Source organism: Chlamydotis macqueenii, chromosome 2, assembly GCF_036417535.1.
Source record: "Chlamydotis macqueenii isolate bChlMac1 chromosome 2, bChlMac1.mat, whole genome shotgun sequence".
In the NCBI taxonomy this organism is placed as follows: Eukaryota; Metazoa; Chordata; class Aves; order Otidiformes; family Otididae; genus Chlamydotis; species Chlamydotis macqueenii.
Genome location: NC_141557.1, coordinates 42,256,666 through 43,405,556, shown reverse-complemented (window position 1 = coordinate 43,405,556; position 1,148,891 = coordinate 42,256,666). Strand labels below are relative to the sequence as shown.

The 1,148,891-nt window shown below is 39.7% G+C and overlaps 4 protein-coding genes and 1 pseudogene across 8 annotated transcripts; 1 reads left to right on the top strand and 4 right to left on the bottom strand.

Moving 5' to 3' along the window:
* Nucleotides 1-3,915: 3,915 nt before the first annotated feature.
* Nucleotides 3,916-64,566, bottom strand: TGFBR2 (transforming growth factor beta receptor 2). Its single transcript, XM_086742739.1, has 8 exons — nucleotides 64,482-64,566; nucleotides 64,059-64,315; nucleotides 36,320-36,491; nucleotides 34,456-34,646; nucleotides 21,699-22,498; nucleotides 17,863-18,004; nucleotides 9,854-9,981; nucleotides 3,916-6,332 (listed from the first exon to the last, which is right to left on the bottom strand). Exons 2-8 carry the CDS (start codon nucleotides 64,153-64,155, stop codon nucleotides 6,153-6,155), a joined length of 1,710 nt encoding a protein of 569 aa, XP_086598865.1. The 5' UTR covers nucleotides 64,156-64,315; nucleotides 64,482-64,566; the 3' UTR covers nucleotides 3,916-6,152.
* A 210,020-nt stretch (nucleotides 64,567-274,586) lies between these two features.
* RBMS3 (RNA binding motif single stranded interacting protein 3) lies at nucleotides 274,587-998,386 on the bottom strand. Of its 3 annotated transcripts, XM_086742736.1 has the most exons (18): nucleotides 998,277-998,386; nucleotides 997,390-997,580; nucleotides 890,734-890,802; nucleotides 780,691-780,864; nucleotides 634,629-634,798; nucleotides 607,154-607,212; nucleotides 544,453-544,544; nucleotides 433,136-433,293; nucleotides 422,635-422,714; nucleotides 369,934-370,040; nucleotides 358,170-358,216; nucleotides 350,206-350,302; nucleotides 347,591-347,641; nucleotides 313,279-313,389; nucleotides 285,512-285,592; nucleotides 282,836-282,963; nucleotides 280,662-280,725; nucleotides 274,587-278,961 (listed from the first exon to the last, which is right to left on the bottom strand). In XM_086742736.1, exons 2-17 carry the CDS (start codon nucleotides 997,567-997,569, stop codon nucleotides 280,680-280,682), a joined length of 1,650 nt encoding a protein of 549 aa, XP_086598862.1. In that variant the 5' UTR covers nucleotides 997,570-997,580; nucleotides 998,277-998,386; the 3' UTR covers nucleotides 274,587-278,961; nucleotides 280,662-280,679. The 3 variants fall into 3 exon arrangements, with proteins under 3 accessions (XP_086598862.1, XP_086598863.1, XP_086598864.1); XM_086742737.1 differs by lacking the exons at nucleotides 274,587-278,961; nucleotides 280,662-280,725; nucleotides 780,691-780,864; ... (1 more) ...; nucleotides 997,390-997,580; nucleotides 998,277-998,386 and adding an exon at nucleotides 731,650-732,005 and having other exon boundaries at nucleotides 282,832-282,963; XM_086742738.1 differs by lacking the exons at nucleotides 274,587-278,961; nucleotides 280,662-280,725; nucleotides 780,691-780,864; ... (1 more) ...; nucleotides 997,390-997,580; nucleotides 998,277-998,386 and adding an exon at nucleotides 731,650-732,005 and having other exon boundaries at nucleotides 282,832-282,963; nucleotides 634,629-634,795.
* Nucleotides 998,387-1,061,566: 63,180 nt separating this feature from the next.
* Nucleotides 1,061,567-1,061,626, bottom strand: LOC147601635 (U6 spliceosomal RNA; annotated as a pseudogene).
* Nucleotides 1,061,627-1,062,194: 568 nt separating this feature from the next.
* Nucleotides 1,062,195-1,089,775, top strand: AZI2 (5-azacytidine induced 2). The gene is made up of 8 exons (XM_086742735.1): nucleotides 1,062,195-1,062,414; nucleotides 1,072,964-1,073,193; nucleotides 1,075,559-1,075,684; nucleotides 1,075,947-1,076,046; nucleotides 1,077,809-1,077,957; nucleotides 1,081,217-1,081,278; nucleotides 1,084,427-1,084,542; nucleotides 1,087,371-1,089,775. Exons 2-8 carry the CDS (start codon nucleotides 1,072,969-1,072,971, stop codon nucleotides 1,087,757-1,087,759), a joined length of 1,167 nt encoding a protein of 388 aa, XP_086598861.1. The 5' UTR covers nucleotides 1,062,195-1,062,414; nucleotides 1,072,964-1,072,968; the 3' UTR covers nucleotides 1,087,760-1,089,775.
* A 4,811-nt stretch (nucleotides 1,089,776-1,094,586) lies between these two features.
* Nucleotides 1,094,587-1,135,859, bottom strand: CMC1 (C-X9-C motif containing 1). 3 transcript variants are annotated; one of them, XM_086742732.1, is made up of 5 exons: nucleotides 1,135,764-1,135,859; nucleotides 1,125,441-1,125,533; nucleotides 1,101,331-1,101,432; nucleotides 1,096,194-1,096,284; nucleotides 1,094,587-1,094,852 (listed from the first exon to the last, which is right to left on the bottom strand). In XM_086742732.1, the coding sequence occupies exons 1-5, from the start codon at nucleotides 1,135,786-1,135,788 to the stop codon at nucleotides 1,094,747-1,094,749; spliced, it is 417 nt and encodes a 138-aa protein (XP_086598858.1). In that variant the 5' UTR covers nucleotides 1,135,789-1,135,859; the 3' UTR covers nucleotides 1,094,587-1,094,746. The 3 variants fall into 3 exon arrangements, with proteins under 3 accessions (XP_086598858.1, XP_086598859.1, XP_086598860.1); XM_086742733.1 differs by lacking the exon at nucleotides 1,101,331-1,101,432 and having other exon boundaries at nucleotides 1,096,194-1,096,314; XM_086742734.1 differs by lacking the exon at nucleotides 1,101,331-1,101,432.
* Nucleotides 1,135,860-1,148,891: the final 13,032 nt, after the last annotated feature.

Sequence of the window (1,148,891 nt, the reverse complement as noted above, 5' to 3'; positions counted from 1 at the left end):
TTGAGAACTAGAAAGACAGTTTTCACCTTCAAGCGAAAGAAGGAATTAGATGCAATCAATATCTTCTGTAAAACATTTTCTAACCTTAAATGGTCTCCAGCAAGGTTGAAGCATGAAGACCCTGTACATTTCTAACGGAAGTCTATTTCTGGAACTCTTTGCGTGAGACAGAAAGTGCCATGTTTTGGCTTTGTTGAAGGGGGTGGGGTGAGGAGCTCTGCTTCTGTAGCTCACTGTACAGCTCTGATAACACGCCTGTGTCCCGTGTCAGTGTAGCTCGTCCTAAATAAAGCATTCCCGTAAACTCCATGCACAGCCAGCCCACGAAAACCAGGACATTTCAAAGGTCCTTAACGTTACGCTGGCAGGCGACTGAGCTGAACACAACAGAAAACGCTGCTGCAGCAGGGTGTAAATGTTGTAGAGGTATTGTCATTCCTGGCTGGGGGCGGGGTGGGATTCATGGGGAGGGGTGAGAGTGGAGGTGGAGGGCAGGGTAATATGAATCGCTCATGCCGAATCCATGGAAGGTTCATTCCCAGGAGTACCAGGAGGGGAAACTAAGGAGATAGCCCTGCTCCAGGGACTCTCATGCAACTGCTTACGCTAGAGCAGAAAGCTGTGACCTGATTGCCATCTCCGTGCAAGTTGATTAGAAGCATGCATGATGCGTAGTTCTTCTGGGCTTAGCGTCCTCTGCATCGCTTCTGCGCTAAATGGTGTATTAACCAGGTGAAAGCAATGGGTTTACTCAGGCACTGTTTCCAGAGGAGGACAGACCATAGCCGTCAGGACAGTCCCTGCAGGCAGAGGGCCACAGGAGAAAGGGCTCGGCTCCGGCCTGAGCAGACGTGATGACGAGGTGGCCTTCAGGAGGCTGTGCAGGGTTGGGTCTGATGTTTAAACTCCCGTATCTGATGCAGGTCTTGTTCCGAAACACAAATACTGTGAGTATCTTTCATGAGAGAAAGACCAGCACCCCAATCCAAAAACAGAGGCAGGAAGGTGTGCATTGTGCAACACCCACTCTGGCACCTGAAGATGCTTGGGAGGAGGAGAAGAGTAGCAGGGAGGGGAAAGCAGTGGCCCGGGCTTTAAGCCAAGAACAGGTGAAAAAAGAGAGTGGGGCTTTTCCACAGAAAAGCCTTGCTGCAGCAGAGAAAGAAGAGGGGAAGTGTTTTCAGCTGTGAGTGGTCCCTTCTGTGACACATCTGAGATGGCTAACTGGGGAAGAAATGCCAGGGATCTTTGCTCTACCTGCTTTCCCATGGCAGCACATTTGCAAAACAGGCATTTCAGCAGTAAGACTTTAATTAGGCTGGCTTGATCAGGTGGCCATTTTATTTTTTCAAGAATTTAGCTACAAAAATGCAACTGTCAGAAGAGATTGGTTTGTCACCATTGTAACTAAGCAAATCATTCACAGCAGATAATTTATGAGCTTCCTTTTGCCTTTGCCTCTTCGTGAAGTGATTAGATAGTGCTCAAAGCATTAATTAGTCAAGAGTTTGAAATCTATTTCCTGGGCTCAGTCCTTGCAGGAGCATCACAATTTGTCTGTATTTCAAGAAACCACTGCATTTGTCCTCAGCTTTCTGCCCATGAGCAAGGCCTTTCAGCTGCCGGAGGTCAAAAATAGGTGAGAGCTGCCAATAGGTCACGGAAAGTGGGTCTGGACAACCAGGCTGGGACATCATGGGCTCAGGCTTACTGAATCTTGTGGGTCATGCTGGGAAATGTAACCCAGTAGGACACAGGTGCCTCAAAAAAAAAAAAAAAACAACCACAAAACCTCTCCAAAATCTTGCGGTGAGGTGAATCACTTATGCTGATCCAGGATGAGACTGGAATTTTCGGCGCTCCCCTCCCCCTGCAGCAAGAGCCTTCTGAACACGCACATGGTGTGCACCCACTTGCTTGAATGGTTGCCAAGTAATAGGCAGCAAGAACTCAGCCAAACTGCATTCAGGAACAACAAGCAGTCTGGAACAGAATTTGCTCCATCTTCTTTGTGGCTGGAGGGAAAAATTGCCATAGGCAGTGTTTTATTAAAAACATAATGCCAAAAAAAAAAAAAAAAAAAAAAGGCAAGAGAAGAGACAGAGCTAGGGATCAGGAAATAAACTAAACAGTGTTCCTCTGGAAGCAAAGAAAGCCCTTGGGTCCCAGCACAGCTGGCCTGACAAGAGGACAATATTGCAGGTGCTCTACATGTGGCCCAGTTTGTTTCCAGGAGCATTCAGAATAACAATGTCTTAATGTCTGTCTTTTTTTTTTCTTTTTTGCCCCCTCAGGAGATGCATCGTGATTTTTTTTTTCTTCTTTTATTGTGCATGTCTATTCCAATAGCAGTTGGGAACATCCTAGAAGGGGGCAAAATCCTCATTCCACTGGGAATTGTGTGAACGGGTATCACAGAGGCAAGCTGTGCCAGGAGACTTTGCCATCCAGTTTAGACCATTGCATGGTTCAATAGTCAACCCAAGGACTGCCTTGTGCATTGCACAGCTGGAGCCTCCTTGCTGTGTACCCTGGCTGTAAAATACTGATTAACATGCTAATTAAGAGCTACTTGCAGAAGGATGTTGAATAACATATTTAGGATGAGAAAGGTGGACAAAAGTCTTAATTGAAAAAAATACTAAAAGGATATAATGTACTTTATTTCAAGGATATTGTGTCTTTGTTTCAAGACTGAAAGATCTCTGGAGATGCCTGATACATTTCTTAATACACTTTATATTTGGTTTTGCACATTTGTTTGCCTTGTTAGGTCATATTTAATCTGGTAATATCGGGCAGAGAGTAGCTGGCTTGAAGAAAGCCAGCCTGGGGTTGCCTGGGGGTGCACCGAAGCCAGGCCTTCTTCACAAAGCCCCCATTTTGCCAGGTTAGACCAGACGTGTTTTGCACGACACTTGACATTGGCTACATGTGTTGCTCTGTTTGGAGTACCAGGTGCCCAGAGAGGCTGTGAAATCATCAGTGCTGAACATACTCAAAATTCAATGAGCTCTTGAGCAACCTGATCTAAGCTGCTTGTTTTGAACAGGAGCCTGGACCAGATGACCACAGCACCTGGAGTGGAGGTCCCTGCCAGCCCCAGTTATACTCTGATTTGACTCACGAATCAAGACGCCTGGGTACCTCTTTGGGGAATCGCCACTTGAAGGTTCAAAAAGGAGATTTTTCAGTGCAGCCAAGACTGATTCTGGTGGAGGTTTGGGCATATTCCCTGAAAAAAATTTCCTGAAAAAAATGGTGGTACCCGGAGAGTCTCAGATGCCTGAACCAGGCTCTGGTGGATTGCATCCTGTGTAAAGGCTTCAGCTCAACCTAAGTCACACTCAAGGCAATATTTTGGAGGAAAAGGGAAGTAGCTCACTCTTTATGTGGTGCTTGTGTTCTGCATGTCTTCCATGGGAGGGGTTTCAGCTTAAAAAAGTGAAAGCTCTGAGTGGAGAGTAGTCACTGTAAGGCACAAGCACATTAATCATACACTTCTCAGTGACACAGATTTAGTGGGCTGTCTTCTGGCTCACTTTAAAACCAGCATCAAAACAACTGAGGTTTAACTAAGGGCTTATCTGCACTGAGAACTGAGCAACCTAAAAGTAGGAGAGTGTCAGCTGTGGACCCTCTTCTCCCTCCTCTGAGACTAGTGGAGGTTTTACACTGCAGGGGCTAATGGTCCAGCAAGTTTGGGTATCTGCTAGTGGTGTTCTGCTGAAGGGCAGGATGGAGACAGGGGGAAGGAGTCATCAGCAAAGCAGGACACATGTGAATGCACTGGACACGCTGAGCATGACACTTGGGCCTCTGATGGGTTGGAATGGGCCTGAAGCATTTTAGGATAGGGTTCATTTTAGGAAAAGTCCTCTCCCTATTCTGGATGTTCCAAAGATGAAAGACAAATTCGAGTCAGTGTTATTTTATTTGCTCCAATAAACATTTGATTTATACAAAACAAAACAAAATAGATCAACCCCCCTGCCCAAACTGTTTACAAAGCAGTTAAGTGCTTGAAACATTTGATATACAAGAGTATACATTGTTCACATTCCTATTTCATACATGACGTACAGGTGAAATATTCCTTAAAAGAATAAAAATTTTCCTTTACATGTAGTAGTAAAAAAAAAAAAAAAAACCCATAAAAATGTCAGTATTGTCAGGAGCTACTGGATGCCATTCCTTGACCTTCAGCGTGGATGGAGGAAGAGACACAGGCCCCATGCTGTTCTCTCCTCCCCGCCCTGCTCTGGGCAGCCAAAGTATCACTGAAGGAGCATCATGCTCCCGCTCCCTTGGCCGGCTTTCTGATTTTCTTTTTTACAAAAAACATGTCATTCCCCTGCTTTTAAAATTTGACATAGTATCCTCTGAATTCCACTGTAGTTGTTGAGGTTTTGCCCTGCTATGTTTAGATATTTCTGAGTAGTTTGGTTAAAATGAAAAGAAAAAAAAAAAAGCAGATACAAACCCATTCAAATAAAATATTTGTCATCATAAATCTTAACTCCTATTTGAATAAGCATGATTCCTATTGACTTACATGGCAATATCTTCTAGAGAAATATTGATGTTTATCTGTCAGAAGTGTTTAGTAAATTGCACCAGATACATCTGTACAGGACTGGTTTGTGCTGGTTGAATTTCTAATTTCCAAGGCCTGATTACATGCCATGGGGAAGAAAAGAGTGGAAAAATCACTGCAAAACTCCTGAAAACAAAATTGTTAGCACTTATTAAACACACTGCTGTCATTTATATAGGCCCAATGTGATGTCAACTGCCTTAAACATTTTGGAGAACTGAAAGAATGTAAGCAATGTCTGAAGGATCCTTTTGGAATAAATAATCTTTCTCAGCTGTTGGGATTTTTCTGTTAATTGCTGACTTGCTGAGGGCGGCCCTACATGCAAGCAGTGCTGAGGGCAGGCTATGCCATTAACCTAATGCTACAGAGCTTTCCCTCACCTCCAAGGTCCTTCTGCAAAAATAAAGGCACCAGCTGTTGTCTCTTACTTTTCTCTAGAAAGCATGGAACAGTCAGACTGTGGTGTGTCAAGCAATTAGACATGCTGTACAGGGGAAAAAAAAAGTTTGTTCTTACAGCAACACAATGAAAGTAAAAGGAATGAAAAAAAAATAGTACTGCCTGCACTCGGAATGCACAGCAAATATAAAACATCTGCTTGGATTATTGTTGCCCCTGTCTTGTTTTGTATGGTTGCGGGATGGGGATGGGAGGAGGAGAAAACTCATCCTGCTGGTATTTTGCAACCTGCTTGCAAGCAGCATGAATTCAAAGCAATAAACATATAACATTAATGACCTCTGTATTGAAACACACGTGTGGGAGGGACCAAATCTCCTTGCACTCCTTTTCTGGGACACTGTGCGGGCATTGGGGTTAAGGTGAGTGGGCAAAGGCATCCCTGAACCTTCCAACATGTGCTGCAGACAGGGCCGCATAGGTACAACTGCAAAGCCAAATTGGCCTGTCTGCCGTGAGACTGCTCCTGCAACTGTGAACTGCAGGGCTGCAGCCGGCTGGTTACAGCACACGCTTTGAAAGCCATCATCTTATTGCATATTATTCCTATCTTTTTGGCAGAGAGCTTAGTGCACAATTGCTGGTGTCGTGCTATGCCAGTCTCCCCAGGCTCCTTCCTTAAGGGGGAGGGATCTCTAACGCACCGGTAATTTCCTGGAAGCACTTTTTTTTTAAACCCTTTTTTTTCAGAGCATGGCTGTTTATAGATATATAGAGATATATATATACATACACACATTTTTAATATATATGTATATATATATAAAAATAGCAATTTCATAGTTATATACAGGCATTAATAAAGTGCATAATGTTATTGGCTATTTTCAAATCTCATTTCCCGAGGAAGTGCTAATATACATAGCTCCTCCTACGACATGGTGCTGGCAGCCAATGCCAGGGTATGACACCTACTCCCTGGCTTTTAATTCCCACGAATACATCTCCCTGTCTGGAGTCAGAGCCTAAAGGGAGTAGTGACATCCTCAGTCCTCCAGGAAGCAAGTCAAGGCACTGATCGAGACTTCTTCCTTTGCCAAGGTGAACGCATCTAGGAGCGACTTCTCTCCATTTCGGAGCTCTTGGGTGTGCGTTACTTGGCAGTGGTCACGGAGCCGTCTTCAGGGATCTTCTCCTCTGAACAGCTCCTTCCCGAGAGCTTGTCGTGGTGCTTGAGCTCACTGAAGCGCTCCGCGACGCACTGCGCCGTGAGCCGGGCCTCGGGGTCGTGGTCCCAGCACTCAATAAGAGTTTCGCACACCATCTGGATGCCCTGCAGAAAACAGAGAGAGAACAGCCGTGATGGGGCCAGTCACTGCCAAAGCCCGTGTCTGAGAGTTGCTTTAGCGCCCTTTCAGGTTCAGGGGAGTATTCAAGTGTGTCCTGGAGGTGCTTTATGGGATCGATTGCTACTATAATGGGGCATGCTTTTTTTTTTAAAAAAGAAAAGAAGAAATCCTACTACAATATTTTCAGCAACTTAGTACTGTCATCGCTGTGCATATATTCTTGTACTTTCTAACAAGAAAAAGGATGCTTTGGACTAGTGCTATGGAAGCATGTAGAGTTTTTTTTTAATAAATGTGATCAGAATTATCAGATAACGTAACTTTCCGCTCTAGCCAGGCCTTTGCATGCCTGAATTCTGCTTGGGTTTTTCGAACAAAATTCTGATTGCCAGCAGTATCAGGCCCTACATCAGCCCTTTATGAATTCCTTGCAGACTAACTAAATCTACGTGCAAATATGGGCTGCAATCCCACAAACACTTAAACACATGTCACTCACAGATGTAACTATTTAACCTTCATTTCAATGCTGATGCGCATGTTTACAGGAGCAAAAAACAGTTGCATCTCTGTAATGCATTTTATAAACATGAGTTATTTGCCAGGAAATTGTGTGCTTTGCTTTACGACACTAGAAGCCCATTAAGTAGGATTTATCTTAAACTTCTTATTTAAAAAAATAACATTTCACAACACTGCATTAATTGCATAATTTACCTAATTGGTGATGTTGACTGATGTCAATGTTAATAGCAGAATGCTATTGTCTGTATACAAATAACATTAGTTTTCTGCTGGCATTGAAATTACAAGCAGTAAATGAAATTAAATATTAAACATTAACTTGAAATCAATAGTGCAACAAATCTCATTAAGGGGGGGCGAAAATTGTAATATGTAAATCCATTCCAGAATTTTATCATGATGAATAATGAGTTCATTACAAAAACACGACTGCAGAGGAAGGAAATGAATATGGAAGAGCCATTACAGTAAGAGCAACTTCTGTGGAGTTCAAAGCAGATCCTCAGCTGCTGCAAACTGTCACAGCCCCGCGGAAGCCGATGCATCACTGCATTTTACATAACACAATGTGAAACACGGAAGGGATTCAGATGAAGGGAATTAAATCTACCTTCATTACATGTACTCTGAGTATGTTATCAGGCATCCGTTTCCTGCCTTAGACTCTTAGCTGAACCCTGTTGGAGCCAGCTGTGCCTGTCCTGGGGACACGCAAGCACAGACACGTGGTCATCCCAGTCGACGGGGTGCCCTGTACTGGGTGCAGACTGAGGTCTGGGTTTGACACAGGGAGGAAGTTTCTGAAGCCGAGTGCAGGACACCTAGGTCCAAATCTGCAATCATTTTACTTGCTACCAGAGGTAGCACCAGAGGTGACTAAATTCACAGGGTATCTTACAGCTTTACTCCAGTACCTTCAGCTGCAGCCCTCCACACGCTCAGGCTGGCTGCCATGAGACCAGCCACGGGCCCGTCCCATGTCTGAGCACCACGGGGATCCCGAGCACAGTGCTTCCCTGCCCAGGTGCCCTGGGCATGCCAGCATTCTTACGCCTGCAGCTACGACTGGCTGTGCATGAAACAAGCTCCTGGACACTTCTCTCCAAGGCATAACCAGTGGTATTTCCCATTTCTACTGCCACGTAACGCAGTGCCCCAATGCCGTGCCCACAGGAGTTGCCCTGCCCCAAATGCAGACAAGTCCCTGGGCCACCTAACACTGCCCCAGGCCTGCTTTAAGTGCCCATGACTTTTGCTTTTAGGGGTCTTCATCACGTTCTATTATATGTACATCATCTGACTCTTCCCAAAGGCAGAACACTGACCACTTCTGCCTTTGCATTAGCATAAGCAGTATCTTTTGTTCATATCCAGCAACAGATTGGCACTAAGTTAGATTTCCTTTTGCTCTTGAGAAAACTCTGATTATCCTCAAGTTTGCTGACCACAGATCTTCCTGTTGTTCTTCTGTTTCCCTAATCAGTTCTCTACCCTTCTTTACTTTAATTTTTTTCACATATGAGACTGTCTTTTGAGTACCCTGAGAAATATTCTCAGACTGTTCCTAATTTTAAGCATTTTCTACTACTCAATTTTTTTCTCCCAAATGATCTGAATCAGGATTATATTCTGCTTTGTTAATTGGGCTGTTCTGAAAATTTATATTACCAGTTTGGGCTTCATTTTGCCTTCGTGGAAAACAACAACTGCAGTCAACTCATGATCCCTTTTACTAGCTCATCCACAATTTTTATAAAATTTCTGCAACCAGTTCTTTTCTATAAAGATGAGCATTAGTACAATCTCTCCTTCCCAGCTCAACTTGTCATTTAGAAGATGGTTGTATCTATGGCTCCCAAAAATGCCAAGGGCTTTTTAGTACTGGTAATATCAGATATCCAGGCGTCCCTCAAAATACAGCTTTCCTCCCCAGTTAAAGGGCCCTCCTCAATAACTCTACTCGTCACAGATGACTACATAAGAACCAAGTCTCTGTGGTCCAGGAATGGGCTACACTCTGCCATAGCCATCAGATGGGAGATGCATTGTTCTTGGTTGGAAAGATGATTGATTTTGGCCACTCAATTGGCCTTTCTTAAGTAGGTGTTAGACTATGACTTTAACATCTCAACTGGAATGAAAAAGGGAGTGTTACAATGCTTCTGATGGAAATACTAGCTGAATTTGGTTGTCTGGGCTTTTATAAATATTCACAACGCTTTTCTTTTGTCTGTAATGACCACTCAGCATATTTCATTGACAAGTGGAACAACCAAGCCTTACTTCTTCTCTGATATGACTCTCATTTTATCTCTACTGATAAAACTGCTGGAGCAAAGGTGAAGAAATGCATGCCTTTGGCTTGTTTCCATTCAGTTTCATCTACTGAGAAATCTACTGTCACCTAGGAAGTGCAACCATAGTGTCCATGAATGGGAAAAGCTGACAGAGCGCTTCATGACACGCCAGAAAAACGGACTGCTAATGTGCAACCTGAATAAAAACAGACTGCCTTGCTGAAGACTCATTTCCTATTTTCTTAAACCTGTCAACAGCTGGGATACAACTATGACTGCTCTCCATGATAACGTACTGAGATTTATTTTCTCTGCTGAAGGGGCCCATGTGCGAAGTTGTTCTCTTTGACCTTTCAGAGCCTGGACACAGTGTGCTTTAAGGCCTCAATTAGTCTGTGGCTGTCTAGATGATTGTTGGGTCTCATGTTTCCAAACTTTTTGTTTCGATCACTTTTAGATTACACTGGTGGGCAGCAGAAATCCCAGGGCTTTGGGGTAAGCACGGTGCAGATCACGGTGGTGTCTGAACCACCGGCAGCATCTGTGTCACCGTGTGACAGAGCTCTAATCCATGCAAATGAGAGGTCCAGCCTGTTGGGCAGGGCACTGAGCTAAGGCTCAGGCTTCAGGCAGCAGCTAAACGTGCAGCACAGCTCCCAGCTGCTTATATGTGGTGCTCTTACCTGATGGTTAAGCCAGGAGCTGGGGATCTCGGGTCGCCCTCTGTCTCTGAGGACATTGTCCTTCATGCTTTCCACGCAGGGGTGTTCTCGCACTTTAGAGCCGAACGGGGGCTCGTACTCTTTCACTTCTGCCAAGAGAATAAGCAAACACAAGGGTATTCAGCTGTGCTGTGCTGGTGCCAAGTGTGAAGGGAGCTGGCTGTTCTCTAGAGGAGTAGGAGCTACTGATTAGCTGCTCAGTGCCACTGTTCTGCTTGACCAGCTCCAAACAAAGCAAAGCCAGTTGGCATTTTCAAAAATGTTTCAAATGTGTTTCTCCCACACGCTCCCTCCCTCCCTTTTTCCTTTCCTAGCCAACTAAACAATTTTAATTTAAACCCTTTAGTACATAATCATATTAGCAACAGCCAGAGCAGCACACTAACCTATAATGGTTTGTGAGCCTTTCAATCTGTGCTGAAGCAAAACACACAGGAGCTTCAAGGTGAGATTTGCCTGAGCCAGGCGTGCAAGAACTGGTTACTCTGGTCCCCTCCTTAGGTCCAAACACACTTACCAGGTGAAATATAAACTGAAATCTATAGATGTTAATGTGCCAGATTGCTAGGAGGGAACAGTTGCTTGAAAAGGACAAAGATACAGTAAGGAGCAGTGCTGGAAGCTGCTATGCTACCCTTGTTTATTACTGACCCAGGTTCCCTTGTAGAAAGTAGTAGTCTGCTCTTATTTTAGGCCTCTTTCCCAAAATGGGTCTGTTTTGGCCCATGATGCAGGGGGCACAGTTTCCTGAGGGGGTTGCTGCCATTCCAGTTTTTGTTTGCACGTTGCATATTTTCTTTGCTTTTCTTTGGAGAGAGAGAGGAAGAGGAAGACATATGGGACCTTTGGAGAAAACTCAAGAAATCTCTGAGAGCGGAAATATTATAGTAGATGCTGACACAGTGTAGAAAATGCTGTGGTTTCTTTGGGAACAGATGGAGACTTTACTCACAGGCCTAATGACTTGCTAGTATTAGATAAAGATTTATGAAGTTGGCCTGTTCTGCTGCCTCTTTTTTCTTTCTAGGAATTAATTGAGGGCAAGAAAAACTGAAGTGTAATCTACAAGGCAGTCTGAAGAATGCATGTGAGTGCCCAAAAGATGTGTGAAGAGAGATGAATGAGATGGGAGACACAGTGCTGTTGTGTAATGTTACAAGCAAAGTTCAAATGCAGTGTCCAGTGCTGCTCGCTCCTCTCTGGGGGTAAAAAGAAGCTCCGAGAAGGGTGACAACAATGAGTAAAGGCCCACAAAAAATGGGAAGAACCTCTAAAGGTTGGCTTTGTTTCCTTTGGAGAGAAAAGTAAGAGGTCATATGGTAAAATACTGAAAATAACTAATGATCAAGATAACACAGGTCAGATCCTTCTGATTGTCATGTCTCATGATAAAAGCAAGGTAGTATTGAACATAACTAAAAGGTGGACTTTTCTCCAAAACCTTACAGTCAGGCTGTAGGTCTCATTTCTATGTGATGGCCATGAGATGAAAAATATATGCTACAGAAAAAGAAAAGAAATTTCTAATGCTTAAAAAAAATTATCAAGGTACGATAGCAAACATTTTGGAAGGGATATTAAACCTTGTGCTTTGAAGTTCAGCGTTTAGAGATCCAGCTGCACACAACTGTGTGTGCAGTGCAGCAGATCACCTCATAGATGCCTCCTGCAGAGCTCTCTCCTTCTCCTGAACCACCTGGTGCTGGCCACTGTCCACAAAATGCTCTGGAGGGTGGCTATAGTCCCAAAACACAACCCCTATCTTCCCATATGAAAATAACTTTTTTTTAAGACTCAAAGTCCAGAGTCGGCTTTGCTTTCTTTCCTCTACAAGAAGTCAGACCAGTTTCACCCACATTAATCTGAGTTAGAGGTTACTCAGCCAAAGTAAATTTACAAGACTTTAGCTATAGAAGTTAATTGGGAAGTTGCCATCTTGCTGGTCAGACCTGGATTCCTGTGCAGTGGATGCACAATGATTACAAAGCAGATACCTCTACTTTCAAAGCAAACCAAAATATAGAAGTTTGCTGGGAAAATTTAAATAGCATGACCTAGACAGTCATTTCCTACATCATCTCCATCAGTCATGGTTTGATTATGGTAGTGGTCACGGACACCAGCCAAGGCTCTGAGACATTCCTGCAGTATGAGGAGTCAGAGGAGTCTGAATGTCCAATGGAGGGAAGCTGGTGCTGCAGTGCTGACCTGTTCCTCTCACTGAGCTTAATTTGATTGCCATCCAGGTTCATGAGATGTCCAAGTGAGGGAAGGGAAAGCATTCCTGGGGAATTGATAGGTTTGTAATATATTTTCACTGTTTGAGAAGTTCTTTCTATGCTATGAACATTCCTCTTTCAAATACAAAGACTGAATAGGTTTTTCAGATTTGGGTTTTGTGGTTGTTTTTTGTTGTTTTTTTTAAATTTATTTTATTTTTTCCTAATAGTAAAGAAAGAGAAATTGAAGTTACGTGCCAATTTGCTGTAATAACTTTATAGTAAAAAAGTCATGCCTTCCCACAGTTTGAAAAGCGTGCAGCATCTTCTTGCTATTTATTATCTTGCTTCTCTTTCCCTTAGAAAGAAAAGCCTAACAAATCCTCTCGCAGTAAATCATCCCTATGCTGTGGAATCTCAGGTGTCAGGCACATTTTGCAGTACTAGCTGGGGTTATTCATGGATCATGTTGACGTGCTGCAGTAGATGTAACAGATGTCATTTTGAAGTAGGTTAAGATGTTTGTGCCTAGCTGCTTGTGCACGGCTATATACAGATGCTGAACCTATTTTTCATGCCTTATGTGTTTCTTTTGATTGTTTTTTAGACCAGTCAGGCACTAAAAATGACAACTGGCTGAAGTACCATAAATACTTCAGGTACTATGAACTACAGCACCTTTAGCGTTCAGGAATGGCAGGGTTCCTTCAACTTTAACCTCCAGCATTTAATCTTTATGGTTGTGAGCTACCTTGCTGTAATAATCACTGTACTTCTGGTTCCCTTTGACACTGCCCTGGCCATAACTCTCAGAAAGGCTGGGACTGGATTTTTAGCCCCAAACAGAGACATTACTGAAAAACTATGTGTTGTTCCTGATGAATGCTTGGAATATTTGGCCATGGGTTCCTCATGAAAAATATGCCTCGCTCGTGATCTTTTTCTGCTTTAAGCTCTTTGCAGTGAGATTCTCTTCCTTTGGGTCAGAACAGCGTACCTGCAAACCCTGTCAACACTCCCTCATGTGATCTGTCTTGCTGATTTCTGTGGGACAACCTCTCATGCTGGAAGATGAAGGCTCATTTGTAGAATCAAACGAGGAGTAAGGTGAAAGAAGGCCAGCAAAAATCAGCTGTGGAGCACAGTCCACAGCAGTGGGCTTGTGTTCTGAAACTGTCAGGTTCTTTTGAAACACCTCTCCCTTTAGAGTTTACAAGGGGAGAGCCACAGAAGGGATAAATCAATCGATGATAGAGCTTCTGTGGCAGTTCACGCACACATACCCACCCGTGTATGTATGTGGATTGTGTTTTTCTTCATGCTAGAGCAATTTGGGTGGTAGATCTACTTAGCCATTGCACAAAGGGATTATGCAGAAGCTTAAAAATAATTTAATCACCAAGTTTAAGGAGCTGTCTTTAAGGAGCTTACTTTACATTTACCCTAGGTTTCCCCATTCTGCTCCTTCAGAAGAAAGAGGTTAGCTGGGAAGGGTGAGGATGTTTTGGAATGGATGAACTGACTGTGCAGTTTCCCTTGCACAGACATGTTTTAAGTGACTTCACATTTGATGATCAAAGACACAGCCACCCTTCCAAAGGTTTGGGAGTGCATGAGCTCTGCCACCTCTGTATGGTTACAGGCTGCTTAGTCACTGTGGACTGGATCCTGAGGTAGGAAAGTAGAGGAACGCAGAGCACATGAGCACATCAGCACCCAACATGGAGTATAGTGCAGCGATCTTATCTACTGCTACCTGTGCTTGTTGAAGGAAAGTGTTTGCTACCTTACATGTAGGACTGTGGTGACACATAGAGAATTTCTAGGATATGAGTTACTGTCATGGGGTGATGCTGCACGTGTGGATGTACCAGCTCTGGGTTACATGCCACCACAAGCCAGCACAGTGCAGACATGCCCTAACTGGGCTCTGCTCCACGAAGGCCCCAGCTGCAGCCACCTCAGGGCCCAATGCATAGGCACAGCCCCACTGCACAGGCTATCAAAATGCTCCCTGCCTCCAGAAACCGCCACCTCTCCATGACAATATGGTGAAGGCTGAACATTTCATGAGGTACGAGATGCACAAACTGTGGCTCTTTGCTAACTCTTTCCAAGTAAGCGTAAGATTAAATAGTGATTTTATTCACATTAAACACAGCTCTGGTAAAGCAAGGCTGCCATTTCAAACAAAGCTCTGCTGCTATACCGGAGCCAGCCACCACTCCAGGCAGTGCAATACTGCATGAGCAACATCGCCATTTTCTGAGGGGTTTCTCTTCTCCCTCTTCACCAGCCCTGTGCATCCAGAAGTTCCCTTTCCTCTCCTTCCCCCCTGCCACCTCCAACAGTCCCCCAATCGTAGCAGCTCCAATACAAAAAAGATGGTTTTCTTTTCTTTCTAGGAGGCTGTCAGAGAAATTACACTTGGCTCAGTTGCCAAAGCTGCGTCGCTCTGAAAGCAAATGGTTGAGATGGAAATTATATTTCTTGCAACGTGTAGCATCTGGTGCACAGCTGTTGTGCTGAATGAAATACCAAGTTAACAGCAGCGTGGAGCAGTTGAAGTTCTCCCCAAAGTAGTATTGCTGAATTTCTAAATATGCCTCTTAAATTATACTCTGGTGAAAAATCAGTCAAACTCGATCTTTGCCTCTGTCTCCCCTTTCCCTCGTGCCCCATTTCTGCTTCTCCATATTTAGCACAACAAAGTAACAATGAACAGCATGGCCTTTCTCAAAAGCCGATCCCCACCTGCTTATTTACTACGGCAGCTTCACAGTATGGGTTATGCTGCTGGGTATTTTTGTTCAAATGTCTGCTGACTGAAAAGGCCTGGCATAGCGTGGAGACCGTGTTTGACAAAGCTGCTGCAGTGAAAGGACCTGCCTCCATCACCTCCCACGGTCACCGAACACCTGCACGCCGACAAATGAATCCTGAGAGCTCCCTTTGTGAAAGGAATAAGTCACTGGCACCTTTATGTGGCTGAATGGCAATTAGCACCCCCCCATGCTTCCCTCCCTAATGAGAGTTCCCAACACTGTTGCCTCTGCTTAGCCTGCCACCCTTGCCCTCTAAACCGCCACGGGCTTTGCTTTCTCTAGCGACAGGGAGTTGACATCACAGTCAACTCTGCCCTGCAAAGACAGTGCCTGCATTTTTTAGGCTCCTTTGGAAAGGCTGGCTGCAATCAGGTCAGCATACTCCGGCTTATATGTGAGGTCATTTCTCTCAGTGCCTAAGAGTTTAGGAAGAAAAAGAGGGGTTTGCATGAGTGGAGGCAGCTCCTCGGGAAGGCTGTGAGGAGAGGAGGGAGTCTAACGAGTGACAGATGGAGAGAGAAAGCAGAGGGGGAGCTGTAGTCATGAATCACTGTAAGGGTATTTCACCAGCTGGTTGCAAAGATAGCCAGGCTGCACGAAGCAGGCGAAAATCTGAGAAGGAAATGAAAGAAACCGTGCAATGCTGCTGCAGCTCAGTACTAGTGACAAGTTAAGGGAGCTGCATCCTGGCAGTTGTATTCAACTGCTCTGGATGGCGACATGAAGCCTGAGTTCCATCCCCTACAGCTCTGCCCAAGTCATCCTGTGGTTTTGCTGGGGACTTCACCCCTGGAAAGATGACTGAAATAGGGAAATGCAATTCAAGACATACGTTTCTGGAGATGAGGATGACTGAGGGATGAAACGAGCAGGGAAAATCAGGACGCGGGTGGGGGTTAAGTTCCACCGTGAAAGCAAAGGGGGATGCTGGGCCAAACAAATCTTTCCTTTTCCTGAAATGACTTCAGCTCTTCTTCTCAAGGTTATAACGGGTCAGTCTATTCTGGCTAAACACACTGGTGATTTTCCTTCCTTCTGAAACTCCCTTTATATCCTCTTTTAGGCAGTTGCCTTCTGAGAACAACAGCAGTAAGGTTTGCTTTTGCCACAATCTCCATTTTGCCGTACTCAGCAAATACGAACAGGAAAGGACTCAGGCATCAGCAAAGATAAAAGGCTCCACAGTGAACAGCTCATATTTATATTAATAAGGTGAGTTCCTAAATGCAAGAAACAGAGAGAGCTCAAGAGGCAGGGCAAAGATCCTTTTTCTCAGGTTTTAAATCTCCTCAGCCACATTTACAAAGTGCTAATGAAAGGCTGAGGTTGTGCCAACGCACTTAGAAACAGGCATGACCACGACAGTTAAACATGGATAGGTTTGCCTTGGAATATGCCAGACTGAGGTTCAGTTCCTGAAGCACCAAATGTTTTTTCCCTGAAATGTTTGACTAGAAAAGATTTTTTTTTCTTGCTTTTATGCTACCACTAGCTTTCTGCACACATACTCGCTTTGTAGCTTTCCCGGCAGGGTGCAAACAGGGGCAAATCTGTTGCCCACAACCCAGCCCACCCAGCAAGACCAAATGCTGGTCAGACATACCAGGAGACGGAGGTGAAGGCATTTATCCCTCCTGCACACGGACACCGTGATGCAGCCACACAGTCACTGTGCAGAGTGGCTTCAGAGACCTCCATGGACACCCTTGTGGTATCCCATGGATGTCAGTAGAGAAACAAGGAGCAGCTATGCACATCTTCCCATGGGACATTGGTTTTCCTCCTGTACACTATGTTCCTCATACTATAGTGCTCTAGCCTTCAAGACTGTCCTGTCGCTGTGGCAGCCGTTTGAGATGGATTCGTGCCAAGTCCAATGAAAAGGGAACCTCTGTGGTTTTGGAAGAAGGGCAACAAATCAAATAATGGTTGCATATCTACTGTAATATCCACATTAGTGTTACCTTTTACAGCCCCGCTCCTTAGACTGCCTGTGAAAGCCCTGGCCTGCACAGCAGTTTTTGTTAGAATGAATGTTAGACAATTCCAGCAGACTGAAGAATTTTATGTGTAACTTAGTCCCATTTCCGTCCCTGAAGTAAGGTGAAAATCTTCAAACATGGCAATATGTAATACAGATACCTCAACAGCAACTTTTCTGATTTCTAGCACATACCAGTGCTGCACACTGGGAATTCTGGGGCAGCTTTAGGCAAAGCAGAAATGGAGATTTTGTTTCAGTGAACAAACTCTGAATATGAACAAGCGTGGCAGCTCTTCCTGGAGCTGTTCTGATAGTCAGTTTTTCAAACATTTTTATTTTGTTACTGCACTTTATACAACAAACACCCCTTTATTTCTCATATGGATGATCTCTTTCATCATCACAAAATATAATGAGCAGCAGCTAGGGATTTTGGGAAAGTAGGAAGGTTTCTGTATCACTATGATGGCTTTTAATGAAATTATCAATTAGTAAATGTGACACTTAAGTGGCCCTCACTATGTTTCAGAATTGACATTCCATCAAAATAAATCAGAGGCAGTTATCACTTCTTGGTCTTAATGTTTCAAATTGTGTTATGTTTCCAATCATTTTGGGTGAGGTCAACCAGACTGAGTCAATCCATGGCTACTCAAGAAGTTATAGGAAAAAAACAGACACTAATAATCTTCAAAAGTGGTCTACCTAATGGCAGATTTATCCTTACAACAATTGAGGACCAATTTTCTTGTGCACTCAGGTGTTTGCCCTTCAAGACAGCTCATGCACATGTGCACCTCATATTACCGAATGCATTTACAGCATCCACATACACTAGAAGAACTGGTGAGAGTTAAAAAGAATCACTCCATCCTCACAACAACCACAAAAGCATCTCTGTCTAAACATACTTTTAGAGCAAAGAAACGTGACGGCACTTACCTCCAACGCCATTACAGCGAGATGTCATTTCCCAGAGGACCAAAGCCATGGAGTACACATCTGTTTGTTTGAAGGACTCCACATTCTCCAGGTTCATCCTGGACTCCAGAACCTCAGGGGCCATGTACCTTGCTGTGCCAACCTACAGGAGAGGAGATCAGGGAGAGCTCAGGAGCCGAAATTGTAATTTATGTTTTGGATTCTGCTGTGATTTAACTTCAGCTTTCACAGAAACGATGCCATTTGACATGTATCCAAAAATTCAGGCCATACTTGGCACAGGTCATATTTTCTGCTGCCAGGGGAATCTGGCATTGTCCTGACTACCAACTTACTTGCAGCTCCCTTGGTAAAGAAAAAAAAAAAAAGCAGCCCTTTTTAGTTCCTTAAGCAAATAATTTTAACACTGACAAGCTTTCTCACTCTTTGGCTGTTCACAGATAAACTCTGCCCTTTGGGCCTCAAGCAACTGCCACTGACCGAGTGTCTTTCAGATGAGCAAGAAACACACAGTATTCTTTTGTGCTGCAGTGTTAGCTGTTTCTTTTCATGGTAGGCTTAAAAGGAAAGTGGTAAATGCAGACCTGGCAGAAGAAAACAAATACACAAATACTGAATGCAGAAACACACATTTGAATCGAAACCCAAATTGGCCCCTTTGTTTGAAAAGCTGGTCTCATAAACTTTATTCATACTGAGCAATTTTCAGCAATGATTTTAGCAGCTTTGCTGAGATCTAGATTATGGCATTGCATGACAGAAGGCAAAGTTTAAATGTCTGTTTTTATTACAAGAAAGGATTTAAGGAAGAATTTTTGAATCACTCAACAGTTGCCTCTCGAATGACAAACTCTTCACAGGGCAGGTATAAAAATTTATCCCCCTTGAAAACCTGCAAGCATAATAAGTCTTTCATCAGGCAAAGATGGCTTCAAATTGGAAACTGGTTATTGCAGCGATGAACAAGCACAAGTGGGTGATGCAGTAGGACCTGTGATTTAAATGAGCTATTTGCACTACAGCAATCACTCCAGAGCCCACCAAGGGCAAGCAGGGCTGCAAAAGATCACTTCAGTTACTGGGTCTGCAATTGCAGGCAGCCACATAGTAAATGTACAGTCCTGAGAGAGCCCTGTGACATCCATTTTACAAGCTTCTGTAAACATGCCTTATCACCCCAGGCTCAGGGCAAATGGGAAGATGTTCCGCAAAAAGTGCAGTGCACCATAAGAAAACAGCAGGAAAGATCAAGGACGTAGCTTTGTCATAGGACTCTGCAACAGTAGAGAATTTCTGTGTCAAAACCATCAAATAGTTGCAGGATCAAAGCCTTTATAAACAGAGGACAGAAAAAACCCTATGTGATCAGTCTCAAAGTTAAATTCCCTATTTAAGGCCAAGTATGTGAGCAACAGCCATACACTGAACAGGTACTTGGACAATCATGAACAGGTTGCCCAGAGAGATGGCGGATGCCCCATCCCTGGAAACATTCAAGGCCAGGTTGGACGGGGCTCTGAACAACCTGATCTGGTTGGAGATGTCTCTGATCCTTGCAGGGGGGATCGGACTAGATGACCCTTGAGGGTCCCTTCCAACCCTAACCATTCTATGATTCTACGTCTCAGCACCACTGAGGTGAGCAGCATCTCTTTCCCCTGCAGAACATGAACATACAGAAACCCTGCAGCAGAGCCTGTTCCTACCCCCGCTTTGTTCCCCAACACACAACTTCTTCCTGAAGCAGATCCTCATCCAAAGCTCAAGAAAGGTTATCTCTACACTATGGCCCACATTCCCACACTACCAAACTCTGCTGATTTTAACAAGAGTTAATGGTGCCTAAATACAGATTGTCACAAAGTGCTGTTCTGGTTTGACATTTCATACTCTCTTTGCAGTGAAAATGATTCTGCAGCTTTGCTGGACAATGGAGGATGAAGCCCTACAACTAAAAAGTACAGAAGGAAACGTGGAGGAAAATTAAAATGACTTGGAGAATGCTATCAAGCCAATCCCATTTCCATCCTGCTTAGAATTTATCATGTGTTCCACTCCACTTACGTCCTTTTATCTGCATTTAGATTATTAGGTCTTTGGGTCAAAGATATTTTCCCTGTATCTTGCAGAAATGTGACTCCTGACTCTCAAAGGCATTTTAAGTACCTAAACGCCAGCAATTCAGAGTTGGTTGGAGTCTGGATATGCTTTCTCTTTGCAAATACCAGTCTGCTTCAGTTCTTGCTTCTTCAAAACTTCTAGTGACGGACCATCTCTCTTCCTGCAGTACCTTATAATTTTTGTGACTTCTGAATCTTTTTGACTAGAGACCTCATGTTTCTTTCAAGCTGTTGGGGGATGTTTTGTGCCCTGAGTTGCGTCAGTCAGAAGGGCAGTAAATATCACCCTCAAACAGATTCACTGGACACCAATTCCAACACATTAACCTGCTTGGGGCAGCACTGTACTTCGTCATCCATGACAGTGTGGACTGTAGAAGTGGCAGTATCGATGCTATCCTCCTACTTCCGAGTGTCTGTGAGCCATGCCAGAGAAATCAGCTTGAAATAAGGGTTGGCTTTAAGCAATCAAAGTTCCTGCGGGGTTGAGTTTCAGAGCCCCTGCCTTACACTGCCAAATACTCTGTTTTTACTTTATTACAAATGGGACAAGTCTTATGACTGACAAATGGTACGACTTCGCTGAACTCCAAAAATGTGTGGCATGCTGAAGAGAAAGGATACATAACTGTGAGTGGTGTTTGTGTTATTTTAAATACAGCTCCACTGGTTATCTTTCACTCCTGGCTCTGGTTAATAAACTTTCCGAAAATGAGATCAAGACAGTTGCCTCTCACTAAGGAAACCTTCAAAGACAGATTTTCATTAGATAAACAACAGCAAAGCTCCCGTGAACTCAACAGAGCACTACTGACTCAAGAGCTGTCCTGAAAATGCTCTAAACCAAAATATTAGTTTCATGTGAAGTAAAAGTCCATGTAAACAGACAGGCTTTGATGTGACCTATACATAAAAATACAAATGTAAAAATACAAGTATAAATATATGAATAATTAAATAATTATTAATTAATTAACTTAATAAATGGTCTGAATTTATACTACGGCAGTTTTCATTAGAAGAGCCAATATTTAAACATGTACTTGAAAAATTTCATCTTCAAAGCATTCATAAACATCCTCCTGGCATCCCTGTGAAGCAGATGAGTATTATCCATGCTACTTAGCTGAAAAAGCACAATAGGGCAATTATTTTCAGTTGACTTTCTTACATTTGCTTGCATATGGAGAATGTACCATAATCTTAAATAAGTTCATTTTTGGCCTTTTGAAGTGATTATCTATCACTCTAGTTATCTGCTTACACCCCTGGAGGCTAGAAGACTGACTTTACACGTGCTGGGGTACACCAGCCGTGTGTCTACTCACACAAAACTGTAATGCCATCAGGCATTAAAACTGTGGCACAACCTCACAATGTGAAGCACATCCTTATCGTATGTGTGCGTGTGTGTGCGTTGCAGCAGCGCCACAAACAGTTGCTAACAGGTTCATATATGCTTAATATAAGAGTATAGAGAGGATGGTTGCATCGTATACATATGCAGCTCTCCAATAATAGCAAAACCTACATTATGCTTCTGTCACTGTTGCCTTAATGCTAAGTTTAGAGCCTCTTTGTTTATAAACACTTTCACATTAATTTTTAATTATTTTAAGTAAATGTGGCAGCATAAGGGTTTTTTCTTCTTTTCACCCCTGGAACTGATACAGAACTGGTATAACACACATCCCACTCTTCAAACTTTTAACTTACCTGCCCACTGTTAGCCAAGTCATCCACAGACAGAGAAGGGTCCAGCCTCAGGGATAACCCAAAGTCACAGAGACAACAGGTTAAATCATTTTTCACCAGGATGTTGGAACTCTTTAGGTCTCTGTGCACAATAGGTGTTTTGGGGCGACCACAGGGTGTGTGATCACTATGCAGATGGGCAATCCCTCGGGCCAAGGACCCACCCAGTTTCCAGAGGTCCTCCCAGCTGATAATGTGCCGTGTGAGATATTCTTGCAAGTTTCCTCTAGCATGGAAGGCAGTGATCAACCAATACTGTTTACCAAGATCTGTCTTACGCTCCTCTGCTGTCAAGAATTGGAGGATGTTCTCATGCTTGAGGTTTACATCTGAAAAAATGTCTTTCTCAGTTTTCCAGGAGGCATATTCTTCATAGGGGAAAATCTTGACTGCCACAGTTTCATACTGCTCTGACGTGTTTTGCTTCAATTTGGCTTTATACACTTCAGCAAACCTTCCTTTGCCAACAACAACGTCCAACTCAATAGGCAGCAGTTCTGTGTTGTGGTTGATGTTGTTGGCACAGGTAGAGCTGATGTCTGAGCGGTCATCATCTAACATAATGGCACAAACATCACTACAGTCTTTATGTTTCCTGGGCTTAACATTCTTCTCCCATGCCTTGTTGAGCTTCCTCTTCTTATGAGTGCGGTAGGCATAAAAGATAACAATCACAGCAACAGAAATCACCAGTAATGGGACAAGACTTATGATTGTGACTTTAGAAATTTCATCTTTCTCCTCTGGCTTATGAGGGTCATCTGTAAAGAAGAACAGAAGGAAGGCATACATTAAATGATATCATAGCTTTATGTATACAGGTGGCTGTCAGTAATTATAATTTTTATCCAGAGTGCAATACATCATCTCCTCCACTAACAGTAAATAATAAAAATTGTCACTGCTTTCTTACTTCAAAATGTTGTTTTCTATATAGGCCTCCACTTACTAGAACTTCCCTGTCTGCTTATTTTGTAAAAAGTCAGAACTGAATGAGCAAGACCCTAATGTAATTTAATAGTTTTGTTCTCTCAGGCTCTTAATACATGTGGATGAAACCTTCACTGTCCTCAATACAATAGCCAAAGTCTCCTGCACTTACTCTGCCAATGTATTCTAGACAGATCTGTCCCTTTAACCAGTAATTACTAGAACACATTATTTTTTCTAAGAGAAATAAATAGATAATACAGCACGTGAATTCCCACTTGCCCAATTATTACTCCAGATCCAGTATATTTCAGTGGGATCCATGTAAAGACATCTTCAAGAAGCCTGTCCGCACACAACTACTGCATGTCAATATTCAGGCACAATTTCAGATGCATACACATCTGAAAAACAAAACTCATTCTCCTACTTTGATGTATGTGAAAGAGTGTTTCTAGAACAAATTGAAACACCTGCATGCACACAGGTGTTTGAATTCTGCAGGCACAATCAGGCATGTATGACACATCAGAATTGTCACCCCCCACCATGTACTTCTTTGCATGGATTTATTTATTTGAAAACGTCCTCTGTGTGTCACTTGCTGGCTGTTGTCACTGTGTGTCACTGGCTGTCCTGTTGTAAAGCAGTAGATGGTTCACTCCAAACTTTGTAGCTGGTGTAGTCCACACACTAACACGTTCTTCGGTGGAACATATAGGGAATAGAAGAACAACAGGGACATATTCTAGAATAGGGAGATGTTCTGGGAACAGTACAGATCATTATTCTAGAGGCGAGAGCTGCCCTATCACCTCTAGAAGTGACCTTCTAGTTCAGTATTTCTTAGGGAAGAAAAACAGTGTAAAAGGGAACGATTTTAGTCTGAAAATAGATTAAAGAAAGAGAGTTGGAGGTTATCTGAACCTGATTTGATTGGACACATGGAAATACACTCTCCCAGTCTATTTCTTCCTTTGAGTATGAGCAAAATGTACTGCATTATCTTTCCATGAGGGAGTGGACTGATCAGAAGAGGCCCTGGGAGTCTAACCTGAATGGACTAAAACAACTGAAGCTGCTTAACTGAAGAGTTAAGCGAGTGACTTGTGTGAGCAACACGATGCTCCGGTTGATGCTTACAGCAATGTCACTGACTCAGGTTCTGTGTATCGGGCCAAATAAGTCAATATGAAAAGGAAAAGTTTAATGAGCTCTGAAGGGAAGCTGCCGCTAACTTCATCAGCCACAAGCCTCTGTTTCCCCTGCCCTGTGCCTCGCAAAATGAAGATGAGCAATGCTGAAAGGACTGGAGGGGAAAGAGTTTACAATTAGAACAAGCGATACTCTGACCCTTCAATTTTGCTTGTAGTCACTTTTCACTGGAAACGCAGTTAGCTGGCAAGCAGCAGGAGCCAGCAGCTATTCAAAGGCAGGTGACAGGACATCTGAAGAGTATGTTCCTCTTTATTTGGAAGAAGGCCTGAATCCTGAACCAGGATGTGCTTCCTCTGTTTGAAGGGTTCACAACCAGATGTAGAGCAAATAATTCAGTCGTAGCCTCTCTCACAGGATTTCAAGGAAAAGGAAGTGCCTATCTAGCAGTGACATTCCCGGCTAGCACAGGTCAGTGGCATTCACTAGCAGCACCTACAAAGAATGTATTTCCTTCATTTACGCAAAATAACCTTTTAAGGCAGTCCCTTCTTCCACACCTATGCAAACCATAAATCCTTATTCTCAAGTGATTTTCCCTTGTTAGTAAAATGTTAGTAAATTTTAAACTTTTAAAATTTTAAATAAAAATAAAATACCTAAAAGTTCATCACAGGTTACAGGCACTCCTTCTGCTTCTCAACATGTTGAAGAGGGGGAAAAAAAAGCCCATTTTTTTAATGGCACTTACTGGAGGAATATATTTAGAAAGTCCAATGTCACTGTCAGTAAACAGAAGATTTGCATTGCTTATTCCCATGTGCATTCTTCGCTCTCAGAAAATCTGCTTTATAAAGAAATTGGGAAACATCCCAGTGGAGAACTGACTGCATTGCAGGATGGCTGCTTTGGAGTTTTAGCTGCAAGCAGGCCACAGCTACATGAACACAACTGTGATCTGTAACAATCTGATAAAATAATTCTGATGAACATTTGGAATTCTGTCTTGTTTTTTTTTTTTTCTTGACCACAGAAAAGCATGCTTGAAGTTTGGACTCTACTCTTGGAACTGAGTAATATGTCATCTATATCATATGATATACTTTTAAACAAGATAAACATGTCTCTTTAGAGTCCTTTAAGCCCTTTTTCTTTGCCACAAAGCTGCAATATGTAGCTCAGATATTTTAAATATAAATATCTTTCTAAATGAGGAAGAAAAAAACCAAGATGTATTAGTTCTCTTTCAAATGCCTCTCCATGAGTCCAAGCAGTTGAGGTAGCTGGATGCATGTTCAGCTCTAACTGAGAAGAAACTCACCCACAGCCTTCACTCCTTGACTATTCTGGCTACCTGTCTGAGGGTCTCTGATCATTCCCACAAAGCCCTAGAGCAAACTGTATTATTTTGGCCTACAGCTGAGAAGTCTCCAGCAGACTTCATGGCCCCTTTAGTTCTTCCTCATTTAGCACAAGAGAAAGCTCTGCTTGCGGTACAGGGGGATTTCTGGGTGGAAGGGAGAAACTGTTGATGTTGCAAATGTCATTTGAAAAAGAATGAAAAAAAAAAATCAATCAAAGCAGAAGCTGAGTGGCAGTTTGGCCACTTCCCCTGTGCACCCTATCATCCTGCACCCCTGCTGCCAAGTGACACATCTGCTTTGGCCCCGTCCCTTGGAGGAAGTAGGGAGGCAGGGGGTGAAAAGCCTACGGCTGCAGCGGGGACAAAGGGTGTGCTCATTTTCAGTTTTTAAGACACTAGACAAGTCCCACTCAAGGCTTGGGAAGTGCAAGAATGAGCACCCACCAGGGAGAAGCTTAGGAAGAGATGGAGCTGCCTGCCAGCAGAGTTAAAGGGAACAGCAGCAGCAAAGAACTGGTGGCACTGAGGGCTGGTTTGAGCAAGGCACTTCTGGAACTGCCTTTGATTTTGACTGCTGATATGAGCAGAACAAAACCGGCTTTTCCAGCACAAGATAAGGTTGGGGTCTTTCTCAGCTGAAATCCGTGTACAAAGTCAGGGCAGGATCAAAATTCAGAGCATATCTGTATGTTTGCATAGTGGCTAGCCACCATTTTCTGCCTTGACTACAAGAACCTAAGAATAAATATGCTAATTTGCTTATAAATAAATAGCTACAACTCAAACCTCATAACTTCAAAAATGGGAGTGCAGCTTCCTCTTTCTGAGCAGCAGAATGAGCAAAACCAGGCTGCACAGGCAGGCAAGGAAACGGTTAAATGAAACAGCCTTTCAGGTTTTGCAAACATGCTCCTAAATAACTTTCCCCACCCTGAACTATTATTTAGGCGGATCAGTCCCTTCTGAAGCTTCAAAAGAGCCTATTAATATAGCATAACAATAGAGAAGTTGAGCTAAAAGAAAGCTTCCTGTATGCGGTTTAAATGAAGCACAAGCCATCTGCACAACCCTCAATGCTACCCAAGCCTTTAGGGAATAGGGCTCAGGTGCCAAGGAACATGGAAACCCTGTACAGCCCCTGTTCGGCCAGGAAGCTTCAAAGCACAACAGTGCTTTGCCTGCAAATTCTTTAGGTTGGACTGGGTGCCTCTGGTTGAACTTCGGTGTCGCTGAAATTTGGAAAGGAGAAATAAAACAATGGCAATAAAATTAGGACCCGCACTTTGACGTGCAGGGCAGCGGAGATGCACAGCTGGTCCTGACAGAACGACTTCAGTGCTGTTTGCTGCTTGTGCAAGTTCAGTTCCTGCCTATTCAACTGCTAGTCAAAGCCACACAGCAGGGCAGGAACATAGTTGATACTGGCAGAACTCAGGTTAAACATATCGGCATGATGTATCGCAAGCTCGTCTAGTGTCTTAAAAAACCCCAGAAACACACAGGCATGAAATACGGGCCCAGACCCGGCACTGCGATCTAGTTATTTTGCAAGCTCCAGAGACACAAAGCAGCCCTTTGAGCTGACGGGAGGACAACTCCGTTTTGCAGCAATTCTGAGGTTTCCAAGTTTGGTTTCAATTCCACACTGGAATGAAACTAACGCTTTTTGAATGTTTTTGCATAAACAGAATTCTGTTCAAATGTTGCAATTTGGCAAGAGATGTGAGTGCTGAATCCCCACCAGCGAGGGGACTAGTCTGGGGTATGGGAGCTCCAAGTTCAAGCCCTGTTCTGTTTGAGTCAGGGAAGAGCTTTTTATCTCTGATTATTCTGAATAGGGCAAAATGTGAGTTTGAACCTTAGATGTGTATTGATTTCTGGGCAAGATATTTGGCAATAAAAGATGAAAAACTCTGCCCGTCTCCTTCGTGCTACTTTCTGGATGAAAACTAATTCCATAAAATGCTTCATTTTCAGTGAAATGAAGTTTCACAGACTCTGAGGGGCTGTTTGGGGGAACTTAGTTTACCTCTATTAAAGAATCCTCAGGTGACAACAAAATTCTGTAGTTCAGTCTCTCATGTACCTTCCTGATTTTGATCTTTTTAGAATTAAAATGGCTTGGAAATCTTCAGCAAAACATTTTTAGATGGAAAAATGTTGATTCTCAAAACAGAAACTCTGCTTCTGACATTGCTATACTTTTCCCTGAAACCCCTATCTTGAGAACAAAATTGGTCTGAAAGTTGATCCAACTTTTATGTTTAAAAACTACTGCTCATTTTACAGGCATGGCTTTTTTGACTTTGTGCATGGGGGTGGGGGTCTTATTATTGAGAGGGGGCTTTTTCCTTAGAAAATGGTTGATCTTGACACAAAATATTTGGAATAATCAAACTTAAATGCTGCACCTCAAACGAACCTGCATTTTTAAATCTTGACAGTTTCTTGGAAAGACTTTAACTTTCCATCCTTGCTGGAGATGAAGTTTTTTTTTTTTCAACTTAATAGTTTTGTGGGGCAGGAAATCAGTTCCACCCCTCCCTCAGCTCTATGCTGAACCATCTGATGGCAGAAAACAGAGATTGCTAGATTCTAAAACCAGAGTGGACTCTATCTTGCTATCCAGTGGAAAATAAAGTCTGACTTTTCTTGTAGAGTTTCCTGAAAGTTAAATTCCTGCAGCCAGTTCCTGAATTTGACAAGAGTTTTTTTTGGACAAGGTAAACCAAGTCTGTCAAGGCCAGTAATTTGTATTTGAGGTGTATGTCTTCATCTTTTAGGAAGAAGAGGATATTGCCAGGTACCCAAAACATAGTATCTGCTGAAGCAGCCTCTTGGAGAGGCACTAGCTTTGGAAGTTGGCAGGTCTGCCTGGCCTGCTGTAAGGGCTCAAAGATCGTAGAAGTGACAAGGTAAAGCCATATCTAGATGTTCCTAAAGCTGTCTTCCTAAAGTACTGCCATCCCCGTGGCTCAGAATTTGGGCCCTAAGGATGTTTGCTCAAAGGTGTGGGAACTTGACCTTTTGGTTATTTTCTGGCCCAAATGTTGCTCTGCAGTCAACATATGGCTGGTAAACCATACCCAGTTCTCAGAGCACTTAATGCAGGCCATTGCCCAGTGCCACCACTCACCTCTTTTCCTGAGAGGTAGTAAGACAAAGGTATGAGCAGTTTTGGAGATCCGTGGCACACTCACTGCTGCCTTCCCGTGACGGCCAGCAGCTTTGCCCTTGGAACATGACTCCCCAGGATGGGGTGATCAGGACTCAAGACACCTCTGTTATGCCTGGGGAAAATCCCCAGTAACATGACCCAGTTATGTGTGTTACATGTTGGAAGAGTTGTGCATATACATCTGTCACCTGAAGGGAATGGCTGCATCTTAGTCACAGGTACAAGAGGAAAGTAACTTGATTGCCTCTGGGTGGCTTACTTCAGCGAAAAGGCTGGGCAGCAATGACGTAACACATACTTCTTCTGTTGTAAGCAGAATTTCATTTTTCAACTGATTGCCAAGTATGCTATTCAGCACCCAGGAGGTTTAAGAAACTCTTAAGCTCTAAGACAGAACAAATGGTTTGTTGCTGTTTTATTCCCTCACTGCTGGCTAGAAAGCGTAATTCCTTGGTTCGCTGGCACAGCACCCATTTGTTTAAAATCTCCACCCCTGGATGCATTCCCTTCTTATCCCTCCTATTCTAACAGGTCACTTCACTGTATGCACATGCCATCTCTCACACGTTTCGACTTTTGTAGCTGAGCATGAGATTCAGAGATATGAAAGCTGACACGTTCTAACTTTACACGATGTGACTGTGTTTCTGTGGTACACGCCTCAGTTATACAACTCTGTGTCTGCTGCTGTTTGCTGGTGGTTTTCTGGAAAAAATCAATCTCTCCAGTTTCAATATGTTCCAACAGATGCCACACATTAACCACTATTTTTATTCTCAGCCTGAGTTTCACCCCTCCAACCTTTCCCAAAATATTATGTTGCCAGTGTTAGTTACAGTTTGTTTCTGTCTGTAATTATTAAAGTCTCTTCCATGACAACCTGATAAAAGGTTGGACACATTCCCACAGTTATTAAGCTCTCAAGTGATGCAAATTGTAACAAATACGCCAACCAGACTGGAAGAGCTCTGCCTAGTTTGTTTTTACACAAATCTGTAACTGAGCTCTGCATGGTTATTTTCCTAGGAAGCAAACAATATAAATAATATAGAGCAAAACAAAATTTTGGCTCCTTTTGCCTCTTTCCATTCTATTTCCTTTCTAACCCACTAAGTGAATCAGACATTCAGTATTAGACAGCCTCTCCTTTGGTTACATACAGCTGCAGGCATTGGGTGGGACTCTAGCTCCAAATACCTAAGAGGAAACATAGAGAACAATGCCAATAGACAAGCGGTGAGAGGTTCTGTGCAACTTTATGTAATGCTACTGACCTCTTTTATGGGGCAGCTGGAAGACAGTTACCTTCTGAACATGTTAGTTGGATAACAGAAAAACAGATTAATGAAAGCCTTTGTTACAATCCACTTGGAAGCGGTCCAGCTGTAATCATCTCCCTTCTGCTGTTCCTTGAGCACTGGACAGCTCATCACATGAGTATTTATGGCCTGGCGGCTGTTTGTGAACAGGTCTTAAGTCTGCTCTTAAGTCTGAGATCCTCCTATGTAGTCAAGTAAAATCACTAATGCTTTCACTCTAGTAAGGAGAGGAAGAGGAGAGAAAGAAAGGAAAAGACAGGGGCAATACATTAGAGGCAAGCGAGAGATACCAAGTTAAGGAAATTCTAAAACATTATCCATATCTCCTGTGATCTGGGCACAGGACAAGGCATCGTGCAGGCATGCTTGCGGTGGTTCAGGCAGCAGAACAATACTGGGTCTCCCAGGTAACAACTGTACACAGTGAGCAATCACAGCGCTTGACACACTGCAGATCCATGGGCTGTAATTCGTTTGGGCAAATGACTCAGCCACAATTGATTAATCAAACACTTACATCTCTTACACTCTCAATTACCAAACTTAGCAAACCCACGATCAATGTGAAGATTGTTAGCAGCACAACACCCTCCCCGCCTCTGACACGCTTCCCCAATTAGCTTCATTATTCTCATAAACTCTTACTGACAGTCATCTCTCTATCACTGAAGTTTCGATATTTCAAGGCAACTGTTTGGATGATTCAGATAATGATTAAAACTTGTATACATTGTTGCTGCTAAAGGTTTCTCCCATACTATAACTGGGTGCGGTGGGAATGCCCAAAATAATGACCTCATCTTGCAGCACATGAGGAATAGACAGAGAATACCTGAACAACCCCACAGGCACCTCGGCTGCAAACTGGATGGAGATCTGCATAGCACGGCAAGAGGAGAGGATGAAAAACGATCACCATGTAAATTATTAGAATTACTCTAAACCAAATAGAGCTAGGCTTCAGGTCTGCAAATCCTGTTTCCAAATTTTGAGATCTCTGCATTTTTTGCCTGGATTTTAACTCAATGCTCAGGATAACAACTGCACATATAACAACGACAGTACTTAAAAAAAATTTGTTTTCCTGTCTGCAGTCTCCAGCGCTGGGATCACCCTTCTGCATGCTGCTGAATGAATGAGCTGAATGAATGAGCCTGCACAACAGGAAGGAGTTGTGCTGCATAGCAGATAGGTCATGCACTGAGTAACATGCAGGTATCCCATTTCCTTGGCTACAATGAGTGAGTGCATGGTCATCTCTGCCCACAGAGGACAGGTCAAATGTCAGACTGGAAAGTGCACAGTCCTACTTGATCCCTTGGGGTAAACAAGCCTTGACTTCAGCCAAATAGCTTAGTTAATAAAGAACAACTTTGTTAGGCATTTATCATGCTTGCACTGGCTGGTGAATAGAGGCTGGGAGATGGTGTGGCAAAGGGAAGGCTGAGGAACAAAGCTCCCCAAACACCAAGGGAGGCCTGGAACTGTGCCATTAGCTACAGACAGACCTGGTTCTGGCAAAGCAAGATGCAGAAGATCCACCATACACAACAAGACATCAGGGAGGAAAAAACCCTAGTAGTCTAGTCCTGCACTCATCTCTTCCATGACAGCAGGACCGGGCCCCTGTCTGCCACCTAGCCAACTTCTAGCCAGCCAGAGCCTTCTTCCCCCTGATTTTGGCTAATCTTTTCCAGTGGTTTTGCTCTCTGGCTTTGCCTTCTGGTAACGCTGACATTAGACATTTGAATAAATAATAATTAAAACAGACTGGCATTGAGTTTTGCCATGAGAAGCATTTTTCCACCACAAGGATGTAAGCTGCTTGCTAGTCACCCACAATTTTGTTTGGCAAAAAAGAGAGGGATTAGAAAATAAACACAGAGTAGTCAGATCTGCAATGGCTACCTGTCTCCTGTACGTTATTTCTCCAAGAATCACAGAATATTGTTTGGAGTGATTCTGTACCCAGTATTTTCCACCAGCTGCCTGTGGCCTGAAATGCCAGGCACCTGAATCAGGGTCAGAAGCCCCCTGACACAGCAGAACTACAGGCATGTTTAGGCACATGTCTGATTGTGTCTTGCTTCTTTTGCAGATTGTCAGTTTAAACAAAAGTCCATACAAGAAATAGGCATTTGATTTGGACATAACTACTTCAAACATTTCCAAAGCCACACTTGGGTGAGTCACAACACCTCCCACTACCCCAAACCTTTAGATGTTTCTGTCTAAAAATGGAGTCAGGAGGTTTACCCTTCACAGTCAAGACTGATACAAGCCAACAATGCTGTAAACCAATTAATTCTTCTACAAGCAGTAACAGCTCAGCTGTGAATCACTGGAACATAGTGACTAACCTCTGCTGGAAATTAGAACTTGTTGCCTTACCCACAATTTTCTTCCTTACCTCAGAAACACCAGGAACAGACTAAATCTGGTCTGTCTTAAGTGTGCACTCAGGAGGAAGAAGAGCTAGAACACTGATAATTTATAGCAACAGCTTGAAAGGAAAGGCTGTGATTACCAGGTGAAAAATTACTATTTCTTTCATCCTCTCGGTTTCTGATAATAAATTAGTACAACCACTTTTTGATCAGGTTTTTTTTTTTGGGGGCTAGCTTTTGTCCACTATCTAAAACTATAGGATGTGCAAAAACACTGCAAAAGTTCTTGCTCTGCTGTATAAGAAATGTAGAGAGAAAAAAAGGCAAGAACAACGTACAGAATAGATCTGGATGACAGTCATTCCACAGGCAAAATTATTACAGGCTATTATCTAGTTGTCTGGAGGAGCCGTGGACCAGCTGGCTGTGATGTTCTGCTCAAAGTTAAACACAGACAGGAAACCGCATGTCTGATACTGTAAAAATCGTTTGTCTTCCTGCCATGGCTAACCAGGCAAGCAACCCAAAGGGGCTGTTTTCATTTATAAGAAACACTAATCCACACAATAAAAAAGGAATGACAAAGGCTAGATTCTCTCCCCTTCCAACTGGAGTTAATGCTTGTGTTTGTGAATGAACTGGAAATGTTACAAACTGAAGTTTTACATTACTTTAATTTTTATCTGTATTTATATACTACATGTGAATGCAGGGCATGACTCTCATGAGTCACCTAGATTGCTTACAGCACATGACCTAGAAGGAAAAGCTCCACTCTGAAGAGTAAAAAGAATTAGGGTAGAAGACTGGGGTTTAATGTATACTACAGCTCCTTTTAGGCTGCTCTGGAAGTGTGAGGGGGGCTGCAGAGTTGATGGGAATGAAGGCACTTGGTGTTGAATTTATAGTACAGTTTTCATAAATATACACACAGAAGATACACATTTGTCAGAGCAATTGTATTCAGCTGCATAGCTCCAGGAGAAACAGCTATAATGTGACTAATTTATAACAAATTAGACAAAATCCGCAAGGGTGTGGTTCGCTTTGTATAAAAACTGTAGACAGCTGACACACAGCAATATCTTTTCACTGGAAACACATTCTCTTCCATAAAATCAAGGAAATCTGTTAGAATTAGGTCCTGAGTCTATCACCTGTGCTCACATCAATACCAGTATTTACTCCAACTCCTTTACAGGCCACCCAAGTAAGGGCTGGTCATACAACCATGGATCAGCAGTCAGGTTGTGTGGTTTCAAATCAAGCTTAGGGAGGGGGTGAGCAAGAGGGAAGGAGGTGGCACCAGATACGGACAGCCTGGGCCAAGGGACGTAAAGACTTTCTAGCTTGCTCTTGGCTAATCTGGTGTGGTTCTGCAACCTAGTTAGGCTTCTTGGAGGGCTGGGAAGCAAGAGCTAGAAGCCACTCACATAACTGTCTGCCACAGCGCAGGCACGCGCTATGTTTCCCAGGAGTGGAAACTGTGTCCCAGCTTCATTATCTCAGATAACAAGGATTTGATTATACCCTTTTCTGAGGAACTTACAGGTGATAAGGACAAGTGCTGTGTGCCTTACTTAGAGGTGTGCACACGAAGTTCTCCACAGGAGGCCTCACGCTTGCCTGTGAGAGACCTGACTTAGTCTCAGTAAAAGAATCATTGTGGGATCCAGCAGGTACTGTACACACCTGCACTACCTTTACTGTATTTGCAGTGGTCGATATAGACATTCATGAAGCAAAATGGGAACAGGTTACCCACTTGTGATTTGGTCTATACTCTGATTTCACTGGTTTAACTGAACTCACATCACATATACGTCCTTGTGTCATAGTAAGCATGAGTTAGCATATCCATCAGTGAAGAAACCTTCTAGCTGCTTCACGCTACCATAGAACAAGTGCAGATGGTCAGTTACAACAGAGAAGCTGACTTTAAATTCACATCCTATCAAGTTACTCAGGAGTATCTGTACATATAGATGCCACACTATGGCAACACAGCCTTTAGAAGAGGCAAGACCTTAAATATGGCATTTGCCCCTTGTTTATGTTTTATAATGTAATTAGTATATGTCACATTTTGGTGTGTCAACAGAACAACTCTAAACATCTTACTTTCATCTTTCTTTTAAACAGCTTTTAAGTGAAACGAGCAGACTGTCAGACTTACTTCAAAAGGAGGACAGCCTGGCAGGAAGAAATATCCTCTGAATGCAGAAAAGAAAGGTTGAGATTTTGCAAGACTCAGAAGAGACCAAAATATCTTCTGCCTCTAGGAGTTTTCCTCCACAAAATGTGATTCCAAAGCCCATTGGTATGACACAGTTACTATTACTTGCAAGGTATATCCTAGGAATGTAGGGTAAATTATTAAACCTACCTGATGGAAAAATGAGCATATCATTGCATTCTTCACCCGTACAGGAACACAGGAACATCAGTCCCCCGTCTTCCTTCTTTTCCCTCATCAAACACTGCTCCGAGCTGGAGTCATCCAACATGTGACCATAGAGTGTTTCCTGGGGATCATGGCATATTGTTTCTAAGGTCACATTTTCATCATTTTGTCTCCTACAGATGAAAAGAAGAAAATTGAAATCAAAGGAAATATTTTACAAAGGGAGTAGACAGGACTGCGCCTGCCCAAAATTTGCCTCTTTTGAGAACTCAAATGGGATTTGAAGAGTATCATATGTTCTTCTCTAGCTTTCCTGAATGGGGTAAATTTGGCTGTGTCTGGGCTTCTCACACTGAGGCATTTGTATAATGGCACAGCTATTCCTGCATCATATTACCACTAAGCTCCAATGAGCGCCTTTGAAAATTTCACCCAGAATTATCCAGGCTAATGCTCAATGAACCGCTGTGAACTTCAGAACATACTTTTGGTTTTTGTGGTCACTGTGCAGACAGGAAAAATCTGTGGGAAATTATGATAAAAACTGAATTATTTCCTCAAAATCTGAAGAATTTCTAGTGAGTTGGTGTTTTCATTTTGATTTTGAAGCCTACAATCAGCACAATTTCTGCACTGAAGGAGTTATCCTTATAATTAAAAAAAAAAAAAACAAAACAAAACAAGAAGCACAAAACAAACAGTAAAACCAACTATAGAACTGGTGCAAACTAGAGGTGCTTTGCTGTCAGGGAAATGTCTACAGTTGATAATCTGGACCATATTCCTGTATTTTGTCCTGGTCCACAGATTTCATTTCATTGATACAAGACTCAGAGGCAAAGAGTACTTTAAATACAGTTCTCAACTCATTTGCCTTTTGGATAAATTGGCATGAAAAGTCCAGAAGGTATCTTAAATTGCACTATAGCCACTTTATATGGCAGTAATAGACACTGATCACTTACAAAGAAGCACAGGACAAATAAGGAACAGCACACTGGACTGATCCTACTTCCAACTATGCTGAACATCTCTTCAAATCAATGGGCACAATCAATCCCTCAATAAATGAATTAATTGTCTTTCTGTAAGTGATTCAAATTATGTTCCTAAACCAGCAGCAATGTTGCAAAGACTCAGTTCTGTTTCTTTTGTCCACTTATGAACTCATTAAGAGTATTTCTGCTTTTCTTTGGTAGGATTGGCTTACCATTTATGGAAGCACAAAACCACCGTTTTTAGACTGGAATGCAATTTTAGGGTCAATAAATCCTAAAAAAAGTGTTACAATTCATTTTCATGTACTCATTATTTCTTTGAACCCAGACATGCGCTACATAAAAAGCACCATGCTTACATCAGAGTCACTACATACACAGATTATTTTTTTACTATTAAGAGAAAGTATTTTAATGTATACACGACAAATAAGCCTCCTGTGATAGATCTATGTAACCTAGTTTACTTTGAAACCTGAGAGAGAATTGTCTTTCTTTAGCAAATGCCACCACAGTCCTCTCTGAGTCTCAAATCTGTTTCTACTCTGAGTCCTGTGGATGGATGCAGCTTAACGGTTTGAGCAAAAACATGCCTCTTTTCCAACAGCAGCATAAGCTGGAACAGAACTGCTTTAAAAGAAAAAAATCTCCAGAACATTTCATATCAGAATTGTTGTTAACCTCAAGCAACTCTCAGTATGCTAAGCACAGATAGGAGTTGGAAGCGAGAGAGCAAAGCCTGGTGAGGTAGCAGGGACATTCTGAATATCACAGCAATCGAGGAAAGTACTAAGTAATAATGAATGAGGGTGTACTCCCCTCCCCACCTATATGAAGAAATAACTTACCATATAGCAACACAGACTTCATTATGCTTCTCACAGATAGAAGTGATGTTGCAGTTGCTCTTGCACTGATGTTGGTTTAAGCAGGTTGTTACTTTAATGTCACAAAATTTGCATAGGTTTGGCATTTGCAATCCACTTTCCTTATTTCTGTCTACAGGTGACATAATTTCAGCTTAAAGAAAAAAAGAGAAGGAAACTCAGCAATGGTAGATTATGAGATTGTGTTATTGCTCATTATGAAGATAAGGTTTTCATCAGTAGCAAACATTCCCTCCCACCTTAAATTAGAAAATCTTTCATCTTTCATAGCTACCAATTTTCTTTACAACAGGGCAAGTGCCACACTGTCAAGACCAGGTTAATCAAGGTGAATTTGAAAAGTGAAGTCAACTTCTATGGACTTCAGAGGGAGCAAAAGTTGCTTTGTAATTTGCAGACCCAAGCTTATTCTGAGTCCAGTTTGCGCTGAAATACTACTCTGCAGTCACCAGTTTGCAGTATTCACAGTCAGCATATCTGTCCCCCATGTACAATATATTGCATCATGGTCTGTGTCCCAAAGTAGCTGCGGATACCATAGTGGGAATGCACATTAGGTGGGTGACATCATTATGATGAATTTTGTAAGTTTGTCTTTACTAACCTGAGGTATAACCTGGCTGCCATCCCTAATCTGATTACGGTTCACACAGAAAAACAGAGAGCTAGAGCTGACTTTCAGTTGAAGGCAGACGGTCTGCCAGAGGTTGTGGGTGAAACTCAAGCTGGAAATGCAACAGGAGATCTGTGCAGATCGTGTAATCTGCTACTGGAGCCTTCCTGGGCTAATTCAAAGGGACTTGAACTCAAACTAACTTGCAATGACAATCTGTCTTGTAGAAGTCTACTTTGACCGAACTGCTACATTTCTGCACCCAAGCATTAAAGAATTACTTACTTACTGGTTCTAGCACTCACCATCTGCTTCAGTGTGGTAGCAGTAAGGGAAGATATTTTTTTTTTGTCCCAGTGTATGAATTTCAGGAAACCTATTTTTAGTTCAAAAGCTATTTTGAAAACCTAGCATGACTACAAGGAACAGAAAATGCCAACATAAACTTTTTTCTACAGCTAAAATGAATATACAGCTATCTGAAGTGGAGCAGAATATCTACAATAGTTTCAGTCTGACTCACTTTGCAATATATTTGGAAAAGCAGGTTGAACCACTTTAAGGAGATACTGGGCTTCATATAGCACAGCCCTTCTCTTGTAGCCACCTGCGTGTTAAAACTGTGCTCATATTGCTCTCTGTGGCCAAACAGAGTGAACAGAGTGTTGCTAGTGAACTGGTAATAGGCACCCAGGGATTCATAATTTCCCCCTCCTCCATTAGCTGAAAAATAAATTTTTTCCTTCTAGAACTTCACTATTTACTACCATTAAGAATATTTTATTACAGGAATTAAATATACATGCTTCTTCCAGAAGGAAATAAAAAGGCCTCTTGCTAACATTTTCAATGGATTTCTGAGCCATTGTGAGGGACTGAGAGAAAAATCTTCCCTCTTTATCCAAATCACACACCGTTCTCATCATTAGCATGCTTTGCTACTGACCTAAAGTCTGTGATCTTACTGCCGCTGTAATCAGTGTCAAAACTCCCAATGATTTTAATGGTATAGAAGAAGCTCCTACACAGAGGGGAGGATTATGACGACCTCACTGGGAGCACTTACTTGCGTGGAGAATGCTGGCAGTATGTTATGGGCTGGCTGAATTTTAAGCCCCAGGTAAACACTTCTTGTTAATGATTTGTGTTGCAACAGCTCCCAGAAGCCATGCAGAAGAACAAAGCCTCATTGAAGTAAGTATGGTAGGAAATCAAAAGATCTTGAATCTAGTGATCTATAAATATATGTTAATATAATCATCACTATGGCAAACTGCTCCTGTCTTCTGGATGGTACCTCTTACTTACCACACACTGAAGAGAAACTAAGAGCTGTATTGATTTATCTAGGTTCCAGTAATGATCAAAACAACCTGATAATGAGGGACTGTCCCTCTACCCAGTAAGAAACAAGTTATGGTTCTAAAAGCCTGGATGAACACTACAGACAAATATCAGGGGAGAGATGAAATGACTTGCCCAAGTTCACACAGGAAACCTGTGGCAGGGTGCCAAGCAGCTCACAAGCCAGCACAGGGGAAAGACATCTGCTGCTCAAACTGCAAAGACTGTAGCTGCACCTACACTGCTTTCAGCTCCAAGCTCACGTGGCTCCGTGTTCCACTGGGCAGCTGTATCGTGATGGATGCCTCTGCTGCAGACATGACTTGGTCCTCTCTAGTGCCCACAACACTGGAGCTAAAAGCCACGTAAAGGTAGGTCCTTAGGTAAACTGGTTCAAGCACATTATATTTGTTGAAAGGCAGGGCTTGATCCTGTGCCGTCCCCAGCCATGCCAGGTTCTGCCAAGACTCACTCACTGGAACAAACATATGAAAATATGTTTGGACCTCTTCCAAGGAGGGATCTCCAAACCAAGCAACTTGATTAAAAAAAAACCAAACAAAACTCCAAACCAGCTACCTGGAATGCAGCAATGCACTGCAAGGTCACAAACTTTAAGTTGCTAAGTTACAGTGGTAGGCTGTAATTCAATTACTAGCAAAAGGCTGGGTAGTTAGGCCCAGCTAATTTCTAAACAGGTTAAATTAATGGCAAAAGCTAATGCAGTTTTAGGACTTCCAGAACTGACTCCATTTGAATTTTCTTCCAAAAATTCTTGTAATAGAGGTTCATTCCTCTGGCAGTTCAAGGCACTGGATAAACTGCTCAGGTGGACAAACATTCTGCTACACTGCAGCATCAGCTTTAAAGTGAGACTGCAGTTTACTTTCCCTAATACGGTCACATTGCTCTAGCAGGTGTTGTGTGGTTCATTAATAAAGCTTGGCTTTGCCTGCTCTGATAACCCATCTAGTTCCAAACTAAATGGGTCAAAGACAAGTTTGACTTTCCCCTACCAGACTGATGCTTAAATCTACCTCTGCAAAGGGCCTGAGATTAAATCCAGAGTCAGATGTGAACATCACCCTGTGCTGATCACAGCCTGCTATTAGGCTCTGAGGACTTAGAAATCCAGGAAAGGTTGGTCTCCTTCCAAGTCACATGAACTCAGACCTGTCTCTAATCAACAAAATCCTGTATGGAGAATGACATCTTGGTAGGGTTCTTCCCTAGGGAAGTATGTTCACTCATCCCCTGAGGAATCCACAAGCAACGAGTGGTTCACGACCAGCAAGATTGCTCCTCTTCTTATAGTCACCTGAATGCCCATCTCTAAAAATGCTTGACTATCCTGTTGCACACTTCATACCACATGAGGCAACTCCTCAAGGTTTTCTCCTGTTCAGACAACCAAAGTCACTTGAACACTGTGGACAGAAGCAACCTTTCATTTTGCATGGAAAAAAAAGAGAAAGTGGATATAATGGGAAAGTCAACAGAGAAAACACAGATTTGCAAATCTGAGGGAAGCAATCTTAAAATGTGTGCTTGTCTCCTAAAATGTGAGTTTTGCCATCAACTTTCTAATGTTAGTTTTCTTATTTTGACTTCTACAGGAAGCCTAATTCTAGCTTTCCTTGCTTCCTTGTCCATGGAGAGGGCTCCAAATAAAAGACTGTGGTTTCTTGGCTATGAAGTTTCAACCAACCAGTTCAGCATAGATCAGTCATCGTGGTTAAAATGCAGGGAACACACAAGCCAACATATGGGCTGGATATTATGGAAGAGACACCAGAGCAGCCACATAGGAAATATCAACTCTATGGATTCTGGTGGAGCCAGGCTTGCAGGACAAAATTTTTACTCTATGGTTCACACCTTTTTTTTATGATTTTGCAGGTTTAAACAGCACACCTCACCTAAAGTCTATTGACTGTCTTGAAGTTAGAATCATAGAATAGTTAAGGCTGGAAGGGACCTTTTAAAGGTCATCTAGTCCAAACCCCCTGGAAGGAGCAGGGACATCTCCAACGAGATCAGGTTGCTCAGAGCCTCATCCAACCTGGCCTTGAATGTTTCCAGGGATGGGACATCAAACACCTCTCTGGTCAACCTGTTCCAGTGTTTCACCACCCTCACTGTAAAAAAATTTTTCCTAATACCTAATCGGAATCTACCTTCCTCTATTTTAAAACCACTACCCCTCATCCTATCACAACAGGGCCTGCTGAAGAGTTTCTCCCTGTCTTTCCTGTAGGCCCCCTTTAGGTACTGGAAGGCCACTATAAGGTCTTCCTGGAGCCTTCTCTTCTACAGGCTGAACAGCTCCAACTCTCTCAGCCTGTCCTCACAGGAGTGGTGTTCCAGCCCTCTCATCATCTTCGTGGCCCTCCTCTGGACTCTCTCCAATAGGTCCATGTCCTTCTTATGTTGGGAGCTCCAGAACTGGATGCAGTACTCCAGCTGGGGTCTCATGAGAGTGGAACAGAGTGGGAGAATGAACTCCCTTGACCTGCTGGCCATGCTTCTTTTGATCCAGCCTATGATGTGGTTGGCTTTCTCGGCTGTAAGCGCAAATCGTCAGCTCATGTTGAGCTTCTCACCACCAGCACTCCCAAGTCCTTCTCCTCAGGGCTGCTGTCAATCCATTCTCCACCCAGCCTGTTGCTTTCTTTGTGTCTGTTGTTTGTAGATGTGTAACTTTCATTATTGCCTCAGGCTATAGCTTACATTTCTCTTATTTTTTTTATTACAATTACAGAACTCTCAAAAGCCAACAACACTTAAATAAAGCCCAAACCAACATGCTGTCTTTTGGGGAATATCTACACTGGAAAACTTTATTTATGTCTTAGGATGCATTTCAGAAACAGCTGCCAATTTATCTTACTCCTATCCTGTAAAATAGTTACTGCATTTCTCTTCTCTCATCCAGTGCCTCTGGCACATGTATACATATAAAATAGCACTGCTGAGCAGATAGATCCCGTATCTTTTCTTTTTTTTTTTTTTTTAAAAAAAAAAAAAAAAAAAAAGCTGTAGTAGATGTTGGGATGGGAACTTAACTACTCAGCTGCTGTCAAATAATTCCTCCTGACAGGAGAGGCCTGAATTTAAGATCTCACTCCACTACATCATGAAAAACTGCAAGAAGGAGAATGCCTTTATCAGTAAGCCTTGGAAGAGATTGTCCTTGTTCTCCCAAAGAGCACAGCTCCACACCATCGTGTGTCAGAGTTTGGAAAGCACAGTGGCAGCTATGAAGAATGTCTAAGCTGTATTACCTTCTCATCCAACAGAAAGACATCAGATTTTGCAGGAACACTATTAAAGACAGCATTTTTTCTATTTTGCCTACTACCCCCAGTACACAATCTATAACCTCAGCAGAACTTTATAGTGATGGGGACACTGCCAGCATCAGGAAAGTGGAGATGTGATGATGTAAAAGGACATTCTTTGCCTTACAGATATTGATGAATTAACTGCAGGAGGGAAGGAGACAAGGAAAATTTGTGATCCGAGCTTTGCTTTTAAGACCTGGATATATCCTGATGGTTACTCTTAATTATACTGATTATGTTCAGTGCAGTAATAGAAGAAAGAAAATATAGAACCAGAATCAACCCCAAAGATTCAAAAATCTTGAGTTACAAAATCATAAGACTAGCCAGAGACATCACGGAAATAAAGGAAGGAAAAAACCCCACCCAACCGAAAACCAACTGCTGGGTTCTCTTTTATTTGCCATAGCTGCATGGACTCTTAAGAGTGCTTTTGAGTCACGTTTTGAAACTTTGTCTGTAAGTGAGAGGGTTGGAATTACTGTCTAACTTACAAAATGAAAAGATAAAAAGAAAATAAATGACTGGGATCCTGGAGCTTGATTTTCAAGAAAAATGTCAGCTATCATATGATTAATCATAAAAACACAGGAGCTGGCAACACTGCAGATCACCTAGTAGCTCCAAATATGTATTTCCAATTTTTCATTTACTGCTGTCAGTTCTGAGGTTAATGCCATCATGAGTTGAAATGGAGTGTCACTCTGTGACACATACTCCCATACTCGCTATGTGAGTGTGAATTCACACAGTTCATAGTGTCTTGGACCTTGCTTTGGGCTGCAGTCCTTTATCTCAACTATGATTTACCCCAGTAGGATCACCATGGGCACAGGACTTCTGTGACTGTTTCTATTAAGATCAACGAAAATGATTATCAAGACTGCTGAGACAGCCTCTGCAAAGCCAAATATGAACTATATTTTAAGCACAACTAAAATATGTCAGAGGAAAACAGGTTACATAAATGTTTAGCTCACCAGATATTTAACTGTCCCTGTGGCAGGACTCCAGAAAACCACATTCCTATGGATTCTTTTGCAGAATCTCTCTGCCTCGACCTGTATACAGTCCTGTATAGTCACAGATCACTGACGTCACTCTGGCTTGCCCCTAGCAACTTGCTCCCTTTTTTCCTTCAGAAGATGTTTCACCTCTTAGGTTTCCCTTTGATCTTCAGCATTCTGGCCTAGCACAACACCTGCCTTAGTCAGTGCTTAAAGACTTTAAGTGTACCAATTGCACTTCTGTTTGCAAAGTGGTTAGGACCTTTGTGTTGCTTTCCTGCCTGACCAAACCTCACCAGCGCTCTGCAAAGGATAAAAACCAAAAAAACTTCCTTTTTAGGAACACACTTCTTCATGAAGTACTTGGAGGAAATGCATGTCCTGGCTTCTCCCTATCACATTAAGGCTCTTGCCTGTCATATGAAAAAAAATGCAAGTCACACCTGTCAGATGCCAACAATAAAACTGCTGATGCAACGAGACACACATACAGCCCTGCAACTCATCCTGTTACAAAACAGCCATGATGAGATGAGGGGAAAGAACGGTCTAGCAGGGCCCACAGGCCTTTGAATGGTTTGTGTGGGCTGGGATCTGCTCTTCAGCCATGACTGAGAAGTCTGCTAGGAACGAAGAGGGTAGACTAGGTAAGCCATTCTGACAAGCTAGACCTAGCCAGAAGTAGTTTGGCCACCTCCAGCTGAAGGAAGGCCAAAGCAGAAGAACTACTTCACAGTGGGAAGGCCACTGATGAACTGCACTGAAATTTGGGAAACCGCTATTCCCCGCCTAACAGCAGGGAAGGACTTGGGGGCGGCATGTGCAGAGGGAGAGGACAAAAGGAAAAGGAGTAGGAGTTAGAAAACTTTGTTTAACTCATCTCTGCAGTGGAAGGTGCCTGGCTTTTAACCGCAAGTGGAACTGACAAAACTTTGCTTTAGGGATTGCTGCAGGCACTGACATAGAAACAGAATCAAATCTGGCAGGAGCTGGGGGGAGGGACACAGCCAGAGAAAATAAGGGAGGGGACAGCATACTAAGCTGGAAATCTTGAAGATAAAAATCGTTCTTGTATTTAAAGCATTAAAATAATACTATTTTTATCCACTGCTTCCAAAATGAGCTAGCATTGGCAGCTTTAATCATGGGCCGGGCTCATCTCACTGGTCGAGGGCATGGCAGTGAGCTGCCTCAAACATGCCTAAGAGCAGAGCTCGCTGCCGTGACTCGCGACTGACATGAGTGCAGGTGCGAGGAGACTCTGGCTCAGCACTTACAACAGAAGTGTGAACGCTTTCTGAAAACAGGGAATAAAACCAACATTATTGTGATGCTTCACATAATGAGATGGATTTTTACCTGCGGATTTTTAACTTGCTGCTCTCTTCCACATTTTCTGGCCACTGTTTAGCACTCCATGGTAGGCGGAACAAAAGAATATTGTCTCCAGGCAAAAAGGCTGAAAAAAATTCTAAATGACGGCTTCCCATAAGGCACTCAAAGGGACATTTCATCTTCTCTTGACTTTAACCCGCAGCCGCCCTAACAGAGGCGGTAAACAGCACACAGCAGTGGAGAACCGTATGTGACATAACACGAAGATCAATTGATTCAACTATGACTACAGGGTCTAGTTTTTTTTCTGCAGAATGCATTAAGTTTGGAATTTACTGGAAGCTGTCTTTGGTGGTTAACTCCTTCTGTGACTTCAGATAAACAATGAGTACTGAGTACAGCAACGCTCATCTGGTTCATAAGATTAGGAAAAGCAGCTTTCCTGCTTTGTTGGAATAAGCATGATTCACGGTTCAGGACTGACATTTGCATAGCTAATTCTGACCTGTCCGTTAAAAAAGCATATCCTGCAACTTCACCTCCTTTTGTATTCTTGCCTGCCCAGTGAAAGCTGCCATTACTTCACTTGAAACAGAGCTGAACGTGTATAAACACTTCAGCTTTGTACAAATATTATTTTTCCAACTTACATGCTCTGAAAATAGACAGCAGTCATTCAAGCATTACACAGTTATTTCTGTGATATAGAAGGAAGCAAAGATTTTTTTCATGACAGAAGAGTCTCTGTGGTAAAACCCTCAACATCTAAAACACACACAATTAGGAACAATTCTGACTCAGAAAAATACAAATGTGCCTCCACTGTCAGCTACAGAGCTGAGAATAAAACCATGCAATCGGTTTTACTGAATCTTCTAAGTAGGGTGAATGGAGTTTCTGAACCCATCACGTCTCCCTTCAGCTACTTAAGAAAACCTGTTTATAGAAACATGCTTCTCGCCACTTCTGCCCCCTCAACAGTCACACCACCAACCTACTTCAAAATATGATAGGGCTCTTCATTCTTCATAATGGCATTGAAGAGAGTGAATAATTTGTCCTGAAAGAGGCACATATTCCCTCCAAAAAATCTTAGTTTATATTTCTTCCCTTTATCTCTCTTACTACAAGATAAATTAGGAATGTCCACCTTAAAGAGTCATTCAACCCTATTTTCAAGGGTCTATTTATTAAACTCCCAGTTTCCCACAGAAATTAAAGAGTCCACCCAGTACAGGTGGAACAGTACTTTAGGACATTTTCTAGTAACATTATGGCCAAGGTATTTCTATCAGCCACAAAGTATTCCACAGACACAAATCCTGGTTCTTCAGTTTATCTGCAAGGCTACCAAATGCAATCAATGCCACATACAAACTGAAAAATCCATGCGATCATAAAAAGTGAAATCGTATTCTTAAGGTATCAGCACTGCTTACCTAAAGGCACCTCTTTATTACTTACTAGCAGTCCTAAGTGTCTGTGTTCTGATATCTGCTTAACACAAAGACAAATCTTGTTGGCTTTTCAGGAACATCCTCACCGGACAGGCTACAAGTGGGAGGAAGGCAGGGAAGTTTTGAAGTCTATGTCACATGGCAAGTGACTGCATCTTCTGTTCAACTTCTGGGCAGCAGAAGACATTAGGATCTATGGCAGGGGCAAAGAGGCTAACTTCAAAAGTGTTATGAGCTTCCTGCTATACTGTATTGTCAAACCTGCCACACTTCCCATGGGGAGCTGCAATTGCAGTACCTGTGATGGACAGAGTAGGTGGGCACATGGGTACAGTTCCTACTACTCCCTTACACGGACAACTGTCGTGCTGGCTCACCGCTGCAATACCAGAGCGGGCAGCCACATGGCATGCTGCGCAGATGGAGTCCTGCCCTCAACTCCCACAGACCGCTGCACAACCAAAGCCACACAGAAATAAAAAATAGTAACATACTTACTTGGCCAAACACTCGCAGATGACACACCTACAGGGCTCTACTCTTATTTTACATATGGTCTTGTCATGCTTAACTTTATGAAAGGCTTCAAGTAACTAAGTGCTGGCCTGGCATATACACACCACCACATGAGTTTAACTGATTAAATTAAATGGGTGCAAGTTTTACATTTTGGCATGTGGATCTTCAAATCCTTTTATAGTTGATTTACCTCAGCAGAAGTTACATTAGGATTAAGTCTAGCCAGCTTCAGAATTGAGAATTACCGCACACAAAGTTGTTGTGGTTTACTCAATTACTTTGAAATCAACTGTAAGGTCAAGAGGTGTGAATTCTGTATGTGGAAAAAGCTTTCACAATGTTATTTGACTATGTATCTGCAGCATTTTCTACAGGGATAAGGAAGGTTAGATAGATGGCAGAAAAACATCTCTTCCAAATGCAAAATGTTAATGACTTGAAGATTGATCTCTACACTGGCAGCATGCAGCGACTCAGGTGGCAAAACGCCAAATCTTTCTCCTGAAACTACAATTAACTCAAGTTAAACTCTTGCTACAGTTAAACTCTTGCTAAATGTACGTCCACTGGACTCTAGTATATTCAAAAGAGGAGACTAAGATAACTAAAACGTAGAAGAAACCGCGTAAATGGTACCTAAAAGCAGCTGCTGTACCTTATGAAGAGTTAATACAGACAAGCACACGTTCATTCAGGAGACTGGCGGGGACTTGCAAACCCTCTCTGGTCTCTGAGAACCTCCAGAAAAGGTCATGGAATATGTAAGTTTGGGAGGAGATTTTTGTTTGCTTTTTAAAGTAGTGAAAATGAAGCGCAGACATTAAGACTGTGAGAAATCACACAAAACAGGAAATTCAAAGCTGCATCTGACTCTCCCAGGTTCCCTTTGATACAGCTAGGTTGCTTAGTGAACCAGAAAAAGTATCACTCTCGTATTTGCCATTTCACGCTTTTATTTTTCATTTTATTTGCTTTTCATAATATCCCTTTAAAACTAGTGACACACTTTCCAGATAGGTTTTTTCTGGAAGGCATAAGGCCATATCCATCTTCCCTTTCAAAAGGGTCCTGCCACATGCAGCTTTCCAGAGACCTCAGTGGATCACTCCTTTGGAGACGCCACTGCAGAGCCTCCTACACACTCACACACCTTTCCTGACATGTTATTTTTAGTGTAGTTCCTTTTTGGTGCAAGAAAATGCATATTTTGAGAACAACAATTGCCTGTCTCATGAAGAAGTCCTCCGACCATTTTAAGAAAAATGACTAATTTGTTTCTTAAGCATTGCGAACACAAAAGATCTTCACTTTTCCTTTTCTCTCTGGTGAGGCCATACAGAAAATATCTGCACAAAAAGTTTGTTCGCAAAAACCAGCAGCCTTTCTCCCTCGCTCTGCTTATTTGTTCACATCCCTCACTGCACTTTCTCCTCCCTCACAGAGGAATCAGACCGCACCTTACCATACCTCCCTCCCCCTCCGAAAGGCCAGTTTGACCCAGAACAGCTCTCCAGTCTAGACAACTATCTGACTACACAAACACAATTAAGAATGTGGTATGAGGAGCGGGAACCCACAGCTAGGGTAATGCTAAACTGTGTATTTCAATGGCAGCAGCACTGCTGAGGGCAGAGAAAAGTCTCTGTGGATCTATGGATGCAGTTACTTTTGGGCAAAGTTGTGCTGCCCACTGCGCCAGGGACATGGGGGACCTGCTGTCTGCTGCTGTCTTCAATCTGAGCGCAGTCTGCTTTCAAGCGTCACTTTGCCCTTAGACAGGAGATGTCACAGCCCTTCCAGGAGAGGAAACAAGGGCTCTGCAGTTACTCTTTTCTGCCAGGCATGGTCACTGCAAAGGCAGACGGGACTTGCCTAGGACTCACCCGCATGGGTTACAACTCTCTGAGGAGCACTCCAAGGACTGATGTTTCTCCCCAGAAATATTTGCAGAGGCACCTCAGGATGGGCCCCATTGCTATTTAAATCCACTCCGAAAGTAGATGGAAGGTTATTTTGACTTTGAAGTGTAGAAAAAGTACTTTTGGTGTCAAAAGCCAGTTAAAAACATTTATGGGAGACATCCGAGAAGACAGGTATTACTCTCTGTAACTGTTTCCTCAGCAGTACACAGATCTAGCAGATGTCTCCTCTTCACAGGATGCTAAGGGAGTTAAGCAGTCCTGTTTTTAGAATATACTTCTTTTAAGAGAAAGAACTATATAAAAGGAGCAGGTAGTACTGTGATGCACAGATATCCTCTGTCTGAAGAGAAACATCTGATTTTGTTGCAGATTTGTAATGTGAACACGAAAATAAAATTCAGTCAGCCACTCCAATTCTGCTTTGTTTCAGGGAAAAGATGAACATTTACCTGAAACTACCAGTAGTCTGGGAAAATATTCTGTAAACCCAGACACAAGCATTGCCTGAGTTTCACCTTTTGCTCTGAAACTTTTGCTGAACTGTAATTTCCATCTCTGATGTCAAAGTGCCTGATTCTGACTGCACTTCCTTTTCTGTAAACGGGAAGCAAGATCCTGTGGACCAAGGAACAAAACTTTAGTCAAGCCAAGCCAAACCTAAATAATGGATTTGTGATTTTAAAAAAAGCACTCTCAAAATGTAACACAGTAATTGGAATGGGCTGCATCTGTTCAAATATTGGTTTAAGTGTCGCATTCACAAGTAGGAAATACTTCATAATTCTGAAGCACAAGGGGCACAAATAGCATAAGTAAGATATAAAAAGATTTTAGGTACAATGGCATGGATTGGAGTACATAAATTGCAGTCCTGCTGTTCAGTGTTTTATTTTTACCTAGGTGGAGGAATTCAAACTTGGGTTCCTTGATCTTTCTCCATGCACAACTCCGTATTTTGCCTCTGTAACCGGCCCTTCACAAGTGCACCTTTTCTGTCAACTGCTTCAGCACGTTCAAGTCATGAGTTAGGGAGTGCTTTGTGCCTCTGACCAGGACCCACACATTCTTTAAGCATGATCTCAGCAACCTACGCAGCCAGTATTGGAAGAGATCAAGCAAACTGGCTTCAGCCACAGCTCTTAAGTCCACCTTAGGCAAAGATGTGCTCTGCATGGTGAGAGTCTCTGTCTTGAACAACAGAAAACTATATGTGTGTACGCTGGTTGCTACTGAACCAGACCAGAATTTCTGTGGTATTTTATAACACACCAATAAGTATGGGAACAAGCTGTGTGCACACAAAGACTCACAGCTGCCCATTAAAAAAAAAAAGCACTTAAATGGATTAACCAGACAACTGCGCTTTCAAACTGGCAATCATTACACAGTTACATGATTCAGAGGAATTTATAAATATTTGTTTTTCCAGATAAAAGAAGGGTGTTAGTGTTTTGTTTTTTTTTTTTTTAAATGCATTCACTGCCACTATCCCTCCCTCCCAGTCATAAACAAACAAACAAGGAAACAAAACAAAAACAGTGATGTGTTTAGGGTGCAAAATTTGTAGTAACAGTTTAAGACTTGGGGATTTTGGTTTAAAAGTTTAATATAAAAAGACAATTAGCTAATGTAAGAAGTATAAAAGACCTCATTTTGCTTAGCTTTTTGAAGACCTCTGAACATGAAGAATATTTGAGAGATCTGAAATTTAAGTTACGGCACATCCCCTTACCGAAGGATGCTCCTACTATGGTACTAGCTCCTGTTATAATCTACAGATGCTGGTAAAAACAGATTATTTCTCTAGAGCTGAATATAACCCATCCTTCCTAGTCTATTTGAAAAAGTGTTTCCAAATAAGAAGTCTCATTTAACAAGTCCACATCCTTAACACACACAGAGGCTTCTCTGTCAGCCACTGATGGGCAAACATGTTTATGTGGAAGCTCTGCTCAGAGCTCTTTTTTTACTGTAAGGAGCCATTTTCCTCCAGGAGAATAATGTTTATGAACCATTCTGTCCCCACACAGCAAGTTTTGAATGACAGATTCATAAAAACAGTATGAAAAAGAAATTACTCTCTTTCATAATCCATCAGCTCAGCTAAAACAGTAAATCAGAGGCAAGTTAGACTCAAATGTAATCCCCTGGGAGTAGAATAACTTTGAATGGATTTGGGGAACAATACATATCCTTCTCAAATTCAGCAGCTTGGATGGTTATATTTGTCTCTGTCAAGTTACATGCAAAGAAGCAGAATAACAGAATTTAGTACCCTGGGGATATGTTCTCTTGATAGATGCATCTAACTTCCACAACTGTTAATGGGAATTATATACTGAATATTGAGAAGAGGGCATGTGCATAAAAATACACACTTCTAATGGCATTCAACCTTAGGAAAACTTTCTTTTGCTGACTTCTGTAGCAAAAATCCTACTGGTGTGGCATGCTCTTACAGAATTATCACATTTCTTGGCAAAAAAGTCTCCCTACCAACAAAGCAGCATCTCCTTTATCTGTCAAAGGTAAACTTGCTAACATATCCCCCAGGTGTAAGCCGTTCCTTCTAACGCATTTGCGAATTACTCCCTCCAGTTACCTCTGAGACCGTGAATCAGTAGCTGGCAATACCATCCTGCTGAAATAAGGGAAAGAGTAATCAGCTCCTTTATTTCTGTTTGAGGCTGAAATTTTACTGGGCTTAAAGGAAAATAAAAGCCATGGGTGAAACCTGCCCATTCTGAAATAAGTAGGTTTTTGACCCATAAAATCATCCCTTGAAAGGTCACCGAAGGTCCTTATCTTTGCTATTATTTCTAAACCACACGTGTGAAGAATTCATTCACTATACCACAAAATTGAGTATTTTAAGGACAGTCTCTTCCGCGTGCATGCATGGTTTAGCAGGTAAGCCCTCACATTAAAAACATTAGCCCTGGACACTAAAAAATCTGTATATAGGAATATAACAACTCTCACTCCATACAACAATACAACATTACTCTCTGCTTGCAGCAGCCAGCCCCCAGTAGAGCTGGCATTACAAGGTAAGGTGAGGACATTTCTACAGTAGATGCAGCTCAGTGGGAAGGAACTTGCCAGTCTAAAATGTTTAGTCTACCTGCCCGGAGTTGTGTGAGGGACTGCAGACTCTTCCACTTTGTTTATGATGAGGCAGAATAAAATTGTAAATAAACTCAGGATGTGAAAAGTATGCATGGAGTTGGATTTCTAGGGGTTTCCCCTCCTAATTGCTCTTGATATGGTCACTGTTTCTGTAAACCCTCTATTTCAGGCTCTCAAGCTGTATCTTAAGTAATTCTCAAGACCATCATTTTTCAGCAGCACTCCAACACAGCGTATATACTGACCAGCTTGTTTAGAGAAAATATTGCAAAAAAGAAACTAATTTAAGTGTCTACAAAACAACTACATCTGTTGAAGGATTTGTTTCAGGGAGAAAGCTGGGAAAAGATAAGACAGAAACACAAAAACCAAGCATAGCAAGCAGCAGCTCAGAAGCAAACCTTCCATTCCCTCTTAATTTTCATCTGAATACCTCAAATTTCGTCCAATTAATTCAGTATTTTTTTTCTAACAACTGAGAACTACGAAAAGCAAAGAATGATGGCACTTCATAAACTTTTAAATGGTGCTGTTCATTTACAGCAATAGCATAACATTCCTCATCCTGCTACTGCAGGACAGATGATGTTTACTGTCACGTGTATTAGTAAAATTTAATAGGATAAGACCTTCAGCAGATGCTAATCCGTGATTTCTGAGTGCTGCTCTGTCAAATTATGCTAGCTAATGTTTAACAGTTTAGAGTCACTGAATGTTTCTGGATACTGGTAATAGCACATCATCATCGTTCATCTGGAGAGCACTTATTCAACTTAGATATCGATAATAGTCTTCAGGATGTCTAAGGGCTTCTATGAAATGCCTTGATCATTTTAATCAAATGCCAAGTGGATTAATAATTATGTCATGAAAACACTATTTCAAGAACTGTCACTGAGGCTGTCTATAACATGGTCTTAGTAGCTAAACCACACAGCATCCCTTTAAACATCAGGATCCAGTTGCATGTTTTGTTATGGTTTCTGGTGTAACTGCTCTGTGACACAGGCAGCTCATTCTCAAAAGCTGCACTCATGTAGAACACATATGTTTTTAAAAGCGTTCTCACAAAACACAACAACTCCAAGCTTTCCAAACACAGTAACAGCTTAGGTCACACCAGAGGAAAGTGCTCCGTAGGAACAGAAACATTTTTTTTAATTCCTTAGATGCAAAATTTTATAACTCATGCATACTTGAAATATCCTTGCACGGAGTTAGTTAGCAGAATAGCTTAACTGTTTGTTACTTCTGAAGATGCTGGTCCTAATTCTGAGAGGGAGATGAGTGATACCAGCCTGGCGTTAGTAAACTGCTACATCATAGATTAATAGGTTACAGGACCTCTATGTCAGGAAGAGCTGGGTTGATATTCCCAGTCTGGTCTTCTGCAAGTGAAATCATTCCACTCAGCTAGTTTTGCAAAGCCCTAACTTCTCTGAGTATATGTTTAACAAGCAAAACTCCGTCTTGATTTAAAGATTTGCATTGGGAAGTCCATTACATCCCTTGGCAGAGCTCTAATAATTAAATTATCCTGTTTGTTAAAAATGGATAGCTTGTTTCTGGAGTGATTTAGTTCACCTACAGCTTTCATTTGTTGGAATGGATGCTTGTTCCAAACTGCCTGCATATCTGACCAAATCTGTATCCAGCCAGGGAACAGCAGCTGTAGGTACTATTCCTAATTCTTTTGTTCTTCGTATGTTGAAAACCACAACAGTCTCTTATTTTCAAAAGGCAGGCAATCATTAACATTAAACTCTTATGTAAAAAAGGCTAAAAAAGCAGTATGGCTCCCTAAGCAAATAGTACCACCTCCTTCCTAACCCACTGCAGGCCTGAGGACAATTGAGTACAAATTACTGGTCTGGTCAAAACTATTTACACCTCTGTTTCAAAAGCACAAAATGGAAACTTAAAATCCACGTTTTAAGGGAAGAGTGATGACTGTACGGGTAGTCTAACTACTCATGCTAAGCAGCAGCTTGGAAAGGCAGGTGTCAGTGTTTTCTATTTCTAGGTATGTGGTTACGAGAGTGGTAAATGTGCCTTGTCATTAACTTTCAAGGGTAAGATACTTCAAATAATTAGTGGTTTGCCTCTAGCATTTGCTACCCACCTTCACCCGTGAGAAGGCCAATGTTTCTGACTTCAAACCACCAGTAGGTACGTGCCTGACAATCATACTACAAGTCACCAGAACAAAAAAGCCAAATTAGGGGAAGTGCAAGTTGGCTGAACCGTGAATAACACGTACATAGGCAATTGAGGGAAGAGTAAGGCCTTAAATTGTCAAACTGAAGCAAGCTACCAAAGCCTCCTTGTGCCTCACCATTCCCTGGCAGCTCCTAGCACGCAGCCTCTTAACCTGAGAAAAACAGGGAAGAAAAAAGTGCCAATTGTATCTTATTGAACTTGGCAGGGTATTTGAGGCTGATGAGAATTCCTGGATGCTCTGAGGGCTTTAATCCAGAACGTCTGTTGAGAAGTAACAGTCGGTATTAGTCTCTTTGAACCTAAATTCCCCAATCGCAATAGACCAGTGTTGAAACAATCTCTGTTCATTTCTCATAAGTTCTATAATTGTCTATAGAAACTGTAATTAACAAACAATGACACAATTTTTTGACACATGTTAAAGAGAACTAGTTGAAACTGTGGTAATTCTAATACAAATAACTGTACTGAAGTTTAACAATGGCAAGAAAAATACAATGAAATGACGGGAAGCTGGAGATTTGGGTTTAGGTCTCCAGAGACCCAAAAAGACTGAGCTCAGGCTTCTCACTTCCCAGCTCACTGCTTTAACCACGGATCAAGATGCAAAAGTTGTTCTCAGTTATAAGTCTCCAACAAGTCTTGCCTCCTCCTCCCATGTAAAAGAATGAGTCTGTAACTCCTTCCAACACGTACAGAAGGAGTCTTCGTGATTAATACAGATACTTTGAAATCTTCCTTCTAGGGTCAAGCACCTAGTTTTCAGACAACTCAAAATGTACGTGGTATATGCCTGGGTCCTCACTCTGAATACCACATTCCTGGATTTCGGCAATTCAATTTGAATCACATTTTAATCTTCCTTTGTACAGATTAAAGGCAGGGCACATGTACATACGGGAAGCTCTAGGCTGCTTCTTGTTCTGCTAATATTCATGGTGGCCTCAGGGAATAGAGGGAAGACCAAAGCCCCCACTTGGGCAGAAACTTCAAGGCCAAAGTATAAAATATGAGAAGTAAGGAGTGTGTGAGAAAAGAGTTGAAGAAGAAAGAAAAACAATAGCGAAGAAACACTTTTTAGTTGCATTGCCTTTTCCAAAATAGTTCACCAATCTTTTCCTGCTGAACATCTTCCTGTTTCTATTATCCAGAGGCAAAGAGAGAGCAGATATGGCTTTAGTTACAACCGGACAATGTGGTTTTGCTGTTTACACGCAAATTTGGGCTACGCCAGCTTTGCAAGCCTGATGGTCTGGCACTGTACATACCAGATGAGAATACTACAAATGCAATAAAAGGATCAGCTTCCCAGATTTTTGACTTAAGGCACTCCCTTGTGGTAAAGTTGGGTGAGGAAATGGAAGAACAGACTGAAGGGAAGGAGGGAAATTTAATAGCCCAGAAGCACGTATCACTGACCTAGTTGCTTTGTGAAAGCTTCAATAAAGAAGCTTACGAAGTCATGACTATTACATGGTACTCTCTGATCTTTTCAGGAAGATGAGAAATGGTTGTTTTCAGTTTAAAAAAGAAAAAAAATACTCTGTATGTAAAGTCTCTCTTTGTTGTGCTGTGAACTCCCTGGGGAGAATATCAGTCACCCTGCAGGGGCTGGAATAATGAATGCATCCATCAGGGAACAGGCTTTCTTCTCCTTTGACATGCTTTGGGAGACCACCCGCACACATGTCAACCCTTTCTCTGCAGAGTGCTGCCTTTACAGCCCTGCCCAGTTTCAGCAGCAAGGATCCTTCCTCTCAGCCCATCACTGATGGAGTTTAGAAACTCTCAGGCTGAGGAGTGGCATGACCATGGGCCACCCACTTTCTGGGCAAAGGCTCTAACCACTGCAGGAAAAGGAGGCAATGTAACCGTGAAAATCGGTAATGGAAACTGTGGGGAGGTAGAAGGTACACAGCAGGGCAGCTGGCCAGGTGCCACTGCACAGTCACTGCAGAATCATGTATCTCCTTGAATGCGGAAGACAAATGAGAAGGGTAATTGCTGTATGCTTGCAGGCAGAACCAGCCAAAGGAAATAAAGGATCAACTATCAGCTGCATACGACAGCTCTTCTCTTGAAATCTTCATGGGTTCCTCATCACAGATCGATAAATTTGTGCTGTTAAATTCTTCCTATTAGTGAAAAACACAAAGATTTACTTCTTCATTCCTGCACTCTGTCTGTGAGTTTCTCAAGAAGAATGGGAACACCCTGGGGTCACTACCCAATCATCTACAGGAAAGCTTCAGATAGCTGAGAGGGAAAGCATCCCGAGAGCAGGAAGCGACCAGCTATCATGTGAACTTCAGAAGCAACTCAGCGCTGGTTAGGTGCTGAACTCATGCATGTGATTTTATTGACATTTAATCTTATCACTACTGATAACATAATGAAAGAGACACATCCTTAATTAAGTATATTTTTGCAATGCAGCCCATTTTAGGGTAAAAGGTAAAAGAAAAAAAGCAGCCTATGTAATGTCTTGCTCAGCATAACAAAGAAGTTCTACTCTATGTTAATTAGCAGCTTTACAGTGAGTTGAAGTAAAATAAACTAACATGTAGCTACAGTCCTCCCTTTAGCACTGTCCTGAAATTGCATGGTGGATACTGACTATCTAAGGAAGGAAAATTTTAAGAGACTAGATAGTTGGAGAAAAAAAACTGTAGAGGGAAGAAGTCTAGTTGCATCTACTGTATTTCCCTAAGCATGCACTTAAATGGACAGCAGTTATTCACACACACTACTCTCCTGAGGCACTCTAAGTGCACAAGGTACGGTAAGTCCTGAAGTAACTATGATGTCAGATTTGCTCCAGCCACCGAGCTCCCAAACAAAGCATACGGAAGTTAGTCAGGACAGCCAGGCAACACCAAAAACAGGGGAGCAGCCAAAATGGTAAGAAATTTCAGCTCCCTTTGAGCATTAAGACCTTTCTTGAACTCTTGCCTAAGTATTACAGCCCTGTTATCAAAACCACTGCCATTCTACAACTTTATAGAGTGACTTGTCAATAGATTCTGAGCTACTAATTAGACCTCAAGGATCAGACCAGATCAGCATCTCAAGACACAAAAAAATCCTGGACAGCTGCTTCTGCTGCCTTCCCTGAAAATAACCAGAAGTGATAATCCATTAGTAATCATCTGTGGTCTGTTTCAAAGTTCACCCTTTTGTACAGCAACATTAAAAATGTACTTATATTAGTTAGTGAGATGAAATCTACAAAATTACCACGTTATCATCCAAAAGCCCCAGGCACCACCTAAGCATGCCAACAGGTGCCGTACACATGTGATGTGCTTATTCCCATTCTGGGCTGCAGAATCCACAGCAGGATTAATACTGGAGGGAGGTGGCTCACCTGCATCTCACATCTAAAATATCTAGACCCAGAAGAACCACAGATTAATTCTTGGAAAAATCCAGCAGAACCTCCTTCTCTTTCTAAGTCATTAAAATGAGTACCAGGTCACTTATGACCCTTTTAGGTGAAACCTTCAACAAAATTAATACCCACATCCACATTCTGAGGAGGAGTTTGCCCCTTACTCCTCATCTCCCATTCTCCACTTCGCTTCCTTATTAATTACACCAGCACTAGCAGCTTATCAGTGATTTCAGCTTCAGTTTTCCTACAGCTTGAGTAAGAGTGCTTTTGAAGGAAAGGCTCAGTCTCGATGAGAAATCATCCCTCTTACACATTTCTCTTTTTTTGGGGTCTCCCTATCCCCAATCAATTAATCTCCATCCTCCCAAACTCTCCTCCTGTGATCCTTCCTGGGCAAAAATCCTTAATGATACATTACAAGAAGTTTGGAAACATCTTCCTTCCCTTGACTGCCTAAAGTTCTGAGGACTTCAAAATACTGCAGTCAAATTACTCTTTTCCTCCAACAAAGAGAACTGGATCACACGGACTTCTGTTAGACTGATATCACAAAAGCCCCCTCAAGGGAATTACAGCCTCATAACATACAGTTGTCTATTATTTATTCTGTGGCCAGATTCTCAGCTGGTATGAATCAGGGCAGGTTCCTTGCCTTCAACAGAGCAAAGCTGATTTATGCCAGCTGACAGTCTGGCCCTGCATGTGCTCCAGTTGCACAATGCTAGTTTTTTAAAGAGGCCCATTAAAGTGCCCCAGGCACGTAAGAACTACACTTGGGTCTTTACTTGGAAAATGTTGCTCTAAGGAGTAAGACTGTGAAAACTTCCCACTGCCCTCTGAGTATGTACAGGTCAAATTAACTTGCTTTTCTAATAGAAGGAAGTCTCTAAGCCCTGACAGAGCCACCACGACCTTGAGAATGAAGATGGATTTTCTAATGTCTTCTGCACAGATTAGTTTTTAAAAGTTTTTTTTTAACTGAATTTAAATGCTGAATGAAGCCTGCAGGCATACCAATACAATATTTTTGAGGAACTGATCAACTGCACAGAGGGCAGCGGCTATCTTTCAAAAGTTGTGTTTCTGGTGACTATAAACAAGCCAGAAAGAATGCCGTGTCATTCTCAAATCACTGGCTGAGCTTACAGCTTTGCCTGCTTGATATGTCTTTCTTTTTTACCTTAAAACCTCAGACGTCTATTTATGGAGCAGGGCAACAGCTCTTCTGCAAGTGTAGACAAAGTCCTCGACTACAAACAGAAGGTATGTAGGAAACAGAAGACAGCTTTCTAGTACCTCTGGTTCCAGATTAGCGTTTCAAAGGCAAAGGATGTCATTGTAGTGATGTACCTGCTGGGTTGTAAACCGAAGGATGCTCTAAGTGTGAGGAAGCAGACTCCTCTATCTGTTCCTGAAATCTATTAATTTCAGTCGATTTTTTTGCCAAAATACTACTCTGGGTGAGTGGAGAACTGGAGGAGTCCTGGAATCAGGATATCAGGACTGTTAGTAATAAAAACTGTGGTTCCTTTGCCTGACAGAAATTTCTGAACGCAGCTTGTTATTACGATATGAGACAAAGCCTAGAAGACAGCAGGCATTCAGAGCACTGCAATTCCCACCCAACAGGGAGAAAATGAACACATCGCTACAGGTCAGCCTAAAAAACACTGCCAGGAAAATGTTTTTCCTGCCCCACAAAGTGCTGTGACATTTCATACATTTTCGTATTTACAACCGGAGGGAAACCCAAATAATTTGAAGTGGTGGGTGTGGGGGTGTTTGTGCGCGCGTGCACAAGGAGAGAGTGACAGCCCTCCAGTATCCTGGGGAGAGCGGACAGGGGGAGCTCCAGATCCAAATGTGCACTCTATGAGCCAGACCAGGCACTTGATCCTGTCTTTTTTTCATCCTCAACCAGTGGTTTTTCTAACTATTGATTAACAATGATTCCTCTTTCTCCTCTCTCTTTCTATATCAGAAATTCCCTCCTGGACTAGTGCAAGGGAGGTGTGGGGGGATGGGGGGTGGAGGGGGGGAAAAGTTTCCTGATGAAAGTTTAATGGAAACTGGTACATTTCCACAAATTGTTCCAGTTTTGACAAATCGGCATTTTCCCATGAAAAACAGTGTCAAAACCTCTCAACCAGCTCTAATTCTAACCAGATTAACTCAGGGACGAACGCCAGCAGGAAGTTCTTGCTAAATGCCAGTTGTTTGAGCAAAGGAAAAGTATTCCTTCCCCAGATGATCTTCCCAGTGATGAAAAGGCTTTAAAACCCACATGAAAAAAAAAAAAAGGACAGGTAGTTCCAGCTGTAACAACCACAATGGCATTCAGAGCAAGGGAAAGAGCAAGGAAATGGCATATTAAAAAAATATGCACAAACATGGACAAATCGGCGACCAGCATTTCTCCTGCCACCGCTAATGTTACCATTTCTTAAAATCTGAAACAGTTGCTAAACTTCACAGCAATGCAAACAAATGGACATTACTGCCTGACTCAGAAATCCTTACGGATTGCACGGCAAAACCCTTAACACATGCTTCAATTTAAATTCTGCTTAAATCCCTAGGGTTAATGGACACAAATGAACGATGGCATGCTGTCACCAACAGAAATAGAATTAAGCAGCTCCTGGCGAGATCTGTTAGTTCTACCTACTAATTCGGATGAGTTTTTCATCACTGGATGGTGTTTGAAGTGGTTTGCTCTCTCTCTGTGTCTTACCCTAAAGATCTGTATGCTAACTAAATCTGTGTTCTTCCAGGCGGTAGGGTGTAAATGGTTGTACTCCACCAATGACAGTGCTGCTGCTCTGTCTTTATCCCAGAATACAGACATACTGTGGAAAATAGCAGCTGAAGACTTAGCTGGGTCACTGAAAACCCAAACTTGCAAATACTTAGTATCAACACATTGCTTACAGTGGCGTACAGAGCAGCGGCATTTGCGTCAACTACAACACCCTGCCCCAGTGTGCATGCTCCCTCCTTGCTGTAAAAGGGTAGCAAGACATTTCTCCACTGTTTCTTAATACAACTCTTACCACTTCTACCTGCCAGTGAAGTTAAACTTCAAAAGGCCTTCTAACTAGTCTGTCGAAAACAAGGCATATTCTTTCTGATTTATTTTGGTCTATTTTAACCTTCTAGAATTATGGTTCATAAAAAAGGACAAGTATTTTGTTGTGAACGTTTATTTGATTCTTGATCATAAGAGTTTAAAAATCGGTTCTCATTATCCTATAGGGAAAAAAAGAAACCAAATAAGTCAATTTTACTGAGTTTGCAATGCTCTGGCAATACAGATGAGCTGATGCTCCCGGGATGTGCCTACCTGGTAATTTCCCCGGAGTCAAAGGGGATGGCAAAGGAGACACTGCACCACTGGTCTCTCACCCGCCTCAGGACATCCTTTTGTTCCTCTGCTTACCAGGTGCCACAGGGGCTGTGGGGACCATGGACAGACCAGGACTGTAAGGACTCATCTTCCTCCTACCGAGCCCAGGACCGTGGGGCCACAAAGGTGGCTGGAAGCCCTGACCTTCACCTTGCCACCAACACTCAACTGGAGCCATGCCAGCCAGTGTGCAAACTGCACAGATCACTTTCAGATCAAAATCTGACATTGCACTAGTGATAATATTTCATACCTAGCTGATACCAATGCACCTAGTTAAGCAAAATCCAAGAAAGTAACAAGTTGGGCCCAACCGGTTGATTTTGCTCATTCTTGCTACACCTTAAGTGAGGCACAGCTCTTCTGAAGCCAGAGCAGTGACAATGATACAAAGTGAATGCTAGCAAAGTGCATATAGCACAGACATGCATGACTGAGGAAAAAAGTTTCTATGCCACAAATGCAAAAATATAATCTTAAAAATATCCTGCAGAGGAAACATAAGCATGGGAAATTCCAACAACTGGTGCTATGGTGATACCACACTCATTTTTTTCTACCTCCAAAAGAGCATCTCCTTTCTAAAAGTCTAGGAAAACAAACAAAAAACAACCAAAAATGAAACCCATGAAAAAAAACAAAAACCAAACCATGAAGAATTTTCCTTTTGATAAGAGTCTGTCACCATCTTTGCTTCTAAGTTCAGAATTAACCTAGTCACAATGACAACTTTTATCAGCCACCATTATACAAAACTGTAACAACTCATCCCAGAAAGGAGTATTTCATTTTGAAGCCATGCTGTTTGACTAAATGTGGGTCACTTAATGGCAAGTGTTTATAAAATATAAGTGAAAAAATACTATGAATATGAAAAAAATATTATTTATTCCATTGCTCTTTTTTTTTTAATTACTTTTGAAACTGTTTCAGGAAACTTACATGCTATAACTCTCTGTAACTCTACTGATTTTACTGGCACTATATTCATTCAAGATCTGGCTCATCATTTTCCAACAGAAACCATTCCTTTATGGAATTCACCATCTCAATATTATAGAAGTGTGTTAATGCCAAAAGGCTCGAAATATCAACTAAATAAAAATTATTTTCAAAGTCACAGGTATAAAAGTCTTAGAATTCAAGGATATCCCATAAATAGAAGAAAATACAATATCATCTCTGTTCTATTCCTACTTTCTTACTGAAATAACTGGAAATTTGACAGTTTTAATGGGGGGAAGGAATACATCTTAGATTTGATCGTGTTACAAACATGTTCCACCAGGTTACAAAGATGTTTGCTCTCATACTTCCCTCTTGCAAATATCTGAAGCTCTAAACTTGATGTTGTTACTATAAAATTAACAGACTATGATATGGCTTTTAAAAAATAAGGACACAATAATGCAAAAGTAGAGTTTGGCTGAATGGAGAAATTAAGTTCCTGATGTTCAGAAATGAACAATTACTACACAGATTATTACAAAGAACAAATTTCTGGGTTTGATACCTGAAAGATAAATTAGAGATTCATATTCACTTCGACACAGCAGCATCGATTTCTTATGTGGGGAACTGCTGGTTTGTACTGCCATTTCTTGATTAAACACTCAATACAGCATTCATGGTCATCCAAAAAAAAATCACACCTTGTCCCTTTACTCTGTGGAAAAGATTTCAATTACTTGTGTGCAGTACAGGACATTAGGGCATCTTTTTCAAAGTAGATAGTTTCTACTGGACCTGCTCACGAATTTGGGTTTTGTCCAGAATCTTTACGGGAATGTGCCATTCCTGTCTAATATTTTGCTGTGAAGAATGTTAAAATGAAATTTTAGCTGGGGCTTTATTAACCTTTTCACCAACAAGAGGCAGCTGGTTAATAGGCATACCTGGGAAGTGAGCTCTCCTGAGATTGGTATCTCTCCTGCCTCAACCTCACTGAACTGCTGAGCTATTGATTACTATCAAGTAAGGAGCTCTTGTATCTGTTTTGTTTTCCCCCAAATATTTGGCAGCTCTAGTTTTCATTTTGATGCCAAATAACAAACAATATCCAAACCGTACACTTTCTGCCCCCACAACACTGGCCAATCCGTTGTTTTCTGAACAACTCTTCCTGTTATAGACACAATAGAATCCTACAGCGATTATTAAAAGAACTTTTGGAGCTATAGGATAGATAATTTGACAACAGGTCTACTTAGTTTTAGTCACTGTAGGGTGCAGATGAAGATCAATATGAAAAACCCTGAATTGTAACCAATCTCTCTCTATTTTTTTTCTCACTGGACCTATGACAAGAAAGAAGAACAAATTCTTAAGCTATGCCCGTTTTTAAAAATCTACCTGTAGTCTGAGACCATCTACACTGGTTGAGTGAAGAAAGAGCATAATAGTAAATAACATAAGATTAACAAAAGTGGAGCTTTTTCATTTAAAGTTTTTTTTTGTGATGGGAACCTGCAAAAAATTTGGGGCTGGGGTCAAAATAAAAGCCATCACTAATTGAGTATGATTTATCTTAATTAGAAATAATATAAATATATATCAAAACCAACAAAAAGCTGCACACCTCACATTTAAAATAATATCATTTTGAGCCCTGGGACACCACAGCGTCTTCTTCTTAAACTGTTTTCATCTGCCTTAAGCTTTCATGAGTAACTTTGCAGGTAAGTAAAACCTGTTGACTTTGACAGAATTATTAATGAAGCATGAAGTTATTCACTGTACGTAGCTATTGGCAGTAGCTATACAGGAGCAATCTAGTTTATGTTATTGTGTTCTAGCAACAATTTTGAGGTTATTATTGGCCATGAACAGACGACAAGGGAGAATCAGAGCACAGAGCAGAACTTGTAGAAGTTCAGGTGTCTGCACATCTTACCTGAAGACTAAAACTAGACGTGATATCATAGTGCCTCTCAAAAATCTACTTAATACTTCAAAACTGTTTTAGACATAGTTGTGCTGCAATCTGATGTTCTCTTTTTAGGTTCACCAGTTGCACGGCAACATGATTTAGGGCCTAACTTTGCAGTTACAGATGTTAGTTCACTTTACATGGGTCAGTATCGGTGGAACCAAGACTGCAAGCTCGTCAGGGCAGGGACCTTGTTTTTGCAGCAGCACTTTAAGCTCTCGGTACATTCCAAACTATCCTATGAAGAATAACGCAAGCCACAGCCTCATAAAGCTACCTAAGGATGCCTTGGTAGAATAAGGGATGTAAAGCGTCTTTAAAAGTGAATCAACCAACGTGAGCGGTAAGTGCTACAGGAATGACCGCTGCTCCCTGTCCAACCGCTCGCCATCACGGCTTAACTCTGCTGCAAGGCAGAGTAAACCAACTTTTTGGCAAGTAACTGCTGGCGCACACAGCAGCGCGCTCCGCGGCCAGGCTCGGGCCCGCGGCTCCCAGGGCCGGCGCGCCCCGCCACAGGCCCTGCGGCCCCCGGGGCACCTCCTCGCTCGCTCCGCTCCCCGCCCCGGGGCGGGGGGCATCGCCGGGGGATGGATCCTGCACCCGCCAGCAGGCACCGAAGCGGGCGGGGGGGCGCGACCGGCCGGTTCCTCCCGGGCCCGGCGCCCCCTGGGCCCCCGTACCCCTCCCAGCACCAGGTGCGGGAGCCGCCGCAGCTGCAGGGTCGGGCAGCCGCTCCCCCTGGGGACAGCATCCAGCCCCCGAGCTGCCCTCTCCGGGCTCCTCCAGCCGGACCAGACCCTGCTGCATTTCCTGCCAAACCCGCTCTTTTCTCTCCCCTCCTCCTGTTTCCTCCACGGAGGGACCTCAGTTTTCCCCGCGAAACCCCCAGATTACCAGTCCTTTCTTCCCCGCTTACTTTCCAGCAGGGCAATAAACAAACGCGCTCACCCCTCCCGAAATGTTTCCAGCCTCCAAACTTTCTTAGCGACCGCGTGTGTCCCCCCAACCCCCGCCTCTACCTCCTGCCCCCCGGCCCCAGCAACTGTCAAGCGGGAGGGCCGGGCCGGCGCACACTTACCCCGAAGCAGAGCGGGGACCGAGCTGCCCATCAGGACGCAGAGGGAAAGGCGCAGAAGCAGCAGCCGCCGCAGGCTCCTCGGCGGGCGGGGAGTCATCGCGGAGCCGGATCGGCATGGACGGCGGCGGGGCGCGGGCGGGGGGCGGCCGGGCCGCGGGGGAGGCGGCGGCGGCGGCGGCGGGGCTGGCGGGGGGAGCGGGCTGCGCGGCTCCGCTGCTTGGGGCTGCGAGTGACTCACTGAAAACTTCACTTCGGCGCTGCAGGGGAAACAGGAAATCTTAAAACTTCGCAAACAGCTGGGCAGGACTTTCTTACTCTTAGAGTAGTTCCTTCTCCCCCTTCCCACAGTCACCCCCCTCCCCTCCGCTGGCCCTTTTTCTTTCTTTTTTTTTTTTTTTTTTTTTTTTTAACATGAAACCTCACCCAGTTTGGTGTCAATCATCTGCCAGAGGCCAGCCCCTCTCAGGTCTGGCTCTCCCACCACAAGCGCGCCGGGGCCAGCCCCGACGTGCCGTCCGGATCCCTGCGCCGGCCTCCCTCCCGAGGCGGGGACCGGGCACGGCCACCCCTCTCCCTCCATCCCCTCCCCACCCCCGCCTTGCCCCGGAGCGGCGGCGTGGGTTGCGGTGGGGCTCAAGGCCGACGGGAACCTGCCGGCTCGAACGGGCCCTTCTCCGCACGAGTTGACAGTCATTTGAGGCATGAGGGCTTCCCAGAGCTCCTCCTTGCAGCCGTACCCCTGACCCGATCGATGCTGCTGCAGCCTGTTTCCCCCTCTGCCAGGGCTGGTATCTGAAAGACGGATGTAACCCCCAGATGAACTGGAGCAGGGGGCAGGGGAGGTTGAAGGCAGGGTAATAACAGGAAACGTTCACCCTGACTAGCTGGGCACTCAGCTTGCAGATGTTGAAGCCGACTGCGACAACTTGTCACCAGCCTCTTTTTTTTTGCATTTTGCTCACAAATGGGCTGGATGCACCCTACTTGCTCCCAAATGCTGGTATGTGACACAGATGAAGTTCATCTCCATTCCCCTCCAAAGCATTTGTAGCTTTTACTAGAGAGTGAGTTTGCTTTGTCCAGAAGGGACACACTGCGCATAGGATTCAGGGAGTAGGACCACATTGGTGATGCCAGCCCAGACAGAGACTATAAGAGCCGTTAGACTTTCATGCTGAATAAGGCCTGAGCTTTCTGCCCATGTAAATCCAGCCATTGCATAGCCAGCAGTTTTCTTGAGACTGATTTTTAGTTCACAGGTTCTTCCTTCCTCTCTGAGTTAAATGGCTGGGCATTGATTGAAAGGTGAACTGATGCACACGGGGAGAGTTTGAAAGTGTCTGTTCAAATGTTGGTGATTTGCTTTTGTCTTTGTTACAGCACTAGTATAGATCTGGGTATCTCAGAAAAAGGGCTAAGCCCTCGGGGGGAATATATCTGACCATGCTCTGAATGTCCCAGATCAACTCTGTATGAATTTGGAAATGTTTGCATATTGCATTTAATTGGCCTGTAACAGACATAAAAAAGCTCATTGTGATTTTATGTAAATTTAGTTCTAAAAACTCCCTAAATGCATATTTTCACAGTGTGGTCCCGGTTTACGGTGCAAATTCTTATGACCTCTCCAAGAGCATTTTCCTCTCCCCCACCCCTTTTAAATACAGTCAAGATTCACTCAAATGCAGTTGCCACCTTCCAGAGGTAAGAAAAATGTTGGACTCCCCTTTGAGCACAGACTGGAGTGTTCTTATCAGTTCCTGTGCACCAGCTCTGTGCTAGAAGCTGGCTGTGTTTTCAGTAATCCACTTAAACAAAAGCATTTCTCAACCCCCGCCAGTATATACTGTATGCTGTATACACTTCTCTCTCCTTGTAGCTGTCAAGCTGCAGGTGCCAAAGAGTTGCTGTTTGCTTAGAAGGTTGGCTGTGTACACTGAACTCTCCTGTTAGTTTTTAAGTGACTAACTTCCAATACGAAAAGAAGCTTAAAAGCCATTAAAAACAGATTTAATGCTACTATTCAAACCTGTCACAATCCAGGCGTGACTTGGCAAGCCGGCCTCTTCCTCGCTTGCATCTCTCTCTCCCTCGCACGAGTGCCGTGGCTCTTCTCCCACATGGGCACCTTCTGAGCAGCCTCTCTCATCTGGGGTCTGGGAGTACGAACGGGGCTTGCAGGAGACGGAGGCCTTGGGGCGGGTTGTACTCAGGTTTCTGGTAATCTCACGTCCCTGACTGCAGCCTGGCATCACAGGCCACCTCTCTCACATGAGGTGATATGGTCCCTGTAACCCAGCAAGTGAGGAGTCTACCAAAAGCGGACTTCAGAAGTCTGATATTTCCATGTAAGCATTGTTTTTATTTCCACAGACACATCATGCAGTGAGGATTGTGCTACAGCTGCACTTCTTATGTTCAGATAGCCCTTCGGGGTGCTGGGTGCTATTAGAAAGTTTTTGAGTGGAAGGAATATATCTTACCTGGATATCCTGGGTGGAAGAGTAACTTTGTCACCAAAATCTACATGGAAGTTGAAGTAACTCCCAGTTTGGTTCCCAGATTTGTCCCAGACAGGCTTCCTAACAAAAGCTCATGTCCTGCCCTTTTGAGTACTGTAAGCTTCCCTGTTAGGGCCCAAATGCAGCTTAATCCGGATTTCCTGGACAATCAAAATGTATAAAACAAGACTAAGCTGGTCATTTATTTCCATTTCCTTGTTCATAGTTTGCAGTTCCCTATTTGCAGATGGCAGTTTATTACTTACTTCTAGATTGAAACACTGAATATTTAACCTCAGCCTCACTGAGGTAAGAAAGAGGCCGCTTCAAAGAGCCACAGATTAAGGCTGTAAATAATTAACTCCAGCCTGACGGGGTAAGGAAGGGTCAGCTCATTTCAGTTTGCCACTCAGAAAGGCAAAATACTGAAGCACTGAAAATTGTGTGTTTTCTTTCTGAACCTTAAAAAGAGGTATCCAGAACACAAACAAGCTAGTACCTCTTGCATATCAGGGCCTCCCAGTGAAGACAACCCAAGTGCTTCTTGCTGTAGTTTTAGGTACAGCTTTTCAAGAGTCCACAAAAACTACTGAGTACAAATCATGTCTCTTTAGTATTCCAACCATTTCTCAGCTTGCAGTATCATATTTCTGTTAAAGTCCCATATGAACTACAGCATTATTCTCATATGAACACTTTCAAGCTTCCACAAAACTTGCATTGTTACTAAAAACTGTAGTTTCACTGTATGCAGCATACACTTTTAACCCAAAATCATTCTGCCCACAGCCAAGAACTGCTGATGTGCCCATGAAAGCCATTATTTTGATTAGTTTATTAGCTCCAGTGTTGCTTTGTTTAAGAATCCCACAACAAGCTACTTACCAGATCCACTGACTTGGAATTCAGTAAGGCCTATACATCTGCACTAACACAACGCAGTGTTCTTACTTGCATAAAGCTGACATACGTGGCTTAGGGTGAAGACATCTCACCTTGCTTTAGCTGTCTAAAACTTAGCCTCGGAGTCAAGTTCCAGGAGATAGCTAACACAACCTATTATCTTTCCTACCATCTAAAGGAGCAGTCTCATTTGTTTGACTGTAGTCGGTTAGTCCCAGATCAGATTTGAGGACCAAAGAATGGAGAACAAATACTAGATGAGAAAAACTGCCATTAGGGTGGCAGCGAGCCATTAGGTCAACCTAGATTCCCACTGTCATCAAAGGATGGAGAGGAGTCTGTATTTTAAAAACCTCTAGACACATGAGCTGATGTCAAGAGGACATAGTTAGACCAGACATCTACTTTTTGTTTATCTGATGTTAGATGATGTGAAACCTAAAGAAAATGTTCTTTGAATTGTATACGTCATATAATGTAAGCTACAGGATGCTTTACTGACTGGCAAATATTGGAATTACTGCCTGTGATTTTCGTCTGGAATGAAATAAGGCAATCAGGAACACAGTATGCTGATATTGCCTTGACAAAACTGTTAATGCTGTAACTTTGACCAAAATCAAAACATTGATAACTGAATAAGTTTGTCATAACCACTTTCAAGTGAAATATGGGAAATCTGTTTTGAAAAGTTGACATGTCCCATTTTGCCATTTTTGGTATGATACAGATCAGTTTTTATTTTGAAGCAGCCAATTAGTTTTGAATTTTTTTTTGTTCTCTCCATGTTACATATAAAAACAAAACATCGGAGCAACATACAACCCTTTGAGTTCACTGCAGTGAAGGAAGAGGTTTATTTTCAGGGAAATTCTGGCATTTCAGTTCAAATCAAAGTTTAATTTTGTAACCATGTATTGTTTGCAACCCAACTCTTCCATTCTCTGCAGTGCTCTGTTCACAAAGCTGACATTTGCCTGCTAATTTTCAAATTGAGGGTGCATGGCATGGAGTATTGGCCTTTCAGCATTCTCAATAAACGTTCTGCCCATCTTGTGCATCATTTGCTGAAGAAGAACACCTTGTATCACCGCTTGCATAATTTCCCTCTTAATTTTGGTTATCATACAGCACAGAATTACACCTACTGTTAAATGCAGTTTTCTTCTTTCGCATAATCACTGGTTTCAACTCGTTACTAATAATTTGCGCTATTACGAGAACACATGCAGCCTCATGTAAGGACATTTACAAAAGGTTACATTCACTGCAAAATCCTTTGAAAGACTCATAAAAAGTGTTTGGACTTAACACAGCATTATGCTTATCTCACAGATACAATAAGATTAAAACATCTGTTGTGTACAATCATCCGTCAGAAGGAGGCAATCAGCTTGTTATCAACTCCTGCATACATCAGAGGCAACAAGAATAAACTTATCTTCAAGATTTATCTTAGTAATGCTTTCTGTACACATCTCCTAAATGACACTTAGCAAAATAAAGTTTAGAAATATTATTCAAATTAGCACTAGACTCTCAGGGCACTGCTCTTCACATGATCTCTGACTTTCAGCTACAATGCAAATCAACCATTTTTCAGTTTCACGGAATTGACTTGTTCTGTGTTTACTGTGTATATATATAAATACCCCCCAACGGTGAAAGCAGAAGTACCTTAGTGTCAGAAGAGACACTGGCCCTACCAGAAGAGGGAAGCACCATTAATCTCAGCACACGACCTTTTACATGAAGAATTCCATTTTAATTTTACAAAAGCAAAAGATATTTGGAGAATTTCGTACTGTTTTCTTTGGCTTCTTGGACTTCTCACAATGGTATCTGAACTGGGGAAAAACCTTGCACATTCCCATAAGCATATTATATCTTTTGTCTTAACTCTTACATGTACAAAGAACTAGTAAAACTAATTCTAGATGAAGTGGCATTTTTAAAAGACGTGGAACCAAGTTATTACAGATATACTTGGGAGATAATTTAAGTTGCTAAAAAATATGGTTACTTGTGGAACTTGTCTCCATTACCACATAATTAGGAGCATGTATTATCATCAAAGCTTGTTATTTTAGGCTCTTCATTAGAAAGAATTTGAGCATTGGATGCCAAGCCTCAGGAAGTATCTGAAGCTATCAAAGAATCTAAGTAACATAACATAGAGGCCCTTCTGTTTCATTTTTCCCACTAGAACAAAAGGGAGTTGTGAATCTGTGATAGAGTATATCCCTAAATTTAATCTGAAAGAATCCCAATGCTTCAACCGCAAAGCCCCAGAAGCGAGGAGGGCTTCCACCCTACCAAGAAGATCATGTCTGTGTTCTTTGGGAATGCAGTACACTGACGATGTTAAACTGACTCATTTGTCCAGGATCTTTAAACAAATTTATTTGTGATAATACAGCTGTTCCTCTCAGGAAGGAAATGCATGGTTCCATAATTTTTATCTGCAAGGCAACTTTATGATCTGTGGTCACGGGAGGTGGCTACTGTGCTTTAGAGGTCAGAAGCTGTACTGCTGTACAGGAGGATCCAGAATGCCTTGGGAGTTGGATATTGTTCCAACAGAGCTGACCCTGGAACTGTGGCTTGCAAAAAAAAAAAACCCAGCTGAAATAATTCACTTTTGCTATTTGCCTTTTCTCGACTGAGACCATCAACAAACTAGTCTGTGAGCCCCATTCTCAGGCTGTGCCCACACAGTCTCCCACATCTTCCAGCTGACATGACATCTTCCCAGTTGGAAGGTGCTCTCTGGGCAGTTTTACAAGCCCTGAATTTTGGGCAGGCATTTCCCTTCACAACTCAGGCAAGACTAGCTGGGCTGCCATCAATAGGTTCAATTCTTACCTGGAGCTGTCTAACACTGGGCAGTGAAAATTACATAGTGCTCACCTGGGAACTCTCAATAGGTGTGAAGGATACCAGCTCTGTCTGGTAGTTGGGGACAAGCCCTACGGGCATTAAGGACTTCTGCAAGGATCAGGGAGAGGTTGTTAATCCACAGCCTCAGTGATATTCAAGGCTCTCTGCATCACTAGAACAATATAGGGGCTATTAGAGAAAGCTTTCGTGCAATTTACACCCATTTTATTACCCTTTTACAATATTAAAGTGTTACAAATAATCCTTAACGCGAGAATTAGATGCTTTGCAGTTAATAAAAGATGCATGATTGACTCCACTGTCTATGGAGAAATAACGCTGCATTTTCTGTCAATTTGGCATTTCTGGAGTGTCAATTCCCCAAGTTCTATGTCCAGATATTGACTGCAGTGAGGGAACAAATGAGTATTGCAGGTTTAAAGTCAGTCTTCCCTTCTATACCAAGGTGCATAACATTTCTTGCTCATCTTTGCCCTGTCTGTAAGAACATTTTCATGTCTCTGGTGACCTGTGGCTGGAGAAAGTGATCTTGTAATTCTTGTAATTCTCCTACTAGAAATCGACATGCAATTGAGACTGATAAGGACTGAGTATGAATGACTATTCATTGCATCTTCACATGCTTTGAAGTATAGATAAGGACACATCTTGTCCAGTGCTGCCACATTTTGATCTCTGAATCATGCAGCAGTTGGAGCACTCCTGTCCTGAGGGACTGCTGCCCATCTCATACAAAAGCTGCTTAGAAATTGAGGAGTTGGTAGGCTTTGTGGTGAGGCAAACAAAGCAGCCAGGCAGCAGGGTGGGATGGTGTACTGAAAAGTGTAGCGATGCTCATTAGTGAGTGAGGAGATCCTCTTGAAGTCAGACTGAATTTTCTGAAGAACTGTTATACAACTTGCTATTTGATGCATGTGTTTGCTTGCCATAAATAGTAGCCTAGTTTTCATCTCTACCTTTCTTTGATGATTTTTTTACTGTGATTCAAAAATAAGAAAAGATTGAAAAATCAACTTCAGTAATTTCCATCGCAAGTGAAAAATAATTTACAGCTGTCTGCATGATGTTACTGTTGTATTATTTCAATGTTTTTCCTTTAAAGGGCATGCTGTTCTGAATTGGCATGTCTATCTTGTCTTCATTTTGTTGCCTTTTTTTGCCTCCTTTCCTTGGGTTCCTTTCCTGTATTTCTCCTCTTCGCTAATATCTCTTTCCTTCTTTTGTCTCAGCTTATTTGTTCTGTGGGTTTTATTCTATCTTCATTGACTTTTCCTCTGGATGTCAATTACAGACTGCTGTTTTAAAAATGAATCCTTTTTTAAACATCTTTGCAATTACGGCTGTTTCGAACTATGGTACTGTTAAGACTTAACAAGCTGCTTCTTCAAAAGTGTATCTGTTTGTGTGTTTGTATGTGCACATTAGCGTTTAATGCAGAAAAAAAAATCCCTGACCATTAGTTTCACTACTCACACTCACTTAATTTATCAGTGGTAAAACTTCTGGGTCTTATATAGTGTCTTTTAGTCAAAGCCCAGAATAAAGGGCATTGTGAAATGGGAGTGGCATAATATACTTCACAGCTCTTTCATTTGCCCTATAAACCACAATGAAGAGTCCCGGCCCAGGCCGGTCTCCATTCCCTTACAGCCCTCAACAATTTCTTTTCCTTATTCTCAGATATGCTGATAAGCTGATATGTAAAGCTCTGCAAAAAGCCATGGCACTGTTGTCTACTTTTTCTATCAGTGCAACCACATATGTGTGTGTGGTGCTTGCAGGGTGTAGCTGAACCAGGGCTGGCATTGCAGACTGAGCTTGGCCTCCTGCGCAGACCCTGTCTCCACTTGCCTCTGATCTGCTCATAAAGCTTAGTGGCATACTGGGGACTATAGAACCTATTTTCACTGAAAAAAATGTGCTTAATTTGCAGCAAGGACACAAATTGACTCATGAGAGCACTGAATCTGGTGCTGTCCCACCATTTGTCCTGGCTGTGAGCTCTTCCACTCTTCCCAGGGACTGAATCCTTAGCTCAGATGAATGCTGTGCCGAGACGAACTCCCACACTTGCTTGACACACGCTCCTGGGAGACCCAAAGGGGACAAAGATAGATTAGGCTAATTTGCACACTCAGATCCAGGTTACCAGAATGTATGGTGACTGCAGTGAACACACCTATCTTCCATGTAACTAAAGTCCTCTCTCTCAGCCTCCCTGCTGCTATTTCTAGCCCCTCTGAGCTCCTGCTAGCTGTGCCCACTCAGCCCACTGCCCAGCTTGCGGGACAGCAGCCCTGGCTGGCAGAGTTTGATATACTTGCTTGGGATTGCTGTGTCCCTCGAAGGAATGCTGGGGTACGTGTCCCTGCCCATCCTGTATGGGTTACCATCCATGACTCTTGTGGAAGCTTTTTCATGGTATTTCATGTAAAGTTTCTTAACACCAATAAAGATTCAAAAAAAAAAAAAAAAGCAATCTGAAACACCTATTAGGTCATTATTTAATTTTGTTCCTTATTTAGCTGCAGTGGCCAAGAGAATTTAAAAGGTAAACATAATTTTTATCACTGAATTGCCTCTAATACTGCGATTAAAGTTTGCTGGTGCCACAGTCATAAAATCATTGACAAGAGGCTTTTCATCTCTGCCTTTCTACACAGAAAACTGTGGAGTAAGTGCTGTCTTGGACTCTTTAAGAACTTGGATATCTAGCTGCTGCTAGATTAGTTGATTAATTTCAATGTTGTTCATCCTCTTGAGTGTCAGTGAGAACAATAAGAATCTGGCAAAATATGAATTTACACAGACAGCTCAAGTATTGTTCCTTCCCTTCCCCATACCAAGCCAGACATGGCTGTCAGCCCAATCGTTTAGTACACAGGCTCCAAAAGTCTTCAGTCACGCAGAACATCCCCTGAAAGTCACAATTCCTTCCATGTGCCGTGACAAATGGTGCCAGCTGCAGTTGTATTGCACGATACAGCTGGAGCACAGAGTCAAGCTCCATTGCCTTCCTGTTTGATTACTGTCCACCCACCTAAGGGCAAAGGAAGTTCACCCCTTTGAAGGGGCTTCACTGGCAATTATTCACTCATAGAATCATAGAATAGTCAGGATTGGAAGGGACCTTTTAAAGGTCATCTAGTCCACCCCTGCTGCAAGAAGCAGGGACATCTTTAACCAGATCAGGTTGCTCAGAGCCCCGTTCAACCTGGCCTTGAACGTTTCCAGGGATGGGGCTTCCACCACCTCTCTGGGCAAGCTGTGCCAGTGTTACACCACCCTCACTGTAAAAAATTTCTTCCTTATATCAAGTCTAAATCTACATCCTTCTATTTTAAAACCATTATCACAACAGGCCCTGCTAAAAAGTTTATTCTCAGCTTTTTTTTATAAGAATCCTTTAGGTTCAGGAATGCCACTATAAGGTCTCCCCAGAGCCTTGTCTTCTCCAGACTGAACAGCCCCAACTCTGTCACCCTGTCCTCATAGGAGAGATTGCCCTTGATATCCCTGGCCAGATTTAATCCTGACAGGGCGTTAGCCTTCCTTATCTGGTCCCTGGCTGCTCGGACAGTCTCTCTGTATTCCTCCCAGGCTACCTGCCCTTGATTCCACCTCTATAGGCTTCCTTTTTGTTTTTTAGTTTGTCCAGAAGCATCTTGTTCATCCATGCAGGCTGCCTGGCGTTTTTGCCTGACTTCCTCTCTGTTGGGATGCACTGCTCCTGAGGTTGGAGGAGGTGATTCTTGAATATTAACCAGCTTTCTTGGGCAGAACCCCAGAAGGCAGGCGACTCATGGAAGTGATGAAGGGAGCAAGGTACCATTTTGTTGGTTCTACATGGACACATAGACCTTCACCTCACTGAACTGCAGTCAAATAGCCACAAGTGTAACTCATCTTATAATCTTCCACCAGAGACAATGGCTTGAGGTAACCACTAGAGGGATCTGAGTCTTTTTCTCCCCTGCTATTTTTTGAAAAAAAAAAAAAAATTCCTATTATTTTTGCATTGGAATAAACTATTCAAGCTACAAATTATCACAGTTGCACCATGCATGCCAACAGCCTGCACCTCTCTCCAGGGAGCCATAAGAGCTTTCTAAGAACCAGAGGAAACCCAATGATTCTCATAGTCTAAGAGACATGCTTCTCCCTGTGAAGTGCTCAAAGATCTTCAGCTGGAACGCATGGTGGAGAAAGAGACCCCTGGGAAGCACAGGTAAATTTCTTTTCTCATAAGTGATCACTATGACCTAAAAAAAAATAGTCCCTTTGCTTACAGCATGGAGCAGATTTTTAGACAAGGATTTATATCTATTCTTATTTCTGTTGTTGAATTTTGTATGTGGCACATGAAAGCACAAGACGGAAGATAACTCATACCTCTGTGGACATGTTTTCCCATGTGCAACAGGGAAGTAATAATTACTACCCCACAGAGTAGATGAGACTTATCTGTTAGGGTATATAATGCATACATTACTTCCCAGGTGGAAAGCACCGTAAATGACATATCTACTTCATAACTCTAGTATGTTTTCTTCTACATGGCCTTTCAGGTGCAAACATCGTTCTCTTTGCGGTGTTCATGTTGATGACTCTTACAAATGCATCTGCAGTATCAAATGTGATTCATTTGGGGCATGCTGACATCACCACTTACTACTTGTAACTCAGTGCTGATCATAGACCGGCAATGGGAGCTTCCAGGTGTGAAAGAAGTGGTGACAACTGAGAACTAGCAGGTGCTGGTAGAATGTGTAAGCCAATATACAATAAGCAGGAACCAGTGTGAACTTTGGTTTCAAAGCCTAACGCATATTTTGCAAAGGCTGCATTTGCAGCCCTAGACAGGAATTGGTTGTTTTGCAGCAGCCGCAGAACAACCTTCTGCTATTGTGCTACAAAGGATGCACACCACTTTCAGCTTTTGCAAACCAGTTTACCGCAGAGACTTCCTTGTGGGCTTACCCCTGCCGTGTTGGTGTTATCGTACACAGGCAGCCAGGCTGCTCAGAGTACGCAGCTGGTGGGGGGCTTTCTGCCTCCTTTTACAGCAGGCAGCCATTTCTGACCTTCATCAACACCATTTCAGGAGACAGGCCCCAAGTTGTAAAGTTTGAACCTGGATCCAAACACAATTTTTGTCAGCATTCACGGGAGATCTCATCCTAGGTTTGGGCTTGTTCCATTCAAACCAAAACCCAGCTGCAAAGCTTGTCTTCCAACCAAAACTTCCTCAAAGCTTTGGGGTCGGGGGTTGCCGTTCTTGTTTAGCTTAATTTCTAGATATTTTTGAAAACTCTATATGTAGAAAATTTAAGGCCAGATCTTTGTCCTATTGAAGCCAGTAGAGTCTTGCTTTCTTGACACTGATTTTAAAAAGGTATTTAGGTAATATAGGCAAGATCAACAGGAATTTTCAGGAATTTTCCTATGTGCCTAACATTTAGTTGCCAGACAGCTTAGGTCTGTAGAAATCTCCATTTTGTAATCACATTTTATTTCGTTAGAGAATTAACTCAACAAACATGTCCAAAAAAAAGTCCTTGTTTGGTTTGTCCTTGTACATTCTAATAGTTGCTTCTGTGGTGGTGCGTTGTTTCCTCCCAAAGGCTTAGTGCTGAGGTAGGACAACAGATGACCACCAAGCCATTCCAAGCTAACAATTTTTGTGTTTCTGTCATTGTGTAAAATCAAAGTTCCAACTTAAGCAAGTGAGAGGTGATGGTGCACTAAATGGCTCAGAACATCGGTTGTCTGAAAGAGAGGATAGCAATGTATGTAAAGCACAGCACTCCCCAGGCCCTCATAGGAGTTTTAGAACAGTTTTTGGTCTTAGCTTTATGCTGGAAAGCGTTCTGAAAAATGTCTTGCTCTAGCAAAAGTATTTTTAAAGCGCATGTTATTAGTTATCTTTGTAACAAAATTAAAATTGAATGGGTTGTGCTCACTGAGCAGCACAGAAACAGCAGCTGACTTGAAATGAAATAAGCTCAACTTGAACATGCTCAGCTTCAGGTACTTGTTAAGTAATTTCCTGGTAAAAGTGCGATAAAGATTATTTGTATAAACAGTCACCTCCAGCCATGTAGAAAGAAACACTGTCAGTAGCAGGTGGTGGCTGTGGTCACTGTTAAGCAGTCTCAGTGACCTCTTACTGCTACCCTAGCGCTCTTCCACTCCACAGTGCTGTATGGTGCTCCTGGGCTGCTGTCAGCCCCTGCAACACACCAGCAGCTTCTGCTCAGAGTCTGTGTGAAACTTCATTATGTCGGATGAAATAAATCTTCATATATCTGAATTTAATTTCAGAGGCCCGATAATGGCAGCTGGTTTTTGAGTGCTCAGAAAAGCAGCAAGAGCAACAAGACTCTATCAGGCTTTAGAGATCAGAACAGAGCCCTGGGAAAATCTGCAGTTGCAGCAGCACCTGTCACATCAAGCTACTATGTATGTAGTTTAGGTTGTGTAAGGAAAGAAAGAGGAAGAAATTGTTGTGGTTACCTGTGGTCACTTCTCAGCTCTGGTACTGCTCTTACAGTGTAAGTATAGGCAAGAGATTTAAGATTTCAACACACAAAAAAGGGTTCTGCAAGAAACGACCTACTAAGTGTCCAGGTTGCTGAAAAATAAGACATTTGGAATACTTGCACATTTATGAAAGGGGCAGGGGACATTTTTGAAGGGGTCAGCCTCACAATACAGCAGTGCTGCGAGGCTCACACAGCTACGTGAAATGCTTTCCAGCAATTGAGAAGTAGGCAGAGAAGTACCTGGATAACGTGAACTTCTTTGTCACCAAGGTCATGTTTTTCACTCTTTCTATATATCAGCTTTTCTGTAAGCAGAAGTTCCCTAGCACTGTGCCATAGTGAAATGCATCAGGCTCTTATACAGAAAACAGCTTCTTCATTACAGTACATGCACAAATTATGTAAATATTTATCACAGTATATGAGGACTGTCTTTGGCATTCAAGGAACTAGAATCATAGAATTATTTAGGTTGGGAAAGACCTCTAAGACCATTAAGTCCAACCATCAACCTAACACTGCCAAATACCCTGCTAAACTGTGTCCCTAGGCACCACATCTACACATCTTTTAAATACCTCCAGGGATGGTGACTCAACCAGTTCCCTGGGCAGCCTGTTCCAATGCTCAACAACCCTTTCAGTGATGAAATTTGTCCCTAATATCCAATCTAAACCTCCCCTGGTGCAACTTGAGGACATTTCCTCTTGCCCTATTGCTTGTTACTTGGGAGAAGAGACCGATACTCACCTGGCTACAACTTCGTTTCAGGTAGTTGTAGAGAATGGTAAGGTCTCCCCTGAGCCTCCTTTACTGCAGATTAACTCCAGTTTCCTCAGCCACTCCTCATAAGACCTGTGCTCTAGACCCTTCACCAGCTTTGTTGCCCTGCTCTGCACATGCTCCAGCACCTCATCTTTCCTGTAGTGAAGAGCTCAAAGGTGAACACAGTATTTGAGGTGCAGCCTCATCAATGTTGAGTACAGGGGGATGATCACTTCCCTAGTCCTTCTGGCCACTCTATTTCTGATACAAGCCAGGATGCTATTGGCCTTCTTGGCCACTTGGACACACTGTTGGCTCATATCCAGCTGGCTATTGATCAATACTCCTAGGTCCTTTTCTGCCAGGCAGCTTTCCAGCCACTCTTCCCAAAGCCTGTAGCACTGCATGGGCTTGTTGTGACCCAAGTGCAGGACCAAACATTTAGTCTTTTTGAACCTCATACAATTGGCCTTGACAATATCCCTCTGTAGAGCCTTCCTACCCTCAGGCAGATCAACACTCCTGGCCGATTTGGTGTCATCTGCAAACTTACTGAGGGCGCACTCGATCCCCTCATTCAGATCATTGATAAAGATATTAAGCAGAATTGGCCCAAATACTCAGCCCTGGGGAATGCCACTTGTGACTGGCCACCAACTGATTTAACTCCGTTCACCACAACTCTTTGGGCTTGGCTATCCAGACAGTTTTTTATCCAGCGAAGAGTACACCCATCCAAGCCATGAGCAGTGAGTTTCTTCAGGAGAATGCTGTAGGAAACAGTGTCAAAGGCTTTACTAAAGTCCAGGTACACAACATCCACAGCCTTTCCCTCCTCCACTAAGCGGGTCACCTTGTCATAGAAGGAGATCAGGTTAGTCAAGCAGGATTTGCCTGTCATAAATTGATGCTATAGTATACTATATATAAACTAGTATATTTACTGTCTAGATGAAGTAGTCCTTAAATAAGGGAAGAATTAAATTCTGTAAGAAACCATGATGGTGAATTGTTCCCTGAAGAGAAACAGCAGCACACCCCTGTGCACCCCCTTCCAGACGCATCTGAATAGCCCTGTGGGCAACCTCTGCAGAACGACCTCCAGCACCACAGAGCAGAGGGAGAGGTGAGCCCCTTCCAGTCAGTGAATCTTGTCCTTCAGTTGTACATTGCCTTTTCTAGGAGAGTTAGTGTCTCTACCTCTGTCACCACAAAGAGATCATTCAAGCTGATGGCAACACTTCAGTATGGATATGCATATAATTCATAGAAAAATCTTTTCCTATCTTAAAATTGAAAACAAAAAAGAGAGAGATTTTTAAGTTCCAGGAGCTGCTGGATATTTGCAAACAGGCTGATATTTATTTTCTCTTTCACAAACCACACCTTGTCCTGCCTTTTACATAGTATGTCTTTTCTTTTCTGTACAGTACCTTCCAAATGTGCTTTAAAGTTCTTAGTATGTATCATTACTTTCAGTAAAGCAAGTTCAGGGAAAAATAATCTGCAATGGAATTGTTTTAATTAGAGAGAGAGTTGTTGGAGAGACTGCCAAGGAAAATGAGAGAAAGAGTCCCACCCCTTTTTAACTGGTGGAAAGATGTTCTTGGAGAGTTATGTGCTGAGAATTCATTCGTAACATAATGTCTTGGCACTGTACAATATTTTGTTTGATTGCTGTGGCAGCAGACTTACCTACGTCGGCTTCACTGGGAGATTAAAGGCAGGAAAGCAATTTTTACTGGTGAGAACTAGAAGGAATGGCTCACCAGTGACAGTAAGTGCTTCTTCAAGGACTACCAGTTTACACATGCAGATTAGCAAAGTTTTTGCAACAGTGCCATCTGGCCTTCCATTGGAGGAGAGTGCTGTATACCTATGACTTGTTCAGATGGAGCACTGCACAAATGCATTGCTTAACACCAACTGATACTTGTGATGAGGTTAGCATTCAAGTTGAAGCACTTTTGCAACTTGGTTAGCATAGTTAATTCCACAGGTGACGGGGTCTCCCTCTGAGCTGTGGTAAAGCATAAAATATGGGCAGTCAAATTCAAAAGTGTTCAACCTCCTTCCTTGAACAAACTATGCCTTTCTCAGACATTCTTGAATTGCAATCAGAATGAAATTGATTAAATCTGTGTCTTAAGAGGGAGATCTGTGGATTTATTTATTTGTGCTAATGTCAATCTACACTGGACGATCAGGATTCAGTGTGAATCCTTTTGAAAAGGGTGAAGGGATTAGTGCTTCTTTAGCTCAAATAGCAAGGTGCTGCTTTTAACACTAAAGCAAAATACTAAGCCTTTTCCCGGGGACTGTAACTATTTTACTGTTATTTACTCTGGGTGATTTTATAATTCTAATGTCAGTGATCTTAAACTACTGAAGTCTTACTGGGTAGCATGAAGTCTTACTGGGTAGCAAGAACTCTCATGCCGAGAGCATAAGCAATTCACATTGCTTAGCTGATCAGGAATGTTGTTTTCCGTCACTGTGAGCAACAGCCACTGGATCCATGCACCCCTTTGTTGTGACACCCCTGAGAAATGACTCCTCTGTTGCTGTTCCACAAATAAATGAAAAGAGGGAAGCAGCAAATATGGCAGGTTTCCCTGATCTGAGGAAGTTGCAGAAGAAACATTCTTTATGATTCCCCTAAGAGGATCTATTGGATCAACCAGCTTAATCTCATATTCCCCAGGAGTTCCTCTTATCCATGACATTGCAAAGAACTGAGATTTGGCAAAGACTTTTTAGGAACTTTAAAGAAATATAAATTCTGTATGCTGTGAAAGGGAATGGTATTTCAATCCCTACACCTCTTCCATTAAAATATTTTAAAAGTATTTAGAAGTTTCTCAAGTTTTATCTTTCTGTTTTTACTGACACTTCTCTTCCCCCTACACACTCTGTCTTGCCCCTAAAACAATGGAATGGAAGAATAACCAGAAAAACATGAATGTTTATTCTTCAAACTGTCCTGAAGAATCTCTGGATTTGAATAATACTTAAAAAAATTAAAAATATTTCAACTTCTCATTAATGAAAACATGAAGTTTATTTTTTTTCATTAACTTTTGGGGTTTTAGAAGCACTAGCAATAACTATGGTGACTTTTATTACTACTCTGCTATAAAGAACACAGAAGCTTTTATGGCAGGGTTTAAAAGATTAATTAGAACAGCTGGAGATGGGAAGAATGGCATAGGTAACTAAAAAACTTGCTACATCAGCTTGGGTTTTTAAGTTATTTTTTCCTCTTGATGTTTTCCACATCCAATAAAAGTGATCATATGTAAATGAAAAATATGGCCAGTAGTTGGATTTGAAGAGTTTACAAGGTGTTGGAACTTCTGTATATCCCCACCTGCAGAGACTGAAGAACAGTGGCACTTCCATGTTCTCAGCAGAGCTTTCTCATCAATTATTAGTGTTCACCATTACAAAGACATACAAACAAGATCAGGACATTGGTGCTAGCTACCGTACAAAAATAAATGTAAGTACAATGCAAATACAGCTATCATCCCAAAGGGTTATAGTCTTACAAGGCTGGATGAATGGTGAGGGACAGAATGACATGTCCATGGTCATTAGCTGTATTGTAGCAATGTTCAAGGTCTCTACAGAAGGATAGTGCTGGGGGAAAGTCTTCCGTGCTAAGGGAAATACAAAAATAAAACACACTATTTGACTTAAACTAATGCTGTGTCTCCATGGACACTGTTAGATAGTTTTATTCCTGGCTTATGTTGTTATAGATTAATTCAGAGTGGGAAGTCACCTTCACAAGTAGGAGAGGGCCATCTAGAATAAGACTGAGAAGTCTCCCTTAATTATCGTCATCTGGAGAAAATATCAGGGAAAAATTGTGCATAACAAATTATGAGAAACTTGAAGGAGATGCCTTTGAATTTAGATCCTTTCTTTTAAAAATTCTGAGGATGATCGATCATTGGACAAACTGCTGCAGAGAGTGGTGGATTCTGTATTTCTCAGTGTCTTCAGATTAGGAAGATAGAAGTTGCAACTAAGCACAAGTTATTGGAGTAAGTCAGAACAAAAAAAAGGTGGGTCAGACTGAATCAACTAATAGTCCTTTCTGGTCGTAAATTCCAGGAATCTCTGAAAAAGTGTGAAAATAGTAGAAGTGTGGGCAGCAGCTCTATCTGTCTAGCTCTAACTGCTTCTTCTCACTGGCTGTGGGCTCAGGGCAGAGATCTTCTCTAATTCAAGGCTACCAGGAAAGTGAGGTTCTTTAGCTTTCTTGTTTTGGACTAATCTTTTCTCCTCTCTGAGCTTCTCTGCCATTTTTACCAGGCTCTTTTTACTTGTATAAATCTGTATTTCTTGTAGAAATTCCTGCATGTATGGCAGAAAGGAAGAGGCTTCAGCCTTATGGGGTCTGCCTTAACACGACTTCAGTCTGGCAGAGACGTAGAAATTTGTGCTGAAGTAGTTGTGTGAATTTTATTAACTAACTTCACATCAAATGCCTTGTCTAAACTCTCTGGGCTGCCCACGCTCCCCAGCAATAATCCCTATGAATGGGAATATGGCTCTTTCCATGACTGGAAAGTAACACAAGGAATGTTCGTGCTGGATGTGCCTGCCTACCTGCCCAGTTTCTCTACAACAATGGCAGTTTGGAATGATTGTTTATCTTTTTCTTGCAGTTGTGACATACATGAAATAGAACAAGTCATTTATTTAATCATGGAATCACAGAATAGCCCAAGTTGTAAGGGGCCTCTAAAGATCATCTGGTCCAACCTTTGAATTTAAATTGCTATGGTGAGTGTCCACTGTGGTAACATGGAAATGCATTTGGCAATTGTCATCTGATTGTGTAAATCACTGAATGCACAGCATTAAAAACCAGATTCTACTCCCAAAACATTGACAGTCATACATAAAAACATATTTTTTACAAGTCTTTACTTGGTCTACTTTGTGAACTAGTCACATGCATCAGATGTTGAGTTTCAGCTGTGAGGTTGTCCCAAAGCATAGCAAGGCTTTGTTTTGCCAGTGTATGTCCCTTAGTCAGAAATGAACATACACCCAGAATGGAGATGGAAAGTGAAGCTGGGGGAGAGCTTTACAGACACACAACTACCTTCTTGCTAAATAAACAACCAAAGCAACAACCTCTGACTGGGGTGAAGGAGCTTTTAATCCTCCTCTCCATCGAAATCTGTGTTAGCCACAAATTCACAGCTAGCTTTGTGTCATATGAATTCCAGTCAGGTTTATTGCTTGGTTCAATTCAAAGTGTCTCCCTGTTTCCCAGCTGTTGCTTCACAACTTAGGCTCAAGCACATCTCCAAAATCTGATCTGGTCCATACAGCCAGGTAAGACTTTTGGCCACGAGCCTCATATATCTACAAGACATTCTAAAATGAAAAACGATGGAGCCAAACCAGTTTGCCCAGGAATTTTGCATGTGACCGGAGTAATGACTCAAGGGTAATTTATACTTTGAAGACCAAAGGCGTTTTTGTTACACAATTTATATACTCTTGCATGCATTTTGAAGTCTTGGCCTCAGTACAGTAACAGTCTGTGTATCCTCACTTCCATCTAAGACTAATGCGTCAACCCCTACTGTCCTGCTCTTGGAAAGAAAAACATCCATTTTGATGGAGTATTCCTTTCAGTTTAGTTTACTTTTATTCACATTCTTTACTATCATATTAAAACCACCCTCTCTACAGTGGTTTGACCTCTAGTCCCTTGGATTTAGTCACTTGCCAAAATAACCCTAAATATTTCACTCTTTTAGAAGCAAGCTCTAAATACTACCTCATTTCACCCTCCCGTGTTTTCATTCTAAATGAAACAGTTGCCTTTACTTGACTAATTCCAACATTTCTGTTATCACATCAGAAACACAATATCTCAACAACCTCAAATCAAGTTTGAAGCAGCAGAGAACATCTCAGTATTTAAGCATTTTGAAACAAATTGTATTCCACAGATAGCTAAGTGAATAAACCACACAAACTGACTTTTGCCCTCAGGAGATCTCACTCACAGAACTTCAAAATTCAAATTCAAAACTCGGAGTACTTGAAAACCTTTGTGGCCTCCCTTGAAATAAAAGTAACAGAAGCTGGAAAGAGCCTGAAGGTGAAAAAAAAATAAGCTACTAAGTGTTACATTCTAAACAGAACAAAGTACTGAGTACCTTCCACAGGACATCAAAAGTTATAGTGAAGTCCTTGGTTGCCTGGATGGGATTCTTTGCATATGCTCTGTGGGATCAACATTCATTAGTGGTTTTTGGTGGAAGAAAGCTGGGAGAAAGCAGGAAGGGATTATGGAATAAAAACAGCTGTTGTATTGTGTCATACATGGTAATAAGCCCATCCCGCCCAATCACATAGGGAAAACTGTGATTTTTCATGAAGATAATCAGAATCCAGCAGAGTATTCCAGAGCAGGATTACCTTGGCAAGAGATGCAGACACAGCAAAGCAAAACCAGATTCATATTGTGAGTATTTCTCCCACAATTTTTTTTCCCCGAGTCCCCTGATCTAAAGCACATCAGAGGTATGCAGCTGTCCCTGACATTTCTTCAGTTGCTTTGAAAATGATGGCTGAGGCTGTAAACAGGTACCGAAAGAAGGTGGAAGCCTGCTGAGAGACTCGAGTTCAGACATACTGTGCTAAAAGCACCTTACACTATGGAAAAAGTCATCAGTCACCTTCTGGAAGAATTCACAGGTTTCAGATTCCACTCCCATTACAGGAGTTCAGGCTGAAGGTGACAACGGCATGAATCACAGGGGCGAGATGCCCATCTACAAGGAACTCACAGAGTCTCCTAGTGAGCTGAAGGTGAGAGAAAGCATTTCTGGAAATTGCTGCAAATTTGATCATCCAAGTCTAGCGAGGAGTTAGCCATAACTTTGATGAATAAGGGTTGTATATCTTTGAGGAAGGGTGATGACAATGTTTTGGCCAGCTCTTCAAAGTGTTTCCCCTTTCAGCCAGAGACACTTCAATCTTGCCTGGATTCAGCCTGAGCTGACTGTTTTTCATCTAGATAGTTACTAGTAGTAATTTTGACAGGGTAGAAGTGATAGCAGTTGCATTGCTTGACAGTGGGTGTACGGGAAGACAAACAAGACGAGGTAAGCTTGGGTGGACACACTTTGTAGTAACTGTGAGGTAACATATTAAGGCAGAATTCCCTTCTAGGCATTTCACTAACACCCTAACAAAATCTATAGCCATGCCACGTACTCTGAACAATTAGCAAAAGGTGCCAATCCTCGTCTCCTGGTGGGATCTCACCTGCAAGGCTGAACTGAACCAGAAGAGCTGGGCTAAGGGGGATTAATTGGCAGAGCCTCCTAGTGGAGACCTTCTGTATGACTCCTCATGACACAAAATACATCAGAAGACACCTTTTTCTTTGGTGTAGTTATGCTTACCCTGTGTTGTTGGTAGGTTTTTAACAGGCTGTGCTGGCTAACAGACATTTTTTTCCCACACTTCTGTCCTGCATGAATATGCATGTAAAACACTGCAGTACAAGCTTGCCTGTCAGAACAGCTGAACATCTCAAATAAACAACCAGATTTTCAAAAGCACCAGCACCCATGCAGGAATCAAAAAGAAGCTTTCAGAACTGAATAAAAAAAAATCCACTTTGGTGCTCACAGAAGCAGTGGGAACCTTGGACAGCCTGTGACTGAAATGGCCAGAAGGAACTAAGCTCCAAGAATCTGTCCCTGCACAGGGCTGCTAAGTCCTTCTAGAATACATCTTTCCCTGCTGCGGCCCCATGCTTAGGTACAGCAAAATCACCACTAGATGCATTTAGATATTTATATTGTATTGATGAAACCAGTAGATTCTCAGATTTACAATCTGAGATTGCCATCTGCTCTGTGTTCCTGCTTTATGAGTGCTTGCTTGCTGTTCTTTGATTTTGCCTAACACACATTCTTGCTGCCATCGGGGTCAACAGGAGTTTATTGTTACAGGTGGTCACAGAGATTGCACCTACAGAAGATGGTAACTTGAGCACCCCTAGTGCAAAGCTGCTTCATAATGAATCAGACAAGCAAAAGCAAGGTTTAAGAACAACAAAATATATGCTCGTCACTATTTCTCTGCATTATACTACAGCTGTGAGGATGTATGTGAAATATATACAACAGTGTTCAAGAGCACTAAATAAACTCTTCTTTTGCTCTACCTGAAGATTTGCAAACTGAAAATAGTGTGAGGACAAATCCTGTAGATTGAAATGGTTCAGCAAAATCTGCACAAACTCAAACTATTCCCAACGACAGAGACCAAGTCACTGAAAAAATTGCCCCTAAAATCACTATGCTGATTGCACTTGCCTGCTACTTCATTTCCTCTTCCTGCAGTTTACCCATGTTCCTCAAACTTGCAGCCCCAGGATAATCAGTGTTTGCTGCTCAAAACCTGCTCATTCCACAGTGCCCATAAGCAATATTGTCTGTGAGACGTAGGAGTATGCCGAAAAAGGCAAGCTGTATGTTCAGTTCCTTGGTGGGCTGAAAGTTAGTCAATGGCTGCTGTGTGCTTCCAGTCTTGGAGATTTTCTCTCTTTGTTTCACAACACAGCCTGGAATTATTGGATTCAAGTAGATATCCATACTTTACGGGTTCTTAAAGAACAATTTAATACTTGAAACAGACACCGAACCCTAAGACAAAGATCTCTACTTTTATTACGGATAGATTTTTTTGCAAATATCAAATAATATAAATTGGAAACCAGAAATATACCAAACCAGTAATTTCTTTTACCTGATGTTTAAGACATATGTGGGCATGAAAAAGAGAGAGATGGGGGTAGACTGGACAGATGATGGGGACATTAATATGTTTGTTACATTTTCAGAATTCCTTTCCTGGTAAGACTTTGAAATCTCACAGCTGCTGCCCTTTTGCTTGAATGATTATTTCTCCAGCTGTGTGGAAATTCTGCAAAACCATTTTGTGACCTGTCATAGAAAATATTTTGACTCAACGATTAATGACATAGAAGTTCCTGCTGAATGGTATTGCCTAACTCTGGTGTTAGAGCAGATAAAAAAAAATATTGTTGATTCTTAATCCTTGTATTTGGAACTGACGCATTTAGGATGCTTTATCCCAGCAAAGTTGCATTATTTATTCTTTTAAGAATTTTGAACCTGGTTCCTTGTATCTCCTCTATGCTTTAAAGCCCTAGTTAAAGAAAGTATTAAAAGGCAGTTAAGGTGGAGTCTTACTCCTTCCGCAGAGACTGATTTCTGCTATATGCAGGGATAAAAATCCTGCAAATCAGAAAGAATTTTTTTGAACAATAGACTTCAGGATGGCTACCTGAGAAAACGAAGATGAAGGAGAAGGAAAAGTAATCTAAGAGAGATGTGAGGCAGGAAATGTCTGGGAAAGTACTACAGAGAAATTATTCCTGTTGATTTCTAAATGCTTTCACTGATGGTTCTGGGTTCTTTTGCAAAATATCAACCCCCACAAAGAGATGCAGTTCAGCCACTCCTGAGACAGGCTGACTGCTGGCCACCTGACAGAATGGGGAGATGCTCAGTGATGGCGAGTGGCTGCTGAGCTGCCAAGTAAGGCCAGTGGTCTGTGGCATGGTGGGAGACAGAGACAGGCTCACTTCAGCTCCCCATGTTGCTGTGAGAGGACACCAGAAGTCTTGCTAACTCTGTTTTCATTCAAATTTTTCTTTATTTTTTTCTTCCTTTAACACTTCTTGCTTCATAACCACTAGGCTGTTATGTTAAAAAATATTTCTACTTTCTCATACTTGTCCTGTGTTAGCAGAAGTTAAAAGAGCCGAGCTCCTAGATTCTCTAGCACAAATGTGTATCATAGAACTTGACAATACTTGACGAAACAATTATTAATTCTTCACAGTTACATAAGAAAAGGAAAAAAAATATAGAAACCTAGAAGAAAGCTTGAATACTTGTCTCCACAGCCAAGTGTTTGTTTTCTACTGTCTTGTGATACTGCCCCATGAGATCAGGCTATCACCTAAAAATGTTACTTTGGGGGATAAGCTAATGGTTGGAGAGATGAAGAGGGAGTCCTGTTGCACACACAAGTACAAGAACAACACTATATGCCTGTCTAAATGCACAGCAATGCTCATTATCTTAACTTATATCTCAAAATGTTGGCTATGTCTGAATGCCAGAAACTAGCCTAAAATTGATGATTTTTTTTTTGACAGGAAATTAGGCAAAACTACAGCTGGTAACAACTGCCCACAGATTTCCCATCCTGCCTTTACAAAGATATTGAGGAGGAGATACAAAATTTGGCAAAGGAAATTATTTTCAGACAAATGCTTTCCCATCTCACTTAAGACTGCCTTCAAGAAGCGCCATTCAACCCTCTCACAAAAATGGTGCTGCCTGGTTTTGCTTCCCATAAGAAAAAGCTCTCAAAGGTCACTTCCTTTGACTCCTTCCAGTAATACTTGCACAAGGAAGAAAATCCCGGGGTGAGAGTCTAGACTGACAAGGCACATTCTATGGTCATATTGGATTAATTTCTTAGAAAAACATAACATTTTCTGTAATGTGTTTCATAATCTGGCATTTAAGGCCAACTATTTACCCTGAAAAAAAAAAGGAAAAGGGCAGCCAAATTCATGGATGAATTATACTTAAGTCATTGGGGTTTCTCAAGATATTAGTGGGTGCAGAACTAGGCTTTTGCCACTGTTTTCAAAGACCTATTTGTCTGAAGTTGTGCTGTGCTTCACAGTTACTCTAGAGGCTCTATATGGAGGTAGGGTCTAGGACACTATAAAAGGTATCAGAATCTGACCGGAAGTGGTCTTGCTCAGTCTTTCAGACTTGTACCTAAAACTCCTGACTGGGCTGCATTTTCAGTGGAACTCACAGGGGAAAGGTAAACAGAAAGAGAGTTATCAGAGACTAGGAAGTGAAAATCACGAACTGGGAAATGAGGATTTAGTGCTAGAAGTAGAATAGAATTCTGAATGCATTTCCTTCTGTCAAGCCTCATAAGAAAAAGTATGGTGAGGTAAGCCAGGATGGGGATTCAAGTATGGGTGATCATTTGCCTCTTTCTTTTTTCAATATCCCAGTAGTAAATGCAGCTTATCAAGGGATAAACCTTTATGTGGCACAGCAACTTACTCATCTTTCTATAACTCTTAAGCGTCGGGAGTTGATACTGTGCAAAAAAAATTGTAAGGGGAACAATGACTGAAGCTTCCCAGGAAGACTATACGCCGGAGAGGAGCCATTCGACATGCTGGCTTGTGCCTGCAGATTGTGTATTTGTCACTGAGACAATAAGTTGTTTTGCCAGAGAAGAGGAAGAGGGGATAAAAGGAAATAATTCAGTTACCTAAACACGGTCAACAAATTCAGTTAGGCATCCTAGGTTATCTAAGACATCCTCATATGACACAGGACCTACAAGAGATTTCAAGACGGACAACTGAAGGCTGGCTGGAATATCCCAAGGCATTGAAATGTCTCTGAATACCTACGTTCAGGTGAGTGAATCCCACCCTCACAGTCAAATGAAGCAGTGAAAAGGATCTGGTGAGCTGAGAAAGATCTGAAATGGAAGGACAAACCCCACAGAAGACAGCCAGGGTATACGTAAAACAGCTAGAAAACCCACAGGATTAAATAGTTTATTATAGGAAAGGAAAGATAAGACAACAGTGGAGAAGATAGAGAGCAGGAAAAAAAAGAACTTTGTTCAGCATACGAACAATCCAGCAAAGAGCTAAAACAGGCACTAGAAAAACATGTCCTGGAAAGGGGATATGAAGGATGAGGAGCAAAGAGAGTGGGTAAATCTAATTCAGAGAAACAAGTACAATCCACCAAGTTCAAAATAGATAAACTAATGCACCTCACTCCATAAAACTAGTTTCAAATACCTCCCAAACAATTTCCCTTGAAAATGATAAATTACTATTTTCTACAGAGACAGAGAGCATGCTCTCTTAAAGCTTTCCCAGATTTTTCTGTAAGATTTCAGAAACTCAGTTTCTCTTTGTCACTTCCATATCACAGCTAACATGTTCCCAGACAATGAAATTAAAATAACATAAACCTGACAGCCTTTATGAGAAAGGAAGAAACCACACAAGAGGAAATGGACAAAAAATACAGGTTTTTCATTTTTTCCCCAAAACAATCCAGTGGGCAAAATTCTCCCATGAGTTCTTTCTCTGAAAGAAGGACAATTGCACTGCTGTAATTAGGACAAAATAATTATTGGTTGCCTCTAATTACATTTTGATTTTTACTATTTTTCATGGTTCATTTTTCTTTGAAAGCTATTATTCACTGGAATGAGCATGAACAGCTGCAAGCCTTTCTTGGTGATGTGGGTTAGGAAATACTATCATTTGAACTGATTAAGTGTGCACATTCCACTTGTCTTCTCATTAAATTGTAACACATAATACACTGTACACACTGGAAAACACACACATCACACACGTACTTGTAGGGGACTAGCACTTGATAACTAGAGACACCATGCTTGCCTAGCAGTCACCTGGGATTAATTCCCACATTGCACAATACATATCAATTTCATAGACCTCATAAAACTAGGATTAAGATTTCAACCCTATATTAAGGTACATGGCATATTTTCAGCTGTTTTAAAAATGAAAGAGAGAGAGAGAAGAACATTTCCTTAGGAGAAAATGTGGGGCACAATTTACATTACAAAAACATCCTTCTCTAGGCAATATGGTATTTTGTCCAGTGTTCTATGTCAGGAGGCAGCAACCTGTCTGAAAAAGTTGCATCAGGATGTAATTTTCTTCCCGTGAAACAGAGATTAAAACCTGCCTAGCAAAAATACACCAGAATCCAGGATATGTTGCACCTCCAAGAGACAGTTTTACTGATGTCATCTCAATTTTTTTATAAGACTGATTTCCAGCTCAGTTTAGATTTAAACAGAAGCAGGGAGGTGTTGCCTTTTACAGATCTCTCTTTTAAGATGTTGCTCCTAGCTATAGACCCCATAGCATGAAAAAAATGCCTGTGTGCCATCTTTGACTTTCCTGCCTTTCTTGCTGGACTATTGCAGCTCTTAGATCTATTCTTGGTAAATGCCGTGACTCAGAATAACGTTTTATCGTGCAGTGTATGTTTCCTATATGAATAACAAAAAAAGGCAAACTCCTAATACACTCCGTATCCCTTATGCCATTCCTGTGCTTGGTTTGCTGAAGTGATAGGGACTAGTCAAATATCAACAAGCTTTAGAGCCTTTGCAAATGCCAAGGTTGTTTTGCCTCAGGCCAGAAATGATACAAAAACATTTTCTCAATGAAAAAGAATACTTTAAAAGCCTAATTGTGTGTCACATATATGGATGTCAGGTTATTCTCCAGTGAACTGCACTAAAAAGCTCAAAGCCTCATTTAGCAATGTCTAGCCTGCCTCTCTTAGCCTGGGTCAGTTGCCATGGCATCTGCACAGCTCTTTAAAAAGAAGCAAAAGCCAATGTAAGCTACCTCTGAGTCAGCGTAGTGCCTGGCCTAACAAAAATACTGTTGCCTAAAACTGGGTGCTCTTGGTTGCTTTTACATGAAGCATACTAGTTTAAGCCAGATGATACCACTACTGAGGTAGTGGTACTACTGAGGCGAGATGGTACATGTAGGAGTTATGAGCAATAAAACAAATCATTTAGCCATTAGGCTTAGAAGGTGCCTCTGAGCACCAGGTGTCAGAGAAGCTGGCAACTAAAAACAAAATAATAGACCAATGCTCAAACAAGCACCTAGTATCCAGAGTAAAAGGACTCTGCAGCTTTTTTGTATTGGGCAAGGGTTAAAACGTCAGTTTTGTCTTTGCTCTGATGTTTCCAAAAATAGACAGATAGGATGCATAGGTTTGGTAGGAAGGAAGGAGATGACAGAGACTGTGGTAGCACAATTAGTGCTGATGTGGCACATTTAACTCCATTCAAATGATGGAGAGATGTTGGTTCAGGAGAAGACCATGTTCAACTCCAAAGGGATGTCTGAAGTCTCTTTCTATTAGCTATTCATTTCCCAGCATGTGCGGGATCTCATTCAGTGCCCAGGCTTACCATAGATTTTGTGAGGGCAGGAAAAACAGCATGAGAAACAGAGGCCAACGGTTTCGTTTCTCAAGCCTCTGATCAGCCTGTCAAACTCATTTTCCTGCCAATAACAGCAAAAGAGTGTAGTGCTTGAGTGTGTAATAGTGGGAGCCAGAATTCACAACCATGTGTAGAAATTCTACCTAAACTTTTAGGAGCTGCTAAACCACCTTATACTGACAACTTTATACTTCCATGCAAAATACTGGATATCTCTTATTTTAGTGCAACATACTATCTCTTCCTAAAGCAATCACTGTTAAACTGTTAAAAGGGGAGTTTCATCTTGTAAATTGCCTTTGTTTTACAATTGCCCTTTTACAATGGGTGGGCTTGTTTTATTTTTTTTTTAAATCTACCTGAACTGTCTTTCTTCCTACGAAGAAAGGCTGAGAGAGTGGGGTTGTTGAGCCTGGTGAAGAGAAAGGTCTGGGGAGACCTTATAGTGATCTTCCAGTACCTAAAGGGGGCTTATAAAAAAGATGGGGAGAAACTTTTTATCAGAGCCTGTTGCTATAAGACAAGGGGTAATATTTTTAAACTAAAAAAGGGTAGATTTAGACTAGATTTTTTTTTCTATGGGGGTCGTAGAACACTGGCACAGGTTGCCCAGAGAGGTGGTAGATGCCCCATCCCTGGAAACATTCAAGGCCAGGTTGGCTGAGGCTCTGAGCAACCTGATGTAGTTGAAGATGTCTCTCCTCCTTGCAGGGGGGGTGGACTAGATGACATTTAGAGGCCTCTTCCAATCCTGACTATTCTATGATTCTAATGCCTATTTCTTCAGTCATTCTTAACTACTATGAAAATAATAAAAACTGTAAGAGGTTACTAAATGGAAGTGCTAGGGAGTGTCCCTAGGTCATTTGCTTATGCTCCAGACTTCAGTTTTAAAAAACAGAGACTGGCCACACCTGCTGCTAATTCTGCTTCTGTGACCATTTGGGTCTACAGAGCTACAGATGAGTGAACTTTCATTTGCCCCTCAAACCCTCAAAACCACAGAAAATGCTCCCAGCCTTACAGTCAGGGCTCAAGAGTGAAAAAATAACTCAGATGCAATGCAACAGATTTGTAATCTAGGACAAAGACACACTTTATGTGAACCAAACACTGCCCATTTAGCCCTTCAACACTCAAGCTGACTGCACACCTGCTAATGGAAAGAAGACACAGGCGGATGCATGAAGGTTGCTTTGGAACATTTTGCCCACTGGAAGAGAAGAAATCTGCTTTTCACATGAAGTCATTTTGCCAGTGTTTTGAATAGTATTTTCCGCATGTTTTTTCTGTGAGATCAGCAGTCATGCCCTACTGTTCCACATTATCAGCCTTTTTTTTTTCCACCCTGTGTTTTACACTAGCAAATCAGCCAGCTCTGAGATCATATTACGTAAGTTCCTTGTTTTCTTTTTTTCAATTTCTGTGTTTCTCTAATTACTAGGAAGTGGCTCTCCATTATGGCCTAGAGATGATAAATGGCTTCCTTTCGTCATTTGTGCGTGGCTCAGCTACAAGCCCATTGTTCTTGGAGTTGCTCTTTCCCAGTGCTGCCCAGGGCTGTTGTGCTTTGCAGAGCAAGAACCACTCCAGGGACACAGCAACGATGTCACAAATATGTTTGGCTCTTACCAGCCACAGACTCTTGTGACAAAGAACTGTTTGCATAATGTAAACATGTTTACTGCACACAATAAACTGTAATTTTGACTCTGACTGGAAGCTAGACCCTCCTGTAAGCAGAATTCATCTTACCTAACACTAACCTACTGAAAAATAGTTTGTTATCTGAGCTACCGAGCTGGTACTGAGGCTTCCCCTGTAATCAGTGTGGAGGAGTATTCAATCCATCTGAAAAGGGTGACTTTTCTCAGGAGGTGCCTCCTTGCCACTGGCTACAGAGTGAACTGAGGCTGCTACTAAATGAAACATCTACTTTTCAGATGACTGAAGTGATATGATATGAATTCCATCTTACATGGTTTGCTGCACCAGTTGATGCCTGATCTGTGTGCACAAATCTCTTCCTTACACTGTAGCCCAAGACATTCAAAGATACTTCCATTTTCTATTTTTAAGTTGTTGTACAACTTTCCTTTTATTCTCTCTCTCGCTCTCATTAGCAGAACTGGTAAATAATTTGCAACAAATCACATACTTCAATGAAATAAAAATTTTGGAAAAAAATCTGTGAGCACCTTCCAATTCTCCTGCAATGCCTATGCTTTTCAACGTTCAGTGATTGCATCATTTGCAGAAAGTTGAGTAAGGATATTAAATATTTAAAATTAAAAGGCTGTGGATTAGTCTGGTTCGGATACATTGACCACAGAGTATTTTTTTTCCTGTTCTGTGGCAGAATAACAACTAGTGGCTATTTGCAGTAACTTATTTAAATCTGCTCAGCACTGGTTTAAAAGCATGATGGTGGTCTGTTGCATGGCAATAATTTTGAGCTGAGATGGAATTATTTACACTGCTGAAATATGATTATTTGAGATTATCTTGTCTAAAAATTAGGTTTCACTAGTCAAAAACTTATTTTCTGCAGATGAACCTTAATAGGCACCTAAAATTCATAGTTTCTAAGAATGCTATTAGTGAATTTATTTGCTACAATATACCCAAAAAATAAATATGTAAAAGAGAAGAATATATTGGAAATATACACACTACTTTTATTCAGCAAGTTAGAAGCTGAGGATTAACATTGAAATAGTAACAGGTTTTACAAAACAAAAGGACGTGTCTAATCATTATTGCTTTATAATCATTAAATGTCTTCTGAAAGGAAAAACAGATAATCATTTGACTGTGTCTGGTATTTTAGATGTTAGGAGGGAGTGGCCATTTCAAGCCTAGCAATTCTTGCTTGCATATAGAAATTGTTCTGCAGTTATTTTTAAAACAAGGCTGGAATAACTAGAACTAGATGGAGTCACAAAAGAGAACGCAATTGTAATAACTGTTAAAATGAGGTGCCTTATTGACAAAGCTCAGGAGACAACAGCCTGTAAGAAAAGAGTCCACATTACATACATGATCTCTTAGTGTCTTCACTGAGAATCCTTTCCTGAGAGTCCTGACCACAGCACCCTTCCAAAGGATCTGGAATCTCTTTTGCCTTCCTAGCCTTGTCCTCTTGTCTTGCTAGAAAGTGAGTTGCCTTCCAACAGCTAGTTCTTAATGCATTACTTCTTTCTCGTCTCTCCTATGTTTACATTTTGTTGTTCCATATTTCTGTCCTGGATGGGCTGGGATTTCCAAGTCTGTGTTCCTTGCAATGGAACAGAGTACTCAGTCAGTTGTTTTTCTCTATCCCCTGTATTAATTGGTTACAAAATACAAAGGATAGAGCTCTGGATATATTTCAGTTAGTTAGATGAGTAAAGGAAATAGGATGTGTCAGAACTGATACTTGGGTTTCTGGCAGCTGAATGCTACGGCAGCACATGCTGATGAGACAGCGGATCTGTTCCACAGAGGTGTGCTGGTAAGTTGATTTAGAAGCTGTGTCTAGATACAGCTTCAAACAAACAGGGATCTGAAAGCTGCCTCCAACTCTGTAACCTGGTGACCATCCAGCTAGGTTTAGAAAACATTTTGTTCTAAAACTTTTAGTGATTTATATTTTTTTACAGGAAAAAGTCCACTGAACTACCGTTATCCAGCTTGCACTCAACAGAGGAGAAGATACAGTGATTTATTCGCAGTTTGAACAGTCGATTTAATACTGAATCCTTGTTGGTAATTTGGCAGTGCTACTAATAAACTCCCACAAATTTTAGAAGTGACTGTTCAAAGACCATGATAGGCATTAGCATTCTTGGCAAAAAAAAAACAAACCCCACACTGATTGCTCAGCACACTCCTCCCTCTTTTCCTGGTCAGGTTCTGTAGAGGAAGCATGTTGTAACCACACTCACAGAAATTACATTTTGGTTGCAAGATCTTTGCCCACTGTAGAGAAAGCTATGCCAGCATTGGAGTAAAGTTACATCCAGAAATGTAAGGGAAGTAAAATACTCAGGAACATTCCTCTTTCAAAAAATATCTGTAAGAATGGCAGTTATGTCCCCTAAGGTTTGGAAAACCTCTGAAATGCCTTCTTCCAAAATTTCTTTTGCAGTTTCCAAAGCTCCATTTCTAAGTCCCTGTCTGACTGAAGCAAATTGGAGAGATTACATATGTTTAAAGATTTTTGTTAAGAAAAACTACACCAATAATGCACCCTCCCAACAGCAGCACTTACTAGCTAAAAGAAGCTTCTTCAAAAGTAATAGTTTTCAGGAAATCCCAGAAAGGCAAGTTATTTGAAAATATATACCTAGGCCAAATGATTAGCGAATCAAAAATTCCTTATCTCCTTGAACAGGAATCTCCATCAGCCTGACCACTTGTCAGATGCAGCATGTCCACCTTCTCACTGAGGAACAGAGAGATTTATGAAACTAATAAAGTAATTCTGAATTTTTTAGGCCACTAGCCTTTATCTAGCATACTCTGGTAATGACTAGAAATCATCATCATCACTGAAAGTTATTGTGTTCACATTGATGTGCATGGTGGATTTATGCAACTTGAACAGAATAAGGTTTTTTTTTTAATGAAAAATAGTGATGGTCTTACTCCATTACCTGGAGAAGGCAGACAGCTCCAACATAAAGAAATTAAGTCAAATGAGAAATATAATCATAGGGCAGAGTGGAAAAGCCATGCAAGAGTGTGTAAGATCTGTGGCAAGACAAATAAATATTCTTTAGGCTTGTCAGTCTAATATCCTTCATAAGCGTAGAAACAGTCAAAAGAAAAAGGAAAAGGAGACTGGGAACATTTCCATCCTTGCTATTGTAATCCATGCACAACACCTGGAAATACTTAGAATTCCAACAGCGACTCAGAATATAGCTTTTTTTTTTTTTTACGAGAAGTACTGGTATTCTTCACTCTATTGTTAATCTGAGCAACAAAGACTGGCCAATACTACAAACATTTCTGGAGATATTCACTCAAATTTTGCTTCACTCAGACTTAAAGCATTTATATTTACCTTCTCTGGTTACTTTTTTCCCTGGGGACAGAGCCAGCATCAGAGTGAATGTCGCCCTCTGAGAATATTAAATGATTGACAGCTAGGTTATGCCTACAAAGCAAGAGAAATGCTCAACTAATGCAGGTATAATGCCCCAGTAATAGTAAAGTATCTATGTGTACCGCTGTGAAGTGGTTTTGTAAGTCAAACAGCAAAACTAGAACTTTAATATCCGATTCCTCTGGATTCATTGTGCATTTTCTTTGTTTCATGTTTCTTTGTCTCATTCTTTAAAACAGTTATTACACATAGTAATATAGAACAATTTATTAAGGACTTATTAGAAGAAAGCATACTGCAGGCTCTCCCATACTCCCATACAGTAACAGCATTTAAGTCTCTTATCTGGGCTGGGATCCCCTGAAGTGATGACAGTTTTGGACAGTTTTTCTTCTAAAGCCTGCTGAAAACTCGTTTACCTCAATGCTCATAATTGCACAGTGTAATAAGAGCAGAGCTGCTCAGACCTACCATGCCACCCTATAGTGTTTAGTTGTGTCCTTGTGCTCTCCTGCTCCTCCACCCCTTAGACCTGGAGAGGGAGGTGTCTGATGCTGAGCTGCCTGTGTTTCTACTGTGTTTGCACAGTGCCTAGTCCCACAGCATCCCTGTCCATATGCATATGCCTAGGCTGTATTATTTAACAGACAATAATAAAAACAAGCTCCTCCTTCTACTCACACGTAAAAGGCAAAGAAAAGTAATGGAAATAGTCACCTATAAAATATTCACAACAGGAGAGCTTTAAAGTTAGTTTGGAAGGCAGACGGAGTCACAGCTCCCTAGAGAAGCCTAGGCCCTATAGAAAAGCCTGCCTCTGGCTCAGGCCAAGGTGAATTTTGGGTGGGAAACAGGACAGGCTCAGTGAAACAGGAAGGTTGGCAGTTACAAAGGACAAGGGACAGTCCTTGCCAGTACACACATTATGTAGCCAGGCCAGCTGGATTTGATGGCAGTCTGCTCCAGCAACCTGAAAATTCTGTGCCAGACAATTTCAACAGAGAAATAGAGATTTTTACAAAATAGAAGAGAAAAACATTACCACCCACCCTACTTTTCTTCTTGAAGTATTTACCACGTGATATCATCACTTGCAGCTTACAGAATACTACAGGTTTCTGCATCTACGCCAAATTGTAGAAGTCACAAATGAGAGAGGTGAAGGTATCAGTAGCTCACTATACAGCCAGTGGGGCAGGTGAGTAAGGAAGCAGTATGACGTTGTGTCACATGCACAGTAGCAGCTCACATGAAATACCTGTCAGTATGGATACTTATGTAGTCGCTTCAATGGTGGAAGTTTCTGAAGCGATGGGAGTAGGTCACATCTGGAACTTTTCCGTTAGCCAGTCTACACACCCAGGAAAATGCAAGTGCTTTGGTTTGATCCAGGTCTTTTTCTTTATAACCAAGCGCTAGAATCAGATTTGAGATGAAAGTCCTTATTTTGGAAATGAGTTTTGTGCCATAGAGCACTCTCCATAACCTGTGCCAAAGCTGCTTGAGTGCAGGTCACCTGCGGCTGCAGCTCTTGCATTAGACTACTAAGTACCTGTTTACCAAACAAACACGCTGTGACCATGTCTTTGAACACGGCTTATTTCAGCATAGCATTAAAGTTTAAATTTCAAAACAGCATATCCCTTAGTTAATGTTTCCTTTAGCCTTTCATGTCTGTTTACTGTTCCACATACCTGTTACTATTTTAGGTCAGAGAGTGTTTGTATGTATCTAAGAGTATACATATCTAAGAGACTATTTCTGCAAGGATAATACAGAGGGTAATTTTAGGTCTAGAACACATACTGAGAAGTGGACAGGCTGCCAGAAGGATTATAAAACCAGTCGTGTGTTTTTCAAATCTAAAGGACAGGTTTCAATTAAGCAAAGCTAGGTTCAGCTGTAACAGAAATCAGTGCCAGGTAGACAAGGCTTCTCCAGTCCCTCTCCCGCCTCACCCACCCTTCCCATTTTGTTCTTGTGGCCAGCTATGAAATGAACATTTGTTCTGAACTTGAAGAAACCCTTGCAGCATGATGGTCTATAGTAAGGAGTCCTAAGGTAAAGGGTTTCTATATAGCTGAAAGACTAGATCAGCACAAGAGGCGTGTCAGAGGTGGGTCCATTGCCAGGAAGATAACCCACCAGTTGGTATGCTGGAGCTCAGTTGCATTAAACAGGCAGGAAGATGCTGTGTATTTTACTATTGTATAGGCTCTGACCCTCTGCCAAAATAAGCTCCTGAAATGGATGCACAGCGCAGCATCTAAAACACTGCACTGTCCCAACTGTGGTAAAAGGAAAACACTTTTTTTTTCCTGTTGCTATGTACTTTGGCAGATATCCCATCCAAAGAATTGTGCTCAAAGTACTCTGGAAACACCTGCCAGGAGACTACTTCGGAATGTTGTTTAAACAAGGGTACCTGCCAACTTTCCAGCACTATTGACTTTGCAGTACCAAAAATGTGTCCTATTTTAAAACAGACCTGATGGATAACAGGAACTGGGCCTTAAGGACGAAGCACAGAATGTGCTTAAAAATTTGCTTGTAATTTTTGAGGCTGCTCAAAGTAAGTAACTGTCTAATGTACAGACATTTCAATATGTAGCAGTACACGTGGTTGGACTCAAGACAGGAACACGTGTAGTAATGGTATGTGTTGATGTTGTGTGAGGAGAGGAAGGATATGTTTTTCCTACAGTAATTTAGTCTAAAAGGGCTTCCACGTTATTTTATGCTGATAAGACGTCTTTTTAAGTGTGTGTGTACAATATTTTTAGTAAAGCTATAAAAATTTGCAGGGGAAAGCTTTCACATACAGTGTTTGTTCTCAGGAGAGGTCGTGCAAAAGCAGAGGTAAAGGCAGTAATCCCTTGCCAGATTTGTCTACTGAAGGGAAGAAAAGGTGAAGAAAGATAGAGAAAAATTTCCTTTTTACATGCACAGACTCAGCATGCACAAATAAACCAGCAAAGTCAGAGTTACCAGGAAGCAACGAAAATATATTTTTCTTCATTAATATCAGTCAATGCATGACCCATGCCGGGTCTTCTAATAGGGAAACTAGATTTCCTGCCGTCTCCACTGTGCACATACTTCTTCTATATCCCATATAGTGTGTTTATTTCTAGACACAGGTAGCTCAGTGTTCATTTACTTAAAACCCATGTGGTCCCTTTGAGGATTTCAGAGATCTGTTCATGCCTTTGTTCTTGGCCCACTCCTAACATGTCCTTATGCTGGAGAACTTGAAACCCATGGTAATTTTCTGTCTGTGAAGATCTGCAAGGTTCTCCCACCCCCCTCCACTAGTTCTAGTAATAGCCTCACTGCACGTATTTAATCTCTCCAGGAAACTTGAGCAAACACAGAAAATGGGTCTCTAAAGGATCCTCTCAGGCACAGGGAGGAGGCTTAGCCTCTCTGAATCAATCATTCACACTACAAAAGTCCAGTCATGCAATAATTCCAAGGAAGGCTGCATTAGTGTTCTGCTGACCCATGGATGTGCCAAAATGCTCAAATGCATAGTTGCAGTTATCCCCTCAAAACATGCAGCCATTTAGTGAATGTCCATCAACATGGCACATGGCAAGTTCACTCAGACTCTTTAACTTTCCCCCTAAGTATTTCACATTGACCCGCAGTAGTAAGGGAACACATCTGCCGCTTGCAATGCAGTATTTTGTGGATTTAAAAACTCTACTCTAATAATCTAAAATCCAGAAGTTGGCTGAAATGCTCTTTATGTCCAGATAAAAAGAAACTGTCTGCTGTGTCAGCATAAGTATATAACTCCATCTTGAAATATTTACAACGTTTTTGGGCTGCTTTCTCTCCAGCTGCAGCAAAGGAGTTTTGCCTGAAGACTACTGACTTTGTAGGTCCAGCTATATCCAGCTTCTCCCAAACGTTAGTGGAAAGACTCTTGTTAACTTCAGTAGGAACTGGATCAAACCTGAAGTCATAATTCATGAGACAAAAGGCTCACAAGAATTAGCTGCAGCGATTCCTGAGCTAATCAAATATCAACTTGGGTAACATTTATTGCCAATCTTTCCACTGCAAAGGCACCTGTGCCATCAGAACAGAGAGTCTCAGCTGCTATTCAAGGACAATTTAGAAAATGTTCACAGATATTAGACATCTTTTCTCCATGTAAGGTGCTATGGCTCAACCATGCCATCTTCCTTGTTGCATGGGCACAGATATCACTAATGATCAGAGCAAGGTGAATAACATACAACCAGCTCTGGTTGTACAACACTGAAATGCAGAGCTCTATGCTTGGCTTGACGACATTTGGCATTTCTTTTCACAAGCATCCATCTTTCACATACAGCATACTGTCAGGGAGAGAGTTCATATCCCCAGGAAGGCAGCAGACAGAAAATGTAAAAACCTTTTTACAGAAAATGTAAAAACCTCCCAAATCCTTAATCAACCATTGAAATTCATAGAGGTGTGGCAGGGACAAGTAAAGCCAACAGAATGCTTGCATATGTTTAAGTTATCTTTTTTATTTTATGTAGTGATTGACTTAGCTTTAAATCTGTTTTCGCTTTCCTTATGCGGTATATGTGATTCCCTTCACTGCCATTAGAATCTCGCCCAGGACAGCCCAGTACATCTTCCACCATAGTGTTTTTTTTCTGCTGTTTGTTTACTTTTCTACAGGAACACTACAGCATTTGCTCTGTTTTCTGGCTTCTGCTTCATCAGATTTTCTTTTCTTCTTCTGAACAATATAGAAACCAAAAGCACTATTGTGTTTTTTTAAAATATTTTTAGGAGGAACAGTGCTCTAAGTAAGGTATTTATTTTTAAAAGCCTCTGTGGTATTTTAAAATATTTAGTTTAGTGCACAGAAAATATATGCAGTACTTTGATATTTCTGCAAAGTTCAGATCTCTGACTTCATGGGAGGAAATTTTGTTTTAGTTATTATGAGCTCTTTTATCCATTGTCTAATTCTTGTTTCCTGTATTTTTAAGTATAGGAGACTGAAGAATTAAGCTGATTAAAATTGGAAAAATGTTATTTTAAAAAGCTAAACATAATTTCTGAGGTGAACAGTCCTATACCTAACATTCTTAAGCATGAGATTTTTGCAGCACTCTGACACTGAAATGCTTTCTACTATAAAATATTGTGCTTACAAACTCTGAAAGATGCTTGAGATACTTGACTCGGATTTGTCTTCTATATGTAATTAAACCATTTAGGCAAAATGATACCAGATACTAAATTACTTCAGCAAATATGCTTGAGAGGTGGAGGCTGTATTCAGTGCTGTTTGTGATGAAGATCAGAAATTCACAATTCATATTGTACCCATGAAGAACTCAAACAGCTATTATGTTTCTCATATTAAATTTTGCATTTAAAATTGTCTTTTCTATGTCTGAACCTACAGCATACCAGTTGTATGCAAAGCCCTTGCCTTAAAAATGGGGCCATTTTTTTTTTCCTAAGAGGAACAATATTTTGCAACCAGACATTGAAAGCAGTTGTAATCTTTCTTAATAAATTACCTAGGAAAGCGTTTATCCTTCATACAACAGCATACTGAATTTTCTGAGTGGGGTCTTGAAGAAACAGGAGTTTGGGAACTAAAGGTATCTAACCAAAAATTCTCTCTGACCTGACCAGAGGTTTGATGAGACCAGTTTAAGAATTATGAAATGTTCCTCCACTTTATTTATGGGGTGACAGTTTTGCTCCATCATAGATGCTTTTATCTTCCTTCCCTTTTCTTTCTCTCTCTACGTTTAATAGTTAAGGTGGAGCTACTAAAGATCCAGTCACTTTATTCATGCAGCAACTAGACCTCGGTGTTCCTTTCAGAATTGACTGTACTTTACTTTAGCTGTAAAGCCTAAGTCTGAAATGCTGTCTGAGCTTGGCAACTTAAAAACTCTAATAATAGGAAAAACCAGATTGAGCTAGGAATTACAGAGCAAGTTCCTGGAACTTCACCAAAAAATAGTGTCAGACCTGTCTGTGCTGGGCAACTGTCACTGCAAGAGGCTGTAGGGCCCTTTGGGGTAAATGGGTCAGAGCAGCATTGCTGCCAGTCTAGCGAGAACAGATAGCTCTACGACAACTTGCTCAGCATGGCAAGAAGGAAAGAATACAGAGAGTACCGTGAGGGAGTGTGACATATTGCTGATGCACAGGCTTTTCCAATCCTAACCCAAAAACTTGTTGGAATTGCTCCAACGTACAATATTGGTTGGTGTCTAAAGTTCACCCTACATAATTTGAGAAATTTTTGAAGGTCAGGAAAAATCTTCATGGGACTTCATATCTCCATAGCAAAGATTTAAGATGAGTGGATGTAAGAACCAGCTACCTTGGTCTTATGCCATCTGAGGACTTCTGGATATTATACACAATTTTGGCTGGACAGCTTGAGCCAATTCCAGCCACCTCAGTAGTAAAAAAGAAAAAGAGCAGTGGAAAAGAACCTGTTAGTGTTTTTCACTAGAAATAATAATAATGAAAAAATCGTATGTAATATAGCCCATAGAAATACAGTGATAAACAGCAGAGAACTGTATGCACATGGCAAAAGTAACTTTCTCCTACACTATTACTGACATAGTGTTTTTCTACTGAGGCCAAGAAGCAAAGGAGCAAAGCATCAGGCCCAAACTCAAGCAGACATCTAAGGAGCATTCTGGGACTAGAGCAATATCCCCAGCCAGCTAAATCAGGTGAGAAGACCATACATGTGAAGGGACTAGCTCTCACCCTCAACATGTGCTATGCTCCTCCTCATCACCTGCCTCTGCTACTGGTTGTGCTCATGGCAGGAGGGCTGTGACATCTCTAAATGGCAGGAGGAGAGAAGGGAGGAGAGAAAGGGACAAGAGGAGCACACAGCAGTACCAGCAGCAGATGCCCTCTGCATTGAGGACTCCCTGGATGGTGTCGAGACAGGGTACTCCTGTTTCTCCGATTGTGGCGTGTAGCCCAGATGATATCTTGATGACTCTTTACATGCCTGATAATGTTAAAGAGTTTTGCTGAAGTCACAACAGTTTGTTCTTCTATTGAAAAGTGCTAATCAGGTTATTTTCCAGCAACTAGCTCCAACAGCGTCGACAACAACCTTTTCATTTATGGCCACTAACCTGCTTTCTTAAAGCACATTTTATTTAGCAACCTGCTGTTTTGTAATGGCGTCTGTTCCATTCTGGTACAGGTGCAGATGCAAAATTTAACAGTTTTATTTTTTTCACAGGTTTTACATCTTTAGCACTTCCGCTATTTGCCTCACTCTGACAGGCAACATTATCATAGTTTACTGGGCATAAAATACCAGTCTCAAAATAATTCTGCGGGTTTTTTTTAATGAAGATACTAATGAATGTGGAAAACATCTCAAGTTAATTGGTTCTTCTCAGAGGGACTGGAATGGGAAAAGGAAATGACAAGGGAAATAGGTATAAAAATAAACCATTCTTATGCTCTAAATTTCCTGATCTCCTGGAATTTTTCATAAGCTGAAGTAAAGGAAAAACCTCACAGCTAGTGCATTTATGCATTTTAGGTGCATATGAATAGGAATATTTATGCTTTAAAATACCGACATAATTTTCAACTACCATTTTCTAATTGCAGCTGATATATGCTTCGTGTGTTTCTTGGCGGCTTCATTTGGAAAAGACACAGGGACCTCAAAAAGTGTAGGATTTCATTAGAAAAAAAAAAAAAAAGCAGCACAGACTGTTGTATATGTTGAGGAGCTTGCCAAGGCTATGGGAAATCAGGGGAACACATAAGCCAGCCTCCTTCCCCCAAGCTCCACCTCTGTGAACTAAAACCAGGAACATTTGCTGCCTGGGACAGGACTACTTTATTCAACAAAGTCGTATGTGCCTAGGTAAAAAAGAACAGTATGTGCTTAGGCTAAGCCAATCACCCAAACTCATTTTCCATAAACAAGGCTCTGCTACGGAGACATAACTCTGTTTAATCCTGTCTGGATGACTTCATTTGCTAAGCACTCCGGCGCTTGCCATAGACCATGTGATTCACCCAGCTCCATTCACGCTGGAAAGCAGCTCTCCCTTTGACTCTGAAGCAGCAAAAGAGGTCATTTATTAAAGCAGTAGAAGTAGTACATGTCCCACTGGATCATGAATACCCTTAAAAGGTATACCTCTTTTCCAGGAAGACTTCCCAAACCATTGTGTTTCATTGATTTTTATTCTTTTTTTTATTCTCTGTTTTAAAATAACGTCAAAACCACTTCCAACATGGATTCACAGTTATTTAGTGATGCCAGCTACTGGATGCCCTAGTTAAGAGTTTCATTCTGAATATAAAAGAAATCCATGTTTTGATTTGTTATCAATGTTATATTTTAGGTGCATATTACATAACTGCTTCATGCAGCAAATAATTTAATTATTTTTTATGCATTTCTCCCCCCCCCCCCCCCCCTTTCCTACACCACCTTACTCCCAGCATAAATATTTTCTCTTCCTAAAAAAAAATATTTAAACATTTTTGGAGTGAAGGTAAATGCTTGCTGGCTTGGAGCAGAACTACAGACCAAAGGTGTTTTTCTGTGGCAAACGTTTAGTTTTGGGAACAATGTGGCAAGTTTTCCCGATGCTATTTCTCAAGGTCTCTGGGAGCACAGTGGTTTGGGGATGAGGCCAGGAAGCAATGGCTTCCCCATCCGACCTCCCCAGGTGACTGCTCTTAGCTCCTCCGCTATGTGTCCAGTAGCAAAGCAGAGCAAGCTGGATTTTGAGTGACCTTATGTCCTACTTTCTGTGAGCTAGCTCTAGCATGCAGACAGCATCTCAACTGAGAGGTCAGGACTGACTCTAGGACAGTGCAGGTTTTGGCCTTGAAGGTGAGGTTTTCAAAGCTGCCAATGAATGCAAGGTGCCATGTGGGTTTCTCAGGCTGAACTTCTTTTCCATCATGTCCTTGAGCTAGAAAAGCAGGCCAGGGAGTAACAATCCCTTGAGTCTAGTTAAAAGATCCTGCCTTGTAGTGTGGGAAATGCCTCAGTGCTATTCCATCATGAGTAAGAACAATCTGCTCTTAAAATACAAAATGGATGTGCTGAATGTAAATTGTGGATCTGTTTTTATTTTATTTTTACTGAACTAAGGAGTTTGGCTACATGATTATGAATAGGGACTGGGAAGATGACTAGAACTATGTGAGAGTGGGCTCCAGCAGTTATCAGAGGGCAGTGACTATTAATGTGAAAAGAAATCTGATCTGGAACATAATTGATGTGCAACTCAGTCAAATGTTCAAAGTCTGAATTTGTCATATCTTTGCTGTAGAACAGAGTGCAGTGCAAGGGGCCCAGCGCTGGAACAGAGTAAGGTAGCACCATGGTGCTGCACCAGATATTGCTTTGGATGGCTTGGCTGCTGTTTGCTAATATAAATTCATTCATGCTCACAGGTTACACCAGGAGGCCTAGATCAAGTTTTCTCTTAGTCGTAATCCATTGTTGAGTTCTTTAAACAGATCAGGAAACCAAAACAGATACTGTGTCTTAAATCTGAAAAAACCTGTGGTCTCTTCCAAAAAAGAGATATTAAAACCTAGACTGAAACAATTTGTTACCCGCACACCTGGGCCACAAATTCCTGGAACTGCAAAACAGTTTCCAATTAAAATTTTGTCATAAGTGATACATTATCCTTAAAAAATGTAGTTTCTTTATATTTTTGACCAAAAAGAAAAAAAAAAAAAGGGAGGAAAAAACCCCAGTGGAATATTCCAAACCACTTTCCGAGAGGTAACTGGAGTGTATGGATTTGGGGCCCAAGTTTCTCAGGAAGGGATGAGGTTGGAGAGCAAATACAGGCTCTACTGTTCAGCTATTTCTAACTGAAATAGCTGAACACAAACAAGGCCCAGACTATAAGGTGCTCTGCAAAATACCAAGATATGGTCAGCTAGTGCTAAGGAAGTCTTTAACATAATGTATATCCGTGTTAGATACTGGGGAGAGGAGGGGGCAATTTTCTTATGAGGTGCAGTATACTGTGGCTTACTGAAAAATTTTGTTGTTTCTCCTGTTGACTTTGTATTAATATGGCATTCAGAATTGTTTTAAGTTTTTTATGGTCCCAACTATTCTAAGCTTTGTTGCATTTTGTTTGTTTGTTTGTTTATTGCTGCTCAGTTGAGCTGATCCCAAATTCTAGGACAGTGTCTCTTGCAGAGAGATCAGTATCTCATTTCTGCATTGCCTCCTTTTGTAGATTTGGCTTTTATTCCATTTGCTAATCTGACTGAGATTGCCTGTAAATCATTTCCATCAGGGCTGTTTTTCTCATTTTCTTCTTTTGTTTCTAGGGTATTTTGCTGGCTGCCTTCCTCTATGGAACAATTCCTGCTGCCAGGCCAAAGAGCTTTTTCAAAAGGGACTTATTTAAATGCCTCTAAAAATTGAAAGGAAGAAGAAAAATATTCAAACTTAAAACTGTTTTACTCAACATAGAAGTAAGGAAAGGGAATGGGAGGTGGAGATGCCTTGGGAACAAAGCAGGACCACCATAGGATCCTAGTCAGCCTCATGGCACACCATCCCTACTGCCCTTGTGTGGGCTGGCATGCAAGGGAGTTTTTAGTTATTCAGCTGCCAGCTCTTCCTCGGTGTCACAGCAGTTAACTTACTTTCTTTTCAGATTTTACAATGCACACTTCAGTACCTTCAGATAGCATATATAGCCTGCAAAGGACCATGCTCTCTCACACACTAGAATTACAAGCATGTACATATATGTATATATAGGTATACTGCATTTATTTCCTTTGATGACAAATGCTATCATCAAAATTATTAGAAAAGGCTACAGCTTGGAAAGAAAAATGTTACATACTGAAATGTGAATTATGTACTAAATTGATCTCCTGCCACATGAGGATTCGGAAGAGTTCCTCACCCAGAGTGTCACAGGCTGAGTGTATTCAGTGTAAAGATGTTTTTTTAATCAGGTTCTGCAGGTGAAAAAAACCAATAAAATCTGTTTGTCTTTTTCACGCCTCAAAAAATGAAATCTGTTAAAAAAAATTAGTAACAGATGGAAAAATAAAAGACCAGATTTTTGAAGCTAATAAAAAAAGTTACGATTTCCAGTTAACTCTGCATTTCAGTGGCAGGAAGTAACAGACTTGCCTAGGGATTTTGAAACTCCTAACCAAAATTAATATAAACAAAATATGGGCTACAATCAAGCCATCATCACAAAATGGATATTAGGAAGATACGAGAGAGAAATAGGGTTTCTGTTATTCATATGAAGTGTTTAGATATAATGCGCATGCATCAATCCCGGTCTTTGCTGGATACTGAGACAGGGACTCTGTGGCCACAATAAACTGTTCTTCAGAACAACTTCATTAGAGTTAATAGGCTGGACCTTGAAGGGCTGGCAGGAGAAAACTCTAATGCTTTGTCCCCCAATTAACACTCCCAAATATATTGTCCAAAATTCAAAGTTTAGGAACTAGGCCTACTTTATAGATTAGCTCTTTTCTCCCATCCAGCTTGTCTTACTGCTTGAATAAGAAAAAAAAAGCAAAAGTCAATTTTCAGGCTAATGATATGTCTCTAGTACAAAGAGGGAAAGAGAAAGATCTGCATCTTGCTTAAAACTTACTTGTCACTGGGGTTGTCTCTCTGCAACTCTTGTGAGTCTACCACGACTCAGCCCAGTTAAAATATCACACTATACATCTCGCTCCTTGCTGCTGCCATGACATTTTTATTTTAGGAAGAATAATGTCAACCCATGTCAAGTTTGCTTAGTAGTATCTTTTTTCCATTTTGGTCTGTGTGTCTCTTACTTTCTCAGTGTCTTGTTGATAGAAACTCGTATTTTTGCCTTTTCCCCTACTATTTCCTGTAAGTCTTTTTTTTTTTTTTTTATTCTCAGTTGATGTTTCAAAATAAATGAGAAAAGGATATACTGTAAATACCACATTTTGGTTAAAATCATGTGCCTGGAAGAGTTAAGACCATTTCATATGAAAAGTGAAACTGTCCCAGTTCCACAGCTGGATTGAGCATTGATGAGCCACAGAGCTCTTAGCAATTGCTGGGGTAAGATGAGGTGCAGCCCCTAGACATTTTCCTAGATAACTAGAACGGACAGCATTGTAAGTCAGAGACCTCCTTCCATCCTTACTTCTCCAATTTGCTTCCTTCATCTAAAACTAATCATGTCCCACAGCACGGGACTTTTATCAAAAGGATTGAACAGGGACAGGGTGGGTATCCTGTTATGGCAGGGTGTGGTTTTTCTGTGGTTGAAAAGACTCATCCCTCTATTGTATTTACAGGAAAAGAAAATCAATCTTTTGAGCGTGTCCTCATCCTAACCCAGCTGCTGCACATACAGATAAGGACGAAATCCAAACTCCCCACCTCCCCATGGCTTCATCTAATTGTCTGTAAACCTCCAGATCTGCCATGTACTTTGACACTGAGATATTACTCATAGTTTGGTAAGAGAATCCTCAAGCCAGCAAAATCTTTATAAAATAATGGATAAATCTGGATCAAAGTATTATAATAGATTTTAAAGCAGGCATCTGAAGTAGGTAATAGTAGAAATCTATTTAGCTCCTAGGCACTATTGAAGGCCAATAAGTTAAAAAAAAAACAAATCAAAATCCTACAGTATGTTTTATTCTAAATCTAAACAATCCTTATTAGAAGTATGGAAAACCATGTCACCTCCAAAGCTGCTCCTTTCTCTCGCTTTTGACATAAGACTCTTGCCCAGACCTTTCCATTCCTGACTTCTGCTCAGCTTCCTGCTATAGATGTAGAGGAAGAAACTAGGGAGCTGCACCACAGAGGAGAGGGGGTGAGGAAGATGCACTGGGGCTAAGCTGCAATGGAGCATTAAAACTGCAGTCCAGGTTCATCCTCTGGTGAAGGGAGATGCCGAATGAATAAACCGGATGTACAAGAGCTTTGGGGGAGTCAAGCACTCCCCCCAGTTCCAGCCCTCAAGAAAATCTTTCATTTTTTTTTAGTGCTAACCATAATCGACAAACTTATCCCAGTTCATCCATGGATATACCTCTAAAGGTCCTTTCTCCAGCTCCACCAGACTTCCTTCTCCTCATGTGTCACCCCAGATGACCCAAAGGGAGGAATCACATTCTTTGTGCCAGCTGGGGCAATGAGGAGCAGAGGAATCCTCTACAGGTGATAGGGATTTTTGTGCAGGCTCCACTGAAGGGCTGGTGCACACCAAGAGACCCATGTGGCTCAGCAGCCACAGTGCCAGGCTGCCTCCCTGCTCAGATTTGAAAAGGCAGAGGGATTTCTGGACTCCCATGTGACTTCCCCCACAGGAACCCTTTTCTGTCATGGGGGCCCAAATTGCACAGACTTATAAAGAAACAGAAATCAGATAAATATGGAACGAGCAGTATGATTCTTACTCTACAGAAGCTGTCAGAATACAGTTTTCCTGGTCTGACATGCAGTCACCACAGCACAGGGGTTAACAGAGCTTCTTGTTGACACACTTCCCCATCTTTAGGCTTGTTATTTCAGGGTACTAAGAATAGTTTCAATGCTAAAAATACGTTTTAAAGTGTTCTTAATACTTAAAAAGTTATTTGAGTAATTTTTTTTTTAACAAACAAGGAAACCAAAGGGAGTGGTACAGTTCAGGTATTTTTCTCAAAATAGTGGAAGAATTATGGGGAAAGCTCTTATATGAACTATGTAATGGTAGCTGCATCAATACAGCTATGGAATAAAGCAGATAGATATGACCATGTTTGACAGGATATTTTGAAAAAAAAAAGTTTTATCATGATTTTTCTCTGAAGTTTTTTTTTTGTTTGTTTTTAGAAATTAAAATGATGCTTTTTTTTAATATGCTCTCCATCTTTTTCCTTTCCAAAATGAATGATTTTAACCAAAATATGCTTTTTCCCATGAAAAAAAATTCCTTTGGTCAAAAAGACATTTTTGCTTTTGTTGAAAAAATGTTTCACAAACACCTGCAGAATAGCTCCAGTCAAGACTTTGGTTTCACTCTTACAGTTAATGCTACCGCATGATTTCCCCTCACACATAGTGAGTATAACCATTAACAGTGTGGTTGTGGCATATGGAAGATATAGTTTCATACTGTTTCGTATATACTGTTTCATAGAGCAGCACTCTTTACCAGCACCTCGCTACCAGGAATATTAAATATTAAGGCACGATAAGGTAGAAACAGCCAGGTAAATGCTATGGAACCAGAGAACAAAGCTAGGAGGACTTTTTTTTTTTCCTGAGGCAGTGTTCAGATGGAGGACAGGCAGCATGCTTGGCAGAAATGAAGTGGTCGCTTTTTTTTTTAAAGTGTGGGAGGAAGCTTATGTGAAGATACCTGGCCAAAAGGGGGATGAGAAGATGGAGGGAGTTGTCCTGGGGAACAAACACACCTGAAAGCTTTTAGCAGCACCGCCTGACTTGCATACTTGCACTTGCATAGTGCATCTAATAGCACTGGTGTATGCACTAGTGACAGCCACTGGAATACAACACTTTTTCTGCTCCGCTATAATGTTAAGCCACCGGATGGACATGTTTGCATAAAAACATTAAAATATAGCATTGAAAACAAGTAGTATTTACCAGGAACTGTCAGCTCTCTCTTTCCTACAGCCACTTTGCTTCCTCACATATACATATATTTACATCATTTTCAAAATGCATATTATTAAGCCGACTGTTATGGCTCCTCTGGAGTGGTTACCGTCTATTATGTAAACATATCACTGCTACAATTTATAACACTCCTTTTATTTACCCAATAGAATGCGTAACTGTTCCAAGTGAGCCATTACCGTCTGCCACCTAAAGTAAATCCATCTTCAGCTGCTTTTGCAAGCATGAGTTACAGTGACACTTAGCATTTTAATAGTGCTATACACGTTGGAAGATCTCACTGCGCCTTATAAACATTAATGAATGAATTTAAATCTAAAAGCAGTCCCATGTGGGAAGAATTAGGGCTAAGCCAATAATTCACAACCAGGTCCCCATTCAGGAAGGGGCTTAATCGCGGGCATAGACTTCAACGTGGCTGCTTATGTGTCAGAAGCTTCACACGTGCCCAAGTTCCCAGGTGACTACGAACCTGCGGGGTCCACAGCATTCATTTTTCATCTCTTTCTGGTTGCAGAACATGATCAGCTTACAATCTTAACACAGGAGGTCTCTCTGCAAACCAGTCTTAATTCTGCGAGACATTTGGTTTGAATTTCATGCACGCACACGCCCCCCAACCACACAGTGAGTTCATTCTTTTCAGGTTTCTTGTATTTTGTGCTAACTCTTCCCAGAAGAGCGTTTCACCCATTAGTCACCCCACTGCATGGCGTTCTTTGAAGCACTGGGGGGAGGCAGATGGTAAAGTCAAACAGAGCTTTCCCCAAGCTTCAAGGACACAGCTCTGCAACCAGACATTTCTCCTTGCTAAAGGTTTGGAGTCTTGAAAGCTGCTAAGAGAGGGGGGAGCTGCCGGTGTCTAGACCAGAATGTTAAAAACCCACACATATCCACTGCAGGACAGTGACGTGGTAGGGAACAGTAAACAAAAATTACCTGTAGTTACTGTTTTTTAAATTTGAAATTCAAGCTCTTGGATTTCTTAGATATACCACGACCAAATGGTACTGCCCTGAACTGATTTTCTCATGACAGCTCATCTGGGAATAAGGCAAATGAAAATGAAATTTTATATTAACTTCATTATGAACAAAAATACAAAAAGTCAAATTGTCCTCTGAGTTACATTGGCTGATGGAACACTAAAAGCAATGGAATTACAGTAGCACAAATGAGAAGAAAATAATATATTTTAATTTGATTTAACTAAAAAGTCCAAAACCCTCAGTAAAATGTCTTAATAAATACAGTCCCTATAATAAATAGTAATAAATTCATTTAAAAGCACTCATAAGAGACATCAATTTTTAAGGATACTATTGATGCATATCTATGCACGCTCCTGTAACTGTGAGCTGAGGTAGTATGACCTATGCACAATAGCATTTTGTGAAGAGAGAAGGCATAGTGAAGTAAGTCACATTTAATTTAATTAGTGACATAGACAGTGGGATTGAGTGCTTCCTCAGCAAGTTTGCAGATGACTCCAAGCTGCGTGGTGCAGTTAACACGCCTGAATGGTAGGATGCCATATAGAGGGACCTGGATGAGCTCGAGAACTGGGCCCATGTGAACCTCATGGTGTTCAACAAGGCCAAGTGCAAGGTCCTGCACCTGGATATGGGCAATCCCCAGTATCAATACAGAATGGGGGAGGAAGGGATTAAGAACAGTCCTGAGGAGAAGGACTTGGGGGTACTGGTGGATTAAAAGCTGAACCTGAGCCAACAATGTGGGCTTGCAGCCCAGAAAGGCAATCATATCTTGGGCTTCATCAAGACAAGCGTAGCCAGCAGGTTGAGGGAGGTGATTCTCCCCCTCTACTTCACTCTCATGAGACCCCACCTGGACTCCTGTGTCCAGCTCTGGAGCCTCCAACATAAGAAGGATGTAGACCAGTTGGAGAGGGTCCAGAGGAGGGCCAGGAAGATGACAAGAGGACTGGAGCACCACTCCTATGAGGACAGGCTGGGAGAGTTGGGGCTGTTCAGCCTGGAGAAGAGGAGGCTCTGGGGAGACCTTATAGTGGCCTTCTAGTACCTAAAGGGGGCTTGTAAGAAAGAAGGGGAGAAAGGGGTCTGTTGTGATAAGACAAGGGATAATGGTTTAAAACTAAAAGAGGGCTTTAGGCTAGATACAAGGAAGACATTTTTCACAATGAGGGTAGTGAAACACTGGAACAGGTTGCCCAGAGAGGTGGCAGATGCCCCATCACCGGAAACATTCAAGGTCAGGTTGGATGGGGCTCTGAGCAACCTGATCTAGTTGGAGGTGTCCCTGCTCCTTGCAAGGGGGTCAAGACTAGATGACCTTTGAAGGTCCCTTCCAACCCAAACTATTCTATGATTCTAGGATTCCAAGTCTTCGCACTTTAAAAAAGGGAAAAAGTATTTAAGCTCTAAAAATTATCCAGGTTGCTAGTGATGAGTTATATTGGATTGTATTTTGTTCTGTCAATCTGTTTCTAAACTGCATCAAAAGCATGTAAATGTTCTTTAGAGCATATATTCTGTGCGACTACTCCAAGTAGCAGACACTGTACAAGCATACTTCTGATCATGCACAAATACAGAACTGGAACTCCAGTACCAAAAATGTTTCCAGGAGCAAATTCCTACACAATTTACCACATAGATACCAGGTGATTTCCTGTGGTTGTGAAGGTGCCAGACCACTGAAAGTCTCCATCAACATTTCAGGTTCTTGTGTGTGTATATATATATGTTCATATATATTCTTAGATGGTACATGGAAGCCAGTTTGCACATATATGGCACATCAAGTAAACACTGGTTGGAGAATTGACAGACATGCTAGAACAGTGTGTCTTGCAACAGCTTGACATTCTGTGGGCTGGCAAACCAACTGCAGGGAAAAGAAATGCATAGCAGAAAAACAGCTCAGAGGAAGGTTACAGTTAACCTCCCCCTCTACTTCATCATATCCTCTTCTGTTACTTACTGCTGCTTATAGCTTTCCATTCACCCTGCAATGATACAGGAAAATGCAACGTCTGGAGAATTGGTGGAAGTCACTCCCTTAGCACTTAATGAACCTAGTTCTTGTCTGGCAGCTGATCGACCTTGCTGCACCTCCATTTAAATCCACGGAGCTTAGTTTTGATTAACACTTGCATAACTAAGGTGAGCATCATTTCCATAGTCTCTCACATCCGATATTTAATTTTCTGCAGTGACTGAGCAGAGACTTCCATGTAAGTAGCACTCCTTGCGTTAAAAGCTGAATTCTGGGCTCTGTGAAGTTGATGACAAAATGCTCGCTGCTTCTGACTTTTTTTCTGTTTTTTCAAGGATATCTAAGCAGTTGAGAATGGACAAGTGCACAGTCTTACAGTACAGAGAGACATTGACGTGACAGAAGAAGATGAATGATACACTCATAAAAATAGAGAACTTTGAATATCCCTTCCTCTGTAGATTTAAGTCAGATCCTTCAATATGGTATGGATGTGGTTTATATTAAAGAGTTTGAGAACAATGCCTAAGCAGTGAATTGAACACTTTATCATTCAAAAATGTAATACAAAAGTGAGCTAAAAAATACAAGATATGAAAGACTTGGGAAAAAAAATTAATGGTCATGCTCTCATAGCTCCTAATGATAAATGATATCTCACATGTAGATTGAAAATCACTTGCCTTTTGCTTATGATGAGTTTTTCCATTTTAGATTACTGAAATAGAAAAAGGGGACTTGAAATATTTATAATTACAGGGAAACTCTGAACTGAGAATATATCTCATTTTTTTTACATGCCTCTTACTGGTTTTCTGAGAGATACATAAAGTGCGAATTTGAAATCTGGCAGATGTGGATAGATTCCAACTCTTTACGGATAGCAGAGGTTTGTATGCAGCTCGGCCCTGTGTATTAGCAAACATGGTTATTTGAAATGTAAATGTATGAGTCTTTTGTATTATCTCTTTGAGTACAGCAAAAGATGTAAGAAAGGTTTACATTTGGTCTTTCAGCATAAATGGTACTGTGGGACTAGGCGAAGGAGCCTCTGCCATCAGCACAGGTTGTGGGAATGACCCTGTTCCAGCTCTTCTCTCAGCTTCCACTGTAATGGCATCCCCTCCTCTAAAATGGGAACAAAAGACACAGGCAGAGTAGGGAATGCTAAAACTGTATTTTCGTTCTCACGGCTCATTAACAAAACATACTTTAGAGAGGTCTCAATTTACAGTGGGAGCAAGGCAGACCTAGAGCACAAAAATACAGGAAAATCAAAGAGGTGTTTTAAAATCTCTCTCTTTCCCCAGTCTCTACACTAACCACAGTGACTGAAATCAAAGAACACGGTTTATACCACTGCCAGTAAAGACTTTGAAGTTAGAAATTCTGAACTTTCTCACTAGCCTTCTTTGAGCACTTGTTTAATTAGCTAACTTCCAAGGGTCCCTTCCCAACTGATTTTTTTTCTATCTTTCTATGATGATTAGGTAACAATAGATCTATCAGTGAAAAGAATCAAGTTACATCAGCTTTTTGGAGCTTTTAATCCATCTTCTATTTAGGAAACTAACTTCATGCATTTCAGGAGGTAAAGTTCAAATGAGAAGACGCAGATCAGAATAACTTTCAATTGACCACCTTCCAGAAAACTGACCTCCTCTTACGTGTGTTCCATAATAGCAAAGAGATTTACAGAGTCCATTTTCCTTCCTTTTGCAATCGTGAAACTTCAAACTTAATACTAAGGCATCCCTGAGTGGTGCCTACCCATTTCATTCTTTCCCAAATGCCATTTGGGCCGCAAGGCAGTTTAGCTGCTTTTTTTAGTCGTGTAGTTGTGCAGCCTTGATTCCCAGCACTATTCCCCTCTTCAGAAATAGATCGTGTTTCTGGATAAGAAATTTCAAGGGCACGTCACGTACACTGAAGACATCTTATTGTCCTTTCCACACCTATTTTGGACACCGTGAAATTTATCTCTTGTAACTGGCTACGTGTAACTGGCTTTTGATATCCTCCTGAAAAGACAGTGTTTGGCACCATTTCCATCCAAATTCAGGCATTTAAGTGAGGGTCCTGAATTAGGTGCATATTCACCACCTGTATTGAGTGAAGGCTCTTCTGGAAGTCCTTAATCATCTCTGCACACAGAACTGTAGTTAGGTGCAAAGCATCAATCAGTAAATAAGCTGCAAGTTTAGACTTGGTGATCCATTTGAAGAAACTGCAATGGAGTTAATTCCATGTGTCTACTCAGATGCTTGCAACTAGGTTTATTTGCATGTTTAGTGGGATCAGAGTGCTTGAAATTTAACAAGACTACTATTGAGCATCCCAGGGGATGACATTTTTCTTCCACTTCTGAGGCTGCACTGTTAGTGGGTGTAAAGTGTTTATTTACCAGAATTTGGATTTCTTATTCCTGCTAATCACACTTTGCCAGTGTAAGGTGCAATTGTTTGTGCTGAACCATGCACACATTAGCCTACTAGTCTTGCTCATTAAGCCCACTACTGAATTTTACTGCCAAGACGCTGGTTTTACCAGCACACATTAAATCAACGTGCTTTGGATTTGTAGCCTGTAGTCTTGGCTTGAAAGTATAGGTTGAGTTTTTGTCAGCTCCATATCATTTCACTTCAAATCCATTAGAGTGAATAGAGTGGCATGAGGTAATCACTGAAGATGAGATTTGCCCCAAAACTCATAAATGGTCCAATCACTCCATCCAGCTGCATAGGATTTCTGTATGACAGGTTTCTTTTTGTCTGAATGAAGATGACTGTAAGAACTGACTTCCTGGCAAAATCTGAAGCAAAGGCCAAAGTCTAGTAACTTCATATTTGTAGAAGTGACCACAGGTAAATTTATTCTTAAAAGCATCATTAATTATTGCCATTACAGACTAAGGAAAAGAGAAATACAAAGGTAGAGCAGAATAACCAATAAGAAATGGCACCTTTCTTTTGGGGAAAAACATCTGTTTCAAAATACCCAGATGAAGGTTTACCCAGAAATTACTTCTGTGGGTTTTGAGGCTCCTAGAAAGTGGTTAGATGCCTGCAAGATGCAGAGTAGGCTCTGCTTCAGTACTGAAATGAGTCACTTCCCAGTTCTGATAAAGGCTGAAGGAAAGGGTCTTTTGATGGGATGTGCAAGACTGCATTTATCACCAATAAAGGTTGTTACTGTGTATTGACTGGAAACAGTTTTGTGGAGTCCAATGGCTAGGTGGCAATGTGATCTGCATTGGAGAGAGCACTCCATTCAGGCACTCTACATAGGGGGCCTCCCCCGAGTCTGAAGAGCCACTGCTCCCCAGATCACTTCAGGATCAGGGCACGCCATGGTAAATGTTTTTTGGAACTTAAAGATCTCCCTCAAAGTGGACTGTTCTGGTCATATTTCACTGGCCTTAAAAATGGAGTTTATCTCATACAGTTTTCTTTATAAACTAGAACGATAATAAAGGACAGATTCTGCAAAATACAACACTCCCTGTGCCCCACTGGTTCTGTCAGCATGGAGAATGCTCTCCTAAACTTTAAAACAAATAAAAATCTCTCCAGCCATTTTGCCTTTACCACTAGAATTCCCAGGATTAAACTATCCAAACCTTCTTGTGGAACAATGATCCCCACTTTCTCCTCTTTATCAAAGTTACCACAGACACAGGATTATATATTCACTCTGCTTTACAGCCTGGCTCCTAGAATGCTGCTTTGGCTGTATGAAGTGTTGATTACTGCAGCTCTAGGGCCCTTTGCATTATAGGGGTAAATACTTTGCATTTTATTTCTGCCAAATGTACAGAACTCCTTATAGATTGTACAATATCACTGCAGTTTTTTTTTTTTAATATGTATGATAAGAAAAGAGGCATCATCCTACAGGGATCATAGAATCATAGAATGGTTTGGGTTGGAAGGGACCTTCAAAGACCATCAAGTTCCAACCCCCCTGCCCTGGGAACAGACACCTTCCACTAGACCAGGTCGCTCAAAGGCCCATCCAACCTGGCCTTGCACACTTCCAGGCTTGGGGCATCCATGACTGATTGTGAGATCCTGCCAATTGATTCTACAGCCACTTTTTTTTTTCCCTTTAGCACTTCTGAGAAAAGCAGATCAATTAATAAAAAGGGGGAATGGGGAAAAATCTAGGGCTTCACTTTTGGAACTAGGGCTCATCTCACCTAGCTTCATCTATCTTGAAGAAAGGCAGTCACACAGGACTATTCATACTCTCTTAAGAGAGGTGGATTGAATTACTCTCAGGAGCTGCCTGCCTCTGTTCCTCTGTCACCAGACAGAACTAAGATAATTCATGTAGATTAAGGGACAAGCCATAAGATGGCTGAAGTTAAAATGTAATTAATATGACCTGTGTATTGAAGCCCACTTCTTACATGAGAGAAAAAAAAAAAAAAATTCCAGTGAGTAAATGACAGGCTGCTTTTCAAGCAGCTTTTCCTACCCACTGTTTCTAATCTGAGATTTAAATGATGAATTCTTGCTTCCTTGCTTTCCTAATAGATTTTGCTCTTATTTACAAACTGAAAAGTCTCATGCTTGGTCCTAATATTTTGTAAACATAAAGGCATTATTATGGATATGAATAGACACTAGAGAATCAGCCTTCAGGCTGGAAGGAAAATGAAGCTCTGCAAGACTGAGGGAGTATGGCCTGGCAACTGAAACAAGGCGAAACAGAGAAAGGCAATCTTAAAGATGCCTGCTGATAAATACTTTTGTGACCCTGTTAAGCAATCATATTCACTCTAGAGTCAGATTTGTGCACGTATAAATCTAGGAAAAATGCCAAACAAAATTATTTCAGTTTGGGGAACTGCTTCTAATGCAAAATACTAAAAAATGAAAGCATCCTTCCTCAGCTTTCTATTTTCTTTTTTTTTCTGGCATTTTTACAGAAAGAATTAGAATACAACAGTAGCAGCATTTTTGCAGCCATGATGGCTGAGCAGTATTAGTTAGTATGATCCTGCCTGCTGCTTCTCCCTCAGACCAAAAGAAAGGTTTGCATGTGTGAAGACTTGTCTCTGTTCTCCAAGTGTTTCAGCTGGTCTAATGCCAGCTTCAAGGCCAGGTTGGATGGGGCTCTGAGCAACCTGCTCTAGTTGAAGATGTCCCTGCTTCTTGCAGGGGGTTGGACTAGATGACCCTTCTAACCCTAATGATTCTATGATTCTGTGTAAACTATGGCCTCTCCCTTCAAGCTTTTAGTTGCTTCAAAAAGAACATACAGACATCTTTAGTGTCAGGTTACTGAACAAGACCAGGACCAATGCTTCCCTGCATTGGGAACAAAGGCCTAGCAATAATTAAATGAAAGTTTCAATCTGGCAAGCAAAAAGGCAGGAGCAGTGCTGGGGGAACACAACAGCAAGCATGGAATGTGAAGAGGATTTTGGGAATAACACCCGACACCTGCAGCCTCACTAGCAGACAGATATTGAACTTTCTGCAAAAATGACTCATACTAATTTGAAAGTGTAGAGGAAAAGCTTTGGCAGCACAGTGAAAGAGGCAACTCTCCTTCCACAGAACCAAAAGGCTGTTTAGAAAACAGCATATTTGATATCGTTTTAATCTCATCTGGATCATTTCCCAAGATTGAGAAAGGACAGAAACTGTGGGTGATCGGCTAATCAACATCCCCCTGCTAACAAGTGCTATTGAAGAGCTATGGTGTCACTCACTGATAAACAGATAATGTCAGATTTGTTAAAAAGCTCTAATTATTTCAAGTCATTTATGGAAGGAAAAGGTGACAACGGGATGTTGGGGAAAGGGTGGCAGACATGAGATTTCAAAAATGTCTGCTTTTTCCCAAAATTCTTTTCTGTAATTTCTGAGAGTGATGCTATTTCTTAATAGAAGTAACAGCTGAAAAATCCCAATGTGAGAACATCACAACATGTGGGCAAGGTTTGGCAGTACAGATGACTGCATCCAAAACTCACACCTCGTATGATTTGCAGGCAAGTATGCACCCCTACATTCATTACAGCTAGACCTTATTGCGACTTTGGCTGTCCAGGCATTAGCACTCTGCTGTTCCTGGATAAAAATAAAATGGCATCACAGAAAATGGACACTTCAGATTGCCTCCAGCTTCTCTATCCAGCTCCCATTGTTCCTAAGGCTGCAATGCTGTGGCCTCTAGCAAGGATATTCCTGAGAACACCACATTAAAAGTTGACATTTTTTCTCTGTAGGAAATTCTAGACTTTTTTCTTTCTTCTTTGGAATAAGAAAAAAAATAGAAATTTCAAGAGTTTCCCACAAAAGTAAAAAGTTCCCAAATAGCTAAAATGACTGCTTTTTAAAAAATGCTGAAAAAAACTGAAACTAGAGACCATCACAGACTCTTGATTAATGCCCAGCTCCTAGAGTACCAACAGGGAGTCAAAAATGGCAAAGTCCAGAGAGTCTGTGGGTGAGGCAGCAGACTGGGAGTGGCAGAATCACCATTCCAGGTCACTGGCAAAGGTGTCCAGAGTAGGGCTTTTACACAAAAGAGGCTTTTTAGTTCGCTTATTTAAGTCCTGCTTTCCACACGAGTCATCACAAAAAAAAAAAAAAAAGTCAGAAAACAAGCTCTCAACTTTTCTTTCTCCCAAATATGGAAGGAAGATTGTTCTGGGCAGAATGAAATGTTGGAGTTCGAGAATTTGTAATGGGTTTTTTTTGTTTTCATTTTTTTTTAAACTTCAAATTTAGGTCCATTTAAGAAAGAAATGTGTTGACTCTCTTTTTCACTCAAAGTATCTGTAAATTACTCGTATGGATATAAATAGCTATTTTTTTTTAGCAAAGAAAAGCAGTTTATATCTGGAAAATTTCAACAGTGTCTACATGAAAGCCCTGAGAGAGGCCTCCAGCATGAGCTCTCAGCTGCACAACAGTGGGCCAAACTCCAAGTGGACCAGAGGCTCCTTGGGCTTCTGGCCTCCAACTGCCTGTAAGAGTTCCTGGCAGCTATAAAAACCCACAGAAGTCCCATGGTTTTGAAGAAGTGACTGTTGCTGGGGCCTACAACCTCCTGCCAGGCAAACAAGCGTGAAATGATGAAAATCTCCTTACAGTTTGCTGTCAGTTTGCTAAAAGGGACAGACTTCCACAAATCTTTCCAGATGTGATGAGTCACCATTTTCTGACCAAAAAAAAATTGTTTGACTGGAGAACATCCAATCTATTCTACTCTTGGGATGGCTAGAAATTCCATCGTACTAGACTTCCTCTTGTTCTTTGACCTACTACAAAACATGGCCACAGCTAATGGAGGCCAGAGCAGAATGCTTCAGTAGGCCGGGCCTCCAAGCACATTTCCCATGAGTATCTCATTTCAAAGAGTACCACTAGTTTCAAGCTGAAAGCACCTTCAGTATGGCCGCAGAAATGTCCTATACCTTTCACTGTGACTGGTAAAAAACTTTGACCTCAGAAACAGAGTTACAGAGCAGAGATAATAACAGAAAGATCATTTTATATTAAGAGAATTCATCCAAGTGCAGCTTACTTTTCAGAATGATTGATTTTTTTTTTTTTTCCCAAACATCCCTAAATTTGTTCTACAATTGAATTTTGGAAGATGGAGAAGCATGTATCAGAATCTTACAGTAAACTGGAATAATGTTAACGATGCCCTGAAAATTAGCTATGTCCTGAAATTTGAGTTTGACTAGCCTAGCTACAAACAATGCTGTCTTCTACACTTGTAAGGTAACAAGCAAAGAGTCACATGAGGCTAGGTAAGCGCTGTGCTTATCTGTCCATCCGGTTCTCAATAATATGCTCAACCAAGCATAGTAGTCTTGGAAACATTAAGTTCCTAGCAGTTCCACAAAGACTAGGTACAGTCAGGCTACCAGTGCATCCTGTAAGGAAAAAAGGCGCAGTGCTTGTTAAATACCAGAAAATCTGCAATATCAAAAGCTCCTCACTGTTGGTAAGGCTTGAGCAAGACCTTGCATCTTCGCAATCACCAAAGAAATTAATAAGAAAGTAAGTTTCCTTCCCTTTCGTGCTTACAGAAAACGTGGATTTTTCTAATAGAAGAAAGCAAGACAATATTATTAGGAAATTCAATTTTTTTTCCCCCCCATCTTCTAGCAGACCAGTCTTGGTCGTTTGCTGCTTCTTCTTCACTACAAGGATTAACACAATTAGGAGCTTGCCAGTTTCGGATAGTTACAGACTTGGAGTCGGTCTGGCTGTGATAGCCTGTGTGAGACAAGGTGAAAACAGCTTGCACGGGCAAAAACTCGACTATCTTTTAACAACTCTATCAGTCAGTCTAGCAAGATATCTAACACCTCCTTACAGAGAATGCTTCATCAGTCATTACATAGGCACAGCTTGCACTGATTTTGAAGGAAGCTTTGCAAAAACAATAGATGGCAGAATAACTGTAGGATTTTGCGTGAACAGCAATATTGTCACCTGTGCTGACTCTAGTTTTGGTAAAACAAAGAATTACATGAAAAATGAACATTTTGTCATTTTTCAAAAGAGCATTGGCACAAAGTCCCCTCCATATTTTAGATGAAGTGATGGACGTACTCATACATTACACAAGGGAGAACCAGGGAAACCTGGAACCTCATGCAGCAAGCGAGAAGAGGTCCAGAGCGGATATCGAAAAGACCATTATGACTTAAATAATTTTATCTAATTTAGAGAGAAGAACGTTTGAATTGCTAAACGTTAAGAAAGCAAGCAAATCATTCCAAGATCCTTAAGCGAATTATTGACATATAGTGCAAAATCTGCAAGGGCTCAGCAGCAGTGTAAATTTGCATTTCCATAGTCATCCCTGCTGAGATGATCTCAGATGAAACAGTGGGATCCACATATGTAATTTAGTGCAGGAACTATTCAAGCCTGCTCTAGCTAAATGTATAGTATATTCAATTATTTTTATGCATCCTTATTTGCCAAATGCTGATGTTCCTTAGAAAGAATTCTAACCAATTTAGCTTCATTTCTGTCAGGAAATTAGTATGAAATGACAACAAGCTTATTTTAAGAAGTGTTGTCTTGACTGTTCTGATGTGCTTAGCAGGATGATGCAGTGCAGCAGATGTTGTTAGGGCCAAAGCAAAGAGAAAAAAAAGTAACAAAATAGGGACCTTGACCTTATGCTCTTGTTTAAATCCATCCTTGTTTAGCACAACTAAATACCTGCCTTGATGACTGGGAATCCACTGTGTCTCTAGTACTTGCTTACACAACTCTCTTTTATAATGTTCAAGTGCCTCTGAATTAGTAACTTTACAACACACTTGATGGTGAAATATTAATTCTGTCACCGGGGAACCAAAGTATATAAGTTTCCCCTTTTTGTGGTGAATGAGCCTATTGCCTTGGCCAAGGGGTCTAGAGTAGCCATACTATCACACGAGCCTACCCACACTTGGCATGCACCAGTCAATTCCACACTGCACACCACTTAATACAAACCCTGGCACCACAACTGCCCCATACACCTTCATTTTTCCTCTGTCAAAGACATTTCTAGCACATGGCTCATGCTGCACACAATATTTTTCTGCCCTGTGCTCTACGTGGCAGTTTCCCTCCTTGGACCTTAGTACAGACCATGTTTAGTTCCAATGCTGCTTTTAAACTCCCCTAGATAAAGCCACTCCCCATCCCTGTAGGAAACAGGATCCTGAAACATAGCCAGGAGTCAATCACACTAGTAAGCACAGTGGAATAAAAGCGGATCAAGCAGTTGGTACTAAGGATCCTGTGCAAGTCTTTTTTTATGTTTTCCCTCAGACTTCAGTTAGTCTGATTCCTCAGACTGAATGTTATAAAATCATAGAATAATTTAGGTTGGAAGGGACCTTCAAAGGTCATCTAGTTTGACCCCCTTGCAAGGAGTAGGGGAATGTCCAACCAGATCAGGTTCCTCAGAGCCCCGTCCAACCTGGCCTTGAATGTTTCCAGGGATGGGGCATCCACCACCTCTCTGGGCAATTTGTTCCAGTGTTTCACCACCCCCACAGTAAAAAATTTTCCTCCTTATATCTAGATTAAATCTACCTCCTTCTATTTTTAAACCATTACTCCTTGTCCTATCACAACAGGCGCTGCTAAAAAGTTTCTCCCGTCTTTCCTATAGGTACTGGAAGGCTGCTATAACATCTCTCCAGAGCCTTCTCCTGTCCAGGCTGAACAGCCCCAAGTCTCTCAGCCTGTCCTCATAGGAGAGGTGCTCCAGCCCTCTAATCATCTTTGTGACCCTCCTCTGGACCCGCTCCAACAGGTCCACATCCTTCTATGTTGGGGGCTCCAGAGCTGGACGCAGTACTCCTGGTGGGGTCTCATGAGAGCAGAGTAGAAGGGGAGAATCACCTCCCTTGACCTGCTGGCCACACTTCTCTTGATACTTGAAATTTTCCCACATTTCAAGGTGGCTCTCCCTAGGTAAGGTGTCCCACAAGCCCAACTAGGCACAGTAAAGTCTGCACAAGCCAGACAACACCAGAAAAGACCTAAACATTGCAGCATTTACTGCTGTTTGCTTGCATATGGCAATAAGGAATTTGCAGCAGGTCACCAGATATAGGTCTATGGCAAAGCTGCTCATCAAATTAAAATTTCAGTCTAACCACTGGATTGTCCTTTAACCTGGGAGAAGGAGGCTTAAAGATTTATCACTGTGTAGGTGGCAAGTAGAACAAGTGGTTATCTACACATGCAGAGCAAAGGTAGAAAATATGGTTAGCAATGACATTTTAAGCCCTTCTGTGAAATGATCCATTACTAAATATACTTTTTCTTTTACATACCATATCTAAAAGGGGATTAATGATAAAAATGTCATTTTTAATTGTTTTTTTTTCTGTCCTTGACTCTGTAACATTTAGAATAAACTCCAACTCTTTTCCTCTAAAAAAAGAGACTGTACTCTTCCCATCCACATAACATAAAATGAATTATTTACAGCTCCAGGATAGAGATTTCTTTTTCATTAGTGAATCCTTAGTGTCTGTTTTTACAAATGGTTAGTACTTTGCAAATTCTTAGAAAACTGATTTTTACATGATGGTTTGAATGGTAGCCATGTAAACCTGAGCAAAAATGAGCTGTTTTAAAAGACACACAGAAAGGCAGGAGGAAAACGTACACATATTTTGCCATTACTTCATTTAGGAATTGGTACGTGTGGGTCCCACATGGAGTTTAGTACACAATTAAAAAGCTGCTTAAGATACTTCTTTTATCAATGCAGATGTGAACCACAGAGTGCATGAACAGGAAGAGATGTATGTGTTGTGCGGCAGACAGTGTGAACAAGGTAAATTCCAGAAAAAACTTTTAAAGGAAATGTGTCACTTTCCACCCTTCAAGTATGCAAGTGTGTTTATTTTGACTCTAGGAAACTTATAGCTGATGTAATTTTATCAGCTTCTTTTTTTTTTTAGTAACCTGAAAACCAGAATCCCTCATTTCAGCATTGATTTTACTGTAATCGAACAGAATTAGATACAAAGAGCAGAATATTTTTATCTTCTGACATAAGGACAGAAGATGCAGCTGTTTCAAAGGTACAAAAGATTTGCATCTCTAATCAAGGGAAATGGTGTAAGAGATTAAGAATTCAAAAATCAAAGCAATCATCAGCTGCATTTGGACCGCTTATGTGAGAAAGAGATTCTGCTGTGTTCATTTGCATTTTGGACTTCTTGATTAAGAAAATTTTAGGGCAGACTTCTAGCCTCCTTGAAGTGATGGCACAGCTGCCTGTACTCATCTTGTATCAGAACTGCCGGCACAGTACGTTCTGGTAGCATCATCTATTAGGGACTAAAAGCAGGGAAGGGAACTACAGTCATGACCTGTGCTCCTAAATACATCAGAAGTCAGGAATCTTTGCAAATACTCTTAATAATAATTTTCAATGTGCAAAGCAATCAAATAATTTATTTTATCACCAAGTCTGATTTCAGACGAAGTTGGCAATCTTGTAAAGATTTTTATATTGAGACCTATATGATTTTGTTTGGATTTCCTGAAAAAATCTGACTGAAAAAAGCACCAGGGTTACTGATATCATCTTCCCTCCTTTGCCAGTGGCAGGAAGTCTGGGGAAATAAAGCATTTTAAATTTCAAATCTTAACATTTTCATGAACAGGGAATATACCAATACATTAGGGAGAATGCAGCTCGTACAACAGCAAAAGTAGTATTTGAGGCAGAGCAGAGACTGTTATATATCTTAAGTTAACAATTTCAAGACATGGAACTATCTCCTCCAAGCACAGAGTGACTATCTTTGTTTTATGCTGTCCTAAATGTCTAAAGAATAGACACAGCAAAGCAAGCATGGCCTGCAACAAAGAACCAGGAGGAAAAAAATTTGCAGGAAAGACAGGAGGCAGCAAATTGACCAAGATCTGATAGTTTAGACTACTAAGGCTTGAGGATGTGTTGAATTACCTTTTTTTTTTTTTTTTTCTAATTTACCAGATATGGACAGATGTTTGAAGCCACCCTCCAAGTCAGTAGGAGTTTTGCTATTCACTTCCAGAGGATAAGGAACTCAGAATCTCATCACATTAATTCTTCTAGTTCTTTAGATGCAAACTCCTGTTTTGATGTCTTAGTGTTGCATTTTTAGGCAAATGCTATTTCAAGTCCAGACAGTATCGTCAAGATAGTGCAAAAGCAATATTGCTATACTAAGGTTATATACTCTTAAAATTTCCAGATGCAGCTAACAGTCCAATCTAGCAATTCCAAACTTGACACAAAACAAACCGGCTTTTATCTATATCATTATTGTTAATAGTGGCTCAGGAATCTGGAGAGATGGGGATCTATTTATAATTTTATGTGGTGTCAAATATTACTAAGGAAATACTAGTGCTTGCTGCTTTGCACCTGCAAAAGTCTCTATTTTGAAAAAAGACCTTTTTCCTCTGTCCTTTTACCAGCCAAAAATGTTCGTTGGTAAAATTACCATTTATGTGACTATATAATCAGAATCAGGATCCAATTCGTAAATTCCTTTGAGGTAGGTAAATATTTCTTCCATTACACAGAAAAGGTAATGAGTTGTGTAAGCTGAGCGATTTTCCCTTAAAGGCACATCATTAGAGCTGGAGAGTTGTAGCTCATTTTGTTCATTTCTCTGTCATGTTGTATTTCAAACTGGAATTCTTTGAGGATTTACACTAGGTGACATGTGGACAATATTACAATTTGAGGGTGAATTTTTTTTATTTTCTTTCTTGATTTTTTCCTGTGTCAATTCATAAACTAAGTGGCTTTTGTATCTTTTTAATAAGAAAGGCCAAGCAATTTCTTGGTGCTACAGAAAAAAAATAAAATAAAGATTTCAACATCAATTAAAATTTAGTTTTCTCAAGTTTTCTTGTCTTCAGTGTGTTAATTTTCTTTTGAAATATATGTGCAGTTGCCTTGTTCTTTCCCCTCCCCATCTCAGTTTATTCTTGCCCTTTCAGATTTTTTGAATTTATGTGACATGGAGAGAAAAGAACACACAGATGCTTAAGATGGTCTTCATGATTTTGTACTTTGACATCTCCATCTACTTTCTCCTTGTCTTGCCTGCAGAACTGACTGAAAACAACTCACTTCATTATGATCAACATGAACAGAGACATATCATGTTCAAGATCACATCGTCTATGTTGAAATCCAGTTTTCTTCCCTAGCACAACACTGAGTTGACCTTATCTCACTGCAGAGCTGAGGTAACTACAGAGTTCTGGTAAATCAAAGTGAATAATCAGTTCCTTAAAACTAAGTAGGTATTTTCTATTGAAATATAGGCTCTTCCAGCTAACCTTACCTTCACAACCTCATCAGATGAAACTTTCTGAAGCTGGTCTATATTGATTTATTTCCCCTATTTTAGTAATAAGAGCATCTAAAAAGCTTATAAACTAGCCACTAAAGGTAGACTGCTCTTTGCTTTAAGGTGTCTTTGTATTCTCCTCTCTGCTTGGCCACAAGAATGCAGCTTTGGATGCCTGACCATTCACTTCTCTTCCATCTGAAAAAAAAAATCTCTTCCAACATCCATTTTTAAGGTATTTCTGCCCATCTTATTCCAATTGGAAATGGAGGAATGTGGCAAAAAACATTTACATCAGTAAGTTGTGCTTGGGATGCTCCAAAGCTGACTTAGGGTTTTATTTTCTTAATGCTTACAAAGTTTTCTTTCTGGAAGCTAGAGCTATTTGAACATGTTAAGCACTTGGTTACTTCCACTGACAAGATCAATTTGGTACCAAATTAGAAACTGTCTAACCTTTGGCAGTTTGAACAAAATGAGTGTTAAAGAGATAGAGTCTGTATTTGTTCAACTCAAAGTGAAAAAAATTCTAAACCTCTAGTAATATTCTTAAGGTCACTTGTACTCAGATTACCATCAAACTTTATGGGTCAGATTTTGAACTTATTAAAAAAATGTAAGAGAATCTCAATAGCTTCTTAGATAATTTTCCATAACGCAAGATTGATGCTGAATTTGTATGTGAAAACTCAAGCAGCTCCCTTCAAAGAGTAGTACAAGAGTGAGGCCAAAGAAGCTGTTAAACTTCAACTATTCTGGGTCTCAGGGTTGTTTCTAAACACCAAGTGAAAAATAGCAGAAGTTACTGTCCCCAGTGGGCTCCTCCAACTTCCAGTGCTGGTAACATTATCACTAGGCTAGGCAAGGAACTTGGTGTTTTCATAAAAAAGCAAAAGTAAAGACAAAAGGTTAATTTTTAATTAACCAGGAATGTTTGCAAATGAGGAGGGGGAATCTGTTTTTCTTGTGGAGCACAGCTCTTTTTCTTAAAAAATTTTCTTAAAACATTTCTTATTTTAGATAATGAACTCTCTCCTCCTTTCAAGAATATTCTGGACAAGAAACTTCAATATTTTTGTACTTAAGTCAACATTTATAAAAAAGGAATTTTGGTCAGCTGTACATACAAGTATAGCTCTGATCCCAAGAGGTCAAGTGTGATAAGAATCTTACAGTGATTTTTAGCCAGTGCACATCCTGTACCTTTCAGCACAATCAAGCAAGCACAACTCTTTTTTTTTCCTTTTTTTTTTTTATCTGTATTATTTGGCTGAATGTTTCTGGAGCAGTGCTGTAAGAATGTGCCCATGTCCTCAAGAGCCTGGGTTTTAACATAATTTGATTCCTGAGAAGGTATGACTGAGACTGATGTAAACTCCACCATTGTTCTTGCTGAGGGATTTCTGCAAAGTAGCTTTTCTCATGCATTCGCCCTGAATTATTCTTCAGGAAGGGGCCTCATTCACAGGTGCTGAGAATCCTCAGTTCCTCGGAAAGTTAGTGAGCTAGTGAGGCTTTTTTTTGCATGTTTGCATGCAACATTTTGAATGCTGCTTCAAACCACATCTCTCTCAGCTGATTGTGTTTTCTGCTCTAATTTGGGATTTGGACAGAGCACAACATTCACGTCAGTCCTATCTTGACATCAACAGTTACTTATGTTTCTTCATTATTCCACTTTTACCAGCTGGCCTATTATATTATAACATGTCACAAGGGACTGTTACAATTGCATGAGGTTATCCTACATCTGGGAGCATAATGTAAAACTGGAGTTGGGAGAATGAGGTTTTCTCGCAACTGTGGGTAAGCAAAATGGCAGCTTTACAGCAATAGGTGCTAAACAGTAAATTAGAAACATAGAGATCTCCTGATTTATTAATTACTGTTATGTGAATGGGTTATGTTACCACAAACATATACCAAGCAAATATGCAGTTAGACTGCTTGAGCAAGTGAAGGAGTCTGTTTGCTTATCTATCCAGAGGCACTCTGGAAGCTTAGGCTTAATGTTTGAAGTTTAAAAAAAAAAAAAAAAGTCCTTAAAAGCACTTCAAATAATCTATTGTGTAAACTGCAATGAAAAGAAATCTACTTCTAAATGAGAGCTCCCCAATGGAGTGGGGGAAAAGCGCTTAGCTTCTGTATTGACTTCATATCACTGAAGAAGCTGTCAAATTCTCTAGGTAGATGAATCCTGTGCCAGGATAAAATGACTGTGCCAGAATGTTTCCCTTAAACCATATGGTGGCATATGACAGAAGAAAGACTTCAACAAATCTGAGTTAATTGATACCAGCTGGGAGTTTGCTCCTAAAATCACTATTTTCCTTCTATTTTATAAATCATGAAGCTGTATTCACATTTTGTGGATGTATATTTCACGCAGTAGTACTTTAACCCTCGTGGATATTATGAAACAGTATACATTTGGTGATAAAAACAAACACCTGCATCTTTTGTGTCCATGGGTGCAAAAGAAAATGGTACAACACGTAGGACTGTACTGTGACATTTAGTTTGCTACTATTCAACTACTACTGTGAAGAAAGCTTTTGAAAAACTAAAACAATAATGTTATTATTGTCACCAAACAATACTGCTCAAAGAATCAGTGCTATATATAAACTCCTAAGAATGTTTTTATCAGGTTGGGAAGCCAAGTCTTTGTGAGGCTGAAAAGAAGTTTTACTAACTGAACAAGTGTCCATTCTTCACTACATTCCTGAAGGGTTAGAAAAATGGCAGAAGGCTACATAGTTTATGGCATACCAGCATTTTTTTCATATGCAGAACCAGAAAAATGAAAATATATCTTTGTTTTATATGGATTTTCTTTAGGCCTCAGACTACTGAGCTATTCTTCAAATGCCTTTCACTAACAAAGACTTAACATTTACCAGAGGAACGGGCAAATTCCTCAGGCATTAGAAGCATGGTTGATTAAAAAAGCCCGCATTTAGTAATTAAAACAGTGCAACTAATCCACAACTTGAAGTATTTTGGAAGCATATCATAGGGTGATTAACGCAGCTGTCAAGTAAAGAAGAGCTTTTCTCATAAAGGATCACTTCACAACATGAGCATCTCCAGATCCCCTCCAGCTACAGTGCACTTTTGCATAGTTGGAGATTTTTAATATTTCTTAATAGTCAATATAAGTCATAAAATTTCAAAACAGTGCAAGATTTCCTAGAGTTGGTTTAACACTTACAGAAAGCAGCAATTTGCTGTATTATCCAGTTAATGCTTACATACAAGTAGTTTTGATTCAAGCGGTGTAATGAAGATGAGTTTCGTATATTGCTGGTCTTCCTTTTACGGAGCTTTACCATTCCATATACTAAGTGGCTTAAAACTTTAGATTATGCAATTGGTCATGACAGACACATCAGGTGGACTGTGGAATCCTCAAATTTATATGAAACAAGCCTCAAGGAACCAAACACTGTGAACTTAACACTGGGAAGGCCCCCCCTTTCCTTTTCTGTCATCTTACTGATGGACATGGTCTGCTTTCTTTGCAACCGTCATGCTTTACCAGAACATGCAAGTCTCACAGAACACTTGTGGCAGCCTCAGTAAGAGCACCTGCTATTTTTCAAGCCTGAACAAAGTCAGTGTATTTTCTTCTGTAGATTTTCAGTCAAGAAAGTAAAAAAAAGTTCGCAACATTTTTTCCCCAAATTTGTTTTGCTCCAGGCAATAAATATGTTAATCTCTCACAATTATATTAATCTCTATCAATTATGGAGGAAAAAGGTCTTGTTTGCTGTAGAGGAAAATAATGAGAGTACTTATTCTGTGTCAGGCATTTAAAAAACCATGACTAGGGCCACAATCTCCAGAAAAGCCGCTTTATTCGTGGCTACCATCAACCGTAGCTGTCTCTCCTCATACTCATTCACTCACTTTTCACCACAGGAAGCCAGACTTGCCACATTGGAGGTAATGAAACCTGAGAAGCAGCCACTACTCTCAACTATAACAAAAGGGGAATCACAAGTGAAGAGAGTTCCTGGGTGTAACACTGAGACAGAGATTGCACAGCAGCACCCTACAAAGAGACCAGCAGGTACTACTTTGCCAGTTCTTCTCTTCAAGTTGCATCCTCAGCCACAAGAGGAAAAAGACAAGAGGGTCTTAAGACTGACATAGAATTCAGTCCAAGAGATAACACATAACTAGGTAGCTCATCTAGGTCTGGCTGGGAAGAGAACAAATTACTCCGTTGTGAACAGGAAAAAGGTTACAATGCATTTTAGGGGGATTTTATGTTTGATATCTTTAGGCATTAAGACTATAGAAAGAAAAATATGGGAGATTTCATTTGTGTTATCTCTGTGCTATGCGGATTTGTGTAATATACTAAAAATTATAGGTACTATCTGCTAGCTCTTCATACTTAAACTGCTCACACTGAAATGGATCCATGTAAATTACACAGCCTCTTAACAAAGGGCATATTACTGCTTACCTTTACCTCCTAAAAAAAAAAAAAAAATCTCTGCACATACGCTCATATCACACAAGAATACAAATGTACATAATCAAATTGGATCACAGGAAGATGATTATTTCTGTTTTGATTGAAAGACACTACTAAATCCCTCCAACATTCCTAGAATCCTCCAAAAGAGGTGAACACAGTTTCTCTGAGAAATTTTCCCAGCACTCCCAGTTGTCTTCTTCGTACTCAAGATTACAAAAATGGAAGTGGAACATATAGAGCTGATTGGATATGAACTAAAACACAGTGGTTATTTCTAAAGGAATAATAGACATGAATCACCAGACTCTTAATTGCTATTACATTTAACCTGGAGTTTTAAGAATGGAAAAAAAAAAATAACCTTTTCCTCAAGATTACTTTTAGCCAATTCAAAGCCTTATCTCTGTTATAATATCACAAGCGGAACACAAATTGCTTTGCAATATGTCAGTAGAAAAGTAAGCATGAGAGGTCCTAGCTAGAATCAGATCATGAAAAACCTTAATTGCTATTTATAACTACAGTAGAAGATGATTGTCATCTCGGGTATTACAGAATGGATGAATATTACAAAATGAACATTTCCTTCCTCAGCATATAGTAAATTGTGCGTATGCATGTTTCTGCATATATTATGTTGATGACATTAAATAAGAAATCCTTATTTCAGAAAAAAGTATTAATACATAGACACATCTGGGAGACAATCTCAAGAGGCTGGTGGTTGTGGGTCATCTTAGTTTGTGTACGTTCTCTCACAGCCAAACAAACAGCATCGTGATGTGCCTGCTTTCACTTCACTATGGAGTCTACACAACTGAACAATGACCTCCGCATTTCTTTTTCCTCAAAAGGACTGGCATGGGAAAAGGCTCTCTTGGCTTTAACCCAGGTAAGAACTGATTACTTCCAGGCAAACAGTTGGCTGGCTGGCCAGGGTCAGAGGTTGACTCTTTGGTCTTGGTGACTTGATTCAGGACTTGGCTATTACATAACCCTTATATTCTCCCCTGTCTTTTCATGATACTTGTTTCAGAAGTTGGGACTGAATCCTTCATGTATATGAAGTCACAGCAAACTTTGCTTCTGGCAATGGTGGGAGCGGTATCCTGTGCAAGCACACTGTGAGCTCTATCTCCCTTTAACCTACAACATATCAACACATTTTTGCAGCTCTATAGAAAGTACTGCAATCTTACAACAGATGCTTGTTGTAGATAAGCAGGGAATGGCATACTCTGTGCTGATGCTAAATCAAAACATCTGCAAGCTATTAAAAACACCTTGGTCTTCATGAGCCGGTAGCAGTGTAAGGGATACTCTGCTGCTAGCTTGGAAAACTGTCAGCCATTTCTTTCCTAGCACCAGTATTACCTGCAGTTCTTGTATAAGAGTGTTTGCAATACACAAGGAGGAATGGAAAACAGAGACTTCTCCAAACATTTCCTCTTTGCACTCATTTTAATCCCTGGGAACCATCAAAAAAAGACAGGATTTTATTTTTCACTCTGATTCCCAACTTGCTTTGCTTTTAAATAAAAAAAAAGAGGCACTACCTCTTACTGTGTGTTCAAATCTAGTGACAGCTTTCAAGGCATTATTTTAATTAGGCTTCCAAATTTGTTCATAAGCTGTCCAGGTCACAAGGAGAATTAAAAACAAACACTGGTAATGTATTTCTGCATTACTTCTCCAGGCAGCTATATTTGACTTGTATCCAGAAGCAAAGCTAGCAGGATCCACATGACTGGAAAGGGCATCAGTGAAGTTTGACATTGTTTAAGCTCCTGGAAGCTCTGCTCTGAACTCTGCAGTGCCTCTGTTACTTTGGGATTTGTATGAGAGATACAGGCTTAGTAACTCTCAAACAACACACAAGTATTAGAAACGAAAAGCTCTCCCATAAACTGCATAAATTATTTATGCAATGCTAACAGTTGTATTTTCAAGACAAATAATAGATTCCTCATTCATATATACTCCTGGAGACCATACATTAATAATGCTTCATCTAGAATTTTCATTATTATCTGTAATTTTGTTTTCATTCTAAAATTTGTCCCTCTACTCCCCCACATCCCCCAAGTCAAGTTCAAAGCAAGCCCTAAGATATAATTTCCCCTAAACCTGCAGTTATGTAGAAAAGATAATTTTATAATTATGACAATATTTTGCACCTTCCAGGAATTCAAAGACAGGCAGATTTTCAGCATTTATGAAACAAAACAGTAACCCCACAATCCTTCCTCAGTTTTTGCCATCTCACTGCAAAAACATGAAAAAAGAGAGAGATATACATGATGATTCAGTGGGTATATCAGGCAGAGCTAAACGCACAGAACCAGAATTTATTAGTGATTAGCTCCCAGCAACCCACTCTGACATTCTAATTTTAGTTCATCAGCAGCTTAGGGACAGAGAAGAGCCAGCCAGAAATACAAACACAAACCTTGATCCTGTCTGGGATTTTCTATGGAAGTACAAGTGCAATGACTTTTTCAAATTTGCTGACTTCTTAAAGTATTTTAAAAATGGTGATCAAAAAATACCCTTTACTACAACATAGATAAAAAATTTCAGGAGGCCGCTATCATCCATGGCAGCAAGCCAAGTGAGTTTGTGGACCGAATTTCAAAACTTTCAAGTGTTTGATGGCTTGTGAATTTAAACTTAACTCTGAATTCCCTGGGATTTAAAAATCCATGTATAAATACATTTCTACGAACTACAACATTCTTGTAGGAGCCTTGTGCTCTAATTTACTACTGTTCATACTAAAGCCAAACCACTTTCACTTAAAAAGCAGGTTTGTTAAGGCATATGACGTTTCCAGTACCTTTTGCTTTAGTGCTTTGCTCTCCTTTTACGCACACTGAAGATTTTTACACAATGGTGACTATCAGTACCTTTAATCCCAGCGATACTACAGGCGGAGAAATGGGATACTTCCTCCTGCTCCTCCAGGCAGTTCTGCAGGGTGGCAGTTCCAACATGCAGAGACCTCACACCAGCTGCTGGAAATTTTCTGTGGACCAATTAACAGAAGAATTCACTGTACAGAGCTGTCATTGAGATATTTTCTCAAGTGCTACATTAAACTTCTGAAAATGACTATCCAAATCAAGCTATTATATTGCCGAATATTGCATGAAATCTTGTAAATGTTAGTAGAGTGGTTGAGACGCTGGCTAAGGGCTCTGAGGTGAGACTGAAGGGCAATTATTTGCCTTTTTTTTCTCTCTCCATTTCTCAGCTGCTATTGACCTAAATAGAGAAGAAACTAAACACACAGCTATACTCTACTGGAAATGACAACCATGATTTTTTTTTTTTTTTTTTTGGTTTACAATCAGTCTGCATATAATGAATCAGCAAACAAGTTGTACTACATTTGTTAATAATCTTAAAATTAATTTTATTATTCAAGTGGCCATGATAACCCTGTATGTAAACATGGGAAAATCCATTCCTTTAGGAGACACTTGAAAAATATTTTTTTCATGTTTTCAAGCCTGCAAAATAAATGGTGAGTGCTTGCATTTCCAAATTATATACAGATACAGTGTTTTCTGTGGTATTGACTGTGAAACAGTACCCACAGCATTCAATTTAAAAGAAAAAAAAATTTCAAAATTTATTCAGCTTCATCAATCCATTACAGTGAAGCATTCCTGCATTGACTTATTGTTTGACTGCATGATTTCTCATTTCCTACAGTGGTATTTCCTTTCACGATGAAATAATATTGCTATTATTTTCTCACTGTAACCTAGATATCCATTTTACATATAGCCCATTGAAAAAATTCTGGTCTTTATGTTCCCTTTTTAATGAACACTCAGGATCACCAAGTTCACTCAAATAGTTCTCTGCATTTCTGTAATATTATCTACTAAGTAGTCTTTGTAAGAACTTGGAAACTTCTTTTTCATGAATAATTAATTTATCAAAGAAAAATAGTGATGAAGCAACTGAAAGTATTCTACTAGTCAAAAAGTTTGGCAAATACTTTTGATTAAAAACTTGCAGAAGTGTCAGAGATATTTAAAAGTTCCATTTAAAACATTTAGTTAATCAATTAGAGAAAAAAGAAAATTAGAAGGGCTAAAAAGGGATTATGAAACATGAAAAACAATTACAGACTTGAAGATGTACCCTATAAGCATCGGAAATGCTAATATAAGAATGCATCCTGAGGTAGAGTCCATAAAAGGAAGTAGCAGTCAGTGTCACTTAAATGCAATTGTTAAGTATAAAATAAATATCATTGTTAAATATAATAAATTGTTTAAATAAATTGTGATTTGTTTTAAAAGTAAAAATTTTATCTGACAACTCACAGTTGTTAAGAAATACATAGTGCAATTTGGGTGTTTTTTTTTTTTGATTACCAGAGGTATTTAGTTATTCATCTTTTTAAAATGGTTTCTATTTTTTATTATTTTACTTTGAGACAACATAAATGACTAAGCATCACTATAGCTGAAGGAACTATAGGAATTTCATGTTTTATTAAACAAAGACTCATAAGAAATAACACAGTTTTGGAAATTCAGAGAAGGGAGTTAGAAATACAAGGTTAATAATTTTTAACTTTAGTGCTATCAGGAAGAAATAAAAAATTAATTTTCATAAAGCTACATGTTGCCTTTCAATTTTGAGATCTCATTCATTTTTTAATCTTTCCAATCTTAGAAAAAATAGTATAATAGCAGAAATAGAAACAGAACATTTTGGGCAGCAGGGGGTTTGAGAGTCATACTTTTTCCACTATATTCAGTTGCAACCAGAGTATCTTAAATGAAGATTAGCCCTTAGCAGCCAATACACCAGCTGTTGCTGGGATATTCAGAGTCTGACGATCTGATCATGTATTTAGATGTGTACTAACTTACAAGGGCCACTAAGAGTTTCACATCTGCAATAAGAAATGTCTTTTAAAAAAATGACTCTTCTTTCTAAGTTCATGTTAGGTGGTGTAATGATGAAAAGAATGAAATGAAATGAAAAAAGGTATCTTTTAGGGTAGAAATCGATTGGGAGATAGTTGCCTATATTAGATCTCTCAGCAGGCAGCCTAATCATTAAGTCTGCATAGAGCTCTTTGCTGCTGGAAAGAAATGGGTGCAGAGAAATCTATCCTGTTTGCGTTTTGGCTCAATTCTTAGTATAAGTGAAAATAGTCTAAAGGTTTGCCTGCACCCTTGTTTCTCTCCAAGACAGCAAGCCCTCCTGTGATAGCACCTTCTAGGGTGATAGGGTGAAAGTGCTGTGGATTGTTTTGGACAGTGAGCACCCTTCAGTCATAGAATCATAGAATCATAGAATGGTTAGGGTTGGAAGGGACCTTCAAAGGTCATCTAGTCCAACCCCCCTGCAAGGAGCAGGGACATCCCTGACCAGGTCAGGTTGCTCAGAGACTAGGTCAGGTTGCTCAGAGGTTGCTCTGTCAAGGCAGGTCTCAATATTGCCACAGAACAGGCAGCCTAAAGCAGCAGCAAACTGGGCTAAAACTTGCTCCTCTGATGCTGTATGTTGTTAGGCAGACACACTCAACAGAAATGAGGAAACACTAGCTAGAAAAACAGGGAAAACAGCCATATATACAGAATCACCTCTGTAAACAGTCATCAAAGCTACCATTCTGCCAACATCCTAGGGCAGTTAAACATGGAGGCTACAGACATGAAAGGTGCTGAGAAAGGCAAAACAGAGCTTCTCTTTGCAGCAGCTGTACACAGGGTAAGTAAAATTTAATAGCAAAAACTCCCACCAGCTTTCCCATAGTGCCATTGTCTGCAGACTGGTTTGAAGATGCAGCTTGATGGAACAGATGGAGCAAGAACCTTGAACAAGAAGCAAGCTTGGCTGTGGACAAATTGAACTCCAGGCTAGAGGTCTTCTACCCTTTTTCCCAATACTGGCAGAAAATAGCAGCAGGCGTAATTATTGCTAAGGAATCTGAATTATTTTAAGTTCACTAAGTTTCACTTCCTTGGACTCAGTAGGTTGACAAACATCACCACCAATATTTAAAAAGAGATAGCAGATACAGCAAGAGTGTCAGCTTAAATAGCAACAGTTAACATTGAGTTCTAGAACGTCTCCTTCCTCCACATCAAATTAAATCAATGAGATTGAAAATTAATGTCAATTCATTTTTCCTTATTTTAAACAAACAAATAAATCCTCACTGACCTGTGAAATGCAAAGTATAACAGGCACGTTTAAGCACGACTAGGCAATTAAAGATGAATACCTAAGTATCCCATAGATAACCAGAGAAGACCTGCTGTCCCAAGTTTGCAGTATGCCTGGCTATATGAAGAGCAACTTAATTGCAAGCAATCATTTTTACATGCTGCTAATTAGTTTCAATTTATATTAAAAGCCAAGCATGCACTGTTTGAACAGCTGACCTTAGAAGCATTTTTCAGGAGGAAGTACTGGCTATCTGTTTTATCTGAAGTCTGCAGACAGTATGTTTTCTGTAGTTGCTTCATACAAAAATCAACAGTTGAACAGTGAAGATGCTTAGCTAATCCTAAGGCTTGAGCATTTGAGTCAAGAAGCAAGTTCTGTTTTCAAACCCTACTCATAATAGTCTTAAACTGCAACTTACTCATATCCTAGAGCTGTTGGTGACTCAAAAACAGCTTCTTCTGGATGACTGACTCTGTGTAATATCAAAGCAGAGGTTCTAACAGTCTCAGGAATAAATAAACTAGCACTTTCACTTCTGTGAAAGTTTGAGTGCTTTGTGCCTGTTGCTAGAACTTCATGTTGTATAGATACGCTTGGTTGATATGACCCTTCCTGGTTTCTGTCCATGTCACATAGCAGAGTGACAGGAAAAAAAAAAAGGAAAATTGATATTCTCTGAACTGTCCTTTTTACTTTTGATCACTATTATGATGTTTTTCTCTATCAAAACCAGCCGTGAAAGTCCTACTTTGAGAAATCCTGTTTCCTCTAACTTCACTACGCATCCTGCATTGTGACTCAAGGACTCTTTCTGTGTAAATACAGAAATGGTAACTCATGTGAAGATTTTATGCCCTTGTTTCCAGACAAGATTCTAACCCATCCCCCTGCAGCTAAGCAAACCAATCGAGGAAACATGTGGTGCAGACCTATAGGTTCTTCCAAGGTTGTAGAAAACCTCACATGGCTTTTCCAGCTGACTTTGCAGTTGATTTATAGGCTGTCACCAAATCAGCGGTCAGAAGCTGACACAAAATGTCTTCTGCAAGCATTGATTCCTTATTCATTATAATGTCTTCTTCATTTATATTCCATTAAACCAAACAACCCAGGATTTCCTCTCCCTTTGTTGGATAGCTTCCTGTCTCTGCAGCTGCCTTCTGTGATGTCAAAACATGAGAGTTAAGTGTTGCCCGAGGATTATGTTGCTCAAGCCCACCAAAATAGATCAGATCTGAGTGTTTAATTCTTTTAGCATCTCTGAATCTCTGAGTTTAAACAGCAAAACTTCCTATAATGAGGCAACTCCTCCCCTTCCTCAGACAACTTTTTGACAAGTAAAGATTCAGTATGACTTGCCTTGAATCTTACACATCGCAATATACTGAAATTTTCCTGTTATCTTTTCTCCTTTACTGTAGCAGAAAAAGACTTTTACTGCATCAAAGTCTTATATGAGCAGGTTTCACTGTATGTATAATCACATATCATTCTTGCCTTCCCATCTGAGCTAAATCAATTCTTCTGGTGGCAGAGTCTGTACTTTGACTCTGTGTTTGAATAAAGCATCAGTTGTATTGAATGTGCTGGAATTGGCAGATGGTTGGTCAGTCATTCAGTTTGATATTAATTGCTTCTTTGAGATCCCTTCCAGAGAACTGAGAACAAAATGCATAGTGTCTTATTACATTAAGAAAAAAATCACATCTGAAATTCTTTGATGGAAGATTCATCTGCCTGGCAGACAACGCAGTTTCTCCTTGAGACTTAAAAAATTACTAAAAAATTCTGTGATTTAAAGATTACCTCATTTCCTTCCAGAGAGTAAAAAAAAATCAGACATAGTTTTGTTTGGAAGAGAAAATAATTTTTTAAATTACTATTTGAACAATACCTATAACTGATGAGCAGAAGGGGTGTTTTTGCAGGAAGAAGGCAATGTAATTTTTTCAGTATTATTATTTAAATTCCTTACCACTAATTTATTAACATGTTCGGCTGAGTCCATGTGTACCTTGTAATGGCTCATGTTGAAGACTATAGGAGCAAGCAGTGGTAGTATCAGGTAAAATCAAGGTTATTTAACACTAGTTTTTAATGACTGGACATCTAGAAGATGAACGAAACATCTAGGATAAGGGCTATAGTTCTGCTCTTCATGTATTGTGGTGGGTCCACTGCTGGAGACAAATAATTTTATTCAGGTGTAGAATGTACTCCCAGGAACTATCAAATATGCTTGTAATTATATTCATACTTCACATCAAAAGCAATTTTTTCCTCAGTATATTAAACGTGTCTAGCAACTGAAAATCATTACCTATGATTTAATCTCAAATTCATTACTTCACAGATATGTAAAATGTATGTTGCATCATTTATTCATGGCTATTAGAAATATATAAAATAGCTGTAAGCTTTTTGGAAGTGTGGCATCCTTTCTTGTGATAGTTATGTATTGCTATTTCCACCACAGCAATTACAGCAGGTGCCTAATGGCACCTATTTCTTTTTGATAAATGATATCCTGTGCAGTATTTAAGTAAGTAGTGTGTCTGCTCACCCTAAATATTTTTTAAGAAGAGATAATCAGTTAAAACTGGAGGCTGTCTGCTTCTGCCACTGCAACATTGTACTAGATAAGCGAGCTAAATGCCTTGTTTCAAAAATAAGTCTCTCTCACACCAATGGACACAAAATTCCTATGCCACTCCTATATTCTTCCCTCTGCACTTTTCCTTGAGTTCTCTCCACAGGAATATTTTCTCTCTTCATAAGCACAGTAGACACTCCCATTTTCTCCTATTCTACTTTTGAAGACACAATGGATAATATCTAGACCTCACACTCAGACACTGCAAATCACGAATGTTTTAATATCTGCAGCCTATTTACCAACAACTTGGAGGTACAACAGTAACACATCTGATGTTTCTAATTTGAGTAAAATCCTCTGCTGAGTCTCAGGGCTAGATCCTGAGCTAGCAAGAATCACGTTAGTGCCATTAATTTTAAATGGACAATGTAAATTTATACCAGCCAACTCTTTGACTTCAGAAAGACACAAGGCCTCTTGGCACCTCACATTCTTCATCTGGAAAGATGGATAAGCTTGGGACCAAATTTAAAAAAATAAGAGATTTTGCTTCTAAGCTGAGCTTTCTTAGGTAAACAATAAAAATGGCTTGGTCATATATTGCTGCATTTTGCTCTATAACTGCAAAAATATGCATTAACCAGATATTATTGAAATTGGCTAAGGCTCGTATAGTAAAATATTAAGTCCACGTGGAAGAACTACCGGAACAGCACTGACAGCAACTTGGAATCTGTGGGCTCACCATTCATCGTCTCACATGGCTGCAGAGGAGACGGGCCTGTCGGGTTCAGAGCGGGCCTCTTGGACTCCTTCTGAATGTGACCTTGAGCTACCTCTGCCCGGGTGGATAGCACCATCATTGGTCCTCTTTCCTCTTATCTGCTCACCCGCAAATTAATTCTGCCCACAATTTTATCAGAAGAAAGTAGCTGACACAAAAAAAATTCAGTAACAGTCCTCAAAGCACCCAAAAAAGGGCAGAAATACCAGCCATCTTTGCAGCTGGCTTTTAAAAGTTTGCTGAGCTCAGCCATCGTTATTATGCTTGCAGACAGAGCGTACAAGCCGAAAAACTTGTGATGATGATGTCTTCAAATAAGTCCTGTCATTGTCACATGGTATTGCATTAAATCTCTTTGGGAAATGTAGCTTTGCTACTCTGTGTAGTAGCTCTCTCTGTAGAAGGTTCCATACTTTTCCCATTCAGATCTACAGATAAGAGTGCCATTCTTGTTATGCTTTTGACAGTGGTTTCAGTGTGTCTCTCTTCTGCTACCCAAGTTTCTAGACACTGACTCCGATAACAAGCTGAGTGCCAAAAGCAAAGGGGCTTTAAGAATGGAAATCTTTATGATAAAGATCAGGAAGATGTTCCCTAGTTACGATTAATGGGGGCACACAGGAGTGATGCTCAAGAGTTCTGCTCAGATATCAAGCAGCCATACCACACATTTAGAGGAGGGAAAACTAGGTGTGACCTAAGATGCTGAAAAGGTTTAGGTAACACGGTGAGCTTTTCAGGGGGTGCTAATTAGCCTGTGCTTAGTGCTGGACTGATGCAGCTCTGCTGCTTCCATTTCAGAAGCTAGTTTCTGCTCGGAGATGAGTTGTGTTATGCATACAGACCAAGTCATTCAGGGTAGCCAGATATCTCTAACATGGCATTTTATCCCATGGTACACAAACCCAGAAAGTTGCACTGAAACTGACAGACACTCAAGTGGGAACAGAAGGACGCAATCACTAAATTCTGCCTGAAGCTATTAAAAAGGAAAAAAAACCCTATCATATCCACTAACGTGTCAATCATGCAGGTAAGATAACAAGTGCAAAACTACAGAGGAGTTAAAAAGAAGGATTCTTTTCTTTGCCACCTCACGTGTCCCATCCTTTCAGCAAAATCAAGCCAACAAATGACCAAAAACTTATTGTCAGAGAGAAGATCTGCAAGGAATAATATTCCTAAAACAGAAGAAAGTGCGTTTGGACACAGCAGCAAAAGAGGAGGTTGACACACTCAGCAGAATTTCTGAGCTTATGAATAAAGATGACAACTGAGTGAGAACAGAGCCAAAACTCAGAGTAAAAACTACATAGCAATATTCACACCTCTAATGAAGCCAGGGAATTTTTGGCTCTACATCTTTTGTGCTTTAAATATGACATTTTTGGCATTTTGCCTGTTTGTGTGTGTGTGTTTTAGTAGGGAGAAGAAATCCTACCTTTAACAAACAGTTCATTTTGCTTTTTCCAATGAAATACTCTGCTAGCAAACCCTGAGGTCAGGGCCACATGAGCATCAGAGAGTTGGGCTGAAAGATAAGCAAAAATAAAATTAGACCAGAGTGAACTTTAGCTCCCTGAATGATGTCCTGCCATGCAAACAGACTATCCTTTTCATTATATAGGTCTCCAATTCAGTTTTGGGCATGCTGGCACTCGTACACATTTGTTTCTTGAGGTATTTTGGAGCTAAGCCAGAACTGAATTCTAAGTCACTTCTTACCAGCCCTATAAATTTGTTAGATAGGAAAATGCTAAAATAACATGAAAAATCACTCCATCAATTCCTGCTGCCTTACCAAATATCTTGGCAGCCTAATTTTATTTTCTTTAGACCATCTTGCAACAAGTTTGCTGGAAACATCATGTTTGGAAAGATTTACTGTTAAATTTTTTCTAGTACAATACTTGCAACAATTTTTGCCTTTAATAAAGTATCCATGGAGAAAAAATACACTCCAATGTTTGCAAATGGTTACAAGTGGGGTTGCTCAGGGGCTTGTCCTGAGTCTGGAGAAGGAGATAGGTTTACACTCATCAAGTTTGCAATGACCTGAAATGGAGGGGGATGGTGGGGTTTGTGCAGCCGATACACTCAAGGGCAGGGCCACCATTCAGTAGGACCTAGAAGGGAGAAATGAGCTGACAAGAAACTGATGAAGTTCAGCCAGGACAAATGCCCTGCCCTGTGTCTGGGACAGACTAACACCCAACAGGAAACAGACTGGGATTTTGCCTAGCTTGGGAGAAGCTCTGCGGAGAAGGGCCTAGGGTCCTGGGGGACAGCCATCTGAGCCGGAGCCAGCAGGCCCCTGGCAGCAATGGAGGCTAAGAGCACCCTGGGCTGCATCAGCAGGAACACAGCCTGGAGATGGAGGGAAGCAGTTATTCCTCTTTTCTCAGCATTTGCTTGACCATATCTGGGATACTGGGTTCAGTTCTGGGCCCCCTGGTACACATGGGTTGTCAATAAACTGCAGTGAGTTCAGCAGAGAGCTCCTGGGGCAGCCAAGGCTGCACTTGCACTGTGAGGAGAGTCTGAGGGAGAGGGGCTGGCTCAAACCTGGAGAAGGGATGGCTTCAGCGGTCCTGCTTCCACCAGTACCTACAGAGGTTATTGAGAACAGGGAGTCAGGCTCTTTGCTGGGGTGAACAGTGGCAGAATGAGAGACAGTGATCAAAAATTGAAAATAGGTGATTTTTCCTGGATATAATGAAAGTAATTTTACTATGACAATAATGAAGCTGTAGTGCAGGGGCAGACCTTGCAGGACAAAGCCCTGAGCAACTTGGGTCTGCCAATACAGGCCTCTTGTTGGCATTCTCTTCCTCTAGCACTACTGCTTTCCTACTACCTCGGCTGCTCCAGCTACGCATTAATTTCTCTAGAGGGGATGTAGCTGATAAAATATGTTAGTTAAAAACAGAATTTGTAAGTAGCAAGAACAAAAGAAGCAAATTTGGGGAGAAGGCATAAAAACTATGCTACAGTGCTGAGGCAGCAGAAAATAACCGCTGTATGCCAATACAGCTAACAACTGAAATGATTTGTACTCTGTGATTAGATTAATGGACATCAACTTTGATGTATGTTGGGCATTTTGTCTTTTAAAATGAATTTTCATGAGAGAATGTGTTTGCCCACTCTGTATTCAACAGTGCTGCTGATTTTGCTCATTTCCTTCAAAGTGCTTTCTTCTTTACCGACAATCCTCCCATTGACAAGTGAAGAAGAATTTGACCCACATCCTTTAGTTTGGTACTGACATCTAAGCCACTGATATGGAGCAGTTTGCAGTAATTTCTGCTTTAGGAAGAGATAATGAAGTTACAAATATACATACCTCCCCATCAGTGCACATCACTAGAGACAATTATCCAGATACGTTTTGGATTGTCTAATGGGATTAGGTTTGAGTTTCAAAGGAGGAGGGATTGAAAATATTTGGAAACTTGTGAACTTACACAGTGGCCGGAATTGAAAGGAATAGCTCTTGCTGTGGCAGTGAAGCAGCTTTCACATCATCAGTTTAATATTCTATTTATTCTGCAGTCCTTGTCTGGAAAATGCCAGTATATATGCTTGATATTCCAAAAAAATGTTGGTGCACCATACTGCCCCATAACAGTCCATTTCATCCGCTGATTTTACAGATGCTTTCCCTGGCGAACTTTAATCTAAGCTGCTGAATATCCTCTGCCAGTTTGTGAGAACCTTCTCTGCTCAAGCTGAGGACAGCTTCGGGATTTCCCCACCTTGCAGTACAGTGAGTGCAGGCTCCTGGGCTGCAAGTGGGATGCCCACAGTGAACATGCTGGCTGCAGAGCTGTCATTGCAGCACACATTGCTGAAGAGAATTTCCTGTCTGAGTCAGCCAGAACTCTCCCTGGGGCTTTTCCTGTGGTACAGCTCCTCAGCAAGCTCAGACCTCAGAGTCGCAGCCAGGCCCTACCAGATGCTATTCTTATCACTGATGTAGGCTAGGAGATACGGCAGCAATATGCAAATGGAAAATCCTTGTGGTAGCTACCAATACTTTCCAGACTAAAACTTGAACCACTAACATTCAAAACATAAAGGACTGGTTTCAGTCTTTGAGTAGCTCAGTTAACTTCTAGGGAATTATATCGACCTACTCAGAGAGAAATTTTCCCCTAATCCTGCAAGCAGTTAACAGAAACAGCCACACAAAAGCTGTGTAGGTCACTGATTTTTCAGCTTATTTTGCATGTAGACTAACTTCACCCACTGGATTTAATGATTGCTGATTCAATTTTACGTACTGTTGTTCCTTCAGTGGCCCCGCATCACATAAAAATCTCATAAGGAAAGAGTTCTCTGATTCCAGGTGGTAAAAATTAGCTGTATCTTCATTCTCCACCTGCTTTTCTTTTTGTTAGGATCATGTACTTTATTGTGGTTTTGTCAAAAAAGTAAAATACAATTTGATAGTCATGGTTTAAGTAACAAAGAGCTTGTGGGTTTGAATGTAGTAACCAGGACCGTCTGTAAAAGCAGAGGTTTGTGGAAAGTGATTTACTATATTCAGTAAGGCTGAGCATTCTGGTTCACATAGTTATTTAGACTAACTTGGAAAATTCAAGCCTTGTTTTCCTAATTGGACTTTAATTTTTTGGTCTAAAATGTACATAATAAGTGATCTGGGCTGTTAGCAGCTGTTATCTACCAGTCTTTCTACTCTCTGAACTCTCAGATAGCAAAATATTTTTCTCTCAATTGTGTGGAAATTAAACAACATTCTGAAACACTTGCACATTTGCAAGTCTTGATTGTAAGGCAGAGGTAAAGGTAAAGCTAAGAAGAAAGATGAGTATTCTTTCTCAGACAGCTCTGTAATGAAGAACATAAAGTCTCTCTGGTTGCTCTTCCCACTGAAAGAGACCTCTAGTAGATAAGGCACAGATGCTCAGTTGCGAAATTTGGAAAACGGAGTGAGAGGCAGGAATATGGTGTGGAAGGCAGGCACTGAACAGCCTTATGGCACGGTATGCTTCAAGTAAACAAACATTTCTGAAAGCAAGCCAACCACCTTTGTGTGGTATAAAATTCCCTTTATAATGCTGCTAGAACACTTATGCTAAATGTACATTGATGAAAGATGAACTCTAGCACAGAACCACTGAAACGAGTCCTGCCTCTGCTTAGTAAAGCAATGCTGATATTTGAGAAACTGAAAACTCTTTTCTTCTCAGAGAGTTTCCAGTGCTCTACTGTTTGCTGCAAACAAGGTAAAGCAATATAGCTATACGGGATGCTGCTTGCAAATTGAAGAACCCACAAAACCTTTGCTCCTTTTTGTGCCTGAAAGTATTCCCAGAGATAAAACACTCTCATGCTCTACACTTGATCCTGCCTCTGTGCTGTGCTATGATACTGCTCATGACCTACTTTGCGAAAAACTTAACGGAGAAGTTGGGTTTCAATTGTGGCCAAGTAATTAAGAAAAATGTTTTTCTCTTGCACAGAAAAGAAAACAAAATAACAAAGCTGTGCATTCCTGAGGTTATCTTAACATGCATTTGTTTCTGTTTATCTCCGCCTGTGGTAAGGTAACAGAATTTGTCTTTTCACTATCTTGGTGCAACCTCCTGTGTTAGTCACCTTGCTAAATAGTGGAGGTGGACTTTCAGTTGCTGTGGTGATTAGCGTGCCACACAGAACTATCTTGTCCACAGTCACATTCTCCTAACATCTATGACCAAGGACTGGTAGAAGCAACAAAGCATTTTGTATGGGCAACAGCAAGAAAGATCTAGTCTGTAAGTACCATTCAAAGCAAATAATGGTCAGAGGTCTGACACTTCAGAAAAACAAGCTGTTTTAGTAAACTGTTCCTTTTCTCTGGAGTTAGTTTGTACCATTCTTGCCTTTGTTAGAGTCAAAGAAAAAGAAATATACAGTATTTCCTCACTAGTTATGAAGTGTTTGCAATAAATGACAGTTTTGCTGAAGGACAATAAATTAGCAATTTTAAGATTTCTCCAAAAACAAATATTCAAAAAGTTCTGGCCTTTGCTACTTTTCCTGAAGCACTCTGCATTCCACACATTTAACATCTACCTTCCATTTTATTGCTGATGGGAACTACATCTTCCTTTTCTGCGAGCCATCCATCTCCTCTTTCTGTGGGCTGGCATAGGTGGGGCTGACCATATAAATAGACCTGTCTTCAAGTAGGTCCTCAGCTAGAGTAAAAGCAATTTGTGTAGCCTGTTCATTTCCTTCTTAGGCTTTGCTAAAGAACAAGGTAAGTTATAAAAATAACTGGATGAAGTGGGTTTGAGTTTTTCTTTGAATTAAAATTAAAGTTATTATTTGCACAGCATTGGTTCTTAAATTCTGTTAAAAAGCTGAATCATCTGATTGAGGACAAAATTCTGGTGAGGAAGATTAATTGCTTTTCCATGAATCCTCCATACTTATTGTGAGCTGTGTTCATTACAGATGGGGTGCTTGCCTGTACAATCATTACCACTGACATCAGTGAAACTACTTAAAGATTCATGGGCTGAGGACAGACTGAAGAATTGGACTGGCATTTATTCTCATCCTCAGGCAGGGTCTGATTCTGGTTTACAGGAGCAGCATGACTTTTCTGATTGACCTGAGAAGGAGCAGGATGGAGAGCCAAACTGACAGCGTGATTAATATTAATATCACAGTGATGCTCCAGCCTGTTTCATTAAAATAGATCCTGAATTATAGCTATAGAGCTGCTCCTTCTCAGTTCATCTATGCCCCAGTACAGGTCTCCTGAAGATTCAGTAGCTGAAAAAATAAGTAGAAGCTAAAGGCCACGAGGTCTTTTGCTGTCATACACCACTGCAGCTCCACTGAAGGGCAACAGAGTTTCAGCAACTCACACCAGCTGAAGCTCTGCAGATGAAACATTTCTTGCAACCTGGAGGGAAAGGCAGAGCCCATATGCTACAGAGCAGCCTCGGAATCTTTCAGTTACTTTTTCTTTTGTACCCAGGGAATGTGCAGGTACTAAAGGGAAGGCAGGAATGAAGGAAAGAACAGAAACCCAATATTGATGACTGTGCTGAAGGAAGAAAGAGCTGTGAAAAATTGAGTCATAATGAAATAACAAATGGAGCAGCTGAGGAAGGGGAAAGCCCATAGTGTTTGTTGCCCCAGTAAGGTTAATTAATAGGTGAAAAATGTGAAATAGGATGCAAAAAGCAACATGTGGCAAATACCAATGAAGTAACTAAGACCTTTAAGTGAATTTCCTATCAAAGTTCAAACACATGCAAAAATAGAACTGCAACAATCCATTATAGAGCACATAGCTGTTGCTTATAAATTCTGGTTTATGTCTACTGGAAATTACCAAAGCACTTTTTTGCACAAAAGGGACTTGAAAGGTCTGTGACTGTGAATATTTTACTCAGCTTGAAAACACTCCGACACATGTTAGCTGAAGGGGAGGTGCAAGTTTCACATTGCTCCAAACCTCACTCGCTGAGCTGTAGGACTGTAAGCTTTTTTCTCACAGAGGCAAGCATCACTTCTGTGGAGGGACCCAGAGAATTTCATTGCCGTCCACCTTTTTGTTGGATCTCTCTGTTGGGGCTACCCAGGATTATAGTGTGCCCTTCTTCCTTACACATCTTTCATATTTGAAAGAAAATATGCTGCTTGAGAACCCTCCACAACTGTATTTGTGTGAGTGTGTACTTGTGTGTGTTTGTATTTGCCAATTCTGTTGGCACAGACAGAATGCATTTGGCTCAAAGAAACTACAGGATATCTACTCTGATAGCATTCCAGTATTAGTAATGACATTCAACAGGGGCAGACATATCTGTGGAACAATCGTGCACTTGTCTGGTCTTTTGAATCAGAGATGCTAACAAATTGGAAAGGGCAAGGCCTTTTTAGAGCGCTCATGGAGCAGTTTGGAGTAGGAGATGTAGAAGGCAAGGGGTTTTTTCCATCTTGTTCTTTGGAGCCTAAATATTCAAGAACGCAGCATAGCCTGAGGGAGGCTTTGCTCATGCCTAAGCCTCTGACCTCAAAATGGAGAGCCTGGAGTCAGATAAATCTCCCTGACAACAGAGAGGGGGAAAAAATGGAATTGGCACTCAACGTTATTCATTCCTTTGGATTACAATTTCATTCTCAAATGGGGAATAAATTGAATCAACAAACAGTGAAGAAGAAGTGATATCTTGTCCACTGAAAAAAAACCACATCTCCAAAGAACAGAGAGACAAAGTCTGCTTGCCCTTGGGGACATGGCAGGCAGCGTTGGGTGTGCCAGGACAGGAAACAGCACTCATCCTGTGGCATTTTGGGGTCCTCTTTGAGCCAGGAAATGCCATCATGACCTGCAGCAGATAAGATAAAGAGCTCTAAAGAGGGCTGCAGAGTCTTTAGACATCAGTTTTTCAGATAACTGCTTATATTCGGTGTATTTACAGAAGCTAGTACCATTTTCCCTACTCGGTTTTTACATGCTGGTGGCATGTAAAAATGAGGAAATGCTGCTGGCATTTCCTCACAGCTCTCTCAAGCCCCTATACCTACTTCGTGTTGTGGGAAAAAAAAAAACAGAAAAGGAATGCTTACAAACTTGAAGAATCCATGATCAAAACAAGGCCTCTCCACCTTTTCCAATGCAGTTTCACTACCCGTAAAACAAAGAGTTAAACTGAAAGGAAACACAGCATGACATCAGACCTGAGGCCAAGTCCTTAATTTGTTTTTTTTTGCTCAGGCTGAGCTCAAGGAAGTCAACTGGATCCTTGCCTGAGTAAGTACTGAGCAGAAATTAAGGAAGGGCTTGAAGACTGGGTCTTTGATGATTAGGTCAATCCCTTCCGTGTAATCCCAAGTGCTCAAAAGAGCACAGAGGAAAAAAAAAAAACAACCTGTACCCCTTTAGCACTTCCCATTGCCAGCTCAGGCAGGAGGACTTCAGTGCTTCTTGTAGAATCAGGATACTACAACAGAACTGATAAAACTCCACCAAAATGGGAACAAGACTCAGGTGGGGCAGTTGCAGCCAGGTGGCTGAGAAAGTTAAAATAAAACCATTTACAGTTTTGATGGATTCCCCTCTTTTGAAAAAAATCACTGTGAAGCACAAGGCTGCATGCATACAAGTCCTCTACAATGCTGAGCACGCCACAGGGTTCCAAATCAGACTGTAGATATATTCTGCAAAGCAATTGCCCAAGGATGTAATCCAAATGCCTGTATCACCTACTTCAGTGACTTCTTTGCATGATTCAATGAAGTCCAAGACTGGATTTGCAAAGCTTTCATTGAAACTATGGTACATCATGCAAGCTATTACAAATTACTGCTTTTACCTACAAGTATGGAACCTGTCCAAAGCAGACTGGCTCCACTGACACATAATATCAGGGCAAAAGTTCCCCCCAAAGAAGCCCTTGAAAAGAGAAAGATAATGCTCAAAAAAGTAACCAATAAGTGACCCTGCTCAGTTTCCACAGAACTGAGGAGAACGTTTTTCTTGGATCCAAATGTTATAGCCAAATTATGTATTGAGTCATCACCCAGACAGTCTTATTGACTCCGATGGAATTGTACCAATCCCAATCAAGCCTAGTTGTCCAACATGCTTCCCTTGACTCCTAATTCCTTCTGTTCTAGCCCTTTTCTTCCCACCTCATCAAGCATGCCTTGAACTAATTCAATGGCAGGAGTACAAATGCAACACTACTGCAGAACTGACCAGTTTTACATGTTCATAGCCACAGAAGCCAGATAGAGTCAGTAATCCTGGAATCATCTGATTAGACTGCACATAAAGCCAAATTTAATTCCATTGTTTTGCTGCCTGCAGCAGTAGTTGGGAAAGGAAAGCTACTAGTAATCCTCTTCTGTGCTGCTCTCACGGTAAATAAGTGTTTTTAGTGGATTACCCGAGGATGTAGATTTCATATTTTAAAACTTCCATGTTGCTGTATAAACTATAAGTGTAAATTAAGCCGTAAGAGGTAATGGGTATATAACCAAGAGTGCTCAGGGTGTAAGTTCTGCTTCAAAGGGCTTGATTAAAGTCTTAGATTATAGCATCAGAGAGCAGATTAATATTTATACTGTCAGGTTGATCTGAAACAAACAAGATCTTTCTAAACAAGAGAGCAACTTAAGCAGATTAAATCAGCTTTGTACAAACATGCGAACAGTTCTGCCTCACCTCATTTTCTATCATGCACATTACTTGTTAGCCTGATTATTATATTAAATGTAGGCAAAAAAAAAAAATGTTCAGTTGCTTAGGAACTCATAAGGAACAGAAAGTGCTGAGGTAGGTACTGAAGAGTTTGGCTGGCTCCCGTACAAATGAGGCAGCTGGAGCGCAGCCTCATCACAGGCTGTGTCAGGAACCGGTGTGTGACTCCACTTAGTGTGAAGGGGAATCTCACACCCACATCCCCTGGTGCTGAGAGACTTTGCGTGCTGAGTGTGTCTGTCATGGAGCTGTTCTCACCTTGAGGAAGATGGGAGCCAAGTGCTCTGGGATGCCTTTGTGTACCATCGGCTGACACAGGTGAGCAAGTTGTCAGCCAAATGGGTCCAGTCTGGGAACTCTGCCAGCAGAAGGAGGAGGAGGCAGAGAAGAGCCTGTCTCTGATAGCTGTAACTAAAGATGTTGTTCCTACAGGGCTCATAAAGGATGGCTGGCATTTCCACAGGGAGCTTCTAGCAGAAAATGAGACTTTAGCATTATGAGGTTTTTTTTTTCTTTTAAATGCTATTTACTATGCAACTGTTTGCATTTGAATAAAGCAGAGCCCTTTGCAGACACCTCTGCTTTCCCCTGCTCCCCTCATGAGCATTTAACAACGTTATCTTTTTGTTCACATAAAAATTGCCACCACGTCTTTTGTGCCATGCTCTTAGAAGATGGCTTTGTGAACCATTTTCTCAGTCATAGTTTGCTTCTACCACATGTAGCATATACATGTATTTGGAAGAGGACATGCATCTAGAACATATGGCGTCCCTTTTTGGCTGGCTGATCGAACTTGAGGTCTACACTGCGCAAGTAAGACAGACAAAAAGGTTTTGGGGACAGCAAAACTCACAGAGGCAAAAAAAAAAAAAAAAAAAGCCCGTTTAGCTTCTTGCGGTTTGTGGTTTTGCCAGCAATGACGTGCCAGTGTTCATAACATTTATCCTTTATGTACCCAGCCATGTAATGGCTATCTAGCTTTCAAATCTGGGCCATACGGTGACTTCATAGAATCATATGGTTGGATGGGACCTATAAGATCATCTAGTCCAACCATCTTCCCACTACCATTGCTGCCACAGCTACTAAACCATATCTTGTAGCTCCTCATCAAGCCGCCTCTTGAACACTGCCAGGGACGGCGACTCCACTACCTCCCTGGGCAGGCCATTCCAGTGCCTGACCACTCTTTGGGAGAAAAAGTTTTTCCTCACGTCCAATCTAAACCTCCTCAGGTACAACTTGTGACCATTTCCTTGGGTCCTGCTTGTTGCCTGGGAGAAGAGGCCAAACCCCTGCTCATCACAACCTGCCTTCAGGAAGCTATAGAGTGCAATGAGATCTCCCCTGAGCCTCCTCTTCTCCAGACTAAACAATCTCAACTCTCTCAGCCGCTCCTTATAAGACTTGTGCTCCAGACCCTTCACCAGCTTTGTTGCCCTTCTCTGGACACGTTCCAGGGCTTCAATGTCTTTCTTGTAGTGTGGGGCCCAAAACTGAACACAATACTCGAGGTGCGGCCTCACCACCAGCACCAAATACAGGGGGATGATTAACTCCCTGCTCCTGCTGGCCACACTATTTCTAATGCAGGCCAGGATGCCGTTGGCCCTCTTGGCCACCTGAGCACACTGTTGGCTCATGTTCAGCTGAGCATCAACCAACACCCCCAGGTCCCTTTCCTCTTCACAGTCCTCCAGCCACTCAGCTCCGAGCCTATAGCGTTGCATGAGGTTATTGTGGCCAAAGTGCAGGACCTGACACTTGGCCTTGTTGAACCTCATCCCATTCAGCTCAGCCCAGCAATCCAGCCTATCCAGATCCCTCTGAAGGGCCTCCCTACCCTCAGGCAGATCAACACCACCACCCAACTTGGTGTCATCTGCAAACTTACTGAGGGTACACTCAATCCCCTCGTCTAGGTCATCATTAAAGATATTGAGCAAGATGGGCCCAAGTACCGACCCCTGGGGGACACCACTTGTAACAGGCTGCCAGCTGGACTTGACTCCATTAACTACTACCTGCTGGCCACGGCTCCCTAGCCAGTTCTTTATCCAAAGAAGGGTATACCTACCCAGTCCACGGGCAGCCAGTTTCCCTAGGAGAATACTGTGAGAGACCGTGTCAAAGGCTTTGCTGAAGTCCAGGTAGACCACATCAACAACCTTTCCCTCATCCACCAGTCTGGTCACCCAGTCGTAAAAGGAAATGAGGTTGGTCAAGCACGACCTGCCTTTCGTGAACCCGTGCTGGCTGGGCCTGATCCCCTGGATGCCACGTATATGCCGAGTGATCTCACCCAAGATGATTTGCTCCATAACTTTCCCAGGTACTGAGGTCAGGCTGACAGGCCTGTAGTTCCCTGGATCCTCCTTATGGCCCTTCTTGTAGATGGGAGTCACATCGGCAAGCCTCCAATCCTCCGGGACCTCTCCAGATAACCAGGAGCGCTGGTAGATGGCCAAGAGCAGCTTGGCAATCACCCCCACCAACTCCCTTAGCACCCTTGATGCAGAAATTAGTGTCACCCTACAGGAAAGCAACGTGTGTATATGTGTGCATGTACGTGCAGAGCAGGACTCTGCACTGTGCGACATAATGCTCATGATTCACCTGAGAACCATGCAAGCTGTAAGTAGTGCATTTTGCATTAGCACAAGTGCATTCAGCTTAGGGTACATTTCATGCTAGGTTAGAATAAGATAAAGCATCTGGTGCAAACACTTTAGGCTTAAATGGTCAAAAGTCACTTTCTAAGACTACTCTCCCTTGCCTGTATACAATTTGATGGCAGATATACTTGCTGTTTTCACCTACATATTCATTACCAAAGTGAGAAGAGCAGGCTGAAAGGCATAATAATACAGAAAGCAAAAAGGTATTTTTTTACAGGAAAAGTGGTCTTAGGTAAGGAGAAGAGATAGATGTCTCCATGCTCAAACCAGGAACATGGATATAGAGCTAAATGTAACTGCAGATTCTGATACCAGATTCACCACAAGTCAGGCATTTATTGTGTACAAGGGAACATAATTCTGAAAATCTCTCCCAGAGACATCTCTGTAACACCTAAATTTCAAGGGCAAATAAAATGAAAAAAAAAGACTTGAAAAAGGATCTTTCACCTTCTGCCACATATCAAATTAGTTGTAGTTAATCATAGAATTTCAAGTGTTAAAATTACTGCATACTGGGCGGACTCTGACAGCCTCAAGCAAGGAAAGCAAATGGTAGTTAAGATACAATAAAACAGTACATTAAAAACCCTTTAAGGTAGTCTGTTATTACATCTTGCTCTTTTCTGAAGTTGCCAGATGAACCATTGTAGTGGTCTGGAGAGTCTGCCATGATGCTATGGCAGCCCTTTCCAAATGCAGAGCGTATCAACCGCGGCTCAGCAGCTCAGCCAGCTGCAAAGCCCAGGGCAGGCTGGCGTATACCAGGAACAAGGGTCTGGCATAGCCTGTCTGTTCCTACCTGGCACCTCACAGAGAAGCAAGTGACTGTTTGTGGGCCACAGTACCTGAGCTGCCAAATTCCGTAATCCTTGAGTGATACTATGGGCTCTCAGAGAGGCAGGCAGAAGTCAAAAATACATAATAAAAGTGCTGCAGTAAGATCATGAGACTTTAATCAGGAAGCCTGAAACTATAGATTTTACCCCAAAAGCATATGAAAATCTCACCCAGAAGCACAGCACTTAGCAGTCTCAAGTTCCCTTAAAAAACAAACAAACAGACAAAACCAAATTCCAGTTTATGTAGAAAGAAGCAATTTTGTTTTAAAAAGCCTCCCTCAGCTGTTTCACCCTTCCCTTTGGTTTCAACTGTTACTCAAATCTTAAAAGTTCTGCATCAGCCCCTTCATTTTGTGGAACCAAATTTCTGTTCTGCAAATAAAATGGAATGTAGATTCAGTAAAAAAGCAGAAACTCAGCGAAGAGCAAAAAAAGTTTATATATTTCAAAAGGACATGCCCCGTTCAAAAAAAAAAAGGTAATAAATTGGAAGTGTGCAACTGATAAAGAAAACCTATAATACTTTGACTTGGAAGCATTCAAACTGTTGAACAATAAAATAGCAGGGCTGAAGAAGAAATCGAAATCCATTGGCCAAGTTCTCCTCTCAGAAAGGAACAGCTAAGATCAGAATCTCTCCCAATTGCTATCTGTTCTCCTATTTTATAATTAAATCTTGCAATCTTTCCTCAGACAAAATCATCCTCTGGGATTGCTGGCATTTCTGTATGACTTCAAAACTTGGCACTCAGTGTTCTCAGGAGGAAAATCTTTAAGAGTTAAAAGAATACAGATGAATTGCAAAGAAGAACCGGCCAGAAGTGGCACGACCTCATTCCCTAGCAACAGAAATCAATAACAACAAAGATAACATAATTACACCACAGAAAGGATCCTGAGGGCAGATTATGTCAAGTATTATGTTGTTAAGAAAGAATGACATGTGAAAGAGACAGCATGTTTTAAACATGGAAGAAAATACAAAAATGTGGAAGGTAGATAGAAAAAAGTGAAATATGAACACAGAATAAATTGGCCTGCAGGCTTTTAAAAGGGAAAGAAAATTATTCCTGTTCCTGCTTTTACTGCTTTATTTATTCAGTACACAGACTTAGATTCCCAGGGAAGCAGAGGAAGGCATTTTATTTCACAAGAAGCATCATGGCACAGGGAAAATAGATGACCCTATGATGACAGCCTTGTTCTGGAGCTCTGGAGATCCAGCTCATTTCCTGCTTAGGTACGGATGGTCCGTATGACTTAGGCAAATCATGGGCTTCCTGTGCCTCAGTCTCTCATCCGGAAAAGAGTCCAAGAGAAGTATAAGAATTCAGAATTGAGATGGATCAGATACCGCTGTGGTGTGGGAATGACACAGAACTACCTGCAACAGAAAGATTCCTCTGTGCATTGGCAGGGCACATGTTTGCCTCTCTAACAATAGGCTCCTCTTTTCTTGTTCAGGTTTCTCACATGCTTAGAAGAGGCAGGATGTTGTGATGGGGCAGTCCTCCATTTCTCTGCGATATTCAATGTTCCAGCACTACATACCTGCCAGCACAAAAGTTATTTAGGAACATGTTCACTGATATAACTCTCTATAATGCTTTGATATAGCTTTGAAAGAGGGCCTCCTAAGCAGCCTCTGATTATCATCACTGCCCTTTTCAGCCATGTGCTAGATATTTGCTGAAATTAAACTACTTAAACTAAAAGAAAAAACAAACAAATTAACATCAGCAAAAGGAACACTGGAGATTGATGCTGTTGTCTCATCATTATTTCTATGGACTGATACGTGGGCTAAGCTATAGCTCTGTGAATGAACTTGGTTTTCAAGTATTCGGGGAACTCAAAACTGGGATCAGGATGAGATGTTTGTAGTAACAAATTTTTGAGGGTGAAGGTATACACTGACAGTCTGATTTTCACTTATCTTTTTCTAGCATTTGTGAAAGCATCTTCTAAACCACAAATATATGTCTTCAAGAACAGACTTAGCAGTTCAGCCAATGATAATGGAAAACTCCAAATTAGAAAGACACAGAGAGAGAGAGAGAGAGAGAGAGAGAGAGAGAGAGAAAATGTATTAAGAGGTACATGAGGTGTAACTCACACTGTGGGTTTTGCCTCAGTTAAACACTCTTTATTGTACCTTTTTTCAGTATCCGTGTGGCACCCGATGTGGTCAATATTTCTACCTCTATGTCAAATTTTTAATTAGCAGGGTTCAAATGTCACATAGAGGGGACACAAGCAGAAATATACCTGAACACAGAGACTACACCTACAGTGGTAAATGAAGTGGTGCCAGGAACAGTATTGTCTCAGTTGTCAACACTATTCTCAAAGTCTTCCTACTTCTTTTGATTTTGAGCTAATTCTTAGAGAGTATTGCTTCTTGCCTCCAATCTATGCAGACTCCTACCACATTTTTTTGAACCTTTGCAAGTTAGAGCCACCACTGGGCACCCATCCAGGTCTGCTTTCCTGTGGTACCCATCTTCACATCTCTTTTATGAGTAGCAGTAGCTGATAACAGACCAATTATGGTCATTATTCCTGTCATAAGATGTAAAACTCAGCACAGATGGTATCTTATTCAACCTTAACGTGATGCAAACAAAAGAACCATTTTAACATGCTGTAGAAAGTCAAGGGACTTTCCACACTCTTTCCCAGGAGTGCTTGAGTGCTGATGATTTAGCTATCTTGGCACCTATCCTAGACCCACCAGCCAAACTAGACTATTTTTCCGTCAGAACAATACATTTTGCAGATATTACTAAATCCCGGGGTTTTTTTTTCCCCAGCTTCATATGGAACTGTGTTAATCACAGCTCAGTGGATGGGAGAGTCAATGCAGTAGATGCAGTTTCATAAGCCCTTCTCAAAGCCTGCAAAGTCAGTCTCCTCTAATGCTGGCTGTTACAGTTCCCTCATTTGAGCTGCTGTTTAACTCGACTGTTTTCCCTTTGTGTCACTCTGCTCATCTTTTCTAAATCCTAAAAAGGTTTATTGAAGACTAATCAAGTCACTGATGGTGTCTCCATATGATAAAATTGAACCAGACTCTTCAACCAGGGCTCCCGGTTACTTAATTTGAGGCAAGGTCATTACCTGCATTTATAAGCAGTTTTTGAGATGAAAAATGCTTTTGAGAGGTGAGATTAAAAAGAACCTGACTGAGATGAGTTAATACATTTTCTTCTGTCTTGTAATCTTGCAATCTGCAGGGACACTGAGATTACTTGTATTAGTTCAATTTACTGGTGTGTGTTCACATGAAGTAAGAAGATTTTCCACATGAAGTAAGAATACTTTGATGTCTTTGTGGCAAGTACTGTGTTTAAAAAAAAAAAATCAGATGTTACTGCAATTTAAAACAGAATAACACAGAAGTACATGGTAAACAGGTAGAAAATATAGCCAGTTTAAATAATGCACAGATTGTGTTCCAGAAATTAGGAATTTATATAGAGAATTCTTTCAGTGGTAACATTAATGATTTTTTTTCTGTTGTGCAGAATATTGGCATTCCTTAAGGATACTGTAGTTATTTCACAGGTTGTTAAATGGTAGATGGCACCTGCCTGAAGAAAAAATAAATTGTGACTGGCCTAGTTGGAGCTGTAGAGAAGAACAGAAAATCTTGACTATTTCATGATTCAGACTTAGTATGTTTAGCTGATTGTCAGTGACGATGACTCTGAGTCTGTGAATATCAGCTGCTAAAAGTGATTGATCTGATATATTTGTTTAGAACTCAATGTAAACAACAAATTTCACTAAATTTTAGTCAACTTTTTTGGAAGGACTGTCTAATTTAGGTTAGACATATAATTAATTGCCTCTAAAAAAGTGGTTTAACTCAAAACCATTATTCTGCAGTACGGAATATATGTTTATATAAATAAGTATACTATTAGTCTTGATCCAATAAATCACACATTTCAATAACTACAGGAAATGGCATCAGCATTTGATGGATTAAATAAAACACAGATCTCTGCAGCTAAACTGAATGTAAGTTATTGAAAAATTCCTCTCTAATTGGTGGAAACATTTGTCTACTTCCCCACTCCCAGCTTCCTTCACAGCTGGTACATAAGAAAGCATGTTGTTACTATTCTTGCTTCCAAATTCCAGTAACATGTTCAAGATCACATACATTTATACAGAAGTAACTTATGATCTAGTTTGGATATAGACAACAATATTTGTGTGATGATGTGTGGAGTATGATTGAAAGATTGCTAAAAAAATGTTAGCTGATTTGATGTACAGTAAAAAGAGAAAGGGTTTGTATCTTGAGCTGTCTGAAGAAGTGTTTGAGAAGAAGAATGCACTGTTAAAATCAGTGATTATAAGGTTAATAGTCAAGTATTTGCTGGTTTTCCACTTTCTGGAATCTGAAGTCCAATATAATCTCAATTTGCATGGTTTCTCTTTTGTTTTTCTCTCTCTTTTTTTTTTTTTTAATTGTGGAACCGTAAGAACAATGAACGAATAAAAACCTAAAAATAATAAGAATTTATCCAAAAGGTTCCAAGAGTTGAAGGCAACACACTGCTTCTCAAACTTGGTTTAAAAAAAACCCAAAACAACAAACACCCTTGCAACCTTGTAGCAGACCTTATTGTTACAAGTGCTTGAGCAGGTTCTTCTAGAACGTGGATGGACAATATTCCAGGGGGAAGTTACAGGATGCTTGTTTATAGCTAAAAGAAGGAAGAAGCTGTAAGAGAAGAGTCACAGAGAGCTTAAAAGAAAAAGTACCTTTAGCCTCATGTAGAAGATGACAAGCAAAACCTTACTAGGAATCTGAAGTTAACAAGCATGTGATCTTGGAAGAGAAAAAAACACTGTACATTGAGGGATATAGAAATAGCATGATAATACTGGTAATATTATTTCAAATGAGGCCTCGATTTGCTATAATGCTGCAAGTGTTGCCAAGGGGTGATCTGTCTTCCTGAATATGTTTCATAAAGAGCCATTAGAGCATGGACCTATGAAGGAAAACATCCTGCGATGCCATTCACTTCTGCTGGCAGAACAAGACCCTGCAGAAAGCAAGAAGAGTCTTACAAAACTGCAGCTACATTTGCCCTTGGCATCTGTTTCTTAGCAGGTCATTCCTAAGCTCAAGGTAATGCAGGGGAGTAAAGGCATTGGTATTCAAAATGAAGGGCCTTCCTTTGACCCTGCTGACCCACCTGTGCTCCAAGATGGATATTATTTCTTAAATGAAGCAAGAATATGGTTGGAACATATGTAGACTTTGTTACAATTGCTTCTTCTCATGGGGAAGCCAAATAGAAAAGGCTTGCCTGGTTTTTACCCACTGGCAAAATGGGCCTTTTGGAAGAACAGTTCTTCCTTGCCCCTTAAAATACAAAGGATGTGATTCTTCTCTCTGCAAATGAATCGCAGAAACAACTGCTGAAGTTAGTGAAACTCAACAGTAAGGAAAATGAGAACCACATCCTAAATGTCAGTACAGTCCCTCTAGATTTACTGTACTGCTTGGCACTTAGACAATACTTTTTATCTGAGGAACTCAAAAGGCCAGTTCTTAGTTCAATCTTGTAATACCCCTCTGAGGCTGGTAAAATGCCCAGCTAAGGGAACTTGAGTACAGAAAGGTTAAATAATTTACTGGCAGTCACACACAGTCAGTAGCAGAAACTAAAGACCCAAATGCCCAGACCTGTGCTGTAAATGTAACAAGCAATAAGCAAATTCTGGCCATTGTCAGTAGATTTGTGTATCTATTCTTTAATGAAATTCATTGGCTATGCATCCTTTGGGGCTTAAATGCTCAGTAAATAAAACTGAGCTAAGGCTTGTTTTAAATAGATGTAGATTTCTAAAACAAATAACAGCATTCACTCAGAGAAGTGGATCATAACTCATGGATAGGCTGTTGTTTTGGAAATAATAATCAGCAAAATGCAAGAAGAATTTTTACAGTATTGTCTAGTAACAGTTATCGCTCCAGTACCATATTACATTTAATAGTGAAGTCCCTGCTGAAACTGCAATACCACAAATCCTTAAAATGCTTCTTTGGGGTGGATAGGTATCAGAAACTGATTTCCATTTGGAAACTGGAAAAGAATAGGATTCAGTTCAAACCGATTTAAATTCCAAATGCCTCAAGTAATGCTATTAGAAGGAAAACGGAACCAAAATGCTGCCCTATTTGAGATTGGGGTCCTACAGGGCTTTCACAAAAACTTGATGTAAAATCTGGACTTGCAGCAGTTCAGGAATTCTGGAATTCTAGACCAATATGCAACCCACGTTAAGTACTGATTAGTAACGTTTTTATAATTAGTGCACTTCCAGCAATTAAAGAAAAAACAGCAGCATTCATATTAATAGTTAAGTCAGCAATAAATTACAATTACAGAAAATCTTCAGGGTTTTTTTTTTTTTTGTAACCAGTACGTGTTATAGGAATGTGCTTATTAATTTTGCAAGTGGCATGGAGCTAGGAAGAATTGTGAGTACCTTGGAGGAGAGAATTAGAATTCAAAATGCTCCTGCCAAATTGGAGAAATGACCTAAAAAATAGAATGTAACTCTCAGAATAATTGAGGATACACAGTTAGATAAGAATAATTAACTGCATAACTATATGATTTTAACAGGAAGGGCAGCTCATTAGATGGAGATGCTTTAGCAATTATTTGGAGTTTATAGTGACTCCGAAGCCGTATTAACAGTGTCATGCTGTTCGGATGGAAAAGGTAAATATGATACTGGGATACATATATAAACCAATTTTCAAAATATAGGAAGCCATCCTCCAGTTTCCTTCAGCTAATGCTGTATGAGTGCTGAGTGAAGTGGCAGCCCTGTGTCCAAATTTGAACCGAAGAACCACGAACAATGAGAGAGGGGAAAAAGGAACGAACACAGATTTTGGAAACACAACCCTGAAGAAAAGACTGAATGTACTGTGGTGGGGTGGGAGGAGTTGCTAAGTTTTCAAACATACAGAAGGCTACTGCTGCAAAAGGGGAAAATCCGTTCCCTGTGACTAGTACAGCCCAAAGTTCGGTATGAAAGATTCAGGGCGGGCATTGAGAGTAGCTTTCTAACAGCATGAAAGTAAAACACTGCAGTGAGTTGCAGGAAGCTCTACAATCTTCCTGTCAAAGGTGAGACCTGTATCTGTCAGAAATGACACTGCCACAAGAAGATAGCCAGATTATTTCCATAGGACTCTCCAATTATATTCTGCTGAAATAAGTTACATTGCTTTAATACTTCACATAAATATCTGCACAATTAATTTTTTTCCTCATGTAGCATGAAAATTGTACTTGATTGTATTGCTTGATTTAACTCTCCACTCAGGCAAAAGTGGGGAGCATCTAGGTGGGCCAAATGGTTCTATCAGATGCCCAATCCACAAGTCACTTCTCAGCTACCACAGTGCCAACATGCTATGGGGAATCTGAAGCAGACACTACTCTCAGAAGGGCTGTAAGTTTCAGTTGTAGATGTTACAATTAAAACCAGTGAGAATGAGTTTGGACTTGATCAAGATGACACTTTTGCTCAAAGCTAACTAGGGTTGTAAAGAGAAAATTATGATGAGAGTAGCCCTGAGCAGAAGGACTTGAGGTTACTGGTGGATGAGAAGCTCAACATAAGCCATCAATGTGCGCTTGCAGCTCAGAAAGCCAGTTGCGTTTGGGGCTTACATCAAAAGCAGCATGGCCAGCAGATTGAGGGAGGAGATTCTCCCCCTCTACTCTGCTCTCATGACACCCCATCTGGAGTACTATGTCCAGCTCTGGAGCTCCCAACGTAAGAAGGATGTGGATCTGTTGGAATGGGTCCAGAGGAGGGCCACAAAGATGATCAGAGGGCTGAGGCACCTCTCCTATGAGGACAGGCTGAGAGAGTTGGGGCTGTTCAGCCTAGAGAAGAGAAGGCTCCGGAGAGATGTTTATAGTGGTCTTCCAGTACCTAAAGGGGGCTTATAAGAAACATGGGGAGAAACTCTTTAGCAGGGTCTGTTGTGATAGGACTAGGGATATTGGTTTTAAAATAGAGGGAGGTAGATTCAGACTGGACATAAGGAAAAACATTTTTACAATGAGAGTGCTGGAACACTGGCACAGGTTGCCCAGAGAGGTGGTGGATGCCCCATCCCTGGAAACATTCAAGGCCAGGTTGGATGGGGCTCTGAGCAACCTGATCAAGTTGGAGATGTCCCTGCTCCTTGCAGAGGGGTTGGACTAGATGACCTTTAATATTCACTTCCAATCCAAACTATTCTATGATGACCTACAGCCATCTCATGAGCAAGTAGATCAAACATAGTAAGTTGTGTAGACAAAAACACCAAAATGCAGAGTATCAAAGAGTGTTTTAAGAGATAAATCATGCCTGGCTTTGATCATGTGTATGATGCATCAAAATAATTTTGATTGGAAAAAGTTAGGTGGACATACATAATGCACCCAAGCCTATACGCCTTCAAAATTTTACACCATTTGAGTCTTTACACCAAAGGTTTAAATTAAGTTGAGATTTTTAAATCCTCTTCCAGCTATTCTTCTCCTTCTTGATAGCTTAGAAATACCTATACTGGCCCTGAAGAAGCAGGCATGCGTTAGCTGATCCTGACACCAATTATCTAGAATTATAAAAGCCTACTGGAAAGACTTCCTCAACTACAAACACATACCTTTTTAAAGATTCAAATTGTACTTACTACTTCAAAGTGGCTTCTTATCTTTGCATACTTCCACCTGTATGGACCAGAGACAAAGTAACAGTGAGGGGAAAGGAGGAAAAAAAAAAAAAAAAGAAAAAAAAAAAGAAAAAAGGAGAATAGGGGAAAGGAAGAAGAGAGGAGGGAATGTGTGAAGAACACTCTTAACCCCAGTACCTCATCTTTGTTTTCAGGAGATTGCGTTTAGTGCCGCAGACCTAAGAGGCACCATAAGCTCAAATCATATTGGAAAAAATGCTGTTTCATAATTATATTTGCTATAAATTCAGTAAATGTATATCATTGTTAATAATAGAGGAATTTAGCCCCCAAAGTTTTAGATGCTAATTTAAATTTTCTCCCATTAAAGCACTTGAAACAAAAATCTCTTTTTATTAGACTTTGTGGCATTCACCAACTTAAGAAGAGAACACCTCCCCCCTGCATTCTTCACAGAATTCCTGGGTTAATTGCTTGATAAAATTATATTTATTGTAGCTCAAAGGTTTCTAGAGTTAAGCACCTAATAGGTGCTTAATACTAAAAAACATAGAAGCTTTGGTGTCGTATGTATACTGAACAAACCAAAGCCAGAGTGTATATGTCTTCCATTGTGCAAAACTGAATGTGCAGTTAAATTAAGAACAATAGGTATTCATAAATCAGCATGAGTGCCCATGAGAAACAAGTCTTCTAATTAAATAAGAAGAGAATAAGTGTTCCTTGTTCCAGGAATTGTTATTTGGTATTGAGGCAGAGTACATTGATAGTAGAGAGACATTTTCTGTTAGAAGAATTATTTGGTTTATTTATCAAAAGCAATCCTCTTCCTACACATTATTAAAGTTAATTTACAAAATAACTGATTTGAAGGGAAATCACATGTATGCTTTTTAAAAAGAAGCTTTAAAGTGCTCTTATAGAAAAATAGATCTTTGTGATCAAAACAAAACAAAATTAGAAGTAGTATTTGCATGGAAACCACTGTGATATTTCATTCTGTTTTGCTTTTAAGCTAAAAGAAAGAAACCAAGAAAACCCAAACCCAACAAAAAAACCAAGACAGACATTAGTATCCTTCCTAGTAGGGAAAATTCTGCAGTGATTTAAAAAATGAGTTGGATTATTTCTTCTCTTAATAATACTTCAGAATTTTAGGGGAAACTATTCGAGGTATTCACTACTCGGTAAGTAAATGTGGCTTTAGGATGGCTTAATAAGTTTCTGATCCTGATGCTTGATGCCTAAGGCCTCAAAAGTACAATGAGTAAAAAGTACATATTTTCCCATCTTCTCATCAAGAGGAGACAGAAAGCAGCACATTCATGTTTTCTAACTTGGGTTCAGCAAACCTAACTTTTATCCATCCATTATGATGCCTTACAGCTCTTCAAGTACAAAGAACTATCTGAGTAAGTTATGCTTTGTAATAAATGTATATTTCAAATGATGGGGACATTAAACATCACATTTACTTTAAGGTCCTCAAAAATAAACTAGAAAAATTCTAAAGAATCTTTCAGAAATTTGTCTATAAGTCTGCTGTTTAAAAAAGGGTGAGCAGTTATAGAAAAAACTTTTAGTATGCCAGATTGACTAATTCAATCCCATTAATCACAGACTGAAGGAAGTAACTACATGTTTCCTGTACAAAGTTTAAGTAGTTAGATCACTAGTTTAGGAATCAGCTTCTGTTCTCACAGTTAATCTGAATTCCCTTTTAAGGTACATTAATCTCTTGTGTAGATGCACTTCTACAGAGTTGAGTCGGCTTTTACACAAAACGTCTGCAGAAAAGTTAATACATCTAAATTCTAGTTAACTTTCCTTTATGTCCCTTGATGTCTAAGTTCAAAGCATGTAAATCCCACAAAGGCCTCACTTTGGATGAGGCTAAAACTCGATTTTCATATTATCTTCTATAGTATTTCCAAATTAATAAACATTAAGCTGCTAGGGCACCCTACTTGCCTAACCAAGAAAGTACACCACACAAACTGAAATACATAATGTAGCTACATGACACATTTGAAACTTTATCTTCACAAAGGATGATTTGAATGCATTATGTCATGAGTAGTATTTTAGGGTATAAAGGCACCTTTTTGCTATAAATGCTTTTTTAAGTAGACCTAATGGCTTTTGGATTAGTGTTTTTCCACCCAGAATGAGACAGATTTTAGACATACATTTTGGTCCTGTGAATTATAACCCAAAAGATTACATTTGCTTAATATTTCCCTTGCAATTCCACAATGGAAGAAAGAGATAATACTTGAATAGTCTGAGTCCTCAAACAAAGAAAAAAGTTAGGTTTTAAATATTCTGGCTTCTAGCTGTTGTCTTCTACTGAAGATTTATATACCCGACTAGACATGTTGCATCCTTGGGTTTTGTACCTTATTAGCATTCTTGAACTCTAGTGTTAGTAACTTGGAAATGAGGTAACTGGCACCATACCAATTCTGTCATTTAACTCTGGCCAGATGAAAAGTATGATGGGATTTCTAAAGTAGACTATCTCCTAGTGCCACCACAAGTCAATGGGCTAAGACACTTTTGAAAGCCTTGTCCTAGGACTTCAGATCACAAGTCCTGATAGAGTCCAGTCAGTGTAACAGTGGATGGAAAGCTTTTAAAGTAGTCCTCTGCTCCAGTTAGAGCTCTTAGAGATGAAAATTTGTCTCTTATCAGGTTATTTGCATCATTCTGTAGCAGCTTCTAGAAGATTCAGTAATTTTAGTCATTCACCAATGTGCTTTGTGGATTTGTGTCCACGGAACTGTCATTACTGGTATTTTGTATCTTTTAACATGAGGCAGACTTTTCCCACGAGGTTCCTTTTAAGCAACTACTGTAGAAAAACTACTAACTCTCCAAGTGTTTATATAGCTCTACCTTCAAACCTGTTGTGAGTCATTGTTCACTTTATTCCATGTAAAAATAATAAGTAAACAAATGTTCCTGATGCATTTTATTCCTGGTTTTGGATTATTTTGGTGACACATCAAACAGAAGCACAAGGAGACAAAAGTACGGTTTTGTTGGGTCCAGTTCTGTAGGACTGAGAAAATTCTGTGAAGGCTTCTTGTTCAGGGCATTGTATTCCCATGGAGCTTCCAGAAACCCAGAACAGTAATAGACCACACAGCAGTGACCATTAAGGGCATTCTTGCCTTTTAAAATCTTTGATATTCAGCCCTATAAACTACATTATTTTCATGGCCATTTTAAGGCTACGTTTCTTCTCTGCCTGCAGCATTTTCAGTGGAGTAAACTCATAGCCCACGTGTGAGAATGTATGGAACAATTCATATAGAATTTTGCCATCATGTCACAGAGGACACACATTGTCACTGCCATTGTACCCAACTCCAAACACAGGATGCTGGTCCCCTAAGCGTACAGCACCAACTAACAACATTTTACAAGACAGAGGAAAGTAGTCTAAAGAAACTGAATTTAACATGAGGGAAAAAAAAAAAACAACTCCAACAACAAAAACCCAGACAAGAAACCAGAGCTAAACTGAAACCTATTAAAAATAAAATATTAGGATGACATGACTATTTTTTCCCCCAATTGTTAAATATAAACTAAGCTAATGGTCAAAAAGTCCTGGAGCATGAAGGAGGGAAGTTGTGGATGATTGCTGCATTCTTTATTACGTCCCCTCTCCATCCTGGCGAGCTGGAACATCAGTGCAGTTCTCATGCCAGCTTCCAAGTAAACAGCACGCACTTCCTGGCTATCTCTAATCTGGGCAGCAATGTGTGTGAAAGGAGGGTGCCGAGTGATCTGTGGTTCTGACCAGGTATCCTGTTTTGACAAGAGTGTTTGTCCTTTACCCAACATATTACAGGAGTTATTCTTGACATTTCAGTGCTGTGGTTTTTTTTGAGAAAGGCCTAATTAGGTCTTTTGGGAAAGATTTAATTTGGATTACTCAGAAGTTTAGAGGGCCAGAGGTAACAATTAAAAAACAACAAAAGAGAAGCTGCACTGACAAAATGATTTTTGCCTTCAACATTTTAAATTACAGTTAATTAAAAGATACTCTCTTTCCTCTAATGAATATTTACACTATATATTACTTGACAGCTTGTGGTTCAAAAGTAAGTTTTAAATTTGCTTCTAAAGGTTTTTGAGGAGCTAATGGAATTGTTTTAGCAGCTAGCTTACCTTTCCATTCAATAAGTAGAGCCGCTCAGAAATTATTTTCAGCAACAGACTTCTACTTTGGAAAATGCTCATTAAGCAAACCCCATGACCAATGGTAAATAATGCTTCTAGTAAAGCTTTGCTGGCAACAGTGAAATTCTGAAACAAATTAAAAAATTTATAATGTGCAGATTGGTGTAATTAATTATCTGGTATTTGGATGCAATGTAGTTCAAGGTCGATGTTTTAAAGAAGGACCTGCTCTTTCTCAAGTGAGTAGTCTATTCTGTGGGCTAAAGAGAACTCTTTAATATGACCCAGTGAATCTTTAGCTATACTGAGCTGAAGAGTTCCCACAAGGGAGTTTTAAAAGTGGCTGAACACTAGAGATTAGTGCTTAGGTCACCCAGTTGACATGTAAAGGATCTAGGTTGCTATCCCACTTCTGTCTAACGTAGAGCAAAGACTTGAACATGCAGTTGCCATATACCACCAAGTTGCCATAGCCATCTAGATATTGCCTTTTTCCATAACAAAGAAAAAATCCTATGGTCTCTTAGTGAGAAATATTCATAAAATTGCACTTTGGCTCCCAGTCATCTTTAATAAAATGCTTTGTAGTATGGACGAGGAAAAGAAAATAATAAAGTTTACAAAATCTCTATTGTTTAAATGGTTGAGTCCTTTGCACACTGAAGACTTGCTGTATTTTGTATCTTTATAATGGCTTCACACTTTGGACTAATCTAACAGCTGGTTTTGTTGGAAGCAAGTTCACTGAATAAGATGGATATAACCATCCCAGTTGAGGGCCCAGTCCTAAACCAAAGTGTGCTAAGGTAGGCTTCTCACTGACTTCCATAAGAGGGAAACAAAGGCCTGTATTTTCCTCAAAACAAATCACTCGTCATTTATGAACCTAAAGTATCTAACTTAAATCTAACATAACTACAGACTTTACTCATAATAAATAACACTGGCATCATGTCAGAGAAAGAGGAGACCAAAAGAAGACAGGTTACTTGCGTTAGAAACATTTGAAGGATTTAGATAAGCCCTGCCTGAGAGGACATTTATGAAGCTGACAATTCTGTCTACTGTGTCCAATAGTCACAGAATTTAATCTTGCTCCATCTAGCTTTCTCCATTCACTAGATCAGCTGACAAAAAGTATTAATTAAAATTGGCTTTCAGTTAGCTTCAGAACCCGTTTAAAATGTTCAACATTCAGAAAAATGTAGTTCCTTGAAATAAACATGTCAAAACCAGATAAAAATCTCTAAGAATTCCCATGTTATCTTAAAGAAAAATCAACTTGTATTTTCTCTTTTCTTTTGAAGATGACTTTTACCCCTAAAGGAAAACTGGAGCCACACGTTCTCCTTAAATTTCACCTGATTGCACAGGGGTGACTTGAAGACGACTTTGATTATTTTATCATTCTAGAGTTTTGCCAGATACCTCCCTTTGCATTCAAAAACCCACAAATCCAAAGATCTGTGAAAATTATGGAAATGTTAGGAATCTGCTCTTAAATCCAACATTTCTAACTTACGTTTTTAATTTTTTTTTTTGAGAATCATATATCTATGCACATATTTTCTATCAGTTCATTTCCATATTTGAATAAACGCAATCCAGAGGCACAAATTCTCATTACAATAACAAACAGGACATTTTATAGATAAATATGCAGTAAATATAGAGACTGACAATGACCTTACATATTGTTGGAAACTCAGTAAGTCAATGAACTCAGAGCAGACCTCATTAAACAGCACTAATTTGCTTTTTCTTTTTAAGGCAATTCTAGTTCCCTGAGATGTTGTAATGCATAGCGATTCCAGAAGTCCTTCTGAGCACAATGCTCAAATAAAGACCACTGGAGGGAACTAGTTAAAAGGATTTACTTTGAAATTATCTGGTATGAACTGAATATATTAGAAATAATGAATCATTACAAGTTGATGCCTTAGAATGCTAAATCCTCATTTTAGTTAAATATACTGGAGCTGCACAGGAATGGTCTTGGAGGGTAATGAAAAGCAAAATAATGACAGATTACCCAGTTCACTAACTTCACTGATTAAAATCTTTCTCCATAATGAGCAAGCCAAATTAAATGGAGGCGTGAGGTAAAAATATAAAACATACTTTTCTGATGAAGTTTTAAGTACTTCAGTAAATTTTGTGAACAGATTTCAGATTCAAAGACCAGAAATGTAACCTAAGGTCTCCCTATATTTTACTTGGGATATGATGATATTCCAGTAATAAAGGCTAAAGAAGTTCAACAAGTAAGACTCGCAATACTGAGTTCTTCAAACTGTGACTATAAGTCAAGACTTACAGTTAATCCTATGGCTGAAGCAAATCAACAGAGAAAGAGAGGGATTTTAATAAGGTAAAGCTTCCACAAGTTAATTTTGCAGTATTCTGGAAACAGCAACTTGCAAACACAGAAAGCAAAAATTCTAGCCTTGGCGCTGCCCTAAATATGGTGGGGTTTTGTCTGTTTGTTTGTTTTTTAATGCAGCTTGTTTGTTTTAAAATGCAGCTAATTAGCTCATTTGGGAAGCACCATTAACATCCCAGATCCCACTGGAGAAAGATATGTTTTCCAAGAAAATGCGAAGTAATCCAAGAATTGCTTGGAAAACTCTGAGGCCCCAAACTGTCATGCTCTCTTCCGGCTCATACAGTTTGCCTGCCTGCACGATGCACCTGTTAAGATTTGTAAAATTAGTGACCCCAATGCATTCTTTGTTATTCTACAGCCCCAAACCAGCCGTATTTTGATTTCATTTACACTACTGTCAGTCTGAATAAATTCTCTGGGTCTCATCCTGACGTTTCTTAAATCAAGGACAAATTTCCCATTTATTTCATTGAGATGAGAAGTTCTCTCTAAATTCAGTGGAGTTACTCCAACTCATCTCAATGCTTTCAGCTCAGTGTCTAGTCTTTTATATCCTGGGGTTACCGCATAAATAAGACAATGATTAGAGATGCAAAACAAATTTCAGTATCAGTCTTGGAAGTAGAAGATGTCACTCTAGGAAAATAGAAATGTGAATCCCAAATGATTTAATCAGAGCTGCCAAAAGGAATATCTAGCATTTCACTAATGGAAAAAGTGAGTGTTAGATGGTAGGTATAATTGGAAAAGTACAACAACACTTGAAGCCATATGACTGATTTATATACAGCATAACTTCAAATATGTTCAAAACTGTTATTTCCTTTTTGAGGTCATTAGCAGAAAAGCATGGTTCATTTTTTCCAGGGGTCGCAAATAGCAACAGATATGTGGAGACACTTTTCTAGATACTCTGCTTTTGAAAATTGTTTTGCCATCATCTTTTGTTAAACATGAAAGTCTGGAAAAATGACACACATTTTTATTTTCCTTTACGTGTTTTAGTTGTAGTAATTATCTGGGACTATTTTAGGACTCAGAGTCAATAAAGAGCAAATTATTTTGAAAGGGAACTAAAGCAACCCAGTGCCTCTTTGTTAGCAAAATTGAAAAATTTGTCTGTATCAAGTCTAGCCAAAAAGAATATTAGTTCCTATTTGCAAAAGGGTAGGACCTCTAAAATTTTTACTACATAGGAAAATTTATGGTTGGACTAGATGATCTTAAAGGTCCATTCCAACCTAAATGATTCTATGATTCTATAAGATTTTGTTACTTAGACAGATTGCTTTAGGCTATTATCTAAAGGGCCAGTTTCTGATTCTGAGACATTCACAAAGAATTTTTGGATTTTTAGATGATGAGTTGGACTGCTTGCATGCAGGATGGAGTAAGATTTCTTCCAGCCTTCAGCTTTGTATAGATCTACAGGCAGTGTGGTTGTGTTTGCCTCCTATACCACACAGCATACGGACAAAAGAGGCAGGAAACCTCACTAGCTGACTATCATATTTGAGGTGGTCTGGAGTCTTCATTATGGTTAACTGCTGTTACAGACCCACCTGGAAGAAATCTGAATCAAGAAACAGACAGGAGTGAGTATTTCTGAGATATAGTGCAGTTCAGAACCCCTTTTGCTCAGAAATGACCTTAAAGGCTATAATCTGATCCTTTTTTTTTTTTCCAGTTTGTTAAAGAAATCCATAAACTGCAAGGAACACTTTTTTTTTCCTTCATTCTGGCAAAAAAAAAAATTAAAAACTAGCATTCTATTTTTAATAGGGAAATAAATATTAGAGTGAACCAGGATTTTGGCTAGGCCTTTTGGCATAAAGGTATGTGACAGAAATGCACTGTGAAAGGGAGTAGTAATTACTAGGAAAAAGAAGAGGTAAACATGTCTTTTAACTATAAACCAACGTATACATCACCTTCAAGATCTTAATTAAATTTCTCAGCAGGAGAGCTCAAAAAAGAAAGAAACCTCAATCCGCCTAAGAAGACTTCTTCCATAACAGAGAGCCTGGTGATCATAAACTACTAAAGGTAATTCAGAGAGGAAACACATTATGAAATTTACAGATAGACTGGCAAGAGACTAAAAATCCTCAAGCACAGAAAAAAAAAGTCTGTCTCTACTTCCTTCTTTATAGCAACAGATAAATCTGTTTCATGGTTTTAACGAAAAAAAAAATTAAATTTCTCTCCATTTTCAGCTAGGAAATCAGTGCCTTCCTGTTACATTCCTAACGGTTTTGCTTTTTACTCATTTCTCTTATGCACTGAAGTCTTCCTTTTCACCTGTAGAGTCTCCCTTTTTTTTATATAAAGCTTGGTGCATCACAGGTTATATTTATATGCCTAGACTACACTCTCGCAGAGCTTGGTACATATTTTTGTCGTTTACTGGATGGTGTGTGTGAAAACCGTTCAAGTGCCCTCTAGTGACTGGAAGTCACAGTAAATTTACCGCTCACTACAGCAATCACAAGTATTTTATGGAACCAGTAACAGCAATAATGTGGGTGTGGTGTGTAGCGGGCATCAAGTTTTCTCATTTTAACTTTTGATTTCCCTGTTGCTGTGATGAACACTGGAACATCTCACGAGCAACGTACTGCCTGCAAGCTATAGGGTAGAAACCATCAACCTGATACAGAGTAGAAGACAGATGCTAAGATGACGGGAAAGCACCTATGTTTATTGCTTGGTCCATCTTAGAACTAACTAAAAGCTGCAAGAAATAAAAAATAATTATAGTCTATTAACAGTTTATTGCATTCTTCATGAAGTAATTTCTGCTACTTTCATTACTCTATTTAAGAAAATAATGATAGAAAAGTAATGTAGTAGTAATGGTAGGCAAATTTTCCATTTGACTATTCAGTCTAGAAAATTGATTCTACAAATTCTGCTCTTTGAATCGGTTCAGATTTTGAACCCTTGAATGTAACTAAGCCACCGGCTAACAACTCATTCACAGAAATGTACTGTTTATTTATAAATTTATAGATTTATTAATCTAGAAGCTTAGCCATTGGCAATGCAGAATCATATAATGCAATACATGTAAGTATTAAAGCCAACACAGCTTGATAAAATGAATACAAATTTTAAGCAGTAAAGTATGAAGAACAAAAGTATAAGTTTCATTTTAAATTTCAATTATTTAAAAAATAAAAAAATAGCAGCGATACATGGAACACATTTTTCATTTTAGGTCGTAAGTAGCCTTTGTAGTCTAAACCGTCAGTCAAATAGGGGCAACAAGCTACATCACAAGGACTTTTTGGCTCACTAGAAGATACCCTGGTATGTGGCTTGGTACAATAAAAGCAGTCAAATCCAGGAATTAATTATCTACTGAATATACATATCTTAGGGAAATAGCAGAAGATACTCAACCTATCTGTGCCAGCATGGGCAAAACAATTTTTTCTCTCCTACCTAAAGCAGGAGTGTACCACTCCTTTACCTACCGTTGTTCAAAACAAACGGGCATACTGCACTGAATTAGCCAAGAAAACCATACTTATTTATGGCTCTCTGGCAGTTCTTTTGTACCAAGCTGAGTCTGATTATGTTTAGAGATATGTTTATACATTAAAGCCAGCTCAAATTCTGTGAGGCTTAAGAACTGGAGAAAATAACAAAAACTGATCAAAGGACAACTATGGGGTTTTCGTATGGGTAAGCTTTTCCTCTGGAAACCCTTGGAGGCCCCGGTGTTGTCACAAACTGAACACTTCTAAAAGAGGCACAGTGCTTTAGTCACAGTATCCTACTCTGCAAACTCTTGTTGAAGTGGGATACTTGGTTAGCAATTTGTGAGGCAGAATAACTTTTACAAGGTGTTTTGCAAAACATCTGCCAGCTCAACATAGTTCGGTTTTCATGAGTTATAACAATAAATACCCATCGTTGTGTGGATGTCCTTGAAAATTTCTTTAGTGCATGCTTCAGTAAACCCAGAAAGCTCAGAAAAAAAAAAAAATGCAAGCAGCCACAGCTGCATGCTTAAAATTATCATGGACAAAAAGTTTCAATGTGTGTTAAGAGAAAATGATTCTGTTTAAAGCTAATACATGGCATTACAACAGATCCTCTATAGGTATGACTGTTTTCTGGCCTATTGCTAGTGCTCTGAAGTGCTGCTGTTTGCACTCCTTGTATCTCAAAATTTTCAACCTGCAAACTATTCATCATATAACATTTTAATCCATATTGTCCTTTTATGTTCTCTGTCTTATTTCTCCCTTTTCAGTATCCTCCTTAACACATTACCTGCAATGTTATTTTCTTGGTGTTCTCATTTTCCTTTTCTTGTCCTCCCTCTCACAATATGTAAGACAAAATATTATAGTGCAGTCCTCTTACAGAACAAAAATTCCTGAAAATAAATCAAGCTCAAATTTAAGATAGAAGAATAAACCCTGAAAACATACAGAACTTCCACTGGTGTTCAAGGGTCTCTAACTTTCAAAAAAAGCCTGCAAGAGTGGGCTTTAATAGGGATGTTTTATTGTTGCTACAACGGAGCAGGATTTTTTTATTGTGGTTTTACGTTTCAAGTTTGCCTTAGAGAAACTCTCTAAAATGCTTTCCATCCCTCTTGAAGGTCTCAAAAACAATCTTTCAGCACTACCAATTTCCCTTTAGCAGCAGGACAAGTTTGCCTGCCAGCAAGCCAGTTCTTTGTCAGAATGAAGAGCTGCTCATCAGTAAATGCAACATCTTCAACACTGCATTTCAGTCTCTGCAGAAATAACATAGCCCTACCATTGACTTGAAAATAATTAGCCAGTAGTATCATTGGTATTTTCTTCATTGCCAGCACAGCTCTTCAAAGCAGTAATTCATCTCTCTTCAGGACAATCAAGCTCTTCAACTGAATAATGATAGACTTGAGCAAATACCGGTTTCGGAAGCAAGATTCCTACTGTGGAAATGTGTAATTCAGTTTTCTTATGTAGTGATCTAGTGTTTTTAGAACTACAATCAAATCCTCCATAAAAGTGATGTAATTGTGTGCAATTAAAGCAAAGTAGCTGAGAGCTAAGCTTCCAAGGCCAGTGTATTCCTTTCAACACACACTTCAAGACAATCAGCAATTCTCAAGCTTCCCCATGTTACTACTATGTTCACACATCCCAAACAAATTCAGTGACCAGTTTGCTCTTTCAGCATTCAGAGTACAGCAGGCAGAACTGTTCCTTTTGTATGGCAATCCTCTGAGCCTCTCTGATCTAGACTTCAGCCTTCTGAACAACCCATCCAATCCCCTACACACATAGAAGTCCTGAAGCACGTCTTGTGTCCCCAGTCGAGCACGTTAATTTACACTGCTTCAGAAATGCACATACACAAAAAAGATTCCAGGCTTTGGAAACACTTAGCCTTCATTCTCAGCAGTCTTTTTTTTTTCCTCCAGTGCACACACAATTTTTGCACAGAAGCATAGGACTGATACTGTGTATTTGTACTTTAGCAGGACTAAACAAGGTGCTGTCCAGCTTCCTCCAAGCCTTCACCAATACTCCAACAACTTAGGAATTACTGGTAGGAAATAAAACCCATTCAGTAAAGCCAAGCCTGATGTGATAGAAAAAAAAAGACAGTGAAAAGCAATATCTGGAAGGGAATGTTACTGGACTTTAAATGGCCATGGTCAGATTGCTCAGCTGGGTGGTTGTCTTGAGTAGCAGTAAATTCCTGACCTTGTGGAGGAAGCAGGTGAGGGCCATGCGGGCAATGTACAAGCCAAGCCTGAAAAGAGTAACACTTATTCGGTGAAAAGGCAGTTTAGCTGAACATGAAAATTTAAGTTCTTCCCATGTTTGTTTGCACTACAATCTCAAGTAATTTTCTTTAATGAGTTAGTCCAAGTCCACTTTTTGTTTGCAGTTTACTTTTTGTTTGTAATTTTATTTCTGGAGAGTTAATCAAAACTACTAGATGAAGTGGCTTGGTATTTTGCTGACATATTTAAAAAAAAAAAATCAGTCAAGGCTGCATATTTATCTATGCAAATCTATTTGAAATATTAACTGTGTAAATGAACAGTTGATTTCCCAATTAAGCTAACTGGTAACAGCAATTAAGACAGCAATTGGTAGGCTGTAACAATGTAGTCAAGAGGCTATCTTCATTATTAAACTGAATAGAATTGAGTGTGCCTTCTTAGTAAATAGGAAAATTGTGGTTTCTTTTACTACGAAGTCTGTCTTTGTTTTATTTGAAAATAAACCTCTTTTTCCTCTGTGCCAGGAAGAATGTCTTTGGAAGCCAGAAGTCAAAACTCCAGACACAGTCTGCACCCTATCTAATAATCAAAGAGCTCTTAACTGGGCACTGACACACAGTCCTCTAAATGGGGCTCCCTCTCAGATCTGCCTTGCAGTGCAGCCCTCCTGCTTCATTATTTGCATGACGAAAAGCCACTTGTCCTCTCCACTTCCCTGCTGATGAACAAGTTCTACCAATGACTTAAGAGAAGGTTCTTCCCTTTCCTTCCTCTTGAAACTCAGCTCTTTTTTTTTTTTTTCCTGCTCCTCTTCCAGTTCCTCACCATGTTCTTCTCTGGCCACCTGCCAATTAGGCTGAACTAGCTGAAATTTATCCATTTTAAATATCCATGAGAAAAAAAGAAAATCAGAACATTCTATCTACATGTTCACAAGTTATTTTCCTAAATTTCAGAACCCTTCATGTTCTGTCTTTCTGTACATAACATGGAAAAAAACTAGATTAGGATGATATTCATACAGATGCCACCCATTTTGAACACATTTCCTTTTCATCACCTTGCTTCCTGACAACTAGAGCTGGTCAAAAGATTTTCTAAGAAGGCCTAATTACCAACAAGAATGCTGATTGAAAACATCTGTCCCAGTCAAGCAGCTGGCCTCTTGGAGAACAGGGACTAATCCCTTGTTCCTCCAACACACTACCAGAATAATAGTGCTTCTAACAGTAATTGTTCATGACCAGCATTGTTTTAGTCTGAGACAGCTGCTGAGGCTACCGCACTTTCTTCAACTTCTCCTTAAGATGCTACATCAAAGCAGAAACTGTTGTGCACTGATTTACCTTAAGATGCTGTGTGAGGAACTGATGCTGCCTCAGGAATTAATTAACCAGTAGCATTGCCCTCCATTTAGGATTGGCTACTCTGTTAGCTATTCCCAACTATGCCTCATGAAGAATATCTGAGTAAGAAATTAACTGTTGGATGGCATGTGAGTAATTGCTCTTGTATGTTTGCAGTTTACATTGTACACTGGCTCACACTTAACATGAAGGAATGAGGAAAAATCTGTGCACTAAGAAAGGTTAACAAACTGTAGAGCAGTCCTTTCCTCAATCTGTCCTTAATTTCTATCCAAGCATACAAATTCTGAAACAATTAAAACTTTAAAAAACTTCTAAATCATTCTTAAACATACTAAAAATGGAACAACTCTAATTCACAAACAACTCAGTAGTTTAGGACTACGCACACTTGCTGCAAGCAGAATAAAAAATTAAAGAGAGTATCATAATTGGAAAATGTGATGAAAATACCTCCGACTACCACAAGCTAAACATTTTGGTACCAATAATTCCACCCGCAACTCAGGAAAACCAATGTTAAGTAAATACAGAAATGGAAGATTCACTTGGACTGAAGTAATTTCACAATTCTGAAGTGAGTGAAGCAAGTTGTGCAGGAAAGTATGTGGAATTCTAAATTCACAAAATGCAAGTTGCCATTCATTTTCTTGCAGTAGTGACTAATGAGGATGTAAGTGGGGGAGAGTCTGGGAAATGTTAACAGAAATAAAAAGGCATTGCTAAAAATATCACAGGCTCCAATTCCATGTTTATTATTTTGTGTCAAATTACATAACTAACATTATTAAGATTCAGTTTAGGTAAAAAAGGCAGGAAAATGACAAGATAGACCCAGCTGCACAGAACACAACCTATCTTTCTCATTTGCTTAACAACTCAAAGATTACTTTCCGCTTCAGCAAGCTGCTGTGTGTTCCCTTACATGCTCGCCTTCTTCCATTAACATTTTATACTAATTGCTAATACTAATAGAATAAGAAAAACTAAGGAAGGAAACCTGAGGTTTTCCTTTTAAGAAACCAGAACTGGCAACTAAGGTTTCTGAAATAAATTTATGTCAGCTTATCTGCAGAACACTTCATTCTTCAGCAGTAAAACCATAAGCTACCATTTTCGTTGCTTATAGGACTAAAGGAGCGTGGTTTTCCCTATTCTGTTTACCTGAGCCTTCTATTTCTTAGTTATTATAAAAACAATCTTGCTCATAACAAGTTCTTGTAGCTGCTTTATACTGACTTTAAAAAATATACATAGATAATGAGAAATAGTCTACTAACAGCCACTCTTTGATAAGCAAATGTTTATGGTGACTACAGTGTACCATGTCTTTGAGTCTCTGTCCAATTCACATCTCAACAGCCTTATAGTATTTCTTTTGCTACTTTGCACTATTCTGTTTTGCTTTCCTTTGCCACCATTCAGTTTTACACTTAATTGCATTATTTATAAATGTGAGGTAAAACAATCAAGAAACTTTACATGACAGCTAAAGGTCAGTTTATGTGACACTGGTGCAGATTAGGCACAATGCGACATTTTAATCTATTGTTCCTTACCTAAACAAAGTTTGGGTTAAAGGCAGTAGAAGCTTTGCTAGTAAGATTTACACTCTCATTCTGTCTCAACTCTGTGCATTAAATACTACTCAGAGAAAACCACCTTTTCAAAGCATAGACAGTAGAAATTACAGAAGGAATTAAGAGATCAATAGAAAATAGATTAATTAGCCTGAAAAAAATGGGAATACTCTTGATAACATTAGACTACCTGAGAAACATGAAGAATTAATCCCCCAACACACTTTCACAGAGGTATTTGGAAAATAAAGCAAAGATGCAGCAAAATGTTATGTCTAGGAGGCACTGGAGAATAGGAAAAATTAAAAAGTTATCTTCATCTTGAAGACAGCACAGTAGAACATCTAAACTATTCAATTTCAGATAGCTTTTTTTTTTTTTTTTTTTTTTTGGTAAAAAAAGGCAAGTTGACCAGAAAAAAAGCAGTACAATTTCAGTTTAATCACCTCACAAATTCCATAGAATATATACTGCAGGTGTTCATTTTGCATAGACAAATCAAAACTAATCCTTTACTGAAAGAATAGGGTAATCATTTCTCAGATAAGGTGACTAGTTCTCAGTTGTAGGGCGCACTGCACTCATAGTTTCCTGACTCACATTAAGGCGGACCCCGGAAAAGCATATTAAATGGTTGCACTAGTGAATGACTGGCTTATTCATCCCTGTAAACCCTGATACTAATCAGGACAATAAACATGGAAGTTCTGTAAAATGCCCTGAAGTTACAGTTAGTCAGAAGAAGGTGAAAACAAAATCTTGACAGCTTTTCCCTGGAACAGTGCTGAGGTTATCATCGGTGATGCATCATCAGCTCTTTAAAGCTATGACTGCAGAGAAAGTGCAGTAGCCAGACTGACTTGCTGCATAAAATGACAAGAAATCAAGGAGAGGCACTGAAACTGCAGTGTGCTCTGCTGCATTTGCATATACTAACCAGGACAGGGACCAGTGACTTAATGAAACTGTTGGCAACAAGGAATTCAAGATATTTCTCAGCCAAGACATAATTTTTAACACTGATCACTATCCTAGAAAGTGAATTTGCCACTCCAAAGAGCAGAGTGCTTTCAATTCCTATTAAAGAAAATTTTAAAGGCAAATGACCTGAACCTCAGCAGCCTTTGTGGCCTCAGCATCTGCCTGTGGAGAATCAACACTGCTACTAGTGATGATTCAAGAACAGAACTTCACTTTGTATCAAGCATACAACAAACACAGAAAAGATTGTCTTTGTCTAAAACAGCTTGCAATCCAGATTGAAAAATTTGAAATGGGAGCCAGGCATGATAAACAGCGGAGTATCCAAGAAAACAGATGACAGGCTGAGATGCTGGAAGGATTTAAGTCACACATGAAATCATTGGGCGAAAGTCCAGTCTCCCACTTAAGTGCTCTAAATGTATATATAAAGTTATCTTTAAATCAAATAAGGGCCATAGTAGGATGCAAGTAAAAAATCTGCAGCACCTCATGCTTAGATGTCTGCCCCTTCAAAATACATACCAAACTCATGTTTGACTACTGAGACTCTTATAAATGACCGGCAGTCAGAACAATAACCTTGTGGCATAGAGATGCAAGGGGAGCTTTCTAGAGAGAGCCAGTAGAAAACACTAAACCCAGGATCCATCTGAAATCGGCATCTCTTTGGGGCTTAAAGCCTTGAACTAGAGCTTGGGCAGATACTTGAACTCCCTCAGGATTAAATCCTCTCTTGAGTGTAAATGGTTACGAAGGTGGGGTTTTTTTTTCAAGCAGGTAAGCAGCACTCATTTTTGAGGATGCAACTGCTGAAGGAAATAAATAGTATCAGCTCTCCTATTTCAAATAGTAGCCTTATTTAGAAATTATAGCACTCAAAACTTTTTGGCTCCTAAAAAAGCACCTAGCCAGACAAACTGTGTGAGACAGGAAAGCATACTTCGCCCTTTCAGTGGCTACCATGTTATCTGTGCTGAGTTTTATAACAATCCCAGGGCCAGGAGAGAAGCATAGAGGTATAACCGGCTGCTGTCCTCCCTCCCAAGACTGTGTGTATGTTTAAACTGTGGGGAAAAAAAAAAAAAAAAAAAAAAAAGAAGTCCTGAAGGAAGGGTACAGGTCTGCCCACACTCAGATGAATTCCCTAGCCAAGAATGCATAGCTTCACATCTCTCCTTGTGCAGTTCAGTGACTGTTTTGCAGGTGCTCATGTTTCAGGTGAATCTACAAGCGCTATCACCCCTTCCTTTTCCTTTGGGAATAGCTTGTAATTTCCTCTTCTAAAAAAAACTTTTTTTTTTTTTTTAAAAGACGTAAAACCCGAAGATTCTTTAACAGTAAATTAGCATTCTCTGTTGAACTGTTCCTTAGCTGTTTTTTCCCCTAATCCTGATTACTTTTAATGTAACCTTCTGGGAAAGCACAAAGGGGACTCAAGGCCACTACTTTTTGCCTGGAATTCTAGGGTTCCCGCTTCCTGAGATTCTATCCTGCTGCAGGAAACAGCATGGCTGTCTCAGTAGGAAGGTCTGAGTCAGTGTTGAATCACTGCTCACATGATGTGAGGGGGCAGCAGCATACAGGCATGTTTTGTTTTGATTTATCATGATGTCTTTTGAATATAGGCATAAAATTAAGGCCACAACCATTTTAAAAATCAGACACCCCAAGGTGCTTTTCACACAATTACCCATGATGGTTGCATTCCTAAGGCCATTTCAAACACATACAAAACCCTGCCTTCTGATGGTGTTGCCTGAACAGCTAAAAAGCTCTATATCCTACCGGGGAGATAACATTTCAACAGTGGATAGGAACAGCAGGAGAGGAAGGGTGACCTTGTGCTTCAATATTAGTTGGAGACTTGAAAGATCTGTATTTGAGTTCTAAAGTGAGAAGGTCGAACTTCTTTGGTGATGTTGGATCAGTTGCTTAGATACACATTCAAAGGAGGTGTTTCATGCCTAAACATCAGCCACATCAAAACTGTAATCCTTAAAACCACGATTGCCATCAGGCCTGTCTACTGGGCATCCTGGAAAGGCTAATTCTTAGAAGACCCCAAATACGTAATGCATTGCAGAGAACACGGATTTTGATACTGCCTGTGGAGGAAAAGTAGAGAATTTTATTTCTTTAGTTAATGGCTACAATAAAAGAGGGAAGAGGAAGTTCCACATGCCAGGTCTTGCTCCAAAGTCAGCACAGGTACTTCATCTAATAGCTGTTTTATGTAAAACACAAACTATCTCCAAGGCAGTAACTTAAACCCAGTCCTTTCCTTTTCCTTGGTAAGTGTTAAAAAAAAATACACGAAGAATCATGTTCCACTTCACTGGGACAGTGAATCCATGATAAATTCACATTAAGTGGAACAGCATCAACAAAAAGGAGTGGAGTATGGCCGATACACATAGGCAGTGCTTACTTTTGGAAGATGTTGGTATCTTCACCAGTCAGATGAAGACAAGAATCAACCACTATCTTATCTATCTTGGATCAGTGTTCTAGCAAGAGTTTCTTTCCTACACTTGAGTGAAAACAATAATTCACACTCTTTTTTGGCAGATATGTTGCAGGCAAGCTATTTAAAAAAAAAATGAAGTGTTGGGGGCAGCAGTTCCTACAGAGGGAATATTTTTTCTTTGTAGAGTTGTGTGGATGGAGAGGGTGGGATTTAGGATTTAACACAGCAGTGCTTTGCATAGTGCTCTTAAACCAAACATGCAACTTCCCATTGACCACTCTGGTTCCCAAATCTCTCTTGAAGCATTCAGTCTTCCCCAGGCAGTTTACTGGGTGCAGGAAGGAACCTAAGCACCAGTTTGTTACTTTCAGCCTACCTTGTCACGGAAGAAGAAACACAATGGGCTGTGATTTGCCCAAGGCCTGTGGCAAAACCATGACTAAGTTCATAGTTCATTAAATGCTCAAGGACAGTGTGTTACACAAAACACAAGATACTTTTGCACTGATTTCCATACCAGAATATCAATGCCACTGGCAAAATGCCTTTTTTTTTGTCAGTAACAGCAGGAGAAGGTTCTAGATAACTAGAAAGCCAGTATGAGACAAAGTGAGGAATACCACTCTAAGCAGCTTTGCACTGTGATTTGTTACATTATTTATACTTTATTTTAAAGCTCTTTCCTGTTTTGTAGCCTGTGGTCTAGAGAGCTGAGGGTGGGCATTTACTGCCCTGAGCCAGGCATTGTCTCTACTTCTTAGTGATGGTTTTTATTGGGTGCAGCACCCTGCTGAATCCATTGGCACAGGAAGACCAGATGCAAACAATTGAAAAATCTAGAAGTAGTAGGGAGTGAAACAGTAAGCTGTTGCCTCTGTGGTCAGGTGCTAGATCTTTTTAAAAGCGAAGAATATAGCCTATCAGTCTCATCTCTTTCAGACTTGGATGTCACTGCTTTTTTAAAATAGAGTTTCTCCTAGTGCAAATAGACTGACCAAATTATCAGTCATTAGTAAGAGGGCCCTGGACACCACTTTGCATGCCCAGAACATAAATCAATGTATCATTCTACATGAAATGTATCCAAAGCTTTGGATATAAAGAATCGTTAAAGCTGTAATTTCAACAGCCGTCTGTGCATTGAACTAAAAATGGTCTGGACAAGCTGTGCTACTATTAAAAGAGATACTTCCTCTTCCCCTCTAGCAGTAGGACATAATAAATAAAAAGCAATATTGCTAAGGCAGAATTACTATCTGAATCTCCTTAAAAATTAAGAGTTGCTGACAGTAATGCTAGGTGCTATTAAAAAGCTGGAACATACACTGAACTATGAATTGAAAGAATGACAATGATTATTTAAATCTGAGTGTGTGAAATTCCTGAGAGACCTCTAAATGATATCCTCGAATCTTAATGACTTTATGCATTAGCGCAGATAATAAAAGTTACTGTAAATATGCACATGTCTGCAAGAAATTATTCTTGTTCTATTGTACTCTTGTACTATTATACAAAATAACTTTAACTGTTCAGGAAAGCAAAGAGATTTCAACACTTCAGATAAATAAGAAAGTGCTGAATAAAATGATCCTAGAATGAAAATTGATGCAAATTCACTAACTTCAAACATGAATGCATCTACCAAAACACTAAAGATATTTATTTAAAAAAAAAAAAAAATCAATTTTTGACAAAATTCCTTTTTCTACCTAGGTTGAATGTAGTCTCTAACTCCCTGATGCTAACTGAACCTAGGAGGCTCTGTGAGTAAATGACGAGCAGCAGGGCACTACAAAGCCAAAGGCTCAGACCTATGGAGTCAAGTTTTGAACTGATACAAGTTCTCACACAGATGAACTACAAAGCCCTGAAAAATTCTATAAAGTCCACATTGACAGACCCATAACTACCAAGGAGGTGCTACTCTAGAAAAAAAAAAATCCAGAAGAGAACAAAAAGTTGTTTCCCACTCACTCTTGGCTCTACTTGCCTGTTTGTTTAGTTGTTGTAGTTTTCTCTTTTAATAACCTCTGAAGTAATTTGTTGTGAATGCAGTTTTGCCAACAAAATGGGAGTTGTTGGTTTATTCATTCCACCTAATTCACGTAATTTTTTTTTTGCATTAATAAGTGATTACAGCTATAAATCACTATTTCTGTAACAATTGTATGTCAAAGCTCTTACTTTATACCTCATGGGATGGCTAGACAGCAGCATCTACGTTTTGTGCAGTGTCTGTTGCTTTGGAAGACACCAGAGTTGGATGCCATGGCCCAGAACTGAGAGGTGGCTGGCTGGAGAGGCAGCAAGGGAAAAGTACTAATGAATTGTAGCACTTGAATGTATTGTTTCATGATAGAATGGTTAGGGTTGGAAGGGACCTTCAAAGGTCATCTAGTCCAACCCCCCTGCAAGAAGCAGGGACATCTTCAACTAGACTGGGCTGAATGGATCATCACTGTCTACACTATTCAAAGCAGCATGCTGAAGTGTCACTTAACGAGTCCTCCAAAATCCAACCACCCCAAGCCACATCTATTGCGCCATGCAGATAGGCCTGTTTGAGTCCCTAGGTTAAAAATAGCTGTATGCATCTTCAGGAAAAAAATCATCAAGGAAACCTTATTTCCCAGAGGAGAATCTCTGTATCTCCTTTCCCCTTCCACCCTGAAATGAGCTACCATAGTGGACTTGGAGTTGCGTTAGCATGTGGTGTTATCTGAGATTGTTTTCAAGGCTTAATTAGGATGTTTAACAAAAGCCAACAATCACAAGAAGTCTGATGTGGATGTATAGAATACAACATGCATTCTGGCCTTCAAAAAAGGTATAATTTGCTTCTGGAAAGCATTAGTTCCTTTTGAGTTATCAGAAACCTAACATTTATAGAAAGCTGAGAATGTCTTCCCTGAAGTTGGTACTACAGTTCTGATTACCACAGATCACCACACCAGCTGTGAACAATTACCTTTCACTTCCTCTTTAAAATGTAGTCAACATGCTAAGCTAAGTTTGCCCTCAATTATTTCCTAAGGTTTGGATGCATGTACAAAGACATTTACAATGAGATGAAGTTCAGCCCAAGCCTTCTCCTCCAACTTGGCTACATCAAGAGTTGCTGCTTCAAAATTGCCTATTCTGTACTCTAAATTCTCCATGCTTTTCTGTCTCTACTTCAGAAACCCCTTAAATCTCCGTAAAAGCAGTAGCACTCTTTGGATAGTACTTCTCTCTTTTTATGAGCCATATAAAAGGTTGTTCCTCTAGGGGAACAGATGCTGCAAAGTTAGTTATTCCTGCCCTATTATTAGACAGACAATTGACTTACTATTGACTTTTCCGTTCTTGTAAGTTACCAAGTTTGTTCTTACACCATCACATTTGTGAGAACAGTAACCCTGAGGACCTGAGTGTGACTTTGTAGATTTGAGGGGGGGGGAAAATACCAACCAAAAACCCCCAACAGTATTTGACTTTTCTGTAGCAGTTGAGCTACATCTTAGACAAGATTAAAAGTGGCTGTCAGTACATGGTCAGTGCTGCCCAGGCTATATTTTATGTAGTAAAACAAAAAAAAAAAAAACAAAAACAAAAAACAAAACCCCAAAAAAACAACAAAAAAAAAAAAAGCACCACATCATTACATAAGAAAGGTGTTTAAATAAAGTCTTTAACTGTTTCTTCAATGTAGTCAGTCATTTTTTCCATATTTTTAAGTGTTCAGAGGACTGATTATTTATTATAGCAAGGACCAGCAAGAGCTGGAAACAACAATATTTCTACAGCATCTCCTCTAAATGGAGGTCCTCAAAAGATTACCAAATTTATCAGATCTGAATGTTCTGAACAACAAAACAGTAGCGTCTATTTGTGCTTCCTCACATACTCTACCACCCTCAACAACTCATGTAATGATGAAGCAGGAAGGCTGAAATGAAAGGCACCATATATTTCTTGCAAACACTTGCTCTCTTATACACAAATGTACGAACTGCCACTTCAATCCCACATTAATCATTCCAGCATCCTCTGCCCATGTTCCTAAGTCAAGCACTTGCTCTCTCACTTCTCAACTTTTACATAGTACAGATTCAGCTCTGTATGAAAATTATCTTCAGAATTATCTTCTCTCCATACCTTGTCATTTACTATTTCTTCTAGTTGTCTCATGAAAAACAAATCTCATTGAAGATTTGGAAAGTAATGAGGTATAGTTTTGGGAACTATTTAGATAAATATTGAAAAAAATAAAATAAGAAAACAGCCAACACTGATTCATTTGCTCTGTCCATTCCATCAAATGACATAAATTTCACATTGACGGCTGAGTTTCTAAAATGTGTCTTTGATTGCAGAAGCTGAGGTACTTTGTTCTACTTCCTAAAATGCCTTTTTTTTTCCCCTCTCTGATATTTATAATTCCCAGATAGTCTTATAATTCCTGTAACATTAGCCTATTTTTTTTCAAGAGTTTCATATTTAGCCTTAGGCAACAACAAGGCTAGATTCCACAATAATATTGTTAATGGTTTCTTCTTTGTAATTCCCAGCGTGGTTTCACTTCTTGGTATGGGGGGTTGCACAACTCCCTTTTAAGCTCTGCATGACATTTTCCAGTACATCTTTAGTGCTTCCTCAGAACCTTAGATTCTGTATTTTCACTTAAGTTTAAGAATTTAAACAGCTCCTGCCAAGAATGACTTCAGACACCATGATGCCAAAAGACAGTTCTCCCCGTCAGCATCAGTACTAAGTGACCAGAAAGCTACATTCATGGACAAAGGTTTGAAGAACCTTGAGGTGCTCCTTTACAAAAATTGACATGGATATTAAAAAATAACAACATACAAACAAACAAAACCATAGCATGGCTGTGAAATGAGCCTGCTCAGAAGTCAGGAAATGAGAAATCAAGCAGGGCCTATGAGCATTTTCTATGTGCCAAGTGTACAGAACTTGCTCTGGGACAGGTACAGGAGGGCCTGGTTTGCACACTTAAGTGAAATGGTGTTTTGGAAGCTAGGTACAGCTGTAAAAGCACTTTGCTCAGTACCAGTGTTTGTGCTCATCACAGGAACCACTCACCTGTGCTGCCATAACTGAGCAAAGCACTCATGCAAGTGAAGAAAACCCCAGTGTCTCTCCAAGTCCCCTAACAGTCAAGCATTCTTCTTCAGCAACCAATAGCCTAACAAGATTGCAAGAGCTGGGCCAATGTGTAGCCAACCAGTAACATTTAGGTCATTCTGCCACTTGCTCTTGATTACCCTGTGTGCCATGTGCATCCTGCCTGCTTCCCACAGCTCTTTAATCCAGTGTCTTCTGATTTGAAGCCTTATCTTGGTCTGATCCCAGGCTTCTTTGTTCTTAATAAAACCTTCTCTTGACTTCTGAGCTTGTCTAAGCACAAACCTAATCATGGGTGTACACCTCCCAACTCACAGGCCACAATACAGATACTACATCGTACACACATATATGACATAGGTAAAGAACTCCCATATTAACTTCTTCCCAGAAAAGCAGCAATTTCTTATCTCTCAAGACCAGCAATGCATCATACAAAGGAATTACGGTGCGTAGTACCACTATGTATAAGATCCCTGGGAAAATAAGAAGTATTAAAGGGCCTAAATTCCTGGATTCAAGTCAGGATGAGCACTTTCACACATACTCAGGAATTAGGTTCATCATCCATGGTCTGGGTTTGGTGAGGCAAGGCATGCAGTACAGGCTATCCTAGAAGTTCATCAGGTTAGTATGGGGCTCCCACCTGTAGAGAGCAATTCCTATAAGAGAGAGGCTGCTCTCTAGTGTACCTGAGCTGGCTGGGCCATGCAGAGGCTGAAGGCTAGCACAAGCCATGCCTGGGCTTCCTATGCCCATAGCATCTCTTGTTGGCAGTCTGAGCTATGAATGCCCACCCATACATCTCACCAGTCCTTTCAGCAGATGATATCTGGGCTCCTCCAGGAAGGCCTTTGGCCATAATTGCCTGCCTGAAGTTGCTTTTATATTTCCAAGAGGGGAAATTGAGTGCCAGGCCTATCACAGTGCACCCAGCTACATAGTCTACAAGCTCAGGATGAAGATATGGCTGTCATAAGACAAAGTTTTGTCTGGAATTCCCAGATGCTACCTTAGCCATTACCGGAGTGAAAACTTAGTATAGGAAAAGCTATTGCCCTTGCATGAAGCGTCATTTCCCTGTGTCCGTTTGAGAGCTGTGTAGAGCTGATGGCCCCAGAGAAGATTGTGGTGTCAATGTCAAACTGCATATTAAACTTAACCCTACTCAAGAGATCTCAAAACAGCCAAATATTTTGCAGTATCTAGTAGAAAAAACAAAGCCTTATATGAACTAATTTTCCTGATTTGGTTTCTCTCATTCTTTTACACTTTTTATCCTGATAATCACCAATGCTTTTATTAATTTAATCCAGCAATTTAAAATAAATTCCCATATTTGTTTACTCACAACAAATACTTAGACAACTTTTTTGGTGTATAATTCATTTTAAAGATCTTCACAATAAAAATAAAGCTTTCAAATACGCTCACATAGAGTATTACTCTATTGGAAGAATAATGTCACAGAAACAACTTTCAATTTCACTCTCTGTGCTATGCAGCAATTTTCCACATTTAGTATTACCAAGCATGTCTTACTGTATTGCCAACATCTGTAAAAGAATTTCCTTTACCTGACAACCCAAAAAGTAAAACACAGACAGAATATATGTTTATTTGGAGTTCTATTTATTTATTTTAATTTCTCTTTGCCCATTCAACCATTAAATTATAGATATGGGTAAATAACTTTTCAAGCTCAACTTTTGACATGAACCAAGAGATACTCTATATTCACTCTGAAAATAAATTAAGTTTCAAAGTGAATACTAAATACATGAGTATTTTTAAAATCTATCTCAACTTCTGATTGTGTTAGAGAGACACTTGTTGCCTTGCTATTTTATGTTTGAGTTTATAACACTCCTCCTTCAAAAGGGACTAAAATCTTTTTGCTTAGCTCTACATATACTGACTCAGCCATATGTGAAAGGCTCCCCTTGTGTGAGCTGCAGAGGGGGTACAGATTGTCTTGCTTATTGCATTACACATTTACAATCCAAATCCTCTGATCTTCTGATTTTGAGAGATGAAGAGATGCATATAAATCACATCAAACACTGTAGGACTAAATTATAGCTGAAGCTTTTTATCTGTGGTTACATCCCACTCTTCCCACTTAATGCAAAGATACAGTTGTATCCTTCATACTGGTATCTGCTGCGGACTCTGCAGTTTCCATCACAAAGAATATGGGACATAACAGTTCAGTTATTTTCCTGTGTAGTCTGTTCAAATGTACTTTTGCTCCAGTCGTGTACCAGCAATTATTGCTTTGCAAGACAACAGCTTTGAAGAACTTCTGAGAAAAATTAATAACAATTTACTTAAAGCTCTGATGTTTTGTCAGGCTTTTGTAGTAATCAAATTTCTATTTTAATCAAAGAATGATACCAAAAGAATCAAAGAAATCTATTATATGGTGTGTTAAAAGTGGTCATTAAATGCAAGATAATTAGTCTTGTTTTGAAAGGGAGTGGTTGGCTAACAAGCAAAAGCAACAGTTCAAAGAGGGGAGGATCTTCTAAGTAGAGAGAAAACACACCAACTTACACAACAAATAATAAAACAGTTAATTACTATCAGGATTAAAGGAAATCTCTCAGATTTCTAGATTCAAAGTAGTGTGAGAGCAAAGAAGTGAACTTTCACTACAGAAACTGAAAACTTGGAAGGAGTAGCATTGACACACACGCAAGTTAACAAGGGGGACTTGACAGCTGACCCACACAATGTAAAAGAAACTTAGTAAACTTTTATTAAACATTTTTTTAAAAGCCAATAATCAATGCTTTCTTAATAAAAAGTCTATTAAATGACCCCTAAATTATCAAAATTAATTATCACCTGGCAAACATATCTACATGCCTCTTCTGTATATGCACAGGAGCCTATGATTATTTGAACTACACAAAGCAGATTCTCTCTGGTCTAACGTTGTCAAATATTCCTACCCCTTTCACACAGTTTGTTTTTTACCAGCTGTTACTAAAATGGGCAAAGTTTTCTCAAACGGTGCTCACCAGTCTTATTTCTGTAATATCTGTAAAGAAGAAAGATGATGATGACTGTGCACTGCAGCAATGAATTTACCTTCTGAATATAGTATTTGTGGTTTAGGAGCAAGTTATCCCTTCAATAGAGGACCACCAGACCTCCTCTGTTGAAAGAAGACATTTTCACAGGTAAGATGCCATGTACGCTGAGATATGTGACTATGTCTAAAAAAGAAAGTTATGTCCTTTCTCCCTGGGGTGGAGAAAAAAAGAATATCCACATGGAATACCTACCAGCTGGGATAAAACATTAGAGCTAGCATGCAGAGATATGCAATCACACTTTATGCTATCCCTTAAACAATAGTTAGATTAAAACAATAAAATTCAAGCCAAATATTTCTTGGCTGGCTTCCTTCACTCCTTTCTCCTATGCGCTTTTTGAAGCAATGGATTAGAAACAAATCTGACTCACATGAAATTTGAATAGGAGGACTTTAAAATAAAGTGACATTGTGGGAATGGTAATTACTTTGCTAATGGTTAATAATATAATTGTGCCTTTTCCCAAGACAATGAAATAAGAGGATTTGGTGTCCTCTTTGAATCACAGACAAATTTCCAATCCATCCAGTAGGACTAAAAAGCCCAGAATCTCAATTTTATTTTAAAGAGGTCAAAGTTGTCATCATGTATCTTACACTTACTGAAATTGACAACAAAAAAGCTACTGATACGAAGTGAAATGATACAAATGCAGCTGTACTTACGCACCAAAAAAAAAAAAAAAATTATTTTACTTTCCTCCTCATCTTTCCATTTCAGCCCTACTATTTACTGTGATCTAATATGAAAGGACAATTAATGTTCTTGGCAGTAGGAGACACACCTGGAGGGTGGTGGATTCTGAGGGAGGAGTGCTTCCTAAGTCCGTCATCCAATTAGAGAATCTGTGAGGAAGCAGGTGTCCTACAAACTAGGGCAGTGTATTATCTTTCCTTGTGCTAGTTGGCTAAACAGGGAAAAGGAATATTTTTAAGTCAGCCCATAGTGTCCTGAACTAGGAAAACAATACCATAAACTTACTGTCTGGTATAATTCTGTGCAACCTGCTAGAAGGAATGGAGGGAGGAAAAGATATTTGGATTTTGGTGGAGAGATGCCAGAGATAAATTTGGCCAACTACGTTCACAAAAATGTACGAAGAAATTAGTCTCTCCAGCCACCAAAAAACCCAAACCACTAGCAACAGGCCAACTGACATAGCTTTTTAAGTTTCTAAGAAAAACAACAGTATGCCTGAAAGAATAACCCGTAGCCCCTGCTAGATAGTAACAAATAAAGAAATTTCTATTGCTATCAGAGGATGAAAAGTTCTCAGAACAAAGCCATCCTATTTCCAACTTTGCCAAATGCTAGCCTCAGTTTATTTTCCAAGGGAGCACAACCAAGACAAGGCAATTTTCCTAGGAAAAAATATATTCTATTAACTTACATCAAAAATGAAAAATAACAAGAAAGTTCCTGAACCTTGAATACCAGGTCATAAAACTCAAAGGAGGAGAATACTTTCCTGAAAACCAGAAGAAACTCTGGCAGACTTTCTAGACTCTTTCTGCAGTAGGAGCTTATGTGTTCAGGGCATGTTTGTACAATATGGGGAAGAAGCAAGAATAAGTAAAGTTGTGACTCCAGGGAAACCATTGTAGAAAAAGTTTGCTACCTCATTAGTTCAACAAGGGACCCCGTGCTTTAGGAAAGCTGTGACAGGGAGCTGCAGCACTGTATCTTATGAAAGAAACTTTATATACCTGAGAATTCAGAAGTGTACTCTGTGTGCTTTTCTGCATACTAATTCCTTATGGTTTACAGTTCAAGACTGAAGAAACTTCAGTATCTCATCCCAGCACACTTCAGTGCACTGTGTAAACACAAGCGATGTGTTTTAATTGGCAGCCACCAGTGACCTGTGCTGTGACAGTACAGGATGCAGCTGGACGTGCCACGAATACAGAGCAACAAGTTCAACACACATGCCATTGTGGAGAGGCTGCATGCCCAAACATAGAAATTTAAAATAGCCCTTCGATTTTTTTAAACCATGCAGAACAAAATCTGGTGTCCACTCACACGAGTGAACTGAGTTAGTGGATAATGAACAGATTATGCTTTTTCTCCCTACTCCCATCTCAGGGAAACATCAAAAAAGATTCCAGCTTGAGACTTCCTGAGAGTCAGGAAGGGGTTCTGACCTGGAAGTTAGCTTTGGAGGTCTGTCAGGCTCCTAATTCTGTCTCCAGTACCATGAATTAGCATTAGCAAATACATGCTAGCCTACTATTTACTGTGGAAGATGGAGATTATTTTATTTTCCATGCTCCTTTTGCCAAGCCTTCATTGCATCATTCCACCACTCCCACACCTTCATGCAATAAAGAACTGCAAGCTTACGAAAATGCTTCTAAGTGTTTGTCTCCCTTTAACCATATCCACCTCCTGTGATTAATATCAACTCGCCAAGATAGTTTTCCTGCAAGTAGATTATTATTTCAATACTAAAATAAAAATTAACTCAAAGAACAGATTGCTCTATATATGTCTACTGAAAAACAGAATTATGCGTCTGTGTTCAAAAACCATACTCCTGCTCCTGAAAAGTATTTGTGCTTTCATTATACTTAATTTACCATTCTTTAAAAATGAAAGCAAAGAAAGAAAGTGTGTAGTTATTTGCTTACTCTTTATGATATGTAAGTACTGTGTTTACTGTTGTTTCTGAAATAAAAGATTTCTTCCATTTTGGTAGTGGTCTTACTTGGCAATTCTCAAGATGTCAGAAAAACTAACTGTAAAACAAGAAATGTAGTTCTATTTGAATTAAGATGGTAAAATACAAACAAGTTTTTTTTTTGAGTTTTGATGAGGTTTTTGGTTTTAATTTTTTAAATAAAAACATGAAGAAAATAAAGGCAATTATTTTCCTGATGAGCCAACACTTACAAATTTTCTCTTTTGTTATCAAAGAAACCAGACAATTTCAGAAGGAGTTACAAATTTTACTGGATAAGGTTGTTTCCATTAAAATACTTTTTTTTTTCTTTCAGAACTAATTTAATAATTATTTCAAAATTTGACTGAACAAGGTCACGGCCAACCTGAAGTTAGACCTGCTTTGAGTAAGACGGTCTTCAGAGGTCACTTATAAGCCAAATTTTACTATGAATCTAAATAGCACAGCTATTTCTGTTTCATCCTTTATCCAAATCAATTGGTTAAAAATATCCAGTCAGGCCAGGTTCAGAACACGGCTGAAACAGCTACTTACTGCCGATATCAGTATAATTATAATAACCTCCATATGATGCCGTATCTCAAGCTGTGGTCATATCCTTATTTTCTTTCTGGCCTCACCTTTATATTTTAAGTTAACACCTGTTTAATTCAAATTCCTGGCAAGTCCTGGAAGAAAAGCTTTATTTGTGAAATAATCCATAGCTTCTCAACTAAGGACTGAAAAATTATCAGTGTAGGGTTTTTTTTGTTCTTTCAACAAATGATTATGACCAACTATATTAACAACAGCAATAGCTATTATTGATTACATTTATAAGATTAGTATCTCTTTCCACATTCTCTATTGATTTATTGGGCTGAGGCCTCTCTTCTTGATTTTGAAGTATCCAAGCTGTAGGAAACAATAGCATCCTAAAACTAGGAACATAGATACAGCCCAAAGCTAATTAAAGTACTACATTTTGGACTTATAGATTTGGTGACTAGCATGTGCTTATGCTTTTACTGGCATACAATGGATATATGCCAGCTTAGCTTGCCTCTTTTTTTTATGAACACAGCTGTTTGCAATGAATCGGTTCTTAGAATTTCCCAATTGACCCATAATGAAGGAGAACAGTCAGTTTTAAAGCACCAATTGTTAATATCCTTTCTTCGTCCAGGTTTGTGAGGCTACCTTTGCAATAAGTGTATTTTGTGAAGGTGAAACTGGAAATTCATGTGTGCATGCACACATATATATGCATATTCTTTCCATAAAGAAAAATAAATGCAAAATGTCATTGGAAGTGGCTGGCAAATACATGAAAATTACCAGGTGAACCACCTCAAAGAGTGAGGTCCTGCCTTGGTCACACAGCAGTCTAGTCAATGGTATGATGGACAGATCATTATGTTACACTGTCCACACCATAATGTGGATGTAATTCATATCCTAGGGATTTAAAAATTTTTTCAAAGTTACATTCAACAATTACGCTGCTCAAAAAGTTTTCATCTTATTTCCCAGCGAAGATAACCAGGAAACTCATGATGCAAACCAGAATGGATAGCAGTAAGATTATTATGTGGTTTAGAAGAAAAATTGCTTGGATAATTTATAGCCTTTTGACATTACACATGTTTACATCTTCCTGAGACCACAATAACAATTATGGGAACTGAAAATCTGAGTACCAGAAAAGAAGATACGCAAAACTGGCCTCAATTTCACCTTTCTCAGCTGCTTTACTGCAGGCTATCGATACATGGGCAGTAGTGTTCAGCTGCAGATCGCTACTCTGACAGTTTGTTGGTTTTTTTTGGCTTGAGAACTGAGGCTACTTCTGCTGTATTTAATAAAGTGAAAGATTGATACTCCTGAATACATTAAGCAACAGTAAGCATACAACATTTTCTGAAGAATATTCTTATTTTCCCCGGTGATTAAAAAAGCTCTTCTAAGGCCAACTATAGAGAAGTGTTATGTAATATATGCCACACATTATAACATCTTAGACACCTACGTTTACAAAATAGAGACACAAACTACGTTCTTTTGAAGTACTAAAAAAGGTACATCAGTCAAAATACACGTGTATGTGATGTGATCTTCATAGTAAAGCTAGAATGCAAAGTAGTTGTCCAGTCTTTGACTGATTTTTTGCCTGTGGTTTCCTTTTGATGATCAGTGACTGATCATATTTGCTAAAGAACTACATAGCAGCTCATTTAAAGAAACTCCAAGTTTACAACCGTAAGTTGTAAATGTTGCTGCTTTGAAGCAGCCAGAATTCCTCCAAGATTCTCTCTTCTGACAAAGTTTGGATACCTGTCAATCACTTGCCTTGGAGTTTAATGATAGGAAGACCAGACAAGTGAAAAAGATTCTCAGAAAAAAAAAAAAAAGAAAGATACGTGATAAAAAGCTATCAGACTTGATCCAGACTGCATGTCCGGATCACAGCATGTAATGAATCTGTATTACAGACAGTTAATAATGTACTCTGTCCGTTCTGCTCGGGTAACTTTGTAGTGGAAGCCAGGACAACTAGCTTTGAACTGACCATCTGAAGAGGTCTTTTTAAAGCCTAAGTAAGAAAAGTTAATAATACTGAGAGTTAAGTGCAATGCATACTATAAGAAAAGCAATACATTTTTAACTGCTTCAAGAGAAGAAATTAATTGGTAGCAGGAGAGGTCCTACAAACAGGAGTGATACTATGGGGATCTGAATATATCCGGCTAATAAATATTTTTAATACATAACACATAGTGTATTTTTGTTTAGTTCTGTGAGAATCTGGTAATGTGTTTTCCGAGGAAATGCGATATACCTCAAGTGGGAAGCAGTACTCTATAACAAAAATTATTTACTGATAACACCAGCTTTGCTTCGATCTGTATGAATCAGGACACAATACTGAAACACGGCCCTGTAGAGTGGCCCACCATTCAGTCAGGGCCCAGCATTCTAATGACACAAAAAGCCTTGAAGGTGGCAAAAATATTCCAGACACTTTACACACAGAAACTGATCTATGTTGGTTTGTATGAATTCCTCTATGGAAATGATGTTTTGTTCAGGGGCTCTCAAGTAAGTGAAGATGGGGAAGATGCTTTATTTGCTATCACTTTCACAGATGGATTGCAACAGAAAGGAAGATGTAAGAGGCACAAGAAGGCCCCTTTTCTCAAAATCATTTTGACAAAACTCAGTGGTGAAAACTTACTTCATTAACTTCACATATTTTAAGTCAAAGGTAATTTTGGTAACAGCTCATTAACAGGTAACCTGAACTGTAAGTCAGAAAAAAAAAAACCAAAAAAAAAACAAACCAGAAAGAAAAAGACAGTACATTCCAATGTTTCCTTTCTGACAGTATAATCCACACAAGCTATGCAAAATTCCCCTCTACAACCTCAACTATTTTCCAAGGGGCCAAGAAGGTGAAAAGTAGCCTAGAGGTAAAAAGTGATTTTTAACAGGCAATAATATCTCATTATCTCAATTCTACAGTAATGTACACTGTCATGGGAAATAACATATTCCTTCATGTGAAAATGTAACCATACACATTGCAGTCTTCATTCAAGGAGTTCTTTGGGGAGAGGCAGATGGTAGGGGTCGCAGTCATAAAACAGTTATGCAAGAGCATAGATGTCTCCATAGATACTTTTTTGCATTAGATTTGTTTCCTGATATTTTAACATGGACTAACAGAAAGACTAGAGCTGGAGAGGAGAGGAAAAGATAGAAATTATGAGTGGAACTTATCCTTTACCCTGCAGGGGAATCCTGTAAGAAAGGCATATCATATTAAGAAAAGTCATTATTTCCAAATCAAGAGGAATCAATTAGCTGTGGATTATATGGTTGGTTTGGTCATCAGCTGCTGTATCTGCGTTATTATACATGTTTTTTTCACGGCATGGTTTACTTTAGAAAAAAAAAGACACAACAGAAGGCAGTCTGAATTTTATGACCTTGGAAGTACAAGGGTGAGACCTAAATTTCAGAAGGACCACATTTGTATGGGCTTGTGGAAGAACATAAGCTCAGAAGACTGGCATGGCCAGAGAGAACACAAACTACTCATTTCAGTCCTGCAAGACTCCGCTTAGCTCCCCTTTTTGAACAGATAAATAAGTGACTGTATCAATGATAACTTAGTTCAGCTCTTAGCAGTTAGAGTGACAAAAACAGCAGAATTCACGTTTAGTATTATTTTATACAAGCAATATTGTGGGCATTTAAACGGAATGAGTCTTTTTCATGGTGATTTGATCTGCCTGACACACACTGTGCCTTGAGAAACTGCAGGTTTCTTCTGTCAGTAGGTGGGCTTTTAAGCCTTGCTTTCAACAGCATTTCCATAGCTGGCACTTACAATCTTGCTCTAAGGGTTTCTGTAGCTCTAGATGCACTGGTGCAGCTGTGCTCTCAGAGACTACTGCTGCACACATGGCGCTTGCTAAGAGTTTTCCTGCCTGGAAAGCTATACCACCTCCTACGTGGCAAACTAAGCCACTAAAAAAAACCAAACCAAAACCAAACAAACAAAAACAAAAAACAACCAAAAAAAAAACCAAACCCAAGCCATAGGTGCACCTATGACTTTTCACGCTATTGGAGATACATTATTTTTCCCTGGTCCTGGCTAAGGATACAAAGCTAGAATAACTTTAATTCATGGTAGCCTTTCTGAAAACTGTCCCTGTCTACTCCACAATCTAGTGCAATTGTTGGAAGACTAAGAGAGCAAGAATAACGGGCTTCTATCTTGTCTTGACCCTTTTAGAGGACTTTGTCTTGCTGTGAGTATTCAATAGGCTTTTCTGCACTACCAGAGTTAACAAAGTAACTCCCTTACACTTCTACCAGAGATATATGCAAAGAGTAACTTTCAAAAATTAGATGAAACTGATTCAGATTTAAATGTTTAAGACCCAGCTTTACATGCAGCATCCTGAATTTGTGTTCTCAATATCAGTCCAAAGCCTTACTCTTCCCATTTAGTGGTGGATCTTGGTGAGAATTTTTATTGGGCTGGATATTACAGTAATGACATGTTGGACAAGGACAGGGTTATGAAGCATTCTTTTGGGGAGTTTATTAATGATAATGAGTATCAGAATTTCAATAGTGTTGACTTTAATGTACTGTGTTGTGTATCAACAGAAACAAACCCATATATAAAAAGCTTTAGCTCTACCAAACAAGTACTTTTCTAAGTCTAGTAGTAATTCAAACCATATAACCAAATGTTCCCGTCCATGCTGATCCAGTTTTGTCAGACATTCCTAAGCCATACTGTAAAAAAAAAAAAACCTCAAACTCAACAAACACAAAACAAAAACCCCAGAACTCCACCAAGAAACTTGAAGGTAATAACTTTGCAAGCCTTATTTATTTTGTATTAAAGTAAGGCTTTTGGAAAGCTTTCAAGACAATGCTTATTCTTGAATAAATGCCATTACAAACCTCACAAACATGTAGGATAGGCAAACTAATTTCTGAAAAGAGAATGAGCAAGCATCCAGCTGAGCAAACCACAGTGCCCTGCTGTCCCACTCATATCGCTTGCTCCACACAAAAACCAGAAAAATTTCTTCTGGATAAAATGAATGCTGACTGATTGCCTTTTTAAAAAAAAAAAAAAAATTGCCACCTTGACAAAGCCTGACCATTTTCTCTACCCCTACGTGCAACCAAGATTGCTTTTTCTGAAACACTTTCAAGTTCCACTTACTGCCAGGATAAATGAATGTTTTATCTATTAGGCTTGAATCCCCCCGGCCATGACATTATTCAGATACTGCTGATACAATGGTCTCCACATACAGCTGCTTCTGCTAACACATACCAGGAAGAATTTCATTGTGACAGTTTATGAAAAAATCTACATAATCAAAGGAAATTTGGTAACACTTTATTTTAAATGTCCAGTAACCAGTACTTCAACAGAGCACAACACCTACAGGAAGTGCATATGACATCCACATGAGTACTAAATGAATCCATTAGGATTCGTGGTATTAAAATGAATACCAGATGCATTAACAAGGGACCGCGTAAAAAAAAAAGAGCTGCACAAATGTTTGCATCCCAATCCCAGCTTTCAAATAACATCAGCATATTACCCTAAAATCATTACTTTGCTATTCTAGTTCCTTTCCTAGGGAGCTCTAATGATAGTTCTTGCCCTACAGTGAATTCATATTGCATCTGGCACAGGAAATTTGGCATTTCAATTTACATAACTGTTTTCAATTGCACAAATTTGCTGTTCCCTAATTCTCAGCGTACTTTGGACAACAGTTTTCAATGCTTGACTGAGAAAGAGCAAAACTCTGAGCCAAACAACTTTTATTTCCCTCCCTGCTCTTCTGATGGTAGGTTCTCGTGCTTTTTCAAATGGAGATAAAAGAAGGTTAAATGTCAGATTTCAACGAACACAAGTTGCCCATCATTTTGCCTAGTTCAATTTGGATAGCTGGGACTGATTGACAGAGACTAGATTGTGTATTACAAGTGAGAACTGCCGTCTGGATGAAAATCCAGACGCCAGGAAGTATGACATTGCCCAAGAAATAGTGTTCTCCTTTAAGTCAGATCAAAAGAGAAAGATGAATGATAGTATTTCTAAGAGACGAAACAAAATCAGTACAGCTTTATTATTAACTGAGTTTCAGCTGCAGCTATGGTAGGCAGATACAATTCTTAAGAATATGTGCAACTTCAGGCTATACACTGCTGGATGTTGAAGGAACAAACTATGAGTGAACAGTGATGATACACCACACACAACCTGTATGAAATATTAGTGCAGGACTAAGGATGAAGACAACAAGGCACAAGAGGTGCTTGTGGACTGTAGAGGAGGGAATGTGTCACATATAGGAATAAATCAAATCAAGTTCTAAGAAGCTGCAGACCCTCTAGCTTAATCTAGTGAGAAGTCCTCAGAGAGAGTGCTTGTAAATTGAGGGAAATGCCATTACAGTGTGAAGTAGGGTTTCAACTCACACACAAGCTATTTATATTTCTTGAGAGAGAAACAAAAAGCTGATATGAGGAAACTATAGAAAACTACAGCTGTGGAGAAGGAGAGGCAGGCTGAGCCCAGTGAATTTTGTTGCCAATGTCTCTGCCATTAGGAGCAGCAATTATAAAATTATCTCTTTTGCTTGCCATTACTGTCCCCATGGTTTGCATATGTGTTGCTCAATTTTCTGACATTGGCTGCTGTGATATATTCAATGTCTGTCTTATCACAAGCAGGTAATGGCATCTACGGTTTGTAGCAGTGCATTCTCTATGACTAAGTCTGGCATCTGAGATGTGAAAAGAGACAACTTGGCTTCTGAGTAGGGCATGTCCTGCGTAAGGGAAGCCAGCACCATCTTCATCTAGTACAGAGGAATTTACTAATAGGAAAGATAAAGCCACAAAGAATGGCCTCTCCTAGCAGCTCCCAATGAGATATGTGGTTCTCCTTGCTGAGGCAACAACATAGAATTGATTAGTAACAGAGCTTGAGGGAATAAAGTTTGCCAGAACTACACCATCTCTATGTGGAGCCATGTCCAGTGCCTCCTGGCCTTTTTAAAGACCACAATGGCAGCCACAGGGTGGGCTGGGGACACAAGGACAGCAGGAATTTCCAAGTGGAGGAGAGAGGAGGAGCTGAGCTCAGTGAAGCAAAACACAGTGCCAAATTTCTCAAGTACATCTCAGCCAGAGAAAAGACAGGAACCACTGGTCTATGCAAATCCCTTCTGTCATACTGAAACCTTCCTGGCAGCCTGGCCTTTTCTTTTTTTTTCTGCTTCCATTAACTGCTGCCACCATTCCACCCACTACAGCTGTTCAGCCATCTCCTGCTGCCCACTCACTAGTGTGTCCCAGTCCCTTCCTTCTCCTGGCCTTTGTTGCTACTTCCCACTGCCCAGAAACAAAATATGCCAAACTTGGGATCAGCAGGTTTGGGAAGAAATTAAAAGGCCAGATTTGACTTCTCAGCCATACAATCTCTGTGACAGAATTCAATAGAAAGCCACAGAAACACAGGTGTATGTGGCATAATTACAGCTTTCACAGATTTTATTGCTTGATTTTTCCCTGCTTGTTTACAAATTGACTGCACAGAATAAATGGGCAATTCCATCTGGAAGGTCAACCAAACTAAACAGTTTTAAGAGATCTTGAGACAGTAATTGAGAAGAAAAAAAAAATTATTTTATTTAAGCATCCTCCAAAAGGTGGTATAAACACGTATAGGTTTCTCAAGTTCCTAATAACAAAGTAGAGAGTGCACTTTGGAATACACACATAGATACACGTGTGTGCAGTGCTATGAACTTACTGTACTCTTTTGAAGTAAGTACAATTTTCAGTTCACATCAGAGAAGTCTTTCAATTACGAGGAGAGAGCAAAATATTCCACCATTAAAACAAAATACCACAGAGTGTGAAGGAATTGAAGCTGTATTAGTCACTTTATCCCTGTAGTTAAAAAAAAAGAAAAATATATCCAAACCCTAGAGTCTGTGTTGAGTCTACTAATGTCACTGCCAATAAGAGTTAAAATTTCAGTTCCTGTGTTTGTCTTCATTGGATACATTTCAGACTGCTTTTACAATATGTACTCTGACAGGGAGGTCTGAAAGAGACCTGCCAAACTCTTCTTCCCCTATACTCACAAAACTACAAATAATCACCTCTTGCTTAACCCTCCCACTTTTTTGATATTATGGAAGAAAAAATAAATTAACTAGGCTATTTTTTAAAAAGAAAGGAATAGGAGAGAAAAATTGAAGCTGTTTTCAAGTCTTGGCATTTTCAGAACTACTAACAAAAATTAAAACCAGCAAACACTTGAAATGGCTGCAACAGTTTAAGGTGTGGTTCTATAACTGAAATTCAGTTCCAAAGCCCTCTGTGACTCCAATGAAGTCAATATGATTTGGATGAGTTCTATGTACTACATTTATAAAACATATAAACAATCACACTACTGTGTCTACTGTTCAAAAGATTTTTTACAATTTTAGCCTAAAGAAGCTTTGAGCTTGTAAAACCAGAAAAATATGATCTACAATATTTCATTGGTTTATAGATACTTTAGCTTTTTGGGATTATGCATCTCCACGTTACTTCATATTCAGTAAACACAATTCTATACTTGATCAAATCTTATTTCAGATATGGAATAGTGAGAATTCACTTTGAAATACTCAGAATCTCCCTAAAATTACAGTGTCAAAAAGAGAGCTTGATGAAATTACCTATGTTTATACCAATATTTAGGGGCAGAAAGAGATAAGATTAAGCAATTCATAATTTTGTACACTAAAAAGCCTATGTATTTGAACTACTTACATAGTGTGTTCGTAAAAGTTATAGTCTGCCTTTAGACATGAATTTAAACAGTTTTCATCAACGTAAGCTGTGTGTAGGCACTCACAGACAAAACTGCAAGGGGGAATGGTCTGTTTTTCTTTTTATGACTTCTAAAAGTAGGTTCAAATTCCCCCCCAAAAAATCCCATTTGAGTCTTTACATAGGTCTTATTCTCAGATCTAAAAGCTGAATGTCAAGGAGAGTATTTTACAAATCTCTACTGCGTTGCCTGTTGCTTTCTCTGTAGAAAACAGCTGCTAATAGTGAACCTCTTTTGGTGTTATCCTGCTGTCTTTTCTGCAGCTGTCACAAGGGCAGCATTTTCAAGATGTTGATATAAATTGTTGGTTTTAGTAGGAAAAACAGGGTATAGTTTAAAGGGTATTAAACAAGTACCAAGTCAATGAGAGACTATTTTCTAGTTCAGAGCCTAAAACAGACACTATCAAATACACTTGGTTTCTGGTTTTGTAATACTGAATAATTATGGCTTGAATTTTTCCAAATGGAAACAACAGCAAACATTTAATCCTGCCTTTAGAAGGTTTCTATACTGCCTAGCAAAACCATTGCATTGTGTACACCTCTGTGGAGCCTCATAAAAAGAAAATTTAAAGAAACAGAAAGAAATTCCACATTGCTCTCTAAGGTTATCCATTTTGTTCCTCATTTATTGTTCTATCATTCTAGCTATTGTTATTTTTTCACTTATTATGCAAGCATTGCCTTCCCTACTTCCCACGGGTTATTATAATAAAGTCCTGGCAGGCTGTTGGAGATTTTCAAAATTGACCCTAAACAGACATCAGTGCATGACTCTTGAAAAGCTTTTCAGCAGGCATGTTCAAATGATCTTGGTGAAACAAAGGGTAAATTTTGACTAACCTTACCCAGAATTAAGTGCTTTAATGAAAGACAAAAAATAATCTTTTACTAGAGAAGAACGGCACCCCGAAGGTCTGTGCAAGCGAAAGCTCTAGTTGTTACCTATATTCTTTTCAAGTTGAGCATTTCATTAAAGGAATGCTAAAAAAGATGTCATTCTAAACAGGAGCAAAACCACCAGCCAGCTGGGGCACTGCTTGTTCTGGCTACTGTCTGCTATACTAGTGCTGACATTTTAGGATGCCCACTCTAAACTGTATTGAAGACAACCTGAAGTTTGAGAGAGCTCTTCCAAGGAAGACTTAATGTAAGGGAGAATGTCAGTCTTGTTTCCTTAAAAGCTCTGCTCACTTTTTGTACTTGATTGTTCCTCTAGAACTTCTCTTCCCGGTAAAGAAAAATGACAGTCTTCAGGCTGCTTTAATCCGTGGTGGCTGACATTGACCCAGCTAGAGTCTGCTATAGTAGCCAGCTCTCACAGCTATGCCTGACTGGGAGATTCATCCCAGTGAAGCTTTCTCACAACAGCAGTTGCTTCATTGCCCACTTTCTCATCATTCACCATCTATTGATTGCAGTCACTGGACTCCTACATATTTCCATGGACAGGCCACCAAGAACAGAAGACAGATGTAAACATGATCAAGGAAGGATATGATGGTCAACCCCACGTTTTGATCTGGATCCAACTGTATCAGAGACAATTAGTTCAGTGGCAGCTTATGGAATTAAATACATTTAATGTTAGCAAGTTCCATAAGCTTTTTATATTAAGCAGGCTAAATTGCTGCAATAGTTTTTCCTGACATACTGTTAGTGGCTCAAGCACAATGCTAGAACTCAAAGTACTGAAAAGAACAAAATAAAACTCAAGTCCCAGCAACTGTTTTGCAGAAGAACATTTTAACTCCCAGAATCCCTCCAAATCCCAATAGAGATTAAAACTCTTTCCTACACAAGATTATACTTGCACGTCAAAATGATTCAAAACAAAAATCTTGTGTCATCTCTTGCACTATAAAAATTATATCTCTCCCAGTAGATGTAAGAATTAAAGCAAAATGAACAAATCATTAGCAGCAGCAGGACACTCATGTACGAGCAGAGCATACTCTCATGATCAGTAGTACTGAAGTTCTAGTGCTAAAACTGCCAGGACCATAGCAACACATCTATCAGCAGTAAATCATTGTCTAGATAGCCATTTACTCTTAGCATGATGGTCTCTTGCTTTTCCAATATACATCATCTTCAGCTTTCACTTCCCAAGAAATTTCGAGTACATGGAAAAAGGGATGTAACAGCTCATGTTATGGCAACACCAATAGTCATCAGATATTCAACAGATCAAATTAATTTGGTTCATTACCTTAGACTAACTGGACTTGTCAACCTGTGCTGTTTAAAACTGGTTCTAAAGGCTCATACTGGGCAACAAATAACAACAAAATCTGTATATCAGGATTAACCTTGTAATTACTTGCTGGCTGATTTTATCCTGGGCAAGGAGAAGCAATGACCCACTATGGAGAATGCTTTTCAGATTTGCCTGATCAGATTCTTGTTAAGTTCTACACTTTATAGTACTGTCGATGTTTTTTCCAAGAGTAAACTGCAATTGCCTCATCCCTTGCATCTTGATATCTATTTATGTTAATCCTGGAATGCTGCAATTTGCTAGGAATAGATGGGAATTCTTTCAGTCCTTTACATTTTCCAACTCTTTGGTAAGTGTTAAAAAACTTCTCTGCCATTTTCTAATTCTTTTTACCATAAACAGTCATGTTAAAATATTGAATATTATTTTGAAATTTGTCACTTGTGGTGTTTTGTTCCAGCTTTTGAGCAGTTTTGCAGATGGTATTCATTTCAAAGCTTAAGTGAGGTGATCTTTTATATTATTACTGTTCATGCCTGTTCATAACTGGCTCTTTTTCAACGAAATACAGTATTTGTGTGCTCTGTTCCACTAGTACATAATGTGCAAGAATTTTTCTTCATAAGAGTCAGGAATCCCAGCCAACTTCAATCTCTCTATATAAACATTTGTCTGCACTGTTCTGTTGTTTATCCCACTCAAAGAGAGATGAGGTGTAATTGGTGCAGGGCAGGGAAGAAAAAAAAATAGCAGTACAGACTATTGCATATAAGTTAACTAATCAAAATAGACAGGAATGGGTCAGAGAGGATGATGGTCAAGTGAGCACTTCTCATAGACACACTGAAAAACATATCTATTCAAAGTAAATACCTTAGACTAACAAATGACATAGCTGCTCTTGTTTTAAGTAAATCAGCAATTAAAAACTCTGTTAATCTATTAATATACACAAAGCAAGCACTAGAATTCAACTATACCCAAATTCAGAACAAACTCAAAAAAACCCAACACTGACTACAGGTGCAGTCAACCTTAAACCACAGTACTCTACCTTGAATTGCTTAGCCTTGGAGTTTGTCTTTTACCAATATGAAATACATGTGCTAGGGAATACGATGCCCCTAAATTATTTGTCTTCTCTACAGCACACCAACTACTAGACATGAGAAAATTGAGGAAAACGGCTTTGTGTCACTTTCTATAAGTAGTCACACAGATATTTTACCTTTGAAAGTCAGAATTATGTAAGTGTGATAAGTTTGTGTGAAACAGCTTGCAAGTCTAGCAGCTGGAGTGAGAAATACTTGTGTTTTATCTCAACCCAGAGTAAAGCATGGTGGGGAACCAATAGAGAAGAACAGGTGGGGCTCTGAAGATACCTGTCCAGGTCTGTGGTGCAGTGGCTGTTGATTGCTATGGAGATGTGAGTGTCATCTGGGAACTCCTAGGAGTACAGAACCTGCAAGACCTCTTTGTCGCTACAGTGGCCATTCAATGGAGTGTGCTTCTACTTTCCACAAGTCATCCCCATAAACGTAGTGCAAAATGAGCTGAGCACTGAGTGCTTGAGCATTAGCTGGAGAGGCACAATGAATGCACAAAAGATGTGATAAATATTTTGTTTCTACTCCTTCTGGCTCCAACCTCAGAATGTTAGTGAAGTCAAAATACCCAGTGACAGTTAAAGATCATAATTTTTTTTTTTTTTTTTTGGTTCAGGTCTAGGCTTCAATTCCCATGAAACACTGAGCATGTGGAAATACTGTAAAACCTCTCTGTGGATCTGAACACAGAAGTCCAAGCAAATTTTGTCTATAGCCATTCTTCCACTTAATATCTCTTTTTTCTTTCAGTTGGAGGAGATATTTTCTCCGAGCAACTTTCATGTTGTAAACGAATGTTGTGCTCCACTCCATATGCAGAAAGTAATGAAACCGTGCTGGAAATGCCTGAGTGAAAGGTAAGACATTAAATACTTGACCAAGTATTATTACTCAATAGTAACAATCAACATGCCAAGTACAGCATACTAAATTCTCCTATTAATAGAAGCTTCAGAAGCCACTGGAGAAAAAAAAAAGATCTTCCAGTGAAACCATTCCATTAACCTCACATAACATGACAAAAGCTGTCTCAATTTTTAATCTCTAACTCTCAAGAAATGTGGCCACGTGAAAACAGTAAATGATTGTGTCAGAGCTAAAACTAAACAAATCTCAATGGAGTTCAAGATGTTGTGATTTTCACTTCCTAATAGCCTGGCTGGTGAGGAGGATGCCTCTGTCTGCAGTATAGTGATAATCACAAGCATTTTGCTGTGATTTAAATGAAATTTTAGTATTTTTTTCTATATTTGATGGACTAGCAGTATGCCTATGGTCCCATGGTCTATTTGAAATAAAGGAGGGAATTTCCATCCTTTTTGACTTTTTGCATCTCATTCAGAATCTATCACTTTCTTTGAGTCATACTCCTGAACCTCTGCAGGTTTTCTTAGGTAGACTTCCCTACATCACTGCCCTGGCATCAAAACATAATTTACATAGCATCTGCACTCATTCACCTTGTTTTGTCCTGAGACTGCACAGGTATATGACAAGCATATAAATAAAGCTCCAGTTAAACCTCCGGTTACTTGGTTGGTGGGTTACATCAACACACATTCTTTGAGATATCATTGAAATAGGTGCCAAAAGATCCTAGGAAGCATACTGAAGTATAACATTGTGTGCCATTCATGCCAATTCAGTGTTCTTGCAATGATGGCAGAAAGTGTAAGGGCATACTTTGTTCACTGAAAATTTTTCTAGAAGGAGATTTTGTTCTGGACTTTTATATTTCAAAGTCATTTACCGCATGTCTTGTCATGTACTTGATGTCTTGCATTTCATCATCTGCATTATGACTCTCCCATAGCTAGCAGCCCTCTCGTCAGAGCCGTACTGTGAAGGAAACTGTCAAATTTGATTGCACCCAGGAGACAGGATGCAATTCATGATATTATGGAACATCATTGTTGATGTCAACAGAAAGAGTCAGTGCTAAGATAAAGCTGGCAGATGGAAGCCAGACAGATCAGAAATTGGAAAATACTACAGTTGGCTGCCAGTGTGAATTACTTTCAGGTGGCCAGGTTCATCCCTAATTAAGATGGCACCCTCAGCATGCAATCCTAATGAGCCCTCAGCAAAGGCATAATGAGTCTTAATTCTCAGCTTGCATAGTTGCATTTCTCAAAGTGGATTGGTTACTATGCAACAAGTGAGGCATATCAAGTATCTTGCATTTTCTAAGTGAAGTGGGAGTCAGATGAGATTAAAAATTTTATTAGTTCATTTATGTGTGCCTGTTTAAAAAAAAAGTCTAGGAGAAGAAAAAAAAAGAAGGAAAGTTTGCAATTTATCCTATCAGTAAGCTGGGGAAGTTTGGTTGGTTTTGTGGAGAAGTTTATCTTAATATCATTTGAGTAGGCATACAGTATACATGATACACAAAGCTTACTTTAAGTGTTTAGATTATTCAAAAGCAGATCTCAAAGCCCAGAGGAAAAAAAAAAAAAAAAAAAAAGATTTTCAGCATAGTTGCCTTGTAGCTAAGTGAATTTTATAAAAAAACCTTTAATAAGAAAAATTGGTAAGATAGTATAAAAGTTAGTCTTTTGTAGGAATGTACAGCTAAGAGGTTATAGGGCTAGCAGGAAGAAGATCTGGCCATTCCTACTAAACCATATAATAGTTCCATTGACTTTAGAAAAGCTATTTTCTCTACTGCAAAGAGATCCAACTAAGTAAAAATACATATGCAGTCTCAGTTGCTGTTTTCCATCTATAACACCAAAATAGATTCCTTGTCTCATGGGCATTTTGACAGCTGTTGTTTACAACAATCTTGAGCAAACTAGCCTTCATAGGTGTAAATTAACATGATATGGTTAATCACAGACCATTTTAAGACACAAATGTTTATCCAGAACCTATTTGACCTATTACTTTCAAAACAGAGAGCCATTTTGACTTCAAAACCTATTTGAGATCTGTAGATGCTACTGTACATAAATGAAAAAATTAAATCAATATTTTTAAACTCTGTGGGTAAGAACAACAATAGAATGCTTACCTTCCCAGACAGTATCATAGTACATCACATTATGGTAGACGTGCCTAGTTTACCTTATCACGTAATAGAGGTGGCTAACTAGCACCAAGCAATAGATCTTTTAAATGTGGTGTCCTCCAAAACGTTTGTTCATAAGACAATAATGAGTTTTAACAGGTATCTAGATTACAATCTATTCAAATCAACTCATTTGGGAGTATCTGGATTATAGGTATAGTAAAAGAATTGCATGGCCTTCATGCTATATAAAAACTTGCTTACATTGCTTGCTATGGTCAAACTGGCTTACATTGCATTTTGTTAAAAAATTTTGCTTGCTTCTGCCTATGACTCATCAGTATTTCCTAATAGGTATCAATAGTTTGAGCATTTGGGAAAAGACAACTCAGTTTAGTGAAAAACAAAGTGCCAGATATTCAGCTAATCTGAATTAATATTGAAGAAAACTAGTCTGGCAAGGAAAAATTTGTAACTTTGTCCAGACTGGTATGCATAAAGGTGCAGAGCTTAGCATAATAGGGCATCAAATTCCATGGCAACATAGGCTGAAAATAAACTGGTTAATTTAGAATCATAGAACCACAGAGTAGTGTGGATTGGAAAGGACCTTTAAAGGTCTTCTAGTCCAACTCTCCAGCAAGAAGCAGGGACATCTCCAACTAGATCAGGTTGCTCAAAGCCCTGTCCAACCTAGCCTTGAATGTTTCCGGGGATGGGGCATCCACCACCTCTCTGGACAACCTGTGCCAGTGATCCACCACGCTCACTATACATTTTTTTTCCTTGTATCTCGTCTAAATCTACCTCCTATTTAAAAAACATTACTCCTCATCCTATCACAACAGGCCCTGCTAAAAAGTTTCTCCTTGTCTTTCTTATAAGCCTCCTTTAGGTACTGGAAGACTGCTATAAGGTCTCCCCAGAGCCTCCTCTTCCCCAGGCTGAAGAGCCCTAACTCTCTCAGCCTGTCCTCACAGGAGAGGTGCTCCAACCCTCTGATCATCTTCATGGCCCTCCCCTGGACTCACTCCAACAGATCCATGTGTTTCTTATGTTGGAGACTCCAGATCTGGACACAGTACTCCAGGTGGGGTCTCACAAGAGCAGAGTAGAGGGGGGAAAAAAAAATCAGCTCCCTCAACCTGCTGTCCACATTTCATTTGATGCAAGCCCCAAATGCGACTGGCTTTCTGGGCTACAAGCGCACTTTGAGCTTCTCATCCACCAGTACCCCTGGGTCCTTTTCCTCAGGGCTGCTCGCAATCCATTCTCCATCCAGCCTGTATATGTGCTTTTTACAATTCACAATTCAATTAAAATTTACAAGAATAGCTTCTTCTTCCACCCTACACCCCAGTGCCTTAAAGAAGCTGCCAATACAAGATATCAATGCCAGAAAAAGTTCCTGGCATTCACACCATTCTGATCTAACAGATATGGTGAATACTGATTTAAGAAACGCTCGTGTTTTCCTTTGCCATAGACCAATATAACACAACTATTTATTCCTGTCTTCCCCTACACAACTGCGTTTTCATTTTCCTTTACATTCTTTTTCCTTAGTGTTAGGCATTGCCAGATACTAGCACACACTCTTCCAGGAATTTATATCACTGTTAGAGCTGGTTGGGAATTTTCTGTGTATTTTTTTTTCCACTTATTAGGAAATTACAAAAAGTAAACAGGTCATGGGAAAGTCAATTTTGTAATGGAAGATCAAGTCTGATGTGTTACACAGTTGCAAAATTATGATCTTGTTTTGACATATTCAAAAGGAAACAGTTTATTTCCTTCATCAGAATGACTCTTAGTTTTGAAATTAAGTTAATGTATGCCTCAGCTAAAGGTTTAGTACAAACACTGTGGGAGGAGGTTGGCTTGACAGGAGTGGGGGTAAGTGTTGCAGTACAGAAGAAAGCCTTCCTGTGATTAGCAGAAATTATGGCGACAGTGCTATGCAGACATTGTTTATTTTACAATAAAAGCATCAGACAGGAAAAACAATGCAAAATGATTATACAAGTGTTGTATGGACACTGAGCCAAGAACTCAAATTCTTGTGGTACTCTGGCTAGAACTGGAAGGTGTTTTAGAGGCTGGGGGTATCATATCCCAAGGGATCAAGCATGCTTAACTAGGCCTGAGAAGTGTTTCCTACCCTGCTGTCAATGGATGGTCATTCTCCAGGGTCCTTAGTGATTTCCCCTTCCAGTCTTCAAATATCCCCAGCTCTACAGAGATACCTATCAGTAGAATCTTTTAGCTTTACCAGACCTTGACCTTAAAAATTAGCCTCAGAAATGCTGAGAAAGCCTGAGAATTCATGTCAGATGTCTTCTGACTTTATACTCAAACCGTGCACAGTCTAGAAGGTCCTCAAGCCACACAATAGCTGCCAGAACATGTCATGTATTCTTTTAGCACAATTCGTAATATTAACTAGGCCAAATTGATTTTATTTGTCATTGCTAGTAACAGACTTCCTTCTGGTGAATCACACTAATGGAAAATGTCAGTGTCAGGATAAGATGGCACAAGACCATACTTTTCTGTTACAACCGACTTTTGATAGAGGGCTTACTGCCCTAACCAAGTTGTAAAGACTGCATGTTAGGACTATTGTTTCTCCCCTTGATAAAAGCTCTGCTCCTGACAAAGATAGTTCCAGGCACAGACAAAATAAATAGCTATCTAAGCAATAGGCAGGTAGCTGAAAGGATCGCTTGGGTAGAGAAGCAAAGCCATGGAAAAAGCTTTATCCTCTGCACTGCCTAGACAAGATCACAAAAAGCAGAAATAAAGCTGTTGATTTTGCCAAACAGTTTTAGGATAAGTGGAGTAGCAGTTACTGCAGGGAGATGACGTCCCACCTCAACAGCCGCAACTGCCACTTCTGAGTCCTCTTATTCCATTTCCCTAACAACAGCTGGAACTGTTGTTCCTATTTTTTTTCCAATCTGTTTCTCAGGTTCATCTTAACCCCTTTCCCTGGTTATGACTGGAAGGACTTTGCCCTTCATCCTTATGGTGACAAAGTTCAATTTTGCCTGCACTGCTGAAAGGCTCTGAGAAAGATCTGTTTTGGGAGTAAAGGAGAAACAGTGTCAGGGTAAATAACATTAGCCAATCTCATTTTTCTCAGTTTCAAATAAAAACCAAGCTATAACAACAACACTCTTCACACGCAACTAAGTTATGAAACTCATTTAATAACATTAAAATTGTGTAAATAATTAGAAGCATTTATCTAATCAAGCTGTATAGTTCGGAATGTTAGAGGTGTTGATAAACTTTATCATGTAGGTTTCAAAGATTAATATGTTTCTCCATGAACAGGGTTCTAGTCCAAGATAGACCCGAATTTCAGTGAACGGCTGAGGATGATGCAGAAGAACCCCCAGCATTCTTGAAATTGCAAAGCTTACAATAGAAAAATTTTATTAGCTTGCCCCAAATTGCTTTTTCCCAGCTGCACGTTATAAAATCAATTTGTGACTCCCATAATTGTAATCTCAGTTATTCATAACAATTAACTGCTTTGTTAAAAGTCTATTTACTGTTAGAGTGATAGGATTTATTACCAGCTGATAAGATATTTATTTTTAAGTAGAGAGGGCAGAAGCCCTAGGGGATTCCAGTTTTAGACACTATGTGATTATTCTTATCTTGGTTTTGCCATCTCAGATCCTAAGCTATTCAGGAACAGATAGAACTACAAAAAGTTTTACTGGTTCCAGTTTTTGCTTATTGATCTATAAGTATTCTTCCCCATTCAAAAATACTTTTTTCTACCTTTAGAACTACAGTTATGACAAATCTAAAAATTCTAGCTCTTCATCATCACAATGCAAGTTAGAGGATTCAAGGCATCAGTGTTGCAGAAATATATATACAAAAAATTGCATGAGATTTTGTAGCGCATATGGCAAATGCTCTCATCAATATTTCACTAGTTCCAGATTAGGAGAAATTAAGCAAGAGATGGCTCCAATACATGATAGAAAAATTAATTGCACACAGGATCTAGTGTCCCACTACAACTCTTCAGTTAGACTGACTGGACCAACTATTCACCTCGTAAGGTGAGAGAGAGTTAAAGCAGCTGTTAAATGTTAAACTTCCCTATTGAGGATCATAATCATCCTTCTCATACTTCCATGGAAGTGGTTGCCAGAGAGAACAAACACAAGCTCAGATGGCACACAGGCACTACGAGCTATTACCAATCAACATCACTTAAACAGTGCTGAACATAGTTGTAAAGCGGAATCAACAACCCAATCAGTCCTGAACAGCAGAACATGGACAGCAACAACCTTCTGTGCCTCCAAATCTCTGGCCCTATGACAAGCACAGTTTAACTGTTGAGAGGAGCAAAGCAACTATCCAACTGTGTCCTAAAGCACAGTAGAATAGAAGGGTGATATTGGCCAGACTGGAAGAGTGCATAATGCCCAGAATACAACTACATGCTGTTCTGCATTTCACTGTAGGAAAACTTCCACATAACCCTAAACAGTTTAAAACTTAATTTATGTACTGCTATAAAAGAATCACCTGGAAACTGGGCCACCACTCCAATACATCCACCTTGCAGCAGCCCTGATAGCAGTGAAGTTTCAACTATAGCTTCCCCTCCAGATGAGCAAACTTTCGAAGACTCAAAAGTTGTTGTTGTAGTAGGAGAGATCAAAGACCTTGTAGCAGGTGTTTCAGCAGCTGTTCCAGTCCAATTTCTGCCCAAACAATTCACAGCTGGCTATGAAAGGCCCTGCAGAAGTAGCTCTGAGAACTACTTGGAGTTAAGGAAAGTCATAGTTTCTCTGACTCAGGTACTTGGTTTGTTATGGAGGAAGTAGATTATTATTACATGACATTTTCGATGTAATAGAATGAGGAAACTTTTCTGCTCAGCACCTGGTCTAAGGACTTAGAGTGAACAGCTGTGCTGAATCATTCTGAAAGGCATCTGTCTGGCTGGCCAAAATGCAGAGGAACACTTACCTCACAGGGAACCCAGCTAGGTGCAAAAGCAGGGAAGAGAGGGAAAGGGCGAAGTCCTTTACATGGTGCAGGACTTTATAGCTCAGTTGCAACCAAAAGATACACTGACCTCCTGATGTTACTGTAATGGGGTGCTATAGCAATAAGTAAACATACGCTGAGTACCAAATTTTTCCCACTGCTTGCTAGTGTCTCTTAGTAAAAAATTGGAAATTGTCCAGAAAACAGCCACACGGAATGGAAAATAAACCATACAATGAAAGAATGAAACTCAGCTTTTCAGAACAAAGGGATTTATTTGTCTGTGGTTTATACTAGATGGGCAAAAAATTTCTCATGATAAAGATGCACAACATCCAAAGTGTGAAAATTGAAGCCAGACAGTTTGTGTTGGAAATACTGCACACATTTCAGTACTGACAATAAACAATAAGGTGAATTCTCCATTGTCTGACATCTTTAAATAAAGTTGAGAAGTGGCTTAAGTTACATGCTCCAGCTCCACCAGAAGGTTTGGGATGGTGGCAAGCATCGGGGTAAACTGCTTCAGGGCAGGTAAACAGATGCACTGCTCACTTCTGTGTGTACTCTCATAAGTACATCTTGGAAAACTGTGTGTACTCTCATAAGAAAACCACATCATTGGAAAATATGCTCAGGGGACACCTGCTGTAACAACCATCCTTGGGAGACTTAAAGAGTACCCCCTACTCACTGTGGCTGGCATAAGTGTTGTGTTGAGTAACTGAGTATAATCCCCATGAACAAGAGACTCAGAGGTCAGTACCCATCACTGTGATTAACATCCAATTTTGTGCTACAGCTATAAAAAACCCTAGTACTTCTATTATGGAAACAATTTTAGTAGTTAAATATTTGCTTATATTTCCATTTGAAAAAACCCACAAAAACCAGGATTTTTTCCTAACAGGATAGAATTTTCTTGGAAAAATGGGGTGCTGGTCTAATATCGCTTTCCTATTTTAAAAGTTTCATTTTGGCATGAATTTTGAAATATTTATGTTAAAAACTGAAATATTGATTTGAAATGAAATATTAAATTATTTCATTCCTAGCAATGAAATTGAAAGTGCTGAAGCACTGAAAGTGCTAGGTAGAGATTTTCGAAAATGAAGAGTCATTGAAAGCTTTGACAGAAGGTTCTGATTAGACAAAGTTGCTTTTTCCAAACAGGAAACAAAAAAAGTGTTAGAAAAATTATTAACTCTGCCTTGAGACCTCTGGAGTCAAATGGTGGCGCACAGTCTTTGACTGCAACTGAGGAAATTAAATACAGTCTACACTCTTTAAAAGGCAATATTTTTAAAAGTGCACTTTTTCCCTTTAACTTTTATTTAAGCAAATTTAGCACATTCGCAAAGAGTCAAGGGGACTGTCCTAGAAGCTGACCTCCTTTCACTAGAGAACAGTTTGAAAGCAAGGAAAAGCAGAGTTTGCTTTTTTTTTTCCTCCTGATTTTGAGCAAATCAGCCCTCACCTGGGCAGACTATCCACAGTTATGAAAAGTCAGCTCAGTGCCCATCAGCTTTCAACTTCTTTGTCTGCTTCCCGAGACACACAGTCAGTTTTTCATTTCCTTCAAATGCAGAATGTTAAGTGGGTACTAATTCAGGCATTTTAGAGCAAACAAGACAAGTTGGCAAAAAAGTAATGGAACCAACAGCAAAGAGAGGTCTGCTGACCCAAAAAACATCCTAAATTCAGGAAGGACTATAAGGGAGCCACCATAATCCAGCAGATGAATGCTAGGGTCAGGGATATGGATTCTATCCCAAATAGCACAATTTCCTAACCATGCTACCATAGCATTCCACTTAACCTCTGTGACTGAAATAATTTAACTGCTTTTATAATACTGAGACCTACAGATTAAAGTAACTTCTTCACATGTTATGCATTATTAATGTAAAATACCAGATAATGGCCTGAGGTTTGCAGGACTTTATGCAGTAGTCATACTCTTGGAATTGCAAGGCACCTGCACTGCAACCAACCAACCAACCCTCAGCAAACAGTTTTGGTGAATTCACTCTTTGTCAAAGCATTTAAGAATGTTGCGTTCTTAATAGGTTAAAGAAACTGTGACACATGAAGGGATAACTATGATATCTACTTCACACAATGTAGAAAAATTACCTTTGGATTTAAGCCATGTGTGCAAAGAATTTATACAACGGTATGTATAACTATATAAGTTCCTGGCACATTTGTGTATTTGGAAGAGCTCAGAAGGTTCTATAGTTTTATACATATACAGCACAGACTGTTTGAGGGGTTATTTTGTGCTTTGTAAGCAAGATAAATAACCACCCTTGAATTACTTTGTGGACCTTAAACATATAATTCAAATATTTCAAAAGCTAAAATACGCTCCATTAAATAGGGTCTAGAATATGCTCTTTCACAGGCACATGCCAATTATCCAGAGAAATAAAGGGCACTGGTAGCCTCTGCTTCCATTTTCCTAGTTACCATTGCTGGGTGTGCAATGAAGCCCAAGGAAAATGTGTTTAAAAAAAAAAAAAAAAAAGAAAGAAAAACAGCCCATTTCTGCTCTATTTTCTTCTTCCAGCTTCACCATTATAATCAGCCCTTCTCAAAGTAGCACAGACTTCCTTCTTTTTGGATACAGAAATCATGATTGAAATAGGTCCATACTACTAACCATACCCTCACATTGAAGGCAAGACAAGACAGAGGCAATTAGTTGAATGTAAAAGCTGAACTCTCCATCTCCTTCCCCCAGTAACTACTGACTTATTTTATCCTGTTTTGCTCCAGCTGTTTGGCCATCTTATCCCCTACAAATTATTCAATGAATACTTCAAAAGTCTTTTCCCTGCCCCCTCCTGTGCTTTAAATTAATGCTACTGAATTGGCCTCACAGCTGAACAGTAATGTCAAGAGTATAAATGGCTAAGTTATGAGGCTGTTCAATCTGTGGCTCTTCTGATCTTCACCAACAAGTCATTACAGGCTAATACCTTTTCCCAGGTATTCTTTGGGAATACCTGGGAAAAATCTATTCCAAATTCTTCTTTGGAAAGAAGATAAATCCACATAATTTTGCGCCAGGTACATGAGCTCAAGCATCTTCAGCATCCTAGATCTTTAAATGCACGGCTTCACAGGGTCAGGAGAGTCATTATAAATTTATAAAGCCCTCCGACATCTTTAGAAGAGTGATCAATACATTAATAATAATTATGACACTGTCATAGGTATTGCAGTTTGGCAGTGTTATGCCTAGTAGAAGTGAGGGAGAAGAGAGTCATCTCATAGGCAACTATATTATGACCTAAGGCATAGCATAAGTTACCCAACTGTCAAATTTTAAGAAGTGCTGGCTACCTGCATCTCATGCTGAAGTCATCTCTTGGGACTTGGCTCCATTTGTAAGGAGTATGGGACTTGCAGGGTTGAGCAACAAGAACAGGGTCAAACAAGGCTGAAGGAGCAAGACCAGAGCAGTGTGCAGGGAAATGTAGAGCATGGTGGATCTACACAGACAACTGTAACAGCCCTTTTTCTTTTACAAATCCTGCTTAGGGCCTGCTTTGTTACAACCCTCAAGGAGTATGTATCTACACAGCTACTATAGCTGGCACCATATACCACAAAGTGAAAGAGGTTTTTTTTGTAACCAGATGTCCAGTCTCAGTCTATACAAAAGAAACACGATGATGCGTAAAACAGATACTTGACAATAGCTATATCAAATCCAAAGATGAAATACTGCCAGATTTAAACCTCAGCCTTACAACTGGATCTGCCTAGCCAGAAAGGCCTCTTGCAGTATCCAGCTGTAGTGTCAGAGGTTTCCTCTGAAACCAACCCTTCCCCATCCCTCAAGACATCTGCTATCAATACTGGAAAACGTAGCTTCATACCAGTCTGTCTTACTCACATGTGTTTACCTATGTGGACAACTATTTAACTCCTCACAAGCCCAATCCCCCTGGAGTTCTGTCCTGAGGGAATTGTTCAAGACTAATCCAGGCTTGCTTCCACCTCCCTCCCAATAAGCTAGCGGAGTTCTAGCTGACTTCACTACTCAAATAAAAGAGTAGGGGGAGGGATGAAGGCAGGACGGTGGCTTCCAGGACACCACTAGATAAAAGATGTAATGAACTCAGTGGTGGCTTGCCTCTCTTCTGCAGAGATCTTGGTGCAGAAGGCTTCACTGAACTGCTTGCCAGCATCCATGCCAAAAGAAGAGCTTGTGGTGGGTCTTATAGTAAACTCTTAACAGCATTCATGTCTATTCATGCTGTTATACTGAATCTCATCTTCTTGATATCCTAGGATTTTTACATAATACACAGGGCTTTTAAGTTGACTCTTGCTTGTGTGATAAAATCTCAGGTCCAGTTCTGAGTGAGGATCAAGCAGTTTCCCCATGGGGATTATTATACCTGTATAAGCCTAGAAATATTTTTCATTTTTCCTGATCTATCAATACTATTCTTGTCCTAAACTGAGGCATCACACCACTCCCCACAAGAAAATCCTCCCTAGGCATTTATTCTTTACCTCATACTCAACACCTTAAAGTAATCCAAAGTCAGCATCTGCTGCTGCTATAGTAACTGCAGCAGCAAGGATGGGGACACCATTACAAGATTCCACTTTACTGCATCTGGATTTTAAAATACCATGCAGGATTATTAACTGCCTCCCCTGGCCATTTCCTTCATTTATTTTGTTCAGGCAAGCAGGTCTTGCAAACCTGAGGTTGAGTAGCCTCAGCAGCACCAAATGGTCAATGATTTATTAAGTCAAGCTGTAGGTGCAGTAATGCTCACCAGGTGGCTAATAAACAGGCTTTGTGAAATAAAACTGGGAGGTGGGAGGGAAGGGAAAAAAAAAAATCTGTGGTCTTTTGTTGGAATAGTTTCAAAAACTTTAAATATGCACCAGAGCAGGCACACACTTTTTTTTTTTTTTAAACAGTTTGACATGTGCTTTGAATGTTAAACAGACATAAACTTGGTATTCTCTAAGTCAGTATAATTCCACAGTGAAGTAGGGGGAATATATTAATGTAGAAATAGTCTCCCTTCTGTGCGGAATAGTGTTTAAATCTCATAGTGAAATGGTCTTATATAATGAATTGCAAGTATAATCCAAAGGCCAAACAGGGCTTTGATCATGCTTCAATGTGTTTCCCAAGCTTCAGTGACACAAGGTAACTGTGAGGCTGAATAACGCTGCAGCCAACACACAAGAAGTTGAAACAAAGATATACCTTCTTTTTTTTTTTTTTTTTTTTTCTTTGCTAAACACAGTGGAAGCTACCACAAGAACATGTTCCAAAAACTGTAAAACTGTGGAATAGGAGTAAAGATAAGAAAGCGTGCTCTGGAGTGAACAAAATACATATTTTAACAATAAGAAAATGGCTTTTTCAGACGGGTCATCTCTCTTGGGCATATAAAAAGCTTAGACAAAGTAGCCTTAATAGCTTGTTAAGATTACGGTGGATCCTAAGTGTTTGAATTTTGATGCTCAAAAGTTTTTTTTGTATGGACCTTACATTTTTCTGTAACAACAAAATGTAAAATCTTGCATTAACCTTTTGTTCATGTTTCTCAGCAGCTATAAACTTGGGGAGTGGTGGAGAAAATCTTAATTTAAAAGTACATTGATTAAAGGAATGGTAAAATAAATAAAAGGAAAAGATAGTAAAGAAAAGAGAAGAACATACTGACACTAAGATAATAATAGACATTTAAAACTGATACAAATTTTGATTCCAGAAATATCTGATTACATAGTTTCAGTAAAGGAATAAGATATGTTTTTACAAATGTCACTTTTTCCTTTCTTTCCTACTTCTTATTTTAGTAGTACCTTGCATTGTCACTATTGTTAGCTGATAAACAGGTTGGCATGGATCAGCTCTTGATGGGTCATTTGAGAACAGACAGCACCCTCTTTAGATGGCATCTAGTTTTACAGCCTCCTCTATCTACAGCCAGACTGGCATATCGTGAACCTCAAGAGATCAGTTGTATAAATAACAGGAAGAGAGACTGTTTCAGTGTATTCAGCCACAGCATATTCCCATTACCAAGTGTCCACTCATTTTTTTAATGTCGCTTGCTAATCAGCGCTGAGAGAAGACAAAGACTGTCCTGTGATCATCTATGCATTACACATTATATGATCTGCACAAGGCATTTCCCCACAGATTGGGACCCAGCAGTACTACAGCATTTCAAAGTAACATGTGCAGAAAGCAAGTTTGATTACAACCGGATAAAGGTCTCTTACTGAATCTATAAATAAGTCACTGAATTTGCCAATGTATGAAATAGATAAGCTCTGTTTCAGAAAACTTGAGATTCACCATAGTCAATAGATCCCACATACATCATCACACTCCTATATACTTTCATTATATCTTTAGCACAAAAGGTCCTGCTTTACTCCCCCTGCCACCATGACTGCTTCACTGAACCTCCTGAGGTTGTATAGTTACTAAACAGGGAGAAAATCTGAGCTCAAACATAAACAAAATCTTTGGCCTATAGTCTAAGGCTCTAGTCCAGAAACATGTGGTTAGGACTACCGATGTTCAGGAAAATTCAGGAAAATACTTAAGCATGTGCTGAAGCCAGACTGATCTCAGTTAAATACATTTAAAATGCCCTCCTGAATGGAAGCAAGAGGAACTCCAAGTAAGCATATCCCTCAACCTGCTGGGAGATCTACACACTTCAGAGAGGACTCTGATGTGCTTTGATCAACTCACCTGATGATTGTTCTGAGAAAAAAAAAAATCTTAACGTAAGTACTGCTAAACCAGTATCTTGTATTTTGCCATCAGCTTCTCTTCTGTCTTAAGTAATAACATTGATGACATATTAGTCACTGTAAATATATTGCTTGTAAAAAAGGTGACAGATTAACACATTTGTAGCAGGAGCAAGTCTTCAGAAAGGATTTGTGGAGATAGTAGTGAATGTGTGGGTACGCCCAGTGTATAAACTCAATACACAGTACAGTAATGTGAGATATATATAAATAAAATGTGTATATAAACATATGTATATATAAAATGTGTGTGTATATTTAGATAGATAGATAGATAAAAGCACTCCCCATGTCAGAATAACTTTCTTTCCTGGCCTCCACTGTCAGTTGTCAGAAGAATGACATCTATCACCGACATACCAAGCAATGACCCCCTTCCTCCTCCCAATTTCTAGTACGGAATAGTATCAAGTAACTTGTTTACCTTTTCAAATTTATGATGCACAGTGAAACAGTGCTGCCTTCTGCCCCTACTAGTCAAATTTCACAGAAACAGGTTGTCACAGCTGACAAAATTTCTTCTGAGAAATGGCCTCTTTTCTACTGAAATACCCAAATTACCAGTCCCAGCGGAGACCATAGCATCACCCTGGAGATGCAAGACCATCAGGATGAATAACCAGACAGAAGGACACTCATCTTAATTCTCAAGCAGTGCTCTGTCATCTTCTGAAACTTCCTAGTCCTGGGAGATTTAAAGTACTAACTAGATAAACTATAAAAGATGGCAAGGAATGATCTACAGTGACTTGTGCATCTTTCTCTAACCATAAATAACTTTATATTTCGTTTCTGGCAGCATGACAAAGCAAGGAGGTAATGAGCCATCATGGAAAACCCATCTGTTGCTCATAAGGGGAAAGGCTTTGTGCTGGTAGATTTATAGAGGAAAATTTTTAGTGCAATACCCATTATTGTTAATGAGAATTGCACATCTAATTGCCCATGCTGAAAGTGTACCCCATTATGTTCCTTCACTGTCTAGACTGCTATTGTGTGCTTCAGCAACAAGAGAAAAATATTATTAAAGGAAATCCCAGTGTTCAAGTGACAGTGACATTCAGATGATGGAGGAAGGGAACATGAAGCAGAACAGAGAAGGCTGAGAGAAGAGTGTGAATATACTAGTCAAAATTTCTGATAATACAACAAAAACAATAAATATTATTTTTGACATGCAAGTAAAGAAGCTATTTAATACCACAAAACAAATCAGGGAAGCGTAGTGCACTTGATCTACTCCAAAATCTATGTGTTTTTACTCTTCTTGCTAAGTTTTGCATATTAACCCTCAGATTCTCAGTTAGAATGCCAGCCTCATATTGTTTTACTAAATCTCTCTTGACAACTGCTTTAGAGAGGATGCCCCAGGCAAATATATCTTGTCTACACCTACTCAACAGGGTTGTTGCTCATCTCCAGAGCACTGGAGACTATCTTAAGGTCTGGAACACTCTGGCAATGCCTTTAGCTTTCTTTCTGCCTATGATTTATTTAGTTCATGCACATATACTGGACCCCACCTACCAATTCTGTACCAGTTCGCACAGCCCCAACATCCCACAGCAACTGGAATGGGGCAAAAGGCCAGGAGAGAAGGAACCTGAGCCAGTGGTTCCATGTAGATCTTGGACTATAAGCCTTCTCCACTCTTCTTGCATGTCAGTGCTACAGGGCAAAACAGCAAGTGCCCAACTGCAGAGGTTTGGCCCTGCAGGCACCTAAATGAGCAATTCCTCTCTCCAGCTCAAACTCTCAGTCTTGGAGATGCTGACCTACCCTGTGGCTTTCTGCGATCATTTCTCTGGTACATAATCTGAGGCCTGAAGGAATTATTTCTTGAGGCAGCCAAGAAGCCTGATGTGATGCTATAAGAGTTCACCAACACCAAGAAAGAGATGGAAAGAGAAGCATAAGGAAGCAATGATAACAGGTACCATATTGCTTTCATATTTGTAGGAAGGATTGGTAAGCACCATGCCTAGTGGAAATACATGGGAGTTATAGCTCTACCTCAGTGAACTGAAAAAAAAAAACACCAAAACACAAAAAAAACCAACCCCAAATCAGACAATATTAATTTCACTAAGTACCACACACCTACTCCTAGCAATAGTGAAATAATGTTCCCGTTACTCAGAACAAAATAACTTTGCCCTTCTCATTTACAGAAAAGTGTGCAAGGAACAGACCCTGTAGCCAGACTGAAACAGTAACCTGTTACCTTAGTGACATCCAGATATACAGACTTCATTCAAGACAAGGCAGCTTTAAGAGAAGCTTCTCTGGCTACAGTCCCCCAAAGATGCCTCTCTTCCTCCAAATCAAGTCTCTGTGTCAAAAACACTGGGCCTTAAACATCGCTGATCTCCTATTTTATCTTTGGAAAATATAGCTACAAAGGACAATCTACCACTTAAAGAAAAACAGAGCATTGTCAATGTTCCCAAAGTTTTCTTTGTATTTAATACAATAAAGTTGATGCCCCAGGTATGGTATGTTCTGGGTATGCTTCTGATGGCTTGATGACCGTCAAAAAAATTTATACTGCTGGAACTACATGATGTAGATACAATTGAAGTTATCACCGAACTCAGCAAAGCAGATGTCTTAAGTAACAAGAGCAACACGACAAATCATACAATACACGTATTTTGAGGAATTGTTGTTCAGTAACCTTTCCTATTGAGAGGAACTGATACTGTACAAACATGCCTTTGCTTTGCATCAGTTCAGTGAGGTAGAGATAACATTCCATATGCTATCCCTGAAACACAGTTACATCTGGAGTACACAAAATAGTCTGAAGAAATCCAACAGAAGCTGCTGAATCTAACTGACATTGCAGAAGGACTGTAAGTAATCAGAACATGGTCAAAAGTTTGGGGAGATGACTGTGTTTGACATGAGGTACCCTGTGGGTCTTCAGTTGCCATTAGCAGCAATATTATCTTTATTCACTTATTCACCATGAACAGTTTAAGAATTAGTGAGCTCTCTAAAAGAATTACTTATTGACTCAGAGCTAGTTTAGGTGGGTGATTGCAACATTATCTTTGAACATCCTCTGTCCAAGTACTAATTCAGAGCACTGCTTTGGGAGCTGCTGATAATAGGTTAGTGTGGCATGCTACAGCCAGTGATTTTTAGAAGCACTAGTAGCTCTTAAATGCATCAAGAGTTACAGAATCACCAGAAGAGCAGGGCTCGATGTTGTAAGGATTGTTCATTTAAAGGATCATACTCTTTGTTAGCTTGTGAAGAATAACAGGAAGCTTCAGAAGACCACGTGTGAGCTGCAGCTTAGTGAGACAGTGTTGAAAAAAAAATGCATAAAGAATGAAGAGAGTGTTATTTTAGTTTTATGCCTCAACCTGAACATATCTACACATGCAAGCATGAACAAGGCCTGAATTTATATAAGTCGGAGTTTGTCTCAGAGATCTTTCACTGGACTACAGTTTAAAAATGAAAATAAGGGCTCAGGAAAGGTCAGGATAGCATGAATAAAAAAAAAAACACACAGAAAAGTTAGACAATCAAAACCAACACAGTACAACTTAACAGAAATCACTGTATAACACTAAAAGCAGGAAATAATGTGACTTTAAAGAACAAAATTCCTCTGAGAGAAATGGAGAGGAATAAAACAGCCAGGCTGAGCTGTGATGTGGTACATATCCATGTCAGCAGATTTCAAATGGCACCAGGAGATGTGGCACACACTTTATATAGCATCCTGCAGAGCTCCCATGGACAGAGAGGGAGTCCACCTTTTCCTAAAGGCATAAAGCATGCCTTCACTTTGCTGCTGTGCAGAAAAACAGGATAGGTGAAAAAAAACCACGTATGTTTAGGCAACAATCTAGCTGCAGCATAAGACCATGACTGGAAAAGGCAATCCTTACCCTTCAGCTGGCCAGGGTACAAAGCCCTGTGAAATTTCCGTTTCCTTTCCTGAGTCTGTATATGTGTCCAGCATCTCCATGCTGCCTGGGCCTACAAAAGGCAGCAGGAAGCAGCACTCTTCCTGGAAAATTCTGCATTTACAGATAGTACATTCATAGCACATCCATTTCCCTGCTTATTTAGACTTATGCCACATCTAAATGTATGTGCCAGAACACCTACATGGCTCAGCAAATTCTTTTGAAAAGATGCAGTTTTAGGAACACAAAAGAACCGATCACTCCACTTAGAACTGCTTTAAAATTTCTTCTAGTATAAGCTGTAATGCTTGTAGTAGGATTTGCTGTTGTGGTTCTACTAGTGTAACTGTACCAGCAAACCCCTTCAAATTAGGGAAGACCTTATTGCACCAGCAGAAGGCCTAGAATTGTTTTCCTCAGAAGACTTCCTCTTTTCCATTGCACACCTCTCTGACTAGGTTCAATTGCTGTCTCCCTGGGGACCTGCGGTGTGTACAGGTTTTTTTTTGATCTCTACCAGCCTTGAAAGCAGCATGATCAAATGGATGATTGAGGAGACTTGACAGGTACGCAGCTGTGTGCTGCAGCTCCACTGCCCCCTGACTTCCGAGCTCATCTGTCTCTCTTGTCTCACAGCACACAGACAGGAGGGAAACAAGAGATTAAAGCCACATTACATGTTACTGAATTACATAGGAAAGAAAGCAGATATCAGCGGAGGGTAGAGATAATGGTCCCAAGTAATAAAGTAGACAACAAATTCTGTGAGTCCCTTCTCTCTGATTGAAAGGAAGCCACCATTTCATTCTCCTCCAGATCTGACCAGCTATTCCTGTTCAAGTTTTAGCAATTTTAGGTCCTTTAAGGCCAAACAGATTAGTTCTCTATTAAAAACTGTAATAGCTAATAACTCTTCCAGAAATGACACTGTTATCTGTTTACAAATTTCTAAATAACCATCTGAAAAAAATTTTTTTTTTCTTCCTTAAGAGCTACTTAATATAGATCTGTGCTGAAGAACACTAAGCTAAGGAGATTTCTCCTGGATTTAAACTGATTCACTCAATACCAGACACAATTTAACCATAGCAGCATAAAGCTCAGTATACACTGGCTTACCCTATGGTGCAGCATCCATGCAGGCTGTTATAACTGCCAAATGCTCAAAACCCATTCACCTGGAACAATTTTAAGAAGATACTGTAGGTCTTTGGCTGCTTGAGGGAAAAAAAAAAAAGAATTGTACATACCTTCACAGGAAACTTATATGAAGTTAATATTAAGTTTAAAGCCTGTGTCTGCAGCTCCAGAGTGCTTCTGTATGTTGTCTTTTGGCTTCCATTTCTGAAGGCTGTCCCTGCAGGGTTTAACATTGCCTTGGACTTCGGACAACTAGACTGCGTAACTGAATGTACAAAGAAGATGGACAGGAACCTGTACCTTGAGAGTGATTCTAAAAGATATAGAGGAAACAGAGGGATTAAACAAACCTAATTCTTTTATTGATATGGTTGAGTGCAGCATATATGTTCTGGGTTACACAGTATGGCTGTGCCTACACAGGCAGTCGAAGGGCTGTGTGTACAGCATTGGCACATGCACCTCGCCAGCTCTAATGTTCACAGACTCCACAGGCTGGATCAGTGCAAAGAGGTGGGCATTCTTGAGGGAAACTTTAGAATAGGCAGACTGGTGTTCCAAAAGCCTTCTGTATATCTTCTGTCATGTAATCAGAACCAGATTATTAGTTTCTTCCATACCTTTGATACTTAGTGGAAATACACTCACATCTGGTGGGCCACCTCATAAAAATCACACTTCTTACATTTATAGCAACACCTTCATCAGATTGCACTTGTCTCTTTTCAAAAAAAGAAAAGAAAAACCCACAAAGCCTACATGTCTCATTTTGAAAATGCATGGTGAGAAAGCCCTCCATTTTAATTTAATTTTGTAGATAGCATGGCTGTGATCATAAGCTGATAGTCAGACTATTGAATATATAACACACACGGTTGCAAGAACTGTGTGCTCAAGTCAACATTCCTGGCAAAAATTTGGAAAAATAATTGATTTAAGTTTATCTCCCCTTACCCAATGAAAAAGAGGAGAAAAAAAATATTATCTATACATAACCAAATTTGAATTAGTCTTTTTATTTAAAATCTATTGCAAAACATTAGAAAATACCTCATAATGCAGTCAATTATCATTTGATAGCATAAAGCTCAAATTCATCAGACAAGAAACAGACCCATAGATAAAGCACGAAATTGTTTGGACCTGACTTCACAAGTCTGGTTAACGCACTGCACGCTGCAGTAATGGTGGATACATCCGCCAATGTGCACTCCTTTTCTGTTCATTGATTTGACTAAGCATTCTGCAGGCCAGAACCAGCCAGCATACACTGGTTAATATGTCATACACTTGTATTTACCAGCTTGAAAGAAACTTCTTCATTAGACCTTTCTGCTTTTGATATCCTAAGATTTTAATTAAGCAGCGTCACAACAGGGTGTGCTTTAACAGACTATTGGCACATGCCTTTGGAGCATTGTGAAGCACTGGACCAGAGACCAATTACCTTCTACCACCCAAGCAGTACAACAGCAGCCCATTAATGCACACCCTGGTGTGGCCTGTTTCAATTAAAGTATATTTGTAAAACCATGAAAGAACAAGCACTGTTGAACCACTAAGGAAATCAGATGTTTTTAGGCTGAGATCCCACTGATTATTCAAACTTCTACAAAATACGCACTGAAATTCAGGAAACAAATTGCCCAGCTTACTTTCTTACACTGCATACTAAGAAATGGGGCTATTAAGAGTACAGAATGTTATTTCCATCTGAACATAGAGAATGCGAGGAGGAAGCTGTGGTGTCAGCAGTTCTGCTGTCTCCATTCCCCCAAAGGAGGCTCAGTTTCAAAAATCTGGCAGAGACAACATTGAGGAGAAATAGGGTCTACGCATCCCACCACAGGGTTTATTCATGAGAGGACCGGATAGAGTTCATCCAATTACGTAGCACAGTTAAATTCACTAGGAACTTAATACCCTTCATGGGTTGGTGTTTTTTTGTTGGTTTTTTTTTTTTTTTTGCTTTTACTACAAAACGAACTTTCTACTTCCAAAAAAGTTACATGCATGACTTCAGAAAAAGGCATATACACACTTGGCAAGATACATTTTAACTAAATATAACTAGAAATCCCATGCACATCCCATGCACAGGCAAGTCTTGTTTCCTCAATGGCTTTCCTTTCCCTCTTCTCTCCCCACTCCTCTTCCATCTATTCACTTATGTCTGCTTAAGGTAAGCATGATCCCTTTATACAGCCCCAGACAGAATGCCTTCCACTTTTAATGGGGTGCTTTCAGCTACTGTAATGCAAATTGCAGACGGATAAATATAAAGAAAAAACTGTGGCCAACTATCAAAGTATAGTTGCATGTTACAGGAGAAGAGCACAAAGCTGTATTTTTTTTTACCGCTTCCCTCGAATTCAAGTGAGCAACAGCATCAACAAAAGCTATAACCATACGAGTTGCAGAAAGCACAAAATAAGGTGGTAGAAGTTCCTTGGCGCAAGTCTTATGCAATGCCCATAGAAATCAACTTATCCCAACAGGTTAGGATCAAGCACTAACTACAGTGAAACTATTGCCGAAATACAGGGCTGAATGAATCCACCAGGAGCATTACACATGTGCTGAGCCACATCCAATCCTACTACCTACCAGGGTAGGCTGAGAGATGATGAACTGGATGATAGTCTATACATATTTGGCAACTAGAAGCATCAGAAAAAGAACTAGTTAAGTAGCAAAAGGGGGTTATAGGTAGGAAACAACTAGAAATAAAACTAAACAAAGCGATGTTCTGGCTGAGTGCAAGACAACATCTTTAAAGAGAACAACTGTGGATAAGTTCACTGTAGGAAACTGGTCAAAACTCCGAGAAGTAACTGTCTATATGGGGAAGCTGGCATTTATAGGAAGATGAAGTGGATGGCACAGAGATGCTTTTCCTTCTTAATTTTCCTATGTTTCTAAATGACTCATCAGCCCAGACATGTAATGAAGTGAAGTCATATACATCAGCTACCTTCTCCCAAGTCTCAAAGGTATGGCTCAATAAATCTGCAGTACAGCTAGTCAGCTACACAAGCGGCATTATAGCCTCCAGAGATTTTAACTGAATTATTGCATGTAGCAATTGGATTTGCCTCTGTATTCCAGGATCTACCTAAGCCAAATTTGAAATGAAAAATGAGCAATGGGATGAAGACACATGGCAAAATGATGGGATGTTGTCCCTCCTATTTTGTTTTCTTTCCTCAGAGTATGATCTAATAACTCTAAAAGCAGATGTCATCTCATGTCAAATACTCTACTTTCTCTCTTGCTGTAATAATGGATTTTGCCAGTTCTAATTTCAAAGGAACTGTGATGTCTTCTAATGTTAAGTCACTATTTAAGTATAAGAGAACACAAGTTCTTCTGCAGTTAACCACTCAGCTGAATGCTGTGCATATTCTCAATTCTGTATTAATAAAGTCCCAGTGCAGACAATACGCTGCTAGAATGACAAACATGGCTGAAATATTGATAATTAGATACCAACTTCTAATCAAAACTGCAAACATCAAATGAATTTCAAACAAATTTGAGCTGATGGTGCCGTTTCTCCAGCTAACAGTTCTTCTGGCCTCTTATCTATTTTTATGGAAATCTCTTTCTGGGATTGACAAACTCAATCTCCCTCCCATCGTTCCACTTCCCTTCAAAGCAAAGATCAATCTATCAATTCCAATCATAACGTAGTCATAGAAGATTGATTAAAAAAAGCATCTTAAACCTTTTACTAGAAGCAGTAAGACCCGTTTCTTTTATTTTTCCCTCTACCACAGGATGTTTTATAGGACTTTCAGGATCACCTAAGAATCTAGTTTTATTCTTCTCTTATCCAGATGAAGTGATCCTATCATCTGCAATTTCTCTTTACACAAGTATCCTACCAAATTATTAATCAAATAAAGTGTGCATGTCTATAAAAGTATAAAGGCAATACATAAATACACTGAATACACACATGTGTAAGAGAAAGTCTCTATCAACAAAAATAGACACGTATATAAAATATGCATATTATTAAATTTACTTAAAATAAATTTAATTAGGAATCACATTTAAGGAAGAGGCCAAGAACAGCACATTCCAGATATGGCAAGCGTATTTCTAAGGAAACACTATAACCCATTTCATTTCAGCTTTCCTAGAAGCTCTGTCCACTAGTATCTACTGACAAAGTATTAGTGTGAGTTTGACTCAGACCAATACCTAGATAAATCAAGGTGGACAGCATTAGCAACTGAACTCAGAGTAACATATAGTGGAGTTAAATATTATATTGTATATTTTCTATTTTATTTATAATACACTGTTGTTATGGATAAGATAAAACTGTACAATTCTTATTCAAGATCAGTAATATCTTACCCCTTACCTTCAAAGAACATTCCAGTAAATTTTTTGCTCTCATTATAGGTTTCTATTCAGAATGAATCAAGGTATTAACATCTGGCTGGCAGTAAACTTAACTGATTGAGCAGTGCATGCACAACTTTCTATGAAGATTCAGTTGTACGCTTGAGGATAAATATTTCATTCATAATGTTCTTCTGTTTGCTTTCTGCAAAGTTTCATATGATTGAGAATTGCTACCACAGGGAATGCAAGTAAAATATTCCCCAAAAGACAAGTAAGTGTGCTTTCCGTAAGTATCTCCATGCATAACATGACGAAAAGATACTAAAATTTGCATCAAGTCATACAATGTTTAAAATACTACAGTTATTTTAGAGATAAGGAGACTGTTGGAGTAATTCAATTTGTAACATTTCCTAAAACTTCCAAGATTAGTCAAGACAAATAAAGCACAAATGAATCTCCTAAATGGCCTTTTCCAATATGACCTAGGTTAACCCCTTGAATCTCTCCTAACAAATGTCAATTGCCAGCCGAAATGAACAGGTGTTAATAATCGTTGCTAAGAGTCTTTTTTCAAGACAATGCAAGACAAAAGTTGAATTAGTTCTTCATGGTTCAAAGACTACCTGGTAGAGGTTAATAACACATAAAGTGATCTAAAGGGCTTCCTGGAAGAAAGGGGGGCATAAGGACTTTATTGGTATAAAGGTATTACTTTACCAGCCCTGTAGAACAAAAATTTTTCTTCCATTAGGAATGTTTTTCTCAGTTGCTAATAATTGATTTGTTGTTTTAAGTCAGCAGTTTACTGCTGCACTGCAGCCACACAAAGTTGAAGCCATTATGCCAACAAAACAGGGAAGTTTTTTTAAAGTTCAAATATTACCTATTGTTAAAAGTTAATTAAAAGTATAAGAAAAAAAATAAAGAGTTCCTCTATTATTTTCCATGTATTGTGTTGACAGCACTGTTACAGCTCATGAAAGATTTGTAGGTTTCAACTACTACCTCATGATTTTGTCTCAACACTTCACTGGTTTTTTGCACATCCTACTAAAAAGGCAGGGAGCGCTAGATTTCCATGTGTGTTTTTGAACAGCAGCTCATGGGGCAGATCACTAGTTGGATTGATTTATGTTTTAATTTTATGGATGATATCACACAATTATCTCCAGATGGAATAATCGGGATGAAGCATTGCCAAAGAACATTAGACACTAAAGAAGTCAGCCAATGCAATCCATTCAGTACTGTAATTATTTTTGTTTTGGCTTCAGACATTTGTACAGAGGCACAAACTCATTCTAGCAGGGCCTCGTTCAGTATCTATTTAAGTCTTTCCATTGACTTCCACAGATTACAGGGAGCACTGGCTCAATACCCTACAACCCTCCATTCCCTCCACACTTTCACCTGTGGAATATCTCAGAGATTTCATCACTATTTCCTTTCTCTTATTCTCTCTTTCAGCCTCAATCCCTGCTCCCCCCCTCCCTTTTTCTGGTTTGTTGTGTTTTTGTTTGTTTGTTTGTTTTTTGTTTTGTGGTTTTTTTTTTCCCCTTCCCAGTACTTTGCAGCTGCTACTTGGACCCATTGTTTGTGGTTTATTAAACACAGACAAATGAAATCAAAGTTGTTCAGCTTGTCGTTCAGCTTGGGTAAATGAGAAAAAATATTAATTCCTACAACAATCTATATAGTACTGATTTGTATTCATTTATTGGATGAGCAAATGATAACAAGACTGATCACTTCAGGTTTCTCAGAGTTGAACTCAACCAAATATTTCTTCCTAGATTAAATCCAACAAGTCAAAGGGATAGATAAATTTCTCATTTTTAACTGGTAAAACAAACATACACTGTCTTTGTCAACAGACCCTGCTTTACTGAGCATTCAACATTTCAAGGCACACAATTCATTTTCTAGGAAGTGTTTTTTCCAAAAGGACTTGCCTCAGCTAAGAACACAGACTCCATTCCAAACCTTTGAACTACGTTTAGAAACTTTAATAAAATAAAAAACTGCTTTTGAAATGTAAATACAGGCTTCAGGTTGTGACTGTTTTCACTACAGTGCCTACTGCAGAACCCAAACAAGCACCATAGAGGAACACAGCAGATGATCCTCTTAGAACACTTCTACACTGCTAAACACACTTCCATAGAGCTGGTCAATTAGCTCAGGAACTGGAAGCAGTGTCATGACACTAGTGCAGCTTGCTGAAATACAGAGATAATTACTGTGGATTCAGAGCCATGCCAGTGTGTTTACAATGCTTCCAGGACACACGTGTTTCATCATGGGCCTGTAATTCTTCCTATAGACCCACATGGAAGTAAATAAAATATCTTCCACAAATTAATCTGACTTGCCCATAGATCTGACTGAGTTACCTTCTCTTCTTCCTCTGCTCATGCTATGTTAGGTATGTTTGTTTATTATTGTGAATTTATATATGGCTGAATGAGGCATGACAATCTATACAGTGTAATACTGTATAGAGTTCTGCTTGCTTTTGTTCCTGAGTCAATGAATGGAGTTTTCAGGCTTCAAGAGCCTGAGCCAAAATTCCTGTGTTTCACAGCTTTCTACTAGGTTTTGGATTACATGCACAGGTTATAACTGATATTTATTCTTTGTTGAATAGCATGTTCTCTTTCTTCCCACAAATACAAACATACAAGTGTTTGGGAGTAGGGCAGCATGTCTACATATTTCAACTAACTCCTGAAAATGCAAACGGAATACTACTTTGATGGTCTTGTGTTATGTCTGGGAGTGCTTTAATATAATTTCATTAACATCCATTGTAGACTTTTCCCTTAACTTTTTCTGAGAGATTCTTTGCAGAATATCATTGATCTAAACATAATTAGGAAGCATTAGGAAAACAAACAAACATTTGAGACAAGCCACTATGCTCTCTCTCTTCTGAGTACACGTTCCAAAAAAATCAGATAGCTGTAATGATTATCTCCTTACAAAATTCCTAAGGTGTTCTGTCAACAATAATATGAAAGAGTGTCACTTGCTCCTCATTTCATAGGAAATAGGTTTACACTTGGATTTTTAGCCATAAACCTAAGAACTTGGGATAGGAGTTTACAGCTTGTAAGCTACTCCATGATAAGTGCCCCTCTCTGTATGATCTACAGTAAACAGGAGGCAATCTGTGGTGGCTTATTCTTTGACACAACAGCAGTAAGCTTTCTCAGAGGGCAGAAGTATCCTCTAAAGTGGTCGTTGCAGATTAGCTAACACTATGTTAGCTTGGCTTGCACCAAACAAGAGAGTGGTAATGCAGTCTCTTGGTAACTTCTTCTATTTTACCATATTGCTTGGGTGATTTGTCAATCCCTACAAGTAACTTGGCAGGATAAACCCCATTTAGAAGCCCACTGTGTCCCACTGCAGTGCACACACATAACATAAGAAAACAGAAAGCTGAGATCTGAAGCACAGAGACACCATAGGCTAAATTGTGATACCTTTTTCACCAGAGACTTCATGCTGAGTTCAAAAAGCCCTTGCTGAATAAGGTGCTTGCTCTAGCAGCCATACAAGTAGACGTGCTGACAAGATGATGAGTGAATTTATTAGACTGGCATTGAATCTGAGCTAATAAATCTTCTTGGACCCTCCTGCACGGTATAGAGATGTTCATGTGGCACTTAATAAGCCTGGCTGTCTCTGAACTGCCTCTGTACAGTCCCAGTCCTTGTGGGAAACTGGAATGCGGTACTGAAACCTTCCTGATGACTCCATAAAATGAGCCTGGGACTTTAGGGCTATTAGTTTGTGTTCTGCAGACACAATGTGGCTAAACTGCTCCCAGACTCAAGCTGGCTGGGAAGGCAGTACAGCTGTCTCTTTCTGGCATTGGGCCTAAACTAATAAGCCTGGGCAGCCCAGTGCTGGCTTGATAAGGGGAAAGCTCAAGTATCTCTGCTTCCATGGTATGATTAAACCTCAAACTGGTTAAAGCACCCACAGATAAGTGAGTGTTGATTGCACATAAGTTCAGAATCACACAGAAAACATGTGCCAGAGCCAAGCGCTGTATCTACACCTCCTGCATCTCAATCCTGTGTCTACAAGAAAGAGTGTTTATTTATAAATACAAGACTGTTTCCCCTACCAAAAAAAGGGGTATATTTTCAGTAGCATGCCAGTAGGTAAAGCACCCTGGATTTGTTAGCACATGATAAAATCATAATTAACAGAAGACATCTATGACTGTGCCTAGATTGTTAAGTAAAAATGGAAATAAGATAAAAAGAGCCAGGGACCATTCCTTGCACCTGATAACGAGAGCACAGCCACCCTGCTTGTATGTAGTCCCCCTGTGGCAAAGTGCATAGCATTTCTTCCCAAGTCCTCTCTAGTGCCTCCAAGGCCCTAAGACATAATTACCAGTTAATGGTTTTATTTAGGACTCTTCAGACTGACCAATGTGATTACTGACTGTGCTGTAAGCTATCAGAGTTCGTAGCCTGAAGCTGAGGATGTGGGTTGCACAAGCACATTGTGAAGATGCTTGAAGGGGTAAAACCTGCTGGCTTCATTTTGACAGATCTTGTGGGAAAACACAACCAGAACTAAGGCAGCCTTATCCACTGAGCTTTCAGGAGGCAGTCCCTTGAGTGTGTTCTCTCACAGAGTTGTACCCATGCAGTGGCTTAGAGAGCCAAGTTGTGTGGACCAGAACAGAGCTGGAGTGGGGAGCTGTGCAGGGAGGGCACTAATAATGACAATCCAGGATCCAGTGCTTGAGCATCGTCTGGTCCCCTTTTGTTGAACAGTGTAGAAGAACCTTGATGTCCCCAAACTCCACTGGCTAAAAAAAAAAAAAAAAAAAAAAAAAAAAAAAAGATAAGATATTTTTGTATTCTGGGAGTGATGACAGACAGAACTGATGCATATTCTCTACTCAGTACATACTACTTTGACATGTCAATAGAATAGCTTTTCATTGAAAAGCTTAATAAAGTTGATTTCATTTCCCATCCTAGCAGGGTGTTTAGTCCTAAGAGAACTGTGCTAGGAAGAGACTGAATATTTCTTTCTCCCTGCCTCCTCTCCCAATTACTAAAACAAAGCACAGCATTTGATGGCAAGGAAAATAACCCAAGAAAAAAAGACTCATATGAACTTTGTTGGAAAAGGATATATATCCACCATTGTAGTGTGACAACAGATCCCATTGCATTTTTTTTGACACACACAATGAGTTTGTACAATACATGTACTGCAAATGAGAGAAGTCACCTTTACTTCCTTCTAATTATTATCAAAGATTGTGCAATGAGTTTGAAAAATTCCACTACTGGCTTGTGACTTTATAGGTAAAGGAAATGCAAAAGCATTTAGCATGGATGGATAGCAGGGTAGAAACCAAAATGCAGCACCAATTTACAACATTCTGCCTGACCTCTAAGTGAAGGTCAGTGGCATTCTCCTCTTTATTCATGGATCTTCACTTCAGAGGAACACAACTACGGAAGGAATGCACGTGTAACAGAAATAAGACTACAATAAATTCAGCTAGCCCCCTTTGATTCCCAGATGAGGGCAGGACATTCTAAGAAATCTGAGCTCCATCTTGTGCTGCATTTGATGTAGCATATTTGTAAGCACTAATAAAATACTAAAATTAGTGGTAGAAATAGCTGCAGTAAACAGGTGGAGTAGACATGACTAGTAATTGTGGGGGCAGAAGGTACTGGTAATGACTGAAACTGTTTCATCATCAATAGTTTGCTCCATTATGCAAAGCAATGTGTCACTTTTCCTACTCTGTGGAGTCACACTGTAAACAACAGGTTGTGGATTATATTCTTAAATAACCACATGAATCCTTTGTATTTTATCACGTCTTTTGGTGTTATTTTGGGTTTTCAGTACCAGCTGCTTAAGACAACATGACTAAATATAAATTCATTCTGGAAAAGCACTTTGAAGTGTTCCTGGAACTCAAATCTGCAACAGACCCAGTGGTGCAGCCAAGTACCTACCACTAAAGGACTTAGCCTGACACAGCTAGCTTAACTATTGGCAGCCTGCACCTCCAACTTATCACTTTCAAGCCCTTAAAACAACCTTGTAACACTTTGCTAAATCCGGGTCCCCAAAAACAAAATATCATGAACTAGGACAGAAACCTCATGGGTTATCTCAGCCACTGGTTACCAGCTCCAGAAGGTAGAAGTCAATGAAACACGCTTATGAAAGAAGTGCAATTAAAAAACCTCACTGAAGACAATCTTCCAAATCATTACAAGTGATCATGACAAAGAAGAAGTGACTTGTTCCTGAGATTGTAGAATTATCTTTATTATAGAAAAAATATTCTCAAATTATGTATAACTATTTAAAGGACCTAGACGTGTCCAGTTAAAGTATGTCCCATCACCCACTTTTTTTTTCCTATGCTAGAGTAACTGCCTTGGCCCTGCAGAGGTGAGTGTTAAACAGTAGATGCAATATATCTTGATTTTGACATAGCATTTCTGTTGACAATGTATGAAATAAAGCATGAATTAAATTATCATACAGTGGGTGAAAAAGTGATTGCTTTGGCTTCCACATATTCTAGGCCTGATTCCACTCAATGCTTTCTTGATGATCTGGATGAGGTATGAGAGAATATGCCTATATATTCAGGAAGGATGATAACTGGGAGGTCTGCAAGAGTTAGGATTCCATCATAGTGTTGAAAACTGGGTGTGGTTGAAATAACAAGTAAACTTGTGACTTCTCACAAGTAAATAAAAAACAAGTGTAAAGTACTACACACTGGAAGGACAGATGAAGTATAAGGTGTGGCATAAAGTACATAAGCTGTTTTACAGAAAAAGAGAAGCTGGGTAATTATAGTAAGTAATAAATATATTTTGAAGCCACAATACGGCATCACTTTTTCTAGTGCACTGTATATAGTGCTGGTGAAATTTGTCAGGTGCACTCTGTTCAGTTTTGGGCACAACAAATGGGAGGAGGGCAGAAAATATTTAATACCATGAGTGCTACAGAGCTAATCAGTGAAGAAAAGCAGATTGATTTGGTGAAGAAGTCTTCTCTGGAAAGAAGAAAGTAAGAGGATGTGTAGTTGAAAATACACATTGTAACAGTCTTCCAGGATATAAAAGGGAGAAAAATCAAATGCTACTGTGAGTAGCCAAAGAAAAATTCTGACCTTCTGAATGTAATCAAGAATTGTGACGTATTATTTAGGGAAAGAAAACAATTAAGAAATCTCTTCCATTAAAATTCTTTTAGGTAGTTCCAATAAGGGCTGCTAGGCATACTTGTCCCGCATCAGAGCGGAGAAACTTCTCATACACACTCTCTGAAGTGCCTTCTAGCCTCATACTCCTAAACTTACATCATGTACAAGTATTTGTGCATTGACAAAGACGGTTTCAGTATAGGGGTCTTATATAAACAGGCTCAAAGCTCAAGAGCCCTACACTCCCTCTCCCATGCTTTTTAGATGTTTGTGCTAGGACAAGAGTTTAGGCACAAAAATGCGTCTATGCTAAAAATTATGTATTTACCAGAAAGAATGCATCTTGATCTATGATGTTTATAAAAATTATGTTTCTGGTTTCCATTTCTGTTTTGCTTATCTTGGTAACAGCATATAAGGTAGAGCATTAAGCTTCCGGCAGGCGGTAGGAGTTTGGTCCACTAGCAAGTACTTGGATACTCTTGAGCAAACACCAGCAAAGGTCAAAACCTGGTTTAATAAATATACTGGTTAAAGAAGCAATGCCTCATTTTTAAGTGATTTCTACTATTTTTTTTTTTTTTAAAAAAAAAAGCAACCAAAGATCGATTGCTCAATTCCTGCACATTAGAGTTACTCCTAAAACCCCTGCTACTGACACATCCATGTGTCATAAGGCACATACATAAACAGTCTGGACCACTGATGTGTAACTGGTCAAGTTACCACTTGCTTTAATTCTAGGAAATCTCCCATTGAATACAGACATGCAAAGGTAGTCAAAGGGAGAAAGTAAAAATATTTGCCATGTGCCTTCATGTTGTCTTGAACTTCACGAACACAAGTCATTCTGTGGTGTGTAGGTATGAACTGCATACCACAAACATGATATCCAAGAAAATAATCTCCAGTATCTATCTTTTGTAAGTCCCAGTTCTAGATCCCCTTTTCACCTAGGGCTAAACCAAATTTGCATGGTCTGCACTGACTTAATCTCTGTCACTAGTTCAGGAATGGTAGTCTTTTGACTAGTCAATTGAAGGAATGAGAAATATCCTCTTCCCATGGCCCTCTAAGTTCAGCTAATTATGGAAGTGAACAGCAGGATATAAAATCGTCTGGCACTGGGTTTTTAATTAATTTACACCTCCTCCTTAAATTAAACAATTCCATCACTAATGTCAGCTTAGATATTGCAGTAAAATACTTTAATGAGCCCAAAGCAGATAAGTACTTTTAAAAAAAAAAAAAAAGCCCTCAGAATGAAGTGTCTTGTGAGTACAACAGTAAACTACTGTCAACTGCTGCCTGGCAAGCCCTGTGGTATCTGTTTGTTGTGAGGAGTAGATCTTTTATTTAAGAAATTCATCTCTTCTTAAAGGTGAGCCTTACTCCTAGTGAAGATAGAGGCAAAATCTGAAACAAATTCACTACAGCTAGAATTTTACACCCACCTGTCAGGAACATACAATTCGGCCAGCTCTGCACTGGCACTATCCCAGTTATATTAGTAGTACAAAATATGCAGTTCTCTACCCTAATTCACCCTGATGATGCATACAGAATAAATTAAATTATCCTTGCAAGTGTTTCCTATCTGGCCTGTGTAAGACTCTCTTGATGATCTTGGATGCCGCGCCATGTCTCTGAATAAATGAGAGGTATGCCTCTGTTTTTTTAACTGAAACCGATTTTGGTGCACAGACTTCCATTACCAAGCCATTCCCCTGAGATTCTGCTGAATCCAAGTGATGACAGCGTTGTCAGCATTGAAGTTTATTTCTGTGCAATCTTGCATAACATTGCCCTGTTGGGAAAGAGCCCCCAAAAGGGATTGAAAAAGTAACCAGTCTGGATAACGAAAGAAAGCAGGCTTCAAAATCTGAATTCTAACTGCCTACTGCCAGGCAGTCTGAAACACTGCCCAATTGTCCAGGGTAGCCTGCAATTGTGTGAGAATACAGAGCTACACTTGTAATCTAGACAACCGAATTGGCTGCTATTTCCCACACAATGATATGGATTTAGCTAGAATGCTTTCCACTGCAAACACAAGTGAGGTAGAAACCTTTAAAACTATTAGCCAACAGCCTGGATTTTGTTTTTCTTCTCTCCTTTTAAATGGACAAGTACCAAAAGACTGAACTGAAAATGCAGGCATTTAAAATTGGGCACGTGCCTATTAATATTCAAAGTACATCCATTTGAACCTCATTTTGAAGAGGACAAGCAATAATTAGTTTCTCTCTCCAGAACCTAAGATGTGGTAGTCCCTATTCTGATCAACTACTTAAAATGCTAGCGAAGTTTCTCTTATCTCCCACCACACTTTTTGCAACAGGTCTTCCTCCAACCTAGATAAATACAACCTTGCCTTACCCTTATCTATTCAAAGATTATTTTCTTAACTCATCTTTCTCTTCATCTCATGTTCCATATTTCTTTTAATTCCTCCCCTGTTTTTCTCACTCCACTGAATCCAATTGAATATGTTTCTCTCCAGTTTTTTTTTTTTTTTTTACAGGCATCACAGCCTAACTTCAACTTACATGTTACTCACAGTCAAAATGCTGACTTTTACCTCACTGTTCATAGTGTCATCCTTGCCTTTGTTTTCATTTGCTATTGGTTAGTTAAGATGCAACACAAATTGGTGCTGAAACCAGCTTTTAGCATCTGGAAGTATAAAATTTTATTCCATAACAAAAATTCTCAGACACTACAGTGACAAATTATAAGAGATAGCACTAATCTAACACAGTACAAAAATCTCCAACAGTGTTTTACTGGCTGCTGGATTTAATTTGTTAGTTACTAAATAAAATAGGATTGAGCTTACTAAAGTTGATAATGTATTTAATATTTATTATTTCCAACTACAACTTCCCAGCTAACCTCAGTGTTGACATTTATATAGTCATTATCAGTCATTATCAGTGTAGCACAGAAATCTGGCAAAACCATTTTCCTGGAAAAGCTAGTTTGCCATTTTATTATAGGTGTGATCAAGAACACATCTCTGAAGGTGATACTTAAGATTCAACATTAATTTGCAACTTTAAGGACTGCCATCATATTCTCTAATCATTTAGATTTTTGAAGAATGAGATCTTGTAGCTAAGATTCTTATTGTGTCACTGAGAGGTATGGTGGTATAAGAGTGAGGTGCTCAATTGTTCTTTGTCTCTTTTGGAAGGAGTACCCAGAAGATTTCAGCCCTTCAAATATCTCTCTCCCCCCATCCTTCCCTCTGTCCATATGTATAAATATATATATATTTTTATATATATATATATATAACCTATCTGTATCTGGATAGTCTTGAATGGAACATGCTTGAATTGTGGTTTTGCAGAAGTCTTCTGAGAGATACCTCTGACAGAAACCCAAGAAGGTTTAGTGTGTTATTATCAACGGAATTACATTTAATAGATCGAAGTATTCCTCTTTAGATATTTTTTCAAATTTCTAGAGTTGCAGAGACTACAGACCAGTAAATTGACAGAACACCTAATATTTAGTCTAAATCATTCCCACAAAATACTTCTTTGACCTGTACTCAAAAACATATTCCCCCTAACCTGTCCCAGTGCTCACCAACTCTTAAAGTTAGCATTCTCCCCTGTTGTAAAAGAAATCACTCTCACTGAGATATAAACCCACCATTTCTTGTCTCATTTGTCACCAAGAGTGAAAGCAAAGCAGTCTCCTTCCTTCCTTCCTGTCTACAGCATCTTTTTATACATCTGAAGGCTGCTATGTTGTATCCTACCACTCTTCTGAGCAATCAACCTTAATCTTCCCAGATCATTTTTCTGATGTGTCCAATCACTATCTAAAGACTGCTGATTTCTCCACATCCCTTTACAATGTGTGTGTTTGCCTATATAACATAGTAGCTGTTCTGGGAAGCTTAACATTAATCCACATAAATCTGATAGGCATTTAGATCCCCGTTTGTCTTGTTTTAAAGTTTGTAGGACTCTTCAGATTGCCTTCAAAGACAAGGCATATCAGATCCCACTTATGGCAGCAAGTGTGTTCAGCTTGCTTACTACAGGTATTCTGAAAGATAAGGAAAAGTCAAGATTCTTCTTTAAAAAACAATCACGCACATTCTGTAATTCCCTTTAGAGTTGAGATAGCCCATGAGGACAAAGCAGCAACTTTGACTGAGACACACACACCGGCTTGGCTCTTTACGTTATGTTTCAACATTCCTTTTCTTTCTGTGTAGTGTTTCAGAAGTACTGCAGTTCCTCTATCAGTGAGGCTCAGAGCAAGTCACCAACACACAAATCAAACTTCCTTAGGGATCTGGTTAGAAGTTGACCCAGCTGTACATATACAAACTCTTTAGTTGATGGAAAAATTAGTTTACAGAATCCACATATTTTCTGAATCATGGAGTCAATAAAATTACTTACAATTGTAATCTATCAATGAGGCTTAACATCTAGCAATACAGTATTTCCTATGGTTGAAAGTGAAAAATAAATTAAGAAAAAGCTAACTTAATTTGATTTAAAGAGTTTGAACTGCTTGAAATACCAGTGGTTTGCGATTTTTTTTCCCCTGCTTCATAAGAAAATATGTGAAAGCCTGAAAGACCAGAGATCATACATGGGCAGGATATCTAAAAAAAGAGAAGTGGAACTCAACTTTAACCTTGATCATATACATTAAAAAAAAATGAAACTCATCCTTTTAACTGTACAGTGGGAAATAAAAAAAAGGTAACATGAAATTTTAAAATACCAAACTTCATGAGAGAGTCATGTAATAGTGACCATGAGTGAAAACTGAAGCTGAACAGTTTGCAAAAATCATTTGATGAGCTACACAAATGAACATCTTGGAACAAGATCCTTATGATTTAAAACGTTTTTAATCCAACTCTGTAGTGAAGGGATTTAATTGGGATGGAAACCAGCAAAAAAAACCTGCAGTGATCAATGAAGTTGACAGCATCTAAAGAGAATCTTTTAACTTGAAAGTTGTTTATAAACACAGCACTGGTTAATTTATTTTACTTTCTATATATATTTCGTTATCTTCGTGTCATCTTTCACCTGCAGGAATTCATCACACAGTGCATGCTGCTCAATGAGTTACCCAAGCTGCATCTTAGACAGGAAAATCATCTCATTTCAATGGGAGTGCAAGATCAAAACAGATGGAAGACCATAAATGACTTCAAAAAAATATTTCTGACTGCTACTTCACTGGTCAGGATGAAGTCATTCAAGCATTCTCTTTAGGACCAGTTCTATGCAGCATTTTACTACATGGGACAGGGCTACTCACTAGAAACTCTTTCTAGCCAATGTTGAGTCTGGCTCAGAATCAAACAAGTATATTTTCCTGATTCAAGGCACAGTGTGCTGCAGCTATGACTACAGTTTGGGAAGCCAGTTGGCCAGTTTTTACCTGCAGAAGCCAACACAAACCACAATACTAGCTTATTATGACAAAATAAGCATCAAAAGTACGGATTGTAAGCGTTTTAAAACACCTAAAACATGCCTTCCTCTGGAGTAGATGATGTTGTAGGCAGTTAACTCCTTCCCCAAACCGGGCAGCATGACCAGTATGTGATTACAATGGACAGGGAAGGAATTGATTTATCATTTTTGCAGTGGTTTTGATTCGAGAAGAATTCTGTCAGTCTTCAACACTGCTGTCCAGAGGGGGATTTCAGAAAATTGAGTGGTAGAAACAACTGCTTATTGTTTAGTGGGTATTTATGCTGAGTAAAAGGTGTACATGCTGTCCCACAGACACTTGAAATCCTGACATAATTAGACCAAGGGAAGTCTCCATAATAAATACAGATAAAACAGTTTTAGTAGATTGAGGTGGCAGGCTAGGGGAATTATTAGCTTATTTGGATAAAATTCAGCACATACACACATATATGGATATAGAGGAAAGAATGCTGCAGTGATTCCTTTTGATGAATACAAAACTAAACCATTCTGATTTCTCCAGACCTCACTTGCTACATAGGCTACTACATAGGATGTAGTGCCATTATCTCCCTTCTAATGTGTGCATTCATAGTCAAGACACTGAAACACAAGAGAACCAGGATCAACTTCCATGCATGTCAGCTTGGGGAAGGGCCTCACTCAGAGGCATCTGCAGACTGAACTGTGCTAAAATGAATCTCTTCCAAACTTCCCAGCAGAGACTGTTAGACTTCACATACATGCTCTGACGTGTCGAAACAATGACTCCTATCCCACCCTCAAACAGGAGAGTGCTATCACAAGCTATCTGTAGACATCCACTCTTTTTCTTTCTATCCTGATGAAGATGTGATGAGTGATCAGTCTCTAAGAAAAGATGCCCATCCTCTGTGTACAATCTTTTTGCAGTGGCAGCCCAACTCCCTCCTTCTAGTAACACAAGCATTGGAAGCAACGATGATCAGAATTCCAGTTCGGAAGACTACCTGAGGCTGGCTGTGATATGCTTGCTTTTATACTTAAGACTGATCTTCTACCACATTTTCTTAAAGTTATTTCCAGCAAGGTTTCAGCTAGTCACTCTCCACTGTTCATCTCTATTCTGCCTTCTGAAGTACTGCAGGAAAGAAGGGACTTTTCTGCTCCAAAATATCTACAGAATTTAGGTCAGGATGACATTTTACTACAAATGCTATTAAATTACAGAAGGATTGCTTTCTCCACCTAGTGGCTAAAATACAAAGCTAATATTCTGTACTATACAAAAGCCCTAAGGAAAAAAAAAAGCAAAATAAAAAATAAAATAATAATTAAAAAGTTAAAAGATAAGTCCCCTGATTCTCTAATACTTTGGGGGCTTCATTTTATCTGCAAAACTGACAAGGTTTTCCTCTCCCCTGACTCTCAATAAAAGAAATTTTGCCTTTTCAAGCAAATCAAGGGACATGGATTTTGCCCTCAATGAAAGCTGCTAAGCTAAGTTCCCTGACAGTTCAAATAATCTGTTTGTTCATGGAAGAAACACAGTGCAAACAAATCAGCTGGCTATTATAACACTGAGATCTGCCCAGATGGATGCTGAGCAACATGAGAGGAAGAAATGCAAAGGCACTATTTTTCTTACATGTGTGCTTTTAATCTCACTGTAGGTAAGTTTTCCTGACTGCCATAGAGTAGATCAGCCCAAAGTTCACAATCAGGTTAGCAAGAGGTCCCTTGGACCAGAAGAGTAGGGTGGAGTTTGTGAAGTCATAGGAAAGACCCAGCCACATCATTTCTCAGTTACATCCTATAGATTCAGAGCAATAGGAGCAAGCTCTAGAGCTACTCTCAGTGAATACCTGCAACAGGATTGCCCTTCATCTTGGTGACCCTCCTGCTTATATTTGCTTTATAGGAACATTATAGTCTTGATCTGGTCCACAGGATCCAAGTTGCTTGTTTCATGATCGTAGAAATTTACTGTGCACTCAATTTTCCAAGGCCAAATGAAACTGATATAAGGCAATAAGAATGCTGATGGGTCTCTATCTAGAATGTAAAGCAACCAGGAAAACTAACCAAGTTACCACCCTGCAAAGTTGTTCTTACCAACCAGTACTTCCTTCCCCAGCTCCAAGTAACGATGAATACCAGTATAACCTGCTGGGGACAGCTTACAGAAAGCAGACTCTGAGAGTTAAAATACAGATAGAATACAAACACATTTGTAGTTCCACAACCTGTCACTTCCTCCCAGACAAAAAAGGGAAACAGTCCCTCCAATTACTTAAGGTAGGTCTCACCTAAATCTGTGTTCTTCAAGCTAGACTTAAAAATGCAACATAGTCTTCCAAGACTCTCTTTGTAATCAAAGGAGATAACTCACTCTCTGGAGGCACCTGTTTATCTGGCCTTTCTCAGAGCTTGGTCCAGAACAAGCCACACTGCCTTTTGTAAGGTCCATCTCCCTAGAAGAGACCTAGGAAAACTAGCTCAGAATCAAACCATGTCTAATGTAGGGTGCTAAAGTAGAGTAAATGATTTGTACCCTACCATACTGGAATTTTTAAGTGCTACATGTTTTACTTTTTAACCTAAAGAGTCACTAGCCTCTCAGAGTGAGTAAGGCTGAGAGTATTTTATTTTCAAGATAAAAAGCCCAGTCTGCATATTTTTCACTATTTCAGAAAAGGAGGGAGAGTCCAAGGGGGAGAAGAAAATTTTCTGTTCTATTTCCGTCTCCATCAGCTAATCTTCTAATCTAATAGGCTCTAAGTTTCACAAAATTGAGATGGGCAAGAGACTGAGAAAATGCTGAGATAACTTTTTCCACTTTCTAAAGGCCCAGTCCAATGAATTCTAATACATTGTAGAAGTATTCTGGCTCAGCAGCTACACACTACTTATTGACACATACAAATTTAGATGGAAATCACAAACCCCTTGCCCAGTGTGTCGTAAGAAGTATGGCTATGGAATAAGCATCTCTATCATCTCTCTAGCACCAGGAAGTGATAGAAAAAAAAACTTGCTTTGCTCTTAATGCCAAATAAACCCAGTCCCATCGGAAGGCATGTTTGAGCTTATTCTAAAAACCCAGGGAATTCTACATGCTTATGTTTACAAAGACAACCAGAAAGCATCTTGAATTCTCGACAAAGAACAAACGTTGCAAAATAGTTGCAGTTATTAAAAGTACATTTTCAGTTGTGGAGAATGTGTAAGGTCGGTTTGAGTTACATGGAACTTATGTTTGTCCTTAAAATTCAGCATTTAGTTAAGTTCTTTCCTAAACACAGATTGATTTAAAACTGTATTTAAATGTTTTTTCAAGTCTGGATCATCTGTATATCAATTACAGTCATAAACAGAACTAGTTTTATTTCAGAATTTTGAACGTTGTAGAAGAGTTCCAAAAAAAATGTAGAAGACCCCACAGCAAAACACAGGGAGAAAACAGGCTTTTTTTTTTCCTTCAGTTTGTAAAGGTATTGAGGCTGCTGGGAAAAAGGCTTGGTTTTGTAACATTTATACTGAGGACATGAAGTTTATATACCACCATCTTTTATACCACTATCTTCATCAATGGTTCATCTGTATCTTAAAGCATGAAAAGCTGAACTATACTTAGGAAAATATTATAATTTATATTATGCAAGATAAATATGAGATAGATTATTAATTGGCAATATCCTTCCAGAATTACAATACCAAGTCTCTCTGAATGTCAGAGGAAGGTATTTCCTTAACAATATATTGTAAGAAGAAATATTACTGACCTACTTCTGCTCTTCTCTTCAAGCTGTGAAGAGTATTGAACAGATACTTCCACTGTTATGAAACATTACAATAGTTTAATGCAGCTTACGAAGCACCATCACCCAATGGCTTAGCACCTAGCTTAGAAATAACAGGCTTTTCTGTGTTTCTAATTAGTAATGTATATCACTATAGTAGTGTATGATACAGTAGCACGCATTAGTCATATGCCTTCTGCACTCAGAGGCAGTGTGGCTTAGAAAACAAGTAACATACTTCTGATATGTTCAAAAAAGCACAGAACTTCTGCCTATACTTCTTGCACTTTCCACCTGCGGACAAGCTTAATACTTAGAGCTAGCTATTGTGTGACACTTGATTCGCGATTTTTGTGTGTGTTTCGTTATTTGTTTTCATACCAAATTGAAGCAAGGACAACATATCCTGTGTGTTTCCATAAACCAGTACAGGGTCACATCATCTTCTTCAGCTCAAATGGGTTAAGTTCAGGTCTTACCTGAGTCGTACCCACTGGGCAACACAGGACCAAGACACAGATCCCAGAACTAGAACAAGAGACCCAATGACATGGTACAGCACACTTCCATCAGCTTGCTGATGTTTGATGCTGAGATAACAGGAATAATCTGGCTGTATTTGTGCAGTACTATACCCAAGTTAATCTATCTTTCTTTTCACAAAGCTGATAAGCAAGTACTGTTGCAATTTAGTAAAGGAACAGAGTATAGATAAACACCTGCTACACAGAAGTGACTGAACTACATTACCTCAAAATCTTCGCTACAAAAGCAGCCAAAAATCTCTATTGACAGTATGTTTTAAAAGTAACTCAGAAGTTCTCAAGTGCTGCATTACTTACAATACTTTCTTACAGTGCGAGTAAGATTACTGTGACCTGCTAAACATTATAAAACTAGTCACACTGCCATTCTCTCCAAAATCTAGCTTAGCATCTGCCTCTTCAGTGAAGGATAACACCAGCCCAATAATATATAATAGCTGACATTGCTAGGTTAAATCTCCTTTTATACGCTATCAAGACCCATGGTGGAAATCTTGAAGCAGCTCTTCTGTTAAATCCCTTACTAGCAATCTCCAATTTAAGTTCCCTCTATCTGACCAAAGGGCTAGAAGCAGAGATCAATAGTACAGAGAGATAGAGCAGGACAACTCTTTCAAGAAATCCATAGCATCACAGGAAGAATTTGCAATTACATTTCAAGCAGGATCTAGAAATATCTGTGCACCACGTCTGCTTTGTGAATTGTCTTAATGGCATCATCTCAGCACAGAATGGAATCTTTGGCCTGTCACTCAGAATGCTTCTGCTTTGGGCCAAGTCTACTTTGCTAAATCCTGGGCCCCTTCTGCCACCACAAAAAAACCCACCCCAAATATAAGCATGAGCATTCACATTTTCATCTAAGAAATCACCCAAATATCTGGAATCTAATACAGACTGACAGAAGATTCACAGGCAGGCTGCAAGAACTAAGCCACGTGTTTCCCACTCAGACACAGGCTATTTTTAGACGATATTGGCTCACTAGCCAAATAAAATTTACTGCTATCCTAAAGGTGAGATGGAAGGGTGGTACAACTCGTCACTGATCCAGTAAAATCAAACGTTAGTGTTGCAAACTTGAGAGGTTTTTGCCTTTATTTTTTGAAGATGCTAGTAATATTCTCTGAGTTACTTAAAGGAGAAGAGGCATCTATGTGTCATTTTACTTTTTGCAAGGATTGCTTAACATCCTACTTAGATACACAAGTTATATGTCTGTATACACTACAGCCAGCAGTCAAAGGCAATCATGCATTCATATCCCACATTTCCACCAGGAAATACAATATGTTGATGGTAAATGACAGCTATTTGCACTGCTTATTGTTCAGACCTGGCAAAGGTTATTAACAGACACCATGCACCAGAAGACTTTTTTTCCTGTGCTCTTCTGCAGTGCTTAGGGGAGTGAAATAATGAAACTGTTGACAACATCTTTTTAAAAGGTGTTCACAGATAAAAATACAAGCAGAAATGAGAAATAAGAAAAAAGCCATGCCTATAATCAGTGAATGAATTGGGCAGGGGAGAAGGGAAAGGAGAAAAGGCTCTTCACCACAGGCTCTGATCCCTACTGGTTCTGTTCCTTCCCACACTGTCCCAAGCTATTTCATTCTGCTGAAGCAATTTCACATTGAAGTGATTGAGGCTTTCACAGGCTGGTTCTCCATCACAACACACCTTGGATTTCTGCCGCCGTGCAATTTCATTGTACAATGTTTTACTTCAGGTATCTGTTTGAGCAGACAATTAAAACGTATTACCACATTAAACTCGTACTCCACCACCTACTAGAAGGAAATCCAGAAGATAAAAGACCCACTTCAAATCAAAGCTGCTGCAAATAAAGAAGAGTTTGTAAGAACAGGTCCTTGAGACAGAAAAGAATCAGTTTATCCAAACTTGGTTTTATCCAAAAAATATGTATTTAAGCTTTCTGAACCACCAAGAGATTCTCATTTAGACTGGTACTTAAGACTGAAGCCATACTTCAATTTAGATATGATCTTAGAAGTCCATTTCAGATTGGCCTCACTACACATACGACTTAAAATTAGACACATTTTAAGTTCATTGATGCACTGTGTCTTAATGCAGGCCAGACAGATCATCTCCATCACACTATCTTTTTTTTTGTGGCAACTGAGGTAGTTTGAACCAGTAACTTTTTTACCAGTAGAAAATATTTATCCTTCAACTCCTGCCTCGTGTGATGCCAGTTGTAATTTCCAGATAAATCTCAGGAGACAAACTGATAGGTGAGAGAAGCCTGTAGCTACACAGTCTGTGATACATGTCTCACTGTCCTCTACAAACTGCTTCTAAGAGTGGCTTAGAGTCATAGTAGGTACTGATCTGATAGAGGACCTTGTGTTTGTGGGCAGGTTTTTTGGTTGCTTTTTGTTTGGTTGGTTTTAAATCCCATGCCCCACAGAGTCAGGCCAGCTGTAATTGACTAGTGTTATAATCACCACCATCATAGAATCATAGAATGGTTAGGGTTGGAAGGGACCTTCAAAGGTCATCTAGTCCAACCCCCGTGCAAGGAGCAGGGACATCCCTGACTAGGTCAGGTTGCTCAGAGCCTCATCCAGCCTGGCCTTGAACGTTTCCAGAGATGGGGCCTCCACCACCTTTCTTTCTGGGCAACCTGTTCCAGTGTTGTATAACTCGCACACGCTTTTGGGACAAGTGTTCATTCATTCCTCACATTTCAGTCTGACACACTGTTGCTTTTTCAGACTGTTTCAGTGTTCACGTTCTATACTTCAGGTACAGCACTGAAGCATCTCTCAAGATCTGCTTTCACGGTTCCTGACACGCTCCAAGGTTATTCATATTCCATGAATTCCCTCCTCATCCCCTTCCTCCCCCAGAAGATACCCAATACCTAAGGTTCAAGTATGCACAGGTGATGTTTAAGTGGCAGCCAAAGTATATTGTGGATGCTCAGCAGTCCTGCTCACCAGTGAATTGATTGAGGGAGCAGAAGAGCGTCTATTACACCCCTATTCAACCCACGTACGCAGGAATGTCCAGGACACGCTCTTGTGTCTTATGCTTTAGTCTCAGTTACCCAAAATTAAAAAGACGTGCCAGATTCTTGACAGTTATTTCACACTGTTCCCATGGTACTAACTGGGTTTCTGATACAAGGACAGTAGCTTTAAGATAAAATTTCAAAGGTGCAGAGACCTGCCTTCTCCCTCAAGCTGAGAACAGTGCTGCAGCAAGTTCCCTGATGCCTCCATCTTCCTCCCTCCTCCCTCAGTAATGGTACCAGTGACCACAATTTGAGCAGACTTGCCTCAGAGTGATACCTTCTCCCCTCTCCTCTCAGTGGCTTCATTGTACCACCCTTTTGAAAAAATCTCACTTTTCTACTAAAACAAATACATCTAGAAATACACCACACACTTGCAGGAGCTGCTTCCTTACACTCTGGCATAAGCAAACATTGTCAGTTTGTAAAACAAAACACCCCCTCTATCTACCCTCAAACAATTAAAAACCAAAACACAAAAAGCCCTAAAACTCAACCAATCAAAAAACCCCAAAATTCCAATAAAAACAAACACCAAAATCCACACAACTACCAATGCTCCTCCCAAAACCACAAGAAGAATGATTGAAAATAAGTAAACTGGGTGGTGGGGTTTGGGGTTTTTTTATTCTTGTTGTTTTAAGGAGATCTTTGTGTATTTCTGTTGTTTTCTGCCTGGTTTTTTTTTTTTTTTGTTTGGGGTTTTTTTTTAGGGAAATGAGGTATTTCTGTTGTTTAACAGACTATAGCTAATAATTTCCAATCCTGCTGGTTAAGTTTACCAAATTTGAGAGTGAGACAGAGGTCTCAAAATAACAGTATATTCTTAATACATGGTTTTTTCATTAAAGGGGCAGAAGTGAAGTTCAGACAGACAGATACCACCGACGAAGCACTGAAACACTAGCTAGCATAGACAGGCTTGCTATTTGGCAAAGATCTACCAGGCAGCCAGTCAGACCACATGTAGCTCTGACCCAGCCATAGTATGATGGCCTTCCAGACCTGAAAGGGCTTGTGTGGGGTTATTAGAGATGTTTTACAAGGGAATAATAAGAGTGCAACGGGAGAAACAGGAAGACATGCAAGTATGGCAACAGGGAACTGATGGGGAGGTAAGGAATTGAAGAGGATACAAGATCCAAATCTATAGGAACTCAGGCTTCATTAACTCACCCACAACTGACAGTTTTACTGTTCTCGGTATTCCTGCTCAGAATCACAAGAAACAGCTTTGTTTATTCTTCCCAGTTTGCTCATTATTTCTACAGGAAAAACTAAGTATAACACCAATAAATGAAGCTGTTCACAATCACACACACACACAAACCTAACATCCCTCTTCCATGTTCTCCCATACAGCATCCTCAGAAATGCACACTATGGGGAAGGGATGGGCAGAGAGCTAATGCTTATTACTTCACACTGGTCTGTGAAAATGAGATGTCTATATATGCTTTCAAATTCTGATGCAACAGTCTTGTATGGTTGCACCCATAAAAAAAATGGCTGACAATTAATCTTTGTGGGAGATGTGCTAGATATTGGTTAAGAGGATGAATTTGTTAATACATTTCTCTTCCTTAATAGCTCTTGGCTTCTCTGCCTTAAGTAGCCAGGCAATTGTGCACCATTTATTTAGTATAAAAATTGATTTTATATTAAAATGACAGTCCTATAAAAATATTGCAGTCATATATCATAATTTCATCTCAGAACACATACTGACCACATTTTAGCATGTGTTTTATTTCTAGGAAGCATATCCTATTGGATGTGTTGGCATTGCAATGGAATACACGTATATTAAGTAAACATGAGGAATTATTTATCCTCAGACACGGGTGTACAGCTTTCAGTCACTTCAGTGTCTACGGAAAGGCAGTCCTGGACCTTACATTTTTCAGTGTGAGTTCAAATGAAGCATTGAAAGTTTACAAGCAGGAAAGCATATGAGAATAACACTTCTCTGTCTGAAACAGAAAGGAAAGGCTAGGCTATACTTTAACTGCATGTGTTTAGTTGTCAGTTCATTCATTAAGAAATATAAAGTATAGCCATGCAAGTACTAGTGTAGCTAATTATAGGCCAAGAATCATAGAATAGTTTTGGTTGGAAAGGACCTTAAAGATCACCTGAATAGACCAGGTCACTCAAAGCTCCATCCAGTCTGGCCTTGAACACTTCCATGGGTGTGGCATCCACAACTTCTCTGGGCAACCTGTTCTAGTGCCTCATAGTGAAGAATTAATTCATCTAATCTAAATCTCTCCTCTTCCAATTTAAGGCCATTACCCTTTGTCCTATCATTACACGCCCTTGTCAAAAGTCCCTCCCCAGTTTTCTTGTAAGCTCTTTTTAGGTATTGGAAGGCTGCTACAAGGTCTCCCCAGAGCCTTCTCATCTCCAGGCTGGACAACCCCAACTCTCTCAACCTGTCCTCACAGGACAGGTCATCCAGCCCTCTGATCATCTTTGTGGCCCTCCTCTGGACTCACTCCAACAGGTCCATGTTCTTATGTTGGAGGCTCCAGAGCTGGACGCAGTACTCTAGGTCAGGTCTCACCAGAGCAGAGCAGAGGGGAAGAATCCCCTCTCTCAACCTGCTGGCCATGCTTCTTTTGATGCAGCCCAGGACGTGGTTGGCTTTCTGGGCTGCAAGAGCACATTGCTGGCTCATGTTGAGTTTCTTGTCCACTAGTACTCTCAATCCATTCTCTGGCCAGCCTGTATTTGTGCTTGGGATTGCCCTGACCCAGGTGCAGGACCTTGCACTTAGCCTGATTGAAATTCATGAGGTTGGCACAGGCCCACCTCTCCAGTTTGTCAAGGTCCCTCTGGATGTCATCCCTTCCCTCCAGCATGTCAACCACACCACAGAGCTTGGTGTCATTGGCAAACTTGCTGAGGGGGCAATGTATCCTGTTGTCCATGTTGCTGACAAAAACGTTAAACAGTGCCAGTCTCAATACCGACCCCTGAGGAACACCACTCATCAACTGATGATCTGGCATGCTTCTGCTGTTGTTAATGAAATGATGGTAGTTTATACCAGTTGAAGGTATGGTTTCTGTTTTATGGAGCAATTATTTGCCTTGCCCTATACACTTATGGAATAATTCATTATCAGTTATTTCAGAGAAAGTTAGATTCCAGTCCAAGTTAGATTGTGTCTTTCATATCTTAAGAAAAAAAAAAATCTAAAAAATTCAGTTCACAATTTAAAACCTTCCTTCACTTAATTAAGTTTTTAGTGAAAACAGGGTGGACTTTTCTGCCAGGCTTCTTTAATGCATCAGGGAGTCCTACAGTGCTTTAATATGTTTTCATTTCCTGATTAGAGAAAATACCATGAAAAAAAAAAAAAAAGACAAAATGACACCTTTTTTTTAGCCCCAGAAATGGTTCCCTCGGGTGCTGAAAAATATAAATACAAATCCAGTAATACTACATTTCACAGTTAGTTAACTCACTACCTCTACTTTGACTTTACCTGAAACCAAATCATCTGCTGCATACTCATGTTTAAATACCTTCACCTGCCAAAACAAGCTTTCTGGTCATTAAGCCCTCCCCCAGAACTGCAATAAACAAAACAAAACCCAAACCAAACAAAAAAAAAAAAACCCCAAACAAACAAAAGGAAAGAGTAAAATCTTGTTGCATTGCCTGTCAGTGTTGAATTACACATCAAGGAGAAGAGTTTTGTTTCCATAGGTTTGTTTGCTTTGGTAATTGATGTCTCTTCCTCTTGTTCTTTAAAAGCTGACTAACAAAATGACAACTTAAAAGCCCTTCTTATTCACAGCTTGAGGTTGAAATGGAATCAAGCCAGAGCTGGAATGGCTTTCCAAATTAGAAAGGGAACCTACTGTTGAAGTAGACTATTACCCTGCATGTGTTTGTGCATACGGCCTTATTTCCTCATATTCACAACTGCTCTAGCTATCATTTACTCACCTCACAAAGCTGCCTCCTTCCCCCTTCTTCTTATCAAATAATTTAGTTAAAACAAAAGAAAAATGAACATCAAGTCTTTGGTGCTCGAAAGCACTTTGCCACTTCAAATGGCCAAGTAGCACCAGATCATTTAGGATATAACAACCAAAGTCTTGAAGCATTTAAGGAAAACGCAGTGGGCTTCTTTTTCAAAGGGGCTGTGCAGAAGCTCTGAACATCTCATGTCTAGTGAGTGTTTGTACGGTGTGAGTAGTAGCACGCAAATGGCTGCAATCACACCAAGGAAACATACAGTGCAAAATACATACATCACCTGCCTTGCAAGCTCTGCTAAGGAAGCTTTTAATAAATACGCAAAGTTAAAGCTTTTTAATTGAATGCATTCAATACCATACATTTTGGTGAGACCAACAGATGCAACCACTTTAGAAACAGGAAATCTAAATCACTGAAAGGCACAGAAACATAAGAAGTCCTTCAAAAAGCTAATGACAGAGACAGAACATGTCCTTCCTGTTCTAGATTTCCTACCCCTTCACAGAAGAATCTTTAATTTTAATCCAGATTAACAGAAATTACCTAGTTATCAGGCTGACTTGCTTACAAGTATTAGCATTCACAAAGCAGTCTAGCATGTAAAGATGATGGGCAGTGATTTCCCAGATGTTGCTTGATAAGTTTCTCCATTATTTTAGCTTGCACTGAAATCCTCACACAACGTGAGTAAATATGTTGCTTATAGAGACGCTCCAGAGCTCAGTAGCAATGAAGAAAGGCAAGAAGAACAGCAGAGCTACTCTGGAGCTCCTGGGAGACAAAGGGAAAATGTCACACGTGCTATCAGCTGCGTATGTTTATGGGCTGCAGTCATGGTACAACTGCACCTTGCAGCCCAAGTGCTCTGTACTGACCAAAAAAAAAAAAAAAAAAAAAGAGACCTAAAGGTAGGAATTTAATAACAAAGTAAAGGGCACAGACAGAGCCTAAAAAACACCAGTAAAGTTGCAGAAACAGCAAACGCAATACCACTCTGAAGAATACTAACAAAACTGCTGACTACAATAATGAACAGCCTTTGAAGAATTACAACCTCATACCACCTTGCCAAATGAGCTGGATCACACATTATCCCCCAAAACAGCCACTGTTACTTACAGTTTCCTCTCTCAGCCACCTTGCTGCACTCCATGGGTTTGAATGACTGACCCTAGAAATAAAGTACCACACAGCCAGGCTCTCCCAGGACAGCATCCAAAAACAGGTAAAGGCAATCATATATAACCTTGCGTGCCTGGCAGATCTCCTCATCAGCTGCAAGCACTTCTAATTAGCCCTCTGGAAAAGGCAGATGCAGCAAGGACTGACTCAGCTTTTCCTGCCATATGCAGTAATCCCCAAAACCTGTGTGAACTTCACCCCAGGCCTAGTGCTTATCTTTTTCCAGCAAGACAAGAGGCCATCAGAAGCTGCCTTGACAGCAAGAGATGGCCACCCATTTCTGCTCAGCCCTAAAGACTGGAGCTGCATGGCCTTTTCCACCTCCCTGCTGCACAGTGGTGTTCATGCACAGCACAAACTGACTGTGAGAGACACCACGCGGGTGCCACCTGCTTCTCTGCAGCTTACTGTGTACACCAAGCATTTAACCAACAGACAGACATGGAGGCAGCTGCTAGGCTGGGGATTGCCCAGAATGTTCTGGAAGGGGCAAGGTGGCAGAGCCACTGCTCAGCGTGTGCTCATCGCTGTGCCCAGCTGTCACGTTGCTGGAGAAGGTCTCAAGTGCTGGGTGTTATTTTTTTCAAGCTGAGCTTGTGGGGCTGCTCAGGTGAAACTCTCCACCTGGGAAAGGTGGTGATGAGAGTCCATGAACAGCCAGCGAGGCCGGCTGTTACCTACAGCATGACGTAGCTTGCGCGGTATCCAGGCATTAGTTTTGGTAGTAAATCACAAAGTCAGTCAAATGTTATTGTAGTTCTGATACTGCAGTGGCTGGTTTTTTCGTTATAAGTAGCTTTTACAGAGGTTAACCTTGCTTCCTAACAACCCAGCTTTCCTTTCCATAAACTATTACAAATGATACAATTTCAAAAGATGCATAGAGAAGACACAAGCCAAAGGCTTTGGGTTTTTTGTTTTTTTTTTTTTGTTTTTTTGGTTTTTTTTTTTACCCCTACATTACATAAAAAAAAACATCCAAATTGATTCATAAAAATCTCCCTTTTTTTTTTTCTCCCTACTTGAAACTGAGTCTCTCAGCAGAAGATCTGCCTTGGGATCAGAGATCAGTGGGCCAACACAGAGGAGCTGCTGCAGATTAATGGAGAAGCAGCAAGGACCAGAGCTTTGCCTGCCCAAGCAAACTAACCTTGGCAAGGAGAGACGGCAGCGGCATTTATGTTGTGAAAGGCCAAGGCTGCTGAAACTGTGATGGAAGAGACACAGACCACTCTGTCCATCAAGGTTTCAGACGCATGCTCTTCAGTCACTCATATGTGAAAATGATGACTTGTAATAGTAACACCAAACTTTCCCCGTCTCTCTGGATTTTCTGTTCCAACTGCTATGTAGTACACCAGTGGGCTCTCTCTCATATGTGTCCCAGCTGCATGATCGACAGGATCTGACTTGCCAAAATATTTTCCTGATGGGACTGAGTGGACTGAGCAAGATGGGTTGGCAAAGGGATATTAGGTATTAATCATGATGGCCAGGAAAACCTGGAATTTATTTTTTAAAACAGGAATATGACTTAATGCTTTGTAATATTACATCAAATGGAAATGAATCAAAACAATTCTGTAGGGGAAAAGCTTCAGATCTATGACACATTGGGAGGGAGGGAAAGGCTACCTTCCTAGGTTTGTTTTTTTTTTTTTCTTCAGGTATTCTATCATTCAATAGAATCAGTCCTCACTTAAAATAAAAGCTATGCGCCCATGCAATGTAGTACTGCTTTCAAGGGACCCGTTTTCACAGCAGAGTGCTACCTGGCATGAGTGAGCCCGCCTGGTGTGTTTTATCTGTCTGAAAGAACCTGCTGTGTTTCGGGTGCTCCATCACAATACCAACAGTTTTAATATTCATAGCTTACTAGCCTTTGTTCCCTAACCTAAGCCTCTCCCCTATTTCTTCTGTTTATCCCCTCATTCTGTTTTCCAGCCTCTTTTCCTTGCACCTCCCTCCTTTTGTTCTTCATATATCGAAGCCCTTGAATCATACCCCTGTTGCCAGCCAGTTTGTCCTCTGCGGTGCTGAATGGGCACTTCAGAAGGCAGCGTGTCTCCTCTCAGGAAGCGACTGCTTATTTCACAAGCGGAGAGGAGCATCAATTCAGCGCAGCGGGAGAAATTACAGAACACAGCCTGGAGGGGAGGTCGATGAGACAGAACACTGTTCTGGAGCATTCTGGCTTCATTTAACCTCTTAATAAAAGTAGGTTAGAGCACCCTTATATTACGGACCATGCAAAAGAGGAAAAAAAGAGAAAAGCATAGCGAGGTGAAGGAGGAGGAGTAGGGACTCCTCATCTAGGAAACATGTCTTTGCAGATAAGGCAGGTAGAAATCCTTCCTGATGTACAGTGTATAGGATGGTATTATCATGCTCTGCTCTGCAGTTTGCAAGTGCGCATTTCTTTGTCAGAGTGGCAGGTCTAAGCAGCCACACTTGGAGCCAGGCTTCTTCTACATCTAGGAGGAATCTTAGGGGCAGAGGGTAGAAAAAACATTGTCACTTACAAATCATACAGACACATCTAGAAAATAATGTGTGCTACATCCTTAAAAAAAAAATAACTGCCCCTCCCCCCAAAAAAGAAGTGCCTAGAGGTCCAAAATACTTTGCAAACATGATCAGTTATGCATTCAAAAAGGTACTGAGAAAAGACTCTCGTTAATGTTGTTCCACATAGAGAAACTGAGGAACCTTTCCCAAAAGTTAATTTGAGACAGAGGTCTGGACTGGCCAGGCAGGGGAGAAAGGATGGGGACATTGCTGCTAAACTGAACTGCAAAATGGGATGTTAATAGAAAATACCCAGAGAACTATGAGGAAGATACAGCTTTATCACACTTATTAATGTAGACTGATAGTGAAAGGAAAAAATAGACTAGCAAGCCAAGACAGTTTGTAGTAAAGTTACAGAGTTATGATGGATAGCTGTGATCCAATAAAGGCATTTGAGTGAGATTTCATAATGCATTATTTCTGTTTTAATCAGGCACTATAAAGCAGCAACAGGACTTATATACTTCACAGCCACTTTGGATTATTGAACACCCACAGTAGGCTAAAAGAGCACTTACAGCTCATCAAATTAAGAAAAAATGTACAAATTAAGTACCATCAAGCCCGCAAGCCAATGCATTTACAGGGAGTGAAGAAGGGGAAACAGAAGAGAATTCAAGGATGAGGCATTAAAATGTACTTTACAGTATGCTTTTAAGAAATGACATTCGTGACTGAAGAAAACAATTAACAAGCATCTCAGTCCATCCCTCGTACCAAGCTAAGATCTATTTCCACACCTCTTCCTGGCTGTCTGTCCTGGTCATTGATGATTGCAGTATTTCCAAACAGCATCATTTATCGTCCCACACACATGCTGCAGCTCATATAACACGCCTGTCGTATGAGGCAGGCTCGACCTGGAGCTTAACAACTGCAGCGTGGATACCAAGTGCAGGATCTTACACCAAGTGCCCATTCTGCTGGGTACCATGTGTAGCAGAGACATGGTATGTTCTCCACCCAGATCAGGTGAATATTAACTCTATCCTAGCCAGAACCAGGACAATGATCCAAAATTGCAGCAATTTGCATGCAGAGCAGCTTTCCCGTCTCATAAAAGCCTTCTCCAGGGTTAATGATCCCAGGAATTAGGTTTCTTCTCCCTCTCTCTAGGCTGCCATTGAGGGCACACAAATGGAGACTCTTGGCTTGCTTTTTGGCGTGATGTGTTTGCCAGTAACTAAATTGCTATTCCTCTACTCCTTGTTCCTGGACACCCATCATAAATCAGCAACGCAGTTTTTTTTTTCCTGGTGGCTCCCGTGCAAGTTGTCAGTACACTCAGGATTTGTTAGGCTCCCAACTAAGACTGGAGGCTAGGATAGGCTGAAGATATCTTCAGCAGGAACTGGAGGCAGCAAGTGGCTGCCCATTTTGGAAAGAGCTGGAAATTAACGCTTTAAAGGCATAAGGTGAGAAGAGTGCATTTTCACCATTGTGCCACCTAATCAGGAGGGAGTGAAGGAACAGCTGGAAATGGGCAGATGACGAAAAAATACAACAAACACTTTTTTTTTTTCTTACATATACAGTAACTAAGACTGTATCTTTTATGTTGTGCCTCTTACTGTTGTGATAGGTTACAGGAATTGCCACAAAGTAGTGATAATAGCACAAGCTAAGATAGCTTTTTAAGGCATGGAGGGAAAAACATTAGGAACAATGAAAACACCAGAAATTAAAATATCCTAGAAAAGAATCACAGACCAAAAACCACTTTATGGATCTGATAAACTGTTTGCAAAAGATAGTGATGTAACTTTAATCTACATTGCAGCATGAAACAGCACCTTTCCAGCAAGGACTTTACAGTAACAATTAAATATGGTTCTCCTCAAAAGCTTTAATATTATTTCACGTCTGTGAAGGCAAGACCTCAGACATTAAGCAGTCAGCTGACAAATCCCTCTGAAGACTCTTCAGATCAAGGAGAGGTTTTGTTTCTAAGGAAAACTGAAATAATCAAGAATTAATTAAGAAAAAAAATGAGAACACTAAGTAACAATCAAATTTGTCAGGTGTGTTTTAAATATATAACCCACAATATAATGAACATTTTATGAGTATTATTTGCCAATTTATTTTAAAATGATCTCTCTGTGGGCATTATTCATTTCTGCTCATCTTGCAGATCTCTATGGTATTTTCACAGTGAAGGCATTTGATCAAAATATTGAAGAGTCAAATTAAGATAAGGAAGGTAACCAGTTAGGATAGAAATAGCATCCTCTTTCCATTTCCTACTAAAGCACTTGGTAGACAGTCCATATTGCCATGTGGAACAGTTGGATTGAAAATATTTCAAATTTGGATTCCAAGGAATAATCCTTCAATGAATGAACAGAATCTAAGAATGACCACACAGCAGGTATTGCAATTTAGAAGAAAGTAGCTACCATAAATTGTGCTAAAAAGTAAAAGTTCATAAAATGCATTCTCTCTTTAATCATCTTTTTTTTTTTTTTAAACAGGACAGAGTGCTGGTTTGTGTGAACCACACCCTCATTTGGAGTGAATGTGTTGAATATAAAAGCACTATTTCTAGTGTGGTCTCAATGCAAGGTGTCATTTTGTTGGTCTTTCTCCTCCTTCTGTGGTGGGATAAGAAATAAGTAAAATTGGTGAGGTTTGTGGGTGCCTAGCACTCATGTGTTTCCACCAACAAATACATGCCTATGTTCATATGCACATACATTTATACAAATACACACACACACACACACACACACGCACGCACACGTATAGGTAGCGGGTATGGCTTACAGTCTGTGGTGCCATCTGGTGGGAAGAAGTCAGCAGCAACTCTACTAGTCCGTTACAAAATACAAGCGCAGGTATCCTTAAAATAAGGAAGGAATGAACGAAAACCCAAAAGAAGGAAGTTCTGATCCATATGATTTATAGAAGCTACAGTGTTCATAAAATAACCAATCTGTCTCAAAAACTAAAGCTTCTTACCTTGACTGTCCCAGACTGTCACACTCATTGATCAGAAGTCACTGATGAGCTTTTAAAACCAGAAAAGGCTTTAAATGGATTATGGAAAAATGTAAAGACTCCCTGACATTTCTAATCGTCTCAATCCCTGATGTTGTCTGAGTTAGATGGGTTGGACACTTGCAGATTTACTGGAAGAGCATCTTCAATGTCTTCAAGGTCTGCATCTCACAGGGAGCCTTTTTATGCTGAGCGAATATTTACATGAATACAAGCTCAATTATTTTTTTCTGATGCTCCATCAACTTCATCTGCAATAAGCTGTCTCCATTTCTCTCAGCAGATGAAGTTCTTGGGGTAGAAATGGGCTTCTAGACAATAATGAGCAGTCATTTATTTTAAAGATTACTTGGAAGTAATGTTTGCCATATAGGCAGAGGAAGGCGGTCTTCATGTTTTATCTGAAGAATTTGGGATGACTTTCTCAAAATTCCCTTTAGTTTTTGAAGAAAAAAAAAAAAAGTACAAATGGACTAGTTACTTTCCAAGAGAAAGATTTTGTCTTCAAGGACAGCACTCACAACAGAATAGACCAAGGCCTGTGGGAATCTGCCAATAAGAATAAGGTCTAATTCTGCACTGAGTTATGCAAAATTTGCTCATTTGTGAATATTTTTTTTTTATACAGAGTTATTATATACTTGTAACTGTGTATTTACAGTTATACTGAGGACTAAGGATCAAGCATAACATGGTTAAGGCTTCCATAGCAGAAATAAAGGCAGCAAAACCAGAGCGTTGTAGAGAAACAAAAAATAAAGTTGAAGTGTTCATCAGTAAAAGTGGCGACATTATGTCTTGTTCATGTTCTTTTAGAAGTAGCTTGACCTATTTCAGCTTTCTTATTTTCAAATGAAATTCCTGAAATGAGTCAGTTAATTAAATAATGATCGAGGATGTTTCAAAAAAGGCTGGAAAGTTTGTCAAATGTTCTATGTCTCACAAAGAAAATACTCTGGAAAAGAGAGACTGTAAGTACAACAGGTGAACAAGCACAAATACATGTCCATATACCAGGTGGTAAATACCTTCTGCAGCTAAAGTAAACGTGCCACCTACATTTCTTCTTCCTTCCTTTTCCTTCTCTCGGCTGTCTTTACCCTTCCCCGTTCAGGGGTTGTCTTTCACTTCCCCTCTTCCTTTTCAAGCTCTCACAAGGCTCCATCCACCTCCCTGACAGCCATCAAACCCTCTCCATAAAGCAGATGGAAAGGCAGTGGGGAAAGAAGGTGGTAAGACTAAATAATAATCCCATCTCTGCTGATCCTAATCCAATTGGCAGATTTTCTTGATAAAGAGGGAGCAAAATCTTGGATAAGATTTTAGGACTTGAGTTGTGGTTAAACCATTTTTATAGCCAGCAAATTAAATTTATTGCTTGCCCTCCAAAACTCAGCATTGTCAAAATGTGTTCTCAAAGCTCAATTAAAATAAAAAAAAGAAGTAATTAAAATGTATGACTTCTGTTTCTGCCATTGCCTTATTTCTGCAATTCTTGCTTTTTGCTCCTGTGTTCCTTTGTTGCTCGTTGCTTATATTATGATGTCTGAATCACAGGCTTCTTTTTGTATCCAGTGAACTCAGCAGAATAATTCTTATTGACTTTACTGGGTATAGAATTGGATTTACTGTCCATTGCCCTAATCTGTTAGATTACTTTCCTCCTGCTATTTCTTTTATGTAAATAAACTATGAATACAGTGAAGTTGTGCTCATTGGCTAATGTGGTTGTTGGAAGAATGGAAGCTAACCAAAAGCAATGGCTATTTTGAGGAACAATTTTGGTACATTTTTTAACAAATCTTTGTCTATAGTTTTGACTGACTAGGAGTTGTTCAAAAACAAACTTCCATTTACTACAGAAATTAAATCCTTTTCCAATAACTATAGTTCACTCTTTCTGCCTTCCTGTAACTGAGATTCTTCCTCATTCCCATCATTACAATCCATTGGGAAAAAAACTATCTTTTTTTCTCCCAGGTTTTCTAACCAAGCTCCTTACTTTCTGTGTATGCCCAGAAGTAATTACTGAGAGTGGAGAGGGGTTCATTTATAGGACAGTTCAGCGAGTTCAGTGGTGAATGCCTGGAAGATCCTGTGACGTGTATTGTTACTATGATTAATGACTCTTGTTATTGATGCAGAACAATAAATTTATACAAGATCTGTCAAGAATAAATAAGAAAGCAGTATGTTCTGCTACGAAAAGTAACGGCAGGAAAATAGCAAAGATTTATAAAAAACCAAATCCTAACAGATAAACAAACACATGACAAAACTGTGAACTCCTTTGTAGTTCTTGGGAATGTTGTCTTTTCTCTATGATGGGAGGGGGACTGGACTCTTACTGGCTATAAGAAAACCAGAACATAAAATAGAATTGGAAATTAACAAGGTAGCTCATTTATTTCCTCAAAAAACCTTGGAAAAGTAATTGGAAGACAATTTGTTTATGAACACTGACTTGAATTGACATCTGACTGAAGAAGCTGACAGTAAATGGGAAAGTGTCCTAATTTGAGGAAGTGGGGATGGGGGTTGCTTTTTAGGCTCAGCGATCTCTTTGCTGGTTAACAAAGGAGCAATATCACCTGCAGATGTGTTGCAGTGTGCTCTGGGGTGCTGCTGCACATCCTCATTCAACAATAAACTCTGCTCAAAGGTAGTGACACAAACTCAGACTGTGGAAAGCAAGGGCTGGTAGCATCTGTTAATTTGGAAAGTATTTAGGCAATCAACAGCAAAGAATGTATACCTTGGGATATGGTATTATCTGCCTTGCAAGTTTAGATATCCATCACTACCTGGGACTAACAGTGGGAAACCCCTGTAATTTCACCTAGGGCCTCAAGGACAGTCAGGGATATATAGCCTTCAGGAATTTGGGTTTTCCACATTAAAAAATATTATTATCCTGTCGGTCAAGCTGACTCCTCTTTCAGTGATTTTTGTTTGTAAAAATATAGGAATGTCATCTGATTTTGTGCAGAATGGAATCTATCTCCAAAGTGATTATAATGTTGTGAAATACAACATGGAAAAAGCAAGACCAAAACTCTTGAGAAAACCTCTAAACCTTGTAACTGGATGCAGAAGTCAAATCTAATATAATGAGTAGAAAATAAAAAAACCAAAACCCGAACCAAGTCCCATATGGATGCTGTATTAGCCAACAGGGAGGGAAGGAATAGGATCAGAAGTGTTTCAAAGCTAAAGCAAGAGGGGATATATGGTAGCATTTACTCCTCAGTACCTCAAAATCACAAGCACACCACATACTCTCACATGCATCACACTTCACCTTCTGAAATCACCTCTCTTTCCCATGTCCTCACACTGTACTAAAAGGCGTAAACCAGGCTCCTCCACGTGTGATTCTTCTGGGCTGCTCTTTTTCTGCTTTTTCCCTCTGTGATTGAATTCCATAAGATTTCCCATTACGTTTAGCGTTCAGCACAGGGACTCCTTCAGCTGGCACCTCTCACACGTTGCTTCTGGCTTCATTCTTAACACACCTCATAGGTATTTCCATTGCTTTTTCTGAGCCTTGATTACCGAAAATGTGCCTGGGCAGTGTCAACTGACACTAAAATGATTTCCTCTTTAGTGTCAATTAAAAAAATGAGTTCCGTTTCTTGCTCCAAACATCACTTTCATGTCAGTTATTTCATGAGCCCAGGAGACTTTTACTAGAGCAGCCAGCTGCCATGGGTGGAATCATGCCTCGCTGGACTGAGCTCTGCTAGTACACACTCAGCTGTTACTGGTGTTCTGCATTTTGAGTGCTCAATACCTGTAGAAACACCAAGTATTTTGAATACGTCTGCATTTGGTGAGAAGCAGAGAGAGAGCTGCAGGGGCTACTGCACAGACAAAAGGAGCAATGGAGTCTATCAATCACAAGGAAAGGAGGATCGGAGGCTTCTTAAGTAAAGCTATGGAAGAGGATTGAGGAGTTTTTTTGTTGCTCATTATGGTGAAAAGATTCCCCTACTTAGGTCTTTCTCTGGCCTCTACTCTGAGATAATTTTTCCTGTCTAGAGACTTGAATTTGCATACTTTTTGTTCTCCATCAACCCCATCTCTCTGCTGTGTCTGTTGCACCAAAAGGCACTTGCAGCCATTAAAAAAGAAGGCAACAAAATCCCAAGTTCGCATTGGCATGCAGTGAGGCAGGTCAAATGTACAGGCACGTTTTACACATGTGCCTTACCACCAAGCAGCTTTTATTACTGAAAGTGTTGTGGGAAGAGAGAAACAGGTTGTCGGCAGTGCAGTTTGCTTTTTTGTTCAAGCTCTGAGGATGGGTTATACTTTAAAGATTGAAGACAATGCTACATAGAGTCCCTATTGCATAAAATTATCATGGCTCTGTTTATATACATGTATATACACTCATATCCACCGCATAGTATTTTTCTTAAACAGCATTTCCTAAACAGGCAAAAGCAAGTAGAACTTTGCAGAGGACCAAAAGCAGCCATCTTTTTTGCCCTTGGTCAGTATCTTAGCCTGCAAACAAACTTCTCACACAACAGTGAATCTTAAAGAGTGTATGATTCTTTTTTCTTTTTCTTTTTTTTTTGATTTAGGAAGTAACCCATTTCAGGGTGCAGTTCTACCTTACCCTCTACAGTAATTAAATTTACTGTTTTGTTTTGCCTTTTTTTTTAAGTTTTATTATTTTAAACTAAGTTATCTCTATGTCATATTTCTTGGAAAAGAAAATCATTAACTTAAAATATGAATGATACCGGGCAAGTGAAGAGAAACAAGTCTGAAATTCTCAGGGCTACAGCAGTCTCTCTCATTGCATTTCTGCTAATGTCTATAGTCAAGTGTGGCTGTCCTGATAAAAAGTCCGAAATATCTGGCTGAGTGTGCTTGCAGGGGCGAGGACAGGCAACGAGTAGCTGAGGGAGGAAAGGGACTGGGGCTTTATTTTGTAAATAATTTATTTTGGATCATTGTAGATATCACTACTGGGAAAAGTAATCCTGCAATAAATTTTTTCATCCTATGTTTCTAAGCGCTTGTTACTGATAAAATGAATGCTTTTCTGTGCCACATTGAGAAGGAGACAATTTTCTGGGCCAGGTGTTGACATCCTGCCATCTGACATTCAAGTTTCCTTGTTCCCTCACAGGCTGCGTGCACCTCAGCCATTCATCCTGCTTCAGTCCTTTCCCTTTTATCTGTGTGTAGAATTAATCAAAATGATTTACTAACTCGTTCACCAGGGCAGCGCATGCTCGGTCTACCTCAACCTTCCTAGACTGTAGCTGCCTTCAAGGAGACCCAAAATGGTGCAGCGCCTCACTAGCCTGCAAAGTCTCTTCCAAGTTAGGGAAGGCCATTTCCCGCCTCTTTGGGAAGTTTGTCTATTTTCACCCTTTTTTCTCCAATTAGCTACAGTCTTTAATACTCCTACTCAGCAGACGAATGGTTTCTCTCAGGTAAACAGTCTACATTACCACAGTGAGCTTTGATGCTCAAATCCCTATTTTCTTATGAGAATTCTTTCCAAGCCTAATAAAATAATAATATGCTTTGGGAAGAAATAACTAAAGAAGTCTCAGCAGAGAATCCAGCATGGTTGCAGCTTGGCGCTCACACCTTGGGTAACTTTTTGAAGGTTTCTCCTCGGTGCTGTGTAAGCAAGTAATGGAAATAACCTCAGAAAGCTCACGCTCGGAATGCCAGACAGGATGCAACATGTGGATGGGACAGATAAATGAGCTGGAAGTGGTCTGGGAGGAGAAGGAAGTTATAATAAAACAAACTAGAATTTAGCTGAAGAGCAGAGATTTTTGCTTTTGCAATTCCCTGATCCTGGGTCACCACAGCTGGAGGAAGTTTCTGACACCTTTTTTTTTTTGGTGGAGGGGGGACAAGGAGGGCTTGTTCTCTCCTACTTTTGGTCAAGAGGAGCTGGCTACAAGAGCTGAAACATATTACAGTAATAAACATATTTCACACAGCCAGGGCTGGCAAATGGAAGGACGATTGCTGCAGCCCAGGGAAGTCCTTGATGTGGAAGGAAACTTTCTCTGTCCAGGGGCCTCTCGTGCCTCTGTGTGAGGGCAGACGCCTCATTAGGAGCACGGGCAGCGCTGCCAGTGTGCAGTGAGCACCAAAAGGGTCATGTTCAAAGGGAAAGCAAGGAGAAAATGTGATTTGCAGAAAACACGTCCAATGCAACCGCTGCCTCCAATGCAAAAGTAAGACAAGAGAAGGGATGTTTTTATGGCTAGCTCACTGAATGAGTCCTTAAAGAAAAAAAGTTCCCATTGAGGTTATGTTTAGGTGAGGCCCTCTTCTACAAAGATGATTCAGCTGTCTTGTGTAGTAGAAACAACCCTGCCGTGAACAACCTATCTCAGTCATTGCTATAGACAACATTCATCACTAATCAAAGCAAGCTCAAAGCTTTAGCACCACTTAAAGGTCAGTCAGGCCTCCAACATAAATATTTTTTGACTGAAGAAGTACCTCATCCAAGCCATATGGGTCTGCACAGGGGTGAGTCATACACCTCAAGATGATTTTAGTGGTAGCACTTTCACCAACTGGGTAACTACTTTTCTAAACAGCAGTAGATGTTCCTTCTGAGCATGTTTTCTTCAGAAAAAAAAAAAAGAATTGGATATTCTCCAAAATTGTCATCTGCAAACAGCTGTTTACATCCCAAAACCCTCACAGTACAGTCAATATGTGAAAAAGGAAATGGATTTTGGAAAGCAGTCTTCGAACTCCGTGCTATTGCTGTGAAAAGTAACCAGTAATGCTGAAGCCCACTGTACTCAGCTGTTCCTGAGGGTCTAGCAGAAATATGAATTACTTAATGGATTAAGTGCATCATTTTTCATTCACCTCATAAGCCTAGCAGAACATGTCCTTTTCTCCATGTTTCCACAGTACCCAGTAGAGGCTGGGGCCACTGTGTGTTACTCTAACATTTGTTTGCTCACTTGGAAGTGTGCATGGGACATAATACCAAAGAGACACACCTGCAAAACAGGGAAGAGAAACTACAAAAATGAAACAGGTAACTTTTTTTTTTTAAAGTAGTAACTTTTTGGGTCTCTGGAAGACTCACCTCTACAACACGAAAGCCAGACTGTCCAGCTGTGTGTTAAGACAACTGTTCGCTGATGGAAGTTGCAGCACAAATGAAGAAAGGAAGCATTGGGTCAGATCTCCATTTCTCCTGACGGCTTACACAGTTCTGCTCACCGTGGAGTGGACGTTAGGGCTCAGGTGAGCGTTTGAGTGGCTACGAGCAGGAAAACCCGTGTATGTTTAGCTACGCCAATGGTATCAATGGACGAGATCTGTCTACTCCTCTGCTTCTGCCTCCTCCTCTGTACTAAAAAGGGATTCAATGGTGGCCAAGCACCTCCTTCACATGTCACAAGACTAACTAGAAAATAATCACATGATGTGTGGAAAGCTCAGGGGAGCCTGAGTTCCATTGCACAGTATTTTGTATGAGATGGGCACTGCGTAGAAGTTGCTCTACCTGAGGAAGAAAGCATCCTAGTGGGCTGCCATGTGGTGTAGCACAACTGTTAATAAGAAGGAAATTATTTCTGAGTGAAAAATGTGGGATTGGATCCCACAGGAATGATGTTCAAGGAGCTTACACAATTTCCAGTTGGCTGTGTATCAACAGCTGAATTCCACACAAGATAGAGAATATACTGTCTGGTTACAAATGGTGAAATAAGTCAAATAATATGTGTAAATCATGCTTTCTATGTTTTTCTCAGACACTTCTATTTTTCAGCAGTATTTCAATGCAGCAGAGCCTAGGGCCTCAGCTAGCCACACTATAAACCCAAGTTCATTCAACTTAAAAAAAACAGCTACATCATTTTAACTAGATCCACTTTCAATTCCTCCATTTAAAGTGGTATCCATATCCAGTAGATTACTTAGTTATCATTTATGTCCCTCCAAATGTGTTCAGTGATGTACCAGTGCAAAGCAAGCCGATAAAAGCAAGCATGCCTTTGGCAGAGGCTTATATCCCTAAACTTCTAAAGGAAGGAAGTGGTTTGGTCGCAGCATCTTTCCCCTAAAGTGGATTTCTTCAGAAATATTGTAACACTGGTAAACAAACCTTCCTGACCATGTCTGTGTTTCTCTGAAGTGACAGGTTCCAGGAGGGCTTAAGTGGAGAGCTGCATGTCTCCTGCCTGCTTTCCACCAACGTGATGGTCTTGCATGTAGCAGTGGGCTGTCGTGGCCTGCCTGGCTGGATGGGCCGGGCAGCACGCTTCCCGCCCGGCAGGCTTGCCATTCGCCTGGCAAAACCATCATCCCTGTTGAGTAAAGCCTCAGGACCGCTTCTGCCAACCGTTAGTGATCACTGCGGCTTGTGCTCTGCTAAGTCAAATGGAGACTTTTGTATAGGATACAGTCTTCCCCAGAAGACCAGACTGACAAACGTGGGGCAAGGAGCCAAGGCACAGAGAAGGGCTAGAGCAAGTTTACGAACAGGCAGGCAGACACTTAGGTTTGTATCTTGGTTTGTTCGCCACTTTCAGCAACTTTTGCCACAGTCTCATCTGCTCCTGAATGTTTGTGTGTTTGCTGATCATTATTGGCACATTGAGACCTTGCTCTTCATTTGAAATCTCTGGTCACCCAAAATAATACCAATAAAATGCATTTAAACATGGTAAGTGTGGAATTTTCCTCAGTTTATTCTACAACAACTGTTGTTTTGGTTTTTTTCTCCCCCTCTGCCTGAAATCTTGGGGAGTGACAATCAGAGCACATGGCTTTCTCCACATGGAAGTCATGGACTCCCATTCCAGATGGAGACTACTGATAAACACAACCATCTCCTTCTGGAAAAAACATACATTACACACTACAAAGGCCCATTTATCCCTGTTATTTTAATTCTATCGTACAGATAGGCGACCTAGTGTTAAATACAATGACATCATTTACCAATTAACTTTTTTTTTCACACGGATGGTGCGACCAGGAGGATGAGAGTCTCCTCTAAGCCTTCTTACCTGCAGTTCTGTGGAAGATGATGCAAAACCCCCTTAATCTGTTTGAGTATGCACATAGCCAGCCAACTGACAGCCAACAAAACCAAACCCACTGACACCACAGTTGTTAGTGATACCCTCGTTAGTAGAAATCAAAGTGGAATGATCTTGGAAATGGAGCAATCCTGGAAGTGACAAATCTGAATCTGAATGCTAGAGCATCTAGCATGAGCTAGAGCTTGACACGTGTGTTGGTGGGATGAAGTGTCCCACTTTCTGCTGCTCTCCCCAAGCCCCTCAGCTACCACTCAGAGTGCCAGGCAGCCTGTAGCTTCAGCCTCCTGCCTTCCTCCTTCTCTCACCATCATCAAGAGCAGCAGCAATGGGCATTTCAGCATAGATGCAGTTGAAAAAACCCTCTCACCCGCTTCCTCTTCCCATTCCTCCATCTTCTAAAGATTTCTTTGGGCTTTTCTGATTAGGCTTAAGAGAGAGAGAAGCTCACCCATGGGTATTGCATTTGGGTACAAAGAATGAAAAGGAAAGTGTGCAAGCAAACCCACAAAACACGTTTAGTGCTCAAGGAGATAGCCACATTCCTGGTAGGAGGAACTAGTGCAAAGGAGCACTCAGTGATATCCAGCCTCTAAATAAAGCTCCTTGGCTGGGGAGGAGAGTTACTGGACACTTCCAGCCCAGTGGAAGTTTCTTTCATCACAGAAACCGCCCTCGTGGGAAGAAATGCACATGGCCACACAAGAGTCGCTGACTGGAGCAGCCACGGGGAAGTGCACCAAATAGCTTTCTTGTTCCCCATGAGATGTGGCAGAGGAGACAATTTACTTTTCGGTTCCCTTTCAAGATGAAGTATGGCTTGCAGTACCACTGCTTAGGTTGTAGTTATTCTGTAAATAAAGATTTTCTGCCTTCCATATGGCAACTTTTGCCCTGAAGTCACTCTTTAAAATAAGCCTCAGAAACAGAGGCAATGTTCTTCTAGCAAGTAAGCACAGCTGAGAGCGCAGGCAGTGGATACCTATTAGTATTAAACACTCAGTCTTGGTGCGAGAAAAACTTTCTCCTGCATTTCACCTCCTAACACGTGTGGTTGTGCTGCTGACAGGGCACCAGAGCCATCTTGTCTCTCCAATTCTTTCCTTCCATTTGGTGAAGACGCGGAGGAGGCAGATTTTGCTGCAAAGTCTTTCCGCTCCCTCTGTGCTCAGCACAAGAGCCACGGTCTTGGGAAGCCTCTGCAGAAAGGTGCTACAAGAACACAGAGTCACCCAGCTTTTTTCTTTATTTTTTTATTGAAAGCTTCATCAAAGAAAACAGAAGTTTAAACCTAACATCCACTGATCTACAGAAAGCCCCAGGAGTGGGAAAATGGCAGCTATTAGGATTGTGGTACAAATGGAAAACATAAAAAAAAAATCATAGCAGTACAGATCTTTCAAAGACATTCTGAGACATCAGCACATAGATGCCCATATAAATAAGATTCATAATTTAATGTGTCACAGAGGTTCTGTATTCTACATTTTGGCTACAGTGAGGTCTGTAAGGGCTTTAAAGAACCTCTGTCCCATTTGTGTGATGCACGTTTTCTTGATAGGAAATTTGTCTGCTTTCACAGCTGCTTTGATTTTTCTTACAGATAGAATCTGTTCATTCTCCTTTAAAAAGGAAAACAATTAAAAATTCCTATATGAATTCTGTATGCTTCCTGGTTTTACATAAAATTGTTTTGCCTCCAAAAGATAGTAGAATTCTCTTCCACTCTGGAATACAGCATATTTAATAATACTTTAGTTACATAAACATCACTTTCTCTTCTCTAGGCTGTCTTTTTGGGCTTTTAAAAATATAACTGACTGTAAATTTCACCAAATCCATAAAATTATTATCAAAGAGAAAGACACTTAAAGGCAGAAAATTAATGTTGGGCAGTTAGTCTCTTAAGGACAACAGATCCAGATCTTGGAAGGTGCTTACACCTTGCAGACTTTGGCCCTACAAGGAAAAATGGATTTGTGAACCTGTCAAAGGCTGACATTTTTCACTTCATTACACATTTTCATTAAGGTGAAAGAACTCAGCTGTCACCGTTAGGGAATTAACAGCTGAACTGAACAACTGAAATAAACACAAGAATTTTTCGCATCATGGAAAGCTACGCCAACACTGGGATTTTTTTTTTTTCTTTTACAGCTTTTCTCTCATAATTTTCCATTTAATTTTAACAAAGGACATGTAAATCAAGGAGAGAAGAAACGGTCTCTTCTGCCTGCTTTGAGGCACAAAGGTGAGTAAACCTCTGGGGTACATACAGTGCTCTAGCCTATTTGGGTGACAGGAGCAATATAGAAAAAGTCAGTGCTCTTTTTGAGAGGAAAATAACTCTCCTTACACTGCATCTTTGCTGCTTGCCAAGATTCTAGAAATCTGCTCCACTGAGGGAGAGGAGGAGTGTGCTGCTCACTCAGCCCTCCTGCTGAGAAGGTGTGCGTGCATGATTGTGTGTATGCGTATTAGAAATCAAAGGAATCATCATCACTATAATCAATTGTCATTAAACAGAAAGACTAATACACCAAATGTCAGCATTTTTGTTGTTTTCTGTTTTGCATTTCCATCACACCGTGACTGTTTTCTTAGTTCACGTGGGCCACTGAGAAAGACCAGGAAAATCCCTTGCCCTAGGGCACTTATTTTATATCTGGATCAATTTCATGTTAAATAAAGTTTTGAAAGGAAATGTTGACCATGCGTGTATCAAACATTACTATCTTCAACTACCACATTTGGTCTCATCACTGAAAATGGATTGATTCATTACTTTAAGCACATTATCACTCTTTAGCATGACTCTGGCTACAGGTGGAGTTCAGCGAGTCTGCCTAAACCTGTTTTGCTCATGTCAACCTCAGCATTAAAATGAAGTAGCATGAGGAGCATCATCCAGCTTAAAATCATGAAGCATGGCAATTTGTTAAACACTTAGTCTCATCCTTCAGTACCATAAACAACATAATATAGATCCAAATACTATGACATATTAAAAATAAACTTTATTACAATGCAGGCTTCCTCAAATTTGCTGAATTTTGGTACACATACATACATAAATAATACCCTTCATTTGATTTTTACTTGAGTAAAAATCCATTCAAATGCTTCAGCCCATTGCCCGTTGAAAGTTTAAGCCCTCACTTCTCTAATCGCCAGCCTTTATCTTCCACAGTTGGGCATGCATCCATAGCAGAAGATGATACAATGTGATGCAATTGCTTTCAAATACGCCTTGTTCTGCGTGACAGTGGATTTCTTGACCAACACAACCAAGGCAATCTCTTGGTAAACAGAACTATACAAGTAAGCACAAGCTAAGGACATTTCAAGAGTCTGTTTCACTGGAAGGCAATAAGAGGACATTCACAATTTGAGGCCTAACTGTCACAGGTGAAAAGTGCTTACAAAACCAGCAGTAGAGCCAGATAGGAAGAAGAGTCCCTCAGAAATCTCGCTGGGAACAGTGAGACTTTTCAGAGCCCTCATCTACACTCGGGTCAGCACCTGCAAATATAATACTCTCTTCAGTTCCACTGTATCAATTTTTTTTTCTCAATGTTAAGCGATGAGCCCAGGTATTCAGAATTTTCTAGCCATAATTCATATTTTTCTGACACCCCTTCTGTATTTATCTTTCAAGGTAAAAATAAAAATACCAAACCTGAACATCCAGATTTGACTATTTACAAGAATTCAGGTGTGATGGAAAGTACATACGCAGTTCAGCTTATGGATCTGGTGTTACTTCTAGACCTCTGGGCCAGGCACCATTGCCTTAGACTTCTAGAGTTGTTTCTGCAACCTTTCAGGAACCCTCCACATTTTTAAAGCTAAATTTGTTAAGACAGACATAGATATTGACTTTACAAATTCAGGTCTTCAAAAAGGAAAAAAAAAAAGGCAAACAGAAACTCAAACAGACAACAATAATAAACCTTAAAAAAAATCTTATTAACCAGAATATAAAAAAAACTAGTTTGAGATTTCAGAGGCCACCAAGTATTCCTGTCCTATGACAACACCCATGCAGCATGTTGCTCTTCCACTGTTCTCTTTTATCTCATCTTTTACAAATAAGTTATCACTTTCTGAGCATTGTGTATGTTCCAAATAAGCTTTTTTTTTTCATACCTTATGATCTATGACTGTTTATACTCAAGGCCCACATTGTTTATAATTCACAGACTTTCAAGTACCAGTTAATTGTTTTTTTAGGGGACCAGTAAGATGACAAACTGTATTTAGCAGATTCATTTTCTTTCCTCCTCTTCTTCCTCTATTTCTTTGCTTTGTTTCTTTTGATTTAAAATACTACTGAACATTATAGCACAGAAAAAAAAAAAGGGAACAAGTCTAACACAGAATGCACTTGAAACACTTCAGAGTTACAGGCATCGTGATATCATGTTGCCTGTCTGGCTTAATAAAAAACATTGAGATTGTTTAACTTTGCTGAAAAAAATAAGAAAAATGTTTCTGAATGTATAAATAAAGCAGCAGAGTTCTGAATAGAAACAAGAAGGTACCTCAGCATATTCATCAGCCACATGGTAGCTACCTTGTAGCCTCATTGTTGATAGTAAATGAGACTTTTTGTGTGTCACGTTAGAACTAGCACAGAAACAAATGTGTTTATCTCATATTTAACTGACCTGTGCTTGGGGTTATCTCTATTTGTACAAAGAATTCAGAGACAGACAGAAAGAGAGTACATGTAGAAAGGAAGAAAATAAGGCTAGATTGATTTTTTTCCCTCATATGCCCTCCAAAGAAAGAGGGAACCTTTAACCAAGGGCAAAATTCAAGTGCCACTCTCAAAAAGCAACAAGTAATGAGACAGCATGTGAAACATAAAGAGGGGTGGGTTTGTTTGTTTTTTTCCTGAATTGAAAGCATGTTGTAGATGATGGTGTTCATTTACTTTGGCATCATCTGGTTTTCAGAAGTGCAGACTATCAACAACTGCTCTGGAGAAAGCACAAGTTACACCACTTCTGAAAATCAGGCCCTCTTCCTACTGTGAAGAACCACGTGAAATCCCATTTCTCTCTTTTCTATGTTGCGTATCTAGCAGCCATTTACTTGGGAAACCCCCTACTCCCTACACTACGTTAAAAAATATGATATTGTTTTATCACTTTAAAAAAATAATTTGTGTTCTTCTCCCCCTAGAAGTCAGGTTAGGGAAACACAGATCTCTTTTTAGAATTGGGCAGCTGAATCAGATTGATGCAATATATATGTTTTAATTTTATTATTTTTAATGGATACCCTGTCTCTAATGCACCACAATAAATGTGATGAAGCTTCCTCTCTCTTCTGGATGGAGGAAAGTTTAAAAATGTTTGGTTTAATTTTTACATATAGATATATATGTATGTATGTATGTATTTAAACACTGCTTCTCTTCTGCCTCCTTAAGGAAAAAAATCATCTTTTGACTTGCTTCTCACCTTTTTTGTTTGTTTGCTTGGAAAAAAGTAAGGGCCATAATCAAGATTTCTCAATGGAAAATAAGTGTCATTCCTAAAACGGGTTTCAGTGGATTCAATTTAGTGCCTTTTTTTGCCTATTCATACTAATTAGTGATTGTCAGCCAACATATTAAGACAATAGAAATCACAGCAGACAAGAATACTTTTTAACTTCCTGCCTGCATGACAATACTAAGTCATTTTCAACATTTCTGCTTGTATGGGAGAGCTAAAATGAGAACAAAGATCAAATTTGCTTTCTCTTGTATCTATCTGGCAATACAACCGCATCACTGAAAAACGCAGAATCAAGGTGGCTATGCATGCTGGACGATGACAAAGACTGAGGTGAAGAAATGAATCTGTGGTATGTTGGAATTCAGAAGGAAGACTGTTGTTTCAGTAGAAATACCAAAGATCAGGCAATTTAACAGAAAAAGTCATCAAAATTAAAGCCCACCTGGACAGATTAGTTGGTAACCCACTCCCCCTTGCTTTGGGATGTTCTCTAAATCACACCATCAACAAGCTTCTAATACCAACTATTCTGAAATTTCCACTATAAACATATGCAGTATGTAAAACACCAGTGGAAGATAGTTTAAACAAACAAGAAAGTAAGAACTGGTCCGGCCATGTAGGTCAAATAAAGATAAAAAAAGAAAAAAACCTCTATCTTCTGGACTGCGTTAGGGTGTCACTTCATCTTTGGTATAAAATAGGCCATCCATAGGCTGCATTTGTTCACAACTAGGAAAGACTACAGAAATTGTCAACAATTTCTTCTATCTATTGCTTTTTTTGCACTTTTTTTTTGACCATAAGCTCCTATCTACTTAAGTTTTTTTTAATGCTCTTAAGCTAGGTTTTTGCAATGTGACAAGCAAAGCAGACTAAAAACTTCTTAAAGCTCATAAAAAAGACTGCAGATAAAAAGCACTAATGCTTTTGCTAGCGATCACGCTTTGTAAATAAAAAAATCTGCGTTCTGCAAGAAAAAAAACCCTGCATTCTATATAATGCAGTAAGTTTTTTTCTCAATTCAATAACTTTACTGTAAAATGCTTTAGCCTTCTAGAATTTTTTCTGTCAACACTTAAGACAAAGTTCATAAAAGTCCCAGCATTCTTCCAATCCTTTCAGTTGCCACAGTTCCTTTATCATCAACTTTTCTTCAAAAGAAGAAAATCATTTTCTTTTAAACTGTACAGTTTATTTTTTGTTCACCCCAAAAACTCAGTCTATTAAACTTCTGCACCAGCACCGGTGTGAGCAGTTTCAATTCATTCTCGGGTTTTCTAACAAGACGTTGACAGCTTGCCTTGAGAGCCTTTGACGTCCTTAAAATTAAGGCAATTAAGATTCAAGATAAACCTTACCTAAACATTTCTTTTAAAAAAAAACAAAAAAAAAAAAAACCAAAAACCAAAAAACCACTCTAGATTTAAAACAAGAAGAAAAATAAAATGAGAGAAAAAGAGTAGCTTAATTTTTGAGGAAGACAATTGGTTTTCATCTCAACTTGCTCCCTCTTGACATCATCAGTTTTTCTGTTAAAAAAAAAATAATCTAGCTACACCTCCAGGTAAATTCTGAATTCAAATGTTCATCCAGATGAAATGTCAACCCAGCATTTTTCCTCTGGGTTTTTTCTTTAGTTAAAAAAAAAAAAAATCATAGCAAAAATAAAATTGTCAGACTACATGACGGAACCATTTGCACAGCACATAAAAACACTGTTTTGTTTTCGTTGGGAAAGGTAGAAAAAAAAAAGCATTCATTTGACGCCTGTGCAAACTGGAAGCCAACTTCTTGTTCAGTGAAGTTTCTCCATTCAAGGCAAAGATTTCAGACCGACATTCTTCAGTCCTGTTTATTGTCTGTAAAAACAATTGAATTAAAGTGGTCATTAAGTCAAAACAACTTTGAAATAGGCTCCTCTCCTTTTTTTCCACCCAATTCCCTTTAAAAGGTATCCAAGCTAAACTAACTTTGCAGCTGTTTAAATATGATACCACCACTAAGCTGAAAATAGCCAGGCAGAAATGGGGAACTCCTGCTTAACTCCTGATGTTAACGCATCCTCAGCAGATGAATTTACTCTTGCTAATGCTATGCTTAATGGGCAGTCTAACTACACTGAAATGAGATTAATACGTGGCTTAAGACTGTGTAAATATTTCAAGAGTAATACAATAAGCGAATATTTTCATAATAATAAGTGGCACTATTTATTTTGGATACTAATAATAAAATGAAGGATAAAATTACAATAAAAAGATACATCCAATTTGCTAAAAAGAACACATTTTCTGATGGCAAGAACAGTTAGACTATGGAGCACTCCGCTTAATGAGCCGGTTATGGCTAACTTAGGGGAAATAGTCAAGATTAATTAGAAAAATATAATTTTTGATCATATAGTGACAAAACTTTCTAAATTTAGCACAGAGAATAAACTAAGCTATCAACCTTTTTCTTACGGAAGATAATTCTCATTTTGTGGTTCTGAAGTTTTATGTCATTTAAAGATAAGTCACAACAAACTTATCTTAGCAAGACTATGAGATTTTGGGGAAATGTAGAACCTATGTATAAATGCTGTTTCATGTCTAAGGCTATCAGTAAGGGTTAGTTATTACTTTTCCCACAGTTCTCAAAACTTGCATGGAGAAAATTGTTTACCAACCAAAGTTCAACATAAGAAAATCCATCACTTTTGCTTTTGCAAGCATTAATGCTTAGTTTTAAATGAATTTTAGTATTAGGAGTTAAATTGTGAAGAATGTTGATGACATAACATTTGCCACAGAACTATCTCTCTGGGATGGTAAACATAAAACGAACCTAAATTTTAAATAATAATTTAAATATTTATTTTTAAATATGAAATTTACCAAAGGACTTTTTCATTTCGTAAAGCCTGAAAAGTAATATTTTGAATGTAACAACAGATTTATGGGGCAGGCAAAAATTAATTATTTTCCTAAGGTTTTCTATGCATAACTTCCAGTAGGAGTACTGAAGTTGGATGCTCACCTCCTGAGGTTTTACTGCCCCTCTGGGTCAAGTGGCCACCACATGCGCGAAAGACCAATTCCACCAAAGGGTCAGAGCACACACTCTCTAATCCAACCTAGCATCAAGTTTGCTCACAAAAGGCTCCAGAAAAATGTAATTCTTTCCACATTTAAAATCAGAGTACGTTGTCCAGCAGAGTTTTGCTTACAAGTAAGAGAGTACACTTTTCAGGGGGAAGGATCTCCATTTATCTTCACTTCACAGATTTCACACTTTTATGTGCAAAATTAAAGATTTACGAGGGAAAAAAGGGAGTATGAGCCTAAAATAATTAAGATTAGTTCCTCATAAAGTAGAGTCCTCTGCTTAGAAATCAAGGGCTGTTTCTCCTGTATTGCTACACAATAGGTAGCCAGGTTTTTGACATGAAGTTATAATTTCTGAATATCTATGGGTGAGATCCTCAAACACAGCAGCCAGCATATTAAATAAAAGAACGTGTATGCTGATTAAAAAAGTGGAACTTAAATCTTAAGTTTTGTGTTTCATTTTTACTTACAAAGAGAGTACAGAGTCCTTATACCACCCAGTTCACTCTGAGTACATTGCCTCTCCTTCGTTGCCTGCAATTTCATGATTGTTGCAAAGAAAATAAATATAATGAAATACACTGTTATAACTTTTCTCTTGACTGATCAGCTCCTATGAAATAATTTTATAGTATCTGCCTTTTTCTTTGCCTATATCTGACAAAATCAATGTCTGGACATGTTAATTACTTCACCTCATATCGCTTTGAAAACAGTGGTTGTATACTGGGCATGATGCTTGCTTTTAATAAATGTGCTCTTCAAAGAGCAGATTAATAAAATTATATTATAATTACAAAACAACTTTACTTGATTTTATGTGAAAGGTTACTGAAATAATCTGGCAGAAGTTATTTTTTTAAGAGACAGAGATCATGTATATTTTGGTTTGTTTCTACAGCTTCCCACATTTTGCATTTCTGCCCACAACTGGCAGATATAAATAGAGGGCACATTTCAGAAAAAAAATATTTAAATAATAATAATAAAAAAATCTGTGCTGGATCTGCCTGTGTGATTAAAAAAGAAAGAAACTCCTCTCAATATAAATGCCAGTGCCATTAGAAGCGTATCCATCGTTGCAACAAGGCAGTACCTGACAAGGAAAGAAGACAGATCTCATTCTCAGAGAGGGTGGGAATTCACCACATTGGCAAGAAACACAGCACTCATTTCAATAAAGAATTGCAATGTAGTTTCCTCCTGTGTGGGAAAAATGCCAGAACCTGCTGCTCACAGCTACCTTTGAGGGCTTCTGAATCTAAGTCCTTCTGCTCTGAGACTTAAGCAAAAGGGACCTGGAACATGGGAATGACCAGATCCAAACTCCTACAGAACCAAGTCATCAAAACAAGTAAAGAGGATGGTATGGTCACACATAATTCTCTCTTTGCCCATTATATTCTATAAGTATTTTGCCACCGCTTATTTACAGGTACTAGAGAGACTGATGGCTAGCAGATATACACATGCAGAGACTCTGTTTCCAACTGCGTGCGTCAACAAAAAGTTTGTGATCCACTCATTTTGTAATAGTAATATGTCCATATAGACAAATATGGGTGTGATATAAGGAATAGTGAGGTCTTATGTTTTATGGTGGTCAAAAAGGGACATTGTGTGATCTGAAACCATTCGTTACTCATTTGTTAGACAAATAAATGCATCTTCCACTTCTAGATGTCAAAAGTGAAGTACAGCAATTCACAGATTGGTGTAATTCTAATATTTCCTATACCAGCTCCTATCTTATGCCTCTATAAGTACTATGTAATGATGCATTGACTGATATATCAAACATATTTCTTGTCTGACTATTTGTCTGCTTCCTTCCTCAAGACAAAAAACGTGCAATTCTCTTTTCAGAGTGATGCTGGCGTTCAATATACACCTATTAACAAATGACTGGGTCCAGGCTCCTTGTCCAACATCAGTCAGTCCCCGTCACTAAGTAACGTTCTCTTCATGAGGACCAGTTTCACAGTGGCAAAGAGAAGGAGTATTTGAGAATTATTCTGAAGATGGAGGGACTCTTTAGGAGTTCTAGATCCAGATGTCAGTGTATAAATTTTGAATTTTCCAACGTATTCCATGGGAAGCAAACAAAGGGAGCAGAGGACAGGAGAAACACAGAGCAATGCTTCTCCCCATCCCTTTCTTATCTCTTCTTCTTCCATTTCCAGTTCCTGCCCACTCAGTGTCTGCACCAGCTTTACACAATCCAAACACCAAGTTGGGGCAATTTATACTACTTCACTAGCTACGCCTTCAGAAAGAAACTTCTACATGTGTACTGTGCCAATATTTTCACCACTGCAAAATTTAAGCCCTCTTTTTAACCTCTGGCACCAGATGCTGTTTTAGTCCACCGTGATGATTGTTAACACAGTTGTTTTGATCCTTCTGAGCCCAGAAAAGTAGCAGACAGTTAGAGAGCACATCAGTGCAGGCAGGGACTCAAGGACAATTTGCCAAGGTGAGGCCATCAGCCAAAATCTTTTGCTAATTACACTGCTATATATGCAGAATTTATCCGAACGTAGAGAAGCTACTCAGACTTTATATTGCTGAAATGGGGGGTAGAATTTGTCCCACCACAATCAAGAACCAAAACCTTCTGGTTACAAAGTGTATGCCTACTTACTTAGACTGTTGGTAAGAATATGCAGGTGCATGTTCACTGGATGTTTCCACTGTCATCTGTTGCTGTTGACCACTGGCTTCCTGTGATGAAGATGCTACTGTCTGTGGAGAAGCATCAGCAACAACACCCTACGGAATCAAATGAGAATGTGAAAAACTTACTCATTTTACTCACCGCAGTGAATTACATAAAAGAGCTCAGCAGCAGCTCACCATTCCTGTTTCTCTAGAGGTCGAGAGTTTGAGATAGCAGAACCACATGCTAACACAACAAACTCCATCAGTTTTAGAGAGCTCATCCAGCAACAAGAAGCTTCCTTTGTGTACCAGCCCCTGTAGTACTTTGCTCTTACAGGCTGCAGTGGAAAATACCTCCACCTTTGAGGGCATTTCCCTCCCCATTCAAAGCCAGAAGCAAAGCTTTCAACTTCAGTGGAGTCTGGATTTTACCTCTTGTCTTTTTTACAACGTGTATGGCTCCTCTGATTTTTCACTTACCTACCCCAACTTCACAGTGAGTTCACATTTATGTTGTTTGATTTGCAACGCAATAAAGGCAGAATCTAGGTCCACCACTCTCTGCTTTACTACACATCCAACGGAATTTTAGCTGCCTTAGAAAAATACTGCACTCCTCTACACAGTGCTTCCATGCATGTTCCCTTAAAAAATAAATTTACTTCACACTAAAGACTTTCATCTCTTAAGTCAAAGCTCCAATCAAGTTTTGCTTTACTTATACATTTTCAAAAATACAGGTAAGTAGGCACACAAAAGTTGGTATGTATGAATTAAAGATTATGCACTATTTCTTATCCTATTTAGACAGTCTGAATAACACTAGTTTTAAGTATTTTTGTGTGCTTTCAAAGTTATATTTTGTTTTCTTTACTCTCATGTTTTGTATGTTGGCCACTTGAGTAACACTAGCAGGTCCCTTCAGGGAATGTGCTTTTTTACTGTATTGGACACAACAGAGCCAGAAGAGGGAGCACAAAGCACTTGCTTTGTTTTTATTTGAGTCCTGTGTAAACAACAGGTAGTTTATTTTAAATTATCTGTTAAAAATATCAGTTTCGTTTTTCAGAAATTCAGAAATCTATTGCTTAAGAGACTGTAAGTATTATCTTTTTCTGTCTAGTTCCTTGTATTTATCCTTCTCCTTTTGTCCATCTCATCTTGAGATTGTAAGCTCTCTGGGGCAGAGACTGTATTTTTTGGTCTCTGCTTGTGGAGGATCCAGCATAGTAGGGTCCCGGTTCATGATGCTACATGAATACAGATAAACATTAACAATAATCATCATCACTGGATCAGAACAAGACAGGCTATATATTCAAATAATATTTTGTTTATTATAAAAGATAATTATGACATCATGTTACTTTATCAAGCATGAACATACCGGTGGGTGATGGGGAGGAGGGCTCAGGAAGAATTAACTTAATGTCTCATTTGCACTGGCCAGCACCGTATGCAGCCAGTCCTGCTGTATGAGCCACTTCCCATCCCACTATCTCCTTTTAATTTAGATTTGTATCTGCCCAATTTAATACCTAAGAATGGCAACTGAAAAGACGCACTCATAGCCTGTTCGTAAACAAACAGGACTTAGGGCAAAATTATCCTGAGGTAAAAAAGACTAAAACATGACCAGCTCAGTATGGCAGAACAGTGACAGCCTCTCCTGTGGGACCTCATTTGGGAATCTCAGTAATTACAAAGAACCAGGAGAAACCAGAATGAGTCCACTTGAACTGCCTGTGGAGCCACGACAACAGTACCACTAACTCAGCATCCTCAAAGCACAGAGTAGTAACAGCATAAACTCCAAAGTCCGCACAGCTGAAGACAGAAGTACAGAGACCCTGGCACTCCTCACATTATTCCAGAGTAGGAGAGAAGTTACTAATAAAAGAGGGTAGCACCAAAGAGAAGCACACAGGGAAAAGGATGCCAAGGCTCCCTGCTCTCACTGTGCTCAGCGTCCCTTATGAAGCTTCACAGAAGCGAAGGCCAAGCTGATGCTCTCCCGGCAGCTTGTGGTCTACAGGGTTGAATAAATACTTACTCATTAGACTGTCATCAGCATGACTCAGCCCCAAGGAGGGAGGGAATGAATCCTTCCTCAAGGATGAAAAGCACTCAGTCAGTGCAGCATCCTCCATGTCTGTATATACAAGGGGAAGGTTTCCATTGCTCAACCACTTCTTCTGGTGGCTAAATGTTTCAGCAATTACCTATACTTGCTAAGGACCACATCAAACCCTCTTGCAATCTTCTCTTCTTGGAATCTCTTTTGGGTTCGTGGTCTGCCTGCTGCGTTTGTTTTCCTGTCTCTTCCCATTTCCCTCCCAAGTACATGGGGAAAAAATAGTCATAATCACGGATGTTTTATTCCATGTCCTGCTGTACAACAAAACAAATGCAAAACAAGAGCCCTTGCAAACAATTTAAAAAATAAAAGAAGGAGGAGAGAGGAAAAGAAAGAAGAAGGAAAAAGAAAGAAAGAAAAAGAGAAAGAAATGTGCAGTCCTAATTTTAAAAGCTGTAAGCTTCCAGCCACCATTCCATAAAGTAACTTTAGCGCCCTTTCAAACAACAGGTACAAGGAGGCAAAATAGATGAGAGTCCTGCTACCCCTTCACTCTGCTTTCATGGATGGAGATAAACTTACTTCAATAGGGACAGCTGTTGGAGGCACAGGAGTGTACTGGGGAATGTAGGTCCCTTGCATAGGTGCAGCAGCAGTCATGTACTAGAAAAAATCAAAGGCAAATGAACATTAGAAAACCACAATAACAATGCATAAAACTGTATTAAAAGCCCGACACTGCTTCAATTTCCTGTTCAGAGTTCGTTGGTTAGTGTCCGGCCTATTATTTCTTTTAATTCAGAATTTTTTGCAATGGTAGGAATCACCTAGCTATTAAAAATTACAATCTTGAACTCAAAGTCAGGTCATATCTGAATATAGGCAATAGCATACATCTTGCTGATAGATTCAGATTGTTCACATGGCTTCTAAAATCAAGAGACTCTTGGTTGCACTTACAAAAAACCCAGTAGAGACACAATTGCAGCATAGATACAGAGGTTACAGATACAAAATCCCTCTAAACAATCTTTTGAGGTCTTACTGATCTTATCTAATGATATCTACAAAAAAATGAAGCATGAAATTTGACAGGTTTATTCCAGTCTATATTTAACCCTATCAATAAGAGCTGTTGAGTTTATAGGGATACAAAGCTGCAGAGAAGTGAAATCCAAGACAGGAAAAATAAAGGAAGAGGAAGATACATTTGGGAGTTTCTCCTTTTCTACACAGAATCCTTAGCTAAATTCTTATGGCTTATTCTTAATATCCAGGGATCTTCTCTATCCATTTTGAAACTTCTGCAAATTATTATTTTAGCAACACTTTGTATTAGCTTCTCTAAAATACTGTCTCTCCCAAGTACTACAAGACCATCTTTTCTAAAATTCATGACTGTATATGAATTTTGCCATTGGTATGGCACTAATCTCTTTATATGCAGCACTTCTTAAAAAGCTCTTGAACTGAATGCAACAGATATTGTTCAAATCTTCAAATAAAGTATCGATATTAAGTTGTCAGATCTATATGCGCTTTTATTTCTACAATGCAGCTCCTAACTGCATGTCTTCACTGACAAGTATGGCAGAATGTGCCCAATCCCACAACTGACTGTATGACACTTCCACTACATGTTATCTTCAAAGACACACTGAAGATCTGAATCAGCCCAGAACGTATTTGATGAATTTTAAAATGAGTTAAATATAGCTTTGCTTCCTGGCAGAGTTAGGAAGTGCTTGCAAGGTTTTATTCCACTGTTTGTAGTAAAATTTACATTTAAAGCACTCTCTCACCTCAGTTCTAAACTAACTGGATGGTTTGATATGCCTGTCACAAACATGCGTTATGAAATTGCATAGCGGGGTGCAGACTTTGCAGCAATGCTGGAGAAAGGCCTTAGGGAATGAGAACGGCATATTTAAAGAATCCCACAGCTAAATTCTAAAGTCTTCATTCAAGTAGAAAGAAAAAAATTACTTAAATAAAATTGTTTTCTATAGAAAAAAAAACCAGTGAGGAATATAGGTGACACAGAATGTATACTTGCAATATGAGTAGCATATTGGGTTGAAAATCATTACATTATTTTTGCTAAAATTCACAGTGTTTTCCTTAACTTGAGCAAAAGGGCAGGAGTGTCCCCAGCGTCTGTGTGTCGGTATCAGGCCATATTCTTCTACAGCTCCTTTTCCTTGTTTTTCAGAAAGAGAATTGAATTCAATAGGGTTTTTTTTTTTATGAATGCTAACCCACCAAAGACATCAGGCCAACTATCCCTATTGTACCCAGTACAGCCAGGCTATTCTCCTGCCTTACGGATTAGGAGCTAATGAGAACGTTACAGCGGGGTGTTCCAGAGCTGCTTCCGCTTCATTCGTTCTGCTTTGCAATGTTGCCATCACATGTTGGGAGGACATCTGCTGTGAAGTATTGTTCTAAATGTGTCAATATTTAACATCAATCTGAAGCACTCATTCTTACAATTCTACAAAGACCTACAAGGGTTTTAAGTACCTACGCAGGCTAGCTTCATTCAGACAAAAAAAAAAAAAAAAGATTTTAATTAAAATTGTTAATTTAAAGAATAAAGTGGGCTCACTCAACTTGGACTTCCTCAGAGTTCTTTCCTGAGCCCAGTAGAAGATCAGCACTCAAACTCTTCTACGATGCAGTTGTCTGCCACTCACTTACTTTACACACAAACACATATGAGTTTTAATACACAGATACCAAATTATTCAACTGCTTTTTCATTCAGATCACTCCACTTTTTGCAAAATCCTTTGACATTGAGTTCTGTAGCATAATAACTGAAACTGTCCAGGAACTGACTGGTGTGTTTGCTGACTCTTCAAGCACTGCTCTCGGTAACCATACAGGTTCTTACCTCTAATGTAAACATTTTCCTCTTGAGGCAGATCCTGATCTTACTTGCCAGACTACTTCATGTTGCTTCCTTCACTGCTATACAATCTCTAGTGAAAACTGTTCTGTTGACTTGGTCCTGCCCAACCTCTGCCTGCCCTGGACTTTCCAGACACCTCCCCACACTTTCCCAGTTTAATTTTTTTGCATGAATTCTAACTGAATTCAGCCAAACAGCAGGTGATTTATAGTGCTGGAGACAAAAGCTATCTAGTTACTTGCTGGTCTCCCTGAAGAACTGTAGGAATGTGACTTCTCCCTTGTATATGAGATTGTCTGCTTGTCTAAATGTCCACTGTAATGGTGGTTCAACCTTTTGGTTAAATCATTTAGAGCTCTACAATCAAAACAAATGATGTGGGCCAAATTAGTTCCACCAATGGCATAAATGAAGTCACAGTTTTTGTGGCAAAGATCTTGGTCCTAGTTAGAAGTTAGCCAAGGCTCAATCCTACAGAGTGCTGCTGCTTAACAACTGGCCCTTGAGTGACAGACTGGTCTGTATTACAGGTACACCCATTGTGCCCTTCAGTGGAATATCCAAACATATTTAATACATTTCTCTTTATGAATGTAAAGAAACTCTCATCATTTCAGAAAAGAGTAACCAAGTAAACAATTAAACGTGTTATCAGGGCTTGGAACTGATTCTCAGTCTCCAGATTCTCACTTAAGGATCCATTGAAGCTTCCGTAAAAAACATTACAGAACTATAAAGGACAACTCGCTCTTAATTCTCAGAGATACACAATTGGTCTTAAGTCCCCTCACACGCTCAGGGAGTCCCAGCTGAGACCACATGTGTGTCTGCCCTGCTGGATCTGTTTTCACCATGGGAAGCCTAGCACTGAGAAGATGCTTTAGTTTAGTTTGTTTACTAACAGTATAATGAAAAAAGAGGACAGATCAATTTTTGTTATAGTTGACATTAGCTCAATCAAGTTCTCATGTATTTCTTTCCTTTAGGAACTACATAATCCTAATTCTCTGATCTCACAGGATAAATACATTAAAGATTACACAGTGCTAAGGCACAATGTCAGTGTCAATACTCACATCAATGACTCTGGATAATGCAAAAGTTGAATTTCGTGTCATGAATATTCACAGTTGATTGTTAGCAGAAAGCTTCCTGAACACTGCTCTTCAGTAGCTTCCTTACCCAGTACACACTGAACCCACTGGAGTCGGTGTCTCTCACTGGGTTCCCCTGCCACTTTACCCGGGTATTTTGTAAGACAGTGTGCTCTGGATGGGTTGGGGTGAGTGCTGCCCAGGCTGGGAGGTGGAAAAGAGCTTCAGAAAGAATTGCGAGATTCAGAAGAAAAGTTAAACATTTTATACCTACCCTGCTCAGAATGACCCAGGAGGAAGATTATGCTCTAAGGACATCCCTTAGCTGAGGGACTTCGTAGTGCTCCAGTTCCATGGGGACCACAGGTCCTGCAGATGCACATGGCTTCCCATCTACCTTGAGAAACTAAGGTAACTTGGAAGCAGGCAGATGGCAAGCAAAGAAGACATCTATGTCAGAAGATCATAACTGAGTTTTGTCCCTGAACCACACTCACTAAAGTTCTTTATCCACATGTATGTGTGAAAGAGAGACAGCTTGACTCGTGTGCTCAGCTTAGCAGTACCTCGCTAATTCGGCTAAATATTGGTAGCATAAGCACCGAAATGAGAGAAACTGAAGAATCCGAGAAATCCAAATCCATTCTTTCTTTGTCATATGTTTCCATCAGGATTAAAGATTCTTGAGCTGTAATGGGATCGGTCATTAACAAGGTCTGTGCAAGGTAGAAGAAAACACTGTTCATTCCTCCATAACTGTTCAGGCTTTGTGGGTCTAAAAGTAGAAGCTGCTTATTTCTGACAGTAAAATGAATGGTGACTCTACAGGCACAGATGATGGAATGGAGGGTGTAAGGGAGGTTTTTTTTTGTCACTCTTATCCTTTAAAAGCTGAAAATTTCTACCACAGAAAAAAAAAAAAGAGATATTGCTGGTGGGACTGTGCTCTTAATTTGTTTGTAAACTACTATTTTTTTCACACAGTATACAGAATGCATGTTCTCAGCACTGAACATGTGCAGTGCTATAATACAAGGCATGATTTACAATGCCTGAGTGCTTAATTCAGACTGCAGTTATCAGGGCACCTATTTAGCCTATATTCTGCTCACACCTTGTTCAATGGGATTTTTGTTTTTACCTTTTTGAAACTGCTTAAGTATGTGAAAAAATACATAGCTAGAAAAAGAAAAAGTAATAGCATATACTTGCACCTCTGCTCTCCTTTCAGATATTACCCTCTGTCACTACTAAGAGTTACACGAAGGGAGGTAACAAATGAATGAAGAGGTGGGTTGAGGAGACAAAATTAAACTATGAGAAGGATCATGTTTAATTCAGAGAGCAACATCCGTTCTTGCAGATCTGGAAACAGTGAGGTATCCCAGCCTGGCTCCAGCAAGACTCCTGTTACGCGTGCAGCAAACACAAAACCCAGAAAGGTGGCAGGCGTTGGGAAGAAAAAACCAAGAGGAAGGCAGCTGCCTGCACCAGGCAGAGCAAGGGAGCACGTTGCTGTAGGATAACGCGTTTCACCCATCAAAGGTGAGCTGAGCGACCTGCAGGGAATTTGCAGGAGTTTTACATCGAGACTGTGGCACAGGCAACATCCATTTATTCATTTGCCCTGGTAAACCTCTGGTCTGCCTTTCTTGGGCCCAGGATAATGTAGAATTAGGTAAGTGCCTAACAGCTGAGATACATAGCAAATACCTCTAACACAGGCTATTAATTACTGAATTTCAACTGAGACAGTTCCTGAAAGAGTGAGTGCCTCTTTCAAGACCAAACAATTTCATTTACATCTCCAGAAGATTTTGGCCACGCACTTCATTTAAATTCTAAAGGTCGTAATTAACAGAAAGTATAAGAAACCACCCTAAAGTACAGTTCTATTTATAGGCCTGTGAGTAGAAGGTTGGTACTGGATATACGTTAAGTCACTATGAGTATTGTGAGATTTTACAGAGTGACAACAGTTGATAACCTGACTGACACTGAATAATTTTCCTAGTATGAAGAATATTGGAAAGAATTTACAAAATGAGATCTTAACATGTAATTTTGCAATAGATTTGGAAACCTTGGACAACACTTACTCAGAATGAGCAGGCTTACTAAGGACAAAGGACAATGAGCAAGGAATAAATGTTAAAGAAGATTTTTTATAAAATCAATGTGCAAATGCTGCTTTCTGATGTTTCACTTTGTCTTTATATAAACGTGTATCTCTAGCAAGAATCCAAGATCACTTTCCTTATTTTATCAACCTCCACGCTCCTGGGAAGGCACAGGGCATTTTCAGTCAAGGTGAGAGCCAAATTGTAGAATCTTGTACCAGCACATGCTGGTAAGCATTTACACCACAGCAGCCTGCTGAAGGGAGATTAAATGGGATGTCTTATGTGAGTAAATGCTAACCTATGTGCCTTAAATGAGCAAGGATTCCAGAGTCTGGTCTTCAGTGACTGTTTGTGGTTTCATATCACTGCATGAGCTATAGCACAGTGATAATGACTTAGCTTTTTAGGATTCTCAGAATTATTGCCAGGGTTTGTTTTTGGTTTTTTTATAACCATCTGAGAAGTCTAGACACTGCATCACTAACAGAATTATGTGAAAACATTTGCATTGCTGGAAAACTGAAGGAAATGAGACTGTTAGCTGGATTTATTTTTATAATATTTTTTTTCCATAAAGGAAACCTGCCCTCCCACTTTCAAATCTTTTTCCCTGCAAAGAACAAAAAAATGCATCTCTCTTCAACCACTGTGAAGTGGTTATAACGTTAATGAAATATAGAATAAAACTGCTGCTTTTTTGTCCCTGGTTCCACCTTCTCATTTGAAAATACCCTGTTCTCCAACAGAAAAGAACATTGTCTTGCTGTGTCCTCTTATCCCATAGTCTGGCATAGAGATGTAGGAACTCAGGAAGAGAAAAGGACCATCTAGTTCATCAGCACCAGTGGCAGTTCAATGAAATACATTATTCAGCCACCACAGTTTCTACTTTAAACTTCAAATATCTTTTGCTACCCAGAAGCATTCTCATTTTCCAGCTCAATCCTGTAATTATTCAATGGCTGTTATTAATCTTAGTTTTTCCCAATTAAAGAATGTGAGAATAAAAGATACGGAGTTTTTGCATATATTACAATATTTTTGCTAATTATTATCAGCCTGACCTAAAATGTAATAATATAACGATATTTTACCATACAATTACTATAGCCCTATCAAGAATAGCACTGTCATTCAAGAGAATCCCATCACTGGGCTGCTGCACTCATTGTTCAGGCAGAGAATAGAAATCTCTACAAGATTTAACCTTTCTTCCCTGCTGCTCAGTAATACAAACGTATTTAGGAACACTGGCTATCACTTCCCTTTCAACCTTCCTAATGAGATGTTACCTAATTCTCCGAGCAAGTCAAATGAAGGTAGAGAGAATAATAACCTCAAGAACTATATTTACAAACTAATCTCCTTTTCTCTTCAGGAGTTTGAAGCAACCTTCACAAATCCCTACCTTCGGAAATCAGGGTAATACAAAGGTATAGAAGAAACAGTGCAGATGAGCTAAACCCCCCACAGCTAGCAGATATTTTCTTTATTTCAGAAATTCAGGCCTGTTACTAAAGCAGAGCGATGAGGACTAATCAGATAAAGACTATTTAGAGTAAACAAATCTGAGAACAGTCAGATCACCACATACAGCTGTGCACCACGCTCTCACTAGCATACAAAATCCTGTGTTTGTAAAAACTGCAGTAAATGCAAACAACACTCCAGGAATGTCTAAAGAAACAGATAAATAAAAATGGACTCATTCATTTTAACCACTTTTTTTAATCTAAAGGCTGGTGTTACAAAGGTACTCGGTGAAAGTCTCTAATCACTTTCAGATATCTCACCAATGTCTGAAAAGGGCAAAAATGGAGGAAAACCCAGCAGGATGTGAAAATTAAGTTCCCATTCTGATTGTATCTTTCATCAAAGGCAAGTGAACTATTCTTATAGGAATACCTCTTTATAATAAGTGGTTCATATTATGTTTATCAGTTTATACACGGCTGTGGAACTTGACTTCATGGTGCCAACGATCCTTGTAGTCCATTGTCAGTGTACCTAGGCCCATGACATTTTCAATCTTGTCTTCCTTGTAACAAAGCCTCCACTGTAGCAGGGATCCATGGAGGCTGTACAGAAACATAGAATGATTCTCCATGTATGACTACATATATGAATAGCCCAAAATGTGAAAACTGTTTTTTGGTATAATTCTAACAATGCAATGGGTCTGATGGATACATTTGCAAGACAGAAAGGCTACTCCTTTGCTTAAAACAAAGACCAAGACTCTGGTGTTTTGTTGTACTTTCAGTTCTTAATTCTTCAGTTCTTATTCATTTCTCTACAAAAGGGGTACTTTTAATTTTTTTTCTAATACATTCTATGTACCTGTTCCATGCATGTACATAATGTACAGATTTCTGGTGCAAGTTTTTGAGCATGGTTTAGCGCAGGATTTATTGCAGACTGTCCTATCTGCAGTATCCTATATAAAAACAGGGTACAGTGACTATATCATAACAAAAGAGTATACTGCATCAGTCTTGGTCAGCCAGGGTTGGTAATCACTGAGATTCTGTCACATTTATATCCTTCTTTCACATCCTGTATCCTGAAGAAAAAAGGGATGATGCAGCAGAATTATAACTGCTTCTTCTGACATAAAAATTCCCTATGCACACCCCCGGTTGGAAATTCTTAGGAATTTCCATCTGAATACAATTCTTTCAATTAGTCCCTAATGAATGGCTGCTAGTAAAAGGAAGGAAGACAGATCTGTACATTTTAATATTTTCAACATAAGTAAATAAATAAATGTGTCAGTGAAACTCTCAAAACATGAGCACATCAAACTATTATTAGTAACATATTATTCTGTTTTTTGTTTAGTGAGGGGGGTCCTAAGGTAGTAGCTTCTGTAGGAAACTGCTAGAAGTCGCTCCCCTTTGTTCAGTGGACTTGGCCAGGCCTAGGGCGGACCTGCTGCTGGCCAAGGCCAAGCCAATTGGTAGCAGAATGTCCCGTGATAATGCCTCTGCGATAACATATTTAAGAAGGGGAAAACAGGAAAAAAAAAAGGGAGAAGATGTGAAGCAGCTGAGCGGGGGCAGAGAGGGGGAGGCGCGAGCCTTGTGGGCCTTGCAGGCCTCACCCTCTGGCCTCCCGCCGGGCAGCCGACTGGGCCCAACTGGGCCCGGCCTGGCTGCAAGAAGTGGAGAGGAGATGAGAAGTGAATGAGATGTAAAAAGAATCCTGAGAGGCGTCTGCCAGCCTGTTGTGAGGAACGGCTGCAGATGCCAAGATCAGTTCAGAAGGAGGGGAAGGAGTAATGTGGCTCCTGGCCAAGATTCCCCTGCAGCCTGTGGTGACAACCATGGTGGAGCAGGTTGTCCCCCTGCAGCCCATGGAGGTCCACGGAGGGGCAGAGATCCACCTGCAGCTCGTGGAGGACCCCACGCCGGGGCAGGTGGAGGCCTGAAGGAGGCTGTGGCCCGTGGAGGGCCCGCTGGGACAGCTGTTCTGGAGGGACTGCACCCCGTGGAAGAGATGACCCACGCCAGAGCAGTTTCACGAAGGACTGTGGCCTGTGGGAGGGACCCCACAACAGAGCAGGGGAGGAATGTGAGGAGTTCTTCCCCCAGTGATGAAGCAGTGGCATGAAACAACACATGATGAACTGACCGCAACCCCCATTCCCTCTTCCTCCCTGTGCCGCTCGCGGGGGTTGGGGGAAGGTAGTAGAGATAATGTTAAGCCCGGGAAGAGGGAGGGGTGGGGGCAGGTTATCTTGTTCCCTGTCTCATTCTCCTGCTAGTTTTAGAAATAAATGAGTATTTTTCCCCAAGTCGAGTCTGTTTTGCCTGTGATGGTAACTTTAAGGATTTCTCCCCGTCCTTATCTCAAAGCTTGAGCCGTTTTTCTTTATATCATCTCCCCCTATTCTCTCAGAGGGTGAGAGAGAGAGACTGCGTAGTCTGGTCCCGATCAGGGCTGAACTACGACACATATCAATTTATATGAACAAATAATTACTTTCTAAAGGCAAACATGCCTTCTAGAGGCTATTAAATCTCCATGAATTTGAAGAGTCAAAAGAGAAGTAAACTACTGTGTGCACATGTCCATACTATATGGATGAAGTTGTTGCTAAAACAACAGGAGAACCACTTAGACTTGTTAAATAACAGTTGCTCATCAATCACACACACCTTCCATTTGCTCTTTCAGATCACAAGAGTGGACAGTGCACGGGCCAGCTGTCCAAGAATGAAGCAGATGAAAGCAAGGACAATTACAAGTTGAAAAAAAAAAAAAAAAGAGCACAGTAGAAACATACAACAATTAATATGAATATCAGTATTGCAAATTATCCTAGAAACAGGAGGAATTTCATCACCTCCTCCATGAAAATGCAGTCAAGCCTGACAGATGTAAGGTAGTAAGATAATAGCACTACACCACCAAAGTACACCTTGGATGTTCTTAAGAGCAGTTGACGCACAGTATTGCTCAGTCCTCTGTCTCTAAAAGACCCCTAGAATCCAAACCATTTCATAAACTGTACTGAAGGATATCACTGTCTTAAAAAAAAAAAAGAAAAGAAAAGAAAAAAAAACATCTTGGAATTTCATAAAAACCAGCTGTCCAGAAGTACCCTGCATCTAGAGATGGAGGAGAACTTGCCAATTTAGTGAACACAAAATACCTTGCAGAGATCACCTGTAGTTCCTGCTGGGACTTGCACTGGAAGCTAACAGTGGCACTAGGGACGCCTTAAAAGCCGTTGATGGTGAACATGCAAGTCCAGGCTTAGGCAGGGGGAAACACATTCCTTCTGGGAAATGCTGGGGCCTTATGCCTAAGGATGCAAGGAAAATCAGCCTGCTGTCAGGTGTGTGTGGCCAAATGCCCTGCACAACATACACTCAGGGCTTCCAGGCTGCTCAGCACAGAGTTGGAGTGGTTGAGTTGGGAGTTTGCAAGCCCTGAGAGTCCCACTTTCATCTGCGTCTCACGTGAAGCTCTGGGACGTGACTCCCTCTTCCTGCACACCCAGGAACCAGCAGTCCCTGTTCAATCTTTGAGCCAGTGCCCTGCTTTTCTTCAAGGACAGTCCCACCAAGTCGCCTGCCCAACGCAACATTCCTGGGGTTTTCTGACTTGGCTCCCAGGACTGATCTGGTCCTCAGTAAGCAGACCTGTAAGCCGACTCATTAGGAGATCTTGGAAGCCTGCCCAAAGCATTGGACATGGTGGGGCTGCTCTGGAACACAAAATCCTGGGAGCGCTTTGCAGCTGCTGCCTGAAAGCTAACGTGGAGCAGGACAGCAACCAAGAGGGATGTTTAAACCAGTTGGCAGCTGTCAAGATCTTGCAGAGTATATTTTGTATTGGAAACACCATGAGGCATTGTTTCTGAAAATGAATTTTTGTTTGGAATTTCTGGCTCATGGGAGAATCTTTCTGGTTTGTTTTGAGTTTTTAGAAGATGAATCAGAATGAAACCAAGTTTCATAAGATGAATTTGCCACAAACTGGAAATGATGGATGTTGCTCAGACAGCTCTTCTTCTGTCTGTAACTTGGGCAAAAGGATCAGCCATGTTCATATTCAGAAAGGGTGAGGATAATAGAGAATACTAATCTTTAATAGCTAGTGGCAACTTCAATACATTTGAAGTACTGTGTTTCAAAACAATGCAGTACAAAATATTGCTTCTTATTAGCATACAAAGTGATCTGCTAAAATCTTTAAATATGTTTACATGATCATTAGCTTTGCTTACATGGCAGGGCTCTGGAAGGTGGCAATAGTGAGCATTTTTGTGAGGGCTTCTTTTCCCCACTTTCCACAAACTCTGGAAATTCATACGGGAGAAGGGTTCCCTTGAAATTAATGTCAATGTCCTACTCACAGAGTGTGACTGAGTAAGGATGTTACAGAGTCTGCCCATAAGTATGTTAATTATCAGTTGTGGGAGGATCTGTGAGACACATCAGGCTGCATAATCAAAGGAGAAACCTTTCCTTTTAGCAGAGTGCTGGCTAAGTGAACTGAACTGTATCACCATGTCATGAGCTTGTCTACCATGTGAAGAGCTGCTTACAGTGTTGAACTCCTAAACTTACTTTGTGGTAAAAATAACACAGAATCTCTCCCAATTTGTTGTCATTTCATCCAAATGAGAAGCAGAGGAGGGAGGGGAAGAGGCAAGATACCAAAATGTGGGGGGAAAAAAAAATAAACCAGCAAAAGAGCAAAACAGAAGAAAAAAAAAATGCCCAATACTTCAAAAAAGCTGAAGTCATCTCTCCTTGACTTAAGTCTTCCTGTTTTGTCATCTAATCACTAATTCCACCCTTAAACTGTCCTAAAGAGGCCCTTTTATAATGTCTCCCATTTTTTACTGCTGCAGGTCTTTCACACTATTTCATTGTACTATTTTCTTTACCTTTTACTGAGATGCTCTATTTTGTTGGGAAGGTGCGATCAGCACAGCTGACGAACCACAAGTGAAGCAGTCAGGAATGCTAGCTTGATGTTTCAGCTCTCAATCTCACTTTGTACAGGTTAGCAACTTAAGACCTAGGAAACCTGAGGTGTATTTAAAAAAAAAAAAAAAAAGTGAAAGCGCCCACACGCCATAAGACATTACTTAATATAGCTTTATGGGTTAGCTTAGCACTTATTTTCCCAGGAATCACATTAGCAATGCTTGAAGGGGCCAGTTAACCATATGTGTCTTAGTGCTGGCGAAACAGCAGCATTCCAATTCTTTGTATTCCCTTGGTGCCAGCTTTCCAAAGGAGACAGAGTCAGCTCATACACACTCAAATTATATACAACTACCAATCGGTACAGATGTGTGCTTTAACACCCTCTTACAGTTCTGGACAGTATAAGCACAAATAGTGGTGTATGAATTTTAATGTATTTTAGGGCTAATAAAGTCCAGGCCAAGTGAAAAGCAAATCACTTCAGTGGGGAAAACACCCTCTTAATCAGTCTTGTCATCACTCTCAGTGTACTGATTGTAAATAGTTTTAGACAGGGCTAACAAAAACATAGCAGCAGTCTCAGGTAAACTCTTGATAGATGAGTATGCCATAATGGTTGTTCCTGTTACATTTTTTTCAGGTTAGCACATTCTGTGAAAAATTAAAAGCAAAGCAAAATGTGACAAAATCTTCCCAACTTCCTCCCCTCTCTCTAATTCTGATAGGCGATGCAATATGAGGAGGATAATCCATGAAGGGAATCAACATTGGGGAAGACATTAATACATGTACAAACACCCATATTTCCTCCTTATGAATGCCCTTTATATGACAGAGCTGTCCAAACAGCACTTAAGGAGCAACAGCAAAATGCTTGACAGACAGGCGTGATAAGTTATGGCTCAAAACGTTTTCTTGCCAGACAGATAGGGTGACTTTTTTTTTTTTTTCTGAAAATCCTTTAAGGCAAACTCAACTCCATGTCCGCTGGCACGCAGCCATTTTTCTATAAGCTCATATTACAATGCTGTATTTCTAATGGATTGGGTATGGTGCTTTTCCATTTTGCTAATGAGAAAAGCTAAAGGCCATTACTTGTTCTGATTAAGATCCCGAGGGAAGAAATGTGATGTGTATATTACCAGGCCATACGTAAAGGAAGTATGTGGCATTTCTAATCAATCAGATGAAGGGTAGACAGAAAAAGTCTTATCCTGTGACTGCAGAGGAAGAAGATATAGGGGGGAAGAAACCATAGAAAGTGTCTTTAAAAGGTGACTTACGGGAATCAGTTATAATGATATTACTATGATCAATGACTACGGCTACTATCTGGGAAGGATGTAATTACCAAAATGAAAACTTTCAAATGGGAAGCCTGATCAAGGGCAGAGGTACTGTCATATTTCTCAGAGCACTGTCAGCTCTCATCCAGGCGATCACCACCATGTCCCTCACAAGCATTACCATACCATCAGGTTAAGCTGGGCTTTCCTGGGGTGGGAGCAGACCGAGAAAGTGAGGGGTTGTGAAACTTTGACTCTAGATCAAAAATGTGGGTAAGTCTTGGCCAAAAGGCAAATTCAAGATAAGGAAAGGCAAGGCTGGGAAAATGGAAAAGAGAAAAGTCCTAGTCATGACTGGTTTTAAGGAAAGCCTTACAGTGGTGCACATTTAAAAACTGTTTGAACCAAAAGAAAGGAAATTGTGTAGACCAGTGAGTTATTTATTGTAAAGGTGATCAAACAAAAAAAATGTACTGAGATGCACTGCTGAATTTGCAGAAGGATACTTTGGAATATTGACTAAGATGTTTCAATATGCAATTTCTACATGTTTAATCCTGGTTGCATAGTTTTATACCTGGTTGAAATACAATGTTTAGAGACATTTTTTTTCATTCCTTTTTAAATAGCTGCATAGTTATAGCTGGAAAACGCTACAAGATACATACTCCAAATGGCAAACAAAATGAATAGAGCTTGGAGATGGGTGTTCTAAGAGAGGACAAGATCTTCCAAATGTGTCATAACACATAGTCAGAGCTGTAGACATATTTTTAATAATATATTAATTTCACAGAATATTATAAATCACTGCTGAGCATTAAAACTGACAAAAATTCTAACATACTACACTCTCTCAAATGGGATTCCTTGTGACAGATTAATGAAATATTACTATCAAGGACAGCAAAATTATAACAAGTGACAAGGCCAGCAAGAGAGAGAGTCTCGTGCATTCTCCCAGATCTGTATTAGGGCATCTGACTTTCCTCTATGGGATACCATTGCTTCCTTACAGATACTTGGGAATGCTTCAGGTAGATCCACCTGAGAACAGAAGGAAAGGCTGTAACACTTTTCCCCATCTGCTTTAAAAGAGTAGTCACAAGAAACACTGGGACTGTGAATGTGGAAAATACACAGTCCCAGTGTGTATTTTCATCAGAAGGCAATGCTGAGAGAACATATTCTCTTACATGTCACTGGTGACAAGGCATGGATGCCACATACAGTGTTGGAAGAAAAAAAAATTATCACATTATCACAGAAGTGCACCTACAGCTATCAAACTGGAATTCAATCATCTTTAGCTTTCCTTAAAGGCATATATTTTTTAAAAATTCTACACAGGCCCTAACAAGAGTTTGCACTGAACTTTTCTGACCCCTCTGCTCCACTCAAGCAAAAAGGAACAAATGCTGCACAAGTATACCTCAGCCTGTACAGGCAAGTAAGCAGGATGGGGGAAAACAGCCTGGCCTCTTCTAAATGCCACAGCCCAGTCAGAAAATTGTTCTTCTTGAGAGGATCTTGCAGAGTATCTATTTCTAGGCCAGGTTGTCCTTTCTGGTTCTTTGATGCACTTTTGGCTTTGGCACACGGACCGACTGGAAAGCTCAGACTTCTTCATTTTGCATTGGCACTTGTGGATTTGCAAAATGTTCCCTTTCTGCTTTCCTTTTACACTCAAAAAAAAAAAAGAAGATTAAGTGCTGTGCAAATATTTGCAGTGGAGAAAGTCCTAACTGCACGACAGATTTTCTTTTCCAAGAATATGGCAGAGATGACAAAGTGGTCATTTATCCATCAAATAAATTTATATCAACACCTTTAAAATCATGGGACTTTGCATGATTCACCTTACAAAGAAGGATCACTGCTGACATACATGTGTTATACACTGAACTCCCAAGCCTCATCTCTAAAGTACAAATTAATAGAGTTAACATCTAGAAAGTGTAAAACTAGCTATTCCTGAAGCTGAATAAGGGCATTTGCAGATTCCTCTTAGTGGCTAATGTCAGGGATGATGAATTTGATTTTAGGATGAGGGGGTGTGGGGGTTTGTCTGCCAGCCTGTCCAGCTGTAATATCCCCTAATAGCCTTGAAGGAATTGTAATTGTGAACTGAAATATCATCTGCTGAACTGTCATCCTAGCCTCAGGACTGGAACTGTTTACTTGTTGTGAAGCGTCATGAGAAAGAATACAAAGAGCACGACAATGAAAACAGAGTGAGATTAAAACAATTAAATGCAACGACCAAGATGCAGCTGCCCATACTGCTAATAAACTCAAGAAAATATAAAAGCCAAAATGTGTTTGACATTCATAACGTATTTTGGAATGGAAATTTAGAACACTGAGTTGACTGTGAACTTCTAGTTTACACTATTTTTCATTATTACTATAGAGGACAGATTATTACAGATTATTCAGTGAGAAGCCAATATGTTTCAATGCTAGGAACACTCAAGGGGTAAGGAGTAAAGCCAAATCTATCCAGAACTGGTAAAATCTCTTTTCTTACAAGGAAGAAGGGGTCAATCAGTTCAGCTTTCATGACTGGAACAGTTTACAGCAGCACACCACTCCAAGAGTCTGGGCTTTACCTCAAATGTCCTGCTTGCATTAGCGGTACACCTGGGCCATCCCTAGGTTTGGAACAGGAGCTGCTATCCATGCTGTAAGAAAGACTACACTGTATGGAGCCCATTTTCCTCAAAGGAAATCAAAGTTCTTGTATTAATATGCTTAGTTATTTAAGTAGTGCTGTAAGGTTTAATGAATGTTTTAAAAACACTTTGAAAATTTAAGATGCAATATAGCTGCTGCTGATGTTATTTGTCAGTTGTTTTCTACCTCAGGATGTCTCTCAAAAGACTGGAGTTCCTGTTGTGTTTGGGAGAAACAGCAAATGCTAGAGATTCCCTCCTTGTACTTTGGGGAAAAAAACCCAAACAATACACAAATGTTTGGCAGAAATCTGCATGATACGTGCAGGTGGAGTTAAAATTTTCCACAGAAACTCCACAGCTACATAAACTGAACTGCCTACAAGAGAAGTGCTTCAAACTAAGTGCTGCAATTTCTTAGTTTGCAATGTGCCTAACTTTGCCTGCAAAGATCTCTATGGAATAATTATAGGCCAGAGACACTAATCCTTCACACTTCTGTGCCAGACTTGTAATTGCAATCATATATTACCACTCCTTGGAACACATATCCAATAGTGTATGCATTCAAGTAAAAACTCTAATATTAAAAATAAACTCTAGATGATGCCATGACGCTTAAGCAATAAATTTTTCTCTTTTGAAACACAAGAAAATATAATGCTGTTCATGACATTTGTATAAAAACTAATGAAAAGGAAAAGTGGATTTATACGCCCTGAAATGTATCATTCTTTTCTTTGCCTTCTGTTTTATGTTAATTACTCTAATTTTTTCCATCAATCATTTTCTGATTTCCAACTCTGTTATATTCAGTTTTAAACAAAAGATAGAAACTTCAGGAAGGTCAGCGGTCTTCTGCTCTCAATAGTTCAGGCACAAGCTATGCAAAAATCATATCAAAAACCCCTTGTTCAACCAGTGTCTATACACCAAATGGAATTTGTTTTCTACTATTTCCCTATGTTCCATAACACATCAAGGAAATCTGAAGCTCCTGCTACTTTTATTATTTTCCACTTACTAATAAACTTTGTGTAGTATGTTTAATCTTCTAGAAAGAGTGAATGAAAAAAAAACAACAACCAGCTTTTTCTTAGATCAAAGTAGAAAGCCTCAGCTAAAATAAAAAAAAATTAAACAAATCACGGCCACCTTGATGAAGCAGTCATTTATTACCAGAAAACTAAAGTTTCTGAGAAAAGCCTGTTATCTTCACAGAAAATCAGCCCTACTAATGGCTAGTTAGGAGCATCTGCACATTAAAAGAAAGGCAGCAAAACAGTTGTTGCTAGAAAATTACCTTTGGCTAAGTAAAATTTTAAGCACCAATTTGGACTTGGTGAATAGACCATGTAAGATCATCCACAGGAATACCCTCATAGCCAAATACCCGTTTTACCTTGTTACTGTATGTTTGACACTTCGATTAGCACTGTTAAAAATGGTAATTGAAAAAAGAACAAATAGAACCAATTTCTTAGCCCAGTGCAGGTGTTTTAGGTGGGAAGAGCTGACAGCAGAGCAGAATCAGGGTAAACAGTATGGGAGGAAAGAAATACACAGGTGCCTTAGTGGTTGGAAAAAAAAGAGTGAGTTTGGAAGTTATATCATCTCTGGTCTATGCTGCAAACCTTGCATACAACAGTGGTTGGCAGGCCAGAGAATAGATACACTATGAAGCTTTTGCATCGGTGAAATCAGTTTGCGTCATAGAAATATTACACTGATTTGAGGGAAATCCCCGCAAGAGAAACACACTCAGCAGAGGAAAATAGGGAATTGAGGCTGGCGAATGTACAATAATTTGGACATTTAGATACTAAACTCTTAAGAAACTGGCTGTGGCTACATTACAACTGCTAAAATTAAAAAGGCAAAATTAGAAGCATATAAGTGTGCCCATCACATTTGAAAGCCCTAACAAATCCCAAAGGATAGAGCAGTCCTCCATGGGACTGGAAAAGGATGTGCCTCTGAGACACGATTGCTCCCTGGCCCCATCCCAACATGGTGCAGCTCTCATCTGCCACACAGTAGAAATCTGCCATGCTCAACAGTTCATTTACCTTGCTAGAAAAACAACTCAATTCAGCAAACTCCCAAATTCACTCTGTGCAGCTGCTCTCAAACCCCTTGTTACAGTTTAATGAAATGTGCTGACTGAGCTGTTTCATAGTAAATATTAGTTATATTAGAACTCTCCTCCCAAATTGAGTCTTTTAGGAGCAAGAGGATTCTACAGTGCCATAGCGCTGACACAGAATCGCCCATAACTCACAAATAATAAAATACCATCTGAGGGCACAGAGGTTATTGCCATCAGCAGCTCCCTATGGAATTGTAAATCATTTGAACAAAGCTTACCCTTTTTTGAGAACTTCAGGCTGAAATCCCTGTATATAGAGGACACCAGTGTCTTACACGGTGTATGAAGCCTGTACCTTTAGCTCCTTCATTTAACCTTGCTTCAAAAGTGAGTGAACCCTGAATAGGCTGCTCTTTCCGGATGAAAATAAGAAAGATACCACAAAAGCACTGGCAATTTGTCTTAGAGGAAGTTTAAACCTTTGGGCTACCAGCTTGCCAACCATCTGATAAGCCATGTGGATTAACTGTGAAATGCACTGTGCACTGAAGTTCAGGGGGATACACTATGGCAAAAGGCACTGAAATTCAATGGAATATTATTTTTGTGAGCATCTGCGAGTCCAGGCCTTTGCCCAACTCACAAGTTACATTATTTCCATCACTGTGATTAAAACAAGAAAAATACCGAACATCCTTCAAATTAAATTCAGTTTCAATTACATTGTATGTGCGTTCAATAATGTGGCAATGTGTCTCCTTCAGAAACACTGCAGCATCTGTAACCTATGAAGTCCTGGTGCCTCTGGAAGTGAAGTTTTCCCTATGAGAAAACACTGGGAATGCAATTCAAAGGTTGCTGCTCAGAACAGAAACATTTTGCTTAACAAAATGTACCCATCCCATTGTGGAAAAAAAAAAAAAAGGCAAAAGCAAGCAGTATACTTAGTAATTCACACAACACATGTTGAAGTGAGTAAATCTTAACTCTTGGTCCCAAACGTTTTTTTCTAAGTGAATGCTGTCACTTGCATGACATGGTCACTTGCAACATATGTTTACTCTTTGACTGTGTAAACTTCAGACACTGAAAATAATATGTTATTTTGATGTATAGCTCTCCTTTGAGTCTTGGTACATCATGCTCAGTAAACATTTTTAAAATTTTTAATAGTTTCCTCATTTCTAAGTACTTAAATGAATAGAAAATAAAAATTAAACTATTATTACTTCTTTTGAACTGAAATAACAATGTTTCTTTGCAATGAATAACAGAGGTTGGAGATGAAAAAAGGCTGTTAAGAGGACTGCTCTGGTTTTGTGTCAACATCTGAAAGTCCCTCCTGTGGATTTTAAGGTGTTTGGCCCAGTTGAGTTCTAGATCTCCCAAACAATGACCTTTCCCTCATTGATGTCAAACACTAGCATAACTCTTAATATCTTAGCAATTTCTGTAAGATATTCAACTTATGCCTTCCCTATTTTACTTTCAGCTCCTTATTTAGATTGTCCATTAAAACCATCTCCTCCTTTCCATGGATGACCTTCACAAACCTACATTGTGCTATAAGCTACTGTTGTCTATCACCTTCATGCCCTTTTCTTTCAGCTAAAGTTCACGACATCTGGGATTGAAGTTGATACAACTGAAGTACCTCATCTTAGACAGAACTGATATTGTGTGAAGGACTGCAACAGCACTTAGCAGAAACCAGTTACTCTTCCATATAATTTATCACGTTGTTCTTCTCCATTGAGGATATGGCCCCTTCAAGGATTTCAGGACTTCTTGCTGGGCTTACACACACTTGTAGTGTGTGGAGACATGAATACAGGACTGTTTCCCAGCTCTTGACAAAGCTGTGGAAGTACCACTTCTGGGAGACACTTCTTGCTTTTCACTTGATACACTTTGGCAAAACTCCCTCACCTCTCTAAGATCCTCAAACTTGTCTTGGATTACTGAGGCCCTACACAGCTTGTCTGCACCACAGATAATTCGAATTCATTACATCTCTGGAAAGCCATATTCATTTTATCTGTCAGAATCTGTCTGCTTTAAACACAAGACAGGACAGTGAGAACAAGTTTTGTTCTAATAAAGCGAAGAGTTACAATCTTGATTACAAAATCGAAAACATATTTACAAAAGAGAAACACATCAGGAAAACACAGCTGACAGACCTGACATTTTGTTCTCCACCTTTTATTGAGTTTGTCAGTTGTAGGTATGGCAGGATGTTTCAAACCTAGAATTATTTTCAGCTCTTTTTAACCTATTTTTTTTTCCTCTTTTCTACTTTCCTGTCTATGAAATAAAGAGCCTTCTCCACCTAAATCTTGTACAAATCACTAAAGCCAACCAAATAAAACTAAACCAGCCTTCTCTCCCCAAAACATGCCCTGTTATTTGTGGCATCAGCACAACTTCATATGAACACGTGTGAACATATACTTTTTTCCTCTCAACATTCAAAGTTTTTAGAGGAATGATCTGCTAGTAGAGTGAATGAATTCACAATCTTGGTTCATCTCTAGTAGAGATATGAACAAAAATTTCTGGGAGGATGACTAAAGGTGAGCCTTTTGGGGAAGGGTATGCTGCAGACCACTCACTATATGCCAGGTCAGATACTTTAAGTTCTACGGCTTTTGGTTTCTATTCACTACTGCAAAACAAAAAAGTTCATTTTATTTGTGGTGCATGGCTATCACTAAATAACAAACATGCTCTGGAAGAGGTGGCTTTGAACTACAATCCCATTGTCCTTCGAAGTATCACCAGGTAGCAATTCTAGAAATCACAAAATAGAACTGCAGCAGCCATATGTAAGAAAATACTGGAGAAACAAGCCTCTAAATAGTCTAGTTCACAGATATGTGAAGTTAGCTGCAAATTAATTATATGAATGACATTTGTCCAATGCTGAAAATGAAGTTATATTAGTTATGGCTTTTTTGGCTGACACTTTTGCTTTGCAGATCTATCACTGTTGCTTTGTGTTGATTTAAGTTTTTATCGCCACAATCAGGGAATTTGAGCCCCTCTCTGAAAAGGAATCTGGGCTAATATCACTTTGAGTCAGTAGCTGATACCTCAAGGAGAAGCAAGGAGTCCTCAACAAAAGCTCTTGTTCATTTGTGGAAGTGTCATGTGAAGGTAAAATTTAACACAGAATAAAAGCTACTGACATGCTGGGCTCACATGAAGGGCTGCTTGAACCAAAAATGGAATTCCCCCTATCTGTGTTTATTCTGCTTTCACATTCCCCTTCTCTGCCTATAGCATGCAGTAGCTTTGAAGCTAAGCACACTTGTACATAAAGGCAAACAGTAAGCCACTACCAACAAATAGTAGGAAAGTAAAGCTGAGTTCAGAAGAGAAGGGAGAACACTACAGAAATGGGGCTTTATAAACTCTGTTCATTCAAAAATACCATCTAACCACAGCTATGGTCAAATGTAGACTGTGGAACCCATGCTGAGGCAGCTGATTAGAAAGAGCCTCCTCTACACGAGAGCTGATCTGCCTAATTCTCAGAATAGTGAGTGAGACTTGAAGATCATCCAAAAAGGGAAAAGATCACATCTTTCCTTTCCTTGTTCACCCTACCAGGTGTTTGGCCTACATACTGGCAAACTAAGAATTTTTCCATCCTGCTGTTGCACCTGCAAATGTTTCCTTATAGACTTATTGAATTTATTTTTTTTTTTAAGATCGCTAAACTATTTGTCTCAATAATATTTAGTGGCACTGAATTCTGCAAATTGATGAAATGCTTTATCAAAAAGTTATCTGGTCCTTATTGACTGCTTGGAATCTAGTGTTTTCAGTTGCACCGACTGCCCCTTTTTTAATCTCAAATTATGTATCAGGAAAATTGGAGCTGCCTTTCAGAAGGCTCTTTGGGAAGGAAGGTACAGGAGGAGTTATTTATTTTTTTTTATAAATCTCAAGAGAGCTTATGCTGTTCTTCTCCTTTCCAACCAGAATAATTTCTCCTTAAATGGATCTCCTGTCCCAGACAGCTTCATCTTGTTAATCACTGGCATTTGCCCTGGACCTTGGCTGAGTAAATGGATGAGGATGATCTTAGTTTCAGCCTGAAGTAAGCTAATTTCATTCGCAATTGGTTCAGTCGTATATTTTCCACACAAACAGTAACTGAAACACTCAGTCAATAAATAAAATAAAAGAACTTCAAGATTAACACCTGATAATGTGGAAGGCACAAGACTGCAAAGAAACTTTGCTCCTGTAACTCTCCAGGGACCTTGCGACACACAATTGGAATAACAGAGTGCTTTTCATAACAAGGATCTGAACATCAGGGGAATGCGATGATGTTTCAGCTCCATGTAGCTGTAGTATGTGCAAATAGAATTGCAGATTAAACAGGAAAAAAACAACCCTATCTAACAAAGCAGTTATTCTGCTGAGGCCTTTTGGTGACATTTTAAACCACCGGTGACCATGGAGTATCCAAAGGAAATAAAAGATAAAAAACTTATAACAAGCTTGTTGTTCCATTGAAGGGTTCTGGCGATATCATCAAGCTCTGCTGGCAACAAAAAGAATTAACGTGAAAGATAAGACTGATGTACCCACATAACAAGCCTGTTATTCCATTGAGAGATTTCTGGTGATACTATAAACCAGGAAAGATGAGTTAGGGTGGTTTGTAGTTTCAACAGAATCCCACGTAACATCAGTGCAGTTGTTCTTCTTCTACCTGACTGCGTTTTTAACACAGAGGTACCCAGAACAATTAAACAATTTTTTGTTTGTTTAAAAAGTGCACTGGATAACTTATTTTTACGTTGCCTATTATGTTTCTAAATTAGAAACTGAAAGCTGAGTGAACCGTCTGCAAGCGTGAAGAACAATTAAGCAGTAGATTTGAGGTAACAGTTTTAGTAAAAAAACCTGGCTTCTGCTCACTGTCCCATTGGTGTGGGCCTCAAAGGTTTAAGATGAAACAAGCCTATGCTAAGGCAGTTCCAAAAAAGAGAGAAAAAAGCTGGTACTACCCCTCTGCCAATGAGGACTAATAAAGCCTGCCTCAGTCTGTTGGATGAAACCGGAACCAAAGAGGTATTTGAAATGGATGCTAATAGCAGGGAGGGGCATGAAACCCAGACCAAGAAAGTGGAGAACAGAAAACTTCCTTCAGGAATGAGCAGCAGAGGAGAAAGAACAGAGCAAATCTTCTTCCCACTGAAGAGGTGGATTATTGCTGCCAACGGCCAAACGTGGAAGTGCCGCAGTAAAAGGCAATCGAGCAACAGGGACTGAAAGCAGTGATCAGACTGCTCAGTTTTTGTATTTCTAAGGGTTTTTGTATTATATCCACTCAGGCCATCAATCATAACTTTATTAAACCACAAAACAGATGTCAGATCAATGACTGTATCGGAAACATTTTGAATGACAGGATGATGATGGAACAATTCCAGCCTCCATACATTATTAAACACATACTAATACTGCTCTTTCAGTGCTACCCATACAGACTCACTCACTGTTGTCCCTTTACGGTACCTTTTTTAATAGCAGACCTAATTGTAGATTAATATTACATAGGAAAAGCAAGACTTACTGTAATAAATAATAATAAATTAGTAAACAAAAGAAAAATTTCAAGGTTAAAACCAGTTGTCTGTCTTCACATTATGCCTCCCGGCATTAAAATTTCATTTTAATACAATTGTAGGAGCTGAGGCTGGGTTGTCAGCCTTAATCAGAATATTCAGAGTTATTGCCTTTTTGCTGTAATCTCGACATAATTTAAGCTTAGGGTTTTTTTACATATTTGCTGACAGCACCAATGTAAATGCTTTCTGCTCTTTTTAAGTGAAGAGGTATGTAGGAAAAATACATATAAATAAGGTAGAAATAACCCCTCTGGCAAATTCTCTGCTTAACTCCAGATTTCAGGCAGATCTGGGGAGGTGATCAGAGCAGCACACTTGCCTCCCAACTCATCAGTAACATAAACTGTATTTTCACTGGTAGAAATCAAATTGATTTTCACAAAGGCAGAAAGGAATTGTTTTTGGTGGATGAAGCACAAAGCACAGTAACTGGGAGACACAAATGCTGTATGAAATTCTCTCACAGAACATGAACACAGGGTTGAGTTGCCACAAAGTGCACACCATTACCTCCTCTCTTCCCTCAGTGCCCTATTCCAGCTGTGTGTTTTCGTGAGGTGGGCAGTGAGATCAAGGAAAGTTGGATTTGCAGCTTTTCACTTAGCCTGGCATCTTGATACTGCATCCTCCTGATTTGAGGAGTGCTTAGTATAGCAGAGATGTCTGCTCTTACGCAGACACCTCAACAATAGATAAGAAATAAAAATGTTCAAAAAGATACTAAATTAAAATTAAATACACATTCTCTGAGGGTTTTGGAGAGAAAGAAAAGTTGTTTCTATTCACGGCAAATGGTTTCCTAAACAAAATTCTTTGTGCTTTTTGGGGCCAGTACCTGAAGATTTTCCATAGCACAAGGGGAAGGCAGCAGTCTGTGAGCGGAGCTGTAGGAAAACTGCTCTGTTTTGGCTGCTGAATTGGATGTTCCCAGCTGGAAGTGAGCAGCCCTGCCAGCATTTAGCCAGAAATGCCCCTCCTGGCCTGGTGACTCAATAGTCAAGGGCAGGCAGGGATAGAGGCAGCTGCCCCTTGAATTCCCATAGGGTTTTAATGTGTGCATCAGAGCTGAGAGATCAAAGCTCAAATCCAATTTTTGGTGTCGAGGCAGAAATTGGCAGATGCTGCTCTTACTCCGGTCATTTGCCTCACTGAAGGGTTAAAGAGTGCTCTTCTGTGAAGGATCTCCCCTCTAGAATGGTTCCTGCCTGGACAAAGTATTTTAATCTTTTAGAGAGCTTCGAAAGGCAGAATAATTCCTACAAGATAAGAGGCATGCACAGGCCCGTATGCTATTTTCTAGCTTACTCTCTATAGAACAGATTTTCTATGGAAGCAATATTTTAGAAACCCAGCATTCATTCTGAATCAGGTAAGTTTGGAAGGGAGTCTGAAGTCAACTCTCACTTAAGTGACCACAGAGGTCTGTTTGGGCTGAAAAATATGTTATGTTAATTAGCAAAATGGTTTGTCTAAGGAATGCTTTTAATAAAAACTGCTTTGCATACTGCAAGCTTTTAAATTAAATTGGGACAGAGCAATGTGTGTGCTTAGTGCACACACTAAGCAGAATTATTTGTGACTTTTTGGCTTGTTTGCTTAAAAAATCTGGCTGGTTTCTTGAAATATAGCTCATAGGTCTTTATGGCACAGTTTTAAGGATAAAATTAAAAAATATGCTCATAACAGAAATATATCATTTATGTCTTGTATCTCCCAGAAAACTTAGTCCTGCTGAGGTACTCACAGTAGCATGGTTCGGACTTGGCTCAATTCATCATGACTTTATGCTCTCAATGCTCCTCTCTCCGAACTGAAATTCAGACTTCAGAACAAACGAAGTAAAAATATCACTTAAAAAAATCATACTTCTAAATAGGTTGTCCATTTTCCCCACTTTTTTTTTTTTCCCTTTAACAGAACACATTAGGAAGATTCAACTTCAAGTCAGGATGGATACATCCAACAAAATTGCTACTGGCAACCCAAATCCTGAAGTCCTCCCTTTAGTTCCTGACAGGAAAAATTCCCAGTGAGCCTGATGCTTATGCTGCTTGCATGAGGACTTTAACTGAAAATGGTGCTGATGGTGTTTTTACCAAAGAGAAATCCCGTATGCGATAAAATAGTGTGTCATTTGAGATTCATTAAAAGCTTATGGATATTGTAACATCCATCAATCATTTACCCTTCCTTGTTCTTTAAGTTTTCTGTAAATGACTTAGGAGTTTTAAAGATAGCAAACATAAACCTTTACAGTATGCCTCTGAATGTATCTCAAGAAGTTGTCATGGAATGCTGTGACTTGAAAGGCTGTGTAAAGAGCTAGGAAAAGGAAGGAAAGATTTTCTTTACTTTCAGTTGCAGTAAAATAAATTCAGCATCTTATTATCACCCACCAGATCACCCACTGCCTTTCAGACTCCTTCCCCTGCCTCTGCAAATGGATTTGCTACTATAGTAGTGGTCTCAAGTCGGAAGAAAATATTAGCTGGGAATATTCTAGTTTGCATTAAAATTGCGAGAAAATGAGCACAGAAGACAATGTCTGTGAGAGTCATAGAAACTAAAATGAGAGAGAGAAGGAAAAATTCACAGGAGCTGCCCAGCAGCACAGCCAGAACTCATTTTCCATTTCCTTGTCTTAATTTTTAAACACACTTTTGAATCACAGTAATTACACATGCAGAAATTCTCACTAGTCCTAGCATTTCCTTCAATTTCATCTTTTCAGTGGGGAGAAATGTTGATATTAACTTTGAGATGTAATTCCTACTTCTCTTGATTGCTAAATGAAACATTTAAAACAATAGGAATGAACAATGAACCATCACATTCAAGTTTCTTTAGAAACAAATACAGAAGTCTCTGATCTCAACAGAGGTTTTTCTTATATGGGGGGAAAAGACACTAGAGTTAGAACTAAATTCAGCAGGTAAAAAAAAAGGAGAAGAAGAGAAGAGAGGAGGAAGAGGAAAAGAAGATCCAATACAGTGAGTTAAATAACTTTGTAAGGATATAACTTTATTCAGTACCTTATTCAATTTAGAAAAAAAAAAAACAAACCCAAAACCAAAGTTGGAAAATTATTCCCAAAGATTACTATCAAGTAGTACAGTGCTGAAACAAAAAAAAAATTGTAAATGCATAATAGATCTTCCATGTAATTACTATGTAAAGCATGTGTCTGCTAAAGACATGTAAGTGTAATGGTTATGTCTGCATTTTCGTAAAAATATACACGTATATGCAGCGTGCACACATTCACATATCAAACCACCATATATTGTGTGTAGGCTATTGTATTTTAGGAATATTTCAGAGAGTTTTAATATTTTTTTTATTAAGAGTATTTTCTGCCTTTCTCTGACTCTGGGAAAGTTAATTGAGTCTGACTTACACAGCTTAAAGAGAAAGTAATTGTTGAAATATGCAAGTTTAAATACAATATATTGGAAACACAGCTGACCTTGACCCAAAATCACGTTTCTGAGCCTGGAGCAAACTAGGTATGACTGGCTGCTATGGGTTAGAAGTGAGTACTGGATTTTGCCAGGAAGCCAGAACTCCCATTTCCCAGTAGTATAAAACTTCATAAACTGACAAGCAAACAATTTCTAATTCAGTCCAAATTGATAGAGGAGTACTTACATATTTACATGAGAATTAGTACAGATAATTCCTGCTAAGTACAGAGCAGGTTTTGTTGACCTACTGCTTTACTACTCATACTACTTTGTAATTTCTGCTCTATAATACCTCATGCTGACTGTAGGATGGCTTTAGAAACATATCTGTCGATACACGTTTGTGTGATGCAGCTATGGGAGGATATTGTTTGTTCAGTACACCATGTTTGAGTCATGATGAAAGGCGCTTAGATATGTTTGCCCCGACAGGGCCAGACATCTCTGGACATGGAGGAAAAGCAAAGTAAACCACGGCAACATTAAACTGCAAAAAAAGTTGAAGCACCAAAAACTCAAGAGTAATAAATTACCTTGAGAAAGTCAGTAAGAATAAACATTTTGCAATATAGAAAGAAAAGCGTATAACCTATAATCTTACCGTTCCTGTTGTGCCCAGGGAAAGGTGGTTCATCTGTTGGGTCAGAGGGCCCATCATGCTTGCTGGCTGCATTGACATAGTGTGGTCCATTGTTGGTGTTATCACAGCACCCTACAAACACACATCATTTACACTTCAACATTTCACATTTGAAAAAAAGCAGCATTCTCTAAATGAGTGAACCTGGCTGAAAACTTGTCATGAATCTTAAAAGAGACTAATATATCTGTCAGAGGAAATATGTTTTGTTCCTATTGACAACCAAGCTACACACATATATTATTTGTACTACTAATGAGGCCATTTTATGTCAGTTCCAATTAAGTGTCATTTTTTACTTCATTGCTTCTGACAAACAAATGCATATGTTCTTTCTATGATGAATGCTACTGTACATTGCAAAATGCCTATTTCTATTTTTCCATATCCCACATAGAACAATCTTACAGACAGAACACATATGTCCCCAATTTGCTCTGACTTCTAAAACCTTCAGTCTCGAAGATCTTCAACCCGTTATGGTAATTATTTTCCATTTTTCCAGTCTCAATTAAGAACCCTTACTCATGACATTTTATAGCTGATTAAGTAAGACTAGCTATTGACAGTGAGTTTGGTAGTGACACCCATTTAAAACACATACACAGAATTTAAAAGCATTTTTCTTCTCCACATGAGTTTAAGGAGGGGGGGCTCAGCAGAACTACCACCTTGGACTTCTGGAGGGCAGACTCTGGCCTGTTCAGGGCACTGGTTGACAGAGTCACTTGGGAGGCAGTCCTGAAGGGCGAAGGGGTCCAGGAAGGCTGGACATTCTTCAAGAAGGAAATCTTAAAAGGTTCAGGAGCAGCCTGTCCCCATGTGCTGAAAAATGAGCCGGCGGGGAAGAGGACTGACCTGGCTGAACAGAGAGCTTTGGCTGGAACTGAGGAAGAAAAGGAGAGCTCATGACCTTTGGAAGAAGGGGCAGGCCACTCAGGAGGATTACAAGGATGTTGTGAGGTTATGCAGGGAGAAAATTAGAAAGGCCAAAGCCCAATCAGAACTTAATTTGGCTACTGTTGTAAAAGACAATTAAAAATATATCTATAAATACATTAGCAACAAAACAAGGGCTAAGGAGAATCTCCCTCCTTTATCAGATGTGGGACGAAATGCAGTGACAAAGGATGAGGAAAAGGCTGAGATACTTAATGCCTTCTTTGCCTCAGTCTTTAACAGTAAGATTGTTCTCCCAGTACCCAGCCACCTGAGCTGGAAGACAGGGATAAGGAGAAGAACGAAGCCCCCATAATCCAAGGGGAAATGGTTAGCAAACTGCTACACCACTTAGACACTCATAAGTTTATGGGGCTGGATGGGATCCACTCAAGGGTACTGAGGGAGCTGGCAGAAGTACTCACCAAGCCACTTTCAATCATTTATCAGCAGTCCTGGCTAACTGTGGAGGTACCAGTTGACTGGAAGTTAGCAAATGTGACACCCATCTAGAAGAAGGGTCAGAAGGAGGATGTGGGGAACCACAGGCCTGTCAATCTGGCCTCAGTGCCAGGGAAGGTTATGGAGCAGATCATCTTGAACGCCATCACGCGGTACGTACAGGACAACCAGGTGATTAGGCCCAGCTGGCATGGGTTTATGAGAGGCAGGTCCTGCTTGACTAACCTGATCTCCTACGACAAGGTGGCCTACTTAGTGGATGAGGGAAAGGCTGTGGATGTCTACCTAGACTTTAGTAAAGCCTTTTACACTGTTTCCCACAGTATTCTCCTGGACAAATTGGCTGCTCATGGCTTGCCCAGGTGTACTCTTCACTAAGTAAAAAACTGTCTGGATGGCTGGGCCTAAAGAGTTGTGGTGAATGGAGTTAAGTGCAGTTGGTGGCCAGTCACAAGTGATGTTCCCCAGGGCTCAATATTTGTGACAGTTCTGTTTAATATCTTTATTGATGATCTGGATGAGGGGATTGAGAGCACCCTCAGTAAGCTTGCAGACAACTCCAAGTTGGGATGGAGTGTTAATTTCCTTGAGGGCAGGAAGGCTCTACAGAGGGATCTGGACAGTCCGGATTGATGGGCCAAGGCTAATTGTATGAGGTTCAACAAGTCCAAGTGTTGGGTCCTGCACTTGGGTCACAACAACCCCATGCAATGCTACATGGGGTTGGGGAAGAGTGGCTGGAAAGCTGCCTGGCAGAAAAGGATCTCAAGGTATTGGTCAACAGTTGGCTGAATATGAGCCAGCAGTGTGCCTGGGTGGCTTGGCTTGTATCAGAAATAGAGTGGCCAGCAGGAGTAGGGAAGTGATCGTCCCCCTGTACTTGGCACTGCTGAGGCTGCACCTCAGTTCAGTTTGGGCCCCTCACTACAGGAAAGACATTGAGGTGCTGGAGAGCATCCAAAGAAGGGCAAGAAGCTCGTGAAGGGTGTAGAGTACTAATCTTATGAGGAACGGCTGAGGGAACTGGGGTTGTTTAGCTTGGAGAAAGGGAGGCTGAAGGGAGATCTTATTGCTCTCTACAACTACCTGAAAGCCAGGTGGGTGTCAGTCTCTTCTCCCAAGTAACAAGTGGTAGGACAAGAGGAAATGGCCTCAAGTTGCATCAGAGAAGGTTTAGATTGAATATTAGGAAAAAAGTATTCACTGAAAGGGTTGTCAAGCTTTGGAATAGGCTGCCCAGGGACGTGGTTGACTCACCATCCCTGGAGGTATTTAAAAGACCTGTAATTGTGGTGTTTAGGGACGTGGTTCAGTGGTGGACCTGGCAGTGCTAGGTTAATGGTTGGAGGCAATTGTTAAGGTCTTTTCCAACCTAAATGATTCTGTATTTGTATGATTCTATGAAAAATTAAGATATTAATAACAAACAGCAAATGAACTAAAACAGGAAGAAGACTTTGAACAAAAATGAAACAAAAGACATGCCAGAGGAGCTTTGGAAAAAAGCTTCTTTGCCAGTCATATTCCTTGGTGTTTTGCTCTCCCACTCCCCGAGGTCCTGTGTTGGTAACCTCATGCCTTAGTGAAGTGTTGATTCTCTTCAGTTCCATAGTGTAAAATGCTATTTCCTGTGTTAGTTAGAGAAAGTCAGTCGGAAACCGAGTGGTCTGCTCTTTTTTCTTGCAGACAGTGAAATAAGGAGGTATTCCCAGCTATTTCTTTATATGAAATAGCTCTACTTTGCATATGTATGTTTGTGTGCACACATAAACTTGCACAATCAATCACAACATTACATCTGCTGCAAAGTGTGGAAAACGTGGATGAATGTATTTGTTTAAAAAAAAGGAAACTGACATTTTTTCCACTGAGATTACTGACAAAATCAACCTATAAACAGGAATATAAAGTAAACTAGTTCCAAAAACCACAGCACACCTCTTCTTAAGTGTCTGTCTCATATTTACGTAGAGCTATGTGACTGCATTGCCAACTATCTGATTAGCAGCAAAAGATTTCAAATTTTCAGCTGCAAATAAAAGATAAACAAAAATAAAAAATGGTAGGGAAGTACCAATTCAATTTTTTCTCACCTTCCAGCAATATTTTGTCTATGCGTATACTACCTGAGAAGTATAGATTCTGCAGTCTCTGCAAACGCATTACTTGCATGCAATGGCAAAGAGGAGGTAGGCTCAGCTTGGTCAGACGTTTTTGTAATACCCTCAGCATATGAAATACATACACACTTGTTTTATGTCACATAGTGAATTACGTTTCTTGCACTGACAAGAGTCCCTAGGGAAATTTGGCAAATTACAGAAACTAGCCTCTACAGAATATCTGTCATGATTCCAAATAAATGCCTATAAAACAAGCTGATCAGTGCGCAAGTATCAAACCTGCAACACTCACGAACACTTTTACCTCTTGCTTGGCGCTATTAATTTGCATTGGTTTACATAGGCTAACCCGTTGATTAAGTCAATCTAATGAACCACCTTGGTGCTAACCTTCTTCTTTGTTAGCATGGGTCCTTACAAATCACGATAGTCCCAAGCTTTCACCACAAAATTTATTTCAGCATAGTAGGGTTAAGATATTATTCAAAAAGCCCTTCTGTCTTCCTTACATGACATTCTTCTCTTTCACGCTGCTCCTCTCTTTTTTTTTTTTTTGGAAAAAATAATCTACCCTTTTGCTGAAAGAGTCTGAAAGCAAAGCTGTGGGGCATATACTCATTCAGCCGTCCCTGCATAGTAGATTCAATTGAAGAGTCTGAAGTAGCACCATGCCCAAGGAAAATTATGTTCTTGCTGCATTTTCAAAACTACTAGCCTCATATACCAGGGCTGCTCCTCTAGAGTAGCACGCAGTCAGACAAGGTCTTGGGGTTTGGAAATCCACCTGCACTTTTTGGTTACAGTAAGAAATCATAATCTTTATGTTCAGAATGATCCATACCACAAAGCAGCATTTTTACTGTACCAAACTAAATCTGTCAATTAATAAACAGCTCTCTGTTTCCTCTATGAGTAGTTTTCTCCTTTGGATTAGAGATGGACACTTGCCTCAGGGCTTTCCAGGAGAGACAAGGTGAGACTTATGATGTGTAATGGGGAAGCAGAAAGTCACACCTGCATTAAAGCTTCATGCAGCCCCGCACTGCCGGCAGTACTGGCTGCAATTAATTTAGGATGTCCCAGAGCCTTAAAATACCAAGCCCCTCTTTGCAAAGATGTTTATTGCAAAGGTATGGCTGGAGGAACTTGCTACGATTACAGATGTGACAGACTGATAGCTATTCCTGTGTATAAATTCAGGAACCTGGAAATGAAGAAAGGGCAGCAGTGAAGGAAGTCTTATGATTTAATGTAGCAAACAGAAGTGCCAGACGCACAGCGGAAAAATCTGATAGCAAATGTCTTTCAGTAGCAAGACAGTTTTTGCAAATAAACTATTTCAAAAATATGAACTGGAGAGAAAATATATCAAGGACAAAAAAATTACTCACAGACAGTAAACATATTATTTTAAAATAGAAAATACATATATTCTAGTCCCTAAACATATATAGTTTAATACTTTACGGAAAGAAGTTGGGAAAACAAACCAAGGATTTGCAGCTTTCCTAAGACAGCTTAACATCTCGAAAGCTGACAGTTACCTAGAGCAGAGAATTACACGCATTTCCCAGGCCATTAATTCACCAGAGTTTGTAGAATCCTCTTGTGATCATGTAGGGAAAAAATTATACTTAATTAAGGAAATATCGTCTGGTTGTTAGGGCGACACCCAGTCTCCAGACCATAATGTGTTTCATAATACATGCTGTCAAGGCCATTCATATTCAACTTATTTAGCTGCAGAAGACAACAATGTCTTGCATCAGATGTTACCATTGTAAGTAATTTGATTCTTTTCAGTCTATAATAGGTATTTGCTGATAAACATCCACTTGGCAACTGGCAAAGGCTACAGCAAACATCTTTTTCATCTTCATCTGTTTGGACGTCTGATTTTACTGAGCTTGTAAACCGTACAGAGACATCTTAGCATGGCATAATATTACTTAAGTTGAAAAAAAAAATCATATAAAAATTATGATGAGGTTTTTGCCACTATCTTTGCCAAAACAAGTAGTTGGCCTGCCAATTGCTTAGGTCTGCCCTGTTGCCCCAGTACGATTAATTTTGTTATAATTTCTGCAAGAAACTGGTTACTATAATGCCTTTTAAATTTGCCAATATATTCTTGGCCCATGATTTGTCATGCAATTCTGCCGATGCTATAGTGGCTTTAAAAGAAATGAAGATTAACAGGGGAAATGGTAAGGAACCAGTGACACAGAAGAAAATGCACGATTTTTGCAAACTGTGATTTAATTGACATACAGACTTAATTTCCTCTTCATTTTATTTGAAAGACCTTGTTGTTTTAAAATGCTCTAAGCTCTACTGACATACTTTTCATATAAGAATATATTTATTTCAGAATGTTTTCTATCACTTGCAAAGAAAGAAGCCTGACTTTATCAACTACAAGCACTCTACATTCCCTGTATGGCAAAAAAACTGAAATCGCAGAAGAACGCTAAATACAGTCTGCTCATTATACTAAGTAAATTATCTTTAAGTACTTGCCAATACCAAAACGCATCAGCAGAAATAAAGTTTATGTTGGTGTAATGACAGATGCCACCTTATGTGCCTTGAAGGGTGGGAAAGTGACATCAGAAATAAAAAGTGTATTAGGGGGCTTTAGGAACAGAGAGTTCATTAGTTGAGAGATGCACTTGGGGGCCAGTGCAAGGAAGGATTAGTTAGTCCCAGCTTTCTAGAATAATGAACTGTATTAAAGGCTTTTGTTGTATTCCAGTGTTCTAATACTGCTATTTGACTTAAGACACAAATACCAGCTGAATAAATAGTTTTTAAAGCTTACCGTAAGCATCTGCTTATTTTACAGTTTACTTTTTCTTTATGTAGGAAGTTTTAACAAGTTAAGCATACTTAGGAATTCTACTTTGTAAATATAGGCCAATGTAAAGCAAATAAACATTACAGCAGCAAACTTACTTTTCAAATTTGTTTACAGACACATTGTTCACTCATGTAAGCACCAGGTCATTCCATCTGAAAAGTTATTACCATACTACCAAGTGAATGTCTTTATGTTATCGAGAACATGTTGTTTCTTGAGGTTTTATTAAACTGAGTGAAAGGATGACTTTCCTTATACTTATCAGACCAGACATGTCCATCAAGAATTAATATGAAAAAAACCAAACATGCATAATTTTTCCCAGATAAATATACCCTCTCTGCATACTGAATAAATGACAACCATATTTCTACTGGTTTACTGTTCTGTCTAAATTGACTTGTCTCATCTCTTTGGGCTGCCTCTTATAGGCAGTAGAAAAAATGGAATCCCCTTGTCAGAGCAGTGAGCCCGGTGAAGTGCTCTGAACCAGCTATTAAGCAGCCAACTTGTCATGACTCCAGTAGGAAGACTAAAGGTAGCTGGGAAATCCTCTCTGCTCCCTGGCAGCAATTCTGCTGGGGATACTTGTTGATATTCCATAAAAATGGATTATGTTTCAAAATTTAAAAAAACTATTTTTATACTTTTTTCCCTTTCTCAATGAAATGTTGCCAGTTACCTCGGCATTTATTAGCTGATCAGAGATTAAATAATGATTTGAGTATGGTGAGGAAGATCACCAAACATCAGCTAATAATGTATATTTTGCAAATCTTAACATTTGGTTTCATTTTGCTACACTGTTGAATTTAAAAGCTTGCTAAAAACGGCATAAAGTGAGCAGGAAGCCCAAACCCTGCACTGAATTAAAGCAGCTTTAACTTTGGAATGGGCAAACCCCGATACAGATCTTCACCAACTCTGAGTCCTGTTTCTGTGGCAAGTACTAAACCACAACCTCATAATGTAATATTTATAATTTTGGACATATATTCAAATTCTTCTCTGACACTACCTTCATATCTTAGTTGAATCTCCTTGGAGCGATGGACGCATTTGCTTTCCCTTTCATTTTTCTCTGTATGTTTGTGAACTTCCTTCCTCAACTGAAAGTATATGTTCAAGAGAGTTACTACCCAGAAGCAACTGGTCTTAAAGGATTAAGAATCCAAATATAGTGTGGTAAATAAAGAACAAAGGTGACCCTTGTGTATGTGACACCTTTCCTACAACAACAGCCAAGGTCTTTGATGGTTTCTGTCCCATTGTCCTTCTTGCCTTTAACTGTATGTCCTGTTTCCTAGTTTAAAATACAGCTTTTGATAATATACAGATACCAGCCTACACATATAAACACAGATTGAAAGGATACAGAAATGGGAACATCAAGACATAGAGAACATGCAGTTGATGCAAGAGAAAGAGTTTTATAGCTGTAACTGTGTGCACAAATAAAGCAATACCTGCAACTATATTGGTACCGGTTAATAAATGTATTACATCAAGGAGTACCATTGTGATAATATGTCAGTAGTTTATGGCCCTACTAGAGTTGAAAAGACAGTACATTTCAAAGCACACTGTTATGTTTGTTAATCTAAAGAGACTTTAAACAAAGAAAGCAACAGCATTTCTGCTGTAAACAAAAAGTTGCCCTTGTCACTCAGTGCCTAAAGTGAATTTGCATGCAGACTTAAATGTTCAAGAGAAAGGCCACTGAGCAAAAGGACAATATTTATGCAGGGAAATTATACTTGAATTGCTACAGGGACTTTGAAGCAGGGTTTGAGAGCCCCATATTAATCTTTGCCCTCACTGTCTGCACATACAGTCTGGACCACAAGCCCATGTGCTTTCTCTAGACCGTGAGAGAAACAGTAGTTTTCATACCCTTCTCCAACTTGCCCCAGGAATGAAATAAAATTACTGGTACTATGTGTCGGAATACATGGGAGTAGTTTCGCTGAGGCCTGCTAACAGGAAGGAGCCCACAGCAGTCAGGAAATGACTTGCTGTAGTGAGGCATTTTTTCTAGTAAGCGTTGAAGCAGGCAGAGAGGCCACAGACAGATCTTGCTTCCTCTTCTGACATATTCTAGAGAGGGACAAGAAATCACATTTATTTTGTTTTCTCCTCTCCTTACCCTTCAGTTCATAAATGCACTTGGCTGTATGCTGGCTTCATATATTCAATCCACATCATAGTGCTTTTGCTCTGTCAAGAACAACCATTGCTAACAAAAGCTTCCTCACAACATTCACAGAAGGTTTAGCATCCCCAGAAGACAAAGAAGAACCACAGAGATTGCCATTTGTCCGGGACATAACCACTGGAGTAAACAGAACAAATCTTCTCCTGCCCTTCCCACTATAAGATTTCACAAAAAAAAATCCAAAGATCTTTTCATTCCATGTCAAAATAAGCACAGATTTCAATATCTTGACAGTATCAGTGAAAAAAAATCTTTATTCCCTGCACAGAACTCCTGATCCTGATGACACCAAGCTGAGTACTGTGGTTGATACTCTAGAAAGAACCAGAGGGACCTTGACAGGCTAGAGCAGTGGACTCATGAAAATCTCATGAAGTTCAACAAAGCTAAGGGTAAGGTCCTGCACCTGGCTCAGGGCAATCCCAAGCACAAATACAGGTTGGATGATGACTGGATTGAGAGTAGCCCTGAGGAGAAGGACTTGAGGGGGCTGGTGGATGAGAAGCTCAACATGAGCCAGCAATGTGTGCTTGCAGCCCAGAAAGCCAACCATCTGTTGCATCAAAAGAAGGTCGAGGGAGGTGATTCTCCCCCTCTACTCTGTTCTCATGAGACCCCACCTGGAGTACTGTGTTCAGCTATGAGGCCCCCAGCATAAAAAGACACGGACCTGCTTAAGCGGGTACAGACGAGGGTCAGGAAGATGATAAGGGAGCTGGAGCTCCTCTCCTATGAGGACAAGCTGAGAGAGTTAGTAGTGTTCAGTCTAGAGAAGAGAAAGCTCCAAGGAGACCTTATAGTGGCCTTCCAGAACTTCAAAGAGCCTACAGGAAAGATGGGGAGGGACTCTTTATCAGGGAATGTAGTGATAGGATGAGGGATAGCGGTTTTAAACTGAAAGAAGGTTGATTTAGATTAGCTATTAGGAAGAAACTCTTTACTCTGAGGGTGGTGAGGCACTGGAACAGGTTGCCCAGAGAACCTGCGGATCCCCCACCCCTGAAAGTGTTCAAGGCCAGGTTGGATGTGGCTTTGAGCAATCTGATCTAGTGGAAGGTGTCCCTTCCCAGGGCAGGCGGGTTGGAACTAGATGATCTTTAAGGCCCCTTCCAACCTAAAACATCCATGATTCTATGATTCCATGATCTATATCTAATTAGTCTGTGACACATACTAGTGTTGTGCTTGGCAATTCGCTTCTGTTTATGTCTTTATATGAATTTTTCTGATGTGGACTAATTCCTTCATCCGCTGTCTCTTAGTGGCTGGCATGCCATCCTAATAAATGTGAATTACGAGTCTTTTTCCTGTGGACTAGTTTTTCTTAGGATTAAAATGGAGTTTCATCTATTAAAGTGAAATCCAAATAATATTCCGTTTCCAAACAGTTCTGTTGCATTCCTTCCCTTCATGCCTATAACTGTGCGTGAAAATGGACTTAACGGCACATACTAGTTCTAACAAGGTGCAAAATGGAAATTATTAAACAGCACAATTAAAATATGAGTCAGCACCACTGTTTAGCCTAAATTTTTACTTCCCTGCCTTACTGGGTTCAAACAAAAGTTTCAAAAAGGATGCCATATTTGCATCCTCAATATTCTTATCTTTTATATATACACACACACACACGGATATATACACTTATAGTTGCACATGGGAAGACAAATGACATTGCCTTTTCTATTACACCCACTCAGGCCACACAATTTTTACATATGGATAAATTTTTTTGATGTTTGAAACTCTCATCCAGGATTTATTATGACAAAAGTAACTAAACGCAACAGTGACAAGTTTTTAAATTTCTTATTTATGTGCAATATCTACTAAACTTTGAGTAAGAGCTTCTGCTACTGGCTGAGAACACTTGTTTTATTTTACTCAGAGAAATATGCTCAAAATACAAGAAAAATGCCTAACAGAAAGACTTGCTTTCAGAGCTTGTGCTTGGATGAAGAGGAGCAGAGCAGGCTGGTGGTATGACAGCATGTATGGCATGTCTAATATGGTAGAACCTTGGCTCTCCTTGGGTCTCAAGCCTTTGGGGAAAGGTGAGACAGCCTTGTCTGTCTGTGTGTCTCCATGAAGTCATGGCAACAGACATTTGATCAGACCAAATGTCTGAGACACTGTGCTGTTGATCTCTGCTTTGCTGGCGAGATGTAGTGCGTAGGTCATTTACCAGGCACAGAGAGCAGCTAACTGGGTTTGGGGAGGAAATTTCTGTGACATTTCTTCTACGTGCATTCCTAGCTTCAACTTTACAATGGCCAGTGACAGGAGAGCAGCTGTGATCTGTAACAGATGTGTTTTGTTTCATTTCCTGCCCGAAACCAGGAGAGACTCACGCTGCGTGAGCTGCAATCTAGTGGCTGTGCTGGAAGAAAAGACTCACTCATCAGAAGGACAAACACTGACACTGGGAGACATCAGAAACGGTGAGGAACTGGCTACGAACACGAGGAAAAAACAGCGAAAAGCAGGTGGGTAATGTAACCCTATGTATCCACCAGAGACAAGATGGCAAAACGACATCCTACACAACTACATCCAGAGAAAAATGGTATGGCTGTGCATGGTGCTAACTCCACAACACCAGAAGGACATAACCATAACCAGTCTTAGATGGAAATATCTGAAATATCTTCAGCTTTCAGAAAAGTGAGGTCCTATCACTGAATGAAGCACTAAGGAGACACACTGAGGTGCCAAGGTGGCAGATAGTAGAGTGCTCCTCTGTGAGATCCCTAATCCTTGAGAGGACAACAGGAAGAAAGGTCAAGGGATGGGTTGATATTAGAATGTCTCCTTGCAACTCCAAGATAAGATAGACTCTTGCAAGCCAGAATTTACTAGTGATGGTCAGTACAGCTGAGAATGCTTCACACAGTTGCTCACAGACTGCATGGTGGCCCTTGCAATGTCAAGCCAAAGGCAGCTTGAGCAGTTCAGAGCTAACTCCCAGGCCAGGTCCAAATCTAAGATGCACTCTCAGAGCCATGCTCATGCAGGGGTTGCCACGTAACCCAGATATCCAACTGCAATGGGCAGGGAGAGCGTCATCTTGAAATGCAGAGGCTGATATTGCTGCATCGCTCTCAAATTCAGACACAAACCCAATGTCCATCCTCCGTGAGACCACACTGCCTATGTTTAAACTCCCTTTTGTGCAGCTCCTGCTCAAAGGAATATTAAAGGTATGGGGGGTAAGAAAAGTACATCCTTCCCCTCCCCATCTCACTTTCTGAATTTAAGTAATCTTAAGTTCTGGAAGGCTGATGAGGGGTAGTAAGCTTCTCAGGAATCTTTGCTATCCTACCTATTAGGAAAGATGGATAGCAGAAGATGCTGGGAATGAAACCTTGAATGGGTAAGGATGTTTTTCTCAAGATATGCTTCTATTCAATAATAGATTTTAGACTTGAAGTTGATAGACAAGGGAAATTCTGTACTAAGCCATGCTTCATGTTATGTACCAGTTCAGTTCTAGATCCCAGTGGTTCATTCTGATCTTGAAATCTAGAAATGTATCCTTATTAGAGAGGATAAATACAGAAATCTGTCTCTCTGTCATGTTCTGTTAGATTTGAAATCTGTTATGTTAAACAAAGCCCTTTCTCACACAGTAACGGAAAAAAAACTATTCCAGCCCTGCCTTTCCTCTCATTTAAAACTACAAATTTTCAGAGTCAAAATGCCCTGCCCCAGGCATTTCATTTTCTGGACCCTCAACCCCTCAAGGGAAGCTATGGGTGAAATCAACTCTGTTCTGTATCAGCGTTTGTCCTTTGACTGGTTAAAGCTGGCTACCTGGCAGTGCCAGCTTGGTGACAGACCTCAAAATCAAGAGTGAGGCACAAATGCTCAATAGTGCCTTCTTACCTTACCCTCCATCACTAAAAGTAACGTGTGCCTGTGCCTCACTTGTGTCTTTACAAATTTTAACTACGGTTTTTCTGACTCTAACCAGGCCAATTGCTGCTTGAACTTGACCTTGTACAAGCCAACTGCCACCAACATGTGGCTTTTGCTGCACCTGGACAACTCCACCATCCTTGGACGATGCCCTCAGTGACACTCATGCAGTTTTCCATTGTTTTGAACAAGTGATACTATAGGCACCATCTAGAGAAACTGTGGCTGCAAAAATACCCTTACCTAAAAATCCTGTCCCTGATGCACAAGATCAAAAGAAGCCAGTAAAGTTATGGCAGCAAGCACACAGAGCAGGTAATCAAAAGCAAACACACATAGACCAGTGAGGTACAACTGGTGTAAACGAAATCAAACTCAAGCCCTCAATTTTGTGTCAATAGTCAGAATACAGGAGTCTACAGAGGGTGAACACATTTTGTAACTAAGAATGTGATATTTTGAGCTCTCATTTGCTTTAAGGTACTTCTAGAGAAACCATCTTATGTATTACAATAACGCGTGACATTTCTACCACAGACCTCCAAGTGTTTTACAAACTGTTATCAGGGTTCTGGGATGGGTCTGGGATCTACACCTGAACTTTCCCAAATCCGTGAGTGTTCAGATTGGGGTATAGCCTGGGTCATCACCATTGCAGGCCCGAAGAGAACAGGTGGTTTCAATCATACACCCTAGTCCAAACTAACCAAGAAAAGGAAACATCTTACCTCAGGTTTGAAGTAAATATTATAAAATAGCTAGCTTAAGTCTACTTTGCTCCACATTTTATCGTCTTTTAAAAGAAGATGAAAATATTGAGGAGAAGTACCAGAAAACTGACTATTGTGAGTAAAACTTCATTGTGCAGCTAGTCCAGCTAGTCTAAAAAGTAGATGTGAAAAGTTAAAAAAGGTGTAGATTTTGGCTATTATTAAGCTAAAAAGAATAAAAAGTACATAACTGATCCAGCAAGGATTACTTATTTTCTTTTTAATATATCGGTACTGATTAAGAATTACTAAATTGATATATTTTCCCTTTTTTTTTTTGGCCAGATAAAGTCACTCTTGGGCTGAAATCTTCCTTATAAAGTTTCAGCCTGGAGCACATTTTTACAGCTGAGTTATTATCCTTAAAATATGAGTTCATACTGGAAATGCTGGCAGCCCTCTTAACTATTGTATAGCAGTGAGCACAGCTGTAACATGTTAAATATGTTGGGGAGGAACAGAGTGGCTCAGAGGACTGGTAATAGAATAGGGAGTCTCAATGCTGGGTCACTCGGTTCGGTCATTGCTGGGATTGAAAGTCATTATCGAGCTACAGCTGTTCAGTTATGTCCAGGCATCATCAGCTACCCACAGAGAAACTCTCCATCACAAAAATACATCACCACAACTGGTGATGTTCAACAGCCTTCCCAAGGATTGCAAAAGGTGGGGGGATGCATCCCCACAGCTGCATCCCTGGAGGTCAGCACCAAGATGAAGAGCACCGATGGCACAGAGGGGAGAGGCTTGCACAGTCACTGCCCTGCACACTGCTTGGTGTATGGAGGGTGTTCATCATCAGCCTATTGCTACCACGTCTTTGCAAGGCACTCAGTTTTATCAAGAAGTTGTTAATCACTGAAGACTGATCCCAAAAGAGTCCATTTTCCACATTAGTGAATGGACCACATCCATCCCATCACACTATGAGTTTCAGAGTTAATTCTGGTGATACTGGTTAAACGAAGGCAGAAAGCAGATGACAAAGTACTTTTTCAGTTCCCCAGTTACAGTAATGCCTGGAATGACCAAATACTTTATTATTATCTCTCTTTACACTGACAGCTGGTAACCTCTTGCTGTTTGCATCAATTATAATCCATTCCAACCTACTCCAAAACAGCAGTCAATTTTTGCAGAAGTAGATGAATGCAGAGAGTTCTGCATTTCTCAGAATCAGTCTGCCTGCTCGAATGCAGGCATAAACCAAAGTAGCCAAAGCAACGCGGGCAAATGAAGTCCAAGTTTGCTGCTTCAGTTTTATAATATGAAAGGACCTGTTGGAATAAGTGACGTACATCTCTGTAGTTCACATTAATCCATACATGTTGCAGTAATCTCTATAAAAAGTTTTGATCTATTATAGCTTTTTGGTGCACTACCATTTCCTACCAGTCAACTGTGTACAAGCCCACATGAATGCACAGCAGCCAGATCCTGACATATAATGAAGACGTTCTTTACTTTATGGATTTGTGTCCTCCATACACAGTCTGATTTGTAGAATTTTAGGTTGAAGTAAAAAAAAAATGTTTCTCTGGGCTGCCATCTTGAATATCTTTCAGCTATCTGAATATTGTAGAGGTGCTCAGTTTTCTCTGAAAAAAAAAACCCCTTTATATCTGTTTTATTTTCTCTGACATCTACAAATCAAACTACCATTGTGGTTAACAATAATTTCAGATGTCCTAAGGATGAGCCAAGAATTGTCAAGGTCTCTTTCTAAGCCGTACTCTTACACTTATCCATTCTTCAGGCTACAAGACAGCTGACTAGGAACTGCTTACTACCAGATACTGCTATGAAAACTTCTCGGACAATGTTAAGCACCTTGCTCTGCAATCAGAGAAAAATAAGGTGGTGGCCCACTACTCTGGTGAACGTACCAGAGTGAGTCCTTGACCCGAACTGGATGACCAACCTTGTGGGCAGCACAGATTGGGCAGCTGAGTCTGACATGAATTCAAGGAGATGTCTTTTACATGAAGGTAAGAAGGTCTCTGTGCTTTGGAGGAATAAATCATAGTATAAAGTAGAGAAAAAAAAGGCCAGCTGGACGGTATACACATACTGCTGAGATGAACAGTAAATTACTTGGAAAAAACACTTTGAGGGAGAATAACACATCCTGTGAATTCAGGTCACACTTGGCATATAATTGTGACCAAAAGAATGAAAAAAAAAGTGGAGCTGTCAAAATGCAATGTTTCCACCATATTTCAAAATGACATGTCATTTCAGAATTTATCTAAATTTGAAGGGAAAAATGGCTTAAAATTAGTTCAATAACCCAGAAATGAAAACAGAAAGATTACAGATATTTTGTCTTTGTTCTTCTTCTCACCCTTTCCCCACTCCCTAAGTTCTCTCCTGGAGTAGAGTCAAAACAACATTTTCACAACTTTTTCCATGTCACTACCCTCTCCCTCTGCACTTTTTCATTTCAAGACAAGTTTTAGAGCTATTATTTGATTCTGCCCACAAAGCCAAGTTTTATTATTCACATAGTACTGTATATGTAATAGTCTTGTCAGTCCTAGCCAGAGGCAAAGGGTAGCCTCAGAGGAAAAGGAAACAAGAAACATCCAAAGGAAGATAAATAGGAATGAGATGATAGGCAAATGGGTAATAATCACATCTTTTCTTGAAAGCTGTGTAGATAGAAAAAAGAGCACTCTAATTAATTCCAGAGTGATAGGGACTCGAGGGCTGGACTCTGTGCACGGCATTCTTGTGAATCTTCATTCCATGTGAACCCCCTTCCTCCCAAAACCAAACAAACCCTTGTTTTGTCTTTAACATCAAAAGACAGAACATAACTAACAACAGACGTTCTGATAAACTCCAGTAGAGACCAACCTCTTGGCAGCCATATTTCTGTTCTGCAGTGGCTTTTCCAGGCACACAGAAAATCAATTTGTGGACGTAACCATGAAATGGTTTTCTTGTAGTATTTCTTGTGGCATTTTCTGATACTATTTCTACTATCGAGGAATTGCAGTATCATGAAAGACCTTGTTTTGTGGTGTTTCAGCCCTGTGTCACTGCAACTGGTTATACATGCAGAGAAGTAATGCAGGAATGCATAAGCTTGGAGCATAACATCGCAACTAGATGAGGACAAATTTTTAGCAGAAGCCGATTGCAACGTCAATGGTAAAAAACCTCCATAATCCAAAAATCACAGTAACATACACATCTTAGTGAATTTGAAAAATTCAGTCTGAAGTCCTGGCCCCACTGAAATCAATTTGAGTTTTGTCACTGACTTGAATGCTACCAGGATTTCACATTTTTTTAAGCCTCAAAGACAGAAGCCAGTACTATGCACTGTCCATTACTATGCAGGTATCCAATAGATTTTTATAGCACAGACAGACTGTCAATAATTAATATTCCCAAACAGAGATTATTTTGCTCTTGTTTTCAGATTCGGACTGTAATTCAGTGACTTTTTTTTTTTTCAACAACCCAATTTTAAATTTTTTGTTCTTTTTGTTTTCTGCAGTACTTGCCATCCAGGCAGCCTACGGCAGCCTGCAGACTTCTTTAACCAAGAAAGAAAATCTTATTTTATGGCAAGACAGTCATCTTGTCTAGAAGCCGAAGTAATTAATACAGATAAGGACAACCAACCCAGGAACAGGAAGGCGGCAAGTCAAATAACAACTTCCAGTATGAAACCATCTAATAAATACTTGTTATGCGTACTGAGAACAATCCTTAGGCTGAAATGTTGCCATAAATTATTCATATGAAAGTTTTGGACAGTAAACAAATTTATGAAGATAATGATCTCTTTGCAATTCACCAGCAAAAGTGGGGGGAGGGGTCAATCCCCAGAATAAATTGCAATGTATAAATCCACCAGCTGTAGGCATAAATTACTGATGCAGAGATTCGCTGCAGAAATTGTAAAATAATCCCTGTGTGCTTTCTCTTTCCAGAAAGACAGCTTTGAAGAGCAACTGCAGAGCCAAATAATTTAGCATATACTCATTTGCTGTTCTTGACCAGAGCACTAATCACAAGTTAGGAATCAAAGTCTTTGGACTATAATGGGTGAATCAAATCAGAGCTGTGCACAGCCATTAGCCCTGGTCGGCTTAAAACTAACAGCAAGCAAGCATGAAACCTTTGTCAATACAGATCGCAAGGGGTTGCTGCAAGTTTGGGAAACACTGAGGTACATTTTTGTTTCATGTACCAAACTGCCTCTCCTCAACTGAGGATCCATACTGAGTGACTGGTGGTTTAAAAAGCTGAATGAATTTCGCAATGGCAAAGTTTACTTCCAGTACATTTATTTAATGGCTGAGGCAACTAATGAAAGGGAACTAAAAATCTGATGAGGAGAAAAAAAAAATAGACTAGAATCTAGACTCCCCCAGGAAAATTTCTTGTGCTTTGTATCCTCTGTACTGACAGACAACATATTTGCTTTCCAGCTAATTACCAACAAGACTAAAATTTTACATCTTTGATGTGTATGAGATCAAAGAATATTAGGAAATAAAAGTAAGATTAACATAATTGTCTTATACAGCTATAATAAACTATGACTACGTACACAATCAGACACCCCGCTCATCAGGAAAGTATAAACTAGAATAAATTGAACTAAACAAGAATCTTGTTTAACTTTGCTTCCTCAGCAGCTTCTCACCTCTCCTGACACCCAGCACTGGATCACAGATGCAAAGCCAGGAAAGATGCCCTCTCCCGATGGCCCAACTGACACCTTGAGACCTAGGGGAGCTCCTGTTTCATTTGTTGAGTCTTTAAAAAAAATGTAGATGACACAGTGGGCCATCAGCAGGGAAAGAACTAAAGGATCTCTAGGTCCAAAATCACATATCCCTACTACTTACTTGATCTAAAGGATTAACTTCTAATTATTTATTTTACTACTATGGTCTACCTTACGCACACATGCAGACTAGGCACCAGCCATCTTTGGGACCATGCTTTGGTAGTGCAGCCTTTTCCTATTATGCACATAGGACATGGTTCTTATCTATCAAATCTGAGCTAGTTAGTATGCTCACTTTAGGGGGAAGAAAAAAAAAAAAAGAAAGGAGCCAGTGCTTTGGTACATACCTGCACCTAATTCATCCTTAGCATGGTTAAAATACTGTGTTAGGAGTATTGCATTTACTTTAAACTGTCCACAAGAACAATACTGCCCTGTAATAACCAATAAACACCTGGCTTTGATTGATCTGTCTTCAGCCTTTATACACACAGTGTGCTTGTTTACTCCAGAACTATCTAGGATTACTACTTCCTCGTCAGCTCAACTGTGAGAAAAAAAATCAAAGGCAGCCAAAAGTAACTGCCTCGTAAGAGTAAAATGGGGTGGAAACGTTTGGGTCATTTCTGCTCACGAAGGTGACGTGAAAGGTCTGCTTCTGGCTAAGAGCTGTGAGCTACTCCTCAGAGCAAAACCATTTTGAAGGTTTTATTTGTCATCAGGTGGCAGTGACAATGAAAAACATCTATTGCACTTCAAGACAGCTGGTAATAAAGCAGTGCAGGGAACGACTGACAGAATAACAGTTATTGTACCAGTGTAGCTTCTAAGTTTTTACAGCCACTCAGCTGGAATTATACCATTGTATTAAAAGTGGTTTAGGGTATAAAAAACATTTGGTACAGAAGGGCTCTCTTCCTCCCCTTGCTGTATCAGGAATCAGAGTAACAAAATTCAGGAAAAGCAGGTCTTTTGCTTGATTGAATTGAGATCTTTTTACTGTGTTGTTTTGTTTTAGTTCACACAAGGGCAAGCCTGAAAACGTTTCCTTGCTGACAACAGCCTCATTCAGCACCCTTGCAAGCAGCTCCCAACAAATCGCAGTCTTCAAAGGCACATTGTTTTTGTTTGTTCTCATTGTACCAGATGTTTTGTATCATGTACTTCAACGAACTAATTCATCTGCAGAGGACCGCCTACTCTGGCTGGTGTGCATCCAGCTGTGGAAATAGCTCAAGTGTCATCTGTGGCCACTTTCATTCCATTCTTCTGATCTCACAGGATCTCAGTGACCGCATCCAAGCCCATAAAAAATAAACAGACCTGAGAACATCCTTTTAAAAAATTTCCAGCGGAGGAGTAATGCTACTCCAGGCAGGAAGCCTTTCTGGAAAGAATGTAACTGATGCTGAAGGAAGAGTCACTCAGCTCTGGAAGTCTCCTCCAAAACATGCTGCTTTTATCATATGAACTACCCAGTCAATATTAAGAGGCACTGGAGCAATGTCGTGTGTGATTTTGATGGAGCTGAGAGTTTCTGACTAACCCAGTGCCATATTAATTAGCCTGAGCACCAGGCAATCGATCACCACTTCTTCCCTAAATGTACTGAGCTCCCATTAGGAGCTGCATATACCGTGAGGCTAGTTCATCTCAACACACTGAGCGCTTTTATATACTGTGGGTCTACTGTAATATATTTCTGAAGTAGAAACAAAATCAATCTGAATTGCTCTGGAGTGGAAGCGTATCCCATTAATAGCTGTGCACCAAGATTAAAATGTATTAGTGGATAAAATATAGTCTGCGCCTGTAAGAAGTCAATTACTGCTTTCATGAAAGTGACCAAATAAAAAAATCTAATGCTAATAAAGAATAGACTTTCTGAAAATGCCCTTAAAATCAGCTAGGATCACTTCATCACAAGTCAAAACAGGCCTGGGATGGTACAACCATTCCTTGATTAGCTTCCGTAGATGAAGGAGCAACAAGTTGCTTTCTGAATTTGTTGAGAAGTCGACCGCAGTTTCCCACAGGAAATAAGTAGTTCCTGATAAGATGCTGATCATACACTTCAATATCAGATCCACTGGGTTTGCTAATTACTTTCAAACCACTTAGTCAAGTCACCCATTAAGAGGAAATTATTCAATTGCAGATCCACTGAACTGAGAAACTAGGTGACCAAAACTCCTTGTGGAGCTTGAATTATCCACCTGTGTAAGAGGGCTCACAATATGTCAAACCAAGTACTTCATTTTAGTTTTGAGAAGCAACTATGGCTGTATTTAATTAGACAGCTTGGCAGGATTTTTAATATTGTACAACACCAATTATTGGAATATTTCAGAAACATTTCAGAAGCCTTTGAAAACCTTCAGGAAAATTAGAGCCTTGTACCAATCATCAGAACTGATTCATCACTTTTAGGATGCTGTATTCCCAGTCCCTTAACTCTGCAGAGAAAATTTTAAAGCTTACTGGCAACTGTCCTATATCTTAGAGATGACGATTCATCTTTTCACTTCTGATCAGGCCTATGTGCTATATAATCTTGCTATTTGGGTATGTCTACAGGTCAGCTGCTTCACGGTCTAGGCAGATGACTGCAGAAGGCCTGAACAGCTCACTGCAGCTCATGACATTCACTGTAGTTCCTAAGTGGAGGTTGGCAAAATGGACTCATTCACAGCAAAGCTAAACAATTTCACAGTAGTGTGCACTGACGTCACAGCAACTCATTAACTGATGATATTTAGGGTGAAAATGGATGCCTTTTGGGGCAGAAGACTCTTTTGGGACTTTAGTCTGCCATTCACTCTAACCTTCTGATGATTCTGCTGTTGCTTGGCTCGGGCTCCCACTTTGGAGCATGTCATAATGACAGATAGCATTCTTTGAAACAGAGAAAATGATTCTCAGAGGGAAACACCACATTTGAGCAAAATTATTGTCCTTCAGAACATGTAACATATAAAAGCAACGCCTGTGACAGGCCTAGGACTTATACTGGATATTGGGATTATTAACTTCAAAGAGTTCCATCACTTCTACTTATCCACAAGAATTTAACCAGCACAAAAGAGTTAACATAGTCTTTTCTTCTCTGCAAAGAAGAATAAATACAGCATAACACCCAGTTACATATTGTCCCAGCTTGGCCAAGAAGATGAAAGGAAAGAGCAAGGCACAGTCTGATACTTCACTTGACACAATAGCAATCATTGGCATGCTCCTACTTCTTTACTCATCTGTTGAACAAAATTATGAGAAGAGGCTAACAGAGAATTCAGACAGATTGCACATTGGGCAGACAAGCAGGTACGTCACAAACAGATCATGGCTAATTGCCATAGCCCACACTCTTAAAGCCATGAGCTGTACCACTGATTTCTAATTGGAAGACAGATCTGAATGGCATGTAAGCTCCAGGAAGAACGACAAATGAACATCGTTGAACATCTAGTCCGCATGTGAGGAAGTTCTCTTAGATTACGGCACATGAAACTCCTCAGGCTCTATTGCAAAATCTTTGCAATGAACGCATCTGGCTTATAGCGAAAACATCTCCAGTATTTTTTTTTTTTTTTATTGAATGGATAACAGTTACCTACATCAATCTATTGGTATTATCCCTGTGGAAACATCTGTGATTACTATCCACTGAACTACAAAGCCCAGAATCTGAAAGATGTGCACATCACCTACACAGTCCTAGCAAAAGGTTTCTCAGTGTTACAGCCAAAGCTGAACTTTGTCATCCAAGGATAAATGATCTGGCTTTACTACCTTGGAAAGTGGAGGCAAAACAAAGGAAAGCAAAAATAGTATGGAGGATCTGGGAGCTACTCCAGGAAAGTTGCACCTGCCTGTAACATGAACATTGGCCTGGATTGAAGGTAGATTTGTTGTTGTGAGTCTGAATCTGAGCAGAGTCCAAATTCCCTCTTGGCACCAAGACTACCTTTCCAAGACCATTTCCTCCCCATCACCCTATCCTAAGCAAATGCCTAAAATTGGCTGTATATTAACCTCTTGTTAAAATCAACATGCCCAAGGTATTGAACACCTGTGAAGATTTAGGATGAAATGTTGTAAAATCGGATATCAAGTGGAGGCTGAAGACATGAACTAGATCTTTAGAAGACAGGATGAAACTGAGGACATCTGCAGAGGTGTTTCCCTTCAAATTCTTGTTCTTCCTGTGCTGTTCCTGAGCAAAGATGTGGCCTGTTGCAACTTTAGCTGTCACAATGAGTGGCTTTGCTTGCTGAACTTGGAACGGGAGTTAGCAAGGGAGCTTTGCTACTTCCACAGACACGAATCAGGAAGAAACAGTGCTACATCTGTCTATCAGAGACACACAGACTGCTCCAGACAAATGTCCACCCTCTCCTGCCACTGAAGTAAGACCTGTGACAAGCACCAGGAAACATTCATTGCATCACACACTTCATCCCCATTTAAAATAAGTACACCTAGAGCAATCCTCTTCTTCCACAGAAATGACACAGCCTGCCAGCAGAAAGAAATGTCAGTGATGGAGTGCATACAAGCTTTTCCCAAAACACTGCCCGTGCTCCTGGCCCACTGGAACCCAAGGTGAGTGAGGAGCAGTTGCAGCAGTGTGGCTGGACCAGCTTTAAAATGGCAGGTCTCTCCTCAGTGGAAAACAGGCCTCTAGCCTCAACTCTGTCAGATGTGGGACATCTGCAAATGTGACACCCAGCTTCTTGGCTAGAGGCAGGCGATAGACTAGTAATTTCCAAAGCTGCAAGCAGGAGTTTTTTATTGATCGTGCTAAAGAGGAAGGCTATCAAGCTGGGAGCTGACACAGACTCACATCCTGTTGTGGATTGGGCAAAGAGGGGGTGCATAATGATTTACAGATTGCCGTACTGGAAAAGTACAAAGGCTGTTTGAAAGCAGACTGTTTGCTGTGTGAATCATATGCAATGCTCTTGTCCCACCACGGAGATCAGTAGCAGGGTGTCAACCCTGCGACCCTCAGCTTGGAGCTGAAGAAATCATCCAAGTTATCCTGGACCGAGCCTTGGATGAGGACTCTGTACATGTTTTTTCTCTGTGAGTTATACAGCTTTTTAGGAGGCAGAAGCAGACATCTGATAATGAGGAATCTAATTTTCTTCCTGCTTTGGGATGTGTGTGTGGTGTGCGGCATGTAGAGAAAAGGTAACTTCCACGCAATTGCTCGCTCTGAAAAGCACAGTGGTGAAGGGCTACACCTGGGATTTGGGATGGATGTTAGAGACAGGGGCTCTCCTGGGCAACAAGGCCTGCAGCAAAATTACAAAACCTCCCAGGTAACTTATTTAAAAGGCATGGAGTGGGAAGGCTGTTCAGTAGACATCCTTTAACTAGGTACGCTCAAGGATGTAGTCTGTAATAAGGAATAACAAATTGCATTTAAACCACAGTTAGAAGAAGTGACGTTTCAACCCCTAATTTCCACTTTACTTTTAACAATAGGCTATTTGATAAGAAAGCCTACCCTGCTGGAAGTGCATCTCTCTTTGGCAGGCAGTCCAAAACATAACCCTGCAGTGGTTTCACTAAATAACAAATCAGCATTCCTTCAAAATTCTTCAGACTCTGTTGATCTGTCACTGTGTTACACAACTCATTCTTCATCAATCCACTACGAAACAGTCAAAGAACGTTCAGTGTTTATACTATCATATTTCACTATTTGGTTTTGCAATCATGTAAGAAAGAGTTGAAACCACGCTCTCAACACTGTTGCCGATACCACTGATTCATAACAAGAAGATTTTTGGCACACACTGTTGAATGCATGGACTTAGAATGGCCTTATTCCTAATTTGAGAGGAAAACAAGGCCACGAGGTTACAACCTGAAAACTGTAATTAAGCAATCACTCCACTCTACTTCAGGGGGACTGAAATCAATTTAGGGAAGATACACATGATTTAATCTAGGTTTGTCCCTGTACTGCAAAGCTTAGGTCAATATTACATTCTTTATGAAGACATTTGAACTGAAAAGAAAGTGGTTTATCTAATAGAGTAAAAAATGAATGGCAAATACTGTTAGACCGCATTACATTTAATAATAAGCTATTACTTATGATATCTTGGACATTTCTAACTTCCAGGATGTCAAATCACAGTGTGCATTTATACATTGATATAAAAAACTTCTTAGCTCTGTCTCTGCAAAAATAACTTAACAATAATTATGTTATTAAGATGCTTCACCAGTTACAGTCAAGGAGGTGTTAATTAGTCAGACACTTACTCAGAGACCTCAATAAGTAAATCAGGAATGAACAAAGAAGGAGGGGGGAAAAAAAGACAAAGAAAGCTACATCTAGAGGACAGAAGAAAGATTCGCTAAAAATCTGCCTGAGACTTTGCAAATGATATTCAAACACTTAACAAAATGTTTCTCAAATAGATAAATGAAAAACAAGGGCAGAACCCAGAGCTGGGCTCCCCATGCAGTGAGGACGTGGTACACATTAAAGGCACTTCAGAAGTAGCCCCAACAGGACAAGGACACTGCCTCAATTTCCTACATGAGCCATCAGACAGCAGAGGCAGCTTTCTGAGAATAAGAGTTTGGACAGAGGAATGAATACAGTGAAAGGAGATGAAAACCCCAGAGAAGTCACTGAACTCAAGGTGCAGGTGTAAGTGAAATGAGGAACCAAGACTGGATCATCTCTACTGCAGAGCAATGGAAGAGCTGGCACATGTAAGCACAGGTCCAGTGGCCACGACTAAAGAATATTAATGAAAGAAGAACATAGATAAACCAAAGATAGAGCCTGTTAACCACATTTAAAAAAAAAACCAAACGTATTTTCTAGACAAAGGACATGCAGCAGATCTAAGCTCTCTGAAGGTCAATAAAGTATTTCAGGCAGTGCTACACTAGAAATTACTAAACTTTGGGGATGATAAAGAATTAACTAAGGAGGAAATGACAACAGGTTGTGCTAAAAGACAAGCTATACTGCTTCAGTGGGAGGGTCACTAAAATCTCCATAAGGATTGTTCTCATCCAGTATTTTTAATAATGCCCTTGAAAAATAAGATTTGGGGAAATTAAGAAGCTGTGAAGCACTGCCAGTGAAGTGGCAGACTGAACTGCCATACAAGGAAGGACTGGATTAAACAGAGCAAGGTACTAACTCATGAAGACAATTAGGCTACTATGAAGTTTCCTTTCTAAGGCAGAAGCATTTGCCAGAAGCCTGGAAGAAGGAGAAAATCTAGTATATCAGTGAATTACAGGATGACTGCATTACCAAGGTCATGTGCACAAGGAAAAAAAAGATGTTATTTTACAATGCAGCAAAGTACTCTCAGTGAAGAGAAGGAAGTACTAATGCTATTGTACAAAATGCTGGAATACTGTAAGCATCGGCTGTCCCAGAAAAACGAATTCAAAGTGGAACACACCCAAAGAAGGGTCATCGTCGCAGCCAGAGGAACGAAATCCCTAAGTTACTGCAAATGCATAGTGATGCTGACATAGTTAGCCTAGAAAATGAAGAAGATACAGGTAGGATTTTTGTCTGTATATTAATGCGGTGAACATCCAGAAGGGAGACGAGTTACTGAAGGTAGGGGAGAATGTTTGACCAAGAACAGATGGATGTAAAATGAATAGAAGTACCTTGAGGCCGGAAATGAAAAATGCAGTGCTAAGCCTCCGAGCAAAGGTGTTCTGAAACAAGCCTCCCAATAGGATTAGCAAGAGGCAAAAAATCAAACTATTTAATCAGGTTTTGGAAGGGATTATATAGCACAGTTCCTGGATACAGCAGGAACCCCGAGTCTTATAAACTGGTCACTAAGTCCTTAGAGTACATTATTATAATTTTTACACAACTCCTGCACTAGATAAATCATGATGTAATCATAAGTAATATATAGATTAGCTAGTTTCCCCTACTTATGTAAATTGGTCCTTGAATACACTTGCATAACATAATGGTAATTTATGGAAGTGCTTTTGTTCTAAGGATTAGGAAGGTGCCAGAGTCTCCTTCATCAACTTATTGCTGCAGGCGTGATTCTCTTCTCATTCTCACTGTTTCACACCTATGCAATTCAATTTTCTTAAGCAAAGTTAACTCTTGATTTATACTAGTAAAAATCAGATCCAATATTTCCCTTTGTAGCTAGATCAGAGTTATTTTAATATTTAACAGAAAAACACTAAATGTTAATAGTAACATTGTGAGGCTGTATTCAAGATGGGCCCTTGTTCCACCAGACTTTTCACAAACATCTATTAAAAGCTATTTAGTGGTATGACAGTTTTATAATCTAAATAGATGGGACTAAAAAAAAGACAAATGAGAAACTGAGGCTGAGAAGAAAGATGTTTTCTCCAAGGTCACACAACAGATCAGTGGCACAAGAAAAAGTATCTGTCACAAAGTGCTCTAAGCCTATGTACATCCCCTGAGACCAGTGAGGGGAACAGCAAGCTTGGGTCAAAAAAGAGCTCGAGCAATGACGAGTAAAGCTACACATTACATTTATAGCTCAACAAGTATGCACGATTTCCATTTGGAATTTGCCTCCAACAACAGTTGTCCTTTGTGACAAAAATGCACATGACTATCATATTTTAAAATCTAGTAGTAAAATAATTAACTTCGCAGTTTACACCTTGATCCTTACATAACCCCTTCCTCCTCAGTTGTACAAAAAAGAACATTTTGTCCATAGCCTAAAACTTGACTTGATCATTCACTAGCAGGAACTAACTTTAAAACTTTGACAAGTTGTGCCAGTCTTTAGAAATCTTATTTTGAAGTCATCATAGTTACAGTGCTGCCCCAGCGTTACTCTAGTGGTATAAAACAGTTGTTCTTCCAGACTGCTCTTCTGGGTTCACAGGGCTCTTCCCTTCCCAAAGCTGCCCAGTGCCTCATCTGTAATGGCAACGCTGATTTTCTGCAGTGCAGGGGTAGGGTTGGGGAAGTCAAAAGAAGATCCAGGTACCTTTTTGCTGGAGAACTATCCTGCAGCAACATCCTTTATCCTTAACTGCACTACAGAAATGAGAACCACATCTCCATCATGGGAAAGAGACCCACCGCTGCGTGCAGCAGGCACCCACAGCAGATCATTCCCAGCCTTGTCACCAACCAGTGTGAAACCTCAGTGCTCCCACAGCACAGAGCTTATTCAAAGCTTTTTGCTGCCTGTGGCAGATGAAAATTGTTGCCTTTCCTTTCCACCCTCACTGAACTTGCACGGTCGGCAACTGCACTACATGACCACCTGTGCTGCAAGCGGGCTTGTATCCTGCTTACTACATGCGTATCATCTGATTTGCATAAGCCAGCATAGCAGAGGTTGGTTAATATTAGCATCAATCACAAGACAATGGACATTACCAGGTAAAAAATAAGAGATAGTCCACGATGGAGGATAGATTTGAAAGGGCTGTAATACCCATGTATCACATGCCCCTCTAGTTCACAGCACAAATATTTGTAACCATAATGCAGTACACATGGTGAAATATTTGATGGTGAGCTAAACTGAGAAATCATCTGACAAATTTATATCACATGCTTACCTAATACACCACTCTGCTGAGCCCATTACTTTCCGCACACGTACTAATCTAACTCTCGGCTTACAATTAATACCATGTGCTTACGCAGTACATCCCTCTCTCCTGATCCTATCGCGTTATACCTACTTATTAATCTACCACCTGGACAATAACTAACTTGATCAGTGCTCAACAAATGAGGAATTTTAGCTCAAAATGGCAAGCATGATATATGAACCTTACAGTTCACGTTCAGGTTTTTGACTTCGTGTAAATTTAAAACTTCACGTAAATGCAAATCTATATGCTACCAGAGATGTTACATATATTATATGAAATAAATAAAGTATTAGTGATTTCCAGTCTTAGTTGATGTACATTAAGTTGGAAAAGTTAAAATAGACTGCAGGCTTTGTACAAAATTAGAGATTGATTTTTTTAAAAATGCACTACATTCTTCCACAGAAGGTACTCTAATGTCTATTGATTAATAACTATCTTTTTAAAAAATAGCCCCCTTTGATAAAACTTACTGCTTTTAACCAGCTGTTGTGTTAGGATTTTTCTTGACAATGAAGGCTGATGGTTAAGGTTGCATCTTTTCTGTTAAAAAGAAATCAATATTTCATAACCTCAACCAGAATTTCCTGGCTTCAAAATCTCTGAGGTACCTTTCAAATTTAGTGTCAGCCACCTTATTTTCCAAATTTCTTTTCCATTTACACTTATAGATTTGTATGAAGTATATATATGTTTTTTCCATTAATGTAAATGTCTTTAAAATAATCTTAGACTGATAGTTTATCCACTTAGTATTCCCACTATCTGTAGAATATTTGAAAGAAGATAAAATTTTACTAGAACTTATAAGCTTTTTTAGGATAAAACAGCAAAGCACAAGCCCCTCAAATGCATGGGCTTGTCTACTGGAAACACTTGCGGTTCTCCCGCCCATGTTTTATAAGTGAATCCATATGTGGTGTGTCTTGCTGCCATCACAAAAAATGTCCAGCTTCACTAGGGGGCTCTAGTAGAGTGTCAAAAGGGGCTGGAAATACAACCTGGATATATCTTTTTCTGCCATTCACATTAATTTGTATTAACTTCTACAACAGCAGAACACATGACTGCAGCAATACTTTGATACAATTCCAGATGAGCTCTGTAATCAAACGTACAAACCCCTGCACTTGAGTAGAAGATGTAACTTGGGTGAATCACTTACACCTATTTCCTTTGAGAGGTGCGAGTTGGTTGAGCTTGGGCACTGCTTTTCTGACCTGGGTACCCTCCTCAAGACAACAGAACCTGGCACTAAAGAGGGTCAGTAAGCGTGTGCTCAGCTGAGTCTGAAATTACGCATTTAGTAGCACTGAGGCAACATCTATATACAGCCCGTGCTGGGTGAGAGGCAGGCAAGAATGACCTCATGCGAGCCTGCCTGTCCCAAAGGAACATTGCCAATTACCGTCTTGATTATCAGAGTTATAGAATTGGCAGTCCTTGATTTTCTGCCTCGGGAAACACTGGAATTAAAATTGTTCAGCAGACCTTTGGCATTGGTATTTGGTTAGTTATTTCAACCTCTAAACTCTTTAGCCTTAAAAGTTCGAGTAAGTTCACGTTCAAAGGATCTCTTAAAAATACACAGCTAAAAGTTAAAAGACTAGCTGGAGATTCCAATTTCTAAGGATTATTTCCTGTTTATTTTTCATACCAGCTGAACTCTCACATTTCATCTTGGAGGCAAGACTTGATTGTCTGCAGAGGACATACTTTGTTCCCTTACACTCACGCAGGCAAAGGCAAGACAGATTCCCGGCTCTATTTGCTAAAAAGGTAGAGCAACAACCGGGAGGTAGAGAAAGCTGTCTCGGGAGGGGGACACTGAACGCAGCACAAGGACCTTCTTTGTTCAAGAGTGTAGGAATCAAAACATTGAAACTGCTGTGGTATTTTGGGTATTATCCAAAACAACAGAGTCGCTAGTGAGAAAATGAAAACTGATATATTTCAGTTGGACAGTTTGTACTTTTTACGCTACATTCATACACAACAATCAAAAGGCAAGAATCTGGAGTCCTTACTCAGCCTCGCTTCTCACCAAAGTAGGGGTTTTACCCTGCTTATGTAATCAGAAATGTTTTTGTTGTTCCTTTTAAAGACAGACAGATTACATTCAGCCATGGGCCAGAGGAAGGAAGACAGAAAAAAATAATAAGGCTGTTTGTTAAGACGTTGACCTTTCTAAAAGGGCTGTAAGGGCTTGAGAAATGTCCAGAAGAGAAGTTCTCCCAAACGCACTTTATCATTATCAATAGTAGGTTGTTCCATATGCTGCTCTGCTGGCACCCTTCACGCTGCCACCAGCATATTCCTTCTGCAGCTATTATGCAGAAACTATTCTAGACTTACAAGAACGTTTATACGTGCATACACAGTGATTACTTATGGTCACAGAGTTACTTGCAACTAAAAGCGGGTAAGTGTGAAACCAGTCTGCACATACAGTACTAAGGCACAGCATTTCTATTGGTTCACTAAAACAAAAAAACCTTGCCTTTAGAGAGGAAGAGTACATGTATTATTTCTAATAAAGATTGAATCAAAAAAGTTTTACACAGACGTCATCGTTAATAAAAATGAAGATTATCTATATGCGAACCGACTTTAAACATGTTTTTCAAAGTTTTCCCTGAACCGTCAGACAGCCTTCAGGGACCACAGGAAAAACACACTAATATGGCAAACTTTATAAATCCCTAGAATAACTCTTATCCCATTTATGTTTTGATTCTGTCATCTCTATCCATCTACCCTTATCCTGAGGCAGTAATGAAATACAAGACTTGTTTCAAGAAGGATGAGTGAGCACTGTATTTCGAAAACTACAGTTAACTAAACGGAGCCCAGACTGTCATCAGTGCATTAAACGTTATGCCAATACGAGTCCAACTCTGCACTGCCATAACTCTTCTGGAGCTTGTATTCCACTACAAACAAGAGGGATCAGGGTACGTAGCAAAGCAACAAAACTGGCAAATTTGAGGCATTCTTGCTCAAACATAGTGCAGTCAATACGGTCAAGAAGTGGTGAAGGTTCCATTTACAAAGGGTACATTTTCAACTGTCTGAGTCACACATGAGCCTAAAGGTAAATTTTTCATAATGTTCACATGATTCAGGAATCCTGTTTTCCAAAACTCCGAAGGTTGTGCAAGCACAAAGATGTGGGAGGTTTTCACTTGTGACCCTTCTATGCCAGCAGAAGAATATTTGTAATACTATTTATTCTGAAATAGCAATGCTACATCAACCTATTTGATAATAATTTTCCATGGCTCTTAGTATAAAGCTAGGAAAAATCACTGATAACAAAAAATAAAAAACCTTTTAAAGTTGTATTTGCAGTTGGTCATTGGCATCAACCTACAATATCAAGGTCAAAAGTCACAGGGAAAATGAAGAGTAAATTATTATATACCTGCAGAGTCCTTGAGTGCACATCTGATTTTCTCCCATTAGGAAAAAAAGAAATTGTGACTACTTTTTCTCCAAGAATGTAATTTTTCTCTGTTATCTGCTTTTAATCAGATATCACAAAAGGATAAATATCCCAATCAGATATCACAAAAGGACAAAAAGAATATCACAAGAGTAAGAAGACAAACAACACTGGGGAATGGAAAGCAATATATGCAAATGTTTTCCAGTTGCTATATAAGTTATTGTTATCTGTTAGGGTCAGAGGTTTATCTGGTTGCGGTTAAAAAGCTACAGAAGGAATTTGAGATACAACCTTTTACTATAGAGGGGTTCTTTTAATCCACCAAGTAAACAGATAGAGAATGCACACATGCACACATCAGAAAAATGTGGCTGAAATCGATATGTAAAGGGAAATAAGGAGCAATATCTCTGGCAGGGCAACCAGATTTGCAAGGGATATCACTGAAGGAAGAGCATGGTATTCAAATAAGTGGGCAGGCAGCTGGCAAAGGAGATGAGATGGGCAGGCAGGGCAGAGGCAGGCAGACACAGGGTGGTAGCCCCGTGCGGCACAGCCCTTCCCTCCTGTTGGCAAGCTTGCCAGCCTGGGAGAAAATGGTTCTGTCTGTGCGCAGCACGCTGAATGAAAAACCTCCTTTGTCTCCTCTACAGCACAGTCCTGACTGTTTTTCTGTCATGGGGGACACTATGTGATGTTAAATTATACATAAATATTAAGTAGGACTTTCTGTCGGAAATGAAAAGCTAATCAGCCAGTAACATGATTCAGTGGATACTTATAATCAAAACAAAGAATTAACCAGCAGCATTTGAGCAATTCAAACTGTATTTTCCGTAAGAGTTCATCTCTACTCACAAAGAATAATAGAGGCTTAACAAAATATTCTCCTTCCTGGGGCAAGGGGAATGTAATATTTATCTGCACTGGTTTCCAGTGGGAGATCATGGGTCGCAATCAGTCATCTCATAAAATATTACAAAGTAAAGCAGTGGCAATTTAGATAATAACATGGTAAACTACATTATGAGAAGAAACAAAAAGCTAACCAAATTAGAAAATCCCCAGTTTCATCAGCTCACAGGGTTACCAAAATTCAAGTCTTAAATTCTGCCTATTATATTGTAACCTTTTCTTCATTTATTTTTAAGCTATGGAGGCACCTAGAATAGAGTCTATAGTTAGGAATGAAACTACAGCAAACTTACAATGGACACAGATGCTTTATTTTCCTTCAAAACAGGCCATTAATTCTCATGCCTCTTGAGTCCTCTATATAGTAATTCTCTGACAATTTTTCAGACATTTCTAATAAAGAATTCACCTCTGAATGAAACCCAGGGAATGGTAGCTCTGCCTTTTTGCTTTCACACTTCTTCAGTACTAAATGCCTCATGTTCATTTATTTAAGAACATAATCTTGGGAAACACATGGGAAAAATCTTTCAGTGAAGAGATGTCTACAGACAACACACAGAGGTAACCCACAATGGCAATGATACTGGAATGGAAATGTTACACCACTTATCCACTGTCCCTCTGCTTTTCCACCTGCAAGCACACATTCTTTCATTGACACAACTCTGGCTGGCAAAGAACACAAATTTAACTTGGCATATTGAGGGTGCTACTCACTATAAAGGTTATTTTTCTCTTCACAGGCCTCTACCAAGGGGTAAATACAACCAATTACTACATGAGAATACCTCTTCTAGTTCTGCAGAAAAATGCTTTGCTGAACATTATAAAATAAAACTCAAACACACATATAGACAAAAACTGGCATTGGTAAATGCTTAGGTTTTCCTTTTAGAAAGGGAGTCTTTCTGCAAGGATCAGGGATTCTTGGCTTCCACAAGTCTGATAACTCAGCATATACACACATCTAAGATTTCTTGTGGTCTGCAATTAAATCCCAATATTAGAATAAAGGACTGATGTTAACTGTCACTTTGATACAGCTTGTCTCCCTACAAGGAACACAGCAGTAGCTTTACTCCCTCAAGATGGAAACTTCCACCAGGGTCTGGAAAGAGGTACAGCACCACAGCGGTGGGAATGGGGCTTCCAGAAGACAGTCAATCCCACAGTATGGTCATTGCCTGGTGAGAGAAAACTGAAGAACTTGTCTCCAAAGAGTTGAGGGATGTGGAAGAGGGCTTAAAGTTGGGATGACAGTCTTGTGCTACTGAACGGGTATGCAGTGTAATTATATCCACATTGTTGTACAGCTAACTCCCACCAGAGGTGGAGAAGTATTATGAAGTCAAATTATTTGAACACAAATGTGAATAACACACAATCCTAAACTATACACCTTCATTTTAATTTTACTCTCCTCGTATAAATCAATGTATTGATGCTTATGTGGAGTACACATTTGAATTTTGATTAATGACCCCATTAAGTGGGTCCATACCTGAGAAACTGGTTGAAGAGAGGAAACGAAACTAAAGCACTCTGTACATAGTGGGATTCAGTATGTTGTTTCCTTCTGGTATATCGCTAATATTTAGGCAAAGTGCATCAAAACTCTTCTGTGAGGTAAACAAAAAAAATCACCTGCATTGCTTCTAATGAATGTTGGTAGAAGTGTAACGTAGCTTTAAGTAGTAGTTATAAATTGATGAAAGCTGACAATTTATTCAGGCGGAAAAAAAAAAAAAGAGTTGACTGGTCAAATCATAAAGAAGATTCAGATTTGGCAGAGACTCTGTAAGACAGCTGTGCTTTACCCTTTTCCAGTACTTGAAATGCATTACTGATGCACTGAGGATCCTTTAAAGTATATACAACTACAAAGGACTTTTTTGATGGATAAGCATATAAGGGAGGGGTAACATGTGTTGATCCCCGCAATTCAAAGTATGCAGAAATGCAGTTATCTTGCAGTCCCTGAAGCAAAGATACAGAAGCAACACTTTAGAGCTTGTTATTCTCTTATAATCAATGCAATTAGATAACATATCACCCATCCTCCCCCTTTCGCTAAATCCAGTGGTCCTCCCTAAAAGAAGTGGAATCATTACAGCAGAGGGCTGTTGTCAAAGGGAGCAGCTGGCTGCTCTTACAGGACCTAGGACTTTAATGTGGCTGACAAGCAGAGTGAGGTGACAGTGTAAACATTTTTAGCTGGATATAAGCAAGTATCCACTTACTGTTGGTTGCATAACATATGGCGGATGAGGCATCCATGAAGTACTCTGGACCTGCATATCAAATACTTTTAATTAGCACAGAAAATTTTAAAGCAGAACTCAAAGATTTACTTGAAAATATTCTTTCTATTACAGTTACAGAGCTAATTTTGCCAGAAGACTTAAGCCAGGTATCTCAATGTAAAATTCACTTATGCTTCATAAAGTTATTGACAAAGGAAAAAGCTTTCCAATTTCATTTGGTAATGTTTTCTACCAAAGTCAGAAATCCAAGTGATTGCATCACTTCTATGACCCACATCGTTCCATCTCATAAAGCAGTCTTCAATATTCCATGTTATCCTATTTTTTCATTTGCATTGTTTGTTTTTATCCATCAAGATAACCATGAACATGTCATTCAGCTGACAGTGCAGAGACATAAAATGTTCGAAGTTTATTTTCAGAAGTATCTATATGAACTTTCAAAGGTATAACATTTTCAGAGATCCCAGAATGATTCAGTCTGTTTTCAGTAAGAACTGCAGATCTAATTCAGAGTTTTTGAAGCTTATCTAATTGAAAGTTTCCATGGCAAAGCTGGCTTAAGATGTTCCTTTCCCCAGGATCAGCTCTTACCTTGGGCATCGTTGGGTCCATTCCCATCAGAACTCTATATGCCTCGCCAAAGTCTTTCTTTGTTCTTCTGCCTTATGACTGACATGTAACAGATTCCATGGATATACCAATTTTACTAACAATTAAATGCATTACAGATTCCTCTGCATTTGTGGTGGCATCTCTGAGCCGAAACTCCCTCTTGTACTAAGCGTGAATGGCCCACATGCTATTATAACTCAGACTCAACCTCAAGAACTGTGTATCCCAGTTTCTTTTTGCCTCAGTCTGGGCACCACAGCACACAGGAAGTACAAAAAATATCACTGTGCTATAACCATCTGTGGGCACCTCACTAGCTACCCCCAAGCTCACAGAGATGGGCACATGGCATCTCAGATTGAGCATAAGCAGGGATGACTAGGAGAAAGCCACAAGGTCCCAATTCTCCAGATGCCCTGTGATTTTGTTCATGAAGCAAGTGGTGAGAAATAGTTGTATAATTGTGTGCCACTTGCTGAAGTTTATTAAAGTAATTTTTTTTTTTGTAAACCAGCGCACACACATGCAAACACACCTCTACTACAAAATTTTCTGTTGTGAATCCCCACTAGTTAAAATATACTAGTGCTGCCACAGTTTGCTGCTTACTGCTCCCACCCTTGCAGTTCCTCCTCTGTGCCCTGGCAAACATCTTAGGGATTATACTGCAAACTATCTATGAAGATAGGTTAAAAAAAATAAATCAGTGTTTTTGGTGCAAATGCATCAAACTATGCAAAAGCATCAAACCATGAACCGATGCAATGGTTCAAGTAAGAATGGCAGAAGGGAGCAATTGTGAACTGTGGAGCAGTGATGGGAATAAGTGACTGGGCCTAAATTCAGTGGTCTGAATAAGAGGGTGGAGGCATGACTCTCTTAAACCAGCTTTGCTAGTGAGAAAAGTGCTTCTAAGCTACACTTTACGTCTCTGACACTGACATTTCTTTGGTGTTGTCATTTATTGAAATTTACTGAATTTATTTCACCAAAATAACTTTTGCTTGGCAAATGTTACATCAGCATCTAAAATTAAATAATGAAGAAATATTAGAGAAAATGGTATCGAGTTTAAGACAACAGTAAGTGTAAGCACAACCTCCCAAAATGACCTATAAGCAGTAGCATACCATCTCAAAAAACCCAATTTGTCAAAGGAACCCTAACATTAAGAACAACCCACCATGCAGCTTTGCAAGTTTGGGTAGCGTATCTCAGGTAGGACTCAGGACTGGAAGAACACTGGTGCTATAGGACAGAAATAACTGAAATGGGAAAACGTATAGCCAATGACCAGCTTCAGAGTGAATGAATGGCTTCCAGAGAATGGCTAATACTAAAACTATACAACCTGGTTTTGACTTTCATATCGGAAAGCCAGAGCATGGCAATAATTTCCCAGTGGAGATCTGTGAGGGATATGCTGAAAAGAGAAATTCTGAACGACAAAACATATGGGAGACTAAAGAAGGATATGAAGACAGTTATCCTAATCTAACTTGCTTTGTCAGGGATTATTGGATAAAAAGGAATACTTTTAAAGGACATTTTTACTGGAGTAAATATAACTGAGGTCAAAAGGTCAAAATAGGATGCAGTCAACATAAATCATAAAAAAACCTGCATTCAAAGAAACTTTTGGCTAATGAAAGGAGCCAAAACGACAAAACATTTCAATAAGAATGACAAGCTTCTGCTGTTGTCATCAGTAAATGAAGCAAAATGCTGTCTACTAGAGAAGCTGATTGAAATAAGAAAAATTTATGGTGGCTTTCATTGCTAGTGTAAAGAATGCAGGAAACACTTAAAACCCTACACCGAATGATACCTGAATACTACTCGAAAGCCTTTCTATTAAAGTGTGACTCAAGAGCGCAAGCACTCACACAATTTTCTGTGGTGTACGCTCTGCCTTCATCCACATCCAAAACATAATTAACTGGGAAATATAGTAGACAAGCACAAATCTGACGTACCTGATATGTAGAGACAGGGGAAGCAGCAATGAATGGCGTGATTGATGTCTGTGGAATCATGCGGTTTGTTGGAATACTGTACGGTGAGGAATAAAATCTGCAAACAAAGAACAAAAGCGAGATTTTTTGAACTTTTCGACTGCTAGACTGACTGACTAATTCACTGCCTCCCAGGCAAAGACAAAAAGAGTCTACACAGGTAATTACGTCCATCTATTTCCAAAACCACAATAAAGAAGATGTGATGGCTCCACTGAAAAGATCTTGAAAATGGAAAGGAGGAGGAATATTTACACAAAGCATATTTTTTTCACTTCAACTAGCACAAATATAGAACTTCACGATACAAGAAGTAATTATCTGAAATGCAAAGACAGCTGATTTTCCGGAATGCTAGCTAGCGAAAGGAAATTTCTTATGCGATATCGAAGACAATATTACTGATTTCATTTTTACATGCAGTACTGTTTTCGGATCTTAATGCTTCAGTGCTGAGAATAACACATTCCATATACATGCCTGAACTATTTTATTAAGGGATGGCTACAAAAACTCTGGTTGAAATTTTCATATTCCTCTAGGCAGAGAGCAAAAAACCCACCTTCTGGTGAAATGTTTCATGAATTATGAGTCTAAATGCCCCAAACAGCACTGAAAATTTCAGATTTAGTTGTTTATACTTCCACTGTTGCATGATATTAAAAAAAAGGTGCAGAATCTCTTGCTTGATGGTAATAAATGTTATATTTCTTCTCCTTCCCTGTGGGTTAATTATTATTGATAAAATTATAACTTGGAAAATATTGCTACTGGCGGATTGTGTAAGTAATTAATATTTGTGTGCTTGTAAAGCTTTTTGCATTTGCCCTTTTTCCAGTTTGAACTATAAGCCAGAAAAATAAAATTGCTTAAAAAACGAATGTTTGTGGTCTTACAACTGTCAAAATGCTGATATTTTGGACTCTGAGAGAAACGTACTCCTGTGCAGTGTTTGCTGGTCCTATTTAAACCCCACGCAGATCCTTCTCATACAGCGTGCACCAATCTTACAAGTAACAGAAGATTTTGCACATATGTTCTCTCTGTAACAGTGAAGTGGATTACACTCCCTGCCTTTTTATGTTTTTTTTTTCCTCCCCACGCTGAGGCAATCAACAGTAGCTTTCCATGAGAGCCATGCAACAAAAAAAAATCATTACTGGTGTTTAAACAAGTGCTCTATTTCCTGATCGCCCTGGCATCCCGGATTTAGTACTAATCAGTCTAGTTCAGACTGGATGCATTCATTCTGGATGCGGGCTCAAATAGCTACTGACTTCATCCAACCAACAGCCTCGGAAAAACAGGCTGCCGTCTTTGAAGGTTGGGTGGAAATATTCAAAGTTAGGAGGGGAGAGGGAGACAGAGAAGCAATCATTTGTTCTCTCTATTCCAAATAAGATTTTAAAATGCCAAAAGCAGCAGGTGGTGTCTGAGTGATTTTTTTGTTTAATAGAAAAATATTGCTATTTTAGGAACATTTATCTGCCCTTACAATGCTCGCACAGAGACTATTTTAAAACTGTGCCTTTGCCCAATTTCGTATATAACCTATTATGAGAAGCATTTGTATCCCACTGGTTGTATCAAACATTAAGTCCGTACAACACTGGCAGGCAAAGGATTTTTACAGCACTAGCTGGGTTCATCTATGGTATTAGCATGATGCATATGTTATCTAAGTCCTGTTACAAGGGTCTTCTCCCAGAGCAAGGTTAACCAGAAATCCTTGCTAAGTGGATGAACTAAGAAATGCTGCATGTGGCAAATGAAAACAGTCAATGGCAGACTGATAGAATTCACTTTATAGGTAAAATGTAAAACAGAAATACATATAAACCTCTTAAACTGAAGGTCAGTATAAAACCAAAACTCTTTTGAGAAAAGCACATTTTTGTTCATTCTGTTCTCATTCTGTCCATCAGCCTGGCACCGATGCTGTACTCACATCGCGTATGAACTGCTCGGACAAAGACGAGTGCAGAGGACAAACAACTTTCCATTTGGAAGTAATGCTGACACTTTGGAATAAACTCCCCAATAAATCTCAGCAAATGCTACCAAATTTACAGAAAATGTGTGCTAAGCCAAGAGCCTGACAGACAGCAAACCATTTCAGTTTCAGCTTAGAGATGCAGTTATCTGAATAGTACATAAGCTTGTAGAATATACACTCTGGTAATGTGAAAAATACAACCCTTCCAACGCCCCTGCCAATACCATTTATCTGTCGCAGTTTGGAATGCTCTCAAATAAGCATCAAATAAAACATACTATCAGGAGACTCAGCTATATTGTGAAATGCACGCACCAGGGCGTCAAAGAAGAGAAAGGAAGGAAATCTGATGCAGCAAATGACAATGTGAGAAAAAACCCAGTTAATGTATTTCAATTTTAATATTAATAAATCAAGTTTAAGAATCTGAGTCACTGTCGCAGTCCGTAGGTCAAACACTTTGCAATAGGGAATCCCTTACACTCAGAGACAAAGGTTTGTCTTGCTGCCACAGTGTCACTTGTGCCCAAAGGGATCTAAAAAAAAGGATCTGGATATTATCAGAGGAAATTCAACAGAGCAAGAACCAAACAAGTATATTCTGAAGGCCCCTCTGCCACGTGTGAAGTACAGTGGCATGGCGAGGACAGAGGTGTCCCAGATGGGGACAGACGCAAGCAGAGCCTCCCACCAGGCTCAATCTGCCACAGCGCTGGAGCCATGCTCACAAAGAGGGCTCAATATGCTCTCACCCACGGGACACGGAGGCATCGCGCCAAACTCTCTTTACATACAAATAGGCAATGTCCTAATGTGTAATCAGCGTGAAGTGGCATGCTGGGGACCTAATAAGAGACAGAAGGAGCAAAAATGCAAGAGTGGCCTGTTCTGGTGTAAACCCTACAGCTTCCCAACAAGACCTGCAGCTGCTGACCTTGCCATATTTGATCTCCGGTTTTTTTTTTTTTCTTTAGGCTCAGAGAGACATGACATGAGGTGGAACACGCACGTTGTAGCTAAATCCAAGGGAATGCAGGATTCTCAGTCATCAGAATATGTATATTGGAAAGAGGAGTGGAAAGAGGTATGAACTACACTGGCTTTGACTCATTTTAGATATATTGTTCAATTACATCCCACAAGTCTCCTGGCATTAAAATGTACAGTATCTGGTACTGTACTCTGAGAGCTGTCGGCTTTGTGGTAGTTGACCTGTGAGCTCTAAGGAGAGCTCTCCAAAAGGCTCAGCTGCTTTTTCTGCAACTGCAGTTTCCATCCTTATATTGGCCCATGCCCTTTTTCGCAGGCGTGAGCCAGTGTGCCTGCTCCTCAGCTACAGCAGCTTTGCTAGAAGCAACAGCACGGAAAGGCAGGTGGCAGGTATGAGGTAAAATGGGCATTGTCCTTGTATTGAAAATAGGCCATTTCAGCATGCCCCCATTCTATAAGCACAGGGAAAACTCATCACTAGGAGGCAAAAAGATATTCCTGGATGTTCCTGAAGAGGAGTTATAAAGGGCTCAAAAGAAAACATTTTTAAGAGATGTTAAAAAGAACCACATTCCCAATACATCATCAGACACACGCAGGCAACGCTTTAAGAGCAGTTTCTGTTGCTTTACAGACAAAGCTCCTACATCAACCCTCCCTCCACATTTGGGTACTGCATTATCTGTAGCGTCTGGCCGCTATTTCATACTGCCAAAAAAATAGAAAAAAAAATTGCAGTTCATACTGCCAAAAAATAGGGGGGAAAAAAAAATCCATATGGTTCCCATCCTATGGGGGAATGTGCAAGCTTCCACACAGAATCTGCACAAGAGCAAGACCCTATTTGCACTGCAATAAACACCATTTGCTCATGCCTCGTGCCTGCAGGCAGTACTGAAAAAGTCAGATTCATAAATAGTATCCTGGGGCTCACATAATGTAAGAGTATTACCAAGCGTTATCAAGGCAGCAATTTTCTGTTGCAATAAGCCACAGAGTCAGATGTTTGAGATGAAAGAGACCTATCTGAATATTGAGCCCATTGGCCAGCAAATGCGCAGTATAGTCCCCCAGATATCAGATGTTAAACTGATACAGTACATGGCAATCTTAGTCAAATGGCCAGGAGGACTCAAGCCTCAGGAACATTTCAAATGAGCATCCTTACAGTGCAAGTACAAGAGCTCTATTTTGTTCTTTGTATGAGTGCATTAAACCACTGAAAAAATATTAATACCACAAATTGAAAAATCAATAGCAAATTACAACAAGCACACTACTCCTCAAAATAACACCTGAGTACCTTTGTAAATGCAACTCAAAAAAGGCTGATTATAAAACAAAAAAAAAAGCACAGAGAGACTGGCAGGGGAAAAGAGCTTATCTACTGAAGTGCGTTCTTACCACGTCTTCAGTAACTCATACCGCAACGCTATGGTACACCGTGGGCCAGATTCTCCACTCCATTATACCAGTTTTATGCTGATGTAACTCCACTGGATGCTTAAACAGAGTTACATGGGCATAAAAACAATATAATGAAATGGGGAATCAAGCTTTACAACATAATAGACTCAGAAGAAAATTATCTATTCTTTTGTGGGGAAAAAAAATCTTAGCTATTTTTAGTGGAAAGCCTCTTTCTCTCTCTTTTGTTTTATTCCTGCTATAGATTTTCAAGGCAAATATGCAGTTATACAGTAATAAAAGTGATAGTACTACACCATGAGCAATGAGAATCCACCTTTTCATCTGGACAACACGTAAGAATTCAGATTCTTCCCTGAGGTTTGGTTATGCCCCAACACAAATCTTAATATAATCCAAGTTTTCAAGGAGTTAAAAATTTTAAATACCACCCCGTGACACCTGCAGAGACACGTCTCTCTAGCAGGTTTCTATTCTCCATATAATCCTGCATGGACATCGCAACTTGCATCAAAATCCATCTCTATCAACCCTATAAAGGACTCTAATGGACATCAGCACGTGCAGTCAAACTTTCTTTTTAAGTTTTATTGGTAATTCATACTTCACCTGAATCTTCATCTTGGCTTGGGTGTCTTTACATTTCCCATCTCCAGCCTCAGTTCACTACACTCCATGCTGGTGGGCACCCAAAGCACTGAGTGACACATGCTTATCACAGCACATCAACAAGTCCTGAGCTGTGTGCAGGGTCAACATCTGCTTAACCTGACCGCTGCACCGAACAGGCCTGCTACAAGGAAGCTGCCTTTATTTTACAGAACTTTGGGTAACAATGCTCCATGCGAACCTTAACGGGTTGGTCTACCTTACTGCCAAAGTATGACATCGCATTTTACCCACAGGATGGGTATGGGCACACCATCAACATGGGCTGTCAGCAGCAGCTTTGTGCTCCCTTCCAGATTGTCCTCACTGTGAGGAAGACAATGGGTTTGCCTAACACCCCTTCATAGACGATCAAGTTAACCTGTTTTACTTCACAGTGCTTAAGAGCCTTTAACTCTCTCTCACCATGGCCACACACCTGCTATGACACCCATGCGTTGTGTCTGCGAGGTACAAATCACATTTGCATGCTTTACAAGCAAAGCTTTGAGGTGCTCCTGGACTTAGCTAAAATAAAACCCATGAGCTAGATTTTTATTGTACTTGCAAGTAGAGAGGCTTATGATAAATAGTAGAAAATTATAATTACAGGATAGGTAGAGACTATTAAGTGAATGCTTGGGGAGCTAAAAAGAAACTGGGTAACCAAAGTGTCCTGGTGATCCTCAGGTGACAGCACTGTAAAGATGCAACCAAAGGATGCAACAAGAGTTGCGTAACTTTTAGTGGACAAATTGATGTTTCCACATAGTAAGAGGTTCTCCTCATGATTCTGCATGCAATCAAGATCTCACCAGAAGAGCATTTTGAATGAGATGGTTTTGTCCTGATGAAATTGAAAATATTTTGACACTCTAAAAAGATGAGACATGTCAAAGCAGTAATTAATTAATTGAGAGAGTTGGGATTGTTCAGCCTGGAGAAGAGAAGGCTCTGGGGAGACCTTATAGTAGCCTTCCAGTACCTAAAGGGGGCCTATAAGAAAGCCGGAGAGGAACTTTTGACAAGGGCATGTACTGACAGGACAAGGGGTAATGGCCTTAAACTGGAACAGGGTAGATTTGGATTAGATATAAGGAAGAAATTATTTACTGTGTGGGTGGTGAGACACTGGAACAGGTTGCCCAGAGAAGTTGCAGATACCCCATCCCTAGAAATGTCCAAGGCCAGGCTGGATGGCTCTTTGAGTGACCTGATCAAGTGGAAGGTCTCCCTGCCCAGGACAGAGGGGTTGGAACTAGATTATTTTTTAACATCTCTTCCCACTAAAACCATTCTATGATTCTATAATTGTCACTCTTGGAGAGATATGCAGTGCTGTAGTTTCTTTCATGCTTTATAAATAAAAGAACATTTAAAAAACTGCAGAACTGAAGTTCTCCATTGGGTACTATTTCTTTTTCCCAGTGATCACTGACAGCGTGTTCAAACAACTGAATGACAAAACCACCCAAGCAGCCTGAACACCTGAGCAGCATGGGTACTCTGATACAAATAATGTCTGATTCTGACAGAACTTTCATAATTTAAAAAAAAATAATTCATGAAGTAAAATTATATTAATCTCACAGGATCATTCAAATTACAGTTTCCAAAACATTCACACAACTGAAATGCCAGAATTCCTTTGAAATAAAAGCCAGTTGTCCAGATGAAATATTGGTGAATTATGAACTAGTTTTATTTATAGCCTATAATGTGTTACCAACTGAAAAGTATGATGATAGAGGAGAAAGACTCATTGGGGAGGTCACAACAGGGAAACAGAACTAGAGGATTCTGAAATCTGACTACGCAAAACCCCTCTTTTTTCTGACTTGACCTTGTTTGGCTGTTTCCTCCACAAATGTGGGAATATCACCAGTCCTACAAAACTACTGCTTGTAAAGGGCAATTAAGCAGAATATACTATTACAATTGATTTTTTTTTTTTTTTTTTTACTACTGGGAATGTCAGTTTTTTTCCTAAAGGCTTCAACTAGCATTGCCCTAAAAATATTTAACAAATAAATCCATTCTCGCCTATGCCAATACATTCTCCCCTTCAGCTGGAGAATGCAGACGGGAGTAGTATGCACGGAATTTGATAATCATATCAAACATCCCTCTGATCAAAGAGTGACTGTCAAAGAGTTCAGGGCTGAACCTCCTGCTTCTCTTCAAATTGTTGCTAATCTGTCTGAAAGGAAAGGTACATTTCAAGGCTCTGTTTTTCTAGCTTATTAAATAATTGGAAATGTAATCATGCAGGTAAATAATACGATGAAGTAAGTTCTCTGCTAAATTTGAAAAAAAGTTACAATTCTTTATGTCGGTAGACTGTAGTTGAGAAATGAAGAAGAGTGTTACTCAGAATTTTACCCCTAAATCCCATCTGCTTACACACTAATTTAAGGCTTTCTCCCTATTTGGCATTTCTTTTCAGACAATGCTATGGAAGCCAGCCAGACTGTAGAGAGAACCCCACACGAAGTAACAGCTCTATTATCCAAAATATGCTGGAATCTTCAATGATTATTTTAACAAAAGCAAAGTCAGTAAAGGGAAGCTTTACTGGTTTCCATTTTGTGACAGAGATTTAAAAAAATCCACTAGCATTTGCCAAATAGAGATGGAAACTATTAGGAAAAACAACTTCCCATTCAAATGGATAGTACAAACAACAGGGCATAAAAACAAAAGGGAAACTAAAAGAAGAACTTGACAATATAGCATTACATGCTTCAGACAAAATATGACTGAGTGAATTTGCTTCTGAATAAGTCTCACCATAGAAAGAGAAAACTGAAGATGGCATTCAAAATAATTTTTTAAAAGGCATAAGAAAACATGCATTCCTTACCCGTTCTGTATAGCAGCTGTTGGATCATAAGTCAAAGCCATGCCAGCCTGCACATAGTTAGGGAAGAAAAACAGATTTTTACTATTACTGCAGGAAAAAAAAAAAAGAAAAAAAAAACTTTAAACTTATTCTAAGCCAATACTAATAAAAATTGAATGCAACTTTGATGGAAATCTAAATGTTCTAGAGAAGCTCAGATGGTCCAAAGCAGCACGGACAGATTGGCTAGCTCCCCTGCCTGAGAGATCCCTGAGAAACAGATCTGTTCAGTATGTTGGTTGTCATCTCTCCATAACATTTAGGCCAAATGGTGGTTTTGTTGCACCAGTAGCAGCTAACAACTCCACTGAGATCAATGCACTTACACCCAATTGCACACTACAACAAAACAGGGCCAAATCCTGTTGTTGCCTGTGAGACAGGTAGTTGGCAAATATTCCAACGCCAGCTTCACCAGAGCTTCATAGGAAGGAGGCTCATTTTTCCTACAAAGGCCATACCCAGCGTGACCCCAGATGCCTACCATTTGCCTGGACTGTCGCTAGTACGTACAGTTAATTCATGACCATGAGACAAGAAACAAAAAGTGGGCTGTGAAGCAGAAAAGACCAACAACAAGAACAAAAAAATGCTTGAGCTTTTAAACACGACTTTTAAAATACTTTAGAGGTCTGGACAGCAAAAGAATTCGTTAATGGGCTACACAGTGCCTTTCAACTGCCGTACATCACCAAGCAGATGGTGACCTGTGCGAATGGATTTGGCAGTGTCAAAACAGCGTCCACTTAACAACCGTCACCACCGCTGCCATTAGTGAACACATCCACAGGCACTGCAGGAAAGTCAGGGAGAGAGCAGAGCCGGAGATTGAATTTCCTGCTCCACTTTATGCTCCCAGATGGCAGTCGGGGCAGTGCAGGAAGCTTCTTCCCCACCATCCACTTTAAGATGTAGGACTGACAATCTCTCCTCCCAAACACTGCATTTTCTTCAACTCTTTACCTTCCTTATTTGTTTTTAAACCCCTTTGTGAAATACTTTCCAATGTAAGACGCTACCCGGAGATGGAAGGCATCTCCCTTTGCGCACGGCTAGAAGGAGAAAAGAGGACCTCATTACTCTAGGTGCTCCTCTCCCTTTGAGAGCAGCTGAAAAATTGCCACGGCACCACCCCACCCTAAAGCACTGTATTTCTCTCTGCTTGTCATACAGACCATATGCTCGCTGCCCGAGACAGGAGACAGAAGCATTTGCTTCAAGGACAGCTGCTTTACTAACTCTGCAGCAGGGTCTACGCTCCTGGTGGGAGCTGTTAAGGGCCTTGGACCCATCTACCAAGGTACTTTTGAATAATGGCATCTGCCCCCTTCCAGATGGCTGCTCAGACAGGTCAGGAAAGCGTTGGGGCTTGGCCAGCTCCCATGCAGGCAGGTGAGCAGCCAGGGTAAAAGCTCTGGTGACAAGGAGGCTGAGTGCAAGCAGCACTCCTGGAAGAGCCAGGTTAGACCAGCAGCTGCACACTGGTCTAAGAGGAGACGGTCCAAGTGTCCAGAGGCCAAAAATAATTTCTGATCTGAACGGCCAGGCTTCACACTACCTGATGTAGCCAAAAAGAATGTTCATGTCATTATTAAATTTGTATATTTTTCTCATTATTCTTTTAGGCAGACGCTAGGGCAAATGCTTTGCTTACTGAAAACGTCATTGTTATAACAAAACACGTAATATCTCCCAAGCAAAGGATAATTCAAGAGACTAAGGCCAAGAACCCATGCCTATTTTTAAAAAACGCATTCATTGCATAAAAAGAAAAATAAAAATGGTTATTTCTGCAAGTTTAAAATGTCAAAGAATCAAATTTAGGGTGACCCAAACCACAGATAATTTTGATGTAAACAGTAAAATAGCTTAGAAAAACATAAGGGCTGATCTCCTTAACTTGTGTCTTATACATTCTCAGAATATTATATTGTTTGGTAAGATTGCACTAATTACTAATGGAAAGGTATACAGTTCATCCTAAAAGAGAGCCAATAAAACTTTAATGTCATAAACATTTTTGATCTGCAATACATTTTAGAAAAAAAATCCTCTCCTATTTTCTTTTCTCTTTTCAACACTTGTAAAATTTCTTATAGCTGTCTTTTTATATTCCTGTGTTGGTAAAGACAATTTAAATAGTATGTACAAGCCCTAGAGGGACAGAAAAAATAGTTCTAACAATTTTTTAAAATCTTAAAAATAACTTAAGATATTCTCTATCAATCAAGGTGTTGACATTTTAACACCTCACCACAGATCTACTTAAGACTACGAAAAAAACCCCTTATAATCCTTTGGGAAAGGATAGATCCAAGCTTTCTAAATAAAGGAGTTTCAAGATCTAACGGCCCTTAGAGTTGCCTGGATCAGAGCTCACTACATCCCACAGCTCGCATTAGTGTGAGCTGGGGACAAAGTCGCAGCGAGGGAGGGAGCGCTGGGAGGAAAAAGGAACACGAGCAATCTCTTTTATTTAGTTTCTTTGACATAAATTATTATGAAGTTGCAGAAAGAATAAATTGCAGCAGCTCTTTCACTGAAGCCTTAACAACACTCTGCATCCAAGTGAGACCTGCAAACACATGTTTACACCGCTGTCAGTTACTTGTCTCATGGATATGTGAGCATGCGGCTGTACACAGCCCCTCAGCTTGCCCTCCAACCCCATCACGTCCCAAACCTGCAGGTGGGGGCATGCAGACAAACTGCACGTACTCTGTTCTCTAGATACTATAGCATCATGTCTATTATATATTATTGGTACTGGGAATAAAGGACACCATTGTGGGCCTGGTGAGTACAAAATATGAAAGTCTAGACACTCATCTCCTTATCCATGCTCCATATCCATACTGCATGGTAACAGACTACCAGAATCTGTTCAAGTACTTCAGTAGTGACCACTACAAATACCACCATCACATTTGCCAATAAATGGAAGTTTCACATTAGACAAACACGGCACAGCGTGTGGCAATATGTGCACATGGTACACCACCTACAGTTTGCCCAGTAATATTGCTAATATCCCCCATTGCTGAATAGCCTTAAACAGCTGCTCTTTCAAATAGCTGCTAACAGAGGACTATTTACTTCTTTCTCATCAAGTTGTGTAATTCCTCCCTACAAAATTACACTGGCAGGAAGCCCAGGAGAGGCAATAGTTAGCCTGGACTAGTGAAAGATTTATGGTCTGAAGCATCCTCATTCATCAGGAATAAAAACTGATGACCAATAATAACTTACTGGAAAATTGTCTGCACTTTCCTCCATAGCACACAAACAGAAATTCCAAAAATATCAAATACAGAATATTAGGTTTGGCCTCAGCCTTCCATGCGATACAGGTCCAGCTCATTCTGTCAGAAACACAGAACTGAATATAGCTGTCACTGTGCTTAATACAGTATTAACTATACCAAGACACTGGTTGATGCCTCTATAGCTGTCCTCAGTTGTGCTGAAGAATATTTTGTTCCAGGTCTTTTCATCCACCAATTTGCTCATGTTTCAGTGGAAGGACAGGGTCTTATTCCTTCTGATAGTGACACTTCCTGATGAAATGCCACCTGAGAGAGTGGCACTGATGATAGAATGCCGCTTGTCAGATAAATCTTGTATGAAGGAATGACTGAACCATGTAATTTTTACGTTGCCAAGCCAGATCATGGACACATACTCAGCTACTGAATGAAAATTCTGTACCTCAACACTTCCATAGGCAATCCCTTGAAGTAATTAATAAAAAGAGTATCTGCTATCAGTCCCATACATAATAACAAATAAAGACAATTCTCAATGATTACTTAACTAGTATATTCAGAATGCCACAAGTGACACAGAAATAAAACCAGCTTGTTTAAAATATTGATATTTTAAAAAGATTCTTTAAACCATATATGTTTACTTCTTGTTTTTAGCAGTGTCTGAACTTAGGACAAAGGAATGAAGATTTTTGCTATTTTGTTGCTGCAGTTTTCTAATTATTGACATTGGTGAACAAAGACTTTCTGCTAACAAGAGACGCAGTCTGTACATTTGTTTAAATTTAAGCTCTTTCCTTCAATAAAGTGCAGGAAATATCAGAAAGCCTCTGGAAGGCAAGGGTTCCCCCAGGAAGTCTGAAGGCCTTTGTTCAACACTTCACTGTGAAAAATTTTCCATGGACAAAGACAAGGTGTTTCTGTTTTTTCCCCTCTCTTTGTTATGATTTGAACATAAATGAGCACAATTGCCTCACTAAAAAGACTCTTAGACCATCATATTTGCATTGCTTATATAAATTGGATTTGTGAATCTCTCAAATAAATGATTAAGTTATGGAGTGATTCTTAAAAAAAAAAGATCACATCTTCAATACCATATGAAATAAGGTGGGTTTATTATTTCTCTTCCAAATCTCTCTGAAGTCTTAAAAGAACAACCTTTATCAGCCCAGTATCTGTCTTGCAGCAAACAGAAGCCTCTGCAAATGACCAAATTTTAGGTTGCATGATATCTTCGTTACTGCTGGGAAGTAGCTTCCACAAACAGCTTCACCAACATATCGTTATCTACTCTCAGTGTACGCATCTTTCCCCCACTGTGTGCAAAAATTCACCATAATATCGACCTACTACAGAGATGTCCTACGCCTCGTCCTCAGAGCTGAACCTTCCACGTTATCTCCTCGAACATGCTCTGGCCAGCCTCGTGCTGAAGCACCTGTGCACAGCAAGGCTGCTGTCATTGCAGAATTTCTTATTATGCGGGAGGTCACAGTCCCATTGGAAAAAAATTGAAGAGGCCTACAAATTAAAAACGGGTGAAATCCATCGATGTGGTTGGTTTTCCAAGCAGGAGGCTCCCTGGGTTTCTGCTCCTTAAGGTAAGATTTGGAAAAATAAGATTGTACCTTAAGACTTAACGGATTTCTGTGGTGAATTGATGTGGGAATTAGACCAGAAGATAAGTCTCTCTTCCCCATCTCCTCTGACTCATCCCCTCATCATGCTGGAGGACTGCCATCCCAGGGGAATGGGTGTGCTCTTGGCTACTGCAGTGGAATCAATTGAAATTTCAACACTGAAATTCCTGTACTTGTTTTGTTACCATCGCTAATATCTGCCAGACATCACAGCACGAGGGTCTCGTGTGTCCTGACAGCAGATACTCTGACTGAAAAACTTTGAAGAACGAAGAGAGAGGATGGGGAAGGAACCAACAACCCAAATGAGATTCATTTAAAATACTGATTTAATAAAATAAGCTCAGTCAGTAGTAAAGTTAACTTGGCAGAGCTCCTTTGATTGTTTAAACAGCTCCATCAGAAATACGCCACACTATTAGAAAGATTTCTGAATTTAATTCTGAACAAAATTCACCTTTTCTTTTTAGAGAAGAAGAAATCTAAAATATAAATGTGACATTTCTTAAATATATAGATGCATATGAAAGAAATGAAGGATCTCCCAGCGATTTGTGCTCCTTAAACAGCTGCAAGTGCTGAGAAGAAAGTGGTTGTGGAGAGAAAAATACATAATATTGAGGTAAAACTTGGGAAGAGATTCATGAACCTCACAAGGTCAGAGGCTGAGCTGATAAACACAATAACAAGTTCAGATACTCAAATGGATGACAAGGAACCCTTTTTGTCCTACAGAACTGAACTGGAAGTCTGATCTAGACAGCTTCTGTTCTCAGTTTTGAGTCACTTTGTTCCCACTTCAATTTATCCAATGAGTTAAATGGTAAGTGCTGAACTTTGTAAAAGTTAAAAAGAAAAAAAAACCAACCCAATAATATCCTCCTCATAGAGACATATATAATACAATATAATTTGTCTGTTTCCACAGCCAAACCATATGTTTAACCTTGCCATTTTCAGGTCTACAAACCATCTGCTTTTGGGGATCTGGCACACCTGTTTTGCCACCAGTCTGATCCAGTGTTAAATCAGCTGTGGGTTACACAGTCACATCTGCACGCTAGATGTGTGTGTTACAGTGATCTGGGAAGACTTCCAGGGATGGCTTGCAGCACTACTGAAAATGACAGCCCACCAAATATCTGCTGGGGATACAGCAGAGTGCAGGGAAAGAGATGTCCTTTTCCCCTGTCTTCAACATTTTTTTTTATTCTGCATAAGAAAACACTGTCGCAGCAGCAGAATTTGGAGTAAAATCCAACTGCAAGAAAATCTCTGGGGCAAAATGCATGACATTTTTCACCACAAAAGGAAATCTAAAGCCAAAATGAAAACTAAGAAAATGAAGCTCAGAGAGCAGGTACACTCCTGATTCTACTTCAACCAAACCATGGCCCTCATTACAGGTAAAAAAGGCCCCTTTTAAAATCCTGATTTCAGGGACGGTGATTTCATATAGGTCATTATTTTAAAATATTTCTATGTATTTAATAAGCTCAAAACCCAACCATTTAGACTGGTCTTTGGCATTTGTGCCACTCAGGCAGCTTTTCAAAACATTGCCCACAATGACAGTGTCCTATGTCATGAAGATATTTTAACTCATTGCTCTTTATCTTTTCACTTATTTGCCAGTTACCTTTTGCCCTTCTACTTTCTTCCTCTGTGTAGGCTTCTCTTCAGATTCAATTCCTTGCTTTGCAAAACTAAGCTTTTGCTCAAAATAAACACTCTTTGCATGCAAAATACTGACCAATGTCTAACTTACACACACGCTAAATATCTAGTAAACGTCTTTGCACATGGTTTGCATATGAAGGTACTACTGCATATCATAGAATCATAGAATAGTTTGGGTTGGAAGGAACCTTTAAAGGTCATCTAGTCTAACCCCCCTGCAAGGAGCAGGGACATCTCCAACCAGATCAGGTTGCTCAGAGCCTCATCCAGCCTGGCCTTTAATGTTTCCGGGGATGGGGCATCCACCACCTCTCTGGGCAACCTGTTCCAGTGTTCTACCACTCTCAGAGTAAAAAAAAAAAAAATTCTAATACCTAATCTAAATCTATCTCCCTCTATTTCGAAACCATCACCCCTAGTCCTGTCACAACAGGCCCTGCTGAAGAGTTTCTATCTGGATAGGCCTAGAAAATATCTCTCATGAGAAGGAAAAAATTACTTTTATAGGTATAAAATACATCAGCCCTAGACACTGAGGATTATGCAGCACAACTAAGTAGCACCTATCTCCTTGGAAGCATAAAAAGAAATCTATGTCTGATCTGTGCCAGGCCTGGCACAGATCTACTAATCAATTCTAAATGCCTGCTTCTGGTAAAGAAGAGACGACTGGCACCAGGATCAATTGCCTCAGCCCTTCACTGGTACTGACTTCACAAAAAAAATTGGGAAGTCTCTCAAATTACCTATTGTATGTTTTTCTTTCTAAATTACTGTTTGCATTAGACAAAATTGCAATAAGTAGCAGATAAAAAGAGAAACTGTTCACAAAAGTAACATTTCCAAACTACTAGGTAATCTTACTTTTTTAAGAAAGAATCAAAATCATGTTTCATTCTTTAGACACTTCACCAACTGATCTTGAAAGAAAACAAAGGAGAAAATAGGACAGGAGGAAGAGAGGGAAGTGGAGGAAATGGAAGTTAACCTACTGGCTACTGAGAAACAAAAAATTAACACAGATCACAGAAGCAAGAAAGCAATCAGTAGAAGAATTATTGGTGGCAATTATTAAATATTATAAACTTCAGACCAAATTCAATGACAAGGGGGTCGCATTCAGTGGTGCATGTCGCTGTTGTGATATATCCACCAATACTGTAATGGTGATTTTCTCTAGCAAGAAAGACAATGCAAATATTTAAAAGGTCTAAATTGTACAGAAACTTGCAAATGAAGTATCAAAGGTTTCAAAATATTGTGACTGTAAAAAAAACTTAATCACTTTGGGCTGACCAGATATAGAAAGGCTACCATTTCTAGAACTGTTCTTTCTAAAAGAATTTAGACAATAATAAACTTTGGGCTGATGCAAAGCATTTCATTTGTTTTCAGTTTATGTGAGATTTCTCCATTTCTACCAGATAAATTCCAAATAAATCCTCTCTTAAATATATATCAGAAGATTTTATTTCTGAATAATCAAAACAAAGTTTCAGTAAATCTGCAATAAAAGATTATGTCGTAAAATCTAAGTTGCAGTTTTTAAACTAATCTGATCTCAATTTGTAACTACTCTTGATTCCCCAGATGCATTTTCAGATAATGAACTTTTTTTTTCTGAGAAATGCCACCCATCTCCAGACTTGTCAATTGCAATTTAGAGGTAAATTAAATCAAATATTTTACAGACAGATTTTGAATATGATTACCCTCTATCACCATCTCAAGATGATCTTTTCAGGGAAAGCTTCAAAACAGAGTGCTGAATTAAACCCGTGTGATTCAGAAAAAAACTATCCTGAAATAAAAAATATTAAACTAATAAGTCAGTTATTCGTTCAGAATTTCACTGCAAATATTTCCAACATTTGCAGGTTTCACTGTACATTTATTGCATCTGTATGTTAGATGCATAATTTGACAGCCTTTTACAAAGCCATCAATAATCTGAACTCTTGGCTCCTTAGTCCAGAACTGGTCAGCCATCACAAATCCTCAGTCAAATGCCTCAGTAAATCTGCTGAGTATTTCCTGAGGCTTCAAATAAGAGTGGAAGGGTAAGGACCAGAAAGTGTTATTCAAGGTCAGGCATTCTCCCCTGGTTACAACTGGACAAGTAACCAAGTACAAAAAAACCCCAAACACCAAAAAGCCCTAGAGAAATTCAGCGTGTTTCTAAAGACTTGACTTTAAAAGGCAAGCCAATTTAAAAGCCAACTAAAGTATTTCTATATGGTTATAAAGCAATCTATAAAAATGTATTACAGGAATAAGATTTTCTAGTACATTCTGCAGCGTGGCCTGAAAACTTTACCAAAAAAAAAGTAATCCTCTCTCATAAAATTCTGCAGAAGTTCTCCATAAAAGAGAGCAAAACCTCTGAGAACAGTATGGCCAGAGAGGTAAAACCCACTCCTCCCTGCTAAATCTCCTGCCAGTTCCCCACTACAGCAGAGTATTGGGCATGGCTCTGTTTCGCATACTCAAATTTGAGGCCAGCAACAGAACTGTTAGTGCTACTTCTCTGGAGTCTGTCTTTCCGAGCAATAATCCTCACACACACTCAGTGTTAATGCTGGTTAAACCTCAGAAGTTTTAGAAATGCCCTTCACGTAAGCATTCAAGAATGCAAAGGCTTATCTGAACAACAGCCAAACACATCTTGGTCTAGATACCACAGGGTTTGTCCAGGGTGGAAATGCTGAAGGAGTAATCTCTTGGACACTATTTTAATGCTTTTCTTTGGGGAAGAAACCAAGAAAAAGCAGAGGTGCAGGGAATATTTCCAGATCTCATTTGTAATCAGAACGATGGCACTGGTCATATATCAATTATTTCTCACTAGTCACTGCCTGTTCTTTTTAAAAGAAATTAAAGTTGACAGGAGTAATTGTAGGAAGGTTACCCAAGTGCTGCTACACAGAGAACAACTGAATGGTACATCATGCTTAGACTAATATCATTAAAGGACAAAGAGTCAGAAAAACCCTATTCCATACAAAATATAAGAGTAACTACACAGAAGGATTTTACATTGGAAATAAGAAAATTAACAATGGTGGGGAAGAAATCCAATAAATTAGTGACCCTAAAAGAAAATATGGACTCTTGTCTTTGATGTTTTAAATAGTAAATATTGAATGTGCAGGAGGGTATTAACTGGATGTTTGTAAAGAGAGAAAATCTAAGAAAATCTAAGAAAACAGAGCACATTCCTAGCCTGAAATATTTCTGAGTTTATATATTTACAATCTTTCCACATTTGCACATTGTACCATGACAAGAGCTCTGTAGTTGACTGCAAACAACAATAAGGAACAATGTCTCCCAGCAGTGCAAACTAGCTTTTAAATGTTGATACGACAAATCCACCAACCACACCCTGTCTCTAGGTCACAGGGATATCACTGTGATTAATATGAGCCACTCCCCTGGCAGCAAATGAACTACCTGTGATGTAATAAGTTGATGCCCTGAGGACGTAGGCATATTGGTGGCCTGTTGGCTTTCACTTTGTATTCTCTTGTTTATTGATTTGAACTGAAGGAAGTATAGAACAGTGGATGTAATAGCTATGATGGCATTTACTATTTAAACAGGGATTTAGAGCTCTTTAAAATGTGTATTATTGACCTTATTGAGGGTTTATTATTGTCTCCTATATACAGATCTTTGTTTTTCAAGCTCTCTATAGGATGACCTGAGTCTACAGCTTGAAGTACTTCTTAGGCACTTGTTCCTCACAAGATCCTTAACATGACAAACCACAATGCTCCTAAGAAGATGTCTCCATTTTTTGAGACATACAACATAAGAGGCTGCAATGAAGCTTTGGAAACTTCTGCCATCTCTTGTAGCAAATGTGGCTGCCACACTGGCACTTTCAGCCCACAAAGCTAAAACTATTTTGGAGCATTGCTGTTGGAATAGTGTACAATAACCACCTTGCTGGGGGGAGAAATTTCTGTGCTTTCAAGAGGCCTTTCTGTTCATTTTAGGAGCTCACCAATCATGCTGGAGTATATATGTCATAAGCTAATGGTCCGAGAAGTATCAGCTAGCAAAATCAAGTAGTTACAAAAAAAGCAGAAACCCTCTAGATACACATAACTTAGAAATACTAAATAGCTTTCTTGTTTATTTGCTTTGTAAAATGGAAGTAAATATAGTAAAACCCACCAAAAAAAAACACAAAAGAAAAAAACAAAACAACCACAAGTTGTATTACAGCGGGTCACAATTGAGCAACATGCCTTTTTTTTCCCTTGAATTCTAAATCGTAAACACAAAGAACAGGTGCTTAGGATAGAAATACTTGTAAGTCCTTCAGCCTTCATAGCTATAATCAGGCATAAGAAGGTACTATGACCCGATCTACCTCGTTTATTCAAGTGTCTTTATCCTATAATAGCATTCAAGAAGAGTAAACAAGCTCTTGAAGAGTCAAATAAATTCCTCTCTTATTTCACTCACATTTGGAGTCACTTCATGCACAAGTACACAGAAAGGAAACTCCAGTAAAAGACTATTTGCAGCAGAGCAGAAAGCAACTGTTAGAATTTATTTTTTTTAACTTTGTACACTTGATGGACCTGAGGCTACTGTAAACTGTTTTATCTTGGACAGGATGAAAAGTCCAGCTCAGAAAAGCTTTTGGAAAACTCTTACATAGACCATACATTTGGATGTGCAAGTGCATCTTTCCCTTTCCTAACAAACCCGCCAATTCCCTGATATTTTATCACCAGGAACTATATGGAGTAAACAACATTGTTGAGCTGCTCAAGTATAAATGGATTTGGGGTTTATAAAAGGCATGTCATGGGTGCTGATGGCACACCAGTAAGAGAATACCAGGCTCACGTCCAGCTGCAGAGCAAGCACTCTTGGTGGGACAAGGCTCCACACAGCTCTACACCAAGCTCTGAACTTCTCTTTCCCTGTAACTTTACACTTCACACTTCACACATTATTGTAAGCCTCCCTCTCCCCCCTGCTTATATATCTTTTTCTGTGTAAAACTATTCTACTTTCTGTGCAATCTGACTTCTTCACAGCTCTGAGAGGTAGACCTCCAGGTCTGCAGCTGACTTCTGCCAAACCCCAGGAAAATAATTGCCGTGTGGCACTTACCTCTCCTTCTCTGGGCCACGGCCTTCCATTCTGTGTGTATTTGCTTTGATTCTGGCGCTTCTTTTGCCCTCCATCAGCAAATTTGCACAGCAAAGGCTCAGTGGGGGCTGTGAAGACAAGAAATCCAGTCTATATTAGCATCCCCCCCTAAAGAAAGTGATTATACCAGCAACAGTAGTGCTTTGTAATACTGATCTTTTGAAGTAAAATCTTGCCTTCTGCAGATATTTTTTGCCTCTTTTAGCCTTGACTCCACTGGCAGCTGTTCTTACTAACTAAGCTTCAAAAAATATATACTGGCAGCCCTTAAAAGAATTTAGCAAATATTGTTGAAAAAATAATCAGCCTACGCAGAATGTTAAGTTGCTGTAGAGGAATAGCAGAGTCAGGCATTAGTTCCAGCTAAGTTAGACACGTATTCATGACCAGCATTAGTGCAAGGGTAAACACTGTTTTACTAAAGCAGCTTTCTGTTATTATTGTAAAAACTTTGCAAGAATCTGTTTAACGAGTAAGTGTTCTCACTATTTTTGTGTTTCGTGGCACCCAATCCTTTAAAAATCCGAATAAACAGAATAAAATAGAGACTTTTTGCCAAGCACAGTCCAATTAGCTTTCTTTTCCTCTTAACTCCTCTTTTAAGCAAGTTGGCAGCTAAGAAAACCTCTTTCCTCTCCAACTGAGATCTGGTGTGTGTGACTACAATAGTCGGGGGGGGGCAGCGCCCTGGAAAGAAAGGATATTCACAGAGCTGCACCCCCCAAAAGGCACCTCACAATAGGGCCCCCTAGTGAAGAAATTACCACCCATCAAATGGGTACAACAGGAAGAGAACTTTGTGTCTCGGGATCTTTTCTCATCTACCCAGCTTTTAACAGCCTCCCAAAATATTTTACAGCCAAAACTGTAATTAGCTTGCCAGTGTACGCTTGCCTTTGCTGTCTCCTTCTTAAAAGAGGGGTCAAATTCTACCCAATTCATTAGGTGTATCAAGACCTTTATTGCCAGACCAACACCTTTATTGCTAGACACGTATCACCAGATACACAAACCAACATTGGATTGGTTGAAAGAAATCTAAAAATGAGGTGTCCCATCTAAATTCTTTCAGGAATTTTTGGGTTCTCAAGCATGACAAGTAGAGGTTTTAGTTAATTAACCAGAGGTTTTGATGGAAAAAGGCAAGAAACTTGGGGTTTTTTTCCTCCTTGTTTCCTGTTTCTGGGAAGCTAGAAGTATTGAAAGAATAAAAGTGCAGGGACATGAAGGAAATGTTGCAGAAAGGGGGTTAGTCAAGTTGCTGACTTACTTATTTGTAATAAAAATAAAGATTTGGTTAAAGGATGAGATAAGTTCATATAATATTAAAACAAACTCACCTCTCCCAACCTCTTAGCTATAGCAAAATGGATCAGAAAGTGTAGATTAAAACTGTGACCACTTCAAAACTGCAACCAAGGAGCAATGCACATAGAGAATCTCAAATCAAAACTACAATTTCTCATTGGGACAGTGTCGCTTTGGCTACTTCTGAAACTTTAACAGCTTTGTTTTTTCTTTACTATTTTACCAGGCTAGTAATTTCCAAGGTCACTAGAAACTGAACTGCGGGGAACAATCCATTATTGGCAGAAAGCTCAACTGTGTGACCCCAGAGGTCCTCCCCCACCTCTGACTTTGATTATTGTATCAGATTTTGGTAGAAGCAATGCTCAGCCAACCATTTAAAATTTCAAAAGCATCCAGGTGGCTGTGGAGATTCTTTCTGCAGATGAAGAGATTTTACAGGGCTGATCACTGTGCATTTTCACATGTTTTCCTCCACAGCGCAATGCCGCATGATTTCAGAGCGGTTACTTACAATTCACTTTGAAGTGACTGTGAGGGAGGAGCAGGTGGTAAGCCAGTATTAGAGGAAGACCTATTAAACATCACATCTGAAGCTTCAAAAGCTTTTTGTTTTAAGCACTGAACAACTATCAAGCAACGTACAATACCATTAGGAAAAGCATGCAAAACCAATCTGCATGCTGAATATTTACACGTCATGATCATCATCTGCTGATGCACCCATGTGGTATTAGCTGAGATACTATGATGTGGTTAAGCAAATGAGGAAGTCAAATGGTTTACTACATATCCTCTCTGTATATAAGCCAACCACAAATAGGAAGCTGTTGCTTTTCTGGACTTCCCAATATCTAGCAGTACCATCTGACAACCTCTTATTTGTTAACTTGGGGCTTCCTAAAGTTGACTGAGATTGAACAGAATTGCCAGGCAAGTTAACCCCTCCGCTCCCTCCCCAAAAAAAAGTGAGAAACATTGTACACACTTTTCAGGTAGTAGGGAAGAAGGTGGAAAAGGACAATGGTACCATACTCTTCACAGGCAAGTTTCTGCATGGGAGGTTATATTCCTCTACAGTAAACTGAGGGGAATTCTGGGGAAAGAGTCGATCTGTGTCGATCAACATTAATGGAAGTAAAAAGATCAAAAGAAAATGTTCTGACAGGAAGACAGAGTCCAGATAAGATGGTTTCTGGTTGTCTGGGTTTTTTTTTTTAAAAAAAAAAACACAGGGACATAGCACATTATATCCACCAAGACAGATAATTATCTTATTAGCTCTGAAGTGGTGTAGGTCTTAATGGTTTACACCTGGAAACAACTATGGTAACCAACCTCAAAATATAAAGAAATCAAATCAATTATCTTTCTTCTTTCAGGACATAAGATAGAGTGTAACAGTCATAGGTGTTCAAACATATTGCTCTAAGCAAACACAAGAACTCAAATCTCTGGTTTACTTCAGCCTTCTTGAAATCCCTTGTAAGAAAGGCTCTCTAGGTTTTGCAAGATCAGATGCACATGAATATTTGGCATTAGTATCATTCTTACTAATCAAATACACAACAACAGAAGATATTGGAAAGAGCATATCCTATTCCCTTCTATCAGCAAAACTATTTCTAAGTAGAATTCTTTTTCAATGGTTTCACGAAATGTCAGAAGTGCTTTAAAAATAATAAATTTACTTCAGACAAGAAAAAAAAAACACAATTAGGTACTATGGTTATCAATTAAAAAAGAAAATATTTAGGAACTATTCAAACAATATCAGTATTACGTGAACAATACCAAAGGATGGAAGTAGAAGTGGGGAAGTAGAAACAAGGAGAATCTTTTAAACTTTTTCTGCTTTTGCTCTCTTCTATTCCAGGCACTTTAATTTATGGACTGAATTTTTACTTTTCTCCTTTTCCTCTGTATGAATACAAACTGACCGAAAACAAGTGCCTGTGTCCCTGTCTCTTCTCTCACCTTTTGTACTGCTAACTTAATAGAAAATATAATTTGGATATCTGTAGATGTTCATATTTTGAACTGATAAGCACATCTTTTTGTATGGTACTTGACATCCTCAATGTTTTGAGCATGTGTGGTATTTTGAAGCATATCTGGAAAATCTGCTGTTGGTATTTTCCTGTCAGAAAAGTGAGAACTGATTCACTTGAGGCAAATTTCAGGCTATTCCATCCTGATAAACTCTTCAAGATAGAAGGCATTGCTCTTTATTTGACTTCTACCTGACAGTAACAAATAGAAATATCAAGAATAAATAACAGCTTTAACCTGAACAAGGTTCATTAAGCCACTACCCATTTTTCAAGAAGATTTAAATGCTTGCTGTAGTTCCCATCCAAAGCCTGATGTAGTTAATAAGACATAAATAGCCCTGAACTTGGCTTTCAGTCCTGAGAAGGAAGCAGGATCAAATTGATAGTGCTTCTAAACAGCATTTGCCAAGATATTCAGGGCTGCTTTAGGAAAGGGCAGTAGTTGCTAGTGTTCAAATTCTGTTCCCATGGAAGTCAATGGCTAAAGCCCTATCTTTCTTCAATCAGGCCCTGAATTTACTCGAAGAGTTCAGTGGAGGTGAAAGACAGAGACCGGCTTTATGTCAATCAAGCCTGTCGATATTGTTGGAGTTCCCTTAGGAGAGCAGCTTCTCATGCTCCGCTACTTTAGATGGACAGAGCGTGCAGACAGACAGCACCAAACTGCCAAAAGGCTGTTAATATCACCAAAAGCAACACAGCTATTTAAAACAGGACAAAACCTTTAGACGGAAGGAGATGGGGATAACAGTGTCCCCTTCTCGAATATGGCAGCCTCTTAGAAATGTTCCATCTCAGGAAAGCAACTTCAATTAACTTGGATAATTCAAGGAAAAAAGTCAACTTCTAACTAGTTCTGAATACATAATTTCCTTATTCTTTCATTCATCGGAAGGCAGATACACTTGAGCTTCAACATATGCAAAAATGTATATATTCATGAGCATGTGCTTCATAACGGAAGATGAAAGCTGTCATTTGCATTCAGTCAATCTTTTTCATTATTTCAGGTGCTCTCTCAAGAGTTACTGAGAAAAGCTTGTCCTCCACAACTTTCAATTCAGTCATATAGCAGCATCATCTGTCCAGCAGTGGCAAGAATTACATATATATATATATAAAAAACCAAGAACATATTTATGTATCTTAACTGCTTTCACTATGAATATTTTTTGAGGACAGAATATTTTTCAGCATGTCAGGAAGAGTTTAATCTCTTCTCATCTTGTGCAAAAATGAAAGTAACATTTTCAGTAGACAGCCTAGCAACAAGTGCATTGTGAATGTTCCTGTGCGTCTTTAAACACCTTCATTTTGTTAATGTGAAGAAAAACGATGAAAAAGTCACTGGTGTATCAATGAATGGTCAGTGCACAGTAAATGATCTTTTTCAAAGTATGTTTTTATGAGAAAGTTGGATTAATTTATTTTTCAGCCTTGGCAAATCCTCCTCCACAATAAAAAATGGAGCACAGCAATAACCGAGCTCACAATTGCACCAAGCATTCAAACTGATCAAGCTTTGATAACTATTTTTCTTCTTAACTCCCTTCCAAATTTTAAGTATTTTGATAACATTTTCATGTACAAATCACACAGAATATCTGATTGAAACATCCACGCAAGAACCAACCCCTTAGTCTGCCACAGATCAATCATTTTTAGTCTTTAAGAACAACTTCATCCTATGGTAACATCAAAACCACTTTGTAAGCAGACCTGTTTGCTCATATGGTATTTCAGAAGGAGACATGAGAGATACAAAAGCTCTAGAAGTAAGGCAGGAGAGAGCAAGTTAAAGTTCTCATTCTATACCTGGGCTCAGATGGATGTACCTGGCAGGACTACAGTCTTCACAGAACTCGTAGGGTTTATTTACAAAATATATTTTGCTGCTGTAAGCTTTGAAATCATGAAAGTTTCAAGACCTCATCAATAGAGCAACTCTCTGCTCTAGTGAGTCCACTGGCTTCTAGGAAAGTTCTGTCACACAGTATTTATTCATCCCAAAGTCATAAATAAACAAAACTTGAACTTCAAGGAAGATTAGAAAACACAACCATAGCTATTCTGCTCTTGGAAAATGAAGATTAAGACTTACAAAAGATGGTACGTGACACAAAAGGACAAAAGGACATGCAAGGACAAAGCGTTAGCTGAGTAAGGAAATGGTAAGCAGTGAAGCAAATAGAGACATCATCCTATCCCACATGGAGTGCTTGACTTGTTGAAGGACAGAGTAATAGATTTTGTATCAGAAGCCCACGATGCTGGATGGGATATCAGAGGACAGACCTAATATAACACATAGAAGGATAATGAAAGTGCAGTATTACATGTTCAAATATTCCTTGCTGCTCAGTGTTTTTACAAGAGCCAGTGCTTTTACACAGGTCAAGCAATATACAGCATATTTGTGCAGTAGGTCCACAGTTAAATTTAACTACATGATATTCAGTGGACTTGTACAGCTAATTATGAAAGTAAAACAAGAAGTTAGTATTGCATTTTAGTTTCTGCAGCATACCACTTTCACAATATAATTATAAAAATTGGGGAAACAGCTTTACATAACAGAAAAGTACCCCAAAGCAACAATTAAAAAGCAAACATCTGTTTGGCTAGCAAGAAAAGAAAAAGTGATTTACTTTTGATAAACTGTATTATAGCTTATGTAATTATCTCTAGTTCACCTCTTTGTCTTAAGAAATGGGAAGCAATCCTTAAATCTTTTTGTATAATAATTATTTCTAAAGAGCAAGAACATATTAGAAAAGGAAACCAAATCCCAGAAGAGAAATAGTGTGTCAAGTATGAAGTTAGTGTTCCTATTCTGTGAAACAGAAATTACTCGGAGCAGGTAGAACAGCTAACTGTACGCATACATTGGAGAAACAGCATGCCAACTGCGAAGTTTGGTCCAGATCCTGTTGCAATTGATGCAAACACCCCAGCTACTACATAGAAAAGTTATACATAATCAGATTGTTACAGAAGCCCCCATAAAGACTTCTTAGAGTGGAGCAGAAACTACAGTCTCCTTTCTATAAGAAAATGCAACATACATTTTACAGTTTGTTTTTGTTTAAGAAACTATTTTAAATTTTCAACCGAAGAGCAGATAGAGAGTGTCTGATTCAGGCCTATTAAAATGTTCCATTCCAATGTTGCTGATAAGGAGAAATGTTATAACTCGATACATTAGTTTATGGAGATAACATACAGAAACAGATGCTTCAATATGGTATTGAAACTTAAATAAAATCAATCAAAATAGCAAAGTTAAAATACAGTATTAAAACAGTGCTTAAATGCTGTAATACGATGGTATATTTTTATTTTAACAACCTCCTTTTCTCAACCAATTCTAGTGCTGGTCTCCATTGGAGAGCATGAATGGATGAGGAGCAAATCCAGAATAGAACTAAGGAGTTCATTAATTAACTTTATTAACTAATAACTAATTAAATAGTGGACGACACTTTAATGTTGGATTCTGCTTTTATTTTAAACAAAAGGCCTGAATCAGAGTTCACAAAAGTTAGAGGGAGATTCTCAGTGAATTCAAAGCCACTCTACTGAAGTCAAATTTAAATCTGAGGTAACTGCAAGCAAGAACAGAGCCATGCCCATGAGTTTTGCCAGAGAAAGCAGCTTCCTCAAACTCGATGACAGAGCAAAGTTCTGTCCTATTGAAGATCCTCAGTGTAACGCTGAAAAATGTCATACTTTGTGCCCAGTGCTATGACAGCTCTTCACAAACTTTAACAACTGGATGAAAAGGAAGTGGAGTCTTCAAGGAGTGATTTGTTTTGCAGATTTAAAATTTCTCCAAGAGCCTTTACAGCAAAAGAGGAGGTCCTTTCATCGAACAACCGTGCAACCAAACCAAGTATGTGCATCAGTTTGCAGAAACCATTTCACACACCTATGCTTAGATCTGTGTTTTCCACGACTTTTGGACAGGACCCATAACCAACTGAAATTTGTGGCACATTGTTTTCATGTACCAATTCTAATTACAAAACATAGAATTTAGCTGGCTTAATACCTCCTCCAAAAAATACTTCGATAGATTCTTTTGGATTCCTGCCTCACTGAAAGAACGATGTATCAAAAAATAGAGATAGTATCATATTTTGAAGACAAGTATTGGTTACAATTCATCGGAAGCACTTTGCATATTATCTGTGAGACAGATAAAAAATAAATATCGAAATAAGTAAATACTAAGTGTGGGGTTTTTTTTGTTAAATGAGCAAAGCCTCACACTTGCTCAATCCGTACTGTTAAAAAGTGAATGCTTAAGAAATGAACCCACCTTTCCATGTTTGAAGAATTTTTGTGTGCAACTTAAGTGCCACAGCTTCCCTGTATTTCCCTCACGCTAGAGTAACTAAGCAAGATATAGAAGAAAGAAGGGTCTACATAGCTCTTCTGGAAACTATGTAAGTAATTAGTAGAATAAAAATATCATAATACAATGGTCCCCTATCAAGAGTTTCTTCCTGTTGACAACAGCTGACAAGTGTAAACAGTTTTCACAGAACAATTAAAAATTTATTTTTTATGTTTTTGCAAATGCTAATTACTGTCTGGGATTCTGACTATTATGATTAAAAAAAAAAAAAAGAAAAGATTTAAAAGGGAAAAAAAGGAGTTACTTTTACCATTTTTATGCCATTGGCTTACTGCTTCAGAGGCTCAATAAACTACATGTTTGGGCAGGAACTGGTTCCTCCAAGTGAAATGAAAAAAATGCCAAACTTAAAAAAAATATTCCTGAAAGTATTTGAAACCATTTCAGCGTTTTTCATTGTGAATTCCTAGACTACAGCTTGCCACACAAGCACACACTTCTGCCATATGTGACAAGTAACTAGGAAGGATCAGGTGAATAATATCCAACCCAAGATCCAGTGAAGCTGATGAGAACACTTTCAACGCCTTCAATGGGTTGTGGCACAGGCTCCTAGCCTACGACTTGAACTGGAAGTAAATACAACAGCAGTTATGCTGGAGTCTCTCTTACAAACTTTGTTTTCTCTTTGTCTTACTGTGTTGCCCCTCATCCCGGATAAGCACTAAAGCTGAAAGTTCATATGTTGCAGCAGTGAACTAGAGGAGAGGTCTGAGTTGCGTCGTGTTTTTGAACAAGTAGCACCCTGACTTTATCACATTTACTTCATACTGGTGTGCCACCTGAATGCTCCTGTACCAACGTACACCAGATGAGTGTGTGCTCCCAGGATTTCAATCTGGACATAGAAGCTGACTGAAAAAACCTCACTCTCTAAATGTGAAACCAACCCCACTCTTTAAATCCCCCTCTGAGACTCACTTATGAGCTTTTAGGAAGACTGTACTTCATATACCTTTTTGCCCTCTCCCATAATCTCAGAAGTTATTTTGTTTGGATGAAAATGGAGATCTTGTATTTCTTACTGTTCAATTATTAAGGAACAGCAACAGAGTCAGCCTCATCTGAAAGGCTCAGCGATTTTTAAATGATCTCATGTACCGTAATTTATAATGGAAAATCAGGTACAAATAGTGTGAGATGCTTTCTAGTTCCCCTCTAATGGAAATAAAATGAATCCCTGGTAATGGGTGACCCTACTTGATTCTGTGGTCACCCATTTTACTTTTTTGTGTTCTCTTTAGTAGTCTCAGGAGAAAAGTGCAAATGCAAAGCTTTTATCTGAAGCTGCTTCTCAAAACAATAGCTCTTGTGCTTCTGCTATAAAATCTATTTTTACTATTCTCATAAACTAATATTATTGATCACAGAGACTTTGCTATTATCCCACTAAGAAAAACTTACTTGCACTGACAGTCCCTAGACAAAATGATCGGAATTTATGCAGGACAAAGAATTAATTCTGGCTCTGCTAATACAAGGTTATTTCATGTAGCTGTTTAAGTATTTCTTTATTATTTAGTACTGAATTTATTAATCTTAAATTTGATTTCATTAAATTATTTATTACTTTTTATTAAGTATTTATTTAGATAAACCAGAACATTACCATCACATCATTCCTTGTTTGTGTGACACTGCTAGAACTAACACCAGAAAAAAGAAAATTATTTTCAAACATATGTTTTCAATATAAACAAGGAAACCTGGCCAAATGTCTTATGTCAATACAATGATTTCTTTACACCAGCATAATGATAACTGCTGTACACAGACATTTATTTTTGACTAATTAAAGTTGCTCACACTCCAACATATGTATACCGTTAATGTCCAGAAGAGCTTATGGAACCCAGTGTTAAAATGCACAAGGAAAAAAATGCTTCAGTTATGACCATGAGTTTATTTAATTCAGACGTACATGTTTAAATACTACATTTTGTTTACTGATTGTGAGGAAAGACACACCTGTTGTGGCTTTGTAAATAGTCACTGCAATAAAAAAGTGGCCATACATACAGTGCTAACATTATTTGCAGCTCTACTCACAGCCTGTTAGAGTAGCAGTAGAAAATTCTAACAGCAGGAAAAAGAGATTTGATTTGGGTAAAGATGCCCTGTGCATGGTCAAACCAGTAACATACCCTTCTTGGTAACAGAGTTGAAATAGCATATTCATAAAAACACTGATTACTGTGGATGCATGAAATATTCCTGTGCAAATGAAAAAAAAAAAAAAAGAACCCATTTTTTAACCAGCTATCAATCTGTTCAACTGTTTAAAAATATTCAGATCTTTTTTTTTCTCAGACTGCCTAATGAAAATCCTTTTATTTAAATCAGTTCTAATTAACACACATTCCAACAACGACTACTGGGTGCAGCAGCAAAACCTCCAGCCACTTATATTCTAAAACATAGCTGAGAAACATGATTTTGCCACTACTGCGAGAAAGAAGGGAAAGCTGAAGGGAGAAGTCTTTTTATTGTTATTGCCCTTCTTTCATTTTATTCTTCTGCATTCACTGAAAGGCATAATGTGTATGCCCTAAAATGAGCGAGCTTGCTAGAAGCTAACACACAGCATTGCCAACTTCCTCACGTAAATGAAGGAACACCTTTAAAAAGTGGATGTGATCCTGACTTGGTCAGAACTGTGGTTGGGCATAGGTTACACAGCAGAAAGCATTTACAAGATGGTGACTGACTGATTCTTAAAGGCAGGAGCTCATTTCACTGTGGTAGAGAATACCCAAATCACACTAAACACCTCAGACAGGATAATTACTGTGTACCACAAAACCTCACCCCATGCTCTACCATCTTCTCCTGCAAACAGGCCCGAAGGGAGAGAGGGAATACTTCCGAAAAAAGGAAGGATATAAGTAAGGACGCTGATACTGCTTGTCTTTTTCTCCCCAGCAGAAAGGGTGAGCAGCAGCTCAGAAGATGGACTGCTGACTATGCAGCACCCATGGGACACAGCAAAACCCCCTGCAGCTCCAATTTGGTGCATCGACTGCTCCTCACGGCAACTTCAAAGCCCTGAGTCTGCAAGACAGGCTTTGCGTGCTCCCCTCACCGAGTGACTGCAGGTAGGGAGCAAATGTGGCAATGGCATGTATATGCCAGGAAGGGAACAAAAGGCCTTGGAAAAAAAATTTTCTCAGTGGCTTCCATTTCCACGAAGGGCAGGAAGGCAGCAAGCCCCTGAAGCATACCACCACCTCAAACTCCTGCCAGGACGTGGAGGTTTTTCAACAGCTTAAAGTAAGTCTCTGCCTTCAAGGCAAAATTGTAGCTGTGATTTCCATGATAAAAAACTGCACAGTGGTTTCACTGGGAATTTTCCAGTAAGTCATCTATTTATGATGACACTTTATCCAAGGGAAAGACAAAAAAGTGAAATTGTAATCTTTTCCCAAGACAACTGAGGGTCTTACTCATACTTCTCAGCTCTTTTCAAAATGTGCCGATGATACCAACACTAAATCTAATGTGGTATGACATAAGGAAAATTCTAACCCTTGCAGCTTAAAAATCCTTTATTACCATCTGAGACAATATCCTAGAATATTAAGTAGATAACACTAAACCCTTTTGAAATTTTCAATTGCAGAGCTCTCAGCTGAGCGTAGATGAGGAAGCAAACTTACATATTAGAGGCTGAGTGATAGCCTAATCTTCTTCAACTCTGTGCAATATATGTCTCAGAGGTTGTATGAAGGTCATGCTAGATCCTGCTTTGCCATGGGTCCAAAAATTACAAAAGGAATATGATTTCAAAGCTAAGATTGGCAAAGTGAAAATCAGTCCTCTACTCTTTCCGATAAAATACTGGAATAATAAGAGCAGGAGTGAGCCAAGCACAACAAGGAAGAATAGGTGAAAAATAAAAAAAGGTACAGAAACAGGCAAAGAAAAACACCTTAAGAAAATGAAGGGAAAAACAGGAAGAGAAGGGAGAGGAATACTTCTGAATTGTCCTTGAATATGCTCTAACTTCACACAAGAGCAAATGCAACTCATGTCCTTCTCCATTTCTGGATGACAATAGGGGCCTTCATAAACACAAAGACTGCAGCAAGAAAACACTGTAACTGAAAAAGCAAGTGGATGGGCTAAATGTCACTGCCTATAGCAAACAGAATGACAGAGTTTATAAAAATTGTGGTTTTATCTGAAAACAGAGATTGAAGACCTGTCCTGTTGCACTACGAGAAACTCACTAGGACTGTGGATAGTCTCAGAGTAACTGTAGGGCATCAAAATATGAATGGAACTGAGAAGACTTCAGAGTCTCTCCTAAACAAAAATACCAAGGTTCTGTTATCCAAGTTGGTTTAAAAGCTTATCTCAAAATTCTATAGATGATCCAACACTTATGTGCCACGGGAGACAAAATCAGAAATGACTACACGAAAGATGAAAACAGACCTCTCTTCCAGATAAATTACATTATGAGAAACAGGCTCTGACACAAAATCCAACCATTCTTTTAAGGTTTTGCCCCCATTTGGGCAGGATCCTTCTGTGGTTTACAGGCACATGGACGCAGCCATGCTGGCATGATGAGCCTGTGCGCAACTCTATTCAAAGCATGACTACAACCAAACAGCAGTATCAGAGTCTGGCCTGACAAAAGCCATCTGCAGCTGATGTGAAGCAGCAATTTTCTTCACAGTAAATGATTCCATGAATCAGCCAGCAGGGAGTGACAACACTCTGTTGCCAGTGACTAAGTGTATAACCTCTGGGTTGCAATTTCCACCAGCTTAATAAGAGTCCATTGCAAACGTGACCATATTTTTCACTCTGCTGTTAACAGAGATGCTAATCTGGCTCTCAGTTTCCTTTTTTTCTTTTTTTTTTTACCCCCTTTTTGCCAGCTTTATTGCTTACAATGTAGTATTTTCCTGGAGACAAAGAATAAAGTCTACTCCACGTTGCTAATAAAACTTGAAGACAGCACAGCAGAGTAAGAATTAAAGGGCAACAGTTTTTCTACTTTGAGGAATGTGGCAGGTCTGGCAGAGGGCTCATGGCTTTCTCCTGCCACAAGACCAGCTCAGTACTAAACTTCGCAACCTGGTGACAGTCAAACAGACTGAAGTGAGAGGGAGAAAACCTTTTCTAGAACATTTTCTGCTACAGATCCAGAGATGGAAGAAAAATGCCACAGTCCAGAGGACTGTCAGAAGAGGAATAATGAAGTTTAAATGAAAGGTAAGGTAAAGCCTGAGTAACAAAAGCATAAATACTAGCCATTTTTTAAAATGTTCTCCAAATACATCAGCTAGGATCTGCACACAAATTAAATCTCCAGATAACGAACCACAACATACTGATGTTACAATGCTAGAGGATGAACACAACAGTGGAATACTGTATGAGACTTGGTGGTAACTCTAAAACATGGTAGAAAGTGGTTTATTTATACCTTTTAATAGCAGTGTTGAGGAGAGGAAACCTAAATTTTATTCAACATCAATCATAGCTGATTGTTGATCCTAAAAGGAACCACAGCAAATGGTTAAAAATGCTCCCATTAAGCCACATCAGTTGTTTCTATGCAGTACAGTTCCACTTCTTGGGCTGTTACCAGTGGGGAGAACAGAGCCTCAGGCTCTAAAACTCAGCTCTGAATTGAGAAGGACAAACTTCCAATACTGGCGATAAGATAACCAGTGATACTATGATTCCATGTCAAAGATGGAGGAAGCTTTATTGAACAGGCCAGCATGGCCTTGCTGGTGGAGCAGGAGATGAAAAAATGCAAGATTTCTTTGTCTCCATCTCTGTCTGAGGTGCCCAAAGAACTGGACTACTTGGACACTCACCATATAATTAACGTGAATCTATCAAATTGTGCATTCAGTGGGACAGAAATTTCCTGGAAACTTGCTGGTCAGCTACATGGCATGTGCACGAGGTTTTTAACGAGCCTGGACAGAACCTATTTCCTGAGCAGAAATACAAGCACGTGACGCATGTGACATCAGATGCAATCACGGCGTGTGCTCAGCTCAGCCTGTTCACATCAGACTGCTTTTGCCCCTGGATAAGCAAAGATGAAAGCGCATTTGGGCAAAAGCTCTTGTTTTTTGGGTGCCTTGGCGCCAAGTCTGAATAATATTGCACGTTTCCACCAGGAAGACTTGCTTTACAATACTAGAAGAACAAGATAGTTATTCCAACCCTAACCATTCTATGATTCTATGATTTGAAATGGTCAGCTTGGAACAAACTTGCTTTTATTATCCATTTTTACTGTATTTACATAACATATAAAATGAACACGGAGTTATTCCAGGTTTAATCCCGTATCTCTTATTCCTGCTTTATAATTCTGCTGTAGGACATTCTTCTCTTACTAACTGAACTATTCACATTTACATTATGCAACACATACCAGTGTTGCAGGATTAGGGCACGAGCATGCTTATGTAGTTCTCAGGCTGTGTCATGCCATGCTCCTTCAAGGTAACTTCTGCTGCTACTTTTGGTATACTGAAAAAGGTGGTGGTGGGGGGGTTATGGTGCTTATCACAGACTTTGTTTGCAAACAACTCACAAGCACTAATGAATTCATTCTCCCAGCAGGCAGTGAAGTATTTTCTTTGTTTCACAAAGAGATGAGCTGCAGCACAGGGATAATGCAAGTCGTCCAGTGTCACACAGTCACTGAGTACAAATCTCCTGAGTTCTTGTGCAGTATTTATTCACAAGATAACCCTTCTCAAAAAACTCTGCCTAGCAGCCCTATTTTCTCAGCCTCATTTCTCACTTCACTCTATTTGAGGGAAGATCTCTTTCACTGATCCAAGTTTGCAACACCACCATCAAGTCACTGAAGTGCTTCATCAGAAGACAGCTCCATCTACAGCGCCCATGAAAATTGAGCTTGTCATGATAATAAGGACTGGATGGCATTATAGGTGCACATATATACATTTCTCTACATGTGTTTGTGCCTCTGCACATAACATATACACATACGCATATCTATATATGTGCATGTTACCATGTATCCATGGAAAGTTATCAAATGCAGAACATCAGAACAGTCAAAGTGCAGCTATCTAAAGCTTCAAACCTGTACTATTTACTGTAATATTTAGCTATTCCAGGCTCACACTCCTGTATCCCTAGAGGGCAACGTCACCTAATAGGTTGTGCTCACATCCCTGTCATCTTCATATAAAGTCAAAGATGATGCTGTTGCGAAGACAGACAGAAATAAGCCTGTACTTAATAAAATTTAATTTAGCTAAATATAGACTTGTCCCTGCTTACTTTCAAGAAGTTTTGCAGAATGATTTCAAGAACAGCAAAGTACAACTGATTATCCAAAATTTACCTACCTGTGCAAATCTCTGAGATTTTTCCTACCATGTCCCTATGTTGAACAGTCTTAAGCACAAGGGAAGAGGCAGTTCAAGACACTGAGGCCTTAGAAAACAGCATGCACAAATCTGAATTCCCTGCACAAGAGAAACTTGAAGGGAAAACAGAACAGTCATTTTCTTCCCTGCATTTATTGCCTCGCTGCTTTGTAATCAATATTTTTTTTTTTTTGAAAGCCTAGTCTCCTGTTGGCAAGGGCAATGTCCATCCCCAGGTCTCACTCCACATTTACTCTCAACATCTTCCAGCCTGCCTACTATGGCTCTGACAACGCTGGTGAACGGGATCTCAGCGGTCTCCTCTCCTCCGTGTGTGAAGTGAAACCCCTCACTTCAACAACAAGGTGCTACCTCTGAACAGAAAATGACGTTTGGGGTGTGAAGTTTTCCAGCAAAGCAGCAGACAGCGTGACCATGAGGGAAGCTGTGACTGTTCAACAGCTCTTAAAATCAGAATACTATGGTGTAATTGCTTTATTGATGGATTTAGCAGCCCAGATTTAGGCCCTGAAAAATAAAAATGTAGGCTTCTGTTGTTTGCTTCCTTTTTGTTTTAAATGATCGATAATTATTTCACAAATGTCTTCCCCTGACATTTGATTTGCTAGATAATACATAAACATACAGTTTCTAATGGGTTTTCCGGCCTTTTAACCTAATTTCTTTTCTCATTACTTTTCATTTCATTTCCAATTCTGATATAAAATATATTTTCCGGAATTTTTTTTTGCATGATCTGAAGCTCCCTCACTTTAATAATGTACAGAATGATATTTTAAAACAACAACAAAGCCAATAGCAGAGATGCAAAATCAACCCATATTTTTAACTTTTCTCTTTCATGTTGAACTGCTTCACACACACTCTCTCCAAGATGGTTCCAAATTTTTGTGTGAAATTAATCATTATTTTGTGAATGTGAACCTTTAAAAAAAATCTGTCACATGAAAACAGTTGGGTGAGGACAAAACAAGACAGTTCAGCATAAAAATACATACATTTTTCTCTTGAATACTAGCTGGCATTGTTACTTTATTGTAAGGATTTATTAGATAATTAACAATTAGGCAGATCATGGAGATAATAATTAAGAAATAAAAATTGCATCCTTTACTTGTTTATAACACAGAGAGAGAAAATAATGGCTATAACTTGAGAGATATATATGAGTGTGTATCAAAAAAATGAAAAAAAATCTCAATGTTAAGGGAAAAGTAGTAGTGATTAAGTGTTCCAGAACAGTCACTAATTTCAGTGGCAGTGACTAACAAAGTCCAGTAATTTATTTTCAGTCTTTGGAACAAAGCAGGTTGTAGCAGCAATTGTTCTGAGTATATTTTTGTGATTGTATTCATTCACTCAAATTTCCTCTGCATGAAGAATTAAACTGCTTTTTTTTTTTTGTCTTCTTCAGCCAGTATAAATCTGCTGAAGTCAGTGGGACCATGTCATTATTGGTCTCACAGCACTCAACATCCATCTACCACTCCATTCACAAACGCATGAAAATGCAGGCCTGCTTTCTAAAGAAAATTACTTAAAAGTTTAAAGGATCATTGTCCTTTTTTTTCTTTGACAGAATCCTACATGACTAGGAGCGAGACTGTTTTGTTTTTTTTCCAGTGAAGATTCTCAATATGCCATCTGTATATCATCATTCTTTACACAAAGGCCCACTGAGATTTCCTAGCACTACATTAAACAAATTAAGCACGTTTTTGTATGGCTACATTATTCAAAGCATTGCTCCCATGCTCTAAGACTCAGAACAGAGGAAGTCTTCTGAAACAGTCTAACTCACATCCAATCTGCTATTCAAGCTATTTTTCCATTCTAAATTCTCTTTTTTTTTTTTTTTTTTTTGTGAAGGTGTGGCTGTGGGTAGAAAGGATAACGCAATAACGATCTTCAAGCAACAATATCTGTATTGTAAAATCGCAATTTATTCAGATGTCCTTTCCAGTGTAGCCTAAAGAAATAACCTGACATGCTAACAGACAGGTTTCTATTTAAACAAAAAAAGAAAAAAAAAGATGTCCTTAAGAAATAGCCTCTAAAAAACATGGTTTTGACTTTCCTCCTTGAATTCCCCTGACAAAAGTAATGAGTGAGGTGACAGGAAACCTGATATTAATTCTGCAAGTTCTAACTAGATGTGCAGGAGATCTAAGCCCAAGGAATAGAGCTGGAATGCAGAGCAAATAGGCAATTATTCTGAGCAGAAGAATTCTGCGCCTGATGATGACTTGCCTGTCTCCATTCTCTGGTGTCAGTTCTACAGAGACTGTAATCTTCTATGTTGATGCCTATATTCAATCTTAATGCCTGATATTGAGTGATGGGAAGCTGTAGGGATTCTTGCAAGATTCATCGTTAATGGGTTTAACTCAATTGGTATGTCTGCCCAGGATATTTCATAAATACATAACCTACACTACGTGATCAGAATAATTACTTAAAACCATGCAGAGCACCTATCCTCAACACAGCACTTTTTCTTCTACAACTTTTGCCACCTTCTGCTTTACCTTTAGCCACTGACTTATCTTTTAAAAATAATAAATGCTGGTAAGAAGATATGCAATGATTCCTCCCCTTTGCATGCACTTACCCATAGTCACACAGTTCTTGCCTTTGCAACCCGAGTCTCTGAAGGAATCCAGCTCTCAGAAGGCAATTTTTTTTTGCCACATGCTGGGGTGGCTACAGTTCTCCTACTCTATTGTCTGTGTGGACCACTCTATACTGATGCAAGTTATACTCAGAAAAAGAAAAGTCCTGTTAGAAAGAAAACTAAATATTTTGCATGAAAAAATTTTGAGAAAGAGAAGGAAATCAAGCTGCAAATCTGCTTTTCAAGGAGCTTAAAATTTTATCCAGATTTTTTTTTTCTATTATTAATCTTCTGCCTCTTGGTCCTCTCTTTTCCAAATCCAACATCTGCTGCTTTGTTAGCATATGATGTGCAGGAGATTTATTTGTCCATAAGGCCTCTCTGTGCAGAATACAATTGCTGTGGTTTCTGACCTATCTGAACACTATCATCCGCAGTGGACTGCCTTCATTTATATGAACGGACTCTCATGACAAGGATCTCCATGACCCACCAGTAGAAATATACTCGGTATTTGCCCTCTCTTATGTTACTGTAATAAACAAAAAGAGGAAAATGGCACAGGGTCTACCCAAGGGAAGGTGTTCCAATTTACTGGGTATCTGACAGTTCATTCAGGCATGGTTACTTCCTCTAGGCCTATCTTCTGGTTTTCTGCAATCTTTCCAGTCACTTCAGAATTAAGGAGGTGTACTGAATAAAATGTATGTTCAGATGTACAGGACCAGTGCATGACGCAAAGTGTTCTCATTCAGTCTATACAACAGAGTCCCATGGTTTTATCCAGTCTGCTAATAGCAACCATGCTGTAAAATCACTACAATGCAATCTTCATTTCCAATCCCATCACAACACGTGGCCAAAATTGTTTTCTGAAAACTGGATCTCATCAGATCTTCATATCAGAATTTATGTGGCTTTTCTGGAGATCAATATAAACATGCAATTATTGGCCCCAGGAACTAAATAAAAGCAAGGTTGACAAGTGAGAAGCCAGTAAAGCTAAACACGGAAAATCATACGATCTCAGTTTTAAGATCAGATTAACAGTGGGTTGTGTTTGTTCTTAATAGTCATGCCTAGTTAATTCTTTTCAATTAGCAATTGTTGAAACTTTAGTTTGAATTAAAAAAAATCTTATTACTAAGTAATTTAACAATGGTTATTACCACTTAAGTCTTTCAGACTTGCAATTATGCAAATCCACGAAGCACAATTCTGACTACATTTTCTTTACTTGGTTGAAATCAGTGTTAGAAGAATGAATTTATATAATGGCATCTGCTCCTTCTCTTACAATTTGTATTTTAAAACTAAAGTGTGTGTAAGGTAACTTGTGCAACAGTTTCACTATTCCTCATCTCAAATAGTTGCCATTCCAATTTTTTCCTCCTTATTTAGTAAGTATGCAAATACAGGACTGAGAATAAGCAAAAAACAAGAACACAGTTTAGGATATTTGCCAGCACTAGTCTAATTTCCAAAGGCCATGCTCTCTGAAATGCGCGTACTTCACTTTAGATATAGCCGGAACATAAAGGCAGAACTAGACCCAATGAAAGCTCCCATTTTTTGAGTACCATGAAAATGCATACGTTTTACAAAACTCAAAGCATAAAAGCAAAAATTAAAATGTTCAGCTCATTACTCTCTGCTGGCTCCTTCCTCCAGTTCTCCTGAGTGGGGTATTTGAAGATTCTGGACTCTTCAGTACTTTAGCACATAGCAAGTTAACAAAATGGTCCTTTATCCTTACAACCTTGTGCTTTACCACATTTCATATCAGGTCTCACTTGGTAATCTCCTTCTGATCTGATTTCCTACCAATCCAGTTTTCTCTGTTGCACTGAATGACTCCATGTTTGGCGACATCTTATTTGCTATTATACTTATTTCTTGACTACCTAATTGGTTGACTTGAGTCTAATGGCACTCAATGAATCAAAAGTAAAAATCTTGACTAAGAACAGCTTCGTGTTTCAATAACCCTATGATTCCACTTACAGAATAATGCACAGAAAAAAATTTAAACCCTTCCCCTCCCTAAAGGCATAAATGGACCATTTTATTCCTATAACACTCTGGCATACTGGGCTGAACATCCTATCATCACCCTCATCATTATTATGGGTTTGAATTACTGGAACGCAAGGGAGTTTAGACACAAAACACAAAAGACACAACAGAAACATAAGACAATATATGGAACTGTTCTTATGAACAAATAACATAACTCATGTAAATTTTCTGGTAGCATCATTGCAAATAGAGGTTTAAAGATGGACCAGAACTGTGATGGTGACTTACAGATGCTTCTGCATTCCAGATACATACAACACAAAAATAAAACACATTGCACATTTTACAGTAGAGGTGGACCAAGAAAAAGATGTTACAGGCCAAATGAAAGTTAGCTCAAACTCACTTTCAAGACCACTGAAATATCTGAGGTTTCACCGCTTGGTCATCATGCAGGAACTTTTTCTGATTTTCAATCAGGATAGAAATGTTACGCAATCACGTCACTTTGGTCAGAAAAATAAATACTTGCGAATAAAATAAAGTATTGCACTTCTGTCTGGTTTCAAGTTTTCCATTTGTTTTCAAATTTTCTGTCTCCTGTTCTCAGTTTTCTTTGTTTTTTCAACTTAAAAACCTCCTTCTCAATTTTAAATGGGAAAAAAACTTATTTTAGAAGTTGTCAACTCAGAAGGAGTTCCGTAACATGTGCCCTTGTCTAGAGATATCTAACTTTGACTCCAACTTTTCCTGGTTTGAGTGACAAAATGAAAGTTAGATCAAAGAAGCTGAAGTTCAGCATTGCTGTTGTTGACACTTTCTTTGTGAGTTCTTTTTCTCACCATTTTCACCTAAGATATTTATTTTAGTTATTCTCAGTGTTTTCACTAAAACATTTCAAGTTTACATATCTGACATACATCATGCTTTAGAGTTTCCTGGATATGAAAACACTGAAATTGTGTTTTAACCCACTTCCTGAAATAAAATTCTTAAGTTAAGAAGCATTTCACACAGAATAGTGTTTCCATTTTTTTTTTTTGGCATTTTGGAACTAACTCTAACATTAAACTTGAACAAAGAACTGTCTGCCATTGTCCGTATTTCTCTGGAAACAACAAAAGCACAGTACTGCACACAAGTTCAAGGACTTAAATCTCATGTCCATATATCCTAACACCAGCAGCCTTCAGAAAGATTCAGCAGTCAGCTACTAATTGTGTCACATCTGTACAGTAAGAATCACAGAAATAACAAAAAAAGACAAAGTAGGTGATCATTCAGTTATTACCAGAAGTAGAAGTGGCGATAGCAGTGCATGCATACTGCCTTGGAAAACACCAAGATAATATCTATGCCACAAGGAGTATACAATCTAAATCAGGGAGACAATATAATGAGAAATGCATACAGCTTTTGAATAGCACATTTGCACATAAATGAATTGAAAATAACACATATTCCATATAAACATTTGTTGCTCTTTTTTTGTTAACTTCTTTAAATTGACACATCTTAGCACACTACTGCAGTATTGCCAAATTTGCAAAGATATTAACACCAAGAAATTCTACCTAGGTGTTTATTTTTGCTTGTAGCATGCATTTGGGAACCGTGAGAGAACAATGAGGCTGAGCTAGATCAAGATTTCTCTGAAGCCCATAAATTTCATGCTTTGTTTTATCTGTACGTAGTTAAAAAAAATGAGGCTGATAGCTACCTGTTCTCATCTTCTGCATTTTAAGCCATGCTGCTAAATACTTTTTTTTTTGTTTTCTACTTAAATAAAAGAAAATTTGCCTATGTAATAATAACCCTGGATATTCCTTACTGTTTGCTCCACCTTCTGTAAGTGTGCTAACCCAATATTTATTGATCTGACACTGGTAACAGGCAGTACCTACAGTATGACATCTGGTGAATCAATTACTATTACCATAGCGCTACATTACCACTCAGTCCAAGGCTTTTGTGTTCAGTGCACAAAGTAAATAATGTTTATTGTTGAAAAACCACCAACCTCAAGCCAAGCATGCTGCGTTATCGCATATTTTATTATAACTTGTGATACCAGACTATGCTCAGTGTGCTCATCTGCACACTGGCATTGAGGGAGGAGATGGGGGAGTCTCATCTCTCTGCCAAAATGAACTGTAAGAGAGAGGCATTACAGCTAAGCCCATCATAAAAGATTGTGCTGTGCCATCTGCAGTTGAAGTGATTTCTTATATTCTACTGCAGTCAGTATTTAGCCTTAACATTGAACAAGTTCCTTTTCTGTCTCACTGACAGGTTTGCACCTTTCCAAACCACTTTTTAAGAGTCCTGATGAAACCAAAGCTCCTGTTCCCCTTTCTCTGTGCAATCGGAACCAAATTTTTGTGGAAAAAACCCACACTTGGACCACCAGCCCAATAGTTACTGTAGGTACAATACATACATACGGTAGATACAATATGAGAATAAACTCTTCAGTAGGGCCTGTTGTGTCAGGACAACAGGTAATGGTTTCAAACTAGAGGGAGGTAGATTTTAGGAAAAAACTGTTTACAGTGAGGGTGGTGGAACACTGGAACAGGTTGCCCAAAGAGATGTTTGACGCCCCACCCCTTAAAACATTCAAGGACAGGTTGGATGAAGCTCTGAGCAACCTGACCTGGTTGGAGATGTCCCTGCTTCTTGCAGGGCAGTTGGACTAGATGACCTTTGAAGGTCCCTTCCAACTCAAATCATTCTATGATTCTATGATTCTACAATAAATGAGTTCATTTTCTATGAAGCAGAGCGCATGGAGGAGGCTTCTCAGGATGATTTCTCTAAGCAATAATCAATGCTACAGAGATAGTGGCTACCTGTTTCTGCCAGAGTCTGCCTAAATAAAACAAACTAAGCAGGTTCCACTACAGACAACTGTTATATTTTGCACCTAGTAATATCATGCTTCCTATAAAGTTTATATACACACTCGCTGGGTGAAAACCCTGCTTAGAGTAAGTAAGTGTCCTCTCTCCAGAGGCAGGGAAAATGCAGCAGAAGGGGCTAAGCATACATGAAGGAAATGGCGGAACCACATCAAGAATGAAGATGTCCTTTGACATCAGCTCTACGGTTGCTAAGCAAGATTCCCTCATGGTACTGAACTCCTTCTTTTGTGGAGGATTTGTTTCACTTTAAAACAGATAGGGGCATTATAGACCTCTACATGCGAGCTGGTCCTCCTGAGGTTCCTCTATAATCCATTACGAGACAAAAAAGCAGACTTGTGACTTAGTACACATAACCGACTTCAGGACAAGATGAAACATGAATTGAAAATGCCTGTTTATTTCTGTTAACTGTGAGGGGACACCAAGTGATGTAGTGGCATGTAAGATTCTACATTCAGCTTCTGGCGACTAAATTCAGTCTCTTGAGCCTGAAGATTAGAATTGCTGCTCACAGAGGTGCTTACCAAAATGGAGTGAGATTTGATCTCTTCTAATCTTTCTGGCTGTCAATGCTATAAAGACAGTGATATACTTCATATAATACCGATCATGTTAAAATAGGTAGAAAAGAAAAAAAAAGGCACTTTAATAAAATCAGCTAAGAAAGTAGGCAATAGTACTTTACATATGGAAGTTAATGATTCTGATTAAGAAAATCTGAGTTTGTTGGTTGCTTGTTGATGACATGGCAGGAGCTGATGCCATTAATTTATATCAATGCAAAGGAAACCTTATGCTGCCAGTGTTATGTCAAGTGGCCCTACTGTAAACAGAATTTATTTCCCAAAGTCAAAACAAAAATGAACCTTGATCTCATACATTAAATGTATGTGTCTGTGTGTTCAAGTGTGCATCTGTGTATTCGTGACAGAGTGTATATGTATATGTATCAGCTCTTTTTAATATCAAGCAAAGCTGCTCATGCACAAGGACATTCTTCTTTGTTATGTTACTGTTAGATTAATTTATCCTTTAGCTTAACAGGTCTTACTTCTGACACAGTGATGGATGAATGTGAATGAGAGTTCAGGGTGAAAGATTCCTTTCAGTCTTTTTTGTTGTGCAAAACAAAAAAGGGAATCTAATTATAAAGAGTTTGATTAAGACACCAGTGGAAACTATCTGTGGAAACTATCCTCACCATAGGGATGGGTGAAAGACAAAAATAATGACAGAAATCACCATTGCCCAATTTTCTCTACCTACAGAAAACACTCAAAGATCCACATCCCAGTTTTATCTTCTTCAGAATAGTCAGTCCCTTACTTCTCTTAGCCATCTGCTTATTCTTATATCACATCAGTCCAGCACAGCAGAAGCATTCATTAAAAATGCTGAGAAACAGAGATGACTGCTGGTCTGCCCTGGATTTTGGAAAGAAACTCAATTTAAAATAAAAATGAATTTAAATGTCTCTGGATATAGTACTGCTGAAAGAAGCACTGCTGAAGCTTTCAATTTATTCCACCAAGAACTTTCAGATTAATATACATTAATGTACTTTTGGTAGGGCTGCAATGCAAGTTTGATTTGTTTCTCCTATAAGCAATTTACATTTAAATTCCAAAGCTGTAGGCATCTGAAGAATGCTTAGGCTGACTTAATTATGGCAGACTAACGTATACAGGGATTAGAAGAAGTCAACAGCCTACATACAGTTAATTTAGAGAAGTAGCCACTTGATAGCATTAAGGTGAGATAAAAAAAGAAAACAAGCAAACAAAAAAAAAACCTTTTAAAACTTCCAAACAGATTTTTAGACCCAGAAGGTATGATCCTGGTGTCTAACCAATGCGACCAATTACCTTCAGCACATGAGTTGAGAGAGGAACAAAAATGAAGAAACCTGTTTGAAAGCTGTCTTCACGTGCTCATGATGTATTCACAAGCCTATTCTGACGCTTCTTTAAATCAAAGAAGATGCTGGAGAGGAAAGAGCAAGAATTTCAGCTGCAGTGGGCAAACAGTCCTCCTCCATGGAGGACAGGAGTTTTTTTCCTATTTCAAAAAAATGTGAACTAGGAGAGACAGCAGCACCCACTGGGACTCTTCTGTCATGATGGGGATCTTTGTCATCCAGCTGTCAGAAGAAGCGAGGGGAAAGTGTAACTGTGGGAGTGGAACGAGATGCTTAACCACTACAACCACTAGTAACAATCACTGTATGCAGAACACCCAACCAAGGAGTGCGCCTTGGGGAAAAACGTAAGCCGGCTCTTTTGAAGTTTGACTTGGGACACCTTTTTACAATGACTTAAGACAAGTAGTCCACCTTCACTGTCAACAAGGGAACCTCAAGTCTACCTATCTTATCCTGGGTTTCCTTATCTTCATGCAGCTGCCTTTCACAACACCGGCCATTGATCTCAAGGTAGTTCACAAATTTATGCACCACAGACAGCAAGGTGTTAAGCGGAAAAAGTGGCGGGTTTCTAAGTGGTCTATTTTTGTTTCTGCAATCTTTTTTTTTTTTTTCCTGGAAAAGTTAAAAATCCTATTAAAATAATTTGGCTGGCTTTCACTCTCTTTACTAATCAGACTGGCTAGCAAGTGACTTCTTGGTAGGTGAGAAATACCTGTCTTCCAGACTTTACTCGTAACACCAATTAACACAGCAGGAAATATAAATATTTCTACCACACAAGTGATCATTGCAAGGCAACTACATTCTGTTGATCAGGGTGAATAATGACTCCAAATACCTGTGCAAGTTTCTACTCTCCAGTACTGGAAAATAGAATAGGAGAAATGTATTTATAACCTTTTTCAAGAAATAATAGCCTAATTCTTAATGAAAAAAAAAATCCCCAAACTGTATTTGTCAAAATGTGAAAATGCATGTGAGATGTAATGTCTATTAGCTTCTATTTAGCGTCTTCCTCACACTGGGGAACTTTATAATAAGCAGCAGCTGAGCAGAAATCAATGTTGGCCTCCATGGATGTTCTGTATTCATAAGGATGGCTCCTCTGATTGATTTGTTGGGAACATGAGATAAAAACAATTTAAATTTAAAAAAGAGCCTAATGAGAGCTAAGGTCTATATGAGAGAAGAGTGGGAGACTAACACCAAAACAAGGAAGAGATCCCTTACAGCTCCTCTGACCTTGCTTTATTAACATTTTGTGTACATGGACAAGGACAACGGAAGGAGAATGGCTTCTCCCCTAAATTTGACCTCCCAAGGTGAAATAATCAGGTCAAAACACTTCAGGCATTGGAGATTATGAGAGGAACAATTTGGCTGAAATAACAGCAGAGCACCATTCATTCTTCTCCAGTTCGCAAACTAGACAGCTCTATTCTTATTTCTTTATGCTTATAATAACGTCTCCCTGCTTGCACTGCTGCAAAGCTAATCCTCCAAGCTTCCATGCAGCACTACTGGAACAATGCAAGAGAACACAGCAGCTGCAGGTCAATCCCGCACCTGATACTACCTTCAGAATATGGTGTCCCCCCAAAAGACATACTTCTCATAACTATTAAAACACATACAGAATTCCCCTTTCCTCTTCCACACAGAATTTTATACACTGTACCATATACATGCACACTTCATAGCCACAGATACTTATCTCAGCAAATGGTAAACAGGGAGCCTACACCTGAAGGCAGCAGAGGGCCACCTGAAGCATTCCAGAGGTACAGATGAATGAAGCTTGAAAATGGTTATGAAATATAAACTACACTGTATACAAATTCAGCCCAGTGCCACTCCCCATGCAGAAAGCTAACTATATGTTCTAGGTGGGCAATCTTCTGATGCGTATTTTCTTTCCAGTCGTTGTTGTACATCTCTTATCTGCACCACACGTCTCTGCTGTATATCCTGACGGTGCCTAGTGCACAGAAATTCTGTTGAGATCAATGAAACTTCTATGCATAGAAGGGGCAGAGAATGAGCAACAGAGATCCCCGAGATAGATAAGTCTTAAAAATCAAGTTCAAGGAAGGTGAGTTTGCCCTGTGTGACTGGTAGAAGATTTATTTCAGGCTTTATACAATTCACTGAAAGCCAAAGATAGGTCTGGGGTTTTACTTGTTGCCATTGCTTTTTTAAGGAACACTGAATTAATTGAATTTAGAGGCGGATCATGCAGCTCTGTACACTGTCCAACAAAGAGCAGCAACTATTGTCATCCAGCACATATACAGAGTCAGCATACAGATGCACTGAGGTGTAAAAATTCCAAACCGAGTGGGAGTCTCAAGCCTAATGTATAGCTGTGCACTTAGTCGGAAGTGCTTTTGGCAGAAAAGAATCAAGACATAACACTTAGGCTTAACAGCAGAGTACTTACTCTTGTCTTTTGTCTCCTGGTGGTGGTTAAGTGGCAGAATAGAGCTGGTTATAATGCAAAGTGCTTTCATCCATGCAGGATTACGCCCCTCTCTTCCTCATTGATTTCCATTTGTGTGCTCTCCAGGATCAAGTGTATTTTCTCAATACATGATGGAATTATCCGGGAAACTGAGCTCTCCTAAAGGTTCTTACCTTACCATCACTGAGCCCATCCTACTATTTTATTCAGACTTCCCTGGATCACAGCTGCTATAAACCACAGCAAACTCTGAAGGACACCAAGATTAGGCCATCGGCTGACAACACCACCATAACACAGAGTAGAAAGTCTGCTTTAAAGATTATCTGTTTGTGTGATCCTCTTTGTCTCAAAGCTCCGCAGTTAGATAAATGCCTTTTTTCTTCATCTGAGTTTGTACATTCCAGTGTAACATCAAAGTCTCTGCAGCTCATCCCCTGTAACTCACCACTATAATCAAAATGTTAACTTGAATGACCCAGAAAGCATGCAATCACTCAGCATCGACACAAAACTACCTCTGTCAGGCCACATGGGCTTACAAGGTACAAAAGAGCTTTTTGCTGTGAAGGACAGATATTCCAGCAAATGCACTCTGCTAAACATCCACCTACAAAAGTTAAAGCTCTTCATCACACAGCTCTGATCATACAAGTATTCCCAAACTAAAAAATAATATGCCCTTGTATTTTATGCTTGGCAGCATGCTCCCACATATTGTTAGTCCGTTCCCCCGTAGTGTACATCCACTCAGCTCTATTTTTTTCTTAATTTTATGATTTAGTGCACCCCTTACACTTTTAAGTTAATAATCTATTTTTTTAAGTAATCTTCTCCCTTCAGAATGAGGAATCACCGCCTGTTTTGTCCCTGATGAAGTATGCCAGCTGCCACCCACTACAGGGCCTTCTCTGTTACCAGTTCAGTTTCACTACAGGGCACCGGTTTGCAATCCAGCAGTCCCCTACGTCCTAAGAGTAATCACATGTTACTGCCAAACTGCTGAAACATAGAAAACATATCAACCAAACAATGCAAATAAATGCATTTATACAGGTACTTTCAAGAACACGTTTAGCTGAGCATAAGGCCTGTGCTATAATTTTATCCCATCCAGGTTACTAGCACAGCAACGAGCACTCTGTCATTTGAGCATATAATGCATGAAACCTGGAACCCACAGCAGGGGACGGCAGGGGCCAGTTCCGTGTGTCACAGTTTGGAGTATTAGGAGACATTTCAGGAAAAATTTCAAGCTTCAAATCCTTTCTCAATCATTTGCATAGCAAGACGCATCATGGCACGCAGAGCAGAGACAGCTTTCCTCACTCATGGATGCCCACTTTGGCTGACACATGCCCACAAACAGTTACGGAGGATACAAGAGGAGGTTTTATCTCCCGTAAGTAGGAACTTCCCATCTTGCACAGAGAACACAGAGTCATTAGTCTTGATGATTCAGTCAACTCACCTGAGGATACATTTGGTCATGATTGCCAGGTAAACCTTGGGAGTTCAATTCCCAACTTTGGCAGCACAATTTATTTACATATAGATGATGAAAAATCAGCTCCAAAATGTAATACAAAACAATAAATCATATATCCAGATATAGCTGCCTGCTACACATAAAAACACCCCAATAAAAATCAGTGAAATACACTTCAAACAGAAACGCTCCAAAAAGCATAGGACCCAAGCACTAACGCTAAAATCAGTTCTCACTGATCCCAAGACTTACACTCTATTTTGAGGGCTAGTCAGTAGAGATTAGGAGGATTACAAACATTTGTTCTGGTCTCAAAATTAAGGCACACGTTTAAAAACCTGGAGACCTCGGTTCTGTTTCTCTCTGGGTCTCAGAGAGTCATGTTGGGAGGTTTTCACACTGACTACAGAGGAACTGTTCCTGCAATTCAGTGGGCAAAATTTAAGGGCTTCAGTTCCCCATGCATTTCACAGAGAAAGCAGAAGCCAACTCCACTCATCTGAGCAGGATCCTGAGTACAAAAGGTATCAAGCACTCCTACCCATCACCTCACTGTATTGGTGCCTCAGTCTCTTTACTAGGGAAACTGGGATGCTTTCTTCATATACAGGAACTGAAGGAAGCTAAAATAATTGGTATTTGGAAAACATTGCCTTGAATTCTGCTGACAGAAACCTGACTTCTTAATCCATTGAGAGGCTCTGACAGAGAAAACAAGACAGCATCCCTGTGTTGGTCCTAAACATGAACGACTTTATATGCTCAGGCACCAGAAAGAAAGAGGCAGCTGTAGTTGTCGTTTGCCACTCTGTGGCACCATCAGCCACTGAACTCTCCTAAGCCCCATCCCAGTAACAGCAAGACACGCAGTTCCACGCCACAAAATCACCTAGATTAGGTACTTAAAAGTGCTCTGTCCCTTCTAACACCCATGTTGACATTTAAGACTATACACTTACAGAGCTTTCAGGATCTGAAATATTGGATATTTATGTTTGTGCTCAGATGAAACCTGAACTCTGAACAAAACATGTCCCAAATCTTTAGTGACCATCACAGCAGCTCAAGTCATTAAAATCCACTTGCCACCTATCACCTAGAAAAAGAGGAAATCCTTCAAAGTCATGTAAAATTTTTAACTTAAAGCACTGACTTCTTTTGTATCAGCTTTGTAGATAGCTAAAACTTAATTTCTTTACACAGTATGAACAAGACCTTCAGGGACTTGGTGAGAAAAGTATGCGTGCATTTTGTTTTACTCTCTCTGACAACCTTCCCCTCCAAACACATAACCAGGTCTAAAGGATGATTAAATAGGTAATGGAATGAAGCATAATGTGACATCTTACTGTAAGATAAGAGGGCAAACACAAGTATTTAAACCTTTCTTCTAGCTCGTGGTAGATAAAGCAAGCAGCATTATGTAGAAGAGTCTTCATGTTACTTTAAATATCCTGAACATCTCCCATAAAGCTTTTGTGTAAAATTCTTCCCTGCATATATAGAAATGAATCATATCACATTATAGCTGGCTACGCATTCTTCCCCGAGCACACTATGTTTTAAATTGCAAAATCCATTTTTACTTTCTTTTTCATTTGTCACCTCACCACTGGAAGGAAGGTTTCCTGGAGCGTATTCCATTGCATGTCTGACAATATCAAGTCTGCCTTCGATACATTAGTACAAAAAATTGAGGATAAATGATTACATTTACATGAGGTCAATGAACAAGTACAGGAGACTGAAAGCCTATACAATTCATTGTATCTTCTGCTAGAAACCTCTGAGATTTCTTGATGAGAATACAGATATAATAAATAAGCAGTTAGCAGGGAAATAACTCATTTTTTAGTACTCTGACAATTTTCACATAATTTCATGAATATTTTGATAAAAATACCAGATCCAAATGTCTTCTTTGTTATCTGTCATCTCACAATACAGTGACACACTGCAGTGTTAGCCTTGCCTTGTCCTTACTGTAAGTCAGTCTCTTGGAGATGAGGCACTGATGGATTTTATCTCTAAGGCATTCTCCTCTTTAATTCTGAATTACTACATCATCCCAATCAATGTATACATTCACAACATGCTAATGTAATAAAGCTTTAGAACTGGTGCAAGCATAGTATAATTCTTTATGTCACATGTGCCCTTGAAAAAAAAGAGGAAAAAAGAAGAAAATACTTGTAGAACACATATAAAGCAAGAAGGTTGAGCATTCTCTGCAGGGCTAAAACACTCTTTAGGATACTAAGAGAGAATCCGTAAATATTTAACACTGCTACAAGCAGAGAGATTAACAGAGTTGAGCTCTTTGATCAATACTTGCAGCATCATGTATTATTTCCAACGGGCATGAACAGCAAAATGCTATTTATTGACTAAAGTATGCTACACATCATTGAAGTTTAATACAAGGGGACATGAAATTCTCTCTTGATCAAGAGTAAGCCACTGACCTGACTGTAGCCTAATCAACCATTTTTTTTTGCACTGCAGTAGCACTTGATGGTTCCCAGCCTCATTTTTCTGGGAGCTTTCCAAACAATAGACAAATCCAGTCTCTGACATCAAAAGATTAAAGTATTAGATAATTTCAGATGAAATTAAATAAAGGTAGTGCAACAGAACAAATGGAAGTACGAGTAGTGAGAGGGTAAAAAGCACAAAATCATTTGGGTTCATAGACTAATTAGGCGTTCAAGCAGTAGTTCTGCATGAGGAATATTTTTGTTTTATTTTTGTAGCTTATAAAAATAAGAAAGGTTTTGGTAGCTTTTGTCCCAGTTTCATTTTATGCAGTGCCATGCAAGCCAAAAAGGAACAGCAAAGGGCAACATGGCAGCCAGACAGAAATTAGTGCTTGTTGTGGCAAAAACCAGAAACCACTCGATCAGACCGATGCCCAGTCTGTCCCACACAATACTCTGTATCCAACACATGAAAAGAAAGTTCAAAACAGCAAACTGTAGACATCTGTGAAATAAACGGCCTGTAAGAAAACATTATTTGCCTTGTCATTCTGAGTCTCTTAAGAGATATTGCAGGATTCTCACTCATTAATCTCACTGGAATACATAAGAAATCACCTAGCACTACTTGGGAAAAATCAACCTGTGAACCTAAATTTGCACTTTTAAATTTCCCATGCTTTCAGTAGCTGAAATGCCTTGAAACAAACGGTATGGTTCCCACCTTTCATGCAAAACCCTGCTGCACATTTGACTGCAAAGGAAAAGCACAAACAAGGAATTTAACACGAGTCATTCCTACCACCAAGACCTTTTGAAGACAAATTGTTGCAGTCCACTGTCCTCAAAGTCTGCTTCCAGTCTCCACCTTTCCTGTTGTTGTAACATGCAATGTTTACATAAGAGCTTCGACTAGATAATACACCAGGTAACACCCCATAATAATACAAGTGCATTACTATAAAGCCCAGCAACACATACCTGTACAGAGGCAACACAGACAACAGATTTAGAGTTCACGTGAATACCTCTTTCTCTCAATGTTGAACATGGATGAATTAATCCCACAAGAGTCTACACCTGAAAACTGTGCTTGCCTGCTACTGAAGAGACCAAACTCCCACTGAAGTGCGAGGGGAGGATTTCCAGTGCACACGAGCTCAGCTGTCTCCAGACCCACAGCCCCCCAGGACTGAGCTCGTTTCCCATGGTTTCCCTACATAACCCATACCCAACAGTGCTGCACACTGCTGAACCCAAACCTATGCTGCTTATTTGGAACTAGGTAATCTGAATAAACTTTTGCTCAGAAGGGAACTCTCTAAGTTTTCCCTTCACAGCTGCGTTTTCTGTTACTCAATTTCAAGGAAGCAAAAGTGACTGAACACACCTGACCTAATCTTTTTAAAGGACTCATGTATGGCTTTCAATCTCTTCTTCACTGACTGATGTATCATATCCAGGAAGCAAAGAGGAGCTTCCATGTAAACTCTGCATAAACTTTTCCAGAAAGTGTTTTTCAATTCCTATTTCTAAGATGGAAAAAGGTTAGTCAAGTAGACAACCTCTATGTATTTCACTTTTTAATTTCATTTATCGCATACCTCTCGTGAGGTTTCTAAAGCAATATGTGTCAAAAGCTAAATATGAAAGTCCAAAGAAACCAGGTAGGCACAACCATACACCACCTTATACAAAATGTTATTTATTCCTCAAGAATGATTCTTGAAAATAATTCCTTAAATTACCATTTTATTTTTTTTCTTTTCAAACACAGACCTTTTCCTCTCAAAGCATTTTGAGTTTTCTTTTGCAGTTGTAAGCTTTTCTTATGATTTGTCAAGATATATAACACTTTATGAATGCTTTTAACAAGCACACATAATTCTAAACACCTATGATGGATTTCAGAGAACAAATTTCAGCAGTCACTGAAATAAAGAAGTCACGACTTTAAAAGGTTGTCACCTCAAGCAACTAGACTAACTTGTTTTCTACAGCTGGTTTAAGAAATACAAACAACTCTGCAACACTAAAGTAAATTAAACCAAACCAAACACTGCGATCACTGAAAGTACTGATGGTGAAAAGAAACCACAAATAAAAATAAATAAATTAATAAAATTTGAAAATCAAATCCCTTTCCAACACTGCAGCCAGCCCACAAGAACTCTTCAGAGCATCTCATCAAATGATGGATATTCTCTCGGCCAATAACAGGACTGATGCACAGAACACATTGTGTATATAAATTATGTGAAGTGAGTAAAAGAGGATGAAGAGAAGAGCATGTATGCACTTAAAGAGGCATAAAGACATCAAGAGTAAGAGAAAATATCCTGGAGGAAAATTCTAATGGCACTAAAGAGGTGACTCATACTTAAAGAGACTCGGAGAAACTGATGACAGTGTATGCTGAGGTAGGTGGTTAAAGGCAGACCACAAGTATACATTCAATACATAAAAAAAACTACGGGAAAAAAGAAAGAGTCATGTTTCTTGCCTTAAAACCTTTTCCCACCTTTTCTCCTTTTTAATGCAAACTGTATACATAAATGTGTGTAAGGAATCTTAATGAGATGTACACTTTAAATGTATTAAAATGAATTATGCAGGAAAGCAGCAGGAGAGCAACAGATGTACAGATTCGAGGGTGACATGCTTAGTTTCACTTGATGAATGTTTGTTTTGTTGTTTTGAAAAATTAATGTAATGAAATATTTAAAGTGAACAAGAAACTTTAAAATTGACTTGGGGGATGGATTACTTCCTTAAAAGGACAGGGTTTTATTAAAGAAAACATGCTGCTGGCATCTGAATCAGAACTCTATGAACAATCATTATATTACCTCTAGAAATTTTAGGAATGTCTTACAGACATAACACCTCTTATGGACCATAAGGCCAGAGAATAAGGTCCTCGCAGCAAACTTACAGGATGATGTTTCTAATTTAAAAGGCGATGATACGATAATCTTTAAAAATTTCTGAAGACTGACAGAAGACCAAGGCTGTCCTTTGGTCAAAAAAAAATTCTGGACTGCTGCTTTTACCTATACCAAATAGAGATAGTAATAATTGTAGAAACACCATTAACATTCAATCATCTTCCTTCCAGGTACTTAACTAAATGAAGGAATCAGAAAATTACGAGAATCCCTCCATCTTGTATTTCTGTTCTTAAAAATGTCTCTTCTCGTATCTAGAGCACTTTTCTGAGGTTTCTAGAGCATGATTTTCTGAGGTTTCTTTTAAGCAGCAGAACTTTGGGCAGTCTTTACCTTTGAAAACTATCTTCGGGTATTTACATTTAGGCATCTAAACCAAAAGAACATGTGAAAACCAAACAAGAGATTCTCTGCATAGGCTCTTCAGCTTTCCTTGGCAAGAGCTATGAGAGAGTCAGATACGTATGCTTGGTTCTCCACTGCAGCCTGTACAGCATGTAGAGAAAAAGCAAATACCAAGCCTCTGATTCCCCAGCCGGAGGTCAAATCCCAGAATTGTAAATAAGAGTGAGGTTGTAGTGCCCAATGGAAAGTGATTGTGAACAAAGCAACAAACAGGAATTATTAACCTTGCCCACCGTGCCTCAGGGAATCAGAAAATTTTTATTACTTCCAAAGAGTAAGATTGTTCTTGAGAATATCCAGCCTCTCCTCCATGAGAAAATTGTTCATGAAGCAAGTAAAGAAGAACAGAGGAGGTTACGATGACATAACTTGCATGTCAAGCCTTTGAAATGATAGCCTCATGAGAAAGAACATGAATCAGAAGGATTCTTTGATTTTTCCTATTACAAAAACCAAAGCAAAACAAAACACAACACACAAACCTCACATTGTCCAGTACTATGCCCTTTACCATTTAGAATGGCTGGTAGCCAAGAAATGCAAACTAACCACGTATGAACGCTACAGCTGCAAAGTTGTTCTGCAAAAACAAAAGAACTTTTTGTGGCCTAATAATGTTCCTTGACTCTAATCCATCTATGAACAGATCACTACCGATAACAGCAGCAGCAATGAAAAACCTTCTGCGTAAAAACATCTAAACGGCATAATATGTGGAAACTGTATTATTTTAACAACAATTTAGCCTCAAGCCTCATCTATGTATCTGATATACACCCTCCCTCCTCCCAGTATCTTGATCCCTTATATAAAGGACCCACAAGGAGAACACATTTTCATGGTGGACTTTACCAAAGTACATTTTAGCATCATGAAAATTCAACTAAACAACAGAGTGCAATTATCTGTTTGCTGGCAAACAGGCAGTCCACATTAGTTCAGCTCTGCTTTGCTGAACTGTGTTCAACCGCTCAAAGCATTCGAATGTTTCATTACGAGATTTCATCAGACATCCCTGGCTCCAGCACCATGGCACAGAAAATGGCATGCACAATGCCCACTGCTCTCCACAATTTGGCTGCCGCTTTTTAAAAGCTGCCCCTGCTCTCTACAGAAACTGTCTACAAGTATATCACAGGTTAAGATAGCTTCAGGTATACACAGTTTTCATTATCCATATCTTATCTAGGCTGCTCCTTCCCGCCCTTTTTTTTAGCACGGAAAACTGAAAATTAGCTGTAGTGGCTTTGCTTTTGACTGATTTAACTTACAATGCTTAAAAAAAACCAACAGCGATGGTATTTTATACTATATTAACCATATACAGCATTAGATCCTGGTGTAACTTCTCACCAGCACACACGAAGCCACCCTGTTCCTGCACAGCTGAGCTGGCATCCACATGCTGATGGCACAAGATACATCTGATTGAATTGCCATTTAAACCTGAAACTCCTGATGGAGCCAGAAAAAGCCCTGATCCTGGGAAATGTTACAAGTGAGCTGTCCCCGCTCCCGAAGCAGACAGATCTCAGATCTGAAATGTCATGCACAATTACCCTAGAGTCCTTGACTCCGCATCTCCAAATAACTCCCAGCATTATGCAGGCTTTCCACTTCCCCTGACAACTTTCAAGACTTGATTTTAGTGAAATACAAGATTTGTCCTTCATAAGTATTAGCTAAAATGAGAGCCATGACTTCACATAGAAAAAGAAAATATTTCATTCTTACAAATGAAGCAGCAGAATGCAAACTATTAGGAAACAAATAGTAAGAATGCCTCAGTATGTAGGCCATCTAAAGACTTCCAGGCTGTTTTTTATTCAGTCCATGCTCGGAACTTCTCTAATTAGGACAAAACCTCCCTCTTCATGATGGTGGAGCATACAGACAACGGTATTTGGAATCAGATTTCTATTGTGATTTAATATTCTAATAATGTATTACAATTGCTGTATCATGCTTGCATTGTGATTTCCACATACTGCTATATTACTCTTCTAAATAAAAATCCCATGAAAAATCAAATATATTCAAATACCTAAATCTGGTATTAAAACAGTAAACCCTCCCATTGCCTCAGACCTGTTGGATGGACCACAGCCTGTAGGTCAGGACTGGTAGTCACCAAGTCTCCTTGGTGCTACGGGGATGAGGATGTTGGTGAGTTCTGGGCCCGGAGCAGGGGTCTATGCTTCTACAGGACTCAGGACGTAAGGCAGTGAGGTGGCTCATGATATCAATAGGTTGCTTTGATGGCCACATGCATGGGCTACCATCACAGTGACCATCAGAGCAGACTCCTGATGCTTCATGTCTCTAAGGAGACCTGGAGCAAGCAGGATTCAGACAAGCAGAGGCTGCTGTCCTTTGGGTGGTATGCCGAAAGGCACTTCACTGAGCCCCAGACTGGATTATTCGGCTTGGCAAGGAAAGGCAACGGATTAAGAAGAGGGACATCTGGGACAACATCTTTGGCAAATCAGTCATCACCAGTGCTTGCGTACATGATGATAACTTCCTTGAGTTAATCCAAAAGGTGTGAATGTCCTCCTGAGCCAGCTAGACCAGCATGGAGAAAGTATCTACAAGTCTCAGGCCTACCTAAAGTACAAAATGTGGACAACTAAGACAACAAACTTGGAAAAAAAGCAATGGGTTTGAGCTGGCTTCAAGCCATGTATTCCTTTCCAGTGACTGGGAATGCTCAGCGTCATGATGGTGAAGTATATAGACACCAGCCCTGGGAACCATATTTCTATTGTGAGTCCACTGCATGTAACAATTGCTATATCATCCTTGTGTTGTAGTTTCAGCATATTGTCATATTGCTCTTCTAAACCACAATCCCACAAAATGTCAAATATCTTTAAATAAGTAAATCTGGTATTAAAACACTGAACTCTTATCATGTGAAGTATCTGAAGGAACCTGGTCAGAAAGTATTGGGCCCTGACAACCAGAAAGAGTCTCAGGGGGAAAAATGTTTTCTGCGGGCTGTTAAAATGCTACTACTTACAATCTAGTGCGCAGAGACTCCAAACTTACCCCTTTTTATTTTTAGACAATTAAAAAAACAATAATCATAACAAGGAATATAAATAGAGTAGATGAGAATCTTCTCTCTCAACCAAGCAGTAACAGCCATGAGAAAGCAGTGACGATGCCATTAAGTGCCTATTCCCCAGCATCCTCTTACTATGAGCTCAGAAGCCCAAAGACATTCTCAGAACTATCATCTCACTGTACACGGAAAGGAGCAACCAATTTTAAGGCAAATAAGGGAGGAAAAAAAAAAGGGCACTAGGAAAAAAAAGGAGGGGAAGTCTTTTAACCAGGAAATTAAAACCAGGATCTAACAAGAGCCTTAAGCATGTTTCTAATTTTGGCAAAGGAGGAGACTCAGCATCTTAAAGACTGTCTTTTTGTCTGGAACAGAGCTTTGAGATTTCCAAATAGGCAACAAGCAGTGAAAAAAATTTCAACACACGGAGAAAAAAAAGACATTGAAGACAAAATAGCAAAAGAAAATTCTATCAGGATGTTGACTGCAAGGGAATGTGCTGAAAACTGACTGTTTTTAAGACTGACACAACTTTTAAAAGCTAGCACGGAAGAGGAGAAACTGTTTTAAGTTGATAGATACTTTAGAGCTCTTAACAAGAGAACAGGAAATACCTAAGGAACTGTTACTTTGGTTTTGGCAGATATTAGGGACAGACCTTTAAAGTGCCACAAGAGCAAAAGGATATCCTCTGTGAAAGGAACATGAGTTCTTTTCTAAGAGCTAAGCTCAATTGCAGAAGCCTGTAAAAACGAACTGATGCATGTGAATGTTAACATTCATGGCTCAATTCCCCATTCAGCTCAGCTGAGATCTAATTCCAAGAGACAGGTATTTCAGCACAAAAACACACACCAACAAATTAAAATCAGTATCCAGATGGAAGATGCAGGCAGCAACGGTCTCAAAAATTGTCACATAATGGTAAAATATCAGGAAATTTAATTCCTTTAAAAGGATTATCTAGGAAAACAGATTTATAATCACTAAAACCAAAATAAAACCCATCAAAACAAACACAATCTGACTTTAAGAAGAGTTAATGAGCTTGAATTAAGATGTAGGATTAAAAATCAGATTTCTTTGAGATCCACTAGCGAAACAGTGTATGGAAAAACTATGCATTAATTATTTTTATTATTCTTAGCACTCAAAACTTCCTACATGATATCAAGCAAATGTTCCCTTCTTTGGTCTCACCTTCCCTGTCACAAAGAACAGCCAACGATCACCCAGTATATTATCCTGTGAGTTAATTCATTTGCAAGATGCTCAAGTATTAGGGACATTGAATGGAATGGAAATAGATATGCATATTGAACAAACAAAAATGTCCAAAGCATTCAAAGTATAAAAAAACCAGAACTGGTTTTTAATGTAACTGGACGCCAATACACCTCTACAAATTTGGTGATTCAGAGGAGCTCTCAGCTTGTTCAAATAATTCAGACACATTGATTTTGATCTATCCAAAATGATTAACCTTCACTTGTCTTTAAGAAAAAGATTCAAATTCATCCTTCAAAACCTCGGCAGATGTTAGAAAAGGAACTTTGCTCTCTCATCCAGCTGCTCTTTTACTCTTTAAAGAGAAAATTCAGACTTGGAAGATCACTGCTGTTCAGGACAAAAATCAAGCATGTTCTTAAAATCTGAGTAAGAGTTATTTAAGTATGTGCTAATAAACCTTTCTCAATCAAGGTCATCAATGACATTTCAGGGGGGAAAAATCTCCAAACATATATATTTATACATACACACACACAATGCTATGAGAATCAGCTTTGATGACAAATGGGCTTGCCAACAATTCTGGCATGACAGGTGGGACCACAACTCAAATGTTCCCAGATTCTTAGGCTGTATCTTCATCTGCAAAAATCAACAATGCACGGCATAGTCAAGTCAACATCCTTCACATGCATCAGAGCTCAAAAAGCCCAAGCAAAACAGACAAAGCAAGACGAGTAGCTGTCATACGGATTTAGCTCCAACAATACAAACTTGTTATCAAAGGAGGTTATCAGACAACAGAAGGTTTCTCCTGTCTAATCTGTCACAGCGTAAAACATTAAGCGCTTCTGACTCTGCATTGAGAAAAGGACAGCAACGCATAGGCTCTAGGTCCAAGCCACTGGCGTCCAGTCTGCCTACCAAGAGCAGAGGAATCTGTGCTGTGTCAGCAGCCGGCAAAACCCTTCCTTCAGGAGCGGATAAGTGACAAGATGCAGACGGTGTCTGATTCAGTGCTGCAGGCACAGGACATGTAGATGCAGAATTGTATTTACAAGAAGTTCAGTGCAGCTGAGGCTGCTCAAAACCCACAGAGGAAATTTTTGAAATGCTGGCATAAAAGAGACGGTGACAGCAAGGCAACGCTAGCTGCAGGGAAGACACACTGCACTAAGTCTGCTGGGAACAGCAAAGAGTGATGGATGACCATTTTATTAATCAAGATACTCTCTCCAAGATGCTCAGCAGCAAGGAAAGTGAGATGCAGTCAGCTGTTCTTTGAGTAGTTGCTTGTGCAGGTTAAGCTTGTTCTTACTGAGACAGTAGTAGGTTAAGAAACACTAAATAAAATAACAAAATGAGAATTAAACCAAAGAGCAAACCTACGGTATTTCTAACAGCTGCAGGTCTCTCAAAGACAGCACGCACTGTGGTGTTTCCACTGTGGTACCTAACAAAGATCTCTCTGCTCATGGGTCTGGTGAAAGGATTGACATCCTAACTAACCTGGCATTATCTCTTCCCCTGACTCATCTTTCTCTGCCACATCCCCCTTAGACGGTGTACATGAATCGTTGATAGAACCATAGCTGGAACGTGTCAGCTATGTTAGATAATAGAGTTATTCTGACTCCTTAACTAGTGTTTGTAAGTTCTGACAGACAGATTTAATTTTACAAAATGCACTTGTGCTGGCTAAAGCTTTTCACTATGCCTCCTTGGGACGCTATTACAGGCTTCAGATTGAGACTGGACTGCTTGGGACTCATCATGTTCCCTTAAAAAGGGCTAGATTACAATGGCAATTTTGCACAGCAGTTACCGCTAGTCTCTGCCTGCATTGCTCTTCCCCTGCAGAAGGTTAGAAACATGAAAATAAATAGAATTAAGTTTGTGTTTGTTATCAGAAGATGTGCAGCAACCAGGCGGGAAGGTTTTCATGTTGTCTGCTAGGTACAGGTTCTGATGCACGAGAAATGGTAATGAGATAACAAATTAGCCATTGATTCACACCCGCCAGTGGTGACTGAAAACCATTAAGTGGTGACTGCTCTTTTTCGGGAGTCTGTTTGAAGTGTGTTGGTGGTCCTCATGTATCTCCTAGGAGAAAAACATCTGCTGAACAAAAACCACTATCAAAATCAATATAATTAGCATCTTTTTGAAACTCTCGGCTTAAAGGAAGGGTGGATCTTCTTCCTGATCCTGAGTTGATCTTTCTTATGTGACAAATAGAAGCTTTCAGCTTCTAAGTTGTTTTTGTTGGATAAAGGAACAGTTTTACTTCCCAGGTCTGACAGTCTGGCTCCATGTATTAACTTTCATACATTTGGTTATATTAGTGTTTATTAATGGTCAACAGCTTCAGTTAAGCCAAAAAGACTTCAATATGTAACAATCCATGCAATTTAATGGCACCTCTCACTCAAACTACTTAAAAAAATGCAATGATGTTAGATTAGGAACAGATACTGGAGGAACAGTATGGAGCCCACTTACAAAATAAGCCTCCTGTACATTACTACTCTGATGTCTAGAAAAACCTTCTAGAAACAAAGATCACATAAAATGATCAGAATAGAAGAATCCTGAGTCAGTACTCTCATTATGTACATTTTTAGGAATGCTGAACATTTTTTACTTTTCCAAAGCCAGTAAATAAGTAACATCTTGGGAAAAAAAAAAAAAAAAAACAACTTTAAATTTAAACCTCAGACATGCTCAAATATCTTCAATATTTTCCATCTTGAACTATTACTGTCCCATCTACATCTTTTATCTTCTTAGCATTGAAATTAACTCCCACTTTGGATGAAATGCCTAGTAGACAATACTAAAACCAGCAATCTGGGTCAGTAGATGCACAAACGAAAAGTATTTGTTTGACACCACAAGCAGGCAAAACATATACTTACATAAATTAAAAACTGCCTAGCAAAACCTCAATCACAAAAAAATTTCATTTAGGATTTTTAACGACTATTCTTTCTTGCATTATATGTGGTATACTGAAACACAGATAACTCGTATGGAAAAGGAAAAACTGCTCAACCTAAACTTGCATCCACCACACACCATGCCTGTTAAAATCACAGCTGCCTAAGGAAAAGGCAAGTTTCTTGGTGCTGGCACTCACACACAGGGAGAATATTCTCTGCTTTTAGAGAATCCAACTCGTTTTTCCCTGGTTTCTATTAGAGCCACCCTTGGGACTAGTCTGAAACAAGATAAATTAGAGATTAAAATAACCGATGACATCAACTGCATCAGTGAAAGACATACTCTCACAATATATTTACTCCTATGCTACCACTTGTCTTTTGAAAATCACAAATGCTGAGGCTTTCATTACACTGTAATGTAAAACTCAGCTGACGAAGAATTTCTTAAAGGAGAGCGCTTTGGAGGGCACTCACTCATGTTGCAGTTATAGTGGGTGAGCTTGGAGGGGGAAATCTAAGCAAGAATACAGTTAGTAGGCTGCAAGGTCATATTTTCTTAATTTGAATACATACTTCAAAATTTTGTAGTGACAGTTATGAACTACAAAACTTTACACTGATCACAAAGTTATGATATTTACTGAAAGGGGAGGAGAGAGAAGGAGTAGAAGGGGAATGGGAGGGGAAGAGGGGAAAGGAAAAAAAGGAAAATAAAATGAGGGAAAGGGAGAGGGGAAGGGAGATGGGAAAGGGAGAGGGGAAGGGAGAAGGGAAGAGGAAGGGGAAGGGGAAGGGGAAGGGGAAGGGGAAGGGGAAGGGGAAGGGGAAGGGGAAGGGGAAGGGAGAGGGGAAGGGGAAGGGAGAGGGGAAGGGGAAGGGGAAGGGAGAGGGGAAGGGAGAGGGGAAGGGGAAGGGAAAGGGAGAGGGGAAGGGGAAGGGGAAGGGAGAGGGGAAGGGGAAGGGGAAGGGAGAGGGGAAGGGGAAGGGGAAGGGGAAGGGGAAGGGGAAGGGGAAGGGGAAGGGGAAGGGGAAGGGGAAGGGGAAGGGGAAGGGGAAGGGGAAGGGGAGAGCCAGAGAGAAAAAGGGCTCAGAATAAAAAAATTCACACTGTAATCAGTAATCTAACTGAGGAAGATGCTGATCATATTCAGTAATGTAATACTGTAACTGAAGAGCCATCCACGATAATAGGAACATTTTTTGTTAGATTTTTCTTTTTGTGGTTAAAATTTGCATTTTTTGAAATGAAAAGTCTTATGTGAAGTAGGGCTTGTAAAACTTGGACTTTGGAAAGTATTTTCTCATACTGTATCTGTGGCAATCAAAAAGTTAAATTACTCCTTTCCCCCTCCTCTCTCGTTTTTTCGGTTTCCTTTCTTTTCCTTTGCTGAACAGCAGTAACTGGAAATACTCAAGGATTATATACATGGCGGTGGGGGAAATGCTGCATATGAAATGCTGTTTTAATGAGCTTTAACAAAAAGGATAAATGCAGACTCAGACAGCCAGCACCTTTCCCCTCCCTCTTGATGTCTCTTACATTGTAGAAGGTAAATTGCAGACACATCATAGACACTAAGGCAGTCCTGGTAAAATGTAGGCTGTTTTGCCCCTCTTTCAAGTTCCTGTGATTGAACTTGGAAAAGACCTTTCTATGATCTTGTGATCAAATGCTGCCATTCAGACAAGAAAGACTAACAGAAATGGGCAAGAAACAGGGCTTTTACAGCTGCTAAGGACTGCTGACCAGCATAATGACATTGTTGTTGTGACCAAAAAGAAAAAAAAAATCAAAGAAAATGTTAGCCTCCTGCTTCCCCAGTGCTTTCAGGCTGAATTGCTTTTCTCTGTTGTGCAGTACCCATTTGAGGAGGAGAAGGGGGAGAGACTTCAATTATGAAACAGGCTTTTGGTATTCAAAACATATGGAAACTGCTGTTGTGATGCCGCTCATCTTACTTCATCTGGATGAATCACAAAGAGAAAGATCTTCACATGCTACTTCAGACACTTGATGCCACTTCATCCTCTCAGGGTGGGGAGCCCTGCGTAAGGGCCCTCAATGTTCCTCTGGTGGCAGGGAAAGGTTTACTTTTGGAGGGACGGAGGGAAAGTGGCAGAAAGGCAAGATCAGAAAGGGAGGACAGGCTCTGTCCTGTCTCATTATATGTGCCTTCCCTCTCTTGTTACACTCCCTTTCTCGCTACACAGTCCTTCCTAAAGGTATCAGCACCAAATTTCTCCCAAAACGCTTAAGGACACACCAAGCACCTGCAGACTGACTTCTGTCCACAAAAGCACTCAGAAGTTTGGATAGATATTCTCACTTTCAAGCCACCTAATTCTTCGCAAGCCCTTCCAGTAAAAATGCATTTGGAGAAGAAAACCCTCCATACCAGCCCTGATGGGGGAAACCCACCTGAGAGTCTCCGCGAGGCCGTCTGCCACCCAAGTGTGCTTTAAGGCAGCAGCTGCCATGTCCTTGCTGAGCCCCACAGGCAGCACAGACCAGGCACACATCACCTGGACGCTTACTGATTTACAGCAGTGTTCCAAAAAGGATGAAAAATCAATGCTCCAATTTTATTGGGGCATCTGAAAAGCCCAGTCCCAGAGATTTCCACTTCCGGCTGAAATATGGATGCCCAAAGGAAGGTGTCAAAAAATATCTATTTGTACATTTTTAAACTTCAATAAAACTTTTTTTTTTCTTTGTTCAGGTTAGCTGGAATTTACAGGGCAAAGGTTCAGACTGAAACTTCTGACTTAAAACTCCTCTGTACTTCACATTTTAAAATGTTTAATGTGAAAGCAGGTGGAAAAGTGTGAGGGAGGGAGGGAGGAAGGAGGAGGAAAGGAAGAATTCATCTATGAAAGGGCTGAAAGGGAAATAATTTTCCTTCCTTAAGGAAAAAAAAAAAAGATCATGTAAACCACTTGCTGGATATTATTGAGCAAACACACTATGAGCTCAAGTGGTTAGTCCGCGCTCAGCCAGATTGATACCCTTGCTCAAGTTAGCTTTTTAAATGAGTCTTAAACTAGCTGGCTCAGGTGTGACAACACTACGCCGCAGCAGCAGGGCCTGCAAAGCAGATGTACTCCATCATTTAAAGCATCCTGAAGGGACTAATAAAGTAACATGGGAGAGGAAGAAACAGGAGTTGTGCCACTGCTGGCCACAGTTGATGCAAAAGCAGAATTCCTCCCTGAAATCTGAATCATGTACAAATGACTTTACAATGTTCCACATTGTTTCATGCTCTGATTTGCATGTTTTTATTTGTTTGTTTTGGTTTGTTTCAAATTGCCAGCCCTTTAGACCTAAACAATCTGAAATGCAAGCTGTGAATCTTTCTGGCTCATAAATTTTGCCTGCCATAACACCTGCGCAACTCATCTGTCTCGTCTTGGATTTTACAAGTGCATCCAAGCAACAGCACTGTCCCTGGACCAGAAACTTGTCGACACTTCTCCTGCTGATGAATGAGGCATGACAGAATTCAGTGCACACGCTCTCAGCTGTGCTGGTTACAATGTGCAGCAATAACATATAGAAGAGACTTTTTTGTTCACAAGCAAGTATACCTGACATTGCATATAAAGGGAATGGATTTGTTGAAAGAGAAGATTTACATAGTCACTCTTCAAAGCAAAAATGCACTTTGAGTTAAAAGAAAAAAAATGTATATATTAAAATCAGTTTAGATGAACTGTGACACAGTTCATTACCACCAGATATTACAAATGAGAAAAGAATGCAGTTCTCCATTTATGCTGCAGACGTCCAGAAATCTTAGAAAAGATATGACAGGTGATACTGTGACAGAAAGAAACAAGGAATGAACTTTTCTCATTTATATGCCATATTGTTCTCTAACTTCAATTTTATAAATCAAGTGAAAGATCTTAATCCAAACCGCAGTAATGCTGTTTCATACATCATGACCTGAATTACTGCAATACCACAAACAAACTGTTCTTACGCGTTTTTTATTATTTGCAGTTACAGAGGAATTAAAAAAAAAAAACCTGTGAAATAATTTCTCATTAAGTATATAGGCAGATTACAAAAGTCGGTATTTCATAGGATGATTATTTAAAATACAAAAAGATATATTGTTCTTTTCCTAAGAAACTACAGACCAGTACAAGCTCAAATAAAACAAGACATAAATATGTAGCACATCAGATCTTTGAGACTGTACTCATCATTAACATTTTTACGTATTTCTGGAAAAGTAGGCCTTAGACAATGTCAGCACTCTGTCTTCTCTCAAATAAATTCCCTGACAAGCCCAAACTACGTGATTTAGCACTGATACACACCTCCTAATATCTGAAATACAAATTAGCTCAACTCATGTTTCTCCAAGAAGTAAGTCCACACCAGCTATTGGGGTTTACTGGGTAAACATCTCATTCTGCATCCTCCTAGTTAAAGGCAGTCTTTGTCTGAGCTAAATAGAAACGAGATCACGTCTTGAGCAGACAGGGGAACCTTTTTTTTTTTCTAGAAAGTATCCCTTATCTTTAAAGAATATACAATCTTCAAATTCCAAGAAATCTAGGTTATTTGGAATGGACCTTTGCAGCAAGACATGGGATGTGTGCTACGAAACTAAAAGAACCTACACAAACATCAGTCGAGCAAGGACAACTGCATGTTACATAAACACAATTCCGGAGGAAAAAAAAAAAAAAGAGCTAAAGATAGATAAATCTGTCTTGTGCAGTGATACAAAATGATAAACTTCACATTTGAAATTCTCAAGAATGACATGAAGCAACACAAATATCATCTGACTTTTAGAGGCTGTCTTTGAAATGAAGAAAGAAACACTTGATTTCAGTTGAAATCACACTCTATTGGAAATCTATTGCTGAAGAGTCGGTACAGGCTCGATTAACCACAAGTGATATGTGACTGAGTATCAGAAGGAGGGCAAGGCCAGGAGGCTTCAGTGGCAGTGTGTGACAGCTATGGATCTAAAAGGAAGAGTAGAACATGCAGCACTGATGAGGTTGGCGGTGCCACAGAAGCCTGCATGAGCTGCAAAATAAAGCCACAGAGACCTAAGCAGGGAACTGCTTTCTAAGCAAAAGGTTTTGTATTTTCTACTAATTCAGCACCCATTCTGTAGTTTCTTGGTTAGAAAGTCCATCTCTGTGACTGTCTCCTGCAAAGTCTATGTGATCTTAACCATTGTGTGATATCCAAAAAGTTAGACTTTATTTAGGGACACTGTCTTCTGACAGCTGCATATATCACCAAGGTACCTCTTAACATCCAACAGGATTGAGGCAACAGGTCCACAGAGCCTATTCTGCAAGGAGCAGTTTGTCAGAGAGACCTGAGTTGGAGACTGCCCTCTGTACCCTACCAAGGATGGGAGAAGCATCTGGGGTCCAAAGCAGGAGAAGTTACAGTGACCTCATGGTCATCACCAGGCATGAGCAGGACAATAACAGAAGCAATTAAAGATTTTAACTGTCTATCAAAGATGAAGACTGGGAACTCACAGAAGTTAAAAGGATGTTTAGAGGCTTCCAAGGTGTAAAAGAAATTTCCGCTAACAATGCTCTCTATTTCATGGAGCACAGAAAGTGAAAGATAAAAGTGATTCCATAAAAAATTACAGCCAGGAATTGGAAACAGGAGAAATAAATAGAAAATTTGTTAAAGTTATTTTTTACAAAGGTCTTTACACGGATCATATTTTCTGATACAGTAGGGAAGGATTTATATACTGCAGTCAGCAGATAACAATGACAATATTGACAAAACTGAATTCTTAGAAAGTAGACAATATAAAAGATTCAGATAACATTAATATCATATATGTTAAAAGAACTGAGGGAATTTAGATTTTTTGAATAAAGATAATTTCTGAGGATACAAGTGAGGGAATTTAGGTTTTCTGAATAAAGATAATTTCTGAGGATAACAATAGGTAAAAGATAGCAAGCTTTTAAAACTAGTTCCACCGAGTATTAGCAGTACCAAATCTAGTGGAATACCCTGTATTCTGTTTAAGTTCTCTGTAGCACTCGACAAATATTTTAAGCTAACTACAAACCAATACCTAGTTTCTACCTTTGGCTGCTGTTTCATCTTGTTTAAAATGTCAAATACATATACATCTACAGAGAGGACGAGACAGGAAGACATACGTTTTTATAGTAATGTATTACTTACCTTGAAAAAGTGAGGTAAACTCCCCAAGAACAGAGTTTTGGAAGAGTTTTTCAGTGTTTCATGCTTATAAATGAAGAGACAATTAAACAAAATGAAAAAGCACCAAACGAAGAGAAAGGAGCTAAAAAGTCATCAAACAAAACATTTTAAGTTCATTCATTCAGAAAAACAATTTACAGCATCACTAATGACAAACAAGGTATCATTTGCTCAATGACTCAGAGAAAAAGACAGTGTAAAATGCTGCTACTGTCCTACTCTACAGCTGACCTTCCACTAGAATACTGCTTTCTCATGACCATTTTAGCCACAATCTCCTATAAAACATGCTGCTCTTAAATACATTATTCCATTTCTAAGTTTGAAGATAAGATTAAGTATTTGAATTTAATCCCCATGGTTGAAGAATTTAAGAGATGACATAAGAAAAATATTTAAATTAAGGAGAGAGGCAGAAGATATCTGTTCATTTGGTGAAATGAATCCACAGAAATGCAGTGCTAGGGCCCTATTCAAAAGAAGAATCCATAGCCAACAATGATCATTATTTAAAGCAAGATCTTGCTGCCTTAGGTATTTGCAAAAACATCTGTACTGCTGCAGATAATTTCTTCCTGTTTAAGAGTTTCTACTCTAGTAAAAGTCAGTCCCAAAATGCCACAGTCACTTGGTTACTTGTACGGTTCTTAAGCTACACAAAAACAGTACTTCTCTCTTTTTTGTTTTTGTCAGATATTTGCAAACTGGTATTAAAATTAGAAATAAAAGCCACACAGAGCAACTTCAAAAGAGGAAGATTCTTGACCGTGCATTGTAGTATTCAAATGTCTCACTTACTTGAAATTTTCCCTGAGGCAGGAATTGGCCCCATGTCTGCTGACAACCAAAAGTATTTACAAAGCAAACAAAATTTAGGAAGTACTATAATGACTAGAAAATGCTGTGAGGGAGCATAATGGACATATCAGCAGAGGATAATTACTACAATTGAGGCATGTTCCCGTGAAATTCCAGAAAGAAAAGGAAGAACTCATTAAGTCTTTGCATTTATCCAAAAAGAGAAAATTAAGTTTTTTTAAGGCATGCAAGGATACTGGGAGCTGAACAAAACCTCTATGCAAACGCTGTACCCTAAGCTTGCCCATCCAAAGATAAATCAATTTGTTACCGACAGAAAAGCTAAGAATTTTTACTTTAATTCAGTGATTGCAAAATGTGACAGATTAGCAGGATTTCATATAAGGTCCCTTATTCACCAACAAAAAGAGATACAGCACCAAAAGACTGAGGGTGAGCTACCTTCATCATTAATAGTGCCCTTCACATCTTGATGGAGATGTACAGCACTATAGCGCTCGTTTGCTGACTTCTCTTTCACAGTGGCAATATGAGGCCTACACAATTAGTTTCATGTGGGGATGCACTCTCTATAGGAAGAAAATATACCCAGTAGGCCCTGGTCTATTTGTCTCAGAAATGCAGTGCTAATAAAGGGAAAACAAAAACAAACACAAAAAACCCCACTAAAAAATAATCACTCAGGGCTACTCAGAATATTTATGAAGTTCATATTGAATCTGCCAAGTGCTGAGAGTTTGCAGATTTCTGGAGACAACTGTACTTTCTCAGTCTGGAAGAACTGCAAAGATATTAACTAATTATTTATGGGACAACCAATTATCTTGCACTGTATATCTAAGACTGAACATCATGAAATGCTTATTAGTTGAGCAAGCAGGACAGTGGAGCAATTCCCATTGGAATGGAACAAAGCCAAGGAGTTGGACAGAGAAGCACCCTTAGTGGAAATAATTCACTAACATAGACACAATACCGCTCAATTTACCTAGGCATTAGGCATCTGAAGAGCAAAATGTTTGAAGTGCCAGAAAATAACTTTTACATTGTCACTGGGTGGAAGCAGAGTGGTCTGGAGCAGCAATTGCTCAGCTCTACAATTTTTAAGAGACAACAGACAGTAGTTGAAGCTAGAAAGTCAAACAAAGAAAGATATATTTCTGCCTTGGGAACATACAGAATACAGAGCCTCCAGAATGCCCTGTGTGCCCTCCTTGCAGATACAACGCTCCTTTACCCTTTCCTGCTGTATTGTTGGCCAGGTCAGAATCAGAACGTCAGAGCTGGGGTCAGAGGAGATGTGGGCAAAAATTTAAAACCCTCCCAGTTCACTGCTACCACCTGAAAGAAATCCATTTGAAAATCCTACATCAATTTAATTTAACCCTAAAAGGATTGATTAATTTTCTCTCTCAGTAAAATCATATCTTTGACCAGCAGAGGTTAGTAACAGATAGTGTTGCATACTTCTGCTAATGTTCTCCAGTTCCTCATTTTTTTAACGGAAATCCATGAAGAGGTCACAGCAATAATTAGAATGATTTTCATTCTATGCCAATTACTGAGATGCTAGGAAGATAATTTTCAGACTCTGACTGTGATTTTCCAAATACACTAGGAGTCCTGGGTTTCCTTCCTTCTCCATGCAGGAAGATAAGCAACTGCCAGGAGGGGGATAAATCAAGATGCTTCTATCTTTGCTGAGAGGCTTAAATACAGGTTCATAGCACAGATGTATAAATTAACTAGAAGCTCTAACAGGGAACTACATCAAGAATAAGAAACTAGGACTGAATGCTTTTTGCAGTGAATCATAGGTAAATGAATACAAGTGACCAGTGTCACCTGAATCAACCCAACTGCTCAAGTGATGATGTTTGTTTTCAGGCTTTTTGAGGAATGAATAAAAAAAATCTTTAAAATATGGACTTGAAGAGTGTCCTACTCTAATAATGAGGCTCAAATATTCTCCTTTATGTGTATCAAATACCCTATGATGATTTCTAATTATCTGTGTTTGAAGCTACAAAATCTGTCCTCCAAAAATGGAATCTTACAGATATCTAGTGCATAGCTGAGTGAGTTCAGCTACTGGTTTGCTGGCTTTGTTCCAAGTTGCATTATGATTTACCTGGACCCAAACAGCACTCAGATAAATGAAAATTCTTGAAATAGTCTCTTCCCAGATCATCCTTAGAACTAAATACCATCTGATGACAGCAATCAAGAGAGAGAGAAATTGGACAACTTTACCACATGAATACCTTCTTCAGGAACTAAGAACTGGTTCATGTGCTTTAATTGAGAAAGCAGCAAAAGACATAACCATTAAAATCCAATTTCAGTGTATCTCTTGGAACAAAAGCAAGCAATCATATTATCTTATCAAGACACTTGTTTTGATATCCCACATTGTTCATGTTGAATAGTCAGAATATTCCCAACTAATTTATAAATAAATAAATAAATATCATAATTTTCAACTTCTAGCTTTCATCCTTAGCTCTTTTTGTCTCAAACAGGCACTGTAAGAATATTCTGCTTTATTTCTGTCTCAGATGATGTGTCGTCTCTGAGACAACTAGGAATTTGACCATGGAGCACGCACGGTTATAATGACGAAGTTGTACTTACCGATTCCTTGCTATTCACATGCTTTCCATTGGGTGTTGCTATGATACTAAACAGATTACTACTGTGACCCAATGTATGCATACAGAAAGTCATGCCAAAGGTTTAAGGTCTCTGCCTATGTTGCTCTGTCCATTGTTTTATGCAGCTCGAGTCTGTTGTACTTCAAAAAGTTGGTGTTGTACCTTTATTAGCTGGTGCTGAGAAAAAACGTCAGTGACTACTTTTGAAAAAGAAATCCATAAGATGGAGTCTTCCAGCTTGTACTAAAAGTTTCATACTCTTTCATGAAGGTGATCTGACTAAAATTTGTATTTACATTGCAGCATTCAATTTCTGAACACAGTAGCTGTGCAGATGGCTCTCTTTTAATTAGAGTATTTAGTGCATCTTCTGCATAAAGAACCAGACAATGAATATGGGGGAATTTAATGAAAGTAACCAAAAAAGGAAATAGTTTAATGGAAGTTAAAAGAAAAAAAAAAAAAAAAGAAAGATAATAACTTAGGATGCAATTCTTGCAAGGATTTCCTGCTCATTGAACATAGCTCTTTAGACAATCTGAGGGAGGAATGTTTGCAGATTTGTGGCCTCGGATAGGTCTTGTCAAGCACTAACAATCAGGCAACTGATCACTAGAATTTGCACAGGTGATGACCACATAGATGACAACTGAGGATTTCAAAAGCAAGGTACTGACTGGAACTGGGCTTTCAACGTGGCACAGACACATCACTTGAATGTATTCTATGGGTATGGTCAGAAAATGGCAGGATTTCATTACGTTACGGCAAGTAGAAATGGTACAAAATCACTTCATATTTGAAATCTCCTCAGTTAGTAACACTAACTAGTAACACTGTCTAGTAACTGCAAAGAACACAAACTATTTTAACCTGAAATCCAGGCTATTTTAGCCTATAAAGCAGTTGCTGATCTAGTTATATTCCAAGGTTGTTAGAAAAGTACTGGCATTTATTTATGTGGCCTTTCCTCTAATTTGAAAAAAATAACACATAATATATGCATTTAGAAGGAAAAAACACAGTAAGACAACACGATTTTTAGATGTACTTAAATTTACTCTGTCAGACATTAACGGTCAAATTACTAACTTGGGCAAGGAAGAAGTTGCTATGGGTCATAAATTATATGCTTCAACCAGGGTACTGCACATACTCTTAGCAGGTCCAGTAATATAAGCCACTCTGAACATAAATTCCAGCATTTCTGTATTCTAAACTCTTAAGTGAATTTTAAATTTCATAGTGATGACTTACCTGGTAGACCGGGTGGGGTTTTCAGATATTTGCCATTAAAATGTTGAATTACTACTTCACATTTTTCTGTAGACTCCATTCTGGAAAAGAGAAGAGGGTAGAATGGGGGTAGAGGCAATGTGTGTTACTAGACTGTTATGAAAGTGCTCAGCCAGCAAAAACAAAAAGCAAAAGGAGAACAAAAGGACAAGCACAGATGCTGAGAGAAATCTTCAAAGCTGTTCTTGCTGATTTCTGCGGAGAAACTGGTTGAGCTCATTATGGTATGGTGTGGCTTGCAAGCAGGACTTGCCACCCTCAAAGCCTGCAGCTGTGCTCCCTCCCGGCTGTGTGTGAGCCGCAGCAGTGTCAATGAACAGTCTCCTTTTGGCTCTGGGAATCACCCTGAACAAGGACATTCTTTATGCTCTCACGTGCTGCTTGGAAAGGCAAAGGACGTGTTTCTAGACTCCCCGTGCACCCAAAATAACTTCAAATGGCATTGAAAAAAAAAAACAACAAACCAGGATTTGGAGAACCCAGAGGATTAAGCAACAATTGACAAGGATAACAATGTTAAAAAAAAAACAAACCTGCAAAGACAGATTGTATAGCAAAACCAAAGAAAATGCATATATGTCTATTACAATATAAAGCCAAATTTGGGATGAAGACAGTAATTTACATGCAATACTGGTAGGTGAAATGCCTTACTGTTCATCTCATATGACCTCAAGATAACTTTAAGCATTGAGACATTAAAGCACCGACAGTGAACTGGTACATATATTACTGAAGGAACCGTAAAGAATACAAAGCTACTAGTCAAATCCCAAACCACGGTTATACCACATCTGGGAATGCACTTTTCTTTCAGGTCTTGTAAATTGACTGCACTCTAGTCCAGAAAGCAGTTGACTTTGCTACAGAGTGGGTATAGAAACTTTGAAGAAAGGAAAGAGAGAAATGGAAAGCTAATAAGCAAGCAAAAAGAAAAATCATACTGCTTTTTTTTTCTTAGAAAAATTGTGTTTAAAAACCATGTTCAATTCTCCTTTGATACACCAGTGCTTACCTCCAGGTATTCTCCGCAAAATAACACACTGACATAAATATTGCTTACCTCTCACCAGTCTAGATCTTTTAAAATTGAATTTATCTACCACCCTTCCTGTCACATGGTATTGGGAAAAAGTAAAATGCATTCTGCGCGGCTCACACTGAGTTTAGAGCAGCAGTTTGTCTGCTGGGGTAGAAGTCTGCCAGAGTTTAAAGGACCACCCCACCATTACAGGAAAAAAAAAAAATAAAAAGGAAAAAAAATATAATAAAAAAAAATCTGATTGCCTGATTAATTCTCTGTGCAAGTCAAAGTCTTTCATCAGCTTGTTTCAGCCGGCATCATTAAAAATTGTTCCTTCCAGGTTGTATCACTGCATATCATGTGGGCTAGGCCAGTTCTACAAGCACAAAGACAGCAACTTAGATTGTTCACTTTGGCTTCATTCAGATTTAACTAAGCGAATGTCTGCACTGAGCCTTTAGAGACTCTTGTCTCTGAAAGAATAAATGCAATAAAAGTCTGTTTTCTGTAGCTGCAGGCGCTTAGTGTCAAATCATGTTATGTTGCACCACACAGCAGTGACAATTTCATTTTAATACATGGGGTACATTTTAACAAGCCAAAGCAGTCCCTGCAAAGAATGCAATATATAAGCTGCCAAGTGAAAGAGGCTCAGTGCACTTCATGCATTTTATGTGGGAAGAGAATAAAAGTGAAACCCACAGTGTTCTGGGATGAAAAGGCCATCACTCGAATAGCACTCTGAAAAAGAATGTGCACATTTTCTTCTCAAGTTTCACAATTAACGGCTCTCAAATGCCATTGCTAGCTATCTGTAATCTGGCACACGCTTCGCTTGAAACCGACACTGGCATTATCGACTCAGTTTGAAAAGGCAGCACAATAGACAAAGCCATCTATACACGTTCCCTTCAGATGCGCTGCTGAGTAACAACTGCATCCATCTCTCGTCTTCCCTACCTGAGTCTTCGCGTGTTTTCCGCAACTTGTGCCTGTGGTGTAGACCTTCCTCCCGACCATGCTGCTGCGGGCCCAGCGGCCGCTAACTAATCAGGCCTGCATCTATCCCAGGGCCAGCTAGCTATGAATTCTAATTTTCAGTTGTCCACAATATCTGGGGTTTTTTTAGAACGAACCCTTTCAAATTGTGTTCTTCAGGCTGGTTAGCTCACTGACCAATGGGGAATGAGGGGTACAGAGCAATCAAATATATTAGTAAAATTGTCTGATACTTGCCATCACATGACCCCGAGTTTAGTTTAGTTAAATCTCAACACCGACCACTTAGGTGGCAATTCCCATGGGAGGCACCTACCCATAAGCTGAACCCATCTGCACACATCAATTCAGACATTCCTCTCACAGTTCTTACTTCTTTTAGCCATAAAGACTAGCCATACCTGGAAAGAGGTCCAATAAAAATATACTTTTCTCCAGTCCACACTAATACATTCTACCTACTTTTTCTTCAAAAAGCTGTGGCACTCCTCTCTTGTAGAATGTGTTTGCAAACTTAAGGGAGAAGGACAAAATATGCTTTTTGTCATGAATTTATTCTCTTTGTCTGAGACAGAAATGTTTCAAAACATTGGTTGGGACTGGTATTTATTAAAAATATCATTAATAAGAATGTTACATGTTAAAAGTTAACCTCCAGGGAACACGTTTTCTACAAAAGCATGTCACTGAAGCATAGGTAAACTTTAGGGAAGAGCAGTCTTAAATCAATTTTTTTTTAGTGTTGGAGTATTTTTCATAATTGATAGAACAAAAATGTGGCAAATGACAATATTTTGGAGAAAAGACAAGAGATCTTAGATGTTTCAAAACTTTCTACTGAAAGATACAGATATTCAACTCTCCTGCTGGAAAGGGGAGGACATCAGCTTCACATGGTAACCGCAATTTGCTTCTGATCAGATCATTCACAAAGTATCATTTTAAAAATTCCCTTCAACAGTGTGTTTTTGGTGCTGATCCTAAGAGGATCTTAGATAATAATTCATGTTTAAATGTAATTTAGAGATAACCATAATGCACCCGAGTATTATTTGGAATCAGGAAATGCGCTGCAGAAAAAAAATTATCAAAGTCATAGGCCAAATTCTTATGATATTTTTAAAGGTACAGATAATGATCTTCTTAGGGCCACGAATATGATCAGAGGGCTGGAGCACCTCTCCTGTGAGGACAGGCTGAGAGAGTTGGGGCTGTTCAGCCTGGAGAAGAGGAGGCTCTGGGGAGACCTTATAGCAGTCTTCCAGTACCTCAAGGGGGCCTACAGGAAGGACGGGGAGAGACTCTTCAGTAGGGCCTGTTGTGACAGGACTAGGGGTAATGGTTTTTAAATAGAGGGAGGTAGATTTAGATTAGGTATTAGAAAAAAATTTTTTTACAGTGAGGGTTGTAGAACACTGGAACAGGTTGCCCAGAGAGGTGGTGGATGCCCCATCTCTGGAAACATTCAAGGCCAGGTTGGATGAGGCTCTGAGCAACCTGATCTGGCTGGAGATGTCCCTGCTCCTTGCAGGGGGGGTTGGACTAGATGTCCTTTAAAGGTTCCTTCCAACCCTAACCATTCTATGATTCTATGATTCTAAACCAAAGAAACTAACACAAATATGAGAATTTATTTTCACCTGTGTCTATATATCTCCAGGTTCTGGAAACTAAGTTGTAAAGTTCCCAAATACAATATGAGTAACTAGATTATCTGTATTCTATCCAGTTGCAAAGGAAGTGATTTTTTTTTCTAAATTGAAAAAGGAAGACTGTGTTATGATTTTTTTTTCCTAGCCATAGTTCACAAATTTAAGATATTTTAATATGATTAGTAAAAAACCAAAAAATTCAGGGTTGCTTAAGAAAGTATCACAACCAAATAATTTGATGTTCATGTCTTGCTATTAAATATTTATTTTACATAATTTTAAAAATGTACATTACTCTCTCTACAGACCATAGTGGCTCCAGAGTAGTCATTATGTGTTGTTATAAGTAATAGGGAACACTTATCATGAAAAAAAAAAAAAGGAAAAGGAGTTTCTTTTAAAACTAAAGCTCTTGCATGTACTTATTATGAAGATTGATGCAGTGTCAGGAAAGAACTAAATAAAATTTATATACAAGGAATAACATGATGATTACATAATTATTAAATTAGAAATATTCAGTACCATGTAATTAGCAGTTAGTGGTAAAATGTGGGTTTGGTTTACATATACCCTATTGTCTCCTTGCTTAATAATAATAATAATGTAAATGAGAATCAAGACTATATTTTTTATATCCAGAATAAATATTCAAAGATTAAATTGTTACTACCACATTTATGTTACGATCAGCATATAAATATTGTTGTTTTGTAATATCTGTAACAACAGGAATAATAAATAAAGGTGAATGTTTCATCATTATTTAAGGCACTTTGCAAAGACAGAAGTAGCTAGGTACTAGCAATATTATACAGTGGAGGAGTTCAAAGAACTGAGGCCCTAGAATACACACTGGAGTTGTGACAAGAACCAGACAAATGGGAAAGAGAAATTAGGCAGAAACATTTGACTGCAAGGAAGATGATCCACTGGCACACATTAAATAGGAAAGGGGTGGCAGCTTTTTTTTCTGGTTTATGTCTTCAAATCACATTCTGAAAGTTGTATTTTAGTAAAAGACAACCGTTATCTCAGTATTAAGTAACTGGGAGTACTTCAACTGTCTGTGATATACAAAAGGTCAGGGAAAATGATCTTCAGGTCTTAAATACTCTAAAGTTACAAGGTAGGTTTGATTAGTATGAGGTTTCTTAGCACCTCCTTATGTTCCACTCTTCATCCTTCTATGGCAACAAGTTCACTAATTTATTTAATTTATTTTGCTAATTTATCTCCAGGCACTCTGATATGGCTGCAACCTGTGATCATCTTCTCTCCTGTAACTGTACGTCCCCAGCTTTTCAGCTGGCAAGAGATTGCTTCAAGATTTTTGTGCTTTTTGGTTTGAATCCATTTCATACTGGAAAACCTGTTTCCTTTGTCATTTCTAGCCTAAGAAGAGAGAATAATTTTGACAAGTTCTCCTCATCACTAATAAATTATATCTTTTCCCAACATGTCTTGCCTGCATATTCTTCATGTTCAGTCCTGTTTGCATGAATAACAGGAGGTTGTTTACCATCTCAGATGAATATACAAAATCTGCAGAAACCACTCCAGTGAGGATGGGATAGGCTGCTCTTCTCCAGCAACATGGTCCATACTATACCTCGTAGCATGACCCATTATGCCAAGGTGACTCTTTTGAGCTGCCTGAGTGAGGAACTGCACAGAGCTACGGTGCTCTCCATAGAGAAACCTCTGTTTTTCAGAAGAAATCCAATATAACTAAATGACACCTATGTTATGTTGAAAATCCTAGAAAGATGCGAAGCTTCCTTTGAAGAAAATAACATAAAAATTAAAGGCTTGGCTTTCTTGTTTTGCTTCAGTGGAAACTGGAGCACATCCATGTCTACTGAAATCTATGCAAAACTTGAATAAATAGAATAATGATCCTGTAGGTGCTCAAAATCTCCTTTCCCATTTTCTGCTGCTCCCTTTCCATTGCTGAGTCAAATATCGTTTCCAAAGACTAAATTTAAGACATATAAAACACTGACAAGCAGGAGATAAGTGTAATAAAAAACATATGCAGGCAGAGAAAAGCCATGCATTGAAAGCTCTTCCAGAAGAACAAGGTAGGGAAAATACAAGGATGAAGCCCAAACTCCCAACAACAGAATGGGTAAATGCCCCACTTCAGATCCCCCTGCTCTGTCACAAAGGGATGGAAGTATCTCCTTGCTACATCCTTTTGCTCTGAGATGACAGAGACACCTAATTGAGAATCTCTTGACTTTGGTTGTTTGCTGGGAACAGCATCATAACATTCTTTTATGATAGTCTGTGTTGGACAAATTTTCTCATGTCACTGGAAAAGAATAGTATGAAGACACAGTCATTTCCACCTAGACCTAGGCTGATTTATGCTACTGTCTTCACAGTCTCAGGTTAAGTATTATACTGGTGCCCGCCAGCAGTGCAATACTTGACTGTCTGACTGTCAGCATTTCCATCATAAATTTCTGTTTTCAGAGGCTTATGACTTCGTTGTAAAATGTCGCTCGGGGGGTCAATCTTGCAAGGTCGTTTTAAGTTACAAGACAGCAAACAAAATAAAAAAGTTAGTGGCTTCCAACTCTTTCTTTGCACTTTATCATTTAAAAGGACCTATAAAACGCTTGCTCCGCTGTTCAGCTGAGTGTGGTACACGCATGTATGGCATTATTAATATTACTATCTCTACAGGGAGGATACTTAAGTGATACTTTAATGGTATTTTACTGTGGGGATATAAAATGCAATTTTTATTTCATTGATTCAGTGGTATAAGTAAGTTCCTCCCCAAGGTATATCCCAATGCCTCCTTGTCCCCTTTTCCATGTCCCAAGCAAGTTCTTCCATTAAACTCACAAATCCTTGAGCTTGGATTATGAAAATCGCTCAGCCAAATTATCTGATGGCTCTTAACTTTCCTTGTTCCTGTCTCTGCACCTTTAAGGGCTTCAGATCCATTTTCATATTATGAAGTCGTGCTTATATTCATCCTGGGATTCTGCCCCACCTGTCCCCCTCTGGAGTTTGCTTCTCCCTGCATGTGCAGCCCCGTGCCTTCTAATTTTCTTAGGGACGTACTGAGTCTACCAGAATTTGGTCCAGGTTGCAACACCAGAAGAAAATGTGAGGGTCTTGGAGATACATTATCCCACAGACCTCCCCAGCAGCCTGCAGTTATGCTGTGAGCTCCTTTCACAGAGGCCTTTCAATGGAAATTTACCAACACAGGCATTGGAATATTTTACAGATATCACACAAAGTCTTTGGAGCATGTTCAGGACTTCCAGTTTTCATCTGAGATATCCAATTATAAAGCCATTACTTCTGTAAGATGTAGGATGCCACAGATCACTCTTCCACCTGAAAGTAGGAAGGATCCTGATAGTATCTAAGACTTCACTACCATCCCAGATGATGGATTTGTTCAAACTAAATTTATAGCACCTTTTAAACTGCCTTCAATTAAGCCCCTAAATAAGGAAGAATAAAGCATTACCCCTCTTCACAAACGCATCCTTAAACTACCTGGACGTTCTCTATTCCCTGGTACTGCTGACACTTCTCTGCCTCCAAAGTAGCATCATCACTTCTTTATCTTCTTCACCTTAACATCTGGAACTCAACCTTTACAGGCCTCTGGGAAGTCAGGTCTTCGAGCACATACAGGTATAAGTGATAACACATCTCCAGGACGAAGTTAAATATTTCCCTCCATGCTCTCAGTACCTTCTCCTATCCAGTAATTGCAGCCTCCCTCAAAGACCTCACTTACTACCTCTGATCTGCTTTTTACTTACATCACCACCACCATCGCTAATGTCCTGTTTGCAAAACTCAAATCACAAGCCATCAGCTTTAAAATTTTATCTCAAAAAAAAAGGTCTTCAAGTCTAGTTTCTGTGGGTTTTTTTCCTTTTTTTTTTTTTTTTTTGAGGATGAAGGACTAGACTATGCTTTTGTTCTAAGCTCTGAGGAATTCACTTACACTTTTTAAATTAAAGATGAGAGGTTGAAGTCATTAGATGACTCCCAGCAGCAAAGATTTAAGAGAAACACCTAGAATTTTAAGTCTTGTGATGAAATCCCGGGTGAGGTCAACACTGTGTCATTCCCTCTTCTGACATGCAACCTTACAACAGACTGAACTCAAACCTTCTCATCCGCACTGCTTCCTTTTTCCAACTCCCTACTTCTAGTAAATATTTCTTCCCCCTCCTCCTACTAATTTCTCCCTCTGCTACAGGACAGGCTGTGTTTAGTCTCAGCTTCGGCTTGCTGGTGTCAGCAGAACCCGAAGCTGCAAAACAGCAACATGCAACACAAGCCCCGCAGAATGCCAGCTCCCACAGAGAGCCTGGAGCCAGGTAGCACGGCTTTGAAGTACAAAGCATAGGCAAGGGGTGAGGCAGAGGTGGGTGTTCCAGAGGTTATGGCAATTCCCTTTCAACTGGATGGACTTCTGTAGAGCCACAGTTGGAGTCTAAAGCTTCCCTTCTCTGGCCCCTTGCTCGTAACTCCCCTCCCCAAAATCTCCCCTGGGGCATGCCTAGGCACAGTTGGGTTCAAGCCACAGAGAAATGCTCTGCAGAGTTCCAGGAAAATCTGTTCAGTTGCTTTTGAGGGACACAAAACAGAGGAAATACTTTTGCAGCTTAAAAAAGAGAGCTAGTTTTGTACGTGCATACTTTAAAAGGAGGCTGAACTCTAATGTGGCCAGACATTACTCAGATAATTTTGATCCAAGAATATCTGAAGCTACCCAGCTTATAAATAATTAAGTAGCCACCTGCAATACTATGAAACTGCTAATCATACCCATTTAGGAGAAAAATCTGACAATAGTTGTCTACCATAAGCCTTTACTTCCAATTGCTTTTTGAATATACTTATTCCGAGACTGACTATTCATATAATTGGGTAGAATCAAAAAGTGAATTTTAATCATCACAGCGCTTAACTAATAACTTTGAAACATCAAATTTCAAAATTGCTGGATGCTGCATCATTTTAGCATATGCAAAGTTAACTTTTTCTCCTGTGTTTCTGTGGCTCAGCTAAGAGCTAAGCTAAGCAGCATGGCACATTCCACAAGCAGGCAAGATATACTGTGATAAAAGGCCCCAGGTCAGAAGGTATAACAGCCAGGATCACCACACGGGTTGCTGATCTGAGCTTCCGAAACTTATCTGGACTGAAATGCAGCTGCCATCCCCTAGCTATACTGTGTTTATACCCACCCAGCATGTGCTCATCCTGTAAGTACACTAGAACGAAACTTATGTGACTACAAGCAAAGCTAAATAAATTCACCTATTCAGATTGACATGCAGGAATAAAGATACCAAACAGCACTTTATTACAAAAAAGAATGCCAGGTAGTCATGTAATTAAAGCTTGTATTGATTATTCTGCAAAGACAAGAGTCAGCATTCAACTACGGTTCTAAATTCCTGGATTAACTCTCATTCAAGTCAATGGAAGATCTGCTGTATACTTTGATGGAGCAAAGATCTTACCCCTCTGTTGTTTGCATGGTGAATTATACAACCTTCATGTTAAATCACTAAAGGTTTCTTGAAATATGGTACATAATTAAATACGTTTCCACAAACAAAGTCATTTTTTTTAAATGCAAGTTTATCTGTGAGTTACACTAATCTATATTTAGTGAGCTAGAAAAATGCATGTTATTATCTGCAAGAAGGCGTAAGGAATAGTGTGACATCTTTCAGCATAAATGTTTTGCCTTTTCCTATTTGAATTCAAACAATATTATCTTAACATTCTTCACCTGCGATGATCTTTCACATCAAGGACAAAGGTAACACTACAATGTCACTTATCTTGCAAGCTACCTTTTTATCCTACCGCACCCCACTTCTCTCAGTAGCATTATGACACTAACAGAGTGCCATGATATACCAAGATACGGTGTATTTCAAATAAATTCACAAGATCGCTGAGTCATTTTGCCTCCTCTACAAAGTACAATGTTATGAATATTCTTCAGAAACAATGATTTGGGATTTTTTGTCCTTTTCTTTTGAAGCAGAAGACTGATTTACAGCACAACTGCAAATTTATCTTCTTATTTGCTTTTTCAATACCTTTCTATATATAGCTCTCTCTTTCTTGGCTTTTTAAAAGAAACTATTTGATTTAAGAATGTTTCAAGCTGAAGAGAATCTATGTAAATATTCCCAGAGAGTAAATATGGAAACTTGTCTATCTGTAGTGACAATGAAGTACATGGTAATAATATGTTGCCCATTTTGTCTAAAATATCTGACTACTCCAACAGGGCTTGTCATATGCAAATATTTCTTCTCTAAGCGCCTCTCACAGGCTTGAGTTCCCTGTGGCTTTCAAGGAAGCCACATTTCTTCAGTTGTAGTTCCTCCCCCTTGCTCCCCCAACTGCTAAATTTACTTTTTCCTGTTGCAAAATCTTTGCTAAACATTTAAACAGTTTCTTCACCAAATGTCTGCTTTTGGCTCCAGGACATTTATTATTATTCAAGCTTGATACTGCACGGACAGCTCACTATTTCTAGTGACTTTTACTTACATATACACATATAATGAACTATTTTTTAGAGCAATGAAATAAACATCTTTCTGCATTGATCTTCTTCAGCTCAGTGGAAATAAAACATACACAATCTGATAAAGGTGCTGCTCTGCATTTTCCATGGCTATGAAGTTTCAGAGTTACGGAACAGACAGCATTTGCAAAAGACAAAGCCAAAAAATGTGCATGAATCAAAAAAGAGTAAAGGTTTCACCTGGCAAAGCCGACTCCTCTGCTGACTCCATTAGCATCTCTTAGTATTCTGGTGGAAATGACATGTCCAAAGGGTTTCAGCATATTCTCCAGTTCCTGCTCATCCATGGAAACAGGTAAATTTGAGATGTATAGATTTGTGGGATCTTGCTCTTGTTGCTATGACAAAGAGAAATATCCTCAGTTAGGCTTAGCACAATAGAATAGCTTATGGCTCCTACAACGAGGGCTACTCAAAATAGGACCAAGCCAAGAATTTATAGTTGTGTTAGAAGCAAAGCTGGACAATCTGTTCATGACAAAAATATGTTTGCCAAGTTTCTGCAAACTCTCATGCATGTGCTTAATTCTGTGCGTGACCGCTCCTACTGAACTCAGTGACACTATGATTTATAGAAAACTAGTCTCATGCACAAGCATTGTTGAGTTTGTGTCCTAATTTAGCAAACAGACTGTGAAGAAAACATGATTTCCACAAATGTGCTCACTGTTAACATAAACAAAGAAAGAAAACTCAACACATGTTTTAAGCAGGTGTGCTTTCCAGCCTGCAGACCTCCCATTCAACCTGTTCAGCATGAGCAAGGTTGGTTGAAAACACAGAACACTTTCCATAGTATCTTTTCCTTTTTTACCCCCATCAGAAATGTCTTGGTTGATAATGTGAAACAAGACCTAACCAGGCAGGGGGGAGTTCTCCTGTTCAATCTAAGGTCCTGAAGAAATAGGTCGCATGTTTATTCTCAGACTGAATTGAGGTCTCTTATAAAATAAAGTATGAATAATTGAGAAAGCAAATTTGAAGACAGCTTTCTCATTCTATTTTGGATTTTTAGGCTAAACTTTCCATTTTGGCTACCATTCCAACTTCTATTCTTGCTTGCCGAACTACTGCAAAGAAACATGAAAGAGGCATAGATGCTGTATGTAAAACAAATGTATTAAAGCAGTAAATAAAAACCTTGTCTATAGAGAACCAGGTCTTGATTACATTGAATCAATTTAGTTAAATCCTTGCAAATTTTCATGGCTCCTGTTCCATTTTCATTGATATGAGCTTTAGATAATATCTGATCACCTGTCAGTACAAGCCTGATTGGAATCAGGCATGACTACATTTTTTTAGCTAATGCTTAATAACCAAAAATATATGATACAATCTCTATGCTGTGCAATAAGTCAGACAATACCTTACCTGATAAAGTCTTGTGAGACAGGTTTTTGGATTCTTTTTCATAACACATTTTAATGGGTAGAATTAATTTGTACTTGTTCAACACTGAGATTTATATGACAACAGTATTATCTTTTTTTTTGCTATGAGGTGTCCTAAAACCAGATTAATCTTGCAGTAGCACTACAACCTTACACTGAAGAAATTACACACACTCCTGCAGCCACCTGCCCTGGTTTAACTAAACTAGTTTCAAATTACACTCCATTAAAATCAGTGCAGATGTATCCTGTTAAACACAAAGAATCATAGGCTCAAGGGAAATTTTAGCCCTTTTGGATGAGAAGAAAAACTGCAAATGGATACCCCAAAGGGTCCAAAATCAGGAGGCGTGTAATACTGTTTTACTGCATAATTCGGATTCTGACCAAACAACCAGCCTTTGGATATTCTGCTTAATGCCCACTGCATTCTAGCTTTGCATCTCCAGACATCATCCCTCAAAAAAAAGTGGGTTGAATTTCCCACTATTTTACAAAACAGAAATAAAAGAACAAAGTAAGCATATTCTCAAGCTGACATCCATAAAAATATACCCAGTTATTACTATGCCTTATAGTACGGGCAGAGCAGAGGAAAACCACACACATACAAACGGCAAGCTTACTGCAAGTTGAACTGAAGTGACAAATCCCAAATCTAGAAAAATTCTTTCCCTTTCCAATCATTTTTCCCTGCAGTCATCCTCCTTTATCTCACTTCAACGTACATTCATACAGATCTGAAATCTAGTTCCTTTCCAATAACGAAATGATATTAGTGAGGGGTCAGAACTGGTGCAGTATCAACAAAGCAAGGAAAACAATGCAAACAGTCCTGGAGGGAAGGTAGGCAAGAAAATAGAGGAATATTAGCTTCAGATCACACTTTTAGCTTTGGGAAAAAAAAATAAACAAACAAAATTCTGAAACATTTTATTTCTCCTTTATTTTTTTCCACATTTTCCCCTTTTTCTGTGTACAAATTATTTGTTACTTTTTTTCCCCCCACACAAGCCACAGAAAAAAAGGAAATGTATAGGAGATTAAGAAGCATATTCATTGTTGCTAAGTACTTTGAAAATGTGAGCAATGGAGGCAGTTAAAGCAGAGGCCTTATAAAAGCAAATCAAAGTAGAGAGGTTTGCAATTCCAATAGGCACGGTTTTTCACAAATAATCACATCGTTACGCAAACCTCTACCCATTGATTGGTTAAGGTCTTTGATTAATCAACCAATCGGTGCTCAGGGACTGACATCCCTTCTCAGTATTTAGGAAAAAACCTAAGTCTTATGTAGATGAGATCCCCATAGCCAAAGGACAGACTACCATGAAAAAAAGCAGAGTTATGCATCAGTAACTGCACAACAGCCTTTGCTTTCACTGAAGCACTTCAGTCCTGCAGAATATTAAAATGAGAACTTTTGACTGCTCAGTTTTCAAGCTGAGGCAAACAAATAAAATAAATAAGTACCGCCGCCAATGTGTCTCACTTCCGGAGAAGAAACACATAAGCCTTTTAACTGTGTTAGAGATTAAATGCCATTGTTTCAAATATCCGTGGAAAGTTTAGCTACACTCTGAGGATGAATGAAAGACTAGCAGGCCATAGTCACGCTCTCACAAGGATTTACCAAGCCTATCTTTTATCAACATGATAAACAAGAGCTGCAAGCAGAGAGAGACAGATGAGGCTGCTCATGCTACCTCCACAACGCAACAGTGTTTTCTAAGAAAGGAAAAAAAAAATCCACGTTATTTTTCCTTACCATACAAATATAACATTTAGAGAAATACCTCTTCCCTTTACAGAGAAATATCATCCCACAGAAGCCATATCTCACACCACAAACAGAAAGAAGATTAAATGCCTTCCCAGTGACGAAGCCTGGAGCTGAGCAGGCTGTACAGCAGCAGTGCGGAGCCCGGCTGCCCTGTCACCACGCAACCAGACCCCATGGCCACCTACCCTCACAAAACCCCTGTTTCTCAGGCTTGGCCCCCGCATCCAGCCTCTGTCACTGGGGCTCCTCATGATCTTTTCCAGTTGTGCAGAGATCTCTGCAGCATGGAGGTGCTGACACACTCCTCATTTTGCCTCAGCCTTTTCATGGCAGATTCCCCAAGCTCCCGTGTAACATACTCACTTGCCCCGCCCAGCGTAACTGCCGAGCTCTTTGGTGTGAAAGGCAGGTGTCCTACTGTCCAAAATGTGCCTATTTGTTGACAGAAAGAGTCTAACCAGAACCATAAGTCCAAGCACCCCACAAACTACCAGCCTTTCACAATCCTAATTAGTTGACAGTCAGGTTTCTGCCTTCAGTGAAGGATCATGTCCCAGGATTGCAGGATTGGTGGCGACCGTGGCACCTGGACCCATACAGTGTGGCCCAGGCTTCCTCTGGTTCATTTAATTCTTCCTATGGCTTTTCAATAGGCATTAAAAAATGCTACTTCCCACCTTGGGATGCTAAAATACCATTTACTATCATGTCCAGTCCCAAAGTGGACTGACTGACCAGTCATCAGTGACAGAGCTGAAAGTCATTCATGTGCTACTCATGGTTATTTCAGAACTGCATTTCCCTCTTATGACTCCAGTATTTTGGACAGGAAGGGAAGGCATGGGGTGGCAGAAAGCCACATGCTTCCCACAAACACTTCCAACAACATTGTGCCTCAGACGTCCCGAAGTTGCCAGCTTAGAGCCACCGCGGCGGGGCCACTAGCCAACAAGAGTCCCCACCGCCACCTGGGCTTTGCTGCCAACTCGGGGGCTTGGAGGAGGAGGCGACTGCTGGGAGCAGCAGAGGGCTAGCCGCAGTGCGGCGGCACAGGTCCTTGGCCTTTCCCAGACCCCGTGTGCCAAATGTGGCTGATGGATGGGTACAAGACCAGCAGGCCAAGTTGCTGCTTGTTGAAGAGATGGCAGCTGTGGAGCCTACTGTGTGTGCCAGCCCAATGCAAACTTGCAAGCACAGTCTGAAGATACTGTCAAAAGCCTGCTCATGGCCATCTTCGCTGAAATTCCTTTTACCCAGGATCTCCCATTTGACAGCCCAAAGAGGGTCACATTTTCCAAGACCAGCTTGCACTTGTGCACCCAGTCAGCCCCAGCCCTCTGAAATCCTGACACAGCCTCACGCCCTAGACTGAGCTCATTCTGGGGCCCTGGTGTGCGTCAGTCTGCGTGGGTACACTGAGTGCCACAGAATGGGCCAACAACAGAAAAAAAAAGAAATTAAGCCAATTGAAGCTCTTCTCCAGACAAGTGCAGGGTCTTTTGCAACTCCCTTTGCTCCCATCCCTCCCTGTTTCACCATCGTTGTAGCCCAGATACCGCAGTTGCCGTGGCCTGTAGGCTCCAGAGGCATTAGCTGCACGCATACGTTGTAGTTAGGCCATTCTGGCTGGGGGTGTACATGATAGACACTCCCAAAAGGGCCAAAACCACATCTAGGAAGGTTTAAAATTGTGAAGACTGCAAACTAACAGTAGGTCAAAACCAAGCTTTCGATTAGCTCAGAGCAGTTCCAGCATTCAGCAGCAGGCGTCCTGCGGCAAGGCTCTGGAGTTCAGCAGTCAGGAGCAATTGTACCGGGGAAACAGCCAGAAATTTTGTCACTGCCTTTTAGTAAGAACTGGCCCAGTCACTCAGCTCCCAAAGCCCATGCCAAGGAGGCAGAAGTTTATAATGCAGAGGATTTGAAACACGCTACACCAACAGCATTTGAAACGGCTAAAACCCAGGGGAGGGCGTGCTGCAACTCAAAGTTGCTGTTCGCTTTGCTGGACCCTCCCAGCCACTCTTGAAAGAAAGGACAACACTCAGATGGGATTTTCCCTCCCATCTTGAGATAATCTTTGGAAGTTATGCATGGAAAGCTGAAAGAACAATTCCTACTGGTGTGAGAAGAGGCTGGGCCTCTACATAGTACATTTAGTAATGCATTCTTTAAAGACACGTGTAGGGAGGGACGGGTAGTTTTTGGCTACACTATTTTTTTTTCCCAAAAGGAACTGAAACCTCAGTGAACTGTAATCTCAGTAGGACTGGAAAGCGAGTGTATTTGTTTTATTTGGGAACCCTATGTACCAATTCTTTTTATTGAACCTAAATAATTTCTTCTTACAGTAGCTTGTTCTAGGAAGCTAAGAGCTGATCCTTTTTCCATCTTCCAAACTTATACTGGGAATATAACTTTGTATGTGGATCGATATGACACTCTGAACTCCTCTTTTTAAAGATATAATCAATATTTATATTAATAGATCATATGCTTTTCTTCTCTTTAATAAATTGAGACTTCATCATATTACCCTTGACACAGGTCAGTATCATAGCTCACCTTTCGAAGCCTGGTCTAGGTTCAAATCATCCTTAATTAGCATTTTCCCAAAACTAGTTCATCTACGTCTAATGGTCGCTGCCCAGATCTTCAGGCTACGTGTGCAACTTCTTCCCTCCTTTAAAGATCTGAGTTGAACTTGTCTCCCCTTAACATAAAAATAGTTACGCTCTTTATGGAAAAAGCCATAGATGTGGAACCATTTATACTATCCTGTGTTTGCTCAGTATTTTGAAAACTGTAGTTGTACCGTAGCATCAGTCTGATCTTCGGTTATTAGATTATTTCTAAACTGAATTCTATACAAACCACTGAGCTTAAATGAAATTTCGAGGAAGCATGTAATACTTTCTCTCAGTAGATTCACATTCAATATCTCTTCTTGTTGTTTTATTATTTAATATCTACTTTTTTTTTAGTACTGCAGATCACGAGAACTTTCCAGGACATCTGAAATGTACATTCATTTGAAAGCAGATTTGATATGCATTTGATTGGATTCACACACCAAAAATCTGAATTAAAGGATTTTTTTTCCCATAGTTTTCTATTGTTTCCCCATTTATTCCTGCTGCCTTTTCACATTAAAGTTAACGTGGTATATTTTTGCACATATGTAAAAGATGCCCAGTTTTCAAACAGAGTAAGCTACTGAATTTATAATTCAGGAGTTTCACTTCAGATTCAATACCTAACATCTGCAAGTAACATTTGGAGAGGTCCTCTGTTTATTGACCTATCCAAGCATGGCAGGATGCTCCTAACATAGTTATCACAGTTAGACAGGATGAGCACGGGCTAGTGGTGTGAAAGTGAAAAGAAAGTCACCCCAAACTCTGTCACATCAGAGAAGTGATGGCAGGAAACCCTCTTCTCATCAGGGGCAGGAGGGAGGGGTTCTGTGCACTGGTTGGGGACTGGGATCTTCCCAGCGTACAGCCACATCGTGCCTTTCGAATCAATGAATATACACTGATTTGAATTAAGTGATAGTAGCCTTGCTTTCAAAGATTTTCATATTATGGTTTCTTTTATAAAAAGAAGAAACAAACTAACTAACAAACTCACAAGAAATATAAAAAACTATAGCAATCGTGCAGACCATATAGCCTTTCAGAACGGTTAACTACATACTTTGAGCCATCATTGCAGTAACACGAGGTGAACAGAGTGCTTCAAGTGCAGCTGCCAGGGTTCCCTTTGACTTTTTACTGGCTTATTTGTTGCCCTTTGTGTGGGTACATTTTTAACAGTGTAGACAGCTAAATCAATGGCCAGTTAACTATTGATCCCTGTCTGGTTTCACTCTCTTGTTGAGCAGCACACCAGAAGGCTTACAAGACTGTATAGAAAGTCTAAACTTTACATGGATTTTATTAGCTCACTAAGTACCGATAATGCTACAAATACAGTAGAAGGAAACTGGTAAATGGAAAGCTGGCCGCCTTGTCAGGAGTCCTTCCAAAGCTCTTAGCAGCAGGCACTGCCAGAAACACGAGCTATCTCCTCAACCAAGACTCTTGTCTAAACACCGAAGGTTTAACAGGGGAAGTACTGCCAAGCAGAAGACATGGAGGTATTCAAAGCAGCTTATTTTGTCTTAGGTACTTTCAAAAGAATCTGTATATCATTTGATGGTCTTCAAAAGGCTCAAATACGTCACGATTTAACATCCTGAGGTGTTAAATCTCTCTTCCATTCTGATCTATATCTACTTCATGGCAGTCACTGTGCCTTTTTAGACTGAGTGCTGACTGTTTCATAAATTATCTTTCTTCCGTACCTAACCCTACCTGACTTTTATACTGCTATCGTTCAAAATTTATTTGCAACATGTTTTTTCCACAGCACTGTAGGACATTTGGCCTCAGCACAATTATGAAACTATTGGACAGTAATAATTAAGCCCAATCCATCAAACATTATAAATATCTAAAACTGTAACTGTAGCATGCATTTTCTGTATAAGCTTGATTGTCAACAAGTCATGTCAAAAGCCTGTTAACAATGACAAGGACACCTTCTGAAAAGAGATTGTGTTTCTGCACACAAACACAGAAAACACTCACAACTGGAATTTTAAAGAAAAACATTTTCCCAATGATTCTTAAAATTTTACTGTGCTTTGCATAAGTAAATTTAAGCACTTCTGAGCTTTATAATGACCTAGGAAAAGAATTACTGCCATTAGGAACTCTTTGCCTGGGATCATTTGATCAGAAAAGAGAGATATGACTTGGGCAACCAGCCTTACTGCGTCAGACCTGAAACTCTCTTTGCAGTTACTTCCTAAACAAGGCATAGGTTAAAATTTGCTCTAGCAAATTTTGTAAAAAAAAATGCAAACAAGCAAATTCTTAAAAACCATGACCTATGAAGAGAAAAAACAAAAAAGAACAAAAGTATTGTAGGAAATTATTTCTCACAAATACCTGTATCAGTTTCACAGTGAAGTATTATTTATAACTACCATTTTAATTAAAACCATTAACTTTAAAAAGAGTTCACAGTTTATACATGCTCAGGATTTCTTCTCACTGTGCAAACTATCAGAGTTCTGTGCCGTGCTGTGTAAGCTGGACTCAGCTTTCTTTTAATTAAGTTTGTTCATGGACAGCACAGCATTTGCTAAAGCTAAATATTGCGGGAACCGAATTGTTATTGGTCTGCCCAGCGCAGAGCTGCTGCAGAACCTTCCATCATGCATTTGATCTGCCAATGGTGATTTGATTTGCCCTTCATCATGTGTGGCAAATATGGACTTGAGTCGCTATGGTCACTGCCTTTAAAGTATTCTGTAAGATATATGGTACCTCCTTTTATTTCCACAAAATATGATCATAACCAGAACCATCACAGACTGATATAAAAACCTATTTTTCATGCTTCTGCCATTACTCCTTACTTCTTAGTTTTCCTAAAAACAAATGTCCACACTTTCCAACTTGTATAGTACACTGCAGCCAAAAAGGCAGCTGAACCTCTGCAAAAATCATTGCGTCACTCTACCTCTGAAGATGTTCAGCTGCCTCCATATTCTCTTTCATACTGCTTTAATGACCACTTTGCTATTTATATTGCTGTTAGGCAAGAATCAGTTGAGCACCTCAGATTAGCTGAAGTCTGTCTGTAACAATTTCTGAAAATGCTCCATAATCTCCTGGTCATTAACCCTAAATTAGAAACTCACTGATGACCTCTGGAAGCAAAAGGTTGATTTGTTAGATGAGTTCTAATCTAAGTTGAACACCTTACCTATTTATTTTGATTTGTCACTGACTGTGTCTTAGTAAAGTTAAAACACAGTGTCCTATTGCACGTTAGCCAATATTGCATCGCGTATGTTTATTTACTTTATACTACACTGGGTAAGTGACATGCTGATTGATGTACATTTTCCAGGATTTTCTTACCTATATTTAGACAGGAGTCAAGTCCTTTGCCCCTACACAGAGTCAATGAATCTTGCAATTTAACTCCTACTATTTGCACTCTCACTGAATTGTGTTTTACATAACACTAACCCACAGAAAGGGCGCATTTTCACGTGTGCATGTATATACTTCAACTGATAGAGAAAGAAGAGGTCACAAAAGAGATTATTTGCTTTACAGAGGACATAACATGAAATCAGACCACAGTATAAACCTTCCATTATCAACTAATGGAGGAGAGAAAGCTAATTCAAGCTAAAATGCTTTATGCACTAAATCAATAAAATTAAATTAACAGCTTAACTTAAAGTGCTCTTAAAAAAAAGGTCTTAGAAACATGCACAAAACACATCCCACCATCATGGCTTCTTGCGATTATTTGGCATTTTGAAGAACATAATACACACAAATAGTCGGTGTTTAGTAATACCGCTTACTTCAGTTCTTTAAAAGAGATCTGCAGTGCCAGTGACACTAATTAGTTGAAACACAGTTTTTTAATATGTAAAATATTCAGTGCAAAAATGTCCAACTGTAATAACATCTACAAAAGAAATTACAATGATTTTTGCTCTACTTAAAACCATAATACTCCCAAACACCTGACATAAACACAAAGAGCTACAAGACAATATAAAACTCTTTCATGAATTCTACAGTTCTCTTTTGCATAAGCTGAAATCTGGAAAATTATGATAACAGATACCAAAAAGTAGGATCTGTGTAGAAAGCAATGGAGAATCTGGAGTACATATTTAAAATTATTACAGAATTTCTAGAAGATCTCACTTTTTTAGCCTACATTTGTCAAGGTGCCAACTCTCAAGCCATGGTCTGGTGACAGCTTGGGCTGATTGGGCTGTGCTACTTTCTTACCTCAAAGTTTCAAGCAGAATGCCTCTGTTCTCATGACACTAATGCTGCACCAAAAGGATTACAAATGGAGTGGAAATAAATTGTTTTCTCCCTAATCTGTCTCAGGATACAACAATACCACTTGCTCAATGCAGACAGAATCTAGCATTGTAGAGGACAAACTTGGGTTCCTCAAAATGTAGACTTAAAACATTTAGATCAAACAAAAGATTAACCCCTCCTATGTACTTTGTCTGTAGTGGACTGCAACAGGTCTTAGAGCAGAAGTTGCATGTTGCTCCTCAAGCTCAGAAAAGGAAGTGATGGGACTTTCTAAATGTCAGGGGTGTGGCAAAGGGGAGAGTTTTGCTGTCTGATCTTCCAGTGGTCATACGATGTCATAATGAAGCAGCAGAGGCACAAGTTACAAATGTTTTCATGCATGTGTAACCCGTACTTGGCCAGGGCAGCTTTAGGACTTTCTGTCCACTATTTCTAGCAGCTGTTCTCCTAAAAACAGAGTATTTGCTCTGTTATGGCCTGATCCTTCTCTAAAGGAGAATTCTGATTTCAATTCTACTGCAAAATTTTCATTGGTCTCACTTGGCAGTATCAGGATCTGTGCTTGGAAAATATTTTCAAACTATATTCAGATTAATAAAGATTAAAAAAATAAGTGGATGCCTCTCTTCTAATGATTACAATGCATTTATTGTTTGGCTTTAATATTTCCTTTCAAAGCTGCCAGCAAAATGAAGACAACACAGATTAAATATGCTACATATGCACACAGGGTTAAATTATTATCAATATTGCATCTATCTGTAGATCAATAGGAACTTACGTGTTTCTCTTCAGAAGCTTCTCTAGGTTGAGGTTAAGCCAGGAAACTCAGATTTCTTCATGTAAAATTCAAAGCCTTAGCATTTAACTGTCTCTACACTTGCACTGGAAAAAGACTGCAGCTATTAACGGTAGTAAATTATCAGCACTGGGAAAGCATTAGAAGCTTTAAGAGGACTTTTTGGGACAGTATAATGCTTTTTAATATTTGACCTATTGACCTAAAGGTGAATTCAAGCGGCACACAGATCCCATGTGATTACTTGTGAAGAAAACCGAATGCTTTCTTTTGTCATGTTTTACGTTACTTCCTATAAACCATAAATGAAATCAGAATTTTCTTGTCTGGGAATTCCTGTTGGGATAAAGGTTGAGGTCTACTTAGCCTGAGTCCATACAAACTGCTACAGAACAGTTATTCATCTTGATGCAGATGCCAAAAATGGAAACCTACTAGTCCTTGAGGATGCATCAATTTTCAAGGAGTCTGGATTCTTTTAACTACTACAGAAACTTAAGAAAAAAAATCTACATAGATACTGCTTAAGGAAAACAAAATCCACCATAAAACACAGTCTTGACAGTTTTATTTTGAGAAATCTGTATTTAACACAGACAAAAATACCGTTCCCATTTAAGACCAGGCACAATTCACAAAACATACACTGCAGAAATACTTATACTTTTCCTAAATGTATCAGATATAAAAAGGCAACCAAGTCATGTTTCAACTGTGACAAGTGATGGTTATCACTCAGAAGCACGACAGACACAGCAATACCACATTCTCCCTGCGTGTGGAATTCCCAGTGCTGAGTCAGCAAGTCCCAGGGGAGGGTTAGCAAAATGGCCTTGAAATACTCAATTTCCACCCTCACAGATGAGAATGAGAAAATATTATTAGAAAGTGAAGAAACTGAAACTTTGCTTTATTTAAAAAAGAATATATTAAAATAGAACAAAAAGGCAGGGTTGAGTTGCTATGATGATCACTGCTGAGCCCCTGTGCACAAAACAGCTGAGCTGGCTGTGCTCTCCTCAGCACCCATCAGAGTAACTTTTGCTCTATGTGATGAGATTGCCCCGGTAAATGAAGTTGAGATGAGGAGTCAATGGCAGGAAAGCAAGGAAAAAGGATTAACGATGGGGCTAAAATCCTGTCTCTTTGCCAAATCAAGCAGGCATGGTCCCATGCTCTCCAGGCTGCAGTCTCAGCAGTGCTGGCAATGTCCCACAACATTTTTACTGACAGGGATGTCCACTGCCCCACAGCTGCAGTCAATGCTGAAAAACAGCCTAGACAGCAGGTAGCCTGTAGGTGGGACTGGGAGATGTGTGACCAATTCCCTTTCTGCCTTGGCCTCAGCTAACCTGGGGCTATGCCCAGGTCACAACTGATGAATGAGAAAAGCACAGCAATGACATGAGGTGAGTGCGGTGGCCTGACCCTGCCCTGATGCCAGGTGCCCACCAAGCCGCTCTATCACTCCCCTCTTCAACTGGACAGGAAGAGAAAAATATGACAAAAGGCTTGTGAGTCAAGATAAGGACAGGAAGATCATTCAGCAATTACCATCATGGGCAAAACAGACTTGGCTCAGGGAAATTAGTTTGATTTATTACCAATCAAATAAGAGTAGGGCAATGAGAAATAAAACCACATCTTAAAACACCTTCCCCCCACCCCTCCCTTCTTCCTGGGCTCAATTTCACTCCTAATTTTTCTACCTCCTCTTCCCAAGTGGCGCAGGGGGACAGGGAATGGGGGTTGTGATCAGTTCATCACACAGTGTCTCTCCTGCTCCTTCCTCCTCACACTCTTCCCCTGCTCCAGTCCCTCCCACAGGAAACAGCCCTCCTTGAACTTCTCCAGCGTGAATCCTTCCCATGTGCTGCAAAGCATCAAAGCTTCCATTCCCTGACATAAAAAAACGAGTACCACTGGGGAAGAAAGCATTATTTAAGGGTATATTATGCTTTGTGTAGACAGAAAATTGGGATCTGAGTGACTCAATGCATCAGCTAGAGGTTTAGAGAAAGCCAGAGGAGGGTAGTAGACACTCCTACAACTGTACAATATTAAGGGGAAAAAACATGGATAGAGAGAGCAGTAGGAGATACACGACTCTTCTCTTGCCAGCTGATGAAAGAAGAGAGGAGAGGGAATTTTATTGTGCTTTACCATCTACAAAGAACATAGCCTCTCCACAAGGTGCAGGGCAGCGAACCAGAAAGAAGTCTACAAAATCTCTTGCTTCCCAAAGCCAAGGAAAGCATGAGTTCTTCATGAGCATTTTCCTACAAACCTTTCATTAGTTCTTTCTGCCTTTCATATCAGCTAGAAGAGCGCGGTTTTCTGAGCAGTGAATGCTGACTCAAGTTTTCCAAGCCAATGAATGCTTCCAGTTGCATATTCACATAGAAAAGACAAAGTCAACAATTTTCTGCAGAAGGAAGCATAAAAGAACTCAGAAAGTAGAATAGGTACAGCAAGGTGGACAACGTGGCCAGTTCTATCCACCTACTGAGGATCATGACAGAGCTATAAAGCAAATTTCTCTGAGCCATGAGGAACCATAACCTGGTCCTAATGTAGAGAGAAAAAAAGAATTTCCCTCCTCTCATGAAACTGACGTCAAAGAGCATCTGTGCTGTTCTTGTGGCAGAAAAGAAGAGCTTTGAGAAGCAAAGATGTCCGGCATTTGAAATGAAATAATGCACACAGTTGTCTGCAGTCAGCTGGTGAGACGCAGCAGAACTGGGGTGGCCAGACAGGAGCTCTGCAGCAGAGGGCTGCCCACAGGACAGCAAATACAAGCTCAGAGGTATTGCTGCATGAAGTGTGCCTACCTGCAAAAGCCCCTGCAGTTCAGCTCCTTTAAAATAAAGAGACCAGGAGGCAAACTGTACAGGAATGGCACAAGATGATGTAAGAGAGTAGTACAGCAGAGATTGAAAGATACTGCAAGTTGATATTGAAGACAGAGCACAACGCTCAACCCTGACTACATGCGACCAGTCCTTGTGTGGAGGAGGAAAGGAAGAAGGAAACGCTTCAAACCCTGTAACTCTGTCTTTCCTTCTGTTTCTAGAAATTTGGACTTGGTCACCCTGCCTAGCACACAACTGGCTGTGACTGCTGGAGTGTCAATGATACGCCGTGTGTTACCAAGCTGGCCTGTGAGAAAATGCACTAGCATTCCAATATTGAGCTCTCCGTGGCTTGTGCTTATCTGTTCTTATGCCTATACATTATTTCAGCTGTGGCTAATGTATATAGGTGTGCGTGTGCCCATGTGCACGTATATGCATGGGAACGATGTATTTAAGTACATAAATACAGCTCTAAGTTACATATGTAACTACAAAATATATTATACACATAAAAGTGCACTCCAGTTTAAGTATGCTTTCAGTTTTGAAGATCTGGGTAAACAGATGTCTATGTGTAAAGACATACAAGCCTATACCCAGACTTCCAAAAAAGGAGGCACATTAGCAATTATGCATACATACGTGTGAGTGACTGTGTATACAAAGGAGGCATCCCCATACATTGCCACTTAATGTGCTTAGCTGGTGGTATGCTTATGTGTGATTACATATATCTGCATGTAATCATATTTTACATATATTTGTACACGTATATAAACCATTCATATAAAAAGTGATGGCTATATCAATCCAACAAATGAAGGATGTTATTACTGTCTTTCTTACTTACATATCACAAGCAACTCTAAGAACTTACTGCAGTAATAAAAGTGTGAGATAAGATACATTGGCATTCCTTGAGTCCCAGACTGGAAAGGAATTACAAAGAAGACATTTTGGATGTAGAGGACAGCTGGGAATTAAAAGCAAAGGAAGGCTGGGTGTAGACAGAGTGATGTAGGTCTTCTAAGATGCTGAAAGCTCGACCTGGCTCTCGCACTGGTCCTTAAATCATCTCAGTCATTTTGCTCTGGCTTTACACTATTTTTTTTTTGTAACTAAAAAGACAATGTTAAAGGAACTTGAAGCTTTAGGCTTCTGGATTACGTCTCCCAGGTGCTGTACTGCAACTTGTTTTCAAAGCAGTTTCAGTGAAAAGGAAAGCTGAAGGCTTACCAATGAACATCTTAAACTCTGAGCTATCTAATATTGCCCCACGGGGGCAAAGAACTAGCATGAGGAAGCACCACTTTATCACATAAATTAGGAGTGCTCTATCAGAGGGAGACTCCTTCTTCCAGTGCTTATCCTTGCTGATGATGCTATCAGCAGTTGATGACATAAGCAGAAAATCACCCAATACTCAAGAAACAACTCCAACCATGTTTTGAGGAGGCAAAAACCTTAGGAGGTTCCTAAAGGAGGTAGGACTGAAAGGTACCATTTCCAACACGTTTAAGTGGGTGCCTATGAAATTCCAGAGTTCGCTTGTGAAGCTCCCATCATAACTGTAGCAATTCCTGGTGGCTCATGGTAAAACACGTAACATATAGCTGTGGATATGTGTGCATTTTTTACAAGCCATGTAAACACTTCAAATCTAAGGGACTAAACTTGATCGCTTGCAGTCCTGAGAAATTTGTGGTCAGCTCAACTTTGTCAACAGATCAAGCTAACGTTACATGTATTCTGTGGGCCACTTGCAAAAAAAAACAACCCCAAACCAACAACTAAAATCACCAAAAAGCACCCCTGTCATCTAAATATGGAAGTTGGTCATATTGACACAAAATCCCTTAAAACTCTCAGGTTCCCCAAGACAAAAATAAATATCCAGTGGGACCCACTGAGTAATGTCTCAGCCTGATGTTGACTCAGTTGTGGATCTGCAAATCAGTGACTGTTACAGATGGACGCACACCCAGCAGCCTCAGGATGGAATCTGATGTTCAGAAGCTTCCCAGCTTCAACCTGCCAGGGAAGGGATGAGGCTGCCTCCACTGACAAAGCATCAACAACCTCCACAGCTTATTTGCTTTTAAGGGAAACAGTTTCAAGTTACATGACCCTGTTTTTATAGATGAATCAACTTAACCTGCTAGGTTGCCTTTCACAGGTTTTTGAGATACACTGTTTCGAAAGACCAATGGATTCCCAGGGGAAATGAAAAGTTAAGGAGTAGAGCCGTTTGCATTCACCCTGCTATTAATTTTAAGACCTAAAATAACAATATTTAAAGAGCTCAAAACAGTGAGTGTGAGGAAAATATTTTGAGGGAGCCAATCAAATCAGAAGGTCATGCAGTGAAATAGGATGAAAAAACAAAATACACAACTGGCTTCTGTCACTGGAGATACACATAGAAAATTACTCTCCACTGTCCCAATGTTGCCGATTCCCATGTAAGTTAAAAATGTCCCTGCTTTTAAACTCTGCTAAACCTGCCACCCATTCTATAAGCTCCAAAACTAACATGAAGAGAAGAAATACTATTCAGGGCAAAGTACACTTGAAACCAAGGCCCTGACTACTTTGGGACAATTAAAGTGCAGCCTGGGTATATTAATCACAGTCTTCTGGCCCGGTTCCAACTTGGGCAATTACAATCTGCCTACCTCAAATTCTCCCCAGAGTTTCAAATGCAAGAGTTATTTGTGATTTCCTTCCTATAAAAAGTGTTGTTTAGTGCAGCCAGTAAAGACTGGTTTCATTCAAGTGATGGGTGAATGACCCACATTGACTATAGAAAATGTGTAAAAGCACTTTGAGATCCTTCAGGAAGAAGGACACCTATTACATGGTCATTTTACAGTGCTTTTATTATTCTAAAAGGAAGTACTTCTATCTAGATGTTTCTTCACATGCCTCTTAGTAACCAAGTAGTTCAGAGTTTGGACTTGTTTTCCTAAAAATTACGTTAGGTTAGGTAATTTTTCCTGTAAATTTACGATGATAGATTTGAAATGCAAGCACTGCATCACTAAGACAGTTTAGGAAAACATACACAACTTCTTCTACTTTGAAAATTATTCAGATCATTTTTTGAGCCAAAAAAGATTAATGATTTATTATGGGGCTCATTAATCAAAAATTGTGTGTGCATGTTTTTTAAAGGACCAATTCCACTGTTCAAGTCAATTAGGTCCTCTAAAGCTATTACATCGGGAAGGAGCTGCAATATTACCAAGACTTCCTGCAATATTGTTGAGACTTCCCCGGGTGTATTTAGAGTATAAAATAAATGCTATTATTCAGGAGATACTGAATTGCTAAGCTTCTTAAATTTGTACAATTGGGAACTTGAAGTACATTAAAATGCTGAAACTCATTAAGAACCCTTTTCACAGCTGCAAAATCGCTGGCATTCACAGCACCGTGCAGAACAATAAAACACTCCCCACACCTTTGAACAGGGCGACTTCCGTTCCTCCAGCTCCGCTTTAATGAATCACTGAGGCAGAACTGGTATCTAACCTCTCCGTCAACCTCCTCCACTGAAAGGGAGAAACAAAAAGCCACAACAAGGCTAATATTCTGAACAGAAAAGCAAAATGTACCAGCATACTGTACTAACCCTCCCCCAACACAAAACCCTCAGCTATCACTGCTACTTTGTTAGAGTATAATTCAATTTTCTCCATCAACACCAAACAAAACACTTTCAGAGGCAGAAAACAACCCGTGTTTTCCTCCGAAGCCACCCACCAAACTATGCCTAAGTAGATTTTGTTTCCTTGGGTGTCAATTTTCTGGACCCAAAGCATAGGACTCAGCATTTTGGTGGGTGTTTTCACTAATGCTAGTTGCATACGGTCACTCTGCATGCCGAAAAAGTCCTCCTGCCCTGTTTACCAAAGGGTTGTATTTTGTGTCTGCAAAGTGGCACCACAACAACGAGTCTGAGTCCCGAGCAAACCTGCGGATGCCCTATAAATGCTTCCTACATGTCCTCCAGCAGACGCATGGTGCTGGTTCTGACAGTCAGAAGACAGGGTCTTCCCAAGATTCAGCAAAATTACATCTTTCTCCAACTGCATTAGGATAACCAGTCCTCAATCCTTCTCAGCTGGAAGGCAGCCACTTTGCATACCGAACAATTGCAAATTGCACTTAAAAACAATCCTTCTCTTTGATCTGGTAACAGCATGTTCTGCCTCCTCAGTCAGGAGGGTCACAACTGTGCCTCTAATATCTACAGGTTTCATCAAGCCCAGAGCAAAGAAGCCCAAGTCTTATCAACTACTAGTGTGCATCAATCTGATTTCTCCAGTTGAAGGATTTGTTTCTAAGTAAATGTCCACTGGCCCACCTACCACGCTTCCTTTGGTATTTGAAAAACAGAAGAAACAAAATCCAGTAACTGACCAAAAATTAAGTGTGAGTAAGAACTATGGGAAGAGTGGCTACTCCAGAGATTTCACAAGATTCATCATCATAAGCTTGGTGCCGGACAAAACTGAAAGAAAGAGGCTTGGGACCATTATTTAGCTTGTTAAATTCTATGTGCAACGTCTATCTGTTTATTCCAAACTATTCCCCAAAGCAATGAGTGGATTGTCTCTCTGAGAGGAGGAAATTGTTCCCTTTCCTCCTCTAAACATTTTTGAAAGGAATGGAGGAAAGTGCCATGCCAAACTGGTGAAGAAAACTATGTTTTTCTGAAGTGGGTTTGAAAGATTAAAAAAGAGATATTCACATTAAAAACTACAGAATTAATTACAGAAAAAAAAAGAGGGGGTTGGTTTCTGTGTGGGTGTTCCTGGCGACATCAAACAAACTCAAAGAAAGCAACATTATGAGGGAAGATTAGAGCATGACAAAAACAAGGCATGTGGTTAAAGCAAAAGATGCTTTGACAGTGTACAAACTGAGGTGGTTTTGTTATGGGCAACAAAAAATGTAGCTTCCACGGCTTAGCTCAAGCTACTACAAAGCCTATGGTTATTGACAAAACACAATATGATCGCTCTTGAAATCCAACTGTTTTGGCAAACGATTCTGACTCTGTACTTTCAGCTGGGAATACCCAACCCATGCCAAGTGAGGAGAGCAGGAAAACCTGCCTGTTGACCAGCACAGGAGTGCATACACATGCACACCCACACCTTCCCACTGTGATCCCGTTTCTCAACCGCTTCCCAACCATAGAGGCTTGGGACCAGCCACCACTGGTGCGTGGCCATCACCAGCGTGGGCAAAGGAGGTGTGTGTCTCTGTGTCAAACACTGTAAGCAACGCAGTAGTGGCAAATCCCAACTTCTTCCCTGAAAACAGGCCCAGTAAAGCAAAGGGCTGTACCAATTTCAGCTAGCCAGTTGTTTGGGGGTTGGAACTGATTGATACTTGCATGGAGACAATAAACAGAAGAAGGAAGGGAGCCCTCTAGGCTTTTCAGAATGTAACCTTGTTAGCAGATTTTGCCATCTGATCAAGAAAACAGTACTCAGTAGAAAAAGAGACATTTTCAACAGCATTTTGTTCTTTAAGTGTTTTGGATTTCCCTCCTGAAACCATCTTACTCCTTCTATCAGATCATTTCATTACAACTAACTGGGATGTCCAGGCTGACAGCTTGAAGATATAAATAAGACGAGATGCGACAAGAGTTTTTCAGGGAAGGGATGACTGTGAAATTCATCCCCCTTGCTGAGTCCAACAAAGCTCAACACCTTCCACCTTCAAATCACGCTGCTAAAGTGGTCTTTTACAGACAACTCAGGGCTTTCCCCATCCTATAATTTTGAATGATTGAACTTTTGCCATCTTGTATTTTGCAAACACTTTAAAATAGAATGGTAACCTTCTGTCACAATCTTAAAAACAATCTTTATTTATTTAGGCTAAGATTTGTTCTCTTGGAAAATAACACAGCCATGCTTATGAGCGAGCAGTATAACTAAGCATCTCTCCTCCTGCAGTGTGATCAAGTACATCTTCACAAGTACTTATTTATTCTAGAGTCTTATTTATTCTAGAGAATGAGCCAGCATTTTTACACAATAAGTACCCTTCTGGAGAGAAGACTTGGCTTGCAGAGATTTTCCCAGGATTCTTTCAAAAATACAAATTAAAAGTTTGTATTTTGCACCCCAAATCATTGCATTAAAAATTCTTATCACTGCAGTTGAATAAGACTGGGCATTTAGAGCTGGAGGCAGAGGGTTGCACTTAAAGCTACTTGCTAATGACTGAACTGCACAAAGGCAGAAGTATGTGCTCAAATGTCTGCATGCCCACACCATGGAGGTTCAGATGTGCACTATGCATCTGGCTTTGAATATCCCAGTCTGTCTCTTCAAGCAAAGGGAAGACTTCCCTGATTTTAAACATAGTACCTTCAAGTATAAAATATTTTTAATTTTTCAAACTGACTTGTAAGAACAATTTGAAATATTTGCTTTATTCATTAATTATGCTTTGGCCATTAATGTGTGCTGTGCTTTCCAAAAAGAAAAAAGAAAACTTGAATATTTTCCAGGTGTTCTCCAGACTGCACACTGTGGAAAGAAAAGCATTTACTAAAGTTTAAGGCTCACAACAGAAATATTAATACTTCTGTTCAGCATTTGGAGTATCTGGCTAAACTGAATACTAGTGTAGGAGAGCAAGCCCCTCAGGCCATCCAGGAGACGACAACTTTTTCACCTTCTCTGGTTGCACTGGGATACAATGGCAGAAAGGAGGAGAGTTGGGAGTAGGTACCTCATCACACACAGTTACCCTCCAGCATACGTGAGAGGCATTTAAGAGAAGTTTTAGCTTAAGCTGTTGTCATAAGGGACCTCAATTATCCTAATCCAAAACTCCTCTGCTTTAGCACCTGCACCTGGTTCTAAAGTCCAGGTGAACAGGTAACAAGGACTGCATGGATTGCAGACCCCAGCCTGAGGATTGTATTCGATTTTGAGAGCTTTTTGTTCACACTGCCTAGGCTTAACCTTTTAGAAATGAAAATGAGATGAAGGAAGTCATTCTAAACAACTAGACTAAATTTAACTTTGTTACCTAAAGCCAATAATTTTTGGCTAAGAGTTTGGGTTGTGCTTGTTTTGACTCCTAAGTTCCAGCTTGATCCTAGAAGCTGCTTGCAGCAGCTGAAGGTGGTACCATCCCGTCAGAGTTCACCCTCATACCGGTCTCAGTACTATCCCCCTGCAATCCCCCATGGTTTTGAGCATCTGGCCTTTCCTTGCCAGATGACGTTAAAGGGACAAGCGCAAGGCTCTGGGTGGGGCAGATGAACAGCTCATTTTCACAAGTAAATCCTGATGAGCAGATACAGCTCAAAAAGTATATGCAACACAAGAACCTGTATACCTGTATTTCTAAAAGGGACAGTAAGGGAAAAAAAAAAAAAAAAGACCACTACAAAAGAACTCAGGAAAAAAAAAAGAAAATGTGAATGATGTGAATGCATAAACAGACTTCCGTTTCATTTTTTTCAAGTATATACATCAATGATGTCTTAATCAGCCAACCATTTATCTAAGTTACGCTAACTATTTGAAAACCTCTACCACCAACAGGACCAAAATTAAGCTGTAAAAGAATACTTTTCCTAATCTTTTGCTCTAAATACTGAATGCATAAGTAAATTTGGAAACAAAAGACTTTTCACATTTTTGATATAACGTAGCTAAGCTTTGGTCCAGCTTCATAGAAGCAGTTTGTCAATTACCCAAGTTTGAACTGGCCATTAAAATCAAACAAAGAGTAAAGATTAACAGGTTCAACAGCACACTATACCGAATCGGATGGGTTATGTACAAGCTAAAGCACAATACTTGTTTGTAAATCCCAGAATGAAAGGCTACAGAAACAATAAAAGATTGCACATCAATAATCTCACAAGCTTCTAAAGAATACCTAGAAGTCAGGAACATTCTTAACAAACATTGGGAAAGCATGTTTTTGGGTTTGGGTGTTGGCTCTTTTATGCCTGTGCCCAATCTATTATAAAGAAATTTTTTTCCCTTTTTTAACACTGGCAGATTTCTAGCTGTACTTGGGCTACCGGACTCCCATGTTCACACAGTTTTAAGCAAAGTCTTCAGTTCATCAACACAAAGAGGAGTAAACTAAGTTGAAATCTTCTTATAAAAACATGTTCAAAGCTAGGAAAGAATTCTGTTCCTAGCCAGCTGAACAGAATTCACAAGTTAGAATTTAAGCACAGTTCAGCTCCCTGAGAACAGTGCTACAGGTCCACTTTCTTTCTGAAGATACATAAATAGTTAATAAAGGAGTTAACAGTAAATGATGCTTAAAATGTGGCTCTTAATTCATGAACTTTATGAGAACAATAAAATATAGTGATGGGCTTTTCTAATGGCTTCCACAGTTCAGCCATCATCTCTTAATGGGTAGGACCTCGGGCTTTATAGTAGGCATAAAAAGGCAGCATTTGCCATCCTGGGTGAGGCTGTAGTCCACCCTACCTGGAGATGGCATCCCTTTTGTATTTGTTTTGTCATCACAATCCTCTTGCATTGTGAAAGAGCAGCTTTTACTAATGTAACAGTAGAGTTTACTCATATATAAGAGAAAACGAAAAGATGAGAGCCATCACTGTGGTACATACACAACAGCTAAAATTAATTTACATTTCAGACCTAAAGTTTCTTCAGGACTGCTCTTTGTTTGCCATTAAAATTGAAGGTTGACTTCAAGGCCATACATACATCATGACACTGGGTCCTGCCTGGCCCCTGTCTTGTCCAGCACAGCACGGCCAATGATTTAGGAAATCCGCTGCCCTCCTCTTTAGAGACCCCAGGATAATACCACGGCTCTGGCCGCATGGAGGAAGGGCAAAATGTTTTCAGTAAAGTCCCTCTTTCAAGTTGACATCATCCTTCCAGAACATGTCAAATACAGCCACTAAAACTGCAACCTACATATGGTCTAGATTAAAACTAACAAACAAACAAACTAGCCCTTAAATTGTGAGGCCTTCCAGAAGCAAGAAGCCAAAAGTACAATAATGGGTTTATACTGTACTGCAGGGACTGATAGTACAGCCGGCCGCAAGCGCAGCGCTGCAGAGTATCTGGCACCACTCAGAGAAGAGATTGCTCGCCGTTTTCCTGTGAGCAGGATGGTGTAACACCCGCTCCCAGGGTGAAAGGGCTGTTGGGCTGCTCTCCTCCACGCAACGCCCTGGCTGGCAGACACCACCAAGAGCGTTTGCACTGCTGAAGAAGAGAAAAACATAAGACAAACTACGGAAAAACCCTCCATATAGCTGTGTGCAACAGGCTTTGGACCTCAGCCCTGAGGAACAAAGAGCTCCAGGATGGTTTGGTATTAATGACAAAAAAGAAGAAATTAAATTTCTGCAGCTTCCTACATTTAGTAAAGCAAATTATGCATTTCCCACAAAGCCTAATGCCAGCTCCACAGGGATTATATTACTATTTATTGTTTTGTTTGCTCAAATAAAACACCTGTTGAGGTCAGCTATTCAAAGAATTTTTAATATATCAGCCTTACACTATGGAGAGTAAGAAATGTTTATAGAGGCACTCCTGGTAAGATTGTTGGCTTTTTTCCCCCCAGGTAGGTGCATAATGATTTAATAACAGTAACAGCATGCCCACAAACCTCTGAACCTCAGATTTAAATAAAAACTAATATATCTGAAATCTGGGTATCAGTCTCCACAGCTCCTTCAGCTTTCCCTGTTATGAAAGGAGGTGTAACCCTAGGATACGGCATCCTTCTTTTATAAAGTCCCGTCTTAAAGTGTCAGGAGTCAAGGAATTAAAAACAAAAGTGGCATAAATCGCTGTCAATCACTAAATTTGATCTGCTTTTTGCTGCAGAAGGCATTATACCTCCTAAATGGAGGGATCAATCATCGTACGCCAGATCCGCTGCTAGGCCCTCTTGCGCTGTGCCACTGGCACAGAAGACAGCTCTTCACAGCACATTCCAGCTCGCCTTTCAGACACACCAACGGGCAAAACTACGCCAGCAGGAAAACAAAACAACACAATACAAACCTCTCTGTGCAGCTACATGACATGACTACTTCCCCTTTTGGCTTTTTTTTTTTCAGCTTTTTATTATTAAAGGACAGTTTGCTTCAGCCTGTCTTTCCTGGAATGTCCTCATCAGGCGTTCCACCATCACCATTCCTCACTTGCAAACAGTTGGGTTTTTTTTAAGGAAAAAAATGTTTATGTTTTCATTTATTCATAACCATATGAATACTACATTGACATGCCTGAACTTGTTTGCTGCTTTTTTACAGAAACTAAACAGGTTGTGTAAGTAAAGGGAGAGAAATTTATTTACCTCCTCCTCAACTGCAAAACCTCCCAAAATGCAGCATGTTTGTCTCGCTATGAAAAATGTACAGTTAAAAAAAAAAAAATTAAAAAAGATTAACTTTTTTCACCAAGAAGTGTGACAGTTATTTTGGTATAACTGATACGTGTGCTGACTTAGAAAGGCACGGTTCAACCCAGTCAGGCCCTGCTGTCCTGCGGGGATGGATCCTAGAAGAAGACTCCAGAGAAAAGTAATCGCAATGCTCTGTACCTACACAAGAGGAGATGCAATGTGCTCCAAGTACATACAGCAGGATTAGGCCTTTAATTACAGTACTGGCTACTGATAGAGTTGCACAGATTTGGTGAAACGAAATGGATTGTCATGACAGCAAACGGGATCGACTGCTAGCCAAGAGACAGTATGAACAGACTACCTGTTTAATAGAGGTGTACTTGGCCTGTGACAAGAGTTAAATAGCTTTTCATCCTAATTAAAACAGGTTTGTTACTTTAAGGCTGCTATTTCTCACGTGTCTCCCACGGCTGAATTCTGTTGCTCTTCCTCAGTGTGAGGAGTATTCTTTTCCATAAACATTCCCTTTAATTTCAGATTATGGGAATCATGGGCACAAGCTGGTCTTTATAAACAGGGAGTTGAAGAAAAAAAACCAAATGTCAAACAGAGATAAAAGTAGCATTGTACTTTTAATTATCAAAGTATTTTATTTCATTTAAAAGAACAGATTCGCTGGCCTTTTCCAGCTGCCTTGCATCATCACAGCAATGCAAAGCATTGTAAATCCAGTTCAGTGGGATGGTTACAGTGAGTTAGCAGCTGCTTTACATCACAGGGGCAGCATAAAGCAGCAAGCATTTGAACCTAACCCACACTCTTTCAAGGCACTTTTCTTCACCATAAAAGAAAAAAATGTTTTTCTTCTCCATCAGTGACTGCTGCTTAACTAAGGCAGCAGAGCCATCTAGTTAAGAGGAATAAAAGAGACAAAAAAAAATCTCTGCTAACAATTTTGAGGTAGAATTTGCTCACTTTACTCTCCTTTGGCTAGCAAAAACATTTCAGTCTCATCAGTGTCACTGATGGGAGAAAACTGTTTAAACTATTATGCCTCATTTTCAAACCTCATTTTACACAGTTCCCAATACAATGCTTCAACACAAGTCAGAAGGGCAGATTCACTGCTACTTAGGGCTCGCAGCACGGAGAAATCAATACACAGAGATAAAGACAGATAAGCACTTTGGGCAGATATGAAACAGGAAGAAAAACACCGCTCTCAAAACCCTCCTGCTTAGCTAATGCAATGTAAGTGGGAGTGTGGGATCTTCCACAAGGTGACTGCAGTGCTGCTTTCACTCACTTTCAGCCTCATGTCCGCTCAAGCCTCCCTCTGTTCATGCACTGCACTGCAGCACGATTAGCTGAGCAATTAACTATGCCCTACACTCTTCTTTTTTTCACCTAATTATTGCTTCATTTCTCAATTGGATGGAGCAATTGCTCCTGTTTGACTAAGCTCTTAGGAACCACAACCACTCATTTCCCAGATTTTTTTTTCTAGTGGAAGACAATCTGCAGCTCAGAGCGAGCATTTTCATCTACTTGAATGCCAGAAAGAAGGGGGGAATAGCTCCATGGGAATGGCCTCCTTTATCAATGTGTGCTCTACTCTGTGTGTGCATTCACCCACACGTGCTTATTCACTTTCAGTTGTTTTCTTTTACTCTATCATGTTTGGAAAATTACTAGAAAAACAATAGTAGTCTTCATTCCCATCTCCTATCAGTAAACAGTGACTGTTTTATCCTAGTTCCTAGCAAAATAAGGCAAACGTTGTTTGTCTGTGTTCATCATTTCTTAACATAATGGCAGCTTATTGCCAAACTCAACAGAAAGCTATGGTTTTCAAAGATAAATTACAGTTCTATATGTCTTTTGCTGCAAAAGGAGATGAGAGATCAAGCAAGTTCCCCTAGCTGTAAGGAAAACAGCAGTATGTGTTCACATTTTGTTAGACAGCAGAGTATCCACATAGGAGAGATGCTTTGTAAACGTCTTCATCGTGAAAAAGTTTCACTCAGATCTTGTGAGCTTCTGAAACACCTCCATCAATCAACTTTCCAACAGACACATACAGGAAACTAAGCTTTGTTAGTTCTGGTGCTCAGGGAATGATATGTTAACAATACCGTGCAGCTAACTGTGCAACATCCTTTCTTGGCTCCACTCTCTGGTACGCCTTCACCACGGGTGGCTGGGTTACAAGAATATTCAGTCTGCCCGAGTTACCTCTGTATCTTCACCCCCATCGATCTGCACTGACGCTGCAAAATGCTGAACTTCATTTACACACAGGGTTTCTGCCTGTGAAACTGTTCATCCTTGCATCCCTTTCTCCCATCGACTGCAGTACGTCTTAGGTGAGGCTGGGCTTGGTGCTCTGTCCTGGCTGATGCGTCACTCCGGATAGATGTCCCAGAAGCACTGTACCAGCTTCCCCATCCAGAAAGTGAATATGGAAACTTGAACACAGACAATACTTTCTCCAAATGACAATTACTTGTGTGCCTTCTTGCAAGCCATTTCAACTAAATTACTCCAGTGAGCAGTAACATTTAATTTTACAGCCTGGGAGCACAGTGATTCTGTAATTTAAATGTTCCTGGCAATTTCAATCATACTACGTTTTTCACGTACTTTTATGTTCCTGACATCCAGTGGCAGAAATCACAGAATTGATGCCACTTGCCACAGTCATACATGCTCATAATCATGCTGTCACAACCTGGCAGCTTGGTGTCCATGCCACCAGGTCCTGGGCACAGCCATAGCTCAGTACTACTGTCCAGCCAGATAAAACGACACCAGACGATGGGGAAGAAGGCACAGCCCTCACTAACACACCTGCTGCTACTTCAGGAAGCCAACAGCAGTAACAACAGCAATTCACCCTCCAAATGTCCCATTTTCTGGATTCCTTATACCACAGGAACACCGGCACATTACATCCCAGGGATTTCAAGCACGGCCCATCACACACACACAATTTGCTGTAGGGACCAGCACTCTCTCTTCCCCTTCCTGCAGGGCAAGGAGGGGCTCAGTGTGGTGGGGCGATGTGGCAATTCACTAGGTGACAACAAAGCTGTTCAGCTCTCACAGTTGCATCTGCCCCGTTTTTCTGAAGGATGGTTGAAGCTTATGGCTCTAAGAAATTAGGACCCTGTCTTTGGAGAGAAGTGGAGTTGCTGTCACTCATAGATCAGAAATGTGTGCACTCACAGTGAATGCGCACAGCTTATTACCAGGAAAAAGTAATAATTTTTAAAAAAAGACACATCCCCATTTTAGGTTTGAACTCCGGGAAAAAGCATAGTGTTTAGACCTGGCTTTCCTTTTTCTACAATTAAAAAGAAAAAAAAAGTAAAAGTAAATTTAATTTAAAACTTCATTTTTAATACCAGTCATGAACATTTCTTGTGACTTTGTGGTATCCAGTTTGGAGTGTTTGGGCTCCTGATTTACCATTATTGACACTGTCACTTTCTACTTCCATGCCTGAGCAAGGTAGGGACGAGTGATGGACACGGGCAGTGCCCATTTAGTGCAGGCACCAGTCAGAAAATGAAGAGTTCATTTTCCTCCTTTCCAAGTGAAAATGAACAAGAACGACATGCCTACCATGGCAAAATGCAACGCCAGGGTAGCTGAATGCAGCGCCAGTGGCACCACTGCCATTTTGCACATGCACTCTTTCATTTCTGTAGCTGCAGCTCCCCTTGCCAGCGTGCAGCAAGGTGAGCTGGAAGAGAAGCAAAGGATGGCTGCCTGGCTGCCGAGCATACAAAAGCGCAGGGATGGCTGAGCACCAGGGACAATCTGCCTCCCTACATTTACGCGACCAAGAAGTAACATTTCCCAGTCCTCTTTGCCTTCCCTCATTCCTCCATCCAATTCCTTTCTCCCAGAGGACAAGCTTTTATTACAAGGAAGGTCACTTTAGAGATGCAGAGTTTCTCTTTAGTCATTGAGTATCCTCAGCTGAAGTTAGCACACATAGATAACGCTGAGTTCAAATTCCCAGCGCTATAATTACAGTAATTTCTATGTCCAATGAAAGAGCTTTAATTTCACAGGAATTCAGGCAAAGCCAGAATGCATCTTTCCTTCATGAAGGCTACGCAGAAAACTCTTATGGCATGGGATTTTTCTTTTGTCATTTTTATTACTAATTAATTTTGAGGAAAACACCTCAAATGTTTTCCGCAAGTATGATCAAATACGTTATGCTGTGGAAAATCTGCGATCTGCAACTGAAAACAATTATAGACAACGTATAAAAATGCACTATAGCAAGTAACTTCTTTCAGTAAAAAAAACCAAAACAGCCTACTCCAAACAAATATGCTTCCCATGCAGCCGTAGTTTTACCTGAAGAAAACTTTTGTCACTGGAGCAAGTATTTAGTCTTGAAGACAATTCTTTGAATTGTTGCTGCAAAAATTAATAATACATATTAAACCTAAAGGAAATTACAAGCAAAAAAGAGACCCAGTGCATGACATCAATGACTACTTTTTCTAGTTACGCCCTATGAAGTCATGTATAGACTCCAACAATTTTTATCCAGGAATTTTTTTGAGAGAAATCTATGCCTGTAACTATTGCACACACTTAGTAAACTCAGTTTAGGAACATCATACTCTATATGTTCTTTACAAACAGTTGAGCTGTCCACATGTAAATCCCAACACAATAAATGCTGGATTGATTGTTTTGCACGAATCATCTGTGTGACACATTCATGGCTCAACGCTTTGGATTTACTGTGCGTTGCGACACAGCATAGCATGCATGAACAGTGACTCCAACCACACCGCACAACATCTGCACACTGTGGACATGGCTACAGCCCACGGAGTTGCCCCAGGGATCCCTAAGACAGTTGGCAGTGAAAGCAGAGTTGAGTTGAGTTTAACAAAGGTCCCATATACTGCCCAAATAAAACGCCTTGAAAATCTCCCCAGACAACTCTGTTCGGAAAAGGAAGACATTAACGGGAAAAAGTGGGTTACACTCCTTTTATGAAACTCCCCTCTGTACCTCAGTTATCAAGGGTTGACCACCACACGAGCAGGAGGACTGCTTGGGTGGTTACCTGTTTCCCAGGGAGGCACAGGAGCTGCCTGCAACGCGCCAGTTCCAGAAAAGTAAACTCAAAACATCTGGAGCCTTACTTTTCTTTCTTCCCATAGAAAAAAAAAATGAGTTAAATGGTTAAGAGCCCTGGGAGAATTGCCGTTCAACTACACATAAAACATCCGCTCCTCTCAGTGCGTGAATTGGCTGCTTGATAGAGCTATGTGGACATCAGGGGGCTGGGGGAGCTGTTGGGTAAAAAGGATGAAAGTACATTTTTCCCTGAGGCTGTAGTTTCAGTCCAGCTCTGGAGAGCCAGTGCTGTTGCTGCCAGACAGCATTTTAGTTATTCCCGTAAAATGATGGATGACCTCAACCCATTCCCTAATGAAGATTTCATCAGGAAGGTTGCCATTGCTATCAGCTTCTTTTTTGGGGCATCCTTAAAGGATAGGCTAAAGAAGGAAAAAAAAAAAATCCCATGCATTGATGTGGAGGCAACCTCTGGAACTGGAGTTTAAGACAAGAGGTAGAGGAGAGCCCAAACTCCTACATCACAAGTTGCACCTGTTTTGTGAGGAGAGTACAGCCGCTGCTGCCAAGCTCTCCCTCTGCCTTCTCGCACCACCATCAAGTGCAGACAAGCCCAGGACTTGAAAATCTCACACCATCTCTATATAGTTCTGAAAAATTAGGAGCTAAATGGCAGCAAGAACTACTTTGCAAGGTTCCTCTATTGCATTTGCAAGGGGAGAGGGAGAGGGAGAGAGGGGAGACAGGTCTCTCTTACAGGCTAACATGCCTCATTTTTTCCCTCCTCCCAGCAAGATAGGCAATCTTTAAAGTGTACTCAACGAACACTAATAAAAGACATTGGTGGACGAACCAAACCACGCATGTAGAATAGTGGCGCTTAAACTTCCCCATATAATGCTGCGAACTAGAAGGCCAGCTAGTTATAATGACAAGAAATTTCTATTAAATTTTATGGCACTGTAGTGGTCAACACGAAATGTTCCATTGCATACTCTTGCAACAGTTGCTGCTGAGTACTCGATCAAATCCGCTCTCAGGTCCCTCTTCTTTTATCTAGTGTGTTTAAAACAAACTCAGCCATACTTTACATTTTATTTGAGAGGAAGAGAGTTAGGAACAGAGGAAGGTTATACTCTTGTATACAAATTTATACATTATACCACCCTGTAAACTCAGTATAAAACAGAAAAATAAAATAAATGTCTTTTTTATGGCAATGGCCACACTAATTGGAAGCACAAATAAAGGTAGACTAATGAAATTTTAATCGAGAGTGTTCATCTAAACAAGAAAACAGAAATGAGTCATGCCTAGTAGCGTGAGCGATGCATTTAAGAAATAACATCACAGAGCACTTTATATTTGCTGCTATGTGCAATATTTTTGTTCTTTAAATTGACCCAGTGCTCCATTTCGACTTAGGAAAAGAAAGCTCCATCTTGCTCAGTGCTTTTGGCCATAAAATATGCTTTACTTGTAGAATACATAAAATGTTTACATAAACCTCCGAATATTTCAGAATAGATCTGTCTCAATTGACTCCCAATTCTGCAGCCGTTGTTTACGAAACTTATACTTCCTTTTTGACACAGTCAAATATCCTGGTTCTCACATGGTGTTGTGGTTTTGTTTAGTGAGAGGGGACCTAAGGTGGTAGCTTCTGTAGGAAACTGCTAGAAGTTGCTCCCCTTTGTTCAGTGGACTCGGCCGGGCCTAGGGCGGACCTGCTGCTGGCCAAGGCCGAGCCAACTGGTAGCAGAATGTTTCATGATAACGCCTCTGCCATAACATATTTAAGGAGGAGAAAACAGGAAAAAAAAAAGGGAGAAGATGTGAAGCAGCTGAGCCGGGGCAGAGAGAGGGAGGCGCAAGCCTTGTGGGCCTTGCGGGCCTTGCAGGCCTCACCCTCTGGCCTCTCACCAGGAAGCCGACTAGGCCTGGCCTGCCTGCAAGAAGTGGAGAGGAGATGAGATGGATGATGTGAAGAGATTCTGAGAGGCATCTGCCAGCCTGTTGTGAAGAACTTTTCTCGTGAGAGGAACACCTGCAGACGCCAAGGTCAGGGGAGGAGTAATGCGGCTCCTGGCCAAGATTCCCCTGTGGTGACGACCATGGTGGAGCAGGTTGTCCCCCTGCAGCCCATGGAGGTCCCCGGAAGGGCAGAGATCCACTGGGAGCCCATGAAGGACCCCACACCGGGGGAGGTGGATGCCTGAAGGCGGCTGTGGCCTGTGGAGGGCCCACTGGGGCAGCTGTTCTGGAGGGACTGCACCCCGTGGAAGAGATGACCCACGCCAGAGCAGTTTCACGAAGGACTGTGGCCCGTGGGAGGGACCCCACAATGGAACAGGGGAGGAACGTGAGGAGTTCTTCCCCCGACTATGAAGCAGTGGCGTAAAACAACGCGTGATGAACTGACTGCAACCCCCATTCCCTCTTCCCCTCTGTGCTGCTCAGGGGTGGGGGGAAGGTAGTAGAGATAATGTTAAGTTCGGGAAGAGAGAGCAGCTGGGGGAGGTTATCTTGTTCTCTGTCTCATTCTCCTGCTGTTTTTAGTAATAAATGAACAGTTTTCCCCAAGTTGAGTCTGTTTTGCCCGTAATGGTAACTTTAAGGATTTTCTCCCTGTCCTTATCTCAAACCTCGAGCCGTTTTTCTTATATCATCTCCCCCTATTCTCTCGGAGGGTGGGGGGAGTGAGAGAGAGACTGCGTAGTCTGGTCCCGATCAGGGCTGAACTACGACACATGGAAGACGACTACTCTGGTTGATTCCTTTAAACAAACAGAGTATGCGCTGTTTTCCTCTCTGTCTCCTACAGATCACTAAGGTCTAACACTTCCTTTAGACATTGTTTATTCTTATTCATGATCTTCCAATAAAAGCACATACCGCTCCATCTCCTCGTTCCAATTCTGGTTACGGCACTTAGAGCATGGAAAGTATGACAGACACATCAGAAATAATGTGATATGGATATATGAATTACATTTGTATAGCCCATTAGACTAATATTTATCTAATTTTTACCCCTGTCCCCCCACCAAATTGGCGACCACAGCTGAAGTCTGTCTATGACAGTTTGACCCATCGTCCAGCTCTAACATGTTTTCATCAGGCAACTCCCTCTCTCCAAAAATCTTTTCAAGACTACAGACATTCTTGAGCATCATCACAACAGTGTTCCCAACTAGACTGTATTATTACTGGTGCTTACAGCTGCCTCCTCCAAATCTTCTGATGGACAGCAGACAAAAACTCCAGAATTGCTCAGAAAGGAAGCGCAGGCCCTGCTGTTGCCCAAGAAAATATAGCAAAGTACAAAATTTGAGTTGTAATTTGAATGGTTACCAGCCAAATTTTTGGCGTGTCTGCGGCTGGTTGGGTTCCAAAAGAATGAATGAGGGTTCAGAACATTTCTAATATTGTCTGAAATGGGCAATGTAGCCCTACTTCATACAAAAAGGATATAGCATAATGAAACACAATATTATTTTAGCTGATGAAAACAGAAAAGAGCAATTCTTACCTTAAACAGACTCTTCTATTATCCAGATATAACAAGGACAGACCAAAAACTCCACAAACTAAATAAAACCAGACATCTAAAAATTAATGTTTATTCTTCTAGCCATATTCTTTTTGTCTCAAATACTATGGTCATCTTTATCCATCTTTTGGGCAGGAATAGGAGACTAACTGTTCAACAGCGTTATACTACTTTTTCAGTCACCGGCCACAATGTGTTAAAAAAGCTGAGTGTGATTTAGTCACCTCCTCTATAACAATGTTTTATAGGAGGATTTTCCCCTCTAAGATTAAAGACAGAATAATGCAAGTAGACATGGCACATTTTTCTAAAGAAAAGTGCACTGTCTCCCTTAGAGTGGAATAAAGCCCTAATCCTTCCACAAAGCCAGCAGCTGAGTGAGCGTGGTACCAGGCTGTCTCCATCATCTTCTGAGAAGCCATGGAAGCTTCTTGCTTTAGAGCTTAAACAACATCGTTGCTTTTAATGTACTTCCAAAAAAAATGCACCTGCCTTAAATTTGCCCATTCATAAGCAGGCACAAAGTAGTTATCCCACCAACAGCTGACTAGCTGAACAATTTATTTGTAGCACTCCTCCAGATGCAAATATGAAGTTGAAAAACGAGCAACATCATAGCTGAGATTAGCAACATCATAGCTGTGTGATTTTAAGAGTGCTGAGACCTGTAGAGTCCTATGCACTGTCTTTACCCAGCTGCCACTGTTGTTAGCAGGGGGAAATGCTCAAAGAGTATTGATAGTCATCGTTTCCATGGCTCAAAGCCTAATAAAACATTATTGCTTCACTTCAATTCCCATACCTACTGGGACTTCATAGCGGCGATGCACGCGTGACAGCTTCAGGGTAGTGTATCTCGAAATGCCTGATACACTGTAGGCGCTACCATTAATGATCATAATTTCAAGTTCAATATGAAAACTTTAGGGAAAACAAATGTGTCCTGAAGATAATTACACTCAAACGCAAAACATGATCTTACTAGATGCACATTTTGAAACAGACTGTTGGCCTGCAGACTGTATTTGCTAGTATTAGCAGCCCTCCTTTGCATGTCAGTGATAGACTTTCCCCTTACTCCATCACCTGTCGTGGCTAAGTCAATCCTGTACTCAGCCAGATCTTTCAGGTTTCATGCAGACCGATTAGGTGAGGTTCTAAGTCCGCCTTGTGCAAGAAGCCATCTATCGCACCAATGCCTATGAACACTATAGACGCTTATTACTTTTAGAAAGACCTCATATGAAGAGGTCTCATAGCTCTCTCTCTCTAGCTGCTCACACAGACATTTTTCCACAAAGGCTTTGTGGAAGGCTCCTTCTCATTTAGCGTTCTGCTCACATTTAGAGCATATGTGAGGATGTAGACTTTAGCACCATAAATAGGGGGTGGCTCTTTTAGGAATGTGTTACTGTTTCCAACAATCATATTATCTGTTTTGTTATTACTCACTGGTTTCCTGTGTGGGTAAGCTTTCCTTGTCCACCAAAAGGAGAGCAGAGAACAGAAACAATTAAAGACGTTTTAAAGTTTTACAGAAAATAGTTTTTCTGTAGCAACAATATTAGGATTTAAAAGTCTAAAGTCATTCAGGGATAAAATCAAATCTTAGATCATTGAGATGTTGGGTGTTTCTCTTCTCATTTTATGGAAATAAAATTCCCCTCCTAGCTACCAAAAGGCTTATTATTATGCTGCTTAGAGAAATATCCTACTACGCTTTCACAGGGCTTACGTCTCTTCCTTAAGCATCTGCTAAGAGCCGCTCTGATGAACCACTGTGTTTGGCCAGGTTCAGTGTAACTGCTCTTCCTTTGTAGTGGACAACAGTCTAGTCCAAAATTGTAACTTCAGTCCTTTTTAAAGTGAAAATGAGATCACAGCAGAGAGAGTATCCTCTCCTTTTCACCAAAGTGATGTGTGCTTTAAGCTGTTCCAAAGTTTCAAATACGAAAAACAAATCCCAGGAAAGATGAACTAGAGGAATATGCAGGTCAAAATGTCCAAAATTCATCTTGTACACAAGCTGCTATGCTCAATACTTTATTTTTGTACATTCATTTTCCCTTACATATAAACACACCTTCAGAAGCAGCTGTCATATTCTGCAGCCAGACGTATAGAGAGACACAATATTCCCTTCCCTGGTAGCTGATATTATACTCTGAAGTATACTTGTATAAATTATACTTGTTTAAATAACTCTGGTTGCTGTTCTTTTCCTGTTCATATTAATCCAAATTTTTACCTAAATGCTATTTTACTCTTACTTATCAAATCCCTTTATCAAAGAAGAAATGGCTCTGTCTACTAGCCCCATGGTACTATAAATGCAATGCAACTAAACTCTAATAAAAGAAAAGGAACAAACAGTAAAAGATGACAAACTGACAGTGCTTTGTAGCTCACTTGGGCATTGTGAGGAGCAGGTCCAACCTCACCACGTACCGCTTAGTTTCAGCACATTGTAAAGCTATCTCGTGTTGGGATTTAGGGAGATACTGAAGCTTCCATTCAACCCAATAGGCCATGCTAGAGATTTATCCTGCCTGGTCTTCATTAAACTTGTAAAACATGACTGCTAGAGTGCAGTGCATAGCACTCTCTAGTAACACAGTTTAAACACCAGTCAACACAATAGAATAGGTAGAGAAATGTGACAGAAGTATTAAAGCCAACTCAGCCCTGAAATGTCTGGAGCTGTTTAAACCTATCTCCAAATCTCTTTGGACTTGGAATCAAGAAGAGAAGTCTTGTGTGAACATAGCAATGCTTTTCTGCAATACCTGTTTGCAGTCAGGCTTCAAATACCAAGAAAAAAAAGACCAAGAATATCAAGGAAAAAAACAAGATATTGTTTGAATAAAAAGAACTCTTTTTTTCCTTCTCACCTCTCACTGGCTGAAAGCACTCTGTCATCCCACAGAATACTTAATTCCAATGAAATGTTTCACTTCAAAGAGTTCCTCCATTATCTTAAAAAGGAAATATGAAGCAAGCATTCTCCAAGGGAGAGTAAACAGTAATCTAACTTGCTGCCAAATTTTAGAGTGCGGGTTGGGAGAGACAGTATTCACTAAACACCAAAACTAGCCCCAGATAAAACATTTAAAAAAAAAAAAAAAGAAAACATTTTTTTTTAAAAAAAGGCATAAATTACAAATCCAGTGACAAGGCAAATTGGTTTTGAAAGAAAATATACTTTTCTCCTTACTGTTTTCAGCATTAGGACAATTTCCTCTTAAAAACACTGTATCTATTATTTGTCTCCAAGAATTTTGAAAACGTATGTGTGGGCTTTTTCTCTAACTAGATTACTAGCATATGGCATTATGAACAGACAGGTAGGTGATACTAAGGGGGGTTAGTTTCAGAGAGGTGTGTCTCGTCAAACTTTCAAGTCTTGCAGGACAGAGTGTGCTTTTCTTCCATGTTTTTAATCTTGGGAGAGTCTTCCCCTTTGAGGCTGAGATCTGGTAAAATTTCAGTGCTGTTGACTTCATGGAATTTATTTGATTTCAAACTTCAATATTAATAAAAATTCAGTAGAGATATTTGAAAACAGGCTTATTGAACTTAACTCGAGCTATACTAATGGATAGGAAAGTAACATCCAACACATAAATAAAAGTACAGAGCACTTGTAAGGGTCTGAAAGACTCTCATCCAACACAAGATTGTTTCAGTAAGTCTTTTGCTATCTTTCTTGCTTAAGTACTCCAAGCAATAAAATTATTTCCACAATGTTTCTTCATAAAGTAAGTGTTCAAGTGAATCAGTACTTGTAAACAAGCTCTACTGAGGATTCATGCTGCCAATTTAAGATAAACTATTTTGTATATTCAACTCCATTTCTCTGGTAAAATTTCCCTAATGAAATGTAGTAAAACTCACAAACCATCAGATCAACACACACCAGCAAAATTAAACCCCTGAGAATATTCACTGCTTTATTTTTATTAGTACTGCTTTAAATATTCAAAATGTATGGGTCATAAAATTATGCTTAGGGCAATATTTTCTCATAAGTTCATTTGTGCATGTTTTTAAATAGATTTAAAAACTAAATAATTTCAATCTCAACCTTAACGCAGAGACAAACAGGAGAAGTAGTGATGGCGGCAGATCTTAGTAACCTCCTCCTCAAATTGTTAATTTTAGGGTATTTTAGAGCTAAGGAATGCCCCAGGCAGCAAAAGGAATGCATTTAAACGCCTGAAGCAGTTTATATAACGCTTCAAATTTCTACAGCAGCCTCCACATTCCCTTCCTTAGAAACACAAGATAAAATTACTTGGAATTTCCTTATATTATTACTGAATACAGGACAAACAATAGCACTGTCAAGAGTCAGACAAGGTGACCTGTGATTATTTTTCATGGAAAGATCACAGGATAATATAAAATCTGACCAGCCAGTTAGAAAAATGGGTTTCCATGCAGTTTACACACATACCCTTCAGCATAAAATTTATCATGTCATTACCCTGGTCACAAAATCCAAGAAGAAAAGTTCACATCTATTTTCCCATAGGAGACATGGCGCAATGCCACACTGGCACACTAATCAGCTCTCAGCATTCCCAGAGAGAGCAAAGCACTTTCGGCAGCACCCAGACTCCGCTCCGCAGGCTTATACTCTGCATATCTCACGGAGCTATTGATCAGCATCATTGCAGCCCTATCCACAGAATAAGCAATGGAAAGCCACATTGTGATCTGAAGGGGAAGATTTTTTAATTTCTTTTTTTTTCCCTCTCAAGTGAGCCAAGACAACCTGTGATGTGATGTGGATAGCTTCGGGAGATAAAGGATGCATTATCTTGCAGTCACTGGGAGAAGGGTGTCCTTGCATTCACCCAAACAATCAAAAGATACTAGACTCCTGCTGAGTCACAGACGACAGCCTTGCAACTCCTCTTGAGTTTTTTGCCAGGTCTAAATGTAAAAGCAAAGGTGAGGAAGAGGTGGAGGGAGGTGGCAGGTTGTGCAGGGAGCCTGGTTGGCACTGGGGGATGATAAGTTGCTGCTAGCGGAATCTGCAGGGGATGTGACACCTTGTGTTTATCCACAGGAGCTTGTAGGCATCAGGGACAATATTTAGTGCAAGCTATGCAGCTCCACAAAGTGCATGCGAAGTTGAGCTGCAGTCTGCTCAGCTGTTGGGTTAGCAGGAGCTAGAAGGTAGATAGGCCAGTATTGAAGCCTTCTGGTGAGGAAGGGGACATCATGAGAAGGCAGCAATATATTGTTACAGGATTGTATATACCATCAGGAGAGGATGAAGAAGTTGCCTCTATGCACAGCCATCTTTTCCTTCTTTCTTTCCTTCCTCTCTCCCTGTTCACTTTTTCTTTCTTTCTCCCTCCCTCTCTTTCTTTCATCACTGTGTCCTCTAGGTACAGGCACTAATTTTCACTTTCTTTTACCCTTTGTTTGCAGGCAGGAGCAGAAGCTTCCACAAACAGGAAGTCCCAACGCCAGTGACTCGTGAGTACAGACAAGAGGGCAACTGCCCAACACTGTGAGGGATTCCCTGTGTGAAGAAGTTGGTCATGAATATCTCACTGTCTCTCGACTTTGTAAAAAATGTTGGCACAGTGTAAACTGGGTGGAGACTCCCTAGAGCAAAGACTGCCTGGCTGGAGCCTTTCTCGGTGTTGAGACAGACATGCATCACCCACGGACAACAGCAGTCAACACCCCAATTGGCAGCACGGCCAAGGAATCCTAGGAAGGAGCAACAGGTCAGGGGCTTGGATCCAGCAGTTATCACCAGGAGAAGTTTGGAGCAAAACCATGACTGCTCCTTTGATCTTGAGTCAGATCTAGATGCAGTGTTTGACCCTTTCATGTTACAAAGTTTCACATCCAAGAAAAGTCTGCCTCGGCTCTTCCTCACAACAGGTCCTAAATGTAATTTCACAGAAAATTATTCTTGAGGAGAATCTGAAAGTGTACATCTGATTATCCTTTTAGGCCCTACAGAAAAGATCATTTTTCTATGGAAAAGGAATGAAATCCAATGCACATCACATAGTACATGGCCTTAAGAGAGACAAATGCACCCACACACAGCTTATGTAGCTTCTCTTTGTTTGTTTTTTTTTTGGTTCACACATCTTATGTCAGAAAATGATGATATGAATCTAAACTGATTGGCTGTACAAAACCCTCTTGATTTGACTACACAGTGAGGTAAGAAGAAATTTTTGGCTAAGAGTTTAAAAAAAATTCTTGGGGAATCCACAAAGTCACAGAGCAGACAGCAAGAAGGAAGAACACCGGGGAGGTGCAGACTATTGTAACCTTTCTCTAGAAAGCTGTCAATGTTCAAAAGTGACAGGATGCAAACTCACAACTGAGTATGTACAGAGACCACCACAGAAACACTGTGTGATGTTATAGCTGGTTGAAAATCATTTCTAGCAAAATAAGCCTTTCAAATGCAGGAGGGAATATAACAGCCAACAAATCACCTAAATGCTTTTCATAACAGATTCTCAGTAGAATATTATTTAAATATTAAGAGTTATAATTGATGAAATTGCTATTATAAAATATTATGTTAGCAATAATATTTCCTGAAACCTGCTCCTTGCATTATACTGCTCTTTATTCTAATTTCAGGCAGCCTTTCTAACATGAAATGCCAACATGGTACACATCAGTGGCCTCGAGGGTATAATTAACACTTGTTATTTACATTTATTTTTTAAAATAATTAACTAGGAGCATGTCTAATGAATGGTAATGGGGCTTAAATTGAGACACAATATGTCAACTACCTTGCCATTTAGAAGCGAACTCCCATGCAGCTCGGGTCTGAGCAGAAGGGCCCGGCTGAAGCGAGGGCCCTGCAGGTAACGCTGCTGAACGCCTCCACCTCTCTCTGCTGGCATTTAGCCAACGGCACGACACGTATTGGCTGACAGCAACTTTGAATAACTTGATTTTCAAACACATCAGATATCTATGAGTTAAGGCACCGGTTTGGTTTTTTTGTGAGCTTCAGAAATTTACCCACATGTTAAGAAAAACCCGCTGTGGTCCTCTGTTACTACGCTTTCTCTGCTTTCCACGACTCAAAGGTATGTCCTCAGGTGACACAGTTTATAGGACATGGCACAAGCAGCTACTCATGCCAGAATAAGCTTCTGACTCAGAAAGAAGCTATGCATAAAGAAAATCCTCACACAGTGATGTACTTTCAAAATGCATGACCTCATTCTGCTCCAGTCAGGCTCTCAAAGGGAAACAGACCCAAACAAAACATTTTGTGGAGTGAAACATGAAACCAGTGTCTGCTAGTTCACTTCCAAGAGTGAAAGGCAAATTGCAAATGTGTAATCAATGTAACAAGGCTTCCATCCACTTAGGAAAGGAATAAATCCATTTCCCCAGCATCCTGAAAGATTTTGCCATCACAGTACACTTGGGGTAAAAGCAAAGAATTGACTTACAAACACACACGTTCATTCAAACCTGATCACTGGTTAGGGCTGTGGTACTAATCCTGTCCAAGACTTAAAATAAAAAATATGTGATTTGCAGTATTTCTCTAATGGACTTGTATAACTAGTTCGACTCTTACAGGTTCAGACAAACTCCCTAGTTTTTAATGTATGGCTTCAAATGTATTTTCATAAATGATGAGCAGCTGTTTATGTGTAATACACATATTCCACAGTACGCACAAAGAAAATCACAGTAGTAAGAAAAACAGAAAGTCCTTGTGTAAAGAGCAAAACATCAACCAGATATCAAATAATCACATGAATGAAGCTCCAGGTTGTAAATACACTAAGAGAAGGAAGTAGAAAGAACCTGGTATTTTTCAAACAGAGCACCTATCAGCAGATTAGAATTGCATACATACATAAAAATCACTAATTATCTTCCTCCCCCTGCCTTTAACTTCTTCCCCTAAGTCTGTGTATCCTCAGGTTATTTTTTATTTCCTTTCAAACTCCTCCTTGTCCCCCCTCCTCCCAGGTCATTTTCCTGGCCTACTGCTATGGGCAGAACTGCTAATACTTGAGACAATTTACTCAATTTAGGGAAGTCTTGCAAACACCGATACTCATGAGTTGGTCATAAAGGCTGCAACACCTAACAAAGCTAAGCTGACATCAGCACAACTACTTAATATAACTCTATGAGTATGAATTCAAGAAATGTGAGACAAGAATTAAAGAAATAGAGATTTATTTATCTAGATCCATATTATGCTGCATGCTATATACAGTGACACAGCAGAAATGGCCCCAAGTAATGGGGCAGAAAAGCGTTAGCAGGTTTCTTAACACAGCTAAAGCCAAACTGCAGCCCATACAAGTATCATTTCAAACTATAAGAAGTCTACTCTTCTGGCTTGAGTGTCTATTAATCTTTTTTGTATACCTACATGGGCACGTATGTGCATCACCTCAAAGTAAGAAGGGAAGAGAAACAATGGTCTTATTTCCATCCTAAATACCTGAAGTTTCAAAACATGCAAATATTTTTTAATAATTGTATAAGCAAGGGCAGTTGCTGTAACTAAATAATGATTGTTATAACTACCACATATTATACACAAATAAGGGAAGAGTATCAAAACCACATACATAGAAGCACGTGCATTTCTATACTCAAAGTAGGAAAGCACCAACCATAATGCATATGCTAAGAGAAACTAGAAGGTGGTATTCTAAACAGAAAATGTACTGTACCTGTAATATCTGTCAGTGTGAATAATTTCTTGGCTGCTGGCTAGAATTCTGCAGTTCATTTTGTTTTATCACATTATTCACACTTTTTTTTCTGGAACAAGCAGTTCTCTTCTTATAAGACTACACTCTAGTGGAACAAATGAGCTCAAGTCTATGATTGATTCTCTAACATAGTTGAGATGCTATAGCTTTATTCACTTTTTAAAAAAACGGCTTTGTTCATTTACTACCTCCAGCAGGACTCCACAGTGTCAGCTGCTGAGAAACTGCATTGTGAAAGGTTCCCTCCGCGCTCAAGGAGGTGGCGGTGGTTTTTTTTTAATGGTAAATTCCACGATAAGGAGGAGGAGAAGTGCCCGATACAGACAGACTGTCTCTGCTCACCAGTTCAAAAAGTGCACTCCCAGAAATATTTTCTAAAAGCTTATCACTCTAAACATTCCTCTTCAGCTCTGCTTCCCTGATGAAATGCTGTGTGAATCTATTTGGATCAAGGCAGCAACTCCATTTTATTTCCTGCTGGGGAACTGGCAATGATGGGAAACCAGCAGCATCCTGACCGGAGCCCTTTAACAAGCTAAAGCCATGTTACGGATGAGAAGGTTTCACACAACACTGTTCTACTTTAGCATCACCAGAAAATAACCGTCTTAAAAAAAAAACAAAAACAAAACCAAAACCTTTTTAATAACCAACAAAAATACAGGTATTTGGGGGATACCTAATTCACACAGAAGTGACCACATTTGCTTCTTGCATGACTCTCATGCTAAGAGCAGAAAGACCAGGAGTTCTGTGGATTCCTGTTTCTATGGACTTGCTTTTTTTTTTTTTTTTTTATATTTAAAAAAAAAAAAAATAAGGCCATTTGTTCAAGATTTTCCTTGATGTCTCAAACCCACAACACATGGGCTGAATGGCTCATGCACAGATACTTCTGCTCAGGAAATCCCACAAAGAAGTATGGGATAAATTTATTCAGTCTCATTTTCAAAACCAGGCATTCAGAACAATCCTGGACAAATAACTGCACTCCTGAAACATCCTAGTAAAGCTGACATCTCCAAGAGGCCACCAGGAATTAAAAAAAAAAAAAAAAACCTCAAACAAGCAGTAAAATGACTTAAGGAAAACATAGAGGTTCTTCAGGTTCAGGTACAATCCAAAAGTGACACAAGTCACTTTTCTTTATGACCAAGAAAAGGAGTTAAACTGAGTTGGGCCCCATCAACTGGAAACAATATCAACTTACAGCCAATTCTACAATATAAATGTTAAAATGTGCGCGGGTGAAACGTAATGGCAAATAAAACTAGTTTTAGAATAAACGATGAAAACAATGTTGCAAATGTGGAATGATAATATCCTGACATCTCATACTATAATGGTTTTGCTCTTACTTATTCCAAAGAGCTTATTTTTTCTTTTAAATGTAAGAACTTTACATTGCATAGAAGACAGTTTATAAAAATTAAGTCTCTAAAAGGGAGACAAGAAGCAAAAACATGCACAAATTTAACTCAAATTTCATGTAACAAAATGACCTTTTTAAGTTCCACTTAAAAAAATCAGAAGAGCAGCTGCATAATTTACAGTGCCACAATGTTTAAAAGGCTCAGAAGGTTGGATAAGGAACAAAACTCAAATATTTGGAACTCAACCACTGGATTTTGGACTCCTTCCTTTTCCTAAGCCTTAACTTTGTTTATCAGCAACTCTTCTGTTGTGCAAACAAAATTATAACCACGTAACTGAGCAAGCAAGAGCTGCCTTAAATTAAAAGCACTCTGTGAAGAGAACAACTCTGTAAAAGCAACCTGACTAGGAGCAGAAATGACCAGGAGCAGAAGCAAGCTACGCAAGCTCATGAGCTTGATGATCTCAAGAGGAGAAAGTTTTCATTTTTCAGAAGATCTACCCTCCTACTTTTCCAGTGCACAAGACATGAGAAATGAAGGGAGCTGGACTTCCCAAGGACTGCAGAGGCAGAGCCTCAGAGAAAGCCACAGGGGGTTCTTACTTCTGCTTACAGAAGGCTCCTTCCTTTTAGAAGATGTCTTATCGTGTCATATATTAATCCTCTTGTGGGGAGGGACTGAGCTCAATTCTCTGCTATAAAACTAATACTCACTAGGTGCTACTGGAGTGGAAAAAAAGAAGAAATAGTAAACATCACCTTCATTTCTCTGAAGGCAACAGGGGTGAGAATCGCTGACTTCACACAATTTCCTTTGAACTTGCCTTGTAAATGAACACTAAATCCTTTCCCCTGCAGCAAGGGAATAGTATTGCACCATCGCATTCTGCCCCGGTGTTACACACTTATCTGCCATTTGGTGCTATTACAGTTGGTACGATTCACCCCAGGTTTGTACAAAACATTAAACTTTTTTCTTTATTCCCATTTTTTAAAATCACTAATGATATTTTCAGCTTAGGGGAGAACCTGTAACTCTTCTGAGCCAGCTAGAAGCCATCCACAATTTGTGGTTCGCCGTGTTTTCCTCCTTTTGCTTCTTTCAACATCCTTGTCAGCAGTTTCAGAAGAAAGGCAGTTCACAGCTACTGAACTACTCGGCATGCTTTCACCCCGTCTTAACTGGTGCCAGAAGCTCTGCAAAGATGCAGTAGCATCGTCGCTCTCTGTCTATAAAGGAGACTGAGCATTTGGAACTCTGCTGACTGTTTAATTCAACTACGACTAATCGGAAAGAAATGGGCGCTTGATCTCAGCCCCCTCCTCGCAAGCAGGGACTTCTCATCTCTCCTCCTACCCCTTCAGCGCTGTAATTTAGAGCACAATTCTGGGTCTGTTATACGTTACTTGGAAGTTATCATTGCTCCAGCTATTCATGGCTCATAAAGTATTGTTCTGTCAATGGCATTGTTGGGCTCTTTGTGTGGAAATGATGGATGAAATGGGATACATATTACTTAATGATTAGACTTCTGCAAAACATGTTCAAACAGATATGCCAGGCTTGATGATACCTTATTATCATCAATGAAACAGAGACAGCGTAATGGTGCCATGTATGTATTTCTCGGCAGTAAATGTTTCTGTTTCAAACCCCGACAGCTCCTTAGTCTCAGCTATTTCAGTTCAGCTAAAGATGACATGCTAAAATGAGGGCATTTATTACTAAGTGGCATTAAGAAGGGGGATATTTAACCTACCATTGAAATGCTTACAGCAATGCGTGGAGAAATCATCTAATGTGTGCTGGCAGTAATTTATGACATTGGAAAAAATGCTATCATCTTTTTTTCCACCGTCTGTGGTCTGGCTTTGCAAACTGCAAGCCCTGAGGAGCAAGTTTGATATAATATGGTTAATGAGAATAAGTGAGCACACTGCAATATTCTTAAAGGGTTACACTGCTGAGTCTTTGACTCTTTATACTTTTTAATTTCCTTGTACAAACAGTGCAGTGAAAACGGCAAAATCCATTTGGCTGGTCTGTGCTACAAATTAAATCCTTGATTAAATTTTGGCAATTACTTCTTCGGGTCTTTTTCATTTAAACATTTTTAATTCATTTGAATAAGCTTCTTAATCATGATTCTGGCAATCCATTGTATAGCAAGACAAACTCTAATAAATACTATAATGCAGCAACAGACAAACAAAAAGATGGATGGACACTGAAACGGAAGGGTTCTGTCTTTAGGTTTTTTTATTTTGGTAAGTGTCACCTATACCTATCCTTCGTGAAAGTTGTATTCTAGTCTTCTGTGATGCTGAAATTTATCTCATTAGGTGTTGACATTTCCCTTTGTGATGTCAAAAGCTAATAAAGACTCCAGGTAGGGTTTCAAATCCTCTTAATAAGAGGGTGAAAGAAAGATTAAATCATCTTTAATGCACAAATCAATACTATAGTCAACCAAAAGATATAAATTAAGAGGGAAATGTGAAGAGTTGTCCCTCTTCTAGCAGGAAAGATGCTAGATGGAGATTTTCAGTGAAGGTGCTTGAATTTAGCTACTCAGCCTTTAGTGCACAGCATTGTGTTACTTACTGAAAAAGCATCCCATAATTTGAGCTATTCTCTGGAGGTTTCGTTGTTTTTTTTTTTTTTTCCGCCTATGAAGATAGACATGAGATAGCAGGCAGTAAGGTACCTCCTTAGTCAGAGACAATGGTCCAGAGCGTGGTGCAGAGTAGCACTGTACCACTTTTTGTGCCAATACGATGTGGGGAAAAGGAGTGGCAACTGGATGAGCAGAAACAGGCAGAAGAGAATAGATATAAAAATAAAACCTTCAGGACAAACAAAATGGAGTGGAACTAATTAAATGTTAACTATTTATTTTTAATTATTGTGCTACTAGTTTACTGCCGGTATAATCTGTAGAGAATATTTATAAATCTAGAGGCTAAAAAATTCACACATTTTTTATCAGTGGCTGTAGAAAAGAAAGAGTTAAAGTCTTACTGCAAGGCCAGCTCTCTTTTGGACATGAAATATGCTAATATATAACCTGCAGCATCCGTACTCCTGTAACCTCTGGAAATGCTTAATCTCACCAAAAGAGAAAAGACAACCTCTGTCATCCTGAGAGTATAAACAAAGGGATTGCAGATGCTCTGTTTTCCCCCCCTTCCCTTTAAGCCAGAAAACACCTGTAGATGGATTTGCTTCTTTTTCCCACTGCATTCCAGAGGCCTGGCTTCATGTCGTTTGGAAAGGAGAAGAATTTAAAAGCCATGCATTTATTTAGGTGCACTTAAGTGCAATTTCACCTACACCTTACATTGTGAGCTCAGTGTGAGGTAAAGGCACAAAGCAGCCAGATAAATAAAAGACAGATAAAAGAATCCATTGATTATATTGAGACTTAAAAGAGGGGAGATGGTAACTCTTGGCAAGCTGTAGAAATGTTCTGTCTGCCTTTCCTTGTCTCCAAAGACAAGGAGACTGAGTCTTGGAGATGTAAGTTGAAAGGTGAAGGTTTTGAATACTGGTTAGCAACCACACAGGGGATATAAAGAGTGAGTAAGCTCACCTCTTTGGTATAAAGCAGCAGTGGATAATGATATCCTACCCAAATGAGAAGTCTGTCAGTGCAATATTCTTGTGCTTACGCTCCATTTCACCAATACATAGAGCCATTTTAAACTTCAAATGTTGGGCCACACAATTTAGTCTACAAGTTAATAAAATCATGGTTTTATTTTTAAAGCCTCTTCTCATGTCAAAATTCCATTCTCTAGAGTGTTCTTACCAAACCCATGTTATGATCCTGAATGAAAAGCTAGTGCCTGAATAACACGACAGTGAAGAGGGTGGCAAAAAAAAATCCCAAATGAAGCAAAAGAGAGAAAAATCCTTACCAAGATAAAAATCTTCAGTATATCACAACAAATCATACTTAAGCACAGGAGACAAACACTCCAGATCCATCACCAGCAAAGAAAAATAAGCTACTATGATGTACTTATACAAGTATAGTGATAGAAAAGGAACAAGGAAAGAAGAACTCACATGGAAATTACAAGCTTTGGGCTTCTGATTTTGTAGGTTCTTGCCCTTTTCTCTACAGATTTTGGCACAGAGAGACTTCAAGAGCCAACTTTATCTTTGAATTATCTTCTTGCATAAATGAGGGACTATGAGCCTCCTGACACTGGATTCAATATAATATGAAAACTGTTTGGCACAAGTAAAAGTAAAATGTCATGTATAAATGCTTGCGTGCCAAATGTTGGGCCTTATATGCAAATTTAGACAATTGAAATGGTAAGACCCAGAAGTCAAAGATAATACCTTCAGGATCAGTATTCTACTGAAAATAGATTTTATTTCTGTGGAATCACTTGAATTTAATAAAGATTGGTAGAAGATGCAAAGCCTTTCTCACCATGATTAGAAACTAAAGCCCGAATGACACCTCTTCATGCACAGGGGTGTCTCTAAATGAAGCACAGCAGCGTAAGGGAGACACGCAGCTCACCATCCCCTATAAGTAACCAGATGATGACAACAATGGCAACAACACAAATTCTACTTGCAGCTCGGCTCTTCACAGGTACCTATAATTTCCTGGTAAGACACTTCTATTTTCTACACAGTCTGAACTTTACTTCAGTTATGGTGTGAAGGAAAAGGTCTTCTGTTTAGAAAGCAATGGGAAATATAACTACTGGCTGGTTAACTGGCGCATCAATGAATTTTTGACATCAATTACTATGTATTACAAGCTTGGCAGCAGAAGGGATGTATGACTTTCATAACCAAAAGGCTGGAGAAAGATGACACTACATTCAGACAATTCCCTCTCTCAACCAGCCATCACCTGGCAAGCTTTTTTCACAGCTCAGGGGTTGGGTGATTTTTTTTTTTCTATTTTAAAATAAAATCTTCCTATGAGCTTCAGCTCCAGCACATCACAGCCTGCCAAACTCATCTGCTTATAGCCTTAGGCTCAAACATCTTTTAAAACTCAGTTTCTACAAAGCCCAAGAAGGACAATTCCTATGCCTGTGCTGTACCCACTCTGTCCCTACCCTACCCTGCCCAGCTGGCATCTCCTGCCCAGCCAGAGGGGCACCTTCAGGATGCGGCACTGGCAGAGAGACACCCTTTGTTAATAAATGTTGGGGGCAGGCTGCAGCCCGGGGCTCCTCAGGACATTACCATGCAAGCCAGCATGTTACTCTTCTCTATTCAGTCCCTAAAGGAATCATGTTTGACAGAAGCGAACAGCTGCTGTTTATTTAGAGATGTGAATGTATTGCATTATTTAATGAATTGTGTCATTTGAATATAATTATTACTAAAAGTCTGAACGTAAGCCTATTTTTATTTATGCTTAGAATTTTTACCCACTAAGCATTTTCAACTCTGTTTGCAGCCAAAAGTGCTTTCTTTCCTTTCCAGATAGTACCAGGACCGTAGCTGCACTGCTTGCACTTGAGCCAGCTCCCCCGCATGCCACTAATATCACTATCATACGTACAGTATTTCTGGGCTTTTAACAAATTACATCCACGTAAGGATCCCTGTTCCTCCTCCTTTTTTTTTTAAAGAAACCCCTCTTTTATTATCCCAGTGCCTCCACCTACGTATTCTCTCTTACTTAATACCATGACAGTAATATCTATGCCAAAAAAGCCTTGTGCATGAATTATTCCCTCATGTACAAAGTGAGTACTTCACATGGAAGAAAGGAGGAATTTCAACAAGCCACTTGATGCTACCAGTATCTTAACGCACTTGCAGCCTAACAGGCACCACTGCAGCTCTCGCTGCCAAGTCCTCGGCGGAGCTCGGCTCCCACCACGGACAAGTACGTGACAAGGCGGTTTTGATCCCAGCGTTCACTTTCCCTTCTGAACAGCACGGCTAATAAACTCACGGGGTTTTCGGAATAAGAGTGAATAAAAAGAGCACACAGGTCGTGACGCTTCGCTTCCTTATTACTGGAAGCCAGAGCGTGACTCGACTCTGCCTCCTTGCCACTTAAAATTAGAGTGAGGTAAAAGGCTTTTAGAAGCAGTGCTCTGCCTCAAGCAGGGGATGGACACAAAACAACAAGTTGCAAGGCTCTGGTGACCACATGTATTTGCAGGCATCTCATTTTATGCACTTATGCAATAGCCTCATTTTGGAAAGTCATCTGGAATCTTTCTCTAAGGCTGGGACCCTGGGCCTGACACATGTTCTTTTTGGAAGGTGCTTCTGCTTTCCCAACTGTTGTTCTGCGTTGCTCCAGGGCTTATAGACACTCCAGCGCTGGACACAGCCTCATGCCTCATTCCTTTATACCTTTATATCGCTACACTGCTGGGTGGATACTGAATTACTCACCACCATGGGTCACTGAAATATTCACCTATTACTTCATTTGCAGTTGACTAGCCAAGTTAATGCTGAGTGTTTTTCACTTGCAGCACTAGACAGAAGATGCCCTTCTTTTTTTTCTAAAATATCTATGTATTTTTCCATATATGCTGCACACCTCTAACATCTGAAATCAATCAAAGACAGGAATGTTGCTACTCTGCCTTATAAAATGCATAAAGGTAAATTGTGTGTACACAAAACCACCCCACAGTGTTTTATTTTTTTAAGATACCAAGTAGGTATCTAAAATAGTTGGACTGAATGATCTCCTAGCCATATAAAATCCAGTTCAATCTTAAACAGCACAGAGAAGGTGACTACAGAAGGGTAGTGCCCCGTTTCTCTCTCAAGAGGTGGAGAACATCACATGAAACTATCAGGCAACAGGTCTAGAACAATTACACAGAATTGAATTAAACTGTGGAACTCACTGCCATGGGACATGTTAGAGGTGTGCATTCATAAAGTGGTAAGTACGGAAAAAAGATCCAGTCTGTGTCGAGCAATCCAACTCAGGGCCCTCATTACGTGTAGAGCTGTATTTGCATACTGTACCCTTACATGCCTCAAAAGAAAGATGTAAGCACACTGAAAGCCTCTCGCATCAGTGCACCCAGGCATGATGCTGTTTAATCTGTCCCTTATTACTCGTTTTCATTTGCAAATTGAAAGGGGGAGCTGTGGGCAGGATGGATGTAGCTTGTTCCTCCCAAAGGGGTGCTTAAAATCCAACCCCCTTTCTGAGCTGTCGCAAGCGCAGAAGGCGGCAGAAAAATCCTGACAGGCACTCTAACGAAAACGCAGTCTGTTGTAGTCCCTGTGATACAGAAAAAATCAAAGAAAAAGAAGGAGCAGCCAGTGAGGCTTCACAAGGGACTACTCTGAGGGTTTAAAAAAAAAAGTGGGTATACTGAAAATAGAGAGGATCCACACAAGACTACAGAGAATCAGTTAAGATTTGCAGGGAAAGTAGGAGTAACAGAAAATCATGGGGAGTTCAAAACAGCCAAAGGGATTAAGGGGAGTAAGAAAGGCTTTTACAAATACTTCATGTCAGGCAGAAAAAAGATGGAAGAGGTTCGCCTATAAATGAAGGCTGGGACAAAGAAAAGACAGTGACTCTAAAATGAATAAATTGGCTTTTAACAAGGGACATAAATAAGAGAAAGCTGGATAATAAAAGGCAAAACGGGATGAAAGGCAGGTAGAGGAAAGCCTGACTGCTCCTCTCTCGCCTGGGGCAGAGGGGACAGCACAGCCCAGCAACGCTGCCCGCTGGCATTATATGGCACAGCAGGTGCCTGTGGCTGTGCCACCTCCTTCTGCCGGGCAGTAAAGAGGGAGTGCAACAGCCCTCCTCCTTCTCCTCACCTACCTCGAGACCAAGGGATGGGGAACTCCTCCCAGGATCTTGCAGAAATAATTGACGGCATGAAGCTCAAGAGCATGTGAAGCCAATAGTTCATAATTTTGGCCCAGAACAATGTTGTGAGACTGCTGGGTGGAGGATTTAGTGAGGATTCTCTGCCTGTAATTTCAATGTACATATGCTGTCTCCCTACGAAGATACGCTGGGTCCCAGCTTCCTGTTTTACAGACCAGACCTGCTGTGATACCTCTTATGGCACCTCCATCAAAAGTTTCCAATTTAACCTGCTGATCAAGCTCAGGCCTCTTCTCCAAGGAAGCACAAAACCTGAGTGGATAGCAGAGCAAGGGTAGAAATCTCCTCCGGTAGATTTGGCTCATCAGTCACCACCGTTGGACAACTATGGAGGTGGGCAACATATATGGGCTACCAGCTCATGTAGTGGCTTCCAGATTAAAGCTAATCTCATTACAGGACATCTATAATACAGATAGCAACAGATCAAAATCACCCATAGGTTTTAAACTGCCCTTCAAGCTTGACCTTGAAAAAATGTCTCTCTCAAAAGGATCAGACTTACTCTGATCTCTTACTTTTGGACTCTGCTTGGCCAGAAGAATGCTACAAACGCAATGGAAATGTATAGGCCACTTGGTTGCTGTGTGACCTTTACCATCTCTAAAACTAGGCCAAAATGGTAGCAAGACAGTGAGATGTCAGCGCCTCAAGAGCCACACAGCAATTTCTGAGAAACCTTGAGAAACTTTCTTTCAGAAGTTAAGGTATTAAATAATTTAAATACATTAATGGAAGTTTTCACAATAATCATGTGACCCAAACAACTAAACATCTGTTAAATACAAAAGTCATATCATTGGACTCTCCAGCTTGGCTAAGTTATTTTGTCTCTGGAGAAATTTTGCAGCTCCTGAGTGTAGCCCAGATCCAAGCAGAGCAAAAAGCCTGTGGCTCCCAGCCCTCTTGCCCTCCTACAGCTCCGTGTTTGTAAGATGGTTTGAAAGGCAGCTGAGCAAAGCAATGCTCTGCAGAGAGCAGCTCCCATCAAACACACAGCTGTTAACCCAAAGTCACCCAAAGGCTGTAAACCCAAGCAGTAAGCCCCAGCTTTGCACGCAGGGGTGGTGGGATGACGTCTGCAGCCCTTGGCCTTTCTCAGGCAACCTTTGTCGCTCTGTGAGACCACTGCTTGCTTCTCCTTCCTTGTAAAAAAAACACTCTTTAAACAGTTTACTTATGTTCTTGAGCAACCTGGTCTAGCGGAAGGTGTTCCTGCCCATGGCAGGGGGGTTGGAAGCAGATGATCTTCAAGGTCCCTTCCAACCCAAAACATTCTATGATTCTGCATGGAGGCTCTGGGCACAGGCCAGAGGGCTGTGAGCCCTGTGGGGAGACACGGCTCACCCGCTGCCCTCTGGAATACCAAGCCCACCTCCTCCACTGCTGCATCTACTGCTGGTTTTCTCCTAAGGATCTTCTTCAGCTCCACACTAGCAGACAGAGTAAGACACAGTTTACACCGGCAAATGGAGGTGCACATAAAAAATGCAGTAAACAACAGAGATATTTTGTTTGTTCCCAGTCAATTCTTCGTTCAAATGCACCAACTCTCTTTATATTGCTGATCAGAGATAATCATCTCTGAGTATTTCCATTCATTTTGTCCTGCTTTCTCTTGGTTTTCCCTATAACACTCCAGACAAACCTACTGAATTTGTACAAGACTTTTACTCAGTTTAATACATTAAAAAAGAAGCAAGAATGAATGAAGCCCTAATACAATTTGTACCAAACCGAAAGCAGCCAAAACTGAGCTATCATGTTGTTGGAAAGCAAGCAAACCCAGCCATTTACACTGACTCTTTCTCCACATATCAGCCTCTTGACAAAAGCGTCTGAAACCACTTCTCCTGTTTCAGATATGACATAAATTAAATTCACTTTAAATGAGGGTGAATATTTAAGCTCCAAATGGATTAAAACCTTGAAATCTGATTTCAAGTACAAATGAGATTGTTCTAAGTAACATCACAGTATGCATGAAACATGTTAAAGACTCGAAATTTCCAGGCATTAAGACACAGGAGAAGCAAAATGCTGCTAAAGCACTGACCCAGATTAATTACTCCACTGGAAACCCAGAAGCAGTCAACATTACTCTAAGAATGGACACACCAAACTATGTCAGAGAAATAAAAAGTTACCTCAAAGGCTATCCATTATTCTTTGTTAATACTCCTAACCTTCCCCTAGGTTTTCTGATGAGCTAATGACAGAGGCTGCTGGGAGAAAAAAATCTGCCGTGGAGAATTGGGTAAAGCCAGAAATCAAATCTCATGCGGGAGTCAGAAAAAAAAAAACCTTTTTTAGATATTTAAACAGACTAATTTATGCAGTAACTTTGGTTTTCAGAAAAAAATTTGCTGCTAAAGCCCCAAGGATACCTCTCACCGAACTAGAACATTATCAAACAGGAACGAGTGCTTTGCTTTCTCAAAGTCCCAAACAAACTCTAAGAAGAAAAGCTGAAGCTTATTTACAAGCATCACTTGTGCATCCTCAGCCATGAGGAACAGATTTCCATTAACAGTCTGAAAAAGAGCATTTGATTTTTACAGAAAAGCTACAGGCTGTACTTAACTTTGAATGCAGTCATTGACCAAGCTAGATGCATCAGTGATTAATTTTTATGTGACCCACCATTATTATGAGAATGTCTGCGCTGTTTTCTTCATTTTCCGATTTTTCACTTTCATGTATTTATGTCAGGGACTTCAACAAAACAGATTTATAAACAGAGACGTGCATTATTACCCTTGACTCTTTCATTTTCTGAAACGATCTAACATCTAGTGCAAACTTGGACAAAACCAATATGATACATACAGTTTATCTGTTCACAATAAAACGACACAGAATAAAAATGACTTAAAGATTATTTCATCTTTTCTTATCTTTCATGTAAATTGAATTTTGCTACTGTGAGCCCTTTCTGTGTGCACAGGGGGGAAAAACAACTACTTTTTATGGCATAATGAACACTTAGATAGCTGCAGAGAGAGGCATTCAATCGCATTTACATTTGGCAATTATTTAATGTCACCTATTAATATCCAGCTACTGTTTCCAGCAGTCCTACCTCGCACGGTGGCTGAGCATGCTAAATGTGCTAAAAAGGCATTTCCTCTTCATTTCCATCTTTGTTATACTTAGCCATGGCTCCCACTGTACCAGTTCCCCACCAGGAAGGCAGCTCGCCTTTAAGCGCTCTCTCAGCCCGGCGAGTCTGCTGCCGGCACACCGCAGCAGATGCGTTGCCCGGCTCTCAGCAATGCGCCTCTTTTCTGCTCACACGCTGCAGCGCCTTACTCCTTCTGTTTTCTCTACAGTCACTACCCTATTGTTGCCTGGACAGTTGAGTTCTTTGTCTGCCTTGACAAAAATGAAAATAATAACTAAAAAAAAAAAAGTCATAGGTTTGAATCCCTCAGGTTGTGATCGTGTCTTATCTTTCCATCTAAGCAGAGTTGGAAGATGCAAGTGCAATGTTGAGACTTGGAGAGCCAAGTTCACCAAGTTCATACCGTGCCACTAATGTTCTAAAGATAATCTTCTAAGAAGCAGGCATCCGTCTAAGATGATCTCATGGCTAAATTCCAGTTTTCATAGTTTGGATCCCTACACATCTTACATTTGAGTACCGTTTTCCACCTGCCTAAAGCACTGAGTGGTACTGCTGTGCCTTGAAAACCTTGTGGCGTACCTGTACAAAGATGGATGGACATCACCAACACACAGATTCATGTAAAACATTGCACAGAATGATCTGAGGTCCTGCAGCACTAAGGTAAACTCGTAGTATATTTTCAGAGCTTTACCATATTATTGACTCTTTTCTCTCACTTAATCAGCCTTTACAGTTTTAGCTTCTCAACACACCTTCCTTCACCAAATCCACAAGTTCATCAAGATCTCCCTCAGAAGCCCTCACCTCCCCCTAAAACAAACTGTACAAGAAGCCAGATCAACTAGTGATTAATCCCACTACGGTTGTTAAAGGGTACAAATGTTGGCAACAGCATAAAGTCAGGAATTACTTGCAATCAATAGTTAATCTTGTAACAGCCTCAGCTACTATGTGGACGTACTTTGGAGCCCCAGTGTGTTACAGAGGTTGGCAGCCAGGGCAAAGATGGACAAAAATTCCCTCAGCCGCATTTGCAGATGGACTTCTAGGTATGCTGCAAGTAAATCCTAAAAGCCAGAAAAAAAAAAACCCAGCTTTCTTCCTACTGTTATTTCATTGCTGTTGGCTGTCAATATCTTTCAACTCTTCTCCATTATCTAAGATAGGTAATTTGGTCTACAAAGACTGTGCTAGCAGAATAGATCTGAGCACCTGAATCCATGAAGATCAGTGGCCCAAGATCTTGATATCTATTAAACTCATGCTCATGGATGAAAGATGCTGTGCATGCGCAAAGATGGTTGGTATCCTCTCGCAGGGAGAGCCCAGATCAGACTCGGGGAGTCTCTCACCAAGCAGCTCAGACAGTCCACTCGATGCTAAGGCTGGGACATCACGTCATCTGGCCAGTGACTAGCTCTGAATTAAAAACTTGGAAAAATCTTGCTTTGTATTTTACCATCTCAGTGCTAATTTTTCATTCTATTACACAAAAAATTGTAAAATGACAGGACTACCTTACCTAAGGTCCTAGGTTTCTCTGAAAATTACTTTTAAAATGCACCAAAATCAGCATCTGCAAATGTTGAGCAGCTTTTGTCTGCACGCAGTTGTAAGAGCAAAAAAAAAATCAGCAAATGAGTAAAAAAATTAAACTTACGTCTCTGCCTTGCCCATGCCAATTTTGTATATAACAGTTGTCTCTTCTGCAATACTTCTAAATATCTCCTCCAGGAGACTCCTAAAGGCCTGCTTTGGAGGACTGAGAAGCACAGCAGGAGACAGGCAGAAGAAACCAGCTCTTACAGAGAACATCTAATAGCAAGCAATTATTTTACACCAGAGCACCTTTGCATGTATCAGCTATAGCAATCTGGTATCTTATAGGGTAGAAAGTCTGAACCCACTCAGCACCAGTTGCAAAACCTCCCTTGGCTTCAGCGAAGGCAGAAATTTATCCTCTAAATTTCATTCAGGAAGCCCCAGGCTTACCCAGTACTGCTACTCTGAAAGCTCATAAATGGATTTGGGCCAAAACTTGCAGAATTCCTACAAATCTGCTACGTACCACGACCAGCACAGAAAATACCTTGATTTTATCTTGGAATATGAAAATGAAACTGCAGAGAAAGGCCTGTTGTAGACCAACTGCTATCCTCTCCAAATTATACGACAGACTAGCAAATGTTTATGCAGCATTAGTGGCATCTTCTTTTAGCTACAAATAACTATTCTAATGCTATCTACTGCAGTCACATCTGGTTTAGTCAAACATTTTCAACCCATTCTGTCTGAGTGGCAATTTATTTAGACACACAGGTCTGGAAAGAGAATTTAAAATCCAACAACAACAATCACACACTGTTAGTTCCACATTAACAACTTCCATACTTCTTGATATCTTAACTGGTATTCAGAAGAGTAGTTGCTCAAATTCATTGCCAGAAACTTCATTTTCAACCTCGGCGTTCTGGCTAATCCCTGTCTTTGTCCAGACTCAAAGCAATCGATATCAAGAAGCAGCTGATACCAAACTTCTTTTTCCAGGCTCCAACTCCCTCCACAATCTCCTCACCTGGACATTTTGAGCTTGTCTAGGTCTCATTCACTTCCTTCTTTCTCTTTACTTTCTGCTCATATTCTCCTTTCCATTTTTTTTCTACACACACCTCTACGTTATCCTGTCCTTAGCTGGGCACTGTCACCCTCTCTGTCTTCCAATCCACCACGTGTCACAGACAACACAACCGAGGCAGAAGAGAGTAGGCTTTTAACTTCAGAGCTAGAAAACCACACATGGCTGGTAGCAGAACTGTAATAAAAGCAGATTCATTGTTTAAAAGCTTGAATTACTAAAGAGGCCAACGAATCAAGCGGACACATGTGTCAACCCCAGACACCATTTTAGTCCAGTTCTTGGAACGATTTCTGGGCGCCCTGTTTGATAAAGCCCCTTCTACTGCTGGGTACTGCAAAAAGCAATGTATGAGACAAGCATTCAAAATTAAGACTTTCCCAAATCTTTGTAAAACTTCTCCAGATGTCTTTGGAAGAGGACTGGATAAATGCTGAGAGGAGATTACTTCACTAAAGTTTTCTGATATTCTAGCTTGGAGAGAGTGGATCAGCAGCTCACCATGATGTAATTTTGAAGCACCATAGCTACGAGGATCATAAAGCATGCGTGAAACCATCACACAGAAAAGGAAAAATGTTGAAGAAGTCATTGTGCTAGCACAAGGACTCTGGACCATCAGCACTGAGCCCATTCTTTCTGAACGACAGAATTTGTAGCCAATGAAAGACGGTAAGGTTTCCATGAATGTAAGGAAAATCTGAGATGCAGTTTGAAACGGAAAGCTTTCGAGAGAGGTACGGCCAGTACTACAAAGCCTCTGTACTTGTTCTTCTGGGGGAATTTCGCTCCTTTTGTTTCCAGTCCCAGACAAAACAAGGAAGGAAGGAAAGTTCTCAAAGATTCAAATTTGTGTTTTAAATAAATGTCCCACTGTCTTGCAAGAACCAGTCTTTTGTGGAACCAGCGTCCTCTCATACTGGAGGAAAAAAGGGAGGTTTTAGATCTTGACGAATAAAATGAATCTATGAAATACTGACCAGAGTCACTCCTCCTCACAAAACTGCTACACAAAGACATCATTTTGTGTTGCTGATATCTGAACCAAAGGCAAAGAGGCTGAGCAATGTGCCTTCACGTCAGGAAAAATAATGCAATGCTTAGATTGTGCCAAGAGTGTGGTAGCCCACTGGGGCCGAAAGGGAGGAAAAGCAAACAATAAGCCTTTAGTTTCTCACTCCACAGTGCTACTCCGAGGCTGAACATCCCAGACCCATTCCAAGTACTGCTTTAAGAGTGAAGCAGTCTTGATAATGCATGGCTGGAGCAGCTCTAGCTTCCCTTGCTCAGGCCTAAATAAAAAAATAAAATAAAATAATAGAATAAAATAAAACAAAATAAAATAAAAAATTAAAAATAAAATAGTAAATCACAAGTAACCCTTCTTCCTCTGAATCATTAGCCATTGCTATTAAATCAATCTGATGCTGTTATTACGCAGGCATCATCCTGAGATTCATCCTTGCCAGCAATTACACTCTGGGATGTCCCCACAGATGTTAAGAAGGCTTTGCAAACTGGTAGCCTGGTATTCCTCTTCCAAAACTCACAGCTAGTGTGCTACTGAGGTACCACTGATGAAAAAAAGAACATCCAAAAGCCCCAGACACAAGGCAACTCAGCAATACCACTCTGCAACCATGTTTCTGATAGCAACTTAAAAGCTCCAATGCAGACTTCTTACAGATTAAGGTCTGAAAAAATTAACCTATTCTTTTAACTTTTTTAATTAAAAAATGAATTAAAATGAATTAAAACTATTTTTGAAATTAACCTGTTTACCTCTTACTAAACAACTACCTTGAGACAAAAACGTTTGAAACACACGTAAAAATGAATATTAAACTCCTAATAGAAAACTACCTCCTGTGGATTTCAATTTTGCTTTTAGACTCCTCTTGGGAAAATTATTTTAAACACAGGTGCAGATAACAGTAGGCTTAGATTAAAAAAAAAAACTAGTTTTCAATAGTTTAGGGCTGGATTAAGGGCTAGTAATTTCTCTATAAAGCCACCATAGTAAAGATAGCCTGGACGGGCCCTGAAAGCACACATATGCACGTTACAAATCTTGTGCAAGATTAGATATTGCTCGTAAGGGTGTTAAGAACCTGACAAAACCCCCACAGCTATAGTGAACAGAGCCAAGAAAGACAACTAAAATTTGCGGTTTTGGACACCTTTCCCTCCCACAGGAGGCTGAATTGTCTGAGAGAGAAATTCAGAACATACCATCAGCCCAAGCCTTTCCAAAAAAGCACTCTGGGTAAGTTTTTCATGGAATTTCCATGCTTAGGAGTTAGGTACCTATCTGCTTCTTTAAAACTCCCTGCAAGCCTATTTGCATCTTTAGATATCTAAAATAAATGTAAAATTCTGGCCAGTAGTGTCCCATTTTCTGCCATCTAGCCTCCATAACTTAACCAGCCAACTCATCACTTTGAAAGCGAGAGCAATTAAATCCTTGTATTAGAACTGGGTCCCATTAGATCTCCTCCAGCAGAACACCTTCTTAAATGAGATCTGCAGGAAAAAGACATCTGCTGGAAGAACTGGGCTGTAAATTACTATTTGAATGCTGATGGTGTTTGGAGAAAAAAAAAAAAAAAAAAGAACTAAAACCATTTAAATTTTTATACCTAGAGAGGTATGCTTTTTAATTAGATGAGAGAGTTGACAAAGCTTGGAATAAAACTATTTTCATGTGCTGTGCCTGCAAATACAGATCTCTCTCTTCAGTTCTAAGAAAATGATCATTTGGATGCAACTGTGTGCTAACGCTATTTATGGTGCAATTTAACACATTCCACTAACATGTTCCAAGAGACGGCTCCCTGGGAAAAGCCAGCATCCATACAAGCAATGAAAAAAATGTGTCTGTGGAAGGCACGCCTTGCAGCGTGGTGGGAGCAGACGAGGCGCTTGTGCGTACTGCTCTACCTTGTCTGTTTTCAGATAGCCCTGCACTCTCTGAAGGCAATGAAATATCTCCAAAATGAGTACGACACTAGCACTCCACATATTAAATCAATTTGTCCTGAAGGAGGCTGTGCTAATGATGGCAGCAAAAAAAAAAAGTCACACTCTTTGCCTGGTCTGACTCTGGAGGTAAATCTGCGGCAAAGGAAACATTTGTACCTGATCCAAGTAAGTTGTTACTGAATGAGTTTGAAAGATTGATAACATTTTCTTTGATGCAGTAATAAAATTTTTCAAACAGAAATCAAGACTCCTCCTTTCTGTTTCAAACAAGGATCCTGAGAGGTCCAGTATATTAAATTCAATATTCTAGACATATATTCAAGTAAAATCAGCTGGGTAATAAGTATTTGTAATTTTTGTCAAGTACTATAATTAAAGAATGCCGTGGAAGGGCACCTTTTACCTCCATACCCTGTAGCTAGCACAGAGCTATTCAGTAACGAGCCTGCACGTGCAAACAGTGGCAGGAAGGCTAGCGGAGGTAAAGAAATTTCTTCAAGAGGTCTCCCACCTACCAACCCAGCACAAGGCTGAAGCACAGCTATTCACTGTCCTTTACAGGGCAGAAGATGGATTTCAAGTGCTGGATAAGCAACACAGATGAGTTAGAGGAGAAACTAAGGTTAAGGAGATGGTCTGAAGGAGCATTATTATGCAAATTGGATCTCTACCCGTTTGGCAGGCCGTCTGATTGGAGATGAAGGGAACCGCTTGCTCCCATGAATCTATGTAGGGTCGCAAGGCACCACCTCTCCTGTGATGAGCAATAAGAAATCAAAGCAGATCTCTGAGGCTGCCACATGCAAGATGCCAGATGAGCAGAAAAATCTCTTATGGACTTCCTAACCCCAGATCTTCCTTCCTTTCTTCCTTTCTTTCCCTTTTTTTTTCCTTTTGATTCACAGATGCCCGAAGATCTCTGACACTTTAGCCACCTGCTGGGGACTGCTGGAGGAGTAAATGGCAGAAGAGCCACAGTAACAACCTACACCTTCTTCTTTTGCCTGGATTCACCAGGTAACACCAGGAATTTCATATGCCCTGGGAGCAAAAAGAGCTGCACGGGTGACTGACTGTCTTGTGAAATAAGGATGATTAAGTCAGATCAGAGTCACTGTTTGCCTTTATGACCCATGTCTAGTCTTTCATCACATTTACAATACTTAATCCTTAATAGGAAATGCTCCATTTATTTTGACCACTGATGTATTCAAGACAGTCTCAAGGGTCAACACAGTTTCCATCTTTCTTCCTTCTAAGCTACATTATTATTACTGTCCCATGGGAAAATCAGGCTTCAGCTTATCACATCAGTTTCTGGCAATTTGATGAAGGAGCTCCCTGAGAGGAAAGCGAGCTGGAGGAAGAGCAGGGGCACTTTCCAGCAAAGCTCCTGAACTCTTCCCCACCTTAAGCATGTCTGCCGAAAGGGTGTGAGATGAGCTTTGCTTACTCATTCACAGGGAGCCGCCAGAAAGGCTTGGCTAACATCAACAGCATCTCCCCCAAAATACAGACCGTGCCATATTGTCACTCCACCTCAAATTGCATTGACAGTGGTGTTTACGTAATATAGCTAACCTGGGATGACAATCATTGGTATTAATAATTCTGTTTGTATTATTTAAGCATTTAGTATATTTGAACAACTGACATTAGGAGAATAAAGAATATATTACATTTAAGGGAAAAAAAAATATTTCTCCCTTCCAAATCTGTTATTCTATCTTGTTATTCACAAAGACCAAGAGATACACATTTTTACATCATTACATTTTTACTGAGGCCTGTTCATTCGCCAAGTTTTGAAGTCAAGGATTTCACATCTCAGCGAGATTCTGGTTCTTTAAACTGACTTCCCAACTTCTTTTATGGAGTTTTTGACCAGGATAAAATATTTTGCCTCACAAACACAACATGACAGCTTTGCACTCCACATATTCTACGCATTTGAAATAATGTAATAGTAGACAAACAATGGAAAACTGACTGACTAAAACATATAGGCTTATAAAGGAGAACTGCATAGACAGGTATATTTACCAGCCTACGAGTATCAAATATCTAAATTCTTAGCTCTTTATTCATTCACCTTTGGAAGGTTTAGTTGCCAATTCATTTTCTCAGTCTCTCAACTTCATACATTTCCATTATTTGCATTTTAATACGAGCATAACCTTCATTCTAGATTCAGAACGGGTTAAGATAGGGCAATAACAAAATTTAAAAGTATGCTTATAGGTGGTAGAAGTAGAGTGAAATGAACAGAAGGAAAAAAGTTGATCACAGATATGGAAAACTTACAAACACTAGGGAGAAAGCTATTTGTTACAAATTTGAAAAGAAGAAGAAAGAAAAAGCAAAAATAAGTGGAATAAAGGTTAACAAAAATATATTATTAAACAGGAAGGAAAGACATGTAAATCTGTTTAAAAGAATAAAAAATAATATAAATATCACAGGAAACCATAGGCAAGAGACAGCCTGAAGAAGAGGCTGGAGATGTCAAATGGAGAACACGGAGCACAGAGGAAGCGCACCCTTAAAAGGTCATTCTTTCCATCCGTTGCATAAGTTTGACTTTGCCACATATTTCCAATACTCACAGCATTTTCTGTGGTATGTGCTGACCTTTTAGGTTTGCCTACTGTAGTATTTTCTTTTATTTCAATATTTTTCTTTAAACATTTTGGATCGATTATTTAATGTCCTGTTAGGGAGAGCTCTAGTAAAAATAAACCCGCATACAGAACAAAAAGAAAAAACAAGAAAAACAACCCTGCAGAAGATTTCCAACTTTGGCTGTGGATATGGGCGTAAGACATCCTCCTCAGAGCTAACCTCTGAGGCTTACCGGGGTGGCTTCAATGTTGTGTTGAAAAGCTTCCTGGGATAAACACCTTTATATGCAGCATCTCTTAGGACTTCAGGGCTGATGCAGCAAAGGTGTAAGCCCGTCACTGGTATGGCACCTGAGTGCCACTGGGAACCAAAAGACTTGGGTTATAGTGCCAAGCCCTGATATAATGGCCTCAACCAAGTGATTTAAGTTCTTTGTGCCTCTTTCCCCTCCTACGGTCTTATAAATACTACTCAGATCTGAAATCCTTTTGTCTCTTAACCTTGCCTGCGCATGCTGTACCACTTTACGTACACACAGAAAGCCAAACAGTGGTCTACTGCAGATCTTGAGGAAGAAGGGAAAGTGAACGTTTTCGCACAAAGCAATACTATTGGTAGTGTTGGTATTTACGGTCTGGCAGTAGGATTGAGCCAAGTCTGACAAAAACTAAACTAATAAATAAGGCTGGAATTCACGGTCTGGTTGAATAGAAATGTGGTAGTTCCAACCCAAAGTATTTCCACTTGATGGGGGAAAACAGATTGAAAGACTAGAGCGACTACAAGGACTAAATCAGTCAGGAATGTGACCACACAGATTATTAATACCAAAAAAAAAAACCAAAGCGAAACAAACAAGTTAAAAATGGGATAAAAATGGCCCTATATATTACATCAAGATGTGAAATGATAACCCCATCATAATTTTCCAGAGTTGAAAGTCCACAGTTATTTCCTTGTACAGAAAGGCAGACTGATAATTCCCTTACGTCAGTTAAGGTCTTTTTTTTCCCCTTTACTCTTTCCACAAAGCTCTTCTTGTCACTGAGAAATTCCTTAGACAGCAGCAGGCCCTCTTGTTAAGAATGAACAAGACATAAAGCTCAACTTCTGCAAAGCACTGCTCATTCAGCAGATATTAATTTGAACACTGAAATCAAAGTGTCTGCTGACAAACAGCTCAACATCACTGAAGAAACATAAGACCCAAGGTATAAAGCAGTGAAAGGACCTTCAGATTTGCACATACCTGTGCATTGTTGCTGCACTGTTAAGCAGGAGTTTTAAAACTGATGCTCTGAGTCTCAGCATCTCACTCATTAATCACCATTTAAATAACCAATTAAAATGGACCTCAAAAGACAAGGAAGCCTTTCACTTCTCCTATCTCTTCTGGAGCTGAAGTTTGAAGATGATTTTTTTCTACTTAATGAGGTTAGTTCCACAGGCTCCTATCTGCAGATCGAGGTAATTTTACTCACAAAAGGTCTTTTAAGAAAAAAAGACAAGCAAAGCACGTATATCTTATTTTTCCACATAGGGAATACTCAAAACAAAGCACAAATCTCTAAAAGCAATAACAAGTCCTGCTTCTTTCAATACACTAGTTTCATGGTCTTAAAAAGTCAATCACATAAGTAAATTGTGCCCATAGGCAGCATATCCAAGAGTAGGAATTTTATTTATTTGTACTTTGTTAAAGAATAACAATGAAAAAGGATTCCTGAAGAACTTCAGAAGGAGAATCTCACAAATATTTCCAAAGGTTACAGAAGATTTCTGACCAGGAAAAAACAGGAAATAAATAAACCACAAGCTAGAAAGGGAGGATCTGAGGCTCCTCAATATAAAACAGCATTTACAAGAACCATATTTGCATATTAAATACGTTGCTACTCATAATAAAAATATAACTACTTTGGACACAGTAACAATTGTTTACATGACACTACAAGGTCCCCGTACGTAACAGTAGTACCTTCAGCTCTTAGAAGTGCTGTGTAACTGCTATTTCCACTAAGTTAAAATTAAAAAAGGACCAATGCTTTTGCAAAGCAGATTCTTAAATGCTTTGTTTTCAAACTTTGCAAACGCATTTTTGAAGATCAGCTCAGATCTGGTACTCATTTGCAAGTGAAATGCTAAACTTGGCATGAGTTCTAGCTCAATTCGTCTCGCAGGGTCATTTCTTCCCATTCTCCTTTTTGGTGCTTAATGTCTCCTTGTTGACTTCTATTTAGTCACTAGTTTTTCAAAGGAGACATTGGTATCTCTTTTTAAGGAATTATTGTTATTTTTAATTGGAGCCATTTGCCCGTCTGAAAAATCCACATCACTGATGCCAGATCCTCTGTTTCTGACCTCCACCACCTCCTTGTCAAACTGGAAGGGAAAACAACCAGCTCTTCCATTTAAATCAGCTCCTGCTGTCAGTGACAACACCCAGAGTTACACAAGTAATAAGAAAGCTGAAAAAATGCTGGACTAGTCTGTACAGATTGCTGCTGCAGAAACTGTCTTCACTCTGTTCAATCTCTTTAATCTGAACAAGGTGAGGAAGAGGAAAAGAATTCAGATAAAGCAGAAATCAAACTGAACTGCAACATCTGGATCCAAAGCGTTCTTCTTACGTCGCTGTCGGAGGGGGATAGAGGGGGATAGAAGGAGTTTCAGGACTGAGCTGGGACACAGTTTAAAGCCCACTGCAAGGGAAGACCATCAAACTTCAACTATTTTACTAATCAGGACTTTTCTAGAGATAGGAGGAAACCCCATTCCTGCCTTTCCAGGCAGAGTTGACATTCCGGCCTGGCAAGACTGCTTGTCTGCATTTTTCTAATTGAAATCTATTTCTACTTTACGTATGGGTATCTTGCGCATGTATCGTGATGCTGTCCAGAGGCAAACCATTGCAGTCCTATGGGAAACTAACAAAGCCACAAGGTGTGTGGTGATATCTAAACTTTCATGGCATTCAAACCTGCTCCCATCACAGGGAAAGCTGAGAAGTAAGCACTTAAACATCTACTGCCAGCCCCCAAGAATTCTCTTTCCAATACTAAGTGTAGGAAATGCGCGCACTTAGGCTGTATCTTTCTTCTTCCATTGAAACAAGAGTAAGATACACCTTGCCCACTTACGAGAACAGTGGCTTGAACTGCAGAAATAAATAAATATACAACAGCACAAGGCCTGCTGCCCTAGTGAAAAAAAAAATGATGAAACATTCAGGGATCAGCATTTTTCCCCCCAACTACTTACAATCCAAAGTAGATATATCAGGCTGGCAAGTTATACCTCTGAGGACAGAGTTATGAAATAATTTCTCCCCTGGCTTGACAATAAAATGTAGGGGGGAGAAATGACAGGCAGGATAAATGTGCCTGTCACACAACTAGTAAATAGTAGAATCAAGCCTTAAGCATTGTTAAATAAAAAAAACAACAAAAGCAGAAAATCCAAACCTCTGGACTTTTGTCACAAACCAAATGAATTTATCTCCCTGAATAATCCCCCCAACCCACCTTCTATACAATAGATATGTCATGTTGTTTGACATCTGGCCTGAAGATAACTTGACAATCTTTGGCTAAACACTAAGGGGTTTTGTTTTTTTGTTCACTATGCCTCTTAGTTCACCATATTGTAGGCATTAGGGAGAAGAAAAAATGGATGTAGGAAGGACAATTTTTTACAGTATTATCAATGGCAGAAGATAATACTGCTTTTTCTCCATCTTGGGTGATCTAAAATGAAAAAGTGTCTTTTGTAGTTAATGACTGATGGTGAACTGAGAAATTATCAGCAGAGGGTTACCTCAAAGAGCGAAAATAAATCTGAACAGAAACACTTTATCATAATTTAGAAAAACCAACCTGACAACAAAGCCAATGACATGATGCTCCTCTTGTGTCTACCATGGACTGCACTGGGCTAAGAGCTCATCCCTAAAAGCTCTGCATGTGCAGTTGCTAATGCATGGGAAATGTGATTAACTGACTGAGAAAGGCCTAGAATTACTCCCATTCTGACTAGATTACTGGATAATTAGATTGGTGGCACTCTTCCCTTACTGGGCTGTCAGATTAAATCCTGCTGGTTTTCTTCAGATAACTGTCATGTTCCACAATAACAAACAGGGACTGACACCAAGTGCTTTTCATGTTCAAAGGATGTAAATGCCTCTTCTACCTCTCCTGGACCAATAAGAAAAATGCACAGCGCACTTACTATTTCATTGAAAATGTCATTAAATTTGATTAGAACATACCTAGTTGATAAACCTGGTCAGAAACATTTAATTTGACTTGATAAAGGCTTTGAATATACATCTGGCCGATTACTTAATGGAAGGGCAAAATCAAATTAAGCTTTAAAAGGGATAAAGAAGGAACATTTCAAAGTTCTGCTCACAGAAAACCAAATGTTTCATTCGCATGCTCTTTCTGGGGGTCTGTTCAGTCCAAGGAAGGAGCTGGCAAGTATGTTTGGATCTTCCACATTTCCTTAAGGTGGGAAATGAAAGCTTTTCATATTCTTGAATTCCCATAACTGGTACTGCACCACACGTTGTTAAAATAACAACAGGTAGATTTATGGTACTGGGTTGCTCTACTCTGTCCTTGAAGAGCTTGGCAGAGCTTGACACTACTGAACTACTATTTCCCAAAATACATAAATAATGTTACCATTGTCAAACCTGTACATTTGAAACCCACGAGACTGGCTAAAAAACAAAACCGAAACAAACCCAAACAAGAACTGAAACCTCAAGAGTTTAAATATATGTCAGGAAGTATAAAATCCAAAATGGACTTCTTTGATTCCGTGGGTCCTTACAACGTCATGCTTTCATTTTTTACCCAGAAACAAGGAGGGTTAGAAATGTACTGCCCCTTTTTCTGTTTACATAAAAGCTGAGATGTTTACATCGAGGCTTTTCAACAAACATCTGTAAAACACAAGACTTGTGCTAAATTCGCAACGGCTGGCAAAACTTGCTTTGTTAATTTACTTTAGTGCAAACAAAAATCTAAATATATTGTAAAATCTACTTCAGCACTTCTAATGCTAAAACAACTAACACTAACTCAGTTGAAGGTAAAAACCTTATCTGCATTCAGCAAATCCACTGACTTCAGCAGGAGGTTTCTCCTGAGTAAGTTCTTAAACCTAAGATAAAATGAGTAAAACACCAGACGTAGGCTCAAAAGGATCAGTAAGTTTGGTGTTTCTTCCTGAAGTGATCACTAGATGGAAAGTCTTCTGAAAGACAGCAATGGGTGCAGACCAAATTTGAGTAAAAATCTTGGTTCAGCTGAAAATAGTGGTGAGTCTCCCATCATTCTGAAGAGCAGAGAGGGCAGTACATTTCTAACCATCCTTGGTGGGCCTTACACAGTGGGGCTTTGCTGGCCCATTGTAACCTAGTCCCAACAGCAAACCAGCTATCCCCACTGAGGCACTCAATACCTATCACAACACTGCTGCGCCTTTTTCCTGTGGATTTCAAGAAGGCTACTATTTAGAGTAAGGTACAAAATATGACGTTTTAGGCACTCCAGTATTTTTCCTTCTCATTTTAAATTACACAATACTGCCATATTTGGAGTCTTTCCACAGCTAATTAATAAAGGTAAAGTTTTCTGTACATCTGGTCTCACTGGTAAATTTATGCAACGTGAAGAAAAATGTATCTTTTGAAGATTCTACAAGAAAGAGAAGATCGAAACCAAAGAAAAGGTGGAACATCTCTGATAACGCACGTCAGAGTATCAAAAACATTTGAAGCTGTAAAGCTATATCCATATTTCTTTCTTTTTTGCCTTCTAATGACTTTTAAATTTTTTTCATTTATTTTAAACTGTAAAAGTAGTTTACACTTGTATAAGATTATTTTCTGATTAAATGAGGAATGGGTAGAGTTATAAACAACAATGCCAAAGAAATAGAGAGCACATAAGCAGCTAAAACTGAACTATAAATATACAGAGCAAAAGTTAGTGTTAAGAAACAAACCACTCTTACGTAGCTTGTATTTACAAGGCTAATGTATATTTATAATATCTGATACGAACAATAGTTCCAATGATTTGCAACAATAGTTAGAACAACAAACTTAATCAAATTAACAATATGGAGATATTTATCTAGGGATTTTTTTTTTTCCACCCACAGGTTCTGCTTTTTCTAAAACTAGATAGGAATAATTTGTCTTTTTCTCTTAGGGCTGAAACAGAACCACCTTGGAGGGAAAATGAACTGGCTGATTTACAGTGCCCAGTAACATCAAACAGCAGGTTCGGATGAGAAGTGAGTGACACTTTACCCAAGGAAAACAGCAGAGGGATTACAATAGGTTTCTTGAATTAGAAAGAAGCCTTTACAAAGAGGCTGTGTGAGTGGCCAGGGATCAGGTGAGGAAGGCTAAAGCCCTGACAGAACTGAATCTGGCCAGGGATATAAAATGCAACAAGAAGAGCTTCTGTAGGTATGTAGGGGACAAAAGAAAGTCCAAAGAAAATGTAGGCCCCCTCCGGAAGGGAACTGGTATCCTGGTTACCTGGGACATGGAGAAGGCTGAGGTACTCAATGACTTTTTTGCCTCAGTCTTCATTGATAAGGGCTCTTGTCCCACCACCCAAGCTGTAGAAGGCGCAAGCAGGGAGTGTGAGGATGAAGAACCGCCTACTGTACTTGAAGAGCAGATTTGAGAACATCTGAGGAACTTGAAGGTGCACAAGTCCATGGGACCTGATGAGATCCATCCGCGGGGCCTGAGGGAACTGGCAGATGAAGTTGCCAAGCCACTGGCCATCATATTTGAGAAATGGTGGTGGTCTGGTGAGGTCCCCAACGACCAGAAGAGAGGGAACATAACCCCCATTTTTAAAAAGGGGAACAAGGAGAACCTGGGCAACTACAGGCCGGTCAGCCTCACCTCTGTGCCTGGCAAGGTCATGAGGCAGATGCTCCTGGAAACCATGCTAAGGCACATGGAGAGTAAGGAGGTTGTTGGTGACAGCCAACATGGCTTCACCAAGGGCAGATCGTGCCTGACCAATTTGGTGGCCTTCTATGACGGGGTGACAGCACTGGTGGACAAGGGACGAACAACGGATATCATCTACCTGGACTCATGCAAAGCTTTTGACACCGTCCTGCACGACATCCTTCTCTCTAAACTAGAGAGGCATGGGTTTGATGGACGGACCACTTGGTGAATAAGGAGTTGGCTGGATGGCCGCACTCAGAGAGTGGTGGTCAACGGATCAATGTCCAAGTGGAGACCGGTCACGAGTGGCGTCCCTCAGGGGTCCGTGTTGGGCCTGGCCCTGTTCAACATCTCTGTCGGCGACATGGACAGTGGGATAGAGTGCACCCTCAGTAAGTTCGCCGATGACACCAAGCTGTGTGATGCTGTCAACATGCTGGAAGGGAGGGATGCCATCCAGAGGGACCTTGACAGGCTGGAGAGGTGGGCCCGTGCCAACCTCATGAAGTTCAACCCGGCAAAGTGCAAGGTCCTGCACCTGGGTCATGGCAATCCCAGGCACAAATACAGGCTGGGCGGGGAATGGATTGAGAGCAGCCCTGAGGAGAAGGACTTGGGAGTGCTGGTGGATGAGAAGCTCAACATGAGCTGGCAATGTGCCCTTGCAGCCCAGAAGGCCAACCGCATCCTGGGCTGCATCAAGAGGAGCGTAGCCAGCAGGTCGAGGGAGGTGATTCTCCCCCTCTACTCTGCCCTGGTGAGACCCCACCTGGAGTACTGTGTCCAGCTCTGGAGCCCCCAACACAAGAAGGACATGGACCAGTTGGAGAAGGTCCAGAGGAGGGCCACGAAGATGACAAAAGGGCTGGAGCACCTCTCTTATGAGGACAGGCTGAGAGAGTTGGGGCTGTTCAGCCTGGAGAACAGAAGGCTCCAGGGAGACCTGATAGCGGTCTACCGGTACCTCAAGGGGGTCTACAAGAAAGATGGGGAGAGGCTGTTCAGTAGGGCCTGTTGCGACAGGACAAGAAGTAATGGTTTTAAAATAGAGGGGGGTAGATTTAGACTGGATATTAGGAAAAATTTTTTTAGAATGCGAGTTGTAGAGCACTGGAACAGGTTGCCCAGAGAGCTGGTGGAAGCCCCATCTCTGGAAACGTTCAAGGGCGGGCTGGATGAGGCTCTGAGCAACCTGATCTAGTCAGGGATGTCCCGGCTCCTTGCAGGGGGTTTGGACTAGATGACCTTTGAAGGTCCCTTCCAAGCCTAACCATTCTATGATTCTATGATTCTATGAATTTGACCAAAATGTTCAAATTAACTCTTTCTAATCTCATCAAACGGGATGGACAGTAAGTGTTTTGAGATCCTTTCCATCAAGGTGCAATAAAAGTAAATATGTGCTCAGATATTTACATTAACTCTACTTGTGAATACATGTTAACTTGTTATCTTTACGTTACAAGTCAAGCAGAAATGAGATTAGCAATTCTCTCTTGAAGAGACCTTGCCGTTTACATACGCCTTTTGGATGCTACAGAAAACTAAGTTCCTACAGATAACTAAAGTTCCCAACAATTAGGACCCATGTGCGCATAGCAGAGAACCAATGCAAAATCTCAACTCTCCATTCACTTCAGTGGAGCCAGGCTGTTTTGTATCCATCGAGGGCATGATTTATCACATACCCTCACCCTTTCTCATCCCAGAGCTATGACATCTTTTACAAAACTATGCATAAAAAAAATTGCTGATGGCCAGAGCCTTGTGTTGATAATTTTGAGCTATTTGGTATAAGCATATTCTGATCACTACTCAGTGGGGTGGGATTAAAACCAGTACAGAAACGAGTTTGGAGTAATCCTTTGATAAATGATTCTTCATCTAAGGAAAGAAAGGAAAAAGGTAGTTGCATGACAGAAGCAAAATGTCATTTGTTTAAGGTTGCTCAGGGAATTGGAATGGCAGAAAATGACCTGTGAGAGATGAATTAATAGAAAGTTAACGCCGACATAAATACACATACATGATTCACCTGTCTATGCTGTTTATCAGACGGACAGACTGCACATGCAGTCAAGCAGTCATAAAACCTTGACTGAAGTTTGAAATACTCTGCTTTTCCTTAATTGCACTGTTACCTCATCCTCCTCTGAGGCTGCTTTGATAATAACATTTGAAGAAAACCTTTCCTGGCAGTGGCGGCAGAGGAACTCCATTTCCCTGGGCTTTCATCCTCGGGCTTGTGCAGGAGCACGTGTGTTTGTGCTTGCTGCGATGGAGGTCTTCTCTGATGTGGACACCTGTCCAACATGAGATGAATGGAAACCTCCGACACCTTTCACAGTGCCCAACAACTATCAGATGTTAATACATTTTGACCAGTATCGAGTGGGATTAGGATTAAAGCCAGTATAGTAGGAGTGGGAGGGTTTTAATCGTGTTCTTATTTGTGCTGGCGAGTGAGAGTTCTTCAATTTGAAGGGCTATCATCCAGTTCCAATGCACTAAACCAATAATGTGAATAGTATCCACCACTTCACATACTTTGGGTGGCCTTATTTTAACAAAAGGTTATTCATGCTGTTACATTATGAAGATCCCTAAAACCTCATTAGCAGCAATAAAGCAGATCCAGTGGCAGCAGTAAACCCTAGTTTATATTAGAAACAGCTACATTTTGAACACTCACACTCATACACACGATCTGTTCGCTGATAACGCAAAATGACCAATTTGTTAAAGTTTGCATAATTTAAAGAGGAAAAATAATAATAGACAACTTCTGCATCTAGAGCAATAAATCCTTTATTCATCCTACAGCTGAGCCATTCCTCTGATCATCAAGGAAAAACTAATTAAAACAGGGCTTCATACACCTTTGCAGAAAATTGCATCCCAGGGTGAGATGTGGTAGAGCCAGAGTAGACTCGCATTTATTTGCGGTGTGTGGTCCCTGCTGTGAAAAAAACACACAACTTACAAGAGTCACTCACATTTTAAATATTTCCAGCTTGAATGCTGCACTGCAAAACATCATTGCTAAGTTTGTATTCAAAAGGCACAGCGTAGTAAAAGTTCTCTTTAAACACAAAAGGAATGCTTTTTGTTTTACAGCTAAACACCCCTCTCCCTTTATTCCACTGAGAAAAACGTAACGTACTGCAAACTCAAATCACGTCAAGTTTGCTTTCCTCTACAAAAATTTCTATTTCAACATCACAACCGCTATTAACTTCAAAGGAAGCTGACAGTTCGCCAGTTATTAAGTTAAAAGACAGCCAACTTTCAGCTGGAGTCATTGCAAATTAATTCTGCCTTACAAGGCCACATTAGGTCATTTCCTGAGCTGATGGTAATAAATAGCCCTTTCCGTAATGTAAGAACAAATGAGCAGGGTATAGCAAGGCTGTCCTGATGTGAAAAAAAAAAAAGGAGGACCTTGCTAGGCTGGGCTCAGGGAAATGGTGTAGGTCAGCCTGACCCAGCTACACTCAAGATCCACCTCTACCGCAGCTCTACCTGCAACTTGAATCTGCAGCTCGATGTACAATGAACTTCGGCGTACGTCCAAGCTGGAGTGCCACAGTAGGTATGATCTGACAGTGCCTCTTTTACAGCCCCCTTTACTTACTCATTTTACATTTTGTCCTGCGCACTTGCCAGCTACGGAACAGAGCTGGCAGGCCAGAATCAAAATGAGCCGAGATCAGCAGGTTTTCTCTTACAAGTTTGATCTCTATCACGTCTTCAGCTTTGAGGGGCATTTATTTATTAATAGATGTACAGGAAGAAATAGGGTTGGCAGGAACATACTATGTAAACAAGCATCGAACTACTGACATTTTTCACTTCTTGTTGAGTAATTTGCCACAGTTATGTGAAAACATTAGTTAACAAGGCCTAAAAATCCAGATTTTCTCTTCCTACTAAACTATTCTAGTAGTGACCTCCAGGCAAAATATTTCCTCAAGTGATGAGAAAACTCCTGCCTAAACCTTCCTCAGCCTTAAGCTTGTGCAACCCTCTCTCTCCGCATGCAGAGACGGCAGTGAAGATGCCACAACATCCAGGTATGAGGCCAACCTCTAATGCAGATGAGTATTATCCCACGTCTGTCATCACCTGTTGCCTCCCACCTCAATCTCTTCAGCTACTCCGAGCAAGAGTTGCTCTTTTCTTTTGATTGGAACAGGACCTAGTGCAGTCATGTGCCTGATCCATTACTACTCTAACACCAACACTGAATTCTCCATGGTGTCCATGTTAAGGTCACGATCTAATGACACAAGATGGCGAAAAGCCCTTTTTTTTTGGTGAAAAAAGGAGCGAAATGTACGGAGGTTTTGCCATTATCTTCAGCAAAGCTGCTGCTTAACCCAGAAGGTCCACAGCTCGTACTGCAAGCTGAATAGCAAGAAGTCTGCGCTGGGTCTCCAACACCTGCCTCTCATTACGGGAACACAGATTTTCCCTTTCTAGCATTTCTGCTTTTTATCTACTGAAACCTCCATATCTGCAGTCTACACTGGTTAAGTGAATTTCAGTGAAGAAAGAACAGATTAATTCTCATTATTACCATTATTATCATTATCACTGAGCTAGTACAGAAAAAGAAAAAAAAAAAAACAAAAACTCAGGCTCCCTGACCACCAAATGAGCTTAGGTTTAATTATAAACAAAATGGGCTTGATGGTAGGTTTTTGCACAGTCTCAGACAATCAAAGCTGCTGATAAACAACAGGCATCGTTTACAATGGGAATAAACTATTTTTTGCTTTGTACAAAAAGAAGAAAGCCTGAGAGTCAGGAGAGCAACAGAGTACCTCTGTGGATTAAGTAGTATGTCTTACAGCACACAGAATATTAACAAAAAAAAACCTATACAGAGATGGCTACGCAGCAAGCATAGAGGGAGGATTATCCTACCTTTCTCCAAACCAGAAAAGAACATTAAAGTATAGAGCACAATCTGAGAGCACGAGATCCCACAGTGACTCCGAGTTTCTCCAGCAGGATTGGAAGCTCTGGGTTCAAGGCCCTACAATCCCTGATACCTAGCTTTAGTCTCTTGCACTGCCTCAACGATCATTCAGTTATTCATACAAAGTGGGAAAAGGCTGGGTGAGAGAGAATGAGAGAGGCTTCCTTCAAGGCAGCCAATAATTTGATGGAGGGGCAATCACCTGGCATGTAGGAGTCCCTGCTTAGAGCCCCTGCTTCAAATTAGACTGACACAGGACTGAAGCCAAGGCACCAAAACCTAACTGAGTTCTTTAAGCTCTGAATTATTAACTGTTTTGAAGAAAAGTGATTCTTTCACTATTAAAATTCATTTTGGAATTTCTAGGGTTTTTTTTGTCTAAATACATTTCTACAGTTTGTGGGGTTTTGGTTTTGTTTGTTTGTTTGTTTGTTTTTTTCCTGGCAGGAGGAGCATAAGGTCAAAAAACCTTACAATTTTCACAACTATATTTATCTGCCGTTGTAAGTGGCAAAGCAAAATGAGGTTAGGCTGTCCAGTGAGATCCATGATGAAGGGTCCTACACAGAAATGAGAGAGATGTAAAACAAGTTTTTAAAGTACAGGAGGAATAAGGTAGAAATATTGAAAGTTGATAAACAGCCTACATGAATTTAAGTTTCATTGATTCTGCATTCAGAAAATTGCTCTTGGAAGGACTTCAGCAGTGAATTGAAGTATTAGAATGTTTAGGGTCTTGATAAATAGAATTTCTTCATGAAAAATAAATTCACCTAACATTTCAACAAAGAATACAGCCATAGTCAGGTTATACTGTAGATTAATATATACAATCGGGATAAAGATAATTTGTTCACACAACACATTGCAAAATAAATCAAGCAGGCTGAGTATCTTCTGTTACGCTGAAGTCAGAGATAATTGCTAATATATCGGCACATGTTATTTATCAGAATACTCATATCTTTCATCTCAAAAAGTAGCCATTCATTGTCCTTTGCAAGCAGTCTTTTCCACTGCTTTGGGATCTTAATGTTCTGATTGTCATATAAAATGCATTATGGCTACTACACAAATCCTTTGCAATCACAGTCAAATTTTCTGAAAAGGGAAGGAAAACCAGCAATATAACCAAGTGAACCTCGAGGAGCTCAGAGTCCCCAGAGAGCTGTACAGTGCGCAGACAATTAGTTTCTGCTTACCCTTAATGTTCTGCAGGCAAACACAGGGGAATCAAACAAAAAAAAAAAAATCCCCTCACAAACAAGGAGAATGGATAAGAACTCTAAAAGGGGCAAATTGCAAAGCATAGGAAGAAAATAAAAACACAGAAAAAAATTTTGAGATCATCAAAGCTCACCTGTGTTTCACCAGTGTTAGGTCTCCCCCTTTACTTCTACCTATTGATACATCTCCTGCACTGACATTTTGAAAACAACACAAACTGAAGCAGGTTTATTTGGAATAGCATCTTTCATTATTTATCTACTTACAAACCACAAACTGCTATGCAATGCATTTGCTGAGATTGGAAAAAAAATTACTTTCTATTGCAGTCTGAGTCATTTCCTATTTTCCTCCACTACCAAATAATAATTTAACACAGTAAACAAATAAACACTCATTAAAGTTTCTTAGCAAACTAAGCTTTGAGTCATTGTTCTGGCAAAATTTACTTCTCTGAAAGCTCTTAGAAGTGCTTCGTGAGCAATCTTACACAGGTAACGAACATAGCGCTTGAAGATAAAAAACGCATCTTCTGTGTTTCAGCACACTGAAAATCCTACCACGGGCTGCAGGAGAGCTGTACATTCATTACGCCATGCTCATTTTGCAGTCCTCCTTCGGCAGCTCTCCGGCTGGCAATCACTAACCTCATCACTGGTCGAGCCCGGATCGATGCTATGTGGGTCTCATCAGAAAAAAAAAGATCGGCTAATTAGCAGCAGCTCCAGGAGGCAAAGTCTTGGGTCCACAGTGGGCACAGAGACACTGGGGAATAATGCTGTGAAGAGCACACCTAACACAGGCAGTGACTACCGTAAAATCACACTAAATGATTCACGGGTACCTCCTGACTGTCTTGACGAAGCTTAACACAAGCCAGGGTTCAAACCAGCCATCTCAAGAAGCACGGGGGAGCGTTACCAGCTTTCAGGGGCTTGTGTCTCATCTCCAGAGCAAGGACAAGTTTGTATGAGCAAGTACTGAAAGCTTAGAGATCAAGAGGGAGAACGGCAATTTAAAAAATTTGGTAGGAAGGGGAGAGGAAGCATGAAGCCATTTTCAGGTGATGTTCGAGACTACACATGGCAGAAACCACAGAAAGTCTGGAGGAATTTGGCCTTCTAAACTTAAAGGAGAAGGTATGTGCATGCATTTTCTGTTTAGATCTGTCTTTTTGTCAATGGTTTGGTACTCAGGGAAAACTACTGGGGTTTAAGCAAGGTTTTTGCCATTTATGATGGTCATTGTTTATGGTGCTCCCAGAAGGCAGAGAGCTGCAGGTGTTGAGTCCAAGCCAGACCTGCTGAGATAATCACCAACACGTGTTCCTGCTCGGGGTATTAAAATCCAAATACGGAAAAATTGCACAATCCCATCCCAAGACAGGCAGTAACCAGGAGTCTGAAGGATAGAAAGGATACTGGGAAAATCGGGAAGCGACAGATGTCAACCTGTTGCACAGATTATTAAAAATTCTGATTTTAAAATTGGAGAACAAACACTCTTGTCCTAGATATCTAGATAAACTTTCAGGTAAGGACAGGAAGATAGTGCCCATTTATTTATCCATGCAAACGAAATTGCAGTAGACTTTGGGTGAGAGAAGCAAACATGGCCCAGCCCAGACCAGCATCCCTACCCTGGGAGGACAGGCTGCAGGGTTGTGCTGGTAGCAAGAGCTGAAGTTGCACCTAAAAACCCCTCAGGAGCAGAGCTGGGAAGCCAGGTGGTCCCAATAGCATGGCTCCCTACACATGCACCCACACAGGAGGGCTGCTGAGGACTTCTCTTCCCAACTTGCAGCAAAAGCATTAAAAAAACCAATCAACCAAACCCCCAAAACCATAAGAAAACCAAACCCACAACAGGCCAGACACAATCCTGGTTTTCTACATGGTTCCAGTGAAGGATTTTGAAGCCATAATACACTGCCATGAAGCAGAGCTACTCTCCCATGGGCAGCTCCACTGGAGACGCATCTCCCTCTGCGTGGTGGCATGGGAAAGAGAGGCACTGTGGTCCCAGCTCCTGCAGGGCACTGCAGCCCCAGGACAAGCAAGAGATAAGAAATGATGGCAACAAGTGCCCGCCGTGGGCTCCATCAGCACTGTCGGAGGAAGTCTAGCCCCCACTGACCCTCCTGCAACGTGCTTTTTCCTCTACCATCCTACGTGTTTTGCATAGAGAGGAACCAAGAGCCTCCCTCTGAGTGATCTACTACAAATAAATAAGGTATTAGTCCTAAGGCAGATACTGATCTTCTTACAAATCTGATTTGAGGTTTCTTGCTGCAGAGTCAATCTAGTAGGCTGAAAACACACACACGGACTGGCACTGTCATGTACAGTGAAACCGGTGATGCTGAGTTTTGGAAGCTCTCTGGTTTTTTCCATTAAGCATCTGGGACTAGTTATTTCTCAAATCAGCCAGAAATTTAACAAAGGGCATCCCTTTGCCTCTCCCTCAACTCTTCGCAAAGCATTTCTTTTCCAAATCATAATCAAAATTTGTTCAGCAAGTATTTTAACGTCTGGGACTCAAACAGGCTGCGGAGGAAGGAACAAGCCGAGAGAGATAAGCAGGTAGAGCAGAAACAACCAGAGTTGAGAGGGAGGAGGAGGAGGTTCAGACTGGTTTTGAACATTTCAAAATATTTTACATTCTCAGATAGGACTGTGAAGCTCCAGATGACACGGAGGTCTACAGGGATACTCTCCACCATGGTAATCTAGGGCACTGATATAAAATACTGAGGAAAGAACATGAGTAGCAGCCAACTATTATAAAACAAGCAAATATCTGATTTTTTTCCACTCTATTTTTTAAAAAATCCTGAGAACTCAGAAATTGCCAATCTTCTGTCAGGGGTGGCTCCAGAGACTTCCGAGCTCTGTTTTGAAGGCCTCCTTATAACTTTATCATCTTTTCCACTTCTTCAGCCTCCTGTCTCCCCATTTAATTATAGAGGTGTCAATGAGGTTGATTAGAGCACAGTTTTTGGGAGCCAGGGGATTGCCATGATAGCAAATCTAAGGAGAGGCAGCCCAGATGAGAATCTCTTATAAATAGCTACAATTTGCAAAAGAATTTTAGTCTATTTAAGAAAGGAGGCCAGAGAAAAAAGGCATCCTAACTCTGCTCTGACCAGCTCTGGCACTGTGCAGGACACCTAAGTACACTTCATGATCTAGCCTTTGAGCACCTGAACATACCCATCTTTACCAAATTCCCCAAATTCTTAAAATGTAAGGTACTAAACCACTACAGCAATCCTCTAGCAAATGCATATTAAGTCTGCCTGTGTGCCTGAGTCCAGAAGCCTGCAACCCTACTCAGCAGCCTGTACCACACCACGGTTTGATCTCTGTGAGTCCTCAGCCCAGACCATATTCTAGGAGACATGGTGGCAGACACTATAATAAGGGAAAAAAAAACATTATCTCCATTATAACGTTAGTCATGCATAAATCACTGAAGTTATACGTTACAAGGAGTTCAAAATGTAGGTCACATTTTTTCTTCTCCGTGCTTTTAGATAACCGTTATTCCCGTCAGTACGTGCCACATTGTTCTAAGCATATATTGAGAAGTTTTGTTCCAAAGGCCCATCATGCGTCAAGGGCTCACGAAACTAAAAACAGAGTCTGCACTGTAATGAACAGACAAGGACAGAAGAAAAAGACAATTCAGTATTTCATTTTAACCTTATAAAACAATCTGCATTCTCTATTGAGATATTTTTCCTATAATGGCTTTACAAAGTTATTTACAACATAAATTAAGGCAATTACTAGCCTTGATTCTTACTTATCCAGTGTGCAATTATTCCCATAGCCTAATCTACTCTAACTTGTTTCCTTCATATTTTCCAAGAGGTGCAAAGTAACCCAAGTATAAACAGTCACAAAGCTCACTGAGGTTGCATCTACATTTGCATTTCAGTGTGAATCAGGAATGTGTCTTTGATGCAAATTTCCTAATTACTCCCACTTGTCATGTATGTTTCACATCACAGAGTGGTTGTGGAGCACGGGAATTCAGGTCTTTTCAGATTAAATTTACCCAGAAGTTCAGTCCAGGACTCCATTTGATATATTTCCACAACTACTGGGCATGCAGTCCTCAAGACCTGACAAGAACTAGTGCGAAATAAAACCCCGCTGAAATGCAAAATGTGGGTGTCAGCTCTGCAGCACAGTTCCTCTGCCCAGATCTGCTCCTATTAATCAATACAGCTTCTTACTGTAGACACAACCTGAGCACTGGACTTGGGCAAAGCCCTACAATTCTCAGATCAGCAAACATTGCCCAGCTGAAAACAAAAGACCCATTTTTCTCTTTTCAAATGAATATTAACAGTATTATGCTGATCTAAAGAAGAATCAAGTGAATGAGGATCAGAAGTAATTTTGGTCCCCTTGCCTCACTCCAGCATCATTCTTAGCAGCAACGTCCGAGAAGGTAACACACAACACCTTTCAGTCCTCACCAAGTCCAGTTAAGGACAGAAAGGTCGACTGCTCACTACTGTCCTCAGGTCTGGATAGAAATGTTGGATGCTCTGAAGCGTCAGTGTAAGAAAGCACCACACTGATCCGGTTGCTAAAAATTCCTTCATTATTTCTGTGGGAGTAGTAGTGCTACCTCCAGAGAAAACTCACTCAAGTATTTATACTCTTCCAGTAGTGTGAAATTGGATTGGTTAATAATTTTCTTTTACTTTAAGGAATGACCCAATACGGTTTTATTAATGAGGGCATAATAATTTTCACAATTAACATGTCCTGAAAAGTACCAAACCGTGAAAAAAACTATTATTGTAGGTCCCACTCTGAAACAGAACATATAGCAATGTGGTCCTAGCGACGATTAACCAAGATCTCCTTCCTTCATGGTCATGGCAAATGTCTGTGCTGCCTAGAGTAATGAATAAATATACTCATTGGACATAAAGTAGACTTGTCCTGAATTGACTTGTAGGACATTTAGTAGCACTTGAATTTTAAAAGTCAGCTGAATTGTAAATAACACATTTGTACCTAACCTTTTATAAAGATAGTAAGCAAATACCTGTAAAGTTTGCTTACATATTTGCTGTCTACAAGACACAAAGCATCATCATACCAACCTGGGAAAAAATTCTCTTTTTGACAGAGCTTTTTCTGGTCAACCTAGCAAATCATCCCTCTGTCTGTACAGGAAATGGCTTGTTTAAAGATGGCAGGAGCATATCTTGTCTAATTTGCCAGTTCCACGCCATAATGACATTAATGTTGTGTGTTTCCTGGCAGTTTTACTATGAAGTGTTCGCACCTATTCAAACATTCTCCTTTGCTTTTCATCTATGTGAGTTCTTTCCCCCAACTCCTCCACATCTCTATTTGCCTTCATAGAATGGAATTAAGGATTTTTAAAAGGATATCCAAGAAAACATTTCCATTGTGGTAAATTACAGAAAAAAAAATACTAGTAAAGCAGTGTTCCAGCAAAAAATTTGAGGGTTTTTTTTTTTTTTTTCTCTCTGGAAAGGCTGAGCAACAAAGCAGGTGCACTGGGGAAAAACACATCTGCTGGCTTTGCACAATGGAACGGAAAGTCCACTTTGTTTTATTACCATTTCAAGGCGCTTAAAAACTTCAGTGTGGAAGAAAAAAATAAAAAGAATGAACAAAATCCAGATTTTTCTTGTATATTCTTCAGGAAATTCCCTTGTTAAAGCAGAGCAGTAGAGATTTTCTCTTGTTTCTCTTCCCTATCCTCCCTTTTGAAAGGACTGTTGTGATCTTGAAAACATAATCTGGGAAGAAACATCTGGTCTTCACTTTTTAATTACATTTCAATCATCTCAAATGCTTTCCTGGAGGTAGACATACCTACAAGGGCTTAATGTCAAAACTATAGGAGTTATAGGGCTGCTGTATAAATGGATCAGCTGTAATGGTGGATCTGGGACCCGTGTCAATAAATAAGATCATGCCACATAAAACTTCTTCAGAAGTAGGGACTGCATACAAGCAGATCGTGAGTTTTTGATGCTGACAGAAGCAGTGTGGCTTGGGGCAGGGCAGGGCAATCTCCGGGGGGAAGCCAGGGCCAGGGCCAGGAGAAGCATCCAAACTGGGTGGTGGGAGTATTCTGGGCCACCTGCCTCTGGCCGCTGCCCAAACCTTTTCACACAGGGAGCAAGAGTAGTCTCTTTTAAACAGCAAAAGCAATGCCCTCCCTGTCCATTTGTGTTTTTCTCCAAATGAAGACGAGGGAAAAACAGCGCAGCGGCGGCAGTGCGGCCAGGAGCCAGGCAGCCGTGCAGGTGGGCCGCAGCAGCTTGCCTTACGGCTGGTACTTGCTTCCTGAGCCTCTCCAATCCCAGGTGCTGACACTCTGGAGACCACGCAGGGGAAGCAGGAGAGCTGCCAAGTACAAGGTGTTATCCCGGACACTAAAATGCCTTGCCACAGTTCTGAACCACGCAGTAATGTAGATACGAGAGGATAAGGAATTCACAATTTGTTCGGGCTGCGATCCAGCAAAAAGCTCTTAAGCAGGTGTATTACCAGCAGAGCCACCAGCTCCATCACACACAGGAAGCTAATGTCCAGCTTCCCAACAGCGGGATCCACACCATGCCGAGGGAGCAGGGGGATCACTTCAAGAAAAGCCCTTTTTCTTCTTCCTTCTATTCATTTCCAAATTCCATGTCAACCTGGCTGCAGTATCCCCTAGAGTGCAATGGAAGCAGTGCTGAGTAACAACCGAGAGAAATGCTTCTCTCTTTCTTTTCACTTATGCTGCAGTAACTGAAGCCAAGAACAGTGCTGCCCTGCGCTACATTCTGCACAGAAAGTAAGAAAGTGTCCGAAAGAAAAAAGTATCAAACTGAAAAAAGCTAGAGGGAGTAAGAGAAAGAAGGTGAGAAGATACGAGACGGTCAATGTCACACCACAGAGCAGCAACAGAGTGTGGAACAGCATCAATGCTATCCCAAATTTGAGTTCAGTAGGCTATGTCACCTCTTAACCTAGGAGGTCACTACTATCCACTGTGCCATCCATGCCCCAGTAGCTTGGAGAGATGGACTAAAACCTGAAGTAGCAGACATAGATATTGTTTCTATAATTAATACTACGTGCCATGCTCCAGAGTATTTTTGAGGCAATATATGCTACACAAGAGCTCTGAATCTGGCCAAGCATTTTACCATTTAAAATTATTTAGTTAATTAAAAAAAAAAAAAAAGATTAAATAGTCCTCTCTCTTTCTAGAGCTATGTGTGTATATATATACATATATGTACATATTTACATATTGAATATAAATACTATATACTGATAAGACAAAATAGTTTTCCCCTTTTCCTTCTTTTACCTTTAGATGAACCTAATGAGGTTCTGCAAGGAGGTTATGCCTCAAAGCACTATCAGTAACAGAGAGGTAAATAAATAAGTGTTTCATCAGCATCCCTTTTAAAGACCTTTGCTCACAGTGTCTCTTGCTGGTAAGGTCAACCTGACATAAACCAGTTCTCAGCAGGCATCTCCCAGCTTTCAAAGAAGAAATAGAACTTAAGCTCTGCAGATGATAAAGCATCAATGTCAAAAACAGTGCCTCTGTTGTGACTTTGGCCTCACAGTTAAACCTCAAAGGTCTGTTCTGAAGTGATGTAATTCACAAATTATCTTTGTTCATTACTGTTTTTAAGCTTCACAGTGGTGACTAGAGAATACCCTCTAGATATCATGACAGGCTAGAAAAATACATACAGAAACAAAATGACAGCAGGAATTATTTTAAAATTTTCATTATCCTTTGTTACTACAGATAGTTATCAAGATGGAAACAGTTGATGCGGTTCTAAGTAGTCTAAGGCACGATAAATAAATAAGTAGTTATATCTCCCATTTTGATTAGCAAACCAAAACAAACCCTGGTAATTGCAGTTGTTTGGTGTTCCCAGATGGCAAGGAACGGGTATGACTTTTCTTGTCCAGAATAGAAGTATGCTGACCCCAAACCTGACTCAACCATGTTCAGTGGATGGAGTTTTCCCAGCTTTCACATTTCTTGTTGGCTGTCATTAGTTTATACAGCCTTTCAGTCACATACACAAGACCCTTAACACCTGAGCTATCTCCACAGTCCATTTTAAAAGTCATTTTCTAAGACGAAGCAGCTCTTATCACATAATGCCCTTGCAATGTGATCCTGCCAATATTCATACTCAGTTGCTCGACCTACAATGGCAAAATACTTCATGAACCTACTGCTGCTCATCCAGTGGACTCACACTTGGCAGTGACGGATACTGCTGGCAGGCAGTGCTGTTGGCCGAGTCCAGCTGTAAAAGAAGGGCAGTTGGGGTGTGTATATGGTTTCTTCACTACACTGATTAATTTCAGCAGCTGAGATGATATGTGATATTTATGGATTAGAGGCAAATATGGGAAACGCTTACTTACATTTTAAAACCGCCAAGCCTTAAATATGGGATGAGAAAATACAGAAAGAATCCCAACTCGGAGGGCAACTTGTTTTTTAAACTGCCGCAGCCAGAGAAAGGTGTGTGTTTGGACAAGATTTATTCTTACGTGCTTGAGGACTGATCAAGAGTAGAGCCCTGCCACACTCCTTCCACAAAACTAATGAACAAGCAGTGGAGAAGCCAAATCAGGTCGAGGGATGTGATTCTCCCCCTCTACACTGCTCTCATGAGACCCCACCTGGAGTACTGCATCCAGCTCTGGAGCCCCCAACATAAGAAGGACATGGACCTGCTCGAGCAGGTCCAGAGGAGGGCCATGAAGACGATCAGAGGGCTGGAGCACCTCTCCTATGAGGACAGGCTGAGAGAGTTGGGGCTGTTCAGCCTGGAGAAGAGAAGGCTCCGGGGAGACCTTATATTAGCCTTCCAGTATGTAAAGGGGGCCTATAAGAAAGCTGGAGAGGGACTTTTGTCAAGAGTATGCAGTGATAGGACAAGGGGTAATGGGTTTAAACTGAAAGAGGGTAGATTTAGATTAGATATAAGGAAAAAATTCTTCATTATGAGTGTGATGAGGCACCGGAACAGGTTGCCCAGAGAGGTGGTAGATGCCCCATCCCTGGAAACGTTCAAGGCCAGGCTGGACAGGGCTTTGAATGAACTGGTCTAGTGGAAGGTGTCCCTGCCCATGGCAGGGGGGTTGATACTAGACGATCTTTAATTTCCCTTACAACTCAAATAATTCTATGATTCTATGATCCCCTCTCCCATTCCCCTTCAGAAATCCTACTGCACACATAGGACACTTTTGATGGGAAGATGTCAGGGAGACAGAGAACCTAGTTTGACCCCAAAGGTAGGATCATACATGTATTATCTATCTTACTAACAAATTACTTAGAGATAGAAAAAAAAATTAAAAAAAAAATAAAAGGCCTGGAGTCGAGGTCTCTTGAACATTTTTGGGAATAAACTCTCCAGGAATAAAGGGTCTTGCATACTTCAGAGTGCAGAACTGTTAAGAAAGATAAGGAAAGAATCCTGGATATTCTGGGTATTTCAGAAGTGCAGAGTATTTGAAGCAGGTATTACACACATGAAGTTTGCTGCATAGGTTCTGTAATGCCCCTTGGATTTCCATGAAGGAAAATCCTGTGAATAGAAACATAAACTTGTTCACAAAGGCACAAAAAACATACAGCTGAAAGCGAGATACAAAGAAGCTAGCAATGCTGTAGTTAGTTCAGCACTAGCCACAGTGGCATAGGCCTTTTTGTTACCATAACGTAAAAACTTATCTACAATACTTACATCCTGCACCAGGGAGCCTAAGCCCTGCAAGCTTATCCTGGAGTGAGAAAACCAGTACAGAATTTCTAATCTGAATGTCGACTAAAAAGGCAGAGTATTTGGGATGAACAGTAATGAGGGCTAGTTATCTGCCAGCTGCATAACTTTTTGGAGGAGACGTTAGGTAACAGCACGAATGAGGGCAGCGGCTCAGAGCCACTCAGCCTCCTTGCCATGACATGATCCAGGCACCAGCGGCTCGCTTCCACGCTGGGCCTCTGATCCCTCATCCACCAAACAGTGCTCCAAATGGAAACGCAATGGGAATTTGTTTCATTAGTCTTCTACACAAACATTTACACGCTTCTTTCGCACTCCTTTAATCTTAAAAAAAAGGAGCTGCTGATTCTAAAGGTTGTTGGCAATCTCTCCCTCCTTCCGCAGTGGCCCATCCAGCACAAGATGAGTTACCAGTACCTTTGTATTTCCTTCCAAAAGAGTCTCTGGTTTCTAAAAAGAAAGGAAAATGAAAGAGATGGGATTCTTCCCTAAAGTCTCGGTGGATATTTGTTTTCTCTGGATGACTATTTTCCTACATTTCAGCAAACAGTCTGGCTGCGTGACCCTCCCCCTCAGCACCTGGGAAGCACATTGTCAACTCTGGAAGTGTTTATTCTCTGTAGATTAAACAGCATTTGCTGGATGCTGATCACAGAAAGTTGTAAAAACAGATGGACAATGATCTGTCCAGACTTCCAGAGCTCACCATGAGAAGGCTACTTACATAAAAACATTTTGCTGAAGGATCAAAGGATTTTCTTTCCCCCCCTCTATACTCAATTACATGAGGTCTGTTACATAAACATGGGAACACAAAACAACTATCTTAAATAATGCCAAAACTCTGACTTTTGAAACTAATATTCCAAGTTAGGCTATTAGAATTAATGGATTGGTTTTAAAACAAAACAAAACAAAACACACACAAACCCAAACCAATTCTATGCCTGATCCTTTTCCTATTTCACCTGCATCTCAAAGTGTTTATCTTTTTTTTTTTTCCAGATTCACCGTCACTCCTTGGTTTCAGTGGAAACAAAAAAACTATTTATTCTCACTAGAGCTCAGATCAACCTGATTTAAAAGTTGACATCAGCTTGCTCTCTTGTGCATCAACATAACCAAACAACATGCTATTTAAAAAGCATACAGGCTTTTATCTTGAAATAAGAAATAAAAAACATTTTTCTAGCTGGTGAGCTCGACCCTGAGCTGTGCCTCTGACAAAGTCTGGAGGTCACGTTGAATGACAAGCTGAACATGGAGCGCTACTCCAAGAGGCTAATGTGATGAAGGGGAGATACAGGATGGGTAAGGACAACACTGCTTCTGCCTTTGGCTCAACTGCTCGCAATACAAGAACTGTGAGGCTCAAGTTCTCGCTTCCACACTAAGAAAGACTTAGAAAAAACAGAGTGGTTGCAGAGGAAAAAGCAAGAAGAATTATGAAAGGATCAAAGCATTTGCTTCACAGTGTGAGATGCAAGATGATCAATTTATTTAATTCATCAAAGAGATGGTTTAGAGGTGACTTGATCTCAGCCTAAGAGTACTCATATGGGAAACAGAAATTTAATAGAGGGCTCTCCAATCTAGGAAAAAAAGAAGCTAGAACCTGAAGTTTGCTCATGTTATAAAATGATTCGCTTACTCTCTGCCACCAATCCTGATTCTACGACCATCTGGTCCTTCTTCACATACTTCATCTTGAAAACTAACCAGCAAAGTCCAAGCAAAGAATGAAAGAGAATAAAACGGGAAAGAGAATTTAGGAACACACATGAACAGAAATAACACCACTGATCTGACCTATATGCAGATGGTATTTTCCAAGCACGCACTTCCCTTCCATCCCATGTTCACATTTTTCTGCTTTCTATGTTTCTATTAACAGTACTTAGAGCATTACTTCCTCTGTCAACAAACATTGCCTTTATACGTGTCTTGATGCAACCAGGTTTCTATACTATGTGGGAACTGAAGATGAATGGTACCTGTACTCTTTACACCAGGAAGCTGGAGCTAATCCCTCACCTGGAGAGCAGCAGTTTTCAAACTGGGGATGAAGGATTGTCACTTTAGCAGCCCTTGAGTAGGTTATCAGGGGGACAACATGACCAGCATTTCTGCTCCCACACAAATGTGGCCTCTCATGCTCTCAGAAATTTTAAGAGTACTGTTTTGCAGTACCCATGATGCATGCATCTTTGCACAGGCATTCAAATAGAGAAGAGTTTGGGAAATTTTACTATACATGAATGTCACAGTGCTACTGTCCAGAAGGCAGATGGCTTGAGAAACACTTTTTGCTTTTTTGCTGAAGAGGAATTTTGTATAGTGTATCAAAAGGTCTAAGCAACACTGGAAATTTGCATATGCAACTCTCAGTATAAAGTCCATTAATTTTTGAGAGTATCTGCTGTCATTTATTTTTTTCTATTATGTAGTTAAGCATTGGACTTTGATGGACAGTCTAAAAATATAACATAAGAAAACTCCCAGAACAGGTTTCAATTTCGGCAGACAAAGGTTGAGGAAAGGGAAGAACCTCATGTCAAGAACCCCTTATTGAGCAGCATGCAAAGTAACAGTGTGGTTGTTTGGAGTTGAACGCTTTCTTGGTCACATTCTCAATAGCATTATGCCATATCCAGAAGCATATAAGGATGCAGACAACACACCAGCCTTTATCACAGGAGAATGCTGAACATTTCAGCATCAAAAGGCACTAGCCCAGTATAGCTGCATGCTGTACATATTTAATCCACAAGCACTAGCACTGTGCAAGATCTTCTGGACAAGCATTTTGCCTTGTATTTTTTAAAAATACATTTAAAGCACTTTGTAAGAGTAATAGTCCTGGGATACATACAAAGAAAAGTATTTGCCATACCAGTGTGTGAAGTCTCTGAGTTGACAAGCTATGTTATAACGCAGAACAGAAGAACACCCCACACTTGACTTACTAAAGAGCTCTTCATGAGCAGCAGAGGCAGACTCAGAGCCCTTAGAAGAAGGCTAATTAAGATCTTTCTGTCTTGAAAAGCTAGGAACAAACTACAGAGGTACAGCAAGGGAGGAGAGAGGGACATGAAAGTCCAGCCCTTCGTCTGCACAATCCTTCTAGGGCAGGGCCCAGCTCCATACCCACTCCAAGCCCATCAGCGAGCAGCCTGCTCCGGAATAAGTGGGGCAAGGAAGGTGGCAGTCTCCTCCTTCCCTGGCTGTACTGTCAGACCGGGAAAACTCAGACACTCCCTCTGAATGAATAACATAACAGCTCTGCATCCAGACACAGGAAGGCATGAGAAGAGAGTCCTCTCCATTAAAGTTCCCCCGCTTCCACCCCACACCATGAGCTGCACCTTGGTGACACAGTTGTGCTCCTCAGAAAATAATAATTAGACTGATATCCTCAAGGAGGAGGAGGGAGTTCAACTGCCTTTTTCAGTGGTGACATTTATAGAAGATCTCCTCCGGATCAGGCCAAGGCTTCACTCCTCACAGTCCTCACCCTGCCAGTCCCTGGTGTGAACGCCCACTCTGTGGTATGAGACGGGGGCCGCTCACTTTCTGATTGACACGTGTGTGTACACACACATGCTCACAAGAAACACAGCATGAGGGAACATAGGCATTCATATCTTTGCTGACGAGCAGAAGGAAAGTGGTAACCATTTAACCTATGGAAGCTGGGGAGGAGTTAAGCTTGTCTTCCACCTTTCTAATGAAGTAAACAAAATCAAATTCATTCTTCTTTTCCTCCCCATCTGTCTCTGCCCTTCCCTTCTCCACTACTAAGTAATGCATAATGAATTACACATTAATACAAGTATCAAATGGGGTTCTTGCCCCTGACAATCAGTGCTCTTGCTCCCTGCTGCAGGAAACACGCAATGTTTGGCTCACTCTCCTCTTCTTCTAATTTATGGGTAAGAACTACAATGCTGACGAGCAATTATAAGCAAGATTAACGATTTGCCAAGAGACCCCTTTGTACTTTCAACTACCTATACAAAAGCTGCTCTTTGTTTACAGAAAACAAACAGTGTTTCGAGAGAAAATATGACACAGTTACCAGCTTGGAAATTTTCCCCAGAAAACTACAAGCTGAGTATTTTAACCTAAGTAAGCTCTGCTTCGCACAGCATCTGTTTATATCAAGTGCACCCTACCAGGCAGAAACTCCTCTCACTTACTCAAACCCTAACATTGCAATGTTTTGGAGAGGGAAATCTCCGCAAGAAAGCAGTGAGTGTGATGCAGATATACCAGGTTGCCGGTTAAGCAGCCTTAGTGCTCATGAACATTTTACTCAAAATACTGTTATTCCAGAAATAGTTAGCGGATCAATTAATTGTAAAATCAAGCTAAGATTATCTATTAAGTACCTCCTCTCTGTCACAGAAAATATAATTTTTTTTAAATTTAGCAATTTTTGCAGAAAATTGAGAGAACAGCATCGCTGCTTACTATTGCAATGAGGCATAGTATATTTTCATTTCTAAAACTCCCTAGAAAGTACCAACACGCTTTCCAGGTGTCCCTGTGTTTGCTGTGAGGCTTCCTGAATGTCCTTTCTCTGTGTTAAATTCTTCATCTTTGTGTAGCTTAAAATTTAAACAAATCCTTTACATACTACCACATGAAAACAAGACAGAGGCCTACACAACAATGCACCTAGTTGTTTTATTTTCTCAATGTGTCTTTCTTGCTGCTTGGGTATTTACCTAATGTAAAAAAAAAAAATACAAGCAATGCTGAGAAAAATAAAGAAGAGTTATCCAAAATAGAAAGTGCAGTGCAGAAAAGAGATTTATATTCAACAGAATTATACATAATGTGCTCAATAATGTTTACTTCTATCAAACACAGCTCTAGCCTCCCATACACATATACATATAGAGAGCACCCATATTTGCACTCTACACAGCATCTTGCAAAGAACTAAAAGCTTTCAAATCCCACTAAAATTGGTGAGAATTACTGGCAATTAATTATATCCTAGAATTATTTCGTGACTTGGAAGAATAAGCACTAGGACAAAACAAATACATTCAGTGACTAACATAAAAATATGAGTGATTTGTTAATAAAACCAAATAACTTAACAGTGAGCCATGCTTCCTGCCAACGTTTTTGTGTTTTGTTTTTTTTTTTTTTGGATGAAACCTATGAAGGGAAATCACCTCAGGGAGTCACTGTAGGTATTCTCCTTGTGACTACTTATCATTTCCACAATAAATCTATGCATAATTTCAGTTTGCTACTGATAGTTTCAGATTACTAGCAAAATGATGTGTGTATCAAACATCTGCATTTGCTTTCCAATACGCACAGTCACGCCATTCAAAGACAAACAGATCTGAGTCTTATGCCTTTAAAACTTCCTGCCATCTCCCTGGGAAAAGTTTTCCAAGAATCTAGATTTTACCTAGAAGCCTTAGGTAAATGTGATTCCTTCATCCTCTTTCTAAAATATATCTTTTCCTGATACTCCAGGTAGTTAAAGCAAATACAATCTAATGCATTTTCTCTCACCCAAGTTGTGGAGGAACCACAGTCAGTCTAAATACATAAGCAAGGCTGTGACCAGCTCTTGCTTACACGCAATGACCTAGAAGTCACCATCCAAAAGTGCTACTCAAGCCAACAGAGTTTATTGGAAACCTCATATCCAGTGCACTGAATGAGCTCACTGCATGACTCCATGCTCCAAGGACAGCCTCAGTCCTTTTCGTTACCAAGGGGACTGTGTTTATGGGGTAATTTTGTAGGGGTTTCCCCAGGAACTCATTCTGTCCGTGCTCCAAGTGAACTGAAAATCAGAGAGCTGCAGTTAGAAGAGAGTTGAGCTAGAGGGAGAAAAGCTTGCTGAGCAGTTCATATACTTCATTTTAAATACAGTTAAGCTCAGCTTCTCCTGAACAAAGATATGATCAATTACAATACTATAATTGCAGTATATTTTAAAATATTTTGCTGAACTCAGACTGGAGTTTCAATTTCTCAGAGAACCTTTTAAAAGGATGGAAGGCTTTTCTTGCTAAGCCCATTCAGATATGTCTGGTAAATTACTCATAATTCAGTTGCTACCAACAATAAAGCATTTAAGCAGAAGATGGTATCAAAGACAGCACATGTAAAATGATGCAAATGGACAAAAAAGACCAGAAATTAAAATGTAACCATAGTATTGCACAAGCTGGGAAAATAATAACAAAGTATATAAATAGAGAATGAGATTTAATATTCATTCATAGTGTTGTTTCCAAAATGCAATCTTTTCTTCTTTTTTTTTTCCCTTTCTTCTCTTCAACATTTGACCTGCATGTCAAGTAGAGGAGCATGCAGTGAGGGAGTGATTGCTAAAATGAGTATTTACACAGCATTAACTGTTATTTTCAGAGATGAAATAATTAGCCTTAAAATCTGACATTTCAGAAATGACAGGACAAATACTGCTGGTTAAAAATGTTTGATTAAGGTAAAACAATTCATTATTACTTTTATGAGCCCCAGAGCAGAGTTTGCAGAAACCACAGGTAGTTTGTAGTTGGTTCTAGAGTAAGACTTTTGGAAAATTCTGCTTTATATGAAATAAACAACTCTAATAAACAAAGGTATGACATCTGTTTAAATAAATATTTTCTTTCTTCATCAAATAAAATCCTTTGACTGAACATCAATCTTCCTCACAGAAATGTAAACTTTCAAAACTACTTCATATCTCAGTAACAGCTATAGGTTACATGGTTATGGATAGCAAACACACTGTGTTATATTTTAAGTATTTTTTCAAATGCTGGGCATAACATCAAGGCACTGAAGAAAGATACTAAGGCAGTATTGTTACGGTAGATCGTTTGGAAGTCAATTAGTGGAACAGAGCGTATACCCAAGTATCCCTATTTCTGTTTTCTCCAAAAGAGAGTCGTTATGAAAGAAAAATCATAACATGTGCCACGTGTAACTATACTCAAAGGTTCAACTACATTCCTGTTCCACAGAACAGTGGATCACTTACACCCTAGCACCTTCAGAAAGATTAAGATTTATTCTATAATTGCTGTCTTTTCTATGCTAGAATCCTAATGTGGTACCACACACTGAAAATGGGAATTTAAACAGGAAAGAGTAAACGCTACAAATGTACAGGAATAATGAGATAAATTTTACCTGTTGGAAAGCAAGGAGCATTTCTTTTCTGGATAAGAAAAGGCCAAATTTTCAAACAGGAATCATCTTAGGCTCTACATCTGGTTATTACCAGCTTCCACTTGAAGTGAAACAATTTATACACAAAGACCAGTACCTCTCTGCGGAAAAATACCTACCGCAGAGTTCAATTACCTATATGCATAACCATCTCCCACCATTTCTTTATGCTGGCAAACTTTTTTGTGGATCACATACACACAGAGGAATCTTACTGGGAGTGCTGTGAATTTACATAGCTTTTTATGTCACCTAAGGACCTGACTATTCTCTCTGCATGAGGCACTCAGTATCATTTATGCATTTGCAAGTTCTTCTGCCTATAGTAAACTAAAAAGTATTTATATCTTTTTAATATCAGTTCTTATTTTCAAAGGTTCCCTTTTCAAAAATTTCTATTCCTCACTCTCAATCCTTTCTTAACCCTCTTTTATTTTCACTCATTCTTTTATCGACTTTCCAGTAAATATGTTCAGGAAACCTCTAGATAAGATGATGACAGATCTAGGAGAAATAAAAAATGCATAGCACCAAAGGCAAAAAAAACATACATGAAACAATATGAAAATTGCAGAGCAGGCAAATGCTCTCTCTTTCAAAGTTTCCTACAATCAACTCTAACGTACTTGCCATAAGTAATGGTATCTCACAAACTGCATAGATAAGGCAAAAGCCTTATCATGTAATTAGACAAAACCTTGTAATGCCACAATGTGCACTAAATGCCCAATCTGACACCTAATAAATACGTGAGAGGCTTTCCTTTTCCTTCAAAAGTTGCTGGACTAAACCCTGAGAATGTGGGTTTACTAATGAGCGACCTGCCTTGTGCCCATGAGCCAGGCAGAGGATAGCTACAAGGAAAAGCAATCCCTACAGTTCATAATTGTTTAGATGCTGGAAAATGGAAAATCACAGAAATAATGAACTGGTCAAGACACAGTCTTAGCTTTTCATGTATTCCACTCATCAAAACTTGTGACACATGATTAGAAAAATAAAAGACTTACAACTGGAAAAATGATTCTAAAAAGAAGCTTAAATTTGCTGTCTAGAGTGGATTGACAGCTCACTCACAATCTTAGTAGAAAAAGCCAGTCACTTACAACGGCGTGAGACAGTGCAGAGGGAGGCACACTCAGGGACATGGTTACCCCGCAGGGCAGGAGAAACCCAGCTGTGGTCATGGAGAGCTCTCCACAAGCTAATTTAACTTGCTAAGTAAGTTAGATATAGACCAAACAGGAATTATTTTCCCAAAAGTAACTTTAACCCTCGCACATTCAGTAAGCAGTATCAAGCTAAAGCTTCTTAAATGCATCAGAGGTCTTGAAAAGATTAAGTTGAATTACAAACTTACGATTGGTACTTTGATTTACTTCATGCTAAAATACAGCCAGCGCACAACACCGGCTTTTTACTGCTTTACGGAGTATACAATTACATGAAATACACATCAAACTCATCTAAATAGGTGGCCATTTAACTGTCTGTTTGGAGCAGCTGCACACTCCGTCATCCCACGTGATCTAAAGCACAGATTCAAGTCTGGCTGCTGTTTATAATTTAAGATGGCTAGCTCTGAACAACAAGGCCTTTCCCCCTCCTTCCTTCCAAGGAAGGGAAAGCTCTTAAAAGGTCAGGCACCAATGCAGTTTACTGAATAAAGCTCAAGTTTGAAGAATGTGCCTTCTAAAGTGATTTTACTACCTGGGATGTAATGAGTTTTACAGGCTCCCTTTGTTAAATTGCCCTGACAATTTCCATTTCCACTTGCTTCAATCATATTAACAGAAGCTAAAGTTCACAAGTAGTAAAATATTTCAGTGTTCTGAGTTGGGTCTCTAAAAAATAGATCACACACTTGACAAACATATAGGACATAACGTTTGGCATTCCATTTCATGTTTGGCTTGGCATGTCTCATTTAGGGCAGGACAAGATGCCCTACCGCAGTATCTCATTACTCATGGAAATAAAACACGACTACACCAAGGACCTGACAAACCCCATTAGGTATGTCAGAAGGACAAGATTGTCCCAGTGAATAGGTGAGGGAGGGAAAAGGGAAATATTGGAGATGCTCCACTGAAGGGAAACATCCTTAACACGAAAAAGAGAAGACAATGGGGATAATTACGCTTCTTATTAGAAGCGCACACGCACAACTGCCACTATCTGATTGTGTATTTGCCTTTGCCTTTTTAAATCATGCAGTCCTTAGGGGATGGGATGGACCTTCCTCCATCTTTGGTAAGTGTCTTGGAAGGTACTGCAATCTAAATAACAATGACCAACAAGTGATAGCTTCCTCTTTTCCAGTGCTGAAATAGTTCTGAAAGTTTTGTATAGTTTGCAGAATACAGGAAAGAAAACTTCAGTGAATGCTTATGTGATGCAAAGGAGGATTTGAAAATGATCGTGCTCTAATTCAAAGCAAAAGCTTATAACGTGTAGGACTAAAGGCTCACTCACGCCTTTACAAATTTTGCTTCCCAAATGTTTTTCTACATTATTTTCCTAGAGTATCAAAGCTCTGACTACCCTGTAAGATACATATACTAAGATTTAAATTTACTTACTGTGACTTCAATTTAAAGTGTAACTTGGTGCAATCAAGAGAGGAGCTGGACAAAGAAATGTTTTTGCTAAGATGACCCACACTAAGTGACGCACGTGGCAACTGGAGCATCTTGACACATGTGAAACATCCAACAGCAATCTACAAACTCACTGAGTGAGGGAGTCTGACATAGATCTTCAGGAAACTGCTAATGGGCTACTGAGTCTCCTTGGAGGAAAAAAAAAAGATAAAAAGAAAATCAATCCTCTCAAAACCATTCTAAAACAAAAAAATTTGGAACTATACATTATCATCAAATCATTCTCATAAACATTATTAATGCTGAAGTAGGTTCAGATACAGTCAATACTTAACAGGAAAAAAAAAGAAGCAGTACTTAAATAAACGCTGTGCTCATCATTCATTGCTCCTCCTGAGGCCCAGAACACAGTAACTGGCTTGACAGCATAGTAACCAGCTCTGATGTAAAAGATCTTTATTATATATACTTATCTGGCGGCACTGACTGAAGGCGGCAGACAATGTGTGAAGGGAAGATGAGTACATAATGGGAATACGGTTCCCCAAATCCCAGGAGGAATAAAAACCTGTAGCAATCAAGGTAAATCAAAGCTGTATGAAAAGAAACGCTCAGCTCATTTAGATGCAAATATATCCAGGCACCACTGTGTACCACCTCTGAACAGCACGGCACATCCAGTATTACTTCCATTGTACCAACAAATGCCTCTCTTCTCTATAATAACGTTCTCTTTGATGTACATGCTGTGGAAGAGTTACGGCATATTTAGATTCAATCAACAAAACTTCATCAGCACAGAAGGATGAACAAAGATCATATCCATAGCAGGTATCTGACCTTTTCATCTCTCTCTCCCTGAATGCACGTGCGCGAGGCACGCAGGCGCGCACATACACACGAGCAGAAACGACATGTAATGTCTGAAATCAACTTCTGGCCAAGGCATCTCAATATTTTCTCCTATGGTAAGTATTTTACTCACTACAAGCACTGGATTTTAATTTGTACTATCTATAGAGCTAGACACAGAGTTGCCAGTCAGGTAACAAAAGGAGAACAGACAATACATTTGTTAAATAAATGCAACACCTTTTAACCTAAGTCACTTATGTACTAATACACAGTGTTCAGCCAGGATGTAGTCTGGTCATCACAGACCACCAAAATTAAACCTGCGCATCTTGCAGGACTTTGGCCCAAGAATAGGTTATTGCTCATCAGTCACTTTTCACAAACCATCTACATGCATATTTTTCTTTGAAAATACATGCAGCCCTGTGAGGTAGTTTATCCTTCAGTAAAGGAATGATAAATCACCAATTTATTACTTTGAAATACTTTGTTGATGTGGCAGGACCTTCACGCTTTTTCACAGTTGCTCCCTGATCCAATCTATCATTCACCATCTAGAAATAAAATCTTTACACTTAAAGTGAGCAGTAGAAGTTAATAACATTCTTGGTGCTACAGTTTCAGCTTGAACAACACAGGACTCAGCACACAGTCAGGGTGCTGGATGGCCAGCTCTGGTTAACAAGGCTTCTTTTTTAAACTCTGCAGTCTGTAAGAAGCTACTGACCTCTAATTTGCAGCAAGTAGATTAATAGAGGGTTCCTATCTTGTTAAGACTTTTTTTTTGGAAACTCTAAGCTGGCTTAAAACAGCTGAAATAGTTGTCTCAATGTACACTGTTTATACAAATCAGATGCAATCCTCTTTCAAAAGCGGTTCTTGAAGAAACGGCTGGAACCTTACCTAGGATTTAGGTCCTCTCCTGCCTCAGTTGCATCTCCTTTCAACTCTTCAGATTTGTGAGGGACAAGACGGTTCGTGGATTCAGTGGGCCAAAGCGCGCATCACTGACTGTGGCTGATAATTTTAGAGTTGTCCAGAAGGCCAGACTCTGAGATTTTGGTTCCAGCTTGATGGGCCAGGTTGACCTCTGAGCACGATTCTGTTATCTCAGCTTTTCCTTTGGGCTTCAAACTATCCACAGTAGGCATTCAGGGCCCCCACTGACAGGCACAAGAATTTTGTGGAAAGATTTAATAAGGATATTTTCCTCTAGCTGGGACTTGAGTTTTAAAGGCAAATCTGACCCCTCATTCCTAAATTCTTCCAGAATAAAATCTTGCGCTGCACCAATAAGGGTGAAAAGTAAAAGCAAAGTCTATACAAAACCAATGTTTGTTGTTTGTTTTTAAAGAAAAAAAAAATTGGTTTTGTTGTTTGTTTTTTTTTTAATCAGTATGTTAAGTGGAGTTATTCATGATCAAGCAGAGTAATATACAAGATTTGAGTTTTTTTGGCCAAACATATACTCTCTTGGGTTATTTTTTTAAACAAAAATTAAGCGTAACTGTTAATGGAATTAAAAAGAAAAGATCAACAAAGATCACTTGCTGATTAAAAACCCCCAATATATTCAATTTCTGCTGCAAAAGATAACAATAGCACAGATGAGGCAGTAAAGTATCTTACATAGATAGAATAGCAGCTAGGGAAGCAGGATGCCAAAATCCTGAAACAATCCAGCACACCTTCCTAAAAGAAGACTTTGTATTCCAGAATTGCATGGTGAATGCATCTGTTAACTTTGAGTCCAAAATACAAGTCTGTATTGTAAACCAGCAAATTTCAGAACCACAAATCACTGCTACGTCGCTCTGAGCAATTTTATTAGTACACATGATTAGAAGCGGTAGGATGAACAAGGCTGAGGGTCACCTAAATCATCCGAACTTTCAGATTGGAGCTCCTGCTCACAAAAATCCAGTTCTGTCTTAAAACAACTGAAATTCATTCCGTGAAAAACATTTGTATATGTATCTGTCATCTGGATATTATACTGAGACAGTAAGATTTCATAGTTGTCTAAAACAAATATATCTCAAGAGTGTATCTCTCAAGGGTGCCAGTTTGAACAGGGTAGATCATTCTCTCAGCAAATGTTTTGCATGTCTCAAGGTTTTTCTCTATGTAACATTTATGTGAACAGTAATTCTAACAAAAAAAAAACTCCAACCAAAAACATGAAAAGAGAAGTAGTAAAATACCAATTTGCTTCTTACAAATCCATAACTTACAAATCCATAAGCTTATATTTCTCATCACTCTATCTTAATGTTAAAACTTTTTACCAGTAAAGTATCAGCATAGATAATGCAAAGTTGTTTGTCTGTGGGTTGGGTTTTTTTTAAATAATCTTAAAAGTAACGAAAAACCTGCCCACGCCATGGAACCTAATCCTCATTTCTTAAAACATGTAAGATTTTATCGTGATTGAAATACATGTTCCTGAGAGCAAAAATACCAAGATTTAATATGTTAGAAACTCATCTACCCTCTACTGGCATTTTCTTGTTTGCACTTTTCTCTGTGAAATACAGCATTTTAGAAAGTATTTAACTTATTTTCTATATCTCCTATTTAGCCTAAGACATTTTTTGAATTACACACATCTAGAAAATAAGCTCTAGAACACCAGGCAAGACTTTTCTGGCAGTACTCAAGATATTGAATTGTCACGTTTATGGTGTTAAACAACAGTCAACCAGTTGATACAATCTCTAAAGAGAAGTCAAAGAACAGAACTTTAGCTGTGAACACTTGCAAACACTTGGAGGGTCATTTTAAAACTTGCACTTATAAAATATAACATCTGCATTTGACTCAAAACCTGGTAAGACATTCTGAGATTTAACTATAGAGAGCAAATTAAATTTAACAGTTCAACATGCAAAATAATGCAGGTTATACACTTGCTAACAGTAAGAGTTTCTACTGCAAACTCTCGGGCGCTCATCGACTGACTAAAAGTTAGTTAAAATTAAGCAAAGTACTGCCCAACTGAGAGACATTCCTGCAGCACTGCAAAGACCCTCTCTGAAAAATAGTGTACAGCTCTGCTCAACTACATTAAAGAAAGATGGATTGTAAGTAGAAAAGGTATAGAAAAGAGCTATTAATCAGTGGAACATCACAAGAAGAACCGATCTCTCCTAGAAACACCACTTCACTTTGCCTGCCTCATGGAGCATCCAGATGCAAGCCAGCTTGGATCCAAAATTCACATCACTGCAATAGGATGGTGATAAGTGTGTAGGGATACCTTAAAAAAATGTAGCATATTTACAATAGCAAAAGGAAGGATGTAAATGGGATATCATTCTGCTTTACAAATGTTTCCTGTGGATCAACAGAGGTGGAAAAGACTAAAGTGAAGGGACTGCACTCACATAGTAACAATGGGGGACGTTACAGAAGGGAAGACATTTGCGAAGGCAAAGGTCACTATGAAAAATTTCCAAAACGTGAAGTGAAAGACTAAAACATACAGGATTATCTAAGAAATACCAGAAAACAGGCAATAAACAGTATTTACTAGTACCAGTCAATGCCTGAGCTGATCTATGGACCGGGTGACATAAGAGCGCTGTGTTTTGTGAGAGGCTTTCATAATCGTATAAAGCGTTTCAGGTCTCGGGTACTTAAAATTCAGAAGACTTCTGACCAAAGAAATGCAGAAACCTTTAGTAAAATCCAATATAAAGGATAAGATACTAGATGATGCTCCCAGGAGGAAAGAGTTGCTACTTTGTCAGACCGCATCCTTTCAATAAGCCTGCACCAGGCTTCCCAGATGCCTTGCGATCAAAGAGAGCCAGTACAATAGTCCCTTACAGGAGGGCAGAGAGCTACCCTGGTAACTAATGTAATTGCTGACTGACATAAAATGTCCAGCCTCTTCAACGTACTCCCGTAAGGCAATCTGGAAATTACTAATATACTCAAGTGAAGTGAATTGCATGCAACAGCGCAATCACACAAGACGAAACTATTTATTTGATCTTCAAGCAAAGCAGAGTCTGCATCCAATGCTCCTTTTTAACATGGAAAGCCTGAGTTCAAGAAGAATTAGAAGATTAATCATACAAAAGTGTGCCATTGCATATTTCAGCTAATGACATTTTTATTCTGAAACACTTGCATTACAACAGGTCCAGCAGCCCCAGGAGAGAGGGCAAGGCAGCGAGACCCCTGCAACCCCATCACATCCAGTTTCCACCTGGTTTGGAGTGGTTCTAGCTCCTCCAGCAAACCCACACTGTTACTATTTGAAATGTGCTGTACAGTAAGGCAGCAGTCTGACGTGAATTAGGTCATGCTATTAGCAACAGATGACCTTTCACTGATGAACAGTTTTTAAGTAAGGAAAAAAGATATTTTGGAAATTAAGACACTGCAAATTTCCTCCTTGCACTGACTCCATATGCTGCTTTATGCTGTGTTGCTATAATAAAGCAACAAAACCGTATAAATGATAGTCCTGGTTTTCCATAACAAGCTATAATTGGAGTAGGTGCCTAGGAAAATGTTTAGATAAATGGTGGGATCATAACCTTTTATGCAAAATGGACAAATAACTTATGGAAATATCTGGGAAACCCTGAGGCTCTGTAACTCTACTTCAAGCCATAGGCACAGTTAAAGCAGACAGTAAATCACTAAATCTCATCTCAGACTTTATAATTTTGTTGTTGTTTTGGTTTTTGCCAGTTTTTTGCTGACATATGGAAAAAATACTGGCTGAATGTGACCAAGATTTAATTTATCTCCAATTTCCTTCTTATTTCTACAGCATGTTCCTAAAAAACACACAGTATTTTATTCCCAGTGCTTAGAAGAATTAATAGTAAATAGTCATGCTCCAGCAATACTTACTATAAAAATACCACTGTAATACTTTTTGCTACTCATGAGAACTGTATGACATTATAAAATTTTCTCTAGAATATTTCTAAATGATCATCTATAAATGTGTGCATACATTTATACAAATAGAGTGGCTTGAAAACTTATCGACGATGCATGCACATACTGAAACCCCGTATGTCCATACACACAGAGACTGAATTGTGACACGGCACTGCATTGTGTATTAACTGAGTGGGATAGTAGAGCGGCAAAGATAGCTTTGAAGGTGGAGAAGCTTTTCTTCAAGGCATCTTCTCTTTCTTTACCTGTCTATCAGCTGCTTTTAAGAACCAAGAATGATTTAACTGCACAAAGAAATGACAGTTGAGGCACAGATTTCAGTGACAACTCTCAGAAAGATATGTCCACTTGTTCTGAGGAATTCGAACCCAAGCTTTCCAGGACCAAGCCTTAACTACCCCAACTCCAAAATGTTTTTGACTTTGGAAATGAAACATCTCATACTCCCTTTCTTCACTATTTCTTTTCCGTTTTTAATCTTGATAAAAATACAAAGATTGCAGATGACAGATGAGTGGCAATTGTTGAACACATCCCGCTTTGTTACTTACTGGCGCCCAGGTAAACAAAGTTATATCCATTCTAACATGGGAAAAATATACCTCCTATCAAATATTACAAAAACCCATTCTAATTTCATGTTCACCCAGAGGAGGTCCAACTTTTCCAATAACAAAAATGCATTTACAGCTGCTATCATCACAGTTTTCATTGTCTTTATGGTTTTTGAGAGCACAAAGTTATGAGGCATAGTAAATAATTGTTGTAATTTCATTGTTGCAGTGTAAGGAGTGTCTTTGGTAGACATAAAACTCCCAGAGGTCCCGAGGACATACCCTTATATAGGCTTCTTGGGAATCAAACAAAGACTCCTTCGGCCCACACAGCTAGAGAAACTGGCAATTTTGGGTCCCTAGGTTCTCCCATGTGTCCACCATTTTGGACCAGGCTCATAAAAGGGTCATTTTCCCCCATGAGCACTAGGGAAAGCAGAAGGACATTAATGGACATCCTTCCTAAATGAGGATTAATCTGCACAACATGAGATCTGTTGGAGTTCTTTCCTCCCCTTAGATGCTAAAGCACATGCTGCAGCATTGCTGGTAACATCGTGCCCAAGCAGTGAGCAGAAGATCAAATGTGCAGGGGTACTTAGAGTAGCCCCTGGCAAAGCTAATGTCCTCAAACTTGTTGGCAGAATTGGCCAGACATGGATCCACTGGTGACATCAGTTTCAGGCACTGTTCAGCAATATGACAGACACTAATTTGATCTAAGAGTGAAGGAAAGCTGAGATCAAACACTCTCAGAATTTAAGGCAGGCATTTATAATGCCTTATTTATGCACAGATGTGGGGTTTGGGGGTATATTTCCTTTTGACGCAACATTGAAAATATGTCCTCATACCTGAAGTTGTACTTCTTTCACTTGCTGTATTAAAGGAATATTTATGTTACCTTTTTTTTTAACACTTCAATTATTTCTGGGGTACATTTTTCTGAAGTTGACAGTTCTTGTTTAAAAAAATTGATCTTTCTAGGTTTAATCAGATATGTGCACTTATCCTTATATGAACAAAGGTACACCTTACAAAATACTCAGCATCAGCCAAATAAACCCTTCCTCTGTGCATCCATTTTCCTGTTTCCCGTTTCCCAGCAATACTCAGCTCACATCCAGCATATTGATACAAAATGACCCTCTAAGCTTCCATCAACTGCAGTCTTGTACTACCAAAACAGTTTACCATGCCTCATGTTCATTACTTAGGAACGGCTCCTTGCCTCTAAGAATCACATCCTCGTTTACACATGCACATCCTGGCACACCTTTCTTAAAAGTGGAAAAAGAACAGAGATTAAGGGACGCTATGATTGCATTTTATAAAATGGGAAGTGGCACGAAAAAAAATTCACAGAGAACAAGAGCCTTCTGTCTCTTCCAATCCAAGAATTAGCAGGCAATCAATTAAATCAGCATTGCGGGTCTAGAGCAAGCAAAGGGGATGGTTCTCCGAAGAACAGATCGTTAAACTGAAGAACTTCTCATGGCTGGATGTTGTGCAACCAAAATTTTAAATGTAAAAAAGGCAGGATAAATGTTTTATTTGGGGTTGAGGAGGCAGTTCTACAGAAGGCTAGTCAATACAAGCTCAGGAAACCCCCAACTGTAAATTGCTGGAGGCTAGGAGAGGACTCTGGGGAAGTATCCTCAGATGCCTGCCTGGTTCCTGTACTTCCCTGTTGGCAAGTGCTATATGGCGCACTATCAGAAAGAGAATTGTATGTTAGTGGGACCTTTGTTCTGGCCCAATATGGACAGTTGTACATTCTTATATCACTTACTTTTATTTTTGTTATATCAAAGTTAGTCTAACGTGACTGCAAACAGAATTCAACCCTTCATGTCATCATAACCTCCCTTTCTGAGCACAAACAAATAAAGGGAAAGTCCAAGGACTAAAAAATTCAATGAGCTGCAACCATGATTCAGTTTGCTGCCTGTATCATGAGAAGAGCCTAATCGGATAATTTTATACAATGGAAAAATAGAGGGTTTTTTCCAGCAACAAAAATTATCATTCATTAGTGAAGAAAATTGCATCTAAACCTAAATTTATTTAGATTACAGCCAAACCACTCAGACACGTTGGTTGAATGGGAGACATTCATTACTAAGGAAATAACAAGCACAGTATTCACTAATACAGTAACATTCATATATTCAGAGGGGGGTGCATATGTGCGCAGGGAATATCTACGCATATTACTAGGAGATTTGTGTTTACTGGCAGAATATGCACCTGTGTATTTCCAGCCTGCTGAGCTGTTACACAAGCACTCACATCAGCTCAGAAGAAATGCTGCTGAAGTTTGCACACTTGCTTTCCAAATCAAACTAAATAATCTGAATGTGGCCTGATTTTCACACAAATCACATTGCTTTGTTGAATCTGTGTCTCAGCCCAGATTGAGTGGTACCCCAAAAAGCATGCACACATCCTCCCACTGGTGGTCATGTGAATCATCTCCTCCTCCTCCCGAGGAAGCATGCTAGATATAGTGATTTTTTGTTTCTCACCTTACAAAAGCATCGTCCTCATGCTGAGCTACAGAAGAACATGATTAAATGATATGTCACTGAAAGAAAGGCTATGTCCATTTTCCACCACAGTATTATTTTCTAAAACCACAGTTTTTTGATCATTTCAGAGTGCACTGGGTTTTTCCTGGTGAGTAAAGATGTGCTTACTGAATTTAGAATATAGTTTCTCTCAGTCTGAGCTGCAGATTCCCAAGCTGCATAGTTGTGCTCAGATAACTCCTCCATGGGGCGTTTGGAGCTTCCTGAGTATGGAGGGAAAAAAAGAATTAATCTGACTCCAGTGTTTAACTCATTTGCAGGACTCAGATTTCCTGTTCTGCTAACATAAAGGGTTTGCAAAGAGTGCGTAAGAGCTTCCAAGATGTATAGCTATGCGAGTGCTAAAGATAGGGAGCCCCATTCTTCTCTCCCACTGAAATTGCCAAAGCTCTGTGGATTTCAGCTGTATTATTACCAATTCAAATGTGTTCCAAGTCAGAGGAAAGTCAAGAACAATGTGTATTTATGAAAAAAAGGCCAGTTCTTGTTTGGCTGAAGTTCATAACCCGAAAAGAACCCAGTACTTCCAACTACTCTCCAGCCTAAAATTTGGCTACATCTTTCACTTATCAGCATCTGTTCTGTGGCGCAGGACATTAATAGCATGGAGGTGGATATATTTACTGATTATTTACATTGCAATTTTCAAAGGCAGAGGAATGTTTTAATCTTAGATGAAGTTACAGTATGAAAAAAAAAATCAAGTCAATCTACAAACTAAAGGAGCGCTTGAAAAAGGAAGTAAAATACCATGGCGAGGTCTACTTGAGGTAATAGCGAGAGAATAAACATGATTGTATGTGCCGTAAGATTTTCTAAGCTAACTTAGCGGTTAAGAAAGGTGCTGAGCTAAGATTTTTGGGAACAAAGGAACAGAGCACTGGCCTAATTCCTCTTCATTAATCATCAGTAAAGTCCCATTCACTTCTAGAGAGTAGAATTATGCTAAGTTCAGCACTTCTGAAAATCCCTGAAGAAATTTTTGTGTATAAGTTTGGCAGGTGTGGTACAAGCGTTGCCGATGCAAACCTTTCATACTGATGTATGTGTTTTTAGGAGCAATACATGCAAGTGTGAAAGGACAGCTGGATTTTAATATCCCCAGGGTTACTTGATGTTCTTCTTTCAAGAATGGCTCCAGCTAATGCATTCTGTGTTGGCTTGTGAACATGCATCTAAAAGCAGGAACAGGATCATAACCTCATTTCACATTGGCTACCATACAGTTCTCTGGTAGAAGCATGAAATTTTCCAGGCTGGATGAGGCTATGAAGTCCTTCCATTATGATCACGTATCTTCGCTATCACCCCAATCCTTTACGCTAGCTCTTTCTCACAAAGCTGCTCACTGCTTTAGTCTTGATTGTCTAGGAAGCTCATAAAACACAATCATCTGCTACTGCAGATCTTCTGAAATTTAAAGTTATCACTTCGCTATAGCACATCTGTGATTTGAATCATGAATTTAGAGAGTGTTTCATTTGGTAAAAGAATTTCCAGGATTGAAAAGGCACATCTTCCTAAGATATTTTGTGATAAAATCTGATACAAATAAATAATTTAGCATCTCTTCAAAGCATTTACTTCATCAATCACTGTCCTTTAAGGAAATAAAAAATATCCTGTATTTACAAACCTGCACTTAAGGCCCAGCTCCAGCTAGGAAACTACGATTCCCCGTTACAAGAGTGAAAGACAGTTTATGCAAAACAACACAGGTAAACAGGTGACAGAGGATGAGGAGGGCACGGCTTTGATAAGTGGCACTATATTAAACTGTTGGGCTTGTAGTTATTGCTTCTGCAGGCCTTCTTTGGTATGGTTGAACTGGTAAAAGAAATCAGGGAAGAGAGACACTGGCACCTCTAACTCACAAATCTAAACTGAATCACCCTTCAGTTCCTCCCAGCTATAATTTTTCTTTGTCATTTAACCCAGGATCATTATCGATTCAGGTCAGTATCGGTCAGTCAGTATGTACTGTGCATCAACACAGGGAAAGACAGGTAACACTTTAGGAAGATAAAAGGAATGTTCACTGCAGAGTGCTCCACACAACACATTCACCCAGTTGTGCCAAGCATCTCTGACAACTGGTGAAGCAGCAGTCCACGCCCAGCCACGCAATTCCTTCGGAAATGACGTGGAAGGTGGCCAGTGTCAGCACAGCACAATTCTCAGCTCCTCCTCTGTTGCTGAGCATGCCAGGCTTTCCAGAGTCACCAGCTCCTGCTCTAACAGCACATGAAAAAAAATCATTTTAAAGAGCCAATACAAATATTTCACTTCATAGAACAGTTTGCTTGGGGTGAGTGGGAATCAGATAATTAAAGAATGGGATTAAAATTAAGCCTGACAATTTCAATATTGAACTCTAAAATTCCTAGTGTCCTTCTTTGTTATGAGGAGGAAAGTTGACTCAGTCAACAAGGCTGTTATCCACAAATACTGTCCAAGAATACAAAAAAAAAAAAACCAAAAAAAAACCAAACAGTATCCTGAAGTTTAGTTAGTTAAAATTTTCAGACATTTCAATTACGGATTCAGAATTTGCTTCTGTGATCCAACGTATCAAATGTTCCCTATAGAGGCCATATAGGGTATTTTATAAGGATAGTATTTTTATTAAATATTTTCATGAATTTCTAAACTGCAAAATACAGAGAATTATAATTTTCTATTAAAAAAATATTAGGATGACGGGCTTTCACTGGAGAGTCTTTCCATTTTCTGCAGTTTCCATTTTAAGGAACAGCCCTTTAGAGTATTAGTATATGACAGAGAAAAAAAGGGAAGTAATTTAAAAAGAAGAGAAAATGAAGCTGAAAAATGAGCAGGCAGAATGGACTTATTTGGTCAGCTGACTCATACCAGAACAATTCCTGAAACCTATGCAAAAGCCTGGAAAATAAATAAGATTCTTCTGTGGGATTTCCTTTTCCTTGGTCCTCGGAGAAAAATTGCCTATTTAACTATAAAGCAACCAGCTCTCCGTTCCTCTTCAGAAGCCCTGATGCCTGGCTCTGTTCTGTGGGAAACAGCTCTCTCTTATGTTTCACCTAGATGGTGATTACTCCCTGTATTTAAGCTTCTGCATGATGGAGAGATGAGAAAAAAATATCACACAAGAAGCACGATCACATTCTGTAATTCCCTTGTTGAGCAAAACCATCAGAGCCCTTTGGCACAGTGCTTTCTCAGAACCAGCTCCTTCAGTGTACCCTCTGGATGGAAATTACTGCAGGAGAGTGGCCAAGAAATGTTCCTCGGATTTAGACAACTGCCACTGCTGATTTAATCTTTCTTCAGTGTCCACATTTCTTCCACAGGTGCTGAGGATGTCTAAATGCATTATACATACAAAAGGGAAGCCCAGATAAGACACACATCATCAAATAAATTTTTTAATCCTTACAAATGCACTCGGAATAACAGCAGGATTGAAAACCCCTCCTTGGTGAATGTGTTTGTTTCAATACTCTTGATGGGCTGCTAGGTATTAAAGCAGCTCTTACATACTCTCTGCAAAAACCTGTCTTTGCCTGAACTGCCACTTGACATAATCTTACAGCAGACTAGAACTTGACATAAAAAATGCTAGAGAGGACCCAAAAATGTCCGTGAAGGTGCAAACTGATTCTATAATTGTAAAGTCCACCAACTTCAGGGTTGACACAAGCTCAGACCCTCCAATTTATTTAGACCACTAACTTCTACCTATTCTTCAGGTGATTTAGGCTACTCAGCATCACTAAAAGCTTGCATACAAAGCAGATTAAGAAGCGTCATCATGAATATGTAATTCTGGGTGAAGGACTACTGCAAATCCCAAGAATAGATGTGACTACATATTTTATTAGAACATTGATATGTTTTTCATGTGTACTAGCTTCCTTGCCCACTTGTCTGATCCAACTCCCATATTACTAAGATTTTCCTTCTTAATTTTCCATGTTCTGTCTATAACATCTTTTCTAGAAAATGCAGGAAAGGAGCAGATGGAAAAATCCGATCTGATGTATAAACCATGTACATAAACATTGCCTTTTCTGTGTTGTGTTTGTGTAGTCCCTAGCACAAAGAGACAAACAAATCAATAATTCCTGTGAGATTATCCCATGGCATACCAGTTGTGCCGTTTTTAGTAAGAAAACAAAACCAAAAAAACCACCTGGACTCTACAAGCCTGGCACTACATACATACAAACAAGTCTGCACTTCTGAGTTATTTCCAAAGGTGAGCAGGAAGCACATAGTAAAATAAGCCAGGCCAGCTGAGAAACCGTCCCTCAGTAGCTCGATAACATTAATTCTTCTCAATAAATGAAATCGTCAATAAGGACTTTTGAAAATTATGGACAACACAGATGAACTTCAATGCACATAAGACAGTGGCAGTAGTCAAAACTTCTGGTAACTGGATGAGGGAAAATCTAAAGAGGCAAGGTGACAGCACATGTGTCTACAAGATCCTCATGCAGATCTCACGTGAGTGAGAGGCTGTGAGGGTCCTTGTCCCACCAAGCAGGCAGCCATCCATGGGTCCATGAGACCTCATCTCCCAGCTGCCACCACTACCTCTGCAGGCACAATACTGCTGTTCCCTTCCCTCAGCCGAATCCTCTCCTGGCTACTTTACACCAGGCTGAACAGCATCCAAGAGAACAAAAGAAGAGATTCAAACATGTTTACTGATGTTTTTCCCTTCGTAGGGTTACGGGGTGTATTAGCCTTGACACAATAAGTTTTCCAACAGTGATGGGACTTGGAGCATCAATCCACCAGAGTTTAACCTTCTTCCAGAGGCAGCACTCTGAAATAAAATCAGCCAAAAAGGTGTCCAAATGCTATAAAAATGAGGGAGGTGCCTGTATTTAAGCATCAATAAAATGAGTATATTTTACTTGAGTATCCACAAGATACTTCTGCTAGCCAGCATGGGTGGGGATTCAGTTCTGCTTTTTGTTTTTCAAAGAAGATTCCTGGATTTCTGTGAGAAAAATTATACTGTGTTAAAACTGAGAAAGAACTTCTCTTTCCGAGCAAGATTTCTCTCCAGGAAAACATCACAGACTACCGACAGTTCAGCAGACTCTCCCGCTACTGGAGAAGGCCAGCACATAGCAATAGCTGGCCAATGCCTCTTCCACCTTTATTCAAATGCATCCACGACAGGACTGAGATTTTTGACATTTGCTGAATACAGGTTACAGCCTTCTCCTGGGCCTCTATACAGGGCAGTTCCATTGCTTTGCAATGCAGAACAAAAGATACAGGACACCAATTGTATTTTTTAAAGGTATGGCATGCAAAAGGTCTAGGTAATTTCTTCACACTTACTCTTTTTTCTTTTATTTCATTTGATAGCCGCCATTCACTACTAATTAAAGTTCTTGAAACAAAAGTGCTCTGGATAATGTTCCAGAAGTGGAGGCTAAATTCTTCTTCTGCCTCTTTCTTCAAACCTCTTCTGAGCCCTCACTGTTAATTCAGACACTGGCAGGTAATGTTGTCTTTCAGTCCTGTTATGCAACTTGGCTTCCAACACATGCAAGAACTAACAGGTTTCTCCAGATAGATTTGCTTTCCCAGTGTTGTGTATTCTCAGCTATGTGAGGTACTTTGTGTAGAGCCATCTCAATTTCCCTTGAATCCCCATTTTTCTAAATACTTTGATTTTTTTCAGACATAGGAAAAGTCAGTTGTATATTTATCTTGAACTATCAAACGCACTAAAAAGAACCTATCTGGGATTTCGGGCACCATGGCTAAATAATAAAAATACAGTCAGCCTTATGCAAACAAATGTGTACACACCAGCCACCTAAAAATCACACAAGGCAAAAAACTACTCCTGACACAGATCCTCCAGAAAACAAACCTGAGTGGCTGGTATAGCCCTTCCCACTCTGAAAGCATCAGACTTTGCTTTTAGCCCCCAAAATATTGGACAATCTAAAACATAGTATTTTAAGTCACCTTCTGTTTTGTTACTTCCACACATACAAGTGCTGAAATTGCTTATTGTTCTGAATCATGAGAATATCAAATATAGATTTATCTTTCAATCCTATCTTTAAATCTCTAATTTTAAATCTACAACTTCACAGACTTATGCAGTTAGAGATTTACTCCTCCCCAGAAATGGCTATTTAAGATCAACCAGTGGGACAAAACATATCTCCTGTCTTTGATTTCTCTTTCACAGCTTGACTAATCCGTCAAATTGCTCATATTTTACCAAGAAGATGCAGTATATCTGAGAAATAAAATAGCCCAGTCCTTAGTAGGTGTTCACGTTCTTCAGCTTGCCATCTTTTACCTATTTGAAGCAAATATTTTTTATCACCACATGTCAATAAAAACTAAGAGCCAATAAAACAGCATAGCTTGCATTGTGGGGCACTGTTAAACAGAAATACACAGATGACATCCAGTTACTTTAAGGCATAGTGAGTGTAATGCAGTAGGAGGCAAAAGAACCTCATTTACCACCAAGGATTTTTTTTTTTGTAAAAAAAAATATGTTTTAGCACGATTGCTGAAAAACAAAGGTTTAAATCACCAGCATTCCTCTACATGGGAATCTTCAAATGTGGTGATTGATTATTAGTTGATTTCCCTCTGTTTTTGTAATTACCTGCTTGTTTTTACTATTTGAGATTCTAGGCCAGCATCATTTCTGCAAAGACTAACTCAGGCAATATTAAGGGCTTTTTGTGATTCCAGGGCAAGGCATTTTTAAAGTACAAAGCAATAGCTATTTTTGCTGGCCGACAGTCTAGAGCTCAAAGACACATGATTATGCCTTCAGAAAGGCAACAGCCGGAGCACATGATGGTCAGTTACTGTAACTCCTGTCTCCCCGTCAGCCCCTTTGCTTGGGGACAAAGAACAATTCCAGGACCAAGGTATCTGAGCTCACTGTGCCTGCTACGAGATGTACAGCATGGCTCCTGCAGCCTCTCTGAAAAACAGACACCAGTCACCTTCAGACAACCTCCAGCAACTATTTTTTTCAGCAACCTGCTACACTTCCATTTATATCCTTAAAATAAAAAGACAGGAGAAGCCAAACCAAGACAGATCAAACAAACTTTCCTCATGTTCAGTTAATCACTCCTTCAGAGATGCCCACCAGGCACGTTAGAAAAGAGTAACTATTCCAAGGCAAAGGAACCAAACAAAGACAACTCCAAGGTGAAGAAAAGGCAATTCTTTCACACTGCAGGCAGCACAAAGGCATTTCCAAAAGCTCTGCCACTCCAGCGCTCTCCATCTTACAACCCTCTTCAGAGAGAGGGGCAGAGAGAGCCCAACGCATCACATGAGACACAGCTCTCAAGAACACTGAGGAACCATAGGATGAATAAGGTGCTGGAGTCAAAGGACGAAAGAAACATTGGAATAAGAAATCCAAAACCTTAAGAAAAACAGGAGCAAAACAAACTCCTGGAAATTTAACACGATGGCTCAGATGATAATCCTATAACAACACAGTTGCTCTTACCTTTGCCATCTGCGCCTGCACGCCATTTGCTTTGAGAGATGCTACTGCTTTCTGTGCTGCTGCTGGACTGTCAAAGTCTACAAAACCGTAACCTGAAAAATAAACAGATGAATAGGTATTTTCATTATTACCCATGTGTATGCGCACAGACAAAGATTTTATTTTTATAAAGAAGGAAATTGTTTCCATTCTCTCACATTGTTTCATAGTCTTCCAGTAGTCCCATGTGTATGTGCACAGACAAAGATTTTATTTTTATAAAGAAGGAAATTGTTTCCATTCTCCCACATTGTTTCATAGTCTTCCAGTAGTACTGCCACCACCAGCAGCCATCACACCTCTATTTCTCACACCTTTCCTCCTGAACCTAGTGGGGTTTAAGGAAATGCAGTGATCTGAAGCTTCAAAGTGCAGGAAGGTACGCAGCAGAGGGGGAGAGAAGGCAGTTCTTCACCTGTCCTGCAGATAAAAGGTCCCTGGCAGCAGGAGGGCACACACTTGTGGGGCTCTGGTGCTCTGGAGTCCTGCCCCACCTCTACCATAAGAGGAGGTACCAGCATGGCCCTCCCTGGGATACAAAGCTACAACTTGCAATGGCTGGTTTCATGAGAAAACACTACCCTTTCCTTGTTCCTTGAACCCTTACGGGGATTAAACTCCACAAGAAGCGGGCAGCGGGTCTCTGCAGCAGGCTGGAGCCATCTGTGCAGGGGCAGGGAGCAGTCTTCCAGCAGGAGGGAGCAATTAAGGGAGAAATCGCAACCTGCGCTGTACAAGTGACTGCCAGCTAGCTCCAAAAGATGGTAAGATAACAAAGTCACAGCCTGGTTAAACCACATCCCTTTCATCTCGTCGTCCTCTCTGCCGGAACAAGGGCCCGGTCCCTGCCAGGATCTGCTTCAGGGCATCATCTGAACGGCAGCTTAGTGAGGTTAGATCTGAGGGATCGGCAAAGGATAATAATCTGGTTTTAAGTGGCTTTTCTACTCCTAGTATTTGCATCAATTTAATTTATTAATCAGTCAGTCACTTCCCATCTTCTCTTCTTCCCTCTCAATTTTTTTTTTCCTTTAACCAGCAAGACTGGGATGTTCAAGCAAGATCAGTGCTGTTAAGCCTTTACTGGGTATCAGCAACTCTAGAAGTATTTTTATTTTCCTAAAGATACAAAGGAGGGCAAAAAGGACAAGAAATAGACTTTTCACAATTTCTAAGCACTTGGCTATCTCTGATCTTCAACAGCATTCAAATGTCTTGCTCATAAAGATTTCAACATAGTTAGGGAGATGTAAAAATCTCACCAAGCACCTATTTAGGCAGCTGCATGTATTTCACAATCCATCCAGGGAATCCTTTGAAAATCCCAGCCTATATCTTATTAAGTAATTACAGTGCAGGTAGGCACATGCTGCTGGGACAAGCTGTGGCCAGGGGCCACCTCTTTGGCGTCTCTCCGGGAAGCCGTATGGATGAAACTGAACTGCCTTAAAGCTTTAATAATATTAGCACAAGCATATTTATAGCATAGCAGCTCCTTTGCAGACATCTCCATTTACTAGGTCAATACACATCATACAGGAGGCAACCACAGATAGGCTTTCCTGCCGTATCCGTTTTTATTTCTTTTGCCAGCCTTTCTTCCTGCTCCTGGGAGGCCTTATTGCCTCCTTCTCCGCACCAAATCTAGGTGTAAGCTTGTGTGGTTTGTGATCACCTTGCATGCCAAGTTATAAACATCTTTTTATTATTATTTTGGTACGTATGCATTACTCGATGTAGGGGTTAGTCCAAAGCTGGAAGAATTTTGTGCACATGGATTTTTTGTTTTATTGACTTAAATCTCATTCACAAAGTTTTAAGAAAATAAAGAAGAAATAAGAAAAAAGAAACAGCTGAAATTGTTAAAGAAAATGCTGACTTACTTAAAGAATATGAAAAGCACTATTTTGATAATAAAGTCAAGACCTGAACCTTTCTGTTCTTTTCTTTCCTCAGTTTTCTGGTTTTTATAGGTTTGGGATTAATTTTTTTTGGTAGGGCGTTGCTACAAACTGAAGGAAAGTCTAGAACAACTGTACACTGGGACAGCAGATATAATAAACATCACCACAAAGAAGGAAATGACAGTTTGGTCAGCTGGGGAAGGTGGGGGGTGTTTTACCTGCTCAGATTCCCCATTTGATTTTCCCTTTTTTCATTGTTCCAGAGCACGCCATTTTGAAATCAGCTTGTTCGACACCACAGTTTGCTTTGCAGTGTTATCCAAGCTCTTTACCGCAGAGCCACAGTGAGGCTGATGCTGTTTTGATCCAAAAAGCCTGCTACAAAAGAGCAAGAGTCCTCCCTGGATTTCTCCAGTGCCTTTGCCCTTTGGGAGAGCAGCTTCTGGGAGGAAGGAGGAGATACAGTTAACTGCAGCTTCCATCTTTCTAATGGAGAGATCCTGACAAGAAGCCAAAGCCGCCAATTGGGAAACCTGAAATGCCTTGGGAAGCCATGGGATGAGTTGGATCAAACACAGAGTAAATTATTTTTTAGGGTAGCAAGGTGCTCTTCTCAGGAGATTAAATTTCTTTCTATTTCTCACCATGTTCATGTCTGAAAACTAGGCGGTAAAAGTGCAAAAAAAAGTTTTAATATTGACAGTAAAAACAGACAACAGTTAGATTTTGATATTCATCATCAGCGTACAGTGCAGGATTCATTTATGCAGTAACAGAAGGGAAATTATTTTTAATATGACTTTCTAGGCAGCATGGTAAGTATTCAGATCTAAGTTAGTATTACTTGTAAATATAAACCGGAATGTGTAAGAATATTCTGATGTTGTACTACAGAGATCAGGTTTATCTAACATAGTGAATTATTGAAGATTAACCTCAGTCCATAATATTTAAAGCCATAAATATCTTCTAAACATTTATTCAGTGCGCACAAATCGCTATATCACCAGTGAGAGTCTCGAGACTAAAAAAAAACTCTCCATCTTTAGCTGGCCGTTACACATTCTAGTATTACTACTCCCAGCCTCACTGCAAAGCTGCTCTTTTTCCTTCCCTCAAGTTCATTTTCATTCCAAGTATCTTTTTTTTTCTGGCTCTCCCCTCCTCCCGACACATCTCTCCACCACACACAGAACATCAGGACAAAATCACTCCATGGCTGAAAACTCATCCAAAGAACATCAATCTGCCGCGAGGGAAGCCAAGTTCCCAGGCTGTTTCAGCATTCAAGTATCCTTACAAGAACCCTGCAACGCTATATAACAGAAAACCAGGCACACTGCCTTTTTGTACAGTTTACGTTCTTCCATGTAGATGTTTATAGCCTATGCTGGTGACCTACACTAACATATTTCAGTTGTTCATAATATCACTTCATTTTTTAGGTCTCAGGCACTAACAGAGTAGCACCGGCTTTTTTTTTTTTTTTTTTTTTGTCTGGGTTTTGGGGTTTTTGTCTGTTGGGTGGTGTTTTTTTGTTTTGTTTTGTTTTACATACTTTGCAGGGTAGATGAAGTTCAGTCCCCATGGAAGCCACAGCTGGGTCTTGGAACATCCCCCTCCAGCTCTCCCCATAGGATAAATGAATCCCCAGACTCCCTGTGCTGGGAGTCCTTCTCCCCGGCCCAGGCCGTGGCCGGAGTGGGGAGAGACTTTGCTCCCCGCCGGCAGAGCCGCGCTGCTGCGGCCGCCCCTGGCAGGTGCCGCACGGGTGGGTTTGGCTGCTCAGGCACCCATCATCCCTGCTCAGATCACTGTGCCCTGGCTCCTCCTGGGAAGAGGCAGCAGGCTGGCTGGAAGCATTCCCCAGGAGGGATTCAGGCTAAGGTCTGCCAATCAGACACTGCTGCTCTAAGAAAACGTCTACATTTCTTTTTCCTCTTTTAAAAACAAGCGCAAGCCCCACCAGCCCCACCCTCTGCTAGCCTCAAATTCCACAGCTTTTTTTTTCTTCTTTTTTTTTTTTCTTTTTTTTTTGTGTGTGCATTGCCTTGTAAACATTCTAGTCAATGGAATTTTTTTTTTCCCCCATCCCTCAGTTTTTGTGCAGAATATCGTGAAAAACGGACTCGAGTTCCAAACCGGGACCTTCAGACTCCGCTCACAAGAATCCATCACTACCACAGGAAACCAAAACCAAAACTATTTCCCCTTTTTTTCATGAAGCATCCTGCCCTTTTCCTTTAAGAACTCCAAATGTAAATAGGGAAAGCTGCATTATCCCCTGCTGCTTTGAGAGATGAGAATTGAATTTATCACTAATGTGAGCCCCTCAGCTCAAGTGTACTTACACTGAGGGTGACTTCAGCACTCCAATGCTACAACAAGGATTTTCCAGGATCCCAAGGCTTTTTTTTTTTTTTTTTAAGAATGAGATATTACTAGTTTGTACATGCAAACACATACAAAAAGCCCTAAGACAAGCCTATCCAGATTAACTGTTAAACCTCTGCTCTAAGAAATAAAATACCTGTAATTTTCTTTTGGCCTGATGCCATTAGAGGTAAATAATTAAATTTAAGGAATAAAAACACTGCTTTCATACTTGTGGGGGAAAGAAGGCAGCTAAGCATCGGCAAGCGCAAGTTTATCGCTAGCTGCAGTAAGCGCTACCCAAATACACCGGCAGACACTAAACATCTCCATCTCCTATAACCGAAACGACTGGGGGCCTCCCGGTCTCAGTTTCTCAGTTCCATAATTAAGCTTGGCAGCAGGTTCAAATGAATTAAAACTGAATGTCACTATTTCCTCAACAAATCCCTCATCCTTGTTTTTTCTTACTTGTCAGGAGAAGACCAGCAGAACAGCAATTAGTGGTAAGCAGTGCAGTGAAAAAGAACCAAGTATACACTAATTAGGTCACTCGCCAAACACATTCATTTCATTGGCAGATTTAATCAATGTTTTCCTGAAATGTCTTAAATCTCCTATGCTAATTTAAAGTTTTGTTATTGTTGTTACTTTAAACACAGATGGGATGCCTGGAGATTTTCAATTGCTTTCCACAAATCCATTTCAAAATAACAACCCCTCGTATAGCATATCATCAAAATTTAGGCACAGGTTTTAGGAAATGGCCTCTAATTTCATGCCAACATTTTTGTGCCTGCAAATACCTATGGGTGCAATTTTGTGGATTTAAGTAATTGCAGGTGTGTAGAGCTCTTAGACATCAAACTCCGAATTGCCCTGACTGATCGGGTACTTAAGGGTAATGCCAAATAATTGAAGGGACTGCCTGCCACTTGCAGTTCCCACAATTATCGCAAAGTGCTGGAGCGGTGGCACACAGGAAGGGCAAGCTCCCGCTGCCACACATGAGCTTCACAGTTCACCTCTGGGGAGCTCCACACGCATAGCCATGGGAGCGAGGGCCTGGCTGCCTTTTTGGAGAATTTAGGCAGCTGTTCTGCCACTGCTGAAAGTGGCATTAGTTACTGGAAGTGAATGGGAATATAGGTGTGAAGGTACCCTAGAATTTTGGTCCCCCAATTAGTATTTCCAGCTAGCACACCACAGCACTGTTTCGCATGGAAAGCTTTTTCCATTGGCAGACGTCATTGCTGATGCCATCGGAAAGGGAGCTGTCACGGCTGCTGAACTAATCCGCGCCCACGCCAGCCTGGCTCTGCCGGTCTTCCTGGCCTGACCACGCACCGCTAGGTCCTCACTGTAGCTCCCTCCATCCTGCTGGTGCTGCCCCTGAACCGGCTCAGCCACGGCCTCCTGACCACCGAGCGGTGCGAAGGGGCAACCGCGCAACCATCCCAGCTCTGTTCGGATGACCCAGGTGATTATAAAAGAAAAGGAAAAACAGAGTAGGAGAAGTGTGCTTTCCCAGAAGTGAGGAGCGGAGTGCCTTGGCACGCTGCTGAGCTGGAGCTCTGCAAAGGCAGTAGCCTCCTGCAGAAGACTGAGAAAGGAGAAGCCATGGTGAACCAGGGAGGATAAGCTGAGGCTAGTGAACTCTCAGCTTCACCCTGCCACAAGGCCAAACACCACGTCTGACCTCCGACGAGGCGCTGCTTTAAATCACTTGAATTCAAGTCAACTAGTACTCTGCATTTTGTAAGTCCTCCACAACACACTCACACAGAGACAGGAGACAACACAGTTGACACACCCAGCCAGGAGACTGGCCTGGAGTCTATATGTTAATTCAGCTAACGTGCCCAGGTAACCAATCTTATTATTTTTAACAAAAAAAAAAAATTACCTAAATATACTGATGGGGAATTCATACATACTGGGAAGCTATTCTGGTTCCACTGATGTCAACAAACTCACTTCATCAAAAGTTTGAATGCTTTGTTTCCGTAAGCCAAAATCTCTGTATCGACAGGAAAATGCATCCAGCCTGACAGATGGGAAATGCTGACTGACGGCTGTCCCATGCGGCCTTCACTCCTGCAGGTCCCTCTGCACTCAGCACATGATGCGGGACTTTGAAGGAAGCTACAGCAAAGGAGGGATTCCAGCTCTGCCATTCTCCTACCTTGGAGTGTTTGACCTTGGCACGTAGACATTTTGGCAACACAAAATTTGTGTTAATTTTGCATTACATTACATAATTGTGAAGATTTTTATTTTTAAAGATAAATGTCAATTTGCTTATCATGTAATTAGAATTCTGTTATACCTAAAACTGTTTTTCTAGGTCTGATATACCAGACCACTTGAATCTCTGCTCTCTTTTTAATGTAGGGAAGTTTCCAGTCCTTGTTTCTGGCCATCTAAAATTCAATATATCAGATCTGAAATCCAATACAGGCAAGACTGAGCATATCATTTATGTTGGGTCTTCAAGAGGTGTAGGCTGTTTGGACAAAAAGGAGGATACAGTCATTTTAAGACCGCTTGCTTTTTTCATTACATTACGTTAACATTCATTTTGTTAACTTTGCTCTGAGCTTAGAAATTTACAATCACTCCTAAAGGGGGCTCTGACAAAAGAGAGGAATATCAGCCTAGGGAAGGGGAAGCAGTTAAAACTACTTGTTGATGTGGGAAACCATGAAATGAAATGTATTTATCACAAATACTATTTTTTTAACTTTATGATGTCACCTCCAGACACACCTCTATGCATAGATGTATACATTTGAAGACACCAGCACACATTTTTTTACACAAATACCAATCCATACACACAATTAAGGAAATACATAACAATCAGTGGGCATTTCTCCTTCACACTTAAATGAAGCCACCTGGATTTCATGAGAACCTAAGTCAATTTTAGTCATAAAGTTGCCCAGCAGTTATTTTGCATTTCTTAAAAGGCAGTACTCATTCTGACAACCAGGTAGTCCACAAAAAAAGTTATTATCCAGTAATTTACTATGCAATTTTCCAACATTGTTTTACGGTCAGATAAAGAATTAAATTAAAGTCTTACAATCCTTGGAAAATTAGAGTTAGCAAGGAAAGAGGTTGAATCACCCTTAAACACAAAATTACTGAAAACAGCTTTTTCTTTCATTGTTCAAATTGTGCTAAAATATTCCTACAGCTCCAAACGCTCAGAGTAATTGTAAAATATTCTACATTATTACTATCTTTAAACCTCTACTTCATAAAAATGTTCTCAGTGGCTAGAAAGTGGTGAATCATCACCTTTTAATTAAAACAGCTAATATATAGTTAGAAAAATAATTGGAAATGGAGAATCTTAAAGGCGAGAAAGAAAAGATAGTTTCTTCATTTCAGGTCACTCCCCAGAGACACACCTACATTGTTAAGTATGCACATACAGCTGAATTTTTTTTTGTTTGCTTTAGCTTGATATGGAAATACGGCACAAAACTGTCACTTTGATTATGTTCCTGCAGTGATTTCTTTTGCCTCTTGCATTACTTGAATCCCCTTTGTAACAACAGAACGGAGAAAAGCAGCACTGTAGGTAACTAACAAACAATTTTTAGACATTTGTTTGCAAACACATTCTTAATTTGAACATTCAAGTGCTTTGATTTAAACAGAGTGTATATGAACACAGGTTATTATTAATTGCACAACTAATTAATGATAATATTTACAGACAAAATCTAAGTATGGAACCTGTGATGATCTTTTCTTATATTTTAAAATGTTACTAAATGGAAACATTTCTGCAATCTCCAGTAAGTAAAGGTAACAGGACAAAGAAGCCTTTAAAACTTTTCTATGTGGGAAAGAAGTACTTATTCAATAAATAACTAACTATATGTTTATGCATATGTATGTGTATTCTCCTGGAAAGTAATCCTTCCGAAAACACAGTCTCTGAAAGAACAGAAGCAGACCTCAAAACTAACACAAGTTCTTTGTGAAATATGGTTGCAAAAACAACAGCAAGGGAGAGAAGGGTGCACAGTACGAATTTAGCAAATATACCTATCAAGAAAATGATATTGCACTTGACCACCCTCCCTCAACACTTACACTGCATTCCCAGCAATTCAGAATCACAAAGACTGGCAAACTGGAGAAAATCCTGTGAAGAGCACAAATACAGCCATGGAAGTCCAGATTTTGCAAATGGCAGAACTTTATTTGATCATCCATAACAATATGCTCAGATGTGAGTATCTATGGGGAACCAAATTGCAGTACATGACCAGCATAAACAGAGAGACACAAGACTTTGTGAGGACCTGTGAAAGAACAAAAGCCTTGGTGAAAATAAACCAAGAGGGAAGTTGAGAAATATTTCCTGGTATTCTGCTAACAGTGCAAGCTTGGAGTAATCATACAAAGCCAGTGATGGAAAACTCATTGCTCAAGTTACTAAATATGGACCGAATAAAGAAGAGAACATATTGTAAATCTTGCAGTGGCAGAAGGACAAGAGGTAAACACACTTTTCCATCTTTAATTTTCGAAGTAACTCTCTTTGCAAGTCCCATTGATCCACTGTCAAAATGCAAACTGAAGGTTAACTCTATTTTTAAATACAGGGATAGCTCACATCTACATTTTCCATATAAACCTACGTGTGATTTCATATCACAATTATTTAGCACCACAACACTTCTTATTGGTGTAATCATTGAGATTATTTTTACTAGACCTGTTTAGCATAAGACATGCATTGTGGCTCTGCAGCTGAGCTAAAATTCACACTTGAAGGAGTGACTGAAGAAAGCAGAATGTTCTCCCAAAAAACAAGTACTCCAAGAGCAGTGCTTAGTTACATATTTACATAAAAGGGAGGGAAGGATACAATAGTAGTTTCTTCCCTTGACTGAAGAAATACTCAGTGACTCACAAGTTAGAATATTTTGCAATATCCAGAACAAAATAGCCAGAACTTGCAGTTTCTGATTAAGATCTCCTACTTTCAGACACAGAGTTAGGATATCAATTAACAGCTTCACTGAAAAACTAGAAAGGAACATCACACCCAAAAGTGAAAAAGGGTTCGCTTTTTAAACAATTATTTTTCATATTCACTTTCCTCTCTAATCACAGCGACATCCAGATGCTGAAGTTCCAAAATACCACAAGAAAGACTATTTTCTTGGTATTTCCAGCCGGCAGGAAACACTGACACTCTCATGAGAAAGTCTGTTCTTCTGAGGTTTCATGCTCAGTTATGCAGACTCCAGAGCTCTACTTAGCTTGGATAATGTTTGGGTAAGATATGAAACCAAATCTCTTGAGATTTGTCCATCACTTATTTTAGAGCTGAGCGACTTGAGTAAAAAACCTGGTGTTCAGAAAGAGTTTAGGAAAAAGAAAATCATTCAGCCATTATCTCTGAAAGCTCCCAGCGCCTGAGTAGACAAGCAATTTTCCCTTCTAAATACTGGACCTCAGCTTACATGAAGCTAGCAAGTTATCCACCAGCTGTTCACCAAAAACAAACATATAATCTAGGAAGTGAGGAGACTAACTCCAGTGTTCCCATGGACTAGTTAGAAATGAAAACTAATACTGTCATGCTAAGCACCTTTCAGGGATGGTATCTGGCATGGCACTCCAGCAGGCATTTGCATAGGACAAGCATGGACAAACCAGTATCGATGAGAGCTCTGCTTTCAATGTACAGTACCTATGGAAGAGAGCACTCAAATACTGGGGGGAAACTCTTCCAGCATTCAGTTTAAACAATGATACTATTCTAGGAGGCAAAGGAGAATGTTCTGTATCACCCAGTGCTCTTTGTCAGAAATGAAATTTTCCATGCTCTTCCTCCCAACACCGGATTGCTCAGCAATCGTAACATTAAGTAACTGCAAATACTCGCGAGTAGGAAGAAACAATCCGACAAGAGAAGATGCACTTGGTGATCAGACTGTGATTACTGTATTTTATTAAAAATAATTTTCATTTCAGTATGTTTTGACAAGAAAAGAGAAAGCATCTTGTGCAGGCTTCAGGAAATATTAAAATAACCAAGGTGATGAACATGTTATTATCTAGCCTGTTCCAGAGGGAGGATGCTCAAGTACTGAAATGGTTTTCATTTCAAATAGACATTCATTTTCAAGACACTACACTTGAAAAATTGGACTGTATATTTGTCATACAGTAAGCTGTGATAAAGAGCACAGCAATTTATGTTCTTTATGCAAACCACTTGTAATTCAGAAAACAACTACAGTTTCTAAAAGGCAGCAAACTGATAGCATTTTACCAAGAAAGTGAAATGTTTTTTTCATGCCAGTTGGCCAATTCTGGCATGTCACCCTTTGCTATGATAAACATTTTGGATAACATGCAAAGAGCTCCTATTCCAGCCCATCAACACTCATGTTGTCTTGGAGCTTTAGGGAGAGATGAGCCATACCTTCTGAATATTTCATGATTCTGATACTAAGAAAAGGACTCTGATACCACCATAATGCAAAAATATCAACGACCTTTTGAGCAAGAGGGGAGTGTGCTTTCAAGAAATGGTTGGTGGTCGCAACCAGCATTACATCTGTGCTATGGAGGGGAAGCACAGCAGGGATGGGCAGCACAGAGCAGAATAAGCCACATCACAAAGGTAAGAAGGAAACCCGTGTTAAAGATACTGTGTAGATTCAGTGCCCAGTGACTTTGATCTTTCATGGTATTTCAGATAATCAGAATTTAAGTATCGCTGTAGTGTCATAGACATATTGTCCATGACTGTTTATGGGGTGTTCTTTTTCTTTTGCAATAGATCTTCTTGTGGTTAAATACCAGTTGCACCTTCTGAGACTCTCGTCATGTATCCACCACATCTATCTACAGCCTGAAGTTAAAAAATGCTATTATTATGGTACCCCAGAAATGGCTATTAGTTTTCCAGGCTGAGAAAGAAAAAAAAAAGGAACAGAGAAGTCACACCAGATAATCTATTTTCAAGATCTCCAATCCATTTCTCAGATTTGAGATAGTTCCACAATCTAGGTAAGTGGAAGATGTAGATAAAGTAGTTGAAATGCTGGTTTTTATTCTAATTTGAATTGCTGAACCTGTAGAAGTTTTCCTATCATTACAAATCACATACCTCAAATATAAGAAAAAGAATCAAGTGAATAATAGAATGTTTTAATCTTAAGCAAACACCTTTCTTTCTTTCTTTACGTGATTTAAGACAGCTATTTAGTGTTATTTTGACTGTCAGCTTGCATTTAAAATCACCTGCTGGTACAGTACACGGCAGTCGCACACCACAGAGGTATGACGAAGGATGCTATCTGGAGGCTCTACTGAAGCTATCTGGATTATGACTTTGAGGCATCAGGAGGTCAAACCAGCAGAAGGGCAATCCTCTGTGCACAAATGCCAACGTGTAGAAGCTTCTTGCACACTGAAATGTATATCCACAACAAACTTTCACACAGCTTGCAGAGAGAGAAGGCACAAATATGGGACTGGAAGAGGCATCTTGAGTCTTTCTGGAAAGTGGATGACTATAACTCCACATGAGAGGACCACATAGGGCCACAGCAGTGACTCACATAATTTCTTTAATATTAACCTTTACCTTCTAGGAGGTTCTCACCTGATATATCCTTGTATTATATCGTTGCCTTCATAGTGGTGCCCATTTTGGCTTGGGCACTTAGGAGATCATCTAATACTTCTGCCATCCTTTTCCTTTATTCGCTATAGAAAAGTTTCCAACTTCCCATGAAGAGCTTTTCTTATTACTTCCTAAGTAGATAATTTTACTAGTGGATTTGTTCCCTCTTTCTCACAATCCAGTCTTCAGGATCATCTAATTACCTTTATGTGTGATCACCTAGTGCTTCCCATCTCTGTGTAATGAGCAGGTATTGAGGGAGTTTTGGTAGCAATATCATTAAAGATGAGATGAGAAACCCAGCACGTGCCTTAAGAAGAGAGAGGTATGTGAGTATTGCCATCAAGGCTGATTGACATGTCCAAGCCTACATCCAGACCGTAACAGTATCAGCAAGGAGCTACATCTGTAGTGACTATCCTCAGTACCTCTTCTTAACTGTCCAGGCACCTTCTGAATAGAGAAACATTTTGTTTAGGGTCTCTGGAGAACATTATGGGTTTAACTAATGAGCAAACTCATTGACATACATTGCCAGTGAAAAGCCAAATATACAATGGAGAACAACCTTAACCCCATTAAGCCAGTTTAGAGAATGGTATTCATTCCGATCCTTAATAATAGAAGATAAATGAGAGGAAAGGGGAATTTATGAGCTAAAATATTCTTTTAAAAATGAAAGTGAGGACGATTCAGATGTAATAATATTCTCTTCTTTACGATGGATATTTTATCTTTAAAATCACAGAATTTTTATGAAATTGTAGAAAAAATGATTGAGAGATGCCCAAGTCTGTACAAGGATCTGAGTTTGTGTGCGAAATGTGGTTCTGTATCAGCTCAGTACATCAAATAAACCAAAATGAAAGAAAGAGAAAGCAGGGAGGAGTTTTGCCAGAACGCACAACACCAGCAAACATATTTTGTCTGGGAAGACAAAATGCCTCTAAAGAGAAAAAGACATTTTAAATGCCCAGCAGCGTCCCCGTGCACTGTATCAAAGAAATAAAGAATCAGCAATCTAAAATTATTTTTCAGTCTTTCAAGAAACGGTGCTGAATCTCGCACACTTGTGTGGGTAGGTTCTCGGTCAGTCACTTGGCCTACGTTCGTTATAGCAGGCAAGACAGTTAACAGACAAAGGGACTGCAGCGCATCTCTTACGCAGACGCTAAATACATGTTGGTGTTGTCAATGCAGAGATGTGTAAATGTTTTGAGACTGGATGTCTGCTTCCTGTCAACAGCAAGAATTAGCCAGACGAATATCCGGCACGCATGGTTGTGCTTTCTTAGAGTCTAAATACTGTACTACAAAATTTGCAGGCTGATTGTTTTATCCCTGGCCTGTTGTTCTCAAAGCCGTTTTTGTGATCAAACGCAAAGGAAAGGAACTTCCCATACCCTCACTAGACCCTGGCAGCAGTGAGGCTTGTGGGGAGGAAGATGATGAGGTACCAGTTGGCTGAAAAAAATTAAGAGAAACATAGGGAGTTACTCAGGGCCTATGACCAAAAAGGTGTCTGCAAAAGGCAACTCATCTCATTTCCATTACATAGAGGCAGCAGCCTTGGCAGCAGCTTGCTACTGTTACACCTTCCTAGTCACTATTTTGTCTTTCTGGGGCAGAAGATCTGCAACTCTTTCTTCCAGAGCTTCCATAAGGTGAAACAGCAGGTGGTGCATGAAACAGGAGCCGGCACATCCATGTACTTCTGTATACAATGTCATCAGAAATACTCATGTACTGGGTATTTCTATGACATAGAGATGATATGACCATGAGAGCAGGTATACTTTTAACTGATAAATGGCAGGGGTGAGGGGGACATGGAACTGCTCACTGTATCTGTCTGGGAAAGGAAAAAGCAGTCCTCATGTTCTTACCCCTCAGGGTAAGATTACTAATTCAAGTAATCATCCCCTACTGATGCTAATTCCCTCACATGCCAGGATTGGAGCCTTTGAAGGAAATAGGGATTGCCACTCTCATATCCAGTCAAGGGGAGGAACAGCCTCACCCTTCCCAGCGCTTTCTCCTGCATTTGAAGACAATACAAGGTTCCAGCAACAGACATGAGAGACATTTGAAAGAGGAAACCTTCTAGTCTTCTAGAAATCATACCATCCCATTTTACTAGGTTTTTTGGTTTTTCTTGATGGATGGCTGGGACAAACATTCTACATGAAAAAGAAGCAGCCTTTCTTTCCATTTATCTAGAAACAAGCACATGTGCAGATGAAGGACCTCATGCAAAACATGATGGTGTGATGCGATGGGAGACAGGCTACAGTGCTACGCAGCCTTTCCCTCCCTTAGTCTACACTGCAACTACATCTAACTTGGCATGCCCACTTCACTTTCCTATCAATCAGGCATTTTGTCACTGAGGAAATGAGCATTTATTGCATCAAGGCATTTTTGTCCCAGATAATGAAAATCCTCTTACAAAATGCCCAGTAAATCACATGAGATTCCAATGCTAACACATACATACATGTGGCACAAGTGTATTGCACTTGTTTAATGGGCAAACCAACAGAATCAAGCTTCCCTCAGGAAAGTCAACATTTCAGTGTACACTAGCAAAATTGAGAAAAAGTCAGCTTCCAACCAAAAAATAAACTCCACATTTAACAGCTTAAAAATGAAGCCACTGAAGACTAAACATCTGGGCTTTTTGGATATCATCCCAGATACTGCGTGTAGCACCGAAGCTCTTCATCACTGCATCCTCTTAAAAATTTGAATAAAATCATTCCTCTAATATATGCTGTTTCTCCGCAGAACATCACAAAAAAAAAGTGCCTGTTGCACTTGCATCACGAGGCAAGGCCTGCTTTTTACTACATGCGTGAAGAGCATGCAGAACCACAGCGCTTTGGTTTTCTTTGGGATCTCTGAGACTTCCCATAATACAAATCACCATTCTGCAGCAGTGGCAACAGCAACAACCCGCGTGGACCACAGAAGAGGCCAATTAGAGGGGATTATCAGAAACATTCCAATAAATCAGCAGCACTTCTAGAAGCGCCACTGGAAGTTGATGGGATTTTTCTGCTCTTGCACTTCTGAAACGCAACATGCACATCCACACGCACCAGCATCCATTAGAGACCTTCCCACCAGCACTGAACAAGTACTGGTACAGAGCAGTGCATTAACAGTATGGTCTTTCCAGTATATTTAGTCGTTACCCACCACGTTTAAAAAGACCTAGCAGAGCACCACTGTGCCACAGGTTTCAGTGCTAGCTTGGAGAAGTCTACTCAGCACCGCACCGCACTGTGTGTTCCCAGATGCTCAGGAGCTTTGGAAAACCCCAGATCCTGCACAACCTGCTTTGAGATCTCCATTGTCCCCAGCTGCCACGCTTCACAGTCAGTACCAGCCATGCTCGGATGCAACCTGGATTTACTGGGATCACTCAGGGATGGCTGCACAAAATTCTGTAGCCAGTTCTCTTCAGGAGGTCAGACTAGATCGGTGCATACATTGAAACTCTGCAAGCTGCTGAGAAAGAGCATATGGAACATGGCCACTGGAAAGCAACCGAACTAGCACAACATTTCCTAAGCCAGAGGCACATGGATTACAACTACAGCCAAACTACACAGTGCAAGAGAGCCACACAAAAGACAAAAAGCACTGGATAAGGCTGAAACAGAATTAGCCTTAACAGACAGTGCCTCCCTAGAGCTTTTATGCTCACGGCCAAGCAAAACGGTTCTGAGCAGGAAGACAAGAACTGCAGACTTCTGGCATGGCTCTTGAGACACAAACAGTGTGAGAGACTTGTTCCCATAGTGGAACAAAGAAGTGAGGCAGACCCCCTTGAAGCAAACAATTCCTGGCCATCTTACCATCCAAACAAGCACAAATAAAATTCAGTGTTTCATCTAAGATTTCACTTTACTTTTTATATATAAAGTAGAAAATAATAATTTGAAAAGTTGCAAGCTTCTTTTTTTTTTTTAATTGACCTTTCTCTACTTCCTCTAGCAAATCACACACAATTATATTCTCCCTTTTTAAGAGATATATTGGTATTAGGAAACTCTGTAGTAGATTGTTCTTTTTGAGTTTCTTCCCCCCCGCCTCCCCCCCGACAGCCTTGTCCATTTTCTTTCCAGCCCTGAGATGATCACTCCTATTCTTCACTTTCCAGCTCCTCCTCTCTCTGCTCCTCTAAGGTGACTTAAAAAGAGAAAGACTCATGCATAGGCTAGGAAGATGGTTTGATTAATGACTTTTCCACTCCTATAAGTCATGTCAAAGGAATCATTCTATCCAGGGATGACAACAGGGAAGATGTTTCCATAAAACCCTGTATGCTTCCAGCAAATACATAATCACACCAATGAAGGCAAGGAGAAAGTGAAGACCTCATGCTCTGGCAACAGAATTCTTTTCCTCTTCTGTTTGTTTGCTTTTTCTCTCCATGCTTTCTGTTTTTCCCATACTTCCTGCTATGTTTCAAACACATCTTTCCTTTACTGCATTTTACATATTTCTGTCATTTTCTTCCATCATCTCCTCTTTCCCAGTCTGTTTTTCTGGCCTCCCCAGCCCCTAATTTCCCTTGTCTGCTAATTTCAGCTATTAAGATGGAAACAGTAGTTCTCAAAAAAAAAAAAAAAAAAAAAAGAAAGAAAAAAAAAAGGAAAACAAAAAAAACAGCTTCTAAGGTTGAAACAGGAAAACTAGAGAGGCAACAGATGTTTTAGGAGTTCAGCACAAAATATGAGGGCTTTGAAAAAAGGTGGAAAGTAAGCAGAAAGGTCTGTTTTGAAATGATAGCACAACAAAGGAACCAATTAGAGAAGAAGTAAAATGATAACTAAGCCAAATCTTTGCTTAGAACTGAAGCTTTCTTCAGCTCGGAAAAAAAAAAAAAGTTAGCATACTACATCCATTATTTTTCTTGTCTAATATGTTTCTGTACTTACTGATTTTATCCAAAATCAGGAGTAGACTTGCCAAAATATCATGAGAGTTTTTCTACTAATGAGACTTTTAGACAGAGATAATGCCAGAATTTCTAGATAAATCGGAAACAGAAAGTACTAGGTACTTATATGGAAAATTTTTTTTTGTGAAAGAGTCCAGCCCCACGTCCCAAACAAGGCCAACCTTATGAAGTGCTGTCTTTATAACACACCAACATTTTAATCAGCTTTGTAAGATTCAGTCTAGCTGCCTCAGGAAGGGCTTCGCCATCCATACCGCCCAGCTCAGCCCTAGCTGAAGGGCCAAGGGCAAAGAATAACAAAACTGAAACCTTATCTTGATGGACATTGCAGTTCAGGGTTGCAGCACATTTTCAGGGTAGCGTAAGAAAGCCAGTACTCTGCTGGTGTCACAGCCTCCTTCAGCTCCCTGCTACAACTTGCTTCACAGGCACTTGCTTCTGTCCCATAAACACAGCTAGAAAACATTTAAGATGGAACTGGGGCCTTGGAAATTTTTTAAAATATAACAATATTTATAACCAATATGACTTATAATAATAAAATAACTAATTTTTATACAAGGAACATGCATCAGAAGTTTATTATTTTGCTTTTCAAAGTATGGTTGCTACAGGAGAAAGCGTTCACCAGGGCACAGCTGAAGACAGCTCAGCTTTCAAACTTCAATTCTACCCAACTTCAGGTACCATTGACTAATTTAGGAGGGTGTGAACCCCAGGTTCCTCATGTGTCAGTGGAAATGGAGAGCAGCTCCTCCATAGGACATTTCAGAGCACCAAAGCTAGATTTATTTTCTGAAGGAGTTTCTCTCTGCAGGTTATATACAGAGTCTAGAGAAACCAGCTTTTAAACTGAGACTTTCGTCTTTATTTTTAAAACTGGGCAGGGTGAACATTTCCCTCTGCAAGTATCACTTATTCAGCCTTTATCACGCTTACAGTGTGGGGCAAGAGCCAGCTCATGGCATGTGCCAAAGGGAGAAGAAAGGAAGGGAAAGGAGGGCGAGACTCTCACGCTGGGATTGTAGACGGAGGAAGGGACAGGGCAGCGAGGCACTCATGCAAGACACGACATAGATGGATAAGGAAAGAAAAAAAAAAATCAGGGATACTTGCACATTGGATTTTAGTTCTAATAAATAAAAACTAGGGCAATGCACCCATTTTAATCACAAGGCTCCGCTAATGAGAACACTGCTAATGAGAACACAACGTGGACAAAAGCTTCTCTCAAAGCTCGTTCATTCACCACCAAACACTTCCCAGTCAAAATCCAGAAAGACTTCCTAATAGGGATTAGCTCATTTTCATTGTGAGCCAGGGGCCTTTGGAACAAAAATACCAAGTGTTTGGTCAGGAAAACTAATTTGGGCCAAATATTGTTCTCATTTGCTCTCAGCCGTTTCTTTCCCTCCCCTCTCTTTTCTCTCCCAGTGATGATGAAGGGTACGACTGTCACCACTACGTTTTCCTGTTAGCACATAGGAGAGATTCGGGCAAACGGCTCTTGCTTGATTCCATTCATCACAGCTGGGTCATACAGGCAAACCACAGCGAGTCGATACAATGAAAAGCGAGTATTAGCTGGAAAGCTTGAACTTTTTTGCCTCAAATTCTTCTGCTCCCTTGTAGCTTTTTAAAGCAACATGCTATTATGTATATTTTAAGACGCTGAATGAATTAAAACCAATTAATCATTTCTTCTTTAGCTTTTTTTTTTTCCTTACAAAGTAGGCGGAGTATACAAGCATGCATATTATTATATGCAAGAATAATAACTTTTAAATAAAAATAGGAGGTCAAGTTTTCAGTTGGTGTAATTTACCATACGGAACACGTATCGCTCCCCCCGCCACGTATTCAGCATCCTACTAAATCCTGAAGTGCCTTCTTAAATTAGCATAATACATATGTACTGTCACTCAAATCCAAACATGGATTGATACAGACATACCAAGGAACAAACAACTCACTGCATAGATGCAGATGTAATCGTTCTCTGATTATGGCTGATGCCCAACTGATTAGCCAGCTAGCGGAAACAACTCTGTATCTACCACGCTGGCTCAATTTAATGAGCATTTCACTCACCCTCAATGAGATTCTCTTTGAAATAAAAATGCAGAAATCAAGTGTTGTAGATTTTTTTGGTGGTCTTTTGCTTAACTGAGAGAAAGTAGAAGAAAGAATTACAGACTTCAGGTACATCTGCTGAAGTTCATCATTACCATGAGAGATCAAAGCATTTTCCTTAATCTCTTCTTAACTAAAATAATTTAAACCTATTTGCATTGTCACTTCCCCAGGCTGTACCCTTTTAAGGACAGTTCCACTGTTTTTAATCTAAAATACAATAACCTGTTTCATATACGACACACATAAATATCCAAATCTCTCCATTCCAGGCAAGGGCAGTAAAATGAGAAAAGGACGGCGACAGTAACTTCACATGTGCAAAGCCTGTTTCCTAGGAGGGGATCGATAATAGCTGACTGCATTACAGTCACAGGGAAATCGGCACCAGATTTGCTGTTTTGCTGCTGGAGGTCACCGGTGCCTTCAGTACAGCCGAGTCTGACGGTGTATTTACATTACACGGAGCAGAAATGCGCAGAGATCCCTGAAACAGCTCCGAACAAGCCAGCCTGGGTGCTGGAAGCAATATAGCCGCAGGGCCCAGGGAAACTGGTCAGTGCAGGTCAGCACAGCAGGCACTTTGCAAACATTTTCACTCCCGTGCAATCTAAGTAGGACTTTTCTTCCCTTTTTTGGCTCTACTGACATGATAACTTTAGCAGCTACATCCATCTTTCTAGCAGAAATAACAGTGCTAAAAAAAAAATCTCTAAAGTATTTCCATCTCAGCTCCCACTTTGGAGGAGCCGCTCTTTCCCCTCAGAAAGGAAGGGCTGGTTTCTCCAGCTCAAAGGGCTACAAACTGAAGAGGCAAATGGAAGATACAGGACTCAATGGTTGTCCTAGATCGGCAAAGAGCGAGTGTTACCTCATTCTATCTCCCTTTCTACTTACCAGTCAAGCTATCCTTTTTATTCCCTTCACTACGCCAACGCTAAACAGTCTGCAGACCTTCCTATAACTTAACTTCTTGCTGTCTCAATTTCTTCTTCTGTAAAATGGGAATAATAATATATTTATCTTTACTTCTTGGCAATTAGACTAAGTAATCAAATTAACCAGTTACTGTGCATTTGTAAAGCACTGTAAGCTCCTGAGATGCAAAGCATCACAGTAACGCAAAGTTTAATAGTTATTGTTGTAAAAATAATCAAAATTCAGAGGGGAAGGGAAGATGCCAGCTGGCAGATTGAATATCCAGTCTCACTTATTGGCAGCAGTTTCACTGTAATAAAAACAGGACCATTGCTGATTATGCAGGCTTGTGCTTCCAGTCTTCAACTGGTTAAGGAGCTGTTGTCAGCTTATTTCACAGAAAGCTCCTTGTGGCTCCAAATACTGTCTGATCAGCTTTTTTTCCATGGAGCCAGTATTCCCAAAAGCAGAAGTCCTTAAGCACATGCTTAGAGTAAAACCAGCATTTAGGTGCTTTGGTTAATCAGACTCACAATAAAAAAGCTCCTCAACATAAGAAAATGAAAAAGTTGTACACTCCCAAAAATACAGATATGTTAGAGTATTAATTGCCAGAAATCCTCTTGATTTAAGTCATCTCTATATTTTATTTAAATAAATCTCCTCTTCGAGGATTGTGCTTTGATGTTGCAGGATTGCAAGAATCTACTAGGCTTTCACTCCTGTTCATGACACCTGAATTACACAGGGCTAAGCGGTAGATTGCAATTAAAAAGGAGCTTTCTGGCTCTCTAAGAAAAGTTGCACTAGCCAGTGACACAGAATGTACCAAAATAACAGACTCTATGCTGGCAAGCATGGACTCTTGTTGAAAGCTAAAAAGTAACAAAATCTCTAAGGATGCACAACAACTTCTGAAATAATTTTTTGGAGCATTTGGACCATGGTTGCATTAGCAAAAGCCAAAAAAGTTACAAAAGGAGTCAACAAACAGAATCTTATCCTAGAGTAATTACTCTTCCTGGAATAAGCAATGGTTAATAATGAGAAGCAGACAGAAAGCCACTTAAAAACTAAAATAAAACTAGAATGTACTCAAGGCAACAAGATGGTTACCACTCACAGGAAGCATCATTAATTAGAACTTCCAAAAGATTTCTGATCTTGTAGGAACTTATTAGCAACTGATTGCTCCATGGTAGGTCTCAAAACACGTGAAAATGGCAATTACATAATGTTACTAACTAAAAGACAACTATAGTGATGATAATTTTTTACCAGTAAATTCACAAGAATCATAATGGGAAACTAAAGCAGTGTTGGGGATGTTGACAACTGAGTAGTGAAAACAACAGGCAAGTCAGACACTGGTAACCATCACCTACTCAGTGTAAGACCAAGCTAACCGGCAGAGCACTGTTTCTCCACATCTGTACCCACCATATAACTTGCATTGTGTCTATGTATCAGACAATCTCCCCAAGATACCAAAGGAACTAACATGACAAGCAGTCCAACTTCTGCTTAGTAAAACTATAAAACAAGCTCAGGAAAACCTGACACACTCATAGTGTTAGAAACAGCAATAGCAGAAGGCTGGAGGATCCAACAGAAGATCTGATATCACTGAAGAAATCTACGCTGAACTGAGGAGCAGGCTTTAGTGTTCTTAGGCTTAGTTCAGATCTCAGCAAGTCACTACTGACACACTGCAGTTTCGTCTATATGACAAATGAAAGGCAATGCAGCAGCTACAGCTGCAAATAGTTTCCACAGAGGCTCATCGGAAAGCCTGGATAAGCGAGGATACCGGCACGAGAAAGTGAACAAGTCAAATGAAATGTTAATTCCTCAAAAAATGTGTCCTCAAAGAAAAAGGCAGAAAAACATAGCATGTAAATCAAAGGTGATCTAAATGACTCTGATTATTGGTGACAGGCAAAATAGATGGCCCATATTAGCATATCTAACAGAAGAGCAGACTGGATTTCACAGTCCAGAAGATCATGTGCCTACCAGATTTTCACCTTCAAAACAGTTACTGAGAAGCACATCAAGTGGCACAACAAGCTCATTAACTTAATCAGCTTTTGATAGCATCTGACAGCCTACATCACTGCTCACTCAAACACTACCAGAGGCATCTGAAGGTTGATCAGGAGCAAAACAGATCTCTCTTGCCGCAGACACAAGGGGCCATGGCTGGGCTATTCCTGCCGCAGGAGGAGAACAGCACAGACTGTTGTTTTTACTGTCTTGAAAGACAATGAGGAAAGAGCTCCATTACCCTTCCTCTTATCCTTGTAGTAGCCACTGTCATGCTCATCCCAACACCTCATTGGCCACAGCACCAAAAAATGTGGGTTCCCAGGGCTTTGCCATAGACAGCATACACAGCCATGCCACAGCCGTTGTGGTCCAGGCTGCTGTTTGTTTTCCCACTTGTACCAGCTCTGCATCTTTATACGCCATGGGTTCCTATTAAAAATAACGACAAGCTTTAATACGAGGTATCAGAGCGAAGCAATGAAGGCATGGGAGCAAAACATGTTGTTTGTTTTCTGTAGGACACTGCCACAGATTTTGATATGAAGAATGGATAAAAGGATACAATCTGAACATCATCTTGGCCCTCTAGCAGGAGACTATGGTTTGGCATTCAATGCCAAAATAGCACTAAGTCGCAGTTCAACTACCACACAGGCACACCTCAAAACTTCACAAACAGCAATGATAACACAGACAGGATACTGTTAATGATAAATTAACAAAAATTAAAGATCACAAATTAATTTGGAAAGTAAAAAAACAGAAATAATGACAGAATTCATATATGTTGGTGCTGGCATGAATGTTAGGAGGGATATTCATAAAGACCTACCAGCAAGCTGTTAAGCTTTTACTCATTCAAAGAAAACCAAAATGGTCATCAAAATCAACACTTCAGACTGTAATATAAGAACTCTCCACCTTAACAAATTGGTATAGACAAACACTCTTGAAAGGTGTACTTGTTGTATTTAATCTCCGTAATTTATCTTAAAGATAGGATGAAAATACCTCACTCATTTGCTAAGAACAAAGCCTTACTATCTGTCTTGGCAGGAACATCGCCAGGCAGCTGAGGAACATGTGAGGGGGTTTCTCCACTGGCTTTTCTTCAGAGGGGGATAATATATGAAATCTGATAGAGAGAACGCACCAAGATCAGGCCAGGGGTGTCAACATGTGTACAAAAGTAAGCTACTATTTGAGATTACGGGATGTATTCCAGTTATAACACATCATTTATATAAATGTATTGTCCTTATTCTATTATTGTCTATATTTATTCTATTATTGTTTATATTTATTCTATTATTGTTTATATTTATTCTATTACTGTCTCTACTCCAGAGGATATACCACTCGACCTACAAGCCTTTCTGGGGATTTTTTCTTTCTATTAAAAAAATACTGGGTTTCTAGTGTTGGCAGCTCTTTCATCCGAGATTTCGTGGTACTGGTGACTTATCTAAAACTAAAACTCAAGAGTCTGTTCTCCTAATAATTTGTGATTTGTTGTTGATTTTGGGCTTTTTTTTTTTTAATATTTGGGTTTAGTTAAAGATGAAGCTTGAGGAAACTGGAATAAACAAACCTGACTAAGCACATAACGCTGTCTCTTTGAGTGCTATTTTAAAAGATGATTTTAAAAATAGGATGCTGCCTAATCATTGATTATTGGCATTACAGGGTAGAAGAAAGGCTTACACTAAGCTTGGGCCCCACATTGCAAAGCCTCACAGAAAGCAAAAAGGAAGATACATTTCATGTCTCAAAGAACCATGGATAAAATACGGATGACAATTTAAGCTTGGGAGGCCCAGAAAGGTTATTTATTTTTCATGTCTGGGAAAGAGTTATTTGTTTGTTTAATTGTACTGTGTCTTTTAATAAGGAATGTTAAGGAATCTTCCGTTGACAGGAAAAACAATACAGTCCAAACCATGTCAGCAAGCATGCTTATTATTCACTGGACAGTATTATTCATATGGCATGCATTGTATTTGCTGCAAACAGGAGAAATATTTGCTGTTTCGCTCAGCTGAACAGAGAACAGCTTCTCAGCCATGCTTTATCTATTTTTTTCAAATATTAAATATTACATCACTGTGAAATAAATTAATTGACCTGTGCTGTGAACAAATAAATTACAAAATTCAATATGCTGCTTTGAATTTGCAGCTCATTTCAGCAAGCTGGTTTTGCAGTAGCTCTAACATATGAGTTAAGTAAGCCTTTCTGACAGGTGTAAAAGCCTTTCATACCACTTGCAAGGTTATGCTAGCGAAATATGACAGAAAATGTGGACTAGTCACAATATCATATGTTCCATATCAGCAAGTATCATAACAGAAAGGCTCACTACACCAAATAAAATGTACTATGTGATACAACAATGGGTGTGTGGAAATAATGACATAACAGATCAGGCAGGAGCTGGGGCTCTAATTTGGTGGGTTGCTTTGCCATAGGATTAGCCCAAAGGAGACCTCATTATCTGGGAAAAATAAAATAATGACCTTATCCATCAGGAGCATTACACTATGTTTGGCTAAGGAGGGAGGAAGCAACGTTTATTTATTTGTTTGCTTTTTTAATGCTACAAAGAGTTATTCAATATTTTGGCAGTTTTCACACGCCTGGCCTTCCTCTGCCATCCTGTTGCGTGCACATTCTCAACAGGACTTTACCGATCTCTCTTCCCAGATGTTTTGTATTTAAGGAAGTGCCATAAATCACTGCTGGAGCAGGAGATGTTGGCTCTGACCGATACAGTAATCCAAATGCAAGTTTGATTTTCTTTTGCCTAATTAGTGGCTCACATCCACTCCTTGGCTCACGTGCCTGCGCTGGGCTCATCCAGGTGATACTCTGCATACTTCACAAAGAACCTTCTCATGGCCTTGGCCAGTGGATGCTTTAGGTTGTTACCAAAGCTGGGTAACTCTGCCAAGTGCCTCCATTCAGCAGAATAGCGAATGCTGGAAGGGAACTTTTTCTGTACGGTAAGACTGAACAGCGGATGAGCCAAACATCATCTAACTACTCACTTGTGTTCTGTGCTCTTGGAAAGACATCTATTCTGGAAAAAATGAGTCTGTATGGAGCTGCAAGCTGGACTTCAATCAGGGTCTCTGTGCTATGAGGCCAGCACTCCATTTGGTATGCGATCCAGAAACTTCTGCAGAAGGTTCATGTGAATTACACGTTGCCTCATGTTGAGAGTCAGGCAGCCAAAACATATTGTTCTAAACATCCTTGTTCACATGAACTTCAGTCACTATTTACTAGCAGTCAAGGAAAAAAAAAAAAAAAAATGACATTAACTCTGATCTAATGCTTCGATTTTTTATTGGGGGGACAGCTGTTTATACCAGTCTGCCTCACATCTGTGAAAAAGCACAGCTTACCAGGAGTTGAGGGTTAGCAGCAAGTAGAATTGAAAATCAGGTGCTTTAAGTTCCTCAAACCCGGATTCATGCAAACAAAACATTTTTTTCTGCCTCCTTTAAAAAAAGAAAAAAAAAAAAAAAAGCCCTAACTGGTCTTCAGAGAAAGAAACAAGAAAAAGTGAGGTATCAACAAACACAAAACCAACCCACCAGGATAAAGAAGCTAGGGATTAATTGTTTTGCTCTATGATCATCAACAAAGTCTATCAGCTAGCATCTATTTCTAGAACTTCCAATTCAAATTACATCTAATGAGTTTACAGTACAATTTTTAAAGGGTCTCGCCTGAGTCATAAAGACTGAAGCAACCATTAAGCCCCATTTGTTAACAGCTATGATAACTACACTGTCATTACGCACACGGTAGGACACCATGCTACACAAAGGACTAATGTTATTGCACCAGACTAGAAGCACTTTAAAGTCATCTTCTGCAACTAGTAAGACAGGCAAAACACGTTTTCTGATCACAAAAAGCATTCTGGAAATTGCCAAAAATCATACATTAGCCACAACTGTACATTTAAAATGTCACGTTATTTTCCCATTTAAACAGACCCCGTTCACCTGCCAGGTTTAGCTTTGCAGTGTCTGTTAACAATGGTTATCAAAACACATAACTGTTGTGGTTAGATAGTTTCACCCTCTTTCTCCCTTTAAATTATTTTAATTTGAGGCAGCAAATTTGTCCCCCCTTCTTTTTCTTCTAACAACATTAATTAACGTGTTATTCTTATTATAACTGTTCACTGAGTCTAGACAATGACATGTTGTGTCAGCAGGTATGTTAGCAAAAGTCATGAAAACTGTGGAGCTATACTTGAAGCTTGATGGGTGATCAGAGCTTATCTACTTGTAATTAATGTTTCACCACACTGAACATTAGAAATTGAAATCTACTGACCAGACTCTGATCTTAATGTATACCTGGAAAACATTAAGGATATGAGCGATTATTCTAATTAACAGTGAAACAGCTAAAATTTAATTCTGAGTCTTCAGTTCTAGAAAATCAGGGTTTTCAGTAAAGCACATCTGAGATATCTCAGTCTTAAGGAGATCTTTTATCTTCCCACTTATTTAAAGAAAATGAAACGGAACAATGGCACATCACAGGATCCTGTGGCAATGATATATCAGGCTAGAAATCACAAAGGATCACCTTTGCTAGCTCTTCTGGACAAGAAAGGAGGTGTCCCTGACAGCATTGGCATGAGGTATTGCAGTAGTACTGGATCAATTTTAGAGGACTGGTGGAACCGATAACAACCGCTAGTGTGCCATATGTTCATCCCAAGAAAACACGTTGCATTCACGTAGGCCGTGTGTGGCTAAGTGTATGGTTTCCCTTCCATGTTTCACCCAAGGTATTCTCAGAACATCTAACGACTGAGATTCAAAGCAAGTAGATGCATTATACAAGATGCACTAGTTTATAGAGACAGATCAATCACAGCACAGCATTCCACTTTGCAGAGAAGAATGTGAAAGGAAAGACAACTCAGAATAAAATTTAAAAAATCAAGCCTCTGGAATTCCCAGTTAATGATCTGTTTATATACAGCTTTAACTATTACATTGCAATGACTTCCCTAGATAAAAGGGGAGACTCAGCAAACTTTTTATATAGGCTTGGCAAAAATAGAAATAAAGAAAAACCTGGTCAATCTGGATTTTGAAGGTAGTCTTTGCATTCTACAGAAGGAATCATTGCATCATTTGTTTATATGCTTCAGAATAAACAAGGCATCACCACAGGGAATGAGTCCTTGTCCTCTCTTCCTTAACAAGTCACTATATCATTTTCTGAAAGAATTATCTATAAAAGACTCTCTATAGCTATTCATCTGGGGGCATACGCCTAAAGAGATAATCACTTAATATAACAAACATCTTAATTTAGAGTTAACATTTGACAGCATGTTCCTCTTAATGTTCAACCAGTAACTACCAAAACGTCTTGGCTTAAAGAGGGACTTTCATCTGAGGGAGGAGGAAGGGAGGTGCACAATGTCTAGAGGCAGAGTAATATTTTAATCCTCTTATCAGTCACAAACCTTACATCTTACAGTGTTTATACCAGTTACTGTAGCTATTTAATTTCTAAATCAAAGGCTTTCCCACATTTTCCTATGACATCTTGCTACATGCTTCTGTCTGCAAGGTTTTGACTTCTCCTACCTCCCAGTGAAGTCAATATCTATCTTTTAATGCCCCATAACTTCAAGTGGTCAGCTGGCCAATTCATATCTAAAAGTTGGATGCTTACTTCTTCCCGTTAAACTAAACTTCTAGGCAGGACTAGTGAACTTCTTACTGGTTTGCTCTGATTCCTTCCAGTCTTATACTCTTACTAATGGTGCAGATTACACTGGCCTGCTTCAGGCCTTCCTCTGGCCGAGCGCAACCTACAAGCAGTCCTGGACCCAGTTGCATTTACTCTCCTGGGTTATATACTCCAACGCTTCAACCCTCCAAGGCATGCACCATTTTGCTGCGACTGGTTCCTAAGGCAAACACAAATATTTCAGGCTCAACAGCAGAATGGCCTAGGAAGTTGCAAGACAAATAGTTTTACTCTGAAAAAATACCCCAATCCATTCAAATTAAGACAAAACAACACAGTGATTTCCACAGACCTTTCACCCCCACACTGTAATTTCTACTCGAAGTTGCAACAGGGCTTAGCGCAGGAGAGCAGCCTGAGGGTCAGAAGACACTCGGGGGAGCGGAAGAAGTCTGTCTGGGCACTGATTCAGACCCAGAGCTCCAACCCGAGTTTCTCACCTCTCAGCCAGCTGTCCGGATGGGGTGTTCCTTTCTGGTGGTTATGACACCGTAACAGTGCCAAGCTAAGGACAGAGAGAAGCAGGTACAGAGAAAATGTTTTTGACTACATCAGCAAATGGTTGGAAAAGATACTTTTGCACACACAAGCTTTTCTTCAGATTTGAAAAAGTAACAAACTCCCCCCTCCCCGCCCCTCTTCTCTCCTCCCTCTATTTAAAAAAATCTTGGGTTCACCTCAATACAGAATAGGTGAACAAATCATAAAAAAAAACTTAACAGATGGGAAACCCATTTTTTGCCCTGTTTCATCCAAGAGTATTAATTCACTGCCGACTGCAGCTGACAGAAGTTGGACCTCAAAGGGAAAAAAAACGACTGAAACAGCACTCCAAATGGACATAGGAAAATACCAGGCAAAAGCTTATTTCTAACTTAAAATAATTCACGTAAGTGTTGTTCCAGCTGACATGGCTTGCTCATATGTATCTTCCAAAAATAAAATAACTGGAGAATTTGGACCCCCAAAAAATGTACAGAGATTTTGAGGTTTGAGAATGAGAGTCTTCTGTTTGTTTAAGATGGGTATCTGTAACTACACCTACTTATAACCGAAATATTTACAGACAAGAACTTTTATGTTTGGGAATGGTCCGCATTCCTGGCTTTAGCCAATAAATTAGTTCAAGCTCAGTACTGACACATCAACTTTGCTATCCAAGCAGCAAAAACACAAGTCAGCTGAGCTGCACAGATGTTTTGAACTGGCCCAAAAGACCAAGCAATGCGATCAACATCCTACCACCTTCAAGTTGTTTCCCTGAGCATTCAAGCACACATCTGTACTGCGTATTTCCTCTTTCACCAATGACATCCAATAAAAAGCAACTAATTTAACAAGCTTGCCAGTAGATCCTTCAATATTTCATTTACGTCAAAAAGAAATCAGATTTAAAAAAAAAAACAAAAACAAACACAGCTATTTAATATATCATTGGTGCTTGGATCTGGCCAGGTATCAGATACGCAGTTTACAGAAGTAACTGAAACTAGGGAATAAAAATGTATTTGTAAAACAGTATATTGATTTTGTAATTTTTTTTGTAAAGGCGTGTGGAATTTTCCCTGAGTGTAAAATTCAGCGCGGCTTGTCAAATAAACATTTTCTTTGTGTGTACTAATTGAGCGTTTATCCTTTCAGCCATTTGGGAGCCAGTGCCTTTGTGCTCTTGGTGTCCCTCATGCCACTGGCGCGCGTACACTTTCCTCATCCATTTCATACCAACCTTTCAGTACTGTGACCACCGGGGCCGGACTGAAGGTTTCCTCTTACCTGCATTCACTTCTGATATCGTTGTGTTTCCCTTGTAGTCCTTTGAAATGGACAAACATTGAACAAGTCCTCTAATACTCAAACTTTGAGAAGACCCGCTGCATTCTCAGCTTGCAGTTGCCACTGGTGCCCATTGGTCTTGGCCAAAGACCAAAAAAAGCATTTCCAGCACACCCATATATTGCCTTTTCTTGCCTTCCTTTTCACAATCCAATCCACTTCTTCTGTTTACATCCAGGTATTTCTAGAGCAATTTGACCCTTTCCTTTTTACTGTATGTGCTCTATTAGCTGCATAACTTTACAGACCAAGATTTAGGTTTCACAGTGATTCTCAGGCACCTAAAGCCTCAGGAGTCGAGAGAAAAAATGGACTAATAGGGGCTAATTTGTCTGGCTGCCCATGCGAAAACCATACAGATGATGAGAAAATCGGAGAAATAACGGCATGGATAGGTGGTCTGGCTCCAAAAAAGATGGTTCTTGAGTCCTAACATCTGGGGGAGCGATCATTTTCCATGTATAATAATCTCAGCTATTTATTAATATAAAAGTATTTTACAAAGGGAAGATTAGTGTGGAACAAATACCAACTAAAAAAACCCAGATCCAGCAAAAAGGAAAAAATAAAAGACATTTTAATTTTCCATATCTGATTATGTTTGTTCCCATAAGCATAAAGCATTAGTTCTCTCCCTTTACAATAATTTGATAGTCATGATATTAAAAATAAAATGATACAAGAAATGTATGGAGGGGAAAAAATGCCAGCAATAAATTAAATCATATTGATAAATGATAGGAACAACTAATGGCATTCTCCAATTAGAAAAGTGACCAACATTTTTTCCCTTTAATTTTAAAAAAAAATGTTTGGTATTAAGAACTATTTGTGATTTCCTGTGTAGACTTTTTGAAAATGTTTAATTAACCCCATAATGTCCCCTTATCCTTCAGCCACTAGAAGCAGTTATCTTGACAGTGGGAAATTATATGCAAGTACCAAAGTGTTTAACATTTGGGAAAAAAATGTGGAAGCTAGGTTGGTTGTGGGATCCTGCCCTAGCCTTTCACCTCTGCTGAGCTGGAAAAAAAAATAATGTGTCTTAGGTCATAAGTCAAATGGGCTTCGTGATATGAAGGAGTCCCTCAGGAGCACAGACGGAGAAATGAGGAATGAGAGAGGGATGCACTACGACTCGTAACCTACTTCTGTATTGCTGTGAGCCTGCTTCCCACAAAAACCTCACACAAGCACGCTCCTTCCTACCGAATTTTACCTGGATGCATCCTAGGGAATTCTTGAAAAATCTAAGCTTTCAATCACTGAAATCACAAACACACACATACACAAAAAGCCCTTCAGCAGTTCTCGGACCTACATTCATTTTTATTCAGAGAGCTGAGCTCGCGGTATGGAAAATGCTGTTTAATTCCTCCCACCCCTGCCTGTATAAATAGGCACTGGTGTCCCATGCCCTGCAGTGTTCGGCGAGGTGACTCCAACAGCAGGGACCTTGCTTCCGCCCTCCACAAGCCTGCTCTCAGGAAATGGAGTTTAGATGTTCAGCCTCATATCCCGTCTCTTCATGTAATCCTCTAAGCCTTCATCTTACTCTCCTGAATTATCCTCCAGGCTGTGTGGTTAAGGAATCTCCTATTCATATCAATCCCTAGTAGCTCAGGACAGCAGTAAAATACCTGCGTGCCAGGAGAATGGTGCACATGGGATTAACTGAGTGGAGAAGTTTCCACTACAATATTTTTTCCTCTCTGCGATAAGCACTAAAAAAGTGAGGCAAAGTCTATAATGCTTGTAGGGAGTAGCAGTGACTGGAGTAGTCCAGCTCACACAGCTGGAAGAGAACAGAAAAGCTTTGGGGCACAAATTACTTTTTCAGGTCTCTCTGTATCATCTCTGCACTGCTGCAGCTACAACCATATTTCTGCTCCTATGATAAACACTGACGTTATTACGCATATCCACGTGTGCATATATGTAACTATGCCTGTACAGGTGCACAGATCACACATGTATGTAGCAGAGGAAAAGAGCCAGACAATGAGATTTTACAGATAATATGATGAACACATCGTACTACAGGCTTTGCATGAAAGGGCATGTCCAAATACAGCTCCTTCCTCTGTCTACTAAATGCAGCGCTTAGGCTGGACATATTGCCACGGAGCTGTAGCAACTGGATTAAAGTTATATTCTGGCAAGTAACAGTACATTTTCATGAGGCTTTACACATGGTCAGGGATTCAACTCTGCCATTAAAAGAGAACAGTCAGCCAGTAAATATCTTATGTCGCTTTTCCCTAGCAGGAGTGTAATTACAACCCAGCACACCAAACCGCTTTATCTCATCCTTGCAACCTTTGTCCTTTAGCAAAGCCACAAAAAAAAAAAAAAAAAAAAATTTAAAAAAAAAAAATTAAAAAAGCTGGCATTCTTGCTCCAAGAGCATCCCATACTACTTTTAATCTGCTTCAAGACTTTGCTCTGCCCTTAGAAACACTGAACTCTCTTCTGTGTGAACAACCTGACAAGAAGCCAGGCAAAGGGCCACTCGTCGGTCAACAGGAAGTAAGCTGGGACAAAAGGTCCAAGTTGAGGAACGCTCCTCCGGGCTCTCCGTTGATGTGCAGCCTCGGCAGCCTGCGCCTGGGCCACAGCCAGCATAAAAATGTACTGCGGGTAACTGTGGGCTTTGATTAAAAAGCCACAGTGCTTAATAACAAAACCTGACTGAAGAGAAAAGAGGACCAAAAAAAAGAAAGAGTCGAGTTTATGAAAAATAGCTCACATCTTCGGGCTCATTTTAAAAATTTGTTTTATTGACTTTTTTTACTCGATTAAAGGATACTCGTATTCTCTCCTCAAATACTCTCCACTGCTTCATACTTCACATCAATAGAGGGTGAACCAACGCAAAAGGCTGAGCTAAAGCAATCCAGAGCCACTGTGTGAATGAGTTCATGTTTCTCTCAGCATCTTGGAAAAAATGAGCTCTTGAACTATTCGGAAATCCCATTAAACCCACACATGGATAGAAAATAATTGCATTTCCAGAATGTCTGTGTGTGCACTGACACCAAATACTAAGTACGTGTAGACCCAATGAGTTTCTAGGCACTTCTGAGTTAACTGTTGTGAGAAGAAGCTTCCAGGCAGCTGAACCAAGTGCCAGATGATGTTTGTTCACTCAAAAATCTCCAAAGCAGGACTTGAGGCAGATATGTGAAGGCTCTTTAGATATCACAACAGGTGTGCAAAACTCGTTGCTTAACCACACAACGAAACCACTTACCTCACTTGCAATAGCCCTTTATACATATAGACAACACTTAAAAGTCTCTCGCGTGGGCAGATCTGTCTGTAGCCACCCCTGCAACTTTATGGTATGCAGTTTTGGGGGATTCAAGTGAATGTCTCTTTTTTTCCCTTTTAAAAAAGCTTCTAATTTCTTTTGCACATAAGGAAAAAATACCCTTAAAATGAGACTCAGAGCTCAAATACGACTTCCTAAAACAGGACTGTGGATTCCTCTCCAAGTAATTTTAACTGGATGACTAAAAATTTCAACTGAATTATTAAAAATAGAAAGATTCTTTTTCCTTGCTGCCAGAAAATTTCCGAGTGCCCTGAAGTCAGTTGGCTCAGAAAGTATCACTAATAAATAGAAAGAATAAAAATAATTCACAATTTAAAATTCCTCATTACAATTTTTAATTTTTATGATAAATCTTTTCCACTACATTATATGATATGCTTATGCAGGCTTTTGTATTTAAAACATGATTAACTAGTTTTCCTTACAGTTCAAAATGAAACCGAAGTAGCAATACAGGAACAAATTACCATCCATCATCTGTTTGGCTACCCCTTTTCCAAGTTCTCACTCCATGAAAACTGCAAAGCAGCTTGCTGCTCCTTTGTTGAGGGTAACTCCTCTTGTAAATAACTTACATTTACCCCATTGTACTGGGTGGTGCGCAGACGTGAACAGTTACTGAGGAGCATGCAAGAACTTGCTGCCTTACGGTAACATGCTCATATGAGCCTTCACTCCCTCTCTCCTTCCTTTGTTGACTTTGTCATATAAATAGCAAGAATAAAAAGTGCTAAGAAGAGATTTTGCAACAAAAGTAATCCAATATGATGTTTAGGTCATACTTTGGACATACTTTTAACTAAGAACGGGAATGACCGCCTGGTAACAGCTTTGAAGAAAACGAGCCGGGGTTCGTAGTGCTAGCAAACTGAACACTGCCATAGGGGCACCAAGGAGCAGATCTTACTGTAAAGCGTGAACACAAAAGTCATGCAAAAAACAGCTAAAATAATCCTTCCACTATTCAATTTGGAGGCTTAAGTCCATTTGTAAAAACCACATTTCATGACCAACTGGTTAAGCCTAGAGCAGAACAGAAAAATAATTACAAGCCTAAATGGCATGAGCTAAGAGGAAAGACTGAAATAATCGAGGTCAGTTACTGGGGAAAGCAGAGGAGAGACAGGATAAGAGTCTTCTAGCAAATTAACAGTCGCTGCAATGTGTAAAGGTAAAACTATTTTACCATGTTCCGTGGGAACAGTAGACTAAAACACAGCAAGGAAAATAGATTAGATTTCAGAAAAAAACCACTCTGGGTAAGCATGGCATACATTGCTTGGGAATGTTTAGGAATCCCAGTCATGGAACTTTTTGGGGATAGGATGTAGGAATAACTGTAGGAAATAAATCAGATATTGTTAAGCCTGCCTTAAGGTCAGGTAGATGGGCTACATAAATTCTTACCTGCCCTATCTTCTGTAAGTATTATTTTTATGGAGCCCCATTTTACTCTCACTTGAAACTGCAGAATTTACACTAATTTTACACTGAATCTCTCTCACTACAACAGGTTTATACTACCTAGCTGCCATGGATAATTTGAAGCCTGTAATAAATATGTTTTGTAACTAATGAAATGTTACACATATTAAGCTAACTACCAGCTAAAGAAAGATCGCGTATTTCATTGCAGTATTTTTTCACTTCTAAGGACATCCACATTTTTCTCACGTTAACCTCTGTAAAAGAAAGGAAACATTAGCGTTTGAAAGCTTATGCATGAAGTGGAGCTACAAATCTCAATTTTATCAGAAAATTGCATAGATATTAATTTCAGGCTATTCAGACAGTCAGTCATTACAGAGCTGGCCCTTCTGTTGCTTTGTCTGTTACGGTCTGTTTGAAATTATGTTCACCGCTCACTGCAAAAGCTTTCAGAAAACTTGAGAGTGGTTTCTGATCCCTTTATTTTCAATACCCAGTAACAAGACCCACGAAGGCCACCTGCTTCTACCTTCTGGACATAACTTTCTGTAATTTCTATTTGACTGGAAGAAAATAATAAACCTCAAAACTTCAGGATAGTGGCAGCCAGCTCTGTTATACTGACCTTCTGTAGTCATCCCCTGTAAAAGTAAGACAGATAGATTTATTAGGAAAATCGGAAAGTTTTTCAGAGTACAGTGTCCGAAACACAAGGAACATTGATTTTCTGCTTCCTTCTTTTGTGTGTTTTGGGTTGTTTTCCCTCTTGTTTGTTCGTGTGTTACACTGTCAGGCACATTGGAACTAACCAGAAGATACGACCCAGATGTCAGTGCATTTGTAGTGGAAAAAGGCAATTTCAGAGTCTAGTGCTTAATAAAATTTTTGCATGATTTCCTACAGCTGTTATCCATGTGTTATTTCAGGATAGCTGAATCACTGTGCTGTTAAAGAACTGAAACAAGCACACAAAACACGCCGAATATGCAAATCCACAAGTTACTTTAATGTGGGATGTAAGTGTAACTGAGCATTTGGGGCTAGCACTGATAAATAACCACTACGTTATCCTTGCCACCAGATTCTGGATTCCAAAACCAAAAACCTACTAAACATATGTATTTGCCATATGTAATTATAACATCCTGATTTAGTCACTGGAGTCTCCTCTTTCCCTTAGGATTAATCCTGTTTACTTGTGACACAATATGGGTTCTCGTTGCACTCCAGAATCTAGAGACAAAATAAAAGTCTGTGTTTTAAAACAAAAAGCTAAATAGAAATCCTTCTGTCTGAACTCCATGTCCAATGACCCTAAGGGCCACAACAATGTGCAAGTTTCAGATGATAGTCCTGGAGCTTAAAAAAAAAAATAATTCCTTTTCTCTTGAAATGTTAAAGAGAACAGGAATAGGTTTGCCCTACGTAATGAACAGTTGATGTGATCACTTTTCATTGCCTGTATCAATTGAAAAAGAACTCATTGAATAAGGACTGTTTGCTCCAGTCTGTCACCCAGCAGCAGTATGAGCTCAACAAGTATTAAGCTTACCCCAAAAAATAGACGATAACAAACATCTCTGCTTATGAATACACTGCTACTGCACTTGGGTGGCCATCTATGAAAAAAAAGAGATGCTGGGACCAAAGTCTCCTCTGGTATAATTCCAATGACCTCCAAGTTACACCGAGACCTACTTGCCCACTGCATTTACTGATACACATCGAGATTTTTAAATAAAAACATATCTTGGATGAGAGAGTTCCAGAAACAGATGCACAAAGCCTTAGAAGGGTTTTGTACACAGCATGGTGTAACCGAGTGATCCTGTCCAGCAAAACACCGGAAAAGCTTATTAATCAAGAGCCAAAAGTCCACACTCTGGATTTTTTGTTTATCTTTGCATAATTTGTTTACATAAACTTTGCACAGTATTTTTCAACTCACTGTTCCTTTGGTATTTACTTATCTTCCTAAAAAAAGCTTCCTGCCAAAGAAATAATTAGAAAATAGATTTCCCTATTCCTAATTATTAATTATTGCCACTAGTAAGAGAGGATATTTAAAGATATTTGATAGTCAAGAATAGCCTCCTCTGATACGATCATCAGTAGTCCCACAATTTCAGCCTTTCGCACCATTTCTGATAAAAATGTAACACAAAATAATTAGCAAATATAAGGCTTATACAAAGCCTTATATAAGGCTTATACAAAGGATGAAGAGGGTGTGATTTCAGGTGGCCTTTCTGGAGAAAAGGAGATTTTGTAGAATTTACAGCTTCTCTGTAAAAGTGGGGAGGGCTTACTGGAGCAGAGAAGAAGGGACAGTAAGGGTGCAAGTTAGCAAGGGGAGAACCAGTTGCATACCTTGCACCCTCCTGCACAGCAAGAAGTAGAATCTGGACCAACAGAGAAACCCTACTGCATCTCAAAATGATCCTTCCATGCCCCAGCTCTGGCTAGAATCCTACATAAACACTGACAAGGGTCCTTTCATGCTTCAGAGCAGAACACAGGATCCCTGACCTTCAAATGCCCTACCACTGCCTAAATTTTTATTATTTTTTTAATAAAACTACTGGAAATGCCTGTATCAAATCCCTTTCTAGCGCCTTCATTTGAAGTCATTAATGATGGAGACCTATAGGTTTGCAAAGAAATGGTAACCCACAGGAAGAGTCACTATGGGTGTTCACGACAGAGCTTGTTTTTCTCTTTTAAAACACCTTAAATAATCACTGAAAAGACACCTTTGAAGCAAGTTTTACTGTTAAAAAAAATGGTAGCCTATCAATAACAAAATAACACACCCCTAAAACCAGCTGCTTCACATTCCACTCATCAATCTTTTGGTTGCTTATGTCAAACATTGACAGGTTTAATGTATTGAGAGAGAGGAGTTTGTCCTTGGCTCTAGCAGGAGGGAGGAAGTGACGGCTGAGCACCAGCCCACAGCACACATACTGAAAAGCCTTAGGAGCAAATTGGAGCCTTGAAAACCCTCATCCTTCCATGCCCTGGGATAACCCTGTGCAGACACCACAGGAGACGCAGATGTGTGTGCACTTCACCCTGAGCAAGAACAAAAATAGCGATCCCTGAGCTAGAGCACCTTCTTTTGGATGCACTTTGGGCAATGCAACAGTAACAGGCATAAGCCTCAGTACTGTACTCCGGGCAATTCCAAAAATCTCTCCTAGGCTTTATAAAAAACACAATAAATCTGTCTCTACAAATGCATATACCAGAATGTTCTGTACTAACAGAAATCAAATAGCCCCTGAAAATGCAACCATACACTAAGTAGCCAAATAGATTTCTCTAATTTCAATTTTGTGGGCAAATCTGAAGAGTGTGAGGTAAGTTGAGGTGTCTTCAAAAGACACACGTGTCCTGATAGCCACGAAGGTCTTGAAAATTAAGACTAAGAGCAAGTCATAGTACCTGTTGCCTACTGAGAGATCTGAGAAAGGGGAGAAAAGAGGAATAAGTGTGGACTGCTATTGTCCTGAACCATCCCCACATATCAGAAAATAAAAGATGCTGGTGATACTGAACTAGGGTCTGTGCTTCCTCATGACAGTTTTGTATGGAGAGTTTGGGAAACCACCTGATCACAACTTGTACCAGGACTTTGTCCTCTCTTGCAGTGCCCCAGAAGCATATGCCTCTACCCTGGCAACCTGCTGGTCAATGGAAAAAAAGAGGGCTGCAAGGTTGAGCTCAAATCTGGATCCTGTTTCCCTGCAGAACTGGGAGCATCTCCAACACTTCTCAGGACAGTCCTCACTTTCCATGGGGCTCCCTCCTCCCAGCTCCTTCACAGCCTGCTATGAGAATTAGGACAAGTTCATTCCCATGTACACACCCCCCAAGATAACTTGTTTGGGAAACAAAGGCATCAACTTCAAACGCAAAGACAGCAATCTTTCCTGTAAGTTTGTAATACCAACACATGAGCCCCTCTGGTCCTGTAGAACATGTCAGTGGTGCCTGCCAAATTCAAGACACTTACTTATCCTACACATGGTTTACACTATTAATTATTAAATTCATGTTAAACACAAGACTGAGTATATTTTAAACATTACCAAAACCTGGTCATATTCCCATCCTTACACTAGGCACACTCCTCCAGATAGAAAGGAAGGTTATGTTCATTCTCTGGTCTTGGTGGGCTAGGGAACTGTGCAAACAGGACCTTCGGCCACCCAGCTCTCATCAGGTTAGGAATACCACAGCTCATTGAGAAACACCAGTGGTGCGGTCAGTGTCATGGCCTATTTCCTGAAAGACCGTCCTGATTATAACATAAGCATGGCCTATCTTGGCTAAGATAGGCAATAGGTTCTGAGTTAGCCAACTCAACTACCCAACTGACACCTTCACCCAGGAGGATAATGAAAAGCAAAGGTCACTTTCAAGATCTTCCACCTTCTCTGGGTATTATATAAGGTTGACCAGAGGGAAAAATGCCTCATAGCGCACACTGACCTGGAAAATCTGCTCTACCACATACTTTCTTGAAAATTCTGTAAAATGAGATTAATGGTACTTCTTCCACATCCTGGGGTGCTGGGAGATTAAATGCACCCAAGACTGTGAGGCACTCTGGTACTTCAGTGATGCAAGCCGTGGAGGAATCCAAGATAGACAGATAATCCTCATTTATACCAGGTGAGGAAACAGTGAAGTAGAGAGAAGTTAAGCTGTCACTCAAAAAAAAAAAAAAAAACAACCAACCAAAAAAAACTGAAGAACGCTGCAAAGAGAATTTCATTCCCCTCTCACCAGTAGTTCAGGCATTTGGAACAAGCTTCAACATGAAGAATATTGCTGGAAATAACAGCATGGGACACATGTGACTAGCAGATTCCCAACTACATAGCCCGATGAATATGAAACACCATCTCCTCTATCCCATTGCCGGTGTTAGCATATACTACTGCAAAAAATGACTGAATGCAGCACAACTATACTTATTTTTACAGCGAGTGTTTAAGTCAGCCAAAGGAAGTGCTGGCTGTCACTTCTAGTCCTTTACTATGGAAGGTGGCAGCACCAGCTCTGCTTTGATCCTTCTGCAGGATCTTACACCTCCGAGCGCTGAGGAGCTCGCTGCTACAAAACAAGTTTCATGGCAATGTAGTAACTAATGACATTCGAAGAATGACTCTTGATTTCCACTGGCAATACCTCAGCCTAGGTGGTTTCAAGAAAAGAGTTATCAGTCAAGGAACAGCAATTTAGAAGCCGTAAATGTGGGGACAGAGATGCCTGTGGGATTTGTGTGCGTTAGCTTTGCTTCCAACAACAGATTAGGAAATCAGACCAAGAGTTAGAAGGAAGAAAAAAAAAAAAAAAGACAAGGGAGAAACTAAAGTTAGACTGATGGGAACTGCTGCAAACTCTGCATTTTTTAGAAGAGAGGTCTGATAAGAAGATACTCGTCGGTTAACAGAGTTTATACAATTCAATCATTGAATCACAACAGTTACACAGCTACAGTATTTCTCATGTGCAAAACAGCCACCTGTGGTGATTTAAACCACCTAAGATATCAACACTGTACAGAATTACTGTTTTTACAACATATATTATTATATTATAATGTTCAAAGGAAAACTGAAAATTTTTTCAATAGTGTTCGCAAATCAGAAAAATGTATTCCTGTATTTACAAATGAATAAGCACCAATATCTCACCAGAAGTTTTATTACTGATTTCTTCAAGCTCAGCCCTCCAGAAATGTCCAATTCAAAACAACACATTTTTTTAAATGAGGGGAGTTGTAAAAATCATATATTTATAAAATTAATAGATAATTTATAGCAATTTGTAATGACAACACTATTTCAGAACTCAATGATTTGATTAGGCAAGAAAGCAGCCTACTTAAATACCAAGTCTTACATACATTCTTACATACATTTAAGGTTTTCTAGGAACAACATAGGCATTCCAGTTAATCATTTAAAGAGGAAATACTTCCTCTTGTCTGAATTTTTTTTAACTATCCAAAACCTGTCATTGTGTAACATTACATTCAGCAGTTCATCTGATTCTCTCCAGAAAAAAACAAAGTGCTGAGCTCATCGCGTTTAAATTTAAAACAGGAAAGTACCGTGACCAGGCTCCTGCTTTCTGATGGCAAATGCTGATGGAATACTCTGCTCCCCCGAAGACTAAAATGTGTCTCATACTAATCTAAAACGGTACTTTTCACGAACACTGACAGCAGTGAAACTTGCTGTGTTCAAATATTAATGGAAAATGACCACAAAGATGTATGGTCACAATAAATTCATTATCAATTCAAAAGCATATGCATGAGAACATATCATCGAGTGTTTATCCAGAACTACTACCACATTTTTATTTACCTGAGTCACTGTAGTTACTATCTGCATGAGGGGTACTGCTGCGTATTTTCAGAAGATAAATTTGGAATTTTCGTAGTAGTTTAGTAGCATGCATGGCCAGAAATCAGTACATTTCCTACAATTGTGCAATACGAAAAACATGGAATTAAAGGAGCCATCTTCACTTTCAAACTCAATTTTCTGTATGGGATTTTAAAATACAGACTATATATTTATCATTCAGTAATTATATTTCACTTCCCAGGACTCCGTGGTTTGTTGGTTTTTGTTTTTTGGTTTTTTTTTTTCTTATTTACACCAATTAATGCAGTCTTTTTCTGGCCTAAATGGTTTTTATTAATTCTTTACCTCCTGAAGACACTTGTAAAGTTTTGTGAGATGCACATGCAACAGTAAAGAAAACTCAGAAGGTTTAATCCTAGCTGTGCCAACACTTCCCTCTGTGACTCTGGATAAAAGACCACCTCTCCCTCCCTCCTCCTGTAAGCATGAGTTTCTGTGAAAGGAATCTCAAAATAGACTAACAGACCTCCTGTGAGGAGATCTTAAATTCATTAAACTATTTTAAGGAATAAAGGTTCTGACTATTAGTAATTCAGTCCTATTGCTGATCCATTTAAATACAGACACTGCAAAATCACTTCACATGTCTATTAACTGCAACCTCTTGAGCTAACAGTAGTCCATTATTTGTGCCAGCTCTCCAGTCTGGGCTTACTAGTTGCTCCTGTTGCATGAACTAGAAGTCTTCCATCATCTCTAAGGTAAGGACTAAAAAGGCATGGCTTTAGAGTATCCTTTTGGAGTACTCCTTATTCCTAATTTTCCTGCTTAGCATTCATTATTGGCCTACAGCAATTTTCCTCAGGCCAAGTAGCATCATCACTGCTTTCACAGAGCTTGGCCTTTCCGCCTAAATCAATCTTCCATGCAAACATGGTCCAGAGAGGATTTCCTCTTTGTCAGGTGACAGAAAGCTACAGATAACATTTTGACAGAGTGATTAACAGAAAAATAAAGCCCTGTAGAACCCTCAAATGATAATTTACAGGACTTTTTGCAGAAGGAGTTGGCCAGCGTATCCTAACAAGACAGTCTCTAATAAGTGATTTGTTTTTTCCAGGCAAAGCTCACATCATTCCTGCTTTTTGTGGTGGTATATACCATATTTGTCAGATTACAAGGACATGCTCTTTCCAGCCTTTATTTGCTCATCATCTGGGACTTGGGCTTGGGATTTCTGTTTGGTTTTTTTTTTTTTTTTTTTTTTTTTTTTTTAAGATGATATCGTGCTCCCTTTGTAACTGGAGGGCAGACTTTTAAATGGAAAAATTATCATAGGTGCTCTTTTTTTTGGAAGAAGGAAGAGAAGAAATGATGGTTTGGTCAAGATTCAGATGACTAATGACAGACCAGGCATTTGTTTCATTAGTGACTTGCTTAAGTCTACATGCACTGGCATATTATGTCTAAGACAGAGATGATAATAAAAGGGAAAAAGAAGGAGGACAGATGTGATAGCTGTCTACAAATACATGAGAGAATGTCATTAAGTAACAAAGAGGCTGATTATTCATATTACCAACAAAGGGCAGAATAGGAAATAAATGTTTAGAAATCATTCCTGAAATAGTGCTGCTTGAAAAGGAGACACCAGCAAACTGAGCCTTTGGAAAAGTTCATGGCAGGTCACACATGTTCACAACACATCTTGAAAATAATCAAGTTATTAAAATCACCTATGCTCTAAATATTTATTAAATAGGACTTCCTAAGTACATTTAAGAAGTGTCAGACTCCAGTTTTATTTCAAAACTTTTCATAAAAAATTATGCTTAATCTCTCGCCCCTCAAAAAAAAAGCTCAAGAGAAAGCAAACAAAAATGGTTTAAGGCCACTGATATATAAATTCCCAGTTTGTAACGTCACTCACACACTTACCTGGGGTAATGCGTCTTGTTCTGATCACTTTGATACCAGCAATTTTTAAACAAACCAGAGGGTCTGTTCACTGATGAACAGCAACATTGAATAGAGGTCAGCAGGAATAGTTTTACAAGGAAAGATTGTTGGAGCTAAAATGTATCTGTTGGGCTGAGTAAACACAAGAAAACGAATGCATTGTAACATTGAACTACAATATTGAAGGGTAAAAAGTAAAAAACCAAAGAGGGAGATTAATTAATTAGTGTGGTGCCCAGAGGTAGGGGAGGAGGGATAATGAAGAGTAGCGGGATTAAATTAAGAAAAGCAAAATTTAGGCTGAGTACAAAGGAAAAAAAACCTTACTAATAATGAGTTTTATTATTTCGGGAATTAGTCTCTCAGGCAAAATGATGGAAACACCTGCCTAATATTTAGGACTTTTAAATTTAGGTTGCGCAAAGGCACTAATGCATGATACACAAAGTATGCACAAAGGCATATACACTTTGGGAAGTAAAACAGTGCTGCTGGGGACAGAAAGAGCGGATGCGGCCACATCCTGTCACATCTCTATGACCATGGTACAGTTAACAACATCCTCTTCAACAACTGCCCAAAACGCAGCCTACACCCACATCGGACAAGCTCTGCTTTGAAATACTGCCCACATGATAAAGAGAGGGGCTTGAGTACGAGGTGACAGAAGAGGTTGGGTCAATGTAGTCCGACACACTGCAGGGTCAGGTGCTTCAGCACACCTGGACTTTGTTCTCGACTCCAGCACTGACTCTCTTTGCCACCCTTCCGGGCCTTCCTTAGCATGCGCTCACCTACCACAGGCAAAACAGTTTGAAGGCAACAGGGAAAGAAATCCATAAACAAAAATGTAGAATTTCACTGTTCTAATTCAAGGTTTTTGTTACTTTGGAGATTAGCTAGCCCATGCCACAGCATTCAGAGGCCAGGCTTGGTGCTCTAGTCACAGTACACTGGAATTCAGCTCTTTCTGGAGTAAATATGGCAGTTCAGCGGCACGACTGCTATCGCTGCTGCCTCTTCATTTAGTTCACAAAGGTCAAGCAAGCCAGCTAACCCTACCAGAAAACAAAACAAAGCATTCCTTCAAAAAGGACTGCAAGACGAAAATGCCGCAATCCAGTTGGTAACCTGATTTCTTGTTTATAGTAGTTTTCCTGCTATTTTAAGTGGGAAACATCACTCAAACTTGTTCTAACATTTTTCTGGGTTTTGTTCTGCCTATCTCAAATAAAAGTAAAAATCAGCAAATGCTTTGCAGGCAATTCTGAGAGTACTGCAGGGACCACAACTGGATAAACAGTATGTGCCTAATAACAGGCAGGTCATTCACCCAAGTGAAAAAAGAAAGAGGAAGGGTTAAACGCTGCAGCTTTATCAGGAAATTTGAGGCTTTAAACTGGAAGCAATTTGTTCAATGGCTATTTTGACCATAGAACTTCCTAATCTCAGTTCCCATAAAGTTTGGCTTGGAGCCAGCCAGAATGGTTCATTTCAGCTGCACAGATAACTTCCACAGAGGAAATAAAAGGATTTCAAACCTCGGAGTCATTTCCTTTGGTTCTCGGCTCATTCAGAAAAAATGTCCTTTCGGTCAGTGATATCTCCAACTTAATTCCTGCAGCATGACTTTAAAAAAAAAAAAAAAAAAAAAGTCTTTGTGGGAAACTCTTTCTGAAAGTTTGGAAGTATGCCCTGTAAACTCTTTGCCAGTTGGTACCAAATACCTTCTTTCCTCCCAGAAGCTTGCGAAGCAAAAGGTCCTCTCCTCTTCTGCATTAACTCTGAGCTTTCCAGAAGTTCTTACCCATCTTGCACTCCCATTTAATAATTAAAGGAGGTATTCATGCTGATATGCATAGAGGTAAGAGTTTCCAGAACTGCACATCAAAATCACAAAGTCAGCCGTGCACAGCTTCAGGTGGAGTAGAGCAAGCAGAACAAGTATGCATTTATCAAAAGGAGCAATGCAGTGTTTTCCCAAAAGTACCACAGCTTTTGAGGCAGGTAAGCATAATGCATTCCACGACTCTGTCTCTCAGTTTTGAGAGCAGTAGACAAATATTTGAAGATTTAGCCCAAAATCTGAAAAGTGACCCAACGGATCCAAACAGGACATTTCAAACAAGCGTGCAGGCCAGTCAACATAAATGCCGGGAATATAACGTCCTCTCCAAGTGAGTACTATACCTCCTTCGCGAGGTTACCATCTTAAACATGTAGTCAGGGTTTCACTGAAATAATGGAGATAACGGTTTTCACACACAGCCTAGCTATAATGACCAAATTCATTCCAAGCACGTCAAACCTGGCAGCACTACCTTTACATCATCACAAAAGAGAGAGGAAGCTTTTCAAACACATCCTCGGGCCTGTGATATTTCTAACGGTACTATAAAAAAAATATTGAGGTCTATGGCTCAGTATAAATGGCAACATTTGCAGGTCTTGTAATAGCAAGTTTACACACCAGGATGCATCAGAGCTGACACACATTTTATGAAGAAGATTGATTTTAGTGAAACTCAAGGCCTTCTTTAGTAGTGCGCTCCAGCAGGCAACCTAATGCTAAGTACACACATCCTAAGGTGGCCCTTTTAAATTCAGAAATTTCAGATGGCAGAGTAAAGGACACATGCAAAATGGAAACGTTAATGAGTTGAACCTTACTGTCAACTTCAAATGTCAACATCAGTCTTGTGACTGATAATTAAATTACTCTTCATGGGAAAGTTTATCACTAGACCAAAATTATATTTTTCATTACTATTTACAGAGTGTGACTTGTATTACTTGCATCTAAATGTTCACAATTGTCAGTTCTTGCATTATAACAACGCAAGGTATTATATGAGATGGACTGATGCATCAACTTCTAATGAAGTAGTTCAACACACATATAGACATATCATATATGTATTATATTTTTTTATATATACACACACACCCACACACCTCACAAGCTTCTTGATAACACTGCTCTGCACGGGGCAACTGAGGTCTTAAAACTGAAGGCCTTCTTCACCCTAACTCAGAGATTTTCTTAAAATGTCTTGAACAGCACAAACTAGATCTACAGTCTGGACCTCTACTAGAGAGGAGATCAGCTATAACATCACATCTTATTTCTGTTTTCTGAAGGAATGTGGGGAACTATCTAATTTATAAAATAAATGAAATAATAAATAAAGAAGCAGACTTTTCTGTATGCCAATCCAAACATTTCTGTATTGCAAAGTTTCTCAATTAAATCCTTATTTACTAGGATAACATAACAGTGTAGAGATATTGATGCACTATACCAAATGAAATGCACACAGGAGGTTTACAGAACAGCTACTGTTTCTGGGGTTAAAGTGGACCTACACCTAAATTATAATGGTACTTTTTTCCTTTTTTCTTTTTCCTTTTCTGTTTTAATGTTATATGTAAATTCAAACCAAATGTTGACTGGAAAGTTTCTCCCCTTTTACATTCCACTTCTCTCTTTCAGGAATGCCAAACCTAGGAGCAGAGTGTCAGTAAAGACTGTCAAAACTGAAATGAAATTTCTGGTTTCACTTAGTCCTGTGGGCAACATGTGCTTCCACTCTTCCCTAAAACACAGCGGGAACACGGGGCTTTAAAATCATAATCTGAAAATCCCATTTTCTTATGAGACTTATTAATACGAAATGACTGAGTGATAGTCTCAACTTCCAGTTACAATAATCGAGGAGCCGTTCCTCTGCCTTATCCTCACTCCCAAAACACAGCAAGCTCACCTTCTGGGCTTTTGAAGGTTAATTTGACAAAATCAATTTTGGAATTATTTTATTTTCTTTAACGTGCAAGCCTACAGACATTTCCTAGGCCTCACACTGGCAAACACGCACATAACTTGCAAGGAGATGAACCATCAATGGAGCCACACTTCACTCCTCCAGCTCCTGCTCCCCAGCATTTCATCAAACCATCACAGCTCCCTCCCTCTTCCCCCATGCACAGCAATGCAGCCAGTCAGGGACAGGTTTGTTTAAAAGGGAGGCAGAAAGCGTGGAAGAGTGCCACAGCCCAAAAGCCCTGAGTCACCATGCACCAGAGCCCAGCTCCCACATTTGGCTGCAATGGCCCAAAGAGAGCAGCCCTAAAGAGAGAAGTCTCCCAGCTCCCTCCCCAGCACTCCTCGCAGAGGTGCAGCTATTTACGTTATTATAGCACTTGAATGAAATTACGCACTAAAAAGCTGCATCTTACAATATTTGCCTGACTCCAAACTCAGAACATTGGGGGAACTCTATGAAATAAATGCATGTGTTTGGAAAAGAAGTTGGTCATTGAACCCTCACCCCACTTCTCAAGTAGCCTCATGCCACAACTCCTGTCATAAAAACTGAGCTTTCTTGACCTCCCGTACCAAAGCTTTGCTGCTCTGGTTGGTCAGAACTCTCACTCATATTTCACCCATAATTTAATCGTGGTCCGTTTACCCTCACTTATTCTTGCTGCCAGCACTGTGTACACGTTTTTCTCCCTTGTCTAATGCCAGACACCAATTTCTTCATAGACAGTGCCTTTCCTATTTTGTTTTGGTTTTTAAAATGTTCTCTTAAATGCTATATCTTCCATTCCTCACCAATCCCTCTCTATACTCTTTTGAGTAAGAAAAGCCCCAACATTTCCACGAGCTAAGCTGAGACCATAAGAGCACAAATTTGATTGTATGGAAGGAGGAGACAACTCTAGCTTTTGTCCTTAGGGCAGTAACAGGAGGTCAAACAAGTTACTTGAATAGAAAGAAGTTAAAGACAATCCTATCAGATACTCAGAGAGAAGAAATTAAGATGGGAATTACCCAGTTTACTATGCCATCTATCATCTCAATGTCTTCCCCCTGGGAGAGCTGCACACGAGTGCACTGTGTGGACAACTTATCGTCTTCAGCGGGAGATTCTTGGTCCTGAGAGCAGTACAGCAAAATAAAAAGACCAAAAAAAAGGACAGGGAAAGACTGAATGAGACAGTGAAGTTCAGCAGCTGCACCTTCAGGGACATCACTTTGAAGCAATCAAGTCAAATCCTGCCAAGGGAGAGGAAGGAGAGGTTCACAGAGGCTATTTCAGCAGTGTCACATAGCAGACTCACGTCCGTTACAGCAGTCGTCAGCTCAAGGCAGCATTCAGGTGGTGAAGCAGGATGTGAGCCAGTGCTGCATCTTCCCCACTGAGTGCTGCTGACTTTGCATCTTCTGGCATTGAAAGTGTTCCTCTAGAACTTGGGAGCTAACCAGAAGGAAGGACCAGGTTGGAGTGATGGCAGTCTCTCTCTCTCTGATCAGGCAAACAGATGGGGGAGTTGGTAACCTTGGAGAAAAGCAGAGGGTGATCACTAGATCTATCCCTCTTGAAAACAAATAACAGGCCAGAGAACGTAAGTGGACATACTGGGATGGAAAGTAACCATGGAGTCCCTCAAATATGGTGCCAACAGTACAACTGAAACATTAGCAGCTCCCTAGCTTAAGAAATAAGATGGGTGAACTGGAATACGTACTACAGTAAGAAAACACTTACATACTAGAAAGACTGTGAAAGTGAGGCAATGAGCAAACCACTGCAACGCTAAGATACCACACATGGCACAAAAAAAGTAGGCCGCACTGGTGGTGGAGAAATGATCAGGCCAGGCGTGGCAGCAAGTAACACAGAACCTGGAAGAACTGAAATTCCAGCCCTAAACACAAAGAACGGTAGTTGTACATTACTGGAGAGCTGCCTCTGTACTCCTGGCTGCCCTGCCAGGGTGGCAACACCAACTGCAAAACAGAGGAATATGCAAAAAAGCAGTAAGGGCAGAAAGCAGCAGAGTGCTCATAGGGGACATTAATTATCTGTACACAGATTAGGCAAAATGGGATATAACACAAAGATCACATTTTTAGGTGCTGTTTCAGAAAGCAGCTGCTTAGGAAGCCCAGAACAACAGATGCAACTCTTAATTTGAAATGACCACAGAGGAGGTTATGGGACAAATTGACAAAAGTGAACACTAACAAACTGCAACAACAGATGGTATTCACACTCCCCATTTGAAAAGAGCTCCAGGATGCAATAGCTGACCACACATGCTAATAAGTCATGTGCAGCTTCTTTTCTAAAACGGAATTTGTACCTGAGGACCAGGAGGTAGGACACGTGGTGGCAACGTTCTGAAAAGACCCCAGGTGAGATCCAGGTACCTACAGATCTGTAAACCTGGTATCAAATTACCAGAAATTAAACAAACAGAGTAAAATCAATGGAAATACAATACGGGGAAAGAGTTCACCTGGCTTTTGTAGGTTTGCCTCACAGACTTATTGGAGTTCCTTGAAAAGGTCAACAAGCCTGTGGATAAGGGTGATCTGGCTAATATAGTCCACTCGGATCTCCGAAAGGCATTTGACAAGGCCCTCACAAAAGATTTCTTAGGAAACTAAGCAGCCATGGCTTAAGAGGGAAAGTTCTTGGATAAACAATTGGTTAAAAGACCAAAAAAAAAAAAAAGAGGGTAGAAGGCACGGTCTTTCGTAAAAGAGGGGAACAGCACCAATGGACTTCCACATGGAGCTTTGCCAGGATCCATACTGCATGACTTGCTTCTAAATAACGAGAAGAGGCTAAGCAGTGAGGTGATAACATTATTCATGAGAGAAAACAGGGGGGGGGACATCTATGAAGGACTGCAGAAGGGCCTTATTAAACTCAGCAAATGGGTAATAAACCAGCAGAATAAATTAAATGTAGATAAATGCAGTGATGCACATGGGAGAAAATTCCAGTTCCACATTATAAAATTATGCCCTTTGAACTGTCCACAGAAATGTCAGCTCCATATTTGTTCAAGAAGGGAAACTGAATTCTAGGAACTGTTACAAAAGGAGCAAAAATCAAGGCAAGAAATATACTGCAGAAATATCTATATATATTTCCCCATCAGCCCCTTCTTCCCCATAACTTTTGAACTGACTGACCCTATTCAAAGAAATTTGACAGAGGTAGCAATCTCAAATACTTTAAGTTCCAAAAACTCAATATCATGACTACACACTAGAGAAAACGCAGCAGAGTCACAAAACAGAGGCTTACTAATCCCAGCAGCCTCAGAAGGATTTATTGCATGGCATACATCCCTCTCCTTGAAGTGCAACTATTTTAACAGTAAGAGCCCAAGAAAGTAGAGCATGCCAAGCAGTAGCTATGCAATTCTTTCTGATGTAAGAATTCAAATTCACCCAACCTGATAAATATGTATCTGTCTCCAAAACTCAAGGCATATTTAATGCCCATTCCATGATTTGCTTCTCTAATAACTATCCATACTAGCAATTACATTTGTTTTTACTAAAAAGGAAATAACTATTAAGATAATGAGCAACAAATAAACAAAAAATAAACACCAACATTTTGAACACTGATTTTTCCTCATTTTAGGGGCTTTTTTAAAAGATATGTCCTACCAAGTATGAGCAATTTACCCCACAATTTACTGTGAGGTGAAGTGACAAGAGCAACAAAGACACCTCAGGCAAACCAGGTCACTCAGACTTTTTCTTGCCGTTTCATGATTAAAACCTTTCCTTTCTGCAGAATGACATGCTTGGTTGGTTAAATATGCAGGCAATTAACACAGAGATAACATGCATTTAAATGGAGGATCCATTGACCCCCATCTCCTGGCTGCAACCTTTGCTCTGAAAGCAGACAGCTTAGCAAAAATATTCAATTAATAAAAAGCCATGAAGGGCAACAAGTCCATTTTAATTCATTTAAAAATAAATGGTGTTTACTGCTCCATATTTAATAAGTTAATAAACAACAACACCACGACTAATACCGCAAGCAACAAGGGCATGTGGCTGAAAGATCTTTATAGAGATCAAATTAAAAAAAAAAAAATAATAAATTTCTGGTTTTCTCCCTTGTCTAGAATAAAACAGGTTGTTCTATGAGCATGTGAACAAAGCCTGTTTTATACATTTGACCTCTATTTTTCCTGCCTCTGCCTACGTCCTATCCCAACTGCGACACTACAACTTGCTGCAGTAACTCAAATTCCCCACCCCGAGTATTTCTTACTGCTTCCACCCTCTTCTCCAACACCAATACCCCTCTCCCAAATTCCTCACTGGGGAAAACCAGTGCAAGCTCTGGCTCCATCACACAACAGCAAGTGGTGATGTACTGTGGTTACTTTATGTGGAGTAAAACTAAATCCACCCTGCACTTCCTTCTATGGGAGCACCGAGTCTCCTCTCCACTCTATGTAGCTGCCCATGTTCTGAAAATTTTTAACTTGCTTGTATTTGAAGTCCCAGTCTTCTAGCATATTTGCTTGAAACTAACCAACACATTGTAAAATTCTACACGAATAAAAAATTTACATCTTGGAGATTCTGAAATTATAAACCAAACTAAGACATGGGTTTTTTTAAAAGAAAAATGGAACCATTTGTAATTTTAAAATCAAACTTGTAATTTGGGGGTCCAGAGAAACCACATATCACACCACTGCCATCTAATGGAAGAAAATATCAGCCGATCATTGGTCCCAAGAAAGACCCAGTTGGACAAAAACTATTTCACCAAGTAGAAGAGTAGTTTCTACCACCCCTAACATGGCCTCCTCCTTTTCTCATACATAAATTTAGCTCTCCTCAAAACATTCTGTGTTGAAAAAAACCTCACTAAATGTTAACCAAATGTATGACTATTCTCAGGAGAGCTGAAAGTCTGGTTTGGGGTTTTCTTTTTTGGAAAATTCAGTATTTGAAAAAAAAATATTATTTAACTCCATTCAAAGTCATAAGATTACTCACAGGACCTAACATTAATTGTGGATACTGGTCTTTTTCAAAGCCTTGGGCTGCAAAGTCCATAAGAAAAGGTTGTCTTTCAATTAAGTTTTGTACAGTACAATTGTTTTACATATCGTTAATTAGCACCTAGAGCTCTACTACTGTATGGCTACTATAAGCTAAACAGATGGAGTAATAATAATGCCAACCAGTTCCTTCCCTAGAACTGGTGTGGGTGGGTTTTTTGCTCAGCATTGAGGGAGCTACATCTTTACTGTCAGAGGTTATGAATTTTCTCCTGCACTGCACATATATTTCTACTCTAGCAATTCTACACCATCTCTAGACAGGTAGCATTCAAATATCCAGAAAGATTTTTAAAAAAACAATGGCATGGTCTATTAGTGTTTTACTTTCACAGTATATTATCTACCAAGAAAAGAGAACATTTACTTAATTCACTTGGGTGAGAGAGTTCTACTCTTCTAAACAAAAGCCAGGGATGTGCACTAATAGGAGAAAACGTGAACAGTGACTTCTCCGATTGCTGGCATACCACAGAAGTGAAGTCATGGTAAATTAAAAGATCTGCTTCAGAGTGGTTCCTGTTGAGTACTCATGTTCAATAAGAGTTAGTCGATGGGATTTATTATCAAATTGTCACTATATCAAGTAAGTGTTTGTTTTGCATGTGCTGTATACTCTAAGAGCACATAAGAGAGTCAGCTCTAGCGGAACTAAAAAGTCAGGCATTGTCCTCGTCTACCTGGGAGTTCCACAGTTCAGCTGCTGCGCTGAAGGTCTTGAGACCAACTTCTCAGTGTAGTACCACTGTTTTGGGAGAGATGACCCATTTGCAAGCAACCAGAGGCCTAACAGATTTACTGATAGACGAGATGCTGTATCATGGCATCAGAGAAAAAAAGTTTAAGCAAAGTGATTCTGCAAGACAGTTGAAAATGCGAACGCATTGCAACAAAGCTTTCAAAGCTGATTATGAGCCACTGTTCAAAGAGAAATAAATTTCCCTTCTACTCACTTCTGTGATATGAAATAGATATTTCCAAGTCTTCTGAGACCACTAAGAGCCTACTAACATCACCCAGTCCCAAAATGCACTTCAAACGCATGCCAAGCTATTGGCAAAGTTTTATACAGACCAATGAATCAAAACATTAATCACTGTGTACAAATGGAAATTTCATTTTTTTTATTTCTCTGGAAGGAAACAAAATTAAACCAATTATTTGCCAGTGATATGGCCGTGCAAATTTTGGAAGCAGTAAATTAAGAATAATCACAGATTAGATATGTCACTGAATACTTGAATATCTTGGGTCTCTTTACGGAAAATATTTGCTAGGCCATGAGTTCATTTATGTAAAGATAATGACCCAGGAAATATTTTCCTTTAATTGCAAAGCAGCCATTTAAGAAACTGTCTGGGGAACTAATTAGAAAGGAGTTTCCTCTGTAGAGGACCCGGCTTCAAACTCAAGAAGCAACTTTTAGAGGACTTGCTTGAGATAGACCACTGTTTAGACGCAGTCAGGAATGTTTGCTGAGGTGCAGCAATATTTTGCAGACATGGAGGTGGGTTTGTCTCCAAGTCCTCACTACGGCAGGGCAGCGGCCAGTACTGGAATGCTCCAGCTATGGTGACTTGCTTGGCGTGACTCATCAAATCCTTTCCTATTTCACTACAGCAGATGTGGAAAGCATTCAAAAACACACAAATAGGAGAATTTCTACCTCCAAGCTAAAACGAAATTTTGCTAAACACTCACACGTTTGCCAAGTCACATATAATGCCTGCTGGCCAACCCCATAGGTGCCAGGAAAATAGTTTACCCAACAGCATCGCATGCTCCTACTGTGTGCTACTGCTTCTTTATGCTGCCTTAACATCCGTAAACACATCATCTGTAAGTTCAAGGGGATAGCTACCTATAGTATACATTTTTACGTGCACTTTTTTCCCCCCATCTACTTTCTGGTAACTTCTTAAAATTATCAAATTTATAAAGCATCATAGTTCATGAGCCTGCAGCTCAAACAAGCTTTCATTTGATAAGGTAGAGTGTGAACTTACAAGAATACACCAGCAAGAGAACAACTTCATGGTTTCTTATTGGCAATTCCTTTCATTTTATTTTGATGCATGTCTGCCTTTAGCGTGCTTAGATGTCTCCTTTAGGTATTTTTCCTAAAGACTTGGCTCCTAGTCTCATATGATTACGTAGTAATACCACTTTTTAATTTTCAAGGAAAGCTTTACTCATAAAAAAAGACAGGAGTGAAAGCAGCATTTCAAAAAAACAGAAAACAAACTAAAGAAATCTTCCGAACCTAACTAAAAAAAAAGTCTCCAAACACTAAAAAATTTAAAATATCAAGTTTATGATCTTCAAATGTATCTCTTGATGTCCAAAAGCCTACCACGGCAAGTTTACTCTTTTTTTGTTTTTCCTAATTGTTTTGAAATGGAGATTGCTGTCTGCTGAAGTAAGTCTGCTGAAGACTTTGTCCTTCTAACTAAGGAGATGTGGATTTATCAGCTGGTCTGCTAACCAAAATGGGCACAACTCAGCACAGAATCAGGACCAGATTGGTTGGAGCTGCTACAGGTCAGTACCGACTGGATCAGCAGAGCCACAGACAAAACTTGCTGAGTGCCTACCCACACTCAGCTTCTACCCAGCCTTCACAAATGCTTCACTGTCAGAAAACCTGCAGAATTAAAATATTCATTTTTTATGGAATTCTGTATTTAATAACTTGCGAACTATTACGCCACTGTTTACATAAACCTTCAGAGTGGACAAAAAAAAAAAAAAAGAAAAGGAAAGAAATGCAAACAAACAAATAAACAAAACTCATGCACAACAAAAAAATCACCACATCTATTGTCTATTCTGGCATCAAAAATAGGATTGATTTATTTTTTACACAAGTCTAGAGTTTCAAAATTAAATAAGTCTGTTTTACAAATTATTTACTTTCTAGAAGATCCATTTCCCCTTGAAGCACGCTGTGCATGCCCTCCTAGCGTGAACAGTTTACAGTCTGTGATCAGGCACAGACCTACTTGGCTGGATTTTTTTTCTCTCTCAAAATGGCAATTCTGAGAATCATAAATAACGCAGCACAGCTATTGCAATTCGAGCTTATTCCCAATAAATAAAATTTATTAACTAAATAGCTTTCTATGAAGCTTAGCTCTTTTTTCAGTAGGTTATTATTCTACATAGACTTGCTACATGTTGCTAGTCACAACCAAATTGTGCCATCTCAAGTACAATGGGATCAGGAATGAATAAATATAAAGTGAAAATGCATAAATTCATATGATCACAAATAAGCTTTAATCTTCACAGAATATGTGGAAAAAATTACTTTCTAAAATGTAAAGTTAAAAATGTATATTGTCTAACATACAAACCGAGGTATAGCTACCATATGCTCATAAGCTTTGTTTATCAGGACTCCAGAGCGGAAGCCTCCATCTCATTAAGCTCCACTGCATTAGGATGCTTAGGCATGTTGGTGAAGTTAAGCAGATGAGTAGCACCACTGACAAGGCAGGACAGACTCCTTTTGGGAGATATGAATCAGCATTTTATCGTGCCATTCCAATTATTTCCAACACTTACAGTAAGTCTCTGGTTATTCCATTTTTGTTACACAAATAAACTCTCAATTTATAAAGCAGGTCACAGTAAATTTTAAGTCCTGGTCTAAAACCAGCAGGGCAACCGAAGAAATAAAATTGTTTGTGATATATGGTGGGTTGACACAGATGACCTCATGGCATTTTTTTTACCATAAACTCACTGCAATTCTAATGACTGCATATCTGCATCCCCAGTTTTCATATTTTAAAAATGAATAGATCATTGCTAACATTTTTCAACAGGAAAAATGTCATAATGAAATATTAAAATTATAAATAGAGTCTCTATAGTTCCTCTCATCATGTTAGGCACATTTCTCTCCCAAGACAAACACTGCTATTCAACAAATCAAGTCATGCATGGTTTGAAAAAATATACATAAAATGAAGAATATGCAGTTCAAGTGTTTGTCTCCTACACATTACTGTGATTCATAGGTTTTATTTATTAAAAAAAAAATTCCCACAGGTGGGATTTTGTACTTTTAGTCATTCTCCCATACTCATCTTCTAAGGTCCTAGCAAAATGCTGAAAATCATATGAGCTCCTGATTAAACGAGGAAGTAAATCTGCATGCATGCAATTAAAGTGTCTGTGAGGGCAGATGCAGATGACAGTAATTCATACTGTAAGAAATGGGCTTGTGTATTTGGCAGATTAACTGTTCTGTATTCCATTGCTATGAGGTATGGAAACTGTACTGTGAAACAACCATTACTCATTCCCTCGGCTCTAAGCACGTAGGTCTATCAAAGGCAAGCCAGTCTGGAGAGGGCGGGGGGCGAGGGCTGGAAAGAGAAGAGTCTACGTGTTTCAGATTAACGCTTCTCTTGAATGGTTTCTTTTATTTCATTTCCCCTACTTTTTAAATTAGCAAATACAGTAGACCCAGAAGGGAAATGCACAAGGGGGAGACCGAAAGAGGGGAGGGAGAGGGAAAACACAAATGCAGCCAGAACTCTCCAACTTGTTCATCAGGGTTTTTGTGTTTGAACATCTGAATGAATCATGTGTCTGTTTTTCATTATTCTCCATATGTGATTGTTCCCTGCTTTGTTCAGTGATTTCTGGTCATTTTGTCATGACTGTGCTTATTTTGTTTTATATATTGTTCTGTTCTATTCCAGGGTGACTGTTGCTTCTCCTCTGCCTCACTTAGCAGTTATGCCACCAACAAAGAGCAATCTGAAAATGAGAGGTTACGTCAAAAGGTTTCCCTAGTGAACTCCCTTGCAGCATATATGATTACTTGAGACCCGACTGCTTAATTCATACCAGGGAGAAATCCTCAGATAACACTGTTCCTTAGCACGACAGGAATGTAGCGGCTATCTTTTTAAAAATCTGAGAAATACTGTAGCATAACTTAAAGTTCATTGCAGTGTTTTCCTTGTTTTTCTGAGAGGAAACTTAACACTTCTTGCTAAGCAGTAGCCCATTTTAACAGATCTGCACATTGACACGTGGGGTATTTGAAATAATTTATTTGCTATCTTAACTGTTTTCCACTTTCAGCTCTACTCTATACTTTGGTCAACACAGAAATGACACTGAAATAGATTCTGAAATCTCCAATCATGTGATAACTTCTTCTACCATCTCCTTGAATTTAATCCACCTTACTGCACTGCAGAGACATCACAGGATGATGTGTCCATTTAATAGGATATCTCACGCTTTAGAGAAGGTGAATGAGATTCTAAAGACTAGAAAGGGACAAATGAAATGCCTGGTTTTTTCTCCATTTTGTTTGGTTTTTGAAAGGAATGAATGCAGGTCCCAGCGATTTAGAGACACTGTAACCTACTTTCAACTTCTGGAAAAAAATCTTAGAGCAAGTAGTCATATTAACTCATTCACAGACCCCCAAAGGTAACATGTAATTAGTATCATGCAGCATAAATTTAGCAAGAATAAATAATATAACGTCATACTTCCATCTAGAAGTAGGAAACTAGTCTTATGGATAAGTAAGTACTATGTATTTTAGTTAAACCTCCGTTGCCTCTCGTAACTTGAGCAGATAGAAGAAATATGATCTAGCTAAAAGCGCTGTGATGTAGGTGCCAAACTGATTAGCGGATTTAAAAAAAGATGTTCTCAATGGCGCAGTGTTGCACTACCCGGTGTACTGCAAAGGTTTCCTCAAAAGTCATCCCCAGGTCTGTTATTATTCAGTCTTTTCCAAATTATCTTGTCCAGCGGATTAGAGAAATCATTTATTAACTCTGAAGAGGATACTGAAGAGCTAAGTGCTGCAAGCACTCCGGAGACTTAAGATCTGAGAATAATCTTAGCAAATTAAGGAGTAGCTGGGAAAAACAGGATAAAATTCAATACAGACAAATGAAAAGTACTAGCCTTAGGAGGGAATAATCAACAGCACAGAGCACAGCACACAATAAGGAATGCCTGGCTGGCAGCAGCGCTGGAGAAAAGAATAACAGAACCAGGGGCTGCAGCAAATCTCTTAGCATAAATCAGCGCTGCTGTTCTCATGCAACACCCTGTGCCTCAGAAATATATCTATACTTTAAATATACATAGCTATTTACATGGATATATCAATAAAGAGGAGAGTCATGTGATCACAGACAAGACAAATGAAATAACTTCTCCACACACATTGGAAACGGCAACATTTAGGCCATCTGACATTCTGTGCCCGGCTCTCAGGTCTTCGAGTAAGAAGTGAGCTAATTAGAGAGACACCAGCAAAGTGCAGTATAATAAGAAAATGAAAACAAATTGCCTTTAACAAAAAAGTGAAAGAACTAGTGCTTAGTTGCAGGAAAAGATACGAGAGATGCATAGCAGTCTTCAAATATATATGTTTGCTGCAAAGAGAAAAGAAATAAACAGTTCTGCACGTCCATTGGGGATAAGAAAAGAAGCAATAGGCTTAAATTGCATCAAGGGAGATTTGAGTTAGACATTAGGAAACACTTCATTACAGTGAGGAGAGAGAGCACTATCACAGATTGGAGGAGCTGGAGGAATCTCCACTGCTGGAGGCCTTTGAGCACAGCTTAGAGAAACACCCCTCAGCAGCGGGTTAGAGCTGAGCCTGCCCCACGGCACAGGCCTGGACCAGCTGACCTCTTCAGGTCCCTTCCACTTCTGATTTCTTTTTCCTTTTTCTTTTTTTTTTTTTTTGGCAGCCTTACCAAAGAGGAAGGAAATTGTACTCAGCATTTAAAGCAGCAAAATGTCTATTCTTTTTATGCCACAAAGCATACTCTTAATAAATTCAATTACATATATGATCTTTTAATGGCACCACTTATGTCATAAAGATCCATCTCTGAAAATACAAATAAATACCTCTGCCCCACAGTGTAATACAACAGCGTGAAAGCAAACTTTTACAAAATTCCAACTCACTGTTATATGGCTCCTACTACAATAATCTCAAAGCTAGCTACAATATAAAGAACACCAAACCCAGATGTTTTTCTTTCTTGAAATTCTATCATTCATATTCTTTACAATCTTTTCACTTCACATTTCGTGTTTCACAAACAGGTCCATTCCTTTCCTTGTTTACTGATGGAAATGGGAACAGAAGGAAGTTCTGAACCCACAGCATCACATCTGTGGAGTGGTTACAAGTCGAGCATGCATTTAAAAACAAAACAAAAAGATAAGGATAATCATGGAGCACACTTCCTCCAGATTCTCTCCACCAGCCTTTAGAAACCCAGCTGAAGCATCTATGCTGACAACACAGTGGTCTCAGACAACTAAGATCAGTGGAGACAAATTTCTCTCTCCAATGGACTTCACCTCATCATTCTACATACAGCCCAGTTCAAATCCAACTCCATCTGCTTGATTTGTGTTGCCATTCAGATGGACAAATTTCAGGAAAAAAAAAAAAGAAGAAAAAAGGATGGAGTTGACACATGAGAGAACAGAGACTGTCTCAGTCTTGTATGGTAGTGCGAAGGGGGACAAGGAAAGTCTGAGTTGGGAGTGTAAGACAGTGGCCCCAGGGTAACCCCAACCCACCTGATCACAGACTTCCTATTTCTCATCCCTCACATTAGCAGCTCAGGCCCCTCCAGGGGCCTAAGCCCCAACTCCTTCCTGTCCCAGAGCCCCATCCCCAAATGCTGCTACCTCAAAGCCCTTCCTAACTCACTGCAGCACTCTTCTTGTTGAGCCAGCTCATAGCCCATTCAATCCACTCAGCCTCTTTGTAGCCCCACCATGCTGCAAGTTTTCCTCTCCTTACAACTCCCCATGCTGCAGCTTGCCTCCAAAACCCACATCTCCTAGCCATGCAGCAGCCAGTATCAGGCAGATCCATCACGTCCTGGCTTTGAAACTGCTGCACCCCAGCCATCCTGCCAGGGCTTTCTGCAGTTGGCCCAGCCCATCTTCCCATGAGGGAATTCCTTCGTAATACAATCAAAACAAAAAATAGCCCCCAAACCCAAACCAGGTCTTGTTCCTGGTGTAATATTCAAAGGAATACAGACAGAGCAATGTTATCAGAAGTCTGCTGGAACAGTGCTCGAAGTAAAGAAAGTGCACGTCCAGAAAACGCATGGCAGTACCACTTCTGATGATGGCCTGTGACCATTTGGGTTGGTGGAGTTTTCTAAGACTAGAACTGCAGTCTTCCAGCCTATTTTTCTCTTGAGTGGCTATTGAATGCTGTTATGGCAGGTAATAGGTAAAGGTACACACTTCTACATACTGCAAGAAGTTTGCCCCATCTTGTAACTTGCCCAAATGTCTTTCTCTGCTGCTTCTCTTCACACCCTATCTGGCCACTTGTGATATATTCCTGTACTTCAATGTTTTTTTTCTTTTTACTAATTCATATAGAAATGCAGTCCAGAAGGCGCTTCTTACCAGAAGAACTCACTCTAGTAGACCTTATTACTCCAAAAGGATTCTGTACACCACTAGTGTAAAGTTACAGTCACTACAGAGTCAACAAGAAAAGCTTATTTAGGTAGGTCAGGGATAAAAGAAAGACCAGGGAGAACGTGGGCCCTCTCTGGAAGGAAATGGGACATCTAGTTACCCAGGACATGGAGAAGGCTGAGGTACTCAGTGACTTTTTTTGCCTCAGTCTTCACCAGCAAGGGCTCTAGCCACATCGTCCAAGTCACAGAATGCAAAAGCAGGGACTGGGAGAATGAAGAACTGCTTGCTGTAGCAGAAGATCAGGTTTGAGACCATCTAAGGACCCTGAAGGTGCACAAGTCCATGAGACCTGATAAGATGCATCCATGCGTCCTGAAGGAACTGGTGGATAAGGCTGCCAAGCCACTGTTCATCCTATTTGAGAAGTCGCGGCTGTCCAGTGAGGTTCCTCACTGACTGGAAAAGGGGAAACATAACCTCCATTTTTGAAAAGAGAAACAAGGAAGCCTCAGGCAACTACAGGCCAGTCAGTCTCACCTCTGTGCCTGGCAAGATCATGGAGGAGATCTTCAAGGCACATGGAATATAAAGAAGTGATTGGTGACAGTCAACACGGCTTCACTGAGGGCAAATACTGTCTGACAAATCTGGTGGCCTTCTATGACAAGGTTACAGCATGGGTGGATAAGGGAAGAGCAACTGACATCATCTACCTGGACTTGTGTAAAAGCATTTGACACCGTCCCGCATGACATCCTTGTCTCCAAACTGGAGAGATGTAGATTTGACAGATGGACCACTCAGTAAATAAGGAATTAGCTGGATGGTCGTACTCAAAGAGTTGCAGCCAACAGCTCGATTTCCAAGTGGAGACCAGTCACAAGTGGTATTCCTCAGGGGAGAGAATTGGGACTGGTGACATTTAACATCTTTGTTGGTGACATGGACAGTGGGATAGAGTGCACCCTCAGCAAGTTCACTGACGACACCACGCTGTGTGGTGCCGTCGACATGCTGGAGGGAAGAGATGCCATCCAGAGGGACCTTGACAGGCTGGAGAGGTGGGCCTGTGCCAATCTCATGAAGTTCAACCAGGCCAAGTGCAAGGTCCTGCACATGGGTCAGGGCAATCCCAGACACAGATATAGGCTGGCCAGAGAATGGATTGACAGCAGCCCTGAAGGAGAAGGACTTGGAGGAACTGGGGGATGAGAAGCTCAACATAAGCCAGCAATGTGCACTTGCAGCTCAGAAAGCCAACCGCATCCTGGGCTGCATCAAATGAAGCACAGACAGCAGGTTGAGGGAGGTGATTCTGCCGCTCTGTTCCACTCTTGTGAGACCCCACCTGGAGTACTGCATCCAGCTCTGGAGCCCACAACACAAGAAGGACATGGACCTGTTGGAGTGGTTCCACAAGAGGGCCACAAAAATGATCAGAGGGCTGGAGCACCTTTCCTATGAGGACAGGCTGAGAGAGTTGGGGCTGTTCAGCCTGGAGAAGACGAGGCTTATAGCAGTCTTCCAGTACCTAAAGGGGGCTTCTAATAAAGATGGGGAGAAGCTCTTTAGCCGAGTCTGTTGTGACAGGACAACGGGTAACGGTTTTAAAATAGAGGGAAGTAGAGTCAGACTGGACATAAGGAAGATTTTTTTTACAATGAGAGTGGTGGAACAGGTTGCCCAGAGAGGTGGTGGATGCCCCATCCCTGGAAACATTCGAGGCTAGGCTGGACAGGGCTCTGAGCAACCTGACCTGGTTGAAGATGTCCCTGCTCTTGAAGGTGGGTTGGACTAGATGACCTTTAAAGGTCCCTTCCAACCCAAACTATTCTATGATCCTGTGATTTTAAAGCACAGCTTCTCCCCTATAGACCTGATAGCTCTTCAGACTGGTAAATAAATAACAATTCTAGTCCTGAGATACTACTAGACATGCTAGTTAATATTTATCTTGGCAAACATAGCTATACACACACAGACACGAAACATACTGTATTTTGCTAAAAATGTTGTCATACATTAGCAGAAAAATTAAGAACATAAAACTGGAAGGGGAATTATTTTTATATCTTGGTTTTGCAACTTCTGGATCTATTTGTGTCATAGAGAATATTTTCTTCTTCCAACAGCGTACACAAAGACTTTATAAAAATAGAAAAATTAAACCAGGATTTGCTTGGGAAACTTTTCCCAAAGGTTTCTCATTTTTATATAGGAAATCAATTTGCATCACTGATGATATCATTCAAATCAGACAGCACTATGTGGTTAGAAGGTAATTTACTTTTCTGCTGAAGCAATTTGATACTTGTTCTGATTTGTGATTTTCATTTTGTTTGTTAATGAAAAAAATTAATGAGCAATGTTACTGGAAACACAACTCAAAGCTTTGGCATTATTAAATATATTTGTAATATACCGTACATTATGTTGATTGCACAGTTGGAGCCAAAGCCTTGGCAGTCAAGCCACCAGTCAATCATTCAAACAGACAATGAACTCACAGGGTGGACATTTTGCACGTACCTTTGCACTGATTTGTGTTTTTGTCAAGAATTGCCTTTGTGGATACAATTTTCCCATACCTATGGAGAAAACAAAAAATAGAAATACATTATATGTATGTTATTATATTTTAATAACATACAAAGTTATTTTTGCACACATATAACACACATACTAGGAAGAGATGTAGTGCTCCTGAAAAATGTTTGCCTGGTGTTCCTGAAGAGGTTCCTTCTACCACCGCAGGTCAACAAACACCTTCAGAGTTCACCTGAAAAGCACTGGTCATTTGCCATCTCTGGTCACTGTGCTGCACTATCAGCATAAATGCCAGTTATAGCAAGAACTTTAAGACATCAGGACTAGTAAAGATGTTTCTTTGGTAAAATTAATTAGGTTTTCTTAAAAAAATATTTTTTATTTTTAGTTGCCAAAGATGATTTGTTTTAATACAGATGGACCAGATTCCTCCAGGATTAACAAAAATGCAGGAGGTATGGTCATTTACTTACATACATGCACACATAACTGTGGTCATGTGTGCATCCGTGCCTGTGCATGTACACTCTAAACATCTGGTTTAGGTAAACAGAAGCTTTGAGGTGAAGGTGCATCTCCTAACTCTTTCCAAGACTAATGTTAATACTTATTTGAATTTACGTTGCCTCCCATAGATAGCACAGCACTGCACCACAACTTGATACTTAGCATGATGAAGAGGGAATTCAGGCGGCTACAACTTGTTGCATTAAAAGCAGATAGACTACAAAACAGGTATCTCTCTTTATCGCAGAGGTTAAGACTAAAAATACAGACTTACTATCAAGTACCACAAAACGCTGATAAAAGATCACAGAAGATCTTAATTTATGGCTGAATATAAGATTTCAGGACAATAAGGATAATATTTTTATTTCTCAAGTCACTGATATGCCTTGGTGTCTGCTTCACTGAAGATAACTTGCTCTAAATGTCCTTTCCCAGATTGTTTTTTTGAAAGTGTTACTGGTGCTCTGATAGACTGAGCTCTCATTTGGAAGAGTCTTCTATGGAATGCAACTTTTACCATCAATGAAGGACATATTACTATAAAAGATTCTCAAAATTGTATCTTCTAATGGCAAAGCAACACCCATGGAAAATAACCAACAGTTCCTCAATTATAAACCACTGAAACGCATGGGAGACCAATTTTTCTTTGGTTAATCTTTATTAACAGCAATATAAATTCGGTGTTAATAACTTCTACTTGAAGTCCAGAAACCAGGATGTGGAAGACCTTGCTGCAACTCCCTTCTGCGCCTCAGGAGGAAACCCATGTCTCCACCTATACAGAAAAGGACTATAAGGGCAGCTAGAGCACTGTACTACATATTCAAGGCCACACTATTCTCTGTCCTATCATTCTGTAAACATACCCAGTAAACTTGGGGGGGGAGGGGGGAAAGACAAAAAAGACAGACAGGGAGCCAAAGAGGGAATGGTACCACCACTCACCACTCACAGGGGAAAAGGGACCTTTGGGTTTCAGTCTAGGACCCAGCAAACACTTCAGTGTCTCACGAAGAGGGAGTAGCACCAACTAGAAAGACTGGGAACAGCCTGTCTCAATATATTGCTTGGTACCAGTAAAGAAGATTTGAGGCAATTTTGTGCCCGACAAAGTTCTCAGTTGAAGTTTCCACACTGAGAGTGACACGTAACCACTCAGCTTTAGATAAAGGCTACTGTCTCTCCATCTTCCTTTACTCTGTTTTCGTGACTAATGCAAAGTGAGACTTTCCATTTCACTGTTTTTCCTTTCCCTAAGAACCCGCAAAAACATTTGTTTCCACTTGACTTTCATTTTAGGGAGGAAAAACACACTTTACTTTGTTTAACTCCAGACTTAAACCAGTCAGAAGGAGGGCAAACTGACCTAAAGGCATTAACAGTTTGCACGATATAAGCTGAGCCTCAATTCAGCTATCTTTCAGAAACCAAAAAAATCACAGAAGCTTTCCTCCCCTCCACACCCTGTACTTCTTTTGCTGGCTCTGTAGACAGGCAAGATTTTGTGCTCTGAAGGCAGGTGTAATCCATTGTGCGCCCCACCATGATGGGTACATGGGCAGGTAGTTGTTGGTCTATTTTGCCATAGCCGGCTCCCCTCCAAAAACATACATAATCAATTTAATGTCAACCATGAGATCACATGGTTTACTAACCTCAGGTTTTTCCAGAATTGGGTCCTTTATACTCACTTATGTTCCACTTAGTTTTATAATTCTTCATGGTAATACCTAAAGTTGACTTTGGCCTTGAAGACATTGGAGCATGCATCTTAAGAAGGTAAAGCCAAATTCTCTGCCAGGGTGATTTATGGTTGTGCACTGGGCCAACTTACCCAGCAGGAAATTTGGCCCATGGTGTGCATCTTCATTTATTTGATTTATTTAGATTTAAAATCAACTACATGAAATACATGCAAAAACATGCCTATCTTGTACAGTAAAGGGCCTCTGACAGATATATGGAAAAAGAATCCAACAAAAATCAGCGGCTAACCCACAACAACCTCAAATAAAACACAACCCCTACCTAAACTTCCGCCAACAAAAACTAACACCCAGCCTCCATTCCAGTCCAGCCACTCCTAATGAATTGATATGTTGTTTCATCCAAGTCACATGAGAACTAAAAGTTGACATTTCTTGCCAGAAGAGACAGGCATTTGTGGTTCCACCGCTCTTATTACAGATTTCCCAGAGTTATTTGCTACATACTGTGATCCTACAAACACTTAGTTACGCTAGAGATTCTACTCACAGGAGTAACTCAGCTCAGCTCAGAAGGTTTCCTCCAGCATGTGAAGTTATTTGCACACCTTCACGTTTGCAAGAACAGACATCAGAGTGGTAAGAGGCACCACAGTAACAAATGCTGTTATAGGCAATTAGCCATATGCTGGCGATTTAATCTACCGCTATAAACCTTGAGTGCTACCACAAGAAAGTAATTGGAATTAATTTGGACACTGTTTTCCTAAATATTTCAAGTGATTATTTTACAGTAATCAGAACATCAGTTTTGATGAAGAATGTTGGTTTGTGTGCTCCACGAAAGCAGGAAAGTATTTTCTTCCTACAAATGTAGTCATACTTCTTTCTTGCATATCTGGAGAGTGGTATTAAGTTATGTCTCCCCTCCAAAGTTGTTTGGCTTTCTGTTTGTGTGACCTTTAACTGTGATTTGAGTCCTCTAGAAGTACCAAAAACGTACTCTTCAATGGGAACGCCCACAGAAAGAAGGATAAAGTGCATCACAAGAACTAGCCTCTTGTTTTCTTATATTTAAATGGAAACTACTATAAAATCCAACAACCTGCATATCTTTGTTCTACAAACTACTGATGAAATTAATGTTAAAAATAACAGGTATGGTTTGCTTGTTGTAAGAAAACATGAGCACGGCTTGATTTCCTCCTGAGTTACAGTATATGGAGATATTCTTTCAAAGATTTTGAATAATAAATTCCAGTCAGAAAAAGGTAATTGTGGAACTGAGTTCATCTCAATGCCTTATTACCAACCCTTCAACATAACAACTACATCATTAAGCATAACCTACTGCATCACCTGCTGCATCACATCTATCCAAGGGAATAGATGTAATAAATCTGTGAGATGGATACCTCAAGAAGATGTCTACGGAACATATGAACTGAAATTGCTATTCAAAAGATTTCCAGACATACATGTGCTTCTTTTCCTTCCATTCTTCCCAAAGTGCTATCAAAATGCATAGTAAGCACAAATAAAATTGTTTACATGCTTTTTTAAAAAATCCTTTTAATCCCTTATATTCAATTACGCTTTTAATGTTTTTCTTGTAACAGTTTTCATTTAAAACCAGGTGGTCAGGTATTTGAAAGAGCTTCCACATCAGGAGCAACTACACAGATCAGGACTTCAGCTCATTAAAGAAGGACCCATGCAGTGAGATGGTGACTAGTTGTCTTCATTGTTTCTCACAATGCATAAGGACTTCCAATAAAACAATAAGTTTTAACAACTGCAGAAGGTAGTACATCCCCAGAACAGTGAGTTACTTGTGGAACCCATTCCCACAGCCCATGCTGATGCCCTACAGAGAACACCTCTACAAAAAGCGATTATCAGACAGTATCTCAGATGGAAAATCTTTCACAAAATTAAAAGCAAAACCACATTTATGGCCCAGGAAGTCAAATAGTGCCAGAAACTGGGAGAGGCTACTGGAGTAGTATCATCATGCGCTGTCCCTGTTTTAACATCAGGCACCTCCACAGCTGCTGAAATAAATTCCTGTCTGACCCAGCCCAGCCGTTCTTACATTCCAAGAGAACGTTAACATACCAGCGGAAATACCTTCTTACAAACGTACACATTTTTACCTTCTCTTGCATATATCCATTTGGAGTGAAACTGTTCAAGTCATCTGATATCCACTATTAAAATGACAAAGGTCACTTAAAAACACTTCACTTACAAACAGCAGTAACACACTGTGACACACGGAGGACAGGACTGAAGGAAGACCCCACAGCACTGTGCACAGAAAAACAATCTCCCTGCTCAATCCTGGCCACAGACCTATGCCAAAAAACCCCTCAAGAGCCCCGTCCCACTGCACCCCACATTTTCTGACTACTCAGCAGACTTGGGAAAGATGCAAACAATGCAGAATAAGCCCTTAACGTACATCAGAGTTGCAGTATCAATAGATCATTTCAAGAGCTTGCAGGCAGCCGGTCGATCAGCACTTACATCGCAGACAAAGCTTGACCCAGTCATTCCCGGGAAGTTATTTGATAACTGCTGTTAAAACGGAGATTGCTCCTGAAGGAAGCACTTCAGCTGCAAGTGATACTACTTGCAAGATGCAAGAGCCTTACCCACTGCCCATGCCGATCCCAAACTGACATGAATTTGCTGTCTCACAGCCCGCAAAGGATTCAAGCCATTTCTGCTTCTGCCTGCAGCAAGGTGAAGGTGCAGGGAGGCAAGTGGGGGATCATGGTTAGGAGGCAAGTCAGCCAGACTAGTCAAAGGCCACTCAAACTTGTCAGCTTTTCCATGTCATTATGGAAAACAAAAACATCTGGGATAGGTATGTCTTATTCTGTCCTTCAAGCCAGCTTTCGGGTTGGCCACGACTAGTCCTGTAACACGAAATGGCCATCTGACCGGACAGGTCAAATCTCTCACCACTCCCCCAACTTGGCGCTACACACGCGCTGCCATCCTCATCTACAAGGCAGTAGGTGCCCAGGCATGTACAAAACACAGCTTTTGCCCAATTTCGGTTACTGCTTGTATGTTTCAAATAAACGTGAAACTTGGGATTTAAACCCAAGTAACTGGCGCGCAGAATTCTTTCTTGCTTAGTTAAACCAATGGAGTTACCATGTAATTTCTGAGTTCAGAGCTTAATAATTATATCCCCAGCTTTAGGGTTCACTCAAGGCCTCACGCATTGCTCAGAGCACAATTCACCCAACTGAAAACAGTCTGCATTTCTGGGCATTTAGGTAATATATGCTTTTATCTCGGGAACTTTCGTACTGAGGTGAATTTGACCAGCAGTAATTGGATTTAGATAAGGAACTCTGGGGCTCTTTCATTCTTGTGAATTAATATATAAATAGCATAACTGGGTTTATTTTGTTTAAAGCAGACTCTATTAGGAAAACCATGGATTTGAGGAGGGGAAAAAAAAAAAAAGCCCACATTATGAAAGCCTGGATTACAGGAGGAACTGCTGGTTTCTCTGAGAGATGTTATTCCTGTAATACACTGCCACATGAACCTAAGATATCCAGAAACATAAGAAAAGAAAATTCACTCAGAAAGAAAGTTCTGATTTGCATGATCATTTCTGGGCATTTCATCTACTGCATGATATTTTCAATGCTTGCTTTTTTTTCTCAAAAATATAAAATATCACTATTCTATCCATTAACAAAGATTGAGCTGCTTTGTTACTGTTTTTCTGTATGTTATTTTTAATTTTTAAAAAGGGAAAGGTAAGACTAAACTCTTTTATTCACACAAAAATACAACAACAAAAGTCATGCCATGAAAAGCACCTTTTATTTACACAAACCAGCACACAGCTTAGGGAACCGTCCTGGTTCCAGCTAGGATAGATAGAGTTAATTTTCACCTGAGCCAGGAGCACAACTGGAGCTGGCGGCACCTGTGGCTGGGGGACACAGCTGGGATAGGTTACTAATCAGCCAACAGCTGGGATAATTTGCCCAAATTGGCCAAAGGGCTGTTCCACACCCTGTGACATCATGCTCAGTATATAAAGTGAGGAGGGTGCTGAGGGGAAGCTCCTGCTACTCTGGAGGAAGCTGGGCATCAGGATCCACTGTGAGCTAGTGTACTGTGAATGAAGTGCTTAAGTATTTTCTGTTATTGGGTTTTCCTTGTTTGTTTTCTATCTCTGTTTTGTTTTCTTCTGTTATTCACACACTTTTTTTTTACCTCAACCCATGAGTTTTGCCCTCTCTTCTTTAACAATTCTCCTCCCAGTCCCACTGGAGGGTGGGGTGAGCGAGAGACTGCATAGCTTGGTCCTGAGTGGGGTTAAACTACGACAGGAACAAACAGGAGGAGGTAGTTGCAGGGAACCTGCGATGTACTGAATTAACAAGACCACAGTTCTGTAAGAGTTTAACATTCAGCTGCTCTGTCTTCTCTACCTCAATCTGGCTGTCAAGTTTACAAAAATCATTCCTTCACTAAATACAATACAAGTTAGTACAGCAATTCAGAGTAACAGCTTGTCCAAGTGTTTTAAAAATACCACAGAAAAAGGGAGAAGCCCCTTAAAACCTTCAGTTATACATCTGAAATAGCCCTGGACTTTCAGAAGGGCTCTTCAGTCAGCAGGTCTTGCTCAGCATTTTTGACGCTCAGACCACGTATTTCTGATCCTAACAACGCAGTTAGGAGCCCAGTTTTAAGCAGGCAATAATGAATATCGTAGCACCTATAAGGAGGAGATTTTCAAGAGAATGCTGATGAACCACTGGAAGAATGTATGCATATTCAATTGTATCTTCTGGTACAGGTATTTACTACTAAGAGCGTAGCGATTTGATTCATTCATGGGCCTATTATTCAGCATAACCCCATGTCCACTGAAAATATATTTTTGAGAAGTATGAGAGGAAAAAAGCTACAAAACCCATAAAACAACTGTAAGTGCATGTCTATGAACACTATTATTGCTTTAGACAAATAAAACCCAAGATCAATCCACACTTTTGAATAACAGCTCCGTGTCAGGAGGAAAGAACCTAAAAGGCTAATTTCAGATTATGGGTCATGCTATTTACTTTGCACTGCATTTACAGATCATACTCAGAAATCCTGCTTTGCAGGAGAAGCTGCAAGCATCATTCATCTCAAATCACAGGGCTCCAATACCGCCCTTCAGCAGCTTTGTTAGATCTGCCGGTGCTCTTTTATTGAAGAATATAGAAAACTTATTAGTTTTAGTGAAGTTTACTTCCTGTAAAATTTCTGCAACCTAGGGCAGAGAATACTGTAAATAAACTTCTTAAAATGTGTGTAGAAACATCTACAACCAAAAAAAATCCCTCTGCTGTTAAAAAGCTACCTTTCCTTTCCAGTGTCCCTAAAACCTACTGCTATTAAAGTGCAGGAAGGCATCTCACCTTCATCTTCACTAAAATGATAAGAGGCATCTCGCATCACGTTAGAAATATATTTACAAAACACTGAAGATATTTACGGAGAATGAGAGTCATATTTCCTATTCAAACGAACCTGCATTCATATACTTAAACATTATATGCACATTCACCTCTGGAAAAAGTCCCATATGAAAGTGTACAGGCTCTGAAATTGTTTTCAGTACTTGGGAAATTAAGCAAGGTAAAGCAGAAGTTAAAGTAAACAAAATTTAAAAAGATACTAAATTTCTGGAAATAGAAAGCACTTAAACTTTCAGACCTGTAGGAAGTATATCACTTCAGTTCAAAGGTAACTTTTCCTGTAGCCTTCTTCCTTTCCTTGCCGAAATAGAAAAAAGATTTTTTTTTTTGTCTGGATGTAAATGAAATTAAGTGGCTTGATCCAACACCGGCAGAAATCAAAGGCAGTTTTTTCATTGCCTTCAGTAGGTACAAGCTCAAATCCTATTCACAGTGCTTATAATAAGGCTACAGATTTGTCACACTCTTGATACCCAAGACAGAATAAAATGCCACTTACTAAAGTGGCACTCCCCATAAAAGCCTGACATTTTACAGTGTTTTTCCCCAGTTTGCTGCAAGTAAAACATATGGCTCTTAGCTGCAGTTTTTATTCCAAACTCTGTTTATTTTGAATTAGTGCTATATATTATATTCATATTATATCTATATATTTGAATATTGAAGCTATTTAAGACTATATAAAACATGATTACATTATTGTATGTCACATTTAAATTAAAATTCTGACATTTATATTTTTGCTTTGATAGAAAGCTATGTTTTTCCCTCACAGTTCTGCCATGACAAATAACTAGTGTTAATAATTAATTAGCAAAATATTCTACAGTTGCTAAATTAAGTATGGAAAACAAAATTCATGCACAAATTAATAACTATGATTTTATGCAGAACACTTCAGTCCTTCTTCTGGGCCATCATTAAATCTTCAACTATAATTATTCCATATTTGCAAAAATTCAGATGTCTTAAAAAAAGTAAAATGCAACTTTTGTCTGCAGACACTCAGTAGTGTCGCTAAATTTTCTGTATAACGATAGGATGCACTACTGGGAAGACAGCTTAGGGATATGAAACCCTTCACAGAACGAGATGTGGTTTACTGTAGCCTGTCACAAATGATAATGCCAGACATACTCTAATTTTCAAATAATAGGGCAAGGGGGAGGAATAAAAAATAAACTCTAAACCCTATCTTTTCTGCTATAAAGACATTGTTTATCGGTATTGGAAGAAAAAATTAACCAGATTTTCAAACTTGAAGAATCTCCTCTATCCAACAATTCAATTATCTTGGATACTGGGGAAATAAACCCCCCCAACATATCATTCCTGTGTGTAGAATTTATTTATTTTGTATGTTCCTGCATGCTGTGCTGTCTTGCATCCAATTTCTCATTCACAGTCTTGCTTACTTACGGAGGATTCATTGTTAAGTTACAGTTGGTATGAACCAGCATGCCAGCATACCATGATATTAATCTCTGAAGTATTCAATCATTTAACAATAGCTTCATTATTCAAGGGAACTCTGAGCATTCAGTTTGTGCAGATTTTCTGACATTTCACTAAAACAATTTACTCTTAAAAAAATTAAATGACTGCAACATATTGTAAAATATAGACATATACACATATATATGTCTCAATCAGATGGTTCCTCTCCAATAATAGCCAAGAAAAGAAAAGGAATTAAAGAAAAAAGCAAGAACTCCAGCTACCACCAGGGACCATGAACTCAAACTGATAATTTAAAGCTGAAGCATTTTATAGAGTTCACACAGAGGCCATTTGAATCAAATGTGTGAGTGAGACTTCTTGAGCTCACAGAGCTCCCATTTCATTATTTACAAATTAGAAAAATCCAGGTACTTGGGATGTCTTTGGAAACAACACAGTTTTGAGAGGATCTGTTTCTTAGGATTTTTACATTGCAAAATATGTATTTCAGGAACTACATCACAGAATTGCTTCTTTTTCTTTAATATATTTATTTTAATCCTTTTACTTCCAGGGCTGGAATGTCACACTTGTATTCATTTTCCAAAGGCCAAACTTTGACAAAAGTGGTGCAGCTGAGCACATTTTTCTCTGCCTGCAATTTTCCAAGAGAAAAAACAAGAGCATGGATTTGGATTTTTATAATTACACAGACAAAAGTTCACGCTGCTTGCCCAGGACTGGGACAGAACACCTCTGGTTTTGAGTTTCTTTGAATTTTATTTAACACCACCAAGTATATTCTTAAAAGGAAAGATTTTTTTAGTCCATTTATTTGGGCAACTCTGTAACACAAAGAGAGACACGGGAGAGGGTGTGGAAATGGATTTGATAAGCTATTTGTCCATGATATTTTTAAATACTCATGCAGATATACAACTTCAGGCACGTAAGAAGCCCAGCTGAACTTACAACAGGACGATCCACATTTCTTAAGGTTAAAGCATGTTTGTAGGCTCATAAATTAATGTGCTTGTTCGGTATGGAAAGTCCTTCCTACGGCCCTGGTTCAGTAAACATACTTACACAGGACACACAAGTGCATGTTTCCAGTCAGCGAAGGCTTTGCTTTCCTCAGTGCAAGGCCCACAGCTACTGCAGTAATTAGTTTTAAGAGGACAAATCTGTTCATGCTGGTAACTCACCACAACTCCCGGGTCAGGGTCCCGAAGCAGGTGTTCTCCAAAACCTGCTCCTAAGTGAGAGCTTTGTCAACATGAAAATTCAAACTAGATGAAGCTGCCCAGTATACGATATAGATACATAATTTAAAAATCATGTGCAATTTTTAAATGTTTTCAAAATGCTTTAAAAACCTGCAAGTAAATATAGCATTAAATAGTCACCTGTTACAAAAAAAAAAAAAAAAAACAAAACAAACAAACAGTTACAGGTTTAAAAAGTTATTTAGGTTAGAGCCCTTGTCCATTATTTATATAATTCTTTATTGTCCAAAGAAAGATGGACACAATTGAACATATTAGCCTCACTGAGTCAGCCTGGTAAATATCTTTGGAGAAGGAGGGAATATTAAAAACCACACTTTGGGTCAGGCTCTTGGTTTCCAGAAACGTGGTGCCCTCCTGGACCGAACGGGCTGCCCCTCTTTACATCAACGGAGCAGCTGCCTCATTATTTTCCTTAGTTTTGAGCATTGAAGTTACATTTTAAGGTAAAATCAAGGGGCAAGGAATACAGCATAATTAGCATCTCTTGGAGCTCTCTGCTTATCAGTCAGCACTTCTGAGAACCAATGAGCCTAAGACAAACAAAATCTTAGTCAACCAAAAACTCCTCACTCAGGCTTTGCGCCAGCTGCTCTCCCTGGATACCTTGGCCGTGAGTCTCCTATGGAAAACAAGCCAACGCTGGCAATTGCTGTGCTCTGCTGTGGTTCAGCTTGCACCCAGAAACAGCTAACGTGGACCAGGAAGGGGTTAGATAAGCCATGGGATTCACTAAATAAATACACTCTTTACAGACTGTGTCTTCTGTCCTTAAAAGGACACTTGGTTGGTCCTGCCAGGCAGAACCCTGGATGGAGAGCTATGAAGAAAGTTGTACTATGCTACCCTTCCTTTCTGAAATACACATGGGCAGATCTGGAAGAAAGAGCAAGAATTTAAATATGTTATATTTCTGCTGAGAAATTTTACCCCATGAACAAAAGACTCACTGAAAAACACAGTAAGCACATCTTGGAATCTGATCAGTTACACTGGATTTGGATGCAAATTAGCTTCAGTTGCTTGGGTGCCCTCACGAAGAGACATTGTACATTACTGGCTTCAGGTGCCTTCAAATAAACTAATTAAACATGATAAAATCCTCAAACCATATAATGATATACATAGAAAAACTGAGACCTCATGCTGAGTATTGGGCATACTTTGAGAGAGAGAACTGTGATTCACTGGGATAAACCCACAGTTCTCCCCATAACCAGCCAAGGAGTATAGTACTGACAATTCCTGTTGCTCTCTAATACACCAAAGAAGATATGGAATTAACTTTCAGTATTAAAAAGTAACTAAGAAATAAATACATTTGAGATATCCTTTTATTTTGCTCATATATTTTGAGTCTTTGTGATAGACTTGGATTGTATCTTCATGCCTCTCTTTACAGCCATGAAGGAGAGAAACCTACATTTAAAAAAAAACCTGAAAGCTGAGATTCCCATCTTATCCCATGCCTCAGGATCTAAGGGTTTAAGAAACAAATACTGTGAACCTTGCAATAAGCTTCTGAGGGTTGGCAATACCAGGGGCAACATCTTCATCAAATATTAGTGAACACCCTCAGCTAGGGAAAAAACACTGCTTGGCAATTGCATGTTTTGGCTCCCAGAAAACAACCTTGCAAGAGAAAAAAAAACGAAACTAATAACAATTAACAAATCCACCATGTGTTCTACTCCCCGTTTTATAAAAAAAAAAAAAAAAAAGCAGCTGTATTTAACAATTTATGAAAACCTCAGTGCTGACATCCCTCACTTTACTACTGCTATCACACACATAAACAGTCAATATATCCTATACTGATAAATTATATTCCAGTAGCCAAAATATAATCTAGCAAATGTGCTGGGTTTTAAAACTTAATAACACAATTTACAATGATCACCTCTAGTGGCAAGTTGACTGCTCTTTTCAACATCCCATCAGAAGCAGTGAAAGCACAAAACCAATGCAAAAGTCAGTCTTCATGGAGCCAGAAGCACATTCTACAAGAAACAGACCTATAGTCTGCAAATATTTACAACTATGAACAACTGAATTCGTGCTCTGGACAGCCCTGAATGCACCCAATGGCCAACTCTCATAAACCATGCACTTGCAGTATCAGGCCATCTATTTACGCATTCCTGAAACATCTTATTCCTCAACAGCACTTGCACCCGTTCCTCCCACTTACTCAAGACCACGCGAGTTTCTGACCCTTTCCCTTTCTGCTGTTCAAGAGAGGCAGTTCTCAAAAGACTAACATCTTGAGTAAGAAGCCAAAGCAAAAGAGAAGGCCTGCTCTACTTCCCATATGCCTCTGCCCTTCGCTTTCTTTGGGCTTGCTCCGGAGACCACCGAGATCAAGAGAAAGACCTATGGATTTGCCCTGTTCTGCAATTTCTGAGAGCCATTAAATGTTACCCTACATGCAACATTCCATTTTGTAAGACAGTTTCCCAAGTTCAGACTTCAGTTTCTTTTTGATTCCCACATCCTCAGGACAACAGCTCCTTTGTTGAAGCTTCCATGTTTATGGGAATGTTATCTTATCTCTGGTTTAGCCTTTAATATTGAGCAGAGTCAGGAAAGAATCATCCTCTTGTTTGAGATTTAAAGATTTATGTCTGCTTACATTTTTAAGATACATAAACATATAAACATACTTACAAAGTCTAAGCAAATTTACTCTTATTAGAGCTGTTATCTGAATGATGATATTTAACACCACTTACAAGATAGTTCCCTTATCTCCTCTGTGAAATAGTTTTTTCAAAGTCTGTTCGGAGAGTAAAATGACAGCATCTTAGGGAAAACAAGCTCTCTCCACCCTGACTGCAGGGGAACAACAAGGTTGGAGCAGCAAAGTTTAAGCAGCGGGAAACCAGCAGAAAAGAAGAGAGGGAAGCAAAACGTTACAGTGTGTGAGAGACCTTCATAGCCACTGGGCCACCCAAAGTTGAGAGAGACACTTGGTGCCGCAACGAAACTCTGTGATTCAGAGAAGAGATATAAACGTATAAGAGCGGAGAATGGCAGAAGAAAATGACCATAGTCTGAATTCCCAACTACTCTCACGCACAGTGAGGGGCACAAGGACCCATCCACACCACAGTCACGTGGGTTCTGCAGCAGAGCGTGGAGCTACCTCAGCCTAGCTTCAACCTAGTCCCAGGTTTCACTGCATGGCTCTAAAATCCAGAAGCATCTGCAATATAGATGCTCCTTCGGGAAGATAAACGTACAGGACTGGTTCAGTTCTGCATATTTGGTCGTCTAAAAGAAAAATGCACTGTAAAAAAGAATCACCATTCACTTAAACCCCAGGCAGTCTTCTCCCCAGTCTCCCATCCTAGAGCTTCTCCAGAAGGATAGTCTCTCTCCCATCTCTAAGATTAGCATGTTCAGGACCTGCTCAGTTTCAACAGGGGGGAAAAAAAAAACCCACCTTGAACAGAAAGCTTTTTGAGTCTTTCCTCACTTTTGAAGCCTTTGTATTTTTTTAATCCCTACTCTGCCAATTTTGTCTCCCCTTCCCTCCCTCCCCCTTCAGTGGAAATTTTCTACTCTTTACAAGCCCGGCTCTCTGCAGAAAATTGATTTCCCCTAGGATACAGCCATCCTACTGTTCTATGCATGGTCATTAATGACCATCCTATTCACCACAGAGACAGATGGGGTGGCACTCCTCCACAGCTCCTCAGCACTTGAAAGCACATCGGGGGAAAATCAGAGCAATCTCAGAGCTTAACTAGACCAAGAGTTCATCATCTCCAGAAAATACCATACAAAAATCTCCAAACGAGCTATAATGAGAATAAAACACTTGCTGGTTTCTGTCACTCTTTACTTCCACTGTACTAGATTAAAATTTTTAAATCTCCCCCAAATAATGGTCATCATGTCATTCCTTCTCTCCCAGAGCCATGTGGGAATGAACTCTAAATCAGATGTTACTTGAGGTCATGTTGGTTTTACTTGGGCACTGGTATCAGCGTATCCAAGGGCAGAATGCATTTCAGCACAGTCTGCAAAAGCTGCCTGAAGATGTGAGAAAACATCTGGGTGCTGCACTTTTTTGCTGTTTTAGCTGCTTTACAAGCAGTGTACCTGCTGGCTTCACTGTCTCTGGGAGATCTGCAATCTCACATTTGATTGCAGTGAATTCCCATCCTTGGAGCAACAGACAACTCTTACCTTAGCTCTCACTTGGCTCTCATGCTAACAAGTAAAAATAAAATGATTATACTCACAAAAGGGCTTAAGCCTTGTCTATAAACGTCTCTCAGATAGACTGTAAATTGACTCCCTGCTCCTCCTTGATGCATGAGGTTCTTGTAAGAACTTCCCCTTGGTACAGGGAGGTACAATAGAGGACTGGAAGCCATGAGGAAGAAGACAGGGTAGTCAACACCTTTTCTTCTTCCATTTCCAACCAAAGATTTTTATATGATGAAGATAATCTTGCTTACTGAGTTGCATTACTGGTTCCAGCAGGACCAAAAATGAGGAAAAATATTAATAAGGCCCAAAGGTGGGTATAGGGTTGGTTTTTTTTCCCCTCTCCAGTGTAATTCGGCTTAGTTCCAGTGATTTTACCTCAAATAAATAAGAGCAGTGTTTTAAAATCAAAAGGTAAATCTAAAACAAAATAAGATCTTTTCAGTGACTGTTGTACAGGAAAAAAAAAACAACCCTAAAAATGAGTTCTGAAACTAGGAGAGGGGCTTAGCAAGTCGGTCTGAAAAAAAGTCAACACAGCTAATGCCTGATGCAGCCCTTCAGAAATGCTGGGATAGGTAAACTGCCCAAGCCAAGAAATTAGTATTTAAAGCTCACATTGTCCAGCTACGCTCTGTAAATTGCACCAGGATTTCTTTATATAATTCTCACTAATGCTGGCTGATGTTAGCTGAGGAAATCCTCCGCAGACAAACAGGACAATCCACCCCGCTGTAAGTTCCATAAAATCACACGCTCTATGGAAATTTCCAAGTACCTCGGCACAATATGGGTGAGTTAAGGATAAAGTTTCAAGCCTGAACTCCGTAATTTCCTGTCTTTTGCTAGTCTACATAGCTCTTTAATGTTATGTTAATATCATTTTTGTGGGTGTGATTGAATTACCCGCCGCTTTTGATGCCAGCATTAGTGGATTTCTGTGTAATAGGAGAGCATGCTTTACTGCACATACTGTTACTAAATACCATTAAGCAGACCAGCTGCAGACCTCCTGATAGCAGGACTGGAGGGCTACCTCGTTAGGAGGCGACGAGCACTTTGCTGCTGGCACACGGCCCGAATCCTGCAAGCCCTCAGCATGTCGAATTCGCCTCAGCGTCCCCACCAGACCGCCTGCCACAGCAGGTTCCCTGGCCAAAAAAAGTACCCAGCCCCGGGAATCTGCTGACAGTGCTGAGATCCCTCTCAGGAGCTCAACATCCTGAGTTGTATGTGGTGCTGCCATGACTTGGCGGTCTGAAAAAAATAGAGATGTATTTACTTGGCGACATTTCGACTCCAGGTGCAACGGAGGGCTGCTAAATTCTCCTCTGAGAGCGTGCCTCACACACTGGTGACAGCTACTAACTAGTGGCGCAGTCCTTTAAAAATCCTTTTCAGAAGTCCTTCCAGAGAGATTAAAATGCCACGTGTACGTGAGTTGTAACAATTCTAGGGCAGCCTCTGAAGGGAGATTTAATGCAAGCTTTCTCATCAATATCCTTGCACTGCTAACCGGCACCTACTAAGCAAATGATGAGCCTGACTACTGTGCAGAAATATCCCTCTTGAGAGGAGGATTGCATTAGGGAAGAAAACGGGTGCAAGTGGGGTGGCAACGGAAAAAAAAAAAAATGAGGGAGGACAAGGAATTTAAGTCTCTTCCACGTAGTTGGCTCAGTACATACTAAACTGCACTGACAGACTTCATCATCCAAGGAGATGCAATGTATTCTAGTCCCTCTTTTTGCCACTCTGACCCACCTCTTCCTCATCACGAAAGGCCTCGTATGCTGTCTGGTAGAGCTATACTTACCCAGCCCCAGTGGGAGACTCAGCTGCTAGCAGTCACCTAACAGCAGCCCCACGTCCCCAGCGTACCATGGGAACAGCATGGCAGGGACACAGCAAGGACAAGCGACGTGCTCTTCTGATTAAGAGAAATTCTTCCTTCTCTACAGCTAAGTGTAGTAAGAACCACCAAACAAATGCAGGAACCCAATAAGAACTCACAATAGCAAATCCATGATACAACAAAGCCAAATAGAGATGAAATAACTAGAAGTCCTAAACGTGCTGGCAGTATTTAACAGTTGTATCATTATAGCCTGTCTCCCACGTCGGTAAGACCTGCAATCAATCACGTCTTTAGTCCAATTCTTATGTTAGGCAATGAGCCAAATCAGGGCATGAGTATACTGCCCTGCTTTGATTTAAATCCCACCAATGACTTGGTCGTATTCCATTTTGTTCCACTGCAGCCACCAGTCTTCCTTTCCATTTAGAAGGAATTGCTATGAGTTCATTTTATTCCAAAAGTCAAGAGATTGCCCTACATTAATCCTTCAGCTCCTTGAACTGGCTGTATGCTTGTATATGTGATACGAAGTCATTTGTTATGAAGTTCATAAGGCACTTAATAAACTTGATATGGAAATATTTACACTAAATTATTGTAGAGTAATTTAAAAAAATTCATAGCCATATTCCACTGAATTGACAGTCCTAAATTTGGTGTTCATTTAAGTAAAGCAGAGGGGACAAGAACCATTAAAGATAAGCAGAGAAATTAAGCTCTACAAAATCACGTTAGGTATGTCTTAGATAAAAATTCCTTACTTTTTAAAATAAAATTTCAAGAGTGCTGCATTTTTCTCATTCTATGGGGTTTTGCTACTCAAAGCCAAGGATGGACAGAGACCTAATTTACAATTAACGTAATTAAAACCTTAGAGGTGGAGAGATGAGCTTCTGCTTCTGACATAGTGCCAGTACCAGCGTCCTGTGATCTCCACAGAGCACATATTGCACCTCCTTACACGCCTGCTCAGCCATCACAGCAGCTTTTGAGCATCATTTCTTCTGCCTAGGAACACAGATGTTCCAGTGATCCATTTCATCCACTTAAGGACACATTCAAAGAGATATGGCTACATAAACTCTAAATAATAACAAATCTCCATAAACAAAAAAAAAAAAAAAAGGAAATTATTTCTAACTTCAAATAATTAGTTTTAAAACATTTAAATGACCCCTGTAGTCCTTGATGAAATTATCCAAAGGCTGGAGAATATTGCCTTATAATCAGAGACTTAAACAGCTCAATCTATTTTGTTTATTAAAGAAAAAAGTCTGAAAAGTGACTTGATTACAGTCACTATAATCACAGTAAGTACATTTGAGAGGAGGACAGAGGGAGAGAATCTGAAAGTCCTTAATCTGAGTACACCAAGAACCAACAGGTAAAAATCAACACCAGAAAGCTGATTTGGAAGTGGGTCAGAAATTCTGACCAGAGAATATTCTTAACAGGAACAAACTGTTAGGAACAGTGGTAGGTTTGCTCTTGCTTTCCTATCTTCAGATCCCGAGTGCATGCCTTTCTAGAAGATATTCTTTACATCAAAATAAATTGTTATATTCAGTCCAGGAGCAAATAAGGGCAATTTAATGACCCAAATCAACCAGAAAATAATGGCAGACCATCCCTTCGTCTCTTCTGGATCTTAAATTCTATGAATCTGTGAATTATTTTACCCCTTTTAATTAGTAGTTCCCAACTATAAAGAAGCTAAAAAGTTAATGTTCTTCTTGAATCAGTGAATTACAGAAAATAATTGAAGTTTCATAATTGGATTATAACCCCAGGAGGATATGAAAATGCTGGACTGGGAAGGTGAAGTAAGGAAAGTATGTCTGATTTCTTTTTTTATGTGATCACTAGGCAGCAACAGCCATAAATGCTGCACTTATTACCTGTATTACACTGAAACAATAACATGGCTGTAATCCTGCAATAACTGCTATTTGCACAGACTGCTGTGCCTCCATGAAGCTTATACGAGGCTGGGTGTCTGCTAGCAGAGAGATTATTTCCAAATACAACCTGCATTTCCACATTGCTGTTGTCTTTGCTATCCCTAGAGCTCATGATGGGGACACAGAAAATACATGCCCAAAGAAAGAGAAGACCTTTTCAGATCTCTGGCAGACCAACATGTTTTAAAAATTAGGCTTAAAACATTCCACCTTTCCTGTCTCTGTTTTATAATGAGGCAGGCAAAAAATCTGATGTAGCTGCAAAAATTTTAAGAAATTCTTTCTCTGGTTGATATCTTTAAAAAAAACTAAAGACTTTTCAGTTTTTAACAGAAATCTAGCAGCAGCGCTTATCACACACATAATTCTGGGAAGTTACCAAATACTTGGAATGAAGGACATTGCATGCTGCATAGCACAGAGCTCTTGTCGATGCTTGTTTGGAACGGTATGGGAAAGTCTAGCAGCTGAACACAATGACATTTTTGTTTTCGTGCTGATAATATTCAATAGCTTTGCCATCAAAGTTAACCTGCCACTTCCCCTTGTATAGAAATTACAGGCATGCTCTAAGGTTCTTGCCATGAGCTGGAAGCAGTGCCCAAGTCCCCCCTATTTCAGTGGGGGGAGGTGAGGGTGTTTATTAAGCATACTTCGTATTGTTTCCTTCCAGCAAAGCTTCAGGACAATGTATTTCTCAAACAGATCAGAACATTATCTGCGTCATGCCTTCTAGAGAAAGGTTACAGAAACATTTCTGCTACACAAACATCAGAACACGAACAGTGTGCCTCCGTGCTCTCCCAAAAGCTGGTGGCTCCTAAGGAGCATAAACCACATCTCAGTCAAGAATTTCCTACTTCCTTCTCTGCTCTCCGCACATGTAATACAGCCATTGATTCTGCTCTCTCACTGCTGCCATCAGTTCTCAAAGGACAACAGATCAGAAAGACCCACTGAACTTGACGACACAGAGAACAAATACCAAAAATATCAAAAATGCAGACAAATCTAAAAGACATGGGTGAGCTTCAAAACAGAAGAACCAAACATAACCAGAACTTTCATTGCCACTATTCTCATTTTTAAAAATCAAACAACACAAAGGAGAGCAGTGGAGGAATCTTTGTCAAACCATCAGCCCATCAGTTGGCCTCCTCACTAGAAAGCAGAAACCGACCATCAGAGTTCTACAGAATACCTTGAGGGGCTGGAAAATTCAGACTGCCAAGAGTCCCATGGTCATGAAGGCCCTTCCAGAGAGCAACACCCACATTACAAAACCAGTCATTTGTCTGACAGACAGGCACTGGGCAGAGCCTGTCCATCCTTTGGATAGTTTTTGGCCAAGAGCATTTTGAGTCACTTAAACGCTTACATCAATAAGGAGACCTGGAGGGTCTGGTGATGCCATGGTTGGCTGGCTGCACACAAAATATGCTGGAGACGTGGAGGAAAAAAGAGGACAAGGAAAGATTGGAAACATCCACATCTCAGAACAGGTCAGCAGAAGCTCATTAAGTGTGTTTGCCCTTTTTCCTATCGCAACACCCCTCCTGCACAGTAAGCAAAACAGGTGGCTGTTACAGTCATGCCCTTCACACCACTACACAGAAGACTCAATATTTTTGTTATGAGCTCTCTGTTTTGTTGGGTTTTTGTTTTGGTTTGGTTTTTTTCCCCCCAGGACTTTAATTAAAATTCATCAGAAGAAATGTTTTCAGCAGCAGTGTCTAAGAACGCTGCCTCCTCCCCTATCTTCCATTAAATCAGGTTCATCCAACTTGAAAGGAGATGAGAAGCTCTCACTGACACTCTGTCACACTCCAGTGAAAAGACGGGCACATTCAAAACAGGGAAGAGTGCAGGTGCTCATTTATTACTTTACGCAGATTATTTTTCTGCCTTTCTTCCTGACAATGGGAACGTTCACATTCCAGATGGAGCTCTCTGTAGTGCTACGGGCATTTGCTGACCTAGAGTTTTGTTTTCCCTGATGAAAGACGCTAGGTAAGAAAAGGAGCTGTTCACTGACTACTGAGGCAACTTTAATGTTTGTTTTTAACAATGGAAGACATTTGGAGATTATTTTAATGGGGAATTAATATACAAATAAATTTTAATGATATCAGGTAAAGGCAAAAAAACCTGTGCACATCCACGCCCGTATTTACACACTGCAAAGATGTAATATTTGTCTAAATCAGCTGTTTTTAGAAACCAAGATGTCGCTCAGATGAAATACAACTTCATTGTCTTGTACTATTTCGGACCCAGAGAGCAACCCCACAATGTTTTTAACAGCATTGATAAGCACCATCACTATGAAGATGTCTTCAATGCAAGAATTAACAAATCACATCCACGGCATTTATGTCTACTTTATGCACACTTAATGTTCACCATTTGGTTCCTGATCTTTTTTGACTTAAAAGTATTAACCTGAAACTAATCTTTTATCCCCTTCTCACCCCTCTTAATAAACATTTATGAAAAGTCTCTGATACAAACAACTTGAGCAAAATACAGATTTCTCCAAGCTAATCCATCAGCGTGTGTTTCTCCAGTCTGAACAGGCACATTAATGAACGAGAGGAAAAAACTCATATTTGTAGTTCCCTCATTGCTTTGAATCAGCATATTCCGTCCAGCAGGACACCTTTCCTCTGCTCAGCCCAACAGTACGCCCTTCTTGGGACGTTGCTTTCCTGATTTTACTTGGAATAACAAAGCAAATCTGAAGGCGGAGTTGGAGGGGCTTTTTCCCCCCCCAAGTGTAGGCATTTCTTTGGTTCCCGTGAAGAATGATCCCTTCAGCAGATTTCAGAGCTGTTCATAGTTCTTGTATTACCAGGATACTCCAAATCAAAACATCCATTAAGATTTAAGCAGGAACTACTCTCTATGATGCCACAAGGTTCCAAAGTGAGCTAATCCCACCGAACGAGTGCTCTTCACCTTCATGCCCTTTCAGTCCCTGCTACATCACAGAGCAATGGTGTCAGCTGATATTAACTGCAGGAGGGATCTAGATTATGTAGTCATGTTTGAATTAATATTGAAGCCACAAAGCACCTTGCTTTGACGTACACAAGGTTACAGAACCCAGTAAAGTCCTTTCCATCTCCAAAGACAACTACTTAAAAACACAGGAGCAGACACAGGTTAACAATCTACTGCTACATAAGTCTCAGATAGTTTGGGTTTTCTCTTCACCAGAGTCAGGATAAGAATATCAGTTCACACTGGTTACAAATTTAGTCCAACTTCATTGTAGAGCAAAGGATTTACTCCAGGAATTCTTTTGGTCTTTTTGGTTTTGAGTTCACTATGGGGATTTTATTTTGGTTAAGCTTTGTTTTACTCATAATTCACAGTAATTATTTTTACTTAATGTTTTAATGCAGAAGAAAAGGAAAGGAACGGAACTTACTTTCCTCACACCTTCATTTCATCAGTTCTTATATAATATGGACTTCATGTTATTTTCACAAAATAAAAGGAAAATAAAAAATAAAAATAGCCAGGAATGCCAAACCCTTGCTGCCTTAACACACAGCAGAAATGGCCGTCATGAACTTGCTATAAAGCTTAGTCTAATGTAAAATGTTGTACTTGAAATTTTTTACAAGAAGAGTGGTGAAACACTGGCACAGGTTGCCCAGAAAGGTGGTAGATGCTGCATCCCTGGAAACATTCAAGGCCAGGTTGGATGGGGCTCTGAGCAACCTGATCTGGTTGGAGATGTCCCTGCTCGTTGCAGGGGGTTTGGACTAGATGACCTTTAAAGGTCCCTTCCAACCCAAACTATTCTATGTTGTAGCTATTAACAAGAGATCCTGTCCTGAAAGGCACCTTGAATCCCTCTAAAACCTCAACGAACACAGCAGTTTTCTGGGGAGGCAAAAGGAATGCACACAGTTCATTTCAAAAATAGTCTGGGATTTAAGTCATACGTGTATTTTCAATTAATAACCTTGGTTATATTATCCTGGGGGCTAGCCCTTTACCAGAATCCAAACAGTGGCAGCCTGAATACTTATTCAGATGTTCCACAGGGACAAAACCAAGGACATTCAGAGTGGAATGAGAGGCTAAAATCTCACATCTGATGGCTTGTCAAGGTGACAATTAGGATACCTTCAGAATTAAAGAAAAAAAAACAAACAAACAAAACAAAACAAAAAAAAAACACACCCAAAAAGCAAACACCTCCCTTCTCCCTAAAAAAGTCATCCTCAAAAAAATCCACAAACAAACCCAAATCCTTGAGTAATCTGCACAAAATATGCATCTAGAAACTATTTAGAGAAAGCAACACTCGGACTATCATGATTCAGTAGGGATTTCCCACACCTGGAAAACCATTTATCTGGGAGATTCCGGCTCATGTTCCACCAAAGTCAGCCTGAGCAGCACACAGACTTGCTGTGCTTTAGGTTTAGATATTTTTTACTATTGTTGTTTTAATTAAATTCTTTACTTTTACCCTGGACCACAAAGAAGTCAAAACTTGAAGGGTGATGAGATAAGCTAATCCAAACAAGAACAACAAAGCAGATGGAAATAGAAGATTTCTGAAGGTACATCATAGGCGCAAGGTGGAAGGACTAAATCAGAACAAAAACATACGTGAGTTTAAACTACCACTAGACAGTGATACTAAACACCACAAGTAGTTTTCCTTCAGACTATAGACTGGGCATGAAAAATTCATGACTGAATTAGGATGGACAGGGATTATCTTTTGAATACATGCCAATGTCTTAATAGTGCAACGCACAAGGCTTTTTTAGAGCCAAATGTTGTTTTTTATAAGCCAACTTTTCTTTTCAAATTCACTGAGCGGGGGAAAGGGAGAGAGAGAAAGATAGTTTACAGCTCTTTTCCCACATTTCATTTCTCTTCTCCAAAACTTATTTTATCTTTTTAAAAAGTTTTGGGTCTAAGTCTTCTTCAGTGCAAACATGTAAGAAAAGACAGACAGAGATCAAAATCCTGAGAGACAGACTGTGAGTTTTTGAAATTAAAAAAAGTTTCAAAGTAATAAATCTCAAATGTTTCATTTGTGCATGAGATTTCCTTCAATCAACCTCCACCGGGATGCAGTTACTAAGAATGGGATGTGTCCAGTATACCAACGGGGGACTAAGCCATCTGTGTACGTTTTTAAGATAATTTTAGAATTCTTCTGGATGAAATATAACACAACGCATGAAAATCAGAATGACATATTATGAATATTTCAAAGATAATTATTTATATTTTGCTTGTACAGTGACACACCATGCACATTTTACTGTCTATAATCTGTAATTTTACATCTTAAGGTTGATTATCTTTCCTTTTGATGAAAAGCTTATTTTGACTGGAAAGATACATGTATAATGGTGTGTACCACTGCACCAGCAGAGACTGTATACCTCGGAGAAATAAATGATGATGATGTGATATTTACTATTATTTTCATGAAATATTTAAAAATGAAAATTTTAGACTAACAAGTTCTGATGATCAATATGATCTGTTTTTAAAAAACTTAAGAAATGTTAAGAGAGGCCAAGGTCCATTTTTGGAAGTTCCTCTACTTGATGTTTATGAAAATCCAGAAGAAGATTCATACGTAAAAGAACAACATATTCTTGGTGCTAAATATTTCTATTCACTCTTTTTCGATCTAACCTTTGACAGTGTCATTGTATAAAGTCCCAAAAGATATAGTGAAACCTAATAGCTCCTTGTTGCAAAAGAATTTGGTGCAACTTTGCTGGACACACGTTAAAGCAAATACTGAGGAACACAACTACACAAAAAGAAAATCTTCCAGTGGCCTTTTTTTTATTTACTCAGTGACTGTACAGCCTATGATGACTTGTTTTCCTTTAGTTATATGAACAGTTTGACAGATTACTGTGACAAGGTTACTCTTAAATTGATAAAAGGTTTGATAGTGTCAGAACATTTGTCAGAAATGTCTGACATCACGTGTAATGGACTGGGCGCTTCAAGCACCAATGGCACTCCACTCTGCTGTTTTCTGTTTGTAATGTGTGTAATACGCACCACCCAACACCACACAGCAGAAATACAGAAAAGCAGGCAGGATTCACCAAAACAGCCCCATACTTTATCAAACAATTCTGATTAAAGGGTTTCTGTTCCATAACCCACCTGGCAAAAAGCAATTCAATAAAAATGTTACACATCAATTAGAGGGTAGCTTCCTTGATGGAATAAATCTGGAAATGGGATGGACAATGATAAGCATACATAACTGTAAGTATTTCCAGCATTCCTTGTACTTCTGAGAGAGAAATATTGTGAGTTTAGAACATTATTCCTCAGACCTGCCAAATGTCAGACATTGCAAGTGACAGTTGTACTGCTGGCAGCCTTGTCACATGCTAAAGTAGAGGAAATTAGTTCAGAAGGGCTCATTTTAGGCACTGGCAGCTAGTCTAGGAGAATCAGTGTCCTATGCATAAGCTAGCTTTGGTGAACACCTCCCTTAAAAGCAGCTCTCTAAAAATCTTGTGCTACAAAATAATAATACGGTTTATGGATTTGAATTCAGGTTCTCACCTCACATTTTATAGAAAATTACACTAATATTTCTATGCAGGAAGACGAAGAGCCAGTACCTTTTGCTGTTTTGTGAATATCTGTTCACATTAAGTCACATGATGAGGCCTCAGCCACATAAGCTGAGAGCTCTAAAGAAGACAACCATTTCTGAAGAGATAAATCTATATCTTGCTCTTACAGCAGCAGACTGCTGCTATAGATACTGTGTTTTTTGTGGGGGAAAAAAAAAAGTTAAGATAGATGGGATTTAGACCTTTATCCACCTCTATTATATAACCATCTGCAAAGGTAAAGAAAACATCTTGCAATAATTACTTTAAAAATCTACATGTTTTCATGACAAATTCTGGTCTTTTTAGATGTTTAAGTTTCCCTATATCATTTTTCCCTTTTGCTTTGAGAAATACTTTTTATATTCTGAAGAAAAAGACAAACAACTATCTGGTTTCTTCTCACTTCCATTCATCTAAAGAACAGAAAATCAGCAAAATGAATATCAGTATCTTTCTTAAAGAGCTTCTGTTCAAACAGGAACTCCATGATAGCAAGACAAAGCCCTCTAATCATAGACCAGATTAAGTTTAGTGGAGTTCATTAAAAATTTTGCCACAGTGCCAAAAGGAAGCTCTCAGATATCTGACGTGCACTTCCCATATGCAGACAAGGGGTAGGGATGTGCTCTCCGAGCTTTATGATTCAAGTAACACTGCTCGTACCACAGCCAACTTGTGCCTCACACCATGACTGCAACACGAAGCGCCAAAGCCGTGAGGCTCCTCTAGGAATAGCTAGCTCATTTCTGATCAGCTGCTCGGCTGAAAGCTTTTGTCTGAACTTGGAAAGGGTCAGACTGCAAGAAGATGTATAGCAAAATAGATTTTTGAACGTCAGTAGACTACACTCAATTTATACCTGCTGAGGATCTGTCCCTTGAACTGGGATTATCTGTGACTGTCAAAGGTGGGAAGTGTCAATGAATGTAGTTTGTACAAATGTCAGACAGGTACACTTGCAATTCAGCTTGCGTGAAATATGAAAAATCACCAGCGTGCTATACCCCTGTGAACAATGAGCCAGTTCTACCTGCAGCAGCTTTAGTAGGAGAAAGTCACAGAGAAGCGATTCTAGCTCACATAACTTTGCTAAAGTTCAGATATCACTTCAGTAACACTGCTTGTTCCAGTTCCGGCCAGCCATGTCCACATAAAGCATACTTCGGAAAGTCTTTCAGCATTTTTTCATCAAAATCAGTAAAGGCAGAGTGACATAGAATTGTAACATCCCATTAAACTGTTACTCCTGTTGCAAGCTTCAAAAAACCAGCTATTTGAATTCAAGTCAGTAGATCAGCCCTGACTGTCCCTTACTTTACCAAACTTCATTTATTGATCTCTGTTTGAAAGATTGATTTGTGATGAAAAAATATCAGAGACGCTGTTGACTTCTGTAATAGGCTATTCTGTGGCAAAAGCACTGCAGTTCTGTGTCATAACAAGGGTGGATTTTTATTTTTCAAGTCTCTCCATATTCTTATTTCAACACAAAAAAATACATTCTCCTGAATTCCACCCAGACAATCTCTCGTTGGAATGTCAAACTGCATTATTCCCCTCCCACATGTCATCAATAATAATCAAGACTTTGGAAATACAATCAGGTTCTCACTTGTCCTCATATTACCCACTACATTCAGTAGACTAAGGAGGGGTAACAGGGTGCAACTTTTTAGGAAACAGTTGTGTTGATGATGTATGAGAAGCAAAGAGCTCCTTCCTGCTGCCTCTCCAGTTTCAACAGGAATAAAACACAACTAAATTGATATTTATCAGCACGATCTGCAAACATGACTCTCAAGATAAACCAGGAGAAGAAGGTGCTACTTTCCACATCACCAGTTTTCAGTGAACTGCAGTTAATTAGATGTTTGCTACAAGGCCACATTCAGTGTGTTTCATACTTCTCAACCTTTGAGCCCAGCAACGTGTGACACAGCAATCAAAAGACATGAGAAATAACTGAGGTAGGAAGGCTCATGTTTTGTTGTGCACCAGGTTATGATTCACATATCATTGTAACTATAAAATCTGCTATTAGGGAGGTTTTCTTGCCATGCAAATTCTCCTTTTAACATAAGAAAGAAACCAGATGAAAACAAACATAAGTCAATTAGAAGGCCCTTACCTCTTTATCTCCCAACACTCATTACCAGGAGGTTTTCAACAGGCATTAATTAGCTGTTCAAACTAAAGGAATAACGGTTAACCTTCAAGTGCAGGAGGCTTCTGATGTCTTTTTATGGACATACTTAAGTGTCAACTGAAAGGCCAGCTTTGACATTTTCCTACCCAAAGACACTGAGTATTTTAAGTGTACTTACGGCTGGCACAGCTTGATAAGGTCCTGGTCAGTCGTGCCGGGTGGAAGGCCTCGAATGTACAGGTTGGTTTTACTCAACTGCTCTCCACTGCTGTTGTTGCTGCTGTTGTTGCTGCTGTTTGTGCTGGGGCTGGGAGGAGCCATGGGGTGGGGAGCTGGTGCATAGGACTGCTGGAAACAAAACAGAACAAAAAGGCTGTTACTGCAAATCAAAAGCATGGCAGACTCATGTGCTTTACCCAGGTAACTCTAGAGCTATGCATTGAGAGATGCTTCTCCTGCCCTCCCTGCCGCCTCCCGCAGCGCGTGTGCCTACCCCCTGAGCCACTAACACCTTAAAAATGCAAAATGAGGCTGAGATTTTGGAATTAGCTATAGCTATAAAGTACATTATTTTACTTTATTTTTTCTAAACTGGAATTAATGAAGCTAATTATAAGCCTGTTTTATCTAGATCACAAAATAAAGCTGTGAAATGACAGATACTCAGGAGTAACTGGTATTAAAGAAAGAATTTAACCACAATCTGGTTTAAGAATACTCTAAGACAAAAATACAAGTATCTAGCCAAAGGGAGGGGAGCTGATGCTAGTAACCTATTAAGTCTTTTCTAATCACGAGGAGCATCCAGTACACACATAGTCAGGTGGCAGAGAGTTAGCCAGCCTGAGAGGGGAAAAAATCCAAAGAAAGGACTGAAAAGATTGTCATTATGGACATCTTTCACAACAGAGAAACAGAGTTTGGAAAAGATGATCAGGCTAGGACCTCCTGCTTGCAAAACCTTACCCACTATTGAACAACCACAAACCACACACCACAACTGAGAAATATCACTTAAAAAGGGAGGCATTCTCATAGGGAAAACAACACTCTCTCCTAACTCCCTGGTAAATACACGCTGTGAAAGGAGAGACACATATGCTGTAAAAATTAAGAAATCTCCGATCTCAGGTAACAACAGGGAAATTAAGCTGCTGCAACCATACCCAGCTCACTGACCATCAGTGTGTTTACTCACAGCACAGAGTGCTTGTCAGGGGAATGGAGGAGTAGTTGGAAGGAGGAGGCCACGTCCTGTCACCACTGTGGCCTGTGCAGAAAAGCTGAGATCTAGGGGAGAAGCTCGAAGAGGCCGGGGATGTTGTGGGCCGAGGCTCCGGCTGGAGAGCCAGAGGAACTGGAGTCAGAGCTCCAGAAATCTAACTGCCTGCTGAGGGGGGGAAAATCCTGCTTCCACGAGCTGACCGGCTGCTTCTGCTAGCAGCACACATGGTCACAACTGTAGGTAAATGCTGGGCCAATGCTAAATTAACCACAGTGGGCTAATGCACTAATAAAAGCAAAACATAAGCAGTTTTCATTATAGTAGCAATGACACTTAGTGACTTCTAATATGCTCATTCTGCATTTAGGCCTTGAACAGAGAAAATATTTAAGTCTCTGACTAATTCTGATCACACTAATCAACTGCCCCTTTCATTTCAGTGGCCCTACTTTAGCGCTTCTAAAGAGTGAGAATATCAGAATTCCTCTGCAATATAGCCTAGCTGACTCAAGTAGGACTCACTAGAAGGAAAAATAAGTTTAATAGACGGTGCAATCACCATGCTAGCAAGTAATGACATTCACTCTCATCTTCAGTAAAAGGGGAATGAGATTCCTTCCCCTAGTATCAGTGTAGATATTTTTGCTGACAATCAAAAGCACTTAATGCATACGGCTTATGTTTCTCTACACACACATTTTATCACCAGGTAATCCCCACCCACCCGAGCTTCAATGTCATTCCCAGAAACACAGAGCTGAAGCAGCCTCGAGTACCAGTACAGGGAACCGCCTCGGCTGAGTCCCAGTGGCATGGGCACGTCCTGGAAATCAGCTCCATGCCACAGCCATGCCATGGTTGGGTAAAACTGCAGACAACGGTAACCTCCAACAAATATACAGACACACGCATCTTAAAACATCCTGGCTGAAAGCGTATTTCAATCTCTAAGGGTTCCGGGCCATGGTAGACGTAGACGTGACTGTTTGTAGCACGTGTTTGGCTTTAGTATATCAAGAGCTCAGAAAGCATCTCATGGTAATCTTGCACATTTTGAGCACTGGTAATGTAAAATTAAAAAAAAAAAAAAAATTGAAACAAGGTCAAGGTGACATTCTTCCTGCTTCACTCCACACTTCCAAGTTTACCATAGGCACCGAATGCACGTAAATGATGTAAAGCAAGGACAGAATTTTCTGTAAGTCAATAAAGTGCTATGTACTTTAATTATTAATTGTTATTATTCTATATGTCTTAGCAGGGGATAATGAGTAAATGGCCTACTCTCACACCAACCTAATAAGCAAGAAAAAAAACAAGTGGAAATATACCTTTGAAATACAAAGAGCAATTTTCATTCTATTATAAGATCTTTATCCTCACACAGAGGAAAGCACTGGGGGCCTAATTCTAATTTAAGCTTAAGACATTTTATCCCTCTCAAACAGCCGAAAGGGGACCTAAAAGTGAACACGAATTACATTTACACTGATTTTAAGGCTACAGAGATGCTTTAAGGGTGAGCAGAGGCAGCCGTACTCTACGTTGGAGGACATTGATCTCCTCAAATCAGCAAGCACTTCTGTACTCCAAACTCTCTTCACTGATAAACCTCAGCCACTGCAGCCCCCAGTAATTTGCATGCATATCCAAGACCCCAAAATACAGTCCACTGAAAAATTACAAAATTGCCTGTACTGGGGCTGATGACATCTTCTGGTTGGTTGCCAGACTAAAAGCTTCAGGTCAGAAGAAAGCTTTGAATTCTGATTTCCTGAGCCGTGGAGTGTATGACTGACGGCAGAAGTATGCGTTTTGCCTCCAAATGAGCAAAGGGTCTGGTTCTTTAATGCCCACATAATAACTGGAGTGAAAGAAAGAAATGGCAAGCTGATGACGATCTCAGATCCTGAATGACATCGAAGCGGGGCATTGCCTGGGGAGCCACCTGCGCACCTGACAGCAGAAAATTTGGGCCTTGTTCTGACATCAGCCCCCTCCGTGGTTGGGCGCAAAGCACTTAACTTCTCTGCCATGAGAGCCACGAGGAGCACCGTTTTCCAGACTGGCTCAAAACACCCTGACACCAGCTGTAGAAATCTGGGAAAGATGTTTTGCAAACATAGTCAAGCACAGGACCTGCAGCGCTAGGAAAAAAGTACTAGGCGAAATCTACACATTTTACTTCAAAAGGGAGCTGGAATTCAGAGCTGGCTTTGCTGTTAATTTTTCAAATAACCAATGCAACCAACTCATTTTTCAATTCTCATGCTTCATTATTCAATGGGGAGTGTGGGGGGAATGAACTGGTTTGTAGATTATTCCAAGCAGCTTATTAATTTAGCATGGCTGGCTAATAGGATTTGTTTTCATCTTTGAAAAATGAATGAAATTTCTCCTTTTTCATTATTTAAAAATAAGAAATTAATGTGTTTAATTCTCATCCAGTCTCAGGAACACACCCTCGTTCTTAAACCCTACCGTTGAGTGCATAACAAAGTGTCCCATGCAAGTGCGCACAGTTAAAGCATGAATAATGAGGTACCTTGGTCTTTCTTACTCAATAATCCAGAAATGCTGAACCAGAGGCCTCTTGGTTACTAAATGAACAACACTCCTCCTTCCAACATCCAACCTCCTTACGCAAGAACGGTATTTATCTTCCCATAGCAACCACAGCACTCTCATATAGTTTTTCACTTGTTGCAAGTTTAGTCTAAGGCATTTTTGTTCCAAAGCAAAACACTATTTTAAAAGACAAATTTCAAATATTTTTTTTCACATACAATTCCTTTTGGATGGGAATCACAGGCCCCAGATGCCAAGTTGTACAGTCTGCTTTATTAGCAGCAGCTGGCTCCTTGGCAGGCTTCTGAGGCGGTCGGGCTTGTGGTTTTGGAGTGGTCTCTGAGCCTGGGATACAGCTGGACAGCTATGCTAATGGACTAGCCAATTTGTTTGTATTCACCTTTGGCTATCCCAAAATTATACTCTTTCATGCACTTGAAAGTAAGGTCTTGGAAAAATTCCCCATTAACACCGATACGTTGACTTTTCCTATCGTAGTGCATATTTTATATTAAAAAAAAAATGAGTATGACACACAGTGCTGCATTAAAACACACGTTATTTAAGCAATTGTGAACACACACTATCCATTTCACTCTGAATGCAGCATTTTCCAGCTGTTAGATTCATCTCGCTTACAGCGCAATTGCTACACAATTCCCTCAGCTCCTGATTGAGAGGATAAAATAAGGTGAAGTAAATACAAATAAATTGTACAAATATCAGTTTACAGCTCACGCTACAAAAACACTGTTCTCTTTACACCCAACTGTACAAAGGAGTAATTTTTGAGAGCTGGAGGGTTCTTACTTGCCAATTATAGTAACGATGAGAGGATGCCACCAACGTACCAGCCTGCTCATGGGATTTTGGGTCTCACTGAACGGCAAATCTCATATTAAGCAAAGAACAGTCATCACAGTTGCAGAGAAAACAGAGAGGTAGGGTAAATATAACAAAAAGAATTAGATAGAAGCCACAGCAACTCTTCTGCCTTCAGTTGGCTTCCTCAGTGAGGAGCAGCACCAGAAGGTAAGCTGTATTTCTCATCCACAGCCAGGTGGAACAGAAAAGTGAATAAAAGATGAACATTGAACTGACAACACAGAAACCTTGTATATCTTAGAAAGGCTGCAGTTAGGGGAGCTTGAGTCATAATTTTCTTCCAGAGTTTGTAGGGCATTCAGTGGTCTTGCAGAATCCAGCCATGACTATTGTCTAGCTCCCATCCGGACAACAAAGGCCTGGGAGACAGAGCTCCTCTGGGATGCTTCCCTACATAGGCAGATCTTTGCCTAGACACCTAACAGAAAACAAACAGGTGTAATAGTGCACATATTTTGTAAGCTCTCTGCACAGTGACAAAGCTTCCTGCACTGTTTCTGTAGAGCTAACAACCCACTGCTTGGCAACATTTTCCATTTGTAAAGGAATGGCATGTGACAATGTAAGTAACCTCAGAAGATGAAGACAAACAATAAGCTTCAAAGTCTGCTCCATCACAGGCCTTTCAACTGGCAAAACCAGAAAACACCTGAAGAGGATTTTGATTTCTCTGGATCACTTCCAAGGCCTTTAAAAGCGATTTGCTGGATACGAGAAGACCGGTGAGTCAGAGCTGCTGGGTTACGCTCTCTGTACTGCCACTGCATTGCTGTGCCACTCCAAGCAGGTCATTTGGATTCCTTATGTCTCAGTTTACCAATCTGTAATGATTCTTCCTTACCTTCTCAAGGCTTATATAATGCTCTGTGATTATTGGATGAAAGACACTATTGAGGACTGCAACATTATCTAAAGATGAGGAAAAAATATTAAAATTTAACTTAAAAGCTAAAGCTATCCCTAATTCTTCTCCAGATAAAAATGATTTCTGCATGCAATGATTTTGCTATCCTGTATCTAAACTGAATGAATGAAATAATTTTAATGTTTAAATAAAATGACAATCCAATTAGCTTTCTCATTATTCTTTTTAAATTTTATTTAAAAACAAACTTAGAATTATGCAATCACAGTGCTATGAAGCTCATGCTTCTTGCATACACAGATTTTTTTTTTTTAATTCTATTCCAAAAGATATCTTTAGTCCATAGGAAAAAGGTGTCATTGTGTTTTGCTTAGCCTTTCTTTTCACTTGTGAAAAATGACAATTATGGGGAAAAAAAAAAAAAAAAAAAAAAAAAAAAGACACCAAAACCCTAGTCCTCTAATAGGCACAGTAGTCATTCAAAAGTCTGATTAAGATTGGGATTTGATGGGTCAGTAAGATACTTTCAGATCTTTGTTTCACACACAAAGCTGTTGAAATTAGTAGGCTAAATACTCCTGGGGCTTACAATTCCCTTGAATCTGGCACAAAGCACTAGAAGTCTATAAAGCATAAGCTCAGGCACAATTTGGCTCAATTTTCTCTGTTCTAAAATATACTTCTCTTGCAAATCATGACTGTCCAGCTTTTAGCATTTTATAAGCATTTACAGGTAGACAATACATAGAAAGCAAGGAATCCATGGGAAGAGGGAAAAGTCCTTTATTGGACAATAACTGCAAAGTAGGTCTCATTTTAGGGTTTTCTGCATTAAAACCAAGCAAGCAAGCAAAAAACAACAACAGTTCACTCTTCTTGGCTATCGTTAAGAGCACTGAGAGTTTAGCAATCATTAGCCAGGGTGACATACACTAGAAGCTTGAAAATTTTCTCATTGATCACAGTATCTTCTATTTCCACCAAGACAGACTGAAATACATCAATCCATATATCACTCCACTCCCACCATTACCAACAGGAAACTTGAAAACCAAACTGGTCAGGTGGAAAGTGACTTATTTTGAAGTACGACATAGTTTAAATAATAAGGTGGGTTAGAGCACATATCATTAGGAGAGACTCTCATTAGGAGATGGTTATCTTGCCTGAGAATGAACAGGCCCCAACAAAAAACAGTCCAAGACAAAGGAACGGCACAGAGTCGAAGAGCATCATTTGCAGAATGATAATGCCCCGGCCATCACTGCCCCCCTGGGTTTTGGTCACTAAATAGATGTAAGCTGCCGAGCTACCAACTTCAGCCCTTTGCCCTCTCCTCTCTCAGAGTTGCTATACCAAAGATAAAACTACTCATCCCTCATAAGCGATTTTCTCTTTATCCATGGACTGCCTGTCACTCTAGACTAAACTATGGTAGCTTCCCTGAATTTAGGGCTTCTCACGTACAGACAGGAGGGTACAATTTAGTCCTTAGCACTAAAAAGCCAAAGACTAGGAATAAGAGCTGTGTCACCAAGTAAATATTTTTCCAGAGCTGAAAGTAACCTTCACAGCCTTGTCTCCTCCCATTTATTTCATGGCAGGAGGCTCCTGTGACAGACCATTCCTGGAGCATTATTTATTTCTCAGCAAGGGAGAAAAAGGATTCCTTCTGTAGATAAAGTATTTTGGCACTTTGGCAAACTCGTAAACAATATCCTATATTCTTCGACATAAATTAGTGTTATTGCTTCATTATCCAATTCATTCATATTTTATTGATGTACTGAGACTAGATGTGAACAGAATCTAGATCTTAAAAATACTAAGTCTGAGCAATCCAGATGATAAAACATTACAATTCCCCTAATAAGAATATTTTAGAGCACAGATCAAAATATGACAGCAATTACTGCCTATGACACAAAATCTTTGTAGTAAAAAATGAGGGGAAAAATAACAAATTTAAGCAGAAATTATTGTTTGTGTTTACATTTCCATGTAGCCAATTTTTGGGCTACAACGGTAAGTTGTTGGTCCATTTGAAGGTTTAGAATAAAAACGCAGATCAAAAGGCTGATACTTAACTCTCCCAGTGTCTGCAAAAACAAACACATTTTTGGTTCTGAGAAACTATATCTACACTCTGGGGTTTTGTTTACATGTGGCAGACTAAAAGCATCTTGGAAATGAGATGTAGGAGACACGTGCTTCACTACATTGCTTTTCTGCACACAGTCCACACGTACCACAGCATCAGTACTGGTGCAAGAACCTGAGTATAATAAAAGTCCATCACATAGAACTGAACTTAAAGCACAGAACAAAACCAAAACATTGATATAATCTCCTTCCTCTCCACTTGAGATTTTGGTGAGCAGAAATCTGAAGCAGATGTGTTTTCATTTTGCCGAATAAAAGCCCAACCAAAAAGGGTTTTCAAAATCCAACCCAAATCTTCACAGTTTGTCTTTCTTATGGAAGAATTAAGCAGCAAATCTGTCACTGACATGAGCGTTGGTGGGATGAAGGAATCAAGGGTGGCCAAGCTCCCCAGGAACAGTCTCCATCATCTCCCCATGTTACCACAACAATATTTTGTAGATGTGTATGGGGAACCTCTGCTCCCTCCACCCAGTGCTATATAAAGATGAGCTATGCCTCCTCTCTTGCAGCCAAAGGAATCCGCAAAACACAGAGTTTGGGAAAGGTCTGTCCCAAAGATAACAGTGTGACACCATCAGGACAGAATTTGGGACATTCCACAATAGCTGGAGTTCATATTTGCTTTGGAATCCCTTGAGTTACAGCAACACACTGCTCTCAGGCCAGGGACCCGAGGATGCCCACAGAAGATATGAGCCATCACAAACCTCACCACATTATTGCTTCCAGAGCAAACTCCTCTAACAAGTTCATGATAGCAAATAGCTTTTAAAAAAAATTCCCCGTAGAAGCCATTACAGTTGATACCTAATTCAAGGCCAGGTTGGACGGGGCTCTGAGTAATGTGATCTAGTGGAAGACGTCCCTGCTCCTTGCAGAGGGGTTGGACTAGAAGATCTTTAAAAGTCCCTTTCCAACCCAAACTGTTCTATGATTCTTTAATTCCTTGCTTAGGAAGAACAGAAGAGAACCAACTTCATAAGAATGATGTCTGTAATGTCACTTAAAGGACAGCTAGAAAGCCTTCCAACAGTAAGCTGATACAGCTGGGATAAGAATCTAACGGTAGCAGTTAGGATTTAGGTGTCAGCCTACAGAGATTGTTGGCCAAGGTGGTGCTGGGCATCTTCACACTTGTGACAGCCCTGAATAGTGTACCACAAAAGGCTAAGGGAGGCAGGGAAGCCGGGGTGGCCAGGCATAGGGCTCACCGCAGGCAGCTGGGCCTGAAACCCCACATTAGGAACATCTGTTCTAGGTACTTCTTAAAATGAGTTGTCTGTGTAAGAGAGTGGGCTTTATAATGAAGTCACCATCATACATGAGCTAGGAAACTGTCTAGGCCCACGTAAAGAGTGAGGTGAAGAAATGGGTTTCTGCAAGCCTTAAAGGAACTTGGTAATGAGGTGAATTCCAGAACTTCATCAGGTCAAAGGCAGCTTTGAGCATCACACTACCAGCATCCCAGAAGCACACAAAACATTAGGTACCTGGGAAGGTCAGCAAGATTTGCCATAACACATTTTGAGATTTAAGCACATATATTTTCAGCTAGTGTCACTAAGTGCTTAAACTCATATGCTAAGGAAGTGGAATACAGATGAACATTCTGCACTTTGTTACTGTAGACTCTGATGTCTTATAAAAATCTCAGTTCTCTCTAGATTTCATTCTGCAGACATGGGAGGTAGTGTGGAAAATGCCATTAATTTTCTTTGATTTAAGAACCATCTACTGTAATTTACGTTTACATTTTCTTCTAGAACTCCATCAAATACACTTGAGGCAAAATTAACTAAATAAACAAAGTAATTAATGCAAAAATATAGAACGTCTTTATTCTATTTTCAGAATTTTCAGAATTGCACTCAATTTATTTACAGGCATTTCTATTTTTTTCCTTTAAAATTCACCTTTCTATAAGTGATACTGGTTTTGAGGATGAATTTAACAAGCATGCTGTGGGCGTGTAAAAATCCCAGCACTGCTACCTTCTTGAATCTGTGAAATAAAATGTTTTTATGTTTTTGTTTCCATTCATACTATTATTAGGAAAACATATGTATCTTAGGTTGAACCTCAGTGCCAGAGCACTAAATCCTCAAGATACATCCTATATTCACACCAAATGCAGACTGAGGCAGAGGTCCAAACTGATCACCCCATCCTCAGGGGTATTTGACCACCTGTGTAACTAGATGCCACAGCAGTTACTGCCCAGCACGTACTTTGCTTTGTTGTCATGACTGGAGGTCCTGGGAATGTCCACAGGACTACTGAATAATAAAAATCTCCACCTAAATTTTGTAATACTTAAAGTCACTGGAAGATGACAACTACTGCTTAGCAGCTGGTGAGATCCTGACATCTGTTTTTGCTAGAAGGTAAATGAAAATTTTTTTTTTTTTTTTTAAAGTAAAAATAACTTCAGAATGTCCATTTTGCTTCAAAATCAGTGAATCTGAATATGCATAAACCTGCCCTGCTGGTTAGATATATAAAAGACTCATCAAAATACTTATACTGTAATTCAGTATAATTCAGCAAGTCCTTCCCCTTCTAATTGCTACTTCTTTCTTCAATGTTTCCACCATCTCTGGTTTTTAACACTCCTCATACTGACGTGCGGGGAAGGCCTAAATTTACTATGGTTTAAGTTCTCAGTCTCTTCCCCGTTCTTCAATAACAGATTGTGCTTCTGTACTTGTCCAAAGTTTCAAATGTCATTTGACTCATGCACTCAGCAATGTTGAGTCAATCAAAATATTCATATAAAACTAACTTGCAGTTTGGTAAAAGTAACCTACTCTCTTTTTTTCTGATGCGCTTAGAACGGCTCATAACCAGTGCAAAAAAATTTAATTTTATTGCGTTACCTTGCTTTTCTCAGTTTCCTAAAATCATCATTATTTTCTGCTAAATGTTGTGGGATGATGATCCAAGTATCTTGCTAACATACACAGATTCAGCTGAAAATGTTTCGCCTAAACCATTTTGGGCTTTGTGCCATGCACTTTTTCCATACTGTGCGTAAAAATCCGAAGAATCTAAACTTGTGTGCTCAGAGGTGAAGAACCTTGCAACATGGGGACTCAGACGCTTCATTATGCATCTGTGTAAAATCCAATGGAACACTAATTGGGCTAATGAGGTACTCCTGTTGCAAGCAATAGGAATTCGGAGTAACAGGATACATGTTAAAATCCCTGAAACAAACCAGAAAGTTTTTTTAAAAAAAAAAAAAAAAAAAGATTCTAACACATTCATCGGTATTTACTATGTTTTTCATCCAAATTATATATTTCTTGGTAAACAAGAGCTTAAATTTCCTTCTGCATTGCAACATTGCCTCCAATCTCTTCTGTTAGATTTCTGGCTTTTTGACCTTCTGATATTCTTCATTCACGCATGATTTATTTTTTAAGTCTGCATTTTTTTCCTCTGGAAAGAACATGTACTTGAAGTAATTTCAAATGTTAAATTGGGATAAGTAAAATAAGAACAAAAGTCTCCTTAATACATTTTCTTAATAAATGTTGTACCAAGCTTTAGAACAGAAGCTTGAAGAATGTTAGTAGGTAACATTAAGTTTTATATTTCAAATCAGGTACAAATAAATACTCTAAAGGAGTACATTTAACACTGCTGTCATAGACTCATGTGCACAAAAAAAAAAAAAAGGAGAAAAAAATCAAGTCTAAAATGAGAAATAGTTTACATAAAAAAAAAAAGAATGGGGAAGAGGGACAGCTACAATACTTCTAATAAAACAATAATCAGATTTTAACAGTAACACACCGTGTTACCAGCTGGAACAGAAATTGGTTACCAGGGCAATAAGGTCATCTATGGGCACGTTGGCAGCAAAAGGAAGACCAAGAAAACATTTGCCCACTGCTGAACAGGGCAAAGGACTAGTGACAAAGGACATGGAACAGATGGAGGCTCTCGGGGCTTTCTTTGCCTCGGTCTCCACTGGCAAGGCCTGCTGCCAGGTCTCTCAGGTCTCTCTGCCTCGTAGTAGGGCCTGAGGTGAGAGGTGCTGCCCCCGAAGAGGAGCATTAAGTTAGACACTACTCCAGGAAGCCATTTATAGGTTGCTCAACAACGACCGCAAGGGACACGGCCAACGTCACCATGAGGCCAAGGGCAAATAACACTTGGCCAACTTTCTTGCCTTCTGTGTTGAGAGAACCAGCTCTACAGATCGGTGGAGAGGAGCGGATGTTGTTTACCCTGACTTTAGCAAGGCTTGCAACATGGTACCATCACCAACAAGCTGGGAGTGCACCCTCACCGAGAATGCAGATAACACCAAACTGCAGGGAGCAGTTGACTGACTAGAGAAAAAGACTAACTCAAAATATTAATATCAGTACATCCAGTGCAATAAGAAGGAAGTACTCAGCACAGAACTCCTTCACCTCACGCATTATGTACGCTAAAAGCCCTCAAGTTTACCTACAGAACAAATGTCTACTAAGTGTTTTCTGCAGGTGCAGATACATCCTATAATCTAACTGTACACAAAGCATCTGAACTTTATCGCTTTGTTATGATTTGACCTCAACTTTACTTCATTTGCTAAAAGTCATTATTAAACAACAATGTTCCACACAGATTTCAGCAGCAGTAGCATTTACATCAATGCAATATCCTTGAGTTAAAGGAATTAGAAATGCTGAAAATCCTATTCCTCAACTTCTTCGATGATCTACACGGTAGCCTAAGGAAACACTGTCTAAGAAAAGAGTAGCATCATTTTAAAGGCAGTCTGGTTCTCAATTATTCGAAATTAAATAAACTGGCAGATCTTTAAAAATCTCTCAGACTAAAAGTTACACAATTAGTGCCACTACTAGCTACCGTCAGATAATCAAAATTCAATTTTGATAGGATTTTAAATTAAATGCATCCCTAGTTAGAACAGATTTTTTTACCTTCTTCTTTAAATGGGGGAGGCAATCTGACTCCCCCAATCATATCAAGGTATAGCTCCCAACGGGCAGTGTACTCAGATCAGGTACTCAGGGTATCTAGGCTCAATGCATAAGCAACACACACAATAGATCTAGAGTGGTAATTACAACGCAACACTCAATTTGGAGGAATTTGGCCCAAGAAAACTTGAAAAATAACTTCTTCAGTGATCTTAAAACTGCAACGGTACACTGAAAGACATCAGCGCAAATACTGCAGGTCTCCAAGGTGTGTCTGAGGCCAGCTGCAGGACTGAATTCTGCTTACAAGATAAGGAACTAAACTATCGCTGAATACCTCTGCAAAGGCTGGAGTCTTGGGGAAAGCAGAACATACCTAACCAAGTACTCAAATGACCATGTGGTGGTCACTACTCACACAGGATCCAAATTCAGACCGCACAGGCTCATGAAGTTCAACGTTTTCTAACTTCTGACTCCTTGACTCTGTAACCTTAACTGCCATTAACATAATTAACAGTCTGATAACAGAAGGTGACAGTTACTTTCTGTAAGAAACACCACATTTGGGAAAACAAAAAGCCCACCTAGCAGAGAGCTTTACATTTGGGAAAAAACAGGCATTTTGGGAAATGGCATACGAAATACAAGCCAAGAATAATTATTCCCAGTATACCTTTCACTCTGGGACTTTCCAACCAGAGGCTGTATTTGGACCATCAACCTAACACATAACCCAACACCTTTTCTATGATCTGACCCATTTAGACTTTAGTCCTCTAAAAATCTCTTTGCAGGAATCAGGTTTAGAATTAAATTTTATATTAAAAAAAAAAAATACATTATTTTAAATCTGCCACCAAAAAAAAAAAAAAAAAAAAAAAGGAATTGCTGCTTCTTCTCTCCATTCTTTTTTTACAAGGAAAATTTTGCAATGTTTTTTTTCCACCTTCTTCCGACCACTCAGAACATTTTTCTGTGAAACTCTGTCATACTGCATCCCACGTCTTACATGGGTAATCCTCAAAAACATGAGGAGGTGGCAGCCACCCAGCCACAGGGATTGCTATCACATCTTTTTGCAAGTAAATAGAAACATCGTTGACATGGTGATGCATGTGCCAAAATACAGAGTCAGATTATTAGAAGTGCTAGATGTTTTTAGCACACTTTGAAAAACAAATTCCTATTCAAAAATATTTCTTCTTAGGGATTTCACCTAAAAGAAAAACAGGAAAAAGGGAATCCTAGACTAAAAATATATAGATATTCTTTTAACTCTACTGATGTTAAATATCTGTGTTATCCCTCATATGACTAGTGTTTTGTCTGTGATGGCTTACCATTAAATTTCATTTCTTAAACCTGGGCTAATGAAGCTCTTGCAGGGCAAAAAGTCCTTCCATGAAGGAAATAACCTGCTATCAGGTTATTATATATTTCACTAAGGTTCATTTATCATTCCAATTCCCTCACCCTACTACCCCCAACACACAAAACTCTGCTGAGAGGAGGAAATATATGCAGCAACATGGCATCCCTGAGAGGGAACCCTGCCACCACTTTCTGCTGCCATACAAAGCCTGGCTCTCTCTGTCCCCATCTCTGGCTACCAACACTCAAGACCTCAACCTGCTTCCAACACATCTGGAAGAACCTCTACAGCCATCAGACCAACTGACTGGTCTGGCAAGGATGACCACAATTTAAGAAGTTCCCTTGCAGGCTGTACACTGAGGGTTTCTGAGCCCTAAGTGGCCTCCTGGTGTCCTCCTCCCTTTCTCTCCCTCCCCACTTCTGAACATCAGCTCCTACATAAGGACACCTCTTAGCATCTGGAAGAGCAGGAGTCATTCAAGCTCTGACAGTGAAAGGGGCAAGTACAGGTGAGGGTCAACATGGAGAGTGATTCCTGCTATTAGTATTATAGCTCTGAAAAATACGGCAATGGCTATGAAGCTACACATACACATTCACTGCATTTCTTGGACTCCATATCATATATTTCTTCAGCAAATAAACATTTTTTCTTTTCTCATTAATGCTTTTTACGGTCTTTCATAATTTTTCTGTGGGAAGCTAACTAGTATATTACCACAAGTCAGGAAAACAAGGCTTTGAAATATTCCCCCGCCCCGCAACAGCATCAAGTACGATGATACACAGTATAGTCTGGTTTTCCTTAAAGCACTACCCTCCAAAAGCGTTAACTGCCAGATTTCTGCAGTGACAGTCTGCAAGGCTAAAATTAGAAAGCAACACCTTCCCTTGCACCTCATCACATGATAGGAAACAAACATAAATAGGGAAATACAATATGTTCCTAAAGGTGGAGTCTGAATACTTTCATCTCCATAACAGTTTAGAATTAAAGGACGCTTCCACAAGCAGCTTCTCATGATATGTCACCTGTTACTCGCATTATAATTTGCTTTCTGCACAGTTAAAAAGACGACCACCTCTAAATATGCTCCTTCACAACCCAGTCTGGCCTGAACCATATTACTTCATGTCTATGCTACAGATATTTTTTTTTATTAGGCACCACTGTCTTACCAGATGCCTATTTATTCTAGCACACTTCTGCACAGACAACACAAACCTTTCAGTGGATCCATCTCATTGATAACTGTTACCCTACATTTCACCCGGGAGTATTGCAAACTCCTTCGCAGGCCACATCTCTCCCTCCTGCACTACTGAGGTGCAGCTGATTGCAAGACTCGAAAGATAAAACACCAGGTCATATTCTTCTGAAGGGTAGAATTAAATCTGCTGAAGGTGCATCACGGTCCGCACACGAAAAGAAAGCATAGACAAATTATCAACTCATTTAGGACCTTTACTTCTCCTGCATAAGAGAAGCAGGAACAGTCCTTTGCACAGACACAAAAAAAAAAACCCAGACATATGTCACAGTGTAGTATAACACTACATCTCATACAACAGGAGCGCATCTAGCCATTATGATCCAACTTAGACAAAGCTCTGACAACCTGCTTCTAAGCTCATCACCTCACGGGCTCAGTTCTAGCTCAGCTCCACTCTCTCATCTACTCCTCTTGCTGCAGCAGCGTGCCCGTGGCTGAGGAAAAGGGCAACTTCTCCCTGGAGCAAGGCTCTGGTTTGGTCACCAATTCCCAAGGCAGCGCCCTGGATGCGCTGAAGCCACAGGGATTTCAGCAGACCTGAGGTAGGGAGAGAAAGAGATTTTTTTTCTGCAAATCTCGAGGGATCAGACTCTTCTATTTTAGTATCCCTAATTACAAACATTGCTATTTTTGGTCCTAAAATGTTCGTAGCTTTTTTAAAATTAGCCACAGCATTTTACTTCAAGACGCCCCGGCAGCAGACAGCTCCACAGGCTAGCACCCTACTTGCTAAAATAGTGTTTATCAGCTACTTACTTGATCACGATAACATTTCTGACAGTTTAAACTTAAGTCCCAATTTAAAGACATTTTAAATTAAAAAGAAAAAAAAAAAAAGGCCTCTGGATTAGAAGTTCTCACCGAACATCCCAAGTTTGTGAACTGGCCTTAACGTTTAATAAGAACCATTTATGCCAACAAAAGGGAATTAAAAACAAACACACACAAGACCCCCTCCCCTCCCACAACAGCTAAGGAGCAAACAAGGCCATCGCCATCAATTCCTTTCAAGCCATTCATCAAACTAGTGGCAACAAAAATCAGGCCCAGCTTTGTTACAAACAGAACAATAAAGAAAAAGGAAGTTGAAAATTAAGGAAGAAATGCTTACAGACAAGTTTAAGGGAGTTTTATTTATTTTTTTTGTCAACAATTCAGGCACCAGGGTTTTCTTCGCTGCACTGAAAAATTACTAACAAAAGTACTAACAAAATTATGTGGCTGTTTCTGAATAATTTCATAACTTCAAATTTCAAGTGAAATATTTCATTATTTATCAGCACTTTTTTAAATACATACAACATTCATTACTGAAATCAGGACAGGACAAACTACTTTCACCTTCAGCAGTAGCTGATCTTACTCAAACAAACATCCAAACTAGCTTTCTTTTGCTGCCTGTGATCCTAGCCTAACACTCTTATTTACAGATTTTTTTAAAATGAACTTAGCTTCCTTGAAAAACAAAAGCAAAACCCCACTACAGAACAAAAATCCACCACCACCAAAAAACTATCAACACTTTCTCCAGCCTAAGCCCACAATATTTGCCTTCAGCAGCCAAGGGCTTGAAAGTGCCTTAGCTGCATTTATAGCTACAGGGTGGCATCGGGTAGGAGGTGCATGCAAGATCAGCTCCGTTCCCCATCCCACGCACCCTAAGAGACAGACACCCCTTTATGGTCCAAGGGCTTGGTCATGCTTTCGTTGTCACCAAGGAGGGACAGTGCTAACACAAAAGGACAAACACACTTGTCCAGAGCAGGCAAGGTGGGTAAGCAGGAGTGGGATGCTAGGCAGAGACGCACAGAAGTGCCCCATCAAGAAGGGGATGCAAAGCACCACGATCTCAGCGCAGCATCGCTCAGCTGAAGCCCACTGCCTTGCAGCAGCACCTGATCCCTTCTTCACATCCATCACTTTGTGCTGGAGTGGAAGCTCTCAGAAATTAATGTGGACAGTGGAGCTGACACTTTCTATCAATTAATAAATTTCAAAATAAATAATGCCAGTCATGCGACAAGGCTGGTAAGTGATTACCAAGATGCCTCATAAATCGGTATCAACTCACCACATTTTGAATTTAAAGCGATTAAGGACATGAAAGGAGAATCTGTCTTCAGGGGAGGAAAAGTTGGCAGGGTAGGTAGCCTCTTGACATCTAGTACCAATGTTAACACTTGTGCACAAAGCGAGGTAGCAGGACAATTATCCTTTCTGAAGATCTGGTGGCCTTGCTTATGCTAGCGGGTTAATTTTCTCTATTTTCTAAACTCCCTTGAAGTGATCCACTGATGGCTGGTCTCCCTCTCTAAGCTGACAGTTTATCCAAATAACTGACACTGTTCTTGTTATCATTTAAATAGCTTCAAGTTGCCATTGTTTAACAGCCATGTTCTGTGTATATAAAAAGAAAACCTTTAAAAACTAATTCCAAAGATGTCTGTTAGCCCAGGAAATATTTAACAGCAGCAGCAGCTATGCAGTGAGAAGGTTAAGGTAGTTAGTGTTTGTGACAATTGCACTCAGCTATTCTATCCAATAGCAAGAACATCCTTGCGTTTATCAAGGGAATAGATTTAGTAAGAAACTGCACACAGCAAGAAATAAATGAGAGATGCAGGAAAAACTCATATTATTGTGGCATCTGCTGGAGCTATTTTAGAACGGTGTCCCCCTGTGCTGCTCCACTGACGGGCTTGTGAGTATTCACTAAAATTAAAAGCCATTTTTCAGGCATTTGTAAATAGGTCACAAAAACTTAGCAAGTCTCCGTTTTTTTTTTTTTATGGTCCCATCATTTTCCCCATCCATTTAGAAAATGTTACAGCCTATGCTTTGCAGTGGCTTTTGTGCCCTGGATCTGCTGTAAGAAAAGCTCTGCACTTCCCTCCTCCTCTGCCAAAGAAGATACTCCTTGCGTGTCCTCAGTCCTCTCGTAGATAGGACCCGACTCAGGAAGAGTCTGCCCTGAGGACTACTTGTTCCTCAAAATGGACTTCAGTTATAGAACAAAAATTTTGGTAAGGACAAAGGAAGTTCTTTGTTCCAAATGGCTTTGGGCATCCAGTTTCCTAAAACGCATGTGAAAGCCCTGGTTCACCTTCTGCTTTGCCTATACGTAGGTACCCTTTGTACAGGCAAGGCCAAAGATTTATGTCCTCTCATTTTTAGGTTTTTTTAAAAGGGCTGATTCACTGTCATATGAAGCAGAGTCCACCTCCTTTCAAAGCAAGCTCTTCAACTCACCAACGTTTAATTATGTTTTGTCTCCCATTAAGATGTGGTGGTCTGATCAGACAACCAGAAATACATAAAGACAGAAATGGCTTCGAGCAAGATTGCAAGCCCTCTGCTTGGCAAATCTGAGCTACTCACACAGGCACTAAAATAATTAGGGTGGTGTGAAAATATACTCAACTGTGAGAGCAAAGGCTGTGTAAACCCAGCGACAATTAACTTCTAGAAAAATGCATATACCCTCTCTTATCCTGAATTTTTTTTTTTTTTTGAGTTACATGCCATGGCAAGGTCTATGTTACTTCAAAAGATAAAGAGACAAAAAAGAAGCATTGGGAACATAAGACATAAAACTGAAATTGTATGTCTGAAATATAAACTAATATGCTAATCTAAAAGCCTCCTCATTAGGTATCTGGGTTTGGAACACAAAAAGCAGAATCTTTCATGATTTGAATACGTTCCACTTAGCAATATGATAGATAACTGCTGAATTGCTGACTTCTATTTCTGGAAAGAGAAAGTTTATTCTGATCCTGGCTATACCAACACATTAACTCTTAATGTTATCAGTCTCCACACAGCAGTAGCAAAAGGGCTTTTCTTCTTCCCCGACAGGATGACAAAGGGAAATTCCACTCTCTTAGCTATATAAGTATTCCCATAAAAAACAAATTGCTGACTTTTTGGTGGGGAAAAAAAAAATTATCTGTATCATCAAAATGGCCATCAGCTTAGGTAAAGCAAATTATTTGCATGCTGAACAAGGAAAGTGCCAAACTGGAGAACAGAGCATCTGCTATGGAGGAGGCTATAATTATCTCATGCATCTGAACACCGCTGGGCATTGAAGTTACACTGGCTATTCTGCCAGATACTCTGTTCAAGGCTCTTAGACGACACCAGCAGGAAAGAATCAAGAGTTTGTGATGCCTGTCAATATAGACCTTACACACTTTGAAAAGCCCTACTTTCAATGGCATATACTTAGTCTTCTTGCCCTAATGCGATGAAAATCTGAACTATTTTGCTGTCACTGTCTCGTATTATAAAATGCTGTAACATTTCTAACCGTAGCACTCACAGGCTAGCAACTACTTCTGTACCATCCATCCTGGCATGCTGTACTGGTTAAGTGTTTTAATGGGGGTCTTGCAGATTTTAGAAAGCAAAAACAGAAAAATTACCACTCTGCAGCCTTACCTCCATCCAGCAGAAAAAGCAAGTGGCTTCCCTCAATGGATGTAGATTAAGTGCTGTTGCTGTCGCGGGAACTTTTCCCCCAGTGATGCCAAACGGAGGAGAGACTCGAACCTGCTCCCAAACCTACGTGCAGGAGCTGTGCTTCTCTGCTTCTGCAGGGGCAACTCTCATTCCCAGGCCTCACATTCAAATCCTCTCAATTAAAGCCCTTTATGAGTGCATTCTTTGATATTTTGTTAGGTTATCACGCACTTCTGGTCAACTCACAGAGAACACATCAACTGCAGCTGATCCCCAGCAAGCCTTTTTTAACTGTGCACCTCATGCCTGTCATCAGCAGATCACACAAGAAAATATGGAAAAGGCTTATAAAGCTGTTCTTTTAGAACAACAAATAACCACTGTTCTTTTTTTTCCCCCACAAGTAACATGCATAGTTGTTCATTTCTGGAAAAACAACAAAAACAGATAGTAAAACACATTTTTTCCCTGTTAATTCACAGTCTATGCCTGTGCTTTTCTGAGAAGGGATTGGGGAGAAAAGGAATGATAAAAACACAAACTGCAGCAAGAAGAAGAGCGTACAACAATTTCCTTTGATTCTGGGAACACTAGAGGCTAGAAGAAACTCAGCTGCCTGGGTATCTCAAGGACAGATTCCCACGTGAGACTCCAGCCCGGCTGTGTCACAGACACTGACAGATGGGTTTCCCCAGCCCTGAACAACCTAATGGAGCTTTTAGCCAATTTGCATACCGGCTTTTCGCTGGGTGAAATGGGTATGTGTCAAGGACATTAAGCAGGCCAAGACAAAAGTGTAATAGCCTTGTACACAATATCACTTCTTCCTGCTCACTATTTTTTTCCCCCCAGGATGGGGGGCAAAAAGAGAAGAGAAAAAGAAACCAGCGGCCTCGCTGGAAGCCGGTTGTGAGGCAGCAAGTTCCTGCTCCTGGGAATGGGCTGAAGCAACCACACAGTTTTCTTGCAAAATGGAAGAACAAAAACACTGCTCAGATAATTACTAGCTAGTTTCTTTTCTTTTTTTAAAGCAAAACATCATTGGAGTCTCCCAAAGCCTGCTTATATTAGCAATCCATTTTGGTCCAAGCCCCACAAAGAGAAGCGTGTGGAGCAGATTCCTGTGCCTGAACTGAGTCCAAAATAACACCACCGGAGCCCCACGCAGGTATGACAGCCCAGCCGCTGCCACTCTGTACAAGAGCTAAGCCTAAGGCTAAGCTTTCTCAGGCCCGAGTCCAGATTTTCTTTCGTATCTCCTAGCACCTCACACATGGCTGCGTCTTAACAAATTAACAAGAACAAATAAAAAATTCAAATTGGACTCGCAACAAAAATTTACAGCCCGATGGGAAACGCAAGGTCAAGCCCTGAGGGTGGCTGCGTTACCTGCTGAGTTGTTGCAGCTCTCACTCGCTCCAGGGAAAAGCACACGTACTTCATGTTTGCTCAGCAGTCACCACAGCCTCCTGGCTGGATTCTGCTCCCAGTCACATTAGAATAACTCAGCTACCAGGCAATAAGGTGTGATTGAAAAGCGGGGCTAAACTGCAACTTGTACCAAAACCAGCCTCTTCAAATCACTTGAAATTTTGTTTCCGTGCCTTCTTAGCCAGACTCCTTCCTTTCAGCTTGCCTGTAACGCACATTGGAGGGTCTGCCACTGTTCAAACTCATTTTTTTTAACATTTACTAGCGATCAGATTAAAAATTAAGCATGCAAACAGAGACTTCCCTGAGGAAAGCTTCAGCTCTGGCAACCAAAGTCTGCACACAGCAGTATGAAAAGGTACGCGGCAAAGCGTTAAGCAATATCTTTGACAACAACAAAAACTATGCCAAAAAAGCTTCAAATTTAACCCAATTGAGCCTTACTACTTCAACACTGAATGAATACACTCACATGTGATGCTACTAGACACTAGAGATCCTCGGCAAAGAAGGCTGTGTGGGTCTGTGATCTGTTTATGACCCCCTTGCTTATGTTGAGTAAACATCTATCATGAGAACACAGAGAGGACCAAGAAGGTATGACCTGGTTTGGACTGCAGATACCTCGGTGCCATTGCTGATTTTGTCACGAGTTGGCTGGGCGATTTTGGCTAAGCTATCACTAAAGACTCCTATTTCTTCTAACAATAACTTGGTTTTAGACACTTCTGAGATCTTTGGATAGAAAAGCTCTACAAGTGAACGTTATTGTCAGTGACACTGTTCCACCGCTTCCATGGTTATTCAAAATCAGGCCCAACAGCAGGGCACAAAAGAGCTATCTAACAGCTATCTGCAAATCTAGGCCAAAGACAGAGGTCAACGCTTTAGAAGTTAAAACGCTGCAGGATTTCCAGATGAGCATCTTCAGTCATCATAATATCTCAGGCCAGGTTCTGAAGTCAATTTAATTAGGAAGGGTGTAGAGGGATAAAGCCCAAAGGCTGTTTTTGCTTTGTTTATGTGTACACCTTTGTTTGTTTAGTGTTACAAAAAATTTACAAGCTAAAGTGTAAATTATTTCAGCCTCTGGCACTATTCAATTATATATGCTAATTCTAACTGGAGTAGACTGTACTTGAAATAATGGGATTGCATGTGAGCAAAGCCAAGAGCCACCATTTCTCCCAGCTGATTTTAATCTGCTGGACTTTTATAATGAAAAGAGGATTCACACTCAATGTGGTTTGGTTTTTCTTTTGTTTGGTTTCATTTTTTGTTTGGGTGATTTGATTTTGGTTTGTTTGGGTTTTTCCACTCAATTGCATTTACTTGATAATACGGATGTCAATCACATAATTTTGGAATAGCAAAGGAACTGTAGAAATGGAAAAATTATTATTATTAATAGTACTTCCTTCACTAAAGAAGGTTTAAGAGTTTTATATACACAGCAGCAGTCCAAAACGCTGACCTCTTTTAGATCTCGGGTTCACACCTCAGCACAGCAAGGCAGGGTCAAGATTTACAGCTTAATGACAAGTCTGTCAATTCATCACCACTAAACCATCTCGAGTCCTCTCTGGAAGCAGCGCAGGTCAAAAGAGGAAACCACCAGCTGCTGAAGAGATCCCTTTCCAAATAAATTCATTCCACAAGTAGCCAGCCTGGCACTAGCACGTGTGCGTACACACATACACACTTCTCCACCAACATTTGCACTACTGTGGCGGGATACAAATCTTGACTTTTTCACTTACCTTCCAAAACTGTAAGTCTATATTTTCCAGAAGTGCTACTAAACTTGAAGATGTGTTAATATAAAGAGTCAATAAAAGAATAAAGTACCACCACCGAACTCCAACCTGACGATTCCATTTTCTCTAAAGAGAAAGTGGCCGTCCTGTCTACACTTAACAGTGTTTCTAGGCCCCATGGTTGGGCTCCTTACGTTGAACAGTAAATTAAAGACAAAATTTACTTTATCTTTAAAGGAAAATACGAAATAAATTAAATAGCTTGGGGAAACATCCAAACAGAGGGTTTTCTGTGGAACTAAAACTGTTCTGGCAAAGAAAACCCAGGCAATTTAAGCTTCTCATACCAGGAAATGCAAACCCATACTATGCACCTAGAGTATGTCTACCTACATTAAATTTTATCAAATATACTCACAGTTCAGTTGAAGAGTGACTTACTTTACCTTAGTTTAAACCTCTGTCCTAATTAATTTAAACCAAACTACTATAAAGCCAAGTGAATGTTGACTTAGGCTTATGCATACAGTCTTTTGGATCAGTTTAACTACATCAGCTTGAAATCCCACCATTAGTCAGACTAGTGTCATTCTGCATGAGCTTAGCCCTCATAGTACCAGATACCTAAACCCCATTGAAATGCAGTGACAGTCCAGCGCTTAATTCCCTCAAATGCCTTAGGAAATCCCAGCCTAAACAGCGAGCAGGAAGCAACCACATCAAAATCCCACAGAGGTGAACTGGGCAGCTCACATCTCTAGCAGAGTTACTCAGGTGTTTATGGACAAGTTACACTTAAATTCTTTGCTGGGATCTTAGAAATTACTGTTTGGTATACTTGTGCACCAGTTCTAACACCTCTGCTCTTCAAAGTCTGTTATCTGAAAGCACCGAGGCAGGCTGAGGATCAATGGGTTCAGGACCAGTGTGCCAGGTCCTCTTCCCATCTGGGAAGTACAATGAGAAGGTGTGTGGTTCATCTCCTCCAAACGGATTCACACCAAGAGCAACCAGAGACAACACACAAACCCACTGAGCAGGCTGAGCAATGAGGCACTCCTATTTCGCCTCTCCATCACTGCAATTACTCTAAGAAGGCTGAAGAAAAGGATCTGATGGCTGTTAGCCTATAACTTTGCATACGTCACCACCGCTATTTCAGGAACAGTTTTCAGATGAGTAATTTGGCGAGATTCACTGTTTGCAAACTGCATACTTGGTCTAAAGAGCACTTACAATGATGTCTACAGCAGCAACGTTCAGGCTGCAGCACTCTGTTTACCCTGCTTTCCAGACCACCCATCCCGTCTGCTTCCTCACGGTATTGATTATTACTTACTCTCATAAAAGTTCAGGTAATGACTGTTCTGATACATGGACTTTCCTTTTTTTTTTTTTTTTTAGAAATAAAGGTAAGAAAAAGAACAATGTTACAAAGAAAAAGCCCACAGTAAACTAAAGTTCATATCCTGTCATCTCCCATCTAGAAGAGCCACGAGGAGCAGTGGGCTATAAAAAGACAAGTTCTCTAACTGGCAGCTCTCCACCAGCCTTTACAATTAACAAGCTAGCTCATTGTCTGGGTTGTTATCTAAATTACAGTCTAGGCATTTTCTGTTAACATATTTTCTGACTTTTTAAACACTATACTGTACAGTATCTAGTACAAAGGCGTCTTTCTCTAATTCTATTTAATTCTCTATTTTCCTGTTTTAAAAATTAACTACTGTAACCATAGCCTTAAGCAAAGAAAGGGAGAAGGGGAGAAAGGAAACGAGAATGTACTTTTAGTAAGGAAGGAAGGGAGCTGAAGTTCAGGTGCTGGGGTTTTCTTTGAGGCAGAGGCAATAAACGCTCACTACTTTTTAAAAATACTTGAAATCAAAACAGATCTGAATCCTTAAGTTTCATTAAAATTGAATATTCATGTATTTCCATTTTTGGTCCCATCGCTTTTGTTTTATCAGCACTCACCAACGGCATGGCAGCTGACAGGGGGAGCAGGATCAGTCCTTTCTTATGAAGCTTCTGAACCATACATTATACCTTCACTTTTTCTTTTCTTCTTTTTTTTTGCATTTTTATATCTAGCCCCATTAGAAAAAAAAAAAATGTATTCAAAAACTAAAAAGGGATCATTATATATCAGGGGATCCGAAATAATAAATGCTAGGTATCATTACAAAAATATATTCCATTATATCTATTTTAGATGTGGCAAATAAAGGATAAAATATACAAAAATTTGGGAAAAGCATAAGACGCATTTCACTGACACACAGAAATAGGCATCTCTGGATCAGCCCCCAGTAATGGGCACTTTCGCTGTTTTTATTTAACTGCTTCTGTTTCTTGAGACTCCCCTCTCAAGTCATCCTTTTTATATACAATCTTGTATGTATAGGCAGGTATGCTTTTCAGCAGTTAGTTTTGTATTTCAGATATTGGAGCCACTTATAAAACATTTTAACCACAATTATACAGATCCCATTATACATACTCTTCTTTTGCCCAAGAGAAAAAGGGAGAAGGTAAAAATGGCACCTGCTTCATCAGTTCTCTGTTTATTTCGCATTTGTGGAGTCACTAATGTTTTACTCCACGTTAAAAAAAAAAACATTGTTTTCTTCCATTCCCAAAATCAGAAAAGCAGGAAAGCTTTTTTTGCCATGTACGTCATCAACAGGAATATTACTTATCTGACTGAAGGCAAGCTAGAAAAAAAAGTTTGCCTTTACTTTTTATGGTAAATTTGTAAGACAGCCCATCAATAAATCTATTTTTTAAAAAATCAGCAATAATTACAAACCATTGAACAAGTAGAAACAAGCTTCCCATGATATCTTTTATGTTTGGTTTTCAGCACAGTTTTACCAGTGCCACTTGTCAAATCCGTCTGTCATTCTTTAAACTGGAGAGAAGTGGAAGTAAAGCTTTCTTTGACCCAGAAAGATTATAACAGATATGGGAAACTTCTCAAAATTTACTTCATCCCTTTACTTACTGGCTGTCCTGACACACTAAATCATTACGCTGTGGAAAAACACATTGACTTCTGAAAGCCTCCTTTAGAAGATTCCTACCAGCAAGTTGGTCTTTGCCAAGGAACCTGTTTTTCCGTAAAACATACACTTCGTTCAGTTCTACAGATTAATGGAGATGGTTCGATATTCCAGTAAAGAACATGGATTTGATTTTGCTGACTTCTTTGCATTTCATATGGGATGTGGTGCTGTGACAACAGTCTCCCCTCTAAAGGTGCAGACACACTTAATTTAACATGATTATGCATTGGCACATTTTTCTGATGTGAAAGCTGTGGTTTCAGCTACTGTGGTATCAACTACGTTGAGATGTTGGTAATTTAAGACAGAAAGTTAAGATAAACCCTCTTGCTACTGTATGTATTCTGGTGGTTATTATTTTTGAGCATTCTTTCACCCTTACTTTTCCCAAGCAGCACTTATTGCTAAGACACGTTTCTATCCCCTGGTTACAACTCCCTGCAGCCAGACAGCATCGGTGCCTCATAGCAAACCCCGAGCATCAGCAGCAGGGTGTCACCAGCGAGGTATAAACTGCAGCAGCTTTTAGTCTGCTCCATCTGGCACCTGGGACCAAACCAGTCCTCTGATGGAAAGTTGTCACCACGTCAAGCTAATTCTGACCCATCCTTTCAGGTCAACAGCAGCGAAAGCACAGAGCTGCTTTGGGATCAATAACTTAAGAAGCCGTTCACTCTGATTTGTAATCCAAACAAGTCTGTGGGAGACAAAGAACCAGAGGATTGAGCCTAGATTAATTTCTTCTGATTTAATTCTTCCAGCAATTTGCCTTAGCCATGCATTTACCAATTAATCTAAAAAATACCCACACTTTGATGGTCAGAGCACGGCCTATACTAACACAAAGTTTTGAACATGAAGCATTAATATTTATTCAAAGTGTAAGGCTTTTATGTGAGAAAATATCTTCTCTTAGCTGAAACATTTTTAAAGGTTCATCTTCTCTTGAGGAAAGCAGTAAAATGCAGTGTGACAGATAAAAATCCAGCACATACCATGTCCAAATTCACATATAAAAAGATATCTTCAACTTTTCAATTCAAAGACCAGCAATAAAAAAACCCCTCTCATATCCTTAGGATGCCAAATAATCATTTCATCCATGTCTCAGTATTGACTTACAAAGACATGGCTTGCATTTGCTGTGTAGTTTTCATATACAAACGAAGTGAGGATAACTCATTGTTACGGAAGTCAGTGGGATTGTCAGCTCCTTTATAAAAAAAAAAAGAAAGAGCCAGCTAGATGTAGCTGGCTCAGAACTCTGGAAAAAATATTAAAGACAACAGAAAGAGCATGATGTTTTGGCTCTTCTGCAGCCATTATGAAATTGAGCAATATGCTGCAAAGAGCTATTGCAGTAAAGTGCTGCAAGACCACCTCCTTGCTAAATAAAGGTCATGCAAGGACTCTGCTGAATACTCTAAGCAGTATCGCTAAGTTCGCATCTTCTAGGTTATTTTTTTATATATATTTCCACCACAAGTTTTGGGTTCTTCACATACTGATAGAAATGCCATAGTGGTCAGCAAGATCTTTCAATTTCAAAAATGATAAAAATCTAAAATTGTTTGTTTCATCTTTACCGTTAAAAGCATATTAGCTCCTCCACTCAAAATAGCCAGAAGAGCTCTCCGTGATCCCCACTACAGAGTGGAGAGACAGAGATGTTGTTCTTGCTTTGAGGACAGACAAGAGGAATACTGCTGAGAGCTCTTCTCCAGGGAGTATGCTAGTCATCAGAAATGTCCCTGCCCACCCGTTCCCATCACAGTCAGTGGTGACGGCCAGCCGTACAGAAATCAACCCACTGGGACACCCCTGAGACATCCACCCTGCCCGTTGGGTCAGTCATGACATCCACCCAGCGCCTGCCTCATTCACATGCAGCTGCCCAGCACCCACCAGTGGTCAGGGACCCAGTGAGGTTTACTCGGCCTGACAGGCTTCTTGGTTTCCCCCTCCTCTATTTTATTTCCATTATGCTATGTTGCAGCACATATATAAGAATATAATGGGTACATTATATAGATACAGACATGTATATTTCTGCCTGCATAATGTATACAGCATATATATAGACACGGTAAAGAACACACATCAGCAAAAGGTCTCTTTATATTACAAAGAGGGATTGCATCAGTCACATTAGTAGCTGACACGGGAAAAAGATTTTGCAATTTGTACTGCCTTCCATATTTTATGTTTTCAGAAGGGGAAAGCAAGGAAGAGACTGGAATTTCTCCCTCTAGTTACTCAGACCATAGAGTCAATGTAATTCTGCTGTCTTCATTACATTATTTTTCCCCAGAAATAGTAATATTAAAAAAAAATTAAATCAAATAATCAAAATCAAGCAGCTCTTTAATTTCATTTCAATACCATCTTGCTCTTCCAACAGCCTCTCAGACGTGCAGGAAATAGCTTAAGGATGCGCCTTTATTAAAGGGAAGTGCTGAGGTATCTCTCTAGATTGTTCCCATCCCCTAAAAGTTTGCACAGCCACCACTCAGAGAATATCTATCTGCCAGCAAAAACGTCTTCACCAGAGCCTCCTTTTATCACAGAAGCTGCAACAAAAACAGCACTTACAGGACATAATCATCTCTACTCACAGTACCTCCCGAACTGTAAACACAGTTTAAAAACGGCACGCCACGAAGCTCAGGCGTGTTATCTAATCCTTTAGAAACTCTATCCCACTACAAACACGGGGAGCAGCGATGCCAGCCTGCGCCATGTGCTTCCACTTACCCACCCGCTCCCTTTCTGCAAGCACACACCACCCCTCAGCCCTCGCCACCCATCATGGAAATGCTAACGCTGCTCTCGTGGACAAAACGATGGGAGCCTCACCTGGAAAGCCCTGCTCTGCCCATCACCTTCCTAATACCCTGACAGTAAAGAGCAAGTGCAACTCTGCATTATATAGCGTTATGTATGTTGTTATCTAGAGCCCAAAGACCTATATTCCCTCCTCCCTCCTCACATCCCTCCAGTACTACAGCCAGAAAATATAATAAAATTAGTGCTTTTTTAAGTAAGAGTATCTGGGGCTGCTGTCCTTGCTCTCACTGGTGGGCTGTTTGAAACATCGCTTACCCGAGCAAACACGGCAAGGTTCTTGCAACGCTTATTTTGTTAGCAAAGCAGCAAAACAACCCCAGTGACTTTGCAGCTGCCTTGTCGGGCAGCACTGCAACAGCTTGGGCTTTGACAGCCAGACCTGTCAACACAAGGACAACACAGGCTTTTTCTTTCTTTTCCCCATTTTTTTTTTTTTTAAAAGAAAACCTTAATGTACTCAGAATAAGGTAATTTGAGCTAACTAGAAAGCCATTCTTTCCTTTTTATTTTATTTTTGCTAACAGCACTGAAGACTCCTGACAACAAGTGAGAGCACAAGCTCCACTTAAAGTGGTCTTGGGAGTGGCGAGAAGCGCTTGGTATCGGTTTCAGAGCTCAGAGCTGCTGGGACAGGAGCAGCCCTTCACACATCCTCTTTCCAGCCACTGCTGCGGAGCCAGCACCAACACTGCCACTCATTGCGGCGACGCTATCGTAACCTGCAATGGGACGTGGCTACTCCATAATAAATGCCAACACTGGCTGTCAGGTGAGTAACTCTGGGTAAGATGTGAGTACAGCTGAAGAGTTTGGGTTTTACCACTTGCCCCAAATCTCTCCAGATCAAACTGTGCCTGAACAAACTCTCCCTTTGGTAAAACCCACCAGAGTGAAAAGCTGTGGTGTTTTACAAAGTGTCAGCAAAGCTGCTTTTTTCCTCCTCCCGTACTGTCCATCTAGCTTACATTTGATAGTAGGTTCACTAAGGACCATACCACAGTTTCTAAAAGCTGTTACCTATTCCTGCCTCTCTCAGTCCCTGCTCTTGCACTCTACATCTCATTTGAAGTGCTGAACCTGAGAGCATTTGAGTCATAACCTGCATTGATTTTTAAAATCTGCCCGTAGAGAAAGAGGAATCCTCCTCTACAGATCAATTTACAAGACGGTCATGGCAGTAATGTCACGCACACAGGAACAACCTTCTGCCGTGCTGTTACCCTGTAGGACCTGATCCGTCTCTCCCAGTGAAACCGGGAACACGCAGGACCCCGGTTGCAGTCCTGAGAGCTCAAAAACTACATTTCAAAAAAATCGCACACAGAAGAGGAGCATGCTCAAAGGTTTAGAATTTACTACTATTTCTTACAGTACTAGTTTAAAAAAATAAATGTACCTTTTTTAAGGGACAGACATACTGTAGATAATGTTCATTTGTACTCAGGCCAAAGACTGCACTGATGAACTGCATTCAATAGCTCTCTCGCATCACAGATCACATACTCGGCAAGCACAGCTTCAGTACCAAATCACTTTTCCCTCTACGTCAGCGTTCTCTATAAACTTTACAAGATCTCTGAGACACAAACGAACATCTGTCTATACAAGAGGAGAAACTAGACCAGAATACACTGTATTTCTTCACCCAAAATTATATATCTTAAAATAATTCTTATATTGTCCTTAGATTAATTACTTACTCCAGTATAGGGTAATTTTTACAGCATTAGCATATATTGGTCTAGCAAAGGGAGATGAAAATTTTTGTTTGCTTCAGGCCAAACATGACTTCCAAACACCACAAAGCTGAACCTTAACGGTGCCCACATGGAGACGGAAGTCATGTTGCATTAGACCATACAAAGTGAAATCAGAGGCCATATCCAACAGGCAGATTGTGTCCTAGCAGGCCAGATGTTGCGTGCATGATTAACTACCAGCTTTCTAGGGGAATGTGATGAGCACACCTGTGTATCTCCTCTACTCAGATTGCCCCTGAAAAAAAAAAAAAAACAAACCTACTTTTTTACCTTGTGAAACAGAGTTATGCTGCATTTCAAATAGATTATAGGTGTGGTTTGACTCCCATTGACATGACTTAGGGGTATACTGATCCACAGCAAGAAATGGCAGTACCAGCTCAGAGGGAGCAGAAACTACCTTAAGTCCCTGCTCTGGAGCTGTGTCGGGAGTTATGAATTGATGTGCACCCAATAGGCCCTAATACGACCAGTCAAACCACATCATGGCCTTCAACTTAGCAAGGATTAATCCTAACGACAAGGAATAAAGACATCTGACCAAAGGTACTGCTGCATTAACTCCGTAGAAAGACGCATTGACACTGATTCTCATGGCAGAGATGGGGACCTAGTAATAAAACTGGGAGTTGAGGGAATGCAAAAGGAAAGACTCGCCACCAAAAAAAAATTGTGCCAGAGGCATCTGAAGCATGAAGCAAACTGGACAAGGAAGAATGAGTCAAATCTCTAATGACCTTCACACTTGAGGCACACAAGATTAAGAATGCAAAAGTGTTCATCTGACATGAAAGATTTTTGAAACATCTTTTGGTTTTATTCTTTTTGTGTAGAAAAAGGTTTAGACAGCACAACATCTAAAAATGAAGCATAGATTTCTTTAAAAGGTTTCTATGGCATAGGGTGTGAGCAAAGGCCTTACAAATCATGCTTGCCTGAGAACTAACAAAGACCTTGGAGAAAGGTAATTCACATTTTATAAGAGAGTCTGAAGACACTGTATCCACGTTTATCTTATTCGCATCAAGCAGCTGATGCTACCATGAATGCTGCAGTGCAACAGTGTCATGAATCAGTAGCATTCAGAAGTGTTTCTACTGTACAGCTGAGGACTTCATGGACAGCATCAGAGGGAGGAGATTTTTCTGCTTCCTAATTAGCTCTCAAGTGACACAATGCTCCTTATTGTTTGCAATAGCATTTTTAGAAATGGCTCCTTGGTACATTAGGTCACAGAACCCACGGAAAAAACTAAACTCATAGTTACCGCCACTGGATGAAGCTGCTTTGGTTTTCACCAGAACTACTTACTCCCTCACTTCTTGTTTGCCAGCTACCTCAATTTCCTTCTCACATCTCACTCCCTATTGGTGTCCCCCCCAACTCCAAGTGCAAATAACATTTATTTCTGAACTCTTAATCTACATTGCACAACACATTTGTTCAACTGCTTGTCCAACAGTTCTCCACCATCACTTTGCAGTCATTTGACATTCCACTGGGTTCTCTAAAATTTTAAAGCTCTCCAGCAACACAGCGAATTTTTTTTATCAGCTCATACTTCAAATGTTAGGCAGGACATCTAAGAAACTACCAGATGCACAGAACATAAGACATTACATTTTACAGCCTTGGGGAAAAAAAAAAAAAAAAAGCAAAAATACTTTTAACTGTGTTGTTACCTTCCCTACCTTAGGCAGGTAAATACCTGTCTCTTCTATGGTTGCTTTACTAATTTCTAAACTACTGGTTCAAGTCTGACGCTTCAACTTCCCTAAAAAACATTAAGTCACCTCCGCTTACATTTGTGCCAAGTTACTGGACTAAAGTTACCAAACGAGCTAGCTGCACCTGTAGGTTGCTGAAAAATAAGCCTCCATCTAGAAGCCTTCTGCATTACACAGTGAAGGAATACCTCAAACTGGTTTCTCAGGTAGGGACCAGAGCTCTCAAGACTGCAACTCAGATGCTCACCACCAGCTGAGCAGCATCACAATGAACCCTTTTAGCTCATCAGCCCCTCACATTTCATGATCATTTATACTTCTGGATGAGTTTTGATTATAGCTCAGCAAATGTTGGATAAAAAAATAATTAACCATAAGTGCATTCATTACAGGCAGGCACCCATAAACTGCAATATGAACATCAACTATGCTTCCCTAAGTGACAAGGAGTCCCTCAAGGCTCAATTACTTGCCACTTTTTGCTCCATTTCAGATGTTAGCAGTCTTACTCTTTCTAAATGGGTAATAACTACTGATAACTATTTACAAGCAGCAATTAAGAGTTTTAAACTGATACCAACGACTCCTCGCAAAACTGGAACCAAGCTTTACTTATTTTTCGCAACTTCATAGATAATTATCTCCGTGTGTTTCCTTTCCCACATAATTTACTTCAGTAAATCACTATTATTCACAACATACACACAGCTAGAAGCTTACTGAAAAAGCCTAGCCTGTAACAAGGATCCTGCCTGAAGCTGAGAGAGGAATACTGATACATCAGATACATTTTTCTCCATAGCCTAGATCCAGGAATACTGATTAATGATGGATGAGACCATGTTCATTCAGAATACCTGCTTACATCTAAGTGCAGCACACAAACCAGGATGAATGAGCTCTCAGAGCCCCATCTTTTCTAAAAGCAACTCTTCCTCCTTTTCAACAATTGAGCTTAGTCTGACAAATATATTTCCAGCAGATACTGGAAGAAATCAGTATCACATAATGGTTTATCATCTATTAATTAATTAATTTCCTATTGCACATGACCACACCTTTCTTCCTTGCTCCTACACTCACCTGTTCGCTGCACAAACCCATTCAGACAGGAAACAACAACAAAAAAACCCACCCAAAACAAACAGGATTTGTCCCAGCAGTGTCAGAAATTGATCAGCCAAATCAGAGTCTGATAAAACACAAGGGATGTTGACAAAACACCCAAAAGGTCTGACAATCTGCAAAAGGGAAAACTTCCAGAAAACTTCCAGTAGAGGCATCCAAGCTGATCACAGCAGTGAAATAGTCAGTTCATACCACAGAGAGAGGGAGCAGAAGCAGCAAAGCTCTCGGCATCGCAGGCCAGCAGAATTACCCTCAGTGATGAAATACAGTCGGGTGTTTCAAAGCCTTCATCAGTTTCCATTAAAAATATTTTCTTCATTACCTAGATTTTTTTTTCTTTTTCTCCTTTCTTTTTACCCTTAACAGGATGCCACTTTGCATTCCACTCCATTAATTTACTAATGATAGCTTGACTCTCATCATTTCCATTAACCAGTGCCATCTATACACCAAATAGACATTTCCATTTCCAAGCCTCCTGTGATTTCTGCCAGCTATTAGGGATCCAAGATGAGGACACAATGAGGAGCAGAATGGAGTAGATACTGTAAATATCAGTAATAACTGCAAGACACGGGTATTCACCAATTTCTGTGTAGCAGGAACCTAAGCAACACAATTCTGGCCTTTTCACCTCAAAGAAGATGGCTGTTTGTAATTATTTCTCCAAGTGACGACTGTGTAGTTTCTGTGTAGCAGGAACTACTTGAAGAAGGTAGTTGGTAGGTACTGCAGAGAGTAAGCAAATTTTGCCTGTGTTAACAGTGAAGAATGTACCCTGCTTACGTTTCTTTATTTAGGATTCATTCTGGAAAGGAAACCTTACTCTTCAAACTTCTTACACCTTTTTTTTTTTTTTTTTTAAAAACCTCTTTTGTACCCCACCTGCATCTCTCTTCCCCAAGGTTACACAGTTTGTGGCAAAGCATACATATAGAAATAGAATAAGAAAAGTCCTTTCACAGTTGTTATCCTGAAACCTAGTCAAAATCCAGAACCAAGAAAAATAAAATGAAAGTATATATATATTTTTGAAATCATACGTTCAACCCCAGTTTTCAGTTAAAAAAAAAAAAAAAAATCAAGTTCTCCAACTGAAAACAAAACAAAACAAACCAAACCAACAACCAGCAGAGAGGTCGGATACAGTGTTTGCCTGGTGCCATTTTTTGGTGGGGTTTTTTTTTTTGCCTTTTTTGTCTATGGTACTTAGATACTCTAGTCAGAGAGGGAGAAAGAGAAGCAAGAGAGACAATACTTTCATCTTTCTTCAGAGACGCGTGGAGATGTGCTTGAATGGGGCTAAGGGAAAACAGGCATAAAAGTGATGTCTGTTTTACAGCACAAACTTTCAAATACATACTACTTTAAAATGAAGTATCTAAACGTAGCATTTGTAGTAGTAGACAAGAAACACGCATCCAGGTAACAAGATTGCTGTTATTACCACAATCTCTGATGCTGAGCTCATGCAGACGCAACTTGGAAATAATGAAAATTAAAACTTGTAAGCAGAAGCAGTTAAATCGCTCAAGAATGTTGATACTTCTCTCGCAGAGTGCCATTGGCTCCTGACAGCCAGATTCAGACAGGCAAGGTAAAATGTTTCAATCTGTGCATCCCTCTGGTCTGTCTGCAGTGCAATGTAGGACTTCAAACAGCCCTCGGTAAACAGTCTTCTCATCACTCCAGCCTGGGCTGAATTTTAATCAAGGTCCTTTAAATGCCATTGAACAAATCCATATACTATGGATTGCTTCTTGTATACCTCTGGCCAACCACTATTTGGAGGGCCATTTATTATTTTTAGAAAACAAAAACTATCCAAAGTAATGGTACAAATTATAGCACATCTTGAAGCAGGGTGCAGTCATTTCTGGTCATTTCGTATTGCATATGAATGAAGCTTTTGATTATTCCTTAACACGACATACATGACATGTATGCATCCATCTGTCAGTCACATGAGAGGAGGAGCTAGATTTACCTCATTATTAAGCAGCAGTCAAGTTTTCAGGCCACTCACATGTAAAACTCTGATTCTGAAAATTCATGTATTGTGCACTAAAAGCAAACGAAGGACAGAAATACAGGAACAACTCTCAACAGTAATAGTAGCAATAAAGAGTCCACAATTCAAAAAGGATGCTACATATGATACAAACAATAAGTGTGCTTGTAAACCTTTTTTTTTTCCTCCCCTCCTCTCCAAATCTCTCCCAGGGAAGGTTAGGCTCTACATACCAATTATCAAACCAGGAGTATGTCCTTAGTAGATCTACAGGCTCAGCAAAAACTCGTTAGAAAGTGTGTGCGTGCGGGGGAGAGATGTGGTCATCATCTGACTGCTTGGTTCTGCGAAGAACTATATCAGGGAGGTGTAAGCCAGCAAACTGCTGATGCTACAGTTCTTTCTGTCTCCCATAGATAAGTCAATTAATCAAACTTTGCCTACTACCTGTCAAAAAGCTCTCTCTGCCCTCTTCTTGAAATACAGAAAGAATGCAGGGCCTCTTCCTTCGCCTGCAGGTTCTCTCTTACTTAAGTAGTTGTTCCAGTCATTTGTGGAAAGCATTATTTCACGCTGTTAAACAGTTTTAGAAAAAAAAAAATCTCCTTCTCTTCTGTCTTTCTTGCAAATAGAGTGGCTGATGGGCAGGAAGAGAAGACTTTTACCTGAGGACTGGAGTGGGGCTTAGTACAGCAGCTGAGCACAGCCCTCAAAGCCACTGCAGTATTTCTGATGCTGTCCTTCCTCCTGTAAACTGCTGCCCACAGGTTTGGGCCAAGCATAAACACGGGCCACCCTGAGGCTTTTCTAATTAGCCATGCGAGGCCACACTGGGCAGACATTAGTTTTGTGGCTTCAGTGTGTTGCTTCACGGAAGAATGTTCCCTTTGGGCTTTGAATTCCTCATGGACAGAGGTCGAGGTCAAGCCTTCAGTGTGCTCCTCCTGACTTGCACCCCCAACACCAAAACAGCAGATAAAGCAGTGTGCTCTAGCAAGCAAAGCAGAACACCACAAATCAGAAAGCATGTAAAGGAGACAACGAATGTGATCCACAATTTCCATTTCCCTTCTGTAAGGGATAATGTCAACAAGACATTGGACTCCGATACCCAGAAAACAAAAGAAATGGCATGCAAGCAAGACATAAATTCTATGAAAATAAGCAATACAAACAAATATGCAGTATTCATGCCTTCTGCCACTCTGCCCAGGTTGATGGATTTTGAAGGCATGGGCACCATCCTGTGACTTTGCAACTGTCAGACCAGAAAGGCAGTCTCAGAGCCAGCGATATCTGTAGTTCTGTAGGCTCAGATGAGGATAACCAAAGCAGATCTTTCAAGGAATACATGTCTGGGAAAAATGTTCTCCATCTCTCCATATCAGAAGATCATGATACAATCAAAACAATGGTACAAGACTGGATGCTGTTTTTCTTCTGCCATTACAATTACAGGCATTCACATCCATTATGGGAAACTTTTGTGTATATTCATAATTGGAGGCTCAAGAGGCCATTTGAGAATATGTTAAGTCCTCTTCCCAGGAACAAAGAAGGACCAAAGAAGGAGGAAGAGCGTTCCCCTCACACCTTGAAAAGCCTGACGAGCTGGATTTGTACATATCTGGAACTCAGAAATCTGCTGAAAGCAGGTTATGCCTTGTTCAATTGCTGATGGTGCAATTAGTCAATGTGCAAGAGGCTCCTGTTGTTCTCGGAGGGTATCCTTAAAGAAGAATGTCTCCCAGGGACTTTGAGAAAGAAGAACAGAGTTCCACTGGTCTTTATCCAGACTTGCAGAAGGCGTGAAAAAAACTACATATATAAATCTTAAAAGATTTACATCAGGCAAAACAAATGCATGTTAAGGCTATTGCTCACCCAGGTCAAAAGAAGCCCAGGAATCTAGGCAAATAGTCACCATACGACGAGTTGAGAGTCCACTGAAATCGATGGAAATACTACTGCTTGTTGCCGTTTGTTCCATCCATATCGGGATTTTGCTCCGTGACTGACAAGGTTCATCAGTACTTTTATAGTAGATATTTCTTTCACACTATTGCCTGATGAAATGCGAAAAATGATCAGTTGTTGAATACAACCAGTTCCCAGAATACACTTGTTTGGGATTAGTTTCTGAATTAGGTTCAGACTAAGCATTTTTAGGTCTATTTTTATTTGCGTTGAAATAGATGCTTCAGTGTTTTTAGCTGTTAAGCAGCAGCTGTTGCCACAGACTACTTTGCAGCAGCGTGAATAGGAGTTCGATTCAACGTGATTATTTGAAAAGTATTTAATTTTTTTTCTTCCTCCCCTCAAAAGACTCTCCTGCACATAGATTTTTCCCTAACAATTCGTGCAGTTTCTATGAGAGCGAATCAAAATGTTCTTGATTAAGTTCTACAACCCACGCATAGCAAGAGGCCATACTCACATTGTGAAGATATCATGCTGGCTGTGGTTGAAGCCAATATGAGACACATTTGATTTCAGTTAAAGTTGTATCCCTTCCTAATTTTCATTTGCCAGACTTTGACTAAACTACTTTATTTGGCAATCATAGCCTAAGGTATCAACTAAGAAAGAAATTTCTAATCAGAGGATCCAGCATCCTCCATAATCATAACCTCCAGACATTTAAGAAAAACACACAAGCAAGCAAGAAATTCTAGTCTTTCCACTCCCTAGCTTTTAGGCAGAATCCTTCAACTCACAACGATCAATTTTGTGAACTGAATTCTCCCTCTCTGACAAAAATAAAAATTGTGGAAGTGGAAGAAATTGCAACTTTTGTCTAAACACAAATGTCTTTTTCTCCCTAGTAAAATTTATGAGGGAGGACTTCACATCAATTAGTCAAGGTATATATAAAATTCTTAATTGGAATAGAAAGAGTACAGCCTGCTTGCAAACCTCTCTACAACTCTTCTACTATTTTCCTCATGTATTTGTCTTGTCATGCATATTGTGCTCCTCCCCTTCCCTCATCTACATGGCATTGGTGAGAACTCTGACATGTGTTGAATAATTCAGAATGGCTAAAGGTAATTTTTTTCAGGTCAAGTAGCTAATTCTAGTGGTTCCAGAAACATCAGTTTATGACAGAACATGAAGTATATGCCTTGGTTCTTCCCACTTCATAAACTGGCTGATAAGTACCTTGAAACACCTAAGCAAATACACTCATCAAATGAAGCAATTTAACGTGAGCAAGATGTTTTTGGAAAATTGATACTAAAAGGCAAAGTCGGCCTCTCATCCAGAGTCGACTGCAGATCCGTGCCGGCACTAGTTTCAGGGATTTTTCCATGAAAGAATTGTTTCCATTGGCTCCTTGGCTTTTTGGATTCTTGGAGTTATTTCTTCTAAGTGATGTTTCTCCAGTTGCAAAACCTGATTATTTCCATTTGTCCTCCTGATTACACAATGTATGCAAAGAATCCAATTTTACAACATAATATTGACTAAAACATTAATACAAAGTGATGACAGGAACCAATCCAAAATAGCAACATGCACAGCGATATTAGCTGTGTTGTTTCCACCATTAAATAGTCTATTCCCCTTAACTAGATTTCAGCTGTTGCAGAGCTAGGAGACAAGACAGGAAAAGAACCTTTCAAAGCGTTAACATCTCAAGCTCTGCAATGTCTTTCAGTAGCCAGCATAGCCCGGTAACTCATTATGCATGCAAAACTTCGCAGAAGATCACTGATCAGTTCCAAAGTCTCATTTCTTTGGCCCTTGAGTTGAAAATTAGAACATGGCATATAAGGAATTTTCACCTGAAGTTTAAAATGCCTGTATACATAGAAGTTTAATTTATTATTCTAATGACTTTCACAGCTTGAGATTCTCACTGGGAGACATGCCTGTATGCATTTAATAAGGCTGCAGAGATTGGGACTATTCCTGAAGGACTTTCTGAATCATTTCCAAAGCATCTTTTTATAGCTAGCAAAGTATAAATTATGTAAAAAGGCATTTAGATAGATACCATCAAATCTATTTGACTGTTAACCCCTCTTTGTTAGATTAATCTATAAACCTGAAAAGAATTCACTTTTAGCATTCCAAGCCCATGCTCGCATATTTAGATGTGAAGATGTAATCATTCAAATAGCTGGGGTGGAGGGGTAGGGGGAGGCAGGAAGTCTTCACGCTCTTCTCCTTTACTCTTGAGATCCAAACAGCACATTCACGACAAATCTCTGTCCTATTATTGTGATGTTGGTAACTCACAAACATAAATAATGATCCCAGTGCTAGATTTTTTGAAATCTAGTAAAGAGAGCTGATGCACTCACCTCGTAAATGGCTGTTTCTATCTGCTCTCCTTAATGATGAAATCCTAGTTCTTTGGGGAGGCAAGAATGGAGAAACGTTCCCACAATCCACATAAATCATCCAGTAGAAGAGAATGAAGGGAGCCAGTGGCAAAAAACAGAGTTCCAATTAAGCCACATTTTTTTTTCCACAGGATCTCCCCACAGATAACAAAAGATCAGAGTTGGTGCAACAGCTCTCTGCTCCTTTTCATAAAGGGCACTTCATTGCCTCCTCGAAGTTCACATATCGTGGCAATGAATATTAAGTCAGGGCTTCACAGACAGGGCAGGAGTGTGAAATTTTCTAAATCTGCTACCAGGGGCTAATGCCAAGTTAAAAATTTCTCTTCTCCTCACGAAGAAGTTATAAACAACACACTGTGCATTTCTGCCATTTGAGGCCCAAATACTCCTGAGAATTGCACATCTCCAGTTTCAGTGCCCTTGAAGCCAGACAAGATCATTCAGCCTCAAACACGAACTGCAGCTTGCCCATAATCCAGACTCTGATCTGAACGTTCTCTTCTTCAACCATCTCTAATTATGGGTAACCTTGATTTGCTTTTTAGCTGGGTAAACAGACAAGCTGGCTGAAGCATTTCTCACTCCGCGGCAGAAGACTGGATAATACATACATCAAAAGTGCTCGCTTCCCCTTCACCGCACAACTTCTGTTTCGCGAGGCATGCCCAGACGTAGAGATCATGTTAAACCATTTGACAAGAACACTTAACTACTTCCCCCCCCCCCATCTAAACTGACTGCAAGATTCCAGTTACAAAGACATTTTGTCAGTTCACCGCTATAAGTGGCCACTTTTCATACGCGCCAGCTAAGCAGAAACAACCTGAGACTTATGAATAGTTATCAGATTGTGTGAAAGTCACATGCATCACACTGCTGTCTGACTCTCAATAGCAGGGGGACTTCTGGGTGTCATTTGGGAATGAAAGGATGCTGTCATTACTCCAAGAGGAGAAAGAGAGCCAAATGAGACTCCTTGTGAAAGCAGCCCAGTGATAGAACATTTTGATTAGAACAGATGACACCAAGAAATTGTCTGCTGGCAACCACACATTTTCCCATTACAAGAAGATACAATAAAAGGGAATTTCTTTTCCAACTCTCATTCTACTGGGAGGTTTCTGAAACCTCAAGTTTCATGAGGCAACAGCCTCTAGAGATGAAGAGACAAGGGAAAGTATTTGCAGCAAATATTTTTCTGGGTAACAAAAAGAAAAGTTCCCTTACTTGTATATACATGCACTTCTCTTCCTACAATTGATCTTGTTCCTTTACAGGTAAAACCTTGCATTTTAAAAAAAAACAAAAAAAACAAAAAAAAAACCCCAAAAAACAAAAACCACAGTATCAAGAACAGTCTTTAGTAAAAACATGTCTCCTGGCCTGAGAGAGTTCATCAATATGACCAACGAGTGCTGCTCACACATGGCCAGCACAACGAATCTTCATGAAGAGCAGAAGACAGCCGTACGGAGAGCATTTGTGAGCTGCTGGTACCCAAGAGCATCCAGAACTGGAGCAAAATCCAGCTCAGAACTGCATGCACTGTCAGGTTTCCATCTCAGTGACTGCCCCATTGCAGGGCAGCAGCTGAGAGACACCTGTGCTCAGCTGCCCACCTCTGTGCCTCCAGTTCTTCTTTCTCTCTCCCTTTCATTTTGTAGATATCCATCATGCTCACATTAAAAAAAGAGGCTTTGCTAATACACAGCTGTATTTGAGGGGGTGGGTTTAGCATGAAAACGTAACTTGCGTCCTTTCTCCACCAGCTTCTTTTCCTCTTAATCACCAACTAGACGTTGCACTCTGGAATAAAGCTATTTTCCACACTCCTAAAACAAATGGAAAAATTCCAAAGAGGCCATTCTGCTCTGTGTGTCACAATAAGCACCCAGATCATGCAGTCAGAGCACCAGTCCCTCTCAAATGAATTTATACTTAATTCTACAAAAGAGAACCAATCTAAGACATGGAAAACATGCTGGTTTGGGTGTAGAAAACCCAGAAACCAGGACTCACAGTCAACTTGGAAAGCACCTGGAAACGGCACTGTGACCGTCCTCTCCACAGATGACTACCCCAAAAAAAGGTGTTAGTGACTACACTGAGGACAGCCTTCCTGTCTCTCAACTGAAAACTCACTGTGCACCTTAGAAATGTTTACATAAGGAGTTTTGTTGAAACTGGTAGGTACTTGAGTGGGAAAAGCTTAAGTTTGGAAGAAGAGGTATTCTGTAGCAAAATGGTGTGCAACTTCCTACACAGTTTGCCTGCAACTCTCTCCAAGTGGTCAGTCACAGTGAAAATTGGTTTAAACACGCACTGAGAGCCCCAGCAAGCCTGAAAACTGAACTGACCTTGGATTAAGTTGAGTCACGGTTTGTAGAAAGCTAATCATGTACCTGCAAGTCCAAATAAAAATAAGCACACAACACTTTCAGCTAGATCGGGGAAGGGAAGGAAATCAATACTAAATACACTGGAAAATGTATTTTGTATTTTGAAATACAAACAGAAACTACATGGTTCAAACTCAGATAATAGTTTCAGTGAAATAAAGGTTTCAGCTGCTATATTAACTGAAATATTCCATGTATAAAATAGTAAGGTTTTTCTCTAAATTTTTCACGGAACTTTTCAACAGCTCACTTGAAGTTGACATTGTTCAAGTATTAAAAATCCAAACAAACCCAGAAGTGAGCAACACACTCAGGATGAGGATGTTGCAAGTAGAAAAGGTGGGGGTTTTTAATCTAAGCACCTTTACATCAAGGGACAAAGAATCGTAAACTAAGATGGAAAATTTTAGATTTATTTCATTCAAATAAATCAGTTTTTCATCCATTTTTTCAATTCATTGACAGATCTGGAAGTCCTGTGCATATCTAGCTCCACAAGCAACACACCTCAATCCTTGGTCCTGTCCTTCAGCTCTCCTTTGCGTCACTTTTATATGGCTTGGGGTAGATGTCCCCAGGTGATGGCAGCAGTCATGTATAAACGAGATTCTGAAAAGCCGGTGGCTAATGTTGGCAATCCTACATTGCTGTTGTTTCCTGGACTTCAACTGCTCAAGTTTCTGACAGGTAACTTGCAACGGGTGAGTGCCTGGAACAGAGTGGTTTCAATGTGCCTCAACCAGGAGGCACCTAACCCAGGTACCTCATCTAAAAGGAAAAGTGCCATTTTGCCAGGTCAGCGGTCCAGTGCTCTTGGGAAGTTAGCCAGGTGGGAATTGTGGTCTTCCCCTGAAAGCCACACTCAAAAAGTCTGAAATCCAGATCCTGCGAGCGAACTAAAGCTGTGGCATTTTTCGCATTTTAGACCACGACGCCAGTCTCCACACCATCTCCCTTCCGCCGCATCCCAGCTGACCTGCAGAAGGTGCCCAAAAGACGCCTGAACTGAGGACAGTTTTAAGGCTACTGCAAGTACTACACTTGTCCCAGGCATTTATCCTGTGGAAAGCCACAATGCTCTCTCAACACTGCTTATGCAGTGACTAAAACCCATTTATCCAGTTTCCAACCACACGGTCAATGCTAAAAGCCTTTATTGGATCTCTTCACCTAGGTAAACCTGACAGCAAACGCGCGACAGCTTTGCACAAGCACAGCCATGGAACCCTCCGCAGAATATGGACTCTGTCTTACTGTTTTATAAAGCATCATATATGTCCTTGGGACTAAGGAACACACACCAATAGCAAGAGACATTTAAAATTAAGAAATGGTATTCATCCTACAGCTGCCTTTGACCACAGCGAGGCACCTTCTTAGGCACAGAGGCCTTTCTGAGCAGAGTTCACCTCTGGCAAGCACAGTCATATTTGCAAGCTAACACTATTCCTACAAAATAGCCAAACAATTAAATTCTGTGACCAAATCAGACTTCACAAAGGCTCATCTAAAAAATTGACCGCTTTTAATTTAGTTTAGAGGTTTGTTTGTTTTTTTTTAATTAACTCTCCCAAAGGTGTGCTAAATTCCAGCTAAATACACCACTTTTAGTACCATTCTCGCACCCTCTTTCCAACACACTTTATTACCACACACCACAAATAAATTCCATTGTGGAGAAAATGTGAAATGACAACCTTCAGAGGCACAATGCAGGTATCAGACACTCAAGTAAAATAAAGGTCACAGACCTCCTGATATAAAACGTACAAACAGCAAAGTGAAAAAAAAAAAAAGAGGGGAAGAAAAAGGAAAGAAAATACTTTTACATTAAAAAGTTACTTTTGTTATGAAAAAGACCAAATCAAATAGTAAAAATTCCTGCGACTTCAAACTCTATTATATTAATGTGGCTCCACAACAAAGCATGTCGCTACGCTGTATAAATTAACTTTCATTTTCTGGAGACAGTAAGTGCCAAGTGTTTTGTCTAGCTATATGGACCATGAACAATGTAGCCATTTCAGAGCATTCCCTTCACACACTAAAAAAAAAAAACCACAAACCAAAAAACCTGCATACTATTAATATATCCTGACTAGATTAAAAGTCTTGCAAATAATGTTGCCTGAAATGCCCTAGTATGAGATCTCCTTTAGGGAAATATCTTCAGCACCAATTAGTTTAATTGACAAGGAAGCCGAGAGAATAGCAGCGAAGACACAGAGACAGAGTAGACCAGGAAAGGCTCCATTTCCACATTTGCTCTCACATCCTGGAGCCTATTTGCTATTTGCAAGCCTTCCCCTCCCTAACTATTTATATTACTGCTACTTCATGGAGATGTTGAAACTTTAAATCATGGGAGACCAGCAGCAGGTTATCAGCACCAGAGCCGCTTCGCACACTTTTTTTTTTTTTCTTTAAAGGCCTCACTTTCATCATTTGCTGTCCCCAAATAGCTGGTATGCTTTTGAACAATTTTAGCACACCACGATTGTTTTTCTCCACCCTCCAGGGAAGAAACAAAGAAAGTAAATTTAACCTATACAGCACGATAAAAACTGAAATCTTCTGCTTTCCCTCCCTCGCTCCCAGACCATGCCCTCCAGAAGTAACCGGAGCCTACCATCCCATCAAACTGGTGACATTTTAGGGCCTCTGTGCAAGGAGGGGGAAGAGGAAAAAAAGTTGTTTCAACCTTGGGAATCATGTGGAATCCACATAATTTACTATTTCCTGTGATTCATCAAACTTCCTTCTTCCCAAGAGTAATCGGTCACCACTTATTTATACACCACAGAGAGGCTTAACTCCAAAGGTCAGTCCAAGATTAAAAAAAGCAGATCATTTGTTCAAGAAATCTGGGTGGTTTGGGGTTGGTTTTTTTTGGTGGTAGGTGGGTTTTACTTTTTGCTTTCTTTTTTTTTCTTTTTTCTTAAATGCATAAAGAAAAACTAACGTGTTTTAAGCATGCTGTCAGAAAACACATGGGTTACCATTGCTAAGGCAGTATCACACAATAGATGGAGGATGCAGAATATTTAGCAAAGAAAACTGCATACATAGTAGATCAGGCCTCCATTTCAGGCAAGAGGACTAGGAAAACTGGAAGCATGCAACACAGCATCGCACACTTGCTTTGGCAACTTCTTCGCACTTCTTAAAAGAAAAGGATGTTACGCATATGGACAAGTCGCGCCTTGACACCCATGCAGATGAGCGCCGGTGTCGAGAATACTTTTGCAGGAAAAGCGTGTGTGGTTTTGTCTTTACGAAGCAAAACATTTGGTTCCCCTACAATAAAAACATTTTATCTTTACCATTATAAGTAGTAAGGAAAAGCAATTATGAAGCTAGAAGCCCAGAGGAGAGAAATAAAAATGACAAGCTAGTCCTCAAGCTGCAAAATTTCAAACAAAACTGTTATTCTAACATTAAACATATACTCTAAACATACATTCACTTTTAATATGCAGACACTAAGAGACTACGGAATTGAACGCTTTCTCTATCTAAACTTCTGCCCAGTTTTAATTTTCTCTCTGCACCTTACAGCCCTATAAACCCTGCCCAAACAAAGGTGTGAAGCAGTATAAAAATAAATGCTCGACTAGGTTAATACCACATAAACTGCAAACTCCCAGCTTGTGTGAACAATTAGTATTACCCACGTTAAAGTTTTCAGCAATTAAATGCTGAGATATAAAACCTTCAATAAAAAGGAAAGCTTTTTGTTATATACAGCTTAGATGCACATACATAACAGCATCCATGAGAAAACAGCATCCATGAGAATACAGCATGTGCCACAGTTGACATTAACAGGGGGGCAGACTAAGTCAGTCTGTTTCAGAACCAGAAAATGCAGTCCTGCTCTTATTTTAGGATACAATTAAAGCATATCAAACAAATTTTATTATTATAACAGGAAAATAAAAGAAACTAACAGAAGTTAAGCCAATTGTTATAGAACCACCACGTATTTTCTAACCCTCTTACAGATTCCAAAGAACTCCTTTATGGGGAGCAAAGGAATTCCAAACATCCTTGCAGGGCACTTTGCCCCAGGCATTAACTGAAATTCCCACCATGATCCAGAGAGGGAGGAAAAAAAAAAAAAAAAAAAAAAAAAAAAAAACACATTTTAAAAAGATTTTTATATATGTGTGTGTATATATATAAAAAATATACATATATTCATTAAACAACATGCAGTCAATTGCATTTCAGAAGAGGAAAACAGATGGAATTAAATGCAAAGAATATTTAGTGCCTTAATTATTATTTTAAATATGATTCTTTGTGACAAAATGGCACATGCAGAAATCCCTAGAGGTTTAGGAAAATCATACGTAATTGCTTTTGTTCATATGTTCAGGTCAGGTTTTGTTTCATTTCTTTTACCTTCTTTATTTTTTTGTTAGGAACTATTTGATGTCTGAAAAAAAACAGAAATCTGAGACAAAGCTTTCCCCTCTTGAGCTACAACACCTCTCCGGGTTTTTTTCTTTTTCTTTCTATGTACCTGCCTAACACCGGTCAGACGTATGGTCAAGATCATAGCCATTTTTTCAAATTAGTTCAAAGTACTTCTTCTAGTCCAAATTAATCATTTTAATTATGCTGTCAACAGCTGCATCAGGGCTTCAAATCAAATCTGTTCCGTTAATGAGATCCTGTTGCCATACATTTTTTTACCAATACCCTTTTAAATACTCAACTACATGTTAGGAGATTCCATTACAGGCAGGTCTTCATATAAACAGTCACTTTAAATAATTTAAAGAACACACTCTGAATTTTCAAATGCATATGGGGGTTGGAACACACACCTTCTCGAAGTCCTATATCTGGAAGACAGGGATGTGTCTTTCATTCGAATTTTCACACAAGGAATAGGGGGAAAAAAAATCAGTTTAAATGGAAGTACAGCAAAGAAGGAAGACAACAAAAAGAAAAAAAAAATGCTGTGAGAATTTACTCCTTTCCTTTTTCCTCTTTGTGATGAGCTGTGCTCCTTCCTGCTTCTCCATTTGCTTCAGCAAAACCTTTCTAAATTGGCAGAATTGTGACGCCACAAAAATATGTACCGGTAAGGTCAGGATTTTGCTCTGCTTTTTTCGTCCCCTCCCTGGTGTTCCTTTAAACCTTACAAAAGAGCCTGTAGACAAGACTGTCAGGTAAAATTCGCAGAACAAAAGAATGCAAATTGCCACCTATTACCTCTCAGGCACATTTCAAATAACCAAAAGAAGTCGAGATAAATGATAAGATTCCAGTCAATAGCTCATTTCTGCTAGAACCAACCACACAGCCCTGAAAGGAAATACACTGCAGTTAAGCCAGTAGTGATTACAGGACAAGAAAAATATAGTTACCTTTTAACCACAGCATAATAACCTTTACAGATCAAAAACATGTTATTAAACTCCCAGACTGGCCGCTCTCCACGTCTTCTCAGAAATATTTCTCAAAAGCTAACGTTTCTAACAATGCAGCACCTGAAAGTATGCATACCTTGCATTTTCTTTCCCACTTCAGCTTCCATAAATCCCATCCGCCCCTCTAGGTGACTAAATAACCATCCTTTTAAGCAAAGTATTACCTTTCGGAAAGTCACCCGCTTAAATCTGCCACTGAAGCAAGGTGCTCACAAGCACTTTGGGTTGGCCTAACCCCTACTCTTTTGAAAATATCACCCCCGGGCAACTAAATCCTTGGTCTAATTTGCAAAATCTCTGAAGATTCAGCAGTTTCTAATCATTGCACAGGAGCTACTGGGGGGTTAGCAGTTTGGGAAAGGGGGCACTTGTTTGAGTCTCTTTGGACCACACCTTGGGACACCTAATTTTACACAGTCATTTTAAAACAAGACAGCCTTAGTCAAACTTTTTGTCTAAAGTGTGTCCAAGCAGCTTGCCCCTTATGATGAGAGGCTGAACAGGCTGAGACCTTAGAATCTGGAGTGGGGACGAGTGGGGTGCCAGTAGTAAGAGTGAGGTTTACAATAATTGTGCTGGCAATGGGAGAGGTGAACGCAGAACTGCTACTCCCCAAACCCATCATGCTACAAACCAGCAGACAGTAGTTGAAACTAGCCAATAACCAGTTTAAAACACAAAAGAGAGAGAAATTCACACTACAGCAGCAAGATCCTGGAATCCGCTGCCCACAGAGACCGAGGTGGCAGGTGGCACAAGCAGGTTGTAAATGGGATGAGAAACTTTGGGACAGCAAATCTGTAAGCAGACCCTAAAAAACAATGGGCAGAGATGTCCCCTCTCTCATGCCGAACCCAACAGCTGTGGTGCTGTGGCAATACAGGAGAAATGGGCCAGGCTCATGCTCACGCTACCATCAGAGGCAGCGTACTGAGCTCGTGGGGCCCTGGCCTAACCTACAAGGGCATTTTGGCTTCCTTATGGAGAAGTGGCTGGGAGCAACACGGTAAAGCTGCTAGAAACATGGTCAAATCTTTGAAGCCTTTCCCTGCAATAAGCATAATCTACTAGAAGTGTGGAGGCAAACATACTTTACTCATCTCTGGGGTCAGTCCATCTATCCTTCAGCCTCAGAATGAAAACAGGAGAGAGAAGAGATGACACCAGAGAAGAGCAGGGTCATCTCCCGTCTGGACCAAACTCCTTTTAGCACAAACCAGTCACATGTGATACTCAAGCCAGAGAAGGGCAGGCAAGAAGCAGAACAATGTATCACACATGCATCACTCAAAGCACAAGCAAGAGGCCTGCGGCTGATGCTGAGAAAATGAAGCAGAAAGATCAACTAACAGAAAGCACAAGGAAAAAGCACAACACTCCCTCCTACATTTAACGCTGTCATTGTCACTGCTCCATTGCAATGCTGATGTTACTCAAGTGATGTGCTTCACCAGTTCCACTCAGAACAAACCATTACTCAGTGAGATGCCTTGAGACTCACTGCAAGTTACTTGGTTTCATACTAGATCTTACCAACATGCCAACCTCCAGCATTTACACCAAGATCAGTTTTTTGGACATCAAATATAAAACCAGAACAAGTGGCAGTTAAATACGGGAAAGGCTATTATATTAGAGTTGGGTGGTGGTGTTATATTTATTGAAATATTTGGGTCCAGAGAGGGCCACAAAGATGATCAGAGGGCTGGAGCACCACTCCTGTGAGGACAGGCTAAGAGAGGTGGGGCTGTTCAGCCTGGAGAAGAGAAGGCTCCCAGGAGACCTTATAGCAGTCTTCCAGTACCTCAAGGGGGGCCTACAGGAAAGACGGGGAGAAACTCTTTAGAAGGGCCTGTTGTGACAGGTCTAGGAGTAATGGTTTCAAAATAGAGGGAAGCAGAATCAGACTGGACATCAGGAAAAAAAATTTTACAGTGAAAGTGGTGGAACACAAGAACAGGTTGCCCAGAGAGGTGGTGGATGTCCCATCCCTGGAAACGTTCAAGGCCAGGTTGGATGAGGCTCTGAGCAACCTGATCTGATTGGAGATGTCCCTGCTCCTTGCAGGGGGGTTGGACTAGATGACCTTTAAAGGTCCCTTCCAACCCAAACTATTCTATGATTCTATGAAACCCTCTCTTGGAAACTCTTTATCTGGGGAGGTGGCTGGTGCCAGGATGCAAGGAGAAGAAAGCAAGCAGAACCAGCATGAAGCAGCTATTTGGAAATGCAACGTATGTATCTGTCCTACAGGAAGACATAAAATCAGGATGTCTAACCAACCCTATTGGTTAGACTCTATGCTTGATCATAAGAAAGTTGTGTTATAAAAATGTTGCTTCTCAAAAATCTTAACTATTCTCCTGGTCTCAGCGTGCAATACTCCACTGGCAGAGTATTCCGCAAGGTAATTCCTGCTGGTCGGCTATCGGTAACAACTCATGGAGCTAGGTGCAGATTTGTCCTGGCCTGCCTAAGGCAGGTGAGGTTGGAGGTTCCCGCGACACTGGGAAAGCCCTCTATACCAAACATGGCATTTTAAGCCACACAGGAAGCTTCACCTCATTTGAGCTTAAAAAAAAAACCAGCTTCCAGTTTCTATTGTACAGTATTTTGCTCCATATTAAGCTGCTTAAGAATTAAAAATAATGCGTGCAGGAAAGGACAGCCTGCCATACAGAAAGCAGTTCTCTTGTTAAAATATCAAGCGTTTGGGGTTTGTAAGGCAAGAGGCAGCTCATTTTTGTCACCAAATTTCTGATGACTTATGTTACCATAATATCTGATGCTTGACAACATTGGTACATAAAATCAGTTAGCAGTCGAATGGCACCAGGCAACTAAAAGGGAAAAACTCATTATACATAAGGTCAAACTCTAGGGATTTCTACAACTTTTTACACAGATCTGCAATGTCTATTTTCATTCACAGAATAAACAGCAAAAACAATAATCAAGATTGGATCTAAGTCCTTTGAATATCCCACAGGAAGGCATTTTATAATGCATTGAATCTATTTAGCAGTTTGAGAACATCAGTATCATCAACCAGCTAATAATGAAGTCAAAGCATTACCCATGCAAAGTAACATGCAGACAAATTCTATTTCCTAAAAGTCTAGGATGTATTGGAACATATTTTCTGATTAAACATTACTGGTGTAATCCAACAGATTTATAAGATGTATCCTTAAAACCTTATTATCAAACAAGACTATTTTCTGAATGATACTATGTTGTGCTTTACAGCAAGGTTCTAAGGTACAAAAATTTAATTTAAAGGTACATAGTAAAATCGTCTAAGCCTTATTTTGGCAACTTCATCTGTAAGGAATTCATCCCTATTCCATTTTCATAATATCTTTTATAAGTTCTTGTACACTAAAATTGTGCCTAGCAATTGTTTAACAAATATGACTCAAGAATCTGTATATAGTTTACAAACATTGCTGAAATGTTTGCCAGAAAAATAATAAAGTCTTTTGACTTTCCCCATGACATAGTTAGATTTCTGGTTTGGTTTTTTTTCAGTGATGGAAAACAATTTGTCCCTTAAGATTAGAGATACAAGTTCAAAGGATAGGTCCTGTCGTGGTTTAAATAAGGCAGTTCTGGATAAACCCGTTTCACTCAGCTGACAATCCCCCTCAACAAAAACGACTCTTGCTTTTTAAGTCATCAAACCACTTTTCCCTTCATGGATTTCCATTGCATCTTTCTTTTGTGGAACATAAGCTGCAGCAACAGCCTACACGTTCCTACATATCCCTCAAAGTTTCATTGGCCTCTGCTCCCTTCTTCTTTTCCACTGTAGTAATTGCCAGGATTGGTTTCTTCTTTGAAATGTCCTTCACGTGCAAATGCTGGAGATAGTCAGGCTGAGTACCAAAATAAAAGATGGTATAATTCTCTCCCCCCTTGACAACAGGAGAGAAAAAAAGCCACCTGATATGATGAATCAGAAGACTTTTGCACCGTTTCTAATTTTAACATCTCATGTTCAAGTAATGCTGATCACAGCCTTTTCTTTCCTAATTACCATTTTGGATGAACTATATGATTTTTAGAGCTGGTGGAAGAATACCAAAAAAAGCAGAAAGAACAAGCAGCACTGCTGAAAGCATAACACAGGCTAGCACGGCAAAACCGATAAATTCAAGATTGAAAAAGGTAATTAAATGTATGCATCATTAAACAGTTTATTCAATGCAAGATAGTGTCAATAAATCAGGATTTTAACAAAAAAAAAATTTGCCTTTGATGATTATGTAAGTCATGTTCATGTAATTCAATTTCCCACACATTACCTCTTCATGTATTTAGGAAGAATTAAATATTTGTCTACTAAAAGAAAACTAAAATAGTTGACTATGAAGCTGTAGTAATTCTAAAAAAAAAAAATATATTTCCAGTTAAAATTTGGGCGTCAGTAAGGTCTGTACACTTATACAAAGGTGTTTCCCTTCCCATTTGAGAAGCAACAAATGCAGAGGGCAAGTTGAAAAACTTCCAAGTGAAGAAATTAAAATAGAGCCTATTTAATTAGAAATGCATTTCTACTTTAGAACTCTTTCTCCAAGTCTTTCTGCATAACACAATCTTTATATAATTAAGAAAAAAAAAAAGTACAAAAACCAAGTGGCCATGTACTAGCACCTGGAAGTAGCTTTTAACGAAGAATAGGACTTGAGAAATTGGGGGAAAAAAAATAAATAAAAATACTTCACTGGAAAAACTTTCATAAATTGTTTTCTGCCCAGTTGTGGTTGTCCTGTCCTAAACCTGCGCATATGCAGATTCTTGCTATGAATTGCTGCATTTTGTGCTTCCCATCACATCTACACATGTGCGTACACATACCAGCTTAATTGAATGAGTTACAGTTATTAGCCTTTAACAAAAGCAACTATTGATGTATTTCCACAGTACAAAATTCTACTGAGATAGATTACTTCTCAATTGTCAGGAACGCTTTACTTGCTCCTTAAACTCCATTGTTCTTTCCTCCTCCCATTTCCAGTATCACTGGTCACTTTCTTCGTCCTATCATCATTTTTCCCCTCAGATAATATAGCATTATGGAACTTGCTGGGCTGATGCCATAAAAGTCACATTTAAAAAAAAAAAAAAAAAAAGTAGATATCTAGGTTATTTGGAGTCAACTTATTTACAGTATACTCAACAAGGAGTAATTCCACAGAGCACTTGGAACCCATGTTAGGCAAACTGAGCATCTTCTAGATCTCTAAATCGAGGGGAGCCACGGTAGTTCAGCACCTCTGGGAAGAGCCACTTCCAAGAACCAGGGTGTAAATTATCGTAGGTCTAATTACCACTATTAGACAACCAATTACCAACAGTGAGGGTAAACATGAATCCTGTGGTCATATTTATCTTAATTTTCAGCAATCCAAAACAAAACGTTCCATATGTATTTAACACAGAAATTCATATGCAGACACTCACAGATCTTTATTGTTACTCTGTCTCTATTGTTATCTAGAGAATGGTTTGATGTGTGCATAGTTTGTTTGGCAAACTATGGTATAAGAAAAACAAGTATTATTATGCAGGGTAACTTTCTTCAAAAACTAAAAAGCAATAAATCACTTCTTGCAGTTCAGTAGCCCTGACTAAAGTAAGTATATGGCATTCATTTCTTCTTTATGGCCACCCATCAAGAACTGAAGACTGTTACCCCTAAGTTCTGCAAAATATGTTATTTCTAAGGAGCACTCAGTAATTATGAATCCACATACACACTAGTTCTAGTCTCATACCTTGACTCTCATTAAAGGCTTTTTTTCCTGCCCACTGCCACCAAAAAGTATTTTCAGGACCTGCATCTCATGTCAGCTCCTCCTTGCAGAGCTGATCTCTTTGCATCTCAGAGTCTGGAAGTATCAGGGGAAAAAATGCAGAGCAGCCTAAGCAGAAGTCATACATCACTTTTAAAGACCAGATGAGGAGACTAAAAATCACATTCACATCAGTGACACTACAGTTAGGATACAAAATCTGGTCCAGGAGTTCTCTCCCTCCTTCCTGGCATTTTTTCCCCCTCCAGTCATTCCTACACCACTGTTAAAGCTCCACTTTCCTGAAAGTTAAGTGTGTGCAAGGGTAAGACGATCACTTCAAATTCTCAGAGTTGAGCACAAACCACAGCTTAAAAAAGCAGATTTCTTTTTTGGGCTTTCCCAAAATTCAGTATATTTCCCAGAGGAATTTCTATAGCCACTCTCTTCTCATCAGAATAGATCAAAAGACAGATAGATCACAAGGAAGCCGTAAGCTACAGCAGAAACACTCTGAAAAGGGAAGACAGGACTGTCAGGTGAGTCCACCTGAGTTTCCATGCCCAGCTACGGCCACCAAGCCAAAACAGCAACCACCATCTGTTTTCCTGCCAGGGCTGTGACCGGAGACGCGAGTCAGGATTACAGCCCAGCTCTGCTACGCAGAAAGAGATCTTTAAACTCTAACCACGTCTCTGGCATAATAAAGTGAGACCGCAACTCAGGTGCGTTCGGAAATGAATTGCATCTGCCAAAAGCATATTTCTCAAAGCATATAATCCTGGATTATTTTCTTGTCTTTTCCACCTCACATAAGCCCTAAATTTTGAGTGATTCTGTTTTCATCCTCAGACACAATGTAAGAGTCCTTCCAGGCCTGAGGAGTGTTGAGGATTCTCACCACGATAACACATAAGGAATTGGCATTCCCTGACAGAGTCTGATTCATAGTTAGACCAAATGATTTGAGATGTGCTATAGAAGAGGTAAGTATTATTACTATCATTTGTGTCTTCCGTGCCAGACAAAACACTCTGAATTGCAGCTTTCCTTGTTTACATGAAAACAAGGAAATTAGCTTTCTATCAGCGCTATCTAGGGAACGCACAAAGGATGCCCTAGAAGACAGGCTTTCCGAGTTTGCCACCCTAACGGGGCAGTAACCTATGAAAACGCCTTTGAAGCGGGAAGTGTTGCCCAAGGGCATCCTGAACATTAAATATATTATTGTACCTATCCAATTATTATTCTATCTAAATTTTATCTTCATGTTAGTACACAAGGACACACATGCTTGCAGCTTTTTTTATAGTTGTTATAGATACTGATTATATTACATTACATAAATATTTATACCCATACATATAGCAAAAAATGATACATATATAATTATTACATTGTATATAGCAGCACATTTCCAATTCAATACACACATATGCATAACAGGATGAAAATTATTTCCTTAACATCTTAGACACTGGTTTTCATTTTAACTCACGTACTTGTGTAGCTCTTCCCTGATTGCCTGGCTTTCTTCTGAAAGGACTGTATGCCAGACACATCATACGAAAACCCAGAGATGTGGTCTGACTTTTTTTTCCTCATTTGGTTTGGTTATTGGTGGGTTTTGGTGGTACTGTTTTGGTTTTGGTTTTTTTTTTTAAAACATGTAACAAGTACGTGAAGGAACAGGAAACACTTATTTTAATTGTGCTGGCCAACAGGAATACTTTATAGTTAATTGCACTTGTGTTTTCTCAGGCAGCTCAAACACTGCAAATTCAGAATCCTAACAAAGTGGGAAAATATTATCTTTTCAAATGAGAAGACAGGAATAAAGATAAAGTGACTTCCTGAAGGCCACTGGCAGGCAGGAGAACAGAAAGGAGGAGAGGTAGGCTTTCCACCATTTGATCTTTCCTCTCGCTAGATCTAGGCAGGCCTCCTTCTCAGCTGAAACGGGTCTATTTTGGGGACAGTTAAAAAAATATCTTCAGTTAAAAGTCAGGGAGTTGTTATTTGGCTCGCTGAGTTAGGTAGAATTGGTAAGTAATGGAGAGACTCATTAACTCCTGTGCTTTTCACCACTGCTTTCAAAGCAATCATGGAATTAGCTGAAAATTGTTCTCTGGCCCATCCATGTTTTCTATTGAGCGATTCTCATGATGGAAGAGCCAAGATCTGTGACCTTAACTTGGCTCCAATAATGCAGAGAGCAGCCTCTCCTCTGTGGTGAACTGAGCCTTGAACAATTTCATTACAAGGAATCATTGGAACAGATGAAATCGATGCTCTCATAACACAATAGTCTAAATTGTTAATACAGGTCCTAATTTAAAGCAGGCAAGAATGCAAATTTTCCCCATCATCTCCTCTCACAAAATGGCTTGTGTCAGGCTTTTGTAGAGGCATAAACACACCTGCAGCACCGATAGCCTAAGTTCAACATTTACCCATTTCAACGACACCAAAAATAACTGAGGCGCCTGCTCCATTTCGCAGCGTGCAACTGCTCAGACCTAAGCACACAGCCAATAGTAGGTGGTCTACCTCGTCGCTGAGACAGATGGATGTAAAGAAATGGGTGGGTTTGTCATCAAACCATACTTCTGCTGTGAAGCAATGCCAGTCCACGCACAAAGATCCCAAGTGCTGGTCACGGTAAAGCATTCAATCCAATACCGAGAACTTTATCGTATTATTTCACACAAAGAAGAATTATACAGCCAAGCAGTCTGACAGCTTTGCATGCGAAGGACAATTTCTCCAAAACAAATGCCAGCAGCTTATTAAGTTACCACTACATTGCTAAGCTATAGTGACTTAATGCCACCAGACCAAAATATTTTCACATTATTTTTAAAGGGCAGCGCCAGGAAGCTTGCAAATCACACATTCACATTTTAATGAAAGGCGCAATTACTGAGCATTTACCTTGTATTTAATTAGAATGAAACATCAATAAGGCTCATTTAGCATTTCTCTAATATGTCAGCAACTTTTTAAAAAGGTGGTAGCAAATATTACGTTTTGATTTATACAGTTATGCCGCAGAACAGCATTGCATTTGCTTGACTGATACTAAGCGACAGAATGACAAACGGTGCAGTTTTGTCAATTCTAAGGCAAGGATAACTCAGCTGTGGTTCTCTCACAGAAGACAAACCAAAGACTAATTTAAAATCAGTATAATTTCCTTTAAAATAACAACAATGGGGAGAATTATCATTTGCAATTACTATGGAGGAACACATCTGTTTTTCTGACCTAGCTGTCACTGTTTTGACTGCTTCCTAATGCATTCAAAATTACAACTACACAGTGTATGTCTTCTGAAATTAAAAAAAAAAAAAAAAAAAAAAAAGGTAACAGGAAGACAACATGGGAATACCTCTGTGAGCACATCACATGTAACACAATTGATTCTATTTTCCCAGTCTAGTTTCAGTATAAGCCATTCCTTACGCTGCATACCTCAGAAACCCCATTCCAACTGGTGGCACAGTTACAAGCCAGACACAAGGTCAAACGACAAATTTCCTTCTGGCTCCACAGTCTTCTGCTGTACCAAACACACTTGTAGTCACAAGACTCCAGATCTAGATTTAAAGTTTCTACCAAGATCTGCTAATCAAGGAGGAACGTGGTAACTCCAGCTCCCCCAGAACAACTGCTTCATAGCTAAGAACTCTAGGAACCACCTGCAGCTTCCTCCCCAGAGACTAGAAAATGATGAGAGGCATAAGGTAACATAAAGAGAGGGAAAGACGACACATCTAGAGCCTTAGAAAATTTACCCAAGCAAAATTTACTCCCAGCCCAGAGCTGGACCTGCATGTGTCACCCATCATTGTATAAGCTTGCCGTGTAATGCTGCGGCAGCTGGGATGTACAGATACTCATGAGAAAGACCACAGCTGGTTTGGTCAAAGGGAGCTCACAGCATGCTTGATTAACATCCCCCTCCAGAAAAGCCCTATGCCAAATGCCAATAGGAGAGATGTCCCATGAAAGCCACCAGAACAATTTCGGTGCCTTTACCCTAGAGTACCAGCTGCAGGTGCTGGTTGCCACTGACCAGCCTCTTCACGACCAGGCTGTTATGAGACTCTCTTGAAATAAAAGCCTTAGTGTCTGAAGTAGCCATTTAATTACGAAATTGCAATAGCAAAACCTTACTTTCAATGAGTCCAATGTTTGTACATCACAAGTTGACACCCAAGCAAGAAAACAAGAGAAACTTGTCCTTTTAATCAATATTGAGCAGCAGCCTACCAGGTAGGAATATATGTCTGTTACAGAAAAATTTAAATATTTAACATCTTGTGTGATAAATATCTAATATTTACTCAAGCTCATAATGAATGCTTGTCTAGGAAGAGGATATGAAATTGCACTACAACTATGTAATTTCTTAATTAAATTTCCCTTTTTAAAAAATTCTAATTTGCCAGCCAGCTTGCTAATGATTTCATGACCATGCTACATAAATATTATTTCCCTGATTTGCTTTAGATGTGTTCAAGCAGATATTAAAAGGGCATAAGGTTCGCCAACAGCCTCTCCGCTCTCACTTACAGAAACCCATGACAAAAGAGATGCCACAGAGAGCTCAGAAATGAGAGGAGATGGTGAGAGACATCCAGAAGGTGTCCTGCACAGGTCAGGGCTTTGAAATAAAGCATAACAGAATGTCTCGGTGCTTTCTGATTATTTCCTGCTCCTCGCAGGTCACCTGTACATGGTCAAGACGCATTTAAGCAGGAACATCTTTGAAAACAAGGGACTGCAAGAGACAAAAGGAACAGTTCTTCGATTGAAGCTCTGAACCAATTCTCCTGAGTTTTGAGTACAAATTCAGGATTCTGCCAGGCTGACTGTGGGATTTGAGATGCTTCACCCGCTCTGTGTGCCACTTCCAATGGGGCTTAGCTGTGCTCCCTATATTTTTATCAGGCACTCACCTACAACATGAACAGGGTTTAGGAGCATGCACATTCCTGGCTGCATTCTCCAATTAAAAGCAGAAATCAGTTAAGTTTTGAACAGATTGCAAGTATTCCTGGGCTACAGGAGAGAAACAATCTGCGAGCGTGTGTGTGGTAACACTGACCCCAGCTGCCCTCGGAAGCGGGTGCCAGGTCTCCGTGTGCTTGCGCAGGAATTAAAAGCTCTTCTGTGGAGTCGGCCTCGGCCAAGTGCTAGACGTCCTTCTACCTAAGCATATATTGAAACCTCTTCTGACTCACACCGGCACGTCAAGTTCAAGTTTGTTTTTTTCAACCAATACACACATACGCATAAAAAGAAATAATTTTTAAAAGCTGGAGTTACATTTTCTGATGGAATCAATGTTAAGGGCTGAGAGGGGAAAAGAAGCCTCCAAAGGAAACTCTAGCAAAACCACACTTCTATGTGTTTTCAGTTTGTAACAGTGCCAAAATCCAAGGCAATTATTACTTTGGTTTGTTCTCAGTACCTGCAGACTCTTTTCTCCCCAGAGTTAACAGCTCAGTTTTTCTTACCCTCACAATTAGTAGGGTCTCCTTGCCTCATCACAGGTGAAGTTAAGACGAGGAATGAAAGTACAGCTCTGCCTGTCTTTCTGCAGGTAGCAATTTTGTTACATCAACCTAACACACACCTGTCTCTGAGAAAACTGCTTGTGTCACAGGCCATCTTGTAACCATCAGATGACAACTTTTCAACACTGCCAATCTGAACTGCATTCCAGTAACGACAACATTGACAATTCTTCTGACTTTCTCATGTTTGATGTCTTATATAAAACCCAGCTCCTCCAAACTAATGACTGTAAGAATATTGGCTTTCACTTCCTGAAAGCGTACTTCCAGCACTCACGTTGAATATAAAAACTTGGAAATGTGAACCAAGGTCTCAAAAATTCAAAGCAAGATGAAAGAATCCAATGTGTACTTCACATATCATCATTTTAGAGGATCAGACTCCTTTCCACTTAGATGATGATATTTTTCTAAAAATAATTTAACTAGAAAATTTACCTTGAATTTAAATGTCAAATTTGCTTTTAATAAGAAATGTTCAAAAGGCAAAGATGTACAAGGCAAGCTTCAACAAAGAGCAGTTTGGGCTTCTTCTTTTCTCTCTTTCTTTTCCCCCTCCTCTTGAAGGGTGCTCATTAATCCCAAGAGTCAGAATACTTCATATTGGCGCAGGCTTAGCATTTATGAGGTGCCTGCAAACTTAAGTATAAAGTGGATCTGTTAGGAGTTTGTACTTCGTGCTGTGCAGGGACTTGGGGATGGACCAATTGGTTGGAAGGGGTGTCCTGAGGATTTTTACAAATTCTCTAAAACAAGAAAATACTTTAAGTTATCCCAGAAGGAAAGGAGGGCACCCCATTATTCAGCTGAAAGAAGGACTACAAGCAGTTAATTTCTGACAGACTTGTACTCTTTCCTGATGTTTCATTCAAATGCTAAAGAATGGATTTGTAATGCCAAGTTTCAACTTTGCAAAACACTGCCCTCCAAGCATGATGCATATTTTAAAAATGGTTTAATAATATACATTCGTGCACAAACCAATGCTATAATTGCAGATTCCTGAGAACAATGAAAGACTAAACAAATCCTTAATTTATAAGGCTCTGCAGTGCTATTTAAGGACATCCCTGTATTACTGTAGTATTTCAAAACAAACTCTCACATTCACACACAGCGAGGACCTAGCTAATCCTACCTGGCGTGACATTATAGTAACCCCTTTGCAATTAGTCCAAGGCCTGAGATGAAGCAAGGTAAAGCTATCACCAACCTCCACCCCGTCTGTTTTGGGGTGTGACACACTCATACTCAGTAAGGGTTAGAACACCCTCATCCTCCTGGCAGAGATCAGAGGAAGGCAAGGGGAACTTCTGGCTGGGTTGGATATGGGGATAAAGTCGATCAACCCATTATTTGCGTGGCGCTGACTGAACAGTATCGTTCTTTGTATGCAAACACCACTTCATGCTGGGAGACAAGCAACCTGCATGCACACAGACTTTGCGCAAGTCTTTGGTAGCACACAATCCAGGGAGGAAAACATTGCCAAGAGAAACTTTCTGAACTTCAGTTCAGCATCCAGAATATTAAAATCACTTGATGATGAATAAGAAGAATAGCAGCTCAAAGAGCAAAGTAGCTTGCCAGGAAAGACAGAAATCACCACAGGCAAAGAGATTTCAAGTCAGACCTATCAGTCAGGGAGACTTTGGGCTTTGCTCTCTTCCTCTTTACCCCAGTGCGGTCCCAGTAACATACCTCAACTCAAAGGAATTTCACAAGAGAGGATACAGTATGTAAACGAAAAATCAAATCTGACTGGACCAATATTTGTTAGATTTGTAAAAGGAGCAATTATAAGAAGGTAACAGGTATTGTGGCACTTCACATTCTCATTCAAAAGGCGTTAAAGAAAAAAAAAAAAGAAAAAAAAGGCTTTAGGTCTCTTCAGCTTAAGTATTGCCTACAACTGTGAAAATTATATTCAAATTTGGAGGATAAAGCCTCCTACCCCTTCCAGTGAGTCTATATATGTACATTTTCTATACATATTCCACTACAAATCTAAACAATTTCAGAATTAGTTTTAAAATGCTGATTTTGTGCTGTCTGATGATACAGACCAATGCTTCAAGAGTCACAAATAAAAAAGCAACATGCCATACTGAAAAAATTTATTATTCAGCTTATATAATACTGTAAACAAATAACGTGATTTTCACACTTATCGCCCACAAACTACCTTGAAACTTCTTCCCAAACTCACTACATCAGAGAGTGTAATGTTCCTTTCCAATAACATTACTTTTACAATGAGGATATAGGAACAGAGTTCTCTACACCTGTGCAGTCTCATGGTATAAAAAAAACACAGAAAAAAATTAGAAAGGAATACCCTAATCAGGAGACATACAAATTGTTTGATATTTGTAAGAAGAAATGATGCATTTTTTTCTTTTCTAGGGCTATTAATATTTCACTAAACCGTGCTGTAGACCCATCACGAGTAAGATGTTTGCAACACCAATTAGATAAATGCACAAATTACAAGTCTTCATTTATCCATGGTCAAACCTCATTATAACTTCAGTTACGTGACATATAACTGAAACCACATGCATCCACAACATTTCCAAACAGCATCAACCTGTGTTCTAAGGCAGCCCTCAGAAAATTCTCCCAAAGAGCTGCACAACATCGCCACTGATGGTTAGAAACAAAGCCTCACAGGATGAAGTAATAGTGGGAGCAAAGAGTTAAAGAAAGAGCCCTACTTTAACGTAGGGAAAATCCTTCCCCACTGTTGTATAGATACAAAAAGAATAACTGAAGGTGATAACAAGGGAAGTGTTTCAGGAGGCAAAAGTACCCCTCCACTCCCCCGATCCTCATGGAGTAACCCCCATTCACTCCAAACAGAATGTTTCCTAATCCTTATTTGATGGCCCTAGAGGGAAGGAGGATGTACAGTCATCTGAAAAACCTTTGATAATGTTTCCCTTAAATTTTATTAAAAACACATGGATATCTCTCCCACTCAGCAGCCAACCTAAAGTCAGTTTCTAAATACTAGCTCCATTCTCTCTTCAGTTCCCCTTTACTAGGGCAGCAGAACAGTTCCTACAGGAGAATTAAAGCCAGATGCTGACAACTGGGCCATGCACTGATGCATTTCGTAAATCCTAAATATATACACCTCCGACCTCCGTGGTATCTCTGGGCAGCTGTCTCTAATACACCTGCTGCACAAGTTATTACTTGTGATCAGGTAGCGGCCAGTGGAAAGAATGCGACAGTCAGGCACCTCCAATTTTGAAAATCTAGCTCTTCACACTTTGAGGCCTGGATAAGAATCACGGTTAAAGACAGTGTATTACATAAAGAGACAGTAATATATTTTTAGAATTGAGGAAGAATTTTATTGAACCGTTTTAAAACCATGCACACAATGGCAAAGTAATCTTTCTCTCTCGCTTGCCTTGAAAAAGGAGATATTAGCAAAGAGAGACAGAAAAAACAACCTGGCATGAATGGGGTCAGATTCCTTCTACTTTCAGATCATTAATTCTTTGTTACCGAGGGAATACATGAAGAAAAACCAAGGCACTGATAAGGAAAGAACTTAGTACTAATGTGTTTTGTAATCCTGCCCTTTGACCTGACGAACTTCGTCATGCCTAATGTGGAGCTGGGAGTTCTGGCAAAGCCAAAATTTCAAGGATGCGGCAGTGATGGAGAGCAAAATTCCTGCCTATTACAGGCAGACAGACTCCTAGTTTGGGGCAGGGCATCTGGAATCGACACCACCTTGCACAGTCACAGAAAATGTGTAAACAGCTTCACTCTGTGTTCCACCACGGATGCTCATGACTCTTTCCTCCCCTGCCCTCTCTAATAACGAGAAGCAGACAATGATCCCCTGGTGAGGGAGTTTGCCAGAAGGCATCGCTAAACATTTTCTTCAGTCAAATATCATGAATCCTACGAACTGAATAGGAATGGAAGAAACCTGATTCTACAGCAATCCCTTCAAATAGCCCACAGAAGTGAGCAGAGGTTTATGGGTCTGATCCAAATCCCTTTGAAGGCAGTGGAAAGGCCGCAACAGAGTAAGGCAGGAATTCTGTTCCTGCTGTGGAAACGCATAGGAGAGATGTCATTCTCTGTTAACTACTTTTCTTCTACTAGGAAGACTTTCAAAAGGAAAATTTGTCCCTAGAACACAAGAAACAATACATATTCCTGAACTTCTAGATTCCACAAGAATCTATTAGAAGTTTCTTTAAAAGGTATTGATTGAAAATAACATCCAAGTTTACTTTAGCAAATCAATACAGTTTTCTCTCTCTTTTTCAATAAAAAAAACAATGCCCTGCCTAAACTGCAAGTATTTTGATATTATATCACAGCTTTAATTAAATCAAATGAGAGCATAAAATAAAAAACTCTTGATGAAATTATATTCGTAGGTGGTTAAGAATAAGACTAATGGTTGTTTAATACCAGCCACTGAGTAATGCTATTTGATTACTTCTTAAAAATATACTCTAAAATCATGGTCTCTTACTTTACTATATTCATTGTATTTGTATCTTTATAACGTGCTTAGAAGTTGTTCATAAAATTTCTTAGCTGTTTTTCACTACAGCTTCCACCTACCATTTGAGCTGGATGGACCAAAGTCCAAACAGAATTTGAAATGTGGTATGTTCAAGTTCCACTTCTAATTTGCATTACTTCTCATGCTTTCGGTGATTCCCTGTTCCTAAAAAACTCATGTATTTGCAGTTTTGTTGTTTGCTTTTTTGTTTTGTTTTGGGTTTTTTTTTTTCCTAGCAGTACTGACAAGTTCAAGCCAAAACTCTGCTCTGCACACAAGCTCAAAATAAGATGTCTCTGCTCTAAAAAGTTTACAAAGTAAGGAATTCAAAACAAATGGATGGAAAAGCCTCCACTTGTTTAAATCAACATTCAGTAACAGACAGATACTGGAATCTGATGGTTTTTCTTGCACACATTTCTTATTTGTAAAACTGCATTATTCATAACGCCCTGCCTTTCAGAACCACTAACTTAGCAATTCCTTGGGACCAAGCAGGATAAAGATACAGAAAAATCTTAATTAAAAAATAATTTATTGCAATACTAAAAGTTGTTTTCTCTGTGAAGACTGGATTCTGCTGGCAGCTGTCTACATTGCAATATCTAGGTTTTAAGGCCACTATCACTTTATTCCTTTATTTTTATAAATGCAGAAAAGGTAACACTGCATTAAGATTGATGCAACTAAACTGAGTTCTTATAGTGAGATGTCATTCTTCTTTATTATCTTTATTCTAATACTGCTTGCAATCATACTCTGGCTGCACAACTATTTCAGGTTTGCTTTCAGAAAGCTAAGTAGGGAAAACACTGTTTGCCTCATAAAACCACTTCTTTTTTTGTTAGCTTTGCTCTACAGTACGAGGAAACAGTTATAATAGCAGAGGTTTCAAAAGGAAGATGTACAAATTTCCATGGCTATATTTTTGTTTACTAACAGATGAAGATGCATGTAGAAAACTAAAGATTTAACATTTGTTCCCGGTTCTGTTCTTAGCAATGAAGGCCAGATTTTGCTGGGGCTACTTGTGTGGCATCCCACTCCACAGGCAGTTCTTCAGAGACTGCTGGGTTTCTATGTTTGGCTCAAAATGTGACTTACCACCCAAAACAAGCACAGAGTCCCTGAGCAAATGGCTGGGTATTTGTAACCACTGCATCTTTCCTCAAAAAGGAATCAAGATTTTTTTCTAAACTGTTGCACTGGTTCTGCAGAGGAGTACACAACTGCTGCCCAAATATCATCTCTTCTGCATGTCTGAATAATGCTCCCACTGCCAGCATCATCTCCCAGCACCAGCATCATTAACAGCAATATCACGCTGGTGAACCCTTGCCCCTTACCTGTTCATGATACCTGTACTCTGAAACATCTCCTAAGGAAGAAGGTATTTTGTTCAGAGCTCAGCAAACTTCTGCTTTGCTTTTCTAAGAGTTGTTAGTCCTTGCAGAAATGCTCACGCAGCTGCATATTTTAGGTGGTTTAATATTCGTGATGTATTATGTTGGAATGGAAGTCAGACAGGCAATTTCCACTGAGGCTCAAAGAGGAGTTGGATACCATACTCTTTTAGGATCCCACGGGGTGAAAACAAAACGAAACAAAACACCAAAAAAAAACTGGCCTTGTATCTTTTCATAAGGATGACCGGCAATGGGCGAGGGGGAAGGAAAAGAACAGTGTTCAGGAGATGGCTAATGGGATATGAAGGATTTCCTCTCCAGCACAATGAAACATTAGTAAACAAGATGTCAGGTCAGTGATGATGCATCATTTTTTTACCAAGTCTACAAACATATCGCCTTTTGAACCTCAGGTTTTCACTCGTGACAATCCTTAAACCTCGTAATGATGTTCAGCCACGCTGGGGACTGCGACTCAACCTTCCCCACACCATTCAGCTCTGCCTATTTATATAGTAACCTTGTACTGAAAACAGGATAAAGATTTAAGATCAGTTTAAGCTAAAACTGGAATACTACTCTAGCAGGGCAAGAGGCAGTTGTGCTAATGTGCTACACTACTTACTCAATAGCATCAAGCTCTCAGCAGAAAACTAAGGCTTACACCAGGCACATCTTCAGTATCATGCAACACAGCTGCTGTTCAGACTGCAGCCCCTCAAAATGCGACCAAATCTTTAAATACTGTGTTAAGCATACCCATGCACAAATAGTTCATTGAACAACGATCACATTCTAAGCGGCAAAACCAGGGATTAAAAATAAACACTTCTGTGTAATGCAAAATAATGTATTATTATATTATTAGAAGCCTGGAGAGAAACAATCTTGCCAAAAACAACTTCCACATGTAAGAAAACCTACAAATCAGAACTAATGTACAGACTTGCACATATATCGAGAAAAATGAAATGGCAAACAGTTAAGTCTGATACCTTATTTATAAGGTCTCCCCGGAGCCTCCTCCTCTCCAGGCTGAACAGCCTCAACTCTCTCAGCCTGTCCTAGTAAGAGAGGTGCTCCAGCCCTTTTATCATCTTTGTGGCCCTCCTCTGGACCTTCTCTAACTGGTCCATGTCCTTGTATTGGGGACTCCAGAACTGGACACAGGACTCCAGGTGGGGTCTCACCAGGGCAGAGTAGAGGGGGAGAATCACCTCCCTCGACCTGCTGGTCACGCTTCTCTTGATGCAGCCCAGGATGCAGTTGGCCTTCTGGGCCGCAAGAGCACCTTGCCAGCTCACGTTGAGCTTCTCGCCCACCAGCACTCCCAAGTCCTTCTCCTCAGGGCTGCTCTCAATCCATTCCCTGCCCAGCCTGTATTTGTGCTTGGGATTGCCACGACCCAGGTGCAGGACCTTGCACTTGGCCTGGTTGAACTTCATAAGGTTGGCATGGGCCCACCTCTCCAGCCTGTCAAGGTCCCTCTGGATGGCATCCCTCCCTTCCAGCATGTCAACGGCACCACACAGCTTGGTGTCATCGGCGAACTTACTGAGGGTGCACTCTATCCCACTGTCCATGTTGCCGACAAAGATGTTGAACAGAGCCAGGCCCAATACGGACCCCTGAGGGACGCCACTCGTGACCGGTCTCCACTTGGATATGGAGCATTTGACCACCACTCTCTGAACGCGGCCATCCAGCCAACTCATTATCGACCGAGTGGTCCGTCCATCGAACCCATGCCTCTCTAGTTTAGAGAGAAGGATGTTGTGCGGGACAGTGTCAAAAGCTTTGCACAAGTCCAGGTAGATGATATCCGTTGCTCGTCCCTTGTCCACCAATGCTGTCACCCTGTCATAGAAGGCCACCAAATTGGTCAGGCACTATCTGCCCTTGGTGAAGCCATGTTGGCTGTCACCAACAACCTCCTTGCTTTCCATGCGCCTTAGCATGGTTTCCAGGAACATCTGTTCCATGACCTTACTAGGCACAGAGGGGAGGCTGATCGGCCTGTGGTTACCCAGGTCTTCCTTGCTACCCTTTTTAAAAATTGGGGTTATGTTCCCTCTCTTCCAGTCATTGAGGACCTCACCAGACCACCACGACTTCTCAAATACTACAGCCAATGGCTTTGGCAACTTCATCTGCCAGTTCCCTCAGGCCCCGTGGATGGATCTCATCAGGTCCCATGGACTTGTGCACCTTCAAGTTCCTCAGATGTTCCCAAGCCTGCTCTTCAAGTACAGTGGGCGGTTCTTCATCCTCACACTCCCTGCTTGTGCCTTCCGCAGCTTGGGTGGTGAGTCAAGAGCCCTTATCGGTGAAGACTGAGGCAAAAAAAGTCATTGAGTACCTCAGCCTTCTCCATGTCCCAGGTAACCAGGACACTGGTTTCCTTCCAAAGGGGGCCTACATTCTCCTTGGACTTTCTTTTGTCCCCTACATACCTATAGAAGCTTTTCTTGTTGCTTTTTATATCCCTGGCTAGATTCAATTCCGTCAGGGCTTTAGCCTTCCTCACCCGATCCCTGGCCACTCACACAGCCTCTTTGTAGTTCTCCCAGGCATCCTTTAATAATATGCCAAAGCAGCACAAAGGGTGAATTTCCGTATCAGTAACCCTGAGGCCATTTGGCCTATATCACTGCAGGAAAAGTGACTGCTCCACCTTGAGACCCTAGAAGTTCTGTGGGACTACGTTTTGAAGTTTAACAGAAGAAAGAAAATATCTTAAATTTACTTTAGAAAAAATTATGGATCAGTTGAGAAGACTACTACTCTGAATTCAGAGTATAATATCAGACTTCAAAACTGATCTGATTAGAAACAGGGCCTCTAAACATGTCTATCTTGGTGTAAAAGCAGTATAACAGTTATTTTTGCATAACCATATCCAGGGATAAGTTATCCAGATAGGAACTTCAGCTCAAAACCAGCACCAATAGCATAATGCTGTTCTCTATCAAGTCTGAAAAAGTAGATGAAGACATACAGCCCAGTTTTACGATTCATGCTTCATTCTGAATGGACCACAGGGTACATTACTGGTCTTTCAAGGTGCGAAGTGGTCAACGACCAAACTGGCTTAGAGTGAGGGGGTGGCGGGGAGAGGGGAAAGAAGAAAAATAGGAAGACAGACTTAGGGGTCAAGTCTTCATTCTGCCGAGTTTTCGCTCTATGAGGTAATGCTGAGAGATACAATAAGCTTGTATCATCCAGAACAGGTTTACTCAGTAAATCAGCATCAGTTTGAGTAAGTTAGCTGCTCACAGAAAAAGCATTGCTCTGAGATCTCAGTGAATCACTAAGTTCAGGTGGATGGATGGTTTGCTTTTTGATTTCGGACATAAACGAGCACTTCTCCTCTCAGCATCTGAAATGAGGATCACACTGACCACATCAAAGTCACACTCTGTATTCAGTCAAGACAGCAGGGAAAGAATACAGATTATGATCATCATAGCCAAGGTATCTTATAATGTGAAAAGGAGAAGGGATAACAGGAATTAATGGATAAGTTTTTGATTCACAGAAGATTTTTTTGAGGGGCAAGCAGGGCTTTCCCCAAAAGCTTCAAAAAAGATGTGTTGTTTTGATTTTGTAACAACAGCTCTTGTTCTTCATAGCAATTTTCACCTTCAGTTAACATTCATCTGAGCTGAAACTTGTTCTTGATAGTACTCATCCCTCTTTGCCCTCTGTCGCAAAACCAGGACAACCCAGGAACTACATTACCATGTAGGTTTACCTCAGCTCTGTCACTGAAGAGAGCTCAAACTGGGGTAGGGGAAAAAAATTCAGGAAGAAATAAAAGTGAATATGCTGCTACTTCACAACTATATTAGCTTTATCTGGGAAAAAGATTCAAACAGCAGCAACCGCAGGTGGAAAACAAAGCTGCAATTCACATTCAAACTGAAGAGAGGCTATGAAGATGCACCTGTTTTTGGAACTTACCTAGATACACATCAGAGAGAGCTTGAGTCAGCTTGTTCCCCAGTCACGTGGAGTTAGAAAGAGGATGACAAATGGGGTGCCTCAGGTAGTTGAAATGAAAACAGCTTCATTCATGTCCATGCAAGTACACCAGTAATACAAAAGAAGCACATTTACACGTCTGACTCTTGCTCATTTTCAGAGGACAGGCTTGCTGGACAAAAAATTTATTACGATAATATCACAGGTGGCCAGTGTGCCCAAAATTAAGAGCCAGGCAGCAAAGGTAGGGAAGAAGAATAAAAAAAAAAAAAAAGAGCTCAACTCTGTAGAAGCAAGACTTCTCACACCATCTTCATTTCTTTCCATGGAAAACAGAAATTAAAGTCACTTTTTCCCTAAGAATAAAGTATGGTTTTCCCCAAAGCTCTCAAGTATATCACTTTACAGACCAGAAACCTCATACTACCCACAGAACCCGCCAAGCTCCACTGAGGAGAGCTCAGTAAGGGAAGTGGAGAGCAAGGACACTTCCTTTCATCTTTGGTATATCTCAGTCTTTTTCCTAGAGGTCTGTAAGAGTAAAAGGTGCCACAAACTCCAAGAAGTAGCAGAATTAACATAACAGCCTCTTTGTGAGGCAAGAGCTGTGCTGTGATATAACTAGGAACAAGACACAGATAGAGTACTGCTAGTCCAAAACCTAAATGTCTCTAATAATAATTCAGAAGCACAAAGGCTGTTTCGAGACAGACAGCAGCTCAGCACAGAGCATTCATGGTTACTTCTGTTCTAAAGTTTCCCCTTACCTTAACTGACCAGGCTGAAGCATCATTTCATGCAGAGGACCTTGACATGATGAAAAATAGAAACACCTCTCACAGAATACTAACTATTCATGAGAAGTGAGCTTACAAACAGGATATTTGATAAGAAATGTTTCCCTTCAACCAATATTCTATTTTTTTTCTTCTCCTCAAATATATAGCAGTGCTATAGCATTAGCCATGTAAATACAAATGCACACTAACACTTTGTAGCAATAGCAGCACTAACACAGAAGATATCTGAGAAAAAAAAAGAAGTCACTGACTGTAGAAAGTTACTGAGCATTAAAGAAATAGCCAATACAAAACTAAATTGGTTCTCTATCTTATTTCTGTTGGGGAAAAAAAATATTAAAATCAAAAGCTGGATTCATTTTTCACTGGATCATTATTATGCTCCTCTGGAAACTGTGTGCAGTGACTTTCATTCCAGGAAATAATATAAATCTAGTATTAGACCTGAACTCAGAAGTCACATGCACTTTAAAACCACAAATTTAATTGGGTTCTGGGATCAAAAAGTTATATCCGGGTTGCATTTGCCATTCTTTCAGCCTCCAATTGTCCTTTCCAAATCAGAATTGCTAATAGAAACTTTTACAAGTCTATAACAGTGAAAACTCTCACACACAGATAATGGGCTGGATTGTGTCAAGCTCTGTGAAGGTGTGCAAAGGGGAAAAGATCACAAAGAGTCTACAATACACAATATATTTTCTGCAGGGCCAGCCAGGATTCACAGCTTTTCAATTTATGGAGTAGAGGCCAGTGCTAGACTCTCAAAAGCACTCGAGGAGGGTTATGGCTTGTTACTCCTGTAGCAATCAACTTGCCTTGCACAAGGGAAAAGGACAGACACATCGCACCTTCTCAAAAGGGGCAATAATGGCCAGTCTTTTACAGAGTGACTGAAAGCTTTCCTTCTGCTCCAGTCGTAATAGTCTCCGGATCTTTCAAATTGTAGTAATCTCACCCCCGCTTTTAAGAACCCTGGAAATTCTTATCCTTGAGTTTTGGCCAATCCAGGGATGCTCATGTTGGTTTTGAAGAGAAAGCAGATTGAAACTTAGTACTTACATGCTGCTCCTGGAGAATGGCGCTCCTCAGCTCTGACTGCACCCTACAAAGCTCAAAACCGCATGCCTCTCTGTGCCAAGAGGACGATAAGCTAAGCCTAGCTGTTCTTAGAAAGGCTGGATGCTAGAATGTGGAACTGGACTTGCAGGAGCTGGCCGACAACAATAGTTTTAGAAGAAACACATGTTACAGCGACAGTAGCAGATTTAAGCTCTGGGTCATATTTAGTGACAATCTACAGTACTGATAAAATCATAATGCCAAACTGTAGCTAGAAGACCAATAGTTTATGTAATAAATGTTCTTTCTCTACTATACAATAGGCACTTAATTTTTGTTCCCTCAGAAAAAAAAAAAAATAATGGAGAAAATCTCCTCTTTGTCTTTGCTATCAGAATCAGTTGCTTGTCTTTCAAAGAAAGACCAGGAAGTCAAATCATCAGGGGAGTTGGTTGGTGTTTGTTTTGGGAATTTTATATTTGCAATTCAAATAATCTTCTAATACAGTAAAATTGAATTTCATTTAAGATGCATATTATTTGCCATACAAATATCATTCTAAAACACTTGCTGAAGTTAGATACAGTCCATTGACAACAATATGAAGGAAAGGAATGAACATCGGGGGGGATGGGGGGGGGGGGGGGGGGGAGAAGAAGGAAATAAATAAATAAATAAATAGATCTTGCCACAAAGATGCCCTAATGTCAATAAATGACTCAGGTGGAGTCGCAGGTTTTGCACCCATCTCAGCAAAAGGGTGTGAAGGAATACCATTCTCCTTGTTTGTGGAACAATACCTCACCATTTTTCTTTTCTGTTAACATGTACTGATAAATGTAAGTCGAGAACAAATCCATCAGCTGCAGGGAGTGCCTGTACTTTCAACATCCTTCACCAGCAAAGAATGTTTTCCATTCTGCTCAGGAAGTGCACCCCTTTATAAACATGAGAATCAAAGCCCTCTATTCTTTAACAAAACACGTCTCAAATTAAAGCATTAAATCTTTCCTTAATCAAAGGAGCAGCAGAGGTTGAACATCTGAGCAGAATCATTTTACTATTCAGATTTATCATTATTATTACTAGAATAGAGAGCAGTGACATAAAGTAGACCGAGAGCTCCTCTAAGCAAAGCACTGTGCAGAACATAAGGGACACATGGGCATAATGGGAAGCCGGTGAGTTAATACACCCTGGGACGCTACCTCGTCTTACCTGATACATGTGTGCTCCTGACCTATTACAATTTCAAAGTTAGTGTAAACCATTTTCGCGGCAATGCTTCGGGATAGCTTCATTTAACCTGCTTTAATTTACATCCACAATGAAATTAAAGCCTTCACAGTCAGCTACCAAGTTTCAGCTGAGAGGCAGAACTTCCAGCAGTGCAGAGGTAAGTGCTTGAAATGTGCTGCCTCGCTGGCGACTCTGCAAACACAGCCTAAGAAAGTTCTCAACTGACAGAGCTGACAGTTGAAATGGCAACATGGATAAAGCGTGCATGCCAGGAGAACGCGAGAGTCGACTCAAACTGATGAAATAACTTGTCCCAAGTTGAACAGGACACTAACAGCAGAGTATAGAAAATAATGAATTTCCTTCTAGACTACCTACTCTATCAAGGTAGCTACCAGTTTATCTCACCATAACTTTGCAAACAACTTCTGTGACCAATACACACCAAGCACTCCTACGAGGGCAGGAAGTTGTTGTGCCTACAGTTACATTACTCTGCCTACCAGACTCCGCTACTTCTAATAATATTCTTCCTTCAAGTCACAAAAATGGCTCTGCTGGGTCACAGCAGAAGTCCACCTAGCCTGAAATCCTGTCATCAACCAGCAGCAGATGCCAAGAGAAGAGCACAGGAATGGAGGAAACTAAGAGAGATACTACCCTTGAACACACTCCCAACCACCAACAACTTGAGGGTTTGGTACTTCACGAACAGTCTTAGGGGGTGATTTCCAAGTATTTAACATCTTCATGGAATTTCTATGCAATGAAATTACTCATTCTCATTTTGAACTCAGGTGAACTGTTAGCATCCCAATACCCTGTGGCAAATCATGCTTTTTAAAAAAAAAAAAAAAAAAACAAAAAAAACCCCAAACAAACAAAAAAAAACAAACACCACAAAACAAAACAAAAACAGCAGTGCTCAAATCCTCAACTCTTCAGATTCCATGGTCCTCAAACCATGCAGCCGCCCAAGCTGACCCACTTTTACAGCTCAAAAAAAAAAAAAAAAAAAAAAAATTAGGTTTTACTTCCATTCACCTAGTCAGAAGTTGTCCTTGTCTACAATCACTGCATTCTCCTGATTTTCGATTATCCCTGTCCTCCCTTTCCACTAAGTATTCAGCCAGTGCCATCAAGAATGATGTCAACATACACCACGAGCAAAACTGGCAGGGAAGAAAATCCTCTTTGCAGAAAGAATATTGCTCAGGATAGGAAGCAAGGTGTCCATCTCTACACCTATTGTCTCTCTGTGTCAAGCCTCTAGTCCATGAGCAAACAGGCTTCGCGCTCAGAACACATGGAAATGAGCAATAGCATTTCATCTGTATAACTCAGGTAGAGATACAAATTCATTTGACTTCTAAAGCAAAATTGTTCATGTCATTTCTGGTAACCATGTGTTATTGCCATTACAACAGTGACAACAACATACAACTGCTATCAAGGCTACCAGTTTGTCTCACCATAACTTTGCAAACAATTTCTGTGACCAATAGACATCAAACATTCCTATGAGGGCAGGATTCCCACATTGGTTTATCAGAACAGCTGTCTACACTAAGCTGTCGTGCCTACGGTTACAAGAATGTGCCATGGCTAATCTGGATCTGGGTGGGATTAACTCCCTACAGCTGCTGGTGCTGAGATTTCTGGCTCTATTTAATTTGGCAAAGAACCACACAGGAAGCTAAAAGACTCAGTCGCTATAGTGAAGCTTCTGACATTTTTGTCCCTGGACCCCAGAGAACCCAAACACAACTCCTGCCAGAAATCAGCAACTATTCCATTTACACAAACAGGCATGTAAACTCAGGTTGTAGTTTTGTTACCAGTTTAAGCTGTCCAAAGTGCAAGTCATCTCTGCCCTCGCCATCTCCCTTGGCTGGGTGTTCCTGCTCCCTCTCGGGTGTCAGCACCAGTGCTTGTTTGGTCATGTGCTGAGTTGGCTCAGGACGCCCAAGGACAAAAAGAAACCAAAAAGAAACAAAAACAAAAGGCCCAACGACAATAATGCCTTAGCTTTCAGCCAGATCTGCTCCCTAGCCTGATTCACCTGGTAGTCACACAAAGCAAATGCCTGCATGCACCAGGGAAGGAGCAGCTGTCAGCAAGGACAGAATTACCTCTAGCACCAGGACTGAATTAATAACCACGAGACAGCAGCGTGTTAGGACTGTGCTGGCTTTCTGCAGAGCTCAGTGGTGTTGCAGTGAAGGAAGGGAACAGGTCTGTGCGGCTGCAGCACTGCGTAGATCACGATCCTGCCATGACTCTGGACAGCCACTTCTTAAGATGATTTAAATATCTATAAACATTGCCTCTTCAAGATTAAACAAATTAGTTTGTCTGACAGTCCACATTTACTAATTACTTCACCAACCTTTGGATAGTTTATCTAAGCCATTAAGCCTGCCTCAGCTTTCTTAATAGAGAACATACTTTAGCAAGGCCATGCTGTTCAGATCTCAGCCTAATTTTGCAGCATCTTCACAACCTGCCATCTTTACCTCCGCTGGGTAAAAAAGAGAACAACCTGGTACCCCTTGCTCTCAGTCTCTGGAGAAACACAAAGGTCTGCATGAACCTAGGACACAGAGTATCCTATTTTCCCCAAGACCTGATCTTTCCTTATGAACATTAAATAGCGTTTTCAGGGAGGGATAGGAGACTTGCACTGACCATGCCTGTTGTGTTTAGGAAGCTTAGGTTGCTGGGAATGCCTACCCGGTGCGTATCCGCAGCCAATTAGTGGTAAAGGGTACCTCCTCTGGAGCCCATCAAAGCCACCCCACCCCTAACAGGGCTGCTGCACGGAGATCTGAAGCTCTGCCTTCCTCCTAGAGGGAGGCAGGGATTCCCCACACCATGCAACACAGTAAAAAGATCAAAACCAGGAATCGAACTCAGATATCTCACTCACAAGATCACTAAGGCTGGCAGAAATGTCGATTTTCATCAAAATCAAATAAAAACTGAGCCAGAGAACCTTCAGAGAGCTGCCAAAAGCAAAATATGTACAGCTTCATTTTAAAAGACAACAACAACAAAAAATTCGTATCCACATCTGTACTAAAATACATTTGACACTGGCCACGTTAGCCATCCCACTTGACTTATTCCCACTAGCACGTGGTTGCAAACTGCATCCCCTTATACAGTAACGCCTAAGAGGCTTTGCCCCAAGAGAGAGCTGACACGACTGAACCAACCTTCCCCCAAGGGTTTTTCCCAATGGAAGAAAGCTTTCATTTGCAGCTAGTGCTCTACAGTACTTTCTCCATTAGAGGCTGCAGGGGAATAAATGCTAAATCTGTGCATGTCTGTGCAATAAGGACCAGCTACACCTGCTCAGTCCTGCAGAAAGAAGGAATCTTGTCCTTTTTTTGCAGTGACATGGTCATTCCTATCGCCAAGATCTTTGATTCAATGTCCTCACCAGGGAGGGGTCAAGTCGATAGACTTGCACATTTTCAAACATTTAGTGCCTTCAGTGTGCCTCCATTTACAGCTCTGATTTCTCAGGCAACTTCCTCACCAGGAAGCTTAACAAAGGAGAGTCTGAGATACGGCCAGAAATGTTTCCCACACATCCCCTTCAAATCTTCCACGATAAGGGTCATATATAATGCCTCCTCTTAACTAAGGACTTCTTAGAATCAAAATCAGAAGCAATCCATAAGATACTGTAAGTGAAGCTGCTGAAGTGGATTTTAGGAGTAAAGAGAGGTTTAAGAGTCTTCAGACGACGAAGAAAGTTTCAGTGTCCACAGTTAAATACTGCAACATACTCTTTTAAGCCTGCAAGCTGCATTTTTTCTCCTTTACTCCCTCCTTTTTACCTAAAGTGTCCTTCTGCACGTGAGACAATTTTCCACCTCCTTCGCAGCCAATGGATGCCACTAAGCAAAAATAACATAAAAAGTAGAAGATGAAAGTATAAAAAGAGCCACAAAAAGATGTGATAGTAACCCAGACTCACCTTCAAAACCAGCCTTTTCATTTTAGTTAACGAGTTTCATCCTTGTTATAGAAACAAGGACAATTATGTTTTCCAATCTTTAAGGAGGGTGGCTGAAAATCATTAGTACACCTGCATCTGCAAATCATTTTGTAATGCTCTGAATGAAAGATGATAATAAATTGTACTGACATTTATGGAACATTTGCAATTTCATCATTCAAGAGAACACAGGGATTCTGGAGGAAAAGCATGATAGAAAATCTTATATGATAGGAAATAATATGGGTAGTTTGCATTTATATAGCTCCCACCACCTTAGAATATTTAAAAAGAATAAAAAATAAAAAAGAAGACAGCAACTGTATCTCTGAACATCTTTCATAAGATTCTATAGGCTTCTTACCAATGACACAAAATAGCAACTTTTGCTTCAGTTCATACAGCAGGGTAAAAGGCAGAAGAAACAAGCAGTCCGGATTTCCTTGCTCTGCCTACTCCACGACTTCTTAAATGCTGAAGTGCCAACACCAGAAAAAGAAAAAAATTATCTAAAACATAATGAAGTGGCACAGAAATATTTATCAACATTGCAATTTGGGATAGAGTTTAGCCTTTTAGCAATATACTCTGAACTGAGAGATGAAATAAGTTGCATAGCATGTATGTAATTTATTCCTAAAGCAAAGTCTACTGTAACTTAATTAACATACAAATACAATTTTTCTTCCATTCAATAATAAAAGGAAAACTCTATTCTATTTCCTAATGAACTACAGTTAAAGTTTCCTTTGTTTCAGCTCTCCAAGAATGGAAGTGTTATTAGTTTGTTGTTTTTTTTTTTTTTTCATTTAACCTTATTTGTTGCACGAATTTCAGGGAGTACAAACAAGCATAAATCAAAAAAACTTCCGAAAGCCATTTGGACTTCATTTTTTTTTTTTTTCAAAACAGCAGCTTACATTTCAGCACCATCATGTTGTCTAGACCCCTTCTAGTTCTCCCCCACACTCAGAATGTGGTTAGCTGGAGAGCAAAGAAGAAATCAGGTGGCTTATGAATAATTATCACTCGTTACAGTACTTCTCTACATGCATTTCTACTAGCACACTGTTGTACATTTAATGGGATTCGGAATACTCTGAACATAAAGAGAAGTATTTACACGGAGCAGCATTGTCTGACTGGGGTGATTTACTGGTGGCAGAAAGAACTCATTAGCTGTCAGGCCAGTTGTTGAAAAGACCATAATGCCAATGCACAAAGTTGACATAATGAAAATAAAGGAAAGAATCTGGGCCAAATTCAGAGGCGATCTGTAAGGTAATGTAATTTATACCCACTTATGCTCCACTCAGATTCCCTTAGAACTTGTTCTATCCAATCTATTGATGCATGAGGGACTCTAAATTGATGTAATTTATATGCCAAAGAGTCAGAAATGCTATAAGGCCCCAAAGTTGAGGGCACTTAAAGTCCTGCTTTCCTACATATTATTTTCTTCATTAATCTGTCCTGAATCCTGCCTCTTTTTACCATTCCAGCCTGTGATTTACGCCATCAAGAATCCCTGAGATGCAACGGGCCAAGTGAGAGGCAGGGTGTAAGTAAGAAAACATGACTCTAAGGAAATCTAAGTTGATGTAACAGAGAAGCTAGGGAAGCCAGGTGTCTCTCACATGCATATCTACTCTCTCCATCACTTAGATTCAATTTGAGATTTGGCTCTACATGTCCTCCGTTACCACTAGCAATTGAATTTGTTACTCAAATGATACAAGCAGCCACAGTGCAGAAAGTCTCATTTTAGAGCCAGGAGGAACATTATGATGGTCTAGTTTGACCTTCTGCATAACAGAAGCCATCAAATATCACCCAGTAACCCCTGGATTGTACACAGCAAGTTGAGGATGAATGAGAATGACACCCAATATTGATTCAAAGATTTGAAGTGATAGGGGAATCTCTGCATCCCTCAGCAATCTGTTCCAGTGGTAAATTACCATTACCTTTCAAAACATGCACCATGTCATCTCTTGAATTTTACCGGCATCAACTTTCAGCTATTGGCTCGCTCTTTGTTCTACTAGGCTGGATAAATTTCTTTCTGTATTTCTTACAGAGGGTAAATCAGATTGCCTCTCAGCCTTCAGTTCAGCATCTCACATTTTCTAGACCCAAAAAAAAAAAAAAAAGGAAAAAAAAAAAATCAAGAGAATAAAAACATTGTAATCAAAATAGTTTTGAATGAGTTGAGCTTGCACTGAAAAATATTTATATACACTATCCCGATAAAAGGCTTTTCATTTGGAAGAGGAAACAGGACAGCTAGAATCTGGCGACCACAGCTTCCTTCTTCAGTTTCTGAACACTCCGGGATACTATCAGTTGAAGTGTTTACTTTACTCTCTCTTCTGGGCTATCTGAACATACTGGGAGGAAGGGAGAGAGAGTCAAGGTTGCAAGCAGCTTGATTGTTAAGCCACCGCTCTTCAGTCCCTTCCAAAGGTCTCTGACTGACAGCTATTCTGCTACTCCACTCTAAGCGAACACTCCATCACACACAAATTTTGCATATATCCCAAAAATTCAGATTTTGTCACCATCTACTAATATACAGAGGTATGTGGTCAGCAGTAATTCTGCTGGCAATGATACACAGCCATATTTTCTGGTTTCCTGTTGAACTACAAAATACTGCGTAATAAAAAAAACCTTCACACCTCAAGGGAAATTTCATTTCAAATTCCATTACAACTTGAGGAGTTGCAGGAATGCCTGAGAAACACGCAAAGGGATGTTCTGGAGTAGTCTTCTACCAACGAATGAATGGGATTATCCAGAACAGGATGTTTTCACGTGGTTTGCATTCTTGTTTATACAAGAAGATTCGTCAAAGCAATACGTCACCGTTGTTTCTGATTTCAGAGGTCAGCACGCTAATCCATTCTGCACAGGAGTGCTTGATGCTGCCTGTCCCAGCCAGAGAGATGTTTAAGGTTTACGATCCATATAAATGAAAGGGCTGAAGCAGAGATTAGCCTGATTTCTCTTTTGGTCAGAAATCCAACTCCTGGACAGAAAACTATCTGGCTCTCAGCAAAGTTAATGTTTCTCTATTATCTGTCAGGAACAGCTGCTGTTCATGTGGGACATCTGCTCCCCAAGAAAGGCACAGCCTTTCCCCAGGAGCATCACACAGAGCATCGCTGCAGCAAGCCACAAAGCGTCAAATACCAGTTCAGTGCTTCCTATCAGTTAATGCCTTTCATCCCATGGCCTCCTTCACCTCCAGACTTGGCCTCTCTCTGCATTTGCACCTTCCCAGAATAAAATCCTTGCTTCCCCCACCCACTTGGTAACCATCATTCAGCTAGTTTGTCTATGACTCATCCACTTCAAAACCCTGCTGACTCACAGTCCTCAAAAAAGAAACTTGCTCAAAGAACGTACCGAGGCACGGGTACGCCATCCATGCCAGCGAGGAATTCATCCAAGTTGACCCAGTCGGTCTCTTTACTAGTGAAAGGCAAGAAAGATTCACTTTGCTTGTGAATCGTTATTGTTTTAAAACCTAATTAGCTCACAGTTATTTATAACCAAAGTATACTTTCATGGCCTGATTTCCAAAAATATTATGCACCCAGTAGCTCCCACCAAATCTAATGGGCACTCAACAGTGAAAAATAAGATAAGGCTACACAGTTAGCTTTTGAAACAAGAATACACAGGCTGACTTCTTGAACCCACTGGTAAAAACTGTGACTTCAACAAGTGATAATACACATTTAACGCCTTTGAAGAGTCTGTGAAGTTAAAACAACAGCTGCAGGAAAAAAAGTGTATTGTAAAAATTAATAGTTAAAGACGTTTCAGATGGAGTTGTCACTCCCAAGTTGACCCTGTTCCTTCATCTCCATATATTCTATTCAGAATGTAGTGTCTTTATGGAGGAGGGACAACAGGTCCTCCTTAAAGGATAAAAATGAAAGAACCAGACAAATTTGCCTTTTTTTTTCCCTTGCTATACAATTATTAGCACATTGGATGAGGTACCTGGGAAGGTAGTAGAATTTATTTACCAGAGGCTGAGGGCTTCAGCAGCTTCCTCAGCCATGCCTCTCATCATGAGGTAGGAACTCCTCATGTCTCATGACAACACAAGCCACTGACTGAGAAACGACTGGTAGAGATACTATAAAGGCACTCGATTTCACCTCTGAGGAAGGAAGGATGGTCTGGATGATTTCTTGAGGCATCTTCTAATACTGTATACCTTCTAACAAAATACTATCATGACTATCGATGAAATAGAACAAACTTCTCACTGAAAGATTATCCTCCCTGCTCTCCCCACTTGTCCTGGACTCTACCCAAACTCCTCCTTCTCCACAAATTGCCTATTAAACACAGTCTAGTTCAAATCCCTGCCTAAATATTCAGTGATTTACCTTCAACTCTCTCGACCTACCACCAGCACCATTTTTCAGTCAGAAGTTACCAGAGACATCTATCTTCACCAGGACACAACTGGGAGGCACTCATAAATGTTGGCAGCAGAACAGGTCTACAAGCCTACTCTAATATCTGGAGCTCAGAATCACAGAAGATTAAAGAAGAAAAACAACAACAAAGAAACAATGAGAGGACCAGTCATCTTCTGAATTAACCACAGGACTCATTGCTACAACTTGAACTTCTTCAAAAATTTCTTACTGTTTGCATCCAAGGAAGGCACCTACGCATATAAGCCAAGTATAAACTAATCAAGGTATTTCTCTGACAGACTGGAAAGAAAGACAGAGGAAACAATGATGTTATTTTTATTTCTCTTTGAAACGATTTGGGAAGAGCTAAGTACCTTGTTTAAACAGACAGATTACATAGCTGGATAGCTAGATTAGCCGCACAAGACTAACATTGAAACGGTTCAGAACTGAATATCCAAACCAGTTAGTAAATCCTCTCACTGTAATCTTGCTAGTTTTAAGAATTTATTTACATCTACTAATTTAAACATTTATTTTTACTTTTACCATACAGAACTGGTATGCATCACCTGTAAAATGTAAATATTATATGAATGTTTTTCAAACAATCTAGATAACATTGAACAAAGAAGAAAACTTCTGTAGCACTAGATATTGGATAACTTGTCCCTTATCTGCTTGATGTGACATTTAGGAAAATGCATTTTTAAAAGTCAGTAATGTATTCTGACTTTAACGATGGTGATTCTTGTACCCCAGAACCTCAGTAAAAATAATAAAAAGAAAAAAGAAAAACTTGAATAACATCTCCCAAAGCAATAATTTTAAAAAACTACTTTACTATTATAATGTAAAATTAAATAAGACTAATATTTCACTTGAAAAATCCCGCCCAATGCATTTTCTCAACCCCCTAAAGAAAGACGTGCCAAAGATTGCAGAGTTCACTAGGGACTTCAAAGTTGCTATCAATCTCTATATAGAAAGCATTCAGATACTGCAGTGATGGGCAGCAGTATAAAGAGAGAGAGAAAAATAGATAAAATGCCCTCAGGAACAAGTTTCTTCCAGGAAAACTTACTAAACCAAGGCTTAAATTGAAACAGTATTATTCTTCTATGTAGTGCCAGTTTTTCATCTCTTAACTCTCTATTGTTTGTAATACGCTCACAAAATGAAATTTCTTTCCTGAAGGCCAAATTCTGCCAGTCCTCTTCTCGATGAATAATTCCTCATCACGTATGCAGTACTGTGATTTCAGCAGAGTTGCTCATGAGGTGATGTTCAGCTACGAGCACATCTGGATGGCAGGATGGGGCCCAGAAGGACAGCACCTCACAAGCTATCAGTCTCCCAACACAGGCACCCCATTCATCAGTAAATCACTCTACCAACAGCAATGGGAAGAAAATTAATACAACTAAACAAATCAGGAAAGTTTTTCCTCTAGATGTCTGCTTTGGGTATTCCCACTGTTAATGCACAGAAAGCAACAGATACAGCAGCACTCAGCAGCAACATGAAACACAAACCCAAAATTTCAAAATACATGTCTAATTAAAAAAAAAGTCAGTGATCATCAGTTGACTGTTAACTCCAAAAACTCAGTCTATAAACTCAAGAAATACTCAGGACTGCAACCTACACCTAAACCTGGGGAGCCCTGGAGAGGCCAGCTGATACTTCCCAAGGTTTTTAGATGACTGTATTCTGCTTTTTTGTGTGTGTGTGACTTTGGAACCTTTTAGGGATACCTGGGTTAGACAGTCAAGCTTTTCTCTACAATCTAGAGGAAGACAAAAATTAGTACATATACAAACACACACTGAAAATTTAGATCCTTTTGAACTAATGTACTTCAGGAATAATCAATTCCTGCCACTTAATATGAGAGCTGGTAACAGACCAAAGTAGTGAGTATTTTTCAAAATGCATGTTTCATAAAAATAAACTCCACGTAACTGCTCAAGACACTTCCGTCACCTTTCTCCTCATCTAAGCAAATAATCATTTTCTGACAGCCCTTGCATCTCAAACACTACAAGATTTTTCAAAATTAAAAAAATATAAGGGAAGAAATTATGTCCATCTTCATTATCAGTTCAAAGTTGTCAACGGCAGATGAACTATGAAGTTATTTAAATCATTAACATTATGCTGCTAACAGTATGAAATGTTACCTGTAAGAGATACAGAAGTATTTGCTATTTTGGAAATACATTATATCACTGCTGTAAAATAAAAAAAAAAAAAAAAAAGAAAAAAATTCTTCTGTTGGTCTCCCAACCTCCCTTTTTTCCCCTAAGAAAAACACGGCAGAAGTGAGAGAAGATTTCCCTGTCAGCTTGTAACTGCTATTAAAAAAAAAAAAAAAAGTAACATTTAAGCCCTAAGGAGCTCCTGGTCTTCAAAAGTGCAAAGTACATACAGTTCTAGTTGAAGTTGATAGGAGCTGCAGGTGACCAGCACTTCTGACTCTGAGGCCCCAAGCTACCGTACAAAGCAGTATCCCTTTGAAATTTCAGCCTAACATTTACCAGCAGCCAACTTGCTGAAGTGCAAGACATATGCATCCCTTTCCCCCACAGTATTTACTTTTTTTAAAGCAGTGAACAGTTGTGGGAAACATGGCTTTCCCACAACGTTACAGACCTACCGAAATGGGAAGCAAGCAAGAAAAAATACCAACTCTAATCCTCTTCGAGCACGAGCCCCCAGCCATTGCACACCATTATATTTCTAGAGCTCTCACCTGCTGGGAATAGACTTCCTGTCTCACACTGACCTCACCTGCTTTGCTCTTTTGTCCAGTTCCATTTCGCCCCCCATGAAGCCAGCCAGAAACATCAGCTTAGACTTTATTTTTGAAGTGCCAGCATACCCGACACAGGCACCTCCACAGAACCACACCGCGGCTTCCTTCGCTTTGCTGCCAAGACCCAAAACACACCAGACAGCAATGCATGGGACGACGGCCACCAAACAGCAGAGGTGAAGAAATCAAAGCCCAGACAAAGCCCAGGGAAGCATAAAGGTAGTTGTGAACTGAATGCGTGCAACTGCAACCCTAAATATTAAGAAAGAAAATAAAAAAAAATTTAAAAAATAAAAAAACAAAAAAGCAATGCTACTGGGAAGACAGACTGACTCACTCCTAAGGTGATGGAGTAGCCCACAGTACATGGGTAAACACTAGACACTAGTTACCACCTACCATCCAGGTCCCGGCACTGCTCTGCAATGCGACCTCCCACCAGGCACACTGCTCATAAACTCTGGCAGGCAGGGACTGTCTTTTACCCTGGTTTTGTATGCAGCTCAGCACAACGGAACTGCATGCTCAGAGGCGGCCTGCAAACAGTAAAACATCATCAAAAAAAAAAAAAAAGAAAAAAAGAAAAAAAAAGGAAAGAGTATGACTGGCTTACGAAGTACAATTGCAGTATCTCTACTAAAAAAAAAAGTTGTGATGGTCAAACGGTAGAACAAGCACCATGACGTACACAAAAGTATTAGGTGAAAGAAAAATGAGAACCAGAAAAGCTCTGAAAAGGATGAGAAAAAAAAACAAAACAAGGGGAAAAAAATCCAAAACAGAGAAAATGGTAAAGAGGTAGGTTTGCTAAACCACAAAAGATGGACAAATAGAATAAAAATAAAACTTCTGGCTTTCCTTCCATTCTTTTCCTGCTAATGGTGCCCACATCTCGTGCCTCAGCCTTCTCAAGGTCTGTCCTTGTTACCTAAGCATCGGAACGCCTCTTTGCGACTCGGGCTGGTTAAAAAGAAGGCAAGAACCTACCTGACAATCTCTCCTGAGAGCCAATGAGAATGAGGGAAAGAGGAGGAAGGAAATAAAATTCACATATCCCAACCTGAGAATAGCTGACTAGCACAGAAAGAAAGTCACCCATTGAAGGTTAAGAAATAATAAACAACTAATAACTTACTCCCTTGCTAAAAGACCAGGAGAGATGAAGCATAAATGCAGTCTACTTCACCGGCTGCTGTTGGAGCATGGCAGTCATACTTCATTCCTCAACACACATTGTAAAATCACAATCTACATTTTCGTGGCCACTGGCACAGTTCCGTGTTCTGCTTTGAAAATACCAATAATCCACCATGGTTGATAGTGTTTTCATATACTAAAAAAAAAAAAAAAAAAAAAAAAAAAACACCCAAAAAAACCCAAACAAACAAAAAAAAAACCCCACCCAAACCACAAAAAAAAAAAAAAAAAAAAAAACCAACCCTTGGGACACAAGAAGTTATCAGCATCAGGAATATAATCCATTTCTCTCCCATCCACAACTTACCTTTGAGTCAAAGAAGCCATAATTTTTTAAAATGCAACTACTTCCCACACAACAGTAAGGGAAGCACATATGATAATGTTAAAAGCTAAGATGAGAGGAATAAAAAAAGTAATGACAACAAAAAAAAAATCTAAAATAAGTCCTGGCAAGACACATAACGTTGGGCATAAGAAAAGCAAAGCCAGTTGGCTCTGATGAATCTGTGTCCATCAACTACTGTTCAGCTAACACCTACCCATAAATAACTTATTTGCTACTCCCTTGCTGATTAACAGGGTGCTGTAGCTTGGAACAATTATCCTGAAGGACTCAAACACAGAGCAGTCCCTACATTACACTGATCAAATCGTGACAATTGTTTTGAATATCCTTCCCATCAGTGCCTGACAGGAGGCTCCGCAAGGGCCAGCGAGGCTGGAGGCTGTGGGCAGGCACTGTGTTTCAAAGAGTTTGCCACTCTTTTACCTGAAAGGATGAAGTAGTCCTTTGCACCCTTTTCCAGGCATCCACTAAGTTTTCAATGTCTTCTGGAAAAATGTGGGCCAAGCGCTGTTTGAATCTCTACAGCAGTGCAAGCTGGGCCCTGATCTGCCCCTCATATCACTGGTCATACATCACAAATGTCCCGGGCACCTTAGCAGGACTGCAGGCAATCACCTTCCCCAACACCGAAACACTGAAGCAACAGGGAATTCCTCTCCTCCAGAAAAGTATGTCGCAGAATCATAGAATAGTTTGTGTTGGAAGGGATCTTTCAAGGTCATCTAGTCCAGCTCCCCTGAAAGAAGCAGGGACATCTCCAACCAGATCAGGTTGCTCAGAGCCCCATCCAACCTGGCCTTGAATGTTTCCAGGGATGGGGCATCCACCACCTCTCTGGGCAACCTGATCCAGTGTTTCACCATCCCTCACCGTAAATTTTTTTTTCCTTATGTCCAGTCTGAATCTGCTTCCTTCTATTTTAAAACCATTACCCCTTGTCCTGTCACAACAAGCCCTGCTGAAGAGTTTCTCCCCATCTTTCCTATAGGCCCCCTTTAGGTACTGGAAGGCCACTATAAGATCTCCCTGGAGCCTTCTCTTCTCCAGGCTGAACAGCTCCAGCTCTCTCAGCCTGTCCTCATAGGAAAGGTGCTCCAGCCCTCTGATCATCTTTGGGGCCCTACTCTGTCCTTTTACTCTGCTTCATTTCTGCTCTTCCCCAGCAGAAAGGCCCAAGGGCTGGAAGGTGTAACGTTGAACCAGCTAGGCTGGTTCCAGCACTCACTTAATGTAAATGATTTTTCGAAGTGCTCTGTAATTCTGGATGCCCCATCTGGGAGTCATATTGGGTCTGGCTTAAAATGTTTTTGAGACCTCCATCTGTTGGAATTGTGGGCACTCAGCACTTCTGGATAAGAGAGATTAACATGCCACTTTCTGCAAATGTTTTCCCTTTATTTTCCCAGCTTTGCCTCCACTCTTTTACCACTCACAGACTGCATTTGCTCATAAAGCAACAACAAAATTCCCCACCTCCACGTTCTGCCCGAAAAGAGAAGGTGTAGATGCTACACAAGTCAATCCCCAAACTCTCCGTAATCCGATACAGGCTTCTGGAGGCCGAGACCATTATTTGCGTGCAGCCATTACATGAGCAAATAAGGTGTTTAAAGCACCTCTCAGAATGGGCTCTGAAGATTAGTTAATGTTTATACAGCCCGCTGAAAACTGAAATGACTGCTACATGCTAAGTATTACCATCACCAGGGATCCATTTAAGTAAATGCAGGGCAGAAAGTGAAGGAAACAAAACTTATTTCTTCCGTCCAGCACAATTATTGCCAGACTTATGCATGCTAAAAACACCCAATAAGCCATCTAACACAATAAATTAATGTTTATGTTCTCAAGTTTAGACAATCTTATGCTGAAAGCTTTTCAAACTACAGGAAATTGCACGTTGCGGAGGGACAACTGTATACAATTACAGTGATTTTGTAACATGGCAGAGATATAAAGCAGTGGCCGGCAAAGCTTCTAAATCACACAGATAACAAGTACATCCTGGCGGACCAGTACTCTACAGCATTCGCACAGCTGTTTCTAGAGATGGGATTTATAGCCATAATGTCAAAATTCAAGATGACTTCGTGCATTGCACACCTGTATCTGTGAGGCAACCACAGGTAAGTGTGATCAGCGCATACCACTACTGCCATCCTGGAGTCACCATACGTCAGCCAGACATATTATTATCCCATCTTGCACCACCACATGGCACCCATAGTAAAAGCGACACCAAAAAGACACTTTTACTGGAAATATTTGGATCAACCTTTGTTTTTCTTTAGGATGCAAAAGCTCTGAAGAGATACGAAGAGCACAAACACGAAATCCAGTGAGTGTGATGCTCTCCCAGGCAGAAAGCTCCCAGCTGCTTTGCTAAAGGCCACAACGATACATCTGCTTTATGCCTGTTTTCACGAAGGATTGTTTAACAGCACTTAGTGCAGCTCTATCTTGACACAGTAAACATCGTCTTAATGCAGCCCAGGTAAAGCATTCAGCTTACCAAGTCCTACCGCACGCTTTGTCAAACATCTGAAGGACTGCAGTGCCTCTGACTTTTTTCTGATGTCTTTCAGGTATATAAAGAGGTATTAAAGGTAGTTTTTGTGAATGCAAAACCAGGCAGGGACTCGTATATATATAGCTCTTGTATAGGAGCTATCGGTCCTATTCTTTACCTTATTCATTGTACCTTTCACAGCTCTTTTCATCACCAGTCTCCCTTCCACTAAACAATTTCAGAAGCGTCATTTGCTCACTAAATGAGTAAGTATTATACTGTTCAGTTACATAGGGCAGATTATCAGTTTGTGTGTATCAGCTAAGCAGAACATCGACAGCTGTGCAGACACATCTCAGCTGATACTAAAAGAAGTCTTGTTGGCAGTTTTGGTCTTAAAGTAAATACACTGAAAAACTTAGCTCCAATTAGGTTGAGAGGCAGATACAATTTTCTGGAATGAATACTAAACGATTGCCACCGATAACACCATCTCCGCAAAATATCTTGGTTGGTTTGCCTTAAAAAGACATTTTCAAGATAAAGCGTTCTGTCTTAAAAGTGATACGTCCCTGCTGTTTGTGTGTTCACAAAAATCTGAATTTTATATTTTAAGCCGTGTGCTATGCTTCATTAATATGAAATCACCATCCTGCATCACAGACATATTAGCCGAGCTCGAAGTGACCTAATTCATTTTTAATATTTCATAGTTTGTTAAAAGCTGAAACGAGAGATCACTAACACCACTCTGACACCCCCTGTCAGGAATCAAAAGATGTAGGGAAAAGGTCATGTACTTACTAACTGGTACGAAACCAAATTCATCACTATAAAATGAGAGAACAGAAACGAAGACTGCATTTCCCATTATGCTACTCTCTTTGTAAGAGCATCCATCAACCTGCACGATACCAACAAGCAGAATTTATTTATATGCATGTCTCCCAATAAAAGGTCAGAGAGATGTGAGAAAGAGAAGAAATAAGAATTGCAGCCTTTGTCTAAGCAAGGAGTAGTTCCTTCCCTTTAAAGCAAACTCAGCAGCAACAGCCTTTGAAGACCAAAAGGAGAAACAATTCCCAACCACATAAAGAAACTAACAAGTCCCTTATATGGCTAAGAATTGCAATGCCTTTTTTTTTTTCCACAGCTGGAAAAATTAGAACAAGAGGGAAAAATAGAGCAAACTTTAAACAGGCAGTTCTCCGAGCACCAGGGAATTCACACAGGCGCATCATTCCAGCTTTAAGAACTGCCAGATACTTTCTTCTTTAAAGGGAAGGAGGACATTACACCAGGTGAGTCCCTGAAATCTAGATTTTAACTCTCCTGCTGTAACTATGGATACCTAGCTTTAAAAACCTTTTGTGATGTAGTGGTACACCAGGCTCCCTTATCTCCTCTTTTGGTAAAACACCTCCATCTGAAGTCCCCTAATCTCCCTTTATCTCACAGGTCACCGATGCATCACCTCAAGGTTTTGCCAGCTTAGACATCGCACGTCCAAAACAGCCCTCTGCCCCATCTACTGCATCTCCAACCTGCCTCTCGGCCTCCGCTAGCCCTGGGGTGAAGGTTGCCAGCTTCTCACTCCAGAAGGCAACTAGATTGCATTGCACATTGCTTCAAACAACCAGAGGGTTTCTTGCAAGTGAAGTCAAACGGGACTGGAGGGTTGATCCAGCCCTGCTGCCTCCCGTCGGCACAACGCCGCACGCAGAAAGGTCAGGCTCCCGCGCAGCGTCGATACTGAACTTTGAATGGCTCAGCCTGGCTGGTCTCTAAATATAGCTGGGCAGAGGAAGGGCTGCGAAAGGGGGTAGGGAAGGGAGTGGGACAGAAGCCAAATGAGCAATCAGTTAAACAGAACACCGCCGTGTCGGTCCACCCATAAGATTCTCCCACTCTTCTCTGCCACGCTCTGCAGCAGAGTGAGCAGAGTATTTAAGTGCAGCTTCAGCGTTTCGTCTATTAATGCAAACTCACAGAATAAGAACAAATTGCTGCTTGATTTATACTTGGGGGGGGGGGGTACAAATCTGTTCGACAACTTTTCTTCTTGAATAAATCTGAATCGCATAGGATCCAGTACATGACAGCCCATAAATCATCATCAGCCACATGGTACCACCCATAAAACACGTGTCACGGAGACACCAATGAGGAACAAAGTATCAGAGAGCTTTAGATCATAAACACGCACTTTTACGCGTCTTTGGGCTTCTACGATGATCTGTAGAAGTCAAGTGGTTTATTCCATTCATTTGCATCTGAATGGAGTCAGTACAATTAACAGAGGAACGCTTATAGAAAATCTGTCCAAACAATTTCATCCAGATAAACTTACCACAAACAAAATGTTTTAAAATGTAAATGTTTAATTTTTAATATATGACCACGCTTGATACTGCAGTCGACTTTACAACAAAATCCCACCATGGTTGCAAGCAAGCAAGCACAGAAACAAACAAGGAAGACAAGAAGAAAAAAAACAAACAAAAAAAAAATCTTTGCATGCAAAAATAGGAGAACTAATCTTTTTCTCTTATTTGACAGTGTCAGGTCTGAAAAGTCTTTCAGCTAATAAAAACTTATAGAAGAGATTAGACTTTGCTCTAAACCAACACAAATCAAGAAGACAGTATGGCTGGGGAATTTAACAGGAGCCTCCAGCCTGCAACTACAGATGGGACAAGCGTCCTCTGCTGCACGTCTCCACCTAGAAACACTGTATCCTCAGAGAAGACTCACACAGAAAACTGACTTGTTTCAAATTTCAGAGAGGCTACACAGTATTTTTATCTCAAGAATTATACAAATAAAAGCAAAACCAGCTCTCGGCTCTATCCTTTAGGTTTTGTGGATCAACCAGGCTCGCTCTCTCACAGAAATTGCTAATCTTCACTATAGGCACCGGGCTGCCTGCGAGACATCTCCTATGGCAATTAGGCTTCTGCTACATCTAAATCACATCTCAACTGTGGCAGAGAAAGAGACAGACAGAAAGACAGAGCATCTGGTTTTTGCTGCTCATTCTCCAAAATTATAAATCAGAATAAGTAATGTTAAACAGAAATTATAGCCACAGAAAACCCAAAACACTGGTAAATATCACATGAGTTATGTCCTCATCCGCTTGTATGACGTAGAATCACGTTGATAGGCAGTCCTTATTTCTTTTGTAACCTGCATTTATTTTTTTAATTTTTTTAAACCTGCATATTGTTCAGCTGTCCTGATTTTACCAGGCAGAACAGTAAGTGCTTTCTGGGCCTGATTCTGCCTTACTGAAGACAAGTGAAGCTCACTCACTGATTTTTCGAGGGAAGCAGAACAGATCCCTCTCGCTATAACTTCTATTCAATAACATTATTGTTAATCGGCTACTTAAAATATCGCTATGTCACTCTGCATCAGTAGACGCTGTTCTCAGGCTAATACCCTCCACATTTAGGGTAGATCTCTCTGTGTAAAAGTGTTTATTTCTCAGCTTCCCTCCATCACTCAATCTCGCCCATAGGAGTGGGAAAGCAATTGCGAAACACCGCTACGCAAACACTCACAAATACAGGCTGTGACGATTTCTGAGTAAATCACTGTTCTCCGCCTCCCTCCTCTGCCCATCTGCGCTCTTTGGTATGGAACAACTATATCATAAAAGCTCTTATTCACACATGCTTTTGATATTACACTATTTAATCACATACAGCTGTAGCTGATGAGACCGTTACAAAACACAATTTTAATGCAGCACTGGAAGCAAGTTCTGGAGACACATCAACCATTTTCCTCTACATAAAATTTCTAACATTAAAAGACTTTTCTTCAAGAAAAACAAAACACAAAATAATAATAATAAAACCAGACCACTCTTTTTTAAAAAAATAAAAAATAAAAATCTGCTTCTCTTCCTGGACACTCTGGAATGGGCTTGTTTGCAAGTGAACTCGAAGTCCCTGCCTGGAGTATAGATAGTGACAAACCCACTTCTCCCACACCAAAAATAAAAACATAAATAAATAAATATTAAAATCCCTGTTTGCAATTATATGCAAAGGGAACACTATCTAGGCTACTTGCAGCAAGACCTGAAATGAACTCAGGCATCCTACTTGGAACACATCCTTTCTTACCTGGTTTTTAATTCATTGAAATTTAAGAACAGTCCAGTGATTTTTACCAAGATACTTGAATTAAAGTGGGAATATACCATCAGGCTTACTTTGAAAGGCCCCCACGCACTAAAAACCAAACCAGTCCAGTTCCGAAGCATTGTACTTTACTTTTGAAGGTGCAGTTTGTATAACTGCATTACACCATTAACACACAGCATTTGCCACAGCAAAATCTATGTAGCCTAATCTGGCAAAGAATTCTAACTTCTATCTTTTGTTATGGAAGTAAAATACATGCTTGCAAAACAAATTGCTGTAGCATATAGTGATACATAGATGTTCAAAAGAGTAAAAATTTGAACTTTTCTTTCCCTCAGTTTTTTGGGGTTTTTTGTTTGTTTGTTTTTGTTTTTTTTTTTAAATTTAACAGACTTTCATTGAGACAACACAGAAAAGGAAGATCAACCAAGAGATGCAACATTATTTTAATATCTATCATGGTGTTCCTTACAGCAGTAAAAGTATTTTTATCCAGGCACATACAGATAAATGGCAAACAAACAAGTTCTTATATTTCTGCATTTTTTCAGAGGAACATAACTTTTATCTTCCTTATTGTTTAAAGCAACTGGCAAAATACTAGAGTTAGATAATAACATTACTGTCAAAATTACAACCAAGCTTAAACATTTTTAAATGGCATTTAAACACATTCGTATTTCTTTCGGGCAGCTCTCGGAGGCATTTAAAACACGCTGCGCCATGGCGAATCAAAGAGGGGCTAAGCGCGAACGAACTTCATTCCTAGAAATGCATTTCTCTATTTGCAAGTGTTTGCCTTTACTTTGGCATGATCACATGGGCTCCAGCTAGACTTTTGAGCTCTGGCAGCCATCCAAGCTGCAGATGGTTGGAAATGCAGCCTGAAATCAGTGTGTGGTTGATGAATTACTCCTTACACCTGACCCCTGCTTCACACCAGGCACCAAACACAATCTGAACACTACCAGCCAGAGAAGCCCTGTCAGGCATCTCCGTATCTGGAATGCTTTCCTCAAGGCCTTCTGTATGGCCAGATGGCCAAAAGTGGGGAATGTGGTAAACTCGCTAAACAGAAACGTGAGTGGCAAGAGAGCACAGGATTGGTAGGTACAAGGCAAAGGGAGGCAAGATCTTTGCGCCGATTCCAAAAATGCACTGTCTAAAAGAGGCTGATGGAGCAAGGCATACTCATGGCATGCAACTGAAAGAGGTCCCCGACACCTTTGTGCCAAAGGATGCCCTAAAAATGGCAAAAAGGAGACAAAACACATCCACACACCCAAATGTGTACCCATAAAATGACTTTATCGAGCTTAAACTCTGAGTACACCTGTTGAATTTCCCAATTGTTTTTCCCTCAGCTGGGGCACGTAGACATGCTTGTTAAACCACTCTTGCCTGCAGGCCAGTCTGCACACTTTTCACATCCGTAGAGACAGGATTTTATTCACGTAGGTGTTGGGAAATCACACTTCTTCCTTTTACATGTGTTCACGTGTGCATTAGGCATACAGAGATGAAGAAGCACTGTGGGTACAGTAAACGTCACCTCTCCCTTTGGGGTATTTCAGCCTTCCGACTGGGTAGCAGAGTCAACATCACGAGAGTTAAAGTATCAAACCCAAACCATGACTAATAGGTAAGAAATATCTAGAGAATGCATGAAAGCAAACTGCACAGAAATAGCTGCTAAACTGGCATATTTTTACCCTAAATGCAGGTACAGCAAACGTAAACCAAATAATTCCTGTCTGCAGGTAACTGTGGCACCTCCTCCTTTCTACCCAAGTGATTCAGGTTTTTTCAGTAGCCTGTTTGCAGAGAGCGCTAGGTCTAATCATAAGCTGCAGAGGATAAAGATAAAACACAGTGTCTACTACATTAAAGAGACTCTTTCAAACATATTCAAATAGTTCAGTTCATATTTTTCTCCCCCTTTTTCGTATCATTACACGATATTTCATGGTGCTCAGTTTTGTTTTCCACTGTGCAAAATGGCAAAGGGAAAAGAATTTGCTTTGGCAAGCAAGAAACTCAAGAAATAAATTCAGACCACAATGTAAGATTCGGCATCGTTATCGTTTCATATGTGACAATTTACAACATGCTCCTGTAAACTAGTTGTTTGAGTAGTTACGCCACCAGCAAGGATGTAACTAAGGAAATTCACTTAACATCTCAAAATAAAATAAAACACTACTATGGATTCTCATCAGATATACATGAGCTGAGCCACCTCTGTGCAATATTCCTTGCAGCAAAAACACAAGATTACCCTCCACTTATAACAGTAACCAAGAACGTTTGTTCTGAAATAAACTCCTAGGACAACCGGACTCTGCTCTCAGGATCTGCCTAAAGAAGGTCCAACACTGTACTTTCAAACTGCACTTGTCAGACAGCGTCATGCCAAAACAAGAAAAATAAGGTTATGTCTTTCCTCAAGCTCAGGGCTTGTCCTTAAGAGACATATTAAACTCCTTGCAATTGTCTCCTAAAGACTGACCTTCCTCCCCACCCTGTCCTTGTCCTTTTTGGATGACAACGGGTTTGTCTAAACCTGCAATTAAAGTTTTAGCTTCAGTGGTGGCATCTGATAATGAAGGAGCACAAGTAAATTGAATAATGAGTGCATGCTTCATGTTCCACAAAAGGCCACGAAATACTAAAAACTTAAAGCAATCTGACAAACATACGGAATCCATTTTTTCTATTTATAATCCCATTACCCATTTAGCTATTAATTTACACCATTTCTGCACAACAACACGCTAGCTATGTTAGAAGACACAAACACGGAGCGTAGACTGAGATCTTGCGCAGCTCCCTGCTCCCCCATGAGAAGGACGTGATGTACAGGAACACGGTGCTTCTCAAAAAGGAATCCAGACAACTTCACCAAACAAGCGAAGCAAAAGCAGCGCTTCACCCCATCATGCTGGGGAACACAAATTTCCAAACTTCACCCGTTGAACGTGCTGCCGCTCTATGTTTCACAAGCTGTACGCAAATGCCATAAGAAAGCCTAGAATTTCTTTCTTAATTACAAATGAATGCCACCCCCCCACCCCCAGCATGCATGACTACGAGCATAAAAACGCATTCTTTCTGTAGAGCTGAATCCCACCATACTCAGTACAAAGACCAGTTTTTGGAAAATAAAAAAGCTGGAGTTCACAGGACGGCTGGAATCATACGGGGGTTTATTAATCTGTGCTGCTCCAACAGGCATGGTAAAAGATACAGCTCTCCACCACAACGTTATTTGATTACCCGACTATTAGCTTTAGACATACAATGGATCTAACTGCTTTAAAATGTCCCAGAAGCTGATGGCTAGCTTTAAGGTAACAGAATCCAGATGCTGCCTGTCTGCACCGCTCTAAACTCTTAAGGTCTATAGCACAGAAATACTTGTACACGTGTGTATATGTATGTGTGTGTATCTGTGTTTATTATTCAGGTTTTGCGTATACACTTAACCGTGGAGCAAGGAAAAAAAAAAAAAAAGCCATATAAAACATATCACCAATTTGAAATTTTACCTGTCCTCACAGTAAAAGCACATGTGTGCAAAGACAGACGCACATGACTTTTCACAGGGTTGATAATTTTATATACCAGCTATAAAAGCGCGTTTAATTTCTTTTTTAAACCATCGGGTTAAAAAAAGCCACAGTACGGAAAAGCTATTGTTACTATTTTAAACTCAAATACAAGGTTAATTTCCTCAAAAAGCTTATTTCACAAAGTTAAAAAAAAATAAGCAAAAAAGGGAAAAAAAAAAAAAAGATTGGCAAAATGTAAGCTACGTGAGTAAAAAGCATGGAATGTCCAATATTTCTCCTCCAATACTTGAGGCTATTGTTCTTTCAAAAAACCACCATCAATTGTTTCATGTCCTTGGCTGCCAGGTTTTGAGGAATAGCATCAGTCTGTGCGCCCCAATCCCCCAAACAGTTAAAGCTATAGGCAATATTGCAGTCGAGCTAGTGACGGGCTGCTGCTGCAACAGCAACCACACACACTAAATGGTCACAAAGGTAAAATGCAATTTGGATCGACCTTGAAAGGAAGGAAAAAAAAAAAGCCGATAAAAATCACTCCAAAATATAAAATTAAAAAAGGCTAAATTTTATACAAAAAAAAAAAAACAACCCTTGTACAGTACAGTGAAAGAGAGCAGAGCAAAGGAAGCGAGAGGTAACCCTGCCATGAATCACATTGAGTGGTTCTGGTGTCATCATGACTCCAACCAGCCTGATTCGCAGTTTTGACAATTAGTAAATTTATATAATGCAGCAGTCGGGCTATAAATGTTAACGGGAAAGTAGTTTCATGAACAAGGAAATATTCCTTTCAGAACTGCAGCCAGTTCAGCGCGCTCCAAACCAAAAGTCTGGAGAAGTCAGCCTCCCCCGTGGCACTTCACCGCACACAGGCGCACACGTCAAATGTCCCATGTGTTACATTTGCCACAGAAGCGCAATGTGTGTATGTGTCTGCAGTGCCACACGCACATGTGTGCGCCCTGTCTATTTCTTCCCTCCCTAAAGGACGTTAGTTTATTGACAGAAACTGTGAATCTGTGGCTGTGAGGTCACACGTCAGAATAGTATTTTTTTTCCTTTTTTTTTTCTTGGGTTTTTTCCCTCCTTTTTTTTTTTTTTTTTTAATTTTACATATAGTGTCCTAACACGGTTTGCAAACTTTCGGTTTAGGGCTTTCTTTTGTTACTGTCCCATAGTCACACAGGAAATCTTTTCAGAGAGCAGACTATTATACAATGGCATTAGGGGAGGGTGGAAAAAAAAAAAAAAAAAAAAAGCTCTAATTAACTAACTCATGGCCAGGTAGCATCGACTTCACTCAGCCTCTTCAGGAGATGCAGGCCTGCTTTCCAGTCTGCTGGCATTTTAAAAATTATTAAGAAAAGAAGAAAAAGGAAGAGTCCACACTCGGATACTCTCTCCAAAAGTAGCTGCCCTCTATTTCTAGACCTTCTAAACGCAACACAGTACAGCCGTATCATCCTCAATATTTAATGAAACATTAAAAGCGGCGCAATGCACTGAAACAAACTCCACCAGATTTACAGTCGGTGAGCTCCGAGCTCTCCTCCGAGCTCCGCAGCATCTCCTCCTCAGCTGATTAAAAGTTTGAGTTGCCACAGACAGCTTTTCTAACAGCAAAACGCTTTTCAGCCTCAAATAAACTGTGGAGATCGCTGGCAGAGCCACCCAGAAGAGCGTTTCGTGCCTGATGCTGTCCAGAGCAATCTTTATCCCGTGCCATAATAAACACACTACCTGCCCGCTGTTACGATAGCGTTAACCGCACCGGTCTCCCCAAACAATAAAAGGAATTAGCCGACGCCAGCAGCCCTTGGGGGGGGGGAAATAATAAATGAATTAAAATAAAGAAAGAAACGGAGGAGAGGGCAGACTGTAACCTCCCTGCCTCTCTCACGCCTGCTTTCTGCCTACCAGCTCGGCGGCTCTGCCTGACACCCAACCCGAGGAAGGGAGGGAAGGAAAAATCGCCCGGCAGAACAGGCGAGCCAGCAATCCCCGCCGAGCCCCCGGCCCCGCCGCCGCCCCCCCGTACCTTGGTTTGGAGATAGTGGGGGTAGTAGTAGGTGTACTGGGGGTACATTGGCTGCTGGTCCAGGCGTTTGCCCATGTAGCTGGAGTCCTTCTGGCTGGTGCAGGGAACTCGTTGGCAAGGGTGTAGTGCCCCAGGGCCTTTCTTCCTCTCACGCCGCTATTCCTGACAGCGCGGGCGACGGAGGAGGAGGAGGAGGAGAAGAAGGAGGAGGAGGCGGCTGCCGAGACTTCCTCGCCGTCTACCGCACGCTACTTCCAGCGCAGCCAAAAACGCGCCCGCACGCACATGTATCTGTGTGTGTGTGTGTGAGGAGGGTTGCGTGAGGGGGGCTGGGTGGGCAAGTGAAGCCCCCTGCCCCGCTGGCAGCAGCGTGTCCCCGGTGGTGCCCGCTGCCCGGTTCGGGGGGGGGGGGGGGGGAGGGTGAACGGGGGGTGGAGGGAGGGGACGTCCTGCCAGAGGAGCTAGGGAGGCAGCGCAACTCCGAGCCGCCGCAGAGCCGCTCGCTTCTCCTCGTCCTTTCCTCGCCCCGCTCTCGAGCCCTCCCCTCTCGCTCCCCACCCACCCACTTCCAACCACAAAAAAAAAAAAAAAAAAAAAAAAAAAAAAAAATTTTAAAAAAGGAAAAAAAAAAGAAAAGAAAAAAAAAAGGGGGGGGGAGGGAAGAGCCTTCCCCAGCCTAGTTGCCGCTGCCTCCCTGACGGAGTGACATGGTGCTCAGGGCTCGTCCTGTCTTTCATTCAAACCCCCTCCGCGCCGCGCCGCCGGTGGGAGGGACCTCGGCGCGCCGCTCCCCCGGGAGGCCGGCGCAGGCCGCGCCACCGCCTCCGCGCCCCCGATCGCCCCCGCCCTCCTCCCCGCCGCCGCCACCACCACTGCGGCCCCCGCCCCGCTCCGCTCCGCCCCGCCCGGCCCGGGGAACGCCTAAAACCGGCCGTGGGACCCGGGAAATCCTAACGCCGGGAGGCGGAGTGTCGGGGGAGAAACCCCCACGTTGCTTTTTTTTTTATGCATTTATTTATTTATTTATTAAGAAACAGGCAGGGGAAGGTCACGGAGCCTGGTCGCCGAGGAGGGAAGTCGTCGTCGTCGTTGTGTCCCTACCCCACCCCACTCCCTTCTCCCCCCCCCCCTCCCCACCGAAAACTACGTCGTCCCGTCATCCGGCACTTGGCGGAGAGGCGACCCGCGGCCAGACATATTGCATACAGACTTTGTTAGACCGCTTATATAAGAGCGGGTTTATTTAAAGTTGGAACAAAATGGAGGAAGAGGGTAAAGAGGAAACTCGCCCGGCCTGACTCTATGGGTGCCTTCAGCCAGACGTCCGGGAAATACCACGGTGCCACAAAAGTTACCCGCGGCTCCGTTCCCCTCTCTAAAACATGGCTCCCCCGGCCGCCCCCCCACCCTCGGCCGCCCGGACCCAGGTGGGGGCCGGGTTTGGGACCCGCACCCCGCGGGGAGCCCCGCACCTGCCACAACCCCCAGCCTGGGGCACCACGTTGGTGCCAGGTATTCATCCTCCCAAAGAGGCGACGGAAGGGTATGTCTTGCTACAGGACTACAAATCACCAGTAATAAAGTGCGTGGATAACAAAAATCCTTTCCTCTTGTACACAAATCCCAGCGTTCCCCCCCCCCCCCTTTTTTTTTTTTCCAATCACTTATTCCTTTAACACGTCATCAAATTCCTGGGCCTTTCTACAGTGGCTTTGCCCATTTATAAATTCAAGGGAAAAAAACGTGGGGCAGCAGTTTCTTTTTTGTTTTTATTTAAATCATTGGTAGTATTGCAGCAGGATTGTCAGCTGCTGTATTATCAACCAAATTGCTTCGGGGAAAAAAAAAAAGAATTATAAAAAGAATTTCTTTAAAGGGACACTTCTCAAGGCTGGTAGAGCTAAAATTAGACTTGCCAGCTGTGTTTTGGTTTGTGGGCACGTGCTTGCACATGACAGGAACATGGAAATATCACGCTTCGCTTTGGCAGTTTGCTGTTCTCGTAAGCGGAGGGTTTTGTTATGGATTCCTATAACTGCCCCATAGCCAGTTAGCTCACAAGCAGAAAAAAAAAAGCAAACAGCTGAAGGAAATGGGCAGTGTGGGAAGCTATCCACATGCTCAACACACTGCCCGTGTATCTGTATACTACACAGATACACTCTGCTTTCACCATCGGCCATTAATCATTATTAACTGTTGGCATTTAGGTGCCAGTCCTGTGCCACACGGTAGGAACAAGGTGCCAGTCTATATTTGCCCCATGTTTCAGGAGAAAAACTTTTGCAAAAGGAGTACTCTGTTCCCAGAGCGCTGTACAGGTGTTAACCGGGCACTCTTGCCCAGCCGGAGGAGCTCCGTGGAGCACTACCACCACCCCAGCTTCCAAACCTGCCAAAACAGAAGAAAGGCCAGGTGGGGTAAACTATTGAGTATTTTCAATTGCTGCTGAAGTACAAGCTGGCCAGTACCGCGTGGTCCCTCAGAAGCTCAGAGCAGAGGTGAATGAAGAAGATAAGAACGGGAGGAGAAGACTGCAATTCCCAGCTCCCAGCCCTGTGCTGGGTTTATATCGCTGCTCAGCTTTAAATACGCTGCCTCTCAGGGTAGTGTGTGATACTCCAGTGATACTCTTGGTTACGCTCTTTTCTCTCTCCCCCTCGCTTTCCCCGAGGGTGAAATAGACTGTTTGAGGGTTGATATCTGCAGAAGTGAACCGTGATTACTTGACGGTAGGTGATACTTTGAGCCTGACAACTTTCAGATTGTTCTTTCAACTGCCGGAATTAAGTTGTTGTGCTTCTCTCCCCACCTTCTCACTTTTCCCTCAGGATATTAACGCAGTTTTTCTTGCTAAGCGGTTTGCTTGTAGAAGTGGATGTAACCAGATTTGGGGGAAGAAAGAACCTATGTGTACAGAGTGAAAGGAAAAATACTAAGGAAGTAGAAAACCTCACATTCTGACCAAGAGATCTATCTGAACATGCAAGACTTGCTGTGGCCATTATTTTAAGTCCAGGAAGGACCATTTTGGCTATGTCACCTGACTACTGTGAGTATTTCACATGGTGCCATAGAATTTCAACACAAGATTTCCACACACACCCTGCTCCCATCAGATGCACTGGCTGGTAGCACCAGCAGTTCTCGCAACTAGGAAAAGATTGGGAGCCTCAGGAAAAGCCGGACTGTCACCTAAGCGGGTAACAGCTCCACCTTCCTCCTGTTCTCTCCAAGAAAAAGTCTTAAACGTGCAGATCATTTAGGTTTCCCTTTTCACCTGTAATGCTGTCGAGGTGCTGAGCAGTCTCTGCTGTTTGTTCCGAGTGCTCAGCACCTTGCATGATCGAGCCTTCAGAGATGCAAGATAGAGTGGAGGCAGCAAAAATAGGAATTCAATATAAAAGAGTTGGGGGCCAAGGGGAGAAGACGGGAGGCAATATAATATAGCAAAAATGCAAATGAACCACCACAAAGGCAGATTTAGATAGCACACAGCCTCTGAACAAATGCTAGCACTGGAAAATGGAAAATTTCCATTTGCAAAATACAGACATCAAAAAGATCATCTGTGACTCGGGAGCACACTGTTTAAATAGAATCCCCTTCATTTTCTGGCCTGTGCATCTGAATAACTGAATCCACTTGCAAACTGAAATAGCAGTTTGCCTACCGAGTGTTAAGTATAAATGTTCCTCAAAAGAAAAGACAAGCTGTTCGATCCCAGCGAGCAACAGCAAGAGAACTTCACAACTTTTCTTCTCCTATCAGAGGCTCATTATCAAGCCCAAGCCAGGCCCGCTCGCGGGAATCCAGCGAGCGAGCCGAGTCCCAGCGTACCTGACAAGGCACTGCTGCCGCCAGTGTCACCGACCTGGGGGCAGATTCACAAGACAGATGAGCAATAAGGATCTCTTCAATGGGAAATTTAGAAATGAAATAAAATAAATGGGAACAAATCAACTGTAAACCAGACAGCCAAATACATTCGAAGGCAAGCGCCAAACGATATTAAGTCGGCAACAACCAAAGCCGTGGATAAGAAAGCTGGAGTTAACTGACAGAAAAAAAAAAAAAAGAGAATGCTTCTCCTGGCAGCCTGAAGTACAGAAATTACATATGTTTGGATGTATTTTTACCTTCCATAAAATGCAGATTTCTTCATTCACAAAAAGTGAGTTGAAAGAAAAAAAATGGACACTTAAACGTAATTCAGGGACTCTGATTTGCTAAAATACAATTCTACTTACACTTTTTTTTTTTTAAAATAAGCTTTTTACCTGTTCTATGAAAACCTTCTAAAGTCACAGGTATCGTAATCAGGGAGCAATTCAAACATTTTCTAGCTCCTTGCTCTTGAAAAGCAGCAATACATACTCTAGAAGTATTAAATTTTGACAAACTCATGTCAAAATTGTCTAAGTCAGGACTAGGGAAAGTTTGCTCATTGAATGGGGGAACTCCAGCTACCACCACCTAAAGCAATATAATAGGTTAAAGGAAAAAAAAGGAACAACAATTATCCTGGGCTTACATTTTTGACACTGTCTCTCTGCTTTTATTCTCTCTATTTACTCATTAAAGCTATTTCAAAGGAGTCCATAGTGATGGACAATGGGTAACAATGGGTTACAAGAAGAATACTGATTTTATTTCTAGATCTGTCAGCTCCTTCAGTCCAGGCACCTTAAAACTATATTGACAAACACAGAATCTTGCTATTTATTAGTTCATTTATCAAGCTGATTTGCCTACAGATAGCTAACTGAATTTCTAACAAGCGATATATCCTGATGCAACCATCAGTAAAGCACATGATAGCAAAGCACACGATAGCCATGGTGGAGGTGGTGAAAAAAAGACATAGAGGAACAAAACACTTAGAGCAACAAGAGCATTAAGTGTCTGAGATCGACAAAACCTCTGTGAGGTGGGGGACACCACCATTTTCAGATGTCCCTGTCTCAAAAGAGACCAACATCACTGAGGATGGCTTTCCCCGCCTGCGTGAAAAATCAGCTAGGTTTGCTCTCCATACTTCAGCACTAACCATCACAGCACCACGAAGTCTAGGATTAGGCAGAGCTCTAGATGGCCCAGAGAAAATCTGAAAGAGTTCAGTGTGAGATCTGGGACAACAGCAAAGGCTTGCCGTCTATCTATCATTAGATTTCATTATTTTCCACTTTATCATCTCCTATCTTAAAATACTATGGCTCAGGTATTTCCATTGGTCTACTTTTACCTAAAGGCCCAATCCTAAAGGAAATCTTCAGACAGCAGCAGAGTGAAAAATTTTGGGAAAAAGTGGACAACAGTGAGCATTCTCTGATGAATGAAACTAGCAGCCCACTGTACAGACAGCCCAAAGTTATGCGTTAAAGTCCTCTTTCTGCAGATGTTAACGGATACAAAGTAAATAATATTATCTTATTCTTTTGTCTACAGTCTGTTTCCTTTGCATCTCGGAAAGCTTTGCAAATGTTAATTCATTCTGTAATGTGGAAGAGCATCAAATAACACGACCAGTCAACAGTGATGCCCCAGCTGTCGCAAAGAAGGGTGGGTTTCTCTCTCCTCACAAACCTTCATTGCATGGGAAGGGCCGAAGCAAATACGACAGACGGGGAGGATGACTGGTACTTCCTTTCAGTTCTGGAGGAGATTCATGGGGAGAGAAAACAGTGCGATGGCAGAGAAATGCAATGTGAAGAAACAGAAGAGGAACATTGGCTGTAGCAGATCACTGACATACCCTTAAATAGGATCCCACATCAGTAATTCAGAGCTTTCAGAAAACATCAGGATTTTGCACAGATTAGAAGATGTGCCCTTCAAAGGTGGTCTTTTCTATAGCAGCTCCACATCACAAGTTAGTAAATATTGCATCTGTTCTTGAATCTAAACTCTTAGGATAAAAAGGGCAAACAAACCCCCACACAGTAAGAGGACTAACCAAGGCCATTTCACTGCTGCAGCATATTAACTTAATACTACCAGCATTAGATGTGGTACGATTTCAGAGGGAGAAAATTCTCACTTCCTACCTTCCTCCCTCCAAAGTCCTGCTTACTAGTCACTTTCCCCACCCTCTGTTTACTTAAAATCAGATCATAATCAGGGAACATGAGATTTTTTTCTTACGGAAGTTTATTTCTGAGGGTAATGGGGAGACGTAAATATGCCGCCTGTTTACTGAAGCTCATAAACACGTAAGAACACAGGCAATTAATTGTCACTGAGAGAGTTCCAGCGAACACGGAAAATCCTAGCTTTTTAGGGCACATTTAACCAAATGTTCACCTATCAGGTACTGAATTACTTAGTGAGATATTAATTTTGTGCTCCAGCTGAGGGTAATCACAGAACAAACTGGCCTTATTCAAGTTGCTCTGTGAAATTACAGTGACGGTAAGCTTAAGAACAAAGGCCAGCAGGAGCTGAGCCTCTCAACTTGAAAGGAATTATCTTTTCCTCTAATTGAAGTGAGGGCTGTTTTGTTTTGTTTTTTTCTTTCCTTCCTCTTGCTAAATTTCAAAAAATGCTCTTTGGCAGAAGGTCTCCTTGCAACGGGGCTATCATGGTTAAAGCCCAGGAGCTGAGGCTCATCTGCCTGGGAAAGTTTACCAACGTAATTGCACCGGCATCCTCGACAGTGAGAGTTATACCCGCGTAACGCCTCCTGTGGGCATTCTTACCCAGGAGCGATTACGCTGGGAAATGCCCCTATTTACATAAACCCAGAAAGACAAGAGGTCTGGGTTCTGTTTTCCTGCTGGTGCTGCCCCTGACCTACACCATGACCTTGGACAAACCACTTCTCCCTCCCTTCTCACTCTGTCTCACAAGCTTCGGCTGGAAGCTCTTTGTGGCGAGAACAATCTCTATGTTTTTACAGTGCCACAGGGGAACCTCGATTTTGGTAGGGCACCAAAACAACACATCATCAGAATTCTGTAATAATGTATGTAAACAGCTTGTACTTCCACCATGCAGACAGCTGCTGTTAGAGAACTCACAGGCTGTGGCATTTTTCTGCATGGGAAAAAGTTAACAATAGGCAAGAATAAAGGGTCATCTCAGGCTAAATTCCATCACTATCAAATATAATACTTTCTGCTTTCTCCATACTTATGCTCCCCAGCATGCCAAGACACATTTGTTCTTGTCTCTTTCATATCTGGCAGGCTTATTTGCCCACTAAATAACTCTTCCATCTAATACTGGCTGTAAATAAGGCCTGAAGGAGCCTTTGCTAATAATTTCCATTTCATCTGCTAATAGACCCCCTTCTAAAATGCAGTACAATTAAGGCTATTTATCCCAAAACTTCATTCAAAAGTGTTTGTAAAAACAATTTTTCATTACAACTATTGTCAATTTTATGATTTTGATGAAATTTCAAAATATGATCTTTTTCAGGTTAGTTCAAATTTTGATTTTTTAAAATTTTTTTTCATAAGAATTCTGCCTTGACTCAACTGCAATAAAAATTTCCCTACTTGGTCCCCCTGAAAAAGGAAAAATCAAAGTCTAAAAAAAAAGTCTCTAACATGTTTTAAAAAATATCTTAAGCAAAAACTCTCTTTTTTTTTCTCTACAGATGTAGGAAAATATTGTTTAGGAATCATACAGATGAAATACCACTATTTAAATCGGTCTCTAGAGAAATGTGCTCATCAGTTGTTTGTTTTTAATTGAAATTCATGACTAGGAAAAGCAATCTGCACTTTAGCTTGCCCCACTAAGCCCTACAGTAATTCAGAGTCTATTCAGTCCAAAGTATTTTATAGATAAAGAAAAAAACACAGGTTATGAGAAACTGTAATCTTCAGCCATAACAAAATGCTATTCTTTTCCTTCTCACCTAAACACAATCGGGAAGTGAAGTGGAAAGCACATAAAAACACTTACTGGGACCTCTAATGCCTTGTAATCAACATGTAAAGCTTCCTCGTGACACTACAAGAAAAATTCTAAGTGTCCACTAAATATGGACTCAAAAGATTGTGTGTAACAATTCCCAACAGAGGGGGAATTTCCGGCTCTCAAATTCTATCTCAGCCAGATAGGGAGAAAATGCATAGCAAATGGAGAAGTACAGGACTGGGAGCTGGGTAAAAAGTTCCACGTGCAGGTAAGCTGGAGATTCAAACCAATTCTCAGTTTTTCAAATCAGTTCACTCTTTTATAGGAATAATGGCATCTTTTTGTAATAGACAGCTTCCATTTACCACAGAACCAATGCAACCTGCCGTGCAAAATCAAACCTTATGTCACGCCAGATTACTGTCCATCATAACCAAAGAAAATATATTGAAGGGAATATATTTGGTTCAGGAAATCTGTATTTTGTCAGCTGCAGTATAGCTCATTGTCCATTAAAGAGTACCAAGCCCATTCTGAACAGAGCACACTGTAGAAATATTTAACCTCCGAATCCTATACTTGTCAACTTTCCAGAACAAAAGGGAGGGTGATACCTGACATCTAACAAAAACAGAGTTAGGACTGCCACTTTCCTGTTCCAGAGAAATTCTTCGGATAAGAGATCATTTATTTCCTGCAAACAGACAAATGCTTATTATAGCTCAAATGTTCCCTCTTTTTTTTTCTCTACCATTTTCTCCCTTTTTCTTCCTCTCCTCCTTGGTGCATCTTTTCTTCAGCCTTGTTCATCAAATATCTTTTGCCTTCACAAAAAATCTCATCAAATCTCTACATTCTCCTTCATCTAAAAGTTATCTGTTTTGAGAATAATTTGCCTGCCTTCTTTTATATGTTCCAGCGGGAGTTTTTAATAAAGCACGGGGACTCAAGGCTACTGTATTTTTATTAGGAGATGGTGGAAACTTTATAATGATTTCTATTCATATTCAGCAAACGCTCTTCCCTATTGTTCTACCCTACTCACCTCTCCCAGCATCCTATTCCCAAATCGTTTTTACTCTGTAATCCTTCATCCATTTTGTCTCCTCTTCAGTCCTGTCCCCACCTAACCCCTGTCTTGCCAGCACAAGTATTTTCCTTTTCTTAACCTTTTCTCCCTCTTTTTTTTTTTTCTTTTTGTTGCCCTGATTCCTCAGGCACTGATCTTTTCTTACTTATGTCACAGTTCTTTGAATGTAGAGCCAAAATATTTGAGGGGGGACATGGCAGGGAAGGTACAACTGAGCTGTTCTTTTTAACTTGGAAATCTGTCCTGCTAGATGGGAGGATAAAGCACTGCGTGCCATAAACATCTAAATTCCTGTCAGCCAACATGCCTCAGCAGGGTTGTGGACAGTTAGGGAGTTTAAAACATAGTAGAAGGTGAGGATATTAAGTTCATTAATAGGGGAAGAATTGGGTCTCGTAAATTCAGTATCCAACTCAGCTCAGTGCTCTTTTCAATCAAGGGATTTAAAGAAGTTTCTGCACACTCCTGACATCAACATGCTTGTCTTCTCAGGATCCTACGGCAGCAAAATCTATCAGTTTAAAAATCTTAAAAACAGTCTTTGCCAAAGATTTCTCATTTCGCATACAACAGGGTAAGAATGACAAGGAGAAAACATTGAAAGTGAGTAGGGGCAAAATATTAATTTTTTGGTACAGTTTTCCAGCTGAAATACTGACACAAGTTCAGCTTGCAGATAATTTACGGTTTGGCCATTTGGTACATTCCCGCCAAGCAAAGGTCGATGTTTCTGTACTGTGAAGATGTTGTAGAAGAAAAAAATTACTTCATTTAATTTCATTTAAGAATTGTATTTTAACAATAGATATTTATTTGTGCCAGTCATCTTACTTGAATGTTTTATTAGAAGGGCCAGTAGCGTTGTATCACTATGGTGGCTTGACATTTGCCATTATTTGAGACCTCTGTTTGAGTGAACTACTGGATTGTCAGATCTCTACCATTTCAGTTGAATATTTCCATCCTATAGATCATATCTTTATTTGGAATTCATGGTGAGAATTTTCAGTCCTTTTCTTGTTTCTCCAGAAAGAGACAATATATTTTTCCTGTGTTGGAATAAAGTCATGCCAAATGTAGGCAAAAATGTCCAAGCTCATCCAGCTGCTTCTCCTCAGATAGTGGCTGGAAGGAGCCCAAAGGAAGGCAAGGTGTCTTACTACATCTGGAAAAGGGACTTGAAATGTGGCCACATGGGTGAGTCTTTCTGCTAGGGGTGTACCTTTTGCCTTTCTTGTGAAAACTTTTCAGATTTGGCCACATGAGAAACATTTTAGATTGCATAGTCCCTGCACACTCAGCAAGTCCCTCCCTGGAGTTTCTGAACCCACTTCCCTCCCAGCTCCCAGAGACCTCTGCAGAGAACAGCACCCACCTCCCTCTTAGCTGTGGGGAAGTGTGCACACAGAAAGAGCAGCTGCGCAGAACAACGCTGGTCTCACCTGAGCAGCACAGCATGAGGCATGGATCACAGATACGGCAGGAGATGCTGGCACCTAACTGGTAGTACTGTGGGGTACTGCATTATTTTTGCACTTATGATACTGCTGCAGAGTTGGGATATTGCCCATCACTCACTGAGATGAAGAGCTGTGGAAGAAGGAGCACAAAAGGAGACTGAACAGTAGAAGGGGGATATGCCTAGGTTATAGGGGGAGATGAGGACAATACATCAAGGCACTGGTGTTGTAAAAGGAGCCCAGGGTGAGGGAGTGTTACAGTCTAGAGTGGAGAAGAATCAAATGGGGAGCTGGAAATACTTGTGCAAAATGGGATGTGAGATTAAGAATCGAGTACAATTAAGAACGAAAAAGCAGCAGCGATGACAACCAGGTAGTTAAGAAGAGGCAAACTGATCTGGGGGCCCAGATAGGACAAGAGAGGACCCAAACTGGGAGAGAATGGAAAGGGCAGAGACGTGTATGAGGAAAAAAGAGAACAGCCCTTCCCCTCTGCATCCTGGCCCTAAACCCCAAATTCCTGACATTGACCACTCCTCTGTTGTCAACAAGAATCATCTACGCCCAGCTGTAAAGCCATCCAACCCCTTCTGGCGCTGGTTCACACAGACGATTAAAATCTAATGCTGCCAGACTCTCTCCATGTCTCTGTGATAAATAGAAAGATTTCAACCTTGCTGACAATCCATTTGTCAATATGCCATGGGATGGCATTTTCAGGTTCTTTTTTTTAAAAGCTAAAACCTTTTTCACACATAAATTAAATTAAAAGAACAAGGGGGAAAATTCCATGTGATCCCACATTTAAGGTTAATGAGTAATGGGATAATTATAATGAATAATAAAAAGATAATGAGTGTTCACAGAGAAGCCCATTACAACTGCACAGACAACCATTACTCTGTAATTTTATACCTTTTGAACACTTGACTTCACAACCTTAATGCTTTTTTAACATTGTTTTTGCCTGTGTAATGATATATAACAATCTCCAGACACCATCTCAGTCTTCATATTTTCCTGATCTCTGTCAAACATAGTATTGGGTATAAGAGGTGAGCGATTACCTCACTGAGCAACAGCCAGGAGACGGAGAGGGATGCATTTGGTTGTTTCCTCTCTGCACATTCATAATTCCTATCTCAACAGCTGCGACCAGGCTACAAGCTCTTGGGCTTGGTTTGTCTGCTTTAAAGCCTCTGCGTTTATGACAGTTCTGTCAAAATTTCTTGATTCTGCAGTTTGCTTCTCCCATTGGTTTAACAACCGAACACAAGTTAATGAGGCTTCAGGACACAATTAAATATTTAATAGTTCAGTTAGGGTTGTGGCCAAGAGCATGGTATCGACCATTTTCTTGATTCCTTTTCATCTGACACTGTGCGGATTACTTTAGTTGTACGTGCTGTCCTTCACTGCTGGACCCCTGCTTAGACATGGTACTAGGCACATTTTTTTAATTGGAACGAGGCATTGCACAGTTACAGACTATCATCATATTTCAAGTTTACTGCTAGGAAAAGCCAATATTAATAAGGGTTGCTTTTGCATTTCTTCAGGCATTAAATATTTTAGCTGCAAATGTCAGCTCTTAGCAAGTTCTTAGCTCATGTTTCCAAAGTATTGTAATATTAATAAATGCCCCATAGGACTGTCCCAACTCCTTGTCACTCTAGCAACTCTGGGTCACCTTAAAGCCACTGCAAGTCCCTAAACATCTGCATCATTCAGACTGGAATCCTAATGTGTACCGTGTAGCAACCACTACTACACTACCTGCATGCTTATATGCAGGTGGTTCTCCTGGCAGCTGAGATTTCTATTTGCAATAAAAGAAAAAAACTGTTTGCAGTAAAGAGCAGACACTTTGGGGGACCAGCTCAGTGACTTGACTACCTGTGGAGCACACATTCTCATTTCCAGCCGCACGACCCTGAAGCAGTCATTGCAGTCAGAGTGGAAAAGGGGAGTTAACACTAAATAATATTAGATAAGAGCCAGTCTCTACTCAGCACTCTTCAAACAGCCACAGAAACATGTCTTAGGTGTGAAGTGAGAGATCAAGTAGGAGGAAATAGTAGTGAAGAAAGACAGGGCAAATGGAAGACCCTCTCTGCATGCCTCTCTGAATTGGTCTTTTCTATTATTAAGTTCTTGGCTATCAGAGAAAGGTGACAGAGAACCCATGCTCTCACTGTCACAGCAAAGCCTTCCCTCGTTCTTCAACATTACAAAGAGCAGTATATGAACTTCCCTGTATTTATATCTCTAATTTTATGCAGTAATTTATTTGCTGCCTCCTTGCATGAAGGAAACACAACACCACCTAATTCAAGAGCTAGGCTTGTAACAGCACGAACCAGCTAGTAGATGGTAGATGACAGTGTGCCCTTGCACACTTTGGTCCCACAGGACTCTCTGGAAGCAGTTTGACCCGGTTCAGCAGAACTCTCTCTTAAAGATCACAACTGTTTCCTGAACCAGCTATTAAAAACCACTTCCAGCAGCGGACTTTGCAAGATGCACACCCTGCCACTCACTCCAGCTCCCCTAGGAACCTCAACGCCTGTGGCTCCGCTTGGTGTGTGGCTCTGGTATACCTTCAGCGCTCAGCCCCCAGCTCTGGCCTCCTCCTTAGAGCTGGCGGTTGTTGCACGTCTGCCAGCATGAATACCAGTGCCTTTTGGCTGGGGAAGAGGTATGATACCAAGCCTGGGATTTCTGGAATATGATACTAGGATTTCTACATTAGCCTGATGGAGCTTCTAAATTTCCACCTTAGTCACTTTATATAACAAAATAGAAAGTATATTAAAAGGCAAGTTGCAAAGTAAACAGCTAAAATTTCGGGAATACCAGAATTAAGACTGCTTATTCCACCTTAACTACCCCCTTGAGCCTCTTCATTAGAATAAAATCTGCAGAATTGCATCTAATTCTAATGTGCGGGTCGCTTGCCTTGTTCTCAGTGTTGGATGGGCATTGCTAACCAAATGACAAAGTATTTAATATTTTATTTTCTCATCACTTTTAAATGCTGTACCGTATTTACTGTACAGCATTCAAACTCTGCTCTGAAGACAGAATTATTAAGGTTTGCATAGACTTTCGAGGAGGTGTTTTTCAGTACAGTAACAGCATACTTTATAACACATGTAAATTTATCTCCCTCACACCTGAGGAGATAGAAAACTATGTTCATCTCCAGTTAACAGGCAGGCAACTGAGGCACACACAAAATGATTTTAACAGTCAGCACTGTTTTTTGGTGAACATTTTGAGGAAGGGACTGCATTTCCAGAATACTGTGCATCATACAGCCCAGGCTGGCTCAAAGCCCAAGCTTCTGCCAGGAGCCATACGCTCACTTGTCCCAACTTGTATATAAACTGGGGGCTTCAAGTAAGCCATCCCTGCCATGCCTTCTCCACAATATTAAAACCTGCAGCTCCTTCTCAAAGAGGCCTTGGCTGTGAAGCTAACAGAGCAACCAGCAGCCAGCAGGACCTTCCTGTCCTCCCCTGTGGGGTCAGCCTGGCAAACTGCAGCAGCGAGCCCCGTGGATATCCTGGCAGCAGAGACCTGCTGAGCCTTGGCAGGCGGGTACCGCTCCAAGCTTTGGACTCGCATGCTGATCTCAATCTTCTTCCTCAGTAAACTTAATCCTAGTCATACAGCAACTGAAAAGAAAAATTTTTAATGGGAAAGGAGGGGAAAACTTAACAATAAGCAGTTCCATCAATCTCTTTCTATATATAAAATTAATGATAACTGAATTGTAAAATTATCAGAGAATGAAGCAATAATTTTATGAAATAACGAGTTAAAAGAGACTCCAAAGGATTAACATCCACAGTAGATTATCCCCTCCATACTAAATTGGGTAATGGATTTTTCTGAATAGGATATTTCTTTCTAACAGAAGCATGAGATACTCTTTCTAAAAAGATCTGTAATAGCTTACTTTACATATGCTTTTTGTTTTCTTTTGGTATTTGCTACAGTCATCTAGAAATACTGATTCTGACGGATGACACAGGCACATATTCTTGTTGAGATGTCTTAATATAATGGGGAGGAATACAAAAGCCACATGTGATCTTGTTCGGAAAGATAGAACAGAGTTCTCTGCTTGAAGGTTTCTGGTCGCTAATTGAGTACAGTGGGACTCAAGTAAGCAAAAATAGCATTGTGGTTAAGATACTGGACTAAACTTGGAAGATATCTTCTGGTTCCTGGCTCTGCTGCAGACATTCTGTGTGTCCTTGGATAAACGCCTCTTGTGAGGCTAATTTCATTTACGTGCTCATGTACATAGTAATGAGCCTCATAAACAGCCTATAAATATAATCACTTGAAATAATTTTTAAGGTGCAATCTCTCATATTCAGTGAGGGATTTCTTGTTCTCTTGGGAAATGGGAAAGTGTTTGCTAGGCTAAAGCATGAGATGGATTTTGATCTAGCACAATTTCAGTGGCATCTGTGTGCACATTTAAATTTGGCATGTGCAGACCATTATGATAAAAAAAGAGTCTGCATTATTTGCACTATTTCTCATTTTCTTTCTTGAACTGGGATTGTTACTAATTATAGGAACTCAGACTGTAGAAAGCAAGGAAAAACACAGATATAGATGATGACATATTTGAACTATGCACTGGCTCTGTGTCCTTTGAGTTCAAAATTCTTGGAAACATTCTGTAAAAGTCTGTGTGCATGCACAACAGTTGTAATTACTCACACAGACCCTACTGTAAATCACAGACTCATATGTACATCTGGAAGTTACACATCTTAACACACACAACACATGTAGCTATACATTTCAGAAGCAAACTTCTACAGGAATGGTGGTCCTAGAGCAAATGCAGATCTGCCAAATCTGCTAGCTAGGGTGGTAATTCAGCATTTGTGGTACAAGCTACCGCTTTGCTGCTTCAGGGGGTCTGTTGGTGCTCTGGCAGCCTCTGCTACAGACATCCAGAAATCCCAGGTAGACAACTGCTGCTTACAGCTGGTCTACATCAGGTGGGCAGCAAATGCAATACACCATGGACCCTGGGACTAGTCAGCAAACACAAACTGTGTCAAGATTAGACCACCATAATACACCCAGTTTTGTTTCTTGATCAGTATGTAGCCTCTTCATCAAGAATTATCTCCTCCAACATGTCTCTTTACGCAGTTGTTGACCCTCTGTGGCATAGATAAAGCAAAAAGTAATAGGAATAAGTAAATCATACACATACATTTTGTAAGTCTGTATCTACTGCCTGCACCTACCACCTATGTCTTAACACAGATTTTGTAAAAATAGGGCTATCCACTTTCCAAGGTAGACATGCCTTACCTGGAATATGTCATTATAGAAACTTTATCTTTTTTTTTGTTTTAACTTAATAAAACCAGTTAAAAAGCTATGCACATGCAGTCATTTCTGTATGGATTATTTACAGGCAAAACAGTGTCTGTGTTTGAAAACTCACCCCATCAGGAATATGCTTGCCATAAGGCAAAGCGTTTCATAATATGAAAGTGTAGCTGAAGACACTCTTGATGATAAGTTAGGAACTAGTGTTCATTATTCATTTGAAAAGTAAACATTGTTTCCATTAAATCTCTATAGCATTCATTGCATCACATTACTCTTTTCAAATAAGTAGAAATGCCAATACCTTAATGAATCAAACTACTACTAAATAGCCTACGATTGTTAGAATACACAAAAAAAAAATTACCAATTTCTAACATAAAAGAGAGCAGGCAAAAAGACAAAATTAAGAACATAAGCAAAAGATACATGCTATCTCCAAATGAAAAGCATCTGTTTAGACGAGATGCAATGCAGCTAGAAAACCTGTGACTGCAGCTTCTACAAGAGCTGATAATTTAAATGAAATCACTTATATAGATAAAAAAATAAAAGCAAGTCTATAACTACTGTGTTAGGTTTTGTTTTGGTTTGGGTTTTTTTTTCCTGGATGAGAGCCCTAGGGTATTATAGTTACTGAAGTGAATTCAAGTTCATTTAAGGGCAAAGGTATGTTTCTGGAACTACCCCTGCTGTCTGGTCTCTTGGAGAATTAACAGCCTTCGCAATCAAGAACAGCCTTACTAAGCAGCACCCTTTTGTAAGGGAAAGGAGAGAAGACATGAAATGAAGAACCAGTGCCCTCTTTCCTTGCTTCTCAGGAATGATCTGAGCTATTCGTTAAATGCACTGGGATGCCTCAGTAACAATAAGGCCTGTGGCAAAGCAAGAATCTTCACACTCCCAAGAACTTGTTAATTTTGGCAAGTAAGCTATGTCTGGGGAGCTGAAGTGGAGAAAATGAGGATGTAATAATGTCGCACTGCAATATTATAACATTATGAATAACATTCATAATGCTATCGGATACCTTCCAAAAGAAGAGTACTGATAGAGCAAAAAAAAAAAAAAAAATTGGCTCATATTTTATTAAAGCTGAGGATACAGTGACAGCTCAACAGTAAACTGTATGTAACAATTACTCAATAACAGGTTTTACAGCAAGCTTGGATAGTTTCTTGCTTGTATCCTTTTGGCATTCTTTTTTTTTTTTTTTTTTTTTTTTTTTTTTTTTTTTTTTTTTTTGTAGCGTAATGACAAGGGCATTGCTCATGTTCACTGAAATACCTCCAACTACATACAAGCTGTGATCAGTATCACATTTAGCACTGTCTCACACTGCCCCAATATTGCTCTATTTTCTATTTTTTTTTCAGAGAAACACATTTAACGTACATGCACAGAGTAAATCCAAAATAAGCCTTAAATAATCTTGTTCAGGGCAACAGACAATAATGACTATGTCTTCAATGAGGGGCATAATTACAACAAGCTGTCAAAGGAAACTTTAAGAAGGTTTGGGGGCAGGGGGAATTAAAAGCTATTTACCTCTATCAAAGCAGAATGAATAAGGGTAATGAGTAATAACCCTGAGAAAATAACAACAAAGGGGAACATTCTCAGCACCATGAGTGGGAAATTAATGAAGTCCCTCTTTTGTTAACAGGTGTTACACAATAAATTCCCTGTGTTCCACCCTGAAAAAGCATCCTTAATATCAGAAAAGAAAAAGTTCTAAGAAGAAGTAAATAAGAAAAATGCTACCTTGTCCTTACAATGCATCATTTGCAAATGTCTCAAAGCACCTTTCAATTCAATACAGAAAAAGAAATACTGAAGCTCAGTATCTTATGGCATTTTGATTTAAAATTATGGAGAAAATACAACATCCTGAATTAACCAGTAGGCAATGGATCCATGAGATCCATTTGGACAACACCAAATGTTTTTTCAGGAAGCTTCACAATACAGCTAACAAATTACCAGTGTGCCTACTGGAGATACGCAAACTTGGACATCGTGATTACATCTACAACACCTCGGTCCCCTGAGCCAGGGAATACTTAGTTCAAGTCAGAGCAGCACAATGCAGTTGTGTAAACAGGAGACTGAAAATGAAGAAATCCTTAGTTCTAAAATGGGATCCAACTGTGCCCCTTTTTCCTGTCCACAAAAAAGTTAATGAAGCAACCTAAGTCACCCGCCCCCTCCTCCCTCTCGGACAGAAACAGCAGTATGTAACTACCAGTCTCAGCGAACTATTGGATGGATTAAATAAATTAACGTGGGTGGATTAAATAAGTTCACAACTTTAACACATTTTGAGGACAAAAAAAGGCTCTATAAGCATTAAATATTATTGAAATCATGACTAGAAGATCTTTTTAACGGGGAATTAGTACATTTCCTTACTTTACAAATCGATTATGCATTAATGCAGCAAAACAAAGGAAGATTAGGTTTGACAGTTCTCAAGGAATGGTTTTCACTGTTACATATGCTCTTGATTTGACACTACAAATAAAAATGTTACTCATTGGACCCCTGATCATGTTCCCAAACCATTCCTGAGGGCTACGATCTTAAGACTTTCTGTGCAGATCATCTTCTCTAATGTCCAGTCCAGCTTGGTCATCTACTTAAGAAACAGGCATGCACAAAGCATGTTACTGCCACTCCTTGTAAAATTACTTGAGGACAATTAGTTTAGATGCTTACTCATTTCGGGGATTGTGAAATATGCTTTGCACCTCTGCACCTTCATATTTATCTAAAAATCTAAAAAATCTAAAACTATTTATTAAAATAAATCTTAAAAAAACTGAAAAACAAGGGTTACTTCTAAGCAAAAAAAAATCCAAGATATTAAATGTTCTGTATGAAAGAGCTAATGTGAATGCCCAAGATCTGTGTGTTTTTATGAAAAGCTATGAAAATGACAGGTGAAGGTGTTGTATCAGATCATAAAACTGTGAACTTAAAAACAATTCAGGAAACTGAAACACAAGAGGGACACCTTGCCAAGCTCATTTTGCCTTTTATATGAAATATCAAAGTTACAAATTGCAGTAAATTAGGGAGGGGGGATGGACATGACAAAAAAAATCCCCCTTTTCTTCACTTTTTCCATTTAGGTAACTGCTGTAGTTGTGGCGAGGGATGTAGGTAGCTGAAAGCCAGGAGCTAGTATAAATGAGACTGAATAGGAGGGCGGCGTTTGAAAAAGACCCTGTAGGAAGAAATGAGCCGTGTAGAGAAAACATGAGAACCCTTTTGCAGAATACACAGCACAAAATTGCTTTTGAACTTTGCTCTTCTTTTAGAAGCTACTTGAAAATAAATAATGTTCTTCTAGTAACCATAAATAATTGTTTTATAAGGAGAATGGTCCTGTATAAGCAATCTCAGTGTTAAAGTCCAAAGAGAAATAGAGGGTTCTAAAAGGCTCAAAATTAACTCTCAAGCCAGGCACCTTCCTCCACTGTCTGCTTTGGAAAGTTTCCCCCAAAAAGCTTTCATAGCTTTTTTATTATGCAGTTTTGCTTAACGTTGAACAAAAATAATTAAAAGTAATGGTACATAAATGTGAGAGTCATAGGCCTTGGATAAGTCAGTGAGCCTATGCCAAGTTATTCTAGCTGCATATGTGGCCCTCAAGTGAGATTTCTCATGAACATATACAAGCCTTATATCGCGTATTAGCTTGCTCTGTTTAGAATAAGACAAATTGATCCAGTCCCACTAAATTTTGAAGAACCAATGTATGTCTTGAAGCACCTGAAAAGAAACCTCCTTTACCCAGACTACCTGCTTAGGATGCATCCAAACTTGCTGTGTGTCATAGGCCAGGCTGAGCAGGCAGGGCTATGATTTCTAATCTAATCAACCTCAGAGTGATTGTGAAATCAACAGTGGTGTCTAAGCAATTGGAAAAACAGATAGAGAACAAAGGGGAAGACCCATCTCACAGGGCTTCTCCCTCAAGTGCATAAACTCAGCTTCACTGGAAAGTATAAATATTTCATTCACTATTTTGTACTGTATTTCTCCTGTGATTTGTGCTCCAACTACTTCCTTTTAAAGGTGCATTAATGTCTTCTTTTAACAGCATCCCTTCTAAACTTTTCCTTCTGCTTAATGGGCCTAAAGGGATTAAACTCTTACCAGAAAAAATGCATATGTTGTACATAACATCACAGTACTAGACTATCATAATACCAACTCATTTATTTTCATTTTGTGGAAGTATACCTTCCCTTGAGAATGATGCTACAGGGTGTATTTCCTTTCTGACACTTCCTTTCATGTATTGTATGATATTAAGGAGAAACACTTGTATTCAGACATCAGAAGCCCAAGGCCCACTTTTTGCCTTGCATTTTGAGGCCACATTATACTAGAAAGATAACTAGGCTGACTAGCAAAGAGCTCCAAGAAATCCAGCCTGTTTCAAAGAACAAGTGACGCACGTTCTTTGCGCTTGTCACAGTTCTGGACACTGACCAGACTGAACTGACTTAAATTTGCTTTTGGTTTAAGTGACTTCCTTGTGCGTGAATTAGAGAAAGCTGAGCTTAACACTTCAACAAGGTCAGCTGTGATCTCACTTCTGGAACACATACCACTGCAGTCAACATCAGCACAAACAATAGTGCCATTCATCTTGTATTGTTGGGGAAATTTTCATCTACACCCAGTTACAGCTACGGTAGTCCTTTGGTTTCGCAGTGAATAGGATTCCCTGCAAGGAGTGCTCATCATCTCCATCACATACAAAATTAAGACCAGATAACCAAAATAGCCTTGAAATCCAGAAATTTGAGGCACTACAGTTATCAACACTGGTAGATGGTGTTAGGATGATGGTTGGACTTTATGATCTTAGAGGTCTTTTCCAACCTTAAAGTTTCTATGATTCTATGAACTATACTTGGTTAGTTTGGTAACTCAGCTTTGCTATAGTTCACCTGACGGAAAAGATGTTACTTCATCTGTAAACTAACTTCACTTTAAGCCTACTAAGAGAAGCTGTGTATATTTGATACCAGATTCATAAAGGTCTTCAGTTTCTTAAGGAGATATATGACAGTTCAGTAGCTTTTCCAAAAAGCATCTGGACATCCACTCCAGGGTACACCTGTCTAGATTTCAGGCAAGTGCACATCTTCAATCACTGACATCTAATTTGACTCGTTTAATTCCTTTCACACGTATATGCCAAAGCCTACCTGACTTCGCAACACATTTTTAATGAGTATAGTAATGGCAAAAAATATTATACAACCATTTGGAGATCAATGAAACTCAGTGTTTTCTTTGAAAGAGCCCAGTGCAGAGCATTTCCTAGATACCCACAGAGGTAAGCTCTGCGGGAGCTACAGCTGCTGCAGGCAATAGTAGAAGCAACCCTCAAACTTGGGTGTAGTTTTCTCTCTTCTCAATGAAAGGTTAAAACAGTCAGACTTTCTCTCATTGCTGCAATAGGCTGGATACAAAATAGTATTTCAGAGAGAATCACAAGGAGGGAATCGCTTTTGCTCGTTATATAGCACCTTTAAATAGCACCAGGTAACATTATACACAGAGGCTGGCAGCCTTTAGGACAGAAATATGTGAAGTTAGAAACAATATAGTACCTTGCTGCTTTTAGTGTGGAAATGATCAGGGGGAGGGAGGGGCAGGATGATAACCACCTCAAGCATGTAGGTGGATTTGAAATGCATCCATTCCCTACCCAACAGCAACACCAAGTAGCTAATACGCTGGACGCTTCCTGCTAGGCCTTGTCAGAAAAAAAATTATCAATGCTCTATAAGACTTTAGAAAAACCGAACATTTCCAAACATGCCAAATATTGATACTTTATCTTGTTTTTGTTAGCATACTGCGAAGAACTTATACTTTGTGAAATAATTCCACAAAAAAAAACTATGGAGAAGGATTCTAGTTTTGTAGAGAAATTGCAGAGGTTGCAGGTTGAAGGATAAAAACACAAGACAGCTGCTTTCCTATTAGGACAAGAGAGGAAGGACAGCCTTAGGCAAAAATTTCCAGGGGCAGTTTTGAAGAAGCTGTTTGTCGGACTGAGTGGAGAAGGATGTTTAATTCTCCTGGCTAACATGATAGTGATCAGGAAGAAATACAGAGCCAATGCTTAATGGTTCAAATGGAGATGTTGGCAAGGAGCTGTTTTGGAAAGAGATAGTTCTGCAGTGATTTTGACTCAATTTTAGTGTACGTTGAACTGAAAACACAAAGTGCTGGAGAGAGAAAATGTATCACATTTTCCTGACTTTTGCTTCGTGCTAGTGTTACTGCAGGATCCTGCAATCTTCCAGGTCTAAGGGCAGTCATCAGTCTTACCTTGAGAGAAATTTAAGATGTCTGGTAAATAACACAGGCAGAGGAGAGAGGGGTGGGGGCGAGAGCCATTACTTCTCTCACTCAGTCAGAAAGTAGATTTTACAGTTTGCAGTACGTTTGCAAGGCGACAGACTTCCTGGAGTATGAAAGTGTGTTAATCAACAGTTAGGATGTGTCTAAATGTATAACAAGCTTCACCTTCTGAGAACTCATATTATCCAAGAGGGGGGTTAATGAACATTAGCACAAAACAGAACTATGGTTGCGAAATCCTAAAATGACAGGGAGAGGAAAATAACACCAACTTGGAATCACTACAGGCTTAGCCACTGAATGATGCTGAGAAGAGCACAGTCCCTGTTGACTGAAACTAGAGATGAATTCAAGCCACACAAATTCCAGCTCAGTTGTCATTATTTTTGCAACCCTGCACAAATCATCAGTCTTCTGTGACTGGACTACTCTTACTGCCCTTCTTTTTCCCAGTGCAAGCAGTGGAATAGTCTGCTCTGTCTAACACACAGAACTACTGAGGAAGAAACCTGTGTTTCTTATCCCTTTCTGTGATTTTCCTGTTTATTGTAAAGCTTTTTCCATTAGCAAGAAAAAGCAAACGCATTTGACTTCTATCTTGCAGCACTGTATGGTTGCATAATCTTTCAGTCTGGTCAGCTCTCCCAGTTGTCTTTCATCCTCCCTGCATAACATCTGTTTTTCAAAGACAACAGATTCTCCACTGTTGTCTTGGGACAACACTGGGACGTCTTCCCTGAGGAAGGCATTTTCTTGCTGTTTTGCCTTGTGTAAAATAGCAGCGACATCTTCTGAGATGCTTGCTAAACCTTTGGGGCTGGATCTCCTTTGTGAGGTGTCCGACTAAGGTGCCAACTGTTTTCACACTGGACAGCCAACACACACAGCTGTACTGGTGTTGCCATTATGCTGAACTATATAAAAACCAAAGGACAGTCTGAAAGGCAGAGCACACGGTATTGCATTCATGACAGCATTTGAAATATGTTCATGTTCATTTATCTCAGGATATGGACAGAATACCTGAGTCGGGGTGGCAACCGCTATTAGGTGACTGGTTTATATACCATCAATACATGTCCAGCAAAAATACACAGCCCTATTGTGCAATTTTGTGGTCTGTTTTACTTTACCCTCAGCTGATAGTTCTCAGGTATTTCTTGACATCATATATAATGTGGAAGCTCCCAAGACCAAGAACTTTACTCGGAAATAAAAATTGACTTGTTTTGGTTCTTCCTTCATTATGGAGAAATCTTCAATTAGAAATCCCCAAAAGGGACCAGATCTTTAATGTTTGGTATCTTGGCACTTTTAGAAATTCAACCCATTCTGAGTTGCCTCTTGTTAAGCACTGGGAATCAAATTTGCTTATCAGTTTTGAAAATATGGATACATCCACCTATCTATAAAATTCCTTTTACATCCATACTACTATCCACATATTTAATAAATCTGAGGTGGGTTCAAGACTGTATTGATCTTCAGATGTTGGCTGTGTATATTAATCTCTACTTCTTTTTTTCAGACTGTATTTCACTCATTGACAAGGTAATTGGACTGTGGGGTAGATATAATGTTATAGCCATGACTACTTCCACAGAAAACCCATTTCTGATTGCATTTTAAGTTACTTTTCCCCAAGTCTCCTTTGTCAATAAGTGTTGACATTTGTGCAGCAATGGAGAATTACCTGACTGATGTAGAAACGTAATATATGAAATTACCAGGCACTTGTGATGGCTAGCCAGAAAGGCTATAAAAGCAATAAGCACCTGAGTCAGGTGAAAAGTTTGAATATGCAGATAATATGAGAATATTGCCAGTCGTAAGTACTCTGTTCTAGTCAAATCTGCAATAAACATCACCATGAAGGCTGAGTTTGAACTTGTCAAGCTGATCAAAACCTAAGTTGTACATGTGAACTGAAAAGTAAGACAAAAAAAAAAAAAGCTCCATCAAGCAGTAATATGTAGTTCATCTTCCAAGTGAGGAAATAATGACGCTGCATGCATGCCTTTCTGCAGGACAACAATCACAGTTTTTGTGGAGCACAGGGAAAGATAAGACTCTGGAAGTTATATTTGTTTTTTTATCCCTTAAGTTGACACCTAACAACAGCTATCCTAAGGATTACCAATAGGAAACAAAGCCTGGAAATTCTGCAGATTTTAAGGTACCACAGAAACTAAAGCTGAAAAGACTGAACCAGTATTGGGTTCCCCAGCATCCCTTTCACTGCAGGCACAGTGCTAGCCCAAGTCCCTTCTCACTGAAAGGTGAGAATCTCCAGGCAGTGAAGTTTGTCATGCTTCAACAGGAAGATCATTTCATTATATTGCTAGGGTCAAATGCTAAACTCAGGTGTATTAATACAGAGCTACTCCACTGAAAGCAGAAGAGCTGCCTCAAGTTATATAAAAATAAAATTACTATTTTTACCTGAGTATAAGGAGACCATGATTTTTATTTATTTGCATGTGTACACATCTTTTTTAAGAGGGCAAGCATGACCTTAAATTCAAGGACACCTCAACATGCTTATATCCTTTAAAAGCGAAACTTGTCCTTCCTACATCCTCCTCTGCTCTCCCATCAGATCCCTACCTAAATTCCCAACTGATAACCATTGCTTTCCAAACCCTCTCCCTCCCAACCCACTTTTAAGTGCTGAGTGAGACAGCAGGAACTGGAGCCTGCACCGAAATCCTACAAGCCTACCTCATGCAAGGGCAAGTCGGATGCTGAGCAGCCAGATCTTGCTGAATTCCTGCTGGCTGCCTTGCACAGCAGCAAGGAAGTGCAAACCAGCTGATTGACAGTGACTGGCTCCTGCCTCATGCATAGACATTGCTGAAATGTAAGGCCAGATACTGTAAAAAAATTTCCTTGAAAAAAGGATTCTCTTAACACTCAGACTAATATGGCAGAACTGAAAACTCAGGTAACCTTTTGATTTGTATTAAAAAACTTTAACTTCCATTTTGGGGAAGCTTGAAGAGGTAAATTCCCATCTCTTCATTCCACAGGCTAAACCAATAAATTCACAGAAACATGATAAACTTGAGAAGTTATTCAGAAATTGTATTGGGACAAATGAACACATAGTTTCCATCTTTCTTCCTAGTTAGCTACTTAAGGAACAATTTTTTCTTAGAGAGACCAATTTCACACTTCTCAACTACTCCTGTTGCTCTTGTCCCTAAGAATTTTAATAAACAATAGGTTTCTTAGAAATGGTCATTTAAATTGACCACCAAGAGTAATGCAGTATTCATTTTTCCTCAAGAGGAAGACGGTAATCAGTTTTATTTTAGCACATATTTCACCCAAGCTATATTTCTTTAAAGTCAACATTCTTACTACTCTCCAAACAACTCCTTTAAAAAATGATCCTGTATTTGCCATACCTAAGGATCATACCAAAGCTTTGAAGTTATTTAATAGCAGACAGCCACTAGCCAAAAGAAATCATTTGCAAACTTCACAAACTATAGAATTCATTGGTTCTTTTAGCTCATTATATCGCTAAGCTTATACAAAACAAATTTTAATTACTGCTAAAGAGCAATAAGAGTGTAAATTCAAGCTAGGTCTCAAAAAAAAACCAACTCCAAAACCAGTCTATAAATAGTATCTCAAAATAAAATTCACTAGCTACGCTCTGTGCTAAAAATAAATAATCCTGCTATTATTCTAGTGAACTATTTGTTAAAATCTTCTGAAGTCTGAATCGAGGACCTGGAATTCACCCCCAGCCGGTAAAGCTGATGTGCTGGTTTTGTGTAGCAGGGGGGCTACAGTGGCAGCTTCTGCAAGAGGCTGTTAGAAGTTTCCCCTTTGTCTGGTGGACCTGGCTAGGTCTAGGGTGGACCAGCCGCTGGCCAGGGCCAAGCTCATCGGCAACAGTGATAACGCCTCTGTGATAATGTATTTAAGAAGGGGAAAAATAATAATAAAAAAAAAAAGTCAGTCAGTGAGTGAAGAAGCAGAAGCAGAGGGCTGAGAGGGGGAGGCACAAGCTTTGTGGGTCTTGCAGCCCTCACCCTCTGGCCTCCTGCTGGGTGGCCGTCTGGGCCTGACTCTGCCCAGCCTGGCCAAGAGAAATGAAGACAGGAGATGTGAAGAGAACCTGAGAGGTGTCTGCCTGAGCCAATTGTGAAGAAGGCTGCAGATGCCAAGGTCAGTGAAGAAGGAGGGGGAAGACTACTGCGGCTCCTGGCCAAGATTCCCCTGCAGCCCACGGTGCAGCCTGTGGTGAAGCAGGTTGTCCCCCTGCAGCCAAAGAGGCCCATGGAGGGGCAGAGATCCACCTGCAGACTGTGGAAGACCCCACGCTGGGGCAGACGGAGGCCTGAAGGAGGCTGTGGCCCATGGAGGGCCCGCTGGGGCAGCCATTATGAAAGGACTGCACCTCATGAAAAAATGACCCGTTAATTTTTTTTTCTTTGCATACCTACCAGCATGGATAGTTGTCTACTTCACTGAATATTATATTAGTCCAAAAAGAAAGAGGAGGAAGATAACTGATGTACTGGGAAATGTTTACTTAATGTGACAGCACTCCGTACATATAGATGGTCTTCATACTTCAAAAACACAATCCAGGGGTTCTGATGACATAATTTTGTCTTAAAAACAAAGACTTTGCTATATTTCAATTTCATTCAGAAAAAAAAATATCAAGGGAATAAGCAGGTTCTCTAAAAAAAAAACTATTAAATTCTTCAGGTTTTTTTAAATATTTCTCCTCAGATTCCAAGCTATTTGTTACACTTGTTTGTGAAGGTGGATGTACATACACATAAGAGTTATTGGTGACTAATGAAACACTTCACTGGGAAAAGAAATATTTTCAGTTCAAGTGTTTGTTCAGATGAGAGGTACTGAGTCAGCTGGCAGCAGCTTAAGTAAAATCTCAGAAGGCACTCAAGTCCTACCGTTCCACTAGTTCCATTATTCAATTCCTAACCCTCCAGCCCATGGGTAGCTTGACTGTAGTTTTGGTACAACTAATGGGTTATTACAGCCATTACTGCTTGGGGCAGTGTCTCCTCCGCTTCAAACACTACAAGAAAAAGAGGCACCTCAATGCAGGTAAGTAAATCATTTCCCTTCCACCAGAAACCACAGCAATCTATCTTTCTAAGAAGACCCTCTCTCTCACATGCAACAATTATGTATTTGTTCTCATTTTGTACCAGTAAATCAGCTCCTACTTGCAATTTTAATCTTGGTCCCCACTAACCATGTATTAAATTGTCAAAAATACATGTTTCCCTCAGGCTGCCTATGAGAGGGGTTCTCCAGAAAGATCTTTGAGAACAATTGTTCTCCCATCTTTCATTAGATTGCTGCTATGCCTCCAAAAATGTTGGTAGTTAAAAAAACCCAACACTTCTGGCTCAGAAAGCACCTCATCCGCAAGCTCGTGGAGGCTGGGAGAGCAGCAGTGTCCGGCACTACACATTTGCCCTGCTCCCACACCACGTCTTAGTCACCTGTGTTGCCACTGGTGAAAAGAGGTAATGAGGTTAGACAGACTTTTGTTTTGCTCATCTTACATTCCCATGTCACCAGTTGCCTGTAACCTTGACCGACACCATTGCACGGCTTCTTTGCACTATTCCGTCTTTTTCTATCTGCCTGCTCTCTCTCGTGTCAGCCCAGAACTTGTTTCTGGTGACGATGGCCCTTCTTGCTTTTTTTGGAGGATGATAAACTATTGTCAAAAACATTTAGCAATACCCTAAACTTCCTGTGGCATCAGATCAGAACTCATAATCAAATTCTAAGGTCTATTCCCTTTATATGACTATTTAGATTTGAAACTACAGTTGTGCTGGTGGCTGGCTTATGCAACTCTCTCAGCTTGCTATTTATTTACAGCAAATAGAGCTCAAATGGAAAGTGCTTCTCTTTCTGTACCCTAAAATTAATCCTGATAGATGACTGTGGCTCATTATAAGTAGTTTAAAAAACACAACCAAACCATAAAAACCCACAACTCTTCCAAGTGCAGCACCTACTGCTTATATGACTGATGGCAAGATGTCTACATACGCAGGGAAAAGTGGCTCTTCAGCTGGAATGAACTGTCATATTAATGGAGAATGGAAATTTGCCATTTAAATCTGTAGCTGATTTCTACATCATCTGAAACATTACAAATTACATTTCTCATTATGAAGAAAAACAAAATCACTCGGGAAATTAGTTTTACTTCTCACCTTCTTTGTGTTAAAAGCAGAACGTAAAAATCTGAAATGAAAACCAGGAATAATTGACGGGCTATTTCCCCAGTGAAGGGTTATTATGGGAACATATAAAACTGGACAAGTATTCTAAACACATCCTATAAAAAGAAAGCCAAAACATTTTTTTTTTGTTTTATGTGGGTATCAAATAAAAATCTTTCTGTCCTACAGACTTGAAAAACCACTCTAAAATATTCTGTTAAGATCTCACTTATCATCAGTGCTGAATTCAAATGAGTTTCAAACGTACTGAACTATCACTTTGCAACATATTACTTACCCAGGATTATTTTAATTTTCATCCAGTGCTACTAAAAAATCAGCTCTCCCCCTTTGCCACATCTTTGTGTACATAATGAATTTTATTATTTCTTATAGGTACAATCCATTGCTTCTGATTTGACTTTCAGGTAGTTTTTCCCAATTCATTTTTCAGTAAATGAAGAAAGCCAAAGTACAACAACTTGCCTCATGAGATTTATCATCTTATTTTATTACAAGACGGGATACTTGGGTTTTTACAGATTAATGTATTGAATAGGTCTTTGCAGAGCATATGCTTCAGAAGCATTCACCCTCATGTCACCTCCAATATGTCCAACAGCACACTCTTTTGGAATTAAAAAAAAAAAAAAAAAAACAAAAAAAACCCCACACAAACAAACCCAAAAATCTATCTATGTAACTTCTCTAAATCATAGATCAAATTTGTGGAGGCTTCTGCAAGTCTATTGGAAAAAATACTTTACTTGACCACGTCAGATTTCATTTGACTCTGTACTTCAACTTTCAAAGTGAAATATGTTGGGGAAAAAAGTATCCCAAATGCTGCAGGGAGGTCCACGTGGAGAGCCCACCTTCATTCCTACCTCAGGCAATTGTTTCTGTGCACATGGATTTAACGCTGTCTTAGAACTGATATTAGTTTCAAAACATCAGGATGGCTAATGGCAAGTATTACCACATCATTCTGCTATGGGGGAAAACGTTACAGAAAAAATGGGTGAGTAATACCTTCTGGTACATTTAGCGAGGAGGTAGGTAATAAGAAACATGAGTTCCAATCTCAGTAATGCTCCTCATCTAATTTCACTGTACATCAGTTCTCCTAAGCTATAAAGGAAATGTTCCCCCATTGAAATACTGAGGATAACTGCCAGTACTTGTAGGATGCTGCAGAATCTGAAAAAGATCATCAGCCAAAGTGGAGGGGAACCTCACAATTCCTGGCTCTAGAGCCTGGGCTTCTTTCAGCAGCCCACATTGCCTCAAAGAGGGCAAAAGCAATTTGCAAATAAACAGTGGTGAAAAAGCATCTTCAACAAACTACCAAAATAATTTGTAAAAATTGACAAAAATAAATTCAAAAAAGTGTTAAAGTAAGCAAAAGAAAACACCAAAGGTATTTCCATGGGACGGAGCTGGGTGCTGAGAGAAAAAGAACTGAGGGATTAATTCCAGCTTTGAAGAGCTCTGCAAGTGGGTGGTTGTGTTAAATATACTTTATTCCAACATTTTTAAGCATTCTGAACACTTCTAACAAAATAGTTGGAAATAAGAACTATCCACAATTGACAGAACAAATGTAAGCAAAAGCAACCATACAAGCAATTATGTAAAATGTGTCTAGGGAATTTCCCTCCATCAACTGAGAAAACAACACTGAAGAAAACCATATGGAGATGGAACATAACATGAAAATATTTTAACTGTTGCATCAATAGGAAGAGCATGAGGATTTTCTGTGGGAGCATTCTCATAGATGCCATTCCCTAGAGACTACGCATTTGTCTCCATTACCAATTGCAGGAATACTATTATTTTTATATTAATATTATTTAAGAGCAGATACAGAAATGAAAGGTGAATTTCCTAATTGCATTCAGAAATATTCCAAACATTACTACTTATGCATTCTGGAAGCGATGCATCAGAGTATTATCAAGGCAGCTTGTCAAAATGAATAGTGTTGCTACCTCTCTCCCCACCCATCCTAGAAAGTTAGTTTATTATCGTGCAATGCTCTGTGAAAATTATTGTTATGTTACTATTTTATTTAGACTTTATTCAATAAAATACTACCAAAATAAAGAATGTTTTTCTCCCAACTTTTGACCTAGAATGAAAGCAAATCCTTTGTAGGATTTCATTTTATGAGATTTGGAGTCTTTTAAGGATTCATCAAAATATTCAATGGTGTTAATGTCTACACTAATTAATCTCAGGAAGGCTTATTTTTTTTTTTTCCTCCTTGGTTTCATTTGCTGTTACTACTGCACAGCAGTATCCCCTCTGATGCATAAAATCCAATGGAACCAAAGTGACTAGCCAAAAATAAGTTCATTTTTGGGTGTACACTCCCATTTACAGGTGCTGGTCTTTGAATTTTTCATGGTTTGCTGAGCACTTCATGGGGGCTGGCAGATCTGGTGGGTCATATGGTGACAATTCTCATTTTCTGCAGCATCTGAAATGTCCACTCATTGCATCACTGACAGCTAAAATTAGATATTTGGCAAAGCAGTCCTAGGAACTAAAGGCTTGATTAAGTTGCCTAATTATAGCTGCCTAGTGCCATTTGAGATGCCCTAGAGTACTCCCAGCAACCACAGAGGTCTGGCAGGTATCACACAAAACCTACAGGAGATCTGGAGCCCTCCAGAGCAGGAGCTGTAGGCAAGGAAGGATAACCCTTACGACATTTCAAATAGCACAGGGAACTTTTGTTTAGGTTAATTTAGGAATTGAACACTATGTTTGCTAACGGGACATTGAAGAGATCAATTCTCCTGTCTTAGCTCATTCTTGCATCCTATTCCCTCTCCTTCCAGGGGAGCTTGTGAACTCTCAGTGCTGCTCTGTGCCTGCTCTCCTGCGTGTAGTGCAGGGAATACAAAATATGAAAATGGGTTAGAGCTAGCTTTAATCTGGGGGGCAGTGAGGAAGGTAGTGGAGAAACTGTCCCAGAGAACAGAATGGAGAGCTTGCATACTTTCTCCATATTCATCTCATCACTGTTAACTCAGAGGAAAAAGAGATCTGCTTAAGGAATTGCACATGCTAGTTCCTATTGTATCATGGGTTTTCCTTGGAGGTGTTCAAAGCAGAATCCAGTCTTGCTTAATTTGTGAAATTTGACATGATTACAGACTGGGATTGATAAGATTTGTGTTTAGGGACTTTTGATGGCATCTCTGAAGATTGTTATTCTTCATCCACCTCTCTTTCTTGACAAGATTGTATAAAAGTGGAATAAAAAATTGCTTTATTCTTCTTCTCCACATTAAGCAGAAAATGGTTTTCTTGAGAGTATGCATTTGCACTGGACTCAAGCAAACAGACCCCTGCGGAGCATGAAATGACACTGGGGAATATATTTTCCTTGACATACTGGGTATTTTTCATCTGTTTGAGGCAGCTCTCCACCCTCCTCCTCTCTTTTTTAAAAACAAAGTTATTCAGTACCTTATATCAGCACTCGTCCTTATATTCTCCTCAAAAAAGAAAATGTGCACTAACAGTACAGAGGAACAAATAATGCTTATCATAATAAAACCAATATGTTCTCAAAGAACCAAACACTATTTGGAAAATGGTAGAAAAAAAGATACAATGCTTATAAAGTTTCCTGATGCCCAAAATTCCACATTTACTCATGAAAATGTTAAATATTTCCTGTAAACCTTCTGAAATTACATGAAATCTAATAGTTTGATGCCCAAGGCAGAGCTAAGAAACTTTCCCTGCTTCAGCCCAATAATTCTACGCCCTGAATTAGCGATACTCAACAACTACCACAGCTGAAGAGTCTCCTTAATATCAAAACACTTCTCATTGAGGCCAGTATTTATTCTGACTGATATATATTTCTGTTCAGATCAGCAATTTGCTTTTTTCAAATCTGAGTCGATGTGCAAGTGAATGGTCTTATATTTTTACGACGGGGAAACTGCTTCCAAACCCCTCCGCTTTCTGCATTAACCTGATCTGTTTAGCTGCACAATAGATTGGTTATGATGATTATTAGTGATATAACTGAAGATATTCTGCCTACCATTAGTATTAAATAGTGCATTCAGAGCAAGACCTAGAAATAGCATGCTTAAAGAGAGGCTAAAATGGAACAAATGTTTAAAACTAGTGTGTAGTTAATGAACAAGGATATCCATTGGAGTACTTCTCAGTCAGAAACGGAGATAAAAAGCTTGCTGTTGAGCAAATGTCATTTAAGGTATTTTGGGAGCCAGTGTAGACTGGTGGTGGCATGAAAGCCATGACAAAAGTCCCTGGTAGTCAGTGACTTCCACAGGGTGCACTGTCACCAGATGGCACAGTTTCAAGGGTCTAAATCCCACCTCACTCTTGCCTCCCTAGAGAAGGATGCCTACCCAAATTCAGAAGGAGTAAGCCCATGGGAAGCACAGTAACTAAGGCATAGACTGCAAGAAAAGAGCTAAAGGTGTTTTGGTAGAGTCGGTTTGGTCCCATTTTAGTATGTAAAAATTTACACATCCTGGTCTGAACCATTTTATTTTCTTTTTAACTGCTAGTCAGGTTGTTATAAAAACTGCATCCAATAAAATGTCTTCAGCTTGATGGAAAAACACATCTCAAGTTTTTATCCTCTTAATATTAAACTTTAAAGAAACTTTGAATTTGGTTCAATATCAGTAAATTAAAATATAAAAATGTAAATATATTGATTTTATAAATATCCAAGATTTAGCAGTACCACAGGGTTTAAAGTAATTCCAGATAGAAGGGATAAGATTTGAAGAATTTTAAAATATAGGTTAGCCTATCAGACAACAGTTTTAACAGATTTTAACAAATTACATTTGGATTACAAAGATCATATATTCCTTAATTTATGCCTTATGTTTCAGCTTTGGTCTTAAAACTGTCGTAATGCTACAAAGAAGCAAAATATTTTAAGATTAATAGAGACTGGAGAGTAGGACAGAAAATTTCCTCCTCTCTCCATTTCCTACACTGTAACAGAAATGCACACTCCTCCTATTAAAACTCTGTGGCACCCTGATCCAACTGTCACTTCAGTAGCACCTAACAATGTTAGGTAGAGTTTCTTGAACACTCAGATCTTTTGGCTTCTAAAATAGTAACAAATAACCTAAACCAACACTTTTCTGATACACCATACCAGGGTGAAACAGTCTGTACAAGGAGGCAGATTTTTTGAGAGATTTTGTATGTGTCACACTAGAGAAATGATGTGGCTTCTGAATCACTAATATACATCTGGTGAAAAGGTTCCTTAATTTGCCATGTGTGCTGTTCAAAAGTAAACACACACAGAATTTGACAATTTTAATCTTCTGTTTATCTGAGAAACTGGACACCTATTCCTTATACTTAGAAAGAGATTTCCTGTCAGCATTCATTAATTTCTCTCTTGACCCTGAGCAGCCAGAGAAGCAGCCTGAGATATATTGCAAAGCCAAATGTTTAAAGTTTATATCAATATACACGTGGGACAAAGGTAATTTACTCAGTGAAGGAAGAACCCCCTGCTACATTTAATCATGCTCAAGTACATGGGAAAGTGCCCTTACAGCTGGTTTTTTTCCCTGCCTTTTTAACCCAACTATTGAGAAGCCCTTTTCTTCTCATGAAACACCTTAAACCCGAAGCCTAATTAAACTAGTGAAACACCATTAAACCTGGTGAGCAGACTTCTCTCCAGCCACTACAGTTTGCAATTAGATTTTGGGTGAGGGCAGAGGAAATCAATGTTATGTTCACCCCTTAATGAGAACATAAACACTTCCACATTAAAAGATTACTTTCTTAAAATCCCCACAGGTAGGTAGGGCATTCACTTCACTTGTGAAAGAACAAAACCTAGGAAAGAAAATAGTGAAAACCACCAAGAAAAATCTTGGCCTCGTGAAAAAAAAATATTTTCCCTTCTCCCGTGATCTCAAGAAAAGCCAGAAGGGACAGAACGAAACAGTATATACATGTGATTAAAACATGGCCAGGGTAAAAGTCAGAGAGCAGATTTGCCCCTTTTTAGAACCACAGGAACTAGACTCATTTCAGTGTACCGATGCAACAGGTAATACAGACTGAATAACATGACAAAAAACTGCACGTCACAGCCAAACACACCCTTCAGCTACTTCTGCTCATCAGATCATCAATGAATACAAACAGGAATGTCTTGGTGGAGGCCAGTGGGACTTCATCACCTTTGGTCATCTGAGAGCTTGGTTGATTGTATTCTCTACACAGAAAGAGCAAGTGTATACTTTGGGGATTTTTTAGAGGAAAAAGTGGAATATCTGTAGGAAACACTCTGCACAGTGACACACACCATTGGCTCTTCAGATTGGAAGCTGCATTATAAGTGTCCAATATATCAGCAAGGATACGCAGCTGTGGATCTGCCGATACCACAGCCATCGCTGGACATCACTGTAGTGACTGCTTGTTGAAGAAACTTTCCTCTCCTCACAAAACTCAACTATCATGCAAAGCAAGAAGGCAGCTTCACCTTCCAGCCATGTAATTTGCGTAGGATGGCTCTCAAGTTTCTCCTCAAGTTCCCCCTTTGGACTCACAACTCACTCCTTTGTGAGCTAGCATTATTTACATCTCCTTTTGAATTATATTTAATTCACCTTAGTTTAAATCAGAATGAAGTCTTTTCAGTTTGGGTGTAGGATAACAGATTATTTTATTCCTCCAGACTTAGGATTTTTTAAAAATGTATAAGGTCAGTTTAAAAAGCTGGGAATGATATTTCTGTTGGGTCTGGGTTTTGATTGCTTTGGGTTTTTTTTTTTTTTCACAGAATCATATAATGGCTTGGATTGAAAGAGAACTTAAAGATAATGTAGTTTGAATCCCCTTGCGACAGGCAGGGACACCTTCCACTAGATCAGGTTGCTCAAAGCCCCATCCAACCTGGCCTTGAACATCTCCAGGGATGGGTTTAGGGATTTTTTTTTAGGACTAACTTAAATATGATGAAAACAGAATTCCTTAAGAATGTCCCAGGTAACAATCTACATTCACGTTTGCTGAAAGAGGTTGTTTATCGACAGTTTAACCGTTTCCCTCAAAACATAATTTAAATGGCAATTTTCCTCCTGTGTGGGTTTATCTCTCCTCCTTTTTCAGAAAGGAAAAAACCTTTCCTGTCCCTTTTTTTTTTTCCTTAAATAAGGAAAAATATTTTTAATCATGTGAGTTACTCTACCCAGAGACATCACCACCAATGCAAACACCCCTAATGATGTTAAACAACAATAGCAAAAGGGTTTGTTCACACGGAACAAAAAAAAATACAAAAACTGGACGTAGTCCTTTAAATCAGTAAATTTCTTTTCAATGCTGGTTGCCCTTTAAAAAGCAGTTGTTCACGAAGCCATGCAACTTAGCATTCACAAAAGCACTAACATGCTTGGCTTTCTTTTATTAATGTTATGTGATTTTTTTTTTTTCTACTTCACTAACATTTCAAGGGAAACAATGTCATGTGGTACACTCAGTCGTGGAGCAGCAGCACAGCTGTTTATTCCCAGACTGTGAGCATTTTTTAGATCTACACAGCACTCTGTACTTTCTCAGAAGGGAATGATACATCCTACCATAAGCAGATATAGTTTCCATATTCAGTTTGCTTTTTGTACAATACTTGGCTGTAAGAACAACAAATTGAATGCTTTGTGCTCTCTCTATCACCCTCTTTAACTCGAACTTTCACTCCTCTGGTGAAAAAAAAAGCCATGGCAGAGAATCACAAAATTACTCCATTTTGCATTTCAGAAAAATCAAAATGACCAAACAACTGCTTCAGACACCCTCTACTGGAAAGCATTGAGTTTATCTCTCTGCTCCTGAATTAACTGATCGTGTTGGGGGTGGGGAGGAAGCATGAACATTAATCTGCATGAAAAGACTGGTATATGTTGTATAAATCAGTCTTGCATTTAGGGGAAAGAAAAGATTTTATTATTAAAATATTTATTTCAACAAAAGTGAGAAATGTGCATCTGAGTTCTTTGACTATGAAGCAGCAAAAAGGACTCTATTCAAAATTCTGTAGCAACTTGCCTTTAGGATTAAACCAGACCTGACAGGTTTGTCCCAGAAAGGTGCAAGTGTCATAAATTTATCAGCAAGTTAAAATAGGGACAGCAATGAAAAGAGCTAGCTACGATACACACAAACAGTAACCTGACTTATTTTCCCCACAGGTGAGAAAAAAGGTCTTGAAACTTGAACTAAATATCTTTAAATTAAATCTGTTCATTTTCTCTAATTCTCAAGCAACAAGTATGCTGAGACACAGCTGCTCTGCAGTTGTAAGTGACCACAGCTACAAACTCTGTTAGTTTACCGAGTGCAGAATTTTGTTCTGTAACAGATCTCTTCCATCATTAATCTATTCAATATTTATTGAATATATTCACTCTGGGCTGAAACCTCCATGTAGCTAGACAGTGGTGGGTAGGGTTGCTCTTTAGGGAAAGGGTGAGAACTTTCTCTCTTCAGAAACAAATTCTGTGATACATTTTTTGAAGTCTTGGCTTCCATTTTCATCATAGTAAAAGAAAAAAAATAAAAAGAAGAGTAAATTATATAAATAATGACGGATCTACCAGTACTGCTTTAAAATCTACATCCCAATGAACCTTCGGAGAACCTTCACACATCCTTTTCCTCACGTAGCAGCGCCAAGAGATTTTGTCCTTAAAAGACTGAAAAGACAATTCTATCAAGATTCAATCTATAATTAATTCTTTTACTTTTCTACTCCCAAATAAAGTATTAAGATAAACAGCCTGATTTGGTACCAAGCATTGTTCATCGTATGCTCTCCTTGACGATGCTACAGCTTTCACAATTGTGTTTGACCTGCATAATGTACTGTATGTGGGGCAGTGAATTACATTCCTTTCTAAGAGACCATGCTGAATTACAATTTCTTTCCCAGGACTCAGAGGTGAATAATTGCACCTGTCCTCCTTAAGCAGACAAAAGACATTAAGCAGTGGCCAAATGGAAAGAAAGATTTTAAAAGAAAATCACTTTATAGTTTGGTAGGAAAACAACTCAATCCAACCTTTCATCCAGCTCTATACAATACAAGGATTTCTAGTAGTGCAGCTTCTGAAGAAAGGGAAGCTTTCAATCAAAGAAAAACTACCCTGATAACAAAGCAAAAATTGAGGTGCTTGCTAGAAGTTTAAAAGAGCCTACTTCTAAAATAAATCTTTGACAATACAAAAAAAAATCAGCTGCATATCTGTTTGTGGGCAAACTTTCTCATTTACATGATACAAATGAAAAAAAAACAAAGTAAGATGAGGGAACACATAAAGCCATATAGCTTTTCCAAGACCACAGAGAGATGCAGTAGCAGAACATAGCACAGGGCAGAAGTGAATACGCTGGAAGAGATCACAACCAAGATCTCCTGACAACCTTCACGCTGTTTGTGACCATGCTGAACATAAAAGCTGGGTTTTGCTCTTACTGACTGCAAGTGGTTGGCAGAGATCCGCAGCGGCTCTGGTTTCACGAGAGCCATGCTGGCAGACATCCAAGGAAAGGTCACCAGGACAGAAGGACAGGGCCTCAACGGAGCATTTCCCTTCAGTGCCAGGAGATTCCTAGCACCTGACCACACCAAAGGACTAATGCTTAAAAAGATGAGAAAAAAAGTGTGAAAATACTGTAGAGAATCTCTGCAAAGATCTTTGCAATACTTCCAAGCCTTTTCAATTTTTTTTCTTCTTGCATGGAAGCTGCCTGTATACCCAAGGAAGATAGGCATTTGCACATGAATGGACCAAATGGAAAATATTCCACTCCTTGTGGAACCTAAAGGTAGGCTTTTTGGCAAAATCCAGGCACTCCATCTTGCAGCTATAAAAAGGAACACCATGCAAAACTATACTAAAATATTGACACACCTGCAAATAAAATAAAAATTAAGAAATAAAGCATGTCTTGGGGGGAGGTGCCCTGCAGGAAGCATGCCTCTTTTTCCCAAAAGCACAAATGTCTATATTTAACATCCTCAGTGAGAACCTGACATAGCACAGAAGAGAGACACTGAGCAAAAGCAAAGAACAAAACCAACCATACCTGCTTTCAGCTAGAAGTTTTGGTCCTCGGGAAACACCTCTGTCACCTTTTAGTTACAGGTTTTAGAACAAAATTAAACACTGTCTAGTTATATACTTGGAAAAATACAGAAAAAAAAAAAACAGTCTGGTTTGACAGATAAGACACCAAGTTGGAATTAAAGAAAACCAAAGCCTACTGCCATTCTTTTCCTTCAACAGCTGCATGGCCGTGGGTGGGATCTCTTCTCTCAGTGCCCCTGCTTCCCTTCCTACTTTCTGTCCCCTCTAGTTGCATGCTCTGGGACAGGGACCTTCTTTTACAGTATGTTGGTACAATTGTGAGGTCAACAGAGTCCTTATCCGGGAAAATGTCAACACAGCACTGTGATGCATTGTTGCTTGAGGGGCAGGAAAAATTAAAGCCTAGTTTCTTGTGCGTTTCTGATTTCCCTTCTCAAAAACTCCAGCTCCCTTTTTCATGCTTCCTGTGGGAACACTTTCCACACAATGTTAGCAGTCTCCCCAGCCTAGAGTAAGTCATCCTACAGTAACCTTCATCTTGAAACGGGCCAAAAGTAAAGAAATTACTAGAAAACAGGCCCAAGACAGGCACACAGATCACATTATCTCCCAAGGTGTTTCTTTTAAAGGAAAGCTAGCAAACACAAAAGCAATAGCAAACATTTCAATAAAGGTGATGACGATAAAAATTCAGATTGCTTAGCAGATTAATCATAGCCATGCAAGGAATTCCAGGATTTTGGTCTTTTTTAGATCATGTGCTCTCAACAAAGCATCTAAATTGCTGGTGGAACATACGCCAGAAAACATCAAGGGATAAATGATCTTTGGTCAGCGTTTGGGTTTCCAGTAAAGCAATAACATTTGAAATCTGTTAAGGGTAAAACCCCTGAAATTTCATCAAAAGAACATTTCAGTTTTGACAAATCAATATTTCCCACAGACATGCATTTCTTCAAGCTCCCTTTGTAAACAGAAGTCACTGCTGACAGTGCTGTTGAATATCATCCCTTTTGCAAGACTAGTGTAAATAAAACTTCAAGGCAAGGAGGTGGGTCTAAGTGCAAAAGGAAAATTTTCAACCCTTATGCCTTCACAAAAATGAGCAGGTTTATATTAAATCAATACCCTCAATTAAAATTAAGAGAGAAGATAAAGACTCCATCAGCAAAAGTATTTGAAGTAGTATTTGTTTAGACTATTCCAAAACTCTTCACCAGTGGGGACAGCAATACAACAAGAAAGTCTCCTGAGTGTGCTAATTATTTAAAATGAAAGTAACACAATTGCTGGCCTTTTGAAATAATCCATCTTTCAAAAAGTGTCAGGTATCTCCAAAACATGTGATAGATCGGTAGTTTGTAGCACCTACTCTCAAGCCCTAATACCAGGATTTTCTCTGGATCCTGGAGGAAGTCATCACCTTTACTAACAAATCCTAAAGACAACCTGTCTGGCTCACTGAAAATGAGATGGAAAAGCTAAATTATAACCACAGGCCTCCTATTTGCTAAATTAAAGCAGAAAACTAAAACCAAAATAAACATTAGAAGCATCTATGTACATATATATAGACACAAACACATATATGAAAACAGGCACAAATACATATGCATAGGTAGACATATATCTGTAGCTGTAAATTATAGACATTTACTGAGATCTGTATTTACTGCCTCCTACAAGTCTGCTTTACAGTCTAAATTTAGGGAATTTGCTTCCCTTCTTTCAAAAAAAAAAAAAAAAGAAAAAAAGAAAAAAGAAAAAAAGGGAGCATCTGGTTTGTATTTTTCAAGTCTATTCAAAAATATCTTCTTTCTGCCTGTATCTGCCACTTCAGTACACAAGAATAAAAATGTGGAATCAAAAAAATTCCTGTAGAGTCTATCTGTAAACAAAAGGTACCCATCGCCAAAATGGTTAACCTTATTAGCATTAGGAGCTGATGAGAAACTTTTCAGCAGTATATAATACTGTGGATATGTATCTATATGTATTTTTTGTTCATTTCAAAGATTTCATTCATATTTTCCACAGATAAATCTTTCTTATTGAAAATAACTGCACAAAAGTTACATATAGAGGATTGTTTCCAATCTTATTAATAGTTCAGAGAAAAACATTTCGTTCTGTGTTTTTTGCAGAAAATTTTACTTTTTTTTTCTTAAAACGTAAGCTAGAGACAATCTACAAAAGATGTCAACAAATATCAATCCACAACATTCTTTAATGAATCTGTTGAGAAAGAATAACAAGACATAATATATGTGATGTGTAAATGAGTAGTAGGTACAGGAAAAAATAACATTAAAACAACATTCACACATAAAAATCAGAAATCAAACATCTCCAAACTCAAATATAAGTGGAACTTCTCCCTTTCCCCAGACTTTCTGAAAAATATTTGTTGCAAGTCAGTCGAACCATTTTGCGTTATCAGTGCTCTCCACTCTGAGAGGTCCTGCCGTTTTTGACCAGGGCAATCAGCTTCAAACTGTAATTGCCATCCACCAAAAGTCCTCTAAAAGGAAAACATCACCTGGTCAACTTGAACCACCCATGGGCAGTGACCTTTCACACACTCCACGTTAGCCCTCCCGGGTCTGGCGGGCTGCACGTGCAGCTTTGTACCTTTGCAGGAGCCAAGCAAGGCCACAGACAGCATTTCACACAATTATCACAGCATCTTACACATACATATACATAAAACTACTCTTTGAGGTAAAATACAGTAAAATACTTGGGCTAAAGTCCTATATTACTGGTAACTTTCCCCTACAACCCTTCACAGAAGCTCAATTTCAAAGGTTAATATACAAACTAAATACACCGGATACCTCAGAGGATGAATGTAAAACACATTCGTGGATTTTGTGAGGTGGTTTGTTTTTTTTTTTTTAAAAGCCTGGCCAAGTTTTAATGGGCTGTCACACACGAATGATTATGAAAGGACTACAGTGAACTGAGCTGATAAGCTGATCTGATCAGAATTAACTGCATGTGATTGCTGCTTTGAAAAGCTGGCCTAAAGAGGCAGCATTGAAAGCAATCTCACAAGTCACTGGTACCGCTTGCCTCAGCTATAAGTAAGCACAGATGGTGAGAAAAGTTAATTAAGAAACATATTTGTTTGGGGGTTTGAAATTTCCACCCTCTCTTCCCAAAAGAAGCCGACCACAGTAAAAATGTGTTTTACGTTTGCGGCCTAATAAGTTGATGTTTTTGAGGCTCTGTTCCTGTAGATGGAGTTAATAAATAAACAGAATAAATAATTGATGTCAGCAGTTAGCATATGAATTTGCACTTGATCACTAAGCTACTCTTTGCACCTGATAGCTACAGCATCTTCTTAATTAAAAATATCCCTTTCTCCACAATCCTTCGTTTGCTTTCCTCTTACCTGGCACAGCTTTTCCCTTATACCAACAACTGATACCCAGCAACAGAGATGTCATCCTTTTCATTCTCACTTTGATGACTGCCTTTTTCATTTGCTCCCTTGCTTTTTCTTGCAGTATTTCATAAGGAACATATCAGCAATTACAAAAAATTGCTACCAGTGATAAACCTTTTTCCCAGCCTCTCCTGGCTGGGAACTTTTTTTCCCACCTCTCTCTAGCCCACACTTGAGCTTTCCCCAGATTAACTAATGGGCTTCTGAAGCTGGGGCTGTGACAGTTCTCTGGAAAGTGATCTCCATCTTTAGAGGATCAAAATACATCCCTTACGCTTTATATACTGTAAGACTGTGACCAAACAGGTAGCAGACATTTTGCTCAATGGTCCTTCAACAGTGTATGACTCTTTGGACCTATTTCCTTTTTTTTTTTTTTTTAACCTGTGGCTATTATAATGACAACGGCCACTAGCACCAGAGAAATTGTGGCTGCAGAATGGTAGGGATCAATCTCATATGAAAGGGCCTTGAAGGTAAGAAAGGGTTAATGCTAAGCACAGAGAAAACCAAGATTTCAGAACTTCAGGTGAAATTGAGAGGTTCTGAAGAGAGACATTTCCAATTCATGCCTACTGTACTATTTATTTCCTTTCCCATCATTGCTGATTATAAGGATGTGCATGTGTAAAAGGAAGTTTCTTCATCTGTAATCAGACCAGCTCTACTCCATGAATCCACAATCCACTGTTCATTACGTTACAAAATGAATCAGGCAGGAGGCTCAAGCCAGATCAGAAAGTGACAGCTTCTGTTTAAACAGATATCTTGGAAATTAGTGGTGACACAGGACAGTATTATACTGCATAAGCATTTAACTCTTAACACTGTCTCATTCTCTAAAAAGAGGTGCAACAGAATTACTCACCAGGAAGATCTTGGTATAAAAAAAAAAAATGGAGTGCTGATCTGTTCCACTTATATTTCTAGAGAAATAAAGGCTTGTTTTGAATAGGCACCCATGCGACATGTATTGAACACTCCCTGCATTTAAGGAAATTTGCTTTTTAAAACATTATCTTTACATTATAGTGTATGGTCAGATAATTTACAGTCTATCTTTAGAATCTGGCATGTATCAGTATATTGCTTCTGTCAGTCTTATATCTGTGCTAAAGAAACAATTTTGAATGGGATATTACACTTTGTATAGGAATGTGTTCCCTAACTAGGTTTAAATTTCAGATTATAGGATCACATTAAAAGGCTGGAGATCAACACCCAAGACCAACCCTGCACTGAGGACCTCCGTATGTCATTCTGCAGGGACTTCAGCCAAAAACTTGATCTGTGTACAGAAACTGAAGTACACAAAGTAATAATTTAGCCAGTAGATATATATATGCATATACATCCAAATTAGTAATTGCATCTCACATTCCCAGGTGGTCCCTAAACATTGTATTATCTAATCACATAAAAACGGCAGGTTTTCCTATTTTATAAATGTCTAGAAAATAAACTGTTAAAAAAGCCAGTCACTGAGAGCTCAGTACAGATGCTAATCCAATTTGTGTGGTAATGATCAAAACAGCCAGTTTACATAAAGCGTTATAGCTGTGCAATATTGCAGTCCTGCAGTTCTGTCATCAAAAATGAGGGTTACCTACCTGCCACTGGAAATTTTTGTGATAGACTCCACATAGTCATGCTGACAGTGTGTAGGATCTTCCATTAGCGTTGCCCACAGTGTCAACCTTGCTCCTTTTCTGCTTTTCTTTCCAATTGTCAGGGGGAAAGTGTAAAGGGAGCTATAGCTCCCTGGGTCCTTCTCCTGGGTCTTAAGATTCCTAAGATTAAATATCTGAGATCCTACTAGGGCTCAGAGAAGAAAGTGAAAGAAGGCCAGCAACGTCTCATAGAGCTCTGCATCACTTTTTTTTTAATTCTGCTTTGCACATTCCCACTAACAGCATAATTTCAGAAGCAATCATGCATTTAAAGAAGTTAGCAGAAAGAAGTCTGGGGACAGACTGTTGGAATGGGGACAGAAGTACTGCTAAGCAAATTGATTGTCTGATTCACATATGACATCTCAGATGTAACAGCTTGTAAACATTATCTGTAGAGCTCCAAATAATAACTTTACAGATTTAACCAATCATACTTTGAAGGCTGTCACTGATCTAGTGGAGCATGACCAAATCCCGTTAGAGCACAGAACAGATTCTAGCGGAAAGTCTTACATATGCCGAGTTACTTATCTAGATAAGGAATGCAAAGACATCACATATGCTTCAGAGGTGTATGCACATGAAGGAATTAATGCAACTAAATTCATCGTCCCATGGGTCTACAACAAAGGTTTCAAACCCTGCAGGGTAACTTAGTCTGCAACAGCACTGTGTGCTTCATCAAAGAATATCACATTGATAAATTCCTTCATAAGCAAGGACTGACTTCTACATAAGTGTGTGTGGCAGATATCTGTGACCACTACATGAATATTCAAGAAAGATGTAAGAGACTCCCTTAAAGTTTCAACTGAAACAGTCAAAAGCAGATGAAGTCCCGCTGATGGCTCTGTGTTTTGTTTGCCCACTTTACACAGGTACTTCTTTAAAATGACAGCATAATCTAAGTAGTGATATGTAAAAGTTAATTCACTGGACAAGATTTCTTAAGATCTGCTGAAATTCTACCATCCTTCCATTAAAATGTGGAGAAAGGAAAATTAAGTGAGTCTTTGAGACACTGGAAAAAGCATGGATAGGAAACCTGCACAAATGTGAAAGTGGTCAGAGGACTGTTCCTACCTTGCCCAGTGGGGATAATAAGAATGATTTTGACATTTTTTTTTTTAATCTCCCTTTTTATCTTCCTTGTGTGAAGAATGTTCAAGAGCATGTTAGATGACTAGGTGGCTCCTCCTATTCTGAGCACTACGTGTTGTATTTCTCTAGCTGCCAGCCTCTGCATGTGAATGCAAGGGGAATTTCTAGTCCCTAATAACAAAAACAAGACATCCAAGTGGAGACCAGTGACAAGTGGTGTTCCTCAGGGGTCAATATTGGGACTGGCCATGTTTAACATCTTTGTCAGCGGCATGGACAGTGGGATAGAGTGCACCCTCAGCAAGTTCACTGATGACACCAAGCTGTGTGGTGTGATCGACACACTGGAGAGAAGGGATGCCATCCAGACGGACACTGACAGGCTGGAGAGGTGGGCCCGTGCCAACCTCATGAGGTTCAACAAGGCCAAGTGCAAGGTCCTGCACATGGGTAGTGGCAATCCCAGGCACAAATACAAACTGAGAATGGATTGAGAGCAGCCCTGAGGAGAAGGACTTGGGAGTGCTGGTGGAAGAGAAGCTCAACATGAGCCAGCAGTGCGCCCTTGCGGCCCAGAAGGCCAACCGCAACCTGGGCTGCATCAAAAGAAGCATGGCCAGCAGGTCAAAGGAGGTGATTCTGACCCTCTACTCCACTTTCGTGAGACCCTACTAGGAGTCCAGTCCACTACTGTGTCCAGCTCTGGAGCCCCCAAGATAAGAAGGACATGGACCTGTTGGAGCAAGTCCAAAGGAGAGCCGTGAAGATGATCAGAGGGCTGGAGCACCTCTCCTATGAGGACAGGCTGAGAGAGTTGGGGCTGTTCAGCCTGCAGAAGAGGAGACTCTGGGGAGACCTTATAGCAGCTTCCAGTACCTAAAGTGGGCTTATAAGAAAGACGGGGAGAAAGATTTTAGCAGGGCCTACTGTGATAGGACAAGGGGTAATGGTTTCAAAATAGAAGGAGGTAGACTTAGACTAGATAAAAGGAATAAATTTTTTTACAATGTGGGTGGTGAAACACTGGCACAGGTTGCCCAGAAAGGTGGTGGAGGCCCCATCCCTGGAAACATTCAAGGCCAGGCTGGATGAGGCTCTGAGCAACCTGATCTGGTTGGAGATGTCCCTGCTCCTTGCAGGGGGTTTGGTCTAGATGACCTTTGAAGGTCCCTTCCAACCCAAACCATTCTAAGATCATATACTTTGTAACAGGCATCTACCACATTATTACTCATATTTGTATATACAGATCCTACAGGGTATCTTTCCTCCCAGTACAGCTAGGAGAAGATAGCATCTTCTTGTTTGCTCAAAAATCGCATTGCACTGTTGACTGGGATGATATGTAGTCTTTTTTTTTCCCCCTTAGATATCTCCAAAAGCTGAAAAATTACTCTGTTTAAACAAACTTCCTGTTCTTGTATTTCCTAGGGTGGAAAGACTGCATTTAATCAATGATTGCAGCACTATGGAAGAGCGATGTAGAGTGTGCTCCCAGACAAAATAAAATAAAAACCCCAACTTTGGCTGAGACATATTTTGCATGACCAGTCAGAGTCATAAAGGTCTCTTAACATTGCACTTTGTATGCAATGCAATGTTAAGAGATGCATTTTTTCTTTCATTTAGGAAAAAAAAAATAACTAGAGGATTTTAATTTCTTTTTATATATATTTGGCCCAATTAATGCGATTCTTTTTTTGTCTCCTACAGCTTTTCTCCAAACAGTAGAAAAATCCAAAGCTTTTCTCTTGTCTCCCTCTCCAGGGACTAATATCTTTAAGTACTTCAAGGTCAGATCCAACTCCCTGACATTTGTATGCCTTGAACTTGCAAAGCACTCACAAACACATACAAGTTTGTTAGCCTCCAAAGCATCGAGAAACTACAATGATCTTTAGACATAATCCATGTGAGAGGTTTTGCAGAAACAGCTTCATACAGCAATAAAAGCTACAGCTTGTGCTGGTGAACCTGCGTCGGACGAGGGCAAATAAAATCCTCTGAAGTATAGTAGATATCCAGTTGAGCATGTTACACTGGGAAGATTCACAAATAAAGGATCTCCTCCGTGTCCAGACTTTATTGTTGCTATTTGCATAGAAGTGTTGGTTTGAGCCCAGATTAAACAAACCCAAATTAGAAACATGAACCAGACTAATTTTAACTTTATCATATACACTGCAACAGATATTCAAGCAAGTATTAAGGCACTGTTCTCTCTTGGAAAACTTTACCCTCAGCTGATGCTGCAGGAGGGAGGAGCTGAGTTTGCTGGAGGGCCTTGCCCAGGCCCTGCTTATGGCCTCACCCTCAGAGGGTGCAGAAGTAGGGAAGGTACAGAAAAAGTATACGATCACAGTGGTAGGCACTGCAATGGCAGGTAACCTGTTACAGCTTCTTACCACCAGCCAAGGAAATCAGTCCAGTTATCTGCTGAGTAGCTCCTCAGATGAGCAGGAGCCAAGAAATGTGCAAAGTTTTCTAAAGAGTTGAACCCAGAGACACAGAGGGCAGGACTAAGTGAACAGTCTGCACAAAGGTTTATGCAACTGCAGCTATTCTGAAATCTCTACTTCCCAGCAATCAGCTAAACAGACTTCCAGACTGAAGTATTGTTTTCAACAACTACATATTAAAGTGCTCAAAAAAACCCCCCAAATATCATACAGGTAAAGCAATTCTAGTTGAGGTACCATCAACTTTAGTCTAAACAAAGGAAAGAGGAATTGTGGAATTAGCCTAAAAAAGACTCCTGTGCCCTGACTGACATTTTAATTCATATAGATACAAAGATGTCTCCATTTTTAAACCACCTTACAGGCAGTATAGCATTCTTCTTGTATACTCTGTTGCTATGTAGAGGCAAAGCCTGACTCACAGAGAGGGTAGTGTTTATTCTAAATGATCAAAGTTAAGGAGCAGCTAATGGCTCGAATACCAACAGTTTAAGTTAAATTAAGCTGCACAGGGACTCTTTTTGAGCGATCATTCTAAATAAGGAAAATATCTGTGCCCTTCTGATGCCAAATACTGTTTTCTCCCTCACAACAGGTTTTATCATTTTCAATTACATTGTAATGGAATCGAGCAAACAGCAGAATTCAGAGAGATGTTTAATTCACTCTGAGATCTCACCACCTCAGAAAAAGAGATAAGATTTTACAAATTTATTCCCCTCCTTTATTTCAATTACCATGTTAGTGCTTCAGAAAATTCCTAACCCAAACTTCTGGCCAAAAGCCTGTTGGCAGGTAAGATAGCAGATCTAAATCAAATCACAAAGATCTTGCAATAAGATTACATAGCACAATTTCCACTCTGTAAATACTGCACTTCCCCCTGTTTTCCTACTGAAATTCACTATAGGAAGACAAAACTTCATTACATGACAGGATGTTAAGATAGTATGTTCTTTAAGAAGTTCTAATAATATCCAAAGCTAAGTTCAAATCCAACATTAAAACAACAAAGTGTAGAGTAGGGAAAAAGGAAGATTGCTTACACTAATGAGGTCTTCCCCAGTTAACTCTCTCAGAGTCTTTCAAAATCAGAAACTAGAAGAACGAAGGGGCTCTGCTATAAGCAGTCTGCTACACCAATATGACAAAAACCACCATCAGCCTTCAGTTGTGACCCTTTCATGGTTGTCAAATTAAAACACACAACAACAGTGAGCCCCCCTCCCCATTCTTTTTGGCCACCAGTTTATGCAAATTACAGAAGACCAGTAGTCTTTGCCTAGCAACAAGATTGCGTGTTCACTACTGATCACATTAATGATGAAGTAGTGAGCATTAACAAATCTAATGGTGGGAAGAGATGCTCTCCTTCACTGACTCATCCATACAATTTTAAATCTCTGAAATAGAAAGAATAATTCATTCATCTAATAGACTCACTAGAAACAGAAAAGAAGCCATCAATAATACTGCTTTCCAGCCCACATCCCTGACACTGAAACCCAGGCACAGAACAGTAATTTCCTGCGAGGAGAAGGATTGCTAAATGTACAAAAATATATGTATTTCTACTGAGCTATGAAACTTTCACATTTGCTTACATCTTAGACTCATTCTAATATTTTCTAGAGTTACAGTTAGTACACATGAGCTGTTCTGACTGCCGTGGGACACAAAGAGCGCTGGCAAAGTGTGCTGAACTGTCAGCCCCTGAGCGCCTCCATCTCCCAGGGAATCATACAGCTCATTCAGGTAACTGCAAAAAACGTTATAATTACTTACAGCAGGATGTCCAGCACAGTAGGTGTAGCTAGCATGGGACTGGTAGTGCAAGCTTGCTCTTGGAAAGGTGTATGTATTCCAAGCAGGTTGGCTGCTATTCCACTGGGAGCTAAAGCCAGGGCTCATGGTCACTCTCGATTTACTGTTTTGGTACGTTCTCACTGTGGAGCTGGACTATCAAAAAAGAAAGAAATGCAATGTAAAAATAGCTTTTAGGGTAGAATACAAACAATTCAGCTACACATCATCATTGTGCATATACATACTGCCACACAGTCTGAAACAAACTTGAATGTTTCCTGTGAGGAACTGGGAAAAGCAAAAAACTGATTTCTTCAAAGATATCAGTGAAACAGCTATGTCACTGTAACGTCCAAAAGAAAGACTGATGACTGGGATGTAAATCAAATGGGCAATGGATAAGTGATAGAGGTAAGCGGATGTTCTGAAAATGTGTAGAGGGTGCAATCTTAGAAGATTAATGCTTGAAACTTCCATATTTATTTATTACAATGAACTACATATTGGCATTTATTAAGCTCCTGATCAGCTATGTCCATTTTACAGTAAATGGCAATTTAGGGTGTCACGCTCGGAATGCCCATTATCGTCTCTGGGTGCATGCCAGGGGGTAGGGCTAAACTTCTCAGAATCAGCTCTGCATTCAGGTTCGCAAGACAACAGGAGTTGGCTTGCAAGATAACGGGAAGCCATTGTTCGGGTGGTGACAATGTTGAGACAAATATTCGACACAGTCTTTTACACAGGGACAATATTTAGATATACTTCTAAAGGCCTTGAAATCCCACCTAGTGGCTAGGTAAGGCCAAGCCCTTACAAAGCTACCTCAACATTGCAAATATGTAACCTTCTAAACCAATTATAAAACTTCGTGACATTTTTAATTACTTAAATGCAAACAAAAAAACTTAAAAATCTTAAATTCATTTTTTAAAAGTTAATTCAATAATTTCATCAAAAAGTAACACAGACTATGGATATGCAATTAATAATTTTCATCCTTTCTGGTTTTCTCACATTTTGCTTTTTTTTAAGTGAAATTTTCTGCTTCTACTCCTCTTTTTATAAAAAATATTCCTAATAAATGCTTGCACTGATAGGGGTGTTTTATTAGGGTGGAAAAAAAAATAAAAAGAGTACAAGATGCATTAGAAGTGGATGCATTTTTAGCAGATATTTAGGTTGATCTTCAAAGACATGCAAATGTACTTTTCCCTCCATAGTCTGTTCTGCATTTGGGTTTTGCTTGCTTTCTTTTTATTCGCAAAGGTGCTCTCAATACCCTACGCAAATTTACACCAACTAATTGCAATTATTATAAACCTGAATTTTTTTTTAAAGCATCAAATTCACAGTGACCTTAGTAATACAGTGTGAAAGCTTGAGAAATATGAACACAAATAGTATTTCTTAGAAATGCTTTCAAAAGTCACTGTTAGTAAATTGATGCTATCAATTTCAAAAGCTATATTCAAAAATGATGCTGCATTTATTTTTACCCTCCTTTCAAAGACAACTTTTATACACAATCTATGTAGCATTAACCAAATATCAATATGGGCCACCGTTGAACAAGGTGTTTCACACGGTCCAAGACAATCCATACCCTGAAGTGCTTACAAGATAAATGAGAAGGTCAGGGAAAGGATGAAAGAGCAGAGTCTGGTGCAGAAGCAGAGAAAACAGCTTGGTAAACACAACTTTTGGTTTCATTTCAATGCTTCAGCTCAATTACACTGGGAGAGGATTAGTGAAATGGAAGGAAAAGGGGACAGAGAGAAGATAAACAAAAATGTTTCAAGGACACATTCTAGCTATAAAATATATACCCTGTATAATGTTTCCAATTTTTAATACTGTATTTAGATGAGCCGGTTACAGAAACTTCAGGCCATGCTGGCATCGGCTGAACGTGCCCTCTTTATTTCATTTAATTTTCAAAAGTTGAAGTACACAAAGTTTGCCTCGGTTATCAATTGCTGTATAAACTTGAAGTTCAAGCAAAGGCCAAGCGACTTCCTGCGTGTGTTTATTTCCTGCGCCGCCGATTAGGAAGCCTGAAAAGAGCAGTTTCCGCTCACCAGTTCTCAATATCTCGCCAGATTCGCCTCCCGCCCCCACCCCTAAGCGAGGGATTCCTGCGGTGTGATTTCTAAGGATTTAACTTACGACTAGCTGAACACAAAGCGTATGAATGAACACTAAAACCCACACTAAACTCTCATTAGTCACTGTGTGTGACAAGTGGTTACTTTGTTCTTACAAAAGGCTTTAGGGGGAAAAAAAAAAATCTGCCCCTACAGTTAAAGGGGCTTATTTGAAATAAATCTTTTTGTATGAATTTAAATCATGACAAATCAAAGGAAAGAGGCTATGGCTACATCTAGAAGAAACTGATGGGTTTAAATGTTTTTTTTTTCTTTTTTTTTCTTTTTTTTTTCCTTCCCCTTTTACCCTCTTTCCCCAAGGAGCAGAAACTGCATTTTCTTTCTTTTGACGTATTACTTATCTTTCAGATCACTCCTCAAAGACAAATCTCTCTTTCTGGGCCCTGGTATACTTGCTTCTAAATGAGATGAAGGCTAGGTTTTGTTTTGGACAGACCAAGTAGGTTTTTAGCCATAATGTACTTCTCTGTGTACATTTTCCCCCTTTATAAACATCAGGTATTCAAGTGTGGCTGCTTATTAACTCCTCTTGAGGAGTTCATCCCCAGCTGAATATTCTGTGAATATTGAGGTGCTGTATCCTAACAATAGTTTCGCTCTTTCCTATTATTTCTGATGGGTTTCTGCATTGTATGGACCAGTGGAAAATATCTGTGGCTGATGGGATGTGAAGATGCATTGTCAGCTGTGATAATTGTTACTTGATTATTTTCACTATGGCAGCAAACTCCACTACCATAAAGAGAGATGTACTAGTAGCACTATACAGACGCGCACAATACCTGTTCCTGTATTAGAGAACAGGAGCAAAAATAAGCCTGTTTTTTGAACAGCATGCCTCAGATGCTGAAAAACCTTCTGCCTGTTGACTGAGTTTTGTTCCGTGCTTGTGCACTACACAAAACTCCTTTCCGTATCTGCTATCATGCTGGAGGCACAGGTCAGCCCCAGTACTAAATCCAGGCCCAGAGATAAGCCCCTCTGGCCCCCTTCTCCTCCTCCACCCAGCTCCCACCTCACAGCAGGAGCATCAGAAGCAGTGAGCTATTCAGACCGTCAAGGCTGTGCCGGGTGTCCTACCCACGCAGGTCACTCAGGACACAGGGGCGGAAAGCGAGACCCCACGTATCCCACTCCCCCTTAGGGTGGTCAGGCAGCTGTGGGAAGAAGGTCACTGCAAGGAGAGATGGCTTTGTAGGGGGGCAAATATCTCTGACCCGATAAAAGCTTCTCTCTTTCTGCTGGCTTACCTCCAGAAACAAAACAGAAAGAAACAAAAGTCAATGAAGATAGTCCCAGGATGATTAGCTTTGAAATCTTGAAGCTATCCGGGTTGTCAGCCAGAAAAGAGAGACATCTGCACCACCAGCCACCAAGTCCCGGGACAGCCTCTCACCTAAGGTGGCTGGGGAACTAAGATGTTGAGATCAGGGACCCCAAAAATCGACCTCTTGAATTCAAGGTGCCCTCTGAACAACAAAACACTGCACATCTCTGCAGCCTTCCCAGCTCAGCGCAGAGGTGCCTGATGGAAAGATGCTGGGCCAACTGGTGCAGCTTCTGGGGAAAAATGGTGCCCTGAGGGCAGGCTCCTGGACACTGGCAGCACGGGGTGCAGGGTGGCCCCTATGAGGAGCAGCCAGGGCTGCCCCGTGCCAGACACAGCTGGATCCAGCCAACCCACCGCAGGGCATGGCTGAGCCCCTCAGCCAAGATGGTGGCACCCCTGGGAAAATGTATTTAAGAAAGGGCACAACACTGCCTGGGAGTGAGGAAAAAAGTGAGAAACATCCCTGCGAGCACCCAGGGGAGAGCAGGAGGAGGGTGAGGAGGCTCCCCTGGAGAGCCTGCCTGGAGCAGGCACGCCGGGACAGGATCCGTGGAGGATGCTGTGATGGAGGAGGTAGATATGTCCTGAAGGAACTGTGGCCCACGCTGGAGCAGGGGAAAAACTTGCAGAGCAGGAGAGAGGAGCTGTTATTCCCCATCTCCCTGCACCACTAGAGCTGAGGAACAGGCACAGGGTCAGGAACGGAGGAGTGAAGCTAAGCCTGGGAAAAAGGGCCAAGGGAGAAAGGTATTGTCTTAATTTGTCCTTGCTTCTCACTTTATTTTAACTGGCAATAAATCAATTTTCCCCAAGTAGAGTCTGGTTTTGCCTGTGACAGTAATTGCTAAGTGATCTCCCCGTCTTTATCTTGACCCCACGAGCTCTTCTACTTTATTTTCTGCCCCGTTTTGTTGAGAATGAGAAGCAAAAAAGCAGCTGGGTGGGTATCTGGCAACCAGCAAAGGTCAGCCCACCACAAACGAGCATGTTTTGTGGCACACAAGCTTTAAGATTTGAAAGTGCATCTATTTCCCTCTAACTCTATCGATTCCTGCAGTAAAAGGTATCACCTCTCACTATAGCCGTCTTATTTATATCTCTTCGGTTGTCAATGGTAGACCACTGATGCCACTCCTAGAAAAATCTGATCAGCTTTTCTCAGAAAACTTCTGCATAAAATTATCAGATCACAACAAAACAGAGCTGTTCCCTTCCTGGCTAAGTTTTGCCAGAAATAACAACTATTACGAAGCTAGGGGAGAACTTTCTTTTCCTTGAATAAGTCACTCCAGTACCTTTATACCCTAAAGGTCTGATGCAATCTAAAATTGAGATAAGTAAAATTTAAATATCTCAGCATATTTTAAAACATGATGACCCTTTTTTCTGTGTCTTAATTTCTCTGACTTATAAGTATGGATAATCTTACTCTGAAACTTCTAAGCAAACCTTTTCTTCATGTTTGTAAAAGTTTTGACATTTTTGGACATAAGCATAAGTGAAGTGCAAAGTATTATTAGTATTATTACTATTTCTTGAGCTTAACTGCTTTCAGTTCTTAGTTCTTTTAATAGCTGATGTGTGAAGTCTAACAGTGGAAAAAATAGAACATAGTATTTATGGAGCACTTTTTATCTTCAAAGTGCTGTGCAAATGTTAAATGGTGGCAAAATTTTTGACTGGTGCAACATTTCCAACTTTTAAAGCAGTTTGTAGTAGATGTAAGAACTAGCAGCCACTCCTGTCTCTTTATATACGAATAAAGCACACCCTTTGACAAGGACATTAAGCAACAGAAATAGTTCTGACGTAGCCATAGTCTTCACGTCGTCACACCCGTGCTCTCCACTCTTTGCAATACAGCATCATCATGCAGCAAATTAACAGGAAAAATATGTGCTAATTCTGAAATTCTGCATCATGCCAAATGCAAGAACGACTACATCTATCAGACACCCTTCTGCCAACTATTCCAAAATGCTGTCATTATTATTTGCTTTGGCACTCCAAGAGAAGAGAGAGGCTCAAATATTCTGCTCTATGTTACCTCTCTACTTGCATTGACTTAAAAAAAAAAAAAGACAAGTGGGACTAAAGAGGTGTAAATAACATCTGAATTCAGCCTCCTACTACCTCATCTTTTAAAAGCAACTTCCCAGTGCTACAACGTCATCTTCTTAGCCCACACAATTTGAGCTGTCTCCAGTCCTTTGGATTTTGATTACAGAATGATTCTGTTTTCAGCTGCATCTTCTGGGTGTTTATGTGAAAGGAATTGTATTTGAAAGGGTGTCTCTCCTCTTCCCCCTATCCTTTCATGGGATTTAACATCCCTTATTTTGGATGTCAAAATGATTTCAGGGATTGGGAAAGGTCAAGCAGAGAAACTGCCATTCTGGATATCCTGCTTGCAGGAACTCTATATGCCTGTATTTGCATCAGACCGGGATGCAAAGCACAGTCCTATGCTCTTAAAAGTTTGGACGCTTTACAAAATACTACTGTTCCCACAGAAATCAAAGTTTTCCTATAACCTGCAGAAGTCAGAAATGAAAAAGCTGCTCTGGAACATTATTGCATGAGCTAAAATGATGTATTTGTTTTCTTGCTCAAAGGAAATATGAAACTGGGAAACCAAATCTGAAGTTAGCTCATCACAAAATCCACCTGAGAGACCTTAAAGATTGCGGTAATTGTGAAATTGAAGAACGAGGGTGTTTTTTTCTTTTTGGTTTGTTATGAAAACTAAACATGGAAGATACTCCAGACTTTTTATTTTCAATAGCAGGAAAGAGGAATTTTGTGCTACTACTTTTCCCAACATTATCTTTCACTATAGCTTGCAAATGTTTTACAGTCTAGAACCAGATTCCATCTGTTCCAGTAAGAACTGAACTCTTAATGTTTGGCCACTGCAGATTTTTAGTTTATCAAGTATATCTGCTAAGCTTTATGAAAAAAACTTCAGAGGCATGATCAAATTTAAGAGAAACATTGCTTTTCCAGACACGGGACTGAAACTCAATATGCTGTACCTGGAAAAACAGGATCAACTGAGAGAAATATCATTCCACTGAAACCACAGAGAAATGATGAGGCTGCATTTCATAGCTTGGCATAGACGTAAGGCTATAGCTCGTTCAGTGGGTCCAAAAGGGCTGAGTGCTAGCCCACATCATGCCAAAACCCAGGGTGTTCAGCCCACCTGCCCCCTCTGGTAGGTGGGGAGGAATGTTCTCTGTAAGCTAGCTTTGCTCAGCAGGCTCCCTGCAAACAGGACAAAGGGGACCCAGGCCTGCAGGACACAACCAGCACAGTTGAATTGCTTAGAGCTGGGGCCCAGAGGAATGCTAAGCTGAGAGGCTCTTTAGGGTAGGTCAAAAATATCTAAATAACTCTTGAGGAATGTATTCTAGAAAAAGAGTTTGCCACTCATTGTTATTTTTCCCCAGAGTTATGCCTTGAAAACAAAATAGATATGTTTTTCACACTTTCTGGTTAGAATTGCTGTCATTTCCAGTGACTCAACACTGTAATTCATGTTGTACTTTTAACTGTTACTTGAATCCTAAGAGCATTTTATTTTTCCTAGGCAAAGTATGAAACATTGCTCTTGCAGTTACAGAGAGTGAGCAGGGAGCTGAAAAAAAATGAAGGCCTTCATGGTTTGAGGAAAAGGCCATGAAGGGTCTGGTTTTCTCCTGTCTTATCATCCACGTCAGCGCCAAGGGGCAAAGAATTAGCAACAAGAGACAGGGAAGTGACAATCCAGGTTAAAGCCTTGAAGTTTCTTGGTGACCTGTGTGGAAGACCTAGGTATAATCAAAAGTTGCTGTTACCTGATGGTTCTCTAGGCAACGGGCTGCTGGGTTTCAGTCAACTTCTACACACATGCACCTCTGAAAAAGCATTACCACCACCAGTATCTCAACAGGCAAGCTCAGGGCAAAGACCAAGTAAAAGTCACAAGATACGCTCCTGTGCTTCAAAATAGTTTCTCCAGAATAAGAAAAGGAATTCTGCATGCATAACAGAAACTTGTATTGGTTTTGTTAGCCATGTTGTACCCAGCCATGGGGAACAGGGACACTCCTGCCCCTGGACTGCTCATTTGTATGTCTTCCTTCCGCAAAAGGAAAAGTGAAGGAAGATTTTTCAAAGGGTATTTTTATGTTTATCTTTGTTAGGTTATTTGAAAAAAGTAAACAGGCATTAAAAAGCATGTTGTTAGATGGGATTCTTATTGGTTTAGCTTAACTCTTTAATTTAGGTTTGAATTTGTGAGTATCTTGACTCCAAGTCCCCTCTTCCCTCCTCCTCCGCCTCCTTCACTTTGAAAGGAGTAAGGGCACGTCAAAGTTTCTTCTGTTCAGAATATTATTTAGTCAATCTATTGTGAGAAAATTAAGTCATAACAACCTCATAAGGACACCGCATATGACTTTGCAAAGGTAGGTCATTAAGTAGTTATTTTCTGAAAATAAAACACATTGGCATCTGTTACATTTACTCCAGTCTTTTTCATAACACCAAGGTTACAATTTAAAGTAATGAAGTATTATGTTAATCCAAGATGAGCAAGATCTGAGTGTTCCCAGTAAATTCTGGCAAGATAGCACTGGTCAAAACCCCGCCACAGATGACCTGCATGTGTGGCATAGTTCTGATTTCTAAAGAAGTCACTCAAATAAAATAATCACTCAGTCCAATACTCCTATGAATGAACATGCAGCTCATCTATACAGAGTGACTGGAGAAAAGGATGCTCTTCCACCAGGAGCTGGGGAGCACACAAGTCACAGAGGCAAATAATTTGAAGAGGAGGATTTGTGCCAGATAAGAAAGTCTGATGGTGAACACTAATCTTAAGGAAAGTTGTTGATTACATAAAAAACACATCATATTAGGTCTGTGATCTTGGCAGATCTCCAGACTAGTATTTTTACAAGGTCTAATAATTCCTCTCTCATATATATTCCTCTTCTCAGCCTGGAGAAGAGAAGGCTCCGGGGAGACCTGATAGCGGTCTTCCAGTACCTCAAGGGGGCCTACAAGAAAGATGGGGAGAGGCTGTTTAGTAGGGCCTGTTGTGATAGGACGAGGGGCAATGGTTTTAAAATAGTGGGGGGTAGATTTAGATTGGAAATTAGGAAAAAATTTTTTACAATGCAAGTTGTAGAACACTGGAACAGGTTGCCCAGAAAGGTGGTGGAAGCCCCATCCCTGGAAATGTTCAAGGCCAGGCTGGATGAGGCTCTGAGCAACCTGATCTAGTCGGGGATGTCCCTGCTCCTTGCAGGGGGGGTTGGACTAGATGATCTTTGAAGGTCCCTTCCAAACCTAACCATTCTATGATTCTATGATTCTATGATTCTATAACAGTTGCCACTCTCAAAGCCTTTTCTGTAAACTAAACAGCAGTATTTGGAACTTGCAGCATTTCCTTAGTAAAGCAGAGGACACAAAGGGATGCTGCAAAAATAACAAAAAACTGTGTGTTTCCTAGGATCACATTCCCAGGTACAGGGGGCTCTTCTACTAGTTTTGCTGGAAGTCAACAGACCACTTTTACCTACCTCTTATTTTTTCATGTGGACCTATGTATCGCTGACTGAAACACAAATTCAGGAGCTTCACTGATTAATGATTGATTTTAGCATTTACTCTTCTTCTAAACTGGGACTTTTTACAGACAGCTAACAGCTTTTGTGAAACTCATTATTTTTTGATAGTTCGGGGAGAAAAGTAATTATTTCATTAACACTTGAATTCCTTCCCCTTTTACAACACCCAAAGGTATGTTTCACTATGTTCTGTAGTATCTTAATGCTCTTTTCTGATGTATCTGTTTACTAAAAGTATATTGAATTACTCCCTAAACAATACATCAAGCACTATCTTGGATACAAAATTATTTTCCTCACACTAGATCTGTAAAATAGAACTTTTTTTTTTCAGCCAATCCCAAGAGTAATAGCTGGCTGACAATTTAAGCAAGTCTGCAACATTAACCAGTCAGTGCAATCCAGACTCACATACCAGGGAAGAGGAACCAAAAAATGCCTGTGACACAACATCACTTCTACGATCCTACCAAATGAGAAAAAGTCAGATTTCTTTCCTCAGTTGCAGTAGGCAAAGCGTTGATTCCAGCATCGCATGCATATTACAAGTCTACGCATCCACAAAATGCTTGCTTTACTGAATGCAATGCAGTTATGAAATGCAGCTGGCCACTGGGAAGAATTCTATAAATCCTGCAAAGCTACCCAACGTAGCACTCTACAGCTAGCTCGTGTGGATGGACCTGCATACTTTTGTAAACCTCACTGTGGGATTAGGACATTTATCAAAGCTATGATTTCTTTCCTGCAATGTTATATCTATTGTATACCAGGAGTTCTGCAGGTGCATGATTTATCCATCCTGTCATTAGCTACAATACCCTGCAAGCAGTTTTTATTTTGTGGTGGAGAAACAAATACTCCTCCCATAAATTGTTTTACTGCTGATTGGGGAACAGGCTCCTGCTCCCTTGACAATAAACCAGCTTGCTTTCTCTGACCACAGAGTTATAATTTCCACCATAACAATCTGAAGCTCAACACCATTTCTTATGGAATTAAGGAACATAGGGAAAATTATAGCTTACTTCTTTTCAATATCACACCTGAACTCTCATTATCTGTTAAGCGCCAACATATCTGATCACTTGAGGGACGTTACAGACAACACAGTCCCTAAAGATCCACCCGAGGGAACACAGGAGGAGGAAGCAAATGTCGGATAAATCAAACAGACAAAATTCTCTTTTAAAATGAAAATAAAAACTCAATATGGATTTTGTTACTGGGATCAGGATTTGCCAAAGGTTTCAGTTTGGCTAAAAATGTTCAATGAACATTTTAAAAAGCAAAGAAGCAAATTGGATATCCAGGAAATCCAGAAATGAAAAGCGATTTCTTACTCAGTGAAATCATACTCAGACAGGCCTTTCACTCAAATTAAATATTCATGGAACCACATATAATGTATATGACACATTTGAATGTGAAAAGGCTAATATCCTCTGGCTTTTCCAGTACCCAACTAATCCATTAGAAATGTAATAGTCAGTCTAACCGTTCCGTGACTTCAGTAGGAGGTATGAAAAATAAAAGAGAAAGCACAATGAACTAGGAAGAGAAGAAGAAAACAAGAACTAAGACATATCCAAGAATAGCTCTCAGGGTACTTAAAATCAATTTCAACTGCCCCGGATATCTACTGAGTACCAAATACAGAACAGAGGAACATACACACAGGGCAACAGAGTTGCCTAGAAAAGCTGCTTTTTCTTTCCTTAAGCTTTGGGCACTCATGCTGGAGAAGAGAGAGAGAGCATTAACTTATTAAAAGGGATAAGCAAATTATAACTGGGAAGTTGACTATAAGCTATTCGAATTCAGGGTAGCCAAGTGATTTTCCAGGATATATCAATACAAGTTTAGAGATTTCATTAAAAAATAAGTAAATCTCAATGAAAAATGACATTAAAATTCCCAATAGAAAGGACAACAGAAATACCTAAGAGATAGTGTATTAAGGCACAAAAGCTTATGGGATTTTGCTTTGTTTTGTTTCTGTTCCCCTGGGGGACAAAAAAAAACAATGAAAGGCTATGAAAATCCAAACAATTCTGCAGAATATTGACAATTCTGTAGTCTAAACTAGTAGGAAGGAAACATGGGCATCAACAAACAAAAATACTATTAAGGCAATGAAAAACTTAGTGAATATCTGACACGAAGGAAAAAAGCAGCATGAGGTAAGACGTGCTGAAGGTTTGACCATGCAAAGCTTCTCTGGTCTTGCGAGCACAGCATGTAAAATAAGGGACTACTCATGACCTTGAAGTAAACCGTGAGTATAAGCAAACAGATTCCTGACAAAGCTTAGTAGAAACCACTCCTTAAATTAAACACGGTTCTCTTCTGCATATTTGTCTGCTGCATATAAAGCGCTATCCTGTGGCCAGATCATAAAAGAAAACTTCCCTCTGCATAATGTTAATCAAATGTTTCTAAATATATAAAACCACTTTTACTTTTACGTATCAATGTGAATGCAAATAAGCAACATACCCCTCATAGTACTTTTCCTTCAAAATACAAGCCACTCCTTTCATTCTTATCAGCTAACAATCGAGAGTTTTCTTGGCTGACTTGCATTTTGGCCGTGCCACAAGTGTTTCAGATTGGCATTTTACATTCTATGAATCATAGAATCATAGAATGGTTTGGGTTGGAAGGGACCTTCAAAGGTCATCTAGTCCAAACTCCCTGCAAGGAGCAGGGACATCCCCGACTAGATCAGGTTGCTCAGAGCCTCATCCAGCCTAGCCTTGAATGTTTCCAGGGATAGGGCATCTACCACCTCTCTGGGCAACCCGTTCCAGTGTTCTACAACTTGCATTGTAAAAAAATTTTTCCTAATTTCCAATCTAAATCTACCCCCACTATTTTAAAACCATTGCCCCTCGTCCTATCACAACAGGCCCTACTAAACAGCCTCTCCCCATCTTTCTTGTAGGCCCCCTTGAGGTACTGGAAGACCGCTATCAGGTCTCCCCGGAGCCTCAGATTTTTCTGTCCCAGTGCCCAACGGTATGAAGAAGATTCAGATCCTTCCTGTTGAAGTTCAACATCATAAACTTGACAGGGAAAAGGAGGGGAAAAAAAAGAAGGAAAGCTCTGCTTTTGTGTTTCTCCCTGCCATAACCAGAGCCTCCTTTCCTGTCCCCAAACGTTTGTTAAAATGTTAAAATCTAGATTTTAAAATCTAAGTAGAGCTGTCATGTCCAGGCTGCAAGAACCAGAAGAGAGATGAGGAACAGAGACTAAGGACAAGAGAGAAGACGACCAGAAAATACAGCAGAAGGCTAGGAGGATAAACAGATGCTACCCTGTCTCATCTGTGTTTTCTGTTTTGTGTTTTTGAGCCTACTGCTCAAAAGACTAGACATAGAATGAATGCAGATGGAGATTTCTGTCACATTGTTCCCAGCTGGTTTAAAACCTTGGCTTCTCGAGTCAAATCCTTTCTAGAGTTGCTGACTACATTTCCAAAGACTGAGGATGGATAGAATTTTTTACCACTCTATAAGGACACTGGTCTAAAAATGCTAGAGGATTAACAGCAAATTAAACTAATACATTTACCATAGAAATTCCTTTAAAAGGTATATTTTGAATTTCATATTTCTATGTCAGTAGATAGTCTCTTGAGCTCTATGCTTAGAATATACATTTCAGGAAAAATTGCTATATAGCATGTTCATTTGTACATTGTATTTCCTGACACACGTGTGTGTCATAACCTTACAGAAGAAACAGGAAAAAACAGTAATATTAACAAGATTTGTACAGAAGCTTACAACATTAGTTACCCTATTATCTACCAAAACAGTTCAGAATGACTGGTGGGAATATCTTTGAAGATTGCTAAAAGATATTTTTAGAGATATATTATTTGTTCAGTTTAAAATATATTTTTAAAACTCCAAGAATCACCTATACATAGCTTCACTATTATTTAAGTGCAATTTCTAGTATCTAGTGAACTGTTATGTAGCTACTAAGACAGAAAGTTAATGGGTATGGATGTAAAAGAAAATAATCTTGCCTACTATACTTGGAAAAAAAGGATGGTCTCTCACCTAAAAAGGAAATCTATGATTTGGAAGATCAAAAATCACCATTAGCTCTGCAACAGGCTTCTTCTGTGACTCAAACATTTCACAGCTCTTTTTTACTACTTCCTCTTTTGCACCTTTTGCGAGAGGATATGACATCTTCTGTCCATTCATATATGAAGAGCCACATCCTAAATCACCAAATAAACCACCAAATCAAGGGGGTTTTTGTCAGTTTTCGGTTATATAATGAGTACAGAAGCTACTATAATTAGGAATAAACACACCAAAAGATACAAAAGAAACAAAAGACACAGAGAGGTTTCCATTAACTCCCATACATATACATAAGCATAATTAAGTGAAATAAAGAAGAACACAGGCACAATACAGAGGATATTTCCAATGATGTTTAAATCTATTGGCAGAGTAATTTCTTAAGGAAGCTTATAGCAGAACCATGAATTAAGTGGATTTAAGAAAGCCAAAGCACATACAAAAGCAAAGACAAGGGAAGTAAATTTGAGGAGTTGAAATGTAATAATAGAGCTTTGCTCCATCTCATTTATCTACATATATGTAGATAAATAATAATAATGTAGATGGGGGGAAAAATATTGTGAAGATACTCTAATTCACAGAGATAACAAACAGAAGTTGTTACAATTTTGAATATTCTTTTAAAATTTTCTATTTTAAAAGAAATATCTAGAAACATTGATTTGAGGGAAAAAGGTAATTATTTTTTTTTAAACTGGCTGCTGCTAAGATTTTATGTAACAAGGATGAAGAAGGACACAGGAAAAAAGATGCTGCTCTATAGCTTAAATATGGAAGAAAAATTTTACCTCGTATTCTAAAACTAAAATATATTTGGTCTCTAATTTTAGAAATATCTGTTGTAGACAGTCATTATATCCAAATTGTTTGCAGATGCTGCTGCACAACTGAATAGTCACAGTTAAACTGTTGAAATATTTGATGGCATTGTCAACCTGTTAACAAATTAAAAGTTATTAAATAAACACTGAATAGATGCTAATAACACCAGGATCTGAGGCTACCAATTGTTTTTACAGATCTCTCTTTTCATTTTACAGCTCTGTCTCATATAGAAAAATGTGTATTTTCTGTCTAGAGTTAACCTAGTAAGAACTGTTAACTTAGGTAGATAGATCAAATTGACAGAACATGCATAGATATTTTTGCCACTGCCTAGAAAATCTGATTTGAAACAGAAACATTTTAATTCATATCAGATTCTCTAGAGAAATTATTAGTTAATGCAAGCCAATTTAATTAGTTTAGACAAACCTATTTTTATTTTTAAAACTTAATTTTAAGAGGCAGAACATGTTACTCGCAAAAATAAACACTTCATTGTAACCCCAAATTTAAGAAGAAATTTAAAGGAATATAGCTGCTATAAATACAGCAGAATTCAATTATGGTAAGACAAATTTTCAGTAATCATTTGATCTCATGGATCAAATCTAGCTGACCAAAGGATAGCAAACTTAGTAGATGAAGCAGCAGATATTTGTTTGTTTCTTTAACATCAGAATCATACATTTTTACAAGATTCTGCTAAACATTCATCTGCAAACATCTGATAACTTTAGGATATGCCATTCATGTGCTGGACTTGAATTCTGTTCTAGACGCTAAGGTCCCAGAGCATCAAGAGCCTTACGTATATGCATAACTGTAAGCACAGGAGGAAATCTACTGGAGCCCAGAGGATTCATTACAGTACTACAATCAGACACAGATTTTCATTTGAAAGGCTTAAAAATATCTAAGGGAATTGATCCTGCACTGAAGACAAAATTTTTTTTTTGCTTTGCAAGAACAAAAAGATGGAGACTTAGATAGGAAAGTGGGGATTTTGTTGTTTGTTTTAAAAGAGTATAAATCTTCATGATACAGGCTATAAAAGAAAGCTAGTAAGATTAATACTCTCTGGGCAGCATATTCTACTCTTATTATCTGCAGGATATCTTGCACCTTGTTCTGAAGTATTTAGCAGTGGCTCATGGAATAAGAGATGTTTAATGGTCTGATACGGCCTAGCTGCATTGATCACTGTGATACAGCAATCAAAGCCAGAGGGTGCGTATGGCCTTAGTTGATCTTTACAGGAGAATTCCACTATGCGAATCTCTAAAACATATCATCAGATTATTCATTTCTCTCCCTTGTGTATTTCCTTACTTAAAAAAAAAATACAATCAATCAATACAGCCATCATGTAAAATTTCTGAACTTAAGGGAAGTCAATAGTGTTTCTAAGTGGTTGGCAGAACACTGTCTCTGTGTGTATTGGGGTTGCAAGTTGTGAGGAGCCCTAGTGACCTGTTTCTTTTAATAAACTCATTTTTTGAAAAAAACATACACATTCATTATGTTGCCTGCTTCCTGGAGGAAATAATGGTGCAGCTGAGGTCTAGAGACAGAAGACTCAACAACAGGAACAAGTAACTTAAGTATTTCACTGTCTTGCCTCTTCCTTCAATATTCTTCTGTACAAGGATTCTTCTTACTTCTACTTACTTTCTATTAGGGCTAAATTGTTCAAAAGATCAGTCATCCACTGTACCTTTAAAAAAATTCACATTTTTGCATGAAAAATGATGACTGAACATAAAAAAAAAAGGTTGTGTAATTTGTACTTGAACACTTATTTACATTTGCCTTTAAAAATTTAAGAATTTGCAGACAAAGTAGGTGTAAGTAGGCAACTTGCACTTAAATTTGAAATTATGACCAGCTTGAGGCTATTCCTTAAAATTCTGAGTATGTATTTCAGTGTAGCCATGCCTCTTCCATTCCTCTCTTCATTTATTTGCATACATTTCTTGTCAAGCTTTTTTAGCTTCTCTTTATTTAGATATTGTTAATAGTTTAAAAATAGGTCAATATATGAAGAATCCCCATCTTAAAATCTATACCCTTATAATTTGACTCTCAGGAAACAAAAACCACTTTAACGTACAAGATTAAATGAGTAATAAAAGAGTTTGAGGTTTATAATGGCTCACAAAGTATGCAAATCCCTGGCATGAAGTAGTCTACTTTATAAGGAGCACAGGCATCTCAATTGATTTTAAGAGCTGATATAAACTTTTTTTTTCCTTTTGTTTTTTACTTTTTAGGATTGAGTAAGAGAGTTATGCTGAGACAGATACCCATAAATTTATAACATTCTTGAAAAGAGAGATTGTGGATGGTTTTTTTTTATTTACTACAGAAACTTGAATGTATAGGTTGCAGAGTAGCTGCCCTAAGGTTCACTTTGCATTTAAACTAGCAGTAGTAGTAGTAGTAGTACTGTTAAAAGAAAGCAAAACAGTCACAAGGTTGTCCCAGTTGGAAGGATGGGGGAAGTTAACTGGAGAGCAAAATTCATGCTGAAGTCCCAAACTGAGCAGCAGCACTGTGAAAAGGGTTTCAACGAGAAAGTCATCTGCATTGCACCATTACATGCTTCATTGTCACTGCAAAACACAGATGTGTTGCTACTTACTCTCAAACATGTTCTTGTAAGCATGCTCTATTAGCATCTTGTAAAAGTTTAGTATTTGCTTGGAAAAAGCCCTTTTACTGCACTTTGGTAAATAGAAACACCCAGGGATAGTGCTCCTTCCACTTAATAATTGATAACTTTCCCAATGAATGCACAATCTAGGGTTTTCCTTCTTCCCAGTACAACTTGACGTCTACAAAGAGCAACATGTGTTTGTCACCCATTTTTCAAGTACCAGTGAAGAAGGAGGTAATAATGTGGAAAAAAAAATCCACATATTAACTAAACCTGGGTGAAATACTGAAAATTACAAGAAAACAGCTAGGAACACTTACACAGGGACTTTGTTACGCAAAGATTATAAAGAGAGAAACACCATTCTTGCTTAATGATATCTACAAATAAGATTAAGCAATACCGAGAGCTATACAATCATGGGACTCTCCAACCAACATTAACTATTCAATAGATAAAAGCCACTATAGGCCACTGTGAAAATCAGTAAGTTTCTTCTACTGAATGTTCCCTAAAGGTCAGAAAATGACACACTTGGGACACACCCAAGTCACTCTGGGTGTGTTATCAACAATACACACATTTCTTCCTTTTAATGTTACTCTAAGCTAGGGAGAAACAGAAGGAGCTAAGTAGAAGATCTACTTTTTTACTTTTTCTTCTGAGGGGGTGCACTAAAGTATCAGTCTGACGCGAGCAGATGCTGAATCAGTTTTTGCCTGTTGTATCTGAGAGAGAAAGTTGTAGCTGGAGAACACAGTTCAATTGCTAAATTAATATTCACACTGTAGTTCCACATTTCTACCCCAGAATGAAAAAGGTCAGGTCGTGCGGAGAGAGATCTGGGTAGGGAGGAAGCCAACCACTGAAAGGAGAGTGAGGAGAGCTATAGCCATGTTGTGTAGTGCAGAGAGTGGAAAGATCACACAATGAAGCACTTTGACTTCTTGCCAGGTATACCCTGTGAAATGAATTTCAAAATAAAGTTTTAAATTACAGACGGCTTTCCCAAGCCTTTGCTGGCATGAGCACTACTGTGGAAAAGCTGTGACACCAGCAATTAAGGCTAGCAGAGTCTGAGATATTAAGGGAAACTTGTCGAGCAGAACTTAAAATATCTAAATATTTCTCCTAAATATTCACCAAAAGATGAACTAGAAATTGCTTTGGCTCTGCTTGCCTTTAAGTTTGCACCTTCTGGATTTTTTTTGGAAAATATTCATAGACGTTAGTTCAGAACTTCTATAAATATAATACTAATTCATGTCTAAAAGTATCAGGAACAGGGAGGCTAAAGATAGATTTATTTATTTTAAACATAGCATGTGGTGTGCCAGCAACACAGTCCTACAAATTTTATGTTTGTCCTATCTCTCCAAGCAAAACACATTGTGAGCATCTAAACAAAGCTTCTTGAATCCCTCACTTAATGTTTGCAAGGAATGCAGATGAAGAAGTATTTGCCAAAAGAATTAAGTTGATTGAAAGAAAACCCACACGTTTAATGAGTGACAAATAAGGCAGAGTACTTGAGTTCTGTCTTAAATGACCCTCATCCCATAGTAGTACTACCCATTCATGGAAAAAAAAATCCAAACTAATAATTAACATTTTAAAGCGTCATGTAATGTCTGTGCAACTGCTAGTGTCACCATCAGAAGTGACTACTGCAATGAAAAGTGTCATATAATTTTTCTGGAAAACCTTGTAGACTTTTAAAGAAAAGATGTGTTGAATAAATTAGTTCCTGGTACTTAACAGAAAATTATGTTTGTCCTTAATACGTACCATGTACCATCTAATGAGTCAGTTTTAAAGTCAGGCAGAAACAGTTCTACAGTCTCCACTGGACTCCAGTGGCAAAAATTGTTTAGTACCCTTTAACTCCCAACAGAAGATGCAGAAGATATTAAACATAAATGCAAACAAATGGGCTGGCTCCTACTTCCACAAGGTCAATGAAAAAATGTCATTGACACAGTTTCAGGAATTATTTATTTAAAATAAGTCACCCTAATGTACAGTACCCCTCTATTGGCTCCACCAAGCTGCTTGTCACTGTCCCCACCTCCTTAGTCAGCTCTTCTAGGAGAAAGAGGTGGAAGAAAAGATGCCCAAGCCATGCCCTGGCTAACATGAGGTTAAATTCACATAGTTCTAATTTGCTGCAGGAACTATTTCAGCTCTTAGTAAATCTCACAGCTCACAGATCTTGCCTTTTACTTCTCCTGCTGCGTCTAGCGAAGGATTGAGCCCCATAGCTGAATTCTGTGTATCCTTAAAGTTTGAGGATCACAAATTGTAACAGATGTCCCGGCTGTGCAGGGAGTTTTGTTTAAAGGTCCACTGCCTGCAGACTGAAATCTGGGATTCTTTGTTCGCATCCTGCAAAACCGTACCTTTCAGACCAGTCACCATAAAAATGCAGGGATTTTTCTGAGGGGTAAGAAAGATCAGTATGTTGCATACGCTCCTCCCTCTAAAAGGAGAAGTAGCTGAGATAATCTCAGGATTTGGCAGGACAGAATCTTATCTGTGTTAACATTCCTTCCACAGAATCAGTTGCCTGCTGCAGGAAGGAAATGAATATATGCACCTATGGCTTTTTAGTTTAAACTGCATATATCAGACTTCGATGCTCTCCACTTCTGGGGGTGTGGGGAGTCACTTCCACAGTGCTAGATGGGGTGCGTGGATCGGGCGGTGAAGACAGGGTCCAGACTTTCGTCATTTAGAGGAGAAAGGCACAGAGACTAGAGCACAGGTATATTTAGCAAAACGATTTAGATATATTTCCAAAATCAGAGCAAAAGAAGACGGGACAATGAAATGACAGAAGGAATCAGAAGGGAAGAGAAGTGAGAGGCTATGAAGGAATGAAGATCAGGTGATGGGAAGAGAAAATAAGGAAAAGGGGACAAGTAAAAAGAGAAGGAAAAAGTATTTACTATGCAATTAGATTTCACGCGGAGAACCACTCAATTCCTTCCTCTATACAGCTTACAATACCACTTTTCAGAAGAAATTCTCCACACTCCCCTCAGCGTATGAAGGGGGAGGATGGGTGGGGGAAGGGCTACTTCATCCCAATCAGGCTCCACTGCTCTTTTCCAGGTTCTTCCATTAGATCACTACATTTTGGGTTTCAGACAAGAAACTGGCAGGAGTAAATGAGATACTTGTACTTGAGCAGAGCCAACCCCAGCCCTAGGGTCCTTCTGCGCAGGCACTCATGATACCCTTGGAAGAAGATGCTCCAGTTTCCTTCCTTGGCTTCTTCAGATCACTTTCAGCCCAGCAGCTCTGTATTTCTTTAGAGAATTAGCACCTCACTGTCTTAACATTCTCCAATCATCACCAGCTTCCAGTGGGCCAGCTTCCTCGTGCTCATCCTCTATTAGCATATCTTCTCCTCAAAGTCTGAGTTATACTATTCGCAGTGCATCTCCTTGGTGGCTGGCAGGCAGGCCCACAAGCTTGAGAAGGGACTGTACAGACAGCCAAGGAATTATTTTTGTTTTCTAAATTATCTCAAGTGTTGCCTATGCTTAGGTCAAGCCTTCCTAAAAAAGTCCTTGTTGCCCTTCCTTTGACTCCTCTTCCAAATCATGCATAACCTCTGCTTTGTAGCCAGCTTCCTTCCTCCTGGATCAGGTCCCGCATATGCAATCGTGTCCAGCACAAGCATGTCTCTCTGTTTCTCTCCCCTGTCCAAGCTGAGGAATGACACACCTCTAGATATGAAGATGTGAATGATATGGCAATTTCATAAAATTATCCAGAATTCACAGGTTATGACAATGTCCACTTACTAGAAACTGGTTGCAAGTGTCCTTGTGTCTTCAATTGTTTAATGTTTTAGGATGGTGCACGTTAACTCCACCTAACAGCCAAAGGAAGTCAAAGAGCATATCTTCCAGCTATTTCAGAAAACATTCAGCAACAGGAAATAATATTTTTTCAGACACTTATGGTAAATGTTTGGCATTGCTTTATAATCTGGCATCCTGTTCACCAGTTTAGAGGTAATCTATTAAAGAAATTTGAAAACAAATCAGTATTACACACCTGCAAAGCTAGGTAATGCTATTCATCAGCAGAAGATTCTTTTTCAGATACATTTATATCTTGAAACCTAAGAATGAATTATTTTTATATTTAAATCTTTGTAGAGACAGAAGGTACTGGTCGTAATAAGCACAATGTGGCCACAGCTAGTATTCTCCTATAGAAATATCACAGCTTCACTGTTTTCTCCATACAGTATTACTTTATTTTTATGAAATGCCTTTATATTTTTATCAAAAATCAGATGTCCATTTTCAATGTTCTTTTATTACTGGTAGAATTAGAAAAAGGAAGAGGTCAAGTCTTCAGCATGGCATTTACAGATTTTCATATATTAGTGAAATGTTTTATACTTCCTTTCTAAGTTTATTCTGTCATTTTGTCAGTCATCTATACTGTCCTCTTGTTCACATTTGAAAGAAATGGAAGTTCTCTAAATTCTGGAAATTTTCCCCCTTTCTTCATTTTAGACAATTCAGTTGTGACTCTTCATATAAGGTTCATGTGTATAGCGGTCCAAATTTGTTACAAGACTTATTCCAAGGTCTCATCAGTGCAGACATATTCTCTACTCTGCTTCAAAGCATCTATTTAATCTATTTGCTTTTAACTACTGCTGTTTGCCCAGGAAGATCTTTTACTGCCTGTCTGTGACTGCACCTCCTAAACTGACAGTCAAATTAGGCTTGGAGAATTTTTAACAGGCATTCAGTCCTACTGATAGCCAGAAAGCAGTTCAGTCCTCTTTCCAAGGAAAGACTCTTCAGGCACAGTGCAATCTTTAATTGTTTCCATAGTCATTCAACGTGTCCAAGATCCAGAAGCTGCCATACAACTCAATCTCGCATTTATACTAGTGGGTGACAGGCGTGCTGAAAAAGGGTCAGATTTTAAAATAAGGAAATGATTTTTTTTTTTTCACCAAAAATAGAACACGCACACAAAAGCAGACAAAGAGAATGTGTGCCGAAAATGAAAACGAATTAGCTCCACTCCACTAAAAGAAACCAACAAATGCTGTTACGACAACAGTGAAAAGCTGACTAGGGCCTCAACTTGCTCTCACTAATGTCAGTAACAGTTGGATTCAATGGGAGCAAAGTAAATCCCATTAGAGCCTTTTATAGAAAAATCCTAATAAAAGCAGACACTACAAAGTAAAGGCCCCGTTCAGCCCGCCCTTACACCACAGCCATTGTAAAGCCACACCATCGTGCGTGGGGTCTGCATTCAGACCTGGAGCATTTCAGTGCTACGCTCACCGCATCGCAGAACGCCAAAAGGAGATGCTGTACCAAAATGAGAATTGCAAGTCTCTCCTGGCCGTGGATTTAATACATTATTGTTAGGTTTACATAAGATCTGGCTGGGTCCCAAACGTGCATTCCCCGACACTCCTGCTGCCTGATTTATGCTGTCTTATTTGGCTGGTAAAAGAATCAAATTGGTGACTGGTTTTGAATGAAGGCAATTAGGGTGGTTGATTGGTTTTGTAATTTGGAGAACACCACTCTAGAGTATAAGTCAATTGTGTAGAACTATCCAGGTCTTTAATCACTGGTTTCCCTGTGCAAAGAGCTGATGCTTTACATCATCTGAAATTTATACCAGCTATAATCAATTCCATTCTCCCCATTACCCCCCTCATTGCTTTCTCCTCTGCCCCGCACCTGGCAAAAACATGACATTTTACCAGAGAAAAAGTTAACTATAGTGTGGCCAATTATATTTCAAAGGTGTATCCAAATTTAATTTAGAGGGTCAACCGAGTATGTGGGGATAATTATCTTTACAGAGCATCTGACAGCTGTTGTGATATAACAGTTCCTGCTAGAAATCTGTCGGGAAGCACTTGTTTTGAGTAAGGTTAAACAACAGACTTCTGTCTGCAAATCCTGGAAAACAACGTCATCAACAAAGACACCAATTTTACGTAAGTCTCTTGGGTCTCCTCTGAAAGACTGGAAATTCTCAATTCAAAGAGTTTTCCTTCTGAATGGATCCTAAAATAGGAATATTTGTGGGTATAACACACAAAAATTAAGCCTAGCACAGGACAGGAAATCATACATAATTTGCCTATGTGTAGTAATCACAGACATTTATGAAATACAGTTTCTTATCTAAACATACAGGCTCCAGAAATTCCAAAGCTGAGAAAGAAAATTTCACTCAAGAGTTGCCTCAAGCAATTTTTTATTCTCCAGTGGACAGGAATTGAAGTCTACATTCATGGGATAAATATGTTTAAAAAAAATTTAAGAGTTACATGACATTTAATTGGCTTCCAGGCAACATCTTCTATTTCCTCATTGCAATCTGCTTTTCTGACATGCATTCAGAACAAAGTGCTGTTTTGCACAATGACTTTTGGATCACTAAGTCCCAAACTTTTGGGCCAATAGCCTGCTAACAGTCTTCACCACTGATCACTGACCACCATGACATTATACCAAACATTTAACTGAAATGTCAGTACATCTATACAATGCTATAAGCAGATGTGAAATGCTGAATTCCACTTCTCAGCAACAGTGTATAATAAATAATCTATGCTTCACTGAAGGCTGCCATGAAACCTCTGTTCAGCTCAGAAGAGGCAAGGCAACTTCAGGGCTTTCCATAATGTGCCCTATCTTCATACTCCTCATTGAAAGTCCTCGCTAGAGCTGAACCCTGAAGCCCTGTGCAAATTGACCACCACTGACAAATCACAGTTTGGAGATCCAAAAGTTATATTAGTAGTTAATTAAGTAACTAATTAAGTTATATTAGTACTTAATAACACGTAGGGTTATGTATCTTTGTACAAATTCCCTGTATACACCCTTAATTTATTATGGTCCTGATAGTCCTGAGATTTTAATAAAGTCTGCTGAACAGAAGGAAACTCTGGTTCCCACACTCAAGTAAGTAGCAAATCTTACTGATTATGAGGCAGTAATAAAACCATGTCAAAAGGTTTGTACAGTATGGAGTAGATGATGTAATTGTTACCTGCATTCAATACTACTTACAGTAAGCAAATTCCATAGCAATTGAAATTATCCTATTCCTTGAAATAAAATATAGAGGAAAGAAGAAAGGCTTTGGCTTACTGTTTTGTTTCACCACTTCTAAGCAACAAGAAATAACTGAAAACTCATTATCATACTGGGAATATGAGTTCTCTGGTCCTGTAAACAGCTGTGACATTGCTGTGCAATCTAAATATCCAATCTTCTCATTCCACCTCACCAGAACACTGTACATGGTCCATTTGAGAAGACTGCTCAATTTGAACCTGATTTACTGTAGCTGCTTACCTAATAACGTTCACACACACCACTACACATAGAAGGATTTAGACAAAAATTGTTTTTAGCACTGCAGCCATTCTGAAATTGCCCAGCACATATTTTTAACAACCCCTAGGAGCATTCTGGGTAAAAAAAACACAGACTGGCCAGATGCTTTGATGGAGTTTCTCCTCCTAGGTGACCAGGCCCAACAGAGAACAGGTGAGGAGTTGCATCTCTGCCAGCTCCCCAGATCACTGTTCAGGCCTGCTTGATGTTACATGGAGTTGGCAGATCAGCATTGCAAGCACATACAGATTCATCTGCATCTAAAAAAATATCCCAAAACTGACTTGAGCGCTTCGCTGTGCTCATTGCATTGAACTTTAAAAAAACTAGGCCCCAAGCTAGGCTTCCTGGGGCCTGCTGTCAAGAACGGAAGGTGCCGCTTCTCCAAGGACAAAGGCACAAATGGGTAAAAATCAGCAGTGACCATGCCTCAGAGACCTGGTTGCGGTGTGTTGGCCCCCTAGGAGAAACCCTGAGTTATTTCTCCTTTTATGTTCATGACGCAAGGCTGATAGCACACACAGCTTATTTGTGACTGACGTTACATCTCTACAACACAGTTGCGCTTTGTTGCTTTCCTATAGGTAGACAGTAAACTCGGGAAACTCAGATCCCGGCTAGAAAAAGGAATTGAGAAAATACAAAAAATACTGTCCTGGGGCTTGGGAATGGCATCTTCAAGCAGCTCGCAGACGATGAAGCTACATCAGGGTCCAACAGTGAAGCAGAGGAAGGTACAGAACCTTCTGGTAGGTCTAGATTAGATTAGATAGATTTTTCAGATGTCTAGAATTTTTAAATTAATTTCTAGGTCTAATAGATCTAGAAAGATCTATTCAAATCCTTCTAGATCCCCTATTTTGCAGTGTGTTTTTCAGGTGTTTGTAGAAACAAAGGAAGATCCAGGAGCTCTGGATGTAGACAAATTGGTGACAGCCTACAGGCTGTGACATGTGCCTTGCCGAGACAATGGAGGCAGGGCAGAACAGGGCCTTCGGACGCAAGGAAAGGAAGGCACAGCTCCAAATCAAAGGCCCCAGCGATACCAGCCAGAAGCACAACCCAAGGCAAACCAAGGAGCATCAAGCTAAAGACAGCGGGATGGGGAAATTCTCCCTTATTATTAGCGGCACTTTCAGCAGTGTATCTGAAAGAGATCACAGCAGAAAGCTTCACATCCTTTACTCAGCAGTGGGGAGGCTCACTCCAAATAAGTCAAGAGATTAAAGGATCCCATCTTTTGCGGCTTGACAAAGGAGAAAACAGTCTGCTGGAGGCCTCTTGGATTAAAATCCTTTCTATAAGCCTCTGTTTGGGGCAGCAGCAATTCAAAAATATTAAGAGTACAAAAGGATGCTGGAGAGGAGAGCAGGAGGGTCAGAGAAGGTGAAAGTCCTCCTCCTTAGGGCACTGGCCTCCCCCAAGACTGCAGAGTGAGCTGCATGCAGAGCTCTAGGCTACTAAGCTAAAGGGTCTGAGTAACACCTGGGTACAGGTATAATTATAGGCATTGTTCTTTTACAAGCACATGACATTGTGACTCACAAAAAAGGTAGCAAATGGGTATTTCATCCTAGCACTGCCCACTTCTCATTGGAAAATCAGACCCCCAAGAGTTGGGAGATTTAGAAAAGAACAATCCAACACACCTCAAGCTGACTTTCAACTCCCCTCTGGCCCTCCCGAACAAGGTGCAGAAGAGAGAAAACATTAGCTTTTCAGCTGGCAGTTATGCTCAGAAACACTCTCCATGCCCCCTGCTGCTCAAATTTAGTTTTACCTTCAGGCAAAAGAGCCATCATCCCTTTTCTTAATAATATGAAGAATTTTCTTGACTGCTCTGTTAGCTGCTCCCTGTAATCCCTAAGAGCCACATATTTCTTCACAGAGCAGCGGGAAGCAAAGGGAGGAGGAGAAAAACTGCTGCTGACTGATTATAATAACTGTTGATTTAAAAAAAAAAAAAAAAGAAAAAGTAGCAATTAAAAGTGTCATAGCTGGGCCAGGCACCAGAATTTTAAGATTTCGCCCCAAACCCCAGCTCCCTGGCACCAAGATTCTGCCTGCACCCATGCCAAGGGTGGGTTCATTCCCTCAACTCTGAGGGCCTCACCAGAGACATTTCCCACTCCAGCCCCAAAAAGCTTCCTAACAAGTGAGCTTCCTGCAGTGCTGCAAGGTGCCAAAACCACACAATGACTTCGCAGGAGATGGCTAAATGGTTCGTCTTGAAATAGGAGCATAAGGACTCCCCTAAAAGACACAGGAGAAAGCTGACTTGCAAATGTTTAAGACACTTGTCAATGCACAACTGACTGTTTCTGACTGTTTTAATGAAAGTGGTCTGTACTGCTGAGGGGGTATTTACAAAAGCAGAATTTAATCTAGTGAGACTGTGTTCCCACCAGAGCCAATGAATAGACATAGGCTTGCCCTGGGCAATGTAGAGAATGAAGTCATGCTAAAGTCTGCCTTTGTAAAATGTTCCACTCTTTCCCACCATGCACTGAACAATCATTTGCTGACACGGGTCATTTCATGTATCATGCACCCTTTTTGGAAGCAGTTATATGACAATCTCAAGAACAATTAACATAGAATGATTCCAACTAATTAGAATAATAAATACACTAAAGAGGTCAACTGAAAAATATTCTTATTTCTCCAGCAGCTAATTTGCAGAGAACAAACAAGGAGGAAGTCCTAGAGACCACTATTAAAGTTATTTTCAGAGCAGAAAAGACCTGTAAGCCTCCTGACCCAAACAGATTAATGGAGGGTACTGGAGGTGCAAAGAAAAAAAATTATCTGAAGACTGATCAGAAAGAAAACAAGCTTTGGGGACCCTGGGAAAAAACTGATCAAGACTATCATCAAGTAAGAGCAGATTTGGCTTGGATGCATCTTGCATCATGTAGAATGGGTTACACTACACAAAAGCACTTAAATGTTGAAGTCCTGTAAAAAAGGACTCATCTTAGTGGTTCCTACTACAAGAAACCCGCTTGGTTTAGACAATCTAGATATTCTATAGGTTACTGAAAAGGTTACAATTCAAAATTAAAGCACCAAAATGCTGTTATTAACATCCTTACGGCACATGCCCTGTATGGAACAGTTTTAGCAGATTTGTCTTCTGAAGGCTCCCAGCATCTCGAAGAATTCATACGCTCCATTAGTTCTTGAAAGAGGGAAAATTGCCTAATTACTTTTGAATATATACAAATATATTTCTGAGAAAGAAAAAAGTCAAAAGTCTGTCAATCATAAAGACTAATATTATAATCAAATATTGGCAGATGTCTTGGTAAACTGACTCTACTGTATACAACTATCACCACCACCAGATCCGTTGGGCTAAGCTGGCTTCATTCCACAGGCAGATGCAATTCCAAATATTTGATGAGCATGTATTATTTTTCACTTAAAAACTAATGATATAATCTTTATCTGATATTACATGTAGATAAAATGGCCCAAAAGTATTCCTCCAGGCTTTTTTTTTTATTTTTAACACAGGAGAAATTTTATTTCAGTTAGTCTTACAACCTCTGAGAAGGATGTCTACAGTTCTCACTACATCTTCCTCAACTGAAACAGCTCTTGATTAGAGATCCTACCCTGAAAAAGTAGTATAAAGCAAGTATACCTTTGGTCACTTCACCAGTTCATTCTACACATTCAGCTCTCTTTAATAAGTATCTTTGAGTCTCATGGGTTTCAGATCATCACTATCCATGCTTATATAAAGAAAATAAAAATCCTTTCATAACAACATCCTTCTTTCTCATAATCAAGTGCAAGCCTCTATTAAGTGCGTTAAAAAAACCCCAGAGTCTGTTGTACCTGGTTTTCACATAAACGTGACCAGTGAGAATTCTTGTTCATAACCAGCAAGATTTGGTAATCTTCCATGCTGCATTTCCTACCCAAGAGCCTAAACAACATAACTAGCCTACCCCTGCTGCTTACTCTCCTATATTAAGACTGGATGACTGAATAAAAATTGAAAATACCTTCTCTGTATGACTCCTCTCCCACATATAATCACATGTCTTCTTACCTGCTTGATCCATAGCAGAATTCATGCATGCACAGTTGTGACAGGAAATGATCTTGTCTGCTTGCTCAAGTCCCAAGACAGAAAACTAACCGTAACAGCAGCAAAAGAAAACATGTACTCGATTATTCCTGATCACAGCCTGACAGCCAAGCTAACACTGCTAAATTTGGGTTTCCCTGAATCAAGGTTTACCAGGATGGCTGAAACCGCTGGCTGCAGCACCCTTCTGCTGACTTTGCTGTCAAATCGTAGTGCTGCACATTTGGATTTTACCACTTCCAGTCTTCAATGGCTGCCATGGACTTTGTCAGAGTTCCCCTGTTCTTGGTTTTATTTAGTGAGGGGGGGCTATGGTGGTAGCTTCTATAAGAAGCTGCTAGGAGTACTTCCCCCTTTGTTCAGTGGATTTGACCAGGCCTAGAGCAGACCTGCTGCTGGTCAGGGCCAAGCCAATTGGTACCAGAATGTTCACTGATAACACCTCTGCGATAATGTATTTAAGAAGCAGGGGAAAAAAAAAGAAAAAAAAAAACAAAGAAAAAAAAAGAAGAAGAGAAGATGTGAAGCAGCTGAGCGAGGGCAGAGAGGGGAAGGCGCAAGCCTTGTGGGCCTTGCAGGCCTCACCCTCTGGCCTCCCGCCAGGCAGCCGACTGGACCCAAGTTGGCCCGGCCCAGATGCAAGAAGTGGAAAGGAGATGAGATGTGAAGAGAAACTGAGAGGCATCTGCCTGAGCCAATTGTGAAGAATTTATTGTGAGAGGAACGGCTGCAGACGCCAAGGTCAGTGAAGAAGGAGGAGGAGGAGTAATGTTGCTGCCAACAGAGATTCCCCTGCAGCCTGTGGTGATGACCATGGTGGAGCAGGTTGTCCCCCTGCAGCCCATGGAGGCCCACGGAGGGGCAGAGATGCACCTACAGCCCGTGGAGGACCCCACAGTGGGGCAGGTAGAGGCCTGAAGGAGGCTGTGGCCCGTGGAGGGCCTACACCAGGGCAGCATACTGGAGGGACTGCACTCCATGGAAAAAAACAGCATTATATAGCTCAATTTTGGCTACCAATCCTACATTTCATCAGGTTCCAAGCAGACTGTCACTTAGGGAAACACACTCAAGGGAAAGTTACTTGTGAGAGCAAATCCCTGTCGTGGAATCACATAAGGGTGCAGAAGACATCCGCCATGCACAGAGAGCTTACCTCAAACCTACAGACACCACTGAGGACAACCAGAGAACTCTGCAGCCAGTAAGGCAACTGAAAACGAGACTTATTTATCATTACCAAAATAAAAACCTGTGTGAACTAAGGGATTCATAAATAAATATCACAATAAATAAACGAGCAGGCAACTCCTCTGATTTCTAAAACTACCAAATCAACACCGACATCCATCATCTGTCCAAAATACTATTTGGAGCAGGAGGGACAATGAAGAAAAGGTTATTATTTTAATAGATATTATCAATATGCAAGAAGACAAACAAAACTAAGCACTCATTAATAGCAAGCAATGCCTCAGAACACACTTTTTTTTCTTGGCAGAAAGTTCTCCTTTTCCTTTATCTTAAATGCAACACAAATAAAAACAAATATTTATTAGTAAAATTGCTTGCAGGTCTTTCCTCCTTCAACCCTCCTACACACACTTATTTTTTTATTTCTCGTCCAGCTGAACTTCTCATGTTTTAGCTATCAATTATCAAATAAAGAAAACATAATGAGCACAAGGAAGGAAGAGATTTAAAAAAAAAAATAAAAGGGAAAGAAGAAATTTACTTGGAAGAAGGAGTAAGAGGAACAGAATGACAAGAACTTCGGAGCGCAGCAATGTGAAACAGGAAAAAACGTATAATTTCTGAATTAGATAGTTCCTCCCCTTTTTTGCTATTTCCTTGAGTCAAGCATTTCCAGTAGATAATCCACTTCACCTTCAAGTGTTTTTCAAGGCAGAAGACCTCAAAGTCTTTTTTTACTGCAGAAAATTGAACTAAAATGGACCTCCCTTACTAGCATTATTAGTCCAGTTTCATTTATTTACACTCAGAAAAATTCCAAGGTCATATTTTAGAGATCACAACATAAGACTAGAAAGGAGAACAAGACTCGATGACTTTTCCTGCACAGTCATCCTATGACTTCTAGGCAGCAAGCCGCTGGAGAGCAATGTGATAATATTACATAAGGATTTCATTGGGCAGTGAGAAAACAAGTTGTTTTTAAAGCCTGTTGATGCCATTAAGGATTTTACTAGGGATTATGATACTGCACCAAAAATTGCCCAATTGTTCCATCTTTCCCATCTTTATCAGTTCACCTGTCCTATGAACTCTAACTGCAAAAGGAGCATCTGTAATCCTGAAGGGAAGGAAGAAACACAGATTGCATTGGCTCTGATCCTTCCCAAGTTCAGATTCAGTGACCTTGCTAATATTCCTGGGTTAGTCCTACCTTGCAAGGAAAGGAGAGACAGCAAAGGTTCATTCTAGACAAATGCAATATTACTTTGAAAAATTATAATATTTTACTTAAAAGCTTGTGTAAAAACAACTGTATATCATTAACAACATCAATATTAGCTCAATGTGACAAATTTTAAAAAAAAAATTATTTACAAACTAGCCTTCTTTCTGAAAATGGATTTTTGCAGGAATTGTTGATAAAGAAAAAAAATCACTTCTTTATAAAGTATTTATAATTATATTTATCTTTTCAATATTTTTAAAAACAGTAACAATAATGTTATCAAGGTAATTATTGGACTAAAAAACATGAAAAGTTTTGCAAAACAGAGAGGAAAAAAACAGATTGCAAACTATAAACCAGAAATTATTGTAACATTTAGCAATACGGTATTTTTACATTAATTTGCATTAAATAATGTGAATGGAGATGTGGACACAGAAATTGTGCATTTATAATTTCTGTCCTAGAAACTGCATAGTGACTAGTAGTCTGGGTAAAAACTCTGGGTCACAGATGCTGAATGCACTCCTCAACACATCTTCTTGCCAGCTGCAGCAACTGTCCCTTAGGAGCAGAAAAACTCCATGCTCGCAGCTCTCTTTGAACCATGAACACAACGACGGGACTAAACACTAGATATATCAATATCTAATGACGTGACCTACATTACTCCCAATTATTATTACATTAATTAATAATAAATATACTAATTATCTAACAACGCTCTTTGCAACTCACTACTGCAATATATTCCTATAGTTTTGACTTACAAAGATGTAAAAGCACTTTGTGACACTACTTGTCCTCTTCCTCAGCTGGAAATAGCCCCGTTCAATAGTGGAGGGGCTTGGGGATTGTTTTGTTTTATTTTTTTTTAACTAGTGACTAGACCTAAGTGATGGGACCTTGTTATCGCTATTTCATTTATGTGCACAACATACAACGTCTTTTCAGGGAATTGAACCATGCAGGAAAAAGAAAAGAAAATATCAAAGGAGTTAGTGACCCTTGCCCCAAAAGTAAATTGTAAAGCCTTTCTACTGGTTTCGCCGAAGCATCTTTCTATATTTGTACTGTATCTATGCTGGAAGTTGAGTTGTTATGACAAAAAAAAAAATTGATGTACAACTTGAGAAAGCTGATTGAGGTGTCAAATGTCCACAGGTTTAGAGAGCAATGTAATCAATATAAGAGGTATAGGGCATGCAGTTTGTATTGCTGTAGCTTGAATCCTTTGATACTTTATTGTTTATGTACAGCAGATTGGAAAGCTCCTCTCCATTTGAACTGACAATCAACCCACTGACGTTCCCACATGAAGGTCAGATGCCACTTGCCAGAGAACTTCAGAGGGTTCCATCAGCCTTCGCCTCCTTTTGCAGAAAATAGCTTGGCACAGAAAACAGGAAGAAAACTACTCATTTTTCCAACCCAGAGCTCTGGAGCCAAAATACTGAAATTTAGAAGTCTGGATCCAGATTTTGCCAGTCCGTCTCCGATTTGTCGTTCTTCAGTGCAAGCAGGAATAAATTGGGCAACTATAACATCAACTATTCGGCTAATTTTAGCTTTCAAGTATTTAAGCCCCATTGTTGAATCAAAAAGGTAGCTGTTTTTCTTAGGACAATCTCCATAATACCCTGATAGCCAGCTTGTGCAAATAGCACATTTCTGCTGATTTAGATAGAATAGGTTTAAGTGAAAATAGATCATATCACTTGAGCTCAGCGGTTTTGATTTACTCAAGCTGAGAATTTGAATTTAAACAGCAATTTAGAGGTTAGTTTTCTTCACTTTTGTTACCTCTACTTACTTCCCTGACATTATTTCTGGAACAACCTACCAATATTAAAAGGTTGTATTTTTATATTAATTTCTGGGGTTTCCTTCAATAAAACAGCCTATACTTATTGCCAATTTGGGGGGGAAATAGATGTCTCACATTTAGTAAAATCAAAACACTTCTTCAGCATTGGACTTTGTCAAGAGACCAAATGCAACAATAGAACCAGATTGAAGGGAAAACTTTCATTACAGGCAGAAAAATAGTCTGAAATTATAATTAGTCAAATCTAAGCCTCATAGAACCATGAGAGGACTCTTCGGGTAACAAAACTATTGCCTTTATTTATGGTAATGTGCTATAAAATGCAGAGACATGTTGAAGAACCCAACGAGTTTGACTCTCATTTCCACTCTGACTGATACAATGATTTGGATAAGTGGAGCTGTTATCTCCCCACAGGAAAATCAGATACTTTGTTGGTAACAGGAAGAATGCAGAAGAGGAAGCCAGACACAGATGCTGACCTCATAGCTCAGTAGTTAGGATCATCCATGTCTAAACAGAACAACATGGGGAGGGAGGGGGTGGAACAAACCCCAAACCAATTTTTCTATTCAAAATCTGACATTTTTACATGGCATTAAATGGGAACTGTTTTCCTTCTTATATGTCATCAAAAGCCAGGAGCTGTTGAAAAGTGTCTGGTTTGGGAACAAAAATAAAGAAATCAGTATCAGCAACACTTCACTCTTCAGAAAGGCTCAGATTATCACCAGGGTTATTAGAGTAAGGGATAAATAAAAACTGAGGAATGTGAGATTGCAAATCTACAGTTTTGAACGAGCTCCACTATGGGAAAGTGGGTGGCTATTTCTTGCCAAACCACAATTCTGTCATTGGCAAATAGCAGTGCCTTGGGACTGTCCTTTTGGAGCTCAGTGCCACAGGGGTCCCTAGAGTGGAGGGGCTGAGCCCTGAGCTAGAAGGAGAGATGGCCTCCAGGGTGACAGAACATTACAAATTATTTAAAAAAGGATATTGAACAAACAGAAAGGGTCCTGTTATACTCAGCTGCAATTGCATCTGAAATAGTGCTTGGCTGTCTGGGCACCTCATCTCATGACAACCATATTCGCGAATTAGAGAAGTTACAGGAAGAGGCAGCAAAAGTGAACAGAGATGTGAAACAGCTTCCAGCTTGGAAAAGAGACAACACCTGGAGAATGGGGCAATAAAGGCCTATTAAAGAAAACACAAGTGATATGGAGAGGTGACAAGGAATACAAGTATGAGAAGCTGCCCAAAGAAGCTACTCAGCAGACTTAAAGCCAACAGAAGAAAGAACTTTTTCAAGTAATGCCCAGTTAAGCTGTGCAGCTCACAGTCACCAGTTGCTTTGGTAGCCAGATGTATAAACAGCTTCAAAATGGATCACGGAGGACAGATCCAGTGGTCACTGTGAAGGCTAATAGCCTGGATTCAACCTTGATCTCAGAGCCATTAAGCCATTTATTGCCAGGAACCAAGGAAGTAAGCAGCACAGCAGGATTGCTCTCAACTAGTGCTTTTCATATTCAATACGTATTCAAGTTTCTACATGCACTGTATTTCCACGAGAAATTCTACCTGGCTCCGTCCCAACAAAATTTCATGAAAAAAGGTTATGTTCCCATAAACACTTCAGTATTGACAAAACTGGTTCTTTCCACCTAGGGAAAATAAATAAATAAGAAAATCCGACCAGTTCTTACACTCCATGTAACTGAACCCAGTGGCAATTTTCTTCTGAACTGCTTCAAACTTGGAAATGTTCCAGTCAAACCAAAAAGATACTGCAGAGTTCATAAAAGAAGCCGCCCACTGAGTTGCTGTGTATACAGGAGCTGCGTATAAGGTGAGCATTCAATTATGTCTGCTGCTTACCAAAACACATTGCATTTTGAGTTGATAATTTTAAATGATGATAAGGAATTTGATTTTTTAAAGAAATTGAGTCCATATTGCTAAAAAAATTGAAGTTACCCTCTTTCCTTTCCCCCTCTGACGCAACAGCAAAACAAACACAACAAATGAAAGAAAATATACCATATATTCATTCTCTTTCATCGTTTTACGCAAAGTACTTTAAGTACCATTTCCAGTTCTGTTGTCAGTCACAACAGGGATGACCTGCTTTATTAGAAACACAGGGAGCTTGCCAACTGAAGGCAAAGGGTTAGAGAAATCCTAACTATATTTTTTTTAAAAAAGGTCCTTAAACTGATAGTGCTTAGTGATATCCCAGCAAACAGCTTTATGCATAAACTTGAATATGTACTTGTTTGGTCCATTATAGAATAATAACAACAATAATAATAGCAACAAAAACAAAGTAAAGTTTTAGAAAAAGTTCTTTACAAAGGGAAAAGAAAACAACAAAAAGTCTCCTTTAAAATTTACAGATGCCAGAGGGGAAAAAAGCCCTCCTGTCTCCACTTGGAACAATTCTCAAATCAGAAGAAAAGGAATGAAGGAGGTAGAAAGAGGAAAGTTCACCTCAGAGCACAAATCAAGCAACCACTTCTTTGGAGCACAGTTATTTTTGAAGTTACTATGTTGTTTTTGTTAATATTAAAGGATTCTTAAGATTAAAAACTAAGATTCTAAAAGCTTTTAAATCTTATTTTAAAAAGTCTTATTTTTAAATGTGACTCACTGAACTGAAACACAGATCCATGTAAAAGATCAAAGAAGATAAATCGTAACCCAAATGTAATTTAAATTTATAGTTTTTTGGGGTACCACCTTAGAGATATCAGCCTGTTTTTTTTACAAAATTATTAACAGTTCCTCCCTCAGTGTGCACTATGGCAGGATCAGCAAGAACGTGTCAATGTCAGAGAACACGAGCAACTGCATACCAAGTCCTCTTCATATTTTTCTTTCTTTGCACATAATTATCCTACGTTTAAGGCATTAATAACAAGACCAGAAATCAATATTGAAGGCAAAATATCTTGACTTGCTCTTGAAAATATCCCTGCTTTTGTACAAGAAATTAGATAAACTGTAGGAAAAAATATCCCACATTTTTCAGGAAAAAATGCTAATTTCCATTCCCAGTTGTGTTGAGGCAGTGCCAATGATTGGCTCCATATGTTTCAGCAATTGGAGCCATATTAACATTCTTACAGTTCTTTTGCTTTCACATGCTTTGTCTTGCTTACATTATGCAAACCTGGGAAATCCAGCATTTCTTAACACCCTCCTTCCCAAAATAAAGACTGATTTGGTTTCCTGGCTACAGTGGTTTCTCTGTCCTACTCACAACAACAGTGATTTCTCCAGACAATGCAAGGAGGTAGAAGCTATTTAGCTTCCAAAATATGTTCATTTTTGAGGAAATTGTGGTTGACTGCATAGCAATATGCAAAGATCACTTTTAAAGGAAGACCATCCTTGCTTCTTGTTTCAGCAAAATGTTAATAGATTCGACTTGTATATTTCCTTGAAAAAAAGACGAGCAGGAGTATTCATCCTGGTCCAGTGACAAACTAGCAGTAAAATGCTAGTTGGGCTGAGACAAAGCAGACTAACTTAATAGCTGTAATTTTCATCAGTACTGGAATATGAGTGGTAGGACGGAAAAATCACTTTCCAACGCGTAACACTGGCAAATGTATTTTTCCAAGACAACCTGTTTTTCTAATGCTGTTGACCACAAAGCTATTTGAATGCATGGTTTTCTTCCAAGGAAGGTAGATATGCTTAAGATGAGTAAAACTACCACAATATGAATTTTACCCAGGTGGTTCAAAAAAGTTTATTCTTCATCATAAATTTAAAGGACAATTCTAGCTGTGAGAGAATTCAATATTTCTCTTTCAAACAATACTACTAAAAGTCAGTGAGTCAAATCACAAATATTTGTCCCATTAAAACTCCTATTGAAGTTAGTGCTGGGAGCAGGGATATAAGTATGAAGCATTGAAGAGAGGAAATACTGGTTTCTTGGATTTTACTGTGTAGTTGCTTATAGGGTGGCAGAACATATCCTCACTCCTAACTAAAAGATTAAAATCATCATAAAACAAGCTGGCATGAAACAAGTGCTTGTGGTCTTGCTGGTGTGGGGTTTTTTAGTTTTAAAATTTGACAAAAAAAAACCAAATCTGTTTCTGATTCCTGTTAACTTAAAATAAAAATTCTTGTGTGACTTCCAATCATCAAACCAAAGCTTTGAAGTGCCACCTAACCAGCACTAAAGGGGATGTCTATGCTATGGAAACACAGGGGAATTCAGAAAATTGCTTTCAAAGACAGTGGAACTTTTAGGACTGCGCTCCATTTAGAAATACCAAGCATTTTCAAAGAAGTAAAGAGGAGAAAGGAAAATTTAAAAAATCCCCTCAAACTGAAAGCAAAAACCTTCTCCTAGCCAAACCACAGATTACGGATAGGCTTTCTGACATGCAGTTTACGGTATTTAAAGACCTTAACTAATGAATCTCTCAAGCTGTTGGTGACTGAGACCTTGCTGCAGCAAAGCCTTTAAAGCACCTACTTAGATTTAAGTCAACTGGAAAAAATGAGTTTTGAGCATGCATCAAAGATTACTCAGGTTATAAAGTCATGATGATATGCCAAAGGAAAAAAGTAAAGCAAATGAGAATTAATCAGATGATATTTGTAAAACACACATTTTCAAGTCTAAAGTAATTTCTTTATAAAACAATGCAGAGGATAGTCAGAAAGGGGGGAGAAAACCACGCTAAAATTATGAAGGCAAATAATTGACAACTCCAGGCAGCTGTATCACTGAGGAAGATATCATAACAATCACTCTTATATTCAACGGATCTTCTTCCCCCCACCTCCAAGATGTGATGATGGGAGCTCAACAGATATAACAGATTTGAATTTCAGTGATACATTTGTCAAATGTGATTGTGAAATTTTAGAAAACTATTCAAGTTCTGTTGGATGTAAATAGTGCCATGCAAACTCTTCTCAACAAAAGGCACCTGGGTTAGAATCAAAATCAAACTTGTGCAGAAGCATTAAACAATGCTTGCAAACCTAATGACCACAGTTTAGGCAAAACACATCATCCCCTGCAAACCTGTTTTGCAAATGTTCCTCACTGTCAGGGTATTGTACTGAATCAGGTGTGAAATCTCCACCACCTCTAATTTCTAAAATACCGTATTCTATCATTTGCAATAGAGATTTCATTTGAGGATTGCATGTAAATCCTTTTTCATGTGGAGCTCCTATCTATTTGAAATTATTTTCAAAAGATTAAGTACTGAATATGCATTAAGAAAATCCATAATGTGACTAAAAATGGAAATATTTACCTTCAGCAAAGATACTTTGTAGTTTTAGAAGATTTGATGAAAACGAGCTATGTTTTGCCTGACCATCCTCATTTTTCAGTGAGGAAACAGGGACAGAGCAAGTTTGAGCAACTTGTTACGGAGCTGTGTGACCTTGAGGGAGAACAGGACCTGATCCTCAACCCCCAAGGCCCTAAATCTAAGCTCAGACTACAGTGCTTCCCAGTGCCTTACTCTTTAGGTTATGCAGTTGACATGAAGACAAACACACAAACAGGGCAATCTTTGGCCACTTGCATATAGGATGCAGTGGTGTTACCATTTGCCTCTTAGGTCTTTGGAAACCTTTGCTGAATCACCTCATCTCTCACCTACAGTAGCCAAACAAGTTAAGGGAGGTCCTGCTCTACAACAATATCTTCTCAGCAGATCCCTCAATCACTCTGGAGGTGATGGAGGAGAGTGGCGTCACATGCTGCTGTTTTAACCAGACAGTTCTATGTTTCAGGAGAAGGGAATCAGTTTCTTCCTTATTTACTTATTTGCCTGCAGGGGGGCTGCTGAGTATCCTTGAATGGTCTCAAGACAGTAAGGCAGGCCCTGAAATATAAAGAAACAGAAAGTAGCAACATCTCTTGTAGCAGGAAAGCATACGCAGCAGGAAAGCAGAAATGAAAGTGGGATAAGAAAAAAAAAATTTAGAGTGAGGGTGGTGGAACACTGGCACAGGTTGCCCAGAGAGGTGGTGGATGCCCCATCCCTGGAAACATTCAAGGCCACATTGGACAGGGCTCTGAGCAACCTGATCCAGTTGGAGATGTCCCTGCTCCTTGCAGGGGGGTTGAACTAGATGACCTTTAAAGGTCCCTTCCAACCCAAACCATTCTATGATTCTCTGATTAGCAGTGCTCAGCACAAAGTTTCAGCAGCAGTCACCAACTGGCTCTTCTCTCAGAGATGACATTCCAATACTAATTTTTCTCCTGTGTCCAGTGGCATATTTATAAGCTGCAGAACAAGGACAAGTGACCATTATGCACAGGGATTCACACACCAACCTTAAAAAGGTGACAAGTTGGTTTTTCCACATGATCACACCCACAGACATTACTTGGCAAAATGGATAATGAAATAAAGCAACTGGGTGACAGTAAGTAACTGCTAAGGTGAACTCAGAGTCCTTTTATTTTGCAAACAGTACTGTGTGACATTAATTATGGGCAAGGCAAAACAAGAATGTACCTGGAGAAGCAGAACATGCTGGCACTAGAACACCAGCAAAAGGAGGATGCACAGGAGGGACAGACAGGAACCTTAATACTGCCTGAAACACTTAGCTCATCGATAAATTTTTCTACCTAACGTATACACTGGATCAAAAGCAAATATCCCGAGAAACAGAGAGCTTTACTACTTTTCAGCACAGATGTAAAATATGTCTCTGCATTTCTGTATGAAACAAGCACATGAACAATAAACCTCCAGCTCCATGTGTGTAAGAGGCCAACTGTCTTTAATATGAAGGACAATAGCGTGGTTTTTTAGCTTTTGCAGGGTTTTTTATTTATTTTCTTATCACCATTGTTGATAGTAGTATCAGTTTTGTTTATATTTTTAAATTAACAAATAATCACCCTGTTTCAGAAATCTGCCAGAAAAGGACTCTTACCCAGAGAGTGGGGAGACAGCTGTGTTTACAACAATGTCATCAGTACTTCTCTGTTGGTAACTAGCAGATCTCTTCAAGACTCAGCGGTCTGGTGGTCTGGACACACTACGGCGAGATGTAAGCCACAAAAGGCCAAGCCCAGAGATGTTATTCATCAGCTGGCCTCCACAGAGACCTGCCAGAATAGATCCACACTGCATTTGCAGGGTACAGCTTAAGAGGAAGGGCTCTTGTAGAAGAAAAATTAAGCTATCATAGCAGGAGATCAGAGCAACAGCAGGGAGATAGCCCTTCTGCAGGAGCAGCAGCTTTGGGAGTGGGTCCTGCTTTTTGCTGTTGAATGAGCCTGACACCCCTGATGGGCAACATGGAGAATGGAGAGATTCCCCCTGCCACGACTCCCTTCTGTGTGGTTCACCACGAGCAGAGATAATCTGGCCAGAGTTACCATGAAGAAGCAAATTCAAAAAGCAAATGCTACATTTTGGTCTGCACATGCGAATATTAATGATCTCTGACCAACAATTGCCTCTTCAAGCCAACGTAAGAGGAGCATGCAATGTTGTTGTCAGGTTGATACAACATACAGCTTCCACTTCCAAACTGGGGACGCTGAGCAAATGATGAATTTCATACACTCCCAGAGGAAGTTAAATTAGTCATTCAGAACACCTTATTTTTATACGTATTTGCATTGAAAATCTGCTTTCACCTGTTTGCATGAGTGCCAAAATGAAAGCTTCCACTTGCTCTGTTTTCTATTTATACATTATATTTTTCCACACAGCAGAATGTAGCTTTCCACTGCTTCCACAAAAATCTTGTCAACAATCCACAATTAATGATGCCATGTGTTATTTCATTTAGATTAAATAATACTATAGACCTCACCAACATTTTCAATAAATGCCCACCACTCAGCATAAGGGGGAAAAGTACGTAAGGCCAACATTTGCTAAATTACTGATGTCTTTCCTCATGTCACTAACAGCTGCTACAAAGGGCACTTGGGATGAGGAGTGGAATTATGACAAACTGTTACACGCCCTTTTGTCCAGCACCAGACGCAGGGGCTGCTGAGGCTGGGCACCCAGGCTGTACACAAAGATGTGGAAACTTGAAGCGCTGCCTTCTTTTCTATATGACACTTCAAGAAAGTAGAACAAAAGGCACCCAGATCCATGAACTCATGAATTGTTTCCATATACCACAACAAAAGGCTCCCGAGACAATAACATTTTCAAACTAGCTACCTAATTCATTGATTTTGCTGGAGGATCTGTGTAACTTCAGTTCACATGGGGTCAGGAGGTAGAGGTAGCTGTTTGAGAAGAATTCCAGCCCTAAACACAAAAAGGAAAACAGGCATTTTTAAAGACACAGATTTCATATGAAACAAAATGAGATTATAACTCTTGTTGTCTCCAGCAGCCTCCAGCTCCCAACAACCCCCCAAAAGGGGGTTATTTTTCAGCTGAAGGATCTCAGGACCCTAACACTCACCTTCCAGGTCTATCACATTTCATGTGTGACATACAGGCCATTCCAGAATGGCATAATAACATTTCCTAACGTGCCTCTGTCTCGTCTAATTAGACTGAGTTGTTCAGGGACGTCTCTCTTGAGGTTTGGGTAGGGAACTTGGAACAACAGAGCTGTGATTTCTACTGACACTTCCTGTGGAGAAAGGGTAATGCAAGCAATGCACTTGCAAGAAATCTGCAAGACTCTGTAGAAAAAAAAATACAGTTTAAACATCTAGACAATCTACTGCTGCTGCTTCCCACTACAACTAAGTACGCAGGGACTCAATAGTAGTAGTAAAGGACCTAATGTAGTACAAAAAAAATGAACATCTGTTTTTGAGGACCTCAAATAGCGCCAATGTCACCCTCACTTAGACTGCAGTTCACTCACAGTCTTCAGAATCATTTAAGAGTGTGGACAACCATTTGTTTTTTTCATGTTTAGGGAAGGAGAGGCAGAGGACTTGACAGTGACATTGCACAAGGTCACACAACTCAAACAGCCAAGGAAAGGCCAGAACTCAGGTGCTTTATTCCTAATAAACTGCCTGGCTCTCTAAATCATTTTTTATATTGCCATTTCCTATGTACACTGCGGCACACCAAACTCATTAATTTACTAACAACTGTTAGTAAACATTTTCCTGTAACATTTCCCCAGTTACCAGCTAATGTTTCATCTGAAAACTGAAGCTTTTATTGACAAAGCCATTTAAAATGTAAAACGAATCACGCAAACTTGCAAACAGGAGGGGAAGAGTAATCCACAGAAGAATTACATGGGGATGTTTCCAAACATGAGAGAGAAAGGCTGAAGAGACGTTCCCCGGCAAGGCTGGTGGGGAAGGAGAGATTTCACCTTTAACTGGAAGCAGCTGTTGTAACCTGCCTAACCCCACTGGAATGCGCGTGCCGGGGCTGCGTCTCGCTGGGGCTCTGGCACCGGGACCATGGCAGCTTTCCTGTGGGCAGGCAGCTAACTCACATTTCTGTTATTTTATCCTGAAAGAAGTTACCATGGAGACTGGCACGAAAATGGCAATAGGCCAGCCAGATAGAGACGGAAAGTGCGGGAGGCACATAGTCCAGCACTCTTAATAATATGGCCAAGATCTCCAGCTCCTCAAGTCAGGCACTGGGATTTCCGCACCCTTGAAGTTCAGCTCCATCTCTCCCGCAGCAGCAGCCTATCAAAGAAGGTTTGATGGAGTAGGTAAGTACCAGCTATTAAAAGTAATCTATCACAGCTCATGAACACCTAGTTAACAGGCGTTGTATTGCTTAATATGTATTTGTGTGTGCAAAAGTTGTTAAAAGCAGCCTTAAAACAACACAGTAAAGGTAGGTGTTTATTTCCTAGGACAAAGCGTAGAATCCAAATGGCTTTCCAGGACAATGTCTTGTCTTCTTCTTCTTTTTTTTTTTTGAAACAAAATACCATTGATCAAATACTGTTCTCCAATGCCTTACATACAAGAATGATCTAACTTTTTAAGGGAATTAGGAAAAAGCTCTGATGTATTATGGGAGGAAGTTTCACACTTCTGGTTATTACGATACACTTTGGGAGGTGCTGGTGGGAGCAGCAGGTCTTCACAAGAGCTCTGCATTCTGAGAGAAGGACCTGAAGGAACAGTCTCCTCTGACAACTCGGGAAGTTTAACCAAGCCATAATAAGCATGGTGGGGAGGAGGAGGAAGGGAGGAGATGCCATTCCCATCCAGAGGTACTGTGAGCCCACAGAGTGTTGGATGTGGGCTCTGGCATCTGGAATACATTGAACCTGAGGGCTGAAATGCGCTCCCCATCCCACTCTAATCTGGGCACCGCTCTTTAGAAAACATTTACGTAACATTCGAAACTTAAGACTCTGCCCAGGACAACAATAAAATCTATGAGAAAGCAGAAGAAAAGGGCTCAGGATGAGAGGAACTTCCTCCATATGTGGGTTGGATTTTTTTTTTCCCTGCATGCTTTTCCCTTTTTTTTTTTTTTTTTTTGAAACAAAGGCAGAGCTGATGAACCACAGGCCAAGCGCCGCTGAGTTTAGCCAACAAGTGCAATAGGATTCCAACACACATTTCTGCGTTTCAGACCTATTGTGAACTTTATGGACCATGTTCTTCCTCCATCCACAGGGCAAATGTTCCAGGTTTGATTCACAAGCCCTGCCACTCGGTACCAAAACATGCTCCCCTGAGCTGGTTAATTTAAGGCTAGAATTAGTCTCTTTGTGCTGACAATCTTTTTATGAAGGCAGCATAATCCCACAGAGCACTGACTGCAAGCATTTCAAATCCTGATGTTTTATAGCATTACTTTTTACAACATATGTGTATATTTGAGAGGTTTCTTTGATACATTCCTTTACCACAGTACAAAGCATAAAATACAACCCACAGAGCTTCCAACTTACTGACATTGCTCCTTGCGTTTGCGTATATAATGGCAATGTCAGTTAAGTTGTTTTGAAGTACAATTTACAGCATTAAATAAAATGTTGATTTTTAATACAGTTCCAATTTTACTTTTGTACCACAGTGCAACTGCTGGATTCTGTCTAGACAAAAAGGTAGTTTAATCCAGTAATCCTTCTATAAACCACTGAAATAATGGCATCTATTTCTGCATATGTGTCTCTGGAAAAACTAATAGAGTTTCTGACATTTCTGGAGATACTAAAAAAGCCATAAGTGACGTGCAAGTATTCTCCATAGAAAGTTCTGAGGTCAGATGAGGAAACCAAAGTATTTTAACAGACTGAATAGCTTAAGTTTGCATTTTATGACACTGAGTAACTATACATACCCTACAGTTTTACATCTCTACCTTAATTCCTCTTACAATTCTCATTGGAAGCATAACAAATGCTATATGTCTGCAGCAGCAGGGCTGGTCCTGAGAGCCCTGACATAAAACCAGCAGTCATGGGGACGCACCTCTTCCTTTCTAGAGGGCAACTTCACAGACGGCAGTACCTGCAGGGGCAGAGCAGGCAGCAAGTCACAGGGTGGGAGGTGCTGGAACACACCAGAGCTACTTCTGCTCCTTTTGCCCCCAAATAAAGTATGCTGAGACTATACCGTAAGTTGAAAAAAGGCCTCATTTCTTTGGCTAGGGTCTCCCCTACTGCGACTCACCTTAAGAGTCTTACAGCCCCACTAAGCACTTGTCAAATATATTAGCAAGACCTTAGTTCATACTTTCAAGAGTGTTACAAATTTTGAAAGCTAGAAATTATTATTAATAACTTTTTTTTTTTTGCATGTACACACATAGGTGCACCTTTTAATGTCCTCCTCTCTGGTACTCCTGTAGATGTTATTTGGGATCATTTAGAACCTCTTCGGTGCACTTTGCACATGAAGTCTGATTCCTGAAAAGACATTTGCATGAGGAAGAAGTTCCTATCAAAACACAAGGAAAACTATTGTGTCCAAAGTATTCATTCCTCCTTTTTTATTCCACTCTCCAAATATATTTAGGAACTGTTCTTACTCTCTGACTCTCAAAGCATCAATGCTTGTGCTGCTGTAGACAGAACACAATGGCAATCAAAAAAAGTATCATTGTGGCAGAAATACCTCTCCATGAAAGAAAACAGGCAGACATAGTTTTGTTCATAAGACAAATTTACATATTAAAGGCTGTATTTATCAATATTCGATTTAAACGTCTGTGCCTGCACATTTATTGAACAAAGCCAGATGGGTGCAGGCAGTTGCACATCTGTATTCATTAACAGAAAGGAAGAGAGACATTCACAGACAGCCACAGCAACAAATAGAGGAATGAAAAGTATTTGGTTGGACTGTAAGCATTTTACCTCTGTTCACCAACAAAAAATGGAGCCTTCCTCAGGCCTATCTTCATCCTTAACTTTAAGGACCTGAGTTAGGAGAGGACTCTAAGTTAGGAGAGTAGCTGAAGCAATCAGTGGAGAGAGAGATGCTTGCTACAGACCACTTAAGACACTTAAGGTTAGGTAGACCTCTCCTCCTTGGCCACACAGGAAAGCTACGATTCCTCAGTTAGCCAGAATGAATTTCAGCCTCAATAATCAACTTCCAAGAACAAATTTGTGTTTATAGTGAACTAAATGTTAAAATACTTTCTATAAAGTAGGCTTACATTGTCAAAATGCAATTCAGTTTTCAAGGATGTTCTTCGCATTAAGGAGTGAAGGAAAAAATTCTACCTGTCCTTAAAGTTAAAAACTTAAGTGCACTTTCTGTGCACTTGAAGCTGTGGCTGTGCTACTTATATGGGCACCACACTCAATGGAAAAAGATGTACACCCCAACTTCTCTTACATGCAATCTCTACTGATGGAACCAAGACAAAATGTGTTCTACAGGATTTCATCAGCTTACAGGATGAGGCCAGCCATTTGGGATGACCTACCTTTAGATACCAGACAACTTTCAGGCATGCAAAACAGCCATCAGTCTCACAGCTACCATCAACAGGAACAGGCTCACACCCAGATTTTCCATAGCACCTGAAGACTGAGATCAGCAAGCCTCACAGTTTTCAAGAAACTCAGTTTTAAAAACAATACTGCCCATGAAACTCCTTCTAATTACTAAGCATGGTAGGTACCCAGCTTTTCAAATCAAAGATGTTTTCTTGCTTAAGTGGGAGCTGAGTGCTTCGCAAACATTCACGATTTTGTAAGTGCTGATCACCTGTAAAGCTTACAGTACTCTTAAGACTGTGGGCTGATGAAGTCAAGTGAAGATCACCCTGCATTAAATACAAAAATGAACAAATTAATTATTAGGAGAGAGGACTGAAACAGGCAGTGCACGTTAGGTTCTGATGGACCTTTCTCAGGAGAGGACAGGGGAAGTGGGGGGAAGTGGCTACTCTGTTCTGCTAGTGTAATGCAAATGAAAAATGAGTCTGGCATAAACCGTGAGGAAAGGTCTTCTACATATGCATCCTCCTTACAGTACTTGCACATGTTTCTAAATTAAATGGGATAATGTGACCTCAGTGCGGGACTTAGAGATAACATGGCACCAGTGAGAGGTATGCCGCCTGCTGTTGCACTGAAAAACACATCTTTTGGACAAATGACTGAGATCATAGAGACCAAACCATACATGGTTTACTCTGAGTGAGAAGAAAGCTCTATGCCTTTCCACCTAGGTCACTACCACTGACAGCTCTGCTTCCTAGAAAGAGAATCATAAACAAAAACGAAACTGGATACATTGCTGTGTGCAACAGAACTTAAAATTAAACACTGACATAATCGAGGAGTTTAGATCATAACAGCCTCCTGCCAGTCTACAATATTATGCTTAAATCTGCCAGTGGAACGTGGAACAACATAAATATTGCATCAGTACTTTGGAGCTTACAGCGTGTTACAACTTTGCTTCACAAGGAATATACTTCATGTACTCTCCAGTGGGAGCTAATAGTAAATCAGCAACCCACTGAAGTGCTTTATGCTGAATAAAGGCAAATATCTTAATGCCAGCAGGAAGAAGTTACTCATTATATACAGGTTACGGAATAAAACCATCCAGCTTCCTCTTTCTGATTTGCTAGGAAGGATGCAATGAAAACGGTGTCTCAGCTCCAGCACTGGGCAGCAGGGAGCGAGCAGGCAGCGCTGCTGTGGGAATCACTGTGCCTTGCATCCAGGAACACTATCTCTGCAGAAAAGCCTTAGCTACTTATCTTGGTTGCTAATCACTGTGTCTGGGAACACAACAACGGAATAGGAAAAGCTTCAGTTCTGTTCCAAAATCCTCAATACAAAACAGCAAAAAAAAAAGCACCTTTAAAGATTTTTAAAACTCCCTTTCCAATTATTTTTCTGTGTCTCGGAAATAAAATGCAAAGACAGAAATCCTGCTGATACTCCACGCTGCCTGAGAACACACATCTAATTTTGGAGGGAAGGGCATTTCCATACACAGCATAACTTATGCACAGAGTTGCAACCTGCATCAGCTTCCCAGAACCACCTAGGTAGGCTTCACACAGCAACGCCAAGGGCTGGGCTGGCTCCTCCTGCCTTCAGAAGCAATGCTGGTCCCTCAGGTCTCGGAGGCTTCTCTGCCCACCGAGGGGTTGCGTGTATCGGTGTACGCTTCACACTCCTTCCCCACTCACACTCTGGGGACACCTGCTGAACGCTTCACCTGGCTTGTGATTACGCTGAAATTTTAAACAGGCCGTCCTGACATCTTCTCTCACACACACGCACACCTTGTCTCCTAAGGAGGAAATTAAGAGTCAGATGAGAGGTGCCTGGGACGGCATTTCTCAAACAAGCTTGCAGGAGCCGCGTGCGAGGCTCTCCAGTAAATTGTCAAACCTCCAGCTACAGTGAAAGTATTATACTTGCAGTCTTTGAAATATATTTTCACGTGGTGACCACACATGAAGTCTCTCATGGTCACACATGGCCACCAAGGCAGTACTCGAGGATGCCTTGTTTACCAGCACAATTTTATGGGCCTTTCACTGCCAGGAAACTGAAATGAAGAGTACTAGGGGGGAGCAGAGTGTTTACATAAGGGAAAAACATCTCTGAGCCTGCCAGGAGCGCAAGCCCTTCATGCCAGTGGTCTTGGCCCTCCCATGGTTTTTGTTCATTTCCTCGTGGCTCTGTTGGAACCCAACACCCACCCATCCAGCAAGAGAGCACTTGCTTAATAAGAGGAACCTGATGAAAACCCCAGGGAATATAGCTTCATCGCTGAGCAGCTTCTTCAAGTCTTTTCCTGAGGGACAAGATGTGGTCTCAATGTAGCTGAAGTCCCAACTGCGTTTTTACCCAATGGTAACACATGAAGGGTACCATAAAGGTACCCTCTACTCTGTGGTAGGAATCACGGCAGCTTCACTGGTCCTCTTCTGCATTATTTGCACTTCACTAGCAGCCAGCACAGTTTGGGAAAGAGGAGATGTTTCAGTCTGTTTTCCTGTGCCTAAGAACTGCAATGGAAATTGCCTGAGCTCACTTTCCAGCCACTTTTCCAGCAGGAGCGGCCCCTGGGCACCACTCCTGCTGCACCAAGTGGAGTTGTCTTGGGCTGCAGCCTGCAAGACCACAGCACTTAGAGGCAGCCACAAAGAGGAGGCACCTGGCAAGTCTTCATCTCAGAAAACCAAAGGAAAGCAGGTGGAGTAGCGTCTTGTACTTACTGTACACTGAAAGCAAAAATCTGACCTCCTGCCAGGCCTCAGATCAGAGAAGAGTTGCAGCTCCTGATTTGGCTCAAAAGAGAAACTGTCATGCATTTTAATAAATCAGCTCTCTACAGCATGTCATGGTAGATGAAATCACATATATTTCCTTTCCAGTGTACTTTCAGTTGCTTATAAATTTGCTAGTGTTGCTTAAACCAAAGTCAAGGTCTTGGTTCCTACACAGAAGAGGCAGCTCATAACCAGACTGCTGCAAAAGGGTCTCCCTGTCCCGACATCTTCTCTCCTCCACAGTCCTTAGCAGCCACGTCTCAGAGACGTGAGGCTGCAAGCAAGCATTGTTCAGCCAAGGCATTGCCCCTCTCATGAAGAGACTTGGGAGGCAACTGATGGTCTTCCATGAGTCTTGGAGAAGGTGGGCTTGCCCTGAAGGTGCTTCAGCTGTTTCTTATAGATCTGACAGGAGAAGACTGGCTGCTTTTACTGAAGGATCAAGACAGAAATGGTGGGCTTGGCCAGTCTGCATTTCCTCAGCCGAGCTTCACCAGTTTTTCCTGTTGAACTAAAGAGAAGACTGCCTGCACTTCTTCAGTGGCTCCAGCCGCTGCAAAAGCTCTTTCTCTCACCATTCACAACTGCCTTGTGCTACACAGTTTACAAGTAAATAGGAAATTAAATAGACCCAAAAAATCAAAATGTAAAATGGGAAGTTCTAAAGGACTCATTACTACCTTCGACAGTTGAAAAACCAGTCAGGCTTTCTTCTTGCAAGTAAATTACTCCAGAACAATCAAAGTGGTTATTTGGTTCTAAGCCAAGCACACAGATAAGCTTGGTGCAATATCCTGTGAACATCTGAGATTTCACCTGTGAACACACTGATTTCAACTCTTTCCCCTCTCCCCCTTGCCTGCACCAGATGTAGCCAAACATCTCTTGCTGGAGGCCTGTATCTCACACAAAGCCATGGTCTCACAAATAATTTTGTATGTAAGGAACAAAGAAACAACTGTCCTGTGAAAGACTTGCTCCCCAAAAATATGTATATAATTGAGCAGTGCAACAAATCAGCCATTCTCAAACTAAGAGAAAAGCTACTTCATTTAATGTCAGTTAAGGAAGCTGTCCACATGAAACACTTTGCTGGTTTCCTGCACACCAGCAAGCTGCGTACACACGAGTTGGTACCTTACCACGGTACAATGCACTACTAAGCTACTGAGAGTTCCTGCTTCAGGTTTTTAAAAGCTCAGGAAACCCAAACTGCTCATCTTCACAGAAAAAAAAAAAAATCCTAGGCTAAAATTCTCCCCCTTGGGTGGAGGCAGGGGGCAGGGGGGAGGAGACATGAAAGGCAGACTGTGGCAAAGCCCTTCATATTAAAGGATTGATCCCACCACTCTCTGCAAGCAAAACTCCCACACTGAGATCAGCGTGCGCAGCATCCAGGGTCAAGTTTTGTTCCATTTTTTGTTACAGAAATTGCTTGGAGCGAAGCTCCCTTATCTGTGCTTTTGACAAATGTGATTTGCCATTAAACTATACCAAGGCCTGTGTGCTTCTCTCTGCTTCAACAACTTTTTAAGTCATTGTCCCCTGGAAATAAGAAATGTGCACAGTGTGTGTTGTAATCAACACCACAGGAGAATTCTGCTCCGCTTTACACACAACTTAGCCAGTGTCATTTTAAAAAGAGACGTTCGGCACAGACAGGTAGGTAGATAGATAGCTGTAGACACAGATCTATAATCTCTGTTTATGGACACGGGGAACCCTAGATCCAGCTCCCTCCTTTATCTCAGGAAGAAACAGCTGGGCAAGTGGCTGGCAGTAGGGTGTTTTATAGTTTAAACAACACACACAATCTGTAAATGCAATTCCTACCTGAGAAAATCCCATACTGTGCACTGACTGACACATCTCCTCAGGTCATTTTAAAAGCTACTTGTGTATGGGGTTTATTTTGTTGTAGAGTTGTTCTTTAATCTCCCAGTACTTATACATCAGGACCATGTACCATCTGTCAGTTAGCTGATGGGCTGAGGCAGGGTGACGGAGAGCAGAAAGTGATGAGATTTCACTGCCTCTTGTCAGTCACTGGGACGCGATGTGTGATTTTTCCCTGGTGGAGCATATAATGAAAGGTTGCCCACCACCAGATACTTAAAGCAGACAGCACAATGATGAGCTTCTCTGAATCTCAAACAATTTCAGCACACATTCAGGACTTCGGACCTCAAGGCAAGGATATATCCAGACTGCTAGAAATGTCATAGTCATCAACAAGACTCACTTCCAGGATGAGGGAAGAAGCCATAGCTGAAGAAATACGAATTTTGGACAAATAGCCTGGTCACTTCTGAAGCTATATCAGACAACATTTTCCTTTTTATTGTCATTATTCAGTGTTAACAAATAAGAGAGGCATTTAAAAATAGTTCATTGCCAGTTAAACACACAGAATAGTCTTTCGTTCCAAACTCCTGAGGTTTCAGACCGCAGATGTTCTCCCCTGCTTCAATGAATTCTAAAGAGCTTGATGGTGCCAAGACCCTTAGAGCTTGCTTGGCTTATCATTAATTCTATAGGTTATATATATGAAAACAAAGCAGGGCAGTCTAAATGAACTGCTTTTCTAGGAGCAAACATAAGCAGTGATGCTGCTTGCCATGAAAGGAAGCATTTTCAGTATCTTTTTCACATGTGATACGGTTTTGCTTCTCAGTCCTAAGCAACCTGAAAGTTTCCTACGCTGGGGCAGTCTCTGTTGCCAGAGTCCACCAGCCAACACGTAGGATTCTGTGGTTATAAAGAAAGCTTGCATAAAGCATATTTGGAAATGCAGTACCATAGCAGGAGCTCTGGGAAACATTTGAGCCCAATGCCTCAGAGCTACATGGGCAGAAAGAAAGGAACAGATGTAGAATTAAGTTGAACGCAGAGTTCTCGGTTCTGCAGTTACCAAAGTGAATGGGAGGAATGTAAAAAGGTAGGAGATTTATTTCAACCACGATCTCATTCCCTCTATGTCCCTGCTAATGCGCACAAGAATTTTGCAGTTTTGCTTTTCAATGGCTGCTGTTTCCATGGGCACAGAGGTAGTTCTGGTCTGCACAAAGGCAACTCCTCTGGCTGTCCACAAAAGCCAATGGATATTTCTATCAATCAGTATTATTACACTAATACAGTACTATTCACTAGTATCTCCATATACAGCTACAGACCTTCCTCCAGAAAAACATTTGAAAAGGTAGCATGCTAGTTCTTGTCAGCAGTGGTAAATTCATATAGACATACGCTCAGAAAAGACCGATTTGTGCTTTATTTTTGCATGGCTGTGAGTGCTTGCTTTCTAAATGCACCCACATGGACCACAACATATGGCATACAGCTTTTGCAAATATCACATTGGGGGGGACATTGACGGAGTTCACTGCCGATGTGGCTGTTGTAACTTCTCCAGAAACTAAGATCAGTGGCCTTGTTCTTCTCGTCTCGCTGTGTAAGTTGGTGCAATGATACATCCTGCTTTGCTGAAGAAACATCTGTGTCACTTTTGTTTGCTAAGTGCACAAAGCAACTTCACGTCATCATATGGCACAGGCAATTAGAGCCAGCATTTCCATTAGCTCATGCAACACAACTGAGACCATACTGCTTCGGCACTGTTACACTTACAGGGGAAACCAGACTTTACCTATCAGATCTTCATTATATTTGTACTTTATTTTGACTCATCCATTACCAGCGATGAAAACATCCTCGTTTCACAGCTAATTCAATTTTAAATTTATCTTCATTCACATATAGACCAAGTCACTTCAATACTCATCCTTTGACAGGACTTGTTTCATAACTAAAGATCTCCAAACATGTAAATGCCCATGAAAAAACATGCCTTCTTTCGGATGATGCCCACTTTGGATAATAATTTCTACCTACTTTTTTACCATTTGATGTCTTTTCTTTAAAAAGACATACTCCAGTGTCATGCGATTGCATGATAAAAACGATTTTTTTTTTTTTTTTTAGTAAAAGCTAAAATTTAAGCCATTGTAAGTAGACAACCAAGTGACTCGAAGTCACAAGCGAATTTAAAATATATATATATCTTAAAATTAAACAGATTTCTGGGATTCTGAAGGGAGACGGACTGCCACATGATTTCCGATTGCTGCGCCTGCCTTTCCTCAGAAGGGCAACCTGTGTGTTCACTGGGCCATGCCGCGCGTGGCTGCCGCTTTGCTGCTGCAGTACCTAGGCTAACAAGGTGAGGCAAACGGGAACTCCTGCTGCCACTACGGGGCAGGCGTGATCTAAGATCGTATTTAGAAAGCAAATCCAGAGCATTCAAAACCAGTTAGAGTTTTCTGCTATAGTCAGCAGGAAGGGAGTTGATGTCATGGTCTGTAATGTACTTAAAGACAGTAAATTCCCATTTTCTGTATTGCCCAAATTAATCTTAAATGACACTGAGCAATAATTACTCCAAAGTAGGCTTATTTTCAGAGATATCCTTCAAATTTTTCACTAACTTCATTGATTATAAATGATGTTGAATTTAGGCTGTAAAGCAGGAAAAGAAAATACCCACTATTATTTCCTCTATGCATGTGAACAACACACTTGCATACTTGCTGCAGTGATCATACAATAGAGCTCTCTGCCTTTGATGCTGTCTTAATGAACTCAGCATAATTGCCTTTGTGAAACAATGGCAAAGAGCACAGCAGTACTTAAATGATTCTATGATTCTAAATACAGCTCCACTTAAGCAAGGGCTGCTCTGCTAGCGTGCCAGCTTCCCATCTCCAGACCCTTCATAAGTCCGACTCTCCCTCTTTTCAAAACACTTTTTTTTTTCTCCAAAATACAAGACCAGGATCTCAGCTGATGTACAATGATGCAGCCTCGTTTGATATTTACTAAGTCCAGAAAAGAAGAGATATAAGCATATTGCAGCCTTTCCGATGCTCCACACTCAGTTTTTCCAGCTGCCCAGCTCGCTCTGATGCCCAGCAGCCCTGGGTACGACGTGGGGCGAGGTTTCCTGCGTTCAGTATCCATCTGCTGGCATGGGAACGGAAATCCGCAGCTCTCACGGCAACTTTCCAAAGCAACACACTTTCTTTAATTAAATATGAAAAATTGATTAGCACAGCACTTGATTAATCTCTATGTTTATTTGATTCTGCAGTTCTAGTTTTCAGTACGCTGCAATATTACAGGTTACTGCCACGCACTAATAAACTGAGCGCAAACAATATTTTGGGGTAACGACTTATTTGTGAATGCTCAGTGATTACTGTATTTCAAAGTGAATGTGACAGGAAAGTTACAAAGAAATCATGCTTTTGTTGAAAGCTAAATTCATATCTGAAAATATTTCTCTGAAACTATGCACAGCGGGGTATACCTGTCATCCCTAATTTGGCAGTCATGGGCTTGGCTGACTGTGATTCAGAATGCAAATGTTCACTTTGTTAAGGAAAAAAAGAAGGCAAACTCTTTTAAACACGGCAACTGGAGTTAGATACTCAAATTTGAATCTCATCAAAATAAAAGTGCCCTGGAATACGCTGCTCCTTTCATCTTTAATGGATTTCAAAGTGATTTCAACAGACCCCCTTACTGGGAAAGCAATGCACAACAGGTCTCATATGACATCCAGTGAAACCAGTGACCGTTTTTGTGCAGATCTGGAAAGTACTGAAAAGCAGGGCTAGGAAAGGTGGGTATCTTCATGCTGTGACTCTTAATCCAGCTCTGACACTGCTCGAACCAACTAAAAGTCTTCCGATGAAGCTGAGATAATCTGAGATATACCATTACATGATCAGAATGACTGTTTGTCTTTAGACTTCTCTCTAAATCACCTGCGACCTTTGCATGCTATATAAATAAATTACAACCAGTATTTTAGCTTCTTTCAGACATGGCCATTATAAGAATGTCACTGACATTTTAGTCAGGATATTCTATTTAGTTTGAAATATGGTAAGAGCCTAATGAGGTTTTAACCAAAGAAAGGCAAACGCTAAAAAGCCTGAATCCACATATATCTAGGAAAATTAAAGGGAAAAGCCTTTAAAGACTATATAGAGAGCAAGCTGATGGTACCTAATGTTGTGCACACCCTTCTTATCTGGAGTTCTAAAAAAAAAAAAAAAAAAAAAAAAGCAATAGGATCAGGACTGTAGCAGCGGAGATGTTGCTCTGGCTGCAGTACATTTACAGCAACACTGAGTACTCCAGTAAGGGCATACGGACCGCAGCTGATAAGTCCTTGGCCACAAAAACAGGATCACATGCAGCAGGGTAAGACGACGCATCCTGCGGTACATTTTCCCGTAGGTGCCAGGCGATACAAATCAGGGGATGAGCTGGACGTCCTGCATGACAGAGCACTAGCCCATGCTTCCCCAGTGCAGAGCCCTTGCCCCACTGGGGCAGAACTAGCTGTGGAAGAAAACACTCTCCTGTCTTCCCATTTGCCTTTACCTAGCCCAAGGCAGGGTGTAACAACCTCCATGTCTTTCTACTGTTGTACTCTTTCATTTTTTATGGTTTACTGCAGTATGAATTACATACTTCACCTAACAAGCAGCCACTTATTTTGTTTCTGCTTGCGAAAGCTGAATACAGAGGTCCTTCATACCATTAAATACCCATCAGTAAAATAACAGTGTAGTTAGTGAAGGATTAACATATTCAAAATATGTATATGTTCTAAAGTTAATTAATTTCTAAGTACAAGTCACTCATATGACCATTGGTTAGAAGAACCTAAGACCAATGCTCGAGGAGTATAAATCAAATTAGATTAAATTAGAAACCAATTCTGAAGTTGTGTTTTTAACTGGTGTCCCCATAAACCTGTACAAAATCATAAAAACTAGGGATTAGGAACAAAACTCTGACTTGACATTCTTTTTTTTTAATTTGAATTTAACTGGATTACACATGAATTACTAATTGCTGTTTCTAGTGACCCATGGTGATAATATGAGCTCTGTATTACAATGACCTGACATTTAATTAGTTTGTATGAGCAGATTATGCAAAGTTTTATCATAAAGTGATTTAAACTCATATTGCCCTTGGTAATACAACATAGCAATAGTGAAGTCTACACATGGGTACAAACATAACATTTCAAAGAGAATCCATTAAAAGAAAAATAAATTGATTAAATGTAAAATGAAAACAAGCTCTGCAGAGTATTAGGTACTAAATTCTATTCATCCAAGCTTCAAAGTTTGTAATCATCAACTTGAACTATGTAAAAAAATTATTAGTCACACTTCAACTACCAAATAACTCAGTTTGTGTATTACTTGCAATTCAGAAATTTCCAGAGAGCTCCACTAGACATTTATATGTGAGTTACAAAACCAGCTAGTGTAGAAATGGTTTTGTGTGGGAAGCCTCTGCGTAACTAGTCCTCATGTGGAGTAACAGCTGCAATTTTGGCCACCTTAAACCACTCCAAAATGGGGAGGGGAATAAACTGACATGGACATCACACTGCAGGAGTTAAAAAAGAAATCACTCTGTGACAAAGTATCTTCCCAAGAAGCTGAGAATGTTCCTGAACAGCTAATAGCAAGCTCAAGCAACATAAAGCAACTAGAAAGAGCCACAGATGCCACTGAAGACCATGCACCACTTAATTTACTGCTATCCATCACTGTAATATCTGACAGAAATCAATAACAAAAATGTTGGCCCTTTCTAACTTCATTTACCCTTTCAGGGGCATGTTCTCATAGGAGCTAAAATTTTGGTTTGAAATTATGATTTTTTTTTTTTAAGTTTTTAAAGATTTATTAGGGAAGAGGGGAGTATTGATTTGGAGGAATCCTACTCTTATATTGAAAAAAAATTTCCTCCTACTGAGGAGGAATTTACATAGATTATAGGCTTCTTAGAGGTTTCATCTTTGCCTAATAACCTCTAAAACGTGTTTCCTTGCTGAACCATTTGATTGAGACTGCATAAGGCTGCTTGTTGAAATTTTGGGCACCTCTACAGAGGAACGAGTCCAGGCTCCAGAGGAAATGCTTGCTTGTCTAGAACAGTATGGAGTAAGAAAGGGAGGCCAAATGTCAGCTTTGCAGCCAACTATTAGGGACGCATTATGATGTTGCCAAATAACCGAGACAGTTGTTGAGCAATAACCCAAGGTCTGCCATTGGAAAACAGATGCTGATCTTTGGTATGGAAGAGTGAGCGATCAGATGGTCAGGCCGTGATGAGGATCAATATCTTCATTTTTGTTGTTTCTGTGCCAAGAAGGATCATTTCATCTGCAGGTCCTTCCTGGCGCAGCTTACACAGCAACCCTCTCGGGGGGCCCATCTGATGTAGCCTGAAACATTTGGCTTAGTAAATCTCTGAGGGAATATTTCCACTTCACGTTTCTATTTCTCAGAAGTAGGGGGGTGTGTGTGTATCTTTCTAGTTTCAAATTTCCATCAGCATTCATAAATGAATATACACTTCCAAAAATTGTCATTCCTGATGACTTTATTGACCTTATATCTGTCAGGATCCATCAAGATACTCAGAAGACCAGAGCAGCCAGTCTGATCTGAAAATTATCTGAATACACTGTAGTGTCCACTAGCTCCTCCAAACCACAGAAACCAATTGTCTGTAAATTCAGCACATTGCCTGCAGCTAGGAAGCTCTTTCCACAACAGTGTGGCACACCCTGCACTTGTCACCTGTAAGTTATGTACCAGCTGCTCCCAGATCCCTGTGCCACAAGTCATCTTTGCCACCAATGCTGGCTCGGCGCAGAGCTGGGCTCCTGCCCAAGCAGACCATTCCTTTCATCAGTGCTTCATACGAGCACATGTCTGCAGCCTGGGCTGCAGGAGCAGAGCTGCTGCACCACAGGATGGTGTATCTCCCCCAGACGAGCTCCAACACAACCTAGCAGCACCCCAGAGGCTACCTTGCCTCTAGCAGGACTTATACTGTTTGCATCGGCAGAAGCCACACCAAACCTGAACTGCCCTCTTTAAATACTTCCTCACTTTCCAGCATTGCAGCCACCCAGCCCTCTGATAAAGAAGAGCTGACCTCACAGGAATTAATTTTATTTCTGAGTTAGTCTCCTCTAGAGTCCCCTGGAGAAGAGGAAAGAAATAACCAAGAAGCTGTGTGTCGCAGACCAGTGTGGCCATGCGGTTTGCCGTGCCCATCTGCCCAGTGCCAGAGGACTTCTCCCAAGGAAAACACAAGAAACAAAAAACCTACAAGAACTTGCCATTACTCTTACAAGTGCAAGGGTACTTCATTTGTTTGCCCTCAGTCTTACAAAGGTGTCTGTACTTCATTGAGCCAAGGCTGATAATTTCTAAAACCACTTGCTGGCAACACCATATCAAAGTCATCCATTTCTCATTAGATATTGAGTCCTTAAAACGTATCGCTGGCTTTGAAAACTCCATGCCATGTTTATATCTGCAAATTGTTTCTAATATTTGAAATCTACCATACAGCCTGGGCTTCAAAATTTCACACAGCTAAAGTCTACCTCTATTACTCATGGACTTCAACAAGACTATTCATGCAAAATGTCCAAGACCGTTTTAGCGCTTTCGGTAATATGTGTGTACATATATCTTTTTACTTTTAAAAATGAAGCGGGATTTCGGAACAAACGTGAAGATCATAAAGTGAGTAAAGATTTTTTTTTTTTTTTTTTTTAAACCACCACCAAAGCGCAATCATGCTGGAAGAGGCTGACAAATTTCGGCAGCTCTTTTTCATTAAAGTACATTACTTTAAACAAAATCCCCCAAGGCAAGCTCTGTGAGAAGTTTGCCATTATGGGAATATACTCATGTGAAAGAAATATAGCACAATCTAGCACATTCATAGAAACGTCACCTTTAAATATAAAGTCCATATTCATTATTAAAAGAAATGGATACATATGTGAGAAAAACACCCATCTTGCAGCTACATGCCTGGCAGCAGCTTATATTCTTTGCAGAGTATTTTACATCCACAATAAATGTGAAAGAGACATGTATATATCTAGCTTTTAGGATGTTTCTTCAGGTTTATCATTGTTGGGAAACATCTGTGTCTGATTCAAGAAGAAAAAAAAAAAGCTACATTTATCGTGTAAGTTAAAGTGCCAGGAAATTCAAAGACTTGGGAGTGCTGGACAAGTTGAGACACAAATGGCAACGGCTGCGTCGCACTGTAAGAGACATCGTACCCCCTCAATAACAGAGGGGCATTGTCAAGAGCTCGACGAAACAGATTTCATAAAGTGGTGTAAGTCTGGTTTCATTACAGTTACAGCAGTTTACAAGGCAAAGTATTGCCTCAGCATTTTGTGGGGAATTATTCTGGTCTCCTGCTCGAAACTAGCCAGGAAGATAGATGGATATTAACAGCACTGATGCACAAGCAAGTTATCAGAGTGCATCCATGTTAATTGCTATTGTATTTCTTAACCCATAGCAGGGCACTGCAAACACTGAAAAACAGTCGCTTGTGCCAGAAAATCCATATTTAACCAATACACTAGGTTAAGACTTAGATTTTTCTTCTGCAGGATATTCCCACTGTTAAAATTTACAAATGACAGATGCTCTGAAGTGTTCCATAGTAAAGACACTTTAAAGAATTTTTTTAAGCCCTTTTTTTTCCTCAGAATTGCACAGGTGGCAGGTCCTTAAGCCCTGATGGACCTCTCCAGCAGTGCAGTGAGATAGGGCTTGGAGACTGGTGGTAGCTCTTCTGGATCCTGAAGTTTCTCAAAACACGCTGCCTTGAAGTGTGGCAATTTCAACACGTTGGGGCTTTTTTTTCTTTCCCTCCAACAACAAAAGGAAACTCATACCTAGGGAATGGAGAAAGAATGGAAAAAGATGGAATTCACTGTGGATTGTTTGTTCCCATCCCAGACGGAAGGAAAAGTTAAACGGAAACACTCTTTTTGTTGCACCTGACACAATGGAGGGCCTGATGATGAAGAGAATGATTCTGCAGCCATTATCTTCAGATTTGAACTACTTGGTTGGATTCAGAGTTGAGCTTTGGTTGAACTACTTGGAGACTCACTTCACAAGGTATGTGAGCACATACTGGAAATGAAGTGCCTGACTGGAAATGAAGTGCCTGCTGCTGTGCACACGGGATGGCATCAAACGGTAAGGGTAAGCACCAGAAAACTCTGCTTCTGCAGTATCCTACAGCAATGGGCTTTAGTCAGCACCTCTGTTAAAATTAGCAGCAGCTTTTGCTCAAGTAGGAGCACCAAACCAGACTTAGCGGGTGATGCACAGAAGGGACAGGCTGGCTTCTAAGGGTGCATGAGGCACCATATAACTCAAAGGGTAAATTTTGAGCAATTGCAGAAAGCCAGTGCCTGCTGGGGAGAGCAGCAAGGATCCATTTACTTCAGTAACATGGATTGGGTTCAAAACATCAAACCACTCAGCCACCTTAATCTGCTGTGTTCAGGAAATCATTAGTCAGCTTGTAAAGGTAGCCTGTCCAACATCTCCAGTGCTTGGCTTCACAATGGCCTGGTGCAGCTTGCATTCAGCCATCTCTGTGACAATACAGACTATTGACTACTACATTACTGGACCTGCTCTTTCAGAGTGCATGGACTGAATGTGGGATGAAGTTTTGGATATTCCTGCTTGGTATGGTTTTCCCCAAGACGAGGAACAGTTGGAGGAGCCAGGTCCTCTCACTGACATCTCACGGAGCTCTAGCCCTCAAGTCCTACATTGGAGGAGGAAGAGCAACAGGCTGCTTGAAACCTGCATTGGCAGGGACAGTTTCTCTCTGCTCCCTGAAAAGCAAGAATTTGTTTTTAACCACTTAGCTATAACTAATCCTTTGCCTTTCTGAGACTCATAGTCCTTTTGCCACCTTTGCCTTTGTGGAACAAGTGAAAGCCTGACTTTAAACTGCACTGTGATTTTGCTGGGCTGCCAGCACTTCTTGGGGCACACAAGGCAACAAAGAGAGGTGGCAATTTTTAATAGGACAAGCTAGATTACATTCTATGGAATAGGAGAAAAAGTAACAACAAAAAGGGGCATTTCCTTAGCCAAAGGGCATCCTTCATGCTGCATATCAATGGCTCACTGCAAACAGGAGAAAGACTGGAACTTCTCAAAGGAAAGGCTGCAAGTATCTTCTGTAATGGAAAGCTTTAAGCAGCTTAAAAGTAGGCACTGCCAGCAACTCCCCCTATAAAACACGGAAGATAAATCAGTTAATCTGGAACAAAATATACAAACCTAACAAAGAAAGGAAAAGCTTCTGAACAAATCTATTATAACCAGGAGCTGCTCATGTCGCACAGGCACTGCTCCTGATTAGACCTGGAAAGCAGAATTTGCTACAGCGTTGTTGTTTTGCTCTCGTGATTTTGAAGCAGTGCGAAGGGCAGAGAGACAGAGGCTGGGTTTTAACAGGAATTACATCTAAATTCTGCTCATCACCAAAGGCAGAATGTAATCACTTAGTACAACTGAGGACACTGGAGGAAGACAGTGAAAAAATTCTAGAAGTCAAAGTGTTGTCGAGTGACAGCTATATTGCCATGAGAACAAAGCTGCAGGAACAAATCTCTGCCATCACTAGATCCTGACACATTAGGGACCTTGAAAAAACCACGAGGTAGATTTAAAAGCTTCAGTCATTCAGTTGCTGCATTTATAAAGTGCAAAACCAAGGCAGAATACGTATCACAGATTCACAAGCCTAAGCATAAACCTATTTGCTGTAACCATTTCTCATCCCAGTTAGGCTGAACAAAAGTTCCCTTGCCTAATTGAGGAGGAGAAGCCTATTATCCCAAAGCACTGAAAAACAAAATCATTCCCTGTGGCCTGAATGAACCAGGTTCAATAGGCAGCCAGAGATGGAGGCCAACCAGCCAGTACAAATTTTGTAGCTAGCTGACATGCATCTTGAAATTTGAGACTGGAAATCAAGTACATGTTAAGCACAGATCCTGCTGCATATCCACAACAAAACGCAAACAGATGGGTAGACAAATGCATATCTGTATCCAGATAACCATATGACGGAAACCTTGATAAAATGTGTTTCACTTTTTCAACTACCTTGAGCAGACTTACAGATTAAGCAATGTCACTTCAAATCCCGGAAAGATATTGAACAAAATTAAGTTATTTGCAAACAGTAATTAAGCAGACAAGGAAAATTAAGAACAAACTTGAATGACTCACATACATAACATATCCAACAAACCAATTTTATTCCATGACAGGATGAGTCTTACTGAGAATGAAAAAGCAGTGGCTGTACTAGGTCTTGCCTGTAGTAAGGGTTTTGATACTCGTTCACAAATTTATCATAAACAAGACCATCAGTTAAGGTCTCAGTGAAACTGTTCAGTTTGGTTCATGACTACTTGAAAAATCACACAAGCAATGCTTCACTGCCAAACAGAAAAGCTGAATTAAGCACAGGAACCTGTTTTAATTCTGAGGCTTTTCAATATTTTCATTAATAATTTGGTATGGTGAAAGATAAAACACTAAGTCTGAAGAGAGTATTGAGCTGGGAAAGTACAACAAATCCTTTAGAGGAGAGATTTAGGGCTCAAAGCAATCTTGAGAAAGAGGAAAAAGTGTCTGAGAAGCTGAGGATGCACACTTCAACAAGTATGAAGTAGCAGACTGAAATATGCCAACCGCATATACATACATACATCTGCGCAGCTGACAAAAGACAAAAGACAGGTAAAAACTGGAGAGGCAGTGGGTCTTCAAAAAAGGATTTGGGAATCATAATGGGTCACAAACTGAACGCAAGTCAAGAATATTTTGCTTTTGAGAGAAAGCAAATATCAGAGAGGGATATATAAACAGGAGTGCTTCTGGTAAAACAGCTGAAGTAAACCTTCTGCTTTGCTCAGTAGTGTTAAGGCTCCCGCAGCCGGAGTATGGCAGCCGGGTTTGGGTGCAGTGTCTAATGCAAGAACAACGCAGGCCAACTGGAAGGAGTTCAGATGAAAAGAATTCTCACCAGAGGTCTCAAAACCTATCCTCAGAGGAAAGTCAGGGAGAAGCAGAGTTGTTTAGTCTAAAAATAAAGATGTCTGAAGGGAGACACGATAACAATCTTCAAATATAGAAAAAGGCTGCTAGAAAGAGAAAGGAAAGAAGCCCTTTTCCATGTCTGCAAAGGGTAGGATGTGTAGAAATCGGCTGAAACGGCAGCAAGGGAGATTGAGGTTAGACTTTAGGAAGCACTTTCTAATGGTAAGGATAGTTAAGTCCTGGAAGAGTTGGCCTGCAGAGATCCTGTGATCGTCATTATTTAAGCCTTTTAAGAACAGCTATATAGACATTTGTCTGAAATATATCAGTTGTATCTGTACTGTCTTGGGGCAGGTAGATGGACTGAATGACCTCTCTTTTACAGCCTTCTTTTCTTTCAACTTGCACTGTAACTATGAAAAATAAGTGTGATTGGAATATTAACATGTTTGAGCTTCTGGCAGACTAGCTCTCTCTTTCACAATGTAGGAGTGCTTACCAGACCCGTGCTCAGTGTCTTCACAGCATCACCTCCGAGCTTTGGTACACAGACCAAGGCAGCAGAGGGGAGTGCAGCAGATCTCACAACAACTACAGCTTGCAACAGTAATTGGCTTCTATTCCCGACTAAAGAGGAAACAACATGACAAGCTTAGTCTCTCTTCCTCCCAAAGAAGCAGTTATGCAGCGTTTGCCCTCCACCATCCCAGCCCAGAACCAGCAGCAGGGAGACCATAGGAGAGTCGGGAGCTGGCCTCTGCCATGCTGCCCAAGAAACATTTTCATCCTTCAGTTTAGCACAGTACCTTTGAAAACAAGACTTTCTCGGTCAGTAAATGTCCAACCAGGAAGACTCAGTTCATTTTCCACTACGTATTTACCCAGAAGACTATAAAAGCTCTGCATAGGTTTTGGGCCAGTATTTTATTCTCTTCTGGGAGTGCAGTAAAACACCAGCTGCTCTTAATGTACCTTGGTGAATAATCACACTCAGCTAATTTTCAGCTATGAATGATTAAGCACCTCATACAGTATGTGAACATAAAGAGCCATTTCCTCACACTCAAAATATATTTGATTTGAGAACCCAGTGTAACAAACTCACCCTACGCCAGCATAAGGACGAGTTGCAGAATTAGGCGATTACTCTTATGCATCCATGATCCAGCACAACATGCAAATTCTGCAAGAAAGCTGTGACACCCCTGCACAATCTGATACTCCTGCAACTCTCTTCAAAAGCAGACCACAGGCACTGTATGCTTTTACCTTTGAGTTGTCAGGCATATATTACATTTTACAGCTTCCAGAAATACCTCTAGAAAATCTGAGCACAGTTTACAAAGAGGAAACAGGCCAAATTTATCAGGTGACTTAAGATCCAATTTTGTAAGCCTTACTTGTTACTAGTAATTACTCCTGCAAACTGTTCTCTGGAAGTCAGTTTGACCAAAAAAAACCAAAAAAACAAAAAAACATTCCATGATCTAACACAGAAATTGTCAAGTCATGCTGTTAGCCTACAGGAAGACAACTGCTGTGGCTTTAGCACAGACCTGGGTTTGGGTTTTCACCCTTGAGTTAACCAAACCCAAACACTTATGAAGCTTATTAAAAAGACATTTAACACTCTCCTGAAGCTAGCAAAGTCAAATGCCCCAACTGTCAGCTCCGTACCCCTTCGTTTGCTCTTGCTTCCTACGTGAATAGATGTTACTAAACAAGAGTGAGGACTGTGGGCTTACTCACTAAAAGCAGGCTTCCACCACACATGGTTACGTCTTGCTCTCCACTACAAAAAAGTAAGAAAGATGCTCTATTGTTTCACTGATGATAGACATTTTGGAGGTCACACTCCCTGGAGGAGCCCTTGTAGTTATGCACAGTAGGTGCTCATCCTTTCATGAGCAGTTTTTGTTATCCTCCCTCCCCAAGAAGCTCCTTTGTATGACACACGCAACACAGCTACAAGAAGTGTATGCTGCCAGGAAATAGCCGTTCTGATTCTGCACCGCCAAACGGAGGTCTGTACATATGGTAATAACAATTTACTTTTTATAGAATAATAATAGGCCTGGGTAATTCCTGTGCCAACAGATCAGCGGCTACTGTTTCCACTTGGAGGTTATGAAAGATTCTGCCCTCACCCCTTTCCAACGGCCTCTTGTTCCAGAACAGCTGAGCGTTATTTTTAAGCCATAAAATTGTAGGAAAGTGCCCGGGCAGCTATTATTAACAATCATACAGAATTCTGCATAATGTGTGTCTCAGTCCACTTTATATTCTACCACTTAGACAGCAGAGAAAGCACAGACTGAAATAATTTACAGTCAAGTGACATTTTGCATGTATAAAAGATACATCTATTTGAACAAGATGGGTTCAAATCTGCGGTCTCTGTTCAGAGAAAACTTAAATATAAGTCAATGAGAACAATGTCTGTGAAAATAGGCCCTGCCTGGCTGCCTTCAGAGCATAAGATCAAGTTTATTCTTTCAAAAATTCCTGCAGCTCAGGACTGGCTCTTTCACCTTTAGGTTCTCCATTTCCCTGATGGTCCAGGTGCAGTTACAACTGCAGCTGTCCTCTTCCTAAATGTAATGAGTTTTTCTGCCTTTTTCTAGTTGTTTCTCACCTGCCCCCCGTTCACGTCCAATCTCTTTCCTGACAACAGCATCTTCCCTCGGTCCATCTTTTTTTATGACACAGGACTCGAGAGCAAGTAAGGAGAGGAAATTACGATGGTGGCTAAAGGAATAAATGGGCAAAGAGAAGAATTTAGGTCCTTTTGGGAGGAGCAACAGCAACCTCTATTTGGATTTCATGGGGATTTTTTTCTTTTTTCCTTTTCAGATTTGAGAGAAGAAAACCAGAATTTAATATTTTCCCCCCTCTTTTCAGGTCCACCAGGAAATCAGCCAAACAGCTAACTGCCCATCCCGCAACCCTCCCCCTGCACGCCGTATGAATGTCTCCGATTGCTACAGTTTGTTAATTGCCACACAGAAGTTATCGCATTAATGCAACTCGGATGCCAAGAATAGTTTAAACGAAGTTAAATGAGTAAAGCATGCCTAGTAGTTCCCATTGTTCAGCCTCATAGACAGGCAGCGAGTTGTATAATTGGGCATTCTGACACTTCCAACTCATTTGTTTCATTACACTGTGTTGCTTGCACTCAAATAAACATCTGCAAAAATTGTGAACAAACAGATCTAGGAATTCTTCTTGGGGGAAAAAGCTGCTTTTTTACTTGGATTCAGACTGATTATGCACTAGGAACTTGTAGGATCAGGGAGTTATTTTGTTTTAGAGTCAGTTGGTTTTTTTCCATTGGCCATTGAAGCCAAAGCTCTGAGTATCATGCAATGGACATCATATTAAAAGCAGATTCCTGTAAGATCTTGAATTTCTCCTAACATCCCATCCCATTACTATTACATAAGTACCTTTTACCTACAGGGACACGCAGCACTTTGCAGAGTGAGATTCCCATAGCCGGATTATTGCAGTTCCTGGACTTCCAGCACTCCCATGGGTGCCAAGACATATCCCGCACTTAAGAGACAGGCATTCATCCCCTGGCAAATAAAATACTCTTCAATGGATATAATTCACCGTTGGCTTTTTCTAGCTTTCTACTGCTATAGCTCCCCTGACTTCTACAAATTTTCCCAGCACAGAACCACTCTGACAGCCATAGTTGCAGAACTGTCAAATTAGGCACCACGCATTGTTGTGACCTAATGTGACGCTGGAACCCAACGATGACTCTCTCAGCGTCTTCGTGCTGGTGTTACAGGATGTGCCAAAACAGATCAAGTCCACTTGTACATCTAGTTCAGTAACCTGCCTCCAGCAGTACCTTCATGCTTCAGGGGGAGACAAACCTTTTGTACTGTGTGTAATGAGAGCAGAATTTCCCCTCTCTAGCAAGTCATACAGGGATTTGTGGATACCCTGATGGATGAGAATTGATTAGCAAGACTTAAAAGGTCAGAGGTATGCACGAACCTCATATGTGATATAAAGGACAGTTTATCCTCTATATCACAGGAAGCATATAGTGAAATTTCCATTGTTGCTGATATAATACGTAACATATTGCAACAGCAGGTTGCATTCTAATGCAGCCTTTGTCATTAAAAATCCCACTACAGCTATGTTTTTCTTTTAAACAGACATTTTCAGTCTCCCCCAGTTAGGTGGTTGGTTTTTTGAAGGCTAGCAAATCTCATTTTTATCTGCTAAAATAAATTCACAAAGCTTCACCTTCTTGAGAGGTGTCAACCAGCTGTACGACAAAACCCCCTCAAAGTCCTAGCACTAGAGCTGATTAATTTTATTTCTACATAATCTTAATGAACATTTCTCTTGAGAAATGCTATTTTCTAGAAATAAAAACATCAAGATTCTCTGCAGAAATGCTCTCATTCTCCCAAATTTCATTAAGAAAAGGATCAAGAAGACACTGTATTAAATATCAAAACAAAACTGCAGTTGACAACCGAAAAGCCCAAGCTGGTTCCAATTTGGAATGAAATCGTTCAAGTGTTAACATTTCTACAGAATTTATACAGAAATGTTAAGCAGTTCTTTTCTAGCACTATGAACATTATGAACCATATAAGCAGGTTTAAGTTTCTAGCCCTCAAGGTTGCAAAGAACGATGTAAAATCATGAACCAAAAGGTTTAGAATCCATTTGGTAAGAAAAAAAGAACAGAAAAGTTGATGCTTTACAATTTCTAGGAGTTTCGATTCAATCGCATCTCTTGGGAGCTGGAACCATTTTCTTGAATGCAAACATGAGCAAAATGCTGAGCAAGGAAATGAGGAAATGAGCAGAAAGCGTGCCATATCACTTACAAGTTTTGCACCATAGAAATATTTTTATACAACTGCAGATGCACAGCACAAGATTTTTGTGATGAATGCAAAGAGCAATGGAGACAGCTGGTAGAGCAAATACTTGCTCATCTAGGATTCAAAATAGTTCCTGCTTGCTCCATCTCTTATTTCATATATATACACATATGCACATGAACACACTCTAAATAACATTTACAGTCATTTTTTAATATGACTTTAACATTTCAGAACTGGGATACTAAGCACCAGGTGTTGGAAAGATTTCCATGAAGTGATGCCAGCGCAGTCAGTGGGATTACGCCAGCAATTTAACACTTACAGAATCAGGCCCTAAGGTCATAGCAGTCGATCTCCTGTAGCAAGTGACTTGAGGAGAATCTCTCAGAATGATGTAAAAGTGCCAGATCACTACAAATTTTTACACTTTTAATAATTTTGCTAGCTGTTTCATTCTTGCACCCTTCCTTCCATATTTCACAACTGTTATAAATACTCCATTAAGATACTAAAAATGATTAGTTTCTCAGCTTGCAGGCCCTGCATGAATGATCATTTCCACAAGAAGGGAAAGAACAGCTACACTAACCCAGGACAGTGCAGAACGCTTAGAAACCTCCCATACATAATTCACATGTTCCCTTCATATTTTTTTTTCTATAGCTGCATCCTTTTTATTTCCCCCTCTGGCCAGGAAAAGTCAGTAACTGCGGCACAATGAAGCCTCACAGCCTGGTAACAGGACCCATTATTTATTTATATGTAGAAGGAAGATGCACATCATATGACTTTTTAATGCTTTAGTCAAGTCCGCATTACAGAATTTTCTGATATCTCCTGAGGTTTATGTTCAGTTGCATACATTGAATGCTACCCTACATGTGCCACTTGGATAACTGAGATAGAACATGGAGTTTCATTTGGATCCAGTCTCATTAGAATAGAGGCATCCCTTCATTTAAAAAGAAATGTGTGGCTGATAACATAACCTTGAGGAAGTCAAGAACCAAATATGATTTGATTATGATTTGACCCCAGGATAGGGAACCAGATCCATTATGCTCTAACAATTGTCTCAACTCAGGACTGATTTTGCAGGTTTTGAAGAGTCATTACTCAAAAAGGGGAAATGGATTTAAGTTTCATATGTGTGCATAACACAGACCTAGGTTTAAAAAAAAGTGCAATAGTTTCACTCCACTCAATAGTAATTTCCAAGTGCTTCAGAAATATCTGGTTAAATCTGCATTTCCCCACTCCCAGTGAAATTTTCATACATTCTTGAACCTTAAAGTTCTCATTCTCTGATCCTCACATCGTAGTTGTAAATGTAAAGATTAGTTGATCAAGGCTTTTCAATATTTTGAACTCAGCTTAAGTAAAAATCACTTCAAATTATTTTAGTCAGTTTTGAATTAAGTACATCTTAATGTACTTAATTCAAAACTGACTAAATTGAAAAAGCAGTGTTGAAGTGACTAGAAGTTTGGGGTACCCTGTTTACAATGTCTTTACAGAGCTCCTTTCCAAAGATCAAGGTATCTTCCCCAAACTGAAACTTCTTAAAGCATCTTGCATTTGGCACTCAAACAAGGCCCCTCAGTTAAGTTTTTAAAGGCCTAAAACAGCTAATAAAGCATGTAGGCATGCTGGAGAGAAAATAAACAAGCTGGGGAAAAATAAAGACCTGAAGAGAAGAAGCATATGTGGGAAGGGTAGAAGAGAAGAGGGAAGAAGTAGGTGGGGTGGGAAAAAGGGATAATAAATCACAGCCCTGCTCAACCAGCAAAGCTCAGTAGAGATTTTAGTGGAAGAAAAAGTCAGGCTAAAAGCTGTACACGATTGAAATGAGATTCTGAGCACCAGGAAGTTGAAAAAAAAGTTACAAAACTAGGCCAAAATCAGAATTTTTTTTTTTTTTAAACATACAGTGCAGTTCCCATCAACGACAATTAGAGATTTGCCAGTAAAAAGCAACAGGGGCTCAGACGCTGCTTTCACCAATTCTCGGTCCCTAGTACAGGAGCATGAAGCATCTGTAGTGAGTAAGCAAGCTTGGAGCCTGGCATAGCCACCCAGAAAGGTGCAGAGCCTTTGGTCTGTGCCTGTCTTACAGATTGGATTTCAACCTGAGTACACGGGTAGGAAGGAAAATAAATTTTTAAAAAAAAAAAAAAGAGAGACAGAGAGAGAGACACATTATCACCAAGTAATATTATACTCTCGTATGAATTTCACAACACACATATGTATGTGCATACCATTACAGACATGCACAGACATATATATGTTATTCAACTCGAAGCAGATTAGCATCAGCTAAATAAAAATACACACATAGATTTCATAGAAAAAAATCACAAGGTAGAAAGTGCTTGCCTGCCTGTGGCATCAGTTTAAGAATAAATATGATAATAAAAATCATCATGAAATGGCATATGGTACATTTTTGTACACATATTTTTCACTCATTTTTTATTGTATTTGACTTGACACTGACAATATATCTTACTCATTAGGGGAGCTTATATTTCAGTCTCAGCTGTATGTTAACAATCTCCCACTGTTATGTGGCAAGAATACATAAAAAACAAATAGGCAAAAGCACGCTCGCCTGGAAAGACTTAATATTTCTCAAAATGTTCAGAAATTATTCTTCCCATTAAAAATCCAAAGTCAAAAGGGGAAAATACAATTGTTACCCTTGATTTTTCCCTGGTGTTTCATTTATTACATCAAGAGTTCCTTGATTGGATTCAAATGCAAAGTTGCTCCCATGGCTTCAAAGTCAGAGTAAATTGAAAAATGCGCTTCAGCAACATTGATACTCAAATAATAGCCCAGAATACTGTCTTAATGGCTTTACCCTTATTAAACAAAAACATAACAAAACTTTGGGGGTCGTTTTAAATGAAATAACAGAACAATAATAAAAAGCAACAAAAAGGACCATGTACTAAAAAAGAGAACCTTATCTCCTTTTTAAAGCCCCTCTGGAAATACTCCAGAGGTTCAGCTTTCCTGCGACTCAGAAGTACACATGATCTGATCCGCAGGCATGGGCTTCCACGCACAGTGTCCCAGCTGGCACAAGGGAAGGCTGCCACTGTGGGCAGTGCTTTGAGCAAACAGTTAACTGTAAAACCAGATCAGAGCTGGGGAACCCCAGGAAGCACTATGTCTCAGATGGAGCATTTAGACACAATTCTCCCCAGATTTCTCTCTGGATATATCCAGCTGCCTGTAGAAAAACAGGCTGGAAAGGGGGTCCACAAATTGCTGCTGAACAAAAGCTCTAAGTTCTCAAAAATAATTTAAGTAATCTACACATACAGTTGGCCTATAGTGTCTATTAGTACCTACATTCTACTTTAAGTTACCCCCTGCTATTTTAGACAGCTGCCATTTCATATCATTTCTGTAGACCAGAAGAGATTAAAAATTTTTCAAAGACGTGAGGAAATGGCCTAAGAACTGCTGCCCTTTGTAAATAATACCAGATGATGCTGACGCTCTGGTTCCAGTTTTTTGGGACTCCATAGAGCTTGAAACCACATTAATTCCAGCCCTTCCTTCCTCTCGGTCAAGAAACAATGCAGGGAAGGAGCAACGACACCTCCACTGCTCGCAAAGCACATATTACCTTCCCACAAGGTCACCCCTTGCCCCCTTCCCAGGTGAGCTTCCGTCTGGCATGGCTTTCTTCACAGCAAAGTCAAGGTTCAGCATTTTCTTTCTGGCTAGTCCAACTCAGGCAAAAAGCAGTGTTTGTGAAAAGTAAATGAGGTGAAAACGCTATATTTTCCTCAACCAGATTCCATCTCTGGGCAAGCAATCGGAGCACACAGGAGGAAATTCGGCAGGAGTAGCGACATCCCCCGACCACCTGTAATGAGTATGCCATCCCCTTAATGACAGGGGATAGAGATGGCAAACAGTCACAAACATACCCAACTGGGATTGTGTCACTGATGTATGAGTGGGGCAAATTCCCTTTACAGCCACATGAACACATCAGGACAATGATGGTTCATCCACATGGGTAACTCACCCATCCCTGGAAACATTCAAGGCCAGGTTGGATGAGGCTCTGAGCAACCTGATCTAGTTGAAGATGTCCCTGCTTCTTGCAGGGGGGTTGGACTAGATGACCTTTGAAGGTCCCTTCCAATCCTAACCATTCTATGATTCTATGTCAGTCAGAGAGGCCGTGCCACATAGAGACAGATGCATAGGACAGTCTAACATGCCCTGCACTGCTGCAGAAGTCCAGGTAGATGGAGATTTGCTACAGAAAGCATGTACTGCTCAGAAGAGAAGCAGCCCGAATAGCTTATTTTACCAATATCCCTTTTTCAATAAGAAATTAATATTCTCTGACTCCTTACCTTTGTTATAGAAAACCTTTTGGGTGTTTTCCAAGGGTAAGGATTTGAAGTGGGTAAAGCTAAGTTAAGTTTAAGCCCTGAACTTAAACTGTGATATTTCTACATCATATAACGCTTGGAATGATGACATTTTACAGAAGGTCTATCACAGTCTCACCTAAATCACAGTGTGATTAAATAGGTTTTTCAGTTTTCATTTTTGCCGCTCCAGGATAACAGGCCCAGACTACCACAACTGAGATATTTCAACTTCAACAGTACTGTGATGCAACATTGCTGATTAGTTTCCTTCCATCCACAGAAAAAAAATACTTTCAAAAGCGACAGAGAGTCTTCTCCAGAAGGAGAATGCCAAGGTTAAGAGACACCAGGTTTAGGAGTGCATCCATCGTCACCCAGGTGGCCCAGCACAAAAGGGTGCTGCAATCTCCGGCCACTGAGATGCATGAGATGACCGCATCTCCAAGCCAGATATGACTTTCATTGTGTTTATGAATTATGCCTGACATTTAATATTTGAATGTAATATTTTTTGTTTTAATAAAGAATCACTGGATCATCAAAATAATGGATAGCACTGGTGCAAATATAATGAAAATGCCAAGCTTTAAATAGCTTGTTTAATTATTAAAAATGTTACCGGAAAAAAAACTAACTTTGCATTGCTGTCAAGATCAAATGAACATGAATTTCAATCAAAAGAGAGGCTATTTTACAATATATTAAAACATGAGGTTCTGCCTACAGTAATTATTGTGCACAGCGCACAAAGGGGGAAAAAGGCAACACTATCAATCACAGTCTGTCTACATTCAGTCAATACGAGCTGCTCCCCTGCTTTGTTGTACAGTTTTTCCTTTGTTAGCCAGATTGTACAATACATGGGGCTTTCAAGAGCTTGGCCTTGGTTGTGCATTAAGGAAGGCTCTTGAGATCCTTCTTGAAAGAAATTCAATACCTTTTCTTGTTTGAGAAAATTGCAATAAACTATACACTATCTTCTTTTTATTTATTTATTGTTTTTATTGCTGAATCATCAGTCATATGCTACTTACCACATTATCCTTTCTATATGATCATGGCAACGTGCTACACAGAACACAACCTCCTCACATGTTCATCCACATTCCAGTGACAGTACAAGCAGCCCTCATTCAGGCTGCTGAAGGAGTTATTTCTCCATCCAAGAGAAACACAAGGATCAAGGTTTCCATTTTGCACCACCGTGGCAGGTTTGCTGACTAAGTAGATACTCCTAATTTCCATGCTAAGCAACTGCTGGGAATAATACAGAACATGCGGTCTTGCAAGAAACCCGCCACTGCATCTGTGCATATTAAAAAACTAAAACTGCATAAGCATATCAAGTCCAGTGGCTACAGTATTTTTCTTCAGTTTTCAGAGGTACAGAAGGTAAGACTATGCACATATAAGCATTTAGCTGCATGTCCCTCTTGTCCATTTTTCTGCTTCTATCTCCCAAAATTTAGCTAGCAGGCAATTTCTACGTCAACCAGGATGTGCAGTGTGTATCCTTGGCCTGATTCCACCAACACTTCAAAAATATTTCCTCTGCTGCTTTTGAAATTCAAGTTCATTCCCCGCTCCTCACTTTTTCCTTCTTTTCAAACCTGCATTGTTTTCAAAATATCCTTTAATAAAATTGGGTAAAAAGTTGAGATGAGTTTTTATTTATCTATTTTTGCTAAAAGTCTTACTGTGTTACAGCAAAGGCTCTTGTGCTGTATTTCTCATTTGGATACCACTAAAGGTAAGTTCCACATTTTAAATGGTGAGGTTCAACCTTTACAAAGTTATAGCTTTATGGAGACCTAGATATAAATTGAGCTGTATAGAATGTATAAGCCAAAAACATTAAAATGCTTTCCTCCAACTGGCTACAACACAGCCTGTTTCTGCACACCTTGCTGCATCTCTGGATCTAGTAGTAAAAGATCCCCATTCTGAGCAGGCTTTCTCTTAGGGAAAGCATCTGTGGAATCCGTTAATGTTGAAGTTGGCGGGAATTTTGTTCTCAGGCTTCCTACCAAAGTTAGAGCAGTCATGAAAGCTCTAACACATCTGTGTTAAAATTGTAGGACTTGTGACCCATTTAACTGAACACCGATGTGTTTGTTTATTTACCCATGTCTGTGAAAATCTTTACACACTCTAAACTGGAGATTCACAGGGGTGTGTGAAATAAAAGGGCAGAAACAAAACGTCCTCGTGCACATGCTTGAGGGACCAGTCAAAAATTCTGTAACCAGGTCTTTATCCCAAGAGAGCTATAAAGCCATAATAAAAACCATTTTATTGCTACGCTGTCCCATGATGGGGCTGCTGTCCTCTCATGAATATTGGAGATGTGCTGCACTTAGCCATAAATGCCCCCAGTATTACAAACCACTAAGCACTTCAGTCATTCCAGCAAAACACTTTAAACCCACACAACCTCAAGCACCTATCTAGCCCTATGTAGACTATTTCCAAGTCCATTTTCAAATCAGTGCAGGAGGAGGCTGTATGGTTACATCCTATACCAATGTCATAGACAAAGGGAACCAAAGTAGGGTAAGGACCTGGTCTTTATATCAGTCCAGTGGATAAAGCCTGTAAGCTGAAACCAAAGCTGCAGTCTGGCTATATTTTCCCCCTAACTTACAGAACAGAGTTAATCTCCACCAACTTCGAATCATTTTCCTGGGAAAAGAGTAGCTACTCCTTCTTACCATGCTATCACCACGCTACCTTATCTAGGTAACCATGAAAATCACAACCAAAATATATGAGATGGATTAAATAATGTGTGAAATACATTTAATGAAAAGCTTGGCATTGAAAGACTTGCATAAAAGCCTTCGTTTTCTATCTCTTCATGCTATTCACATCCCATGCCCTCCACACAAAGCTGGAGAGAGCAGGATTGCTTCACAGAACCTTCACAGAAGCAAAAGGCGGATTTTCTAGGACAGCACCACATTTGTGCAGCTAAACTACTTTCACTCCACAATTGGCTTAGCAGTAGCTAGTGAGGGACCTAACAAGCTCAGCCTCGCCTGCATACAACTGCATGGCCTCGCACTTTTGAAACACCTGCATTGCCTCTATACCTGTTTAGTCCTGAGCATGGGTTTCCATCAGGAACTACAGACATGTTAGGGCTAACAGCACAGGAGGTACAGAAAAGCAACTGCAGTGCTGCTTCAGCTCTACGTAAGTCGAAGGGAAGGAACATGTTCAAAGCAAGCTGAGAAAGTGCCAGGTACTAAATCAATAATTACCCAAAAAAATCCCTCCCACTCCTCCACTCCATAGCTTTCGTGAACACAACCTCTAAGAATCAAACAAGTGTAAATTAAGCATGCAAACTTGGCCAAGGCATCTACTGAAGCATCAAGGTCTCTCTGCTGTAGTTAAAACCTCTAGTAAATCTGTTCTATGAATGTTTTTAAACATTAGTTCCAAGTTTCATGGATCTTAATGCAAACATTTTAACTGATAATAGCACAGAGAAATTGTCTGAGGGAAGTCACATCATGTACCTACTTTAAGACTGCATTGTCCCAAGTGAATTAGTTGAGAGGACAGGGGCAAAATACTGAATTTATTAAACACATTGGGCTAAAAGCAGTAACTGGCTTCACCCAATATTCTGCAGATCTCGTTGCATTATGCTGTATTAACTTTTCATGGCTTCATGCAGTGTATATTTTTTGACATTGCTTTCTCCTTGTCCCCATGAGAGGAGTCTGTCTATTCATTCATCTTTGTTTACATTCTTTCAATAAATTATACGGATTACTCTCTATTTTGCCAATTCTTCACTGCTGGCACTTTCAGTTTTGCATTTACATAAGACATTCTAGGTTTACCAATTGAATTGGAGGCGATAAAGTTAAAACTAACAAGGCTATAAAAATGAATTTGCTTTAATACTGCAAACACGCTCACAGCAAAACATTAGTTGCAGCAAGCTTTTCCTCATTTTCTTCTGCTTCCCCTTCTCATACAGCATTTGCCTCAAGCCATAGAGGAGAAAGCACCTCACCCAAGCCCTTCATTAGCAGAGTCTATCATAGCATACAGAGGAGCATCTCTATTTATAAATTTAGTTCTAAGGCAATCCAACAAGCTCATCTACAGCCAGAAGACTCTGACCCAGCAGCATCGCTGACATTTAGTGTGGTGCAGTTTGGGGGTAAAGGAGCTTTCATTATGTGGAATACAACTTGAAACACACTAAGCTGCTGCACAGAAATTTCCCAGTAACATCCCTACAGTTATTCAGAAGAGAAAAAGACTTATAAATATATTTTGGAAAAAAAAAGAGATAGAAATAAAACAAGAGTTTGCAATTGGCGAAAAAAAAAGGAGATGTTTCCACAAAAAGAGCTGCTAACACCCATACCAAAACAAAAAGAAAAATAGATGTGGCTGCCAGTCTGTTCCATAATTCAATCTTTACAGCATCTCTCTGGAAAGGTGGGTGCCAGTCAATAACTATTTCACATAAACAATGCAGACATCAGTTAAGCCTTTTAGAAAAGAACAGACTTCTACTCAAGAGCAAGTCTTGTGCTAAGTCATCAAAAAAAAAAAAGAGAGACGAGGTGCTGCTGAGCTCCATTTAATTTTTACTACCTGGGGACACAGCCTACACCATGGCTGCGCGGTGCGGCCCCAGGGAGGAGCGGGAGGCAAGACAGAGGGTTTACTTGCTCTTAAACCAGAGTACTTGCATGCAAAGATGTTAGTTAATGCTAGGTGAAGATGTTCTGACACTTGCAAACCAAGGGCTTTCAAGATTTTGGGACAGAGATGTATATTTGAAACTGCAATGCATGTAGTTGAAGTTATACAATAGAAAGTATTATGAAATATTGGATTAAAATACTACTTAAAAAACATTTTTGCTAGATTTCCAAAACTTCCTAAAATTCTAATGTCACCTAAGAAACCAAATTCAAGATGACAAAAATTCAGTGGGATTTAATCATACATACAGGAAGAAATTTCCTGAAAGTAATCTGACCAAAGAAATGAGAGCCTAACGGCAGACCTGATGACCCAATCCTCTGAAAGACTGCCTAACAATTTCATGTCATTGATACAAAACCAGCTGCTAGCTTAAACAATCAAAGCTAATTTGAGTGTTTAATATGAGTTATTAATTACAATTAGAAACACTTGTCATATTCCAGACACAAGATTAAGATTATTTCCTTGACTTGCATGGTACATTATCCTGATATTATCTAACTCATGGCATAAAACAAACAATAACAAGAAAATATCACTCCCAGGAGGACAAAATAACCTGTAAGACTTAGCTGAAGGTATATTTTTAGCCAAAACAAAGATAATGGCTTTGATTTCTCCTGTGATTTGCATTTAAATTTTGGTTGGCAAAGCTCGCTAATGAGTAAAACTTCCAGATTAAAAAAGATTTATCTAAGTTGTGTTAGAAAAGAAGTTCAACTATTTAAGGCAGACATCAACAGTTATATGAGTTGTTGACAAATCCAGCATTTTCCAGAATAACATTTCCATGGGAAAGCTCTGCTTTGTTAAAAAAGGCACTTATGAAAACACAATTTCATTCAGGAAAAAAAACCAAAACAAAATATTCCTGTAAAGTTGAACAACTCTGACCTTTTTCGAATGCGATTGGTAGGTTTTGAGTTGTTTTATATAAAGCAAAAACCCAGACATTCGAAACCAAATAGTTTACTTTTTTTCTGAAGGGAGGAGAAAAAGTAGTAGATCTTTCATACGAGATTTTAAAGGTTTCTTCTTAGTCTTCTTGGAAGAAGATTTTTTTTTTTTTTGTTCAAAAACTTTATATGAAACAGAAAAACACAGCTCCCACAAGCTCCAATGTTTTCATAACCTTTCCCAGGGCTAGAAGGTACGGGTGTGTGCATGCGCGATCATGGGAGCCATAATCAGAAACCACAGCTGGGCACCTGCTGTTCATTTTTCGAAATTAACAGCAACCCAGGAGAGTTGCTTCTTGTCCTCTGTAGCATTGAGCATACCCCCTTATCAGAGCTCCTTTGGGTCCTTTTGCCTTGGTTCTTGCCTGCTGCTCTTGCACCTCCAAGGCACCGTGCATGCCCCGGCTCTCTCTGGCTCTCTTTCCCATTGCCCGTTTGTAGCGGGAGCGAGCTCTGCTCTTCCCTTGGCTTCACTTCCCGGGGGGGTTCTTGCTTGTGCAAAACAGCCTGTGCTTGGAAGGGCTCCAGGCTTGCTGCACCGGCAGGAGCTGCCACTTTTCAGCTCTCCCTATACGCAATACAAGCCCAGGGAAGGCACAAGAGTGCTTCTCATGCATCACTGGCCAAGAAGCACAGCAGAGCAAGTTTTTGAAGGCAAAAAGTATGCTTGTCATGGATATGTGTCATACTTTTGAAAATACCCCATGGTACCACACACCACCTCCTCCTCCTCCTCCTGTTTTGTGTGTGGTCAGTCCTGATCCTCATTCTTCAAGATCTCACTCTTCAGGAAACAGAGGCTGCTTGCCCTGTATTCGTGCTGCTACTTTCTGTAGCTCTGTGACTTGCCTGTGCCAGACTGCAAGGGATGATTTTTTCAAGCTACAGTGAAGAATGCATCAGCCTGCTCCTGGCCACATGTGCATTGCATTAATGCTTGTGAGTATTGGCTCTGAAACAAATTCAGAATAATGAAATAAAATAAAATCCTGTTTCTACTTGTAACTTCTGTGATGTGTGTCCTTGAAAGCGTTTTTGGAGTTGAGAGATCCCTGGCACTTCAGGCAAGTAACAGCCTCACCGTTACCTGACTCACAGGGACCAGAATAGAGCTTTATAGTTATGCTATGTTGTGCCTAGAGTTACGGATGACAAGCTGTGACCTAGCCCTGAGGGACAGCAGCTCTCCACAGTGCAGGTCCCGGGCCCACCCAGGAGACAGGGTCAGAGATGCACACACCTACAACATGGCTTAGGCAGGGACTGAAGGCCTCAGGGTTCAGACACTAAGTCGCCTCAGCCCTTGGCAAGAGACAGTGTGGGTGAGGGTCCCAGGGGAGGCCAGTCCCAGCCACTGAGGTCTGTGAGTGCCCACAGGACCCTGCAGAAGTAGCTTTGCACTGCTCACATGCTCTCCTTTAGACACTTATGGCTGGCCACTTTGGAGACAGAGTATTGGGCAAGAGGGACCTTCATTCTGATGGAGTACTGTTGTTCTCAGAGTCTTTTTTTTTATTATGTTTTTCCAAGGGAAACAGTTCAGGCACTTCTAAAAATGAGTACAAGGACAAAAAACCCCAAAAGTCCATGGGGAAATGAACAGGTATTGCTCACATCAAAAAGCTTTGCAGTCATTTAGCTCAGAAGCACGTCCTGCTTCAGATTGAGGGCTTGATCTTTGAGCCTCACTAGTGCCAGAGACATGGGGGTTTTGTCATCCTGTGGAAACCCAGCTAAAGTGAACATAGAAGACTTTCAAAAACTGCACTTCATACATGCTTTTTGCAAATGTGTTCAGATCATCAAATTACTTAAAGACAATCCACAGCTCTCACCCCAATGAGAAGATACCTGCCTCCTTCCCACAAACTGATAGCCTCAGTCCTAGGCTGGGACATGATTACTCAATTCTGTGCCTTCCGCTAGTGCAGGGCTGAGAAGAAATATCAGCAGAGATTTCCTCAGCACATACTGCTAGGGAAAGGAGGAGGTAGGAAGAAGAACGGAATAGACCAATTCAGCTGGAAGGGACCTACAATGACCATCTAGTCCAACTGCCCGACCACTTCGGGGCTGGCCACAAGCTAAAGCATAGTATTAAGGGCATTGTCGCAGTGCCTCAAACACTGACAGGCATGAGGCACCAACCACCAGGATTTGACCACCCATGTGGTAAATAAATGTTTCCTCGTGTCAAATGTGAACCTTCCCTGACAGATGCAACTTAGAGGCATTCCCAAGTGCCTTGGCACTGGATCCCTGGGACAAGAAATCAGCACCTTCCTCACCACTTCCCCTCCTCAAGATGGCAGAGTGAGTGATGAGGTTGCCCTTCCACCTCCTTCTCTCCAAACCAGACAAACCCCATGTCCTCAGCCGCTCCTCAGAGGACACGCATTCCAGTCCCTTCACCGGCTTTGCTGCCCTCCTCTGGAGGTGTTCAAATACCTTAACATCCTCTTTAAGTTGGGGGGCACAATTTACAGTATTGCATTCCTGTACTGTGTTCCCCCACAGTACAGGAATGCCATTAGTAGAGCTATAGCTAGTTGTTTCAGGATGGGCTATATCAGCACATGGCCCTTTACAAAAAGCATTGTCTTAAAATGCCCTGGCTATTCGTTCATTTTCAAGCGTAACTCAAAGTCCAGGCTTTAGCTTATAAACCCCACATTGCTTGAAATCCTTGCTACCTAAAGACTGTCTTTTTCCCAAAAGCCCCCTGCACAGGGGGCAATCACAGCAAGGGAATTTGTCTCTAGCCTCACTGTGCCTGCTGATTTATCTGACCCATATCTAGCACACTGAGTTTGCATCAAAGTATTAAGAGTCTTTAACTGAACAGACATAGTCTGGCAGCTTTCTGCACTCATTGTACCTGTTTTGCAAATTATTACTATGTGTGTGTGTGCTAGAAGGTTTTTCTTCATGGCTTCTCTCATTAATTAAAAAATAAGTTCCTTTGTATCTGAATAACATCATTAGTAATTTCATCACACGGACATTCTCAGGTGGTTTCAAGTGTGCACATAAAAAGCAAAATCTTTAGTTCTTCTTTGCAGCTATCTTAATACAGGGACTCTTAAAGACAGGCAGTTTACTTTTGGTGTCGGATAGCCACCTGACCAACCAACTCCTTACCCATATCAGCACTACCAGCAACAACCTTCCTCTTCACTAAAGGCTTGCAGAACTCCTTTAAAAACTCAGCAAATCGCACTGACCCACCAGTTTTTCATCTCTTGTAGTTTTTTCAGTGTCTAGGCTGATTTGGCATTTTCTCCAATTAAACTTCCAAAATGGAAGCTCAGTTAATGCCAGCTGTGGTTACTTTCCTTCCTAGGAAGCAGATATCAATTTTGAAAGTGCCTAGACCAACACCAATAGCTTCGTGGTCAGAGCCCAGCCACACAGTGTGACCGTTGCTCAGGATGGTGGAGGGCTGGATCTGTGGACTCCAGCAGGCTACTGATGGGTGAGAACTTTGTTAACACAGCTTTCAGGCTCCACCCTTCATGCTTTGATGTCATCAAATGTACGAAACAGTGACGTTCATGAGCTAAATGAAAGTTCAGTCAACAAGGTGACCATCACATTGTTCAAGAAATGTAGGTTTCCTTGTCCACAGCATATTCTGGATTTCATGGCATCTCAATAAAGTAATGCATACCAGCTGCTGCTCCTGATTAGACTGAAAAAAGCAGTGAGCAGGTAAGATCAAAAGCTTGAATGGAACACAGACAATCAAGGCCAAAACAAAAAAAACCCAAAATGTATTTGTATGTTTTAAAAAAAAAAGGTTACTCGAGGTATTTTATTTGCCAGTGTACAAGTAGAAGTAACGTGTTAACACATTACCTGCAAGACCACACATTGCATTCAAGCTCTTGCAGAAGCTACCCCTCCTTTTAAAAGTACAAGCTGTTCAAATGTAACTCAACTTAAAAATAACATATTTATAGCCTTCTTTCCCATTACAGGAAAATTCAGTAATTTCTTCATTCTTATTACTTTTAGATCTCATATATAATATCCTGCAGAACATTAGCCTTTGTAGAAAATTTTCAAACACTAATATTTGGGAGTTAAAACAATAGAATCTTGTTTACAGCTCTAACTACAACACATTTCTTAGTTATGTTTGAAAGCTTCTCACAGAGATTGAGGTTTCAATTTTTTAAAAACATTTTCCTAACCCAACCACATTACACAGGTGAGAGTAACTAAGCTAAATTCAGCATGTTCTGGAGATCCAGAAAGACGCAAACAAAGAGCCATGCTAAAACCTAACTCTGATGACTTTCACTCTCCATAAACAGCTTAGCCAGGGCTCAGGTTTAAGAACTCCCCTGTACCTACCCACAGAACTCACTTGCACCTCCATTTCTCAATGGCTGAACTGCAGCATCACATGAACTCAACCCCTCTCCCAGAAGTAAAACAGCTTTCTTCAGACAGTGAAAAACACAAGGTACCAAATCCCATCAACTACACTAACCACAGCCAAAGCGGGGTTTTCGGCACCACCATCAAAGCAGCTTGGCCAGAACCTGCTGAGGGCCATACCGAATCTTTGCGCTGTTTCTATCCACAGCCCGTTGCACAAATCTGCAAGGCTCTTCCAAGCCTTTCACAGCAGTCATACAACTGAGGGCTCTCCCTCATCCTTCTCATCCTCCAGTACCCTCAGGGACTCTGGCTAAAGGACTGGATCATCTGTAGAATAACCTAAATACACAGATACTGAACAGGAAAACATAAACAGTGCCATTCATCCATCTGTACTGTGATGAACGTTTTGCATATGCATTTTTATGCAGAAACTACCGCTTTCACAACTGAAGAGCTTTAAAGCTACAGTGATATGCTGTTCCTGTGTGGAACTGCCAGCCAGCTATCGGAGTCATGCTGCAGTGTTCCCACAGAAGACAATCGGTGGGATGCTGAGGTCTTGCTTTGCCCCATCTTCTGATGTGGCAATATCAGTTTCATAACCTCATCTGCTTGGCCTCCAGGTCTGCTGTCAATCAAAGCCTCACGAGTGGGACTTGATTTTTTTTTTCCCCTCCAAGCTGCATGCACTACCACATTCTGGTTCAGATGTTTATACCTCTGTTAAGTTTTTAACAAGCATGTTTGAACACCTTAACATGGACATCCAAGCTTATTTTGCCCTCAAGAAGATCTAATCCACATGCTTGGGAGTCACACTGTGAATCAAACCAGTGCCTTGTAAGCAGGGAGGTGTAGCAGACTTGCTTCAGAGCTGCACTACCACTCTGAACAAAAATGCTAACATCAGTGCAACTTGGGATACACTCTGCATTCAAGTGCGGTTGGAACAAATCTTTTTCCAAGCAGTTCAGACCTAAGACTAATGTCAGAAGGAAAAGTAATTTCCACCAGAAGTGCTTCTAGGCCCAGTCTTATGAGTTCCCCCATTTACAAAGAAGGTTAAAACCAGCCCTGAAACAATCTGTGTATCAAGCACCAAATTAGCATCCACTTGATGTCTGCTTAGCTCAGCAGAAAAAAAAAATACTCCTGGTTGAGGCAGTGTAACTGAGCAGCATCCTCCCATCTTGCAACAGCACAGCCTACCAAGGGGCCTCCGTGTGCCAGGATCTCTGCTCCCTTCCTCCAGTTGGCAGGAGGAATAACAGGACCAGTTACTTGTTTTCCATGTTCAGTTCCGTTCTCTTTGGAGCAACTGTAGTTAGACTAGTCTAAAGAAATCATCATAAAAAGATATTACATTCACACATAATGCAATGCCTAGAATGAAATACCAATTCTTATGTTTTGTTAATTTACTGTATGGTACTTGACTAAATATTACCTTTAGAATATAAAGAATTATATATATATATATAAAAGTTTCTCAGGTCTCATTTCCTTTTTTCACTCCTCAGAATTAAAAAAGCAGACATAATTCCAATTTCTTAAATAAAAAAGAATAAGTGAGACTCGTTATAAAAATAAATGTCAATCAGATGTTTTTCCATCCTTTCCAATTTATATACTTTTCCTTTTTAAAACAAAAGTTTCAATGTCTTAATAGTGAAAACTGAGCTCTTTTACTGCACTCTTCATTGAGTAATTCCATTTTTTTAGTTTGGCTTTATTCTAGTAGAGAAAACCTATTTGAATGAAGAGAGTATTGATCCCATTTCTTCCAGAGACAGCCAAAGCAGACACACTGCAACCCAATGCACGGATATCCATACCATATATTCACTCGTAGCATGATCTCTCACTAATGGAACAGCCTATATTCAACAGTGTAACCACTCTTTTACTAGAGGCTGTGAGGTGCAAGGTAGTGAAATAGCGATGTGAATATTTTCTTTCATGCCCAACCATACCAAGAGCACAGATTTCATCATCTATCTGCTGACAGATGTAACGCTGTTTACTCCTTGTCCTTGCTTGTGGGTTGCTCCTCTGATCTCTAACAGGATCCATCGGGGTTTGCCAAGCTTCAGCTGCTCAAGTCTCATTCAGGATATTTCTTCTCACAGGAGCCTGTAATGCTCATCACAGGAAGCCATGTAAAATTCAGCTACAAGAGCATCATGTATTTACTAAAATCCAAGAGGGATAAAATCAGCCCTCAGATGACAGTGGGCAGATCTCAGTTTCAAAAAAATACAGCAGCCACACACTTAAGGGTGAAATATAACTAAGGAATAAATTCTCAGTGCTGGGAATAACTGGCAACAATTTCTAAAGCCAAATATCTGCTTTTGTAATTTTGTATTTCCATAGGTTTCATATCGAGCTTCTCTCCTTTTATTCAGCAGACAAAAATTTATAACAGTGGGAGCATCATTATTTCTTATACTTCCTTGAAGGCTCTGTTTGATTTATGCAGTGAGCAAACCAAAACAAAAAAAAATCCCTGCTTCTAAATTTATGGGTTAGTGCTACAGGCTGTCAATATTTTGCACAAATGTATCAAAATAGCTAAGAGAGATAATCAACGCTCTCCCAACATTAAGATATTTTAATGCTATTTGCCCTAACAACTCAGGCTGATGCTGTAGTAAGTTATCATTCCTATACTGTACAGTACTTTCCAGGGTGCACGGACAACCAAAAAGGTTGACGTTATTTTATGGGTAACAAGCAAGCATCTTCCCGTGGGAGATGTAGAATTTCTAACCCAGAACAGACAGGCAAAAATTCTGAGAACTCCTTGTAAATATATTCAGATCATGATTATGGCTTACAAGGAATTTCCTGTATAAAGTTGCCATAAAAGACTAGTATGATCACCTGTAGAGACAAAAAGCAGCTATGAGCAACTGAATTATGCCCTTTTTCTGATGAATATTGTCTTTACTGCTGTCATGCCCTTAAGACTCAGTTAGTTCATGCTGGCTAATGACCAACATCATGAAAATATGCTCATCCATCAAGAGTAATCTCAGGTTTAGCCATCATAACCTTAGCTAGGCTAATATTCCAGTCCACTGCAAGGCTGATATAACTAGCAGCAGGTCTACTTCTAGGATAGGAAGTGTTACCGCTTCTGAGGGAAGCTGTAAGAGGACACTGGGGTTAAAGTTTTTTTGTCACTGTACTGTCAGTAAACTTGCACTTTAAATAGCAGGTCACCATAGATTTTTCAAGAACGAGTCTTTTGCATTTCATCACCTAACATGGTATATTAGGAGCTTTCTACTAAAAAAAAATGGCAAGTTTCTGATTTATTTCACATCAAATGAATGACCTTGGTGCCAGGGAAGGTTATGGAGCACATAATCCTGAATGTCATCACGCAACACGTAAACACAATGAGGTGATCAGGCCCAAGCAGCATGGGTTTATGAAAGGCAGGTCCTGCCTGGCTAACCTGATCTCCTTCTACAACAAGGTGACTTGTGTAGGGGATAAGGGAAAAGGCTGTGGATGTTGTCTACCTAGACTTTAGTAAAGCCTTTGACACCATTTCCTACAGCATTCTCCTAGAGAAACTCACTGTTCATGGCTTGGACAGGTGTACTCTTTGCTGGGTAAAGAACTGGCTGGATGGCCGGGCCCAAAGAGTGGTGGTGAATGGAGTTAAAGCCAGCTGGTGGCCAGTCACAAGTGGTGTTCCCCAGGGCTCAGTATTGGGGCCAGTTCTGTTTAATATCTTTATCAGCGATCTGGACAAGGGGATCAAGTGCACCCTCAATAAGTTTGCAGACAATATGAAGTTGGGTAGGAGTGTTGATCTGCTCAAGGGTAGGAAGGCTCTACAGAGGGATCGGGACAGGCTGGATCGATGAGCCAAGGCCAATTGTATGAGGTTCAGCAAGGCCAAGCGTTGGGTCCTGCACTTGGGTCACAACAACCCCATGCAACACTACAGGCTTGGGGAAGAGTGGCTGGAAAGCTGCCCTGCAGAAAGGGACCTAGAGGTATTAGTTGACAGCCAGCTGAATATGAGCCAGCAGTGTGTCAAGGTGGACAAGGAGGCAAATAGCATCCTGGCTTGTATCAGAAATAAAGTGGCCAGCAGAAGTAGGGAAGCGATTGTTCACCCTGTACTTGGCATTGGTGAGGCCACACCTTGAATACTGTGTTTAGTTTTCAGCCGCTCACTACAAGAAAGACATTGAGTTGCTGGAGTGTGTCCAAAGAAGGGCAACGAAGCTGGTGAAGGGTCTGGAGAACAAGTCTATAAGTCTTATGTGGAGCAGCTGAGGGAACTGGGGTTGTTTAGTCTGGAGGAAAGAAGGCTGAGGGGAGACCTCATTGCCCTCTACAACTACCTGAATGGAGATTGTAGACAGGTGGGTGTTGGTTTCTTCTCCCAAGTAACCAGTGATAGGATGAGAAGAAATGGCCTCAAGTTGCACCAGGGGAGGTTTAGATTGGATATTAGGAAAAATTCCTACACCAAAAGGGTTGTCAAGCATTGGACCAGGCTGCCCAGGGAGGTGGTATAGTCACCATCCCTGGAGGTATTTAAAAGACCTGTAGATGTGCTGCTTAGGGACATGGTTTAGTGGTGGACTTGGCAGTGCTAGGTTAATGGTTGGACTCAATGCTCTTAAAGGTCTTTTCCCACCTAAACAATTCTATAAGTCTATGAAATTCATTAAGATGTCTCTAATTTTCAGTAATTTAAGTGAAATGTGCAAGAGGACTGGTCTAAAATATGAAAACCTAGATCTATGACAAGATAAATGCATTAAGCGAGAAAAATGTATGCTCTTGGTTAACAGGTAAGACGCTCCATCAGCAACCTAACCCTAAAGCAGGGACTATTTTGCAGAACGTGACAGATGGCACATGTAGTGGAAGTCGCAAAAGCAGTTGTTAACATTAAGCTCATAAGAAAGTAGGTAAACTTGGATGCTTTTTCTGAGCTTGTATGCACATTTTAAGTACAGTTTGCAGTGTGATGATGAGTACTGTGGAAGAACTTAAATGAATTACAACACACATCTTACTGTCTTACTCGGCAGATTACTATCAGGTTATTAAATTCACTTTTCTGTTTATCGTACTCAACAATACACTAAACTTTAGATTTACTGAATTTGAAATTTATATCCATAACTACGTTGGAGAGATTAGATAATTCTTCCTGAATCTTAAATCAAAATATGGCAGGCTGCTGAATAAACAAGAGCATTTTCCAAAATATTCTTTGGGAAAGTAAATAATATTTCATGTGGACTTTGATTTTGTTGCAAGTCACAGGAATCACAGAAAAATTCAGGGCAGAATGTCCACAGGGGGTTTTTAGTCCAGCCTCTGGCTCAATGAAGGGTCAGCTGTGAGCTCAGACCATGTTGCACAAGGCTTTATCCAACAGGGTCTTGAAAATATCCATGGATGCATGACTGGATACTGACTGCACCACATCTCTGGACAACCTGCTCTGCTGCCATGTCCACCAGGGCCTTTTTCCCAGAGCTGCTTCCTAGCCAGGGAGCTCTAGCTAGTGTCATTGCAAGGCTCCTCCCTTCCCAGCTGAAGGACTTTGGGTTTGCCCTCACTGACTTTCATCAGGTTCCTGCCAGGCCATTCCCCCAGCTCATCTAGGTCCCTCTAGATAGCAGTCCTGCTCTCAAGCACATTGACCCATTCTCCCCAATTTGGTGTCATCTGCAAACATGAGAGTACCCTTCATCACATTCTCCAAGTTACTAATAAATATGTTAAACACGTCCCGGTACAGACCCCTGTACTACTCCACTTGGAGTCAGCTTACGCTTTTTTACACATCTAGTTAACCACCTATCTCTAACTTGGATTCAAGAATATTGCAGGAGACCATGTCAGAAGTGTTGCTGAAGTCAAGGTAAATGACACCCACTGTTCCTCCCTTGTCCACAAACCCAGTCATTTTACCACAAAAGGTTGGTCAGGCATGCTCCGCTCTTGGTAAATCCATGCTGACTGTTTCCCTAGTCACCTTTTTTTCCTTTCATCTGCCCAGAAATGTGTCATTCTGTTGTAAGACAGATCTAGAAACATATGGATTTATTTTCCTTTTATTGTATCAATTCAACACTCATATTAGTAGTCCAATTGACTAGGCCAGCAGGTGCTAAGAACTGAAATGAGACACTTAAGGTATTCACACTGCTTTGTTCTTTCCGTAATAGTCCAAATTCAAAGCACTTGTGCCATTTCATATCATCACATCTTCAATATAGAACAAATACTGGCAAATGTTTGGTAAAACATTATATCTATCTGACGTGCGCACAGAAAGCTTAGGTGGAGCCTTACAAATCGTTTACACTTGAGACCCCTAGAAAAGCATAAACCGTAGGAAAACTCTGCCTCCAAGTGAGCTACCAAGGGAAACATCAGTAACAGCACATCTTTAAATGTCACGTTCCCATTTGCTACCAGTGATTTCAAGTATAAATCAAAATCTTTCTGCTTGAAATATTCATAGCCTTTAAATCAACAGATAATAATGATTTTGATAATGCTCCTTGAACCCAATAATACCAAAAAGTAAATACTTAAGAGCAACTGAGATGCTTGTGAATAAATATTAATTTGTAAGTATCAGCATTTATGACTATTGCAGCTTACTATCGTATGAAAAGAACAGTGTAGGGTACTGCGACCACTTACTTCTTGTTGCTACAGCTGTCAAAGTAACCCCACTAACTTCAAGGTTACCATATGACAAATAGCAAGTTGTGTGGCAAATACTGTCTTCCCAGTCAGCAGACTCTTTTTGATTAGATCGTACAGCAGAGCCATGATTTCAGTCCTCCAGTTAAATTTGTCTAGTTTATAAAGTTAGGCTATTTAACTAGCGAGTGGTCTGTATCCTCACATGCATCCTATTTTACTATGCTTTGGGAAGACCAAAAAACCCAGGCCTTGAAATATCAATTAAGTCAGTATGGGGAAAAAAAACAAAAAAGGTTGTGTTCAACGTGAATATATGCAGGAAAGAGCTCTGACTTTAGTGTTTGCCAGTAACATCAGTCAGCCCTGTAAGTTTGCTCAGGACCCCGAAGTTCAATATAGCACATTCACATATTGTTGTGGTGCTGTGTCAACATCGCACATATTAAAAAAGCCAAAACAAGTGGTACATCAGAAATAGGTCAAAAGACAGACACATCCTCCACTCTTTCATGCATGCAGCCCACTACTTCATAGTTATAGAGGATCAAAAAAAAGCAGTAAAACAGGAAAACAAAATAAAAGCTGTATTTACAATCACCAGAATCACATGAAGATAAAACAGATTTTTAACAGGAGAAATTGTGGTTTTCCAGGAACTGTACTTTCAGAAGGTATTTGAATGAGGACCACAACACACATACGGGAAGAGATAAAAAGAACATTTCACTGTCTTCCTTCTAACACATGTTAAACATAAAACAGGAGGGAAAGCCAAGGCAGCTCCTACAGGCATGCTGTAAGTTAGAAAATAAGATTTCTGAAAAAGCTGCAAACATTCAACAAAAGATAACTGATGTCACACAAGATCTGTGTTAGAGCAGATTGATGTATATGCAAATATGTTCACCAGTAGAATATCTTTTAATCAGAAAAGGAAAAAAAAACTTCAAGTCTTAAATTGTTAAAGAGATTAATAAAACGGCCAATAAGAGTAGCCCTACTCTTAGTCATAAAGGAGCTTGTCAAAACTTGTCAAACTCATCTGCACATTTTAACAGTAGAGAGGAGGACCAGTAATTCCTACAAACCCTATGCAGGTACGTCACTCAGCATATATGCCTTCTCAGATATTCTGGAGAATCATGTTTCCAAAGTGCATATGATGGCAGAATCATATACAAATATTAGCCTCCCAAAAATTCATCTCTCCAAATTCAACTGAAACACAATCCTTGCCTTGAGAGCAACAGGGCCAAGAATAGCATTTCCTCTCTAGGTACTTCTTCACTTGCAACTAGAACAAGTTTTGCCTAGGTACTCCTTGCAAGCCCTTTGCAAACCTATGCTGAAGATATTTCTTCTCAAAATAATATCTTTTATTTTGGACTAGAACTTCTGAGGGAAGGTGGAGGATTATAACAGTATTTGTCTACAAACATCGTACATCATCACACAAGGAAGCCTGAAACACACGTGTCAGTTGGTATCTGCTAACAATACTGTTATTGCAGTGGAACTGGAAGACCTCTTCTCTCCTCTCTCTTCAGAAGACAAGTAGGTAGGTATATTATGGGAGGTGACATGACTTAAGGTCACACAATTTGAGATATGAAGTTGTATGAGCAGAAGTGTTGAATTTCTCATCAGAGGGTATCTGTATGCTCACAGTTCCCTAGCAAAAGCACTTTGTCTGATTCTTCCACTCAGAATTTGCAACTTTATTTCAACATCTCTAAAGGAAGAAATGAAGGGCTGGCAGAAGAGCCTGCACATGGTCTTATGAAAATTCCTGATCTTTATGCCTGCATTTTAAACTTAGTCTTGTTCTAGGCATCATAAGGAGCAAGTCTGAAAAAGAAAAAAAAAAAAAAAAACACCAAAAAAACAAACAAAAAAACCAAACCAAAACCAAAACCTCACAACACAAAAACATTATAGTGCCTTCATTAGAGAATCTACCTCCTTCCATGAAGGCTGCAGGAATCAGAAATATCCACAAAGCTTTAGCATGCTATTTCTCTTGCTCACTGGTCACCTTGGTCAAGCACCAAAACTGGCACCACCCTGGTCTCATCTCTTGCTCCAAGTCATAGAATTATATGATCAATTAGGTTGGAAAAGACTTTTACAATCATCAAGTCCAACCTGTAACCTAGCACTGTAAAGTCCACTACTAAACCATGTCCCTAAGCACCACCTCTACAGGTCTTTTAAATACCTCCAGGGATGGTGACTCAACAACTTCCCTGGGCAACCTGGTCCAATGCTTGATAACCCTTGTGGTTAAGAAATTTTTCCTAATAGCCAATCTTAACTTGAGGCCATTTCCTCTCATCCTATCACTTGTTACGTGGGAGAAGAAATGGACACCCACCTGGCTACAACCTCCTTTCAGGTAGCTGTAGAGAGGGATAAGGTCTCCCTTCAGCCTCCTTTTCTCTAGACTGAACAATCCCAGTTCCCTCAGCCACTCTAGTCATGGTGGGATAAGGCAACCTCCAAACGGTGAGTAGGAAGTAGAAAAAGAACCATCCTTCCAAGGATGACAGCCTTAAAAGAGGTTTTCCTGAAATAGTGCTGGAGGCAATGCTACCAACCTTATTTTGTACAAGATTTAAATGCCTACCTGGAATTGCACTCTCCTCCCAAGCAACAGAGCATCCACGTGACTTTTAAGAAGTAATTGCCAAACATAACACCAGGTTAGAAATATGCCAGCAATACCAAAGCCATATGATGATGGCCTAGATAAAAACCAAACCATATTAAGCTTTGTTTCAAACAGCGGTGGGAGGTTCCCTCTTCAGAGTCCTCTCCTAGATGTCCAAATATAGGAGGTTCCTAGAAGACAGAGCTGTACTCAGAGTGAACGAAAATGAAGCTCAGCTGAATGACTTACCCCACAGGCTGAGACAAACTGAAGAGAGAAGGGCACTACCTATATTATGTGTAGAAGGGGGGTTGTATGCATAGCAGCTAAGGCATCTTCTGGCTTTAAGGGCTCCAGCACAGCTACAACACAGTAAAAACTTATTTAAACACTTCAGGCAAAATAATTTCTGACTGACAATAAGGACAAGAGATACATAGTTGTGAAGACAGAACTCAGAAGAGACTACCGTAACTCCACCAAGAGTTATAGACATGGGAAATGTCATCAGACAAGTTCACACTGAACTCCAGGAAGCTGGGAAGTAGGCACACAAATAATTAACTGAGTAGAACACAACAAGTGAAAAAAAAGGAAAAATATGGAGTTTGCACAACATACAAGGTAAAAAAAGTTAAACAGAAATGCAGTAACTACAGTAGAGAAAAACTATGACAAAGTTCATAGGAAAGACTTTGCATATGGAATCAAATCTAACAGCTATGACAATAAAATTATACCTATCCTTGCAAATCATAGCAGGAAGAAAGCATGCTGTCCCAGAAGATAAAATATTTTATGCATATGACAAAACTAAAAAGAATGAGAGCAGTTTTAAATCACAGACAAGAAGCAACATCAAGGACATGTTTGCATGTAGCAGGCACAAAATAGATAACACAAGTAAATGGCTCCAGAGACAGCAACAGAGACCAGAATTACATCTTTACCTCTTTGCTAGAAACAGCCAGGGAAGTAAAACACAAGACAAAAGAAAAACAACATTAATCTCTGATTGAGAACAGTACTACATATGAGGCCATACGCTTGTTATCCACCCAAAGATTACACTGTTACCTTAAGAGGTATGAGCATTACAGCACAGGTTGTAATTTCAGCAAAGAAAAGGCTCTTTCAGTACACACTCCCACAGCTCCCAGTGTCTAGAGCTTTCGTACCAGGATCACTTCTGCTGAGGCAATAAATGATCACTCAAACAGAAGGAAAAAACAAAACAAAACAAAACAAAACATCACAATCTTGCAAATAGTTAAACTCGCACCATACCACTGTAATAATTTTCATGAGTGGGAAGATGCACATAGGAAGTATCACTGACAGAGAGGACCTTAGAGTAAAGTCACTGCTAGCAAAACTACAAGCAAAACAATAATCAAGGGATATATTGCTGACTTCTGCAAGGCAGTCTTGTAGCAGAAAAGCACAGCACCTGAACAAGAACGTGCACTGTTAAACTGAATCAGTTTCAGATCACAAGGTAACAGTTGGAAAAAAATATTAAAAATCCAAAAAGAAATATACAAGGCAAAATTTCTATCAATTCCACTTGCATAGTCAAACACTGCAGAAAAAACATGACACTCGAGAACATTTTCACTCTCAAGGCGATTTGAAAAATACCTCAGTGCTACACACAGCGAGACAAAACACTTTGGCTGTACTCTATAAAATACTTTTTAAAAAGTTTCTCAAAAGTATGTGGGAGCCACTCTGAAATAGAAACATTTCCCTGGAGGTTGTAAAGATACAGTGCACTCCCCAGCGGGGCCACGACTCTTCAGGATTTGATGCAGAGCCGTGATGTGCGTTGGGATATCCAGACTAAGCAATAGGCTACAGCCCGGCTGAAGCAAGCAGCAGATTTTCAAGCATAGTAGGAATAATCTGTTTCACTACAAAAAGCACACAATAACATCTTTATCACAGACTATTATCTAGACACCTGGGAAGTAAAAAAACCTGTCAGACATTACCTCAGTGGCCACTATAATCAAGGCAATGGACCATTTGCTCAGCCATGATATCTGAAAATGCAAAGTATCATTACAGTAAACTGGGCTCCCTTGTCTTTGTGCGATTTACCTATAAATGGGAAGTCAGATGCATCACACATCATTTCCATAACACAAAAGTCAGTCAAATGGCAAAACTGAATGGCAGTTAAAAGTGTTATGGCTATTCAAGATGAGAAAGGAAATGTGTGGCAGGCCATTCTTAACCAAAGAAGCTGAAAAAATACTGCAACACCAGAAGAAGCGAGTGTAAGGCAGCTCCCGTGTGACAGCGAGATACGTACTCTGTCATCTGCCAAATATGCATGATGGTTTGCACAGCACTGAGCAGCGCAAGAAAAACCCTCCTAAACACCGCAGAAGAAAGGTCAGTTGCCCAAAAGGTTACGTGATGACTTGCATTAATCAGACAACATAGATCTTACTGGTTGTAACAGGACTTTAAACAGCTTATGTATATAAAGCATTGATCTTATGCTCCTCGGTGTTTTTGACAGAGACCTCTCACAGGAGACAAGTTTACCAGTTTGTATGGCCTATGCTACGTGTTGTTCTGCCACAGACTACTTTTTCCTGGAAGCACTTGATGAAAGCATGAAAAAGTGCAAAGCAAAGGACAGTATCTGTTAAACTGCTTTAGCTATCTCAATTTTAACACTGAACAACTAATCAAATGAAAATAACAATTAAAAAAAAAAAAAGAGTTGCATTTAATCTGAAAAGGTGAGAAGAGGGAATTAATTTCAGGTCAGAAACTGGACTTTAGTGAAGTTGTTTTACTAGAAGTGTATTATTATTTTCAATCCAAAACTTACATAAAGCATGAAATAAAATAAAAAATTTCCCTGTTAAAAAGTAGATGTAACCACCCCTTGATATCTACAGTACCTAAGAATGAATGTAAATATATTGATGCTTTATTTACTCACCACCTTGTATACAGTCTCACTGGATACTAATTAACACATTAATATGTCCAGTGTACTTAATAACTGATTAGAAGCTAGATTATGTGATTCCAAATTTAAGCCCTGGGCTGTGCAAAGGCACACCCTCAATATGCTGCTGAAATACAAAGACAGTGCTTGTAGCATACGAAGGTATGCGCAGCACACCACATTCCACCAGCCCCACTACTCTGCTCGGGCGCTGCAGCAGAAGCCAGGGAGCGCAAGCCCGCTCCCAGCAAAATGCGTTTGTGGCCGTATACAGGATGATAGCGAAACAATACGCTGTTTTACAGAAATGCAGATCTGCTATCAAATGCCTTTTTTCCTTCCGTTTTACTTCTAAGCCACTGGAACATCGTGACTGTATGTCTGATTGCTGCAAGAGTATCAGAAAGCACCTTTGAAGTGTCAGAATCTGTAACTTAAACCTGTAATACATCTTTAAACAATAGACTGCAACATCCTTTTACAGGCAGAAGAGGTTTTCGTTACACACGCATTTTTATTTAGGAAGAAATTTATCTTTTAAGCAGATTTCAAACACATGAACTAACTTACATCAACAAAGGTTAGCAGTCTAAAAGAGGATCTGTATGTACAGTGAGCTAGAGGAAGTCTTACAGAGATGGTAACAGCTAGGACATCTGACATTACAGATGATACCCTGTCCTTAAACAAATTCCATTATGCCCAGGTATGTATTGAGCTGTAGTCGTTTCAGGTAACAGAGTCACCTTTCTGCCACGTGTGCTTTGATACTTAAGCAAAGCAGGCTGAATTAAGGACAAAATACCAGCTTTCACTTTGAATTTTGCCTCCCCTTCTCCATTTCTTCCACATGCATTACCAAGTATAAAAAGCATATACAATCAACCAGCATCAAGCTTTCGATACTCTGTTCACCAGGATGCAAGTGGGATTTCATTCTCATTCAGTACCACTGTGCAGGGATCAGACTCAATTAAACCACTCGCGCTTTTTAGAATTCTCTATAGCTTTCCTCTAAGAGAATTATCACAGCGCAATCAGACCACATCCTCACCAAGAAGGTAGTCCAGAAACAAGAACATGCCATGCTGCGTTTCTAAATTACCACAAGCAGCTGAGTAAGCAACATATTAGCTGAACAGGAAGCCAGGCATGTTTGAAAATACAATTACTGCAATGTTAATGTGTCACTGTCACTGATTTGGAGTTAAAAGTTGCCTTTACAAAGGGTAAGTGATCAAAACTGAGAATTATGAAATGCAATGGGTCGGAAACTGTCAGATAACTGGTGCTGGGTGGGGGGGGTCTTTGTTTTAATTGTGACTCGTATGTTTTTATAATGATTTTTTATAGCCTATCAAAACACCAAGTAAAACACCACACACACAAGAGCTTGTTTGATGCTTTGGATTCTCCCCTGCAAAATTTCCCTCTCCTCAATCATCTGTGTACATCAGAAGAAGCTACAGATACGCCAAAGCATGGTTTTAATAAAATGAGATATGTATCAAGGACTCGGTTTAAAATAAATAAATAAAATTAAGATTTAATGCTTCTGCCTCCTTGTGGAAGACACTGGAGTGAGATGCCCTCAAGAGCTAGTTCAGCTGCAAATCCATCTGTTAGCTCCGAAAAACACAGGAGCATTGGCTCTCCTATCAAATCATCAGAAAGGAGCTTACAGTTAATTTTTTAAGTGAGTGAGAAACCACAAGAAATTGCAGGACAAAAAGAAGCAAGAGGAAAAAAAAAAAAACAACTCACTGGAAAGTTGTGGTGTTTCTCCCCTCTTCCCAAGTTTGTGGCTGTTTAGCAAATCTCTGCAGGCACCAGCTCAAGGGAAAGCAAAGCTGAGTAGCGTCCCAGTAGTCGTCTGGAGACCTCAGCAAGCGGAGCCCAAAATTCTCCAGCGCTTTCTGAATGCTGACTTTACCTCACTTATCCTTCATAAATATTGTGTGGGAATTGGTGGCTCTGATGTGGAAAGCCTGAAGTTGTTTGAGATGTGGTCTGTGCGATGTTTACTTCTCTTTTTGCTATATTGACACAAATACAATATGTCATGGTGATGGATTATTGTCACACTGCAGCGGAGGCTGGAATAGCTGTCCTGCCCTACATGTGAAAATTATTCCCTATAACCTAACACAGCTTCACTTTTGAGATACACCACACAACACACACTTAAGTGACAACAGAACAGCTGTAGCAACTTGGAGTAAAGGCCCAAGTGGATCCTGTACTCCTTCAGTCCTGAAGAGTAGCAACTACTTCAGGAAGAGGTTCAAGGAACAGTGGAAGCCTGGAGTGGTACTGGTCCAGAGCAGGTAATCGTGTCTTCTGACCCCTACTAAATCAGCAGCTTTCAGAGCCAAGAGTTAGATATGCATCATTATGTTGAATACACCTCAGCAGACTTTTTTTGGTCAGGTCTTGTTTAGCCATGTTGAACCTATCTATACTTTCTGCATCCACAATAGTGCATAGCAGTGAGCCCTCTATGTTATTTATCCCTTCCATGAGAACAATATTCCTTTTTTTCTGGACAGATTGCCTGATCGCTCCATTGCAGGCTCCTGAGAAATCACAGAGAACAGAAAATGGATTCTCAGTTAGGTTTTTGGGTTTTTATTTTCTCTAAGTAACTAAGATTCCACTTAGACCTTGCCATAATTCAGATCCCCCTTAAACTTTTCTCAGTACAGCTGAGCTTTCAGCCTACTGTGCCCAAGCACTCGATTTGCTAGAGCTGTACCATCTCACTGTTATTCCACTTTTTCAGATCATTTAGGAATGTCTTGATCACAGGCATGAGAACCAATCCAAATTGCATCCCAATGACAACTTTTCCCTACTGTGAAAAAGGATATCTTCTTCCTATGCTTTCAACATCTTATTAATCCACAGAAGGACCTTTTCTTATCTCACAAGGACTTAGTGAGTTTTCCCAGTTTGTTTTAAGCACCTTGAGTGAAGGACTCCAGTCAAACTCTTTTTAATGTTTGAAACCCAAGTATGTTACAGGACCCACACCACTTTTACCTAGGGGTCTGCCAGTTCCTTGACAGAGGTCTGGCAGATGCTCACCTTCCCTCAGAAGATGCCCTCATGTCACTTCTAAATTTCAGAAGAGTTTTTAAACCAGTTTAATTGCTGGTTACAAGTTCAATATATATGACCCCAGTGCCCCTTTGGGATATTGGCATCATATTCAACATCTCCAAGATAAGTGACAAAGCATAAGCCAGAGCTGGAAGTCCGGTGGTTTCAGTTTAGTTTACCTGTGGCTTTTAAGCGAGTCCATCAATAGAGAGCCTTATTGTATTCAAGGAACAAACTGGAGTGATTCTTGAGAAAAATCATACTAAGGGCAGCATGGGAGAGAGACTGAAAGAGTCAAAATTCATTCCACAGATGCTTCTATAGCGTAATGCGGCAAATTACATAAGGAATTAAAAATTAACTTTCATTCAGGGACTTACAGGCTGTACTTTCACACTGCAGACAACAAAATAATCACTGCAACCTTAAACATGAGGAACTCTGAAACAGTTCTGACACAAGAGTAAACACTTAACTGTCACATAAGAACACTCCAGTTCATGGACACTTCCCATATCAGTCAAAACACATGGCCTTTTATGATTTATTTTTCATACTGCTTAATGCAGCTATATCAACAGTTTTACAGCCATTATTATAGGCAAGATTTCATATTAATATTTGCGCTGCAAAGGCTGGTACAGCCACTATTGCTTGGTAACTATGAAACTTCTCAGATGCTACTTTTGGGAAATAACATCATAGAAGAAACAAGACTAAGAGGAAGTTAGGAGAAGACTCTGGATTTTGAAAAAAAAAACAAACAACAAAGCTTAAGATAGAGTAAGCATCTACTTCAGAATGCAATTTAGTTCTTTGAATAACGAACTGAAATCAAAGGATGCCAGACTATTGTACTGTGATAAAAGACTTGGGCCTGGTTACTAGAACTGAAAACAAGTACCCAAAGGGCATAGAAAGCCTTTCATTCTGAACTGGCTGTTTATGTTGGCCTAAATCAGAATTTAATGGAATTTTCACTTAATTTTCCACAGTTACTTTTCCAAAATAAGTGTTTTGGCACAACAGTCCTAGATAAAAATCAACATGCAGAAAGTCATACAAACAAATATCTGATGACATCCAGCTCGGATAATGCTTCACAGTCCACGGTTTGTCAATATGTACTAATTTAATACTAGCATTGTCCTGTTGCAGGAGAACAGGGAACACAAGTGATTGAAGCTTGAGGGTGATATATTTATTTTGCCACACTGTAAACTAACCAAATTAACCCTAGGACTCACCTTCCCCCTAAAGAAGTATAAGATCTCATGAACAACTCCTGTAATGTCCTCTTCAGGCCAGTTCATGCTTTTAGTTTTTACTATCAGATACTCATAGCATGCTTCACTCAGTAAGACAGACAAACTCCTCCTTCAGAAGTTCACAGGGTACTACATGGAGGTGTACTACATTCTTCAAGGGAGACAGTTTTATTGTAGTTTTGTTTTCCAAAGGAATCCAAACAGAGCGTGCTGGCCTACTGCATAGGGTGTCCTACTACAAGGACTAAGTATTCTTCAGTTTTCTCCTTGTATGGTCTATTTTCAGTTCAATACAGCTAGATTTCCACTGAGACCATAACATCATCTGTTTATGTATTCTGTCAAGTGTTCCCAAGACCTACTTCAATTGTTTTTCTAAGTGTAGGGCCTCTGCTGTAGGTCCTCAAATAAAGTGCGTGCAATATTGATCAAAGTCCTGCTTGCACTCCATGCAAGATTCAATATATTCCTATTAGACGGATACAAGCAGAGCTTGATCTTTAGCAGGATAAGCAAGCGCTGCACTGAAGGAGACAATAGAGCTCAGTTGTTCGTAAGTGGCTTAGAGTTTTGTCTAGTCTTTGGAGACCCATCTAAAAGTCACTGGAAGGATTAACAAAATTTCACAGCATGATTTTGCTTACTATTTTCACTGCCCACAAACGTAAACCATGAAAAGAAAGTCTGTGTGCCTTAAGTCTGAGACACATTATCATTCTCTGGGTTTGGATGTGTATATGTTAACAATTGCACGCAATATTCTAGTCTTCCCTCATTAATTTTGTAACTATTAACATCTACATTTTAACCTGTGCATGAAGAGGGATTTGAATCAATCTCAGCCATTGAGGCACTGTCACTTATTCATTGCAGTTCAGATGCTTTTCTCACTCCCACTTAATAACAAAAGACCCAACAAACTGCTCATTTTGTTAGAGTCAAGTTCTGCTTACATTGTTGAGTTACAACTCTGTTTCCATTGAAGCCTATAGGATTTCTGTTTTTACTACTTCAGCCTTTTCAACAGCTTGTTTGTGGCTTTTCCTTCATTTTTGAAGGCTTAATTCAGGTTTGTACTCCTGTGCAAATCTTCCCCTGCCACATTAATAATTATCTTTCACATCCAATACAGCTGAAACAAGAAATACAGTGGATTTATGACAAAATCCAAGCCAAGCTTATACAGAATTGCATTATCCAGTTCTTCACCTACATTATCCCTATTTCAGCTTCTTTCTTGGAAGAGCTGAGTATTTCATTTAGACTGGAATTAAGGTCCTGGTCTCCCACACCAATGAACTTATCATAGAATCATAGAATCACATGGTTGGATGGGACCTATAAGATCATCTAGTCCAACCGTCTTCCCACTACCATTGCTGCCACAGCTACTAAACCATATCCTGTAGCTTCTCATCAAGCCGCCTCTTGAACACTGCCAGGGACGGAGACTCCACCACCTCCCTGGGCAGGCCGTTCCAGTGCCTTACCACTCTTTGAGAGAAAAAGTTTTTCCTCAAGTCCAATCTAAACCTCCTCTGGTACAACTTGTGGCCATTTCCTCGGGTCCTGCTTGTTGCCTGGAAGAAGAGGCCAAACCCCTGTTCATCACAACCTGCCTTCAGGAAGCTATAGAGTGCAATGAGGTCTCCCCTGAGCCTCCTCTTCTTCAGACTAAACAATCCCAACTCTCTCAGCCGCTCCTCATAAGACTTGTGCTCCAGACCCCTCACCAGCTTTGTGAGGTATTACTATAAGTTATTTGTAGGTCCTTGCTTTTTTTAACTATCTCATCCCCCAAATGTGTGAAACATTGATTGTTATTAAAATAATCCCAGCCAAATCTGATAGCCCACTTCATAGACAGAGTGATGGTCACACTACAGAATGCTCTCAGGCCCTGGCAGAACAGCAGGATACTAAAAATAATCATCATGGACCTTGGAAACAACTCTTCAGTAGGATACGAAACTATGGATAAGGGAGTAATGCAAGCTTTGGTGAATTTGAGGAAGCTAACTAGTTTCTGCTAGGAACATTTCAAGAAATTCTCAGAGAATTTCACTCTGGGTCTAAAAGGCCATCACCCTGAACCTCACATTGAATTCAATTATCAATATAAAAGTCTCTTCCTTTCTACCACCACATTCAACTGTTTCAGATAATTCTAAGCATTGGTGGAAGTTAACCAGTGAGTAACTGGTTCACTGTTAATAGAGAATGGCCAAAAAAAAGTTGGCATTTCCTTAGAAGTACAGTTTGATTTCAAATATCAACATCGTTTGACTGAACAAAAAAAAAAAAGGAGACCTCATACAATGAAGATCTTAGCAATTAGTCTGTACCCTGAGGCTTGAGGACCAGTAAGCATCCTGATAAAACTGAATTTTACCGGGGTTCAATAACTATTCAAGCTTACACAGAGCCATGTAGTGGACAGAGCACACAAACTGCTGAAGTAAAACTGAAATATGGAGATCTCTAATTCATGAAATATTCTTAGCCAAGACCAGTTCCAGGACTCTAGAAAGCATCCGCATTCAGAAAATAACCCAAGACAAACAGGCCAACTTTAAAGACAGAGAATATCTGTTTGCTGGCTTAGAGTTAAACTAAATCTTATCTGTTGAAGAACGGGTCCATATGTTGAAGAGGTATTTTCCATCTCCAGCTTTTATGATTCATACATAGTTTGCAGTTTCATTGCTACAGGGTAAATACATTTTAAACTAGACTATGTAAAGAAGCTCTAAAGTTGCCATGACACTTGCAGCAAAATGCCTTGTCGTTTCTCATTACAAAGCATAACCTATCTTTATAACCAAATTAACTTTTTCAGCTATTCCCCCAAATGTAGCCTGCAGATCTGTTTTTGTTGATCCACCAGTTGTTTCTTTCAGATTTGCATGGTTAATTATCAAACAGAATGATCATCACTTAGATTATTAAAACAATCAATCAGCCAGCTTTGTTCTCTTTCTTGTGAAAGAGAGGAAAGGTGAAAGGTTTTAGAGAACTTTTTTTGTCAGGAGCTTATTTAGAAAGGCAGAGAAATAGTTCTACGCCACCAGCCCTGATCTGACCATCTTCCCTAGACACGTCCCCAACCTCAGATCTGCCCCTGGACACAGCTTGATGCCAGCTGTTTCTCCTCTGAAGTTCAGCCCTACCCCTCAGCTAATGTTTGCTCTGGAAAATCATCAACCCCTTTGTTAGTGCAGCTGATGGTGGATCCAGCCATGGTCTCTTGGTTGCATTTCCTTTCCAGGTTTAAGGCTTCAGGAGTATGAAAGATGAGAGGCAAAAAGAGCAGAATCCAGGACAGAGGGGCAAAAGTCTCCCAAAAATAACTTAAACTCTTCTGCTCCCACCTATCTTCCCATCTTTAAAAACATTGGAACACCGAAGAAAGTGGAGGGAGACACAGTAGTATGCGTGTAGGCTGCAAATTATCGTACTAATTACCTTTTGCATCAAATTGATCACATTAACTAGAAAGTAGAATTTAAAAAAAAAAATCTCTGTCAACTGTTCATTCCAAGAACAATTAAATCTAAAGTAAGAAGAGTCATGACGAATTGCTGACAAGTGTTAAAACATCATCTGCTGGCAAGCTTCTTTTTCTTTTAAGAAGATGTCATAGCAAAGTCAAAACCAAGAAGTCTACAATAGAAGATATCAAATGACACATTTAATAGAACATGAGGCAAGATGTTCGTGTATAAAATCCTTTGTCAAATCTTTGCTATTAGTCAACACGCACACACCAGGGATAGTACAGAGAGCATAATGAAAAGACCCCACTGTAAGATTATGTGCTGCTTCAAACAATATTATCTGAAGTTTATCTGACAAGATCTGAACCTTGAGAAAAGTCAGGAATAATGTTGATAGATGCAGCAAGGAGATAGTTTCCTTAAAAGACTCGCAGATTTAAAGAGTTCTGAATTCAATCAATCCAGTATAGAATTTTGTTAGAATTCAGCTGTGTAGCTGTGTGAACAACAAAACTAATTAAGCCCGATAGTGAATGTACACATGTCTTGCAGCTGATTGACTTTAACTGAATTATTCGTTAAGCTCTGGGGTGAGCTCATCCCTTCACCAGAAAATCTGCACAGGAAAAAAAGTTTATCTTCATTCTTGAAAAAACACAGACACCAACAACTGAGTCTTCTGCCCCATTGTTAGGAAATCCATAACACCATTCTCCCTCGTGAACTGCCCAACGGCTAGTGAAGCATGATCTCATGCTTTCCTTTGGTGTGGCATCACCAGCCTCCTCTCCTCGCTGCTGGGAACTTCACACCTCCAGAAGGTTCAAGAAACTTGCACCCTTGCCTTTCTTCACTAAATTGGGTCAAATCAAGCCAAGTTATAGGGAGCAGTCAGCATTCAGAGACAGAATATCAATAAGCTTCATTTGCTAAGAAAAACAGGCAAAAGTTAAGGGAGATTGACTCTCCGCAGTCTTGAAGTGAGGTTTCCAAAAGAGGTAGGGCAGCTTTCAGTGGCAATACAAGATGTGACACAGGGAACGTTTTTATTTTATTGGTTTAAAATTAGTAGAACTCTTTTGGTTTCAGTCTTTTTAAATGTTTTATAAACTTCTCCTTCTACAAGAAAAATAGTTCTGAGTGACAAAATCAGTGCAGCTGACAGACACTTTTTGGAAGTGTTTCATGTCTATGGAAGTCATCACAAAGGCTGTTACTTCCCCCTCATCCCCAGCACACACTTCTCTATGCAAACTCGAGCACACCGAGCAGACACTTAGCATAATACACTCATTTGGTATTTGTCATAAAAAATAATTACATAACAAGTGAAAAGAGTAAAATAAGTGAGTTGTTCTAGGGAAAAAATCCTATTATGGCAGCTGTTTAGAAACATCTTTTTGGACAAAAGCTTTTTTTCCCTGCATGCTGATTTTAAGATTAGCCGGGCTATAGATGGAATCTTCTGAACCTCAACTTGAAAGTGCAACAAAATACCAATGGTATCTCTGACTTTAAGGAATGATGGGAAAAGAAGGCTGTTATACTTTCTTCTCACAGTTGTAGAACAGAAAACACAATACTGCATCTTAGAAGGTTCCTCTTATGTTTCCATAACCATTACACCTAAAGTTTCAGGTTTCAATACCATAATCAGGAGAAAGTTCTAATCTTTGAATCAGGTCTCTGTTGATACAGCACATATACAGGAAACTCCAGAGAGAAGGCAAGAATCATTGAACAGACCAATTAGACAGAGGCACTTCGTTTAAAAAAAAATGTTTTAACGATACATTAGATTAAAAGGGCTTGAGAAATTTAACATTATTACTTCACCAATAACTAATTGGTCATCATAGCTTCTGCAAAGTATGCACTCTCTAGAGTTTCAAGTATTGTAATACTAGACTTATGTAGTTGTTGTGTAACAGGAACTAATCCCCGAATCCCATGTTTGGTGAGGGATATATATGTGTATCTGACACACAGAGTGGGCTAAAGGGACCAGTCATATAGATTGCAGAGAACATGTAACCCACATTTTGTCATTTGCAGTAACCCATGAAGCATAAGCCCTGCTTTTAAATATAAGTTTTAGTCTCTTTGTAAAGATGCACAACCACTAACATAGTACTGCAAGATTAAAACTACCGATGCTATCAAAGTGCTTCTCCACAAGCAGTAAGAGAAAGAATGGAGTTAAGACTTTATCTACTGATATTGCATCCTTCCTGGGACATGGTCTCATCCTGCTCGCAGCTTACGATACAGCTTTACACTCAGTTCAGTAGGCTGCTTGGTAATTTCATCAGCATAACAGGTAGCATATTTGGACAAGCAACTTTTGAATGACACTATGTACATTTACTTACATTCTGTCACGAAACAGAAGCAATCAGTTTCCTTTTTGAGCTCCCTGCTTCTTATTTTGCTTTAAAATGCCTTAGATTTTCAAAACTATGTTTATGTTGTACTTTGCTCGGCAACAGATACAACAGCTCCCAACTCTCATTTGGCTGAGTTCTTCATACAATAAAAATAGCTTACGCATCTTGCTGTACCCATGCATTCAACCGAGTGGCCAGCAGTGTGCCACGCTCTCTTGTTACCTGCATAGTAGTCAGAGATTAACAGATCTGCCCTGCCCTTGCCAATGACCTTGGTGAAGTCAGGTTTGCCAACTCAGGCTTTAGATTCCCATCGCTTTCAAAAGCAGATGCCAGGTTTGATCTTCCCTTACGATGGCTTACCAAAAGCATCATGCTAGAAGCAGTGACCTGCAGATTTTACTGAGGAAGTAACAAACTTGGGAGTCAAGCAGAGCCATTAACATTGGGTTTCCGGTTGACTGGAGGAAACCAGCAACCTCTAGCAGAAGAAATGAGCAAGTGCTCCAAGCGGTGAAACATGCAAGAAAGTGTCTATTAGTCAGGGTTGTACTTGACTTGGCTACCTACTACACGGATCAGTCTTTATTGATAGTAGACAAAATCCCACAAAGTGCGTAACCCAGCATACACTATGGATGTAATATGAGCCACAAACTTGGAGTCTTGACCACAGATATTTTATTTTTCCAATCCTTCAGTGAACTTAGAAGCATAAGATTTTTTTTTGTACACTGAGCCTTGGAACAAGTATTTAACTAGCTAAACTTGCTTCTGCAAGGCACTGCCTCCAGCTCACATTCAAGTTTAATTGAAATTGTTGAAATTCAGCAAGTCCATTTGACAACATGTCAAAAAAACCCCGTTAAGAATTCAGGTTTTTTAAATTCCATACTTAATTTTATTCCATGTGCTTATCCAAAGATTATTTTAAAACAAATGTAACTAGGATCAAAGTGCTATGAGAACCAAGTTCAAATGTAAAACTATGATGATGTATGGTGTAGAGGTATGTAGAGTTTTGAAAAGATGTGTTACGGAAAGGAGGTATTTAGGGATTTTATACTCAATTTATTGCAAAACTGACAAATTTCCCTCATTAAGTCTGATTAAGCCCACTGAATTTTGCTACAGTTTTTTGGTTATATACCAAGTGCCAGGATGCAGTAACATATTTGTGACTTGGGTTGTCTGGTCTGTTTTTGGAAAGTTGCCAGGCTTCACTTGACCTTTATAATAAGTAGTTAGACTAAGTCACCCTCATTGAGATGAGCAGACTGGTGCAGCTCAAACCTAGGTCAACAGTGAAGGAATGCTGTTGCCATTTGACAGCTGCTCGGTGGCTTCTGGGAAAATTGCTGGTGTTCTCAGTATATTTTCTAGTGGACAGGCACTTAACCTAAAGTTTACTGCCACAGTTTGCAGCGCTCAGCAGAACGGCCAAACAGCTGAGTCATCAGGGAGACAGTGACTTTCTCAACACTGACTTTTTCCCAAGTCAGACTGCAGGCACTGAAGGGAAAAAAAACAAAAACAAACAAACAAAAAAAAAAACCAAACCAAAAAAACAACGAAGATTCAAAACAGCCAACTACAGGAATCTTTAGAGTATTTAGAACTAGGTATCTCCCACCAGTTTAAAAGAAAAGTCACTTCACAGGAACAGATCTGAGCCATCGCTAACAAGTGCTCCAATAATATTTGTGTTCAGGTAACATGGCAGATCCCATAAAGGAAACTCACCATTACCGTCTCTCTCCTCTAACAAATGATGACTGCTATTTCTATCATCTCAGTCATGAAGAAGCATGCAAAGTTCAGCAATGGACAAAGCTTTGACTATCTGCAAGAAAGCAAGAAGCCTGGAGCTGCCAACTCCATAAAGCCGGAGCAGTAGTTCTGTAATAAGGCAGCAGTGGAGCCAGACAGAGGAACACCGAGTTTAGCTGAGAGCCCTCCTGTCCCATGGCCCATTGGATACCGTTTCACTTTCTGCATTTTTACTTCATTAGCTCATAAGCTAATGTCTTGCTAATAGATACGGGGAGGGGAAGATGCTGAAGCGTTCTATATTATTTTTAATGGCATTTAACACACAACAATTATTCTGCAGGCTCATTTAGCACCTAATACTAAAGATGCATTCATAGATTTCTAGAAAGCAATACAATCTAAGCATCTCTAAAGATACTCCTGCTAACAATTCTTGTGTAAGACACCTGGAATATTGTCACCAAAGTGCCAGCCAACAGTGGGGACCAAATGAATGGTCTAACTTGACCAGCTTCCTAGTGTGCCCACAAGCAAGAAAAGACAGTGCATCTCGGTCATTCAGAGGGAAGGTACCACTGCCTTCTGGTTGCATACAAAGTGGATTTATTTGTGAGATCCATTTAGGTGCTGTCCACTTTGTGGATCAACATCAACAGTAGGTACATAAGCAAGTTAGAAGGGTCGTTGTCCCATTCTTCATTTTTTAGGACACTTTGCCTAAAAAGTTTCTTTCAGTGTCTCAACCTTAAGCTGGCATCTGAAATACTGCATTTCTTCTGGTTTTTTTTTTTCCTGAGGAACAAATCAATTTATTTTTTTCCTCATTTTTACATTGACATTGGCTATAGCACCCCAACAGTTCCTAGCACTTAGCTCTTAAGTCATTACTAGTAATGAATGAATTACTAATGTTAAAGCTGCTTCTAAGGACAGCTAGGTTGCAATACTGACTGCTTCATGTCCCACCCTGCCTGTGTACCTATGATGCCTAAGTAGAGGCAGACTGTCCCACACATGGAATATGCTACCACTGTAAAACACTCTGCCTTGGCTGCCATCCCACTCAGCAAAAGCAGCATCATGTTAGAAATCAGCTACATCATCGTGCCTGATAAAGTGCCACTTCCTCCTTCATTTTCATCAGCAGTAAGAGCCAGTTGCACTTCAGGAAGCACACACAGTCTTCAGAGTGCCACAGAAGTTCACTTCAGGGCTTCTCGCAAAATTGCTGAAGACTTCTTCATACGTCAAGTGATGCCACTAGCCAAGAACGGCAGCATAGGCAATTTCAGCTCATTAACATCAGTTTGTGTCTTCCCCTTGACTCCATCCCTCAAGCCAGCCAGCACATCTGAAAGGCAGTGAGGTCCAACACAGCTCTGCAGATGCCAGTTCAGAAGCTGAGATTTGGTTTGGCTTCCCTGCCCACTCCCCAATCCTTTAATTAAAAAGATAAATTCATTGGCTCAAAAAAAAGATCAACTTTTTAGACTATTGGCTTCTTATTCTGACATTGAGAAAGTGGAGTACTTGAAAAGAGCTAGCTTGAAGCATGTAGCAATGCCTCTTCCCCAGGGCAGTCAGGAGGAACCTCTTAATCAAGTTTTAAAGATGCCTACCCTGCAACAAGACACCTTTCCAGGCTCAAGAGGCAGGGGAAAAACCCAACATTCTCTGAACAGTTTCACATAAAAAAAACTGAGCTCACAAATTCCACATGTCCACGAGAGCGATGAGATAATAGGAACTTATTAAAAACCTTCCCCAGATAGCATATTTGAGATAGATAAACATGCTTCAGCTTATCCAATACAAAATGTAAGCATGTCTGGGTAGCACTAAGCAAAATAAGTCAGTGAAAAATGTGTAATTTTCAGTGACTCATTGACCCCACCTGCAGAACTCTTTCAAATCTCTCACCCAATGGACCTTCAAACTTCACAGAGGAAATGAAAAAAGAAAACTTGGAGGAGGGAAGGAGGAAATCAATTTAGACTTTTAACATTTCTTAGATGCATCAAAGGTCTCAGCCATGTAGTTCTATTAGGTTTCCATGTGGATTCTCATAAGATGTGTGTGGAAGTGCCTTCACCGGGCTCACTGCATGCGGCTGAAGAAAATGCAGACAATATGAATTTGCACTTTAATCTTTTTCTTTCCTGGAAAGCCATCTTAAAAAAAAAAAGTTTAAATAAACTATATATAGAAGCTGGCAAGCTGCAAGGCTGAATACAAATCTCTGATCCAATACAAATATTTTGCCACTCTCAGCTCATGAGAGTGCACAGCAGTATTCAGGACTCCCAAACTGAACCGCAGCATGGCTATACATCCTCACAGTTGGTACTGGCATTTGTAATATCCGTGAGGCAAGTTTTTAAGCTTATTAAACCCAAGACACAGAAGACAAAAGCTTACAATAAACAAGGATGTAAGAGAAAAGATTAGAGTGTAAATGACAAAGGAAGATGAGATTAAGATGTGTGGGGTACAACAAAGGTGGAGGAAAATTACCACAGGCATCCTTTAATACAGTAAAACAATTCTTTTCCTGCAGATGCTGGATGGTCTAGACACACTTTCAGACAACATTCCTGGTAGTTAGTCCTTCAACTCTGCTAGCGATTTGACAGGGTTGTAACACTACAATCAATTTTTGCCATGTACTTACCTTCCCCTCCCTCCTCAAAAAGGAAATCAAGTGTGTAGACTGTAAAGTGCATATGATTTGTTAGGAGGATCTCCTCCTGACTTTGGAATGTGTCTCCCATAAACATTAATGGGCAAGTGCAGATATGCAGAAAGAGGGGAGCAGTCATTGCTGTTTCAGCCTTATACATATTAGTGGTACTCCATGAACTTTTTCTTGCTCACCATCTGATCACCTAGGATGGGGCGAGCAATAACCACTGAAAAGAGTGAACCTTCTGCCTATGTATTCTTCATATGTACCCTGCAACAGCAAAAATTGGATTTTCAAAAAGTGAAAGCAAAAGAAAACATGGAAACCTCAGCAAGCAAAAAGAACATACTTTTATATAGAGAGAAGGCGCAAGACTTTCACAATACTTTGTGAAAGCAGAACTATTAAGACTGGAAGGATGGTGAAATAGGTAGCTAAGAGCCCATGAAGCATTTAGCCACCTTCTTTCCCATCCTAATTTTAATATAAATTAAAATCACAGTTTCTTTGGCTTTCGTTTGAGGCCAAATCTCAACTTACTGGAAGTTTCCTCTCTTAGCGTATACGTGTCCTTCACGAAAAACAAAAATACAGCATGTCAGATCACAGATTTGCTCATCAGGATAACTTAAATTTTTCATAGTGTCCTGGGGGCAGGGGTTGCTGGTTTGTGTTTGGTTGGGGTTTTTTTGGTTTTGTTTTTTTATTTTATTTTATTTTTTTTTTAAGAGGAATTGAAGGTAGAAAGGGGTCAGAAAGAAGCAAAAGTAGAGGACTGGGGAAAGCAATGTTAATCTGATCAATACTGAACAAACACTTGAAGAGATTTTAAAGAGGAAGTTGCTTTAGTTGAAGTACATTGTTCTTTGATTACAAAGCAAGTCATGTCCTTGACTACAATCAAAGTCGTATTTTTGTTTTGATAACATAACAGAAACCCTGAATAAGATTCAAATTCTTATTTTAAAAAAGCCATTAACAATAATATTGCTTCCAGGCTATCAATGAACAGCCTTCCAGCTCCAGTCTGGGTTTATAACAAGTTTTCCTGAAAGTTTTGGCCATCATAACCACTGCACAACTCAGTTGTTTTGAGTAGTGCAAAAAACACCGGGGAGAGGGCAGCACGGAAGAACATGACTTCACATTTTGCCAAAGAGCATCAAACACACTTCTTGCTTAAGTGCCAAGATGTCAAGGATGGGGAGATCCAGCCATAATAACCATCCCTGACAACCCACAGCGAGGCACCACTGCATTAGAGGAGTCACAGCCGTACAAGCCCCTCCATGAGCACCAATTGCACCCAGGTTTGCCACAGAATATCTTGCAACAACCTCAGAGATCAGCATGACCTAGCTGGGCTAATGCGGGTAGATAACTCTCTCAGATCAACCGGGACTTCATATCCTTTTTGACAAGGGCATATTACCTGATGGGGCTGTGAACTGGACCATCTGCTGTAGGAAGGAGCACCAGAAGTCTTGTTGGCTGTAGTTCTCTGCAAAATAAAAGGTAGATATGTCAAATATTCACCAACATCTCCAACATAGACACAGTCAACTTCACCAACATCAACCATGTAAAGTCCCATAGTGAAAAAACATCCTAAACAAAAGCCTCAAGAAGCCATAAGTATGATACAGTAGCATTAAATTCACAGAGATTAAAGTTTGCTGAATTTGCTATCAATGCTCTGTTCAGCCTTGGACCTGTGAACCTCAACTTTCACCCCAACTTCTGCATGTCACCCAGACTGCAAATTTTAATGCTGAGCTTTAACGTAAACTGGGGCTGCAAAGCATTACCCTTCAGCCAGGTAATTCACTCAGATTAAGCAAACATGTTATAAATTCACATTTATTCCAGAAAGGCATCATTAGAGGAGTTTGTCTGCCCGTTGTGAGAAGTTATATCTGTATTTTTCCCTAACTCATAGTGATGTTTCATTCCATACTTCATACTAGTTTTATAGAAGCTGTCCTTAACTCAGAGAAAATAAAGCAGAATTGTTCTTTCAGAATCACTTCACCTTACTCAAAAATGAAACTTGGATATTCCTGGAATAGGTAGAGATTAGTTATTTACCAACTTATTTTTGAAGAAGAACCACAGTCTTTATGATTTATCCCTATACTTCTTTCACCCACTTCCCTATATTTGTTTTCTGAAGCAATAAGAAAAAAGACAATACTGTGGACTTTCATATCTATATCACGTGCCATATACAGTCTTGTAATCAAACTGCCTTTGATATTGTAGAAGAATCAGTGCAATATAGTGTCTAGTAGAACATCACTAGTTATTTTAACACACATTATCCCCAGTTTCAAAATTATTTTATACCATGACCTTCTATGCCATTAACTCCTAATTTAGGCTACAGCCTAGTAGTTCTTCCTAGAGTTCTTCCAAATCCATCTCTCACTCATGTGAATTTGGTACTTCTAAAAAAATCTAAGATATCACACACCACAGTCAGTAGCCAAATATCTTGCAAGCATATCACTATTATATTGTGTAAGTTCAGGTATTACAGAAACCTTGTGATAGCAAGGCTATCTGTATCAGCAAGATCAGGTAGATTTGAGTTACCTGCTCATAAGATCTGAATTCAAACAGGCTTTCCAGACATGAGATACTAATTTATTAGTACATTATGTCACCAGCAGGATGCTAATAGGGGGACAGATTCATATTTGAACCATATGGACATAAATTATACTAAAAAAAAATGCAACTAAGACAATCCATGTGAGATTTATACCACAGTGTACTATACTCTTTGTAAGTATGAAAATAAATAGCTTATGGCTTTTAACACCCAAGGATATAGTACATTTCTATGCCAATTATAACCACTAGGGCTTATACATCATTACATATTTTAAAGCTAGCATGTCATTCCCACTAATGAGAAACAGGCACTGCCGTAATTGTGTTTTTATTTTAGTCTACCAAAAAGCAGTTATTTTACAATTTTAATTGTTAGCATTACTGTAGTGTATTTAGCTTCTACTGGACACCCTTAAGACAGCTAGGCATTTTTTAATAAACAGATATGCCATGCCACAGAATAACACTTTTTGATAGAAATTTCAGAAGATACAAACTGCACACAATGTTGATTTCAGTTTTATAAAAACTATCCTCACCTGCTTCAGAAGAAAGACTGGTCAATCTACAAATAACAAGATAGCTGGAGTTTTTCTGGACACATCCAGAAGTTCTTTTCCCTCAAGATGCCTTTCCACAAGCACCACACATCTTTCTTTATATATATATATATATATATATAAATAATGTATGTCTGCCTTTAGCACTGTCCAATAAAAACTGCATATTCATCCTGTTTAAACACATAAGAAGCAGCCTTTGGTTGCACTACTTCAACACCTGTTACCTCTAGTAGGTACATTTCCTCTACAGCAATCACTCTTCTGAACTCTTCCACCTCACTTGCAAGGAAATCCCAAAGAAAGCTATCCCACAGAGAAACAGTACTGCAGTATTACAGAGAAACAAAAGAACCCTTTCCAGGCTAGGCAGCCAGCAGACAAAAACCTCCAAAGACAAAGGTAGAAGATCCTTTTTTGTCCGACCTTACAAACAAGAAAGGACGAGAGCCTCGGAAGTATTTAGATGACTTCCATCTTCCAATGTGATTGACAGGTATACACTTAAAAACAAACAAAAAAAAAAAAACCACAACAAAAAAAAAAACCACACTTGTCCTCCAAAGCTTTTTTTCCCCCCTCCATTCATAGATTAATGAATAGGATCATTTGCATGTCCCAATACAATCAAAATATTAGGTTATAGAGCAAAGGCTTACACTGCACACAAGAGCTGATATCAGAACATTTGGAGTATATTCTGAAAGGTCTAGAAAATACTTCCATCCAAGCTTCTCTCTGAGTTCTAAGGGGCAACAGGAAAAAAAACCTGAAGGCTAGATCACATCCCCTGCTTGTCTCAGTAGTTAAAATATTTGAGGCAGGTGACTTAAAAAACCATGCTCCAAACACACCCACACACATGCACACTCTCATTCCTATTTCACTGCAATCAGTAGAAACTGGACAGCCACATACCCTTGGGAGCACGACCCTCCACATCTAGCAGCCAAGATTACAAGCTAGACCATGCTCTCTGCTCAATGAACAGCTTTTGCACACAACCTGCACTACAAAGGAGACCTCAAGGTATTCGATTTTACCTAGGTATTTTACCAGGAAAAACCTGGGCTGCATTGAACCCCTTAGGCCCCATCCCTTTTTTCAGTTAAAAATCACCTTTCCCATCACCCTCCCTTCTGAGAAAGAAGGAGCATATACATACACAGAAGATTTAAGGACTCTTGAGCACAACCTCAAGACAGAAACCCCCTCTCTGGTCTCACAGAGCTCCCTGACATCAGTTGAAACACCTAAACCAAACAGCTCTCAACTCCCCCAAGACCTCCCTGCAAGCTTCCCCACTCCTGACTAATTTTACATCCAGACCTTCTACCTTCCCAGCTCATTTCTGCTCTCTGCAAGCTGTCTCTCAGTCATATGTAGGTAGGAGGAAAGAAGAAAAGAAAAAAGAAAAAAAAAACCCAAAACAAAACAAAAAAAACAACCCTCCCCAACTATTAAAAGCTAATTAGGACTGACTGTTATAATTACCTGCTTGCCCAAGCTGTTCCTTATGTCCTTGCCCCTCCTCCTCATGCCCCCCACCTGTGAAGAGAGGTTAAACTCATACAGCTGCAGGTGACCACCGGTCACTTCAAAAGGCCAGTGAGCTTCTGCTGAAAACTTCAGAAAGGTAAAACAACTTTCACAGCAGACTATACTTCTGAAGGCAATAAAACTCCCTATTGGACATGGGGGTGTTGTAGTTTAGCCCTGATCAGGACCAGACTATGTAGTCTCTCTCTCACTCCCCTCACCCTCCAAGAGAATAGGAAGAGATAATATAAAAGGAAAAAAAAAGGCTCAAGGTTTGAGATAAGGACAGGGAGAAATCCTTAAAGTTACCATTACAGGCAAAACAGACTCAACTTGAGGAAAACTATTCATTTATTACTTAAAAACAAAGCAGGATAATGAGAAAGAGAACAAGATAACTTTCCTCCCCTCCCACCCCTCCCCTCCTCTTCCCAGGCTTAACATTATCTCTACTATTTTCCCCTGCTCCCTGAGTGGCACAGCGGGGAAGAGGGAATGTGGGTTACAGTCAGTTCATCACACATCACTTTACGCCGCTGCTTCCTCATCGTGCGAAGAAGTCCTCACATTCCTCCCCTGCTCCATTGTGGGGTCCCTCCCACGGGCTACAGACCTTCGTGAAACTGCTCCAGCATGGGTCATCTCTTCCATGGGGTGCAGTCCCTCCAGAACAGCTGCCCCAGTGGGCCCTCTACAGGCCACAGCCTCCTTCAGGCATCCACCTGCTCCGGCGTGGGGTCCTCCATGGGCTGCAGGTGGATCTCTGCTCTTCTGTGGACCTCCATGGGCTGCAGGGGGACAACCTACTCCACCACGTTTGTCACCACAGGCTGCAGGGGAATCTTGGCCAGGAGCAGCATTACTCTTCCCCCTCCTTCTCCACTGACCTTGGCATCTGCAGCCGTTCCTCTCACAATAAATTCTTCACAATTGTCTCAGGCAGATACCTCTCAGGTTCTCTTCACATCTCATCTCCACTTCTTGCAGCCAGGCCAGGCTGAGTTGGGCCCAGATGGCTGCCCGGTGGGAGGCCAGAGGGTGAGGGCCGCAAGGCCCACAAGGCTCATACCTTCCCCTCTCTGCCCCTGCTCAGCTTCTTCACATCTTCTTCTCTCTTTTTTTTTTTTTTTTATTTTTTCCCCTTCTTAAATACGTTATCACAGAGGCGATAGGGAACATTCTGCTACCAATTGGCTCAGCCCTGGCCAGCAGTGGGTCCACCCTAGGCCCGGCCGAGTCCACTGAACAAAGGGGAGCAACTTTTAGAAGCTTCTTACAGAAGCTGCCACCTTAGGCTCCCCACTCACTAAATAAAACCAGGACAGCAGGTTTTGATATCTGAGCGGGAAATCATGGGGAAAAAAAGAAGAGAGAGAGAGGAAAGCTGGTGGGCTGTACACTGATGCCTAGACAACGGTCAGCATGAGAGGAGAAAATCTGATGTAGATACAGGTGCAAGGTGTGCTCCAAGCACACAGCCAAACCCATGCCTGAACATGAGGAATGCTGATGAAACATCAGGCTGCCTCCAGGTCCCAGTGAAAGCAGGAAAAAAAGTACTTCTCATAGCAATAAAGCAGCATGGGTAAAAGAAGACCAAATGATGCAGTGTACAAGCAAAGCTGCTGGCTTATACACAGGAAAAGTGTTTTCTCAGAAGATTCCTACTACTGAAACAGTAGATAACATAGCAAGAAGCCAGAAAAATTATTTTAGGAGAACACATGGAAATCTGAGTATGGCTCAACAGGAGAGCTCATGAAAAGATATGTCACTATTTCATTCTTGGGCTATTAGTGACTGTACACAATACAAGCCAAGATCATATACAGCACATAAATAATTTCTCATTCTGTCAAGGAGAGCTTCAATGTAAGGCCACACTTCAAAATTAGGGAAAAAAAAAGCAGAGCATGAAGAAAGAGTTACAAGTGTCATTACTCTGACAATCTTTCTAAAAGCAAAAAAAAAAAAAAAAAAAAAAAAAAAAAGAGTATATATTCTGATAACAAAGCCAAAGTTTATAACTTGTTTTACAGCCAAACAAACTTACAAAGCATTCTGATAGGCATAGCAATTCACATGGCATCCCATTAGCTTGGAAAAGTATCTTAAGATGGGATGAATTACTGGCTGGAAGTACCTGTCTCTTTCCATTCGCTCACTGGAGAGACAGGCAAAACAGCCAGTTTAATTGAGGCATCTAACTTTGGGTGGCTAATATTAGGTGAAATTAAATCTACCCACACTCCCTGTTCTCCTTCCTACCAAGGGACCTAGGCAATTTGTCCTCTTCTAGGGTTTAAAGGGTTATTATCGTAGCAAATTTGCTATATAATTGTGTTACTTTTGAACTGCCTTGTGAAATCCCACAAACTGTGTTAATCTTTCAAATGCAGCTCACTGGTAAAGGCACAAAGTACTGTCTTGTCTTTCAGGAATTAGAATTTTTTTGGCTGAGCAAGAAAGACAGAGAAGATTTGTACTTATAAATAGAGAAAATATAGTATGAAAGTAAATAGAAGATAATACTAAACATTTAATCATATTAAAATCTTTTTTTTTTCAAAGAAAAATCTACTTAGACTTATACCTGTAGTTCTTTGAGAATACAGGTATAGTTATATGATGTATGTGATATACTACCAATTCCTAGGCTCTTCAATTTCCCCAGCCTACAATCTTGCTGGCATTTAGCAGGTATCTTGCTCATCAGTTTTACTGGAGATGTTTGCGGTTTAAAGAGTATAGAGTCCAGCTGTTCATGCGAAAGCTGACATGAAACTCAGGACATACTTTTTGCACTGTCCAATATTTAAATTATTTTTTTATTATTATTTGCTATGGAATTTCCCTCATTTTTCCTTAAACTCAAAAATTCATGTGCTGAACAATGTAATAGTGACATCTGACAATACTGTAAGATGCTAAGGCACTGAAGTTCTTTCTTGGGAGTTTGCTTTCTTTTTTTCATGGAATTTTGTAAATCTGTGACTTTCACAAAGAGGAATCACTAATATTACGTTAAAAAGGAACAGTATTCAATGGCTGATTGAATTGAATTGAGAGATACAAGCTTCTGAGTTCACTTTTTAATTTTATTTTATTTCACAGCAGGAGTTTATGAAGAGAAACACAAGTGAAAAATAAAGTTTTAACTTCTCATACTATAAAGGGCTATAATGACTCTCCAGAAACAAATAGTAGGTGAAGTCCTTTTGCCATTAACCATAGCAGATTGGGAGGGAGGGCTGGTTTTTGAAGTACGGAGTTTTATTTCTTTTTACTTATTGAGCTTATTCCACAACAATGCAGTACATAAAATGGCAAGTTATTAATTTCTATATACAAGTTAAATAGAGAAGGTGACAACTTCTCTGATTCTATCTGATCAAAAATAGTGCTTAGAGGAATTACAGAGTCTGAAATCTGAACCAGTAATATCTCTTGAAACAACATAGACTTCATGCCTACATATCAATCTATCCCGGCCTCTGGTCTGGCTCCAGACACTCTTAAGCCTTGTTGATTCTCTGTGTGGGGTAAGACCTCATGCACTTACTGATACTAAATCCTTCACAGCCTCTTCCTCACAAACGTCATCTCAACGGATCAGAGGAGTCAGCTCAGTGGAAAGAGTCTCTGTGCTTCCAATTTGGTGTCACACCTGGCTCCATGGGGAGACAAACTCGACTGAAGCCTGTTCATTACAGATGTGCTGCTCACCCACAAAGCCATTTTCACTCCTGTGCAATAAATATACACTCCCTTTGAAATCTCATCTCATTTTTTAACAATACCAATAATCTACTGGAAATCCATAGCTAGTGCCACTCTGGACATAAGACAAAACAAATCACAAATACTTCAAAGATCTGTGGTTTCTTCAATACCATATAAGTAAAATTAATTTTCACATTCTCATTCCTCACAGTTAAAAATCCTCCAGAACAGCCTGGAAAACTACCTGCTTTCTAGTGAGAGTAGCACTATGAAATCCCAGAGAGATGGTTTTTGGTTTTTGGGTTGGTTTTTTTTGTCAGAAAAAAAAAATGGAGACAGAAAAGGGTGGTAATTAGATTAATAACAGGAACATCATTTCATTATAGCTATGCAGCAGTTTTTACCACTCGATGGTGAACATTGTTGAACATGGGGTTAGGACACAAAATGAAATGTAGTGGTGTTGACAGCAGTGGAATGACAGTACGTGGCATGACAGTATGGTCTTTTCTTCCATGCAAAGGGCACATGATGCATTCTTCAGCTAGCTTGGCAGCTGAATGAATAGCATATATCAAAGTGACATCATTGTTTTGCAGTGATGAGATGATGCAGGAGAATCACCAGGTATGTTGTCCCATAAAAGTGTAAAATGAAGAAGAATGCATTAAAAAAAGCAGCAGTGGTCAGGACATAAAACGAAACAAAATTACGAGAGGTTAAGTTTGTAAGGAAGTTGTAAATGAAATACATTTATAAGTTGTGTATAAAAAAGTGCATAGTGACAAAACAAACTTTCCTTAAGATTGTTGCACAATGTCATCAGGGATTACTTCCTCTAGCTTACAGAAATCAATGTTATGACAGGAAGAGACAGAACAGCAGAGATATTGACTGAGCTGTCAACCATAGGAGTACATCTCTCTGAACCTGTGGGTTTGGGCTTTGATGAAGCAAATGGATTCAGTAGACGTTTTTATAGGAACTCAAGCACTCACTCAAAGCACTCACTTGCATTTTATATCCACTGTCTACTCTTGGCTATCAACATAGTGACTCATAACTTTTGAGGAAAAATTGACAAAAGTAGTATAATTCATCTATTAGTCACCCCAACAGTGGGTTCTTGACAGTTGAGCAGTTTGACATGGGCTCTGAACTACAATGTAGGGCTTGTCATGACACTGTGATTTCCCCTCTTTTTTCTCTTTGTCCACTCCAGTTCACCAATTTAATACAGATATCTTGGCACCCTGGAAGGAAAAATTCTGGGCATAGCCAGGGATGAAAATATCCTCTCTTCAGAAACTCTTTTTACACTTACCAACAAGTGACCTCCCATATCCTACTTGATTCTTAAAATTAATAATGAATGTATTTGAAATAGGTCTTTAAATTAGTATGAAGTCCATAAGCCTTTTGTATCTCACAAACCAAACAAGAACTGTTATTAGAGATAGTGCTACCTATCTCAAACTACATCTGCCTTAGCAGAACTGGCTGGTCAAGCTGAAGCCAACAATACTGTAGCCATTTGTACTGGCCAACGAAAGTACAGCGTACTTGAAACACAAGCAAGCTGAACTGTTACTGCTGGTGACAAGCAACTTATTTCTTAGGAATTCTAGTATGGTGAAAGAACTTCTCTTCTCTGTGGAAATGCTACATACACCATGATTTGCTATGCAGTCAGCACTTTCTCCCAAAGCCAGTGAGTTTGAAGATAAGCTGCAAAGAGATTGAGGAACAAACCTTCAAGTCTTCCAGATGGAGTTGACATAGAATTGTCATCCTTATCCCATAAAATGTAAAATTAAGAAACTGTAAGAAAGTCACAAGACTTGGAAACATGCAATAAGATAATGAGGAGAAATCATCTCAGCTTGAGTGAAAAAAAAGAAAAATGAGAATATGACAATATTTGATACTTTGAGGTCAAGAACTCTCACAAGCACTACAGAGAAGGTAGTTTCTGTAGTGTCACCACAGCCATATGAGAGATAATATAGTCAGAAAGTGGATTTTTAAAAGTTAGCTGCTGCTGCTGTGGAAAAAAGAATACAAAGTAGGAAGTAAGTACAGTAGTATTATGTTGAGCGATGTTATATTATCAGCAATCAGTAACTTTAAACAATCAGTCAGGGAACACAACAGTACTGGTATTACCAAGACATCTACTCCTATTGAAAGAATACACAATGAAATATAAGATGCATTATTCAAAGAACTTGGAACATATGACCACTTCTATGTCCTTTGGACTCTCACCTTTTTCCTGAGTAAATGAAACACTGGGGCACAAGGAAGTATAGGGAATTAACTATAAAAAAACAGTCCTGGTTACGGCTGACAGTGAAACAGGATTAGTTTTGTGGGACTGAAAGATGTGGCTTTTTTCCAAAGTTTGCATAGATCTGCAAAAATGGAATTAACAGATAGATGTTGATTTGAGACAAAGGAATAACACCAGGAACATAAAAGAATTTCATTGTAGTGCTCTTCCAGCACTTGCTCTGAGAAATATATCTGTTACATTAAAAAGCAGACAAGAAATACAAAAAGTGACCCCAAATCTTTGAGTACTATCAGGTCTGAGGTGTTAAAAGACAACAAAATGATCACACAGAAGACTGACACTGAGTATAAGACCTTCAGAGATACACCATAGAGAGTATCCAAAATCATTAAAGGAACAATTGCAAATATAAAACCAATGGATGTTTTCATAAAGGTGTGGGGGAATCTTTCCTTCTTTTACTCATGTTCACCAAAGACAGTAAGAATTCAGAATTCTGCTTACACTGAAGATTATAATAAAACCAGAACAAAGAGCCTTGGTAAGACAATGCAAAAGACAATAGTGCCATAACCGAAGTACAAGATGGTATACAGTAGAGGTACTAATCAGAATATTTTACACGTATTTCAGTACTGAGAGGCAAGGACATGAATCATGACGGTTCAGGAAAGTAAAAAAATAAAAATTTTTATTTGCAAACAATGCAATCATAGAAAGGTGGAGGGGGTACTCTAATGATCTCTTTAATGGTGAGACAGATAAAAGTGAACAACAAAAAGCTATTTTCTAGATAAGTTAGTCATTCTCAGAAGATTTAAATTTTTAAAGTATTCAAAAGACAATTAGACATTCAAGAAAAAATGCTGCCAATTCTTGCTAAATTATTAAGACCAAGATGCAACAAGCTTAGTCAAATTTTTTACAATTGAATTTTGAAAACATTCCTAAGGGAAAGTCACATTTCCAATTTCAAAATAGGGATGTGTTGGAAATGTAAGAATTATTTGTACATTTCTTCTCATTACAACCTCAAAAATCCATCCTCCATACATTTTACAGACACATACTCATTAAACAGAGGAAACAGGGAGAGACAGCGAATATTGGTGTCTGGCAAAGAGCATGATGTTCCCTCCCAAGATTAGTCACAAAAAATGTAAACAAGGAATCCATTTCAGTTAGATGTTGTCTCTAGAGAAAATGCTAATATAAACACAATTAAGGTGTAATTTCTTAGAGGATTTAGGAATAATATGGTAGCGGGTCTTTGGCCTGCCCGGAGAGGATCTGACATCTTAGAAAACCATAGCACAAGCACACAACTGTTTGTCTGATGTGTAGAAAATTCTGTGCTTTCTAAGTAGAGACAACGAAATTTCTGCTCTGTTTCACAGCAATGCAGCGCTAAGGTGGGAAGTGGAAGAAGCCCCATACTTTTCAGAGCGGTTCACTCATGAAAATCTGGAAGGAACTGAAGCAATCTGCCTCAACTTCTGAACAAGGGGCTGCTGTAGGAAAGACAAGGTAGGAAGAAAAGGATGTTTTCAGATCAATGAACATAGCAAGAAAAATTCAAGGAATATAAACCCAAGTAAATAGCTATGTAATGATAAGATTTTGAGCAAGCCTTCTGTCAGGCAATGACATGAGGTTGCAATGAGTTTGGTAGCTTAAACATCTGTCAGCTTTAAAGCTTTAAATAACAGTACAAGTTTATGGGAGGAAGAAATTCAATTATTTGCTACTTTGACCCTAGTGACAGGGAGAAATTTGTCTTTATACTCTTATCTTCCTAAAAAAAAAAACCTAAAAAGTCACCAAAGTTAAAAAAAGGATCGTTTGACTAGATTAGCACTGGTACTGCCTAATCATCAGCCGAGACAAGGAGCTGACAAACGGAAGGGGTGATATTGCACTGCAGTTTGGCTATAGTCATTGCTAGCATAGTACAACTTGCATGGGCGACAGCTGCTGTGGCTCTCAGGCAATACAAGGTTTACCACCCGTCAGCCACCAGAGCAAAAACTTGCCAGGCTCGTGGGTACAAAAAGTACTCTTATTTTGTTGCAGATATTTCCGCAGAGAATTACTGAGAATGCAGTCAGCTGACTATTTTGTTGGAGATCCACACCACCACTGTTGTTGCCCAAGCAATGTGTTGGACGTGATTTTTATTACGATTCTAGTAATCCAGCTAGATAGGACTCTGGCAAACAGTACGCTCGTTTATCTAAAGGCTGTGAAATCCTATGCCTATTGTCTCCACCGGCTTTCCTCCTACACCAGTATGAGCCTTTAGGTTCTCCTCCTTGTTTGAAACCCCTGTGCTTGCTCCTTGAACTCAGCTTGTGCTCCTTCTTCCCCTGGCCTATCACGCAATCTAAACCCCCAACACCTCAGAAGGTGAGACAGGCGTTCAAATTCAGCTGTCACTGTAAAAAGAGAGATGAGACATAGTGGCTAGAGTGGCAATAACTGCGAAAATCTATCATTCCAGCTTCTTCAAATGCCCCTCCTTGCACCGTGATCAAGGCACACCACAGCAATAAATTCTTCTAAGAGCCCTTAAATCTATCACACTAATTGCTAAATGTGGAGTAGCCATTAATCTTTCCTGGTAACATTGCAATGCATGAATTTGCTGTAAGATTTTTTTTAATGTTTCCTTATCATTAAAGCATAAAATAAAAGAAAAAGTTACATTACTGTCTACTTTCAGGCTAATGCTTCTTTTTGAAGCCTGGAGAGGAGTTCAGGATGGAAAATATGAAAGAGAAGGAGAACTGTCAACAGAAAGGGACAGATATTTCCCTGCTCTATTCACATGCAGTCTTAGCACTTAAGAGACTTATTTCTAGATTGCAGAATGAAAAAAACAACACCTATATTTTCAGAAATTTCCTAATAACCTTCTCTCTAAATTTCTTTCTAGAAATCTCGCAGCAGGTCTCCATTCATTTAGCAGAGAGAGTAAGTGAAACTGGGCTGTATTTTAGCAGAGAGGTCAAATATTTAAAATAATACTGTTCTTTGGAGTTGGTCAATAAATGTAAGTGGAAAGAGACTTCAGGGGAAACATAGGCAATAATGAGAGGCAAACTTGGGATCGTGAGCATGTCCTTTGTCAATTTGTTCAGCATACAGTAACCTTGCCAAATCAAGAAAATTCCAAGTGCATTAGGAAAGGCTGCCCTCTTCAGACAAACTTAATAAAAGGAACCCAGAAGAAGTTCTAAGTGTCTTGAAGTTAAAAGAAAAATGTGGTGAAATGAACTGTGCAGCACAATATCAACATAATATCAACTTTCCTCTGCTTAATAACAATTTGCTACTACATAAAGAAAACAGCTTCTTCTCATTAGCTGTTAGTGTGTGTTTGTTTAGCCCCACTACAGATCCATTTATACATTTTCTATAAGGCTGTTAAAACTTTCATTCATATGCTGAAATATAGAGACATAATTAATTAAGAAATCTATTGAGTCTGAGCTTTCCCTATACTGTCATATGGAAAAATAACCCATATTGCAGTGCTGGATTTCTCTCACACAGGAATTTTCATTAAATACAATAAACTTGCTTATTTCTCTAACAAAAATTGGGGGGTTGATATATCTTGATCTCCCTAACAATCCAAAATAGTGAGTAGAAAAATGTTTTTGTCATCATGATTAGTGTTTTATACTTGATGGGGTTTTTTTTCAATTTCTTTTCCTTAGACCTGTCATGAACAACTAGGAAACTGAGCTTACTTAGCCAGAAAGTTACTTTTCTTTTTCTCACCATTGGTCATCTCAACATCTTCACAGGTGAAATTGTGGATTTTTATCTTTCATCACACCAGGTGGCAAAACACAAGGCCCCTGGGTTCTTTCCTGGTGAATATGAATGAATTTTCATAAGGAAGATTACTTGTATCTGGGTTTACTGTTGTAAATAACAGCTTCCAATTTACTGGGGAAGGTGAGGTGGAAATAAGTATTTTTAGTGGTGTTTTACTTTGAAAATTGAAAGGTATATCACGGAAAAAAAAAAAGAGGAAGTATTACTAGTGACAAAAAGATACAAGGGATTTAACTGCCAGCTTGTGCAACTCTCTCCATTCATCCTTAGAAAAGGTCTTTTTTCTAGCTTTTCAGCAAAGCCTCCAATGTCCTGATGTCTCAGGGGAACATGCCTAACTGCCCAATGAGTTTGTGAGCTGAGATATGGCTCTTTTTCATTGAAAAACACTTTTTTTTTTTTTGTCTTGTCTCAAAGCACTTCTCCTAAGCATGATAAATCCAGTTCATTTGATATTCTGCTCCAAAATTTGAATTGCATTTCCTGCCTCCTTCACCACAACACACAGGCGTTCTGGACAAGTAATAGCTTCTTTAAATGTCCCTTTCCACTGGAAGTCTCTTGAGCCTGCAATACAGGCAGCATTTCTAAGTTCACTTTAACAAAAACCCCACACTCTTCACTTTAACCATGTGGGAAAGTCCCTCTGTCGGCTTCTCTCTTTGCCTTTGTTAAATAGGATTTAGTTTAAGATATACTTTAAGTTAAGTATTACTTAAATGCTTTGTTGAACTGGGGCCTGAAATGAGACTTTAATTTCCTTAACAACTCTCAATATACCATTACTAGAACAAATGTAGAAAAATCAGACTTTCTGAAAAAAATGTGTCTCAAGGGTACTAGTACAAGCAAATTATGGGGAAGTTAAATAATGCCAAACTATAAATCTCATCTCTACCAATGCTTATCCATCTGTCTTACCAGTACGCTAAGGAGCAGGTCTTGTTTAAAGACTGAGATGTTAGAGCTAGAAATGAATACTTACCTTTTAGTCCCCTCCTGTACTATGATATTCAGTTTCATGTATAATTGATGGGCTGAAATTTTAAGATAAATAGAGTAAATAAGTTATGAGTATTCTAAATATCACCCTTTTGCCAGGAAAACCCTGTTATTCTTCACACTGACTCAGCCACCTCTTGTGCTGCTATCTTTTTTTATAGGAGCAGTATTTTTTGTGATTTTGCGGTATACACTTACTAAAATGATTTTGATGGAAAACATAACCATGATTTTGTAATAATCAAAATACACTACAGTTTTGTTTGGGTATTTTTCCTTCATTCAATTGAGATGTAGTGAAAAAGAAAGGCATATTAGTTGAATACTAGCATTTTATATGCTACTGCTAGTTCTTGCACAATAAAATTCCTGAGAACTGTGCTGTAATTCTTTCCTGCAGTGAAACACAGGGGTGTCCACATTGGCATTCTTGAATTTTCTTTCACTGCTAAATTATAAGACTGCTTGTACTATGAAGAGAGATTGGGTTATGAATTTTCTGAAGTGACAGATTCCGTTATATAAACCACTGGTGAGTCTGGGAATGCCATTCAACATTTTCAGCTTTGGAATTAATTTTATTCTCCTTCTTCCCATGAGGAAATTAAAAATGTTCACAATTTTACTGGTAAGGAGTGCAGTTTCCATGACAAAGTCACATCCCTGGGAAAACCCCAAGTACTTCTTCCAGCCGTGGGAGGACAGAGCCGTGGATGTACAGAGGTGCAATTCTGTCCTGACAGCTGTGCAAGTGTTATGAGTTATTGAGAAATTCAAACAAGGATCCTAAAATTAAAAGGCTGCTCTGCAAGATAGATGCAGCATACTTCTTGTAAAAGACAAGGCTAATGGACTTGGAAAAATCATAGAAGAAATAGTTTTTGCGGAATGCATTATAAGTCTTAAAAAAAAAAAAAAAAGAAATACTGGTCTTTTCTCCCATTACAATCAAGTCCTGCCACTTCTCTCAGGCCCAGGCTGGTGAGAGGGCCAGTCAGGTATGCCCACTGCCCTTCAGCATTACAGACGTGGCATCAAAAATGAACAGTGAAGTAACTATCTGATACCACTTATAAAAGCTAACATCATAGTCATATACAAATTACTTTGTTCCGTGACGCTTCGTAATCACATCCTAGAGGGGCCATTCAGGACTTCATAAAGTAAACAACTTGAGCATTAAGAACTCTTCTATGGACAGCAACTTTCAGTTTTAGAATTTGAACAGGTAAATGAACACGGGAAAATTTATTAATAGAGAAGGAGCACAAGAAATGAAAGTTTGTAACGGGATAAAATACAAATTCATATTGAACCATTAGAGGAACTCAGTGTAAATTCAGGGACAAGACAAAGATTACTGATTTTTCCTTCAATAAAAACAAGAAGGCAACCAAGCATTGGCTGATAAATTCACTCAAAGAAATACAGTTTGATTTTGCCTGTCTCCTTTTTCTAGGCGAAAGCCATCAAGAATGTAGCAACACCACTATTCAAAAAATCTGCAAGCTTCACAGTCCTCTCAGATACTCACCTTCAGACTTCTAACCAGAAAATGGGGGGAAACAAATGACACTCCTCCCTAAATATCCAAACTTCTCAAACAACATGTTGATGTAACCTCATTACCTCTGCTCAGAATTACTTTAGATTTTACCCCCCAAAAACCAGAAATACATAAAACTTGATGCTTCAGAGCCTATCTCCAGGTCTCTGCAGTTATACTGGACAGAAACTCCCTAGGTGTGCGCTAGGTGACTTCTAACACTTTGCCGTGGGTGACAAAACTAGGCTGACCACCAGACTCACCCACGTGCCAAAGCCAAGTCAATTTTCACATTGCTTGACCTCCCTGCAAGCAGCAGCATGGCCACTCACAAAGCGTTCACCATCTTCTTTCAACACCCAAACACTTTGGAAGGCAGCGTATGAAACTTTTCATAACCTTAAATGTAAGCTTAGTCAGCAGATGCAACTCTTGAGTAGGACAAGTAGATCTAAACACCTTAGCACTGGATTTCAGGAAGTCAGGCATGTGGAAGAGAAAAGGTCACATAGGCCCATACTACCAGTTGTCTGGAATATCACAGAAAGAGCTGAAACACAGAGGAAAAACAGTTCTTCTTAGGATGTGTCACAAAAAAAAATGTATGCTCTTGGGGAAAAAAAAAAAAACAAGAAGGAAAGTGAGCTGATATTCATTAGAAATAGAAGAAATTGCTCAACACTGTTTTACTGTACTTAAATAAAGTATAAATCCATTCAAGTAGTCGGGAGTAAGGCAGGGAGAGGTTAGTTTAAAATTTAATCTGGCTGTTCACATTGCAGGCAGAAAAGTCACAATTCAACCTACACAACCTGCTTAAGTTCAACTAAAAAAAAAATCAAACAAGGACAGAGATCCAGTGGAGCCCCCAACGAGTCCTTCACCAGGTGTGCAGAAGAGTTTCAGTTGTGTAATACCAGTGGTGGGTTAAGCCAAGTCCTGCGTCAGGGTACTTGGCTAGAAGAAATACAATCCGCAGTTAAGGCAGGCCAGCTTTCCTTGTAACATAAAAGTTGCATCCAGTATGATGCATCTACACTGGCTGCATTAATAGGTTTAACATCAGGATTTCTAAATTCCCGTTTTAACCAGTGGGTGTTCCGGCACACTGTGCTGGGGACTGATTCTGTGCTTAGACAGCACAGCTTATTGCAGTTCCCTTGGAGAAACAGCCACTTCTCTTCCAGCTGTGCGATGCTGGTCTGATGTCAGATTTCATAACTTCAGGTCCAACTTAGGGAGGTCAACACAAGATCATTGTATAGGCTGGGACTGTACTCACAGACACAGATACTGAAAGAAGCCTTGGCAAAACAATCACTGACCTCACATTTGTATCCTTCTACCTTCAAGCTGGGATTTTCAAAGGAGTTTGACTTTTGCTGGTAGATGAACACATAATATCCCTTCATTCCTCTGAAGAGGCCAGTCTGAAGCTGCAATGAGCCTGAAAATAGTGATTAGCATTTAAAGTGGCACCCTCAGTAATAAAATCTCTATGAGCCAGATTCTTGTTTTCTGGAAGTGAAAACCACTATTCACATTTACCTCTCAGGAGCCTAATTTTGGTCTCGTACCGTTATAATGAGAGGTCACAAGGTATCAGCTCTGGTGAATTGCTCCTAGGCTCTTAAGGCAAGATTTAATTCTTGGCGTTACATTTGCAAGCTTTCTGGAGGCTGCAGTTTGCTGTTCCCTTCTCCGTTCCCTTTCCAGCCTGAAGAGTGGTACCTGTGGTCAGCCGGGCTGCAGGAGGCTGGAGTGATACCTTCCTAGTCCAAAGACTCCTATCTTCTCCCAAGTAGGGATGAATAATCATCTCTGAAGTCTGACTTTCCCATTACGTTCAAAAATCCTGCTCCCCACATCCAGAGCCTGATAGAGTTACAGGGCTGTGAGGGTCTTTGTGGTATCCTCTGCACCTCTTCTACCTGCTGAGACCAAGTCTGTGGTAGCCACTTACAGTTCAGCTCAGTCTTCAGCAAAGCATTTCATCCATAAATGCGGTACGGAGCTAGTTAAAAGCACACGGGAAGGATTTATCCTGATGCCAGACTGAAGCTTAGTAAAATACAAAATAACAAATGAACAAACCCACAGCAAGGTAAAAATATCTGAACCCACAAGTGGGGCAGCGTTCAAACAACAGTAAAGCTTTCATTCCTAGCTGCTTCTGCAGAAGTAGGTTTTAAGCAGAAATGCCTCATGGAAACAAACCTAACCCAGGCTCTTTCAGGAGAGCAAATAGACAGAGAAGTCTCTTGATGCCCATGTGAACGCTATTACCTTTCTTTTTACCTTCGTCCACAGTCCACGCAAGGATGTTGGTCAAATAGTTTAGAGAAGAGGCCAAGGACGGGCTTAGGAGCTGTGTGTTCCCCAGAGAAGACCTTCTCTGCTCTGATTTCTAAAAAACATAAAGTCTCTTACTTTTCTACATTAATCTTGAAATCTGTTCCATTTTCCTCACTTGACTAAAGAAACCCTCTCTGAAGTCCCTGAAATAAAAAAAAACTATGCAGAACACCAAAGTGTTTTTAAAATACTGTAGCACTCAAGTCTCTGTCTGCCATTCTGTGGCACATAGCAATTTAAAATTATTGAAGCTCTTAAATTAAGTGCTTAAATTTGAAGGTGATCACCACTCTGAACATGTGAATTGTGCAGCTATCTGAACTATCAAAGCGCTTCAATTTACTCTAAGCAGGTCATTTTGGGGAGCGATAAGGGAGCCTGTGATTGCCCAGCCTGCACTGATTTAAAGCTACTGAAGTTTTCTATTCATTTTTACAAGTACTTGAGTAATTCTGGTAGATTACAGGAAGCCTGTGCTGAACACATTTGATCAAGTTGGGGGATATGTCTGTGATATTTTTGTTTGGTTTGCTTTTAATTAGCAATTTTGCATCAGCATTTTCCTTCAGGAGTCAAGTCACAGCAGGTGTTTTTTCCTAGCTCTTCCACAGTTGGGAGGATATAAAAATTGAACACCCATATCCATTTTCAAAGTCTTCAATTCACTTAATACACAATGTACAATTTTCTGAGTGTACTGAAAATTTCATTGCTTTGTAGCTACAAATTGAAACCTATAATGCTCATCTCCAGGAAGCAATCATTAATGCCTTTTTTTACAATACAATATATTTAGTCTTGCAATTTTGGCACACGGAGCCTTTTGAAAGTATTTTCTTAAATGCACTGGTAATAGCTAGTTACCCCCTGTAATAGATTACTCAGTGATGAAATAGTTATATTCCATGCACAAACCTTTTATAGCTGCAAGGACTATAGAGACACGAGAGACCCTTCAGCCCAGGATGACTCTTTCTTTCCTCTGCCATCCAAAGTAGCTTAGGGCCAGAATGAGGCCTTGCCAGGTTTTTTTTTTTATTTGGACATCTTTCTGCATATTCCCAGAATTGTTAAATATTGCACTATTTCCCACACTGCATGAAGTTCAATTAGAGAGATTCTTTTCGTGGCCCTTTTTCTGGTGCTCCTCCAACTGCCCCATGGCAGAGCTGTCAGAGCTGATGCACTGCCTTGATTCACAGCTCCCAGCAAATCCTTCCCAGTTTCCTTTCTGAATAGCTTTAATGATAAAGCAGAATTATCTGAAAACTCTGATGAATTCTGGTATTTGCTACAGATTAATTCCACTTACTGCTTAGTCTTTTTAAGGCACTTCCTTTCTCTGTCAGAAGTAACATCTGAGTTGAAGATTTGTCAGTTAGTCTTCCAGTTGCAGACCCTTGAAAAATCAAGTCTCCTTTAAGTGGAAGCAGATTTTGGCTAGTTGACAGCATTTCCTTTTATACCTCTGTACTGACCCATAATCTACTGCAAAGGAGGTGCATTACCACCTGTATGCTCTACCTTCTAAAATAATGTGTGAGCTGGGACCTGGGGAGTTCTTGCTGCAATATCCATTGTTTACTCACACCTGATTGATAATCGGCTCAGATTTATGACACTGAGTAATCTTGAACTACATGGGCGGGGGGGGGGGGGGGGGGGGATCTGTACCATTTAGAAGACTTCTGCAACCAGCAAAATCTAACTAATGCCAGTGTACGGCTTCTGAGTCATACAGTGCCTGTGCTGCATCCACCTACATTTTTCAGCGTAATGGCCAGTCAAATACCAGAGGTGAGATAATACAACGATACTTGACATTTATCCATTATCAAATTATTCGCTCAAGTTTACATTGATTTAGCTGTGCATGCTGCACCGTGATAAAATTATTTTTATTGGCATACCGTGACACATCAAGATGTTTCAGAGTAATTTATAAAGAAATCTGTCACGTGATTTCAGAAAAAGTATGAAGGTTTTTTTAAGCCATTTGATGTTCACTTGAACGATTAACCTTCATGTGAAAAATCAGTTGACAGGTTAATTTTACAGGTCAAAATCCAGGCTTCAGCGCAACCTCTTCTTTCATTTTGTTTTATATGACAACATGGAAGAGTTTGCCTGTCACTGGAAGAAGTATAACAGTCGCAGTTGCTTAGTTTGCTAACTGCTATGGTTGCTTACATCTCCATTCTTTGGTATTTTGGCTACAATGATGCATTCCCCATTATTCTGTGAGATTTTCCTAGTTCCTTGCTTTGCTAAAGAGTTCATTAATTTATCAGCAATCTCATTCTCACAAGCATTTCCCTGGTGGCTTCAGCTTCACCTGAAGTTTTCTCAAGTTTATGAATGTTTATCATATCTTTCTACTGTACCTGTAAAGCAAGTGCCACAATAGCAATTTCAGAACAATCGAAGCCTTAATCAAGTTCAGTAGTTGAGCTGGTAGAATACTTTACTAAAATCCCCTTAACCAACTGTTTCAACTTCTTGATGAAATTATCATTGTTCTTCCCTTCATTTCTACTCATGTTGCCTCATACTGTACTGTCTTTTGTTTTACAACTTTTTGATGCCTCTTTTTTCAGAGGTATTTCTGAGGAGTTAATGCTTTTTTTTGGCTTGTTTCTTTTCTGTCCCTCAGTTATGCAGACTTCAGAGACACTTTTCTAAAAATCAGTAACAGCTGTTGCAGCATCTACGATACAATCATTCAAAAAAGACAATGGCACATCAGGGCTGACTTACACAGGATCTGAGCCTTGACACATGTAGACTCCTTTAATCGGTACAACTAGACATTTGTTTTGTTGTGTCTTGATTAGCCTTTTCCTTATGCTTTTTTTTAGGATCATAAAAAGGAAGAGTTGGAAAAGAATTCCAAGGCCGTTTTAGCCCCACTCTCTGCATTAAGGTGGGATCAAGCAGTTGTAGACTGTCCCTGGCAGAGTTTCCTTTAACCACTTTTTAAAAGCCTCTAATGAGGAGCCTTGAACGACTGTCCTAGTGTTGGAACAATTGCTCACTATTCCTTCCCATCATTCATGTATGTTTTGGTGCCCCTCAGGCCTCTTTTTGCTAAATTAGACAAATCAGTTCCTTCACCTTGTTTCCATAAGCACGTTTTCTAATCCTGTTTTCCTGTTACCCTCCTCTGGGGTCTATCCGGTCTGTCTACTCTTAAGCCCAGCTCCCAAAACCATATTTCAACTGCAGCTACACTAGTTCCAAGAGGGGCAGTGCACTTTTCCTGTCACTGACAAAAAAAATTAAAACATTCCAAAGTGTCACTTTTGTGTTTTTGCAGCATCATCATAAAAGGGGTGTGCTTTAAATAACGAATTTGTTCTTCAGTCTTCACAAACAAAAAATCTGCTAACTTCCAATATCAGCTCATCTATACCATCTCATTTCTTCAAGAGCTGACCTAAATTTCCTTTTAGGAAAAGTTATACCAATTAAACCAATTCCCAGTGACTCCATTTGGATGACTCCTGTGACTTGCAGGCAGCCATATTTAACGATGGTTTCCGCTCACTCAAAACTCTGACACTGGGCATTGATTATCATTTTTTCCTCCTGCTGATCCAAAATACAGGGATTGCGCTTGCTCATTTTTTTCTCCAATATACTTTGTATGCCCCAACTTTCGGTATTGCCATTATTGCAAAGGTACCGGCCAAGCAATGCTGGCAGCTGGAGCACGCTGATGAGTAACTCCACAGTCATAACTGGCTCTTAGCCTATGAGTGATGACGCTGTTTCTGAATTAACATTATGCTCACTGAATAGTAACTATCTTGCATCCTTGGATATATTACAGGCTTTCTCATTTTTAAATTGCTTTTTGTCAGCACTGATGTTTGCATAGTCCAAGGATTTAGGGCTTGTGTTTGTCCATTTCTTTCATTACCGCTATCAACTTTTATTATTGCAACTATTGTTCTAATGCTCAAGAAATTTACTTACACACTTAACTTCAGCAAAGACTGTCGTAGAGGTCTGGCTTTACCAATGACTCACATCAAGACTTGCAAATATTGCCGAGTCCATTACCTTGCTTGTGTGACTACCTTAGTGTACTTTTGATGCTTGACTTTATTTTCCTAATGAGTATAAGTTATAGAACTATCAATCATCTGCCAGCCTGGCAAAACAGTGAACTTCATTTAATCTGGCCTCTTTGACCTGTTAGACTTAAGTGGCCCTACCAGGCGTTAAACTCCAGCCGGCAGAGATGATAGGATCACTGAAACACAGGCTTTTTCATTACTGCAAGGGGTAGCCCTCCAGGAATGAAATCTCAGTGGTGGTGCACGTAAAGATTAACATTCCTGCTAGAAACCACTGCCCAGCATTTCAAAACACCTCTACCTAAAGCTAATTCCTGAATGCATGCTTAGGCGATGAAACCAAAGTAGCCCGGTTTGGGAAGGTGCTGAGTACTCACAGCTTTCAGCACATTTTTGGAATTAAATGAAAACAGTAGGTGAAATAACAGACCTAAGAGAGACAAACAGAGTGGCATATGGCTATAGTATTTTCAAGATAGGAATAAATCTTTGTATGAACTTAAATTAAAAAATCTTAAAAGGTAAAGTGACTAATTGCTTCTTTTTATATAGTTTAATTGATGGCCTAAAGCCAAGAACAGATTTAAAATTAATCAAAGTTTCATAAATAATTGTGATATGACCCTGAATAATGGACTGAATAATAGGTTAATCAATTGACTGATTCTTTCACTGAAGAGAATATCAAATGAAAATATTCACCTGTTATTTATATTCATTTGTATTTAGATGTAAGCACATACAAATCTCACTCCTTGCCATATTGAAACAGGATGGAGTATTACAGCATGAAGCGTTCAGAGAGAATTTGTCATCCATCTGAAACTGCAGGCAAGGGTGACCCTAACACCTTCTCTTAACATGTGCGGCCCGGTGCACGCTGTGTTTGATGTGCCAAGAGAAAAGTACCAACACTTGCCCAGCCCATCCATCAGGATCGTTTCTTTGGTAAACTCCCTCCCCTTTCTCTGCAAAAGATCCAGGGTCACACAAGCAGTGCACTGAATATGGAGAACATAGTCCATCTACGTAGGTTGCACACAGCACACTAACACCAGCTTGCAGATTTCAGGTGGATGTAAGGCAACCAACACACCGAAGAACCCCTGCCAAGCTGAGAAGTCTTTACCGCTATATAAGATTGATACGACGATTGATACGACTACCTCTCTGAAGGTTTCAGTGCTCCCACGTAACTTCATATAATCGGTTTTTGAAGGGTTTTATGAAAATTTCAAGCCAGTTTATAGTATGCAAGAGCACAGTTTGCAGTTGTTCACAAAAGGACCTGAACGCGGAGGAAGACGAGGATGTAATCATGAAATAAATACCTCCATGAGTCTGCATTAAAAAAATATATATATTTTGAATGTAGAGCATCTGTAAGTCAGGTGCTAAGCTAACAGGTTGGCCAGCCAGCATGTTTTCTTTTACTCCCTTTGCCAGTTCTAGGTTATATTTTCAAGTGTCAAGTCACATTTCAGATTAGCGCTGCATATTTTCTTACCAGCAAAGCAAAGCAATAGTGATCTTCTCAAATAAAAGCGCATATTTATTTCAGAGCACCCTGCAATATACCAGAAGCCAAATTAAACTGCTTTTAATATTTCCTGTGTTGGCTTTGTATTATTTATCAAATGCTTCAATTTAGTAAAAATATATATGTATTACATGAGTATCTTTGAAACTACATTACCATTTCTCAGAACCCTCCAACAAGGGCTTTGTTGTGCAAAGCTGCCGTAAAGAGAGCTGCACCAAAGGGAGCTATTTGGACTGCACAACAATGAACTTTATTGATCCTGCAAAAGCCATAAACACGGTTACATTTTGCTGAATGCCATCTATGGGCACATTTGCCATCAGCTGATAATGGGAGTGGATGTGTGCCTACGTACTCCTGTTAAAGACAACACCACTATGCACCACAGGATTCAGCCAACACGTGCTGCAGAATTTTCAATTCTGGAGTGCAATCTTTGCAACCTTAATGTTCTGTTACTGCAATTATAGAAGTTTAAGTCATGTAAACCCTGGACCCGCACTGAAAGTGCAACCTTATCCAAGACTGCAAAGATTTTCTGGCTTTTCATTTACAGTAAGTTAAACTGTTCCAGTTGTGGCCTTGACAACTATACGTTGTATGCCAGCCTATTCACTCACATAAAAAAAAAAAAAAAGGCATGTGTATGGGAGTGAAGTAACTATGAACCTAAATAAGTGTTTTCACAAATAATATGGCAGGGCATTCAGTAAGCACCATATTTTGATAAATTCTGTGTGCATAAAAAGTACTAAGACACTGAGTAGCGTGTATGGATTTACCAGTGGGGGTACATTAATGTATGACTTGTATTCCTCCTCGTCCAGTCTAGCAGGATGTCTCTTGGAGCATGTCTTTGCTCCTGCCCAGGCATATTTCCTTTCCTCAAAACCCCAGGTCTGGGAGAACAGCCTACTTGCACGGCCAAGTCTTATCCCATATGGAAATAAAGCATGGCTAGTTTGCGTGCCCAGACCGGGAAGCACAGAAAGGAGATCTCTTGCAGTCTGGTACCATAAACATAGCCTGTGTCAACAGGGTTTATTTTACAGTGCACATTAAAGAGGAGATTTTCAAAGAAACATAAGAAAGTCATGAGCGACCAGGGATCAGACACCTTTAGGCCCCTCTGAATAGCACAAGGTAAAACACAACAACCAGTACACCAGTCCTATCAATTGCCACACTGTAACGGTCCCTGAGGCTTCAGTCCAGGAAATCAGGATCTTGTTTATGGAAACATAATTAAAACACTCTCCTTGCTTTCCTGTAATAGACACTTTAGCACCTGGTAATCAAAGGGAAATAGCTGAAAAGTCTGTCCTTGGGTTTCACTGAGCCCATACATTAGAAGCCTATTTACCTTCCTGGTCCCAAATTCACATGCCAGGCCTTCTTTGACTCACTGGTAACAAACGAGACCGCAACCCTCTGCTGCTTGGTACGTGTACCTGCAGAACCTTCCTTCCCTTTCCCACTAACAGGAATTTAGCTATCTATCATGCATTTTTAAGAGGCTCAAGGGCTTTATGCTGTTTAAATGTTTGGACCCTTATACCTGCTGCGATGCTGAGACTATCAAATGGGAATCCTGCCCTTAACACTCACAAGTGATTCACATACTCCATGTTTCCCTTGGCTCAGACTGTGCTCAGGCCCATCTGTTTGAAAGCACCAATCCTGCTTGCTGGTCCAACGCTCACGCAGCGATGCCAAGGGATCGGAACACAGAGCAGGGTAACGCTAGCACACATAAGGCTTCAAGAGTCCTTTCCTTTGCTTCCACCCCTGCAGTCACACTATGTCACTTCTGCTCCAAGTCTCACTGAAAAAAGGGTTCACATCTGCTCAGTTGAAGTATGCTGCCATGGAAGTGAGATACAGTCCAAGGAAGCTCCAGCTATAAGTGATGGCTGCTGCAGATGAAGCCTGTCTTCACAGGCTTGCTCAGGAGCTCATGCCCGTAGCAGAAATCTGTAGCTCAAGAAACAGGGATTCTACTGTGGACAAATCTTCTTATTTGAAGGAATTAATTCAGTGGAGGTGCCACAGGGACCTTCACAGAGCTGCACACACACATACTTGAGTCCTAAAACCCTAATGAAAGACACCAGTCAGAAACAAAAGACTCTGAGTAATGAAATGATTAAAGAGAAAATACAGTTGAAAACTTCTGGAACACATTATGATTTAACATCTCACTATTTACTAGGCACATTCAACATAACATGAATTTCCCTCTGTTCCATCCAGCCCACTTCATATTCCACAGAGCCTACGCTTCTGTATCTCATCCAAGTTGAGATGAAATTGTCTTGTACATCAGACAAATGTACTAGAGAGTAGCCTACACTTTGATAATGTACGATGTGAATGTTCCCGGTAGTCCAACTTACACATTATGTAGAGAATCCGCACTCACACATTTTCAATGCATAACGAGTGGCTTTAGCAGTTGATAATTATTAAGTAGTTATTTTACATGCCCTTGTGACCGGTAAATAATACGATAGAGAAAATTAATAAACTGTTCTGCGTAAACCTAGAAGTTCTTGTTTTAAATCTGCATTATCATGTTGGTTCAGATTTGTAGGCTTAGGTCTGAACAAACATTAACTTCAGGGGCATCTGAAATTCAGCTCTGAATTCTGACTTGGATTTTCTAAATGACCTTTGAAATTTGGAACTCAATCCAAATGTTGCAGAATAAGTCATTTTCAAGAGATCCAAGGTCTGGAATGCAGACTACTACATCCAGTAGGTTTAAATGGAAAACAAAGGTTCTTCCATGTACCTCTGAGGCTTCTGTCTGATCTCTGTTTTTCTGATTTTCTCTGGTTTCCATTTATTTGATTGTTTTTGCCAGGTATAATGGAGAAAATGCAGGCATTGCTAGGGAGACCTGTAATCTGCAGCAGTCCCTCAACCACAAGGACCTCTTGAAGACGCCCGTGAATCGGAGCCAAAAGGAGACATGGCAACCCACAGCTGGACAGGCCGTTGCAGCGTGCCCAGATGTCAGCAAACTCATCTTTACTGGCCAAGATTGAGACAGCCATAACTTTTCACAAAGCAGAGAGGCACATACTTAACTTTAGTCACCTATTTAAACTTGAGAATGCACTTAACTGCTCTGCTGAACACGGACAGGCACAGCCACATGCCGTGCAGCTCTGGGGACCGAGGGTCCGTCACTCTCAGAGCACTGAAAGCTTCTCAAAAACTCCTGAAAATGGGAAATACAAGAAATACTATTTATGGGGTAAATACTGCAGTGTCAAGAGATGGCTATTAGGAAAGTCTCCCTTTTGCAGTCTCTGACAGCATCTGATAGCACACTACGGCAACCCCGACAATTCTCTACCCTTTTTTGTAAAAGTAGACATTCAGCATATATGGGTAAGCTCGCAGATCTTTCCTAAATAGCAACTGAAGAGAAATAGCATCATGGTAGTCCTCTTCTGAACTGTACTATAACCAAAATGAACATAGAAACATAATTCAGAAGAGCTGACTTGTACTTATTATTGCTATCATTTGTCTTGATTACATAGGACCATGCACAATTAATAATAATAACAAAGAAATACATTTTAAAAATGCACAAATTCTCAGAGGCAGAAGTTAGTCACCTTTTCAGATGTCTATCAGTTGCTTTGGTAATGCATTGAAGAAAACAAATTAAGATTTAAAAAATCAATTTAGTTACTACCTGCAGGAACTGACTGTCCTTTAAAACAACTTCAGTTTTATGAAAATGTAAAACCCAAAAGCTTCAATACAGATTGAGAAAAATGTCCAAGTTCCAGGGACAGGAAGAAAGCTACCAAAGCAAGTACTTTGCTTGCCTCTCAACCATTTCTGCACGCAGAACTCCCAGCAGTGACATCCAGCTCTGTTTCCCGAGTGGTTACTGTTAGAAAGAAGCAGTCTACCTTGGACTATGCCTTAATCTGCATTTTTCAGGAGAAAAAATTCTTGGCCACTGTGCTGACCACCCAACTAGAATTTTTAAGTACCCTCTGAAATTCTCCCATCTAAATAGTGCTATGTCCTCTGCACATTTTGCTATCTCATTGTTCATTCTCTTGTCTTAATGAGAACTATGAATGCATTTTATTTCTGCTGTACTGGCAGAAGATTTATGTCTCTACAGATTCTTCAGCATGATTGTCCCTGCATTTTGTGAGAGCAGTGGCAATTTTTTTAATTGTGCTGTTTTAACTCATATTTTTAATAGAAATTACATGTAGATAAATAGAACTGAAGCCCTACTTAGATGAAGACCACTGGAGTCAGGATTATCATACTGGTTTTTGACTAGTGTTTTGTGTGGTTCGAAGATTACCTGAACTTTCTTCCCTCATCTTTGAAAAAGAAACATGAATCAAAACTCAGCCTCCCATTTTAATCAAATTTCCCTGATTATCTGGTATGGATCTAACGCAGGAAGGTTTAAATAGCTCCTACAATGGAAATATTTCAGAACTAATATGACAGTACAAGCAAAAAGAAGTAATTAATAAAAGCAAATGAAATTACATTGTAGTAATCAGGGAATGGCTCAGGAAAGGGCACAAAGATTACAAGAACCAGCTGATTACTGTGGATTGTTTCTACACCAGAAAAAAAAAAAAAATCCATGCCCTTCAGTTCACTGAAAAGGAAGAAAGAAAAAGGAAAATACAAATTTGTCTGTCTATACAAATGCATTACCAGGTTGCAGTTTGCTGGACTTTATGAAAAGAGAGCAGTTTCATACAAATGAAAAAAAAAAAAAAAACAGATTTCACTACATAGTTTTCTTTCTGGGGAATCAGGGATAGTTTTCTGCAATGGAGTTCATGTGAGTGTTACTTGAGTGGCAAATCCTGAGCCAGACTTCTTGCTGAACGCTTAGGAAGGAAAATCAAAATCCTTCACTCAGGATAGAGGTCCCATTTATTGCCCTTCTTATCACAGCTCTTGGGAAGAATAAAATTTTAAATTGCCCAAAGAGCCTCTTACCTGGACATATTGCTGATTACTCTGTCGTCTTCTCGCCTAGACGTAAGACAGGAAAGATACTGGATGACACTGGGCTGTGCAGACAAACCCCAACAGCTATGGAACAGTTGAGGTTCATCTTACATCAAAATGGAGGTTTGCCATTGAGCTCTGGCCAGTGTGAAACCTGACAAACCATTAAAAGACACTGTGAGTACTCTCTGAGTCCCTCAGAGAAGTAAAGTATCTCAGGTGTTCTGTCTTGAAAATGTAAAGCAATCATGGTCCATACCATGAAGTGTCAATGACAAGAAATTTATGTATCCAAAACTGTAATTCATCAAAGGTCAGACAAAGTCTATCACACGATAAAAGACTGGCACCCTAAAATATTTCTAAATATTTTTCAACTTAAACAGATTAATTAGCAAGCTACAAAATAAACTGGTGTTTGGGAGGATGTATTACAAGGACATCATTGGACTGCCTTTAACAACTGGATTCCCCTGTAAAATTAATGCCTTAGTTTTTCAAATGTTTGATGAAGGTAGTAACTGCAGCAAGACTGGATGCAGCTGTGACTCCCTGGAAAACACTCTTTTGTAAGAGCATCAAGTTAGGAGACTTTGCAAACTGAAGAGCTGAAATATGAAACTTAATGTATAGTCGACATCAAGTGAGGTAACTTAGAAACTGGAAAGCCTTGTCTTGGAGTTAATGCCTTAATCCCAACATATCATTCACACTGTGAGAAAAAATGTCAGAACTGAAAATCCATGAAACAAGGTTATGGGAAAAAAAAAAAAAGAATAAAATAAACATCAAGACTGATAATGTGCTGATATTGATTTGTTTTCATTGCTGCAACAGGTACTTACTTTCTGGTTTGCCAAAATCTGACAGCATCCTTTATGTTCAAGTTATTCGGAGGCTTGATCTAGTATGTCTTTAACTAAACATTACTTATGAGTATCTGTGCCAGCCATTGCCACTAAAAACAGGGCATTTATCCTGTCCAATGCCTGAGCTCAGAAGTATTCACCTCTCAAACTATTGGATTACCATCAAAGAAAACTTTGATGGTAAAGGATGTGCTTACGTGGTAAACAGTGGAGAAATTTCCTTTTAACTAAACACAAAGAGTAAAAGAGTTTCCTGCTTATTAACGATAAGCTCGTGCTCGGGGCCCAGCTAAATCAAAGCCAAGTGTTCTCAACCACAGAAACAACAGAAATTATGATTGCATGATAATCACGTGTGTTTTGATTATATGCATCCTACAGGCTCCCGCAGCTCCTTCTAGCACTTAGCCCAGGCCTAGCTATCTGCTGCCGCATGGCCAACCACGCCAGCCCCAAACCCATCAACTTTCATAATTTTGTAGTTAAAGAAGTGAGGAGGAGGTGGGTAAATGTAGCCTGAGGACCACTGTTTTTCCAGGGCCCTGTCCGTACCTGCTCCCCTGGAGCAGAAAAAGCAGCAGACAGCCCCTACAAGCTCATTTACACATGTACCTACATAGAACAGAACTCAGCACCCTCTCGTGCCTTGACTGCCAGGCCACGACTCTGGCATGCCCCATGAGATCTTTTCACCATTTCCCAAGAGGATACAGAGGGATTTGGATGCCCTCCCCTTAGAGAGAGCTTTGGTGTGGGAAAGGAAGAAAGGAAGGGAATAACTCTTTCTTGGATTTTCTATTTGTGTACACAGGTTTTGGAGGACTTTTTGGACCTTCCCAAAAGGAACCAAGATACACCATACCATGGACAAGAAATGGGGACGCTGGGGCACAGTGGAGAGGCATCATCAAGATTCAGCGAAGGAACACAGTTAAGACCACTGCAACAGCCATGTTGGTCCTAAAGTTTTCTTTAGTGTTCAAAGCAAGGGCTGTCTTGATATATACCAGATATAGATCAAGATACTAGAGACAAGCAAGTTACTTGCCCTCAAGGACTACATCTCTGCTGCTAAAATAACCAGCCCAGGTCATGTGTTTCAGCATTTGCATGCCATTGGCCATTCTGGGTGTTACCTTTCTTCCTGGCCCCATGTTCCCCATAGGATGTTTGAATCGGATCACCAAGTTCTGAGGGGCAAGAGAGTTTAGCAGTGTGCACACACACTGTGCCATACTCCTCGGCTTCAGGGCCAGCAACAGTCTTTAGCACAACTTATTTCTCAGTAAAGAGACCTGGTTTCATAAAAGGAGTCCTAAAAGGCAAAGAGAGAGGCAGCCATAGTGTTACCAGTGGTGAAATACAGATGAGAACAGTACTCATCTTCAGTATGTGCGTTAGTAGCAGAAAAGTTCTGCGGAGCTCTGGTTATTCTTTCCTTCTGAGCAAGCATGTGTCTTGGCATGAGCACTCATAACACAGGCGTCTCCATACCATGAAAAACATGCTGGTACTGACGCTTGCACCATTTCAAAGTTGGAAGGAGCCAGGAACTGTTGCTCCTGATGATGGCGGTGTCTGCTGCCCCTGCTATCTGTAGTACCGTTCAGAACAACCCCTCCCTGAAAGATGGTAGAAATGACAAATTGAAGTGTTAATTTGCTAAACTGCAATAGCACTGTCAAATTAGCCTGGCTTAATGCTAAAAATAATTCAATTCATTACTACAGAGCCAAAACAAGTATCAATTACAGAGCCAAAACAAGCATCATACCTTTTGATAGTAAAAATCTGTGTGCAGAGCAGTCTTAGGAGTCCAAGAGAAAAACCAGGGAAACAGGTAGGCGGCTCAGCTCATACAAACGGAGCAAGGCCGACAAGGATGTTGCCTCTGAAGACACTTCAGAGAGTGAGCACATGCATCCGCTGAACACCCCTGAGGTTCACCAAAGAAATGTCTTGAACTCTAGCTTCTCCAACTGCTGCTCTGATAGCATCAAAGACTGTTCACTCGTGACAAAACCAACAAGTACGAAGTAGTGAATACAAAGAAAAAAATACAGTCACAATTTTTTTTTTTGTGGATGGAGGCCAAACTGAGTCTGTTCCAAGCATCAGGGCCAAAATATCATCTACAATTAAAGTGTTGCTGACAATGTTGCTGAGGCTACATGAGATGGAGATTACAGGTCAGATTACCTCCTGCAGCTTGGAGGTATATTGGCACTGTGATGGTAGCAGTAATAAAAATGTGTTTGTGTCAGTAAAGTAAGCAAATATGACTAAAAGCACACAGGAAGTAGGCTGAGTAAGAATTCACTTTTCCAAACATAACCACAATTTGAAGTGCCAAGGCACAGTGGCCTACAGAGCCCCACTGCTGGACAGCTGCTGTGGAAATGTAACAGGACATAATTAGAATTAATGATAGAAGAAGGCAACACTCACAAGCCTACCACAATCACTGCTTTGCAAAAGCAGAAGTTCTTTTCTATCACTGATACATTTGGGAAGACATTAGATAGAGTAAATCTATGCCATTGGATAAAATACCATTGTTTAGAGGTCATTAATATGGGGGGGGGTAGGTAAATGCAGGCACTGCAGAGGCTCTGCCATATTCTCACAACAGAAAATACAGAGTTGTGGGGGAAAAAAAAACAAGTACAACAGGAACAGAAAGCATAGCCTTCACCATCTGGGAACTTACTCCCCTTGTCTGGGAACGATCTCCAAGCCCACGTCAAAAGATCAATGAACTGCAAAAGATGTCTCAGTCTGCCTGGGAATCTGAAGAATGAGTGGAATTTGGTTTTGCTTTGATTTCAATTTACCCTGCTGACATTACGATTTTGTTACACACTGCCAACCTGAAAATATTTTCTGTTGCCTGTGTCTTATCACTACAGAAAGGGAAACAGTGGTATTTTGATTGTGATGGGTAAATGGCAAAAGCATGGGGGTGTGGTGGCAGTGCGAGAGTGGGATAGCTGGGGGAAGAGTCATTCCCAGTAAGCCAACACTTTAATACTCATTGTGAAGCGTGATCATGCGGCTAATGAAGCAATAAATCCTCCCTTGCATTGGTGCTTGAGGGAGGGGGGTCAGAAGGTGGAGAGAGTTCCATTTCCCTTTTCATTACAAGCAGCAATGCAAAATGCTTTAATAAAGCTCCGTAATGTCCTAGAAGGAATTATCAGCAAATGCTTCTCCTTGCAAACCCATGCCGCAAAATGGCATGGTTCCTTGGCTCCTCTGGCTTTCCTCTTAGGATGCCTGGCCTACAGCCAGCACCAAGCCTGGTCCTGCCCTCCCTGTTCTCCTCACCAGCCTTCGTCCATTTTGGGACTTGGATACTTGACTTCCAGACCTGCACCAGCCAATTTAAGCGTAAGCATCACTGACTAATGCCTAACCCCTCTGATAGATACATACACTAAAATGCCCTTACTTGCAATGGCAAAGCAGAGAAAAAATTACTTTCCCCAAAATTGAAACTGGCAATGAAAAATGAGCAAAGCCTCTCCCTAATTAATGCTAATCTGTCTGCCTTGCATACGCACTAGTCAGGGAGCCACAGTACGCTGCAGATCAGAAGATAACAGCACACTCAGGAGTTCAACTGCTTGAGAAGCACAACATCTGTTAGCCACGTTATTCCGCAGCTACCCAACAAGCAGAGCGCTCCCCATAACGCCAAATTGCTTATGCATGATGTACGCAGCCGCCGATACAGAGGCGCTTGAGTTCAGGGCTTCATTCTGCGCAGGTCTCAGATGAGAAGACTACGGGCAAATCTGGGGAGTGGCCCTTTCTCCTCTCTCCTTCCTTCCATGGTAAGTGAGAGCTCAGGGCCAAATTCTGCTCCCAATTACACTAATATGGCTCCACTCAAAATCAGTCTAACCTAACACAGAACAGTATCTGACTGGCTTAATTCACTCACTGTGTGGAATTACAATAAAATTGCAAGAAGTCTAGTTAGAAGAGAACATTTAAAGTCATCTATTGTTGTAATATCCTTGATTGATTTATCCACTCCATTATTATTACAAATTAATAAAGGAAGGGCATGCATTAATGGAGTTTATAGGTTTTTCAATTACTGTTTTCCTATTATTCTTTCTATTATTCAATTCACCAGCTTCTTCATATAATTTATCTATAACTCCAATGCATTATAGTGCTTCAGAATTTATGAAGTATATACAAAGCATATAAATTCTATTAACTCATCCCATCATACTTATAATTGAATCAATTAAAATGTTCTCTGTGTCTACAGTATATAAAAGGGAGGGAGAATAAAACTGTGACCAAAGGGTTAATAAATTCTTGATTATTTATATTTTCTTAAACTTCTCTGCCACAATGGAGCCAAGAAGCAGCACGAATATGCTGCATTCTGCTCCTCAGACCCTATAGCCCACAATGCATTGTTCTGGGAACATAACAGACTTGAGAGCAGCTTATGGTTTTCACATTCATTTTAAAGCCAAAGGGACAATTTTGTTCTTCTAATATGACTACTCACACGGCACAAGCCCACGGAACTTCACTCAGGGATTCCTTTATAAAGCTAACATTTTCTGGAAGAGTTTTTTTTTAATCATCCAACCTTCATTGAGGGATTTCCAGCTATTTGTTCCAATTTTGTAACATAGCCTCACTGATAAAAATATACATCCTGGCAGGTTTTCATACCACACACACATGCCCATGTCAGGTACCTAGCTTAGGAATGATTCAACAGATCAAAGTGAAGGACTCGAGCTCCCTGCCCAGTCAATGGAAAGAGGCAGGCAGGCAGCTCCAGCCTATTGAGTCAGAGCATCTAGATGAGATGCCTGAAAGAGCCAAAAGCAGACTAGGAGAATAAATACCTACCCTGACTTCTGTTCTGAACCGCTTGAGATCCTCCTCCTACTGATAGCCGTTCCTTCCAACTATTGTCTTTGGCAATACGCTTCATTGGCTAGACGGAATAGGCAGCTACTTTCTCCACAGCCATACAAACAGCTCCATAATAATTAAAACACTTGGAATTTGCAATGTGATAGCGAGACAGATTTTCCAGGAACTCAGATCACTCACAGAGTTCTTTCCTCATCTCTTCCCTTTTTGCTGCTCTCTTTATTTCAGTGCCAACATACACTGCAACTCAACACAAGGTTTAGACAACAGAATCACAAGTGCCACCGAATTGAATTTGTGCTACAAAGTCATTTAAGTGCTTTTGAAAATCACACCCTTGAACTCCTGATAGAACTGCAGCATTATCCTGGCTACAGAATCCCTGTGCAACATCAATGTATTAATTCCTATTTGTAAGGCACTTTGAAGATGCTTATACTACTGCATTGCACCCTGCAGACTTTGTTTGGTGCGAACGTGGTACGACTCCGTTTTCGCCCTCCCCCCACCCTGAACTAGTCTATTGAGAGCAACAAGAAAGACCAGAAAATGTGTTTTTCCCATACATTTGAGAAGACAAATTTTGATGTCCCAGCATGAATTATTCCACACCACACAAAAATGCTAATTAAGCCTTTATTCTATAACCTGACAGATGTTTCTGATGCACTGTTCATTCATTTCATACTGTACAAAAGCTAAAGTTTTAAACTTTTTGTATTATGATGAAATTAGCATTATTCATAAAGACAGCCATCAAAAGTCTACTTGAAGCGCCGTCCCATCCCTCAGAGGGAAGAATATCGAAAGACACAGCTGAAGATTGCCCTCCCTTGTGCATTAGGTAGACACGCCTAAAAAAACAGATCAAGCAAAAGAAATGGCTGCTTTTGTGACTGTAACACCACAGGGAAAAAGGTGAATCTAAATATTTTGTGCCTGATCACCTTATTTCTCTGTTGCAGGGAAGTTTACCTCGCCACTTTTCTGTCCCAACAGTGACCAGTGGCCACTCTGGAAGCAACTCGTTCTGCAGTCCTCGTGTGTCCCCCAGTTTGGCCCGATGGCCATACTGCACCTCTCCTGCCGTTGTGCTTGTCAGGATGGACAGCCAAAGACAAACTCAGCTTTTGCAAATGGATTGTTTTACTCCCCTGACTCTCCCATAGCAGGGTACTATGGCACGTATACCCTAGGGAACAGCCTGTCCCAAACTCAACCTATCCCCATGCCCAGGGAGGAGCCCGACGCCCTGGGCTGGGGCTGTCCCCAGTGCCTCCCAGCTGCCCTGCTCCTGACCAAGGAGGTTGGATGGGCCCTGGATGCCAGGTCCTGCCCTGCCACCCCAGGGACCCCACCCCCTGCTGCTCCTGGACCCCAGCCCTCGCTGTGCTCCGATGCTGCCCACAGGCAAGCCACCACTGGCTCCCATCGTCTACTTCCCTGCAGCGCCACTGCAAACTCACTTTCACCCCTATTCTTTTTGTCCTGTCTTCTACACATCTACACAATTTCCTTCTGTATTTTTGAGTCCTCTGACATATCCCTACTCCCTTTTCTCCTCTGTTCCCCTAAAAAAGCACATTAATACTCCAACCTACTCAGTCTCCTGTCCTTGTCACCAAACCAACATCTGACAAAACACTTGTCCTTTTCTCTTTGCTCTCTGGAGTAACTGTCAGGAAAAGAAAGATTTCGTTAAAAATATGGATTCAGCAACTGCACACTGTTACTTGGAAGGAAGGTTGTCCCTGGGGTAGTGATTATACCTATAAAGACAACAATAAGACTGAAGGCTGCAAAGCTGTGTAGCAAAGGTAGAAATCTTAAAGTCCATCTTTACAATTCTCTAGAGGTTTAATACATAGCATAAAAGAGCTTATTTTACACATATGTAAGCGCTGTGAAAACAATTCATTTGCCTGTTCATCACATGTCGCACTACAACACATCTCAAGAAATGCATCAGTAAGAGGATAAACAGAAACAAATATGCGTGAAATAGATGCACAGAAATGAACATCTCTAATACGGGATCGACTTGTTTTTTTTTCTCTTTGCAAATTTTTGAAATTGTATTTATTAACAATGTATACCATGGTTATTATCTGTGACTATAAAGCTGAAGATCTAAGAGATGTGATCTACTACTTGTCAAAGAAAAGCTAAGCAGTCACCTGATCATTGCTTTATGTACTTATGTAGTACATCAGCAGATACTTCGACAGGATAAAGATTTCTAAAAGCAGAATTTAACCGAGCAAAAATAGCCTATGCCAAATTCAGGGCCATATGGCAAAGACAGAGTTAGGTACACAAAACCTGGAAGCATAACACAGATAATTTAGCTACAAGTTTATTAAGAATCATGATGGAACATTAGACTAAGGATGTGACCAAAACCAAGAACACAATAGGATTTCCCCATTAGGATCTGCAAAACCTAACCCTGATGTCTCTTCCTTCTGCCAGAATCCAAAGACCAGATATGTACAGAATCCCAGCTCATGGGAAGAAATACACACTTCAAAGATGCAGTTCAAAAAATCCATACACTGAACATGTGTCTAGAACAAGCAAGAAAGCAATGCCAAAAAGAAGGATCCAATGCTGACACTGTCCTTCCTGTGAACATGTAAGAACTTGGAGAGCCAGAGACAAGGTCCCTTGCTGAGCTAGATAGACAGCAGAGGAAGCTCAAACCCAACTACTATGTGGTTCAGGATTTCTAACACCAGAGATTCAAAGATTCTTTATTTCCCTATTTTGTGGATGTATGAGAAACAGTGGGATTCATCTAATCTCTATTTCAATGTCTACCATAGTGACCTAATCACTCTTGACTCCCTTTTTAGTCTATGGACCTTTTTAGTCTCGATGTCTTTAGGACACGGTTGATTGATGCCTGTCTTAAGAGGAGAGAATCACATCCTCCCTCTTGACAGCAGAAAGAGTCTAAATGGCCAGTAAGAAGTAGATATCTGCTGTACACATATTGATGTACCATCAGAGGCTGGATCTGTTTTGTTTTATGTGAGTACATCCTGTGGAGCGAGCCCTAAAGATCACAATGACTCCTTCTGTCCTTAAAATCTATTAAACTTCTAATTAGAGCTAATTAAAATGAAATGCATTTTTACTTTTTTTCTAGTCAACTATCTCTTTCATCATTAAAACGCTGACATTTTTTAAACGAGCTCCCCTAATAACAAGAGAACATTAATATACCTTATTAGTATTCTTTTCTAATAGTAAGACCACAGGCTTGCCCAATTACACATTTTTATACCATTAGAAAGCAAAGTGTGAAGCTACCGTAGGAACAGGCTGTAATGGCACACTCCGGTTGCTACAAAGAACGTAATCTAAACAGAAACCAACCAACTGAGTAATTCTTCCAGGTACTGGGGACCAGGGGGATGCATAGTGCTGGGAAATATTCAGCTGTAGTTCATTAGCTGTCTTTTAAGTGTATATGCAATCATTTTCTATTAAATATTTGGGATAAAGTTGAGTGATGTAGAAGCAGGAGAACAACAGGAGGAAAGCAGGGGGTTGCATAAGTAGGACATGTCTCCTCTCAAGCTTTCAGCTCTCTCTTTAGAGCTCTTATGAAAAGCTTGCAACGGCAGAAGACAACAGTAGATGAGCCATTTAAACACAGGTAGGCCAGTAATATATTGTTTAGAATCATTGAAATGCATTGCACAGGATTAGGTGCCTGCCAATCATCCCAATTAACCAGGCGTGTCATTGATCAGGACAGCAATTAAGAGGATTCTAGGGTATCAGCAATTCTTAATGGCCTCAAAACTAATTGCTTTCAAGCCCAGAACCAGGTTCAACATTCTCTACAAAAGAAAGAAGAGAGAGTTATTGGAAAATTTCTTGTCCTTTTCCCATGAACTACCTATGGGCTAAGCTAGATGAGGAGAATTTACAGTACTCCAGAGCTCTAACATAGTAAGAAATTATTCCATCATTATCTGCTGTTAGTGACAGCAAATGACAAGATGAAACAGAGCGACACTCGGTGTGTTTTTTTTATTCTGGATTTACAATGTCCCTGTAAGTCAATGAGCAATTCAAACTCCAAAGCCAGCAGAAAGTAAGGCGAAGGCTCTGCAAGACGGCCAGGGCTGTCCTGCAGGTTCTTTGGGAATGAAAAAGTGCGGCCCTGAAATCCACCAAAACCTTGGCACTCATCCGAATACATCCAGTTTCAAACTGGTGGGACTCCCCACACTTAAATGCTCTGGTTGGTGTCCCTGGGCTCAGCACCCACTAACACAGAGAAGGCTGATTAGGCTGACTCTTGACCGCCTACGTTACAAGCACATCGGGATGCCCGGTAGAGGGCCCAGGCAGGTCTCTGTCCTTTCGACTGTGCTCACGAAAACCCTCTGTGCAGGCAGGTGAGCCCGAAAGAGCAAGACATTGCACTCAGGGGCTCTCAGGAGCTGAGTTGCCACGAAGATGGGTTGGACAGAAAAAAATGGATAATTCACGGGCAGGCTGAGCAGCGCTGGTCCATGGGAACACTGAGGAGTCAGATTTGGTCATAACCCCAGCGTCCGCACAAATCAGAAACCTAATGAACCTCATTAAAGTTAGAGAGAGAAACCTTGTGTGTGCTGCAGTACCTTGCTCTATGTTTTCAGGGATTTTTTCTCCTTTTCCATCATATTTTTTCTGCTCATATAGTTTTCATTCATGTGCACTAGTAAGGAAATAAACAACAGATATCTAAATTGGCATATTTACATTTCTGCTTTTCTTATTGTTTTGTTTTAACACTGAAAACACTGTGAAGTGAGCAAAGAAATTTAAAAAAAAATGTAACACCTCCAAAAAGCACGCTGATGACATTGGAATGCTTATGTGGAGCAGCATGTATGAATATTATTTTGAAGTAAGCTTCAAATCTTTGCACAGGATTTTACCTTTCCAAAAAATCAAATATTTGGTACTCTAGAAATACATTCCCTATTTTAAAATATTTATTATGCAGAAAGTGTAATGTTTGCTGTTAGTTACAGGATACATTAATTACCTCTATATACATACGCTGCTTCACATAAGGTGCATTCTACTTTAAGTGCATCATTTCTCTCTACAGGATCTGCAGTTCCTAAAGAGAGATGGCCGCAGTGATGCAGACCAACACACTGGAGACAGTAAGAGGACGAGGGAACCTTCTTATTCTCAGCCCTTGGAAAACACCAGGTCTCTGGCCAGTTCAGTCTAAAACCTCCAAAGCCTTAGGCTGAAAGCAAGGACTTTTCTGGTGCAAACAGCCCAGCAGGCCTGTATTTTGGCTTCATCTCCATAACAACATCAAAACCTCTCCTTTCTCTTTCCTACTTGAATTTAACCTCCTCAGACCTCTAGAGTAGGGAATTGCTAATATCCTAGTTTTAGAAATGTGAGGCCCAGAATTACTCTCTTGCCTGAGATCACACAAGGAGCCCAGGCAGATCCCCAAATGAGATTTGGAAGTCTAGACCCCTAACTCCTGAACGCATAAACCAAGAGTGGTTTTGAGAAGCATCTCTTCTCCTTTAATGAGCCTGGGACCTGCCCTCATGGTTCTGCTCCAGGCGTTGTTTTTCAGTCTTGCAGAAACTGCCACGTCTCTCCCCGAGTAATTCTCCCTGTAAAATTAGTGTTGCCATCCTTTTAAAAGGCTTTGATATCCTGCCCTGACAGATGTAGTCCCTATTTATCCATCAAATGCTATTTGCCATAGTGGTCCCTTGTACCCGGGGCCAAGAAGAATATCCTGTTAACCTGCTCGTAGCCTAAACATTAATAATTGCAATTAAATTTCAAATTGGCTTTCGCAGAGGTCAGTGAGGCTGCTGTGGGTAACAGGGGACAGAAAGTGCAAAACTAGCAATTAAAATATCCTCGGTCTCTCCTAATGAAAGGCGCAGGAGGATTCTGTAGATATACATACTGGTTTTCTAGCCAATGTAAATGTCTTTTGTAAATGCATATTTGGCAACTCAGCAGGTAAACAAATGGGTCAGTGAGTTAAGAAAAATTGTTTCTTTGCTCTGTCACTTCAGGAGGGTAAAGCCTGCAAGAGTCTGCATTTTAAGTAAACCAGGCTCTTTCTACTTGCAACAGTGGAGCTGTTGATTTACACAACTTCACAGCTAAGCATTTGCTTAGAAAAAGAGAGCACAGCTCTAGTCCCCAGACCAGCTTTTTCCTATTAATTTCACTTTGCTTGCTCTATGTGTAATGCAGCCATTTGAAATCCTTCCATCTTGTTTGCAATTTGAATCACGTCTCTATTTTTAGAGGACTTGGAGCTACGCGGTGCCTTTACCAAATGGAAAATGTAATCATGTCTGTGTTATGTATAACAAAGTGTGTGTTTTGCCCTGAGACAGATGAAGTGCATCATCAGGATTTTGGACAGAGTCAAGATTTTGGGGATAGTCACAATCCTAAGAACTAGCCCTGCCAGCAACTTTGCTTTCCGAACTCGCATGAGCTGGAGGTTTGTGACGGCTCCCCAGAGAACGGCGCGGAGGCAGCACAGCAAGACAGCATCTCAAGAATGCACGAAACGAAATTACTCCATCTGTCCATATAACGGATCAGGATTTGGTCTGTTCAATGGAAAGGGGCACAGTCAATGTGGAAAGAAAAAACAAAACCCACATTTCTTTAGGAAGAGCGTGTATACGACATCATAGTTGTAACTGACTCTCAGTTTAACTAGCCTTGGCAGAGATTCAAGAGAGTGAAACCCTCCTCCCAAACTCCATGGGGGCTGATTTATGCCACTGGGCAGCATTTGCACATAATGAATTTCTCTCCCAGAGGGTCACATTTACTACTTCTGCCCTGCTCCGGGGGCAATTCACATCCACCTTCCAGGCTCTGCATTGAACAGGAATGAGAACAGTGAAGCTGACAGAGAAACTGAAGAAACATATGGCGGTTTTGTGCGCACGGAAAAGAGGTGTGACTGGGAGCATGCTGCGTGTTGTTGCTATTGGAGCCCCTCAAAAGACCCATAGACATGCAGTAGGTAACAGGAAATCTGAGCTGTTTGTTCATACACTGGTTTTGAAAGATTCTTAAACTAACACTTAGTAGATGTATTATTCAAAGCATTCTAGATCAAAACCCATCCATTCTTTTTAAATACTTAAAACATATAGATATATAGTGTGCCTTTACTGATGATAACAGAGAAGCATAATGTAAAAATACCTGCATGTTTCTAAGCTGGTTTTCCTCTCACAGCAGGTTTATATTGGTGTAATTTCACTGATCCTGGAGAAATTGCTACAGATTAAACGGAAGAGAATCCTGAGAGAGAAGAACCAGCCAGTGAGCATCACTGCCTTAAGACTGGTACATGATATTTTAAAATGTCATAATAAATGCCCAGAGAAGCCACAAAACCCCTTGCAAAAGGAATTCTGAATCATCCATATGTGGGACAATTGTTCCTCAGTAGAGTGGTCTTCCCTCAGTGGAGAAACTGTCAGCATACAATTACAGATCTCTGAAAATCATTAAACCTCCATGCTTACTGGAAATGCATTAGTGAGAAAACACCATTCTATTTCTCCAAATGCCTTTTGAACATAATAGCTTTTTTTTTCTGAAAATGAAATTCCCAAATCTGCTAAGAAATTACCACAAAATGTCACATTTCTGTAATTAATAATTCAAGTCTTTTCCCTACCCAAACCCATAAAGAAATCAAAAATACAATTGAAATGCTGTTTGTCTGGCAATATGTATTCTACTTCACAGCAGCAGTTGTCACAAAAATACTTTTGGTGTTAAGAAAGACACTTCGGGCTGGTTTTATAAACAAATTTTTGCTGGCACAATTGACATGAATCAGGCTAACTACATGATTTACATCAATTGCATTAGATCAAATTAGCTGCTATAATTGAGCAAAACCATTCAGTTCTCCTAAATATTGCTAAACGAAGAAAAGCAATTCACATCAGGCAATTTGTAAGCACTTCCTTGTTGTCTGAAAAGTTACGCTCCCACTTTAGAAATGCTGCAAAAATATTTGGCATAACATCACTCCGCCATACGGTGACTTTGCTCTGTATCAATTATAATCTTGCCTTAGCACTTTGCTCTTCAGCAATTCTGATGCTCTGCAATTTAACTTTGCCTCTGCTTCCACATGGGGGAATAAAGGAACAGAAGGAGCGGGCTCAGCCACGAACCCAGCCATTTTCCCACTTTCTAAATAAAAACCTGTGCCAACCAGCACAGCTGTGGCAGTGAAAAGATTGAACAAATTTGCACAGGTAGAGGATGACACCAAATGCTAGGGACCACGGATTCATCAAAACCACAAGTGTCAAAACAATTTTCTACAGAAAAGTAGACCCACTCAGAAACAAAGTTATTCGCATCTTCTGGTGCTCTGTGGATTTGGATGAATATCTGATGGTGTGAAGTTGGCCTCTTAGCTCCAAAACTTTGTCAGGTCACAGACAGACACGTTGTAAAAGGCTGCCTGCAACTGAAAACCTCTTCTCTTTGGAGACCACATCTACCCATTTCTGAAGTCCCCAGTATAATTTTGTTTGATCTCACAAAGTGCCATCACTAAGCAACCACTTTTTGGTGGGCTCCAACTTATTGCTTAAGACAAGTTTTTCTGTGCTATATCCATCGTCTACCACTCCTTCCCTCGGGGTGTTGAAATCTGTCAACATTTCTTAAGACAGAGGCAAAGAGTTTTATTTCTACTTGACCCCATGGCAAAATGGTATTGCTTTCCTTCACTGCCTTTAAATTCCTTCTCGGCATCCATTTGCTTCGTATTGGAACCGAATCAGTAGTTGCCAGGAGTCTTCTCCATTGAAACATTTCAATTCTAGTCTACAATTGTACCAGATTTTCCTGTGAAGAGTATTTAACCTGCATTTTAAAGGCACATAAAGCCTTTGATACCTGTGCTATGTACAACAACAGCAGCAGAAACAAAACACAGTGTGGTGAGAGAGCAAGTCCTTCAGAAAGGTGTGCGGGTTTTGCAGAGGCCTGGAGCCCTGCGTCCCCCCCAGCGTCATCCAGCTCCCCATCAGAGCAAGACCTGGGCCCGGAGCATGTGCCAAGTCTCCGCGGGAAGGCATGGAGGCCAGAGGAGCACAGAGGTGATTCAGCCCCTCAGTTCACACAAGCTGCAGCCAGTGTGTAAAGGTAAAGCCATGCGTCTCCTCGGCTTCAGACACAGCAAAGGGGATCGGGAAAAGGGATGTGTGCTTTACCGCTCTGTCCTGGTTTCGGCAGAGATGGAGTTAATTTTCCTCTCAGCAGCCGGTGGGTTTTGGATTTCCTATGTGAAGAATGTCGATAAACACACCAATGTTATGAGTTGTTGCTAATGAGACCAAGGACACTGTCTGGCTTTCCAGGTCTCACTAATGTGCAGGTGCAGGAATCTGGGAGGGATACAGCCACAATAATTGACCCAAACTGGCCAAAGAGAGTATTCCATGCCATAAACGTCATGCTCAGTATAAAAGTGGGGGTTGCCCGTGGGGAGCACAGCTCCCTCTTGCTCCTTTGCTTACTGCTCAGTTTCGTTTCCGTGACTGCTGCTCGGGATGGGCTGTATCGGTCACTGGGAAATCAAGTGGTGAGAAATAATGCATTGTTCATTTTGTATATTTTAGTATCCTTATCTTCTGCTATTATTGTAATGTTCCTTTGCTATTCTAGTAAACTGTCTTCATCTCAACCCATGAGTTTTCATTTCTTCCCAGTTCTCTCCCCCATCCCGCTGAGGAGAGGGAGGGTGAGCAAGAAACTGTGTGGTGACCAGGGCTAAACCACAACACACTCAAAAGTGAAACACGGGAGATTTTGAAGAGGATCCCTCCTCAGTCTCCTTATTTTCTCTTCTCTTTAATATTTCTTTTCACCAATTTCCTCTGACCCATCTCTCCCCATTTCCTGACACTCTCTCACTATCAGAAAAATATGTTTTAGAAACATATTTCATCTCTCCAGTCCTATTGTCAGATTTGCTGGAACTGTTTTGACTTCTAAAGAGCACCATGTGCTGTTCATTCTTGTTAAGACCATGCTTGCATTTTATAGATGGAACAAGACAATAGGAAACATGTTTATATCATATATAATTAGCCATGGCAACTCAGCTCCTTGGATTAGGAAGTTTCCTAAAAGAACCACACACCTATTCCACTCGTTGCATAAAAAAAAAAAAATGATACTTTGTAGAAACATTTGTATGAGGTAAAATTTTCCTGTATGGAGGAATTTTCTCCATATAGGGAAATTATACCAGGTAGGAATCTTGCTGAACCTACTGTATATAATTAGGGGCGAGGGGAAGAGGGGTGGGGTGGAGTATAATTAATGCATCTGCTTCAGGGCATACGTTGACTTCATATTTGGACAGAAGAGTGGTTTCCATTTTTCAAAAAAGATTATTATTTTGGGAAAGTTTTCCACTCCTGTTTGAATGGTCCAGTTTTCCCATTGTCAGTGCAGGCAGATAGAAAATGCTGTTTAAGGATAAACTTCTTTCTCTCTCTTTATGCATGTATGTATGTAATCAAATTAATCCTTGAATGACTCCTTTGACGTCAACTTCACATGATTCATGGCAAGACAACAAAAGAAAAAGTAATTATTTGTTTGTAATTCAGAAACATAAGAAACCTGATTGTAATAAATGTATTGCCTTATGCTGAACATGCTTGTATTCCCCCTTTGAAAAGCATATGCTTTTGGAGCCTTAGTGTTTACAAGGAGGATGTAAACCTCGCAGAGGAAATCACTAAGACTGGAACACACCCAGCAAAAACAGAAATCCCATGCCAGTTGAGTGGAAATCCCTTGCCATTTGTGTGGGATTTAAAGCCCTGATTAGTCAAAGCTAAAGTATTAATCTTGTAGATTTTTGAGTTGCATATTAATATTATTTAAAACAGCTATCAGGAGGTGTCTTTATGAGAAGAGGATGTATAATATCACATCAAGGCCCACAAAGAGGTATTGCTGCCAGTGTTACACTATTCCCAATACATCTTGTCCATGGCTTGTGTGAGGTATTTATTGTTTGTGCAGCGATGCCACATAGAAGCTCTAATCAATAATCTGGACTCCACTGTACCAGCTATGAAATGGACACAGATGAAAAATTATTTCTTTCCTACAGAATTTGATGAAGGGATCCAAAGCAGAAGATTGCCCTAAGGGAGGAAGAAGTGTTTTAGAAATCTATCTATACCCAAATTTATATTCTTCAAAATGTAAATTGTCATTCTTTCATTCACTTTACTCTGTTCTGAATGCTTAAGTTCCTACAGGCCAAAAATCATCTGATACATCTTTTTGTTTCATACAATTCATAAGCAGTTTGATAGACCTAATTATGCTCCCTCCTTCAAAAATTTAAGGTATAATTAGTTAAACTCTTGGTTTAGGCAAGTCTGAAAGTTATTCAGAGCAACAGCACTTCTATCAAGAGAGATATGGTATGACACAGAGGTCATGTGAACAGCAATAATTCTAAACAAGAACATTTTGCAACTCTGTCAAAACATTAGGAAGCCAGAAACCATATCAAATGAAGCAGGACAGATTGTTTTACAATGCAAACTCATTGGTAGAAGGAATGAACAGAAAAAACTAGTTGTGGTTATAAAGCAATCATTATATAATTATATTATTAGCTTACGGGGTTAACAGTTATGGTTAACCATTACACCAGAGGAAATAGTTCCAGTGCCAAAATACTTAAAATCAGCATTGAAATGTGCTCTGGTCAAGATAGAACTCATCAGTAAGTCTCAATCAAACACCCTCTTTTGAATTAGCTAACACTGAGCCACTGATACTTAATGTTTACAAAAGATTGATAAATATTAAACTAGAAAACAAAGGTCAGTTTTAGGGTAGTTTTCAAACTAGTAACAGAGTGATCTCCCTTTCTTCTCACCTTCTTCAAATAGTAGGTCAATGAAGCTCCACTTGTTTAAGAAAACAGTGTTAGTAAACACAGACCACAATCAGGTCCTAAGCAGATAAAAACATAGCAAAAACTAGAGTAGTTCGGAGGCAGGACTGCCTGAAGCCATTAAGAAATGAACCCCTATCACTCCCTGGAGCTCTATGTCAATATGGAACACCATGTATCCAGGCCACCAGCCCTGCAAGTTTCTATTTGTTAGAGAAGTGAGAAACCTCTTGTGCACAGTGATAACAACTCTGAATGTCCCTTCTTCCTTAAGGAAAGAGATGGCCTCAGGCAAAGCAAGAATCTTGCCATGAAAAATCCCAGTGTCTATCAGACTTTGTGAACAGGACCTGAAGGTGCTAGTCATTGTACGGGCACACACAGGGTGGATCACTTCTGCCCCAGGAAGCTTAATGTGAAATGTATCACCACCTTTTGATTAGCAGCAATCGGAGCTGGTTTATTATTTTAGTCAGAAAAAGCCTGAAAAATCCTATCTTGCTGTGTGTTTTATCTTCCATCGCGTCAAACGAAAACAGCAGCAGCAAATAAACCTTGTACCAATTCAATTTGGAAATCACAAGTTCAGCAAAAATAAAGAGACACAACAAATTATTGAAGTTATCAGGTTTGAAAAGACCTTTATAGGAAGACAAGGTAAACTAGAGGTGTAAATAAGTTTTTAAAATTGAATGAGTTTCCTAAGAAGGCTTTAAAATAAACAACTTACAAGGTGAGGATAAAACAAAGATTTATAATACCATTTCACAATGAGAATTCTAACCAGGGAACAAGAGTGCTCACCTCTGGGACAAATCCTCCAGCTCTCTAGGGAAAATGCTGGAGAGCAAGAAACTGAGAACTGTTCCAGCATCGGGTGGGCCATGGCCACACAAGAAACCTCTCCCACAGCCATGCCTAAGACACCAGAAGACACTGAAAGTCTGTTCCCACAGATCAACAGGGATGCAAAAACACATGAGGACCTCGACACACATAACCTCAGGTGCCCCTAGCAGGAAGCAGAAATGTGTGAGAGAGGTTGTGCATTATCTACACAGCAAGAACATTGGTGTGACGAGGATGATGACAAAGGTCATGTCTATGTTCTCTCAATCCACAGACTCATGTAAAACAGACCAACACCGCAGAGCCATCACTTCTTCCTTCTCCTCTCATCTAGAAATTGTCCCAAAACACATGATGTTTTGGTGATACTAGTGAAGGTGACAGAGCTTATGAGCTTTTGGCTTGAGATCAAGCTACAGAAAAACTTCTCAGACCTTCAGTGCCCCTTCCAAGGCTCCCGCTACTGCAAACAGTGAGTCACCAAAGAACCGCCAAAAGGACTCGGCTTTTGCAGTTTATGAGCCTTCCCTTTTCTCCCCACTCATCTGTGCTGGCAGGTTGATTTTCTCCTCAATCTGGACTAAAAAAAAAAAAAGACATCAATTTATTTTTTCGAATACTAACAAAACCCAATGGGAGAATCAGGCAAGAAGAAAATTGCAGGCTTTTCAATCTCCTATTGTAGGGAAGTATGCTGGAAAGACATTCATAAAATGAAATGAATGTAAAGAGTACATCCAAGAGTGCAGATTAGTGAGGAACGCATGTGTTAGGATTTGCATAATTCCAGCTGGTTGGTGGAACATTTCATATTAACAATAATGCTAAAAATAACGTATTTTGAATATACTTGAATAGACTATGCTTAAGCACTGCTGTTTTCTTCACAGTTGATGGGTGCTCTACAAGAATCAAAGGCAAATGCAGGGCGATAAAATTCATCCTCAAGTGAGGTGGTTGCAGACAGCATTGCAAACAGCTACGGCTATTGCAGTGAAAAATGCCAACGTATATAACCAAACAAGACAAAATTCCTCCACCTACTCATCAATAATCCTTTAGCGTCTCCAAGAATCCAGACATTTTCTTGTTCAAGAGAACCTCAGACCTCTTTGATAGTGGGTCTAAATTAAGCATTGCAAGGCTAAGAGACTCCTGAAACGACATTGTCTTAAAGACTCACGTGGTTTCAAGGGTCTTTACTTCAGTGCCTCTAAGCTTTGAACTGCTAAAAAGATATTCTATCTTTTATGCCTTTAGTTTGCTCTGTCTAAGGCTCCTCTACCTCTAGCTCATCATTGTATTTTGTGTCTTTTGATCTGGTGTTTTTTCTTAAAGCCCAGCTCCTTCAATGATATGTTTATGTAAGGATTTCATTTTTTGCTTTAAAATAAAAACCCAGATGCTCTTACCCTTCGTTATTGAAAGGAGGAGTTTTGAAAACATCACTAAGCTGAAGATAAAAGATCAAAAACCAGAAGGCAAATAAAAAGAATGCATACTTTGTTTTAAAGCCCCATGGTTTTTTCAGCCAACATCATGATGTTTTTGAAGTATAACATGATCCATAAAGGTTGGAATTTGAGAAAAAAATACAATGAAAATGCCTTTTCCTGCAAGCATGAAGATACCTGTTTAACTGTACACACCAGTATTCCCAACAAGTTAATGGAGCTATTCACATGTATAAGTGTGAACACGTATGAATATTCACAATATGTGACAAACACTAGTGGAAATAGCACTTTTTGCTGACTCAGGCTGGATAGAAAGTTTTATTCATTTTTGTTTCTATGTATTAAAAGTGAATATCAGCCCTGAGGACATAACCATGGCTCAGCCTAAAGACCATCCAAAACCTAGATTGGAAGGGTTGTGTGTAAACATGCAGTATGAAGAAAAAAAAAACAGAACATCCACCGAGCTCTGGAGTTACCAGATGCCTAAACCAATAAATAAAATGGAGGCAGTGGCCTGTGAATAGAAAATACAAGTTACGTAAGGCTAAAGTCTGGGTAATAAGGTGACAAAAAGAGGAAATTCTCAAATTGAAAATCTCCTGAAAGCCTATGTCAGCAGCCCCCATTAAACTCAGAAAGACCCAGTTCCTAAGTCTGACTTACAAATGAACAGTAGATATGTGATTGACTCATTCATACCTCAGCTTTAATTTTTCAGTATGTCAGTAGCTTGATTCCCAGTCCCAGAGCACCTACAGCTCCACTGAAGTAGCAGGAGATGTGAGAATTCAGTCTCTTTGAAAATTCAGCTAAAGGCACTTGGAGTTATGAACAAAACGCGGACTCAGTTGCATGCCTATTACTGTATGATCATTATGACTACTCACAAATTAGGCACACAGTCGCACACATGGTCTTAGTCACATGGGGGAGAGTTTCAAAGGCACATCATGGGGTGACAGGAATCCAACTCCCCATAAAAGCGCGTACCTTTGAAAAGCTCACCCTGGGCTTTGAACAGCTTTTCACAATGGATCTCTTCTAGGATTTGGTGGTAATAGAAATCATTCCTTATATATCACTGGATAATAACTCAAGATTATTGAAAAAATGCTTAGTTTTTTTGCAAGAGGAGGAAACTTCGCACATTGCTCCTGGGAAATTTATGTTGCAACAAGAGGAACAATGGAGGGCAAAGACCATGTAAGAGTGAAAAAGAAATATAACTGCTACATTGCCACATGAGGGACATCTCATTTTAGTCCCCTAGCAAGTCCCTTGTTTGTTTACAGTGAATTCATGTCAGGGGCAGCAAAAAAATAAACTGCCTTCCAGTTAAGCTCATTCACAAAATTAACATAATTTTGAACCATCCCTTATATGCTTTTGTTCCATTACAGTTTAAAATTAACACAATCTAGTTTATTGGCTTTTCATACTGTTCATCGTTTGCCTTTTTATACTGGACCCAACACTTACCTATAGTGCGCAAAACTGGGAGGTGAGAGGGGAAGGTAAGCACCTTAACTAATCTCAGTCAAGGGTTCCAGTCCCAGTCTCACTTAGGATTCAGAGTATAATGCTGCGATAAGCTTTTATAACGTTTGATTAGCTGATTCTTTTATGCTTTGATGACATCACTCTATACCATAAGGTTATGGCAAGGAAATACAGAATATGAATGATAGCATTAAGAAATAATCATTATAAACTACAGCCACAACTTTGCTCTTTTGATATTTACTGTATAAAGTGCATTTAGGCAACAGGTAAATCTAAGTTCCTTGGAGTACCCCATCTTCTGAAATTTTATGAAGGAATGGAAAAATAGTGATCCATAGGGTAAAGCTGTGATTTCATGTTCAATCTTAGCTCTGGTGTAGTCAATAGGAATTTTGCTGCTGTTTGGAGAATTTTACCCTAGCCAGATACTGTTATCTACATTTTTTCTGACCTATCCAGGTACAGTTATCTCCATTTTTTCTCAAGACAATAAATAACAGGCAGCAAAGTGGCTAGTTCTGAAAAAGGAGGATGAGAACAGGATGAAAAGCCTTACAGCCCACACAGGATAACAAAGTGATACCACCCAGAGTCTGTGCAATGTCTTTGCAGGAGTAACGTTTATCACTTGTCCCACAAATCTGCATATCAGCCAAGACTTGCAGCTTCATGAGTCTCTCTCTCCCTCTGTTCCTTGGCTAGGGAAAACTTTGGTCTCTTACTAGAGGAATTATTGTTAAAGACAGATGGATTATTCAAATCACTTTCAAGATGATTTACAGTAAGTTTGATCTCTAAGAGATAATTATGAAACTGGGAGCCGGACATCTGAATATTTTGTCTTCAAATGTGTGTCTCCCAGTGGATGAATGCTTGATGCCATGGTAGGTTTTGGTAACAAAACGAATTATATTTTTCACCATAAACCCTATAAACCCTATTCACCACCTAATCTCACATTTAACAGAAACCAAGAAGGTGAGCAGAGCATAACATTACTGGCCAACTTTTACCCGGAGAACTTAAACAGGTAGTTTCCCATTCTGGAGACTAGATTTTCAATTTGAAAACAGAATATAACCTGAGACAAAGATATGTTGGAACACTAGCAAAATAGTATCTGTCCAGAGAAAACCTGCAGAGGAGGGAGGAAACATTTTGGGAGTCATCATTAATTGATTATACATGATCTAAAGAAGAAAAAAAAAAGGGAAGACCCCATTTCAAAAGTACATGATATCTGGAGTAGTTTCATGGGCAACTGATGATGTTACGCATTATCTAGTCTTCAAAGTGTTAGTTTTTCTTCTGTTCCTTTTGTTTTGTCAGAGTCTGGTTTTATCCTGACACATTTCAGCAAGATATTTTTTTTTAACTTAGTTACAGGAAGAGTCAGGAGTTTTGCATTTTCTGAGCTGGATGCAAAGCCAGATACTTATACATGCTAAGGTACAGTTAATTTTCTCATAGTGCTCATACCAAGGCAGGAAAGAGTCTAGCATTTTGCAGGCTTTTTTACAAAGAAGAATACTGGGGGGAGAGTTGCAGTTATGCATTACAGTTCAGTCACTGATGCTGGATTGAATCCATATCATTTGCTTACATCTTTGCAAGATCTTCAAGGCATATCAGCTGCAATGCGTTATTCACAATGTCAAATATTTTAGACAGGCCAGAAATAAATTTGTCTATGAGCTACGACTAAGAAATCATCCATCAGCAACACAAAAGTAATCTCTCCTGTATTCTAGTCCAAAGTCCAACTGAGGGTCTAACATATTGGCCAAGAAAGATTGGTTGCTTCTCCGGTTGGCATTTTGCCATTTTCTCAGTCATCCCAGAAAGAAACAAGTAATAAGGCAGTGTGTTAGCTTGCCAAACCAATGACATAAAAAAAACTTTCAGTGCTGATTGGATTTTTATGTTTTCAGGGAAGGTGGCAAATAAAAAGAAAAAAAATTACGTATGTATTGGAAAGACTTTAGACACTCTTCATAATCCAAGGCCTATCAGCTGTTTTTTCCCCAGGTTCTTCCTCTCTCATAAATTCCCTTCAAACAGCTGATACACATCAAATTCTGAAGACCAGAAAGTCCTTATGAATTTATCAGTTTATCTTCCCCTCAGGTTAAGGAATGATTTTGGTGGCAGACACAGGAGAAAGCACGGTACATGTAGAAACCTTGAAATGGCAGACTATGAGATTCTGATGATCCATTGTGCGTTGTGATCATAGGTAAGCATGCTATGGATACACTGCAGACCTTCACCTTAGTAGCAGAAATTAGATTACTTTCACACAGCAGCCATTGATGAGATGCCATTGGTACCTAACCCATCTCAGAGCAGCTCCTTGCACCTGAGCAGTGACAAGTTCTGCAGTTTCAGTGCAGATACCTCTCCTACGAAGACAGGCTGAGAGAGTTGCAGTTGTTCAGCCTAGAGAAGAGAAGGCTCTGGGGAGACCTTATTGTGGCCTTCCAGTACCTAAAGGGGGCTTATAAGAAAGATGGGGAGAGACTTTTGACAAGACCATGCAGTGATAGGACAAGGTAAATAACTTTAAATTGGAAGAGGGTAGATTTAGGCTAGATATAGGGAAGAAATCATTTACTGTGAGAGTGGTAAGGCACTGGAACAGGTTGCCCGGAGAAGTTGGAGATGCCCCACCCCTGGAAGTGTTCAAGGCCAGGTTGGATAGGGCTTTGATTAACCTGATCTAGTGGAAGGTGCCCCTGTCCATGGCAGGGGGGTGGAACTAGATGATCTTTAAGGTCCCTTCCAACCCAAACCATTCTATAATTCTATACCACAGTATCAGCTAAACTGCAGGGAAGGAAAACAACGAGCCAAAGTCCTATTTCTTTTCTCACAATATGATGTAGCAGACCTTTAAAACAGGTGCCTTTGTGCCTGTATGGATGTAGTGCATAGCAATTGTTTTAAATGAGAACTTAGTTTTACTGTAAGCCTACTGATAACAGAGGATTTTAAAACCCATAAGCATTCATCCCTCTATCTGAAGGACTCCTGCATGTAGGTCACTGTTAGAAACAGCTAGCTTTGAAGGGGGGAAAGGGCAAGGTACGCTAAACATTGCTAATTTCTGTTTATTCAGCATACTTTGGGGTCCCTCCTTCTCCCCAAATCCTGTCTTTCTGAACACTCCGGACAAACAGAACATCCATTACTGTCGTCTCAATTTCTGTCAACAACAAACTTCAATATAGGTGTAAATTTGCTGCCACTAAAGTCGATGAGAGTACTGCTTTAATGGGACTAGCGTGGGTCACTGCTGCCGACAGCTTGATAGCAAAGATCAGCCTGCCCTTACTGCTTCAAGCGACATCCCAGTCCCTCCCAACCCCTGCTTTGGTGACAATCACTATGGAGAAAGGGAAGCCTAAACTCCAGATATTAACTTCATCTTGGTTTTCTTTTTTCAAGAAAGGCAAAACAGCCAGCCCATGAACTTCCCTCTAGAACAGGGTGTACTCCACTCATATGCTTCGCTCTCGGCAGCGAGCAGCCCGTGTTGCTAGGCTTAATTGCTATCTGGCAGCTCTAACCACGCAAACTTCTCCAGCAGTTTTCAGATGCTGTAGCCCCGCAGCTCCCTGAAAAAAACATCAGAATCCAATCCCCATCCTGTATTTTGGATACTTCATGTCCTGAACATTTTTCTGTGCAGTTTACACCAGGTAACAATTGTCAGTTGACACAAATACTGGTACATTTGACTACAACTCCACCCGGACCGCACTACAGGAAAATAGGTTTGCGACAGGATTCATCTCACCTAACTTACTTTATTTCAGAGTTAGGACATGTATCCTAGGCCAGCCAGCTAATTCTCATTACAATTAGTGAGGGCACAGGCAGCTGAAGATTCATTTATACCAACACAGGCTTCTAAATTAAGTGCAATGCATTTTCCTCCTCAACTCCTTGACTGTAGAGGGAACCTGGATAATTAGCTCAGGCTAGTTGCTTCCTTTTTTAGATCTGGTTAAGCACCAGTTACATGATCTGAGCTCTATGCAATAGTGTCAGATCCCAGAGGGAATTTGATTGGCGTATATATTCCAAAAGATTTCAAATAGCTTCTTAGTGGCTCTCTGTTTACCCAAAACACCATATGTTCAGTAACTTCAAGTCAGCCTCTAAGAAGTCTAGCTGAGGTGTTCAAATGTCTTAATCTGTTCCTCTTAGAAACTGGAAAAATATGTTTTACAAGATAATATAGCAGAGCCCCTCTTCATATGACAACCAGCAATACTTCAGTTTATGTTCAGTTTCAGACATGCACAGAAAACGAGGTGTGTGTTATTTTTCAATGTATGATATTTTTCCATCTGATTTTTCATCAGGCTTTCAAATCTGGATGCAATTTTTACTTTTCAGCCAGCTGAACATACAAATAATACTATAATTGATTTTGGCATTCAACAGAAGAAATGGAGTCTCAGGTATCTGAGGGTTCTATTATCAAAAAACATTTTAGTTAGAATTTTTTAAAACATATTAAAAACTAATACACAGGAAACTACAGTGGCATGCTCAATCTTCCAGACATGAGAACAAATTAATGACTTAGTGGGTGAAACTCTGGAATGCTGACAACTGCAAGCTAGGCTTCTGTAATGTACTGGTAGCATGGTTAACAGCCTGCAACCAAAATGTCTTATAATCTTTATGTGAACCATCAATTTATGCCTTTAAACTTCCACTGCTATTATACCATTAGGTTTGTTTTTTTTTTTCCTTGCCAAAGCTTATTTTATTTTCTTGAGCAAATTCTGCACTAACACAAAATGTTAGCCTGGGGTTGTTTGAAGAAACAGGTGTATATAGAAAAGAAACAAGCATCAAACTTAGCAGGCATTCACGCAGAGCAAAATAGATTTACCTTGCATGTTGAGATGCTGGAAGGGGAAAGGATATGAAAGTGTAATTAAGAACAAAATACAGCAAAAAGCCATGCATCCCTTTATCTTACAGCTTCTTTAACCCCCTGCTTCTCCTTCAGCCTCCTCCCAGTCAGATTTTCTTACATGTAACTTACATACTAACTATTTTTATGCTCCAAGTAAAAATACTGCCAGGTTGTACTAATCTCTAGCAGGGTAATTGCTGAAAGAGAGATGGGGGGAGAAAACAGATAAAGGAAGACTTCCTTCAGAGCCTTGTCATGGAGAAAGACAAACCAGATGTTGCATTTATTGTTTTTTTCCACTGCTACTCTGTTGTTGTACCCTCTAGCTTAGGAAGTTCCCAAATCTAGGAAAGTATAAGGACATGGTATCAACATAAGCTCACCTGCACAGCTGCTCCTTCCTAGTGCTGGAGACAGTCATGGAAAACCTGGACTTTCACTTTGACCTGATTCTGGCTATTCTTACATCTACTAATTCCCACCTGATGAAACAGCCCCATCAGCCTACAAAACTAGACAGCCCTGAGGCCATCCCTGGGATCAGACACGCTCAAAACCAGTCTAAAGCCATTTTTTTTTCCCTGCAGAAACCTATGCCAAGACCCTGTCTTTTTGAAATCTCTACTGCAACATTTCATGGCCATTCCAAAAGACACTACTGCTTACAGAACGTAGACATAAAATACTATCCCATAAACTCTGAAAACTATTTGGGGGCTATAAAATTGTTACAACTCCCTTTTGTACTACTCACCAAAAATAAAGGAGAGGAAGAGTAAAACAAATTCAAACCTTGCAGGAAGGACAGCAAATACTTCTTTATTTGATGGTAATTAACTCCACCTCTTTATTACCCTCAGATCTTTTAAGGTGTCACTCTAAGTGATAATTACTGAAAAGTAAATTTTAGGCATTTTTAAAAGGCAGAAAATTTACCTCTGAGAAAGAAAGCTGAATTACTTTTCTTAAAGACATTTTAAAAGTCTTACAATAAGTATATCCTGACAGAAATAACTGCATAGAAGACCTAGAAATTCTACTTTCATTTTACTTTTATAGTGTGATATCCTATTCCCACAAAAGCCAATGGAAATTCTAACATCCATTTCAATGGTGGCAGAATTTCACTCACTGAGTTCAATGAAATTTATTAGATTTTCATGTTAAATGTAGAGGAAAATCCTGTTCAGACTTCCTGCTAATCCAGACTCAGAGTTTCTGCATGGCTAAAGCAAGAGAGTTGGTAATCTCAGATCTTTTCTAAACTGTACAGAAATGACCCAATTTCCCACATTCTTTTGAATACTAAATCTTTGAAGCCTGTGATGTAGGGAGGAACCGCTATGTTGCACTTTGAGTTTCACTCAGTATTCTGACTGCAGTCTTTGTAAGTCTGCAAGGATTTACATTCATTGTCTCTCCAGAGTCACTTGCAAAATGATTTCTAAAAATTCTCTCTTTCAACTACTATTAGACACTGCCTAATACAGGAACAAGGAATTCCTGGCCCAAGGGCCAGATACAATCTGCAACTTAATTTCAGGCAGACTGCAGCCAAATGAGTTTGCATGTCTGTGTGTTTATTATTGGATGAAAAACAAAAGCGCTTATTAACACATGACTTACCAAATGCCTCTGAGAGACCTAGCTGGTCCTTCTCAAGGAAAGGCTCTCTGCCCCAGACCTAATAAACTGTAAGTCAACATTACAGCTACCAGCCAAGCAAGACAGAAATGCGATATTGCAGAATATTACACAATACATAAATGCAGTATTCCAATGTGATTGTCAAGTAGGTTTGCTGTGCCGGTACAAAGGGCACTGTTAGCAGACAGAGAAGTTACTCAGTACCGGCAGCTTCACTTCAGTCAATGGCAAAGATGGGGAGGAAGGAGGAGAGAGGGAAGGAATGACTCTACTTTGAGTTTCAGACTCAAGAGAAGATTTGGAGACTGCCAGGAAAACAAACAAACAAACAGACAAACAAGTATCCTTTTGCTTTCAAACTGAGCGTTTGATATAGAAACTGAGGAGGAGACAAAATGAATCTAAGACTCCACAATGTCATTTCTACAAAGTTCCTTTTTAAGCAGAACTGTACTTTGATATCAAACAACGTTAAAAGTGAATGCAGTAGATTAAGAAGGGGAAAAAATGTTAAAAACTGTAGGAAGTTGCTCACATCCTACTGTTACTTGATCTGAACCATCTCATATCCATACAGGTTATTGCTGTTTCCTGCTGTCTGTCAGTGATAAATGACTGTTCATGCAGTAGAAGCCACTGTCACGCAACAGCTGTACTCCAGTGGCCATTTTAAAATTCCTTGGGTTGGGAGGTGGGGGAAGGAAGAGAGGGAGGAAGGGAGGAGAGGAGGAAAGAAGAAAGGAAGGGAGGGAGGGAGAAGAGGAAGAAAGAAGAAAGGAAAGAAGAAAGGAAGGGAGGGAGGGAGAAGAGGAAGAAAGAAGAAAGGAAAGAAGAAAGGAAGGGAGGCAGGGAGGAAGGAAGGAAGGGAGGGAGGGAGAGGCAAACGAGAGAAGAAAATGTGATGGGTTTACATTGTCACCCTTCATAAATCTTGATCATGTCCTCAACAAGATCTAGAAAAATCACAATTTCACTCCGGGACAGGGATGTTCATTAGCCAAGTGCAAACCGTATGAAAAATTACTGTGGGAAAATCACTCACAATTGATTTATGGCTAAATTGAGGGAAGTGGAAGTGCCATGGCCAATCCGCTGCCTTCAAAATATCTTCCAATCTTGCACCCACACTAAAAGCTTTGCACAAAGCTGCTTCTACCATTTGAGTACCCAAACACAAGGCATTAACCCAGCATATCCCATTAATCATTCCAGCCACCTAGAAATGAAAGCTGCAATAAAATGGAGAAAGGGGGGAAATGAATAATTTAGTAATTGATCTCTATCTGGAAAAATGTACCATTCTAAAATAAACACTTCTCTCTTTACAAGCCTGAGAGAGACCTTAACGATATTTGTATTAAAAAAATCTAATCAATTTATTCATATTCCTTTAAGAAAAAAAAAAAACAAAAATCTTTCTATCAGAGGGAAGACTCAGGCTCCAGAATTTTCATTTGTCTTATTTAAAAAAAAAAATCTAATTTCTTCAGAGCTGTTCAGAGTAAGCTAAACAGCTCTGTCTGACAGATCTGTTCTGAGATCAGCTGTTCAATGTCTCCATATACTTCAAATCAGTACAAAGGGCACATGGATGCTTAGATTAATATCTGTGTTCCAAGAAATGCAAAAATATCTAAGGCCATGCATTAGCTTCTATGCTCTCCAGCAAGTTTATCATCAACAGACACGTTACTTTAAAGCTGCATCATGCCTGTAGGAAAATTTAACTCATGCACTGCCGTGGCACAGGGAATGTGTGGACCAAGAGCAGCAGCAGCAGAATATCTGGGAAAGGGAAAGGAAGGGAAAAATTATGATTCTGCTTCAAGGAACAATCTCTCAAAGCAGCAGCCATCCTTCTGACACTGTGAAGGGAACTAGGACCCACCGGGGGAAAAGCCATCCATGTTCAGCCCTGAAAGAAGGAGGTCATGAAAGACACTGAAAAAAAAAAAAACAAACCCAAAACTGTTATTCTCATATGCATCCTACTGAGCAATCCCCTATCATGTTCCTCTGTAAATTCACTTGTGCGTGAACACAAACGCCCATACACACACACATTTGTTTCAGATACACCCGAGTAAGAGGCTTTAGGTCAGCTAATTTAGCAATTAAACGCACAGGTTTTTTTTCCAAAGCACACAAACTAAAATAATGAGATATTACATATTAGGAAAAGCATTTTGAAGCTGCACAGTAGCTGAATGACACCGTAACAGCACAAGCACTAGATATCTCTATCAAAGGCCTTTTTTTTCATAAATGAGCACAGTACACTGAATTATTAACTCTCCTTACAGAATGTAAACAGGATTTCAGAAGAGGGATGAATCAGGAATAATTCAAGTAACAGTTTGAAAACTGGAGCATAAAGTAACTAAGTTAACAATCCCCCTGAAGAGGCACATTCGTCAGGAGTTTGGCTTTTGTAGGCTGTCACCTATCCTTTCCCCCTCTTAAAAGCAAGTTGAGTTGATGACACGAAGCCTGAGCTGTTACTATCACCTCCCCAATTAGTCATAATTAGTATGTTTTTTAAAAACTGTGAAGTTTCATCCCACGCCCCTGTGGGTCTACGCTATGGGATGAGTAAGTTCCTCGCCTCCATCACAATCAGTGTCCTCCATACTTGTACCATTCCTCCTCTTCTCTATCTTCTAAGGCTAAATTTTTGGTCTCTTTTCTGTCCGGAGTTTTCCCAGGCTTTTGAATGTTCTTGTCACCCTTTTCCCAATCCCCCTATTTCAGCCACGTCCTTTTTGAACTTGGGAGGTCAAAATGGCACAGCGTTCTAGCTGAGACCACAGGCACAGCTTTATACAAAAGGCTGTACAATACCCTCCCAGTTACTCAATTTCTTAATAGTCTGGAATGATATGCAACCTAATATCACAGTTGGTTTTTGATAGTTGTTGCAATTTGAGCAAGGGTCCCCACTGATCTCTCATACTTGGCTCTTCTGGATCCGGCAGGACTGGCTGTTCACACTCAGTCTTACTTTCTGTATTCACCACTGATATTTATCCAGCACTGTTTTGCCCACTTGGTGGAAAACTTTACAATTCTCTGAAGGTATTCATAGCTCTTACTGCTCCAGAACAGACTAAGTATTTCCACTACAGATTTTGCAACTTTATGACTCCAGCCCTCTCTCAATACCAGCAATAAATGGGGTAACAACAGGAATTTTAGTTAACTTGCAGGTGCTGAAAGCCCAACTTTGGTTGCCTTCTACCCCAGCAGATTGGCTTAACCCTCTTCTTTTCCTCTGCTTCCCAGTGTTCAGCCATTAACAGTAGTTTGAGATCACTGAAACATCAACTCTCATTATAAAAAAAAAACACTGATGGACTACACATCACACCATAATCTCTCTGGTACTTCACTATTGTTTTTAAATGAGGATTTCAAGTTGGTTGCCAAGTCCAGATGTAAAGTGTTACTTAAATATATCACTGAATTAACTAACTACGCCTGCAACTGACTCACAGCTGAAGCTCTGTTTGCAGCAGAATTTATGGAAGAGACGCAAGCCTCAGATCACCGCTAAGCCCAGCCACAAATCAAAGTCCTCTGGCATATGGGATCAATCGGTCGAGCAGAGGTTTGCTGCTGGAGCACCCTGCAGTGCGTACTCACAGCTGTTAACCAAACCATTTCTTCTCACAGGGCTTTGCTAGCTCCAGTATTGCCCTGTCTCCCTTGCAGATTTGCCATGCACCCATGCAGATTCGCTTCTGGGAACCAGGATGTTCCCTGCTATTCTAGAAGTCCTTCAGGGGCTCCTCTTGCCTCAAAGCCCTCCAGAATTTGAATTCCCTTCTTCAAGGAAAGCAAAGGCCAAGCTCAGCTGCCATGCAGGAATTCAAGATTTTGATACGGAATGGGAAACAGCAATCCAGGAAGGACAGGAAAAATGAACAGGACACAGTGTCTTCCATGATCTCTGCTGCATCAAGGAGGCAGCTCTGTAAAGGAGTTTTATGTAATCCTTCTGCTCTGAGGAAAGGTCACTTGGATTCTGCGTATCTTTGAGGATGAACACTAAGAAAGAACAAACCAGAAGAATTCCACTGACTCATTCAGCATTTGGGAAGAAGAAAAGAGAGGAAGAAAGAAAACCTAATGTGTATGAAATGGTCCAACTTCACTTCCATCATCTTGGAGGGAGAATCGGAGACTACTGAAACTATACTAGAGGCCAATATGACAGCAGGGTTATTGTAAATGATAGCCATAATAAAAAAAAAATGCAATAAAATTACAAGGATGCACTGGTGTTATTACACTTTAGAAATTAAATTCTAGCACTGAAAAAATCACAGGCATAGACATACTCTGAAATCTGTCAGACAGCTCTCATAATGACAGCATTGCTTCCTCAGGGCTCAGTCCTTCCTCGACTGAAATTGGAGTCTGCCTCCTTTCCAGTTTCAGCAGCCACAGGACCAGGACCTTGGCATCTTTGTCTCATGCGAGTGTTCACATTTGGTCAGTGGGAGGAACTGCAGCCACTCTCCCCTGGATCCTCGTCCCGCACTTTGTTGGTTCAGGGGATTGCAATGTTACTGAATGTCTCATTATTAACCAAACACCACCACACTGATTGAAACACAGCTCAAAAGTAAGCATTTCTTGTTTATTTACCCCAAAGTATACAGCACACAGAGCAAAAGGACAGGAACAACAACAAGCCCTAAGTGTGTGCTTCCCCTTCTCCATCACAGTTGCATTTCTTCATGTCATCCACCCCAGAGTCACCATCTCTGGGCTGGGAATGTAGCTCTTTTCCCAGCATGCTCCTCACTTGCTTGCCAGTTCAGTGTGATTGGTGCTGAGTAACACTCCTCCTTCCTTACACCAGCATCTTTAAGGCTTTAATATTCTGTTTGATCTGTTTGAGGTGTAAGGAATTTTCTGTCTGGCTTATTAGCTAGATAGGGAATAGTCCCAAATAAATATATTCTGCAGCACTTCCTTTAGACCTCTTATCCATGCCATTGTTCTGCTTTTTTTTTTTTTAAGACTTTTTTGTTTAAGTTTATGCATTCAAGCAAGTGGATATAATGCAAATAATCTGAAAGCCAACGTTATTTATAACATTACTGCACATAACACCCTCATTCTCCCCACCAGCCTTTTACTCTATGAAAATATACAAGAGTAAACAGGCACTCCATAAAAAGAAACATCCAGGCATCCAGTGTTAAAACTGAACAGCTAAGAAGTCAGCAGCAGCAAATATAACCTCACCTCCTTGTGAATAATGCCTTGCTATTTAGTCTGGTTACAAGATGACGCACCATCCTGCAAATACTATGCTGTGCTATCAGCTTTTCTCGACAATCTTCAATACAGGTCTAGAAGATTATGTATGTGGAGGCCAAACAACCCATTTGAAGGGCTGAAAGAAAGCAAATATGTTTGAAAATTAAGAGTGTTATAAAAAAAAATATACAAATCAGAATGAAAATGCTGAAGCACAGGCAGTTTAATGTGAAAAAATGACATATACTTCAAAAGGCAGGATGTCACTGCACATGAAAGGAAAGGAAAAAAAAGTAATTTCTTTAGCTGAACAGCTTTGCCCAACTTTCTGCCCAGACCTTGTGAGCAGAGAAGGTTCACATCAGTTGTCTTTGCAGTTTCTTTGGAAGTACTGGTAAAGGCCTAACAGTGTGTCTTAAAGCAGAAACATCTAATACTCAAGTCTCCTGCTCCCCACAGATGAGGCATATCCCTGGTGAATAACGTGGGCTTCCTCTTTGTGGAGACTTAGGATATTTTCAGAGCCCTCGGCCAAAAGTCCCAACAACCCGGCCACCAGGCTGAGAAGTGAAGAGGCACCCATCTGCTTGTTTTGTGTTGACTCATGAAGAAAATCTTTAGAAGAATTTTACAGGGAAGCTTTTAGAGAAAATAAAAATATTTATTTTTTTCCTCTGCTGAGGATTTCTGGGTTCACACTGAATTTTACTAAGCAGTTACTTAGCATGCTGTACACCATATTTCGCTTACAACAGTGGATACAGTAAAGTTCCCTTTTTTCCCAGAAGATGATAATAGGGTATATTTTTCACAGAAAGTTACATTTTTTCAAGGGTTTTTTTCTTTTTTTTTTTAAGGCTCAAATGAGGGAAAATATGTTTGGAAAGAAGGATCTACGGTGAAAGTGACTCTGTGTCTGGAGATACAAAACTTGCTTCTATGAGACATTAAATATCCTACCATGATCAAACAGACACACACAATAACATTTATATGTGCAAAGGATCCACAATCGTAGGTCTGCCACCTGCTCTAGAATTTGCTTCAGCAGCAGACTTCATACTCATCACCAGGCACCTGTAAGACAAAAGAATAAGGAAAAAGTGTTAGCAGAGAGACATTTCTCCTATCCACAGCTTGTTGCTTAACAGAATTTGCAAGAATCTTTGACATCTGTCAACAAGAGTGACTAATTTTGTCTTCCTATCCTGTACTGCTCTACGATCAGTAAATGAACAAGATCTGATTTATCTGTGATCTAGGTGTACAGCAGGGGCAGCAGGGCTATCATAGAATCATAGAATGGTTTGGGTTGGAAGGGACCTTCAAAGGTCCTCATCTAGCCCAACCCCCCTGCAAGTAGCAGGGACATTTTCAACTAGATCAGGTTGCTCAGAGCCCCATCCAACCTGGCCTTGAACATTTCCAGGGATGGGGCATCTACCACCTTTCTGGGCAACCTGTTCCAGTGTTCTACCACACTCATTGTAAAAAAATTTTTCCTAATTTCTAATCTAAATCTACCCCCCTCTATTTTAAAACCATTACCTCTCGTCCTATCGCAACAGGCCCTACTAAACAGCCTTTCCCCATCTTTCCTGTAGGACCCCTTGAGGTACTGCAAGACCGCTATCAGGTCTCCCCGGAGCCTCCTCCTCTCCAGGCTGAACAGCTCCAACTCTCTCAGCCTGTAATCATAGGAGAGGTGCTCCAGCTCTCTGATCATCTTCGTGGCCCTCCTCTGGACCCTCTATCCATGAAGACACTCATCAATACCCAAACCTACAAAAGACTAAGGAAGTGAAGCAGCGTCACACTTGCTGGGCACATTTAGCAAGGCCACCCTCCATTTGGTGTGCAAAGTGGGTGTTTCCACCCACCTGTGCCGAGGTACCGAAAGGACACAGCACTACCTTTTGGGATTAAGTTACTCATGTTGTTAACAGCACGCTGGGGGGAGGTAAGACAGCGAGCGTGCATTTGTAATACACCGCCTAGCTCACCAAAAGGAGTAGTAAAACCTTTTAAACAGACGCAACAGCAAAAACAATTAAGGAAACTCCTTCAGTTCAGAGCTACCTGGGGCGAGCACATGAACTGGCTTACAAGCTGCCTGGAGGCCCTGGAGAGCAGTTGCTGAATTAGCAAGGACTGGAACGACTAATTGGTGATTGTTTATCAAATAATACGCTAGCAATTCCACTGTACTCTAAGGGGGAGGGAAGAATAAAGCTATTTCAGGTGCCACCACTGTGAACTTAGCATATTTCTGAGGTATGTAAGACATAGTCTTCAACTCTTTTAAGTGTCCATATGCAGACTAGACAGAGGCTGGCAGGAGGCACATTTAAAAGTGCATTTATTTCAAGTGCCTCTGCTAGTTCAAAGGGCTCGAACATAAACAGTTGTCTAAAAAATATAGATGTGTTTTGCAGAGGAGAAGAATTTATCACCTTTGAGGTGGGAGGAAGGGATGGCAAATATGGTGCTAATTAACATAAAGCCTTGTCCTTCCTTGCTGCCACCTTGTCCCCAAACACACAAAATCAAGAGCCTACTCTGCTATGCCCTCTCAATACGCCTGGCACGTACCTCCTTCTCTCTCTCCCTCACAAACTCTCCCTCTCTCTCTCTCTCCCCATAAAGGGGCATGAAATGAGAAATTTTAGCTAGGTTTCTTTACAGAAGAGACGCTTGGCTTCAAGCCCAGTATATAGATGTGGGAGGGAGTCTTCAAAGAGAGACTCCCTCAGTGCTGCCCGCTGCCCAAGAAAGTGGTACTTCTCATGGTTGGCAAGGAAGGCTTTCTGGGACTCACCGTCTCAAGCCCCACCAGTAGTACTTAGTCCCTCAGAGACAACAAATGCCCAAGGAGGAAAAAAACATCTGCATGATGCTGTCTTGATTTTTTCTCAGCTTGAACTTTAGGCAAAAAGTGACCACATGCTGAGAGGAATGGATTAAAAAAAAAACAAAAAGGACCAAAGCCAAACCCCTAAAAAACCTGCGACATCCCTGGATTTGGTATTTACTTTTTACATACCATATCCAGTCGTGTGAATTAGCCAACTTATACTGAGGATTATTTGTTTTTAGCTTCAAACAGATGATTTCTTTTCAGCAAGCCCTTGTAGACTCTTGTAACAGTTTATTGGTATAGTAATACAAGCATAGACAATTTACACTAGCAAAAAAGCCTTTTGCACGTACAGTTTTACAACATTTCCATGATCAGATTAAGTTGTCCAATAAAAAAAAAATTCTTTTTTTTCCCCTGGTATAACTTCATACATACTAGGGCTTTTGCTAGCATAGCAATGATGACAAAAATATAATAAATCCCTTCCCGACACAGCTGTGCCAGCAAGACTAAAGCCTTCCTCTCAATGAGATTGAACTACTTCATATTTCAGCAACATTTATTTTACAAGCTTTTCCCCTCACGGCACAGTGCATCCTCCCCAGTTGCCTGGCTTTGTTTTGCTTCCTGCCCGTACTCCAGTAACTGTGGGTCTGCCAGGCAACCTTTACAGTATCAAGTATGTGACCGTATGCTCACTAAGACCATTTTAAAGGTGTTTATTACATATAGTTCCAAAAAAAATTTCTCTCCATCATGCAGACAGACTTTCCACAATTTCTGACAAGCCCTCAGCCCCAGCTTACAGCCAACACTAACCCATTTCTTGGTATTGAAGTAGTAATGAAGTAGTCCCACATCGTTGCAAAGTATATTTGCTTTAGTCATGTCTTTCCGTCCTGTTTTAAAATGCACAACATAAATCAAATGCACTTAATTTCCACAGCCATACTTCCACTTTGTACATATCAGGAGGTAAACAAAACAGCCAGCTCTTAACTGTCTTTTTTCTTTTCTGTAATTAAGAGGGAATTTCTTACCATGCCCAATGAAATCCAGAATGTTTCAGTGCAGATGCCTGAAAGAGAGAAAAGAGTCTTTAAAAGACAGTCTTTTGCTCAATGAAAGTCTAACTCTGAAAAAAAATATTGCCAGCGAAATTCTATAGTTTGAGTTAAATAAATAAATACTTATCTGATTAATTGTTGCCTGGAATCCATTTGTGCTTGTATCTCTTGAGTTAGAGGCCATATTAAAAAAAGTGCACAGGAGATTTGAAATCTGAGGACAACCTACAGCTTGATTCTAAGAAGGCTCAATGCACCAGTACTTTCCCATGGCGTGGGTGAGACAGGTTTAGTCATCAGGTGTGACAGAGAGCAGTCTGTTGCAATCCAACATTACGTGGAGAGCCAACTAGAAAGCAACGTATTTAGCACATACACTGCACACATTACAACAGCCTCAAAGAAAAGAAAATCAGGTGTTTCAATGCGAAGGTTTTATTCAGGTCAGCTGCATTTCAGTCTCTCTGAAAAGCTACAGCAAGTGCCTGGATACAAAGATGTTCAAAATTCGGAGATTATCGCCAGACATCAACATCACTGTTACTCACATGTGGGTGACATGCTAATGCACTATGCATAGCTATTAAGACAAAAAGACCCTCCAAAAGTATTAAAATATCCTTGCAAATTAGGACTTCCCCCCATACACATTTTCGTTCATCTCAGTCTTTTCCTTTTTTAAATCCTTCTGCCTCTCTCTTCTGCAAGGACACTCACTGAAATCCTTCCACAAAAGCTCAAATTGATTTTTAAGGGCAGGAGCTTCTTTTGCCATGTTTAAACAATACCCTGGCACAAGTAGGTCTCATTTCACAGGAATGGCCAGACAGGATCGGCTCAGAGACTGAGGAAGTCAAGCATCCTATCACACTCACAACTTACACTTTTTCCTCCCTGGGCAAATGCAAACAGCCAGAGACCCCCTGAATCCTGAAATCACGTGGGTTGGAAAAGACCTTTAAGATCATCGAGTCCAACCGTTAACCTAACATTCCTGTCCCAGTTTCCCAACCTCTGGGCCTCCCCAGCTCCCAGCAATCTCTGGCAAGGCGATTCCCTGCACCAGAACTGCAATTTTGCATACAACAGGCCCCAGGGGAGTTCTCTTTAAGGGGTATGTCCAAACACCACTGTCAGCATGGGAACTTTTAGCATCTACAATATCCCAGGGCAATTTCACAGCTATAGGAAGTCCTTTTTGCTAGTTCTAAAATTGTCACCTAACCATTCACTTGAGGCTGCCTGGCTCCCACGGTACGGCAGAGCAAATAGTCATTTTCTATTTGCTTTCCCCATGTCACCTGAGAGTTGATAGACCTTTGTTTTCTTCCTGCTCAGACAGGAGGTTGAAAATCCCCAAGTGTTAAGTTGTTTTCCATATGGGAGTCACTCCACATCTTTTGTCAACGTTTCCTGTATCTTCTCCCTTTCTCCTGCATCCTTTCTAAAGTGAGGGAGCAAGGATGCAATATTCAAGTATGCCATGCATTTATACTGTAGCATAAAGATCTTCCTTTTTGTTCACAGTTCTTTTAGCAATAATTCCTAGTATTCAGTTCTTTTTTTTTTTCCTCTTCTTATTCCTACTGCACTTTCAGCAGACATTTTTATACAATTATTATAACCAAAGGTTTCTTCCCAAGGGATTGTTTAGATTCCATCATCATGTATTTCAATTTAGGTTTGTTTCTCCTCCTCTGCACTGTTCTCTATTCATCAACATTGAATTTCAACTGCCAGATCACCCTCAGTCACTTTGAATTGTGAGGCCTTTCTGCAGTGCCCTAGTAAGTCCTCACCTCAGCTACCCTGTCTGACTCAGTATCACCAGGAGGCTTCTTTGTCTCATTCTTCATCTCTTTCAGGACTATGCTGAACAGCACCAGGCTCAACAGAGAGACATCACTGGCCTCACCACTCCTTTTTTAAAAGCTGGCCACTTTTCCCCTAACCTTTATTTCCTAAACTGAAATTATTATTAATCCATGTAAGGGCCTTGCCCCTTATCCCATGGCAGCTTGATTTCATAAAAAGTTTTTAAACAGGTACACATTAAAAAAAAAACTTAGAAAATTTGTTTATTTGATTATAACACAAGCACAAACATTCTGAAGCTCAAAAATCTCAGCCACTGTCCAGTCCTTCTCTAAAGCAACTCTTACCCTTCACATACCAAGCTTTTAGCTTCTTCTTAAAATAACAGCACGTGTATCTAAACCCTTGAACAACTTCTCCCCAGCCACAGGAGCTACCAACCCGCTGAGAGGAATGTGTCCCTCGCCTTTGAATAGGGCTTTTCTGACAGTGCTTTCTTTAATCACAGTGAACGGATAAACAGGAGAGCCCATTCCATTCCCTTGGGATTACCAGCAATTTGGGGCTGCAAATGTCCCATTCCTTCCAGGACCATTAAGCCAAGGTATGTAGTAGGAGACATCAGCTCTGCAGATCTTTTCTGCAGAGTCCCTCTGGAAAGACTTTTTTTCCTGTTCTTTCTTATTTCAGAAAAGCTGCAGCTCTTCTCTCCCATTCTCAGCCTTCTTGTACACATGCATAGGTTGAATGGTGCATGTTTGTACACTGACTGAGCTGTATTTTCAATGACATGTTTACACAAACCCTCTGGTTTTGAATGTCATTCAAACAACGCAATGCCACATATGGTTTCCCAGTGTTCAACAGCAGCTAAAAAGTCCCAATTTAGACTCTGAGGCCCACCAAATAAAAAGGAATGTGATGCATATGTTCAAGATCTAGCTCAGCAAATGTAGGCTAGAGGAAGAGAAAAACATCATCCCTAGTTACTTAATATTACTGTAGATTAATAAGTATAATCTTCTAAATAAAAATAATTAGCTCAAATATAATTCCAATAACCCTTCAGGGACTAGAGCTGGTGAGTTCCTTTGCGAATAATAAAGAAGACAATTCTTATTGCATGCGTGCACTTTAACTACAGAAACCCAATATGAGAATTTTAATTCAAATTATTTGGATAAAGCTGGCTACCCTGAATCAGCAAACAAAATGCACAGGTATGGCAAAGTATAAAAACAAAAGAACTGCACGTTTCAGAGAGCAATCCAACCTCAGCCAAGCACAACTCCAGGATGACTAGGACAGCACATGGGGTGATGGCTGTGCTAGTATGTGGAGCTTCTTTAGGAAGAGGACCTCTGCCATGTTAAGTACGGGCCCACGGCACACAGCAGTCCCGACGCGGCTGGATGCTCCTTGCAGTGCAGGGCAGTGGATGGAGAGGTGTCCACTCAGGCCCTGCATGGCCATTTACCAAGGTACTGCACCAGAAGCAGTGAATAATTGCTCCTAAGTAATACAGTCAAAAAAGTAAAACTTGAAGAAAATAGATATTGGTAAGATTCTGATTTTGCCTTCTCCAGCATGGTGCTGCCCATTGTGACCTTACAGCACAGAAGCAGCTGGTACTTTCTCTTCCCAGGAGACTGGCCAACACCAGAGTTAAAAGACGCATTTACTCATTACACACAGCCTTAGATTTCTCCAGGGCACGTGATGGAAACCCCAATCTTCCCTTTTCAAGGGCAGAAATCCTGTGGGAAGAGAGCAGTCAGCCCCCTGCCAGCCTGGACAGGACTGCACCTCCTGCAGCAGACATTGCTTCCCTAGGACGTAGTGCAGCTGGGAGCAGGCAGTGGATTCAGCCCAGCTCATTCACCGTTTAAAAATTAATGGCAAATGCAGCCTCTCTAGCTGCAGATAAGTCACCCCAGAGACCCCTGGAAACTAATGTCAGCCCTCCAACTCCTGTTCCTATTACAGCGTTAATCTTCTGGCTCATCCACGCACTGCTAAATGCTGAAAGGGGCCTGTTAGCTCTACCAAAGGACGGATTTTCACTCAGATCACATACACAGAAAGGTAAATGTAACACACCAATATGCACATCCCACTATTAAAGAACGACTTAGAAGTGTCAAATTTTTAATATCACATACTTATTTACTGACGCCTGCCTTAGTAGGCAGATGTAACCTAATACTGTATTTTACTGATATTGCAGGTGGTATAACCAATCTCCTAAACTCTCTACACTCTCAAAGGATTAGTATGATGTGTAGCGCACTTTTAGCTTACAAAGCACTACTTTAGTGTGTAGGGTTATTGATTTAACTTAGAAATTCTGCTATATAGTGTAGTTTTTCTGATTTACCTTTTACAGTAGTGTAAGAATATATTTTCTCCCCTAAAAACTTTGACACACTTCATTATCCAATACAAAATATGGCTCCGGGTAGGATTTCAGGGCAGGCATTCAGTAATCAAAATTATGGACTTTTGGAAAAAATTCTCTTGTGTTGCAGGGCTCCTTCTCTCCTTACTCATGTATTTTTTTACTAAATAAGCCGGGCGCACCCTCTAAGCTTTCCAGAAATTTCTCAGAGAAGCATCCACAGTTATATATCAGCACATCCCCTCCCCTCTTCCAGCCTCGAGCCTTTGAGTCGGATCTATTTTGAAACAGGGCAGACAGCGACAAAGACGGAAGAGTTTTTCCCCCCATCTGGAATACTTCCCAAATGCTGATACAATTTCCTTCTCAGCCGTAGTAGTTATTCAAGCCTCTAGTCTCCTCTCCTCTCGAATGCTGCAGGAATCTCCTGTGTGCCATCCCCAGTCCCAGCTCACACCGTTCCAGCACATATGGAACGCTGCAGCTGAATAGCGCATACAAATGACAGCAGTAAGATAATCCTGTGACATTGCTAAAAGCTTAGTTTGAAAGTGCATTTTAAAAACAAGACCAAACGCCAGAACCGCTGCCAACGGCATGCTTTTCTAGCTTTTCTTCACGATGAACTGTCTCTGCAGCCATGCAACTCTAACTCCTAACCTTCTGCTGTGCACCGCTCCTCTTTCAACACTGTTCATGCAAGTATATTCCCTTCTGTTAACTACTCTATGTTTAAATCCTCCTTTATTCTGCTCTGTTAATTAATTCTCCCTCCCCGCTTCTATCTTCAATTTCTCTGCTATTAAACGTGATACAGGAAAGTGCTTTCATTTTACATTGTGAGGCCTTCACATGGCACAAACCATTCTCAAAAAGCAGCCTGGAGTATAATGTCAATATCTATACTTGCCCCTTTTTTTCTTTGCAAATGTAGTTACATCCATAGTTAAATCTGTCCAAAAGCTTACCTAGTCTGTATCCTGAGGTGTACCAACTCACTATATCTTTGTACCAACACATTTTTGAGTTTGTATTTTTGTACATGCAATGAATTATAGTCTTTAACTGTTTTAATCCAAAATCTACATACTAGCCCATTGCCAGTAGCGATATGACAACATAGTAAGGGCTTAGACATACAAATCAGTTGCTGCACATCTGTTGATTCACATCAGCTGGCCATATTTATATTTTTGGGGGCTTATAGCAAATGCAGGGTAATTCACGGTAGCTTAAAAAAAGTCTTGCCGCAAGGAAAGAACGCCATACGGTTCTATCCCGCTCCAGCAGCGCAAGGAAATAGCCGATGACAAGTAAGAATTACACAAAGGTATGACTTTAGTCTCAGGTATTTTACCTTGTTTTACAGTGTTTCCACACTTTCACACTTTAAGATAATATTATCATAATATCTGAACACTCCCAAACTCTTAGTGTACTAAAAAAATATATATTTAAGCTTGTATCTAAACCTCTATTCTGCCAAGGTAAATAAAGCACTATGATTTCAAGAGGTGCCTAGATCATAGACAAACTGGTCTAGCAACCAAAACCTTCGCTCTCACAAAATGATAAATTGTGCCATTCCAGCAGCTGTTTAGACCTCACTGCCTGAACTCGCGCTGACCCGAAACATACCCATTCCTTCACTACCCCAAGCTTTGTGCCATGTGCAGCTTCAAACAACTTATCTTCTTCCTGCTTACAACACCTCCAGCAATAGTTTTCTTTTCAAAGAAAAAAAAAAAAAAAAGGGCAGACTATTTAAAATGGACTGATGTTTATGAAGTTAAACCAAAACAGAACAGCACACTCGTTGCCATTCTGTATTTTTCAGCAGCACAACATCCTGCGGTGGCCTCAGCCAGCTGGGCTCTGTGACCCTCTGAGTGATCCCTTGAGTGTGCTCCCATTTTATCAAGCAATGAACTCTCCGGCCCCAAAGCCAGCGAGAAGTTTGTCACCGACTTCAGCTGGGAACAGGAACCGGTTCAATCAGAAGAAACCTTAAGCTAAATAAAGCAGCAAGAAAAGGCACAGGCGGGAGGCGGGGGGTGTCAGCTCAGGGTACCATGGGACACAGCATTGCTTGTTACCAAGGTTACTTGATACTTCCCCACGTAAAATTTCATTTTTGGTTGCCAATAACTCTGCAAAACTTTGACCCCCTTGAGTGGGAATCTGGGTTGGAAATGCGTTGAATACGTGCTGCAGCCTGATTTGGGGTGGAGGAAAAGGTTTCTAGACATAATATTGTAGGCAGTTTTGAGAAAGAGGTTACAGGGAGAGGTGTGAAGGGGGAAAGGCTCCCCGCTACCTCCCTGCTTTGAGTCTGACAATAAATATGACACGTTAAAAATTTGCCCTTTGTGTCAGGGATGTGTCTAAACAAAAACCTACCTGAATTTGGACAGGGTGTAAGACCTCAAACAGAACAGAAAAACTCCAGTTCAAAAACCGTCAGTAAACATGTATTCAATTTTTAGCTTTTAGCCAACAAGCTGCTTAGACAATTTCAGCCATTTCCGCAAGGATCCCAACACAGCAGGTCTGCTCCAGCCCAGTGCTGAGCGGGACTTTCCCTGGAACTGCAATTCCAGAGTGCTGAATGCTGCCAGATCCAGACCTCTGAAACAAAAGCATGGATACCCTTTTTCACCACATTCCCATCAAATATCTGTGAAGTGAATAGGAAAGCATATTGATGCTCCTTCATGCCAGTCTGCAGGGAAGATGCTTGGTGACCACCAGTTACTTCACTAGTCCAAGTGGCCCTGCTTGGTGTGGTGGACAGGAAGAGCTGCAGTCTGTCCACTGACTTACAGAGGTGCACATTTCACACCATATCATTTTTATTTTTTTTTTTTTAAAGTGAGCTGGCAAGGAGCAACTTCTTCCCCTGTGCCTCTCACATCACCTGTTCCATTCATGTAGGTTTATTTTAAAAGATTAGATTTAGTTACCTACAGCTGGATTCATCTCTGTGGTGCCTCACCCTGTATTCATCTACCTTCACCTGAAACTCAAAGAGAGTTAGGAAATTCTGTTGTCTTTCACTTACTGGGAAATGTGCATGTTGTCCCTGCATAAAGTCCTTGCACTGTGGAGGAGATGAGAAAAGGGCTATTTTACATGCTTGAGAAATAGTTATGGCTATGTTTAACAGTACAGCCTCCTTCCCCTCAAAGAGATTTTTAATCCTAATATCATTCAAGATGATCACTTGTGCACTAAGGTAAAAGCTGATCTGAGCAGCCTCATTGACTTAGGACAGCATTCTTTTCATGAACGAGCACAGACAGTATTGTTCTGGGATTTGTTCACTAATTTATTTAAAACACAGAGATTTCAAGTTTTGCATGGCACTTTCCATCAGTTACTTTAAAAAAACTTTGCTAAATAAAATCTCTAAGTATCATTACAGATGAGAAAAACAGAGTCCCATGCAACCTGAGCTGAGCTGAGCTGGAAGAGAAGACATAACCTCCTGCAGCATAAGCCACCTGTATGGGAACAAAAACCTCAGATCTAAGATTACTTAGTTGTGACACTTGCCCTTCAGAAAAGGGTTGAAAAAAAATCTTGATTGCTGTCATAGCTCACGAACTTGCACAAAACCTTCCAGTTCAAAATACAAAGTAAATCTGGCATATCTGGAAACATGACCCTGTCTCATCTGCCACTCTGAGGATTATCAGGTCATTTGTTTCCCAGAAGGATCGCTTCATTCAGACCCCAGTGCCATGTCCTTCCCAGTGCTATGCTGGTTGCATGACTGACAAAGGGAAAGACAGTTCTTGCTAAACTTGTCTTCTTGCATTTCCATTGCTACTCCTTCCTCCTGAAGATGCTGCTTCGCCACAGATGCGGTGTTTGCTGCAAAAGGGTTGGGCCAGCACAAGCCATGTAGTCTGGCAGTTTGAAGAAAAATGTTAGGATGCCTTTTACAGAAGAACAAACATTGACTCGTGTTAGGAAATGTCACTTGTACCATGCACTATTTTGCAAGACCACCATGGTTGCACTGCCTCACTCTGATCAGTCACATTAATATTTGAATACTGGATGACAACGGTTGAAGATTAATTCCAGTAAGTTATTCATGCCTGGAGGTTCAGATTTCCAAGCAAAAGCATGTAGGCCAGACTATGGCATTTCACCACAGCCCCAAGGAAAGTGCAGTGGGAAGTCATCCAGCCCCAAGAGGGTCAGAATAGCTTGTACCTTTGTAAAATAATCCCTCTTCCTGCTTCCTTGCATCCAGGACACTTCACCATAGGAGATGATATGCCAGGGGCCTTTTCTTGCTCCCAGCCAGCACTGCCAGACAGTATGTTTACAAAACAGGGTGTGGACACACTCAACCTTGTATCCCCCTTGGAAAAAGATGCATCATTTATTTACCCAGGGAAGCAAAAAAGGCCAGTCTCAGACAAGCCTTCCTTGCAAGACCAAGATGTGTTTCTGTGACTGTTCAAGCCAGGACTGGTTTGGTCCTCTGCATGTATTTCAGTTCCACACTCCTTACATAAGAGTCTTGAAGCCGAGAAGGACTTGAGAACATGACAGTGTGAGAAGAGATACTGTCAAAACAAAAGCGTGAAGGCCTATGTCGTGAAGAGCCTCTCGAGAATGCTTTCTGCCACAAGGACAAACCGTTTTCCTTGGATTGGTACTGACGCACATGGAGCATGAAACTGATGCCCGGGAGCGTTACTGGAAAGCCAGTGCAGAGGGATTCGGCCAGTCAGCTCCTGACCCTCTGGAGGAGAGCCAAGGAGTATCTGCCTCCCAAAGCTAATTCTCTCTAAGGGTTTGAGGAATATAAACAGCAGTGAGATTATTTGAAGTACTATATATTTTTACCTGAAATCACCATAAACTTTTCTTTTACCATTTTTTTTTTAAATAAGGAAGGAGAAGTAGTCTACTTCTGAGAAGTGTCTGGCAACCTCAGCTCAATCACAGCAACATCTAAGGGTGTACCTTCAGTGTGCAATAGTCCACTGAAGACAGGACTGGAAGGTATTACTTGCTGATTCCAACCATTGAAATGGAAGTTCAGAAATAGCAAAAAGAAAATCTTTCTTCTATTGTATTCAATACTACCAAATCACTATGCAGAAACCACCACGACTTCCACCCTATCAGGTCTTAAACACATGCATCCAGTGATTATTGCCTGGCTGTCTTAAAACTCACTGCCTGACATCTCTATATAACAAGTAACAGATTATTAAAATGTTGGGTACATTTTCATTAAGAGATACACAAAGGGGTAAAGATTGAATTCTTTAATATGCTCCACACAAGTTTAACGACTGAGGCCATATTTATGCTAGCCAGAAGTTCATACAGAAATCACCTTGAAACATGTGGCTTTCAGTTTCCAAACAAGGCAAAACTACAATAAAGCAACTATTAAAAGTAGCTGCAAGTTCTCTACTGGTTGGGACTCAAAATCAGAAAGGTTTTTTAAAATAACTAATAAGAGTGTGAGAAGTTTTTTTAGGCTAAATATAGAACAAAACATTGATCTTTTAGGCTCTCTGGAAAAAAAAAAAAATCAAAATTTAAAATCCTCTCCTTCTCCTCCCTTCTATGACCTGGGCAGAGACAGAAGACATTTACAAAGACGTGTGGTTGTCAGTTTTCTCCATTGCTTTGCAGTCACATACGCCTCTGTAAAATGGACAGAAAAACTGCCAGTGGAAAGACACTGAGAATTTCTGGTTGGTGCCTTTTATCCTGCGCTATTTGACAGCAGCACGGGCATGACACAGGCTCACTCTGCTCTCATGGATCACTACAAAAGTCCAAGTCAACAAAGATCAGGCTCCTTGTCTAAACTGTCAGTCGTGATCCTGATGCTGGGATTACCTCTTTCAGTCCCAGGCCTTTCCATTTCCTTTCCCTTTCTGCTAAGGCCACACTGGGCCGCAGCAGCTGAGATTCACCTTCTTCTTCTGGCTCCTTTGGGGCTGTGGGGCCGGGAGCTCTGCTTATGTGATGCCAGGCTACTCAGCAGTGCCCAGCACCGTGAGGATCTGTGGGGTTGCAGATAGCCCTACCTCCGAAACACACAGCGGTACGCTGGCAAGAGACTGCTGGAAGTGATTCAGCGCTGCCGTCTGTTGAGATTACAGGAATTTGTGTTTGGATTGTGTCTGCTGGCTGCCACAACCACTCCAAAGATTTCCACCAGGTTTAAAAAGCCTTTCACATCTATTAGCCAGCAGCTGAGGTTATTGCAGCAAATTATCCATGGTGTAAAGATCGTTTTACATAGCTACAGGTTACTCAAGATGACCAACACCTCAAGGAACAGAGGAAAAAAAAAAAAAGAAAAAAAACACAAGAGAAGGAAAAAAAAACTTAAACCCCCAAACCAGAAGATGATCTCCACCTTTATGATGACCATTTTAGAGGCTCTGTTTTAAAAGCAGCAAGCTCAGAAGTTCAGCCTGAGATACAGACAGCATTGAGACAATGAGTTTGCTCCAAATCCAATATAACTAGTATTTATCAGAGGAGGAAAAAGGCTGGGAATACAGAGCAGGTCAAGTGAAAGGACTGTGCAAAATAGAAAACACCTGCGAGGTGGGGCACATATGGAAGATGTGCTGACTATTAAGGAGTAGGCAGAAAGAAAAGGGGGGCTTGGATTATGGCTGGAGTAAAGAGCTGTCTGCTGCAATGAGCCAGCATCTGAGACTGGGAAACCTGCTACAGCCACGTTCCAAAGCAAACAGTGTTTGATGGGCCTGGGCTCAGTCCTCATGGATTCGCAGAGAAGGGCATGGGAACCTACTGGAGCGAGTTTGGTGCTTTCCTGTTTCATCGCAGTCCTTTCCAGTTTTCAAGCTACACCTCCCAGCAAAGAGCATGTTCAGGTGTGAGCAAGCATTTGCCAAAGTGCTGATAGTCAGTCATCCTGCTCAGGCTTCCTTCAGCCTGAACTAAAGCAGGGCAGAGACATGATCAGATTGTGAAAAAAATATTGAAAAAAAAAAAAAAGAAGAAAAACGAAGAAGAAAAAAGATGTATCTAAACTACAAGGTAGTGACCTAACTTAATGAGTTGGGGTTTTTCCCCCCTAAAATTTTGCAGAAGAATCATAAGGACCTAATGACAAGGAAAATTCTGGAAGAACAGCTGAAAAGATCTGGTTTTACAGCCTCTCTTCTGCAGTATTTTTTTTTGTAAAATAAAATTTGCTTTAATAAAGTATTAAATATTAGAAATAATAAGTTATTGAAAAAAAACAATATGTTAAATATTTGCAAAAACCTCTGTAGCAGCATCCTTTCAGAGACACACCCCAAGGCCAGCCAGGAGCTGGCTGTGACAATTCCGAAGCTTCCAGAGGGAGCGGGAGGGGAGCAGACAGCAGTAACTCGCTTGGGGTAGCTTTCAACGTTCCTCACTTTTTCTAAGTAACACTCTCAAGAAGAAAACTCAGCTCACTCCACTCCTCTTTTACTGCTCCATATAGGGTTTCTCCCCTCTACCCCTAAATGCAGTCCTCCAGCACGTTTAGGTCCTGATCCTGGCTGCCCGTATATGTAATCAAGTCCTCTGACAGTCAATAAAGGCATGAATTAATAAATAGATAATTAGGCCTAAGTATTTTCATGATCCAGTTCTGCCCTGGCTCCTGCTGCATTAATCCATGCACAAACGGCCTTAAAGTACAGGTGATTAACGCTGCCTGAAAACAGACACACTACTTCCGTACTTCCGTACTTCACAGCAGTCGAGCATCTGAAGATGCCATGCATCCTTTCACATTAACTGAGGCTCCTAATCATCAGCAGCCCAATGGAGCAGTACTATTGGAAATGCCACTTGATTAGCCTGTGATTCAAGGAGAAGAGCCTTATTTATTATTAAAGCAAAAATTCTCATTAAACTGTATTTTTCAGTAAACCTGGGAGAAGCTGATCTCCATGGCTTTTTAGCTTGTTCTGTTAGTCTTATGCAGCACACCAAATACAGTGCTTCCCAAAGCTGGCTGGAAAGAGCATGCAGAGCTTTTTTATCTCTGTCTCATTTTAGGTAGTATAATGAACATGGAGATATAATCATTTAGGGGAAAAGTGAACTAATATTCTCTCCCTTTCACAAATTGTTACAAAACTTCACTTTGGGGGCAGTTCAGCTTCCTTTTATAGCTGCTCTTAGAACCTTCCTAGAACAGATACCAATATTCAAGATTTGGAAAGTGAGAGGTCACGTAACGCAATGACTTCAGATAACCAGATCTGCAGTTACTTAGACATCAGCATGTTTGTCACTGTTTCACAGGAGCTTAAAGCACATAAACAAAATCAATTCCAAGTCCAGAATCTCAAATAAATAAATAGTTTACCTACACAGATGAGAGAGAGGGAAGCAGTTTTCCCTGAAGCCACTCCGATTTCCATCAACAGAACACAGTAACCTACTGTTTCCAACCACTTTAGAATGTTAAAGGCAGAACATAAATTGACCATGTTTCACCGTCAGGTAGTCCTAATAAATACAACCAGCACCAGTATCACAGTCCTATCCTACCTACCACTAGTTCAGCCTACCCCTTTGAATTTATTATTGAGCAGAGAAACAAAATGTGAAGGTGTTTGTTTGTTTGTCTTTGAAGTTAATTGGTGAGTCAGTATTCACCAGCAGGTAAGTCAGTACAAGAACGCTTCTATGCATGGTCCTAGTCCATGATGCTGCAGCAAACTTTCTGAAGAAATCAGTAAGATTGTGTCTGTCTAAGAAAGAGTTCAGCCATGTACTGTGAAAATTACGGAGTACAACACCTATTCTATTAGAAATAAGTGAGCTCATTCACATTTTAATTCTGTGGAACAAGCCACTCTCAACACAGCAGTTTGCTAGAGTTACTGCAGATGTACACAAGTTATAATTTTCATCATAAATGCACATTACAACAAAAATCTCATCAGAGAAACCAGAGAACCAATAGGCATATTAGAGAAACTGCCTGTCTGGGAGGTCCCTCCAGATCTTCATGAACACAGTCTCTTCCTACCTTGCAGTATGTTGTTGCATAGCTAAATACCACAAGAAGTCTCATTAGTCAGAATGGAAATAAGTACAGAAAATATTGTACTTTTCATTGACCCTTTGAAATTATTAACACCATACAGATGGAAATCATGCCAAAATATTTAAAGCTATAAATAATTTAACTGAACAAGCTCAAATAAATACATTACAATAACTGCAGAATGTACAGATTCTCCTCTCTCTTATTTAGGGTTTCATTTCTATGAATCTTTTAGTCCTTAAACTAAGAACCTGCCATCCCCGACTAGATCAGAGGACGGAAAGGCAAACTCCACTGTGTAGGTGCTGCAGTGCACCAAAATATCATTTCAATTTTTTTTTGTCTCTTAGCAGAGACTGCAATCAAGGCTGGGTCAAAGTCTGCTTAGGGGATGAGGATGTTGGTTTTATTGCATGCCTTTTAGATTCGCTGTGATCTTAATATTGCTCATGAGAAATTCAGGTAATATTTGGCAAATAACGGTGGCTCAATAAAACAACCCAAACCCCTCAAATACTGAAAGATCTTGAAATATAGTCTTTATAAGTTATGATTTCTACAGTGACAGTCACATGTTTATGGGGTGCTAGTATTTATGACAGAGAGACAGAGTCCTCCTTTTAAGTTGCAGCTCTTAGGCAGAGAAGGAACATTAACTCAGGGCTTTATTTCTGAGGAGACGGACCTAATTGTTAGGTTGAAAGATATTCTGAGGTAGATTTTTCTTCCCTATTTCTTCCTGGGCTTGTATCACTTTATACAGAGCAATCATGGAAGCCAAAATCAGAAAACTTCCAACTCACTCTCCCTCTCTTTCTGGCCGTATGACCATTAACATTACTGTTTTCATGACGGAAGAGCTTCAGGATAATAGCGTATCCCAGGAGAAGCCATAGCTCTGTAGTGAGAGCATTCCAAAAATGGGGCGAGAGATGGTTTTGCACAAAGCGAAGATCTGAGCCGAGGCCAAGCATAATCCAGACCAGGTCTCTGGGATCTCCAGTGGTGGAATGAAATGAGCACTATTGCCTTCTTTCTCCTCTCACTTTCACATCTGTTACTTCAACCCTTTGATTTTCTTTAGAAAAGATGAAGTGGGTTTCCTTAGGGCTGAGTCTATTTGTTACACACAAGTGATTTCTGTAAAATGTTTTCTCTGAAGTTTCCTGGAAAAAACCAGAACAAACTCCTTTCCCAAACCTCTCCTCCGTGCTACACCCCCCCACCCCCCAAAAAAAAGCAAAGAGGGCTAAAACAGCATTATCCACTGTTTAGCATTCATTATACGGTGAAAAAAGTAATGGCAGTCAGATCATTTTCAAGAAGCAATGAATGGTAAAAAAGGAATGGCTTGATGAAATATTTCCCTTGATTCAAAATTTTATGTGTAAACAGAGAGTATGGATTTAGCAGTTCTACCCACACAAACCTTCTAAGTACGCTATTGTCAAAGGAAATCATCACTTCAAGTAAATATTTTTAAAATGATTTTATAGACTCTGGCTTAGAGCTGGGGCACCTCAAGAAGGACACCTCGCAACCATATGCGTACGCGTGAGTACCACTGTTATCTTCTCTAACCACACACTGAAATGTGCCTTGCAGCAGAGAGGGAAAAGGAAGTCTGTAGCCTACAGAGCGAGGAAAGAGTCAAGATGATTCTCCTCATTCGCGGCCCCCCCTCCGCTTATCATCATGCAGGAGGAGGAGGGCGATCTATTGATACGGGGTGTAAAGACAGCGTCTTCTGATCCAGTGTTGCCTTTTGTTAACAGCAGCAGCGAGCTGGTGAAAGAGAACAAACAGTCTCCCCTACGTGCATTGTTAGGGTAGGAGACAAAAGAATACCTGTTTTGAATCACTGAGGACTATTACTATAACAAAGTACAAGATAACATTTCGCCAGAGGATACAAGAGATTTTGAGAGGAGCGACAATGAAACCAGACAACCTTTCCCTCATCTTATCAAACTGCTTGGGGTACTTACTGAACAGTGGGGGGAAATAATAGCAAATAGAGAGCAAATACAGATAATCTCCATACAAAGGCTTTTTGATAAATAATAAAATAGAGCTAAGACTGGCGTGCTGGCCTTTGCCAACTCACATTGTGTAGAAGACAGGATATAAAGGAGGCCTAAACAATTTTAAAATAAACAAATACATACACAACAGGGAAACATTGCATGAATGAATTTCCTCATTCTCTTTTTTTGAAGCAATTCAAGAAGCAGTCAAAGCACTCTGAGGTTTGGTATGCTTTTACACCCTTTTTTTGACACGTTGCTTTACAGAAGCTGCGTAACAGCCCACTATCAGTAGCTTTGGTGTCACTGTATAGTATGTAAATGAAATAGGCAGATCTTTGACATAAAAATAATAATCTCTGGTAAAATTACAGTACTACAGTGTATCATAGCATCAGAACTGTGGAAATATTAATACATGGATCTTTGACAATACAATGTAAGATGTCACTTTGAGCACTTATTATGCTAATAACAGATACTTATTATAAAACAACATGAAAGAGGTAAGCTATGTGGGTGTAGAAAGGGATATTTAGTATTCAGAAACTGTATTATAAAGGAAGAAAAAGCAAGTGCTTCATACAGCATCTAATCCCACATTAGGCAGATGAGGAGTTCCCTGGCAGACGGGTGTCAGGGTACCCTGGGACTTGGACGAAGCAGCGCATTATCTCTCAAGAGAGCACACATGCCAATATAACTTACAGCATCCTTCGAGCTTATTTTTGTTATGCAGTGGGCCAAACTGGGACTGAAATCATGAAGGTGGGGGAAAAGTGGCACTAGAGCTTTGAGGATTAAGTAGAAAAACTGCTCATCAAGTCTAGCAGGGTTTCAAGAGAACATATTCTGCTCCGTGCTCACTGACTTTAAAATAAAATTTAAAAATCTGATACTAAAGAAAGTAAATAACATACCACAACGAGGAAAAGGTCTCATACCAAATTCCCTATACAAAGCAAGCAAACAAGCCAGCATCATGACTGGTTCTATTTAAGCTACAAGAAAGCATCCATTTACATTATGGGGGGAAAAAAAAAAATCCAAGACTATGAAATGTTGCATTCAAAGCCAAAGGAAATATTTACAAAGGGTTTGTAATATAAGGAGGAATCCAAGGAAAGAGAGTGTCTGTTGGCCTGGTGGCTAAAGAGTAAATTTCTCTAGGGCTTGTCTACTTGGAGAAGGTGCAAGTTAAAGCTATTCTACATTAACTCTCACCTGGGCCCTCTTAGTCCACACTAACGCCCCCTTCTTCCACCTCATCTGAACTACAGAGGCAGTCCGGGGGCAGAATCACCCATTTGGCACAGTGCTACTACTACACTCTAAATTCAAATTCTATTTGTGTTTTTCAAAAACTCCTTCCATATAACCCAGCCATACACAGTGTGTTCATGGGCAACTGAAACCATTCCCACCCTTACGAACACTCGCTTCAGCCCTGAAACACATGCACCACGTTTGTGAAGACAGAGCATGAGATGCAACACTTCAGACAACAGCCATAAATAAAACCCTTACATGCACAAACATAATCCATTTCAAGCAGGAATGTTGGTACTTAGGCTGTAGCAGTTGGAAATACCTGTCTTTCAACATTAAGCTTTGTGAGAATAATGCTTAGCTGCAATCTAAACCTTAGCGATTGCAGCACAACAACGAGGGGAAGCTATGCGATTCCTTATCACAGCTCCCGGTCTGGGAGAGTGAAACCCGCCACGTAGCTTGCATGCAGGTGTAAGGAATAATGCAGACCCCTTACCTCAAACAAATAATACAGGGAATCATTTGAATTTTGCTTACAGTTATGAGAATTTCCTTATGCATACTTCTATGTGCAGAAGCATTTCCAGGACAATTGCACTGACCATGGACTAGATCACAGACTCCTTTCTTAATTACTTGGCAATTTTCTGGGTCAACTTTATTCAACCCACCTACCCCCTATCCTTCCCCCTCTTTCAGATTCCTACAACTTTTTCAGGGTATATGCAAGCTGCCTTATAACTTCGTAGCCTTTTACATGTTTTTCATTACATTTTGTGGACAGAGAAGGCAGTGGCCACCTGCAAAAGCTATCAACAGAAACCTGGGAGTCTGCAAACTACGTTGAAAGGTACTGCTTTAGTAGCACATCACCAGCCACTGGTGTGTTCAAAATTCCTGAAGCTTCACAATCTACAACTTCTGGGGCATTCCCATGGCAGAAAGAAAAACTGTCTTTCTCCTACTTTCGATTCTGAATTTGATTACTGCACAACATACTAAGAACAGGATTTGGAGACTGGCAATTTCTTCCAGTAGAAAGCACTACTGCAGTTATCATGAGTTAGACCTGGAGCAGGCTGGGAACATGCCAGAACAGAAGGGATACGTGAGAGAGCAGTAAGAGTTTTACGCCCTTTAGAGACACGCAGACTTAAAGGAGGAAAAAAAATATATATTAAAAAAAAAGGCTTAGGCACATTCCTGCTAACTCGCACGATTAAATTCCTGCTCTTACAGTATTTAGTTTTTTTTCCCCAACCTTCAGTTCTAATAATCAAGGTATTCTGTTACACTTGCAAATTTCCCTTAAAGAAATGTGGTGGGCAGAGCATAAGAAAAATCTTGAAAAGAAGATTCCTCCAGAAGCTAAAAAGCAGAAGTAATTCATAAATCATTCATCAGTTCTAAGCCACACTCATCATTGGGATCCCGATTCATGATTTGAACTGCGAAGTCTAGCAGAACTGCTGAATTTCCCTCCCCGACAGGGGAACATAACTCATTTTACTCTGTGTGCTAGGGAGCCCTGGAAGTTTTCTTGGCACTTTAAGATAGACTGTTCCTTCAGGCTCTAACAGTCTCTCTCCTCTTCCCTTCTCATACCAAAGCCTCAATTAGACCATGATGAAAGAGGCTGTACTTACAGATACCAGCAGAAGGTACAGGTTCTCAGTGTTACTACAGATCAGGAATTCGTTTCTCTGTGTACTCTACACTTCAGAGTTTAATGTGGGAATAGTTTACTAAAAGGCAAGTCAGATTTGCTACACAACAGAATTCAGTCTTGATTATCAATTAAACAGGCATAAAAACATCTAAACAGATGGTTTCTGCCAGTCAAAATAAGTCTTAAGGGGAAGAGAACTCACATTCATTCACAGAAATATCTTACACAAAACTAAAACAAATCCAACAGAAGATGTGCCTCACATGATGCTTTAAACTCTTCTTTGCTTAAAAAAAAAGCAAAAGGAAAGCCTGTATGCTGCAAAATATTGGATACGCAACAGAATTCTGCATCTCTGTTTTCTTTGTGAATTTGTTTCTTACAATTCAGAGAGCTGATCAGTTTCAGTTTCTAGAAAAATATGATGCAAAATTATTAACTATTGCTGCTGCTTGGGAGTGCCTAATTAAGGATCTCAATCTCACTGCATTAAGTATGTCTACATACACACAAAAGCAGCTTCAGCCCCGCAAGACCACCAAAAGTAAAGGCATAGAAGCCAGGCGTTGGAGTCCTCACCTCATTTTCCCCGAGGCTTAGCTCTGGTTATTCTCCTTTACTTTTGATCAGTTTCCCTCTGCCTTTCTCACACTTCAGCTTCTGCGCAGGTTCAAACAGATGCCTATTTTTTAATTGCCAAAGAAAACATTGCTTTCTCCTGCACAGTTCATCATGTGGTTTCCTCATAAAGATGACACTGTCCCATAGTGTTTAATGGGCAAAGTTCAGTTTTGGACAAGTAACAAGCTGAAAGTCTGGTAATGTGCACTCTCCTAATTTAGAAATAGAGCTTTATAACACTGAAATATTGCAAGAAGCTCCACTGCTTACCCTTCCATTAATTTTGTTACTTACTGTGTTGGATTCTCATCAGCAATTCTTAATTGATGTACTATAAGCCATGCCATCAAATATTCTCTACGGATCTAGCTGGCAGCCATGGTTAGTTTCTAAATGTTGGTAAGCTACTGATTATTTAGTTTGTGATTACTTTAGAGTAAAGATCATCTTACAATAAATAGTGGGCACTGCTACAGATAAATAGCATACTATAATACGGATTCTTATGATGGTATTGTATGATGCACAACCATTTTCCAGATGTTACAGAACTAATTGTGCTGCCAACTGAAGGAGCCAAATCCAAAACAGATTCATAAGATGAATTACTGTTGAATCAATCTCAACAGTGAGAAATGCTTCAGTTCTACAAACCCTTGTTCACATTAGTATAGTCTTCCTAAAGTTAATAAAATGCAGTTTGCTGCTAATACAGCAGTAAAACCAAAGTAACTCCCATACAGGTGACTCAAATTAATCTGAGTCAGAACTGGCGTAAAGGAAAGCCAGGACTAAGAACATTTTCCATCAAAGCAAAAAGTGATCTCCTAAGGCAGTGGTGTGACACCCTCGCAAAGCAGCCTCAGCATGGAACAAGAGCTGCCTGACACAAACACCACCCCAACCCAGGAAAACAACGTAGTGGCACAAGTGTGTTACTGGTGCTGCATCACCACCCAAACATCCTTTATGCCCCCAAGTCTTACAGCTGAACTGGTCCCATTGGTTTGTCTGTAGGGTAAAATATTTCTCCATGTAAAGAAGAATTGTGTTCCTTCTCAAGTTTTAAAGAATTAGGTAAGGAGGGTGTATGGGCTTTAAGATCAGAGAGGACGACTAAAACATCTAGTTTGGCCTCTTGAAACAAAACCAAAGAACTTCACCCAGATACACAATACAAACTAGAACACCAAAAGGCAGACTTATATCACGCCCTTTCCCAGTCACCACTTAGCTAATCTTTACATTTTTAGTCTTTTTAATCCTCCCTCATAAATCAGTACCTCTAGCTCCCAATTATTTTAGTAGCAGGCTCTCTGAGCTGTATAGTGTAAAGAAAATTAATGACCTTTAAAACAGAAAGTTTACTTACACAGACATTAATTGCTACTGTAGCGCAGATGAACTGTTAAGCAGGCCCATGAAATGTTTTAGTCAAGCACCTAATTCCAGAGAAGGTAATACTTTACTCAAATCCTTGGATAACAAAAGGTCAAACGCGATGAAGTTCCTATCAGAGAAATAACCTATTTGCCAAGTACTGCAAACAAGTTAACCATATACATCATTAAGTTTTGAATCCCATTATGATCATATGGCACAAACCTGATTGCAATTACAGTGCCTTAGGCAGAAGATGTCATTTTAAGTAGAGAATCACTACTCTGGACAAGTTCTATAAATGATTCTCATTGATTATCATTTCCAATTAGAGGCAATAAAAGCATTAAATGGCCACTTTGATGTTGGAAGTGACCTTTCACCTGGACTCTTTCCCTAACAGATGAGGGTTAAATTTACTGTGACAGCACCTAACCACATTTGGTACAGCCTGTGATTTGATGGTACCGGCATCACATCAGCAGCAGGCCGAGCTGGTAAAACCATTACATGCGGTGTTTGTATCAGAAGGATGCTTATTAGTATCCTAGGGAGTTGGGAAACGTAGGCATTTTCCAATTACCTACTTTACATTTTAGTAGCTAAAAAATGACACATAGCTATACTATTACCTGCAAAGGGATTTTTCACACGAATACACATTTTTTTCTCTTTTATATTTTTCTTCTGTTTATTGGATCTCAACTTTATTAATTCCAGCTTCAAAATGTTAGCGTTCCCAATAACAACCAATAACCACAAGTAAGCAAATCATAGGTAACATCCTCCTCTCCAAACAAAGAAAATATTGTATTTCTAACATAGTACTGCCTCTTTCAGTTAGCACAGCCATGTGAAATTAAATATAAAAGCTCTAGTGAGTGATTTTTCTACTAATCCTATGTAACACATTTTGCAAAAGTGTCAAAAAGAAATATAGTTCAGTCACTGAATACGGAATGGAAATTATTTACTTTACAATCCAAACTTCTCTATTTACATAAAAATAACCTTGCTACAGCAGAAATTTTAGGCTAACACACAAAATTAATGGAGCCCAATTGCATATTATTCTAAATGGGTTATTTTATAGCCATCATAACATTAGATGCAAATACAAGACATACGCTCATCTTGCGGTATATTTTAGCACGCAAACAATGTTTCAAACAAGTGCAATAGGTAAGCATCAGAAAAGGGCTTTTCTAAAACTACCACCCCCTCTAAAAACTGTATTTGTACACATGCACAAAAGCCTTACTTCAGTATTAATGTTACTTCACTCAGAATGACAATTTATATTCCCATAAAAAAAACTGACAAAAACTTCCTGGCTGTAGAATGAGCCATGCATCACCTTTGTTTTATTTCTTCGCTGACATTTTTTTAGTGTTCCTTTTACTAGCACGGTTTTGTTTTATATTGGTTTTACTAGTGTCCTAGCACTCATCACTGTTTGTTACGCATGCCTCTCTACAGTTCGTCCACGAAGAAAATGAATCATTACAGCTTTTAGTTACAGGGCCTGACTTTTTAATGCAAGCTGTAAGGCTGATCCTTCCACCCTCAGCACCACCCAGCACAGGGGCCCTTCCATTAGACTGTGCTATTAGCCAGGAGTCCTCTGGAGAGCCTTACTTCCACCGGGAAGAGCCATAAACATGAGCTGCAGTAAATGCCAGTGGGGAAGAGAAATGCATTGCTGGATCTCTTCAATGGAAGAAGCTGCTCCCCAGTGTGGCTGGCAAGCTGCTCTCAGGCTTCCCTTTGGAGCCAGCCAGAAGACAGCAGTCATGTTCCCCAGGAATTACTTTCTATTTGCTTCCATTTTCCTTTAGATTGAAGGAGTGTTTTAAGAAACAGAATAGTACTTTAAAAGCCACCACCACCATATAGCTGGGACAGTCTACAGGCTGCTGCTTTGGGAGGGAGGTGGCCTCCCACCAACTCCTCTGAGGCGGAGGGAAACTGGTACTTGTGCCAGCAGTAGCCATGAGCCTGAGGAATACGTCATTTTCTCCGAGCAGCTGCCAGGACTCCCAGGGCCAGAGCTCTAGGAGGGCTGAGCACCCTCCTGGCAGCCACACTGCCATGGGCTGGGAAACCAGAGCTTCCAGACCTTTGGTCCAGCTGCCTCTCCAGAACCAGCTGACCTTTTGAAATACCTAGTCTTTTTGCTGGGGACCTAAGAGGTAAGCACTATTTACCGCTGGGGCTTCCACAATTTTCAAAGTCTTAGTTCCGTGCCACCAAGTGTGGAAGTGCAAGGGTACCAGGCTTTTCTGCAAGGAATATCTTCAAGTAACTGGCTCCCCTTCAGCCTGTCGTGAGTCCAGATGCAACTGTGGGAACCTGTCTTCAATTTACTGAAATCAGATAAAATCTGAAGTGTTTCTAAGGAAATATTTTGGAAAAATCTTTTGACCAGCTCTTCTCCCTCATCAACACGTCAACTCTACCTCCAGTTTGCTGAGTCTGATGAAGCTGAGTCCTAAGAGATCCACAAAGAAGGACTAGAAGAAATGAGGAGAAGGAGAAGAAAGTAGTAGGGAAAAAGTCTTGACTCTCTCTTGTTCAACACCTGACTCTCACTAACATTAATGAAGAACAATAGAATAATAACAAAAAAAAAAAAAGAAAAAGAAAAATACATCATCTTTAGACAGGGTATTTCTCAGCCTCGGAATATGACTGGGTGATTGCCAACAGCCTGTAACCCCGTGGAGCACACAGTTGATGAGAGACAGTCAGAAGACTTGGCATGCAAACCAGGCCACAATAATGCACAATGGCAGATTTGCATGGCATGTCTTTCTGCCATAGCACAATTAGTTTATTGATACCGTAGGCATAACTAAGGACGGCGGGATGTGAGGGTAGATGATGGGGACAAAGTGAACGGTTAAATGTCCTTAGACTTAACTTGTGACCTCATTCCATCATAAACAGCAAACAGTGAGAGAACTTATGTCTGGATCAGAAAACCTGGCAGGGTTAGCTGAGCACGTGAGACAGAAGAAATAGCATACTGCATACATCCTTGGGCTGCCACAATGTGCAGTCTGCAGCAGCAACACAGAAGATCCAGGTAGCAGCTGGGTCCCAGAACAACCTAGCTGCCCACCTGGGGAGATGATTAGGCTTCTTCCACAGATAACAAAGCAGCAGCTGCTGACTAAGGAGAGACAAGAGGCAGCACAGACACCCCCAGTGTCTGCTGCAGAGCTGTAAGCAACAAAAAGGCAAGAATCCATATAAAAAAAAAGAAGGCACTTTGTAGACCTTTTTTACTTGTAGCACATAGCTCTCCAGGCTGAACTGAGACCAACCCAGAAATGCTGGTTAACTCTGCACTGCAGTCTTTCCCATTACCTCCAAAAATCCATCTCAGGAGATTGATTCCAAGCTCTCCTACTTTGATCAGCAAAACATAGTCCCCTTTAAGCTCTAGAAACTGTCCAAGAAGTGTCTTTCTATGATTAAGAGATTAGACTCAACAGGGCGAGACTGCAAGATGAGAACAGGTTGTCTTTGGTTTCCTGCTCTGTCTGCATTGCCTCTCCATGGCTATCTACAAAGGGCCTCCAGGTCATTAGATTAGCAGCTAGAATCGTGAATCATAGAATCATAGAATGGTTGGGGTTGGAAGGGACCTTCAAAGGTCATCTAGTCCAACCCCCAACAAGGTGAACAAACCACCTTGTCCTATGATGCACTTCCTTTCCCAAGGACCAAACATTAAGCAACATTGAAAGTTTTCCAGGCCTGTCTGATTTCATACTCTGGTAACCAGACAAAGGTACTTTCTATTATCCAAGTGTGTGGGAGAGACAGTCACCTTTATAGACAAATTTGCAGTATGTGCTCCTTAGAAACGATGAAATGCAGTGATTCAAACTCCTAATGGGACTGCAAAAGAGTTTGGAGTTCTACCCAGCCAGAATCCTGCAACCAAAAGATTGCATAAGCAGCTGCATATAAGAACGACACGCGAAAAAAAAAGTCCTTTTGACGTCATTAATAGCAGACCAGCTTGAACCAAACGGGCATTTACCATTTCCACCCTTCTTTTGGGTTTTTAATCCCTACCATTGCAATTGGATACGCTTGTTATCCACCTAACCAGGTGAGTGTATACATTGGTGCTGAGCATCAGCATACTCTTGCACCATCCAGCTGCAGAGCTCTTTCCTTCTCCTTCACCCAAACCCCCTCCATCAGTTAAGTCAAGACTAAGCCTACCCTGCACATAAATCTCTGTTCCTCTCGAGTCCTGTTAAACTCTTGCCCTCAGAGATATCTAGTGACAATGAGTTCTGTCAGCAATTAGTTTACAGCATGGCAGAGCACTTCTTTGTACTTAGTTTTGACTTTGCCACTTTTAAGCTTCAATGAATGCTCCCTGTTCTTCCCTGACGGTAGAATAGCATTTCTTGCTCTGTAGAGCCTACGCCTTCATTGTCTGTAACCTTTTATCATCTCACTTCTGATTCATCTGATTCATTTCCTCTCCAAGGTAAACAGTCTCAATCTTCTCAGTCTTGTACTATATGAAAGTTTTTCCTTGTCTGTTTAAAAACTGATTTTAGGTAAACAGTTAAAAACTTACTCTGTTAGCTTAGCTTATACCTATAAATTACCTGTGCATATTAAATTTGTATTAGCTAAATTTAACTGAATTAAGTGTATCCACACAGGACTTTTCACCAAATTCCTAAAGTCAGTTTTAAAATCATACCTTCTATTAAAGCAGAGTGAATGAAAGTGTAGTTAGGCCATAGCCAGTTTCTGATCCACAAGGAGTTCCAAGAAGAATTCAGACAGTGCTTTGGGAAAGGGTATATTTCAGCAGACCCCTCAGAGATAGTAATCTCCATTATCCTGAAATTCATGAAGCTCCCATGTATAGCAGGGAGTAATTCTTCTGGAATATTTTCCATCAGCGATACAGGGATTTGTTACAGAATTAACTTAACATGTTTTATCTTGATAGCACCTCCATTTACAGGAGATAGTTTATTGCCTAAGCAAGTCAAACTGCTATTAAACCACAGATTTTAATTCAGCTGCAAGTGAGCTCCCCTATTGTACCCAGAACACAACAGAGATATAATGAAGTCTGTTAATAAAATTAATTCTGAAAATATAAAATACAAGCATTGTTAAGCTTAAACAAAGGGTATTTGCTAGTTCATTCCAAGATTTAGCTGCATTCAAAAATCCAGTGAAAATTGGCTTTTACACACACAGACACGCACATATTTTCTTGTGGAATAAAAGTTTTAAATTATGGTTATTTAATGAGTAGTATTTCTTAATGATAACATTCATTATTATACTCGTAATAACACATTTGACAGAGGGAAAAAAGAAGAATTTATCGAAAAGCTGCCAATGGATTTAGATAAAATGTACTTTCCAATAGAAGGCAACGTCCTTATCTACTAGACTAAAAAGTGCTGGAGTATTTCACAAGGAATTTAGAAGCACTATTTTGCAACAGAAACTTACTGAAAGTTACAAAGAAGTAAATACTTCTAAAAATCAAATATACAGGCCACCGAGTTGAAAGAAAGTAATTTCCCATGTTAACATTAAGATCTATTATACACGCATACAAATTCTCATGGAAATCAGACTTCACTTACTGTGCATATTGCCTTATTTAAGTAACAATGAAAAAGACAGAAAACACCTTACCCCCTCCATTTTGCTTATTAAGTTGTTTCTGCCAACAGGACCCTCACGACAGTGTTTCCATTGAGGTTAATCACAGAGAAGACTAATGCTTAGCTCGGAGAGAACAGCCACCCGGCCTGTCCGTCACACTCACCTCTATTCACACGGTAATTGCTGTACTCTCCGGAAAGCCGACTAGACCCATCATGATCTCAGAACACTCGTTATCCCCTACTGAATCATTTTCGAAATTGGTAAATAATATGGCTAATATCAAAGGAGAGCATGTCAGACAATTCAGCCTCAAAGGCCCCACTTTCACCGTCACGCAGAGCCTTGGTGAAAGCAGCAGAAATACACACAGCCAGCCCTGGTCACTGCCACAGCTGCCCTCCTGGCTGAGATGCCCTTTGCTCAGACTTCTTCGTGTCCACCCCATGTATGTGTGCCCCCTTGACATTTCCCTATCACCTTCATTGCTCTTTTCCCACGGGGAAATACGCTGGCAGCCTCCTGCCCTGGGCTGCTCCACACCAGCGGGACGTGCTAGCTGGATGGGCAGAGCTGCTGTGGGAAAGGCGCGCACAGCAGCCCCGTTTCGCTTCAAAACGCCTTCCTGCCAGCTCACTTCCCCTGCCTAACTCCACTATCTATAGCTTTCAAATGCCTCCCCTTCGCAATCACACCTCCTACTATTCTGAAGACTATTTTGTGGGAACGCTGAACATATTTGTTGGCTCGCTGGCCCCTAGCACACTGACTGCTCATTCAATAACATTCACACAAGACTGGAAAACACTTGTCATCCTCTTACTATCTGGCACTCCGTTACTAGCTTACTACTGTTTCCCGCTGCAGTACAGGTCCAAATTGGATGTCAGACACAGAAAAATGCCAGCAAAAGCTCCGGTTCACAGTCAGGAACCACTCACCGGACACAGTCCAAAACCAGATACACACTGGCACATTACCACTAATGCAAGGTTTGCCACGGGTAAGCCCTTTGCCATTCATTTTTTTGTCAGCGAGGACAGGGAAAAATAGGGTTATTGCAATATTTGAAAATATCTGCAAGGTGCTAACATCCTGGAGTGATGGCATTAGTTAAAAACTCAGGCAGACACTAGGACAAACAGATTCTCCTGCCATTGAAGCCAGGTCTTCTCAGGAGCAAATTCCCACGGAGATCACACACCCTACAGTGCAATTATCTCCTGGTTGTCTAAATAGGCAGGCAAGGAAGGAAGGGATTAGGTCTGTAAGCCTGCCTGCTCACTAGCCAGCCTGCCAAGCACATCCGCCGTCCAGCCCCCATTCTTCCCGCTGTCTGCTTCTGCCACTGAGTGACTTTCCCGGACTCAGCAGAGCCACGTCGGATACACCTGGGGCATTCCTGCCCGTGGCTGAATTGTCAGCGAAAATAATCACCTGGCTGTCACCAGGAGCAACACAGGTAGGGCAAAGGGGAACAACCCAATGCGCATGCTTTCAGTCAACGTGGTAAACAGCTGACATATGGTAATTTTAAAGGGGTTGACACGCTGCAGCAATTATAAAAAGGCTGACACTCAGCTGAAAGAGCTGACAGTTGGAAGTTACGCCCTAGCACAAAAGAGGAAAAATGAAAGCAAAAATGTGACTGAACTGTTGTCTCACATGCTCACATTTTGTTGACAAATGTATTTGTAGGTATGAGAATTCGGCCCTTTCTTAAGAGTGTCACCATCGGCTGCTGATAAAAAAGCAACCTGAATCCATTAGAGATGTGTTACTCTTCAAACTGCTGCTCCTGCAAGAGCAAGGGGACAAAGCATTCTGCTCTTGTAAATCTGTTGTGCAGGCTAAGGCTCTAGTCTCAATAGCAACATTTGACATTGTTACGCATCCCTTCTACATGGAAAAGAAGAGACTAGTTGGAATTTGAAATATCATATCATAATGAAATATTTCTTTAAACATATCACCATAGGAAAATGCCAGTTTGCTGATGGCTTCACTGTTTAAATATATTTTATTTTTAAGGTGCTTCAAACCATTGTTCGGTTATTACACTAGCACTTTATATGAGCTATCTACAACCAAAAATAGATTCAGGTTAGATACAGTCTTTTAGGATATCACTTCCACAGCACACTTGTTCTACTGAGTTCTAAGACTGTTTTCAACATAGTAGGAAATACAATTTTAGATGTTGAAACATTATACTTTTAGTGCTGCATGAACATCTAAGTATATAGGTTTCATCATAGAAGCAATGTTTAAATACATAGAAAGAGCTGGTACGTCCCTCTCAAAAGCTCAGAATTGCAAGATCTGATCCTGCAAGTGTGCATACCTGACTGTGAGATTGCAGTGAGTAGTTTTATTTACAGTTGCATTCATTTTATACAATGGTCAGGTAATTCATATCAATTTTTGGAGTCTGACTGCATCTGAAAACTCTGTGTAGATGCAGTTTCACTTTAAAAAGCATCAAAGCATCTTCCAGCACAGAATCATACATGAACAAAGTAGAAGATTTATGGCATTCTCCTGCTCCAAGGCAGGACAATTCCTAATCCCAAACAAAGTCTCATCAAGGGTGCTTCTGTCTCTTGTGTGGAACAGAGTAAGATTTGGACCATACATGTTCAGTAAAATTGTTATTTTAACAAACTTTAAACTCCCAGATTTATTTCAAACTGCAGCCTGTCCATGTTCCTTCCTTTTTCTCCAAATGTGAAAATTATTCCCAAAATTATACTGGGCAAAATAGTTCTCTCACAACCTTGAAGAGCTTAATGCACAGAGGGGAGCTGCAATTTCCCATTCATGCTATAGCATGTCCTTCTGCTAGATGTGTAAATATAAGAATCCTTTAAACTGCTAGCACACTGACAATGCACATCCAACTACCTCATCTAAGCCTGCTAATCCACCTTCTTTTTAAGAATCTGTACCTCCGCACTGCCTTCTGCACAGTTTCTACTCATATCAAGTTTTACTTGGTCATAAATCATATTAAGAAGGTAAAATGTAACAAGCTCTCTAACCTTTGAAAAAGTGGTGAACTGCCTCTGCCGGTAGGATACAAAATTTGTCCTTAGCCTACTATGAAGTTAAAAACTAGATCTCAGCTTTAAAAATGTCATTAGCATTTTAGAAGCACTTTTCCAAACTCTGTGTTTGTAAAATTTATTAACTTGTTAGTCCTTTTGGCCCTTGCACATCTGGGATGATGCTAAAGTGCTACAGTTGCTGTCAGAGAGATGCAGCAATACTCGTATCAAGGGCACAGGCTCTACCCCCTGTTCCCGAGTCCACAGGAGCATTGCCAGCACATGCTGGCACAGGTTTGGACGGATCAGGAAAGGGGACAGTAACAGACTACAGCTCAGAGGTGACACTGTGTCCCCCACTACGGCCAGTATCGCACTGGCATCCAGTACCACCTGGACATACAGACTACCCAAAGAGTATTTTACCTGTGGTGAATGTGCCCCCAGATACTTCAGAGCAAGCAGCGGCCTGCCATACAAGCAGGTCCCCTTCCCTCACACTTGTTACAGAGGAAGATGGATAAACTACCTTCTTCTTTGCACTTAAAATTTATCACTAGATCCCATCGCTGCATTTATGCATTTTCTACTGTTTTACCTTTTAAATGTGAGTTTTATTATTCCTGTCTAACTGTTGCACATGTGCTTCTTCCCCACTATTTTTACCCACCATTATAATCCAACAAATCTTGGTTGGAAGCAGAACTTAGCATTTTCTGTACAATACATACACTTCTGGTTGTGCACAACAGAAGCTTGGTGCACAGTGCATTTCTGTACTTATCGTTTGGAACCCCACCTTTTAAAGTCTCTGCAGCGATCTCCACACCACCTTTCAGATGTCCTGACCCTGACTGCTGAAGTCACAGTCATCTGGGTAGCCCTGACCGTCTCTGCCACAGCACTGGAAGGGAACCCATGACGTACAACAAAGCAAGGACCACACTACATGCTGAGACCATTGATACCATAGAACTGTGTGTCAACAGGTGCAGCTGCTCTGACGTGCATCTTAAAAATGGCAAAGGTTCTACCTATGACAGATTCATCTACGATTTTCCTTTGCATGGGTAAGAAACAAGTCTCCTGTCGTAGCAAGTAAGAGAGTAATGCTTTAGGCACCTGTTAACTGTTGTCTTCCTGCTCCTAGTTCTTAACAATAACATACAGTACATAATAGATAAGTGCCTGTTATCTATGGTTATCTAATTTTAATGGCTCTGGTCTCTTCCAGATGTGGATGTATGACTAAGAGGTGTCATGATATGATCATAGGTAACATGCACAGACACTTGTGAAATGCAGACTGGCCTTGCAGAATGACACTTTTTCATGGGCTTTGCTTGTACCCGTGGACAACATGGGCATGGGCATTACAGATAGTTCTGAGATACCAGGAATAAAGCCACAGTCCATGGGACAGTATGATCTAACAGTTCGCCTGTTGCAAGGATGTAAGTCTAACTCTAAAACAATACCAGTTAGGTATAATCCTGACTGCATTACTTGACCAGTTAGTAAGAAAGACCTTAGTGACTGTTCTGCATGCAATGGCATGCAAAAGGATGTGACTGTGAAACCACTGCCTGAAGAGAGAAAGTTGGTGAGTCTTACCAACAGGTAAAACATGCACACCAGAGACCAGACCAGGCAGAGAAGCCACAGCCTTGCTCCTGACCTAAGAAACATTTCCCAGCACTGGGTGATTCCAGTTCTGATCTAGATCTGGCTGATTATCTCATTACAGTCCTGTGGTTTGACCCTTCTTGTAAAGATTCCCTGAGCCACACTGACCTTGATTGCCTCTGACTCTCTAGCCTCCATATGGTTTCTCTTAGAATTGATTTATCATTTATCTATCTTCTGCACTGGTTGTGTCCTCTTGACAAGTTCAGAAAGTGGCACATTTGGCCCCCATTTTAAGGTCTAATAAGGCTGTGTTTTGCATAAGACCACAACAGCAGGTGACAGTAAGCTTCCACCACATTAGTCACCTCCCTTCTGTGGGAGGCAGATAAAGTCTGGTCCAGGATGAATGTCTGACCCTTTGTTACTGCCTTGCTGCTCTTGGTCTCATGAAAACCTGTGAGGCTTTCCTTCCCATTAAGCTTGCTAGTTTCCTCCCTTCTCCCTCTGGAAACATATTCATGGCTTCCTCCAAACTTAAGTGTTCTCTGTTTAAACAAAAATTTCCCCAAGTGTGCAACAGGCACACTTTAACTGCACGCACTTAAGTGACTACAGAACATCTGTGGACGTCTGTCTTTGAGGTCATGCCAGCAAGCTTACCATTTCCCTGCATCCATCTTAACAGCCATCTGATAACGGTGTGTCACTTCCTGTGTCACACTGCGTCACATGGATCTAGATGACAGTGTGGATGGTGGCTGCTCCGCTGAAGGCAGAAATGCATTTATCACTTGGAAATTTCAGCATGTCTCCCTGACAGAGTAAAGTTGAAACAGGCCTCCAGTTATAAATCAGTTCAAACAGATACACAGACACATACTTCTCTTTCTCTAAAAGTGGACCAATCTTCCTGAAATCACTTATTAGATCAGGGAAAATTTAGTCTAAAAGCACATTGTATGACAGTCATGGGAGTAATAAGACAGGACAAAAAGTGGGGACTGTTTCACCTCTAAGATCTTTGGGGATATCTTCAGTAGCCTGTCACATCTCAAACCCAAGCAACCTAAATATTATTCTATCTGTTGGCAACTCGCTGTTGCCTTTTATTAGGTATGAAGCAATAGGTGGTAGAGAGTGAGCTAATTAATTATTAAAAGTGGCTTTCCCATACTTTGAAAGTCTGCATGTCCTCGAAGCACACTCAATAAAGTTAACAAGGCTAACCAGGGCACTGTATAATGTCTGTGGAGCCTAGATAGGCATTTTGCGAACCCTGCAAGATTCTGTTATGTGCTTCCTTAACTCCACATGGACCCAATACACACTTCATAAAGTTCTTGCGTCTCAAAATACTAACCTTACAAACTCCTTCCTTCCAGCCCTACTCAAAAGTTGCTGTTTTCAATTAGCTTTCCAGCAAGGATTCCCTCTCTGCTCTCCATGCCACTCCCTTTCACTCTTAATTCACCTGAAGAGCGGAAGTTTTTTACGTCCTACCCTCACACAACATGCTCACCTGCCCCTCTGAGAGGACTTGTAGTTATCCTTCCCGTGTTATGCCTGATTCACATGGTAACTACCTCAACTCTTTTTTAATTCTCAGCAAAGCACAATGCATATTTATTATACTATAACTAATATCAAATTACTACTAAATTTAACGGCTACAACAATTACCTTTGGTAGATACCAACCCTTTAACTCATTTTCCTCAAAGACTTCTTGAGCACATTAGTTTGGAACCAAACAGAGATTTTCTGCTACGGGCTCCTGGAAATGAATATAGCCTCAGTAACAACCTCAGTGAGACAACCATCATTAGTTAATAGCGAAGAAGAGGTGTCAGTAGCGCTTGAGGCACTTGTTGAAATCAATTAATGTGGTTTCTGTGCTCACGGAACAGGCACAGGTTCCATGCCATTTTATTTTCATTCTCCAACCAATGATAACAATCCTTTGCTGATGGTCTAAAACTGAATGAGGAAATACTCATTTTATCTCCCTACAGTATTTTCAGTTGTTGATCACATTACCACGTTGAACAACTTGTATAGAATACCTTTTTGGAAAAGATGAAGTCTGAAACTCTAGGCCAAGGTGTTCAACAGAATGAATTCAGAAGCCCAGGAACAGTAAGTACATTAACCAAGCTTTGGGGCTTGAGTCTGTAATTTTTATTCACCCAACACTTGTTTTTCCGTCAACGAAACTGTTTCTATTCTGCTTCTGTAACAAGATTGGTCTTCACTTAACAGAATGTATAATGAAAATAACAGCTGTATTTAAACACATGGCAGAAGCCATTAGGCGTGGAAGAATTAATCTTTTTCTATGAAATCATGGCTGTCTAACAAATTTTATACACAATTGTCCTTGCCCATACTATGAGCCAAATTGTGTCTTGTTTCATCCTGGTTAAGATGCACTGGTTACTATAGTTCCTAGAACAATTCATATTCCCCTTACAGCTCAGAATGCAATGTGGGGAAATGAAACAAAACAGAAGTTTTTGTTACAGACAGAGGAGAATTCCAGAACCATGGAGAAACAATGAGGAGTGAGGAAGGAGAGAAACTACTGCAGAATACTTAGTATCTGTAGTATCTTTCAGATCCACCCCTTTTTTTTCTACATGTTTAAACATCACATTAGAACATGATCTGAGCACTATTATCAGTGCTTCTGTTGTCATTTTTCCTATTTACAGCTGCAGTCCCATTTTCTTTACTATTAGGGTATTTTCTGAGACAAGTTGCTAGAAACTAATAACTCTACTGGGATTGTGCAACTTTTTATACCCTTACTGGCTAATTACTGCTGGCAGCTAGTCAGTACAGAAATCCACCTAGCACAAGCTGCTGGGAAATAATCCCAGTCACTATGTGAGCGGCATGTCTACAGCCAGGCAGAGAACAACCAAATATGGAACCAAAGGAAAACTGAACCACTTCACACATCAGTAATTGTACTTCCCCTCTGTCCCGAGCAATTAAGTAAACCTTAACCTCAGTGTAGTAAGAATTACTGTGTCGTAAGGGCACAGGACAACTGTGAGCTTTTACCACAGATAGAGACGGTCTAAAAACACTGAGCATGTAGCAAAACACTGGGAATAGCATGCAACAACATGGGTATTGTTCTTTTCTAGTTTCATTGATTATCCATCACTTGAAGCCTCAGATTCGTTACAAGCTGGCACTCAACCCATGGACAGGAATTTTAAGAACAAGCTCCACACAAGCAAGGATGCCATGTGCTGGCCAAGCTCCGGGCTGTCATGTGCAGTCCTGAACAGCACAGCTTTCCAGTCTCGGCACACAGGCATGAACACATACCGCTACACCTGAGTGAAGGCAATGTCCCAGCCACTCAAGAGGAGATAACAATGCCCTTTTTAGTGCTGCATCTTCCTCTGAGTAGGAATCCTTGCAACCCTTCTGCAGCCAAGACGAATTTGCCTTTAGCCAGAGAGCCCGTTCTGTGTCTTCTGCATACAAAACTTGTGGTTGTGTTTCCAGTGACTCAAGAGCGTTGTTTAGCTCCCACCCATGATGTTCATTGTTTATGTCCTTGGATTGTTACCTAACCAGCTACATATGCTCTTAATTTCACTTTGTAATAACTCTAAGCAGTACTTACTTTTCACAAAATCCCACTAATATTTCTGCATTTACCCCAGGAACCATTCAGACTGCGAGGAGCTTTTCAAGCTTCATCCACTTATTGATCAGTTGGTTGAAAAATTTAAACAGCTGTTTGCTCTTTGCCAAAACATTTCTCATGCAATTTATTTAAGGGAAGAACTATTTTAAATAGCGTATCCTTCTTTCAGAAGTCTCAGTATTGTGTAAGATTTCAAATAATTGTTCATATGCACTATCCTATATGTTGTTTTGGTACAGACACAGGCAAAGTACAGAAGTCAGTTCCTCCCTCTCCAACTTTATGCTTTAACTGTAACATAAAACCACTGTTAGACGTCATTCTCCACATTCCAGATTCTCAGTATGCCACCTGAAAATAAATACATTTTAAAAGTCTATTTACTCTACGTAAGGTAAGATTCTTTTCCCATATCAGTAAAAGGAATTCTCAGAATATGAAATAAAAAGTAATTTTGGAGCTATGAAAATTATGAGGCCTGATTCCCAATATCTCTTCTCCTTACAGATTCTCTGATGTCTAATAAAATATGAGTTTATTAGTCTTGCCTTCAGTTGAGGTACTAACAGTTTCTATCTGTTCTTCTCATCTGCTTATTTTTGTAATAAAGGCACAACCCTAGGTTCATCGAAGGATTCTCTCACTAGAAGGCAAGCAAAGTGTGAGAAGCAGAGTGCATCAAATGCACGGAAATGCAGAAGTAGACCTGCCTGCAAAGTAAGGCTTTCAGTTCACAGTGAAATTCCTCTTTTTGATTTTTTTTTTAATTTGAATTTGTTTTTAATTCTCCTCAAAGCAGACAGCCCCTGGGCCTTGCTCACCAGAACAAGTTAACGGCATGGTTAACAGCTTTGCTGCCCACAGCAGCAATAGAAAGGACCAAAACCTCCCTTTGAGAGGCACCTGCCAGGCACTGTGGCTCTGTGCAGCCGTTGCAGGTAGATGCATCTGGGAGCCTCCCCATGCCACCGTGAATTAGAGCCTGCCCTAGAGCTGTGACCTGGGAGTCTGCAAGACAAACACCCGAATATGAGGGACTCAGAACATCCTGGGTCTGTGGCTTTGGGACAGACTCACCACCCAGAGAGCAACTAGGCTCTGGGAACTCCGGAAGAACAGGATGCTAGCACAGACTAAGCTTTTCTTCAGATAATTCCATCAGGAAGACATTGAACTATGCAGATCAATACCAATATCATGATGGCCCACAGAAGAAGCAGCTTATGAATGAAGAATAGATCCTTAAAAGTGGACCTCAGAAAGACAGAGTTGATGTCACTGGACTAAGGAATGATTTCCAAAACATTCTTAGCAATGAGTTAGATAAAGACCCATTATTCCTCATCCCTGTACACACTTTAAAGATACACTGGAATTTTTGTCTGACATAAAAATCTCAGAATAGCAACAGCCACAAGTAAAATTTTCTGCTGTGTCTGGGTGGCTAAGAATTTGTCCATCCAGGCAGACAATGGCCTGACCTTGACTATTCATGCCTGCATTACATCTTGGCAGAGCCACAGCCTATGATACACCTGGCACAAAGCCTTCAGTACTTGGAAACTCCAGCTAGTACAAGGTGTTGCACTTTATACAATTATCAGGAGAAGTTGCTACCATCAGTAACTGATAGTGTTGTCTATCTCTGCTTTCTTTGTCCCAGAAATGGTTCCTCATATCCATTACTGATCTCGGTTTCAGCTTTTGGCTCTTAACCCCAAGTTGCTAAATGGGCTGGGTCCAGGTTATCTGAAAAAAAAAACACCTAAACCTTCAGGAAAAGGACAGTGGTTGACAACTACTCTCCTGTACACAATGGTACTGCCTAAGGTAAGATAAGCACACCTGACCTGAGACTGGAGTGATCCGCCCCCAAAAAGAAACTTCCCACCACCTGCTTCAAGCATGAACTGCATTTCTTAGGTCTTCTCTTCTCTAAATGTAAACACATCGTAACATACGGCTTTGCAAACCAAACAAAACTAAATACATAAGAGAAATTAGTAAAAAGGAGTTGCCCCTGAAGAGTCTTCCATTCTTCCTGTCCTACCGCTTGTGGAGGATGAGTGAACAACCATCATATTGTCAACGGCAGTAGTCCCATAAATGCACTAGAAGAAGGTTTTCAGAGCCTGACGATTAGATCAGATCACATGTACAGCAATTCCCAGGTTAATACCAAGTGCCCTTCCCCAGAGCACTCAGCTTTTCCACTCTAGAAGCTCACATCTGGGTACCACTCCCGCACAGCGGTATCACAGGCGAGCATTCTGGGAAATAACATACAAATAAGCCCACAAAACACTTCAGAACTCTTATATCAAACACTGGTGAATTGGTTTTGAACCAGACTACAACGTACCCAGCCCAGACAGGCTTGCATTTGGTGTAACCTTGATGTGCTCATTTCCATGTACATACACAGAAGGTTCCTCACCTTGGAGCTCTTTCACAGGGGTTTTTGTACCTGGAATATAGGTATCAAGTGAAAGCTCTGGGTGTGCTTGTAAATCATTTGTGTTAAATGATTTGTGCAAACCTCAGACATACAGAAGTCTTCCTCAGTGAAAAACAAAATAAAGTACTCTTACTTGAGTATGCAGCATTGCATTACCAAATCCATACCTATGACCAACTTTTGGAGGACTTGGAGGCTACACAGTAATTCGGAAAACGGAAACACTGTAACACGCTGGCTGTAGTGAAGGGCTTGAAAGTCCTAACTCAGGGTATCACCCCTGGGAGAATTCAGGTCATAATGTCAGCTGTGAGAAATGTCACCCATAGTCACCAATCTGCAAAGGAATTGTAGGGTTGCCTTCAACTCTCCAAGTGCTCCCTACACCGATCCTTGCAGAGATGCTATCACTCCAATATAAGCTGGAAAGGATCTTTGGTAAAATTTAGGAGCCTGTGTCCCTTTGCACCAAGTCTCCGAGTGGCAAGACACTGTGACACAAGCGACGACCCCCTCACCCCAACCTGTCACAGGCTTCTGCTGCACCTCCAGCCAGGAATAAACAGCCAGGATTGCAGGCTGTTCTCTCCCCCAGTCACCCACTTTGCCATATTGGAGAATGTCAACATTCTGCTGTATATAGGGTTAGACCTACATGCTTTTAACTAAAATAACAGAGAGCAACGTAGGAGTGTTGAAAAATATTTTCTGATGTGTTTTGTTTTAAGAGAAAAAATAGTATCCTTATAGAGTAAATCAACTCCTAAATCTTACACTCTATTATTTCTGCTTAATTTTCTCTCACCTAAATGGCAACTATGCTTTAAAGCACCAAGTACTGTATACTTCATAAATTATAATGTTGATTTTTGTAATTTCTCTTCTCATACATTGGTCAGAGATGGTTTCAACACAGAAAGATATATAGGAGGTAACCTAGGTCTTCCTCCAACAAAGCACTTAAGCATGCACTTTGACATGTCAGCATTCCAGCTGAAGACAGTGGGACATATTTCAAGTTATGTACGTTTCACAATTTTACTGAAGTTCAAAGAAAAAAAAATTAAAATATAGCAGAAAAAAACCTCAATATCCATATAATTGACACTATGGTAGTACCTTCTACTGAAATTCCATAAGATCAGGAAAATACTTTCTTTAGTTAATTCAGCAATACTCCTTTTGGAGGCAGTGACAAAAAAATAGCTTTATTAGGGCATCAATTTAACCCAGCTCCATTTAGATGGAACCAAAACTCTTTTTACCTCTAGTGGAAATGGAGCTCAATGATAAAATACAAGATTTTTTATAACTCAAGCATGATTTCAAAAAGCAAGTCCTGACAGTGACATTGGGAGATTTTGCAAAATCTTAATCTTCAGTTATTTGTAAGTATACACATGTCAGGAAATCAGGCTCTAATGTCCTTTACAATGTCCACGTTGAGTGCTTACACTTCTAGGATGTATCAGTGTACCTCTGGCATTTGTTTAAGGGTCAAATAAACAAATGGTACTGTTATTTCAGTACATTTAGAAAGTTCTTAGATGATGTTTCCAGCAACACTTGGGTTTTGTTTTGCGGGTGGAATGTTTTTTTCACAACAGTGTTGGAGTTTACTATTGCTTTAATGGGTTTTTCCCTCCTCATCACATTTCTGGTGCCATTATTTCACCAGATATCTGAAATACTTCTGCACTAATAAGAAGTACTGGTTGTCCTGGGACAGCATCCAGAAAAGATACATACATTTAGTGAGGTTTGAAATACCACAGCACTTCCCAAAAATACAAGCTAGTCATTGCAACCACCTTGGCAATGGCAAGCCTGGAAAAGCTGATAGTGGATTTAAAAAAAAATGATATATATATATATATATAAAACAGTACACTAGCATGGCTGCAACTAGGACAGAAAAAAAGGTAGGACTTTTGTTTCTACGTCTGGAAAATGTTGGCAAATACAGAATAAAACAGTGCAATACTGAGTTACCTAAAGACGTTAATTAGACACACCATAGAGAAGGAGACCTTCTCTAGTGTTCATTCACCTCCAGTCATACCTTGTTTGCTTTCCTCATGTCCACGATTTGTAAAACATTAGACAGACTGTGTGGCACATCAAGAAGTAACTATCGAGCACTGGATTTCTGCTGAGGGCAGGGTTTTTAAATGCTCAGGGCACTAGCACAACCAACTTGTGTAAATGGCAACCTTGGCTCCACATTTTAATTCTTTTTAAATAAAAGCATTTTATGGTCCGTTAAGTGACACGATGCAAGGAAAGGAATCTTAGAAACAAGCACACACACATAAATCATTTAGCTACATACAGTAAGACGCAGTCACGACAGAACAAAATATTCATAAACTCGAGGGAGATGAAATTCCATGTTCATCTATCACAATACGTAAACCACCAGTTATCACTTTAAAAATAATGCCCTTCTATCCACCTTATCAAGCTGTACAGGCCCTATTCAAACGATCAGTCGTTGATAGCCTCTTTTAATTAAAACAATAGGACAGATTTTACCAAAGAGCAGCAAATCTAAAAATAAAGGAGGTAAATACTACGAACTCGGAGTCTCCAGTTAAATATACAATTATTTTTTTTTAAAAATACCTTGTATTTCTCATTATAATTGCAGCTCTAGTCATGCAAATACATGGTGTGACATCGTTGCATTAATTTATTGCATTGCTGGTTTACACTCCCTCATTGCTTTACTGTTCCCTTGCACATCTGTAACAAAACCAAACTATAGTAAAACTAGTTGAAGAAACACGGCTCAAATCCAGTACACAGCAACATTTCTCTTTTTTTTTTTTTTTCATTTACGCTAGGGTTACAATCCGGTTTGAGGTATCTGTCCATTTAGAGAATTACTCGGATTTCAGTAAAATATCAACGGGTGTGTCGTGCGGTGTGGCCCACCGGGATCACTCCTCGCCACAATCGCCGCGTTAGGACGAAACTCACACATTTATCAGCCCCCTGCCCAAAGCAGACCCACAGACACGGCAGAATCCGTCGCCTTCAGTTTGGTAAACCCACGCCGAGCAAAACGAAAGGGAAGGAAGCCAGTGCCGGCAGACAAAAGCACCGATCAACGCACTCCGCTGACATTATCTTAATGGCAACCTCTTCCCACCCCATCCTCCCGACTTTCCGACTCTCCCAGCAGCAGGCACATCCGCGCTACGGGATGCGATCTGACCCCGATTCTCGCTGAACTCCCTCACCCCTCACCCGCAGGTTTTCGCTCGGCAGGGAGCAGCCGCCCCCCCCCCCCCCCCCGCCCCTTCGCCCCACGATGACACAGCAGGGCCGAAGGGACACGGCGACCGGGCTCCTTCCCTACCCCCCCATAGCCCCCCCCCCTCCCGGCCCCCCGCCCATCCTGGCGCTGACTCGCCCCTCGCCGCCGGCTGAAAACCGAGCCGAGGGGGAAGGGGAGGGGAGCGGCGGCCCTCGCCGGCACCGGCCCCCTCGAAGTGAGGGAAACTTTGGCGGCGGCACCTGGGCCGCCGCCCGCGCCGCCGCTCCCGCAGGGCGGGCGGAACAATGCCCGCCGCCCCGGCCCCCGCCGCCCCGGCCCCGGCCCCGCGCCTCCCCGCCCCGCCGCCCCCGTGTCCTCAGACAACCCCCGCCGCCGGTCCCGTGTCCCCCGTCATGCTCCCCTCCGCCTCCCGCCGCCTCGCTGACAAAGGGCGGCGCGGGGGCTGCCCGCGGGGACGCGGCCGCGAGCGGGAGCGGGAACGGGAGCGGGAACGGGCCCGCCCGCCCCGCCGAGCGCGGCCCCGGGCTGCCGGCCCCTCCGGCGGGCGCGGCGCCGGGCGGGCGGGCGGCGGAGCGGAGCGGAGGGGAGCGGACCTACCTTTTTGTCCTCTTTCTCGCCGCCGTGCCTCCGCTCCGGGTGGCTGCTGTCGGCGGCGGGGGCCGGCTCGGCGGGTTGCCCATCGCGGTGGTGCGGGCGCTGGTGCGGGCAGGCGCCAGACCCCGCCGCCGGGGGGATGGGCTCCGGGCAGGGAGAAACTCCCTTAACATCCATCTCCATCTTCCAGCTCACTGTATGGCGAGACAAAAGCAGGCAAACACTTTCCACCACCCCGCGTTTTTCTTGTCCTTTCCTTTCTCCCTCTTTTCTTTTTTTTTTTTTTCCTTCTTTCTTTCCTTTTTTTTTTTCCCCTTCCTTCCTTCCTTCCTTCCTTTCCCCCCCCTCTCAAGAGGCCGTGACACGCATGGCTCTGGCCGCCGCTGCTGCACCGATCCGGCGGCTGCAATTCTCCCCTAGATCCTCCAGACTTTTGTATCCAGCGTGTCTGTGTGTGTGTGTGTGTGTGTGTGTGCGTGCGTGTGCAAGAGTGAGTGTGTGTGCGTGTGTGCGTGTGCGCGCGTGTCCTTGGCACGACGGCCTTCAGCCGCCCCGAAACAGCAAACGCTAACTAAGCAGATCTCTCGCCGCGAAGATCAACTCCCGGCCCCGGCTCTAATTGTGGGGGTTTATTTACTTTAGGCTATCTGTGTCCCAGGCCCGGACAAGCCCTTCTGGCTGCAGCCCTTTGAACAAAGTTAACTGGAGGGAGCCCAGCCCGGGGGAGGGGGTAGGCGAGAGGGGGAAACCACCGGGGTTTAACACGGGGGAACTGACAATAACCCGGTAATGTCAAGTAAAAGTTAAACCTCCCCCTTCCTCCCCTCCCCCTCTCCTCTCCACATCCCAGGCAAGCGCAATACAGCAAAGCGAAACGAGCGATTTCAGACCTGTGCAAGGTGCTGGTGGCGAGAAGAGACGAGCATGTACCCGATTGTTGGTTTTATTTTATTTTCCCCTCGCCTTCCCCCCGCTCCCCACCTCCCCAGCACCACCCGCTATTGCAAATGTGGGCTCCTTGATGTTAAGCTCCTCTGCGCGGTCTGAGCCTGTGTGTGTGACTGGAGCTCCCTCTCTCTCAGGCTGCCAGCGCCACGCAGCACTGCACAAGGAGAACTGGAGTTAAGGAGAAAAACATGAGCAAATCCAGGCTAGAAAGCTAAATCAGTACCAGCCACCGGCTCTCCGATTTTATCAACACAAATGCAAGAAGAGAAAGGGAAAAAGAAAAAAAAATAAATCATATATAAGCTGCTAAATCAGTCGTGACCGCGGTGCACACACGATTATTTTATTCCTCGTGTTAGCTTCCTTCTCAGACTGAAGTTAGACATGGTAGGGAAAAATGCAATCTCATTAACAATGTTTTACACCACAACAAGAATTTCCTTAGTGGTGCCGGAGCCAAGCCAACTCCTCGGCTATTCCCCTTTTCATTTTGAAGAGATGAATGGTGAGCGTAGACCCAACTGTTCTTAAATCAGGACACCATCAGGTGACTTGTCTGCACTTCTAAATATAACCCACATTGTCCTGAGGAGCAGCTGTTTTGAAAGTTAACTGGAAACATCTACTGAGAGCCGGCAGTGTCAAGATACGTATCTGTTCTACATCTGATCTGTTCGATGTATGTACTGACCTCTCCAATCACAATTGCCTACTCCGCAGAGATACTGGGCCACATCCTCAGGAGCTCGTCTATTTTACACCAGGAGAGAACTTGTCCCAGGGTATTTTGGGAAGCGGGTGACTATCAGGATGCCCTCTTGTCCCTCGCCTTGGGTTCCGTTATTCCCCATCAGGATCGTTACTGTGCGAACCTGAACAAATCTTATTGCAACAATATATTTGGACAGAGAGCAAGGGGTAATCTTGCAATAGAGAAAAAAAAAAAGTCCTTGTCACACACCAAAGCTGTATTTTTAAAATACACATCTCTCAAGATCCCTTAGTACTATCTTCAAAGCATGTCAAGTATTTGCGAGCCCTGCTGTCCTCTCAGATTGGTGCAAACAAGGAGCATTTCTACTGGAACTATCAATCAGCATCAATGTTTAAAATTGAGGTAAATAGTAAGACAATCCATCCCTGAATATTGAAGTTTATAATGAAATACTTTAGACTACTTTAAATAATTTATTTATAATCCTTTAAATATAGTCTACATTTTCGGGTGGAAGGATTTAAACATCCTGGATACTCATACAGTTTTAGCCTCACTAGCAAAAAGCAGCACTAACTGCAGCCAGGCATGTTTGGGGGGATCTGTTTGCATAGCCACGACAGCTGCAGGACACGTACAAAGGTGGACTTCGCTGCAGAATGGCCCAGAGCAAAGCAATGAGCCCACATAGATGACAAGCCACCCCCCTGTCAGTCTGCCTGAGCAGTCACCATCTCCCTCCACACAAAACAAAGCACACAAGGAACAAAATTCTGTGCTGAAGAGCTTTTCCAGTTTGGGTCAATGTACTTCCAGTATCACAGGTAGGAAAATGGCAAGATAAAAGTGGAAACAGAAATGTTGTTCATTCAGGCACTGTGACACGCACTTATAAAATTACTAATAAATGACACACATAGAAACCTTACCATGGTGGGTAATACTAAATAATCCTGTTAGAAAATAACAATTCCTAATCTACCATCTCCAGATTTGTAAAGCAAAATTCAAAGCAAAACAAAACCATCTAAAAATAGAGAAAAGCTAACCCAAATACAAACATTTCACCATGTGCTCTGAAGCTTACTGGAGCTGGACATTGGCAGAGCACCAAGGAAAACTAATTCCAGAGGTGGGGGCCCTTGATTCAGAAAGCTCTGCTCCTAATCCTAGAGAGTTTAACCCCCCCAAACCAACTAAAACTTCTTAGATGGTTTGAGCGAACACGATCACACATAAGAAGAGAAGGGCAGGCCCTACACTGTATGAAAGTCAGTGCAAAGATTTGCAGTTGGCTGCTGAATTTTTAATTTCCCTTTCTTTCTTTTATCTTCTTTTCACAATCTTTCCTTCTTGTGCTGCAAAAGATTTACAATACTATTGCAAAAATAAAATTATTACAAATAATTAATCACAACAATGAGCTCCCGGTTGTTTTCTGCACAAACCAGGATTCTTCCTAGCTGCTGTTATTCAGTGGATTTCAAGAGAATCCAAAGTAGAACACATTTTGTCAGGTTAAAGTAAGGATCTGAATAATCATCACGAATTTCTGTGGTCTTCAGGCCAAACATACTTTGAGATACAAACAATAACTACAAATCTAGGAGCACTAACAAATTGGACGAGAAAAAGAAATCTGAACGAGCAGGCTGAGCAGGTAAGAAATACGACCTTCTTCCAGTCTCCTAAGTGGTCTTTCTGATAAGTATCAGGTTCCTCAGGTCCTGGCAGAAGCGTGGGACTACAGACCATAATCATGCCACAAGCCACCGAGCTGAACAGTTGCATAAAGAAAAGGTTTTGGTACCTTCAACTAACTTGGTACATATGTTGAACCCAAAACATAAGTCCACAGAACAGTATTTGAAGCTGAGGTAGAAGAATGGTCAGTCAGAACCCCGTGTCACGTGGCCACTGTCTTGGAAGACAATGGATTGAGAAGCCAAAACCAGGGAGTCTCACTGGAGGACAAGTTAATCCACACCAGGAAGGTGTGTTCCCAAGAAAACAACATTGTGTTGAAAGCTTTTCAGATGTGCCAACAGATGAAAAAAAAATTAGCATGGATCCTTCACTCATGTTCACTGTGGTAAAACAGCATATAATTTAGGTTCTATATAGAATAATAAAGTACATTACTGAACATGGTCTGTCTATTACCATACACAACATGCATTAAGAATTTCTGAGCCCAGATCTTTTGTTCATTTTTCAAGAGAAACGGCATTAAAATATTGCTGGTGAAATCAATACTACAACTCATTAACACATCTTCCATGCTCCTGCATATTTTGCAGCTGTGGGTTGTGCTGTAAAATGGGTGTAGGTGACTAAATAGATTCCAGAGACTCTGACATTCTAAAATGCAAAAGGAAAACCTTTCAAGACCAACAGCATTCTTCATGGCTCAAAAAATTAAAATTAGGGAGTGATGACACCATGAATTTAATTACAGGTCAAGTTTCAGAACAATTGGATGGAAAGGGTCAAAGATTGCTTTTTCTAGAATCCAGTGTCATTTTTGCATTTTTATTTTTGGTTATGATCAGACGATAGTACAACATACTGTGCAAGTCACATGGCAGGGGAATCCTCTGTCATCCTAATTAATATGGCTAGAAATGGTGGGAAGACATACACAAATTGAATTATTTGCCTAAGATCATAAAGTAGGTCAGTGGCAGATTAAATAGAACATTTATGCCCTTTCCATGGTCTCTTTTGGTCATTTGCTTCATTTAGGAATTTGTCACTATTTCTTATGAATAGTTTTAAGATAAGTGCTCAGAAACTAACTACATCGTTTATTGATATTTACTTACATAACGATTCTTGAACAAAGATACTTTCAGGTCTTTCTCAAGCACATTTATGTTTATGTTAATGTGGATAAACTGAAGATGTTGCATGTCAAATGTACAAAAATGGCTATTGCAAGTTAGCAGGATATGTGCAATCTTTATAAAAACACAGCTATCATTGTAAGAGAGATGGAGCATTTGCCTTTCTGCTGCCTCACATATCTGTTGGTTCAGGATTCACCTACCCACTGCATTCAACATTTGAATAATTTTGACCTTTTACCACCCTTAGACAATTCAAATCAAAGGTTTCGTGTTGTCAATGCAAGCTCCTTGGGGCCTCACTCCACACCGCATCTGTCAACTTGCATTCTAGGCTATTTCATTTCTTGCTTGAGAGTTGCAAACAGAGTTGTTTTCTCATGAAGACTCTGACCTTATTGATAATTCCCTCTGTATTGTACATTTCAAAGTGGCTGACACAGATGTTCATTGAGTCATTTTCCCACTCATCGACCTCTGCTTCTGTTCTCTAAAGTACTTTACTGCAAGTATGCAAACATTCGGTAACCTGGAGGCTCCTGTAACTTTCAAGATCTATCTATGCAGGTATTTTCTGTCTCAGAAAGCCTGTCATTGTACACACTTTAAAAATGCTATCCTAAAAGAATTATGTTTTATGGGCATATAAAGACATGCTGTGAATATTCTTAGAGAGAAGAAGCTGAAAATACTATTTGAATTCCACCATTCTCTACACCATTCAACATGAAAATGGATACAAACTGGATTTTTAAAAGCATCTTGTCTTCTAGCTTTCCACCCACAATTTTGATAATATGAGTTCTCCCCTGCATTCTAATATTTTTGCTCACAAGTACTGAAATCATGAAGAATGGCTGCACAACTCAAGCCTTGAGAGATATTTTTTGAGCCTTTTAAAGACTTATCTCTATTCCTTTTTTTTTGCACCTTAGAAGGTCTTCTGGGCACCTACATCTCCTTTTCTAGAAAGCCATCAAAACAGAACTGATAGACTTCATAACTTTTAAACATGATTATAGCTCCTTGTAGTTTATATTCTACATAACTGACAAACCAAACTATTCTGGCCATAGCCAGAGCTTCATCCCTCCTTGCCCAAGATCTTGCAAAGACAGCAATGGTGATGCAGACCCTGCACTCACTTTCCAAAGCAGTGTCATGATTTGAGCACCTAAGTATCTGTTCTGCAGGATGTATGGAAGGCTTTATTCCCCCCAAAATTGCTGTATGAGGTAGAAAAAGAAGCAGCTATTTCTGCTGACTTTTCTGAGAGTTGGCCTGGCCTCATATTTAGTCAAAACATCACTGGGTGGGTCAGAAGGTCTAATGTAGCAGAGTCAAAGAAAGAAAACACAGCTCTGAGGCAAATGGGCAGGCACCACAGCCACACAGACATTTGTTTCACACAATCTGAAAACATCTGTGTTTCACTGGGTGATGCTGCAGTCTTCTTGGTTCCTGTGGTAAGCTTGGATCTGTGCCAAATTGAAAAATTTGACCTAGTTTTCAGTTTTTGGAAAGGAAAATCTCTGCTGAGTTCACTTAACTTAGAAAATGGGGAAAAAGTAATTTGTCATAATAATAATTTGTTAGAAACAAATAAACAAAAGGGAGCTGCATTAAAACAAGGGAAAAATAATTGGTCTATATTATTTCTTAATGGATGACAAATCTTCATTGCCAGACATTAAACTTTCAGGAGTGGACAAAGGCATGAGAACGCTCTACGAGAGATACAACATCTCGAGTGGCAGCCAAGGGTTGGTGTGCAAGGACTGGTCCACTGAAGTTCGAAGTCCCACTGGCAGGGAGAGACAGGGACAGGAATATGCACAGGTTAGCCCTCAGGCATTTCTGCTTCACCAGCTGACCTGGAGCCCACACAAAGCACACAGCGCTGCTGTAGAGTACAGAGGAGATTTGCGCAGGAACTAGTGCAGGTCTTAGGAGCACTAACTCCTGTCTGATGTCCCATGCTATGGAGTGTTCCTACATGCCTTTATTTCTGACATGCCCAGTGGGATCCAAGAGAAATGTCCTCAGAGCTGGAACATTCCATGGGGTAAGGAGAATGCCCAGAACACTTAGGTGTTTAGCTCTACTGATCCCTTTCTTCCTTGCTTTTTTAAAATTTTTTTTCTCCCAGTCTCTTCTCAGTGCTTCTTCGTAGTAGTGAGAAGCATAAGGGCTCAATGTGCTAATAGCATCTTCTTTTTTTTTTTTTTTTGTAGCAGACTGCATATATACATACACAAATATAGTTTTGAGCTGGGGTGATAGGTTTTGTTTGAAACTGTCAAAATTAAAATCTGGAGAATTTCTTGATGATGAAAATAGATGAGTAATCCATTTGGTAGTATCTGTGTAAACAATATGCACAAAACCACTTTCTTAAAATGTTTCTGCTGTTAGTTTTTAAATTAACGCATACTGCTCCATTTGACTACATCTTCCAACTTCTGCTGACTCTCTGGCCCTGCTGAGATGATATGGTCCATTCTCTCCATGTTCCTTCTGCACATTGGAAATACATTTACATTCACCAAATTTCTTAGAGTTGTTTTTTTTTTTTTTTAAAAAAAAAGCATTAAGCATAAATTAATTCACAAAGTATGTTTAAATATAAATAAGACCAAATATAATTTGTTACATCTTCTTAAAACTAAAAATTGATAACAAGTATGTACATTATCAATTACTCCTCTATTCAACTGCTGGGACTTGAGTTTAGGGTTTTACAGTTTTGTTCACTGTATTCAGGTCTTAATTTGCAACTGGCTCAATCCAGTGAGTCAGAAAGTATGTGTTTAAACAGTGTAGTCTTCACCACTTTAATTAATCTTTAGGAAAGAGTCTGACTTTGCTATCTTTGCCTAAGATAAACCTGTTTTGAGGTCAATACTACAACTATGAGGTGGAATAAAGGAGAAAAATGAAATCCTGAACTTTCCCTTTCCAAGATAATTTAAAATTCAATAAGTAATTTCAATTTGTGCATGCTTTGGAGCGAGCTATGTCTCCTTAATTGTAAAGGCCACATTTTCACTATTTCTGCTTTTGCAGGATGCTGTAGGGGAAAAAAAAACCTAGTAAAATTTTAAAGAAACATTTGCTGAGTGGGATATCAGACATTTCCCAAAAGCAACATAAGAAATTTATTATTGATTAATTTTTCTACCCACAATTGTAGAGTTAAAAACAGATATTTGAACAACTGAGTATGAAGCAAGTGAATGAGGATATATGACAAGACTACAACATGCAAAAACCTAGGAAATTGATGAAAGTGAAAAACCCTGCAAACAGTTTTCTGACTTTTAGTGGCAAACTCAAGAGAGATGAAAGATGCATGCATCAAAAAGAACATCCTTTTGTTCCTTGAAAGAATAGGTCATTGTCTACTTGTATTTCTTGGATACCATCACTGGTACTGCACTCACAAAAAAACAATGGAAGATACATCCCTGCCCCAAGGAGTGTACAGTCAAAAAGCCAATGGAAAGATGTCCAGTAATTTCAAAATGAGTAGGATTATACTCAAAATTAGGCAAACATACTTGAATAGCAATGCCTGCCAGCACATTAGCAATAGTTCAGCAAAAGACAACAGTCAGCCTAACCATTCAAAGATAGATGTTCTGATGACAGATTAAAAATAAATAGACCTGGTAATGGATATAAAGAAAATAAACTGAAGTTGCAGGGAAATGTTTTGATTTAAAAAGCTGATGTTCTCAGGTCAAATATGCTGTCAACAGGGTATGACACTTAAGGTCTCAAAAAGCACTCAGGGCTAAACTTCAGCTTTGTGCATGCAAATCACTGGTGTGTGTGGTTGTTTATCACTGTCACTTGTACAAGCAAATGATAGAATTTACATCTGTAAAAGCCCATTTGTGCTTAGTTTGTATTCAGCTAGCACATACAGCTGAGGTTTGTATGCATATCTGTGTATGTTATCATTTGCTTGCAAAAAAAAAAAGCAGTGCTCAAAGTTGTACCTGAAAAACAGATGTCATATTTCAAAAATCAGGTTCTGAGTAGTACTCAGCACAAGGAAAAAACCCCAACACAGTGCTGCAGGTACAATCTAATCTATTTCCAGCAATGACACCAAAATAAGATAACACAATTCAAGATCAAACAAACAAGATGCCAGGCATCACGTAGATGTTAGAGCGTGTTTGTCTGTTTCCTTTCTTGTGCCCTTTAATTGACAGTGACATTGTTCATAGTTTTGACAGTCAATAGGGGTCAGTTACCTTCAGAGAAGTCACTACTCCTCTGCTACAAGTAGGCACAATTCATAACTTTTAGTACTCTTGTTTGATCCTGGCAAGAAGACTCATGGCATGTTTGTACTTTACAGTGGTGCCAGTCATGTAAAGAAGTAAAGTTCCTGGATTGGGACAGGTATGAGGCTGGGTTAGTCAGCTAATGTCTCCCTGTGCCACCTTCAGCATTGCGCTAGGTCCTCCACTGAATTCTGCATCAGCACAGTCCCAGCTATCGCAGCCCAATGAATGTCAATGCACTGGGATCCACTGGGCTCTGCCTATTTGCCTTTATAATATATTATGTCATTATTTATTTCTGTGTGACAGGATATTGTAACAAAAGCCTAGAGAAAATTTATTTAGAGTGAATGCTTAGATTCTGAAACGCAAGACTCACCTGCCAGAAAAAAGAACTGGACTGCTAAGCTGTCCACTGTCCATTTTAATCCAGTTTAACTCTTGTATTTGCCTCTCATAGACAATGTTATCCCTCATACAATAAATCACATTCACATCTAGTCTGTGAGCCTACCTGCTCAGCTATTTGTCTCATTTCATATGAGCACCAGGAGAACTCTCAGCTGCAGAAAACAGCTGACGTCAAAGTCCCAGTAGCAATCTGAGAGATTATATTTCTACTGCTTCATCAGCTGCTTAATATATTCCCAAGCTCCAAATGGTACTTTACATTGATCTACCTGTACCTACCTCGCTTGAAATTTGGTTTCCAGAGTTTAAGGTCTGGCCCTCTGGGAACACTGTGCCAGCATGTGAAACCTGAGTCCTCACATCGTTCTGCGTACATGTAAAAGTAACCAGGATTCAAGCCCTGAGCAGCAATAGCTCTTAAATCACTTTGTGTTCTCATGAAAGTCAGTTCACAGCTGAACATAAGAAAATGAGTATGCCACCAAAGCAGAATTCAGTATACTTAAAAATGAAATTCAAGTTTGAGAGCTAGAGGGTACATCTGTGAAGACAGAGCCTATGCGAAGTAAATCTAGTGAATGTTTTCTGGCTTAATGCAAGAGCTTTGTCTGGAAGATAGTCAAAGAGCCAAACAGCTATTATTAGAAATAATAGAGCTGTACATTAACCTGAGCAGGTCTGGTACTGGGAAAACCCCTATCTTCTTCAACCTAAGCAACGGAAAGATGCCTGCCATTTCTCATGGCATTATCATGCTAATATCTCACTACAACAAAACAATTATGCAGAAAAAAAATGTATTTTGTGTGCCTTCCGTGAAATCAATTTGCATTTCTATTACTTTCTAATGAGAAACGTAACAGTTTACATACTTGGCTATATTTATACAGATTTTATAAGCATGTCAAGGTATCTGTTTTGCTAGCCCTACAAATAACTGCTCTGGAATGATTATTTGTGTGTTTACTATATTAGGCACTTCTGTCTTTGCTAAAGCAAATAAGAAGAAAATTAGGAATTGACATCCTAGCTAAGATCAACAGGCCTCCTGCCCCAGTACCCTGATAGTGCCCAGTGCCAAATGCTCTTCAAAAGAAAATAAACAGGCAAAAGTACTGAATAAGTATGCAGTAACTAGTCTGTACTAGACATTTTCTCTTAATGCCCACCATGCTGTCATTAATTTATGCCAAAAATAACACATTCTATCTACACTGTAAAAACCATTTCATACTCTAACTCCTGTAACTGTTGAAGTTCTCTTTACCCATATGAAGGACTAGTACTCTAAGAATCTTATAAGGCTTTTTTAAAATCCAAAATAAGGTACAGCAAAGCAAATGCAAATCAGTAGACATTACTTTTTCAAACAACATGGCTAATGACTCAGTGTTGTTTATATATGCATTTTGATTTCTACAGCTGCATCTTCCAGAGCAATGCTATCAGTCAGAATAAAGTTTTAAACAATCTGGTGATTCTACAGTCCTGTGACATCTAATAGCTGATTTATTTTTTTTACCTGTCATGAGAACATGACAATCTGTTTAAGGAGAACATTCAAGCTCTGACTTAAGATTTGCCTCCTACTAAAGAAACCTGTATTCTGGGACATGACTCAGAGGAATGGGAGGGTTACATAGGTACAAGCAGATAATATTGCTTTTCAGTCATTCTCAACAAAGTAACTTCAGGAATGCCGGTTGAGAACTTTCTTATTCTCTGCTTAGGAAATACTTAATATGTTTCAAGTATATCTGCAGTGTATACAAAACCAAAGAGAACAAGAAGATATTAAAGCTACTCTCTGTGTTTCATTAAAAAAAATCCACTCAGATGATCCTCTGTATTTGTGCATTTAAACATTTGGGTATCTATCAGTACATAAAGCAGATATATAAAACATATATTTCCATATTATACAGACACAACTACACCTCCATATGGGAAAAGGAATAGAGGGTAGATGACAAACAAAAACATCTCTACTTCTTAGCTCAGTCTCATTTGCCATGTTTCAGGGTGAACTAGAAAAGCAGTTACAAGCATGAAACACTATGGCATTGGGAAAAAGTAATATTCTCAAGGAAAAAGAAAAGAGTATTTATCAATGGAAATTGGAAAATTCAGTTGAAACACAAAGGAGAATTGAAAATGGGGGGGGGAATGGAATAAATTACTGATTGCTGAAACAATTCTAAAATGGTGGAAAAATAAATTAATCTGAGCAGAAATTTGCTAATTGGTGGAGCTGATTATGGACAAGTATTAAAAGAATAGCAACCGGATTTAGAAAGCTAAGACTAAGTTTAAATGCAGCAGAGTGGCTGAAGAACAAGTTTATGATTCATGAGTAGCAGACAGAAGAGAGATAAATTGAAAGGATATAGGACCATATTGGCCATACGTGCCCTCAAGTGGAAATTCAGAAAATCTGGAAAGTTAAAATGACAGGTATTGTTTTCACTAAAAAGATGAAAAGATACCATTATATTGGAAGATCTCTTTTGGCCAGTTCTGGGAAACAAGTTTAGTATGTATTACTTGTCAGACTACAAAGAATTCTTAATTTCTTGAGCTGAAATGTCACAGCTCAGGTCTTCAAGTGAATCCATGAAAGGGTGCTGATTTAGTGCTGATGTATATTTTAAGAGTTGTGGGGAAAAAAATTCTCTGTAGCAATTTCTTTTTCAAAAATGAAAACTTGCATTTTTGGCACAGCAACCATGTTATCTGTACTAGTTAAAATACAACTTCTTGTTATCTCACTAATACTTGACTAAAGAGATTTTGTCTTCAGGGGGCAACTGAAAGGAATGTGATGTAGGGACAAAGTGAAAAAGGATGGACTTTACGAGTGATGGTGGTGTGCCCTGGTCTCGGCTGGGATAGAGTTCATTTTCTTCCTAGTCGTTGATATAGTGCTGTGGTTTGGATTTAGGGTGAGAATAATGTTGATAACACACTGATGTTTTAGTTGTTGCTGAGCAGTGCTTACACTAAGTCAAGGAGTTTTAATTTTCCCATACTGCCCTGCCAGCGAGCAGGCTGTGGGTGCAAAAGAAGCTCAGAGGGGACACAGGCAGGACAGCTGACCCCAACCGGCTGAAGGGATATTCCATACCATCTAATTCTGAACATATAAACTGGGGGAAGCAGGCCATGGGGTGGCGTCATTGTGCATCACTTGTTTTGTACATTATTCTATTATTATTGTTATTTCCCCTTCCTTTTCTGTCCTGTTAAATGGTCTTTATCTCAACATAAGACTTTTACCTTTTTTCCCATTCTCTCCCCCATCCCACTGTGGGGGGCAGTGAGCGATCGGCTGTGTGGTGTTTAGCTGCCTGCCAGGCTAAACCACAACATGGTGGTTCAATGAGTGAAATCTCTCTTCTTCTTCAGAAGGAATTTTATGTCAATAAACATTTTCTTGACACTGAAAAATAGAGACTTCAAAACAAAATAGTTAAAAGAGAAGTTTAAAAAATTTATTTTGAAATCCATCATTTGGATAAAACAGTTTCCTCTTAATCTTCAGGTGCTCATTTGAAATAATATTTTTGGTTTATTTGGTTTAACATCTCTAATAAGCAGGGTACACTCAACATAGTTTATTATCTCAAAAACTTTTCAGTTGTCTAATAGCTCTAAGTTTTAGGAAAAAAAATATTCATTCTAACTGCAAAAGAAGATTAACCTGTTCAGTTAAGTGCAATTAAAGGCTAAAGGAAATGCACCTACATTACATCACTTAAACTGACTTACAATTAAACCATATTAAAAAATTCTCACAGTGATATTTCAAGATTTTCACACAGTCTGCTGAGAAAAGTTATACCTAATATGATATCCAAAGGGATTAAGGTGGATTCAATTTTATAGGCATAAGACAGTCAAAGGGAAACTTTTTAGAAGCTTTATTGGAAGGCTTCAGAAACAGATGAATATGATCTAGGTTCACAGACTTCCAGCTACCAGAGGATGATACAGGCTATTTGTAAACAAGTGGTTATTCATTAGCTATGATGTCCAAGAGATTAAGATTGCTAGACATTTATGAGTAAGTCATCTCATTTCTCTTAGTCATGCCAATGACTCAATTTTCCTAGCTAGAGTGGAGTTTTAGCATGTTCCACCCATCTTGCAATACACTTCATCACTTGGGTGTTTTTTTCTTAACTCTAAGCAACAGTGGTGATAAGACATGATATCTGTGAGAAGCATTTACCATGACAAAGCATTGTGTACTTAATAGAACTGTAGTCAAAAATACACTTTTCCATTTCATTACAAAACTTCATTTGTAATTTTATGCAGAAGTAAATATAAGTGCTAATTAGAATGACAGCGAGCAAGAAATGGTAAATAGTAAATAGAAAAAAAAAGTATTAAAGTTGCATAATAGCGCAGTTAGTGCTGCTGTACAAAGGCAAGAGAAACTCCTCAATGCTTACCAACACAATCAAAGTTTGTAAATACAAGGCACCACACGGTGTGTGGGAATGGATTGATTCCTGTCTCCAGAGCTCCAGCACATCGGGTAGCGTAGCTGAATGACCAGAGAGAAATTTTCTGAGTTTCTGTCCTCACTCCTTGCAAATTTCTCATTACTGAACATTTTCCAGCTGCATTTTGAGCTTACACATATATCCCTGGCTTTTAAGCTCTATGATCTTGAATATGTCTCAAATATTCTCTTTCCTTGGATATCCTGATTTCTGTTTCCTTCCTCAGAGACATGTGATGACAGAAACACAAAGCATGTAGACTCTAAAGCTTTTCTAAGAATGACCGATTCATATTGTGTTTCAGTGAAAATCTTGCCATTATGAATTTTCCATGAAGGAAGTATATGTTATGCATTAAAGCCTAAAGAACAATAAGACTATGTTTGGAAACTTCCTAGTTTTTAAAAGTAAAAATTATAAACAGAAGTTACCTCACATGTACATACTCTCAACTGGTTTGAGTTTTTAGGTGCAGCACAGACCTCTGACATGCAATCTAGAAAAGTATTTGAGTCGTGAAAAGCTGTCACTCTTCCATGAATCAGCCACAAGAGGCAGGTGAGATATGCATTTCATCTGGCCTACAGAGTTATTACCTGGCAGGAGCAAAAGACTACTTCTAGGGGGCATCCAGACATAAAACCTGCACTGGTGCTATTTCCAGTACATCTATATTATAGTCATAGATTCCCTGCTGGCCTTCCCAGTCAAATAATTCCTTTCTGAGATCAAAACTGTTCCCACTCCTCTATTATTTTTACATTTTAACTGCACTCTTCACATCTTTTGGCTAATAATTTCAGTTACTCTCTCTTCTCCTGTGCCTCATCGTTGTCCCCATCTTTGTAACACTCAGATCCAGCTCCTAATACTCCACTTAGGCAGTTTTCCTTTTATTGCTCTGGCATCACCAGGGGTTCTTTGACACTAAAAGAGAGATAATCTGCTTCTACAAGCGCTATTCTCCAAATCACAATACCTGTCAAAGAGAGGAAGAATTGCACAAAGTCCCATTCAGCCCCTTCAGGCCAGGCAAGGAGCAGACTCAGTGCAGATGAAGCTCTGGAGAAGACAGCTGCCAAACACCAATAGCTAAAAACACGGATGCTTTTTCTTTTCACAGAACAGCTCATGCCAAGTTTTAGGCCGCTGCTCCAGAACATGAAGATTATACAGTTTCGTTGGTAATTGTAAACATTTTTCATAGGGTCAAAAATATTTTCCTATGAAACCTGTTGCGAGACATAGATGCGCTCTACCTGCTTAAGCCTTTCAAAACAAGTAGAAAACGACATGTATTGCAGCCTGAGGCAGACACCTGCCACGGAAAACGTCAACTTCAGTATTTAAAACTTAGCAAAATTATATTATATCTTAAGACATTTAATAATGGGAAGAGACAATGTCTTAAATATAGGGATTTTTTAAAAAAAATTCTGGCAATTATATGTGTTTATTTTAGATTTTGACTGTACCAGTATTTCCTCTGAAACTCAGCATTGTGGGGATCAAGTTATTTCCTCTCAAGAGGATGAGAGTCATTTTGCAGACAATCTTAAAACCAGAATTTAACTAGAGTTGGCTTCTTTGTTCTTCAAGGGCATGGGAGATACTTCAAAAAGGCTAAACAGTGAACTGAACAAAGCTTGTTTTAATAATTTTCGTGTATGCATTTGCAAGGCATCTGAAAAAATACCCATGTGATTTCTCCAGTTGCAGTGATACTGGATGTGTTTCCCAGAATGAGATTAAGCAGATTGCCTTGGGTTCGCTCCACAGGGGACAAGTCAACCACCTTCATTGCATGCCATCAGCAATGTGCCACTGAGGCATTTCCAAAAGATTAAATACTTCTCAGGATTAAGAGGCCTGGTTAAAATGGAAAATTTCCTTTTTTTGTGTGTTTTTGCTGCATGTAATACCTATTAGGGTAAAAAGGGGATTATGGGATCTTAAATCATCAACAGTATCTTTTGCTGAGGTCTTTTTGTTCTTTTTGCTTATATGTATGAAAGTATGTGCATTTACAAATTATATATGCATGTAAATATCTATTAAAATAAATGCAGAATAATACGTTGTTTAGCCTCCCGAGACAACTGCTGCATTTCTCAAGTCACTGGGCCAATTAAACTTTGCTTTGCAGTTGGGAGTGGCAGTTGGTGTAACTATTAAAGAAAAGAGATTTTCAAAGATTCAAAGGATTGCTTATCAGCAAGGACTTTATGAGACTACATAATACTTCCCTGTTCTTTAATAGATGAGGTTCCTTAAAAATTCCTTTTACAGTCAAGAAAAATGAAATTTTACAAGTATGTTAATAATGGTAAACTATTTATTGTTAATTATTTCTCAGTCTCACCTAGTCACTCTTTCAGTTTATATTATCTGACTGAATAATACAAGATTCACATATTTTGGAATTTACTCTTTTTGATTTAAGTGTTGTTGAGTACATGATATGGTCTCACAGTCAATCAAATATTTAAGTGATTATCAAAGCTGCACATGACACTTCCATATTTTTAGTATTAAACATTTTTTTTTGTGGGAACAGTTGTAACCTTCTGTCCTTGTGTTTTCTCATCACAAAAATAAAGGCTGGCACAAGGTACATGATTTCGTAACATGACAGGTCAGTCTCAGAGACTGCAGGCCTATGGATGGAGGATCTTATTTTTGGCAGAAGTCTCACGTAACCCCTCCTTTATCTTTCCAACTATTTTGCTCCTGAATCTGACCCTGTCTTTAAAATGGGAGTCATGCAGTGAAGCATATAAGCTCGGATGGCATAGATCTAGCTTTTACTCCCAAAACATCTCCTCTAGAACCGTTTTTACTTAAGAAAATCATTTTCAGATCAGGGCCCCATTGTGCTAGAAGCTGTCCTGAAACAGAGAAAAAAGATCACTCCTACTCCAAAGAACAAATATAAAAAAAGAAGACTGGGGGGCATGTAATAATGCTAGGAGATTTTAATAGGCAGTTAGGCATTAGTATAAGCATTAGTAGGCATTAGTGCTTTATAGGAAGATAAATTTTGACATTAGAAACCATGCTGTATAAATTAAGGCTTTTAGTCTAGGTAGGACAAAAAGAAATGTCTAAGGAAGTGCCAGTGGAAATAATCAGAGACCAGAAGCACTGTGCTTTCCACTCTGCCAGAATTAATTTCAGAGTAACTGAGTTAGTCTAAGGTTTAACTTAGTCTAGCTGGAGAAAGGCTCATGACAATAGGGACATTCACGTGCCCCATTTGTACTAACACTGCTTCAGGTTCATGCTTAAATGATAAAACGGGGCCCTGCCCTGAGAGAACGTTCCACTGGCAGTGATTTCATGTTCATGCTCAGCTTCCCAGCTGCAAATACATTAAGATCCCTGCTTCTTTGCAGCTTAGTGTTTAGAACTTAGATAAGGTTCTTCCCTAACAGCTGGACAACTGTTAACATTTTTATACTCTTGTAGAACTTTTTTTTTTTTTTTTTGTGATAGGGTTCCTGGCTGTCTGCCAAGCTTATCAATACTGCATGACATAAGTATTTCTTTTCCAAAATGTTTATATTGCACTGTTTTTTAAATTATTTGTTCAGTCTCATTATGTCCTGTTTTCAATTTTCTCTTTAAGACTCAGTTCTTCGAAATATTTTGTTTCTTTGGGGCAGGAACATTGAACTCTTCCTGATGCCCAACTCAAGTGTGGAAATCATCACGACGTATCACATATACTAAGTTTTGGATATTGAAATGTCAAGTGCAATTCTGGGGAAGGTATGAAGGACACACAGTGCCCAAGGAGAGAGACTGAACCATCATTTCCTAAGGTACCTGCAGCCAGAAAGGATCAATGCAATCATGGCATAAAATAAAGCTGTTCAAACCTGGCAGCACCCTGAGAAGATGACAGTTGTGCAAACTTTCTATGTTTGGCTACGCATGCACAATAAAATAACATGCAACTGTAGAATATTCTAGTGATAATAGCAATGGAGATTTCCAGTACATTCAGCTTTGGCGTGCAGGATACATATCCAAGGCCTCTTAGGCATTTGTACATATTAACATCCTAACATTGTCTTCGCATTTACTATTACTCAGGTTAAACTGTACAGGTACTCTTTCATATGCCAATTTCCATTTTATTGTACAGTGTATATTTTGTTAGAGAATGCCTATTAAGTTCTCTTCTGTTGTCTGTTAGACATGTTATATAGGCTACATCTGTCCTTTTGTGGAAGGTATGTTTAAAGCCCATTTTTTAAGACCCCTAGCTGTCTCAGGCCCACACTGTTTGGATATGATTATATGTTTATTGTGAACTTAAGTGTGAGAGATTTGGGGCCTGCTGCAGACTGAAAACTTAGTTCAACTCCTAGCAAGTTTGAGTTTGCTTCTGCCTGAACTATACATTGGCCAAGCATCAGCTGCCTTCCAGTGACATAACATGGCCAATGACAAGTCAGCAATGTGAATCTTCCTAGGAGGGTCCTAATTTTGTGAAATACAAAGGCAGATGGATTTGTAGGTTGTCTGAGCTCCAGAAGCCTGTAGGGTTTGCTACAGGTGTCTATATTTGACCATGCAAAGCACTGAGACACATCAAGGGGCACAGCAGCTTTAGTGAGCACTGTGGTCCAGCCCCTAAGATGCAATGTAGACATAATCATATTCATGAACATATGTCTAGTTCTTTTCCTGTTAGCAGCTGGACTGCACCTAGTTCTTTTCCTGTTTTCCACAAGCCAACCCTTCCAGTATCAAAAAGTTTTTCATTTCAACTCTTCTTTGCAGAGAAAAGAAAGCTCTGAGATGTGTATAGCTAATAATGATATTAAGTACTAACACTATTATTATTACTACAGTGTTCCACCTCCTCTCTTATTCTCCACCAATGCACCAGCAACTCACTCGTTCAGTCTTGACTCGAGCGGAGCACTGCAGTGTCTTTCTAGCTCCTCCAGTGCTGGAGAGAAACTGCAGTGCTGTGCAGCACCTGAAAATATGAGTGCAAAAAATATGCTTTGCAACTCTGAGGCTGGCAGCGTGCCCCGCCCTGTATGACCCAGTCTGCAGGGAATGACCTGAAACAATGAAAATGGGACACAGCCTCCCCCTCTGCCATTAGCAGCTGGACTGCACCTACCCCTGGCCTCAAAGATACAGTGAGGGATTATCATTTCCCTGCTTATAGCAATGTAGCTCACATCGTACATTAATTTCGTGCACGAAAAAAATGCTGCATTGTGGTGATACATCCTCTTTTGCAACCAGGTCACAAAATTGGCAAGGTAAAATTGAGAGAACAAGATGTGCTATCCTGAAAGATGATACAGTTTATTTATGTGCTCTGCAGATCAGAGAGCTGGAGAAGAGAGTTTGCCTCCCAAATCGAATTGCTTGTTTTCCTCCATGTTCCAGTTCACATTCATATACAATTTGCAGGTCAGTTATTGTCCCTGTAGATTCTTTAGTGTTACTACTTTCCATATTTCTAATACTGAACTTTTTTTCATGTTATTTTTCTCTATATAATCAGCTTTAAATTTTCTAAGCAAAACTTTCTTTGTTTTACTTATTTCTTTCTTGTATTTGTAACCTCCTTTCACTCTTCTGTATGATCTCTGTTTTCACTAATATTTGCAACACCTCCTAGCACCATTTGTGAAACTTGCTATTTTTTTTAACACACCTCCCCTTAGAGATTATTAATAATGGTGTTAAATAAGACATGTTTAGGAGATTGTGCAGCTTGCTTCCTTGCATTCTCAACGACTATTTGCAACAGGCAACCTGAAGAAATCCATTTCCCTAAAGATCGATCTGAATAAATGGTGGCACAGATTGCCTGGGGATTGTACTGCGTTCTGAGGAACTGGCACCTCTCTGATCTTCCATCAACAAAACCCACTCCCACCTTATTCTCGAAAAGTTCACAAACTCAAGTTTTACTAAATGTAAGTAGAAATTAATAGATTGTAGATGTAGCTAGAGGTTTTATAAATTCACTGCGCTGAAGAAAGTGTGCTCTTTCCAGCCACAATCCATCTATTAACTCTGACCTAGACCACTTCCATGCATGCTAAAATGCTGCTATGCATGCTACTTTTGCCCGACACTGAGGGCGAGCTGAAACAAGATGATATGGTGTATATCTTCTTGCAAGATAGCCAGAAAGTGTACTACAGCCATACTGCTCATAATGCTTTGCCTGTCAATCACCTGCCACTAGTACCTGAATAGTGAAAAACTCAAAGAGATTACTTCTCTCCAATGTCCATTACTAACTCTCTATGGTCAAAACGTGCACATGTAATCAAGATACCAAAGAACCAGTGAATTTTCTGTTACACCTTTCTCACTTCTACATTTCTTTTGGCAAAAATATAAATGTTAGTTAAGATATTTATTTACCTATTTATTTGAATGGTGAAAGATTTACTGCTTTGTTGAGGCCTCTGTGTAACAGAGGTGTACAATGAGGGTGGTGAAACACTGGCATAGGTTGTCCAGAGAGGTGGTGGATGCCCCATCCCTGGAAATGTTCAAGGCCAGGTTGGATGGGGCTCTGAGTGACCTGATCTGGTTGGAGATGTCCCTGCTCTTTGCAGGGGGATTGGACTAGATGACCTTTAAAGGTCCCTTCCAACCCAGACCATTCTATGATTCTGTGATTCTATAAATGCTAGTCTTGAGATTTAAACCAACTAATCAGCTTTCGCTGTCTCTATTACTACTAATCCGTTGAAAAAAAAGACTGAAGATTGGTTTTTAAATACATGTGAAATGTTATATTAATATGCATGTTTAATACAGTACATCATACATGCTTATATTTTGTTTTGTAAACTTTCAAGCACTCTATAATTTTTGTTACATTTTCAGCATTTCTGATAATAATGCAGACAAAACTCTGCCAGCTCAAATAATTTTTAATATTTTTTTTTAACAATCACCAATTTGACTGTTTGTTAAGCTTAGGTAAAGTGAAATGAATCCCAGTATAGCTGCCTGAGCTATACATTGATTTTCACCAAAGATGTATTATACTTTATTACAGCCCTTTTAAGATATCTCTCATCATGGCGTTTATCACAAATCTCTCACCATTTGCATTTACATCAGTGCTAGCAATTACGACGGTTCAAGTTTGAACTGGATATAATTGATCTCACTACCTGTTCTTATGCAGAGTTAGTCATGGCCTCAAAAATAACGTGAAACATGCATAAACAGGAACTGTCATCCAAAGAAGGAATCCCCTGCAGCCATTATTCCTGCCCTTGCTCTGTTCCCTCTCTTATGTCATCAGATGTATTTATGTGGCTACACCATGAACTTGATCAGCAAAGTAACCTTGCACAACACTAACTCTTTGCTGGAGGGGATATAGGATTAATTTTGATCCAGACTGGTTTTCTGATCTAATTTACTGAACACCCACACAAATACTTGAGCTGCATCAAGTGACACTGACAAAAACAAAGCACCAAAGTCAGAAGGACTGGACTGCAGACTGCAGCAATGTCAATTTGATGCTTTGAGGCTATGATACTAGAAGACGGTGTGGTTGAAGTCAAATGGTGTCTGAAACACACCAGTGGTCCTACCATAGCGAACTGTGATGAAAAGGCAATCATGAGAGATTTCCTGGAAATCACCAATCTAGGTAGCATAATTACTAAAACTGGGTAAACTATTAGCTGTCAGGTAAAACCATAAACCCGTTTTTTTTTTTTTCCTTAAGTGTTTCGTGTTGCCTGCTAAGAATTCCTTCCCTAGTCTGTAAGGAAGCTATTTATTAAAACCTTGTTTATTTTGGCTTACTTTTAATCCTTCTCCTTACCTAATGGTTACTTTATTTTTCTTGTTAGTTTCTTGTGAGAGATTTTATCAGAAATCCTTTTGAAAAATCAAAGTAAATTACTTCCTCAAGATGCCCTTTACACACTGTACTGTTGACTCAAAGAATTTAGCAGGTCAAGAATGCATGATTTACTCTTGTGGCAACCAGGTGGTTTGATCTTATCAGCATATATTTATCCAAGTGCTCATTACTTTGTCCTTAATTATACTCTGTGAGTTTTCCTAATACCGAAAATAAGTTTGCCAGACTGTGATACCTGTAGTCATTCTTGAATCCTTTTAGAAGATGGCAACAGCGCTAGACACTTTTCAAACATGGAATTTATTCATTTTAAAGAATGTATAGGTTTTATAGTTTCACATTTTATTTTACTGTTTTGCTCTTAAAGTTCTTTTGTCTTTTAGTCATAAGCAAAATGTAGGAAAGAAGTATTTTCAAAGATAACTTATGTTTGCTTGAGGGCATAAAAGTTACTGTAAGATGATTGGCCTAAATGAGGTGATGTATTACTTAAAATATTTCTTAACATTAATATGCAATTGTCTGAAACTTTATGAGAAATATAAATGTTTTGAGAATCGCTTCAGTAATACTTTTATTTGTTTAAAAATCTGGAAAAGAATTATTATTAATTATTGCAAAAATAGCATAAAATAATTTTTAAAGGCTTTTCATTGAAAAATTTGTGTGGGGGTGATGACCATTTACCCTGTAGAACAGCGAAGTGAAAGCCTTCACATTCAATATTAATATTTTATCTGTCTCTTTCTGCCTTTTTCTTAATTCTGTTTTTATCCACTTTGTTCTGTTCTTTTTTCCTTCCCTACCCCTGGGGGTGGGAGGAGAGAGATGTGCTTTGATCTTTTATTATATTTTGTAGGTTTTTCTTTTTTAAGTATAATTTTAGTTGTAGGACAGTGAAATGAGCATACTTTGGACCTTCTCTAACATATCTAAAAGTTCTGTAGCAGCTAATACTCCTCTGGACAAACATACTATTTTTGCAGAGAAAAAACTCTTAAGAGACAACTTGGAGTTTGCAAAGCTGACTTTTCCAGTACTGAACTTAAACCTAATGTTAACCAAAAGGTATTATATATGAGGATCAAAGGACAATGAAACCACATTATTGTTTAATATTGAAAAAGGAATGTAGTCAAGATTATACATTGAAATGTAGTTTCTAACTACATGAAAGATTTGCATAAATCAGTTACAAACATAGAAAGATCCAGCATTTTGCTGGAATGCATTGAGAACTGAAGATATGTTTAAAATCAGAGAAGTATGTCTTTTTTTTTTTATTTTATTTTAACAGTTATCTGAACAGATATCTTGTTGGACAAGACAACATCCAGAGGTCCCTTGAAACCTCAACCATTCTGTGGAGTAATTGTGCCACTAGGAAAGGCAAAACAATGCAATGGTCCAAAAGCACAAAGGTTTTGCCCAGATTTTCCTACATCTCAGATGTGTCCTGAAATACATAAGCTTTTCAAAGGACTTGTAGTTATAAAGATCTGACACTGCAGAACTGCAGCAAGAACATGGTCAAATAAAATACTCTTGAATGGGAGATAGAAAACTGCATGGAAATAAGAGAGGCAACACCCTGTGAATGCAGGATGCTCATGACACTGAACAGCATTCTGTGCTTTATGAGGGTCACTAAACTAGATGGATAATTACACAGATCATTTTTCATTTGAAGATTATGTTAGGACTGTGGTCAAGTGGATACTAAGTATAAGAGTACAGTCCCTTCTGGTACTGCTTCTCCTCCTATTTTCATTAGAAGGGTTTATGGGAAGAAGTCAATTTTCTAAACAAATCTTAGACCATTTTTCCATGATTTTTTGCATATACATGCTCACTTTCAAGAAATATGTTCGAAGTCTGATATATGAATCTTTAAATAACAAATTACAGTACAATTATTCTTGTCAGAATTGTTTTAAAAAGCTGAGAGATAAAATAATCAGTAGATTATGTTCTAAAGATTGTAACACCATAACAAAATCATTCAAAGGACAAAGATAACTTGATGACAATTTTCTAATTGTTAGAAGGGCTTCCAGGAAACACTGGAAGAAAACAACTTTTCACAAGAGACAATGTAAGTAGTAAATAACAAAGTTAGTGTTTTATCCCATTTTGCTTGTAACATTTGGAGACAGTTTATTTAAACTAAGAAATAATGAAAGAACAAAAAAAAATTCTTACTTACTAACACAGGATACTCCACTATCATCATTTTAGTTTATTACAACTTAATGACTGTTACAGTTTTTCTCTCTCACAAATTCAGTATCATAACATAAACTCTGTACCTAATGTATGAGTAGGTAAAGCCTAAAAGACAATAACTTCTGGACTTTCTTTTCTGTTTTCCATGCTCATATGCTGGATGATGCCTTGGGTCAAATGCCTTCAGGACAACTGACTTCAGCTATGTGAAAATATATTTATTGTGTTCAACTTAGTCAAATACATGCTATTTATGAACTTTTGGGTTTGCCCATTTTGGAGAAGATTTATAATAAATTTCAGTTTAAGAAATGCCAATATGGTTGTCCTCAAAGCACACTGCACTAATAGACAATGCACAAGTCTAATGTTTCTCTTTAAAGCAAACATTATGACCCACTGCATTATAAATGGCATTAGTTTCAATCTGATCTCCCTCTGCACATAAATACAAAATCACCCTGTCAAAAGAATCAACAAAGCTTTCAGATCATGCAGAATACTTAAACATTGTACAACCCTTCTCGGTTGCTTTTATAAATAGATGTATCTGTAGAAAAAAAAAAAATAGCACAGGAATTCATGACCCCTTTCCAGGGGTTGGAGGATGGGGTGGGGATGGGAAGCACCTCTCCCTCTCACACCATAGTATACCTTGACTCAAAACCAGCCTCTACAACGTAAGTAAAACAAATAACTTCCAAAATACATTCAAGAGGCTCTGTAAGCAATGTCCAAAGGATGCTTTTCAGTGCTAATACATGTAGATTATACAAACATAACCGTACTTTGTCTGACTGAAAGAATCATGATGAGAAAATAAAGACAAAAAATAGAAGAGAGCTGAGAGAGCTCAAGTATGTCAAAAGCATTTCTTTCACAAGGCCTTCCTACAATAAATTGCATAATGGGAACCAAACAGCCTAGCATAAGATATAACAAACCCTGGGTTTCCCTAGGATACTACTCCTAGGAGGAAACAGCAAAAGAAACATACTCTCATGTCCAAAGACAATGCAGACCACTAATGTTTCAAGGGCTGTGGAAAGAATAGAGCACAATAGAATTTTAAAAGTGTCCCAAGTTACAAGCATCATTTTTTTTTCTGAAAAAAAAGTTAATTTGTCATTTGAGTATTATTCAAAATAGTTCTTTTTCAAATAAAAGAAACTATATGGAATAACAAATTATAATAAATGCTGAGTTATGATGCTGCACTTCAAAATATGCTGCAATAAGCTAAGACATCTTCATGAGGTATGGAAATTTCATTCTTAAAAATCAAACAGAAATAAATTGCATTAAAAAGGCAGCCAAATATACATCCCTACAGATTCCCAACAATTAATAGCAAATTTCCATGGCAATCAAAGGGTTGAAGCACATACACAAAGTGGGGACCTACTCAGGCATTACGTTTTCCATTTCAAATGTTGCATTTGAGTTCAAATTCCAGCATTAACTTTGTAGCTACGATTGGAACAGCAGGTCTATGTAATCGAAAAAGTTTGCTGTGAGATTGTCATTCTCATTTGATTCTTACAGTCTATAATTTCCACATACCATCATAAATAGTAAGACTATGTAACTTATCATTATTCTCTGCCATTCTTTAAATTAATTTCCTACTCACAGGACAGAGCTTGCATTGAATCCAGTTGAGACTTAGAAAGGTAGATTTCAGGTGTAATATTTGGGCAGAAAATGAGGCAGGAGGGAGTAGCTCCAACTTCTTTTCTAAATGTCTAAGCTTAGAAGTACACCCAAGACCTTCATTAAGAATATGATGGCAGTTGAAGGCTTTCAGAAAACAAACACACTAGCATTCCAGTCTGTGCATCTTGCCTTGTCTGAGAAGAGCAGCAAAAACATCAATACAATGTGAAAATGAGTTTCCACATCTGACTCTCCTTGATACACTGGATGGGGAGGAAAAAAAAAAGTGTCTTTCTCAAAAAAGAACACAGACAGGATGCAGCCTTTTTGAATTGATCCATGTCAGAGTGATGAAAGCAATCAATTTTCACTGATCAAATGAGTTACAATAAAATGTAAGTAAGTGAGTAAGTATTGGGTAAATAGTATAACTAACATTAGTATAAACATCATTCAAAGCAAATACTCAAGACAAACATTTTCTTTATATACACAAATCAAAACATCTTTTTGGGCAGAACAATCTGAATTACAAAACATCACATGAGAAAGTAAAGTTCCTGAGGTTGAATTCTCTAGAAAGGGCTATGGATTTTTTGTTTGGTTGGTTTTCCCCTGTCTTTCTCTCAGGTACAGTATTAGCGTAGCTGTGGGCGTTCTACTAGGAGCCAACAGGATTCTGGGGACAAAGGATCTTACATGGCCATCTTCCATATTTCCATACATGAGTATAAGACACGTATAAGAGAAAAATAATGTAATTTATACATAGGTACATATGTAAAAAAAAATTGCGTCTATTTAATCTTTATCACAAATACTTTTTCATTATACCCATTGAAAAGGAGATAATTTTAAACTTGTCATTCTAAACATGGTTATTATGTTTTTTCATGACTAAAAATTACTTCTGAGGCCAAGGATCACATTAAGAAGTATTTTACTGCTGTCCAACATGTTTACATGAACTAATTTTATAACATACCTGCAGTGATGGAAGAAGCCAAAGAGTTACTGCTGTAAGCTATTTTTAATACAATGTAGTCAGCAGATAATTGTGTTTGCCTTAATGTTAACTAATGCCCCTCCTACTGTGTTTTAAAAGGAAGTGGATCAGCAGGAAACATTTAATTTACAGCAGCTTCTTGCTTTTTATGTGAAAATCAGCTATCAGAATACCAAATGGTTATTTTATGTTTGATTTATTTCTTCCTTATGGAGAAAAATATCCTCTTTTAGAAGAGAACTTACATACTAAGTAACAGGGAGAAATATTTTAAAAATACATGAAATGTCAAAAGTTCACCTTTTTTTTGCATTTATTGCAGCCTATACTCATGCTATTTCAGAGTGTTATGAATATTTGTGAAAATGTGTCCCTCAAAGCTGTAGCTAAGGAAACATAGCTGTATGCAACAATTATATATAATAAAATTTAATACTATTAATCACTTTCAGTGTTATTTCTGAGAGTGCTTAGCAAGAAATTTGAAAAGCAAAAGGAGAAGGATATTTTAATCCTGCTTTTACTATTTTAGGATGTTTGTCTTGTTTTCTTGTGGGGTATCTGACTTAATTTTCTTGTTGTACAATTGACTGCAGTCCATATATTCATAAACACCACCTGTGGATGTGCTTATACAAAATTTTAGATAGTATTTTCAAGGGGTTTTCCAAGTGGATCACAGCTAGCCAGTTTGGAATGTCAGACAAGAAAACAGAAGAATAAAACAAATCATTGACACTTAGCATCCAGTATATTGTTAGTATTACACTACAGGGTTATTTCCCTTCATCTTATTTTCTTACACTTTTACTTACTGTTATTCACAGTCATTTCATAGGTTCATCTAGAAAGGTTTTTGACCTCAAAAATACATGCTCTAAAACTGGTTGTGAAGTCTAGCGGTTTTAAGTAATTTTTAGTGTATTTGAGGATAGAGTTTGGTCAAGCAGCTGTTTTAATTTCCTGTTTCTGTCTGTCAGCTATTTCCCTGGAAAGCACAGGCACATCTAGCAAAAACAAAGCAGGCCAAAAAAAAAAAGATATAAGAGATTGAAAAGGTTTACACATAAACAGCTGGAACTCCAGTTGGAATCACTGTGAAAAAACAACCTGTGAATACTTCCTCATGTCAAATGAGGGGGGAAAAAACCCTCTTACTGATACTGAAATTACTTCTAAGATTATTGTTTATTTCAAAAATGCTTTTAAAAATAACAGTGTAGATGAAGTTAAAGTTTCCTAAGTTTTACTTCTTTGACCTTCTACATATGGAACACACAGAACTATATCTCCAGCCAAGACAAAAACAAAGCAAGTCCAGCTTTTCTTCCCTCAACTCTGCCCCTCCTTTTCCACTTCTATCCTTTCCAAATGCTCTTTGGCTTACATGAAGACGCGTTTTGGCTGGGAACTATAGCATGGCCATTTCAACTTCAATTTTTCAACAGCCTTAGATTAAAAACTTGGAATTTCATAGCTCTTACTGAGTGGGGTCTTTTCACTCCACACATTTTATAAACAAATTAACCGATAATCTGAGATGCTGCACAAAGCAATTTGTGGCACAGGAATACCATAGAATCTAGCCCTCTACAGTGGAAGATCCAAATCACACAATTTAGTTGTATGTGAAGTTAGTTTTAAACTGAAGCTCGTTCTGCAGAACTATCTCAACTAAACAAACAATCTGAGACAAAGTAAATGTTGTAATTTTTCGTTACACAATGCTTATTAAGACAAGAAGGTGGGCCAGCAGACACAGCCATCCTGCGTTCTGCCACTGCTTCCAGGGCCAAACTGAAAATGTTTGTCAGACTGAAAGACTAAGGATATGGCTGCTAACAATTAGAGATTTACTTGCTTTTGTAATTTACATTATCTTGAAATTCTGAGAAGTAAAATGTGATATGGCAATAACAGATGTCTTGAATATTGAGTTTTTTCCTTATACTATTTATATATACTTATTATAGTAATAGTAGTACCATTACAGTTGTGATCGTCTGAGGATATTAAAAAAAAAAAATTCTATAAGAAGAAAATATTTTCTTAGGCCAAATGATACAGTTGGGGAAAAAAAGCACCACCATACAAGCCTTTTTATTGGGCCTGAAGTATACATCCAACTTGTCTGCTAAAATGTTGCTATATCAGAAATAAACTTTTTTTCTCCTCCTAGAGAAATGATTCAATATTTCACATGTATTGTATGCTGGTTGTATGTAAGTAGTTTCTGATAAGACAACCCTCACAAATAAACAAAAGACCTCTATGTATCTTATATACCCACAACTGTTTGAACAGAGCATCTTAGCACACCTTCCTTTAAAAAGATTGTATCATTTTGTGAAATGTCATTAAATATTCATAAGACCCATAATTTCAAAAAGCTGAAATATGATCTCTAGCCATATCATTTCATAAAAGAGTTAGTGGCTGGACATCAACTGTGAAAAACGACTCTTTTCACCATTTAGCAATAATTGGAGTACTTAGCTTATTCTGCTGCAATTTATTAACAAGAAAATGATTCCACAGTTCCACATTCTGAAAAACAGCTTTTCTATGAGCAATGAGGCAAATCTCTGTTACCTAAATATCTTGCAAACTAATCTAAGTTATATAGATCTTTAAGTACTTGATTTCACTGACAAATGAAACATTTCAAAGTATAAATGCTCCACGCTGTTACCCAACAAGAATTGCATCTGCTATTGTTTTCACTGACATTGTTTGGACCAAAAATTAAAGCCTGATAAAAATTACAGTGAAAATCTAACTCATTAGAAGTAGCAATAAGTTATTTAGCAAGGTGAGCAGATGTGAATTTGGGAAAAGAAATTCTTACTTAACAGTGTTTCTATCTTCTGAATAGAATAATTTTATATTTATTCTTTAGGGATCCTTAACATTTTTAACTATTACCTTATCGGTGTCTTCTCCTTCAAAATTATTTGTTAAAGGGATCTTGCAACCGCAGGAAGCTCCTTCCATTCAACAGTATTGTGAATTTACTACTAGTAACTAGTGGTCATATCCCTGAACAGGATTTCTATTTGTCCTTACTCACTCCTCACTGAAATACACTGAAAGCACACTTTATCCACATGATCCATGGATACATAATGACTAGCTGAAGAATGCAGAAATAACTTAGTAAATTATTCTGCATGTTAGTCACAGTGTTATCAATAAAGAATGAAGAGTTATTAGTTTATACAGTTTATTAGATGACATAAAAACATTTTTAAAAACCTACTCCAAAACTTTCTCTTTTGTCCAAGTCCATATCTATTTTTATGAGTTTGTTCTCCGTAAGAGGATAAAAATAAATTCTGGTATTTGAGTGACAATTAGCTGGAACGCTTTATTTATTTCTATTGTATGTTAATAAATTTGGCTATAAAGTGAACTTCAATCTACATTTAAATTTCTCATTATAGAAGTTTTTCCAATTAAAAAGTAAATGAGATGCTACACCAAGCATGTATGTGTAAAAAGTCAAGATTTGAGAGTTTTCTAGTATGGTTAAGAAAGACTCTAGCTTTGATACATTGCCTGAAACATAATGGGAGTTGTTTTTTTTTTTGTGTAAATACCAAAAAAGGAAAGTAAAGAAAACCATGTTAATGGATTCTTGACCAAAAGATTAGACTTATTGCCAAAGGCAACAAAACCTATTTTGTATAATAAACTGCTTTTCATGACCAGTTTTCCTTAGAATTGCTTATTAAAGTTTCATGATATTATAAGGAAAGGAAACTCCGGTTATTTGGTTAAGACAAAGTCTGTTGATCTGAGTCTCACCTCTGACTCTGCCACTGACTTGTTCTGAAATATTGGGTAACGTGTTTCATTTCTTTGAGTCTCCATTTTCCTTCTGATTATCTGTTAGGTCTATTTATACACATTTTGAAATATTTGGAAGGGGTTATCTTTCAGTGTATTTCTACAGTGTCCCACTCAGTAGGCTTTTTGACGCACTTAATGCATATAATAAAAATTTTACTATAATTTATTAAGATTTTCTAAATTAGTATATGCTAAGGAAAACCAGGTAAATTTATTGTGTTATTTCAAATAAATTGTAGGTAAATGATGATTAAAAAATACTAATGGTTCACAATCAGTTCAGAAGCACAAACCAAACAAACAATAGCTAGCTTTCTTTGCAAGTGCTGCTTGTGCTAACATTTAAAATCTAAAGCTACTTCTTGATTTGTCAGTCCTTATGTTGAAGCCACCTTAAGGAGTTCCTGCCCACATCAAATCTTGAACCACTCTGCACAGCTAAGATTTACCTTTGTAACTGTTTCTGGGACCATAATGTAAGCCCTGCGACTACTTCTGTGCAAATAAATAAAAACTTACAGTCCCTGACTTTTACCTGCATTTATATAAATATTATATGTAGTTCTCAGAAAGTCTCTGCTTTAAGAAAACTTATAATTTAATTGTCTCGTTCCTTTTTCTTATATGTAAGACAGTAATATTCCTTTTCCTTCCTCAAGCCTTTCTCTCTCATTCGCTGAATCTCATGAATTTCAGATCCTATCCACCTTGTCAAAAATGTCTTTGGGCATTTGTAGTTATTCACAAGAGAAAAGCAGTAGTCTCCCATACTTGTTTTTCCAGTGCTTAGAAGGACAAGAAGTCCTGAAGTTGCAACTTAGAAATATGATCAAATGAAAAGTCTTTACTATTCTCCAGGTCTGTTTATCACAAAACTTCAATCACACCAATGTTAGCAGTTATAACAATAATTATTACATTTCCTCCTTATAATACTAATAAGTATACAGAGAGAAGAGTGTGAATTACAACTCATTATCATTTTTCTGATTCTCCGTACTCTCAGTCCTACAATATTGTTCTATTAGTTTCTGCTGGGAGCATAGCCTATCTGCAAACCTCTTATTACCGGTAATAACATATTCAACAACCTCAGCTTTAGTGTTCACATGTAGTTTGAAGAAATAACAATTTAAATGTTTTCAGTGTGTAAATTTAACTTATTTTAAAGGTGATGTTAATTTTATGCCTTTTTAACGCTCTTTTTTTTCACAGCAGATTTGAACTTTTTGTAAGTTCAAGCAAACAGGGATTGACTGCCTAAACAGTAGTATGTGAAGTCCTGCACTTCTGTTTAATAAGTGATTTTTAGAAAATGATGCTGTATGAAGAACAAGCATTTCCAATTAAGAGCAGGAGAAATTGCTACAGTAAATTCCATGTTTGGGTTGAGGTATGTTCTAATAAATTGTGTATTTTTAACAAGAAATCTATCTAAGAAGCATGATACCAATATGCCAATTATTTTTAAAACATCTTTACTGAGAATATACTTCAGATCAATTAACATGACGCTTTAGTCCTAGCTGCTGTAGATTTTCCCTGAATTTTTATCTATAGGGCAAAACAGTGCACTGAAAACTGGCTGAAGCAATGTGCTACTATTTAGCAAGTTCAACATTTAAAAACAGAATAGATAGTATCCCTATATTCTCTAGTGGATCATTGTAAAAAATACCAATTTGGCATGATTTAACACGACACATAAAAACTTCTGTGAATGGAACAGCAACAATATTACAATTTTAAAAGAATATTGTATAATGTAATTTATACAGAAGAGCTCACTTGCATTATCTTCAGCATTAAAATAAATTTATTTCTTACAGGTCTTTCCAGTGCAACTCAAAACATGAAGCTTTTTAAATCTCAAGTTGAATGACTAAAATAATGCAGTATTCATGCTGGACATTTGCTCTAATTGAGAAATTCAGATAAACATTGTAGTTTCTGCTTTAAATTTTGCCCTTACAGAAAGAAATTATGTTATAGTATACTATCATATTTAGCCTCACCACATTTCTAAAATAAGTGTTTCCCAAAGCCCATTTATGTTCAAACAAATGATTACAAGTATGTTGGACCAAAAATACTCCAGATAAATATATCACAGAATTCTAGGCAAAGAATGAGTACCATAGTGTCCACTTATGTTTTCATTACTTCATTACTTAGAAGGCAAAGGTAGGCTTCTCCAGTAAGATTCTACAACATATTTTTTATGTTCTTGAATCAGGTGTCAAGCAAAAAATAAGTATAATTGTTTTTCAACACCTGAAAGTATTGTATTCTCTTTCTCTATAAGAAACAGTTGATTTCTTGTCCTTAGATCCTCAAGATTTTTTTGTCAGATTCATGACATTGCATCAGTTTCTTTTCTGCTAGTGATATTGTTGATTTATTTGTCTCAAAAGAGAGCACTAATTAAACACTTTTGGTATTAAAAGTGTACTAGATGACAATCCATTAATCCATCTAACAAAGACTGCTCATCCATTTTTAATTCTTTCATCTAGGTTAAGATTTCTTTTAAAAGGTCACAATTAATTCAGTCCTCTGACTTCTACGTTTTGCACAATGTCAAGGAATGTTACCAGAATAATCAGGAGTTCTGTGCTTTTAAAGTGAAAATGTTCCTGAATTTAAAAAACTATGTTGATATCTACGTTCATACTTCTTTTTCCTCAAGTGATGATAACTTTTAAATTGTTCAAATAACACACAAACAATTGAAATGACATCGGAAAACAGAATAAATTGATAGAGTGAAATATTTTAAGAGGCAATATTTTGAAGCTTACTCATTTTCATTTCCTATTTCTTCTAATAGTTTAATAAAAAATTCTTCCTTAATTATTCACTATTGAAGTCTGGAGAAATATGGAAGGTTAAATAATTTTCCTTTTTTACATTGAATGGTAAGCATAAAGCATAGAACTTCTGAATCTTTTTTTTTTATTAAGAAAACCCCAGAGATTCCCATGCCAGAGTAACTTCAAGCACTGGCCCATCTATTCCTATACTTTGTATGGCTGACAAAATCAGCACCACTGCTATTCTCTATGTCTGTCCATGTTTCTCTATGAATTTTTGCCTGGCTCCAAAAAAAAAACCCAGTATTTCCCTGTATAGTCTACAACTGGATTCTGACATAGAAGTGCAATGTTTTGCCTTTTTAAGTGGCTAGCAATATTTTTTAAAATGCTATTTTTTAAATCATTCTCACAGCACAAAGAAAGCAATGCTCATTTGAAAAAGACTGACTAGGAATTAATTCAAGCTCAAATAATCTTGACTAAATTACAAAAATCAGATAGTGTTTCCAACAGTTTATGATTATAAAATACCATCTTTTTCAGATTATCAAGACAGGAGGGCAAGTAGATTTCATTCCGTAAGATATTTTCCTCTTGAGTATAGAAAATGAAAATACACGCATTATATGTGGCAAAAAGAAAATATAGGTGTCCTGGTTCTGGCCAGGATAGAGTTAATATTCACCTGAGCTGGGTGGAGAACTGAAGCTGGTAGCCCCTATAGCTGGGATAGTTAACTAATTAGCTAACAGCTGGGGTTAATTTACCCAAATTAGCCAAAGGGCTATTCCATCCCATCTGACATCATGCTCAGTATATAAGTGAGAGGGTGCTGAAGGGAGTCTCCTGCTACTTGGAAGAAACTAGCTGTGGGGATTTGTTGTAAGCCATTATACTGTATTTGTGTTCCATCACTGTTTTGTTTTCCTTGGTCATTACTGTTAAATTTGCTTTTTGTTCAATCTCAACCCACGTGTTTGGGGTTTTTTTCCTGGTTTTCTTTTGTTTACCAGTTTTCCCCCTATTCTCTCAGAGGGTGGGGGGAGCAAGAGAAAGACTGCATAGTCTGGTCCTGACCGGGGCTGAACTATGACAATAGGTTAATATTATTTCCTTTCTTTTGCTTTTTGGAGGGTCTTGTTTTATATTTCAGAATTTTAACAGAGAAGTAGAAAAATACCAAGGTCAAAAAAGACTATAAATTAGCATGACCATACTTCCTATATGGGCCAAAGAATATCCTGCTACTAAATCAAAACTAAATGTCTTTGTAAAGATTCCAAGTAATGACAACCTAAATCATGTGTTCCAAAGGTTAGTTACCCTCGTTGTTAAAAGATATGCACCTTATTTATTAGTCTGAATTTGTCTACCTTCAGTTTCGAGCTTCTGGACCTTATTATATTCTTTACTGTTTTAAGGCCATCAAATACTAGAAATCTCATTTTCATGCACCTATTTATGGACTCTGATCAAATTACATCTGAATCCTCACTCAAACATATTGAACAGATTGAGCTTTGTAAGCCTCTCACTATAACTCACGTTACAAGAAGGCCACAAACATTCTAATAGCTATTTCTGAACACTTTTCCAATATTTCTTCCTTTTTGAAATATAACAACCATAACTGAAAATAATATTACAGGAGTAGTCTAACTTATGCCATTAGCTAATGTTGTCCTACTTCTCTATTGCTACACCACTTCTATGTCAGCAAACAGTACAGAAAAAAGTGAACTACACACCTAAACACATTACTCTGATCTTAGAGTACAAAAGATCTAAAACAACTTCTGAAGAAAAGAAATCATTAAATATAGGAGAGTAAACGGAAAATGAGATAAAATGACATGACTACCAAAGTAATCCTGTTAGAACGACTGGATGTCTTTGATAAAAGAGCAAATTTTATGGACAAAGAAAAAGCAGGAGAGGATTTATCCAGACCTCTGTAATACGCTACAAAGAAGTTTTACATAAAATGAGGCTTAATGCTACAATTGTAAGCAGCAAGGAAGCAGCTATGGAGGAGATGTCAACTCCTGTGTGCTAGACCTCTGCCCTAGAGTGAGGTTATTAGTGGAGTTCCTCAAAGATCATCTTTGGGAACAATCTTATTAAATATTTTTAAAAGTGCCTGGAATAAAAAGCAGGAGTGATGTCAATGCCTTCTAACCATATGTCAATACAGAGAATTGAACTATGATAAACGAAAAACTGGGTGACTTGGGGACTGGAGTAATAGAAGTGTCATGACATTTAATAATACAAAGTATGAGGTTGGGACACAGGCTCAGCGCTCAAGGCTTCTTAGCAGTGTATACCAAATTGGATTTTGATGCCCTCAAGGAGAGAATAAAATTACTTATTTTCTCAGCATGAACAGGCATCAAAACTGTATTTCATGGTGATGACAGAGGATTCAGGACAGGAACATCTTCCTTGGGAAGTTTCTGTGTTGCTGAGCTAAGCAACATCCCTACCACCAGTAACAGACGGCCACAGTCCCACTGCCTTCTGCACAAACCCTGCTCTGACTCAGGGCTGGGTTGATGCACCTTGCCCGAGGAGGACAACCAAACACTGCCAGCTGTGGCGGAGAGGTGAGACAGGCACATCCCAGGTCAAAAGATCTTCCAGTTCTAGCATCAGATAGCCAAATCCCAATGTCTGCTCCGTGCTCGCCTCTGTCAATGTTCCTCCTAGAACACTGTGTTGTCTCCAATGTGGAGAAATGAAGGAGAGGGGAGAAAAACCACAACTGAGTAAAACTTCCCAGTCCCAGTAATATGTGGCTCTGAAACTTAAAAAACACACAGCCCTGCTAGAAGTAGGGGCCAGGTTTAAGCCCTTAAAAACCACCTTCTACTCCTCCATGCTGAAATGAGCTGCTTTCTGTTTTGTTATCCTCTCTAGCAGCTGAGTTGACAGGGCTGGGGAAGAGGTGTGAGCAGAAAGGGCCGAGTACACACCCAGCATAATTTCACGTGGCTGCCGCTAATGCTTGTATGATCTTGGCACCTCGAGCTGCTACGGGAGGATGAGCTATGGGAGCAATTCTGTACCACGATGATTTTGCAGACACATCAGTCTGTCACCATACACAACTATTTATGCCTAAATCTAGTTCTGTGACAGTTCCTCAGAAACTAATACACTGAAAACCTATTAGGGAAATGAAGATCAAAACATATTAGTCAATCTCAGGACAACTGAACCACCAATGTGATGCAACCCTACAAGGCAAACATGACCTTAAATCAGAAACAATCATTTCAGTAGAGTAAGAGAAGCCTTTATGCTATTTTACATTGCACTAATGAGCCCCTGTGTATATGGCTATGCAGAATTCTGGCAACTTATATGAAAGAAAAATGGATTTAAACTGGAACACGTGCAGAGAAATGTTACTAGGATGATGAGAGAATGGAAAATCTCCTGTCTTATCAGAACCAAGTAAAAGAACTTATGCCTGCATAAAGTGATGTCACACTGTATTTTTTCCTTATGTCCCATTACACCATCATTTGTTTCTGCCTCAGCATTACCTGCACCTTTCTACCAACCCAAATGCTCATGTAGCTATACAGTGAACTGGGTCAAGGAACTAATCAGTCATTAAAAAAGGTTTCCATCATCAGTTTCCTGATGAGGTTTATTTTCTGAGCATGTAAGTCTGTGCTGGCACACAGAAAATAAGGCCTGAAGCTGAGGTAAGAGTAGCAATGCCAATTTATGGTGTAAGTGGATCATTGTTTGCTCAGAAATACATGTTGAATGGCAACACCAAGAAGGAACATAGCTGCTTAAACATAAGGACAACACAAGTCCAAAGAAAATGGTTATAAATCTTTTACAAATCATTTCAGGCTGGAAATCAGAAGGCTTTTAATTATCACAAAAGTACAGTTGTAGTTCCAGTTAAAGGGACAAAAGCATAACCAGTTCTCACAGCAGAGGAACTGAGTATCTACTAGTACTTCAGAAGTTCCTTTTCAATCCCATTTTTAACAACTGTTCCATATTTTTTATGATAGATATAAATTTTATTTGTTGGAGTGTAATGTATTACAATGTCCCGCAAGACATCCTTCTCTCTAAACTGGAGAGGCATGGGTTTGATGGACAGACTACTCGGTGGATAAGGAACTGGCTGGATGGCCGCACCCATAGAGTGGTGGTCAACAGCTCAATGTCCAGGTGGAGACCGGTGACGAGTGGCATTCCTCAGGGGTCGGAATTTGAACTGTCCCTGTTTAACATCTTTGTTAGCAACATGGACAGTGGGCTAGAGTGCACCCTCAGCAAGTTAGTTCAATTATGATGTTGGGCATAATCACACAAACCAAATATTTTACATACCACTTGTTAAATAACATTCATATGTGACCCTATAAGCCTGAACTATGTCTAACACATCAAAAGACCCTAACCAAGTTTTCAGATTTTAGATTTGATAATGCTTTCTCCCCCCTCAAAGGATGCCCCCTTTGTGCCTCACAGCTCTAACACTGGTATTGGTATTGGTACATTTTAAATATCTACTTTTAAAATATAGAAAATACACACAAAAGAGCATGTGAAAAATTTGAAAAACACACGCAAACATAGTAATATGAAAGAATTGCAAAACTCAAATAATATTTACAAATACAATTGCTTTTATCATATCTTAAACCACATTATTAGAGTCTTCTAGACATGCTTTAAAAAAAAAAAATAGTTAAAGTTTATTTTGGCGTAAAGAACACCAGAATTGTTTGGGGTTTTTTTTTCAGTTGTTTTTTTCAAAGTACCTTAAGAGCTCAAAGTCTAAAAGTGGTTGACAGCAAAAGGCATGGAAATGGCAATTAAAAACCACAAATCTAATACCATGCTTATAATCAGTTTTAATCAGAACATTAGAAATTTATATTTTACAACAAATTTCATAAGAGGTCTCACTCCTCCCTTTAGCAATAGTGCATCACTATCACCTGCTCGATCCTCTAGTACTGACAAAAAGCATTTCAGAACCAAAATAAGCAGAAGCTAAATACTTCTGACAAACAAAATAAATTATGTTGTACTGGTTATTCATGATATAAATGTATTGCTCAGCTGTTGAAATATTAATATAGCTGTTGTAATTGATGTACTGTGTCAACCTAAAGAATAGTATGAAAAAATTTCAGATTGCTTTTCAAATTACTGCCTTTTTAGACATGTAGATCAGTGGTCTCTGCTACTTAATAATAAATAACAAAATATATTTTTCTGTGTTTTTCTTCTTTATCTCATTGTTTTTACATTTCTTTGTGTATGTTTTATAATGTACAGTAGCACACATGTATATTTATATATTTTTATATATATTAATACTTTTACTGAGAGCTGGATGATTAAATATGCTTCTTTTTAAAAAAAAATTAACACTTTGTGATACAGCAATTCAAAGGTCTGGTTCTAAGTTCAATTTCTTTCAATATTTTAAATGGTTTTAATGGGTGTCATAGCTGAAAAAGATGCCCCACAAAGATGCATAGATCCCAGTGGAAGAAGTGCATCATTGCCTGCACTTACTGAAATCATTATATTAATTTTTCAGTCCCATCCACCAATTATGCAAAGGTTTTGCTTGAAATTGGGCTAGTAAATGACCATATTCCCTGATGTAAATCAGTTATTCTTCCAAACTAATCAGAAGTTGTTTATATTTCTAAGAAAGGGGTTAAAAAAAAAAAAACAACAGTGAAACTCTTATTTGGAAGATTTTTTAAAAGGTTAGAAGACTACGTTCCCATGTTTTTAGTGTACAGCTAAGAGAGATTTAACAGGTGGCACACTGGCATTGTTTTCAGCAACAAAAAACCACACACACACACACAATCACAAAATGAGGGGAACAAATCCAAACATATTTTCAAAATGCTCTCTCCATAGCATGAGTTTCTTCTGAAAAGCAGTTGGCTTCTCAATCATTGTTAAAACATCACCTACACCTTGAAGGGACAAAGGTGTTTATTTTGTGGAAATATCTGCTAGGTAGCAAACTACTCACAGTCCTCTGTCATCACCAAAAAGGTCGGCAAATTTGGGACACTTGTCTTTTTGTAAGAGAAAAATCTGTAAAGTTTGACAACTCCTTTCAGCACTTTGCCACAAGATAACCAATGAACCTCTGTGTGCTACAAGAGATTTTCATGGTCTCTCCCCATCTCATTACAAAGTCTGATAAAGATGCTATTATTTAAAGGACTTGTTTTTATGAAGTTAACCATGTCAATGTCGTCCTGTGGCACTCTGTGCACTCCTGGCTCCAAGTCTTTGCTGCAGTAGCTCATGTGTGGGTGATGCAGTGAAGGAGTGCTGCCTCTGTCATCTTACCCTGCAATCCCTTTTTTATTCCAGTCAAAGCAACCGCTCCCTCAGTGGTTACATTTGCACAGGTTTTCCATAAAACATTGGTTTTTATTAAAGAAGCCATTTTCTGTTGAGAATATATCTTCTCTGGTACAGCTCTCCTTTAGTAGCTCACAAAAAAAAAAAAAAAAAATTCTTCATGCATTCTGTTACTGCCGTGCAAATACCACAAGCCAAGAGAAGTCAGAAACATCTGTACTTTCACCCAGCTGTGTAGCAAACCTCCCACAGTGTGTACCTTGTTCTAATACTTGTTTTTTCAGATCTTCAGCCATGTCTTCTATGCATCTTCTAACAGTATTTACTGACAAAGAGGTGCATTTTAGCTTCTTGCCATATTGTTTTGCAGGTAGTATTTCAGCAATTTTTACTATGGCAGGAGGAACAATTGTTTCCCCAGTGGTATGTGGTCTTTTGCTATTACCTAAGAAGCTTCAAAGGAAGCTTCTAGATATTTTATCATTAAGTTTTGTAAAGTACTGCATTGAGCATCAGCATTGAAACATTGCTGAAAAAAATTGTGAAGGTTTCTCTTCCTGTTCTGCACACTTAGTTTCTTGCTAATCATACAGGCTTCATACTACCATTAGTTAATATCTCAAGACAAAATACACACTTACAGCAACGTTCACCATTAATGAGGGTGGATGTCAATCCGTATTTCAAGTAATCTTGATAATTTTTAGTAGTTTTGATCAACTTATTGTCAGATTCGATCAGATCACCATTGTTTTTGATCTCACATAGCTGACAAAGAGCTTATACTAGGAATAGGAGAAGTGGTCAGCTCTGCCATCTTCTTCTTGTTTGCTTGTACTCAGTATTATCTTCAATCATGGTTTCTTTGCAGGAATCTTTTTAAGCCACTTGTCCATTTTGTGAGGGTTAATATAGTTAAAAGTATAATATATATAATCAATATAGTTAAAAGTATAATATATATAATACAATCTGTAAATCCACTTAAGCAGGCACATTTAAACTGCAATACATCACAATACACTGAAAACAAGCAAGTCAGATCACCACTGTCAACCCTCCCGTGTTGCAGAACGCCCACTCCTCCACCAGGATACCTTGTGATGTGAGCATCTGACATAGAGATCGAGTGAGGGCACCAGCATGGGTAACACTTAATTTCTCTCTTTTTTTTTTTTTTTGATAGAGAAGAAATATAAGTGCTAATATTGCTTTCCCCATACACCAGTGGATGATCTTCTGTACCTTCTGGTGTGTGTGCACCCCACTTTAGAGACCACTGGTCTAGATGATCACTAATCAAATTACAATATTTATATAAAATTAAAATTCTTCACACTGTTTTCTTACAGCTACTGTTAAAATTCAAAATGTTTCTATCACTCTCCTTCAGGCCCTGCTTCAAGTAAAAGAGTTTTCCAGTAGTACCAGTTTCTTGACAAAGCTATCAGGTATAGTGTCAAAGGGGTATTGCTACATACATATTTATTTATTTATTTATTTATGTATTTATTTTGATTTTATTTTTTAAATAGCAGGAGCAGGTCTTGCTGGAACAAAGGCAGAGAGGAATGTAACTGAATTATCTTGCTCTACAAAGAAACTGAAACTTCTGGTTTTGTTTTTGTTTTTTTTTTTTTCCTCCTTTAAAGGCAGATGAGTTGGAGAAGCTACTGCTGAAGCAAGTATGAGCAAAGCAACCACAAGGAGAGTAAACTGCAATAAAGAGGTCATATTGCTGGTGGCATCTTTTAATCTAGCGTTCTAGTGAAGGGAGAGGAATTTTCCAACCAAGGCCTAATAAGCCTGAACGGTTTGAACAGTTAAGGATCGGCTTGTGTGTCTCAATGTTGGCTTTGTCAAACTCTAACATGCCATCAAGTTGTGGCAGGGGAGGTTTAGGTTGGATATTAGGAAGCACTTTTTTACTGACAGAGTGATCAAGCACTAGAACAGGCTGCCCAAGGAAGTGGTGGAGTCACCATCCCTGGAGGTGTTCAAAGAATGTGTAGATGTGGCACTTCAGGACATGGTTTAGTAGGCATGGTGGTGTGAGGTTGATGGTTGGACTTGATGATCTTGGAGCTCTCTTCCAACCTTAAGATTCTATAATTCTATGATCCTAAGTAAGCCTGTAAGCCCTCAGTTATTTGTAATTGGTTGCAACTACATCCCTGTGGCTTGTTTCTCAGACCCAGTTAATACCTGCTTAATTCTGCTTCCCACTCCTGACTAGTCTGCCTGCCATCTTACTGCATTTTGAAATAAGCTCTTACCCTGTCCTTCAATTTGGTATACACTTTGATTCTGTTGCTGTCTCATTCCAAGCCTGAATCCTAAGTATGCCTTTTTTTTCCCTTTTTCTACTATTTCAATTTTGTCTCACCTTAACTTTCTCTCCAGCCTTGATTCTAGTCTAGCAGCAATCACTGAGCCCAGCTGCCTATTTATAGGATCTACCTCCAGATTACAGTTGTTTGATATTGTGTAGAAGCTGACAGCATAAATCAAGAAGTGAAACTTTCACAAATATTGAACATGTTTAGAATCCGTTACTCAAAACAAATTGAATTGAACACTGCTGTAATTTTCTATATAGCTACTGAAATATGAATACTGTCTGGGCACCTGTAGGAAATCCAGTGTAGTCCTCTGTCTTCCACTATGAATGCTGTTCAACTCCCATAATGTAATCATTCAGGGAGCTTTAGGCCTCCAACTATAAAGTTTCAGCAGGCAGGGTGACTTGCATGCTATGACATTACCTAAGCTAAAATGCAGATTATTTTCTTACAATTTCTGAAATAATAAGATGTTACTTTTGAAAACTGGTTATTTTGAATCCAAAAAATTTTAAGTGCAAAACAGAATATAATTTAAAATTAACCTTTTTAGTAACTATTTCTCAATCTGATGCAAGTACCTATACTATTGTTTATTAACTATAAAGTCTTCAGTACAACACATTACATTAATAAAACAATAATAAAATCTATACCTGTAATCTGCTTGAACAAACATTCAAAACCAAAAGATCTATAGTTTCAAAATCTACTTTATGTCTTCTGTTCACATAGCATGTCCTTTTGAGATTTCTCATTTAGTAGCTTTAAAGAAGCCTGTCTAAAATTCTCTGTAGTGATAGAAGAGCACTGAACTGCATCTTAGTCCATGAAGGATCAGAGCAGATGGTTTTTGAGATCATGCTTTCCACCTTTTGACGAGAAAAGAAAGTGAATGCCTCTAAGTTTTTGGTTTCTAAACTTAAGTAAACTTTCATATCTGAAAACAGAGATAATCTTCAACACATTCATAGTGCTCTTGGATTCTGCTGTACCCACATACCAGGGCTTGTATCTGAAGAGACCAAGCACTGCTCATATGAAGTGAAAAGACTACTTCAAAAATACAAACACTTGTAATTTTTTGGATGGCATTGTAATCTGACAGTTCCTATTCAACATGACATTTGCCTTGACTGGAACATAGTTTAATCACACTGGACCAGATCCATAGTTGTAGAACAGTAACGCAAATTCCATTAAAGCCTTCTGAGAATAGCATTATCAGATTAAACTTCGATGGTTTGCTCTTGTCCAAAACCTGTCCCTTCAGGTTGGTCAACAAAATCTGTGTCTTCTGCTCCACACCACTCTTTAGAGTGGAGCTCTTAATGAACTACATCCAACCACAGTGAATTACGAGAAATAAATCAGCACCTTAAGAGAGTTTTGAAACTGGAGAGACTAAGTCAATAGGAGAATAAAGATTCTCAAGCATATCGTGTTGAGGTACCTCTGTGTGTTCTCATTTGTGGAATTAGCAGCCTGTGATGGTAAGCTTACAAAATCCTTAACAAATCTCAGGGTCACTGAAATCACCATCTGAAACTGGTGCTTGTCTTAAATCCTGTTTCCAAATCTAAGAATATTGTAAGCTGGCATAACCAACTGCAAACTCACTTTTTCCCAGTTTTAGTTCAGTCTTTTCCTATTTGATCATTGATCAATGCTAGAGCAAGGATAAGCAAGTTGCAGGTTAGGACAAGCAGTCAAAAGATGGGAATTCCTTCTCCAGTAGCACTGTTCTTGGAAGCATTCACAAAACATGACCTGGGAATATCTGAGAGTGAATTGACCTGATCACATAGTCTTCAACTGTGACGTTACCTTGAGCAAAGTGAAATTTGATGCAGGAGAAGCAGTAGTAGAAAGTTTGTATACATGGTGATAATGCTTAGAAAACCACCATTATTCACAATGAAACTACATTTCTTCAAGGACCTCTGTACATTTTTACGGTAACAGTTAGAAATGCTGTGCAAAATATAAGGAGGTGTAAGTTGTTGTCCAGTTAAACATAGTAAAAAGTATTAAGCAAAAGACAAAGCATAATATTTAAGTTACTGATTAAGATACTGACTACTGGAGATGGGATATTAATTCTGTTATGGCTACTCTATGTATTTTAATTTGTGCATCTGCAAGTAAGGAAGTAGTACCTAGAATAATTCCAGTTCAAGATAGGAACTTCAGGCAGAGTTACCAATGAAGATGCATCAGTTAAATATGTAGAAAATCTTTGGATAATCCACCAATTTTTTCAGGGAAATAGACTAGAATGTTACCCTATACAAGTCCAACATGTTGTCTTTAGGATAGTCAAACTGATACGTCAATTCTATCAGCACTGCATTCAGAGAGAATAATGTAAGCAGTAATTAATATGTATTTTTTTGAAGTATGATATTTTTAAAGCTTTGAGGACATGAAGTGGTACATATGAGTTGATGCTAAATGAGCCTTCAGGAATTCAACAGGTGAACTATTAATCCAAAAACCAGAAGAAACATTTCAAAAGCACAGAGAGCAAATAAAGCTCCTAAAAAACTAACCAACCAAACAACAACAACAACAACAATAACAACAAAAGCCACAACAAAACCCCCCACCATTACTTTAAAAAAATCTCACCTAACTATGTATCTACAAGACAAAGGACTTCCTTTTTCACTCAGATTATTTTCTGATTGCAGATTTTCCCCTGTACAGAAGACAGAAATTTTAAGACCACAGGGTGGCAGCATACAGCACAACATCATAGTGTAAGCAGTGCCATTTTTCCTTTCAGAAGAACTTGCACTGAAGAATAATCTTCCTATTTTCTTGCTTTTTCTAAAGGCTAAAGTTGTGTAACTAGGACAGATAATGCCATGGCTGAGGAAACATCCATAATGATAGCATAAAGGCTGTACCAGATGAGCTTTAGGATACAATGCTAGTAGGGAGAAAACAGATGTATGCAGTGCTGCTGAATTGCTGCTTTGAAGAACCACTGTTCTTCAAAGAAACCACTGTTCTTCAAAGATCCTTCAGCTGATGGGAATACTGAATCACAGCTTACTGTAGAGAATGAATATAGACAGAAAGATTATTACTTCCACTTGAACTCCCTGAAGAAATCTGCAAGTATCTGTACAAAGAAATCAAGTTAATACAATCTTCTTGGATTTCCAAAATGCACTTAGTTCCTTTCTGTAAGCTCTTAAAATAAATAAGAGTGCTATGGAATATAGGTCTTCAAATGACTAAGCCAATGACAAAAAAAAAGAAAATGGTAAAAGAATATTTGGTCTATTTTTTCAGTAATGACATTTCACTAATGGAATCCTAAAGTGGTCTGTGCTCGGCCTTTGCTGTGCAACATGTTCATAAATTATCTGGAAAAGGGAGTAAACACTGAGATTAATCTCTAAGTATCCTCCAATGATGATACTAACTTGTTCCAGAAAGACAAAAGGTACAGGGACAAGAACAAAGCAAACAAACAAAAACCCAAAATAAAAAACTTCCACACAGCTTTCTAGTCCTGACTGGGCAATAAAATGGCAGGTGAAATCCAGCATAAGTTAAAACCAACCAGTGATGAATATGTGAAAGAAATCTTAACTTTACAAACATGAGAGGCTCCACATTGAAGACTGACTCTTAAATGTGACCTTGAAGTTATAACAGCTCTATGAAAACACTGGTTCAAAACGCAGTAATAATAAAAGTAGTAAATAAAATATTAGGAATTATTAAAGATGGAACAGAGGAAAACATCACTATGCCACCGTGTGATTTCACGATGCTCCCAAATCTTACAGGCTGCATGCATTTTGGTTCCACAACCACAAGAACAACATAAAACCAAAAAAGAGAGGCAACAAGGAATCAAGGTACAGAATGATTTTCTATGCCACCACTATGTAAGGTAAAATTCTTCAGCTCAGAAAAGGGATGGCTGACGAGGTGGTAAAATGGAGATCTAATAAATCTTGACTAGCATAGAGATAGTGAATAGGGAATTATTTCCATTGTCTTTTTTAGCATGAGAACTAAGTGGCATCAAACAACTTATGTGCACTGTAGGCTCTAAACTAACAAAAGAAGATATTTCATACAATATGTATTTACACTGAAGAACTCCTCACCACATCACATAAAAGTTTATATGGGTCCAAAAGCAACTGAACAATTTCTGGAAAAGAAAAGAACAAACCATCAAGACCTTTCCTTGTAAAGGAAGGCCCTACAACTACAAACTGCTGGAGGCTAGGAGAACGTCTTAAAGAATTATTACTGCACGTTGGCATTGTTTATGTACTCTTTGCTGGACATTCTGCATGGACTGATCAGAGAAGGGATGGTGGGCTAGGGGGACCAAGAGCCTGACTTGCTAGAACTATTCTTGTGTTATAATTTTGTGTTATGTACATTCCTTTTCACCACTTCCCCAAACGCACATTTTCTGGTACTTTTCTATGCATAGTTTAGTTTTCTTTTGGAAAGAGAACATGTCAAGTTATTTGGAGGAAGAATATGAAAACAGGAAAAATTAAGTTTCTGCAATAAAGAAATAAAAATTCATATATTATACAAGATGATGGGGGAAAAAAAACCCAACCCAACCCAAAACAGAAAAGGGTAATATGTTAGAGTACCTTTCAAGAGGTAACAAAATAAATTGATAGTAGAAAAGAACCACTGGGGGAGGTGGATCTGACTTTTTTTTACAACAGCAAAGGTTTAAAAACAGAATTCTGTGTCCAGCAAGATAATTCCAACCTGAAGACTAGTGAAAGGCCTCTGAAGAACCCACTTACTGGCAGCAGTTTTAGTAAGGTGACAACACTTTGAGATTTGCCACAACCAAAAGAGAATCAAGAGACTTTCTGAATTCCCACTTTTTTTTTTTTAATTTATATTTCCTATTTTACTATGTCCTCACAAAAATAAACACCTGCAACAACAACAAAAGGGAAAAGCCATTACTTAAAGGAGAAAGCAAAATAGTAAAACTGTGAAGAAAGTCTGAATGAAAGTTTGTCACAAAACAGAAATATTTTGACTACCAAGTTAGCAAGTGGAGAGCAAATGATAAAGGCAGCTGAAGACAGAAATATTTGCCATTGAAAAACAAACACTTCTCCAAAGACAATGTTATACTTCTGGAAAAGAAATAAAGATAAAATCTTTGCAAATAGGCTGTTAAAAAAAAAAGAGCAACCGATGGTGTTAAGCGACGTTACACATTCACAGATAGGTGTCTGACATCTAGTGGTCCAACACTGTAAATGCATTAAAAAAATATAATGCTGTAGAGTACCTTCAGTTTTGCTTTCGATATTAAAAGCAGAGATCCTGAAATCTGTGACGGGGGGCAAGAAGCGAAATAAAATCAGAAATACACACTACTTATGTTATTTTTATATATATATATATGGTAGATGTCAAGTTTTAAAGTATCAAGTTCTACAGTCACACATGAATGAACAAAAATAGTCGACTTAAATGCTGTTCTGCCATTAAAATATACATGCTTTCATTAACACTGTTAAATACGACTTCAATTACTTCAATTACTGAGGAAAATAGAATAAATTCTGAGCCTAATCTGAACCCCAAAATCATAGACCACCTTGCCAAGATTATAACTAAATAACATCAGTATATGTATCTAAGTTGGCATTTAAGTTGCAAGTCTACTTCTCCTAAATGAGAATGAAATATATTCTTGTGGAATATGGCAACATGAGGATTAAAGTCCTGCATTCCTTTTTTAAATAAAAGTAAAAAAAAATGCTGTTTTCAGCAACATAACCAAAGAGCATTCTGAACATTTCAGAAGGAAAAATCTGATTCTCTGCTATAGGATAAGGTCATGTAACAGAATGACTTTTTTGACAAGGATTGAAGGAGTACTCAGACCTTTCAAAAGAGTCCTAGTCAAGGCATAAAGTAAGTTCAGCAGGAAGACAGAAGTACCTGAATAAGAGGCCCAGAGAAACTAGAAATATCTAACAGAACTAATAATGTGACTAGATAAATACAGAATGAGAGCGACTACATTGTTCTGCTACAAATAAGTATTTTCTCCCAAGCATAATGCTGTACGGTACATTTCCAGATAGCACCTTAACTTACGTACAAAGTCAGTTACATTCAGTGTTGTATGAACTAAGCCATGACACAAAGCTAAGGATCAGGCAAGCTTTTCTGAGTTAGCCATATGGAAAGGCAATATTGGTAAGAGAGGTGAGAAAATGTCTATATCACTACTGTCAGATCTGTATAGAAGAAGCCATTATGATACAACGCGATTCACAGTACATCTGTCTGATTACTACTGGAATTGACAGAAACTCACAAAAATAAACCCAGCGCAAAAGCATTCATCATCAAATTTCCATCCACTCATATTTGACAGCAAAAACTGAGAATACTTCCTATCCATTAGGTCATAATTTATCTACAAGTGTCTCCTGAATAGCAAGCCTAGCGCAATACCACAATCTAACCAGCACTCGTGAAATCTTGAAACTTGCAGTTGAGTCCCACTGGTAGAGTTTTACATCCGCTTGGCAAAGCTAGCACCAAATCTATTTGAAAAGCTAGATACCAGTCTCAGAGTGCTACTAGAATGAAAGTAAATATCCTCCTTTATGTTCATTAAAATACAGCTTGCTTATTTATGTTAGCTGCTGAAAGACACGTCTCTTGCTCAGTTTGGAGGGAGGACAGAAGGAGAGGGGTCAGAGTTCTGGAACGCTTACATAAAGCCGCATCACCCACCCTGCCCCTCTCTCGGTCAGAGATAGCCTCTCCAACAGGGACATCAGATGTGTCTAATGATCAGAACAGATGGATGTGAAAATTGAAATAAAGTCCTGAAGCATATTATCTTTGGAGTTCTCACTAGCAGATGGTTCTGAGGACTTTTGGAGGAATGCTCAGCAGACCTCATGTACAGTACCCATTTGGAGTTAATTTTGCTGCCAATCAGTGCTGTAGGTAACCACCTTCTCAGACAGGTATTAGGAAATTGTCTATGAAAGACATCAACAGGACTTTAATCTCAGGTGCAATCTTGCTTCTCTTGCAGAGTGGCATAGCAAGCTTTCTCACAATTGAAACTGTGAGATACACTTCAACCAAAGGCAAGAACACAGTACAGTAATTCCTTTAAGAAAGGTTTTTCTTTACAAGAATGGACACATCCTTATTGAGAAAACAAAGTGAAGTGTCTGAAAATAACACAAATGGATGTATTAAGAAATACATTAATGACTTGAGTGAAGTAAGCAGAAGTTGTATCAGGCACCTGGCAAATACTTTTGGCCCAGCATAAAGGGCAAAGGTTCAGCTTATCTTCACACATTAAAAAACCCCTTTCATCCAATCTAAGACAAATTGGAAACCATTTAAATTGTCAACTCTGCTTGAGGGCATATCTGTCCACACTCTGCACCTCAACTTTTTAATAATCTGTGGGACGTTCTAAAGATCAGTGACAACATGCTATCTCTCCTAAAGAAACCACTCAAACGCTTCTCAGAGACATAAAAGGACAGATGGCCTTTTGTGGTGCGTTGACCCTGGCTGGACACCAGGTGCCCACCAAGCTGCTCTATCACTCCACCTCCGCAGCTGGAGAGGGGGAGAAAATATGACCAAAGGTTTGTGGGTCAAGTTAAGGACAGGGAGAGATCACTCACCAATTACCATCACGGGCAAAACAGGCTTGATTTGGGGAAATTAATTTAATTTATTACCAAAGAGTAGGGTAATCAGAGACAAAACTAAATCTTAAAACACTTTCCCCCACCCCTCTCTTCCTCCCAATCTCAGCTTCACTCCTGATTTTGTATACCTCATCCTCCCATCTCAGAGCAGCGCAGGGGAATGGGGAACGGGGGTTGCAGTCAGTTCATCACAGGTTGTCCCTGCCACTCCTTCCTCCTCACACTCTTCCCCTGCTGCACGGTGGGGTCTCCCATGGGAGACAGTCCTCCACAAATGTGGGTCCTTCCCACAGGCTGCAGTTCTTCACAAACGACTCCAGCATGGGGTTCCCCTTCAGCACAGCCTCTCCCTGGGGCCACAGCCTCCTTTGGATGCATCCACCTGCTATGGTGTGGGGTCCTCCATGGGCTGCAGGTGGATCTCTGCTCCTCCCTGGGCCTCCATAGGCTGTAGGGGTACAGCCTGCTTCACCATGGGCTGCACCATGGGCTGCAGGGGAATCTCTGCTCCAGTGCCTGGAGCACCTCCTTCCCCTCCTTCTTCCCTGACCTTGGTGTCTGCAGAGTTGTTTCTTTCACATATTCTCACTCCTCTCTCCAGTTGCTTTTTCACAGCAGTTTTTTCTTCCTTCTTACTATGTTATTACAGACGTCCTAAGACCATCGCCAATTGGCTTGGTCTTGGCCAGCGGCAGGTCCACCTTGGAGGCAGCTGGCATCAGCTCTATTGGATGTGGGGGAAGCTTCTGGCAGCTTCTCACAGAAGCCACCCCTGTAGCCCCCTCACTACCAAAACCTTGTCATGCAAACCAAATACACCTTTTCAGATTTTTCTCTTAGAATGGTAGTGTAAAAACTAAATAGAAACAATAAAAAATTACATTCATACTTAGGTTGGTAAAGTTACACTTAAATAAGAAAAGTTCATGGTAATGTTACAGAAAGTGTTGGGGTTTTTTTTAAATGATCCAAGACTCCTTTCTGCACACATATTACATCTCTAAGGACTATTTTCATTTATTTAAAAGCAATTTCTTTTTAATTTCAACATTCAAAATTTCAATTTATTCGTATGCATGTATGCCAGGTATATATTCACAGATACAAAGCTGTGCTGTGTCTGAACACTCAAAAATGACAGTACTTCCACAGTTTCTGGCCCAATTAAGTGAATATTGTGAGTTACAGACTCCTGCATAAATTTATTAGCATTCTGCTATTTCCATCAGTATAAAATAAGCATTGGCTATGGGTAACATAGCAAGTAGCATGCAATGCATTATTGATTTATTGAAAATAAAGGACAATTTTAAAATGGTTCAGATAATATTAAGCTCAAAAGTGCCATCTTTTTTTTGTTATCTGTTTTGTATTTCTGGAAATGGGATGTAAGTAGTAATATCTTCCAGAAAAACATGTACGTGACTGAGGAACAAGTGCTGATACACTGAATAACTGAAGAAAGAGAGGATTATAGTTGGTGACAGCACATAGAACATATTCTCTTAAAATATCCATAAGCTATTTTACATTCAGAATTCCAAAATAAATAAGACAGATTTCAAATTTGATTTGTTCTGGCGCAAATCTGGGTAAACTAGAGTGCAGGGCTACCCAACATGAAGTTATTAAACGAAAATTATACCCACAGTCTAATCTCTGGCAAGCACTGAAAAGCAGTCAAAGCAAGATTCACAGATAGTTTTATTTTATGGTAAATATCTAACATTTTCATTAGCATACACTGGCAAGAAATGCATACTGATGTTCCAAATGCCTATAAAAAGCAAAAATGCACACACACTTCCTCACAAAAAAAAAAAAAAAAAAAAAAAAATTACAAGTAATTTAGAAACAAAGTGTTCTTCCTTTTTCATATCAATTTTAAGCTCCTATGAGGTTGCCAGCAAGTGCTACTAGAAAAATATTTCTGGGAGAAAAACTGAAGGTTTTATATTCAAGAACTTTGTCCTGCTAAGTCAGACAAAATGTCTGCCTAGCACAGTACTTCAGGGTAGCAAAAGGAAATGCTATTCAGGGAGAACACACATGTCCAGCCAGTTTCTCCCAGTATGTTCCCACAGCACCTGCAAAGGCTCAGTCAGGGATGCTACAAAGCACTTACTTGCCTACTCCTTTTCTTACTAAGTCATCATTTTGTTTATGACAACAATTATTTTTTTAACCTACTTACACTACCTGACTCTACAATCTCCAGTAAAGTCCAAAGCCCACTGCATAAAGCAGCACTTCGCTTCATCTGCTTTAAATTAACTTCCTACTACCTTAATTGAGTGCCATCTAGGATTAGTATTGTGAGATTTGGCAAGTAACAGTTCCACATTCCTTTTATCCACTGCCTTTGTAAGCATATAAATTTCAGTCACATTTTTGCACCTTCTTTTTTGCAAATTAAACCTACAGCTTTGGTTAAACGACTTGTTTTTCATATAACTGCTGTAGATACACACATAAGTCTGAAAGTATACATAACTTTCATTTTTAAATCTTTGTATTTAAATTTTATTTTTAATAGAATCTTTTAATCCACTTCTAAAATATGGTTTAACTTTTCAACTTTTGACTTGAGAGTCAAAAAATCTCCAAATTCTCTAAATAATTAGCACACTGATCTTATGCCTGTTAATACCCCTATAATATGCAAAATCAATTTCCAACTACCTTTAAGCATGAATATATACAGTAACTCATATCTGAAAATATTCTATCAGTCATTTGTGTATAATGTAATTATTTTCCTAACCTTAAAGGAGTTTGGAATAACTGTTAATGTTTTTTGCTGTGACCCAAGCTCTGGAACAATGACTAACCAGGAATTCAACATGTTGGCTTTAAACAAAGCCATCTACGTCACACATCATGTGCTGTCTGTTAACAGGACTGGAACAAATTGTGTCAGGCCACCCTAAAAAGTAACTGAAAGAAAATATGCCTTCACAGGTAGTCTGTCTGGGAGATGTATCCATATCTCTGTTACCATCAACTACTGCATGGAATGCACTACGAGGAAGAAATAAAGTACTTCCCCTACTTTGAAAGCTCTCTAAAGATGAACAATTATAACACCCATACTGACTTCACCTGAATTTTGTGATAAACCTCTGTATCAACAGAGAGCAAGTCCAATTCAAAACATTTAACAAATTTTGCTTCCCATTTTATTGACATTCCTGCACTGGCAGGACACACTAGCTCTTCATTTTTTGACTTTATGGATTTGCTTACTATAATTTAAAAACACAGAAAAAAACAGACATAAAGCTTAGAAGATCCTTCAATGATCAAATTTCCAATTGTGATTGTCTTTTTAGATAATCAGAAATTCTTACCATAGATTTGAAAGACCTGTTGATACTAAAATACAATAGTACTATGACACAAATACCACAGTTGTGCCATTTTGCTCGATTAGGGATCATCTTAATATCATCTGACCTCAAAATAAATAATAGTTGTAAAACTTCAATGGAAAGAACTTCCACTGGAATAGCATGCAAGATGCCTATTACGTAATTTCTACATTCTTAACATTGTTATAAAAGCAAAATTCACAAAAGGAATTTGAAAGCTTTCCTGTTTCCACAGCAAAGGTCCATGCATTCTGTTAATGCTACAATTGGCAAGCAAGAGCTAACCTTTGCTCCAAGAAGTGCTGCAGCTGTTTAGAATCAATGAAAACAGGTTTGGAAACTGTAAGCCAGGGCTTATGACTGTCTGTGAGCACTATAAAAGCAGCGCTGCAGGCACTGTGGAAGAGAGGGTAGTGCTTGGTGTGAGGTTCTCCAGAGAAATGGACAGGAAAGCAGTTGTCTGTTAGAGAGCATCAGACAAAGGTTTGGAAGAGTTCAACATATTCATCTGTGGGTGAGATAATGGTTTCTAAGAGAGCAAAATGAATAGAAAGCCCCAAGGAACAGAAAGCTTTGAAAAATGCAGGGGTGGGATGAGGAGGTCAGGTCAGGTTTTGGTCTGCTGAAAGGATAAGATTCGCTTGCATGTTTCTATTGTTTCTGTATACCTTAAACCAAGTTTTAGATCATCAGAAAAGTCATCTTTGCTCAAAGGCAGCTGGTACTAGAAACTGGAAATCTTTAACAAAGATATCCTAAAAAACATTAGTCAGTGAAGTTAAATAGGTATCAATGGAGACAATATGAAGTATGATCTAATAAAAAAGTATCACTGGTGCTGAAAATTAGATATAAATAATCTTATCCCAATACCTGAGCAGAGATTCAACAGTGATTGTGATAGTATTATGTGTTGGTTTTTTTTTTTTTTACAACTCATTTTTACTTTTCATAATAAAGCACACTTGAGAAAAAGAGCATACTTCTGCACATAATAGAAACTGAGTATGTGCTTGTCTCAAGTAAAAAAAGATGATGACCAAAAAAAAAAAAATTATAATACCTGTAATCTTATCTTAGTCATCTGCACACTTTTCCCAGAACTACTTCCTAGGGGAAGCTCTGGACAGATATACATCCTTCTACTTTTATGGAGCTCAGACTCTTCAGGAAAATATTTGTCAGAAATCAAACACTTAACTAAATAATGGATGAGTATCCACATCACAACACTACGGCTAATTTTTATAAACTTATACAGTTTCATCACTTGAAAATAGTCCCAGTTTTAAACATTTTCCATTTTCACTCTGAACCCACACTTTATCTAGATAAAATTTGAATTTCTTTCAGCCATCAAAAAGTCAATTTTTTGCTAATCCTTAAAAAAAAAAAAAAAAAAAAGGGTTGAACTGTATTTGTTCTAAATTGAAAAAACCCCAAACTCCAACTAGTACAAAAGATTTTTTTTTTTTTCCCCAAGGAAGATTTACTTATTAGTAAAGTTATTTTAAATTCTTTTGATTGTCTAAAAGTAACATCTTGCAACAAAAGCATTTTATCTTAACACTCAACAAAGACGCCAACAAACTGTCAATCAGCAGATACGTAACTTCAGCTACTTACTTATCTATCAACTAATTAAGAAGGTAGAAGAAAAAAAAAGGCAAAGAAATGTTACAGAGAAAAAGTAAGATCATGTAAAAAATATTTGTCAATAGTCTCTTGAGATCTCCATTTCTCCATAATTCTTACATCCAAAAGAGTATCAGATATTTCAGATACATAATTAATTATATGCACATTAATGACATTTCAACAATGAAACCATAACATAACCTCCTATTTTCACTCATTTTGTAATTTACAAAAACAGATCTGTTTTCCTTTATCACAGAAGCATGACTATACCTTAACAGATATTTGTCTTTAATTTTGTTAAATCAGAATATTGCACAAAAGGATAAAGGGGGTACCTCTTAAAAATTAATTGCTTTGATGCTTGAAAATGAGATCAAGTACAACAGCAAAGACCCTTGCCCACATTACCAGGTCTTAGAGTGATTAGAGAGCATGTTAGGCAGAACTTAAACCCAGGACTGTTTTAAGTGGTTTAACCGCAGAATATGACGTTGTTGGTACATGTATGCAAGGGAAAAAAAAAAAAAATCAGCAATGTATACTGATATCAGGATTAAGTGCCTGGTCCAGACTCTATTCTTTTTCTGTCAGATACATTCAAGACTATCAGGAAAGACATCCAAAAATGCATTCTCATAAAAGAGCCCAGTGGAAGAAAAGAGAGAAAGAAGATGAGAAGTGCAAAGAACATGGAGCCTACCTTCACTACAGTATACATATCTATACCGCTCTCTCTTCTCATGGTTCAAAAAAGATGGAAGAAAGAGCCCTCAGAAAAATGCAGCTTTTCTAAGAAGAATATCAATCTATCCTGAGCTGTGATTACTCCCCCAAAATTAACAAAATTAATTCTCTTTCTTGGCCTTCTGGAACACGCTGCAGATCCAGCAAGGCGCAGACCACAACATCTCTATACATTTCTTCTCACACTTAACAAGTTATGGCTCTGAAATTGTCATCTTAGATCTTGAGTGGTTCGGCAGTATTTAAGGGTAAAAACCAGAGGTGGAAAATTATGCCAAAGGACCTTCCTGGTTCATGAAAGAGATCTACCCCTTAGCAGTAGGACGCTGCTTACGTTACCAACAAAAGGCCCTGAAAAAGTAATTCAGTTTTCCTGAGCTGACAAGTCACAATTTTCTTGAATCAACTAAGACATTTAAAACAGTGAAGCTATTAAAAAGAGTTTAATTGGTTAAGGAACACTTCAGAATACAAAGCATTTACAGTGCTTTGTAACAGTTATTGTAACATGGAACTGGAGACTTACTAAGTCAGTTTCTACTTAACTATCTCAGCAGAAAATTACTCATTCTTCTTACAGTACCAAATCAGCTATTTATCACAATACCACTTAATAACTTCTGGGGATAAGGAGTACAAATATTTCCTTCCTACAGCCTTCTTCCCCACAAAACATCTCTTCCTCCCAGCCTCCCAAAAAAACAAATACAAAAAAACTCCACAAATTCTTCTCCTTTCTCTATGTTTTCTTAATGTATTTCACTAACATTTGTACATGAAATTGATAAAGAAACAGCCAAACAGCAGAAAAGCCTGTATTTGAGCAAGTTCTGAAGACCTTCAGCTACAAAAGTAGCTACATTTCCAATTCTAAGTAGTCTTAAGTGAAAGATGAGCAGTTTGGGATTAACACTGACATAAAATTTAAAAGCTGAGTCAGAAAAGGGTAATGGAATTTTAACTGCTTTTATCATATTCGCATATGGAAGTTCAAACTTGTTGCAACTAATAAAAACAAGTTAGTGTGCTCAGGGCCAGGCCCTGTTCTCTTTGCTTAGCTGAAATGCTACCAGAACACATTGTCCTGACAGTCAACAGATCTCTCTGACTCAGATACCTTGATTATATACTGCTAAAGAGTAACAAAATATTAGGAACCAACTAGTTCAGAGCATTCCACAAGTGAAGACAGTGCTGATGGCTCAGGATACGGTATTTTGTGAATTCAAATAATCTAAAGTTTTCAAAGGCCTACCAGTTCTGAACATTTCTACCTTGTATTTTCCACATTTTAACACAGTAACAGTTTGTTACTAAAAATTACAGTAATATTCATACAACTTAAAGACTTAGTATAAAAAGCCTTATGAATAAGATGACAGCAGATGCTGGGCTACGTATCCGTAAGTCATTAACCTATATGGTATTTTAAATGAAGGGTTATACAAGCCAGTAAAAGTATTTCACAAGGAAAGAAGTCTTAATTAGCCGTAAGAGTTCACTGGACTCCACAGACAGAATAATAGGAACAATTTGCTATGGAAAGCTGTCACAACACACTGGAATTTTCTGGGGGTACTGCTAATTCTTACCACCTTCTTCAGCTGTAATCCTTGAAGTTAAGAGTAGACAGACCATAGCTTTAATTTAGGAAATATTTGACAGATAAATTAAGCCAGAGCTAAGTGCTACCTTGATAATCAAAATATTACTTACTCAGCTTCTGAATTTCATAATGCTAATCATTACATGTGTTTGTCATACTTAAAATATCCATGTTTCCTCTGACCCATTTGCACCATATACTAATTGTACTGCAGAAGAAACCTAATGCATATGTGAAACATGTAAGAAAAAAGTAAAATTTTATAAATATAAATTAAAAACAAATAAATGCTTAATTGGCTTGATTTCATATTTACTAGGCCAGTGGAAAAACTCAGGTAATATTCTTCCAGTTCTTCCACTCATCTCTGATTCCTTTATAATCCAAAATCTATTTATCTAAAAAGTGTAAAAGAAGTTTGTAAACTGCCGTATTTGGAATGGCAATGCTGTAGTGCCTTGAAGTTTATGCATTTTCCTGACTACATTCTCTTTCACAACAGTGTTTCCTTCATAAAAAAATGACTGACCACTCTAAAGCACAGTGTTTACCCCCAAATTAGTTCTGGTCAGACCTCTTTCCATTTATTTTCTTTCCTCATTCACATGCATATTTACCTCCTGGCAACATCAAACAATATAACTTCTAAGAATCTTTTCAAGTAATTTGCAAAATTGTACAAAGCTTCAAACAGACAGTCCTTTCTAGCCTACTTTGATACATAGAACAAGTCTGACAGACATAAGTATTTTAGCTACACAGAAAGAAAAGTTAGTGAAATTTCCTGAACACAGGTAGGGGCTAATTTTTCTTTTAAATTTCAAAACAGAGACGGGACAAAGCAGAAATATCTACAGATCATATTAATCTAAGCACAAACAAAAGATGTTTCATTTTAATGTACAAAACATTTCAGCAAAATCTATATTCAATTTTCAAATACTGTGTTTTCAAAATCTATAAACATTAAGGGGACAACAAAAGACATTTAGCTCAGCTGAATTTGGTGCAAGGTTTGCCATTGATTTTTCAACAAAAAAAACCCCGACTACTTAAACTACACATGATGAACATTCAGACTTCAATATTTTGTATTTTTAGCCTCTTTAAAGTACTATCTTCCTAATAGGAATTAATTTTTCATCTGCCAAAGCATATGTCCTGTCCAAGGATTCACCATTTCAAGTAACACAAGTTCCAAGGCAGCAACATTAGAACTAAGCGAGATGCATAGGTCTATTGTGATTAAAAAAATTCTTCAGCTCCGAGATCCTGTGAGGAGCTTGCTATCATGGGTAGTAAACTTCCAGAAGGCCCTTTTAGACAGAAGAAAGGGGAAAAATGAAAAAAAAACCCAACCCCAAACCACCAAACACTAAGCTCCTATCTGCAAGAACTTCCTTCAACCTTTTAGGGTTCTAGCTGAGGGAAAAGGGAGGTTTTGGAGACGAATTTTGGCGGCTAAACCAGAGCCCTTCTGAACTGCTGGCACACCCACTCCCCTCAGTGCTGGCAGGGAGCCTGCGCTGGGGCTGACGTGGCCCCCAGCTGGAGGCTGCCCCGCACCAGGGGGCAGCTGGTAGTTTCCGAATACCTGCGGTATTTCAGCAGCACCCATCGCCTGCGGGAAAACCGCACCCGAGCAGCAAAGGGGCATGGACACGGCCACAGGCATTAAGGCGGGGTGGGTGAGCCGCGTGGCATTGTGACCCTCCCTTTCACGCCTGACGCCTTTGAGCCGCCTCCTTGATGGACAAACCGGGCGCCACCAACCTGCATGGCCAGCTCTCCTCCGCCTGTAGCCGGCCAACAGAGCCTTTGACAAAGCCGGCCCTCCCACGGCCGCCGCCCCACCTGAGGCCTGCACCAGGCCTCACACTCCTGGTGGACTTTCCCACCAAACGCCACAGCGGAGCGCGTGCTCGGCTGGGCCCTCTTCGCCCTGCGGACCCAAGGCCTCAAGCCTTCCCCAGGGCTTTGTCGGGATCTTTTAAGTTGTTAACGGGCTTGCTGCTCCCGTAGGGCAGCCTCCATTTTCTCTGGTGGCAACTGGAGCATGTGGGGCTGCGCCGGCAGGTTGTGAGGGAAAGCGAGGCAGGAGGCCCACGGCGCCCAGTCCGGCTGTTGATCCAGTCTGCAGTCTGAGAGCTTGTCAGCTTTTTAACTTCAGGCTTCATCTTCTTCAGTGGGTAAGAGTTATTAGACAGAAACACGTCTTCATAATTTATTCCACCCCAGGACCCGCTGGCAGCCAAGTCAGCAAGCCCTGCCTAGTACAAACTAGTTTTTTGCCTCTTTCTCAACCCCCTTTGTCCTAAACCCTTAGAAATTATTCACCCAGTTCATTTGCTATTGCAATAAAAATAAAATTACTAATACATACTGTAAGGTTTGAAAGAAAGATGTTCTCTTTTCCTATAGTGTCTCTAAAGTGTTTGTTTTTATTCACAGCGTGGTTCGTTGTGTCACCCACATCTGACCTTCATTCAGTACAGAACTTGTAAGGGTTTTTTTCAGTCATTGTTTTCTTAAGGGACTGAGAATATTTTGGAATTAACTGTGGGAAATGTACTCCCTTTGATATGAAAATAAAGATGGGCTTTCCTTTTGTTTCATTCTTAGTCTTCACTTACTCTTTGCCAGTTACAAAATTACCCACTTATGCTTCTGCATTTTAATTATTAACAAAAATCCAAATAAACTAATGAAGTATAAACATATCTTGAATTATTTCCCTAAGAGAGACCTATCTTTTATATATATTTTGTGTGTGTTACCAAATCCTTCATGTCCTTCATAAAGAGGCCCTGTAACAATAGCCAAGACAGAACAAGTTCCATCTGCCTGATTAAGTCACCAAAACCATGAAGATTTACCTTCCAGCATGTCCTGCTGTCTTCCAAGATAGCCAGGTAAAACATATTAGCCTCGTCATCTTACAAAGTTAGCAATTTTGGCAAGGGCTACATTGTTCTCAATTTTTTCATAGCCCAGAGTTTTCCAAGGAGTGTTGCTGCTTGGACTTTTTTTTTCACATCTAATGAAAGCCTTGTTTTTGTTAGAAATCCATAAACAATAGACTGCAGAAATCCTGCTGTAAAGTGTTTTGTGGGTTGGGGTTTTTTTTGTTTTTTGTTTTTTTTTTCCCTTTTCTACCTCTACAGCTAGCTACTGACCTTGAACAAAGCCACACTGGTTGAAGTCCTGATTCTGCTTACCATACTTTATGGGTGTAGAGCTATGTTCCCGTCTATCTCTCTGTAAGACATTGCAGACAGGAATATTATGCACTTTTACTCTTGCAGTGTTTGAAGAATTAATGGAGTGGTTTGCTGTTCTGCATAGGACTGTGTATACGCTGTCTCTTTTTGAAGGGCCTTAGTTCATTTGTTACAAATTTTTGTTGTCAGTAGCCTGAAGATCCTTGATGAGTTTATGAAACCTAATATTGTAGAAATAGCTTCAGTTTAATGGGTGTTTGAAGAAAAAGTACTTTGAAAACTTTGAAACTATATTCAGTGCTTCAGTTTGAGTCATATATCTTGAAAAAGAAATGAGCGACCCTTGTAGAATAATTTATGCTTAATATAATACAGAACAGCTAACCTGTAACTAAAACTCAGCAATTGCCCTTTGTATTTAAATGTTACTTGTGCTTTACCAACAGTCTAGAGAAACGCATGGCAAGGATTTTAATTGCATATATTAGTATTTAGTACTTCCAAGTTTTTACTGTACTGCAGCTTTGTGTCTTACCTTGACTGGTACAGAAGTATCACAAAGAGCGTATAAAGACTGCAAAGGCATTACCTTTGTGCAGAACATGTTTTTATGATCTTTGTGCTGCTTCAGTACGATGTCAAGTACAGGAAAGGCTTGGAGGAGAGTGGCTATGTTTTGTTTTTTTTTTTGTATTTGCAAGGATTTGCACTGTATGGGGAGTGAGTAAAACCTATGATTAGTCACATTTATTTTGGAGGCTAAGCTAATCTGGATGAATAGATGGGAGTGTTTAAAACAGCTTTTGCATCTGCCAAAGTTAATTTAACTTAATATGTTTTATATCATCATGCTGATTTTTGTGTCATGTTCATTTTATTCTAATTATATACAATAAAAATTTTGAATCATTCTAATTATACATTATTTAAATCACACATAATAGGAATAGTCAAGAGAATTCAACAGAGTACCAGGAGTAAGCTGTTCTAGGCACATGAGTCCAATGCATCAGTTAGTTAGCTGTCATCTAGGGCCTTAATATTTCTGAACCTTATATCTTCTATTTACAATTTTTTAGAGGAAAATCTGATGTGGTTTGTTTAATATAGCTTATATTAAAAAACTATAATATAATATAAAAAACTATAATATAATGATTAGCAATAAAACACATAGTCTTCCTGTAAATCGGAAAAAAAAAAGCTATGGAATCAGTTTCTTTGGGGAAATACCTCTCTGGTGGATCATCAAACTGGAATTTAGTTAGTATTCAAAAATTATTAGTCTCAGTTAAAGATGCACCTCCTTCTGACACTGGATGTTCTGTCCCACATCCCTGTGGCCGTTTGTTGTGTTGAATTATTTGCAAGAGCTTGAACACATACGACATTTGGTTTTGGTTAAGTTTTCTTGTTTTGTTTAAAAAGTCCGGTGTTCTGGTTCTGCAGGCTTATGCTTGTGCCTGGCAATATATTTGACTATGTGTCCTTAACATGTGCTGGAGTTAGGATGTCAAACTGAAGTAGGGAAATGTCTTGCTAGTTCGATAATAATGCTTGATATCTTGCAAGATGTAGGCTGGTCTAGCTTAGAAAGAGCTATGTAGAAACACGATGGTGTTTTAAGAAAAGTCTGTTAATCTAATGGTACATTTCATTATGTTTTCTTTTTTTTTTTTTATTCCATAGTTTTTCAACAGAAACATTGTATGCCCACGTGCACCTGAACTGTATATGTTTTTACACTTCATAATTAGCTTTTTAATCCATACCCTGTTCTAGTACTTCCTATATAAATGGGGTGATAATACATTTGTTTTTCTCTCTTCAGAAATTAAAGTATCTGGGTTTTTTTTCAGAAAAGATAACTGACACCATGAATGACTGTCCACTTAAATATTCAACATTTCAAAGAAAAAAAAAAAGGCTCTCTATTATGGAAATAAATTCTGACTTTAACTCTGATGTTACTGTCTTTAAGCTGGTTTTACATGTGTACCACCAAGTTTTACAATATTGGCCATTGCTTGAGGCTGGTCTGCAGATATCATCCCAACTGTAATTTTTAATGAGAAAAAACTACAAATGAAATACATGGATAAAAATAAATGTGAAAATTAGTCTATTAACGCTATTCACAAAAATGATGGACATATTTGAAAGTCCAAATCCAGTTGGAGAAGGTCCAGAGGAGGGCCACGAAGATGATAAAAGGGCTGGAGCACCCCTCTTATGAGGACAGGCTGAGAGAGTTGGGGCTGTTCAGCCTGGAGAAGAGGAGGCTCCAGGGAGACCTTATAGCGGTCTCCCAGTACCTCAAGGGGGCCTACAAGAAAGATGGGGAGAGGCTGTTTAGTAGGGCCTGTTGCAATAGGACAAGGGGTAATGGTTTTAAAATAGAGGGGGGTAGATTTAGATTGGAAATTAGGAAAAAATTTTTTATGATGCGAGTTATAGAACACTGGAACAGGTTGCCCAGAAAGGTGGTGGCGGCCCCATCCCTGGAAACGTTCAAGGCCAGGCTGGATGAGGCTCTGAGCAACCTGATCTGGTTGGGGATGTCCCTGCTCCTTGCAGGGGGGTTGGACTAGATGACCTTTGAAGGTTCCTTCCAACCCTAACCATTCTGTGATTCTATGATTCTATATGATTTTCTTCTGGATTTAATAATGGCACTATTTCAGATCAATGCTAATTTATGTAATAAAATCTCTGTTCTCTAACTTAACAACATACAAACACATTTGTATCCATGCAATATTAATTATCATGAAGAGGTGTTAACCTGGAAATGATTTTTTTTTTTACTTTGAAAGAAGGATACTGCTTTTGATAAGAAGGGTTTTAAATACAGCTGAAAACATAGCACTCTACTACTTTGGTTCATAAAAAAGAAAAGTTGGTATTTAACCTAAACTTCTGGTGAAAATCTTAGCAATGGTAGTGTGCTGAAAACTTTTTAAAGTTGTTTTGAGGCCTATGAACATGATTGATGGAGAACTTGCGGTTTTGGGTTGTTTTTTATTTAAATGAGATTCTTGTCCAAATAACAGTTCCCTACCCACAACAGATTGTGAGGTCATGTTTCCATTTGGTCTTTAAGTATTTAAGGAGGACACAATATTGCAATATTCTTCCATATATAGATCAATTTGGCATGCTAATACACTTTCCTTGCTCCAACTGGCTCCGTGGCACAGTTGCAAAAGGCCCTTTGGGACTCCGCCGGAGAGCTCTCTTGACATAAAAGCAAACTGCTTGGTTTTTTTAGCCAGAAAGGAAACTCCTGTTAGTTTTTAATTAGTCTTGAACAGTACAGCTGCTCTCCCCTGTAGATCTACATTAGACTGGGTAAATCAGCTTGTTTTTATCCCTAAAACAGAGGTCCTGAACTGTGATTCTGATTTAGTCTTGTTTCACTTTGAACTTTGATGAGGAAAAAAAGCTGTGTTTTTGTCTGATGAGGTTACATACAGTGATCTTGTCACCCTGATGCAGCAAGAGACTATCTACTGCCCTTCAGCTGTACCTTTTCACGTAGCTGTGCTTGTTGCAAAAGCCTCGCTTGCCCTTCGATTGTGCACAGGTGTAAACTTCTCAAGAAGCTGGAAATAGTTTAAAGAACATAAAATGAAAAAAAAAAAAAACAACAACCCAAAACATTCTGTTCAGGAGCGTGTGGAGTGAGCTGTGCGTTCCATCTGCTGGGAAATGCCTTTCTCACCGTAAGTGCTTCTTGACCGGGGCCATGTCCTGGTTTCAGATGGGATGGAGCAAATTTTCTTCCCACTAGCTGCTGTGTTTTGGATTTAGTACAGGATTTGGTATGTGAAGAATGTTGATAATACACTGGTGTTATGAGTTGTTGCTAAAGGAACCAAGGACTTTTTCAGCTTCCCAAGATTTGCTAATGTGCAGGTGCAGGAAGCTGGGAGGCGTATAGCCAGTACCGCTGACCCAGACTGGCCAAAGAAAATTAAAATATGGAATGCTTCAGGAATTTGCCTGTCATCTTTGCACAGGGGCCATGCTGATCAGGTCGTTGAGTGGTGAGGAATTGTGCATTTGTATATTTTATTGTCCTTATATATGTTATTATAAATAATATATATTATTATAATATTTTCCTTTGCTGGCCTAGTAAACTGCCTTTATCTCAACCCATGAGCTTTCCTTCCTGAGTCCCGCCCCCATCCCCCCTGTGGAGGGGCGGGGTGAGCGAGCAGCGACGTGGTACTCGGTTGCCGGCTGGGGTTAAACCACCACAGGGCAGCTCCCCGCTAAAAGGCACTGATCCGTATTGCTTCATCGCGGTCGTATTTTGAACTGGGCCGGGGAACTGGGTGCACCTCTGAACGGGGAGAAGCGTTTTTTTTTTTACACCCCCCCCCGCCCCGAGGGAGGAGGCGAGTGCAGGCAGCAGCCGCGGCCCGGCTGGACCCGGCGGGGACGCCGCCTTCCCGAGGTGCCTGCCCGCTTGCTGCCGGGACTGGTAGTCCACCTTCGTCCCTCCCTTCCCGGTCAGGCGGCGGAACCGCCTCTCTCCTTCCGGGAGCAGCGAGCACCCGTTGGAGAGGGGAGAAGGGACCGAAAGGACCGAGGCCCGCGTCACGTGAGGCGGTCGTTGACTTCCCCGAGAGGCGGGGGGTGGGGCCGGCGCCCCGGGAAGTCCCCGAGGTGGCGGAGGCTGAGACCGAAGACCGCGGCTGGGCCGGCGCAACGGAGGCGATGGGAGCCCGAGGAGGCCCAAACGGAGACCGCCACGGCCGGCGCTGCCTCTGCGCCGAGGTGACCGCCCGCCGCTGAGCCGCCAGGCCCGGAGAAGGTTGGTCCTGGCGCGGAGGAGGGGCCGCCGTGCGGGGTCAGGGGGCCGTCAGCCGTCCCGGCCCCGCGGCCTGCCTCTGGCCAGGGGCCCGCGGGGCTGCTGCCGAGCTTCGTGCCCCGGTGCCCAGTGGAGCAGGAGCGGTTCCCGCTGCGGGCAGAGGCGGTTCTGGCCCATCTGTAGTTTCTCTTCTTAAAACGCAGCCATTCTCCTAGAAGCAGCGGGCTGGCAGAATCTTGCGTGATGTCCCTGCCGGCTTTTGCTTTACCGGCAAAATGTAACTCGGTGAAGAGGGGCGTCCCCGTTAAGGGCCGGTGAGCGTAGTTTAAAAGTACTGCTAACGAGTTGGGAATGGGTCTCAGGTAGGCAATAAAACCAGTTAAAAAGCTGTGCCTGCTTAAGCAGAAAAACTGTGTGAGTTCTTTGAGCAGCAAATTGCACATTAGTACAGGGGAATCTGGCAAAGGAAATGAGCAAAGTGGGATTATTGGCACAAGAGGTGGAAACAGAAACATGATAAAATGTTGGAGCAGACTGGAATATAGGTGTTGCAGGCCACGCTGGTTTTGAGGAAGGGAGTACAGGTGAGTGTTGAGATAGTCGTATATACTAGCAATGCTTTCAACTTTTAAGAAAGATTACAGCTTTAAATCCTGGTGTTTCACATCGTGGGGAAATTACTCTGATCTCCTCAAATAACTCTGTCTCCCAGAAAGTTACAAGTGAGAGTAGGTTGGGCTATAAACTGTTCCAGTGAATAGTTCTAGCAGCTTTTGTATTTCTTGAGGAATCTCTTCATTGTTCTGCTGTCTTACAGTATATGTATGCAGTAAAATCAACGTACTGGAAGCCAGCTCTGGATAAAGTGGACTGAGGGGAGGATTATTGTCATAACAATCAAGTCTGCTCTGGGCTCTGAAGGTCAGGTGCTCTTCCAAGGCCAAAGTGTTATTGTTGCCTATGGGAAACATTTAATTTCCTGGGTACTGGTGTGTGATCAAATGCTACTGCTGCTAGTAATACCAGTTATCTGTTAGCACATGTACCCTGTAATTTTTACTCTAGAAACCAAAAAAAATTTAAGGTTACTAGTACATTTTGTTCTTTGAATAATTGGTGTGTTACTGTGGTGTGTTACACCAGGTGCCCACCAAAGCTGCTCTGTTGTTCCTCCTCCTCAGCTGGACAGGGGAGAGAAAATATAACTAAGGGCTCGTGGGTTGAGATAAGGACAGGGAGAGATCACTCACCAATTACCATCACAGGCAAAACAGACTTGGAAAACTAACTTAATTTGTTAACAATCAAATTAGAGTAGGATAGTGAGAAACAAAGCCAAATCTCAAAAACACCTTCCCTCTGCCCCTCCCAGGCTTAACTTTACTCTCAATTTCTCTACCTCCTCGCCCTGCAGCGGCACAGGGGGATGAGGAATGGATGTTGTGGTCAGTTCGTCACATGTTGTCTCTGCTGCTCCTTCCTCTCTTCCCCTGCTGCAGCATGGGGTCCCTCCTGTGGGAAACAGTCCTCCATGAACTTCTCCAATATAGGTCCTTCCCACTGGTTGCAGTTCTTCACAAACTGCTCCAGCATGAGTCCCTTGCATGAGGTGCAGTCCTTCAGGAACAGACTGCTCCAGTGTGGGTCACCCATAGGGTCACAAGTCCTGCCAGCAAACCTGCTCCAGCGTGGGCTCTGCCCTCCATGGGTCCACAGGTCCTGCCAGGAGCCTGCTCCAGCGCAGGCTTCCCACAGGGCCACAGCCTCCTTCAGGCATCTGCCTGCCCTGGTGTGGGGTCCTCCATGGGCTGGAGGTGGGTCTCTGCTCCTCCGTGGACCTCTATGGGCTGCAGGGAGACAGTCTGCCTCACCGTGGGCTGCACCACGGGCTGCAGGGGAATCTCTGCTCTGGCGCCTGGAGCAGCTCCTCCCCTCCTTCCCTGACCTTGGTGTCTGCAGAGTTGTTCCTCTCGCATATTCTCACTCTTCTTTCCTGGCTGCTGCTGCACCGCTGAATTTTCCCCTTCTTAACTATGTTATGACAGAGGTGCCACCGCTGTTGCTGGTGGGCTAGGCCTTGGGCAGTGGTGGGTCCATCTTGAAGCACTGGCTCTGTCAGACATAGGGGAAGCTTCTGGTACCTTCTCACAGAAGCTACCTCTGTAGTCCCCCTGCTACCAAAACTTTGCCACGCAAACCAAATACCTTTATAAAAGAACTTGTGATAGAAGTGTTTATCAGATGATTACACGATAACCTAAGGAGGAAACTTTCCCCAAATTCTAAGCACAATTTTTGATCTAACAGCTGTGAGTGAAGTCAGAAGGTAGAAAGCATGTGTTGGCTGATCAGATTATATGAGAATTTTTGCCACCTCCTTCCCCCAAAACCTCACACTTTTTCTAAAGCTATGTATTATTTTTCAGTCCTTGTGTGCTCCAGTTTACTGTTCAGAACAATATAAAGTGACCGTTGCCAGAATACTAGCTAGGTTATGTTTTACAATGAAAATTAAATAGTAAAAAGTTCTTTAAAAGAGCAAAGGGGGTGATGTGACACGTTTGTGCAGAAAAAAATGGGTAGTAATTTAGAGATAATTTGGAGATTACCAAAATTTTAGCAAATACTCTGGTTTTCAGTATGTCTCTTTTTTTCTGTATGACAGTTAAAAGATGGGGAAAGTGTGAAAGTTATCAGGTCAAATACATGAACAAACTGTATTTAATATCCTCAGGGTGGAGAAATAGAGTAACTTCATCTCACAATGTTGGGAAGAACTTTACATGAAGTTCTAAATCCAGTAACATTTGTTCTTATGGTATCAATAGAAACATCGAATTGGGGATTGTGCATTATGTCTGGAAAATGTTAAATGAGGAATGTCTAACTAGGAAAGCGAAAACTACCTTGGAAGAAGTGCAAGCCTGTTACTGCTCATGCTATCAGTATCTGATTTCTTTAGAATACATGCTGAAGAAAATAAGGTAGAAGTAAATGGGATAAAATGCAGTGTGGATTTACCTTTTGATATATGTTTTCATTCTTTCACAGGTATTTTCTAAATAGAGGAAGTCCAGATAGAGTCCATTTTCAATAGAACAGTTACAGTGGCAGCGAGATCCAGTTTGTTGATATAGCGATGCTGGATTAACACGAGAGTCAGGCTAGTAACTAGCTTGTTAGAAATCAGTGGTGGGTTCTGCTGAGGGGGACTTTTAGAGACTACGTGTGCATGTGATTTATCCACAATCAACTTTACAATGAATCTTACATTTTTGTTACATGTTTATACTGTAATTGCATTAATTAACTATTATTTACATGATTATATATTTTTATATGTAACTTTTCATATATAAAACAGTGGATGCTTCTAAAAATTGACAATACATTTAGGGAGAAGAAATGAAGCTTGGGAAGTGAAGTATAAATAACTTGAACAAAGTCATCCACTTACAAGCTTCTAACAGGAACTTGTGTTCAAATGACCAGGTTTGTCTGAAGTAATGAGTTGTAAATTTGAATACAGAATCATAGAATTGTAGCACAGCCCAGGTTGGAAGGAACGTGGAAAGATCATCTGGTCCAAACTTTTGTAGAAAAAGGAGCCTAGATGAGATTATCTAGCACCCTGTCCAGTCAAGGCTTGAAAACCTCCGGACATTATGTTAGAGAATTTTAGGATGACCAAGGACCGTTAGTGTGACTCAGTTTAACTTGCCTTTTAATAGCTGGAACAGGTGAGGTATGTTTCCAGTTGAATTATAAGTTAATGCAATTATACAAGGCTTTCATAATACCTTATCACTGAACTTGTGAACTTATTGAACGTTAATTAATATGGCAGTTGAATTGAGTGGGAGCAAACTTATGACTAGGACGTAGGACCTACTGTTTGTTTTACAAAAGGAGGTTTAAAAAAAAAAATCCAAACCAAACCCTCTTACCTTTCGTAAATAGTTGTTCTTTATAAACATTTTGAAATGGGAAGGAATGAATGCCAAAATGTCTATTAAAATAATATTCAGTGTTAGCATGAGAACATATAGTTTTTTTGGTAACCTTTGATTATACTTGTATTTGGTGCTAGAAAGGTTTAACAGCCAGAAGCTGTCTTGTTCCTACCTGTGTTTCTTTGGCAGTATTGCTTCTAATTATCTTCAGGATTAAATTTAATAAACAGGATTATATGATGCTGAGAGGACAATATTTAATTGACTCCAACCTCCCCTCCCCTTTCTGACAGTTGTCAGGGAAAGTGGTGGTTGTGTCAGTACAGAAAGGCAAATTGAATACATTAGGATGCATAGGATTTGCAAATTAGGAGGAGGAAGAAGATACTGGAGTATGAAAATATTCAGAGAAAGTAAAATTTATCAAGCACCAGTGTCATAAAATGGGCTTTTTTAGTACTTTTCTAGTTCCTGGGAGAGTAGATAATTTATTGTAAAAAGCTTGAGATTAAAAAAATTGTCTGTTGTACCTAAGAAGATTTTGCTTGGCTCCTCTAGCTTACCCAGGTATTCACGATGGATGAACTACAGTGATCTAATTTGTGAGCTTAGAGATAGTAACTTTCCATTTCCTGGAGGCAGCAGAACGAAAGCGATTTGAAGGTCTGATTTAGCTGATGTGCTGACATGTTTCCTGACAGAGCACCCAGTATGCTGAGGCTGCAGGGTGGTGCCCTTGTGCGCATGACTCCCAGGGAGTGCTTTGGGGCTGCGGACTTTGTCCGTAGGGAAGCATGAGCAGTGGCCAAAGCTAGCAGCTACTGAGATGCATGTATGCAGATTTTTTTTTTTGTTCTAAAAATGGAGTAAGTATCTGTAAAAAGCAATGTCTCTGTCTCTAGAACAGACTATTCATGACTGGAATCAAAGAGAACCAAAGATTTCTGAGGGAGAGATGCAAAATGATAGATGCTTAAAGAGACCGGAAGTCTTGCTTGTTTTAGCATCGTATGTCGTATAATCCATGTCCTGTGTGGAGTTTTTAATGCTGACTGCAGGAATTTTATAATTTTCATTGCTGTACTGGAGCGTCTTTTAAGCAAGAAAAGCAGTACAACTTTTTTGAAATGAAGGTGGGGGCTGCAACACGCTGATTCAAGATTCCTGTGGATCAATGGCATTTATTGAATTTAACGTTTTATTTTTATGCCTACTTGCATATATATACCCTTCTATGTAAGGCAAAGTAAACGATACAAAAATTATACTTGTTATTAACGGTTGGAGACTGTTCATACTACCATTATGAAGTCAAACCCATCAAGTCTGGAAGGTAAACAAAGAGTGGTTCAGACTCTCAGTAGCCTTGAGAAAAAAAAATCAATAAAATACCTTCTTGAAATTATTTGCATTTAACATTTGGAAATATTTTGAAAACTGTTCTATTCTCTTTCAAATCAAAAGAGGGGGCAAAATGGGAATCTACTTGATACTGGGGAAAAATTTAATGTAATCCTGCTTTTACTGTCTCTCCTCTGATCTGAGAATAACATTAGCATTTCAAACTACAGAAATCTGTTTATGCAGTGATCTGTTTGATATTAGAGCCTCTGTATCCTGTCTCCCTCCTATGTAAAATGTGTTTTATATCTAACTACCTCCCATGGTATTAATGACTAATATTTGTAAAAGTCTGTGAAGAGAAAAGCTATATTTCTGTCAAGCATTAGTAAGAAATGGGAAAACATTCTTACTCTCAAGATATGTAATATATTAAATCCAAGCTGTTCTATAACCTATGTTAAGCATCAATGAACAGCAGAAGTGGTTTCTGGAAACTATTATCTTCTGTGTATGTGAAAGAAAAACTTAAGTGGTGCCATCTCTTCAAACTGGTATGCTTATAAACAGTTGACACAATTACTTCTGCAAGAACTTACACTGTTGACAGGACAAAGGATTATTTGGGTTGGTTGATTTGTTGTTGTTTTTTTTTTTTTTAAACAAATTATTTGATACTAATACTATTAATTTAATGTATTTATTTTTGGAAGTAAAGATTAAAGTCCTTTTAAATAGATTGTTTCATGTGCAGATCATTCTGCACATGATAAATGTAACATATTTCTTTGTCACAGGCAAAAGTATAAGGGAAACCTTTCTTGGGACGGGATGCGTAGTAAGTGGGATTGCAAAGCTTGCTTGAAGAAGGCCAAGATGGGCATCAGTTGTATTCATAGACATTAACTTGTCTGCATATTACTTTACATATTTTAGTGGGAAATCTTTAACCTTAACTAGTTACCCTAGTACAGATTATCTCATGAAAATTCACAAAGGTACTTCAGAGTGACAGCTCTGGGACATTTGCAGCAGTGCATACAAGTGAAGCTTTGGAGAAGCCAAACAGAATAAAACATGGGCAGAGGTCTGTGGTTGGACGAGGTAAACCCTCCTGCAAGCCCTTCTGAGACTGCCAGATTTGAGGAGTCAAAACTTGTGGAATAATCTAATGCAGGTATTGTGTCAGAAGGCACTTTGATTGTTGCTTACCCTTCATATTTTTTTAGATGATGTAATATAATACTGGAGAAACTAAATTTTCATTCCTGTAAAATTAAAGGCCACAGCTGCAGTTGGAGATTTTTACAGATATAGCCCCATTTTGTAAGGTTTTTATCTTCTAAAGGTTTGTCTATTGCTTTAATATCATGCTAGAGCTTCTTATGGAGAAAGATGTATTTGTGAGCATGCTTCCTGGTTGGTTTTGGTTTGTTTTTGTTTTGTTTTTCTTGACAGCACAACAAAGAGCTGGGGGAACTACACGTTCCACTGTGACCTTTATAGAACTGCTGATCTTACACTATGTAACAGCCAGGTTTTATTCTTGTACGAGCCTCTATCTTTTATTGGCCTTTTAATACGGGATTAGCAGATGCTGGAGAAGTAACTTGGCATTTTTTTCCTTTGGAAATATTTCAGAAAGTTTTTTTGCAGCATAGAGAAAAACTGTTCATTTTTTGTTTGTTTGTTTTACTTTCTTTTTTAGGTTGTGTTGATTTATTTAGATATATTTAGCAATTTAGCTCCTCTGATTTTTCTAATGTGACTTTTTCGTCATGCTCATCTAATGTGTACTGCAGTTAGTGGTGCATATGTTATAACTTACTTTTGAGTTACTTTAGAATAAAATATGTAAAGACTTTTCCTTTCAGTTTGGCTGACAATAGCATAATGAAATCTCTCAAAAATCATAGTAGCTTCTTTATTTTGTGAAGAAAGGGACTTTTGGTTTCAAGAGTAGTGCTCCTTTCCAAAAGCAGAAATGCTCTTTAAGAGGTAGGAGAAAATTTCAAAATACCAACAGCTCTTTGTTTTCCAAGTTTCTATGCTATGGCTTTTTGAAGTGATTTTATGCTAAACTTAGAGTAATGTAAATATTTTATATTTGTATTTCTTTCATGTGATGCTCTGAAATTGAGTAAACTGGTGTTCAATGGGATCTGAATTTCCGTTTTTGTAAATCTGTCCATTTATTTGAAAGTGATGTCAGTCTGAGGTCTTAGTTTTGTTTCCATGTTGTTCGGCATGATGACAGTGGTGACTTGAATCTTGCTTCTTGTAGAGCTGAAATGACTGCACTTTTTTTGTGGTCGTAGCAATGTAATACAGTGTGTGGATATTATTAATACTCTATATTAATAGAGCTAATGAAAGAGAAAGTATATACAATGTGAATATAGTGGTGACTTTTACCTTCTTAGCAGGCTATTGAGCTTCCAATACAGAGAAGCATGTTTCATGATAATTTTATTTATTAAAAATAAGTTTAAAAATTGCACAGTACCTTCTGACTGTCCCACTTCATTTAAGCTGGCATAAGACGTGTTGTTACTTTCCCCTTGAAAGTGGTACATCATCAAATCTGTTCTTCAAGGGATGAGCCAAGAGGAAGGTGTCATATCGGACCAGAAGCAGACTTTTGTTTTGTAGGCAGTTTGTTGTCATTTAGTATCCAATAAGATTAGTAAAAAATGTGTATATTGGATCTTTCTGAAATATTATCTTGTGTGTAGAAATTTAGAAAAACATCTATTGCAAGTCCCTTCGAATCATGTGGAATTATGTGCTTGTCTTCTGAGTAGCATCCAGTGCTGGCTTAGAGAGCAGCATCAGAAAACCAGAGTTGAATAACCCTATAAACTAAATGAGATATTTCAAGTAAAAAAACACTAGTGTAACTAATCCCCTCAGTAGGTGCAGGCTAAGTGTGTACCTGAATTTACGAAATAGTGTTTGTATATGCTGAGTCTTACTTATTTTGGAAGTTCTTGCTCTTTTGGAAGCTTATAAGGGCAGTAAGTTTTAGTTAACAAACTACAGAATAAATATGGTCTTGTCTTCTGATGTTGTCTCCTCTTTTCCCTTATTGCCATCTCCTGGTGGAACTGATGTGTGCAAGAAATAGGGAATGTATGATGCTCAAATTTAGGAGCTATAGGAAGGTGTGGGGATAAAGATATATTCTATGTACAAGGTTGCACAATCTGCTGCTTTCTTCAAGAGATAATGATAAGCTGCGACACTTTAATGCCATTTGAGTCTAGTGTTCAGAGGAAAGGAAATGCGTTGCCTTGAGAAAGCAAACTCTTGGAATTTGATGAGATGGGTGAGAAGACTTGCAGGGCTCTTGATAAAACGGGAGGAAAAGCTAGTATGTTATTCTCATCTTAGAAGACAAAATGAGCAATTCCTTCAGTCAGTTAATGCGGTTTGAATGATGTAGCATTTTTGGTCAAGGTCACCTTGTGCATGGAATGATGTTATTCTTGCAATGAAAAGGAAACAAACCTTTTTTGCAAGGCACTTTCCACTTAAGTATGAGGCAGAGCAACAGGCAAGGGAAGCTTAGGCTACCCTGTTTTGTTACAATGCATCAAACGGTACGCGAGGCATCTGTTTGCCTCCTGAAGATAGCCCTTAGAAGGACTTCAGGTTTGGTTTGTAGTATTCTTGTCTTTTTTCACGGTTGCAACTCCATTGCTATTTATTTAATATAAACAAACTGTCACAGTTTGTCATCATGTTGTCTAACTGGTTTGGAGCAAATTGAGATAAATGTGTACTACAGCTCTTCATGATGCTGCAGTGCATGTAGTTTTTCCATTGCTAGCACGGTAAGAGAAATTTGACCACGTAGGTAAGTTCCAGGGCAGTTTATCCCTTTACCTCTTAGTATCTCTAGACAAATGGAAGACTACTTTGAATTTAAATAGCAAATACACAATAGAGGGAGCGATTGTGGCTGTGGGTTTTTCCCCCACTGATGCCCATCTTTCCTGCAATGTTCTGCTGATCAGGTCAGTTTTCTGTTGAAATAGCTTTTTCCTGCAATATAAACTGTCTTCACTATGCTCATTTATTTAATTCCAGCATTTCCATTGGTTCATTAGTTAATAATCAGGAACCTACGGATTTGTTCAAGGGAAAAAAAATAAAAATAAAACTCCACTTTTGGTAGAAGTAGCATCAGTAGTTTGGGGGTTTTTTTTGGTTGTGTTTTTTTTTTTTTTTTTTTTTTTTTTTTTTAAGGGAGGGGAGAAATTTGTTAGTATTGCATAGAAATGCAAGGAGTCTTGATCTTCATAACTAAATAAGAATGAGCTGTGTCTTTTTTTTTGTTTGCTTGGGTTTGGGGTTTTTGGAGGGTTTTGTTTTTGTTTGTTTTTAAATCGAACCCCTGAACTTGTTCCTGATAACTAGTAACATTAAGGAATATGCTGTTGGGGCTTTTCCCTTAAGGCTTAGAGTTCAAGAAAGTATACGGAGTTTTTTAAAGGTGCTATTTTCTTATTGAATGTTTTGCTGTGCCTAAATGGTATGTGTTGTAACCATTAGATTAAGTTTTTGTTACTTTGCCTTTGTCATTCAGGTGTATCTGCATAGTATTTTAGGGTGATACTTTTTTTATGGTCAGATAATTGTCAATTTTATCCATGGATGTTGAGGCAGATCCTGTTACAGAGTTTTTGTTCTCACCATATTTGCAGTCCAGAATTACTGTAATTGTTCAGCAGGATCTTCTCTGCTGTAACCAAGTAAAGAATAGCTACTCATGCAGCTTCTTTAAGTTTGGGAAAAGTATAAATATTTGCATTCAAGAATGAAGGAAATTTGGCACCTGTGCTCAGGAAGCACAGTAATTAGTTAATTTCTTGCAACTATAATCTCTTCTACTGCTCAGTGCTGGCTTTCAAAAACGCTAATATAGTATTCCTTTGGAGTTCAGATATTTGGTACCAGCCAAATTTTAGGATGGTGTTAAGCCTTAATAAAAATTAATTTGGGGGTTCATAAATCTGATATGTACTCAAAATATTTTAATCAAGTAACAGTGGAAGATACTTCTTTTCTAACCAGCATATTTTCAATGTCAAATGGATTTCAAGATTTTTCTGCAAGATTAAGATATTTCCTAATTATTCACTCTTGTCATACTTAGAAACACTCTGCAGTATTACTTTGGAAGGTTTTCAGCTGTGAGACTCTTGATGAGTTTGTCTTTGAAAATTTTGCACTCATATCTGTCTTTTTAACAGCTGTCATGGAGGAGTTGGTAGAGGATGACATCTGTATTCTGAACCATGAAAAAGCAGACAACGCTCATAGGAGAGATGGGGAGATTCCTGTTTCATGTTACAGTGGAGACGAGTCTGTTGCCTCACACTTTGCACTTGTCACTGCATATGAAGATATTAAGAAACGACTAAAGGAGACAGAGAAAGAGAACTCCTTCTTAAAAAAAAGAGTGAGAATTCTAGAAGAGAAGGTAAGAAAGAAGTCAGTTTGCCAGCTTCTGGTAGCAGCTACTTTTTTTTTTTTTTTTTTTTTCCTCCTGGCTGGATGGCGGAGCAGATGGTTAAGTATTTAAAATATGTACTTAAAATAATTTCAAAGTTTAAAAGTTTTGGTAAATTGTTTTATTTGTTTAAATGAAATGTAGTTTGTTCCTCTGGTAGTCCAGTTAAATCCTACTGGGATTTTTATTCTTACTGGGCCTGTATGCGACGCAACGCAGTAAGGCCCTGCAAACATGCCATCTTAGATTCAGAAAGATGTGTAGTTGCCTTGGATCGTTACTGTACTTCATCTGCCTCTTTATGGTGTTTATTAGCTTGGGCACATGTGACTTAATGTTGTTGAATATTGAAGTGCCAAGTCTATAAACTGTCAGAATCCAGGAATTGTCTATCAAAAGAATCTCTTGGGCTCAGCAGCTGAAATTATAAGGAAAAAATGGTTGTTAAGTGTATCTGGCTAGATCTAGCTAATGGCAGCCTCAAACATGAAATACTAAGTTGCAATGCTTAATATAGAGGTGTTGACTGGCTATTTTGTGATGCAGTAATTCTAAAAGGTAAAGGAATCTAGGAATTGTTTTATATGCAGTTTCTCATGGCTTTAGTCTAGTAAAGTTCATTAAAGCTAGAACTTGACCATGGTGCAGGCTTTTCTCCCCAGGTAAAGAATGCTCTCATTAAAGGTATATCCATTGTTCAGTAGTGAGTGTCTTTGTACTGCAGAAGGTTTTCACTTTGATAGATTGCTTTCTTATTAGTATAAGATGGAAAGATAGATCCTAGAGTTAGAGCTGAGACATTTATTAGGACTTAGTCCTAAGTATGTGCTACTGACTCTTAAAAGCTTACGAAGTATCTATTATTTTGTGGCATTGGAATTAAGAGCTTGATTCACACATTACAGTTTTTATATAACGTCCTGGGCTTGATAGGGATAGGCATAAAGCTTTAGACTGAATATTCTCCGAACAATACTGAGTGTAACATCTTTTACTCAAAATCACAATAAACTGGACTTGACCTTGGCAATCCCTTTTAATCTTCTGTCTTTTGGTTTGATCTGGTTCAGCTTAATTGTCTTGAAGATGATACTTTGTTTTTCCATAGAGAAAATTTTTGATTTAGTATATGAATACCATAAAAATGTTTCTGTGAGAGGGGCATTGAGGCAGCCTTGACAGTTCAGTGACAGAAGTGACTTTCAGTCTTTGTTCATGACTGATATACTTAATGATAAAAAATACATGGGGAGTTATCCCTTTTGATTTTTAAATTTCACAGTGTATGGAAGCTTCCAGAAAGTTTGATAAGGCTTATATTCTATCTCAATGGCTTTATTTCAGGGAGAAAAATGTAAAGGACAAAACTTAAAATGAATAGTACACGTATTTTGAGGGTCAGTGCAAAAAGCAAAGGGCAGAAGCTTCCTATCTTTATGGTTTGCCTTCCCATACTTTCTTTAGAGCGAACACCTAAAAGAGGAGGTATTTAAGATAGATACCTAACTGTCACCTCTTTAATTTTTGTAAATTTTTTTTGTGTGGCTCTTAATTTTTGAGAAAATATATAAAAATCTGTGCAGATATCTATATTAGATACACTGAGTGTGTTTAAATGCCTCAGTAATTTAAAGCAAGTGTGCAGGATAAATGGAATGAAAAGAATAATGCAGTACTTAGTCAAAACAAGAACTTCCTATGTGAACAGATGTAATTTGATCTAAGACTTCTCTCTTTCCTGTCTTATTAAAACTACTGAATATATTTTAAGTCTGCTCCCTTTTTTCTGACAATCTAGTTGGTAGTGCTTATTCCTGCTTGCTTGTCTCTTGCCTTAGCAAGCAATGAGATAGTGGTGATCTGGATGTTAACAGCTATTTGTAAAATAATTCTGCTTTGGCTTTTCTCACATAAATACACTGGGGAAAAAAAAAATTTTGTTTAAATTATGAGTCATTAAAAAAAACTGTGTTTGGTTTCCTTTAAATTTTCTATATATTGTGTCTATATGCTTAAAATTCTTTTTCCAAGAAGCAGTTTGTTCATCTTCAGAACCTAGAAAATATATGATTAAGGGATTGTAGAGTAAGTAGTCATGACTTCTGGATGGTTTTTAAATACTCATAGCAGTAAACTAGTAAGCATTAAGTACAGTTAGAGATTGCAGAATTTGTAGGCAGCCTTTGTTGCACTTTTGTAACAAATTTTGGTCTTTATCAGTGTCTTTGATTCATTTATTTTCTAAACTAGAACTGTACTATAGCACGTTTAAAATTTTGCAGTTTTCAATATAACAGACAAAACTTATTATTTCTTATGTGTCTCAAACTTGTAGCTGCTTGGTTCCCGACTGGAAGAGGAATGCAGTTCAGTTGGACGTGAACAAGTAAATAAAGCATACCAAGCCTATCGAGAGGCCTGCATTGACCGAGATAATCTGAAAAGCAAACTGGATAAAATGGTATGCCTTAAGTTATGACTTAAATGTATGTTCTGTAAGTACTGCATGGTTAGTAAATGTTTACTGTGGAATGAATTTTATTTGCTGAAGATCTGTGGTGTTTGTTTTGTCACTCCTTTAGGTTTTTAAAGTACATGATGTTACTTTATGTAGGAACAATTTTAAGTATTTCAGTTTAAAAAGTTGAATTGTCAGACATGATAGGAAAACCACTTCACAAATGGTTTTGGAGTTTTTTGTTCCCTTCCTCCCCTGAAAATAGATGAAGGAAAGTGCTGAATCCTTGAAAACCTTGAATGAACAGTTGCAGTCTAAAGAAGTGGAGTTGTTACAACTAAGAACTGAAGTGGAAACTCAACAAGGTATGCACTTGGTTACTTAATTATTTTCCAAATAATGTTGACTAGTCAACTAGCGTGTTGATTAGTCTTAGTGGTTATATTATGATCTCGGGCCATGAAGAGGAAGAGGTTTAACCCTGTATAGTGGCTAGGTAAGAGAGGCATATACTGCTGTGAGGTACTTCAGCTTGTGCATTTGTTCATTCTTGCGAATGGTGGGATGCACGTTAGATTATGGTAGGCGAGGAAGCTCTGTGGTAAAGGTCTGAGGCTGTTGTGTTCTTCCACTGTAGATTATTTAATAATTTAAGAAATGTGCACAACTTGACAGTGTAATAGGCTAGTTGTGTATATTTCTGGACCCCACCACCTTTTCCTCAAGAGTGAGGCGGGGGCATATTTGTTCAAGTATCAAACACAATCCAATCAATACCACTTCCTCTGGTACATGCAAATGATCTGGTATGTTGCTTTGTTTCACTGTTGGGATATGACAGGTACAAGAGGATGTTGTATAGCAATAGGTGCAGTCGACAACTGCTATTTAAAGGACTGGGGGATGAGGAAAGTTAGAAACATGCTGGTGGAAAGAGGAAGGAGAAACAAACATTGTACCCTGGCAATTTCAGAAGCCCAAACCCAGCTTCCGTTTCTGGTGTTGTAAAGAATGCTGTGTAGATGCTAGGTGTGTAAAGTAAAACACTATGGAAGAAAAAAAAAATCTTTATTAATACAGTTAGAAGAAAAGAGAACAAGAAAATGCCATCTGTGTAAAGTTAGAGATATGGACTGGACTTCAGTTTCTCTACAAATGCAGTTATTTGAAGGGTGCTTGTCAGTATTGCTATGCTTGAATTGGATTACTTTCCAAGAGGACCTGAAGCATGTACTTCAATTGCACAAGTTTTTAAACCTAGAAGAGCAAGCCACATGTAGTAGTAGTATCATTGTTGAGGATCTCATGGTTTAAGGATTTAAGAAGCGCAGAGTTTATAAGGAGAGCTGTGACAATGTGGTGATTTCAAGTCTTATTTACTAATCCATTTTACTCACAGCTGGGCTCAGAGTACCTTCTTTAAGAACAATCAGTGTAGCTTAGGCTTGTTTAAACTGTTACATTTGGAAATCAGTGTACTATGCAGTTTATGACTTGGGGACTTCTTTCCTGTCATTTTTGTTCTTTTCTTGCTGTCTAATTAGCATCCTACTACTGATTTGATGCTAGGATTGTCTTAGGTTGCTTCTTACTAGCAACTATGTGAATTTGTTCTGCCTAATAAGAACACTTGTCTAACTTCTAGGCTTTACTCTTTTGTGTTGATTGTATCTTTCATTGTTCTGTTTGGAACTTCTTGATACTAAACTTGGGGAAAACTTACGGTAAATTATGTAACAGTATAAATCCGAGGAGGAAACGGCTCATGTTTTCAAAGCATGTAAGAAGTATGAAAGTTGGTGTATGTATCATGCAAGCTGGTGTTTGCTATTAACTGAATTTTGCATTTCCAGTGCCTTTTTATGCTGTTACTTCCTTTTTCTTTATGTAAAATCTCCAGTGCATTCCTGGAAAGTAAGCTCCGTATTAAACTCAGAAAATAGACTACTTCTCTGCCAACAACTGTACCAGTGTTACTATTTCTCTGTTGTCATAGACTGCAGTTTCTTCAGAATGTACAGGATAACATTTTTGTGCGGTATGGGCTGCTTGAGATGAAACCTTACGTATTGAATTACGTTCCTTGAACTGAGACTGATATCTGACTGTCTGGCTTGTCTTCTACAGTGATGAGAAATCTGAATTGTACTCAGTCCAGCTGGGAAATAGAGAAGCTGAACAGTGACCTGAAAGTGCATAGTCTGGAACAGGATCTAGAAAAGCTCAAGCAGGAGTGCAGCAGTCTCAGAAAGGAGTTACAAGAATCCAAGCAGAAGGTACCTTTATTTTTAATAAATTATTGTGTTAAGAGATTATTTTAAATCCCATGTTCAAGCAAAATAAAGGATAAACAAAGAGATAAAGTCTATAATTGAGTGAAAGATGAACATCTTAGTAAAATTAACCTTAAATATTCTCATAGGCTGTCTTATTTCTTCGAAATAGTAACAGGCTCCCCAGGGAAGTGGTCACAGCATCAAGCCTGTCAGAATTGAAGGCATGTCTGGATAAGGCTTTTAGCCATAAGGTTTAGTTTTAGGTAGTCCTGTGAGGAGCAGGGAGTTGAACTCGATGATGGGTCCCTTCAATTTGAGATATTCTGTGATTCTTCATAGGTGAGATTTCCCAGCCATTGGCCAAATAACAACAGAAAATAAAGTTTTACAATTTCTTTTAAGCAGCTAATCACATCAAAGATTCTATATTGAGCCAGCAATGTGCGCTTGCAGCCCAGAAAGCCAACTGCATCCTGGGCTGCATCAAAAGTGTGGCCAGCAGGTTGAGGGCGATGACTCTGCTCTTCTGCGACTTCACCTGGAGTACTGCATCCAGCTCTGGAGCCCCCAACATAAGAAGGACATGGACCTGTTGGAGCGAATCGAGAGGAGGGCTGGAGCACCTCTCCTATGAGGACAGGCTGAGAGAGTTAGGGCTGTTCAGCCTGGAGAAGAGAAGGCTCTGGGGAGACCTTATAGTGTCCTTCTAGTACCTAAAGGGGCTTATAAGAAAGGTGGGGACAGAAAAGGAGGAAAGATTTTTTTTTCTTTCTTTCTTTCTTTTTTTTTTTTTTTTCTTTAACAATGAAGGTGGTGAGGCACTGGCACAGGTTGCCCAGAGAGATGGTTGATGCCGCGTCCCTGGAAACATTCAAGGCCAGGTTGGATGGGGTTCTGAGCAACCTGATCTGGTTGAAGATGTCCCTGCTTCTTGCAGGGGGGTTGGACTACTTAGAAAGCTTGGGCAAAACCTGGTCACTTTCTTTAATGACAATAGAATGCTTATGTTAAAAGATGTCATGAAGTTTAAGGAGCTCTAGCACTTTTCTTTAGGGTAGTCACATTAAGCTTGCAAGGAAAGTACCTTTTTTTGGTGCCATTCCCTGACATTTCTAGGGCAAGTGTCTGTTTTAAGGGACATAATGGGTAATGTAAATGTTGTTAGGATCTCAAAAAGAAAATAGCTTAACAGTAATAAAATGATTTAAAAAAAAATTGTCTAGTGTACGCTTACTGCTTTACATCTTACCTTTGATGTAAGGCAGAGTGTCAGTCTCTAGGACTCTGCAGTCACATTGAAATTACACAATAAATTTAAAAGATTTAAATGTGATTGTTTGAAAATGCAGATTATTTTAGATTTCTTATGGTCATTAATAATTAGGATTATGGAATCTTGATTCACATAGTCTTTGCGTGTGTCAGTATTTGGGGTATGTCAGACTCACAGATAGAATCATCATCCATGGTGATGATCTTGCCTGAAAACAGGTTTTGTTTTAATTTGGCAATGTTCCTTTGGCATACTTTCTTATGGGCACATTTACATTAATACAGAAATGTGCTTTTGAAGCAAATCTCCTAATCACCACTGCCTACTGTGCCTTGCATTATGGAGCAGTCTGGAGTATGGGAACTGGATTCCTTTTGGATTAAACTAAGATGCACCCCAGTCTCTCCTGGGCACTCAAGGAGCAGACTAGAGCCTGAAGTAAAGTCCTTCCCCTTGCTGCCCTCAAAGCTTATGTAGCTGAGGCATTGGGTTCTCAGCACTGAGAGACTGCCTTGTCTCAGGTTTAGTCTGTTTTTTCCATTAAATGGGGATAAAGCATATTACCTAGAGGGCATGTGAGGTGTTCTGTTAACTTCTGTTATTGGTGGTTGTTGGTTTCGCTTGTATCTGGAATTCTTTTGGGTATTTTAAGTAACTTCTCTATTCTGAAGGCATACTGTAACTTGTATGCAGTTCTAGTGTCTTCAGGTAGCTGTACACAATAGAGTAACAGCTACATAAATAATTGAAGATTGCAGATTGTATTGTGAGAAAGAACACTGCTAGAAAGAAGAGACTAAAATAGCAGTTGTAAGGACTAGACACTACACTGCTTAAATAATGCTTATGCCAGTAACTTTTGTTGTGAGGAACAAATATAAGGGACAGCTTTTTTCTTTCCTTTTTTCAAATATAATTTCTTCTCAATCCTGGTAACTGCTTAATATAGGAAATAAAAAGGTATAAGTTTTCAAACATAAAGCAATACAGCACAACTGGTTTTGTTTGGTTTTTTAAACTATAAAATTGAATCTTTGATGGATGGTGGTGGGAAAGTCTTCAGGAAGGGGAAAATTGTCAGTTGAAATACAGGGAAATGTGATCAATAGGCAATGACAGGTCAGCATTGTTTCAAAAGCAGCTGGTATTTTCATTATTACTGGTTTTAATTACATTATTTAGCCATTTTCATTTGTTTTCTACCTTAGGCAAGTATACTTTCTATTTTATTTTTCGTATTTTTAGATATTTGGATTTTGCATTGTAGTTGATGCAGTGTGTGCATTAGATTGACAAGGTGCTTGAAATGTATATAGGCCATCATGAAGCCACAGTACCGGGTATCACATTCTAACAGCTTTGGCTAGAGAGAATGGTAGTAGGAAGGGAACATGAAGAGAAGGGATGTGAATGGGAACTCATCACAGGTGAGGGTCTAATAGAAATGTGACCAATGAAGCAAGCCCAGCGTTTGATTTATTAAATAGTCCTGTTTGTATGCACAATTTAAAGCAGGGATAAATTATGTTCTATCATAAAAATAACTGCTGGAAGTAAATCTATAATGAAACAGTTTTCTTTAAATGATCTTGATATACTAGGTTAGGGAAAGAACAAGGGAAGACTGATTACTTATTTTAATTGAAGTCAAAAGCCTTTCTCAATTTTTACTTTTTCAAAGAATCACAAATTCTGAGAGCTCAGCTCTTAAAAAAAAAAAAAAAAAAAAAAAAGCTGGAAGGGGAGAGAGAATATGGTGGCAGCTGAGCAATGCTTTCATATAAGTAATTTAAGCATTTCTAAGCAGTAGATCTTAGTAGAAGTCTTTATATCCATTTGGAAAACCACTGCAGCCAACACAAATGAAGACTACTTTACTTCTGAATTTTATTAGCGAACTTGTAGTTTCACTGCAGTATTTTCAGATAGACGATCTGAAATCATATGTTCATTCTTGCTCTGTCTTCCCTTCACCTTGTTATGCAGGACCAGGCTCAAGACAAAAATCCATTAAATGGAGACCTCCTTCAAAGGCAAGACATCCAGAGGTATGAAAATCAAGTGGCTTTCCTGTTTTATATTTAGTTTACTGAGGGACAGTTATTTGAACAAGTAAAAATTCTTGCAGCCTGTTCAAACGTGTTATCTCAAATGACAATGTCATTTCAAGTCCAGGTATACTGATTTAGCAAGATGACTGTCTTTTTTTTTTTTTTTCTTTCTTTCTTTGTTATGTTGGTAGTTCAGGATGATGATAAGAGAACATTTACATTTGCAGATTGTTGTACAGAAAATGAAAGAAGATATAGCGATTTTCTAGAATAATGCTAACATATCAGAAAGCAGGTGTTTTCACTTTGCAGCCATTCAGAAAATAATTGTGCTTATGATATAAACTCCTATATTACCCTGTCTTGAGTATGTGTGCCGTAATAGATAGTATATCTGTCCTTTAATTCCTTATGCAAAAGAACAATTCAGGAATCCACGAAAGTTCCCAAATATTCTGTCTTGCAGAAATGAAATACTAACTGCATCTTTTATACCCAGTTGTGCTTGTTCATGTACTTACATGATTTTCCACAAGAGGGAAGAGTGGTTCTTCATAATGACAGATTGTTTAACGTAATACCTTGTTGCTTGCTTAGCTATTGAAGAGATGGGAAAGGAAAACAGTCATTGAAAGAGAACAGCACAGAGATTTATTTTCTTATGTTCTCTGGTGTGATGATAATAATATTGTACACACTATACGCAAATTACACTTTCACCTTTTACCTTGACTGGATGGATAGCTAGCTAGCTGACACTTCTTGTGGTTTCTGCTGGAGTTTCATAGTCAGTCTTACATGCCTGAAAAAAGGTCTTATCTCAAGGTATAGCAGTTATCTCTTTGATCTTCCAGAGCAAATTTATTCCAGAAAGTGACATTCAGGTGGCAACCATCTGAATTAACAATGTACAGTATAGTGTGTATTGTAATATGACATAAATAATGAATGTGTAATGTGGGCTGAATATGTAAGCCTATCCAAAAATCTGTGGAAAAAAACACCTGGAAAACCTCCACTGTGAAATATTTGTTGTAGCAAGTAATCCTGCTGTTTATAGGACATGGAGGCATTAGCAGTTAGTTAACTTTTCAGAAAGTAATTATTTCACATTTGTCACCAGCTTGCAAATCTGACTTCAAATTCTTGGTTTGCAAATCTATTTTGCTGTAGATTTAGATAGGCTACCATATTCAAGGTTTATATTACGTGTTAGAAGGCAGTATAGGATAAACTTCCTGGAATCCTTGGTTTTCAATTGCAGATTCCTTGAAAACTAGGATTCCTTGAAAATTAGGCTTTGCAATGGGATTCCAGGTCAGTAACCCCAAAACCCAGGTAAAATACGTTACGTGTGATTTAAGTGGAATTCCGGTACCTGCATCCTTTTGCAAGATGCTTTTAAAAGCGCTAAATGCACATTACCAAAGTTATCTAAGCACTTTCCTCCTGGATGATGGCAGACATATTTACCACTTCTACATATAAATGTATTTCAATATTGGACAGTTCTGTTTTGATATAACTAAGGTTTGATCTTATTTTTGAGACCAAAACACATAAATTAAATGAAGTGTGGTTGCTGCATCAACTTAATTTTAAAATTGTCATCTCTTAAAAGCTCAAAGGGCTGAATGGGCTTTGCAGTAAAAAGGTCACAGGTTTAGCTGGACTTCCTGAAATATCAGTTCTGAAAATTTGAACTTTATATCTATCAGAATTGCTGACACTTAATACATTAAACTATCAGCTTCCTCTGTTCTTTAACAGAGTTTTTGAATCTGAATCTTTGTATTCTGGGGAAATACTTCTGTGCAGGGTAGGTATAATTTCTTTGTTTTAAAGGAATTTTTTTTAGTGTTAGCTTGCAGAACAGAATAATAGCTGTTTCTCAGAATGCTTTTGCACACGTTCATGTCTGATAAATTTCATGCAGGAATGATCCTAAATTACTATTTTGAGGGATAGAAATCTGTATACATGCATGTTTGAAAATACAGTTTTTATATAGCTTAGTAGTTCTTAGTCATCTCAGCAATAGTTTGAGGTACTGAACTGTTTTCAAATAAACATCTTATTTCTTCTTCACTATATTTACCTATAAATATTCTGAAAACTCTCATTCATTATACTTATCCTCAATAAATGTGTTTTAGTAGAATGTTAAGCATTAAAAAAAACACTAAATCATTGATTTTATGTTTAAGTTGAAGTAACTGCATCCTTATGTCTTTGAACACTAAGTTAATTATTAATCAGCATAAATGTGGTGTTCAGTGAGCCTTTGCTTGAAATTTTACCAAAAACATGTGGTGATGTTGACTTTTTTGATTATTTGTTGTTGTTGTTCATGGTTTTTTTACCAGCTAATAACCTGAAACTGCAATGTTGGAACAGAGCTGCTGTTGCTAAATATGTTTCTCATATGATGTTGTCTTACAGGAGAATAAATTGCTTTGCAGGTTTTTTTACACTGTCTGATAAGGCAGTGTAGTACCATAAATTAGATGACTTGAATATGGGACAATTTTATATTTTAGTGTGGTCTGTGTATGGGTGCTCAGTTTGGATCTTGGGTATCTAGTACAAATTCGTTGTAGCAAAATTAATGGTGGAAAGACATAAATACTGATTTTGATTGAATATTTAAAACTATGATCAATTAACATTGCTAGGATCGTAATATGGTGTGTGTGGTCATTTATCAGAAGCCATTGAAAGTTAATACACCACCTTGGTTACAGTCTAGTGTTCATTTAATTTTTATTTTTCTTTTAAGTACTCTTTAGAGATTACTAATTCTGTGGTAAGATGGTTAGTTTCAAATAATGAAATTGGAGAATATGCTTTGTATTTATTGCCATTTGGGGAACTTGAAATTATTAGTATCATCTAGTATGTTAACATATATTATATTATATATTGTAATATGCAAGAGTCAAATAAAATATACAAAGGTCAATCGGTTTAAGAGAATTACCAGTACTACTTAACTCATTTTGAATTGTGATACTCTAGTGAAGTTGGCAGGGTATGTCAGGCGTAAGTGATTTACTAACAAATGCTTGATAAGCACATTAATAGGCATGAGGGTGCTCTACAGGTGGCAATTATTTAAATTTTTAAAAAACTTTTGTTTTGAAAGTGTGCACCAAGCATATTGGGAACTGAAGAGAGAAATGTCTAATTTGCGTCTAGTGACTGACGTGCAAGCTGAGGTTCTCCGAAAACTGAAAAGAAACCCAACAGTGACCAAGAAAGGCAAGTCAGTGTTTGCAGTAACAGACCTTAAAAACACAAACCGTTGATTCAAGCTGTACCATTTTAAAAAGAACGTAGCTATCATATCTTATCAGAATCTCATCAATTGAAGTTGATAAGCTAGACTGTATTATGGTTCCAGCCTACCCATTTTCTGCTTTTGCTTCTGTCTCATACTGGTCAACTTCACACATAAAGGTGTTGCTGATGTGTTTTTTCTTCAGTACTGTATTCTGTTCCCCTTGTGGCTTTTTTCTCAGTCAAGTGTTGCTTATGTGCACAAGGCTGAGGTGTTAAGTTTACTCGTATTTGACCTTTTACCACAACTACTTCATATTAGGGGGAAAAAAAAATCTTTTTGCAAACGCAGTCTTTTTTTCCCAGTGTAGAATATGTAAGTATTAATTTAGCAACTTTTTAAAATCAGACTTTAATAGACTGGAATGCCTTTATGGTTACATATTTCTTTATGTTAGCATTCAGAAAAATTGTCTTTTCTAGCAAAATGTTACACAAGATAACATTTTCCAAATGTCAGATACTGAGGCTGTAAAATTGCCTTATTTCTGCTGCTGCATTGCAACTAATTAAGGGGAAAGTAATTTCCACATATAATATGTATAACTTCTGTGAGCAGTTCATCAGGTACTTTGTACATATGTTTCTCTCAAGCCAAATGCTTTACGAGAGAGCATTTTTACTCCGATGGAGCCAGACTATCAGTCTGACTGTTTATCACAGTGTTCACTTCCTTTATTTTCCGCTCACTTCAATTGTGGTATTTACTGTGTTCAGAATAGAGAAAATGCGGGTGAAAGACAGTGAACTTGGTTACAATATATTGTAACTATCTCTGATGTCCCTATCCAGTACAAGATCAAGACATTTTGTTTCTAAACAGCTTTGATTGGCTTGGTGAGGTAATGATAGGATTCACCTGCAGGTCAACCACTGCCTTTGTCTGCGGCCAGCAGTGATTAATGATCACTCTCTGGTACTTGGTTGATAAACTATCATCACATTTTGTAGACTTGGTGATATTGTTACCAGGTGAGTCCTTGTTCCTACAATTCTAAGACACATTTGTCAAATAACTTCAGTAGAGAAACAAGGAAGTCAGTGAGGTTTTAATCCTTGAGATGGTCAAGGTTTGATGTGATCATACATCTTTCTGTCCTTATTTTTGAGTTACGTGTGTTGCCTCTACACAAATACTCATTTTTCTCTTCTTTTACCTGGTGAACAGTCTGATTTTCTGCAGTTGCTAATGCAGTTGTACATCCACAGCTGTAAAAGACAGTATTGATTGACTGGGAAATGAGGGATTTTTGTCTTGTGCTCTGTAGGTTTTTTTCAGTGAATTTTCAGAAGTATGTAAGAGTGGACAGGTTCAGCAGAAATTAAAACTGTATTTTGTTGTTGTTGACCTTGCTTGCCAGCCACACTTATGAATGCAATGCAAATATATCCATGCTTATATTTATAGAAAAATCTTGCTTATGCAAGATATGGGTAGAATTGACTTAAAACTTCTCCTTCCTATACCTGTAGCACTAGCTGTTTTACTATATACACACTAGTGACGGCTGTAAGAGGTGTGTAAAGTCTGCAGAACACGATGTATTTATTGCTGTGTGTATGATGTGAACAATGCCAGTTAACATGCAGATTCTACTTAGCTGTCACTTATGGGTGAAGGCATTTTCAACAACTCTGTGTCTGCTTATGGGGTGTTTCTTACATTTTCCATCAATTTTCAGTGGATTCCATTTTTCTGGAACTTCTAAAGGTCTGTGGACCTCAAATTGCTTTTTATACCTGTCAGCACTGAGAAGCCAAATCCAGTTCCTGAGCATGTCTTTCAGATATGATGCCTATGCTACTGGAAAATGCTTTTGGCTGACATTTGCAAATTGGTACGCCCTTTAATTTACAGTGACAAATGAAAGTTATATTCTTTGAACAAGATACTGGCTCTTCTTTCTGTCACTTAAGCACTGAAGTTACAAATCACAGTTCATACTCAAGATTCATAGCTGTTCTAGAAAGCTACTTGTAACATGCGAGTTTCTTTAACTGCAGGAATTGTTAATCTACTCCCATTACATGCTTCTGTAAGTGATTACCACAATAAATGACCCGGTTGTTTCTGGCCATCTGTTCAGATGTGCATTGAAGGTGCAGCTCTTTCATTTCAGGTAGATGCTGTTCTGTTTCAACATTCTCCCCTTCCTAGCATGGTTTAAAACTCCCCTGGAATTTCAGATGGCTGAAATTGCAATCTGTCACCTTACTTTTGGAAGTCAGACAATAGCACAGCACAGAGAGCCCGTGAATGCCATGCATTTCCCTCTTACTGCTTCACAGACAGTGAGAATTCAGGTTCTTGGAAGCCTGAGAACACACCTTGTTAAAGGAATCGGTAGAGTAGGAAGAAGTAATCCTCTGTGTACGCAGTGTTCTGAATCTGGTTGATTTCTCCAAGTGCATGAAAATCCTCTCTGTTTCCGCATTCATTTCAGTCTTGGTAAAAAGATTCATCAGTTTGTTTGCGTTCAAGTGGGAACTGGGAGGTTTCCTTGGGCAGTGGGTATATTTTAGACATTGCTATTTCAGGGTCTCTGGTTCATCTTGCAAAATCAGACTGAGGAGGTTAGTGTTCCGTTTGTAACATTTAAGTAATTACTGAAGTTACAGTCCAGTCTGAAAATTTGTAGCTTGAAAACACGGAGTTTAACATACCTGCTACACTGTAGTATATTTGGAGTATATGAAACATGCATTAGATAATGTAATTTTAACATCTTTTTTTAATCTTCTTTCTTCAGCTGCCCCTACTGCACCAGTACAGTGTGTTGACTTGAACATTTCGAAGCTGAATTTGACTTCTGGAGTAGTCTATAAAAAAATATCACAAAATGATAAAGCACCCTGTAATGCTGCGTCTCCCCCGCTGCCGAGAGATGTAAACATCCCATCTGAAAGGGTGACTCGACAAGCATGGACAAATGAGAGACCCATTCCAGTCGGTGGCAAAACATTTCAGGAACACCATTCTTATGGAAAGAGCTCTCTTGAAGATAATTCCTGGGTATTCCCAAGTCCTCCAAAGCCTAATGAGAATGTGTTTTGGGAAATGAGAAATAAAACAGCCTTGTTAAACTGTCCAGCAGATTACCTGGATCAATGTAATCAAAACTGTCTGCACAAGAGTTAAACAATTTTTAGAATGAACTGAGACGTTTCTAGAATGGTTCTGAATAGGCACCTTAATGCTTGAACTTTTGAAGAGGGAAAACAAATTGCCCGAAATGTTTTTTTTTTAATTTTTTTTTATTTTTAATTCTAGTTCTGAAACAGAAAGCCTGGTCTTCCTCTGCTGTAAATCGGGAGCAAGTTCCTTGAATTTAAAGCTGTGCTGGTACAATGTAAATATAAAGAAATCTAGCATGGGGCCTAGGTAGTCTTGTATTGCAATGGCATACATTTGCAAAAGATTACACTGAAAAGTGAGTTCTTGGAATAAAACAAAATAATCCGGGTCTGTATTTGTTTGCTATTTGTATGTTATTAAGAAAATACTTGGTGTACTTTGTTAAAACCTGTAACAGCTCTGAGCTTATTTTCTGACAGTTTTTTTCAGAGTAAGACATAAAATGAAGAATTGGATTATCTCTCCCTTCCTCTTTTCAATTAACTTCCTGCTTCCTCTGGTTTAGAAATGCATTTTTATGTAACTTTTAACCAAGAAAGGTGAGGGGTTTTTTTTTTTTTTGTGAAAATCTTGATTTATATTAGACAGTGGCAAGAGAAAATTCACTCCTAGGCTGTCCGCTTTAGATTGCACCATTCTGGGCCTTACTGTGAATTATCAAGGACCCTAAGTAACGCTGCTGAACGCTGTGAATCCTGGATGTTCAGCTTGTTTCCCTCAGTTCGTACTGTAGGAAACAGACTTAATTCTGCGCACAGTGGTGCCTGCCACAGAATCATCCTGTTCATAGTGCAATTATCCTTACTGTGCCTCTTTTGCAGAGCACCAGAATCTTGACTTTCTAATTTGTGTGGTGGTGAAGGCTACTAACTTTTCTTTAATAAAAGAAACAAAGCCTTAATTTAATCAGACTAGGTGTTGAAGCATTGTTGATATACATAAGTATTTTTGTGGTCTCTTTAGTATGCTACTGAGAACTAGTTATTTGAATTGCAACTGCCTGCTTTATAGATTATGAGTATCTGAGTACTTTTCCTCTTAAGGCCAAGAACTGTTTTTAGACAAATACAATTTATTACTTTTTTTTTTAAACTGGTCTCCTTCATATCTGGCTTAATACAGTAGGGTTAAGTGAAATGCCTTGACTGTTCAATACATTGGAGAAAAACACTTGGTAATGTAGATCCACGATAACTAAACTGTAATGGGTGGGAAGAGATTTAATACTAACTATGTTATTTACAGATGGGTGGATGGATGGTTGAAGTATTCAATTTGCACAGGTCCAGCTTAAGATCAGTGTAATAAAAATTAATTAACAGCTTATTATTATCTTAAAATTGCTTGCAAATACATGACTGTAGCATAGCCCTGGTAATGATGGGCTGTAAAAGTGTTACCAAGGTGCTACATGACCTGTGTGGTTCCAGACACTTTCATCTCTGTGGAGTAAGTACGTTGTATGATGCCCATCCTCTTCTCTTTCATTTTGTCTATCAAATTTGAAAAAAGCCTTCCAGATACCTTCTACTGTGTTAGTAAACAGCATACATAAATAATGTTTCCCATTCACCAGATATTGTTTTTATCATTCTGTTACCTTGCTCACGTATGCTGGCTTGTCTGTGATTAATGGAAATGGTGTCAGATGCTGGAATTTATTCTGACCAATGAACAGAGCTGACTCAGGGGAGTACAATTTCTTGGAAAGTAATAGAACAAAACCCAATATGCATAAACCAAATCCAAGTCAGTAGGCTTTAGCTGATAGAACCAACTACCTGTGTAATAACAAAGCAGCAGAAAACAATTCTCATGTGGCTGCATAAGCTATATGGTATCTAGTTCTGCTGTAGCTTACTTTTTTGGTGTCCTCCACCTCAATGCTATCGAGGCTTTTTAATAAGCAATGTATTATCCAACAGACATCAACGTGATTAATACTTTACTTTGATTTGTGCAATGAAGGAATTCTACTCTGTAAGATTTTTAAATAAATTTATTTTTGTTTGAAATCGGTTTCACTTACAAATCTCCTTTCAGTATCTGGCACCAATTTTTTTACTCAGCTGTAATTTTTTTGATTGTGTATAAAGGTCATTCTAAATACAAACAGTTAAGTTTGAGGTTCATATTCATCCATTCAGGAGAAAAAACAAACATCCTCTGTAGACTTCAGTGTATTCTGGGAAAAGTATTCTCTTGGATGTTGAAACCTGAAGCACTGGAGTTACCTTAAGCTACAGCATGTTCCTGTCGTTTGACTACTTGTGTTAAAAGGTTCCTGGTCAGCGTGTCTTATGTGACAGGGGAAATTTAATTTTAAGCTTCTCCATGCAGTGCCAGAGAACTTCCAGGCTGTGCCTTTGTTTGACTCTTAGTTTATCTTCTGTGCTGCTTCCCATGCAGGAGAAGGGAGCAGTGACGTTTGCCAAGAGCGACTTCAAAACCTGAGAGAGGAGAGCAGGATGACAGAGAGCTTGCTGTAGGCAGCATTCCCAATCCAATCACTCATTGCTGCAGCCAAACTGTAACATTTGAAAAGGAAGTCCCCAGCTTTGAAGTCACCTGGGAGCTGGCTGGCCTGTGAAGCATCTGTTGGTCTGAAGCACACAATCAAATTTTGACTCAAGATGGAAAAGTCGCTTAAATCCATGCCACTAGTGGCTTACAGTGCTTTTTCCATTTTCAGGAGTGAAAGCTTTTCATCACAGTGACTGCAAATTACATGCAGAAGTAGCTGCAGTAAAGGAGTTCTGGTGTTCTGTGTGCGCGCACACATGCATTTGTTACACAAAACCATAAAAATGCATAAAGGAAGGACCCAAGTCCTCAGATAAAGTATATTAAATGACACAAAAAAAATTCACTTGAATGCAAACTTTGAACATTTTAAAACTGTTTTTGTATATAAGAAAGCACTAATTCCATTTAACAGAAATGGAAGACAGCTTTTGGGGCAGGAGGAGGTTGTTGGTTTGCACATTTAAGTGAGCATATGGCAAGCTGATGAATATGTATTTGGATATTTGGAGAATTGGACTAACCTTCTAATAACGCCTATGCAAACTTCCACTGTTTGGTTCATTTTAAATATTTTTAAAATCTGATCATTTCCAGTCTGCCTGTCAGTTTTGTGGGTTTACAGCTGATTAGTTTTCCTCTTATGTGAACTAGCCATATTGAAGAAAGCAAACTCTCAAATTAGCTGTGATGCACTGTCAAATTTTCACAGCTGGAAAAAGACAAGAGCAGCACTGGACATATGGTGGAGTTACAGTAAGCCAATACCCATTCCAAATACTTCAGCGCAGGCCCATACAAGTATAATAGGAACTATGCTGGTGATGTAAAGCAGACTTAATTTTATTTCAAAAACTACTTGCAGTAGACTTTGAGGCTTCTACGCTCAGATACTTATGCTTTTAATGATGCTGTGGCCTGCGAAAGGAAGCGTGAACGTACCCAACTGACTCGCCTGCGTTTTCTTCTGATCTTCAGATAGGCCCTGTGAAGAACAGTGGTTGCAGAGTGGTAAGATGTTTCCCTCTTGCTTTGTGTAGTTTGAATGCAGAAAAGGCATGTGGGGTTTTGAGGGTCTGCTGTATTGCTTTGGTCTTTTTTTTCTCCTTCCCAAAAGGTCAGGCTTTTGCCCCTTTCTGTAGGGGGAGCGGTATGCTACTTGCAATTGTATGAACAGAAGACAGTGGACAAAAGTACTTCCTTTTTTAATTATCAGCACTAAAGGTAAACCCTAATTTTAATCAAGCTGCAAATTCCCAAGTCTGATACACAGTTGAACTATTTATTTTTTTAAAAATCTGTTCTCTGTAGTAAATGTGATGTGAACTGAGATCAGTGACCAGCAGAATTAATTTCTTTCTTTATATTTTAAGATGGAAGAGACAAAATAGTTCAAACATCAAGGTAATACAAGATACAGTAATTAATTGGAAAGACCGAGTCCCTGGTTCAGACAGAGACGGCTAGGTGAAGTCTGCACCTATGTCAGCTCCCTTCCCAATCACCTACAGCTGGCTACTAGCAGTAAGTACAGGTGGTTACATAGAATCATAGAATGGTTTGGGTTGGAAGGGACCTTTAAAGTTCATCTAGTCCAACCCCCCTGCAAGAAGCAGGGACATCCCCAACCAGATCAAGTTGCTCAGAGCCCCATCCAACCTGGCCTTGAACGTTTCCAGGCATGGGGCATCCACCACCTCTCTGGGGAACCTGTGCCAGTGTTCTACCACCCTCTTTGTAAAAAAAAATTTTCCTAACATCTAATCTAAAATCTATCAATCATCTCCCTTTTGTTGAGAGGTGGAGGGTCTGAAACAGGGAAGAGAACCAGGCTTGCAGAGCTATACCCTCTTGTCATTCAAGAGTAACTTCTGACAACATAGAAGTGCTTTTTAAAAAATATTCAACATGTAGCAAAAAAGCTTCCAGTTCACTGCTGAAGGACAGCTTAAGGCTTTGTCAATACTATTGATGTTTTCTTACACTGATTAGAACCTAGGGCTGCTTCCTGGTAACCTGAGTAGGAAGGAGAGGCTGCAGCTGAGACAAAACCAAAAGCAATTTACTAGTATGAGTTTGTCACTTCATAGTACTCATTCCTTCATTTAAACTTTTAATAATGCAATTAAAATACAGGATACTGCACAAGACATTAAGAAAGGTGTGAAATCAAGAATTCAAAATCTGGAAACATCCAATTAAGGCCACAGATGTATTACAGAGGAGGCAGAGCCCAGCTCCAAGTGCCACAGTGAACAAAGGAGGAGCTGCAATAACCCCATTCTTCCTTACGCACGCAGCAGTGTGGATACAGAGAAATGAATGGCTGACAGCATGATTTGGTACTTACAGTTTCAGGCTTGACAGTAAAGCTTCAGTTATTGGCGCAGACGTGAGTTGTTACAATCCTTCACATTAAGCATGTAGAGAATGGTGGGGGAGTAATATGTGCAAGTTAAACTGGGCTTTGTTCCACTACAGGCATTAATTCCTCCCCAGCAGCATGAGTTAATGCACTGGGGTTCCCTCTCCCCTGCTGAACATAATTTCTGCTAAGCCAGAAAAGGAGAAACCCATTGCTGCTGCTGCTGTTGTCTGTACTCACAAGCTGTGGTCTGAACCTGAGTAAGAGACAGATGAGCCTTCAGTGCAGGCACGTACCAGTGGCAGCACACAGCACTTGCCTCTCAGAGAATGCTCACCCCAGCCCAAATCCTCACTGGAAGTGCTTTTGACAAAAAATTACAACCACCAGGCTCACTTTCCAGAGATTGAAAATGTAGCACACTTTCATAGTGGGGTAATGGAACAGCTGCTGCCCTTAAAATATTTCACCAGCTATCTCAAATTTCCTCTTTTTTAAATACATATAGGGAAACACCTAATTTTCCACTAACTTCTTTGGAATATTTTTGTTTTTCAAAATGCTTGAACTGAGGCATCAAGAGCAAGTACAGGTGTAGGAAACTTTATTCCACAGAGGTGGTTAGTTGTAGAGCTGAGTGCCACTTAACTTTGCCTGAAAAGGCAGAATGCTACCAATCTTTTCAGTTTTCATTCACAAGTATTCCCTCATCCTCCAGCCACTATAACAGCAGAAGCAATATTATTATTGATTATTCCAGTAAAAGGCACAGAATAAAGAGCAAGGACTAAGGTGCAATGTTAACTTAAGTAAGTACTTCACATACATGTGTCTCAAAGTCTGATTTTAATTTCCTACTTGAATAGCTTTAAAGCAGTACTGGTTTCGTGGTGAAACAGTAATAAAATAATCAAAACCATATAAATTTTGTAAGTTCTGATGGAAAAGTAACAAATCCTTCTACTTAGGCAAAAATCTTGGGGTTTTTTTTTTGGTAAAACAGGGCATTGAAGTTACCATGTGAGTAAGTTTTCTAAGTGCAGCCTTTCCTTACTTGTAAAGATTTTTTTTTTAATTTCAAAATGCTTCGAAAGATACTCCAAAATAGTAATACAAAGTTTTACTCACTATCTCTAGTGAAGCCATTTATGCATTTGAGAGTTCAAGAATTTAGCAGCTTAAGGATCAGTATGCAGAGGATCCTTTGTATGTCCCTGTTTCACTAGGGACTTGTTTACACTTAGTTTCTGCAAAAAGTGACCTGCATCTTACATACCTAGCTTAGTTGCTTACTCACCTCTACCTGTAATAATTTTGCAAGTGTGGTCACCCACCCACTCCTGAAGTGTGGAAGCTTATACAATCCTCTTCACTCCAGAAGAGGAAAGCAGGGGAAGATACTGCTGTCAATGATTTTGCCTTCAGTGCCTTCTCCCATTCCCAGGGGAGGTCTAGATCAGAGGACCTTTTCCTCTAGAGTCAAAGTGGTCTGTCAGGGGTGTGGGGCATCCATATCTTCTGACAATGTGGACTTAAAAGTGAGTTCCAGTGTAGGCACAAGTACTATCAGGCTTTCATATGACTCAACATTTTCATGAAAAGACAAATTGGTCCAAGCAGCTCTTCTCTTCTGCATTTGCCACCTTTCTCATCTAGTAAGAGCATCAAGAGAATCTCCATACACGCTCAGCTTCAAGTGACAAATGGACCAATTTTAATGTATACCCACTTTGTGATCAGATAATACAACTTAAGGAGGAATAATTTAAGTTTTTATGTAGTCTGCCACAGATAACTAGACACAAGCTTTAAATTCCAAAAGGCTATTTGTAAATTGGTAACGAATCTCCAGTCCAGATAGAGGAACAGACCTTTGCAACTTCTCTTGCAAACTGTGACAGCACACTTTATATCTTTAATTACAGAAAAATTTAAAATTGACTTTTAGGTTCAGAGATTTTTATTCTCCATTCATCTCATTTTGTGTATTTCAGTTAAATTCCACACAGAGAGGTACAGATGATTTAAGTCTGCTTAAATCAAGTCAAATCAAAGTTGGATATAAAACCTGAAAAGTTCATTTTAAGTTTTTACTACACATTTTAAGTAATCTTCTGTCTTTTTTTCTTAATTCCAGTTGCTCTGTATTCTTCTCTTTGCTTCAAATATTCTGTTTTGCACTCTTCATAGAATAATGGATCAGAATAGCTACAAGACAGACAAATAACACAATACTGTCTTTCATCTTGGAATACAGAACAGATATTGCATGAATAACCCTTATAACTGATCTTCTTTTCACACCAAAGACTGCCTTCAATAATAAAATACTTTTAAAATAAAGTACGTAAGTGTTAAAAGTTATCTTTGTAAACTCTAAATACTGAGTTGGTCTGCATTCTCTCACGATCTTGCTCTCTCTTGAGGCATAGTCCTTTTCAAGCCTCTGCAGTGAAGCCACAGAGAGGAGAGGCAGAAAAAAGAAAAGACATTTGGTATTTCAGTTCAGCTAAATAATTTGTTATTATGTGCAGTTAGCCTCCTCAGCATGGAAATCTGCTGGAGTACACTTACTTTTATGTACTCAAGCAACTACTGGGAACAGGTTCAACTCTATGTCTTGAACAGTAAACATACAGGTCTTTGATCATTACATTAAATTAATTTTTCTCATAAATTTTATTTTAAGTATAATTATTCATGCACTAAACAGTTTTTCATTAATGTACATTTGGTTTGGGTGTTGTTTTGTTTTTTAAAAAGGTAAAATTTAATGCATGGAGGTACACAGAAATAAAACTGAGTAAATCCAGCAGTAAATCTCACTGCAGTTAGACTTGAACTCAGTTCCCAAATGCCTGAGAATAACTGTCACTAGTTTAAAGGCATTTAATCTTAATCTCTAGTTTAACAGGACACACATTTCACCAAAAAACCAAACCAACTCCCTTTTCCTCCCAGTCAAACTCAAAAAAATCCCCAACTTTCATCCTGGGAAATTCAAGAGTCTAACACTTCAGCCTGAGAACACTGGAGATAAATTAGGACTTCCAAAAGAGACATCTCTTTCAATCCACTGTGGCATCAAGTTGACGTCTCTAATACAATTTCCCATTGCTGTTCACAACAGCAAGATGCTTCCAGGACAATGACTAATTCTTAAAAAACAGTTCAAGAAGCAAAATCAAAACAAGCTTGCCCTATCTCACTAACAGGGTATGAAGGTGCTTCTACTGCTCACCCCCATCCCAACATATGTAATTTAGAATGGTAAATGCAGCGCTGCATGTAGTCTGGGCTGAAAACCTACATCTCTCACCATTTAACTCAAGAAGGGGGTCTTTATAGCCATAGGACAGCTTTACAAAGAAAGTAAAATCTCGTCAGTTAGGGCCCTGACCAGCAGAGTTTTTAATAAGGCCAAGATACAATTTTCAGAAATTCACTAACCTTGCAAAACCCTTTTGAGAAGATTCAAGATTTCACCTCATTTCTAGATTAGTATAGGCCATGCAACGAAAAAATAGCAAAAACTCATGAGGGACTTACTAGCCAACCAGACAGTCTTTCAGTGCTGTGTTCTCTTGCCGACACTTCACCACCATAAGCAAACCCGTTTCTTGGCAGCATTTTGTAAATGCTGGGGGAAAAAAAGAAAGAAAAGCACAAACTAAATTAAAGTTAGAAAAATGACAATTGGTAAAAAAATCCTCCTGTGTCTATACTACTCCATATAAAAAACCCTTACAGACCAGACCTGATTTATTATTATTAATATAACCATAGTCAGCTTGAAGTCTTATACTATTCGTAAAGTCTTTTTCACTTGTTTAGCAACAAGAGTTTAATTGAGATTCTCCTCTCATATCCTGTAACACGCTCACATATATACTGCTGTTGCTAATACCAACAAATTTTGGAAGTTATTCTTGCGGCAAATCCATTATTCTTTTGACTGCTTTTCATACTGACTACTCAGGGCTATCACAGCAATAGAAAAGGAAGCATGAAAAATTAGGTAAGCCATGGTTGTTAGCATTCCCTCTACAATCAAAGCTTTTGAAATTACTGAAGCACATTTGTATCTACAAATTAAGAGGGCAGTAATGTTGACAGCAACTACTGTCTCAAAGAAATGCCACTGGCAATCAACTCCTGTGAAGGTTCCCTTGGGACAGGAGATAAGAAAGCGTGAGGTCATGGTTCTCTCCTGGAGTTTCCAAAAATCTCTCCTCCTGGGCGTGCAAGGAGAAAGCCAGCAGCTTATCAGCTGGGAGTGCCAGGTTGTACTCCATGGCACTACAGTGCTGCAAGAAGGACTGCTACCTTCTCAGTGTTGTGTAGTGGCCTGTAGCTGTTCTTCAATACAGAATTTCTTCTAAGTACAAATGGCTAGTAAAGAGCATTGCCCACAAAAGTACTGAGGATCATCTATGTTTCTGGGATCATGACCTCTGGCATTTAAGAATAAGATAATATAAAAGGGAGGAGAGGCAATGATCTGTATCCTCCCAAGATAAATTATCTTGCATCTGTTTACTTAATGAAGTGAAAGTACCTGATCAGTCTTAAGGGTCTTGAGACTTAAAAACAAGCCCATGAGACCCTGAAACAAAAACAGCTTTGGTGGCTGGAGGGGAAGCAAAGTCATGGTTAAGGATGTGGTTTTTATCTGGGAATAACTAAAATTATGTCCCATTGTTACCAGCACTCTGTACTCTAAATAATAAAACTAGGTAAGCACTAACTGTTACTCCTATCAGGAGATTTAAAATTGCTTTGTTATAAGGGGTCTGAGTTAGTAATAATCTGTGTTTAACAGGTGGAAAACGAAAGATAGAGAAAGCCATTTGTCCAAGATCAACCAGTAGCCAGGTCAAGAACAAAACCAGATCTACTGTGTCCCCTCACAGAGTTCCATCCATTTCTTCTCTTCTTTTCCTGGAAGTAATTTAATACCCAGCAAATTCAGAGCATACAGAAATTGTTATGTTGCTTAATGTTAATGATGCTACATCATACAAAGGGTAAATCACATTATCTATACCCTATGTACAGTGAGTATGTTTAGATACATTCAGTATATGCATGCCGAGTATCTTATGTGTATATATACGCTCAATGCATTGCTCTTGTTCTGTTTTGCCCAAAACCTCGTACTTCATGTACTCATACTAGAATCTTCCACTTTTTGTACACAGTGACCAGACGTGTGATATTTACAGAAACAGCTATTTTTGTATCGCTTCCATTCTGTAAGCTTAAGTCATGCTGGGCATCAAAAAGACCCCTCAAACACCTGCACATTACTGACCATGTGAAAATATGGGCGTAACTTAAACGTACCAGCCGTAGCACAGTCCTGTACCTGTCCTCGCATGTTTTCAAGACATTTAGCTGAAGTTTCAGAGTTGCCTATTAAGTAACTGTTGATCCTGTTCGATGATGTAACTTCCATTACATCAAACGATAAATAATCAAGAAATAGACACTTGTGCTTATAAAGGCAGCAATCCTGTCCTTTCCTTACAGCAGATGGCCACTGAAATGGGCATTAAGCAACCACGGACCTCAGTGGAACAAAATCCACCTTCTAGCATCCTGGACACTACTCACAACCCTTAAAGGAGAAAGTGATCCAACAACTGCAAGCAACCCCTAGGAGAGGCTAACCTGCTTGCCCACAGCTGTATTAATTAGGCTTTTGATAAAATAACTTATACAAACCATTGTTTGTTGAAAGTGTTGATGACAGTCTGAAGTGTCCTTCTACTGCCCAACTTAAATGCATCTTTGCAAAACTTTACAAAGAACTGACATCTTATTTATTTTCAACATATTCTTGATGAGCACGTAAAATGTGCTTCAACACAGCGCCTGATGTTATACACCGGTAACATCACCATACGCCACTTGAAAACGTACCAGATGGAAGTATGCAAAAAATGGGTATAAATTAACCAGGTAACTACTGGTTGGGAAGACATTGTAACCTGTGCTCACTGGTATCTATTAAAAACCATACTCCATTTCTATTATCTTGTTTGTTTAGTTTAGACATAAAATAATCCAAATACACACGCACAACTTTGAGGATACTTCTGAACAGCTGAGGTTTACGAAGCCATGTAAGCTCAAAAGAGTAAGAGAAGTGTGCTATTAGATTATCAAAATGTTTCTTTGGCTTTTAAAGGTGAATCTGGCGTTTCTTCTCTTGTTTCCTGGACTCTTTACATTGAATATCCCTATATCAGCATCTCAGAAAAATCATATCTATCACCACATTTCTAAAAATGTCATTTGTTTTTATGGGAAAAACATCAGAAGCCTGTGAAAGCTGATGGTTTGTCTAGTGACCAGTTTGGTTTCTACTCTCTACAGGCACTTCCTTAAGTGCCTGTGCTGGTGTGTTTTGTGTTGGGTGTTTTTTTGTTGGTTTTTTTTTTGTTTTTTTTTTTGGTTTTTTTTTTTTTTCATAGTAATCATTCCTTCTGGAAGCCGTGAAGTAAAAAAACCACATGAAGACAACAGGAGGTCCCTCTCACTTGTTAGCTCAGCAGTCTTGATTGGTTAAAGGCGTGATGTCCCAGTGAACAAAACCCGAACTGCAATTGCAAGCATTCCCTGGCTTCAGAAGGCCCTGCTTGCAGTACACGGCCAGGCACTGTTGCAAAGTGATAAAACTGCTTCCAGCTGTCTAGCTTTAACATTGCTGATGCTTAACAACAGAGGGAGAAAAATGAGCAGGTTAAAGCGTATCAGGCATCCTCATATGACCAGACAAAAGTTAATTAGCCCTTTCTCCTCCTACTTCCAGAGCTTTAAAATCCCTTCAGCAGTCACATAAGTGACTGCAGTGCAACACAGGTTTAGTTATAAATATTTACCAGAAACTTTACAGGAGTCTGGAGAAAATTGTTTTAATTTTAATTATGCTCTGTCTTGCTCTCAGCTCTTTCATGAAATAAAACATCTCAACGTTGAGCAGCACAGAGAGTGTTAGAAGTATCGGTTTGGAGAATAATCTCACAAACAGTGCACAACAGTTCCAGATACAATCTCAAACCAAGAATTCATCTCCATCTTTGTAATTGTGACAATTACCACTCATTCCTCACTCGAGCAATATCTGCATTGTAGACCAAAGCTTCAGGGTGCATAGCAAGATAGCACAAAAGGAGCAGATACACAGGATCTGACTACAAATCCACTGCAGTTAAACACTTCAACAGCTACAAGCGGTAATCGGAACGCTAGGGAACTCAGTCTCACACTCAAAATGAACCTGCTTCCTGACACTGCACATGATACAAAGAATAATTCAGAGCAAAATTGATCTTTTAGAAATCTTGTGCATTATCCAGTCTTTACAACTTTAACAAATGGCTTTCCATAACTTCACAATCTCATGGGCTGATACAATGTTTTCTTTCTCCTTGCAAGCAACAAAGCTACAAAACAGAACCTCATGTAGCAGCACAACTAGACGCAAATTTGGGCCAGTGTGCAAATTCATTTGAGATTGTAACACAACATAAAAAAATGTTTCCAACAACAAAAGTTATCCCCAATATTTACAAATACAAGCTAAATAAAATGAGGGACAGAGCTCAACACAAGTGAAAATGCCTTGTTAGAAAGGGAAAAAAAAAAGCTCGCCCATAAAATGAACCCTGATGAAGCTTTGCCAGGACAGCTACATATGTCTGTCACTGAATGCTCTATGCACAGATAAGGACAGATCCAGAACTGCGTCAAAGAGCTGCAGGTATCTGCTAGTTACCACGGAAACTAATTATGGACCCCTCTTTCACCTGCAGCAGTTACAGTTCGTGACATCATATCTGACATAGGTCAGCCCCACAGGCTCTTCTCCATGCCACAGGCTGCGTCTAAGTGAACACACAGTTACATCTATAAAAAGGAAATACTTTATGGAAAAAATAGTAATGCCCTGCCCCAAGCATTAAAAATAAATAAAAGGTTTTTTTTTTTTGTGAGTTAATAAAGCAAGTAGATTATATTTCTAGGGGAGTTTTAAGTATTCTCTTTTTACTTGAAATATTTAAAAATATTAGACACTTAACTATTTCTTTGGGCAAACCTGAAAGTCTTTCATTGGGCAAAGCAAGAAAAAACAAAAAGTGTTTGGGACTTATCTCTAGACAACCAGCTGCAGGGAGCCTGTGTTGATATAACAATGCCAAGGGATCATCATTATTATTTTCAGTGTATGAACTGTACGTAGCATGAAGACTATTCCTCAAAGTTATTTTTTTGCAGATTCAGATTATAACAACATGTAGCACCTTCTTATTGACTCATATTGCCAAGTGTTGTGCAATTTATACAATATTGGAACTGCAGTTTATCAAACAAAATTATGTATCTGTTTTGCAGATATTCTTGTACACAAAATAAATGAAATATTCCCCATTATCAAGATAAATTGATCCTCTCAGGTCTGTCTCTAGTTTATTTAAAGACTTTACAATTTTACTACTTAAGAGAAAGTCCTACAGAGGTGTTATCTCACCATTTATATTTTCTCAACACTTATGATACTGCTATCACACTCTTAAAATAAAAAAAAATGCTTGTATCATGATCCAGACCAAGCTTATGTTCTATTCCTAGGGTAGGTTTTTTTTTTTCCTTTACACAAAAAACGGAAATAATTTTGTACCATGTTGGGTCATTCCTTGAACTCTACTGCTGGGTGGAGAAAAGATGCCCAGGTAACAATGGGGATTCGGGGGCTGTGGTGGAAGGAGGAGGAAACTGTTCCCTTTAAAATGTAAACAAGGACAAGATTTTAAAATCTATGTTTCTAAAATGTGTACAAAACCATTTAAATGATACAAAATATTATTAGCAACATTTTATGGTGAGGTTATTATGCTTTGAATTTTGTATTAAATTGTGATTTATTAGCTTGGTACTTTGAAGATTACTCAGTATGCACAGAGCAGATCACTGGTATATTTAATGAGCCAGAGGAAGTAGTAGGATGAACATGAAAAGATTGCTTTACATTGTAGAGTACGAGCTATTTGATATTTCCAACACAGTACAAAAGAAAGCTTCTCTGTAGATTGATCATGGTTCAGTTAACATCACTGAATATCTAATACCTCCAACTCAATTAATTCTCACCTGATTAAGATCAGTCTGATATTCAAACTAAATCATCTCTCCAGTCAAGTAGAAATCAATATTTCTGATTTTACTTTTAAATTACAATAACAAATAAAATACATGCATCGTCAGTATGCCAGCAGTAGCTTTCCTATTCTAGTCTACTATGGCATGCATAACACAGCTGATTAAAGAATTATTCTAATTTGAGCAACAATATATATAAGACAGATTAATTTGAATAGAGGGAGATAGCATGAAATAATTAAATGCATCTTATATAGGGCAAAGAGAAAATTGACATAAAATAACCTTGATTCTTTCCAGTGAACCTCTGTTACCAGATCAAATACTCTGTCTCCACAAATACTCATTTGCTATAACATAAAAATAATCATATACTTGCAATTTTCCTGCCCATTTCTACCCCCTACAAAAGCTGTCCCATTTCAGCTTTTGTAGCCCCAACCTACTGCTGGGGGCACCTGTCTGGGGGCATAGTAGCACACAACACAGGACTGGCAAGGAGAGACGATTCCAGAAATCCAGAAATTTTAGGGAAGGGATATTCACTATGTTAAGATTTCTCCTCTTGCCCAGTCTTTTCCAGGGTACTTTCAGCATGGAAAATCAGCTTTGTCTTGAAGTATACAATGCAAACAGAGGACTCTCCAGTAGACTACAGCGTCCTTCACACTCCAATATGAAATGCTGAAAAGTCACTCATCTCGTGATCGCGAGGCGAATGTACAGCAGGAGAGAACAGTCAGGAAGGTAGATAGCACAACTGTGATCTGCAGAAGAAGAGTATTTCCCAAGAAACTAGAAACTGTTTCTCTAAACATGTTGCCTTGGGGTAAAGAATACGTGCTATCAATATCCTAGAAACAAATGTGAAGTCCCAACTATTGCAATTGTGGTTAGTTGTGTCATACCATGGATGACTTTTTCATTAGCAAGTTTTCCAAATCCTGCTGCAAAAATTAAGTGGCCTGAAAGTATCCCTCACCTGGATGTAGAACAGGCCAAAGCAGTAGGGAGGAAAGGAACTTTGCACAGGTCAACAATGTTTGGGGGTTGTTTTCTGTTCGATTTGTTGGGGTTTTTTTTTTTTTCAGAACAATCCAGTTACTTGCTCTGTAAATGTCATCTACCCTCACTTAGAAGCAACAGCCTTCAAAGTTTTCATCTCTTAAACTCATAAATATTGCAAGTTTCTGGTTTTGGTCAACTGCTCACACCTGACGAGCATTTCTTTTCTGAAATTAAGGCTCAGAAGGGGCTTTTCAAATGAATATAGGAAATCAATGGCTTATCTAAACTTTTGTTTCAAAAATTACAAAAAAAAATTATTGAGTGTTTTGTTCATGTTGTTTGTTGGGTTTTGTTAGAAACCACAATACCACACCAGTTCTGAAAACACATGTAAGGCATAGAGTGATTCTCCAACATCACTTAATTCAAACCAGGAGTCATTGCTCAGCTGTTGATCTACTTTTTATTAGTAGATAATACTACAGGGTTTCTGTTGTTTTCAAACCCAACAATTATTAAAGACCGAATTTCTGGAAAAAAAAAATATTTTAAGAAACCAGCATCAAGGAATGACAAATAAATCCAAGAAAACTATGAACGATGAAGACACAGTCCCATTCCCATAGGATGCAGAGGCTCACCGAGGGGAACTTCTCTCACCAGACTCACTATACATGCTCTGTAGTCTAAGATTTGCTTCCATTCAGACTGAGAATTATGGATGCCTGTCAGCAGTATATCCAGAAACCCCAGGCAACAGCAGGGAAGTACTTATGTCTGTCCCAATTAACCCACACTTGTCCACAGCAGACCGTTGGACTTTTTCTCCCTAATTTCATAATAAGCACTAAGAGATAGTGAATGAAACGGAAAAGCAGCACGTTTAAGAAAAAATGGTTTCATTTAAAAAACAAAGGACTGAGGAACAAAGTCAACAGAAGTAATTCAAGCCAACCCAATCAGTACAACTAACAAAAAATAGACAAATACTTAAAACAGATAGCAAAAATACACCAGATTAAAGTAATTAGAGTAAAAAAAATAGAGTTCTGGAAAAAATATGCACTTGCAATCTCACAGTATTTTCAGCAGCTCTTAGTTCTGCCACTTGGACAAGGACAGGTCAGCTCTCGTTCTACATTTCTGTATCAGTACTACACACATGAAACCTCATCAAAATTTCTTTTGGGTTATGAGGGGTGGAAAGATTAAAGTTAGTTTTCTGTTTGATAAGAATTCTGAATGCACGCATGAAACTTGACTAGAGAAAATATTTTCCCAAGTAATCACAGAGCCAGAAAAGAAGATTTTTAAAGAATATCCACCTTAAAATGTCAGAACGTACACCTTAAAACCTGACTATTGCTGAATGCTGACGAAGTGCTGTCGTAGACACAATTTATTAGTATTATGCCTTTAGTCACTAGAATTTCAACAGAACTTTTCAACAGAACCTGGACTTCAATAGGAAATGGAGCTCTGGCACTGATAATGCAGAGAAATATCTACTTGTTAGCTCTAGTGTAGTGAGCACTAGCTTGACCTGATCTGATCTCCCATCCTGGATTTCTACATTTGTCAGCATCTGTTGTATGCGTGTGTATACACACATATCTATACACATGCATATATACACACATATGTGTGCATTTTAACCCAAACATAGAGAAATACAGTACACTGCCACATTTATGAAGTTCCATAAACCCAGCTCTTTAACAGCTGGAAGAAAAGTCCTCCTGCCTCTGACTAAGCAAGATCAGATCACAGCAGTACAAAGAAGATTATGTCCTCAGAAGAGAGGGGAGAAATAGCAAGGGCACAGCTATTATGTATAAGGCTTTGCCATGACTGTACTTTGTCAAGCAAGGCACATTTAAGTGCTCAAAGATGACAGTCTACTGGGTTATTCAGGCAGATTTGTCAAGAAAAGCAGACCTCCTTTTCTTCCCATTGAAATCACAAAAAAAATATCATTTTAAATGAAGTAAACAGTTTACTTGGGTAAATAATTATTTGTCTACTAAAGATACCTGCTTTACGAATGTTCTTGTCAAGTACAAGCACTGCCTTCTATAAGGTTCCAGATAAAGTATGTCCAAGGAGCACAGTACCTAGTTAAACTGCAGTGTTTTTGAACAACTTCTTCCTTTAAGACTGACTTGATCTAATTTTCTTCCCACCCTGCAGTAAGCATCCCTGACATCAAGCATTACCATACCAGGCACTGGAAGAGGCAGAACTGGAACAAATGCAAGTTCCCCCATGGCTACTGTCTGTCACTGCCTCCTTCTATATAAACGAGTGCATCCAACTTGAGCTGCGCGGAGTAGCCTTGCTGCTGCTTATCCTCCCACCTCCTTCGGGAGCTGCTGAGCCACTCGGGGACAGCTGAGAAGTCAGCATAACAGATGATTAAAAGAAACAACATCCCCCTCCCTCTGTCCCACAGTGACTGACTCCTTAGTTGAACTCCAAAGTTAAACAAAATAAATCTATAGAGATTCACCGAGCAGCAGCAATAGCAGTAATGTCCTTCTACCACACGGTGGAGATAGAGCAGGTCATTTATGTAACTCTTGAAGAAGCAATTACACAGCTATTCCACCACGACACCAGCTCTCATTTACAGCATGCTGTTTTGGGGATATTTTTGTTTCCCCTCAGTTCAATTTACTGTATTTCCAGAAGTGTGATTTTAATTCAAAGTTCCAATATCGAAGTTTTTAAAAAATTATTACTATTATTAGTTCTCCCTCCTCCGAATGAAACAAAACTTCCTCTAAGCAAAAGTAAAACAGATTTCAGGGTTCCAGCTGGAGGGTGGGAGTGGGATGGGGCATACAGAATAGGGTAACAATTCCAGTCCTTCCAGGCACTCCAACAAGGATACAATATTAAAGATTTATAATACACTTATGCTCTTTTAAAAGAGGAAGCGACTTTCCCTCATAGGTCACAATTCATCCTATATTCCTTCCCAACCATCATTCCAACATCTCCAAAACAGGCTGCTATGTGCTTCCCTTGGTTTGCAGTATATGTTTAGTCTCTCTTTTTTCAAAAATTATTAGCCTTCAGCATGTGCCAGTGTGGAGGTGTGGGAAGAATTCCTGCTAAACAAGTTACTACTCAGCACATGTAAGAATGACAGAACCAGAAACACAACTTTCCAGAAGAAAGAAAAAAAAAAAAAAAAGTGCTGTGTCTATATTCTGAACTGTATACTGAGGAGTAACTTGACACTTTGCACTGCTAGCCACAGTGTGATAAAATACATATAATTACTTTTCAAAGGAAAATGCATCATTCACTATGTAGGCAGTCAGAATTTCAGATTTCCCTATTTATTTCATACTTTTGAAGAGATGTGTTTTAATGATGCAATAAGAAAGCACACTACCACAGCTTAGCAAGATCTAGAAATCTGATAATAACCGTATGTTCTCTTCCATCTTCTGTAAATCAGTACTTGTTTTAAATAAATGGCTGCGATAACCAGATAACTAAAAAGGCCTGAACACTAGACAGTAAATAATCCAGCCACCATACTCTTCCTGTATCTTTGACACTGTTGCACAAAAGCTTTTTCAAATAAGAAAGCACTAAAACTCATTATTTTTTTCAGGTCCTGGAAAAATCTACATGAGCTGCACGCACTGCACGCTGCTCTGCAGGAACAGGGCGATTACGATTCTCCCTTTGATCAGGAACTCCTCCATGCCATGCACCCTCCCTGAACTAGTAACCTAAGTTTTCTTCAAACTTTTCAGACACATTATACTGAACAGATGAGGCCAGTGCCATTCAGAACAACACAAGATGGGCAGATTACTACAACTGTACTTAGAGAGCAGTTCCATTCTGGACCAAAAGCTTGCATAGAGGTAGCCATCAGTTCAGGTGCTTCTACTCACAGAGGGAAACTGATCACAGAAGGGAGGAAAAAAAAAAATCCTAAAAACAACCAACCCACTCTCCCCTCTAACTTGCTATGTCTTTTGGTCTGATGCACAGCTTCCAGGAATCATTTGGTGCCCAGGCAGACTGGGCACGGATATCAAGTATCAGAGAGCAGGAGAAGGCAGAACTGATGATGTAAGAGCTCTGCTGATAAAGTCATTTATTTTGACAAGGAAGCACCAGGCTGACGCCGTGATGTCACGCCCAAGCAAACAGCAGATAGAAGCAAGCAGATGCTTCTGTGATGCTACTGGCTGTCAGAAGCAAACAGTACTAGGCTAAAGAATTCTACATGTATAATGGGTTCTATTAATAAACCTGATCATATAGAGAAATTAAGATATGTGGCCATTTCTCTAAAGCAAGTGTTAAAATTTTGAAGACAGTAAAATGAAATACTTGTAGACATAGGATTGACAAACAAGCCTTTAACAAATCCACAAAGCGAAGCAAAATACATCCAGAACTCTTTGTCAGCTATGAAAGTCCCTCAAAGAAGCAAACTACTCTTCAGCGTAAGGCTTAACAGAAAAATGGCATAAAAATCTATATAACCCCATAGACTTTACTGGCACTGATCCAGAGTTAGTTTGGTGTAACGAAGCCTCAGGGACAGTGCTCTAACTTCTGACAGTCAACTACACTGAGTCGAGCAGCAGGTGTGGTTGAGCAACCCAGTCTAGCAGAAAGTGTCCCTACCCATGGTAGGGAGGCTAGAACTAGATTATCTTTAAGGTCCCTTCCAACCCAAACCTCTCTATGATTCTATGATACACTGTATTCCTCAAGCTGTATGCACACAGGTATTCAAGTTTGGCAGGAGGTGCTTGTTTAAGTGCGTCTATTCTGCCTGCCCCAAGTATCTTGTTTCTGATGCAAAAAGGTTTTAGTAATAGTCTCAACACTGTTACAAAAGAAGCAGCAAAAATAATCACATAAATGTGCTTCTGTATTTAACAACTGCACTTTAAATAGTTTATCAATTCTTCAAATATTAGCAATGCATCTGCTACAAATCCATCGGCAAAGGAGACATTAAAAGTTTAGACACGGAGAAATATATATGTGGCTTTACTTTAGAAGCCATTTTTAGTCACACCTAAACTTTAGTACACCAACTTTGTAATCGAACTTAAGACCCCTGTGCATTAGCCAGTGGTGGCTGAGGACACTAAGAAGTGAAAGCAGCATTCGGTGGCTAGGACACAAGAAGGAATTGAGGGTCTTAGTGCTCTTTGGGGTACATCCTGACATCTACATAAGGACCTTTCCTGGATGGGACCTCTCAGTGCTATAACTGGATGAGCACCTTCTTCACTGGTACACTGAAATTAAAAATCTTTCCTCCATTTACTGGGTTCTGAACTAAATGAGCTTTACTCACTGAATGCAGATGTACACATGCCTCCACCACAGATTTGTCAGTATGTAAGTTTTTCCAAAGACTTCTCTCACCTTTATTCTGAAAGAAAAAAAAAAAAAAGCACCCGAAAGCTAGCATATGCTGTATTAATGTAAAACCCCTAGAGGGCAACTAAGCTTCAATTTCAACCTGCATAAATATTCAGTTCCTTAACTAGTTTACAGATTATGTAAACTATTTCCTTCAACCTTGGTTTTTTTCCCCTCATTTAAAAGAAATAAATCCTTTTCATTCTCAAATCACATTACTGCTGCCTATTTAGTGTAAGTTAATCACCACTGGCCAACCAGAGACTGAGTTCTCAACCCAGCAAAGCTCAAATGTGTGCAAAAGAGAACAATAAAGAAAACACATGGAAGGGCCTCATTTAAACAAAGACAGAAAACAAGCATATGAAAGTCTGAAATCACTTTCCTTGCATTAAAGACCTTTAACAATACATCTTGTTTATTATTCAGCTTAGTATTAATTTATTGCATGGCATCTGTTTTCTTGTACAGCAGGCTGGTTGCAAGTCTCAGATTTATGAATTTAAGTTCATACTGTTGGGATTATTTGTCTGTTCTCCCCTACATACTATCATTTCAGCCTTACGTATTGCAAGTATTTGGAGATAAAAAAGAAAAATGTTATGAAATCGGAAATAAGATGTCAAATTACTCTAGTTCTGGAAAATAGTTTCATTTATTCTTCAGTCTTTAACTAGAGTCTGGGACTGCGATACTGGTGAAAGAAAAAATAAAGTAATTGGGGCCATAAAAGTCAAAAACCTTCCTTCAATTCCAAGTGTTCTCCACAAATTTTAGAATTAGTAACTCCTGTGCCAGCTGAGCCTTGTCTGAAATGAAGTAGCAGGCATCAAGTGCCTTTCCCCTGCTTTCCACCAAATCTTAGTGGGAGCTGAAAGGCACTTACTACCCTGCCGGTCCACAGCTGCACAGAACCTGCAGACACACTGATTTTTAATGTTACAGGAGGCACTAAAAAATCAATGGGACTCCCAAGTGATGTGGAAGCAACCTGAGATAGGGAGCAAAAAGAACAGCTCAAAGGAATCCTTAGCAAATGCCAACAAAGCCCAAGGGTTTCTACACGGCTTCTGCAGGCGATCAAATACGATAACAAAAATTAATAGCATAGCCGTCCTTGCTTTATGCATGCCAATGCAACGCCATATAGGCATTGACCACAGCAGTTCTCCTTCACATATGGTCTTACCCTCATTAACATATGTGAAGAGAGACTAAAACTAACTACCAGTAGAATTCATTTTACCTAATTTTAGACACCTAAAATTTACATGTCTCATGTAAAGCTGATTCTGGAAGTACCTCACTCTCCTCCTTGTTGCCTTGACATAAAACAGAGCGAACGAGAGAGTGCGCACGCAAGGTACTTCCAGAATGCAGTTATGTCCCACCTAAGAGATTTAAACAGGATGACTGGTTTAGACTAGACATAACTTTCAGATAACTAAAACTGGGATGAAATGCCTCCCATCCCACATGACTTAATAAAAAATCATAGAGGGAGCTCAAGGAGCCGACACAAGGCTAGTGCTGCACTCACAAGTGTCTCCTCTCTGAACACTGAAGAACAGTATGAAGTAACTGCTGCCCCACTGGAGCTGTGAAAAACTGTAGAAGGGAGGAGAGGTGAGCTAGACACTGTTTCTTATTCAGATTCACCTCTTCCAATTGCTTGAAATATAACAAGCTTTAAGTCATCATTCTGATTTTTTGCCACAAGTTCAACCAAGACTTGAGCACTGGAGAAGTGTTAGTACAAAACCTGCCCAAGTAGTAAATTACTGTGCAATCAGTTAGGGTTTGGACACACAAAACACTGGTAACTATTGTATCTCTCTATACGGACCCCCGGGTAGCACACGTTACAACCTAAACTTTAGTAGACCAACTTTGTAATTGAACTTAAGACACTAACTGCATTAGAGTAGAAACTAGGGAATTCCACCTGCTTCACATAAAGCAATTACAGTCACTGTTACAATTTACCCTTTATGTGAAATGCATTTAGGTGGACCTGAAATATGATAAAACAAATACTAAATTACCTTTAAGAGATTATTTTTCTCTGTATTAGAATGGCTGGATTAGCTTTCAGGTAAGTCATTGCGACTAGACCACCAGGGCAGGTCTGGAAGAGGCAGCACTGCACTGAGACCACTGCTTATACCTCAGAGCCAAAATACTTCCGTGAAGTCCAAGCCTTGGGTAGAACCATGAGATGAGAATTAGGTTGCACTAAGAGAACCATCTGTGAAATGCATCAATTTCCTGAGCTCAACTAGCTATCATTTAGAAGAGAACTTAATTCTGTAGCCATGCCAATCCAGTAGTTTTCCACTCAGACAACAGTGTATTTTTGCATTTTAAAATCCAACATGGAATCTTGTCTTTCATTAACAATAGCAGTAATGAGACACTAGTTAAATTCAGGTACATATATGTATATTTGAACATGTAAGTAGTTATCTAAAAGAGAATGGAACTAGCATAATTAACTTAGGCAAAAAAAAAAAAAAAATTAATCACATGCCATATTTATCTGAATTAATATTTAAATGAAAAGAGCAGAAGATAAAAAGAAGAGACCAGAACTATTAATCTGATTTACTAGTCTGCTGGGAGAATGCAGCTAAAGCAAAAGTTGACAACTCTGTTAAATACCTTCCTTATAAAGAAGTGGAAAAATTATATTTGGGGGTTGTAATTTATGTAGCTTTTGCCCAACAATGAATGTTTCTCAAAAGTTTATGCACAGTCAGCAGCTAGTATTTACATGAATTTGATAGCAGAGTGAAGAGGACAGATTCCCCAAACAATATTCTCTTCTTAAACTGCTGAAGTTTCACAGTTACTCAACAAATGAAGCATATAAAAATGAACTTGCACAATAGCCTTGCTGAAGCAAGAGGATTTTTTCCACACCATTCTCACTCCTCACAAAGGGCTTAAAACTTTCTCAAGCTATCTTAAATGTATAAAACAAAAAAAATTCCATCACATATACTTTTTATTTTTCAACTAGTTAAATAAGGAATCGTTTTCAAAAGTATAAGATGAAGACACCTCTATTACAAGCAGAAAGCTGAAGAACCATTAGTAGTATTACTCAACAGTAATGAAGCATCATTAGATGTAGATAATATATTTTAAACACAGGACATTGTATAGAAGTCATTGAAGACACCACAGGAGCTCTAAGCTCTGTTAGTGCCCTGCTAAAGATTCATTAGTTAGTTAATTACTAATTAGTAATTAATTATTTGGTTATATAACCCCAAACAGTATACATTCTTTTATAGTCTTCTTTTCTGTGTTCCATGGAAAGCAATGGTAAGCTTCTGTTCATTAACTAGACACATGCCAAAGCCTACAGTAGGGTAGCAGTGCAGAGCAGTGCCTTAAAATAATATAAGAATGTAAACATTATGGCCTGACAGTATTTCATCCTGAACTTCCCGGCAGGCAGAAGGAATACACCCATTTGAATCCCTAACAGTCTACGTGCTTGCCCTGCTGTACTGGGTCTCACTCAGTGTGCCATGTTTCTTCAACCACGCTGAGTTTTGCTTTCAAGTATCCCCCTCACAGAGGTGCTCTGCAATCTAGAAGGAAATAGCAGAGATGTTTCCTGCACATCCAAACTTTGCAAGCTCCATTGTTGGGGTAAGAAATGGGATGACACACAAGCCAGGCGCATCTTCTCCAGGTTACTATTTTACAGCCATACCCAGGATGGGCATCATGGACAAATTAATGCTTGTGCAAAACCTGAAAAGCACAGGTTTTCCATCTTTAGGAGCTCAATTCCTTCAGCGATGTTTAAACTATACTTTTGTTACGCTTCTTTAATAATGAATAGAAGACACACTGTAAGTTGAAGTGTTTATATACACTTAGAAAGAGCATTAAAAAAAAAAAAACCCCCACTCAGAAAACATAAAGCAAAGAAACAAGAGGAGGAAATCAGGACAGGTGAAGAATGACAAAGATCATTTACACCAGAAAAAAATAAAGTGTAGTTTTCATCATTGGCCTCGTGAATTATTTTGACTGAGCTGCCAGATTCACTGCAGAAAATTATCACTCACAAAGGTGGAAAAAAAGGTAATGGGCAACAAAGTATAATATTCGAAGTTGCAGACTGTGGTCACTCTTGTTCACTACGTATTATTTTCTTCAACCAGAAAACACTAGTTCTCCCTGTAAATTTAAAAGTAATTTTTTTACGTTGTGACATTAAGGCTTTTTGGGTTCTTTGTTTTAAATTCACTACGCTCCTGAAACCAACTCTGGAATCTCAGGGTCCAACACCTTCCCTTTATTTTCCCTTTTGTTTTTCCCCTTTTTGCCTTTTTAAAAAGAGCAATGTCTGAGAAGGTCTGAGAACATAAATGGCTTGATATACAAAGAAATGTTAGTTTAGACATTAAAAAAACCCCAAAATTTAGAAAACAAAAAACATTCTTTGAACAGTAAGAAATAACTAAGTATTGGAACAGCCTGTCTATAGAGGCTGCAACATTAATCAGATTACAGAACAACACAGGCATGCTAGAAACGACCACAAGAGAAGATGATGGCCCAAAGTATCTTCTAAAAGTCCTTTCCAGCCCTCTAGTCCTCTTGTGCTTGATAAATGTGCCCTCCAATGTGGAGATAATTTTCTAGAGCTCTCAGGCTTTACAATCTCTTTATAGAATTGAAGCTAATGCTACTAAAGCACAGTTAAACCAGTCTAGATTTCATCAAGTCCCGCTTTCAGCTCTCTCCTATGTGCTTCCGCATTATACACTTCGTATCTATTTCCCATATATTAAACAATAGCATTGAGAAGCGGTTTTTTTTTGCTAACATAAGTTGTGTCTCCATGAAACAACATTTTAAAGGTTAGATTGTGTCCTGGTCTGCAATCACAGGTGAGATTCTACCTCAAGTCACATCTCTGCAGTGCTTTCTCACCAACTTCATGAACATCTCATTACAGCAAACTGTATAGGATATTTCTGTGACCAAGAAACAAAGCAAGAGCTTTGTGTCAAGCTTATGCAAGTGTAATGATGAATTTACACACATAAGCTGACTGTACAATTTAGTGTTTTAAATATCCTTATAATATGTTGTTGATCTTAAGGCTTAGAGGGCATACTTAGTTTATATGGAAGAGGAGGAAAAAGAAGAATGACTAGATACCTCCTTGAGAGATTCTGGATCACAGACAGGAGGAAAGAAGGCTATAAAGTGCAAGACATTATTTGTGGTATGCATACAAGGAAATCTTGAACTTGACTATTATAAGAGAAAAAAGGCATTTCAACTTAAAGAAACCTTTCTTTAGACTCATTTTAGGAGAAAGGTAAGAAGGCAGATCCCTTAATACCATAATTAAAGTCCAAAACTCCCTACAACTATTTCAACTCCTTCCCAGTACAGTGGATATCAAGAGAAGAACCTGTTCACTCCATCCAAGGGAAATTTTCATGCACTGCTCTTCCACATTACCTTCTTCAAAATTCCTAAGGTAAGTTCCTTTCATACTCATTATCCCATCAAAATGATACCTCCCATCCCTTACTTGTTTCCTTTCAAATCCTTTACTAGTATCCCTCTCAAATCTAGAGTACAGCATGCTGTTAATGGTTTTTCTTGCTCCCTGACAATAATTTTAAAGCTTTATCCGTACCTCCAATACTCTGTACAGCTCTAATATTCTTTGTCCCTCCCTTTTCACATCCTCTGACCAGCTCTGCAGCTCTTGATTCCTCATGCAAAATACTTTTCGCCTTCTGTCATATGCTTACACTTCATGTAGAGGTATCTATCCTGATCCTAAGCAGCACACATTCCAGGTGCTCTTTTCTGCAAGGTTCCTTTCTTCTTATTTTTGAGGGTGATAAACTGTTAAAAATAAAATTTAGAGGCATGACAATAAGGCACAAGTGTTTATGACCTTTTATTACTGTAGCCTTTACTCCCTTCTCAAGCATCAGACCTGTAAGCAAAACACACTTCAGAGCAGATCTCCCTACTCTTTTTCTACGCAGCACCACAGAGGTGACTATTGGAAAACAATTACAACAGCAACAAAACTAAATTTGAGGGTGAGAAAGAGGGGGATTTTGTCATTATTAAAAGGTCTCGAACAATAATGTACAAGAACATGGTTTTACTCAGCAACAGACAACATTGTTTCTAATTTTTTTAAAAAGCTGTGCACTGTCAGTGTTCTTTACCACAGGATTCACGGACTTCTGTATTAAAGAATAAGTGCCAGATGGACAACTCATTTTAAGCTAAGCAATCTTTACAACTACTGCTCCACATAGATAAAGTTTAAAATGTTTTCATCCCAAAACAGGATGAGAATTTGCTTTCATTAAACACACATTGATATTTCCAGAACACCAAAAAGTGTGAAGAACACCACATCCCATTGAAAGCGTTTTTGCTTGCCAAACTGTATTTCAACTTTAACTTGCATTCCCCTATTGCCTGACAATAATGCCTGTGATTCCTGCTCTTTTTTTTTGACTGGCTCTGCTGACTCGTAATATTCCACAAAGCTATGTACAATAGGTACAGCTCTGCAGTCTACAGGAAATAACGGAGATCAAAACTACAACTCTCATAATGCATTGCCTTATAAAATCAAAGCATATTAGATGAAACTGCAACCACTATTTTGATTCCCACTTAGTTCAACCGGAATGAATACTTAATTTCAACTTTTGTGATCTGGGTGAGGAATTTTCTTTGGCAAAAACACTTGGCAACTTCATGCATTTTCTAAAGAATGGTGGACAGACGTTTTCCTCTATGACCTTACCCTAAGTATCACACATTCTTTACAAGGTCAATACAATGCTTGTAGGCTATCTGAAAGCTCACTATTTATTGTATTTCTGAATACACAGTAGCTACTTTTTGACCAAACTAAGTTCTATTTTCCACTGCTGAACCTAATGGTATCTACACAACACATTCTGACTTCAACAGTTGAAAAACAGCCTATTTTCTTTGTGAAAGTAACCCCAGGGTAATATTCATAATTTATATACAATATAAATATTTATACACATGCAAAAGGAATACAGCATGAGCTCTTAAAGGTATTAGATTTATTTACACAAAGTGCTAACTGTGTTACTGTTGAATGTAGTATCTAAAAGTGGCTTATAATCAAAAACTGCAAAGCAACTACTTAATACATCATTAAGGATATGCAGATAAAATAACAGTTACACTAAGTCGCATGTACTGCCATTAACAACGCATTGCTATGTGCAACTATGCCACAGTAACACAATACTGAAATACTCTAAGATACAAGCTATGGTATCTGTAGGTTATCACCACCATCAACAAATGGATACAAAAAAAACCCCTACAGAATCCCAAGTATGCCCTCACTTGCTGGCAGTAAGAATGACTGACACAGAAGACTCAAAACATGTCAACTGGGAAAGAAAGCTATGAGAATCAGCAAATACTGTATATAACACCTAGGAAAAGATACAACCTGGTATTAGTAACAGGCTGCCACAATAACCACCCTAGCCTCTCCCTTTTTGTTTGGAGGAGAACTTGACCCTGTCTCCCCTATCTTCTGGCTACTGCCCAGCTACAGGCAAGTTTGTATTTCTCCATTTTCATGGTTTGTGCCAAAATGACCTCTTGAGGACCCTAAGACATGGAACTAGCTATTCAACCTAACAGTATAGAGTTTGCCAGTGGAGAACTGGAAATAATTAGAGCACATAAAAGGCAATCTCAGCCTCACAGGGCTAAACATCAGAAACAGCCCAAAAAGATCCAATTCTTTGCAAGCCACAGGATATATATTAATGCTAGCATCCTTCCTAAAAGACACAAGTCTGAAGAAAGGATGTCAAAGAAGAGACTTTCACACTTTTCCCATCACTGGGCAAGGAATTTTCAGGTACAGAACTTGCATGAAAAGAGAAGCAATGATCCAGATTTGACAGGGAGTTTGTCAGGGAGCAGTGATACGACTAAAAGATAGAAACAACTGATTATCTTAATTTCAAGTCCAACACTTCCAATAATCCAGGACATGATACAAAAGGACTAAGGCAATTGTTTTTCTCATTTCTTTACATACAGTTAAAGTACTTCCATTCTGCAGATGTTAAAACACTATCAACCCACAGTCTGAAGGAGCATTTTCCCCCTAAAATTGGACCATCAACTTAACACCACTATATAATAAGTGTATCTCATCATATAAGCTGCAAAAGAAGCAATCCTATTGTTCAGCCTTCAGCTGGTCAGTGCTCTTGTCATGGATATTACTACCATGCACTACAATAATCCAAAACCACGCAGGTATCCTACATTTCAACCAACATTTATTAACATCAGGTAATTAAACTATGCTATGTGAATATATTTATGCTGGACAGGGAAAACAATTTGAAATTCAGGATCTTAACCAGAAACCCATAAAATCTCTAACCTGAGAAAACTAAGTTGAAAGACGGGACAAAACATAGGTAACCTATCAAGGTTGGCATCTATGAGTTCTGAACTACCAATATCACTTTAACATCTATACATGAAAATCTCTACCAGGTAAGATAATCAAAATTAAGACAGTGCTTGTAGGATATGGCAACCTGGTTGAAATTGATATTCATTAGAGTACTCTTTGCATGAATAGGAGCATTTGGACTCTGTGGTCTTTATCAGAGCCCCAGCTGGTTATGGTTGAAGGTTAATGCCTTACCCCATTCTGTTCAATTTTCTCTCCTAATTAGTCCTCCAAATCTATAGCTGTGAGCACCAAGTGTCTGTGCTCAAAAGAAACTAATTAATGCTAGCAAATTAGATCAAGTCCAAAGATCCAACAGCCAAACTCTTAAATGCTCCTTGTTAATAGGAAGTGTAGCTGTCAATAACTGCTGTTGGTGGCTATAATGAGGCCTCTTTCTTTCATTGAAAGTGATTTCATTTCTCTTTGTCCCTGTAAAAGCTGTTCCATTCCCTAATAAATAAAAAAAAAAACAACCAAAACCCACACAACTAAGTTGCAGTGGTAAAGCTAGCAGTCTGACCCATTTCTTGTGATCAGCTGGGTTGAAATGACATGGAGGGAGGAAGAAAAAAAAAAAAATCAAATAGGTTAAGTTCCCTCCCTGAACATTTTCTTCGAAGTCCTAACACTAGTTAGAGTACTTAAATTTCCACCACCAAACAACAGAATATACTCTCATATTTCTTTTCTATAAAATCCCTTAAATTAGCTTAGGGTAATTAATGCTGTAAGTATCATTAAAAAAAAAAGACCATGAGATGTAGGATCTCATTTCTTCAAATTGTAATTTACATATAGCTGTTCTCTCTGCCCAGTTTGTTGGAGCAAAGCTCAATATACCATAATCCCTCTAGAGATCATATTAATTCACATAGTTAAATGTGATGAGAGTAATGTTCATTGGAAATACATAGAGCTGAATCATTTTTACAGAATAAAAGCTACTGTGTGCAAACAAGAACGTCATATATAAATTCAGCATCTTCAGTCTTGAGAAACAGTAACCAGGGAAAAACACCTAGTAACTTATTACCAGTACTAAATATAGCTGTACACTATCAAAACACCTGAAATAATTTAAATAGCTGACAACCGCACATGTACAACAGTTATCTCAATAGCTTCATACAGGGTCACAGGGTCACACACAATATGACTATAACATAGGTTAACATTCAGCTAACAAATACAGCAATAGAGGATAACATTTTTCTCCCCTTCTCTACCTGCAGTTTGGTCGCTGGATTCAACCTATGTTCTCAAATTATATTAACCTTCCTCTCACAAAAATGAAGTTGAAGGCAACAAGGCAGCTCTCCTTTTTCATTCTCATAAGAGAGGGCTATTCCAGTCATAAAATCTCTGATGTAAGCTCTCAGGCTCTCCATCAAACTCTGAACAATATGTCCAGAAGCACACTTAAGTAATTTCTGGTCACAGCAGCTGAATTTAAAAAGAAGTTACCAGGAGCTGTCATGTTAACTCATTGATTTTTATCAGTTACTTAATCTTTTTGCTTTGGTCAATTAGAATATCACTGTATCCACAGATGTTCCTAAAATATGTGAATTTTTTTAAAAGGCAAGGACTATTTTCACAACGAGGAAAAGCAGATGAGTAAAGTTCAGTTATAAATTGTAGTTTTAGTTTTAATTTGCTTCAAGAAAATAAGACTCATCAAAATTTTTAAACATGAACTGTCACGTTATTTCCCACTGCTATCAGTCTTGCATCTGCCAGTGTCAACCTCAGAAACTCAATCGTAAGTACCAACAGGTTAATCCTCCCCCAGGATTCAGCAAGGGTTTGCATCAATTAACAGAACTTGGCCTGCAATACAAGTGAAAGTGAGCAATACCACTCAGTAACATCAAGCCGAAATTTGCTAAGTATTTCACACATTTCATTATCTGTGTTTCTGTTAAGAAAGTACATATAATAAGACTTTTTTTTTTTGAAGAAGGAATATCTAAAGGTGTGTTTGGGTATTTAAATGTACAGCATCACATGTAGGTCAATCAGAAATTTATTTGGTTTTATGGGCCTTGATGTGTCAGGTGTAAGGGTCATGGTCTAGAGCAGGTGGCCCCTACGGCGACAGAGATAACGTCAGTGACAGAACTGTTGAGTAACGGCACATTATCAAAACTCTGGTTGACACTGGTCATGCTCTACTGTAGAGAAGCCTGCAGTAGTGTTGCATTCCATCATTTTCACTAAGTATCAACACGAGCCCTGAGGAGGAGAGGGCTAATGGGGAAACTAGGGAATGGGAGGAGGGTGGCTGCTTGGAAATGTCCTTTTCCAGCCACACTTTCCAAACCATTTTTTAAAGCCTTGCCAAGTGTCAGCAGTTTTTTCAGCAACATGAATCCAGTTGTCTTAATTACACAGTTCCTACGGACAAGAGAACCAACGTAACTGTTTTCTCCAGGCAAGGTCCTCAACTCAGCACAGGTGGATACATCTGCCTTTTGTCTTCCTCTCATAAAAAAAAAAAGGAAAGGATAGAATAACTTGTCATCTCGGCCAAATGGGTATCTCCCACAACAAGCTTCCAATAAGAAGTGGCCACATTCTTATTTGCAGAGTCACAGGCAGGATCAGGTCTTCAATCATCCAGATTGTTTCCCCTACTTCACTGCCTTCCTAGTGGTAGAACCTAGCTGATTTGAACTATCTAATCCTGCATTCACTCTGAAACGTGTGTAGCTCAGCTTCCTACATGAACCCAGGAGCCTTACAAACCAGTCACAATTACAGAAGACATCTGCAAGTCACTCTTGGTAACCTTGAAGGGCCAAAACCCAGACCATGTATCAGTAGCAGACAACAAGATTAGGAAGTTTAGAACTAAAATCTCTTGTCTCTGGAGCAAGACTGGTTTCCTCCTAGCGGAAAAAAAATACCATTGTGAGGTTTTGGAAGGTGGGCAGAATTGCTTTATAATACAGCAAATACACAAAACATTTACAACAAATATAATATAAAATTAATATCTCATGAGTGATCCAGTAACTTCTTTTTGGGTTCTCAACTTAAGACAACTTCTTCAGAGCCCAAACTTATAACCTGTCCGTCAGCTGTTTCTGATTTTATTTTCCAAGCCAGGTAACCCAAAATCAAACTGAACTGAGTGTACAATCCTTAAAGTTTGTGTATTTCTGTCCTCAATAGTTCTTCTCTATCTAAACCCATCAAGTTAAGTTTCAGAATCAGTAACTCTGAACCGCAGAATAAATGTTCTTAAGAAATGGAACAAACAATTATGTAGACATGATCAAGATCAACCAAAGCTCTTGCAGTTCTTTCAGTGTGTGTCCCTAGTTTCAGAGCAGAAAGGAGTCATGGAAAGCACAGCACTGCTAAACGAAACTATAGAAGTCTTGATAAGCTAAATACAACCCTTCTGATGAAAAATGCTAACTTCAGGTTCCTGAAATTCGCTATTATTTTGATATAAAGAAGTTTACTAAAATTAAAATTTTATAATTGGAAATTAAAGCAAAAAATTTGATAATTTTAAGGAAAACAGCTTGCCTAAGGTATTATTTAATAAAAGCAATGGATGAGGCAATGGCAAATAAAAACTTTTAGCTACTTCAGTTTGAAAGCACGTATTTTTATATGCCAGGGACACATTGATATAGAAAGACATCGATTTCATATTATTTCAGACGAACTCATGTTACAGTTTGTACAAATACAGTGAAAAGTTCGTATGAAAATGTTGTTGGTTTTTTTTATACTCCTATAAGAGGCCACAAATTCACACACACACAGTGCATGGATATTAACACAATAAAGCATATTTACATAATGGCCATGGAAAACTGACTAGTGTTTTGTATATGTTTACTCTCTTATCAAAATTACTCATCTATCCATTTGCACTGAAAAACTGCTTGAAAAGCTAGTGCTTGAAAATCTTAAACACATGGAAATTATTCTGCAACTGAGTTGTACTAAATTCCCGAGAAGTGCGCAGCACACATAAGAAGTATACTGGAACAATCTGAAAAAAAGTTTTAAGTAAATTCAAATAACCTAGGTAAAACTAAATATGATCAGACATAATACTTGATTGTTCTTAAAAAATTATCAGATGGACACATTTTCATGGTTATTTCATCCCTAAGCTACTGTGGTACGCCAACAACTAAGCACAGCAATGGGTCACCATTTAACTGTGCTAGCATAGCAGGATCACCTCTTGACTTAACAAAACCTTTATTTTTTATTTATTTTTTAACCCTTGGGGTTTCTTTTCCCTGGATGCCTTTTGAACACGTGCTGGACAGGCTGTCACTCCTCGCATTATTAGCTCTGATAAGCACACAGCTCTAGGTGGTATAGCTGCAGGCTAAGGTAACGGACTGTATACAGATGGACCCTCCTGCTCATGCAGAGCACTATTGAATGTATAGGGGCTCCCCATAGGGACAGATATGAACCTAGCGTGTTCAAGTAAATTGTAAAAGCCCATAGTTGCAGAATAGCTTTGTTTCCTATCTTACCAACACATTTACCACAGTTTTCTACAGACATAATGAAAGAAAGGTATATTAATAGGAGTTGTTCAAACAAAATTAACATAAACCAGAAAAAATCCTACATTGAGAGCAAGTTAAATGAGTAGCTATGCCACTTGTATGTAAACAGCACAATTTCATGCACATGTGTGCACTCTGTAGCACACAAACCAGATCGCAGTTTTGATTACTTAATTACACAGCTTATAATTGTTTACAGCATAAATACCATAGCCTATTTACTCTGACTAACACGTATCCCTGTGTACTAACAAGACAAATTTATTCCAGGAATAATTTCACAACGAATTTAAGAGATGACAAATTCTTCTGTTCACAAAACTGTTTAAGCATCATTTCCCATGGGTTAGTCTCTCCCCTGCCCCATCCAGATTAAAAGCTGTACAACAAAACAGCTGAACTGATGCTACCATCTTTTTTTTTTTTTTTAATTAGGGATAGGAATATGGGTTTTGCTTGTCTATTTGATAAAAAAAAAATTGCATCAGAAATATTCAGTTTCCACCTCTAATTTCCACACAATTTGGTCAAAGCTGGATTACAGGTGACAGAAGAATGAAGGGGAGACAGATGCATCCACAAACCTCATTTTCCTAAAGATACACAACTAAACTGTCAGAAAGAAGAAAAAAATTATAGTTCTGCCTAACGTCATTAAAAAAAAAGACAGCATTTTACTTTAAAATTTATGGAGGCAAAAGCAGGGCCAAAACACACAGCTCAAGGATCTCCAATATTGGTAGCTGCCACAGAAAATTAAGATGCTGAAATGGAAGTCTTCATCTTACAAAGTCCAGTGGGAAAAAAAAACTACACACACCTTCCTTTGGTCTACTCTCCCCAAGATCATACAAATAGAATGCTTTCAACATATGTTTAACTAACATCCTCTTTCAGTGACTCACTTTACTGTAACTGCTTTTCCTCCTCAACAGGTATAGAGTTTAAAGTAAAAACAATTCAACTACTATTCAAATTAAAAAAAAAAAAAAGGTGTGCTAAGTTCTAGCAGCACTCGAAGATACCTGTCATGCGATGACTTTCTTTTGGCAGATATTCCCGACTCTTTTTCCACTTATTAATCTCAAAACTGTTATAACACTACTCTTTTAAGTCTTTTGGGGAACCTGTAAAAGCAGCTGCTTGAAAATACACTGGTCCACTTTAATTAGACTTGACTCTAAACCTAGCGACAAACACCTAGAAGCTTCTTTCGAAGTTTCTTAGGTAATAATGAAAGGCAAGAAGCCACCTACCATTGGGGAAACAACTGTTCTCTCCGCCACAGTAAAAACTGCTGAAATACTATGTGCAAAACAATATGGCAAGAAGCTAAAATGCACCTCTTTGTCAGTAAATACTGTTAGAAGATGCATAGAAGACATGGCTGAAAATCTGAAGAAACAAGTATTAGAACAAGGTACACACTGTGGGAGGTTTGCTACACGGCTGGATGAACGTTCAGATGTTTCTGACTTCTCTTGGCTTGTGGTATTTGCACGGCAGTAACAAAACACGTGAAGACTTTCTTTTTTTCTTTTTTTTTTTTTTTTTTTTTGGTGGAGCTACTAAAGGAGAGCTGTACCAGAGAAGACATATTCTCCACAGAAAATGGCTTCTTTAATAAAAAACAATGTTTTATGGAAAAACTGTGCACATGTAACCACTGATGGAGCAGTTGCTTTGACTGGAATAAAAAAGGGATTGCAGGGTAAGGTGACAGAGGCAGCACTGCATGTGAAAACTCCTTCACTGCATCACCCACAGGTGAGCTACTGCAGCAAAGACTTGGAGCCAGGAGTGCACAGAGTGCCACAGGACGACATTGACACGGTTAACTTCATAAAAACAAGTCCTTTAAATAATAGCATCTTTATCAGACTTTGTAATGAGATGGGGAAGGACCATGAAAATCTCTTGTAGCACACAGAGGTTCATTGGTTATCTTGTGGCAAAGTGCTGAAAGGAGTTGTCAAACTACACATTTTTCTCTTACAAAAAAAACAAGCATTCCAAATTTGCTGACCTTTTTGGCGACGAGAGGTGACTGTGAGTAGTTTGCTACCTAGCAGGTATTTCCAAAAAACAAACACAATGTGTCCCTTCAAGGTGTAGGTGATGTTTTAACAATGATTGAGAAACTAACTGCTTTTCAAAAGAAAATTGTGGTATAGAGAAAGCATTTTGAAAACAGATGTTTGGTTATGTTCCCCTCGTTATGTGATTTTTGGTTAGGTTTGGTTGCTGAAGACAATATGAGTGTGTTACCTATAAAAAACTCTCATATTTGTATGCTTTAAAAGGACAGAAACAGAAGTTTCTAACCTATATAAAAATCTTCCAAATAAGAGTTTCAGTGGTTTTTTAACCTATTTGTTAAAAATACAAACATGCAAAGCCTTCTGATTAGTTTTGAAGAACAACTGATTGACATTGGGGAAGATGGTAATTTATTGGCTCAATCTGAAGCCAAATCATTGCAAAATTTGTGAACGGGACCGAAAAAATGAATATCATTATTTAGTAAGCACAGGCAATGATGCACTTTTTCCACTGGGATCTCTGCACCTTTGTGAGGTATCTTTTTCAGCTATGACACCCATTAAAATCAAGCATCAAAATAAACTGAACTTAGAACCAGACCTTCGAATTGCTATATCACAAAGTGTTAAACAAAGATTTTAAAAAATAATGAATCATATTAAAACATATAGCTCTCAATAAAACCAGTTATTAATAGTAATATTTTTAGACTAAAAAGTTTTTGTATCATTGATAAATAATATAAAAATTGTTTTAAAGTATTGTTTATTTCATCTTTGTCTCATCTGTTTTTAATTTCTAATTTTGTGTTTTATAATGTATGCAATATACCAGTACAGTGGTACATGTATGTAATCCATAAATAAATATACATCTATTGGGATTGCACACTCAAATTTTTTACTGATGGAGTGCGCAATCAAAAAAGTTTAGAGAGCACACATCTATATGACAACAGGCAAGTGCCCTCTATTGAAAGCATGTCACTTGTATATAATAATTGTGTGGCCTAATTTTTTTTTTCCCATTCTTACATGCCTCTTAAAGCAACATTCCTGGCTAACCTGTGTATAATTAGTTCTATCTTTCTTGTACTTCAAAAAGTTCCAGATGTCTTCCAGGAATATATGAACAGTTGGGTGTCAGAAAAAGCAGTGATACCCAAATTTAAAGAGTTATTGTCCAGTACTTATCAAAAGAAAATGAAAACATGAAAAAGCGGAATGCGTGATCCAATTTCAATGTCTGTCTAATAATACGTGTGTGTTTATGTGCATGTATAATTAAAATATTTGGGCAGAGAAAGGATGCAGTTAGTTGGGAATAGATAAAGAAATTTATCATAATAAAGGAGGCCTTAACTGAAGGCTCACATGAGGAGGGCCACAAATATGATCGGCCTGGAGCACCTTTCCTATGACAGCAGGCTAAGAGAGTTGGAGTTGTTCAGCCTGGAGAAAAGAAGGCTCTGGGGAGGTACTGGCCTTCCAGTACCTAAAGGGAGCTTATAAGAAAGATGAGGAGAAACTTTTTAGCAGGGCTTGTTGTGATAGAACAAGGGGTAACGGTTTTAAAATAGAGGAAACATTCAAGGACAGGTTGGATGGGGCTCTGAGCAACCTGATCTGGTTGAAGATGTCCCTGCTCCTTGCAGGGAGGGAGGACTAGATGACCTTTAAAGATCCCTTCCAACTCTAACCATTCTATAATTCTACAAGGCAATTGCATTTATGTAAGTATCAAACACTATATACAGGAATATGGTAACTCTTGTGTTGCTCTGTCATTACATAGTCTTGACCAAGATGTGGAAAGTTTGACATCAATCATACTAAATTCCACAGCCCTTGAAAACAAGTCATTTTGGAAAACAGTTCACATGACCACGCAACCAAAGCCAATACAGTAGATTTTTACGATTTACTGCTGGCTTCACAGCGAACAGATAAGATGCAGATCATACATATTAATTCTCTGACTACTTGACTTCAAAAAACAAGGATTTTATTCAGGGCACAAAAGTGAATACACCTGATCTCCCAATAAATATTTGACTCTTACCTTGCACTTTATCTGAACACAGCTCTTTGGCTCGCTCTTTCATTATTTGTGGAATCAAAACATCTTTTTCTACATGTCTCAGCTTAGAATTTTCTGCAAGAGAAAAAAAAATAGGAAAAAAAATTTTAAAAATCTATACATCAGTGAAAGTCAATCTACAGAAATAATGCAGCATTGTTATTTAAGATACACTAGTATGCTAAAATGTCACAAACTAGCAGCCAGAAGTACCATGGAAGGACCACACAGATGAAAAGGCAGAAAAGTCCAAGACTTAACATTGCTCAGAGACAAATATGAGTACTATCTTGAATATTTCTGTTCTGCTCAACGTGCACAATGAACCAAAAATAACGGAGAAATTCTGGCAGCACATTCTTATTTTTGCCTTACTATACAGAAGGTCTGCATAGAGACTGCATAAAGATTGAGAATTAATTTTATTTCAGGATATTAGTATTTTCCTATGTATATTATCCGTACAAATTGGCTTTTTTACTCATCATCAAAAAGCTAGAAATACAGCACATACTAGAGCACATCCTGAAATTTGTATTGCTACATGGAAGACCAGTTGTTTAAAAAACAACTAAGAACGAGGATCTAGAAGTTTTTTTAATCGAGAAATTCAGCTTAACAAAAACAAATGCTGCTGCCTGAATTCTGTGCTTAAAAGTACACTTGCAGTTTCATTTCAGTTGTCTCAAAACAGAATTCAGTACTCTGAGTACACCTACTGATTCTGAAATCGTTAAACAACACAGACCACTTAGAAAAAAAATACTGCATTTCCAAATCCACTTTCTTCAAAACAACGGGATGAGAATTTATCAGGAACAGCTTTTTACTTCTTAGCTTCTGAGTTTAAAACTCTGTAAAGGATATTTGTTCAGAACATTAAATAGTCCAACACAGTTATACCAAATACCTGGTTTTCCTCCTCAAACACACTATTTATTCACCCTTTTACGTTGATATTGCACTTCAGAATAGCATCAGCTGTGATGCTCATATTATGAAAACTCTGTCAGAAACAGTTACTTTGCGTGACAATAATTTCATTTAAAAATTGCTTATAAAAAATTTAGATGAAATGAAAGAAATTAAGTGTGAGGTATTGAAATTAAGGAAAGAAGTAGTATTTAAGTTACTACCACTTTCAAATACTGTGTACTTCTCAGAGCATCTGCAATTACTTCTAGATCAAAAGGCAACAGAGACTAACATTTCTCTAGTCATTTCTAACTTATCAGGTTTTGAGGTTTACTAAGGTTTACAGTACTGAATCTGCGATATTACTAGAGGAATCTGGTAACAAAACAGAGGATTATAACAAGCAATATACAGAACCTTAACTAAAGACTTATCTTTCTCCTGAAATATTTCTTACTTGGAATTTCTACAGCAAAAGAAAGGAAACAAAGTGTGTTCTGTAAATAGCCCAAAAATGCCAAATACAAACAGCTCACAACTTAGAAGTAAATCTACACTCTGATTTTCATGACTGAGACAAAATAACTACAATATATTCTTAATTTCTGCAGAATACCAGTGCAATTACTGTACTGAGCATTTGTTATGTTACAGACGACACAAAGCTGTCATAAAACTTTTAAGCGTGTTTTTTAAAAAGGACAAATCAGTTCAGCTGAATGACATGACAGGAAACAGCACCACCAAGCTACATGCCTCAGCTCTACTAACTTCAGGCAAAGCAAGCTGGCACTGCGGCACTCCTGCCTCTCCCGATCCCTGCAATGCTCTTTTCCCTCTGCCCACACAGATGTGCTCTGCAGCCCTGTGGTGAACCAAAAGGGGAAGTTAATTTGATTTAAAGGTAAATAAATTTATTTTCAGGCAGTTTTTCAGCTAGATAAATTCTCTGATCCACTTCACTTCACTATGTAACTGCATAAATGGCCCATGAGAAGGAACTGTGTGAGACTAGGACAAGGAGGAAGACTGAACTGTCATGAGCACCACTGGCTTAAATTATAGCCTAAGCTTTCCTTCTTTTTTTTTTTTTTTAAATTTTGATTGATTATATCAGTGCTTAGAGTAGCCAAAAACTAAGCTGATCTATGGATGTGGATACAGATAAGCAAGTGGGTTGCTAGCTGCCACCAAAATTGAAGTTTTAACAGTCTCCCATTGCCCTTATTCACCCCACCACATCAGCACTATTGCACTCTGTACCCCACCGAGGGACCAGTTCAAGACAGAAAATTAGCTGAAATACATGCGGAAAAGTGCTTCTCAGTTGCTTTACACTTTGGAGTAACTGGATCTACTTATCAGACTTCTAATAATTACTTCATTTAACTTTTACACAACAGGATCTACCCCAGCACACATGGAAATTCAGTGGATAGCACAGAAGTCTTTAGGGCCTGCGAAGGGTGGCGGGGCTTCCCCCACCAGCTGAGGTGGCTAGAAGCACCCACGGTTCCCACACCACTACCACACAAGGAGAAGTGGATAGGAACACAACTGAAGGCTTGAAAGGAAACAGAAGGGCATCCTCCAAAGAAAAAATAAAATTAAAAAAAAAAAAAAAAAGAAGTCTCCCTGTTAGCCCAGAACAGTCAAAAAGAATTTTCAGGTTTTACCTTAGCTTAAGCACCCAATTTTCTGTTTGATTATTCTAAAGGAAAGGGGCATAAGACTGATAGCAAGAAGTAGCTCTACCGGTGTTAACACCAGCTCAACCAGAACCATGACAGAGCTGTGCTCCAGGCAAACTCCCTCTTTTTAGTCGCATGTTATCAAACCTGCCGAGGCTGAAAACGCAGGAAGGAGAGGGCACATCAGGATGCACGGCAGTGTCCAGTACAAACCATTAGAAGAGAGCTACAACAGTAATTCAAAGGTAGTTATTCAACAGTATAAAGGAAACAGGAATAAAGACCACTTATAATCTCATTTACAGTTTTAAAAATAATGTTTGTTGGTAAGTATCAGTTTTTAAACCATGAAAAGCACAAGCAATGGAAATCATAATGTCTAGGAGATAGTTTTAGGCATCTGGGTGCAACCATCTCTCCAAACAGCTCAACTGCAGACGGTCAGTTTGAGCAGTACTGTATCTACTCAGGAGTTTCAATTATAACACCTTACATATTTTAATATTCTTCCTTGATTCTGAAGTATCAATTGCATTGCAATTACAGTGATTTTCCTTCAAGAATCTTAAAACACTTTATTGAAGTCGGTATCCCCAGCATTTAAACAAAATATTAAAGAAAAATAAGATGTATATATTAACAATAGTGGATACCAGCTAGAAAAATGTTTATGTACAGAGTAACTGCATTTCTGATACCAACGTAAAAGCACTTGCAAGGAGATCATCATCAATCCAACCTAATCAGCTCCGCAGTAACATATATGGCATAAACTTTCAAAGAAACAACACCTCAGAAACAAGACTTCATCAAAAAACATGAGACAGCCATGATGTTAAACCATCAATTCCTTTTGCCTTTTTTCAACTATGTTACAGTTTCTAGAATAATAAGTACTTTTTTCCCCTTTTGAAAGTTCACTATTCTGCACTAAGAAAGGTAATTCCTATTCTAATACCAGATTCGCTGCAGACTAGTCCCTACAGAAGAATCTGCATTACAACAGACCTACTACTGGTTTATTATCCTCAAAACATCAATAAAATTATCCCCAGACAAGCAAGAAATATGTTTTCCTACAGTTTACCTTCTGCATTTGAAAGCTCATACCTTTGGTTCCCACCCACACCCTCCACACACTTTGCCTGGTCTTCTGAGTAGCCCAAGATGATCATGGCTTTGGCCACAAAGAGAATCAACAAGAACACGCTACCTTCTCAGCTTCCACAGGGCCAGACAAATGTTAGGAGCAGCTTTTCCTTCTCCCTCTGCCAGCCAAAACTCAGGCATGTTTGTTAGAGCAACTTAATACTCTGAGATTCTACCTTTACCTTAACCTTACATTCTGTTGAAATTTGCTAGTATCATCAAACATTAGAAGGGACGGATGGATGAACACAAGCAAATTAACCAAAGATTACAAAAAGCAGACTAAATACAATTAACAGTAAAAACTAAGTTTTTTGTAAAAGTATACACAGAAGTTAAGTCAGAAATAAAAACAAATGCTGGCTTACAGGTGTTACAGCTTCTAAGTCACTAGCTCCTTGAAAATGTGAGTAAGGCTACAGTCAAGGAATCTGTGTGGTAAAACTACTGAATGTTTCCTAAAGACAGAGATCAGCACATTCCAGAATGCTGCCACCCCTCGTGGGGACAAGAAACAGAAGAGAGGATAAAGAAAGGGTATAGAGGTTATAAGCTTGCAGTTGCCAGAAAAAAAAAAAAAAAAAAAAAAAGACAGAACAAGAGAAAACTACAGAAAAGGGGATACCTCTATGAATGCGAAATTGTTTTCCGTACCACCTCAGCCCAGTGTAAGAATTATGGAAGGAGAGACAGATTACTAAATTGGGAGATATCACTGCTCAGCCAAACACTAAGAACACACTTAAGACCTGGGTTTTGGCAAATCTCAATGCTTGAAATGGTTCTCTGGTTGCATACAATATGTAGGGCACAAGACTACAATTGTAATATTTTTCTGTGGTTGATCAAAACCCTCAGCTGCAAAAGCTATTTATTGCCAAGGAAGGCCAAGGACCACAGCCATTCAGTTTAACAGTTTTCATTATTTTTGTAAAAAAGACCAAAAAAAAAAAATCAAGAAATAAATGCATCAATAGGAACGAATGTCACAACCACTAGAACAGCACAGAATACATGTCAAATTCACTCCATGTGGAAGGTGGGAAAACAGGCTTCCTAGCCTCTGACCACAGGATCCAGGAAAGCCTTGAGAAAAAGAGGGCCCCGGTGTAGATCTGTGCTGTAGGTAGCAGACTTTTAAGAGGACAAGAGGAGAATGAAACACAAATCCTAATAACGAAACACAGTCCTAACAACAAAAGGGACTGTAGCACCTTGTCACATTAACCAGAAGACTATTTCAAAAAGGTGATACCAAGACAAAAGCTTTCCTAGAAGAGTATCCTGAGAAAAGTCGTATCATCTCCCGTCTTCATTCAACGCAGCTGGTAACTGACTTACTCACCCTTTTGTCACTATGTCCTGTTGTTAGTTTACAGCTCTGCTTTCATCTCTCTCATGACTTCAGGTAGCAGGGACACAGACAACTCGGAAAAGTTGAGAGAAAGGTGAAAACTCGTTTACCCAGATACTAACAGAAGCCTCATACCTTCCGCATCCAAGAGGAAGCAAGTAAAGCAATTCCAGCAAGACTTTTATAAACATGCATTTCTCATTGTACAACCTGCAATTCAGATTTTCTCCGTTCAGTTTATCTACGCATATTTGAAAGAAAATACCTCAAAGTAGTACTTTAAATATTACAGCTATTTCAGTAAGAATCACAGTACATACGAAGAACAGAGGAAGTTTTAGTAAGTTTTTAACATTTTCATCAGCACCTGCTATACCTCATGTTTTTCTTGAAGTCTCAGTTGTATCAACTTTTAGATATCAGTTACGCTATTTACTAACAAAAACGCAGTAGAAAGTTCAGTGAAGGTTCAAGAATCCAAGTTAAAAAATATAACCCTCTTCAAAATATAAACATTTTAAAATTATCACTTTCATTATTTTGGGGCCTTGGTTCAGATATGTGGAGCCATAAAAAGCTGTTTTTCCTTTTACATACACCTTACTATTTTTTTTCCTACCAGCTGCTATGAAAGATAAGCAGCCGTCAGTGGATAGATTTCTAAGATGCCTTTATTTTTTAAGCCAAGAAATAGAACTTGGAGAAGCATTAATGAAAACTTCAGCAGCAGAAATAACACTTATTAGAGTGAAAGAGAAGAAAAACAAGAACATACATATAGAATTCCCATTCTTTAACTTACACGACATTTAAAAAAAAATCGCCACTCTAAAGAAGTGTAACACAGTTCTCTTCCTGGAAGGGAAGGTCTTGCCTTCATCTGTGATGAGCCTACTAAACTTGAGTTTACCATTCTGTCATTTTTCCCATATGCAGATCTCTAGTCTAAAAAACACTTAAAGTTAAGATGCACTGGAGAATGAGTAACAAGTTTATAGCTAAGTTACGTAATTTTGGAGATTCAGTTATTTTTCACATCACTTGGTAAAAATTACTTCTGTGCTGTGAATATTCTGTTTCACTCTGAAGTTTTGTTTTAAAACACCTGCCCATGAGCTAATTATAAAACTACACTGAAAAAGTACGCTTTTATTAATAGCAGAAGTAGCAGCACAGTGTTAACAGGATGCTTATTGGCAAACATTCCTTTAATCAATCAGGTTATTGCCTCTAGAGGTTCAATTTTTTCAAAACCATTTCAGATTTATTTTAGCATACTTGTAACAGTGTTTTGGATCGGCAAAGATAATTATAGCTTACTACACCTCCAAGAAAATAATGCATTCAACTCAAAATTTTCGTCTTCTCTATTCTGCCTAGCTTATCCCTTTTTTATTAAATAAAAGTTACCAATCTTATGTTAATTCATGCAAAACCATTTGCGCATAAGTGTATCATAAAAAGTTATCAAAACACTCTGTATCATTGAATATATTATCAGCTACTTACAACCTCTATTCTAAAAAACTAAGTAACACATTGGAACAAACCAATTTAGAGACAGACCCATTAAAGTCACGGGAGGAAAAAAATATGTTTCTAAGGTTTTTTCCTGCAGTTGTAATTTCGTGTATCAACGTAATTAATACTTTAAGCATGCAGTCCTGTGGCCCATGCGGAGGCTTCTGTGCCCCTACTGTCAAGAGGTTCATGGGGCCAAATTGACAAAATAGTTTCAGCATACTGCTTTGGAACCTCAGACCCACAAAAACATTCAGGACCCTGTTAAAGTTCATGGATTTTATCAGTCAAAACCATCCAGTGTGAACCAACTGATGATGGACCAGGACCAAATATCTTTACGCATACATGAACTGCTACTGAGTTTGGTAATTTCATTTGCACATAGGTGTCTGTATCAAACTAGAGTCTTAAGTACTTTGCTCGCTACTAAGGTTTTAAAGTATAGAAGGACAACATGAAGTGACAGGAGTGTTATAATCCAAGCGAAATAACATATGTGATATCCTGAAACCCTGATTGAAAACAAAAGAGGCTGCGCAGCAACCATTTTTTAAATTTAAATGTATACGAATAGATTTATTCGTATTTAAAAAGTTACAGATTTTGAGATGTTTCTATCTAATACTGACATCATTTTAAATTAAGATGGAGTACAGGGATGACAACACCAGGGAAAATTTCCAAAGCTTTAACTTCTCACCATTCTATCATCACCTCAAAGTCAATTTTCACCTTTTTCACTGGCTGAATTTGTTATCTTACATTTTGCTTTGGGGCTCATATTCTTGCAATATGGCAATACTGGATTACGAGAACACTGACAAGCCTGTTTGCTAAAAATGAACAATGGCTATATTACAGAAAGTCTGTAACACCTAGAAAGAAAAGGAAAAGCAAACCCAACAAAGCACACTTATTTGTTAATGGCATGTGGATTCCAAATGCTTATACATCTAGTGAGTGGTAAGTAAAGCCAAGCCTGAAGTTCCTTGTAGCGATTTTTGACACAAGGAGATTTTTTTCTTGATAACATAGCAAAGCCAGTTACAGGGCCCAAAGAATTAATTACAGATCAGGGCTTAATATTTACTACTGAAAATAATGCAGGTTCATTAACACCTAGCTTCAGCTATTGTTCAAGTATGACAGTTAGGAAAACTTCATGTGTGAGCTACCTATAAAGGGAACACCCCACCCCACCTCTAATCCCTTCTGACAACTGTAGATGAGGATTCCAGCAAAATGCACAAAACGCAAAGTCTTGCAGCAACTAGGGCCGCGGACCAGCTGAGAATTAGAATAGCACAGACAGCCTTAATTCTGCCATTGTAAAGCTTCTGAATGCTTCACTTGGTAACTGAAGTAATATCCTCAACATAGCTTTTTGTCACTTAAACAAAGACATCATGTAGCAACATTTCAGCAAACACATATTTTGTTTCTTTTTTTGAATGGTAAAAATACAGTAACAGTACAGATACAATTGGATTCCTACACATAGGGTTCCACACTTTTTAAGCAAAGCCCAAACTTTTGAGCACTTTTTGTCTGAAACCAGTCCCAAGTGTACAATCCCCATGTCCTCCATGCCTTTTCTAACCAACAGTGGATGTTGTCCAAGAATTTACTGCTTACTTCCACCCAGAGCAAGAAATAGAAAAAGGTCCTGCAAAGATCACAAACTATCTGAAGTGCAGACACCAAACAGACCACATAAAAGAGAGCTAAGCAGTGACCTCAAGAACTATGCAATAATTTGCATCAGAAACAACATACGAGTAACAGGTAAAATCTACATAGAAAACAGCAAAGCACTTAGCATCATATTCATTCTGAAAAATGATAAAGCAAAAGAATGTAACATACAATTTTGTTCACAGATTTATCTACCGATTTATTTACTGGATGAAACCACCTAACGACACAGTCACAGTTCCTTCCCAAACTATGGCTGTCAAAAAACTCCTCCCGTACGATTAATGACATAATTCACAGGTTCCACACCCTCAGCTTCAGAGGACTTCTTGATATTCACTCTCTACTGCCTGGCAAAACCATGAGTATATTTGTAACTTTTGTGACCACAAAACGAAGCAGCAGCCACAGTTAACAACATACTAAAGCGTGATTCTCCCTCTTTTCTCTCATATGTGAGCCAAGAAGCAGTTAACAATGATGACATTCAAAACTACCGCATCTGAGTTAACACCTTACTGATATGAACAAGGCGGATCACACCTCTGGCAGCTATTGTTCCAGTTTCTCTGCAACCTCTTAGACATCTCCGCTTTTAGTTCAGGTTTTCAACAGAGCCTTAACAGCCAGGGACTGATGGTGAGGGGGTGGTAAGTAAAAGATACTGGATAATGTGGTAGCAGAATTAGAGAGGTGTCAGTAAGCAGTGGCAACTGCTCAGATGAATCTCAGTATTGGTGTCACATAGCCTGTGCCCAAAGTACATCCTCAGTAGCCCTACAACAGCTAACATACAACTACAACGTGGATGAGGCGGGACACATAATGTCACTACAGACATAATTAGGGAAGTAGAACACTGACAAACTTCAGTGTTTACAGACATCCTTTTTGCTATACACTGAACAGGCAACAGCTTGAATTAAGCTAGTGTAATAACTAGACTTTTTCCAAAGGACAACTGGGAGCAAAATTATGCTGCAGATGAACAGCCACCACCTGAAATGCAGTGGTAAGTCTTACAAAGTCTTCTTAATTTAATAACATAAATGCTTAGATGATATGATCACCAAACCAGAACTCGATGACTCTATGAATGCCTTAATTGGTGGGCCTGGAGACCCAGGCCCAGGACAGGTTTCCATCAGAAATCGAGCATTTGGCCTTGGCTGGCACCCTTCAGCTGTTGAAGGCAGCGGCCACAGGCCGCAGTCACGACCACTGCAGCTCACCCTCAGCCACAGGTGCCTCAACACCTTGGGTTAGCTGAAGCACACCAACGCCTCGCTGCGTTCATTCTGCTGGAGAACGGGCCTTTCACACCAACATACCCACCCGAAGGAACCTGCCTCAGGAACAGGGCAGGTGAGTGCATATTACGTGGGTTCAAGGACACGGGCTTAAAATTCATTTCCGGAGATACCTAGCTGTAACTGTCCGGACAAGATCTTGGTAACATGAAGCCGAGGACCACACCACCTCGGTATTTTGCCTTCACATTTGTCTCCCCGGCAGGGAGGCTACAGCAGGGCAGGTGGCAGCGGCCAGGCCCGAGGGCACTTCGACGCCCCGGAGCAGCCTGCGCCGCCGCTGAGGCGAGGCCGGGCCCCGCGCCTCCCCTCCGGAGGTCACGGCCGCGGCTGGAGAGAGGACGGGAGGGAGGACGCGGAGGGGAACCGGGTGCCCGGGAGCCCGCCGAGGCTGGCGGAGGGCGGACCGAGCCCCTCAGGGTGGCCCCTTCCCAGCACCCGCCTGGCGTGTGCGAGGAGGGGCAGCGGAAAGCGGCGGGGATTTCCCACAGGAAGCTCCGGCGGGGCGCGGAGGCGGAGGCGGCAGCGGGCGGGAGGGGGTGGGGGGAGGCGCTCCACCGCCCCCCTCCTTCCGCCTCGCTGCACGTGCGAACCGTCACCCGCCAGCCAGCCAGCCAGCCAGCCAGCCAGCCAGCCAGCCAGCGCGTGCGGCGGCGGCCGCCCCTACCTGCGGCGCCAGGGGGAGGCTCCATCTGCGGCTCCACGCTACGGCGGCAGCTGCGCACACTGCGCAACCGGCCCCTGCTTCCTGCTGCGCAGGCGCGGCGAGGCCGAGCCCCGCCCCCCCCCATCCCCGCAGCGGGCAGAGGGAGGCGGCGGCGGCGGGAGCGCGCGGGGGAGGGCGCAAGGCGCGTGCGCCAGCTGCGCCGCTACGGGAGGGGGTGCGGGAGTTTGCGCGCATGCGCGGTGTGCTGGGTTGGGCAGGTGGGCGGTGGCGGGGTGCCATGATAGAGCTGGGGGCAAAGGCCATCCTGCTGCCGGGCGCTGCGTTTCTGTGCGGTGCGTGGGGCTGCGGGAGCGTGGGTGAGGTCGTCTCTGGGAGTCACTGAGAGATCCCAGCAGGCCCCGGTACAGAGAACGCCACCTTCTGCGGGACCCCCATGCGAACGTCCGTGTAGGCGCAGCCCCTGTCACGGCTCTGGAGCGGGGTGTCGCAGCTTCTGGCTGAGGGAGCCCTTGGGGTGCGTGAGGTTGCCACAGCAAGGGCTTGGTGTGGAAGACGAGAATTAGAATTGTGGCCACTTTTGTCGTTGGGTTTGTGCACTTTAAAAAGGGCTTCCCAGTATGTGGGCAAGAGGCCCTCTCTCCTGTCTGTGTCAAGTCTCCGGGACCACGTTCCTGTGACAGGCGCTCAGGTGATGGAGCAATCGGGAAATTTAGTGTCCCACCACGTGCTCTGGCAAAATACTATTACGGAAAATGCTGTTGGCATTATGGTCAGCCTAGCAAAATGCGGCGGCTAGGTTACTCCATAATTCTGTTACTTAAAGCTTAGGTTTTTTTACCTCTGCAGTTCAGCATAAAGGATTTCACGTATCTCCATTTTATATTGTGTCAAAGTCCTGTCATTTTTTTTCAAGCACTGTATGTGTAAGAAAAGGATCTTGCTGTTTAAAACGTTGCATAATAAATGCTAGCAATCAAAAGATCAAACAGATGCTTTTGATATGCTATACAGGAATTAATATGGGCTACCAGCTGCCTCATGGTTAAAAAGATTCAGGTTTTAAGATAAAATTCAAAGTACAGTGCAGTTGCTCATGAAAAACATACAAATGAGGAGGTCTATACAAAGAATACGAAATACTTTTTTTTTTTTTTTTTTAATAGTGTCACTGAAAGTTTGATACTGTTAAAATTACTAATGTATCTCTGTTTGGTCTGGCAGTGCAAGTAAGCATTGAGACATACATGATGTATACTTTAGCGGGAGAGTACGAATTGTGATATCTCTTGAGTCTCTGTTCTATTTAACTGACCAGTCTTTCTATAGTTATTAGTGGCATGAGGCAAGGCTGACCACTTCCAGAAACAAAACATGGAATAAAAAAGCATATGAGAAAGTACTATACGTTCAAAAACCTGAGAACATGATTCTCTAGAAATTAAGAGAAATAAAAACCAAGGAGACAGAGTAAGAGCTGAAAGTCAGAACTTGTTTTAACAAATACAATCCCAAATTTTCAAAAACCCTTCTCTCTTTTCCTGCCAGCCTCTCAACATTTTAGACTGACAGGTTATATGGAAAATTAGTCCGTTTACACAGTAGCCTCTTACACAAGACTGCAAAAATTCTTCTGAATACAGCATTTCCTTTGTTATCCCGCATTATTACATTCTGTCCAGTGGAAAGAAACTGAGCTTTAAACACTACGGTCTCAGGGAAGTGAGAAGGAGTCTTCCCCAAATACCATATAGATCTTGCATGCCTCTGGAAGATAACAATAAGCAGTCTAGAAAAAAATCAGTAGGAATAATTTTGATCACAAATGCCATGCTATTTATTCTTAAAATGAATTTTCATTAAAGGTATGAGTTTCAAGTCCACAGATTTTCCCAGATTTACTTTATTTTCTCCATAGGAAAACTCAGTCCCTTTATTTGAAAATGGATAGTTTCAACTTGAGGCCACACTGAGAGCCATGTTCTTCGTGCTGATACGTTCACAGAAATTAGTAGAGCGTGATGTAGGCAAAATCTTCCACACGACTGCTTTTGGCCTTACTGATCTAGAGCATTTCTGTTGTAGAGCATTAAGTGTCTTTATGCTTTTTTTTTTTTTTTTGTTCTACAAATTTGATCTCATTCCTTACAGTAAAATGTGGATATTACAGTTGTTTTCTGTAACTTTAAACTATACCATTTCAGTAAATATTTATACAGCAAATTGAGAATTCTAATTTAACAGAGCTGTGAAAACGCAACTTGTCAATTTATTTGTATTTGTTTCATTAAGAGGTTTTGGACTATGTCACTTCTGCAATGAATGTAAGAGAGTGCTTTAAAAAAAAAAAAGACACTGGCGAAGCTGGCATTAAATATGTGCAATGAGAAAAGATGAGAAAAAACGTGATACGAAAAGGAGTTTTCAGCATGAGAACCAAAAAGGAGAATACCTACTTACAATAGTAAGTTGAATTTTTAAAATAAACAAATAAATAATTGAGGTTAGTCATTTTTGCTGCTCTTAAACTCTTGGCTACAGGTATTTATATATGCCCTGCAGAATTAGCACTGTGAAGATTTATGAAGATCTTTGAACTTAAATGTCAACTCTGTGTATTGTTGTGTTAATTTGATCGTTTTCAGGGACAGGATACTAGGCTAGACAGAACTTTGCTTTGAAGTAGTATTTCTGTCTTTTGGTGAAGACCATAAATATAAAAAGAAAAATCCAACAAGTTTGTAACTCGGAGAAGTTGTTCTCTACTGCTTCTCCTTCCAGTAACAGGCCTGCAAAGCAGAAACAGGATTTTTCTGCAAGTCTTATTTTCATGTGTGACAGATAAGAATGAAGAATGCTAAGAACTGCAAGGCAGTAAGAGACATCTTGGGGAAATAAAAACAAATACCAAGGAAAAAATGGATGTAACAACTTTGTTCTGTAGATTTGAGGGACAGGAATAGTTTTTGAGTGAGTGCATATGCTGATGTCAGTCTGATAAAGTCTTATGCTCTTTGGGGCTATTAGAAAGTACTGGAAATTAGAAAGTATCAGAGAAAGTGTTATCTTGGGAGATAAGTAAATGAGCCTGGCATTATGAGGAGCAGGAATGGCATAAGCAAGACAGTAAGATAGAAACTGTTCACAAAGGGCTTTAAATTTGTATAAATAGCTTGTGTCTTACTTGGGAGACAGTGCAATGATCCCAGGAGGTGGTACAGTGGATGACTCAGTGATGCAAGAAAATTATTTACTTACAGCAGTTTGAATGAATATAAGCAGAAGAATTTTCACGACTGGAAAGGAGGAGGTTACTGTGTTAGAGATGTGAAGTGTTAAGACCTGTATCAAGAATTTTAGTAACATAGATAAAAAAGCTAAACACATAGTAAATACATTTTTGCGTGCTTTTATATGCAGTCTAGATGTAAATTACATCATCAACCTATAGAGGGAGAAAAGACAGATTTACTTCCTTCATTCACGTGGAAGTGCCTGTTATGTGAACTCCACCTGTAGGAGCATCCAAGAGTAAAAAGAAATGGTTTCATTTAAAAAAGAAAGAAAAAAGAAAGAAAAGACAGTGCAAAGTGAGTTTCCCTTAAACATGAGGTCTAACTTGCATATTATCCCAGGAGACCATTTTCAAGTGACATCTGAAGTGTGTCATTTGTGTTTAGTCAAATCCTTTTTAATACGAATCTTGCACAAGTTCTGCAGCCATGTGAAGTTAAGCTGAAATGTGTGGGGCTTTTGCCGTGTAGCACTTTGATGCAAGTTAGTACCATATGCTTCATTTCACTGACATACTTATCCCGAAAACTTGCTTAATTAGGACATCTCCTGGGGCATTGTAAGTCCAGCGGTACTTAATACACACAACGGTTACTTAAAAAGGCCTTAATGGGACAGGGGCTACTGCTTAATAGTATCTGCCCCTGGTTATTCAGTACTGCTTATGTCATCTGTCTGTTACAGTCTCTTGGAACTCAGCGATACAAGGAAAATTTTACCTGTTATTAATTCCCAGAGGGTAAAATGTTGGGTGCTCTGGTGGAATTAGACTAATGATGGTGGTCACAATTTTCTGCGCTGATTATTACAGTAGGGAAAATCTGGTAACTTCCCTTATAGTAGTCTTGAAGGATGCTTGAGATAATGTTTTTCTTATAAAATCAAAAATAAAAACATAGTCATAAGTAGTGTTGAATTGCAGTCATTTTTATGTTTCTAGATTCATATTGTCATTTGATTAGTTAATCGCCCATTTTCAAAAGTGTGAACATATTTTCACACTTCAACCAAGGCAGTGTTAACAATGAAACTATAGATAGCAATAGAGATTAATTATCTATTGCACAAGTCTCTGCACCTTGTTCTTACCAGATAAAGAGTCTATCTGTCGCACACAGGTGTGATTTTTTTTTTTTTTAAACTCCGAACAATAGCCTTGGTCAAATGAGTTCAAAGGAATATTTTCGAATGGCACCTCTTCAAAATGTTCACTGTTGACATTTTTTATCTTGTTTCATGAAATACAACTTCCAGTATAAGGCTGTGATTCTTTGCTAAGCTTACCCATGTGAAATATGTTTGCTCATACGTGAGAGATGTGGGGGAGCTTTAAATAAGAATTAACATTTAGAATCAAAGAAACATTTTCTTCTGTTCTTAAGGGAGCATACTTTTACTGAAGCCACTGTAAAGTTGTTCAGGGTCTTACATGCAGTTGGCATCTGAGATTTTTCACTTACTGGATACATGTCTTCCAGGGAGGGAAAAGATGAAGGAGGAGTTCGTAGTGTCTTTTTGTTGTGCAAGCTGCAACATTTTATGTTTATTCCAACACAGAAAATGGATCCCATCCATATATCTGTTTTTTAAAGGTTTAAGGATCGGAGGTCTTTACAGCAGAATCTGCTGTTGTAGGAAGAGGAAGTACTAGGCATGTTGAACTACTTATGTCCTGTCATATTAATCTGTAATTCAGCTTGTTCTAATGAGTGGATACTAATAGCTGGCAGACCTCTGAATCTGCAGCTTGTCGAGTCTCAGATAATTGACGTGAGATTTTTGCGGTATCTTCACAGCGCAAGTGCTAGCATTGTGTTGCCTTGGCCTCTCTCATGCTCTAGAGCTGCAGCTGGTGTGTCACTAGGTGGCAAGCTTTATGGTGGCAGTGCCTATGTCGAGTTCTGTGGCCTGTCTCTTACCACTTCACCAAGACTGAAACCTTTCCCTCTGTGGGTCAGGCCTTTCCCCTCATGATTCAGGGAAGTTGGAGGCATCCAGTCAGGGTGACTACCATAGTTTGTTGTCTTTATAGCAAGGCATCACTGAAGTAGTAGGTAGGGAGCTGGCCATCTGCTCAACTAGAAAAATTGTATCAAATAATAATAAAGTTTGTCAGTCACTGCTAGATCTGATTGTCAGAGTGAAAAACACTTTGATTCCCTTCCTTTTCCAAAGGCCACACACAGCAGCACAGTTTTTCACTGGGTTTTGTTTCCTTAAAACTTTCCCTTTCATCTCAACAGATTCAGATGTACCCCAAAGTTATAAACTATATACCAGATACAGATGGCTGGACCAGCATCAAGATTTTCAATTAATAGTAGTTTAGTAGTGTAAAAGGAAGAGGAGGTCCACCACCAAAACAAACCAGTCTATAAACCGTCATTGTTTGATTCACCTTGCGTACAAGAACAATTACTTTTCAGGCTATGGTCAGAATGTTTTCTTGTCTGACTACATTTACAATTATAGAGTAAGTCTCACTTGTGCTGGAGATTTTATTTGGAAACTTATTTCAGCCATTACCAAAGCTTTGGATTTTCGTTTTCCCTCCTTCTGGTTCTTCAGGCAGTCACAAGGTTTCTTTCTACTTATGATTTTCTTTTAAAAGCTACTTAGCTGTTCTCTTGCTTTATCCTTTCCCATTTTTTAAAATGCTATATAGAGAAGGGCTAGTCCCTGGTCATAAATGTTTAAAAGGAAATTATTCAATGTGCAATGTGGCTTCTAGGCTACAGTAACCACTGTGTGGTACAGTCCTCTGGGCATGTGAGCTGGCACTAGAGCCATCCTGCTGTCTTTCCATTTTACTAGCCTGGGCATTTCCTAATCACTCTCTAGTCTGGTTTTAATTTGTCTGGGGTTTTTGTGCCACAGTAGAAGTGTCTCTGTGGAGGGAAGCTCTGAAGTTTGAAGGTATTTTCCAAACCATTCCTTAATGTAGACAGGTGTTATAGCTCCGTCCTTGGTTTCAGGAGTTATTATAAGTATAGAAAAAGAGACAGAATTAGACAATTAATAACTGAAACATGCTATGTAATCAGTCCTGTTTGAACACTAGTCCTCTTAACTGCTGGTTGACACAAATCCTCTTAACTGCTGGTTGATTCTCTTAAGAATCTTTGTCTGTTTCTTTAGTTCTGGAAATGTTTACTTCTTATGGAACACACCACCCTGTAGTGTAGTATCACCATTCTGCCTTGAAGATCAACTGTTACTTTTTTAATCTCTAAACCTCAAAAAGCCTTATAGATAGAGAAACAACAGTACCAAGAGCTTAAGCAGTTTCCCTGACTTTGTGGAATAATACCAGTGGTACAGTAGAGATCTGAAGATCAAGCTTCTCAGTTTATAGTCCACTGAGATGACATAAGGTCATAACACTACTCATAGTTCAGGAAATTAAGCCGAAGTACGATTTTGCATTTGGATTAGTGTCATTGGAAATGGTAAGATTGAAGTCCTTGGGGCAGAAAACAAAGGTGATGAAACAAAAGCTACTTACTAATTTATATAAAGAGGGATGCAGAATTGAATGAGAAAAAAATGTCATTGCTGAATGTGTTCCTGATACTGTCTAAAAAATCTTTCTATCAGCAGATGGCTTATTTTTTCATGCATCAAACTCTCAGTGTTCAGCTTATAGTAAATCCACATACCTATGTGTTCCCAAATTTACAGTAGGATAGTGCTGTATAGTTATCTACAATATTATCATTGCATACCTGCTTAGTTAACATTGTTGAGAAGTCTGTGGTTGTCTCCTTCTCCACAAAATATAAAAAACAATTCTAGATACTGGGATTTATGTTCCTTAAAACTTACAATAATTAAATATATTTGCCACACTTTCAGTTGTTTCAAATTCAAATTTTACACTTAAAGGCTGATAAACAGGATGTGAGTAGAGGAAGATGCTTTTCCTACTATGACAGATAACATCAAAACATGGGGTTTTTTATAAAAGCTTTCCACCTCACTTTGGTTTTTTAGGTGTATAAGAGTGATGCAACAACAGTAATACTGAACACTTAGCATCTACATATTCACCAGTCTGGAAAATTCAACCTGACTTCAGATTTAGCACTACTATGCTAAGGAGCCTTAACTGACCAGCAGTGATTCTGTCATTCTGCATCCTGAGATATGGATTTTGTCAAGAGATAGTGTTGACAGTCATAAAACTCCAGAACCTGAAGTTCAGTAAGGGGGAAAAAAGCCTTACACGCTTCTTTGTGTTCATCCATTGCTTTGGAAATCACCTTCTTAGTTCCTAGTGTCTTATCTATGTTGTGCAGTTAAGCACTTACATGTTTGTAAGTACTGCAGTCTTATTGTTGAAGGCAGTGAGATTATCAAGTCACATATTTTTGAGCTGAGAAATAAATTCTTATTGTAGCTGCAAACATGTATTTTCTATCTTCGTCTACCTTTCTCATCTTTTTTTATGTTGCTGAGTCTGGTTTTATAGCTGCTGTGCTTTCATCTACTGACATTTGTTTCAGTGTTAAGGGAGCACTGAATGCAGGAAAAGGACATCTGATTTGAAAACTCAGCTCTCGACATGTGTTTCCTGGCAACATGATTCTGGTATGTTCTTAATTATCTACCTTAGTGGGATATTTACGTCTTTTAAGTTAACACAGGTTTTGTGCAACTCCAGTTCTGATGGCTGGTTGGTGGGGCTGTGGCAAGGGTTAATTGCTGTTGATGTGGCAAACCATGATGGCATCATCTGTAAAATCCTGAGATATTTTTTGATTGATTTATGTGACATGTTGTAATACATAGAATTCAAATGAGAACTCAAAAGATTTATCCCATTGATTCCAGTTGTGAGGAGAAGATCATAAGAGCCTGACGACTTCTACATTCAAATTCTTTACTGCAAAGCATTTAATTAACCATCTCCTTTGCTTTACAACCAGTGTTCAACCTTTATTCACAACTGAAAAGTATATGAGGGTATATAATGAAGCTGGATACAAAAATGGATACTCAATGGAAACCCTTGGCAAAGTTAGTAAAACAAATCTTATAAGATCCTGGAAGTGCTATACAGTTCTGAAATTTTAGTGACAATAGTAACAATTTTAAGCGAGGGCAAACTGAAACTGGGAGTTGAATACAGGTACTATGAACCAGAATTTCATAGTTGATCTCTTTGCTCTCCAATTAAATAAGTGTTTAAGGTGTGGCCTATATTTCTCCACTTTTCCTAACAGGCTGCAATTTGGGATTATAGATTTTACATAAATATTTATTTCTCTATCTCTGGCATTAATGTGATCATTGTGCATTATTAACATCAGCATCAGGGGTTAGAGTCTGTTTCTTCAGGCATTATCTGCATATCTGTTCCAAAAATCTCGTAACATAAACAATTGAAACAACAAAACAGGCAGAACAGAATAAGGGCAAAGAGAGCAAGGAGACATTACAAATGCCATATTTGGCATGAACACACCTGCTGCATATCTGTTATCATTATACATGTGGTATATGTGGAATGTAGTATGTGTATTATATATATAAGCATTTAATTATCTTTCCTACCTATCCTATAGAAGTAGGAATGAGCATAGCACCAAAAAAGACATGATTGAACAGTGATGTGTAAAGGAAAGTGTAACTAAGGTTTAACTTTCTGTCATGTTTTTACATAACTAGGGCTAAGTGTTAACCAACTCAGAAAAGCAGGGATTTTTTTTTTGTCAGGCTATTTCAAATTAATTGTTTCTTGGAGTTTTTTTACCCCACTTTTTATAACACCTTTTATTTAATTTCACTGACTAGTTCACATTTTAGAGAAAAGAATAGTCAGTGCTCTAAACTTTCAGTAAGGTTCATAACATCTCTGAGATTTCCCAGAACTTCTACAAAAAAAGTTATGGGAGAGCAAATTTGATACTTCTGGTAAGTCAAAGGCTTGAAACAGAAAATTATTCTTTTAAAAAATAACAATTACATAAATTAGCATAAAGAAGTAGAAGAGCATAGAAAACAATTAAAACACCCATACTCCCAATCTTTCTGTGTTTTACTTTGAATGGAAATTTGGAAATGTAACTAAATCCACTGCAGAGGATAAATCAACTTGTTTTTTTTTTCCTGAGCATTGTCTTATATGACACAAACATGTAAATCTCCCTCAGTATCATAATTTGTATTCAGTTAAGTACCAAAAAGTTGATTGCAGAGTGTGATGAATCAATTCCCATGCTGAGATAAGCTGTAGAAAGGGGAAGCTGAAGTTTGAATTTCATCATTGTCTGATATGGAACAGCAGATTATGAGTAACAGCAAGATTTTAACCCCTGTGTTCTAAAAAAACACTGTGTTTGGAATTTCAAAATAATTCTTTTTCACATGGCTGTGCTATATACTGTAGCTAGCATCTATAGAAATAAAAGTTCTGCTTGTTCTGAAGGTCCTGTCTCCTTGTTTAGAAAACAAGGTTTTAAGATGTGGAAATTTGCTTTACTTGGTATTTTATTTCCTCAGCTAGGAAATCTTAGTAAAATGGAGACAGCCAAGTTAGCTAGAGAAATCATTGCACTTCAGAGAATAACAAGTGTTTTTTGTATGTTTTCATTGGGTTCTTAACAAGTGCTTCTTACACTTTATTGTTATGCTTCTTGATTTTTAATTCCAGAAGTATATACTGTAAGTATATTATCTTAATGTTACTTCTTTTCTTCCATTGCTATTCCATGCATTGAAAAATTTTTGTTATTCTTCCGCTTTCTATTACAAGTGTGACAGCTTGGCCTTGCATAAGGATCACTTCTTGTCAATTTTAGCAGGAGAAGCAGCAGTAGGTTGCAAAACTTTACCTGCCATCTCTGGGAAATGGTATTCTGGTTATTGTTCCAATTTTGAACCCATTGGTATGCCAGTTATGCTGTCATCCTGTTGGATACCTGGAGTACCAGGGGCACTTAGTGAACAATCCAGACCGAATGGAATTGTTATGTTTGTGAGCAGCAGGCCTCAAGGACATCCCTGAGGCCGCCTGTGAGAAAGTAATGAAGCTTCCTGTGAGAAAGTAAACGAAGCAACCTTGAGAAGAAGGAAAACAGCTGGCATACATGACTGGGGGCTGAACGTGAAGCAGGGTGCAGGTGGAGAGAGCCGTGCGCGTGAACATAGAGACTTAACGAATCATATTTTAGCTAGGAGCGCGTGCTCTCAGTTATCTTCTATATAAGACATGTAACCACGTGAAATAAAGGAGAACGATCATACTCACATTGAGACTGCGTCGTTACTCCGGGTCTGTCTCTCACTCCGACATCATCCAGTGCCCTCCATTTTATTAATATCATTCAGTTTTTAACACAGTTCATTTCCAAATTGGTCATATGAATTGTCTTTCTTGCCATCCTTTGTTGTCCATGAAAGTTTTTGTTTACTTTTTTAAATATAAAGGTTTGATTGAAGAGTGGCACCTGATCTATACCAGTATTGACAGATGTACTAATGCAAATCAGATGTGTGGCTGAAATGGAATTTCTGCAGATGCACTTTTACAGTCCCTTCATTTCATGTTCATCTGCTTCTTGCTTAGCCATTTACATGTTAACTTGCTTTTTACCATAAAAAGCTATCCCTAACCTGGAATGTCAAGTTATTAAAAATACTGCATATTTATCAATGCTACCATTTTGAAATTTTGAAATGTATTTGCATTTTTACAACAGTGATGGTAGCTATTAGTACTGTATGTGAAAGTAAATAAACACCTTTGTAATTCCACTCTCATATTCTTTGAATTGACTTTAAATTAAGTCTTGTTAGTCAGAGAATTAGGGGAAATTTTGAGTTTATTTTTTTAAGCTCATGTATGGTTTATACAAGCAGGAATATATGTTAATTTAAAAAAAATTGAAGCAGTTTGCTGTATCTTTAAGCTTCTAGAATAGTATGATGTTTAAGAATGTCTTGCATTTATTTCAGTTGTAGATTTTATTGTGGAAGATAGAGCTACTCATATGTACAAGACTTAGAATATAATCCTAACTAGGACCCTCTGGCATAAGTGCAGGTAAAGTACCTCTAGGAAGGTGTAACCAGTTGTGGTAGCTGTTTAAGCTCCATTCGTGTTCTTGTCACATCTTCAACAAAGACAGAAATGTAAAGGATTGTTCCAAAGAAAATGTTACGGTACCTAGCTTTGTGTAAAGATCATTTTTAACAATTTAGCATTAAACTAAAATAGCTGTCCAGATAATGATTAGGACATCCATCTATTGAATGCAATTGACATTGAATTCTGTTTTATATAGTCCAAGTTCTGCCTGAGCTAATGCTCACCTAGAACATGGTGGCTGCACAGGCATAATTCTTTTGATATCAGGGAAACATATGTTGGCCATTTTATTAACTTTTTGTTCATCAAGCCATATTCTACTTTGAACCTAAATAATACAAAATGTCCACTTCGCCATGATTTTTTCCTCACAATTTCATTCCATTGATGTAGCAAAAACCCCACAGTGTACCACCATCTGCAAATTCTGAGTACCAACCAGGTTAGGCCCGTGCAGGCTTCCAGCTGAGGAGCTCTTGTTCCTTCACAAGGGTGACAGTCTCCAGGGTCAAGGCCATAGAAGGCACCTCAGGGAGACCTCCTGCTGATGGTGAACCTACAGCAGGAGGGTGAGAAGCAGCTGCAGCAAGAGCTGCTCGCCAGCCTGGCTGCTGGAGGTGCAGGGCTATGGCAAGACAGAGCCAGGGTAGGGGAAAGCAGCAGAATCTCAGCAGCACGGTTCTTGCCAGGTTAGGGAATGTGTAACGGAGCAGCTGTTGGATATGCAGTGACAGTTACCACGACCACCATGGCTTTGCTGGCTGACAGCATGTCTCCCAAAGGAGAGTAAAGCATGGGCTACTCTAATCAGATGTTCATTCCGAGAAAAATGAACTTTCTGTCATTCAAGTCCTTGTGGGTACAGCAAAGAGAACAAAAGAATACAGTCATTAAAAAAAAGTCACTGGCTACTGACCTACCTGTCAATAAGCATTAAGAAATGTGATGCTACTGCTGAGAAACTATCAAATTTGCTTTAAAGAGCAATGCTAATGTCAAATATGAAGTAAAAATCAGTGTTGATTTGTAACAATCATGCTGGAAAACAAGAGATGCTTTTGGTTTTATTGTGAAGGAAAAATTCTCCACAAGAGATACTTGCATTAACAAGGGAGAAAATCCACTACTGAAATAGGGAGAGAACAGAGAGGGGAAAAAGTAGTTTTTCATTTTAGGCACAGTTTGGATGTAGTATATTCCTCACAGTTCACAACAGCAATTAGGATCTGGAAATTGGCAATAAACCCTGAGAAAGGATGAACATATTGTCAGAATACTGTGGGTTTTTTTCTTAAAGAGGTGCCTTTGATCTGACTCAAGGAGGAAGTGGAGTCTGCAGTGAAGGGAGAGTAGCAAGCACTAACATACTTCTAACCTACTGAAGTTAGAAGCTGTGCTACTGTAAACCAACAGTTTTTCTAGGAAGCATCTGCAAGACCCTCAGAAGAAGAAGACATGCACACGTCAGTTCCATTTCTGCAGACTTCAATTCATATCCTGTTTAGGAAAACAGAAAGAGCTTTGTGGTCTCACTTCAGCTTTTACTGTGTTTGATGAACATCAGAAATACCCTCCTAGCTTTTCACACACTATTAATTCTGTAAGTGCTGTGTTGTTCTGGCAAGGTGGTTTTGCCATAAACTCTTCTTGGCACTTTTTAATTCAGTTTCTCTCTCCTCTGTCATTTACTTCAGACCACTTCTGACTTCTGCAGTAAAAAAAAAAAAAAGACTTGTAGTGTATAT

Coding starts and splice junctions, on each gene's coding strand:
- TGFBR2 (XM_086742739.1), bottom strand. CDS start 64,155: ATGACTCCCCGCCCGCCGAGGAGCCTGCGGCGGCTGCTGCTTCTGCGC. Junction 36,492..64,058: donor GGTCCCCGCTCTGCTTCGGG/GTAAGTGTGCGC, acceptor TTTTTCTTTAAG/CTGAAATTATGTCACCTGTA. Junction 18,005..21,698: donor ACTTGGCTAACAGTGGGCAG/GTAAGTTAAAAG, acceptor CCTCTCCTGTAG/GTTGGCACAGCAAGGTACAT.
- RBMS3 (XM_086742736.1), bottom strand. CDS start 997,569: ATGGAGATGGATGTTAAGGGAGTTTCTCCCTGCCCGGAGCCCATCCCC. Junction 634,799..780,690: donor ACTGTGCTGGACATCCTGCT/GTAAGTAATTAT, acceptor TTTTGTTTCCAG/CAGTCCTATGCACCAGCTCC. Junction 285,593..313,278: donor CCCTGGGCACAACAGGAACG/GTAAGATTATAG, acceptor GATTTTTTCTAG/TACATGACTGCTGCTGCACC.
- AZI2 (XM_086742735.1), top strand. CDS start 1,072,969: ATGGAGGAGTTGGTAGAGGATGACATCTGTATTCTGAACCATGAAAAA. Junction 1,076,047..1,077,808: donor TGAAGTGGAAACTCAACAAG/GTATGCACTTGG, acceptor TGTCTTCTACAG/TGATGAGAAATCTGAATTGT. Junction 1,077,958..1,081,216: donor TACAAGAATCCAAGCAGAAG/GTACCTTTATTT, acceptor CTTGTTATGCAG/GACCAGGCTCAAGACAAAAA.
- CMC1 (XM_086742732.1), bottom strand. CDS start 1,135,788: ATGGAGCCTCCCCCTGGCGCCGCAG. Junction 1,125,534..1,135,763: donor GCCTCCCCCTGGCGCCGCAG/GTAGGGGCGGCC, acceptor TTTCTCTTGCAG/AAAATTCTAAGCTGAGACAT. Junction 1,101,433..1,125,440: donor GTGTTCAGATAAAGTGCAAG/GTAAGAGTCAAA, acceptor TACATTTTAAAG/GGAACAGTTTCCTCCTCCTT.